The sequence below is a fragment of the Manis pentadactyla genome, chromosome 8, assembly GCF_030020395.1.
Source record: "Manis pentadactyla isolate mManPen7 chromosome 8, mManPen7.hap1, whole genome shotgun sequence".
Lineage (NCBI taxonomy): Eukaryota > Metazoa > Chordata > Mammalia > Pholidota > Manidae > Manis > Manis pentadactyla.
The window spans coordinates 34,507,132-35,627,937 of record NC_080026.1 but is presented as its reverse complement, the minus strand read 5'-3'; the positions used below and the strand labels follow the sequence as shown (position 1 = coordinate 35,627,937).

Sequence of the window (1,120,806 nt, the reverse complement as noted above, 5' to 3'; positions counted from 1 at the left end):
TCATTTTCACTCCTCCGCATCTACCTGGATGCCAAGGACACCAAGTTCCCTGGGATCTCTGCTGATTGACTGGGAGATGGTATTAGCTTACATTCCTGGAGGACATGAATGTGGCCAGGCACCTTGTTAAGGGTTTTTTACATACATAGTCCATCACTCAACTACTGCTATCATTGTACAAAGAAATCAAGGCCAGCACCTGTTAAGTTCTGTCTAACGTCACCGCCCACAGCGGTACCGCCCCCTAGGGGTTCTTTTGGAAATTTATAGGTGCTTTATTTGGTTATTGCAGAGATAGGAGGGGGCCGCTGGCTTTTAATGGGGGATGACCAAGAATGCAGGAGGCCCTGACATGAGCAGGACTTCACATCATAATGAGGATTGTTTGTGGCCCACTTAGCTTTCTATGTCAGACTGGTCATTTGGGGCAGTTAAAATGTGCTTCTAATTACTAGAATTCTAAGTCTGTTTTACATATAAATACAAAATATTTTTGCACCACACTGAATTGTATGTAAATAAGTCCAACAACTACTGTACAATAAGTCCAGAAAAAAATTGTACTTTGTTCACTGTTTTGGAAAATCAGAACACTGAAGCCAGTACCACTCATGGCATTTGAGTCAGCAGTCAACACATCTGTGCCAGTCAAATGTATATCTGCCACAGACCCAGTAATTCCACATTTGTATGTGAATATTTTTATTTAGCTCTTATTTCAAAATGTCAAAAATAAAGTAAAAAGTGTCAACAATATTCCAGAGCCTTATCTTACTACTTTTAAATTATAAGTGGGCACAAATATTTAACTACTTTTTGACTTCTGATGCAGTTCTGATTGAGCATTTATAAAAGCAAATACATATTAAATATTTATGGCTTTACTTTTACTCTTTCAAAATTAAATAATTACACTGATGTTTATGTGGTATTATCTATGGATGCCATTTAATGATCACAGCAGCAAATAATATAAAATAATTATTATAAACAGGGAGCCTTAACTGTCACAGCCAAGAGGAGCCTATGAAGACACAATAACTAAATGTAACCTGTATCCTGGATGGATTTTGAAACAGAAAAAGGACATTAGGTGGTGAGGATGTGGAGAAAGGGGAACCCTCCTACACCGCTGGTGGGAATGTAAGCTAGTTCAACCATTGTGGAAAGCAGTATGGAGGTTCCTCAAAAAACTAAAAATAGAAATACCATTTAACCCAGGAATCCCACTCCTAGGAATTTACCCAAAGAATACAAGTTGTCAGATTCAAAAATACATATGCACCCCTATGTTTATCGCAGCACTATTTACAATAGCCAAGATATGGAAGCAACCTAAGTATCCATCAGTAGATGAGTGTATAAAGAAGAGGTGGTACATATACACAATGGAATACTATTCAGCCATAAGAAAGAAACAAATCCTACCATTTGCAACAACATGGATGGAGCTAGAGGATACTATGCTCAGTGAAATAAGTCAGGTGGAGAAAGACAAATACCAAAATGATTTCCCTCATTTGTGGAGTATAACAACGAAGCAGAACTGAGGGAAAAAAACAGCAACAGACTCCAAGAAGGGACTAGAGGTTACCAAAGGGAAGGGGTGTGGGAGGGCAGGTAGGGAGGGAAGGAGAAGGGGATTGAGGGGCATTAAGTTTAATACACATGGTGTGGGGGGTCACAGGGAAGACAGTGTAGCACAGAGAAGGCAAATAGTGAATCTGTGTCATCTTACTACACTGATGTACAGTGACTGCAATGGGGTATGGGTGGGGACTTGGTAATATGGATAAATGTAGTAACCACATTCTTTTTTCATGTGAAACCTTCATAAGAGTGTATATCAATAATACCTGTGGATAAAATGAGAGTTCCTATGGCCAGGATTCTCACCTGGCCCTGGTTGACTAGCTCACTGCATACCTGTGGTCAATACATGACTGTTGACTCTACAAAGGGCTCTGCCCAATGCTCTGGGTGCAACATGGTGGCAGGGCTGCAAAGCTGCAGGAGAGCAGAGCAGAGGCTGGAGTGGCAGCAGCGCCAAGGACAGAGGCCCAGAGGACCGCTGTGCGGGCAGAGAGGCCCAGAGGCAGAGACTGGCTTGCTGCATGCAGACTTGCTCTGAGTGAACGAGATTTTAGTGACTGACCTTCCACCGTGGAAATAAAGTTGGGTATAACCCTTTTACCCCAAGAATGTCCTACTGTCACTCCTTTGGCCACATTGATTCCATAGTGAACTTGCCCGGGGCTGAAACCTATTAGCAGGACACCCCAAGAACGTTCTACTCTCATTTCTTTGGTCACACTGAGTCCATAGCAAACTTGCCCAGGGCTGAAACCCATTGGCAGGACAGTTGGGAGAAGGGAGATAAGAAGGCTTGAATCTGACATAGACATCCTGACCTTGAACTATGAATGACAGTCATGGAGGAGAGAACATGGAAAGACACAGCACATGAGTTCCTTGGGAACTTTAATACCATCATCGGGTGTGCAATGTTCATCAACAATGGTGAGAAAGACTGACAAGAATTAAACTGATATTCCCACTTTTAAGCCTATTCCACTGGCTTTACTGGGACTTATAAGGATTTAGGAAATTTTGTGAATTTTGTAAAGTATCATTCTCAAATCACTGAGCTTCCACCAGGACATTTTAGAAAGGCACATTTGGGTATTGGCACATTGGCTCTTGTAACCTGACTATTGAAAGACTGTAGGAGGCTGAATGCCTTCAGATCCCTAATCCCAGGAATGCACACAGGAAAGAGAAGGCAGGCCAAGAAGCCAAAGGAAACAAAGCAGGCAATGAGAGCCTCTGCTGGAATAGAAGTCATGGTCACTCCCAGTGGAGCTGCCCGCTAAGGGTCATGACCTCTAAGGACGCTGCACGGAAGAGGCCACTTAGTCTCACAGACCCATAAAGCAGGTGTTATTAGCAGCCCCATCTGAAAGATAAGATAACTCAAGCTCAGGTTAAGCAACATTGCTAATGGATCCAGGAGCGGAGCTGTCAGGGCCTTATTCTTAAGTGCTGCACTACATGGCTGCTATGGGAGAATCTAAAGATGATCAAGAGCATGATTTCCCCACATCAGATTTCAGATTAAAATATACTTGTTTTACCTTGTTACACATTTGGGCTTTGGAAAAACCAAAGAGGAACATATTATTCATCTTTTGCAAGTCTAAGCAACACTTAGAACTAGTGTGCCCTTAGAGGTATGAATCCTGGGCCTGTGGCAAGTGAGGAGCTGTTTCTCAGTGGCATATCCAAAGGACTACTAAAGTCAGCCCACAGCAGCATTTCTTTTTTTTTTTAAGGTATTGTTGATATACACTCTTAAGAAGTTTTCATATGAAAAAACAATGTAGCTACTACATTTACCCATATTATCAAGTCCCCACCCATACCCCATTGCAGTCACTGTCCATCAGTGTAGTAAGATGCCACAGATTCACTACTTGCCTTCTCTGTGCTACACTGTCTTCCCCATGATCCCCCACACCATGTGTACTAAACATAATACCCCTCAATCCCCTTCTCCCCACCTGCCCTCCCACACCCCTCCCCTTTGGTAACCACTAGTCCCTTCTTGGAGTCCAAGCCCACAGCAGCATTTCAACAGAAAGAGCCCTGAGATCTTTTCTTGGGAAGTGAGAAGTGAGTGCATGTATGTATGCCTGCAGGTGTGTTAGATTATAAACTCCCTCTCCCATAAAAAAATAATTATAAATGAGGGCATGACTATGGAACATTTGGAAAAACACTATATTTTAAGCAAGAATCATTAAAAGGCTTTGTGTGCAAAATATTGTAACACTAAGACAAACAAAAGAATTGTTAAGTGCCAGCTCTGCCTGTAAGGGACTCACACACGAAATGATGGCATAGTTCCGCAATGCCCGCCTTTGCTGTGGGCTCTCTTGAGCGCTGCAGCTCAACGTGGTCTGAACATTACCATCACCAGGGCCTGGGGGCCCAGTTGCTCCTGGTCTGCTGAGGACACTCCTGGTTTTAGCATGGAAAGTGCCGAGCCCTGGGAAACCTCCTCAGTCCCAGAAAAGTTGAGAGAACTGGTCATACTGCTGGGATGCTTTTAAAAATCCTGATGTCCAAACCAAGCCCTGACCAATCACGCCAGGCTGCACAGGTGACTGCAGGCAGAGCAGGAAAGATCGGCCGGCACGATCCAGGAATCCCCCGTGTGGTCCTGAAGACAGACTTTCTTCATCCGGCAGCTGTAGTCCAGCGGGCCAAGCTCCTCCTCCGGCCTTTTCAAATCGCTGTTTCTGAGTGGCAGCTGGCAGTCCTTCCCTTCAGGAGGGCACTGGGGTTCTCGGGCCTGCAGGTGAGGGCCCCACACCATGCAGCAGCAGTGTTCCCAGCCTTGGCAGCAGAGCATCAGCACCCGCATGAGGACAGCCAGGCCCACACTGGAGACCACCCCCAAGGCAGTGGTGGCCTGCTTTCTCTGGCTGCAGCCACAGAGGCAAGGAGTGTTGGGGGGGGAGAAGCCCCACACACAGGTGATTCCAATACACAGCCAAGGGTGAGACAACTGCTTGAGGGCAGTGCCTCTCAACTTGAATATGCACAAGAACTGAGAAGGGACCATGGGTGTAGTCAGAGAAGGGTGAGGGCCTCTGGGAAAGCAGCGTGGAATATATACAGTCAGAGCAATGTAACAATGGGCAAAGAAGTCCCTACTGAAACTCTATGCTAAGCATTATGCAAAGTCAAGGTCACACTAATTCTCTAGGGTAAAGATACAGACATCTTCAGTGAGATCAGTTAAAAGGTCAAAAGGCCAGTAGCAACTTGGCCTGGAATGTTTGAGTGTTCGGCAAGGGTGTCTCAGCATAATCCGTGACTTCACTGTAAACTGCCCTAGCAAACAGACAACGACCCAGCCCACCTTGAGGACAGGGCAGGTGGTACTAGTCCACACCCCTAAGCCTTTTTTTGATGTTCTCGAAAAATCCTCAACTGTCTATAGAACCCCCTAGACAACGCACCACTACGGACTCTCTTGTCCCCTCCTGGCGCGAGCTGGGAGCTCTGTCCTTTCACTTTATCTCTAAATAAAAGCCTGTACGTTGCTCTTCTACCTTGAATGTTTGTGAAGCTCATTCTTCGGCTCAGTGAACAAGAACCCCAGCATCAGAACCACCTGGGGGTCCTCGTAAAATGCATATTTCAATTCAGTAAGTCTGGGTGGGGCCCCATTTTCTGCATTTCTAACACACTCCTGGGCGAGTCCTTTGCTACTGGTGCACCATGTGAGTGGCAAGGGTCTGGAAGGCACGAGCAGTAATTCTTGTTCCTACTTTGAAAGAAACTACAATATAGTAAGGAAGGTGGGAAGTGGGGACAAAATTGACAAAAAAGAAAAATTAAGTGAAAGTACCATTAATGCAGTACAGAAGGAGCAGTTTCTAGGTCACACATTCTGACCATTCAAAGCTCAAAACACACAGTGGTCACGCAACACAGAAAAGGACAACTGGAAATGCTTTGTTGGGCTGAGTGCTAACAGTGATTTGCAAGGGGGAGAAGCCATCCCAGGAAAGGGCAATGAGGGCATGAAGATTCTGTGATAAAATGAGCTAAAATGTTCTGTAAATGTGCAGATTCACAATTCTCTCCAAGTAACCAGTCCCTGAGAAGTCCTTTATCCCCTTCCAGTCACTCACGCTGACCAAGGGTAGTCTGAAATACTTCCAATATTGCAAACCATTTAGTGAAAAGTTTATATATTAATATATCTTACATAATTAAAACCCCAGTTCTTAATTATAAAAGTAACATATGCTCACTTAAAAAAGTTAAAACAGAAATATAGAAACGTAGAAAGTAAATTTCCCCCATCAACCCTCTGACCACATACAATGCATACAAACACCCCATTTCCAAGGTTAAATATTTGTAACAGTCTGATGCATTTATCAGTGACAACATATATAACAAGTAAAAGAAAATACTATTCAAAATGGATGGAGCAATAAATAATGTATTGGCTCTCATAATTTATTGAATCATTTTCTAAGTGAATGACCATTTAGGTTGTTTCCAATGTTTTGCTGTTACAAACAATGCCTCATCCACCATTTCATTTTGAACATCTTGAACAGAAAATATGAAGAGACTCTGGAAGCCCAGAGGTAGGGCAAGCTTTGGGATTTGATTCAGTCACTTAACTATGTCACCAAAAACTCAGTTTCCTTCTATTTCCTTGCTCTGACTTCCAAGATATCAGCTTCATCTAAACCCGGCTCACTTCATGATTAAAACATAGCTGCCAACAGGGTTACATGCTTCATCAGAGAGGGGAGGAGACAGGGAAAGGAAAGGAGGGACTAGAGAGAGACACTCAACAACCGTGGAGTGAACATCATAGGCTTCATTCTGATTGGAGCAGATCTGACCATGTGCTATATATGAACCCATCACTAAGGCCTGGGGAATGCCAAGTGTTGACTAAGTCAGTTCTCATTTCTGAATTAATCTCTGTGGCAGAAAGGATGGAATTATTCTAGTTGGCTCAGTGAATTAGGACAATGTCTGGAGTTCGACATCAGTTCAATTCCATCCAAACCCAGTGATAGCTACCACACAATAAGGTATAGTTGGAACAGAACTAGGAAGGCCACCCTATTATTTACTACTGTCAATATCCTTTGAGACCACTCTTTTTTGGTCTAAATATATACTCATATATACATGAACACGTATACTTAATTTTTAACTAAACTGGGATTACATTATTCTGTCACTCACACTATTCTACAACTTTATAAACCTATAAATCTACCTCAGCTTTTAAAATTCCAAGGTAGTCCATCATATGGGTAAATAATAATTCATTTAACCATTTCCCTAATGGGAAACACTTGGATTGTTTTAAACATTTCTTTTACAAAAACTCTACATTAAGAGGAGGGGCAGAAGATGGCGGTGTGAGTAGAGCAGCGGAAATCTCCTCCCAAAACAACATATATCTATGAAAATATAACAAAGACAACCCTTCCTAGAATAAAGACCAGAGGACACAGGACAATATCCAGACCACATCCGCACCTGAGAGAACCCAGCGCCTCGCGAAGGGGGTAAGATACAAGCCCCGGCCCTGCGGGAGCTGAGCGCCCCTCCCCCCAGCTCCCGGCAGGAGAAGAGCAGGCAGAGCGGGAGGGAGACGGAGCCCAGGACTGCCGAGCACCCAGCCCCAGCCATCCGGGCCAGAGTGCAGGGCGCTCGATACTAGGAAAACAGGGCAGCAAGAACAGTGAGCAGGCACTGGAGGCTGGGCGACAGAGGGCATAAGAAAAGCGCGCGACCATTTTTTTTTTGCTTTTCTGCTGTTTTGTTTTGGCGAGCGCTTTTTGGAAGTCTTAAAGGGATAGGGACCCCAATACGAGGGAAACAGGGCAGAAAGGCCGGTGAGCAGAGGCCTGAGGCTGGCACCGCAGAATAAAGAAAAACGAACGACCACCCTTTTTTTTTTTTTTTTTTTTTTTTTTAATTAAAAAAAATTTTTTTTTCTTTTTTTTTTTTGGTGGGCATTGTTTTGTTTTGCCGGGTGCTTTTTGGAAGTCTTAAAGGGGCAGGGCGGGTCACTTAATCCAGAGGTAGGGAATCCGGGATCTCTGGGCACCCTAACCCCTGGGCTGCAGGGAGCAGGGAGGCCCCTTACAGAGATAAATAGCCTCCCAGCAGCTCCTGCTCCAATGCGACTCCACCATTTTGGAGTAGCTGCCCGAGCCAGGCCACGCCCACAGCAACAGCGGAGATTAACTCCATAGCAGCCGGGCAGGAAGCAGAAACCCTGTCTGCGCGCAGCTGCGCAGCACAAGCCACTAGAGGCCGCTGTTCTCCCAGGAGAGGAGGGCCACAAACCAACAAGAAAGGAAGTCCTTCCAGCCGTCACTCGTCCCAGTTCTGCAGACTATTCCTATCACCATGAAAAGGCAAAGCTACAGGCAGACAAAGATCACAGAGACAACACCAGAGAAGGAGACAGACCTAACCAGTCTCCCTGAAAAAGAATTCAAAATAAGAATCATAAACATGCTGACAGAGATGCAGAGAAATACGCAAGAGAAATGGGATGAAGTCCGGAAGGAGATCACAGATGCCAGAAAGGAGATCGCAGAAATGAAACAAACTCTGGAAGGGTTTATAAGCAGAATGGATAGAATGCAAGAGACCATTGATGGAATTGAAATCAGAGAACAGGAACGCATAGAAGCTGACATAGAGAGAGACAAAAGGATCTCCAGGAATGAAACAATATTAAGCGAACTGTGTGACCAATCCAAAAGGAACAATATCCGTATTATAGGGGTCCCAGAAGAAGAAGAGAGAGGAAAAGAGATGGAAAGTATCTTAGAAGAAATAATTGCTGAAAACTTCCCCACACTGGGGGAGGAAGTAATCGAACAGACCACGGAAATACACAGAACTCCCAACAGAAAGGATCCAAGAAGGGCAACACCAAGACACATAATAATTAAAATGGCAAAGATCAAGGACAAGGAAAGAGTGTTAAAGGCAGCTAGAGAGAAAAAGGTCACCTATAAAGGGAAACCCATCAGGCTAACGTCAGATTTCTCAACAGAAACCCTACAGGCCAGAAGAGAATGGCATGATATATTTAATACAATGAAACAGAAGGGCCTTGAACCAAGGATACTGTATCCAGCACGACTATCATTCAAATATGACGGTGGGATTAAACAATTCCCAGACAAACAAAAGCTGAGGGAATTTGCTTTCCACAAACCACCTCTACAGAACATCTTACAGGGACTGCTCTAGATGGGAGCACTCCTAGAAAGAGCACAGCACAAAACACCCAACATATGAAGAATCGAGGAGGAGGAACAAGAAGGGAGAGAAGAAAATAATCTCCAGATAGTGTATATAACAGCTCAATAAGCGAGCAAAGTTAGGCAGTAAGATACTAAAGAGGCTAACCTTGAACCTTTGGTAACCACGAATTTAAAGCCTGCAATGGCAATAACTACATATCTTTCAATAGTCACCCTAAATGTTAATGGGTTGAATGCACCAATCAAAAGACACAGAGTAACAGAATGGATAAAAAAGCAAGACCCATCTATATGCTGCTTACAAGAAACTCACCTCAAACCCAAAGACATGGACAGACTAAAAGTCAAGGGATGGAAAAACATATTTCAAGCAAACAACAGTGAGAAGAAAGCAGGGGTTGCAGTACTAATATCAGACAAAATAGACTTCAAAACAAAGAAAGTAACAAGAGATAAAGAAGGACACTACATAATGATAAAGGGCTCAGTCAAACACGAGGATATAACCATTCTAAATATATATGCACCCAACACAGGAGCACCAGCATATGTGAAACAAATACTAACAGAACTAAAGGGGGATACAGACTGCAATGCATTCATTCTAGGAGACTTCAACACACCACTCACCCCAAAGGATAGATCCACTGGGCAGAAAATAAGTAAGGACACGGAAGCACTGAACAACACAGTAGAGCAGATGGACCTAATAGACATCTATAGAACTCTACATCCAAAAGCAGCGGGATATACATTCTTCTCAAGTGCACATGGAACATTCTCCAGAATAGACCACATACTACATCACAAAAAGAGCCTCAGAAAATTCCAAAAGATTGAAATCCTACCAACCAACTTTTCAGACCACAAAGGCATAAAACTAGAAATAAACTGTACAAAGAAAGCAAAGAGGCTCACAAACACATGGAGGCTTAACAACACGCTCCTAAATAATCAATGGATCAATGACCAAATCAAAATGGAGATCCAGCAATATATGGAAACAAATGACAACAACAACACTAAGCCCCAACTTCTGTGGGACACAGCAAAAGCAGTCCTAAGAGGAAAGTATATAGCAATCCAAGCATATTTAAAAAAGGAAGAGCAATCCCAAATGAATGGTCTAATGTCACAATTATCAAAATTGGAAAAAGAAGAACAGATGAGGCCCAAGGTCAGCAGAAGGAGGGATATAATAAAGATCAGAGAAGAAATAAATAAAATTGAGAAGAATAAAACAATAGCAAAAATCAATGAAACCAAGAGCTGGTTCTTCGAGAAAATAAACAAAATAGATAAGCCTCTAGCCAGACTTATTAAGAAGAAAAGAGAGTCAACACAAATCAACAGTATCAGAAACGAGAAAGGAAAAATCACGACGGACCCCACGGAAATGCAAAGAATTATTAGAGAATACTATGAAAACCTATATGCTAACAAGCTGGGAAACCTAGGAGAAATGGACAACTTCCTAGAAAAATATAACCTTCCAAGATTGACCCAGGAAGAAACAGAAAATCTAAACAGACCAATTACCAGCAACGAAATTGAAGCGGTAATCCAAAAACTACCAAAGAACAAAACCCCCGGGCCAGATGGATTTACCTCGGAATTTTATCAGACAGACAGAGAAGACATAATACCCATTCTCCTTAAAGTTTTCCAAAAAATAGAGGAGGAGGGGATACTCCCAAACTCATTCTATGAAGCTAACATCACCCTAATACCAAAACCAGGCAAAGACCCCACCAAAAAAGAAAACTACAGACCAATATCCCTGATGAACGTAGATGCAAAAATACTCAACAAAATATTAGCAAACCGAATTCAAAAATACATCAAAAGGATCATACACCATGACCAAGTGGGATTCATCCCAGGGATGCAAGGATGGTACAACATTCGAAAGTCCATCAACATCATCCACCACATCAACAAAAAGAAAGACAAAAACCACATGATCATCTCCATAGATGCTGAAAAAGCATTTGACAAAGTTCAACATCCATTCATGTTAAAAACTCTCAGCAAAATGGGAATAGAGGGCAAGTACCTCAACATAATAAAGGCCATCTATGATAAACCCACAGCCAACATTATATTGAACAGCGAGAAGCTGAAAGCATTTCCTGTGAGATCGGGAACTAGACAGGGATGCCCACTCTCTCCACTGTTATTTAACATAGTACTGGAGGTCCTAGCCACAGTAATCAGACAAAATAAAGAAATACAAGGAATCCAGATTGGTAAAGAAGAAGTTAAACTGTCACTATTTGCAGATGACATGATACTGTACATAAAAAACCCTAAAGACTCCACCCCAAAACTACTAGATCTGATATCGGAATACAGCAAAGTTGCAGGATACAAAATCAACACACAGAAATCTGTGGCTTTCCTATATACTAACAATGAACCAACAGAAAGAGAAATCAGGAAAACAACTCCATTCACAATTGCATCAAAAAAAATAAAATACCTAGGAATAAACCTAACCAAAGAAGTGAAAGACTTATACTCTGAAAACTACAAGTCACTCTTAAGAGAAATTAAAGGGGACACTAACAGATGGAAACTCATCCCATGCTCGTGGCTAGGAAGAATTAATATCGTTAAAATGGCCATCCTGCCCAAAGCAATATACAGATTTGATGCAATCCCTATGAAACTACCAGCAACATTCTTCAATGAACTGGAACAAATAATTCAAAAATTCATATGGAAACACCAAAGACCCCGAATAGCCAAAGCAATCCTGAGAAAGAAGAATAAAGTAGGGGGGATCTCACTCCCCAACTTCAAGCTCTACTATAAAGCCATAGTAATCAAGACAATTTGGTACTGGCACAAGAGCAGAGCCACAGACCAATGGAACAGACTAGAGAATCCAGACATTAACCCAGACATATATGGTCAATTAATATTTGATAAAGGAGCCATGGACATACAATGGCGAAATGACAGTCTCTTCAACAGGTGGTGCTGGCAAAACTGGACAGCTACATGGAGAATGAAACTGGACCATTGTCTAACCCCATATACAAAAGTAAACTCAAAATGGATCAAAGACCTGAATGTAAGCCATGAAACCATTAAACTCTTGGAAGAAAACATAGGCGAAAACCTCTTAGACATAAACATGAGTGACCTCTTCTTGAACATATCTCCCCGAGCAAGGAAAACAACAGCAAAAATGAGTAAGTGGGACTATATTAAGCTGAAAAGCTTCTTTACAGCAAAAGACACCATCAATAGAACAAAAAGGATCCCTACAGTATGGGAGAATATATTTGAAAATGACACATCCGATAAAGGCTTGACGTCCAGAATATATAAGGAGCTCACACGCCTCAACAAACAAAAAACAAATAACCCAATTAAAAAATGGGCAGAGGAACTGAACAGACAGTTCTCCAAAAAAGAAATACAGATGGCCAACAGACACATGAAAAGATGCTCCACATCGCTAATTATCAGAGAAATGCAAATTAAAACTACAATGAGGTATCACCTCACACCAGTAAGGATGGCTGCCATCCAAAAGACAAACAACAACAAATGTTGGCGAGGCTGTGGAGAAAGGGGAACCCTCCTACACTGCTGGTGGGAATGTAAACTAGTTCAACCATTGTGGAAAGTAGTATGGAGGTATATCAAAATGCTCAAAACAGACTTACCATTAGATCCAGGAATTGCACTCCTAGGAATTTACCCTAAGAACGCAGCAATCAAGTTTGAGAAAGACAGATGCACCCCTATGTTTATTGCAGCACTATTTACAATAGCCAAGAATTGGAAGCAACCTAAATGTCCATCAATAGATGAATGGATAAAGAAGAGGTGGTACATATACACAATGGAATACTACTCAGCCATAAGAAAAGGGCAAATCCAATCATTTGCAGCAACATGGATGGAGCTGGAGGGTATTATGCTCAGTGAAACAAGCCAAGTGGAGAAAGAGAAATACCAAATGATTTCACTTATCTGTGGAATATAAGAACAAAGGAAAAACTGAAGGAACAAAACAGCAGCAGAATCACAGAACTCAAGAATGGACTAACAGGTACCAAAGGGAAAGGGACTGGGGAGGATGTGTGGGTAGGGAAGGATAAGGGGGGGAGAAGTAGGGGGGTATTAAGATTAACATACATGGGGGGGTAGGAGAAAAGGGAGGGCTGTACAACACAGAGAAGGCAAGTAGTGATTCTACAACATTTTGCTATGCTGATGGACAGTGACTGTAAAGGGGCTTATAGGGGAGACCTGGTATAGGGGAGAGCCTAGTAAACATAATATTCGTCATGTAAGTGTAGATTAGTGATACCAAAAACAAAGCAAAAAAAAAAAAAAAAGGGCAGTTCCTGTGTGGTAACCTCCAACGAGTTCTACACAAGGGTATAAAGGGCATATAAAAGTGTAGGCAAAGGGTCTGTTTGTGTTTATACAGAGGATCAAAGCCTAATTGGGCTACCCCAAAAATGAACTAAGATACGATATGAAAAAGAACTTCCAACATCTGCACTCTCTGGAAGACTCATGCCAGAAGACGATCATCAAAAAACCCCAACAAAGATCCACGCACTGCTACAGCTGTAGATGCACTCATCCCACCAGTTCCTGGACTTGCCATGGGAATGAGGAAGGAGATATCTAAGCTGGCCTGTGCATACAGTAAAACAACAAATTTGACTGGATCTATACTGTTGGAACTCAACCAAGAATTTGGAGAAGTGCAAATTGTAGCGCTCCAAACTCTTACAACTACAGACTATTTACTGTTAAAAGAACATATGGCATGTGAACAGTCCCCAGGAATGGGTTGTTTTAATTTGTCTGATTTCTCTCAGACTGTTCAAGTTCAGTTGGACAATATCCACCATATCATAGATAAGTTTTCACAAATGCCTAAGGTGCCTTAATGGTTTTCTTGGTTTCACTGGAGATGGCTGGTAATTACAGATATGCTTTGGTTATGTAACTATACTCCTATTATGTTAATGTGTGTGCGCAATTTAAGTAGTAGCTTAAAACCTATACATGCTGAAGTTACTCTACAAGAAGATATGTCAAAGAAATAATCAATCTTCCCATGTTTTCTTCCGCCTGCTACTTCTATAGCTTTTCTTCTTCCTTCCTAATTACAACCCTTAAATAGAATTCGTGCCTCATATCAAATTTACCGAGTATCATAATTCTTCCAAGTGGTAAAGATACCTCAAGACAAATGCTGGGCATAGAAGCCACAGGGCATAAATATGCAAAGAAGTAAAAAGCTAACCTTTTCAAACAATAAGGCTTCCCTCTCACTTACCAACTTCACATTTCCCTGTATGGCCCCGGAAGATGACTGGTTAGCCAGAGACGGGTAAGATTCCTCAAGGGAGGAACAACCTAAGACAGGCACAGTCGCAGGGGGGCCATCAGGTGAGAAATTGGGGATCAACAGAGGTGAGGCTTAGAACCTCACCCCCCCTGTTCTGAGAGAAATCTTCTGCATACGTGGATGTTTTATTGCCCTGGTCTAGATTGGATTAACACATAGTCTACAGGCACACACCTGATCATCTACATGTGCTCTCTTACAACACTAAACTATGTTTTCTACCTTTATCTTGTATCTACCTACCACTTCAGCATTTTATTAAAAATAATAATAATAAAGAGAGAAATGTGGTATCCACATATAAATCAAGTATAAAAACCAAATGAGTATTCATATTTGAACTGACTCTTTAGAGTTCATAATGCATGAGCAAAACCGAAAGATTCTGTGATGACTCCCCTTGTACTGTTCACTATGTAACTTATTCATTATGTAAGAATTTGTTCTCCATGTAAGAACTTGTTTGTTATGCCTCAGAAGATTGGAGACTGACGAAAATTAGGCTTGGGGTGGATTAATGATTGTGCATTGAGCATTGACTCCCCTATACAGAATTTTATTGTCGTTAACAACCATTTGATCAATAAATATGAGAGATGCCCTCACAAAACAAAACAAAAAAAAAAAGGACAGACTTCCAATGGTAAAATAAATAAGTAACCGGGATGTAATGTATAGCATAAGGAATATAGTCAAGATATTGTAACAGCTTGGTAGGGTGATAGCTTGAACCTAGAATTATGTATATAAATGTTCTACCACTGTGTTGTACACTTGAAACTAATGTAATGTAATACTGTGCGTCAACTACCCTTCAATAAAAAATAATTATTTAAAAAAAAAAACAAAACTCTACATTAATGATTTCACTCTGAACAATATCTTAAACAGATGATGTAGAATCATTTTTGAAACAGATATGTTTAATTTTATGGTACCTAAAGTTCATGAGCACAAGAGGACATAATGTTCTTTAAAGTCTGTCAGGTACATCTCTATCAGTCTCTCTCCAAAGAACAATTTCCTATTCTTTTATCATTTTGGTTTACATAGCTATGAGCCTAATGCATCTGCCAATAGGGCAGTAAATATTTCATCGTTGCTTTACATTGAAAGGCAGTAAAATCCAATTGCAGGAACAGAACTCAGATTGGGAAATGTGAAATGTTATTTGGCCAAGGAGAAACCTGAAACTGATGGAATCAGAGACTTGAAATGAAGTCCAGCAGTCACCCAGCTAGTTCCCTGCCTTCACATAGGAATTTATTCAAACACACCCACTTAGCTAGAAAGTCACCTGGAAGTGATTTGGAGCCTTAATACAAAACCTTTGACATGAAGAATTCTCCATGAAATGACCTTTCAATTGCATTCACCCATAAACAATTCTTTCTCTGCTCCATAATGTTTTTCTAGTGTTTATCATACCTTTTGTCCCTTCTATCAGCTCCCTGACAGAGAGTTGATTCAGTCCTTGAATATGGGGTCCCAGTGTTCTGTTCTTTCATGCCAGAGGCTTTCCAAGGTCTAATCTATAAACCCTCTTGCTGTAGTTCAGGTCTGTGTTCTCTCAACTGCTCTTGCTAGAATATTCCATTTATGTGTCTTTTTTTTCCTGTGGATTTCAGAGCCTCTTACTCTCTCTTTCCATCTCTGATATGCCTGTGTCTTGCCAATGGGTTTTAGCCGCAGGCAAGTTCGCTATGGATTCAATGTGACCAATGAAACTGACAGCAAAATGTTCTTTGGGATGAAAGGGTTTATCACCGGCTTGTTCTCCAGAGCACTGGGCTGAGCTCTCTATATAGCGCAATAATAGCTTATTGCCTAAAGATGTAGAAGCAGTAGCCTAGCAACAGGCCAGTTACATCATCAGGTGGTTTTAGTTAAGTGAGGGTCCTGGCCATAGGAACCCCAACTTCCCCACACTCCACCCCTCCAGGATTCTTGCCTTACAATCTACACGCTCTCAATCTTCTGTGATGGTCCCTGTACAAGAAAGTTGGAGCACCGTAATCAGATTCCACAATAGTAACAGAGGATAACAACAACTCAGAGATAATAAAAATTATGATACAGCAATATTTTGATACAGGTAACAAAAATTATAATAATCCTCAAGCCAGAGGAGGTTCCTAATAACAAAAATTATGATAATCCTCAAGCCAGAGGAAGTTTCCAATCCACAAAGACTTTAGGGGCAATAAGACACATGTTTTAATGACACCAACATAGGCAAATCTTGTCCATCAGGTAGGATGCACGCAAGAGGGTGGTCCTGTGATAGGACTGTAGCAGGAAGGGGGTCCCTTCCAGGTCTAGTATACCATACTTTTACTCCTTTCCCCATGGGGGTTACTGAAGGGTCTATATATAGTGCTACTGGAGGTGCATGCACTGGCCATAATGATAAAACAAAACTCCCAGGCAAGATGCTTCTACCTTCTGGCCATTCAGGATATACTACTGTGACTTTGGGGGCCACTCTGCTGTTATTCCAGGAATACATAGGAGGCCAGCTTCCAGGCCTTGTCCCCAAGTTGCCAGGAGAGCCATCCATTGTTGGTCCATGTGTTGAAAGGTCCAAGGCCACATCCACTCAATGGAGTCTCTGGGGTTCAGTGCAGTTACTGCTGGCAACAAGATGTTATTCTGGATGTTATCAGCTTCAGTGATTCTTCCTTGGTTTGTACTTGCAGTTGTATAGGGAAGGCAGCCATATGTGTTAACATGTCTACAGGGCTCGGGGCTCCCTTTCGGGGTCTCTCGTTCAAACGCTGTAGCACGGTCCATAAGTGGACTGACCATCCTGGGAGACTATTGGTATCTGACTTTAGTCCGGAGTTTAACAAGCCATTTTGCCTCTCTATCATGCCTGCTGCAGTAGGATTGTATGGCACATGGAACTTCCATTTGACTCCCAACTGTCGCACCCATTCTTGCAGTGTCTGTCCAGTAAAATGGGTGCCCTGATTACTCTCAACTACCTGTGGCTGGCCATAGGCAGCAAAGAGACGCTCCAGGCCTCTTTTGGTTCTCTGCTGGTCTGCACAATGGGTAGGAAAAGCAACCATAAGTCCAGTAGCTGTGTACACACAAGTCATAGCAAACCAATATCCTTCTGACACAGGTAGAGGCCCAATGTAGTCTATCTGCTGCCAGAGTCCAGCTCCAGCAAGTCCAGGAGTCCCTGAAGGATGGATAGCATTGGCAACTGATGGAATGAGTGGGGACACAGACACTAGCAAAAGCTGAGCCTGGCCTTTAATGAAAAGTAGAAGCTTGATTATATACTCTATAATTACATAAAGTAGAGTACAGATATTAATTATATAATTGACACATGGCACGGTTACATGAGTTTGGAGAATGAGATTACATCATTTGGCAGGTCTTAGCAGTTAACTTGTTTCTAAGTAAGCCTGGTTTTTAGTTATTGTGGCCAGAAAATCTCACAAAGGTTAGGTAGGTGCCAGACTCTTGGTTCCTTTACAGATGACTATCTAAAGCTCACTATTCTATTATTTTTATGTAGAGCCCTCATTCTTTCATAGCTATACTCCCATTCCTCATCTCTGGCAGGAAAGAAAGAGGCTCTCTCTAAAAGGACACGATGACCTTTTGGCAGGCAGGGACAAATTTTATGGACTGTGCCTCGGACCCATTTTCAATAAGACTTACAATGGAGATTTTTCTGATCTGGAGTTAGGTAATGCCCTGTTCTCATTTGTTTTATAGTTTATCAGGCTATTCTCTGGCTGGCTAACCACAGAACAACATTTGTTCTCTGTACGCACCTGTTGCCACTAATCATTGAATATGTTATTTGGAGGCCACATAAGGGTGGGGGAAGGAACCTCGACCCAGGTAAATTTCCCATATCTTTTTCCCATAAACTTGGTTTCAGTTCTCATGAGGTCTCATTTTTCCATCATCGGGGGTAGTCACAAGAGCAGTAGTGGTTTTTTTCCAATTTCCTTTAGGGCCAGTACCTAAAATTTTCAGGGAAAATTGGATATGGCCTCTTCCCTGAAGGGTCAGCTTGAATTGAAACCATAATAAGCAAATTTATTAGGAGGGGCATTTTGAGCAGGAAGGATATCAGGGTTGCTCCTCTGGGAAGGCCACTGTGCAGTCCCTTCCATCTGACTGCCTGGACTGTGTCATCAAGTTGGCGGTTCAGACCGGCTCCCAACAATCTGCCACCGACGAGGGGTATAGGCCCCTTAACTATAGTCCCATGTTGCTGTGGAATTCGGATAAGTCTCTTTTGGAGCACACGACACACTCCTGTCGGGCTCTACTAACTTCTTTGAAGGTCAAAGGCAAGCCCCACTGATAGGCTACAGCCCACATTGTCTTTTGCCCCGCATGCAACAAATGCTGATGTAACCATTGGGCTACATCAGAGGCAGGCTTTCCTTCTAACCAACGTATCTGGGCCAATTTATCTGCTTCATCATTTCCTGGGGATGCCAGTGGCAAATGACCTGTCACATGGTATACTGTAATTATTTTAGTCTGACCACAGGCCCATAAGTCTTGCCACAACTCTTGCACCCAAAGGGGTCAGTGACCAACCAGCCAGTTGGCATGGTACCAGGTTGGTAGCCACAGGGTCAAGCCCCAATAGACAGCCCAGCTGTCAGTGCAGACAACTATAGGGGAGGGCTCCTGGCTGATCACAAGCCACACAGCCCACAGCTCTGCCCATTGGCTGCTCTTCCCCTCACCAACTTCCATCCATATTGTCTCAGTCTTAGGATGGAAAGCTATGGTCCTCAGCTCTGCCCATTGGCTGCTCTTCCCCTCACCATCTTCCATCCATATTGTCTCAGTCTTAGGATGGAAAGCTATGGTCCTCCATTTTGGGGGCTGCCTATGGCTAGAGCCATCTGTGTACCATGCATCTTTGGGTATAGGGTCTCTTCCCTCCCGATAGGGACTCTCTGCTACTAATGGTTCAAAAGTAGGTTCTTCCTGCTTTTCACTAGTATATGTCACCAGCCCCAATAAGCATTGGAGTTCTTCACTCAAGGGGCTACTAGAGAGGGCACTATGCTGCTGTAGGTAAGCACCCTGCTTGGTTAGTGTGGGCATTTGTGCCACACCACTCCTTGGCTTTGCATCCAGTTTCATACCCACCCCAGGATGGGATAGGTGGTTATTACCTTTATCAGGGCTATTCTAGTGATAGGTTCTGTAGCCAGCAAAGCGTGATACACAGCAGCCAGTTGTTTTTCTAACAAAGTGTATCCTACCTCTGCCCCTTTCCAGAGTTGTGACCAGAATCCAATGGATTGGCGAGCTCGTTCAAGCTGCTGCCAGAGATCCCAGCCATAACCGTCTTCAGTCACATGAACATCCAGCTCACAGGGACTTGATGGGTCTATCACACTCGAGGCCTACATGGCCTTGACTGCCCTTTTTGCTGTAGTAAAGGCAGATGCACACGTCTCGTCCCAGTCCCATCTGATGCCCTTTGTACCAACTGGTATAAGGGCTTCAGAATTTGTGCCATGTACAGGATAAATACTCTCCAGTAGCCTAGAAGACCCAGAAACTCCTCTATAGCAATGCTACAGTTGTAGGGGTAGGAAAGGCCTGGACTTTATCTATAACTGCTTCTGGTATAACTTTGGCCTTACCTGACTGGATGACCCCCAAGAATTTGACAGATAAACTGGGTTCCTGAACCTTGGTACTGTTCACAGCCCATCTTTTCTCCTATAAATGCTCTAGCACTCTAGGTGCTACACCTTCTAGATCTGAAAGAGAATTGGACATGAGTATGACATCATCAATATAATGGTACAGCCTCACCGTTGGTGGTTTCTCCTATGTAGCCAAGTCCTGGGCTACAAGTTCATGACAGATGGTGGGGCTGTGGAGGTATCCCTGTGGAAGGACAGTGAAAGTCCATTGCTGTCCTTCCCACATGAAGGCGAATTGTTCCTGACTTCCCTGCTCTATGTCAATGGAAAATAAGGCATTAGCAAGATCTACCACATAATGGTATGTTCCTAGTTCATGGCTGAGGGTATCCATCAAGCCTGCAATGGAGGGGACAGCAGCATGCATAGGGGGTATGACTTTATTCAGTTCTCTGAAATCCATAGTCATAGGCCAGGAGTCATCTGGCTTTTTTATTGGCCACACTGGGGAATTGAAAGGACTATGAGTGGGCTTTATAATACCCACTTTATCCAGCTCCTGGCAAGTTTCTCCAATCTCTTTATGCCCTCCAGGCAGTTTGTATTGTTTGGTATTAGTCACCCGCCAAGGCACAGGCAAAGCTATGGGCAGGTGCCAAGCATGTCCCCTCAGAACCTCCTTCACCACACAGACTCTCAGTCTGAACTCACCTGCAGTGGTCTGCAACCATAGACCCTGCAGGATATCAATCCCCAAAATATACTCAGGGATAAGAGATATATACACAGTATACTCTTTTGGGGGTAGATGCCCTATTTCCAAAGGGATGTGGGCTTTTTTCACTCTGATAGCCTTACCGCCATATCCATCTTTGATAGTGGGGGTCCTCAGGAACCGCTCAGGGTTACCATGAGTCAGTGAACATTCAGCCCCAGTGTCCACCAGAGCCAGGACACGTTCTATGTTCACTGGGGACCAATGGATCGCTATTTCAACATGTGGCCTCCGGTTCCCCCCTGGTCCCACAGGGCAGATACCTTGACCTTCCCCTCAGTTAAACCATGTTCCCCAATCACCTTCCTATGTGGGCTCAAGTGAGGTTGGCTCACTCTCCAGCAGGAAGTCTTGCAAACACACAGGCCAGATTCATGGCTCTGTCTCTGACCTCTCCCTCTTTGGTCTTAATGGCTGGAACTGCTGCTCTGGTTTCAGCTGTTGTCAAAGTTCTAGTAAGATGCTATTTGACTTCCCATCTAATTTCCTTCCATCTGCTCCTGCCCATATTAAATCAACCCACATCTGGGTCCTCGTAACCTTCATAGGGCCCTGTAAATCCTTCTTGTGAGTAACAGGTCTTATTTCTTTCTGGATTCTCGTTGCTTTTGCCTCTCCTAAGTCTGCTACTGTACGTGTCACCTCACTTATGGGATGCCCTAAGTGAGGGGAAAGAATGGCCACTAAGAGACCCAAAAAGGGATGTAGGAGCTGTTTGAAGTACAGTATTTCTCATCCCAGTAGTGAAAATCTCTTCATCTGGGTTATAATTCTCTGGACTATAGATGGCATTTCTTATACCTAACTCTCATAACACCTGTTGGAGCTCAGCATATGTCTGCCATCTAACAGGAGAGGATTGTAGATCACCTGGATTGGGCCACACAGCATGAAGTGCAGCCATAAGCCATTCAAGGAAGGAGTTACTCCCTGGGGTCTGATGTGCATTTTGTAATCGCTGCCTCAAGGTGGGCTGCACTGTCAGGAAGGATAACAATTCCATCCATCCCTAAGTCCCACAGATGCAGGAGCCAAGCTGATATTGACTCTGATGACATCTGCCTAAACCAGGATCCCAAATCCACCAGCTCAGCCTGAGTATAGGGGCAGACCATAAAGTGCTCCATGACCTGGGGAGGGGGCTGCTTCTCTCCTTGGGGAACTTTCAGCTGCTGGGTCTTTATTTTCTTTACAACCACTGGGCATGCTTTCAATACAGGAGGGACCAGTGCCTCATCCTTCCCCCGCTCCTCCATTTCTGGGGCTGATGGCACCTTTCTTTCCCCTCCCTCAACTGCCTCCTCTGCTACAACCTTTACCTTTTTACTGTGCCTCGCAGCAATGCTACCTCAGTCTTCAGAAACTCTCTTACCTTCATCTCAATGCTTCGCAGCTGATGTTCTTATGCCACCTCCACCTGTGCCGCCTCGGGAGTTCCTCTTTTTCCTTGATAGCCTCTTCCTCTTTCAGAGTACCTGGCAGTGCTGCAGTCTCATTCTGCAAGGAATTTTTTACCTCTTCAATGGCACCTTGCTGCCGGTGTTCTCGTGCTGCCTCCTCTCACATCAATGCCATTCCTTCTTCAGGGAATCCACAGAAGTTTGCAGGTTGTGTTCTCATGCCGCCATTTCTTGGGTCTCTACTGTAGACCTTTTTAATACTGTGAGAAGCAGCCAACCCCCAGTCCCCCCTGCCTCACGGACACTCTGTTTCTCAAAAGACCTACTTACTATAGCAAAGGCCACACCTAAAGCCTCAGGTGTCACCTCCACTTGCCTCCAGTCCTAGGGTGGGGCCCAGTCCTCTAGGAGGCAAGCCACCTCAGGCCATATACCCATTGGGAGATGAGACACTGTCCCCCCATTCACGGGTGCAGCCCACTAAAGCACCCCTCCCATAAGGACAGCCTGTCTTTTTCCTTGGTCAACAATGGGTCCTGCTGACTATGCCAATTGTCTTGCCAATGGGTTTCAGCCCCAGGTAAGTTTGCTATGGATTCAATGTGACCAAAAAAATTGACAGCAAAACGCTCTTTGGGGCGAAAGGGTTTATTACCCTGCTTGTTCTCCCAGCGGTAGGTCAAGCACTAGCATCTCTGCCTCCACCCAGAGCACTGGGCCGAGCTCTCTATAAAGCGCAATAACAGCTTATTGCCTAAAGGTGTGGAAGTGGTAGTCTAGCAACAGGCCAGTTACATCATCAAGTGGTTTAAGTTCAGTGAGGATCCTGGCCATAGGAACCCCAACTTCCCCACACCTGTAATGGACTGAATTGTTTCCTCCACCTCCAAATTGATATATTGAAGTCCTAAACCTCAGCACCTCAGAATTTGACTGTATATGGAGATGGTAAAAATTATGTCTTTGAAGGAGGTAAGTAAGGTTAAATGAGCTCACTTGGGTGGGAGAAGAGCAAGTGAGAAGTTTAATGTGCTTTGCAAGATGGAGCTAACTCCCCCATCATATCATCTCAAGGCCACTTCTCAATACATCCAACATGACTGGTGTCCTTATAAGAACAGGAGATTAAGATACAGACACAGAGAGGGTAAGCCATGTAAAGAGACAGGAAAGAGACCATCCACAAGCCAAGGAGAGACACCTCAGGAGAAACCAACACTGCTGGGATCTTGACCTCCAGCCTCCAGACCTGTAAGAAAATTAATTTCTATTGCTTAAGCCCCTGAGTTGATGGTACTTTGTTATGGCAGCTCCAGCCCACTAAGACAGTGCCCAAACTCCAGTGTGAGATAGAGACTTCACACTGGGCCAGTTGGAGACCCCTGGATCTTCCATCCCTGTCTAGATGGTAAGCATAGCAGTTATCACCTCTTCTCTCAGCCTCTCTGGCCCCAACACAGTGTGCATGTACACAGGGGGGCTTGGCGAGCATTTATTGAATGAATGAATGAGTGAATACCTTGCCATCTCCCAGCTTTTTCTATTGTCCCATTGCCATCCACAAATGGGCTTGGCTCCCTGAGTTCTGATGTTCCTCCTTACCACTGTGCTCTATGCTTACTTAAATCCCAGAGTAACAATTTGCACCAGTGCTTGTCCAGCCCAGACTAGGACTAAGAACTGGTAATAGAATCATAACTACTCTGGGTCAGGCACTTTCCATTCTTTAATACTTGCAACAGCAGTACAATGTAATTATCATTTCTGTTTTACAGGTGGGGAAACCGAGGCTCAGAGAAGCTAAAAGTGACTCTCCCAAAGTTGTAGCACTTGGCGTTGCTGAGCCAGAACTAAAACCACAGATTCTGGCTCCACAGTCCCAGCCCTTCCTGTGGGGCTACATGCACACCCATTGAAAGGATATCCAGCTGGATGGATGGGAAGATGAGTGGCTGCCTAGGACTTGAGTTGCCAAAGTGACTCCATACCCATGAATGGGCACTGAGGCAGTTCCCCAGTTCTACAACCATCAGTGTGTCTGCCATTGGTTATGTCCCCAGGTGACCTGTCCATAATGCCACCCTCCATCAAGTGTGTTCAGAATGTGTGGTTTATACAGGCCAGGGGTTTTGCCTGTTTTGTTTGCTGAGGATCCCAAGTACCTAGAACAATGCCTGGTACAAGGTAGATGTTTAATAATATTTGTTGGTCTAATGATAGACAAAAGAAAGATTGAGTTAACAATCACCCCATTAACTCAATGTCACCTCTTTCAGTGCTGTGTGGGCTTTTAGAATCCATTTCCATAAAGAACCCACACATAAGGGGTGTAAATTTGTTTTTCTCCCTCCTCTGTGATGTATTATTCCCCTTTTTCTCAGGTGAAGACTGAAAATTATAAACACTCATTGGGTAGAAATGTACCTTAAGATCTGATGAAAAGCCCCTTAATAGGTGACAAAATGTCCTGATGTTACTTTAATTCCAAAATAGTAACCCTGGGTGGCACTACCTCATGAGACAGTGAGGCTTTGTAGCTGTTTATAAACTTGAAAATTGGTTCTAATTCATCACTATGAGCTGTTGTTCATCACTTTGACTCTTTCAACTCCTTTCCAAGTCTGACCTTGAGCTCTCATCTCATGGGGCCAACACAATTGAAATAGCTTATATCGTCCTATGCCCATGCAGAATATAAGCAAGAAAGACCTCTTCTATGACTTTTTCAACTGACAAAAATTAAGAGACAAGTGACAGGGTTCCAGCTCACCTTGACCATGGCAGTGTGTCATCATATCTCATTGGACTTGGATATCTTAATGTCTAAAACAGACAGATACATATTCCATCTAGCCCAAAAGAAAGCCAGGATAATAACCATAGAGTGCAAATATGAGAAAGAGAGTTAGATGGGGCCTCAGAGGTCACATAAGTTTGGCTAAGGCTTCACTTTGCAGATGAGGAACTTGATAAATAGTAGGATGCATTCGTTTCCTATTGCTGCTATAACAAATCATTGCAAACTTTGTGTCTTAAAAAAATAAAAATTAATTATCATACAGTTCTGGGGGTCAGAAGACTGACTTGAGTCTTAAGGAGCTAACATTAAATGTCAGTAAGGCTGGTTCCTTCTGGAGTCTGCAGGGGAGAAGCCATTCCTTGCCTCTTCCAGCTTCAACAGCTGCCAGCCCTCTTTGGCTTCTTTCCACAGTACTCTATTCTCTGCATCCACGGTGTAGCTCCAGGCTGAAGGAGGTTCCCAGCACTGGGAAAGTTCACTGTGGATTCCGTGAGACTGAAAATTGACAATGGAACATTTGGAGGAGGAAAAAGGTCTTCTACCAAGCTTTATTCTTCTGATGGCAGGTCAGGTGCTAGATTCATGTCCACCTCCAGCAAGTCTGCAATTCCCCTCAGCCTCCATCTCTGCCAGCCAGGGGGAGCACTGGGAAGAGCTCTTTATATAGCAACACAGACAATTATGGCTCATTGCCAACAGGTGTGTAAGTATGTGCCTGCAAGCACAGCACATGCACAATGTGCAAGTACATTAGGGTCAGGTGAGGATCCTGGCTGATAACTTCTATTTTCCCTGCACATGGTCACATCCCTTTTTCCTCTCTGACTTGGATCCTCCTGCATCCCTTAACTTATAAGGACCTTTGTGATTACTTTGAGTCCACCTGTGTACTCCAGGATAGTCTCCCTATATCAAGCTTCTTAATTTAATCACATCAGCAAACTCCCTTTGGCCATATATGGTACCATTCACAGGTTCTGGGGAGTAGGATATGGACATCTTGGGGCTATTATCCAGCTTACCACATGGGATGCAGAGATTTGTTAAGCTGACACCACGAGGAATGACCCAGGTCTGGGATCAAGGTCTCTCAGCTGCTCCTGTTTATATACCACCTGGGTGTCAGCTGTTCAGGATTAAATAAATTGAATCCACACCCCAACCCCCATTCCAGGTTCTGTGAGAAGTTTAATGTGCTGTGCAAGATGGGACTAACTCCCCCATCATATCATCTCAAGGCCACTTCTCCTTACACCCTAGGAGCCCCTGCTACCACTGATCCAGGCATGGGACTCAGCCCCTTTCCTTGATTTGCCTCTGCCTTGCTGGAGGGGGACTGCCCCTGGGCAAGTTCACTCTGGACTTTGTAAGGCCAAATAACAACAACAGAAGGTTAGGGGTTAAAGGATTTACACCAAGCTTTATTCTCAAGGTGGCAGGTTGAATGCTGGAATCACATCTACCTCTGGAGCTTTCACAATCTGTCTCTATCTCTGCCTCCAAGCAGAGCACTGGGCAGAGCTCTTTATATAGTAACACCAACAATAATAGCTCATTGCCAACAGGTGTGTAAGCATTAGTCTAGCAGTAGGCCAATTACATCATCAAGTAGATTGGGGTCAGGTGAGGATCCTGGTGATAGGTACTTCCATTTTCCCAACACTCCACCCCTCCAGGATTCTCACCTCACAACCCACACACCCTCAGTCCTCCACGATGGACCCTGTGTGAGAAAGCTGGAGCACTGTAACCAGATTCCACAACAGCAACAGAGATTACAACATACAGATAACAACAAAAATTATAATAATCCTCAAGCCTGAGGAGATCAATTGCCACCAAGTAGTCATTCCAGCTGTATTCAAACCACTCCCAGTTCGTGATTCACACTTTCTCTGAGAGGCCAGTAGCAGAAGTGATAGGGAGCTCCATGAACCCCAGCAAGTAGCAGTTTTTACTAGATTGTGTGCCCAATCCACAAAGATTAACCTTAAGGGTGATAAGACACATGTTTTAATGACACACTAACATAGGCAAATCTTTCCATCAGATAGGATGCATGCAAGAGAGTAGTCCAGTGATAGGCCTGTGGCAGGAAGGGGATCCCATCTAGGTCTAGAACATCATACCTTTACCTCCTCCCTGTGGGGGGTTACTGAGGACTCTATGTATAGTGCTACTGGAGGTGCATGCACTGGCCATAATGATAAAACAAAACTCCCTGGTAAGATGCTCCTACATTCCAGCTGTTTAGGGTACACTACCATGACCTTTGGGGGCCACTCTGCTGTTACTCCAGGAATACATAGGAAGCCATCCTCCAGGCCTTGTCCCCAAGGTGCCAGAAGGGCCATCTATCACAGGTCCATGTGTCAAAATGTCCAAGAACACATCCACTGAACAGACTCTCTAGGGTTTACTGCAGTCAGTGCTGGTAGCAAGATATTATTCTGGTGGCCAAACCCAGCTTCAATGATTTCTCCTTGGTTTGTACTTGCAGTTGTATAGGGGAAGCAGCAATGTGAGTTAGCATGTCTGTGGGGCTCAATGCCCCTTTCCAGGGCTTCTCATTCAAATGCTGAAGCACTGTGCATAAGTGGATAACCATCCCCATAGACTACTGGTGTCTGACTTCAGGCCAAATTTTAACAAACCATTTACCTCTCTGTCATGCCTGCCACAGTAAGATTATAAAGTACATGAAACTTCCACTTTATCCCTAATTGTTGCACCCATTCTTGTAATGCATGTCCAGTAAAATAGGTGCCTTAATCACTCTCAATTATCTGCAGTTGGCCATATGCTGCAAAGAGATGCTCTAGGCCTCTCTTGGTCATTTGCTGCACTGCACAACACACAGGAAAAGCAAACAGAAGTCCAGTAGCTGTGTCCACACTAATCATGGCATATTGATACCCCTCTTACACTGGCAGAGGTCCAATATAGTCTATCTGCCACCTGACAAGGGGCATTGGCCCCTTAGCTATCATCCCATGTTGCTGTGGGACTCAATGTAAGTCCCTTTTAGAGCATACAGTGCACTCCTGCTGGGCTCTGCTGACTTCTTCAAAGGTCAAAGGCAGGCTCCACTGATGGGCTACAGCCCACATTGTCTTCTGCCCCCCATGCAACAAACGTTGATGTAACCATTGGGCTACATCAGAGGCAGGCTTTCCTTGTAGCCAATGTACTTGGGCCAATTCATCTTCTTCATTATTTCCTAGGGATGCCCACAGGAAATGGTCTGTCACATGTACCATAACTGTTTTAGTCTGACTAGAGACCCATAAATCTTGCCCCCAAAGGGGTCATTGACCAACCAACCAGTTGACATGGTACCATGTCAGTAGTCACAGAGTCAAGCCCTGATCATGGCCTCCATAGCCAGCAAGGTGTGGTACACAGCAGCCAATTGTTTCTTTATTAAGGTGTATTCTACCTCTGCTCCCTTCCAGAATCCAATAGGTTGGAAAGTTTGTTCAAGCCACTGCCATAGGCCCCAGGCATAACAGGCTTTGGTAACATGGCCATCCAGCTCACAGGGTTTTGATGGGTCTACCACACTCAAGACCTGCATGGCCTTGACTGCCAACTTTGCAGAGGCAAAGGCAAATGCACTTTTCACCCCAGTCCCACCTGACACCTCTTTGTACCAAACGGTATTAGGGCTTCAGAATTTGTGCCAAGTGTGTGATAAACACTCCCCAGCAGCCTAAAAGACCACAAAACTCTTGCAATAGTGTGATCAATTGTGGAGGTAGGAAAAGCTTGAATTTTACCTATCACTGCTTCTGGTATAACTTGAGTCTTACACAACCAGACAACCCTCAAGAATTTGACTCACAAACCAGTTCACTGAACCTTGGTGCTGTTCACAGCTCATCCTTTCTCCTACAGATGTTGCAACCCTCTAGGTGCTGCACGATCTAGGTCTATAAAAGAATCAGAAGTAAACATGACATCATCAATAAAATGATACAGCCGCACCATTGTCACTTTCTGTCATGCTGCTAAGTCCTGGGATACAAGTCCATGATAGATGGTGGGACTGTGGTGGTACCCATGTAGAAGGACAGTGAAAGTCTATTGCTGTCCTTCCCATGTGAAGGCAAACTGTTCCTGACTTTCTTGTGCTATGTCAATGGAAAAGAAGACATTAGCAAGATCTTCAACATAATGATATGTCCCTAATTCATGACTGAGGGTGTCCATAAGGCCTTCAATAGAGGGAACAACAGCATGCAGAAGGAGTATTACTTTATTCAGTTCTCTCTAATTCACAGTCATATTCCAGGAGCTTTTCTACTGGCTACCCCAGGGAATTAAAAGGGCTATGGGTGGGCTTTATAATACCCACCTTCACCAGTTCCTGGAGGATTTCCCCAAAATTTTTATGTCCTCCAGGCAATTTGTATTGCTTGGTATTTGTACCCACCAAGGCACAGGCAAACCTATGGGCTGGTGCTTAGCAAGTCCCCTCAGAACTGCCTTTACTACATGTACCCTCAGTCTGAACTCACCTGCAGTGGTCTGCAAATATAGACCCTGCAGGATCTCTAGCCTCAAAATATATTCAGGGATGGGAGAGATGTAAACAATATAATCCTTTGGTGTAGACTCCCTTTTCCCAAAAGGATTCAGGCTTGTTTCACTCTGATGGTCTTACCCCCGTATTCATCTATAACAGTAGGGGTACTGGGAAACCAGGGTTGCCATAAACCAGTGAGCATTTGGCTCCTGTGTCTACCAAAGCCAAGACATGTTTTAAATTCACTGGGGACCAATGAATTGATATTTTAACATGTGGCCTCCAGTCCGCACCTGGTCCCCCTAGGTGGGTACCTCAACCCTCCCCTCAGTCAAACAGTATTGCCCAATTGTCTTCCTGTGAGGGTCCAGGTGGGGTCGGCTCACTCTCCAGCAGAAAATCCTGCAGGCATACAGTCCAGACTTAAGCTTTGTCTCTGGCTTCCCTTTCTTGGTCCTTGCCTTAGCCAATGGCTGAAACTGCTGTTCTGGCTTCAATTGCTGCAAAAGCTCCAATAAGATTTTATTTGACTTCCCATCCAATTTCTCTTTGTCTGCTTCTGCCTCTATCAAATCAACCCACATTTGGGTCCTTGTGACCTTCATGGGGCCCTTTAAACTCTTATTCAGAGTAGTGGACTGTACTCCCTTCCATGCCCACATTGCTTCAGCTTCCCCAAAATGTGCCACAGTATGAGTAACCTACCTCATTTATGGGATGTCATATGTGAGGGATAAGAATGGCCACTAGGGGCCCAGAGAGGGATGAGGGAACCATTTGCAGCACTGCATCTCTTATCCCCACAGTAAATAGATCCTCATCCAGGCTATAATTTACTGAGTTATAAATGGCATTTTTCATCCCTAACTCCCATAATGCCTGCTGGAGCTCAGCATATGTCTGCCACCTAGCAGGGGAAGAGGGTAAATCACCCTGATTGGGCCATACAGTGAGAAGTGTGGCCACAAGCCACTCGAGAAGGAAGTGGTTGCCTGGGCCTGGTATGCATTTTGTAATCACTGCTGCAGGGCAGGATGAGTTGTCAGGAAAGCCAACTTTCCCGTCTCTGATTCAGACAGGAGGATACTATCCACCCCTACATCCCAAAGGCACAGAAGCCAGGCTGATATGCACTCTGAGGGTTTCTGCCAAAAATAGGAGCCCAAATCCACCAGCTTTGCCTGTGTACAGGGGCAGAATGTGGAATGCTCCACGACCTGGGTAGGGGGCTGCACCTCTCCTGGAGGAACCTGCAGTTGTTGCATCTTTATTTTCTTGACTACAACTGAGCAGGCTTTCAATAGCAGAGTCCTTTTCTGACATATCCTTTACCACTTCCAGAGCTGAAGGCAGCTCCCTCGCCCCTCCCCTGAATGCCTCCTCTGCCACATCCTTCTCCACAGTGCCTCTCAGCAATGTTATCTCGGTCTTCAACAACTCTTACCTTCTCCTCAGTACTTCACACTTGGCCTTCTCATGCTGCCTCTTCTCTTGCTTCTCACAGGAGCATGTCCTCTTCCTTCAGAGTCTTTACCTTTTCCTCAGCACTTTGCAGTGATGCCTTCTCATTCTCCAACAAACTTTTTCCTCCTCCACAGCACCTCACAGCTTGCATTCTCATGCTGCCTCTCCTCATGTTTCTTGCAGTATGTCTTTCTCCTTATGGCTTTTTTTTAACACTGTGAAAAATAACCAATACATGGTTCCCACTGCCCTCAGGCACTTCATTTTTTTAAGGATTTCCCAATCCTGTATTGGGTCTCCAACACTCCCTCAGGCATCACCTCCACCTCCCTGAGTCCTGGGGAGGAACCCACTCCTCCAAGAGGGAAGCCACCTCAGTCCACATACCCACTGGAGGATACCCAAGTATGTCCTCATCCATAGGGGGTTCCTGCAATATTTCTCCATCTGTAGGGGCAGCCCACTTGTTCCATTTTTTGGTCTACAGCAAATCCTGCCAACTATGCCAAATGTCTCACTTGAGGGGAATTTCAGCCCTGGGCAAGTTCACTCTGGATTTGGTGAGACTAAAAAATGACAACAGAATGTTGGGGATAAAATGGTTTATACCAAGCTTTATTCTCATGGTGGCAGTTCAAGTGCTAGAATCCCATCCACCTCTGGCAAATATGCATGCAGCAAGCTTGTCTCCATTTCTGCCTCTGCTCTAACCCTGCCTCCACTTCAGGCTCTGCTCCAAGCACTTGGGTGGAGCTCTTTATATAGCAACACAGGCAATACGTGTGCAAGCATGCACCTGTGCAATAGGCTAAGTATTGCATTGCATGTGCATAGTGGGTGAGTAGATTAGGATCAGGTGAGGATCCTGGCCATGGAACTTCCATATTCCCTACACCTTGATTTACCTCAAATCACTCAAAGAGGCAATTATTGTCATTCATGCATATGTTCATTCATTCATTCAGAGTTCTCCAGGGTCACTGAGTCTTAGTTGCCCACAGGGAAAACTGACTTGATAACATACTCCATATTTTTTCCCATCCTTCCCTGCCTCTTTTTCCTATCCCACTGTCAGCATTTGAGAGTACTTCCCAAATGAATTACTTGGACTCAAAATCTTATCTCAGAGTCTCCCTCAGGGGCAACCCAAATCAAGGAAGTTGGCAAAATGAATCCATCTGAATTAGCAACATCAATGATGACAGAATCACCAAAAAGCATCTGTGCACTTGTACTTCATACAAAAGGAAAGAAGGACCCCCACAGCACCTTTAGCCAGGGATACCTTTACATACAAAAAGTTGAGGTTCTGGAATGATGTTTTGTCCCCACTCCACCAAAAAATACCTCCCATACTCCTTACTCCCTGAAGTCTTTTAATGAGAAACAGCATTTTTTATTATCCAAACATACATCTAGCTCTCAAATTGTCCTAGAGAAGAGCATGCAGTATCTCTAATCACAGGAAGGTGTAGCTGACTGATACTCAGTTCTCTCCTGAGAAGAGAATTTAAGGCAGGGAGGGGCACAGCACATAGGGTGCAGTCCATGTGATGCAGAGGCAGATGGGCAGGGAGACTGGTGGGCCCATCCCTCTTCATCCAGAGCCCAAACTGTGACTATGGCTCGGCAGCAACTCTTTATTAGGAATTCCAGCCTCACCTTGCACAGATTCCTAATTTTTCCCTGAAAGAATAAATATAACAGGGGAAAGTACAATAGGACAGAAAGCCCCATGAAGACACACTGCCTTGGTGGGGTGGAGCAAAGGCCAAAAATATCTCTGGGATGTACATTTTATCAGCCCCCTTTCCCAACTTCAGTTCCAGATCTTTCCCTGCTGAAAAGACCTGGGTGAGATGTTCCGGCCTGAGGACTGTATTAACTCCTCCAGCTTGAGCTCCCTCCCAGCTGATCCATACCCTGGTCATTTACCACCCAGGCACAAGGTGTGGTAATTTTCTCCCTGGAAAAGCTGGGGGGTTAGAAGAAAGAGAACGGAACCAAGAATCAGGAGACCCAGTTTCTGGTCCTACTCCTCACTCTCTGATAATTGAGCTGCTGGTATACCTTTGGGGAATTAGCCTGTCTGCTGGACTTCTTTCACCTGGAAGTGACATCCAGCTGTGCTCAGTGTTGGGTGTTTTTCAGGTCCAACAGATTGAAATCAATGAAAGGTCTACCAAGGCTTGTGTAAGTGGGAAGGACAAGGTGCATCAGGTGTGACAGACCCAGGACTGCATCAGTGTTGTCGGGACCACTGTTTTCTCTCTTCCACTTCGGGAAATTTATTCTCCATGACCTCAGAAGGGCTTTTTCCATGTAGCAGGGAAGATGGCCACTGACAACCCCAAATCAAATCCTTCCAGCATCTCAGAGACAGGAGGCTCTCTTTCCCCTTGTTTTCTACAAGAGAGTCCCAAAGGCGGCTCTGGCCTGGCTTGATCATGCACTAATTTCTGAACCAACCTCTGCAACCAGTCAGGGATGGTGCCATGGTCCAGCCTGGTCATGGGCCCACACTATGGCTGAAGTGGGGGGCAGAGTGTGCTATTCTTGGAAGGGACAGAGGAAAATCATCCTGAGCAGCCACAATTCATGGCTGCCTCAGCCCCCAGTTTGTCTGGAGTGTCCAATAGCCATGGTCCATAGTGGATGATGGTGGGAGGCATTGATGACACAGAACAAGGAAAAGAATGAAGATAAGTTAACAGTGAGCCAAGAGGGTGTGGAGCCCGTGACGGTGAAATTGCGCCTCTTCTCCTTGGAATACAGTTCCTTCAAAGAAGGCAGCTGAGGAAAAATATTCCCTCCCAGGCAGGGAGCCCAGAGTCATGTCACACCTCCAAGAACTAGATAGGGTGCCTTTAGCACCTCTAGCTTCACATTCTCCCTCCATAAAATACAGATAGTGGTCCTGAACTCACATTGCTTGTCCAAGATTCTATAGAAGCAAAACCAGAAATGGGGATTCTTGGTGTGAGTGCTCTCAGGAGAAGAATGAGGGCAACAGGATAAACAGAAGCAGCAGCCAATAAAGATTTAGGTCAAGCTGAACTCTAACCTCACACTGATCCCTCAGGGAGCTTGGTAGCACTGAAGGCACCATAGAGCTATCCAGCTTGAAACAAGAGACCAGGTTTTTGCACTCTGTATCTGTCACTCATTGGGTGAAGGTCCCCTCCAACAGGAAAACGGTCATTTCTAGACATCCCAGGACTTAGAAGAAGGAAGCATCTGAGAACTGTGAACAGCCAAAGCTCACAGCTGCTGGGGTAAGGGTGCCTGGCCAATACAAGGAGATCTGGGTGAGCCCCAACAGCACCTAGGGGCTATTGTGAAATAATGTATATCCAGGGCCCATCACAATGCTGGGAATTATCATCATCGTTATTATTTTATTTGTGCTGTATAAAAGTAATACTAAACATCACCTAACACATGATTCTCTGCCAGATGCTGCCCTCAATATTAAGCCTCAGAGTTCTAATCTATAAAATCGGCTAATAACCAGAGCTACCTCCTGAGCTGTTGTGAGGATGACATGGTCATTCCTGAAATGCCCTTGGAGCACTGCTTGGAGCAGAGAGAGCTCTCAAGTGATTCTTAGTTATTATTAGCTTCTTTGGACAGACTATCTAAAATAGCCAGTACTTCAGCTCACAGACACATGGAAGTCATGAGGACACTGACTAGTTTTACAGAAGATAGGAATCAGAATTTGCATTATGTAAAAGGTGAAACCAACTGTGTTTAAGGGAGCAAATCCATTTTCAAAAAGAGGATGTGAAAGCCCAGCCTGCGCCCAGCCTGAAGGTATACATTATTCATTGAGATGGGGGCAGGGGGGAACCTCTGCAGCAGTTTTGAGGTCCATGTAGATCCCAGCTCAGAACAAAGCAGCCTCACCACAGGCTTTCACAAAGATTTGTCAGCTTGACATCAGTACTTCTAACTTGGTGGGTCAGCTTTTCCTGTCTGTAACCAAAGAGGATGTATGTCCAGGTACAGATTAGCTAGGGCTCTGGTTCAGACAAGCCTGGAGTGTGCCCTAGCTCCACGCTCTAATAGCTATACAGCCACGAACATGTTATTTAGCCCATCTGAGTTTCATTTCCTTCTCAGTTAATAAGGGAAAATAATATCTGCATTTAGGGTCATTACAGAGAATTGAATGATATCTGTAAACCCTTCCATCAGTGCCTGGTTCTTAAACCAGTACATTTAAACCGGTGCCTCTCCCAGAGAGCAGTGATTGTTATCATTGCTTTTCATGTGTTCAACCAATATTTACTGATCATCTACTGTGTGCCAGCACTGTTCCTGGGAGTGGGAAGACACTGGCAAGAGAAACCAGGAGGTTCTGTTCTTATGGAGCTTACGTTCAAGAGAGAAGAGAGAGTTTGTAAATAAACAAGTAAAACTCCTGGGCATGGGTAAGCATTATGCAGGGAATTAAAACAGTGGGGATGCAATAGAGTGATGAGATAGATCTTGTAATTTAGCCTCCTTTGTAGAAAGGCCTCTGTGAGGAGATGAGGTTCAGAATGAGATCTGAAAAACAGGATGGCACCAATAATGAAATGATCTGAGGAAAGTATGTCTCAGGGAGAGGGAGCAGCTAGTGCAAAGGTCCAGACATAGGAATGAGTTGGGCAGGGTTAGAGCAATGTCAGTATGTTTGAGGGACAAAAAAGGCTATGGGGAAGAGAGGATTAAAGATGGTGTCATGAGAGGAGAGACAGAGGCTTCCTCCTAAAACCATATACAATTAGAAAATATAGTTGGTACAATTAATCCTGAGAGAGCAACAGGAAAGAGGACGGTGCCAGACTGCACACACCTGGAGAAAAGAGCAGACCTCACTAAACAGGGCAACTTACCAGAGCTGAGGATCAGCGAGACCCGAGCCCTTCCCCCACCCCAGCTCACCGGTGGGAGGAAGAGAAATGGAGCAGGGAGGCAGTGGAAGGCTTGAGACTGCTGAATACCTAGCTCCAGAGATCTGCTCTGGGAGCACAAACCTACATTTCATGGTGCTTACATCATACTCTTCTGATTACAGGGTTGGAAAGCTGGGACAGGCGGAGTTCCTGGGGAAACTGGGATTCCGGCAGTTTGTGGAAAGCAGGGATCCATATCCGGCTGCTCTGGGACAGAAGCTTATACCTGTGTGCTCGGCCCACTGGCTCAGTCAGTGGAGACAGGCACAGCAGCCGGGAGGTGGGTAACAGCTCTTTCCTACCCCCAGGCACTAGTACCGCTCCCCTGCGACCCCCGACATTGCTTCAGGGGCTCAGCAGCTCCAGAATAGAGCTTCTGGACACCAGAGGGCGCCATATACAAATATGAAACACCAAAGAAACCTTGTCCAGAGTAAAATTATTAATACAACTCCCAAGAAAGATTTAAATGATTTGGACCTCGTGACACTTCCTGAAAGGGAGTTCAAAATAAAAATCATCAGCATGCTAATGGAGGTATGGAAAGACATCCAAGAACTCAGGAATGAATTCAGGTCAGAGATCCAATCATTGAAGAGCACGATGGAGGGTATTAAAAGCAGGTTGGATACGGTGGAGGAGATGATAAATGAAATAGAAACTAAAGAAGAGGAATACAAAGAAGCTGAGGCACAGAGAGAAAAAAGGATCTCTAAGAATGAAAGAATATTGAGAGAACTGTGTGACCAATCAAAACGGAATAATATTTGCCTTATAAGGATACAAGAAGAAGAAGAGAAAGAGAGAAAGGGATTGAAAGTGTCTTTGAGGAGGTAGTTGCTGAAAACTTCCCCAATCTGGGGAAAGAGATAGTCTCTCAGGCCATGGAGATCCACAGGTCTCCCAACACAAGGGACCCAAGGAAGACAACACCAAGACACACAGTAATTAAAATGGGAAAGATCAAGGATAAGGACAGACTGTTAAAAGCAGCCATAGAAATAAATAAGATCACATACAAAGGAAAGCCCATCAGGCTAACATCAGACTTCTCAGCAGAAATCTTAGAGGCCAGAAGGGAGTGGCATGATATATTTAATGCCATGAAGCAGAAGGGCCTGGAACCAAGATTACTTTATCCGGTAAGATTATCATTTAAATTTGAAGGAGGGATTGAACAATTTCCAGGTAAGCAAAAGCTAAGAGAATTTACCTCCCAAAAACCATCTCTACAGTCTATTTAGGAGGGACTGCTATAGATGGAAGTGTTCATAAGGTTGAATAGCTGTCACCCAAGGTAATAAAACCACAGTAAAGAAAGTAGAACAGCTAATTACTAAGCAAATGCAAAATTAAATTAACTATCCCCAAAGTCAATCAAGGGATAGACAAAAAGTACAGAATATGTTACCTAATATATAATGAATGGAGGAAGAAGAAAAAGGAGAAACAGAAAAGAACCTTTAGACTGTGTTTGTAATAGCATATTAAGAGAGTTAAGTTAGACTCTTAGATAGTAAGGAAATTAGCCTTGCACCTTTGGTAACCACGAATCTAAAGCCTGCAATGGCAATAAGTACATACCTATCAATAATCACCCTAAATGTAAATGTACTGAATGCACCAATGAAAAGACATAGAGTCACTGAATAGATAAAAAAACAAGACCCATCTATATGCTGCTTACAAGAGACTCACCTCAAACCCAAAGACATGCACAGACTAAAAGTCAAGGGATGGAAAAAGATATTTCATGCAAACAACAGGGAGAAAAAAGCAGGTGTTGCAGTACTAGTATAAGACAAAATAGACTTCAAAACAAAGAAAGTAACAAGAGATAAAGAAGGACATTATGTAATGATAAAGGGGTCAGTCCAACAAGAGGATATAAACATTATAAATATATATGCACCCAACACAGGAGCACCAGCTTATGTGAAACAAATACTGACAGAACTAAAGGAGGAAATAGAATGCAATGCATTCATTTTAGGAGACTTCAACACACCATTCACTCCAAAGGATAGATCCACCAGGCAGAAAATAAGCAAGGACACAGAGGCACTGAACAACACACTAGAACAGATGGACCTAATAGACATCTATAGAATTCTACATCCAAAAGCAACAGGATACACATTCTTCTCAAGTACACATGGAACATTCTCCAGAATAGACCACATACTAGGCCACAAAAAGAGACTCAGTAAATTCAAAAAGATTGAAATTCTACCAACCAACTTTTCAGACCACAAAGGCATAAAAATAGAAATAAATTATGCAAAGAAAGCAAAAGGCCCACAAACACACGGAGGCTTAACAACATGCTCCTAAAGAATCAATGGATCAAGGACCAAATTAAAATAGAGATCAAGCAATATATGGAAATAAAAGACAACAACACAAAGCCCCAACTTCTGTGGGACGCAGCGAAAGCAGTCTTAAGAGGAAAGTATATAGCAATCCAAGCATATTTAAAGAAGTAAGAACAAACCCAAATGAATAGTCTAACGTCACAATTATCAAAATTGGAAAAAGAAGAACAAATGAGGGCTAAAGTCAGCAGAAGGAGGGACATAATAAAGATCAGAGAAGAAATAAATAAAATTGAGAAGAATAAAACAATAGAAAAAATCAATGAAACCAAGAGATGGTTCTTTGAGAAAATGAACAAAATAGATAAGCCTCTAGCCAGACTAATTAAGAGAAAAAGAGAATCAACACACATTAACAGAATCAGAAACGAGAAAGGAAACATCACAATGGACCCCACAGAAACACAAATAATTATTAGAGACTACTACGAAACCTATATGCTACCAAGCTGGAAAACCTAGAAGAAATGGACAACTTCCTAGAAAAATACAACCTTCCAAGACTGACCAAGGAAGAAACACAAAATCTAAACAAACCGATTATGAGCAAAGAAATTGAAGCGGTAATCAAAAAACTACCCAAGAACAAAACCCCCAGCCCAGATGGATTTACCTCGGAATTTTATCAGACATACAGGGAAGATATAATGCCCAATCTCCTTAAAGTTTTCCAAAAAATAGAAGAGGAGGGAATACTCCCAAACTCATTCTATGAAGCCAACATCACCCTAATACCAAAACAAGGCAAAGATCCCACCAGAAAAGAAAATTACAGTCCAATATCCCTGATGAACGTAGATGCACAAATACTCAACAAAATATTAGCAAACCGAATTCAAAAGTACATCAAAAGGATCATACACCATGACCAAGTGGGATTCATCCCAGGGATGCAAGGATGGTACAACATTCGAAAATCCATCAACATCATCCATGACATCAACAAAAAGAAAGACAAAAACCACATGATCATCTCCATAGATGATGAAAAAGCATTCAACAAAATTCAACATCCATTCATGATAAAAACTCTCTGTAAGAACTTGTTTGTTATGCTTCAGAAGATTGGAGACTGTTGAGATATAGGCTTGGGGTTGATTAATGACTGTACATTGAGTACCCTATACAGAATTTTATTGTTGTTAACAACCATTTGATCAATAAATATGAGAGATGCCCTCTCAAAAAATAAATAAATAAATAAACTCTCTACAAAATGGGTATAGAGGGCAAGTACCTCAACATAATAAAGGCCATATATGATAAACCCACAGCTAACATTATACTGAACAGTGAGAATCTGAAAGCTTTTCCTCTGAGATTGGGAACAAGACAGGGATGCCCACTCTCCCCACTGTTATTCAACATAGTACTGGAGGTCCTAGCCACGGCAATCAGACAAAACAAAAAGTACAAGGAATCTGGATTGGTTAAGAAGAAGTTAAACTGTCACTATTTGCAGATGACATGATACTGTACATAAAAAACCCTAAAGACTCCACCCCAAAACTACTAGAACTGATATCCAAATACAGCAAAGTTGCAGGATACAAAATCAACACACAGAAATCTGTGGCTTTCCTATACACTAACAATGAACTAGCAGAAAGAGAAATCAGGAAAACAATTCCATTCACAATTGCATCAAAAAGAATAAAATACCTAGGAATAAACCTAAACAAGGAAGTGAAAGACCTATCCCTGAAAACTACAAGACACTCTTAAGAAAAATTAAAGAGGTCACTAACAAATGGAAACTCATCCCATGCTCCTGGCTAGGAAGAATTAATATTGTCAAAATGGCCATCCTGCCCAAAGCAATATACAGATTTGATGCAATCCCTATCAAACTACCAACAGCATTCTTCAATGAACTGGAACAAATAGTTCAAAAATTCATGTGGAACCACCAAAGACCCCGAATAGCCAAAGCAGTCCTGAGAAGGAAGAATAAAGTGGGGGGGATCTCTCTCCCCAACTTCAAGCTCTACTACAAAGCTACAGTAATCAAGACAATTTCGTCCTGGCACAAGAACAGACCCACAGACCAGTGGAACAGAATAGAGACTCCAGACATTAACCCAAACATATATGGTCAATTAATATACGATAAAGGTGCCATGGACATACAATGGGTAAATGACAAGTCTCTTCAACAGATAGTGCTGGCAAAACTGGACAGCTACATGTAAGAGAATGAAACTGGATCACTGTCTAACCCCATACACAAAAGTAAATTCGAAATGGATCAAAGAACTGCATGTAAGTCATGAAACCATAAAACTCTTAGAAAAAAACATAGGCAAAAATCTTTTGGAAATAAACATGAGCGACTTCTTCATGAACATATCTCCTTGGGCAAGGGAAACAAGAGCAAAAATGAACAAGTGATACTATATCAAGCTGTAAAGCTTCTGTACAGCAAAGGTCACCATCAACAGAACAAAAAGGTACCCTACAGTATGGGAGAATATATTCATAAATGACAGATCTGATAAAGGCTTGACATCCAAAATATATTAGGAGCTCATGCACCTCAACAAACAAAAAGCAAATAAGCCAATTAAAAAATGGGCAGAGGAGATGAACAGACAGTTCTCCAAAGAAGAAATTCAGATGGCCAACAGACACATGAAAAGATGCCCCACGTCCTAGTCATCAGAGAAATGCAAATTAAAACCACAATGAGATATCACCTCACACCAGTAAGGATCACCACCATCCAAAAGACAACAATAACAAATGTTGGCGAGGTTGTGGAGAAACAGGAACCCTCCTACACTGCTGGTGGGAATGTAAATTGGTTCAACCATTGAGGAAAGCAGTATGGAGGTTCCTCAAAGTGCTCAAAATAGACTTACCATTTGACCCAGGAATTCCACTTCTAGGAATTTACCCTAAGAATGCAGCAGCCCAGTTTGAAAAAGACAGATGCACCCGTATGTTTATCACAGCACTATTTACAATAGCCAAGAAATGGAAGCAACCTAAGGGTCCATCAGTAGATGAATGGATAAAGAAGAAGTGGTACATATACACAATGGAATATTATTCTGCCATAATAAGAAAACAAATCCTACCATTTGCAACAACATGGATGGAGCTAGAGGGTATTATGTTTAGTGAAATAAGCCAGGCAAAGAAAGACAAGTACCAAATGATTTCACTCATATGTGGAGTATAAGAACAAAGAAATACTGAGGGAAAAAACAGCAGCAGAATCACAGAACCCAAGAATGAACTAACAGTTACCAAAGGTGAAAGGGACAGGGGAGGATGGGTTGGAAGGGAGGGATAAGGGGGTGGGGGGAAAAAGAAAGGGAGCATTACGATTAGTATGTATAATGTGGGGGGTCATGGGGAGGGCTGTGCAACACAAGAGAAGACAAGTGGTGATTCTACAGCATCTTACTACGCTGATGGACAGTGACTGTAATGGGGTTTGTGGGGGGGACTTGGTGAAGGGGGAGTCTAGTAAACATAATGTTCTTCATGTAGTTGTAGATTAATGATAACAAAATGAATTTTAAAATATGTATGTATATATATAAAGGTTATGGTGGCTGGAGTACAGTGGGAAAGGGTAGTAGACAAGTAGGAGTTGAGTTTGGACTAGCAGAGAGGAGACCAGACCACTTAGGATTTTTTCTTTTTTGGTATCATTAACATGGCTATCTCATTGTGGTTTTAATTCGCATTTCTCTAATGACAAGCGATGTGGAGCATCTTTTCATGTGTCTGTTGGCCATCTGAATTTCTTCTTTAGAGAACTGTCTATTCAGCTCCTCTGCCCATTTTTTAATTGGATTATTTGCTTTTTATTTGTTGAGGTGCATGAGCTCTTTATGTATTTTGGATGTCATTTATGAATATATTCTCCCATACTGTAGGGTACCTTTTTGTTCTGTTGATGGTGTCCTTTGCTGTACAGAAGCTTTTCAGGTTGATATAACCACTTAGGATTTTTATTAACCAGGTGAGGAGTTTGGATCTTAATCTAAGTGCTTAATAGAAAGCAACAGAAAGATTTTAAGCTGAAGAGAGACATAATCTGAAACAAGCTTTTAAAAATTCACCTGAATAATTTCATTCAATACTTAAAGAAGTAATAATACCATCCTACATACCTGTCAGAAAATTGATTGAGGAACACATCCCAATTCATTGTATGAGTCTGGTATAATCCTAACAACAAAGCCATCTAGATGGATCTCAGTGGACATTTTAAGAAAACTAATATCCACATGAACACAGATGTGCAAAAATCCTAAACAAAATATTAGCAATCTGCGTCCAGCAACCTATCTTTAGTGACTTTTACTCTGATCCTCCAGCTGCAGCCTTCCAGGACCCCCTCTTCCAACTCTACCCATTGTCTAATTCCAATATTCAGCCTATTAAATCTCTAATACTTGTAAAAAAAAAAAAAGCACCTGAAAAAATGCAATATCCATTGTTGCTCTCAATAAAATAGAAGAAGGGAAATTCTTCCATCTGAAAAACCAATAGCTAACTTCATGCTTAATATGAAACATTGTTTAGTTTATGCCTGAGACCAGGAACGAGGCAAGCATGTCCCCTCTTACCACTCCTATTCAACATCATACTAGAGGCTCTAGTCACTACAATAAGGCAACAAAAAGAAATAAAACACATCTAGATTGGAAAGGATGAAATAAGACTTTTTATTTACAGATGACATGATTCCATATGTAGAAAAACCAAAAACCCACACTACTACAACTAATGAATTTAAGGCAAACAAACCAATTTTATTTCAAATTTTTATTAAACTATGGTTGATACACAATATTATATTGGTTTCAAGTATACAATACAGTGATTCAACAGTTACTACTAAATGCTCACCCAAATTAGCAAAGTTATTACCTGTTAACATAGAAAGATGTTACAGAACTATTGATTATATTTTTAATGCTGTATTTTTCATCCTTCTGACTAATTTATATTATGATTGAGATTTTGTGCCTTTTTATCCCTGTCACCTCTTTCACCCACCCCCCCACAAACCCTCTCCCATGGTAACCACCAGTCACTTTTCAGTGTCTATTGCTATTTTGTTTATTTTGTTTTGGCAAACAATTCAATTTCAAAATGAGCAAAGGATTTGAATAGACATATCACCAAAAACAATATTTGAATGGCTAATAAGCACATAAAAAACACTTAACATCAGAAATCATTAAGAAATGCAAATTGAAACCAAAATGAGACACCACCTATACCTACTAGAACTATCAAAAAGACTGACACTGCCAAGTGTTGGCAAAGATATGGAGAAACTGGACTACTTAAATAAGGCTGGTGGGAAAATAAAATAGTACAGCCACTTTGGAAAATACTTATGCATTTTCTTAAAAAGTTAGTCATGTTCTTACTATATAACCCAATAATTGTACTCTTAGTTAGTTGTTTACCCAAGAGAAGTGAAGACATGTCCACATGAAGACTTGGATCAAAATTTTCATAGTATTATTCATAATAGCAAAAAACTGGAAATAATCAAAATGTCCATCAACTACTGAATAGGTATTAAAAATTTGTTGTATTCATACAATGGAATACTATTGAGCAATAAAAAGGAATACTGATACATGCTACAACATAGATAAAACTTGAAAACGTTTTACCGAGAGAGAAGTCAGACATAATCAACCACATATAGTATGATTTCATTTATTTGAAATTTCCAGAAAAAGCAAATCTATAGAGACAGAAAACAGACTGATGGTTGCCTGAGGCTGAAAGTAGGAGCTGAGATTGACTACAAATGGATCAATTCTGTTTCAAGGGAGATGGAAATGTTCTCAAACTAGATGGTGGTGAAAGTTGTTCAACCCTATAAATTTATTTAAAACAATTGAAATGTAAACTTACAATGGGTGAAATTTATTGAGGTGACATATATCTCAGTAAATCTATTTTTAGAATTTGGGTAACTCTGTGGAGAATGGATTGCAGGGGATAAGAGTAAAAGAAAGATTATCAGTTGGCAACCTGTTGCACTGGTCCTGGGTAAAGGGGACAATGGCTTAAACCAACATGGTAGCAACGGAAATAGTAAGAACTGGTGGGATTCTGGACACATTGTGCTAGTGGAGTTGACAAGATGGCTTAAACATACAGTGAGGAAGAACAGAGAAGAATCATGGTGTTGGTGATAGCTGTGGTTGTATTTTGCAGTTAAATTCTGAAGGATCCCTACCTCCCACTGCTGAGGGCTTTGGTTTATGTGTGAGTGGGGAAATGGGGTGGCGTACGTGGTAAGGAGGGACTTTTTCAAAGTGCAAATTTCTAAGGTCTGATTGTACCAAATCAGAATTGCTGAAGGCTGGTCCCTGTAATCTGTGTTTTTACAAATTCCCTCAGACAATTCAGAAACAATGCAAGTTTGTAAATAATCTGTTGCAGGTATTATTTTGCTTTTTGTTTGCTATTACATATAATATAATATCCCTATGTCATATACATTAGCATATATAAATGTATATATGTGTGTGTATGTGTATCTATATATATATAAATTCAATATATTGAATATGATTCAAATTTTCTATGTGAACTGCAATTATTTTTACCTTTTGACTCCCTTCACCCATTTCTCCAATGCTACCCCTGTCTCTGACAACCACCAGTCTGTTCTCTGTATCTATGAGCTTGGTTTTTGTTGTTGTTTTTTGGGGGGGGGATTTGTTTCTGTTTCCACATATAAGAAGATCATATGGTATTTTTCTTTCCTTATCTCTTTTTCACTTATATTAATGTCATTGAGATCCATGTCATCACAAATGGCACTAATTCATTCTTTTTTATGTCCGAATAATATTCTATATAAATTCTCTCTCTCTACACACACACACACACACAATTTCACAATTTCTTTATCCATTCATCCATTGATGGACATTTAGGTTTTTACATACTTTGGCTATTATAAATAAGAGTACAATAAACATGGGGGTACATATATCTTTTGGATTAGTGTTTTTGTTTTCTTTGGGTAAACACCCAGAAGTGAATTGTTGGATCATATAGTAGTTATATTTTTAATTTTTTGAGGGACCTCCATACTATTTTCCAAAGTGGCTGCACCAATTTACATTCCAACCAACAGTGCCATGATCATAGGTGTCCTGTTCCCATTCAAAGATCTTCAGCCCCAAGAATACTAAGATCAATAGTCCAGCATTCTCTGTGAGCTCTGTTTTTCACACTTAAACTCTGTTTGCCCAGAGTGGTGAGCATCACTCCCAGAGAGGGCATAACTTTGGAAGAGAAATATTGGCCAGGACTGGCATCTGCAGTTTTCTATGCCATGCCCTCTCACCCACTGCTGAATTTTTGAAGTGATCTAACTACAACTCTTAGATAAACTACAGAAATTACTTAGATACTTAGAATTCAGTGAATCTGCAAGTATTCCCACCAAACTCTAAGCTGGTCTTCTGTTCTTTTCTCTCTGGCAATTCCCCTCTTCTCTTAAAACCACTGATTGAAGATTTGGGAAACTTAAGTTTGAATCCTCATACAGCACCTAATGAGCCATGTGGCCTTATTCTAGTTCTGACACTCAGTGAATTTTTCTATAAGGGAAAATGGAACAAGGCAGTGATTCTTAATTCTAGCTGCATGTTAGAATCAATGAGGGAGTATTTAAAAATTGCTGATGCCCTGGCCACACCCCAAGTATTGCATCAGAATCTCTAAGTGGTGGGACTCAGGCATCAGTGTTCTTGGAAGATCCCCCAAGTGCTTCCAATTGCAGCCAAGGCTCAGAACTATTGATCTAAGTGATCATTAAGGATTCTCAAAGCTTTCTTGGATCTGTATTTTCCTTGTCTCCCATGACCCCACCCATGGCCACTACTCCAAGGCAAGGGTGAGTGAGGATACTGTGCTCCAGTCAGGTGGCTGGCCAGTGCCCAGAGGGGGCATCTGCCCAGTCTGATGAAGACCACATCTGGCCTGGCTGCTAAAGAACCAGTATTTGAAGGTGTGTTCTTGAGCAGTAAGCAAAACCAACCTCCCTGGGTTGCATTCAAGCCCCTGCCTTTGGTGTCCCATAAATTAAGAAAACTACCACTATATGGGGCAGGAGTTGTATATCTTAAAGACATTGCGCAGAAGCCTCCAGGTCTACAGAAAGGCATTTATAGGTTGATTTTCATCTTTTGCTTATGACAAATGAAGTGATTCAAAGAGAGAGAATGTGGATTTCACAAAGCAGAGGACTACTTTAAACACAGTTAGACATTTTAGACTGATCAGATGTCAACAGTAGGTAACAGAATCCTGGGAAAACTTTAGGAGGCTAAAAGTCTCCTCACATCCTGTATATTTATGGATTTAAGAATTGTCCACTATTTTACATGATATAAATCATTCTTAAACCTGTAAAACGAAGAATTTGAAGAATGTTTGAAAGCTTCAAACTGTCTTCCTTTCATTTTAGCCACATTAATTCTACCGGCCCCTCACACACAGTGTTTCCCATCTGAGCACACAGACCACCTCAAAAACCCTGAAACACCCTCACTCTGCTCTTTCACACCCATATGCCTAAGCCATCAGCAAATCCTGCTGGCAAGTCCATTATACTTTATCTCGTCTGACCTTTTTTCACCACTGTTTCCCAAGCCACTGACACCTCTGAGTCTGGCTCTAATACCCTTCCCTCTGCGACCCGTAAAAGAGGGCATTGGCCAAGCCAACTGCTGAGATCCCTGCTGGTTCTAAGAGTCTAGGTAGTCTAACTCACAGAAGGGAGTGGACATTTCTAGATGTACCAGATGCTCTACTTTTATTATTTCATTTTGTCCTCAAACCAACCCAATGAGGCAGGGACTATTATTCCCCATTGAAGAGATGAGGTCACTGAGACTCGGACACCACTGACTGCCTATCCAGGGCCACTCCCCCTTGCCTCCCTGTTAACAGAGGCTGATTTTGTTACAGAGTGACAATGAGCCCAGCTCTGAGTGAGTCAGTAAGTCAAGATTAGTCAACACCCGTTTTGGTAGCCATGCTACACTTTATGCACGACTTGTACAGATGTTGGCATGAGAGACATAAGGTGAAGTCTGTTGGAGGCTCCTGGGAAATTGTTTTCTCCATGACAAGAGAAAAAGGAGAAGAGAAGGCCCTTTATGCCTTGTCCCCATTGCTTCATGCTTTGGATATTATCAGGAGGGAACCTGGTTGACAGCTTTGTCAGCTGTATGGCAGTCATGAAGTAGGGGGATGGGGTGGCCTGAGGAAGAAGGAAAGGATGAGAAAAGTTTGGTCCTTGATGGTCCTATTTAGCCTGGAACTGCCTACCTCTGGGCTTCTTATCAAGTGAGCCATAAATGACCTAATGAATTAAGTCAGGCTACTCTAGAATCCTGTTTCATGGGACCCAAAGCATCCTGGCACAGAAGGAACTTGCCTAAGCTACAGAGTTGCACCCCAAGGCTGCAGAGCCACCTCTGTCTGCAAAGCCGAAGTGGACAGGCTGTGACCTCTGTCCCACACCTGCTTTAATGCCAACTCTACACCTCTGGAGTAGGATGGGCTTGAACAGGCATTCAAGAGCTCCCTAGCCTCACCTGATACTAGACCTTGATCTGAACACAGCTGCTCTTCTCATCTTTCTGGGTGGAAGCCAGGTTCCCCCCTCAGTGTTGTGGAAACAGTTATCAGGGGCCATTATAACAAACAGTGAGACTCACAGGTAGCCACCAGACTCCTCAGTCAGCTGCTCATGGCACCTCTTTATTTTCACTGTTTTCTGGAGCTTGATTAACTCCACCGACCTGTTTTCTGGAGTTGGGGCTCAACAGATAGATCCTTTCCCCAAAACAGCATGTTCTCATCAGGGGCCTCAGAAATCATACCAGGGGCCTCAGCCATCACTTGTGTACTGGACCCAGAGGATTGGGCAGCAGGGAAGGGTGACTGGAATGTCCCTCCAACGTCCCCTCTGAACTCCTGTTCTAACTGCATCCCAATAGGTTGGCTGTTAGGTGTTGAAGCAAACAGATCTGAGGGTTGCCATAGGCTGACTTACCTTCAAATGTCTTTCCCACTGATCTGCTCTAGGGTGAGAAATTCCTACTCTTGGTCCTAGGAAAATTAGATTTCCAGATGGCACATTTTGCAAAACAAATATAGTACTCAATAGGGACAGAGGATTGGCTTCTTTGCTATACATAAGATTCTCATATGTTGCCTCCATTTATGTAGACATAAAACCTATCTCTGACACTATGTACTTTTTAAACGTGATTTCTTATTATCTGTTTCTCTTTCTCAGTAGTCTGTAAGCTCTATGAGTACAAGGGACTTTATATATATTTTTACTTGCTATTGTAGTGTGAGCATCTATGCTGGTGCCTGACATATAATAGGTATTTAATAAATAAATATAGAAAGAATAAACGAATTGCAGTTCCATGGGGAGATTCAATGGAAGATAAGGAAGTAGAGATGAGCGAAGCCTGGCTAAGAGGAGAGAATGAGTGGTAGTTGAAGTAGTACATGAAGAGAAGGGAGATTGTTGTAATACAACAGATGGGAGAAAGGGGTGGTAGAGAAATAGGACTTTCGGATCAGTGCTGCCCATTGGCAACCCCAGCTGGAATAATTTACAACACATGACAAGTGAATGGCACCTCCTACAGTTGAGCAATGCAGTGGTCCAGTTGCATATAAGAAGGAAGTGACAAGAGGAAGACAGGGCAGGGATCTAGAGCACAGGCTCACCTTTGAGACTGGACACATGAATACATTAGGGGAAAAGTGGGAAGCAGGAAATCAGGGTAGTTTTTCTCAATGGCTTAAGTTTTTTGGTCATCTAGGAGATGAAGGCATCCAACTATGAGAACTGGAGCTGCAGGAAGGGCTTAAGGAAAGTAATGAGAGTTTGGAAGGGAGAGTTGGCTAAAGACAAGTGAAAGGATGTGAAAGGCAGCTAGCAACCTGCTAAAGCCCATTTATTCTTCAAAGTTCCTCAAGTCATGAGCTAAAACTATATTAATCCTCCAATGTCACCGCCCACTGTTAATAATTTTAACCTTAATGGGAAAATGTAATCTCAGTTACAGATCAGTAGACCAGGAAACACCTCTTCCCACCACCATCTATCTCTGAGATTCTGTCCCAGCTTCCCTGCCCACCATGTGGTAAGAACCTTTGTTGCCCTTTAGAGTTTGCCCCTTGGGTGGCACCAAGATTCTATATACCCAGAGCTTATTAGTGGCATTCCCTGAGCTGGGCACTGGACCTGTATACATTTGTTAAGCAACTAAAAGCTCCCCCAAGGGTACTGGCAATGCTACCACTTGGACTTGGGGGATGGTGGTGGTAGGGAAGGGCATATCCTCAAACAAGTCTCCCTTTGACGGAGAGGTCATTCTTATGTCATACAGCTCCCCACTGAAAGAGCAGAGACTTTGACCCAGCAGTTCCATTTCTAGGAATTTATCTGGTTGAAATACCTGCACAAAGGTGCAAAGAAAATGCCTAGAGCAGTTCATTGCAGCAGTATCTGTAATTAATTAATCTGGAAAAAATGCAAATATTCATCTGGGGCAATGGGTAAATTAATTGTGGTATCCTTGTCCCATCATACATTGGACCACCATGCAGCCTTTTAAAAGGCTATGCTAGATCTCCCAGTATTAACATGGTATATGATGGATATATTCATGATATGTAATTCATTTTAAAAAGTAGACTAAAAACACTATGTGTGATACAAGTTAGATATAGCTATATCACATAATACACATGTGTTAAAATGTATATGTGTACATGTGAATGCATGATTACAAATATACTTAATAAAAAACATCTTTTAGGTTGACCACCTAATTGCTACAAGTGGTTACCTCTAGTGGAAGGACTGGGGGAGGAGAAATGGGATTTTCATACTCTACTTCATATATTACAGAACTGTTAGACCTTTTTTATAAAAATGAACATGTATTACTTCTATAATAAAACAGCACTTTTGAACTAATGTTTAAAGGATATTATGCATTGTAAATATATCAGTGGCCCATAAATTAATCTACAAATAGAATGCTCTCCCAGTGAAAAATACCACAGGGGCTTTTTTGAGAATATAACAAGCTGGTTCTAAAGTTCATATGGAAAAATAAACATACTAGAATAACCAGAAATTCTCTGAAAAAAAAAAAAGAAACAAAAGGAGAGAAATCCTCGCAGGTACTAAAATGTACTATCAAAACCACAATAATCAATAGAATTACCTGGGTAGTGATCCATGAATAGAGAGGCAGATCAATTCAACAGAAAATAGCCCAGAAATAGACACAAATTCTTATGAAAATTTGTTACTGGATAAAAAGGGCACTTCAAACCAGTGGGGGACAACAATAAATGATATGGGACAACTGGCTTGCCAGCTTGGGGGAGAAAAGAACTGGCTCCCTGATTTGATCCCAATACTTAATAAAGTCCAGGTGAATCTAGATATAAAGACTAGAGTTAAAAACAACAAAAGTACTAGAATAAATTATGAAAGAGTATGAGGGTATTTTATATTGCAGGAATGCAGAGTACATTTCTAAGCAATATGCAAAGCCCAGAAGCCATAAAACAAGTCACTGATGGATCTGACTTGGTAAAACTAAGAATTTTCCAAATAGCAACAAATATCATAAACAAAGTAAAATAGACAAACTATAGACTGGAAAAATGTCTGCATAATAAATGTCAGAAGGCTAACTTCCTTAATATATATAAGGTTTCTAAGTCAAATTTTTAAAAAGGTCAATGAACCAACAGAAAAATGAGCAAAACCATGAATAGGAAATTCACAGAAATATAAACACAAACAGCTCATGGCTCACATGAAACAGCACAGTATCATTTTTCATCTATTAGCTTGATAAGGTTTTGTTAAAAGTTTTGTAACAAAGTTTTTGCAAGGCCCCGAGGAAGCAAGAGACCCCTAGAGAGGTGGTAAGTAGGTACCACCTCTTTGGAAGGGCAATTGGCAGTATCAGAATAAAATGAGTACCTGCCCCTCAAGTCTGCATTCCACTGCTAAGAATTCACTTGAGCTATGTATGCATGTGTGCACAGTTATATATTCAAAGAGTGTAGAAGCAAAGACTAGACCCACCTGTCCATCATTAGGGAACTGTTTAAGCAGACTGAAGTTCATGTGTCAGAGAACAAAACATTGCACAACCATGGAAAAGAATGAGATTTTATGTATGCTGATACAGAACAATCTTCACACTGGATTTTTTAGTGAAATTTCCACAATGAGCAAAGCAGTGCCTGTAGTATACTGCTTTTGTGGGCAAAGGGGGAAATGATCCCTGTATTCATGGAATCTCTTGAAGTGTGCACAGAAATCTGTTACAGTGCTTGCCTCTGGGGGAGAGAGAGTAAGGGCTACACGTTGGCGTAGAAGAGAAACTTACTGTCATTAAACACTTTATTCACACTATTTGAATTGTTTACCACTTGCATGCATTCACTTTTCAATTAGGCAAACAAAATGTGGTTTAAAATAACAGCATTAGAGATCAGTCAGTCCATTTTACAAACAAGGAAATGGAAGCCATGCATTCATTTCTTCAGCAGTTATTTTTGAGTGTTGTGTTAGTTTCCTATTGCTGCTGTAGCAAATTACCACAAACTCAGTGACTTAAAACAGCACAAATGTATTTTCTCATAGACCTGGAGACCAGAACTGTGCTCCTTCTGGAGGCTCTAGGAGAGAATCTATTTCCTTACCTTCCCAGCTTCGAGAGGCTGCCACGTTTCTTGGCTTATGGCCCCTCCCCACAACTGCGTCATTCTAACCTCTGCTTCCATCATGTTTTCTCTGACTCTGGCCCTCCTGCTCCCTCTCTCATAAGGTCCCTTGTGACTATGTTAGATCTACCCAGAAAATCCAGGATTATCTCCCCATCTCAAAACCTTTAGCTTAATCATATCAGCAAAGCTCTAAAGGCAAAAGGCCACGTAAGGTAATCTGCTCACAGGTTTCCAAATTAGCACTTAGACAACTTTGGGGGCCAGTATCCTGCCGACCACAGATGCCTTCACTGATCTGGAGCTGCCTATTTTGCCCCAGGCACTGAGGATACAGCAGTGAAAACAGACACACAATTCCTGCCTCGTGGAGTTCGTATTCCAGCTGGGGTGGGATAGGGAAAACAATAAACAACATATGTAAATAAAATGAGTAATGATGGCTAATTACTTCTGCTACATATATAGAGAGAGGGAGAGAGCAAGAAAGGGGGAAATGAGAGCTGGGACTGGGCTGGAGGGATTCAGAACCAGGAAGCTTTCACTGGGAAGGGACCACTGGTGGGAGGATCTGGAGGAGGTAAGGGAGTAGCATGCAGGTATCCAGGGCAAGAGTGTTCCAGGTAGAAAGGACAGCAAGTGCAAAGGTCCTGAGGCTAGTGTGCATCTGATATGTTCATGGAGCCAAAGGTCACAAGTGTAGCTGGAGAAGGGTGAGGGAGATGGTAGGAGAAGCAGCAGAAAGTCAGGAGGGGGCACATGGTATAGAGTCTTCCGGCCACTGTAAGTACTGCCTTTTCCACGGAGTGAAGTGGGCCTCTGGAGGAATTTAAGCAATGACATTAGAAGATCTGCCTTACTAAAATTCTGTGTAAATGCAAGCGAGGAAATCAGGAGGCTATTGCTGTAATCCAGGCACTAGAGGGTGATAGCGTGGTTCATACTTTATGATATGACAGAATATGACATATATAGCAGCCAGGTTTACAGAGAGATTGTTTGTAGGATGTGAGAGAAACTGATAAGTCAAGAACGATTCTAAGGATTTGGGCCTGAGAAGCTGGGAAGATGGAACTGCCGTTATTGGAGAAGGAGGTTTGCGAGAGTAGCAGATTTGAGGGGGATAATTAGTTTTGTTTTGAAATGTTAATTTCAAGATTCTATCAAACATCCAAGAGGAGCTGCTGAATGGGCAGTTGCAAATCCAAATCTTGAGTTCAGGAAACAGGGCCAATTACAGATAAAAACTGAGAAACAGAGAAATGGAATTTCTGAGCATGAGATGGGACAACCGGCCACAGGATGGCAAAGCCAAAGCTTGGAGCCAGGTCTCCTTGTCCTATCCTTCTATACTAGTGATTTGAGGTGCAGCACTGAGTATTCCTTACCCTTTGTTTTGCTTATGAAGTAATTTTTTAAAATAGGAAAGTATCTCATGTTTAGAGACTGAAAACATCAACAATTAAAATGACCTATAATCTCATTAACCATAAATAACCACTCTTAACCATTTGATATATTTCCTTGCAGACTCTGGCTGATATAAAGCATACATTTCATGTGTCACACAATGCCCCAAAAGTAGTAGGGTATTCTGGATTTTTTATGTTGTAAAGAAATATGAGAAAGGAAATTGAGGCCCCTTGGAAGGCTCACCTGGTGAATATCCAATCATGAAAACATCATCATCCCAAATGCAGGCTTTCTGCCCAGGGATGATGCTTCATTTTGCAAAAGGATGGTCAGTGCCTCGTCCTGGGCTGTGGGGTTGCTTGGCTTTGTCATTTGTTGAGCAGGTGAGGGTGCCTGGTTTTCTGACGTGCACCTCTGGCATCTGGTACATAAACACATAAGTGGACATTTGGCTGGTGTGACTGTCCTGTGTATAATATGTCTCACTGCCACGGGGCCTCCACCCTGCACCATAGTTGGGTAAGTGAGAGGCTCTTTCAGTGGCAGCAGGAAATGTCTTTCCTTACCCAAACTATGAGGTTTGGGAAGGTTATTCAGCAGTGCTTTCACAGTGGAAAGAGAAAATTGTCTCTGACAAAGCTGGCAAAAAACCTTGAGAATTCATTTTGTCTTTTCAGCTTTCAGAACATCTCATTCAGAGGGCAACTGTCACCTTTCTATTTCTGACCTGGTACGAGGCTCAGAATGAATGGCCTGCCTGCCTTTCACCTGAGCTTCTTTGAAAATGTGAGGCCCAAAAAGTGAGTCCCCAGGGAGCATATGCTCCAGATACTGATTAGCAGAAGGAGCTGAGGGTGTAGAGCAAAATCTGCTGGCCCCTCTCCTGCTCCCACCACGTCTTTCCCGCCCTGCCTCATCCTCCCAGCTGCTCCCACCAGGACAAAGTGAAACTGTGACACAAACAGGGGCTCCAGAGTTAGGGTTCCCATCACCATGCAGTCACTCATCTCTTATCACAACGACCTTAGGACAATCAGTGTCACTCACCCCTGCAAAGAGCCTGACATGATGCACTGGTAAGAGCACAGATCTCAGAGACAGTGCATCTGGGCTCAAATCCTACCTTTAACAAGTTACTTAGTCTCTCTCAGACTCAGTTTCCACACCTGAAAAATGGTGATGATAATACCCACCTGTCAGGTCTGTGGTGCAAGACTAAACAGAAATGTCTGCAAATCTGCTGGCCCATAGTAGGGTTACAGGAATCATCCTTTCCCTCCCCTATTTACTGAGGCCAGCCTTGTTGATGTGGATTCCCTCTTTGTATGTTCCTTTTGGGGACCTCAGAAAGTCCTCTGGCAACACACTTCTCCTTCTGCATCTTCAATAGTGCTCCAGAAAAGGAATCACACGTCATTACCTTGACATTTACAGTTGATACTAAAATAGACGTGAGATGAAGTGCACAGACTCGAAGTCACAGTTCAGGGCCTGCAGAGGGTTCAAAATAAAAATGACCTGGGGTAAGAAGTTTAATTTGGGAAAATGTGAGTAACTCTCTACGGGGGGAAATATAGATACTGTCCCGAGCTGCCTCAACAGCAAAAGTCAATGAGGAAGGAGGTGTGTGGGAAGCCTAGGTATAAAAATGAAGTTCCTGCCCTGTGGTCTGAGGGGTCTGGTAGGATTAGAACTGCTGCTGCAGTCCAGGTGAGGCCTCCGGAGGTCCTGTAGATGTGGGTCCCAAGAGCCCCGGCATCACGAATGGCTTCACCAGACACTCTGACACCTCCCCAGAAGAAATGGGGAAGCATGATGTAAATGATCTTACCCTTTTCTACTTAGACGTCCTTAGAAGGTACACAGTGGAGAGCAGTAGTGAAAAAAGAATAACTTTGATTTAAAGGAATGATTCTAGTTTCAAGATAATTTGTACAAAAGAGTATGAAATGCCTAGGAAGAGAGGTGGTATAAAGGCAAGCTCCTCAAATTGATGTGAGATGCCCTGCATTCCCCCTTGGCTCCCCACCAGCTACCTTGAACTTTACTCACTTCCTTGAACACCAGTGTTCACATACTTATGCACCTTCACCAAAGTCCTTCATTGTTACTAATCTCAGCTCCAGGGTTGAATAGTGGTGGTGTCTAAGGCCAGTCTTAGTGGTCCCATTTCCCTGCAAGTCAATGGTCTGTCTGTCTGTGGACTCATAACCTAGTTTCGGCAAAGAGATGGAAGGGAGATGTGCTGGGGGAAAAAGGGGTTCAGTGAAGAGTTTTCCTCACTGACTAAACAAAAAAGCACATTGAACACAAAGTTCCTCTTATTCTGCCAGGCGTTGTCCTGCTTGTGTGTGAAGCCCAGAACCATGGCAGCCATTTTGTGACAGAGAGAGAGAGCTAAGCTGACACGATGAGGACGGCCAAGCGGAAAGATGGGAAGAATCTGGGATTTTGACGATATTGTTTAAACAACTGGACTAATCAGCTCTGCAGCTGCCCTATATTAGGACTTCTTGCTAAGCCAGATAATACATCTCCTTATAGTTGTAGCCATTTGGGGTTTTCTGTTCATTGCCATTAAAAGCATCCTGATACATGAAGTCAATTTTTAATGTTGTAATTTAATCATATAGTCATAAGGTTAAATTGTCTTTCTCTCAATCTTCTAGTTTGTCTTTTGAGGAGGTGGGGAAAATTGAGGGCACAGTGAGGGAGGGGAAGCACAATATGTCTTGCATAAACTGACACTAGCATTTTCCTGAATGCTTGTTGCTGAGATGAGTGGTTATTTTCCCATATTCTACTAGGCTTTATATATGTTTGTTTTAAAAATAATGATGCACTTGCACAACTGTTTGTAACAGATGAGCTGCCGACTGAAAAAGTGAAGGAAGTTTTTTTGTGAGAAGTTTTTGGACTCTATACTTGGACAGTTAGGGCTTTCTTCTGCCTGGCACAAGGGCAGCTGGCCAAGGAGGTAAGTGGGTGTAAAAGTCCAGCTCACTGAGTCAAGTGCCCACCCATACTGGCATAGACTATGTCCACCTGGAGGAAGGGGTGCATTTTATAATCTGCACAAAAGTCCATAAAGGATAGTGGTAGCCATATGGGCAAGACTGCTTCAAAGCCAGTAACAAAGTGGGGCATAAAAGTACTATATCAGGTAAGAAGATCTATGTCCATATAAGACTGCTCCAGAAATCTGGGACACAGGGATTTGGGCAACAGGAGAAGAGAGCTCCTTGCAACAAATGTTCCTTATATCTCTAGGAGCATGCTTCAGTGTATGTAAATTGCTTTAACTATTTCATACAGACAAGGTGTGATTGCATATGTGCTGGTTAGTTCAAGTGTATCAGTTGCCCAAATCAAGGATATGTGTTCCAGGGGTGGTCAGTCAGCTTACACTAGAGGGGCACAACAAGCACTTCTGATACATCAGTATTTCCAATAATGCTTTGCTAGCTGGAATAGCTTTTCACAGAAAGATGGAAACACTCCCCCCAAAAGTGACCAGTTCTTTCCACAGCTGCCTCCAGAGCTCACAGGGACAGCAGTCCAAGATGGCATCATAGGAAGACCATGAACTCACCTCTTCCCATGGACACACAGAATCTACACCTACATATACAGCAATTCCTCCTGAAGAACAGAGGGCTGAGAGAACAGCTTTTGCACAAAAAAGGATAAAGACACCTCATAGAGAAAAGCAGGAGAAGTAAACGTATGATAACAATGGGAACCCTGCCCCAAACGCAGTGAACTGAAATAGGGACAGCTATCACTGAGTGCTCCCCCCACAACATACTTGCCCACTCTAAGGCACAGTGCAAAAGAGCAGTTTAAGCGGCAACTCAACCGTAAGTGAAGGAAATCAGCTTACTAACCCTAGAGCATCTGCCAAACAGGTAGGGAACTGCTAAAACTCTCTCTGGGGTTGGAAGTACTGGCAAGTGCCATTTTTTATGTTCCCCCTCTACCTTCATAGCACAGACAAGAACAGGATTCCTGTGCTCTAGCCAGCCTGCTAGCATTGCCCCTGTGAGCCTTAGGCCCCTGGCCCACACCAGCTATAGTTCCTCCCAAGGTGGCCCAGGTGTGACATGCCCTGGGCCCCCCTGCCTGCTCATGCCCTGGCTCCAGCTATCCCACGAGGGTGGCACTGGAGCAGAGCATCCTAGGACCCTCCAGACCATAACTGTACCAGCTCCAAGCAACTCATCAAGGTAGCCTAGGCAAAGCACATACCAGGACTTCCTGGACCACACCTGCACTGGCTCCAGAAGTCCCACGAAGGTTGCCCCAGTAGGCATGCTCAAGGATCCTCAGCCCAAGCCCACTTGAGCTCCACCCCATCAACCAAGGCAACCCTGACACAGCAAGCCTTAGGACCCCCCTAACCTGTACCAGCTGAAGCTTCAGCCAGCCACAGCCACCAGGCACACACAGTCTACACAGGGGAAACTCCTACACAGGGCCACTCTTCAAGAATGGGAGAGGTAACTATTCCACCTAACTCACAGACACAAACACAGAAAGTAGAACAAAATGAGGAGATAGAAGAATATGCTTCAAAGAAAAGAAAAAGATAAAACTCCAGAACAACCTCAATGAAAGAGATAAGTAATTTACCTAATAAGGGTTCAAAGTAAGGATCATAAAGACACTCACCAAACTCAGAAGAAGAATGGAGGAATACAGTGAGAACTTCAACAAAGAGTTAGAATATATAAGAAAGTACCAATCAGAGAATATAGTGACCAAAATGAAAAATATGGTAGAGGGAATCAAAAGATTAGATGATACAGAAGAACGGATCAGCAATGTAGAAGACAGAATAGTGGAAAACACTCAAAACAGAACAGCAAAAAGAAAAAAGAATTTTAAAAAATGAGGATAGCTTAAGGGACCTCTAAGAAAACATAAAGCACACTAACATTTGTATCATAAGGGTCCCAGAAGGAAAAGAAAGTGAGAAAGTGAAGAAAACTTGTTTGAAGAAATAATGGCTTAAAACTTTCCTCACTTGGTAAAGGAAACAGGTATTCAGCAACAGGAATCACAAAGTCTCAAACAAGATGAACCCAAAGATATTCACACCAAAACATATTATAATCAAAATAGCAAAAGTTAAAGTTAGAGAATCTTAAAGGCAGCAAGAGAAAAACAAAGAGTCACATTCAAGGGAAACCCCATAAGAATTTTTCAGAAGAGTAGAAGGGAATGGCAGGACATATTCAAAGAGCTAAAAGGGGAAAAATGTACAACCAAGAATACTCTATCCAGAAAGGTTATCATTCAGAATTGAAGGAGAGATAAAGTGTTTCCAGAGAAGCAAAAGCTGAAGAAGTTCAGCTTCTAAACTGGCCTTACAAGAAATTTTACAGTGATTTCTTTAAGTTGAAAAGAAAGGGCGCTAATTAGTAACAAGAACACATATGAAAGAATAAAGTTCACTAGCAAAGGCAAATATATAGTAAAGACAGTGTATTAGCCACTTAAAAAGCAAGTATGAAGTTTAAAAGACTAAAATAGTTAAATCAATTATAATGACAACAAGTAGTTAAGGGATAGATAAGCAAAATGAAAAGATGCAAAATATATGACATCAAAAATATAAAACACAGAGTGGGGGAGTAAAACTGTAGTGTTTTTAGAATGTGTTCAAATTTAAGCAACTTGGAAAAGACAGAGAGAGGGGCAGAACACTTGTTAAATAACTGTTTAGTTGCTTAAATAGACTGCCATATATACATAGATACATATATATAGACATAGATCATATATAGATATAGATATAGATATACCTCATGGTAACTACAAACCAAAACCCTACAATAGATACACACAAAAAAAATAAAGAGGAGCCAAAATGTAACATTAAAGAAAACCATCAAGTCACAGACCAAGAGATAAATAAACAAAGCAGAACTAAAAAAAAAAAGACAGAAAACAATTAAATAGTAATAAGTAAATAACATCAATAATTAATTTAAATGTAAGTGGACTAAATACTCCAATCAAAAGAGATAGGGTAGCTCAATGGATTAAAAAAATTACACCCATCTATATGCTGCCTTCAAGAGACTTATTAGAAATCAAAGACACACACAGACTGAAAATGAAGGAATGGAAAAAGATATTCCATGCAGATAGAAATGAAAAGAAAGCTAGAGTGGCAATACTCATGTTAGACAAAATAGGCTTTAAAATAAAAATTGTAACAAAAGACAAGGGCATTACAAATGATGAAGGAGTCAATCTTAGAAGAGGATAGAACATTTGTAAATATTTATCTACCAAACATAGGAGCACTGAAACATATAAACAAATACGAACATAAAGTGACATAAGTGGAGAAATTGACCATAATAGAATAATAATAGGGGACTTTAAAACTGCACTTATATCAATGGGTAGATCATCCAGACAGAAAATCAATAAGGAAACATTGGCCTTAGATGACACATTAGACCAGATGGACTTAGTAGATATGTACAGAAAATTTCATCCAAAAACTGCAGAATAGACATTGTTGTCAGGTGCCCATGAAACATTCTCTAGGACAGACCATATGTTAGGCAAAAAAACAAGTCTGAATTAATTTAAGATTTTAAATCATACCAAGCATCTTCTCCAACCACGACAATATGAAACTAGAAATCAGTTATAAGAAGAAAACTGGAAAAAACATAAACATGTGGGGACTAAATAATATGTTACTAAACAACCAATGATCAAAGAAGAAACCATAGAGAAAATAAGTACCAAAGACACATGAAATGGAAACACAACTTTCCAAAATCTATGGAATGCATCAAAGGCAGTTCTAAGAAGGAAATTCATAACAATATAGGCCTACATCAAGAAATAAGGAAAAATCCCAAACAATCATATTTTATACCTAAAAGAACTGGAAAAAGAACAATCAAAACCAAAATTAATAGAAGGAAGGAAATTATAAAGATCAGAGTGAAAATGAAATAGATACTAAAGACAAAAATAATAGAAAAGATCAATGAAACTAAAGTCCATTTCCTTAAAAAGATAAACAAAATTGATAAAACTCTATCCAGACTTATAAAAAAGAGAGAGTGTGAGAGAGGCCAAATAAATAAAATCAAAAATGAAAGAGAAGTTACATCTAACACCACAGAAATACAAAGGATCATAAGAATTGCTACAATTACATGAAAACAAATTGGAAAACCTAAAAGAAATGGATACATTCCTAGAAACACACAGTGTTCCAAGACTGAATCACAAAGAAATAGAAAATCTGGAGGGACAGATTATAAATAATGAAATTGCATCTGTAATTTAAAACTCTCAAAAGAGTTCAGAACTAGACAGCTTCATAGGTAAATACCAAATATTTAAAGAAAAATTAATGTCTATCCCTCTCAAAATATTCTAAGAAACTGAAAAGGAAGGAATGCTTCCAAACTCATTTTACAAGGCCAGCATTACCATGATACCAAGACCAAAGATATCACACAAAATTTATAGGCCAATATCCCTGATGAACATAGATGCAAAAATCCTGAACAAAATATTAGTAAACTGAATTCAACAATGCATTAAAAGGCTCACACAACATGATCAAGTGGGATTTATTCCAGGGATGCAAGAATGGTCCAACATTCACAAATCAGTAAACATGATACACCATGTTAACAAAACAAAGGAGTAAAATCTTATTATCACCAGAATAGATGCAGAAAAAATATTTGACAAAATTCAGTATCTGTTTATGATTTTTGAAAAATCTCAACAAAGTGGGTATAGAAGAAATGTACCTCATATAATAAAGAACAAAACCATATATATGTAGCATCTATGACAAAACCATAACTAACATCACACTCAATGGTAAAACAAAAAAATGTTTCCTCTAAGATCAAGAACAAGACAAGTCTCACTACTTTTATAACATAGTATTAGAAGTCCTAGACACAGAAATTAGGCAAGAAAAATAAGTAAAAGGCATACCAATTGGAAAGGAGGAAGTAAAATTGTCACTATTTGTAGATGACATATTTAGATAACCCTTAAGACTCCACCAAGCAACTATTAGAATGAATTCAGTACAGTCACAGGATACAAAAGTAACAACAGAAATCATTGTATTTCTGTACACTAATAATGAACTATTAGAAAGAGGAATTAAGAAAACAATCCCATTTATAATTGCATCAAAAAGAATAAAATACCTAGAAATAAATTTAACCAAGGCAGTGAAAGACCAGTGTCTAAAAACTGTAAGACACTGATGAAAGAAAGTGAAGAAGACACAAATGGAAATATATACTGTATTCGTGGATTAGGAGAATGAATCACTGAAGCATCCATACTACCCAAAGTAATCTACAGATGCAGCACAATCCCCATCAAAATACCAATAGAATTTTTCACAGAACTGGAACAAAGTATCCCAAAATTTGTATGCCAATACAAAAGACCCCAAATAGCCAAAGTAATCTTGAGAAAGAAGAGCAAAGTTGGAGGTATAACAATCCTAGATTTCAAACTATACTGCAAAGCTATAGTAAGCAAAACAGTATGGTACTGGCACAAAAGAGACTCATAGATCAATGGAACAGAATAGAGAGCCCAAAAATAAACCTATGCTTAAATGGTCAATTAATATATGACAAAGGAGGCAAGAATATACAATGGGCGAAAGACAGTCTCTTCAACAAATGGTGTTGGGAAAACTGGACAGCTACATGCAAAAGAATGAAACTGGATCACCAATTTATACTATATACAAAAATAAATTTTAAGTGAATTAGAGTTGAATATAAGACCTGACACCATAAAACTCCTAGAACACATAAGGAGTAAGCTCTTTAACATCAGTCTTAGCAATATTTTTTAACCCAGTCTCTTCAGGTAAGGGCAAAAAAAGCTAAAATAAAGAAATGGGATTACATCAAACTAAAAAACTTTTGCAAACCAAACAAAACCATCAAAGTGAAAAGGCAACCTACTGAAAGGGACAAGATAATTGCAAATCATACATTGAATAAGGGGTTAATATCTAAATACATTCAGAACTTACACAACTTAGTATTTTTTTAAAAAGATTTTAAAATGGGCGTGAGAGGGAACAGAGCCAAGATGGGTGGCATGAGTAGAGCAGTGGAAATCTGCTCCCAAAACCACATATATTTTTGAAAATACAACAAATACAACTCTTCCTAAAAGAGAGACCAGAAGACACAGGACAACAGCCAGACTACATCCACACCTGTGAGAACCCAGCGCCTCGCGAACAGGATAAGATGACAAGCCACGGCCCAGCAGGACCCGAGGTCCCCTCACCCCGCTCCCGGTGGGAGGAGAGTAGTCAGAGTGGGGAGAGAGTGGGAACCAAGGACTGCTAAACACCCAGCCCTAGCCATCCACACTGGAGCGCAGACACACAGTGCATGTGTGGGGTGCTGGAAACTAGGGAAACAGGACAGTAAGACCTGTGAGCAGGTCCCTGCAGCTGGCACCCCTGGGACAAAGAAAAGCGAGTGCTTTTTGAAAGACTTAAAGGGACAGGGACCCCATAGCTGGACAGAAGGGTCCCGGGACACTTAGCCCAGCAGCTGGGAATCCCGGGGAACTCTGGGCACCCTAACCCCTTGGGCAGCAGGGCAGCTTGGAGGCCCCTCATGAAGATAAACAGCCTCCCAGCCATTTCCCCTCTGACGCGGCTCCGCCATATCAGAGCAGCAGCCCGAGGCAGGCCACACCCACAGCAACTGCAGAGCTAAACTCCATAGTGGCAGGGCAAGAATCAGAAGCCCCGTCTGCGCACAGCTGCCCAGAAGAAGCCACTAGAGATCACTGTTCTCCCAGGAGAGGAAGGCCACAAACCAACAAGAAGGGACATTCTCCCAGCCATCACTTGCGCCAGCTCCGCAAACTATTTCCATCGCCATGAAAAGGCAGAATTTGAGACAGAACAAAATCACAGAGTCAACCCCTTAGAAAGAATTCAAACCAGGCTTCCTGAAAAAGAATTAAAAATAAAAATCATAAACATGCTGACAGAGCTGCAGAGAAATATACAAGAGCTAAGGGATGGCATCCGGAGGGAGATTACAGAAGTGAAACAATCTCTGGAAGCATTTATAAGCAGAATGGATGAGATACAAGAGGCCATTGATGGAATAGAAACCAGAGAACAGGAACGCATAGAAGCTGACGCAGAGAGAGATAAACGGATCTCCAGGAATGAAACAATATTAAGAGAACTGTGTGACCAATCCAAAAGGAACAATATCCGCAATATAGGGGTACAAGAAGAAGAAGAGAAAGAAAAAAGGATAGAAACTGTCTTTGAAGAACTAATTGCTGAGAACTTCCCCAAACTGGGGAAGGAAATAGTTGCTCAGACCACGGAAATACACAGAACCCCCAACAGAAAGGATCCAAGGAGGACAACACCAAGACACATAATAATTAAAATGGCAAAGATCAAGGGCAAGGACAGAGTATTAAAGGCAGCCAGAGAGAGAAAAAAGGTCACCTAAAAAGGAAAACACATCAGGCTATCATCAGACTTCTCAACAGAAACCCTACAGGCCAGAAGAGAATGGCATGATATACTTAATGCAATGAAACAGAAGGGCCTCGAACCAAGAATGCTGTATCCAGCACGATTATGATTTAAATATGAAGGAGGGATTAAACAATTCCCAGACAAGCAAAAGTTGAGGGAATTTGCCTCCCACAAACCACCTCTACAGGGTATTTTAGAGGGACTGCTCTAGTTGGGAGCACTCCTAAAAAGAGTACAGAACAAAACACCCAACATATGAAGAATGGAGGAGAAGGAATAAGAAGGGAGAGAAACAATCATCAGACTGCATTTAAAGTAGCTCAATAAGCGAGTTAAGTTAGACAGTAAGGTAGTAAAGAAGCTAACCTTGAACCTTTGGTAACCACGAATCTAAAGCCTGCAATGGCAATAAGTACATATCTTTCAATAATCACCCTAAATGTAAATGGACTGAATGCACCTATCAAAAGACACAGAGTAATAGAATGGATAAAAAAGCAAGACCCATCTATATGCTGCTTACAAGAGACTCACCTCAAACCCAAAGACATGCACAGATTAAAAGTCAAGGGATGGAAAAGATATTTCATGCAAACAACAGGGAGAAAAAAGCAGGTGATGCAATACTAGTATCAGACAAAATAGACTTCAAAACAAAGAAAGTAACAAGAGATAAAGAAGGACACTACATAATGATAAAAGGCTCAGTCCACCAAGAGGATATATCCATTATAAACATATATGAAACCAATACAGGAGCACCAACATATGTGAAACAAATACTAACAGAATTAAAGGAGGAAATAGAATGCAATGCATTCATTTTGGGAGACTTAAACAAACCACTCACTCCAAAGGACAGATCCACCAGACAGAAAATAAGTAAGGACACAGAGGCACTGAACAACACACTAGAACAGATGGACCTAATAGACATCTATAGAACTCCACATCCAAGAGCAACAGGATACACATTCTTCTCAAGTGCACATGGAACAGTCTCCAGAACAGACCACATACTAGGCCACAAAAAGAGCCTCAGTAAATTCCAAAAGATTGAAATCCTACCAACCAACTTCTGAGACCACAAAGGTATAAAACTAGAAATAAATTGTACAAAGAAAGCAAAAAGGCTCACAAACACATGGAGGTTTAACAACATGCTCCTAAATAATCAATGGATCAATGACCAAATTAAAATGGAGATCCAGCAATATATGGAAACAAATGACGACAACAACACGAAGCCCCAACTTCTGTGGGACGTAGCAAAAGCAGTCATAAGAGGGAAGTACATAGCAATCCAAGTATATTTAAAGAAGTAAGAACAATCCCAAATGAATGGTCTAATGTCACAATTATCGAAATTGGAAAAAGAAGAACAAATGAGGCCTAAAGTCAGTAGACGGAGGAACATAATAAAGATCAGAGAAGAAATAAATAAAATTGAGAAGAATAAAACAATAGAAAAAAACAATGAAACCAAGAGCTGGTTCTTTGAGAAAATAAACAAAATAGATAAGCCTCTAGCCAGACTTATTAAGAGAAAAAGAGAGTCAACACACATCAACAGAATCAGAAACGAGAAAGGAAAAATCATGACTGACCCCACAGAAATATAAAGAATTATTAGAGACTACTATGAAAACCTATATGCTAACAAGCTGGAAAACCTAGGAAAAATGGACAACTTCCTAGAAAAATACAACCTTCCAAGACTGACAAAGAAAGAAACAGAAAATCTAAACAGACCAGCAATGAAACTGAAGTGGTAATCAAAAAACTACCCAAGAACAAAACCCCCAGGCCAGATGGATTTACCTCGGAATTTTATCAGACATACAGAGAAGACATAATACTCATTCTCCTTAAAGTTTTCCAAAGAATAGAAGAGGAGGCATACACTTAAACCCATTCTATGAAGCCAACATCACCCTAATACCAAAACCAGGCAAAGACCCCACCAAAAAAGACAACTACAGACCAAAATCCCCGATGAACGTAGATGCAGAAATACTCAACAAAATATTAGCAAACTGAATTCAAAAATACATCAAAAGTATCATACACCATGACCAAGTGGGATTCATCCCAGGGATGCAAGGATGGTACAACATTTGGAAATCCATCAACATCATCCACCACATCAACAAAAAGAAGGACAAAAACCACATGATCATCTCCATGGATGCTGAAAAGCATTCGACAAAATTCAACATCCATTCATGATAAAAACTCTCAACAAAATGGGCATAGAGGGCAAGTACCTCAACATAATAAAGGCCATCTATGATAAACCGACAGCTAACATCATACTGAACAGCGAGAGGCTGAAAGCTTTTCCTCTGAGATTGGGAACAAGACAGGGATGCCCACTCTCCCCACTGTTATTCAACATAGTACTGGAGGTCCTAGCCATGGCAATTAGACAAAACAAAGAAATACAAGGAATCCAGATTGGTAAAGAAGAAGTTAAACTGTCACTATTTGCAGATGACATGATATTGTACATAAAAAACCCTAAAGACTCCACTCCAAAACTACTAGAACTAATATCGGAATTCAGCAAAGTTGCAGGATACAAAATTAATACACAGAAATCTGTGGCTTTCCTATACACTAACAATGAACTAATAGAAAGAGAAATCAGGAAAACAATTCCATTCACAATAGCATCAAAAATAATAAAATACCTAGGAATAAACCTAACCAAGGAAGTGAAAGACCTATCCCTGAAAACTACAAGATACTCTTAAGAAAAATTAAAGAGGTCACTAACAAATGGAAACTCATCCCATGCTCCTGGCTAGGAAGAATTAATATTGTCAAAATGGCCATTCTGCCCAAAGCAATATACAGATTCGATGCAATCCCTATCAAATTACCAACAGCATTCTTCAATGAACTGGAACAAATAGTTCAAAAATTCATATGGAACCATCAAAGACCCCGAAGCGCCAAAGCAATCCTGAGAAAGAAGAATAAAGTAGGGGGGATCTCACTCCCCAACTTCAAGCTCTACTACAGAGTCACAGTAATCAAGACAGTTTGGTACTGGCACAAGAACAGACCCACAGACCAGTGGAACAGAATAGAGACTCCAGACATTAACCCAAACATATATGGTCAATTAATATACGATAAAGGAGCCATGGACATACAATAGGGAAATGACAGTCTCTTCAACAGATGGTGCTGGCAAAACTGGACAGCTACATGTAAGAGAATGAAACTGGATCACTGTCTAACCCCATACACAAAAGTAAATTCGAAATAGATCAGAGACCTGCATGTAAGTCATGAAACCATAAAACTCTTAGAAAAAAACATAGGCAAAAATCTCATGAACATAAACATGAGTGACTTCTTCACGAACATATCTCCCTGGGCAAGGGAAACAAAGGCAAAAATGAACAAGTGGGACTATATCAAGCTGAAAAGCTTCTGTACAGCAAAGGATACCATCAATAGAACAAAAAGTATCCTACAGTATGGGGGAATGTATTCATAAATGACAGATCCAATAAAGGATTGACATCCAAAATATATAAAGAGCTCACATACCTCAACAAACTAAAAGCAAATAATCCAATTAAGAAATGGGCAGAGGAGCTGAATAGACAGTTCTCTAAAGAAGAAATCCAGATGGCCAACAGGCACATGAAAAGATGCTCCACATCGCTAATCATCAGAGAAATGCAAATTAAAACCACAATGAGGTATCACCGCACACCAGTAAGGATCACCATCATCGAAAAGACAAACAACAACAAATGCTGGCGAGGTTGTGGAGAAAGGGGAACCCTCCTACACTGCTGGTGGGAATGTAAATTAGTTCAACCATTGTGGAAAGCAGTATGGAGGTTTCTCAGAATGCTCAAAATAGAAATAGCATTTGACCCAGGAATTCCACTTCTAGGAATTTGCCCTAAGAATGCAACACTCCAGTTTGAAAAAGACAGATGCACCCCTATGTTTATCGCTGTACTATTTACAATAGCCAAGATATGGAAGCAACCTTAATGTCCATCAGTAGATGAATGGATAAAGAAGAAGTGGTACATATACACAATGGAATATTACTCAGCTGTAAGGAAAAACAGGTCCCACCGTTTGCAACAACATGGATGGAGCTAGAGGGTATTATGCTCAGTGAAATAAGCCACGTGGAGAAAGACAAGTACCAAATGATTTCACTCATATGTGGAGTATAAGAACAAAGGAAAACTGAAGGAACAAAACAGCAGCAAATCACAGAACCCAAGAATGAACTAATAGTTACCAAAGGGAAAGGGACTGGGGAGGATGGGTGGGAAGGGAGGGACAAGGTCGGAGAAAAAGAAAGGGGTCATTATGATTAGCATGTATAGTGTGTGGGGGGCACAGGGAGGGCTGTGCAACACAGAGAAGACAAGTAGTGATTTTACAGCATCTTACTACGCTGATGGACAGTGACTGTGAAGGGTTATGGGGGGGGGACTTGGTGAAGGGGGAAGCCTAGTAAACATAATGTTCTTCATGTAATTGTAGATTAATGATACCAAAAAAAAAAAAAAGAGAGAGATAGAGAAGACTTGAGGCCCTACTCCAGAACCTGAAGCTCGGAGAGGCAAACTCACTTTTTGAAAGTCCCCCGAGGCAGCAACATAGTACTGGAGGCAGCAACATAGTACTAGGATTAAACATGTTAATCTAAGCATGTTAATAAAAAAAAAATGGGCAGAGGACTTGAATCATCATTTTTCCAAAGAAGACATACAAATGGCCAACACATGAGAAGATATTTAATATCACTAATCATCAGGGAAATGTAAATCAATACCACAGTGAAGTATCATAATGAAAATGGCTATTTATCAAAAAGACAAGAAATAACAAGTGTTGGCAAGGATGTGGAGAAAAGAGAACCCTCATGCACTGTTTGTGGGAATGTAAATTGGTGTAGCCCCTGTGGGAAACAGTATGGAGGTTCCTGAAAAAATTATAAATAAAACTACCATATGATCCAGCAGTTCCACTTCTGGGTATGTATCCAAAGAAAGTGAAAACACCAATCTGAAGGGATATATGCACCCATATGGTCATTGTAGCATTATTCATAATAGCAAAGATATGGGATCAACATGAGTGTCCACTGATAGACGAATGGATAAAGATGTGGTATATATACAGTGAAATACTAATCATCCATAAAAAAGAATGAAATAATGCCATTTGTGACAACATGGATACCTAGAGGTTATGATCCTATGTGAAATAAGTCATATAAAGACAAGTATTGTATGATTTCACTTATATGTGGAATCTAAAAAGAAAACAAATGAACAAACAAAACAAAACAGAAACAGATTCATAAATACAGGGAACAAGAAGGTTGGTTTACCAGTGGGGACTGGTTGGGGGGTGGGCAAAACAGGTGAAGGGCATAAGAGGTTCAAACTTCCAGTCATACAATAAATAAGTCACAATGATGTAATGAACAGCATAGGGAATATAGTCAATATATTCATAATAACTTTGCGTGGTGATAGATGGTACCTAGAGTAATCATAGTGATTATTTTGTAGTATATAAAAACATCAAAGTACTAAAATGTATACCTGAAATTAATAGACTATTGTGTGTCATTTCTACTATAAAAAGAAATAAGAAATTGCTCTTCAGTGATGGGATTAGTGACTTGTTGATTAACTTGACTGATACTTAGAAATTCATTCTACTTGGTGAAAATAATGGTATTTAAGATATGCAGACTAAATAAAATGTTTAGTGACATATCCTATCCTTTATAATCAGGAAGAATCCTGCACCTTGAGGAAGAATTGATCCTTAATGGTTCCATATCCAGCCATTATTTCAGAGGGTTTCTGCTTACCAAAGCCAAACCTAACCCTACCTGAATCCTGCCTCCAGAAGTTGGAGTGAACCCCTCAAGTGAAATTTTGGGCAGAAACGTGGTCAGAGTAACTTAAATGGCAGAGAACTGAACTTCTTTGAACTTACAGAAGAGGTTTTGGGGGCATTTTTGGTTCCTAATACTTGCTAATGAATATTCATGCAATAATGTCTCCAGGGGTGGCAGACTTTGATCTGAGGTTTGTTTTAATAAAATAGCATTGTGGGAGCCACTGAAATCTCTCAAAGCCATACCTGAGGTTAGTTTGCAATAGGGCACCATCATCAGTGGCTATAAGCAGTGAAGTTCCCTTAGGAAGTTTCTAGAGTAATGGATTTGGTCAAGGGGAGCCAGAACATGACAGAATGTGGTGGATAAAAAAGAAAACACAATGATGCTGCATTGTAACCAGTGGATAAACAGGTCTGTAAGCAGCTGTGAGATACCCCTTTAGAGACTTCCAGAAATAAGCAGAAGGTACAGTTGGTCCGTGAACAGTATAGGCATTAAGAGTGTTGACTATTTGAACCATTGAAAATTCATGTAAAACTTCTGACTTTCCAAAAATTTAACTAAATAGCCTTGTAAGGCTTGACTAGAAGCCTTATTGATAATATAAACAGTTAACACATACTTTTTATGCCATATGTATTATATGCTGTATTCTTATAATAAACGAGAAAAACAAAATGTTATTAAGAAAATCGTAAGAAAAAAACATTTACAGAACTGTACTGTATTTATCAATACCATAAGTTTGCATCATGTTTGTAACATGAATTGTCTATCAGTGGCTACATTAATATCATCATACAATTCAAAATACTATCAATGCTATATGTATTACTAACACTAGACAAAAAAAATTGAAAAGATAATGTGAAAAAGAAATCCGTATTTCTTGACAGATAAAACTATTTACACATTGATAACAAAGAAGCAGCAATATAATCACTTTATGGTAGCCTAGTATAATTGATACAATTGCTTCACAGTTCTAGCCTATACATAATAAATGATTCATTAAAAAATTTTGATGGCATACAATATTGCAGTCATATTCATAATACAGTATTGGAAACATTGTTACATTTTCTTAAAAACCACTTACCTGTGATGATAGGCTGTTTCACACTTTCTACAGTTATGAGAGAGGCATACTGTGTGGTAATATAATTCTTTGAAAGAGAAGTTATAAAACAGTAAGAAAACCAACAAATTATCAGTTTTATATTAAATATCACTTACCTTCTGCCTATGTAAGAATAGGCTATCCACTTCCATTCAAGCCTTGCACACGATATTCTACGCCATGGCAATGACGACATAAAAACGTCTCATACAGTTGCTCCTGTACAGTTATTAGATTTTCACACAAAGACACACCCATGTGCTGCATATAAGTTTATTAACTGCATGACATGATGATCATTCACTATTCATTAAGTGGAAGTGGGTGATGATAAAGGCCTTCATCCTCGCCGTCTTCACGCTGAGCAGGCTGGGCGGGAGGAGAAGGAGGCGGGTTGGTCTGGCTGTGTCAGGGGTGGTGGAGGTAGAAGATGGAGGAGGTGGAACGGGAGGCAGGAGACGCAGGCATGCTCGGGGGACTATGGAAATACATCATAATTTCTGGTTTTGCTTTTTCATTCCTCTAAAAACATTTCTATATGGTACCAATCCTTCTTCCTTGGTTTGCTTTAGTTTCAGTACCTGTCTCATGGAAGGGACCACATTGTAAAAGAAGTCAAAAGCATCCTGAAGAGCTGGAACCCTCTGCCAGACTGTCTGATGTCAATTTGCTTTCTGGCACTGCTGCTTCTGCATCTCCTTCCTCATCGTCCGGCGCTGGCTGGAAGCCCTCATCTCCGTCAAGTCATCTTCTGTTAGTTCCTCTGCCATGGTGTCTATTTGTTCTTGCATTTCTCTACGATCCATATCTTGAAACCCATTTTGATGGTGTGACTGTTCAGGAGCATGGAAACCCCACACAAAGAGAAAATTTAAGATGAGGGCCTCACTACCACAGGTTAAGAGGGCCCTAGCTGACTTTGTCCTGGGAGGCAGAATGGGAAGGTGGACAAGTTAATTAGCGAATAGGTATTGTGTTCTTGTCAAGTCTCAGACATGGTATTAGGAACTGTAACCCAGTCTTATTAAGAACTGAGTTAATAGCAAAGGCAAAATAGAACATGCTAGCAGCTACAGATCAAATACGGAACTGAAGTCCATGCCTTTAGGATCGAGCATCTGCCATTCTAGTCAATTTGTTACTACCAATTGTTGGAACATTATCAGGCTTAATGCTTATTTCTTCTGAGCCTTGACATACTCTAAATTTCCTCTTCCTCCCTTTCTTTTTTCCCAGTAAAAAAACTTTCTGAGCATCTAATGTCTTCCAAATACTTGTGCTAGATTCTGAAGATACAGAGATGACAACACAAGTTATGGCCTTTTGGAATTCATCGTCTGTGTGTGTCGATGGGAGGATGACAGTGGAAAGAAATAGAAAAACAGACAATTAAAACACAGCTTGGTAATTACTAGGATAACAGGGCCTCAGAGAGCCTGGAGGAGACATGTCAAACTCGGAATATACGTGGAGGCTGTAAAGGACAGTCTCCCTGGGGTGATGTCACTTGGGCTGAGTCTTAAGGGACAAGCTGAGCAGTCAGGAGGAAAGGTGTCTGAGGAGGTTGGTGGCACGTACAAGATGTGTTAATGTGACTGCAGGAGGCAGAGGGGGGCCCAGGGAATTCGGCTCTTTTGTAGCTGGAGGATAGGATGCATTGGCGGGAAGAGGAATGTGGGCATGTGGGGATGGCAACAGAGAGAGCTGAAGCTTTGGGCCAAGCCCACATCACAGAGGAAATTGAACTTAATCCTGATAGTGATAGAAAGTCAAAGGATTTGAGACAGCTAAAGAACAAGAAGTTTTTGTTAGAGGAGGTCAAGGACAGACTGCAGAAAGAAGCAAGATAAGGACAGGGCCAGGCCAGTGGTTTACAATGTAATTTTTAAGAGTTGGTTCAGGTGTATTTACCCATAAGATCAGTCTGCTCTTATAAGTAATCTATAATTATGGTTTTAAAGTTGAAGTCTCAGTATTCTCTAATACTGATATTTGAAACAAGGAATGCTATTTATCATTCCTGGTAAGTCTTGTTAGGGAGTGACTTTCCCATCTGTTACTTCAAAAGTTCTTCAATGGTTCTTTGTTTCAGAGAGAAAGTGACCCCACTGGGATTGAAGAAATCATAGCTTTCAAATTGTAGTCCACAGTGAAGATAATCATCTTGAAAGCTGAGTTTTGTGGGTCACAAGGGTATTTTGTAAATTCAGAAATTTTCCCTTTAATTAAGAAGAAGCAAAGCTTGGATCATAAAGAGAAGAACTTGGATAAGAGCAAAACATCTGAAAGGCAAATGGGAAAGAGAGCAAAAGGTCACTCAAATGTGGAATCTAACAAATAAAACAAAACCCAGACTCATAGATACAGAGAACAACTGTTAGTTGCCAGAAGGGTTGGGAGCAGGGTGGCATGCAAAAGGGGTGAAAAGGGCTAAGAGGTACAGACCTCTAGTTATAAAGGAAGTAAGTCACAGGGATGCAACATACAACATGGTGAATATAGTCAGGAATACTGTATTAACTTTGCAGGTGGTAGATGGGAACTAGACATTGTGGTGACCGTTTCACAGTGTGTAAAAGTGTCAAATCACTATGTTGTACACCTAAAACTAATATAATATTGTATGTCAGTTACACCTGAAATTTAAAAAATCATGTCCAAAAATATGCTCCATAATAGCAGATAATACAAATTATAGGGAAGGTTGGCTTTCAAATGAAAAGGCTAAGGACACTCTTACTTTATATAGCAAGGGAGGCAACAGAGTGTAATGGTCAAGGCCCTGAAGCCCAACAGGCAAGTGTCAGATCTTGGTTCTACCACTGAGTAGCTATGACATTGGGCAAGTCATTTATGTATCAGTACCTATGTCTCCTAATCAGTAAAATGGAATAATGATCATAGCCACTTCAGAAGCTTGTTATGAATATTGAGTTCATATCTGCAAAGTGCTTGGAGCAGCCCCTGAAGTGGTGCTGTGTAACAAACTTTGGTCTCAGAACTCTCGAGGAATTTGTGATCGAAGGTAGGGTGATGTTTGAGATGGTGATTCAGAATAAAAACTGTAAGCTTTTTGTCCACACTTCTAAATCGGGACAGATCCTTTGGGCATAGTCCTTCTTTTCCTTCCTTGCTCCTAAATCTCTGTCTATACAGTGGATATAAGATTGTTTTGTCAGTTTCTGACACTAAAGCACTGTGAAAATTAATGAGGATGGTATCTGTGAAGTGCTTTGAATTCCTTGAAGGAAAAGTGAATCATAAATAAGAGGTACCTTAATTTTTGCAGGCATTTTTTCCACAATCTTTAACATCCAACTGTTTTGCATTGTTGTCTTTCTTCTAGTATTCTCCATTTAGTTTCCAGCTGGAAGAAAACTAGAATAGCAATCAAAAATACAATATGTTTCATAAAATATTTGGCATTTAAATCTCTCATAAAATCTAGATGCTAAATGGCCTGCAGTAAGCTTTTGATATACTTGCTGGTAGATATTTTAAAAATGTATTTCATAACAATGGTAGCACTTAACACATGAGAAGTAATTTCTTCTAATCCTGAATCCAAAATATTAATCTGACGTCTATCTAAAAATAGACAGTTTCTTTCTTCTACGTCCTTTTCTCTATTTTTAAAAGCCCACTACTTGTTCATTTGCCTTTCCCAGATGTTAGCTGGGAAATCTAAATCTTTTTCTGAAGACTGACTAGAAAAACTCACAGATATACAAAACTGTTGATAACACCAAAGGTGCAATTTATATCAAAATCCCACAGAATTCAGAATTTTAAGGATCTGCTGCCACCACTTCATCTTCCATTATTAAAGGCATGGATATCACAAGGTGTGAAGCTGTGAGAATTTCATGAATTAACAAACATCCAGAATGTGGAACTAATGGGGATGACATTTAGGTTCTGAGGCAGAACTAAATTCAGGTTTTTAGAAGGTTGGTCAGCTGTTCCATGCAGAAGTTGTTTTTATCTAGTGCTATGATCATTTCGTCATATCAACATGTTTCTGGAAGTGGCAGGAAAGTTGGAGTTTGAGATATTTTTAGAAGAGTAGTTCCTATGATCCTTATACATATAAGCATATATGAATTACACTTAGCTGGGCCCACTGTAGCTTCAAACTAGGTCATGACCCATTCATAGGCCCAGAAATCACCTTATGAATCAAAACCAGCATTTAGAAAAAAAATAGAAGATAATAGAAAAACACAACGTCACAGTCCTGCATTGTATATTGAAAGAAAGCTTTGTTTCAGTTTGTGCATGTATTGGCTTACAATATGAAAAGTGTGTTTTAGGATGAGTCAATAAAATATATATGAAAGTCACTGATCTAAGATTGCTATATGCATATTTACCAGCCAATATAAAGTACTAACAAGAGGAAATTAGTACAAACGTGATGGAAAATAATTTTTCAGTAAGTTTTATAGACCTAGAAATTTTCCACAACCTCTAAACCAGTTATTCCACCTTTGGATATCTATCTTAAGTAAATAATCCAAAATACAGACTAAGATTTTCACATAAAACTATTTACTACTTTGTTATTCATTGTGCTGGAAATCCCAAACAGCTTAAATGCTCAATAATCTAGCAACATGAAAGCAATTTTAGTATATGAAAACTGGCTGAGTATTGTGTCATTATTAAAAGCAGTATCTTCAGAGGATTTATAGTTATGTGGGAAATGCCTGTGACATAACATCAAATAAAAAAGAAATTCAAAATTACTTCTGCTCTATAATCTTAACAACCGCAAAAGAAAAATGTTAAATAATGGTTTTCTGAGCAGTTGAGTTATGCTTTTCCTTGTTTTTCTATACTTTCAGGTTTCCTACATTGCACATGTGAGATATCTAACATTTCTTAAAATAAAAATGCCACCTCAGTTGACTTCATGTTGGACCAGAGAAAGTGACATTTCCCTTCTTTAAGAGCCTTTTCATAATGTGATAATTTTCATGAACCTGTTTCCCATTCTCTCTGAGTGATCAGCCCAGATGCAGCAGCACCAGGGTCAGGGTTCAGGCCTCCCTAGCAGCGTGCTCCAGAGGTGCTCGTCCTTTCCCTAAGTCCAGCCAGTTAGTTTGCCATCCCTTCTGTAACAAATTACCCCTAACTTGGTGGCTTAAAACAACACAAACTTCTTATCTTACAGTCCTGGAATCCAAGATGGTCTTCACTGGGCTAAAATCAAGGTGTGGCCTGAGATCTTTCTGGAAATTCTAGAGGAGAACCCGTTTCCCTGCTTTTTTCAGCTTTTACAAGCTGCCTGCTGCCATGGACCCTTCCTCTGCTTCACAGCCAGTAGCAAAGCATCTTCAACTTTCTCTCTCTCCTGTTTACACATTGCCTTCTCTCACTCTGGCCCTCCTGCCTCCCCTTAATAAGGATCCTTGTGATTACACTGGGCCCACCTGGTAATCCAGGCTAACTACCCATCTCAATATCCTTAATGACATTTGCAAAGTTCCTCTTGCTGTGTAAGTAACATATTCACGGGTTCCGGGGTTTAGGACATGGGCATTTTGAGTGGGACCATCACCTGTCCACCCACAACCAGGTATGACAGAGCAGCTTGAATCTTGGAGTTCACCTCTCTTCCATTACAGACAGACAGTGCTCTGAAAATCGCACTGTGCCCAATAAGGGGTCGCAAATGTGTCTGGACCTGTGGTTTTCCACTAGGGGGCAACATCCATTAGTAACAGGATCTGTCAGTCAATGATAACTATTGATTATTGGATGATTTCTAGAAGTTACTGTTACTAGGTAAGTCTACAGCATCACAGAATGTAGACCAGGTGCAAGAGCATGTAAAAACAGATGCTGGAGGCCCTGCAGTTGCAATCCGATTCCTTTTATCTTTTTCTGTTAGGCTATTGCTATGCAGAAAGTAAAGGAGCCAGAGACAGATTGTGGACTCAAGAGAATTTAGAGGTTAGTCTAATTTTCTTTTGTTTTTATTTTAGAATTGTTTAAGCTCCCTGTGTAATATCACATTGTAAAAAAAAAGAGAAAGAAAATACAGTTATGCAATAATAATAATATTGTTTTTATGTTACTTTTGGTTCTTCAAAACTGAATACAAAACAACTGTCCTTATTTTTTAAAGAAGTTTTTATGAGTTATGGATCTAGAAAATCAAAATTCACTCAAGCAACTAAATTAAACTTCAAAGCAATAAGACCATTTATTAGCTTAACTATCTTCATACCTACTGTTTTGTCTTAAAGTCAATAATAGCATGCTATTTTTGAAAGATTAATTTCACTGAAATTACTCAGTCACAGTTTTCTCCAGGGTAGAGGAGACCCTTCTGTCCCACTGCCTGTCTTTTATAGATTACAGTGTTTTCCCAATTTCTTTCAAGGTTAATAGATGAGTTAAATGCCAGCAGTGAAAGCCAACCCCCCTTTTCTTTTAATTCCTCATTATGGACAATAACATAAGGAAATCTGATCCTTTCCCATCTGTCTCTTCATTTCCTTTCACCTTTTTCTTCTCAAGATATTATGCCTGCAGAAAATATTCCAGCTTCTTCTCTGTTTGCCTAATTTCTACCCATCCCCTCAAAGCTCAGTTCAAACACTGCCTCTTCCAGAAAGTCTTAGGGAACCACAGAGGCCAAGGCAGATTCCTTCGCTCTCTGAATTTCCCTAGGATTGACAAGCTACCCCAAGTCGGCACTTAGTTACTACTGTGTTTACCAAGCATTTTCATGTAACCTGGCATTACTTCCCTTATCTTTACAGCTAAGGGGACCTCACCTCAGAGGGGTTAGGCGCCTGTCCCAGAATCTCACAGGATGTCAGTGGCAGTGCTGGCTTTCCAGTCAAATCTCCTGACGGTTTTCCCATGCTTGAGTCATCACCCCATGCTGCTTGTTACACCTGTTATATTGCCAAAAACAGGTCTTTATCTTTACATTTGAAAATGGGATTAAACTTACAAATATTTGTATCTTTGCATCCTAAACATGTTATAAGCTGCTTGAAAGCGGAGGTCATATTTATTCACACAAAATACACTAAATGTATATTGAACCCCTGCTCTTTGTCAAGTACTATGCTAAATGCTAGAAACATAAAGATAAACTAAGACAATCATTACCTGCAAAGTTAATGAGGTCTTAGAGTCTGGTGTAGAACAGGAAGGTAAACCAGCAATGACACTGCAGCGTGAAAAGTGTTCAAACACAGGAAAAAGTTGGGGGGTGGCCCAGATCAGCCTCAGAGTCAGGAAAGCCTCTCCAAAGGAAATGTCCTCAAACTGAGGCTTGAAAGGCAAGGAAGGCAGAAGGGAGGGGAATTTGCATTTATTCAGCAGGCACTATGTGTTCACTATGGGCAGGTGCCACTCCCATATCACCTCATCTAATCCACCAAAACCCTAGGTAGCACATGGGAAGGCAGAGAACACAGACAGATGTAACTCATTTACTGCATTCTGCCATCAGTTACTAACCCCTTCAAACTCCTAGGCAGCATGCCTTATGTGCTGGCACTATTGCAAATACTACACACATGTTACTCATTTCACTGTTAGGACAACCGTGGAGGTAAGTATTGTGGCCATCATTACTGTACAAATCAGTACGCACAAAAAGGTTGAGTAACTTTCCCACAGTCACCCAGTGAGTAAGTGGGTAAGCTGGATATAAACCGGACATTTGGGTTGCAGAGCCTATGCTCATAACCACCATACTGTGTAACATTTACAAGATGATTTTATCCCTTAAATATTTTTTTTAATTTTGGTATCATTAACCTACAATTACATGAGGAACATTATGTTTACTAGGCTCCCCCCTTCACCAAGTCCCCCCCTACACCCCATTACAGTCACTGTCCATCAACATAGTAGGATACTGCAGAGTCACTACTTGTCTTCTCTGTGGTGCACAGCCCTCCCTGTGAGTCCCCCAAGATTATACATGCTAATCGTAATGCCCCCTTTCTTTTTCCCCCACCTTGTCTCTCCCCTCCTAACCATCCTCCCCAGTCCCTTTCCCTTTGGTAACTGTTAGTCCATTCTTGGGTTCTGTGATTCTGCTGCTGTTTTGTTCCTTCAGTTTTTTCTTTGTTCTTATACTTCACAGATGAGTGAAATCATTTGGCACTTGTCTTTCTCCACCTGGCTTATTTCACTGACCATAATACCCTCTAGCTCCATCCATGTTGTTGCAAATGGTAGGATTTGTTTTCTCCTTATGGCTGAATAATATTCCATTGAGTATATGTACCACTTCTTCTTTATCCATTCATCTACTGATGGACACTTAGGTTGCTTCCATTTCTTGGCTATTGTAAATAGTGCTGCGATAAACATAGGGGTGCATCTGTCTTTTTCAAACTGGAGTGCTGCATTCTTTTTTTTTTTTGTAGATAATTATTTTTTATTGAAGGGTAGTTGACACACAGTATTACATTACATTAGTTTCAGGTGTACAACACAGTGATTCAACATTTATATACATGATAATTCTAGGTACCAGCTATCACCATACGAAGTTGTTACAATATTTTGACTATATTCCTTATGCTATACATTACATCCGGGTTACTTATTTACTTTACAATTGGAAGTGTGTACATTTTTTTGTGTGTGTGAGGGCATCTCTCATATTTATTGATCAAGTGGCTGTTAACAACAATAAAATTCTGTATAGGGGAGTCAATGCTCAATGCACAATCATTACTCCATCCCAAGCCTAATTTTCGTCAGTCTCCAATCTTCTGAAGCATAACAAACAAGTTCTTACATGGAGAACAAATTCTTACATAATGAATAAGTTACATAGTGAACAGTACAAGGGCAGTCATCACAGAAACTTTCAGTTTTGCTCATGCATTATGAACTATAAACAGTCAGTTCAAATATGAATACTCATTTGGTTTTTATACTTGATTTATATGTGAATACCACATTTATCCCTTTATTATTATTATTTTTAATAAAATGCTGAAGTGGTAGGTAGATAGGAGATAAAGGTAGAAAACATAGTTTAGTGTTGTAAGAGAGCAAATGTAGATGATCAGGTGTGTGCCTGTAGACTATGTGTTAATCCAAGCTAGACAAGGGCAATAAAACATCCACGGATGCAGAACATTTCTCTCAGAACAGGGGGGGAGAGCTTCAAAGCCTCACCTCTGTTGATCCCCAATTTCTCACCTGATGACCCCCCTGCGACTGTGCCTGTCTTAGGTTGTTCCTCCCTTGAGGAATCTTACCCGTCTCTGGCTAACCAGTCATCTTCCGGAGCCATACAGGGAAATGTAAAGTTGGTAAGTGAGAGAGAAGCCTTATTGTTTGAAATGGTTAGCTTTTTATTTCTTTGCATATTTATGCCCTGTAGCTTCTATGCCCAGCATTTGTCTTGAGGTATCTTTACCACTTGGAAGAATTATGATACTCGGTAAATTTGATATGAGGCACAAATTCTATTTAAGGGTTGTAATTAGGAAGGAAGAAGAAAAGCTATAGAAGTAGCAGGCGGAAGACAACATGGGAAGATTGATTATTTCTTTGACATATCTTCTTGTAGAGTAACTTCAGCATGTATAGGTTTTAAACTACTACTTAAATTGCGCACACACATTAACATAATAGGAGTATAGTTAAATAACCAAAGCATACCTGTAATTACCAGCCATCTCCAGTGAAACCAAGAAAGCCAGTTAGGCACCTTAGGCATTTGTGAAAACTTATCTATGATATAGTGGATATTGTCCAACTGAACTTGAACAGTCTGAGAGAAATCAGACAAATTGAAACAACCCATTCCTGGGGAATGTTCACATCCCATATGTTCTTTTAACAGTAAATAGTCTGTAGTTGTAAGATTTTGGAGAGCTACAATTTGCACTTCTCCTAATTCTTGGTTGAGTTCCAACAGTATAGATCCAGTCAAGTTTGTTGTTTTACTGTATGCACAGGCCAGCTTAGATATCTCCTTCATTCCCATGGCAAGTCCAGAAACGGGTGGGATGAGTGCATCTACAGCTGTAGCAGTGCGTGGATCTTTGTTGGGGTTTTTTGATGATCATCTTCTGGCATGAGTCTTCCAGAGAGTGCTGATGTTGGAAGTTCTCTTTCATATCGTATCTTAGTTCATTTTCGGGGTAGCCCAATTAGGCTTTGATCCTCTGTATAAACACAAACAGACCCTTTGCCAACACTTTTATATGCCCTTTATACCCTTGTGTAGAGCTCATTGGAGGTTACCACACAGGAACTGCCCTTTTTTTTTTTTTTGGTATCATTAATCTACACTTACATGACAAATATTATGTTTACTAGGCTCTCCCCTATACCAGGTCCCCCCTATAAACCCCTTTACAGTCACTGTCCATCAGCATAGCAAAATGTTGGAGAATCACTACTTGCCTTCTCCGTGTTGTACAGCCCTCCCTTTTCTCCTACCCCCCCATGCATGTTAATCTTAATACCCCCCTACTTCTCCCCCCCTTATCCCTCCCTACCCACCCATCCTCCCCAGTCTCTTTCCCTTTGGTACCTGTTAGTCCATTCTTGAGTTCTGTGATTCTGCTGCTGTTTTGTTCCTTCAGTTTTTCCTTTGTTCTTATATTCCACAGATAAGTGAAATCATTTGGTATTTTTCTTTCTCCACTTGGCTTGTTTCACTGAGCATAATACCCTCCAGCTCCATCCATGTTGCTGCAAATGGTAGGATTTGCCCTTTTCTTATGGCTGAGTAGTATTCCATTGTGTATATGTACCACCTCTTCTTTATCCATTCATCTATCGATGGACATTTAGGTTGCTTCCAATTCTTGGCTATTGTAAATAGTGCTGCAATAAACATAGGGGTGCACTGATCTTTCTCATACTTGATTGCTGCATTCTTAGGGTAAATTCCTAGGAGTGCAATTCCTGGGTCAAATGGTAAGTCTGTTTTGAGCATTTTGATGTACCTCCATACTGCTTTCCACAATGTTTGAACTAACTTACATTCCCACCAGCAGTATAGGAGGGTTCCCCTTTCTCCACAGCCTCGCCAACATTTGTTGTTGTTTGTCTTTTGGATGGCAGCCAACCTTACTGGTGTGAGGTGATACCTCATTGTAGTTTTTTTTTTTTTTTAGATAATTATTTTTTATTGAAGGGTAGTTGACGCACAGTATTACATTACATTAGTTTCAAGTGTACAACACAGTGATAAAACATTTATATACATAATTCTAGGTTCCAGCTATCACCCTACCAAGCTGTTACAATATCTTGACTATATTCCTTATGCTATACATTACAACCTGGTTACTTATTTATTTTACCATTGGAAGTCTGAACTTTTTTTTTTTTTTTTTGTCAGGGCATCTCTCATATTTATTGATCAAATGGTTGTTAACGACAATAAAATTCTGTATAGGGGAGTCAATGCTTAATGCACAATCATTAATCCACCCCAACCCTAATTTTCATCAGTCTCCAATCTTCTGAGGCATAACAAACAAGTTCTTACATGGAGAACAAATTCTTACATAATGAATAAGTTACATAGTGAACAGTACAAGGGCAGTCATCACAGAAACTTTCAGTTTTGGTCATGCATTATGAACTATAAACAGTTAGTTCCAATATGAATACTCATTTGGTTTTTATACTTGATTTATATGTGGATACCACATTTCTCTCTTTATTATTATTATTTTTAATAAAATGCTGAAGTGGTAGGTAGATAGGAGATAAAGGTAGAAAACATAGTTTAGTGTTGTAAGAGAGCAAATGTAGATGATCAGGTGTGTGCCTGTAGACTATGTGTTAATCCAAGCTAGACAAGGGCAATAAAACATCCACGGATGCAGAACATTTCTCTCAGAACAGGGGGGGTGAGCTTCAAAGCCTCACCTCTGTTGATCCCCAATTTCTCACCTGATGACCCCCCTGCGACTGTGCCTGTCTTAGGTTGTTCCTCCCTTGAGGAATCTTACCCATCTCTGGATAACCAGTCATCTTCCGGGGCCATACAGGGAAATATAAAGTTGGTAAGTGAGAGAGAAGCCTTATTGTTTGAAATGGTTAGCTTTTTATTTCTTTGCATATTTATGCCCTGTAGCTTCTATGCCCAGCATTTGTCTTGAGGTATCTTTACCACTTGGAAGAATTATGATACTCGGTAAATTTGATATGAGGCACAAATTCTATTTAAGGGTTGTAATTAGGAAGGAAGAAGAAAAGCTATAGAAGTAGCAGGCGGAAGACAACATGGAAAGATTGATTATTTCTTTGACATAACTTCTTGTAGAGTAACTTCAGCATGTATAGGTTTTAAGCTACTACTTAAATTGTGCACACACATTAACATAATAGGAGTATAGTTACATAACCAAAGCATATCTGTAATTACCAGACATCTCCAGTGCAACCAAGAAAACCAGTTAGGCACCTTAGGCATTTGTGAAAACTTATCTATGATATGGTGGATATTGTCCAACTGAACTTGAACAGTCTGAGAGAAATCAGACAAATTGAAACAACCCATTCCTGGGGAATGTTCACATCCCATATGTTCTTTTAACAGTAAATAGTCTGTAGTTGTAAGATTTTGGAGCGCTACAATTTGCACTTCTCCTAATTCTTGGTTGAGTTTCAACAGTATAGATCCAGTCAAACTTGTTGTTTTACTGTATGCACAGGCCAGCTTAGATATCTCCTTCATTCCCATGGCAAGTCCAGAAACGGGTGGGATGAGTGCATCTACAGCTGTAGCAGTGCGTGGATCTTTGTTGGGGTTTTTTGATGATCATCTTCTGGCATGAGTCTTCCAGAGACTGCAGATGTTGGAAGTTCTTTTTCATATCGTATCTTAGTTCATTTTCGGGGTAGCCCAATTAGGCTTTGATCTTCTGTATAAACGCAAACAGACCCTTTGCCCACACTTTTATATGCCCTTTATACCCTTGTGTAGAACTCATTGGAGGTTACCACACAGGAACTGCCCTTTTTTGTTTTGTTTTGTTTTGTTTTGTTTTGTTTTGTTTTGTTTTTGGTATCACTAATCTACACTTACATGACAAATATTATGTTTACTAGGCTCTTCCCTATACCAGGTCTCCCCTATAAACCCCTTTACAGTCACTGTCCATCAGCATAGCAAAATGTTGGAGAATCACTACTTGCCTTCTCCGTGTTGTACAGCCCTCCCTTTTCTCCTACCCCCCCATGCATGCTAATCTTAATACACCCCTACTTCTCCCCCCCCTTATCCATCCCTACCCACCCATCCTCCCCAGTCCCTTTCCCTTTGGTACCTGTTAGTCCATTCTTGAGTTCTGTGATTCTGCTGCTGTTTTGTTCCTTCAGTTTTTCCTTTGTTCTTATATTCCACAGATAAGTGAAATCATTTGGTATTTCTCTTTCTCCGCTTGGCTTGTTTCACTGAGCATAATACTCTCCAGCTCCATCCGTGTTGCTGCAAATGGTAGGATTTGCCCTTTTCTTATGGCTGAGTAGTATTCCATTGTGTATATGTACCACCTCTTCTTTATCCATTCATCTATTGATGGACATTTAGGTTGCTTCCAATTCTTGGCTATTGTAAATAGTGCTGCAATAAACATAGGGGTGCACTGATCTTTCTCATACTTGATTGCTGCATTCTTAGGGTAAATTCCTAGGAGTGCAATTCCTGGGTCAAATGGTAAGTCTGTTTTGAGCATTTTGATGTACCTCCATACTGCTTTCCACAATGGTTGAACAAGTTTACATTCCCACCAGCAGTGTAGGAGGGTTCCCCTTTCTCCACAGCCTCGCCAACATTTGTTGTTGTTTGTCTTTTGGATGGCAGCCATCCTTACTGGTGTGAGGTGATACCTCATTGTAGTTTTAATTTGCATTTCTCTGATAATTAGCGATGTGGAGCATCTTTTCATGTGTCTGTTGGCCATCTGTATTTCTTTTTTGGAGAACTGTCTGTTCAGTTCCTCTGCCCATTTTTTAATTGGGTTATTTGTTTTTTGTTTGTTGAGGCGTGTGAGCTCCTTATATATTCTGGACGTCAAGCCTTTATCGGATGTGTCATTTTCAAAGATATTCTCCCATACTGTAGGGTTCCTTTCTGTTCTATTGATGGTGTCTTTTGCTGTACAGAAGCTTTTCAGCTTAATATAGTCCCACTTGTTCATTTTTGCTGTTGTTTTCCTTGCCCGGAGAGATATGTTCAAGAAGAGGTCACTCATGTTTATGTCTAAGAGGTTTTTGCCTATGTTTTCTTCCAAGAGTTTAATGGTTTCCTGGCTTACATTCAGGTCTTTGATCCATTTTGAGTTTACTTTTGTATATGGGGTTAGACAATGGTCCAGTTTCATTCTCCTACATGTAGCTGTCCAGTTTTGCCAGCACCACCTGTTGAAGAGACTGTCATTTCGCCATTGTATGTCCATGGCTCCTTTATCAAATATTAATTGACCATATATGTCTGAGTTAATGTCTGGATTCTCTAGTCTGTTCCATTGGTCTGTGGCTCTGCTCTTGTGCCAGTACCAAATTGTCTTGATTACTATGGCTTTATAGTAGAGCTTGAAGTTGGGGAGTGAGATCCCCCCTACTTTATTCTTCTTTCTCAGGATTGCTTTGGCTATTCGGGGTCTTTGGTGTTTCCATATGAATTTTTGAATTATTTGTTCCAGTTCATTGAAGAATGTTGCTGGTAGTTTCATAGGGATTGCATCAAATCTGTATATTGCTTTGGGCAGGATGGCCATTTTGACGATATTAATTCTTCCTAGCCATGAGCATGGGATGAGTTTCCATCTGTTAGTGTCCCCTTTAATTTCTCTTAAGAGTGACTTGTAGTTTTCAGAGTATAAGTCTTTCACTTCCTTGGTTAGGTTTATTCCTAGGTTTTTTTTTTTTGATGCAATTGTGAATGGAATTGTTTTCCTGATTTCTCTTTCTGTTGGTTCATTGTTAGTATATAGGAAAGCCACAGATTTCTGTGTGTTGATTTTGTATCCTGCAACTTTGCTGTATTCCGATATCAGTTCTAGTAGTTTTGGGGTGGAGTCTTTAGGGTTTTTTATGTATAGTATCATGTCATCTGCAAATAGTGACAGTTAAACTTCTTCTTAACCAATCCAGATTCCTTGTATTTTTTGTTCTGTCTGATTGCCATGGCTAGGACCTCCAGTACTATGTTAAATAACAGTGGGGAGAGTGGGCATCCCTGTCTTGTTCCCGATCTCACAGGAAATGCTTTCAGCTTCTCGCTGTTCAATATAATGTTGGCTGTGGGTTTATCATAGATGGCCTTTATTATGTTGAGGTACTTGCCCTCTATTCCCATTTTGCTGAAAGTTTTTATCATGAATGGATGTTGAACTTTGTCAAATGCTTTTTCAGCATCTATGGAGATGATCATGTGGTTTTTGTCTTTCTTTTTGTTGATGTGGTGGATGATGTTGATGGACTTTCGAATGTTGTACCATCCTTGTATTCCTGGGATGAATCCCACTTGGTCATGGTGTATGATCCTTTTGATGTATTTTTGAATTCAGTTTGCTAATATTTTGTTGAGTATTTTTACATCTACGTTCATCAGGGATATTGGTCTGTAGTTTTCTTTTTTGGTGGGGTCTTTGCCTGGTTTTGGTATTAGGGTGATGTTAGCTTCATAGAATGAGTTTGGGAGTATCCCCTCCTCCTCTATTTTTTGGAAAACTTTAAGGAGAATGGGTATTATGTATTCACTGTATGTCTGATAAAATTCCAAGGTAAATCCATCTGGCCCGGGGGTTTTGTTCTTTGGTAGTTTTTTGATTACCGCTTCAATTTCGTTACTGGTAATTGGTCTGTTTAGATTTTCTGTTTCTTTCTGGGTCAATCTTGGAAGGTTGTATTTTTCTAGGAAGTTGTCCATTTCTCCTAGGTTTCCCAGCTTGTTAGCATATAGGTTTTCATAGTATTCTCTAATAATTCTTTGCATTTCCGTGGGGTCCGTCGTGATTTTTCCTTTCTCATTTCTGATACTGTTGATTTGTGTTGACTCTCTTTTCTTCTTAATAAGTCTGGCTAGAGGCTTATCTATTTTGTTAATTTTCTCGATGAACCAGCTCTTGGTTTCATTGATTTTTTTCTATTGTTTTATTCTTCTCAATTTTATTTATTTCTTCTCTGATCTTTATTATGTCCCTCCTTCTGCTGACCTTAGGCCTCATCTGTTCTTCTTTTTCCAATTTCGATAATTGTGACATTAGACCATTCATTTGGGATTGCTCTTCCTTTTTTAAATATGCTTGGATTGCTATATACTTTCCTCTTAAGACTGCTTTTGCTGTGTCCCACAGAAGTTGGGGCTTAGTGTTGTTGTTGTCATTTGTTTCCATATATTGCTGGATCTCCATTTTGATTTGGTCATTGATCCATTGATTATTTAGGAGCGTGTTGTTAAGCCTCCATGTGTTTGTGAGCCTCTTTGCTTTCTTTGTACAGTTTATTTCTAGTTTTATGCCTTTGTGGTCTGAAAAGTTGGTTGGTAGGATTTCAATCTTTTGGAATTTTCTGAGGCTCTTTTTGTGGCCTAGTATGTGGTCTATTCTGGAGAATGTTCCATGTGCACTTGAGAAGAATGTATATCCTGTTGCTTTTGGATGTAGAGTTCTGTAGATGTCTATTGGGTCCATCTGCTCTACTGTGTTGTTCAGTGCTTCCGTGTCCTTACTTATTTTCTGCCCAGTGGATCTATCCTTTGGGGTGAGTGGTGTGTTGAAGTCTCCTAGAATGAATGTATTGCAGTCTGTTTCCCCCTTTAGTTCTGTTAGTATTTGTTTCACATATGCTGGTGCTCCTGTGTTGGGTGCATATATATTTAGAATGGTTATATCCTCTTGTTTGACTGAGCCCTTTATCATTATGTAGTGTCCTTCTTTATCTCTTGTTACTTTCTTTGTTTTGAAGTCTATTTTGTCTGATATTAGTACTGCAACCCCTGCTTTCTTCTCGCTGTTGTTTGCTTGAAATATGTTTTTCCATCCCTTGACTTTTAGTCTGTCCATGTCTTTGGGTTTGAGGTGAGTTTCTTGTAAGCAGCATATAGATGGGTCTTGCTTTTTTATCCATTCTGTTACTCTGTGTCTTTTGATTGGTGCATTCAGCCCATTAACATTTAGGGTGACTATTGAAAGATATGTACTTATTGCCATTGCAGGCTTTAAATTCGTGGTTACCAAAGGTTCAAGGTTAGCCTCTTTAGTATCTTACTGCCTAACTTAGCTCGCTTATTGAGCTGTTATATACACTGTCTGGAGATTCTTTTCTTCTCTCCCTTCTTGTTCCTCCTCCTCGATTCTTCATATGTTGGGTGTTTTGTGCTGTGCTCTTTCTAGGAGTGCTCCCATCTAGAGCAGTCCCTGTAACATGTTCTGTAGAGGTGGTTTGTGGAAAGCAAATTCCCTCAGCTTTTGTTTGTCTGGGAATTGTTTAATCCCACCGTCATATTTGAATGATAGTCGTGCTGGATACAGTATCCTTGGTTCAAGGCCCTTCTGTTTCATTGTATTAAGTATATCATGCCATTCTCTTCTGGCCTGTAGTTTTTCTGTCGAGAAGTCTGATGTTAGCCTGATGGGTTTTCCTTTATAGGTGACCTTTTTCTCTCTAGCTGCCTTTAAAACTCTTTCCTTGTCCTTGATCTTTGCCATTTTAATTATTATGTGTCTTGGTGTTGTCCTCCTTGGATCCTTTCTGTTGGGGGTTCTGTGTATTTCTGTGGTCTGTTCGATTATTTCCTCCTCCAGTTTGGGGAAGTTTTCAGCAATTATTTCTTCTAAGATACTTTCCATCTCTTTTCCTCTCTCTTCTTCTTCTGGGACCCCTATAATACAGATATTGTTCCTTTTGGATTGGTCACACAGTTCTCCTAATATTGTTTCATTCCTGGAGATCCTTTTGTCTCTCTCTATGTCAGCTTCTATGCGTTCCTGTTCTCTGGTTTCAATTCCATCAATGGCCTCTTGCATTCTATCCATTCTGCTTATAAACCCTTCCAGAGTTTGTTTCATTTCTGTGATCTCCTTTCTGGCATCTGTGATCTCCCTCCGGACTTCATCCCATTTCTCTTGCATATTTCTCTGCATCTCTGTCAGCATGTTTATGATTCTTATTTTGAATTCTTTTTCAGGAAGACTGGTTAGGTCTGTCTCCTTCTCTGGTGTTGTCTCTGTGATCTTTGTCTGCCTGTAGCTTTGCCTTTTCATGGTGATAGGAATAGTTTGCCGAGCTGGGATGAGTGACGGCTGGAAGAACTTCCCTTCTTGTTGGTTTGTGACCCTCCTCTCCTGGGAGAACAGCGACCTCCAGTGGCTTGTGCTGGGTAGCTGCACGCAGACAGTGTTTCTGCTTCCTGCCCGGCTGCTGTGGAGTTTATCTCTGCTGTTGCTGTGGGCGTGGCCTGGCTCGGGCAGCTGCTCCAAAGTGGTGGAGTCCCGTTGGAGGGGGAACGGCTGGGAGGCTATTTATCTCCGTAAGGGGCCTCCCTGCTCCCTGCAGCCCAGGGGTTACGGTGCCCAGAGATCCCCGGATTCCCTACCTCTATATTAAGTGTCCCGCCCTGCCCCTTTAAGACTTTCAAAAAGCACCTGCCAAAACAAAACAACGCCCACCAAAAAAAAAAAAAATTTTTTTAATTAAAAAAAAAAAAAAAGGTGGCCGCTCATTTTTCTTTATTCTCCGGCGCCAGCCTCAGGCATCTGCTCACTGGTCTTGCTGCCCTGTTTCCCTAGTATTGGGGTCCCTATCCCTTTAAGACTTCCAAAAAGCGCTGGCCAAAACAAAACAGCAAAAAAAAAAAGAAAATTGGTCGCTCGCTTTTCTTATGTCCTCCAGCGCCAGGCCTCCGGTGCCCGCTCACCATTCTTGCTGCCCTGTTTTCCTAGTATCCAGGGCCCCCTGCACACGTACTGTGTCTGTGCTCTGGCCCGGATGGCTGGGGCTGGGTGTTCGGCAGCCCTGGGCTCCGTCTCCCTCCCACTCTGCCTATTCTTCTCCTGCTGGTAGCTGGGGGAATGGGCGCTTGGCTCCCGCTGGGCCGGGGCTTGTATCTTACCCCCTTCACAAGGCGCTGGGTTCTCTCAGGTGCGGATGTGGTCTGGATATTGTCCTGTGTCCTCTGGTCTTTATTCTAGGAAGGGTTGTCTTTGTTATATTTTCATAGATATATGTGGTTTTGGGAGGAGATTTCTGCTGCTCTACTAACGCCGCCATCTTCCGCTTCCTGGAGTGCTGCATTCTTAGGGCAAATTCCTAGAAGTGGAATCCCTGGGTCAAATGGTATTTCTATTTTGAGCATTCTGAGAAACCTCCATATTGCTTTCCACAATGGTTGAACTAATTTACATTCCCACCAGCAGTGTAGGAGGGTTCCCCTTTCTCCACAACCTCGCCAACATTTGTTGTTTGTCTTTTGGATGGTGGCGATTCTTGCTGGTGTGAGGTGATATCTCATTGTGGTTTTAATTTGAATTTCTCTGATGATTAGCGATGTGGAGCATCTTTTCATGTGTCTGTTGGCCATCTGAATTTCTTCTTTGGATAACTGTCTGTTCAGCTCCTCTGCCCATTTTTTAATTGAATTATTTGCTTTTTGTTTGTTGAGGTGCGTGAGCTCTTTATATATTTTGGATGTCAATCCTTTATCGGATCTGTCATTTATGAATATATTCTCTCATACTGTATGATGCCTTTTTGTTCTGTTGATGGTATCCTTTGCTGTACAGAAGCTTTTCAGCTTGATATAGTCCCACTTGTTCATTTTTGCTTTTGTTTACCTTGCCCGGGGAGATATGTTCATGAATAAGTCACTCATGTTTATGTCCAAGAGATTTTTGCCTGTGTTTTTTCTAAGAGTTTTATGGTATCATGACTTACATTCAGGTCTTTGATCCTTTTTGAATTTGCTTTTGTATATGGGGTTAGACAATGATCCAGTTTCATTCTCTTACATGTAGCTGTCCAGTTTTGCCAACACCAGCTATTGAAGAGGCTGTCATTTCCCCATTGTATGTCCATGGCTCCTTTATCGTATATTAATTGACCATATATGTTTGGGTTAATGTCTGGAGTCTCTATTCTCTTCCATTGGTCTGTGGGTCTGTTCTTGTGCCAGTACCAAATTGTCTTGATTACTGTGGCTTTGTAGTAGAGCTTGAAGTTGGGGAGCAAGATCCCCCCAACTTTATTCTTCTTTCTCAGGACTGCTTTGGTTATTCGGGGTCTTCAGTGGTTCCATATGAATTTTTGAACTATTTGTTCCAGTTCGTTGAAGAATGCTGTTGGTAATTTGATAGAGATTGCATTGAATCTGTAGATTGCTTTGGGCATTCCCTTGAATATTTTTATTGGCAGAAGAGATGCACAGTCTTACTATAGAAGTCAACAACTCAAAATTGTTTAAAATATAAGTCACTTCATCATGTTTCCCTTAGTTCCATTTCCACTATTATTGGTGAGTTTTGAAGCTAAATGTTGTTATTCCCATTTTGCAGATGGGCAGAGTCTCAGAAATGATGAGTGACTTGCCTAGGGTCACAGAGTTAGCAGGTGGAAAGCTTGGATTCACAACCACACTGTTGTAGCTCTAACAACTGTTTGGACACCACCAAGCAATCTGGGGAATCTGGAGAAAAGCCCCCGAGGAGACAAATAGCACGTGCTCTGCAGTCAAACACGAGAAGGGCTGCATGTGCCAAACTAATGAAACCAGGCTTTTCTTGTTGGTAATGAACAAGGAGAAACCTTTCAGAAAGTTTCTCTGGTAACAGTGTGGAGGGTGGAATGTCAGAAACCAGTAACTGGAACAAAGTAGAGTGATAAGGATTGACTCAAGATATTGGTGAATGGAGTGATGGAACTTGATGACAGATTTGTTGCAAGGAGCAAGGGAGAAGGATATGTGTGTCATTCATCCCTGGACTATGGCCTGGGTGACTGGGAGGGTGGGTACCTGGGTCATGCTCAGAGGTAGAGAGGAAACTGTTTTCCCATAAGGAATTTGCTTGTGGAAATTCCACAGGCAGGAAGCTGACGTATGGTAAAATTTCGACATTTGCTCTAGGCAGAGAAACTTTTGTCTTTGTTATACTAATTGTGGAACTGCTGGAAAACATACTTTCCTGGAAGTGGCATCTCATTAAGAGTTCTGGAAAATGCTTCCGGTGGTTCAGACATTCTGAGGATACTTTCCTGCTACCGTCTCTCTTTGATTGCTCAGGGAAAAGTCTGCCACCCCTGCATCTTTTCCTTTCCCCCCAATTTATCCACCTCTGAGCAATGGACCTACTTCTGTGATATGGCTTACCAGCTGCACACAGTAAGACCCATCTCTCTGGTGGATAGCACCGACCTCAGTAGTTAAATCATAAGATGAGCAGTGAAGAAAGAGTGGCCACAGAGCCCATGCTGACTGGGAGCTGTGTATGTGAAAGCTGACAATGAGGTTATAAAGACCACAGTGTGGCAAAAGCAAATGGGTTTGTTACTGGCAGGCCAGGACATGGCAAAGTTGAAGAAGTAATACATTGGGTCTCAGAGCTGGAAGTCCTGAGCAACACACAAGATAGATCGACTCAAGGGGAGCCACCAAAGTGCTAATCTTGCAGAACTCTCTGGAACTCAGAATCAGCAAGCAGACCCACTGCAGTGTCTACTCTGGGGTTTCCAGACAATTCTTCCTGCTTTTGTAGATTTAAATAGCCCAGGGCTGTCCCTCTAAGTCTGTCTCTGACAGTCTTCTGGACTCCATGGGAACACAGATAGCAGCAACTGATCAGTTAAAAGATCTGAAAATCCAACAAATGGTATTAAACAGAAAAATAGCTAGGGGCGTTAGCATAAGAGTTTTTGAGCCCTAAAGAAATCACTGCAGTACAAAACTACTGTATCAAGGGTGATGCAAAACAATTTTATGTTTAGTATCAATTTACCTGGCAGTGAAGTGAAATGTTTATCAAAAAACTTTCACCCCAAGATGGCTAGAAATTTTAATTTGTGTTCACAATAGAAACATTTCAGATCCCTGACAAATCCACTCCTCATAGGCTGTGAACATATGATGATGGCAACTTGTCTGACTCATCACCACCACCACCAGGCCCCCAGCACCGTTCTGATGGCCCAGAGAGAGACCATTCATCTAAAACTGCAGGGAAACGTCCTTAGGGCAGAATAAGAGGGTAAACTGGTCCAGCCCCACCTTATGGCCTGTAGAAGAGCGCCTAGGGTTCTGGGAGGCAGGCAGAACCTCCCATAGTGTGTTGTGGGCTGCTTGAGAGAACTGAGGTGCTGGAAACCGGATCTACAACACAGCCCTGCAGCCTTGTGTCTCCGCCCTCCGCACCTCGGGTTGTGCCCCGTTTCCCGTGATTTCCTTACCCCTGTGTCTGCCTTTGATACTCATTTAACCCGTTTCACGTGTATAAATATAACATGGTGGATGGTCTCCCAGACACCCTTGACAAAAGAGGCGTTTTACCTTGGGCAAACCATTCCAAGAGTTCCACGGGCCAGGGAAGGGTATGTGTGATGCTGCTGGCTGTGAACAACTGGAAGAGATGGGAAACGGGGCAAGCTCAAGAACACATTCATGCAAACCAATCATTCCAGCAACATTGTTGGTAATTCTGTTCCAGGAGGTATCCCAGATTCCACGACTCCCCAAGGTTTGGTCCCTGGGTGGCAGAATTTAGAAACTAAAGCTTAACCTTCCTTGGCATGGACATGCTGCTTGAAGAAAACTAAAGTGGAAGGCTCTTTTATGAGCAAAACCTTCACTGCTTTCATGACTGTCAAACCAAGGAAATGGTCCCTAGAGGTATATGTTAGGGATGACTGTCGTTGTCATTTATTTTCGATTAATAAATCCGGGCTTCTCTCGGGGCACCAAGGTAAGCTTGATTAAAGTTCTCTTTCAGATGATCCCCGAGTGGTAGCTCCCTTGCCTGTAATTCAAAATCAAGTGCCACTCCTTGTCAAATGGTTGCCAGGAGATAGCATAACAGCCGACTGCGCATCTCCTCTGCCATGGCAACGTGCCCTTATTTCCTAATCCATCTTTCTGCAGGAGCCTAGATTTCTGGGACTAATATTCTAGCCTTGATTATTTAGTTAATCTTGCAGGAGAAAAGATCCCTTCTAATCTTCCTCCTGCACAGAGCTCCTAATGCGGAAGCAGCCCACCACTGGCTTTTCCTTTGTGATCTGGCATTGTGGCTGCCATCATTCTTATCATTACAGAGGTTCAGTGAGACACTTCTGAAAGCAGACATAAACTTTGAATCCTTAAATATACAATAGCTCACTTAAATGGTGGCTTTTCAAATAGGAGACACGGTCTTCATAATATTTTCCTAACCCAAGACCTGAAACTACTGTGTTGAGTTGATGTAAAGGGGGCTCACCAAGTGCCTCAGCTTCTCCAGCTGTAAAATAGGGATATACTTCCTGGTAGGTGATTGGGAGAAGTAAGCGAGCTATGAAAAGCTCTTAGAATAGTGCCTGACACACAGTAAGTGCTCAGTAAGTGTCAGCTTTATTATCATTATAAGTCAGATTTACTCCCATTTGTTTGTATGAGGAATTTTAATACAGTTATAGAAAAAATAACTAAATGTAAACTGTTGGTCAGGACTGTTTCACTTGTAAGTAACTACTCAAGATGGCTCATGTAAAAATGGCTCCAAGTTGAGTCATTTAGGCAGAGCGGCTCTGGCTCTGAGGGCTTAGAGAGAGTCATCTGAAAGTGTCCTCTCTCCCCATGATTTGCATCTGGTTTTCCCTGCTGGCTTTACCTTCCAAAAGGCACCCTTAAAATTCCAGATCAACTTCCTTACATCTGGCTATCCCAGGGGGAAGAAGGCTTCTCTTTTCCAAAATGTTTCACAATGATTTCAGTATGGGTCATGTCAGAGTCTCTGACATCATATGTTAATCTTTGAGCCAATCTCTGTGGCCAGGGGATGGGCCCACACTGGCCAGAACTGGGTCTCCACTCCATCCTGGAGCTGGCTGGGGGAGGGAGCTGGTGGAGAGGGTTTTGGGGTCAGCCAGCACAAACCACATCAACAGAGCCCAGGGCAGGGGATCTCCAGAGGAGAACCAGAGTGCTATTACTAGAAAAAGATGCTAAGCAGGCAGAACAACAGATGTGCCATGCAATGCACCCTGCTAGTTCACTTCCCGTTTACATTAATGGATATAAGAACATTGTATAGTTTAAATCTAGTGGGTTTTTACAAGAGATGAATGCCAGAATTATTTATAGTTTATGAAAAATTCAGATGTCCAGGCTCAGCTATGGAAATTCTGATTCAGTAGTCCTGGAGTGAAGACCAGCACTTGCATTTTGAAAAACTTCCCAGGTAAGTCTGATGTAACTAATGTGTAATGTGATGGGTATATAAGTGCTCTTTCAGTGTTCTTTTTTTCTACTTGACAACAAAGGCATGCATGTTATATACACATCTAGGACTTTTAATCCCGTGTCCATGAATCTGAAGAAGATGAAATACTCAAAAGCTCCTTTTCTGTGCTCTGACAGCACCTTCAGGGCTGACCGTCACAGCCCTCATCACTTTCATTCACCCATGTGTTCATGCAATCACGCCTCCTGAGGTCTCATCAGGGCAGCTATGGAAGAACATTAATGAGACCAGTACCTGTTTCTCAGTACATGCCAATGTTAGCAGAGCAACCAGAAACATTTTCAACAGAGGATTTGATTTGGGGTTGGTAAAACTGAATGCAAAACCAAACTCATGCAGGAAAAGGAAGGAGACCTTACGGAATAGAGATGGGGTGATATGGTCTGACTTTCATAAAAAGTTGGGAGCATTGATTGCATTTTGGTAATGAAGTTAAAGGCCAGATTTGCCATGGTTTGAAACTGATATTTGGTATTAACTTCTCAATAAGTACAGGAAAGAGAAGTGATCAAATGAAGACTGCTTGCAAACAGGAGTGTATAAACGTTGACATGATAGTGACTTTGAGTTTTCCAGGCCTGCCATCCTTGGATCACTGTCTTTGGTTTTGAGGGCTCAGCTGACATGTTGGCCAGATGACCAATGACAGTGCCAAATCAAAGCTGAGAAGAAATAAGTATGTAGTGTATTTGGAGCTTCAGTCTGTCAAAAGCATATGAACACCTTGATATCAAGCTGGGGCCATAAGGCATCAACTGAATTCCATTTGCTACTGCAGCTAAATATCCATTTATCCCATTCATATCTGGCCAGTATGAAATTCTCACTGGCTGATCTGGAATTGGAGGCTGGGCATGGAGAGCAGAAGGTTTGGCCTTATTAGATTTTCAATTTGTTTTTTCCCAAGAGGGTGATAAAATCAAGGGATGATCAGAACTAGAATATTTAAACAATGACTTACTTGCCTGCTGGTTTATGGTTAAATTGATTATCCACTCAGTTACCAATACAGTCAACTACATATTATTTAAGTGATTTTTTCTGTGAAATACCCGCCCACCAATGATGAAATATATCTTTATTACAACTGCTCTTCACTGCTCTGACTTTCTGGGTAAGGGGTATACTACCTTCTTGCATTATATCAGTGCTCAAAGTTTTTGGTGTCATAACCTGTTTATAGGAGGGGCGGATGATGGCGGCGTGAGTAGAGCAGCGGAAATCTCCTCCCAAAACAACATATATCTATGAAAATATAACAAAGACAACCCTTCCTAGAATAAAGACCAGAGGACACAGGACAACATTCAGACCACATCCGCACCTGAGAGAACCCAGCGCCTCGCGAAGGGGGTAAGATACAAGCCCCGGCCCCGCGGGAGCCGAGCGCCCCTCCCCCCGACTCCCGGCAGGAGAAGAGCAGGCAGAGCGGGAGGGAGACGGAGCCCAGGACTGCTGAACACCCAGCCCCCGCCATCCGGGCCAGAGTGCAGGGCCCTCGATACTAGGAAAACAGGGCAGCAAGAACAGTGAGCAGGCACTGGAGGCTGGGCGACAGAGGGCATAAGAAAAGCACGCGACCATTTTTTTTTGCTTTTTTGCTGTTTTGTTTTGGCGAGCGCTTTTTGGAAGTCTTAAAGGGATAGGGACCCCAATACTAGGGAAACAGGGCAGAAAGACCGGTGAGCAGAGGCCTGAGGCTGGCACCGGAGAATAAAGAAAAACGAACGACCACCTTTTTTCTTTTTTTTTTAATTAAAAAAAAATTTTTTTTTTAATATAAAAATTTTTTTTTCTTTTTTTTTTTTTGGTGGGTGTTGTTTTGTTTTGGCAGGTGCTTTTTGGAAGTCTTAAAGGGGCAGGGCTGGACACTTAATCCAGAGGTAGGGAATCCAGGATCTCTGGGCACCCTAACCCCTGGGCTGCAGGGAGCACGGAGGCCCCTTACGGAGATAAATAGCCTCCCAGCAGCTCCTGCTCCAACGCGACTCCACCATTTTGGAGCAGCTGCCCAAGCTAGGCCACGCCCACAGCAACAGCGGAGATTAACTCCATAGCAACAGGGCAGGAAGCAGAAACCCTGTCTGCGCGCAGCTGCGCAGCACAAGCCACTAGAGGTCGCTGTTCTCCCAGGAGAGGAGGGCCACAAACCAACAAGAAAGGAAGTCCTTCCAGCCATCACTCGTCCCAGTTCTGCAGACTATTCCTATCACCATGAAAAGGCAAAGCTACAGGCAGACAAAGATCACAGAGACAACACCAGAGAAGGAGACAGACCTAACCAGTCTTCCTGACAAAGAATTCAAAATAAGAATCATAAACATGCTGACAGAGATGCAGAGAAATACGCAAGAAAAATGGGATGAAGTCCGGAAGGAGATCACAGATGCCAGAAAGGAGATCGCAGAAATGAAACAAACTCTGGAAGGGTTTATAAGCAGAATGGATAGGATGCAAGAGGCCATTGATGGAATTGAAACCAGAGAACAGGAACGCATAGAAGCTGACATAGAGAGAGACAAAAGGATCTCCAGGAATGAAACAATATTAAGAGAACTGTGTGACCAATCCAAAAGGAACAATATCCGTATTATAGGGGTCCCAGAAGAAGAAGAGAGAGGAAAAGAGATGGAAAGTATCTTAGAAGAAATAATTGCTGAAAACTTCCCCACACTGGGGGAGGAAGTAATAGAACAGACCACGGAAATACACAGAACCCCCAACAGAAAGGATCCAAGAAGGGCAACACCAAGACACATAATAATTAAAATGGCAAATATCAAGGACAAGGAAAGAGTGTTAAAGGCAGCTAGAGAGAAAAAGGTCACCTATAAAGGGAAACCCATCAGGCTAATGTCAGATTTCTCGACAGAAACCCTACAGGCCAGAAGAGAATGGCATGATATATTTAATACAATGAAACAGAAGGGCCTTGAACCAAGGATACTGTATCCAGCACGACTATCATTCAAATATGACGGTGGGATTAAACAATTCCCAGACAAACAAAAGCTGAGGGAATTTGCTTTCCACAAACCACCTCTACAGAACATGTTACAGGGACTGCTCTAGATGGGAGCACTCCTAGAAAGAGCACAGCACAAAACACCCAACATATGAAGAATCGAGGAGGAGGAACAAGAAGGGAGAGAAGAAAAGAATCTCCAGACAGTGTATATAACAGCTCAATAAGCGAGCTAAGTTAGGCAGTAAGATACTAAAGAGGCTAACCTTGAACCTTTGGTAACCACGAATTTAAAGCCTGCAATGGCAATAAGTACATATCTTTCAATAGTCACCCTAAATGTTAATGGGCTGAATGCACCAATCAAAAGACACAGAGTAACAGAATGGATAAAAAAGCAAGACCCATCTATATGCTGCTTACAAGAAACTCACCTCAAACCCAAAGACATGGACAGACTAAAAGTCAAGGGATGGAAAAACATATTTCAAGCAAACAACAGCGAGAAAAAAGCAGGGGTTGCAGTACTAATATCAGACAAAATAGACTTCAAAACAAAGAAAGTAACAAGAGATAAAGAAGGACACTACATAATGATAAAGGGCTCAGTCAAACAAGAGGATATAACCATTCTAAATATATATGCACCCAACACAGGAGCACCAGCATATGTGAAACAAATACTAACAGAACTAAAGGGGGAAACAGACTGCAATACATTCATTCTAGGAGACTTCAACACACCACTCACCCCAAAGGATAGATCCACTGGGCAGAAAATAAGTAAGGACACGGAAGCACTGAACAACACAGTAGAGCAGATGGACCCAATAGACATCTACAGAACTCTACATCCAAAAGCAACAGGATATACATTCTTCTCAAGTGCACATGGAACATTCTCCAGAATAGACCACATACTAGGCCACAAAAAGAGCCTCAGAAAATTCCAAAAGATTGAAATCCTACCAACCAACTTTTCAGACCACAAAGGCATAAAACTAGAAATAAACTGTACAAAGAAAGCAAAGAGGCTCACAAACACATGGAGGCTTAACAACACGCTCCTAAATAATCAATGGATCAATGACCAAATCAAAATGGAGATCCAGCAATATATGGAAACAAATGACAACAACAACACTAAGCCCCAACTTCTGTGGGACACAGCAAAAGCAGTCTTAAGAGGAAAGTATATAGCAATCCAAGCATATTTAAAAAAGGAAGAGCAATCCTAAATGAATGGTCTAATGTCACAATTATCGAAATTGGAAAAAGAAGAACAGATGAGGCCTAAGGTCAGCAGAAGGAGGGACATAATAAAGATCAGAGAAGAAATAAATAAAATTGAGAAGAATAAAACAATAGAAAAAATCAATGAAACCAAGAGCTGGTTCTTCGAGAAAATAAACAAAATAGATAAGCCTCTAGCCAGACTTATTAAGAAGAAAAGAGAGTCAACACAAATCAACAGTATCAGAAATGAGAAAGGAAAAATCACGACGGACCCCACAGAAATACAAAGAATTATTGGAGAATACTATGAAAACCTATATGCTAACAAGCTGGGAAACCTAGGAGAAATGGACAACTTCCTAGAAAAATATAACCTTCCAAGATTGACCCAGGAAGAAACAGAAAATCTAAACAGACCAATTACCAGCAACGAAATTGAAGCGGTAATCAAAAAACTACCAAAGAACAAAACCCCCGGGCCAGATGGATTTACCTCGGAATTTTATCAGACATAAAGGGAAGACATAATACCCATTCTCCTTAAAGTTTTCCAAAAAATAGAGGAGGAGGGGATACTCCCAAACTCATTCTATGAAGCTAACATCACCCTAATACCAAAACCAGGCAAAGACCCCACCAAAAAAGAAAACTACAGACCAATATCCCTGATGAACGTAGATGCAAAAATACTCAACAAAATATTAGCAAACCGAATTCAAAAATACATCAAAAGGATCATACACCATGACCAAGTGGGATTCATCCCAGGGATGCAAGGATGGTACAACATTCGAAAGTCCATCAACATCATCCACCACATCAACAAAAAGAAAGACAAAAACCACATGATCATCTCCATAGATGCTGAAAAAGCATTTGACAAAGTTCAACATCCATTCATGATAAAAACTTTCAGCAAAATGGGAATAGAGGGCAAGTACCTCAACATAATAAAGGCCATCTATGATAAACCCACAGCCAACATTATATTGAATAGCGAGAAGCTGAAAGCATTTCCTGTGAGATCGGGAACAAGACAGGGATGCCCACTCTCCCCACTGTTATTTAACATAGTACTGGAGGTCCTAGCCATGGCAATCGGACAAAATAAAGAAATACAAGGAATCCAGATTGGTAAAGAAGAAGTTAAACTGTCACTATTTGCAGATGACATGATACTGTACATAAAAAACCCTAAAGACTCCACCCCAAAACTACTAGAACTGATATCGGAATACAGCAAAGTTGCAGGATAAAAAATCAACACACAGAAATCTGTGGCTTTCCTATACACTAACAATAAACCAACAGAAAGAGAAATCAGGAAAACAATTCCATTCACAATTGCATCAAAAAAAATAAAATACCTAGGAATAAACCTAACCAAAGAAGTGAAAGACTTATACTCTGAAAACTACAAGTCACTCTTAAGAGAAATTAAAGCGGACACTAACAGATGGAAACTCATCTCATGCTCGTGGCTAGGAAGAATTAATATCGTTAAAATGGCCATCCTGCCCAAAGCAATATACAGATTTGATGCAATCCCTATGAAACTACCAGCAACATTCTTCAATGAACTGGAACAAATAATTCAAAAATTCATATGGAAACACCAAAGACCCCGAATAGCCAAAGCAATCCTGAGAAAGAAGAATAAAGTAGGGGGGATCTCACTCCCCAACTTCAAGCTCTACTATAAAGCCATAGTAATCAAGACAATTTGGTACTGGCACAAGAGCAGAGCCACAGACCAATGGAACAGACTAGAGAATCCAGACATTAACCCAGACATATATGGTCAATTAATATTTGATAAAGGAGCCATGGACATACAATGGCGAAATGACAGTCTCTTCAACAGGTGGTGCTGGCAAAACTGGACAGCTACATGTAAGGGAATGAAACTGGACCATTGTCTAACCCCATATACAAAAGTAAACTCAAAATGGATCAAAGACCTGAATGTAAGCCAGGAAACCATTAAACTCTTGGAAGAAAACATAGGCAAAAACCTCTTAGACATAAACATGAGTGACCTCTTCTTGAACATATCTCTCCGGGCAAGGAAAACAACAGCAAAAATGAACAAGTGGGACTATATTAAGCTGAAAAGCTTCTGTACAGCAAAAGACACCATCAATAGAACAGAAAGGAACCCTACAGTATGGGAGAATATCTTTGAAAATGACACATCCGATAAAGGCTTGACGTCCAGAATATATAAGGAGCTCACACGCCTCAACAAACAAAAAACAAATAACCCAATTAAAAAATGGGCAGAGGAACTGAACAGACAGTTCTCCAAAAAAGAAATACAGATGGCCAACAGACACATGAAAAGATGCTCCACATCGCTAATTATCAGAGAAATGCAAATTAAAACTACAATGAGGTATCACCTCACACCAGTAAGGATGGCTGCCATCCAAAAGACAAACAACAACAAATGTTGGCGAGGCTGTGGAGAAAGGGGAACCCTCCTACACTGCTGGTGGGAATGTAAACTTGTTCAACCATTGTGGAAAGCAGTATGGAGGTACATCAAAATGCTCAAAATAGACTTACCATTTGACCCAGGAATTGCACTCCTAGGAATTTACCCTAAGAACGCAGCAATCAAGTTTGAGAAAGACAGATGCACCCCTATGTTTATTGCAGCACTATTTACAATAGCCAAGAATTGGAAGCAACCTAAATGTCCATCAATAGATGAATGGATAAAGAAGAGGTGGTACATATACACAATGGAATACTACTCAGCCATAAGAAAAGGGCAAATCCAATCATTTGCAGCAACATGGATGGAGCTGGAGGGTATTATGCTCAGTGAAACAAGCCAAGCGGAGAAAGAGAAATACCAAATGATTTCACTTATCTGTGGAATATAAGAACAAAGGAAAAACTGAAAGAACAAAACAGCAGCAGAATCACAGAACTCAAGAATGGACTAACAGGTACCAAAGGGAAAGGGACTGGGGAGGATGGGTGGGTAGGGAGGGATAAGGGGGGGAGAAGTAGGGGGGTATTAAGATTAACATGCATGGGGGGATAGGAGAAAAGGGAGGGTTGTACAACACAGAGAAGGCAAGTAGTGATTCTCCAACATTTTGCTATGCTGATGGACAGTGACTGTAAAGGGGTTTATAGGGGAGACCTGGTATAGGGGAGAGCCTAGTAAACATAATATTTGTCATGTAAGTGTAGATTAGTGATACCAAAAACAAAGCAAAAAAAAAAAAAAAAGGGCAGTTCCTGTGTGGTAACCTCAAACAAGTTCTACACAAGGGTATAAAGGGCATATAAAAGTGTAGGCAAAGGGTCTGTTTGTGTTTATACAGAGGATCAAAGCCTAATTGGGCTACCCCGAAAATGAACTAAGATACGATATGAAAAAGAACTTCCAACATCTGCACTCTCTGGAAGACTCATGCCAGAAGATGATCATCAAAAAACCCCAACAAAGATCCACGCACTGCTACAGCTGTAGATGCACTCATCCCACCAGTTCCTGGACTTGCCATGGGAATGAGGAAGGAGATATCTAAGCTGGCCTGTGCATACAGTAAAACAACAAATTTGACTGGATCTATACTCTTGGAACTCAACCAAGAATTTGGAGATGTGCAAATTGTAGTGCTCCAAAATCTTACAACTACAGACTATTTACTGTTTAAAGAACATATGGCATGTGAACAGTCCCCAGGAATGGGTTGTTTTAATTTGTCTGATTTCTCTCAGACTGTTCAAGTTCAGTTGGACAATATCCACCATATCATAGATAAGTTTTCACAAATGCCTAAGGTGCCTAACTGGTTTTCTTGGTTTCACTGGAGATGGCTGGTAATTACAGATATGCTTTGGTTATGTAACTATACTCCTATTATGTTAATGTGTGTGCGCAATTTAAGTAGTAGCTTAAAACCTATATATGCTGAAGTTACTCTACAAGAAGATATGTCAAAGAAATAATCAATCTTCCCATGTTTTCTTCCGCCTGCTACTTCTATAGCTTTTCTTCTTCCTTCCTAATTACAACCCTTAAATAGAATTCGTGCCTCATATCAAATTTACCGAGTAACATAATTCTTCCAAGTGGTAAAGATACCTCAAGACAAATGCTGGGCATAGAAGCCACAGGGCATAAATATGCAAAGAAGTAAAAAGCTAACCTTTTCAAACAATAAGGCTTCCCTCTCACTTACCAACTTCACATTTCCCTGTATGGCCCCTGAAGATGACTGGTTAGCCAGAGATGGGTAAGATTCCTCAAGGGAGGAACAACCTAAGACAGGCACAGTCGCAGGGGGGCCATCAGGTGAGAAATTGGGGATCAACAGAAGTGAGGCTTAGAACCTCACCCCCCCCTGTTCTGAGAGAAATCTTCTGCATACGTGGATGTTTTATTGCCCTGGTCTAGCTTGGATTAACACATAGTCTACAGGCACACACCTGATCATCTACATTTGCTCTCTTACAACACTAAACTATGTTTTCTACCTTTATCTTGTATCTACCTACCACTTCAGCATTTTATTAAAAATAATAATAATAAAGAGAGAAATGTGGTATCCACATATAAATCAAGTATAAAAACCAAATGAGTATTCATATTTGAACTGACTGTTTTGAGTTCATAATGAATGAGCAAAACCGAAAATTTCTGTGATGACTGCCCTTGTACTGTTCACTATGTAACTTATTCATTATGTAAGAATTTGTTCTCCATGTAAGAACTTGTTTGTTATACCTCAGAAGATTGGAGACTGACGAAAATTAGGCTTGGGGTGGAGATTAATGATTGTGCATTGAGCATTGACTCCCCTATACAGAATTTTATTGTCGTTAACAACCATTTGATCAATAAATATGAGAGATGCCCTGACAAAAAAAAAAAAAGGACAGACTTCCAATGGTAAAATAAATAATTAACCGGGATGTAATGTATAGCATAAGGAATATAGTCAAGATATTGTAACAGATTGGTAGGGTGATAGCTGGAACCTAGAATTATGTATATAAATGTTCTACCACTGTGTTGTACACTTGAAACTAATGTAATGTAATACTGTGCGTCAACTACCCTTCAATAAAAAATAATTATTTAAAAAAATAAAATAACCTGTTTATACACTTAAAAATTGTTAAGATCCCCGAAGAACTTTTGTTTATGTGTGTTAAATCTATGAATATTTACCATGTTAGAAATTAAAACTGAGATGTTTTAAAATTATATATTAATTCACATAAAACTGACATGTTTTATAATTATTGATGCACATAAAAATAACAATTCCGTCTCAGGTTAACATAACATTTTATGAAAAATAACCATTTTATCCAAAACCAAAAAAGAGGAGGTGGGGAGAAGATAAAGAAAGAAGTTTGACTATGTCTTTTAATTTTTTAAATCTCTGATATGTGGCATAGTAGAATGCTGCTGGATTCTTATATCTGTTTGTGCACTCAATGTGTTGCAATATGTAGATTTGGTTAAAGGATATGATGATCACCTGGGCTCACACAGATACACAGTTGGAAAAGAGAGGACTATTCTAATAGCCTTTTCAGATAATTTTGTATATTTGTCTTTGATACTGCACTGAAGTTTGAAAAGGGGTAGTTTCTTAAAAGTTCATTGCAATGTGGAATCTGAAACCATATTGTTGAATTTTTCATACTTTTCCATTAAAATTAATTTGTTTGTCTAGCATTTGGAATGATTTTGTAATGTTATACATTCAAATACCTGGAAAATGTTGGTTCTCTGAATTATGCCATTCTCACAAATATTGACACATTTCATTACACAATATGTTAAGTCACATTCATTAATATCACTACCAATCTCATCAGAGAAGTCTTGGACTTTAAATTCATGAACATGGATGCAAGTTTTCTAAAATTCCTTCAGGAACCTAAAGTAGTGGGAGTTTGTTGTGCAGCTATGGTGGGTCAGATTATAACCTAGGTGTATCTCTAGACTTTCCCCTCTCCCATCACCACAGAGAAGTCTGGTTGGGCCTGCTCTGGCTGGTTTTGCTAAATCAGACCTTTGGGATTTTGCAATGCACACATTTTGCAATGGGAAGAAAGGAAATGGAAGGGAAAAATTAGAAATCCAAAGTCTGGATCTGGGAGATAATTTGGGCTATGGGGCTTTAGGTGGGAAATAAAACATATTTAAAGAAATGTTAAGATGTTTTACTTTGGTCTCTGTGGCTCTTTCACCATACTTTGAGAAATACAAGCTGTAGATTCCAGTTATTCTGAAATCCCATTTAATTGCTGGGGTACGTACACTCTGTCAGTGGTGACTTGGTAATATGATATGGGTGAAGGTTCAGGAGCTTACAGGTGCATGTGGGAATAAGAATCTTGGAAATCTCATAGGAACATGGGAACAGCCATATTAACACATTTCACAGTGACTGGAACATAATACAACTTCCTTATGTGGTTCAAGACCAAAAGTATCTTCAATAACCACCATCAGCCGATATCAAACAGTCTATGACTGTTCATCTGTGTCTCTCTCTCTAGCTACTCCTACTGCTACCAACTAATTAGCCAGGGTTTTCTTCAATTCATGGCTCCAATAGACTCATTCCCTCTGCATGCTGTTCTTTTTCGGTGTGTCTTTGGTAGTTTCAGTTCTGTGTGGACATTGTAGCAATCTGCAAATCTTTTGACTCTCTCTCTTTCTAAGCAAATGCTCAGATTGCATTTAACTGCTCCACTAGGAGTTATGTGTGGCCATCTGATTTTTTCTGGCTAGTGAAACTAAGTAGAAGTGACCCACATCACTTCCAGTGGGAAACTTTAAGAGCCAGGGTCTGCTCCACCATGCTCTGCCTATTCCTTCTGCATGGTAGCCAGAATGCTCTAGGCAGTGGCTGCTCCATCCATCTGCATCTTGGCGTAAGGAAGCTGGCACTGAAGGGCACAGTGCCCATCCAAACTATGACTAACATGACCCAAACAAGAAATAAGCCTTTGTTTCTTTCATCACTGAGATTTGGAGCTCGTTTGTTACTGCAGCAGAGCCAACCCAGTCATTCTCAAAGTGTGCCCCTGAATCTGAAGCAGGAGCACCACCTGGAAATTTGGTAGAAATGCAATTTCTTGGGTTGCAGTCCAGACCTACTGGGTCAGAAACTCTGGGGTGGGACCCAGAATTCTGTTTCAATAAGCCCTGCAGATTATCCTAATGTTCACCAAAGTTTGAGAACCACTGACCTAACTCTATCCCAATTGATTCTGCTTCCATTACCAATCATCTGACACTCTGAATCCATAAATTAAATGCATAGAGAGAGACCCTTTCTGCTTTAATTTAATCACCATCACCCTACTGGGCAGAATTCTTGTATCACACCACCTCATAGGTCTTTGTCCAAACTATAAACTGACAGTCTTGGGCCATATGCCTCCCTCAGGTTCAGTCAGCCCTGGCCCCAGTGACCAAAGTTTGGAAGGGGACAGCAAGGGTAACTGGTAGAGCATGGCTATCCATGCCGACATAACCTTCCTAAAATCTCCCACTTGTCATCAGTCGAGGGTGCGATAGTCCAGAAGGGGCAGTGGATGATGCGGTAGTATCCACGATGGTTCTCAATGAGTTATAACAAATACAGGATAACATACAGAATATAGGACAACAAATCAAAAGACTTTAAGAGAGTTGTGATAGGTTCTACTGACCTGTCTTATCATTTCCCATCCTCTCTTTCCGGTTTTAGTTTGCTTCTGCCAGCCTCAGTGTCCACAGGAGGCCTTTTAAGTTGAGCCCAGTGATTCTGAATCTTGGTGCACATTAGAATCACCTAAGGGACTTTAAAAAATACCAGACCTGTTAATTCTGAATTTGGTTTAGGAGCCACCAGATTTAGCAAGTAAAAACACAAGATGCAAAGTTAAGTTTGAATTTCAGATATATAATGAAAAAATTTTAAATATAAGTATGTCCCATAAAATATAGGAGATATATTAAAAATATTATTCAGTTTATGAATTCAAATTTAATAAGGCCTCCTTGGACAGGGGGGGCATGGACAGGGGCAGGGGGAGCCAGATGAGTATTTTTATTTATTTATTTATTTATTTATTTTTATTTTTTTATTTTTTGAGAGGGCATCTCTCATATTTATTGATCAAATGGTTGTTAACAACAATAAAATTCTATATATATAGATAAAATATATATAGATAAAATTCTATATATATAGGGGACTCAATGCACAATCATTAATCAACCCCAAGCCTAATTCTCAACAGTCTCCAATCTTCTGAAGCATAACGAACAAGTTCTTACATGGTGAACAAATTCTTACATAGTGAATAAGTTCTTACATGGTGAACAGTGCAAGGGCAGTCATCACAGAAACTTTCGGTTTTGATCACGCATTATGAACTATAAACAATCAGGTCAAATGTGACCAGATGAGTATTTTTAAAGTTGTCTAAGTGATTACCACTTGGGATTTAAGATTGAGAATCTCTGGTTCTGCCCAACCCATCCTTAACCCCACAGGATAAGAGTTATTATTATTTGCTATCATCAGAGTTTCTGAGTAAGTCTAGAATGGAATTCATCCTTTTTTAAACACACTTTAGGTGATGGACTTCACATTCACTTATTTCTGCTTCTCGCCTCCATAGCACCGCAATAGTGTGCAATGATTGACAATCCTAGCATTGTCATTAAAAGTTGACACATAATCCCCATTACATAAATGCCCACCACCTCATTTCTGAATAAGCCATCAAGTATGGCACTAGTGAGTGAAGAGGCTTCGTCAGAGAGGAGAGCTGATCTCTGATTCAGTCACAGTGAAAAAAAAGATGAGGACAATTCAAATGTACCACTAGCTTCTAGGTTGACACTCATAAATCTAATTTAAAGGGAGCCCATTATTCCTGAATTCCAGTAGGCATAGCTCCTTCTATGGTATAGAATCCTATTAGGTTACTCTGATCTGATGAAAGCTAACATAATCAGAGGAGATCCCGGATTGAATCATAATTGTTTCCTGCAGTTGACTTAAAAATAGTATGGGGAGAAACTGGAGTACAATGTATATTGCTGTGGGATTATTGACTCAATCATTGAAGCAAACAGGTAAGCTACATGGTATCTGTGTTCTCAGAGTGGAATGAGAACATTGGATTAACCTGTGACAAAACTACTTAGAGAAGACAAACCACTGTTTCATGGACAAAGATGACATTAAATTATGGTGACTTCTGAGAACACTGGCAATGTGACACATTACAAATTCTTTTTAAATATATTTTTATAAACATTTCCAATGATCAGGTATTACAACTTCATTATAAAATATTTTGAAAACAATTCTTCATGTAATTGTAGATTAATGATAATAACAACAACAAAAGACTACTTAGCAGAAAAAATATATATATATTTTGCAAACAAGAGATAAAGGTCATTCAGGATCTCACTACTCTGATAGAAACATAGTGTATATGTGGCTTCATTTTCTTTTAAATGAAAAAATTCCTTTGCATGTTTTCAGGTAGCTGTCCATTAAATATTAATCTTAAAGTTCACTGTAGCCCTGACACCACTGTTCATCACTTAGCAAGCAACTTCAATACTATTTAAAAACTGTTCTTTTCTTTCTTTTTAAGTCTCTAACCCTATCTCTGGATGTCCTCACATCCTAAATCGAAAAGACCATAGACACTAGCAGCTCTTGGTGGTTGATTGCCTTCAGTTCAATATATCATGAACTTTTTACCTTTCCCTTCACCCACTAAAGGAGAGAAAATCTCTCCTCTCCAAAGCAGACCTTCTACCTGGACTCTGGTCTCCCTCATTTCCTGTCCCCCTGAGCTAACCCTGCACCTGTTCCCTGGTCCCCAACACTCCATGCTCCCTTCCCTGCATAGAACTAACCCTCCCCTTAAACTCTGGTCTCCACCGCTCTGTGCCTCCTCAGGTGGCTCACATCCATTGATAATGTTGCTTACACATGGTGAAATTATCAATCCCAACCTCCACACACACAAAAAACAATCCTCCCTACCAATACAATGTCTGGAATTCCTAGTTGAGTTTGCAAAAATTTCAGATGTGTCATTGCACAAATGTTTGCAAAATGTAACTTTTCTCTACTTTCCTATTATATAAAAGGAGTTGTTAACACAAGTCCTTATGCCATCAGATGGCAAAAACTTAATTTCAATTATTTCAGGATTTCTCTTACCCACACATTTTCCTTGAGGTTTTGTCTAAATTCCAATGGGTCTATATTGACAACAATAGTATGAAAAACATTAACTAATCCTTACATACCACTTACTCTATGCTAAGCATTATTTTATGTCTTCCATGTCTTAATGCATTTGATCCTAATGATGACCCAAGGTAGGTTATATTATTCTCCTATTTTACATATGGAGAGAGGAATACATAGAAAATTAGGTACAGTTGGCCCTTGAATGATTAGTGGTTGAACTGCATGGACCCACTAATATGTGGATTTTTTTTCAATAGATATATTGGAAAATGTTTTTCAGATTTGCAACAATTTAAAAATCTCACAGATGAACTCCATAGCCTAGAAATATCAAAAAAGTTAAGAAAAAGTTAGGTATGACATGAATGCATAAAATATATGTAGATTCTGGTCTATTTTATTTTTCATTACCGTAAAATCAACAGTAGGCTAGTAGTCATTAAGTTTTGGGGGATTCAAAGTTATATGTGGATTTTCAACTTCACAGGAGTCAGCACCCCTAACTCCCGCATTGTTCAAAAGTCAACTAATTTGCTCAAGGAAACAAAGTTCATAGTCTATGCTACAGTCCATGCTCTAAACCATTACCCCAGACCTCCCTTATTCTCCTTTGTAGCCCAAGGCATTAGCAGGCAGAAGTGGTATATGATTAGTCACTGTCTATGCTGGCATCCAGTGAAATGTCTTTCTCCCATCATCAACACATGTAGGTGCCGGCTGACTCATCTGTCACAGCACATCCCAAGGTGCCTTCACAACTGCCTTGATTTCAGTTACTTCTATGCTCTGTTTGGGGTCACTCCATAGCTCTCATGCCTTGCTGAATCTTGGGCACACACCTATCTAAAGCCTTCTCTGTCCAGGTACAACATTTAATCTCATTTCCTTGCCACCTTCCCAGACACTGCCTGGGAATCAAGGCACAGGTGCCCTCTACTAACAGCTCAAGATCTCATGACCTATCTGGGGTTTCTTCCCCAACTGTATCCCAAGGCATGGCCATGGAAGGCAGGGCATAGGAATGCCCTCCTCAAGGACACATAGTGTCAACACACTCCCCATTCCTCCTCTGACTCCCCTCTGCCTGGTCTGAGAAATTTTTATTTAGTCAGGGGTAGGTGAAAATTTAATCTCAACCCTGGATCATCCTAAATCTATGGCTCAAAGTCTTTCCATCAATCACTAGGGCTAAGGCTTCTAAAACTCAAAATCCAAGAGCAGGCTTCTGTTTTTACTCCTGAACATCTAATTTTCAAATACAAAAAAGGACACAGAGTTCACGGAAATCCTGGAATAACACCTGCTGTTGCATAACACTGAATAAAGGTTGAACTCTCACGTAACAGTTTCACATGATGGTTAGTTAGAAATGTTCCTTAAAAAGTGGACATTTTATCCACTTATTCATGTCTGTTTACTTATTTATTAATTAGTTCATCAAGTATTATGAAACATTTATAAAGTACTGTAGTGGTCAAGGTTTCCAGAGATACAAAACCAGTAAGAGGAATACATATATAGAGAGGGAGATTCATTTTAAGGACTTAGTTCATAGGACTGTGGCTGGTTAGTCCAAAATCTACAAGATTGACCAACAGGTTAGGGATCCAGGGAAGAATTAATGCTGCCCTTAGAGTGAAGTCTGGCAGTATTCCCTCTTCATCTAGGAAGGCCTTTTTATACTAAGGTCTTCAAATGATTAGAAGAGACACAACCCCCTCTCCCTCACTTATGGAGGATAATCTGCTTTTCTCAAAGTCTGTTGATTCAAATGTTAATCCCATTCAAAAAGACCTCCACAGAAATATCTAGAATAGTGTTCAACCAAATATCCAAGTACTGTGGCCTAGCCAAGTTGACATTAAATTAACCATCACATGCACTAACTACTGAGTCACTTTTCACTGAGAATGTAAAAGACAAGACAAACATGTCCCTGGGCCCCTTAATTTATTAATTCACTAGTGCATGGATGCAAGTAAATTCAAACCCAGTGCAAAAGACTGAAACCATCTCCTCTCCAAGTAGTGAGTATTGATAAGAAAGAGAAAGAGATAAAGTCTCTGGGTGTTTAAAGTTAAAAACCATGGAAGAGGTAGTGGAAAGGGATTCGGGTATCTTTGAAGATGAACTTGAAATCTTTTACAGGGTCATTCCTACTCACTCCCCCAACTAACTCTTCTAGTAATCATTTTGTGTTTTAGAAGGATTATGTTGGCCAAGAATACTGGGCATGGATTATTCTGGGCCAGGACTGGAGTCAGCGACCATTAGTGGGCAATTAAGCCATCCTGGAGAGAGATGATGAGAGCCTGAAAGTGATCCTGGAAAGGAGGTAACAAGGTTGGGCAGTGCAATGGAATTAGAGTAAAAAAAACTGGGTGACTTATTGATTCTAGGGGACAGAGAGGGACAAAGGCAGAGAGAGAGGAGTTTGACTTGGATAGGGTATCATCCACTGAGAAAGAAAAGTTAAGAGGAGCAGATGTAGGGGAAAGAATTCCATTTTGGAATGAAAGCCTCCAGAACCAGTGGACTTGCCCACCTTCAAGTGGATCACACAGGCTTTGGCAGGAGAAACACCATCATGGTGGCCACTGCAGAGGGCTTGCTCCCTCCCCATAGTCCTGGATCACAGAAAGCCAAGGTTTTTGTATAATCTAAGAAAGGGGCAGCAAGATCCCTCAAACCGCCTGCTATCAGATTTCCTACCAGTTTTTGTATATGGCAGACTAAGAAATAATTGGATTAAGTGTCATGGTATAATTCATAGCTGATAGTTTTATAATACTCAAATTAATAATGACAATAACCCTATAAGGTCAGTTCTATTATCATCCCTACTTGACAGACTATATATATAACTTTCCCAACACCATCCAGCCAATAAGCAGTAGAGTTAGGAGCCAAACCTTATCTGAGCTGATTCACAGCTATCAGATTAGGGCCAAGAGAAAAGATACTCAGAATTTGTCAAAACCATTTTTTATTTTTATACAATCCAGTACTGAATAATTTAAGAATCTCTTGCATTTTTCCACAATGGAATGCTAGTATAAAGCTCATTTGATTCACAGTTCATTTTTTTTAATGCGGAAATGAGATCTTATAAATCTTCCTTTTTGTTGTTACTTTCTTTAGTGTTGTAGTGGGACCTGAAAGAGTGTTATCTATTTGCTTACTAGGACCCTGAAACCTGCTGCCCATTTATCCAAAAAGTTTGCTTGTCTTTACAAGTGACAATGAAGACACTGCTGTCTTCTGTTACAGGTACACTGAATACAGAGGACTCATTAGATGTCGTTACACATGCAACATTTTAAATCTCCTACTTTCTTATTAATACTGCTTGGTGAGGCTTGTCTTTCTCCTCCTGGACAAAAACCTATGCAGCCTCCATGACATTTCTGTTCTCTTTTAGGTAATAAAAATTCCTAAAGTCACTTTAAATTGCAAACCCAGTATCAGCAGGGAAAGTAAAACTACCCAGTAGCACATATGAATAAACTCTTTAATCTTCACTGAAAGGTAAGGCTTCTTTCCCGGCAGGTGGGCACGTGATCCTTTCTTCCCCTCTCCCAACTGGCATTTCTCCTTCTCCCTGAGCTTGATCTCCTTCCCTGGGATGGTCAAAGCAGAGAGAGGGAAGAAATGTTGAGGCCATAGGACAGTTGTTACTTGAATGACCCCGTAAAATGGCTTAGAGCTCTCTGGGAAGGCTGGAGCTTAAAATGTTCTCTTTCTCTCTCTTGTGGAATGCTTTTGAGGTTCTTTAGTGCCTTCACAGCACTGGGGTCCTCCTCTGCAGCTCCCTGCAGATAATTATTGATCAACCCACCAACTAAGGGACATATGTTGGAAGATTTGTCAAATACATACATTTGTAATATGTATTTGTGAGTTGTATATTTTGAGGCAATTTAGTGTACCAATAGAATTAGTACAGCTTTGCACTTAGTTGAAACTTTTATTATATAGAAATTCCCTTTTGCCCTAAAAATGCTTTTTGTTTCAGTCTCTTTTATTTGAACTACCATGAAGTTTAGAATAGGCATGGCTATCAAGGCTTTCTTTTGGTTAGAATTTGTTTCTTTTCTCTTGTCTTTTTACTTTCAAACTGTCTGTATCCTTACAGTTTAAATGTGTTTCTTATAAACAATATATAGCTGGATTTTGTTATTTATGCCATTTTATTTTGTTTTCTATTTGCTTAATTTTTCTCTGCTTTTTCCCCTTTATTGCCTTCTTTTGAATTGATTTTTTTTCTTATTCCATTTTCCACTTGACTGCATTGGAAGTTATATACTCTATTCCTTTAATAGTTACTTTGGAAGTTTTACCATGCCTTATCATGATGGGCCATATAATGCTCCCCACTCAAATATGGCCACATCCTATTATCAAAACCTATGAAAATGCTGCCTTACATGGTAAAAAGATCTTTGAAAATGTGATTATGTTAAGGATCTTGAGATGGGGAAATTATCCTGGGTTATCTGAGTAGGTCCCTTTCTGATGGCAGGAACAGAGAGAAGGACTGTAAGATGCTCCACTGCTGGCTTTGAAGATGGAGGACAGGGTCTGAGCCAAAGATGCAGTTTCCGGAAACTAGGAAAAGCAAAGAAACATTCCTTTCTAGAGCCTTCAGCAGGAACACAACCCTGCTGGACCATTGCAGACTCCTGACTTCCAGAACTATCAGAGAATTAACTTGTGTTGGTTTAAACCACTGTTTGTGATAATTTGTTATAGCAGCAATTGGAAACTAAAAAGAGATTTTGGTACCTGAAAGTGGAGTGCTGCTAAAACAAATAGATATAAATGTGAATGTGCCTTTTGAACTGGTCAGTAGGCAGATGTTGGAAGAACTTTGAGGTATATGCATGAAAGAAAAAAATTCTAGACTACCCTGAAGAGACTGTTGGTAGAAATATGGATATTAATGATTCTACCATTGAGGGATCAGAAGGAAAGGAGGAGCATGATAGGGAAAGCCTATATTATGTTAGAGAATTTCTAAATCATCATAAATACATCACTGATACAAATATGAATGTTAAAGGCTCTGCTGGTGAGGGCTCAGAAGAAAATGAGGAACACTACAGAAAGTGGAGGAGAGGATATCCTGTTATGTAGTGGCAGAAAACTTAGCTCAATAGTGTGTCCTATAGTTGTATGGAAATCAGATCTTAGTGAGTAATGAAACTGGATACTTGGCTGAGGAGATTTCCAAGCAAAGTATGAAAGTTTCATCCTGGTTCCTTCTTGATGCTTATGGTAAAAATGCAAGAAGAAAAAGATAGATTGAAAAACTGGTAAGAAAAAAAGGACCCAGACCTGATGACTTAGGAATTCTCAGCTTACATCCAGATTGCAAAAGATGTTAAAGTGAGGAGATTCATTGTCAAGAGAGCATGCCTTGGAAAGAAAAGCTAAGATGATGGCTATGCCATCTTTTGCTAGTGGCTTAACTCCTTAAAATAGGCATTATTATTATTACTATTACTTTAAATATTTAATATTACTTATTATGATTGTCAGTTTCTTTGTTCCCCACCAATCTTACATTTCAGACTTTTTTGGAGTCATATTCCTCCTTTCTGGAGTATATCATTAGAATTCCTCAAGTGAGAGTCTGTTGGTAGCAAACTCAGTTTTTATCTGAAAATATCTTTACTTCTCCCTCATTGTTAAATTTTACAAGGTATACAATTTTAGGTTGATAGTTAATGTCTCTCAGCCTTTTGAGCATATTTTCTATTGTCCTACGGCTACCATCATTGCTATGAGAAGTTGGCCCTCAATCTCATTGCAGCCTCTTGGTATTCTCTTTTTCTCTCTAGCAGTTTATGGGACCTATTATTGGTGTTCTGTAGTTGTACTACAAGGTTATTTTTATTAGAAATGTAGTCCTTTGGTTAATTTTTCTTGATATAGGTTTTGATTTTGTGATCTGTTTGCTCAGCAGGTCTGGAAAATTCTTAGCTATTATCCCTTGGAATATCTCTCCTCCAACTTCTCTTTCTCCTTTATGCATTTTGATTTCAGTCCTTTTATATTTTCTTATTGTATCCTTTGTACTTTGTGTGACTCTTATATATGCTTAATTCCTTCATCTCTCTGTGCAGGTCTCTCTTCCACTTCATTAGTTCCCTTTTCAACTATGTCTATTCTGCTGTTAACCCAGCCACTGAGTTTTTAATGTAAATTATTATGATTTCATTTATAAAAGTTCTGTTATTTTCTTTTTCAAACTTGGTAAATCATTTGATAGTCTCTTTGTTAATTTTTAAATTTTTATTTTTTAAACATTTCATATATAATAAATTTATCTTCTATGCTTAATAATTCCAATATATATTTTTTGGAGGTTTAAATCTATTATTTATTATTTCTGTGGACACTCACTCATGGTGGCTTTTTTCCTCATGTGTGTAGAATTTTTTTTACTATGAGCCAGTATTTTGTTGACCTTAATTTGTGGCAATACTGAGGGTGCTGAGTTGGGATGTTTTCTTCCAAGGAGGATTTGTATTTCCTTTTTCTAGGCATGGTAGGGAGGGAGTAGTTGAGCATTGCCAGCCTGCTACAACTTTAATTAAAATATTCAGTAGCTGTCTTTGGACAGTACTTATTAAAGGAATTCTCAAAGAAAACTGTTATTCCTCCTCTTCTTTTTTCTGATTTTTTTCTCATAGTGGAGACAGATTTCCTTACAAATTCCCTTTCTGGACCAGTGGGCTTTTTTTTTTTTTCCTAGTTTACTTTTTCACTAGGAATCTAGCTCCTTCAAGAATTCTAGCTTATAAAGGAATCTCAGCTTTGTAAAAGCCCATGGTATGATCTACATTCCTGTGGGATATTAACCCTCAAAGCTCTGGGATTCTGAATCCACACTGCCTGGATTCAAATTCTGACCCCACTTACTGTGTGACCCTAGGCAAGTACCTAACTTCTCTGTGCCTCAGTTTCATCTTCTTTAAAATGGGTATTGGTAATTGTTCCTCTCCTCTCTCATGGGACAATTTTGAAGAATAAATGCATTGATGGAACAGAATAGAAAGCCCACATATAAACCCACACATATATGGTCAATTAATACAGGATAAAGAAGCCATGAATATACAGTAGGGAAGAAACATCCTCTTCAATAACTGATGTTGGGAAAACTGGACAGCTACATGCAAGAAAATGAAACTGGATTAAAACCTTACTCTATACACAAAAGTAAACTTGAAATGGATCAAAGACCTGAATGTTAGATAAGAAACCATAAAACTCTTATAAGAAAATACAGGCAAAAATCTCCTGAACATAAGCATGAGCAATTTTTTCCTGGACACATCTCCTTGGGCAAGGGAAACAAAATAAAAAATGAACAAGGGGGACTACATCAAACTAAAAGTTTCTGTACAGCAAAGGACATGATCAACAGAACAAAAAGGCAACCTACAGTATGGGAGAATATATTTGTAAATGATTTACCCAATAAGGGGTTAACATCCAAAATATAAAGAATTCATATGCTTCAACACCAAAAAAAACAAATAATCCAATGAAGAAATGGGTGGAAGACCTGAACAGACATGTCTCCAAAGAAGAAATGGAGATGGCCAACAGGCGCATGAAAGATGCTCCACATCACTAATAATCAGGGAAATACAAATCAAAAACACAATGAGATATCATTTCACACCAGTCAGAATGGCCACTAACAAAAAGACAAGATATAACAAGTGTTGGCAAAGATCTGGAGAAAAAGGAACTCTTCAACACTGTTGGTGGGAATGTCAGTTGGTTCAGCCACTGTGGGAAGCCATATGGAGGTTTCTCAAAAAAACTAAAATTAGAAATACCATTGGATCCAGTATTTATTCCACTTCTAGGAAAACAAAATCCCTGATTCAAAAAGATATGTGCACCCCTATGTTTATCACTGCATTATTTACAAAAGCAATATATGGAAGCAACCTAAATGTCCACCAATAGATGAATGGATAAAGAAGGTGTGGTACACGTACACAACAGAATATTATTCAGCCATAAAAAGAATAGAAAGCCTGCCATTTGCAACAACATGGATGGATCTAGAGGGTATTATGCTCAATGAAATAAGCCAGGTGGAAAAAGACAAATACCATATGATTTCACTTATTTGTGGAATATAAAATCAGAGCAAAACAAAAAAAAACGGAACAGCAGTAGACTCAGTGACTAGTGGTTACCGTGGGAGAGGGGTTGAGGTGGGTGGGTAAGGAGTGTGAGGGGGATAAAGGGGCACAAAAACTCTCAATCATAATATAAGTTGGTCATGGGGATGGTAGTACAGCATGGAGAATATAGCCAATGGTTCTGTAACATCTTGTTATGTTGACAGACAGTAACCACACTAGTGGGGGTGAGGATTTAATAATATGAATAACTGTCTGGAATCACTGTGTTGTATATTTGAAACCAATATAAGATTGTATATCATTGACACTTCAATTTAAATAAAAAGAATAAATACACTAATAGGCATAAAATGCTTGGAACAGTGCCTACCCATAGGAAATGCTCTAAGAGTGCTTACACTTACTCTGGGTATTGCATGTGCCTCCATGTTAGTTTAAGGCTCACTCATTTGGTTTTAGCTCATTGAACTTTTTAAAAATAATCTTGAGGATCTTATTTATTTTCATTTGAGCAGCATTTAAAAGTACGTTGGTTATAATTTATCCAGAATCTAGTTGAACTTGTTATAATTTATCCAGAATCTAGTTGAACTTGTTATAATTTATCCAGAATCTAGTTGAAAAGAATGTTTGCTACAGTTTATTCAGTTAAATAGCCTAGTTGGAAGGCTATTTTGACTATTAGTACCTGTATTGTGGAGACTAAGCTGAAGGGAGCATCTCAAAGCAGGTTCAAGATTTTGCCAGGGGCCTCAGGTCCCTTGAACATCTTAAGTGTTCCAGGAATAAGAAAGGTAAACATAGAACAATAAAGGGTTGCTTTGTTTTCAGGCTCTTTTGTTACAGGCATGACCATGAGCCCCACTTTATGTTCCAGTGGAAACCCTACCCAAACTGCTCCAACAATCTTCAGTTGAAATGGCTACTGTCTTCTTTTCCCTATGCTTAGGCTATGTATAATTATCTATTACAACATATGCATCATTTTATCTCATTCAACCTTATAGCCTTGGTACATAGTAATTCTCAATAAATATTTGCTAAATGCAAGCATGCATGCATGAATGAGTGAATGAGTGAATGAGTGAATGAATGAATGAATGAATGAAAAAGGCAATGGAGGAAACAACATATATGAAGAGTGGGCTCTATGACTTAAAAGTAAAAAAAGAAACTTCCCCCACAACTTTTCAACATATTAAATTGTCATGGACAAGTCAATAGCTGAATATTGTTTAAAAACATGTTCAGACTAACTGAACAATAAGCAAAAAGCATTAAAATTAGTTGCTTCTGGGGAATGTAACCAAGAGTAAGAAAAGGTAAGTCAGGGAATTATTTTCTTTAAAAACTGTCTGTACTATTTGATTTTTTTTACTACATATATCTTGATAAAAATTGAAATATTTGAAAACAAACATTAGTCAGTTTTGGATTTGTTATGCCTCAAAAGCAGCCTGCAGTACATTTGACTCCAAAGAGTTTCATGCAGTACTTTATTTTTATTTTGTGCCCAGAGTCCTGACTACCAAAGAGTTGTTGACCTGAAGCCAAGTTGACAAATAAACAGAACTTTGAACTTTAATAAGGCAGTTTCATTGGACCTAGACTGAGTTGAGCAAGCTGACCGACCATGCCTGAAAGTAGCCATAAAGGAACTAAGTAAATCAATCAACTCCATGGTTTTCACGGAGATCTCTTACTGTCAGAACTTCTTTACACACTTCTCCTCTGATCCTGTGGTGATGAAAATTGACATCCATAGTCATATTCTACCAAAAGAATGGCCAGATCTAGAAAAGGTAATGGTGATTAATTTGCTGAATTATTTCTAGAACTTATCTAGGGTTTCACAAGGTTTCTAATACAGATCTATCTCTTCTTTGGGGAGTTAAATGTTAAGTTTTTCTTCTTTGGGGTGATTTTATATTACTTGGTAGCTCTGATTTCAGTTTTTAAAAATGAAAAATGACTTTTATATTTATTTTGAAAGAACATTAAAGAAGTAAGTGCTTTCTAAAAATCCCTTTTTCCCCTCAAATGAGGCATTCTTTAAAATTTCTGGACAATTTAAGTCAGGCAGTTTTACTTCCACTTAAATCATATATTCAGCTGCTGGGAAGATGTATGCCAACTCCAGAATTTAAAGTTACAGTTTCAGTAAGAGACTATTAAAAAAATGGAATGTGATAGATTTCCAGGACTTCTAAAACACATCTCCTTTCCAAAATGTTTAAAGTAAGTTTTAGAAGCACCAAGAGATAGCTTTGTGGAATTTTTTAGAATCTATTTTAGGACACTGTCTGAAACCTTTCCTTTTTGATGTTCTTTAAGCTGTAAATACTTGTTATGAACTAGAGAGTGGGAATATTAAAAAAAAGCCATAGAAAATGACATGAAGCATTTGCACAGTGAGTGTCTCTAGAGACTCTTCTCTGTGTTTCTCAAAAGAGGGAGATTTCCTTTTGTCATTAAGAACTTTTGAATGAAAACTAAATGAGGCAGGTGGGGAACATGAAAGAAATTAAAAATTGGCCTGAGTTTTGTTCAGGCTAAGTATTAGGTTTTGCCCAATCCTCAGCCTTCTCTAGTACTTCCACACCACTGAATGTTTCATCTTTTTTATCCCAAGTGAGGAAAAAATGAATTAACTCAAACTCTAATTAAAATGCCTTCTCCTTATTAAGGGGAAAAAACTTCCTGCCCGGTGTCCTGGGCTATACCCCACCTCCCATAACCTGCCTCCCTCCCTGAAGCCTGCCTGCAGTTTGAGCAGAGAATTGATCACCAAAAGCTGACATTTCTAGCTGCTCCACCTAATGCAGGGCCCTAAAGGCATTGTTAAAACTGTTCAGGCAGCTGAGGATGCAAAGCATAAGGAGGTTATAGCTTTAAATGTGTGCCCTGGAGATTTCCCAAGCACTCTTCTGCTGGCTCTGCATTCTCTCCCCTTCCTATGTTCTAGCTGCCACTTCAAAAGAGGGGAGGGGCATTTTGTCCAGATAAACCAGGCCTCCATCTATCAGATACACACCCTGCAAGCAGATAACTGATACTTAACTACTAATGATGATGATGATGATAATCATAAACTCTTATACTCCCAAGGAGCTGTATCTACATCTATGTCTATATCTGCATCTATATAAGTGTAATTTGATTCACATAAAATCTTGTGAACTGTAGCTAAGATTTGTATTACTAACCCTGCTGGGCAGATGAGGTACCTGAGACTCAGAAGTGAGCCTAGACTCCCAGAGCTACATGCAACCTGGTGGACCCTCTACCATCACACCCACCTTGAGAGAGCTGGCTCGGGAGAATATTACTGCTGGAAAGGATGTCCCCATGTCCCTCTGCCCCCCAGTGCCTCTCTCAACACCAGCCTCCTCCCCAACTTCCCCACACTCACATAAACCCACTGAGGGCTTTGTCACAGAGTCACTGGTTCCTGGCTTCCAGCCTGCAGTCCAAGCAATCAGATCTGTTATGTCGTAGATGTTTACATTTGCTTGAAGGCAAGCCAGTGACAAAACTATTAACAGAAAACAGTTCTGTGTTTTCAAACTGGGAGGGGTGAGATAAATAAAAACACATCTAAATGGTGCTGGGATCCCTCTCTCTCTCTCCCCATTTCTAGTCTATATGGTCAGAGTAAAGTGAGTACTAAGTGGCATTAGTTAATAGCAGATTTTCCTTGTTGTTCATCTAATTCAATAGGTATAGCAGATTTTCCTTCATCTTCAAATCATTCCTTAGTGGGTAAAGTATTATTTCAAAACATCAATTCTGATCTTCCCTCACTATATTTTTTAACTTCCCAATAAAAGAATGAGAAGAATAAGCCAGTACAAGTTTTATTTTAGAAGATGAAGTCCCTTTGGACAACTCTCTCTTTTCAAACCTGCTTTTCCTTATTAAATATTAATGGCCAATAACCTTGACCTCCTTATGCAACAAAGAAACAGAAAAGCAGAATCAACATGCCTGGGTTGATGATTAACCAATTATTACAAAGGATTGGGATTTGAGAAATCTTTTCATTTTCACTTGCTAATAATGACTTTAATCAGAGTTACAGTTAAGATTGGAGGAAAAATTTAGCTAAGGTAGATAGAGAGCAGATTCAGGGAGCACTTGATAAATTGTTTCTGATGAATCATGCCCCACACTCTGCTGTCATAAATAGGATGGTGGCCCAAGAAATCGTGGTGAAAGTTGTTTCAGGTTGATCTGCAGTGAGATTATTCCTGATTATGATAAGGCTTTGGCTTTTTCCTTTAGCAAGACTTCACTGACCAACTCCTATGTGCTCCATTGAAGGGCTTGCAAAGATTCTTCTAATTTTAAATAGAGTGAAAAAATTTTTGCTTCTAGTGAAAAAAAATACAGATTTTCATCTTCTTTCATTAGCAGTGATTTAGCTGCACTTGATCACTATAAAGTTTTAGGAGACAAAATCCCAGGCATAACTTGACTTTTAAACAACCCCTCTGAGGAAATAGGTATCTGATTTCTTCACCCGGGAGGTCTGTATTCACCTCATGAGACTGTGAGGACCCCAAGACATTAAAAATGTCATTTAGTTCATCAGCCTCTGATTCACATATATCCATTTCAGAAACACATCTCTTGAATATAGAACTATATTCCCTTGAATTTTTTAATTTATTTGTCATGCACACAAATGCCTATGGGATATTGGTCATTGTCAGTCAAACATTTCAGACTGTAAATGCCTCCTGGCATATGCTCTGACCAAAACTACTCCCAGGGTCATAGAGTTCAGACCCAGGCTTGATTCAGCTGAGAATGAGAGCTGGAGGACTGTACGGAGACCAGACTCAGAGCAGAATGCAGTTCCCCCACATAGGTTAGGTCTTTGTAAGGGGCTTAGGGGAAACAAAAGTGTTCAAATCTTGAGCTTTCCAAGAAACGGGAAGGAGGAACACAGAGTAACAAAGGGCTCCTTCCTTCACCGCACTTCATAGACCCCAGGGTATGCTTTATTCCACAGCCTAAGGGTGGAATAGGCTCCGTCCACTATGACACCCCTACTGCCAGTACTGCCTGCCACCACCACCATCAACATCAGTGGTGCCACCACTGCCACCAAACTCAGTACCACAACCACCACTACTCCCACCTCTCAACCTCCACCATCGCCTTTACCACCACCTCATCCCTACCAACACTACCACCATCACCATTGCTGCCACCACCATGCCCACCTCCACCACCATCGCCACAACCACCGTCATCATCACTGTCAGCATTGATGAGGCTCTTTCTAGAAGCCAGGTCTGGTGTAGACAGCTTTCTATGAATTATCTCAGTTAATTCCCATAAAACCCTGTCACAGCTGCTGCTGTTAGCATCATTTTACACACAAGGAAACAGTAACTTTGAGATGTTAGGCTACTCTAACAAAGTCAAGTATCTTATATGTGGTTTGTCATGTGTGACACGACCTTTTTGTCTGCCTCCCTCGGCCTCTCTGCCCTTCCCCAAATGTCCTTCTCTAATCTGCTGACTTTATTTAATACTTAATCACTAACTTTAACTTAATACTTTACCCTGCTAATTTATGGGTTAAAGTTTCACAGGGAATTAAGAAAAAGTTAGAAAGAAAGAAAGACAGAAGGAAGGAGAGAAGGAAGTAAGACCTTTCCTTCTTTACTAAAGATTGATTTCAATGGCAAATTTCCAGTTTGACATAGGGCTTAAGTTTAAAGTGTAATTGTGATCACAGCCATTTTCCACCCCCTCTTCCAATGTACACCTCTGGGCAGCTTTATCCAGGAGAAGAGGGGGAAAAGCACAAGAGTATTAAATGCATAAAGTGCACGGGCACCTGCAAAGGAGAAACTGGGTTCACGGAGAAGTTAGGGTTCCCAGTAGAGTGGCTCCCTTGCATGCCCAGCTTAAGTCAGGCCCTCTGATGACACTTGGGAGGAGGCAGGTAGATTTCCAGTGATAACATGACTATTTGGAGCTAGAACTCAAGAACAGACCTTATGCCCAGGTAGAATTAGGCTAGTACTGAATTGACCAAATCTTAAGTCTGTTGGGACAGACCTCAGTCACAGACAGAGAGACACAGAAACACCCCTGTGCTGCAGTCGCAGACTCCACTCTCAGTCTGGAGGCAAGAGGGGAGCTAGGAAGAGGGACCTGACTCCCTGAAGACAACTAACTGCCCTGTACCATGACATAGGGACCAATCACATTCAGCTGGTCTCAGCTACTACAATTGAGAAGTTGAGCTGATACTCAGCTTCCTTAGCTGATCTACCTATTGTTGCTGACAAGAGACACTGATGAGCTCTTCACAGAGTTATCTCCAACCTCTACACCTTCCCTTCTTGCATGTCACTTTGAGAGCCACTTTTTTGGAACGCAAAAGTGCTGAACACTGAATTTCCTCTCCAATCTGACCCCAGATAAGCTTTTCAGCCTCCCTCCCCTAACACCACCTGAGTCAGTGTGGGTCAGTACCCTGCTCCAGGCCCCCAGAGAACCTGTGTGTCACTCTGTCACAGCATGTCTCACATGCCACTACAGCTCTTCAATTACTACCCACCCAAACCCTACCCTCTCAAGACTGTGCTCCACACAGGCTGGAACTGCCCTTTTTATTTTCTCTGCCCTAGTAAGGCTGGTCATGGGTGGGACTCCATGAGGGTTTGAGGAAGGAATGAGTAACTGAAATAAATGAGATTTTAAAACCTATGGTAACATGAGTCATTATAACCATGTTCTTAGGTAGTCTCAAATTTTGTATTCATGACTCCCAAGAAGAAATATATTACACATTTAATTCATTACAAACATTCATATAAATAATGGAAAGAGTTTCATGAAACTAATAATACATGGGAAGCCTTCTAATATATATTTTTTGTTTTAGACTATTCTATTCCATTCCATTCCATTTCTTTAATATCTTAGCTTGGATTTTTCAAGAAGCACACCCTGAGGCAAGGATTCAAATACAAGTAGTTTACCTTGAAACACCAGGAAACACCAGTAGGTGGGGAAATGAGACAAAGAGAGCAAAGCAACCAATGAACATGCAGAATGTGTGCCTCACCTCAGAGTCATCCCGCCTAAGGGATGGGGACACCAGTGTATTCAATGTGTTTGTATACAAATGCGTTTAGTCATGAGGGGTTCTTGGAGGGGGGAAGGATGGTGACACTAATTTCCTGCTACTTGCAGTCTTCTAGAGGGGCCTGATCAAAGCTGGCTCCAGAGGAAAAAGGGAAGCTTTTGTCAAAGAAATGCAGGTTCTGGCAGTTGAAGGCAGCTGGTGTACGCAGAAGGAGGGAATACAGGTGGGACACCTGCAGCATCTGCTACACATATATGTTCATATCACATGATACACGTAGCATGTTCTTGGAACATCTGGGTTGCTATCCACCAAAATGATTTCATGATCTATTTATGGATTGCAACCCACAGTTTGAAGTGTTGGTATTCTACTATGGGATTCCCTAAAGACTGGTCCTTATGGTCTATATACTCCTGGTGGCCCATGAAATGATTTTAGGTGGTATGTGAACAAATATTTTTTTATGTTAATCCTCATTTAAAAACTGCAACGTGCATTAGGAGAAAAAGTGAAAGTATAATACAGAATTTTCTTCCTGAATAAATATATTTAAGGAAGAAAAGGGAATTGTTTAAATATAAATATTGAATAAGTGATACATGGATATGGAAGGGAAATGGGAAGGTGATTCTTGAAAGGATGGAGCTCAGGACCCTTATGCCCCTTGGCTGCACTCCTCTCTACTTTGGTCATCCAGTCTCACTGTGCTTTCTCCCACTCCCCCACCCCCGACAGAGATTTGGCTATGGAGGCTGGGTGCAGCTCCAACATCACAGCAAGGTGAGTATCTCCCAAAGCACTGCTCAGACCCAGAGACATCTTGAGCCTCAGACTTCCTGCAAGCAGGCCTCCAGGGAGCTCAATTCTTCTTTCCTCCTATTGACTTTGTAGTTTGCAAGGGAATAATACTCAAGTTTCTCAAAATGATTAGGAAAACTGGGGGTAACTTCAAACAGCAGTATTTAAGAAGATAAAATTGAAACTGAAGAAGCCATTAAAACATCTCTCTTTTTCTTGCCCTAGAACCAATTTTTGCACTTATTGCTCTGCCTCAAGGAAGCAACCTGGCTCTCTCTATAGGTTATTATAGTATATTAAGACCAACCAATAAATGGCACAGATTACATTTGAGCATGAGCTGGAGAAACTGAACACTGGAGACAAAGGGGAGAAGAAGCCACTACTATTAAGGGCTGAATTTGATAAGAGAAAAAGTGAAAGAAGGAAGGCTTGGGCAAAGCATTCTGCAAATGACAAGGCCTGAGAATGAGCTGAGGTTTAGGGCTGCACAGAGGATAGGCCTAACTTCATTTTCAGAGGCATCATACACCCTCATGGAGTTCAGAAGGAACCTCCTGAGCTCCCAGCTGAAACATAGACATGACTAAGGAAGGAGCTGGGGGACTCATGGTCTGGGAAGATAGTTATTACATGCAGGGGTGACACAATGCAGTACAGTAAGGTAAGGACTGCTTTCACACTAGATTCTGGAGAACATAGATTTGAGCACCAAGCACTGGAGAAGGCCTTCTAGAAGAAGTGATGCCCGTCCTTAGTCTTGAAGCAGGGGCAAAGGCTTGCCTAGAAACAAAGGAAACAGGGGTGAAGGCTTGCCTAAGGAATAAAGGTTACAGAAAGAGAAGACAGGGGGCAAATGCATGGAGATATTAAACATATGTAAGCCCAGAACTCAAGCACTCAGCTATGGCTGGTACCAACATTTCTCAAAGTGTGGTCCCTGAATCAGCAAGTTCAGCTTCACTGGGAACTTAGGAGAAATGCACAGAAATGCTGAACATTGGGTGTGGGGACAGATCATGGAAAGACTTGTGGGACATGCTAAAGAGTCAAATTTTATTCTCAGCACAGTGCAAATTGTTTGGAAGGTCTTAATGGCTTAAAAAGACCACTTTGGCTACACTGTGGAGAATGGAGAGAGACGGGCAAGATTTTAAATAGCAGAGTGGTGGGAAGAAGCTGGAGAGGTGGACAGAAGCCTCATCACATGGAGCCTCGGTAGACGGGTTCAGGCTTTTATACTTGATCCTGAAGGCAGTGCGGAACCATTCAAGAGTTTTAAACATCAGGATCTCTGGGGCAGCTCATTCTCACCTCATCAAAGAGTGCACACTAGATGCTGATTTAGGCACTGTGCTACACCTCTACCATTAAAAGTGCTAGTTTCTCATCTGGGAGCTAGTGATCTAAGCTGGCCTCAAGTCTCCCCAAGGAAGAGAACAATCTGAGCGGAGCTGATTACAAGGCTACTAGGAATTCCGCCCCAAATGCAGGGATGGGCAGCTTGTGATTTTTCTTTTAACTCCTTGTCCCAGGCTGCTGTTTGAGACCAGCAAATCTCTTCACTTTGTATTTAAGTCAGGAGATTGCATTAACTTACCAGCAAATCTCCAATAGAAAACAAAATATTTCCAGTCATATATACTACTCTGCTATTTATAGCAAAATTGGGTATTTATTTATTTATGTATTTATAGCAAAATGTATTTATACATTTTGTATAATGTATTTATAGCAAAATTGGGTACAATGTATTTATAGCAAAATTGGGTACAATGTATTTATAGCAAAATTGGGTACAATAGTAGTCTAATAGAACGAAACAGTGACTCTCTGCTTCCCTGTCTCTCAAAAACAAAACAAAACAGAACCAAATTTGTATTTTTCATAATTACAGTGGTCAGGATTACAGTCTTGGAAAACAATATGCAAATGTATACAGATATGCAAATTAGGCTTAAAAAAAGCAATGAGAAACACAGTATTTGGGGGTTGAAATTTCTTTTTGTTCTCCTACATTCCTTTGATGAACAAGTATTTTGTGTCCCCGTGATTGTTTTACCTCAGAGATCCCTGTTCTCTGAAAAGTCTTTCCAAAACATTTCTCTGGTGTCCCTATTTGTTTCTCTTCTTAACCTTTGGTGTTTTCAGAGCTTTTGGAATGAATGGAGAGGTATTTGTTTGCCATAGTAAAGCCTTGTTCAGAACTGAATAACACAATTTTTCCTTTGGTTGAATATTTATAAAATAGGTAGCAAGCCAGTTTGCATGGCCTCCTTTCAGGAGCTCCATGGGGTGGGTGCAAATTTGAGTCCTAATAGGAGCATTTCAAAGGAGAGTAGTCTAGGGCCTGTTTCAAATTGGTGGGTCAGCAGCATCTAGAAGTATCCACTAAGTGTTTCTCAGGTCCTTGGGAATACAAATAAACACAATGCACATGCACAAAAATACACACACCATTTCCATCACACCTAGAATTTTCATACATGCTATTCTGTGATCACCAATCACCAGGTTCCTGTTACTAAAATGATTTTTCACTGCAAAGAAAAATCTACCCAGTTTCTCCCTGTGTTCCCCAGTTTTTCCTCCTGGTGTGGCTGTGTTTGCCTTCCTGGATGCTCCCCAAACCCCATGCTATTGAAATTTTATGGAAGCTTCCTCATGCAGGCATGATCAATTATTAACTCCATTTCTAGTTCCTCTCTTCTTTCTGGAGAAGTGGGGAGGAGAGATGAAAATTCCAAGCTTCTAATCATGACTTGGTCTTTTTGGTGACCAGCCCCCACCCAGGAGCCTCCCAGAGGCACCTCCTTAGAACAAAAGATGCTCCTAGTGTTCTTATCAGAGAAATTCACAGGGCTTTTAGGATTTTTGTGCCAGGAACTGGCAGAGACATACATGTTTTTTTCTATTATCTCACAACCCCTCACTGGGGAGCCAGGCAGACACCCAATGGATAAAGAACATACAGATAGCAACAATTCTGTAAAGAGGCAGTAAACAGTAAGGGACTTTAGGGGAGGTGGAAAGCCCAAGGCAGGGGGCAATTTTCATTAAGCTAAAGAGTCACAGAGCTGCAGCACTAGAGATCATCAGTCTAGTCAGTGTCGGAGCCATGGGATGCAGCCCAACAGTGAGTCAGAGTATCTATCCAGCTGGTTAGAACAGCATGAAAAATGAAATAGATTACGAAAGAAAATAGCAGGTGGTCTACTAGTTGTAAGAGTATATAGTATTTCATGAAACTTTGTCACAGTTTGTATCTGTATAAATAGTTATATATAGGTGTACCAGGTCACAGTGGAAAATATATTTCTTAATGTGGGATCATAGCCAAAATCGATTGAAAGCCATCAATCTAGACCAATGCTTTCATTTCATATTTTAATTTTTAAGGTTAACTTTTCATTACATAAGTAAGGTTTGAATAAATTCTTTTAAATAAGATATAGGAGATAAAGCTACAGAGCCTTTGTATCAGCATTACCCATCCTCAGAAGTAATTCCTATTAACAGTTGATGGGTATATTTCCAGACCTTTTTTTATTTTATTTTATTTTTTTTATTGAAGGTTAGTTGACAACAGCATTGCATTACATTAGTTTCAGGTGTACAACACAGTGATTCAACATTTATATACATGATAATTCTAGGTACCAGGTATCACCATACCAAGTTGTTACAATATTTTGACTATATTCCTTATGCTATACATTACATCCCGGTTACTTATTTATTTTACAATTGGAAGTGTGTTTATATATATATGTATATATATATATATTTTTTTTGTGAGGGCATCTCTCATATTTATTGATCAAATAGTTGTTAACCACAATAAATTTCTGTATAGGGGGGTCAATACTCAATGCACAATCATTAATCCACCCCAAGCCTAATTTTCGTCAGTCTCCAATCTTCTGATGCATAACGAACAAATTCTTACATGGAGTACAAATTCTTACATAGTGAATAAGTTACATGGTGAACAGTGCAAGGGCAGTCATAACAGAAGCTTTCGGTTTTGTTCATGCATTATGAACTATACACAGTCAGTTCAAATATGAATATTCATTTGATTTTTAAACTTGATTTATATGTGGATACCACATTTCTCTATTATTATTGTTTTTAATAAAATGCTGAAGTGGTAGGTAGATACAAGATAAAGGTAGAAAACAGAGTTTAGTGTTGTAAGAGGGCAAATGTAGATGATCAGGTGTGTGCCTGTAGACTATGTGTTAATCCGAGCTAGACGAGGGCAATAAACATCCATGTATGCCAAAGATTTCTCTCAGAACATGAGGGGGGAGGTTCTAAGCCTCACCTCTGTTGCTCCCCATTTTCTCACCAGATGGCCCCCTGCGACTGTGCCTGTCTTAGGTTGTTCCTCCCTTGAGGAATCTTACCCGTCTCTGGCTAACCAGTCATCTTCCGGGGCCATACAGGGAAATGTTAAGTTGGTAAGTGAGAGAGAAGCCATATTGTTTGAAAAGGTTAGCTTTTTACTTCTTTGCATATTTATGCCCTGTGGCTTCTATGCCCAGCATTTGTCTTGAGGTGTCTTTACCACTTGGAAGAATTATGATACTCGGTAAATTCGACATGTGGCACGAGTTCTATTTAAAGGTTGTGATTAGGTAGGAAGAAGAAAAGCTATAGAAGTAGCAGGCAGAAGAAAACCTGGGAAGATTGATTATTTCTTTGACATATCTTCTTGTAGAGTAACTTCAGCATGGATAGGTTTTAAACGACTAATTAAATTGTGCACACACATTAACATAATAGGAATATAGTTACCTAACCAAAGCATACCTGTAATTACCAGCCATCTCCAGTGAAACCAAGAAAACCAGTTAGGCACCTTAGGCATTTGTGAAAACTTATCTATGATATGGTGGATATTGTCCGACTGAACTTAAACAGTCTGAGAGAATTCAGATAAACTAGAACACCCCATTCCTGGGGACTGTTCATATCCCATATGTTCTTTTAACGATAAATAGTCTGTGGTTGTAAGATTTTGGAGTGCTACAATTTGCACTTCTCCTAATTCTTGGTTGAGTTCCAACAGTATAGATTCAGTCCAATTTTTGTTTTACTGCATGCACAGGCCAGCTTAGATATCTCCTTCATCTTTCCCATGGCAAGTCCAGGAACTGGTGGGATGAGTGCATCTACACCTGTGACAGTGCGTGGATCTTTGTTGAAGTTTTTTTTTTTTTTTTTTTCTGATCATCTTCTGTCATGAGTCTTCCCGAGAGTGCTGATGTTGGAAGTTCTTTTTCATATCGTATCTTAGTTCATTTTCGGGGTAGCCAAATTAGGCTTTGATCCTCTGTATAAACACAAACAGACCCTTTGCCTACACTTTTATATGTCCTTTATATCATTGTGTAGAACTCATTAGAGGTCACCACATAGGAACTGCATTTTTTTTTTTTAATCATTAATCTACACTTACATGACGAATACTTTGTTTACTAGGCTCTCCCCTATACCAGGTCCCCCCTATCTACTCCTTTACAGTCACTGTCCATCAGCGTAGCAACCTGTTGTAGAATCACTACTTGTCTTCTCTGTGTTGTACAGCCCTCCCCTTTCCCCCACCCCGCTATGGATACTAATCTTAATACCCCTCTTTTTCTGCCCCCCCTTATCCCTCCCTACCCACCCATCCTCCCCAGTCCCTTTCCCTTTGGTACCTGTTAGTCCATTCTTGAGTTCTGTGATTCTGCTGCTGTTTTGTTCCTTCAGTTTTTCCTTTGTTCTTATATTCCACAGATGAGTGAAATCATTTGGTATTTCTCTTTCTCTGCTTGGCTTGTTTCACTGAGCAAAATACCCTCCAGCTCCATCCATGTTGCTGCAAATGGTTGGATTTGCCCTTTTCTTATGGCTGAGTAGTATTCCATTGTGTATATGTACCACATCTTCTTTATCCATTCATCTATCGATGGACATTTAGGTTGCTTCCAATTCTTGGCTATTGTAAATAGTGCTGCGATAAACATAGGGGTACATTGGTCTTTCTCATACTTGATTGCTGCATTCTTAGGGTAAATTCCTAGGAGTGCAATTCCTGGGTCAAATGGTAGGTCTGTTTTGAGCATTTTGATGTACCTCCATACTGCTTTCCACAATGGGTGAACAAGTTTACATTCCCACCAGCAGTGTAGGAGGGTTCCCCTTTCTCCACAGCCTCGCCAACATTTGTTGTTGTTTGTCTTTTGGATGGCAGCCATCCTTACTGGTGTGAGGTGATACCTCATTGTAGTTTTAATTTGCATTTCTCTGATAATTAGCGATGTGGAGCATCTTTTCATGTGTCTGTTGGCCATCTGTATTTCTTTTTTGGAGAACCGTCTGTTCAGTTCTTTTGCCCATTTTTTAATTGGGTTATTTGTTTTTTGTTTGTTGAGGCGTGTGAGCTCTTTATATATTCTGGACGTCAAGCCTTTATCGGATGTGTCATTTTCAAAGATATTCTCCCATACTGTAGGGTTCCTTTCTGTTCTATTGATGGTGTCTTTTGCTGTACAGAAGCTTTTCAGCTTAATATAGTCCCACTTACTCATTTTTGCTGTTGTTTTCCTTGCCCGGGGAGATATGTTCAAGAAGAGGTCACTCATGTTTATGTCTAAGAGGTTTGTGCCTATGTTTTCTTCCAAGAGTTTAATGGTTTCATGACTTACATTCAGGTCTTTGATCCATTTTGAGTTTACTTTTGTATATGGGGTTAGACGATGGTCCAGTTTCATTCTCCTACATGTAGCTGTCCAGTTTTGCCAGCACCATCTGTTGAAGAGACTGTCATTTCGCCATTGTATGTCCATGGCTCCTTTATCAAATATTAATTGACCATATATGTCTGAGTTAATGTCTGGATTGTCTAGTCTGTTCCATTGGTCTGTGGCTCTGTTCTTGTGCCAGTACCAAATTGTCTTGATTACTATGGCTTTATAATAGAGCTTGAAGTTGGGGAGTGAGATCCCCCCTACTTTATTCTTCTTTCTCAGGATTGCTTTGGTTATTCGGGGTCTTTGGTGGTTCCATATGAATTTTTGAATTATTTGTTCCAGTTCATTGAAGAATGTTGCTGGTAGTTTCATAGGGATTGCATCAAATCTGTATATTGCTTTGGGCAGGATGGCCATTTTGACGATATTAATTCTTCCTAGCCATGAGCATGGGATGCGTTTCCATCTGTTAGTGTCCCCTTTAATTTCTTTTAAGAGTGACTTGTAGTTTTCAGAGTATAAGTCTTTCACTTCTTTGGTTAGGTTTATTCCTAGGTATTTTATTTTTTTTGATGCAATTGTGAATGGAGTTGTTTTCCTGATTTCTCTTTCTGTTGGTTCATTGTTGGTATATAGGAAAGCCACAGATTTCTGTGTGTTGATTTTGTATCCTGCAACTTTGCTGTATTCCGATATCAGTTCTAGTAGTTCTGGGGTGGAGTCTTTAGGGTTTTTTATGTACGGTATCATGTCATCTGCAAATAGTGACAGTTTGACTTCTTCTTTGCCAATCTGGATTCCTTGTATTTTTTTGTTTTGTCTGATTGCCGTGGCTAGGACCTCCAGTACTATGTTAAATAACAGTGGGGAGAGTGGGCATCCCTGTCTAGTTCCCGATCTCAGAGGAAATGCTTTCAGCTTCTCGCTATTCAATATAATGTTGGCTGTGGGTTTTTCATAGATGGCCTTTATTATGTTGAGGTACTTGCCCTCTATACCCATTTGCTGAGAGTTTTTATCATGAATGGATGTTGAACTTTGTCAAATGCTTTTTCAGCATCTATGGAGATGATCATGTGGTTTTTGTCTTTCTTTTTGTTGATGTGGTGGATGATGTTGATGGACTTTCGAATGTTGTACCATCCTTGCATCCCTGGGATGAATCCCACTTGGTCATGGTGTATGATCCTTTTGATGTATTTTTGAATTCGGTTTGCTAATATTTTGTTGAGTATTTTTGCATCTACGTTCATCAGGGATATTGGTCTGTAGTTTTCTTTTTTGGTGGGGTCTTTGCCTGGTTTTGGCATTAGGGTGATGTTAGCTTCATAGAATGAGTTTGGGAGTATCCCCTCCTCCTCTATTTTTTGGAAAACTTTAAGGAGAATGGGTATTATGTCTTCCCTGTATGTCTGATAAAATTCCGAGGTAAATCCATCTGGCCCGGGGGTTTTGTTCTTTGGTAGTTTTTTGATTACTGCTTCAATTTCGTTGCTGGTAATTGGTCTGTTTAGATTTTCTGTTTCTTTTTGGGTCAGTCTTGGAAGGTTGTATTTTTCTAGGAAGTTGTCCATTTCTCCTAGGTTTCCCAGCTTGTTAGCATATAGATTTTCATAGTAGTTTCTAATAATTCTTTGTATTTCTGCGGGGTCCGTCGTGATTTTTCCTTTCTCATTTCTTATACTGTTGATTTGTGTTGACTCTCTTTTCCTCTTAATAAGTCTGGCTAGAGGCTTATTTATTTTGTTTATTTTCTCGAAGAACCAGCTCTTGGTTTCATTGATTTTTGCTATTGTTTTATTCTTCTCAATTTTATTTATTTCTTCTCTGATCTTTATTATGTCCCTCCTTCTGCTGACCTTAGGCCTCATTTGTTCTTCTTTTTCCAATTTCGATAGTTGTGACATTAGACCGTTCATTTGGGATTGCTCTTCCTTTTTTAAATATGCTTGGATTGCTATATACTTTCCTCTTAAGACTGCTTTTGCTGTCTCCCACAGAAGTTGGGGCTTAGTGTTGTTGTTGTCATTTGTTTCCATATATTGCTGGATCTCCATTTTGATTTGGTCATTGATCCATTGATTATTTAGGAGTGTGTTGTTTAGCCTCCATGTGTTTGTGAGCCTTTTTGCTTTCTTTGAACAGTTTATTTCTAGTTTAATGCCTTTGTGGTCTGAAAAGTTGGTTGGTAGGATTTCAATCTTTTGGAATTTACTGAGGCTCTTTTTGTGTCCTAGTATGTGGTCTATTCTGGAGAATGTTCCATGTGCACTTGAAAAGAACGTGTATCCTGTTGCTTTTGGATGTAGAGTTCTGTAGATGTCTATTAGGTCCATCTGTTCTAATGTGTTGTTCAGTGCCTCTGTGTCCTTACTTATTTTCTGTCTGGTGGATCTGTCCTTTGGAGTGAGTGGTGTGTTGAAGTCTCCTAGAATGAATGCATTGCATTCTATTTCCTCCTTTAGTTCTATTAATATTTGTTTCAGGTATGTTGGTGCTCCTGTATTGGGTGCATATATATTTATAATGGTTATATCCTCTTGATGGACTGAGCCCTTTATCATTATGTAATGTCCTTCTTTGTCTTTTGTTACTTTCTTTATTTTGAAGTCTGTTTTGTCTGATACCAGAATTGCAACACCTGCTTTCTTCTCTCTGTTGTTTGCTTGAAATATCTTTTTCCATCCCTTGACTTTAAGTCTGTGCGTGTCTTTGGGTTTGAGGTGAGTCTCTTGTAAGCAGCATATGGATGGATCTTGCTTTTTTATCCATTCTATTACTCTGTGTCTTTTGATTGGTGCATTCAGTCCATTTACATTTAGGGTGATTATTGAAAGGTATGAATTTATTGCCATTGCAGGCTTTAAGTTTGTGGTTACCAAAGGTTTAGGGTTAGCTTCTTTACTGTCTTACTGTCTAACTTAACTCGCTTGTTGAGCTATTATAAACACAGTCTGATGATTCTTTATTTCTCTCCCTTCTTATTCCTCCTCCTCCCTTCTTCATATGTTGGGTGTTTTGTTGTGTGCTCTTTTTAGGAGTGCTCCCATCTAGAGCAGTCCCTGTAGGATGCCCTGTAGAGGTGGTTTGTGAGAGGCAAATTCCCTCAACTTTTGCTTGTCTGGGAATTGTTTAATCCCTCCTTCATATTTAAATGATATTCGTGCTGGATACAGTAGTCTTGGTTCGAGGCCCTTCTGTTTCATTGCATTAAGTATATCATGCCATTCTCTTCTGGCCTGTAGGGTTTCTGTTGAGAAGTCTGATGATAGCCTGATGGGTTTTCCTTTGTAGGTAACCTTTTTTTTCTCTCTGGCTGCTTGTAATACTTTGTCCTTGTCTTTGATCTTTGCCATTTTAATTATTATGTGTCTTGGTGTTGCCCTCCTTGGATCCCTTGTCATGGGAGTTCTGTGTACCTCTGTGGTCTGAAAGGCTATTTCTTCCCCTAGTTTGGGGAAATTTTCAGCAATTATTTCTTCAAAGACATTTTCTATCCCCTTTTCTCTCTCTACTTCTTCTGGAATACCTATGATTCTTATATTATTCCTTTTCGATTGATCACTCAGCTCTCTTAAAATTCTTTCATTCCTGGAGATCCTTTTATCTCTCTCTGCATCAGCTTCTCTGCATTCCTGTTCTCTGTTTTCTAGTCCATTAATGGTCTCTTGCATCTCGTCCATTCTGTTTTGAAGTCCTTCCAGAGCTTGTTTTATTTCTGAATTCTCCTTCCTTAGTTCTTGCATATTTCTCTGCAAGTCCATCAGCATGGTTATGACTTTTGTTTTGAATTCTTTTTCAGGTAGACTGGCTAAATCTATCTCCCCAGATTCCTTCTCAGGGGAAGATGTAGCAGATGCTGAAGCTGTCTGGGTTAGTCTTGTCTGTATCATATTTTTTTGCCTTTTCATGTTGACAGGTGCTATTGACTGTCAGCTGGGAGGGCCAAAATTTTCACTTGCTACTGTCCTTTCTTTACTGGGACAACTGCGACCCCTAGTGGCTTGTGTTGGGTAATTGCGTGTAGAGTGGGTCTTTGTGTCTTGCCTGGCCGGAAGGGAGAAATTTCCCTTTCTGTGGGCGGAATTTGTCTCAGGCTGCTTCTCTGCTTTCGCAGCGCCCGGTGGGTTAATGGATGGGGGGGCTGCTTGACTGTTTGCCTCCGTGAGGGGTCTCAGAGCTGTTGCCCAGGGGGTTAGTGCACCCGGTTTTCCCTGTAATTTCCAGCTGCTGTACTGTGACCTGGGTTGTTTCCGTCAAGCTGTTAAGTCCCTGTCCCTTTAAGACTTTCAAAAAGCCCCCGCTTTTCTTTGTCACAGGGGCATCAGCTTCAGCACCCGCTCAGAGGTCTTACTCCCTGTTCCCCCAGTATCCAGGGCCCCCTGGGCATGTACTGTGTCTGCGCTCTGGCCCGGATGGCTGGGGCTGGGTGTTCGGCAGTCCTGGGCTCCGTCTCCCTCCCGCTCTGCCTATTGTTCTCCCGCCGGGAGCTGGGGGGAGGGGCGCTCGGGTCCCGCCGTGCCGGGGCTTGTATCTTACCCCTTTCACCAGTCGCTGGGTTCTCGCTGGTGTAGCTGCAGTCTGGCCACTGTCCTGCGTCTTCTGGTCTCTCTTTTAGGGCTAGTTGTGTTTGTTGTATTTTCAAAAGTATATATGTTTTGGGGAGGAGATTCCCACTGTCCTACTCACGCTGCCATGTTGGCTCCGCCTCTCCAGACCTTTTTTTAAAAAAGCTAAATCAATCAGGTTCCAAAGAGAAAACAAATGGAATACTTAATTAGACTACTTTGAAAATAGTTAATATAGAGACTATTTATAAAGGTGCAGGCATGTGATGAAGTTATAGAGGTAGGCAGCAGTTAGATCACACAGGGTCTAACAGGCCGGGTTAAGGAGTTTGGATAGTACCTTCAGGGCAATGGGAATCTATTCAAGAGATTTAAGCAGGGCAGTGGCAAAATCTGATATAGGATTTTAAAAGCTGGTTCTGGTTGTTTTGTGGAGATTGGGTTGGAGGTGCACAAAATGAAAGCAGAAAGAGATCAGGCTGGAGGCTGGAGCAGTTGTTCAGGTGAGAGGAGATGGGGTTTGGGAACAGAGCTGAGGCAGCAGAGACAGAAAAGTGAACCACTGCAGGATCATTTGGGAGACAGACCTAACAGTACTGTGAAATGGACTGGATGGTGACATGGCAGGCAGAAGGAAGCGAAAAACATGATGTCATCACAGAGGGATGAGAAAGATAATGCAGGCAGCAAGCACAGAAGCGGCAAGCCAGGAGGACAAGCAGGTCTCAGTGAGAGGTAGATGTAGTAGGCTACTTCTCTGAGGATTAAGTTAAAACCCTTAAAAATGTTAGGCAAGAACCATTTTCCAAACACTGCAGTGGAGGATTAATCTAAGTGAGCTTAGGTCGCCTTTTGCTAACATGAATTTCCTGCCCTAGGGAGAAGCAAAGATGCTGAAAGACGGGAAGGTCTTCAGAGTGGTCCAGGAGAACTGCTGGGATCCAGAAGTCCGGATTAGAGAAATGGACCAGACAGGTATTTACGACAAGAAATGTTACCAGTGTTTGCATCTGATGCAAAAGCAACGTCTGCCTCTAAAGTCTGTTGACCACTTTATGTGATTTACGTGATGGCAACTTCTGATCACCTTTTCTAAAATGTGCCCAGGCTCTTCTAGCCTTTCTTGGAGAAGGATGGGACCTCCCACTACAACGCTTTTAGGGTGTGGATTTAAATTTCTTTTTAAATTGGATATACCTTGTCTTAAAGTAGAATGCTAAATCATCAAAGTTAAAAGTGGCATGTTATTAAAGTTTTTTAAGTTTGAATGTATAGTATTTACTTACTATCAAGCCAAGTAAAACAGTAAAAATGAGAATTCACAAACTAAGGATGTCAAATGTCTCCTTAGTCAGACTCAGTATCCAATCTCATTCTGTACTTGTCTTGGTGCCCAGTGCACAGAACGTCCCCATTGACACATAAGGGGTGCAAATGGCAGCAGTTATAAAGAAAGTGAATCATGTAATCTCAAAGTACTCTACAATGAAATTAATGCTGAAATTTGCAAGGGGAGAATTAGGAAATTTTTGTTTCAAAGCTGAATCATTAATAATTTCGAAGAACTGCTTGCATTCCTTATCTTATATTTAAAAAGCAAACAAATCCTGACGATTCAAAAGAATTTAAAAGACTATCTAAAATATGGTGTCATGGTCACCCTGCTTTCAACTTGTTACTGACTGGCTGACTGTGCCACCTGAGGACAGCATACTCCAAGAAGAATCACTGAGCCTTTGGGACACATGGGGCTGTGCCAATGGCCTGTAATGGGGAACTCACTACAAAATACTGATACGCCTAAATTTGAGCATCAGTGGTCTAGATTTAAACCAAAATACAATTCATACACATAAATGAAACAACAGCTTAGAATTATCACCCTCTTAATCAAAGATAACTGTATAATAATTCAATATATACACAGAGATGGCAGGAAGCATTTTATTCCAAAGTCTGTACAAAATGAGTTAACCTGTCAGTCCTAAATGAGGTGGTAGTTTCTGGCATGTTAGAATTTGGTCTAGGATACTTTGGGCCAGGTATTGTTTCATAGAGTTAAAAAAAATAATTAAAAGTATATTTAAGTGGCATTCAAGTTGAACTTTGCAGGAAGCCCATAGAACCTCTGTAGACCACTCCTCAGAACATAGTACATATGGCCCTGTTCTAGAAGAAGTTGGAGAGAGAACAAGCTTCCCAGGCCTACTGCAAAGAGCAAAACTTTGCTCTAAATGTAAAGCTCAAGCAAGGACCCACCCTTTCAAGGAGAAAACTGGTGGAAATGAAACACAGATAATGGGTGTCAGAACCACTGCAGTTTAGATGAAGAGTGTCTCTTTTGGTTTTTGTTGTATGTCTCATTCAATGAATATCCTCGAGAGAGCAGTCATGACTATCTTTGCTGAGCATTTACTTTGTGCCAGGCACTGTTCTGAGCATTGAACATGGATTAACTCACCTAATCCCTAGAACAACCCAAGGAAGTAGTATCTATTATTATGCCCATTTCATAAAGGAAGAAACTGAGGAACAGAGGTTAAAAATTTGTACAAGACCACACAGCTTGTTGGGGGCATAATGAGGATTTGAACCCAGGCAAGTCTGGTCCCAAGGGTTTAATAACTACACCCTACCACCTCTGTGGAGTAAGAAAATAAAATGAAGGCCCAGCACAGAAGATTACAGCAATTCATGTGGGGAGGGAAATGCAACTGGCAGCCCCTGTGTCACTTCATTACAAGATCCAACACAGAGCTGAGAAAGACAAAAATAATAAAACAACAATGAGATGATATATATATATAAGCATCTCCTAAGTCTCCAGCTAGGTTGAGTTCCTACAGAAGCTGGTTCTGGAGCAGACCCAGGGAGGTCAGAACTGGGCTGGGAGTTCAGTCCTCTCTGCAGAAAGGAGGCTAAGAGGCCACAGAGTCAGAGGGGTGGTGTTTCACATACCTGCTCACATTTAATCCTCTCTCAGCATCTCCAGTGGCAGGCATTGTTGTACCTACTTATCCCTAAGAAGTTAAGTGATTTGCTCAGGATCACACAGCTAGTAAATGGCAGAGCTAGGACTGTATACCTAGGGCTCCTGCCTCATTCCACCACCAAAGCTTTTCCCAAACCTCCCTCAGAAAACACTCACCTGGGGGCTTGTTTAACAATTTTTTTCAAGCCCCATCCACTGAACCAAAATTTCCAAAGGAGGGCCTAAGAATTTGTTTTTATAATGTTCTGCCCCATCTTCCACCATTTCAATCAACAAGTAGGTTTGGGTGACATTGTGCTATGCCATACTGTCAAAACCTCTCTTTAAAAAAAAATATAAGCTCTAATAGGATTAGATTTGTTTTTATCCCTCTCAGTTCCCAGAGACCAAAGAACATGTATCCAAACCACCAACACACAAATAATGCAGTTTTCTGTGTTAATATGAAATATGTGACAAGTGATAGCCACTGGGGCATAGGGAAGGAACAAGGCTGGACAGGAGCCTCATCCCACGACTTTCAAGTCTTGTGACCTTAGATCTCATCTATACAACGGAGAAAGGAAAAGGAGTAATGTAAGCAGTCTTTATGCATCTTGCAAGCATTTTACAATTGAAAGGAACTCATCTGCTTTATATTAATCAATAAAAACAAGTAATATCATGTGATAATGTTTAACAATGCTCTCCAATCAAAAGCTTTAGTCTCTGGCCCTCACTGAACAAGGACTTACTCTTCGATGTGTTGGATCTGTCCAATGTGCAGGCACTGCTCTGGACACTAGGGATACGACATGGACAGACAGGCCCATGTGGTGTTTACATTCAAGTAGGGGAAGGCACAGAATAAACAACTAAACATAGCAGTGACAGCCTGCAGTATTAGAAAAGGCAAGAAACACAACAAGGGGATTGAGTGGCTGGAGTTGAGGAAGCCTCTCTGAGGTGACATTTCAACTGACACCTGAGGGTGAAAGGGAGCCTGTCCTGTGACGATCCAAAAGAAGTGCATTCCAGGCAGGTGGAATGGCAGTGCAGAGGTTCTAGGGTAGGAAAGATAACGGAAGAACAGGCAGGAGGCCAACGATGCTCACTCTGAGGCCAGGAGAGCCTGTGGTGCCTTACCGTGTTCAAGTCAGGATTGTACTGGAAGTGATGAAAAGTCCTTGGAAGTGTTGAGCAAGGAAGTGACTTGATGTAAGTTTTAACCCTTCCTGACTTCTGAGTGGAGAACAAGCTGTAAGAAGGCAAGAATGGTAGTAGGAAACCAGTTTGGAGGCTTCTGCAGTGGTCATGTAGGAGATGCTGGTGGCTTGGACCACACAGTGGCAGCGGGTGGGGAGAGGTGGGCAGGTGAAAGGCAGTGGGATACAGTTAACAGGACTTGCTGGTGGGTTGGATAAGGGTATGTTGGAAAGAGGAGCCACCCCCAGGTTGGCAGTGTCTCTCCTGATGCCACTGCTCCAGAAGCTTGAAGACAAGAGATCCTAGACACCCTGGATGCTGGATTCTGAAGCTGAGCCCAGGGTCTCATTCTGGGCCTTCCAGACAGTGGAACCCACCCAGGCTTACCTAGGAGATAAATTAAAGGTGCAGGAAAGGTGGCTGAGAAATATACCCTGTCATGCATGACTTAAGGGAAAAATTCCTGAAAGAATTGGTGGGGAAACGTCTTGCTCAAATAAACTTGACAAGAAGGAGGATACAAATAACCCTTGAACAATGGGGTCAATTAGTTTTTCTTGAACTATCTCACCTTTGTCCAGCCTTTACTGCTCCCCCTAGAACTGAGGCTGAAGGTCAAGGGAAGCCTGGGAGAGATGGCCAGAGACAAGGGGACAGGGAGGATCAGCGAGGATGGGGAAGGCCAGAGGATGGTGGGACAGAGGCAGGCGGTGCTCCTTGGCTCTAGGCAATGCACAAGGAGTGCCCGGGCTATTCTTCTCATCAGTGCTGACTTTCTTTGTGTCTGTGTCTAGGAGTGACTGTGCAAGCCCTTTCCACGGTTCCCGTCATGTTTAGCTACTGGGTGAGTGTGAAACCTCAATCAAACCATCTCCGTGGTAGGTGAAGGCTCATGATCAACTCTCTAGCAAGTAAACAGATGTCTCAAGTCTTGAAACTGTCTCCTTCCCTTTAGGGATGAGCAGCATCCCTCCCTCAGCATCTCACACTGCAGCATCTCTTCCCAGGCCTGTCTTCCTAGTCCTGTCCTTGCTGTAGACCTACATGGTCCAGTATAATAGCCAGTGGTCACATTCAACTATGTGACTTACACTATATTTCCACTGGACAGGACAGTGCTAGACCCAACCTTAATCTCCATCTGAAATTACCTGTCTGATGACTCATTCCCGCAGTGCCTTGCTCAGAAATTGACTAGCCAGTGTACTCTGAAGTGATCATGGTATAGAGCTGGGAATAATAATGCTCTGCTATGTTGTCTCTCCCAGGGAGATAAACATCCAATTCAATTCAAATGGGATTCATGGAGTTGGATGCCTTTCCCCAACTGATTGAGTCTTGAGTGCTAAAAGTTTTGGGGATGACTGTAAACCTGTGGAAGGACATTTCCGTACATAGCTGGGGGCGCTACTACTAAATACCTGCTCAGCCAAATATTTACTTGTGTTGTGACTTAAGGAGCAAAGGAAATATCACCTGCTCACACATACTTCCCCCACCCATGCTCATAATTCCAGTATTAGTGATTCAGTCTTTATCTGTTCCTGTGATTAGATTCACTGCTTCCAATAAAAATGTCCTAAGACCTCAATATGCCTGAATTTGTCAGATTGGATAGCACTCTGACTACACAACTGGGACTGCAGCAAAGTACCAAATCCCTGGCAGTGGGGTGGGATGATGCTGAAAGGAAAGAAAACAATGAAGGGAGACTTAGAGGAACAGGAATTAAACTCCCTCTGCATCAGCATTTTGCTAAGGTTACTCCGAATGTCACTGCCAACAGAAAGGACTGGGAGGACGACAGACAGGGACAGGACAGGTCCATGAGCAGCCTGGCATCCCATGATTAGACATGACGAGGAGGTGCCCTGATGGTGACATTGGGCACTTGCCTGGCCCCCTCCTGTGTGGGGGGAGCAAGGGTGCCACATGGCCAGCAGCCCTGTGGGTTCCTGTCTGCTGGTAGGATGCCCATCCCCATTCCACCTCTAGTGTAGGCCCAGTAATTGGCTTCCTTTCTTCTTATTATAGCCCCAAGTTTTCAAATTAGTCAGCAATCTGCTAGCAGTTTTCTTTGCATTTGTAATGGTGGGCTTCCGAGTCTCTGGTGACCCATGCCTATGTGAGTCTGTGCCTCACTCCCTGTGGGGTAAAGACACTGATAGTGACAAACAATTTAGTCCAAGGGAGGCGGTATTCAGAGTAAATATCTAAAGGAGAAGGTTTTGAACAATGTGGTTTTCCCTTACCTGTCTCTATCAGGCCAAACCTCAGGACACTTTAGACCTGTGCCAACTTTTAAACAATGACCTAGCTGCCACCATTGCAAGACACCCAAGGAGGTTTGTGGGTCTGGGTTCATTGCCCATGCAGGCCCCCAAACTGGCCATCAAGGAGATGGAGCGCTGTGTGAAGGAGCTGGGCTTCCCGGGCGTACAGATCGGCTCCCACATCAACGAGTGGGACCTGAATGCACAGGAACTCTTCCCCGTCTATGCGGTGAGTACTTGCACTCGCTCAGCCAACACACAGTGGAGTTGGGCACTGCACTGGGTGCTAGCAGGAAGAAGATAAAAATACCATCTCATACCCTCTCACTGGGAGGGAGAGAGAGATGCCTGATGACATGCTCGATGTAGGAAGAAATGTGGAAGGAGTTCCCTAGAAGAAGTGAGCCATTCCATTAGAACAGGGATGGGGAAATGCTTCCAAAGCCAGCCCTGAGTTAACTCAGCGAAATCTCCTTTCTTTACCCCAGCCTCTCCTTTGAAGCTTTCATTTGGAAGCCAAAATATTACTTTCATCACAGCCACTGTGTAAAACACCCTGTTAATGATATTAAAAGAAGCATTTATTTTTACTAGAAAGAAAAATACTTATCATTTTTTAAAACCATGAAATAATTTTGAAGATATTATGGAAAATACAGAACTTATAAAGAGTAAAACAAAAATAACACATAATCCCACCACACCAAAATAAATAGCCACTGTTATTATATACTTCATTTGTTTCTTTATTTGCATATATCTATAGTTAATGAAATCCGAATTCTACCATACATGTAATTTCATATTCTAATTGAGAATTTCCAATCTAAATGAAAATTCTTTTAATGCATGATTTTTAAAAAACTGCATAAAATTCCAATATATGGCTATGTTTTGATTTATTTAAATCAATCCTCAGCTAAGATACTTTGTAAGCCATATATTTTGAAAATATATAATTAAAATACATTAAAAATGCCATCAAAATGTTAACATTGATGAAACTACACTACATGAGTGTTCATTGTACAATTGTTTACAAATTCCCATTTTTGAAATATTACATAACAAAACACACTTCCAAAACTCAGGGACATCCATGTCTGAGGTATCCACCTGGAATATCCCCAGTTCCATAGTCCTCTCCACCAGGTTTCCTCCACCCTTCTGTTCTCTCTGTAACTAAACCTGCTTTTCTTAGTACCAAGATTCAAAGTGCATACACCTATGTTCAATTGAATTTTTTAATTTCTTACTTCCCTCCTAGAATTATAGTATTGTTTTCTGTTATTTTCATTGTAATGGGAAATCCTCAATAATGAATTAAATAGATGTTGGTGAACTTACCAGGTACTATAATCACTGATCATTCATTTAATATTTATTGAGCTCTGACTATATACAAAAAACTTTTCTTGTTTGTATCTATGGACACTGCTCACCAGTTGGGGGATTACCTATTAAATTGCCTTCGAATGACCTGAAAGATACACTGTTCCTCTAAACATTGAACTCCCTGACACTTATTGGCTGCAGTGGCTGGGCTGATGCAGTCAGTGTTTTCTAGAAACCTTAACGAGCTTTGGGAGAGGATTTATTTACTTATGCATTCAAGTTGTTTCACCACATTGTGAGTGAGCCTTCAGCAGCAAATCATTTTATTATTCATTGGAAGTGGGTTTGTGAATTACTAAGGGGCTCAGAAAGCAAACAGCAGCCAGTTGGAATCCAAATGGATATTTCCATTTGTGTGACTAGCTTGGCCCACCGATCATTCTAACTAGGCTGTTTTGGGGATCAGGGCAGTATCCTGGCCCTAGCTGACATATGATGTCCTGGGGTTGATAGCATATTTGTTTGGTTAGCAAGATGTGCCAGCCTCACTGCTCTCTAACTTGCATCATTAATATCTGCTGAAACAAATTAGAGGAGTTACTGTGAACCAAGGTGGGCCATTTCAAGGTGGGTCTGGAGGTCCAGAGCATCTGTCTCCCCCTTATGTCCCAGATCTCTCTTCTTAGTGAATGAATCCAACAATACACAGTCAGATCAGTTCTCAGGCACAAAAGTGACTTTGTTAGAAGGAGGTAGATGAGTGGTAGTAGCAGAATGCCTGCCTCTACTATTTATCAGCCTTAGGACCTGAGTAAGTTACTTAGCCTATAGCTGCCTTAGTTCCATTCTCTGTAAAGTGGGACTAATAAAAGTTCCCATCTCATAAGGTTCAAACTAGTTAATAATTGTAAAATTCTCACAACAGCTTTGGCACATGGTAAGTTCTGCGTTAACGTGAGCTGTCATGATTTTGAGTACACATGATTTCTTTCTGTGTTCTCTACAATGCCTCACATACAGAAGGTGATTAAAAATATTAAATTGAATTGAATATAAATTAACTGTCATAGGCACACAGAATAAAGTCTTATCCTAGTGAAGAATCAGTCCCACTGAGATATGATGACCATGTGCCTTTGTCAAGCCCAAACCATCCCAAGCAGTTAATATTTTCTTTCCAGCCTACATCCCTTATCAGAAATCAATTAGTTCCCTCCTTTTGAAAGGTTTATATCTCTTTTGCTACCCAGAACCTGTTGAATTAGAAGCACTTTTTCCAATCTACCCTTTGTCTGCCAATCCAGAATCGTCTGTTGTCCCAGAATTGCTTCTCCATTTAAGAAATGGTTATGTACAGAAGTCACATTGTGGAGGCATCCAAATGGCAGCATAAGAAAAGCCTGAATTTACCTCCTAATATGTATGCGCAGAATTTACACCTATTTATAGAATAAATCCTCCAGAAGAACTGAAGGTTTTTGCACAACAAAGGAGAGAAACACCACATGGAGAATGGTAGGAGAGATGGAGACACAGTAATGACAGAAACACTCTAGATGCTAGGAAGGTAAAAGGGAGGGATATCACTGAAGGGCCTGCATGAAGATTTGCCTACCCTTGGAAACAGGAAAAAAGCACAGTTTAATAAACAACTAGAAAATAAGTTACTGAAGCCTGTATCCAAAGTGTTCACCAAACTGTGGGAGGACTACTGGAACTCTCCCCAGGATTGGAAGTGCTGGCAAGCCCCATCTACCCCCTCTACCTTGATAGCCTGGATGCGAGCAGGGTTAGGCACACTAACTGGCCCACCACTTCTGTAAATCTTGGGCCCCTAGCCCACAACAACTCCAGACATCCCTAAGGTGGTTTCCAACCCACACCCAGATGCATGCACCCAAGATCTAGCAGACCCACCAAAGCAGCACACACTGGGACAACCCCAGCCTGCTTGGGCACAAGCTGTCCCACCAGGGTGGCCCCTGTGCAGAGTGCCCTAGGACCCTTCAGCCTGCACCCACTACAGCTCTAGCCACCTGACCAGTGACCTCAGTGCAAAATGCCCAGGGACTCCCAATCTATGCCTGCTACAGCTCCAGCCAGCCAGCCAAAGCCACCAGGCCTGCACAGTCTATGCAGGAGACCTTCCTACATAAGGCTACTCCTTCAAGACTATACAAGGTAACTTTTCCACCTAATTCACAGAAACACAGAAAATCAAACAAAATGAGGAGACAAAAATGTGCTCCAAACAAAAGAACAAGATAAAACTTCAGAAAAAGAGCTAAATGAAACAGAGTTGAGCAATCTACCTGATAAACAATTCAAAGGGTTATAAAGATGCTAAAAAGGCTTAAGAGAAGAATGGATAAACTCAGGGAGGATGTCAACAAAAAGAAAACATAATAAAGAACCAATCAGAGCTGAAGAATACAATGACGGAAATAAAAAATACACTAGATGGAATCAGCAGTAGATTAGATGATGCAGAAGAATGGATCAGTGATCTGGAAGACAGGGTAATGGACTGCACTCAAGCTGAATAGTAAAAAGAAAAGAGAATCTTTTAAATGAGGATAGGTTAAGGAACCTCTGGGATAAGAACAAGCACATCAGCACTTGTATTTATAGGAGACTCAAAAGGAGAAGAGAGAAAAGGGTAAAAAACTTATCTGAAGAAATAATGGCTGAAAAATTTCCTAACAAGGGGAAGAAAACAGATATCCAGGTTCCAGGAGGGCTCCAAACAAGAAGAAGCCAAGGAGGGCCACAACAAGACATATACAGATTAAAATGTCAAAGATTAAAGAGAGAATCTGAAAAGCAGCAAGAGAAAAGCAACTAGTTACATACAAAGGAAATCCCCTAAGGCTATCAGCTGGTTTTTCAGCAGAAACTTTATGGGCCAGAAGGGAGTAACATGATAAATTCGAAGTGCTAAAAGAGAAAAACCTCCAACCAAAAATACTCTACCCAGCAAGGGTATCATTCAGAATTGAATAAGAGATAAAGAGTTTTCCAGACAAACAAAAATTACAGGAGTTCACCACGGCTAAACCAGCTTTACAGGAAATGTAAAGTTTCTTTAAGCAGGAAGTAAAGGCAATAACTATAGGTATGAAAATTACAAAAGGAAAAACTCACTGGTAAAAGCAAACATATAGTAAAGGTAGTAAATCAATAACTTTAAAGTTAGTATAAAGGTTAAAAGACAAAATAGTAAAATCAATTATATCCAAGAAATTAGTTAAGGTAATCACAAAATAAAATTAGATAATATGTGACATCATATACATAAACATGGAGTAGCAGGAATAAAAATATAGTGCTGATAGAATGCATTCGAAGTGACCACTAATAATATAGACTGCTATACATCTAGGATGTCATATATGAACCACGTAGTAACCACAGATTAAAAACCTATAATAGTTACACAAAAAATAAATAGAAAGGAACCCAAGCATAACAAAAGTCATATTGCATAAGCCTATTTAGCCCACATACTTATATATAATGGTACGATGAGTCACTCCAGTACTCCAATGAATTAGGAAAAGAAACACTGTTTTGAACCTTGATAAGCACTAATACTCAATGCCTATTGAAGGAACTTTTTAAAAATTTAACATTTTGTTGGAAAAAGGTCATTCCATTCAGATGGTATTTCCATTTTCCAGAGGCCCTGGAGTAGGTTTACCCTTCATCTCAGTACTGCCTCACTGAAGCACTGAGCTCTCATTCCTTTTTAAAGTCATCTCATTCATAACAGACTGTTCAGGTACTCACAGGCTCCAGAGGTTTGTGAGTGGGTATAGACCCCAGAAATTCCCACTCAGGATCAGACTCTGAGTGGCTGGATGGCTTGGATTCCACCATCCAATTAAGCCCAGTCACAAGGACTTGGCTCCGAGGCCATGGCTTCCTCATTTCCACATCCGTATGCTTCCAAGTTGGAGAAAGGAGGGATGCTCTGGGCAAGACTCCAATGATAAAGTCTGAGCAGTCCTTCAAAATAAGCAGACCAAGCAGAATGCAGCAGGGGGAATTAACCTTTGCATTTGATTTATGGGATCAGTCATTGAGCATTTTTTTAAGTTTTGGTATCATTAATCTACAATTATATGAGCAACATTATGGTTACTAGACTTCCCCCACCATCAAGTCACTACCTCATACCCCATTACAGTCACTGTCCTTCAGCTTAGTAAGATGCTATAGATTCAGTACTTCTCTTCTCTGTTGTATAGCCCTCCTTGTGCCCCCCTACATTAGGTCTGCTAATAGTAATGCCCCTTTTTCCCCCTTGTCCCTCACTTCCCACCCATCCACCAAAGTCCCTTTCCCTTTGGTAACTGTTAGTCCATTCTTGGGTTCTGTGATTCTGCTGCTGTTTTGTTCCTTCCGTTTTTTTTCTTTGTTCTTATACTCCACATATGAGTGAAATCATTTGATACTTGCCTTTTTCCACCTGGCTTATTTCACTGAGCATAATACCCTCTAGCTCCATCCATGTTGTTGCAAATGGTAGGATTTGTTTTCTTCTTATGGCTGAATAATATTCCACTGCGTATATGGACCACTTCTTCTTTATCCATTCATCTACTGATGGACACTCAGGTTGCTTTAATTGCTTGGCTATTGTAAATAGTGCTGTGATAAACATAGGGGTGCATATGTCTTTTTCAAACTGGGCTACTTCATTCTTAGGGTAAATTCCTGCAAGTGGAATTCCTGGGTCAAATGGTATTTCTATTTTTAGTTTTTTGAGGAACCTCCATACTGCTTTCCATGATAGTTGAACTAATTTACATTCCCACCAGCAGTGTAGGAAGGTTCCCCTTTCTCCACATCCTTGCCAACATTTGTTATTGTTGTCTTTTGGATGGTGGCAATCCTTACTGGTGTGGGGTGGTATCTCACTGTGGTTTTAATTTGCATTTCTCTGATGATTAGCAATGTAGAGCATCTTTTTGTGTGCCTGCTGGCCATCTGAATTTCCTCTTTGGAGAAGTGTCTGTTCAGCTACTCTGCCCATTTCTTAATTGGATTATTTGCTTTTTGTTTGTTGAGGTGTGTGAGCTCTTTATATATTTTGGATGTCAACCCTTTATTGGATCTGTCATTTATGAACATATTCTCCCATACTGTAGGATGCCTTTTTGTTCTATTGATAGTGTCCTTTGCTGTACAGAAGCTTTTCAGCTTGATATAGTCCCACTTGTTCATTTTTGCTTTTGTTTCCCTTGCCCGGGGAGATATGTTCATGAAGAAGTCGCTCGTGTTTATATCCAAGAGACTTTTGCCTATGTTTTTTTCTAAGAGTTTTATAGTATCATGACTTACATTCAGGTCTTTGATCCATTTCAAATTTACTTTTGTGTATGGGGTTAGACAGTGATCCAGTTTCATTCTCTTACATGTAGCTGTCCAGTTTTTCCAATACCAACTGTTGAAGAGGCTGTCATTTCCCCATTGTATGTCCATGGCTCCTTTATCATATATTAATTGACCATATATGTTTGGGTAAATGTCTGGAGTCTCTATTCTGTTCCACTGGTCTGTGTCTCTGTTCTTGTGCCAGTACCAAATTGTCCTGATTACTGTGGCTTTGTAGTAGAGCTTGAAGTTGGGGAGCAAGATTCTCCCCACTTTATTCTTCTTTCTCAGGATTGCTTTGGCTATTTGGGGTCTTTGGTGTTTCCATATGAATTTTTGAACTATTTGTTCCAGTTCATTGAAGCATGCTGTTGGTAATTTGATACGGATTGCATCAAATCTGTAGATTGCTTTGGGCAGTTTGGCCATTTTGACAATATTAATTCTTCCTAGCCAAGAGCATAGGATGAGTTTCCATTTGTTAGTGTACTCTTTAATTTCTCTTAAGTGTGTCTTGTAGTTTTCAGTGTATAGGTTTTTCATTTCCTTCGTTAGGTTTATTCCTAGGTATTTTATTCTTTTTGATGCAATTGTGAATGGAATTGTTTTCCTGATTTCTCTTTCTGCTGGTTCATTGTTAGTGTATAGGAAAGCACCAGATTTCTGTATATTAATTTTGTATCCTGCAACTTTGCTGAATTCAGATATTCTAGTCCTTGAGCATTTTCCTCTCACCCAAAACGTTTGAATGATGGATGTTTCCTATGTCTTGTTTTGCCAAATCATGTATTAAATTCATCAACCTTAATGGTAAATTCACCAACCCCCTTGTTAATTCTAAGTGTCCTTGTTTATTTTCGGGAGCAGAGATTATCAATGTCTTTTTTAAATTAAAATATCATTGATGTACAATCTTTTGCTCAGATTTCACATGAGCAACATTGTGATTACTATATTCCCCACTATTATGAAGTCCTACCACAAACCCCATGACAGTCACTGTCCATCAGCATAGTAACATGCTATACAGTCACTACTTGTCTTTTCTGTGCTATACATCCTTCCCCATGCCACTCCTGTATTATGTGTGCTAATCATAATATGCTTTAATCTGCTTATCTCTCCCTCCCCACTCACCCTCCCCAACCCTTTTCCCTTTGGTAAAGGATAGTCCATTCTTGGGTTCTGTGAGACTGCTGCTGTTTTGTTCCTTCAGTTTTTGCTTTGTTGTTATACTCCACAGATGAGTGAAATCATTTGGTACTTGTCTTTCTCCACTTGGCTTATTTCACTGAGCATAATACCCTCTAGCTCCATCCATGCTGTTGTAAATGGTAGGATTTGTTTTCTTCTTATGGCTGAATAATATTCCATAGTGTATATGTACATCTTCTTTATCCATTCATCTACTTACTGACACTTAGGTTGCTTCACTTTATTGGCTATTGTAAATAGTGCTGTAATAAACATAGGGGTGCATATGTCTTTTTGAATCTGTGACCCTGTTTTCTTAGGGTAAATTCCTAGGAGTGGAATTCCTGGGTCAAATGGTTTCTATTTTTAGGTTTTTGAGGAGCTTCCATACTGCTTTCCACAAAGGTTGAACTAATTTACATTCCCACCAGCAGTGTAGGAGGGTTCCCCTTACTCCGCATCCTTGTCAGCATTTGTTATTGCTTCTCTTTTGGATGTTCGTCATCCTAACTGATTTGAGGTGATATCTCATTGTGGTTTTAATTTGCATTTCTCTGATTAGCAATGTGAAGCATATCTTCTTGTGCCTCTTGGCCATCTGAATTTCTTCTTTGGAGAAGTGATTGTTCAGATCCTCTGCCCATTTTTCAAGCAAGTAATTTCCTTTTGGGTGTTGAGGCTGTGAGCCCTTTATATATTTTGGGTGTAAAACCCTCATTGAATATGTCACTTATGAATATATTCTCCCATACTGTATGATGCCTGTTTGTTCTACTGATCGTGTCAAATGCTTTTTCAGAATCTATGGAGATTATCATGTGATTTTTGTTCTTCTTTTTATTGATGTAGTGGATAATGTTGATGGATTTTCAAATGTTGTATCATCCTTACATCCCTGGGATAAATCCACTTGATAATGATGGATGATCCTCTTGATGTATTTTTGAATTCAGTTTGCTAATATTTTGTTGAGCATTTTTTAATCTATGTTCATCAGGGATATTGGTCTGTAGTTCTCTTTTTTTGTGGTGTCTTTGCCTGGTTTTGGTATTAGAGTGATGCTGGTCTCATAGAATCAGTTTGGAAGTATTCCCTCCTCTTCTATTTTTTGGAAAACTTTAAGGAGAATGGGTACTATGTCTTCTCTAAATGTCTGATGAAATTCAGCAGTGAAGCCATCTGCTTCAGGGTTCTTGTTCTTGGTTAGTTTTCTGATTACCAATTCAATTTCATTACTGGTAATTGTTCTATTCAGATTTTCTGTATCTTCTTCAGTCATTCTTGGGAGGTTGTATTTTTGTAGAAAGTTGTCCATTTCTTCTAGGTTATCCAGTTTCTTAGCATATAATTTTTTGTAGTATTGTATAATAATTCTTTGTATTTCTGTGGTGTCCATAGTATTTTTCCTTTCTCATTTCTGATTCTGTTTATGTGTGTATATGCCCTTTTTTTCTTGATAAGTCTGGCTAGGGGTTTATCTATTTTATTTTCTAAAAAAAAAAAAACCAGCTCTTGGTTTCATTAATTCTTTCTATTGTTTTATTCTTCTAAATTTTATTTATTTCTCCTCTGATCTTTATAATGTCCCTCCTTCTACTGACTTTGGGCCTCATTTGTCCTTCTTTTTCCAGTTGCATTAATTGTGAAATTAGACTGTTCATTTGGGATTGTTCTTTCTTTAAATAGGCCTGGATTGCTATATACTTTCCTCTTAGAACTGCCTTAGCAGTGCCCCATAGAAGTTGGGGCATTGAGTTGTTGTTTTCATATGTCTCCATATATTCCTTGATCTCTATTTTAATTTGGTCATAGATTCATTGGTTCTTTAGAAGCATGTTCTTAAGCCTCCATGTGTTTGTGTGCCTTTTTTGTTTTCTTTGTGCAATTTATTTCTAGTTTCATACCTTTGTGATCTCAGAAGTTAGTTGGTACAATTTCAATCTTTTTGCATTTGCTGAGGCTCTTTTTGTGGCCTAGTATGTGGTCTATTCTGGAAAATGTTCCATGTGCACTTGAGAAGAATGTGTATCCTGCTGCTTTTGAGTGGAATGTTCTAAAGATGTCTGTTAGGTCCATCTGTTCTAGTGTGTTGTTCAGTGCCTCTGTGTCCTTACTTATTTCCTGTCTGGTTGCTCTGTCTTTTGGAGTGAGTGATGTGTTGAAGTCTCCTAAAATGAATGCATTGCATTCTGTTTTCTCCTTTAATTCTGTTACTATTTGTTTCACATATGTATGTGCTCCTGTGTTCAGTGCATAGATATTTATAATGGTTATAACCTCTTGTTGGACTAACCACTTTATCATTATTTAATGTCCTTCTTTGTCTCTTGTTACTTTCCTTGTTTTGAAGTCTATTTAGTCTGATACAAGTACTGCAACACCTGCTTTTTTCCTCCCTGTTGTTTGCATGAAATATCTTTTTCCGTTCCTTCACTTTTAGTCTGTATGTCTTTGAGTTTGAAATGAGTCTCTTGTAGGCAGCTTATAGATGGGTCTTGCTTTTATATCCATTCTATAATTCTCTGTCTTTTGATTGGTGCATTCAGTCCATTTAGGGTGATTATCGACAGATATGTACTTATTGCCATTGCAGGCTTTGGATTCATGGTTACCAAAGATTCAAGGGCAGCTTCTTTACCAAATAACAGTCTAACTTAACTGGCTTATTATGCTATTATAAACACTATGTGAAGATTCTTTTTTTTTCCTGCCTTCATTTTCTTCCTCCTCCACTCTGTATATGTTAGGTGTCATATATATACTCTTTGTGTATCCCTTGACTGACTTTGTGGGTAACTGATTCAATTTTGCATTTGCTTACTCATTAATTGGTCTACTTCCTTTACTGTGATTTTATTTTCTCTGGTGACAGCTACTTAGCCTTAGGAGTACTTGCATCTAGAGCAGTCCCTTTAAAATACACTGTAGAGATGGTTTGTGGGAGGTAAATTTCCTCAATTTTTGCTTATCTGGGAATTGTTTAATCCCTCATTCAAACTTAAAGGATAATCTTGCTGAGTAGAGTATTCTTGTTTTGAGGCCCTTCTTTGTCATTGCATTGAATATATCATGCCATTCCCTTCTAGCCTGCAAGGTTTCTGCTGAGAAGTCTGATGACAACCTGATGGGTTTTCCTCTGTGGGTGATCTTTTTTCTCTCTCTGGCTGCTTTTAATACTCTGTCCTTGTCCTTGACCTCTTCCATTTTAATTATTATATGTCTTGGTATTGTCTTCCTTGGGTCCCATGTGTTGGGAGATTTGTGCACCTCCACGGCCTGAAAGATTATTTCCTTACCCAGATTGCGGAATTTTTCAGCAATTATTTCTTCAAAGACACTTTCTATCCCTTTTTCTCTCTTCTTCTTCTTCTGGTACCCCTATTATACAAATATTGTTCCATTTGAATTGCTCACACAGTTCCCTTAATATTCTTTCATTCCTAGATCCTATTGTCTCTCTCTGCTTCAGCTTCTTTGTATTCCTGTTCTCTAATTTTTATTTGGTTTACCATCTCCTCTACCTCATCTAATCTGCTTTTTTTGGTATCATTAATCTACAATTACATGAGGAACATTATGTTTACTAGACTCTCCCCTTCACCAAGTCCCCCCACAAACCCCATTACAGTCACTGTACATCAGTGTAGTAAGATGCTGTAAAATCACGACTTGTCTTCTATGTGTTGCACAGCCTTCCCTGTGCCCCTCCCCATTATACATGCTAATTGTAATGCCCCCTTTCTTTCCCCCCCCTCTTATCCCTCCCCTACCACCCATCCTCCCCAGTCCCTTTCCCTTTGGTAACTGTTAGTCCATTCTTAGGTTCTGCGATTCTGCTGCTGTTTTGTTCCTTCAGTTTTTTCTTTGCTCTTATACTCCACATATGAGTGAAATCATTTGGTACTTGTCTTTCTTTGCCTGGCTTAATTCACTGAGCATAATACCCTCTAGCTCCATCCATGTTGTTGCAAATGGTAGGATTTGTTTTCTTCCTATGGCTGAATAATATTCCATTGCTTATATGTACCACATCTTCTTTATCCATTCATCTACTGATGGACACTTAAGTTGCTTCCATTTCTTGGCTATGGTAAATAGTACTGTGATAAACATAGGGGTGTATATGTCTTTTTCAAACTGGGATGCCGTATTCTTAGGGTAAATTACTAGAAGTGGAATTCCTGGGTCAAATGGTATTTCTATTTTGAGCTTTTTGAGGAACCTCCATACTTCTTTCCACAATGGTTGAACAAATTTACATTCCTGCCAGCAGTGTAGGAGGTTCCCCTCTCTCCGCAACCTCGCCAACATTTGTTGTTGATTGTCTTTTGGATGGTGGCCATCCTTACTGGTGTGAGGTGATATCTCATTGTGGTTTTAATTTGCATTTCTCTGATGACTCGTGATGTGGAGGATCTTTTCATGTGTCTGTTGGCCATCTGAATTTCTTCTTTGGATAACTGTATGCTCAGCTCCTCTGCCCATTTTTTAATTGGATTATTTGCTTTTTGTTTGTTGAGGTGCATGAGCTCTTTTTATATTTTGGATGTCAACCCTTTATTGGATCTGTCATTTATGAATATATTCTCCCATACTGTAGGATGTCTTTTTGTTCTTCTGATGGTGTCCTTTGCTGTACAGAAGGTTTTCAGCTTGATATAGCCCCACTTGTTCATTTTTGCTTTTGTTTCCCTTGCCCGGGGAGATATGTTCATGAAGAAGTCACTTATGTTTATGTCCAAGAGATTTCTGCCTCTGTTTTTTTCTAAGAATTTTATGGTTTCATGACTTACATTCAGGTCTTTGATCCATTTTTGTTTTTTGAGAGGGCATCTCTCATATTTACTGATCAAATGGTTGTTAACAACAATAAAATTCTGTATAGGGGACTCAATGCACAATCATTAATCAACCCCAAGCCTAATTCTCAACAGTCTCCAATCTTCTGAAGCATAACGAACAAGTTCTTACATGGTGAACAAGTTCTTACATAGTGAATAAGTTCTTACATGGTGAACAGTGCAAGGGCAGTCATATCACAGAAACTTTCAGTTTTGATCATGCATCATGAACTATAAACTATCAAGTCAGATATGATTATTCATTTGATTTTTATACTTGATTTATATGTGAATCCCACATTTCTCCCTTATTATTATTATTATTATTTTTAATGAAATGTTGAAGTGGTAGGTAGATGCAAGATAAAGGTAGAAAACATAATTTAGTGCTGTAAGAGGGCAAATGTAGATGAACAGGTCTGTGCCTATAGACTAAGTATTAATCCAAGCTAGACAAGGGCAACAAAACATCCACGGATGCAGAAGATTTCTCTCAAAACAGGGGGGGTGATGTTCTAAGCCTCACCTCTGTTGATCCCCAATTTCTCACCTGATGGCCCCCCCTGTGGCTGTGCCTGTCTTAGGTTGTTCCTCCCTTGAGGAATCTTACTCGTCTCTGGCTAACCAGTCATCTTCCCGGGCCATACAGGGAAATGTTCTTTGATCCATTTTGAATTTACTTTTGTGTATGGGGTTAGACAATGATCCAGTTTCATTCTCTTACATGTAGCTGTCCAGTTTTGCCAACACCAGCTGTTGAAGAGGCTGTCATTTCCCCATTGTATGTCCATGGCTCCTTTATCATATATTAATTGACCATATATGTTTGGGTTAATGTCTGGAGTCTCTATTCTGTTCCATTGGTCTATGGGTCTGCTTTTGTGCTAGTATCAAATTGTCTTGATTACTGTGGCTTTGTAGTAGAGCTTGAAGTTGGGGAGCAAGATCTCCCCCACTTTATTCTTCCTTCTCAAGATTGCTTTGGCTATTTGGGGTCTTTGGTGGTTCCATATGAATTTTTGAACTATTTGTTCCAGTTCATTGAAGAATGCTGTTGGTATTTTGATACGGATTGCATTGAATCTGTAGATTGCTTTAGGTAGGATGGCAATTTTGACAATATTAATTCTTCCTAGCCAAGAGCATGGGATGAGTTTCCATTTGCTAGTGTCCTCTTTAATTTCTTTAAAGTGTCTTCTAGTTTTCAGGGTGTAGATTTTTCACTTCCTTGGTTAGGTTTATTCCTAGGTATTTTATTCTTTTTGATGCAACAGCGAATGGAATTGTTTTCCTGATTTCTCTTTCTGCTAGTTCATCATTAGTATAGGAAAGCCACAGATTTCTGTGTATTAATTTTGTATCCTGCAACTTTGCTAAATTCCAATGTTAGTTCTAGTAGTTTTGGAGTGGAGTCCTTAGGATTTTTATGTACAGTATCATGTCATCTGCGAATAGTGACAGTTTGACTTCTTCTTTACCGATCTGGATTCCTTGTATTTCTTTGTTTTGTCTAATTGCCATGGCTAGGACCTCCAGTACTATGTTGAATAATAGTGGGGACAGTGGGCGTCCGTCTTGTTCCTGATCTTAGAGGAAGAGCTTTCAGCTTCTCGCTGTTCAGTATGATGTTGGCTGTGGGTTTATCATATATGGCCTTTATTATTTTGAGGTACTTACCCTCTACACCCATTTTTTGAGAGTTTTTATCATGAATGGATGTTGAATTTTGTCGAATGATTTTTCAGCATCCATGGAGGTGATCATATTGTTTTTGTCCTCCTTTTTGTTGATGTGGTGGATGATCTTGATGGATTTTTGAATGTCGTACTATCCTTGCATCCCTGGAATGAATCCTACTTGGTTATGGTGTATAATACTCTTGATGTATTTTTTATTTCGGTTTGCTAATATTTTGTTGAGTATTTTTGCATCTATGTTCATCAGGGATATTAATCTGTAATTTTATTTTTTGGTGGGGTCTTTGCCTGGTTTTGGTATTAGGGTGATGCTGGCTTCATAGAATGAGTTTGGGAGTATTCCCTCCTCTTCTGTTTTTTGGAAAACTTTAAGGAGAATGGGTATTATGTCTTCTTTCTATGTCTGATAAAATTCCACGTTAAATCCATCTGGCCCAGCGGTTTTGCTCTTGGGTAGTTTTTTTATTACTACGTCAATTTCGTTGCTGGTAATTGGTTTGTTTAGATTTTCTGTTTCTTCCTTGGTCAGTCTTGGAAGGTTGTATTTTTCTAGGAAGTTGTCCATCTCTTCTAGGTTTTCCAGCTTGTTAGCATATAAATTCTCATAGTATTCTTTAATGATTCTTTGTATTTCTGTGGGGTCCATTGTGATTTTTCCTTTCTTGTTTCTGATTCTGTTGATTTGTGTATATTCTCTTTTTCTCTTAATAAGTTTGGCTAGGGGCTTATATATTTTGTTTCTTTCTCAAAGAACCAGCTCTTGGTTTCACTGATTTTTTCTATTGTTTTATTCTTCTCAATTTTATTTATTTCTTCTCTGATCTTTATTATGTCCCTCCTTCTGCTGACTATGGGTCTCATTTGTTCTTCTTTTCCAATTTCAATAGTTGTGACTTTAGACTATTCATTTGGGATTGTTCTTCCTTCTTTAAATATTCCTGGATTGCTATATACTTTCCTTTTAGAACTGCTTTCACTGTGCCCCACAGAAGTTGGGGCTTTGTGTTGTTGTTGTCATTTGTCTCCATATATTGCTTGATCTCTGTTTTAATTTGGTCAGTGATCCATTGATTATTTCAGAGCATGTTGTTAAGCCTCCATGTGTTTGTGATCCTTTTTCTTTCTCTGTACAATTTATTTCCAGTTTTATACCTTTGTGGTCTGAAAAGTTGGTTGGTAGGATTTCAATCTTTTGGAATTTACTGAGGCTCTTTTTGTGGCCTAGTATGTGGTCTATTCTGAAAATGTTCCATGTGCACTTGAGCAGAATGTGTATCCTGCTGCTTTTGGGTGTAGAGTTCTGTAGATGTCTATTAGGTCCATCTGTTCTAGTGTGTTGTTCAGTGCCTCTGTGTCCTTACTTATTTTCTGTCTGGTGGATCTGCCCTTTAGAGTGAGTAGTGTGTTGAAGTCTCCTAAAATGAATGCACTGCATTCTATTTCTTCCTTCAATTCTGTTAGTGTTTGTTTCACATATGTTGGTGCTCCTGTGTTGGGGGTATATATATTTATAATGGTTATATCCTCTTGTTGGACTGAGCCCTTTATCATTATGTAATGCCCTTCTTTATCTCTTGTTACTTTCTTTGTTTTGAAGCCTATTTTGTCTGATACTAGTACTGCATCACCTGCTTTTTTCTCCCTGTTGTTTGCATGAAATCTCTTATTCCATCCCTTGACTTTTAGTCTGTGTATGTCTGTGGGTTTGAGGTGCATCTATTGTTAGCAGCATGTAGATGGGTCTTTCTTTTTTATCCATTCTATTACTCTGTATCTTTTGATTGGTACATTCAGTCCATTCACATTTAGGGTGATTATTGAAAGATATGTACTTATTGCCATTGCAGGCTTTAGATTCACGGTTACCAAAGGTTCAAGGGTAGCTTCTTTACTTTCTAACTGTCTAACTTAACTCGCTTATTAAGCTATTATAAACACAGTCTGATGATTATTTCTCTCCCTTCCTATTACTCCTCCTCCATTCTTTATATGTTAGGTGCTTTATTCTGTGCTGTTTGTGTTTCCTTTTACTGCTTTTGTGGGTAGTTGATTTTATTTGTATTTGGTTGGTCTGCTTTCTTTGCTGTGATTTTATTTTCTCTGATGATAGCTATTTATCCTTAGGAGTGCTTCCATCTAGAGCAGTCCCTCTATAATACCCTGTAGAGGTGGTTTGTGGGAGACAAATTCCCTCAATTTTGCTTGTCTGTGAATTGTTTAATCCCTCCTTCATATTTAAATGATAATTGTGCTGGACACAGTATCCTTGGTTGAAAGCCCTTCTGTATCATTGCATTAAATATATCATGCCATTCTCTTCTGGCCTGTTTGGTTTATGTTAAGAAGTCTTATGATAGTTTGATTGGTTTTCCTTTGTAGGTGACCTTTTTTCTCTGTCTGGCTGCCTTTAATACTCTGTCCTTGTCCTTGATCTTTGCCATTTTAATTATTATGTGTCTTGGTGTTGTCCTCTTTGGGTCCCTTGTGTTGGGAGTTCTATGGGCTTCCATGGTCTGAGAGACTATTTCCTCCCCCAATTTGGGGAACTTTTCAGCAATTATTTCTTCAAATACACTTTCTATCCCTTTTTCTATCTCTTCTTCTTGTACCCCTATAATGCAGATATTGTTCCTTTTGGATTGGTCACACAGTTCTCTTAATATTCTTTCATTCCTGGAGATCCTTTTGTGTCTCTCTGCCTCAGCTTCTCTGTGTTCCTGTTCTATGATTTCTATTCTGTTAATGGCCTCTTGCACCTCATCCAGTTTGCTCTTAAGTCCTTCAAGTGATTGTTTTATTTCTGTATTCTCCTTCCCAACTTTATCCATTAGCTCTTGCATATTTCTCTGCAGCTCCATCAGCATGATTATGACCTTTATTTTGAATTCTTTTTTGGGAAGATTGGTTAAATCTATCTACCCTGGTACCCTCTCAGGGGTTGTCTGGGTTATTCTTGACTGGATCAAATTTTTCTGCCTTTTCATAGCGATAGAGGTAGTCGTAGGCAGTTGGCACGTGTGTCAACTGGGAGAACAAAGTCCCCTCCTGCTTGCTGGTCGCCTTCCTCTCCTGCAAGAATGGTGACCCCTAGTGGCTTGTGCTGGGCAGCTGCATGCTGACAGCGCCTCTGAGTCTGGCCCAGCAGCTGTGGAGGAGGCTCTGGGTGGTTGCTGTGGGCGCAGCTGCTCTCAGGCTGCTTCCCTGCTATGGCAGCGCTGCCCTGGAGGGGAAATGGATGGGAGGCTGTTTATTGCCATGAGGGTCTTCAGAGCTGCCCTGTCTTCCAGGGGGTTAGGGTGCCCAGAGTTCCCCAGGATTCCCAGCTGTTGGGTCGAGTGTACCAGGACACTTCCATCCAGCTGTGAGGCTCCTGTCCCTTTAAGACTTTCAAAAAGCACTGGCTTTTCTTTTGTCTCAGGGGTGCCAGCTCTGGAGCACCCCTGAGACAAAGTGGAACTCCTAGATTTTACTGTTCCATTTACCTAATATCCAGCACCCCATGCACTGTGTGTCCGAGCTACCCTTCTGGATGACTAGGGCTGGGTATCTAGCAGTCCTGGGCTCCCTCTCTCTCCCCACTCTGACTTCTTTCCTCCCACCAAGGAGCTGGGTGGGGGGGTCGCTCAGGTCCCATCAGGCCGCGGCTTGTATCTTACCCCCTTCATGAGCTGTTGAGTTCTCGCAGATGTAGATGTACCCTGGTTGTTGTTCTGTATCTTCTGGTCTCTCTTTTAGGAATAGTTGTATTTGTTGTATTTTAAAATATATATATAGTTTTTGGAGGAGATTTCCATTGCCCTACTCACACTGCCATCTTGGCTCCTCCCCACTAATCTGCTTTTAAATCCCTCCACTGTATGTTTCATTTCAGCTACTGTATTTTTAAGATGTTTATCTCCTCCCTGAATTTGTCCCTTAGCTCTTGAATATTTTTCTGTAGCTCCATTAGCATGCTTATGATTTTTATTTTGAATTATTTTTCTGGAAGATTGGTAATTTGTTTCACTGAGCCCTCTTTCTGGTGTTTGAGGGATTTAGGATTGAACCAGGTTCTGCTTTTTCATAATCCTTTTGGATAATGAGAAATATTAGGTTTGTGTAGGTGGTGCCCTCTAGTGCCCAGAATCTCTGCTCTTCGGAGCTGCCCAGTACCTGGAGCAATGGCAGTGGTTGCTGGCAAATTGTGCCTATCCTAAAGAGCGAGGCCTTTCCTGCTTCCTGGCTGCAGTGCCTGCCTCTGCTGTCAGAGCCAGTGAGCTGCACAGAGAGAGCAGCCCCTGCATTAAGCTGTGTAGTTGCTGTAGGTGGGGCTGCCCTGTGACTGGTCTGGAGCAATGGTGGGGCAGCAGGTTTGAATACATGGCTGGCGGGGAGGAAGAAATGGCTGGCTGTTTATTGTGGAGGGGGACCTTAGAGCTGCATTGCCAGCCAGGGGGATGGAACACCTGTAGCTCTTGAAAGTTCCCAACCTGATGGACTGAGTATGCCAGTACAATTTTGTCCACCTGTTCCTTTTCCTAAACTGTTGCCCCTTTAGCAGCCCTCTCACTGTTGGGAAGTCTTTCAAAGCACCCGCCTTTCTTTTGTCTCAACGCAGCTGGTTGTGGGAACCTGTTCACAGTCTCAATCTCTCACTTTGGTTTACAGCCCCTCTAATCTCCACAGCACTATGCAGTGTTGGTTTGTGCTCCCAGAGTAGATTTCTAGGACTGGGTATTTAGCAGTCCTGGGCTTCTGCTCCCTCTCCAGTCTGATTCTCTTCCTCCCTCTGGTGAGCTGGAGGCCGGCGGGGAGTGCTCAGGTCCCACTGGGTCACGGCTTTATTACTTTACCCTTTTCTGTGAGATGTTCTCTTCTTCCAGATGTAGACTGGCTGGTGCAATCTTATTTCTGGTCACTCTTTTAGGAATAGTTGTATTTGATGTATTTTCATATTATATGTAGTTTTGGGAGGAGATTTCTGCCTCACTTCTCATGCCACCATCTTTTTCTCTCTACTTATCAATGACTTTTATATAGATCAGGAAACAACTTCAAATATTTTAGTTTATTTATTCAGATCAATATAAAGCCAGAAAATAGCAATTTCCCTAAAAAGTACCCTGAATTTGGTGAGTTATCCAAATAACCCTTTTTCCCTTGTTGCTTTCAAGATGGCTGAAAAGCTGAACTGTTCCCTATTCATACACCCCTGGGACATGCAGATGGATGGACGGATGGCCAAATACTGGCTCCCTTGGCTTGTAGGTTTGTATCAGTTTGGGACCTGGAAAAGAGGATCAAGCCTTTCTTTTTTTTCCAATTATCTGTGGAATCTTATTATGTCAAAGAAAGTATGAATAATTAAGAGGATTGTGAGTTATTGAGTCTTTGTTCATATAAGTGCTATATACATTACCTTATTTAATTTTAATCACATCTACACAAAACTCTATGAGGTTGACATTATAATATCCATTTTATAGATGAAGAAACTGAGTCTCAGAGTGGTTAGATAAGTTGTGTAAGTCACACAATTAATAAGTGAAAATGGAGTTTACACAGATATAACTTCAAAGCTACCTTACTACACAGACTTCCAACAAGGGCCCAAAACTAAGGAATCTTGTACACGGAACAGATTTTTTTAAGGAGCCAGTAATAGCATCAACTCTTATAAATGGGAACCCTAGAGTTACAAGTAGAAGGTCACCCTCTGCCACCCAACGATCTGAGGCCCTAGACTGTAAATGACCAAGGCTTTCCATTTTCTTGTTATCTGCTCCTCTCTTCTGCTCTTTTCCTCCTGTACTCTTCATTCACGGTTCCACATGAGGAAAGGGAAAGAAGAGAGGCCTCCACTTGGCCAGTCCAACCTCTTGTTATAATTTCTGACAAGAAGAAAAGAAGACAGATGTAAAAATTGTGTGGCCACAAGTGAAAAGTGCAACTAATTTGCAAACTCAGTGAAAGTGAGAAGCACTGAATTTTCTTTAGGAAGGCCATTATCCATTCTCTCCTCAGCCCATTAAGTACAAGTAGCTATGAAATAATCAGCACAAAGAATTATAAGGAGCAATATATTGAAAGTAAAAAACTTCATTGCAATAACAACTACTCTCTATTTTGCTGTGTAACCTGTGGAAAATCCCTGTACTTCCTTGGGCTCCAGTCCCTCACCTGTGAAATGAGAGAGCTAGTCTTGATTCTCCTCCTGCTCTGACAGTTTATGCCTCTGTGATTGCTTCTGGAGACCAACACATTTAAGTAAAGTAGCCTCCTAGCCATACCCCACCAAATTCTTGAACAACAATTAGTACGAGGAGGTGACCAAAGAGGCCCCAATGCTGTCCAGCTTCAAAGAAAGTCTCATCCTAATTCACACAACACTTTGAGAAGTCCCACAAACTTATTTATATCACAACTTCCCACATGAAAAACAGAGAGCATTTACATAAAGAGTCATTTTGTCATTCATTTATGCAACACACATATATTGGTCCCCTCCAGCATGCCCAGTCCTCTACCAGGCACTGAGAATATAGATGTGGACAGAATCTCTGCCCTCATGGAGCCTATGTTCTAGTTTGAGGAGAGAGATGATAAAGAAGTAGACAGATCATAAATGAACAAATAGGCTAATTTCAGAACTCTATTCTGCTTGCAAATTTGGTCATTAGCATTAGATTAGCATGGATTGGAGGATTCCTAGTAGAAGAGAGCATGATCCAGTTGACACTGTAAATATTCCACTTTGGCCCATGTTTGGAGGATAGATTATGGGGTTATAGCCCAAGTAATTAAAGGAAAGCAGAATCACTGGACCAAAAGGAAGCATTCCCCTGCCTTTGGGAAGCTCTGCACAAACCATCCCCAGATGGATAAGAATCCATCATGCTTCCAGAATTCCCAAGAGGCCAGGGAGCCAAAGCACTAGCTAAGTGGCAAGAACTAACCACTATCCCCATTTTACAGATAAGGAAACTGAGGTACAGGGAAGCAGCCAATATTTTTTGAGCACCTCCAATGTGAAGGTCTGGCCAGGAACTTTCCTGACATCATCACTGCAAGGCTCCACAATAGCCCTGCAAGATGGGCAACACTGTCCCCATTTTACAGGTGAAGAAGCATGGGCTCAGGGGTATTAAATTACTTGTCAAAGGCCAGGAAGTAAAAATACAGAGGAGTGAAGGCTCAGCCCAGGCTCGTGGTATTCTGTTTGCCCTTCTGTATGTAAAAGGGAAGCTGGGGGAGTCAGGACAAAAGCTACATCCTCTGACTCCTTGGCTCTTCTAGTCATCGATGACTACCTTCAAGTGGCAAACAGGAAGCTTCAGATGGTTCTGCTTGCCAAAGCAATGGAGCAATGGCTTGTACACAATCAAACATGCTGGGGTGCAGGGATCTCTCATTTCTCAGTACTGACAATCACAGCAAGCTGCTGTTTCCCAACTGTTAACATCACTGAACTTCTTCTTGATTGAGATGACAAGCCCTGAATCTTGTGACTGTTTCCTCTTTCAGGAATGCCAGCAGAGACCACAATAGCCATTTGCTCCATGATCATGGGTGGAGTATTTGAGAAGTTTCCTAAACTGAAAGTATGTTTTGCACATGGAGGTAAGACTCTGCATTAGTTAGCTTGGGCTGCCATAACAAAACAATGCTGACTGAGTGGCTAAAACAACAGAAATTTATCCTCACAGTTCTGGAGGCCATAAGTCCAAGATCAGGGTACTAACAGGGTTGGTTTCTGGCTTTCCTGGATTGTAGAAGGCCACCTTCTCACTGTTTCCTTACATGGCCTAGAGAGAGAAACATGTTTGAGGTCTCTTTCTCTTCTTGTAACAGCAGTCCTATCAGATTAGGGTCTCACCTTATGACCTCATTTAACCTTAATTACTTCCTTAAAGATCCTACCTCCAAATACAGTCATTTTGGTTAGGGCTTCAACATATGAATCCTGGAGGGTCACAATTCAGTCCATAACACCTTTTTAGCCACCACAAAGTATATGATGGTTGGGAGACCAAATTCCATTTCTGTAGACAAGTTCAGTTTGGTTGGCACAGTTTTTGTCTTATTTTGTTTTGTTTTTTATTTAAAACCTTCTAGTCAAATCACAAGCTGTCCAGTTTGTAACAGTCTCTCCTATTCACTATTGTTTACAAATAGGCCAATTTCATTCATTTATGTTTCCTGCAGGTAATTGTGTTTGTGGCTCTTGTACACACACACAGGCACACACACATAATATCAAACTATACATGCTGTTTTCTAATCTACTTTTCCTTCTCAATAACATCTAGACATTTCTCCATGTCAGTAAGTACAGAGCTCCATCATTTTTGAGGTATGCATGCATGGTAACCCATTTATGAATATGCCATTGGTATTTAGATATTTCTCAGCTGATAGGTTGTCTCTGTAGTTTGCTGTTATACCACATACATTTAAAAATCTTGACCACATATCTTTACACACTTGCCTTTTTTCTTCAGGATAAGTTCCTGAAATCTGAATTTCTATTTTAGTTAATGTCACTTCCCCTGGGTCATTTCTCAGCATTTGGAATCTAGTAGGTCCTCGGCAAATACCGTTAGCCAGTTGGGCTGCAGTAACTTCTCCTTGCATAACATGAGGATGGAAAGAGATCCTTTCCAACTGACACTAGCCCCTCAATAATGGGCTTTACTTGCAGGTGGTGCCTTCCCCTTCACAGTGGGAAGAATCTCTCATGGATTCAACATGCGCCCAGATCTGTGTGCCCAGGACAATCTAAACAACCCAAAGAAATACCTTGGTTCCTTTTACACAGACTCATTGGTTCATGATCCTCTGGCCCTCAAGCTGTTAACAGATGTCATAGGAAAGGTAAGATGGGTCTGCCATTTGGGTGGTTTTATAGAAGAGAGTGCAGCAACCAGCTACTTGTCCTCTCTCCAAAAAAGGGATAGAAAGAAAGGCATTAGAAGAAAGGAGAGGGACAGTGAGGTACGGGATTAGGTTTGCTTGCACAGGAGACCCTCACTAGAGCCTCCTTCAACATAGTGTGTGTATCACCAAGGAACCACTATATATGCCAGGGAAATCCCAGATAATCCACTTGGCTGGATAGTTCATCTAGATCAGCTCCACTTCCTTAGGGTCATTTCTGTACCCATCCAAAATGGCACATGATGATATGATAAGGAGGAAAGAGCCATCAGTTTTGAAGTCAGATTGACCTGGGTTAAAATCCTGTCTCTGTCTCTTATTGATTGGGTAAATTATAAACCCAATTGTCCTCATCCATCAAAAAAGAAAACTGGAACATTAAAGGGTGAAATGGCACTGGACAGGGAGGCAGGGGAAATTGATGACAGGTCTTGTGTACCACCTGAAATTTCTTTCTGGCATAATGTGGCCTTCATTTTGAAAACAATTCTCTCATTCAGCCAAAAAGGTCAACACAGTGCTACTTTGAACTTCACAAGAAAAGGTCTTCCTCTGTTGTCTGTAGCAGATCTCCCTGCTGGTGGCATCTCCACCTTTAAGTATCTTTGACACACTAATTCATCAAGTTAGACCATTTTTAGGGCAAAGGCTAGTCTGAATTAGTAAAAAGTCTGAAATATTTAGTATTTCAATTCTATTTTATTACTTACATATATCTATAGAAAGTTTCTAAGCTTTCCCAAGAAAAAAAGTCTTTGGGGTTTTCTAAAAGAATATGGACATATTTAAAGATATGCACTATGGATTGAGAATAGACTGACTCTAAGGCATCTAAAATCTAGTTTAGCAGAAAAAGAGGTCCATCATTTGAAAGTTGCAAGTAGTGTTCTATATCCAGAATGAGACTGCATCTCACTTTAAAGCTATTTCTCTGACTTAAGAAACTTACTAGAATATAAAATATTAGGCATTCTATTTCAATAATAAATTATGTGGTTGAGCTGTATTTCTGAGCCTTCAAGTTTTTGTGTTGTCCCTGAGAAAATGGGTCCTTAGCAGCTGGTGTAACTGTTGATTATTATTGGTTTGGACAGAGGGGCAATGGGGAAGAAAATACACAGAGGAGAAGCTGGAAGGAAACTGTGAGTTCTGGACTTTGAGCAGTGGAGGAGGGGGTGAGGGGAAGTGGTGTGGAATGAGAGAAAGGATGATTCTGATTACCTCCCATCAAGGTTAATTCTCCCTGATATTCTTGGACATGGCAACATCAGGAGAAAACACCTTGGCAAACACAACACTCGTCTTATGAAGGATACCTACCAACAGTTTTACCAACCAGTTTATTAGTTGGCACCTTCAAACAGCATTCAGAGCAACACACATCACTAGAGGGTCAGAACAGAAGAGGAAGAACACAGAAAATGCCTTATGGGAACCAATGAAGAGATGAGTTAGTGAGCACACTGAGTATACCTGTTAGGGAACCCCAGAAAAAAACTCAGAGGGCACTTAGCAAAGTTAGTGGTGCTGTGATCTCGCATTCAAAATGTGAAGACTTGAGCCATTATAATTTGGGCATCAAAAGCAAACGTGACCTCATATTATGTGACCTCACAGGTTATTGACCCCAGGAAATATAAGCAGTATATATTAATAATTTGGGATTCTCTTAATTTATGAGTCCTCATTCTAGTTATATTCACATTAGCAAATTCTCTCAAAAACAATACCCAAACCAGAATAGTTAAGAAAAGTCCTAGCATGACAGCTTGGCTGGAGAGCAACCTGTCCAAATAGAGCATGAGGACAGAATGCTGTGGAGGGATGTCTCCAGGACCGAAAAATGAAACTGATGGATTATTTGAAGTGTTTGAAAGTTTGAAACAATATTGCCGGGCATTCAACGGATCTGTTGATGTCTTAGAAACAAACAAACATTACATACATAGAAAATTAAGCAATGAAATAAAAGGAAATAACTAACTCCAAGTAAACAAACATTTGTAAGAGGTCAGATAATCACTGTACATTACTTGACTCACCCTGAACAATATTTATAGACATAATAGTGTAAATATTAAGTACTGATTTAACAAGGATCTTAAGTCTATTGGGAAAATGGAGGATAGAAGTTGGGGTTAGAAAGAAATTGTCAATGATCAAAATGAATAGTAAATACTCTCCAAAGTGAGTAAATTAAGAAACAATAGTATATGCTTATTATTTGGCACTATGGAGGTAATTATCAGAAGATGCAGTTTAAAAAGATAAAATTGGGACAGGTTGGGAAAATAGGCATAGGAGTGCTTTTCATAAAATATATATTTTAGTACTTTTTGATTATGTATAAGTTTACTCTGATAAATCCAAATTTTAAATAATATCCTAATAAATACACATGTGTGTGTGTATTTGTGTATACCAAAACTCTTACTGAGTACCTACTATTTCTAAAACACTGCTAAATGGAGAACTTAAATTACTTAATCTCTTAACTTCCTCCCATCTCTTACATCTTTGCGTTTAATATACACCCACTTATTTTTAAAGACAGATGCAGAGAATGCTAATTGTATGTTATTAGTCTGTTGTATGTGAAAAATATGAAAAAAGGGGAAAACTTTATTGCCTTCCTATATTAACATGATCATAGAAAATTCACTTTATATATTGAGGTAGATAGATTTTTCAGAGGCCAGTCATCCTTGCATTATGGTTATATCATCGTTTTGGCTAGATCCATTGGGAATCTACTGCTGCATAATTAATTGCCCCAAAACTCAGTAGTTTAAAACAACAATACACATTTAGTATCTCCTATGGCCTCTGTGTGTAAGGAATTCAGGAGCAGCTTAGCAGGCTCAAGGTCTCTGACAAGGTTGCAGGCAAGGTATCAGTCAGGGCTGTGGTCACCTGAAGGCTTGACTGAGGCTAAAGGAGTTATTTCCAGGGTGGCTTTTGTATATAACTGGCAGATTGGTGCTGGCTTTTGGCAGGAGGCCTCGGTTCCTCCCCATCTGTGCCTCTCCACTTCACAGAGCTGCCTGAGTGTCCTCACAGCATGGCAGCGGCTGGCCTCCCCAAAGCCTGAGTAATCTGAGACACAGAGGAGGGGGCAGGAGGAGGAAGTGTGGCACATGCACCAGGCAGAAACTAGCCTCAGATGTCATGGAGCATCACTTCTGCCACATTTGGAAGTAAGTCACTATATCTGGTCCACATTCAAGTGGAATGGAATTAGCTTCGACCTTTGGAAGGGAGGCATATCAAAGAATTGGAAAACATATTTTAAAACCACCACCTTTCGCACTCTGGTCACAAATTACTTACATTCTTCCTAAATGCAAAATGTTCTCACCCCTGCCACAACCACCCCAAAAGTTTCATCCATTTACAGCATCAACTTAGAGTCTAGGATCTTATTGTTTAACTTGCAGATGATGGTCCTTATGCACAGTTTCACTCAATCCAAGGACCTGTGAGCTACAGAGACAAGTTATAGCCACACACACTCAATATAAAATGGTGAGACAGGCAAAAGATAGTTGCTATAAATCCTCCATTCTAAAAGGGTGGTAACAGGAAGTTCAGAGGAGTCACTAACAACTAGAAAATCTGAAATCCATCAGGCACATCTTGGCAGTTCCTTAATTAGAACTCAAAGCACAGGAATGATTCTCATGGCTCAGTGCTACCCTACATCATCCCTCCTTTTCTATGAAAGGTAGCCTATGTTTATGGCTGAGTAGTTTTACAGAATGTTTTTTAACATTAGTTTTTCATGCCCATAAAATTTCTGGGGTCCAAAGGAGCTTCTCTTCACTGTTCTATCTGTTCCTTTCCATCCAAACTGGTGGTGTTTCTGCTCATATAATTCTCTTAAAAACTTTGTGGGTCATTTATGAATCTTATTAGGTTTCACACCAGTAGGCAAAAGCCTTACCCACAAATCTCTGGGAAAAGCCTTTCTCTATCTTGAGTTTCTGTGAAGACTGCAGAGGGACAACACTCTGAAGCTACCTAGAAGTCCTTACTGTTTGAGGGAATGGTTCTTTAGGGCACTGTCTTAAATCCTGAAAGATTGGCTTCATTTTTAGGTATATTTTTCTGACTGTACCCTAGATTTAACAAATGCCAGAAAGCCATCTCTAATTTTAGCATCATCTGCCATTGGAAGGGTTGAGTATTTTTAAGCCCAACAATTCCTGGCCCCCTTATATTAAACAAGCCTTCCTTTAAAACACTCCCCTCACATTTTACTATAAGCAGCATGAAGCAGCCAGGCAGCACTTTGAACACACTGTCTGGAAATTTCTTTAGCTCTATCATTCAGTGCATTTAGTACATTTTTCTACTTAGCATATTACCATAGATGACACTGTTGCTAACCTTTTTGCCATGAACATAGCAATGACCTCTTCTAATTTCCAATAACATTTTCCTTATTCTCCCTAAAGTCCTTACTGGTAGCCTTCTCACAGGCCATTGGCTTCTAACAAAAGTCTTTAGAAAGACCTTTAGTTTTTCACTATTCTTAAGAACAAAAAAGGACTATACAAATGTCAGCGATTTATATACCTATTCTAGTGCTTTACAATTAGTAAGCGTTAATGGTTGTTAAACAGAGTTATAAAATGATCTTGTGGACATCAGGCTAATCTTACATTGATTGATTAAACCAGGTTCTTTCTCTAGGAAATTATATCTGAGAATAAACTGAATCCTTGGTACACTAGAATTTTTGTAGTAAGCTATGTTATAACAGAGTTATGTTTTATTTAATGCAAATGCTATTAATGCAATATACTAATGAGAAAATAGTGAATTGTTCCTTTTCTGGAAAACAAATGAACTCTCTTCTACTGTTTGAATATACAGTAAGCCACATTTTTCAATGTTTGTAGCAGTCCCTAAAAATGTGAAAAAGTTAATCCATCGCAGGAAGCGAGCAGTTTCTTTTCCTGCCAGGAATATTAATCACTATTATCATGAGCTCAGAAAGTCTTAAGCTCATAGGGATTGTATGCTGCTGGCTTTGGGGAAGGAAACTTATGTTGGGGCAGAGTGCTGAGAAATCAATCAGGATTATCTACTGATTTACTGCCTAATAAAGAAATCCAGTGTTTGTCTAAAAGGTATAATTTTAGGATCCCAGAAGATGCAGCTGTGATACCTAAGATGCCCACCATTATAATTATTTATTTAGGTTTAGGAGAGTCTTTAGAAAGGCCTTACTAAATGTAGATGTCAAATGTCACATTAGCACAGATAACCTTAAAAATTGGTACATGATCATGTTATATCCTAAGGGAATAGAATTCTGGATTACAAGCAACAAGACAGAAGAGAGTTCTAGCTTTTGGGAGGCCAGGATCACAATTGTTCCTTGGAAACCAGAGATGTCATGAGAGCCGTGAGTGTCCCTGAAAGCTTGGTTCAGTGGGAAATGGGACAACAGTCATCCAAGGCCATATCCTATGCCTCCTTACATCAGGATTCTACATGAAATCCATTTAAATAGAACCAATTTGTAGTTTTGAGGTATTTTTAACTCAAAAAGTATTTATTAAGCATCCATCAACCAGAATATCAGGTATTAAGCAACAGCATATGTGACCTTCATCCTACAGACCATACAACTCTTGAGGTATCTCTTCTCCTCACCTTTTCCCTGCTACTGTCTCTTCTCCATCTGAACAAGAATTCAGTTAATAAGAACTTCATTTCCAGTTCTTTTCTGCATATTTCTCTTTCCCTTATGAAATTATCAACAAGTTAGAAATGGTCAAAAGTTTACCAAAAGGTATCAGTGAAAGATCTGCAGATAGACAGTAGGTATGGGAAGTTTACAAACCAGATTACCACAAGTGGATAATTAACTACCTACAGAGAGGAGTTGTGAACAACAGCTACAAAATAATAACTAAATACTGCCAAATCATGAGTTTGGTGTTCGGCAACAGGCATTCAAAATCAAGTTAGGTGAAGGAACAAAAGAGCAGCAGACTCACAGACTCCAATAAGGGACAAGGGGTTATCAAAGAGGATGGGTGGGGGAGGGTGGGGGAGGGTGGGGGAGGGTGGGGGAGGGTGGGGGAGGAGGGAGGGAGAAGGGGATTGAGGGGTATTATGATCAGTACACATGGTGTGGGGGGGTCACGGAGAAGAAAGCATAGTACAGAGAAGACAAGTAGTGACTGTGGCATCTTACTACACTGATGGACAGTGACTTCAATGTGGTATGGGGGGGACTTGATAATATGGGTGAATGTAGTAACCACAATGTTTTTCATGTGAAACCTTCATAAGAGTGTATATCAATGATACCTTAATAAAAAAAAAATCAAGTTAGGAAAGAAAGCACAAAATTATCTTTCCCATGAAGGATAAATTGCAGGAGAGTGGTTTTCATTTCTGCTTTAAAATCATTTGCTTTCACCACATTAAAACAGAGCAGCACTCACACCCACCCCCAACCCCACACCCATCCCTTAAGATGTATTTATAACTGAGAAGGCCATAGCACTGGGAATGGAAGAATTCCTGATTGGAAAGCAAAACTAATTTCTACATTTCAATTTCGTGTTACTGTAGTTGACAAACGTAATATAAGCATGGGACTTTCAAAAAATTATGTTGTGTTTTGGAATTGTAAATAGCTTTAGCAAGAGGGGTAGAAATAAGAACAACTGAACCTCCAGTGAACACCAAGCAGGCAGTTCAGAATGAGATCAGCTGTTGGCACAGATGTGAGTAGGCATAACTTTGGGTCTTTAGGGTTTCTATCAGCAGTTGTTATTTCCTTGGTTTTATACAGTACTGAATACAGGAATCTAGAAATAGAGTTGTTGGTCTATCGTGGCCTTCTTCTAAACTTTATTATACAGTTTCCCACATTATTTCATGTAAATGTACTTATAAAGCATAAGAAAATCTTCTTTCTCCTGGTAGAAATCAGAGTCATTTATCCTAATAACAGCTCAAATTTAGAGTATTTAAAATACACTAAATATTTCAACCTGGTCACAATTAAGACTTTCCCCTTTTATGCATCTGAGCATTCATTCCTTCAATGCACAAAACCATGCTCAGATCAACTATTAGAATATGTCAAGAGTTTTATTTCAAATTTGTTTCAAAAGAAGAGGCTTTCTGAAAACTCTAAAGATTCTGTATTGGCAGAGACATTTTATAGGGGAGAAAAACAGTGAGATAGCTACTGTTAGACTGGATTTTTAAAAAAGAAGACAACTACCTATTTAAGGACAATTAACCTCTGCATTATTGGTTTAAAAGACTTAGACTAGTTTTAAGACTAAAAGTCAATTAAGTAGATTTCCTAGGAGGGGTTCTTAAGCTCATTAAAGTCTATCAAAAAATTGCTCGAATATTTTACCAAGAATGAGAGACTATTTTTGGTGATTGGTGTTAAATAGACTTAGCATAATTATCTTTCCACATTATATACAAGTATCAAATCATTATGTTATATACCTGAAACTAACATAATGCTTTATGTTAATTTTACCTCAACTTTTAAAGAAAGAATACTAAACTATTCCCCAGGAAGAGCTGCTAGTCACATCAGATCACAAAATTCTGCCCCAATTCAGGTTTGGGACAACTCTTTCTCATATTTATTGAGGATAATTTATGCCATGAATTTGGGGTTTTCCTTCTAGACAATGAGAAATTATTGAAGAAATTTAAGCAGGGTTGTGGCATTATCAGATTGGTATTTTCTTTTAAATTTTGTTATCACAAATCTACAATTACATGAAGAACATTATGTTTACTAGCCTCCCCCCTTCACTGAGTACCCCCCCACAAACCCCACTACAGTCACTATCCATCAGCGTAGAATCACTACTTGTCTTCCCTGTGTTGCACAGCCCTACCCATGCCCCCACCTACAAGCTAATTATACATGCTAATCATAATACCCCCTTTCTTTCCCCCCCTTATCCCTCCCTTCCCACCCATCCTCCCACTCCCTTTCCCTTTGGTAACTGTTAGTCCATTCTTGGGTTCTGTGATTCTGCTGCTGTTTTGTTCTTTCATTTTCTCTTTATTCTTATACTCCACATATGAGTGAAATCATTTGATACTCGTCTTTCTCTGTCTGGCTTATTTCACTGAGCATAACACCTTCTAGCTCCATCCATGTTGTTGCAAATGGTAGGATTTTTTCTTCTTATGGTTGAATAATATTCCATTGTGTATATGTACCACTTATTCTTTATCCATTCATCTACTGATGGACACTTAGGTTGCTTCCATTTCTTCGCTATTGTAAATACTGCTGCAATAAACATAGGGGTGCATCTGTCTTTTTCAAACTGGGCCACTGCATTCTTAGGGTAAATTCCTAGAAGTGGAATTCCTGGGTCAAATGGTATGTCTATTTTGAGCTTTTTGAGGAACCTCCATATGCTTTCCACAATGGTTGAACTAATTTACATTCCCACCAGCAGTGTAGGAGGGTTCCCCTTTCTCCAGAACCTTGCCAACATTTGTTGTTGTTTGTCTTTTGGATGGTAGCCATCCTTACTGGTGTGAGGTGATATCTCATTGTGGTTTTAATATGCATTTCTCTGATAACTAGCTATGTGGAGCATATTTTCATGTGTCTGTTGGCCATCTGAATTTCTCCCTTGGTGAACTGTCTGCTCAGCTCCTCTGCTTATTTCTTAATTGGCTTATTTGCTTTTTGTTTGTTGAGGTGCATGAGGTCTTTATATATTTTGGATGTCAATCCTTTATCGGATCTGTCATTTATGAATATATTCTCCCATACTGTAGGATACCTTTTTGTTCTATTGATGGTGAACTTTGCTGTACAGAAAATTTTCAGCTTGATATAGTCCCACTTGTTCATTTTTGCTTTTGTTTCCCTTGCCTGGGGAGATATGTTCATGAAGAAGTCATTCATGTTTATGTCTAAGAGATTTTTGCCCATTTTTTTTTTCTAAGAGTTTTATGGTTTCAAGAGTTACATTCAGGTCTTTGATCCATTTCGAATTTACTTTTGTGTATGGGGTTAGACAGTGATCCAGTTTCATTCTCTTACATGTAGCTGTCCAGTTTTGCCAGCACCATCTGTTGAAGAGACTGTCATTTCCCCATTGTATGTCCATGGCTCCTTTATTGTATATTAATTGACCATGTATGTTTGGGTTAATGTCTGGAGTCTCTATTCTGTTCCACTGGTCTGTGTCTCTGTTCTTGTGCCAGTACCAAATTGTCCCAATTACTGTGGCTTTGCAGTAGAGCTCGAAGTTGGGGGGCAAGATCCCCCCAACTTTATTCTTCCTTCTCAGGATTGCTCTGGCTATTCGGGGTCTTTGGTGTTTCCATATGAATTTTTGAACTATTTGTTCCAGTTCTTTGAAAAATGTTGTTCATAATTTGATAGGGATTGCATCAAATCTGTATATTGCTTTGGGCAGGATGGCCATTTTGACGATATTAATTCTTCCTAGCCAAGAGCATGGGATGAATTTCCATTTGCTAGTGCCCTCTTTAATTTCTCTTAAGAGTGTTTTATAGTTTCCAGGGTATAGGTCTTTCACTTCCTTGGTTAGGTTCGTTCCTAGGTATTTTATTCTTTTTGATGCTATTGTGAATGGAATTGTTTTCCTGATTTCTCTTTCTATTAGTTCATTGTTAGTGTATAGGAAAGCCACAGATTTCTGTGTGTTAATTTTGTGTCCTGCAACTTTGCTGTATTCCGATATCAGTACTAGTAGTTTTGGAGTGGAGTCTTTAGGGTTTTTTATGTACAGTATCATGTCATCTGCAAATAGTGACAGCTTGACTTCTTCTTTACCAATTTGGATTGGTTGTATTTCTTTGTTTTGTCTAATTGTCGTGGCTAGGACCTCCAGTACTATGTTGAATAACAGTGGGGAGAGTGGGCATCCCTGTCTTGTTCCCAAACTCAGAGGAAAAGCTTTCAGCTTCTCACTGTTCAGTATGATGTTGGCTGTGCGTTTATCATATATGGCCTTTATTATGTTGAGGTACTTGCCCTCTATACCCATTTTGTTGAGAGTTTTTATCATGAATGGATGTTGAATTTTGTCGAATGCTTTTTCAGCATCTATGGAGATGATCATGTGGTTTTTGTCCTTTTTGTTTACATGGTGGATGATGTTGATGGATTTTCGAATGTTGTACCATCCTTGCATGCCTGGGATGAATCCCACTTGATCATAGTGTATGATCCTTTTGATGTATTTTTGAATTTGGTTTGCTAATATTTTGTTGAGTATTTCTGCATTTACGTTCATCAGGGATATTGGTCTGTAATTTTCTTTTTTGGTGGGGTCTTTGCCTGGTGTCATAGAATGAGTTTGGGAGTATTCCCTCCTCTTCTATTTTTTGGAAAACTTTAAGGAGAATGGGTATGTCTGATAAAATTCCTAAGTAAATCCATCTGGCCCAGAGGTTTTGTTCCTGGGTAATTTATTGATTACCAATTCAATTTCTTTGCTGGTAATTGGTTTGTTTAGATTTTGTGTTTCTTCCTTGGTCAGTCTTGGAAGGTTGTATTTTTCTAGGAAGTTGTCCATTTCTTCTAGGTTTTCCAGCTTGTTAGCATATAGGTTTTCATAGTAGTCTCTAATAATTCTTTGTATTTCTATGGGGTCTGTCATGATTTTTCCTTTCTCCTTTCTGATTCTGTTGATGTGTGTTGATTCTCTTTTTCTCTTAATAAGTCTGGCTAGAGGCTTATCTATTTTGTTTATTTTCTCAAAGAACCAGCTCTTGGTTTCATTGATTTTTTCTACTGTTTTATTCTTCTCAATTTTATTTATTTCTTCTCTGATCTTTATTATGTCCCTCCTTCTGCTGACTTTAGGCCTCATTTGTTCTTCTTTTTCCAATTTCGATAATTGTGATGTTAGACTATTCATTTGGGATTGTTCTTCCTTCTTTAAATATGCCTGGATTGCTATATACTTTCCTCTTAAGGCTTCTTTCGCTGCATCCCACAGAAGTTGGGGTTTTGTGTTGTTGTTATTTGTTTCCATATATTGTTGGATCTCCATTTTAATTTGGTCAGTGATCCACTGATTATTTAGGAGCATGTTGTTAAGACTCCATGTGTTTGTGAGCCTTTTTTGCTTTCTTTGTACAATTTATTTCTAGTTTTCTATCTTTGTGATCTCAGAAGTTGGTTGGTAGGATTTCAATCTTTTTGAATTTCCTGAGGCTCTTTTTGTGGCCTAGTATGTGGTCTATTCTGAAAATGTTCCATGTGCACTTGAGCAGAATGTGTATCCTGCTGCTTTTGGGTGTAGAGTTCTGTAGATGTCTATTAGGTCCATCTGTTCTAGTGTGTTGTTCAGTGCCTCTGTGTCCTTACTTATTTTCTGTCTGGTGGATCTATCCTTTGGAGTGAGTGGTGAGTTGAAGTCTCCTAAAACGAGTGCATTGCATTCTATTTCCTCCTTTAATTCTGTTAGTATTTGTTTCACATATGTTGGTGCTCTGGTGTTGGGTGCATATATATTTTTAATCGTTATATCCTCTTGGTGGACTGAGCCCTTTGTCATTATGTAATGTCCTTCTTTATCTCTTGTTACTTTCTTTGTTTTGAAGTCTATTTTGTCTGATACTAGTACTGCAACACCTGCTTTTTTCTCCCTGTTGTTTGCATGAAATATCTTTTTCCATCCCTTGACTTTTAGTCTGTGCATGTCTTTGGGTTTGAGATGAATCTCTTGTAAGCAGCATAGAGATGGGTCTTGATTTTTTATCTATTCTATTATTCTGTGTCTTTTGATTGGTGCATTCAGACCAATTACATTTAGGGTGATTATTGAAAGATATGTACTTATTGCCATTGCAGGCTTTAGATTCGTGATTACCAAAGGTTCAAGGTTAGTTTCTTTAGTATCTTACTGCCTAACTTAACTCGCTTATTGAGCTATTTTAAACACTGTCTGGTGATTCTTTATTTCTCTCCCTTCTTATTCCTCCTCCTCCATTCTTTATATGTTGGGTGTTTTATTCTGTGCTCTTTTGTGTTTCCTTTGACTGCTTTTGTGGGTAGTTGATTTTATTTTTTGCCTTTAGTTAGTATTTGGTTGGTCTGCTTTCTTTGCTGTGATTTTATTTTCTCTGGGGTCATTTGTTAAGCCTTAGGAGTGCTCCCATCTAGAGCAGTCCCTCTAAAATACCCTGTAGAGGTGGTTTATGGGAGGCAAATTCCCTCAACTTTTGCTTGTCTGGGAATCGTTTCTTCATATTTAAATGATAATTGTGCTGGATACAGTATTCTTGGATTAAGGCCCTTCTGTTTCATTGCATTAAATATATCATGCCATTCTCTTCTGGCCTGTAAGGTTTCTGTTGAGAAGTCTGGTGATAGCCTGATGAGTTTTCTTTTGTAGGTGACCTTTTTCCTCTTTCTAGCTGCCTTTAAAACTCTGTCCTTGTCCTTGATCTTTCCCATTTTAATTATTATGTGTCTTGGTGTTGTCCTCCTTGGGTCTCTTCTGTTGGGAGTTCTGTATACTTCCATGGTCTGAACGATTATTTCCTCCCCAGTTTGGGGAAGTTTTCTGCAATTATTTCTTCAAATACACTTTCTATCCCTTTTTCTCTCTCTTCTTCTTCTGGGACCCCTATAATGCGGATATTGTTCCGTTTGGATTGGCCACACATTTCTCTTAATATTGATTCATTCCTGGAGATCCTTTTATCTCTCTCTGCGTCAGCTTCCATGTGTTCCTGTTCTCTGGTTTCTATTCCATCAATGGCCTCTTGCATCTTATCCATTCTGCTTATAAATCCTTCCAGAGATTGTTTCATTTCTGTAATCTCCTTCCATACGTCATCCCTTAGCTCTTGCACATTTCTCTGCAGCTCCATCAGCATGGTTATGACCTTTGAGTTCATTTTCAGGGAGATTGGTTAGGTCTATCTCCCCAGATTCCTTTTCAGGGGAGGATGTCTGGATTAGTCTGGTCTGTATCAAATTGTTTTGCCTTTTCATGGCGATAGAGGTATTTGTGGGGAGATGTCATGTGTGTTGACTGGGAGAACATCCCTTTTTGCTAGTTGTGGCCTTCCTCTTCTGAGAGAACAGCGACCCCTAGCAACTTGTGCTGGGCAGCTGCGCACAGACGGGGTTTCTAATTCTTGCCTGGCCCCTGTGAAAGAAGCTCTGCCCTGCTGCCTCAGGCTGCTTCTCCACTATGGCAGAGCCACATCAGAGGGGAAACAGGCGGGTTGATGTTTATCTCCAGGAGGGGCCTCCGAGCTGCATGGCTGCCCAGCGGTTAGGGCACCTAGAGTTCCCCGGGATTCCCAGTTGCTGGGCTAAGTGTCCCAGGACGTTTCTGTCCAGCTGTAGGGTTCCTGTCCCTTTAAGACTTTCAAAAGCACTCACTTTTCTTTTGTCCCAGGGGTGCCAGCTGTGGGAACCCACTCACAGGTCTTACTGTCCTGTTTCCCTAGTTTCCAGCACCCCACACACGCACTATGTGTCTGCGCTCTGGTGCGGATGGCTGGGGCTGGGTGTTTAGCAGTCCTGGGCTCCCTCTCCCTCCCCGCTCTGACTCCTCTCCTCCCGCCAGGAGCTGTGGTGAGGGTCCTCGGGTCCCACCGGGCCACGGCTTGTATCTTACACCTTTCACCAGGCGCTGGGTTCTCGCCAGTGTGGATGTAGCCTGGCTGTTGTCCTGTATCTTCTGGTCTCTCTTTTAGGGATACTTGTATTTACTGTATTTTCAAAAATATATGTTGTTTTGGGAGGAGATGTCCGCTGCTCTACTCATGCCACCATCTTGGCTCCACCCCAGATCTGTATTTTTAAAACTGCATTCTTTCCAGTGACAGGTATTGGTAAATATGGATGAGACACAGTAATGGCCCAGCTTAATTCGATAAATATCTACTCTATATTAGGTCTTTTGCTCAGAGCTGGAGGCACAGTTTCTATCCCAGTTCTTAGCTGAATGGAGGATATGAAGACACAAGCCTGGCTCCATCACTTACAAGCTGTGTAACTCCAGACAAGTTAGGTGTCATCTCTGTTTCTTCATCTGTTGAATGGGTATAGTACCCAATCTCATAGGAAGGTTGTGAGGATGAAAGGAATGCAAATAGCTTAGAACAGCATCCTACACATGGCAAGCAAGCAATAAATGTTAGGAAATAATTTTTATCATAAGAGATAACCTAATAGCATTGTAATAAGTGCTGTGAATAAAAGTATGTGTGTGGTAGATACATATACTTTGGAATACGGAAGTCACAATTGGCTGAGCCAAGAAATGATAAGAAGATGAGTTAAGGGAGGAACTGGGGAAGTGGGGAAGGGAGATGGATGCAAAATATTATACAGAGGCAGAATCCAAAGGGCTTAGTACCCATGAGATGCTGGGGTGAGGAAACAGAAGTCCAGCAGGACTCCCAGGGTTATGGCTTGGACAATTGGGTAAAAGTGGTGTCATCAACTGTAAGAAAAACAGATTTGGGCTCATGCTCTATCAAATAGTCATGCATCAGACATTATAATTTGTGAAATTACCTAGTTAATATCCAATATACAATTCCCAATTAACAATGGCAAAAAAAAATGATATACAAATCTAATCTGAGTTTCTACTTAATGTCTTCAACTGGAAACAATGACTATTACAGTGGGCATATTAAAATCCTAAACTCAGTTATGGTATAAGTCTACTCAAATGTAAGTTTTTTCCAAATGTCTCTATATATTAGTCACATGTCTATGACTTACTAATTCAAAATAATATACTGTTAGCTAATTGAGCCAAGAACATGGGTTAGTTCAATACTTTGCAGCCCTAGCTGCACATAGGAATCATTCATGGAGATTTAAAAAATTACCTATTATAAGTCCCAACCCTGGATATGATGATTTAAATGATTTGGGATAGGGCCCAAATAATATTTTTATTGAAATACTATTGATATACAATAAATTTTTTAAATTTTTTTCTTAAGATATCATTGATATACACTCTTATGAAGGTTTCACAAGAAAAACAATGTAGTTATTACATTCACCCTTAATTATCATGTCCCCCCCATACCCCATTGCAGTGACAGTCCATCAGCATAGTAAGATGCAACAGAGTCCCTATTTGAGTTATACTGTCTTCCCCATGACACCACACACACCATGTGCACCAATCATGATACTCCATAACCCTCTTCTCCCTCCCTCTTCACCTGCTCTCCCCCACCCCTCCCCTTTGGTAACTACTAGTCCCTTCTTGGAGTCTGTGAGTCTGCTACTATTTTGTTCCTTCAGTTTTGCTTTGTTGTTATACTCCACAAATGAGGGAAATCATTTGGTATTTGTCTTTCTCTGCCTGACTTCTTTCACTGAGCATAATACCCTCTAGTTCCATCCATGTTGTTGCAAATGGTAGGATTTGTTTTCTTCTTATGGCTGAATAGTATTCCATTGTGTATATGTAACCACCTCTTCTTTATCCATTCTTCTACTGATGGACACTTAGGTTGCTCCATATCTTTGCTATTGTAAAAAGTGCTGCAATAAACATAGGGGTGCATATGTCTTTTTGAATCTGAGAAGTTGTTTTCTTTGGGTAAATTCGTAGGAATGGAATTCCCAGGTCAAATGGTATTTCTATTTTTAGTGTTTTGAGGTACCTCCATATTGCTTTCCACAATGGTTGAACTAGTTTACATTCCCACCAGCAGTGTAGGTGGGTTCCCCTTTCTCCACATCCTTACCAGCATTTGTTGTTCCTAGTCTTTTCGATGCTGGCCATATTAACTGGTGTGAGGTGATATCTCATTGTAGTTTTAATTTGCATTTCCCTGATAATTAGCGATGTGGAGCATCTTTTCATGTGCCTGTTGGCCATCTGAATTTCTTCTTTGGAGAAGTGTCTGTTCATATCCTCCACCCATTTATTAATAGGGTTATTTGCTTTTTGGATGTTGAGGCATAGAGTTCTTTATATATTTTGGATGTTAACCCCTTGTTGGATATGTCATTTACAAATATATTCTCCCATACTGTAGGATGCCTATTTGTTCTGCTTATGGAAAAAGTTGCTCATGTTTATATTCAATAGATTTTTTTGCCTATGTTTTCTTCTAAGAGTTTTATGGTTTCATGACTTACATTCAGGTCTTTGATCCAACTTGAGTTTACTTTTGCATATGGGGTTAGACAATAATCCATTTTCATTCTCTTGCATGTAGCTGTTCAGTTTTGCGAACACCAATTGTTGAAGAGGCTATTATTTCCCCATTGTATATTCATGGCTCCTTTATCATATATTAATTGACCATATATGCTTGGATTTATATCTGGGCTCACTAGCTACAACCTTATATTACTTTCAAATATAAAACACAGTGGTTCAACCATTACCAATATTACTAAATCCTCATCCTCCCTAGTGCAGTTACTGTCTTTTAACATAGGAAGATGTTACAGAATCAATGGCTATATACTCCATGCTAATCAACCAACCCATGACCACCTTATATTATGATTGAGAACTTTCATCCCTCTTTATCCTCCTCACTCTTCCCACCCAGCCACCCCAACTCCTCTGCCATGGAAACCACCAGTACCTTCTTAGTATCTATGAGTCTACTGCTATTTTATTCATTTTATTTTATTTTTATATTATATAAATAAGGGGAATCATATAGTATTTGTATTTCTCTCCCTGACTTATTTTACTTAGCATAATACCCTCTAGGTCCAACCAAGTTGTTGCAAAATTTATTTTTTGTTGCGGCATTTATTTTTATTTAATTGGGTGAATAATATCCAATGTGTCTATGTACCATATTTTATTTATCCATTAATCTACTGATGGACACTTAGGTTGCTTCAATAACTTAGTTATTATAAATAATGAAGTGATAAACATAGGGGTGCACATATCATTTTGAATCAGGGATTTTGTTTTCTTCATGTGAATTCCTAGAAATGGAATTACTAGATCATAAATTTCTATTTTTAGTTTTCTGAGGAAGGTCCATACTGCTTTCCTCAGTGGTTGCACCCATTTACATTTCCATCAACAGTGTAGGAGGCTTCCCTTTGCTCCACAGTCTTGCCAACACTTGTTATTTCTTCTCTTTTGGATAGTGGCCATTTTAACTGCTGTGAGGTGATATCTCATTATGGTTTTGATTTGCAGTTCCCTGATGATTAGCATTGTGGAGAATCTTTTCATGTGGCTTTTGGCCATCTTTGGAAAAATGTATTTCTTTGGAAAAATGTCTGTTCAGGTCCTTCACCCATTTTTTCAATCAGGCTATTTGGGATTTTTTTTGTGTGTGTTGAGGCATATAAGTTCTTTTTTTTAAATTAAAGTATCGTTGATATACAATCTTATGAAAGGTTCACATGAACAACATTGTGGTTTGAACACTCACCTATATTATCAAGTCCTCACCCTGCCCATTGCAGTCACTATCAGCATAGTAAGATTCTATAGAGTCATTACTTGTCTTCTCTATGCTGTACTAAGGCATATGAATTATTTATATATTTTGGGTGTTAACCCCTTATCAGATAAAGTTTACAAATATATTCTCCCATACTGGAGACTCCCTTTTTGTTCTTTTGATGGTGTCTGTTGCTGTACAGAAACTTTTAGTTTGATGTAGTCCCATTTGTTCATTTTTTGTTTCTCTTGCCAAGAAGATCTGTCCAGGAAAAATTGTTTATATTTATGTTCAAGAAATTTTTGCCTAAGTTTTCTTCTAACAGTTTTATGGTTTCATGTCTTACATTTAGGTCTTTAATCCATTGCAAGTTTACATTTTGTGTATGGAGTTAGATAGTAATTCAGTTTTGTTCACTTGCACATAGCTGTCCAATTTTCCCAGCACCAGTTATTGAAGAGTCCGTATTTTCCCCATTGTATATTCATGGCTCCTTTGTCATATATTAATTGACCATAATGCATGGAATTATATCCAGGCTCTCTATTCTGTTTCATTGATCTAAGGGTCTGTTCCTCTGCCACTACCATGCAGTTTTGATTACCATACTCTTTTGATTACATAGCTTTGTAGTATAACTTGAATTCAGGGTGCATAACATCCCCAAGTTTGCCCTTCTTTCTCAGGATTGCTTTGGCTATTAGGGGTCTTTAGTGGTTCCACATGAATTTTAGGATTATTTGCTCTACTTCATTGAAAAATGCTGTTGGTATTTTGATAGGGATTGCTTTGGCTCTGTAAATTGCTTTGGGTATGATGGCCATTTTGACAAAAATAATTCTTCCTATCCATGAGCATGGGATAGATTTCATTTATGTGTGTCTTCTTTCTCTCACAAGACTCTTCCATTTTTCAGAGTACAGATCTTCCACCTCCTCAGTTAGGTTTATTCCTAGGTATTTTATTCTTTCTGTTGTAATTATAAATGGAATTGTTTTCCTGATTTCTCTTTCTGCTAGTTCATTGTTAGTTCATAGGAACACAACACATTTCTGAGTATTAGTTTTGTATCCTGCAACTTTGCTGAATCCATTTATTAGTTCTAATAGCTTTTTGGTGGAGTATTTAGGGTTTTTATATATAGTATCATGTCATCTGCAAATAATGACAGTTTTATTTCTTCCTTAACAACTTGGATGCCTTTTACCTATTTATTTTGTCTGATTGCTCTGGATAGGACCTCCAGTAGTATGTTGAATAAATGTGGTGAGAGTGAACATCCTTCTCTTGTTTCAGATCTTAGAGAAAAAAGCTATTAGCTTTTTGCCATTTAGCATAATGTTAGCTCTGGGTTTGTCATATACAACCTTTATTATGTTGAAGGACATTCTTTCTTTGTTGGGAGTTTTTGTCAAGGATGGATGTTGAATTGCATCAAATGTTTTTTCAGTACCTATTGAGATGACCAAGTGTTTTTTATCCTTCTTTTTGTTAATGTGGTATATAACATTGATTGATTTATGAATATTGTGCCATCCTAGGATCCCTGGAATAAATCCCACTTGGTCATGATGGATGATACTTTTGATGTATTTTTTAATTCAGTTTGTTAATATTTTTCGAGGATTTTTGCATCTATGTTTATCAGGGATATTGGTCTAAAATTTTTTTGTAGTGTCTTTGTCTGGTTTTGATATTAAAGTGATGCTGGCCTCATAGAATGATTTTAGAAGTATTCATTCCTCTTCTACGTTTTGGAATACTTTAAGGAGGATGGGTATCAGCTCTTTAAATGTTTGATAGAATTCAGCTGTGAAGCCATCTGTTTCTGGACTTTTGTTTTTTCCATGTTTTTATTACCAATTTGATTTCATTACTGTGGTTGGCCTGTTCATATTTTCTGTTTCTTTGTAGGTCAATCTTGGAAGGTTGTATTTTTCTAGGAATTTTCCATTTCTTCTAAATTGTCCAATTTATTGGTGTATAAGGTTTCATAGAATTCTCTAATAATTCTTTGTAGTTCTGTGGTATCTGTTGTGACTACTTCATTTCTAATTTTGTTTATTTGTGTACCTTTCTTTTTTTCTTGATAAGTCTGGCTAGGGGGTTATCTATTTTATTTTCTCAAAGAACCAGCTCTTGGTTTCATGGATTTTTTTCTATTGTTTTATTCTTCTCTATCTTTGTTTCTACTCTGATCTTTATTTATTATGTCCCCCCTAGTAACTTTGGGTTTCATTTGTTCTTTTTCTTCTTTCTTTAATTATGACTTTAGAGTGTTTATTTGGGATTGTTCTTCTCTCTTGAGGTAGGCCTGGATTGCTATGTACTTCCATCTTGGAGCTATTTTTGTTGCATCCCACAGATTTTAGACTGTTATATTCTTTTTCTCATTTGTCTCCATGTATTGCTTGTTTTTATTTGTTCATTGATTTATTGATTATTTAGATGTTTTTAGCCTCCATGTGTTTGTAGGCTTTCTTGTTTTCTTTGTGTAATTTATTTCTAGTTTCATGCCATTATGATCTGAGAAACTGCTTGATACAATTTCAACCTTGTTTATTGAGACTTTTTATGGCCTAGTATGTGATCTGTTCAGGAGAACATTCCATGTACAATTGAGAAAAATGTATCCTGATGCTTTGGGGTGCAATGTTCTGTAGATGTCTTAAGTCCATCTGACCTAATGTGTTATTCAGTGCTTCTGTTTCCTTATTTGTTTTCTGTCTGGTTGATCAATTGATGTGAGTGGTGTGTTGAAGTCTCCCAATATGAATGAGCTGCAGACTATTTCCCTCTTTTATTCTGCATTTGTTTTACATATTAGGTACTCCTATTTTGGGTGCATAGATATTTATAATGGTTATATCCTCTTGTTGGACTGATCCCTTTATCATTATTTAATGATACACTCACATACTAAATTCTATTTTCTTTGTGTCTTGTTACTTTCTTTCTTTTATAGTCAATTTTGTCTGATATAAGTAATGCTACTCCTGTTTTTCTCCGATTATTTGCATTAAATATCTTTTTCCATCCCTTCACTATCAATCTGTGCATGTCTTTCAGTCTGAAATGAGTCTCTTGTAGGCAGCATATAGATGGGACTTGTTTCTTTATCCATCTGCCACCCTGTCTTTTGATTGGTCCATTCAGTCCATTTACATTCAAGGTAGTTATTGATATGTATGTACTTACTGCTATTTTATTGTTTTCTGTTTGTTTTTGTAGTTCCCTGTTCATTTTCTTCTCTTATACTCTGCTGTTGTTATTTGACGGTTTTCTTTAGTGTTATGATTTGGTCTCTCTTTTTTAATTTTTTGGGGATCTATTATAAGCTTTAGGTTTGTGGATACCATAAAGTTCATGGACAGTTTCCTAGCTATATAACAGTCTATATAAGTTGATCACTCTATTTCAAGCACAATATAAAAGTACTTCTTTTTTATTCTTCTTCCTCCATACTTTATGTATTAGATATCATTATCTACTTTTTTTGTGTATCCCTTGACTGATTTTGTAAATAGTTGATTTTACCACTTTTGTTTTAATTTCATACTTGCCTGGTAAGTAGTTCATCTACTACATTTACTGTGGGCTTGTTTTCACTGGTGAAAACTATTTAGGCCTAAGAATATTTCCATTTACAGAAGTCCCTGTAACATATCCTGTAAGGCTGGCTTAGTGGTTAATAAATTCCTTCAGCCTTTGTTTTATCTGGGAAATGTTTAATCTCTCCTTCAATTTTGAATGATAATCTTCCTGGGTAGAAGATTCTTGAGATGAAGGTCCGTCTGTCAATACATTAAGTATTTCCTGCCACTCCCTTCTGGCCTGTAAAGTTTCTGCTAAGAAATCTGCTAAAAGTCTGATTGGGTTTCCCTTGTAAGTATTCCTTTGTCTATCTCTGGCTGCTTTCAATACCCTCTCCTTATCCTTAATCTTTGTCATTTTGATTATTATATGTTTTGGTGTTGTCTTCCTGGGGTCCCTTTTGTTAGGGGCTCTCTGTGCTTCCAGGACCTGAGTTTCTATTTCCTTCTGCAGATTGGGGAAGTTTTCTTCAATTATTTCATTTAAGAGACTTGCTACCCCTTTGTCTCTCTCTTTTCCTTCTGGGACCCCTAGTACATAAATATTGTTTCACTTGGAATTATCACACAGCTCTCTTATCATTCTTTCATTCCTAGAGATTGTTTTTCTCTCTACTCCTCAGCATCATTATGTTCCTGTTGTCTAATTTCCATCTTATTGTCTTTTCTATTATCCATTCCCTCCATTGAATATTTCATTTCAGCTATTATATTCTTCAGCTCTGAGTTGCTCTTTTTCAACTCTTCTCTTTGTTAAAATCCTCCCTGAAATTGTCAATCATTTTCTGCAGATCAGTGACTGCTACTTTGAAAGATTTATCAAGAAGATTGGTGAATTTTGTTTCATTTAGCTTTCTGGTTCTTACACTGTAGTTTTCTTTGGAAATATTCCCCTGCCTCCTCATTTTTCAGGGTTTCTGCATTTCTTCTTCTATATTATATGGATCTATTATGCTTCCTGGTCTAGAGAGTAATGACTTTATGAAGGTGTCCTGTGGTGCCCAGAAGCTCAAGACTCTTTACTCTCTAGTGCCTGGTTCTTCTTTGCAGTGGCTCCCCAGTTGCTGTTGGTGGGCTATGTGCAGGCCCACCTTTCTGTCTGAAGGCAGTGGTCTAACACAGTCCACTATGGATGTTAGTTTGCCTCAGTCAGACCTTGCTCAGCTACCCTTTGTGAGCAAAGCAGTGGCACTTTTGCTGGAAATTTTGGTCAGGTCACCCTCTGCCTGCCCTGCAAGTGATGGCAACACTGCTGGGCTAACAGAGTGTGTGGGGTGGTCACATGGCTCTGGGTTGGGTATTGCCCTGGGGTGGGTTACACTCAAAGAGGAAGGAGTACTTGAAGCTGGCTCTAGCACATATCTTCCCAGTTATCTGAGAAACATGGGAAAGCCTCCCTCTGCCTGCTGGATTGAGCATTCCAAGCTGGTGAGCAGGTGGGTATGCAGGGCAGCACCTCAAGGCTCAGCCTCCAGCAAGGCAGATGGAGCATTTGCGGGTCCCATGAGTGCCCGACCTGTTGGGCTGGGGAAGTGTCATCCACCTACCCTTTCTCCTGTGGAGATAAGTCCATACAACCCTTGCCCCTTTGGCACCCTTACCACTGCTGGTAAATCTTTCAAACAGCCACCTTGGGCTTGGGTCTCAGTGGGACCTCCAGAGCATTCTTGTCCTCCACAGCAGCAGGAGTCTCAGCCTCCCAGAGTGCTCCATCTCTCCCTGGTGTCCAGCCCAGTTAATCCCCAAGCCTGATGCAGTGTGGACTCATTTTCTAAGAGCAGATCTCCAGGGCCAGGTTTGCAGAATTCCTGAGTGCTTATCCCCTCCCATTCCATTCCTCATTCTCCTGTTTGTGGGCTGGAATGGGGGAAGTGCTGGGGTCCTGCTTGATCTCATCTCTGCCACTTTACCCTTCTTTGTATGGTCTTCTCTTCTTCACCAGCTGTAGGTGGTCTGAAGTCTTTGGGTCGTTTTCAGGTTAGTTGTATTTGCTGTAGTTGCTTCCTTGTGTGAGTTGGAAGGGGGTGTCTGCCCTGCCTTCATATTCCACCATCTTTTTTCCAGGGCCTAAGTGGGTATTTTTTCAAGTTTCCCAGGTGATATTAATATACAGGTAGTGTCAAGAAACATTGGTTTAGAGAAAGAACCTGGAATTTAGGGTCATAATAAAGCTTAGAAATACTCTAGCTCATTATTTTGAAACTTTGTTTTTAATGCATGGAAACCTTTGATCAAACTCTTATAATAATGTGTAAACCATTAAAACAGAGAAAATCAGAGCTATTCTAATTAAAGGAAGAGAAGTTTTGTCTAGTAGGCTTCCCCTCTCTTTCATCTCCCTTTATATTCCATTTATGCTGCTCCCCCCACCTTCATGTCTCCAGGAATTCTCTGTGTAATATATTTTCAAAACAATACATAGGAATAAACAAATGCCATTCACTCATTTATGAATAGTTTTAAGCTCTAACAATATGACTCGTGCTAATATATGGGAACAGTTCATATCTTAGAGGTGAAAACAGACAAGATTACAAGTGTATTTAGAAGAAAATGGCCTATATCTTGAAAATAGAGAAAACTTTCCTAATAATAACTCAAAATCTAAGGAAAGGATTGATAAATTTGGTTTTTAAAAATAAAACTTTTGCAAGGCAATAAAACATTGTAAACAAAGTAAGAAGCCAAATGACAAACTGAGAAAATATTTACAACATAAATCATAAAGAGAATTAAATTTCTAATATTTAAAGAGTTTCTAACATAGGTTAGAAAACAAACAACCCTAGATAAACTGGCAAAAGTCAAAAACAGTCAATTTCATGTATAATAAGAAAAATTAAAATTAAAACTACATCAAGATACCATATTTCACTTAGACTAGCAAATGAGTAATACAAGAGTTAAAGAGATATTTTGTATTTATTGAAAAAAAAGGTCAATTCATCAGTAAGACACAATAATCATAAATATGTTCCTAATAAAAAACTTCAAAATTCTTGAAACAAGATAATTATGATATCATTAAAGGGAACACAGACAAATTCATAACCATAATTAAAGATTTTAATGCCCCTCTTTCATTAATTGAAAGAACAACTACCAGTAAGGATAGCACATAAGTTGGTAACGATATGGAATACCAAAAAAGCACAATCAACCACCTTGACTTAATTAATGTTAGCAGAATACTACTGACAACAACTGCAAAACGCATTTTTTTCTTTTTAAGGGCATATGGGACATTCACCAAACTAGACTATATACTAGGATCTTGTCAAGTCTCAATACATTTCAAAAGGCTGTAACCTATAGGATATGTTCTATGACCAGCAGATATACTTTAAAAAATAATAAAATATCCCAAAGTGACTCCAAATACTTTAATACTAAACCACATACTTACAAATAATCCATGGAACAGAGAAAAGAATATTAAAATTTTTTTCAAATGGATAATAATGAAAATACAACATATTAAAATTTGTGAAGTGCAACCATTGCACTGCTTAAAAGAAAATGCATAGGTTTAAAAAAAATACCAAGATAATAGCTACAGAGAACAGATTGGTGATTGCCAGAAGAGGGGGTATGGGGAGAGGGCAAAATGGGTGAAGGGAGCCAAAGGCAGAAACTTCAAGTTATAAAATAAGTCTTGGGATGTAATATAGAACATAGCAACTCTAGTTAATAGTACTATATTGCATATCTGAAAGTTGCTAAGAGTAAATCTTAATAGCTCTCATCACAAGAAAAAAAAATGTTATAGCTATGTATGGTGACTGATGCTAACTAGACCTACTGTGGTGATCATTTGCAATAAACACAACTATCAAATTATTGGGTTGTACACCTGAAACTAATATAATGTAAGTCAACTATAACTCAATTTTTAAAATGTATAGGTTTGAATGTTTCTATAGGAAAAAGAAGGTGCAGAAACAGTAATTTATGCTCCTACTTCAAAAAACTAGAAAAGGAGAAAATTAAATACAAAGTAAGCAGGGACAATCAAATGATAAAGATATGAGCCAAAACCAAAGAATAGAATAGGCAAATAATTTTAAAAGTTAATAAATCAAAAGTTGGTTTCTTTGAATAGAGTAGTAAAACACATAAACTCCTAGTAAGACTGATCAAGCAAAAAAAGAGAAACACAAATTATTAATATCAGGAATAAAAGTGGCTTTAACTACAGACCAAACAGACATTAAAACGATATTGTGAACAATTTTATGCCACTAAAATTTACAAATTATATTAAATGGACAAATTTCTTGAAAAACAAAATTTACCAAAACTTAATTTATTAAAAACCTTTCTAAAAATAAATAAATAAATAAACCTTTCTACAAAGAGAACTCCAGGCCCAGACAGTTTCACTAGCAAATTCTAGAATTTAAAGAATAATACCATTCTTATATACTTTTAGAAAAAGAGGGAAGGTAACAATTCCCATATTATGTTATGGGGTCAGAATAAACCTAATACCAAAACCTAATGAAGACTTTACAAGAAAACAAAATCAAGACTACTATCCTTCCAAAATCAGATGCAAAAATCCTTACAAAATATTAGCAAATCAAATTCAGCAATAACTTTTAAAGATAATACATCATTAACAAACATGGTTCATTCCAAGAATGGTTTAAAATTTAAAAACCAATGTAATTCACTATGTTTATGGAACAGTATGATCAAATGAAGAAAAAATATTTGACAAAATTCATTACTAATTTCTTCTAAAAAGAAACCCTCAGCAAACTAGGAATAGGAAAGAAGGTCCTCAATCTGATAAAGGGCATCATCAAAAACTTACAGCTATCACCATACCTAAAGATAAAATATTAAACACTTTCTCCCTAAAACAGGGAAAGAGGAGATGATGTTCACTCTCACTCCTTGTAATCAACATTGCAGTAGAGATCCTAGCCAGTACAAGAAGACAAGAAAAAGAAATAAAAGGCATACAGATTGGTGAAAGAATCAAACTGTATTGACAGATGACATGATTGTCTATGTAGAAAATTTTAAGAACCCTACAAAGCAACTACTAGAATAGGTTAATTTAGCAAGATTGCAGGACATAAGAGCAATATTTTAGAAGTCCATTATATTTCCATATGTTAGGCGCAAATGGCTGTAAAATTAAACTCTAAAACAATTCAATTTGCAATAGTATTTAAAAAAAACCTAGAGTGCTCAGAAATTAAATTTAAAAATGATATGTAAGACCTCTACACTGAAAGCTATAAAATACTGTTGAGAGCAATTTTTTAAAACCTAAATAAATGGAGATATATACAATGTTTGTGGATCAAAGAATTCCTTATTGTTCAGATGTCAATTCTCTTTACATTAATCTATACATTCACTGTAATCCATGGTGAGTCTAAAATTTACAGGGTGATTCAAAGGGCCAAGAAGCCAAAATAATCTTGTAAAAGAAAAGTAATGTTGGAGACTTGCACTAACTGATTTCAAGAGCTACAATGAATCTACAGCAATCAACACAAAGTAGTATTGGCATAAGAATAAGGCAAATAAATTGATAGAACATATCAGAGAGTATAGAATTAGCTTTGCTCTTATATGGTTAATTAATTTTTGATAAAGCTGCAAAAGCAATTTTTGAATACCACTTTTTCTCACTCTCCTGCCTTACTGGCTCTCTTTACCTCTTTTAGACCAACCTCCCTCTGTCCTCCCATTTCTGCAACCACACCATCCCCAGTGTTGATATTCTCTATGGCTCTATTCTTAGCTTTTATCAGAAACCATGAACGCCAGAAGGCAGTGGAAGACATAGTTAAGCCACCAAAGGAAAAAAACCCTGTAAATCGAGAACTCTAAATCCAGCAAAACTATCCTCCAAGAATGGGGAGACATGATGAAATTCCCAAATGAACAAAAATTGAGATAATTCATTGCTACTAGACTTGTCATACAAGAAACACTAAAGGGTATCCTTCAGGCTGAAATGAAATGACAGTAGATACAGGAAAAATATCACAAGAGAAATTAGAAAATATTTAAGACAAATACAATACAAAACACAACATTCCAGAACTCATAAAATGCAGTTTAAAAAGTACCTAGTGGGAAACTTATAGCTGAAAAATGCCCCTATTAAAAAAGAAAAAAGATCTCAAATTAATATCTTAGGCTTCCACTTTAAAAAACTAAAAAAAAAAAAAAAAAAAAAAACTAAACTAAACCCAAAGCAAGCATAAGAAACAAAAACTATCAGACATTTAGATATAATAAATAAATGTTAGAGAATATAAAAGAAGTAGAAAAATTTTAAAACCAATACAGTAAATCAACAAAACCAAAATTTGGTTATTTGTGATTAACAAAATATTGATTGACTAAGAAAAAAAAAGGAAGATTCAAACTATTAAAATAGGAAATGAAAGAACAGGGCATTACTATAACCCTAAAGAAATAAAAAGAAATATAAGGAAAAATTATGAACAATCATATGCTAACAATTACATGACCTAAATGAAATGAAGAAATTCCTAGGAAGATCACAGAAACTGACTGAAGAAGCAGCAGAACATCTGAATAGACTGATAACAAAAAGTAGAGACTGAATTAGAAATTTTAAAACTTCCCACAAAACTCAGAACAAGATATCTTCACTAATGCATTCTACCAAATTTTAAAAAAAGAGTTACAGTCAATCCTTCACAAACTCTTTGAAAAAATACAAAAGACAACACTTCCTAACTTACTCTGTGAGGCCAGCATTACTCTGATACCAAGCCAAAGTAATCAGAGGAAATCAATATCCTTATGAATATAAATAACAAATTTTCCCAGTAATAGCTATTAAACTGAATCCAACAACATATAAAAGAATTATACACCATGACCAATTGGAATTTATCCCAGGAATGTAAGGTTGTTATCAACATACAAAAACCAATCATTATAATACACTGTATTAATAGAATAAAGGGCAAAAATGACATGATCATCTCAATAGATGCAGTAAAAGCACTCAGAAAAGACCCAAGTTTTTCATCATAAAAAACTATAGAGGGGGACTCTGGCCAGGCCAATTAGCCAAGAAAAATAAATAAAAGGGATCCATATTGGAAAGGATGAAGCAAAATTATTTGCAGATGACATGATATTTGAAATAGAAAATCCTAAAGAATCCACAAATAAACTATCAGGGCTAAAAAGCAGATTCAGCAAGGTTGCAGGGTATAAGATAATTACACTAAAATGAATTGTATTTCTATATTCTAGCAATTAATAATGCATAAATGAAATTGAGGAAACAATTACATTTACAATGGCATCAAAAAGATTAAAATACCTAAGAATAATTCAACTAAAGAAGTGCAAGACCTATAGAGAATATAGGCAATGATTCTGTAACATCTTTCTATGTTGACAGATAGTAACCACACTAGTTGGGGTAAGGACCTAATAATGAGTAATCGTTGAACCATTGTGATGTATGTTTGAAACCAATATAAGATTGCATATCAAAGATACTTCAATTTTTTTAAAAGTGCAAGACCTACAAAACACTTTTGGAGAAAATTAAATATAACCTAAATAAATGAAAAGACCTCCCATGTTAATTGATTAGAAAATTTAATATTGTTAAATGGAAATATTCTCTACATTGATCTATAGATTCAGTGCAATCCCTATGAAAAATCCAGGTCCTGTTTTTTGTTTTTCTTTTTGCAGAATTGACAAACTGATCCTAAAATTCATATGGTAATGCAAGGGACCCAAAATAGCCAAAATAACTTCAAACAAGAAGAAAGTTGGAGAACCAATGCTTCCCACTTCAAAACTTTCTACACAGATACAGTAATCAAAACTGTGCTACTGACACAAAGACAGACATAAAGATCAATGATTTTGAACAAAGGTGCCAATACAATTCAATGAGAAAAGAATAAGCTTGAGTGGAAGAATTGGACATCCACATGCAAAAAAACTTAGTTGGATCCCTTTCTTTATACCATATGCAAGAACAATTCTAACTGGATCAAAGACCTAAATGAAAGAACCAGAACTATAGACTCTTAAAAGAGGAACTGTAACACTCTGTGACCTTGGAATATAAATTCTCAAACATGGAAAATAATTTCTCAAACATGACACCAAAAACACTAGCAACCAAAGAAAAAAATAGATAAATTAGACTTCATCAAACTTTAAAACTTACATGCTTCAGACACTTGAAAAGACAACCCAGAGAATGTGCTTAAGAGCCCACAGAATGGAGAAAATATTTGTAAATCACATATTTGATAAGTCCCTACTATTGAGAAAATATAACTGTTACAACTAGAAAAAGAAAACACATAGGTTTGAATAGACAGAAAGAATCTGAATTTTCTCCAAATACATACAAATGGCCAATATACACATGCAAAGATAGTCGTTGGAGAAATGAAAGTCAAAACCATAGTAAGACATCACTTTACACCTACTACAATGCTATAACAAAAAAGATGAACAGTAACAAGTGTTGGTGAGGATTTGGAGAAATTGGAACCCTCATACATTGTTGGTGGGCATATAGAATGCTTCAGTCACTGTGAAAATTTCTCAAAATGTTAAATGTGAACTTACCATATGACTCAGCAATTCCATTCCTAGGTATATACCCAGAATAAATGAAAACATGTTCATCCAAAAATCTGTACACAAATGTTCAGAGCATCATCATAATAATAGCCAAAAAGAAGAAACCCAAAGTGGTATATCTATACAATGGAATATTATTTAGCCTAAAAAAAGGAATGAAGTACTGATTCAGGCTCCAATATGCAAGAAACTTGAAAACATTAAACTAAATGAAAGAAGGCAACATATTACATGACTCCATTTATATGAAATGTCCAGAATAGATAATTCCAAAGACACAGAGGATAAATCAATATTTTGGAAGGAGGGAATGGGGTGTGCCTGTTGATGGGTATGTGGCTTACTTTTGGGGTGAAAAAAATGCCCAGGGATTAGTGGGAATGATTACACAACTTCATGAATATACTAAAATCTACTGACCTGTACACTTTCAAAGGGTGAATTTTATGTTATGTGAATTATATCTTTTAAAAAAGGGGGGTCTTCTACATACCCCAATCCCAGTCCTCTTCCCCAGAGACAATTAATGCTACTTTGCTGCTTGTTTTGGGGTACCATTCCTGAAATAGACTGTATACATACATATATTTTTATGTCTATAGGTCCCGTGTTAAAAACAAATATAAACTTAGCAGACACATTGTCCTAGACTTTTTTCCCTCTTTACAATATAACTTCAAGCAAGATCATTCCTCTTTACAGTATAACTTCATGATTATTTCATTTCAGCATATGTGAGCATTCCTTATTCCTTTTTAATTTTGGAAATGCTAGTCTTTACTGCTACAAATAATGTTGCAATTGATTTCCTTGTATATATTTCCATTACATGTATATGAGTGAGATGTATTTCTACAGGTAAAATTTCTGGTTGAAAAGACGTTTTTCTCATATTATTTTGATAAACTACCATTATTAATTTTATGTTTCTCTTTCTTACTAGACTATTAGCTTCTTGAAGACAGGGATTTTTTTTTTTTTTTGATTGACCAGGGTAATCTAAATTTTAGAAAAATGCCTGACATACTGCTTTATACATTTGTGGATGGAAAAGCCTGTCTGCTTTGTTGTACAAAGTGTCAAGTGGCAATTGGAAGCTCATCACTCAAAAAACAACCCAGTTTATAGAGATAGGAACTATTTAGGGGTTGGTTTTGTGTGTTTGTTTTCACTTTTCATCCAGTTGGGTTTGTTGTTAACTACTTTTTGACTATAGTATGGGTTTTTTAAAAAGTATTGTTAATATATATCTTATGTTCATTTGAAATGTACATCACAGTGGTTCAACAGTCCCCATGATCAACTTATATTGTGATTACAAATTATTGTGCCCTTTTATCCTTCTCCCTCTTCCCGCAGCAGCAGCCCCAACTCCTCCCCCTTGGTAACCACTAGTCACTTCTCAGTGCCTGTAAGTTTAATGCTGTTTTGTTCCTTCTGTTTTAATATTCCACAAATAAGTGAAATCATATGGTATTTGTCTTTGTCCGACTTACTTAACTGAGCATAATACCTTCTAGATTCATCTATGTTGTTGCAAATGGCAGGATATCTTTTCTTTTTATGGTTGAATAATACTCCATGTGTATATGCACCATTCTTTATCCATTCATCTACTGATGGACAGTTAGGTTGCTTCCATATCTTGGATATTGCAAATGGTGCAGTGATAAACAGGGGTGCATATATCTTTCCAAATCAGGGATTTTGTTTTCTTCGGGTTCTAGTATTTTTTTGGGGGGGGGAGGGATCAATTGCAAGGTACCATCATAAGAAATACAGAATCCTTAAATTCATTTGAAGATATCAGCACATTTTGTTAAATAAACACCTACTTCTATATTTGACTATTCTTTATTTCAGTTTTTTAAGAAAAGAGAGGATGTGGGTTGATTTGCAACTTTAAGAAACCTAATAGTGACACCTGCTGGAGAAAATGTCAGAATAAGTTTTTAATCCACTGAATCTAAAATTTACATCAGTTTGTTTCATCTATTGATCAGGAAGAAATTTTACCAGAGAAGTGTTTGTAATAAGTAAATATTTTGTTCACAGGGGCTTCTTTGAGGTTATATTGTTCTATAAAATTACAAATAAAAATTTTTTTTCAGGATAAAGTACTTTTGGGAACCGATTACCCATTTCCATTAGGTGAGCTGGAACCTGGCAAGTTGATAGAGTCTATAGAAGAATTTGATGCAGAAACAAAGGTATATGCCTTTTTACTTCATGTTGTTTTTCCTTAGTTTTCTTGATCTGATTGTGGTTTGTTTCAGAGAACTTTGACACTTGACAACAAAGAACAGGAGAACCATTACACTTAATATTCCTAGAACTGCTACTCAAAATAGCTGAACTATTAAAGGGCAAAGAAAGTAAAACAAAACAAAAAAACTGAAAGTCAACCTTGTACAACTAAATTCATAAAGCCAAGAAAGAAAACTGTAATTATATTACTAATACCATATTTTTATGTTTGCACATTAGATGAGTAAGATAAATATCTACATTTTTCCTTTAATATTTATGCTACAAATCTACCAATCACCAAAGCTGTAATTATCTTAGTTATTAGGATGATGAGACTAAAGTCACGACTGACAAACACTCAAGGAACCAGAACTCTAAAGTAACTGGATTTTTTTCTTTTGGCATTTGACTTTCAGGGTGGGTAAATGATACTGAAATGTGCCCTACTGTTGCCACTGCCTATTCTACCTCTCAGGCTGCTGAATCACGATGAGTTTAAAATGAGATGCAGTGTCCTCAGATTCTCTCCTGTCATCCCACTTCCATCCCATCCCACCCCACCCCACCCACAAAAAATGTTCTTGCTAAGTGATTCACCACCAACCACTAGCAGGGATCAGTGATGGACAAAGATGAAAACATAGGGATATATAAACTCTTAAAAATCTTACAAAATCCTTTGCATAATTCTTGGTTTTCTTATAAACTAGATTCAAGTTCCTTAGGATTCTAATTCTCTGCCTTAAGTCATTAAGGACATAGCACATTAAAGCACATTACAAGGTGCCAGGAAGAGTCCATTCTGATATATACTAGTGCCAGGTATTAGCTGAGAAAGTTCAGGCAGCTTTACACAGGAAGTATCCCCTTTGGCACTAAGAGTCTCAACTTGTTAAATATTTACTTATTAAATAGGAAGCTGAAGAAAGTTTTTTTACTTTTATGTTTTACACCAAATGTTGAAAATGAAAAACTTGCTATACAGTTAACCAAAACTAAACTGAAATCATATTACCCCAAGCATCCTGATTAAGACTTTAGTGGAATGATAATTGTTTTATGCCTTTTATTAATTTTATGTGCTTACCACTCTCAGGTTTTCAAAAACTCTTGCATAAAATACTTATATTGTCACAAATTCATGACATTCTATACAAGGTTACTCATTGTAACATTGTAATAAAAGACTGAAAACAATCTACAGGGGAGTGGTTAAATAATAACATATCCATACAGTGGAGTCTATATAGCCATAAAAATATGAAGAATCAATTTCTGGAAAAAAATCAACTTCCAAAATATATTAAGTTGAAAAAACAAAGTACAAAACAATGTATACAGTATAATTCCATTTGTGTGTACTATATGATCCATCTGCAACAAAAAACCTATGTACCTAAATATAAGAATTTGCTTATATATGCATAATATAATCTCTGGAAGAACAAACAAGAAACTGATTAATTCTGGAGAGAAAAAATAATAGTTGGGTGGCAGTAGTGAAAGGAAGCATCCATTTTATACCTTTTAAATTTTGAGCCATGTGAAGGTAAATTTATTTAAAAAATTTTTAATTTCAGACTGAATGAGAACTTACCAATTCTAGAGAAAAGTTCCACAGAAGTTTCTGTAAAAACAGAATTTTTCAAAAACAATTTGAAAACAATTTAAATGCATTTGATGAGCACAACAACACTGGAGGTAGACAGGCAGATGCATTCTACCATGTAGATGCAGAGGAGGAAAAACAGACTTGGGGACTGAGTGATTTACCAAAGGCAACATAGCTGTTAGATTATCACACATGGACCCAATCCCAAATCTGCTGACCAGGATCAGATCTCCAACCAGCACACCAAAATGTATCCCCTTCAAAGGACACATGGTACCAATCTGTTAAAAAATAAAGCAAATAGTTTCTCAGAGTAGCAATAGTCACTTCTGAAATCTTCCTTTAGAGGAGGATAACCCATGTAGATCAGGAACCCTGAACAAGAAGTCCGTGCCTCAGTTACCCACTTCTCAAGGCTGTGTAAGAACCCTGAAGGTCATGACATATAGATACATATTAACGGCATGGATGTTACACAACTCCATAGGTGTTTCCTTCCACCCTCGCTACATGCTTGCCCTTTGCATGCTGGACATGTATCATTTAGGGTATCACAAAGTTACCCCTCAAATCACAGGAGTTCTTTATGTGAAACTGATCTACATCAATAGCTGGGGAGAAGGTGAAGAAAATTTGGCAGTTCTTCTCTCTTGTGAAATCTATGAATGCACGTATTTGTGCGATATTCTGAAGCTCTCATCTCTGATCACTTTCTGTGCTCCTGAAGAGCTTACCTTTTATTCAGGGCGATGTGAAGACAATACATAAGCCTAGAGGCTGGGGGATGGCAAGATGACCTCTGGGTACTATTTCCAGCTTTCTTGTCCTGTAGACCTAAACTGTACCTTCTATATTTGCCTCTAAACAGTCCTTATAGCCCTTTGTAGGGTCCTGTAGAGGTTTCCAAAAAAGTGTATTTTCCTAACAGGGCACTTTCCCTTATAGTTTTCCTCCTTTCCTCCTACAATCAAGTTTCAAACTTAGATTTCAAATAATGGAGTAAAACATGAGTCCAGAGATTCATTGTTTAATCTGGTAATATTTTCCTCACACACAGGGGAGTTCATTTTTTAAAAATCTGATAAAAGACAACAAAATACTTAAAAACAGCCATTAAATCATGCTTTAAAATAAAACTTTTTCTTTTCTTTTCCAGGACAAACTAAAAGCTGGCAATGCCCTAGCATTTTTGGGTCTTGAAAGAAAACAATTTGAATGACTGAATTTACTAAAAGAAGCAAACTTTCAAGAAGATACATCACTTTTGTTTTTAAATATGTATCACACATGCATTACTAAAATCCTATTTTGAACTATTTTATCCAGAAAGAGTATCTCCAAATATCCTGTTATCCATAACAAAGTGACTCACATGTGTTTTCATTCTGAAAAGCAGTACATTATTTCATGTGCAAATCAAAAATGATTTTCCCAGTGCTTTTTAAATTAATGACAGAAATAAAAAGCAAAATGTCACTAAAGATTTATGTGGAGAAAGACCAAAGCCAAATTCATCCTAGAGGGATCTGGTATTCTCTAGGTAGGTTCTCTACTTTGAACAAGTATGTGTAAATTGGGCCCAAATAATATGTCTTAATGCACTTTTAACACCTTACATTAGTCCAGAATTGGACTGGGAATGCTTTAGACTCCAAAAATAAATGATATCCTTAATCCATAACCTCTAGGAACCTATAATCCAATTAAGGAAGCAATATAAATGGTTATGAAATAGTTACTAAGCAATACAATAGGAGTGTCACAGAAGTTTCTGTAAAAACAAATTCATTTAAGTTCAAACTGTTGCACAGATCTTCATAGATGATCTTGGAACTTGAGCTGAGTCTGTGAGGATGGATAAGGCTTGGTAGAATTGGAACACTGAACATAGGAAACCTATGAGAATAGGTTTCAGACTGAATGAGAACTTACCCATTCTGGAGAAAAGTTCCAGTTTATAATTCTTTTACCAGAAGTTCATTTACTTGAAGATATGTAGCAGAATGTGTAAAGCTAGCTGTGGCGATTAAGCAGGGCAATACCAGGGTAACCTTATTTTATTGACTTCATTTATTGTCATCCCACCTGAACTGCTGAAAATGAACCTGGTCCTAGGAGGATGATGAACATCTGCAGCTCATGTACCTCTGGCTGAACTCTAAAATCAAACATAGTTTTTCAAAACTACCTGCTTGTTTCATATTCATTTGTATTTCTTTTCTCTTCCATTTAGCCCAGAAAACCAAGAGTTGTGTATTTGCATATAATTTATGATCTAATGTTTGCTAAACTACACTCATCCCTTTATTTTCACTTTATTTTGTTCATTACTCCATGTCTTTCTTGCTCCTCCTGTTGCTTTCTAGGACTTTACCCGCCCAGTACACTGCTTGTTACTCCAATCTGCCTAAAAAGAAAAACAAAGATGAGAGAAACAGCAACATGAAACACATGTTAATTTTTCCTTCCCCATTCTTTGGTGAAAATATCTGTTCCTTTTAATATGTTCTATACTTGAACATTTTTAACATTGTGCTTAATGGTTATTTTATTGTGAAAAGTAATCTGATCACCTTATTCAATATCATAGATAGATGATAGGTAGACAGACAGACAGATAATGGGCATATTCCTATTCAGAGAGTGCTTATATGATGCGCCAAGGCTGTAGGACCATTACAGACACTGGAGATGTACAAGCAAGCAAAAAGGATAAAACATCTTCTCTGGCAAAGCCTACAATCTGGAGGGTAAGAAACATAAATAAAGGAGGAAGGACAGAAAAAGGAGGAACAGAGAGAGGGAGGGAAGGAGGAAGATAAGAAGGGAGGAAATTTTTCTGATACTGATAAACACTATGAAGAAATTAAAACAGAGAAATGTATAGAATGACTAGGGGGAGTAAATCGTCGGGTCAAAGAAAGCTTCTTTCAAAAAAGACTTTGAACTAAGGCTTGAATAATAGAAGTAAATAGCCATGGAGAAGAGCATTATTCAGGCAAAATACAAAGGCTCTGAGGCACTAAAGACCCTGTGGCAGAGCTTGTGAGCAAGGGGGGGAGACAGGTAGGAGATGAAGCTGGGAAGTTGGCCATAGTTAAGAGTTTATATTTTTATATTGTTTGATAAGAAGCCATTGGAGGTTATGAAATAGATCAATGACATGCTTTGACTTATTTTTTTTTAACCACATTAGCAGTTGTGTAGAAAATTATTTAAGGCAGTCAAGAATGATACTAGGGAGACTAGGAAAGTAATGATGGTGACTTGGGCAAAAGTAATAGAATGGGGATATTGAGATGTAAGTAGAACCAAAAGCACTTGATAAATGTCAGGGAAAAGGAAGAAGGAAAGAAATCAAGGTTGATTACCAGCTTCTGTACATATATGTGTGTGCACTTAGTTTTTCAATCTTCAGTATTTGGACATTATAAATAATTTCCAGTATTTTACAATTACAAATAGTGCTACAATAAATTAGATTTATTTCCCACATCATACATAAGGATATCTCCAACATCAACTAAACCAAAGATTCAATCACAAGATAGGGAGCGAATTCTTTAATCTGGGTGTAGAAAGGAGCTTTCTACCTATGACTCTTCTGTGCAATAACTCTGGGGACATTTAGTCTCTTGAGATGTAATTAATGGTATTAGCCACAACTATACTGTAGACATAGATGCCTTGACACCTAGATTTCTTACTTGAGCAGCTGGGTAGATTTATTACCATTTACCATGATGAGGAAATTGTGAAAGTAACAGGTATGGGAGGGAAGAGAATCAATAGTTCTGTTGTTGGATTTGTTATATTTCAGATGCCTCTTGGATATGTAAATAGGAATGTCCAGTAAACAGTTGGGTATACTAGTCTGGAGAGTTTCGGAGAGAGGCCGGGGAGAAGCATCAGTGCATAGAAGGTATTTAAAAGAGACTGGATGAAATCAACAGGTGAAAAAATGGAGCAAAGAATCAAAGAACACAGAAATAATTTCTCAGATTCACCAACACCTGGAGGTCAGATGTTCAGATAGAAGGGCTGGTTTTGGCACTAAGTAGTGTCCAGTAAAGTGGGAGAAAAACCAGAAAAAATGTATTGAGAAGTCAAAGAAAAACAATGTTTCAAGAAGTCCTAACAGCTTTAGGCATTAAAAAAAGAAAATCTAAGCTACAATACTGTGGTACCTTATAGTATCATATGTCCCAAATGTAACTCAATCCTTTATCCCAAAATTTAGTTCCACTTCACATAGTCCCAACTCTGATTAATGGCATCACCCAGTCAATTAAATACTCTCCTTCACCCATATCAACTCATTAAATCCAACAGATTCTACCACTATTGTATCTTTCACTTCTCATCTATTCTTTCTTCCTTATGACTACCAAATAAACTCAGGTCCTCATCTCTCAACAGGATGATTCAAATAATCTCATGTATAACCCTGCCTCTGGGCTTAGTCTGGTACAATCCATCTCCCACCCTGTTGCCAGAGAAAAATTCCCAAACTACATATCTGATCATATTACTCTCATCTCTCAAAATTTATCAGGACCTAAAGTGGTGGTTTCTAGACTTTGGGACGTCATTAATCAGTACCTCCCCCTTTTAAATATTGGACTGATAACTCTAATAGCTCATCTCTCTCATTTTGTATTGCAATTGTTACCTCCCCATTAGACTGGGACTTCCTTGGATGCAAAAACTATGCCTTTATTCACTTATTCACTCATGCATTCAGTAATATTTCTGGAGGGCCTATTATGTGCCAAGAACCATGACAGGTGCTGGGATAACATAAGTAAAAACAAACAAGGTTCCTGCCTGCAATTGTGCTTATAATCTAGTCAGGGAGACAGGTATCAAATAAACAGATCAATATAAAATTGTTATCATGACAACAGCTATGAAGAGGAAGCACATAGTGTATAGAGCTTATAATAAGGGATTTGGCCTACTCAGAGTTGGGGAGATATTTTTCAGAAGTGTTGCTTGTGCTGGGAACTGAAAAGCAGACAAGAGCTACAAAGTAAAGAGACAAAGGGAAGGGTATCCAAAGCAGAGGCAAAAGCATAAACAGCAGGAGTGAACACAGTAAGAAATAAGACCACTGGGGCTGGAGGTGAGAAAGCAAGACATTGTCTAAAGTGGCAATATCATGTGGGGCCACAGAAATTTTATCAAAAAGCCATGAGGATTTTAGGAAGGGAATGACATAACCAGAGTTGAGTTTTGAATCTGAAAAGATCTTCTGGCCCTAGAACAACACTACTTATACCCAGAATCTCAAATCTCTCTCAGGAAAATCACTATTTTCAGCCTTTTCTTTCCTTTATTATCTAGTCTAAGTACTCATCCAAAATATAACCCTGAAAAAAAAAAACCATAATCATCAAAATCCAAAGGACAACTATCTATAGCCATCTAAGCATTCCTCTTTCCTATATGGTACTCTTCTCCATCTTTTACATTTCCCCTAATAACGAAGCCAGCTCTGACTCAGCCCAATTCATATTAACCAATCAGAAAGTTTACACCTATATTCAAGGAAATTACTTAAGATTAACTTAATTACAATAAGTAACCACTTCATATTTAACTTAGACCGTTCCGAGGATTTTTCCAAATCAAATCTGAACAGAAATGAATTAAAGTTTCCATTTCTGAATATAAAATGCTGCTCACTTTTATTAGGCACCTAATAAAACACTTAAAGTTTACTTTTGAGCAGTACATGAACATGTTAGAACAATTCAAAAAGATCAAATTCAACCTATGTGTCCCAGAAAGAACCATTTTTACCTGTTGTTTGTGTGTATTCTTGCAAAGACAGTCTGTGATCATACAAGTACTCACATGGACATATTCCTTTGTTCATTGTACCCGAACAGTAGCATCTTGTTTTTTCCTACTTAATACCTTGGTGGTCATTCCATAAGCTACCTTCTTCTTTTTATAACAGGCTATTTTAAGTTTATAACTTAAGTTTAGATGTATTCTAAAGCTCTATTTTTCACCCCAACCACCTGCCAGGTTGTTTTTGATGTAATTTCCAACTTTCTGTGTATCCATTAACAATTCATTGTAGTTAGTTATTTTTACTACTTTTGTCTTTTAACCTCTTCACAAACTTTATTATAAATGATTAACTCACCACTTTCACATTATTTTTACTACATATTTAATTTTACCAGTGAGATTTACACTTTCAAATTTTCCTATTATTAATCAGTGCCCTTTCATTTCAACTTAAAGTGCCTTTAACGTTTAAGGCCATTCTACTGGTAATGAACTCCTTGTGACTACCCCTATGACACAAGATGTTCAAAATCTTTTCATATGCTTACTTGTCATCTGTTTATCTTTGTGAGGTAGCTATTCAACTCTTTTGCCCATTTTTAAATGGGGTGCTTTGCTTCCTTATTGACTTTTAGGAGTTTTTTGTATATTTTGGATTGAGTCCTTTATCGTATATGTGTTCTGCAAAGATTTTCTTTGTATTTTCACTCTCTGAACTTTCACAGAACAAAGGCCTTTACTTTAGTCCAACTTTTTTTCTTTCATGCATCATGCTTTTGGTGTTACAAACTAAAAACTCATTGCCAAACACAAGATTGCCTAGATTTTATTGTTACCTTTTTGAGTTTTACAGTTTTGCATTTTATATTTACAAATGACCCATTTAAAATTTTCGTGAAAGATATAAAGGTCTGTGTATAGATTTTTTTTTTTGCATATGGATGTCAAGTTGTTCTGGCACTATTTGCTGAAAGGACTATTCTTTCTCAATTAAATTGCCTTTGCAATTTTTTAAAGATCAGTTGACTATATCTGGTACATCTACTTCTGAGCTCTCTATTCTGTTCCATTGACGTGTCTATTCTTTTGCAAGTATATGCTGTCTTTATTACTGTAGCTTTGAGGTCTGGTAGTGTCAGTTCCAACTTCTTTGGTATTGTGTTGGCTATTTGGGGCCTTTTGTCTTTCCATATAAACTTTTGTATGAATTTGCTGATACCTACAAAAGTAACATGCAAAAATTTTGATTGGGATTGTGTTGAATCCATAGATCAAGCTGGGAAAAACTGACACTTAACCATATTGTCTCCGTGAAAGATTAAATGAAATGGGATCACTTATGTCATTTATTTTTAAATGGCGGTGGGAGGGCATTAAGGAGATGGGCCTTATACGTCCTCACCAGTAGAACCATGAACTTTTGAACTGAGCCAAACAAATATTCCAAGGATTCAGCCCTAAACACTGAGCCCGAACATTTGCAACTTGCTATAGTAAGAAACTTTGCTTAGTGACAGCCTTAGCAACCACCTACATTCAGTTAAGATTAGTTTTCCGCCTCCTCCACCAATCAAAATTCTTTACAAGTAACATATCCAAGCATTCCCTTTGGGCTTTAAAAACCCGACATTCGTTCCTTGGGAACACATTATTCTGGTTGCTGCCCAAATCTGTGTCCCCCAAATTGCAATTCTAAGACCCCAAATAAATGCTTTTATTTTAGTTCTGCCTTTGTCCATCCTTTCATTCCATGAACCCAGAATACCCTCCCATTTATATCTTGAGTTATTAATCAGTTTTGTAGATTTCTACACATATTTTTTATTGTTAGCTACGTATTACTTTTGTAAATGTAAATGGTAGTTTTTCATTTCAAATTTGTTGTACATTGCTAATATACAGGAAAGCAACTTGACTACTATATATTAACTTTTTATCTTACAATCTTGGTATAATTACTTACTAGTGCCAGGGTTTTTTTTTAGTACTTTGAGATTTTCTACATAAATAATTATGCCATCTGTGAACAAAGTCAGCTTTATTTCCTTCTTCCTAATGTTTACCTTTTACTTACCTTTCTTGTATGGATTTCCAGTACAATGTTGAAAAGAGTGGTGAAAAGGGAACATCCTTGCTTTAGCAAGAAAGCTTTTGTTTCTCATCAAGTATGACTTAGCTGTAGGGTTTTTACGAATGCTGTTGAAGTTGAGGAAGTACCCCTCTATATCTAGCTTGTTTAGTTTCTATCACGAATAAGGGTTGGAGGTAGACACTTCATAAACGCTGCTTTAAATCAATCTATCCTGGAACTCCCAAGCAGGAACAGGCAAGCAACGGAGGTAAATGTTCGTAACTGCCAACTGCAACCAAATCAACCGCTCAAAATTACACTGTAATTGGAGCAAGCAGAGCCAAGATACAGCAAGCAGTACGCTAAGTAGTGGAGACCCTAAAACGATGACAAAAGCCTGAAGCTTTAATCAGGAGCTCACTTAATAGTTTCAGTTGCCCGACCCTCCCCCAAGAGGCCCAGCGGATCCGCCACAATAAAAGGCACCACGCTGCCCCCCTCTCTCTCTCTACCCCCCACCCCCTCTCCCCCCCTCCCCTATACAATCTCTTGCTTGGGCCCGTGTCTCCTGAGTCGTCCTGGGTAAGGAGGGTCGCGGCGAGATACCCTTTCACTCTGTAGTCTTTGGCAAATAATTAAAATTTGAAACTTAAGAGAAACTTCATTCACACACAATAGGTGTTGGCTTAAGAGCCAGAGACCCCCGACTCCCATTGTGGGGCTATGCGGTGTTTTCTTACAGAAACAGACGGGACCAAGCGATTAACAGGCATGTGCAGTGCGACCGTATTAAACGCTAAATATAAAATTTTTACTCCGTTCCTCTTGTACTATCTGCTTCTCTTTAATCACCTCTTTAATCATAGCGTGGTTTAGAAATTCAGCTCCTATAGTTACTAACTGGATGGCCTTTGGTAATTAAAAAACAAATTCATGGCCCACAGGGTTGTGAGATTCAAACAAGATTTTTAAAAAAGCACTCAAGCGCAGCACGCAACGTGGAGCAAGCAGCATGTCTTAAGCACTCTCTACCAGGTAAGTCCTTCCCAGACCGCCCACTGGTGGAGGCTGTTCGTCTTGGAATCGCGAGTAGAAAACCGGCGAGACTGCGCGGACAAGCCCTACCGGAAAATAGAGGCTGAGGCCTGCAGCTGAGACAAGAAGGATTTTCGCTTTTTAAAAAGCCGCCATACTCTGGGCCCAAGATCCCGCCCAAATATCCGAGTCCACGCCCGCGCCCCACGGCGCAACCGCCCGCCCACCGGCCTCTCTGGCCACCGGACCTCTGGCCAGCCTCTCCCCTAGTCTCCTCCCCACCCGGCATGCATCGCGCCGACCTTTTCCTTCCGAGCCAACCCCCACCTTCGGGCGCCTCCAAATGACAGGCGGCGCGGAGCATTGTGGTCTTGTGCGCGAGAGCGAGGCCGGAGGCAGGAAAAAGAAAGCAAAAGACTGGGCGAGCCGGTATGGCACCCCCGCGCACGCGCATGGGCGAAGGCAAGCACGAAAAGGGGCGGTGCGTGGTCTACGGAGAGCGGAGTGGGGCGGGGTCGCTCGGCCTTGGCGGGGAGTCCGCAAGCCGGGAGGGGCGGGGGGTGGGTTGAGGGAGCGGGCGGAGGAGGAAGTGTCATGGCGTCGGGCCGTGGAGCTTCTTCTCGCTGGTTCTTTACTCGGGAACAGCTGGAGAACACACCGAGCCGCCGCTGCGGAGTGGAGGCGGATAAAGAGCTCTCGTACCGCCAGCAGGCGGCCAACCTCATCCAGGACATGGGACAGCGTCTCAATGTGTATCCTTTCCTGTTCTTGGCCCTCCGTTGCTCACGCCCTGTCCTCGCTACTCGCCCGGTCGCCCGGTCTCCGAGCCTGCTGCCCCGCGAACATGGCGCTGCCGCTTCGGCCTTGGTCTCGGCCGCCATGTAAGGAAAGGCGGGCTCGAGCTCGGGAGGCCGCCAGCTTCCCGCGGAGGAGGGGAGGTGGAGAGGAGCTCGGGAATGCGGACCGGGAGACGCGCTGTGAAATCTGTTTGGGGCCGCGCGTGGTGGCGGCGGGGGATGGGAGTGCCGCCGAGGCGAGAGGACATTCTCAGGGCTTAGCGCAGAAAAGAGGCGGCTGCTTTGACTTCTCGTCCGAGAAGGGGCTGAAAGGTAGGACGGGTAGCGATGCTGAAAGGCGTTGAGTGTTTTCCGCAGTTTTTCTCCGCGCTCCTCGCCGCTTTGATAGCGTTTCTCTTGTACCTTGGAAGCGCACTGGAGGTCTTTATGTTCTCGGCGTGGTTTTGCATGGGTGTGCGCGCGCGTTTCAACTGAGTTGAGTCCGTTGTAGCCGTTAACAAATCCATCCTGGCCTCGCTTAATAGCAGTAGTAGAGTGAAATGCTCAGCAGATATTAGTTCATTTGGCGTCGAGCCTTCCCCCACCACCATCACCCCCCGCAGGTTTCTGTTTCTGTTTTTACAGTTTTGGGTATGGTTTTGAGTGAATGGGAAGTACTGGAAAAGAACCGTACATCGGGAATTTTCCATCAGAATTGTTTTGGAAATGAGACATTGTGTTTCTCTGTTATTTCCTCAATGTTCATTCCAGCTCTCAGCTTACAATAAACACTGCGATTGTTTATATGCACAGGTTTTATATGCATCATTCTTTCACCAAATTCAATAGAAATGTAAGTACCATTTCCTTGTCTTTTTTTTTCTTTTAACTATATCCAAATTTTGAGGTAAATCTATACGCAGAAAGTTGTCGTGGATTTTACTGTTGGATGTAGTGTTCTAATTAACTGTGAAGGTAAATTGCGTAATAAACCTTTTGCTTCAAATGCGGGGTTTCTGGTTTGTTTATTTTTTTTGTTTCGTTCTTTGTTTCCGTATTTGTGATGACAAGCTGCCAGACACTGGCTCTGGGAGGTTTTCTAAGCTAAACGGTAAATACGAAACATTTATTTACTCAAAGAATTATTACATCGGTATTCGTTTGAATTTTATACTTGTATTTGAATAATTTAAAATAGTAATATACAGTGTAATTTGGGCAAGCCTAGTTATTCTGTTGTACATCTTGTGTGAGAATCATGTTGTTTCAAGTACTGTGAATTGGGTTTAAGTTAATTGTAACATTGTTTTGAAGTGAGCTTAGCAAAAATATTTTGCTAATACAATTTCTTGATGTCATGTGTTCCTGATTATCACACGTTAGCAATTGTCTACTTAAATTTTGGGTATGTTGGTGGGGCGGAGGGTTGGGGAGCTAGTGGTTGTGTGTGTGTGTGTGTGTGGTCAGGCATATTATGTTGCGGGGGGAGTGTGTGTGGTCAGGCATATTATGGTAGAGGTGTGTGTGTGTGTGTGTAGTGCAATATTGAAGTGTTTATCTTTCAGGTATGAAAGGTGAGTTTGGTGTCTTTTCTTTTGGGAGTAACATGCATACTGTGTTGCATCTGTTAACAAAATTGCATATTGTTTAGAAATACCTGATTATACCTTAATTATCACTATATTTTTTGCTCCTTTTATCACAGCTATTTTTAGAATGCTATTTCTGAAAGGTGTGTGTAGAAAAATGGATCCTGGGAGACTTTAAGCTATTTGTGGATTGTCATTAGGACCTTTTTGATAAGAAAACAGTTTTTGAAAAGGTCCTTAAAATACTTTTTTTTTAATTGGAAAGAAAAGCTTTATAGTTACCTTGATTCCTATTTAATCTCTTGTGGTCAAAAGTCCCATTTGGTTTATCAGATTGGCACAGGTTTATCCTGAACAGTAAAATTTTTTGTATATATTTTGGTCTCTCGCAGTTTCTGTTGCTTCTACTCTTTCTCTTTTATATGTGTGTGATTCTTGCTCTTTTTCTATTTCTGTTTTTTTCTTGGGCAGATCACTTAGGTCAATGATAGTGTTATGGAAGAGAGAGGAATCCTTTTTGGTATTAACATTTAAATTGAGAGAATTAGATTTTTATTTAAATTGTCTCCAAAGGCAGCAGTAAACTAATGAATACTAACATAAATGTGGCTTTTCTTAAGTAGCCTTGGAAAATGCTGGTAAGAAATCATAAGTCAAAATAGTTATGAAAATTCTTTATGTGGCTACAAACAACCCATTTGCTGAATCATTTTCTGCTTGCAGTGAATGATCTCACCACGAGACCACACTTCTTGTTTTGAAGCCTCTTTCTTTAAAATTTGTATAGCCTGGTTGGTGTACTTTAAAACAAGTATCTTGCTTACAGCAAAAATTCATAGCTTTAACTTTAGATTGACTGGTGAAGCCAGGTCACTTGCATTCTATCCTTCACTGTTTTATTTAAATGCCATCACTCAATAAAAAAGCCACAGTATTTTTTTTTTATTAATCCTAGTGTCTTATATGGGTATTTTTTTTATTATCCTAGTGTCCTATATGGGTATGAAGGTAAACTTTAGCACTTTGCATTCAGCCCTTATTAGCAGGATAATTGAAATCTGATATAATTTCTCTTTTGCACCCTTCATATCTGTTGTCTTTTTTACCTTTGCTTGTTATAGCGAAAGTGGTTTCAGTACTTGTTGGTGTACTTGCATCAGTTGCGCAGCCTCATTCTCCCCCCTCCCCCACTCTTTTAGGGTGAAGAGGGTGGTCTCAAATTGAATGTGAATTAAAATTCATACTCCCCCACGTCATTGGGAACATTTTTCTCACAGGGTTATAATGGAATGATGTAGTAAAACTTAGAAAAATCATGAGTGTTTCACAAAGTAAACTGAACACCATTAACTAAATTAAGCCCTAGCAAGCTCAAATTCTAAAATGCTAGTGACAAATTGTCTAGTTTTATGATAAATTCCTTGCATTATTAAAAATTTTTTTAGTGCTTAATGTGATTTCATTTTATTTTTCACACTGACAGACTTGAAAAATGAAAAATCCCCTAAAAGTCAAGTGTTCTTGTGTTTAAGAATAAAATTCAGTGTCAGCATGTGTTTGTAATCTGGAAAGTCTTGAATTCTGTTGTCAGTCTTGATGGGTTGAATCACTGTCAGCAGCAAATGACTTTTATATGTAACATAATTAGATTAAGCTTCCCTTTGCCTTCTGGATGCAGTGAGGTTTTTGTAATTGCGATTAGTAATTAGAATGGTCTTGCTGGATTCAAGCTCAAGATAAACCTAGTAAATATAAAAGCCCTGGGGCCAGCAGTGCCTCCAAGGTGTGCATACTGTGGGAGAGCACCCTCTCCAGTGTCACTCTTAGAACGTATTGACCCAGCTTCTTTTAGATTCTCTGTTCATTAATTTGGTTAGTCAAATTTATGGTGCATTTGTTTCTTATGTTAATTCCAAATCTCATGAGTTTGCTTAGGATTAGATTGTAAAGAGTAAGCATTTTTCTGAGTATTTTTGTTGGTCATGGTCTGTTCGTGTAGTACCTCTCCAATTCACATGGTCATTTCACTCTTAGTTCAATTGCCCCTTTTTTGGAGCTGCAACAGTTGGAACTCTATGTGATGTACCAGAGATAATGTATTGTAACTCCGCTTAAGGTCCCAAGAGTACATTGTAATTTAAGGACAGAATTCAGGAGAATGACAGTAATGACTTCAAAGAAGGTATCATCTCTGTCACATCTGAGTTTAATTCTGTATATCTAAGTTAGGTTGGTTAGCTTATATATAAATTTGTATTTGCTTGTGGTAAAATTGATTACCACTTTTTGCTTAACAGTCTTTATAATCTTTCTCAGTTAACTTGACTCTTGAGACTAAAGATGTCATTTGAAAATTTGGAGATTTTTTTTTGCATTCCTTTCTTTCCCTGTAAAAATGTGAATAATTTTAAGAAAGGCCATTCTTTTGCCTGTCTTGAGAAGTACTCACAGCCCCTGTTCTTTGATAATATAGCATTCTCCCATCATAATTTTTAATAGTAGTCCTTGCAATGGAAATTTGTTGAAGACTTTTTAAAGTAGATTTATCCATTTTACACTAACTGCACTTACTTATACTCAAATTGCTCATAAAATTGTCATTCATGATTGCCTTTTGTGAAAGAAAACCAACATTTTGGGAAATTGGTTAGCTAAAGGGTTTTGTTAAACTTTTTATCGGGTGAGCCCTAAATGTTTCTCAAATGTAGGAGTGTAGATAAAAAATGTAAATATACTCCACTCCCCAAACGTACACATTCAAACTAGAACGTAAGCTCTGTAGGGCAGCAGTTTTTTTTCTTTTTGGCAGTATTCACTGCTGAATTACCAGTGCCTCACACAGAATAGATATTCAGCAACTATTTGTCAATAAAATAGATCGAATCTTGTTGCTCTGAAGTCTGTTGAATGAATTCTTACACATTTTCCTCCGTATACATCTTCCCCACATACGCTTAAAATGTTTTGTTTTATTATTGACAACTAATATAGGCATTTAGTAAAAACGGTAAGGAAAGGGATATGATAAATCTTTCTTCAATCCAGCTGTCTAGTCGTCTGCCCTACAGCATCTGCTAACAGTTTTAGTGTGCCCTTTCAGAAATACTTCCTTTGCTCATGTAAAAGCACATGTGTATATATCTTTTTCAGCTCAGTAAAAAGTTTTTTCCTCCACAGTTCTTAGATCTGGTGCACAGCAGCAATATGAGAACGTAAAGAATTAAACTGTTTCTAGTGGGGTTCAGTGTGTTTACTTCTGGGGAAGTAATTCTTAAAATGGCACCAGAAGGAATAGTATAGATGGACCTAGTGGATCTCAACCAGAGGCAGTTTTGCTCACCAGTGGACATTTGACAATGTCTAGCTAGAGCCAGTTTTGCTTGTTAAAACTCGGGCAGGTGTGCTATTGGCATCCAGTGGGTGGAAGCCAGGGTGCTGCTTAACAGCCTACAAACACAGAGTGGCACCCCGGAACAAGTTACCTGGTGCAAACTGTTTAGTGCAAGGTTGACCCTGGGTTGGCCTAGAGTTAAGAGTGTGAAGGAGACTAAAGTTACGCTATTTATTGTCACTAGATGAATTTTGAGTACTTGGTGAACTTAATCTGTTCTAGAAAGAAAATGCCTCTTCATCTGTAATTCCTCAAGGACTTTTAAGAAAGAACAAAGATCACATTTGTAAACTTTTTCTAATTGAGGGCTTTAGGGAAATGTTTTGGTATTACTAAAATTTAAAGTTTAAATTGAGTTTGTTAATAAAATGTTGCCTTTCCGTGAATGTGTTTCTTAGCCTCTTGTTTGAACTTAAGAATTTCTCAGAGTAAATATTTTTCTATTTTATTTATGGTGTTTTTTGGACATGAAGTTTTTGTTAATCAACTCTACCAGCCTTTATTTTTATTTCTTTACCTTTATGCTAATCTGGAGATAAGTGTCCACCCATATTTATTTACTGATTTCATGGGAAGAGTTTCTTGGGTTTTTTGGTTTGCTTTTCCTTCTTAGGTTTATTTTGGTATGTGGTTCCTAAACATTTATTTGAGGTTGATATCCTCTTTGTTAATGCCCTTAAAGAAGGTAAAGGTAGTAAAGGTTAAATAATATTTTCTGAAATCAGCAACAGTGAAACAAAAGTTGCACCTGGATCCATAGTCCTGTAGTTATCATATCTAGCTCAAGTATCTGTTAGGAATCTTTATAGCCCTGAAATTTTCATTGAAAGAAGTATGTGTAAAACTTTTGTGGTGTGCCACTTGTGATTCACCAAGCACTACCTGCATCAGAATTAATAGGATGCTTATTAAAAATAAGTTTTACTGGGCCGTGCCTCAGAACTGTGTAATCAGAATATTTGCAGTAGCCCCGGTATTATTTACTTTATCAGGCTTCCCAGGTAATACTGATGTCTGTTGAAGTTGAAGACCTTTGGTTTAAATTTTGCTTTTTCTCCTATGTGTCTCGTATTCACTGTTAACGCTCTCGCCATGCTTCCTAGGCGTCAAAACACCATGTTTTTAATTCCTTCACCTCGTAAAGTGTCTTGTGAAATCTGAGTGGTTGTTTATATTATAGCTTACTTCTACTTCTGCTTTTTAATTTAATAAAGCAATTGGTCCACGAATAATCTTACATTGAAAAACCATTAATGCTGCTGGGAAGTAGTGCAGTGCCGTCCAGTAGAATTTTCTGCAGTCATGGAAGTATTCTATATCCTAGCTGTTCAAAATGACAGGTATTAAAGTTTTTTTCAACTTTAAACTGCATGAATGAAAATGTATTAAGCTCCTGCTGAGTAACAGGCACTTTACTCATCTCTGTTAAAATAGTATCGAAAACAGGTGCCGTTACTAGGTGACTTGTCCAAAATCAAAGCAGCCTTTATGTAATTGCCACTTGAACCCAGATCTCTTATGTAATCCTGTGCTGTAATTCCTAATTGTGTTTTACCCTAGTATGTTTAAGAAATAGGGCACATTGTTGATGCCAGTGATTAATAAGGAGGAGGTGAGTTGACAAGTAGATAATGAAAATACTTACATTTTGATTTGCTTACCTCATTGGACAAAATCCAGTGAAGTCCTCTTCTGAATTATTTCCCTTTTCAGCCCCATATTCCCTTTTCAGCCATACGTTAGTCTTAGCATTTATGCTGTTTTTCCGTATGATGCTTTCTCTTTGGTTTTCATGTGGCATCAGGTTTTAAGGCTCAGCTAAATTTCCAACTCTTCATGAAGCATCCCCAGATTACTCTTTAATTTCTAAATTTCTGTGTATTCCATGTATTTGGTGACCTTTAATGTACAGCATAACTGTGCATATATGAAGTTAAATTTTTTATTCTTTTTATTGTAAAATAAAACACAAACATATAAAACCACTGAACAAATGTGTATCTTAGTGAATCATTAAACAGCCTTTTAACTACTACTCAGGTCTGGAGGAGAGCTTTGCCAGAAGTGCTTCTGTGTACCCCATCTCAGTTTCCACCCCTCCTCCCTCCACAAAGTAACCAGTATCCTTTGTATGGTAATCACTTTCTTAAGTTTCTTTTTGTCTTACCATTCAACTCTGCATTCCTAAATGCCACCCTTTAGTCTTGTCCATTATTAAAAATTTAATGGGTCTTTTTAAGTCTCTCGATATACAGGTTTCCCTTCTATCCCTTTCTTTCACTTAAATTTTAACTGTGGAAGGATCCTAGGGTATTAGAGCTGTAGAGTTCCCAGCTGTCTGAATTTTGCTAAATGTATACTCGTGCAATTTATTGTTCTTGTATTCCCTGCAAATTGTTGGTTGGACCAAGAAATTTGATCACTCATGTTAGAGCCTTTTTGGCAAGACTACAGGTGGTGGTAATGTTCTTTCATTAAGAAGCACCTATTGTCTGGCTTTGTGATGTTAGCAGCTGTTGATAATCAGTGCTAGGACTCTGTCATTCGTTGCAATACTTTAATTCTATTATTTCTTTTATTAGTTGCAATATTTTTATAATGAAATGCTGTGATTAATCTACTCTTTGGACACCCAGTGGTACAGTTCATACAGGAAAGGTAGGATAAATTGTTCCGCCAGATAGAGTACCATTTTTGAGGTATAGATCACATAATTCATTTCACCCATTGAAAGTGCACAATTCATTGGGGGTTTTTTTTAGTACAATCACAGTTGTGCATCAATTTTAGAAAGTTTCATTATCGCAGGAAGAAACCTCTCACCCTTAGCCATCTCTCCCCATTCTTCCCCTCCAACCTCTTCTGGACATTTTCTATAAATGGAATCATAAAATATGTGGTCCTTTGTGATTGGCCTCTTTCACTTAGCACATAATGTCTTCAGGGTTCATCTGTGTTGTGTCATGTTATCAGTACTTTTATTTTTCTTGCTGAACTACCATTATACCATATTTTATATACTTATTCATCAGTTGATGGATATTTGGGTTGTTTCCACTCTTTGGCTATTATATTGCTGCTATGAACATTTATGTATACATTTCATGTGGACATAACATTTTAGTTTCTCTTGTGTATTTATCCAGGAGTAGAATTGCTGGTTCATCTTGTACCTTTTCTCCTCCTAGAATGGTCATTTCTTTAAGAATTGCTGCTTTCTTTTAATAGGAAGTGGTATTTCAAGACCACAACTTGAACCCTAGAGATGCTCGCTGTTATTATGTTGTTGGCCTTGTTTCTAGGCATCTTCAGTGAACAGAGCAAGAAAAAACAGTATAGTGAATATATAGATGCACTATATACATTGATAAATGTTACTTGCACATTAATTTCATGAAATATACATTAACTGAACTTCACATATGTTTACCTTAAATATATATTTAAAACAGGAGTTTATTCTAATTGAAGGCAACAGCATTTTATACTTAATCTCTTTTGTATTACGTCTTCATGACCTTTCTTTCAAGCCAAAAATCTTAGTTCTCAAGAATGTGAGGTTATAACATTTAAATACCCTATAATCACTCATTAACCTACTCCCACATTAAATAAGTCAAAAAGACAGTATTACCAGCATCAGTGTAATTACTGAAAACAGTTAAAAGTCTTTGCTTTGTTCTCCTCTCACCTCTGGTTTTTAAAGGTGGTATTAGATATACATTATCTTAAATAGCCATCACAAAAACTCTTGCTTTTTTCTTAATTAAAGTATCATTGGTAATACAATCTTATATTGGTTTCAAATATACAGTACAGTAGTTCAGCAGTTACCCATATTATTAAATCCTCTTCCCCACGCACTGTCTGTTAAGATAGGAAGATGTTATTACAGAGTCAGTGGCTATGTTCTCCTTGCTATATACTACCAATCCTGTGCCAACATATACTGTGAGAATTTTCATGCCGCTTTATCCCCCTCACCCTCTCCACCCACTCCAATCCCTACCCCATGGTAACCACTAGTCATTTCTCAGTGTCCATGAGTCTATTGGTGTTTTGTTCATTCTGTTTTGCTTTGACAAAACTCTCCCTTTTAATCTTCATTTAATCTTAGTTCTATAAGTATATGTTTCTTATATATAGGGCTTCTGTTAAAGGCCCTAGTCATTTTGATTGAAGTTCTCTTGAAAATCATGGAAACAATATTCTCTCTAACTTTGCATGTTGATAATAGTTTGTGCCCTTTCTACTCAAAGTCAGTTTTACTGGATATAAAATTTGTCTCTCCCTTTGGATATCTTTAAATATGTCACAATTTTTTTTTCTGGCAGAAAGCATTGCCAGCATTTATGGTGGTGACCTAATTTTCTTACATACATTCTTGCTTAAATGGTCAAAGGATTTATTTTTTCATTAAAAAAACAGTAATTTTACTACAGTATGTCTTAGTATTCGTTGTTCTGGGTTGAACTCAGATGTATGATACACTCTTTCAATATGTGATATCACATCTTTTTTACTTATGTTTCATATTTTGAATAATTTTCTTAAGGTCTGTTGGTTTGGAGGTGTGCTGCTGTTTTAATATTTTGTGTTTTTTTATTGTGGTGAAAATGGTTAAAATGATAGTGTTTTTTTTAATTAAGGTATCATTGATATACAGTGATATGAGCAACATTGTGGTTACTAGACTCCCCCCATTATCAAGTCCCAACCACATACTCCATTACAGTCACTATCCGTCACCATAGTAAGAGGCTATAGAGTCACCACTACTTGTCTTCTCTTTGCTATATTTCCTTCCCCGTGCCCCCTCTACATTATGTGTGCTAATCGTAATGCCCCTTAATCCCCTCATCCTTCCCTCCCCACCCAACCTCCCCAGTCCCTTTCCCTTTGGTAACTGTTAGTCCATTCTTGGGTTCTGTGTGTCTGCTGCTATTTTGTTCCTTCAGTTATACACTGCAGATGAGTGAAATCATTTGGTACTTGTCTTTCTCTGCCTGTCTTATTTCACTGAGCATAATACCCTTTAGCTTCATCCATGTTGTTGCAAATGGTAGGATTTGTTTTCTTCTTAGGGTTGAATAATTTTCCATTGTGTATATGTACCACCTCTTCTTTATCCATTCATCTACTCATGGATACTTAGGTTGCTTCCTTATCTTGGCTACTGTAAATAGTGCTGAGATAAACATAGGGGTGCATATGTCTTTTTGAATCTGGGATCCTGCATTCTTAGGGTAGATTCCTAGGAGTGGAATTCCTGGGTCAAATGGTATTTCTATTTTGAGTTTTTTGAGGAACCTCCATACTGCTTTCCACAATGGTTGAACTAATTTGCATTCCCACCAGCAGTGTAGGAGGGTTCCCCTTTGTCCATATCCTTGCCAACATTTGTTGTTGTTTGCCTTTTGGATGGTGGCGATCCTTACCTGGTGTGAGGTGATATCTCATGGTGGTTTTAATTTGCATTTCTCTGACGATTAGTGATGTGGAGCATCTTTTCATGTGCCTGTTGGCCATCTGAATTTCTCCTTTGGAGAAGTGTCTGTTCAGATCCTCTACCCATTTTTTAATTGGATTGTTTGCTTTTTGTTTGTAGAGGTGCATGAGCTCTTTATATATTTGGGATGTCAATCTTTTATTGGATATGTCATTTATGAATATATTCTCCCATACTATAGGATGCCTTTTTGTTCTGTTGATGATGTCCTTGGCTGTACAGAAGCTTTTTAGTTTGATATAGTCCCACTTGTTCATTTTTGCTTTTGTTTCCCTTGCCAGGGCAGATAGTTCATGAAGAAAGTTGCTCATGTTTATGTCCAAGAGATTTTTGCCTGTTTTTTTCCTAAGAGTTTTATGGTTTCATGACGGAACATTCAGGTATTTGATCCATTTTGAATTTACTTTTGTGTATGGGGTTAGACAGTGATCCAGTTTAATTCTCTTACATGTAGCTGTCCAGTTTTGCCAACACAAGCTGTTGAAGAGGCTGTCATTTCCCCATTGTATATCCATGGCTCCTTTATCATATATTAGTTGACTGTATGTGTTTGGGTTAAAATCTGGACTCTCGATTCTGTTCCACTGGTCTGTGGCTCTGTTCTTGTGCCAGTACCAAATTGTCTTGATTACTGTGGCTTTGTAGTAGAGCTTGAACTTGGGAAGCAAGATTCCCCCTGCTTTATTCTTCCTTCTCAGGATTGCTTTGGCTATTCGGGGTCTTTTATGGTTCCATACGAATTTTAGAATTATTTGTTCCTGTTCATTGAAGAATGCTGCTGGTATTTTCATAGAGATTACATTAAATCTGTATATTGCTTTGGACAGATGGCCATTTTGACGATATTAGTTCTTCATAGGCAAGAGCATGGGATGAATTTCCATCTGTTCGTGTCCTCTTTAATTACCCTTACGAGTGTCTTACAGTTTTCAGGTATAGGTCTTTCACTTCCTTGGGTAGGTTTATTCCTAGGTATTTTATTGTTTTTGATGCAATTGTGAATGGAATTGTTTTCCTGATTTCTCTTTCTGTTAGCTCATCGTTAGTGTATAGAAAAGCAACGGTTTACTGTGTATTAATTTTGTATCCTGCAACTTTAATGAATTCAGATATTAATTCCAGTAGTTTTGGAGTGGAGTCTTTAGGGTTTTTTATGTACAATATCATGTCATCTGCAAATAGTGACAGTTTCACTTATTCTTTACCGATCTGGATGCCTCGTATTTCTTTGTTTTGTCTGATTGCCATGCCTAGGACCTCCAGTACTATGTTGAATAACAGTGGGGAGAGTGGGCATCCCTGTCTTTTTCTGATCTTAGAGTAAAAGGTTTCAGCTTCTCACTGTTAAGTATGATGTTGTCTGTGGGTTTGTCATATATGGCCTTTATTATGTTCAGGTACTTGCCCTCTATACCAATTTTGTTGAGAGTTCTTAGCATTAATGGATGTTGAATTTTGTCGAATGCTTTTTCAGCGTCTATGGAGACGGTCATGTGATTTTTGTCCTTTTTGTTGATGTGTTGGATGATGTTGATGGATTTTCAAATATTGTACCATCCTTGCATCCCTGGGATGAATCCCACTTAATCATGGTGTATGTTTCTCTTGATCTATTTTTGAATTCGGTTTGCTAATATTTTGTTGAGTATTTTTGCATTTATGTTCATCAGGGATATTGGTCTGTAATTTTCTTTTTTGGTGGGGTCTTTGCCTTGTTTTGGTATTAGAGTGATGCTGCCTTCATAGAATGAGTTTGGAAGTATTCCCTCCTCTTCTATTTTTTGGGAAGCTTTAAGGAGAATGTGTATTATGTCTTTTCTGTATGTCTGATAAAATTCCACAGTGAATTCATCTGGCCCGGGGTTTTGTTCTTTTGTAGTTTTTTGATTACTGGTTCAGTTTCATTGCTGGTAATTTCTCTGTTTAGATTTTCTGTTTCTTCCTGGGTCAATCTTGGAAGGTTGTATTTTTCTAGAAAGTTGTCCATTTTTCTGAGTTTTCCAGCTTGTTAGCATAATAGGTTTTCATAGTATTCTCTAATAATTCTTTGTATTTCAGTGGGATCTGTTGTGAGTTTTCCTTTGTCATTTCTGATTCTGTGTATGTGTGTAGATTCTCTTTTTCTCTTAATAAGTCTGGCTAGGGGTTCATCAATTTTATTTATTTTCTCAATGAACCAGCTCTTGGTTTCATTGATTTTTTTTCTATTACTTTATTCTTCTCAATTTTACTTATTTATTCTCTGATCTTTATTGTGTCCCTCCTTCTGCTAACTTTGGGCCTCATTTGTACTTCTTTTTCCAGTTTCAATAATTGCTACTTTAGACTATTTATTGGGACTGTTTTTCCTTCTTTAAATAGGCCTGGATTGCCATATACTTTCATCTTAGAACTGCGTTCGCTGCGTCCCACAGAAGTTGGGACTTTGTGCTGTTGTTGTCATTTGTCTCCATATATTGCTTGATCTCTGTTTTAATTTGGCCATTGATCCATTGATTATTTAGGAGCATGTTGTTAAGCTTCCATGTGTTTGTGTTTTCTTTGTACAATTTATTTCTAGTTTTATATCTTTGTGGTCTGAGTGGTTGGTTGGTAGAATTTCAATCTTTTTGAATTTACTGAGGTTCTTTTTGTGGCTAGTATGTGGTCTGTTCTGGAAAATGTTCCATGTGCACTTGAGAAGAATGTGTATCCTGCTGCTTTGTGGTGTAGAGTTCTGTAGATGTCTGTTAGGTCCGTCTGTTCTAGTGTGTTGTTCAGTGCCTCTGTGTCTTTACTTATTTTCTGTCTGGTGGATCTGTCCTTTGGAGTGAGTGGTGTGTTGAAGTCTCCTAAAATGAATGCATTGCATTCTATTTCCTACTTTAATTTTGTTAGTATTTGTTTCACATATGTTGGTGCTCCTGTGTTGGGTACATATGTATTTATAATGGTTATATCCTCTTGTTGGACTGCCCCCTTTATCATTATGGAATGTCCTTTATCTCTTACTTTCTTTGTTTTGAAGTCTATTTTGTCTGGTACAAGTACTACACCTGCTTTTTCCTCCCCCTATTGTTTGCATGAAATATCTTTTTCCATCCCTTGACTTTTAGTCTGTGCATGTCTTTGGGTTTGAGGTGAGTCTCTTGTAAGCAGCATGTATATGGGTCTTGCTTTTTTATCCATTCTATTACTCTTTGTCTTTTGATTGGTGCATTCAGTCCATTTACATTTAGAGTGATTATCGATAAATATGTTCTTACTGCCATTGCAGGCTTTGGATTCATGGTTACCAAAGATTCATGGGTAGCTTCTTTACTATCTAACCATCTAACTTAACTCTCTTATTAAGCTATTATAAACACAGTCTGATGAGTCTTTATTTCTCTCCCTTCTTGTTTTTCCTCCATTCTTTATATGTTAGGTGTTTTATTCTGTACTCTTTTGCATGTCTTTTGACTGCTTTTGGATATTTGATTTTATTTTTTGCCTTCCGTTAGTATTTAGTTGGTCTGCTTTCTTTGGTGTGATTTTATTTTCTCTGGTGACATCTGTTGTGCCTTAGGAGTGCTGCCGTCTAGAGCAGTCCCTCTAAAATACCGTATAGAGGTGGTTTGTGGGAGGCAAATTCCCTCAACGTTTGCTTGTCTGGAAATTGTTTAATCCATCCCTCCTTCGTATTTAAATGATAATTGTGCTGGATACAGTACCCTTGGTTCAAGGCCCTTCAGTTTCATTGCATTAAATATATCATGCCATTCTCTTCTTGCCTGTAAGGTTTCTGTTGAGAAGTATGATGATAGCCTGATGGGTTTTCCTTTTTAGGTGATCTTTTTTCTCTCTCTGGCGGCCTTTAATACTCTGTCCTTGTCTTTGGTCTTTGCAATTTTAATTATTATATGTCTTGGTGTTGTCCTCCTTGGGTCCCTTGTGTTGGGAGATCTGTAGGCTTCCATGGTCTGAGAGACTATTTCCTTCCCCAGCTTTAGGAATTTTTCAGCAATTATTTCTTAAAAGACACTTCCTATCCCTTTTTCTCTGTCTTCTTCTACTGGTACCCCTATAATGCAAATATTGTTCCATTTGAATTGGTCACACAGTTCTCAATATTCTTTCATTCCTGGAGATCCTTTTTTCTCTCTTTGCCTCAGCTTCTCTGTATTCCTGTTCTCTGAATCTTGTCCAGTCTGCTCTTAAGCCCTTCTATCGATTGTTTCATTTCTGTTATCTCCCTCCGGACTTCATTCTTTAGCTCTTGCATATTTCTCTGCAGGTCCATCAGTACGGTTATGACTTTTATTTTGAATTCTTTTTCAGGAAGATTGGTTAAGTCTGTCTCACCAGGCCCTCTCTCTGGGGTTGTTGGAGTGATTTTTGACTGGATCAGATTCTTCTGCCGTTTCATGGCGATAGAAGTGGTTGCAGGCAGAACAAAGTCCCTTCCTGCTTGTTGGTCGCCATGCCCTTCTCTGCTGCCTGTGCCGCCTACCCGCACATCGGGAGTCAGTCTCTGGGACAATCTCCTGTGCTGCCATGGCGGGGCGGCCCTCGGGATAGCCTAGCGCACTGCAGGGGGTTGCAGCCATGCCAAGTGTGTTCTTCTTTGAGAACGGTGCCCCTTCGTTCCTTTTGGACCTTGCTCTGGCTTTCACTGCCTGTGCCGGTTCCACGCACACCTGGAGGCAGTCTCTGGGATAATCTCCTGAGCTGCCATGGGCTGGGTGGCCCTCAGACTAGCCTAGAGCACTGTGGGCAGCCACACCTGATGTGTTCTCCTGGGAGAATGGTGCTGCTTCGTGCCTTCCAGACCTTGCTCTGGCTTCTGCTGCCCGTCCTGGTTAGCTGCGCCCTGGGATAAGACTCTGTGTGGTTGCTGTGGGTGGGGCTCTTCTCTGGCTGCTCTGCAGCTGTGGCGGGTCAGCCACTTTGTTTGCAGCACCAGCCAGGGCGAATGAATGGCAGGCTGCTTATCCCCATGAGGGGCTTTGGGGCTGCTTTACCCCCCAGGGGGCTAGGGAGCCTGAAGTTCCTCAAGATTCCCAGCCTGCTGGGCTGAGTGTGCTGGGATGATTTTGTCCAGCTCTTGTGCCCTTGTCCCTTTAAGACTTTTAAAACATGCCTAATTTTCTTTTGTCCCAGGGGAGCCAGCTGTGGGGACCTGGTCATAGTCTCCTTCTCGGATTTTACTTTTCCATTTCTCTACTATCCAGTACACCATGCATACAGTGTGTGTGTGTGTGCTCCCAGTACAGATTACTAGGGCTGGTTATTTAGTAGTCTTGTGCTTCCACTTGCTCCGCACTCTGATTCTTTTCCTCCCACCGGTGAGCTGGGGTTGGGGGAGTGCTCAGGTTCCGCCGGGTCATGGCTTTATATCTTAACCCTTTTTGTGAGATGCTGAGTTCTCGCACATGTAGACATAGCCTGGCTGTTGTACTGAATCTTCTGGTCTTTCCTTTTGGGGTAGTTGTTTTTGTTGTATTTTCAAAAATATATATGGTTTTGGGAAGAGTTTTCCACTGCCCTACTGATGCTGCCATCTTGAGCCCCCTCCCTGAAGTGATTCTCTTGAAGGCAGCATATAGATGGGTCTTGCTTTTTTTATCCATTCTGTAACTGTATCTATTGATTTGTGCATTCAGTCCATTTACATTTAGGGTGTTTATCAATTGATATGTACTTACTGCTGTTGCAGGCTTTGGATTCCTGCTTACCAAAGGTTCAGGGGCAGCTTCTTTACTATCTAGCAGTCTACCTTAACTCACTTATTACACTATCTTAGTGCTTAAATCGCTCCAAGTTACCGCTTTTTACCTTACCCTTGTCCATGAGATGTTTACTTTTCCCAGATGTACACTGGGTGGTGTACTGTTACTTCTGGTCACGTTTTTAGGAAAAGTTGTATTTGCTGTATTTTCAAAATATATATGGTTTTGGGAGGAGATTTCCGCCACACTATTCATGCCGCCATCTTTTTCTCTCGATACTTTGTGTATTTTAACTCTACAGTTGAGTGGCATTAAGCACATTCGTATTCTTCTGCAACTGTTCCCACTGTCCATCTCCATAATCTTTCTTATCTTCTCAAACTGAAATTCTGTGCTCATTAATCAAACTGCAGATTCTCCCCCTGCTATGCCCCCTGGTGACCACCATTCTACATTACTTGTGAATTTTACTTTCTTGGTGCTTCGTGTAAGTGTAATCATACAATATTTGTCCTTTTGTACTTGGCTTATTTCACTTAACATAATGTCAAGATTCATCCGTGTTGTCAGAATTTTCTTTCCTTTCAAGGTTATTATTCCACTGTATGTATATACAACATTTTTTTATCCATTTACCCATTGGTGGACAGTTGTATTCCTCTTACCCTTTGACTTGATGATAATACTCCTATGAACATGGATGTACAAAACCTGCCCAAGTCTTTGCTTTCAGTTCTTTTGGGTATATACCCAGAAGTGGAATTACTGGATCACATTGTAATTCTATGTTTAATTTTTGAGGAACTGCTATATTTTTTTCCATAGCAGTAGCACCATCCTACATTACCCCTACCAGTGCCACAAGGGTTCCAGTTTCTTTACATCGTCACCAATATTTGCTCTTTTCTGGTTTTCTTTTTTTTTCTTTTGGTATCATTAATATATAATTACATGAGCAAGATTGTGGTTACTAGACTCCCCCCATCATCAAGGCCCCACCACCTACCCCATTACAGTCACTGTCCATCAGCATAGTAAGATGCTATAGAGTCACTACTTGTCTTCTCTATGCTGTACTGCCTTCACCATGCCCGCCCGCCCCTGCATTATGTGTGCTAATTGTAATGCCCCCTTATTCCCCTTATCCCTCCTTTCCCACCCATCCTTCCCAGTCCCTTTCCCTTTGGTAACTGCTAGTCCATTCTTGGTTTCTGTGCGTCTGCTGCTGTTTTGTTCCTTCAGTTTTTTTCTTTGTTTTTATACTCCACAGATGAGTGAAATCATTTGATACTTGTCTTTTTCCACCTGGCTTATTTCACTGAGCATAATACCCTCTAGCCCCATCCATGTTGTTGCAAATGGTAGGATTTGTTTTCTTCTTATGGCTGAGTAATATTCCATTGTGTATATGTACCACATCTTCTTTATCCATTCATCTACTGATGGACACTTAGGTTGTTTCCATTTCTTGGCTATTGTAAATAGTGCTGCTATGAACACAGGGGTGCATATGTCTTTTTGAAACTGGGCTCCTGCATTCTTAGAGTAAATTCCTAGGAATGGAATTCCTGGGTCAGTCTTTTCTGGTTTTCTAATATGACTATCATAATGGATGTGAAGTAGTTTCTTGTTTTAATTTGCATTTCTTCAGTGGCTACTGATGTTGAACACCTTTTCCTGTGCTTATTGGCCATTTATGTATCTTCAGAGAAATGTCTGTTCAAGCCCTTAGTCCCTTTTTAACTGAGTTTTTATTTAATTGTAGGGTTTCTTTATGTATTCTGGACATTAATCCCTCATCAGATGCATCATTAGCAAATATTTTCTTCCATTCTGTAGGTTTTTTCACTTTATTGATGCACAAAAGCTTTTTATTTTAATGAAGTCCCGTGTGACTATTTCTTATTAGTTGCTTATGCTTTGGGTTTCATATCCAAGATATTATTACAAAATCTAGTTGTGAAGCTTTTCCTATTTTCTTCTTAGAGTTTTATAGTTTTAGTTCTTTAACATTTTGGTCTTTGATCCATTGTGAGTTGCTTTTGTGTATAATGTGGGGGTCCGATTTCACTTTGTATTTGAATATCCAGTTTTCTCAGTGCCATTTGTTGAATTTTTTTTTTTAACAGTTCTTTCTAATGTGATTTTGTTGCTCAGGGACCAATCTCAATTATTTTCTTATAGGTATCTCAGTTACTTTTGTGAGAGATTAGTTTCCCTGAGCTCCATTTTCTGTTGTTTTGTGTAATAATCAGAAATATCACAGCTTGCTTTCTCAGGTTTCCTGGCTGTGTTCTCTCATTTTTATCTTCTCTTCACCTTGTTCCTATCTTGCAGTATTGTTTTTGCTCCCAGACGTTTCTCTTCAATATGGAGTCCTGAAAGACAACCTTGGAAGATCATTTTTAAAAGTTCATAGGAGTTAATTTCAACTCTAAGTTTTGCTGTAGGCCTCCACCCACTTACTGAACTCAACAAAACTCCTCCCAGATTTAACTGCTATTATCATGTTGGCCCACTATGATTTCCTACTTTTGAGGTTTTTCTAGTGTCAGGTATAGCACGTGCCCCGTTAACGTCCCTTTGCTTCTGGTTGCGTAGATGTTGATGCTGTGTAGGTATTGTGGTTACACAGTATCCTGTTTTGTCCTTACCCATTTAGGGATTTCCTAGGAATGCCTTGTCAAGTGATTTGGTTATAAAATGTCCATGGGGTTTTAGTTTTGCCATCTTGTTATATTTCTATGAGGATTTTGATATTGCCTTTGCCACTATCTTCTCAGAATTCTTCAGGTAAGACATACTTAAATGATACACTGATTTCCAAATCACATACAATAGACTGTCATTTTAATGTACTTAACAGGTATAAGTCCTTCAAGGAAGAGAAGGACTTTTTATAGGAATATTTTAGTCACTTGAAGTTCATTCCTATTTAACAGGGAGGAGCCACCTGGGATGGTTTATTGATAGACATAAAAAGGCATATATGGTATTGTTTATTTTTTCAAATTATTTCTGAAAAAAACTCTAGGATGTTTTCCAGAAACCTTTAATATTATTTTGAAACATGGCACACTGTCTAATTACAGGGATGTTGACTGATGGCGTATATCAACTAGATATTGTACAAGTGTTTACAATGTCTTTGGAGCAATTTTTTTTCTTCAAAATTAGATGGTTGTAAAATAAATAATCCAGGCTTTTTCAGTGCACACATACGTACATGTGTCTGTTAATCCTGATAGTTTAGATGCCTCTTTGGTGGCTTTAGCTCATTTGTCCCAGAACTAAGAAAACATTTTATCTAATCTAGTAATGTAGTGATTCAAAACTAAGCCTAGTCTGCAGACAAAAGCAGATTTTCACATTAACAAATGTGTACTGTTTGCAAGGCACACAGAAGTATCTGTGTAAAAACTGACTTTATGTAATTTATAAACTAACTTTGAAAGCAGAACAGGAATTCTGAAGGTGTTTTTAGTATGTAAAATTGATTAAAGTTATTTTTCAAAATGAAAATCGAATTAGATCTCTATACATTCTGTAAACATATATGTACATTCTAGGGAATGGGGAAAATGATGGAAACTTCCTTACTACCCTACAATATTTGGGGACATTAACTTAACATTTTAACTTATATAAGTTATGGTTCTAGTTATTAAACTAATATATTAAGTACCTCATATAATCATATTTAAGGATATACATGTAATGGGAAGTTTTTCTCTATAAATTAGTTGAGTCTGATATAGGAAAAGAAATGTGGACTCTGGAGGTTCATCTACTTGGTCAGTGTTAAAATTTTTTAATGTTACTGCATTAGTGGCTTGTACTTAGTGACAGTATACTGTATGTTTTCATGACAGTAGTTATTCCACAAACATTGAGTGCACATTATGTGGAAAGCAATATGCAAAGTTGGTATTTCTTTTCTTGTAAATAAAATAAGACATAGTGCTTTCCCCAAGGGACTTATATTCCAGTGAGAATGGGATAAAAAAATAATAGTTGTCTGTCTAATGTGGGGATGACTGGGAACAGTAATCAATTTGAGCTGTTTTATGATGCCTGTGAACGTTTAATGTGTTCCAGTCTGTTTTGTATCATTTTAATGAATTTTCTCCTACTACAGGTTTAAACCTGTGCTAATATATATGTCTATACAGTCACTAACTAGAAATGGTAAATTTTCCATTTCCGTACTGTGTTAAAATTACTAGAGGAGGGAGGAGCCAAAATGGCAGTGTGTGTAGGACAGCGGCAATCTCCTCCCAAAAACATATATATTTTTGAAAATACAACAAATACAACTATTCCTAAAAGAGAGACCAGAAGATACAGAACAACAGCCAGACTACATCTACACCTGCGAAAACCCAGCGCCTCATGAATGGGGTAAGATACAAGCCGTGGCCCAGTGGGACCCGAGCGCCACCCCTACCCCAGCTCCCCGGTGGGAGGAGAGGAGTCGGAGCAGGGAGGGAGAGGGAGCCCAGGACTGCTAAATACCCAGCCGTAGCCATCCGCACCAGGAGCGCAGACACAGTGTGTGGTGTGCTGGACATTAGGGAAACGGAACAGTAAAACCTGCGAGCGGGTTGCCACAGCTGGAGCCCCTGGGACAAAAGAAAAGCAAGTGCTTTTTTAAAGTCTTAAAGGGACAGGAGCCTCACAGCTGGATGGAAGTGTCCCGGCACACTCAGCCCAGCAGCTGGGAATCCTGGGGAACTCCGGGCGCACTAACCCCCTGGGCAGGGCAGCTCTGAGGCCCCTCATGGCGATAAACAGCCTCCTGCCTGTTCCCCCTCTGGTGTGACCCTGTCTTAGCAGAGGAGCAGCCTGAAAGCGGCCACACCCAAAGCAACCATGCAGAGCTTATTCCACAGCAACCTGGGCAAGAATCAGAGACCCCGTCTGCGTGCAGCTGCCCAACACAAGCCACTACGGGTTGCTGTTCTCCCAGGAGAGGAACGTGAGGAGCAAGTTGTTCTCCCACCTGACACATGCGCCAACTGCCCATTGCCATGAAAAGGCAGAAGAATTTGATTCAGACCAGAATCACACAGACATCCTCCCCTGAGAGGGAACCTGGGGAGATAGACCTAACCAATCTTCCTGAAAAAGAATTCAAAATAAAGGTCATAACCATGCTGATGGACTTGCAGAGATATATGCAAGAGCTAAGGAGGGAGAATACAGAAATAAAACAATCTCTGAAAGGACTTAAAAGCAGAATGGACAGGATGCAAGAAGCCAATAATGGAATAGAAATCAGAGAACAGGAATGCAGAGAAGCTGATGCAGAGAGAGATAAAAGGATCTCCAGGAATGAAAGAATATTAAGAGAACTGTGTGACCAATCAAAACGGAACAATATCCACATTATAGGGGTACCAGAAGAAGAGAAAGAAAAAGGGATAGAAAGTGTCTTTGAAGAAATAATTGCTGAAAACTTCCCCAAACTGGGGGAGGAAATAGCCTCTCAGACCATGGAAGCACACAGAACTCCCAACACAAGGGACCGAAGGAGGACAACATCAAGACACATAATAATTAAAATGGCAAAGATCAAAGACAAGGACAGTATTAAAGGCAGCAAGAGAGAGAAAAAAGGTTACCTACAAAGGAAAACCCATCAGACTATCATCAGACTTCTTAACAGAAACCTTACAGACCATAAGAGAATGGCATGATATATTTAATGCAATGAAACTGAAGGGCCTTGAACCAAGGGTACTGTATCCAGCACAATTATCATTTAAATACGAAGGAGGGATTAAAGAATTCCCAGACAAGCAAAGGTTGAGGGAATTTGCCTCTCACAAACCACCTCTACAGGGTATTTTAGAGGGACTGCTCTAGATGGCAGCACTCCTAAGGCACAACAGATGTCACCAGAGAAAATAAAATCACACCAAAGAAAGCAGACCAACTAAGTACTAATGGAAGGCAAAAAATAAAATCAACTACCCACAAAAGCAGTCAAAGGAAACACAAAAGAACACACACACAAAAGAATACCTAACATACAAAGAATGGTGGAGGAGGAATAAGAAGGGAGACAAATAAAGAATCATCAGACTGTGTTTATAATAGCTCAATAAGCGAGTTAAGTTAGACAGTAAGATAGTAAAAAAGCTAACCTTGAATTCACTTTGGTAACCATGAACCTAAAGCCTGCAATGGCAGTAAGTACATATCTTCCAATAATCACCCTAAATGTAAATGGACTGAATGCACCAATCAAAAGACAGAGTAATAGAATGGATAAAAAGCAAGACCCATCTATATGCTGCTTACAAGAGACTCACCTCAAACCCAAAGACATGCACAGACTAAAAGTCAAGGGATGGAAAAAGATATTTCATGCAAACAACAAGGAGAAAAAAGCAGGTGTTGCAGTACTAGTATCAGGCAAAATAGACTTCAAAACAGAGAAAGTCACAAGAGATAAAGAAAGACATTATATAATGTTAAAGGGGTCAATCCAACAAGAGGATATAACCATTATAAATATATATGCACCCAATACATGGGCACCAACATATGGGAAACAAATACTAACAGAAATAAAGTAGGAAATAGAATGCAATGCACTCGTTTTAGGAGACTTCAACACACCACTCACTCCAACGGACAGATCCACCAGACAGAAAATAAGTAAGGACACAGAGGCACTGAACAACACACTAGAAAAGATGGACCTAATAGCCATCTATAGAACTCTACATGCAAAAGCAGCAGGATACACATTCTTCTCAAGTGTACATGGAACATTCTCTAGAATAGACCACATACTAGGCCCCAAAAAGAGCCTCAGTAAATTCAAAAAGATTGAAATTCTACCAACCAATTTCTCAAACCAGAAAGGTATAAAACTAGAAATCAATTGTACAAAGAAAGCAAAAAGGCTCACAAACACATGGAGGCTTAACAACATACTCCTAAATAATGGATCAGTGACCAAATCAAAATAGAGATGAAGCAAAAAATGGAAACAAATAACAACAACACAAAGCCCCAACTTCTCTGGGACGCAGAGAAAGCAGTTTTAAGAGGAAAGTATATAGCAATCCAGGCATATTTAAAGAAGGAAGAACAATCCCAAATGAATAGTCCAAAGACACAATTATTGAAATTGGAAAAAGAAGAACAAATGAGGCCTAAAGTCAGATCAGAGAAGGAAGAATAAAACAATAGAAAAAAATCAATGAAACCAAGAGCTGGTTCTTTGAGAAAATAAACAAAATAGGTAAGCCCCAAGCCAGACTTATAAAAAGAAATAGGGAATCTACACACATCAACAGAATCAGAAATGAGAAAGGAAGAATTACGACAGACCCCATAGAAACACGAAGAATTATTAGAGAATACTACAAAAACCTATATGCTAACAAGCTGGAAAACCTAAAAGAAATGGACAACTTCCTAGAAAAATACAACCTTCAAAGACTGACCAAGGAAGAAACACAAAATCTAAACAGACCAATTGCCGGCAAAGAAATTGAATCGGTAATCAAAAAACTACCCAAGAGCAAAACTCCTGGGCCAGATGGATTTACCTCGGAGTTTTATCAGACATACAGAGAAGACATAATACCCATTCTCCTTAAAGTTTTCCAAAAAATAGAAGAAGAGGGAATACTTCCAGACTCATTCTATGAGGCAAGCATCACCCTAATACCAAAACCAGGCAAAGACCCCACCAAAAAAGAAAATTACAGACCAATATCCCTGATGAACATAGATGCAAAAATTCTCAACAAAATATTAGCCACCCAAATTCAAAAGTACATCAAGGGGATCATACACCATGATCAAGTGGGATTCATCTCAGGGATGCAAGGATGGTACAACATTCAAAAATCCATCAACATCATCTACCACATAAACAAAAAGGACAAAAATCACATGATCATCTCCATAGACACTGAAAAAGCATTTGACAAAATTCAACATCCATTCATGATAAAAACTCTCAGCAAAGTGGGTATAGAGGGCATGAAGGGCCCCCACCAGTAAGATGGTGAACTTCCGGCTTCTCTTCCGGGTCCTCAGTTCCCGACGGCGCCACCTAAAGACCAATCACCCCTCGCCCCCCTCCCAATCCCAGCACCTAGCCAATAGCCACCAGCCCCGTAGAAGTAACACCACAATCACCCCATGCCCCTCCCTATATAACCCAGCACCTTTCCCCAATAAAGCGGATTTCTCCGGTAAATTGCTGCTGTGTGTCGCTCTTTTCCTTTCATTGGTGCCGAAACCCAGGAGACGGGACACCCCAGCTGGGCCCTGTCTTCCCCCCGACACCAGCAGTAGCTTGCCCTCGTCCTCTTTTTCTGGTGCTGTCTCCTCACACTCACCACTCCTCTTTGGCCTTTAGGTAAGTTTTCCCCCACAGTGGGCCACTCTTCCCTGAGCTATCGCAGTGCCATTGACTGTGATCGTCCGGCAAGGCCCTGACGCTCGGGGACAAAGAAGGAACTCTCCCCACCTCCGGCCTTCACAGCTGCAGCAGAACCTCAGGCCCCCCTCCAACAGCCATAAATCGCCGCCTCCAGCCTTCACGGCTGCTGCAGACCCTCAGGCCCCCCTCCAACAGCCATAAATTGCCACCTCCGGCCTTCACAGCTCCTGCAGACCCTCAGGCCCCTCCTCCAACAGCCATAAACGAGGTGACTCCTTTGTGGATGAGAACACTCCCATTTCCACTCCTTCCTTCCGTTTTACCTGCCGAAATCCATTCTGTCCGCCGAAAATTCCTAGTACGAGGTACCTCGGACTCCGGCACTCTGCCTTCTTAGAGGAGTCTGGGTGACGACCCACACTTCCTAAGAAACCGACTCGTATACAAGTTTCCGCAGACCACCAAGGATCATCGGGGACGCCCTTTGTCTCCTTGCCATCTGCTCCCAGTCCGAGGATCTCCGTTCGTCTTCCCCTGTTTGTCTCCTTCTCCGTCCTTTAGCCATGGGAGCCTCCTCATCCCTCCCTGGAAGCTCACCTCTTGAATGCCTGCTCAAGCATCTAACTACCCTCTCCCTGACACCTGATATAAAACCAAAACTTCTCCACAAATACTGCTCCCAAGATTGGCCGTCATAGCCCCTAAACAATAACAACCAATGGCCCGCAGGGGAAACTCTTGATCCTTACATCACTCGCGATCTCTTTAACTACTGCCAGCGCCTGAAAAACTGGAAAGAGATTCCCTATACCAAAGCTTTCCGCCTCCCCCCAAGTTCTCCTAGCCTGCAAGCCATCTCCCCCGCAAAAGCCTCCCTTTCACTCCCTTCCCCCTCCTCCTTCCGCCTCCCTCGCTGCTGCTGCGTCCTCCTCCCTCCGACTCCCCCCAAGTTCTCCTAGCCTGCAAGCCATCTCTCCCACAGAAGCCTCCCGTTCACTCCCTTCCCCCTCCTCTCCTACAACAGCCCCTCCCCCTTCCTCCACCACCATCTCCTCCCCCACCTCACCCCCCTGCAGATCAAGCCTGAGCCTTTCAGCCCCCCTCTAACTAAGTTCCAAGAGCCTCCTCTGTCTTTGCCCCCATCACCTGTTTCTCCCCCACAGACTGAGCCAGAACCCTTCAGTCCTCCTCAGACTCGGTCCCAAGGGCCTCCCAAAATTATCGTCCCCCCTCCGAGAAGTAGCAGGATCTGAAAGCATCCTGCGCGTTCACGTCCCTTTCTCCTTAAGAGATTTAGCCCAACTTGAGAAACGCCTAAATTCCTTTTCCACTGATCCCACAACATATATCAGAGAGTTTCAATAGACCCTCCAGTCATACAGCCTCACACATCATGACATTTTCATGCTCCTGGCCAATACCCTCCTTCCTGAAGGGCATAGACGAGTTTGAGACTTCGCCCAAACGCACGCCACCTAAACCCACAGGACTGACCCCACCTATCCCCCTGGCCCACCACTGTCCCCGAACAAGACCCACACTGAGATTATAACACCACCATGAGTCTCCGCTCTCGAGATATCTTCGCCTGCTGCTTAATAGCAGGTCTGAAAAAAGCAGCTCGTAAATAGTCAGTTTTCAAAAGCTCCCTTCGAGTTCTTAGACAGACTCACTCAAGCCCTATTACAGTATACCAGCCTGGACCCAGAAACGCCTGACGGGAGACATGTCCTTATGACATACTTCCTAGCTCAAAGCTACCCCAACATTAAAGCTAAACTCAAAAAGTTAGAACAGGGCCCTGCTACCCCACAGACTGAGATCGTAACAGTGGCCTTTAAAGTCTTCCATAACTGGGAGTAGGAGAAAGAACGCCATAAACAAAAGGCTGATCAGGCCAATTTCCAAATGTTGGCCCAGCTGATAAAACCACAACCTGGGCACTCTTCTACAAACAAGCCCCCCACAGGAGCTTGTTTCAAGTGCAGACAAGAAAGACATTGGTCAAGGGCTACCACCCCATGCCCCAGATGCCACAAAAAGGGCCACTGGGGGTCTGATTGCCCAGCCACCCAAAGGGGAGGCTGGACGAACAACCCCCATCCTAAGCCCGCCATAGTGGGGCTGGCAGAAGAAGATTGATGGGGCCCAAGAGCTTCTCGCCCGACCATTTCCATCACCAAACAGGAGCCCAGAGTTACTTTAATAGTAGACGGTCACCCCATCTCCTTCCTCCTAGATACAGGAGCCACCTTCTCAGTCTTGCGGGAACACCGGGGCCCTACCACGCCTGCCATTACTCCTATAGTCAGGGTAGGAGGTAAACAGATTTTCCCATTAAACCCCCCCCCCCTTTTATGCACAATCCAAGACAATCCCATACCTTTCTCCCACTCCTTCCTGGTTATGCCCCAGTGTCCCATCCCCTTACTAAGATGAGACATCCTTTCTCTCCTCCATGTTTCCATAACTATATCCACTCCCACAGCCCCCAGTACTCCCTTTCTGATGGCCCTCATAGCCGACGACCCCCCTCTACCCAATGAAAGCTCCAGTTCCGCCCTCATACACCCTGTAAATCCCAGAGTTTAGGACATCACAAGCCCCTCCGTGGCTCTATGTCCTCCTGCCTCTATCAAATTACGTGACCCCTCTCAGTGTATCTGTCAGGCCCAATACCCACCCTAACCACTTCAGCCCTCATAGGCCTCCAACCCATCATTCAAGATCTTTTAAACAAAAATTACCTCAGGCCCACTCACTCCCCGTTTAACACCCCCATATTAGCTGTTAAAAAAAACCAACAGATCTTTCTGCCTCGTCCAAGACCTTTGCCTCATCAACATGGCCATCGTCCCTATCCATCCCTTAGTCCCAAATCCATACACCCTTTTATCGCTGCCCTGCCTTGGCTTCCCGAGACCCCTCCTCCCAAGATTTTTTCGCCTTCACCTGGACAGACCCATACACAAGACATTCTGAACAACTCACTTGGACAGTTTTGCCACAAAGCTTCCGAGTCCACCTTATTACAATATGTGGACGATCTTCTACTCTGCAGTCCCTCGTGAGAACAGTCTCAACTTGACACTGCCTCCCTACTTAACCTTCTAGCTTCCAGAAGTTACCGAGTATCCCCCGTCAAAGCTCAAATCTCTTCCCCTTCTGTCACCTCAGATTTCTTCTATCTCAACAAAGAAAGCCCATTACCTTAGACAGAAAACGGCTCCTCTCTGACCTGCCCGTTCCCAAAACCAAGACAGAAATCCTTTCCTTTCTAGGCCTGGCTGGGTATTTTAAAGCGTGGATCCCTAACTTCTCCCTGTTGGCAAGACCCCTATACGACCTCAGCAAGGGCCCCCCTGAAGAACCATTATCCTCCTCACCCCGACACTCCTTCATTAAGCTCCGTCGAGCCCTTGTGGAAGCCCCAGCTCTCCATCTTCCTGATTTGTCGAAGCCCTTCTCATTATACATTCATGAGAGGTCCAGTCAAGCTCTAAGAGTCCTAAGCCAATATTATGGCCCATCCTTTGCCCCAGTAGCTTATCTTTCCAAGCAATTAGACCCCACAGTTCGGAGATGGGCCCCCTGCCTACGGGCATTAGCTGCTGGACAGCTCTTGCAGAAAGAAGCTCATAAACTGACATTCAGAGCGCCCCTTACCATTCTGTCCCCACATCACCTAAAAGATCTCTTAACCTACAAAAGTTTACAGACTCTCCCTCCCTCCAGACTCCTGACCTTACTGTCCTCTTTCCTCCAAAATCCCGTTCACCCCCTTTGCCATCCATACCCGAATCATGACTTTTTCCTCCTTTACCGCTCTCTTGCTTTTTCTCCTCATTCCTATTGTCTTCCCCGCCACCCCAGCCTCCTTTGTATGGCGATTCAAAGTAAGACAGACTTACACACAGCATCAAACAAAAGTTACTGCCCTCATTGCCACATCAGACTGCCCTCTGAAAAGCTGCTCTGAGCCTTTATACCTCCACTTTCCTCCCTCCAGTGAAGTGTTCACTCGCAGCTACCTTTATTCTCCCTTCCTCTGCTTCCTCTATGACCAAAGACAAGCCTATTGCAGGCGATGGCAAGACACCTACGGGGGATGTCCCTACTGGTCTTGCGCCATTCACTACATGAGTAACTCCCAGTACCCACAGTATTACTCCTCCAACCGTTTCATGAAATACCCCAACAGCTCATTCTCCTTATCAATCCCAGATCCCTGGGACTCTCGATGGGCCGCTGGGGTCACAGCCTCAGTTTACTATGGGGGGGGTCCTCAACCCCCCACGGTACCCTTCATATCTCAAGAGTATGTTCCCTCTCATTCCCAGATCTCTCAAGTTGCATCAGATATCGGACATTCCGAAAAAATCATTATCCAAACTCTTGATGGCACTTCTTCATCTTCTTATTCCTCCTACTCTTGGTTACAGCTTGTTCAAGACACCACCATCTTTCTCAACCACACCCTCAACACCACCAATTGTTTCTTATGCGCATCACTACAGCGCCCATTGCTGGCCGCCTTGCCCCTTAATATTTCCAACTACTCCTTCCATGCAGAAAGACAACCCCTCTGCTCCCTGGTGGACATACCCCTATGAGAACCAGAATACGCAGATAATCTCACCATCCACCACTGTGTAGGGCCAGCTCCACCCCCCTCCAGCGCACTTCACTGCCTCTCTATCTACACCCCTACCTCCGGCTCTAAGACTTTCACTCAACCAGGACACTTCTTTGAGTGTAATGGCAGTCTTTTCAACTCACTGCCTCCCAACTCCGATATACCCTGCATTCTTGTCACCCTAATCCCACAGTTTACACTTTACAGCATAGCAGAATTTCTTGAGCTCCAACCTCCCTTGCCCTCGCGCACAAAAAAGGCTGCTTTCCTTCCCATCACGGTCAGTATCTCTTTAACCACCTCAGCCATTGGGGCAAGGTTTTCGAGAGGAGCCTTGAGTCACTCTCTATGGGCAATTAGAAATCTCAGTGACAAACTTGAAAGAGCCCTGACATCCACTGCCGATTCCCTGGCCTCTCTCCAAAGACAGGTCACTTCCCTAGCTAAAGTCACCCTTCAAAACCGGCGGGCCTTAGATCTGCTTACAGCCAAAAAAGGTGGCACCTGCATCTTCCTTCGAGAGGAGTGCTGCTATTACATCAATAAATCCGGCATTGTAGAAACTGACATTACCAAACTCACCGACCTTGCCTCCAGCCTCCACTCTGCTTCCAATTCCAACCCATTCTCTTCAATACTAACAAACCCCCTCCTTACCTGGCTCTGGCCCATTGCAGGCCCCATGATAATCATTCTTCTCACCTGTCTCTTCTTACCCTGTATAATAAAGTTCATCAAATCCCAAGTCAGAAAAATCTCTAATCAAACTTTCAACCAGCTTTTACTCAGGAACTATCAGCTTCTGGCCACAGAAGATCCCTCACCCTCATGTGACCTCCTCACCACACGCTGAGATGGACCCCTCTCTCCGCTGGAAACTGTTACTGGAAACAATGGCCGCAGACGTCTGGCTTCTGGCACCCATATCCTCTTGGCACCATTAGAATCAGCAAGTCCTCGACCTATGGTTACGGAGAACCTTCATTGATATCCAACCTGAAGAAGTCCACATCTACTCGTCCTTACTGTGGGGAGTCCTATCAACCCTTTCCCCCCAATCCTCAAGCCCTCACTCCCTTCTCCGCCCCCGTTCAGCAGGAAGCAGTCAGAAAGAAAGCAACGTCCACAACCCCATAGAGGAGAAAGGGGGGAATGAAGGGCCCCCACCAGTGAGAAGGTGAACTTCTGGCTTCTTTTCCGGGTCCTCAGTTCCCGACGGCGCCACCTAAAGACCTGTCACCTCTCTCCCCACTCCCACTCCCAGCACCTAGCCAATAGCCACCAGTCCCGTAGAAGTAACACCACAATCACCCCATGTCCCTCCCTATATAACCCAGCACCTTTCCCCAATAAAGTGGATTTCACCGGTAAATTGCTGCTGTGTGTCGCTCCTTTCCTTTCAGGGCAAGTACCACAACATAATACAGGCCACATATGAAAAACCCACAGCCAACATCATACTGAACAGTGAGAAGCTCAAAGCATTTCCTCTAAGATCAGGAACAAGACAGGGATGCCCACTCTCCCCACTGTTATTCAACATAGTACTGGAGGTCCTAGCCACAGCAATTAGACAAAGCAAAGAAATACAAGGAATCCAGATCGGTAAAGAAGAAGTCACACTGTCACTATTTGCAGATGACATAATATTGTACATAAAAAATCCTAAAGACTCCACTCCAAAACTACTGCAACTGATATCGGAATACAGCAAGTTGCAGAATACAAAATTAATACACAGAAATCTGAGGCTTTCCTATACACTAACAATGAACTAATAGAGAAACCAGGAAAACAATTCCATTCACAATAGCATCAAAAAGAATAAAATACCTAGAAATAAACCTAACCAAGGAAGTGAAAGACCTATACCCCAAAAACTACAAGACATTCTTAAGAGAAATTCAAGAGGACACTAACAAATGGAAACTCATCCCATCTGCTTGCCTAGGAAGAATTAATATTGTCAAAATGGCCATCCTGCCCACAGCAATCTACAGATTCAATGCAATCCCTATCAAAATACCAACAGCATTCTTCAACAAACTGGAACAAATAATTCTAAAATTCATATGGAACCACCAAAGACCCCAAATAGCCAAAGCAATCCTGAGAAGGAAGAATAAGCTCTACTACAAAGCCACACTAATCAAGACAATTTGGTACTGGCACAAGAACAGAGCCACAGACCAGTGGAACAGATTAGAGTCTCCAGACATTAATCCAAACATATATGGTCAATTAATATATGATAAAGGAGCCATGGACATACAGTGGGGAAATGACAACCTCTTCAACAGCTGGTGTTGGCAAAACTGGACAGCTACATGTAAGAGAATTAACTGGATCACTGTCTAACCCCATACACAAAAGTAAATTTGAAATGGATCAAAGACCTGAATGTAAGCCATGAAACCATAAAATTCTTAGAAAAAAACATAGACAAACATCTCTTGGACATAAACATGAGCAACTTCTTCATGAACGTATGTCCCCAGGCAAAGGAAACAAATGGGACTATGTTAAACTGAAAAGCTTCTTTCTGTACAGCAAAGGACACCATCAGTAGTAGAAAAAGGCATCCTACAGTATGGGAGAATATATTCATAAATGACAGATCCGATAAAGGCTTCACATCCAAAATATATAAAGAGCTCACGCACCTCATCAAACAAAAAGCAAAGAATCCAATTAAAATATGGGCAGAGGAGCTGAACTGACAGTTCTCCAAAGAAGAAATTCAGATTGCGAACAGACATGAAAAGGTGCTCCACATTGCTAGTCATCAGAGAAATGCAAATTAAAACCACAATGAGATATCATCTCACAGCAGTAAGGATTGCCACCATACAAAAGACAAAGAACAAATGTTGGCAAGGTTGTGGAGAAAGGGGAACCCTCCTGCACTGCTGGTGGAAATGTAAATTAGTTCAACCTTTGTGGAAAGCAGTATGGAGGTTCCTCAAAAAGCTCAAAACAGAAATACCATTTGACCCAGGAATTCCACTTGCAGGAATTTACCCTAAGAATGCAGCAGCCCAATTTGAAAAAGACAGATGCACCCCTATGTTTATCACAGCACTATTTACAATAGCCAAGAAATGAAAGCAACCTAAGTGTCCATTAGTAGATGAATGGATGAAGAAGAAGTGGTACATATACACAATGGAATATTATTCAGCCATAAGAAGAAAACAAATCGTACCATTTGCAACAGCATGGATGGAGCTAGAGGGTATTATGCTCAGTGAAATAAGCCAGGCGGAGAAAGACAAGTACCAAATGATTTCACTCATCTGTGGAGTATAAGAACAAAGAAAAAACTGAAGGAACAAAACAGCAGCAGAATCACAGAACCCAAGAATGGACTAACAATTACCAAAGGGAAAGGGACTGGGGAGGGTGGGTGGGAAGGGAGGGAGAATGGGGAGAAGAAGAAAGGGGGCCTTACGATTAGCATGTATAATATGGGGAGCACGGGGAGGGCTGTGCAACACAGAGAAGACAAGTAGTGATTTAAAGCATCTTACTACACTGATGGACAGGCTAATGGTGTATGTGCGGGGGAGTTATTGAAGGGTGGAGTCTAGTAAGCATAATGTTCCTCATGTAACTGTAGATTAATAAGAAAAAAAATTACTAGGGCAAAAAATTAATTAGCATTTGTGTTTCTCATTGCATTTCTTTTTGATAGTACTGGTGTGGGCTATAAACTCTTAAAAGTAATACCAGTTAATTAATGGAAAATACATTCACTTGTGTCTGTCAACAAATTAAAAGTTACTGTTGGAATTCTCACTGTAGTGGTTTGTTCTTTAGGGAAGCATACACATTCCAACTGATTTTAAATCGGGCTCATTTAGACATTGAAAAGGTAAAAACAGTGATTCTTTCCTGGTCCAGAATCTAAAGATCATGAAAAGTAACATAGTTCCATGGTTAGGGGGGAAGAAATTGCTGAGAGAGCAGGGAAAGGAAGTTCAAGGATTTGGGGGGGGCAGTCTTTAATGGTAGCTTGATTCAGAGAGGATACCAGATTTTTACTAGCTCCCCACATTTTTGACATATACTCTAGCTCAGTGAGTGGTTTTAAGTACCTAACAGGAATGGCTATTTCAATCAGTGATATGGTTCACTTTATGTAGACTTTATGTAGACTTAAACATCTGTTGAAAGTACTTTGGTTAACAAACCAAACCAATTAATGGTTTTCTGAAATAACTGCATAGTTTAATTATCAAAGTTAATAATTGTTTAAGAAATGGATATATACTTTCTGAAGATAAAACCTAATTGTGTTTTTAAGTTAACAAATGTGCAGTAAAGTTATACATGGTTAAGATGAACATTGTTTACCAGTCTTCTTTGTGCTATGATTAGGCTTTTGATTTCCTTGGAAAATCTTTTGTTGATATGTGTACACTAAATATTTAAAAGATGCCTTTAACATTAGTTTCTTTTTTTAAACATCTATATTGAGATATATTTCACCTACCATGAAATTCACCCATTAAAATGTACAATCCAGTGGGTATATTTACAGAGTTGGACAACCATCAGCACAGTCTAAGTTTTATATTTTCATCACCCCTAAAAGAAACCCTGTATCCATTAGCAATTATTCACTCATTTCTTTTCCACCCTCAACCCTGGACTTTGGTTATTCTCCATCTCTTTCACTTGCCTTTTCTGTACATTGTATATAAATGGAATTATGAAATGTGACCTTTCACTTAGCGTAACATTTCTAAGATCTGTCATGGTGTAACATGCGTCAGTACTTATTCCTTTTTCCTTCTGAATTCACTCCATCCATCATGTGGGTATACTTCATTTATCCATTAATCAGTTGCTAGACATTTGTGTTGTTTCTGCTTTTTTGGCCATTGTGAACATTTGTGTACATGTTTTTGTTTAGACATATGCTTTCATTTCTCTGGGGTATATACTTGGGAGTGAATTGCTGGGTTGTGTGGTAACTCTAGACCTCAGTAATCTTGGATAACTTTTTAAAAATTTTTTTAGAAACTACCAAACTGTTTTCCAAAGTAGCCTCACCATTTTAACCTTCCCACAAGAAATATATAAGGATTCCAATTTCTTCACATCTTTGTCAATACTTATTATCTGTGCGTGTGTGTTTATTACAGCCATCTTACTGTGCCCATCCTAGTGAGTGTAGAGTACTATCTCATTGTGGTTTTGATTTGCATTTCCATAATGACTTAGGTATTGAGCATCTTTTTGGTGTTTATTGGCCACTTATTATCTTCCTTGGAAAAATTTCTACTTAGAACCTTTTCCCATTTAAAAAATTGTGTTGTCTTTTTATTATTAAGTTGTGAGAATTCTTTACATATTCTAGATAACCAATCCCTTATTTGCAAATCTTTTCTCCATTCTGTGGGCTGTCTTTTTCATTTTCTTGATGGTATTATTTGTAGCACATGCACCCAATTTATTAATATTTTTCTTCTGTCCCTGTGCTATGATGTCACATAAGAAAGCATTGCCTGTCCCAAGATCATAAAGATTTATTCCTATTGTCCGCTAAGAGTTTTATAGTTTTAACTCTTCAATTTAGGTTCTGTGATCCATTTTTAGTTAGATTTTGTTTATGGTATAAGGGAAGAAACCAACTTCTTTTTTTTTTCCATGTAGATACATGGTTGTCCCAGCATCATTTGTTGAAAAGACCATTCTTCCCCCATTGGATTATCTTAACACTTTTGTTGAAAAATCAGCTGACCATAAACATAAGTGTTATTTCTGGTCTGTGTTCTATTCCATGATCTGTATGTCTTACTTACGCCAGTACCACAATAGTCTTGATATATAGTAAATTTTGAACCCAGAAAACATGAATCTTCCAACTTTGTTATTCTTTTTCGAGATTGTTGTAGCTATTCTGAGTCCCTTGCATTTCAATGTGAATTTTAGGATTAGCACATGCAAAAAAGAAGCTGAGACTTTTTAGAGGAATTTTGTGAATCTGTAGATCAATTTGGGGAATACTGCCATCTTCGTAATACTAAGTCTTCTATAATACTATTTCTTGTTTAGCCATCTGAAGGAGAGACTTCTTAAGGTTTGTGTTGAATATCTGAATACCTATACAATGTTGATTTTCTTATTTCACAATACTATATGGCTGTTCATTATGAGCCAAGTATAAGACTTAACTATGAAATGTCAAGTGTACTTTAAACTGTAAGTGGTATTTTTCTTTTTGTAACAAATTCATAATGGTGAGGTACTCTTCAATAAATAAATTTGAAAATGCCAGGTTGTATTAAGCACTAAAATATATTTAAATACAATAGACTTACTCTATTGAAATCAAGCCATATTCTTTTATCAGTGCCACTTTATCAGCAAAACTAAGCACTCATATTTTTCAGTCTTTATTAAGCCAGCTCTCTTTTAAGTATAATTAGGTGTCCCAAATAGCATCCAGGCTGAAGATTTCTTTTTTAACCTCAATATAAATTTTTTACATTGACAATAATAAATGCCCACATAATTGTGTGGGTAGGAAAACAACTGAAATATCAGACTGAGTAAATGACATTTTCCCTAATACCTTAATGCCAGTCTTTTTAGTGCAGCAAAAGTAAGGATTTAAACTACTTTTTAATATTGTACTGGAATTTTTTGTACAATATTTGTTCAAGCTTGCTGATCGTTCTTTTTAACTAGTGGATATTTTGACCTATTCCATTTTGTTCTTTGTGGGGGTGGGGGAGGTGCTGTGACCTCTGTATTTTTCCCTCCATTTTGCTCTTTTAGAACCTTGTTTCTATGAGTCTTTGCTAAAGTTACACCATTACCACTTTTTGTTAACTATAACCTTAAGCAACTGATTTCCAAACTTTGAGCTGTGATATCTAGAACTAGCTGGATATTTATTGATGAAGCCCTTTTCAAGGCACTGGAAACAGTCATCCTAGTCTTAGGGGAGGAGGCGGGTATTGAGCCAATTAAGGGACAGGACAAGTGTCTTCACTGTGCTATGGGACCTTAAGATGAAACAGAAGAACAGATTAGAATGAGCCTGTTCATAATGTATTAGCAAATAGAAAGCAGGTTGGTAGTCTTTTCTTTGCTTTAGTTAGGGCTTTTTTGGATTAGGGGATTTAAAGTTGAGTAATAAAACAGCCATAGCTACCTCTTAAATACAAACATACACAAGATTTATGCAGAAAATTAATTACTAAAAGAATAAAGAACAGAGTGATTCATTTGAAACTGACTGATAACAGCCATTTTCAGTGACTTGCAAATTACTCAGGCTTTTTGTTAATTCAAATTGATCTTGCTTCCACCTATCAAGGTTGAAGCCAGCAGTGGAAAGTGAAGAATGTCAACAGTGAGGGCATCATGAGCGGAAAGGGGAGACAGCAGCCGGGAATGGGCAGGCAGAGAAAAGGTGGAGAAGGAAGGCAGTCAGATCAAGAGGTAGGAATGGGAGCATATACAGGAATAGGAAAACAGAAGGGAGTGAAAACAACTGGAAGAAGAAAACAAGAAAGGAATATGGGTATAATCATTGAAGTAATGTCAAGTATCATAATTTTCAGTGTTTGAATCTGCTTAGCTAGGACCACAACGGAGCCTTTAAAGAATTGAGTTTAACCGTGGAAGGTAGGTAACCAAGAAAGGGAATTTTTTAAAGCATAGTATATCATTTTTTAATTTAAGGTCAACATTAGCAATACACAGTTGTTTAATTTTTCAACATGGTAATAATATATTTGAGTCCTGTTACTGTGGGGCACTGTTCTAAGTGCTTTACATATATTGATTCATTTAATCCTCATCCCAGCTTTATAAGCAGATACTATTTCTCCCATTTTACAGATATGGAAACTGAGCCATAAAGAGAATAAGTAGTTTGTTTGCCTAGGCTAGTCAGATTAACAGCCAGGATTTCACTGAGGCAGTCTACTGTGCTGCAGCTGCTTCATCACTTCTACCTTCCCCTCCCCATGATTTGTATGGTATATTTCTGAAGAAATTTGTCTTGTTTTGAGAATGTAATATCCCCTTGAAATAGTTGTACGTCTGCTGGAGTGACAAACTCTGGTCACTATTTAAAAATCTATTTTTCTTCCCTTCAGTTTACAGTAGTTTGAGAAAGTTCATTAAACTAGGTTCCAGAACACAAGACAGGTAGTGTGTGGTCCCTGTCCCCAGTGAACTAAGTCTCAGTTTGTAATTGTTTGGTCACTTCAACTAACCAAGTATCTACTCCAGTATTGGTGTGAACACTTTGACTTTGAGCTAAGTTTATGTGCACTAATGAATATTTGTTGATTTCAAAAGTATGGTCACCTTTCAAAGCCACAGACCAACTAGCAATATTGCCATTACTTAAAATTTTGGAATTCTTTTCCTTTTAACAAGCACACACAACAAAATCATGCAAAAAGCAGAGTACCTAGTTTGATTATGTTCCTTAGTCATTGTTAGAATTAAAGTTCACATGGATATTTACAGAGTATTTATCTAAAAAGGTATTTTGTTTTGTTTTGTTTTGTTTTTACAGCTCTGATGGAGTGAAATGTTTGCAGGCTGTAGAGAAGGCAATGTGAGTGGAGTTAGTGGATTTCACCAGGAACTTTGGAAGAGTGTTGGGTATTAGTGTTGCTCTGGAGGATGAGAATTGAGCCTATTTAGAGGGAACAGAAAGACTTCTGTAAGGAGTATGGTAAATAAACCAGGACTTTGCCCTGAAGATCATTGCTTAGCTCCCTGAGTATACTTAACTTCTTTAAATTATTTTTAGAATTTTAGAATCATGCAGTAGTACAAATATTTTGTATCCATTGACACTACCTTCTAAGGAGAAAAGCTGTGTGGTTTGAAAGCACTTCTTGATACTGAGGCTTACAAAAAGTCTGAAGAGGATAGAGCCTATGACAGGGATCTGGAGAGATCTTACCAAGAAAAATTCATTGGAGACATTTAGAAATGCCAGTTAGGCAAGTAAGAGAAATTCTTGATTATCTGGCAGTTAGGAAGGAAGGAAGGTTAAATAATAAGTTCAGTCTAATTTGACTTTTGACTTGAGCCTCTGTTGTTTGACTATTTGAAAATACTTAGCATTTGAAGCCTGGCATAGCCATTCCCATCTTAAAAATGGACAAGATCATAAATGAGAGACTGTGGTCAGAACCTGAGAGTATCATCATTTTATTGGGTGTTTCTTGCACTTCTTAACTTGGTGTGGGTGTGAAGATTTTTATTGTGGCATTTAGAATACTTGAATTTAATATTTGTGCCTTTATATTTACATACAGGTTATCCACATGTCCTTCGTTCAGCAAATACATTGAATAGCAGCACACAATGCTAGATAATAGGAATACAAATGAATAATTCAGTCTCTGTGTTCAAACTGCTCTCAACTGGTAGGGCAGACAAAATTAATATACCAGAAGTTAGAATACAGTATAAGTACCATAATAGAGGTATGTGGTTCCCTGTTGAATAAAGAAGGGCACTTGAGTTTGACTCTGGAGTTTTACCTTGGGAGGAAGCAAAGTTTTGAATTAAGCCTTTAAATAGAAAAGGAGTTACTCAAACAAAATGGGTTGGAAATTTTAAGTATGTGGAAAAAATAACGGAGATACAGAGTATTGCCCACTCTCAATTACCTTTATAATTTCTACATCTAAGAAAACCCCCTGCCCTGGACAACTGCTATTTAACTAGCATTTCAAGACTATTAACTAATTTTGATGTTGCTTAATTAAGTCTGTTGTAAATAATAGTAGTTTATTCTAAATCTATGTAAACTGAGAATAAGTTGTTTTTTTGAGCATTCTAATTTTTTAAATCTTTTCCTTGTTGTAATTTTGATTTTAAAAGATGGAAATAAGTCCAAGTAGAAATTATTCAGTCCTTTTAATGTAACAGTTGTTTCTGGTTTTTTGGAGCCAAACTCCCTTAATTTTGAAGTCTGCTTTAAAGACTTATACATCAGGAAGAGAACTTCTTGAAGTCATTTTTTACTCCATTTACTCATCTGCAAATACAGGTGTACTAGAGAAAGGTCCCTTTCAGATCCAAAATTCAGTGGTTTAATTTCATTTCTCAGCAGTATTTTTAGGTTGTTTTTAAAAGTTCTCAGAGGAAAGAGTCCACCTTCCTTGTATCAGAGGTTTTTTCCCTTATTCTTAGCTACCCCCATCATATATCATGATTGATGCCTCTCTTTCTTGTCACTACCCTCTTTGGGCATTGTTTCTGTGTAGTGATTCATGACCCCCAAGATTCAGTGAGACTTAGATGTTCATCCCTTGCAAAATGATGTACCTGAATCTTGACATTTAGAAATTATCTTTCCATGAAATTTTTCTTGTATGTAATCTTAGAATATTATTTGAGTTTAAAGTATGCCTATTTTCTGAGTCAGTTACTTGGTTTATTACTTTTTGGGTAAATACTGCTCAAAATTGATGCTTCTCTGAGTCAGTGTTTTTGTAGTGCTATGTTCTTACACTTCTGTATTTATACCAAGAACATAATTTACTAAAGCTAAAAAAAAAAGTTAATTTCTTGATCTCCAGTTGGCAAGGTTCCTATTCTGTTGCTTTATCTTACATGTTTTTCCCCATTATTTTGTGGGGTTGTTTTTGTTTTTAGCTACTTTAATATTGCTATAGTAAAGCAATAAAGGTGCTAGCAGTTTGATGTCCAGAAATTTCTTCTCATTTTGCCTTAGGGGTCCTTTTCCTGTGTCTTTAGCAAGATTGTATATCTCTTAGCCACATATGAATCATTAATTTAAAAGAACCCTAGAAAGTGGTGACTCATTGTGGCCAAAAAGAGGGAAATTTAGGGTGTACTTTACCTACTTTTTTTCTTTTTTCTTTTTTTTTAAGCTATGGCTTTATTTTGCTTGAGTTTTTTCCTTTACTTCTACAAAGTGCATTAATATCATTTAAGCTTTTTCTTATCTAAAGTATAGCTCTTGCCCTTTAGTATTCTACTTACAAAACAAGTAAATCAGATTATGTAGTTTGGAGTAACTAGTTCTATTTAATGAATATTTTACCAACCTTGTCATAGCCCAACTTGCAATTCACACTATTAATAGTGCATTCCTTCCTTGCACTGAGCCCCTCCCACCTTAGAAAGTAGAAAACTTCTCCAAAAATTTTTTTTTAATTACCAAATTTTTATCTTTTCTGCAGATAATATCACCTACCGCATTATTTTTGGCTGCAAAAGTGGAAGAACAGGCTCGGAAACTTGAACATGTTATCAAAGTAGCACATGCTTGTCTTCACCCCCTAGAGCCACTGCTGGATACTAAATGCGATGTATGTAAAAATTGGGTTTTTTGGGTTTTTTTGTAAATTGAAACATTTTCATTATTTAGACCTAATAAAAATACAATTCAGTTGATGTTGCCTTCCAAATACTACTTACTTCTACTCCCAATTAGGAATGTAATACTAGGAAGCAGTCTGGCAGAAACATATTTCCTATATGTTCATGAATTTCAGTGTCATTAAGGCTTTGATTCAAAGGTACTTTTTAAGTGTTTCACATTTTGTTGTTTATCCTCACAGCAAACCTGTGATATATGTAGAGGGTAAGTCATATCTCCATTGTTTGAGTGTATTTGAGACCAGAGATAAATAACTCTATTAAATTGTAAGCAAATGAATGAATAGAAAAACCTCTAGATTTACCTCTAGATCAGTAATTAGTCTTTTTACAGAACTGTTCCTTTATTAATGTATATATACTACTGCTTATCTCTCTGTACCATGCTTTCGTGAGAGGCATTTTTTTAATAATTTAATTTTCCTGAACAGTAATGTTAGTTTGCAGACAGTTTGCTCATCATCAGCATTTTAATAGACCTTGTTTGGAAGTACCATTTAAAAATGTTCTGATACCTTAAAACAGAAACTAGAATTCAATTTTAGACCTTTACAGTCACTTTTGTGGCACTCTTATAGGTGAATTACTTTATCAGAAACTTACAAAACTGAATTATATTCATTCAGTATGTTTTGGATCAAGTTTAAGGCCCAGATTAAGTATATCTGATTTTTTTAATGACTAAGTTTTATTCTAGGTGTTAGCTTTAAGGGAGTAAAATATTAATGCAGCCACTGAATAATAGAGAATGTGTGATTTTTCAAAGATAGATGTATAGTTTCTTTTAACTTTGCAAATTAATAGTTATTTTTTGTGAACACTTAAGGTATTCAAATAATATAAATCCATGTTTTAAAAATTAATTCAGTGACCTTTTCAGAATGGGGCATAAATAAAATTAAAGGTTCTTTCACTCTCTGGGTTTAGCACTGTGTCCTTACATAAATGAATATTTGTATGTGATATACTGTTACCACCTTAGTCAGTTGTCATGATCTAAGAATGAGATGAAAAGAAACTTTCTCATGCCCTTTATTCCGTGAGTAATTGCAGGAGGGGAACGATTTATTATAGTTGAGGGAGAAAGAAGGTCCTCTATTTATGTCCCCACAGTTGTATGGTACATAATTTTTGTATTTTATATGTTTATAATTTTTTATTTTAATCTAGAGACTTGAGGGCTTTATTTTATTTTGTCTTTGCTGAAGAAAGGAAATTAATTCTAAAGCTGACTTATTGTGACTCTCAAGGAATTACCACATGAAATATCCTAGAGTGAATTGATGAGCCTTTTCTTTAGAGGCAGGTTTGTTGTTCTTATTTGGGTTGGTGCTTCCTGTCTTTAATGTGTCTCAAAACACCAGGGTAAAGTGTAGTTACAGATAAAAATCTCTTTTTTTTTTTCAATTAACCTACGCCATTCATATTATCATTATCTTAAGGTTGTTTTTCTTTGTTTTTTTCGTTGGTTTATATTTCCTATATTAGAAGTAAGTCAGTTTAGACTTGTCAAAGAAAATAGGATTTCTCTTCATCCTCAATTCATGTCCTTCATACTTCCAAACTACTGTAGTTCTTTTGCAATCAGTCTATAATTATCATGAGATTAACCAGTTTTGTAGTCCAGTAGTGTTACGTTTATTGTAATATTACAATTTTTACCTGGCAGGCTTACCTTCAACAGACTCAAGAACTGGTTTTACTTGAAACCATAATGCTACAAACCCTAGGTATGTACTGCTGTCAGATATTTTTGTGTGTGTTCTTCAGTGCAGTGTTCTAAGTAAAGGAAAATAATTCTGGAATAATTTTATCATTGAAGAAAGTTTAATTTTTAAACTAGATTTGGGGGCAGAATAGTATTGTCTGGTTATAAGGAAATCATTTTTTAATTTATTTCGTTTGGTGTAATTTAACTGAATGGTAAAAACCTTCATTGTGATATCTTATACTTTCAGGTAGTTGAGACACTGTGCTTCACTCTGCATTTACATTGGAGAGCAAAGTGGTCCATTAGGATTGTAATGTGTACAATGATTGTAATGTGTACAAGCATACATGACAGAGCTTATAGTCAGTATGTATCACATCATTTTTAATGTGACACAGTAGTCATTTAAGTGTTGATCATCCTTTTCTAAAAGTTACATTGTCTACAAGATTTGTGCAACTTAAGTGATCTCTAAAGATAATTTATTCTAATCTTTACCTTTACTGATGAGGAAAATAGAGGTCTAAGAAGGTTTGATTTGTGTGAAGTTGTATACTTCTGAAAGAACCTAGCCAGTTGTGACGGGGAGAACATGGGCTTTCTGGAAATCTGAGTTTAAAACTGCAGAGCTATGACTTGGTTTGTAAAACTAGGACAAAGTTCCTTTACCGTTTGTACCTTGGTTCTGTATATATGAGGTGGAATAATAATGCCTGCTTCAACTTTGTGAATTTGAAGATGAAAGACAATGTACATAAAAACTGACACATAGAGTGTGTGCCATAAATAATCTTTATTTATTATGATAGTTATTTATTACTCTGTTTATTCCAGAATGTTGAATAGAAATGTGATAATTGTAGTTACCCATCAGGACAGATCATTTTTATTACAAAAGTAGCTTGTTTGAAATGTGTGAAACTTGCCTGAAGCTTTTATAGTGTATAAAGATACAAAAGTAAAAGTGAGAATCTTCTTATTACCTCTAAATCCAATGATATAGCATGTTAATATTTTATTATATAAAAGTATATCATTATAAAACCTACAAATGTTTATAATGAAGGTCGTAAAGAAAAATTATTTTTAAATACAAAGTTACTGTTTTATTGTACAAAATTCTTGTGTCATACAGAATTTATAAGGTACACCTCTGGGGCTTTCATTAAAGTATGATTTTGTAGGTTTAAGTATGATAGAAATATAAAAAGACCACATAGTAACTTTATAAATCCAAATTACCTGTTAGAATGTTACTCATTTACTGCTTCTAAAGGCTCTAGATGTGACCTCCACTTACAAAAAAATTTTTCCCACCTAAGGGTTGATCAAACATTAAAAGCTTTTCAACATGTATTTCATCTTTGAGTTTAGAAATAGTCATTTCAGGAATCTTCAGGCCAGGTGATTTACTTTCCTTCACAATTTTACTATTAATGAAATGTAGTAACTAACTAGTTGAAAGAAACCCTTTAATCTGAGACATACTGAGAAAATAAGACTGTATCATTTAAAAGGTTGTTTCTCCCACTGTGGCCAAACATTTCATTTATGAAAAATACTCTTCACATTTTCTGAAAGAATTATAATACATTTTAGAAATACATTACATATTTGAATTCCCTGCTTAAACTGGGGCAAGCTTACTAATTGTATTTGTCATGATTTTAATTTAACTTGAGGATGATCTCAACTAATTGTAATTCCGAATTTTGAAGAAATGTCCCTCATCCGTAAATAACTTGTTATCAATTTTCATAATTGGAACATTGTTTTTGAGAAGAAATTATCCCATTGGAGATACAAGGAGCATGTCAGTGGTGAGAAACTTCGAATTCTTTTAATAATGAAAAAGATTACACATTTATGGTTGTATAATGAATGGCATTTCCCAGGCAAGTATTGTGATTGGGAAAAAAAGTGCTTTTTATTTCAGGTTTTGAGATCACCATTGAACACCCACACACAGATGTGGTGAAATGTACCCAGTTAGTAAGAGGTAAGTGATCTTTGAAACTTTTAAATTGAGTATTAATGCTCTCTATTTTCTGTAATTGATATGAATGCTATTATGTTCATCCTGCCTTTTCTTGAGGTTTTTTTAAATGGGGGAAATGTCCATTTAGTGTTCTCCGTCTACCTAGGCATCTACTCCTATTTGTGATTCTACCTGGTGAATTAGCTTCCTTTAAACTTGAGAGCCTCATTTCACTAAAAATTGGAGGGGCTTCCAAATGTTAGGACTCTCCACCTCCCACATTGAGCTATGGCAGTCCGATATAAGGTAATTTTTAAGATGTAGGCCATTAACACAGTGGAGAAAATTATTAATTTCTGGCTTATGTCAAACTTTCATTCACTTCTTGAAAAATGATCACAGTTTATGAGTTAGTCCAACCTCAAATCTTTACAATAAAAATTGCCTTTCTTAGCAGATTGTCATTTTTGGCAATGTTTTGCCTGTTGTTCTTTAACAAAATTGATTTAATCCATTTTCCAAAGTTCTTTAGCATTACTAAAAATGGTTTCCTGTTTATAATAGGGAAATAAATCTAGCCTGACACAGTGTGTGGTGTTAAACCTTTTATAAACAAGAGCATGAAGTTTTTGTATTACTTGTTTTACTTCTTACAAAGCTTGTGATACACATTTTTCTACTCTTGTTAATCCTTTATATCTGTTGTTGTATCCCTAGGAATGTTTTACACAGTTGCATGTTGTACTACTACTTAATTCTACCTTCCCATTTCCCCATCTGAAGAATTATGTGCTAATAGCAACCACTGGGAACCCTTTAGCAAGTCTTTTTCTGGTACTTCCTTTTCAAAAATGGAATTTGACATTTTCATTCTGTACCTCCAGACATTTTTAGGTTTATTCTAAACAAAACGAGTAAGACTTTTGAAGGCCTTGCTTCATTTTTTAGTGTTTGCCTAAATGTTCTCATATTTTATTCATTCTAAATCGAATTCATTTTTACACATAGGATTTTATCATGGCTACATTAAAGGGCTACAGTGATAGCTTCACTTTTTTTAAAAAACTGCATTTTTAAAAACCCATAATATCATTGTTAATTGGACTTCTAAAAGCCCCATTTATATATCTTATTGCACATTCTCATTCTCACATTACAGTGTGGTATAGAATTGTATAGATAATTAATGTAGATGTTGGATTGAGAAAAGCTTTAGTTTGTATGCCTGAAAACTTGAAAGAATAAGCTGTATTGTCAGAAATAAGAGCCATATAATTTACTTTAAATTGAGCCCAATAAAGATAGATACTAAATAAAAATATTAATATAGGTTAAAATGCATATTTTTTAAAACAATAGGAAGTGAAACTGGATTTTCAGCTTAGTATTATTGTGAAATTTGAGTCAGCTTCTTTTAAAACCTTTATTTAAAGTTTAATGATTCTTATATATGTTCTCCTACATCTAAAGAAGCCAGAGACATAAAGCCCATTCATTTGCAAAACTGAAGAGTAAATTTTAAAATATTTACAAGAAACTAAAACTTGATACATTATCCAAAGCAAAGTATTTAAATCTGATTTTTTTGTTGTTATGTTTAAAATGTGGCCAATTCTTAAATTTTAGTACAAATCTTATTATGTGTTTAACATTATTTTGTCTAACATGTCAGGTATTATAGTTTACATCTCACTCCATTTAAAAAATGTTCTTCATGTCAGGTATCTTTTTTTTATTTGCTTTATTACACTTTCTGCTAACAAAAGGACATTTTCCGTATATTCTCCCTCTGTTGCACAGTGACTATTAATAAGTTATTAGATATTATTCTGAGAAGAAAACTGCTGTGGCAGTTTACAGTTTTATTTTTTACTTTTCTCCATATTTTGGTTCTTTTTGTGGGGGTGGAGGGGTAAATTGTTTGATTGTTTTTTAAGTCCCCTCCCCCCACCCTCCGCACCCTGAGATGAATAACTTATGCTACTTTGCTACAGAATTAGCTAATGTCATTTTACAGGGACCTTTTACTTCTGTGATTTCTCCTTCCCTCCCCACCAGGAAAGAATGCCATACTTAAGTCACACTGCCTCCAAGACATCTGATGCTTTGACACTCTTCCTTAGCACAACTCTGCTAAGCCCAAATCCCTTTTGTAAACCTTTATGTTGATGATCCTCATGGGGCAGCAGAGATTACAGGTGCCACCAATAAAAAATAGGAGGGGGCAAGGAATTTGAGGCCTGTTAGAGAGGGGTGAATTGAGATGAGCTGATTCTAGGTGAGCATAAGGGAAAGGTATGTCAGTGATAATGAATGTAATTGGGAAGAGGGGAAACCAGAGCAGAGGCATCCCTGTTGGGAAGAATAAGCAGCAGAAGGGGGTGGGAATTGTTTTTAATTTCATTGTTTTAAGAAGCTCGTTTAAAACTGCTTTTCTATTGGGGACCAGTGCCGAAGCATCCTGATTCCCTCTAGAGTACTGTATCTTTTCTGAAGTTGTCATTAATTGGATTCTATAATTTAAAAAATATATAGTGGAGCTTCTTATATCTACACCTTTATGATGTTTCTAGGTTGTTTGATATTTAGTAGCATAATGAAAAACTGAGCACCTTGTGCTAAGTTTGGGGGGTGGAGGGTTTTGCTTTGTTTTGATGCAAGTACTTAAGGCAACTTAAATATGACTGAGGATTAAGTCTGGCAGGCAACTCTTTGTATTTTGCATTAGACTTCAAAATCTTTTCTTCTTCTTCTTCTTTTTTTTCTTTAAATCCAGGAGAATGCTTTATTGCAACTTTTAGCTGACTAGATGCTTAACTTAGTAACAAGTTTAGCCCTTGTAACTGGCTAGCTAAAAGCAAATCGGCTTGTTTCTCAGATCTTTGGGGGATAGCAAGAAACATTTGAGTGAATGTTGTTGAAGATTTTCAGTAGTATAGAAAATGATGGCGCTCTTGTGATATTTGTAAGTAATAAGTAAAATTTACTTTTTGTGTACAAATCTTTGAAGTTTTTGTTGTGTTGAGAGCTTTTTGATGGTAGCATGTTAAAGCTGATAGTATTGTCTTCGTTTTTTTTTTTTTCTTTTCTTACAGCAAGCAAGGATTTGGCACAGACATCCTATTTCATGGCTACCAACAGGTTGTTATCCTGACCCTCTTTGTTGCACTGTTGTAGCACACTATAGCTTCCTTTAATGCAGGGCCCCCTCAATGTGCCTCTTACCCTTGTTGCAGCAGGAGACTGGACCATCTACTGTGGTGGTACCTTCCTGTCTGCTTTGCGGTGTATTGTACAAGGGACTTTTGGCACAGAGGGGTTAAATGCACAATGTGAAGTGTAGTGGTGCTTTCTGATGACATATTCTCGATTTGTGAGTGCATAAGTCTAAAATTGGTAGCCTGAATAGCAGCTAAAGATTACAAAGAGCTAAACTTAACGTAGAAATTCGAGCAACCTGGTAAGTATAAAGCTATTTCTAGTTTACAATTATAGTTAAATGACAATTTTTTTAAATTTCATATTAATCCAATCTTAACTTGAAAATAATCACTAAAGGTTTTCTTTTAATAAATAAAATTTCTATAATTTGGGGGTTTTTTTCCAGATAATACCCACTAGTAGCAAATGAGAAGTAGTCAAGTCCTATCAGTCCTGGATTTGTATAAGTACAGTTTTTACCTTAAAATAACTTCCTGTTTGAAGGGTTTTAAAAGCCTTTAATATATATAATTCTGGATTGATTATATTAATGATTTAAATTTGTTTTTTAAATGAGTCATTGGGGAGGAGGGGACCAAATCAGATTTGTGTTAGTCCTTTATTTCTTGTAACACTGTTAAGTTTTATTTAAAACTTGAGATCGGTAAATACCAATATATTTTATTTGATATATGTTGTTGGGACTTAACCTATCAATCCCTAGGAGTTCTGAACACCCCCCCCAAAAAAAAAACACTTAAATTTAAAACTTTGGTTAGAAATGTCTAGCTGTGACATGTTATATGCTCAGTTTTTGCCATATAGTAGAAGAAGAAAGGTAATATTTTTGTAGTATTTAACAACATTGGGCCTTGAAGCTTTTCAGCAAAAGGTAAGTTTTCTCTGTGGCTTTGCTAAAGAGATGAGTTTAGGGTTTACATAGATAACTTAAATTCTCTATGACTTGAGGTATTTGTTAAGCCACATCAAATGGTAGAATTTCTGATTAAGATATGTTACTGAAACTGTCTTGTCAGTTTCATAGTCTTCTGCTTTTTTTTCTTTTTTTCCATGACATTATAAAAGAAAAAAAGAAGAGTAAAGCATGTTATACTATGTAACCCTCCCTTTATAAAGAAGTAAAAATACTTTGAATTTAGATGTAAAAAAGCAAAATTTAGAAATATTAACATATTATTCTAGTTAATTAAATAATGTAATACTCTGGAGAATGAGAATATGGGGAATGTTCATAATCTACATAGGTTTTTTTTAGTATTAGAATTGTTATAACTGTAGTGTTAGCTTTTTAGTATCATACGGTTTTATACTATAGACTTAGAAAACCTTCATAATTTTGTTTTTGCTCTAATCTTACTGGTAAATGTTTTTCTTTGTTTTACATACTTGAATTTCTGTGGCTCTTCATTTTCACACCTGCTCCACAACAGTCTACATCTTACAACCTTCTGTCTTCAGTACAAACCAACAGTGATAGCATGTGTATGCATTCATTTGGCTTGCAAATGGTCCAACTGGGAGATTCCTGTGTCAACTGATGGAAAACATTGGTGGGAATATGTGGATCCTACAGTTACTCTAGAATTACTAGATGGTAAGTAGAGAAAAATTAATCTTTGTTTCACATTAAAAATATTTATGATGGGAAAATTCTATTTCTGTATAAGTTTGAAAATAGTAAATCCTTATATACTCATGCCCAGCTGAGTAGTTATCAGTTCTGTGCAATCCCAATCCCGCCCCCCATAGTTAGTTTTGATGCTAGTCCATATATTTCATCTATTAATATTTCAGCTTGTATTTCAAAAGATAAAGACTCTCTTAAAAGCATTAACTATAATTCCATTTTAACAATCTGGTAATAGGATTTAAAAATATAATTACACGATCAAATGAACAGGGTGAAAAATTTGTTGGTTCCAAAGAAAAAAAATTGAACATAAGTTAACCACTATTGAATATCTAAAGCCCTTTAAGAACTTTGAAAAGAAATATTAGTTATAGTGCTATCACCTACTTTAAAGTATACTAATTTTGTTGAATTTAAAATGTAGATTCAAAGTCGGATATTAACGTATTGCAGAAGATGTGAGGCAGTGAACTAAAGGCATTTTCAGGGTATCATTACTAATTGTGTGTTTCTGTTACCGGGCAGTGGATTGTAGTTCCTTGGTTCTTGTCTTCTCAAAGGAAAGAATTCAGTCGGGAGACCAATAGAGAGTTAAAACCACAAAGATGTTTTTATTTCGCAAAGTGTAAGGAAAGTACACTCCAAAGACAGGTGCTGCCTGACCCCAAGAGTGGGTAGCCGTTCACTGGGTTTTATGTTGTGTCTTTTTTGGGGTTTACTTGGTTTCCTCCTTCCCATTTTGTCATTCTCACACTATCTTTTGGATCGTCTTGCTCCCTCCCCTTCAGCTTTTTTGCCCAAGTTTGTGTTCTGTCATTTTTCCCCATGAGTGTCTAAAAGAAACCCACAGTGGGGCCAAAACTATAATGTAAATGATATAGTAATGATTATATGATGGCCTCAGGGTCATTAGCGACAAGGTTTTCCTTAAGTGCATATGCTCTAACATCAGGAAGGTTCCAGTGACCCATATCTTTTGCTCCTCAGTTTGTGCTGACCTGCAAAAGGGGTTGGTCTGAGAGAGATAAGGCGGTCTCTGGGTGGAGACTGGGTGGTCTGCTGTCCTTTCTTTCCTCCTGCTCATGTCTGTCGTGCTTGCTCTAACAGTTTCACTGCTAGTAGTGTGTCATTGTTGCCTCGAGTTACTAAATATGAATTGAGAAGGAAAAATTGGAAGTTACAGGTTCTACAGTTTATGAACATGGAATTTGGGGGTCTCCTGATAAGTAATTTCTCTGATTGAGAAATAAAATGGCCAGAAGTAGAAGACATTTTAACCAGGTACTATAGATTTCAGAAAGGAAATAGGTGTAATGCTCCTTACCTAAACTAGTTGGTTAGGCTTTCACCTTACTGTTTTTGTGGGCTTTCCAGCTTCCTTCACAAAATTGAAGCTGTTGAGAAAACAGGATTTACATCTGCAGATGAGGACATCTGTTACATAAAGTGAGAGAGACCTGTGGCATTGGAATGCGGTCTTCTAATAAAATCTTAGATGTTTCTTTAAGGGTCCTCAGCCTTCTCTGTGAAGGGCCAAATACAGTTGACCTTTGAACTGTGCAGGAGCACTTCTGTGCAGTTTTTTTTTTTTTTTCAGGAAATACATTGGGAAACTTTTTGTGGAGATTTTTGACAATTTGAAAAAACACTTTTAGCTTACTTTATTCTAAGACTACAACATAACATTTTATTTAATACATAAAGCATATGTTATATATAACATAGAAAATACGCGTTAACTGACTGTGTATCTGTTAAGGTTGATAGTAAACTCTTTTTAGGTAAGTTTGTGGGGAGTTAAAAGTTATACTCGGGTTTTCAGCTGACAGGGGTTTGGTACCCCTAAACCCTCTGTGTTGTTCAAGGTCAAGTGGGCTATACGTCTCTGCATCTATAGAACTCTGTCACTGTAGCTGGAAAGAGCCATAGGCAATTTGTTAATGAACAGGTGTGGCTGTGATCCAGTAAAATTTTGTTTACAAAAACAGGATGCTGCTCCTATTTGGGCCACTGGCCATAGTTTAGCTACCCTTCTGGTAAATTATGCTTCTTTGTTAGATCTCCTGATTTTTCTGATTTTTTCCTTCCTGAGAAATTTCTCCCAGACTATTTCATGCTGTATTACAGCCACATGATTATGCTATTTTCCTTACTACATTGCCAGGGTTTTGTTTTGTTTTGTTTTTAATTTATCTGGAGAGGAAGGAAATCTTCAGTGAGTTGAAATGGTATCTTCTAAAAACCACTGGGCCTCGAACTGTCCCTTGTAAGGTGACTGGCTGCTGTGGCTCTGTGCTGGTGTGCCTCATCCCCAACCCCAGGGGCATTGGTATCGTCTCTGCCCCTGTGCCCAAGAAGCTGCTGCTGATGGCTGGTATTGATGACTGTTACACCTCAGCCAGGGGGCTGCACGGCCACCCTGGGCAGCTTTGCCAAGGCCACCTTGGATGCCATCTCCAAGACTATAGCTATCTCACCCCTGATCTCTGGAAAGAGACAGTGTTCACCAAGTCTCTGTACCAGGAATTCACTGACCATCTTGAAAAGACCCACACCAGAGTCTCTGTGCAGAGGACCCAGGCTCCAGCTGTAGCCACCATATAGTTTACTGCAAGAAAAATAAAGTGAATTAAACTGCCTACTCAATAAAATAAATAAATAAATAAATAAATAAATAAAAAACATTGGGGCATTTTATTACCTGTAACTTGAAATTAGGTTATCTATGCCACCATCTTATGTAGCAGTATTAGATAAGATAAAGTAGGCATAATCAATAAAAATAGTTTATATACATAATGCTAAAATAAAGCTCATGAGAAGCAAGTAATCTGCTTTGTATCCTGCTCTTGAGTTATATAGGTAAAATTGTTTATTGACACAACAGGGGCCACTTAAATATCCCTCTGCTTCAATTCTGAAAAGGCTCGATTTCATTATTCATTTTGTTAGCCATTATTAAATAGGAATCTTGGATGCTTATCATATAGAAAGTTTCAACATATTATGTATTCTTTTCTATTTTGAAGTAATGAAATTTAAGATAAGATGTGTCTGAATTTTAGCCTGGTTCTAAAGCATCAGTGTTTACTGAAATAATTAATTTAATGACTTCAGAAATCAACATTGACTTGGACTTAGCCTAACTATCAGGTCTTTTGTTCGTTTGTTTTGTTTTGTTTTGTTTTAATGATTGATAAAAACCTTCGTGTGTTTTTTGTGTTGTGAATTTTTTTCTGTGTATTAGCTTTGAGGGAGAAAGGCCCCTATTTTAAGCATCGTACTGTGATTTTTATGAATGTAGCTAGTTACTTACATTAGCAGTAATTATTTGACAGTCTTGTTCTTCCACTATAAAATTTAATAGAGAGGATACTTAAGGAAAAACAAAGCTTACTTTATGTGTACTTAATCTTTGACAATGAAGCTGTTAAAGAAATTGAGTCAAAACAATTTCTTGTTAATTTTGGACCCAAGAGTATTATATATCTGCTAGATTTATTAGTGGCCAAGTAGAAAAGTGGTCCCTTTTTTTTTTTCAAATGAGGAAGTGTGGTAGTCCAGTCATTAGATTTTTTTCCATCCAGACTGCATCAAAAAGCTCATGAGACTTTGTCACAGCTTGTGAACATGGCATGGTGCCAAGTTTTTGCATGCTTTTTGTTACTTTAACAAATTCTGTGTTGTCTTAATTTTCATTATCAGTCTTAGCATTTGCCTAGGATCGTTTAGAGAAGCTTTATATTTATACTAAAAAATAACAAAGGAGTGTGTAATTGCTACCAAATTGGCATTATTATTGCATGATATTTGATTCACGGAATAGTCTCGAGAGTGACCAAGTAACTATTTGTAGAGACACTATTTGGGGGTAGAGAACTCTTATGGATCATAACCACACAACTTTGAAAAAGTAGATAATAACCTCTTGTGATCCTAAATTTAAGGGAAAAAATTGGTGTAAAAATATAACCAAGTGGTTTACTAGTGTGTTAATTGTGTTAATTTTAGGAAATTCTAAGTATAGGTAGAGGAATTTTTCTCCAACTTTGAAATAATTTTAAACTTAAAGAAATTGCAAAATAGTACACAGTTTCTGTATACCCTTCACCCAGTTTCTGTAATGTTAATATATTGTATAATACATGATTATCAAAACCAGGAAATTAACATTGGTCTAGTACTAGTAACTAAACTACAGATTTTGTTTGAATTTCCCCAGTTTTTCTGTTCTAGGATCCCATGTTCCATTTGGTTGACCTGCCCCTTTAATCTCTTCCAATCTGACAGTTTTTCCATTTTTCCTTTTCTTTCATTACTTTGACACTTTGAAGAATAATGGTCAGTAGGAACTTTATAGAATGTTCCTCAGTTGGAGTTTGTGTGATGTTTTCTCACCATCAGACTTGAAGTTACACATTTTTGGCAAGGCTGTCACAGAAACAGATTGTGCCCTACTCGGTGCCTCTAATCAAGGGGCACGTCTCTGTTGATGTCTTATTGCTGGTAATGATAACCATGGTCACTTGGTCAAGGTGGTATTTCCTGGGTTTCTCCATCGTAAATTTACTATTTTTCTCTTTGAAATGTCTTGAGGAAGGTATGTTGGGATTACACCAATATCCTCCTTCTCCTCAAACTTTTGTCCACTGATTTTTTAAAAGTCTATTAATGGATCTTGCCTGCAACAATTATTACTATTGTGTTTGCCTAATGGAAATTTTCTGTTTGGGGGGAATTTTTTTTTAATGTTACAAAGTTATCCACAAATTCTGAGTAAGCATGTAAAATTGGGGAGGTGGAGCATGGGGGGAGAATTTTTTTTTTTTTTTAAGATTCATCTTTAAATATACTGGTTCAGAGCTGTGTCTTCTGTATATACTGAAAGTTGAATAGAAGGGTGACAGTGAAATAGATGAACTCTTGAGGTCCCTTTTTAATATTGCCCACTTGAGAGAAATTTAAATCCTGAAGGCACCTTCTAAGTTTTAAATTTAAATTTTATTTTTAGAGCTAACACATGAGTTTCTACAAATATTGGAGAAAACGCCTAGTAGGTTGAAGAGGATTCGAAACTGGAGGGTAAGAGAAATGGCAGGGTTTAAATAGAACCTCAATTTGTCATTTATCTAACAATTATAGCTAACCAATTTGAATTTTTATGGTTAAATATTCTCATTTCCAATAGTCCTAAATAATTACAGTGTATCATGAGTTGCAGGCACTCATAGTTTACATAGTTTTTTCAACAACCATGTCCAGTGGGCTCTGCTAATAAGTACTTTATGAATTTGTTTAATTCACACAATGATACTGATAGAAATACTCTCCTCATTTTACAAGTGGGGAAATTCAAGCCTAGACAAGTCAAATTACTTTCGCAAAATGCTGAGCTAGGATTTAACCTGTATCTTACTTCAAAACCAGGACTTTCAACCTCTTATAGCTTTTTTTTATGCCTCCTCAATAATACAATTATTTACTGACAACATAAAGCCTTGAACCCCAGGTGATTTTATTTCCATATGTTTAATATAGAATTTTTATAAAACAGAAATTTGTATTACATGCCTTTGCTGTTATTGCTTCTTTTGTGTTTATTCAAATAGGCTAATCAGGCGGCTAGGAAACCAAAAGTAGATGGACAAGTATCAGAAACACCACTTCTTGGTTCATCTTTGGTCCAGAATTCCATTTTAGTAGATAGTGTTACTGGTGTGCCTACAAACCCAAGTTTTCAGAAACCATCTACATCAGCATTCCCTGCACCAGTACCTCTAAATTCAGGAAATATTTCTGTTCAAGACAGCCATACACCTGATAACTTGTCATTGCTAACACCGGGAATGCCAAGTACCTCATACGGTTTGTCATCACACCAAGAATGGCCTCAACATCAAGAATCAGCAAGGACAGAACAGATGTATTCACAGAAACAGGAGGCATCTTTGTCTGGTAGCCAGTACAACATCAGCTTCCAGCAAGGACCTTCTGTGTCACTACACACAGGATTGCATCACAGACCTGACCGAGGTTCCGATCATCCTTCTGTTAAGCAAGAATATACTCACAAAGTGGGAGGCAGTAAACACCATGGGCCACTTTCTGCTACTCCTGGAGTAATTCCTCAGAAAATGTCTTTAGATAAATATAGAGAAAAGCGTAAGTTAGAAACCCTTGATCTGGATGTTCGAGAACAGTATGTAGCTGCCCAGGTAGAGCAGCACAAACACATGCAGCCACAGGCAGCCGGCAGCAGTTCTGTGACTTCTCCCATTAAAATGAAAATTCCCATCGCAAATGCTGAAAAACCTGAAAAACACTTGGTAGAAAAGAAGGAAAAGAGTGGATCGCTGAAACTGCGAATTCCAATACCACCAACTGATAAAAGCGCCAGTAAAGAAGAACTGAAAATGAAGATAAAAGTTTCTTCTTCAGAAAGACACAGCTCTTCCGATGAAGGCAGTGGGAAGAGCAAACATTCAAGCCCACATATCAGCCGAGACCATAAGGACAAGCACAAGGAGCATCCCTCAAACCGCCACCACCCCAGCAGTCACAAGCATTCCCACTCACACACTGGCGGCGGCGGCGGTGGCGGCAAGCACAGTGCTGAAGGAATGCCTCCTGCTGTTCTGAGGAGTCCTGTTGGCCTGGGCACAGATGGCATTTCCTGTAGTTCCAGCTCTTCACGGAAGAAGCTGCATATCAATGATGCATCTCACAACCATCACTCCAAAATGAGCAAAAGTTCCAAAAGTTCAGGTAGTTCATCATGTTCTTCCTCCTCTGTTAAGCAGTATATATCCTCTCACAACTCTGTTTTTAACCATCCCTTACCCCCTCCTCCCCCTGTCACATACCAGGTGGGCTACGGACATCTCAGCACCCTCGTGAAACTGGACAAGAAGCCAGTGGAGACCAACGGTCCTGATGTCAGTCATGAGTACAGTACAAACAGCCAGCATATGGACTACAAAGACACATTCGACATGCTGGACTCGCTGTTAAGTGCCCAAGGAATGAACATGTAATCATTTGTTTAGGTCAATTTTTTCTTTACTTTTTTAATTTAAAAGTTGTTAGAATGGAAAACTTCCTCCTGATCTTGCAGTGGTGACACCAGCTGTTGCTGCCACTGCTTCAGTATTTGTAAGTGCTGCTTTATTCTTCATTCTGAAAAGAAGAGATTATAGTAAACAGGTCTTTATCTCCACATATGATAGTGTTATAAATACTGTAAAAGCATGGAAGGTGCAAAACTCAGTATTGCCACCATTGCAGCTAAGAACATTAGAATGAATGGCTGGCTGCTCCTAGGAATATATAAGATGCCTCAAGCATTAGTTATTTATGATTTGATACTGTAGCTATTTTTTGTTGTTGCTTGGCTTTTGAATGAGTGTAAATTGTTTTCTTTTGTTTATTTATACTTGTATGTATGATTTGCATGTTTCAGTGATAAAGGGATAAAACAGTATACTGGCAACTGTTTACAAGAAAGTGGAGAAAAATGTACATACATTTTTGTATGTTTAGATATTACCATAAATACTCAGGATTGGAGCTGCTTGTAAGTATAACAATATACAGAATAACTTTATTTTATCTTGTCGTAGTCCATCACTAATCTAAAACAACCGTGGCACTTTCTCATGTTAACCTTAAACTCTAGGCCTTACTGGAAGCCACTGAAGGGGGACACTTCACTAGCAAATGGGTATGCAGTGCCGCAAGCGGTCATGCACACTGTGAGGCCCTGAACTTTTGCCTTCAGAGGTTCTGACCAGGTCGGCTTCTGAAATAGCCCCTGATTTTCTGAAGGCTTGAAGAGGAAAAATAAAGTTTACATACTCTTGATGTGAAGTGCATTTAAATGTTTGTTGGCTTGTTGCAGTACTATAAACACAGAGCTGTTAATCATTGTTATGTAGCTGTGATTTGAAAACTAAATTCACAAAAACTTACATAATGAAGAATTAGTAAGTTTTTCCTCAAACAACTTTAACACTACATATTTCAACAGTAAACAGGGATCCTTTTTCCTTTAGCATTCAAAATAACACCATATTCTTAAACATACTGAAGTTTAATATTCTTAAACTCCCATGTGTGTTTGTGTGTGATGCTGTATTTCTTTTTCAGGTAAATGCAGTCTTCCTTATAAAAACGAAACCTATTGTGCTCTCAGTTATTTTATATTCTAACAATAAATAAAAAGAAAAGATCACTGACTGTGCATTGTACCTGTATTTATAGCTTATGGTTATTATCAGGAAGCTCTGTGAGAAGAAAGGTCAGCCTCCAGGTAAACAGCTAGTGGAGGCTTTACATTTGTTTGCACATCTCCGTATATTACTGTTGAGATTAAGTTTGCACAGTCATCTGACTTCTGAACAGACAGTAGACTTTAATTTCTTTAAAATTTATCTTACACGCCAGTAATATAGCTCTGGTATATCACCTAATCTTCAGTTTATTCTGTGGTAAATCTTTGAGCTGTTAAGTGTCTTTAAGATGGGTGAAGATGAATTCAGCTTCTCTTGAACTGAAAATTCTTTAATTTTTCCTCTATGTATATGAATTATTTTTGTTACAAAGCCACTGACATGTGCACAATTGTAAATTTACTCGTATGTTGCAGTTGTAAATAGTAGAGTTTAATCTTGTGCTCTACTTTTATTTAGCAATTACCTAATTTGCCAGTAGCTTTATAATTATTTTTAAGGTAATTGTTCATTATTTTTGTCAATGTTATTTGAACTTAGGATACTAGAAGCCTCTTTTTAGGGACTATGCCTAGATAGCATGTCCTAACATTTGTTTTTGTCCTACATAACTTTAGTAATCTTTGTCAGTACATACATGTAACTTTGTTGCTCTGTATGGCATATTATTGTATCCATAAACATGGTAATTTTTATACAATTATACTTTTACAGTGGTACATAATAATCCAAGGACTTAGTATAGAGTTAAACTGAGTGCAAGATGAGGGAGGGTAGGGTTTTTGTTCTTGGTGATTTAGATATAAAACCTCTAAAGAGCTATCATGTGAAATGACATAGAGTGGTTGTGCTACTGTATAATTGGGAGTGATAATACCAGGAATTTTAATAAGATTTTGTAAAGAATATCCAGAAAAGTAGTGAACTTATTTTCAGTATGACATAGAGAACAATGTGAATATTTAAGGTCTGTGACTATACTTAAACTTCACTAAGAATTTGCAGAATTGTTTTGAGATGTGAGAATAAAAGTAATTTTGTTGAATCTTTATTGGTGCTAATGATGGACAGTTTAAAAAGGTAGTTAGTGTATATTGTTATGGATCAGTACTTATTAGTACTTCCAAAATTGAATTTGAAATGCTATGTATTCACTTTTCACTCTGTAAATGTAATTCTTTACAATGATTTTATTTATTAAAGGGCAGCCAGTTGTAATTTTTACAGGATTGTGTGAGCTATTCAAACTATAACCTCTGAACAGGATATTAGCTTCCAAAACCACAGTGGAGATGTGTATATGGAAATCCTTTTTAAGTTTCATTTCCATTAAATCAAAACCCTTATAATTCATATACCATGAATTTGCTTTAACCATCTCATTTGCATAAAGTCATTCATCAGTCTGGTCCCAATAGGCTCAACCAAAGAAAAAGACTCCAATGAATGGACATTATTACTGAGTCTTGCGAGTAGCCATAAATAAACCAAAATAGTATCAAATTTAGGTATGAAATTCCACATGTGCAACGTACTGTTAAGGTGATACATTTTTGATGAGATTTTTTTTTAATATTTGAAATATTAAAAAACATTATCTTCAAACATCCTATAAGAGAGTGATTCATTTTTTAGTTGTGTTTTCCCTAGGTTGTAGATTTGTTACCTTTATGCACATTGGATAGAAAGGCTTTACTTCTACCTCTTTAATTTTCCAGTACTGAGCTGTGCCCCTAAATATTTGCCTTAGCTACTTTAAAATAACAATATTTTCAGAGCCAAAGCGAAGTGTTTTCTCATAGAAACATTCTTGGAGGCCTACTTAACAAAACTGGTGGTAGTGCCTTCACTGTTAAATAAGCCTTGCAAAATGTCCTAGTTCCTTTTTCTTATTTAACCTGAGGTTCATTTCTTGCAGGTATTTAAATACTGAAAAGTCATGTAAATACCCCTAGGTTTATCTTTGAAAGCAGTTAAAGGTGCATCTCCATCTTCCTCTGTGTATGCAGGTTTGTTCTGGGTAAGAGTTCCTCAGAGTCTAAGAAAATTGCTACCATGATACATTGTTTCATGGGGGATGTCAAGAGGGTGCTTACATTACTTTGTACCAACAGACTATAATTATGTAAGATACCTTACTCCTTTGGCCTATCCTCTTTGAGCTAAAGAAATGACTACTTCACAGAACCAAATTTAAAATGGTTTTTGTTAGTTACCAAATGCCTTGCCTTAAAAGCATTTAAACACTTTGTTACATTTGAGATTTAAAATTGCTGTTTTTTGTTCCTTAACCCAACTTAGAAGTAAACTACTTCCATATGCATGACTGTTATATACTCTTTTGGCTGATTAGATGTTTTAGGGTTTTGCATCTACTATGGAAATAAGGATTTCTTTTAAAATAGTATCTCTAAAGGAAGATGGTTCTATTCTCAAGATATCTCATCATTCCCAAATTTATCTGACCAAAAGGCAATTATGTCTCACCTACTGTGCTTATATTGCTATGTGATTTTTCAGATGTCTTTGCTGAGAAAAATTTGAGAGCTCTTGTCATGAAGAATTCTTGATTCAGCAGTCTCATGCAAGAGGCTTTCTTAGGAGCAGTAGGATTCACTAACTGTACTTACCCAGCTGAAGGATCAACAAATCCCACACTCAGGAAAAATTTGCTTAAACTGAGCTCACAGGATGATAAGTTGGTAGTCTCACGTGCACATTTGTTTATGAGAGGCTGATTTGAGACAGGGATGTTTGCTTTGGAAAAACATTCTCTCTTTTTCCTCCTAGAGTGCCAGGTTATGATACCAATGTGTTAATTTGAGAATTCACAACCATGTTAATACCTGAAATTTGACCTCTGTAAGCTAAATAATCAGAAATATGCTTGTTTTGTAAAAATTTGCTCCTGAGACTGTCTTTTTCAATAGAGATGATCTGCCAGTGGATCTGGAATGCTTGAAGTGTTTTTGGTTTGATACCATGCATCCATTTTTAATTCCATAAATGTCGATTTGGGCCCAGCCAGGTTTTGCTTCTGTGACACCTCTTTTCTGTTCTATATAATTTACCAGGCAGTCTCTATTCTGCCTGACAGGTTCTTTAGATAGATTGATAAGCAAAATACATTGAAGATTGTGTGGCTAGAAGTAATTCTGTTCTCTTAAAGGTGACTTAACCAGTTTGCTGCAGTCCATTAATCTTAAAAGTAAGTTCCGAGGGCTAATTTCCCTTATTTCCAAGTTTTGGAAGAAAGCCTCACTTGAAACCTGTTCAGTAGTTGATTTGATTTGTTTTGCCTATATTGTTTGTTAAGTAATGAGTACATTATTTTCAGAGAGTTTTTCAAGCAGCTTTGCTTGGTTTGAAACACTTGACATGTACTCATTTGTTATCAGCAGTAATTGGGATTTCATTTTCTAAAGGTACTCAAAATACTATTGAATAGGATGTTTGCTAATAGAAAATCGAAAACAGGATATATGTGTATGGCATGAATTCAGTTAGTCATTGAATTTCAGCTTAGTATCTATTACAAGGAATTATTAATAAAATGTGTTCATTGACAACATAAATCCAAGGCTCCAACATGTCTTGTTAATGTGAATCAGAAATAACTTTCAGTCCTGGGAAATGTGGGAAATAAAGTCTCTAATAGAAGTTATTCTTTATCTGAGTAACTTTATATATCATCAAGGGATGTGTCCTCTGGGATCAAATTGTCCACATTCTAGTCTCAGCTCTGCCATTTATCTGATGTCCTTGGCAAATTACTTGAATTTCTGCCTTGATTTCCTTTCCTACAAAATGTCAGTAATAGTACCTTTTCATAGGGAGGTGAGGTTCAAGGCTTGGGTGGTTGGGGAAGGCTAACTAGAGTAGGTGATATTGAAGAGAATCTAACAGAAGGATATTGGATATTGGAGAGAAGGATGAGGGCCAATCCAGGTTCATTAAACTTATGTGTGTATTAAACACTGCATGCCTACTGTCCCCAAAACTTAAGTTGTTCATTCTATTTTTCAATCTCTTATTTGAAATATACTTAATACACATTATATTGGCTTCAGTGTACAACAGTGATTTGACAGTTCAGAGTGATTTGATATTAAAAAATGTTCACCACAATAGGTATAGTTGCTGTCTGTTGCCATGGAAAGATACTGAACTATTGTTGAGTATGCTCCTATGCTGTACTTTGGTCCCTGTGACTAATTTGTAAGATAATTTTATATCTCTTTATCATCCTTCCTAAATGGTTCATTCTAGTTCACACTGTGATTTTCTTGTGTAATCTCTGCATCACATAAAAAAACAAAGAGTAATTGCAGTTACATTATCTGGAAGGGATCAGCCATGAAAAAATACTTAACCATAAATTGCTTTAATATTGTTGCTCTCTCCAGCTCACCTCACTCTTCCCCCACCAACTTTCCTGTACCTTCCACTTAAGAGAAAATGGAAGCCTTGGAAATGGTTTTACTAAAATAGAACTAAGAAAAATTAATTCTTCTAAAATATATTTTAAAGCCTAAATGTAAAATAAATGTTACAAAATCACATTAAAAGATTTGTCTTAATCTTCTTTTGGTTATACCAGTAAGGGTTTTATTTTATTAGCATACAAGAAGTTAACGTGAGTTTTATTTAGGAATAGTACAGAGTCAGTAATTACATTTAACCAAAGTTAGTAATTCTGTTTAGTAACTCATTCTACTTGGTTGTTTCTTCCATTTTCCCCTGCTATTTTCAATGTAATGAAAATTACACATTTTTGTTTTAGCTGTAGTATATTACCTGCTTGTTCCCTCAAAACCTCCCAAAGCCATGTAGGGCCTTACTAATGAGGGTTTTTATCATATTGCATTGAAATTAGGAGGCTTATTTAGACCTAAAAAGTGTTCAGGCATATACCCAAGATCAGTCAGTCTTTCAAGTCACAATCTGTAGGAGCAGCATTTAGGGATGAATTCAGCCATGGCTTTTCACACTAAGCCGTGAGAGGTCATGGCAATTGGATAAAGTTACCTTAGCTTTTCCTCAGGACTGTTTGTTTTCAACTTTTCAAAGTGCAGTGCCATGCATGAAGATTTCTTAAGTTCGTTGATTACCAATGAAGATTAAGACTGTCTGTGCTGAGTATGTAATGCTGACAGAATCCCCTGAAAAGCTGTTTCTAAATTCAAGTTTGTGCATTAGCTGCTTTAAACTGAAATAATACTTTGAAATGTGTCAGGTATGAGGAATAAAGACAGCCTGGTAGGGAATGGAGGCTCTTGACTGCTCACTGGGCATGTTAAGTGGGTTTTTATCTTGGTGCTATTCATTACACTATTGGAAGGCCCAAGACTGCTAGTGGACATGTGGGAGGGAGTGGGTAAAACAAATAAATGGAATACTGCACTCCCTGATGCCATCTTTTCCACTACGGCAACTCTTCCTAATTCAGCCACTGAGAAATGTCCCAAGTGTAAGTGCTAAAGTAGGTTGATGTTAAAGAGATGCAATAGAGTTAGAACTACTGTATTTTTAGGATTTGGGGGAGGATTTAAATTTCCTTTAGTTGAGCTTGGGATCCCAGAGCCTACAGAAAGATTCAGTATGTAACGAAATGCACTTTTGAAAATGATTAAAAGCAGGGCATTGTGCCTGGTGAGAAGGGAGTTGGTCACAGAGGGCAGGCAATATTGCTGCTAGGTAGGTGAGAAATGAAAAGCTGCTCACATCATTAAAGGAATCAGAATCATTCACTAGACTGGTAAGTTTATCAGCATCTCAGTGGAGTAAAACAAGTGATGTAACTGATTTCATGTAACTTGACAAATGTGGGAAGCAGGAGGGAAAGGGCATTAAGGTGAGACATATCGGTGGGAATTCCAACTCCCACCAGTTGGATGGCCTTGAGGAAGTTTTTTAATCTTGAATGTAAACATACAGGGTTTTATAGGCTTGAAAGTTAACAGTTAATTGCTCTGAAATCAGATATAACCAGATTTTAAAGAATGCTAAAGATCCCTACTGCAGTTGAACCCCACCATAACAAAATTATGTTTCAGATTATATATATTGATTATAATACTAAGTAAAATAATGGAGACATACCCTAAATTTTTATCAAATACAGGAACTGCAAATTGGGAGAGGAGGAAGGTATATCCATAAAAACCTATGAAAACATGTTGGTCAAAGTAAAATCTGTTTTGTGTCAGCTGACTTGCATTTCATGTGGATTTCTCAAAAATTTTTGAAGCAGCAGCTTAATTCCGACAAGGCCTGACAACTGTTAGGACACCTAAAGTTTGTAGTAGTGCCACCTTGAAATTATAGCAGCCAGTACAAAGAATCTGTAGATAGAGCTTAAAACAACAGGTGTCAATGAAGTTTAGGAGGTGAGTGGAGGAGTCTCAGCAATAGAAACCTTACCAAAAATGCATAATGCAGCAACTTACAACAAGGCCTTGTAGTGATCCTGACAACTTATCCATGTTCATTTTTGTGAAGTTACCTATGTTCTGGAAATTTAAGTGAAGAGTGATCTCAGCAACAAGTACTTCATCCAGGTGAGCAAAGTGCCCTGAAAAAGTTTAGATGCTGACCCCACTCTCTCTATCAGACCTAGTTTTTATCCCACCCACTGGCTTAGGTTTAGCTAGTTCTGGATATGATAATGACCTAATTCACTCTGCAAACAAGTGAAGACCTCAAGTTGTACTATAAATTACAGGAAAAGCAGCCTGAGGTTTTATGGAGCCACCTTGAATAGCCCAGTTTCTTGTAGGTGAAGACTGAGGAGTTAGGGGACCTTAGTTCTTCTTGTTAACCTTGAGGCTCCTGTAGTCTGCAAAGGTAAAATTGCCACCAAAGTGAACAGAATGTAACCTCTCTACATTTAACTTCTCACTTTCCTCTAGTCTCCTTTGCAAGAATTAAATAGATGTCTACCCACCAAGCAAGAAAATACAATTTTTCTTGTTTTTTCAATTTAATGACAAAATTGACAGGCCAAAAATGAAAGGAATTATTGTATAAAGCAATAGATGTAGTTCCTGCAGAGTCAAACTGTAAACACTGGAATAGGTTTTTTATTGTTAAGGCTTAAGAAAAATTTTTCATATATGGGTAATCATGCCTGAAGCTTGAGGAGGCTAAAATATAACTAAAACTTGTTAGAGAATCAGGGTCAGGTTATATTGGGTTAGTTGAATTTCCAGTAGGAAAACAAAGGTCCCTTAACCATCATCCTACAATGAGCAATAATAGAGTATCTAATGGAACTGGAAAGAAGTCGATGTATATTCAGTGGCTTCTCTTCAAGAAGGAATGCTTCAGGAGCTGAACAGCAGAAGGTCGTTGATGCTGGTCCCTAAAGAAGGTAAAACACATTAAAAGCACACCCAGTAATGAGCTGTCAACTAGATCTTGTCTCAGTCTCTGCCAGGCAAACAGACTTGCACTGAGTCCAGACTCCAGTATTTAGCTGTGTCATCTTGGGCAAGTGACTCAAAACTTTTCCTCATCACCATAACACCTAACTCACTGGGAGAATTAAATAGTGTATATACAGCTTTTATACCATGTCTGGTACATGGTAATAGTTTGAAAAGTAGTGGCTGTTATGGTGAAGAACAGGCCCTACTTTTCCATTGTATTTTTGTTCAGTTAGTTCGGGGTATAATTTATACACAGAATTCATACTTTCAGGTATACAGTTTAATGCACTTTTAATTAGCATTAAATTTAAGTTTAAAGTTAAGAGGCATTGGAATCCTTAAAGAGGCAGACATTTAAATGTGCTTTGGTGACTGAGATAATTCCACTTTGGGACACTCTTGGATGAGCACAGAGTAAAAAGAGAAAATTACTCAACTAGCACTATTGTGGTGGAGGGTTTTTTTCCCTCAAAAAATCAAAAAGCTTTGGCCAATGAATTAGTGAACTAATGGGCCAGTCAGTAGTTACCTGCCATAACCAATTCCAAAGGCATTCTTTTGGTTAAACTGGCTATCCTTTGATAATTGTGGAAGCAGGTGACCCCCAAGAGTAGCCTACATGAAAAATGCAAATAAAAATAAAATACTTTAAAAAGAAAGTGACCATGAATCATTTCAAAATAAAAAACCTCTCCCCCTCTGGAGGCTTTTTCTCCTACTTTGAGGAAATACAGAAAATCTCTCTACAATTTCTTTCCTTAACCTGGCCACTATTTCTGCCATCCTATTCTATTCCTGCCAATTTTGTATTTTTGTTCAGTTAGTTTGGGGTATAATTTATACTAATTTCTCTGCTAAACCCAGTGACTTTCAAGATTCATTGTCCTAAATCCTTTCCATTGAGCCCACTGCTGTCTATAGAAATTGTCCTCTTAAAATTAACCATGACCTCATTACCAAATTTAGGAGCCCCTTCTCTTTGTCAGCTCTGTAGCATTTCAAGTATTCACTGCTCCCTCTTTTTTTTTTTTACTAAGGTATGATTGATATACACTCTTATGAAGGTTTCACATGAAAAAATAATGTGGTTACTACATTCACCCATATTGTCAAGCCCTCACCCATACCCCAATGCACTCACTGTCCATCAGTAGTAAGATGCCACAGATTCACTATGAGCCTTCTCTGTGCCACTTTTCTCTCCGTGATTCCCCACACCATGTGTAGTAAACATAATACCCCTCAGTCCCCTTCTGCCCCCTCCTTTCTTAAACCTACTTAAATTCACTAGAAACTCTTCTGGTTCTCCCACACTGGGGCAACTCCCCTCCCTCCTCCCTCCTGTCCTGCCTGCCTTACTTTCTTCCTGTTACGTGCTACTCTTGATACTATGCATACATTGATGCTGTGCATATCTTCTCCCATGAACTTTTTCAAAAACAATTCCCTCTCATTTTTTCACTATAGTTACCAATCTTACGGTTTTCAAATATGACTTCCAATCCTAATTGCTTTCCTAAGCTCCATTCCATGGCTTCAAACATATCCTTAGATGAAGGGAACCCTCTTCAATCTCTCCCTCCTGTTCCTCCTTCGTAACTTCTATTGTTTCTTCTATTAGCCAGACTCAAAACTCTGAAATGCTATCATCCATCACCAAGTTCTGATTCACCTTCCTCTGAAACATTTGGAATCTTTTTACAATCCAGTTGCTTCCACCACCAGCAAAGTCCAAGCTCTGGATTCCCACATGGCCTAGTTTCAAACAGCCTCCATTCAAGGTCCTTCAACAAAACTGCTCTCTGCTTTCCCAAAGACCTTTTTCTTAATGGCATTCTCTACCCCAGAACTTTTGCAGTCCCCTGCTCTTCACTGCCTATTGCAACATAGCCAAACTCTACTTGCCTGACTTCCCAGAACTTTCAGCCTGCCCGTAGGAGTACCCCCACCCATGCTTCTTACTGTTTCCCCAAATTCATTTCTGTTCTATTCAGTCCTTGTTCCTAGTCTATACTTGATCCTTCTGAGTATTTAAGAATCCTTTACACCTTTTTTTCTGACTTTCTACACCTCCAAGGAATATTGTCATAGACATCAGGTGAGATTCTAGTGTTCTTATGGTCTTTGCCATAGCATTTTTAGGAGGTAATTATATGCTTGTATATAACACTAATTAGGTGAGGTGTATTAGTATTCTCCCCGTTATTAACTGTGGAGTCCTAATTATGTGCCCTATTCTCTGCTAACCAATTTACATACATGATTTTACTTAACCTTCACAACAACTCTGTTAATTATGAGTGGTGAGCTGTATATTGCTTAGTTTATGAAACAATGGTTCAAAAGGAAAGCTATTGAAAAAGATTCCACTCTTTCTCCTTAAAGCTGTGTGTGCGTGTGAGAGAGAGAGAAAGGACATTTTGAAAGAAAATGAGAATAGCCAGTAGTTTCTGTGGATCAGTAATAGATAGTTGTTCAATTTAGAACAAAGCAACTATAGTAGCTTTAAGAGTTAAGACCGATCTCTAAAACTAATACTCCTTCATATGATATTAACATCTTTATGTCCCTTTTGTAAGGTTTTATTGGAGGAAGAAGGAGAAGCTCTGCTCCTAAGCTTTGTCTACAACATCCAAGCTGGGACACATTCAGTGTCTGCATTCAGGGATGCCCAGAACTGCACCCCTTTAGTATGTACTCCCGCCCAGGCCTACATGATCCCCTGGACAGGCAAATCACCCAGGACAGGCGAATGTCCATGTTCTGGGAGAGGGAGAGAGCTCAAAGAGAGCTGCATTCATCAGCAGACAGGAAGAACTGAGTTCTGAGGTTCATTAAGAAAGATGAACCTCTTCTACGAGTTGGAGGTTGCCATACATGCTTACTGAAAGCTGGGCACCAAAATTTTTCATCTAGAATTGAGAAAACATACTTCCTTGAAAAGTAAGATGTGTTTGGGTCTCAGGCCTTCCTCATACTGTACATGTGAAAATGTTGAGCCTCACTAAGTGGGTAGATTTTACACTGTTCTGCATCATCCTAGAGGCCAGGTGGATAGGGTCCAGCAACCCTACCCTACTTTTTAACTCCCCACACCGTACACACAGACACATCAGAACCAGTCTCTGCTTTTGTGTTTTATTCTTTGATTAAGATTTCATATGAGCAGAGAGTGCCTGGCTAAGAATAGTTTGAAAATCACAAAAGTGAGTGATCTCTAAGGTGCCTTACAGTTCGAACATTTTACCCAGAATTTTATTCCATAGATACTAGGGGGCATCAGGACAGGAGAAAACAGGCAACTTTCTGGGCTTTTCTGCTTCCACAAGTGCTCCCCCACCTGATACTTGAAAGGCTCCAATTAGAGATTTGTTCCTTTGGCTCAAAATGTTTCCCCTCAGTTTAAAGGCAAGTATTTCTGGGGAAACCAGTACATTAAATCTGTCAGTCGCCAGTCAGTTCATATCAATCCCTCCTGTACTTTCCTGAGAACTGGCTTTAGGAAGAAAATGAGAGCACTGGTTCCCTGTGAGGGAAGGTAGCTTAGAAGAGGTGATATCATTTCACTGTGACCAGTCCCTGGGGACCATGTCCCATAGGTAAATAGCAGATCTTTAGCAATTTTTGCACACCCACTGATTGGGGGAGTATTGTCTGGACATGATAAGACATTTAACTGAAACACTTCCTACTCAACACATTACCCCCTACACCCTGATAAAACAAGGAACACAATCACCCAGTACACAGCTAATCATTATTCCCTTTAGCACAAAATCACTCACTACTTGATGTCATACCCTAAGTAGAGATTTTAATGGGTCAAACTGCAGAGGAAATGGCAGCTGCTTGGAATCTTCTCCCGTTTTCAGTTTCTTACCTGGTTAGGCACATACGCACGAAGTCTGCTGCATTTTCTGAGAAGTGTTCTGGTAGAGGAGGCATCAGCCCTCGGTGTGCTCCAATGTAAAACATGGCTGCCATCCTGTCCATGGAAGCCAGCGGAGGCTTCCCCGTGGCCATCTCAAACACAGTACAGCCAATGCTCCAGATGTCCGACTTCCTTCCATAGCCAGACTCGTTGATGACTTCTGGGGCCATCCAATATGGAGTCCCATGCATGGACTTAAGCATGTCACTGTGGGTGCCATTTAAGCCAGCCCAGGCCAAACGCTTGGCACAGCCAAAATCAATCAGCTTTATTACTCCAGTTGGCATGAGCATAACGTTATTTCCTTTGATATCTCGATGCACCACACAGTTCTCATGGAGATAAGCAACACCTTGCAGAATTTGTTTTGTATATTTACAGAACACCATCTCAGGCAATGGCCCAAAACGGTTTATAATACTAGAGATTGAGCCACCAGGAACAAACTCCATGAAAATGCTTACAATGTTCTCCTCCAAGCATGTCCCCAAATAGGCCACAATGTTGACATGTTTCAGTGCTTTGAGCAAATCTACTTCCTCCTGCAGTTTCCGGTATTCTTTTTCAGTGGCCGCCTTATCAGAGGTGTCCAAAGCCACCTGTTTCACAGCTATTAGCTGCCCTTGGCTAGTCAGGCCGCAATATACCTAGAAGCCAACCAATACATTACTATTAAAGATAAATGATATATAACACATTGACAGAAGGCCTCATGTGACACTCGTCTTTCCCTCTGCCTCCCAAACCCTTGTCTTTCTCTCATTTGATGCACCCTATCTAAACGCAAAGTACTTAAGCAAGTTCAGTTTTTCAGTGGACCCTAGACGAGGATGAGCAGCAAAGTGAGTGGATATCATAATGGCTTGGCGTCAACGGGCTGGAATAGTTAGAATCCTGGCTTTACCATCCCTCAGCTGTGTACCTTTGGGTAAGTTGAATAACCTTTTTGAATTAAGTTTTTCTCACCTATAAAACTAAGGTAACAATAATTACTTCACAGATATTTATAATTATTACATGAGATGGTTTGGGAAAGCTCCTGACCAAATAAATGAAATAGGGCTATTTTAGTGCTGAGGCTCTAAGGAGAGAGGGGAAGGCAGGTCCTGGGGCGACTGGGCAGTCACCCCCATCATGCGATGTCAGTGGTTTCAGGTCTTGCCTCCCATCTTCTCACTGATTCCTGAAATGTCTCAGCTTGAAACGTCAAGTCTTATCTGGGGGTCAGTCTTATCTTTACTGGTCTAAGTGAATAATAACTAAAGTGCTAGGACTTTTTTGGGTGGTCTTTATGCAATCCACCAAATATAAGGGACATCTTTTGTTTTTGCCACTCAGCAGTGAGTCTCCCAACTTCTGGTAATGTAGTTTGAGCTGTTGGACATAGACACTGCTCCCTCCATCGGACTTCAACCTGGGAGAATGAGAGGCTGTAAGGACGATGTCCATTGTCCCACCACATGGACCCTGAGCAGGAGAGCCAGGAGGAGACAGAGGGAGGCCAGATCCTGGCGACATTTTTGAAACCACCTCTGCCTAGAGCCAGACCTACTCCAGACCCTTCAGTTACATAAACCAGTGACACCCTTTTTCTCAAGCCAGTTTGGGTTGGGTTTCTTGTTACTTCCAATTGAAAGAGCTCTAGGTAAAGAGTATGGAGGGTGGGGAGGCTGCACCAGAGGATTAGGGGAACGGGTGGGGTCGAGAAGGAGTGGGAATTTTTAGTTTCATCATGTTTCTCCATTTAACTTACTGTGCCATAGGCTCCTTTCCCAAGGACCTCGCCCTTGGTCCACAGGATAGGTTCTTCATACTTTAAACTATTTTCAGAAAATGTCTTTTTTTCATTTGAGTTGAGAAGTTTCTCTTCCTTGTCACATATCCTGAAACCATTACTATATCTCTGAAAGAATGGGATAAAAGGAAAATCACCATTAAACTCTCAGTCATTGAGATGGAGATCAAGGGTAGGATAGAATAGTCTTCCTTTCTTCTAACTTAGGACCCCTAACTAATCATATAGGAGGACCCTTCTAGTTGACCCACCTACAGCTTCCCCATGCCAACAGCCTCCAGTCAGATCATGCCTGAAGACTTCCCTTTTTTCCACTAAAAAGTACCTACTCCTCTGCCTGCCTTTGAGTCTCTGCCAAACACAAGTGATAACGTCTGACTCCTTTGCTATAGGGAGCTCTGAATAAGTAGCCTTTGCCTGTTCTTCATTTATTTCCACAATGTACACATACACTCAAACACACACATATACACATAAGCATGTATGTATACACTTACATACACATATATGCATTTACCCACAAACATACATGCAGATAGATTCTCTCTCTCTCTCTCTCTCTCTCTCACACACACACACACACACACACACACACACACACACAGCTACAACAAGCAAGTCTGTGGGTCAAGACCAGCTGCAATAGACTGAAGATCAATGATCCTCTAGACCCTTGTAATTCAATAGAGAATCTGCAGACCAGATTCACATCACATGGGAGCTTGTTAGACATGCAGAATCTCAGACCCCAGATATACTGAATCAGTGTCTACATTTTAACATGATCCCTAAGAGATCTGCATTCACAGTAAACCTTCAGCAGCCTTGCCTTAGAAATCAGGAATTAAGTGTCTCTTTGTAGAACTTAGGCCATCCTCTCCTCTTTCTATCCAAACAAATTTAAGGACTGCTTGAAAAAGAAAAGGTCAAAAAAGGTCAGTGTTTGGCTCCATGACTGCAGAGTAGAGTTGCAGGCTGATTTTATTTACAAGCTTGTTAGCTTTTCTTGAATTTGAAATGGCAGAGTGGTAGATTCATCTCAGATGCACTGGATTGCACACACACATCTGTCTCCCCCCTCTGTCCTGGAGGCCTCTCTGAATCACTATCCACCTCCCAGCAGAGACCAAGTTCAAAATGAGGGCAAAGCTGGCCTTTTAAGAAGGAATATACCCACTGTGTAGTGATAAAGGGTATGGGGCTCGAATCAGAATGTCTGGTCCATCACTCACTAACTGGGTGACTTTCCAATCCTCAATTTCCCCATCTGCAAAAATGGGGACTTGTTACCTTTAGCACTTCTTTCCTAGAGTTATTGTGAAACATATAAATGATGCATCTCACTCATACATGGTAAGTTCTCAATAAACCTAACTATGATATAATTATTCACTTTGTGTATTCTTCTGATTAACTATTCAAAATAATTATTCCTGATCCTCTTATCATGTGATATAACCTGAGTTAGGGTTGAATAAATAATATTTCAGCTAAACCTACTGTTTCTGTCTTTAATATCTGAGTAGAATAGGAGGTTCATGTACATCAGTAGAAGTAAAACAAGTAAAACCCAAGCAACCACTGGTATTCTTTTTCACCATTCCCACCCCCATGCCAAGCAAATTAAAAAACAAATTTTTTCAGGATTATTGCTTATGCTTCCTTGAGAGCAATGGCTAATCCTTGTACCCACCATGTCTCTAGCTCTGCGCCTAGTGCCAGAAACACAGTAGGCATCAGTAATAATATATTTTGTTAAGGTAGTGGACCATCTGAGAGCAAATGCTCAGAAACAGGGAATCTTTGGGAAATGATCATTTCGAGTCTTCATGCTTTTTTATGGAATTAGATGATGAGCTACTTTAGGGGCCATGTTAACTTCTTTCTATATCACACATCCCCTAAAGCAATCCTTTACCCATAATCATCTCTCTGCTGAAGTTTGTTGATTGAACACATCGTTACTGAATAAAGTATCCATCTACTTAAATAGTTTTTCTATATTCAGCTACCCAAATTGTCATTGCAGTGTCAGGCAAGCTAAATTCCAAAAGAAGGGCAGCATAACAGAAGTGTCTTAGCCTGAGAGTCAGGGGACCTAGATTCCAAACGTGCAAGCAAACAATTGATTAAATGAGCTGTTTAGATGGATTCCTCATTTGAAAATGAGGGTTTTTGACCAGATTATCTCTGAGGTCCCTTCTCACCCCAACGAGTCTCTGATTCTAATTATACCAACCTGTATTTTGACATTTGTGGTCTCTCGGCCCAATTCTTGCATGGTGTTCCCTCTGAGGACAAGATTCGAGTTTTCAGGATCAGTTTCACTTGCCATTATTTGGCAAGAGTTGTTATCTTTCTCCTCCAGAGCTAGTAGTTCTGCAGCTAGACAACCTAATAGCTCATCTGTCAATTCTTCATTGTTTAGAGAGTCGAGAGTTTCTTGGGAAGTTGAATTTTCGTCATTTAAAGTTTTCCCAAACATTTGATATGTAATTGGATTACTAGCTAAACTATCATGATCCAAAGAACGTACCCAATGTTGATATGCCTGGGATGATGCACTTGATTGTTTCTCTTGGAAAGAGAATCTCATAAGTGTTTTAGATTTATCTGAAACACTATCAAACTCTACATCATTAGTTAAAATTTGGTTGTCATTTATTTTACCAAACAATGCTGTATTCTGCTTTTCCTGCTGTAAAGGGTTGTGGGAATTCTTCTCACTGGGTACTGCCCAGCTGTTTTCTGAGAGGACAGATGGGGTCTGGTGATGTAGCTCTTCAAGTTCATGCAGATCTCTGAGGCTTGTGGCCAGTATTTGATTGTTGGAAATGTCCCCTTCATCAGCAGACTCTTCCATGGAGACTTCTTCAACGATGGACAAATCTGAGACAGGCAGGAATTTGTTCTGCTCAGAGGACTGTTCATGAGTCTGAGCCAAGTTCATAGGCTGAACTTCATCTTCGGAAGATAGAAAGTCATTTCCTGAAGACTTTATCTGCCACTCTGGTTCTGAAATACCATCACCATTTTCAATGTCTTGTAGGTTGCTGCTTACAGCCTTGCACCCCTTTTCTTTAGAAATTAAAGTTTTGTGCTTTTGTTTAATGGCAAGTGAAGTCTTTGGTGGTTTAACGTGTGGTCTTTTCTGAGAAAGTCTTGTTCTGCCATTGCTGCTCCTCTCACTGTGGGAAGACTGACATTTATTGGCAATACATCTGCCTGATGGAGCTGAGCATATCTCTCGGTAATATTTGTTTTCATGCCGTTCAGCCTCTCGAATGTGACAATAAACAGGTGTCCCAAACATTTCATAGATTCCAGGCCCATTAGCAGTTGAATTGATTTCTTTGAACATGTCACTATACTTAAGATCTAGGTAATTTAGTCTTGGCTCTGTTGGTTGAACAGAGAGAGGAACAGAAGACTTTTTTATTCCTGGATTTTTACAGATGCAAGGAAATGATTGCTGTTGAGGTTTTAGAGCCCGGTAAGTTGATGGCTTCTTTTCTATTTGTGGCATTTTCCTTTGGAACTTGGGTGATTGCTGAGGTCTGGTTTCAATAAGCCCCAAAGCAGGGAAAACCTGAGTTTTGAGGCTGGTTGTATGCATGGTAGTTTTAATAGAAACATCAGTGGGAATCATGAAATTCTGGGGTGTCCTATTGCTGGTTTTGGTCTTTGAATCCAACTTATTTCTCTGAATTTTCACCTTATGCCTATCATTTTCTTGGTGTGCAAGTATGTTGAAGCTACTGTTGTTGTGCAGGACACCATTTCTTTTTTGGAGGCTTGGTTTGGCTATTGCTTGTTCCTTGGGAATTCTGTCTCCAGGGAAAGTGATGTGGATAAGAGGCACCATTCCATTTGTTTCTGGCTTGTTTGCCTCTGTTACTGATATTTTTATGTTTGTCTTTGTGCTGTGCTGACCTTCTGGGAGCTTTTCAATGGGGTCATCGGGGATTATGTTGGACAAGCTTTTAAGTATAGTATACTCTTCTAAAATATAATTTGGCTCAATTGCTTCACCTTTATGTACTGAAGCACTTTTTGAATCAGCACTATCATGTCTAGTCTCCTCATCCTGCCTTGGAGTTCTTTCTGAATGCCATGCTGTTTGGAATTTGATTGGCATGGTACATCCAACTTCTGAATCTTGTTCATAGTTTCTGGCCACTGAACCCTCTCTTTTCCCTGATGAAAGATGTTGAGAGTTCTCTTCTGTTTTTCTCATCTCACTAGCATGGCAGTCAATATCCACTTCCCTAACTGTAGGAAAACCGCCTTCTTTAAAGCTCTCAAAGGACACCAAAGAGTGCCCCTTTTCAGAGTGTGACATTTCCAATTTGTCACATCCTTCTGTTTCCTTCGATTTCCTATGCTCCCCCATCTCCGGGTGTTGTCGGTGATGGTTAGACTTCCAAAAAGAGTACATGTTTCTGGACCAAATAGAGCTATCAGAAGATGGGAGAGTTTGATCCACACACACTTTCCACGGGGTGTCCTGATGCTTGTTTGATGGTCTAAACTCATCACATCGACTAACAGGCTCTAGGAGCTTAGGTGTAGAGGAAAGGAGGCTTGGAATATTCCTTTCTCTCTCTTTTAGATCTTTGTGATTTGGGGGGATAGTTAGGAGACCAGATCTCATGGGCAAGAGTGGCAATGGTGGAAGAAGAAACTAAAAGGAAAGAGAAACAGCTAATTAATGTAGAAACATGTATGCGTGCCACAGTAACTCGTTTGAAGTAACCTGAAAAGATTCTAAAATTCTTCCTAGGAAGGCCTTTAAAGTACAAACCATCCTGGAGACCACATTTTAAAAACTAAAAGCTCATTCCCAATGATACTTTTCTTTTTAGAACCAAGGTAAAATAATACTTTTAAAACCCAAGATTATCATACAGATTCATGATTATATATTTAAAACAAAGTCCCTATAATGTAAACATTAGACATTTTAAGATAAAACATTGTATTTCCTTTTTTAGTTTTCATAGAATTGATCTAAGATTCTAAAAATTCCCACTTAAGACTGCTTAAAATTAGTTACATTTACTTTAACAACGATCATTAGGTTATAGAGTAACTTAGAACTTGTATCCAGAACAGAATTGTTTCTTATTGTTTTGCTGAACTGTTTTGTTGCGGGTGGCTTATAAATGTGCCACACCATACACTTGAAAGTTACCAATCCTGAATGGTTTTTAATTCTTTGCCCTCCCCAACTATTTTCAAACTTAGCCTGTTGTTATTATTATTATCCACTAGAGGTCAGTGTAACCCAATATATAAAATTTCACTTTCTGGTCATTAAGCTATGAACTCCAACTTAATGCTTGTTTTCCTTGTGGCATTTTCCTGTGTATACAGATGTGATACCTAACTACATCAGAGTATTTATAGAAACTGATTATGGAACATGAGCTCTCATAATTGAAAACTATATGTTTAATTTTCATTCTATTGCCACCTGTGTGTAAGAAGAAAGGACAAGGAAAGGAACCTGACACTAAAAACACAGGTGTTAGAAACAGGTGAGCTGCAGTGGAATCCCCCACTTTTACTGCTGAGATGATTTTCCTCCATCTCTCAAAAATAACTTACAAAATACAGACAGATTCTCCCAGTGCTTAAATTTTATGTATACATATATGCCAATAAACTCCTTTTTATGATACTTGTCAGTACTTAACGCATTTTCCCAAAGGCTTATGGAATATAGAAGAGTCAGACAGTTGAGATAATTGCAAGGATCCTTCCAAATTCCTTACTTATAAGTTAGATAACTAGGAAAATCTTACCACTACTGGAAAAAAGAATTACCTAATTTCTAGATATGTTACAAGAAGACAAAATATGTCTAGAAGAGATGCTTACCTCATTATGTAAAGAACAGGAAAACCCAGAAAAGAAATGTACATGGCAAAGTATAATTTTCCAAAAAGTAATTTGCTGCTATATAAACTATACGTCAGTTGTTCTTTTTCCAGGATGTAATTACTGAGGATTTTGGTTCTGAGTTCTCTGATACAATTTGTCTCTAACGACGAAGTTCTTTAGTTGTAATTCCGAAGTCAAAAATGCTAAAACTAATCTTACCTCTATTCTTCGACTACTGTTCTTCACATCAGAGGAAGAAAACTCTATAGCACGAAAAAAATAATAATAGTTAGATATTCTTAGTAGTAGAGTGAACACAGTCAGTCTTGAGCAAGAATTTGGGGATGGAGTGATCTTGGTGCTGAGATTTGAGGAAAAGTCGAATTAGAAGTTTTTCCCAGTGTAATCCAGGATAAGAAATGAAATGGGTTTTATTGCCATGGGATAAGTGAACAGCTCCTGGGAAAATAAGCCTCTGAATCTCTCTGAAGCAATACATTGTCTCTCATTTTCAAGACATGTTTATCATTCAATCATCTTCTAGCCTAGAGTCCTAGTGCTTTTTGCTCAGAAAGCCTGAACCATGCAGAAATATGAAAATATTCATGGATGTATAATTGCCTCCCCACAGTTGCTTGAACTCAAGCATGAGATAGATCAGAAATTCTGAAGGGGAGATACGGGGAAAGGGGAGATGGGCTTTAGTAGGTAGAGTAAAACCAAGTTGTCTTCTTACCAAAAAGTCAGAATGTTCCCTAAAAGTTCACCCACCACCAGAGCTTGGAGCGGAAGCTGTAAGCACCAATGTGTCAAGGGTCAAATCAGGTCATGTAAATGGATAAGTGGGACAGGTAGGGACAGTGGTGAACTGAAAACATATGCCCCAACTAAAGGGACACCCATTACCCAGTTCCAATTGACGTCCATTCCAGATGTCCAGTCCAGCACTTCTAGATCTTCTAATTGTCAAGAGAAGTCAGAGAGCCAGAGACTTGATGTGAAATCTCCCTCCTGAGCTCCTTTTTTTTTAAATGCTCTGAAGGCCAAACAAAGTGTGTCCATGGGTCTATTTTAGACACAAGCTGCTATTTCAAAATCTCACTTAGAAACCTGCCTCTCTAAGATGTAACACAGGTAAAAAAGCCATTTTCAGGTGAAAAATGGTCACCCAAGAAGAAGATCCCAGTAAGAGTGGGCACAGGCATTTCCTCAGCCACAGCTGGCCAAGGCACCTCCCCCCAATCCTTTATGCATTTATTCAACAAATATTTATTGAGTGCCTGCTGGGTGGCTGATACTATCCCAGAAGATAGCAGTATAGTTGTGAACAAGACAAAATGCTTGCCCTCATAGAAGTCATGTTCTGGAGGTTGAAATTTCCTGTTGAAAAGACACTACAAGTTAATACCAGAAATACAACTGAATATAATTTATAGTTGGGTGCATATGTATGACGTACTGAGTTTAAAACAACAAAAACAAAAACTTTCAGGTATTATTATTAACATGGAGCTGAATATTATCCAGTGTCTGTAAGGAATAACATGAGGCAGAAAATAACTAAAATACTCCTGGTGAGAATGTGGAGGTAAGATCTGTCTGGTAGATGGTTTGGCAATACATGTTGAGAGCCTTTTACATACTTCCAGCTAAAACACTGAATGGGCAAATTTTTCTCCACTCTCTTCACAAACCTCACTAAAATGACATAAAGGAACTTTTTAAACATGAAAATAAGGACAACAACCCAGAGGATAAAACAGCAGATAAGCAACCGCATCAACAACATTTTGGACAGTGAGAACTATGGATGAGTAACAACTGATCCGTTCGCAGCTTTCTCTGTTCTGCTCAGTGCCTGCAGGGAGAGAACGCAAGGAGAAAGAAGAGCCCCAGGAAGGAGCAGGAATGGCCAGTGCCTGTTTCCTCTGAAGGTAGGGATGCAGGTGAGGCTGAAACAAAGGGTTGCTTGTAAGTCCCTGTGAGGAGTAGGTTCTAAATTCTCTGCCCTGCCTCCTTGTCAGGAGTTGCTCTTCTCTGTTCACGGCAGATGGTGGAAAGCACAGTCTCTGGAGAGCTTGAAGCAAAGATGCAAAGGAGTTAGGAACAGCAGAGAGCAGAAATGAGGTGCTGGAGTGAAAATACAAGGATAAAGTGAAAGCCTGCACGCTGATAGCCTTAACCTACAGGCAGGGGCTTGGATGACTGGTCTCTAGGGAACTAGCTGAGGGAAAAGCCCAGCTGTGCACCCTGACACTCAGTAAATCCCTCTCCCAACCATCCAGGTCTTTGCCCATTCAACAAGTCCCCTGGGCACCCAGCACTGGATCAACTGATACATGAGGTCAGGGATCAACTGATACAGGAGGAAACCCCCTCTGTAAAAATACAGAGAACAAAGCCAAGTGAAAGAAAGAAAAAAATTCAAAGGAAATAGAGACAATGAAAAACAACCCATTGATACACTTCATGCACCCTTCCTCAGGAAGCTCCTGGAAAATGTACTCCGCTGAAATGAGAAAGTAACACAACGAAGAGGATGCCATGGGTCCAGTACACAGAGGCCCAAGACAGCAGGAGGCCAAGGCAAGTGATGAGAGAATCCTAGAAAGACAGCCTGAATTGAGGAGCATTTTACAGGCCCATCAGACAGAATGGGGATGAATTAGGGACAGATATAGAAAGTAAGCAGATGATGAAATGAGGCATCTATAAACAATGATATAATAATATAATGTATACATTGCATAAATACCTAGTGTAATCATAGCACACTATAAAGCTCAACTGTGAATATGTTACCTAGTCATAATAATGGAGATTTAAAAAAATTTTTTAACACAAAGATTGAGAAGATTGGGGATTACCTGTGTGTGAGGAGAATAATGTAGAAGTGTTAAATCCTAATAGATAAGGTCAAAACTGAACAATCAAGCAATAGTATTATAAACATGTTATTTAGAAATATGACAGTGTACATGTTATTTAGAAATGTGACAGTGCATTCTAGAAAAGTGACTTATACTTCTTATTTCTTATTTTTTTCCCATCTGCTTTTTCTGAATTTGTCTTAAACAACATATATTGTCTAATTATTTTTTTTTTAAAAAAGAAGAACAAATACTGACCTGGGGAACCCCAGTTGACACTTTCAGACAAGATCGTAACACCTGTAGAGCAGCTGCCATTACAGAACACTGACCTAGTCAAGTTTATTCTTGTCTGGGTACAGTTACTTTTGGTACATCTTCAGATGTAACAAGATTCTCTTTGGTTGGGCTAGGAGAAGAGGATCTTTCCTCCATCTCCAGTTCAGTGTCTCCATCCATCTTTCCTCCAGCTTGTACCTGCACCAATTGCCTCTCCTTTACTCTAAACCCACCTCCACTACAAGACTAAATATGTTCATCCTTTTTTCCCCTCATAACTAAAGTGGGCCTCAGATGGAAGGTATGCTCTGTGAACACAGATGGCATGGTGCCTAAAAGCATGCCAGCATCAGAGACAGGTGGTCCAGGTTAAAACCAGCCCCTGTGGCTACTTGACCTGAGCATGCACTTATCTCTTGAGACCTCAGTTTGCCCATGTGTACAACAGGTATGCTAATGTTACTTATATCAGTGGACATTTGTGCCTTGCAACACTAGGCACTTGGTATATGGTTATTGTTGTTATTATTAATTCAATATGCACATTTTTATAGTTATAGACTGATCTGGTGCTAAGTGCTCAGAGATTCAATGGTTTTTGCCTTTGTAATCTGTTGAGGAGAAGCACATAAGCAAATGGTGATAATTCAGCCTGATGAATGTTATGTTGCAGATAAAGCCAGGATCCTATGGGAGTTTAAAGGAATGGTGACTCATCCAGTCTTAGAGAGGTTCAGGAGGACTTCCCAGAGGAAGTGGTATCTAAGGTAGAACCTTAAGAATAGCACAATGTTCCAGCAGTAAAAAACAGTATGTGCAAGTATTCACGTATTCGTTCTGGGAATGGAAGGCATTTGGTAGTACCATTTATCATACTGAGGAAGAGTGGCAGGATAGGAGGGCTGCTGAGAGCTGGGAGCTGACTTTGTAAACTTCAAGGATAAGACCCTGGGTCTACTTCACAGTCTAGACCTGATATTAACACCTTTACTTACAGCCTATCAAACCACTACCTCAACATCATGTTAAGGGAAATAGCCAGGTACAAAAGGACAAATACTGTATGATTCCACTTTTGTGAAGTACCTAGATAGTCAAATTCATAGAGACAGAAAATAAAATCATGGCTACCAGGGGCTACAGGGGAGAATGGGGAGTTACAGTTTAATAGGTATAGCACTTCGGTTTTGCAAGATGAAAAAGTTCTGGGAATGGATAGTGGTGATGGTTGCACAACAGTGTGAAGGTACTTAATGCCACTAAACTGTATGCTTAAATGGTTAAAACAGTAAATGTATGTGTGTATACTTTATCACATAAAAACTTTTTAATTGTTTTTAAAAAACACTGCTTCATTTAAATTTCACTTAAGTGCTACCCTTCCCTCCAATCTTACAATAATAATGCTACTTTTTCCTTTCTTTGGTGAGATGCCTTTCAGTTCTTCTGCTGCCCAATCCCCCTCATTGCAATAAGCCAGTCAGTGCAACCTTCTGGACTTCAGGGTTGTCCCTGGTGGTTTAGGCTGATTGGTTTAGGACAGTGGTAGGCAAATATCAAAGACAGCATTGGCCTAAAGGGAATGCTGGCATCAGTTCTGCTATCTGGTAAATAAGTCTCAGGCTAATCAAATCCTAGAAGAAAGCATGCTTGGTGTAAGTAGGCCCCCAAGATTCCCACAGATAAACGTTAACCAAATATGAGTCACAGTAAAGATTTTCAAACATGCGAGAAAAAGATAAGTAAATAAATAGGTGGTGACTGAAGAATAAAGGAATCACTTTGTCATTCATTGACCTCACCTTCAGATTTTCTTTGCTGCTCCTTCAGAAAGTAAGGAACATCTTCTCCAGCTGCAGACTTGGTAACCTTTGGTTCTAAGCAAGGTCTTGGCAACAAAAAGCCCAAGTTCTCATCACAGAGCTCCTTGGAATGCTCCTCTTTCTTCAGAAGCAAGGGCTGCGTGGTCAGCATCTTTGTCCTGAAATCCACCACCTCAGTTTCACTTGGAAAAGAAACAGAATGGGCTCTTGCCCATTCTTGATGCACTGAGGTTATCTGACTAAAAGGGGTAGAAAGAGTTTGATTCATTGATTGATTGTTTTTACTGAAGCATAGGTGACATACAATATATGATTTGACGATTACACACATTAGTAAGTGTAGTTAGCATCTGTCACCATACAAAGATATTACAATATTATTAACCATACTCCCTATGCTACTTTCATTCCCATGACTAATTTATTTTATAATTGGAAGCTTGTCCCTCTTTATCGCCTTCACCTATTTCCTCCACCCTCTCACCCTCCTCCCCTATGGCAACCACCAGTCTTTTCTCTGTGTTTTAGTCTATTTCTGTTTTGTTTGCTTGTTTGTTTTGATTTTTAGATTCCACATATAAATGAAATGGTATTTGTCTTTCTCTGCCTGGCTTATTTCACTTAGCCTAATACCCCTGAGGACCATCCATGTTGTGGAAAAAGGCAAGATTTCATTCAGAAGTGGTTTGATTTAAAACTATCTATCCCCCAGATATTTTGGATCTCTGCTCAGATTAGGCTGACATCACTAGAAAATTTGGAGAACTATTTCCAAATGGCAGTGCTGAGTGGAATGGCTGTATTCCTGAAAGGACAAGACTTCTCTCTGTAACTTACTCCCCACCCTTACTTACTCCCAGTCCCTCTTTCCTTGAGCAGAGAAATCACAGGGGCAAACGGCAGGCATAGGGGATGCACCCTTTTACTTCTCCCAAGGCATTAACTGGCCCAGCACTTCTTAAACTATCTCTGATGAAAGACCAGTTTTAAAATTCTCTAGTCCATTGTGGACTGAAACTTTTGTAAAATGTAATAAAAGTGAGTTGCTACAAAAATGAAATGAAAATAAAAAATGTGAGAACAAGCCCCAATTGTTTCACTATCAGACCAATGAAGATAAAATTACTTCATCAAATTGCTATACCATTTTTCAAATGTTTAGATTTCCAAGTTCTATACTGACTTCACCATGGACTGGTCATGGAAAGACCACAGAACTACATTTTGAAGAGCACTGCTTTAGGGTCAACAGACTATAGCCCAGGGGCCAAATCTAGCTCCCCTTCTCTTTTAATTTCATTGGCTAGCCACCACACCTATTTGTTTTCACCCATTTGTCTATGGCCGCATTCAGGGTACAAGGGAAGAACTGAATCACTGCAACAGAGGCCTATGACCCCCAAAGCCTAAAATATTTATTATTTGGTTCCTGCCACAAGAATATTTATTACAATCCCTTCTTTAGAGTGGTTTTGGAGGCGGGGGTGGAGGGGTGGGGAGGTGGGAGGATGGGGGGTGGGCTTGAATTACTAAAAATTTATTGCCAATTTAAGTACAAAAGTACTTAAATTCCAATCTAACCTTTCAAAGAATATTCCTTACTTGTTTTCTTGTAAATCTTCTTGACTCATTTCTTGGGGACAACTGACATCTCTTGGAAAAGTAACAATAATCTCAACACCTATAGAAATGCATGACAATAAAAGAAAGAAAAAGATAGTAATGAATTCCAGTGGTAACTGGGAATCAAGTATGTTATTTTTAGTTATTTAGCTAATCTGTTCTTAATGATTACAGAATGGAAATTAACCGGGGACTGAGGTTTAACAATCTTTGTATCTTTCCTGTCCAATATATGATAGGTCCTAATAAATGCTTGCTTAAAGAGAAAAAAAAATTGTATAACAAAACTTTCCTGATGTCAAATAAAGTGTTTTCTTCCTGGATGGAGAGAACAAGGTTCCACTTAGGTAAAGTGTAACTAATAATGATACCTACTTCACAGGACTGTGGTGAGATTTAAGTAAGATAATTTTTGTTGCCCTGGGGAAACTTGCTTCATATTGTACTTTTGGTAATCTATCTCATTCTATAGAATGATTCCCAGTATATCCCTTTAGACAGAAAGTTCCAACTTGTAGAATCAATGCTTGCTTATAATACAACATATCAAGCAAATTCACATAAGAAACTAATGTGAACCACATCCAAATTGCCCATACTTTAAGGTTTGTCCATTGGATTTTTGTCATTCCATCCAAACTTTTATTTAGAATATGCTAAGCCCAACTCTCTGTGCTGAAGATAGAGAAATACACAAGGGGCAGCTGTAGCCCTAGTAGAGATGACAAATAAGAGAGCAAATGTAGCAAGGTAAGCACTGTGGTAGAGGTGTGCAAACAGTGTGGGAACAGAGAGGAGTATCCTTCTAGGAGGACACAGTGTTTGTCCCAGTAGTCAGTCCTATCTGTGTATTTGTCAGAGCCACTGACTCGGTCTGCACAGCCTACAGGAGCCATGGTTATCATGAGCTCCACTGAGCCAATGTTGGGGAAGACGTAGAGCAGAGAAGGTAAGAGTAAGGTGTGAGTCAGACAGATCCAGGCCTCTGTCTCTCCTCTGCCCCTTCTTGGGTGACCTCGGGAATGTTATTTAATAGCTATGATCAACAGCATTAGCTCAAAAGTTTTAGTGTTTTTAAAAGACTTTGGATATTTTGTCAAATGCATAGGCCCAGCAGAGTGAAAGTATTTTTATTGCTCAATTTTTATGCCTGTGTTATTTATGAGACTAATACATTTAAAAAATATTAGTAAACATTTCCAAAAGGAACGGTTTTGTTTACAATCACGCAAATGATAATAGTATTTGCTATCTTTGTCATCCAATATTAAATTTTGTGGTACCACAAAAATGTATCTTACTCTGGTTTGCTTGATGTTTTTCAAATAAGACAACATGATTGCATGTTTTCTAATATTATACAGCAGCAAGAATACGTCTGTAAGAATGAAGTTTCCTTGGAACAGCCCATTTCTTTTTTTTAACTTTTCAAAGATCCTACCACTGCACTATTTCTGTAACACAAAATGAAAGGTTTGCAATTATAAAGCTGGAAGGAACTTAGAGGTCATCTGACCCAAACCCTGGATTTTAGAGACAAGCTGATAGCCATGAGGTGACACGCTCCCAGCCGTTCTCGTACTTGAAAGGAAGATGGATGTCTATCACAACATTTTTGTAGTCAGCCTTGAGTGCACAAACCTAGCTGACAATATTAGAGTAAAAGAAACACACACACAGCATACATTCCTAATAACTTCACTGTCAGTGAAAAGGATGTTCTAGTACAAAGGCTAGACGCAATTAAAACTTTGCTGTGGAGGTTATTTAAACTGTGCAGAGCATATCTGTGTGAACATGTTCTTAAGAACAACTCTACTTTTGCTGACTGAGGACTAACAAACCCAGAATATTTTTGAGCAAATTTAATGTGCTAAAAAATTGCTAATTTGTTGATTTCAGAACTGTTAATTGGCTGATTTCTTCTTCAAACCAAGAAACAAAGATACAATAAGCTAGTATAAGAAATACTTGCCTTTTCGTAAACTATTAAAAGCTAATGGCCCCATCCTGATTGTTGTTCCTAAATGGGGGGAAGAAAAAGACTGTAGAATGTGCTGACTGTAAGCAGCTGCTCTCTGTTTTGTCTATGGCATACTGGGCATACTGTGAGTGGTTGTGGTGGCCTCTGAACCTACCCAGTGGGCCAGGAAAGGTGGTTCATTGTCACATGTGAAAAGTAAAACACTCCTATCTGAGTGCATCTTTCCATGTAAGAAGATGTAAATTAACTCTACCAGAAAATGTTATTGCAGAGAGAAACTAAAAGGCAACATCGAAACATAGCTGGAAACATAATTTCTTCAAGAAGAGGTGAAAATGATATCCAAAAAGCCAGAAAATGACTTTAATTTGTTAATGGTAAATGAGATTTAAAGACACATTGATATTTAAGATGAATATAATGCACAATAATGCCCCAAGCATTTTTATCTCAGACTTTGTGACTTAAAAGAGTAACCAGCTCAACTGAAGACTCTACCAATGATGAGAGGAAAACTTATCAGGAACATAATTGCTTCTTTCAAATTTTTAATCCAATTTATTAAAGCTTAAAACTGCAAGAGTCAAGAGCATAGTGATGATATTATGTAAGTTTTATAACTCCTATATGAAAACCTAAAATATCATCAACTGATTTAAAAAGAATTACTAGTAAGTCATCTCCAAATTGAGGTGAATAAACAAATTATTTAACCTCTTGGAAGGTACCTGGGATACAGTTGGGCTTCTAAGAAGTCCCCTTTGAAGTGTTTGAAAGCCAAGGATTGTGTGGAAGGGGACCAGGATTTGTTTATTTTAAGGAGGTCTTTCAAGATTAATTCATGGTGTTAATCATTTCAAGCATTACTAAATTATCTCTGCCCCCAGCACGGACAAGCTTTGGAGAATTTGAGAAAAGCAGAGCTCCCCGGGTAAGGACAGCATCGCCCAAGGGACCAAAGCCGACAGCGGCTGGGCCAGGACTGCCACACTCAGGGAGGGTCGAGGCATGCGGAAAAAGAGACACCCAGAGAGGGCAGCTTCCCAGGAGTGCTGGAGGTGGCAGTCAGAAAACTGTCAGGGTGGAATTGGAGCAGTTCGAATAAACATTTAATTTAAGATATGTATAGGCCAGTAGATGATGGACAAATGTGACTGCTGTGGTGACTATTTTCTTAAGTGGGAATCCGCAAATACCTTGTGGTGTGTGAAATGCAAGGCCACTCGTGGGCTTGACAAGAGAACATATTTGGAATGGGTGCTGTTCAGGAAAGTTCCAGACTTACGAGTAAAAGACTGAGACTGGAGGCACTGTGTCTTGTTCAGCATCCCCCACCCTTTCCTCCCCTCAAGGAGGAGCTCTGGGATAACGGCTGATGGGGAAGTGCTTGGTTGTGGAAAAGAACAGATCCCTGGAGCTGGCAGAAACTTCTGAGAGCAAAGAAATGGAGGGAAAGACATCAGACAGAAAGAAAAGGGGCAGAGAATGGCTGGCTGAGCTGGAATGGTTGGAATAAAAAGGAGACAAGAAGAGGTATGGCCATTTTTGCAGGGCAAGTCGCCAAGACTCACTGATTCAGATACAGATCAAAGGATAGAATTATGAGTGGATTTTCTCCTCCTTTGTGTTTCTCTTGTGTTTTCAAACTCTTGACTGAGCAATATTGAAATTAGAGGGAAAATCCAAATAATGTTATTTTTGTAAACACATCAAGGACAGAAGTCAGATACCTTCTGTCCTGGGTTGCCAATCTCGTCCATCACCGCTTGGATCTCCTTCTTCACTAACCAGAAAGGAATGAGAGCTGTCATCATCTTGGTCAAACTCCTAAAATATCATAAAACAGAAATTCAGTTACTCAATGTCCTACCTTGTTGGCAGAGTGAATGTTGATTTTTCGAGGCTGAAGTTTCATACCATCGGTTCCCTTTAAGCTGGATAAAGTATTTAATACTAAAATGATAGGAAAGCATCAGCCCCTGGAGCACCAGGCCCAGACAGACATGGATGTGATTCACTGTATAATCAAAAATGAAGATCAAAGCTAAAATCACATGGATGCATAGAAATTTAATATTTCATACTTTATCATGTCAGCATCCGGGCTGCTAAGCTGCCACCGGTTCCATCTGAGTGGGTAACTGGAAAGAATCCTTTGACCACAGTCAGTGAACAACCCCAAAGGAACATGATCTTTTCCCTAATACCTTCCTGGGGCATCATTTACAAATGGCGAGGATGCAAATCACTACTCCAGGTGGAAGCGACAGATACGACCCTAGACTGAAAGGAGGGAGCAAAGCTGGTTAAAGTCTTCCCTAGGACAGCTTTCTGATCTAATCATGGTGGGCACCTCCCAAACTTCCTTTTTACCCTATAGAAAATAATCAGTATGTTGAAAAAATGGTTAAAACCAACTTGATTTTATGACAAGTCATTCTAACTCTCTAAAGGACTTTTCTTATAGAACTCATTATTGTTGAAAAGTTCCTTCATTTGAAGTTGTTGCTGGTAATTTTGCCTTTTCTCATGTCTAACACAGTGACAGACGGAAGGAGCAGCTAAAATATCTCATTGTGATGCCCATGTTATAGTTAGCTCTCTGGCTTCTGTGATCTGGGTGAACCACTTATTTAAGGAAACTCTTGGATAAAAGGTCTTCAGACAAGTGGGCAGTCTTTATCACAAAGCCCCTGATATTCATTCATTAATTACCAAGAGAACTTAAGAATCCGTCCTGTTTAGTTAGTCACAGAAAATAATTAAAAATAAAACCCTCCATTTATACTGCCATTAAAATTTTTTCAGTATTCAATCATAACCTAGTAGTCACACCTTACTTTTACACAGCAGTACATGCTTAAAGCATTGTCTACCTCCTGACAAATGTTAAGTGTCCCATCTCAGACCATCCCAGTTGTCAGAGGTAGATGGGAGACCAGGATTGGTTTACCCTGATCCTAGACTGTTGATGTCACTGCTTTTCCTCTGCATTTCAAAAATTCTACCACTACCTGGCAAATTTCTTCTCCCTCCCATCCTATTGCAAAGTGGCTGGCAGGAGGTACACTTTTTTAGAGTATATGGAAATACAAAAAGTATTCTTTAAAAAGCAGGAGAAATAAATCACCTATAATATTACAAAAAAAAAGCAAACACTGTTAACATAGAAATAATTATTTCCTTTGTTTTTTTCCTAAGTATTTAAAAACCTAGTTACATCATATAATTTTGTATCTGGCTTTTACACTTAAGACTAGTATAAATTACATAACAATTCGTTAAGTCAACATCATTTTAGTGGAATTTTGAATTTCTTGCCCCACAACAAATATCTATCAGAGGGACATGACCATGTTTTGTAAGCTCCATGAGTCTTACAATATTAAGTCCTATAATGCTGATTAGGCAGTTTTTAATTCTTCATTATTAGACATAACTGCTGTGAACATCTTTGTAATTAATATCCCGATTTCACATTATTTCTAAAGAAACTGCATTATTTCTACAGTCGATTCCTAGAAATGGAGTCATTGAGCCAAAGAGTATGAAAATGTGTAAGTATTTTACATGCATTGTTTTAAAAGTAGAGTTAACACTTCCTATTTACACACACTAGCAGTGCGTGAGTGCATTTCGCTACGTCCCCCATCTTCTCCCTTGCCAATTACCATCACTTTTCATCTTGAGTAATGTAGTATATGAAAGTGGTAGTCTTATTGTTTGTACATACTTTGATGAGTAGAAAAGTTGGAGATAGTTTCAGATGTTTATTGACCATTGAATTTTCCTTTTGGTAGATACAGTTTTTGTTCAGATCCTCTAGAACATTCTATGACACCTCAAAATGTATTTCATATAATTACAGTGATTCAATGAAATTTTTATGCTAAACTTTGAAAATAGCAGCTCTCATTTGGAAGTGTTAATACATAACTGGTTCTCCTTTCAGGTGTCTATGTTGATTAGTGGGCTGTGATCAGTCTCAGCCTCTCAGTTTATTTATTAGTTGTTTTTTTAGGAAAAGTTGGAAGATGCAAAGTGTGGACACACCTACCTTACAAATCCATTAGGATGACTAGCATTTGCATATGCTGTTCTATGCACCTTCATATGTTAACTAATTTAATCCTTACAACAGCTCTAAAGGTAGGGATTGTCTTCTTCTCACATATGAGGCCCACAGAAGTTAACCAAGGTCACCTAGCTAGTCAACGGCAGAACCAGGATTCATAAGCACCCTACGAAGTCTAATTCCAGAGCTCTTAACCACTCTGCTTTCTTGCTACCTTGAAAAGTTCAAAACAAAGAATCTCCACATGAGCTAGGAAGAAAAGAGTCAATAACAATGAGCAAAATTAAGAGAAAGGATACCCAAACCTAATTCGTAAGTTTTGCACAGAATAATACAAAAGATGTGACAAAAATTTCTCCCATAGAATAAACTGAAAAACAGTAAGCGTCATAAACAAAAGGAATATAGGAAATAATACCTACTTTGAAGGATACCATGGAAATGAAGACTCTAAACAGAAACCGCTCCTAATTTTCTAATTTCTCTTAGAACACTAAACATGAAAGACTTTAAGATGTGCCCGGGTGCCCCAAGGAAGAAAATCAAAATAATGAGTTGTGAGTGAAGGACGGAAAACATTAGAATAGCACATCCCAAACATAAATGGATTTCATAAACCACTGACAGTAACCCAGGAGGTGACAAATAAACTAGAAATAGTGCCTAGCGTCCTAATCTCCAAACAACAGAAAAGAGGCATAGAAATCATACACAATTAAATTTGGAAAGAAGTTTCTCCTTAGATGAAAAAAAGATTGGGAGAAGCTATAAAGAGTCTTTCAAGAGCAATCCTACAAGGAAGGCAGTTGTGCTGATATTTGTAAACTATAAAAACCTATTGCAGACAACCAAAAAGAAAAGCTTTCATTCAACTGAAAGAAGTGAAGGATGACCTTGGGTTTTGCAGTTTAAGCCCTAGAGAACACACCAGGGAAGGAAAGGCAAGTTCAGTTGTCAAAGAGTCTATTTCTCCCTCAGAAGTGAGTTCAAAGCTATTTCAACCACAATAAAAAAGAAATACAGAGTGAAAGTTCAAAAAATGTTTTAAAGTTGCATGAAGAAAATGGACTAGTATGAAGGGATATTTAGTCCTTTAAAAAAGAAAATTGCTTAAATATACCATAAAAAACACAAAGGAAATATGCTTTTGTTTATCAATTTCTAATGCATGACATTCACTATACAGATTCGTCTCTAGGTATTTTAGTTCCATTACTATGTAATATTAGTAACTAAAAACAATACAACCTTCAATGTTGTGAAAAAACCTACTACATAGCAGGGTTTCCTACCCTCTCTAGTACTGACTTTTGGGGCTAGATAATCCTTTGTCGTGGGGGGCTGTCCCATGTACTGTAGGATATCTAGCAGCATCCCTAGCTTCTACCCATTAGATGCTAATCCCACCTCTGCCCCAGTTGTGACACGAAAAATGTCTTCAAATATTACCAAATGCTCCCTGGGGTGAAGTCACCCCCTATTGAGAATCACTGTAATGAAGCCACTTTGGTAAGAAGCAGACTAATTTATTTAGAAAGGTTATAAATGCACTATGGTACAAAAAATAAACATTTCCATTCTACTTCATCCCATCCCATGCCCAGAGGAGTCCTGATTTAACCATTTCTGCATTTTAATTTTAATTTAATTAATATTAATTATTATCAAACTTGCACATTTTGAAAAGGTCAAATGATGGTTAAAAAAAACTAATAACAGAAGGTCATCAGTTTCCTTCCCCACCTTTTCCCTGAGAGGCAACCACTCAGCCTCTAACTGTTTTTTTTGGTATTTTCTTCTATATCTCTAGGTAATATATTTATCCTGCTATTTCTTGAATCATCAAAGTGAGACTTTGTCTATTGGCTTCCTACTGTTGTAGTCGACAATTTAATATTCTTACACCCTGCCCCTATCCTCCCAATAAATTCACCCTCTTTTTTTTGTTAAATCAATAGACAAAGTTCAAATTATGATTATGTGGGTATTGTGCTGCATAGTATATACTGTACTTCAGTAGTATAGTATGTATAGTGTAGTATGATTACTCTTTGTTTCTTGTATAATTTTTTTGCCCACACACAAAGCCCAAATCCCCTGTTATTGTTTTTGTTCTACTCATTTTCACATATATTTGTAATGGCTAAATCTTGCCAACCTCCAAAGGTCTCTACACTTGTTTAAATATGTCAAATAGTGTATCAGTTCCATTTCCTTCCTGGAAATCTCCATTATCCTGCTCTCCCCCTCTCCCACCCACCCAATTTATCTCAGCTCTTTGCTCTTTAGACTTGATGCATGGCTGAAGCCCGGGGACTTGCCTTCTCCATTGTATCAGTGACTCCCTCCTCTCTCTTGTGTTGGATTCCAGCACAATGAAGCATGGGTCTAATTTTCCCCCTATTTTTATCTGTTCCCTTAATTTAATAGAGCACATAGCAGCTTCCTTAAAAGCTGTATGAGAAGTAATACGTTTGAGTGTGTGTCTGAGAAATGTCTTTATTCAACTCTAATACTTGATTTATAGTTTGTCTGGATATAGAATCCTAGGACGAAAACCACATTCTTTTCTCAGACATTTGAAGGCATACCTCTCCCTTTCCATTACTTTTAAATGTAGCACACCTTCGTAAAAGTGCACATATTGTAAGAGTATAATTCATGAGTTTTTAGAAGCTGAACACACTTGGGTATCCAGGGCCCAAATCAAGTAAAAGAGTTCTTAGAGATAATATAAAAATCAAGACCCATAAAAGAAAAAATGGATAAATTGGTTTTCATCAAAATTAAAAACTTCTGTTTGATACAAGAGTTATTAAAAGGGTGAAATAATAAGCCAAATTATTCTTGTTGACTAGCAGGAAATATTTGTGAATCACATCCAGAGCATACAAAGAATTCTCTCAACCCAACAGTAAGAAAACAAACAATCTGATCAGAAAATAGACAAAAAATTTGAACAATTTATGCTGATAGTAAATAAACACATGAAAAAATTTTCAACATTGGTCATTAGTGAAATACAAATTTCCACAAAAAGTATAAAACCACAATGAGATGCTATCATCTACTTATTAGAATAATTAAAATAAAAGATACTGACAGTACCAAATGCATGCATGGGTGCAGAAAAATGATCTCTCATTCATTGCTGGTGGAAATATAAAATGAGTCACTTTGGAAAACTGTTCAGCAATTTGTAAAAAAGTTAAACATACATTTACCATATGACCTTCTATATGGGACTCCTGGGCGTGTATCCTAGAGAAATGAAAATGTATGCTCACATAAAAATCCGTACATGAATGCTCATAGTAGCTTTGCATGGAATCTCCCAAAATTGAAAAATACTTAAATGTCTTTCAACAGGTGAATGGCTAAATAAACTACAGACCATCCATACCATAGAAGACTACCTAGCAATATAAAGAAACTGCTGATACACACAACAGTTTGGATCTGTGTCAAAAACATTATGCTCAGTAGAAAAAGCCAATCCCCAAAGTTTACATATAAGGTCATTCCATTTATAGGACATTCTCAAAATGACAAAACAATTGAGACAGAACAAATTGGTGGTTGCTGGGAGTTAGGGAAGGAAGGAGGGTATGGATACAAAGAGGGTAATAGGAGGGGACACTTTGTGGTGACAAAACAGTCCTGTATCTTGATTGTGGTGATTCAGGCAATAAAATATCATAGAACTGTACACACAGACACACAAACAGAAAAAGAAAGAAAAAGTAATACATGAAAAACTAGTGAAATCCAAGTAAGGTCTGTAGTTTAGTTAATTGACGTCAATGTCGTTTTCCCAGTTTTGACCATCTGTTGGAATTATGATGATAATTCCCTCTGGGGGAAGCTAGTGGAGGCTACGCATGACCTCTTTGTATTATTTTACAAGTTCTTGTGAATCTACAATTATTTCAAAATAAAAAGTTTAAAATTTAAATTTTGGGTTATGATTTTTTGTTGTTGTTATTTTGGGATGATTTTTTGGAAGGAGACAGGGACTGAAAAGTCTTTATTCCACCATCTCCAAAAGTTCTCATTACTGTTTATACATATTATAGACGATACCTCATTAAAACAATTTTGTGGCCATGTTTTTTCTTACCAATAAAACAGAGCAATAATATTCTTAACTGTTTGAGCTGTGTTAGTTTCTATATAAATTCAAAAGTTACAAATGAACACACAGTACAAAGTTCATCTCCAATTCTCTCCCTGTAGGCAAGCACTGTTACCAATTTACTATATATCTTGGGTATCATTCCACAGTTTTCTATAGATGACAAAGTCTGTTACTTGCTGTGACTGTGCTATGAGGGACTTTTTGTGGAGTCATTGATTATGGTAAGGAGGTGACGAGCAGGGCCAAGAGGAGGCATCTCTTTTGTGGTACCCATGTGATGGCTTTGACATGATCAGACTAGTGATTTTCTCCTTTTACACATTAACATACATAAAACAAACTTTATTTTAGTATTTAGTATGGATCCAACTGCAACAGTATTCTGTGGTATTAGATACACATAAACACACACACATACACACACACACAATGCATGAGACTCAGTTGATTAGCTAATTATTGCTCTGAGATTAAACTTGTGGAACAGTGTCTTATTAATTGTGCTTTAAATTTCTTTATGATACATTAAAATATAATTGTAGCATGTGATTGCTGTAAAATATTCAAGAACACAAAGTAGTAAATGGAGTAGGTTATCCATTTTTTTGTCAGTTTGTTCCATTAAAGAGAACATCTTACCTCACTGCTGCTGATGCTTTGCAAGATGATATTTTGGTTTTTAGTAACTGTCATATCAGTTGGAGAAGAGTTTGTATCATGACAGATGTCAACCAATGATTCAGCATGTCTTTCTGCCAAAATAAACATAATGTGTTTTTATAAGACTCATCTCCAGCAATTCCACAGGAAGATCTAGCTCATTTATATCTGATCTCTAAATCAGATCTAACTGATTTAGGTTCCAAAACCAGTTCCATTTTGTCAAAGATTTTCCTAAAGTGGTGTGGGATCCTGGTAAAGCTTCAGGTAATGGTTTTCAAATGGAGGAAAACGAGAGTCCAAGAATGGATGGGTTTTTGTTTGTTTGTTTGTTTTAAAAAAAGCTAAATTGCTGAGTGAAGCCTCTAACAATGGGCTGGAAATTATATTACTGCCTGTCTAGCACTTGCAGCCCCATTAAATTGACACAGAGTTCTGAAGAGCAAACAGCCAAGTCTCAGTTCCTGAAGGACACTGCTCTTAAATGCACCCCTCTCCTGCTATCTGGACATCTTCAAATAAGCATGGGCTCTCTGATGAAAACTTCTTCCCCTTCCAATGGCTCTTCCATTGTCTTGTAACTGTAACAAAATTGAATACTGCTGTATTCTCAGACGCCCCATTTCTTCACCATATTTTCCTTCTTTACTTGTTGCAGTCTATCTTCTGCCTCTATCCTACCACTGAAACTTCTTACTTCCTTACCACACCTGCTTTTGTAACCTCTTCTCCAGTTTGACATTGTTTCCCACCTTTTCCTTCTTGCAACTCTTTCCCAATTTTCCTCCTCCATTCTCACTCTCTTGAGTCCCTATGTGCAACCTCTCTCCAGCTGTGGGCGCACCCCTCAGCTCAGACCCCTACCATTTTCTCACTGTCTTCAACCCTTCAATGACCTTACCCACTCTCAGGCCCTCACAACATCCTTTGTGTAGAGAACTCCCAAATTAACATATCAACCTGTCCTTTCCCACAAGCACTGTCCTACAGAAAATTTCTTCTTGAAAGTCCCAAGGTTCCATCAAATGCAGTGTTTTAGAACTCATTACCTTTAATACCCTTAGCAGAGCAGAATGTTCTCTTATTTTGTTGATTGTATTTCCACCTCGCACTTTCTGGAGCTGAAACTTTGGAATCAACTCCTTCAACTTTTGCCTCTGTGTCTCCTCTCTATCAGCCTTACATCACTCAGTTCTGTGCATTCTTCTTTCACAATATCTCTTAGACTCCGCATAGCCAGCACCTCTCAGGCCCACTACCATACCATGGCCAAGGACTCTTTCCCTGGTCCTTATGCCCCCACACCTGAGCACTTCTACAGCTTCTTAAGAGAGTGACCGGCCATGAGTCTCTTCATTCAAGTCCATCCTACATAATAATTAATTTTCCTAATACATGGTTTTCATCATTCCCTGGCTTAAAATTCTTTAGTGACTCTACTTCACTTGAAAAAAATATGTCTTTCAGTCTGATATTTTATGACTCTTTAATGGACCCAGTTTTGTCATGTATCTGATCTTATGTATTCCTTGTCCCTGACATAACTTTCAGTTCTAGTCTCCCAGTCATCCCTGGGATAAGCCATGCTCACTTACAGCCGCACAAAATTAGATCCCATCATTTTCAAGCACCATTCTGAGTCTCACTTCTTCTATGAACCCTTCCTGGGGACAGCCTTCTTCCCTGCCCAGATGCTTTAAACAAAAAGCCAGTCAAACAACAAAGTCAAGGAGCTTGCCTGTTGCTCAGGGGCACTTTTGTCATTATACCTTCCTCTGTGGCTGTTTCTATGTCCCTGCTCAGACACCTTGTTTATCTATCTATGCCACCTATATCAAATCTCTGTTTTTCTTTCTTCCATATCTTATCCAGCTTCAAAAACACCATAAGCCCTGCTTCCCCTTTCAAGTTCACAACAAACCCTTCCTCCTCTGACTTACATGATGTGTCTCTTACCATAATAAATACTTTCAAAAGTTTGGACCATGTGTCAGACTTTTTTGTGTCCCCCAGAATACCTATTCATAGGTCTTGTACAGAGTCACTACTCAATAAAAAATTGTTGGCTTGATTTCTTTAATAGATCAATCAAATACATGTAGAGAAGACAGATTTCTAGTATGGCTTTTATAGTTGGGGAATTTTAAAAGTGGAGTAGAAATATTTACCTGGTTTTGGCATAGAATTCATGAGAATGTCCAGTAACTGCTGTTTTCTAAAACTCTGTATTTGTGACACATAATGTATTGCTGATTTTCCACTAAAATCACAGAGTTTAGGATCTCTAGGAAGAAAAGAATCAATATCAAAGATCATTTAGTTAAATCTGTTGAAAAAGAAAACCAATATGAGAGGAAAAACATTGACATCAAATAAATAAAAGTAATCTTATGTAGTTTGGGGGTAACAAAAATGACTTCAAAAATGTATGAAATAGAGAATGACAGTTTTTCAAGGTTTTTAAATAAAAGAAATATTCTGTATGTCCTTATTCCCACTCCCATTCTAACACATTCCAGTATTTGCAGAAAATTTTCAACTTTGGACAAAAATTTACATAATTCTTAAATGATGTAGAAATCAAGTAAAGATAAAAACATCTTGATAAACTGTTGTCTAATCATCCCAACTGACTTGATTTTCTTTTCTTTCCAGTCATTTAGCTAACTGCTTTACTTCCTTGATAATTCTTTTTTGTGATGCTAACAGCAGCTTTTATCATTCAAAACAGTAGAATGGCATAAAATCTCTCTTTAAAATTAAGCGAATATGTTTATTTCACAGGCTTTTGGTTGAGTGGAAAGATCTTGTCCTAAAATCCCTCTCTGTGTGATCTTTTCATTCCTTCTTGCCTTGCCCTGTTGTTCAGCTCAACTGACTGATCTTCAAGCTCCTTACAACAGCACAAATATCTTTCCCACACCGTACTGAATCCTGGGATTAGACATCAGCTCAGACAGATCCAGAGCACAGATGAGGAGAACCTTACTAAGAGATTTTGGTGAGGGAAACATTGATTAAAATTGCTTCATTAGTTGCATTCTGGGACAAGGAGTGGTTGATCATGGTCTCCAAACTAACACCTCTCAATCTGAATCTTTATTTATTTATATATTTTTTATTTTTATTTATTTTTATTTTTATTTATTTTTATTTTTTATTTTTTGTATCATTAATATACATTCACATGAGCAACACTGTGGTTACTAGATTCCCCCCATTATCAAGTCCCCACCACATATCCCATTACAGTCACTGAATCTGAATCTTTTTATTACTATGGGATAGGAAAATGTTTTATGATATGCAACAATATTCTCTAACAGCCTTTTCTCCATCAAAGGTCATGATTCAAAAGAAATAGCATACAACCAAGAATCTGTGGACTCCCGCTACCTTGATATGTGGCTTTAAGCAAGTCTCTTAACTCACTGGGACTTCAGTTTGCTCATCTGCCTTGATTAGTGTTTCTCCGTGGGGCGTCCTTTGATTTCCTGTCCTCTGGACCCCGCTCCAGGCCTACTGCACACCATTTCTGGCGTGGTGTCCTACTTTGAACAGTCTTCTCAGCTGTTAATACTACAATCTGAGGCAGCTTCAAACTTCCATCTTCATCCCATTATATTAACTGATCCTTTTACAACAGTTCATGTTATTGACTCTATTTTTGTTCTTGAAGTTCCCTCTTCCCTTTTTTTTTTTCCAAAACAAAATTCATATGAAATCCTGAGCAAGAGCATATCCATCTGTTCTTACTTGATGACAAGATGTCTAGGTAATAAACAGCATTAAGAAACTAATTCTAATATGAGACACTGCTTATTAACCCTCTGATTTTTTCAAAAAAGTTAATTGTTTGCTTCTCTCCTGAAAGAGCATGTTGGCATGTATTAATTTTAGATAACTGGAAATTGCTGGCATAAATCTCTTTTGGTAATTGACAATGCTTTCTGAAATAATTAATAACATCTTGGACATAGGGAGGTGTCTACTCAAGAATTACTTGACATTCCCAGCAACCACCAAAAGAGTAAGTGTTTAAACAAACAAAATAAAGGGCCAATGTCATAAGAATAATAGCAACATCTAACATCTGTACATCACTTTGCAGCTGTGAAGTCCCTTTTATGAATATGCATGTGCAGTTAATATATAAAGTGAAAAAACAATCTGCAAGTCTAGGCTTACAGATGACATCTGTCCGTAACAGTGGCATCCACATTGTTCCCTGGTGCTGATTGAGCACTCATACTCACGCCCGATGCCTGAGGAGCTCAGACAGAACCTCCACAGGTCTGTAGAAGGTTAGCATATCAAGACTCTCGAACAGGTCCACGTCCCTCACAGCCAGCATTAGAGGGGTCAAGCCATGTTGGTTTGGGAAATTTATATCCAGGAACTCCTCAGATGCCTTTAAAAACATGAAGCTTTATTTCTGTGTGTTTTCACTACATGGCTATTTATACTAATCTTTGCATTTTCATTACTTGGTCAAATTTTCATTTTTACTTCAACATATTCTTTCTCGATATCTGAACAGAGAGGGAACTGATGAATTGAAAGAACACAGGTCAAAGAGACAGACAGGCCTGGGTTTGAATTTTAGCTCCCAAAGAAGGTTATTTAACTTCCATGATAGGACACTCTGCTAAAAGGTGATAAAATCACCCTGATAAAATAAGGGCACTGAGTTAAACAACAAATAATTTTCATTTGGAACATAATTATACTAAAAACTATTTGGTATTTATCTGAAATTCAAATTTAACTGAGTGGCCTGTATCTTTATTTGCAAAATCTGGGCACCTACCCACTGAACTTCAGAGTCCTCAGCTATAAAGCAGGAATAGGGTGTTTTTTTTTGCAGGGTTGTTTTGATGATTAGAGATAGAATATGAAAAGAACTGAGCAGAGTGTTTGACACATGCTCAATAAACATTTGTGTAGTGAATGAATGAATGACTTATAACAATAAGACAACTCATTTAACTGTATATATATACATACACACACACACATATACATATATATGTAGTCAAATGGAGGTAGCTAGATAGATATTATTTGTTGTTTAGATGAAAGTAAAATTTGATTTGGGCAATTCAAAACTGCAAAAATACTGGAGGCTCAAATTATCCAAACTGTTTACTTTATAGACCAAAGTAACTCACTAATTTCCATCTCTATTTCACTGTACACCATGTCAATATAGTCAGTGTCTCTACCTCAGTTTCTCCAGGGACAAACTGGAGATAATGATATTACTTCAGAGGGGTGCTGTGGGAATTAATTAATTTTTTTTCAGTCTCTGAAAAAAAACCACTTCTATATCAATGTTTATTATTAGTTAGAATGAACATGAAAGTTTTGAGCTGAGAATAGTCTTGCAATAGCATATTAAGTCAGCATCTGTCGATGAAGCTCTGGATCAGTGATAGGCACCAGTTAAAACTTAAAACTTGGTTGCTAATCTTTAGGGGCAAAAAATCTGAGTATGAAAACAGACATTGGATTACAGCAACAGTTGTAAATACCATTAAAATAATATTTATTGTCTTTCAAAACAAAGTGTAAGCCTTCAGTTCAGGACATATGGCAATTTTAGACTATCGTTTAGTACAGCAAATGAATTTAAAGAGTCTTTTGGATTTGGGTAACAAAACAAAACAAAATGAACAAAACAGCAGTAGACTCAGACACTGAGAAGTGACTGGTGGTTTCCATCGGGGGAGGGGTTGGAGTGGGTGGGTGGGGAGGGTGAGGGAGATAAAAGGGCAAAAAAGTCTCAATTATAATATAAATTGGTCACAGGAATGGAAGCAAGGTGAATTTGGCCAATGGTTCTGTAACATCTTTCTATGTTGACAGATAGTAACCACACTAGTCCAGGTGAGAATCTAATAACATGTGTAACTGTCGAACCACTGTGTTGTATACTTGAAGCCAATATAATATTGTATATCAACTATACTTCAATAAAAAAGAGTCTTTTTGATTTTGTATTTTATTTCTTTGAACTCTAGGTGACCAGAATATCATTCACTTTTTCTTTATCTGTGTCTCTACCTTAAGGGAATGGAAGAAACTGTTTCCTAGCAGCAATTCATTTTCTTTCAGTTGGAAGGTCATGTGATCTGACAGTATCTCTGAAGGTAAATGCCAAGAGTAGGAGTTGCTGGTCATTAAAAATTAATGTCCTTGGTTATGCATATGAGTTGGTAAGTTACTTTGGGAAAGAGTATCTATGGGTAGAAAATCTAAGCAAGAAGACCAATATCCTAAGAAGACAGCATTTAACAAATGTATCCTCTTAACTCCTTTAGTCACAACTGAGTATTATGCAAAGCATAGGCTCTTATTCCTTTTTCAGGATAAAGATAATAACTGCAATTGGTCCAAAGGGATCTAAGCAGCAATTGTACAAATGGCAATGCTGTCAAGGGAACTCCTCTGAGCAAGTTGACAGTAGTTCTCTGGAGGCATCCTGGGAGCACATCCTTTCCCCTGGGTGCTGTGTGACTTCTAGCATCCTTCTGGAGGAAGATGAAAATAGGCCACTGCTGTGTTCTTTTATTATCTTGTTTTCCACCCCAGTATCCTGTTTGATACCACTTCTTTCTTATATTTCCTGCCTGAAACTTTCTGGGATTGCATTTGAAAAAAGTGTATTTTCTTTAAAACAAGTCATATGTATTCTGCACCCTTCTTACCACTCATCCACCCACCTACCCAAAGACAGAGGCAAAGATCAATTTAACTGACCAGCAAGTGTTGAAGCTGTTCAAGATCACCTTGCCAGGAGCTTTGTAGAAGCTGCCTTTGGGGAGCCTGGATTCCATTGATGACCAAGAGCTGTCTTTGGACATCATAATTAGCCACATGAACTGCAGTCTGACTGCTGTAATTGCAAAGGGTGATATCAGCTCCCTTTTTCAGAAGAAATTCAACAACCTGCAACACCACAATGTTCGTAGTTAGCATTTTTTGAGTTCTGATGGTATCTTTAAGGTTAGATAGAAAACTTAGTTAGACATGGCTCTAATTTACAATATACAAAGGAGGAATAAGAGTGGCATACAAATGAAGAATTGATTTGGATACAAGTGACTGCTATTTGCCTTTCTTAAATTTGAGAACAAAATCTCCATGATATGGATCACTTGAGGATGTGTGTGTGTGTATTTTATTTTAAACTAGAGGTCTGTATTTTATGTTAAACCCACACAAAACACTTAAGTCCTATTAGTGGCATCTATAATTTAGAATATAAGACTTACAGATTCTGGAATGTTGCAAGTATTTTCCACAAATATTTCTAGGGAGAGAATAAACTCTATTTAAAATGGTGAATGCATGGTTTATTCAACAAATAGGACTGAGCCACTAGCGTGGGTAAAGAACTGTCCTTGGTGCTGAGAGCCCACAATGAACAAGACAAGGGACCAGACTTTCAGGTGTTTACAATCTAGTATGGAACAGAGACAGATAAAAAGGCAATTGCAACATGATATTATAAATGCAATGATAGGGTAAATACAGGAGGTTGATGGGAGCACTTAGAAGAAACCCATTAAACTCTCTTAGAAGGTCTGGGAAGAATTTTTGGAGAAAATAACATCTAAGCTGAGAACTGAGGGATCACACTCAGGCAAGGACTGGAGGAAAGATTATTTCAAGCACAGGATATAGTGTGAACAAAATACTGTGGATGCTGTGTACTGAATTATGTCTCCTCAAAATTCATATGTTGGGGCCAATGTGACTGTATTTAGAGAAAGGGCCCCTAGGAATTAATTAAGTTTAAATGAAATAGTTTATAAGGATGGGGGCATCCTTATAAGTATCTGATAGGATTAGTGTCCCTTTAAGAGCAGACACCAGCAAGGATGCTCTCCCTCTCTCTCTCTGCCACATGAGTACAGAGAGAAGGTGGCCATCTGCAAGCTGGGAAGAAACAATCTGCTAAAACCTTGATCTTGGACTTTCCATTCCCCTCTATGAAAAAGTGAGCTTCTGTTGTTTAAGCACATGGGTGCTTGTGTCATTATTTTTCTTTAAGTTGTGCATACATGTTAACTTTTTAGCACGTATTTCATGTTTTATAATTTGTTTAAAAAGTGTTAATAGAAAGAAGTCAAAGAGAAAAAAAGCTAAGAATATAGTCAAGAGAGACTAATTGACGAAGCAAAGGTGGACAGGCAGGGTTGAAGGCCCACAGCATTTAGATTCCCAAGGATTGTAGAAGCACTGACTTGTGAAGTTGAGTGAAATTTGCCTTTTTCACTCTAGTTTCCCCATTCTAAGCCCTTTTTTAAATTCCCCTGAAAGCCTCCTCTTTCCTGTTCCTACCCAATTCCATGTGCTCATATTGTTACTACCTTTCACACTTAAAAAGAATCTTAAAAGTACCCACACACAATGGTATAAATGGCCAGTAAGACCCGAATGGGTTGTTTATTTATTAGTTTAACCATTTAGTAAATACTTATTAAGCACCTAGATGTGTCAGGCACTTAGCTAGAGCAAAGAGAACAATCTCCTGCCCTCTTAGGTCTTGTCATTATTTATTTAATCCTTTTCCCCTGTTTTCAGGATTATGTGTATTTGTTAGAGCAGGGAACAAACTTCCAGTACTGAATGGTGAGTGGGAACTGAGGGAAAAAACTCAGGCTCCATTAAGTGGTCCCTCTAGACCATAAGCTCCTTGAGGGTGACATCTGCATTTGATTTACCTTTGTACCCAACATGAAGTCTAATACACTGCCTGGAGTATAGCAGGAATATCTGTTGACTGAGTGAGAGAATATAAATAAAGATGGTAACTGTCTAGATTATTTAGGGTACCCCAGGTCCCCTTCCAGTTTCCTGACCCCTGCCCTTTGTGCCTTCAGACATTCTTTCATGGAGGTAGGTAATTATGCTCTTCCTATCTATTCCTGGAACCATTAGCTTGGAAGACTACCCATGGGCCCCAGGACACCACATTTTACCTCTGTTAGATTTTCTTCTGCTGCAGTAATGAGAGGTGTATTCCCAGTCTTTGGATGCTGAAAGTCAAGGTTTCCAAGGATAGAATGCACTTTAGTAATATGGTCACATATGAGTTCCACATCCCCTCTTGAAACCACTTCCAGGAAATCATGAATCAGTTTATTTTTATTCATCTTTCTAGTTCCATATAATTGCCTTCAAGAGAAAAGAAACAATTTAATTCAATGAGAGCCAACAAAGCAGTGCGTGTTTCAACTGTAACATTTTCTATCCTTAGTGTCACCTGTTTCCTTCTTTTGTGTAAAATATTATCATAGTTTTAAAGACAACTTTGAAAAAGTGAAAAATCGCATAATCCTATCAGTCTTGGTTCTTTGCACATGTTTTAAATTATGAACAACAATAATTTTACCATCGATTTGCAGGATCTACTTTGGTAGAGGAGAAGGAAGGATGGATCGACACCAGAATAGAAAGAGCACAGGTGCTGGGGTCTGACAGAGTCTGGGTTCAAAACCCTCCCCCACAGATGACCACCGGTGTAATGTTGAGCATGTCGCTCCACTTCTCCAAGTTTCATTTCCTCAACAGTAAAATGGAAATGATAATCCCCACTTCAAATGGCTGGAGGGGATCTGAAATACAGTAGACAAAGTGCTGGCACATTTATTGGTGAAAATTCTTCTAGGATTTTATTTTCTTTAGTGTTGTTTATTAATATCCCTATAATTATTTTCTTGAGGGAATTCTATCTTTCTGACAATACTATAGACTCCTCAGTAGCAGGAATACTCCATGCTTCACCCTTTTCTATCCTCCATAATCCTAGCACAGTGCCAGTCATTGAAGAGCATGATGGACACCGTTCTATATTTTCCCAGAAAGTCCTAATGTTAGATGTCCCATCTCGGTTTTTCAAATCACTGAACTATCTCCTAAATTGCAATTTTTGAAGTTACCAGACTACCACCCCCATGGAGTCTCTTGCTGTTGGAAACAGAACAAAATCCTCTGTCAGACCCTGTATTCCAACTTCAGCTTCTGATACCACAGTTACTGTACATAGGCACATGCTATTCCACTGAATAGGCAATATACTTGTAATGAACTTACATTTGGTTGAAATCAAAAGAAAACAAGGCCCATTTCAGAGTACAACGTGAAGAAAAGCTAAGAAAAAGAAACAAGAGAAATACCTAGAATTGGTCTTCAATATTCTAAACAATATTCTAAATGCCTTCAGAATTCATAGGCCAGTCTACATAGAGCTTTCCTTCTCGAACAGAACATGTACTTCGCAAGAGATAGTACTATTTAGTAAATTCATCCACTCATTTACAAGGATACTGTATGTCTTCAGGAGCCTTCATTAACAAAATAGTTAAGACAAAATGCAAGAAAGAAGACACATGGCTAAATGTCAAGGCAAAGAACTAATAATGAATCTCATAGATGTCAAATGGAATGGCCATGTGGGTTGGAACACTCCACAGAAAGAAAGGTATCAGTAATATGTGAAGAGGCCACTGTGAAGGGAAAAGGGCAGTATTGGCTGGGAGAAGGGCATGAACAAAGGGCAAGACCTAGGGTCAAGGAGGAGAGGGCAGACCAGATGGGAATTTATACTTTCTTTCTGAACAGGTTGGGAAGCCCATGGAGAGTTTTGAGAAGTGGCTTTTAGAAACATTGGCACTTTAGGAAGATTGTTATGATAAAGGCTAGAAAGGCAGAAATAAAAATTTGAAAGTAAGGCTTCACAGGATTTGTGACTGATTGGCCATAGAAAATGAAAGACAGGTCCAAGAGGATGTGATTGGGCACCTGGGGAAGACCTAAAGCGGCACGAGGCAGGCAGTTGATGAGGTCAGCAACAGAACAGCATGCAAGTAGGTGCCTTGTCTCCTTGGCTTTCAAAGAAATGTGGCCTTAGCTTAGTGCAGCTTCCTAAACAAGTTTGAGAATAAGAATTATCCTGTCCCCTTGTTATAAATAAAGATTCTCAGGTTCCTTTTGATTTAGTTGGTCTGGAAAGAGGTTGGGGACTCTCCCACCTTTTTATTTTAATTAAAACATTTTTTAAAGACTCTTTTTAAATAGATATATTTTTTTAGAGCAGTTTCAGGTTGACAACAAAATTGAGTGGAAGGTGCCGAGTTCCCTTTATATCCCTGAACTCCCACATAGGCCCTCACTATCAACACCCAGCCCCACAGTGATACATTTGTTACAACTGATGAACCTACATTTACCTGTAATTATTATCCGAAGTTCAGAATTTGCAGTTAGGGTTCATTCTTGGTACCCAATGTAGGGTACATTCTAGGGCTTTGGATAAATGTATGACATGAACCCACCATTATATTATCATACAGAGCAGTTTCACTCCCTAAAAAAACTTGTGCTCCACCTATTCACCCGACTCCCCTTCTCCATAACCCCTGGCCACCACTGATCTTTTTACTATCTCCAGGATGCATCTTTTTTTGTTTGTTTGCCCAAGCATTCAGATGATTCCTATCATTAGATAATTTCTGGAAACATCGACCTAGTGATTAGAGTTCAATCCACAATCTTCCTTTCAATTCACTTTATTTTCTAACTGACATTTATCATTACCACTTTTTCCTTTTGAGTTAAACTTCCTAGGATAAACACCACTTTTCACCCGCCAACTCAGCCCAATTTCTAATAGAGAATAAACAGCAGTAGAGAATCAATTCCTCAAATCTTTCCCTACCTTTGCTCAAAGCAGCTTACACAGTGATGTAACAGCAATAATATCCAACATTTATTGAATGCTTACTATGTGTCATATACTATTCTAAATGCTTACATATAGTTTACCTATTTAATTCCAAACAACACCATCAGAGAAATAATATTATTATTCATATTTTACAGATGAGGAAAATGAGGCACAGACATTGGCAAAATGGGATCCCATGCAGGAGAGAGGTGGGTGCTGGTGTCCAAAAGGACTTAATACAACTAGTATTTAAAGAAATGTTTATAAAATAGGCCTATTTTCATTTCCTCATTTGGACCTTAGAGACTGTTGGGTTACTCATACTTCTCATTAGCAGTACTGGGCCTTGTCTGGCTTTCCTCGTTTTATTTTATTTTTTCCTCTCCAGCAATGGTCCCCTCCCCTACTCCCCTCTACCTCTCAGGAACCCAATCTAATGTGCCTGGAAGATATCTTCAGATATGTATATATTTTTATAAAGCATATGGTACTGTTATGTGTATGTGCATGTTTTAGATTTGCACAAATGATATTGTACTATAGATCTTGTTACTTATTTTTTAACTTAACAGTGTTTTTAAGCTTTAGCCTCATACTTACATGTACCTCTGGTTGTTTTCTTCTAACGGCTGCACAGTACACACCTCTATATTTTATTTTCCCTTCCCTTGGTGATGGACATATAAGTTGCCTCCAACTTCCACAGAAACAACCCTATGATAAATATCCTTGTTCAGGGTTTGTTGTGCACTATGTAGAAGTTTCTCTGACATGAATGGGTCAAGTGCATTTAATTTCCCTAAATACTGCCCGACTGTTCTCCTGTGTGTCTGTACCCACCAGTAGTGCCTGACTATTTTCTTTAAGTTCTTCTAAGGAAAGTAGACTTGCTTGATTTCTGTCTCTTCATCATCATTATCCTAACTGTTAGCATTGAGTAAACATCATACATGGAACTTTACTAACAGCTGAAGGAATAAATTATACACATGAAATCAGGCCACAGAAAACTGTCAAATCGGTATATATATATTTGTCCCAGAAACCTGCCTTGCAACTTGGATTTATATACTTTGTTTTTGAAAATGCAACAGTATTTGCAATGCCATTTCAGGTAAAAGAAAAGATCTCTGAAGCAAAGGATAATTAAAACCTGCCCTTCAATAAAGACAAAACATTATATATTCAAATAACAACTAGGCAAGAAATATGTATTTCTATCACCAGCTTATTCAAAAAGGGAAATAAAACACCAAGAGTATTTTTTCCAAGGTTATTACCCCTAGTAATGAAATGACAATGTATGCTATGGAGTTGTGATTTTTCATTCTTTAATGTGACCTTTGAGAGCACTTCACAAGGAGAGTCTTAATCTAAGTAAAAGATAAAAATTCAAGACTTAAACCAAACTGTCACCTGAAGGTTATCAAATCAAATCACTATAGTGCTGGGCAGTGTGGTCATTACTTGGTCATCCGTTGTCTTATATACTCGGCAGTGACCGGAGGAAGCCAATGAAGAATCAAATTGAACAACAGCAGCATCCTACGTAGGTAGCTCTTTCAAGTAGCAGGGACAGACCTACATGGTTTTTTATGAGCTCCATTTCCTCTTCTGATTTCAATCTGTGCATTTCTATTTCAAGTTTCTTCACAAGAAAATTTTTCTCAGCTTTCCCTTTAGGATTGTTTGATTGACAATTTTTAAGCAATAATATTTCATTTCCACAAGCATTTCTTTCTGGTTAAACACCTACTGAAGCTGTTTCTTTTATCTTGAATTGTATGCATGTTAATCTGCTTGTAATACAAAATCTTTTTTTTATACTGCACATTTGATAGGGAATCATATGTTATTAAGACTTAAAGCAATGGGAATCTCCTGTCTTATTGAGAAAATATGGCTAAGAACACGTATATACAATACCAAGTGGTTCCAAGAAGGTTTATACCATGTGTAGTTAACACATATTTAAGAGTTTAAACTAAAATGAAAGATTATCCCTCGGTATAATTAAATGGAAGTAAGTATTTTTATATGCTTTTCTTGTCCTTACCAGTATAGCCTATGGTCTAGAGGAGTGTACATTAAGCATTGGAAAAGATAATCTCCATATTTGAAAAGTAAAAATGAGTTTATTCCAAAAACTCTAAGGATATAATTATTTGAGATTCGGACACAGTCTCCTCTATCAGTTTACCTGATGTTCCTCCTCTGGGACATCCTTTGGGGAGAGAAACAGTTGCAACATATGGTATTCTCTAAAACGTGATGAAAAGTGGAGATTTGGCTTACCTACTGTGTGTTCTGCCGAGGGAGTTGGCACACAGCTGAAGGATCACCAAGCCAAATAGCAGTCAACATCATCCTTATTCACTGTGGCACTCATTTCTGGAACAGCTGTCAGACCACACTTAATCAAGAGATCCATTTAAAAGCAGCATAGATTTAGATTTGTTTCTTTGATTATTTTCCAACGTTGCACAGCTCCAAGTACTTTAAAAAAAATAATTAAAGCTGGTTCTGTGTGTACAAACCCTTCAGTTAGCTGCAAAGAGACTGCTTAGTTTACGGGTTGTCACCCAGGCAACCATCCACTGTGCATCTAGCTTGGAGAATTGAAGGCAGGACAATCTCATCTAGCAAGCAAAACAAGTGTTGAACAGTCTTCAAAGTTGCTATTTAAGTACTTAAAAGAGTCGACTCCCTGTCCACTTCCATGGTTGGCACAATTGCTACATCGCCTTATCCACTGACATTTCCTCCAGGAAAGCCATAACTTTGTAGTTGCTGTAATGTGGCAGAAGGGTCCCTTCCCGAATCTGAATATTATAGGTTAAAGAATGAGAATCCAGGAGATTACCTCCAAACTGGTTGAATTCTTAGTCATACTTGAGAAAGCACCAGTAAATTGAAAGTCTTATATTAGAACACATTTCTTGTCTAGCCTCATGATATCCCAAGCAAAAGCTTTAGGAAATGGACTGCACTCCTGTCTGAGTCATAAATGGTAATAAACTCAGTGGAAAGAGTCTTTAAATGGTGGACTCCAAAAACATACTGATGAGAATGTAGGCTTAGGGTGCTCAGAAACACAAGATCACCTGGCATTTGTGTGCTGCTAAATTTTTTCTGCCACATCCTGAAGGATGCAGGGGTTTCTCTTCTATAGATGTGCATAACATCACATGTGCTCCACTGAATAGGGTATAGATGTTTATCATAACAACATTTAACCTGTGCTAGCCCTTTACATGAATGATGTCAGGTAACCCACAAAACAGCTCTTTAGAGGAGGTACTATAATCACCATCATTTCCATGTTACAGATGAGGAGCCTCCATGGAGGCTTTGAAATTTTAAGTGAATAAAAGATAGAGCTAGGGATTGGACGTCAGCAGCCTGATCACAATGTTGAGATAGTCACCACTTTTACTACGTTAACACACACACACTAATATACTCACTCACCCCTGTTTCTCTGATGAGTGAGCACTTTGGGATAAAAACCACTCAGAGGTTGCTAGAGTTATGTATATACACTTTCATCACCCACTTCAGCCTGAAGCAGTCTGACACTCATCAAGCACATACAGGCTATTACTCTGTTTTACTTTCTGCACGTTACCTTGTTTCTGCTCCCAGCAGGAACAGTAGTCTTCCTTAGCTTTCTATGTCAAGAGAAAAAGTTATAAGCCCTGTAGTTTCTGATTTTAGAATTTCTGAAGAGTTACTCTTGGGTTCAGGCTAGTCTACAAACCACGAATCCTTCAATTGGTTCCCCAAAGAGTAATCTTCCTTTTGTCTCTCATTTTGAGAAATATCCATCCATTCAAAACATGTATTTTCAAGAAACTGTTTTTCAGCAACAGTGGTGAGACAAGCAAACCAGGAACAAGCTCAGGTGATAAGGCCACCATGGATCTGTGTAAAAGGAAGCAGGAACGGGATGTTTAACATTCTGGGTTGGAAGGGGTGGGGTGTATTTGTTTGCTAAGGCTTGTATAACAAGATACCACAGACTGGGCGGCTTAAAAAACAGAAGTTTATTTTGTGAGTCCTGGAGGCAGGAAGTCCAAGATTAAGGTGTCAGCTAGATTTGGTATCTCCCAAGGCCTACTCTCCTTGGCTTGCAGATGGCTGATTCTCACTGCGTCCTCTCATGATTTTTCTCTGTGCACAAGCATTCGTGGAATCTCTCCACGTGTCCTGATCTCTCCTTAGAAGGACACCAGTCTGATTGGATTAGGACCCGGTCTAATGGCCTCATTGTAACTTAACCACCTCTTCAAAGGCCTTACCTCAAAGTCACATTCTGAGATCCTAGCAATTTGGACTTCAACATACGAATTTGGGGGGGACACAATTCAGCTTCTAACAGAAGGGCATAAGGGAGTCCTCAGAGGAGAGAGAATTATCTGTGCTGAGACTTGGGCAATTAGTTCCCAGGTGAACGGTAGACAGCGACACTGCAGGTAGACTAAACAGCATGTCCAGAGGAAAGATAAAAGCACAAAATGTTGAAAACATTGTGGTGTGTGTGTGTGTCTGGAACACAGAATACATGGGGGTAAAGAGGAAAGGAGGCTATTTCTGGTTGAACTGAGAGAGATATTAAGAGTTTCATTCAGGGAGAGACATGATCAAATTTGTATTTTAGAAAGATCCTCCAGACAACATGATTGAAAATTAATTGAAGAAGAGGGGCACATGGAAAAGTAAGAAGATTATTATACTGGGTCAGCAAAAAATGATGGTAACCTAACCTAAATCAATGGCCACAGAGATAAATGGAAGTTGCTGAGTGAAAAGATTTAAAAAAATCAAAGTGTGTTTTAGGTTTTCCAGAAATATGGTTGACAATGTTATTTATTTAGACCAGTCCTTCTACAGACAACCAGTAAAAACCCTGGGTAAAATATTTTAAAATTTTATTAAAAGTCAAGAACTGACAAGAAAATAAAAAATTACCAGAGAAAATATAAGTGAAAATAAGAACCCATATTGTGTAAGGGTGACTGCTGTCACCACTTCTTTTCAAGATAGTGCTGGAGATTTTAGTCAGCACATTAGGCAAAAGGAAAAAAAAATAACAAAAAAGTTAAAGGTTGGAAAAGAAATAAAATTGACATTATTCATAGTTAATATGAATGTGTATGTGGAAATGCAGAAGACTTTACTGTTAAATTTTAAGAATTAATAAAATAATTTAGCACTGGGGTTGGATACAAAATTAATATAACAAGACCAGCAGTTTTTCTAAATGCTGGCAAAAAAAGTTAGAAAATAAAAATTTTGAAAAGGTACCATTTACAACATTGTCAACAAATATAAAATATCTAGGAGTAAATCTAATGAAATATGTCCAAGATTTTTATGGAGAAAACTGTGAAATTTTTATTCATAGACCAAAAGAAGATATAAATAATCAGAGATATACTGTGTTCATGGATTAGAATATTTAATGTTGTAAAGATGTAAATTCTTCTGAAGTGTTGCAATCAAAGGTAACAAAAGTTATTTTGGGGAACATAAACAAGCTGATTTAAAAATTTATATGAAAATGTAAAGGTCCCAAAGTAATGAAGATACTCTTAAACAAGAATAAGGTGAAAGGACTTTTCATGCTATTGGAATGGAACGACAGAGAGAGCCCATAAACACTCCCCATATACATGAACACTTGGTGTGTGACAGGGATAGTATTGCAAATTAGTGGAGAAAGGATGGTCTTTTCAGTAATATGGGGTCAACAGAGTATCCACACGGGGGAAAGAAATAGATCTCCTTACATTATATGCAGTAATGAATTCCATGGCAATGTATTCACTAAATGTGAAAGGCTAAATTAAAATGATTGTAGGAGAGAATATAGAAGACTAAACAAGACACAAAACACAGTAATCATAAAGCAAATAACTGAAATTTTTATGGTGTTAAAATTAAGAACTTCTGTTCATAAGGATACCTTTACAAGAGTGTGATGGACACAGATGTGCCTCTCAGAGCCGCCTTGAAGAAACGACTTGCTCTCAGTTGCAAGAAGTGTGGTTAGATGACCGACTCCAGCTGTTAGCTGCATCAAGTCAGCCTAGCTGTTGAGTCAAGGTCATGCTATTCTTGAGGTGGTTCCCCAGCCCAAAACCGAGCAAGGAGTGATAACCAAATCACTGTCCTCTTGGGCAGGACACTGAACAATGACTGACTGAGCAAGGCAGTAGTACAGGGATAGGCATTTCTGTCCAGTGGAGGGAAATTTCTTCCCCAGGTTTTCTACTGGGCTAGCAGAGACTTTTTCAGGTTGGAATTGTTGTCTGATGGCAATGCCTGCTGAACCCTACTTCCTCCCTTTTCCTTTACGGGTGTTAATTCTCAATAAACCTTCTGCACTTTTAACTCCATCTCAGTGTCTGCTTTTCAGAACACCAGTCTGCAAAAGAAAATGAAAAGGCAAGTCACAGAGTGGGGGAAGATATTTGCTGCCTATGTAAACAATATAAGGCTCATATGCAGAATATATAAATAACTTTTAGATATTAATAAGATAAAGACATACAGTCCTATGGAGAATAATTTTAAAATAATTATTAGTCCTATGGAGGAATAATTTTCCACTTCACACACACAAAAGGGTATTTAAATGACCAATGAGCAAATGAAAAAGTGCTTAATTTCATTAGCAACTAGGAAATGCAAATTGAAATCACAGATACTCTGTATACCCACTGGAATGTCAAAAATATTTTAAATCTAAAAATTCCAGGTGTTGGTGTGGATATACAGCAGTGAAGACTCTCAAAAACTGCAGGCAGGAGTAAAATTTGAGAGTATAAACACTTGATAATACTGGCATTAATCCAGTAGTGTTGATAACAATCAGAACCCAGGGCCTAGCAAATCCACTCCTAGTATCTCTCACAAACATATACTAGCATATAAGTACAGGAATATTTATAGCAGCATTATTCATTATAACCACATCTGAGACAATCTAAATGTCCATCAGTTGTATGATGGGTAAATACACTGTGTTATGTTCATGTGATGCATAGGTTCCCAACCTTTTTTGGCTCAGTGCCCACTTTTTCAAAGAGTGATAACCCCCCCTTAAGTGAATTATACTGTACTACATATAAAACAAGGACAAATTTTTCAAATTTTTTAATTAGAAGGGATTAACAATATTAATTTATTCCTCAAAGTATAATTAAAATTAAACAATTAAAGAAGTATATATTATTTTAAAAATTAATGAAATCTTTATTGGTGAGAGGGTTGAGCTTGGTGAGATTACACTAATTTTTCAATGTTTGGTGTCATTTTTGTCATCCTAAATCTTAAATCACCACTTTTCACTATTGACAATTTGTTTCTTTTCTTTGTTAATAGATTGTTGACCATGCTGAATCCTCTTTCGGCTAAATATGATGATGGAAATGCAATGAAAAACTTCTTTGCTACAGCCCATAAGGCTGGATATAATATTGAAATTTGCCTTTGAAGCTGAAATTCTTGATAGCCACTATTTTTTTTTTTCTTTTCAGATCTTCTTGCTTTAATTCTTCTCTGTATTACCACGGTGAAATATTTATAGAAGTCCAAGAGATTACCGACATGCCAAAAACCAATGACTTTACATCAACAGAGCTATTGAAAATAAACTCATCAGAAAAGTAACTGGAAACAAAGTTCAAATGTAAAGGGTAATTCACTATTCCATTTATACAGTACTGAAATAAGCATAACATTCACCAAACACAAGGAAGAGTACTACGTGATATTAAAAAATAACTAGTAACACTGAAATGCTGCTGAATGACCTTTTGAAATGACCAAAAACAGATGAAATTTTGCTCAGTGTAACTTTTTACACAGAACTACATATTTTTAAAAACCAGTAATCCACATAAGATATACACAAAACCCTTAACTGACATAGATTGTTCAATGAATAGAACTCCACGTTGCTTTGTAGTTACAGACTAATGAGCTTATAATTCAATGAAACCCTGTTAAGAAGTTCTAGTCTATTGAAGGACATGTTCAGATTGTTGGGTCCTACTTGCTTTATTAACAAGGACTTCCAATTCCTTTATAAGATGTTTAATTCCTCTGCATATTATCTTTAAAGGGTCTGACTTGATTTCTGTCTAAATAACCCGCAAGTAAAGTGTAATCTCTAGTTTACGGGTTCTCTGGGAGTTTCAGGTCAGTGTAAGCCAGCACAGGGACCTTCCCAGGACTTTTCCACTGGAGAGTTTGCAGTACCAACTTTAACACTTCCCACAAAGTATCCTGTCCATCTCTAGAGTTTTGGTAGAATGTCAGATTAGTAATGGCATGTAGTGTTCCTTAGCATAACCTGCCAAAATGTGATAATTTCCTTGGAAGAAAAGCCATGGGTTGCAATCACATGTCTAAGTTGACAGACATCCAAATGGATCCTGTATAAAAAGAAAATGTTTGTATCTTCGGGAATATGAATGTTCACTTTTAATAAATTCAAACAGATGCCAACATACACATCTTCAAACTTGATAGGTTTTACGTGACTCATCATTTCATAGATTCTTGGCACCAAATCTCTGGACATTATGTAACCCAACCCACTGCAGTAGGGAGGGAACACCTTGAAGGGATACTCCTGGTATGATATATGAATTTTTTGGAAAAATCCTGTATAGGAGTAATTATCAATTAGAGGATAACCTGTGAAAAACTTCTCTGAGTGGTTTAAATTCAAAAGATACTTCACTAAATTGCCAGTATTGATGAAAACATCAGTATCTGTCTTCATGATGTACTCGGCGTTGGGGCAAAACTCAGTTACCCATCTGAATGCCATAATAGTTTTCAAGGTCAAGTTATTATATGTATCTAAAAAATTTTGTCGTATTATGTCACCATAAAGAAGGTGTTCATTCTCCAAGGACAGGGCTAACACTTTGTCTTCCCTTTCAGCCTGTTGGCCCAGTAAGAAAAATGTGAGAACTTCATATCCCCACCAAGACTTTTTTTCGCCCCAAGTTACTCTAATGGCCTGTCTGGCTTTCACATCTGAGGGGCGTGAGATCACCAGGATGACAAGAAAGGGGTTTTGATGAGAGCAGTTTGAATGCTCTCGAAGTGTGAAGCAGAAGTCTTGTCTGTAAATTGGCCCATACTCATAGAAGTACATTCAGTTTACATGTTCTATCACTTTGTAGTGGGGCAAGCTGAGGTACCACATCACGAGGAAGCTCAGGAGTGATAGCAGCAGGAGGCTCCATTTGAGGGATCTCAGGGACATCCTACTGGGAAGAGTGGTCAGGAGAGCCAAGGCCATCCACAGCAGCCCAGGAGCCCGTGTGCCTCAGGTTCTTTTTCTTGATATCTTCTGAGTGAAAGCCTTCAATTTCACCCACTGAATATTCAGTAGTAAATAATTGTCAAAAATAATGCTTGCAGTTTCAACTAAACAGGAATTCTCAGACTGGCTTGGCGTTCTGCCGTGTACTGCCTGTAAGACACATGCCCCGGCTTCTCCCCCCGCTGCCGGGACCGCGGCGCGCCCCGGGCCTCTCCCGGAGTTTGCGGCGGGAGGGACCCTGGCGACGGGAAGACGGGGCTGTGCCCGGGGGCCGAGAAGGGCGACAGAGTGCTCCTCGCAGCCGCAGCCCGGGCCCGCCAGGCGCCCCGGTATAGGTCAGCGACGCCAACGGCCCCGCTGGCCCCGCGCTCCCTCGCTTGCCGAGGTCGGGCAAGGGCTCGACGCGGAGGTTAGAGCCGCTGAGCGCGGCGGCTCTCGGTGCAACGCGGGCCGCGCCCCGGGGCACCTGATATCCACTTTTTAATTTCAATTTCAACTCTTCATTTGTTGACGATTCTATCAATTCCTCCCGCAGTGATACTTCTGCTATTTGTAGGTTCCAGAAAGGTTCTAGGCCCCAATTTGGAATAATCATGTTTAGTAAATCCTGAAATCTATTTGTAAAGTCTTCTTTAATTACTTCCAAATGCTGGCTATAAACCAGAATGTCGTCATCATTCGTTTCCACTGAAGAAAGATTTGGAAACTGATGAAACTGTCTTCGACTAAAATTTCGTTGGTACAAGTCAAGTTTTGACATGAATGCAGAAATAGTTCCCTTGGCTTTGACCAATTCACAGTAGAGTACTAATCGAACCGTTCATCGCGTTTATGCTAGTATTGCCCAACGGGGCAGTGGCTGGTCCCCAGTGCTCCCTTAATAAGTCTTGGACCAAAAACGCCCCCTCAGATTTCTTCAGCACCCACCGGTGGGCAGTACTGCCCCCGTTGGGAACCAGGGAGGTGATGGAATACCATATAGCAGTAAGAGAAACAAATTATTACTATACACAATAGCATGGATGAATCTTACAAGCACAATATTGAATAAAAGGAGATACGCACAAAAATACAATGATTCCGTTTAAGGCAGGCCACACTACACTATAATTGTTAACGGACGGGATTTTATTACACATGGTAAGATTATAAATATTAAGGAAATCACCGCCACAGAAGTCAGAATAATGCTCATCTCCATGGTGAGGACGGACTATGACTGCTGGGAGCATGTGAAGGCTGAATGTCCTGCTGCTTCTTCCAGTTGGTAATGTGGACGTTTGATTTATGAAATGGATTAAAACCTTGCATTAGTTTTCTTGCTATTATAGAAGAGACACATGAGCTGAGACAGACGAGAGAGAATGAGCAGGAAGTAGAAGAGCCTGGGGAGAAACACCACAAATAGGGGTGGGGAAGGGGAAGAACTTTAAACTTTATTGGAAGGACTAAGTGGAGCGTGTGACTCAAGCACATTGATCAGGGGAGGTTTGCATAGCAAGAATAGGCGGGGCCATGCAGGCCACAGAGAGGAGTTTGAATTCTTTTACAAGGGCAATAAAAAGCCATTGAAGGGTTTTAAATAGAAAATTGGCATGGTCTGATTTCCTTGTTTTGGGAAAGTTGTCTGGTTGTTGTATGGAAAATGAACTGGAGGATGGGTCTGCTTCCAGGAATGGTGAAATAGTCTATATCCTAGACCATATACGTATTATATTAACATATAAAAAACAGCTACCTGAAGGCATAGATGCTGAGCTTTGATCCTCAGTGTTACCCAGCAGCGTGACTTGGGCTTAGTTTTCCCATTTATACAATGGGAAATAAAAGGGTTGTGTAGTATAATTTCAGAAAGCCCCTCGGGTTCTAAAAACCTCAGATTTCAAAACAATAAGTAAACAAACCAATTTCCTTACGCAAGAAAAACGAAGCAATGAGAAATACCACAGGGATCAATCCTCCCTCTGGTGGTCACCGCATTCAAAAGTTTGTCCTCATTTAGTTACACCGCTGAGGGCTTCAGTACCTACCAGCTCCACTAGCCTCTCTGACCGAATATATTCCCTCCAATCTACTCTAGTCCTATGTCATTTCATACTTCTGTTATAACATGCAAGAGAGTCTGATTTTAGAGTTATTTTATCCCCCATTAGATTCTAGTTTCTGAAGAAACAAGGAATATGTCTTAATTCTCTTTGCTTCCTCTATGGTGTTTATGTATTTTATGCACATAAAGGTTCTCAGTGAATGTTTCTAAAACTGAAAATATGCCAGGAGATCTCAAACACAATGGAGAATTTTATACCATGGCATTTGGTTTCACTATAGGAAAAGCTCAAGTTCTCAGTAGAGTATGTTTTTTATTACATTCTGATTAGGTAGAAAGGAGGAGAAATAATTACAGGAAACAGCACTAGCGCATGAAATACTGAAGAGGGGCGTGAAAAAGAGGTGACAACTAAAGTTTGGAGTCCAACATTAGCTGTAATAAAACACTATGAATAATTCTGGAATGACTGGGCAACCCCCGTATATGGAGTATGAAAGGACTAAAACATTTTAAAATACAAAAAAGAGCTTTTCTGCTGAGGCTACCGTGGTTTGAATGTGAGTTGTGTCTTCCGCATGTTAAGCTCAACCTGTTTGTGTTTTGGACATTTGTGGAAAAAGGTGGAAGCTTTTTCAGGAAGACAATGAAAGGGCCTGTTGTTTTTAAACAACACAATCTTCCTAGGAACACTTTGCCCCAAATCTCTTTATCCACTTAGAAGGTGCTGGAGGGAATTGGGAGGTGAGAGGGGAAGGATAGCAGAAAAGAAGATAAATTGGACATCTCAGTGGACTGAGGAGAAAGACAAAGGAGATCAATGAGGTCTATGAGGCACAGGAGCCTAGTGAATTTTGGAAGAAAGAGACCAGGATTTTCTGTGACTCTGAATGGAGGAGGTACCGGATTCATTAACAAAGGTGTTTTGCAACTCAGGAAGAGAATGTGAGCAGGGGCATCTCCAGCTTTATGTGAAGGAGAAAAATAACATCTCTTAAAGCCCTGGCAACCAAATCGAGTTGACATCATCTTCCTCAGGAAAGATTTTATAAAAATACACCCACAGAAAAAAAGTTAAAGATGTGAAACCATTCTTTATAGGAGAGGAATATGAATGGCCAACAAACACATGTAAAATTGTCTAACCTCAAGGGATCAGGGAAATGCAAATCAAACCCTTGTTTGTTCAACATACTGGCAAAAATTTAAAAGATTGATAATATGGAATGCATGGGAAAATGACTCCTCTTGTACACTATTAGTGGGTATGTAAATTAGTAACATTCATTTGGGACGTTGCACTTTGGTGCTATCAGTTACATTTTAAAATGCACGTACTCTTCAACCCAGTATTTCCATTTTTCAGTATTCATCCTAGAGTAATTCTCACACATAATCACAAAAGATGCAGGTGCAATGAATTTTTACCCTAGCATTTTTTTTTTAGAAAACTTTTATTGTGGAAAATTTCAAACACACGAAATAAACATTGTAGTATAAGGAACGCCCATGTACTTGTCACCCATCTAAGAATGTTATAAGTAGCTTTAAACAGCAAATTGTCTTCGAGTCAAGCCACAGGATACAATTAAATAAAAGTAGTAAATTTATATTTGGAATTCTGGTATGCAGTGCAGCAGTATGAAAAAGGAGGAAAGAGCTTTACATCATGCCCTAAATGGGCTCCAAGTCTTATAGTTCAGTACAAAAAGTGAGTTGCTCAATAATGCATATAGTATGATAGTGGTATGATGAGGAGGTTCAGAGTTCAGGTTCAGGAGCCAGGTCTCACACTTACTAGGTGTACAGTTTGGGCAAGTTTCCTATGCACTTCATGCCTTAGTTTCTTCATTGGTAAAGTAAGGATGTGTGATAAGAACAGTACCTACCTTCACATGGTAATTGTATTAAATGAGTCAATATGGGTAAGGCACTTAGAAGAATGCTTGGCACATATCAAGTACTAGACATTTTATTTGTGCAAAAAACTGATTAAAAAGAAGGTAAAACCATGTATTTTATGTACACAAATATGTATGTAAAAGCATAGGAAAGGGTGTGAAGGGATTCATTGCTTAACTTGTATTACTAATTTTATCTCGGGGGGTATGGGAAATGAAAAGACAGTCAAGCAACACTTCTCTTAAAACAGCCCAGAGATTACTTGCTTTGGTGAATTTACCTCTTTCTAGCTCAAGATAGTGGACTATTTATTTAGAATATAAGATACTGTGTGTGTGTTCTGAAAGTTTACCTGAATATTTTCCTACCCCCAATTTTACAAAGAGTTTTAAGAAGTTGGACAATCATGAATCCCTTTCTAATGCATATCATATTTCTTTGTCTTAGATTGTGAGAACCTTGAAGGCACAGGTTATTCTTTGAATATCCTTTGAAACCCCTCCATAGAATTGACCACAGTACCATGACAGTAGAGTGGATAAATATTACTGAATGAATTAATAAATGTTGCCTGATAATTTTAATGTAGAAAAGTTTCCTGTTCTCAACCACAATGAGATAGCACCTTACACTAGTTAGAATGTTCATTATCCAGAAGACAAGAAATTAACAAGTGCTGGCGAGGATGAAGAGAAATGGGAACCCTCCTACACTGTTGGTGTGAATGTAAATTGGTACAGCCACTGTGGAAGGCAGTATGGAGGCTCCTCCAAAAAATAAAAGTAGAAATACCATATGACCCAGAAACTACTTCTAGGAATTTACCTGAAGAAAACAAAATCCCTGATTTGAAAAAAGATGTTATTTTTTTCCTATGTTTATTGCCACATTATTTACAATAGCCAAGATGTGGAAGCAACCTAAGTGTTCATCAATAGATCAATAGATAAAGAAGATGTGGTACATACACACAATGGAATAATATTCAGCCATAAAAAAGGAAGGAAATCCTGCCATTTCAATAACATGGATGGACCTAGAGGGTATTATGCTTAGTAAGATAAGCCAGGTAGAGAAAGACAAATACCATGTGATTTTACTTTATGTGGAATCTAAAAACAAAACGAAACAAAATGAACAGAACAGCAGTAGACTCAGAGACACAGGTTAGGATTGGGGAGGTGTTAGGATGGGTGGGTAGGGAAGGGTGAGGGGGATAAAGGGGCACAAAAATCTCAATCATAATATATGTTGGGCACAAGGATGCTCATGCAGCATGGAGAATACAGCCAATGGCTCTGTAACATCTTTCTATGTTGACAGGTAGTGACTACACTAGCAGCAGGGAGGATTTAATAATGTGTGTAACTGCTGAACCACTGCATTGTATATGTAAACCCAATATAATATTGTATATCAACCATACTATAATATAAAAGAAAAGTTTCCTGTTTTCATACCATGTCTTCCTCTTCCAGCTGTACCTTCCATTGCAATTGCTGTCATGGTGGCATCATAGGAAATCCCTGACTTTCCCTGCACAAGGCCACCAAAGGAGATGAAGATGGTGTAATCTCACTGTTGCTTCTCTCACAATGTTTGCTCTGTCACTAAGACCTAATTAAACTGTTATGCCCCCACATTCCTCTGAGGACTAAGTCAAGTGTGATTTTTCCAGGTTTCTAAGCTCTTAAATTGCCCACACGTCAAAGCTCCTTGAGACCATCATTGGTAACACCTTGAAATGACTGAAAATTGAGCCAGAGAGGAGACATGTTCATATGGAAAGGCCTTTGCCTTTGAATGTGTAGCAAAATAACTCTTAATACTGAAGAAATATATCTTTTCTGTTTTGTGAACCAGTGAAAATCTAATAAAAGTGTTTCTCCCATGGGTATTTTACATCATTAGCATCCTGGCTTCACACTTTGCTTTAACAAATAACTTATTTTAAAAATTTCTCCAGGGATAAGACAAGGAGCCAAAAATATCTTTGAAGAAAACTTTACCTAGCAACCTGATAAGGCTGCTTTATACAGTTTCTTAAATTTAACTTCAGGCAGCAAAGTTTGCGATTTTTTTTAGTTTCTGCTTTTGGTATGTACTGAAACTTCTTCATGGCTAAGCAAGAAGAAAAAAAAGTAATGCCTTACGTGTGAGTAGCACTTGATGACATTTATAGTATATTCATTATAAATGCTGCTAGCATAATTGATCACCTACTACATGCCAGGACAACCATCTTATATGTCTATAGAAGTTAATCTTTGCCACAATCCTACGCAGTAAGAGAAATTACAAGTCCCATTTTACTAATGAAGAAACTGAGGTTTAGAGGAATTAAGTAATTTGCTCAAAGTTATATAGTTAGTAAATAACTGAACTTGGATTTTTCTGACCTTAAAATTTATATACTTATTTCACTTGGTGAGAGTCTTTAAAAGTTAAGTGAACAAGGCATTCTTTTCCTTTTATATGTGCAAATCCATCTTTTTCTTCCTTTCTTTCCCTTCTCAAAAAAAGCCAACCTCACCACATAGCCTTCATTCCCTCCTGCTACACGTGCTCTGCATTCCTGGTACCACCTGGCTGTACAACTCTAGGGAGAGCTATTCACAGTGATCTCTGTGGGGGGCACCTCCTGAAGCAGGTCTTCAGAATGCAATGTGAATGGTGCTCTGTGGATTTCCTCCTCTTTCATCTTGTCAAAATTTCAGTCTTCTTCCATCTCCCCTCATCATCAATCCCTCCCTCTCCTAGATTATTATCGCCAGTATACAAACATCTACTTTCCTCTGCCTTAAAGACCATCAAGCAAAAAATCCCAAGAAACAACAACCATCACCCTTGACCCAACGTTCCTTTCTCACCTGCTTTTCAGCCACAATCAGTATTTACCATTCTGAAACATTCTCCTCTCTTGGGTTCTGTGCCATCTCTCTTTCCTTGTTTTCCTACTTCTCTACAGCCACTCCTGTCATCTCACTGGATACCCTCCTTTTATCCATTCTCTAAACATTAAAAATTTGTTCAGGCCTTTTGCGGAGAAAGTAAAGGTTCCTATGGCCAGGATTCTCACCTGGCCCTGGTCTACTTGCTCACTACACACGTGTGGGCAATATGTTGTTACTGACTCTTTATAAAGGGCTACACTCAATGCTCTGGGCAACACGGTGACACGGCTGGAGGACGCAGAGGCTGGAGTGGTGGCAGTGCCGAGGACAGAGACTGAGATGGATGCGGGGTCCGAGAGGCCCAGAGGCAGAGCCTGGCTTGCTGAATCAGACTTGTTCTGAGTGGACAGGATTCTAGTGATTGACCTGCCACGGTGGGGATAAAGTTCGGTATAAACCCTTTCACCCCAGAATGTTCCATTGTCATTTTTTCGGTCTCATTGAATCCACAGTGAACTTGTCTGGGGCTGAAACCCATTGGCAAGACAACTTTATATGAGGCCCCTTTTCTTCTTCTGTATTATCTTCTTAAATTATCTATTCTTATGATTTTAAAATACTCCCTAATTTATATCTTCACCCCAGTCTTGCCTCTGAATCCTGTTCTTATACCCAATTTTCTCCTTGACAACTCCACTTGAATATCTCATGAGCCTGTCAAACTTAACATTTGGCAAGCCAAACAGTAGTCTCCTTGCTTCTTCCAGTTTTCATCGTCTTGGGCAATGATGTCATCCTGCCATAGTTACTTAGATCAGGACCCCAAAAGTTATCTTTGGTTCCTTTTTTTCTTTAATCTGTACATTTATTCATCAAGTCCTCCCTATTGTCTATCAAATACTTATCAAATAAGTTCACCTCATCTGCTGTGGACCATCCTAATCATAGCCTACACACCATCTCTCAAGGATGCTTTCAGAGTCACCAGTTGTTCCTACTTCTTCCCCTTGCCGAATCTATTCAGTTAGCATCCAGAGATTTGAAAAATGTAAATTGGATCACATTGCTCCCTTGCTTAAAGCATTTTACTGACTTCATTGTGCTTCAAATACAGTCCAACCTTGGTCTAGAAGGCTCTGTATCATCTGGTCCATGCCTACCTCTCCAGCTTCATCACAAACACTGTGCTCTCAGTGTACTCTTTCAGTTCATTAGACAGATAAGCCTTTCCTAACTGTGGCCTCTGGCCATGCTGTTCCCTCTGCTTAGAAGCCTTCCCCACCCCAAAATTGGCTGCCCCCATCTTATCCCTCAGCTCTCCTCCAAGATTCTTCTTGTCAAAGTTTCCGTTAATGTCCACATTGCTAACAATGATGCTGACCCATGTAGAACTTCTTCTTTCCATTTGTTCAGCAAATTTCCAGTTTCCCTCCTAGATCCTTATTTCCAGAAGTCAGGGACCATATATGCATATATATGTATATATACATATATCATATATCCCTGAAGCCCAACACAGTGATTGGCTTACAACAGGGGTATAATAAATGCTTGTAAATGAATGAAGGTGCAAGTTGAGACCTCTTGGGAAAGATTGCTGCAGTAGTAACTCACAATCCCCCACTAGCATAGTGGACACAACACCAGAAACTAGAAGGAACATCAAAAGACAGACGTTTAAGACTTGGCACTGGCAATCATTATCTGTTGATTGTCAAAATTCTTATAACCTTAGTTTCCTATCACCAAATTTTGATATCTTTAACTCTATTTTAAGATTTCATTTTTGTATTGCTTATTGTCTTGCCAATGGGTTTCAGCCCCAGGCAAGTTCGCTATGGATTCAGTGTGACCAAAGAAAATGACAGCAAAACGTTCTTAGGGTGAAAGGGTTATACCCAACTTTATTCTCACAGTGGCAGGTCAGTCACTAAAATCGCGTTCATTCAGAGCGAGTCTGCATGCAGCAAGCCAGTCTCTGCCTCTGGGCCCCTCTGTCCACACAGCCATCCTGCACAGTGGTCCTCTAGGCCTCTCTGCACAGTCGTCCCTCACAGCCATCCTCTGGGTCTCTGTCCTCAGCACTACCACCACTTCAGCCTCTGCTCTCCTGCAGCCTTGCAGCCCTGCCACCGTGTCGTGCCCAGAGCACTGGGCGGAGCTCTTATATAGAGTCAACAGCCATGTATTGCCCACAGGTGTGCAGTGAGCTAGTCAACCAGGGCCAGGTGAGAATCCTGGCCACAGGAACTCTCATTTTATCCACACTTATGCTGAATTTCTTAGTTCTCTATACCCAAATTCCTTCTTGTGGGTTGCAAACTAATTAAATGAGATTTATTTTAAACTTTTAATTATGAAAAATTTCAGTCCTAATACAAGTACACAGAATAGTATAATACACATGTATCCATTACTGTCTTAAATATTTACTCACTCATAGCTAATCCTGTTTTATTCCTAGCCCTACCAACTTCCCCATCCCATTAATTTCAAGCAAATCCTGGACATGGCATCATTTCACCTGTAAATACTTCAGTATGTATAAGATATAATTACCAACTGCTAGCTGGCAACTTCTGTTCCTCAATGGCTTAATAACTGAAGTAGTCACTGAACAGCATGTTGCTCCTCCCAGAAAACAGATAACTAGCATGATGATTTTATTGACTTAACCAAACGATGAAAATCTTTGAGAGTCGGGACCGTAACTATTACAGCACCTAGCTCAGTGACTTACAGTCAATAAAGAGAGGTTGTAAACAAAACAGCTTGAATGAAAACAAACTCGATGTGCTTCAGATTTTTTAGTATAGTCTGGGCCACAGGAATCTGGGGACTTGTCTTACTTCCTTGCTTCTGTTCCCTTCCTGTATTCATTACAGTAAAATTTCAAATTCAAAGCAATCGCCTCCACTGCCCGCCCCTATCTGGTGATTTCAGCCTTGAAGACTTTTCTGAGCAGGACCTAGTGCCAGGCAGCGACCTCGGGGGGCGGGCCTGCGCGTCGGCCCCGCCCACTCCCGCCCTCCTTTTCCTCCTTCCCCGCCCTCCCGTTCTTCCCGTCAGCCCTAGCGCCCACCCCGGCGCTCCTCAAGATGGCGGCTGACAGTGAGGTGAGGTTCCTGCTCCCTGCCTAATCGTGTCTCTAAGTTCGCTCCTCCGCGTTAGCGCCCCGGGGCTCAGTGTCTTTCCTTTTCCTTCCCGCAGCCCGAGTCGGAGGTATTTGAGATCACGGACTTCACCACTGCCTCGGAATGGGAAAGGTGAGTGAGTCAGATCAGTGGTCACCGTGGGCCGCGGTTCCATAGGTGAGGCCCCTTTTGCGGGAAAAGTCTCCCTCTCCTGTCTCTGATCAGCCGGAAGCCTTCTCTGCGTCTCGCGTGTGGCAAGCCCCGCCCCATCCCAGGCAAAGGCCTGGGATTCCGGCTCAGAAAAAGTTGTGTTTACTCTCAGACTACTTCCCCTGCGTTGGTGTTGCTCTCCCGCAGAAACAGGTTACGTGCCTACCACGTCCGTTCTTGTTTTCATTTCCGTCTAACTCATTTGTTATTACGAGCAGTGAACTTGGCAGCTGCCTATTCTCCTGCGGTGTACATTGGTATATGTCCTCTTTAGGGGGAGGCCTCGTCGTGCTGGTGATTGTCCATCTGGCACACCCCCACCATCCATCCTTTTAGAAGAACCTTTTAAAAGATTTGCATGTGGCATTGATAAGAATTGTTACATTTCAGTGGGTAATGCCCAGGCTTCCTGTGCCTGTCAAACTCCAGAACTGTTGTATCTCTGAAATTAATTGGAAAGTTTAAGTTTGTTGTGGAGTGATAGCCTAGATCGAGAAGTTTTGTTCAGTGTCACAGAGACTCTTCAGTTTTCTCTGTGTTGATGTCAGTAGTTAGCTTGTTGCAACAATTTATAATCTTTCTGGTTGGGAGAGGAAATTTGTGGATGGCATGTCATTTGATGATATAGAAAAGTATAAAAGATCCCTGCTGGACTAATAGTGAACTGTAATACCCTCCAAAAAAAAAGTAAGACATAACCACACTGGCAAGGTTTTACCGAGCGGGTACTGTGTGTCCAGAATTATACTAGTGGAAAAGAGCACAAACAGGAGAAAACCAAAGCGTTGATCCATATGTTTAGAAAGACAAAACAGCAAATAATTAAATGGTAAGCCAACTTGTACTGACTATAAACATAGTAATTTAAGGATGATATTTTATGGATTACAACTGTTGGAGATATTTTCGTAAAAAAGGTGGGAAATGAGCTGGTCCTTCAAAGAATGAAGTTGGTCAGACGTGAGAAGGAACCTGACATGAGCAGAGACAGGCAAAAATGAACCTTTGGGATTTAAGGAAGAAATGTCTTTACTGGAGTGAAGGCTATCTATTGAACAGAGATGAATGAGATTGATAAGATAGTACCAGGTTATGGACAACCTCCACAGCTAAGTAAAGGAAGCACCTACATTTGGTGCTTTAAGACCAGTGATTCTCAAACTTCAGTGTGCCTCAGAATCAAGTTTCTGATTATGTCTGAGTTGGACCCCAATATTTGCATTTCTAACGAATGCCCAGGTGATGCTGATGTTTGCTGGTCAGGAGACCATACTTAGAACCATTAAACTACAATAGTGACAGACCCTTGATTTTAGAGGGGCAAAGTGATATATTTCAGGACTTGGGGTAAAATGAAGGTGAGTGACAGAGCTTGATCCATAGTTAGGTTGGTGCTTGGAGACTGGAGAGAATGGGAGGATAGGAGCAAGGATTATAAGATATTTCAAAGAAGACTTAGGTAGATAGACTTGATGAAATGTAAAAGTAGAAAGAGTCAAACATGAAACTGCAGTTTCTTGCCTGAAAGATCACAGTTAAGAAAGTGGCAAAGTAAGAAGAGTGAAGTTTTCGGTCTATTCAATTTGAAATAATGACTTGCTATCTTGATGGTAGTTAGAAATTGTAACCTAAATCTTCGGAGGTTAAGGGGAGGAAATATCAGAGTACTGAATAGAAAAATGATCACTTTCCCCTACCTAAATATTTAAAATATCCTGAAATGGAATGTTAAATCCTTTAGCTTCTTATATGGAAGTAATTTTTAACACAGTTATGAGAACTACCACAGAGTAGGAAACTTAGCTTTTGGCTTTTATGCTTTTGTTTCTAGAGCAAAACTAGTGTTTTAAAATTCATGGAAAAACGTTAAGACTTTGGACTCAAATAAACCTTGAGGGTAGTGTTTGAATGAAAGGTCTAGTCAGTATAAGTCATACAGGTAACTTACTGAGAGGACTAAATAGAAGCCCAGAACACTTTTTTCCATTATCTACTGAAGAAATATTTATTGTCTGTGTGTCAAGCACAGTAAGTATCATGCAGGGTATTAGAGATGTGGTGGTCAATAAAAACAAATGTTTTCTGCTCTTAATGTACAGTCTAGTAGACAGATATGAATCACATAATAATAGCGATGAGTATGCAATTACAACTGAAATAAGAGCTGAGAAGGGAAAGATACCTGGTTTTATAAGAGCATGTAACAAAGGAACCTAATATAGAATGAGAAGTCAGAGGTAATGACCCTTCAGCTGATATCTGGAGAGCATTTTCAGGGATAAAGTTACTACGTTTTTCTAGTCAAATCTTTATTTTCAGGATAGAGTGCAATTTTTCTATTTTAGCTAGTAGTTACAGTTCATACAGCAAGTATTTTAAGGTGTTCTTTCCCTTACTATGAAAGCTATGCTTTAAAATTATTATAATAATCACTCACAGTAGAATAAGTAAAAAAATCACCTGTAATAGCTACTATTATTTTGAGAAAAATTCCCCCAATCTGTGTTGTAAACTTTGTATCAATTTGTATTAATATTTATTTCTATAGCTTCTATGTTTTCATTTACCTTGAAATTTTTCTTATTTCCTCATCTTCAAAACAAGCTTTTTAATAGGTGCATTTTAGTCCGTTGAATGAATGTACTGTTAAGTTACAACTGCTGCAGTTGAACATTTAGGTAGCTAACAGTTCTTTACCATTTGTAAATGCAGTGTACATTTCACATGCAAGTATTTGCTCACAAATCACATATGTATATAGTTAAAAATTTTTTTGTTTGTAAAAATGTTAGCTTATTTCTCGAGTACTTATTTTCGAAACTGATAATTATCTTTTGCTAAACCCTCCCAAAAGTGAATTTGTATATTAATACTACCTTTCATTTTTCATTTTTCATTGTTTTTTTTGTTGAAGTACCGTTGATATACAATCTTATGATGGTTTCACATATACAAAACGGTGGTTCAGCACTCACCCATATTATCAAGACCTCAACCCCTCCATTGCAGTCAGTGTCTGTCAATGTAATACTACCTTTAATTATAAAGAGGAATTAATTAGCAGGTTCAGTTGAATTGTAACAACTCAGGTTTATCATTACTATCTTAAAACAGAAATGTAAATAATAATTTATGTCACTGACAAAAAACTGATGTCTGAATATATTTTGACTAGAATTAACTCTAGTACTCTAGCAATACTATGTAGGAGTTTTAGGAGAGCAATGTTGCTGTTAGATTGCATCATACTTATATAAGTAGTCAATTTAGAGTAGTAAATCTTCTGAAAGTGTCTTTTAAATATGTGTTTAACACTACACTGAGATTTGGGTTTTCATTTGCTAATATTGAGCATGTTGTTGGTTTAAATTCATCTCTTTTTAATAGGTATTTGATCAATAGATTTAAAGATTAGGTAGTGAATAGTTTTAAATTCTGTCAATTATTCCTTAAAACTGACCAATATACTTGTAGCTTTTGCCAGCTATCCCTTTAAAGCTTGTTTTATTTTAATGAGCAAAGTTCCAAATAATGTTTTTTTCTTTTTGGGGGTAGGAGGAGTCAAATCAGGGAATTCCTAAAAATCTTTAAAGGAAAAGTTAATTTAGATCAATTATTTTGAGGTTAGGGAAAAGATGTTTGGTTTCATAATTACCCTTAATAGTATCATTTTAGTCTATTGGTTTTTACTTCGGTCCTGAACTTATTATATTCATTTTAATATAGAGAGATTTATTAATTATAGAAGGCAGAATGCCTTTGTTGGATAAGCATTAGACTTAGAAAAATCAAAACCTAAGAATTCTTGGGCTAAATAAGATAATTTCCATTTTATTTCACATCCATAAAACAATACAAAACTTACTGAGCCTTCTCTGATAAAATGTTAAAATATAAAAAAATTCTTTTTAAAGGAATTGTGTAACAACAGTAAAAAATGTGCTGTACATATTTAGAGAGTTTTTTGCTCCTTCCTAGGTTTATTTCCAAAGTTGAAGAGATCTTAAATGACTGGAAACTGATTGGAAACTCTTTGGGAAAGCCACTTGGAAAGGTCAGATCTATTTGCTGTGACTCTAGAGTATTTACTTTGAAACTCCTATTTTTAAGCCCTTTGCTTCATTTGATACATTTAAATTAAATATTTTTTGAGTTATGTATAATCTATGAATATAAATGGCATCTGGAAGAGCTTGGATTTGAATCTGTGGCAAACAATATATGTAAGACATTTGTGAACTGTTTTTTAAATAGTAAAATTTTATATGTATAATGTCTTTGTGATTGATTTTCTATTTCTCTTGATGCCTACTTCTCTCTTGCTTTCTACCTTAGAATGTTAGAAAATCCTTTTTCAAAGTTTTTTAGTTGGTCGGAGAAATGTGGTAATTACCAAGCTCTTGGGTAGAGTATTTAGTTTAACTGATGGGGAAAAATCTTGATCTTGACAACTGACTTGCTGTTTGTTAGCAGCTATTTTACTCAATTTTAGTTTATAACGATATCACTAATAACATTTGTTCTCCCCTCCCTCCTACTTTTTAAACCTTATGGATGTTTTGAGGATATTTAAGAACAGAAAAATTATTCAAAATTGAAGTGGAACTCTTAATTCTAATCTGAGGTATTGGTGGTTTTTCTGCTAAACCATGCCCAAAATGTTCACTGAAGAATGTCCTCTGAGGACAAACTTAGATTTTCTGTATGTAAGTGAACAGAACTATTTGATTTTATATATGTAGGTGCTTTGTTAGATAAATTATTTTGAAATGAAATTGATCATTGTTATTACAAATCTATTAACTGCAGTTTACTCTGTGTAAGGAACTCTCAAATCTCAATATTTGCCAGTGTTTTTCAACTTTATAATGATGGTTACAGAATTTGAGACTATCAAAGCATTAGGATTTTCTTCTTTATCCGTATGAATAAGATCAGAAAAAGTAACAGTATATATATATATAAATCACACATCATATAAAGATATGCTGAAATATATAAATTGATATACTGTATTAAAATATTTTTATGACTACATTTTTTAATAAGAGAAAATGTGAAGTTCTCAAACAGATCATTCTGTGACACTTGAAACAAATACATTACAACAATTGATATAGTTGCCAATAAGATTAAAGACAAAACAAGCTGCATATAACAAGTAGGGAATGATTTTCACTATCAAAAAGAGAGTGAAGTGGGGTATTTGTGAACTCTGATAATACATTTTTTGATTCACACGTTTACTGGAATGTACTATGTGCCATATCTGAAGAAATAGTGGACAAGATCAGATCCATGTTGCCAATGACCATAAATTCTGATGAGGGAGGATATAAGTAAACAAATACTTATGTAAGTAAACAAATAAGATTACATTTTTAAATGCTAAATTCAGTTTTGGGACATAAGTTGGGTAATGTATTCAAAGAAGGTAGCAAAATGCCAGGCATGTAGTGGGGACTAAAGTAGTGTTCTCCAGCCCTTTTCTCCCTATAGGTATTAAGTAGTGAATAAATGAGATATGGAAAACATCCACAGATTTCAAGGTGAGCTGCTAAGTGTGATAAAATTAAAGAAAGCATGAAGGATGGATTATTCAGCATATAAAATAAAAGTTGAGGGAATGCCTTAATAAGAGATTCTAATTTATGTGAAGGACACTGATTATCAGTTCTCTTTCCCCACTAAGGAGGAATTAAGAGGAATTATTTTTTAAAAACCTTATATTATAAAATTTCAAACATATGAAATAAAAATCATATAATGAACCCCCATGTGCTTATCAACCAGTTAAACGTACTATGCCATATTTTGTTTCAATAGTTTCTTTCTCAACTCCCGATTCCCCATTAGATTTCTTATTTTTTATTAAGGTATTATTGATATACACTCTGATGAAGGTTTCACATGAAAAAACAATGTGGTTGCTACATTTACCCATATTATCAAGTCCCCACCCATACCCCATTGCAGTCACTGTCCATCAGTGTAGTAAGATGCCACAGATTCACTATTATCCTTCTCTGTTCTACACTGTTTTCCCGATGACCCCTCACACCATGTGTACTAAACATAATACCCCTCAATCCCCTTCTCTCTCCCTTCCCACCCGCCCTCCCACACACCTCCCCTTTGGTAACCACTAGTCCCTTCTTGGAGTCTGTGAGTCTGCTACTGTTTTGTTCCTTCAGTTTTGCTTCATTGTTATACACCACAAATGAGGGAAATCATTTGGCACTTGTCTTTCTCCGCCTGGCTTATTTCACTGAGCATAATATCCTCCAGTTCCATCCATGTTGTTGCAAAGGGTAGGATTTGTTCCTTTCTTATGGCTGAATAGTATTCCATTGTGTGTATGTACCACATCTTCTTTATCCATTCATCTACTGATGGACACTTAGGTTGCTTCCATTTCTTGGCTATTGCAAATAGTGCTGTGATAAACATAGGGGTGCATATGTCTTTTTGAATCTGAGAACTTGTATTCTTTGGGTAAATTCCAAGGAGTGATTCCTGGGTCAAATGGTATTTCTATTTTTAGTGTTTTGAGGAACCTCCATATTGCTTTCCGCAATGGTTGGACTAGCTCACATTCCCACCAGCAGTGTAGGAGGGTTCCCCTTTCTCCACATCTTTGCCAGCATTTGTTGTTCTTAGTCTTTTCGATGCTGGCCATCCTTACTGGTGTGAGGTGATATCTCATTGTGGTTTTAATTTGCATTTCCCTGATGATTAGTGATGTGGAGCATCTTTTCATGTGTCTGTTGGCCATCTGAATTTTTCTTTGGAAAATTTTTTAATCTGCCCATTTTTTAATTGGGTTATTTGCTCTTTGGGTGTTGAGGCGTGTGAGTTCTTTATATATTTAGGATGTTAACCCCTTGTCGATTATGTCATTTACAAATACATTCTCCCATACTGTAGGATGCTTTTTTGTTCTGTTGATGGTGTCCTTTGCTGTACAGAAGCTTTTTAGTTTGATGTAGTCCCATGTTTTCATTTTTACTTTTGTTTCCCTTGCTCGAAGAGATGCATTCAGGAAGAAATTGCTCGTTTATATTCAGGAGATTTTTGCCTATGTTTTCTTAGAGTTTTATGCTTTCATGACTTACATTCAAGTCTTTGATTCATTTTGAGTTTACTTTTGTGTATGGGGTTAAACAATAATCCAGTTTCATTCTCTTGCATATAGCTGTCTCGTTTTGCCAACACCAAGTGTTGAAGAGGCTGTCATTTCCCCATTGTATTCCCATGGCTCCTTTATCGTATATTAATTGACCATATATGCTTGGGTTTATATCAAGGCTCTCTAGTCTGTTCCATTGGTCTATGGTTCTGTACTTGTACCAGTCCCAAATTGTCTTGATTAGTGAGGCTTTGTAGTAGAGCTTGAAGTTGGGAAGCATAATCCCCCCAGCTTTATTCTTCCTTCTCAGAATTGCTTTGGCTATTTGGGGTCTTTTGTGGTTCCATATGAATTTTAGAATGATTTTCTCTAGTTCAATGAAGAATGCTGTTGGTATTTTGATAGGAATTGCTTTGAATCTGTAGATTGTTTTAGGCAGGATGACCATTTTGACAATATTAATTCTTCCTACCCATGAGCATGAGCAAATGGATGTGTTTCCATTTATTGGTATCTTCTTTAATTTCTCTCATGAGTGTTTTGTAGTTTTCAGAGTATAGGTCTTTCACTTCCTTGGTTTGGTTTATTCCTATGTATCTTAATTCTTTTTGATGCAACTGTGAATGGAATTGTTTTCTTGCATTCTCTTTCTGCTAGTTCATTGTTAGTGTATAGGAATGCAACAGATTTCTGTGTATTTTGTATCCCACAACTTTACTAAATTCAAATATTAGATTTAGTAGTTTTGGAGTGGATTCTTCAGGGATTTTTATGTACAATATCATGTCATCTGCAAACAGTTTAATTTCTTCCTTGCCAATCTTGATGCATTTTATTTCTTTGTGTTATCTGATTGCCATGGCTAGGACCACCAGAACTGTGTTAAATAGAAGTGAGGAGAGTGGGCATCCTTGTCTTGTTCCCAATCTTAAAGGAAAAGCTTTCAGCTTCTCGCTGTTTAGTATGATGTTGGCTATGGGTTTGTAATATATGACCTTTATTATGTTGAGGTACTTCCCCTCTGTACCCATTTTGTTGAGAGTTTTTAGCATGAATGGATGTTGAATTTTGTCAAACGCTTTTTCAGCATCTATGGAGATGATCGTGTGGTTTTTGTCCTTCTTTTCGTTGATGTGATGTTGGTGGATTTTTGAATGCTGTACCATCCTTGCATTCCTGGAATAAATCCTACCTGATCATGATGAATGATCTTTTTGATGTATTTTTGAATTCAGTTTGCTAATATTTTGTTGAGTATTTTTCATCTATGTTCATCAGGGATATTGGTCTGTAATTTTCTTTTTTTGTGGTGTCTTTGCCTGGTTTTGGTATTAGAGTGATGGGGGCCTCATAGAATGAGTTTGGGAGTATTCCCTCTTCTACATTTTGGAAAACTTTAAGGAGGATGGGTACTAGGTTTTCACTAAATTTTGATAAAATTCAGTGGTGAAGCCATCTGTCACAGGGGTTTTGTTCTTACGTAGTTTTTTGATTACCAATTCAATTTGTTGCTGGTGATTGGTCTGTTCAGATTTTCTGTTTCTTTATGGGTCATCCTTGGAAAGTTGTATTTTTCTAGAAAGTTGTCCATTTATTCTAGATTATCCACTTCCTTAGCATATAATTTTTCATAGTATTCTCTAATAATTCTTTGCATTTCTGTGGTTTTCATAAGTTCTCCTTTCTCATTTCCGATTCTGTTTATGTATGTAGACTTTTTTTTCTTGATAAATCTGGTTAGGGGTTTATCTATTTTGTTTATTTTCTTGAAGAACCAGCTCTTGATTTCATTGATTCTTCTATTGTTTTATTCTTTTCGATTTTATTTCTGCTCTAATCTTTATTATATCCCTCCTTCTACTGACTTTGGGCTTCATTTGTTCTTCTTTTTCTAGTTTCATTAATTTTGAGTTTATACTGTTCATATGGGATTGTTCTTCTTTCCTGAGGTAGGCCTGTATTGCAATATACTTTCCTCTTAGTATGGCCTTTGCTGCGGTCTCACAGATTTTGCAGTGTTGAATTATTGTTGTCATTTGTCTCCATATATTGCTTGATCTCTGTTTTTATTTGCTCATTGATCCATTGGTTATTCAGGTGCATGTTGTGAAACCTCCATGTGTTTGTGAGATTATTTTATTTGCGTAATTTATTTCTAGTTTCATACCTTTGTGGTCTGAGAAACTGGTTGGTTCAATTTCAACCTTTTTGAATTTACCAAGGCTCTTTTTTTGGCCTAGTGTATGATCTATTCTTGAAAATGTTCCATGTGCACTTGAAAAGCATGTGTATTCTGCTGCTTTTGGGTGTAGACTTCTGTAGATGTCTGTTAGGTCCATTTGTTTTTTTATTTTTATTTTTTATTTTTTTATTTTGTATCATTAATCTACAATTACATGAAGAACATTTTGTTTACTAGGCTCCCCCCTTCACCAAGTCCCCCCCACATACCCCTTCACAGTCACTGTTCATCAGCATAGTAAGATGCTGTCAAATCACTACTTGTCTTCTCTGTGTTGTACAGCCCTCCCCGTGCCCCACACACACTATATTTGCTAATCGTAATGCCCCCTTTCTTTTTCCCCGCCCTTGTCCCTTCCTTCCCACCCATCCTCCTCAGTCCCTTTCCCTTTGGTAACTGTTAGTCCATTCTTGGGTTTTGTGATTCTGCTGCTGTTTTGTTCCTTCAGTTTTCCTTTGTTCTTATACTCCACATATGAGTGAAATCATTTGGTACTTGTCTTTCTCCACGTGGCTTATTTCACTGAGCATAATACCCTCTAGCTCCATCCATGTTGTTGCAAATGGTAGGATCTGTTTCTTTCTTATGGCTGAGTAATATTCCACATCTTCTTTATCCATTCATCTACTGATGGACATTTAGGTTGCTTCCATATCTTGGCTATTGTAAATAGTGCAGTGATAAACATAGGGGTGCATCTGTCTTTTTCAAACTGGGCTGCTGCATTCTTAGGGTAAATTCCTAGAAGTGGAATTCCTGGGTCAAATGGTATTTCTATTTTGAGCATTTTGAGGAACCTCCATACTGCTTCCCACAATGGTTGAACTAATTTACATTCCCACCAGCAGTGTAGGAGGGTTCCCCTTTCTCCACAACCTCGCCAACATTTGTTTTTGATTGTCTTTTCGATGATGGCGATCCTTAGTGGTGTGAGGTGATATCTCATTGTGGTTTTAATTTGCATTTCTCTGATGACAAGCGATGTGGAGCATCTTTTCATGTGTCTGTTGGCCGTCTGAATTTCTTTAGAGAACTGTCTTTTCAGCTCCTCTGCCCATTTTTAATTGGATTATTTGCTTTTTGTTTGTTGAGGTGTGTGAGTTCTTTATATATTTTGGATGTCAGCCCTTTATCGAATCTGTCAGGTCTATCTGTTTTAATGTGTTGTTCAGTGCCTCTGTCTCCTTACTTATTCTGTCTGGTTGATCTGTCCTTTGGAGTGAGTGGGGTGTTGAAGTCTCCTAGTACGAATGTATTGCATTCTATTTCCCCTTTTAATTTTGTTAGTATTTGTTTCACTTATGCAGGTGCTCCTGTGTTGGGCGCATAGATATTTATAGTGGTTGTATCTTCTTGTTGGAATGACCCCTTTATTATTATGTAATGTCCTTCTTTGTCTCTTGTGACTTTCTTTGTTTTGAAGTCTATGTTGTCTGATACAAGTACTGCAATTCCTCCTTTTTTCTCCCTATTAGTGGCATGAAATATCTTTTTCCATCCCTTCACTTGTAGTCTGGGTATGTCTTTGGGTTTAAAGTGAGTCTCTTGTAGGCAGTGTATAGATGGGTCTTGTTTTTTTATCGATTCAGTGACTCTGTATCTTTTGACTGGTGCATTGAGACCATTTACATTTAGGGTGATTATCGATAGTTATGTCCTTATTGCATTGCAGGCTTTAGATTCGTGGTTACCAAAGGTTCAAGGTTAACTTCCTTACTACCTCGGAGTCTAACTTAACTCACTTAATATGCTATTACAAACACAATCTAAAGGTTCTTTTTTTCTCCTCCTTTGTCTTCCTCCTCCATTCTTTCTATATTAGGTATTATATTTTGTACTGTTTGTCTATCCCTTGATTGACTTTGGGGATAGTTGATTTAATTTTGCTTTTGCTTTGTAATTAACTGTTCTGCTTCTTTACTGTGGTTTTATTACCTCTGGTGACAGCTACTCAACCTTAGGAACACTTCCATCTATAGCAGTCCCTCAAAAATACACTGTAGAGACAGTTTGTGGGTGGTAAATTCTCTCAATTTTTGCTTATCTGAAAATTGTTTAATCCCTCCTTCAAATTTAAATGATAATCTTGTCAGATAAAGTAATCTTGGTTCAAGGCCCTTCTGCTTCATTGCATTAAATACATCATGCCACTCCCTTCTGGCCTGTAAGGTTTCTGCTGAGAAATCTGATGATAGCCTGAAGGACTTTCCTTTGTATGTGATCTTATTTCTCTCTCTGGCTGCTTTTAATAGTCTGTCCTTAACCTTGATCTTTTCCATTTTAATTACTATATGTCTTGGTGTTGTCTTCGTTGGGTCCCTTGTGTTTGTAGATCTGTGCACCTCCATGGCCTGAGAGACTATCTCCTTCCCCAGATTGGAGAAGTTTTCAGCAGTTATCTCCTTAAAGACACTTTCTATCCCTTTTTCTCTCTCTTCTTCTGGTAACCCTATAATGCGAATATTGTTCCTTTTGGATTGGTCACTCAGTTCTCTCAATATTCTTTCATAGAGATCGTTTTTTCTCTCGGTGCCTCAGCTTCTTTGTATTCCTCTTCTCTAATTTCTGTTACAGTGATCGTCTCATCCACCATATCTAATCTGCTTTTAAAACCTTCCATTTTAGGTTTCATTTCTGATACTGTTCTGTAATGATTGGATCTCCCACTGGAATTCATTCCTGACTTCTTGAATATTTTTCTGGACCTCCACGATCATTTTAATGATTTTTATTTTGAAATCTCTTTCAGGAAGATTTATGAGGTTGATTTCATTTGAATCTTTCTCTGGTGTTATATTCATAATTTGCTTTGAACCAGGTTCCTTTGACATTTCATATTTGTGTGTAGCACCCAGAATCTCTACTCTCCGGAGCTGCTCAGCAACTGGAGCAATGTCGGGGGTTACAGCAGAGCAGTGTTTGTGCCCTGTTCCATAATGTTTATTCTTTTCTCCAGGTATATGCAGTCTGGTGCAGCCCTCTTTCCTGTTGCTCTTTCAGGATTAGTTGTATTAGTTATATTTTCATATTGTATGCTGTTTTAGGAGGAAGCCTCTGTCTCACCTCTCACACTGCCATCTTTAATACAATCTCCCCATTAGATTTTTTAAAAATAAAACTTACATACATTGTAATGTCCATAACTGCTTAATTTTGAAATAAATGTTTATGTCAGTGTTACATTCCTCACTCAAGATACTGGGCATTTCTGTCACCCTAGAAACGTCCTGGTGACTGTTTCCAGTTAATCCCATTCTCCTTACCCCTGCCCCCCACCCCCAGGCATCTGCTGTTCTCTTTTTCTCATTTAAATCATTGATTACTTTTGCTCAGCCTAGAATTTCATATATATGGTATCATATAGTATACAGTACTCTGTGCTTGGCTTCTGTTACATAGCATTTTTGATGTTTTACTGGGTTGTTGCATGTTTCAGTATTTCTTTTTTTGTTGAGTAGTGCTCTGTTGTATCTCTATACCACAGTTTTTTTCATTTGTTGATGGACATACTGGCTATTATGAACAAATCAGAATATTCTTGTATGAAGCCTGTGGAAATTTTTTTTATTGAAGTATAGTTGATAATACGAAATTATACTGGTTTCAGGTGTGTAACAGTGATTTGACAGTTACATATGTTATAGAATGCTTATCATGTAAGTGTAGTTACCATTTGCCACCATGCAAAGATATTATTGACTATACTCCCTATGCACTACTTTCATTCCCTGTGATTTACTTATTCTAAAATTGGAAGTTTATACCTCTTTAACCCTTTCACCTATTTACCTGTACTCTGAGCCCCCTCCCCTATGGCTTCCACCAGTTTGTTTTCTGTATTTATGAGTCTGTTTGTTTTTTTAGATACATTATGTAAGTGAAATCATATGGTATTTGCTTTTCTCTGAGTTACTTATTTCATTTAGCATAATATCCTGTAGGACCACCCATGTTGTTGCAAATAGCAACAATTCATTCTTTTTTATGGCTGAATAACATTCCATTTTGTATATGTACCACATCTTTTTTATCCACTCATCTCTTGATGAACACTTGGGTTGTTTCCATATTTTGGCTATTGTAAATAATGCTGCAGTAAAAATAGGGGTGCATATATCTTTTTCAATTAGTAATTTTGTTTTCTTTGAGTAAATACCTGGAAGTAGAGTTACTGAGTCCTATGTTATTTTATTTTTTTGTTTTTTTGAAGAAACTCCATACCATTTTCCATAGTGGCTGCATAAATCTATGTTCCCACCAACAGTGCGTAGCCTCAGCAACACTTGCTATTTCTTGTGTTTTTGACATTAGCCATTGTGACTTCTTTGAGATAATATCTCATTGTGGTTTTGATTTGCATTTCCCTGATGATTAGTGTTAGTGAGCATCTTTTCATGTGTCAGCTAACTGTATGTCTTCTGCAGTAAAATGTTGTTCAGGTTCTCTGCCCATATTTTAATTAGATTTTTTGTATCTTTTTTGATGTTGCATTGTATGAATTTTTTATATATTTTGGACATTAACCCTTTATCAGATATATTGTTTACAAATATATTCTTCCTTACAGTAGGTTGCTTTTTCATTTTGTTCATGGTTTCCTTTACTATGCAGAAGCTTTTTAGTTTGGTATAGTATCACTTGCTTAGTTTTGCTTTTGTTGCCTTGCCTAGGGAGACACATCCAGAAAAAAATTAGTACGTTCCAATATTTAGGAGTTTACTTTCCATGTTTTCTTCTAGGAGTTTCTTCTGGGGCTTCAGGTCTTACATTTGGGTCTTTAATTCATTTTGAATTTATTTTTGTGTATGACAGTAATCCAGTTTCATTCTTTTGCAGGTAGCTGTCCAGCTTTCCCAGCACCATTTATTCAAGAGATTGTCTTTTCCCCATTGTAAATTCTTGCCTCTTTTGTCATATATTAATTGACCATATAAGTGTGGGTTTATTTCTAGGCCCTCTCTTCTGTTACATTGGTCTATGTGTCTGTTCTTTTATCAGTACCATACTGTTTTGATTACTATAGCTTTGTAGTACAGCTTGAAATCAGGGAGTGTGATAGCTTTGTTCTTCTTTCTCAAGATTGCTTTGACTATTCAGGGTCTTTTGTGGTTCTGTACAAATTGTAGGAATATTTGCTTTAGTTCTGTGAAAAATGCCATTGGTATTTTGATAGGAATTGCACTGCATCTGCAGCTTGCTTTGTGCAGTATGGACATTCCAACAATATTAATTCTTCTATTAGCATAGGATAGCTTTCCATTTATTTGTGTCTTCAATTTGTGTTGTCAATGTGTTATACTTTTCATAGTACAGGTCTTTCACCTCCTTGGTTAGATTTATTTCTAGGCATTTTATTCTTTTTGATGCAATTATAAATGGGATTGTTTTCTTGATTTTTCTTTCTGCTAGTTCATTATTTGTAAACAGAAAAGCAAATTTCTGTACATTGGTTTTTGTATCCTGGGACTTTACCAAATTCATTTATTAGATAGGTTTTGGAGAGTCTTTAGGGTTTCCTGTATATAATATCATGTCATCTGCAAATAGTGACAGTTTTACTTCTCCCTTACCAATTTGGGTACATTTTATTTCTTTTCCTTGTCTGATTGCTGAGGCCAGGACTTCTAGGACTATGGTGAATAGAAGTGATGAGAGTGGGCTTCCTTGTTTTGTTTCTGATCTTGGAGGAAAGTCTTGGAGCAATTTGCCTTTGAGTATGTTAGCTGTGGATTTTTCACATATGGCCTTTATTGTTGAAATACGTGCCTCTGTACCCACTTTTTTACTCTCTCTCTTATACACTTTATGTATATGATTTCTTCTTTTACACTGTTTTATTTAGTGGTTTCTTTGACTACATTTTAGATGTAATTGATTACACTATTATCTTTTTGACCTTCATACTGGCTTTAAATTGATTGATTTACTATCTCCTGGTATATGTTTGCTTTTATCAGTGAAATTTGCAGTTTCATGTTTTTCTTTTTTCTAGTTAGGATCTTTTCTTTTCCTCTTAAACCTTTAACATTTCTTGTAAGACTGGTTTAATGGTAGTGAACTCTTTTAACTTATGTTTATCTATGAAGTTGTTTATCTTCCCTTCCATTCTGAATAACTTTGCTGAGTAGAGTATTCTTGTCTGGAGGTTTTTCTTTTTCAGCACTTTGAATATGTCAAGCCACTCCCTTCTGGCCTGTAGTTTCTGCTGAAAAATCAGCAGATAGCCTTATGGTGTTTCCACTGTAGGTAACACATTGCTTTTTTCTTGCTGCTTTTAAGATTCTCTCTTTTTCTGTGATCTTTGATATTTTAATTATGATGTGTCTTGGTATGGACCTCCTTGGGTTTATCTTGTTTGTGGCTCTCTCTGCTTCCTGGACCTGGATGTGTGTTTTATTCCCTAGGTTAGGGAAGTTTGCAGCTATTAACTCTTCAAGTAAATTTTCTACTTAATTCTTTTCTCCTTTTGGTTCTCCTATAATGCAAAAGTCTGGACATTTGATATTGTCCCAGAACTTCCTTAACTTACCCTCAATTCTTTTTATTCTTCTTTTCTTTCTGCTGTTCAGCTTGAGGGCTTGAGTCTTTGAATTAGTAGCAAGGGCTCCCTCTCCCAGTTTTGAAGGATTGTCCTTGTATAGGGAAGGTCCCTGGGAAGACTGTGTGTTCCTGGTGGTTTTGGCTGGTTGGCTGGAGGTTTAGTGTGCATGAGCCAGGGATGTCTTGGTGTCAGAGCTCTCAGGGCATGGTTGGAGGGGAGCATAGTCAGAGGGGTTCCTGAGTGAATATTGATGGTGCCCTTGCTTTCAGGGAGGGAACAGGTCCAGGCATATTCTCCAGTGGTGGGCAGTGGTGGGTGGCTCCGTGTCCTCAGTGCAGCATCAGCCCAGGCACATACCCCAGAGGTGTGTGGCCACAGTCTCCACAGCCGTGGTACAGTCCCAGGGCCAGGCACAGCCCCCAGGAGAGCCCTGTCCCCATGACCACTGGCTCTGAGTGTGAGGGCAGCAGCCACTTGGGGCACAAGTGGCTCCAAAAGAAGCCCCACCTCCACTGCTACTGCATGAGCACCTGGGTTGCAGCAGTGGCCAGGGTGTGCTCTCCAGAGGTTGGTTGCACCTGGTTCTGTGCCCTCAAGGGCAGCTGTGGCCTGAATGCCCTCTCTTCTGAGAATGATACTTCTGGGCATGGGTGGGGATTAGGAAGTGGCCTAGACCAAATCTGAAGTTGATGTCTGTGCCCCAACCCTGCTCCCTGTATCACTATCAACGTGGGGAAAGAGTGTAAACATTGGTGCTCATGAGACCTTTGATCTGGAGAGAGCTCCAACTGTTTCCCTGCTGAATGGCAAGTGCCTCAGTTTTTTAAATTTAGTTTTTTTGCTTGTCATCTAGATGCATTTTAAAGCATGGCTTCTTTTCTGTGCCCCAGGGCAGAGAATCTGTGTCCAGGTCCCTCAGTGATACCCCTTCCCTCTGCTGGTCATTGTGCTGGGGGTGTCTGTGTCTTACTGTGTCTCTATCTCTCCTGCCATTTTTTATGTGATCTTTCTATACCTTGTGCAGAAGGTGCTCATTCAGTCCACAGTTCTTTCTCCAGATAAATGAATTGCTCGTGTGTGTAGGTGTTGATTTGTTGTGAAGGTGAGAGAGGAGGTGGGTTCAAGCTCTCTCTATATGCCGTCTTCTCAGAAGTCAAGAAATTATGCTGTTTTTGTCCAGATTTTATCATTTTTATCTAAAGGATGACTAAACTGATCAAGCTACTTTACCACACCAAACCCTGAAAAGTACTGGGAAGTGATTTTCAGAGAGGACGAAATGGCAGTTATTGCAGGTATAGTACCATGCAATACAATTGAGACTGTGCTTTTTTCGCTTATTTTACTCCCTAGATACATTTCAGTGGTGAAATATTACCTCATTTTATGGACAAGAAATCAGGCTTTTGGTGCTTATAGTAATTTTCCCAATATTCTTCTTGTAGTTGGTTTAAGCAAGATTGCTCCTAGCTTGCCATCAAAACCTGTGTTGTTTCTATTTTGCCCTGCTCTTTTTGGTTTCAGAGTTTTAAGTAAATGTAACCTTATGTAGTGGAAGTATTAAAATAGGTTTCCAAGGTAAATTTTGGAATTTTAGTGTCAGGCTAATAAAATATATAAAAATCTTGGTGGTAGGAACACGATCCTTCTTGAAGGCAGGGAAATTAAATAAATAACCTTTTAAATTCTCTTTAAGCCTTGTTATTTTTCATAACCATGCAGTAGATTGGACTGATATTTACTTAAGTACTTAAATTTCATATGGCAAATATAAAATATTTGAATTATAGATTTTTCCTTGTGTGAGAGACTTCCCAAACTAAGTTATAACAATAGGTCAAATTTGGTAATGATACAAACATTATAAACAGTTTAGATTCCTTTATTTGCATTCTCTCAGAACACTTAAGTGTCGCGTGGATGACTAGAGTGGAGATTTTTTTTTTTTTTAAGTTAAAGATTTTGGAAACTAGACAATTGAGGGTCAGTGATAAGAATACAGTGTTTGTAAAATGAAGTATATCAAAATGAAAGCAACTGTGAGCTTCCTATATGATTTTAGGAATAGGCTTACTTAAGATAAGGCTTTTTTTTCCCCCTTCATCTTTATTTTTCCTTTAAGTAGTAACCACAGTGTCTATAGGTTTTCTGGGTATTAATACAGAAGGAAAAAAATAAATATTTTATCATATTTCCTATTCTTTTGAATTGGAAGTTTTTGGATTCACTACAGGTTTTAAAATGATATTTGATTGAGTAGAATATAAACAGAATTACTGAACACTTTTTTCCTATACCAAGATTTATTGTTTCCTTATAGCTTCTAGAAGTTAAAAACTCAACATCTAGCTAGGGAAATCCAAAGTTTTATGTAATATGTTGTGGCTTGAAAAGCTGAGGTTTAATCTGAGATAGTTGAGAGGTGTCTTCAGACATTTCTAGCTTTATCCCTAGTCCTTATTTTCTTTTGTATGTTTTAAAAGATTTTCTTGCTGGCCACTCAGTTACAGTATTTCATTTTGATAAGTAAAATTTTCTATATACATCATGAATTTTATTTATTTTGGACTTTTATTTGGTATAGGACATATGCAACTGAAATAAATAAAACTACACAAAAACCTTTCTAAATAAACAACCTGGACCTAGCCAAAAACATTTACTCACTTATTTTAGACACTATTTGTTGTAATAAAATCTCTCTGCAGTATAATTCCAAAGAACAAACATAAAGTGAGCTAGCCATAAATTCATTCTCAATTTCATTAAATGATGCCCTAACTTAAATTTTGCCACTTGGCTTGGTATTGGTCATATTTGTTATAAAAAATACAACTGAAAATATTTTTAGTAAAAAAATAAACCAACAAAGCCATAATAATTAATGGGAGATTGGCAATTACATCTCTATTGCTATAATTCTTAACCTCTTTATTTTCTCCAGCATACAAGCAGAGGGTGTGACCCAATACTATTAGTAATAATAATTTGCTCATTTATTTATTACATACATGTAGTACATTGCCTGATAATGTGCTCAGTAATTTAATTTTGTAAGCAACCCTTTTCTTTTTTTTTTTATTTTTTTATTTTTATTTTTTATTGAAGGGTAGTTGACAGCAGTATTACATTACATTAGTTTCAGGTGTACAACACAGTGATTCAACATTTATATACATGATAATTCTAGGTACCAGCTATCACCATACCAAGTTGTTACAATATTTTGACTATATTCCTTATGCTATACATTACATCCCGGTTACTTATTTACTTTACAATTGGAAGTGTGTTTATATATATATATTTTGTGAGGGCATCTCTCATATTTATTGATCAAATAGTTGTTAACAACAATAAATTTCTGTATAGGGGGGTCAGTACTCAATGCACAATCATTAATCCACCCCAAGCCTAATTTTCGTCAGTCTCCAATCTTCTGATGCATAACGAACAAATTCTTACATGGAGTACAAATTCTTACATAGTGAATAAGTTACATGGTGAACAGTGCAAGGGCAGTCATCACAGAAGCTTTCGGTTTTGTTCATGCATTATGAACTATACACAGTCAGTTCAAATATGAATATTCATTTGATTTTTAAACTTGATTTATATGTGGATACCACATTTCTCTATTATTATTATTTTTAATAAAATGCTGAAGTGGTAGGTAGATACGAGATAAAGGTAGAAAACAGAGTTTAGTGTTGTAAGAGAGCAAATGTAGATGATCAGGTGTGTGCCTGTAGACTATGTGTTAATCCAAGCTAGATAAGGGCAACAAAACATCCACGTATGCAGAAGATTTCTCTCAACAGGGGGGGGTGAGGTTCTAAGCCTCACCTCTGCTGCTCCCCATTTTCTCACCAGATGGCCCCCTGCGACTGTGCCTGTCTTAGGTTGTTCCTCCCTTGAGGAATCTTACCCGTCTCTGGCTAACCAGTCATCTTCCGGGGCCATACAGGGAAATGTGAAGTTGGTAAGTGAGAGGGAAGCCTTATTGTTTGAAAAGGTTAGCTTTTTACTTCTTTGCATATTTATGCCCTGTGGCTTCTATGCCCAGCATTTGTCTTGAGGTGTCTTTACCACTTGGAAGAATTATGATACTCGTTAAATTCGACATGTGGCACAAGTTCTATTTAAAGGTTGTGATTAGGTAGGAAGAAGAAAAGCTATAGAAGTAGCAGGCAGAAGAAAACCTGGGAAGATTGATTATTTCTTTGACATATCTTCTTGTAGAGTAACTTCAGCATGGATAGGTTTTAAACTACTAATTAAATTGTGCACACACATTAACATAATAGGAATATAGTTACCTAACCAAAGCATACCTGTAATTACCAGCCATCTCCAGTGAAACCAAGAAAACCAGTTAGGCACCTTAGGCATTTGTGAAAACTCATCTATGATATGGTGGATATTGTCCGACTGAACTTAAACAGTCTGAGAGAATTCAGATAAACTAGAACAACCCATTCCTGGGGACTGTTCATATCCCATATGTTCTTTTAACAATAAATAGTCTGTGGTTGTAAAATTTTGGAGTGCTACAATTTACACTTCTCCTAATTCTTGGTTGAGTTCCAACAGTATAGATCCAGTCCAATTTTTTGTTTTACTGTATGCACAGGCCAGCTTAGATATCTCCTTCATCATTCCCATGGCAAGTCCAGGAGCTGGTGGGATGAGTGCATCTACACCTGTGGCAGTGTGTGGATCTTTGTTGGAGTTTTTTTTTTTTTTTTCTGATCATCTTCTGTCATGAGTCTTCCCGAGAGTGCTGATGTTGGAAGTTCTTTTTCATATCGTATCTTAGTTCATTTTCGGGGTAGCCAAATTAGGCTTTGATCCTCTGTATAAACACAAACAGACCCTTTGCCTACACTTTTATATGCCCTTTATATCATTGTGTAGAACTCATTAGAGGTCACCACATAGGAACTGCTTTTTTTTTTTTTTTTTTTTTAATCATTAATCTACACTTACATGACGAATACTTTGTTTACTAGGCTCTCCCCTATACCAGGTCCCCCCTATATACTCCTTTACAGTCACTGTCCATCAGCGTAGCAAACTAGCAACCCTTTCCTTTACATTTTGATTTTACTTTTTGTTTTTTTCCTCCCTTGACTTAGTAATTTTTCTTTTTCTCCTTTGGCTTTGATTTAGTAATTTGATTTTTTCCTCCTAATGAATTTTATGTATTTGCAATTGGCAAGTCTAGTGGATGAGTAATTTTCTAAAATTTAGTTTGTAAAAATGGCTAATGAGAACTTTGTATTTTTCCATAGAAAAGAAGTGTTTAAAACATGTTTTCAGAGTGGCACACAAAATGTTAAAAATTTCTTCCCATTTCTCTCTATATAATATAAATATGTATTATCTTCCTATAACCATATATATATATATATATGTATCCATGTTATAAATGTCTCTTCAACTTCTTTTCGTTTATTTATTTGTTTTATTCATTTTTCATTCATACACTTAACAGAGTTTCTATTATAGAACAGGAATTGTTCCCTATTTCCTATTTAACAAAACAACCTTCTCTCTGCCTTCTTTCACCTCTACTTTGTTGAATCCTTTACTTCTTTACTCCATAGTCATTTTATCCATACCTCAGCTATCAATATTCTTTCTGTTCCTCCCTCCGTGAAATGTACAACCAGTGACTTGGAGCTATTCAGACAACTAATCTCAAATTAGGTATCTGATCTCTGTGGTTTAAGAAGATTATATTGGATGTTCAGGTTTTTAAAAATCATTTGATTAGAATTAGAGTTAATCCAGTTTAAAAAATAAATAACTCTTTATGGATAGAGGAACTTTACCATCATATTTATTGGGAGTTCTTAACCTAGAGCCTTGGGTCTCTTCAATTTTTATGTATACATGCTTAATTTTTCATGTGAATATGTGTTATTTTCTTGGGAAATGGTCCTGAGCTTTCATCAGATACTTATGAGAGCCCATAACTCAAAAAGGCTTTAAAAAAAGCTACAATTAAAATTTTTATTTTGTATGCATTATTATTTTTTAAATTAATGTATTTTGTTATGGTGGAATACATATCCAAAGGCTTACCTGAACATGAACTTTTGGGACAGTTTCTGTGATGGACACAACAGGTCTTTGTGGAAACCATAGCTTTTTCTCACATACAGGACTAATAATTTTTAAGTCAGTGAAATTTGTCCTTAAATTTACCTCCTTACTTGCCTTTTACCAATTCCTGGTATCCTGGCCCTGCATGTGGATATCTACTTGTTCTGGCATAGACTGCTTTTTAACACTTGTATTTTTAATATTGAAAATGGTCAAAAGGATTTCTTCCACCAGTGGATGAAAACTTTAATTTTTAGCTCTATACCAAGTGGTTGTCCACCATAGCTGCATATTAGTATCATTTGGGGAGCTTTTGAAAAATTCTAGTGTTTAGGCCATAACCTCAGAGATTCTGATTGAATTGTGGATCTTACTGATCAGTACATTTTTAAAGTCTCTGACAATTATAAAATCTAACTAGGTTAAGAACCACAGCTCTATGTTCCTCAAAAAATAAAACAAATGCATTTTTTAATGCTTTACTATGTTTTCCTCTTTTCAATAATGTGGGTTTTTTGTCAGTTAAAAGAAAAGTTTTAATTTGTTAAACAACAGTTTAAACTGTTAAATTTATATTTTAAAAATGAAAGATATTTTTACATGGTAGGCTGTTTCACATGTGAAATTGTATTCTGGTAACCAGTAAATCCTAAAGGTGACTTGTGTTTATTGTTACAGAAAATTACTTAATACAGAAAAAGAGTGAGTTGACTTGTCTGTGTTTAATCTGTGCAATGAGGAAGTAAAGTTCACCAAGAACTCAACATAAGATCTCTAATGTTTGTATATCACTTCAAGTCAGAGAGGAGTACCTTTTGGATTAGTTGTATGCTATTTCAGGTCGTTAGACTAGATCACAGTGTATATATTGTCCAAATATAGCATATATTTGAATATTATGTTGGTATTTCCCAGCACCTTTAGGATATCTGAGGGTAATTATGAATATTGAGTAAAGGTAATTCTTACTATACTTTGTAAGCATGTAAGCACTGTTCAGGTATTGTAAAGAAAAGAACAGTCTTTGCTCTTCACAATCTAGTGGAGAAATGGATATTTAAATAAGTAGAATAAGGGACCATTCTGGTGATTTGAACAAGAGACTGCGAAGGAATCACTAACTTGCCTAGAGATAAAGCAGATGTTGTACAGAAGTTAACATTTAAATTGAGTTTTGAAAAATAAATTAAAGTATGCTAAAAGAAATAGAGAAAAGCAGGATAGTCTGTGCACATGTGTGAGAGAACACACGTCTGGGAAAAAGCAAGTGATTAGGCATAATTGTAACACAAGATAGATGGAAGTTAGCTGTGGGAGATAAAACTGGAAAGGGGTGGAGCCAGGCTTGTGGGCTTTTTATACCGGGTCACGTACATGCCTCTGTTAGAGGAGCTTGTGAGGAGCCATTTGTATTTTAACTTCTAGTTATACTTTTACATCCCCTTTTTTTTTTTTTTTAGATAATTATTTTTTATTGAAGGGTAGTTGACGCACAGTATTACATTACATTAGTTTCAAGTGTACAACACAGTGATAAAACATTTATATACATAATTCTAGGTTCCAGCTATCACCCTACCAAGATGTTACAATATCTTGACTATATTCCTTATACTATACATTACATCCCGGTTACTTATTTATTTTACCATTGGAAGTGTGTACTTTTTTTTTTTTTTTGTGAGGGCATCTCTCATATTTATTGATCAAATGGTTGTTAACGACAATAAAATTCTGTACAGGGGAGTCAATGCTCAATGCACAATCATTAATCCACCCCAAGCCTAATTTTCATCAGTCTCCAATCTTCTGAGGCATAACAAACAAGTTCTTACATGGAGAACAAATTCTTACATAATGAATAAGTTACATAGTGAACAGTACAAGGGCAGTCATCACAGAAACTTTCGGTTTTGCTCATGCATTATGAACTATAAACAGTCAGTTCAAATATGAATACTCATTTGGTTTTTATACTTGATTTATATGTGGATACCACATTTCTCTCTTTATTATTATTTTTAATAAAATGCTGAAGTGGTAGGTAGATACAAGATAAAGGTAGAAAACATAGTTTAGTGTTGTAAGAGAGCAAATGTAGATGATCAGGTGTGTGCCTGTAGACTTATGTGTTAATCCAAGCTAGACAAGGGCAATAAAACATCCACGTATGCAGAAGATTTCTCTCAGAACGGGGGGGTGAGGTTCTAAGCCTCACCTCTGTTGATCCCCAATTTCTCACCTGATGGCCCCCCTGCGACTGTGCCTGTCTTAGGTTGTTCCTCCCTTGAGGAATCTTACCCGTCTCTGGCTAACCAGTCATCTTCCGGGGCCATACAGGGAAATGTTAAGTTGGTAAGTGAGAGAGAAGCCTTATTGTTTGAAATGGTTAGCTTTTTATTTCTTTGCATATTTATGCCCTGTAGCTTCTATGCCCAGCATTTGTCTTGAGGTATCTTTAATACTTGGAAGAATTATGATACTCGGTAAATTTGATATGAGGCACGAATTCTATTTAAGGGTTGTAATTAGGAAGGAAGAAGAAAAGCTATAGAAGTAGCAGACCGAAGAAAACATGGGAAGATTGATTATTTCTTTGACATATCTTCTTGTAGAGTAACTTCAGCATGTATAGGTTTTAAACTACTAATTAAATTGTGCGCACACATTAACATAATAGGAGTATACTTACATAACCAAAGCATATCTGTAATTACCAGCCATCTCCAGTGAAACCAAGAAAACCAGTTAGGCACCGTAGGCATTTGTGAAAACTTATCTATGATATGGTGGATATTGTCCAACTGAACTTGAACAGTCTGAGAGAAATCAGACAAATTAAAACAACCCATTCCTGGGGAATGTTCACATCCCTTATGTTCTTTTAACAGTAAATAGTCTGTAGTTGTAAGATTCTGGAGCGCTACAATTTGCACTTCTCCTAATTCTTGGTTGAGTTCCAAGAGTATAGATCCAGTCAAATTTGTTGTTTCACTGTATGCACAGGCCAGCTTAGATATCTCCTTCATTCCCATGGCAAGTCCAGGAGCTGGTGGGATGAGTGCATCTACAGCTGTAGCAGTGCGTTGATCTTTGTTGGGATTTCTTGATGATCATCTTCTGGCATGAGTCTTCCAGAGAGTGCTGGTGTTGGAAGTTCTCTTTCATATCGTATCTTAGTTCATTTTCAGGGTAGCCCAATTAGGCTTTGATTTCTGTATAAACGCAAACAGACCCTTTGCCTACACTTGTATATGCCCTTTATACCCTTGTGTAGAACTCATTGGAGGTTACCACACAGGAACAGTCCTTTTTTTTTTTTTTTTTTTTTGTTTTTGTTTTTGTTTTTGGTATCACTAATCTACACTTACATGACGAATATTATGTTTACTAGGCTCTCCCCTATATCAGGTCTCCCCTATAAACCCCTTTACAGTCACTGTCCATCAGCATAGCAAAATGTTGTAGAATCACTACTTGCCTTCTCTGTGTTGTACAGCTCTCCCTTTTCTCCTACCCCCCCATGCATGCTAATCTTAATACCCCCCTACTTATCCCCCCCTTATCCCTCCCTACCCACCCATCCTCCCCAGTCCCTTTCCCTTTGGTACCTGTTAGTCCATTCTTGAGTTCTGTGATTCTGCTGCTGTTTTGTTCCTTCAGTTTTTCCTTTCTACTTATATTCCACAGATGAGTGAAATCATTTGGTATTTCTCTTTCTCCGCTTGGCTTGTTTCACTGAGCATAATACCCTCCAGCTCCAACCATGTTGCTGCAAATGGTTGGATTTGCCCTTTTCTTATGGCTGAGTAGTATTCCATTGTGTATATGTACCACATCTTCTTTATCCATTCATCTATCGATGAACATTTAGGTTGCTTCCAATTCTTGGCTATTGTTAATAGTGCTGCGATAAACATAGGGGTGCACTGATCTTTCTCATACTTGATTGCTGCATTCTTAGGGTAAATTCCTAGGAGTGCAATTCCTGGGTCAAATGGTAAGTCTGTTTTGAGCATTTTGATGTACCTCCATACTGCTTTCCACAATGGTTGAACTAACTTACATTCCCACCAGCAGTGTAGGAGGGTTCCCCTTTCTCCACAGCCTCGCCAACATTTGTTGTTATTTGTCTTTTGGATGGCAACCATCCTTACTGGTGTGAGGTGATACCTCATTGTAGTTTTAATTTGCATTTCTCTGATAATTAGCGATGTGGAGCATCTTTTCATGTGTCTGTTGGCCATCTGTATTTCTTTTTTGGACAACCGTCTGTTCAGTTCCTCTGCCCATTTTTTAATTGGGTTATTTGTTTTTTGTTTGTTGAGGCGTGTGAGCTCTTTATATATTCTGGACGTCAAGCCTTTATCGGATGTGTCATTTCCAAATATATTCTCCCATACTGTAGGGATCCTTCTTGTTCTATTGATGGTGTCTTTTGCTGTACAGAAGCTTTTCAGCTTAATATAGTCCCACTTACTCATTTTTGCTGTTGTTTTCCTTGCCCGGGGAGATATGTTCAAGAAGAGGTCACTCATGTTTATGTCTAAGAGGTTTTTGCCTATGTTTTCTTCCAAGAGTTTAATGGTTTCATGACTTACATTCAGGTCTTTGATCCATTTTGAGTTTACTTTTGTATATGGGGTTAGACAATGGTCCAGTTTCATTCTCCTACATGTAGCTGTCCAGTTTTGCCAGCACCACCTGTTGAAGAGACTGTCATTTCGCCATTGTATGTCCATGGCTCCTTTATCAAATATTAATTGACCATATATGTCTGGGTTAATGTCTGGATTCTCTAGTCTGTTCCATTGGTCTGTGGCTCTGCTCTTGTGCCAGTACCAAATTGTCTTGATTACTATGGCTTTATAGTAGAGCTTGAAGTTGGGGAGTGAGATCCCCCCTACTTTATTCTTCTTTCTCAGGATTGCTTTGGCTATTCGGGGTCTTTGGTGTTTCCATATGAATTTTTGAATTATTTGTTCCAGTTCATTGAAGAATGTTGCTGGTAGTTTCATAGGGATTGCATCAAATCTGTATATTGCTTTGGGCAGGATGGCCATTTTGATGATATTAATTCTTCCTAGCCACGAGCATGGGATGAGTTTCCAATCTGTTAGTGTCCCCTTTAATTTCTCTTAAGAGTGACTTGTAGTTTACAGAGTATAAGTCTTTCACTTCTTTGGTTAGGTTTATTCCTAGGTATTTTATTTTTCTTGATGCAATTGTGAATGGAGTTGTTTTCCTGATTTCTCTTTCTGTTGGTTCATTGTTAGTATATAGGAAAGCCACAGATTTCTGTGTGTTGATTTTGTATCCTGCAACTTTGCTGTATTCCGATATCAGTCCTAGTAGTTTTGGGGTGGAGTCTTTAGGGTTTTTTATGTACAGTATCATGTCATCTGCAAATAGTGACAGTTTAACTTCTTCTTTACCAATCTGGATTCCTTGTATTTCTTTGTTTTGTCTGATTGCCGTGGCTAGGACTCCAGTACTATGTTAAATAACAGTGGAGAGAGTGGGCATCCCTGTCTAGTTCCCGATCTCAGAGGAAATGCTTTCAGCTTCTCACTGTTCAATATAATGTTGGCTGTGGGTTTATCATAGATGGCCTTTATTATGTTGAGGTACTTGCCCTCTATTCCCATTTTGCTGAGAGTTTTTATCATGAATGGATGTTGAACTTTGTCAAATGCTTTTTCAGCATCTATGGAGATGATCATGTGGTTTTTGTCTTTCTTTTTGTTGATGTGGTGGATGATGTTGATGGACTTTCGAATGTTGTACCATCCTTGCATCCCTGGGATGAATCCCACTTGGTCATGGTGTATGATCCTTTTGATGTATTTTTGAATTCGGTTTGCTAATATTTTGTTGAGTATTTTTGCATCTACGTTCATCAGGGATATTGGTCTGTAGTTTTCTTTTTGGTGGGGTGTTTGCCTGGTTTTGGTATTAGGGTGATGTTAGCTTCATAGAATGAGTTTGGGAGTATCCCCTCCTCCTCTATTTTTTGGAAAACTTTAAGGAGAATGGGTATTATGTCTTCCCTGTATGTCTGATAAAATTCCGAGGTAAATCCATCTGGCGCGGGGGTTTTGTTCTTTGGTAGTTTTTTGATTACCGCTTCAATTTCGTTGCTGGTAATTGGTCTGTTTAGATTTTCTGTTTCTTCCTGGGTCAATCTTGGAAGGTTGTATTTTTCTAGGAAGTTGTCCATTTCTCCTAGGTTTCCCAGCTTGTTAGAATATAGGTTTTCATAGTATTCTCTAATAATTCTTTGTATTTCTGTGGGGTCCGTCATAATTTTTCCTTTCTCATTTCTGATACTGTTGATTTGTGTTGGCTCTCTTTTCTTCTTAATAAGTCTGGCTAGAGGCTTATCTATTTTGTTTATTTTCTCAAAGAACCAGCTCTTGGTTTCATTGATTTTTGCTATTGTTTTATTCTTCTCAATTTTATTTATTTCTTCTCTGATCTTTATTATGTCCCTCCTTCTGCTGACCTTAGGCCTCATCTGTTCTTCTTTTTCCAATTTCGATAATTGTGACATTAGACCATTCATTTGGGATTGCTCTTCCTTTTTTAAATATGCTTGGATTGCTATATACTTTCCTCTTAAGACTGCTTTTGCTGTGTCCCACAGAAGTTGGGGCTTAGTGTTGTTGTTGTCATTTTGTTTCCATATATTGCTGGATCTCCATTTTGATTTGGTCATTGATCCATTGATTATTTAGGAGCGTGTTGTTAAGCCTCCATGTGTTTGTGAGCCTCTTTGCTTTCTTTGTACAGTTTATTTCTAGTTTTATGCCTTTGTGGTCTGAAAAGTTGATTGGTAGGATTTCAATCTTTTGGAATTTTCTGAGGCTCTTTTTGTGGCCTAGTATGTGGTCTATTCTGGAGAATGTTCCATGTGCACTTGAGAAGAATGTATATCCCGCTGCTTTTGGATGTAGAGTTCTATAGATGTCTATTAGGTCTATCTGCTCTACTGTGCTGTTCGGTGCTTCTGTGTCCTTACTTATTTTCTGCCCAGTGGATCTATCCTTTGGGGTGAGTGGTGTGTTGAAGTCTCCTAGAATGAATGCATTGCAGTCTATATCCCCCTTTAGTTCTGTTAGTATTTGTTTCACATATGCTGGTGCTCCTGTGTTGGGTGCATATATATTTAGAATGGTTATGTCCTCTTGTTTGACTGAGCCCTTTATCATTATGTAGTGTCCTTCTCTATCTTTTGTTACTTTCTTTGTTTTGATGTCTATTTTGTCTGATATTAGTACTGCAACTCCTGCTTTCTTCTCGCTGTTGTTTGCTTGAAATATGTTTTTTCCATCCCTTGACTTTTAGTCTGTACATGTCTTTGGGTTTGAGGTGAGTTTCTTGTAAGCAGCATATAGATGGGTCTTGCTTTTTTATCCATTCTGTTACTCTGTGTCTTTTGATTGGTGCATTCAACCCATTAACATTTAGGGTGACTATTGAAAGATATGTACTTATTGCCATTGTAGGCTTTAACTTCGTGGTTACCAAAGGTTCAAGGTTAGCCTCTTTAGTATCTTACTGCCTAACTTAGCTCACTTATTGAGCTGTTATATACACTGTCTGGAGATTCTTTTCTTCTCTCCCTTCTTGTTCCTCCTCCTCGATTCTTCATATGTTGGGTGTTTTGTGCTGTGCTCTTTCTAGGAGTGCTCCCATCTAGAGCAGTCCCTGTAAGATGTTCTGTAGAGGTGGTTTGTAGAAAGCAAATTCCCTCAGCTTTTGTTTGTCTGGGAATTGTTTAATCCCACCGTCATATTTGAATGATAGTCGTGCTGGATATAGTATCCTTGGTTCAAGGCCCTTCTGTTTCATTGTATTAAATATATCATGCCATTCTCTTCTGGCCTGTAGGGTTTCTGTTGAGAAATCTGATGTTAGCCTGATGGGTTTCCCTTTATAGGTGACCTTTTTCTCTCTAGCTGCCTTTAACACTCTTTCCTTGTCCTTGATCTTTGCCATTTTAATTATTATGTGTCTTGGTCTTGTCCTTCTTGGATCCTTTCTGTTGGGGGTTCTGTGTATTTCTTCAGTCTCTTCGATTATTTCCTCCCCCAGTTTGGGGAAGTTTTCAGCAATTATTTCTTCTAAGATACTTTCCATCTCTTTTCCTCTCTCTTCTTCTTCTGGGACCCCTATAATATGGATATTGTTCCTTTTGGATTGGTCACACAGTTCTCTTAATATTGTTTCATTCCTGGAGATCCTTTTGTCTCTCTCTCTGTCAGCTTGTATGCGTTCCTGTTCTCTGATTTCAATTCCATCAATGGCCTCTTGCATTCTATCCATTCTGTTTATAAACCCTTCCAGAGTTTGTTTCATTTCTGCGATCTCCTTTCTGGCATCTGTAATCTCCCTCCGTACTTCATCCCATTTCTCTTGCGTATTTCTCTGCATCTCTGTCAGCATGTTTATGATTCTTATTTTGAATTCTTTTTCAGGAAGACTGGTTAGGTCTGTCTTCTTCTCTGGTGTTGTCTCTGTGATCTTTGTCTGCCTGTAGTTTTGCCTTTTCATGGTGATAGGAATAGTTTGCAGAGCTGGGACAAGTGCCGGCTGGAAGAACTTCCCTTCTTGTTGGTTTGTGGCCCTCCTCTCCTGGGAGAACAGCGACCTCTAGTGGCTTGTGCTGCGCAGCTGCGCGCAGACAGGGTTTCTGCTCCTGCCCGGCTGCTATGCAGTTAATCTCCACTGTTGCTGTGGGCGTGGTCTGGCTCGGGCAGCTGCTCCAAAGTGGTGGAGTCGCGTTGGAGCAGGAGCGGCTGGGAGGCTATTTATCTCTGTAAGGGGCCTCCCTGCTCCCTGCAGCCCAGGGGTTAGGGTGCCCAGAGATCCCCGGATTCCCTACCTCTAGATTAAGTGTCCCGCCCTGCCCCTTGAAGACTTCCAAAAAGCACCCGCCAAAACAAAACAACGACCACCAAAAAAAAAAAAAAAAAAAAAAAAAATCTTTTTTTTTAATTAAAAAAAAAAAGGTGGTCACTCGTTTTTCTTTATTCTCTGGTGCCAGCCTCGGGCCTCTGCTCACTGGTCTTGCTGCCCTGTTTCCCTAGTATTGGGGTCCCTATCCCTTTAAGACTTCCAAAAAGCGTTCGCCAAAACAAAACAGCAAAAAAGCAAAAAAAAAAAAGAAAATGGTTGCGCGCTTTTCTTATGTCCTCCGACACCCGGCCTCCAGTGCCCGCTCACTGTTCTTGCTGCCCTCTTTTCCTAGTATCGAGGGCCCTGCACTCTGGCCCGGATGGCTGGGGCTGGGTGTTCGTCAGTCCTGGGCTCCTTCTCCCTCCCGCTCTGCCTATTCTTCTCCGGCCGGGAGTTGGGGGGATGGGCGCTCGGCTCCCGCCGGGCCGGGGCTTGTATCTTACCCCCTTCGCGAGTTGCTGGGTTCTCTCAGGTGCGGATGTGGTCTGGATATTGTGCTGTGTCCTCTGGTCTTTATTCTAGGAAGGGTTGTCTTTGTTATATTTTCATAGATATATGTTGTTTTGGGAGGAGATTTCCGCTGCTCTACTCACGCTGCCATCTTCCGCCCCTCCAGCTACATCCCTTTTTAATGTCATTTTTTGTTTTATGTATAATGTGCAAAATATATTGATACATTAATGGTTAATTTATAAATAAAAATTAGATGTACACTAAAAAATTTTCACTGATAGAACGTGATTCAAAATCTATACATATATAGAAGACCTCTATATGGGGTATTATCAAGTCCCCTCATGCCTCATTGAAGTCATTGTCCATCAGTAAGTTGCCACAGAGTCACTACTTGTCTTCTCTGTGCTACACAGTCTCCCCGGTGAACCCCACACACAATGTGTACAAATCATAATACCCCTCAATCCCCTTCTCCCTCTCTCCCCACCCGCCCTCCTCCACCCCTTCTCTTTGGTAATAGGATATGAATGCAACCTAACTGTCCATCATTAGATGAATGGATAAAGAAAATGTGGTACATTTACAGAATGGAATACTATTCAGCCATAAGAAGAAAACTACTCCTACAATTTGCAACAACATGGATGGAGCTAAAGGGTATTATGCTCAGTGAAATAAGCCAGGCAGAGAAAGACAAGTACCAAATTATTTGCCTCCTTTGTGGAGTGTAACAATGAAGCAAAACTGAAGGAACAAAACAGCAGCAGATAACTGCAATAAACATAGGAATGCATATGTCTTTTTGAATCTGAGAACTTGTTTTCTTTGTGTAAATTCCTAGGAGTGGAATACCTGGTACAAATGGTATTGCTATTTTTAGTTTTTTGAGGAACCTCCATATTGCTTTCCACAATGATTAAACTAATTTACATTCCCACCAGCAGTGTAGGAGGGTTCCCCTTTCTCCGCATCCTTGCTAGGATTTGTTGTTCCTAGTCTGTTCCATGTTGGCCATCCTAACTGGTGTGAGGTGATATCTCATTGTGGTTTTAATTTGCATTTCCCTGATGATCAGTGATGTGGAGCATCTTTTCATGTCCCTGTCGGCCATCTGAATTTCTTCTTTGGAGAATTGTCTGTTCATATCCTCTGCCCATTTTTTTATAGGGTTATTTGCTTTTTGGGTGTTGAGATGTGTGAATTCTTTATATATTTTGAATGTTAACCCCTTGTCAGATATGTTGTTTACAAATATATTCTCACATACTGAAGGATGCCTTTTTGTTCTACTGATGGAGTCCTTTACTGTGCAGAAGCTTTTTAGTTTGATGTAGTCCCATTTGTTCCTTTATGCTTTTGTTTCCCTTGCCCAAGGAGATGCATTCAGGAACAAGTTGCTTATGTTTATATTCAAGATATTTTTGCCTATGTTTTCTTCTGAGAGTTTTATGGTTTCCTGACTTACATTCAGGTCTTTGATCCAGTTTGAATTTACTTTTGTGTATGCAGTTAAACAATAATCCACTTTCATTCTCTTGCATGTAGCTGTCCAGTTTTGCCAGTACCAGTTGTTGAAGAGTCTGTCATTTCCCCATTGTATATCCATGGCTCCTTTATCATATATTAATTGACCATATATACTTGGGTTTAAATCTAGGCTCTCTATTCTTGTTCACTGGTCTATGGGTCTGTTCTTGTGCCAGAACCAAATTGTCTTGATTGCTCTGACTTTGTAGTAGAGCTTGAGGTTGGGGAGCATAATCCCCCCAGCTTTATTCTTCCTTCTCAGGATTGCTTTGGCTATTCGGGGTCTTTTGTGTTTCCATATGAATTTTAGAACTATTTGCTCTACTTTGTTGAAAAATTTAATCTATAGATTGCTTTAGGCAGGATGGCCATTTTGACAATATTAATTCTTCCTATCCATAAGCATGGGAATATTTCCATTTATTGGTATCCCCTTTAATTTCTGTTAAGAGTGCCTTGTAATTTTCAAGGTATAGGTCTTTCACTTCCTTGATTAGGTTTATTCCTAGGTATTTATTCTTTTTGATGGAATTGTGAATGGAATTGTTTTCTTGAATTCTCTTTCTGCTAGTTCATTGTTAGTATATAGGAATGCAACAGTTTTCTGTGTATTAATTTTGTGTCCTGCCACTTTGCTGAATTCAGTTATTCTGTTAGTTTTGGGGTGGATTCTTTAGGGTTTTCTATGTACAACATCATGTCATCTGCAAACAGTGATAGTTTAATTTCTTCCTTACCAATCTGGATGCCTTTTATTTCTTTGTGTTGTCTATTGCCATGGCTACGACCTCCAGAACTATGTTGAATAAAAGTGGGGAAAGTGTGCATCCTAGTTCCCAATCTTAAAGGAAAACTTTCAGCTTCTCACTGTTAAGTATGATGTTGGCTGTGGGTTTGGCTTATGGCTTTATTATGCTGAGGTCTTGCCCTCTATACCCATTTTGTTGAGAGTTTTTGTCATGAATGAATGTTGAATTTTGTCGAGTGCTTTTTCAGCATTTGTGGAGATGATCATGTGGTTTTTTTGTCCTTTTTGTTGATGTGGTGTATGATGTTGATGGATTTTGGAATATTGTACCATTCTTGCATCCCTGGAATAAATCCTACTTGATCATGATGGATGATCTTTTTGATGTGTTTTTGAATTCAGTTTGTTCATATTTTGTTGAATATTTTTGCATCTATGTTCATCAGGGATATTGGTCTGTAATTTTCTTTTTTCATTGTGTCTTTGGTTTTGGTATTAGAGTGATGCTGGCCTTATAGAATGAATTTGGAAGTATTCCCTCTTATACTTTTTGTAAAACTTTGTAGAGGATGGGTTTTAGGTCTTCACTAAATGTTTAATAAAATTCAGCAGTGAAGCCATCTGTCACAGGGGTTTTGTTCTTAGGTAGTTTTTTGATTACCAGTTCAATTTCGTTGCTGTTAATTGGCCTTTTCAGATTTTCTGTTTCTTTCTGGGTTAGCCTTGGAAGGTTGTATTTTTCTAAAAAGTTGTACATTTCTTCTAGGTTTTCCAGTTTGTTAGCATATAATTTTTCATAGTATTCTCTAATAATTCTTTGTACTTCTGTGGTGTCCATATTGATTTTTCCTTTATCATTTCTGATTCTGTTTATGTGTGTAGACTCTCTTTTTTTTCTTGATAAATCTGGTTAGGTGTTTACCTATTTTGTTTATTTTTTTGAAGAACCAGCTCCTGCTTTCATTGATTCTTTCTATTGTTTTATTCTTCTCAATTTTATTTCTGCTCTAATCTTTATTATGTCCCTCCTTCTACTGACTTTGGGCCTCATTTGGTTCTTCTTTTTCTAATTTTGTTAATTGTGAGTTTAGACTGTTCATATGGGATTGTTCTTCTTTCTTGAGGTAGGCCTGTATTGCTCAGATAATATTTCTTTGTATCTTTTAAAAAGAAGATGTCAGGCTTTCTGCAATCTTGAAAAAGGGACTTAACTCTTGTTTTCTGGACATTTCTGCCCTAGTTTTTAACCTTACCTGCTTTATAGTAGACATTCCTTGTAGCAAACCAAGGTCTTATGTATATCATGATTACTTTTTACAGTTTGAGACTTTTGATGGGGCCTTGTATGTTTTAATTTAACACAGGTTAGCCTCACTTTAAAGAAACAAAGCATATAAAAATCATAGTTTTTTAAATGTGTCATACATGGTGATTTTTCTCCTAATAAGATTGCCGTTTGATATATTTACAAATAGGATACCCTTAAACATTTAAAATATTATTTAAATCAATTCAGAATTGTAAATATCCTTTCAGGACTACATATAAAACATTAGGTACAATCATGAAAACACTTTTTAAAAACTCGGTAAGTCACGTAATCATTGCTTACATGTTTTCTATCTAGTTTAGGACTGTATGTGTGTGGCAAGTTGCTGGGTTGGTATTTTCTGCCCCATAGTGGTGCTATGCTGTAATGACTTTATACCTCTACAGTGGAAAGAATAGCTAATGGACATCAGAGGCCCCATGGAAAAAATTCTTCTGTAGGTAGGTATGTTGTATAAGTAAGGGTACTCTTTGGAACTTTTAATTAAATGTTTTCCAGTCAGGAAGCTGCTGTTTAAACGAAAATATTTGAATGCCAAAGCTTGATAAAGAAGTTTGCAAAAATCTGTTAAGCAAGTACTCTAGATGTCATCACCAAAATAGATTCTACAGACTGCTTTTTTATGAAGTGATTTCTGATGTTCAAGAATGCTGTGCACTACATATTGATGTTATTATTATATATTTGAGACTTTAGTAAAAGTATATTTTATTGCCATGTATTTCTAATTTTTAAAGCTTATAAAATTGAATCATTTTCAGTTAAATGATTGAAATTAAATCAGATTAAACTGAAATTAAATGAGACTATGCTATTGGTAGGGGTTTTTTTTGCATGTGAAGAGGCATAAGATTTACTGTATGTTTATGATTTTTATATATTTAGCTCACAAAAATTACTTGAAAATCACAATTTTGTAAGTCACTTGATATTTAATATTCTAGGGGAATTTTCTTTCTAGGAACACTGTGATAAAGAATTTATAAATTTTTTATTCCTCTTGGTCTTGTTCACTTATATATATATATGGTGGATAGGTATAGATGAAACATTTTGATTAATGGGCAGAAAAAGGGAAAAAGATCTCTGGTTAGAAGATGGTAGCTACTGAGTACTTCTAAGGTGGATTTTTTCCATTTTCTTGTTAAATACAGGCTATATTTACTTCTGGCACATGGGAAGAAAAATCAGATGAAATTTCTTTTGCTGACTTCAAGTTCTCAGTCACTCATCATTATCTTGTACAAGAATCCCCTGATAAAGAAGGAAAGGATGAAGTACTAGAAGGTAAGTTTTTACCACATATTTTTAAACTGTTATCTTTAAGAGTGATTATAATTTTGAATAATGAATTTAGTTCTTTTATTTAGGTAATATCCTCTGGAGATGTTTTAAATATGCAGACTTGTTTCATCACATCTGAAGTTAAGAGTGATGATTCTTTTCAGAGGAAGAATCATAACATCATTCATTTTAAAATTAATTAGGTCAGCAAATATTTATTGAGTGCCTAACATGTGCCAGGTACTCTGCTAAGCCTAGTTGAATCCAAACTTAAAATAAATTTATATTTCAGTAGGGAGAAAAGATCTAAAAGTAACTAACAGTAATAGAAGGCAGAAAGTTATTAGTGCCATTCCAAAGCACAGATAAAGTTTTACTAGAGTTAAGAGAAGAAAAGATAACTTTTTTAATTCAGAGAGATCAGAGTTGGTCTTATGGAGAATTAAGTAACTAAGCTGACTTCAAAGGATTTAAAAAAATGTTACTTATTGATTAGTCAGTGTAATGTTTTAGATATACACCAGACTTTGGAGTCAGATCAGTTGGATTAAAATTCTAGTTTTTCTACTTAGTAGTTACTTGACCTTTCTAAACTTGAATTATCTCATTTGTAAAATGAAGTAATACTACCTGGAGAATTAAGGGGAAGATTTAATGAGATACTGTATGTAAGCATCTGTCTGTGTATCTGGCCCATGCTAGGTAATCAGTTAATGGTGCTTATGGTTTTTTTAGGTCAAATCTTCCAAAATCTCTGTCCTGAGATACACTAATATGTGACAGTGCGTGAGCAAGGCATTGAAAAAGTATTAATTTTGGAGCTGTCAGTCAAATACCTTTCTAATTCACTCAGAAAACATGCAGAATATGTGTTCGTTTTGCTGGTCAGTTGAGGGCATTACATGAGGGAAGTAAGTCAGAGAAAAACATATACTATATGATTTCTCTTACATGTGGAACTAAAAAAAACCAAATGAATACCAAGCTTATAGGTATAGAGAACAGAGTGGTGGTTGCAGAGGGCAGGGGTTGTGGGGTGGGTGAAATGGGTGAAAGGGTTCAAAAGATAAAAACTTGCAGTTATAAAATAAATAAGTCATGGGAATGTAATGTACAGCATGGTGACTATAGTTAATAATACTATATTGCATATCTGAAAGTTGCTGAAGAGTAAATCTTAAAGGTTCTCATGATGTAAAATTATTTTTGTAACTGTGTGGTAGTGGAGGTTAACTGTAGACTTACTGTGGTGGTCATTTTGCAGTGTATACTGTTAGTGAATCATGTCATACATCTGAAACTAATATTATATGTCAATTATACTTCAACTGAAAAAATTAAGAAGTTTTTTGGTCAAAATAGACTATCCTCTGTAAATGTAGTCCTGAAACATTTGTGCCTTTTCTTGTATAGGAGTAAAATAATATACCTTTTCTATTACATGTATTCTTCTTGCAAACAAAACAATTAGATAGCATCTGCATTTAGATTCAGCTAGGACAGATAACATTGACCATGTGTACACATACATAAGACAGCTGATTAGACAGCAAAATAAAATAATTTTATACCAGAATATGAATATACGTACTTTAGGATAAAGGGAGAGGGGGAAATATATATAGCTGGTGGGAAGTCTCATAATAGCCCAGAGATTTCTGTTCAAGATAGAAAAATCTCAAATGTTATTAATTGAGGAAAGGTCATATATCAAGGAAAAGCTGTTAAAATAAGGAGGCTTAGAATTAATGCTCCTGTCATGAAGAGATGAAGGGGAATGTGATGTGAGAGAAGATGAATGGATTTAGATAGTTATGGCATTATTGTTACATGTGTGTACATATTGTGCTGTTTTAATTTGGTTGTGATTAACTCTAATGGTAGAAGTTACAGGTTACAGGCAGAACATTAGCTCAGTTAATTTGGAGATACATTTAAAACCATATTATCACAGAATTTTATTGTTGTTAACAATCATATGATCAATTAATATGAGAGATGCCCTCTCAAAAAAAAAGAAAAAAAAAACCATATTATCAAGGTAAGATTCAAGCACTGATCTGTTATTTTGTTGGAGTTGCTTATTGCTTCAGTTAAGTAGAGTATCAAGTCATTAGTGTTCTCTTACTCTTTTTACAAATTAACAAAATATAAATTTACTAAGCAATCATAGCTATACAGCAAAAGGAAATCTTTTTATGAACAAGTATTATTCTTTATGCTTTGAATGCATAATGGTCACTGATGTTAGTATCTTATGGATAGCAATGCTTAAAGATATGTGGGTTATAAGCGAGAAGCTAGTTAGTAGTTTGACAAGAATATTTATGATGACAAGCCTTTATTAGCCAAGGCTAGTCATGGGAGGTGATAATGTAGTTGATGGGCTTCTAAGTAGAATTTTGAAGAAATGTAGAGACAAGGGCAGACCAAGAAGAACAAGTTAAACAAGAATTTTTAGTAAGAATGAAGAATTGTTTGGGTTATGACTTAGAAGAAAAGAAAATCCTATAAATAGAGGAATGATAACATTTTTTTTAATAGGCTGGCCTATTTTGAAAAGAGATTGAAGATAGAGACATCCCTTTTTAGAGCTAGCCCTAGATATATCACAAAACTACATGGACTAGCAAGACATGTTATATAATAGTATTTCTTTAAATCATATTATAAAATTCTGCCTTAGAATGAATATACTAACTTTTTCATTATCAAATTTTTTTGTAGATGTTATTCCACAATCTATGCAAGATTTGCTATGTATGAATAATGACTTTCCTCCAAGAGCACATTGCCTGGTAAGATGGTAGGTATACATTTTATGCATACAACTTTTAGTATATGTGTTGGGGAGGCCCTAAGACCACCCCCAGGTTCACTGATTTGCTAGGAGACACAGGACTCCTCATATAGTCACACTTACTGCTATGATTTATTTTAGCAACAGCATGTAAAGCAAATCAGCCAAGGGCCCTGAGGCAAAGTTTGGAGGAAGTGCAAGTGTCTTTTCCTAATGGAGTCACACAGGGCATATCTTATTTCCTTAGCAACAAGTTGTGATAACATACATGAAATGTTGTCTACCAGGGAAGCTTTTTGGGTTCAACTCTCAGGGTTTTTATTAGGGGGCTGGTATATATTCCCTCAGACTGATATATAACAAAAGTTCAGACTCCCAGGAGGAAAGTAGGTGTTCAGCATGAACCACATTGTACAGTTCAGTCATAGTAACTCTTATCAGTTAAGACAATGGTTAGAACACTCCCCAAATCCAAGTTCCTAGGTGCCAGCCAAAGGTCAGCCTTGCAAGTAGACCTTTCTAAAGATAGCAGTCACAGGCCTGTTGTAAACTTTTTTGCACAGTATGTGTTGTAATTCAGCATAGTGCTTAACTGTAATTAAGATAACTACCATAGAACACTTAAATATTTTGAAAACAATATGTATTATTGGAAATTGAAATAAATGTTGATCTCAGTTATGTAACATCAAAACACATCCAAATTGTAAATGTGATACATTAATATAAGAGGTACATCATATTTAAAAGGTGTTTATCTTTTCCAGTTATTCAAAGTGTGTCTGAACTTTATTTATTTTGGGGGATAGGGTGATGTTACAACATACCACCACCAAATTGGCCCAAGTATTAGTACATGATCAAGAATGGAGACCTAGTTAAAGGAAATTTACATACTGGTTTTAAATTAATCTGTTGTTGTGAATTGGTCTTTTGGTTTTTTTATTAAAGAATTTCTAAGAAAGGGGAAAATCATAAAATCTGTTTCTTTTTTCTTCATTCCATTGTGATTAGTATAGCATGTAGACTGTGTAGCACACTTAAAAAAAGAAAATTATTTGCACGAGCAGGTAAGCTGGATATTTCATAGATGTTTCTGTTATTTTAGTGTGACCTTTTAAAAATTGAACTTAAACAATTTAAGCAGCTACAAAAGGAATTTAAAAAATAAATCACATATTTCATTTAATCTGTCCATCCAGATTCTTTTTTAATTTTTTTAAATGTGAATATATATATACATTTAACATGACAAAATATCTTGCAAGGCAGCATGGCATCACAGAACATGGCTTTGCGTGCATTCATTCATTCAGTGTTTATTGAACACCTACATTTGGCCAGACACTGAATTGCACAAACTTACATTTAATTTCTAGCTCCTGTATTTATTATCTTGGCAACACTGGGAAAACTGCTTAATTTCTCTGAATTGGTGTCTGCATTGATAAAGTCAGAATAATAAATAATATGTACCTGTCAGGGTAATTGTGGGGATTTGATTAGATAATGGCACATGGTATTATGTGAAATCTGAATACTGTTATTTATGTTCAGCTTTTTAATATATATTTCCTAAATTTGTGTTTGGCAAATAGTCCATGGTTTAAAAATATTTGTTGAATGTATAAATGTAACCTTTTTATGTATTAATGAATCACTTGTTAGTGATTTCTTTCTTTCTGTGTATTAATGAAACTCACTGGTGAGTAGTGTTCACCTTTCTATTTACTTTTTTAAAGTTTTAGTTTTAAAATTAACATACACTAAAATTAACTTTTTTTTTTGGATGAACTTCAGCACACATATAGAGGTTTTTATTGAATTACTACCATAAGAGAATATAGAACAGTTCTATAATCTCCCCAAAACCTTGTCTGTTATAATCCCTGACAATGTAGTCAGTCACTGCAGTTTTGTCCTTTCAAGAATGTCATAGAGGTGCAATCATATAGTAACCATTTAAGACTGGCTTCTTTACTCATCATAATGCTTTTGAAATCCTTTGAAGTAATTCTGTTCAATAGTTTTTTCCTTTCTTATTGCTGAGTAGTAGTCTGTTGTAAGGATTATACCAGTGCATTTACTCATTCATCTGTTGAAGGATGTTAAGGTTGTATGTAGGTTTGGGCATTTATGAATAGAGCTGGTATAAATATTTGTGTCTAGAATTTTGTGTGAAAATACATTTTCAGTTTACTTGGGTAAATATCTAGGGTGGATTGCTAAATCATATGGTAAGTATATTCTTAGCTTCATAAGAAATGTCCACACTCATTTCTAGAGTGATGCCACCATTTTGTATTCCCACCAGTGTGTGACAGGTGCAGTTGCTCTACAGCCTCACAAGCACTTGGTATCAGTATTTTTAATTTTAGTCATTCTAATAGGTATATTGTGGTATCTCATCCTAGTTTTTCTCATGAATGAATGTTGAGTTTTGTCAAAAGCTTTATCTGCTTAAATTGATAGAATCATTTGTTTCTTCTTTAGATTTTTAATTTGGTGATTACATTGATTTTTGGGTATCTGGCTTTGCATTCCCAAAATAAATCCCACTTTCTGTATACTTTGTGCTTATGTATATTGCTGGATTTGATATGCTAATATTTTGTTAAACACTTGAGTGTCATGTTCATGAGGAATATTGTTCTGTAGTTTTCTTATACAGGAGTACCCTTATCTATGGTTTACTTTGCATTGTTTCAGTTACCCCCAGTCAACCATGGTCTGGAAGCAGATGTTCTTCCTTCTGACATGATGTCAGAAGGTCAGTAGTAACCTAATACTTGTCACAATGCCTATGTCATTTGTTCCCCTCACTTCATCTCATCACGTAGGCATTTTATCATCTTACATCATCACAAGAAGATAAATGAGTACAGTACAATAAGATATTTTGAGATACCACATCCATGTAACTTTTATTATGATAATGTTATAATTGTTCTATTATTAGTCGTTAATTTTTTACTGTGCCTAATTTATAAATTAAACATCATCATAGGTATGTATGTATAGGAAAAAAACATATATAGGGTTTGGTACTATCCATGGTTTCAGACATCCACTGGAGGTGTTGAAACATATCCCACATGGATAATGGGGGGGGGCTACTGTACTTAGGTTTTCATATCAGAGAAATGCTAGACTTATAATGAGAGTTGGGAAGTATTTTGTTCCCTTCTTTTTTCTGGAAGACTTGTGCAAAATTGATGTTATTGTCTTTAAATGACTTGCCATTGAAACCATCTGAGCCTGGAGTTCTCATTTTATTGAGGTGATGATCCCTTCTAGGGTCCAGGCTTTAAGCAGAATTCTGTTCCATTTCCTTGCCTCTTATACACAAATATCCCTGAGGGGCCTTTCATAGTGTTACAACCTCTACACTGATTTGGACTGATGGGAAATCCGTGCATAGACAATGCTTGAATAAATCTAAAGGATACAGAAGGAAGCTGTTTTGTAGAGAGATTGATGACATCATCAAAAAGACATGTAGCTTCCTATTTCCAGTGTCTCATAAGCTAGGACACAGTTTGGATGATAATACCTAAGTGATATTATGCTTCTGGAAGCATAGTTTCCAGACCTTGCCTTATTTATGTTTTTTTTGAGGCTGGGGTATTCTTGGACATAGCCTAGACTGGATATATGCCAGGGACCACCAGTATAACCCCTGAGCTGGTGTTATACTTTATCTTATCAGTTTCAGAGTTATATAATTTGTATTATCACTGCTATGCCAAAATACATAGTATTCTCAGATATAAAGAGACTTCTTCATTATTCTCAGTCTCTCTAGTCTAACAAAGCATGGTCAGTTTTAGCAGCTAAAAGGCTTATCCTGTAAAATCCCAATCCCCAGTCCATAGCTATTAGCGCCTATATCCAGAGCTGATAATCCCCTGGTTTTCACCTTGTGTGCTTGCTTCTGCCTTTCATTTCCCTCTTGTTTCTGTTACCCAGCAATCTCCTTTTTTTCCTTTTCAGGTTCAGCTATTTATTTTAAGAACATTGCATATTTTGTCAGATATCTTGATGTGTTTCAGGGGACAGGAAATCTCTGTCATGTCAGTTTGCCATATTGCTTCCTTTTTTTTTTCCCATTTGATCCTTTGTAAAGTTAGAAGTACTTTTGAGGATATTTGAAAATTAGGCATAATTAAATTACATGTGTTTTCTTCTATACATTAAACCTTACTTTTAAAACATATATTGTGAGCCAGTTACTGGGTTACCAAGGATAAAACATGATCCCTGCCTCAGTAAACTGTGGGATTAGTATGGGAACAGATAAGGGAACAAATGGCAACACTGTTGATAAATGTTCTCATAGAGGGCAGCAAAAGGCTTGATGCAAACTTACAGGAGGGACCCCTTTTTCAGTCATACTAAGTCAGGAAGGTTTCTAAAAGTATCAATCTTAACTGAATCCTGAAAGACAAGTGAGAATAAGCCAGGTGAAGTTAGGTGAAAAGGTACTCAAGACGGGAGAAGAGCATTAGTATAGATGATGTATAAATTTAGAATTTGGAACCTGCAAGTAGTTTGCTAAGCCTGGGGTATAGCAGCAGAGGTTAAACATGAGCAAGTATCTGTATTTGGGGCCTGATGTGAACTGGGCATCTTAAGAAGATTTTATAATAATCTCATACTTCTGTTTTTTAATAGAATTTTGAAATCGTTAAAAATTAAAACTCTTATAATTTGTAATTTTCAAGGATGTAAGTTACCCACCATGCTTCTTAGCAACTGGAGAATAATACACTCCTTTTTAAAAGAACTGAAGTTAATACTAAAGCAATGACATTGAAAATTTGAAAATCTATGCAAAATGCTTATATTATGTAATTAGTATAGGTTGGCTCTGTCAGAATGAGATAAAGTTAATATGTGTTAACATTTTCAAATCAAACTTTAGAAGTAGAATATTGACTTTTATGTCAAATGCTTAATTTTGATAGTTTATCTACATTTGTTTTGAAATCTTATATTTTTAGTCTGTATAAAAAGGACCTGTCAGATCAGCTCTAAGCCCATTTAGCTTTTTAAAGCGTATTTTGTTAAACTGGTCTTCAAAAGATGTATGAGCAAGATCAGTTTTTATGGTCTAGGCAGTGTGATTAATGATGTGATTCATTGGATGCTTCTCTCTACCTCCTTATATACTTATCTTTTAAATATCTTCTAATGTCTGATTGCTGAAACCATCATTAGAGATTTATTCTCTTGTTATTCCTTAATAATATAATAAATAGCCCTGGAAATGATACAGATGTTAGCCTTAGCAGACTGAAATGAGCAAATTGAAATTCATAAGATCTTTACTGAGCAGTGGTTTTAATAAGAAGTATGGCAGGCAAGGTAATGAACCTTTCTGTCTTCTAAAGATGCCCACCTCCTAAAACCTGTGAGTGTACGGTTTCATGGCAAGAAGGAATCAAAGGAGCAGAAGGAATTACAACTTACAGTCAACTGACCTTAAGATAGGGAGATTTATGCTGAATTATCTGGGTGCATCTAGTGTAATCACACAAGTTCTTAAGAGTAGAAGAAAGAGAGAGAGTGTCAGAGTGATGTGATATGTGAGAAGACCTTGGTCCACTGTTGCTGGATTTGATGATGAAATAGCTAAAGAACAAGAAAGATAGCCTCTAGAAACTGGAAAAGGCAAGGGGGTAGATTCTCCTTAGAGCCTCAGAGAAACACAGCCTTGCTGACAGCTTGAATTTTTTATGTCAGACTTTTCACCTACAGAACTGTAAGATAATAATTTTTATTATTTTAAGCCACCAAGTTTATGGAAATTTGTTGTAACAGCAATATGGAAATAATTTAAAAAGTGAGAGCATAAATGCTATATGCCTCTAAGGCTGTATTGACACTGGAATGATATAGTTACAGTACAGCTAAGCTTAGTTGAGGCTTTGTCTTTGTCTAGCCTAGTCTTTGGGCCTCAGCATCAGTCGTACTTTATCATTCAATACAGAGGAATAATGGCAACAACGTAAGAAACTCCGCAGAGCAATCTTGTGAACTGTATGGTTGAATGATTTTGATGGCTTTCTAAAAATATATTCACTTTTGTGATTTTAATTTATTTTTTTTTACTGGTCATAGAAAGAGGTATGTGTAAAAGAACCTGTGAAAGTGTTTGAGAGAATGGTATTTTAGAATAGTTCTAAGAACTTATAAAATATTCTTTCAAAAGCAGATGTTCAGAGGACTTCAGGTAATGGTGACATGAAGTAGTTGGTAATACTCCTCTGCAAAAAAGAAAGAAAGATATAAAGAAGCTGGAAAAAATTGTCAAAACAACCATATCAGGGCACTAGAAATTGTCAAAAGGCAGACAACAAATTGAGAAGCATTTTTTTTTCAATTATTATTATTATTTTTGGTATTATTAGTATACAATTGCATGAGCAACATTGTAGTTACTAGATTCCCCCCATTATCAAGTCCCCACCACATACCTCATTACAGTCACTGTCTATCAGTGTAGTAAGGTGCTATGGTATCAGTACTTGTCTTTTCTGTGCTATACTGCTGAGAAGCATTTATTCTTAAAAAACTGATAGTTTAAGGAAGAATACAGGGAGACTCTGGCCCTTTTGCCTGTGGCTGTCCTGTTACCTCCTCCCTCCATCTAATTTTGTGAAAACTGTAGCTTTCCAGTCCAGGCTGGTCATGGAAACTGTTGGCAGATGGGCAGACTTGATTCTGGGTGGAGGGCAAAAACCTATGGCTTTGTCATCTAAAAGTAGTTGAGTTGGTTGAGAATGGCCAGGGAAAAACTGTACCTTTGCTAGGCTAAATAAGGTTGCTGTTACAGTTCAAGGCAAGTGGTGGATTACTCATAAATTTAGCAGGGGGATCTTTTATGAGAGCTGCCAGGAATGGCCAGCAATCCCTGAGATGATGGATGAAAGATTACTCCACACTTTACTGAAAGAGAGGAGAAGGCGAGGGGACCAATGCTCAGAGGTGAAGATCCTTTTCATCAGCTTGCTCTCATATTTATTTTGTACTTATTAACCTTTACATCTTGATTAAAATACCATAGGTGCAGATCACAAGAGTGCAAAAAGCCAGTCTATAATCAGTCTTAAATCTTTCATACAATCAAAGGCTTCATGTGTTGATTATTATCAAGGACACAGAGCAGAGCTCTGTGTGTGCTACTTGCTTAGTGAAACAGGAACTATACTATACAAAAGCAACATTTGTGAAAAACACCCTCAGTCTCATGGAACCACAGGAACGGATGACTCTTGTGGCATTCCAACGATGAAATCTTCACACAGACCTCGGCATTCCAGGGGTCTACGCCCTGTCCAGTAGTCCATGATGCCCTCTGGAAATCTCTGTCTATATCTTAGCAAGCCATGCATTGTCAATAGCCCCATCATTAACATTTCCATTCCCCACAAGAGCCATAAATTAGCTGGATAAACTCTGTACACATCTCTATATTATAGGGAAACTACATGTGGGCATTGGAGATGCAAAAGAGCCCATACTTCAGAATTGGTTGCAACTTTGAATGCATTCCCCAAACCCCATACACAAATCAATCAGCAGAAAGTGACGGGGTTATGGGATCAAGTGTTTGAGCATAATCTGTGTCCAAATTATTGCTTACCACTGAGCTAGACAATGGGTAGCCCCTAGGGAGTCAGGCAAAAAAATTAGAATAAAATGACTGAATAGAGACAGCAGTAGCTGAACATCTTGAGGGAGACAACACAGTTTAAGTCTGGGCAAGTTACTGAATACAAACAAAAGAGAAATTCAGAAAAGTTCAACAGGACCTGGTTTTGCTACAATATATGTAGCAAATGTAGTTTTCAACCACACATTACTACGTATGCAAGGAAAGTATGACCCATATGCAAGTGGAAAAAAACAAAGTCAGTAGAAATGGACTCTTAGTGGACCCAGATGTTTGACTTAGCAGTGACTTCAGGGCTTGTATGTTCAGTGAATTAAAGGACCTGTATCCCAATAATTAAAAACATACTAACAATGAGTTAAACAGGAAATCTTAATAAAGATGTATTGTAATAAAGAGCCAAATGGAAATTCTAGAGTGAAGAAGTGTAACTGAAATAATGAGCTTTCTTTCGTCAGATGAACTCAAAAGCAGATCTGAGATGGCAGAAGAAAGAGTTGGTAGATTTGAAAGAAGTTACCATTCCAAAAAAAAAGAGATAAAAGATTAGAGAAAAATGAACAGAACTTCAGAGATCTGTTGGTCACTGTCAGGCATTCTAAAGCATGCATATAATGGGAGTCCCAGATGAGGAGAAAAAAAGCAATAGAGAAAAACAATTAAATAAATAAATGGCTGAAAACTTCCTAGATTTGATGAAAAAAATATTTGCTTAGGGACCCAGAAATCTCAACCCCAAGGAGGACAAACATAAAAGAGAACTGCACCTCAACACATTATAGTCAACTTGCTGGAACCCAAAGACAAAGAGAATCCTGAAAGCTGCAAGAGAAAAATGACTCATTACATACAGAGAACAATACTATTTGCTGACTTCTCATAAAAAACAGTGGAGGCCAGAGGGCAGTGCAGTGACATATTCAGATTTGGAAGAAAAAACTGCCAACCAAGAACTCTTATATCCAGCAAAACTATCTTTCAAAAAAAATGAAATAAGAACATTGTCATATAAACAAAGAGAATACATGCAGGCAGACCTGCCTTATAGGCAGTATTAAAAGAAACAGCAAGTTCGATCCACCGGATTGAATGAAGAGTCTAGTAATTGCAAAAGAGGTACTCTCAATTAAAAAAAAAGATTTCTTAAGCAATAATTACAGCACAGTATTGTTGGGCTTATGTATGTAATATGTAATACATATATGATAGTACTATAGAAAAGAAGAGGAAGAAGTGGAGCTATATTGTGTAAGATTGCTAGGTATTACCAGAACCGGTCTGAGTAAGATTCGAATTTAAAGATAACATTGTCATATCTGAGGATTGTTGGGGGTGACAAATTGAAAAAGCTGTAATTTATTGAACACCTCCATTTTCTGTGGTATTTTGTACATGCTAGGTATGTAAAAATGTCTGTGAAATAGTTTTTTTATTGTTTATCACCACCACTTTTGCTGACCCAGTATTTTTTGCACATATTCTTTATACTGTTTGAGGAGTCTCTGAATACATTTCTTTCTAAAGTAATACAGGTAAGAGTTGTAAAATGGTAGTATTCAAAGTAGGTGGTATGGTTTTAATGATTTTCCTATGTGAGAGTAACAACATTTATCAAATACTGGCTATTTGTTTCTGCTTTCAGTCTTTATTGGAGAAAGAAAAACACATCTGCAAACAAAATATTCAGAAATGATTGTCCTACCTTTCTCAGTTGGAGGATGTGACATCAAGGCACATTTTGTCTTAATTTAGCATTTTGTTTATACATATATAATCTGTTAGATGAAATAGTTAAATTGCCAAAAGGGGATTTTTGTGTTGAAAACATTCAAGCATCTAATAAACTTAAATTACTAGATCAGAAATTGTAGGAAATATAAAGGTATATTAATGAAATGCATTATTTTACATCATACTCCCCCTTCACCTTTCCCATGCTCTCCCTCCATTCCTCTCATTTCCACACACATACATACAAGACACACCCAACAAAGGGGTTTTAAACACCTCATATTTAGTAATTTTAGACAACCAAGTAGGAAAACATGGGAAATATGAGCTATGTCCATACAGATTTTTTTGAGTATATGAGTTACATGTATATGAATTTTTGTGTTTTTAATTGGGAATTTTTTTCATAAATGAGATTTTACTATGTATATTGTTTTGATATATTTTCATTTTTCTCAGCATTTCACGATAGCCTTTGTCACTGAATTCAGATATACCTTCTTTTTGTAAATGGCTGTTAAGTATAACATAGTATGGGAAGATACTGTAATTATTACCCATTCCTCTATTGAAGAATATTTAGGTTGCTTCTAGTTTTGGCAAACTATTATAATGAATACCATTGTACATACCTGGCATACTTCATTTTATTGTGTTTTGTTTTGCTTTATTGGATTTTACAGATAACTTTTTTTTTAAATGTGGATTAAAGGTTTGTGGCAACCATGTGTTGGGAAAGTCTGCTGACATCATTTTTCCAACAGCATTTGCTCACTTCGTATTTCTGTGTCACATTTGGTAATTCTTGGAATATTTCATACTTTTTCATTCTGATATTTGTTATGGTGATCTGTGATCAGTGATTACAGCTTGCTGAAAGCTCAGATGGTGGTTTGTGTTTTTTAGCAGTATTTTTAAACTAAGATATGTACATTGTGTTTATAGACAATGCTATATTGCATATGTAGTAGATCAGTATAATGTCAATGTAAATTTTATATGTACTGAGAAACCAACAAACTCAGTTGACTCACTTTATTGTGATATTTGCTTTATTGTGGTGGTCTGGAACCCACTTGTGATATCTCTGAGGTATGTCTGTATTGTATATTTGTGCATTTGTATGAATGTTTTTGTGGTGTAGATACAAAGAAATATAATTAGTTCAAAGTTATGATTTTTTAATATTGATATATCTTTTATGTTTGCCCCCAAAATGTTAAAAAAATTTATATTACCACCTTTGGCATATCCCAAACTCTTGCCAACACTGGATTTTATCTATATTTTATATTTTTTGCAGTTTAATAGGTTAACAGTGATTTCTTGTTTTGATTTATATTTTCCTGACCACTAGTGCAGTTGTGTATCTTTTAATAAATTGGCCATTTACATTCTTATTCTTTAAAATATGTATTTTGCTCATTAAGTTTAATTTTATTGTGACAAAACATATATAACAAAATTTACCATCTAACCATTTTTAAGTGTGTATGGCATTAAGTAAATTCACATTTTGTGCAGCCTTCACCACTATCCCATCTCTAGAACTTTTTCATCATTCCATATTGAAACTCTGTACCCACTAAACAATAACTTCCCATTCCCTCTTTGCACTGTTCTGTCTCTGAGTTTGATTATATACCTCACATAAGTGGAATCATACAATATTTATCCTTTTGTGATTGGCTTACTTTACTTAGTATAATGTCTTCAGGGTTCATCTATGTTGTAGCATGTATTGATTTCTTTTTTAAAGCTGAGTAATATTTCATTGTATGTTTATGCCATATTTTGCTTATACATTCATCACCTCATAGACATTTGGGTTTTTTCTACTTTTTGGCTGTTATGGATAATGCTGCTCTGAAAATGAGTGTTCTTTGAGTCCCTGCCTTTAATTCTTTTGAGTATGTGTCAATATGTGGAATTGCTGATCATTCTGTGTTTACATTTTTGAAGAACCTCTGTTTTCTATAGTGGCTATACTATTTTACATTCCCACCAGTCATGCTCAAGGGTTCTAATTTCTCCATATCCTTGCCAGTACTTGTTTTCTGTCTTGTTCTGTTTTGTTTAGCTTTTTATAATAGTCGTTCTGATGGTTGTGATGTGGTATATCATTGTAGGTTTGATTTATATTTCTCTAATAATTACTGATGTTGACCAAGTCTTTCTGTATGCTTATTTTCCATTTATGTTATCTTCTTTGGAGTAATGTCTATTCAAGTCCTACATCTGCCTTTTAATCTGGTTGCTGTATTTTGTTGATATTTGCTCATTTTTTTGAAGCTCCCACTTGATGTTTACTTGATGAAGGCATGGCCTCAGGCCTCAAGTAGGTCTAGTATAGAAAATAAACCAATGACTTAACATTGTTTTTTAAAAAATAATAGTAACAGGAAAAGTATATTAGAATTCAGAGAAGAGAACATATTTAACAGGGGTGATGGTTGGTATTTCAGGTAAATATTCAAAGAAAAGGTCCATCAGGATTTGGCTCTTTGGTAATGGCACGAGTGGGAGAAACATTCCACATAGAGGAAACAAAGGTATAGAGGATAGAATTTTATTGCAGATAAATAGAAAGCAGTTCACTCTGGCATATTTGTTGTTTTGTTTATATTGAGTAGTTAGTATACAATGTTATATTCATTTCAGGTGTACAACATAGTGATTTGACAATTATATGCATTACAAAATGTTCATGATAAGTATAGCTATCATCTGTTACCAAAGTTATTGCAATATTATTGACTATATTCCCTATTCTGTATTTTCATTCCCATGATCTAATTATTGTATAATTAGAAGTTTTTACCTCTTTGTTAGTGGGAGTATACATTGATAAAGTTTGTGAAGGGGTGAGCGGTAGTTTGGTACCAGCTATCAGTGTTAAAGATACAGATGTTCCTTTATCCAGCAACTTCTAGGAATTCATACCACAGATGCGCTTGTGGAAATAGACAATAGCAGTATTTTTGAAATAGCATAAAACTGGAAACAAAATAAGTTCTTTGTACAAAGTAAAATCTCTTTTACTTTTAACAAAGTAAATCTCTTCAGTAAGAGATTAGCTTTTGTAAAGAAAGTACAGAAAGCATGGCATAATACTGTTGGAGGGTAGGCTGGGTACATGGACAGATAGGATATTTCTGGAAGAATAACCAAGAAATTGTTGACAGTGGTTTCACTCTAATGTGGGAGATGGCATGGGGCAACACTTGTTTTCTTTCTTCCAAAGACATTAAAAGAAGGAAAAAAAACCTATTTTTAAAGACCTTTAGAGCTTTAAATTAATAGCTCTGGGTTCTTTCCAGTATTTGATTGTGCTTCTATGTAACTAATCTTAATTTCAGGGTAGCAGGTGGAGATGAGGAAAGAAGATGAAATAAATTTTTGCCATATAAACAATAAACACATTATGGACTGTTTTTATATTTTAATGTTTATTTGCAACTGTTTGGGGAATTTGCTGAGGAGAATATTCATAAAAATAAGCATTCATAACTCTACATAACTCTACATATCCAGAGTTAAATTAGGAAATGAATGTCTTTCATAAATTATTTACTATATTTAAAAAAATTATTAAATAAAAATTGAGGAGTGAATAGGGCAGGAATTTTCAATAGGCAAGATCACCAACTTGACCTTACAGTTTTTGTAAAGTTTAGCTTCAGATTTGTCCTTTTTTTAGAGGATTTGATAACTAAATGAGAATTTTTCATTTTTGTAAGATCATAGCAAGAGTAAGTCATTTACTGATAATTTTGTGACTCCTACCTAATATGTGTTATAAAACATAAGAATTCCTTAATTAGGATACTTACGTAAACCATGTTCTCACTTTTAGACAATGTAAGTACATCATGACTGATAATTATTTTCGTACCATTTAGGGAGTCTATCAAACTTTGTCTTTCCATATTAGTGGATTTAATGTTATCATTTAATTAAAGCAAGATTTCAGTGCTGGCTTTCATCTTTTATATCAGAAACTTAACTTTTAAGGAAAAAAATGTTACTTAATGTCTTATTATTGAAATCTTTTCTTACTGAAATTGAAATCAAATTCGATTTGATTTTTAGTAAACTTTCTAATTTGTAAAGAATAGAGGAGAAATAGGTGAAAGATGGAAATGTTTCACTAAAGGAAGGAAATTCAGGTTGTTTAGGTTCATTTTCCATTAAAAGAAAGAAGGAAACACCTGAAGTTCAAACCTGACTTGTTAAATTTCCTTCAGATTTTCCTAAATTTTTTCATGGTTTTCAAATAATGGATTTTTATACTCTGGAGATTTCCTCTGTTAATGGCAGTGATTCTTCTTTATAAGGTACGGACTGCGAGAGTTTGTGGTGATTGCCCCCGCTGCGAACAACGATGCTGTTCTCAGTGAATCTAAATGCAATCTTCTTCTGAGTTCTGTGTCTATTGCTCTGGGAAATACTGGTTGGTATGTGGACATTTTGAAAAACCATAGACAATGAGTTAAAACTGTTTTTAATTATAATTTATGAAGGAAATGTTTACTAAATGTTAGGTTTTAAAATTATGGATAGGATTAGTACTTACTTGTACATTATTAGAATATGGTGTATAGGACAAACTCAAAACCTTTAGAAAAAGCATTTCTAAAGGGAAACTTACTGAAATATTCAGTGAATATTTAAAATGAGGAGTAAATTATACTATTTTTGTGCTTGCTTCAAATCGTTCATTTAAATTTTGTTACAAAATCTCATTTTAAAACTTGAAGACAGCATCGCCTTCTTAGACCTCAGTTGGAAACATGCATTAAAGTGGCTCAAATTTTGTGCTGGTCTGTGCGTGTTTGCAAATGACTGTGGAAGTGCTGTTAGTATTGATTCTGGGGTTACAAATACATTTTAGGTAGTAGGCTGAGTTGCAAATATGGAAATCTGTGAATAATGAGGATCTAATCTATCTTCTAATGATGAAGTAAATATTTCACCACTAATGTTAATTTGATTTGTATTGTTTCATACCTGTGAGTCAAGTTTTATTATGTCTTTGGAAAGGTTAACATGATACTGTATTCAAGATTTCATTCTGCTTTTTTATGCCTTGCAATAGTTTTAAGACAATTTTCTGACTACAAAGTGCCACTAGATAGTTTCTTCAGTGTATTCATTCATATAAGGAGAAAAGGAGTTTAGAGTGTCTTTATTATAAATGTAAGTCTGTGGAATGTTCCTTGTTTCATGCTTTTAGGTATTTGAGATTAAAATACCTATAAAAAAATACTTGTAAAAGTGGAAATGTTTGAGATTTAGGAGTTATTAGATATTAAATTAACTTACAGTCTATTCTTATTCAATCACATCCTACAGCCAGGTGCCACTCTTTGTGCAAATTCATCACAAATGGCGAAGAATGTATGTGGGAGAATGTCAGGGTCCTGGCGTCCGAACTGATTTTGAAATGGTTCATCTTCGGAAAGTGCCAAATCAGTACACTCATTTATCAGGTCTGCTGGATATCTTCAAATCAAAGATTGTGAGTTGGCATTGATATTGTCAGTCTTGTCTGGGATCCAGATAAAAGTAGCAGTTTGGTAATTTTATTGCATATGTAGAAACATTTCTCTATAATACTGATAATGTAATAACTTCAAAGAAAGATGTAATTGACTACATAAATTACTGTGTGTTTCAAGAAACAAAGTATCCAATTAGATTTTTAGTGTACTAATGCTTTTAAAAAAATTTTAAACCGATTTTGTTCAGTTTGATAGCATTTATCTCCTACTGTGTTATCCTTTTCTACTCCCTCTCTAATAGTAATATTGCCAACCTCCCCAGAGGAGTGGGCTTCAGGTAGCTACATGTTTGGGGTCTGCAATTCTTGAGGTCTGAGCTCCGTGTTCTGAATTGCCTTTTTTAAAAATCTTCATTTGATTTGATTATTAAAATTAATCTGGCTTATATTCTGTGACCGAGAGTAGCTAGGCAAAGTGGGATGTGTTCAATACATCCTTGGTGTTCTATAAAAACACTGTCACAGAGATGTGGAGGACTTGCTTATGCTACTCTGGGGGGAAAATGGGGAAAAAATGGGGTTTAAGTTATGGAGCTATAAGAAAAGAGAGCCAAGTCAGATGAACAAGTGGTGGAGTGGATCCTCTACTTAAGAGTCCCTGTAAGTGCTTAAATTGACACCCATACTGAAGTGGTTAAACTTGATTAACAAATAGCTATCAGGTATCTCCTGCTATGATAAATTGAATACGATGTGTAATCACCTGTGTTGCAGTCCTTCCAAAAATATTTAACATAAATCAAAACATGAAGAAAGAATTGCAAACTGAGCCATATTTTACAAGGTAACTGGCATAGACTTAAAAACTGTCAGTATCATGATAGGCAAAACAATGGGAGCTGTTTAGATTAAATGAAACTAGAGTGACATAACGGCTAAATGAAATGTATTATTGTTGATTGGATCCTTTATCAAAACAGAATAACCATAAAGGACGTGATTGGGACAGTTGGGACAATTTTAATATGGACTATATATTAGAAAATAGTATCAATGTTGAACTTCTTGAGTATGATAATTGTTTTATGGTTACATAGGATAATATCCTTGTTCATTGGAATTATGTCTAAAGTATCTAGGAAAGAATTGTCTTACTTTCAAACTTACCTACAACTTACTTGGAAAAGGTTCAGTCAGAAAAAAATTATTTGTATAATGTGACATATATGTATGTGTATGTATCAAAATGTTAATAGTTGCCGAACTAGGTGAAATTCATATGGGTATTCATTTTACTAGGTTTTGCAACCTTTCCTGATTTCTCTTTTTGCTAGTACATCATTAATATATAGGAATGCAACAGATTTCTGTGTATTAATATTGTATCCTGCAACTTTGCTGAATTCAGATATTAATTCTAGTAGTTTTGGGATGGATTATTTAGGGTTTTTTATGTACAACATCATGTCATCTGCAAACAGTGACAGTTTAACTTCTTCCTTACCAATCTGGATGCCTTTTATTTCTTTGTGTTGTCTGATTGCCATGGCTAGGACCTCCAGAACTGTGTTGAATAGAAGTAGGGAGAGTGTGCATCCTTGTCTTTTTCCCAGTGTTAGAGGAAAAGCTTTCAGCTTCTCACTGTTAAGTATGATGTTGGCTGTGGGGTTGTCATATGTGGCCTTTATTATGTTGATGTATTGCCCTCTATACCCATTTTGTTGAGAATTTTTATCATGAATGGATGTTGAATTTTGTCAAATGCTTTTTAAGCATTTCTTGAGATGATCATGTGGTTTTTATAGTTCTTTTCGTTGATGTGGAGTATGATGTTGAAGGATTTTTTAATGTTATACCATCCTTGCATCCCCAGAATAAATCCTACATGATCATGATGGATGATCTTTTTGATGTATTTTTGAGTTTGGTTTGCTAATTTTTATTGAGTATTTTTGCGTCTGTTCATCAGGGATATTGATCTGTAATTTTCTTTTTTGTGTGGCATTTTTGCCTGGTTTTGTTATTAGAGTGATGCTGGCCTCATAGATTGAGTTTGGAAGTATTCCCTCCTCTTCTACTTTTTGGAAAACTTTAAGGAGGGGGTGGGTATTAGGTCTTCACTAAATGTTTGATAAAATTCAGTGGTGAAGCCATCTGGACCAGAAGTTTTGTTCTTAGGTAGTTTTTTGATTACCATTTCAATTTCATTGCTGGCAATTGGTCTGTTCAGATTTTCTGTTTCTTCCTGGGTCAGCCTTAAAAGGTTGTATTTTTCTAGAAAGTTGTCCATTTATTCTAGGTTATCCACTTTGTTAGCATATAGTTTTTCATAGTATTCTCTAATAATTCTTTGTATTTCTGTGGTATTCATAGTAATTTTTCCTTTCTCATTTCTGATTCTGTTTATGTAGACTACTTTTTTCCTTGATAAGTCTGGCTAGAGGTTTATCTATCTTGTTTATTTTCTCAAAGAACCAGCTCTTGCTTTCATTGATTCTTCTATTGTTTTATTCTTCTCGATTTTATTTTTGCTCTAATCTTTATTATATCCCTCCTTCTACTGACTTTGGGCCTCATTTGTTCTTCTTTTTCTAGTTTCATTATTTGTGAGTTTAGACTGTTTATATGGGATTGTTCTTATTTCTTGAGGTAAGCCTGTGTTGCTATGTACTTTCCTCTTAGAACTGCCTTCGCTGCATCCCACAGATTTTGGGGTATTGAGTTGTTGTTTTTATTTCTCTCTATATATTGTTTGATTTCTGTTTTTATTTGGTCATTGACCCATTATTTTGGAGCATGTTGTTAAGCCTCCATGTGTTTGTGGGCTTTTTTTTTCTTTGTATAATTTATTTCTAGTTTCATACTTTTGTGGTCTGAGAAGCTGTTTGGTACAATTTCAATCCTTCTGAATTTACTGAGGCTCTTTTTTTGTGTCCTAGCTTATGATCTATTCTTGAAAATGTTTCATGTGCACTTGAGAAGAATGTCTGTCCTGCTGCTTTTGGATGGAGTGGTCTGTAGATGTCTGTTAGGTCCATCTGCTCTAGTGTGTTGTTCAGTGCCTCTGTCTCCTTACTTATTTTCTGTCTGCTTGATCTGTACTTTGGAGTGAGTGGTGTATTGAAGTCTCCTAAAATGAATGCCTTGCATTCTATTTCCCCCTTTAATTCTGTTAGTATTTTTTTTACATAGGTAGGTGTTCCTGTATTGGGTGCATAAATATTTATAATGGTTATAACCTTTTGTTTTCCTGACCCCTTTATCATTCTGTAATGTCCTTCTTTGTCTCTTGTTACTTTCTTTGTTTTGAAGTCTATTTTGTCTGATACAAGTACTGCAACTCCTGCTTTTTTCTCCCTATAATTTGCATGAAATACATTTTTCCATCCTTCACTTTTAGTCTGTGTATGTCTTTGGATTTAATGTGAGTCTCTTGTAGGCAGCATATAGATGGGTCTTGTATTTTTACCCATTCTGTAACTCTATGTCTTTTGATTGGTGCCTTCAGTCCATTTACATTTATAGGGTGATTATCAATTGATATGTACTTATTGCCATAGCAGGCTTTAGATTCGTGGTTGCCAAAGGTTCATGGGCATCTTCTTTACTATCTAATAGTCTAACTTAACTCACTTATTATGCTCTTTCAAGCACAATTTAAAGGTTCCTTTTTTTTTTCAACCCTTCTTTTTCTTCCTCCTCCACTCTACATATTATATATCATATTCTGTACTCTTTATGTATGCATTGACTGTCTTTGTGGGTAGCTGATTTATTTGCATTTGTTTGGCAATTAGTTGTTCTACTTCCTCTACTGTGGTTTTATTTCTCTGGTGGCAGCTATTTAACCTTAGGTGCACTTCCATCTATGACAGTACCTCCAAAATACACATTAGAGATCATTTGTGGGAGGTAAATTCCCCCAACTTTTGCTTATCTGGAAATTGTTTAATCCCTCCTTCAAATTTAAATGATAATTTTGCTGGGTAGAATATTGTAGGTTTGAGGCCCTTCTGTTTCATTGCATTAAATATATCTTGCCACTCCCTTCTGGTCTTTAAGGTTTTTGCTGAGAAGTCTGATGATAGCCTGATGGGTTTTCCTTTGTATGTGATCTTTTTACTCTCTGTGGCTGCTTTTAATACTCTGTCCTTGTCCTTGATCTTGGCCATTTTAATTATTATATACCTTGCTGTTGTCCTTCTTGGATCCTGTGTGTTGGAAGATCTGTGGACTTCCATGGTCTGAGAGACTAGTTCTTTGCCCAGATTGGGGAAATTTTCAGCAATTATTTCCTCACAGACACTTTCTATCCCTTTTTCTCTTTTCTTCTTCTTCTGGTATCCCTATAATGCGAATATTGTTCTGTTTGGATTGGTTACACGGTTCTCTTAATATTCTTTCATTCTTAGAGATCCTTTTTTCTCTCTGTGCGTCAGGTTCTTTGTAGTCCTGTTCTCTAATTTCTATTTCATTTACCGTCTCCTCTGTGTCATCTAATCTGCTTTTAAATCCCTCAATTGTATATTTCATTTCGGATACTGTATGTTTCAAAGTTTCTGTCTCTTTGTTCAAGTCCTCCTTCAGGTCTTGAATATTTTTCTGTAGCTCTGTAAGCATGTTTATGATTTTTATTTTGAAATCTTTATCAGGAAAATTGATGATTTCAGTTTCACTAAGCCTTCTTTCTGGTGTTTGAGGGATTTTAGTTTGTACCAGGTTCTTTTGCCATTTCATATTCCTAATGATTACTATGGAATAGTAACTTTGTGTTGGTTGCACCCTCTAGTGCCCTGTAGCTCTACTGTCTGGAGGTGGGCTGTGTGTGGAGCAATGGTGGGGTTCACAGGTGCATGGGGCTGCTGCCTGCAAGGAGGAAAGTGCTCTTCCCTGCTTCCCTGCTACAGTGCCTGCCTCAGCTGCCAATGCCAGTGGGCTGAGCACACAGGGAGGAGCCTCTATACTATGCTCTTGTAGCTGCCATAGGTGAAGCCGCCCTCTGGCTGGCCTGGTGTGATGGAAGGCAGCAGGTTTGCGAACCAATGGGGGTTAGGAGGAAGGAGCAGCAGGCTGCCTATCACAGTGGGTGGCCTTGATGCTGCTTTGCCAGTCAGGGGGATGGAACCGTTGTGAACCTCCTGAAAGTTCCCAACTTGCTGGGCTGAGTGTTTCAGGACGGTTTTGTCCACCTTTCCTTTCTCCTGAGCAGTACGCTCTGTGTAATCATTGCCCCTTTAGCATCCCTCTCACTGTTGGGGAGTCTTTTAAAGTGCCCACATTTCTTTTGTCCCAGAGTAGCTGGTTGTGGGTACCTGTTCTCCACAAGTAGCTGGAATCCCAGCCTATCCAAGTGTTCTGCCTGTGTTTGCTTTCTAACCCCTCATAATCTCCAGAGCACCATGGAATGTGCGTTCATGCTCCCAAAATAGATCTCAGGGGTGTGTATTTAGCAGTCCTGGTCTTCTACTCCCTCCATGTTGTTTCTCTTCCCCCCTGCCTGTGAGCTGGTATGGGGAAAGGGTTTAGCTCCTTCCAGGTCGTGCCTTTGCTACTTTACCCTTTTCCATGAGGTGTCTTCACTTTTCGCCAGATACAGGCCATCTGTTGTAGTCTTTTTGTTAGCTCTTTCAGGATTATTTGCATTTGCTGTATTTTCATGTCATATGTGGTTTTGTGAGGTGATTTCTGCCTCACTTCTCATACCGCCATCCTGTTTAATCCCAATCTTAAATTTCTTTTTTAATAGATATTTTTTGTTAGGAATATCTTTAAGATTAGAACTTACTTCATGAAATTGTTTTCAGTGTTGAGGCCCTAAACAATGTAGTGGTAGGATTATCACCACCCAGATAAATCCATTAATATTTAGAAAAATGTAATCAATATACTAGGTTAAGAAATTTAAGTAAAAGTTTCCTTTTGCCCCCACTCTCTCTCCTTAAAATAACTACTGTTTGCAGTTTCTTGTGATTATCTCCACTAAAGTAATCATAGAAGCATGTATTTTAGAGTTTCATGTATGTATGTACTTTTTTTTTTCAAAAACTTTCTGGGCTTTGAAATGCCTTAACATTTTAGACATGTGATGTTCTGAAAAATTTTTGAACAAGGCAGGTATATGTTAATTTTTATCCTATTAGTTTTCATTTGCTCTTACCAGAAGTGTTCAGTTATATTTAATTTTTTTAGATTAAATTTCTGGTCCCATGCAAATATTAATACTTTATTCCTTCTTAAAAAAGATTAGTGAACATGATTTTTTGTGGGTCTTTTACATCACTCCTTTATGTAGCACACCTTATATTTACTGCTGTTAGGGTACAAGCTGTTCCACCTTGATCTGTGGAACCTAACTTAGATCATGACCATTTCCTAGTTGTTCTTTATTTCAATAAAGAAGTTTTTCCAGTTTACTGTATCATCTGTCAGAACCTTCACAAAACTCTAGATGAGCACCTAGATACAGAACATCTCTCAAAATTGATTCGTTAAGAGTTGAAATTAAGATAACTGCGACCTCGTTTGGGTATTTGAGAAGTTTTACATAGCTGAAGTTACCCAATATAGCTATCCTGTACTATTTTTATAAAGGTATCTTTATAAAAATTAGTCTTTAACATCTACTTGAAGTGTTCCAGGGCTGTCAATCTTCACTAGTAATTTATTTCATTTTCCCATAGAGGTAGTTATTAGAAAAGCCTCCTTTTGTGGAGGGGGTGCTAGTTTTGCCCATTGGAGTTACATAAAACTTAAGTTTAAATTCTCTTCTGGCATAATCCTCTAAACATTTGAAAACTCATATTCTAGTCTTTTATTTTTCTGTTTAGACAATCTTTGTTCTTTCAGTTGTATTTCATGGTTTTATACTGTGATTGTTGATTTAAATATTTGTCTCCTTTAGAACTACATTTCTTCATGTTTTGGGGAAACTTTGTTTGCAGGCTAATGTTGAATAAAGGCTATATTTATAGTTTTTAACTGTCTCTAATGTCCTCTGGTGGTATGTAATTTTGTGGTTGTCTCCTACCTGCAGAATAGTTAAGAACTGGGTCTTAAAATAGTGTTTGGAGCCTCTTGCTGTGTGATATTGAGAGTATTGCATATCCAGTCTTGGAATCACTGGATTGCTTGCTTGGGTCATGAGAGAGAGTTTTTTCCTCCTCACACACCAACTCCCCAGTATCATCGTTTCCAACAAAGCCACTATACCAAGCAGCAGTGCCCTGCCCCAGTGTCTCCCTTGTGCATAGCCTTGAGGTGCCCTTGCTCAGGGTGGAGTACTTTTGGTTCCGTTTAATGCAGTCTTAAATCCTAGGCTGCACTGCCTTCTTCCACCCCTGGAATTCAGCAGGCCTTGGAACTTGAGTTCCACTTACAACTTTGGATCCTGTGCATCTTTTCTAGGGCTCGCAAAGATATTTTTATCAGGTTTGTTCCTAGCTTTTTCTTTTTCGTATTTCTTCCTATATTTATCTACATTGCTGTGTAACTGGAGCAAAGGTTGTATCAAAACAACTTTGTTACGGTTTTTAGACCATTTGTACCTTATCATGAATGCTCATTTGATATCTAGACCTAACTGAAAAGTTGATTGTTCCTGACCAGCCAGAATCTTACCTTGCTTGTCTAGGGCACAACAGCTCCAAATGGAATTATTTTTTTTTTGGCAGCCACCTTATTTGTGACTTAGATTGAGTTTGTATTCAGTTAACCTATTAATGACATTTGTAGACACTGCCACTATGCTAAATCTCTATTCCTCCTGACCAACAGTATTAGCAACATCTGATAACTGGTTAGATTTGTAGAATACTGTAGAATCTACATTTTTATAAGCTCCCTGATTCCTATGCATTTTTAAATCCTATTCTACATTAATGTGGTCAATCATAAAAAGGGAAGCTGAGATCATAGGATGTTTGGATGATATTGATTTTTATGTTTATTAGTGAACATAAAGATAATTCTGTTAATTGATTCACTAATATAAACTATGTGATTGACCATTTGTCTTAGTCTAAAATTCTGGTTAAATAATTCAAGACTGCTTTAATTTGAGTTTGTTTTCATTTCAAATCAGAAAAGGCATCATCTCCATAAACCTAGTCTTACACTTTGTAATAATTTTACCTTTTTAAAAAAATCATATTTTTTTCACATTCAATATAGTTGAAGAGAATAGTAGGAAATTATATTTGTATAACTAAAATTGTGTAGTTTGAAAAGAGCATTTTGCTTAATAGAATTTAATATCTTGTTTTCAGGTAGTAGTTTAAACAGCTTTATTTTAAAGTAATTTGTTCTCTCCAGTTGTTTTTTAAAACACTCTTTTAAAAGCTATACAATATCCTACTTGCATTTATTTCTTAGGGGTGTCCCTTAACTCCATTGCCTCCAGTTAGTATTGCTATTCGATTTACCTACATACTTCAGGATTGGCAGCAGTATTTTTGGCCTCAGCAACCTCCAGGTGAGATAATTTAGAGCGATATTTATCTTAATGTAAATGGAAAAGAAAATGTATTCAGAAATTAAACTTACTTAAAGGTGTGTTTCAACTGTTTTAAATTAGAAATATTTATCATTGATTTTAAATGTAATATTGCTAATTTCACTGCCTTTCTCACTTTTTGTCTTAATTAAAGCTCTGTAGGTTTTTCTAGAGACAGTATTACTCTGTATTTGACAATCTGTCTTTGAAAGCTAATGTTTTTTATAAAGCATCCACCTTCTGTGGAACATCATATGCTGTAAATTATATGTAGTGAATGATTAAAATTTCTGTTTTTAGAATATAATAAAGGAAGCCACCCTCATAAGCTGAGAACAGATAGGTAGAGAACTTTATAGAGAGTAGAGTTTGAAGAAAAGTGCTAAATAAGGAAAGCAGAAAAGAAAAAAAAATGTATATATATACATATGCATTTAAAATGGGAAGAGCTGTAGGATATTTTAGCTTGCATTTGATGTAATTAAAATCAGTTTGCCTGCTTAGCCACTCATACACTGATTCATTTAACAATCATTCATTATTAGCCTATTACAGGCCAGGCTGTGCCAGGGAAACAGGTATGAACAAGGTATTACCTCAGTTCTAGGAAAGCTCAGCCTGATGGGCAAATAGCCTTATTAAGTGAGGTTTTGGTTTCTGGGTGTCTCTCTCACATTTAAGTATAATTATGTTCAAGTACATCTAATAAGAAATTTAATATAAACTTATAAGTAATTAAAAGGAAAGTTAAAATACTTTTCAGTCTACTTCCCTTAAAGAAAAATATATTAAAATAATATTCTTTACTGTTTACTGTTGAATACAGTAGTAGTCTTTATTGTTTTTGTTCTAAGTAGTTGGTTATTTATAGGATTGAAAATAATCAGTAATCTTGGGATGATATTAAAATTAATGTAGAACATCCTTGGCCTTTGGTGGTTATATATACTATTACTATTTTATGCACCACTGAATAATTTGAAACTCTATAATGTACAATAAAAAAACTGCATCTAAACTACAGCAAACAGAAATAAATGCTATGCTGAGATTCATATTAGAGGAAAGGCTGAAATGTTGCTTTGGTAATTTTACATCCCAGAAGACATAATATATAGATAATTTGTAGTTGGCTTCTAGTTAGAAATTTCAATTTCTATCCAATTTTGCCTTTTTTCAAAGGTCACTCTATTAGTAGTCAATTTTAAAGATTTCCCAGATGGTATGGTCTGTTGATGATCTAAGAAGCAGCTCAAGAGCCAGAATCTTGGCATTATAATTCTGACTGTAAATAGGGCCTTATAAATTTTTAATATTTTTCTCTTATAAAGGGAAGTAAGGGATTGAACATAAAATATGAGCCAGATGCTGTGCTTGGCATTTTGTATATTATTTCATGTAATTGTCATTTATCTATGAAATTGTTATTATTATCTTTCTTAGAGAACATAAGTAACAGGCCCAAGGTCACATGGGTACCAACTAATAAAATTCTCACTCAAACTTAGCTCAAACTCCAAATCCCTTGATCCTTTCATTCCATAATATTGCTTCTCAAATTTTAATTCAGTTAAAACTTTTTTATCGGTTATAGTCTAGTAATAATTTTTATCTTACTAATGTACAAAATGTGCTTATTATAAATTTTGAATCTCTTAAAAATTCACACCTTGTAATAAAGCTAGTCATTGGGATCTTTATGATTGTAAACATTCTTTAGTTGGAAAAATGAAATTGACTTCAGAAAATTTACTGTATCAAGAAATCAAGCCATTTTAATGCCTAATTTTAATTCTTTAGTTAGGGTAATTGTTCAACATGATTTAAGCAAATCTGGGGGATGGTCATAACTCAACAGTAGACTTTAATTTTAGGAATCTCCTGTGTAGTGTGAATGATTAAAAACAACCCTCTGTATTAGTTGAAAGATAAATAAATCCTTTTGATGTCTTTTAGAAGTGTTTATTACTTCTTCAAGAGAGATGGAACAAAGTAGGTTATTTATTCTCTAAATTCTCCTCTAATCTCAGATACGATTCATAATAGAAAGGAAATTCTTTTCTGAACTTTAAATATTTCCATGTACTATCAAGTGAAATATAATTTTATTAATGTTGACTGATTTGCTCAGAAAATATTGATGAATGTAGGTCGATGATTAAATTTTTTAATACTTGGTTAATCTTTCCTTTAGATGATAATAATCACATTCTTATTTAATCTCCCAAAGGGCTAACCTAACTAGATTAAATTCTTATTTCTCCACTTTTTGCTATGTAATGGAAAAATATTTCTTTTGTTTAGATATAGATGCCCTTGTAGGAGGAGAAGTTGGAGGCCTGGAATTTGGCAAGTTACCATTTGGTGCCTGTGAAGATCCTATTAGGTGAAAATTTCAATCTTCACTTGAATTATGGGACTTTACTTTTTAAATTATATTGATACTGGTTGTACTGTGCTTAATAATGCTCTAGCCTCCTGCAGTGAATATAGTATTGGAAACAGACCATCACCTAACAATCTCTCCATCTGTCATTTTCTCTGTAACTTAAGAAATGAGGCTTTTAAATAATACATACATATGTGTAATACAATTTATTGGTTATTCCTTATAGAAGTAATTCCTCATCTACATTTTAAATATTGAAAAACACAGAGAGTATCGTATATAACAAGCTTTATGTATCCATCACCTAGAATGAACAGTTGTTCAGTTAAACTATTTGGTTAATTAAAAAATATATACACATGAATAGTAAGTAGCACAGAGAAGACAAGTAGTGACTCTCTTGCATTTTACTACGCTGATGGACAGTGACTTCAGAGGGGTATGGGGGGGACTTGATAATATGGGTGAATGTAGTAACCACAGTGTTTTTCTTGTGAAACCTTCATAAGCATGTATATCAGTGATACCTTAATTTAAAAAAATATATACACACACACACACACACACACACACACACACACAAACACACACACACATGAATATATTCATTCTTAATACTCTCATATAAAGGCAGAAATATACTTTTCACTTAAAATCTCTCAAGAAAAGATAAAATGAATATCTTTTGTAATTGGTGTATTATTCATTATATGTGCCAGGCACTATACTAAATGAGGAAGATAAAGAAGTAAATAAAACAATTTCTGCCTTCTTGGCATTTGCAGTCTAATGAAGGAAACAGACAAAATAATTACCTAAACATACAAGTACAAGTTGTGGGATAATCTGAAGGAAAAGTACAAGATGTAATGATAGTAAAGTAAGAAACTGGTTTAGATTGGGATGCCACCAGGAAAGTATTCTCAAAGGAAGTTATATTTAACCTGAATCTCAATTAGGGAAGGACTTAGCCAGGCAATGAGTAAGAGAACCATTCTGGGTGGAAGGAAGAGCCTGTGTAAAGGGCCTTGATGCAGGAGTTTGGCGAGTTTGCTGGAAGGAACAGAGTGTGGTCAGCATGGCTAGAATGAAGTGAGCAATCAGGAAATAAAATAAGGGAGACTTACAGGTATATCTTTGGTTCTCCAACTGGTTCATTCATTTGGATTTTGCTTAGAGAAAACTTTTGGGAGACAGAATAAAATTGACCTGGGAGTATAAATTTGAAAGAATTAGTTATTAAGTATTACTAATTTTAAATCATGAGGAGTCAGCAGAGAAACAATTGAAGAATGAAGTGTGTCCTATGTAACTACTCCGGAAGAGGAAGCTTGTCCCTGCTTTGCTCTGGACCTCACCCTATGTGCCTTTTCCCTTTATTGATTTTTGCATTGTATCTTTTCACTGCAGTAATCAGAGTTCTAAGCACAGCCATATGAGTTCTAGGTGTCGTCCTAGCAAATCACTGAACCTTGCAGTCTCTTGTTGCACATACATACGATAAACATGTACATATATATACCAAACTGATACATAGGAAAAATGGCTGGAAGCACATAAACAAGCTGTCATCAATGATCATCTATAAGTAGTGGGATTATGAATTTAGTGTATTTATTATTTTTCCTGTCTAGATTCCGAGCCTGCTCTGTTTGGCGAGTATAGAAGCCAAAAGAGCCAATTACTTCACCTTTCTGATCTTTGGTGGTGCTGGACTAACTGGCAGCTCCAGTCTGAGACTCTGACTCTACAAGTACGGTTGAGAATTCAGTGGGATAGCAGGGCCAGCACTCTGTAGCAGTGCAGTGTGGCTTTAGTTATGAACTGGACAACTAGCCACCCTGGGCTCAGATCTGTTTTCTGAGTTGGGTCCTATAATGGTCCCAATTAAACCTTTGAGTTACCAAATGCCTTTCCAGTAAATTGATTATTTGCTTGAATTAGTCAAAATTGACTATTAAAATTTGCAACTAAAATCTGTGACTAGTAATTTTACCTCTTTGTAATTTTTCTAAAAGTTCACTACTGACCATGAATTTATTATTTCCATAAATAAAGCTAATTTTTAATGTTAAAAAAAACCAACAGTCTTTGATATTAGAGGACATGGCTGATTAGAGGTTTAAAACTCTAAGCTCCCAAATAATTTTAGGTGTCAACCTCAAATTCAGTTCCTAAGCTTTTATGACTGTATCCTCTCCTCTCCCTCTACCTATAGAACAATTTATTTGGCAAAGAGAGAGGACACTCAAAAAAACCTCTCCATTTCCTCTTCCGTTACCAAAGATTCCTTTTCAAAAGCATAACTCCCACAAAATTTGCTGATCACCATTTTATTTAAATGGTCCATCATGGGCATCATCTTAAACCCAAATTGTTTTTGCATTCTTCTTAAATTATTTGTTTCTCTGCTGGCTCCTTGTGATTTAAAATTAGAAAGAAATATTTAAAAACTAATTCCTTCAAATTTCTACTACCAGGCCAGTTTTTTATTCTCTCTCTCTCTCAAAAAGTGTTTGTATTATTTTATGAATGTTTGGCATCTTCTACATTTTTTGTGGCTTACTTGCTTTGTTTTATAATTTTACATAGGTCAGCAAACAATGGAACAAATCTGGCCAGTAACCTGTGTTTTATAGCCAATGAATTAAGAATGGCTTTTACATATTTACACCTTTTTAAAGAAAAAAGCAAGAATGTAACAGAGACTACATGGCCCAAAAGCCTAAAATATTTTCTGTCTGGTTCTTTGTGTAAAAAAAAAAAAAAGAGTTTGACAATCCTTGATCATGACCGTGATTTTTTCAAAATTGGGATTTAATTCATGAGCCATAAAATTCACCATTTAAAAGTGTGCCATTTAATGGTTTTTAGGATTCAGAGTTGTGCAACCACCACTTTCCAATTCTAGAACACTTTAATCACTCCAAAAAGAAACCTCACCTCTAAGCTATCAACCCTCTCTATCCTCCAGCCCTGGAGCTCTAGGCCAATATACTAATCTACTTTGTTTCTATGGATTTGCCTATTTTAGATATTTCATATAAATTGCATTATATAATATGTGGCCTTTTGTGTCTGGCATCTTTCATTTAGCGTAATGTTTTTGAGGTTCATCCATATTGTATGAATCAGTAAATTGCTTTTTATGGTTGTATAATATGCCATAATATATGGATAATACTACATTTTATTTACTCATTCATCAGCTGATAGACTCTTGGTTTATTTGTACTTTTTGGCTATTGTGTATAGCATGTCTTTTTATTTTTTATTAAGGTATCACTGATACACACTCTTATGAAGGTTTCACATGAAAAACATTGTGGTTACTACATTCACCCATGTTATCAAGATACCCCCACACCCCATTGAAGTCATTGTCCATCAGCGTAGTAGGATGCCACAGAATCACTACTTGTCTTCTCTGTAGCATGTCTTTTTAATGTGTGCAAGATATTATTAACCTTGCTACCATTTGCTAACTAAACCGGTTTATAGTTTTATTGTGTCATAAATAATACCACTTGTAAAATGTATGTACATCTCTGGTTTCTTACTATATGTATATATTTACAGTATTAAAGCTTTTGGATATATTTTATGTTTTATTTTAGTGAACTCCATTTAGCAACTACATGGCCCCACCTGACTGAAGGTATCATTGTGGATAATGATGTTTATTCGTAAGTATGTTAAGAGTAGTACATTGAGATTCAAACATTTAAATGGAATAAATTAACTGCCAAGTGGTTAGCAATTTTCCTTTTCCTTTATATCAGTTTCTTATAAGGTTGGTTGATTTTTCTACTTTCAGGGATCACTTTTTAGACTGCATAATATCTTTAGAGATGTGTATTAAGCTGCTGACTTTGGGGATGTGATCCTTAGTTCAGGAATAATAAACATTCTGGATTTTACCTTGTTTTGGCAAAGATGTCTCTAAGCAGTTTGGTATTCAGTGCATAATTCTGTTGATCTTTTCTTAGCTGGTTAGAAATGTTTCATGAAGTGCTTTGAAGAGATGATTGTAATCAGGATGTGTGGCAACAATATTTGATCATTAAATATCAAAAATAACAAAACATACATTCCTGTGTGGTGGAAACAACTTGAAAATTACAGCAGCCATTATATAGGAAGAATGTAGAGAAAGGAATGTAGTACCTTCTCATGTTTGATGCAGAACAGTGAGAAATAGGACACTTTGTCTTTCATAATTAAAATAAGTGTGTTGGATTTGCTAATGGTAACATGAGCTTTCTTAATCAGATAATTTAGATGTGTGTAAAAGAGGGTAAAAACTGCCTACAATCCTATTACTGAAAAAATAGCTAGGTAGCATTTTTGGGGTGTATCTTTTTTTTTGTTTTTAATGGAGATATAATTGACATATAACACTGTAGTAGTTTCAGGTATATAGCATCATAATTTGATGTTTTATGGGGGTATACTTTTTTAAGGTTTATATAGTAATTTGCTTTATTCATTTAAAATACTATTTTATATCTCTGTACCAACAAATGTTGGTCTGTGTCGTCATTTTTAAAATTGCTGCGTAGTATTCCATTAAGTTGATGCTTTATCTGTTTAATTGAGAACAGAGTACACTTTTGATCTTGTGCAAATTTTTGTAGTTTCCTTTTTTTATTAGTAGTGCTATAAAAACAGATTGATAAGATGATTATGTATACTTGCTTGTTTCTTATTCCTTTTTTATTATTCCAGTGTGTCATTAGATTATCAGTATACATTGCCTGTTCAATGACTTTTATATATTTTTTTAAAGTATTTTATTTTGGTTTTCCTTTTATGTTTTTTCAAATCTGAGAACTTTGATTTCTTAAGGTTGTGTACTTTTTAAAAAACAAGTAGGCTCATGCATCTGAATAACAGTAAATTTAAGGGAGGCAAAATGGATTGCTTGTCGTTCAGTTTAATGTTTTCATTAGACATTTTGATAAGTTCATGAGTCTTGCAGATTGTCATCACTAGTATCTTTTCTTTATCATTTTTGCATTTTAGTGATTTGGATCCTATTCAGGCTCCCCATTGGTCTGTTAGAGTTCGAAAAGCTGATAATCCTCAGTGTTTGCTAGGTAAGCTGTATTACGTTCTTTTCCTGAAATACTGCCAATCTGCCTGTCTTCCAGATCAGGAACACTGCATGTGTTCTCTATAACTTAATTTTCACCTATTTAAAAAGTATATTTTTATTTCTTTACATTTGTGACCTTGTCAGTTAATACCATTAGAAAAAAATCTTTGCCAACAGCAGTGAATCCTTCTAGTTAACTCTTAAATAGCACTAGCTGGATTTTTCTTTTTCAGTTTTAAGCAGTCTACATCTCAGAATTCTCAGATGTTTTCTTATGACCTGAGTTTTATTCTTCTAATGCTTTTATCTTACTCTCATTTTTTCCTCCTGTGGTATACACTGCACCTTCCATTCTAATTAGTGCACCCTTTTTGCCTTTGCCATCCCTCTGGACCTGTGGTTATATGATGGGAAGAACACTAATTTTGGCAATCTTACTAGAGCGCTTCTGTAGACTTGTCCCACATCTGCAAACTTACTTTCTGATAGAGGAAAAGAGGTGTAAATAATCTTGTACAACTCAGGGTTATTTGAATAATCAAATGAAATAAGAGAAATATAAATACTTTGAAAAATATCAATTGCTGTTCAGATAATATTGTATGATATGCTGGAATTAATCTTTTTTCCATTTTTGTACATATTTCTCTTTAATGAAGTCTTATGTACCATTTCTTCAGTGTGCCTTTCCATCTTCTTCTCTCTTAAGTACTCTTGAAAATACTTCTATTTCTGCATTCATCCAAGCCACCTTCACTCCATATATCCTAATATATTACTATTCAACTGATGGAATTACTAAATATTTATTGAGGGCAATAATAATGCATTTCTCTATAACATTTTCTCAGCTTCTTTAACACTTATCATATGCTATTCATGAAATGCTAATTAGCACGTGCCATTTGTGCTATCTATATAGTAATGAATATAAAAATGTATAAGGTAAAATTCCTGACATAAATGAATTTGTCTTGGAGTGTTACAGAGACAGTAGAGGGTTGATATCAAGAGTGTTAGAATTGGATAAACCTGTTTCAAGTCTTAGATCCACTAGTTTGAGCAAGTTTTGTAATCTTTTCAAGTCTCAGTAGAATAGAAATAACAGCAGTACATATATAGGGTTATTGAGAGGATCAAATAAGATTACGTATGTGTACATGCATGTGTGTGTGTTCATTTAACATAGTGCCTATCAGTAAATGTTCAATAGTTCCTCTTGTATAATCATTGAATTATTAAATTATTAAATTTACTTACTAAATTGTTTCCTAGTTCCTTATTATTCCTCATTTACTGATTTCTATAATAATTGCAAAGTATTCTTATTTTTAATTATTATTCTATGATCTCACCCTACTAGGCTCTTTGACTTTATGTGTTTATATGACTAGTTTATAGGATTTTCCTACTTTTCTGAAGTCCAGAAAATGTTCAAGGTTTATTCAGAACTGGTTGGTCAATTCTAAAACTTAGATGTATTCAGTATACTGAATGTCTAATAGTTTTAGTATTAATGGTTCTTGTTAGGTTTCACTGTCTTTATGCAAATATCTCATTGCAGCTTTTTAGAAGTATTGACCCTCTTTCTTCCCCCTTATGATAATGACACAAGGCTAGAGCTGAAATAACTTCATCCTGAATGATTTCTCAATCCTCTAGAAACATTATCTTTAGAATATCTTTTTAATTTTAATTTTTTTAATGGATTCAGAATTCTAGTAGGGTGGTAGACAGAAAATAAGGCCACTGTGTGTATGTGGCGATATTCTTGTAACTTACACAGCTTAATGAGAAGAGACACTGTTTATCTTATTCAGGCACATAGCAAGTGCTTATTAGGTATAGTTATTTTTCCTTTCATTCTAGAAGGAGCTCTAAGGAAAAACTTCTTTAATATCCTAGAACATGGAGAAAATAAAGAGCCAGGGAACTTTGAAATAGGATTAATTGTTGTCTTGGGTGGAAAAAGTGAATGGTTTCTTTTTCTACCTCATCTTAGTTAATAGCTTTGTGAAAAGACATGTACTTTAATTTATAGGACTGACTTCTTTCAGTTAAGTGTCAAAAATGAGTAACATTTTTTTCTGTGTAGGTGATTTTATCACTGAATTCTTTAAAATTTGCCGTCGAAAGGAATCAACTGATGAGATTCTTGGGCGATCCACATTTGAGGAAGATGGAAGAGGTGACCTACTTTTTTTCAAGTTATTTTAAAATGTCTAACCCTTTTTCTTTGGCACATTTTCTGGTAACTTTTCTTCTATTTTCTCATTTGAATTAAGTTGGAGAAACAAGTTTTGATGGGCTAGACAACTGCCATTTCTCTCCCAGCTATACCCTTAGCATAAAACATTAGGTACATTTAATAAATTCTTTCTGCCAAAAATGTAAGATATTTTGAAAAGCAAGGTTTTACAGGGTTTTTCTTTTATGTCCCCTGGGGAGAAATAATTTGTGTTACACCTTTGTCAATCATGCATGCATATAAAGCTGAACATATGCATTAAAATTTAATAATTCTGGGACCATGTAACACTAGTGAAAAGATTGACTAAAATCTATACAATTATCACTTTACTCATCACTTTAACCTGCTAAAGTTGATGCTACCATTTGTATTCATTTCTATTCTCTTTATAGAAATTGCTGACATAACGCATGCTTTGTCAAAGTTGACAGAACCAGCACCAGTTCCAATTCATAAATTATCAGTTTCAAATATGGTACATACTGCAAAGAAGAAAATACGAAAACATAGAGGTGTAGAAGAGTCACCGCTGAATAATGATGTCCTCAATACTATTCTCTTGGTAACTACATGTAGTATCTTTACATGTTTATATGCCTATTCATTTGTTCATTATATGTTAAGTCCCTTTTATGTGGTAGGTACTGGATTGGGAATAAAAAATGATTAAAACAAGCCTCCTTATTCAGAGTCTGCACATTCACTAGTTAGGGAAGAAAGACAGTAAACAGTAAGCATAATACCTTGTTGCATGTGAGAAGTCCGGCAGAAGGGCTGAGAACACAGCAGAGGATGCATCTGTCTCTGGACAGTGGGAATCAGGGAAGGCTTCATCAAGGGGCACTTGAGCTACATCTTGAAGAGAAGGCTGTAGAAACAGAGTAGTGGCATAGGCCTGAGAGAGCATGTTGGGCAGTTTGATATATTGAAGGATGCTTCTCAGGGAGTGGCCCTGGCAAGGCTGGAGAGGTAGTAGGTAACCTGCCTGATGCAACTGGACTTTATCTTGCAGCTTAATACCATTTTAAGCAGGTTAACATGATCAAAACAGTATTTCTTAAAACTTTCATGACAGTCCAGGAAAAGCCTTATAGGGAGTATTAGAATGGGCTAGGTTATCTCATAGGTATAGGGTGGTGGAACAGGCCCAGCCCAGGAGCCACACACACTGAGGTTTAATTCTGACTTACTTTGAATAAGCCATTTAACTTCAGTTTCTACATCTATGAATGAAACTAATAAAATCTTGGGGGAGTGTTTTGAGGCCTAAAGGACCTTCTATTATACTGCCTGGAATATAACAGGCCTTTGATAAATGATAGCTGTTCTTACTGTAGTTGTAGTTATAATCGTACTTCTGGCAATTTGTGCATTAAGAGAATCTTGGGAAAAGCCTTCCAGAGTAATGCAATGAAAACAATACTGGACTTGGAAGGTTGATTAATATTTTCCCTGCCTTTAATCTGAACAAGACTCTTAATCAGATTTTAGGTTTGTATGTCTGTAAGACGTGGGCAGTAATACTTAGTTCACATAGTCACATGAGACTAGGATATTGTTTGTAAATTTGATCAAATATGTGGTTATTTTCCTTCTTCTAAGTTCTTATTCCCTGATGCTGTTTCTGAGAAACCATTAGATGGAACTTCCTCAACAGACAATAATAATCCTCCATCAGAGAGTGAAGAATATGTAAGTTGATTTGGAATTCAGTAATAACATATTTAAAACACTTGGAATTTCTAGGGTTTGCTATATTTCTAGTTGAATAGCATAAGAGTCTTTTTAGTTTAAAAATGACCTCACGAAACTTGAGTGGAGAGCAGACCTCCATTCAGATAATGACCTGCTATAGAACATTGGCATAAATACATATTTTTGGTAGCAAGAATTTTTCTGGAAACAGTGGAAAAAAATAACAAATACTGTGTATGATTGTAGGATATCCCTTATTTTAGACATTTTGTGGAGTCATCAAATTTATGTTTTACAGCAGATTCTTCTCTGATTTAAAACTAGACAGTGAGTGGAAAACTTAACAAAGTAAAGTATGTAAAATAAAGTAAATTTTTCATGTTTTTCTTATCCAAGTCTTGGATAAATTGAGAAATGAGAGTTTTAAATGATAGGTGTGGAGATTTATCAAATTGTTTACAGTAGTTGGGAAGATTTTATTAAAAGGAAAAGCAAATGTTTTAGGTTTTCAGTTTTTGTAGTTCTAATTTCATTTCATGTTCTTGGTTTTGACAACAAGTGTGTACTTACTTATAATTAAAACATTTTCAAAACAACACATGAAGTTTGGAATATATCTTGAAGATTCCACAGAAGATAGCCTCACTAAACTGTAGCCTTACTTTTTTGATCCTTGTAGAAATCCTTGAAAACATGGAGTAGCCTAAGAACAAAAATTTAAGGAGTATTGTCAGACTTTTGATAAAAGCTGATTTTAGTAGAATATGTTAATTTTGGTATTAAACTCCCCACAATTTTTTATTATACATGTAAGTATGTTAACAAGTTTTACTTTGCTTCTGTTTCGTTAAATTTAGAATCTCTACAATCAGTTCAAATCTGCACCATCTGACAGTTTAACATATAAATTGGCTTTATGTCTTTGTATGATCAATTTCTACCATGGAGGACTGAAAGGAGTGGCACACCTCTGGCAGGAATTTGTTCTTGAAATGCGTTTCAGATGGGAAAACAACTTTTTGATTCCAGGGTAAAAATTTCAATTTCCAGTTGTATAGATAGGATTTTTGTTTTCTAGGAGAATTTGGCTTTTGACCCATTCATTCTTTTCTAGGATGTCTGCCCTAAGAAAGCGGTAAGAAACTTGGGATATAATTTATGTTCAGAAATATTCACTGCAGAAAGTTTATAATAGGGGAAAAAGTAAAACAATCTAAGTATCAAATATAAAAGAATGGTTAAATGAATTATAATATCCCTTATAGTGGAAAGTTATGGATCCATTACAAGTTTCTTTCCTTAAGCATCTCTAATAACATAGAAAATTGTCATATTATTTGCAGTAAAGTAGAATATAGTGTCATGTATTGCTGATATTATGTCACTGATTGCTTTCAATTATGCTGTTATATATGTACAGAAAAATAATTGGAAAGAAATATAGCCAGGTGTAAACAGTTTTTTTCTCATATATGAAATTTTATCTTTATTTTGTTTTCTTTCATTTGTGTATTTTCTAAATCTTTTATAGTGAACATACATTTTTATAGCTGTAGGGAAAACCTCTATAGAGTTCATAAGTTCAGATACTAAACATTACCTGTAATTGTGATTCTAGCTAAGCAGAGACCTCTAAGCCAGTCTCTGCTTAGCTAAAATCACTCTTGGCTGATTACTGGGAACCTGGTGGTTTAACACGAGGCAGTCCAGGCTCCTCTTTGGCAGCAGAGAGGTAGAAAGTGATAGTTTTTTGGTGATAATCCACTATAATTGAGAATTGAGTATGTAGTCTATAAACTATTTTGTATGGTGTTAAATACTGTATGCTAGCTACTTCCTGGGTGGATTTAAAGTTGTTTTTCATTTTAAATTTCTGTTAGTTTGAGAGCTGTCATTCATTTGCTATTACATTTTGAAATATCTATTGCTGTTGGTGATTTGTGGACTAGGAGGATTAAAAAATTCTGATCTTTTAATCTCATGTGGTCCAACTCAGTTACCATACCTATAGAAATCTGCTTTTGATTTCTTTTTTTTTTAAATGTGTTAACTAATCTTTTTTTTTGTATTTTGGTACCATTAATATACAGTCACATGAGCAACGTTGTGGTTACTAGATTCTCCCCATTATCGAGTCCCCACCACCTACCCCATTACAATCATTGTCCATCAGCATAGTAAGGTGCTATAGAGTCACTACTTGTCTTCTCTGTGCTATACTTCTTTCCCCATGCCCCCCCTCTATGTTATGTGTGCTAATCGTAATGCCCCTTACTCCCCTTAACCCTCCCTTCCCACACACCCTCCCCAGTCCCTTTCCCTTTGGTAGCTGTTAGTCCATTCTTGGGTTCTGTGAGTCTCCTGCTCTTTTATTCCTTCAATTTTAGCTTTGTTGTTATACTCCACAGATGACTGAAGTAATTTGGTACTTGTCTTTCTCTGCCTGTCTTATTTCACTGAGCATAATACCCTCCAGTTTCATCCATTGTGTATATGTACCATATCTTCTTTATCCATTCATCTACTGATGGACACTTAGGTTGCTTCCATTTCTTGGTTATTGTAAACAGTGCTATGATAAACATAGGGGTGCATCTGTCTTTTTCAAACTAGAGTGCTGCGTTCTTAGGGTAAATTCCTAAAAGTGGAATTCCTGGGTCAGATGGTATTTCTATTTTAGTTTTTTGAGTAACCTCCATATTGCTTTCTACAGTGGTTGAACTAATGTACATTCCCACCAGCAGTGTAGGAGGGTTCCCCTTTCTCCACATCCTCGCCAACATTTGATGTTGTTTCTCTTTTGGGTGGTGGCCATGCTAACTGGTGTGAGGTGAAAGCTCATTGTGGTTTTAATTTTCATTTCTCTGATAATTAGCGATGTGGAGCATCTTTTCATGTCCCTGTTGGCCATCTGAATTTCTTCTTTAGAGCAGTGTCTGTTCAGATCCTCTGCCTATTTTTTATTTGGATTATTTGCTTTTTGTTTGTTGAGGTGCGTGAGCCCTTTATATATTTTGGATGTCAACCCTTTATCAGATCTGTCATTTATGAATACATTCTCCCATACTGTAGGATGCCTTTTTATTCTATTCATGGTGTCCTTTGCTGTACAGAAGCTTTTTAGTTTGATACAGTCCCACTTGTTCAGTTTGCTTTTGTTTCCCTTGCCTGGAGAGATAAGTTCATGAAAAAGTTGCTCATGTTTATATTCAAGAGAGTTTTGCCTGTGTTTTCTTCTAAGAGTTTTATGGTTTTGTGACGTACATTCAGGTCTTTGATCCATTACGAGTTTACTTTTGTGTATGGAGTTAGACAGTAATCCAGTTTCATTCTCTTAGATGTAGCCGTCCAGTTTTGCCAACACCAGCTGTTGAAGAGGCTATCATTTCCCCATTTTATATCCATGGCTCCTTTATCGTATATTAATTGACCATATAGGCTTGGGTTAATATCTGGAATCTCTATTCTGTTCTACTGGTCTATGGGTCTGTTCTTGTGCCAGTACCAAATTGATTACTGTGGCTTTGTAGTAGAGCTTGAAGTAGGGAAGCGAGATCCCCCTTGCTTTATTCTTCCTTCTCAGGATTGTTGTGGCTATTCAGGGTCTTTTGTGGTTGCATATTAATTTTAGAGCTATTTGTTCCATTTCGTTGAAGAATGCTGTTGGTATTTTGATAGGGATTGCATTGAATCTGTAGATTGCTTTAGGCAGGATGGCCATTTTGGCAATATTAATTCTTCCTACCCAAGAGCATGGGATGAATTTCCATTTATTAGTGTCCTCTTTAATTTCTCTCAAGAGTGTCTTGTAGTTTTCAGGGTATATAGGACTTTCACTTCCTTGGTTAGGTTTATTCCTAGGTATTTTATTCTTTTTGATGCAATTGTGAATGGAATTGTTTTCCTGAATTCTCTTTCTGCTAGTTCATTGTTAGTGTATAAGAAAGCAACAGATTTCTGTGTATTAATTTTGTATCCTGCAACTTTGCTGAATTCAGATATTCTAGTAGTTTTAGAGTGGAGTCTTTAGGGTTTGTTATGTACAATATCATGTCATCTGCAAACAGTGACAGTTTGACTTCTTCCTTACCAATCTGGATGCCTCTTATTTCTTTGTGTTGCCTGATTGCTGTGGCTATGACCTCATGTATTGTGTTGTATAAAAGTGGGGAGAGTGGACATCCTTGTCTTGTTCCCGGTCTTAGAGGAAAAGCTTTCAGCTTTTAAGTATAACGTTTGGTGTGGCTTTGTCATATATGGCCTTTATTGTGTTGACGTACTTGCCCTCTCTATCCATTTTGTTAAAATAGTTTTTATCATGAATGGATGTTGAATTTTGTCAAATGCTTTTTCAGTATCTGTGGAGATGATCATGTGATTTTTGTCCTTCCTTTTATTGGTATAGTGGATGATGTTGATGGATTTTCTAATGTTGTACCATCCTTGCATCCCTGGGATGGATCCTAGTTTCGATTTCTTAACGATATGGCTAAGATATTTGGTAACATAAAAGTATGCATATCTCAAGCAGTTTTACTAAAAGTAAGCTTTCTTTCTTTTCCTGTCACTTTATTTGATAGATTAGCAAGTGGACCCCCAGATCTGAGATGTTGTTTACTTCATCAGAAACTACAGGTAAATTTCTTAGTGACAGTGTATAAATGTCTTGATTCAATTGGAATTTCTTTTAATACTAAATATACTAGTGGATTTAGGCTCTTCTCATTTTGCTGTTGTAGGTTACTTGTAGTCACTGTCATTCACAAGGTCTGGGAAAGGGGTGGAGAACGAAAAGTAAATATTAAATCAGTGGATATTTGTTTTACTGTAACTAATTCAAATATAAATACTATTTCTATTTTCTTAAAAGATGTTAAATTGTTGTATTGAAAGAAAGAAGGCACGTGATGAGGGAAGAAAGACAAGTACTTTGGATAACATGACTAATACATATCCAGGGGATGCTGGAAAAGGTGGAGACCAGCTGGGGCCAGATAATTTAAGAGATCCGGATAAGGAAAAGGGAGAGGTGGGAAAATCTTGGGATTCTTGGAGTGACAGCGAAGAAGAATTTTTTGAATGCCTAAGTGATACTGAAGAACTTATGGGAAATGGACAAGAGAGTGGCAAGAAAGGAGGACCTAAGGAGATGGCAAATTTAAAGCCAGAAGGACGACTCCATCAGCATGGGAAACTCACACTACTACATAATGGTGAACCTCTCTACATTCCAGTAACCCAGGTGGGACATGGATGGGCTCTTTAAGTTTTAGAGTTTTTAAATTTTGTTATCTATATATCTTAATCCTTGTTGAAGGTGGTTGCTCTAAGTAAGGGCAGTTTTTAAACAGTCTGTTTTCAAAGATCTGAGATTTGAAATCTAAAAATTTTGGGCTTTTAGGTCTACTCTTTCTGAAATTGATAAATGTTTTGAATTGTAACTAGTTTTTGTTGAAAGTTTATGTGTAAGTTTTTGCATAAGTAATATATGAATACATTTTGTTGTGGAAAACTCAAAATGCAGAAAAAGTGTAAGCTACCATCCACTAATTCAATTTCCACCCATAGAAGTAACCACTGTTACTGGCTTGGGTTATAATTTGTTATACCTGTTTCTGTGCATTTATGTACATATGTGTGTACATAAGGTACATAGTTTTGTGGATTGCTTTTTGTTTTTAAATGTATGCATTAGTATGCAGCCTTTTGTTTAACCTAGTATGTCTTGAAGATCTTTCCATGTTATTATACAGAGATCTACTTCATTTCTTTTTAATTGCTGTATAATATTCTACAGCATGGCACAGCCGTAATGTACAGTATATATTACTTGTAAGTGTTTGCTGTTATTGTGCTATGGTACAAACTTTTCTGTTTTGTTTTTGTTTTTTTTTGGTATATTGTGACTTCACATAGAAGTATTTCTCTAAGGAAGAAAATAAGAAATGGAATTTCTAGATAAACACATAAAAGTCTGCACCTGTTTTATACTGTCAATGGTGAATATAGTAAGGGAATACCATTTCCTCCCCAGCATTTGTTTTTCACTTCCTTCCTGAAACACGTATTGAGTGCCTAATATATGACAACCACTGTTTTAGATCCTTGGAGTTCAGTAGCAAACTAGACAGTTAAGTTCTTGTGCTCATGGTACTTATATTCATATTTTCTTTATTTTTTGATAAACAATTGACAATACCTGCCCTATACATTTTTGGCAGTATGATTGGCAAAAGTAATAGCTCAGTGTTTTAGATTGTATTTCCCTGATATTTTTTTTCATGGAAGTTCATAGTTTTATTTGTAATAGCTAAAAACTGGAAACAACTCAAATTTCCATCTACAAGGGAATAGTTCAACTGTGGTATGACCATGCACCGGAACACCATTCAACAATATAAATGTTGACACTCACACAAAATGTTGATATGTAGAACAAAATGGATGAATCTCAGAATCACTATACTGAGACAAAGCAAGCAGATTCCCTGATCCCTTCCCCCCCAAAGAAGAGTACATACTGTGTAAGTCCATTTATATTCCATTTTAGAACAAAAATGCCAACTAGTCTATAGGGACAGAGACTAGATCAGTGGTTTCCTGTTGACAGGGGTGGAGGGAGTTCAATGACAAAGGAGCATAAGAAAAGTTTTGGGGGTTATGGAAATAGTTGCTGTGCTTTTTGAAGTTTGGTTTCATGAGTATGTGTATATATATATGTATATATATAAAAACTGACCAAATTGTACCTTTTTAACATTTGCAGTTTTATTACTTCAGTTATACCTCCATAAATTTTGAAAAATCTTTTTAAAACATTTAAAATTAATCTATACCACTAGAAACCAGAATAATGGTTCCATTTGGGGGAGAGTAGTGACTGGAATGGGACAGAGGCATCTTTTGAGGGCTGAAAAAGTTCTGTGTTTTCAGCTGGGTGCTGGTCACACAGGTATTTTCACTTTACGAAAATTTTTTTGAGGAAAACATTTACTATTGGTGAACTTTCCCATATGTTTATTATATATCAATAAAAACATGGGGTTTTTTTTTCTTTTCTCTTACTAAGATATCATTGATGTACAATCTTATGCTCAGCTTTCACATGAGCAACACTGTGGTTACTACATTCCCCCCTATTATCAAGTCCCCAACACATACCCCATTACAATCACTGACCATCACCAAGTCACTATTTGTCTTCTCTGTGCTATACTGCCTTCCCCGTGCACCCCCTATATTATGTGTGCTAATCATAATACACCTTAATCCCCTTCTCCTCCCTTCCCACCCACCTTCCCCAGCCCCTTTCCCTTTTGTAACCACTAGTCCATTCTTGGGTTCTGTGAGTCTGCTGCTGTTTTATTCCTTCAGTTTTGCTTTGTTGTTACACTCCACAATTGAGGCAATTAATTTGGTACTTGTCTTTTTCCGCCTGGCTTATTTCACTGAGCATAATACCCTCTAGCTCCATCCATATTGTAGCAAATGGTAGGGTTTGTTTTCTTCTTATGGCGGAATAATATTCCATTGTATATATGTATTACCTCTTCTTTATCCATTCATCTACTGAAGGACACTAATGCTGCTTCTATGTCTTGGCTATTGTAAATAGTGCTGCAATAAACATAGGGGTGCATCCTTGTTTTTCAAACTGGGCTGCTGCATTCTTAGGGTAAATTCCTAGGAGAGGAATTCCTGGGTCAAATGGTATTTCTATTTTAGTTTTTTGAGGAACCTCCATACTGCTTTCCACAATGGTTGAACTAATTTACATTCCCACCAGCAGTGTAGGAGGGTTCCCCTTTCTCCAAATCATTGCCAACATTTGTTGTTTGTCTTTTGGATGGTGGCCATCCTTACTGGTGTGAGGTGATAGCTCATTGTGGTTTTAATTTGCATGTCTCTGATGATTAGCGATGTGGAGCATCTTTTCATGTGCCTGTTGGCCATCTGAATTTCTTCTTTGGAGAAGTGTCTGTTCAGATCCTCTGCCCATTTTTTAATTGGATTATTTCCTTTTAGTTTGTTGAGGCGCATGAGCTCTTTGTATATTTTGGATGTCAACCCTTTATTGGATCTGTCATTTATGAATATATTCTCCCATACTGTAGGATGGCTTTTTGTTCTATTGATGGTGTCATTTGCTGTACAGAAGTTTTTCAGCTTGATATAGTCCCACTTGTTAGTTTTGCTTGTTTCCCTTGCCGTGGGAGATATGTTCATGAAGAAGTCGCTCATGTTTATGTCCAAGAGATTTTTGCCTGTTTTTTTCTAAGAGTTTTATGGTTTCATGACTACATTCAGGTCTCTGATCCATTTTGAATTTACTTTTGTGTATGGGGTTAGACAGTGATCCAGTTTTATTCTCTTAGATGTAGCTGTCCAGTTTTGCCAACACCAGCTGTTGAAGAGACTGTCATTTCCCCATTGTATGTCCATGGCTCCTTTATCATATATTAATTGACCATATTTGTTTGGGTTAATATCTGAAATCTATTCTGTTCCACTGGTCTATGGGTCTGTTCTTGTGCCAGTACCAAATTGTCTTGATTACTGTGGCTTTGTAGTAGAGCTTGAAGTTGGGAAGCGAGATCCCTCCTGCTTTATTCTTCCTTCTCAGAATTGCTTTGGCTATTTGGGTTCTTTTGTGGTTCCATATGAATTTTTGAACTATTTGTTCAAGTTCATTGAAGAATGCTGTTGGTATTTTGATAGGGATTGCATTGAATCTGTAGATTACTTTAGGCACGATAGCCATTTTGACAATATTAATTCTTCCTACCCAAGAGCATGGGATGAGTTTCCATTTGTTAGTGTCTTCTTTAATTTCTCTTAAGAGTGGCTTGTAGTTTTCAGGGTTAGGTTTATTCCTAGGTATTTTATTCTTTTTGATGCAATTGTGAATGGAATTGTTTTCCTGAACTCTCTTTCTGCCAGTTCATTGTTAGTGTATAAGAAAGCAACAGATTTCTGTGTGTTAATTTTGTATCCTGCAACTTCGCTGAATTCAGATATTCTAGTATGTGTGGCAATTCTTTAAGCATAATTATTTTGAAATGCATACATACTGTTGTGTGTGTCAGTAGTTCATTTTTATTTCTTAGTTGTATTCTCTTGGGTGGGTATATTACAACTTGTTCCATTCACTTTTCGATGATCATTCCAAAAATGGGCATAAGGAAACTTTTGGGGGTAATGGGTATATTCAGTTATCTTGGTTGTGGTGATTGTTTTAAATACTTACCAAATGTGCCTTTTAAGTTATTATATGCTGATTATAGTTCAAAAAAGCTGTAAAAAGTTATCATATGATCAGTGATTGAGAAGAAGACAAACATGAAAGCATTTCTGTCTTGTTCTAACATATCTCCAGTTTTAAAATCCTACCTATTTATTTATTTAATAAGCAATTACTAAATATTTTAAAAGCTAATAATAGTTTGTATTACCCTGGGTTGTTCAGAATCAAATCACATACCATATGTAAAAGCATTTTGCATGTAAGTGTTCTGCAAAGGTTAACTTTTTAATACCCTTTCTCTTTCCATGCTTTAATAAACAGCATTCCCTATTTTTAATGAGCTAGTTTAATGAGCTAATAGAGTGTCAAAGTTATTTTAGAAGCTCAAGTTTTATTTTTCTTCAGAAGGTAGTGTCCCCTCTTTATTTCAGGTGCTTCAGTTTTCACATTTGAATTTATAATCTAAATCTGAAATAATTTAAACTTATTTTCCTCTCAGCATGCTTCCTGTGTATTTAGGAATTAATTTTTAAATCTTAGGTTTAGCTAAATCAGTATAATTTTTAGTCCATTTTATGTTCTAACTTTAATCTTATTTGAATTAGAGCTATTATGTATGTGCTTATATAAAATGGTTGGAATTCAAAATGGTCTCAGTTGAAACCAATATAATTTCAAATTTTAGAAGTTAGCTTCAGGTGTGCCATTAATCAGTTGCCCACTTCACCAAAAAATAATAGTAATAAGAATAACACAACTTTATATAGGTTCTTCTTTAGTAAGAATTCAAACAACTCCTATGTTCCTTTCATAGAGACTTAGGTCACCCAAAATTTCTAGCCAGAAAAAGCTTAAAGTATTAAAATATTCTAGAGCCAGAGCTAGAAGAGGAATTTGTGGAGAATCTGTTAGAACAGATGTCCTTAGCTATGATTAGTTAAGGGCTGGATTGGAACCAGATTTGTAGTTCTCAAAGTCAACATCAGACAGATGTCCGAGATTCCCTCTTCAGTTTGCTCCTTGGTAGTTTTGATGCTTGATCTTGGGCAAGTCATTTAATCTCTGCACCTCAACTTTATCACTTGTAAAATGCTCTAACCACCTCTCAGTGTTCACATTATATCACATATATGAGAAAACTTGGGGCATATTCAGAAGTGATCATTTGAAAATGTATGGTCCTCATGCTACTACTTACTACTTACATTCTCTTAATCATGTTCTTCTTCACTTACAGTTGGTCTGAGATTTCCAGATGAGAGGGGTAGTCAGTATCCTTTTAACATCTCATTCCTTCCCTCCCATCCTGTGATTTCAGGGCTATAGGACAATGAACAGCAGCTTTTTCTTAATGGAAGGAACGAAGGCCTTCCCTCTTGAGTGTACTCCTTCACTGGAAATTCGTAATAAGTTTTGAACTTGAGTATGATGCTTATAATACAACCTAAGTAGTTTGTCTCGCATTACTAGCATTTATTGAGCATGTGCTGGGATTTATTCTTTACAACAGGAAGTCCCAGAAAGCTTGAGTGATTGCACAAGGTCATAGAGCTGGGATTCAAACATGAGCATATTGTTTCTAAAGCCTAGGCTCTTAACCATTCTGTCATACTGCCTCACCCATTATTATTTAACTCTGTGAGTATCAATATGAGATTTTAAAAGTGATACATGTTCATGTAGAGAAAAGAAAACAAAACTCATAAAACCATAATCCAGAGATGATTACTGTTAGAGCAGTTTCCTCCCATTTTCCCATATCAGACCATCATCCTATTATTATACATTCAGATTCTTTTCAACTTTCATGCTATTATAAATAATGCTGCATTGATATTTCTAGAAGTTGACTTACTGGGTCTGAGGGCATGATCATAAGTACTTGTAATGTACTGATTGCCAGACTGTTGTTTGGGAAAGCTTAGACATTACATTCTGGGCACCAGTGTTTGAAAGTACCCCATTTAGGTTTGTTTGTTTCAAAATGAGGATGATACAAGAAAAAAGTAATTTTCTTCTGTTGCTCTCTGTTTTGAATGCCATACCTTTACCATGCTTCTCCTTTATTCCTGAAAAAATAATTACAAAATTATTTATCTTTATGGCAGTGGTTCTCAACTCAAGAGTGATTTTGCCCCCAGGGGTATTGACAATGTCTGAAAACATTTATGCTTGTCATAAGGTGGAGTTGGCTACAGCCCTTTTGAAGGTAGAGGCTATAGATGCTGGTAAACCTGCTGTGGTGTGTAGGACAGACCTCTCGAAAAAGGATTAAATAGTGTAAAATGCCAGTAGTGCTGTGGCTGCGAAATCACGTTTGATAGTATGCTCTTGAAATCTGAAGGAATCTATTTATTGAAAGGATGCTGTAAACACTTCTGCTAGGCCTTAACCTATTATCTAAGAATAGAAAAGTTCATGTGTTCTGACTTCAACAAAGCAGGCAAGCTTTGTTTGGTTAGTCTCTGGGTTGTTGAATGCTTCATATTTCAAATATAAAATCTAATAGAATCAATTCTCAGAGGACTTTCCTAAACTCCTTTGAATGGTTTTGGAATGCTTTTTGGCACTCTCTCAATGATTATACTCTAAAGGAAATTATCTTCCTTAGATTTGCCTTAGCTTTTTTTTTATTTGGGGTTATCACTTAAAATATGTATCTCTAATTCCCAAAACAAAAACCCAACAATTTCTGGGTAAATTAGTAATTAGAATGTCCTTGGACCCAAACCAAAGCAAATCATCCAACATAAAACTTAAGTTATTTGGGGGCTTTTAGTTGGGACTCAATTCATTTTCCTTCATTTTTATTTTCATATCTATCGATTTTCTTATTTGTTTTAATAAAAATCTTGTTGCAACCAGCAATGACATACATAACAATATCACTAGGACTTCATTTCTTTGTCATTAATAGGCAGGAAGATGTTTGGTGCATCCAAAATCCTGTCTTTTGGCTATCAGTCCTCGTTAAGAGAAACATAATAATCTTTTTTGTTGAGAGGGTATGCTGAAAGTCATATTTATTCTTATTACTTTGTTACCTTTTTTTATGTAGGTTCCCCAAAATTTGTGGGTTTCTCTGAATTCTTTTAAGTATATATCTTGTGACTGCTAGAACTGAAATAATGTCTTCATCTATTTTTATAGCTCCACTTTGTCTAAAAAAGGCTGTTCATGAGCTTTGTGCTTCTGTGCGTCACAGGAACCAGCACCTATGACAGAAGATCTGCTAGAGGAGCAATCAGAGGTTCTAGCTAAATTAGGCACATCAGCAGAAGGGGCTCACCTCCGCGCACGCATGCAGAGTGCCTGTCTGCTCTCAGATATGGAGTCTTTTAAGGTGGGTCACACTATCAGAGCTTGGAAATCTATTTTGAGCTATTCTGAGATAAAGCTGTAAAAGTCACTCCATAAGTGATATGAAGGCCTGAATGTCTTTCATTAAATGTTTTTATTTCATTTGTAGTTACAACACCCTGCCTCCATCCTCTAAAGGTTGTAGTCAAACCTGCTTCTTAGGTTTAAAAAAAAGAAAAGAACAATCTTTGAATAATAGTGGGAAGTTGAGAATTGAATCATTTCTATATGAGCATTGGAATGTTTTCTTCCTTTATGTGTGTTAGCCAATTTAATGCAAGGCTTTTAGGAAACCCTTAGAATTTAACATAAGTTGCTTCATTAAATTAAACCTTTGATTGCCTACTTTGTAACTTGCATTGTGGTTAGATAAGTAGGAAATACAATGTTTATCCTCAGTTACAGTGGTTGAGGTTGTGGGAGGGGATATGTAAATAATTATTATGTGATGACTTCTGCTATGAAGGTAAGGTCAGAACGGTGACTGACTACTGAGTGGGTCATGGAAGGTCTCTCAGGAGAGTCATCATTTAGGAGGAGTAGGCATTTGCTGCCTGGGAAAGAATATTTTAGGCTTAGATATAGGCCTGTATTAGAATGTAGAGGATTCAGAGAATGGTGACATTTGGCTTATTATCCTCAAAACCCTCTGAATTTCTTCAGAGATGAAGAAATGTCTTTGTTTTGGAATTAATTCTTGAAAGCAGAGGCAACTCATGTATATGAACAAACAAACAAACCAGTTGGGTAGCCCAGAGGTCCATAAGGCTTCCCTTTCCTATTGCTGATCCCCTGACCGTCTCCCAGGCCCAGACTTTCCTTCTTATCCTGCTGCTGTGACCATCTCCCCATTCCATGGCCCCTACTTAGTCCTGCTTTTGTGCCATGTAGGTTAGCCTGAGTTTCATTTTTTCATGAAAACCTATGCCACTTTCATCTTCCCTGCTAGCAGTTTTAAGTGACAATAAAAAGGAACCTTTTGTATTCTCTGCTTATTTCCCCCATTTTTACCAAAAGAAAAATCTTTAGTAAATGTCTTCAGAGCTGCGTGCTTCCCTTAGAGACTAAAAAGAAAATCTGTGAGTTCCGTTCTGCTGTGAGGAAGAGAGATGTGCATGTGTTAAATACAAAAGGTAGAGAAGAGGATTTGCTTAGGGTGGGTGTGCACAGTAGGAAGCACTAGCTTGTGTAGCAGCTGTGTTTTACCCGACTGCCCTAGCTACCTTCTTACTCATCTCTTCCTGTCCTGCTTCATTGCCCTTGCAGAGGCATTTATAGGAAGAAATTCCTAATTGGAACTGTAAGATTTTCCCAATTGAAACATATTGGCCCCTCAGGGTAAGGCTCTGTGTAATTTCTTTAACACTATACTTTAGCAAAACTGGTTCATTAGACTCCTTTGGGCTAACCTGGACCCCTTAAGACCTCATCTAATGTTTTAAACAGAAAACAGGTTGTATTTCAAATAGCCAACTTGCCTATCTGCCCCAACCTATGTGAAAATCAGGTAATATATTTAAGAAAATATGTAGTCACTCTGCAGTAAATGTGATTGCCTTTCCCTTTAGGTATGGAGTTAACTTGGTATTAGGAGCCCTTGGGAGAGTCCCCAGAGCTTTGGATAAATTCTGATATGTACATGAGGCACCTGTGCCCAGCAATTGCAGAAGGACAGGGACTCTTCTCAAGTACACTCTTGGAATACAACCTGTAACAGCAGAAAGAAGACAAGCTGTAGCTGAAGTGAGGCTTGACTCTCTCCTGGTAGCTGTATGTTCAGCCTGGTATAGCAAGGACATCTAGAAGATAAATTTTAAGTCTGCTTTCCTCACTGAAAGCCTGTCTTTAGTCTCCTAAGATGTTTGCATGTGGGTGTAGTGTTGCCTGGTTCATATCCAGATCTTTGTTCATGAATCCTTAAGTCATGGGGTAATCTTGACTCATTACACCTCACAGCAGTTCTTTGTTACCATGATGCCAGACCCCTTAGAAGTTTATGTTGTTGACTTAATTAAGGACCCTCCTCTGATTCCTCATTCCCTCAGGGAGATTTCCTAAAACGGCATGGGGGGCGCGGGGAGATGGTTAAGCTGGTAGCCAGTGAACTCAATGAGGAGAAATTGGCAACTTTGCTCTTCACATTTATAAAATTGATCATTCTTACCATATTGGTTTTCATTTTGGTCTGAGGTTGATTTTATTTAAAACAAAAAAATGACCTTCTGCTTAGCAGTTCTTTGTTAATGCTTACATCACTTCTTATTTTACATAATTAAATATAGTACTTACAGCAGCAAGAATACATTGTGGTTGAAATATAACCAAAAAGATGTATCTTTAATGTGTATACACATATCTTTTGAGTATTAAGGGGATGATATATATATACCCATACTTTGTACTCCACTAATACAGTACTTGGAAAAAAGACCTCCTTGCCTTACCACTAACACTGTGAACCCTCTGCTTGTTTTTTTCAAGTTTGAATGTAGAATTACTTCAAGGATTTTGACATGGATCATTCTTAATTCTATAGAATTATCCATTAAATAAAACTTTAGTTTGGTTTCAGAAGCCTGAAAAACAATAGCTTGAATTCCAATTCCTTAACAGCACAGAAGGAATTTATGTGATGGTAATTTTTTATATTAGACACAAAAATTTGATGGCTGAATAGAATATTTTTGAGGTTAGCTGATATTTTTGCAGTACCAGTATTGATATATTGAGGAAAAAAGAACTTCCCCATCATTATGTTATTATTCTGTTAATGTATGTTATTTAATTACTTGACTTGAGCATATTTGATACTTTTCTAAGTACTGAGGAGATATTATAGCTTAATTTTAAATCAATTTATGTAACGTATAATCTGTTTAAGAGAGGTCTTTCATTTCACATCAGCTTTTTATTTTCAGATTCATCAAATGAAAATGTTGTCTTCCATAAAACGGAGACAGCAAAGATATTTTTGGTACTTTAACATCTGATCTGTTTGGGTGACTCGCAACTCATGTCACATATTAGATTTTATAAAGATTAAATAGGCTTTTTGTGAGTGAAAGTATGATTGTGCAAACAGGTTTATTAGTAACTGTTCATTTTTATTTGATTCTGAATTTTTTGCCTTATTTTAGGCAGCTAATCCAGGTTGTTTTCTGGAAGACTTTGTGAGATGGTACTCACCCCGGGATTATATTGAAGAGGAAGTGATTGATGAAAAGGGCAACGTGGTCCTGAAAGGGGAACTGAGTGCCCGAATGAAGATTCCAAGCAATATGTGGGTAGAAGCCTGGGAAACAGCTAAGCCAATTCCTGCTAGAAGGCAGAGGAGACTCTTTGATGATACACGGGAAGCAGAAAAGGTAACTGAGGTTTGAGTATCTAACACTAGAATGCTAATTATTCTAGAGTTTTAGCAACTCTTATAGACATGAAAACTTTGGACACAGTTGAGAAGCAAAGCATTGAAATTTAATGAGACTTTTATATATCTACTATTCACATTTTAGAACTAGTTGCAAATAAACCAAAGAATGAGATATGCATCCTTAAAATTATGATCCTTAAAATTAGACTCTCTCACAGTGTATGGCAAGAGCCTTAAAAATGGTCATGTCCTTTGATCTAGCAATTCTACTAAACAAAAAATATAAGGAAGTAATGAGAAGTACATAAAGACCAATGTACAAGAATGATGTTCAACAGTATTTTAGTGAAAAAGTTATACAACGAAAGTTTCAAAAAGTAAGTCTTGGTTTAATAAATTATGGTATGATCATTTAGTAGACTGCTTTACAATTACCAAAAAATATTTGGAGTCCTGGAAAAGAGTGGCAGCCACCTGATATCAAATTGTCTCATAAACCTTCCCATCCACCCACCTCCAAAAATATTTCATGAAATTAATAAATAAGTAAATAAATGCCTTTAGCATTACTAGGAGATAGAGAGTTTAGTGACCTTCGAATCAACTGTAAGCAGAAAAATAAGGCAAATTCCCGTGAAATTCCCACTGTTGTAAGCCTGTGGGTACAGGGAATGGGAAAATCTTAAAAAGAGTTGAGAGATACAGAAGATTAGATGGAGCACAGAGTCACCCCAGAAAGAGACCCTAACACTAAGTGCCAAAATGCTCAGCACAGGTTGGTCTTGGTAGTTCACAGCACTGACTACAGGAACTTGAAAGGAAGCAGGATTACAAGTGGACCCTCAGAGAGACACTGCCTGCGGAAGAACCAGGTTTAAAGAGAATGCATGATACCACTTAGAAATAAAGCAATGATGGGAAAGAAAAAAGAAAGGGAAAATGATAGATCTTGCAGAAATGAAAGAGAAAAAAGACATATCAGCTTCCTCACTCCCCTGTCCATTAAGGAAATTGTGCAGAAGAGGATACTTTAAAACTGTGACATGACTAGGAATAAATAGTAAAGAGCAGACCACATCCATACAAACAGTAAAAAGCAAATAGAATCATTTTAGCTAATGAAAATATTTCCCAGAAAATTGACCACAAAGTAGGAGAAAATTGTGACATAACACTCCAAACTGAGCCAGACATTCTCAAACAAGCAAAGGAGCTATGAAAAATCATGTTTAATCAGAGATACTGAAACCAAGAAGAGAAATGGACCAAAAACCCCACAAAAAAGTAAACCATAGCTGGTTTAATTCAGGGTAGAAATAGAAGTAAAAGATAACCATAAGAAAAATGAAGACTTAATTCTAAGGGGTCCAAGGGAGCATAGATTCATATTTAAATTTAATGAAAAGATCAAGGAAAAGAAGCAGAACAGCCAAGAGATTGAAAATGAGATAAAGGAGTAAAAGGGTTAAAGAGAAGTAGTATAAATAAAAGATAGGAAAAATAGGAATAATACTCATTTTATCAGTCTTTGAAGAAGAAAAATCCAAACACTAGAACAGAACTAATATTTAAAACTACAATCCAAGAAGACTTTCTGGAAATAAAAGAAAACTTGAATTTACATATGTAAAGGACTGACTGGCTTCAGGGGAAAATTGACCAAGAGTAATGAATATATCACTGCAAAACTATTAGACCTTAAATATTAAAAAAAAAATTCTCAGAGCTTCCTCTAGGCAAAAAGATGAAAATAGTTTACAAGTGAAAGAGAATTAGGTGTCAGATTTCTCAAAAGCAAGGCAGTATTGAGCAGTATTTTCAAGAAATGTAAACAAAAAGTACAAACTAAAGAGTTTTATATCCAAGATGTCCAAGTAATGAAGGCTATAAAAAGTTTTCTTTGTATGTATGCACCCTTCCCAAGGAATCCACTACAGTTGCCTCGTCCAAATAACTACAGCAGTGTTAGAAATGTTCTAGAGCTGTACTGTCCAAAATGGTAGCCACTGGCCACACATGGCTTTAATGAGCACTTGAAATGTGCCTAGTATAGCAGGAGCTTAATTTTGAAGTGGATGCATGTGGCTAGTGGCTACTTGATTGAACAAGGTAGTGTAGGAGGATGGATGAAGTTCAGCGAAGAGATGACTGAAAGACTTTGGCAAAGAGCCAATGGCGAGACATAATAGATAGGTCATGGGTGGAAGAAGAATATGTAAAAATTGTATGTTAGGACAAAGTATAAAGAATGCAATTAAAAAGTTGGGACAAAAAAGGAAAGAGAGGAGGAAAGGAAAATGAGATTGTTGACTGTTACATATGTAATAGGTGGTAGTCAGAGGATACCCTTTAAAATTGCCAGAACAGATCGTAAAACCATTAAAGATGTAAGGGAATTAAGGGAGCATAAAAGGTATTATTTAAGGATATCTACTAGAATAAAAATACAAACTTTTCTTGGATACCAACAGAAATTTTTAAAAAGCAAAGAACACACACCAAGTAGAGAAACACACATAATAAATAAAACATCACACACAGAATAATTACAATATAATATAGTCATTTAGAACCCAACTCTCTGCTATAAATGAGGGATTCAGTGATTCACAAAGACTACAAAGTAAACACTGGGCAAAGATGTATCAAGTAAATGGAAACAATAAGAAAACAGCTGTTAATGTTTACATACTAGATAACTCAGTAACCATCTATACAAAACAAAACTGCAGGAGATACAGGGAGAAACAGATCAAAGCACAAAATACTTTTAACACATTACTCTCAATTCAAGACAATTAGACAAAACTAAGATTGAAGATTATAATCAATAGATCTTTTAGATATATTTCAAACACTGTATCTTGATAATAGAGACTACAATTTTTTCAAGTGCACATGGAACATTCACAAAAATTCATATTATATTAGGGCACAGAGAAAACAAGTAGATTTCATAATGGAAATATAACCAAGACTCTGATCTCTGCAGGAAAACTAGATACTAAAAACAAAACAACAACCAAAAAACAGGCCTTCCTGTTGGAAATTTTAAAACCTTGGATTAATGCTTGGGTGCAAGGAAAAATAAAAAGAGAAATCACAGAATTTCTGAAAAATAATGATAATGAAAACACATCAGAATTATCAGATATGTATATAAGAAGTGATCAAAGGAAAGTCCATAGCACTAAATTCCTACATCAAGAAAAACAAAAGAATGAAAATCATTGAATTAATAAAAATCCCTAACTCAAAAACCTAAAAAAGAGTAACAAAATAAAACCAGAAGAAAACAAAAGGAAGGCAATAATAAAGATTAAAACAGAGAGTAATGAAGTAGAGAACAGAAAAACAGATCAAATCAGTAAATCAGGTTATGTAAAAAAAAAAAAAATTAACAAAATAAACAACCCATTAGTGTAATCACAAAAAAGGGGAAAGCATGCATATACAAAATAAATAACCAAGAGGGCAGATAACTATGATACAGAGAAAATGCTTTAGAAGACTACTTTGTACATCTGTACGTATAAATTTGAAAACCAAGATGAAATGGATAATTTCTTAAGAAAATACAATGTACCAAAAATTACCTCAGTAAATATTGAAAGTATGAACAGACCAGTTTCTGCAGAAGAAATAGACATAGCTACCAAGAAATAACCCCATAAAAAAGCACCAGACCTTGATGGTTTCACAGGGGAATTTAACTAAATATTGAGAGAGACCAGATAATCCCAGTGCTACCTAAATTGTTTCGATACATAATAATTGGAGGAAATTTCCCAAATTCTTTTTATGGAAATTATGCCTGTAATACTAGTATACCTAAACCTGATAAAGATAGCATGTAAGAAAAAGTTACAGACCAATAATACTTAGAAAATTGAGTGCATAAATCCTAAGTGAGCAAACTTAGGACCATCTTAAGAAAATAATACCTGTTGACTGAATGTAAGTATGATTATCCGGAAATCTATTTATATGATTTATTTCATTAATCTAAGGAGAAAATACCATTATCTCCATATATACTGAAAAAGTCTTTGATAAAGTTTAATACCCATTTCAAATAAAAACTCTTGAGAAAGTAAGACTGGATGGAATACTTTTTAAAGATGGTAACTACATGTAGACCTCAATACTAAACCTAGCATCTTAATGGGGAAAAACCCTAGAGGTATTCTCAGTAAGGTTGGGAACCAAGCAAGGTGTTTTTTATCTCCACTGCCATACATACATAATTATTCTGGACGTATTAGCCAGTGCAATTATAAAAGGGAGAGCTGAGGCATAAGATGTTGAAAAGAAGAAAAACTGCTTGTAGATGATATGACAGTACACCTGGAAAAATCAAAGCAATCAGTGATCAAAACTAACACAGCAAGCTAGCAGGACATAATGTTAACATACTACTAGTACCATTCATATACACAAATAGTAACCATTACAAAGATGCAAATGACATTTTCTCTTCATTATAAGAGAAAAAAATGGTAAAACAGGAAAAAACAAGAAATGTTTGAAATCCAAATAAAGCACTCCTGAAAAATACACTTGAAAAAATAGACATCCCTTATTATTCTTGGTCAGGATGTCTCAACATCATTAATCAGGATGTCTCAACATCATTAAGGTTAAGTCTTCCTAAATTATTTGATAAATTTAGTGCAACCCCAATAATAATACCATAAGGCTATATTATGGAGCCAGACAAGTTGATACAAAGTTCATATGAGAAAATAAACATGCAAGCTTAGGATTTAGGGGTTCAGAGAGTGAATTTTAATGGCCTTCTTCTTGGGGTAATGGAAATGTTAAAAATTGGTTGTGGTTTTCATTGTACAGCTCTGAATATACGTAAAATCATTAAATTGTGCACTTTAAATGGGTGAATGGCCATTTTAAAAGAGCATGCAAGAATAGCTCAGAAGAGATGGAGAAGAGTTATGAGATAGAGGAGAGGGGAGCAACTAGCCTGACCAAATATCATAGTACAAAACCTCACTAACTAAAGTGGTAATAGTGCAGAGATTGACAACCCAGTGAACAGTAGAAAGTCCATAAATGCATGTTGAAGTCTAGTGTATGATAAAGATGGCATCTCAAATCTTGGGGTATAGATGGCCCTCTTAGTAAATGGTTTTGGGATAACTGAATAGCTGTTTGGCAAAAGATAAAATTAGATCTATCTTTTGTACTATATACAAGAATAAACTGAAAGATGAGGCCATAGGAGTACTTGAAGAAAACACATATGAATTCTTCTGTAACCTGGATATAGAGAAAAGCTTTCTAATTAGGAGTCAAACCCAGATGCAATTAAAAATATAATTGATGAAATTTGTGTAAAAATAAGAAACTTTTTCATGGCAAAAAGAAAAGTCAAATGACAAACTGGGAGAAATATTTGTAAACTGGGAGAAATACATGTATTACAGATAAAGGACCAACATACTATAGAAAAATGGGCAAGAGATGTGAGTAGGCAACACACCCAAAGTAAAGGATAATTACCCTTAAACCTCTCAAAAGATGTTCAACTTCATTCATAATCAGAGAAATGCAAATTAAAACCTTACTGACATAACCATTTCTCACATATCAGATTGGCAAGAATTCAAATGTTTAATAAATATTCAGGCCATGAGGTAGCAGGCCCTCTCATACATTACTGGTGAGTGAGCAGCAAGATGGTACAGCCCCCTGTGGAGGGAAATTGGACAGTGTTTAGCAAAATATACATAAGCGTTTAAGAGTACATACTATCAACATGACTTATCCCTAGCGTTAACGTTGCTCACCTGGCTAAGGTACTGTTTGTCAAGTTTCTGTAAAGTTAATCATTTTCTCTATTTGCACACTGTACTCTTTGGAAGAAAGTCACAATGCACAGCACACACTTATGGAGTGGGGCATTATACTCCACCTCCTTGAAGGCAGAAGAGATTTAGAATTCCTCTACATGGGAGATGTGTCTCTTCTCACCAATGTATTCAATAATTCATTTATACCACTACACTCAAGGATGTTTATTTTATACTTTGAGTCATAATCCAATACTACTTTATTTTGTTGCTCAAATTGTTTCAGTGTGGGGCACTGGGAAATCAGTTGACTCCTATGTCCCTTTAATATACTCCCATAATTTTGTGTGTGTGTGTGCAAAGCTGTTTTTAAACTAGAATGTTTTTCATTTGGGTTTTATGTCATTTTTCCTCATGATCAGATGCAGATACGTATTCTTAGACCTCAGAGTCCATTAAGTAAGGTTGGATCCTTCCTAGCATCACACCCCAATGTAGACATCTCCATCTGCCCCTTACTGGTGCTATTAATTTTGATCATCTTGTCAAATTATTATCCCATTACTCCACTGTATAGTTAGTATTTCCTTGCAAGTCAGAAGTAATCTATGGAGAGACTCTTTGCACCCATGTAAGTATGATGCACTTACCTTAATTTCCACCTGGACTTAACATCTACTGATGATTCTTGCCTAAACCAATCTTTACTATGAATATGGTTCTTCAATTGAAGTTTCCAATTCCAACATATCCTCCATATTTATCAGTCATCTTTGTGATGAAATGCACTTCCTTCTTATTTCTTTATCTACATATTATCAATGTGGACCCTTAGGTTCCTGTTTTTTCCTAGTGGTTTACAGTTCATTACTATCCTTAATCCCAATCCTGAAGTCAGCAATTTTTGAGGAAAGTATGGTTCCTTTTAGTAAGGCATGTTCTAGAAATCAAGATATATGTGCTCATTGCTATAGGGATGTCACTGCTTCTAGACCTCTTTAGAAGAAAGATAGGAAATATATGATTGCACATATGCACAGGCACATACCCACATACCTATCTGTATTTTAGAAACCTATATACATCCAAACCAGTACCTCCAATTCCAGTTCTGTGCCACTGAGTCTTCCCTGCCTTCCTCAATTCCATGTTTGCATCTCTTTTCCCTAGTGACAATTCTGGCTCCCAACAATACCAACACATTTGACTGTGCATTTCCTCAAACAATAACCCATCTACAAGTTACAGAATTGCTTACCCACAGCACTATGAAAAACAAACCTAGAAAATAGATTTGTTTGGAATGCCATCCCACCTCCCATCACACCTGCTGGTATATAGTCAAATACATCTTATATATCCATGAATTACTTGTAAGATTAGATTTTCCCTCTGCCCCTCACCCCCTTTCAGGTGGTTATGTTATTCATTTGAAATACAGATGGGTTAATTTATATCAGCTTGCTTTCAGTTTTAGGTCATTTCCCCTCTTTCCATTCTTATAGATTTAATTTTTGAAGATGTAGACCATTAACATTTTTCTGGAGTCAAAGATACACTCTTTCCTAAGTGTGAATCCCTCCCGTGTTTCTTCTACTCAATCTTACTCTCTCCCCTGGACTCTCACTCTGGTAACTAATTTTGTTTTGTTTTCTGACTTATCTTTATTTACTGAGTTTCTTCTTGTGAAGATAAGTAGATACATGTTTTCTTTATCTCCCCCCCCACCTTTTTTACACAAAATGAAGCACACTATAAGTATTTTTCTGTTAAAAACATATCCTAGAAATCACTTTCTATTAGTTAATAGAGATTTTCCTTTTTTTTTAACAGCTGCACAGTACTCAATTACACAGACACACCATAGTTCATTAAACAAAGCTCCTAGTTTCCAGTACTTTGTAACTACAAGTAATGCAGCAATGATCAACTTAATAAATCTTTACTTTTGTACTGTTGAAAATATAAGTGTAAATTCCTAGATGTGGTACTGCTTCCAGGAGAAAGGATAATGTGATGAAATGACACTTTACCTCTTTGGACTTCCTCCCCAAAATACACAGTCCTATTTCAGTTATGAGAAAAACATCACATAAATCCCAGTTGAGGGACTTTTTACAAAATACCCAAATAGAACTCTTCAAGACTGTCATGGCCAGTAAAAACAAGGAGAATCTGAGAAGCTGTTGCATCCAAGGGGAGCCTAGAAACATGACTACTAAAGTAATGTGATATCCTGGATGTGATCCTGGAATAGGAAAAGGACATTAGATAAAAACTAAGGAAGTTGAGTATACAAATACTGACAGCTTTATTCAAAATAGCCAAAAAGTGGAACCACTCCAAATGTCTGATGAATGAGTAAGTGAAATATGGATATTATTCAACCGTAAAAATGAAGTTCTGATACATGGCTATGACACATGTGAATCTTGAAACTGTGCTAAGTGAAAGAAGTCAGAGACAGAAGGCTACATATTATATGATTCCATTTACATGACATATCCAGAATAGGCAAATCCATGTAGACAGAAAGTTAGTTTACTAGATGCCAGGGGTTAGAGGGTGGGAGAAATGGGGGAGTGACTGCTGCTGGGTAATGGGTTTCTTTTTGGGGTGATCAAAAATTTCTGGAATTAGATAATGGTGATGGTTGCATTACCTTGTAATTATGCTAAAAACCACTAAGTGTACATCTTAATGAATATTATGATATGTAAGTTAAATATCAGTTTTTTAAAACTAAGGAAAGTATACTAATAAAGTATAGAATTTTGTTATCCAAAAGTGGGGGCTGTCTTCAGAATGCCACTGTAATGAAAGACAGACTGGAAAGCTGTTCCAAATTCAATGAGAGTAAAGAGGTATGACAACTAAAAGCAGTGTGGCCTTTAACTGGATCCTGTGTGGTGGTGGGAAAAGACATTAGTCAGTTGATAAAACTGTAATAAGGGTGGTGGTATTTGATCAGTGCTAAATTTACTTATATATGGTCAAAATATTTTTTATTTCATATTTTGATTATATAAGAAAACATTAATTTTAGGAACACTGATATATTGGGATAAAGGGACATGATGTATGCAACTTGCTCTCAAATTCAGAAAAAAAATGTGTGTATAGTGATGCACATACAGAGGAAGAGAGATGCATGTGATAAAACAGATGAAGTAAAAGGTTTACAATAAATGAATCTAGGCAGAGGTGATACAAATATTTTGTATTTTTGCAAGTTAGTTTTTGTATAAGTTAAGGGAAATGAAATTTGTAATAGTGTTAACAAGGATGTATAGAAATGGGAACTCTTATTACTCTAGATAAGAATGTAAATGTTGAAACACTTTGTAAAATAATTGAAATCTGTTCAATATAAAGAGAGAATAATTTGACGTTACCTTGTGCAGTTCCTAAGTCTATTCTTTCTTAGAAATTCCTCCACATGTGCACTAGGAAGTGTTTTTTTGTAATAGGAGCTTTGTTTGTAATAGCTGAAAGATGGACGTGGAGGAGATGTCCATCAGTGGATGAACATTTTAATACAGCAGTGAAAATGAATAAGCTATAGCATGTATGAACATACATGCATCTCAAAAACAATGCTAAATGAAAAACAAGTCACTAAAGGAGATAAACGGAAACATTCAACTTACATAGGATTAAAACCAGACAAAACTATGCAGCACATTGTCATGGCTACATACATATGTGAGAACACTGAAGAAAAGCAGAAGAATGATTAGTTACTTTTATTGTGGTGGGATGCATGAGGGACGGACTTGATCAGGGAAGGGCACACAGGGAGTTGGAAAGTACTGGTTAGGTTCTTTTTCTTAAGCTGGTTGGTGTGTAAACAAATATTCAACTGTTCATGTTTTCTTTTATTTATAAATACTCTGGTATGTGCATTTTTCTAAGTTTTAATTTTTAGAAGTTTAAAACTGCACAAAACCCTCTAAGCAAGAAGTAAAATCATAAGCATTAAACTTAGTTATGAAACAGTATGCATATTATAAATTTTTGTTAAGTTGCATATCCAGATATATCTTTGTGTTTAAGTGGGTATAGAAATAAGTCTGAGACAAAAAACACAAAAATGTGTTGTTCCTTTGGAAGTTACAATTTCTGGAGAACTTTGAGATCTGTGAGCATATTATCTGTCACTTAGGAGATTATATTTCCTTTACCTTTATTAATAAATAAACTGTTGAGTAAACTTAAAGGCAGGTCCTTAAGTTTACACATACTAATCTGGATTTTTTTAATCAGAAAAAGAAAACGATTTCCATTTTAGACAAAACAATAAACCAAAACAGCTAACATTTTTTAAAAATTGTCATGGTCACTAGCAATGTTTAGAAATGTTAAGTGAAAAAAGCAGGTTGCAAAACAGTATTTTACATACTTAATATTAGTTCACTTAATATATTATGTGTATTCAAGGTCTTCAAAAATCCTGGAATTAAAATGTTCCACTGTTAATTTTTGTTATTTGTAGGTGATATAAATTACAGGTGGTTTGTATTAGCCTTGTATTTTCTTAATTTGCATGTATTGCATACAGAAGAAGGAAAAAATGTGAGAATATTCACCATTATTACAGATGGAAGTTTTTAGTTGTTTTCATTATTCTTACCTTTGGGAGTAGTGGCTACCTACCAGGATGAGTAGGTATTGGTACTAAGAGAGGAGAGCTCATCTCTAATCTTGTTACAGTTGTGAGCTCAGTGGTTCAGACGGGTTTTTATTTTCATGAATGGCTGCTTATTCTTTGACATCTGCACTGATCGCTGGTCTAACTTTGTGCCGCCTCCAGGTCCTGCACTACCTGGCAATACAGAAACCTGCCGACCTTGCTCGGCACCTGTTACCTTGCATCATTCATGCAGCTGTGCTCAAGGTAAAGGAAGAAGGTAAATGTCTTATTTGATTAGTCATTAGTTCATTTCCAAAATGCAAATTTATTTGCCTAACTTATTTAAAGATGGCTTTGATCTTTTTAAAAATAGAGAGTCTGGAAAATATTTCTTCAGTTAAGAAGATTATAAAGCAGATAATATCCCATTCCAGTAAAGTTTTGCACTTCTCCAATCCAGAAGACAAGAAATTGGAAGTAAGTTTGATGTAGTGTCAGGATCTTGCCAAGTGTTCTCCACATTTGTCAATTTGTCAGTAATTATTTTAAAGATATGTTTTTAAATGGGTTTGCTTTTTTCTCATCTGTGTCACTCCCCTTTCTACTGTTAGGAAATCATCCATCAAATTATTAATGTGGAAGCTATAATTGCTCGAGCCCGTTCACTGAAGGCCAAGTTTGGAACTGAGAAATGTGAACAAGAGGAGGAAAAGGAAGATCTTGAAAGGTAATTGCTATTTGACTTACTTGTTTCTGTCTGCAGTAGGAAAAGCCACACTCTCTTTAGAAAATTTTAGTAGACTATTGAGATTCTTTTACAGCACTCCTATGTTACTTGTAACAAGCCTTGGCTAGAGTCAGAGAAGTATTTAATTTTAAGATTTGACCTTACTGTATTTCTGAGTATTTGCCAGGTGTTTCCATTCCTCCCACTTTTAGAAACAAATCTACCAGGTCTTTTTTTCTAGGAATGTCCTTGTTCGCTCTTGGAGATCTGGTGCCTGCAGTCCCCTGTGAAGCAGATCTTCATTCCTTGTTACGTGAGGCTCCCCAGGAGTCTTGCTCTCAGCTCTCACTGTTTCTTAGCCACAGTCTCAGATGTTCTGAAACTATTTCTGCTTAATATTTCTAGTGATTTATTCAATTTTAAACAAGATTTGTGATAGCAAAGGTGTGCATCCTAAGCACCTGGCAAATGTGTTTTGAAAGAGTGACCAGATGAGGTGAGCAACTGGGTCAGTCTTTCCCTGTTCTGAGACTTGGCACCATCCTCAGGGGAGCCTGTCTGTGTGTGTCCATGTCTATTTTCACCTGTGGCACTTGAAAGGACAGTGTAGTTTTAAAACGTGATAAAGCATTTCCAGATTAGCTGCTTCAGCAGCTTCAATTTGTCATAACTTTAAAATTTCCATCAGCCTTTCCTCGAGAAATGGCATTATTGATGCTAAATAATTAATATTGCATGACAAAGCATTTGCTATATAGCTTTTAATAAATTCTTGTTTGAATTTTGTATCTGTGTTGAGTGGAAATTTCTCCCATTCTTCTTTGCTTTTGAAAATTACTTCCTTTTCAATGAGAAGAAGAAGCTGTAGTCAAGGGAATCATGTCTACACCAGCACTGTGTTAGTGAGCAGGTCGTGGGGGGCAGTGGCTCCGTGCCTTTGGTCCTGTTAGCTCCACCACACATTCTGTGGTACACTTGGAAGTAGAGTGTTTCCAGCCCATAATGGCACAGTCTACAATGGAGATTTTGTTTAGCAAAACATGTTTTACATGCACACACACATATTCTCATACATCTTAGAAGAAAAAAAGTGAGAAATTTGGATCATTGCTTTGCTTTGTAAATGAAACTTGATTTTTGTTACCCCTGCCCCCAACTTTTTTTTTATCTTTTATTTACTCTGTTTTCTAAGCTTCTAGTATGAAAGAAACTGGATATTTCCTCTTACACTTTGATAGAGATGGGCTTAAAAAAATTTTTATGAACACTTGAAAGGCCGTAAGATTCTTATTTGAGGCAATTTTAATTCCAGGTGTCAATCTATCCTGTCATAAAATGTCCACTCTAGCCTTGGTAGGCTTAGCCAGTATCACTTTGAGGGTTTGTCCACCAAATGAGTCTGTGAGGATTGATACAGGGTGAACTGAGCAGCTTGCTTTCGATCCTTTCACGACCTTTCTCTCCTAGGTTTGTGAGTTGCCTTTTGGAGCAGCCTGAAGTGTTAGTCGTTGGTGCAGGAAGAGGACATGCTGGCAGAATCATTCACAAGCTGTTTGTGAATGCTCAGAGGGTATGTGAGATTCCTTATTGACTGTATCATGATGTCCCTAGACCTCTACTCAGCAAGGTGCTGTTTTGATTCCCACAATGGCTGAATACAGCTGCTGCGTGTACGTAAGTCTGCACATTGGGTTTGAACACTGAAGAAACAGTAACTCTCCACAGTGACTTCTGAGTCTTTGAAATCCATTTGCTTTCTTACATGTTTAAATGAAATGATAAGTATATTTGAGGACCTAAATTTCAGGAGTTAGAAAGGTCTGAATTCCATCATTACAGAATCTGATAGGGACTCGGTTAGCGATCTCCAGTACCGTGCTGTAGAAAAAATATGTTTACTGCTTTCAGATTAGAATAGAGTTGCTTTACCAATTTTAAACTCCCTATGTAGTGTGATTGGATTCAATACTTAACTTGTGAAGTTAGTAAATCTAACTGTTTTGTAACAGTGAAGAGATCTAATTTTGGAGGTTTCCTAGAAAGGAAGAACAAGATTTCATATTTTTAGGATTATGGAAACTTAGTTATCAGCACAGAAGGAAAGCCCAACTTAAAAAATTAACTTCCTCACTCATTCTCTTAATGAAAGTAGAGTTCTAAAACTTATGTAGTAGCTTCTGACATTCTAAAACCATAAAAATTTGATTTTTATGAAGGTGACTAGCTATACTTTGTTCCAGGTCTCTGTACTGATCTTGTTTAGTGATTAAGAGATGTTGGCCTCCCACAAATGATTCTTATGTCAGGGCTTATTAATATAAAGATTCTGATAAAGTATTACCAAGTGTACTACAGATGGTCCTTGACTTAAGATGGTTTGACTTACATTTTTTCAACTTTAAGGTGGTACGAAAGCAGTATGCTTTCAGTAGAAACCATATTTTGAATTTTGAATTGGATCTTTTCCTGGGCTGGCGATATGCAGTACAGTAGTCTCTCGTGATGGCGGACAGTGGCAGCAAGCCGCAGCTCCCAGTCGGCCATGCCATCTCACGGGTACATGACCGATACATGGACAACCCTCTGTGTCCGTGCAGCCATTCTATTTTTCACTTTCAGTGCAGTATTCAATTAATTACATGAGATAGTCAGTGCTTTTAAAATGGGCTTGTGTTGGATGATTTTGCTCAACTGTAGGCTAATGTAAGTGTTCTAAGCACGTTTAAGGTAGGCAAGGTGAAGCTAATGATGTTCAGTAGATGAGGTGTATTAAATGATTTTTCAACTTACAGTATTTTGAACTTATGGGTTTATTCAGAAGTAAACCTATTGTAAGTTAAGGAAGATTTGTCAGTACAGGGTACCATTTAATGGCACTGTGATGACACTACAATAACCTGCTTTTGAAGGTGTAATTCTCAGAATCAAATAAGAAAGAGAGTTTTAAGGGATTTTTTACATGAAATAAAACTGCATTATCTCCTTTGAGTACATCTAGCTAATATATTCAAAATCATAGCCCAGTAAAGTGATATTATTTTTTAGCAAGAACTAGACCTGCCATTCTTTATGGGATAGCTCCCTAAATTTAAGAATCTCAAGTCAAAAACCAAGTATTTTATTTCCTTATAAATTAGAATTCTAGAGAACAATAGATGCTGACTTTGATTTATTTTTGTTTCTGGGGTGAAACAAGAATTGACTTTGTTTTCGCAGCCCATCCTTTGCCAGTTTACTAGCCAGACACTTACAAGCACATTTCCTTGTTACCATTAGTATGAATTTTCCTCATATTACAAAATGTCTTTCATTTTCCTCATTTTTTAAGATGTGTTAAGAGGATCTAAAATCTAAAGTATTTATATTTTTAATGCTTATAGTGTTACTTGTTTTGAATAGTTGAGCAAAATTATTTTTCCAAAATGGAAATAGCCTTTTTTCCTCCATAATGGAAAGTTTTTTTTTCCCCCAGATTGTAAATGAAGTCTCATTGTAACTTTGAACAATACAGAAAATTATAAAGAAAAATATTAATTACATTTAAAAATTAATCACATTAACCTCACTACCTGTTGATCACTGTCAACATTTAACATCTAGCATATATGTGTATATATGTTTTACAAAAATAGGATTATATTATGTAGTTTAATTTGTTTTTGTTTTCCACTTAATATAATAATTATATCTTTGTACATCAGTAAATATAGGATTGTATCATCTATTCAGTGGTCTCATTTTATAGCTAGTCCCCTTTGATGGATACTGAAATTGTACATTCATCCCACATTATATGTAATTGTAAAAGATTTCAAACTTTCAAACCTTTTAGCAAAATGTTTGTAACAAATGGGCAGACTGTAATCTATACAATAAGCAACTGTTTGTTACATTTTAAAATTCAGCCCTTAAATGTCTGGCTCATACAAACCAGTTAAGTTTATAAAGTAACTGATACTGTATATCAATTTTACTAATAAATAAAGATTTTAACACTTTTTAACAGGAAATTTCACTGATTTTTCATAGCATATGTAATTTATATAACTTTTCCCTAAGATTATAAAGAAACTTCATCATGATTACATGTGTCAGTGGTATATACAGATTTAAGTGGAATTCAGCAAGTAGGCCACTGACAGAATTTTGCTTCAGTTTTACCAATTTTGTTGCCTATTAAATGACACTGAGCAACATTGTTGAAAGATCAGACACATGAGTAGTGGGGTATGTCTGCTCCAGTTGACAGCTAGGGCGTTGTATGTGGTGTGTGTGTATCTTGATACTCTTTCGATAAGATCATGTTCCTTAATGTTGTGCATGCTGTCTCTAAAATAATCTAGAAGTCTCGTGTCTAGCTCTTTTTAAACCATCTTACTTATTTGCCTCTCATCAGTGTTTCTTTTCTCCCCCTTTCTCAAGCTGACTGAATCTTCTGATGAGGTAACAAAATAGCCTTTGTCGCTCATAGTACCTTGTTCCCTCCCATTCCTCTAACCTCATAAGGTCATTAATACTAACCACCTCTTGAACAGTCTGAATGTGGCGTGCCTTTCTTGCTGGTGTTTAGTGTAGCATGATTTCATATTTCCATTGCCAAAACAATTATTTTTTCTAAATTGATGGTATTTGTGAAAGAAATATAGTGATCAGAGTTAAAACAAAGGCTCTAATTCAGTGTGTATTTCATGTAATGAGAAAATATGTGTCTTTAATATTGAGAACTTAACTTTTGTGTCAATTGCTACATTACATGGATGGACCTCTGTCACTTTTTTGTCACATTAGTTGCCCAGCAAATACAACCAGTGTCCCAGTTTTAATTTGGCAAATAAACTTTTAAAAGAGTTGAAAAAAATAGAGATTAAAAAAATCAGCTTTCTAGACTCTAGAGAGAAACAGCTCCTTATTGGACTGAGGACATTAGACTTGAACTTGGGTCATTGCTAGAAGCAACACGGGGAAATCAGAACAGCTCCATTTTCCCTCCTTTTTAAATGTCTGAATGTGATCTTCACTTCAGAGCAGATTGCCTGGCAGTCATTATCCCTTCTGTCTCTATCAGCCAATTTATTTGTAATCTCTGGCTGCTGGTGTAATGTTTCAAGCTTCTTGCATCATCTGTATTGTGTTTTTTGAGTAATCATAACATAGTTGACTGCATTACTGAGTAAAGTAGAACATTTAAATGTATTTTTCGTGTTTATTCATCTGTCCTTCAAAGTGACCTAAGCTTAGCTTTTGACTTGCTCTTGAATTTAGCATTTGATTCTATTCAAGGCTGCAGCCATGGCTCCACCAGAGGAGGAGCTGAAGAGAGTGGGCTCCCCAGAGGAAAGAAGGCAGAACTCTGTGTCCGACTTCCCACCGCCTGCTGGCCGGGAACTGATTTTGCGCACCTCTGTGCCACGGCCTGCCCCATATTCCCGAGCTCTGCCGCAGCGCATGTACAGTGTTCTCACCAAAGAGGAGTTCAGACTTGCAGGTGCCTTTTCATCGGATACCTCCTTCTTCTAATTCTTCTAGAGTTGCCTCATTTGTGACTTCAGAGACAGTGCTGACCCCTTCTGTGCGAGGGAGGCTGTGCCAGTCAGAACCTGAGAGGCCGTGCAAGAGGCCTGTCCAGCTGATGGTTCAGGAATCATACCAGCATTGGAAAGACTTGCCAGTGCCATGCTTGGGCTCTGCTCTATCTTGGTGGGGGCAGAGGGAATGGGCTTGAGCTCTTGAAAGCTTTCTTCCCCAAAGTGAGGGCCCTTGTTTGAGGTGGGGGGCAGGGGATCAGAAAGCAATAGGAGCCCTATACACAGTCCGGTGGGATTGTGTTTTCTTTTCCATGACTCTCCCTTAGGCTATGGCCTTGCATTTTTAGTCTATGTAAACATTATTAGTATCAAGTATGCAAAATAGAGTATCTGTTAACTCAGATATTTGGATATTTTGGTGGTAGCTCCTGTTACCCAGAATCTGTGTTTTTAAAATACTAAATGACATTCTGTTTATTCACTCACCTGGTGGCCATCTTTATTGCACTAATTAACTTTTGATGAGCATTTTGAATGTTCTAGGAGAAAACCTAGAATTTCATGTAGTTTATGTGTTTCCATTTAACTGTGACCTAAATGTATTCCTTCTGTTAAAACTATGTATTAAATGTCACTGCAAACCAGTTTTCTATCTGTCTTGTAAAGTTTGTTTCTCTCACTTGTTTTGGTTTTGGTTGCCATGTAAGGTATCACCCTGCAAATTGCTTTTCCCTCCTCCTCTCGCCTACAGCATGCAGTCCTCTTTGTGTGGCTGTTGGCTGGATACTGTTTACTGAAGTAGGGATGAGCACATGCTGAAAACACAGCCTTGGTACACAGAGATTATGTTGCAGTTAGTATAATTTAGTATGTGTGCTAATGTAATGAATAGAAGATTATTTAAGTGAACTATTTTGCTTTTGTATTCTAAAGTGAAAGTAATTGATGGGGTTATGTATCACCCAGAGTAAGGATGACAGCAACTTATTTTTAGTTACGTGATAAACAAGAAGTCTCTGTTGCTATATGGCTTCTGTTCAGTAATCTTAAATCCATTTTTAGGCCTAAAATTCACACTTTAATCCAAAGTAACAAATGTGTAGACCTTGCCTATGTAACTTTAAAGAATTAATAGAGCTATGTAAACCCTGTATATTATTTTTGTAAAAAAAAGTGTACATATATATATATGTATATATGTGTGCACACATATGTGTATATGTACATATGAAGTAGGGGAGGCCCTGGCTGATTACCTCTCGGCCTTTACAGTGCGTTTCTCAGAGATGCTGGACTTGACTGCTGCTAGTAAGCCATCCACATGCGGGCCTGAGGGCTGAGTGCTGTGCCAGCTAGAATCCTTTCAAGGACAGAGTTTGTCTGCTTTCTAATGAGGAAGTTAATAACAAACATTGTTCAAAGAGAGGTTGGATTTTAAAAAGGCATGAATCTAATAAAAAGGAAAGTGTTGCTCTCTCTAATTTTCTTTTCCTTTCTCCCTTCTGATGGGTATTCTGTTTACTTTATTTCAGTTTATGCTATCTTAGATATTCCTAAATATTTGCAGCCTTCTGAGTCTTGGAGGGGTTTTAAGACCACTCTTTGTGTCTCTTTTAAAATGGCAGTTACCCCATTTTACTTTTATTATAGTATGTAGTTTATTATTTCACAGGTATTTTTATGTACCTACTTTGTATCAGGTACTGTCCTGATACAATGAAGATAAAACAGGCAATGAAGATAAAACAGAAACCACACCACACCTCTCTCCTTTCACTGACCTCCCCATTAGGTAGAAAAGGCTGATGTTTAATTACCATAAAACGGAGGGTACAGTCAACTTGACTGTATGAACTGGAGGCTCAACATTTATCTCATAAACTTGTTCATTCACTTGTCAGCAATAGAGAGTGATGCCTGCAGTAATAGTGAGTGTAAGGTGTTATGGAGAGGCTCTTAACTCAGGCTTCAGGGGTCAGGAAGATGTTTGTAGAGAAGGTGATTTCTAGATTGAGACCAGAAGGTGAGTAGGAACTAACAGAGGTGGGAAAGCAGGGTAAGTTGCTTGCAAAGAAAAAACTGTAACAACTCCCCATCATCCCTGATTGCCTGCCCCTAATTTGTTTTGATTGTGTCACTGCTCCCATGAAGTAGAGTTTTATCTTTCCGCACCTTCAGTCGGGACTTAGCCATGCCTTTCTCTGGACAGTGGAGGATTTGCAAGGAAGTTCGGCTTTTGTTTGGCTGGAGTGTGTCAAGAGAAGCAAAAAGGGAAGATGGGGAGGTAAACTGAAGGGAGATCATGAAGTTCTGTGTAAGCTACAGCCGAGGTTCAGACTAGGATCTTCAGAGCAGTGAGGAGTTGTCAGTTTTAAGCAAGGGAGTGACATGGTGGGTTTTAAACCACACTGAGGCAGGGCAAATAGATAGGAGAGGCCAAGAAAGTATGTACATGTCCTAGATCTTGTACTAAATTGAAAATAGGAATTATATTGTCAGCTTTTTTAAATCCTCCTCTGTCTTTGTTATGTACTGCAAAGAGCCTAAGGGGTGCCTGCGGAACAAACATGAAATGTCCTTCCTGCGGGGCACTCCACACCTGTATCTTTCTATTCAAATTTTTCTTCAGGCTGGAATTTCCATTCATTAGTCCTGGAAATGTTTATTGGGTGCCAGCTGTGTTCTAGTTGTTGTTGTTGTGGGAAGTGAGGGTACAGCATTGAACAGGACAGAAAAAAGCCCTCGTGGTGGTTGCATAAGGGCCCAAGTCTAAACAGGTCACCCAGGGGGGGAGGGGCGGAGCTGTTTTTAGACCGTGATAAGGGAAGGCCTGTGAGATGTGCTATCTGAGCAGAGACCTGAGTGGAGCGAGGGAGCCGGCCGTGTGAGTGTCTGGGAGATGAGTCCAGGCAGGGAAAGCCCTGAGGTGGGAGTAACCAGGTATGTTGGAGGTGCAGAAAACAGGCCAGTGTGGTTGGAGTAAAGGAGTGTTGGGAGGAAGGCTGACACGCGCAAGGAGGGGGGCCAGGTAACACAAGCAGCAGGAGTTGGGTTTGCTTTCTTCATTGAAAGGGGGAAGCCAGTGGGGAATTTTGAACAGGGAGTGTCATGATCTGATGCCACTGTGGAGAGTACAGTGCCAAGGCAGGTGGAGGCATTGAAGCTAGTCAGGAGAGGCGGTAAGTTGGACCAGAGTGGTAGCATGGAGGGGGTAAAAGATGACCAGATTCGGTACATATTTTGAAAGCAGAATGCACAGAATTTGCTGACGGAATTGATGAGGGTTTGGGAAAGTCAGGATGACTTTAAGGTTTGGGGCCTAAGTAACTGAGTGAATAATGCTGTCATTTATTTACTGTGATAGGGAAGACCGAGGGAAGAGCATTTTGGGGGATGATGTGAGTCAAGATTTTAAGTTAGGATGTGTTAATTTGAGATAACAGAACCTGCGGGAGCCAGGAAGGTCTCCACCTCCTGGTATTCACACCCTTGTGTAGTCCCCACCCCCACATCGTACCAGGGTTGGCCTCCGTGACCCACAGAGCACGGAGGAACTGTTGGGATGTCACTTCCCAGATTAGGTCATAAGAGACATTGCTACTTCTGCACTTGGCAGACACTGAATGAATGGGTGCTCGCAGGCCTCTTAATGGCAAAAGAGTCCCCACTGTTGAGTTTGGATCTTTGAGTTTTTCGCTGTTGGACACCACGGAACCAGAACACAGTCCCCCCATCTTCTCAGACCCCTCACTCTGGGAGAAGTCAACTGCCATGTCTTACACAACCCTAGGGAGAGGCCCACCCAGTGAGGAATTGAGGGTGCCTGCCAACAGCTGCATGAGGTAGCTTGGAAATGTATTCTCCCCAGCTTTGGGAGACTGCAGTCTCCTGAGGGCCCTCAAGCCAGAATTACCAGCTAAGCCATTCCTGGGTGGCCAACCCTCAAACTGAGGGAGAACATGTGCTCTCCTAAGCTGCTGCATTTGGGGGCAACTTGTTTCACAGCAGTAGATAACTAATACAATACCCTGGTGATGATGTAAGTTTGGAGTTTTAAGGAAAGGTTAGGGCTTGTGCTATAAATTGGGAGATTTAGATACAGATTGTACTTGCGCCATGAGACAATATGGGACTCCTGAGGAGTGGACGATGGGAAGAGAAGGTCTGGGGACTGGAGCAGAGATCAGGAAGAGGAGGAGCACTGCCAATGGAGATGAAGGAGTGGCCACTGAGGTAGAAGGAAAGCCGCAAACATGATGTTCTAGAAGCCAAGAGAAAAGTATTCGAGGAAGGTGTGAGTTGATAACTGCATCAAGTATCTCTGAGACGTCAGGTGAGATGAGGACTAAGAACTGCCTGCTGCCTGCCCGTGAGTGCAGAGTAACACATGCATTCGAGGTAATACACTTCTTACTGGGAAAGAGCAGAAGTGACTGCCCAGAGGAAGATGGGCAGCCCCAGCCCCGGTGGGCACGCTTCACACTTCTGGCCCAAGCCAGGTGGTTTTGGTGGCTGTGTAGTTCCTTGTCAGGCACTGGGGGACGGGGGCAGGAGGGTAGGGTATGGAAGATGGCAAGAGCATGAAGCCACTGTCCATCTGCTTCAGGCCTCCTGCAACCCGTTTCCATGCTCCATTCTTGCTGCCAGTTCTTTTCTTCTGGGCACACGGTAATGGCTAGGGCTTGGCACTTGGCAGACGCTGAGTGAATGGGTGCTCACAGGCCTCTTGATGGCAAAAGAGTCCCCACTGTTGAGATTGGATCTTCGAGTTTTTGGCTGTTGGACACCACGGAACCAGAACACTTCAGAATATTAGCTCTCTAAAGCTAGAGGATACTGCCAGCATTTCTCCAGCTCCGAGAAGTGGGACTGGCGTTAACCTGGGCTTGGCTCGTTCTTGAAATACAAAATACAGCTAGTTGATACGAGCACGACTTCTTTGCCAGCAGTTTTCCCGCTGGCAGCTTGTGGTGTCTGACAAGTAGTCGTGGATACATCTCCCCCACATGAACAGTCACCTACTGCAGGGAGCGTTCCTGGGGTAAGCGACAGGTGCCCACTCGGCCCAGGGGGGACAGGGATGTGGTGCACCCACTGACCAGGTCCCAGGCTGGCTCCTGTCATCCACTCCCTGAAGGCGGCCTCGGGCAGTGCTCGGCAGAGGTCCTGATGCTCGCTGAGAGCACATTTACACTCCTGCTTTTCAGGTGAAGGTGCCTCTCTGGGGAAAGAACTATGTTTCTTTCCTATCAGGTTGAAAAACATTTGCTTTTTGAAGTTTGCAGGTTTGTCTTCATCTTTGTCCCAGAGCAAGTGGCAAATGGCTTGTGAGGGAGACATGCAGGCTGGGGAACATGCTAGTTGGGTTCAAAGCTGGTGAGTTGATTGTCTTCAGGACTCAGACTTGGGATAAAAAGTTCTTTCCAGAAGAAGAAAAAAAAGAATGGGACAATTTAGTTTCCTAAGACTGCTGTGACCAAGTATCACAAACAGGCTGCCTTAAAATGGCAGAAATTTGTTGTTTCACAGTTCTGGAGGCCGTAAGTCAAAAATCAAAGTGTTGCCAGGCCGGGGCTCCCTCACAAACCCACAGGGCAGAATCCTGTCAGGTCTCCCCACCTTCTGGGGTTGTCGGCAGCCCATGGCATTCCCTGGCTTGCAGCTGCTGCAGAGCCTCCACCTCTGACTCCGCCACGCCACGGCCGCCTCCCTGTGCAGCTGGGTGCTTGCCTCCTCATGACACCTGCCGCCTGACTCCAGGAGAGCTTGTCTGAACCAATCACATACATCTTCAAGACCTTGTTTCCAGACAAGGAGACCTTGTGAGGCACGGGGGGTCAGGACTAAAACATAACTTTCTTTTTTGGAAGGTGGTGGAGGATCACAGTTCAATCCATGTAAGTGTCGTTCAGAAGCCATCCAGATGGACTGATGCCCATCTCTCTGGTGTTAGGCCGTGGCCCCTGATGTGTAAAAGCATAGGCCTAGCGCCAGAGAGATCAGTTTCAAACCCTAGCCTTCTTTGTCAGCCATGAGACATGGGCTGGTACCTAACCTCTTCCTCTGTCAAATTGGGGACAAAAATAAGTCACAAGAGGTCGTTAGAAAAATCAAATGAGATGATATCTGAAAAGTGCCCAGCGTGGTACACATACTTGGTTGTTTAATAAAGGAACTGTTATGTGGCACAGTTGTGGATGGATGAATGGTCAGGCGCTGGCCTGTGAGGACACATCCGACCAGCGGTGTTTGTGGAGACGACTGCCCAAGGAGCCCTGTAACAAGGAGAGTGCCTTCAGAATCTCCTACCATCTCATCCAGTGAACTCTTTTCTTTTGGTCCCTTTTCCTTTCCTGGGGTCACGGGCTCCATAGAGGAAGTTACATTTAAAGGCTGAGTAGAACTTGTGGCAAAGGGCTGGGGTGGGAAGGTGGGAAGGGTCCTCGTGCATCCCGGGCTGAGGCCCACAGAGGCCTCACTCCATGTCAGCGGGGCCAGAGCAGCGGGGCGGAGAAGCAAGGGGCTCAGCAAGCAGCGGCCAGCTCACGAGCATCCCTTGCCCTGTGGAGGCATTTGGACCTTCCTGGGTGAAAGCAGAGAAGCTCTGGAAGGTTTCCTAGAGGAAGAGAGGAGCAAGCCTGGCCTCAGACGGCTTAGGAACTTATGTAACCACTCAGTGACTCTCGTGAGCCATGCAGTGGCCTTGACCTACAGTGATGGAAATGGGGTGAGAGGTTCAGGGGATGACACTGGCAGGACTTGAAGCATGGGAGGTGGGCAGGGAGGGCCGGGGTGAGTTCTGGACGCCCAGCTCTGCCCCGAGGGGGGAAGCACCTGGCACCCCAGCCCAGCCACCTGCCAGCATGGCAGCCCCTGCAAGATTGCTGCTCTGCCTGCACACCTTACTGCCCCCTTACTGCTGCATGACCTGCACTGGGTGATGTGCGAGGAGGTGCCTGCTGCCCGCAGCACCCAGGGATCCCTCTCCCAGTTCACTGTGGGGAAGGAAGTGAGAGTTGCTGCTACTTACCTGTCTTTAAACGGTGTCTTCTATGCACACATTTGCTTATGTTGGACATTGGCCAGGAGGGTGACACTGGCGCCCTCCCGATCAGTCAGACCTGACTAATAAGTTGATGGGACAGGATCAGAACTTAAGTTCTCCAGCCACTTGACAGTTTGAGTAAATAATGACTTGTCAGTGCTATTTCTTCACATTCCTCTTTCTCGGCTCTATTTTTGGCCCAGAACACTCTATTTTTGTCTTCGTTACATAACACGGAACTGCATTCTTAGTAACCCACTGTCATTCCTGTGTTATCTTGCCTATATGAAAAAAGGAAATATTTTTTGGGTGTGAATCTCCCAAACTTTCTCAGCTATTCTGGGACTGAGGGCATAATGCCATGGATGGAGGACGGCAGTGGGGAGGTGCCCCAGCTCTTTCCTGGCTGAGGCTGAACCTGATCCTGGGGAGCTGGGCTGGAACCCTCTGGTGTGCCCCCCGTAGCCTGACCAAGTGGCAGAAGGCTCCCCTCTGCACAGCGTTTTGATTTACAGCAGGTGATTCGCTAACCTACACATACTCTTAATTGCTATTCTTCATTCCTGTCGTTTCAGATATTGAGCACCCTGAGGAGAAGGAACTGCCCCAGTGAACCTCCATCCTTCAGCACTCCCATGTGACTGGCTGAGTGCCCTGCAGGGGTCACACCAGGAGAGCAAAAGCTCTCTAAGTTTGAAAGGCTGCTTTGGCTGGCTGGCTGTCAGGAGGCTGGGAGCGTCACTGGACATGGTGTGAGGAGAAGGCAGCTTGCCTGAAATGGTGTGTATGGAGTAGCGCAGTCCTGACAGGAGGGGTGTCTTGGCTGAGCCGTGGGAGGTCTATGAAAATAAATCTGTCCAAAGAGCCCAGGGGTTTAGGTCTTAACATATGGCTGGAGAGCCAGACACGTTTCCTTTGAGTGTTTTTGGGATTCCCTGAGAGTGTCCTGGTTGAAAACTGCTTCTGGAAGCTGGTGTACAGGCCCCTGTGGGAAAAGGTGACCCACCTCTAGGCACCAGGGTGCTGCTGGGAGGGGACCAAGAAGGACGTTTCCAGGTTGGAACAGGAACAGTGCAACCCAACATGTCTGTAAGAGACTTGGGATAGGTGGCCCTCATCACTGAAGATTTCATCTGAAACCTTTGCAAATAGCCCAATTATATATAATCTTCGAGCAGATAATCTTACAGTTAAATAAACTAATCTTGAATTTCTCAAACCTTAACATATGGTGCCTCCTAAAGGAACAGCTTGAAGACCCTGGCATTTGTCTTCGGGTCACTTAGCAGCTCTGTGATAGTAACGGCAGCTGTAAATGTGGGCACCCAGTCTTCAGGCAAGCCAGGATTCCTGACAGTCACTGAAATGAAACCCCACTTTAAAAATAACCAGAGAACCTGAAGACCCCAAAGGCTACATCCTCAGACCCTGGCGTGGGAGAGGAGGGCCTGTGGGACCTGTCAGACATGGTGGAGAGCTATTTCCGGGTGGACGGTCAGCACGTGATCTTGTTTAATGCAATCCCATGAGCGTGAACAACACTAGCTGCGAGTGCACATACCCCTCTGAGGGCTACGCCTGCAAGGAAACGTGCACGGGCCCCTGGGTGCAGGTGTTTTGGCCCTCTTCCCACCTCTGGGGAGGACGATTCTAAGTGTGTCTGTGACCATCAGAAATGATGGGAGGAACCAAGCAAGGTGGAAGCAGAGCCAGGCAGTGAGAGCAGCAAATAGAAGGGCCTGGCCAGATTGCACGGGAAGTTCAGAGGTGCGGTTCACTCGTGTGTCTGTGCTGAGCATGTGTCAGCCATGACATGCGGTCACTTGTCATTTGGCTGATGCATGTGTTTAAATCTTGCCTGGAGGCAAGAAGTCTAGTGAGTGACTCTACCTGGCCACCCAGCATCTGCCTCTCTCTTTGTTCACATAGCTTGTATGTGAGTAATTGGTCCGATAATGAAAGAATTAAGAGGGAAAAGAAGAGATTAAATAACAGGATGACTGCATGTTTGTGTCCCCCCAGAATTCATAAGTCGAAATCCTAACCCGCAACGTGATGGTATTAGGTGGGGCCTTTGGGTGGTGATTAGGTCCCCAGGGTAGAGCCCTCATGAATGGGACCAGTGCCCTTATAAAAGGAACCCCAGAGAGGAGTTCTGCTCTTTCCACATGTGAGCACACAATGAGCAGTCAGCAGTTTGCAGCCCAGAAGTGGGCCTTTACCAGAACTAGACCACGCTGGCACCATGCTCTCAGACTTGCAGCCTCTAGAACTGTGAGGAATAGACGTGCTGTTGGTAAGTCACCCCGTTTATAGTACTTTGTTACTGCAGCCAGAGCTAAGAGAAGATGGTTTAATCTAAAAAGTGGTTTTCAATCTTTTGGTTAGTGATGCAGTCATATATATTATGTCATTTTATATATATGTGTGTGTGTGTGTGTGTGTGCGCACAGACACATACGTAAAGTGAATATAGTAGAGCATTTAGTAGGCAGAACTTCACAAATAATTTTAGGCTTGTATTTACGAACTCATTAAAAATCACGTATTTTTCAATTTCATGAAAAATACTTGTTAGAGGGATTTAGTTGGGTTCTTTCAATTGTTAGGAATAAAAATCCCAAAGTAAGGATTCCTGAGGGGCAGGGAAAGCCATGCAGGGGAACTGAGCTGTCAGAGGGCCTGACCTGTGGAGTGCGGCGTCCGGGGGAGGCTCCAGGGGTGGGCCGGCTCTAGAGAAGCCTAGCTGCAGGCATTCACAGCTTCTCGCACCTAGTGTGGCTCATCTTTCTGTCCCAGTACCAGCTTAGCGACCATCTCCCTGTCCCTGCCAGCTGGCTGTCTTGTTCACAGTCTGATTCCTCTGGACTTCCATCTTGCCCAGGATTCAAGGCAGCTTCTCTTCCCTTCTGCATTACCACCTTCTGTTGCTAACAGTTCAGCCTTCACTTTTCACTTTTCCAGTTCCAGAGATAAGCACCTGATTAGCCCAGTTTATCTTTTCATCCAACCTTCTGGGCATAGCTGATAGGCCACTGGTCAACCAAAGGATTAACGTCCTTGGGTTGGCTCTTCAGCTGTGGCTGAGAAGTGTTCGTGGATGGGACATGGAAGAAAGAACCCTTCAGGAGGTGTGGCAGTAACTAGTATAGTTATGTTCATGACTTTAGTTATTTCTGAAGTTTCCTATTTAACTTTTTATTTGGAAACTATTTCAGACTTAGAAAGTTGCAAGAACATAAAAAGAAATCCTGTAAACCCTTTATCCAGATTCACCCTTTGTCAATATTTTGCCATTTGGGTTTTCTAGGCATAATTTTTAATAAATCTGTGTTAGTAGAAATGATGAATGCTCCCATCCCCTCTCTGACCACTTAACTTTTCCTCCCCTGTAGTCTGATGGAGAGAAATTACAAAAACCATGTTGGGTCAGTTCCCAGGAAAAAAGTTGTCAGAACAGTCATAGAACTGATGTAGGAGATATGTTTTCAAATTTAAACACTATCAGATATAGTAGAGATCTACTGATTTTTTTGTTTGCATATGACAAAATCCATGCAGTTCAAATAAAGTTTAAGGGTAGATAAGGCAAATGACATCCCAAATACTTGAAAAATCATACCCATAGCAAGTGAAATACTAGATAAATACTAAATATCTTTTTGAATGTATACTGTATAAATTTAAATTTTAAAAAATGATATAATCTAAAACAAACAAAAAATATTTACCTAGCAGTAAATTTGGCAAAAGATATACAAGCTTTTAGGAGAAAAATTATAAAACTTTATTGAAATAAATTAAAAGGCATGATATAAGAGATATGTTGTTGTTCTTGTATAAAAAGAATTCGTATCACAAAGATGTCAGTTCTCCCCACAATGGCATATACAAAATCCCAAACGTGTTTCTTTGTTTTTTGGTGGAACTAGAATAGTAGTCTGAAATGTATATGGAAGAGCAAAGGGCCACAAACAGCCACACTGTTCTTAACAAAGAACAGAAAGTTAGGGGGTCTTGCTTTATGAGACAGTAAGACATTATAATGCTATAATAATTAGACGAGCATGGTACTGACTCAAAGTAGTTCAATAGAACAGATAGCTCAGAAATAGACCCAGATATATAAGGAAACTTAAGTTCTGATAGAGACAGTAAAGCAGATCAGTGGGGAAATGATGGGATAGTCCATAGGAAGAGCTTGGACAAGAGGATATCCTTGTATCCCAAGAGGGAAAAGAGATGAAATTGGATTTCTGTGTCACTCCCTACTCAGAAATGAACTCCTGGGAGATTAGACTCTTACAGAAAACATAAAATGTTTAGAATACTAAGTAGGAAAGTAGCTTTAAAATTTTAGTGTAGGGAGGTCTTCTTATGTAAGACACAGAGAATATAAACCATTAAGGAGAATATTGATACATTTGGCTACATTAATATTAGGGACTTAAAGAATGTGAAAAGACAGACTATATACTGGAAAAAGATAGTTGTATACAGACAACCAACATGGATTAGTGTCCAGAACAGATTTAAAAATCCCTCTCATTAATCAGTAAAAAAAAAAAAAAAAAAAAGATTAAAAACCTATTAGCAAAAAAGGTAAGAAAGACATGAACAGATCTATCATAAAGAAGAAATAAGAATGAGCAAAACACTTTTGAGATGTTTATCCTCTAATAATTTGAGAAATACAAATCAAATCACAATGAGATACCATTGCACACATACCAAATAAACACACATTTTAATGTTGGACAATATTCATGTGTCAACAGGGATTTTGAGCCACAGAACATTTTTTTTTGTATCATTAATGTACAGTTACATGAGCAACATTATGGTTACTAGACTCCCCCCATTATCAAGTCCCCACCACCAAATAGTAGGATTTGTTTTCTTTTTATGGCTGAATAATATTCCATTTGTGTATATGTACCATATCTTCTTTATTCATTCATCTACTGATGGACACTTAGGTTGCTTCCATTTCCTGGCTATTGTAAATAGTGCTGTGATAAACATAGGGGTTAAGCCACAAAACTTTTAACCATTGCTGAGAAGAGTGTAAACTGATATAATTTTGGAATATAATTTTGCATTTCCTAATAAAACTGGAACATGTATCTGCCCTACAGCACAGTAAGCTGCCTGTGCTTTAGGGAGTGGTGAATTCTCAAGTGTGGTCCCTAGATTAGCAGCTAAGAGCATCTCCTGGGACCTGTTAGAGGTGCACATAATCCAACCACCCAGACCTGCTGAGCTAGAAACTCTGGGGCTGCAGCCAGCAATCTGTGCTAAAGGGAGCCTTCCCTGTGATTCTGATGCATTCAAGCTTGCAAATCACAGCTCTCAAGAAATGTTTGCACATGGGTGCACCAGGAGATAGAGCAGGAACATTCATAGCAGCACTTTATAAAGTCCGCAACCTGGAAGTCCTGTTCTTTAGCAATAGAGAAGATAATTATACTATGGTATATCTGTAGAGTAGAGTAGTTAAAATACATGCCTCACTATTGCAGTTAGCATGGGTGACATAAAATTGAGTGGAGGAAGCATTCACAAAGGCATATATGCAATATAATTTCATTTATTTGAAGGTCAAAAGCAGGCAACTCTGAATGATAAACTGTTAGGAATATGTACATATGTAGTATTCCTATAAAGCAGAGCATGGGAATGATTACACACAATTCAGTTCTGTCTGTGAGGAAGGAAAAGGATGTAACTGGAGCCCCATACAGGCATTAAAGGTACTGGGATATCCTGGTTTTTAAGCTAGGTGGTGAGTATATCCCTAGTCATCTCACTACTTAAACAAATACATATGTAGTGGGAACTGCAAGTTTCCATCCCATGAGACATGGGGTTTGAGTGGAGTGACTGGAGGGCCTGCTAAGCTTGTCAGCCAGAGGTTCTGGGTGTCTGGCTGTGAGATCCCAATTGTCTGGCCCATGAGGCAGTTTGTGCCAACATTTGGAGGCTCATCTAAGGTGTATGGGGACAATTTTGGATCTTATGACTGGGTGAGACTTCAAAGGGATTAGGTAGAAAGGATTAGGGAAATCAGAGACCTTTGTGAGTAGGGCTGTCTCCCACTTTGCCGCCTGACCTCGCCCTCCACTCATGTGTCCTCCCACTCTGTGGGAGAGCCGTGGCTAAAGCCATGTGTAGCTGTCTTGTATATACCTTTGTACTCATCCTGTACAATAAGGGAAGGATGTTGATGGTGTGGACACTATTTTTTAAGACTCTGATTCGTTTACATGGACATGTATCATTTACGTGAGACATTTAGAAGCATCATCTATCTTTATCAAAAAACCCTACTAATATACATTCTCCTAAAACAATGAGAGGTGGTCAATAAGTCATTCAGTCACATGGCAGAGGAGATTTAACCTCTTAGCAGTAAGACCCACTTACAGGAATATCTTCCAGAAGGAACCTGAAAATACAATACTGCCATCTTTTTAACGAATTTGGAGTCTTTCTCAGGAATTATTCTGAAATAGCTTGCTAAACAGAGAAAGTTGCTATTTGTAGCCACCTACTTATTTGGGTTTGGGTTCTCAAAATACAGGATGACACCCAGAAAAGAAGGGGAACGGCCTGGATATGTGGGGCCTGCTGCATCCTGTCTGCAGCCTTCCACAACTCAGCCGCAAGTGCTGAAACTGACGACCAATGTCAGGGTCTTCCAGTGGGTTAGGGGGTATTTTCCCAATAGTCAGAAAAGGCTTTCATATGGAAATGGACATGGAGCAAGGTGCAAATCTGCAAGAATATTTTTTTGACACTTTAAACGAAGTGTGCACTGCTTGGGAACCTCTCAGACTCCGGGAGTAAGCTATCTTCTTTGCCATTGGGGGTACTGGACTTGAGTAGGGAAGTTTGGAAGCACTCTGTAAGGAGGCAGGGAGTTGGAGCTCACCCGAACGCCCGCTGGAGATCAGGGTGTCTAGGCCTGTGAGTGGAAGTGAGGGAAGTAAGGAAAGTGAGGAGGTGGTCCAGGGCCGCAGACTTGCGCTGTCCCTTTTCCTGTGTGACAGGCCGGGAGAGCCACACTCCAGCGAGTGCAGGTGGAAGTGGAGGAGGGTTGCCGGACTCCCTGCGGGCTCTCCTCGAGTGGGCAGCACACCTGACTTTGCTAAGCTTTGAACACTGGACTTTTGTGATGTGGTGGCTGCTCTGGGTGCCTAAGATACTTAAAAAGGGAAAACAAGGGAACTGATGACACTGGTGCTTTATAATGACGGCTCAGGTGGGCCCGTGGAGGTGGGTTAAAGGAGGGCCGGGCTGGAGGTGTGGCTCTGGGGAGGACATCCTGGGGGCTGTCGCTCTCCAGGCGCATGGGTGCTACCAGGCTCTGAGAGTCAAAGGTAAGTAAGTGCACAAAAGAAACCTAGGGTTCTTGACTTGTTTCTCATGGGGAATATTAGATCGCTGTAGTTTAGGTTAAAGCTGCTTAGAGAACATGGAAGAGCTGGACGTCTCCCACCGCTCAGGAAGGGTTGCCCTCCTCTCAGCGTATGTCGGTCCTCCAGGGACAACATCCAAGGGAAGTATTCGCGCAGGAGTCGGGGTGCGACCTGAGAAGGACTTATCGAGCGCGCTCAGCTAGGGCTTGCCTAGCAGCCTTTTTCACTGTTGAGAGGTCGGAGCTGTAACGGGGCTGCTAGCAGATCTCAGGGCTGAGAAACAAGCCAGGAAGCGGCCGGTAGGAGGCTCCTCCTGGAGGAGCAGGCTTCCCAGGAGACCGGCCAGCCCTTCTTCCACAGAAGGGGCCTGATGTTAGCTTTGTGAGCACAGACCTGGGCTTGGGGTTAGGCTGAGAAGCGGGGTGCCCAGCAGAGTGAAAGGGACCTCATGCTGCAGCCCGGGTTCCCCTCTGCCTCGGCTCTCAGCTCCTGCCAGACAGGAATGTTCTGGGCAACCGAGGGCTTGCTTGTTCACATCACCCTAAAATCTAGCTTTGAAACTTTCAGTGATTTGGACAGGGGATGGGAATAGACCCTTACATCGTCAGCCTCGATCTGAAGGTTACACTGTGTCTCACGATCCATCCTGCCCGGGCTGGACTACTTGAAGTGTGCTGCTGAAAAAAGGCCAACTTCCAACCAGGAGGTATTGGCAGGCTCAGTCACAGAGGTGCACACAGCGCAGGACGCTCGGGCACTGCAGCAGGAAGGTTCCATTGGTACTCTCCTCTAAAAGAATGGAAAATGTCATCCAAGAAATTACACCAAACAAGTTTCCTTTTGACAGGACACCATTTAGCCAGCTGAAAGAAATGTATGCCTATGCTGTGGTTCTTGTGGCTTATCCTGGAAAGGGAGAGAATGGAAAGGAATGAAATGCTCCCTCATCTTTCAGGAAAAATTGAAGACTCTCTGGGAAAAAATCTTGAGTCATTGTCAATACCCATCATCCACCTTAAGTTTACTAGAAAGAGTAGGCTCCTTTCCAATTAAAACATTCATACAAATAGCAAGGGCAGACAGAAATGATGTCAATTAGCTGTGATGACTCACTTGGTTGCTGTTAATTCAGATCGATGGAACAGTCCATATAGCAGATGCCTTTGTGGGAATTTTGTAAATTGTATTTGCTGAGCATTGGAGTGGGTATTTAGTTCTTCAGTTAATTCTATTCAGCTGCCTTGTAAGATCCACACGCTCAGCAGTATACAACTGAGATGTATCTATTACGTACAAGGACCAGGCCCAGAGCTGCTCAGAATCAGTGACGGTTTTGGAGAGGTAGGGAATAGGATGCTGGATGAAAATTTTACCAATAAAATAATGGGCTCAACTCCAAGATGAGGAACACCTGCATTTCCCGAGGATTAGCACGCTCTGCTCTTTAAACACCAGGGCGCACGAAGACAGCACAATCAAGTGGAAACTCACACCAACGCTCCTTCAGGATACTTCCAGACCACCAAGTATTTCTGAACAGGGCAAGCAGGAGGATGTCAGTCCTTCCAGTGGCAAAATGAGATGCTCTCTGCCTTTCATTTGCCATAGAATTCCTAAGAATCAGGTCTGATTTTCAGCAAAAGTATGTGATGGCAAAAGCACATTTTTGAAATCCTGCTATTAGGGAATCCCACCCTCCAAACTAGTCACCCAGTTTACCAACTGGTCAGGCCCACTCCTCAGCTGGGATTGCCCGGATACATTATGCAGTAGACATGCAGCTCCTGGGACCTGTTAGGTGACTCAATCTTGAAGGGCAATGACCATTAATTACTTTCTTTAAGCCATCAAACCCTTGCACCATAGATGACTATGAAGTGGACAAGTAGAAGAGTTGATAAAAAAAGTACACGTACTATTACAGTTGTCCGCCTTAGCTGCGATTACACTCTTCAGTTATAGTTACCTAAAGTCAACAGTGGTCTGGAAGTCAATGAACCTCCTTCTGACATACTGCCAGAAGGTCAGTCGTACCTAACGCTACGTCACAATGCCTTCATCACTGACCTCACTTCATCTCATCACGTAGGCATTTTATCATCTCACATCATCATAAGAAGGGCAAGTACAGTGTGATATTTTGAGAGAGAGATGACATTCACATAACTTTTATTACAGTGTATTGTTGTAAGTGTTCTATTTTATTATTGTTGTTAATCTCTTACTGTGCTTAATTCATGAATTAAACTTTATCATAGGTATGTGTGTATAGGGAAAAACATACTATATGTAGGGTTTGCTACTATCCACAGTTTCAGGCTTCCCCTGGGGGGGCTTAGAATGTAACCCCTGTGGATAAGGTGGGGGCTACTATATGTACTCAGTGAGGGAGCTGCACTTCAACTTTATTGGATAATGTGGTGTGTTTCCCAGTGGTTGAGCTAATTTACATTCCCACTGGTTCTGGATGAGAGTTCCTTTCACTCCATATCCTTGCCTGTTCTTGGTATTGACAAATATACATGTTTTTACCAACTTGAGGCATGTGAAATGGTATCTTACTATGGTTTTAATTTGCATTTGTTGGGTTTGCCATCTTGTGTTAGTCATCCTAAAAAAAAACCTAAACAATGCAGGAGTTCTCTGTCTTGCTCATTCAATAATATTAAAAACAGAAGCAGCTGGCATTCCACCACATGAATGTTCACAGCATGATCCCCACAAACAGAGCGTAACTTCCTGTCAAATGCAGCTGAAGCTGCTGCCAGCACTGCCCATTCAGAAGTGGCAGGCTCCTTGCTGGATTAAGTGTGAAAGTGTTCCTGCTTCTAGAATAGAAGAACAGCACCAAAGGACTCGTGCATATTCCCACCCCCTCTGAAGCCTTATGCCCAGAAGAGAAAGCGCTCGTTCACATGCCGTGTGGTCGTCTCTAAGAAGGCTACAGGGATTCTCCGTGGAGGCTTCGGCTCAAGGGCAACTTGCCAGCCTTCTACAGATGACACGCTTGCCTGACAGGAGAGGTTTCAACCTAAGCCAGTAGGCATTCTGAAAAAGGAAGGGACAGAAAGCCCTTCAATAAAGAATAGAAAGTAAAACCAAACCAAATTTCACCACTTAAATCTCATTTTCTGGAGATGGGGGTCCAGAGCTGTGCTACTAATACAGTAACAGCGGTCATCGCCACATGGGGATGTGGAGCACTTGAAATATGCAAGTGAGGAACTGAATACTACATTTTGTTACATTTAAATTGTAAAACAACTTGTAAAGTATTTTTCTGTTAAACATTATTTATTTAGTAGTACTGCATTTCACTTGAACCATTGAAAATTGGCCATCTGAACCGACATGTTCTCAAGTATAAAATACATATTTTGAAGACAGTATAAAAATTTGTATATTGATTACATGTTAAATAATTATACACTGGGTTAAATATATTGCTGAAGTTTTCAACTGTTTCTTTTTGTTTTCTTAAATGGCTACTAGAAAATTAAAAATTATATATGTGGCTTGCTGTCAAGGAAAAGTGTGGAGTAAGAAGTACCAGGATCCTCTCCCTACCTATACAATTGTCCTGGCAGAATTTGTCTAATGTAATTACTTTAGAGCTCTGCAGTTTATTCAAAGACTTGAAACTCCCAGGGCAAGTCTTGGTAAGTAAATTGTGGTTAATTTTGGGCGATTTCCCCTCTCAGTGCATTAATAGCGACTTATCCCCCAGCCCCACTGCAGGCAGCCATGCAGTTGTATGTGGCTCAGCTTGTGCAGTTTGTGGGAACCAGGGTGAGCAATAAGGGCCTTACCCTACAAATATCAGGGATCTGTGCTCTGGCTGCTGCTTCTGATTGCAGAGAGGTAGACACAGATGTGGGCGGCCATCATTCCAACCTCACCATCTGAAATGGTTTCCAGGAGATTTAAAGACCCAGAATTTATTTATTTCCCTGTCATTTTCCCTTTCTTCCCTTTGGGAGCTAGACATTTAAGGACTAGAACATTCAAAAGCAATTGCATACACAGAGAAGTTAGAAAGTCACTAAGTACAACCAAGGAAAGGCGCAGGCTTAGAAAAGACCTGAGAAGACCTTAAGTTCACATCTTGAACTTCTCTCTGATCCCAGGACAAAGACACCATACAACAATAACAAAATCAGCAAATCTGGCGTTAGGGGGAGAATCTGATTTCCTGAGTTACCATAGTGTAAGTTTCAAATGTCCCACTTTCAACAACAACAACAAAAATCACAAGACATACGAAGAAAAAGGGAAGTATGGCCAATTTGAAGGAAAGAAATCAAACCAACAGAAACCACCCTGAGAAAGAACAGATGGTGGGCTTCCTAGTCAAAGACTTGAGAACAACTGTCTTAAAGATGCTCAAAGAGCTATAGGAAGATGGGGACAAAGTCAAGAAAATGTTGTATGAACAATATGGAAATATCAATAAAGAGATGGAAAACAAAAAGGAACTAAAATTCTGGAGCTGAAAAATACAAGAACAGAAATGAAAATTTCACTAGAGGGATTTAAAAGCAGATTTGAGCAGGCAGAAGAAAGATTCAACAACCTTGAAGAAAAGATGATTGAAATGATCAAGTTGAGGAATGGGAAGAAAAAAGATTGAAGAAAAATAAATAGAGCCTACAGACCTGTGGGGATACCATGAAGCAGACCAGCAAGGGCACTCATAAGGAGCGTGAGAAAGGAGAACAGAGGGAGAGATAAGAAAAGTATCTGAAGAAAGAATGGTTGAAAGCTCCCCAAATCTGATGAAAGGCATGAGTATTAACATCCAAGAAGCTTGATAAACTCCAACTAGAATAACTTGAGACCCACATTGAGACACAGTCAAACTGTCAAAAGACAAGAGACTCTTGAAAGCATCAAGAGAGAAGTGACTCATCATATACAAGGGAGCTTCAATGAGATTATCAGCAGATTTCTCATTAGAAACCTTGTAAAAAGGAAAGGAACTAAAATGTCTCATTACAAGAAATCAACTAAACACAGAAGAAGACAGTAATGCAAGAAATGAGGGGCAAAAAGGTATAAGGTACATAGAAAACAAGTAGCAAAATGTCAGCAGTTCTTCCTCATCAGTAATTACAGTAAGTATAAGTGGATCGAATGCTTCAATCAAAAGATAGAGATTAGAAGACAGGATAAAAAACATGATCCAACTATGTACTGTCTACAAGACTCACTTTAGATCCAAAGACATAAATGGCTTGAAAGTGAAAGGATAGAAAAGGATATTCCATGCAACAGTAATCAAAAGACAGCAAGTGTGGCTATACCAGTATCAGACAAAATAGTATTATTTAAATAAAAAAAGGTTACAAGAGACAAAGAAGGACATTATATATTTATTAATAAAAGCTTCAATAAAACAAGGAGCTATAACTGGAAACATTTATGTACCTAATAACAGTTCGTCAAAACATATGAAGCAAAAGTTGACAGAATTGAAAGAATAGACAATTTTAAAGTAAGAGTTGGAGACTTTAATATCTCATTCTTCACAGTGGATAATACAGCCAAACAGAATATAACTACAGAAATAGAAGACTCGTTTTCTTTGCCAAAAGAAAGAAGATAATATAATAAACCAAGTAGATCTAACAGAAACATACAGGGCATTCTACACAATAACAGAACACACATTCTTCTCAGGTACACATGAAACAATCTCAACACAGGTTGTATCATTAGGCTACATATAAAATCTTCATAGTTTTTAAAAGATAGATATTTTACAAAGTATTTTCTCTGATCACAGTGGGATGAAGTTAGAAATTATCATTGGAAGGAAAACTGCAATATTAACAGAATTTGTGGAAATTAAATGACACTTAGCCACATAGTCAAAGAAGAATCACAAGGGAAATTAAAAGATACTTAAGAATAAAAATAAAAACACAGCAAACCACACTTTACAGGATGCAGCATAGCAGGTTAAGAGGGAAACTTACAGCTGTAAATGCTTATATAAAAAAGGAAGAAATTTCTCAAATCAACAGACTAACATAACACCTTCAGGAACTAGAAAAGGAAGAGCAAACTAAACCCAAAGCTAGTAGCAGAAAGGAAATAATAAATATTAGAGCAGAAATAGACAGAATAGAAAACTAATAGAGAAAATTAATAAAACCAAGAGTTGGTTATTGGAAAAAATCAACAGAACTGATTATGTTTTAGCTAGATGAATGAAGAAAAAAGAGAAGATTCAAATTAGTAAAACCAGAAATGAAAGTGGGTTTATTACTACTGATTCTCTAATAATAAAAAAATTGTAAGGGAGTAAAATGAATAATTAAACACTGACAAACTGAATAGTCTAGATGAAATAGACAAATTCCTAGAGACAATCTACCAAGACTAAATCAAGAAGAAAGAAAATCTGTGTAGACCTGTATAACTAGGAAGGAGATTGAATTAGTAATGAACAACTACAGAGAAATTCCCTGAACCTGATGGTTTCACTGATGAATTCTACTAAATATTTAATGAAGAACTGACACCCGTTCTCAAACAATTTCAAAAAAATTGAAGAGAAAGGAACACTTCCTAACTCCATGAGACTTCCTAACTCATTCTATAAATACTGCCCTGATACCAAAGCCAGACACTACAAGAAAAAGACAAACCAACATGCATTATGAACATCAGTGCAAAAATTCTCAACAAAGTGTTAGCCAACTGAATTCAGCATTTTAAAAGGATTATACACCATGACCAAGTGAGATTTATTATGAAATGGAAGGAAGGTTTAACCTATGAAAATCAATGTAATACACCATAAGGCAGATTGAAGGAGGAAAATTACATGATCATCTCAATTGATGCAGAAAAAGCATTTGACAAACCTCAACACCGTTTCATGATAAGAATATGTAAACTAGGCATAAAAGGAAATTATCTCAACATAATAAAGGTATATATGAAGAGCCCACAGCTAACGTAATGTCTATGTTTCAGTAAGACTGAAAGCTTTTCTTCTAAGATATGGAACAAGACATGCTCAGTTCTGCTACTTCTGTTCAAGAAGTTATACTGTGGAAATTCTATCCTGAGCAAAAACACAAGAAAAATAAATAAAAGGCATCTATATTAGAAATGGAAAAGTAAAATTATCTCTATTTGTGGATGATATGATCTTATATGTAAAAAACCCTGGCTCCTCACACACACACACAACCAAAAAACTAATCAATAATACAGCGAAGTTGCAGGGTACAAAATCAACATGCAAAAATCAGTTACATTTCTATACACCAACAGTAAACAGTCTAAAAAGGAAATTAAAACAATCTCAGTTGTGATAGCATCAAAAAGAATAAAATACATAGGAATTAACCAAGGAAAGAAAAGACTTGTAAACTAAAAACTGCAGTTAAACTAAAAGAACTTTAAAAAGACATAAACAAATGGAAGGACATTCTGTGTTCATGAGTTGGAAGTCTAATATGGCTAAAATGTCTACTAGCCAAGATGCACATTAAGCTGGACAGAGGGCAGGAATTGCTTTCAGGGAGGCAGATGGCTTTCAATGCCCAAGGGCAGTTAGCAACTAGTGACTCTATTTCCAGGGTTCAGGGATGGCTAACATTCACGAGGAACTAATTTTATCATTGTGCTACGTAAGAAAGATGGCATACAGTGCTGAAGGGAAACATCCATGCCTCACACCTAAGTTTTGCTAAAAGGGGAAATGTTTGGCTTCTCTTTGCCCCCTCATTCGGCCTCCCTGAAGAAGGCCGAGTGAGTTACGCCGTTGGAGGATTTAGGAAAAGGCACAGAGGATAAACTGCTGGCCCTTTCCCTCTCTCTCATCAGCTTGAATACAGGACTGGGGCCTTCTGCTCTGAAAACTTATGTGCCAAGGACACAGGCCCTAAAGATAAGCCTGGGGTCCTTCTCTCATCCCCAAGCTGAAGCCAAGTGGGTGTGGGGTGGGACTTCAGGTTAAGGGACTTGCTCTCCAGGGTAAATTAAGACTCCTATTTTTCTGCAGTGGGGGCTTCCCCAAGGTCCGACTGGACTTAGGGCCACAAGTATCAGCTTGACTGTGGAACATACCCATGCCATGATCTCCAATGCTACTTTATTAACCTCAAAACTGGTATTTTGAATTCCATCTGTGTGACCCCTGCATCTCATCTGTCTACTGGTTCCCAATTTGATGTGGTGAGAGGCTTAGTAATCTACGGCAGTTTTCCAAACAGCACAGTAATGCCTCACATCTGCCTTTTAGAATGCCCATTTGATGAAGCCTGAGGCATAAGGTAGATACACTTCTGTAAGGGAATACTCTGTGGAAAGCAGGTAAATCATTTTTCAGAATTGTACAGGTGATTTTGAAGTGTAGCAACCTGGCCTTATAACCAAGACTGGGCTGTGTGGGGCATCTGGGTAAACTGTATGTGCTGGGGATGGACTAGGGTCACGTACTGTGACAGCGTTTCTTTTAAAGCTCATTTTGTAGGTTAAGTCAAAACTGCTGAGATCTTTTTAAACAGACCTTAGCTGTTGCATAGATATGGATGCAGGGGTTTCTGTAACGTAATGCTGAACTCTGTAGGAAGGCAGGTGTAGAAGAGTAGAGACACTGAAATATGAACATTAGGAAATGCAAAATAATTAACAGTATGTCTACGGTGTTTCATATGTCAGTTTATAGAAAAAAAAAAAGCAAGAATCTACTACTGAGACAGCTAGTCAGTAATTGCAGAGAATAGGAGAGAAGCTGGAGAAGCCAAGAGGCAGCAAATACTGAGACCCACAGCACATTTTAATACCCGTGACATTTCTCAGTGGTAAATACAAACACAATAGGGTGGCAAAACACCTGCCCAATATAAAGCAACCGACAAACCTGAGAGAGGAGATGGGATGTTTTTCTGGTGGTTGGATATTCAAACAGTTTTGTGCAATGACTAGGAGTTCACAATTTTCCAGTTTAAAAGAATGAAAAAGGTGGAATGAGAGGCAGGTTAATAATACACAACAGAAAATGAGATATTATTTCCATCACCTATTTTCAATGTTTGAGCTCCATGATTCTGTATCCTTTAAGTAAACACGTTTTCCCCATTTTACTCTGAAGGGCTCAGAATGCTGCTGACTTCTAAGACATATAACTTAAAGTGCTTCATATTTTTATTTCCAAAGAAACTGTATTTTAAATGTTTCACTCAAGGATTTGAAGATTTATTAGTAAGACATGTGGGCAGAGAATCCTTTTCCAATCCACAGTTAAGAAACTATTGAAAAGTACTCATTTGTCACAAGAAAACCTCCCCCAAGAGATGTACATGAGGCTGTGATTAATGCTAAGAATAGGTTTCTTCAGAAATTCCTTTTGAGATCTTTCTTCATGACTCTGGGGCTACAAAAGCAGCTTTATCAGTCATCAGAGTGTGTGGAAGTTGATGTCACTCGGTGGCGGTGGACAAGTTGGGTGCACGAGCCACCGAGCTCAGGAAGCCCTCTCCGCCTCCTCGGCAGCCTGCTTCAGTGGGCCGGGCTCCGGGGCGGGGGAAGGGCTCGGCCTCACTGACCAGCACACCTGCATTCCCCGGGGCAGGCATATGCTCCCCCGGGTTCATTCCCCAGCTGTCAATTCCCAGTCCTGTTCCCTGGGTCCAGAGCCTTTTCTCTCCTAAGCCTAAACTGAGTCTTGCAACTTGGCAGCCTTCTCCGAGCGGGCACCCCTCCTCCACACCCGCCTGGCTCTTTTCTTGTTTCACCGGATTTCCATCTCGCGTGGGGTAGCAGCCGTTCTCTGCTGGGGCGCTCCGCCCTGCTGCTGCAGAGCAGCCACGGCTTCCCCTGACGCGCTCCGTGCCCCCCGCTGGAACCTTGCAACCCACAGAGGTTAGCTGGTCTTTCAGACTGTGAGGAACAAAGAAGGACCTCCTTGGAGTGCCCCTGCAGTATTTACCTTCGAAGGTCTTTGAGGTCTTTTCTGTCTGATCCATCTCTACCTTTACTGTCAGTCCGAGAAGGCTTCATCTCAACGGGCCCCACAGGGAAAGTAGATCAAGTTAGGGGAAAGCAGGACACAGTTCTGACATGCAGCGGGACGGGCTGGGGACGGGCCAGTGTCCTGTGTGGCAAATGCTCACTGTTCCTTATAGCACTTTTTTCCAGCTCTATTGAGGAGTAACTGACAAAACTGTAAGATATTTAAAATGTACAGTGTGATAACTTCATATACATATACATATTGTGCAAGGATGACCACCATCAAGTTAACTGACACACCAATTTTTTAAAACTTTTTCTTGGTGAGAATATTTTAAGTTCTATTCACTTAGCAAATTTCAATTATACAATACAATGCTGTCAACTGTAGTCACCATGGTACACATTAGAGCCTCAGGCCTTATTTATATCTTTTAAATGAAAGTTTGTGCCGTTTAATCTAACTGATCTAACTCTATTTCCTCTATTTCACCTACCTACTAGACCCTAGTAACCACTTTTCTACCCTCTGTTTATATGAACTTGACTTTTTTTCTTCCTTTTTTTAAGATCCCGCATACAAGTGATGTCATGCAGTATTTGTCTTTGTCTGGCTTACTTCACTTAACATAATGCCCTCCAAGTTCACATTGTCCCAAATGGCAGGATTTCCTTTTCTTTTTTTTTTTTTAGGTAAAATTCGTAAATAACATTATATACAGTTTATATACAGGTTTCAAGTATATATTATAATTTGAATCTGTATTCATTACAAAGTGATCACCTCCAAAATACTTAATTAGCATCCTTCACTATACATTTGACCCCTTTTGACCATTTTTCCCAAATCCCCAAATCACTTCCTTTCTGGTAACCACCAATCTGTTCTTTTTGTCTATGTGTGTGTTTTTATTGTTTTGTTTGTTTGATGGGTTTTTCTTTTAAGATTCCATGCATGAGTGAAATCATACTGTTTTGTCTTTCTGCCTCTGACTTATTTCACTTAATGTAATTCCCTCATACTCCATCCAGGTTGTCACAAATGGCAGCATTACATTCTTTCTCTATGGCTGGGTAATATTCCACTGTATAATACTGTCTTACCCATTCATCCATCAGTGTACACATAGGTTGTTTCCATATCTTGGCTATCACAAATAATGCTGCTATAAACATTGGGGTGCATGCATCTTTTCAAATTAGTGTCTTTATATTAGTGTAAATATCTAGAAGTGGAGTATCTGGATCATATAGTAGTTCTAGTCGTAACTTTTTGAGGAATCTGTTCATTATCTTCCATAATGACTGTGCCAAATTTACATTCCCTTCAACAGTTTACAAGGGTTCCCTTTTCTCCACATCATCTCCATCACTTGTTATTTCTTGTCATTTTGATGATAACCAATCTAACTGGTGTAAGGGGATATCTCTGTGGTTTTGATTTGCACTTCCCTAATAATTAGTGATAGTGAACATCTTTTCCTATGCCTGTTGGCCATCTGTATGTCTTCTTTGGAAAACTTACTCAGATCCTCTGCCTGTTTTTAAAAAGGTTGTTTGTTTTTTGTTAAGTTGTATAAGTACTTTATTTATTTTGGATATTAACCCTTTGTCAGATACATGATTGGCAAAAATCTTCTCCCATTCATTAGGCTGCACTTTAATTTTGATGATGGTTTCCGTCATTGTATAGAAGCCTTTTGGTTTGATATAGTTCTATTTATTTTTGCTATTGTTTCCCTTGCCTTTGGAGTCAATCACAAAACCATTGCTAAAAACAATGTTAAGGAGCTTACTGTCTATGTTTTCTTCTAGGAATTTTATGGCATTAGGTCTTCCAGTCATCTTTAATCCATTTTGAATTAATTTTTGTATAGTACAAATAGTGATCTAGTTTCACTCTTTTGCATGTAGTTGTCCAGTTTTTCTAACACCACTGACTGAAGAGACTGTCCTTTCCCTACTGTATATTCTTGCCTCATTAGTCATAAATTATTGACTATATATGCACAAATTTATTTCTGAGTTCTCTATTCTATTACATTGAGCTATGTCTCTTTTTTAATGCCAGTACCATACTGTTTTGATTACTATAGCTTTGCAGTATATTTTGAAGTCAGGGAGCATGACACATCTAGCTTTTTTCCTCTTTCTAAAGATTGCTTTGGCTATTCTGGGTCTTTTATGGTTCCATACAAATTTTAAAATTATTTGTTCTAATTTTGTGAAAAAAGCCATTGGAATTTTGATAAGGATTGCTTTGAATCTGTAGAATGCTTTGGGTACTATGGACATTTTAACAATATTAATCTTGTCATCCATGAGCACAGAATATCTTTACACTTACTTATGTCTTCAGTTTCCTTCATCAGTGTCTTGGGGCTTTCTGTGAATAGGTCTTTCACTTCCTTGGTTATATTTATTCCTACATGCTTTATTCATTTTGATGTAATGGGATCACTTACTTAATTTCTCTTTCTGAAAGTTTGTAGTTAGTGTATGGAAACACCACTGATGTTTGTATGTTGATTTTGCATCCTGAAAACTTACTGAATTCATTTATTAGTTCTAACAGTTTTTTTGGTAGAGTTTTTAGTGTTCTCTATCTAAAGTAACATGTCATCTGCAAATAATGACAGTTTTTTTTTCCTTTTTGATTTAGATGCAGTTTCTTTCTTTTTCTTGCCTAACTGCTGCAACTAGGACATCCAATATTATGTTGAGTAAAAGCATTGAGAGTGGGCATCCTTGTCTTCTTCCTGATCATGGAAGAATACTTTTAGCTTTTTACCATTGAGTATGTTAACTGTGGGTTTGTCCTATATGGCTTTTATTATGTTGAGGTATATTCCCTCTATACCCATTTTTGTTGAGAGTTTTTATCATGAATGCATGTTGAATTTTCAGCACCTATTGAGATAACCATAGCCTTTCATCCTCCCTTCTGTTCACCTTGTGTATTATGTTAATTGATTTGCAGACGTTGAACCATCCTTGTGTCCCTGGAATAAATCCCACTTGACCATGGTGTATGATACTTTATTGTTGACTTTGGTCTGTGAATATTTTGTTGAGAATTTATGCATCTATGTTCATTTAGGATACTGGCATGTTTTTTTGTTTTTGGTGTCCTTGTCTGGTTTTATCAGGGTAATGCAGGCCTCATAAAATGAATTGGGGAGTTGTCTTCTTTAATTTTTTTGAAAGAGTTTGAAGGTAAGTATTAAGTCATGTTTGAATGTTTGCTAGAATTCAGTGAAGGCATCTGGTCCTGGACTTTTGTTTGTTGGAAGGTTTTTGATGACCAATTCAATATCCTTTCCAGTAATTGGTTTATTCAGATTTTAAGTTTTCTTCATGATTCTGTCTGGAAGATTATGTTTCTAGGAATTTGTCCATTTCTTCTAGGTTGTCCAATATGTTGCCATATAATTTTTTGTAGTAGTCTTTTATGAGTCTTTGTATTTCTGAGGTATCAGTTGTAACTTTTCCTCTTTCATTTCTGGCTTTGTTTGAGCCTTCTTTCTTTTCTTCTTGGTTAGACTGGCTAGACATGTCAACCTAGAGGTCAAGGTTGTTTGTCTTTTCAAATAACTAGCTATGACTTTCACTGATGTTTTCTACTGTTCTTTTTTTGTCTCCATTTGTTTCCACTCTGATCCTTATTTTTTCCTTCCTTCTAGCTTTGGGCTTTGGTGTCTTTTTCTAGTTCATTTAGGTGTGAAAGTTAAACTTTTCTTTGAGATTTCTCTTTTCTTAGGTAGGCCAGTATTGCTATGAACTTTCCTCTTAGAACAAATTTTGCTGCTTCCCAAAGAGTTTGGTATGTCGTATTTCTGTTTTCATTTGTATTTATTTTTAAATTTCTTCTTTGAATTCTTTGCTGACATGTTAGTTGAGTAGTATTTTGCTTAATATCCATGTTTTTGTTTTTTTCTAGTTTTCTTTTTGTAATTGATTTCTAGCTTCATATCATTGTGTTCAGAGAAGATGCTCAATATTTCACATCTTAAATTTATGAGACTTGTTTTTTGATGTAACAATATTTGATCTACACTAGCAAATGTTCCACGTGCACTTGAGAAGAATGTGTGTTCTGTTGCTTTTGGGTGGAATGTTCTGTATGTATCTATCAAGACCCTCTGTGCTAATGTGTCATTTAAGGTCGATGCTTTCTTACTGATTTCTGTGTGGTGATCTTCCCACTGATATAAGTTAAATGTGTTAAAGTTCCCTACTATTATATTGTTGATTTCTCCCCATAGGTATTTCTCTCATATTTCAGTGCTCACATGTTGGGTGCATATCAATGTTTTATTTTCTTGCTGGATTGACCCCTTTCATTATGTAATGCCCTTCTATGTCTACCATTATCATCCATATTTTAGACTCTATTTTATCTCATATGAGTATGTTATGGGGTTTGAATGAGTAAGTTGTTTTCTCTTGCTGCTTTTAAGATTCTTTAACTTTCACTATTTTAATTTATAGTGTGAGTTGCTCTGGATCTCTTTGGGTTCATTTTACTTAGGACTCTCTGGGCTTCCTGGAACCAAATGTCTTATTTCTTTCCCCAGATTAGAATAGTTTTCAGCTATTATTTCTTCAAAAGTTTTCTGGCCCTTTCTCTTTTCCTTCTGAGATCTGTATATTAATGTTATTCTGCTTTATGTTGTCCCATAGGTCTCTTAAGAAATCTTCACTTTTTCTTTGCTCTGCTTGCTGCACTGTCTGGGTGATTTCCATTGCTTTCTCTTCCAGCTCACCAACCCATTCTTCTGCTTCATCCTGAACTCCTCTAGTGTATATTTCAGTTCAGTTATTGTATTTCTCAGCCTGTAATTGCTGTTTGGAACTTTCTTATATTTTTTCTTTTTTGAAGATCTCACTGTGTTCATCTGTTTTCTGAGTTTAGTGAGCATCTTTATGACCATTACTTTGAACTCTTTACCAGGTAGATTGCTTTATCTGGTAGATATCTCCATTTCATCAATTTCTTTTCTGAGGTTTTTCTTGTTCTTGTATCTGTCCCTTCCTTTTTTCTGACCCTCCTGTGGTTTTCACTATGTATTAGGCAAAGCAGCTGTCTCTCCCATTCTTCAAATGGTGGTCACTGGAAGGCTGGGGCTGTTTGTTGTCTGTGCATACCCTGGGGTGGTAGCCTGACAAGCTCTATTTCTGCAGTTGTTTTAATCCCATGTGGTCCAGGAACATAAGCTCCCCTAACCAGTAGCAACAGGCATCCAAGGGGTGTCCCCTTTGTGGGGAGCATGTATTTTCTGGATTTGGCATGATGGGGCCTTGGTGGATGACCCAACTTGTTCTGGTAGGGTGGGAGCTGCAGTGGATAAGCTGTGGGCCAGGGCAAGCCCACCCACTGTATTTAGTGGAGTGGGGATTCTGGAGGACAAACTTTCAGCTGTGGCAAGCTGGGCTGCTGCGTCTGCAAGTAGGTTGTGCTGGGATAGGGTGAGCTCACCTGTCAAGGCTGGTGAGGCAGGGACCACAGTGGATGGGTGCCAGGCTGGGTCTGGTGGGGAAAGGCCCTAGAGGAACCCAGGGGTGTGTCAAGTGGCACTGGTAAGGAAAACTGAGAGAACCAAAAATGGTACCTGCCAGGGCCTCTACCCCTGGAGAGATCTTCAGCAGGCCCCTGCCCCTCTGTAACTTCCCTCAGACCACTCAATGAATCTTTTTCATATGTGGCCTAGGTGCTTCAGACACCACTACTTCTGCATCAGGACCTTTAGCAAGTGAGCCTGTATGTGAATCCTTTAAGAGCAGAGCGTTGGTTTCCTACAACTCCCTGGCTCTCCTGGACATCAGCCCTGGTAATGTGGCTTTCACAGCTGCTCATTTTGGGGTCTCACCTTTCCAGTGCAGGTCCCACGGACTGGGGTATCCACTGTGGCACTCAGTACCCTTGCTCCTCCGAGAGGAGCTGTGTGTTTATGATATTCCTGTCTGGTGTTATGAAAAGTTGTTGTATGTCTTCAGGTCTTTTGTGGAGAGAATTGTTAGTTTGATATAGCTCTGCTTGTTTTTGCTTTTGTTGCCAAATCCAAAAAAATTACAGCTAAGACTAATGTCAAGGAGCTTACTCCTAATAGCTTTATGGTTTCAGGTCTTACATTCAAGTCTTTAATCTAGTCTGAGTTAATTTTTGTGTATAAGATAGCAGTCCAGTTTCATTCTTCTGAAGGTAGCTATCCAGTTTTCCCAATAGCATGTACAAAGAGACTATCCTTTCCCCATTGCATATTCTTGGCTCCTTTGTTAAACTATATGCATGGGTTTATTTCTGGGCTCTCTATTCTCTTCCATTGATCTACATATCTGTTTTTATGCCAATACCATCACATTTTAATTACTAGAGCTTTGTGGTATAGTTTGAAATCAGGAAATATTATGTCTCCAGATTTGTTCTTCTTTCCCAAGTTTAGTTTGGGGCCTTTTGTGATTCCATAAAAATTTCAGGGTTCTTTTCTATTTCTATGAAAAATGCCATTGGAATTTTGATAGACATTGCATTGAATTTGTAAGTTTCTTTGGGGTAGTATGGATGTTTTTACAATATTAATTCTTCCAATCCATAAACAGAATATCCTTCAATCTGTACCTTCTTCAATTTCTTTCATCAACATCTTAAATTTAAGTTTTTATAGTACAAGTATTTTACTTCTTTGGTTAAATTTATTCTTAAATATTTTATTCCTTTTGATGCTCTTATAGCATTTTTAATTGAAATTTTGAAATCTGGCAAAGAGAGAGACCATCTTCATGGGTCATTTCATTTCAAACCATCATAGTTCCCATATCTGAGAACTTTCTCCTTAGAACCACCAGCCTAGTTTGATCTAAGGGGCAAGCACCACTCAGATCTAACCTACTTAGACCAGAGTCTCACTTGCAGACACCCCATGCTGAAGGAAGAGCAGCATGCCAGCTTCTTGGCTTTTAACCACCAGGAATCCTAGGTTACCCTGGCAACGAGGCAGAAAACTGTAAAGAGCCTGACCAGCACAACAGAAAGGAGGCCAAAGAAAGCCCAACCTAATTTATAAACACTAGTTGATCTCCTATAATGAAATAGTTATAAGTTTAATAAAAGCTCTGAAAGGAAAATTTATGATTAGATAATCTTTCTAGAAACAAGTCCTCTATATTGTAGAAGACCAGCTACTATTAAAATAGGAAAATGTGCAAATTAATGAGATTTACATCCAAACAGTATTTACAAACAGGATTTTGAGAATGTGATTCTTCCTTGGACCTGTATTTTGTGTACTTCTGACTCATCACTTCCATGACTGGCAATACTGCAGGATCATGCCCTGGTTTTGTTCTATTCTCATTCTTTTACTTCTGGATATCAATTACATTTTAATATTATCATTGTATTGTTTTTAAAGCGCATAATTCTACTTGATCATGCTTTATTATAAAATGCTTTTTCATCACCACTCCTTTTTAAAAAGGTAACAGGAATACATCTTCAATAGAATAGGATTTTAAAAACAGAAAATGATAACCAGGAAACAAAAGGTGCTTTGCCAGTAAGCACAGTTTCATGCATTAAAACAAAGAAACTAAAAAATGAAGTTTGTGGCATTTTACATTTTATGTTTTCTGTTTCAAATATTTTTAAAAATTATTTTACCCAGAACCCCTGAATTGTTTACAAATACCATAGGTCTCATTAGCATATTTTCAAAAACATTGTTTGAATAAAGACAACTGGCCAAGAAAGAAAACAAACAGGCAACACTCAAAACGTGTACCCCAAGCCTATTTTGGAGGCATTCAGTGAATAAGAGTCTCTCTAGCATACTAAGAAAGCTGATCACAGAATTCCTTGGCCCAGAATTCTTTTTTTTTTTTTCTCAATCCTCATTGTTATGATCTTTTTTTTTTTTTTGGTAGATAATTATTTTTTATTGAAGGGTAGTTGACACACAGTATTACATTACATTAGATTCAGGTGTACAACATAGTGATTCAACATTTATATACATGACAATTCTAGGTACCAGCTATCATCATACCAAGCTGTTACAGTATCTTGACTATATTCATTACATCCCGGTTACTTATTATTTTACCATTGGAAGTGTGTACTTTTTTTTTTTTTTTTTTGTGAGGGCATCTCTCATATTTATTGATCAAATGGTTGTTAACGACAATAAAATTCTGTATAGGGGAGTCAATGCTCAATGCACAATCATTAATCCACCCCAAGCCTAATTCTCGTCAGTCTCCAATCTTCTGAAGCATAACAAACAAGTTCTTACATGGAGAACAAATTCTTACATAGTGAATAAGTTCTTACATGGTGAACAGTACAAGGGCAGTCATCACAGAAACCTTCGGTTTTGCTCATGCATTATGAACTATAAACAGTCAGTTCAAATATGAATACTCATTTGATTTTTATACTTGATTTATATGTGGATACCACATTTCTCTTTATTATTATTATTTTTAATAAAATGCTGAAGTGGTAGGTAGATACAAGATAAAGGTAGAAAACATAGTTTAGTGTTGCAAGAGAGCAAATGTAGATCAGAATTCTTGAATGATGATGATTTGTCTCTGAAATTTCCTTTATTGTTTTCCAATGTTGCATTTATATCACAACAGTCCAGAACCAATACTAATCCAGCAGCATTTTTTTATGTGATTGAGAATAGTATTTTTCAAATACAGTCTATGCATAATATCAAGATTAACACCATAGTAGGGGGAAATGAAAGCTTAACAAAACCTAACTGCAACACAATTTTTGTATGAAATCAAGATCATGGAAATATTTAATGCTGAATCTCAATTAGGTACTTTCAACAGGTATTGAACACTAAAAGTATCTACTATGAAAAGGGCAACTGAATCCTTGATTTTTGTTCTGAAAATTTTCACTCTTAAAATATTAGACAAACATGAAAAAAAATGTGTGTTAAATTCTTCCACATGCAAGTCATTTGCCATCCACTCAAAATTCTTCATACTTCATTTCTTTACTAAAAATCGTGTGATATCTGATCCATACTTTGATGCTAGAGAGTCTCTTCTCACTTGGCTTCTTTCTTTGGCTTGTCTGACAGTTCTCTAAAAGTTAAAAAAAAAAAGCATGCACACACATTAGGAAAAAAGTACTGGCTACAGAAACTCAAAAATGATTTGGGTTCTGTTAGTCTGGGAAATCTACATTATCACCACACCCACTTCCCGCTGTTTAGCCATTGAGGGGCTACCAGGCCACCAGAAGACCCTAGTAGCTCTGGTAAAAGTGTCCTGAGGTGCTAGGTTCAGTCAAGACCAGATGCTGGGGAGAAAACACACTGCTTTGGGGTATGTCTTGCTGTCCAGGGAGCAGCAAGTTATTTGGGGATGGGGAAAGGCCACAATTTACATCAACCAAGTGGGAGCTTGTAAGGCATCCTGGGACTTCCCCTGGTGCAGGGCACCCAGGGCCCACGCTTCCTATTCTCTGGCTCAGAAGCCACTCCCAGCCCAACAGCTGAGCCAATGCAGAAAAGCAGTATGAAGTCAGAACCACATTCTTCTACTGCTCCCAGAAGTAAAATTTCCATGAGAATCTGAAAAAGTGATTCCAGAAGGGACAGCAATTTCCTTTGCTATATCGTAAATCTTTTATAAGGTCTTAAATGTGGTAATACTTTGCACAGCTAAGATATCAGATGACTTTTTCCCAACTGAAGTCCATGTATATGTGAAATGATCCAGGCAGAAGGGATGGGGAGAAAATAGAGGGTTAAAACTAAAAACAGAAAACCCTGTCTATATGACATGATCCCACTTACATAAGAATTATGTCTGTGAAGAAATTGAGGAATCCAAAATATTAAAAGAAGGCAAAAAAATGCTCATACAATATGAACTTTGGCAAAGGATCTGAATAGTTGTCAAAAGTGGAAATATAATTGATTAGCATTTTAAAATACACCAGGGTATTTAGTAAACAAAATAATGGAAGGCCATCCCTCTCCCACCAATTCGGCACCGACTGGTGTGGTTAAATGTGCACTCTTGTTGCCTGACAGGTGGGGGGGAACACAACCAAGTGCAGTCCTTTGGAAACAGGTTGGAGATAAATTCCTACGGTCCCCAGATTATCCAAATAACTGTCTCAGTGATTTCCAAATCTGAGAATCTATCCTAGAGAATGACATCCAACTGTAAAAAACAGTTTGTATACAAAAAAATACTTGGCAGCATTATTTATAAGAATGAGAAAATGTAATATAATAAACAACTTCAATGTTCATCAATATGGGAATGGCCAAATAAAGTATGGTAAAGAGCTACTGATTCGAATAACGTGCAGCCATTTAAGATGATAAACACTATGAATTTTTATCATGGGAAAATGCTTATCTTATCATGGGAAAGTCCTGTTATAAGTAAAAAAAATTGGATACAAAGTTGCATATTGAATATATATATTATATATATGCTTCTTTCTAAGATTACTTCAACAGGTAGATCCTACCACCTTTTGCTAGACTATTGAAAATTCATCTGAGTGGATAAACAATACTGTCATTTTTTTCCTTCTTGTTTCAAGCAACAGATAATTTAAACTCAAACAAGTAGCAAATTCCATAGGTTTCACACTTTGCTAGGAGTGCAGTGTTGCATGTTGAATGAAATTTTTTCTAATATATTAATGTTCTCAGATATTTCAGGAAATCCTTCACTGCAAATGTGAACATTTGTCACTGCCCCAGTTCAGCAAACTTAGTTTGATGGTGTGGCTCTCTTCAAGACTGTACAATATCTAAGTTGTATTCATTTTCTTGTAGGTGGTGGTGAAAAGTTCGTGGCTCAGAATGAATGAAAAAACAAGCAGCTTCTCTCCCATCTGTGACTGAGAACTTATGTTGGCCTCAAGAGGAAACTCAAGTGTGAGTTGATACAAGTAATAAAATGCATCTCAGATTCCAGGCCAGGGATACAGGTCCATCCACATCATCTCCCACACCTTTATGCACAATTTTCCATCTGATTCCCAGCATGGAGTCAAACGTGTCTGCGAGTGCTACTGACCTCTCTGTGACAGATGGTGCAGAGTGTCTGCAGGTTGTCCAAGGAGCACTGTCCTCCTCCACTGGACACTGGCCTGATGTGGTCCACCTGCCAGAAATGCCCTTCCCTCGGGTTTCTTATCATTTCATTAAGCTGCAATAAGAAAACAAGATCAGCACTTTTCAACATACACTGTGGCAATGGTTCATTCTGCATTGTGCAATCATGTTTATATAGCAAAATCACAGGAAAAATACATTAGGATGGCTTTTCAGAGATTTTATTGTGAAGAGAAAAAGTCTCTCAGTTAGCAATTTGAAAGCAATAAAATATGTTTCTGAAAAAGTTACTTTTCCCTTACCTAACCCATTTTGAGAAAATTATAAGAAAGTATAAAATAGCAATACTCCTGACAGTTTGGGAAAAATAAGTTGCTCGTGCATCTTTGACTAGCTTATATAGTCTCTACGACAAAACTGAGAAAAGAATAAGAACAGATTAGAAATTAAAAATTGTGAATATTACTGAGCTGAACAGTTTTCAACTATTGACCTAAATACATTTATTACTATACCAATGACAGTTTAATATTAATTGCTATTGAGAGGACTAAAGATGGCGGTGTGAGACGTGAAACACAGGCTTCCTCCTAAAACCACATATAACACGAAAATATAATTAATACAACTAATCCTGAAAACCAATAGAAAGAGGAGTGTGCCAAACTGCATACACCTGGAGAGAAGAACAAACCTCACAGAACAGGGTAATGTACCAAAGCTGTGGCCCGGCGGGACCCAAGCCCTTCTCCCAACACAGCTAACTGGCGGGAGGAAGAGAAATGGAGCGGGGAGGGAGTGGAGGCCTGGGACTGCTGAACACCTAACTCCAGAGATCTGCTCTGGGAGCACAAACCTACATTTCATTGGGCTTGCATGGTACTCTCGTGATTAGAGGGTTGGAAAGTTAAGACAGGCAGAATTCCTGCCACAGACTGAGATTCCAGCCACTTGTGGAAAGCAGGGATCCATATCCAGCTGGGCAGTCTGAGAGACTTCCTAACAAGGAAGCCCTTAGCAAGAGGGCTACTAAAGGGGCAAGGATTGCACAGAGCTTACTGCTCAGAAGAAAGGAGAGGTAGACAAAATTGTCTGGCTGCACTCTGCCCAGCAGGTTGGGAGCTTTCATGATCTTCAGGTGCTCCAGCTCCCTGGCTGGCTACACATTTCCAAGGACCCCCTCTGTGATACGTAGCCTACTGCACCTTTCTTCCTGGCCAGCTCCACCTGGCTTGCAAACCGGCAAACCCTACTCTGGTGTTAGGCCAGACAGAGGGAAGATCTGTTTACAGCAACTACAAATGCAAAGCATAGAGGCTTATACCTGTGTGCTCAGCTCCCTGGTTCAGGCAGTGGAGACAGGCGCATAGAAGCCAGGAAGCAGGAAACAGCTCATTCCTCCCCCCAGGCATGAATACTGCTCCCCTGTGACCCCGACATTGCTTCAGGAGCTGAGCAGCTCCAGAGAGTAGGCCTTCTGGGCACTAGAGGGCGCCATATACAAATATAAAATGCCAAAGGAACCTGGTTCAAAGGAAAATTATTATTCAACTCCTGAGAAAGATTTAAATGACATCGACCTCATGAATCCTCCTGAAAGGGAATTCAAAATAAAAATCATTAATATGCTCATAGAGGTACGGAAAAATATTCAAGAACTCAGGAATGAATTCTGGTCAGAGATCCAATCATTGAAGAGCATAGTGGAGGGTAATAAAAGCAGATTAGATGAGGTGGAGGAGAAGATAAATGAAATAGAAACTAGAGAAGAGGATATAAAGAAGCTGAGGTACAGAGAGAAAAAAGGATCACTAACAAGGAAAGAATATTGAGAGAATTGTGTGACCAATCCAAACAGAACAACATTCACATTATAGGGGTACCAGAAGAACAAAAGAGAGAAAAAGGGATAGAAAGTGTCTTTGAGGAGGTAATTGCTGAAATCTTCCCCAATCTGGGGAAGGAGATAGTCTCTCAAGCCAGGGAGATGCACAGATCTCCCAACACAAGGGACCCAAGGAAGACAACATCAAGACATGTACTAATTAAAATGGCAAAGATCAAGGAAAAGGACAGACTTTTAAAAGTAGCCAGAGAGAGAAATAAGATCACATACAGATCAAAGCCCATCAGGCTATCATCAGACTTCTCTGTAGAAACCATACAGGCCAGAGGGAGTGGCAGGAAGTACTTAAGGCAATGAAGCAGAAGGGCCTTGAACCAAGATTACATTATCTGGCAAGATTATCATTTAAATTTGAAGGAGGGATAAAGAATTTCTAGAGAGCAAAAGCTGAGAGAATTTACCTCCCACAAGCTGTCTGTGTACTGTATTTTGGAGGGATGCTATAGATGGAAGTGTTCCTAAGTTTTAATAGCTGTCACCAGAGGTAATAAAACCACAGTAAAGAAAGTAGAACAGCTAATTACTAAGCAAATGCAACATTAAAATAACTATCCTTAAAGTCAATCAAGGGATAGAAAAAGAGTACATAATAAGATACTGAATACATAAAGAATGGAGGAGGAAGAAAAAGGAGGAGAAAAAGAAAAGAACCTGTAGATTATGTTTGTAATAGTATATTAAGTGAGTTAAGTTAGACTCTTAGATAGTAAGGACATTAACCTGAACCTTTGGTAACTACAAATCTAAAGCCTTCAATGGCAATAGGTACATATATGCAGCCTACAAGAGACTCACTTTAAAGCCAAAGACATACACAGACTAAAAGTGAAGGGATGAAAAAGATATTTCATGCAACTAATAGGGAGAAAAAAACAGGAGTTGCAGTACTTGTATCGGACAAAATAGACTTCAAAACACAGAAAGTAACAAGAGACAAAGAAGGACATTAGATAATGATAAAGGGGTCAATCCAAGAAGAAGATATAACTATTATAAATATCTATGCACCCAACACAGGAGCACCTACATATGTGAAACAAATACCAACAGAATTAAAAGGAGAAATAGAATGCAATGCATTCATTGTAGGAGACTTCAACACTCTACTCACTCTGAAGGACAGATCAACCATACAGAAAATGGATAAGGAGACAGAGGCACTGAACAACACATTAGAACAGATGGACCTAACAGACATTTACAGAACTCTACACCCAAAAGCAGCAGAATACACATTCTTCTCAAGTACACATCGAACATTTTCTAGAATAGATCATATCCTAGGCCATGAAAAGAGCCTTGGTAAATTCAAAAAGATTGAAATTGTACCAACCAGTTTCTCAGACCACAAAGGTATGAAACTAGAAATAAATTACGCAAAGAAAATGAAAAACCCCACAAACACATGGAGGCTTCACAACATGCTCCTAAATAACCAATGGATCAATGACCAAATAAAAACAGAGATCAGGCAATATATGGAGACAAATGACAACAATAATTCAACACTGCAAAATCTGTGGGATGCAGCGAAGGCTGTGCTAAGAGAAAAGTATATTGCAATACAGGCCTACCTCAGGAAAGAACAATCCAATATGAGCAGTCTAAACTCACAATTAATGAAACTAGAAAAAGAAGAACCAATGAGGCCCAAAGTCAGTAGAAGGGGGGACATAATAAAGATCAGAGCAGAAATAAATGAAATCACAAAGAATAAAACAATAGAAATAATCAATGAAAGCAAGGGCTGTTTTGTCAAGAAATAAACAAAATGGATAAACCCCTAGCGAGACTTATCAAGAGAAAAAGAGAGTCTACTCACATAAACAGAATCAGAAATGAGAAAGGAAAAATTACTATGGACACCACAGAAATACAAGGAATTATTAGAGAATACTATGAAAAATTGTACGCTAACAAACTGGATAACCTAAAAGAAATGCACAACTTCCTAGAAAAATACAACCTCCCAAGGCTGACCCAGGAAGAAACAGAAAATCTGAACAGACTAATTACTAGCAATGAAATTGAACTGGTAATCAAAAAACGACCTAAGACCAAAACCTCTGTGACCGATGGCTTCAGTGATGAATTTTATCAAGCATTTAGTGAAGACCTAATACCCGCCCTCCTAAAAGTTTTCTATGGAATAAGAGGGAATACTTCCAAACTTACTGTATGAGGCCAGCATCGCCCTAATACCAAAACCAGGCAAAGACACCACAGAAAAAGAAAATTACAGACCAATATCCCTGATGAACACAGATGCAAAAATGATCAAAAAAATATTAGCAAACCGAATTTAAAAATGCATCAAAAAGATCATCCATCATGATCAAGTAGGATTTATTCCAGGGATATAAGGATGGTACAACATTCAAAAATCTATCAACATCATCCACCACATCAGCGAAAAGAAGGACAAAAAACACATGATCATCTCCATAGATGCTGAAACAGCATTTGACAAAATTCAGCCATCCATTCATGATAAAAACTCTCAAAAAAAAGGGTATAGAGGGCAAGTACCTCGACATAATAAAGGCCATATATGACAAACGCAGAGCCAACATTATACTTAACAATGAGAAACTGAAATCTTTTCCTTTAAGACTGGGGACAAGACAAGGATGCCCACTCTCCCCATTTCTATTCAACATAGTACTGGAGGTCCTAGACATGGCAATTAGAAAAGACAAAGAAATAAAAGGCATCCAGACTGGCAAGGAAGAAGTTAAACTCTGTTTGCTGATGACATGATATTGTACATAAAAAAACCCTAAAGAATCCACTCCAAAACTACTAGATCTAATATCTGAATTCAGCAAAGTTGCAGGATACAAAATTAATACACAGAAATCTGTTGCATTCCTATACACTAACAATGAACTAGCAGAGAGAGAAATCAGGAAAACAATTCCATTCACAGTTGCATCAAAAAGAATAAAATACCTAGGAATAAACCTAACCAAGGAAGTGAAAGACCTATATCCTGAAAACTACAAGACACTCATGAGAAAAATTAAAGAAGATACCAATAAACGGAAACACATCCCATGCTCATGGATAGGAAGAATTAATATTGTCAAAATGGCCATCCTGCCTAAAGCAATCTACAGATTCAATGCAATTCCTATCAAAATACCAACAGCGTTCTTCAATGAACTACAGAAAATCATTCAAAAATCCATATGGAACCACAAAAGACCCCAAATAGCCAAAGCAATCCTGAGAAGGAAGAATAAAGCTGGGTGGGGGATTATGCTCTCCAACTTCAAGCTCTATTACAAAGCCACAGTAATCAAGACAATTTGGTACTAGCATAAGAACAGACCCATAGACCAATGGAACAGACTCGGGAGCCCTGATATAAACCCAACCATATATAGTTGATTACTATATGATAAAGGAGCCATGGACATACAATGGGGAATTGACAGCCTCTTCAACAGCTGGTGTTGGCAAAACTGGACAGCTACATGCAAGAGAATGAAACTGGATTATTGTTTAACCCCATACACAAAAGTAAACTCGAAATGGATCAAAGACCTGAATATAAGTCATGAAAGCATAAAATTCTTAGAAGACAACATACACAAAAATCTCCTGAATATAACCATGAGCAACTTCTTCCTGAACGCATCTCCTTGAGCAAGGGAAACAAAAGCAAAAATGAACTCAGGGGATTACATCAAACTAAAAAGTTTCTGTATGGCAAAGGACACCATCAACAGAACAAAAAGGCATCCTACAAGTATGGGAGAATATATTTGTAAGGGACATATCCAACAAGGTGTGAACATCCAAAATACATAAAAGAACGGCTCAACACCCAAAAAGCAAATAACCTGATGAAAAAATGGGCAGAGGATATGAAGAGACAGTTCTCCAAAGAAGAAATTCAGATGGCCAACAGACACATGAAAAGGTGCTCCACATCACTAATCATCAGGGAAATGCAAATTAAAACCACAATGACATATCACCTCACACCAGAAAGGATGGCCAGCATCGAAAAGACTAAGAACAACAAATGCTGGTGAGGATGCAGAGAAAGGGGAACCCTCCTACACTGCTAGTGGGAATGTAAGCTAGTTCAACCATTGTGGAAAGCAATATGGAGGTTCCTCAAAGGACTAAAAATAGAAATACCATTTGACCTGGGAATCCCACTCCTTGGAATTTACCCAAAGAATACAACTTCTCAGATTCAAAAAGACATATGCACCCCTATGTTTACTGCAGCACTATTTACAATCACCAAGATATGGAAACAACCTAAGTCTCCATCACTAGATGAATGGATAAAGAAGATGTGTTACATATACACAATGGAATACTATTCAGCCATAAGAAAGAAACAAATCCTACCATTTGCAACAACATGGATGGAGCTGGAGCACATTATGCTCAGTGAAATAAGCCAGACAGAGAAAGACAAGTGCCAAATGATTTTCCTCATTTGTGGAGTATAACAACAAAGCAAAACTGAAGGAACAAAATAGCAGCAGACTCAGAGACTCCAAGAAGGGTCTAGTGGTTACCAAAGGGGAGGGAGGGAGGGGTGTGCAAGGGTGGTTGGGGAGGGAGGGAGAAGGGGATGAAAGGGTATTATGTTTAGTACACATGGTGTGGGGGATCATGGGGAAAACAGTGTAGCACAGAGAAGGCAAATAGTGAATCTGTGGCATCTTATTACACTGATGGACAGTGACTGCATTGGGGTATGGGTGGGGACTTGATAATATGGGTAGATGTGGTAACCACATTGCTTTTTTCATGTGAAACCTTCATAAGAGTGTGTATCAATAATATCTTTATAAAAAAATAAAATAAAATTATTAATTGCTATCACCCAGAACTTTTATTCTATTCACATAGGAACCTTCCAAGTTACATGGACTGGAACGAGATTTCTAGAGCAAACCTCTACAACTTGCCCATATGGAATGAACAAAGATGTCCACTTAAAGCAGGTACTTATTTAGGCCAGTCCACATATGTACACTTCATATTTAAGCAACTATGACCTACATTACCATGGGATCTATTTTAACATTTTACCTGAAGTAGTAAAAGTAGTTCACAGCACAGTAGTGCAATTGTATAAATATCACAAAAGTGAGTGTGAAGGTTATTTTCCTTTCCTTCGTTTTAGACAATAAATTATAATCCACTTCATGGCTGCTGGCCATGGAACCTGCACCACGTTCTGAAGCACATTTAAAGAAGCTTGTCTAACCCGCAAGAGGCTGTGTGTCCTGATCAACAGTATCGGGCCCAAGAGGAGCCCCAAGAGGCAGCAAGGTGGAGCAGTAAACTTTCTCCAGCTGAGGCTGGCATTGTTAGAAGCAACCACAAATGACAATCTTGTGCATCATGCAACGAGAACAATTTTTAGTAAAAACAAATCTATTTTGGTTCTGCCTTTTGTAAACAATTCCTTTGCTCTGAATAGTCTCTACTCTGACTGATGCTATGATCCAGAAGATGCTTCTTTATTCTTCCCAGTAATTCCTGGCAAATCACTTGGGGCCAGTCTTCAAGATTCCAAATTTACCTCCTGAAAGAATAACTCCCTCCCTCCCTGATCTGAGTCCTATGGTGCTCCTTACCCTGAGCACTTGTGTTTTAGATGTTTACTAGGTGACATCTGCATTCCTGAGCAGGCTGCTCTCAAGATGTTCTTGAGTCCTTTCATTGTGGGTCTTCTGGAAGCCTCCATACTAAGGCAGTAAGTGGAGTCTGGCTGACACCCTGGGATGGATGTAATATGTCTCTCACCAAGTAGGCCAGAGGATAATTTAGGAACTCTGGATATCATAAAGGAAATAGTGTTTCCTCAAAACACCTAGCTTTCAAAGTCATGCTAATTTGTCTTTGCAGAAATGCTTATTAATTAGTCCTTTCATAATTCAGCAATACTAGGTAAATAAAAATATATGATTTGACTAACTGGCAGGAATTTAATATTTTAGTGAGCAGAGAGTGGCTCAGGAGTGATTTTTTAAAAAAATTAAGCACACTACACATTAAGCTCTTGTTTGAAATTTAGAACTGATTAGATCACAACATTAGAAATCCAATTGAGTTTTGGAGACCAAAGCGAATATTGATGATAGTGTCCTAAGAATAATATTTTGTCATAAATTGCTCTGCTAAAATTACATTTTATGAGATGAACATATATGTTTCCTTCTCACTATAATGAACTATATTTTGGAGTTATTGGTTTGCCCCTTGTCATTCAGTATTGACACTGTGAAAAGCAGAACATTCAGACAAGAGAAGCTTCTTGCTATAATGTACTTCCTGTTAAGATCTCTCCCCAAAGTAACATAATCAGAATCTAATTAAGCCTCTATGTCTTATACCATTATTCTGGAAATCAGGTAGATAGAGAAACACGTCACATAATACCATGGGGATATAGGGAGACAAATCCAGTATGCAGGAAATCCTACAGACAAATGATCCAGTTTCTTCAACAATCAATGGAGTAAGAAAAAGGATGGGTGATATTATAGATTAATGGGAGAATAAGAGGCATCATGACCAAATGCAATGTCTGGGTCAAATTCTGATCCTAATTTGAACAAAGTAACTATGAAAAGACATTTTTGAGGCAGTCTGGGAAACCAAACATGGACTTATTATGTTAGGAGTTATAACTGTGTTGGGTGTGATCATTGGTATTGGGGTGTGGAATTATATTTAAAAAACATGCAGTCAGAAATTAAGTGGGGGAATGAGGGAGGAAGTCTTTGTGAGAGATGCATAATGAAAGTATTTATTTAAAGATGAAATGAAATCTCTGGAATTTGCTTTAAAATAACTCTAGAAGAAAAAAAGAACTTCAGCAAGGGACAGATGAAAATGAAGGCAAAATGTTAATGACTGTTGAAGTTGGACGATATATATATGGCTGCATTATTCTCTCTACTTTTGTGTATTTATTTGAAAAGTCCCATATTAAAAAGTTTAAAAACAAGCAAATATTCATCACTCAGTACAATGCTGCCTTCTCTCTGTCATACGACTCTAACTTACCTGTTCTAATGGGAGCTTTGAGGTCCAGGCAATATCCAGAAGATTCTTCCTCTGAGTTTTAGGGGCATCTCTCATACATAAAAAGAGTTCTTGTGCATTCAGATTACATAGCTGGCACACACCATGTTCAATTTCAAATACTTTGGCTCGCAGGTAACCATTATTAGATCGAATCCAAAATTCCTCCTGACATTTCAGAGAGCAAAACCGTGAATCCCAAGTGCTCACTTTACACTCTTGCTTAGTTTGGCAAGTGGGTTGCTGACAGCGAAGGCAAAGTGGATTTCCTTCATTATCCACAGCTTGCAAATAGCCTTTGGATGTAGAAGGCTTCACTCTGAGATCAGCTTGGGCTATGCAGGGATTTAGAGATGGGACATAGGCTCCATCTTCAAGAAACTTTCTAGAATTGAACAAAACATTTACTAGGTAACTAATGGACACTTACACTAGTCTAAATAGTCATTACTGCATATAAAGGTTTTCAAAATTTCTATCCCAATAAACAGTAAACACAGGACCCAAAGATTCTGTGATTCAGTGAGGAAATGACATAGATGTAGTCAGCACTCTATACCAAATAAAGGAAAGAATGGTGCATTTTAAAAAACAATTTGAATACAAATATGCTATGCCTTTTGGGAATTTAGGTATCTTCAAGTTAAACAATCAGACTTTGAAATATCTGGAGAACTTAGAAAATGAGAAGTTAGCAATGCTTCTTCAAGCTGGGAAAAGGCAGGCTAATGTAAAATTCCATCTAAACTTAGTGGCTACCATGCTCTAAACGTGCTGTTCTCATACCACATTAGAAGAGAGAGGCCATTCCTAAGGCTTTCATAACACTCTCTTCCAGTCTCTCCAGGCCTACAGGAAACACAGTCACATCCAGAAAGTCACAGAGCCAAGTAGGTAACAGGGTTGATGGGAAGTAGAAGACTTGCTGAATATATGCCCCTAGAGGTAAACTCTGAGTTGACTGGATTAAAATTATAAATGAAACATGACAGGACATGCACTCAACTTGTTAAAATAAAAGGAAAAGGTATATTACTCAATTATGCTGTAAAGTCCTACATGGGAATTACAACTGCTTTGCCTATTTTCTGCAGCTGTTTGTTAGAAGTGCTAAAAGTAGAACTCCGTATGGCATAAAGAGCTCAAGATTTGGCCTCAGGTCTCTAGCATCTTGTAGCCTGGTGCAGGTCACTTGGCCCACCTGTCTCAGGGTCCTTCCTCATTGCTAATTTCTAATGGGAAGACATCATGTGTTTCACATGACTTCTAGGAGTATTGAAACTACTGTAGTATGAGAGCTCTCATAACCCATAAAGGGGTCACACATATTACAAATATGAATACATGAATGTAAAGAGTAGCCTTAGTACTAATCTGTCCTACTAATAAATAAGCCTTACTTTGTGGAAAGGTCCCTTGGCCTGGGCTCCTTTGTGATCAGACGGACATGGCCCCCATCATTCTTCAGCTTCTCCATTGAGGCCCCAGCAACATCTTCTTTGGTTATGTATCTAAAACAATTACATGTTAAACAGATTTCCTCTCTGTCCTATGAGAGTTTCTCTATTTCATGTTCACATTCTTCCTCGCAAAAGCAATAGGAGAAAAAGCAAGATACAAGTGTATTTATTGTGCTGATACTAAAGTTGGGGAATGGAATTTTCTCCCTTTACATTGGTGTCCACGTATGGGTAACATCTCTTATTTCCAAATTAGTTTTCTTGATTTATTTTTCTAAGAAATTCAAGAGTTTGGACCAATTTTTACTTAGGGGAAAAAAGGAGTGGGTGTAGGAATAAGAAATGATCAAATATACACACAGCTGACAACATTAAGTTAACAGCTTGCCCAGCTGGGCAGAAAATCTCTAACTGCATTTTTACCTCCCTCTTGGCCTTTTCTTCAAGGTTTCTTAAATCACCTTATTCAGTTATAATAGTGTATCAGCGCATTCGGGCTAAGTGATGCTCTTTTTAGTTAACCAGGCTCAATAATATCTTCTATAATCTCAAGGTTGTTTCCATTATTAACAGCCCATACAGGGTTTATGGAATCTTCCACTGAAATAAAGCAATTCTTGATGTGGGATTCAGAACCTTATTACACAAAATACTATCAATACCACACAGAGGTTTAGGGACCGGAGTAAAGACGAAAGTTATTCCAATTAAAGGTGTAAGGGTGATGGGGGAATTTAAGTAGGTGAAATGCAATTATCCAATTAATTCCTTCTAATTAGCATGGCCCAGTTTTTCTGGTAATTTGTACCTATTGTAGTTTAAAAAAAATCAGTTTAAACATGAATTTCTTCATATTTCCTACCACTTCTTCATGTGGTAGCTTGACAGTAACACTGAAGTTAAATCACTATTGGAATTGTGCAATTCTGGGAAAATTTTAGAAATCTGCTTTGATGTTGTTAAAGTAGATTTAATAATTAACACATTTCCTTCTTATTATAGGCCATTTCACTAATTTTATTAGGTGATAAGTGCAAAGGTTTCAAAATTGAAGAGGCATGTAGTGGTATGTCTGATAAACAGTAAGTTTCTCCCACCCACATCCTTCTTTTCCACCTCCCCCAAAGCATCCCCTGTTGCCGGTTTTTAATATATCATTTTAAAAATAGTTAATTTTTTCTATGTATAGTTTCCACCTTTTATTTACTTATATCTGTATCTTTATTGACATATAACTCATGTATCATAAGATTTACATTTTTCAGTTTAAAACTAAACTTAAAAAAAAGTTAATCTGTGGCATTTTAGTATTTTCACAAGGTTGTACAACCATCACCACTATCTACTTCCAGAACATTTTCATCACCCCAAAAAGAAACCTGGACTCACTGGTCATTCACGTTACACCTTTTATTTTTAAAAATAAACGGTAGCAGAGATTAAAGGTGGCGGCATGAGAGGTGAGACAGAAATCGCCTCCCAAAACCACATATAATATTAAAATATAGCAAATACATCTAATCCTCAAAGAGCAAAAGGAAAGGCTGCAGCAGATTACCTACACCTGGGGAAAAAAGCAGACCTCAAGGAAAAGGTAAAGTATCAAAGCCACGATCTGGCAGGACCCAAGCCCTTCCCCGACCCCAACTCACTGGAGAGAGGAAGAAAAACAGAGTGGGGAGTGGGTGGAGGCCTAGGACTGCTGAACACTACAGCCCTGGAGATCTGTTCTGGGAGCACGAACCTACATTACATGGTGCTCTGGAGAATAGTGGGGTTGAAAAGCTAAGACAGGCGGAATACTTGGAGAGACTGAGATCCAGCTGGTTGTGGAAAACATGTATCCACAACCGGCTGCTCTGGGAAAAAAGAAAGGTGGGCAGTCTGAGAGACTTCCTAACAGTGACAGAGCTGCTAAAGGGGAAGGACAGCACAGAGCTTGCTGCTCAGGAGAAAGGACAAGTGGACAAAATTGTCCCGGTGCACTCTGCCCAGCAGGTTGGGAACTTTCAGGATCTTTAGGCGCTCCATCACCCTGGCTGACTATGCAGCCACAAGGCCCACCACCACGATACACAGCCTACTGCTCCTTCCTCCCAGCCAGTATCAGTTTGCAAATAGGCTGCCCCCAGGGCCAGAGGGCTGCCCTGCTTATGGCAGCTACAAGTTCAAGCATAGAGGCTTCACCCTGTGTGCTCAGCCCACTGGCCCTAGCAGTGGGGACAGGCACTGCAGCCAGGAAGCAGGAAAGAGCGCTTTCCTCCCGACAAGCACCAGTGCTGCTTGCCTGCAATGCCTGACATCACTCCAGGGGCTGAGCAGGTCCAGAGAGTAGAGCTTCTGGGCACTAGAGGATACCACCTACAAATATTAAACACCAAAGAAACCTGGATCCAACCAAAATCCTGCAAACAACAGGAAGAGAGCCAAGTGAAACTGAATTCATCAATCTTCCTGAACGAAATTTCAAAATAAAAATCATAAACATGCTCACAGAACTACAGGAAAATATTCAAGAAGTCAGGGAGGAATTCAAGAATGAGATACAAACATTGAAGAATACAGTATCTGAAATGAAACATATAATGGAGGGATTTAAAAGCAGATTAGATGTAGTAGAGAAGATGGTAAATGAACTAGAAATTAGAGAACAGGAATACAAAGAAGCTGAGGCACAGAGAGAAAAAATGATCTCTAGGAAAGAAAGAATTTTGAGAACTGTGTGACCAATGCAAATGGAACAATATTCACATTATAGGGGTAGCAGAAGAAAAAGAGAGAAAAAGGTATAGAAAGTCTCTTTGAGAAGATTAAATATGGCAGCATAAGAGGTGAGACAGAGGCTTCTTCCTAAAACCACATATAATATGAAAATATAATACAACTACTCTTGAAAGAGCAATAGCAAAGAGGACTGCGCCAGACGGCATACACCTGGAGAAAAGAGCAGACCTCACAGAACAGGATAACATACCAAAACTGTGGCCTGGTGGAACCCAAGCACTTCCCCAACCCAGCTCACCAGCAGGAGGAAGAGAAATGGAGCGGGGAGGGAGTGGGGGCCTGGGATTGCTGAATACCTAACTTTGGAGATCTTCCCTGGGAGCACAAACCTACATTTCATTGGGCTTGCATGGCACTCTCGTGGTTAGGGAGTTGGAAAGTTAAGACAGGCAGAATTCCTGGAGAGACTGAGATTCCAGCCACTTGTGGAAAGCAGGGATCCATATCCAGCTGCTCTGGGACAAAAGAAAGGTGGGCAGTTTGAGAGACTTCCTAACAAGGAGGCCCTTAGCAAGAGGGCTGCTAAAGGGGCAAGGATTGCAGAGTTTACTGCTCAGGGGAAAGGACAGGTAGACAAAAGTGCCTGGTTGCACTCTGCCCAGCTGGTTGGGAGCTTTCATGATCTTCAGGTGCTCCAGCTCCCTGGCTGGCTACACAGCTCCAAGGACCCCCTCCGTGATACGCAGCCTATTGCGCCTTACTCTCGGCCAGCCCCACCTGCAAACCAGCAAACCCTACTCTGGTGTTAGGCCAGACAGAGGGAAGATCTGTCTACAGCAACTACAAATACAAAGCATAGAGGCTTATACCTGTGTGCTCAGCCCACTGGTTCACGCAGTGGAGACGAGCATAGCAGCCAGGAAGCAGGAAACAGCTCTTTCCTCCCTCCAGGCACCAATAACACTCCCCTGTGACTGCCGACATTGCTTCAGGAGCTGAGCAGCTCCAGAGAGTAGAGCTTCTAGGCAATAGAGGGCACCATATACAAATATGTAATGCCAAAAGAGCCTGGTTTGAAGTACAATGAATAATACAACTCCTGAGAAAGGTTTAAATGACATCTACATCATGAATCTTCCTGAAAGAGAATTCAAAATAAAAATCGTTAACATGCTCATGGAGGTAGGGAAAGATAATCAAGAACTCAGGAGTGAATTCTGGTCAGAGATCCAATTGTTGAAGAGCACAATGGAGGGTATTAAAAGCAGATTAGATATGGTGGAGGAGATGATAATGAAATAGAAACTAGAGAAGAGGAATACAAAGAAGCTGAGGCACAGAGAGAAAAAAGGATCTCTAAGAATGAAAGAATATTGAGAGAACTGTGTGACCAATCCAAACGGAACAATATTTGCATTGTAGGGGTACCAGAAGAACAAGAGAGAGAAAAAGGGATAGAAAGTGTCTTTGAGGAGGTAATTGCTGAAAACTTCCTCAATCTGGGGAAGGAGATAGTCTCTCACACCATGGAGATGCACAGATCTCCCAACACAAGGGACCCAAGGAAGACAATACCAAGACACATAGTAATTAAAATGGAAAAGATCAAGGACAAGGACAGACTGTTAAAAGCAGCCAGAGAGAGAAATTAGATCACATACAAAGCAAAGCCCATCAGGCTAACATCAGACTTCTCAGCAGAAACCTTACAGGCCAGAAGGGAGTGGCATGATGTATTTAATGCAATGAAGTAGAAGGGCCTCGAACCAAGATTACCTTATCTGTCAAGATTATCATTTAAATTTGAAGGAAGGATTAAACAATTTGCAGATAAGCAAAAGCTAAGAGAATTCACTTCCCACAAATCATCTCTGCAGTCTATTTTGGAGGGACTGCTACAGATGGAAGTGTTCTTAAGTTTTAATAGCTGTCACCAGAGGTAATAAAACCACAGTAAAGAAAGTAGAACAGCTAATTACTAAGCAAATGCAAAATTAAATTAACTATCCCCAAAGTCAATCAAGGGATAGACAAAGAGTACAGACCTAATACATAAAGAATGGAGAAGGAGAAAAAGGAGGAGAAAAAAAAAGAATCTTTAGATTGTGTTCATAATACATACTAAGTGAGTTAAGTTAGACTCTTAGATAGTAAGAAAGTGAACCTTGAATCTTTGGTAACCATGAATCTAAAGCCTGTAATGGCAATAAGTACATAACTATTGATAATCACCCTAAATGTAAATGGACTAAATGGAACAATCAAAAGACACAGAGTCACTGAATGGATACAAAAACTAGAGCCATCTATATGCTGCCTACAAGAGACTCACTTTAAAGCCAAAGACATACACAGACTAAAAGTGAAGGGATGGAAAAAGATATTTCATGCAACTAACAGAGAGAAGAAAGCAGGAGTTGCAGTACTTGTATCAGACAAAATAGACTTCAAAACACAGAAAGTAACAAGAGACAAAGAAGGATATTATATAATGATAAAAGGGTCAATCCAACAAGAAGATACAACCATTATAAATATCTATGTGCCCTACACAGGAGCACCAACATATGTGAAATACCAACAGAATTAAAAGTGGAAATAGAATGCAATGCATTCATTCTAGGAGACTTCAACACTACACTCACTCTGAAGGACAGATCAACCATACAGAAAATGGATAAGGAGACAGAGGCACTGAACAACACATTAGAACAGATGGACCTAACAGACATTTACAGAACTCTACACCCAAAAGCAGCAGAATACACATTCTTCTCAAGTACACATCGAACATTTTCTAGAATAGATCATATCCTAGGCCATGAAAAGAGCCTTGGTAAATTCAAAAAGATTGAAATTGTACCAACCAGTTTCTCAGACCACAAAGGTATGAAACTAGAAATAAATTACACAAAGAAAATGAAAAACCCCACAAACACATGGAGGCTTCACAACATGCTCCTAAATAACCAATGGATCAATGACCAAATAAAAACAGAGATCAGGCAATATATGGAGACAAATGACAACAATAATTCAACACCGCAAAATCTGTGGGACGCAGCAAAGGCTGTGCTAAGAGGAAAGTATATTGCAATACAGGCCTACCTCAGGAAAGAACAATCCAATATGAGCAGTCTAAACTCACAATTAATGAAACTAGGAAAAGAAGAACCAATGAGGCCCAAAGTCAGTAGAAGGAGGGACATAATAAAGATCAGAGCAGAAATAAATAAAATAGAGAAGAATAAAACAATAGAAAGAATCAATGAAAGCAAGAGCTGGTTCGTCAAGAACATAAATAAGATGGATAAACCCCTAGCCAGACTTATCAAGAGAAAAAGAGAGTCTACACACATAAACAGAATCAGAAATGAGAAAGGAAAAATCACTATGGACACCAACCACAGAAATACAAGGAATTATTAGAGAATACTATGAAAAACTGTATACTAACAAACTGGATAAACCTAGAAGAAATGGACAACTTTCTAGAAAAATACAACCTTCCAAGGCTGACCAAGGAAGAAACAGAAAATCTGAAAAGACCAATTACCAGAAAGGAAATTGAATTGGTAATCAAAAACCTTCCTAAGAACAAAACCTCTGGACCAGATGGCATCAGTGCTGAATTTTATCAAACATTTAGTGAAGACCTAATACCCTCCCTCCTTAATGTTTTCCAGAGAGTAAAAGAGGGAATACTTCCAAACTCATTGTATGAGGCCAGCATCACGCTAATACCAAAACCAGGCAAAGACACCACAAAAAAAGAGAATTACAGATCAATATCCCTGATGAACATAGATGCAAAAATAATCAACAAAATATTAGCAAACCAAATTCAAAAATACATCAAAAAGATCATCCATCATGATCAAGTAGTATTTACTCCAGGGATGCAAGGATGGTACAATATTCGAAAATCCATCAACAAAGAGAAGGATAAAAAACACACAATCATCTCCATAGAAGCTGGAAAAGCATTCAACAAAATTCAGCATCCACTCATGATAAAAACTCTCAACAAAATGAGTATAGAGGACAAGTACCTCAACATAATAAAGGCCATATATGACAAACCCACAGCCGACATACTTAACAGCAAAAAGCAGAAAGCATTTCCTTTAAGATAGGGAACAAGACAAGTATGTCCACCCTCTCCACTTTTATTCAACATTGTACTGAAGGTCCTAGCCATGGCAATCAGACAACACGAAGAAATAAAAGGCATCCAGATTGGTGAGGAGGAAGTTAAACTCTCTCTGTTTGTAGATGACATGATATAGTACATCAAAAAAACCCTAAAGAACCCACTCCGAAAGTACTAGAGTATCTAAATTCATCAAAGTTGTAGGATACAAAATTAATACACAGAAATCTGTTGCATTTCTATATGCTAATAATGAACTAGCAGAAAGAGAAATCAGGAAACAACTGCATTCACAATTGCATCTAAAATAAAATACTTAGGAATAAACCTAACCAAGGAAGTGAAAGACTTATACCCTGAAAACTACAAGACACTCTTGAGAGAAATTAAAGAGGACACTAATAAATGGAAATATATCCCATGCTCTTGGGTAGGAAGAATTAACATTGTCAAAATGGCCATCCTGCCCAAAGCAATCTACAGATTCAATGCAATCCCTATCAAAATACCAACAGCATTCTTCAATGAACTGGAAGAAATAGTTCTAAAATTCATATTGAACCACAAAAGACCCCGAATAGCCAAAACAATCTGAGATGGAAGAATAAAGTGGGGGTTATTATATGTCCAAACTTCAAGCTCTATTACAAAGCCACAGCAATCAAGACAACTTGGTAGTGTCACAAGAACAGACCCACAGATCAATGGAATAGAACAGAGAGCACAGATATAAACCCACATACAGGGCCAATTAATATATGGAAAAGGAGCCATGGACATACAATGGGGAAATGACAGCCCATATGTAGTTAAACACCAGCTACATGTCAGAGAATGAAACTGGATTATTGTCTAACTCCATACACAAAAGTAAACTCGTAATGGATCAAAGACCTGAATGTAAGTCAGGAAACCATAAAACTCTTAGAAGAAAACATTGGCAAAACTCTCTTGAATATAAACATAAGCAACTTTTTCATGAACCTATCTCCTCAGGCAAGGGAAACAAAAGCAAAAATGAACAAGTGGGACTACAACAAACTAAAAAGTTTCCATACAGCAAAGGACACCATCAGCAGAACAAAAAGGCACCCTACAGTATGGGAGAATATATTTGTAAATGACATATCTGACAAGGGGTTAACATCCAAAATATATAAAGAGCTCACATGCCTCAACACCCAAAAAGCAAATATCCCAATTAAAAAATGGGCAGAGGATCTGAACAGACAATTCTCCAAAGAAGAAATTCAGATGGCCAACAGGCACATGAGAAGATGTTCCACATCGCTAATCATCAGAGAAATGCAAATTAAAACCACAATGAGATATCACCTCATGCCAGTTAGGATGGCTAACATCCAAAAGACAAGCAACAACAAATGCTGGCAAGGATGAAGAGAAAGGGGAACCCTCCTACACTGCTGGTGGGAATGTAAATTAGTTCAACCATTGTGGAAAGCAGTATGGAGGTTCCTCAAACAACTAAAAATAGAAATAGCATTTGACCCAGGAATTCTACTCCTAGGAATTTACTCAAAGAAAGCAAGATCTCAGATTCAAAAAGGCATATGCACCCCTATGTTTATTACAGCACTACTTACAATAGTGAAGATATGGAAGCAACTTAAATGTCCATCAGTAGATGAATGGACAAAGAAGATGTGGTACATATACACAATGGAAAACCACTCAGCCGTGAGAGGAAAACAAATCCTACAATTTGCAACAACATGGATGGAGCTAGAGGGTATTATGCTTAGTGAAATAAGCCAGGCAGAGAAAGGCAAGTGCCAAATGATTTCCCTCATTTGTGGAGTATAACAACGAAGCAAAACTGAAGGAACAAAATAGCAGCAGACTCACAGACTCCAAGAAGGGACTAGCAGTTACCAAAGGGAAGAGGTGGGGGAGACTTGGTGTGGAGGGAGGGAGAAGGGGATTGAGCGGTATTATGACTGGTACACATGGTGTGGGTGGGGACACAGGGAAGACTGTGTAGCCCAGAGAATACAAGTAGGGACTCTGTGGCATCTTACTACACTGGTGGACAGTGACTTCAATGGGGTATGGATGGGACTTGATAATATGGGTGAATGTAGTAACCACAATATTTTTCATGTGAAACCTTCATAAGAGTGTATATCAATGATACCTTAATAAAAACAAAAGAAAAGAAATGGTGGCATAATACACACATGAATCTTCACCATACCTTTTTACCTAAATATGCATTTCAGCGATCTTCCCATATTAGTACACATAGTGTCACCCTATTTTTTAAAATGGTTGCATATTATCCTGCTACTTAGATAAACCATATAAAATACATCTAACCAGTCTCTGCTTAATGGGCATTTTTGTTGTTCTAGTCTCTGAGATCACAAACAATGTTGCAATAAATATCCTTGTACATGGTACTTTTTACACATGAAGTATATGTATAATAAATTTCGAGAAGTAGAACTACTGAGTCAAAGGTCTTGGGTGCTTTAAATTTGGATAGAGTTTGACAAATTGCTTTCTTTTGGGTTTGAGTAGCAACAGGCAGGGCCACCAGCAATGAGAGTACCTGTTCACTCACACTTTCACTAGCCACAAAGTACATCAGTTAAAAGCCTCTCTGATAATAGTGAGAGGTACCTCATTATAGTTTTAAATTTGTATTTTTCTTATTAAGAGTAAGGGTGAGTCTCTTTTCATGTATTTGTATTTCTACTTTTGTGTCATTCTTAAAGCAAAAAAGAATCACAGGGAATTTTCAGAATTCTCTAACTTGTCCTTTTAGTTCCTAAACTTCCCCAATCCAACCCCATATTTCTTCAATGATTTTATTCCCTTGACAAAAGCAGTTCGCTTAAGTATTTCAGTGGATTCTAAATGAATTCAGAAGCTTCCTAGCTTTGAGGGGCAAAGGAATATTAAGCCTTGCCTCAGGTATTATTCAACATTTGAAAGCTTAGAACCTAATTCAGTAACTCTAAAAGAGGCTGAGAAATCTACTCAGAGACTTAAGAACTAAAAATAACCTTTCCTACAAGAGGTTTAAGCACAAATTTTTGGAAACCACAAGAAACAGATCAATCAACTCCGAAGCAGGTTGGCAATTTTTCAAATGTAGTTGTGAGTTACCGGTATTTAATTTTCCATTGAGGTTTGCTAGAAAGTTCATATAAGTATATCAACTTTCAAAAGGATTATGGGCAAGTCCCAATTTTGACAATTAGGGAAGGGACAATACTATCTAATAAAGTAATTCCTGGATGGGGTTGGGAGCAGAGAGTGGCAGTTTTGTTAAGACCAGAGTGTGTGCTGGAAAGTGGCTCACACCAGTGAAAACAGTGCTGGGCTCTGGGTTGCTGACCTGCTTTGGAAATCAGCTGTGGCTAAAGGATAAATAGTTGGTATTCTAAACCCAGAGAGTTCCAAGCGTATCAGGCCTGCCTCTGACAAGTGGGAATTTGCCTAGGAACTGAAACAATGGCTGTCACCTTGGCTTCCATTCACCTTTAAAAGTGAGCTATTCCAAAGCTGACAGCAGGTTCCCGAGTTTCCATGGGGTCTGCAAACTGGGGGATGTCCTTGTAGGATAATCTGGTTGGAGATCTAGCCATTGCATTTGAGGGAATTCCTAAAGATCAGTGTCTATGTGTCTTTATCCTGAGAACACCCATTTTTTTCAGAGATGAATCCTTTAATCTCTTGCCCAGGAAGTAAAATGTGGCTGTTGGTGTTTTAGAAGTTGAGAGAAGAAAAGGGTCTGGGGAATGTCAGTTTCCAATGTAATGCTTCTCTCTTTATTTCTAACTGAGCCTGCTGTTTCCGAGACTGCTGCCTCTCTGGTTCAGTGTCTCTAGAAAGTAAACAGGTAGTGCAGTGGGAGAGAAGGCATCCGGTGTCTGGCTACTCCTCATCCAGATTTCCAGTCAATGCTTTTGTGCAGCCCCATCTTGCACACCTGCTTTCAGAGATACAGTTTGTCCAATTCACTGAGATGAAGTGGTGTTCTGTAGCAAGAATCAGCATGCTTTCTCAAAGTACTCTCCTCTGCACTACACAGGTCTCACTTTCGTGGCTCTGCTAAGGGTGTTTTCCTGGAGCCCTCCCTTTCTCTGATCAGTGACCACGGTGTCTAGATCTACCTCTGTAACACCTGTGTTCATTCTCTTTTCTCCATTCCTATTGCTAATGATATAATATAAGTCCTCATTTTTTCCCCCAGTCTACTATGTGTGGTAGGCAGAATTTTGAAGATATTTCTCTAGGATTCCTGTCCCCTGATATTCATTCACTCACTTATTTGGTAATGTTGTAATGGGACTTTGTAGATGTAATTAAGATTACTAATCAGCTGACCTTAAGACAGGGGGTAATATTAAGCATGAGAAGGATTTGACATACCACTGCTGGCCCTGAGATGTAGAGACTCATGTGCTAGAACTAGAAAGAAGGCTAAATTTCTTTCTAGAACTAGAAGGTAAGTGTGGCCTCCAGCCGGCCCCACTTTGAATCTTGCCCTTTCCATCTAATGTTCTGACTGCTGCCAGAGTGAACTTGTGAAGATACAAAATCTATTATTTACTCTGCTGCTTATTAACATAAGCTTCATCTTTAATATGTTATCTACATATAATTTTATAAACAATACTGTGTGTCTGACTTTGGTTTGTATCGATCTTATGACTTTAGCCATCTGATGAACTGTCTTCCTTAGGGGGTTCTTGAAGTAGCCATCCATGTCTAATGGGGTATGTCTAGAAATGGTTGGAGTGAGCTGTAAATTAGGTTAAGAAGGGAATTATGATCACACAAAGAGAAGATCAATACTTCAACTAGGGCTGTGATTATAAAAATGAGAAAATGGAGGACTAAAAGAAGAACTGGGAATAATGTAATGGGCATCATGCTTTTTGTTATGTGTGTGTGTCTGTATATGTGTAAATATTCGCATCCATCTTAAATGTGTTTTTTATATAACATAATTCATGCTCATGAGAAAAATTCAAGCAGTACAGAAGAATTTAGGCAAGAGCCCCAAACTGGCTGCTCATGGATAAATCCAAAGAATCAAAGGGTTTTGCAGACTTTCACATATTTTATTTTTAAATCTGAATTTGAATGACTTTAGATGGGTAATGCAACCCCCTACTCCACCCTTTCTAGTTTTATACCTGATCTCATTTGTTCACTTATGATTCTTGCTTTAGTTTTTAGTCTTATGAATTTGTGATCCTATAATAAAGTATACAGTCCCTGCCATCTCCACAGATCCTCTTATCTTACGGTCTAGAGCAAGAGTTCTCAACAGTGAGTGGCACAATTGAAGTTTTGAAACAGGTAATTCTTTGATTAGGAGTGCAGTCCTGTTCATTGTAGGATTTTCAATGACAAACTAAAATGTCTCCTAACATTGCTACTCTTGGGGCTAAAATTGCCCCCAGCTAATACATAGCCCTGGAGAAACCTTTGGTAAGAGTTTCTAAGGTATCCTTCCAGACATTTTCTGTCAGTAATAGCAATTACATATATTCATGTCTCCATTTTTTTTGTTATACTTATTTTACTCTTTATCACAAGTATCATAGTTCTCACATATGAATATGCCTTATGCCATATTTTGAAAAAGCTGAAGAGATTTTTCACTGTATAGAGATATAATTTATTTGATCAACCACATCCCCTCACAATACCATTTGTGGATCTTTTTCACCTGTGGCGTAGGGATGATAAAATGATGGGATGTGAGGACAAAGAGAAATTACAGGTGTATGGAGATGGCAGGAGCTATTGGGGCTTTTCCTGCAAGTGCAGCTCTCTGGTTTGGTGCTTTGCATCTCTTCCAAAGCAAGAGTTGGGTAAGAGAACAGATGACTGAGGAGAGAGTTGACAGAGAATGAGGATGTGAGCTCCCAAGGGGACATCTGCGGCAAAGATGATTATGATGCCAAAAAAGGACAGTAAGTGCACGGAAGTCAGAAGGGACTAGTAGTGATCAGGTGAAACGGTTACAAACAGGAGACACTTAACCTTTCCTTTCGTTTCCAATCATGGGAAACATAGTTGGACCACGTGGTTGGGGTGCATCGGAGATACCCAGCTCCATGCCATGCCACGGGAGCCCAGGGCTGACGGGGCTGGAAGCTCGCTCTGCTGTTCCACCAGGGAAATGTCTTCCTGCTGTTAAATAGTGATGCAGGCTTGGCAGGTCACAGGGCGCACTGACCGGCAACTCTGGCCTCTCTCCTGAGGAGTGGCACTCATGGTGAGCAACCTGATCTTTAACATCAGACATGATCAAATTCATAAAATAGCTAACTTTGTTGCTATTTGTCATTTTATGTATAATTTTCTTTAACTCATCAGGATTTCATTAGTGGTGACATAAAATATCTCAGAACCCCCTGTAGAAATAATCATGACAAGCAATAAACAAAATAAAAAAGAGCGACGCGCACACCTTTTGGTACTGCTTTGTTTGCGCTGCTGTTTTGTGCTCTCTTCCAAAGCAAGCAGCGGGCTGTGGAACAGCTGCCCGCTTCTCCTGACGACCCTTTGCTTCATGGCGGTGAGACCACTCCATTCGCGGACAAACCTCAAAATCTGGCAGCAAATGAGACAATGAGAGGACTTATCAGCTCACTGGGCAGCTTCCTTTGAGAGCGAGGCTACTCATAACATCAGAAAACCAATGTTTTATTATATTCCCCAAATAGGCTTTTGAGTCTCATAATTTAAGGCTTTCTTCAGTTTGATGCAGTTTTTGTATCTTTACTGTGAATATCTATAGCCGGTTCTATAGAGGTCTCTTCATGCCGAAGACTCTCTGAAGGCATGTTTCAAGGACACCCAGCATATGTCCTTAATGGACACAGGGACCAATGGCGATCACGTGCTCATTAAGACCAAAAGCAGCTTGGCTACTGGAAGCATACACCCCAGCAGCAGCCATGGCAAAATTGCCCTTAGGGGCAGCTGCACTTGCAGTGACAGACTGACAGTGCAACAGCTGAGATTCACGTTGTAGCTGATTAAGTTATCACGGGAAAACAGCCATCAATAAATCAGGGATATTTTTCTTAGGGTTATCACTAATTTATTGGTCAGTTATATATAACTGACTATTTTCTGGGAGCCTGAGAATCCGGATGATATGAAACTAAAGAAAATAACTCACTGCTACCTTTTCCTTTAAGACAGGTGCAGACCACCCATGGATGATTTCTACTCAGCGGCAAAAATGAAATTGCTATTTTGTTGTAAAATGAGTTACACTGCATACTGGGTCAGCCCCTGGGTTGTTTACTTTCCTTAGCAGTAAAGGTGACCTGGCCACAGATCAGAAATTAGGTTTTCCCAACAGCTACTTGGCCTGGTGCTTCTGGCAGGGAATGGAGAGTTCACCCAACATGGCATTATGTTCTCAGAATTCATCATTGTTAGACTTTAACCTTCAAAGGTAAAATGTGATTCTGTCAGATACAAATATCACAGTTGCTAATCCTGTGAATGAGAAATTAAATGATGTGAGAATGATTCTATCCACAGAAACAGCAACCCTAGGTGTGATCATTCACCAAGGAAACAGATTTCACATTTATTCTTAGCACCGAGGTAATTCATAGGCAATGTCTCGAGTTATTAAAATGCAACCAGTGATTTGACTTTGCAACATGGCACAAAGTACTCTGCTTTTATTAAACTAAAAATGGTCATTAAAATTACTCAACAAATTTTAATTTAATACAAACATGCAAGGCTGTTCTTACCAGCGAGCGATTTTGTTTCAGCTGAAAACTTGCTGGTAAATCTTCCCAAAGGTCTAATTTTATATCCAAAGGAATGAAATTACAATTCATCTGGTTTCCATCCTGATTATAGATGAGGAAGGCACTATTAATCCATTTTATCTGTAGGCACTAGTAATTATTTTAAAGGTAAAGAATTCTGTTATGGCACAATATGCCCAAGTCTCCTAAAAGGTAAACTGAGGCGGCACATTCTAGACAAGGCTCCACCCACACAGCTCCCCTCAAAGAAAGCTGAGTGGAGGAGGGGGCTAGGCCCTCCACTGCCTCCACTGTCTCCATTCTCAATACCACAAAATGGGTGTAGTCAGTTAAACAGGAGGTGTAAATATGAAGTATTTCTTTTATAAAGGGGAAGAACCTCTGCATATGAAGATCTATTATATCAGCAATAGTTGAACCCATATTCTAGTTCTTTCAGCCAAAAAGAAATGCTACAGCTCTCACAATCACTTTGGAAAAAGCACATGAAGAGTGCTTACATACTGATTAAAAGTTTAGGTACGTAATTGTTATTCTAAACTTGGAATGGGATGTGGGATTCTGACCGAAATGAGCAGTTCTTTGGAGGTACGCTGTTAATACAGTCTAGGATGCTAATATCTGTTACTGATTTTCCTTTTAAGGAGTGTTCTTTCAAGCAGTGAACTAGGGCTTTTATATAAATTTCCACTTTGAGATTTCACTTCAGCTCTTCTAAGCTAGAAAGGAAAGCTTGCTTGCATCTCGACTCAATTCTAGCTCTGAAAAGACCTGTTAACATTTCATTTGCTTTATGTCTCATCTTTAGAAAATTAACTGAATAACATTTAATGGTAAAGGGACATGTAAGTGTTTAGAATCATCATAAAAATGAACTTGAGGCTATTAAAAGAAATGTCAAGCAGGTGAGGTGGCTCATGCTACACTGGCTGCATGCCGGAGCCAGAAGATGGGTCTGCAAGGCCATCACCACATTCAGCTTGGCAGCAGGTGCACCCAACCTTCACCAGGAGTTTGCAGTTTCTTTCCTGTCTTCACCCGCAAGGGAAAATCGCTAAGCAGACAATCCAGGCTGCAGAGCTCTGACTGCACAGAGTGAACAGCACCGAGCTCAAGGGCCTCTGCATTCCTATGTTGTGCTCTGCCTGCTGTCCGTCTTTCAGCTTCTCACCCTTCAAGCCCCTCTGCGGACCCGTTCTTCACCACTCTCATGTGATGGTCTGAGAGCACAGCCTGAAGCTCTCCCCAGAGGAGGATGCAGGCGACTTGCCTCTAGCTGAGAAGAGTCCTTGGTGCCCCCTCACGTCTGAAGGGTCCACATGGAGGACTGTGGTCCAGACTTTTGAGGGGAATGCTGTTTACTGCCTGCCTTCGTTCTTGGTGCGTCTCTTGGCTGTAGTCTCATGATGGAGGCTGCTTGGGGCTTTGGTATTCATGATCCTAGCCATCTCCTCATCTTCTAGCAAGCTCTTCTAATCATTAGTTAGAATTGAAGATTATTACCTGAATACCAGCTATCTATATCTATATTTGGTTTGGTAGGAAACCTGTAACTGATTTTGGGCAGCTCCAACCTAAGTCATCTTTAAAAAGGCATTCTTCTTCAAACCAGTTAGAATGGCCACTACTCAAAAGACAAGAAATAACAAGTGTTGGCAAGGATGTTGAGAAAAGGGAACCCTCCTACCTTGCTGCTGGGAATGTAAATTGGTGCAGCCACTGTAGGAAACAGTATGGAGACTCCTCAAAACTAAAAATAGAAATACCATATGATCTAGTAACTACACTTCTAGGAATTTACCCAAAAAAACAAAATCTCTGATTCGAAAAGATATGTTCACCCCTATGTTTACTGTGAATATAATTCACCCCTATGTTTAATGTAAATAAATATTTACAATATAGCCAAGATGTGGAACCAACCAAAGTGTCTGTCAATAGACAAATGGATAAAGAAGATGTGGTACATATACACAATGGAATATTACTCAGCCATAAAAAGAAAGAAATCCTGCCATTTGTGATAATAGGGATGGACCTAGAGGTTATTATACTAAGTGAGAGAAGCCAGGAGAAAGACAAATACCAAATGATTTCACTCATATGTGGAATTTAAAAACAAACCAGAACAAAATAAAATGAACAAAATAGAAGTAAACTCATAGACACTGAAATATCTGGTGGTTAGGATCCAGGAGGGGTTGGGGTGGGTGAGGGGGATAAAAGAGGCACTAAAATCTCAGTCATAATATAAGTTGGTCATGGGGATGATAGTACAGCATGGGGAATATAGCCAGTGGTTCTGTAACTTTTTTCTATGTAGGCAGATAGTAACTGCCCTAGTTGGGGTAATAATGTGTGCAACTGGTGAAGCACTGTATTGTATACTTGAAACCAATATAAGATTGTATATAAACTATACCTCAATTTTAAAAAATGCACTTAAAAAAATAAAAGGGCATTTGTTCAATAGAATGGCCCATGAGTTTACGAAGTTAAAAATATTATTTTATTATAAAGATTAGAAATTTGACACTATAGGTACACCAAACAAAAGTATTCATATTCTCAGCAAATTTTCCCTCAAATACTCATGCCAGTTTACCTAAGCCAAAGATTCTCATGTGGTTCCTGAAACCATTTCAGGGGATCCACAAGTCGAAAGTGTTTTCATAATAATAGTAAAATATTATTTGCTTTTTTCACTCTCTTTCTCTCACAAATGCACAGTGACATTTCCCAAAGACAGGCAGATATGAGAATCCCATCTTCTATAGAGACTTCAGAGAAATTGCTAAGAATGTAAAGCAATTCCACTCTTTGCACTAAAACATTATTTTTGCTTTGGAAAATATAATTATTTTTGTGTGAAAATATGCTATTGGTATAAATATTTAATAGGCTTATCATTGCTACTCTTAATAAGTGAATATTTTAAAGTGTTTCCATTTTAATTTCAAGGACAGTAAATATCAATAGCTATAACCCACATAAACAAAAGCTCTTTGGAGCTCTCAACACATTTTAGAAGTGCAAAGAGGTCCTGACACTAAAAACTTTGGGCACTGCTAACCAGGGCTATGGCAGAAATGTGAGCAATCATCCAAGCACCCTAGAGTTTACTCAGCATGGGGTGCAGGCTCAGGCTCAGGCTCAGAAAGCTGCTGCTGCTATGGATGATGAGGGCAGAAGCTAACTTTTATTGAGTTCCTTATGGCAAGGCACTGTGCTAAGTGATTTATAGGAATTAACTCGTTTTATCCTTGCAACAACTCCTCTCCACATTTTACAGTTGAGGAAACTGAGGCACAGAGCAACGTGTTCAGATTCCAGTTCGTAACAGACTGGAACCCAGGCAGTCTAGCCTTGAAGTGTATGTTATTAACTACCGTGTTGTTCTGCCTCTCACTGTCCTTAGATTCAACATAAGAATTTTAGAATTAGCTTTAAGGAGGGAAAGAACTAAATACCTACCACACTGTTAATAAATTAAGGGTCTCCAATGAAACCTGAGAAAAGGAAGTCTTTTGTATGTTTTAAGCTACAGAATTTGTATGATGCTTACCTTGGTATAGAGGTGAATCCGGTCGGTGTTCTTACTTGCACGAAACATCAGTGTATCATAAACTGGCAAACCGTCTGAACTCTTCAACTGTTCTAAGAAATAACATAAAAAAGAACCTGAAGGCTTACCCACTCTCTATCCAAAATAGCTTATTTTAATCTTCTGCAGGTTAGAATGATAAAATAACTCTATCAAATATACCAACATGTTTGACAAGGAACATGTGTCTGAGCTTGAAATAAAACTCCCATGGTAGGCCACCTGAGAGTGTATTGGCTTATAAGAGAACCAGTTTCTGTGCACTTATGCTAATGACCCAACAAGAAAGAAACAAATTCAGAATTAGCTGAAAAGATACAAGTTGGGCATAAGGGAAAATTTCCTGCCACCAAGAGTTGTCAGGAGTCTTGAAGGAGTCAAGAATCCGAGTTTTTGCTAGAGTGGCTAAGTTGAGACAATGAGCCCCATTTTGATTATGAGCAGCAAAAAAGCTTTGTGCCTGAGTCCTTATGACCTGGTGCCTTACATTCACGAAAGGAGATGAGTGGACAAGCTTCTTTTCTGATAATATTTTCATTTATTATTTTTTAGTTCTGCTGACCAACATATCTGCAGGAGAGAGGGTTTATCAAAGTAGATCTAAATAATAATTATAGTTAACACTTAACAAGATCTTACATGCCAGGGGCACTGTTCTAAGTTCATATATTAATCCCTCTCAGAAATAAGTAGTACATTTCATAGAGGAGGAAACTGAGGCACATTAACTTGCCAATGTCACATCTCTAGAAAGAGGGCTTAGCCCCAGTGTTCTGACCCTAGAGCCTATGATCTCACCCTCTGCCACTGTCCCAGGGACCTTTTAAAGTGTTTCCCAGGTCTAGAAGTCTATGATTTGTCTGCCATTCTACTTGGCAATGTCATCATATTTCATTTTTTCTAATCAAGCCATTGGTCAATTGACAAATTTGGTTTGTGGGTTATACCCATATTTCATAAATTCAAAAATGTACATGTTTTCCATACTTTAACACCTCTGAAATTGACATATCTTATGGTCAATAGCCACAGCACTTCAGAATCCTTGTTGGTGGTTGTGAAGTGGCTGTCACTGCCTGAGCATGCATGAGCTGAGTCATAACTACAATACCGTTGTCCTTCAACTTGAAGTATGTGTGTTATTATAACTATATGTGTTGAGTTTAATTATCTTCCAAATGTTTTCAAAATGTTACACTATGACTTGGTATGGAAAAGAAAAGTTATCATGTATGCCCCTCAAAATGTGGATAAGAGCAGGTGAGCATATCTATGATAATAAAGAGGCAAATAGGTATCACTGAAGGAAAACCCAGAATTTTTTATATTCTTGCAATGGCATAACAAGTGCTTCCTGGGACCTAAGCAAAGGAGATCCCTGCAAACAGAGGACACTTTCTTACATTTTGACACTGAGATGTGCAAAAGGGCTCCCTGTTCCATGCCAACCAAAGCAACTGAAGGCTGGAGAAACTGCCAAATCCCTTTGAACAAATGAAAGAAATAGCAAAGCAACAGAGGGTAGCATGACTTGGTCTGGGCTCCCACTAAGGTATTGCATCACAGTTTTAATTGTTAGAGTTTTTCTTTTTTATATACTTAAAGTAAGTGCATTGCATAATGACAGTCTCTTCTGGGTTTTTTTGAATAACTATGCTTACTGCATTAATGCTTAAAGATCATTAAGTCATTCTTTGATTAAAAAGCACTATGGGAACAATGACAAAGTTGATAATCTTGGTAGGTGCAGCTACATTGGGGAAAAACATCTTTTTTCACTGTTTCCATGATGTATAATTTAATGGTTTGAGACTACAGATGATGCATCTTTTGAAGATACAGCCATCCTTCCAGACCCCTAGAATTCCAGTTAGAACAGAACCCACAGGTCCAGCAAAGTACATATCACTTTTGTTGTAAAAGAGCATATGTGGGGAGAATAAACATTTTAATACAGTGTGCCTTCTCTGTCTTCCTTCAGTTTGTTTTTCACGGAAGTCAATGTTAGTGGGGAAATGTAAAGCACATGGAGTTCTTAGCCCAGTGCTGTAAGAAGTTAAAAATAGAAGAGGGAATGAATATAGGGAGAAACACTGGCATTGTCTGGAGGGGTTGCAGCCAATGCAAACTTCACTGACAGAATACAATTTCTAAGTCTAGTGATTTTTAAAAAGTATGTGTAAGTAAAGCTAACATATGTCTTCATCAAGGAACCAGTTTATAACTAACAAGCCAGTATTCTCTCCATGAAGAGACTCATGGCCCCACTGATGACAACTGCCAGTTGTTTATTCCAAGTCTGATGTTTAATCCAAGAGCCTCTTCAGCACAGAGGGACTGTCAGCAGTAAGGACACTAGAGATACGAAAGGTATATGCCCACCTGAGTCTACATTGTCTATTTAAAGCCTGTTAAGATCAATAGATCTGAAACAGGATCTATTTCAAGATATTCTTTAGGAAGATCGAGGAATTGGATGGAAGGAAGGCTGAGGGAAGAAGAAAGGAGGATGCTCTGAGCTTAGAAATTCTTAACTGAACATTTCAGCTATGGATTCAACTCTGAATTATATCTGTGTTTAATAGCAACTGATTTAAAATGAAAAACTTCAACAGTCCATCCCATCAATTTGGGGGTTGTTACAATGAGAATTGTCAGTCTACAGGGTTCTCTAGTCACTAACTGGTAACAAAGAAAATAACCCAAAAGTACTCATCATCTCTTGCCAGCTGCTGCATAAAGTTAGTGACATACAGGCTGGTATTTGCCAACTATCACAAGTATAAGTAATGAATGGAATTAACCAAAAAGTAAATAAATCTGAAACATTACATGGTTGATTCCAAGTGCTCATGATTCATTCAGTCTTGAAATTATGTTCTTTAAAACCATTTTCTTAAAAACAAAAACAAAACCCTAATTTTAAAATAAGTCAATTTATTAAAGTCATTTAAAAGAAATTCATGTGTAAGGGATTAACTATCTTAATTATCTTAAGCCGTGATTGTTAATAACCTGTCAATCTTACTATTTTGCCCAGAAGAACCTCCCAAATATCAAAACCACCCATTCCCTGTATGAATGGGCCAGGCTTGGTTGAGGCTGGGCACCAGGCATGGGGGCAACATGGTGCAGCTATGTATGGGTTCTGCTCTTCACATAATGTCTGAATACCAACAGCTCTGCTCTTCCAACCAACTAGTGCTTAATATGTGGTTACAAATAGATGATACTTTTAATGTAAATGGGAATACAAGGAACCTGGAACAAGGCAGCAACTCTCTAATAGTATTATGTGTCTAAGTACATGGTTATATTTGGAGGGCTAGAAATGGAAAGAAACTTACCATTCCCTGGCTGGGTTGTGAGTCTGTGTTCCCTCTTGATTTTTGATATTTCTTCCTTGTTCGCAGCCAATTGTTCAGGTTCTGATTGTGCAAGTTCTTGCTTAGCAGAGTCAGAACTGGTACAAACTTTTTTGGAGGTTTCTTTCTGAAAACCATCTTTCTCATTTTTGTTTTTAGTCTGGGTGCAGTTGAGGTTATCTAAGTGTAGAATTATGAAAATCAAACAAATTTAGATGAAGTAATTATTTACTCTAAGCCCAGTTTAAAAAACATCACAGCTAGGTCATATAAAAAGAAACAAAGTCAACAATGTTTGTTTATTCTTTGGAAACATTTATAGGAATTGCTAAAGGTGCTGGAGAGGCAGCAAGGAAAGAAAAGGTAAGTCCCTGCTTTCTGGAGATTATATTCTAAGTGGTAGAGATACACAATAAACAGATAAACAAGTAAATTGGGTCTTTTCAGAGAAAGAGAATAAAACAGGATTTTTGTGAGTAAGCAGAGCAGGCAGGGGTTGAAAAATTTGGCAGGGCCAAGCTCTCAAAGGAGTTCCATTTAAGCTGAGAGCCGGTCATGAATACAGGAAGCCTGGAGCGTGGGGAATATCCTTGGATTCAATTCTAAATGTAACTGGAATCCGTTAGATGATTTTAGCAAAGGAATATAATGACCTGAGTTTTTAGGATCACTCTGGCTGCTGTGCTGAGGGACCACGAAACCATCTAATAGAGAGGTGACTGAGGTCTGGGAGAAAGATAATGGTGGCCTCCAGTAGGATGGTAGCAATAAAGATAAACTGGCTAGAATCAAGATATATTTTGGAAGTTACATGAGCAGAACTCCATGATGGACCAAATGCGAGAGAAGACACAGGAATCAAGGATGCTGCCTAGGTTTTTAGCATGATGCAGGGAAGACAGGATTTGGGTGTTCACTGGTGATGGTGACTTAAGAATTCCATTTTGGACACGGTAAGCTTGAGGTACCCATGAGACATCCAGATGGGGTTGTTTCATAGGCCACTGGATATATACAATCTTCAATTCAAGTGAGAGATAGAAGTCTGGGCATATATGTGAGCCGTAAGATATTAAGTATAAACTATGAATATTAAGAACAAAGCATAAGAGAAATGTTACTTACTGACAAGTATTAGCAGTATTCAATATATGGTATATGAAATTCTAATATACTAGAGACTGCATTAACAAACTTCATAGAATTAGAATATTCTAATATTGTTCATTGAGTTTTTTGGATTCCTCAAAGTGTTATATGGGAGGCACTGATTAACAAATTTAGATGAATTAGAATTAAATTCTAATACTTTGGGAATGCATCCAAATCAAGGTTGGAAATCATTATGCCGAACTGCAGTCTTAATCTAATGATCTTAACTTTAATATACAGTAGTATCACTGTTACTTAGAATATGTATTTCTCTTTAATCAGACTGTTTAATATTCACAAAAGGTGTTCAGTTTCTTTTTAGGTTGCTTGAGAGTTTGCTTATTAGATCAAGGGTCTAGAAACTTTCACTGTCGCTCTTAGTATCACAAAGAAAAATCAGAACTATAGAGCCCTATTAAATTATGATTTCTGTTGCTAAATCACTCAAATTATATACTTAATGTGAACTGACATTATTGTATAGTCACGAGATACTTTATTTTTATTGCTGGTAGCAGTTGGAAATTAAATGAGGTAATGCAAATTGTGAGAGATGTTATATGGAATAAGCTTGTGGTTCCAATTTAGTTCATAGACAACAGGTGTCCACATTACAAATATAACCACCCAGATGGCAGACTTGTCAGTTTTGGTAGGAACACCCAGAAGTGAAAGAGGAAAGACTAAGCTATTGATTACATTTTCTCTCAGATCAAAACCAAGAGCCAAGCAAAGGAAGGCAGGAAGGTATTGTAGTATCAAAGTATTTATCTTAGTTGAATCTTTATTAATATCAATACTCTGAACACTTCACGAATGATGGAAAAGTAAATGTGTACAATTATCAAAACTGATAAAACAGAATGATTTCTTCCAGTTTTCAAAACTGTCAACTTTGCATTTTGAGTTACCTTAAAAATGGTCTCTAAAAATGGGAACAAAAGGAATACTGTTGGTGTTCTTCTCAAGACACCACAAGTATTAATAATCATTTCAGAAACAAAACATCAGAAAATGGTATATCAGGTTATAAAAACATACTCTGCAATGGGTTTATGACTTCTTTCAAAACAGCATGCTTGGAAAAGAATAGACTCATAAAACATATATCAAATTGGTTCTTAAGGGCTCTATAGAGGAATTTTTTATGATTTGTCATATAAGAAACATGGCACAATGTATATTTTACTAGGCAATAAGCAAACTGGATTCTTTTGCTATTTAAACAAAAATAATCTTTAACTTCTTTAAAAACAAGTATTATCTACAGAGGGAAGAAAACAGCAGGTCTATGACTATAAGATATATTTGCTGCCATAGCAACAGAGCTTCTATTCCTGCCCACTGAATTCACATCCTGCTGGTATTAATGAGAAATGTCCATTTGTGCCAAATTAATGCCATGTCACAGATGCTTGGGGATATACATTCTTGACAGAACCGGGAGCTTTTCACATTCCACAGGGGGACAGATTCACAGTCTTCAGTATGTGAAGTTCTTACTCCAGATTAAAAATGAAAGTCAGCACTGAGTCATGCTATCCTCTGAGAATATCAGTCGTCTCTAGAAGCACAGGGTAGCTGAAGACAACACTGCCAGCCCCCTCCACGGTCACCCTCTGGGTACTCACCAGCACTGCCTTGAGGATTCTCACACATCTCACAGTAAGGTAACACTGAGTTATTGATATAGGTGCAGAAACTACACTGCCAGCCCTTTCCAGTAAGGGGTGAGGTGGCTGACTGGGCTAGAGCTTGGGTCTTCCTGGGCCAGGAGGGTTTCTCCTCCAGCGGACTGCAGTGGTCACCGGTGGTGACTGACTTCAATCTTTTAGCTTCAGGTTCAAAATTGCTTTCATAATCAATGATATCTCTTGTGGCTACTCTTTCAGGGTCTACTGGTGCTACAATATTTTTCTCCTGGAATATTCTTGATTCATCACAGGAGGTCACCAACTGTCTTTTCTTAGGTTTTGGTAAAAAGAATGATCGAATATCATGCTGTTTTTCCTTTTCAAACTAGAAAAAAAAAAACAGTTATCAAGTTAAGTAGCAATCTAATATGTTATTTCTAAGTCAAACAGCCTAACAAACTATTTTCATTAATCATATTCCTTTATCTTTTGAATACCTTGTTGGAAATGAATTCAATTATGCTGATTCTTCATATATACGTACGTGCAGAACACCACAAACACATCCATATACTTCTTGTGTCTAACTTTAGCACTTACACTGTGCCAAGCACCTTACATATATTAACTCATTTAATCTTCAACCAGCTCTGACAGGCAGGCACTGTTATGCTTCCCATATTTAAGATGAGCACCCTAAAGCTTTAGAGAGAGAGGTAATTTGGCTACAGAAGTTATATCATAAAAAATCCTTCATAAACTATCTGCTCTAGATGTATGTCACGGAAAGGAGGTGACTGTGTTTTTAAATATTTCAAGTTAATCAAGAACCTAGAAAAATGTTTTCACGCCCAAACTATAAACATAATGTTTTTCATATTATAATGTTTTCTTGATCAGGGAGCATTTTTCAAACAGCATTTAAGATATTAATTAGAACAGCTTAACAGATACATGTAAATAATTATCTTGTTTCCAAGAAATATATTTCGCTTTTCTAAGAAAAGCTACTTCATTATCTCATGTTTTTCATCTTCTTTTCAATGTGTAAATCTTAACCTCCTAATTAAAGCAGGGCACCTGTCTCCCAACTAATTCACTGGCAGTTAAGGTAAATGAAAGGAGTTAATTCTAGAGAAGTCCTGCTAGGGCCTGAAGTGGGTACCACCATGGACACACACCATGGCAGACTACATCTGCAAAGATGGTCTCAATCTTACCTCATTTCACATGCTCTTCTCACAATGTGACATTGACACACCTACATTTAGAGGAAGGGTCTGTGTTCCTCTCCCTTGAAACTGGGTGGACCTTTGTAACTGTCTGACTCAACAGAATGCAGGGAAAGTGATGCTGTGTGACTTCTGAGGCTTGGTCATTGAAGGTAACATGGCTTCCACTTGGCTGTTGGTGCACTTACCTCTGTCTCTTTCTCTCTCTCTTCATGTCTTGGGAGACTTGCCTTTGGAGCCTAGCTACCATGTTGTGGGAAAACCAGGCCACATGGAGAAACCATATGTGGATGTTCAAGTTGACAACTCCAGATAGGCCCCTAATTTCTAGTCAGTATCAATTGCTAAACATGTGAGTGAATGAGCCTATAGATGTTTCCAGATCCAGCCTTGGGGGTCTTCCAGCAAAGACCCCAGTCCTCGTGGAGCAGACATACATCATCTCCATTATACTGTGGTTGGATTCCTCACTCACAGAAACCAGTAAGAAAAAAATACATGACTAGGGTTGTTTGAAGGCATTAAGTTTGGGGTAATTTGTTATGCAGCAATAGATAACAAAGACAGAGATTGATAGATAATGATAGCAAAATACCATACACTGAAAAGAGATATTTCACATAATAAGTCCTGTCTGCACCTAGTAGTGCTGCATAAGAAAGATTTAACGAATTTACTGACACAGAAGGATTAGTGGTTACTTGGGGCAGAGGGAATGGGAAATGGGTAGTTACTGTTTAAATGGTTACATAATCTGTTTGGGATAAAGTTTTGAAAATAGTGGTGATGGTTACACAACATTGTGAATGTAATATTAAGCGGCATTACCACTTAATTATATACTTAAAAGGGGTTAGAATAGCAAATTTTTTATCTTACACACACACACACATATATGTATATATGTGTGTGTGTGTGTAAGGTCATAAAATTTTTTAATCCTCCCTGCAAAAAAAAGGGAGAGGGGAGGAAGGAAAGGAGGGAGAGAGGAGAGAGGGAGATTTAGGCTGTTCTCATATTGGAAAATTAAAACATGTATTATAGGAAAAAAGCACCCCTGGCCCCCCCCAATAATGTGCAATTTTTATATTGTATGGCTATTATTTTATATTCTCGCATATTATAAAAAATTTATTTAATTAGTTGTGAAAGTTACAGAATTTAGATAAAAATATAAACAATGAAACCATTAACCATAAGACAAGACAATCATTAACCATTAAGATAAGATTTTTAAAACAGTGCACACGGGAAATTCTAATGAAAGGGTGGAGAAAAGCTAAGATTAGCAGACTAATCGAGTTTGGTGTTAAAAAAAACATAACAAAGAAAGAAGATAGTTAAACATTTAAATAAAATATTATATTCCATACAAAAGGACTGCGAAGAGGGCTTACAGGATTCTGAAAATACTAGCAAATGATCAGCAAACATGAACAAATTCTCTCAGCTCTTTCTAGCTAAATAAACCATGATGATTTTACAATAGAGAGAAATCTCTCAAATCCTTAAAGACATCACTCTATTTTCTCTAACATCAGATGAGGATGATGATGCTCCATCATAGGTTGCAAACTTTTTCTGTTTCAGAGAATTTTAGGACTTTCTTTTTATCCTTGGTGTTTTAAAATTTCACAACGATCTATATTTATATATGATCTCTATCTGTATCATCTATATTTATATGACTCTGCTCAGCAAGCAGGATACTTGATTTTGAATAGTACTGATTATCTTTAGCTCATGGAAATCCCTATTATTCTTTGATAGTTATTTCCTCTTCATTTTCTCTTTCCTTGGAAATCCTGTTAGCAGAATATTGAGATAGACATTTATGTCTTATAGTTTTATTCTCGTATTTTCCTTTATTGACTAAAATCAAACTGCTGCTGTGTTTAAGAAGAGTTTATTCAGTGTCTTACCGAGGACCATAGCTTGGAAGTCAGTTTATTAGCATGTTCTGATAGACTGCTCCAAATCCTTTCATCTGGGGACATCTTAACTACTTCTTTACAGCAGGGTATGTGTAGGGAGGTGAGGGGGACAGTCTTAAGACACGGCATTGTCTTAAAAGAACAATGACTATTCTGATGCTATCTATGTCCTAAGTGAAGCAAGGATAAGAATTGTTAATCATTCTCCTAAAGGGTTTTACTGAGGAAGGATACAAGAACCAGACCTGTTTATCTTCTTTGGGGCATTCCAGGCTGGCTTTCTCTGGTCATTTGTGAAGGGTGAGAGGCTACTGACGGTCTTGTGACACAGACATGAGTGGCTAGAGGGCATCTTCACAGCAGAGCATGAGCTGACCTGGCTGACTCGGGGCCTCTACAACTTGCACAGCTTTCTTTGCCTATGGGCTGGATGTCAAGATACATGGAGAGAGAAGGAGGTCAAGGACAGAAAGCAAAGGAACAACATTAAGGGTGGAATAAGGAAGAAATACTGAGGAATGAAACACAAAAGGAACACTAAGGTAGAAAGTCAGGAGAAGTGACTTTAGAGGGTATGTGTGTGTGTGTGTTTTGCTTTTCCATTCATCATACTAAGTGCTCAGTGGGCACTCTGAATCAGAAAAACTCAGGTCCTTCAGTTCTGGAAATTTTTCTTACATTATTTTTCCTTCTTCCATTTTCTCTGTCTTCTCTTTCTGGAACTCCTATTTGGCAATATACTTCTGAACCAATCATTTAATTTTCTATGACATTTTTCCATCTCTGTTCTATTTTCTATATGATTTCCTCATTACCTTCCTTTCCATCCTTGCTGAATTATTTTCTAAACTTACAGGTTCAGTATTTAAGAGCTTTTATTTTCTCTAATTTCTCCCTTTCCTTGTTCTTGTTTCCTGGGTATATTTTCTTTTGCTTCTCTCTGTTTATTAATGGTAGTTTTGTTGTTGTTTTTAAAAAAAATTTCTTTTGCTCATTACATTGTCTCTACTTCTTTAAATCCTTTTCTTGGCTTACCTGTTGTTTTGGTCTCTGCTTTTTATGTGAGAGGTTTTTCTCCATAACTGGTGGCCTTCACTGTCCATTCATATTTAAGAATAATATGCTACAGGGGTATGGGAAGTTCAATGTGGGGGACTTCACTGAAGGTGATCAGTGACTGTTTATGAAGGGAGCCCTTACAGTTTCCAGAGTGCTTTCAGGGCCCAGCAGGGAGTCCTCCAATCTCCTGCCTGAAGTATAGAATACTGGCTATTAGTGACCTGACTGTTGATCAGGAGAAGGGTATTAAGGATTTCACCATTGATTAAGGAGTCTTTCACTTACATGCTTATTTTCAATTTACTGCCTTACCCCCCCACCCAACTGGCTCTCTTCCTAGATAAATTTTTGAAGACACTTTTAAGAGCAGAAGATAAAATAGCCAAATAAATAAAATACAGAAGTATAAAATATAAAAAATAAATAAAATATTTAAGAACAGGCCATTGTCACCAATACATTATTTAAGGTACTCAGAAAGAATCTTAATATCAAAGTATCAAATCAGAATCAAATTATCAGAATTTTTGTCCCATTCTACATTTTAAAGAATTTCTTTAAAAACATTTTAATCTCTCAACTCCATACCAAAAAATAAGGCAAAATTATTTCAGATTTGTTTATAAAAAAGCAATCCTCCCAACAGTGCAAAACCCTATGAAATCTTTCAAAGAAGAAGTCTCAGCACCTTAAAATACCAGCTTTTACACTTGATCTCTTTAATTAAGTTATTTAAGCTATTTTTAAAAGAACTTCTTTTGCTAGTTAAGCAATGATTAATTTTGAAAATTAGCATTTGAGAAATGCTTATTATGTGCCAGAGGAGGCTGAGAGTAAAGGTTAGCAGTGACTGACAGTTGTCAGAACTTGATGTATACCTCTGCCAGCTGGAGTGTTGACTTACAGTGCATTGTAGCAATCAGTATAGGTGCTCTTTTGAAACCATGGCTGCCTGGGTAATAATAGAGACTTGAGCACATAAAATCCAGAAAAGGAGTGGGTGAGTAGAAGGGAATCATTTTATATAATTTCAGGAACCAAAGGATACACTTAGAGAGTATTATTTCAGATTAAGGAGAGGGCAAAATTAATCAGTAGCAATGACTCTTGCCAGTGTTATGATGGCTCAATTGGACAATGATGTACGCAGTTACAGGTAGCGATCCTTACAGGTTAGTGACCTGCACATGCGGCTGCCAGAAGCTGTAAGGCATAGCAGGAATGAAGACTTCCTCTGAGATAATCAGTTAGAAACCTGATTCATATTGTCAGTTATGTTTCTGATTGTAGCCCCTGAGCAATCAGACAGGAAGTTGGTAGATGACAATTTGCAGCCATGACTGATAGAAAAACAGGCGAGCAAATCTCTCTGATACATCCAAACAATAATTTCATGTTTTGGGTGGGAACAGATAAGGGATATATATTCACTGGATAACAGTTTAGTTAACTGAATAACCTGGACCCATGGGCCTTTCACAAGACCTTGGATGGGAGTCAGCCTGAGATACCCCTGAAATTGTCTACCAAATGTCTGTATTATAAGTGCCTTTTTGGAGAGCAGTTCTTTACTCTCTCCATAGTTTCTAAAGGATTTAGGACCTAACAAAGTTTAAGAGCTACTAAAACAGCTGAATATCTGAAAATGCACATATATTTTGAGTAGTTCACTTCTTTCTTTCATTTTCTGTGAAAGTTCATATGTGAATGTACATATGGGTGATGAACTAACTCTTTTTAAGGAGAAATAAATAAATTCTCTTTTAAGTACTTGATGAGTATCCCTCTACCTTCTCTCAAATAAGAAGTTTTCAAAACTGAGTATCAAAACAGAGTAACTTCTGTGCAGGGATGTAACATTTCACTTAGCTAATTTTTCTGTCACTGTAAATCAGACTCTAAACAGCTTCTCCTATGGAAGCAAATGACATCGGAGTGCTTACACAGTCAGAAAGAGGGAAACCACTGAGGAGGTAAGCAGGAGAAAGCACATGGACTGTGATGGCTAGGGAATACAGGAGACATTACTGCACTGGAAGGACTCAAAGGTATAATGTCACACAGGTTAGCTTAAAGCAGAACACAATATCCTTGATGTTTTGAGACAAAGACATATTCTGACCATTAGCTCCTCGTGGAGATTCCAGCAGGTATTTGGGACATGTCTGGTTAATTAAAGAAGGAAGCGATCTTTAACAAAATCTGTAGATAACTTAACAGATACGAAACATGAATGCAAAATTCCTGTATCTGTAAAATGCTTCTGATTACTTTTCTTTTGTCCTTTTTTTTGGTCAAATAAATTGTTATGAAGTGAATATGGGCACCAACTTAACCTTCTGTGAACAAGGTGGTAAGAAATAATTGTAATCAAAATGCTTCCCCCAAAAAAACTATTTTCTAAAAATAGTAGATTTACCAATACCACGACTCCCTGCAGGAACAAGCTTTATCAGTCTCACCAAAACAGACCAGAATCCTCAAATTACAACAGCCATACTGAGAGTTAAATACTCAGAGCCCATACCGCAGGACTACATTTGAAACATTACTGACTTTATTAATGTTTTCAGCATTTCTCAGTGGTAAAGATAAGTGGGAACACAGAAAGGCAAAATATTTTTACAGCCTAGAAAAGTTTTGCTGTTTAACAGCAAGAGTAAGCTAAAAGTCTTCTGTCTTTTGCAACTACATTCTTGCATTTAAAAGAGACATTATAGTAACATATTGACAAATATCTTAACTCATGACAGTTTGTCCTTGTAAAGAAATAACTATGTTAAGCAACCCTTTTAATGTCTGATAAGTAAGGGACTTAAATCCAGGTGTTTTTAAATAGGAAGAACAATCTAAGCTTACAGTAAATCAGAAGGCTTTGGGAAAATATAGTTAGGTCAACATTCTCATGTCCTAAGAAATGTGTCAAACACAAGAACATATTCCTCTCTTCGGTCATATAGCTGACACTCAGTTATTATGTTCCTGTCTTTTGTTCAATATTGTTTTTGAAAAACAAAAGAAAAAATATTGCTTTTGGTGAGAAGTGTTGGGAATAAAAACTGCAAAATGCTTAAGGTGGCAAAATGCGTGTTTTTATGTGAAAGGTTCAGGGACCTAATATATTTGCTCTGTTTTACACCATAGTAAACTACTGCTCTTTAGAGACAAATTCCCCAGCCAGCCACAGTGATAGGATTTAAAAAGTCAGTTATTAGAACTGAAGGAGAGGAAAAGGAAATCTAGTAACACTCATAAAAAACAATAAAGCACTTCAAAGCCTGGTGCTATTGCAGCACCACACATAGGACAGACAAAGGCCCTGATGTCAGGCTTATTAGACTTGATCAAAGGGCAGCTCTGGTCCAGTCATTACTGCCTCAGGCCATTCATCTTCTGTTCCGAAAAGAATTAACAAAACTGCAGTGTTAGAAATGGGTGATGGGTCCCTAACAGCAGACGACTGATAATTGACACTGTAACTAAGAAGCCTTCACTAATCATTTGTAAACAAGCCAGAGGATAGAGTGACAAAAGTCAGGTTTTAATCATCTAACTAAAAAATAAATTTAAACTCTCCTAGAAAAGATATAACTGCCTGACATTTTCAGATTTTGCAAAACATCCATTTCCACATAGTTAAATGAAATTTTGACAGTGATCCGCTCTTAGGCACAACATGGTTTTCTCTGTGGGCACCGAGAAAACAAAGCAGACAAAATGAAGCAATGCTGGTTAAAAATAAAACACAGGTAACAAAGAAAATGTTAATATTTCCTTTTAAAGATGACTTCAAAAGCAGGGCAGGTAAATGTCTCTGAGAACGGCTGTTTCTTCCAACAAGGACAATTAGAATTTACAGCAAAATATCATACAGTCTGATGCATAGATCACTAGAATATGACTGGAACATTACCACCTTGCATGCTTCTGGTTGTGGCATCTCCCTTAATGCCTGCTTCAATCCCTCTATCCTCCTGTATGTGCTGCTGAGACAGGGTCCTCCCAGGCCTCACTATGTTGATTCTACATCTGACATGTATGGCGTTTTTCTTTTCTTCTCTACTAGCATTACCGCTGTTAGGAGTTCAGGGTATAGTCTGGTGTCCCAAATCCTGTCTGGGAATCCTCAACAAAGGAGTTTTCAATATAGTAAGAATGTTATGAATAGAAAAGACTGGCTTTGTTAAGAGGCCTGTACATGCCCAATAGCACCACAGTAAAATTTTTAGTAAAAGGTGTATTGAGGAAACCATCTAACACTCAAGGCCATAAAGGGACTCCTACTTCTCACCCCAAATCTAGCAGCCGAGATGATTAGAGGGCCTGCCAGGGTAGGCGCTTTCGCTCTGCTTATGGTGGAGACACAAGTGCAGGGCAGGTATGCCTCTGGGTACACAGTCACTTACTAGCCCTGCACTGTGGCCCAACCAAATTCTCAGACTCTGAAAATCAGATTATTAACTCCTCCTCCAGGGAGAGGTGGAGAAAGCCCTGAAAGAACATGGAGACAGAAAACCCCTTTATCATACACTAAAACTGGAAGGGAGGGAGGGCAGAAATAACCCAGGCCCAAAATACCACTGTCTCAGAGAACCTCTGTCCCTTCTCCCTCCCATTCACTTCCCACACTGCCACTAGGACTATCTTTTGAAAACAAATCTGACCATGTCATTCATCTGCTTAAAAGCCTCTGATGATACCACACTACTTCCAGGATAAAGTCCAACTTCTCAGTGTAGTGTTTGTGGGCTCCTCTGTGACTGGTGTTAAAGTTTTAGGGTTTTCCTTTGACTCACTTCTTGTGTGCCCTATCTTCATATATTCACATGGAACCCTCATTCCCAGAACAGTTGTTCATACCAGTGTGCTTTTGGGCGTGCTTCTGGTGTTCCCTCTGCCTGAATGAGGACCTGCTCTCTTTGAACTCATTCTTCATAATCCAGCTCAGATGTTTCCTAAGGGAAACTTTCCCACATGTCCCAGTAGTTATTTATTTTCTCCTGTGTTCTCAGAATCTGGTTCACAAATCTCTACTTTCACATTTGTCATATTGCACTGAAATGATTTGATGACAATTATCTCTCCCAGTTAAAGAGGAAGTTCCAAAGAAAGGTTAGCTGTTTTCCTTATCTTGGTACCTAGCATATTCTTTTTTAAATAACAGCTTTATTGAGATGTAATCTATTTATATACCATAAAATTCATTCTTTTAAAGTGTCCAATTCAGCGAGTTTTAGTACATGCAGAATTATGCAACCATCATCACTGTTTAATCATAAAACAGCTTCATTGACCTCAAAAAGAAACCTGTACCAATTAAGCAGTCACTCCCTATTGCTCCCTCTCATATACCCCTGGCAAACACTAAACTACTTTATGTCACTATGGATTTGCCTATTTTAGCCAATTCATATAAATGGAACCAGACAATCTGTAGCCTTACGTCTGGCTTCTTTCACTTAGCATAGTGTTTTCAGGATTCATCTATGTCATAGTATATATCAAAACTTCATTCCTTTATAGGGCAAGGTAATATTCCACTGTGTGGATATACCGCCTTTTGGTTATTCATTCACAAAATGATGGACATTTGGACTGTTCTAACTTGTTGGCTATTGCAATTTATGCTACTATGACCCATGTACAAGTTTTTGTGTGGCTGTTTTCAATTCCCTTGGAAGTAAAGTTGCTGGGTCATATGGTAACTTTATGTTTCACATTTTAAGGAAATACCAGATTGCTTTTCAAAATGGCTGCACCATTTCACATTCCTACCAGCAATGTATGAATGTTCCAATTTCTCTACATCTTTGCCAACATATGTTGTCTGTCTTTTTGATTGTAGTTATTCTATTGGATGTGAAGTAGTATCTCATTATGGTCTTGATTTGCATTTCATCTAATTTTTTTTTAATTTAAGTACCATTGATATACAATCTTATATTGGTTTCAAATATACAACACAGTTGTTCAACGGTTACCCATATTATTAAATCCTCACTGCTTCTAGTGTGGTTACTATATATCAATGTAGAAAGATGTTACAGGATCACTGACTATATTCTCCACGCTGTACTACCGTCTCCACGAAAAACTTATATTGTGATTGTGAATTATTGTGCCCCTTTATCTCCCTCATCTTCCCCCCACCCACCCCAACCCCTCCCCCTTGGTAACCACTAGTCACTTCTTGGTGTCTATGAGTCTGCTGCTTTTTGTTCCTTTTGTTTTGCTTTGTTTTTATATTCTACAAATAAGTAAAATCATAAGTTATTTGTCTTTCTCTGCCTGGCTTATTTCACTGAGCATACTAGCCTCTAGATCCATCCATGTTGTTGCAAATGGCAGGCTTTCTTTTCTTTTTTTATGGCTGAATAATGTTCTAATATGTATATGTACCATGATATAATCTTAATATTATGTTTATAAAACAAATGATTTTTGAGGGCCCTGAACACAGTACCCACAACATAAACATTGGCTAAATAAAACTGATATGCTTCAATGATCTATTCATTCCACAAATAACTGAAGGCCCATAACGTGCTAACATAGTTTGGCAAGGTTATGAAGGTAGACTGTGAAAAAGAAAGGCCTAAGTTCAAATCCCAGCTCTGCTACTTACTGGCTATATGAACTTAAGACAGATTCTTTAACCTCTCTGAGCTTTAGTGGGGCATGGTAACAGTATCTACCTCATGGTATAGCTGTGAAGGCTAAATAAGATCATGAGTACTAAGGGCTTAACACAGTGGCTGCACAGAATAATCACTTCATACATATTAATTATTACTACTGAGTGAATTATTACTACTGAGTGAACTGATGTTATCAAGGCAAACACAACAAATGCCTAATAATAACACTATGTGATATAAGCTACAACAGAGAGATTTGAATGTCTCTGCCCGTTAACAGTGAGGTTACTCTCTTGTCCTTATTAGGCTATTATGTAGACTAATGATATAATGTTTACAGAGTAGTTTCAATTCTAAAATATAGGTTTAAAAATATAACTGAAGATGTGGTAGCTTCAAGAAAATAGTACTTGGGCATATTGAGAAACAAGAGATTTGGGGTAAGAAAGACTCAGACCTCACGTATGTCACAGCTCCTCTGGTCACCTTCCTCTTTTTTTTTTTTTTCCAGTTACCATTTTTTCAACTAGACAGTATGTGGAAAACAAGGTTATTTTTCATTATGTATGAGACAATTTCTTATTTGCACTCCTTAGCCCACAACAAAATAAACATTTCATATGATGTTGACATTTAATAAAAATTGCAAAGTTTGCTTTTGAATTTTGAAGGCATTTGTTTAAAAATTTTACAGTTGTGCTAAAGAGCTTTTCTTCCCAACTACATACCGTATTTTGCAGCAGACCAGCAACCAATCTATATACTTTTAATGCAAATGTGGGTATTTGAAATGTAAATTTACTTTGTGGGAAGGCCTTGAGAACAGGAGACCAGGGGACTTGGTTATGATAGAGACAAGGCAACAGTGTGTGCCACGTCAAGGATGCAAGTCCTCAGGCAGGGTGAGGAAGAAGGTCAGGCAACCTGGGAAAGCCTAGTGAGGAGAAAGGAAAACTGTAGACATTGAACTGGGAGCTCACAGAATGAAAACAGCTGGTAAGGGACACCAGAGACCACAAATTCAGAGGCTGAATTTGGGAACTATCCAGAGAGCTCTTACAAAATATAAAGAGAACTAACTACAGTCTAAAATAATAAAATGGATGATGCTCTGGTTTTCTGAGATTTGAAGAGGAACCAATAGAAGGCTTGTCCTGAGAAGGAGCTGGATTAGTTACCCACACTAAATTAGAGCCCTTTCTTTTGCTTACCTATGAATCCCTTAGACTCCAAGTTTCTTTTTGGATACTTATTATACATATACATACATATATATATATATACTCACACATACATGCATAATATACTTATTATTATATATACCTCTACCTATATCTATATGTATATAGCTATATCAATATCCATATATATATATAATGGATGAAAGGGGCCTCAGAAGCTATCTAATAATCCAGAGACTCAAATGGCTGGATGTATATGCTGCTGATTATCTAGCAGGTGCCAGAAGAGGATGAGAAAGGACCCTGAAGTGGTTAAACAAAGGGCCCAGTTTCCCACAGCTTCTCAGATGATGGCAGCAAAAATGAAAATCAGAGCCTGCCTACTGGAATACTCCCCTCAGTCTATTTTATTTAGAAATAATCTTTAATCACTTACAAATGACTAAGTAGACTAATATAGTCCATATCTTTCTCTCTTTCCATCTGGAGATGACCTACTTTATCACTCAATGGAAGCCACCACAGGAAAATCAAAATACCTCAAAACCAAGAGTGCTTAGATGTCACATATGTACAGAGGTAGAAAAAAGGAAGAAGCTTGAGAACTAGATTACATCTGTGGCAGTGACCCTGCAATGGACTCCCGGGCAGGACTGGTTACTTAGGGGACAGCCAATGGGGCTGTGCAAAGGCACCTTTCCTCATGGTGATAGAACAGTTTTTCTTCATTTCAGTAGGACTTCAATTTGAGTGTCATTTGGATTAATAAGTAATTTCTTTAAAACATGTAATAACCTAGGATGTGTAAAGAATTGTGACTCATATATTGGTGTGGACTAATCCTATGCAGGGCTATTATTCAAATATTTAACAACAGCTATAGCAGAAGTATTAACCAGTGTTGGGCTGAAGCAGAGTCCTAGAAGCCCCACGCAGTGTGGATCATGCAGTGGGGGAAGGGTATCCAGAAGGCCCTGTGAGGGAGTACAGTGAGGGGACTGAACAAGTGGCTATTATCAAACATTACCAAAACACTGAATATTTTAACAACCAGTACACTTACACCTGTACAAACTGGTAGGGTACCAGCCCATATAACATGTATTTTCTTTTTAGCTTAATTAGTTGAATTAAGTGACAGAAAGAGAATTCTGATTAAGAGAGGATATAAAGATAATGCCATTCTGAAGGGCAATAAACACCAGGGAAGGAAGAAGGCAAAATATACCAAAACAAATATAAAAATTTTGTCCAGGAAATTTTTCTGTCATTTTTCTCTGTCTTCTTCAGAACCACAAGCCTCCCTGTAATCAAGACACATATCATACTAATATTAGGCTCTAGGTCAATTCATGAAAAGCCAATTTGCCAAAGGCCCACATGCTAAGTCAATTCACCTCAAACCAAGTTTGCCAAATTTCTTCATTTTCTAAGTCATTTAAAGAATTCATAGCATTTTGAATGTGATGGGTTGGCAGGGTTAAGAAGACCATGGGGAGCTAGGGATCCAGGGAGCTGGGGCCTCCTGACTCTTCCTGTCCTCAGTTATTTTCACTTTGCTTTTCAGGCTCCCTCTCTGCTCCGTGGTCTCCTCCCCTGAGCGTGTCTCCCCTTCCCTAGGACTGACCGGCTGGGCTGAGCTGGTGCTGACTAAGGGCTGAGCTGGTGCTGACTAACATACACAGCCTCTTCTTTGGGCAGTGGAAGGCCCCTCTCCTCTGCCCCAGAACTAACCTCCAGCTGTGGCAGTGAGATGCTGGGACAGAGAGAAAATAAACATTCTTTAAAGTGCTGATGGTCCAGAAATATTTACAAGTTGTTAAAAACCAATTAGAACTGTTATAAACCTTTTAGTTAAACAAGTTTTTGATGACACTGTGCAAATTTGGTTAATTTGGCAAAAGTTTAATCGGCAAAATTGGAAATATCCTAAAAATGCTAAATGTAGGAAAAAATTTTTTAAAAGCTTTTTTTTTTTAAGAAAAAGATTAGTATAAATATAAAAATTCCCATGGGAAATGCTGAAATTTTGGCAACATTCAGGAAAAAAGTATGTTAATCAGCAGACTAAATTTCCTTGGGACTTTTCAACAAATCAAACATTTCCTAAAATGCATGAGGCTGGAAGGCATAAAGCTAAAGTGAAAGTGGCATCCCCACCTAGTCTACCAAAGTACCTTTCATAACCTGGCCGAGAAAGAAACAAGAAAACAAATACAAACAAGCAAAAAATAAATAAATAAATAAATAAAAATGGTCTCCACATTGTAAGATTCCAACTTATTTAAAACCATCTATGTACATGCATTGAAGTGAGAGAGGTTCAAGATGGTGGAGGGGGAAGACGCCTCCTCCCATAGACACAACAAATCTATAGCTACATATAGATCAAGACCCCCTGAAAGAGATCTGAAAACTAGCTGAGGAATCTTCCACAATAAGGGATTAAAGGGCCACACTGAGTCGGGTAAGAGAAGCAGAAATGTGGTCTCCACAAAAACCACACTCCAGCGAAGCAACTCACAATCAGGAGGAATCTCACAAATACAGAGATTTTCTCTAAGGCGTGAGGGCTTCATATCCCACATTTGGTGCCTCAACCCATGGAACCTACCAGGGAGACAAGCCCCGAAAAAAATCTGGCTCTGAAAACCAAAAGGGCTAATGTCCAAGAGACCCAAAAGAGGCCATGGGTAATGAAAAGCTGCTCTTAAAGCTCACTCAGAATGTGCAGACTCACTCACCCTGGGACCAAGTGCAAAAGGAGCAGTTTGAAAAGTATCTAAAATGTATGCAAAGGGGATTCATGAGCTAATCTTCAAGCATCTTCAGGAGATGGAAGGTCTTGTAGAACTTTCTTAGGTGAAGGAGGTGCTGCTTGGTGCCGTGTCTGCACCCCTGCTGCCTTACTAATTGTGGCGGGCCTGCCCTGCCCCACACTTTCTCAGGACCACATTGCAGGCAGGTGCCTCACCGTGCCCACATGCTCTCCCATGACACTGCTGCAGCTGGTGTGCCCACCATGGCCACAGGCTCCCCAGCAGCCCCACGAATCCTGCAGACTGCCCCAGCCCTGGTTCCCATTCAGCCTCACTGGTCCCAACAGGAACATGCAATCCACACAATGGAGACTCCCTGAAAGCCTGGCTCTGGTGGCCCAGGGAGCCTATGTTACTGGGTCCCATGGGAGTGAAACAATCAGAGAGAGAGTTCTTGGCAGGCTAGAAACCCCAAGGCATGGCAAAGATGGCAACTGAAAAACATCCCCAGTATTCCTGTGAAAAAGGCCTATTCACGTGAACTGGAGCTACAGCCTGAGGATGGCCTTCAGGTTTACCACATATCTAGGCTCTACAGGTGAACTAGCAATGTTGGCTGGGGAATGTCAGATTTGCAGCCTGCCTAGGCTTCACTACAGCTTGCTGGTACCTCCTAGAAAGGAGCTTATACACTCATCTAGAACTGAGATTCTTGCCACTGTGGCCAAGAGGGCACCTACAAATTGCCTGGCATGGAGGCCAGCAGGGTCATGCTGCAGTCCCACAGACATTATGTATTTGCCTGCTTTAAAAGTTGGTACATGAGGGTCTAGCTTCAAACCAGCCTAAAACTAGGTGCTGAGATCCCTCCTTTTGGAACACGGACTGCTTGGAACAACCGTAAGTGGGACCTACCAAGAATAACTGAGGCTTCTTGGACTACAAGAAAGGTTTGAGAGACAACCATGAACTGGTGGAAGGCTGAACAATAAGTCTGTCATCTAGACAAGGTCACTCCTTCCAGACTGGGGGAGTTCACAGTTTCACATAATACATAGAGAGAGAAAACCAAAATGAAGAAACAAGAATATGCTCCAAATGAAAGAAAAAGATAAAACCTCAGGAGAAAAACTTAATGAAAGAGAAAAAAGTAATTATCTGATGAAGAATTCAAAGCAATGGTCATAAAGATGCTCATCAAGCTCAAAAAACAAATGGATGAACATAGTAAGCACTTCAACAAAGAGTAAAAAGTACAAGAAAGTAACAGACACATCGGAACTGAAGAATATATAACTGAACTGAAAAATACTCCACAGGTGTTTAACAGCAGACTAGATAAAGCAAAAAAATGGACCAGTGACTTGGAAGACAAGGCAGTAGAACTCACACAAACAAAGCAGCAAAAAGAATTTTAAAAAGTGAAGATAGTAAAGGGACCTATAGGACAACAAAGTGGAATGACATTCTCATTACAGGATTCCCAGAAGAAGAGTGAGAGAAAGGGGCAGAAAACTTACTTCAAGAAATAACAGCTGAAAACTTCTACAACTTGGGAAAGACTTTCAGGTCCAGGAAGCACACAGAGCTCCAAATGAACCCAAAATGTCCAACATATTATAATTAAAGGTAAAAAATTAAAGAGAGAGAATTCTAAAAGAAGCAAGAAAATAGCAACTTTTTACTTAAAAAGGAAACCCTTTCAGAAGATCAGGTAATTTTTCAGCAGAAATTTTGTAGGCCAGAGGGAGTAGCATGATATATTCAAAGCACTGAAAAGAAAACAATTCCAACTAAGAATACTCAGCAAAGCTATCATTCAGAATTAAAGAAGAGATGAAGAGTTTCCCAGAAAAGCAAAAGCTAAGGGAGCTCAAAGCTACTACATGGGCCTTACAAGAAATGTTAGAGACATTTTTTTTTAAATTTTGGTATCATTAATCTACAATTACAGAAAGAACATCATGTTTACTAGGTTCCCCCCTTCACCAAGTCCCCCCCACATACCCCTTCACAGTCACTGTGTTAGAGACTTTTTTTAAGCTTATAAGAAAAGGCACTAACTAGTGACAACAAAACATATGAAAGTAAAAATCTCTCTGGAAGGGCAAACTTACAAGACAGACAGTGGATTAAACACTTATAAAACTAGTATGAAGATTAAAAGACAAAAGTAGTGAAATTACTATAAATACAATAATGAGTAAAGAGACACACAAAATAAAAAGATGTAAAATATGGCATCAAAAACATAAAATGTGGTGGAGGGGAGATAAAAATGTAGTTTTTAGAATCCATTCAAACTTAAGTAGCTATCAGCTTAAAATAGGCTGTTTTATGTGAACTTCATGGTAAACAAGAGCAAAATCTATACTAGATACATAAAAGATAGTGAGAGAGAAATCTAAATTTCACACAAAAGAAAGTCATCAACCATGAGGGAAAAGAAGAGAGAAACTACAAACAGCTAGAAAACAACTAACAAGAAGGAAATGAGTATATAATTATCAATAATTACCTTAAATGTAAATGGCCTAAATTCTCTAATGAAAATAGAGTAGCAGAATGAATAAAAAAGGCTTATCTGTATGATACTACAGATACTCACTTGAGATCTAAGGACACACACAGACTGAAAGTGAAAGGATAGGAAAGTACATTCTATGCAAATAGAAATTAAAAGAATGCTGGTGTAGCTGTACTTATATGAGTCAAGACAGACTTTCAAACCAAGACTGTAACAATAGACAAAGAAGGACATTACCTAATGATAAAGGAGTCAATCCAACAACAGGTTATAACATTGGTGAATACTTATGCACCCAACATAGAGCACCTAAATATAAAGCAAGTATCGACAGAGAAAAAGTGAGAAATTAATAGCAATATAACAATAGGGAACTTTAACACTCCACCTATACCAATGGATATATCATCCAGACAGAAAGTCAGTAAGGAAACATTGAACTGAAGCAAACATTAGACCAGAATACAGAACATTCTCTCCAAAAGAAGCAGAATACACATTCTTCTCAAGTACACAAAGAACATTCTCCAGGACAGCTTATATGTTAGGCCACAAAATAGTCTCATAAATTGAAGAAGACTGAAATCATATCAGACATCTTCTCTAATCAAAATGGTATGAAACTAGAAATTGATTACAAAAAGAAAACGGAAAAAATCACAAACACATGGATTTGAAACAACATGCTACTGAACAACAAATGGGTCAGAAAAGAAAGCAAAGGGGAAATAAAAAAATTACCTCTAGACACATGAAAACAAAAACACAACATACCAAAATCTATTGGGTGTCTTCTTCTAAGACAGAAGTTCATAATAATACAGCCCTACCTCAAAACACAAAAAAATTCTAAAATAAACAGTAACTTTACACCTAAAGGAACTAGAAAAGGAAGAACAAAGTCTAAAGTTAGTAGAAGAAAGAAAATAGTAAAGATCAGAGTGGAGATAAATGAAATTGAGACTTTAAAAAACACAGAAAAGAATCTAGGGGATGGTTCTTTGAAAAGACAAAATTTACACACCTCTAGGTAGAGTCACTAAGAAAAAGAAGGCTCAAATAAGTAAAGTCTGAAATGAAAGAGAAGTTACAACTGCTACCACAGAAATATAAAGGATCATAAGAGACTACTATGAACAATTACATGCCAACAAATGGACAACCTAGAAGAAATGGATAAATTCCTAATAACATTCAATCTTCCAAGACTGAATCATGAAGAAATAGAAAATCTGAATAGACTGATCACTAGTAAGGAGACTGAATCAGTAATCAAAACCTCCCAACAAACAAAAGTCCAGAACCAGACAGTTTCACTGATGGATTCTACCTAATGTTCCAAGATTTTATACCTATTTTTCTCAAACTCTTTCAGAAAATTGAACAGGAGGGAACATTTCCAAACTCATTTCAGGAGGCCAGCATCACCCTAACAGCAAAACTAGATAAGGACACCACAAAAAAAGAAAATTAAAGGCCAACATCCCTGATGAACTTAGATGTAAAAATCCTCAACAAGTTATTAACAAAACAAATTCAACAATACATTAAAAGGATCATATACTATGATCAAATGGGAATTACTCCATGGAGGTGAAGAAGAACTTGGTGGTACTAGATTTGAACTGGAGATGACTTAAGTATGAACTTATGACTTAAAAATGCATATATATATATATACATACATATATCTATATATATTCATGCAAAAAATGTATGTATGTGTGTGTAAATAGCTCTGCATGTTGAAAATAGCCCATAAGCAATGAGATCCCAGAACAATAAAAAATTCTGATTTCTAAACATCATTCCCCAGTACAGTGAATCAGGGCACCTTATTGAAATGTCCAGTTCCAGATCTGCAGCAAAGAATATACAAAGTCAGTCTGGAACATATGTTTGTCAGAAAGCAAGCAAGCACTCAGAGAATTATAGGGCCATACTTAAAAAAAGAAGAAAAACAAGTAAAGGACTGTAATATATTAACTAATAGTAATAGAATCTCCAAGTTCATAGTGACATTTTTTTTTTAATGAGGAGAACTAAGTTCTTTTTACAGAGAGATTCTAACTAATAAATACAGAAGTAATGATGGAATTAGAAAAACCACTGTTTCAAAACTGATTCAGACAAAGATCCCCAATGAACACTAAAAGCACTGGATGAAAGATTTTACAAACAGGACAGTCATATGATCTCAAAGTATCATCCCAGAGATTACTTACTAATTGTAAAGAGAAAATGGTACCTTTATGTGGGTAAGTTGGGGTTCCTATGGCCAGGATCCTTATTGAACTTAAACCACCTGATGATGTAACTGGCCTGTTGCTAGGCTACTGCTTCCACACCTTTAGGCAATAAGCTATTATTGCGCTATATAGAGAGCTCCGCCCAGTGCTCTGGGCGGAGGCAGAGATGCTAGTGCTCGACTTTCCGCTGGGAGAACAAGCCAGGTAATAAATCCTTGCACCGCAAAGAAACGTTCTACTGTTATTTCTTTGGTCACACTGAATTCATGGTGAACTTGCTGGGGGCTGAACCCATTGGCAAGACTCTTTACAATTTGCCTTATTTTGGTGAGACAGGGCTTCTTTTCATGTTTATTAGCTATTCAGTTCTCCTCTGATGCTCACATTCTTCACCTGTCATTCTGTTTGTGTATTACTAATTGAATTGTATAAATTATTTATATACTTTGGACATTGTAATGCAAATATCTTTATTAAGTTTGTGACTGTTTACATTACATGTGTGGCAAACTTAATACATTTTTTCCCCTACACTCAGGGTAATAAAGATAACATACTGTATTTCCTTCTGAAGGCTGGATTCTATTTAGCTGGTTTTTCTAATTGCTCAACAGTGAGCACTGGTATGTAACTGTTGGAAGATAAAAGCCACCACTGCAACCTCCTATCAATGTCATTTTTTGGTTCAAGAAGGTTTTCCAGCTTAATGTGGAGAATCCTTTCAATAGCATGAATAATTGAAAATTGATATTTATAACAATATATAATAAAGTTATAGTTTCAGGATATTAAAAAATAGAAAAGAATACTTCATAAACCTTACATGAGTGAACAAAATTTCATTCCTGAGCTCTCCAGAACTTTCATTTGGAGTCCAAGCTTCAGCAAACTGCAAGAAATCCCATTTTTCTTTATCACCTTCCTCAGCCTTAAGTTGTTCCTTCCTACCATTCAGTGTGCTCCCAGTAATCTGAGCCTGTAAGACAGAAAAACGTGAATTTTGTAAAAGTTCATCTCACAGCTGACCCTTAATAAGCAGGAACTTCATTTATTTAAATCACATGCCATCCACTAAAGAAAATTTTGTTTCAACATATCATGGGCTTTAGCAATACAGTTATTTAAAATTATAACCAAATTACTAAGTCAATGATTCCTATGTTTAATGAGGAAAAGGTCTAACTGGAGAAGTTGTACTATTTGCTTTTCTCATTAAAACTTATTCTAATATTTATAAACTTTGAAATTAAACCTACATATGATTGGCCATTTGACTATCTATACTCAGCACCTGAAACACATTTTCCAATTACCTAATCGAGTCCTTTCTATAAACATCCCTCAAGGTTTGGGAGAAGAGACAGCTGAGTGAACAGAGCAAGCAATGTCCTTCCTCTCTTTTCTAGAGTCTGGATACAGGCTGTCCTCCGTCCAAAACTAGCTGGGAGCTCAAGAAGCTTTCTGAGATAGGGTTTATTCTGAGCTTACAGAAAGGACTTGAGGTTTGAAAGCATTATGGTTCCTTGCTAGCTCATCCTGTCCCTCCAGCCTCTAAAATGGTGGAAGGGCTTGGAAGGCAACAGCAATACATGTGAATTCATGTCTCTCACTACAGAGTAGAGCAAGAAGGGAATTACTTGAAGACTTTTCTGGAGTTGGTCCTATTAACAGGGATATGTTACTATAGTTAGATATCTTTTGCCTGAAAACACTAAAACTTAGCCTCTTAACTACGCAGGCTATGAATAATAATGAGTAAGTTGGTAACTGAGTTTGACTTCAAGCTTTACCTTTCGATTCAACATCCCCCACATAAGAGTGTCTAGAGTCCCATTTGCAATGAGGTAGTGAATATTCACAGAATTGCACTGTCCAATTCGGTGAGCACGGTCTTCTGCTTGTTTTATATGTCCAGGATCCCAGTACAACTCAGCAAATACGACATGGGTTGCAGCAGTAAATGTCAAACCCTAAGCAAAATGAAGTGAAGAAATTAAGATACAAATAAACTGAGAATGTAACATAGAGCCACATATAATAAAGTCTTTCTGAACATGTTAAATGAACAAAAGAATGCTGCAGGAGTTAAAAACAAATTAGTCTTTCATTGTAAGCCAAATTAAGAAAATTTAACTCATGAAAGGCACATGAAGATGGCTTATTACAAGATGGCCAGGTGACTACACAAAATATATTTAAAAGGTATTTCAATATTTCAAAAGTCAGTTTGATGAATACATATATAAGCAAAATCACTTTATCCTCTGATGAAGACTGGATTCACACTACCATTGGAAAATCCAATAAAATACATTATAAATGAGAATATAATTTCTAACACATGGTATCCATAGCAACTAGGCAGAAAGCAATGACATCCTCTTTTCATTTAATTCATGCTGCTGTTCTGTAATGCAAAAAAATCATGTCTCCAGTCATACTGTTCTCTTAAGAAATTTCTCGTTACATCCCAAAGACTCTGAAGTTTACTGGCTTGTATCTCAATATATGCAACACAATTGCATTTTCTGTGCAATTTGCATTTTATATCTGGAAGGAAAGGAGCGACACACAGCAGCAATTCACCGGAGAATTCCGCTTTATTGGGGAAAGGTGCTGGGTTATATAGGAAGGGGCATGGGGTGATTGTGGTGTTACTTCTACGGGGCTGGTGGCTATTGGCTAGGTGCTGGGAGTGGGAGTGGGGAGAGAGGTGATAGGTCTTTAGGTGGCGCCGTAGGGAACTGAGGACCTGGAAGAGAAGCCGGAAGTTTACCATCTTACTGGTGGGGGCCCTTCATTCCCCCCTTTCTCCTCTATGGGGTTGTGGACATTGCTTTCTTTCTGACTGCTTCCTGCTGAACGGGGACGGAGAAGGGAGTGAGGGCTTGAGGATTGGGGGGAAAGGGTTGATAGGACTCCCCACAGTAAGGACAAGTAGATGTGGACTTCTTCAGGTTGGAAATCAATAAAGGTTCCTTGTAACTATAGGTCGAGGACTTGTTGATTCTAATGGTGCCAAGAGGATACGGGTGCCAGAAGCCAGACGTCTGCGGCCATTGTTTCCAGGAACAGTTTCCAGCGGAGAGAGGGGTCCATCTCAGCGTGTGGTGGGGAGGTCACATGAGGGTGAGGGATCTTCTGTGGCCAGAAGCTGATAGTTCCTGAGTAAAAGCTGGTTGAAAGTTTGATTAGAGATTTTTCCAACTTGGGATTTGATGAACTTCATTATACAGGGTAAGAAGAGACAGGCGAGAAGAATGATTATTATGGGGCCTGCAATGGGCCAGAGCCAGGTAAGGAGGGGGTTTGTTAGTATTGAAGAGAATGGGTTGGAATTGGAAGCAGAGTGGAGGCTGGAGGCAAGGTCGGTGAGTTTGGTAATGTCAGTTTCTACAATGCCGGATTTGTTGATGTAATAGCAGCACTCCTCTCGAAGGAAGATGCAGGTGCCGCCCTTCTTGGCTGTAAGCAGATCTAAGGCCTGCCAGTTTTGAAGGGTGACTTTAGCTAGCGAAGTGACCTGTCTTTGGAGAGAGGCCAGGGAATCGGCAGTGGATGTCAGGGCTCTTTCAAGTTTGTCGTTGAGATTTCTAATTGCCCATAGAGAGTGACTCAAGGCTCTTCTCGAAAACCCTGCACCAATGGCTGAGGTGGTCAAAGAGATACCGACCATGATGGAAAGGAAATCAGCCCTTTTTGTGCACGAGGGCAAGGGAGGTTGGAGCTCAAGGAATTCTGCCATGTTGTAAAGTGTAAGCTGTGGGATTAGGGTGACGAGAATGCAGGGTATATCAGAGTTGGGAGGCAGTGAGTTGAAAAGACTGCCATTGCACTAAAAGAAGTGTCCCAGTTGAGTGAAAGTCTTAGAGCCGGAGGTAGGGGTGTAGATAGAGAGGCAGTGAAGTGCGCTGGAGGGGGGTGGAGCTGGGCCTACACAGTGGTGGATGGTTAAGGGGCACGGCGGCCAGCAATGGGCGCTGTAGTGATGCGCACAAGAAACAATTGGCAGTGTTGAGGGTGGGATTGAGAAAGATGGTGGTGTCTTGAACAAGCTGTAACCAAGAGTAGGAGGAATAAGAAGATGAAGAAGTGCCGTCAAGAGTTTGGATAATGACTTTTTTGGAATGTCCGATATCTGATGCAACTTGAGAGATCTGGGAGTGAGAGGGAACATACTCTCGAGATATGAAGGGTACCGTGGGGGGTCAAGGACCCCCCATAGTAAACTGAGGCTGTGACCCCGGCAGCCCATCGAGAGTCCCAGGGATCTGGGATTGATAAGGAGAATGAGCCATTGGGGTATTTCATGAAACGGTTGGAGAAGTAATAGTGTGGGTACTGGGAGTTACTCATGTAGTGAATGTCGCAAGACCAGTAGGGACATCCCCCGTAGGTGTCTGGGCATTGCCTGCAACAGGCTTGTCTTTGGTCATAGAGGAAGCAGAGGTAGGGAGAATAAAGGTAGCTGCGAGTGAACACTTCACTGGAGGGAGGAAAGTGGAGGTATAAAGGCTCAGAGCAGCTTTTCAGAGGGCAGTCTGATGTGGCAATGAGGGCAGTAACTTTTGTTTGATGCTGTGTGTAAGTCTGTCTTACTTTGAATCGCCATACAAAGGAGGCTGGGGTGGCGGGGAAGACAATAGGAATGAGGAGAAAAAGCAAGAGAGCGGTAAAGGAGGAAAAAGTCATGATTCGGGTATGGATGGCAAAGGGGGTGAACGGGATTTTGGAGGAAAGAAGACAGTAAGGTCAGGAGTCTGGAGGGAGGGAAAGTCAGTAAACTTTTGTAGGTTAAGAGATCTTTTAGGTGATGTGGGGACAGAATGGTAAGGGGCGCCCCGAATGTCAGTTTATGAGCTTCTTTCTGCAAGAGCTGTCCAGCGGCTAATGCCCATAGGCAGGGGGCTCATCCCCGAACTGTGGGGTCTAATTGCTTGGAAAGATAAGCTACTGGGGCAAAGGATGGGCCATAATATTGGCTAAGGACTCTTAGAGCTTGACTGGACTTCTCATGAATGTATAATGAGAAGGGCTTCGACAAATCAGGAAGATGGAGAGCTGGGGCTTTCACAAGGGCTCGACGGAGCTTAATGAAGGAGTGTAGTGGTGAGGAGGATAATGGTTCTTCAGGGGGGCCCTTGCTGAGGTCGTATAGGGGTCTTGCCAACAGGGAGAAGTTAGGGATCTACGCTCTAAAATACTTAGCCAGGCCTAGAAAGGAAAGGATTTCTGTCTTGGTTTTGGGAACAGGCAGGTCAGAGAGGAGCTGTTTTCTGTCTAAGGTAATGGACTTTCTTTGTTGAGATAGAAGAAATCGGAGGTAAGTGACAGAAGGGGAAGAGATTTGAGCTTTGACAGGGGATACCCTGTAACTTCTGGAAGCTAGAAGGTTAAGTAGGGAGGCAGTGTCAAGTTGAGACGGTTCGCAAGAGGGACTGCAGAGTAGAAGATCGTCTACGTATTGTAATAAAGTGGACTCGGAAGCTTTGTGGCAAAACTGTCTAAGTGAGTTGTTCAGAATGTCTTGTGTATGGGTCCGTCCAGGTGAAGGCGAAGAAATCTTGGGAGGAGGGGTCCAGAGGGATAGAAAAAAATGCGTCCTTGAGATCTAGGACTGAGAAGTGGGAGGCTGAGGCAGGGATCTGAGATAAAAGGGTGTATGGATTTGGAACTAAGGGATGGATAGGGACAACGGCCATGTTGATGAGGCGAAGGTCTTGGACGAGGCGGAAAGATCCATTGGTTTTTTTAACAGCTAATGTGGGGGTATTAAACGGGGAGTGAGTGGGTCTGAGGTAATTTTTGTTTAAGAGATCTTGGATGATGGGTTGGAGGCCTATGAGGGCTGAAGTGGTTAGAGGGTATTGGGCTTGACAGATATACTGAGAAGGGTCACGTAGTTTGATAGAGGCAGGAGGACATAGAGCCACGGAGGGGCTTGTAATGTCCCAAACTTTGGGATTTACAGGGTGTATGAGGGTGAAACTGGAGCTTTCATTGGGTAGAGGGGGGTCGTCAGCTATGAGAGCCATCAGAAAGGGAGTACTGGGGGCTGTGGGAGTGGATATAGTTATGGAAACATGGAGGAGAGAAAGGATGTCTCGTCTTAGTAAAGGGATGGGACACTGGGACATAACTAGGAAGGAGTGGGAGAAAGGTATAGGATTGTCTTGGATTTGCATAAAAGGGGGGGTTTTAATGGGAAAATCTGCTTACGTCCTACCCCAACTATAGGAGTAATGGCAGGCGTGGTAGGGCCCCGGTGTTCCCGCAAGACTGAGAAGGTGGCTCCTGTATCTAGGAGGAAGGAGATGGGGTGACCGTCTATTACTGAAGTAACCCTGGGCTCCTGTTTGGTGATGGAAATGGTCGGGCGAGAAGCTCTCAGGCCCTGTCAATCTTCTTCTGCCAGCCCCACTACGGCGGGCTTAGGATGGGGGTTGTTCGTCCAGCCTCCCCTTCGGGTGGCTGGGCAATCAGACCCCCAGTGGCCCTTTTTGTGGCATCTGGGGCATGGGGTGGTAGCCCTTGACCAATGTCCTTCTTGTCTGCACTTGAAACAAGCTCCTGTGGGGGGCTTGTTTGTAGAAGAGTGCCCAGGTTGTGGTTTTATCAGCTGGGCCAACATTTGGAAATTGGTCTGATCAGCCTTTTGTTTATGGCGTTCTTTCTCCTCCTCCCGGTTATGGAAGACTTTAAAGGCCACTGTTAGGATCTCAGTCTGTGGGGTAGCGGGGCCCTGTTCTAACTTTTTGAGTTTAGCTTTAATGTCGGGGTAGCTTTGAGCTAGGAAGTATGTCATAAGGACATGTCTCCCGTCAGGCGTTTCTGGTCCAGGCTGGTATACTGTAACAGGGCTTGAGTGAGTCTGTCTAAAAACTCGGAGGGAGCTTTTGAAAACTGATTATTTATGAGCTGTTTTTTTTCAGACCTGCTATTAAGCAGCAGGCGAAGATATCTCGAGAGCGGAGACTCACAGTGGTGTTATGATCTTAGTGTGGGTCTTGTTCGAGGACAGCGGTGGGGTCAGAGGGATAGGTGGGGTCAGTCCTGTGGGTTTAGGTGGTGTGCGTTTGGGCGAAGTCTCAAACTCGTCTATGCTCTTCAGGAAGGAGGGTATTGGCCAGGAGCATGAAAATGTCATGATGTGTGAGGCTGTATGACTGAAATGTCATGATGTGTGAGGCTGTATGACTGGAGGGTCTATTGAAACTCTCTGATATATGTTGTGGGATCAGTGGAAAAGGAACTTAGGCGTTTCTCAAGTTGGGCTAAATCTCTTAAGGAGAAAGGGACATGAATGCGCAGGATGCTTTTGGATCTTGCTACTTCTCGGAGGGGGTCGATAATTTTGGGAGGCTCTCGGGACTGAGTCTGAGGAGGAGTGAAGGGTTCTGGCTCAGTCTGTGGGGGAGAAACAGGTGATGGGGACAAAGACAGAGGAGGCTCTTGGAACTTAGTTAGAGGGGGGCTGAAAGGCCCAGGCTTGAACTGCAAGGGGGGTGAGGTGGGGGAGGAGATGGTGGTGGAGGAAGGGGGAGGGGCTGTTGTAGGAGAGGAGGGGGAAGGGAGTGAACGGGAGGCTTCTGCAGGGGAGACGGTTTGCAGGCTAGGAAAACTTGGGGGGAGGCGGGGGGAGGAGGCGGAAAGCCTCGGTATAGGGAATCTCCTTCCATTTTTTCAGGCGCTGGCAGTAGTTAAAGAGATCGCGAGTGATGTTAGGATCAAGAGTTTCCCCTGCGGGCCATTGGTTGTTACTGCTCAGGGGCTATGTTGGCCAATCTTGGGAGCAGTATTTGTGGAGAAGTTTTGGTTTTATATCAGGCGTCAGGGAGAGGGTGACTAGATACTTGAGCAGGCATTCAAGAGGTGAGCTTCCAGGGAGGGATGAGGAGGCTCCCATGGCTAAAGGACAGAGAAGGAGACAAACAGGGGAAGACGAATGGAGATCCTCGGACTGGGAACAGACCGCAAGGAGACAAAGGGCGTCCCCGATGATCCTTGGGGGTCTGTGGAAACTCGTATACGAGTCGGTTTCTTAGGAAGTGTGGGTCGTCACCCAGACTTCTCTAAGAAGGCAGAGCGCCGGAGTCCGAGGTACCTGTACTAGGAGTTTTCGGCGGACAGAACGGATTTTGGCAGGTAAAACGGAAGGAGTGGAAAAGGGAGCGTTCTCACCCACAAAGGAGTCACCTCGTTTATGGCTGTTGGAGGGGGGGCCTGAGGGTCTGCAGCAGCCGTGAAGGCCAGAGGCGGGGAGAGTTCTTTCTTCATCCCCGAGCATCAGGGCCTTGCCGGACGATCACGGTCAATGGCACTGTGATAGCTCGGGGAAGAGCGGCCCACTCTGGGGGAAAACTTACCTAAAGGCCAAAGAGGAGTGGTGAGTGTGAGGAGCCAGCGCCGGAAAAAGAGGACGAGGGCAAGCTGCTGCTGGTGTCGGGGGGGAAGACGGGGCCCAGTTGGGCTGTCCCGTCTCCCGGGTTTCGGCACCAATGAAAGGAAAGGAGCAACACACAGCAGCAATTCATCGGAGAATTCCGCTTTATTAGGGAAAGGTGCTGGGTTATATAGGAAGGGGCATGGGGTGATTGTGGTGTTACTTCTACGGGGCTGGTGGCTATTGGTTAGGTGCTGGGAGTGGGAGTGGGGAGAGAGGTGATAGGTCTTTAGGTGGCGCTGTCGGGAACTGAGGACCCGGAAGAGAAGCCGGAAGTTCGCCATCTTACTGGTGGGGGCCCTTCAATATCAGTTTGAACTAGTGAGACATTAAAAATCATAACTCATTTTATAATCAGTATATGAAATAATGCAAATCTCCTCAAATTAAAATGTATCCAAAAATGTATGATTTTAAAGTTAGTAGGCTAAGTGAAATGTGAACCATGCTTATCGATTGCCCCATAATAGTAAATGATGTTAGGTGGTCAACAGAAACACCTACCATCCTTTGGGAGTATCATCTAATCCATGCTGATGTTCACACACACTGCAATTTCTGTGTGTGAATGACTTTTGTGACCAACGTGCTGTTCTTTTAATATGTTATTTTAAATTAAAATATTTTTGTATCATACTAGCATTCATTAATTGGTGGCACTAGCTCTCAAGTTGAAAAATTCATTCATCAATCACTTTGGAACAGAAATTAGAAGGGATGAAAGCATTCAGAGAGCTAAACAACCACCATGCTGAACTGTGCTGCTATTTAGGACAGGAAACACCACAAAATATTAGAGATAATGCTGAAAAGTAAGAAGCAGTAGTTAAGGAGAATCACCTATAAGTGTGAAAAAATATCATGTGACAAGAATAAAAGGAAGATTTCCTGGCAAGGTCAGGGTCACTCTAAAATATTACTAAACTACAGTGGAAGATGGACATGTCCTGAGATAAAGCCCTTTCTACTTTCCTTTATTCCTATGGAGTGTTCAACTTATGAGTTTTGAATAATACAAGGTCTTCAGGAATATAGCCTTGAATAAAATGTGAGTGCCTTGTAAAAATCTTAATTTCAAGAAGTCTTTTATCAAGCCACTCCCAGATTCTCCTGCCTGGCTTCCACTTACTTTTCTTTCCCTTGCTGTGAGTACTCTATTTCTAATTTTAAGCTCTTTTTGATGATATTCTCTATGGCCAGAATATTCTAACAGATATAAAACTCAGATTACTGGAAGTTTAATCCAACATAAGGGAAGTGTTGAGACAAGCCACCTTTGGTTAGAACTCCCAGTGAGTGCTAGAGCTCCTTCATCTTCATGGAGTTTCTTTCTATATACGATTTATTTTATTTTAGTTTTTTTTGTATCATTAATGTACAATTACATGAGCAACACTGTGATTACTAGATTCACCCCATCATCAAATCCACACCACATACCCCATTACAGTCACTGTCCATCAGCATAGTAAGATGCTATAGAGTCACTACTTGTCTTCTCTGTGCTATACTGCCTTCCCCGTGCCCCTCCCACTAAATTATGTGTGCCAATCGTAATGCCCCATTTTCCACTTATCCCTCCCTTCTCACCACCCCCACCTTCTCACCAGTCCCTTTCCCTTTGGCAACTGTTAGTACATTCTTGGGTTCCATGAGTCTGCTGCTGTTTCGTTCCTTCAGTTTTTGCTTTGTTCTTATGCTCCACAGATGAGTGAAATCATTTGGTATTTGTCTTTCTCTGCTTGGCTTATTTCACTGAGCATAATACCCTCTAGCTCCATCCATGTTGTTGCAAATGGTAGGATTTGTTTTCTTCTTATGGCCGAATAATACTCCATAGTGTATATGTATCACATCTTCTTTATCCATTCATCTACCGATGGACACTTGAGTTGCTTCCATTTCTTGGCTATTATAAATAATGCTGTGATAAACATAGGGGTGCATATGTCTTTTTCAAACTGGGCTGCTGCATTCTTAGGGTAAATTCCTAGAAGTGGAATTCCTGGGTCAAATGGTATTTCTATTTTGAGTTTTTTTGGGAACCTCCATTCTGTTTTCCACAATGGTTGAACTAGTTTACATTCCCACCAGCAGTGTAGGAGGGTTCCCCTTTCTCCCACCAGCAGTGTAGGAGGGTTTCCCTTTCTCCGCATCCTCGCCAACATTTGTTGTTGTTTGTCTTTTGGATGTTGGCCATCCTAACTGGTGATATCTCATTGTGGTTTTAATTTGCATTTCCCTGATAATTAGTAAAGTGGATCATCTTTTCATATGCCTGTTGACCATCTGAATTTCTTCTTTGGAGAATTATTTGTTCATATCCTCCACTCATTTTTTAATAAGGTTATTTGCTTTTTGGCTGTTGAGGCATATGTCTATATACAATTTTATATACATCTATTAGCTGCGTAAAAGCAGATCTTTGCTCCTGTTTCAGATTCCAGATGCCAGATATACCAAGTCGGACACACAGTAATAAACTCAGTTACTTTTCCCTACGTTAAATATCCTAGCTTAGACATTTACATCAAAATATTTTAGAATGTTAGCAGAAAAAAAGTCCAGAAAGATTCCCTTTTATACAGTGCAGCAAAGGTGGTCATTGCCTCCTCGATTATCTGTCCTTTTCTTATCCCTTTGTAATACAGTATATAATATAGCATTGACTATCTGACAGATATGATGGTGGAGCTCTAGCAGCCCTCTTAGATAAGGCAGACCTGCTAGGAGTGGTGAAGCAGAAAGCCAGATGGGGTCTCAGTCCTAAGGACTTTGTGGAACCACCATGTTAGCCCTGGCCTGTCTACATGAGAGAATAAATCTTTGTGTATTTCAGTCATTCTTAATTTGGGTGTCATTTACTTGCAGTCAAACTTAATTCTAAGGGACAAACCAGGACACTCCATAAAAAGTTCTCAGACAGAAAAATGCTTTTTCCTGCAGCCACCTTTTTTCACAGACTCTGAAGAAAACAGCCAAATAAGATAAGTACTATAAGAAAGGAATGCAGAAATTCTGTGCAAATTCAAAGTAAAGAAAAAAGGCCATGGAGAAGTATCAAAATCAACTTAACTATACTCTTCTAGGAAACTGTTTCCTGAAAATATAGGAAGATTTGAGTCAGAGGTATTGAGGTTTGAGGTCTCTTTCTACTATACTTTGTGGCACTCTTCAAAGTAGAATGTATATTTATTACACCTTTATTTGGGTATAAAGTTATAATTATGGTTGATGGCCTTTTTATTATCTCAATGACATTTTATCACCAAATTTAGACCTGAAATTTCTTACCTGACCAGCAGCCTGAATGCTCAGGATGGCCACACGAGTATCAGGATCCTTTTGAAATTGATTAACCAGACGTATTCTTTCTGCAGATGGAACACTTCCATCTATCCTAATGTAACGAGTCTAATATCAACAAGGGAAATGGCAAAATCAGGTCAAGCCCCTTTGCACCTATCTCATTTTATATATTTTATAGCTTTTTTTTTATGATCACATAAGACAGAAATGTTCACAAAACAAAACATATGATGGGTTGGCATATGTTATACAAGAAGAATCTTAACCGTATTTCTCAGTAGCTTCTTAACAATTTCATATTTTTTAATCTTTTAATCAATTTGAGGGTAGGATCTATGTCTGATTCATCTTCCTATCATCAATGCCAAGTGTAATGCCTTGTACATAACAGGAACTCCATAAATCATAAAGGAATTAAGCTAAATGTTGTCTTCAGTAAGTTTATGTAAATCAATATGCATTCATATGCAAACTTAAAATGATGGATCAGACCAACTTTAAAGTTACAGAATCACTAATTCTAAAATAAAAATAAAGCCAGATATGGGAGAAAGGAGAAAGAGGATTCTGCCACTTATTAAGTATTCATGAAGAGTAGTGCATTTATTTTTGAAACATACCAATATTAACTGGGAAATATCTCTTCTAAGGTACCATTTGAGCTCTTTCTTCACATTCTTAAACTTAAATATGTGATATGGTCAATCCCACTGAGGTTGGGAACCAGGACAACCATACATATTTTTATTTTTTATTTTTTTATTTTTTCTTCTAAAGATGTGGCAAGGATATCTACTCTTAACACTTTATTTTTTATCTTATTACTATTTAAATTAAGGTATCATTGATATACACTCTTATGAAGATTTCACAAGAAAAACAATGTGGTTATTACATCCACCCTTATTATTGAGTCCCCTCCCATACCTCATTGCAGTCACCGTCCATCAGTGTAGTAAGATGCCACAGAGTCCCTATTTGTCTTTTCTGAGCTACACTGTCTTCCCTGTGACCCCACACATACCATGTGCACCAATCATGATAACCCACAATCCCCTTCTCTCTCCCTCACCACCCGCCCTCCCACACCCCTCCCCTTTGGTAACAACTAGTCCCTTCTTGGAGTCTCTGAGTCTGCTGCTATTTTGTTCCTTCAGTTTTGCTTTGTTGTTATACTCCACAAACAAGGGAAATCATTTGGTATTTGTCTTTCCCTGCCTGACTTATTTCACTGAGCATAATCCCCTCTAGATCCATCCATGTTGTTGCAAATGGTAGGATTTGTTTCTTTCTTATGGCTGAATAGTATTCCATTGTGTACATGTAATACATCTTTATCCACATCTACTGATGGACACTTAGGTTACTTCCATATCTTGGCTATTGTAAAAAGTGCTGTGATAAAATAAACATAGGGGTGCATATGTCTTTTGGAATCTGAGAAGTTGTTTACTTTGGGTAAATTCCTAGGAGTGGAATTCCTGGGTCAAATGACCCATACATATTTTTAAAAAGTAGGAAAGCATTAAGTACTAAACTGAACAGTGCTCTCTTTTAAGAATGATTGAGTTGAGAAAAGGGAGTGATCGGAATGTTAGGATAGCTAAAAAGAACTTTATTCAACTTTGTAAAAATAAGCATAAGCCCTGAATTTCAAATAGTCTCATTTATATATGCACTTTTATGGAAAACACATAACTTTCAAGAGTTGAGACATGAATATTCACTTTTATAATAGTCAAGTTAATCATTAAATAGAATGTCCCTTATTAACTTTCTATGAGTTCACAAAACAGACATAAATCTATCAGTGATCCATTTAATGTCCAATAAGGGAGACTTAAAAATCTTCTGAGGGTCTTTTTAAAGAAAACACACTGTTAGACTAGGGAGAGTTTCAGAGAAATTCACCTCCAACACCATGACATTTTTAACTCTTAGTGATGCTAAATGGGATCCTAAACATACCAGCTAAGCAGAAGTAGGAACAAGATACAGATTACTTATACTTGGAATAGATTCCAGTAGTTTTAAGGTACAATGTAATCAGAATAAGAAAATATTATGAATCTAATTTTACTGCCCAATCATTTAAAAAATATTTCTAAGGTTAATTAACTTCCTCAGAAGATGTTTTACAGATACCATATGATAATCAATAAGAAAGCACCTTTTAATATACATCACTTTACTGTATTATATTATCATAAATCTTTCTATGACAGAAACACCAGAATTATTTCTTCGGTAATCATAATGAACATATTAGTGAATGCTTGAAAAACGCATGCAAAGTTTTAAAAAACATGGCTTTATTCTTCCATTTAAAAATCTACCTACACAGGCAAGTGGTTCTGCTACTACACATACGTTAAACTCACACAATTTGTCAGGAAATTTCTTCTGGCTGTCTCTGAGCATCTCTGAAAGCCCTCCACACACAAAGAGAGTGACAAGTTTAAACTTTGAAAGAAAAAACAGCAGATGCTCTCACTGATCAGACTGTTGGGGAACAAGGTAGAGATAAGAAAATGTGGCAAGGCCAGCAGATTTGGCGGAGTTTACCTGACAGAGTACCTACACTGCATGTCTCACATTCACCCCCAGTAAATCTTAATAATCACATTCTATAGAATATGCTGCCTGGAAGCTTAAAAGGTATGACTGCAGCTGGATACTAACATTGGCTGAATTCATTATTCCTTTCCCCTTGACATCAACCACAATCAAAGCGTGCCTCACGGGTAAATAAAAGTTTTAATTTTAACTTCCTATACTAATCTCAAATGGCATACCCAGTAACAGAAAAGGAATTCTCACATAGCTTACCACGGCGGCACATTTTAATCAACCCAGATAATTAGATAAGTGGAAAATTGTTAAGACTGGTATGAAAGAGAAAAATTTAACAGTGTATCATCAACACAGTAGTAATAAATATTTATAATTTGCAAGAAAAATACCTAGTAATAACTGATATACCATCATGTAAAGAAGGCAAAAAGATCACTCAATTATAAGATGATAACTGATGTTTAGCATATTAAAAATCTTCATCTTAAAAAAGTATTTTATGGAAGAACATGTTAACATACCTTGTTTTCTATGACTGCTTCTGTACAAGCTTGGAGCATGCTTAAATGGTGAGCAAAAACGAGAAATTTAAGTGAATCGTTCTGAAGTATCATCTTAATATAATCCTTTACAGCACCTGCCTAAATATTAAAAGTGAAACTTATTAGTGTCATAAAAACATTTATTAGAAAATCATGTCATTTTCTTTTAGTAAAGCAAGGAAAACTTCTCAAAAATCAGTATGTTTCTGTGAATTTTTAACCACTTTTTTCCTAGATAGACTAATGAAGTAGAACCTACATGTAAGGAATCTAGGAAAGAAGAAGGACAAGAGGGGAAAAAAACCTGAGAAGTAAAGCAAGAATAAGACAGAATCAGAAGAAAAAGTTTCAATGGAAAATAGGTAGTCAAATAGGCTATGGCCAAGAAGGGGTTTGGTGGTTTGTTTATCTTACTATTACAAATTCTTGAGGTATACAGTAAGATGCACAAATCTTAATGTATAGCTCCATGAATTTTAACATGCATAATGCTCACCCACATCAACATATCAGTCTCACTAATTTTGCTCCCTTCCCCTATTTTCCCCATCCTCCCACGCCCCCACCTGTAACAACCACCAGATTATTTTCTGTATCTATGAGTCTATTTTTGCTTGTTTTGTTTTTTAAATGGTGATTTTGTTTATAAGGTAATTTTCTAAAAAGCTTTATAGAAGACTAAGTGGAATAGAGTTAAGGAGAAAATGGAAGGTAAAAAACTGCACGAATAGATTTTTTTTTTAAGGGAAGACCAAATAAGAATAAGAAAACTGGGACTGAATCTTAAGGGTTAAGGAAAGTTGATTTTTTTTTTTTTTTTTTTTTTTTAGATAATTATTTTTTATTGAAGGGTAGTTGACACACAGTATTACATTACATTAGTTTCAGGTGTACAACACAGTGATTCAACATTTATATACATGATAATTCTAAGTACCAGCTATCACCATACCAAGTTGTTACAATATTTTGACTAAATTCCTTATGCTATACATTACATCCCGGTTGCTTATTTATTTTACAATTGGAAGTGTGTACTTTTTCTTGGTTGTTGTTGTTAGGGCATCTCTCATATTTATTGATCAAATGGTTGTTAACAACAATAAAATTCTGTATAGGGGAGTCAATGCTCAATGCACAATCATTAATCCACCCCAAGCCTAATTTTCGTCAGTCTCCAATCTTCTGAAGCATAACGAACAAGTTCTTACATGGAGAACAAATTCTTACATAGTGAATAAGTTACATGGTGAACAGTACAAGGGCAGTCATCACAGAAACTTTTGGTTTTGCTCATGCATTATGAACTATAAACAGTCAGTTCAAATATGAATACACATTTGATTTTTATACTTGATTTATATGTGGATACCACATTTCTCTCTTTATTATTTTTAATAAGATGCTGAAGTGGTAGGTAGATACAACATAAAGGTAGAAAACATAGTTTAGTGTTGTAAGAGAGCAAATGTAGATGATCAGGTGTGTGCCTGTAGACTATGTGTTAATCCAAGCTAGACAAGGGCAATAAAACATCCACATATGCAGAAGATTTCTCTCAGAACAGGGGGGGTGAGGTTCTAAGCCTCACCTCTGTTGATCCCCAATTTCTCACCTGATGACCCCCCTGCGACTGTGCCTGTCTTAGGTTGTTCCTCCCTTGAGGAATCTTACCCGTCTCTGGCTAACCAGTCATCTTCCGGGGCCATACAGGGAAATGTTAAGTTGGTAAGTGAGAGAGAAGCCTTATTGTTTGAAATGGTTAGCTTTTTATTTCTTTGCATATTTATGCCCTGTGGCTTCTATGCCCAGCATTTGTCTTGAGGTATCTTTACCACTTGGAGGAGTTATGATACTCGGTAAATTTGATATGAGGCACGAATTCTATTTAAGAATTCGTTGTAATTAGGAAGGAAGAAGAAAAGCTATAGAAGTAGCAGGCGGGAGAAAACATGGGAAGATTGATTATTTCTTTGACATTTCTTCTTGTAGAGTAACTTCAGCATGTATATATTTTAAGCTACTACTTAAATTGCGCACACACATTAACATAATAGGAGTATAGTTACATAACCAAAGCATACCTGTAGTTACCAGCCATCTCCAGTGAAACCAAGAAAACCAGTTAGGCACCCTAGGCATTTGTGAAAACTTATCAATGATATGATGGTTATTATCTAACCGAATTTGAATAGTTTGAGAAAAATCAGACAAATTAAAACAACCCATTCCTGGGCACTGTTCACATCCCATATGTTCTTTTAACAGTAAATAGTCTGTAGTTGTAAGATTTTGGAGCGCTACAATTTGCACTTCTCCTAATTCTTGGTTGAGTTCCAACAGTATAGATCCAGTCAAATTTGTTGTTTTACTGTATGCACAGGCCAGCTTAGATATCTCCTTCATTCCCATGGCAAGTCCAGGAGCTGGTGGGATGAGTGCATCTACAGCTGTAGCAGTGCGTGGATCTTTGTTGGGGTTTTTTGATGATCATCTTCTGGCATGAGTCTTCCCGAGAGTGCTGATGTTGGAAGTTCTCTTTCATATCGTTTCTTAGTTCATTTTCGGGGTAGCCAAATTAGGCTTTGATCCTCTGTATAAACACAAACAGACCCTTTGCCTACACTTTTATATGTCCTTTATATCATTGTGTAGAACTCATTAGAGGTCACCACATAGGAACTGCATTTTTTTTTTTTTAATCATTAATCTACACTTACATGACGAATACTTTGTTTACTAGGCTCTCCCCTATACCAGGTCCCCCCTATATACTCCTTTACAGTCACTGTCCATCAGCGTAGCAACCTGTTGTAGAATCACTACTTGTCTTCTCTGTGTTGTACAGCCCTCCCCTTTCTCCCACCCCGCTATGGATGCGAATCTTAATACCCCCCTACTTCTCCCCCCCTTATCCCTCCCTACCCACCCATCCTCCCCAGTCCCTTTCCCTTTGGTACCTGTTAGTCCATTCTTGAGTTCTGTGATTCTGCTGCTGTTTTGTTCCTTCAGTTTTTCCTTTGTTCTTATATTCCACAGATGAGTGAAATCATTTGGTATTTCTCTTTCTCTGCTTGGCTTGTTTCACTGAGCAAAATACCCTCCAGCTCCATCCATGTTGCTGCAAATGGTTGGATTTGCCCTTTTCTTATGGCTGAGTAGTATTCCATTGTGTATATGTACCACACCTTCTTTATCCATTCATCTATCGATGGACATTTAGGTTGCTTCCAATTCTTGGCTATTGTAAATAGTGCTGCGATAAACATAGGGGTGCACTGATCTTTCTCATACTTGATTGCTGCATTCTTAGGGTAAATTCCTAGGAGTGCAATTCCTGGGTCAAATGGTAAGTCTGTTTTGAGCATTTTGATGTACCTCCATACTGCTTTCCACAATGGTTGAACAAGTTTACATTCCCACCAGCAGTGTAGGAGGGTTCCCCTTTCTCCACAGCCTCGCCAACATTTGTTGTTGTTTGTCTTTTGGATGGCAGCCATCCTTACTGGTGTGAGGTGATACCTCATTGTAGTTTTAATTTGCATTTCTCTGATAATTAGCGATGTGGAGCATCTTTTCATGTGTCTGTTGGCCATCTGTATTTCTTTTTTGGAGAACCGTCTGTTCAGTTCCTTTGCCCATTTTTTAATTGGGTTATTTGTTTTTTGTTTGTTGAGGCGTGTGAGCTCTTTATATATTCTGGACGTCAAGCCTTTATCGGATGTGTCATTTTCAAAGATATTCTCCCATACTGTAGGGTTTCTTTTTGTTCTATTGATGGTGTCTTTTGCTGTACAGAAGCTTTTCAGCTTAATATAGTCCCACTTGTTCATTTTTGCTGTTGTTTTCCTTGCCCGGGGAGATATGTTCAAGAAGAGGTCACTCATGTTTATGTCTAAGAGGTTTGTGCCTATGTTTTCTTCCAAGAGTTTAATGGTTTCATGACTTACATTCAGGTCTTTGATCCATTTTGAGTTTACTTTTGTATATGGGGTTAGACGATGGTCCAGTTTCATTCTCCTACATGTAGCTGTCCAGTTTTGCCAGCACCATCTGTTGAAGAGACTGTCATTTCGCCATTGTATGTCCATGGCTCCTTTATCAAATATTAATTGACCATATATGTCTGAGTTAATGTCTGGATTCTCTAGTCTGTTCCATTGGTCTGTGGCTCTGTTCTTGTGCCAGTACCAAATTGTCTTGATTACTATGGCTTTATAATAGAGCTTGAAGTTGGGGAGTGAGATCCCCCCTACTTTATTCTTCTTTCTCAGGATTGCTTGGGCTATTCGGGGTCTTTGGTGGTTCCATATGAATTTTTGAATTATTTGATCCAGTTCATTGAAGAATGTTGCTGGTAGTTTCATAGGGATTGCATCAAATCTGTATATTGCTTTGGGCAGGATGGCCATTTTGACGATATTAATTCTTCCTAGCCATGAGCATGGGATGCGTTTCCATCTGTTAGTGTCCCCTTTAATTTCTTTTAAGAGTGGCTTGTAGTTTTCAGAATATAAGTCTTTCACTTCTTTGGTTAGGTTTATTCCTAGGTATTTTATTTTTTTTGATGCAATTGTGAATGGAGTTGTTTTCCTGATTTCTCTTTCTGTTGGTTCATTGTTGGTATATAGGAAAGCCACAGATTTCTGTGTGTTGATTTTGTATCCTGCAACTTTGCTGTATTCCGATATCAGTTCTAGTAGTTCTGGGGTGGAGTCTTTAGGGTTTTTTATGTACAGTATCATGTCATCTGCAAATAGTGACAGTTTGACTTCTTCTTTGCCAATCTGGATTCCTTGTATTTTTTTGTTTTGTCTGATTGCCATGGCTAGGACCTCTAGTACAATGTTAAATAACAGTGGGGAGAGTGGGCATCCCTGTCTAGTTCCCGATCTCAGCGGAAATGCTTTCAGCTTCTCGCTATTCAATATAATGTTGGCTGTGGGTTTTTCATAGATGGCCTTTATTATGTTGAGGTACTTGCCCTCTATTCCCATTTTGCTGAGAGTTTTTATCATGAATGGATGTTGAACTTTGTCAAATGCTTTTTCAGCATCTATGGAGATGACCATGTGGTTTTTGTCTTTCTTTTTGTTGATGTGGTGGATGATATTGATGGACTTTCGAATGTTGTGCCATCCTTGCATCCCTGGGATGAATCCCACTTGGTCATGGTGTACGATGGTTTTGATGTATTTTTGAATTCGGTTTGCTAAAATTTTGTTGAGTATTTTTGCGTCTACGTTCATCAGGGATATTGGTCTGTAGTTTTCTTTTTTGGTGGTGTCTTTGCCTGGTTTTGGTATTAGGGTGATGTTAGCTTCATAGAATGAGTTTGGGAGTATCCCCTCCTCTTCTATTTCTTGGAAAACTTTAAGGAGAATGGGTAGTATGTCTTCCCTGTATGTCTGATAAAATTCCGAGGTAAATCCATCTGGCCCAGGGGTTTTGTTCTTTGGTAGTTTTTTGGTTACCGCTTCAATTTCGTTGCTGGTAATTGGTCTGTTTAGATTTTCTGTTTCTTTTTGGGTCAGTCTTGGAAGGTTGTATTTTTCTAGGAAGTTGTCCATTTCTCCTAGGTTTCCCAGCTTGTTAGCATATAGGTTTTCATAGTAGTCTCTAATAATTCTTTGTATTTCTGCGGGATCTGTTGTGATTTTTCCTTTCTCATTTCTGATACTGTTGATTTGTGTTGACTCTCTTTTCCTCTTAATAAGTCTGGCTAGAGGCTTATCTATTTTGTTTATTTTCTTGAAGAACCAGCTCTTGGTTTCATTGATTTTTGCTATTGTTTTATTCTTCTCAATTTTATTTATTTCTTCTCTGATCTTTATTATGTCCCTCCTTCTGCTGACTTTAGGCCTCATTTGTTCTTCTTTTTCCAATTTTGATAGTTGTGACATTAGACCGTTCATTTGGGATTGCTCTTCCTTTTTTAAATATGCTTGGAGTGCTATATACTTTCCTCTTAAGACTGCTTTTGCTGCGTCCCACAGAAGTTGGGGCTTAGTGTTGTTGTTGTCATTTGTTTCCATATATTGCTGGATCTCCATTTTGATTTGGTCATTGATCCATTGATTATTTAGGAGCGTGTTGTTTAGCCTCCATGTGTTTGTGAGCCTTTTTGCTTTCTTTGAACAGTTTATTTCTAGTTTAATGCCTTTGTGGTCTGAAAAGTTGGTTGGTAGGATTTCAATCTTTTGGAATTTACTGAGGCTCTTTTTGTGTCCTAGTATGTGGTCTATTCTGGAGAATGTTCCATGTGCACTTGAGAAGAACGTGTATCCTGTTGCTTTTGGATGTAGAGTTCTGTAGATGTCTATTAGGTCCATCTGTTCTAGTGTGTTGTTCAGTGCCTCTGTGTCCTTACTTATTTTCTGTCTGGTGGATCTGTCCTTTGGAGTGAGTGGTGTGTTGAAGTCTCCTAGAATGAATGCATTGCATTCTATTTCCTCCTTTAGTTCTGTTAATATTTGTTTCAGGTATGTTGGTGCTCCTGTATTGGGTGCATATATATTTATAATGGTTATATCCTCTTGATGGACTGAGCCCTTTATCATTATGTAATGTCCTTCTTTGTCTTTTGTTACTCTCTTTATTTTGAAGTCTGTTTTGTCTGATACCAGAATCGCAACACCTGCTTTCTTCTCTCTGTTGTTTGCTTGAAATATCTTTTTCCATCCCTTGACTTTAAGTCTGTGCGCGTCTTTGGGTTTGAGGTGAGTCTCTTGTAAGCAGCATATGGATGGATCTTGCTTTTTTATCCATTCTATTACTCTGTGTCTTTTGATTGGTGCATTCAGTCCATTTACATTTAGGGTGATTATTGAAAGGTATGAATTTATTGCCATTGCAGGCTTTAAGTTTGTGGTTACCAAAGGTTTAGGGTTAGCTTCTTTACTGTCTTACTGTCTAACTTAACTCGCTTGTTGAGCTATTATAAACACAATCTGATGATTCTTTATTTCTCTCCCTTCTTATTCCTCCTCCTCCCTTCTTCATATGTTGGGTGTTTTGTTGTGTGCTCTTTTTAGGAGTGCTCCCATCTAGAGCAGTCCCTGTAGGATGCCCTGTAGAGGTGGTTTGTGGGAGGCAAATTCCCTCAACTTTTGCTTGTCTGGGAATTGTTTAATCCCTCCTTCATATTTAAATGATATTCGTGCTGGATACAGTAGTCTTGGTTCGAGGCCCTTCTGTTTCATTGCATTAAGTATATCATGCCATTCTCTTCTGGCCTGTAGGGTTTCTGTTGAGAAGTCTGATGATAGCCTGATGGGTTTTCCTTTGTAGGTAACCTTTTTTTTCTCTCTGGCTGCTTGTAATACTTTGTCCTTGTCTTTGATCTTTGCCATTTTAATTATTATGTGTCTTGGTGTTGCCCTCCTTGGATCCCTTGTCATGGGAGTTCTGTGTACCTCTGTGGTCTGAGAGGCCATTTCTTCCCCTAGTTTGGGGAAATTTTCAGCAATTATTTCTTCAAAGACATTTTCTATCCCCTTTTCTCTCTCTACTTCTTCTGGAATGCCTATGATTCTTATATTATTTCTTTTATATTGATCACTCAGCTCTCTTAAAATTCTTTCATTCCTGGAGATCCTTTTATCTCTCTCTGCATCAGCTTCTCTGCGTTCCTGTTCTCTGTTTTCTAGTCCATTAATGGTCTCTTGCATCTCGTCCATTCTGTTTTGAAGTCCTTCCAGAGCTTGTTTTATTTCTGAATTCTCCTTCCTTAGTTCTTGCATATTTCTCTGCAAGTCCATCAGCATGGTTATGACTTTTGTTTTGAATTCTTTTTCAGGTAGACTGGCTAAATCTATCTCCCCAGATTCCTTCTCAGGGGAAGATGTAGCAGATGCCGAAGCTGTCTGGGTTAGTCTTGTCTGGATCATATTTTTTTGCCTTTTCATGTTGACAGGTGCTATTGACTGTCAGCTGGGAGGGCCAAAATTTTCACTTACTACTGGCCTTTCTTTACTGGGGCAACTGCGACCCCTAGTGGCTTGTGTTGGGTAATTGCGTGTAGACTGGGTCTTTGTGTCTTGCCTGGCCGGGAGGGAGAAATTTCCCTTTCTGTGGGCGGAATTTGTCTCAGGCTGCTTCTCTGCTTTCGCAGCGCCCGGTGGGGTGATGGATGGGGGGGCTGCTTGACTGTTTGCCTCCGTGAGGGGTCTCAGAGCTGTTGCCCAGGGGGTTAGTGCACCCGGTTTTCCCTGTAATTTCCAGCTGCTGTACTGTGACCTGGGTTGTTTCCGTCAAGCTGTTAAGTCCCTGTCCCTTTAAGACTTTCAAAAAGCCCCCGCTTTTCTTTGTCACAGGGGCATCAGCTTCAGCACCCGCTCTGAGGTCTTACCCCCTGTTCTCCCAGTATCCAGGGCCCCCTGGGCATATACTGTGTCTGCGCTCTGGCCCGGATGGCTGGGGCTGGGTGTTCGGCAGTCCTGGGCTCCGTCTCCCTCCCGCTCTGCCTATTGTTCTCCCGCCGGGAGCTGGGGGGAGGGGCGCTCGGGTCCTGCAGGGCCGGGGCTTGTATCTTACCCCTTTCACCAGTCGCTGGGTTCTCGCTGGTGTAGCTGCAGTCTGGCCACTGTCCTGCGTCTTCTGGTCTCTCTTTTAGGGCTAGTTGTGTTTGTTGTATTTTCAAAAGTATATATGTTTTTGGGAGGAGATTCCCACTGTCCTACTCACGCCGCCATGTTGGCTCCGCCCCGGAAAGTTGATTTTTAACTAAGAAACCAATGTAGGTTTACAAACTGGTCATTTAAGGTGTAGATAGGTTAAGAGAAATGGAAAAGGGGATTAAGCTTGTCTCCAAGATGTAGAAGGTCATGAAGAGGCTGGAATGATGGGATTAAGAGCACAGGAGGGGGGCCTGTGTGTATACGTGGAGATGCAGAGAAATTGTAAGGTAGAATGGAGAATATCAAGAAAGTTTGGCTTAAATAGCCTTTTCTTAGTTAGCTTGAGACAAAGTTACTTATTAAGAGTGAGAATTCAATAAGATGAATTAAATAGGAATTAAATTTAAAGAGGACAGGATGAATTAAATCTAAAATATGAATAGAGACTCTTAACTGTTAAAAACTAGTTACTTAGAAATCTTAGGAAAAGATAGTAATTTAACACATTTAACCTCCACTCACTCTCAATGCTGTATGTAAATGATCACAAGGTATATAGGACAAGGAGAACTGGGGAGGGCTCAATAGCAACAAAACTTTGCAAGCTATAAAGTAGACAGGTTTCCTGATTAGCTTACCTGACAGTTGTTAAGGTGGAAGTATGCAAAATTGAAAAGCTCCTGATTTACAATGTGGTGATCTAAAAAAGCTAGGAAATGATACATCAAAAAATTAGGGCGGGGGTGAGGCTAAAACAGGAAGATTGGTTGAAAGTATAAATAGTTGATTGTATGCCACACTGATCCTTATTCTCTCACTACCTATTTCACACAATAAGTGACTTTCTCAAAATCATTCTGGCAGAAAACTAGTGATTTATTTTCTAAAGAAGGTAAAACAGAGGACTCCCACATTGATGGCAGGCTATCCTACAAAATTCATGGGGATTAAATGAAAGTCACATAATAAATGCTGAGATCTGCCCTTCTCCCTAAGGCCTTCTTACCTCCACAGGTTCCACAAAAAGAAAAAACAGGTTTATGCCCTCTCTGCTGGAGAGCAGAATCAAATAAAATGATTCATTTTTGGGGAATCTGACAAGCCAAAGATAAAAGACTAAAATGCTGATAATGGAAGTTCCTCCACCAGACACCCTAGTCAGATCACCCTATTTTGAAGGCCATAATCTATAAGCCATATCCATTTACAGAGTTTCCAGTCAGTGTTTAGGGTCTTACTTGTAAATATGAGCAAACAGCCAAGGATCACCAGAGTTTTATAGAAAGGGACCTATATGAACAGATAAACAGTGCAGAGAGAAGAAAACTATAAAAGATTACATTTATAAAAAAAAGAACAGGGTGATATAAAAAAGGAATAGTTGGGAAGTTACTCTTGGAAATTAAAAATAAAATAGCAGAAATTAAAAATTCACTAGTTGTTAAGCTGAGGAAATCTTTGAGAAAGTAGATGGAAAATAATAAATATAAAAATATAAGAAAATCAGAGGACCAGGTCATGAGGGCATTGTATGAATAATAAAAGTTCTAAAACATAGAGGAAAGGAAATAATCAGATAAATAGAGAATGTTTTAGAGCACTTAAGGACAGGAGTTTCCAAAATGGAAAATGGAGAAGGCCCACTGAGGATTCTTCAGAATGGATGAAAATGGACCTAGAGCAAGGTCCACATCATGAAATTTTAGAGTACTGGGAACAAAAAAATGTTTCTATAAGCTTCCAGAGAGGGTAAATAAAGAATTAAAATAGAATAATTAAGATTTTGAAGTGCGTTGGTTTTCTCGACATCAATACTAGAAATTCTGAGGGAAAATAATTTCTAACTAATAATTTATACCAGCTAAATTAAGTAACAGGAATAAAGGTAGAATGAAGACATTTTCAAATATTCAGAGAGTCAAATGATTGAGGACAATTAAAATTACAAAAAAAGCAGTAATGCTAACTAAGAAGCAATATAATCACATTATTGAGGGCTTTGAAATACATATTTTAAAAATCTGCTAAAATAACAAAGTGGTTGCCTCTGAGGAATAAGTTTAGGGAAGTGTTATTTTTTGAAGTGGTTGTTTCTCCTCACTAAACTATGATCTTATGTAGCTTTGGTAATAATAAATTTTAAACAGGGGCATTTCAAATTGAAAAACATCTATTTAAAATTCATGGATATGACTACAAAGTCATAAGACTGATTCTGCAAGCTACATTTTGTAGGTCTAAATTTTCTAAACAATAGGATTTCATCATACAATGAGAGTGGAGGCTGTTAAAAACGTTAGCCTTGGATTTCAGTGCATCAGAAAGTAGAAATGAAGCCCTCTCAAAATAAGGAGCTATAAATTCCAGCTATGTTGCCATGGTAACCAAACCACTTTAATAAACTGCATGTTTGCGTAAAGAGCTGTATTTACTGTGATAAGTCTTTCAAAAAAGTACATGTCAAATTGGAGTATTTTTAAGATACATTCATTTACCATCCATTACAGACTTACAAAATATATAATCACTGCATTCCCAATCTCAGATGCCTTCCCTCCCTGAAGAGCAAGTGTTTTCTGCCAGACTCCCTCCACCAGTGCGACTCCCTCCTCATTAAAACCAGAAACAGCTGAAGCCAAAGCTCAAGCCTCCTGCTCCCAGCTCCTTCCAATCACTGGTTCATAAAGACTTAGAGTTACTATAGTTCAATTATATAATGGGCTAAAAAGTCTCTTGGGACTAACCTAGTAACTTAACTATTAATGTGATACTGCTTCCTGGAAGAAAATGTGTTTGGAGAACCAAAATATCTATGTAACCAATGAATTTTAGGATTCTCTTGGATTCTTAGGTTGATACTGCATAGGTTTGCATTTTTAAATGTACTTACTCTACATGCATGTAAACTATTATGATTATATTCTAATTAAATGCCACTGCATTGTCATATTTTAACTTATCTAAGCAGAAATTTGCTTTCAAAGTATCTTAAGTAGGTATTATGTGGAAAGGCAAGTCCTGATCAGCATTTTGGTTATGTTACTAATGGTTTTGGGGAAGTTGAAAAAAATGCCTGTGTTCACAAACTTTACTGAAACTGGTCTAATGCATCTCTGTTAGTCCAAGGTCTTATTTAAACAATGAAAAGTACACACTACATCTCATTTAAAGAAATGCAGAAGTGAAGAGAATGTGTGGCAATATTTATTTCTTAAATTTTTTTTTTCAGTGAATAGGTACATATACTTTTTGAAGTAAAAGGAGTTAAAGAAAAACCCAAACTACATTAAAGACCACCTGAAGGTTACTTGATTTAAAATTTTCAGCTTTTAATCAAATGGTAAAAGGGAGAAAATAAGAATGATGAAAAGATCAAACCTGAGCCATGACACTGACTCTCTTCTTAGTCAAACTTTAGCAGGCTTCTCTAAGCCTGCTTCCGGACTAGGGCTCGACCTTCACATTTAGAGCCTAACCTGCCCTTACCAGGTCTGCACAGTTCAGTCTTAGCAAGATTCTTGCTAAGTCAGTTTATTGAGAAAGTCCCCACTCTTGATACCTGACTAACCCTTATATCTAATCAAGTTCATCACCCCTCACTTTTTTTTTATTAAGGTATCATTGATACACAATCTTATGAAGGTTTCACATGAGCAACACTGTAGTTACTACATTCACCCATATTGTCAAGTTCCCCCCATAAACCCTCACTTTTAATACCTAACTCCTTGCCTTTCCTTTAGCAAGAATCCTGTTAGGTCAGGTTAGAAGAATGCCCCTACGTTTAGGAGTTTTCTATTCACCAACACCCTCATCCTCTGCATTGGCTATAAATCCCGACCCATCCTATTCAGAGTTGAGCAATCTCTCTCTTCAATTGCAAAAGAGTTGAATCCTACTGCAATGAACTTGAATAAAGTCTTCCTTAACCACTTTAACAAGTATCAGAGTGACTTTTTCCTTAGTAGCTATATATAACTTCTAGTTAAGGGAGTGTGAGCACAAAAGAAGCTTCTTCTTAAGGTCTTAGGTCCTCAAGCCTCAGATCAAATTCAGTGTGGTTTAGCTATCTGGTGGCCAACTGTTTTAAGGAAACCTCTTCAAGCTCTTAATCAACAAGTGATGCATCATGATTGGTCAAAGCAAGTTTATAAATTCCATTCCTCTTATAAGTGATTTTTACTAATAAGAAATATGGGAAGCCTGTTGGGGACTTAAAAATATATATTCTCACTGACAAAGAGCCTCCAGGAAGGCTCTTCCTTTCTTTGGACACAAGGGCCTGCACTTAGTATAAAAACTTGCAGCAGTCATGTTGGGGCTACCATGGAGGCCACTAAGGATAAGCAGTTAACTATGGCAGACAAAGTAGAAAGACAGAAGGACCTGAGTTCTTTCTCTATTTTAACAACTTAATTGAGATACAATTCACATATGATAATATTCACCCATTTAAACTGTACAACTAGTAGTGTTTTCTATATTCACAGAGTTGTGCATCCATCATCACAGTTTTAGAGTATTTTCATTACTCCAAAAATAAACCCTTCATGGAGTATTGACAGGGATTAAAGATGGTGGCGTGAGAGGTGAGACAGAGGCTTCCTCCTAAAACTGTATATAATAAAAAAATATAATTAATACAACTAATCCCAAAAGACTAACAGGAAAGAGGACTGTGTCAGACTGCATACACCTGGAGAAAAGAGCAGACCTCACGGAACAGGGTAACATACCAAAGCTGTGGCCCGGCAGGACCCAAGCCCATCCCCCACCCCAGCTCACCAGCAGGAGAAAGAGAAATGGAACAGGGAGGGAGTGGAGGCCTGGGACTGCTGAATACCTAACTCCATAGATCTGCTCTAGGAGTACAAACCTACATTTCATTGTGCTTGCATGGTACTCTCATGATTACATGGTTGGAAAGCTAAGACAGGCAGAATTCCCAGAGAGACTGAGATTCTAGCTGGTGTGGAAAACAGGGATCCATATCTGGCTGCTTTGGGACAAAAGAAAAGCAGGCAGTTTGACATATTTGCTAACGAGGAAGACCTTAGCAAGAAGGCTGCTAAAGGGGCAACGATTGCACAGAGCTTACTGCTCAGGAGAAAGGACAGGTAGACAAAATTGTCTGGGTGCACTCTGCCCAGCAGCTTGGGTGCTATCATGATCTTCAGGTGCTCCAGCTCCCTGGCTGGCTACACATCTCCAAGTTCCCTTTCCGTGATACACAGCCTACTGAGCCTTTAGCCCGCCAGATCCACCTGGCTTGCAAACTGGCAAACCCTACCCTGGCGTTAGGCCAGACAGAGGGAAGATCTGTCTACAGCAACTACAAATGCAAAGGATAGAGGCTTATACCTGTGTGCTTGGCCCACTGGTTCAGACAGTGGAGACAGGCATAGCAGCCAGTAAGCAGGAAACAGCTCTTTCCTCCCCCCAGGCAGCAATACCACCCCCCTGTGACCCCTGACATTGTTTCAGGGGCTGAGCAGCTAGAGAGAGAAGAGCTTCTGGACACTAGAGGGTGCCATATACAAATATGAAATGCCAAAGGAACCTGGTTCAAAGTAAAATTATTAATACAACTCCTGAGAAAGATATAAGTGACATCAACCTAATGAATCTTCCTGAAAGGGAGTTCAAAATAAAAATCATTAACATGCTCATGGAGGTACAGAAAGATATTCAAAAACACAGGAATGAATTCCGGTTGGAGATCCAATCATTGAAGAGCATGATAGAGGGTGTTAAAAGCAGATTAAATATAGTGGAGGAGAGGATAAGTGAAACAGAAACTAGAGAAGAGGAATACAAAGAAGCTGAGGCACAGAGAGAAGAAAGGATCTCTAAGAATGAAATATTATTGAGAGTACTGGGCTACAAATCCAAACAGAACAATATTCGCATTATAAGGGTACCAGAAGAAGAAGAGAGAGAAAAAGGAATAGAAAGTGTGTTTGAGGAGGTAATTGCTGAAAACTTCCTCAATCCGGGGAAGGAGATAGTCTCTCAATCCAGGGAGATGCACAGATCTGCCAACACAAGGGACCCAAGGAAGACAACACAAAGACATATAGTAATTAAAATGGCAAAGATCAATGATAAGGACAGACTATTAAAAGCAGCCAGAGAGAGAAATAAGATCACATACAAATCAAAGCCCTTCAGGCTATCATCAGACTTGTCAGCAGAAATGGAACAGGCCAGAGGGAGTGGCAGAATCTATTTAATGCAATGAAACAGAAGGGCCTTGAACCAAGATTACATTATCCTCCCCCAGCAATCAAGTTTGAGAAAGACCAATGCACCCCTATGTTTATAGCAGCACTATTTACAATAGCCAAGAATTGGAAACAACCTAAATGTCCATCGGTAGATGAATGGATAAAGAAGACGTGGTACATATACACAATGAAATACTACTCAGCCATAAGAAGAGGGCAAATCCTACCATTTGCAGCAACATGTATGGAGCTGGACGGTATTATGCTCAGTGAAATGAGCCAAGCCGAGAAAGAGAAATACCAAATGATTTCACTCATCTGTGGAGTATAAGAACAAAGGAAAAACTGAAGGAACAAAACAGTAGTGGAATCACAGAACCCAAGAATGGACTAACAGGTACCAAAGGGAAAGGGACTGGGGAGGATGGGTGGGTAGGGAGGGATAAGGTGGGGGGAGGAAGAAGGGGGGTATTAAGATCAGCATGCATGGGGGGGTGGGAGAAAGGGGAGGGCTGTACAACACAGAGAAGACAAGTAGTGATTCTACAGCATTTAGCTATGCTGATGGACAGTGACTGTAAAGGGGTTTATAGCAGGGACCTGGTATAGGGGAGAGCCTAGTAAACATAATATTCTTCATGTAAGTGTAGATTAAAGATAACAAAAAAAAAAAAAAGAAAGAAAGAAAAGGGGGATTACTCCATGATAGGATAAAACTAACTGTAAATCAATGATTAATGCATGCTTTAAATATCCTTAATTTTGATCACTTAAAGGGTGTCAGATGATCGGCTATGCAGGTACACTTTTCTGATAATATTCCTTTCTCTTAAAAAAAAAAAGAAAAAAAAAAGATTACATTATCCAGCAAGATTATCATTTAAATTTGAAGGAGGGATATACAATTTCAGGATGGGCAAAAGCTGAGAGAATTTACGTCCCACAAACCATCTCTACAGTGTATTTTGGAGGGACTGCTATAGATGGAATGTTCTTAAGGTTTAATAGCTGTCACCAGAGGTAATAAAACCACAGCAAAGAAAGTAAAACAGCTAATTACTAAGGAAATGCAAAATTAATTAAATTAACTATCCTGAAAGTCATTCACGGGGTAGAGAAAGAGTATAGAATATGATACCTAATATATAAAGAATGAAGGAGGAAGAAAAAGGAGGAGAAAAAAAAAAAGAACCTTAAGATTGTGTTTGTAATAGCATATTACAAACAGTTAAGTGAGACTCTTAGATAGTAAGGAAGTTAACCTTGAAACTTTGGTAACCAAGAATCTACAGCCTGCTATGGCAATAAGTACATACCTATCGATAATCACCCCAAATGTAAATGAACTGAATGCACCAATCAAAAGACAAAGAGTCAATGAATGGATAAAAAAACAAGGCCCATCTATTTGCTGCCTACAAGAGACTCACTTTAAACCCAAAGACATACACAGACTAAAAGTGAAGGGATGGAAAAAGATATTTCATGCAACTATTTGGGAGAAAAAAGCAGGAGTTGTAGTACTTGTATCAGACAAAATAGACTTCAAAACAAAGAAAGTCACAAACGAAAAAGAAGGACATTATGTAATGATAAAAGGGTCAATCAAACAAGAAGATATAACCATTATAAATATCTATGCGCCCAACATAGGAGCACCTACATATGTGAAACAAATACCAACAGAATTAAAAGGGGAAATAGAATGCAATGAATTCATTCCAGGAGACTTCAACATTCCACTCACTCCAAGGCACAGATTAAACAGACAAAAAAATAAGTAAGGAGACAGAGGCACTGAATAACACATTAAACAGATGGACCTAACAGACATCTAAAGAACTCCACAGCCAAAAGCAGCAGAATACACATTCTTTGCAAGTGCATATTTTCAAGAGTAGATCATACACTAGGTCCCAAAAAGAGCCTCAGAAAATTCAGAAAGACTGAAATTGTAGCAACAGTTTCTCAGACCACAAAGGTATGAAATTAGAAATAAATTACACAAAAAAATGAAAAATCCCACAAACACATGGCGGCTTCACTACATGCTCTTAAATAACCAAAGGGACAATGAGCATATAAAAAAAGAGATCGAGCAACATATGGAGACAAATGACAACAATAATTCAATGCCACAAAAATGTGTGGGACGCAGCGAAGGCTGTGCTAAGAGGAAAGTATATTGCAATACAGGCCTACCTCAGGAAAGAAGAACAATCGCATATGAGCAGTCTAAACTCACAATGAGCAAAACTAGAAAAAGAAGAACAAATGAGGCCCGAAGTCAGTAAAAGGAGGGACATAATAAATATTAGAGCAGAAGTAAATAAAATAGAGAAGAATAAAACAATAGAAAGAATCAATGAAAGCAGAAGCTGTTTCTGTGAGAAAATAAACAAAATGGAAAAACCCCTAGCCAGACATAACAAGAACAAAAGAGAGTATACACACATAAACAGAATCAGAAATGAGAAAGGAAAAATCACTACAGACACCACAGAAATACAAAGAATTATGAGAGAATACTATGAAAAATTATATACTAACAAAGTGGATAAGAAACTAGAAGAAACGGTCAACTCTCTAGAAAAATACAACCTTCCAGGGCTGACCCAGAAAGAAACAGAAAATCTGAATAGACCAATTACCAGCAAAGAAACTGAATTGGTAATCAAAAGTCACCTAAGAACAAAATCTCTGACCAGATGGTTTCACTGCTGAATTTTATCAGACATTTAGTGAAGACCTAATACCCATTCTCCTTAGAGTTTTCCAAGATGTAGAAGAGGAGGGAATACTCCCAAAATCATTCTAGGAGGCCAACATCACTCTACTACTAAAACCAGGCAAAGACACCACCAAAAAAGAAAATTACAAACCAATATCCCTGATGAACATAGATGCAACAATACTCAACAAAATATTAGCAACCGAATTAAAAAATAAATCAAAAAGATCATCCATCATAATCAAGTGGGATTCATCCCAGGGATGCAAGGATGGTACAACATTCGAAAATCCATCAACATCATCCACTACATCAACAAAAAGGAGAAAAACCACATGATCATCTCCACAGTTGCTGAAAAATCATTTGACAAAACTCAACATCCATTTATGATAAAAACTCTCAACAAAATGGGTATAGGAGGCAAGTACCTCAACATGATAAAGGCCATATATGACAAACCCACAGCCAACATCATACTTAACAGTGAGAAGCTAAAAGCTATTCCTTTAAGATCGGGAATAAGACAAGGATGCCCACCCTCCCCACTTTTATTCAACATGTTCTGGAGGGCCTAGCCACGGCAATCAGACAGCACAAAGAAATAAAAGGTATCCAGATTGGTAAGGAAGAAGTCAAATACCCTCTTTGCAGATGACATTACATTGATCATAAAAAACCCTAAAGAATCCACTCCAAAACTACAAGATCTAATATCTGAATGCAGCAAAGTTGCGGGATACAAAATTAATATACAGAAATCTGTTACATTCCTATACACTAATGATCAATTAGTAGAAAGAGAAATCAGGAAAACAATTCCATTCACAATTGCATCAAAAAGAATAAAATATTTAGGAATAAACTTAACTAAGGAAGTGAAAGACCTATACCCTGAAAACTACGAGACACTCTTAAAAGAAATTAAAGAGGACATGAATAAATGGAAATACATCCCATGCCCTTGGCTAGGAAGAATTAATACTGTCAAAATGGCCATCCTGCCTAAAGCAATCTACAGATTCAATGCAATCCCTATGAAAATACTTATAGGATTCTTCAATGAACTAGAACAAATAGTTCTAAAATTCATATGGAATGACAAAAGTCCCTGAATAGCCGAAGCAGTCCTGAGCAGGAAGAATAAAGCAGGCGGAATTACGTTGCCGGACTTCATGCTCTATTACAAAGCCACAGTAATCAAGACAATTTGGTACTGGCACAAGAACAGACCCATAGACCAGTAGAAAAGAATAGAGAGTCCAGATATAAACTCAAGCATATATGTTCAATTAATATACCAAAAAGGAGCCATGGATATACAGTGGGGAAAAGACAGCTTCTTCAACAGCTTGTGTTGGCAAAACTGGACAACTACATGCAAGAGAATGAAACTGGATTATTGTCTATCCCCTATACAAAACTAAACTCAAAATGGATCAAAGACTTGAATGTAAGTCATGAAAGCATAAAACTCTTAGAAAATAATATAGGCAAAAATCTGTTGGACATAAACATGAGCAACTTCTTTATATATCTTCCCAGGCAAGGGAAACAAAAGCAAAAATGAACAAGTGGCACTATATCCAACTAAAAAGCTTCTGTATAGCAAAGGATACCATCAGTAGAACAAAAAGACATCCTACAGTATGGCGGAATATATTCATAAATTACATATCTGATAAGGGGTTGACATCCAAATTATATAAAGAGCTCACACACCTCAACAAACAAAAAGCAAATAATCCAATTAAAAAATGGGCAGAGGAGCTGAACAGACACTTCGAAATTCAGATGGCCAGCAGGCACATGAAAAGATGCTCCATATCACTAATCATCAGAGAAATGCAAATTAAAACCACAGTGAGGTATCACCTCACACCAGTTAGGATGGCCACCATCCAAAAGACAAACAACAAATGTTGGCGAGGATGCAGAGAAAGGGGAACCCTCCTACACTGCTGGTGGGAATGTAAACTAGTTCAACCATTGTGGAAAGCAGTATGGAAATTCCTCAAAATACTCAAAATAGAAATACCATTTGACACAGGAATTCCACTTCTAGGAATTTACGCTAAGAATGCAGCAGCCCAGTTTGAAAAAGACATATGCACTCCCATGTTTATCGCAGCACTATTTACAATAGCCAAGAAATGGAAGCAACCTAAGTGTCCATCAGGAGATGAATGGATAAAGAAGATGTGGTACATATACACAATAGAATATTACTCAGTCACAAGAAAACAAATCCTACCATTTGCAACAACATGGATGGAGCTAGAGGGTATTATGCTTAGTGACATAAGCCAGGTGGAGAAAGACAACTACGGAATGATTTCACTCATTTGGGGAGTGTAACAACAAAGTAAAACTGAAGGAACAGAACAGCAGCAGACTCAGACTCCAAGAAGAGACTATCAGTTACCAAAGAGAGGGGATGGGAAGTCACGTGGGGAGGGTGGGAGAAGAGGATTAAGGGGCACTATAATTAGCAATCACAATATAGGTAGGTAACGGGGAAGGCAGTAAAGTACAGAGAAGACAAGTAATCACTCTATAGCATCTTAGTACGCTGATGGACAGTTACTGCAGTGGGGTGGTGGGGACTTGATAATATGGGTGAATGTTCAAACTACAATGTTATTCATGTGAAATCTTCATAAGATTATATATCAATGATACCTTAATTTTAAAAAACTGTTTTCATGAAAGTTGGTTTCACGGAAGTCTGAACATAAAAAGTCATTAATCAAAACAACTAATTAAAAATTATTTATTTATTTATTTATTATTATTATTTTTTATTATGGTATCATTAATCTACAATTACATGAAGACCATTATGTTTACTAGGCTCCCCCCTTCAACAAGTCCCCCCCACATATCCCCTCACAGTCACTGTCAATCAGCATAGTAAGATGCTCTAAAATCACTACATGTCTTTGTGTTGTACAGCCCTCGCCGTGCTCCTCACACACTATACATGCTAATTATAAGGCCTCCTTTCTTTTTCCCCACCCTTGTCCCCTCCCTTCCCACCCATCCTACCCAGTCCCTTTCCCTTTGGTAACTATTAGTCCATTCCTGGGTTCTGTGATTCTGCTGATGTTTTGTTCCTTCAGTTTTAATTTGTTCTTATACTCCACATATGAACGAAATCCTTTGGTACTTGTCCTTCTCCGCCTGGCTTATTTCACTGAGCATAATTCCCTCTAGCTCCATCCATGTTGTTCCAAATGGTAGGATCTCTTTTCTTCTTATGGCTGAGTAGTATTCTATTGTGTATATGTACCACATCTTCTTTATAAATTCACCTACTAGGTGGAGCCAAGATGGTGGAGTGAGAAGAGCAGCGGAAATCTAATCCCAAAACCACATATATCTATGAAAATATAACAAAGACAACTCTTCCTAGAATAAAGACGAGAGAACACAGGACAACATTCAGACCACATCCACACCAGCGAGAACCCAGTGCCTCGTAAAGGGGGTAAGATACAAGCCCCGGCCCGGCGGGACCGGAGCGCCCCTCCCTCCAGCTCCCGGCGTGAGAAGAATAGGCAGAGTGGGAGGGAGACGGTGCCCAGGAATTTTGAACACCCAGCCCCAGACATCCGGACCAGAGCGCAGACACAGTGCATGCGCGGGGCCCTGGATACTACGGAAATAGGGCAGCAAGAACGGTGATAGGGTACCGGAGGCCTGGAGCCAGAGGACATAAGAAAAGCGAGGGGCCATTTTTTTTTTCTGTTTTGTTTTGGCAAGCGCTTTTTGGAAGTCTTAAAGGGATAGGGACCCCAATACTAGGGAAACAGGGCAGCAAGACCGGTGAGCAGATGCCTGAGGCTGGCGCAGGAGAATAAAGAAAAACGAGCGGCCATTTTTAAAAAATTAATTAATTTATTTAATTAAAAAAAATTTTTTTTTGTCATCGTTGTTTTGTTTTGGCGGGTGCTTTTTGGAAGTCTTAAAGGGGCAGGGCAGGACACTTAATCCAGAGGTAGGGAATCCGGGGATCGCTGGGTACCCTAATCTCCAGGGCTGCAGAGAGCACAGAGGCCCCTTACAGAGATAAATAGCCTCCCGGATGCTCCCCCTCAAACGGGACTCCACTACTTTGGAGCGGCCGCCCGAGCCAGGCAACGCCAACAGCAACAGCGGAGATTAACTCCATAGCAGCCGGGCAGGAAGCAGAAGCCCTGTCTGCGTGCAGCTACCCAGCACAAGCCACTAGAGGTCTCTGTTCTCCCAGGAGAGGAGGACCACAAACCAACAAGAAGGGAAGTTATTCCAGCCGTCACTCGTCCCAGCTCTGCAAACTATTCCTATCACCATGAAAAGGCAAAACTACAGGCAGACAGAGATCACAGAGACAACAACAGAGAAGGAGACAGACCTAACCAGTCTTCCTGACAAAGAATTCAAAATAAAAATCATAAACATGCTGACAGAGATGCAGAGAAATACGCAAGAGATATGGGATGAAGTCCGGAGGGAGATCACTGATGCCAGAAAGGAGATTACAGAAATGAAACAACTCTGGAAGGGTTTATAAGCAGAATGGATAGGATGCAAGAGGCCATTGATGGAATTGAAACCAGAGAACAGGAACGCATAGAAGCTGACATAGAGAGAGATAAAAGGATCTACAGGAATGAAACAATACTAAGAGAATGGACTGACCAATCCAAAAGGAACAATATCCGTATTATAGGAGTACCAGAAGAAGAAGAGAGAGGAAAAGGGAGGAAAAGTATCTTGGAAGAAATAATTGCTGAAAACTTCCCCAAACTGGGGGAGGAAATAATCGAACAGACCACGGAAATACACAGAACCCCCAACAGAAATGATCCAAGGAGAACAACACCAAGACACATAATAATTAAAATGGCAAAGATCAAGGACAAGGAAAGAGTTTTAAAGGCAGCTAGAGAGAAAAAGGTCACCTATAAAGGAAAACCCATCACGCTAACGTCAGACTTCTCAACAGAAACCCTACAGGCCAGAAGAGAATGGCATGATATATTTAATACAATGAAACAGAAGGGCCTTGAACCAAGGATACTGTATCCAGCACGACTATCATTCAAATATGACGGTGGGATTAAACAATTCCCAGACAAACAAAAGCTGAGGGAATTTGCTTTCCACAAACCACCTCTACAGAACATCTTACAGGGACTGCTCTAGATGGGAGCACTCCTAGAAAGTGCACAGCACAAAACACCCAACATATGAAGAATCGAGGAGGAGGAACAAGAAGGGAGAGAAGAAAAGAATCTCCAGACAGTGTATATAAGAGCTCAATAAGCGAGCTAAGTTAGGCAGTAAGATACTAAAGAGGCTAACCTTGAACCTTTGGTAACCACGAATTTAAAGCCTGCAATGGCAATAAGTACATATCTTTCAATAGTCACCCTAAATGTTAATGGGTTGAATGCACCAATCAAAAGACACAGAGTAACAGAATGGATAAAAAAGCAAGACCCATTTATATGCTGCTTACAAGAAACTCACCTCAAACCCAAAGACATGTACAGACTAAAAGTCAAGCGATGGAAAAACATATTTCAGGCAAACAATAGCGAGAAGAAAGCAGGGGTTGCAGTACTAATATCAGACAAAATAGACTTCAAAACAAAGAAAGTAACAAGAGATAAAGAAGGACACTACATAATGATAAAGGGCTCAGTCCAACAAGAGGATAAAATCATTCTAAATATATATGCACCCAACATAGGAGCACCAGCATATGTGAAACAAATACTAACAGAACTAAAGGGGGAAATAGACTGCAATGCATTCATTCTAGGAGACTTCAACACACCACTCACCCCAAAGGATAGATCCACCGGGCAGAAAATAAGTAAGGACACGGAAGCACTGAACAACACAGTAGACCAGATGGACCTAATAGACATCTACAGAACTCTACATCCAAAAGGAACAGGATATATATTCTTCCCAAGTGCACATGGAACATTCTCCAGAATAGACCACGTACTAGGCCACAAAAAGAGCCTCAGTAAATTCCAAAAGATTGAAATCCTACCAACCAACTTTTCAGACCACAAAGGCATAAAACTAGAAATAAACTGTACAAAGAAAGCAAACAGGGTCACAAACACATGGAGGCTTAACAACACGCTCCTAAATAATCAATGGATCAATGACCAAATCAAAATGTAGATCCAGCAATATATGGAAACAAATGACAACAACAACACTAAGCCCCAACTTCTGTGGGACACAGCAAAAGCAGTCTTAAGAGGAAAATATATAGCAATCCAAGCATATTTTAAAAAGGAAGAACAATCCCAAATGAATGGTCTAATGTCACAATTATCGAAATTGGAAAAAGAAGAACAGATGAGGCCTAAGGTCAGCAGAAGGAGGGACATAATAAAGATCAGAGAAGAAATAAATAAAATTGAGAAGAATAAAACAATAGCAAAAATCAATGAAACCAAGAGCTGGTTCTTCAAGAAAATAAACAAAATAGATAAGTCTCTAGCCAGACTTATTAAGAGAAAAAAGAGAGTCAACATAAATCAACAGTATCAGAAACGAGAAACGAAAAATCACGACAGAACCCACAGAAATACAAAGAATTATTAGAGAATACTATGAAAACCTATATGCTAACAAGCTGGGAAACCTAGGAGAAATGGACAACTTCCTAGAAAAATACAACCTTTGAAGACTGACCCAGAGAGAAACAGAAAATCTAAACAGACCAATTACCAGCAACCAAATTGAAGCGGTAATCAAAAAACTACCAAAGAACAAAACCCCCGGGCCAGATGGATTTACCTCGGAATTTTATCAGACATACAGGGAAGACATACTACCCATTCTCCTTAAAGTTTTCCAAAAAATAGAGGAGGAGGGGATACTCCCAAACTCATTCTATGAAGCTAACATCACCCTAATACCAAAACCAGGCAAAGACCCCACCAAAAAAGAAAACTACAGACCAATGTCCCTGATGAACATAGATACAACAATACTCAACAAAATATTAGCAAACTGAATTCAAAAATACATCAAAAGGCTCATACACCATGACCAAGTGGGATTCATCCCAGGGATGCAAGGATGGTACAACATTCGAAAGTCCATCAACATCATCCACCACATCAACAAAAAGAAAGACAAAAACCACACGATCATCTCCATAGATGCTGAAAAAGCTTTGACAAAGTTCAACATCCATTCATGATAAAAACTCTCAGCAAAATGGGAATAGAGGGCAAGTACCTCAACATAATAAAGGCCATCTATGATAAACCCACAGCCAACATTATATTGAACAGCGAGAAGCTGAAAGCATTTCCTCTGAGATCAGGAACTAGACAGGGATGCCCACTCTCTCCACTGTTATTTAACATAGTACTGGAGGTCCTAGCCACGGCAATCAGACAAAACAAAGAAATACACGGAATCTAGATTGGTAAAGAAGAAGTTAAACTGTCACTATTTGCAGATGACATGATACTGTACATAATAAACTCTAAAGACTCCACCCCAAAACTACTAGAACTGATATCGGAATACAGCAAAGTTACAGAATACAAAATCAACACACAGAAATCTGTGGCTTACCTATACACTAACAATGAACCAACAGAAAGAGAAATCAGGAAAACAACTCCATTCACAATAGCATCAACAAAAATAAAATACCTAGGAATAAACCTAACCAAAGAAGTGAAAGACTTATACTCTGAAAACTACAAGTCACTCTTAAGAGAAATTAAAGGGGACACTAACAGATGGAAACTCATCCCATGCTCGTGGCTAGGAAGAATTAATATCGTCAAAATGGCCATCCTGCCCAAAGCAATATACAGATTTGATGCAATCCCTATGAAACTACCAGCAACATTCTTCAATGAACTGGAACAAATAATTCAGAAATTCATATGGAAACACCAAAGACCCCGGATACCCAAAGCAATCCTGAGAAAGAAGAATAAAATAGGGGGGATCTCACTCTCCAACTTCAAGCTCAACTATAAAGCCATAGTAATCAAGACAATTTGGTACTGGCACAAGACCAGAGCCACAGACCAATGGAACAGACTAGAGAATCCAGACATTAATCCAGACATATATGGTTAATTAATATTTGATAAAGGAGCCATGGAAATACAATGGTGAAATGACAGTCTCTTCAACAGATGGTGCTGGCAAAACTGGACAGCTACATGTAGGAGAATGAAACTGGACCATTGTGTAACCCCATATACAAAAGTAAGCTCAAAATGGATCAAAGATCTGAATGTACGTCATGAAACCATTAAACTCTTGGAAGAAAACATAGGCAAAAACCTCTTAGACATAAACATGAGTGACTTCTTCTTGAACATATTTCCCCAGGCAAGGAAAACAACAGCAAAAATGAACAAGTGGGACTATATTAAGCTGAAAAGCTTCTGTACAGCAAAAGACACCATCAATAGAACAAAAAGGAATCCTACAGTATGGGAGAATATATTTGAAAATGACACATCCGATAAAGGCTTGACGTCCAGAATATATAAAGAGCTCACACGCCTCAACAAACAAAAAACAAATAACCCAATTAAAAAATGGGCAGAGGAACTGAACAGACAGTTCTCCAAAAAAGAAATACAGATGGCCAACAGACACATGAAAAGATGCTCCACATCGCGAATTGTCAGAGAAACGCAAATTAAAACTACAACGAGGTATCACTTCACACCAGTAAGGATGGCTGCCATTCAAAAGACAAACAACAACAAATGTTGGTGAGGCTGTGGAGAAAGGGGAACCCTCCTACGCTGCTGGTGGGAATATAAATTAGTTCAACCATTGTGGAAAGCAGTATGGAGGTACATCAAAATGCTCAAAACAGACTTACCATTTGACCCAGGAATTGCACTCCTAGGAATTTACCCCAAGAATGCAGCAATCAAGTTTGAGAACGACCAATGCGCCCCTATGTTTATCGCAGCACTATTTACAATAGCCAAGAATTGGAAGCAACCTAAATGTCCATCGATAGATGAATGGATAAAGAAGATGTGGTACATATACACAATGGAATACTACTCAGCCAAAAGAAAAGGGCAAATCCTACCATTTACAGCAACATGGATGGAGCTGGAGGGTATTATGCTCAGTGAAACAAGCCAAGCGGAGAAAGAGAAATACCAAATGATTTCACTTATCTGTGGAATATAAGTAGAAAGGAAAAACTGAAGGAACAAAACAGCAGCAGAATCACAGAACTCAAGAATGGACTAACAGGTACCAAAGGGAAAGGGACTGGGGAGGATGGGTGGGTAGGGAGGGATAAGGAGGGGGGAAAGAGAAGGGGGGGATTAAGATTAGCATGCATGGGGGGGTGGGAGAAAGCGGTGGGCTGTACAACACAGAGAAGGCAAGTAGTGATTCTACAACATTTTGCTATGCTGATGGACAGTGACTGTAAAGGGGTTCATAGGGGGGACCTGGTATATGGGAGAGCCTAGTAAACATAATATTCGTCATGTAAGTGTAGATTAATGATACCAAAAAAAAAAGGCAGTTCCTGTGTGGTGACCCCCAATGAGTTCTACACAAGGGTATAAAGAGCATATAAAAGTGTAGGCAAAGGGCCTGTTTGTGTTTATACAGAGGATCAAAGCCTAATTTGGCTACCCCAAAAATGAACTAAGATACGATATGAAAAACAACTTCCAACGTCAACACTCTTGGGAAGACTCATGCGAGAAGACGATCATCAAAATACCCCAACAAAGATCCACGCACTGCTACAGGTGTAGATGCACTCATCCCACCAGTTCCTGGACTTGCCATGGGAATGAAGAAGGAGATATCTAAGCTGGCCTGTGCATACAGTGAAACAACAAATTTGACTGGATCTATAGTGTTGGAACTCAACCAAGAATTAGGAGAAGTGCAAATTGTAGTGCTCCAAAATCTTACAACTACAGACTATTTACTGTTAAAAGAACATAGGGGATGTGAACAGTCCCCAGGAATGGGTTGTTTTAATTTGTCTGATTTCTCTCAGACTGTTCAAGTTCAGTTGGACAATATCCACCATATCATAGATAAGTTTTCACAAATGCCTAAGGTGCCTAACTGGTTTTCTTGGTTTCACTGGAGATGGATGGTAATTACAGGTATGCTTTGGTTATGTAACTATACTCCTATTATGTTAATGTGTGTGCGCAATTTAATTAGTAGTTTAAAACCTATACATGCTGAAGTTACTCTACAATAAGATATGTCAAAGAAATAATCAATCTTCCCAGGTTTTCTTCCGCCTGCTACTTCTATAGCTTTTCTTCTTCCTTCCTAATTACAACCCTTAAATAGAATTCGTGCCTCATATCAAATTTACTGAGTATCATAATTCTTCCAAGTGGTAAAGATACCTCAAGACAAATGCTGGGCATAGAAGCCACAGGGCATTAATATGCAAAGAAGTAAAAAGCTAACCTTTTCAAACAATAAGGCTTCTGTCTCACTTACCAACTTTACATTTCCCTGTATGGCTCCGGAAGATGACTGGTTAGCCAGAGATGGGTAAGATTCCTCAAGGGAGGAACAACCTAAGACAGGCACAGTCGCAGGGGGGCCATCAGGTGAGAAATTGGGGATCAACAGAGGTGAGGCTTAGAACCTCACCCCCCCGTTCTGAGAGAAATCTTCTGCATACGTGGATGTTTTATTGCCCTTGTCTAGCTTGGATTACCACATAGTCTACAGGCACAGACCTGATCATCTACATTTGCTCTCTTACAACACTAAACTATGTTTTCTACCTTTATTTTGTATCTACCTACCACTTCAGCATTTTATTAAAAATAATAATAATAAAGAGAAAAATGTGGTATCCACATATAAATCAAGTATAAATATCAAATGAGTATTCATATTTGAACTGACTGTTTATAGTTCATAATGCATGAGCAAAACCAAAAGTTTCTGTGATGACTGCCCTTGTACTGTTCACCATGTAATTTATTCACTATGTAAGAATTTGTTCTCCATGTAAGAGCTTGTTCATTATGCTTCAGAAGATTGGAGATTGATGAAAATTAGGCTTGGGGTGGTTTAATGATTGTGCATTGAGCATTGACTCCCCTATACAGAATTTTCTTGTTGTTAACAACCATTTGATCAATAAATATGAGAGATGCCCTCACAAAAAAAAAAAAAAAAAGTACACACTTCCAATTGTAAAATAAATAAGTAACCAGGATGTAATGTATAGCATAAGGAATATAGTCAAAATATTGTTAACAACTTAGTATGGTGATAGCTGGTACCTAGAATTATCATGTATATAAATGTTGAATCACTGTGTTGTACACCTGAAACTAATGTAATGTAATACTGTGTGTCAACTACCCTTCAATAAAAAATAATTATCTATAAAAAAAAAAAATTCATCTACTGATGGACATTTAGGTTGCTTCCATATCTTGGCTATTGTAAATAGTGCAGCGATAAACATAGGGGTGCATCTCTCTTTTTCAAACTGGAGTGCTGCATTCTTAGGGTAAATTCCTAGAAGTGGAATTCCTGGTTCAAATGGTATTTCTACTTTGAGTTTTTTGAGGAACCTCCGTACTGCTGTCCAGAATGGTTGAACTAATTTACATTCCCACCAACAGTGTAGGAGGGTTCCCCTTTCTCCACAACCTCGCCAACATTTGTTGTTGTTTGTGTTTTGAAAGGTGGCGATCCTTACTGGTGTGAGGTGATATCTCATTGTGGTTTTAATTTGCATTTCTCTGATGACAAGCGATGTGGAGCATCTTTTCATGTGTCTGTTGCCCATCTGAGTTTCTTCTTTAGAGAACTGTCTTTTCAGCTCCTCTGCCCATTTTTTAATTGAATTATTTGATTTTTGTTTGTTGAGGTGTGTGAGCTCTTTATATATTTTGGATGTCAACCCTTTATGAGATCTGTCATTTATGAATATATTCTCTCATACTGTAGGATACCTTTTTGTTCTATTGATGGTGTCCTTTTCTGTATAGAAGCTTTTCAGCTTGATATAGTCCCACTTGTTCATTTTTGCTTTTGTTTCCCTTGCCCAGGGAGATATGTTCATGAAGAAGTCACTCATGTTTATGTGCATCAGATTTTTGCGTATGTTTTTTTCTAAGAGTTTTATGGTTTCATGACTTACATTCAGGTCTTTGATCCATTTCCAATTTACTTTTGTGTATGGGGTTAGACAGTGATCCACTTTCATTCTCTTACATGCAGTTTTGCCAGCACCATCTGTTGAAGAGACTGTCATTTCCCCATTGTATGTCCATGGCTCCGTTATCATATATTAATTGGCCATATATGTTTGAGTTAATGTCTGGAGTGTCTATTCTGTTCCACTGGTCTGTGGCTCTGTTCTTGTGCCAGTTCCAAATTGTCTTGATTACTGTGACTTTGTAGTAGAGCTTGAAGTTGGGGAGCGAGATTCCCACCCACTTTATTCTTCCTTCTCAGGATTGTTTTGGCTATTCAGAGTCTTTGGTGGTTCCATATGAATTTTTGAACTATTGGTTCCAGTTCATTGAAGAATGCTGTTGGTAATTTGATAGGGATTGCATCAAATCTGTATATTGCTTTCGGCAGGATGGCCATTTTGACAATATTAATTCTTCCTAGCCAGGAGCATGGGATGAGTTTCCATTTGTTAGTGTCCTCTTTAATTTCTCTTAAGAGTGTTTTGTAGTTTTCAGGGCTAATTTAATTTTTTAAAAACTGAATTCAATTTTCAAAAACATTTTCAATTTCTTTCTAAACTCCATTCACTGGTCATGCCAGTAAGGTAATCAAGTTTGTACTACTGAAGTATAAGCATGAATAAACCTTATGTGGGTGTTAAAAATTATAGCACACAGACTGTACATATGTTTAAATTCTGTATCTTCTCCATGCCTGCAGAGGGATGCTTAAAGATCACTGATTGGGAAACAGGCAGCAGTTTAAACCATGGTTATTAAGAAATAATAAATTTATTCAGCTATCCTAGTGGAATGATGGCTAAGTGCACGTACTCTAGAGTCATACTGTCTGGGTCAAATCCTGCCTCCATCATTTATGTTCTGAGAGTCCTTGAACTAGTCACTTAAACTCTGTGTTTTCAGGGGATAAAATGTACCAGCTCTCCATAGAGTGGTGGTGAGAATTAAATGAGTTAGTGCATAAAACATGCTTGGAGTACACCTTGGCACATGGTAAACATTGTAAAAGTGTTAGTTCTTACTATTAGTACATTTCTCCAGTAAATTACAAACACAACTTTAAACTTTTACCATTTTCTTTGAAATCAGAACATAAGCCTCTTGGCTCTCAAACTTTCCACTGCCAGGAGAATACAGAATTCATCATCTGAGAATTCCATTACCTTTTGTTACTTTCACTTATCCTCACTTCCTTTTCTTTTGTAACAATGCAGTTATTTTTTCTCTTCTCAGAGGCAAATCCTCTGCCCGTGATTCCAAACTTAACCATTCCTGCCACCTCGAAAACCTTATACTACCCTTCCTTCTCAAGTGAGTGGGTATGTCTCCATCTTTAATAAAGCCTTCTTCCATTCCACCTGACCATAATAACTAACAAACTCTTTCCTTCTTTAAAATGGTAACATTATTGGTTTCTTTGCACTTGATTATTACTGACCCTCTACTTTCTAAGGAACAGGAGGCAGACTGTGCCTGCTTCAGAGCCAGAGACCCTTTCCTAAACAAAAGAACTGGCACAGGAAGAGGGACTCTGTCTCACCGCATCTCAGCCCCCAGTGGCAGGGAACATGGCAGTGGCCTCATTATAGTCCCTGAATATTGTAAATTGATTCTACCAGTGGTAAGCTGCTGAGGCAACACAGCAAAGAGGAAATGCACTTTGGGCACAACGGAAATGTGTTTAGAGCAATTTGCCTTCTGGAAAGTTTTTAACACATTAAGGAATGCTGCCATCCCCAAGGTGACAGAAAATTTTAAATTATGGGTTGGTTTAATCATTTTGTAGGAAGATTGCTTCACTCCTCTTAAAATGGTTTTCTCTAAAATGAGATGCTGCTGCAATGTACCAGAAAATAACTGAGAGCTGGCTCACCATACCACTTCTACCTGTTTGTCTTCCTAGGAGAGTATTATGCTGATCCTACATCTAAACAGTCTGCTCATTTTTATCCATTCTATTCTTAACAAATGTTACAAACCAATAACAGTCTTGATATGAAAGAAGAAAAGTAATTCTAATCATCTGGCATCCATCACTAATTGACTTACTAGTAACATTATTTTATGCTCATTTGCTTTGTTTAGTATTTATCATTATCATTACAATAGTTCCCCCTCATCTGCAGGAGCTGTGTTCCAAGACACCTCGTGGATGCCTGAAACCTTGGTAGAACTGAGTACTATATGTACTGCTTTCCTATACATACATACCTATGATAAAATTTTATAAGTTAGGCACAATAAGAGATCAATAATAACTAATAATAAAATAGAACAATTGTAAAAAATAATGTAATAAAAGTGTGAATATAATATCTATTTTTACTTATTTACTAAATACATTTTATCTGTAATGAAAGTTGTGTGAATAACTGAAAATATCTTATTGTACTGCATTCACCCTTCTTATTGTAATGATGTGAGAGGATAAAATGCCTACTTGATGAGATGAGGTGAGGTGAATGACGTAGGCATGGTGACAGAGCACCAGGCTACTAGTGACCTGACAGTATGTGAGAAGGAAGATCATCTGCTTCCCAACTGCAGTTGACCACAGGTAACTGTAACCATGGAAAGCAAAACCAAGGATAAGGGGGGCACTGCTGTACTAAATATCTTATCATTAATAAGTAACTGAAAAAAAGATCTCAATATAATAACAAAACTAAGGAAAAGAAATACTTAAAAGTTACACAGCCTCTACCCTCCTAAGAAGTACAAATACTTAATCTCAAAAGGTAGACTGGCATAAATGTTCATACAGCATATGAAAGGCATATGTCAATATCATAATTATATATATCACACTGTATATATTAAAAATTACCCTATCAAGATGATATATATTGATATGATACTTAAGCTACTGACATGGCCTAATTCGAAGCACTGATACTGTATTCCTGTCTGCCAAAGACAGTGGAACATATGAGAGAAAGGAGAGAAAAGATTAGAGGGGAGAAAGAAACCCATCCTGGAGATCTATACCAGGACAGATGGAGCCTCAGTTGTCTGGAAGGCTTTATTCATAACCCTGCCTACAGCAAAGGAAGAGGATAGATGATCCCCAGAGACCCTTTCTAGCCCATTGCTCTCTAATCTCTATTAATGAACAGTGTTAAAAGAGTCATATAAATGGATATGGAAGCATTCACTTTCTCAGATCTCTCAAGAACAAGATATTACACCCTACACAATAACGTATTTATTATGGAGTTACAGCCTTTTAAAAATTAAATATTACAACTAATGAACAGCTCATTTTACTTTAGGCAATAATTAAGTATTTGCCCCTCATAGCCTATCAATAATTGTATAATCACACAAACATATATACTTGAAAACTCATTTTCTTTAAATTTTTCTTATCAAGATTATTGGGATTTTCAAAATTAGGTAAGTTATCATTACATAGTTTAAATAATCTTCAAATTTCTCAACTGAGTTGTTCAAATGATTCAATAAAAAGAGAAGTATTTCCAATATGACGCTGCAGAATATGAAGAAATATCTATTATCTAACAGCTTGTGCCTTGCTGAGTTTGGCACATATCATACTTAATGGGGGACAATGCCCAAAACATATCTCCTGTTTTTCCCAGTCTCAACAAATGGCACAAAGATCAACCCAATTGACCAGCAAGAAATCTAAATTCTACTTTTCCCTTCCTCTCCAAATGCAGTCACCACTGTCTATTGATTTACCATCTTAAAATCTTTGGAAATACTCATTTCTTTCCAGTTAAGATATGGTATAGCCACTGCCTGGTTCAGATGATCCACTGTTAGTTTGAATCACCAGTGTGGCATCCCAACTGGACTGCCTACCCACAGGCTTGTTCCTTCCAGTGTATCCTCCATAGAGCTACAGGTTTTTTTCTAAAGCACAAATCTGATCATTTTACTCTACTCCACTATACCTGATTGCTCAGAACCCTTAGGAAAAGTACAAACTATAACTGTGACCTTCAAGATAGGATTACTGCTCTCTCTGATCTCTGCACTATTCTGTCTCAGAATTCTTTCCTAATACTCTTTAGCTGTGATGATTTACTTTTGGCTACCTAAATATGCCATTTCTGGTTACTCTTTATGAGCTTGCACAAACTATTCATTTGTCTGAAATACACTCCATCAGCCCTGTCTGCTTCGCATTTCACTCCTCTCCATGTTGGTTGGCAAATCTTATTTGTTTATTCCATGGGACATCTTTGCTGAACTCCCAAGACATGGCCAGGTGTCTTCTCCCATGTGCTCCCATAATGTATTGTTTTTAAGCACTAAATATACTCTGCTGTAGTTGAACATTTACTTTAGTGACTTCCCCAACAGACTGCAAATTTCTTGATAGACACAATCTTTTTTTACTATGCCTCCTTAGCACCAAGAATGATCCTTGCCACATAGTAAGCAATCAATAAACATTAGCTGAACTGCTCAAGAAAACACTTAGCCAAAGAAAATGCATATAACATAGGCAATTTATAATCCGTGGTATTTCAAAAGTTCATTTATATATTGGTTTGAGAGAAATCTGAAACACATTTTCTCACAGAAACAATATAAAATGTAACTACCTACCTAACCCAAAGTTAATTTCCATCTATAATGTAGATAAAACTATATTACTTATAGTTACTACAAATTCTAACTACTGGACAACCATAATGTTTCCAGGAAATATATTAAGAATTCCAATTCATTAATACAATGAACTAATTATTTCTGGCTGCAGCCAAGGAATAGAAATACATAGCTTCAATTTATGTAGATGGCTGAGGAACAGTGGTTCTAATAGGGAGGAATGAAAAATGACTAAAAACCAGGCATTTAGAGTGGCAAGGATTGTTCTTCTGTTGCCATTAATCGTTGGGAACATGTTCCAGTCTGTGGACAACTGACTTTTCATCTCCTTTCTTTTCTGTCAAGGATCCTCGGAATTAGGTGCCAGCTTCCTATTGACTATCAACATTTCTGACTTCCAACTAGATTTCTTGCCATAGACAAGAAATTATATAAAAGAGTCTCACATATATTCTTTTGTTTAAGGAAGCATTCATACTCAGTGTTAAGTATAAAGAAAGCTAAACAAGCAAGCAAACAAACAAAAAAGATAGCTATTAACTCTAGAAAAAACAACAGTTGTCAAAGAAAAGAAATGTAATTATAGCTCAACTGTGAAATGTTTGAGTCATTATGCTATAAACAATGAACACTGATCAAACCAAAAATTATATGGGAAAATGGAGGAGGAATGTATTGCAAATGTCTTCTCCCAATCTGCATTTTGCATTTTCATACATGCCTTTTGTATACAACACTTTTTAAAAATACTGTTAAGTCTTAATGTTTTGAGTTCCATTTTTTTTCCTTTAAAGTATGTGTTTTTTGTATCCTATCTAAAAAATATATCCCTACCTAATGGTTGGGAATATTTATGCATGTATCTACTAAAAGTTTTATAAATCAAATTTCATATTTAAGTCAATGACACCAAGTTATTTTTATGGTGTAAAACAACAGTCAACTCATATTTTTTCATTATGGATATCAAATTGTCCTAGAGCCATTTGTTGAAAAGACTATCATGTCCCCATTGAGTTATCTTGTCACCTTTCCTAAGACAAATTGACAATCTATATGAAGGTCTATCTCCAGACTATCTTCTGGTTTACTCATCTAAATGTCTATCATTGCCAATACCACAAAGTTTTGATTACAGTAACTTTATAGTATTTATATCCTGCAGTGTGAGGATTCCAACTTCCTTCAGAATTATTTTGGTTAGAATAAGCCCTTTGTGTAGCCTCAGAAATTTTATACTCAGCTTGTCAATTTCTACAAAAAAGACTATAGGGATTTTGATTAGCATTGCATTGAATATATAAATTATATTACAAAGAACTGGCATCTTAACAATACTGATTCATCTGAATCATGAACATGATCTATCTTGGCATTTATTTAAGTTTGCTTTACATTCTATAAACAGTATTTTGCAGTTTACAGATGCATATGCTTTATTGAATTTATCCCAAAGTGGTTCATGTTTATCAATGATATGGTAAATTGTATTTTGAAAATTTAAAATACCAATTTTTTATTGCTAGTATATAGAATTACAAATGATTTTTGTATATTGAACATGAATCCTGGGACCTTGATAAATTCAATTTGAGTGGCTTGAAGTGTTCTTGGATTTTCTATGTAGACAATCATGTTGTCTGTAAATATATATGATTTCACTTATTCCTTTTCAGTCTGCATACCTTTTATTTCTTTTTCAAGCCATACTGCACAGTTATAAGAACAATGTTAAACCAAATAGTGTTGAACAAAAGTGGTGAGAGCAGACTCTCTTGTCTTGTTCTTGATCTTAGGGGAATAGCATTCAGTGTTCAAGCATTAAGTATGTAACTCAGTTCTTCATGAATGCCTTTTTTTGCAATGAGGAAGTCCCCTTCTATTCCTAGTTTGATGAGAAGTTTTATCATAAATGGGTATAAAGTTCTGTCAAATGCTTTCATTGGAATAATTATCTGGATTTCTATTTTTATGTTGTAAATGTTGTAAGCTATAATGTTTGATCCAATATTAAACAATCCTGTATTATTGGTAAAAATACTTTTCTAAATACTGATTGGATTTGATTTGTTAATATTTTATTAAGGTTTTTCATATCCATGAAGGATATTGACCTGTAATTTCTCACATGTCAGACTTCTCTTGGTATCACAGTAATCCTGGCTTCATAAATGTATTTGGCAGGTATTTGTTTCTCTTCTGTTCTCTAAAAAGTTTTAGTTATTAGTTTTACTTATCAGATATACACATATTTAGGACTATTACATGTAACTGGTGAATTGACCACTTTATAAGGTAAGTCTGCTCCTTGTTTAAGCTTGGTTTTTATAAGGTTAATTGTGAAGTTACTGACATGCATCACTGCATTAAGTTTAAGGCATACAGCATGACAATCTGATTTAAATATAACTGTGCAATAGGTTCAGCTAAAATCCATCATCTCATATAGATAAGAAAAGAAAGATGAAAATTTTCTACTTGTAATGAGAAATCTTAGGATTTACTCTAATGACAACTTTTTTATATATAACAAGTGTCAGCTATAGTCATTATGTTGTACATTACATCCCTAGTACTTATTTATATTATAACTAGAAATATGCACCTTTTGACTACTTTTCTCCAGTTCTCACCACCCCCACCATCCTCTGCCTCTAATAACCACATGTCTGATCTTTTTCTATGAGTTGCATTTTTGTTTTTTTGTATATGCGACAGCGAGATCATAATAGTATTTGTCTCTCTCTGTTGGACTTCACTAACATAATGCCTTCAAGTTCCATCTATGTTTTTGTAAATGGTTAAGATTTCCTCATTTTTCATGGCCAAATAGTATTCCATTGTATATTTACATACCACAGTTTCTTTATCTATCCATCACACAATGTTCATTTAGGTTGTTTCCATGTCTTGACTATTGTAAATGATGCTGTGATGAACATGAGGGATATCATTTTGAGTTAGTGTTTTTGTTTCCTTCAGATATATTCCCAGAAATGGGGTTGCTGGATCATATTGTAGTTCTTTTTAATTTTTTGAGGAGCCACCAGACTGTCTTCCATAATGACTGTACAAATTTACAAGCCCAAAAACAGCGTACAAAGGGTCTCTTTTCTCCACATGTGTGCCAGCATGTTATCGCTTGTCTTTTTGATGATGGCCTTAAGATGATGTCTCATTGTGGTTTTAATTTGTATTTCCTTAATGACTATAGATGTTGAGCATTTTCTTTATGTACCCAATGGCCATCTGTTCGTCTTCTTCAGAAAAATGTCTATTTGGGTCTTTGCCCATGTTTTAAATCATATTTTTTGTTTTTTGTTATTGAGTTGTATGACTTCTTTATATGTTTTTGATATTAAAACCTTATCAGATATTCAGTTTGCAAATTTCTTTGCCATTCCAAAGGCTGTCTTTTTGTACTTTGTTGATGGTTTGTTTGCACTTGTGTTCCTTCAATATGCTAAGCAAGAAAAATAAATAAAAGGTGTACAAATTCTATGGAAGAAATAAAAGGGGAGAATTTTATGTGTAGACAAAATTTTATGTTCTGTGTGGAACATCCTAAAGAATTTAAAAAGAAATGAACTGGAGGCGGAGCCAACATGGCGGCGTGAGTAGGACAGTGGGAATCTCCTCCCAAAAACATATATACTTTTGAAAATACAACAAACACAACTAGCCCTAAAAGAGAGACCAGAAGACGCAGGACAGTGGCCAGACTGCAGCTACACCAGCGAGAACCCAGCGACTGGTGAAAGGGGTAAGATACAAGCCCTGGCCCTGCGGGACCCGAGCGCCCCTCCCCCCAGCTCCCGGCGGGAGAACAATAGGCAGAGCGGGAGGGAGACGGAGCCCAGGACTGCCGAACACCCAGCCCCAACCATCCGGGCCAGAGCGCAGACACAGTATATGCCCAGGGGGCCCTGGATACTGGGGAAACAGGGAGTAAGACCTCTGAGCGGGTGCTGAAGCTGATGCCCCTGTGACAAAGAAAAGCGGGGGCTTTTTGAAAGTCTTAAAGGGACAGGGACTTAACAGCTTGACGGAAAAAACCCAGGTCACAGTACAGCAGCTGGAAATTACAGGGAAAACCGGGTGCACTAACCCCCTGGGCAACAGCTCTGAGACCCCTCACGGAGGCAAACAGTCAAGCAGCCCCCCCATCCATCACCCCACCGGGCGCTGCGAAAGCAGAGAAGCAGCCTGAGACAAATTCCGCCCACAGAAAGGGAAATTTCTCCCTCCCGGCCAGGCAAGACACAAAGACCCAGTCTACACGCAATTACCCAACACAAGCCACTAGGGGTCGCAGTTGCCCCAGTAAAGAAAGGCCAGTAGTAAGTGAAAATTTTGGCCCTCCCAGCTGACAGTCAATAGCACCTGTCAACATGAAAAGGCAAAAAAATATGATCCAGACAAGACTAACCCAGACAGCTTCGGCATCTGCTACATCTTCCCCTGAGAAGGAATCTGGGGAGATAGATTTAGCCAGTCTACCTGAAAAAGAATTCAAAACAAAAGTCATAACCATGCTGATGGACTTGCAGAGAAATATGCAAGAACTAAGGAAGGAGAATTCAGAAATAAAACAAGCTCTGGAAGGACTTCAAAACAGAATGGACGAGATGCAAGAGACCATTAATGGACTAGAAAACAGAGAACAGGAACGCAGAGAAGCTGATGCAGAGAGAGATAAAAGGATCTCCAGGAATGAAAGAATTTTAAGAGAGCTGAGTGATCAATATAAAAGAAATAATATAAGAATCATAGGCATTCCAGAAGAAGTAGAGAGAGAAAAGGGGATAGAAAATGTCTTTGAAGAAATAATTGCTGAAAATTTCCCCAAACTAGGGGAAGAAATGGCCTCTCAGACCACAGAGGTACACAGAACTCCCATAACAAGGGATCCAAGGAGGGCAACACCAAGACACATAATAATTAAAATGGCAAAGATCAAAGACAAGGACAAAGTATTACAAGCAGCCAGAGAGAAAAAAAAGGTTACCTACAAAGGAAAACCCATCAGGCTATCATCAGACTTCTCAACAGAAACCCTACAGGCCAGAAGAGAATGGCATGATATACTTAATGCAATGAAACAGAAGGGCCTCGAACCAAGACTACTGTATCCAGCACGAATATCATTTAAATATGAAGGAGGGATTAAACAATTCCCAGACAAGCAAAAGTTGAGGGAATTTGCCTCCCACAAACCACCTCTACAGGGCATCCTACAGGGACTGCTCTAGATGGGAGCACTCCTAAAAAGAGCACACAACAAAACACCCAACATATGAAGAAGGGAGGAGGAGGAATAAGAAGGGAGAGAAATAAAGAATCATCAGATTGTGTTTATAATAGCTCAACAAGCGAGTTAAGTTAGACAGTAAGACAGTAAAGAAGCTAACCCTAAACCTTTGGTAACCACAAACTTAAAGCCTGCAATGGCAATAAATTCATACCTTTCAATAATCACCCTAAATGTAAATGGACTGAATGCACCAATCAAAAGACACAGAGTAATAGAATGGATAAAAAAGCAAGATCCATCCATATGCTGCTTACAAGAGACTCACCTCAAACCCAAAGACGCGCACAGACTTAAAGTCAAGGGATGGAAAAAGATATTTCAAGCAAACAACAGAGAGAAGAAAGCAGGTGTTGCGATTCTGGTATCAGACAAAACAGACTTCAAAATAAAGAGAGTAACAAAAGACAAAGAAGGACATTACATAATGATAAAGGGCTCAGTCCATCAAGAGGATATAACCATTATAAATATATATGCACCCAATACAGGAGCACCAACATACCTGAAACAAATATTAACAGAACTAAAGGAGGAAATAGAATGCAATGCATTCATTCTAGGAGACTTCAACACACCACTCACTCCAAAGGACAGATCCACCAGACAGAAAATAAGTAAGGACACAGAGGCACTGAACAACACACTAGAACAGATGGACCTAATAGACATCTACAGAACTCTACATCCAAAAGCAACAGGATACATGTTCTTCTCAAGTGCACATGGAACATTCTCCAGAATAGACCACATACTAGGACACAAAAAGAGCCTCAGTAAATTCCAAAAGATTGAAATCCTACCAACCAACTTTTCAGACCACAAAGGCATTAAACTAGAAATAAACTGTTCAAAGAAAGCAAAAAGGCTCACAAACACATGGAGGCTAAACAACACGCTCCTAAATAATCAATGGATCAATGACCAAATCAAAATGGAGATCCAGCAATATATGGAAACAAATGACAACAACAACACTAAGCCCCAACTTCTGTGGGACGCAGCAAAAGCAGTCTTAAGAGGAAAGTATATAGCACTCCAAGCATATTTAAAAAAGGAAGAGCAATCCCAAATGAACGGTCTAATGTCACAACTATCAAAATTGGAAAAAGAAGAACAAATGAGGCCTAAGGTCAGCAGAAGGAGGGACATAATAAAGATCAGAGAAGAAATAAATAAAATTGAGAAGAATAAAACAATAGCAAAAATCAATGAAACCAAGAGCTGGTTCTTCGAGAAAATAAACAAAATAGATAAGCCTCTAGCCAGACTTATTAAGAGGAAAAGAGAGTCAACACAAATCAACAGTATCAGAAATGAGAAAGGAAAAATCACAACAGATCCCGCAGAAATACAAAGAATTATTAGAGACTACTATGAAAACCTATATGCTAACAAGCTGGGAAACCTAGGAGAAATGGACAACTTCCTAGAAAAATACAACCTTCCAAGACTGACCCAAAAAGAAACAGAAAATCTAAACAGACCAATTACCAGCAACGAAATTGAAGCGGTAATCAAAAAACTACCAAAGAACAAAACCCCCGGGCCAGATGGATTTACCTCGGAATTTTATCAGACATACAGGGAAGACATAATACCCATTCTCCTTAAAGTTTTCCAAGAAATAGAAGAGGAGGGGATACTCCCAAACTCATTCTATGAAGCTAACATCACCCTAATACCAAAACCAGGCAAAGACACCACCAAAAAAGAAAACTGTAGACCAATATCCCTGATGAACGTAGACGCAAAAATACTCAACAAAATTTTAGCAAACTGAATTCAAAAATACATCAAAACCATCGTACACCATGACCAAGTGGGATTCATCCCAGGGATGCAAGGATGGCACAACATTCGAAAGTCCATCAATATCATCCACCACATCAACAAAAAGAAAGACAAAAACCACATGATCATCTCCATAGATGCTGAAAAAGCATTTGACAAAGTTCAACATCCATTCATGATAAAAACTCTCAGCAAAATGGGAATAGAGGGCAAGTACCTCAACATAATAAAGGCCATCTATGAAAAACCCACAGCCAACATTATATTGAATAGCGAGAAGCTGAAAGCATTTCCGCTGAGATCGGGAACTAGACAGGGATGCCCACTCTCCCCACTGTTATTTAACATTGTACTAGAGGTCCTAGCCACGGCAATCAGACAAAACAAAAAAATACAAGGAATCCAGATTGGCAAAGAAGAAGTCAAACTGTCACTATTTGCAGATGACATGATACTGTACATAAAAAACCCTAAAGACTCCACCCCAGAACTACTAGAACTGATATCGGAATACAGCAAAGTTGCAGGATACAAAATCAACACACAGAAATCTGTGGCTTTCCTATATACCAACAATGAACCAACAGAAAGAGAAATCAGGAAAACAACTCCATTCACAATAGCATCAACAAAAATAAAATACCTAGGAATAAACCTAACCAAAGAAGTGAAAGACTTATACTCTGAAAACTACAAGTCACTCTTAAGAGAAATTAAAGGGGACACTAACAGATGGAAACTCATCCCATGCTCGTGGCTAGGAAGAATTAATATCGTCAAAATGGCCATCCTGCCCAAAGCAATATACAGATTTGATGCAATCCCTATGAAACTACCAGCAACATTCTTCAATGAACTGGATCAAATAATTCAAAAATTCATATGGAACCACCAAAGACCCCGAATAGCCCAAGCAATCCTGAGAAAGAAGAATAAAGTAGGGGGGATCTCACTCCCCAACTTCAAGCTCTATTATAAAGCCATAGTAATCAAGACAATTTGGTACTGGCACAAGAACAGAGCCACAGACCAATGGAACAGACTAGAGAATCCAGACATTAACTCAGACATATATGGTCAATTAATATTTGATAAAGGAGCCATGGACATACAATGGCGAAATGACAGTCTCTTCAACAGATGGTGCTGGCAAAACTGGACAGCTACATGTAGGAGAATGAAACTGGACCATCGTCTAACCCCATATACAAAAGTAAACTCAAAATGGATCAAAGACCTGAATGTAAGCCATGAAACCATTAAACTCTTGGAAGAAAACATAGGCACAAACCTCTTAGACATAAACATGAGTGACCTCTTCTTGAACATATCTCCCCGGGCAAGGAAAACAACAGCAAAAATGAACAAGTGGGACTATATTAAGCTGAAAAGCTTCTGTACAGCAAAAGACACCATCAATAGAACAAAAAGAAACCCTACAGTATGGGAGAATATCTTTGAAAATGACACATCCGATAAAGGCTTGACGTCCAGAATATATAAAGAGCTCACACGCCTCAACAAACAAAAAACAAATAACCCAATTAAAAAATGGGCAGAGGAACTGAACAGACGGTTCTCCAAAAAAGAAATACAGATGGCCAACAGACACATGAAAAGATGCTCCACATCGCTAATTATCAGAGAAATGCAAATTAAAACTACAATGAGGTATCACCTCACACCCGTAAGGATAGCTGCCATCCAAAAGACAAACAACAACAAATGTTGGCGAGGCTGTGGAGAAAGGGGAACCCTCCTACACTGCTGGTGGGAATGTAAACTTGTTCAACCATTGTGGAAAGCAGTATGGAGGTACATCAAAATGCTCAAAACAGACTTACCATTTGACCCAGGAATTGCACTCCTAGGAATTTACCCTAAGAATGCAGCAATCAAGTATGAGAAAGATCAGTGCACCCCTATGTTTATCGCAGCACTATTTACAATAGCCAAGAATTGGAAGCAACCTAAATGTCCATCGATAGATGAATGGATAAAGAAGATGTGGTACATATACACAATGGAATATTACTCAGCCATAAGAAAAGGGCAAATCCAACCATTTGCAGCAACATGGATGGAGCTGGAGGGTATTTTGCTCAGTGAAACAAGCCAAGCAGAGAAAGAGAAATACCAAATGATTTCACTCATCTGTGGAATATAAGAACAAAGGAAAAACTGAAGGAACAAAACAGCAGCAGAATCACAGAACTCAAGAATGGACTAACAGGTACCAAAGGGAAAGGGACTGGGGAGGATGGGTGGGTAGGGAGGGATAAGGGGGGGAGAAGTAGGGGGGTATTAAGATTCGCATCCATAGCGGGGTGGGAGAAAGGGGAGGGCTGTACAACACAGAGAAGACAAGTAGTGATTCTACAACAGGTTGCTACGCTGATGGACAGTGACTGTAAAGGAGTATATAGGGGGGACCTGGTATAGGGGAGAGCCTAGTAAACAAAGTATTCGTCATGTAAGTGTAGATTAATGATTAAAAAAAAAAATGCAGTTCCTATGTGGTGACCTCTAATGAGTTCTACACAATGATATAAAGGACATATAAAAGTGTAGGCAAAGGGTCTGTTTGTGTTTATACAGAGGATCAAAGCCTAATTTGGCTACCCCGAAAATGAACTAAGAAACGATATGAAAGAGAACTTCCAACATCAGCACTCTCGGGAAGACTCATGCCAGAAGATGATCATCAAAAAACCCCAACAAAGATCCACGCACTGCTACAGCTGTAGATGCACTCATCCCACCAGCTCCTGGACTTGCCATGGGAATGAAGGAGATATCTAAGCTGGCCTGTGCATACAGTAAAACAACAAATTTGACTGGATCTATACTGTTGGAACTCAACCAAGAATTAGGAGAAGTGCAAATTGTAGCGCTCCAAAATCTTACAACTACAGACTATTTACTGTTAAAAGAACATATGGGATGTGAACAGTGCCCAGGAATGGGTTGTTTTAATTTGTCTGATTTTTCTCAAACTATTCAAATTCGGTTAGATAATAACCATCATATCATTGATAAGTTTTCACAAATGCCTAGGGTGCCTAACTGGTTTTCTTGGTTTCACTGGAGATGGCTGGTAACTACAGGTATGCTTTGGTTATGTAACTATACTCCTATTATGTTAATGTGTGTGCGCAATTTAAGTAGTAGCTTAAAATATATACATGCTGAAGTTACTCTACAAGAAGAAATGTCAAAGAAATAATCAATCTTCCCATGTTTTCTCCCGCCTGCTACTTCTATAGCTTTTCTTCTTCCTTCCTAATTACAACGAATTCTTAAATAGAATTCGTGCCTCATATCAAATTTACCGAGTATCATAACTCCTCCAAGTGGTAAAGATACCTCAAGACAAATGCTGGGCATAGAAGCCACAGGGCATAAATATGCAAAGAAATAAAAAGCTAACCATTTCAAACAATAAGGCTTCTCTCTCACTTACCAACTTAACATTTCCCTGTATGGCCCCGGAAGATGACTGGTTAGCCAGAGACGGGTAAGATTCCTCAAGGGAGGAACAACCTAAGACAGGCACAGTCGCAGGGGGGTCATCAGGTGAGAAATTGGGGATCAACAGAGGTGAGGCTTAGAACCTCACCCCCCCTGTTCTGAGAGAAATCTTCTGCATATGTGGATGTTTCATTGCCCTTGTCTAGCTTGGATTAACACATAGTCTACAGGCACACACCTGATCATCTACATTTGCTCTCTTACAACACTAAACTATGTTTTCTACCTTTATGTTGTATCTACCTACCACTTCAGCATCTTATTAAAAATAATAAAGAGAGAAATGTGGTATCCACATATAAATCAAGTATAAAAATCAAATGGGTATTCATATTTGAACTGACTGTTTATAGTTCATAATGCATGAGCAAAACCAAAAGTTTCTGTGATGACTGCCCTTGTACTGTTCACCATGTAACTTATTCACTATGTAAGAATTTGTTCTCCATGTAAGAACTTGTTCGTTATGCTTCAGAAGATTGGAGACTGACGAAAATTAGGCTTGGGGTGGATTAATGATTGTGCATTGAGCATTGACTCCCCTATACAGAATTTTATTGTTGTTAACAACCATTTGATCAATAAATATGAGAGATGCCCTAACAACAACAACCAAGAAAAAGTACACACTTCCAATTGTGAAATAAATAAGCAACCGGGATGTAATGTATAGCATAAGGAATTTAGTCAAAATATTGTAACAACTTGGTATGGTGATAGCTGGTACTTAGAATTATCATGTATATAAATGTTGAATCACTGTGTTGTACACCTGAAACTAATGTAATGTAATACTGTGTGTCAACTACCCTTCAATAAAAAATAATTATCTAAAAAAAAATAATAATAAAAAAAAAAAAAGAAAAAAGAAATGAACTAATAAGGGAGTTCAGCAAGACTGCAGCATAAAAGGTCAATATACAAAAATCAATCGTAATTCTATATTTATCAATGAACAAGTGGAAATTTAAACTAAAAAACATACTATTTAAAAGAGCATAAAAAAGACTTATGGCTAAACAACTTGTATTCATGTAAAGTAGGAAACATTGGAGGGAGAAATTAAAGAAGACCTAATTAAAGGTGAGAGCTACTCTTTTAATTAATAAGAAGATTTAATACCATTAAGAAGGCAATTCTAGGGCTGAAACAAGATGGTGGTGGGAGAAATGAGGCAGAAACCTCCTCCCAAAAACCACACATGACACACAAAAAAAGCAAATACAAGTAATCCTGAAAGAGCTACGGGAAAGAAGACTGCAACAGACGGTCTACATATGAGGAAGAGAGAAGACTTCACGGAAAAGGATAAAGTAGCAAAGCCTCCACCCAGGGGAACCCAAGCCCTCCCCCTATGCGAGCTAATGGCTGGGAGGCAGAGAAACAGAGTGGGAGGGAGTAGAAGCCCAGGACTTCTAAATATCCACTCCTGCAGATCTACTCTGGGAGTATGAACCCACATTACATGGTGCACTGGAGGATAGAGGGGTAGGAAAGCAAAGACAGGTGGAATGCCCAGAGAGACTGAGATTCCAGCTACTTGTGGAGAACAGGTACCCACAGCCAGCTGCTCTGGGACAAAAGAAAGGCGGGTACTTTGAAAGACTTCCCAACAGTGAGAGGGCTGCTAAAGGGGCAAAGATTACACAAAGCTTGCTGCTCAGGCGAAAGGACAGGTGGACAAAATCATCCTGAAACATTCAGCCCAGAAGGATGGGAACTTTCAGGAGCTTCATGCACTCCATTCCGCTAACTGGAAAGCTGGCCCCAAGGCCCCCTACTGCTATATGCAGCCTGCCATTCCTTCCTCCTGGCCAGAAATGATTTTGCAGGCCTGATGCACCCAACATGGTGCCATGCCAGTGGGAGGGTGGCCCTCTCTATGGGGGCAATGAGGGCATCGCCCAGAGGCTCCTCCCTGTGCACTTGGACCACTGGCCATGGCAGTGGAGCAAGGCATTGTGGCTGAGAAGTAGGAAAGAGGCAGTCACTGGCGATGTGTGCCTGAGAATCCTGCCATCACTCCAGAGCATGAGCATCTCCAGAGAATAGAGCTTCTGGGTACCAGAGGGCGACACTGACACAAACTTACTATTCCACAGTAATCAGTAGGAATATGAAACAGCAAAAGAACCTGGTACAACTCCAAATCCCTCAAACACCAGAAACAGGGCTAAGTGAAACTGAAACCTTTCAAAGTCTTTCAAAGTACCCATTTTCTCATAAAGGTTTCAAAATAAAAATCATAAACATGCTCATGGAGCTACAGAAAAATATTCAAGATCTCAGGGAGGAGAGACAGAAACTTTGAAAAATATAGTATCTGAAATGAAACATACAATGGAGGGATTTAAAAGCAGATTAGATGAGCTAGAGGAGACAGTAAATGAAACAGAATACAAAAAAAAGCTGAGGCACAGAGAGAAAAAAGGATCTCTAGGAATGAAATATTTTTAAGAGAACTATGTGATGACCAAACCAAACAGAACAACATTTGTATTACAGGGTACCAGAAGAAAAAGAGAGGAAAAGGAATAGAAAGTGTCTTTGAGAAGGTAATTGCTGAGAACTTCCCCAATCTGGGGAAGGAAATAGTTTCTCAGGCCATAGAAGTACACAGATCTCCCAACACAAGGGACCCAAGGAAGACAACACCAAGACATATAATAACTAAAATGGCAAAGATCAAGGATAAGAACAGAGTATTAAGAGGCAGCCAGAGAGAAAAAATAACCTACAAGGAAAACCCATCAGGCTATCATCAGATTTCTCAGCAGAGACCTTACAGGCCAAAAGAGAGTGGGATGATATATTAAATGAAATGAAACAGAAGGGCTGCAACCAAGAATACTCCACCAGGCAAGATTATCATTTATATTTGAAGGAGGGATTAAACGATTTCCAGATAATCAAAAGTTGAGGGGATTTACCTCCCAGAAACTGTCTCTACAGTGTATTTTAGAGGGACTGTTATAGAGGGAAGTGTTCCTAAAGCTAAACAGGTGTCACCAGAGAAAATAAACCGCAGTAAAGGACATAGTCCAATTAATTGCTAAGCAAATGCGAAATTAAATCAACTGCCCACAAAATCAGTCAAGGGATACACAAAGAGTACAGAATATGACACTAATATATAAAGAGCAGAGGAGGAAGAAAAAGAAGGGAGAAAAGAAAACCCTTTAGATTGTGTTTGAAATAGCATAATAAGCAAGTTACACTGTTAATTAGTAAAGAAGCTGCCCTTGAACCTTTTGTAACCATGAATCTAAAGCCTGAAATGGCAATAAGTACATATCTATCGATAATCACCCTAAATGTAAATGGACTGAGTGCACCAAACAAAAGATATAGAGTGACTGACTGAATGGATAAATAAACAAGATGCATCTATATGCTGCCTACAAGAGACTCACTTCAAACCCAAAGACATATACAGACTAAAAGTGAAGGGAGGGGAAAAGATTTCATGCAAGCAATAGGGAGAAAAAAGAAGGAGTTACACTTCTACTATCAAACAAAATAGACTTCAAAACAAAGAAAGTAACAAGAGTCAAAGAAGGACATTAGATAAAGATAAAAGGGTCAGTCCAACAAGAGGATATAACCATTATAAATATCTATTCACTCAACATAGGAGCACCTACATATGTGAAACAAATGCTAACAGAATTAAACAAGGAAATAAAATGAAATACATTCATTTTAGGAGACTTCAACACTCCACTCACTCCAAAGGACAGATCAACCAGACAGAAAGTAAGTAAGGACACAGAGGCACTGAACAACACATTAGAACAGATGGACCTAACAGATATCTACAGAACACTCCACTGAAAAGCAGCAGGATACACATTCTTCTTAAGTGCACATTGAACATTTTCAAGAATAGATCATATACTAGGCCACAAAACGAACCTCTGTAAATGCAAAAAGATTGAAATTGTACCAACCAGCTTCTCAGACCACAAAGGTATGAAACTAGAAATAAATTATGCAAAGAAAACAAAAAAACCTGCAAACACAAGGCGGCTTAACAACATGCTCCAAAATAATCAATGGATCAATGAACAAATTAAAACAATGAATAAGCAATATATGGAGACAAATGACAACAATAACTCAACACCACAAAAACTGTGGGACGCAGTGAAGGCCATGCTAAGAGGGGAGTATATTGCAATTCAGGCTTAACACAGGAAAGAAGAACAATCCCATATGAACAGTCCAAACTCAGAATTAATGAAACTAGAAAAAGAAGAACAAATGAGGCCCAAAGTCAGTAGAAAGAGGGACGTAAATAGAAGATAACAAATAAGTAAAACCGAGAAGAATAAAACAATACCAGAAAGAATCAATAAATGCAGGAGCTGGTTCTTCAAGAAAATAAATAAAATAGATAAACCCCTAGCCAGACTTATCAAGAAAAAAAGAGAGTCTACACACATAAACAGAATCAGAAATGAGAATGGAAAAATCACTACAGACACCACAGAAATACAAAAAATTCCTAGAGAATACTATGAAAAATTATAAGCTAACAAACTGGATAACCTAGAAGAAATGGACAGACACCTTTCTAGAAAAATACAACCTTCCAAGGCTGACCAATGAAGAAACGGAAAATCTGAACAGACCAATTACCAGCAATGAAGTTGAACTGGTAATCAAAACACTACCTAAGAGCTAAACTCCTGGACTAGATGGCTTCACTGCATAATTTTATCAAACATTTAGAGAAGACCTAATACTAATCCTCTTTAAAGTTTTCCAAAAAGTAGAAAAGGAGGGAATACTTCCAAACTCATTCAATGAGGCCAGCATTGCTCTACCAAAACCAGGCAAAGACACCACACACAGAAAAGAAAATTACAGACCAATATCACTGATGAATACAAATGCAAAAATACTCAACAAAATATTAGCTAACTGAATTCAAAAGTACATTGAAAAGATCATACATCATGATCAAGTGGGATGTATTCCCAGGATGCAAGGATGGTACAATATTAGAAAATCCATCAACATCATACACCAACAAAAAGGAGGACAAAAATCAAAAGATCATCTCCATAGGTGATGAAAAAGCGTTTGAGAAAATTCAACATCCATTCATGATAAAAACACTCAACAAAAGAGGTATAGAGGGCAAGTACCTCAACATAATAAAGGCCATATATGACAAACCCACAGCCAACATCATACTTAACAGCAAAAAGCTGAAAGCTTTTCCTTTAGATTGGGACAAGACAAGGATGCCCACTCTCTACACTTTTATTCAAGATAGTACTGGAGGTTCTAGCCACAGAACTCAGACAGCACAAATAAATAAAAGCTATCCAGATTGGTAAGGAAGAAGTTAAACTATCACTGTTTGCATATGACATGATATTGTACATAAAAAACCCTAAAGAATCCATCCCCAAACTACTAGAACTATTAACTAAATTCAGTAAAGTTGCAGGATACAAAATTAATACACAGAAATCTTTTGCATTCCCGTATACTAATGATGAACTAGCAGAAAGAGAAATCAGGAAAACAATTCCATTCACAATTGCATCAAAAGGAGTAAAATACCTAAGAATAAATGTAACCAAGCAGGTGAAAGACCTATACCCTGAAAACTACAAGACATTTGAGAGAAAGTGAAGAAGACACCACTAAATGGAAATACATCACATGTTCATGAACAGAAAGAATTAATATTGTCAAAATGGCCATCCTGCCTAAAGCAATCTACAGATTCAATGCAATCTCTATCAAAATACCAAAGGCATTCTTCAAAGAAGTAGAAGGAATAGTTTTAAAATTCACATGGAATCACAAACAACCTCAACAGCCAAAGCAATCCTGAGAAGGAAGAATAAAGTGGGGGAGATTATGTTCCCCGCCTTCAAGCTCTACTACAAAGCCATAGTAATCAAGACAATTTGGTACTGGCACAAGAACAGACCCACAGATCAGTGGAACAGAATAGAGAGTCCTGATATAAACTACAACATATATGGCCAATTAATGTATGATAAAAGAGACATGGATATATAATGGAGAAATGACAGTCTCTTCAACATCTGGTGTTGGCAAAACTGGAAAGCTACATGTAAGAGAAGGAAACTGGATTGTTGTCTAACTCCATTCAGAAAGTAAACTCGAAATGGATCAAAGTCACGAAATCATAAAACTCTTAGAAGAAAACATAGGCAAAACTCGAATATAAACATGAGCAATTTTTCCCTGAACACATCTTCTCTGGCAAGCAGGAAACAAAAGCAGAAATGAACAAATGGGACTACATCAAGCTAAAAATCTTCTGTACAGCAAAGGGCATCATCAGTAGAACAAAAAGGCATCCTACAGTGTGGGAGAATATATTCATAAATGACATATCTGATAAGGGGTCAACATCAAAAATATATAATTAACTCACATGTGTCAACATTCAAAAAGTAAATAACCCAATTAAAAAATGGGTGGTGGATATGAACAGACACTTCTCCAAAGAAGGAATTCAGATAGCCAACAGGCACATTAAAAGATGCTCCATATCGCTAATTATTAGGGAAACGCAAATTAAAACCACAATGAGATATCACCTCACACCACTTAGGATGGCCACCATTGGAAAGACTAGAAACAACAAATGCTGACAGCAATGTGGAGAAAGGGGACCCCTCCTACACTGTTGGTGGGAATGTAAAGTAGTTCAACAATTGTGTAAAGAAATATGGAGGTTCCTCAAAAAACTAAAAATAGAAATACCATTTGACCCAGGAATTCCACTCCTCAGAATTTACCTGAAGAAAAGTAGACCTCTAATTCCAAAAGACACATGCACCTCTATGTTTACTGCAGCACTATTTGTAATAGCTAAGATATGGAAGCAACCTAAGTGTCCATCAGTAGATGAATGGATAAAGAAGATGTGGTAAATATCCACTATGGAATATTATTCAACCATAAGAAGAAAACAAATCCTACCATTTCCAATAACATGGATGGTTCTAGAGGGTATAATGCTCAGTGAAATCAGCCATACAGAGAAAGACAAGTTCCAAATTATATCACTCATTTGTGGAGTATAACAACAAAGCAAAACTGAAGAAAAAAAACAACAGTGGACTCAGACTCCAAGAAGAGATTAGCAGTTACCAAAAGGAAGTGGGTGGGGAGGTAGCCTGGGGAGGGAGGGAGAAGGGGATTAAGGGGCACTATGATTGGTTCACATAATGTAGGGGTGTCACAGGAAAGGCAGTATAGCTCAGAGAAGAGAAGTAGTGACTGTCTAGCATCTTACTATGCTGATGGAAAGTGACTGCAATGGGGTGTGTATTGGGAACTTGGTAATATGGGTGAGTGTAATAACCATAATGTTTCTCATCTGAAACCTTCATAAGATTGTATATCAATGACCTTAATAAAAAAAAAATGGCAATTCTGCCAAATTAATCTACTGATTCAAAACAATTTCAATCAAAATTGTACATACTGAACAAGCTAATTTTAAAATTCATAAGAAAAGGCAAAGGACTTACTACAGACATAATGAATTTGAAAAATAATAAAATTAGGGGTGATGAATGCTGTGATGTCAAGATTTATTATGAAGGTACAGTAATCAAAACACTGTAGTATTTGTAAGATTAGACATATGGATCAATGAAAAAGAAGAGTTCAGTAACAGACCCAGACATATATAACTGATTTTTTAATGTATGTTGCAAGGTAATTCAAAGAAAGAAAAAGAGTCTTTCCAACAAAGAGTACTGGAACAATTGGGAATCCATGTGCCAAAACCATGGATACACAAAATAAAAACAAAAAAAACCCAAACTGAACCTCCACCCTTTCTTTCTAGTACATAAAATAATTACTTAAAAATAGCCCATAAAGCTACATATATAATCTTAAGATAAGGCACTTTTAGAAGAAATGATAGGAAAAAATATTTGTGAACTTGGATTAAGCAAAAATTAGGGTGAAAAAGGCACAGAACATAAAAGGAAATAATGTTAGACTGACTGTTTCAAAATGTAAAACTTCTGTTCTTTTAAATACAATGTCAGTACTCATGGATTAGAAGAATTAATACTGTCAAAATGGCTATCCTGCTGAAAGTAGTTTATAGATTCAATGCCATCCCTATTAAAATAACAATGGCATTTGTCAATGAGCTAGAGCAAATAATCCAAAAATTCACATGTAACTGCTAAAGACCCCGAATAGCTAATGCAATCCTGAGAAAGAAGAAGAAAGCTGGGGGAATCACGCTCCCTGAGTACAAGGTATACTACAAAGCTATAGTAATCAAAATAGTATACTACAAAACTATAGTAATCAAAATAGTATGGTACTGGCAAAAGGACAGATCCACAGATCAATGGAACAGAATAGATCACCCATATATAAACCCACACATATGTTGGTCAATTAATATATGACAAAGGAGCTGTGAATGGGGCTAAGACAGCCTCTTCAATTAGTCATGTTGAAAAAAACTGAACAGCTACATGCAAGAGAATGAAACCGGATTACTGTCTAACTCTACACAAAAGTAAACTTGAAATGGATCAAAGACCTGAATGCAAGACATGAAACCATAACATTCTTAGAAGAAACCATAGGCAAAAATCTCTTGAACATAAGCATGAACAATTTTTATGGATATATCTCCCTAAGCAAGGGAAAGAAAAGCAAAAATGAACAAGCAGGACTATATAAAACTAAAACTTTTCTATAGAGCAAAGGACACAATTAACAGAACAAAAAGGCAGCCTACAGTATGAGAGAATATATTCATCAATAATTTATCTGATAAGGGGTTAACATCCAAAATATATAAAGAGCTCATACACCTCAACATCCAAAGAGCAAATGACTCAATTAAAAAATGGGCAGAGGACCTGAACAGACATTTCTCTAAAGAATAAATACAGATGGCCAAGAGGCACATTAAAAGACACTCCACATCACTAATCATCACGGAAATGCAAATTAAAACCACAATGGGATATCACCTCACTGTATTTAGAATGACCATTACTCAAAAGACAAGAAATAACAACTGTTGGTGAGGATATGGAGACAAAGGAACTCTCCTACACTGTTGGTAGGGATGTAAATTGATGCACCCACTGTGGAAAGCAGTATGGAAGGTACTCATAAAACTAAAAATAGAAATACCATATGACCTAGTAACTGCTCTTATAGGAATTTCCCAAAGAAAATAACATCTGTGATTCAAAAAGATATATGTACCCCTATGTTTACTGCCACATTATTTACAATAGCCAAGATATGGGTGCAACAAAAGTGTTCTTCAACTGATAAATAGATAAAGAAGATGTGGTACAATAGAACATTATTTAACTGTAAAAAACAAAGAAATCCTGACATTTGAGATACCATGGATGGGCCTAGAGGTATTATGGTCAGTGAAATAAGCCAGGTGAAGAAAGACAAATACCACTTTCACTTTTCTGTGGAGTCTAAAAACAAAACAAAACAAAATGAACAAAACAGCAGTAGTCTCATAGACACTGTGAAGTGATTGGTGGTTAGGCTGGGGGAGGGACTGGGGTGGGTAGGTGAGGAAGGTGAAGGGGAAAAAGGGCCACAAAAATTCTCAATAATATAAGCTGGTCATGGGGATGGAAGGGCAGCATGGAGAATATAATCAAGAGTTGTATAACATCTTTCTGTGTTGACACATAGTAACTGCAATAGTTGGGGTGAGGATTTAATAATGTGGGTAACTGTTGAATCACTGTGTTGTATACTGAAATCAATATAATACTGTATATCACATACACTTCAATATACTTATTTCAATAAAACAAGAAAATAAATAACAACAATGTCAAGAAAACAAAAATGGAATCCACAGATTTGGAAGAAATACTTGGAAATGACTTATGTTAGCAGACTTGTTTCCAAAATATATAAAAAGCTCTTCTAATTAATATTAATATGAGCTTTATAACAACAGACACTTTATCAAAAGAAAAGGAATGGCTATAGAACAGATGAAAATAAAGTGAGTATCATTAGACTTTAAGAAAAGGCAAATTAAAATAACACTGAGGAAGCCAGGTGGAGAAAGACAAGCAAGTATCAAATGATTTCACTCATCTGTGGAGTATAAGAACAAAGAAAAAACTGAAGGAACAAAACAGCAGCACACTCACAGAACCCAAGAATGGACTAACAGTTACCAAAGGGAAAGGGAGTGGGGAGGATGGGTGGGAAGGGAGGGATAAGGTGGAAAAGGGACATTATGTTAGCACTAATGTGGTGGGGGGATGGACACAGGGAAGGCAGTATAACACAGAGAAGACAAGTAGTGATTCTATAGCATCTTACTACACTGATAGACAGTGACTGTAATGGAGTATGTGGTGGGACTTGATAATAGGGAGAGTTTAGTAACCATAATGTTGTTCATGTAATTGCACATTAATGATAGTAAAATAAAAAAATAACATTGAGGTACTACTAAATTGCTATAATAGCTAAAATTAAAAAGATTGGTGATACCAAGTACTGACAAAGATGTGGAACAATTGGAACTCTAATCCGTTGGCAGTAGGAATGCAGAATGGTATAGCATTTTGAAAAAGAAGTTGGAAGCTCTTTATAAACCTAAACCTATGCTTTCCTTATGATCAGCAGTCCAATTCCAAGTTATTTACAGAGAAATTAAGTGAAATGAAAACATGTCCATGCAAAGATTTTTACATGAATGATAATAGGAGTTTTATTCATAATGGCCTGAACTGAGAATACCCCAAACGGCCACTAATTAGTGAAGGAATAAAAAAATTGTTATATAGCCATACATTGGAATATTATTCAGCAATATAAATGAAGAAACTAATGATATGCAAAAATGGGGATCACTCTTCAAAGCTTTATGTTAAATGAAAGAAGCCAGACAGAAGGCACATACTGTATGATTCCATTTTTGTGACATTCTGGAAAATGTCAAGTTCTAGAGGGTAGACGTGAGGAATTTTCTGTGTCTGTGAAGGTCTAGAGGATAGGTGTGAGGGAAATGACTGCCAAGGTGGATGATGGAAGTCTTGGGGGTAACAGAACTATTCTTTATCTTTATTGTAGTGGTGGTTACCTGACTATATATATATTTGTCAAGCCTCATCAAAGCATACATTTTAAAAGGGTAAATTTTACTGTATATAAATTATACCTCAATATACCTCAGTTAAAAAAATTATGTACAAAAAAAAAATCTCAGAATTGGAGAGGAATGACACTCATTAGCATGTATAACTTCTACCATGCTGGTAAATACCACAACAGAGTGATGAGTTTACTTGAGGTAATCCCACTGAGATTTAAAAACTCTTAACACCCTCTAATTTACACTTCCAGACAAACAGAGTATGAGTACATCTATCTCTGCAGGGAGCCAAGAACATAATACCAATTAAAAATGATTGACTTAAATTAAAAAAATATTAATTGTAGCAATTATGTAGTGAAAACACTGAAAAAGCAATTATGTAGTGAAAACACTGAAAAAACACTAATAAAACTACTGTTATTAGTTTCCAATTAGCTCATATTAATATTAATTAGAAGAGCTTAATATTAATTAGAAGAGAAGTTGATGATTCATCTTCATCAACACACTAAGATGAATATATATGTATGTCCTTTAAATGAAAAAGTGTAAAGTATATTATACACCTTCACCCCAGTATACCCATATATTGAAAAGGATCAATATATGGACAGGTGTAAGAGTGTTTATTATACTATTGTTTACACTTTGAATACATCTCAATTTTTCTATAACAAGGAGTTAAGAAATTAAATGGCAAAGACATATTACAGTATGCAAATAAGCTGCTTAAGTAAAAATATTAAAGTACATTAAATAATTTGTATCAAGACAAATACATGATGGCCCAGCAATGAGTACCTTGGCAACAGCAGTTTGTTTGAACATGCGAGTAATCAGCCCCACGACACTCTCAGTGGCACCTGAATCTGGGACTCTCATTAATTTTTGCCACTCTTCAAAGCTTGTATTCAATTCCTATGTGGAAGAAAACAATGTTTTGAAATACAACATAAAGAACAGAATAATTAATGCAATAATGAATCACGCCCTTTTTTCTTTTTTATATAGAAACATATAAAAAGGAAAGAAAATTCCCAAAGATGCCAGTGTGTTCATTTAAAACATCAACGAAGGTAAGTCAGTCACATGCTCATGGCATTGACAGAAACCAGTGACAAACTATGGGTGAAAACCAAGCTTTTCACAAACACCGTAAGTCAAAAAACTACAGCTTCCTCTTTAGGAGAACATTTTGTAAAGTAAAGTAAAAACTTAAATACATAGGAAAGTAGGGTAGTGAAAATGTGTATGTTAGCAAAGTATGTTTATAAAATTATGATTTTATTTAAATAAGCATAAGGACTTGGTGAATATTCATTAAATAAAAATGTAATATAATCACATTGACTCTCTTATTTTTCTTTCTAATGATAAAATAGTGAATAAAGAAAACCAGATCATTCTTATTTACGAATAACATATTGCTCAATGCTTACAAAATTCTTTAGCTTTTAAGGTAAAGCAATGCAATAAATAGTCTTTGTCAACAAATTCCAGATTTGAAGAAATTTCAGAAAATATATAAGCACTGCACACCACAAAAGTAAGTGCAAATAACTATTGGATAAAATACATTTCTGATTTGTAACATACTAAACTGCACATTTATGTTATCACAGTTTTCGGATTTCAAGAACAATTCTCAGATTTCAAGAACAAGTTATTCTAGAAGACAGCCATTCATGCTTACAAAAAAAATCCTTGAGCAATAAAAACAACTTCCCCTTCTAATTTTTGGGTTTCATGCCCTACAGATACTTACAATTCTTAATAATAAATCTTGTAATTGAAGTGCTTTTTTTCTATAGTCAGCAGAAATAGATCTTTTAAACGACTAGCATACCGAACCTTTTCACATTATTTGATGACTAAAGTTAAATTTTTCTTCTTTTTTTAAAAAATAATACAAAGCCATATGCTCTATTAACTGAAACTGTCTTAAGAAAGTGGACTTTCCCTTCTGTGAAATATAAAATATGTACAATATTTAATAGTATAACTTAAAACTTTCAAGCAATGGTTCTCACCTTGGCTGCTGCTGATGGGAGATCAAATGGAATACGTTGCCTGATTTTAGGGGGCAGTTGGGTTAAAACGTCAGTCTTTAATCTTCTAATCATTATATCACTTAATAGTTGATGAAGTTCATTAAGATTTGATGCCCCTCTACAATCCCACTGACACCTTTTACCAAAATATCTGTTAACATGAAGAAACACATGTAGCAAAGCTGAATGGTAGAATAAGAAAATTTGTGAGTGTGTTCTTTTCAATGATAAGGAACCTAGCACTGTTTTTACTGTTATTAGTTTCCAAATTAGCTTCCAAAGGCTCACCTTGAGAAATAATAATGAATAAGATTATACATTACTCTCAGAAACAGAAAATGTTAGCACATACACGTACTGTTTATACTGAGTGAGGTGCCAGGCTGGAATGAACAGCTAACACCCATTCAGCTGTTAACAGAGGATTGATCACATGATTTCTTCCTTTGAAACCACTGGAATGACAGCAATGGAATTAAAAAATAAAAGAACAAAGGAAGTAAAAAATAGGATAGAATGGGAGAGAAAACATCAGAGAATAAGAAATTTCAACAAACGTTTATAAGTCAATGCAGATCGACAAGTGGTAGCTGACTTGGCAAAAGAAAGTAAACAATTAGTTTGATAATTCAAATACATCTTTAGATTTGCTTTGCTAAGGAAGCATAAAACATTATTTCCATCTATGTGAATTTCTTCTGCACTTCTGCACTTCATTTCTCTGAATTGGTTCCTAGTGCTTGAGAATCAGCTATTTTACAGAGCTCAAAGAACTTTACTAACAGAAGGCTAAGTGCACCCATGAGAAGCCTTCTGCCCCATGTACATGATTTAGCTTCATCTCATTATGTCAGGACTAAAAGGAGCTGAATAAACCAAGGCAAACTACTCACCAAAACAAAACACATGAATCCAAAAACTATTCTTCTAGTTATTTAGATAAATTTGGAAGCAAGTTAAAAATCTACCTGGATCTATGAAAATATATTACTTCATCAAATAATTATGCAAGAAGTAAATATTGCACGATGCCTAAGATATAATAATAGCTTATGAGTTAATGAATAAATGGACAAATTAACTAATGCATATACCCCACAGTTCTTGAAAATAGAAATTCTTGTGCAAGCAAAAACAAAAGCAACAACTTTTGGAACGGGACATGTGGTTAACTTTAACAAATTAATATTTATCACTATTCTATGAAAACCCTAACATGAAAGGAAAGGAATTTCAAAACTATTAAGCAAAAACAAAGAGTATGAGAGAAATGAAAACAGAAGTTATGGTAAACCAATTTTTGGAAAATGGAAAGGAAGTGGGGGAGATGTCCTAGTTAAAACATGGTGAAAAAAAACACAAACATTTATTGACAATCAAGAGTACAAAGAAATAAAGAATGCATTAGCCCACCAGGACAAAGAATGAAAAGGAAACAACAGCAAAAATGTGGACACACCTGAAGAAGAAGAAAAAAAATGAAAAGTTAACCAAATCAAGCAAGCTGAATATTATGGGCCTAAAGAGAGGTATCAACAAAATCCTAGAATGTCTTAGGAATTAGAAGTATCAGATAGCTGAGAAGATGAGGGTAAGTATGACACAGTAGCTAAAAACAGGGACACTAGTTGAAAGTCTATACAAGGAATAGATGAATGCCCGGATTCTTTCCCCATTATCATGCCATCATGTTACCACCCCACCCCAACAAGACCATGGTTTTATTCCATAGATAAACTGAACCAGAGTTCAAACGTAGGGAAACCAAGAATACTGGAGGTCATGGAGAGGTGCTATGTGGAAACTAGAGATAGAGGTAAAGTCCACATAGCAAGCATTAAGAACATTATTCTGCTTCTCTTATTCATTTGTTAATGCCAAAAAGATGATAGCCAGGTATAAACGTCCACGTAGAGCAGAACAATAGAGGATTCTTTTTCCCTTTCAAATTTTAAAGGCCACAGAAAGACGACCTCCACATAATGACATTTGAGTATGCCTCAGTGAAAAGCACATCATTTTCTAGTCAAAATGCTCTCCTAATCAGCATTTTACAGTTTCAGTCTTAAATATGACTGGACATTGAAGGATCAACTGACAGGGAGGTAAATCTCCAATATGTACAACAGAGACCAAAACAACAGGAAAAAAAATTCAGAGTAGACATATAAGGCAAAAAATAGAAGAAAAGGTAAGAACAAAAAATAAAACAAAATAATATCAAAAACTTCTGCAACAACAAGCATCCAAAAACAGGAAGATACAAGAGTACAGAGAATAAAGGTATAAATAGTAAGAAGGAATGGTTAAGAATTTATAATAACTTAGCCATTTTCTTTAGTCAAACAAAAATTCAACAGAAGATCTGGGTAATAAAGGAAGAAATCTTCTACAAAGGAAAACAAAAAATAAAATGAGAACACTAAAGGACCAATACATAAATAATAGGAGTTCCAGAAAGAAAGATTGAAGGAAAGGAGGAAAAAGGTAAACATGAGTAATTTGCAGACATAAGCACCCACATTTCCAGACTGAAAGAGTGTAGTTAGTACCCACCATTTGAATAAAACAGACCCAAACCCAGGCACATTTTTATGAAATTAGAGAGTAGGTGATAAAGGGCAATTTCACAACCTTCCAGAATAGGAAGAAAGACAAATATACATGAAGTATGCAAACAATAAAAAATCAGATTGAAATTGTAATTCTTTTATTAGAGACAATGGAGAAATAACTTCAAGATGCTCAGGAAAAATGATTTCAAACAAAAATCTACATCCAGCCTCTTTATCGATTGAGAGATTATTGACATGCAGTCATATAAGTATTAAAACAATTATTCTATGAACTATTCTTAGGAAGCTATTGAGAAATATGTGTCCAGAATTCCAGGAAATACGCTAAAAGGAACCACAGAAAACATGTACAAGGTGATCCTGGAACATCTTGTCATATCAGACAGCAAGGAAGCAATTGAAGGCTACTTAGCATTGTGTCAAAAAGACCATATTGAAGATGATCCTATTTGTCAAAGGTGGGACAATTTATCATCAATAAAGATAACAAAGTGTGTTAAAAATAAAACTCTCTAACACTCAACAGACTAGGATTAGAAGTCACCTTTCTCAAGCTAATAAATAACATCTATAAAAAATGTAAGTATTGTACACTGCAAACTATGTGACACTGTAGAAAATTAAATAAATGGAAAGCCAATTCTGCTCATGATTGGAAAAACTTAATATTATTAAAATAGCAAATATCCTCCAACTGATCTATAGATTCAACACAATCTCTATCAAATTCCCAGTTGACATCTTTGCAAAATTTGACAAGCTAATCCTAAAATTTAGGTGAAAATACAAAAGACAGAGAATAGCCAAAACAATCTTGAAAAAAAAAATGTTGGAGGACTTATATTTAACCAATTCCAAAATGAAAACCCTCACTGGATACCATTAGAGAATGCTAGCAAAACAACTTATTATTTTGAAAACTCATAAATAAAGAGAAAAAAGTAAGCATTTTGCCTGCCTTTTCTAAACTAACACAACCACAGAGTGTCCAAATAGTAGTTGAAGGGAGGTTTTCCTTTTCAGAGGTATGTCAACTAACAAATGAAGAGAATTAGAATATCACCACTGTGCAATGCCTAAAATAGATCATAGACTGTAGCACAGAGAAGACAAGGAGTGACTCTATAGCATCTTACTATGCTGACGGGAAGTGACTGTAATGGGATATGTGGTGGGGACTTAACAATAGAGGGGAATCTAGTAACCACAATGTTGCTCATCTGAGACCTGAGCATAAGATTGTATATCAATGATACCTTAATAAAAACAAATAGAAAAAAAAAGATCACACACTGAACACTGACAACCACTAACATCACAAAAAGAGAGGCTTTAGATATCATGGGCCTTCTGATGGAAGAACACAACATTCCTATAAAAGTAGAATTGCCAAAAGAAAAATTGATGTCCCTACATCTAGACACCAGTATAAAAATATAGAGGACAGAGGAACATGTTAAACAATACCATGGAGGTGCAAGCTCCATGCAAAATCCAGTTTACAGAAACAATTAAGTTTCCTTAACAAATTAAAAATTAATAAAGCAAGAATATAGAAGAGAAACCTGGAGATTAAGAGAGACTTCATTAGAGAGATTAAGATAGATACCTCTCATTTGTAATATGCGAGCCTTATTTGGGTACTGATCCAAACTATGGTGGAAAGCTTTAAAGAAATAAAACTGCAAAATTATGATTTAAACAAAATAACTGGAAATTTGAACATATACTGGATTTTAAAAATAGTACTAAGGAATTATTGTTAATTCTAATGTTTTAGGTATGATAATGGTGTTATAATGAATTGTTTCTTTAAAAAGAGTTCTTACTCTTTAGAAATATATATACTAAAATATTTTATGGATAAAATGGGATGTCTAGGCTTTGCTTCAAAATAAAATGGGGTAGTGGAGGTAAATGAAAGTATAGGTAAAAGAAGAGTGACCGTGTTAAAGCTTATAAATACATGCGGGGGTGGTTCATTATACTATTCTGTTTATCTTTGTCTGTGTTGAATTTTTTCCTTCTTAGATACTAAAAAGAAGACCAGAAAATAAACTAAGAAACAAAAGTTATGGACTTTAGGAATTTTAGGATCCAGTATGGCAGAATGACAAAACAAAATTCAGGATGACAGCTTTGTACCATGTTCAAAGAAAAACCAGTCCAGATTGCAGCAGAACAGAAGGCTGTGGGAGGGAGGCCTCCAGGAAATCGGGGGAAAAGATTTTATGTGCTTGTACAACCTTTTGGAAGCTGACTGATCTGTTGGAATCTTAGAGTAAAAAATAGTGATGGTTCTGTAGGAAAAAAAAGAGGAAATAATTAATTAAAAGATAAAAAGTTGACCAAGAGTGTAGCCACTACAGAAAGCAGAATGGAAGTTTCTCAACTAAAAATAGACATATCGTGCAACTAGTAATTCCACTTCTGGGAATTTACCTGGAGAAAAAAACCAGTAATTTGAAAAGAAAAATGCACTTCAGTGTTTATCACAGAATTATTTACAGTAGCCAAGATATGGAAGCAACGTAAATATTCATCAATATATGAATGGTTAAGGAAGATATGGTACACATATACAGTGGAAAATTACTTAGTCATAAAAAGGAACAAAATCTTGCCATTTGTGACAACATGAATGGACCTACAGGGTATTATGTTAAATAAGTCAGACAGAGAAACACAAATACCATATGATTTCATTTATATGTGGAATCTAAAGAACAAAACAGCAACAAACTCATGAACACAGAGAACAAACTGCAGGTTGCTCTAGGGGATTTGGGAGGGGGGGAAATGGGTGAAATAGGCGAAGGGAATAAAGAAACACAAACAACCAATTATAAAATAAATTAGTCATAGGGATGAAATTACAGCATAGGAAATATAGTCAATACTGTAACATCTTTGTATGTTGACAGATGTAAGTACACTTATTGTGGTGAGCACTAAGTAATATCTACAATTGTTGAATCACTATGTTTTACATGTGAAACCAATATAATATTGTATATAAACTATATTTCAAATTAAAAAAAAGTTGACCAAGAAAAGAATAGTCAGCTTGTTGATTTTTTAGAGAATACTAATTTATTTAGTCCATTTATTCTATATATTGTCAACTATATAAACAGATAATGAATTACCAAATATTTTAAGCACTGGAAAGAGAATGGAAGAAAAGTGGTGGCAAGGTATGTTTAAATTACTGCTTTTCCACATTGTTTTCTTTTCCGAATCTGTTTACTCCTCTATAAAATGGACATGATATCATCAACCTTGTAGGATTGTTGAATGGATTAAAGATAACACATCAAATATACATAGTATTTTATATATAATGATAGTATCTTATATATAAAATATAATATATATCTAATAAAAATTATGCATTTTAGTTATTAATATAGAAAGATATCCTAAAAATACTGTTAAATGAAACAATATTACAGAAGAGTAAGTATAATATGGCCCTAATTATGTAAAACTGCCTGTCTATCTATGAATTCATACATCTATCTATCCAATCATCCACTACCCATGCATCCATCCATCCATCCTCATGTATTCAAGCACAGAACTAATGGTTATCTCCAGACACCAGTTGTTTTTTAAATTTATTTAAAAGGTATTTTTTCTCTTTTTCAATTTGTTAAAATAATCATGAATCATTTCTTCAGAAGCAATAAACTATCTTTAAATTGGTAAAAATAAGGAAAATATCAACTTACAAAGACAATGTTAAAGAATGGGACCTGGTGATGCTCAGTGAAATATGCAAATGACAGTAGTACATGTTAAAATATGAAGATGACAGTGGGCTATGTTAAAACTATGTAAAAATGATTAGATATTTGGACAAGGGTAGAAGTAAAGAAAAATGAAAACAATTTAGTTATTAGTTAGATTATGATTTTTTCCTTTCCATCTTTATTGTATACTGTTAGATATTTTTATTGTCATATATACATATGTACGTATGTGCAGTTTTTAAGTTCTTACTCATATTAAGCCAAAATCTATATTCCTATTTAGTTTCATTCCTTGATAATAGTTTTACCCTCAGAGGCCACAAAGACAAAAGTCTAATTCATTTAACACAGGACAGATTGTTAAATATTTAAAGATTTATTTGCTCTAGGTCTTCTCTTTTTCAAATTCCTATAGGCTTCAAAAGATCAAGCACTATTCTTCTTCATCTTTGTATTGCTAGCAGCTCTGAAATAATGTGATAAATATAGTATGCAATCAGTAATACTACACATTTATTTGTAGAGCTGAATATGAAATCCCTTCATTATTCTGGTCACCCTTTCCCAGATACGTTTTCATTTGTTAACATGCTTCTTAAAATAGGACTTTCAGTTCCCTCTTAGTTCCTTGTATTCCTTATCTCCAATGACCTTCTAAAATCTGCTCCAACCACTCCACTTTCATAGCTATAACTCCACCTGGTAGATTCAGACATATGACTCTCTACTACCCCATCCTTGTAAATCCAATTGTTTGTTTACACTCTATGTTTACTATTTCATCAGGACCTTTCAGTCAACTGAAGGCTCTACTTCTATTATATCCAAAACATCCTGCTTGTCTTTATGTCCTTCCATCTAATTCTGATTTGAGTCCATACATTAGTTTTATTCTTTTCAACATAGCATAAATTCCCTTGTCTCACACCAGTTATCTGTATCATGAACTGGTTTACAAACCAGTCTTGGGGAGGAGAAGCCAAGATAGCGGTGTGAGAAGGGCAGCAGAAATCTCCTCCCAAAACCATATATATTTTTGAAAATACAACAAATACAACTATGCTTAACAGAGAGACCAGAAGATACAGTACAACAGCGAGGCTACATCTACATCTGCAAGAATGCAGCATCTTATGAAGGGGGTAAGATACAAAGCTGCAACCTGGCAGGACCCGAGCACTCCCCCCACCCCAGCTCACTGGCAGGAGAGGAGTTGGAGTGGGGAGGGAGTGGAAGCACAGGACTGCTAAATAACCAGCCCTAGTAATCTGCACCAGGAACAGACACATAATTGCATGGTGTACTGGATATTAGAGAAATGGAAAAGTAAAATCTGCGAGTGGGACCCCACAGCTGGCTCTCCTAGGATAAAAGAAAAGGGAGTGCTTTTTGAAAGTTTTAAAGGGACAGGGGCCTAACAGCAGGATGGAATTGTCCTGGCACACTCAACACAGCAGGCTGGGAATCCTGAGGAACTCCAGGAGCCCTCCCTAACTACCTGAGTGATAACACAGCTTTGAAGCCCCTCACAGTGATAAGCAGCCTGTCAATTCTTCGGCTCAGCTGGTGCTGCCAACCACAGCAGCCGAGCAGCCAGAGAGCAGCCCCGCCCACAGCAACTGCCCAGAGTCTCCTCCTGGTGTGCAGCTACCCGGACCAGACCCAGAGGCTGCAGCCGTGGTGCAGCTGCCTGGCACAGACAGAGGAAGCCGGGGAAGGTGCGAAGGGGCACTGTTCTGGCAGAAGAACACACCCAGCAAGCCTGCCACTCCCCGCAGGGCTCTGTGTAGCAAGCCACTCACTCGGTGAAATGGGAATGAACAAAAAACAGAAAACAAAGACAGACAGACAATGGCTGCAGCCCCAATATGGCGAAGCTCTTTTATTTTTACACTGCCTTTCTCAGACCTCAGCCTAATGCTATATTTACCTTTCCTGACTCTGGGGAAACAGGCCAGAACATCTTGCTGATTTCTAAAAATCGGCCCAGTAAGCAGGGGTGGTGTGTGCACACATCCCCAAGGCCTTGCTGTTTGCAGCATAAGGCATCTTGGCTCATTGCCACAAGATATGCTCTTGTGGGCAGATAACTTCCAATTTCTGCACCAGTTGTTTTCAAGCTGGTACTTCCCCATGCTGTGTTCAGACATGGGGGAAAACAAGGGCTGTCCCCTTCACTGTGGGCTACCCTGAAGGCTGCCTCGCCCATGGCAGCTCAGAGGATTAACCTGGAGGTGGATCCCGGTGTGCAGGTAAACAACACAGGCAGTAGAGATGGGCAAGGTGACCAGCAAGCAGGAAGGGACTTTGTTCTCCCAGCTGACACATGTGCCAACTACCTCTATCGCCATGAAAAGGTAAAAGAATTTGTTTCAGTCAAGAATCACCCAGACAACGCCCGAGAGAAGGTCTGGGGAGATCGATATAACCAATCCTACTGAAAAGTAATTTAAAATAAAGGTCATAACCATGCTGATGGACCTGCACAGAAATACATAAGAGCTAAGGGATGAAGTCAGGAGGGAGATTACAGAAATGAAACAAAATCTGAAAGGACTTAAGAGCAGACTGGATGACGTACAGGAGACTGTTAATGGAACAGAAATCAGAGAACAGGAATACAGAGAAGCTGAGGTAGAGAGAGATAAAAGGATCTCCAGGAATGAAAGAATATTAAGAGAACTGTATGACCAATCCAAACGGAACAATATTTGCATTATAGGGGTACCAGAAGAAGAAGAGAGAGAAAAAGGGATAGAAAGTGTCTTTGAAGAAATAATTGCTGAACACTTCCCCAAACTGGGGGAGGAAATAGTCTATCAGACCATGGAAACCCACAGATCTGCCAACACAAGGGAGGCAAGGAGGAAAGCACCAAGACACATAATAATTAAAATGGCAAAGATCAAAGACAAGGACAGAGTATTAAAGGCAGCCAGAGAGAGAAAAAAGGTCACCTACAAAGGAAAACCCATCAGGCTATCATCAGACTTCTCAACAGAAACCTTACTGGCCAGAAGAGAATGGCATGATATATTTAATGCAATGAATCAGAAGGGCCTTGAAACAATGATGCTGTATCCAGCATGATTATCATTTTAATTAAAAGGAGGAATTAAACAATTCCAAGACAAGCAAAAGTGGAGGGATTTGCTTCCCACAAACCACCTCTACAGGATATTTTAAAGGGACTTCTCTAGAAGGAAGCACTCTTAAGGCTAAATATACATCATCAGAGAAAATAAAATCACACCAAAGAGAGCAGACCAACCAAATACTAACTAAAGGCAAAAAACATAATCAACTATTCACAAAAGCAGTCAAAGGACACACAAAAGAGTACAGAATAAAACACCTAACATATAAATAATGGAGGAGGAAGAATAAGAAGGGAGAGAAATAAGGAATCATCACACTGTGTTTATAATAGCTTAATAAGCAAGTTAAGTTAGACGGTTAGATAGTAAAGAAGCTACCCTTGACCCTATGGTAACCACAAATCTAAAGCCTGCAATGGCAATAAGTACATATCTTTCAATAATAACCTAAATGTAAATGGACTGAATGCACCAATCAAAAGACACAGAGTAATAGGATGGATAAAAAAGCAAGACCCATCTATATGCTGCTTACAAGAGACTCACCTAAAACCCAGACATACACACACTGAAAGTCAAGGGATGGAAAAAGATGTTTCATGCAAACAATAAGGAGAAAAAAGCAGGTGTTGCAGTAATAGTATCAGACAAAATAACGTCAAAATAAAGAAAGTAACAAGAGATGAAGAAGGACATTACATAATGATAAAGGGGTCAGTCCAACAAGAGGATCTAACCATTATAAATATATATGCACTCAATACAGGAGCACCAACATATGTGGAACAAATACTAACAGAACTAAAGGAAGAAACAGAATGCAATGCATTCATTTTAGGAGACATCAACACTCTACTCACTCCAAAGGACAGTTCCACCAGACAGAAAATAAGTAAGGACACAGAGGCACTGAACAACACAGTAGAACAGATGTACCTAACAGACATCTACAGAACTCTACACCCGAAAGCAGCAGGATACACATTCTTCTCAAGTGCATATGGAACATTTTCCAGAATAGACCACATACTAGGCCACCAAAAGATCCTCAGTAAATTAAAAAAGATTGAAATTCTACCAACCAACTTCTCAGATCACAAAGGTATAAAACTAGAAATAAATTGTACAAAGAAAACAAAAAAGCTCACAAACACATGGAGGCTTAACAACATGTTCCTAAATAATCAATGGATCAATGACCAAATCAAAATAGAGATCAAGCAATATATGGAGACAAATGACAACAACAGCACAAAGTCCCAATTGTGTGGGAAGCAGCGAAGGCAGTTCTATGAAGAAAGTATATAGCAATCCAGGCCTACTTAAAGAACGAAGAACAATACCAAATGAAGTCTAAAGTCACAATTATTGAAACAGGAAAAAGAAGAACAAATGAGGCCCAAAGTCAGCAGAAGGAGGGACATAATAAAGATCAGAGAAGAAATAAATAAACTAGAGAAGAATAAAACAATAGAAAAAATTAATGAACCAAGAGCTGGTTCTTTGAGAAAATAAACAAATAGATAAATCCCTACCCAGACTTATTAAGAGAAAAAGAAAATCTACACACATCAACAGAATCAGAAATGGGAAAGGAAAAATCATGAAGGACCCCACAGAAATACAAAGAATTATTAGACAATACTATGAGAATCTATATGCTAACAAGCTACAAAACCTAAAAGAAATGGACAACTTCCTAAACCTTTCAAGACTGACCAAGGAAGAAATAGAAAATCTAAACAGACCAATTACCAGCAGAGAAATTGAATTGGTAATCAAAAAACTACCCAAGAACAAAACTCCCGGACCAAATGGATTCACCACTGAATTTTATCAGACATACAGAGAAGACATAATACCTATTTTCCTAAAAGTTTTACAAAAAATAGAAAAGGAGGGAATACTCCCAAACTCATTCTATGAAGCCAGCATCACTCTAATACCCAAACCACGCAAAGACCCCACAAAAAGAGAAAATTGCAGACCAACATCCTTGATGAACATAGATGCAAAAATACTCAACAAAATATTAGCAAACCAAATTCAAAAATACGTCAAGAGGATCATACACCATAACCAAGTGGGATTCATCCCAGGGATGCAAAGATGGTAAAACATTTGAAAATCCATCAACATCGTCCACCATATCAACAAAAAGAAGGACAAAAACCACATGATCATCTCCATAGACACTGAAAAAGCATTCAACAAAATTCAACATCCATTCATGATAAAACTCTCAACAAAATGGGTATAGAGGGCAAGTACCTCAACATAATAAAGGCCATATATGACAAACCCACAGCCAACATCATACTTAACAGCGAGAAGCTGGAAGCTTTTCCTCTAAGATCAGGAACAAGACAGGGATGCCCACTCGCCTCACTGTTATTCAACATAGTACTAGAGGTCCTAGCTACAGCAATCAGACAAAACAAAGAAATAGAAGGCATCCAGGTTGGTAAAGAAGAAGTCAGACTGTCACTGTTTGCAGATGACATGATATTGTACATAAAAAAACCCTAAAGACTCCACTTCAAAACTACTAGAACTAATATCGGAATACAGCAAAGTTGCAGGATACAAAATTAATACACAAAAATCTGTTGCATTCCTTTACACTAACAATGAACTAGCATAAAGAGATATCAGGAAAACAATTCCATTCACAATTGCATCAAAAAGAATAAAACACCTAGGAATAAACCTAACCAAAGAAGTGAAAGACCTATACCCTGAAAACTACAAGACACTCTTAAGAGAAATTAAAAAGGACACTAAGAAATGGAAACTCATCCCATCCTCTTGGCTAGGTAGAATTAATATTGTCAAAATGGCTATCTTGCCTAAAGCAATCTAGATTCAATGCAATCCCTATCAAAATACCAAAAGCATTCTTCAACGAACTGAAAGAAATAGTTTTAAAATTCATATGGAACCACAAAAGACCCTGAATAGCCAAAGCATTCCTGAGAAGGAAGAATAAAGCAGAATGGATCTCACTCCCCAACTTCAAGCTCTACTACAAAGCCACAGTAATTAAGACAATTTGGTACTGGCACAAGAACAGACCCACAGACCAGTGGAACAGAACAGAATCTCCAGACATTATCCCAAACACATATGGTCAATGAATATATGATAAAGGAGCCATGGACATACAATGGGGAAATGACAGCCTCTTCAATAGTTGGTGTTGGCAAAACTGGAGAGCTACATGTAAGAGAATGAAACTGGATCACTGTCTAACCCCATACACAAAAGTAAATTCGAAATGGATCAAAGACCTGAATGTAAGTCATGAAACCATAAAACTCCTAGGAAAAAACATAGGCAAAAATCTCTTGGACATAAACATGAGCGAGTTCTTCCTGAACATATCTCCCCGGGCAAGGGAAACAAAAGCAAAAATGAACAAGTGGGACTATATCAAGCTGAGAAGCTTCTGTACAGCAAAGGACACCACCAAGAGAACAAAAAGGCATCCTACAGTATGGGAGAAAATATTCAACAATGAAAGATCCGATAAAGTGTTGACATCCAAAATATATAAAGAGCTCATGCACCTCAACAAACAAAAAGCAAATAATCCAATTAAAAAATGGGCAGAGGAGCTGAACAGACAGTTCTCCAAAGAAGAAATTCAGATGGCAAACAGACACATGAAAAGATGCTCCACATTGCTAGTCATCAGAGAAATGCAAATTAAAACACAGTGAGATATCACCTCACACCAGTAAGGATCACCACCATCCAGAAGACAAACAACAAATGTTGGCGAGGTTGTGGAGAAAAGGGAACCCTCCTACACTGCTGGTGGGAATGTAAATTAGTTCAACCACTGTGGAAAGCAGTATGGAGGTTCCTCAAAATTTGACCTAGGAATTCTACTCCTAGGAATTTACCCTAGGAATGCAGCAGTCCAGTTTGAAAAAGACATATGCACCCCTATATTTTTCACCACACTGTTTACAATAGCCAAGAAATGGAAGCAACCTAAGTGTCCATCAGTAGATGAATGGATAAAGAAGATGTGGTACATATACACAATGGAATATTATTCTGCCATAAGAAGAAAACAAATCCTACTGTTTGCAACTACATGGATGGAGCTAGAGGGTATTATGAAATAAGCCAGGCAGAGAAAGACAGGAATCAAATGATTTCACTCATTTGTGAAGTATAAGAACAAAGAAAAACCTGAAGGAGCAAAACAGCAGCAGACTCACAGAACCCAAGAATGGACTAACAGTTACAGAAGGGAAAAGGACTGGGGAGGAGGGGTGGGCAGGGAGGGATGGAGGGAGGGATGAAAGTGGGCATTATCATTAGCATGTATAATGTAGGGGGGCCACAGGGAGGGCTGTACAACACATAGAAGACAAGTAGTGATTCTACAGCATCTCACTATGCTGATGGACAGTGACTGTAATGTGGTATGTGGCGGGGACTTGGTGATGGGGGGAGTGTAGTAAACTTAATGTTCCTCATGTAATTGTAGATTAATGATACCTAAAAAAGAAAAACCCAGAATATAAGTGCCTGAGGGAGGCAAGAATGGCGACATGTTTAATGGGCAGAGCGCTTCTTTCTGCAATGACCAAACGTTCTGGTGATGGATGGTGGTGATGATTGCTCAACAACATGAATGCACTTAATGTTGTTGAACTGTAAACACACAATTGGTTATAATGGTAAATTTTTAAATGTATATTTTACTGTAATAGAAAACATTTCTTAATATTGGCTCTAAAACCAAACTCTCCAATACTTTCTTACTATTATGGTGAACAAGACCCTGTATAATATGACCTCTGCCTAAGTAAGATGCCTTGTCTTGAGACTTTTTTCCATTAGCTTAAGAATATTCAGTCAAACCAAACTTCTTTTAGTTCCTCAAAGGCATAGCAGTCTCTCTTTCTCTGAGCCTGAGTACATAAAATTCCTTTTCTTGGGATACAAATAACTATCATTTACTCACAGGCTGCCCCTTCTGAACTTTGTGACTTGATCAGTTCACTGTGCTAGACTCTGCCATAACATCTTTTACTTCCCTTTAATGACACGCATTACAACAGTAATTATCTGGTTAGTATTTGACTTGAAAATTCTGTGAAGGGGGGATTATGTGGGTATTGTTCTTTGGTACATGACATGGCATATAATAGATACCCCATAAATATTTTTTGAATGCATAGATTAATTCAAAACTAAGCCATAATACTTCAGATGTAGTCTGATGAGTGAGAAACCATCCCTTACTTGGGATATTACTTTGATTAATGTGTGCTAATATTACTTTAATTTATTTTTATCAATTATAACAGATAGTTGACTCCAATTTAGCCTGGCATTATTCAAAACCAGAAGTCTTTCTCAACTGCACTACTGCTAATGAGTGAGGACTTCTCAAATGCCTTCTATACAAGGCAGGCTTTCTAAGTATAAGTGCAGAATTTATCCTATTAATTTATATCTAATTACTTTTTAATTTATCTGTGCCATCTAGTGTATTAATTATTTCTCTCAGATTTGAGCCATTTGCAAGTGGAATAGAACTGATCTCCATTGAGCCCATGGATGAGAACATTAGATGCTACAGTGCTGAAAAGCACAGTGCCATTCCATAAGAGATGTTTGTTGAAGCTGAAATGACTTATTAATTAACACTTTTGGGGAATGGCTATTAATACCATTAACATATACTATCACCACCCCCCATAAAAATTTAGACAGCTATTTCTCGAGACTAAGAGGTGTGGACTTGGCACAAAATATCAGTGGTAAAGAAAATTTGGAAAATGTGATAAATTACAATTAAGATATTGGATATTCTTAACCATTAAGCATGACATCAGGGAGGACAATTATGTCTTCCCACAGTGTGCCTTTTGAAGGGGGCTGCTGATGATAGAATGCTTGGTGGAATTATTTATGTGTCCTCTTTTTCATCTTAATAAATGTAAGAAAACATTTATTAAAGTTACTGTTCCCTAAGTCCATCTTCTTGCAAGGAAAAGTGAAAAAAATGTAAGATAAAGTCAGATGCAGGGCAAGCCACTTAACCTCACAAGGTGCCTATTAAATGACAGAGGGGAACTGGGTGTATAAATTTTTTTTTGCTCTAATGTGCTAATGGTTGACAACTGAATGTGCTGCCTTTTCCAAACCATATTTGTATTTATAGCTTCCTCTAAATATAACCCAGTAGAGCGAATGATGTAAGGGATTTTGGATTTGGGATATTCTCGTTGAGGAATACTTTTTTACTGCCTCTCAAATCAAACCAGATAGGTAGTTACCTATATGCCTAGACTTCTCATCTCTGAACCACATTCACATTAGTATACTTCTGTTTGCAATCACTTAGTATTTAATAAACTTTATAAAGGCAGAGTTATACTTTTGCTCAAATTTCACCCAACATTATTTTGAATATAGTCATGACATTTCAAATATAAAATATAGGTCTAGAACTGAATAACTAACCATAATTTGCTTTCTGCAAAATTATGGTGTGAAAATGACACCTTCATTGAATCGAAACATTATGGAAAAAAATTAACATTCCACAGACTAACTTAAAATGCCAGGAAGTGCCTTGATCTGAACCAGGGCCTATGGAACCACAGTGCTTCCAAGGTAAAGGAGTGAAGCAATAACATAAAATTTTTGAGAAAGAATCTAGAAGAAAATGCCTTTTGAGAAGCCTGATAATAATTCTGAAATGACTTTCTCTAGTAAGCAGGAAATAGAACATAATCTCCCCAATCATAAAGCATTACACAAACTTCTCTTTGAAACAGCATTTGTGTTAATAAAGCAAGAAAGGGACAGGTATAATCTTTAGTTGTCATATAACAAGTCCTAATCAGAAAACCAAAAAAAGAAATGCTTTCTGATGACCTAGGTTTTCCTAGTCCTCATAGGTAAATCCAGTTAATATGTTTGTTCTATGTAGACAAACTTTTTACACTTACAGTTTACAAGAACTGTGACTACGGGCTTTCTAATAATTTGTAGCATCATGCCTATTTGGCATTATATCTTAAAACTGTTTATTACTATTCATGTAAACAAAGACAACTGACATTTTAATAGTAACTTTGTACTCAGACAACTTAATGAATTCTCTTTTTAACAGATTCCAACTGATCTTCTTAGGTCTTCCAAATAAACGATGTCAGCTGAAAATAACAATAATTTTGTCTTTTTCTTCCCCCGTTTACCTCTTATTGTTCTTTTGAGTAATTAAATTGATTGGTGACTCTAGAATAAAGGTACATCCTTTATTCTAGGCAGTGAATATCCTTGCCTTGGTTTTAGTGTTTCCTGTGATGGTGGCTTTGAGTTTAAAAACAAATACACATACTTAAGCTTACTTTTGTAAGTGTGTATAAAATATGTGTGTGTGTATACCTTAAAATTATTAAAAACTGTAATCAAGGATGGATGTTGAATTTTAGCAAATTATATCTCGGCATATATGGAGATGATGAAAAGAAATTTTTCCTTTCATTATTAACATGGCTAATTATATCAATACATTTCCTAATACTTAACTATGCTTGCATTCCTAATACGAATTCCATTTGCATGTGGCTAATATTAGGCCTTTTAAGGAGTTTCTGATTTATATTAAAATTGAGGATTTCTGCATTTATAATCTTAAGGACTTTGTTTTCTTTCTGTGTGTGATATTGTCTGATTTTGGTTAAACTATTTTCATACAAATAATCTGGAAGGACTCTTTCTATTTCTGTGCTCTGGAGTCCTTTAAAAAGCATCGGAACACCATGACCACACAAGGTTATCTAAGGGAACTATAGAAAGTAAAAAAGAAAAAAACACACATACATTGGAGAAAAACCTGAAGGACTCATCTCACAGAGACGATTTCTGTAATATATAAAGATTTCTAGTATATCAGAAAGGAAAAAGGCCAATAAGTTTAGTAGAATGAAGAGCAAAGAACATAAATAGACAACAGACAGAACATAAAGGACAAGTGACCCTTATATGTATGAAAAAATGCTCAACTGCATGTAAAAACATAAAGAGAAATGTATATTAAAACTACCATCAGAAAACACATTGGCAAGATAAAATAATTTATATCTAAACATGTTAGCAAGATATGCATAAAGAGAAAATCTTATTGCTGGTGGGAATAGAAATTGGTCAAACTTAGGTAGAGCATAATTTGCAAAAATATATAAAATGTAAAAATGTAAAAATGCCCTTTTTACCAGTAATTCCACTTCCATAAATTTATCTTATAGATTTATTCCATATATGACATAAAATGTTAAAAAATAGCTAATAATTACTGAGTACTTACCATGCTCACCAGTCACTGTTCAAGCCCTTTATAAATACTAGTTAACATATTACGAGCTAATAAAGTAAGTTTCACAATAACTGTCAGGGGAAGGAATAATCATTCTGTTTTTAGAGCTGAAGAAATTAAGGTTATTTTCCCAAAATGAAATATGGTAAGTACTGGATGTGAAGGTACACTGGTGGTCTAGCTCTAATTCTGTATGCCCTTTGTCAATATAACACACAACCTCTCAATATATGTGTGAATAGTCATTGCTGCTTGTATGCAAGAGCTATATACCACAAACACATGTCTATTAATAGTACACTGAATAAATTATACTGCATCCAAAGAGTGGAATACATGCAGAATTTAAAAAGAATGCGAAAGCTCTTTCAGTAACAATATGGAAGGATCTCCAATATATATTAGGTGAAAACAGCAAACTGCAGAACAATGTACACATTATAGAAATAAAATGAAATAATATTATATGTATATAATCATATGTGGTTTTTTTCATGCATAGATTATCTCCAGAAGGGTATACAAGACACTGCCAACACTGGATACCTGCGAAGGGAAATGGTTGGCTGAGAGAAATGGGTGGAACAGGCACTTACTTTTCACTTTTGTACAATATACACAGTTATTTCAGCAATACCAATGAATAATTTTAAAAATAAAATAAACTGGCCACAGCAATCAGACAACACAAAGAGATAAAAAAAATTGGTAAGGAAGAAGTTAAACTCTCACTATCTGCAGATGATATATTATACAAAGAAAACCCTAAAGAACCCACCAAAACACTACCAGAACTAGTAACTGAATTCAGCAAAGTTGCAGGATACAAAATTAAGACATAGAAATCTGTCACATTCCTATATACTAACAATGAACTAGCAGAAAGAGAAATCAGGAAAACAACTCCATTTACAATTGCATCAAAAAGCATACCTAGGAATAAACCTAAACAAGGAGGTGAAAGACCTATACTCTAAAAACTGTAAGACACTCATGAGAGAAATTAAAGAAGACACCAAAAAATGGAAATATATCCTGTGCTCATGGATAGGAAAATTAATATTGTCAAAATGGCCATCCTGCCAAAAGCAATTTACATATTCAATTATTCAATACCTATCAAAATACCAACAGCATACTTAAATGAGCTAGAACAAATCATTCTATAATTCATATGAAACCACAAAAGATCTTAAATAGCCAAAGCAATCCTGAGAAAGAACAACAAAGCTGGGGGGTATTACACTCCCTGACTTTAAGCTTTACTACAAAACCACAGTAATCAAAACAATTTGGTACTGGCACAAGAACAGAACCATAGATCAATGGAACAGAATAGAGAGTGCAGATATAAACCCACACATCTATGGTCAATTAATGTATGATAAAGGAGCCATTGATATACAATGGGGAAATGACAGCCTCTTCAACAACTGGTGTTGGCAAAACTGGACAGCTACATGCAAGAAAATGAAACTGGATTACTGTCTAACTCCAAACCAAAAGTACACTTGAAATGGATCAAAGACCTGAATGTAAGTCATGAAAGCATAAAACTCTTAGAAGGAAACATAGGCAAAAATCTCTTGAACATAAGTATGAGTAAGTTTTTCCTGGATATATCTCCTCAAGCAAGGGAAACAAAATCATAAATGAACAAGTGGGACTATATCAAACTAAAAAACTTTTGTACATATAAATACATTCATAAAGTTAAAAGTTAACGAAGTAAATTCACATACTCAGTTTGTTGCAAGCATACTAAAATGTTTTACAGTAACTGAATTGAGTAGTAATTTTAAATTTGAATTTAAACATTTAAATTTAATTTTAAATAAATAAAATTAAGAATTCCATTCTTATGTCACACTAGCTAGATTTCAAGTGTTAATTATCCACATGTACTTTTGGCTTTTATTTGGACAGTACAGTTCTAGTGTATACATTTAAATTGTTTAAATAATTAGACATGTTCACTAGGTTATTTTCCTCTTAGAAATCCTTGTCATTCTACAAATTGAATGGAAACCTTTTAATCCTAATTTTGTTTACTCCTTGAAATACTGTATTCTCTGAACTTAAAGAAAACAGGAACAATGACCAATGTTTATAATTTTATTTTTGTGAAAATACTTCTTGACAAAACTGCCATGTTGATATTAGACAGACAAACAGTCAGTCTGGTGTATTAATTTTGTTTGCCCTGATTCTCTACCTCCTGTAGAACATTCTCCTTTTTGATAAATTTGCTTTATTGGGGAAAAAAAAAAAAAAAAACTTCTGTACAGTAGAACAGAAAGGCACCCTACAGTATGGGAGAATATATTTGTAAAAAACTCATCTGATAAGGGGCTAACAACCAAAATATATAAAGAACTCATACATCTCAATACCCAAAACACAAATACCCTGATCAAAAAATGGGCAGAGGACCTAAACAGACACTTCTCCAAAGAAGAAATATGAATAGCCAACAGGCACATGAAAAGATGCTCCACATCACTAATAATCAGGGAAACGCAAATTAAAGCCACAATGAGATATCACCTCACACCTGTTAGAATGGCCACTATCCGAAAGACAAGAAATAACAAATGCTGGCAAGGGTGCAGAGAAATAGGAAACCTCCTACACTGTTGGTAGGACTGCAAATTGGTGCAACCACTGTGGTATGGAGGGTCCTCAAAAACTGGAAATAGAAATATGATTTGACCCACTAATCCCACACCTAGGAATTTACCTGAAGAAAATGAAATTCCTGATTTGAAAAGATATAGGCACCTCTATGTTTATTGCTGCTCTGTTTGCAATAGCCAAGATATGGAAGCAACCTAAGTGTCCATCAATCAATGAATGGATAAAGAAAATGACATACATATAACAACAGAATATTATTCAACCATAAAAAGAAAAGAACTCCTGCTATTTGCAATAACATGGATGGATCTACAGAGTATTATGCTCAGTGAAATAAGCCAGGTGGAGAAAGAAAAATCCATATGATTTCACTTATTGGTGGACTATAAAAACAAAGTAAAACAGAAGGAACAAAACAGTAGTAGACTCATAGACACTGAAAAGTGACTAGTGGTTTACCAAGGAGAGGGGTGTGAGTGGGGGCAGGGGAAGGCAGAGGGGGACTGTTGAACCACCATGATGTATATTTGATAAAATAAATACAAAATACAAAATAAAATAAGTGGAAGGTAAAAAACAAAAATAAAGAAAAACTGCCATTATCTACTCCTTTTATTTATTTTATATATAGGTCATCCACATAAGATTTTATTTTAAGAAATTATTACATAGCTACCACAAGTTTGAAAAACACTGAAATAAAAAATGACTGATAAAGCTTAATGTACATGGTAAATATATGAGGATTACAACTTATAGAAAATAGTTTGTCATACCTGATACGTGCATTACAGTATCTTTTAGCATAGTCAGTCCATGTTCCAAATTTTTGTGGAAAGAGAGCTTCAATCTGCATGAAAAGCTGCAACAATATAAGTGTTCTTAATATGTTGTAATATTTTCAAGTAAGTTATCATTACTATGATAAATCCCACTAATAAAATAGTAAAAAAGAAAATCTACCTCTTCTTCCTTAAAGCTCCTCCTTCCCCTCAACCCACTCATCCTTTCCATCCTATTCTTCACAGGTAACTGCTATCTTTTTCTTTAATATACATTGATATATATTGTAGACCTATATAAGCATATGTGCATATTCTCTTTTATTCACAAGAATAGGATATAATACAACTAGAATTTTGTCACAGAAAAGTATAAATATCATTAAGTTATACACATATTTTTACTTAGTTTAAAAAATAACATAAGCAATGTATTACAATAAAAATGCACTGCTTAAAGACTGCATAGCAACCCATTATTATGTAGATATACTGTGAAATGTTTAAACAGTCTCATAATGATGGACATAAAGGCTATTTCTAGCTTTTTTGCAGTTATAAAAGTTAATTTCACATAAGTGTATGTGTGTATGTATTCATATTTATAAATATATACAGGTATAGTCATATGTGTCTACATCTACATCTATCAATCATTTATCTACCCATCCATCTATCTAGTGACCCATCTGCATTTCTATTAGATGTTTTATAGGGTTTATTTTTAGAAATGAAGAGGTGAGGTTAAGGTATATACTTTTTGAAGTTTGATGGATATTACTAGTTGTAAAAAGACAGTTCCAGTTTACATGCCCATCAATATCATGACATCTTTTCATTTTTATAACTTTTGTGGCTATACACAGTAGTGTCTCACTGTTTATCTTATATGCCTTTTAAATATAGCAACTTTACTGATGTACAATTCATATACCACTTGTATTGTTCACACTTTAAAGAGTATAAAATTCAGTGGCTTTTGATATATTCACAGTTATACCTTGATTACCATTACCTTATTCTGGGAAATTTTTATCATTTCAAAAAGAAATCCCAACCACATTACCAGTCATTTCCCATTCCTCCTCTCCCTCAATCCTGGAAACCACTAATCTACTTCCTATCTCCATTAAATTGCCTGTTCTGGACATTTGTATACATAGAATCACATAATATGTAGCTTTTGTGTCAGTTTCTTTCACTTGCTAATATTTCACAGCTAATATTTTCACACTGAAAATATTAGCTTAATATTTTCAAGGATCATCCAAGTTACTGAATGTGTCAATTCTTCATTCCTTTTTGTGGCTCCATTTTGTTTATCCATTCATCACTTATGGACACTGGCTTTTTCCACTTTTTGGATATCATGAATAATGCTACTATGAACATCTGTATACAGGTTTTGTGAATGTATTTTCAGTTCTCTTGGGTATTTGCCAAGGAAAGGAATTGTTTGATCTTATGTAACTCTATTTTTACCTTTTTAAGGAACTGCCAAAGCATTTTCCAAAGTGGATTTGTTGTTTACATCCTTTTTATATAACAACATACTCCTAAATAACCAATGGGTCAAAAAAGAAACCACAAGGGAAATTAGAAATTAGAAAAGACTTGAGATAAATAAAACTGAAAAAAAACAACATACCAAAACATGAGATGCAGTGAAAGCAGTGCTTAGGGGGAAATTTAACTGTATATGTCTATTTTAAAGATGAAGATCTCAAATCAATAACCTAACATTCCAACTAAAGACACTGGGAAAGGAAGAGCAAACTAGACCCAAAACAAACAGAAAGAATAATATAATAAAGATTAAATTGAAAATATACAAAATAGAGAATAATCAGTGAAACCAAAAGTTGGTTCTTGGAAAAGTCAACAAAACTGACAAAATTTTAGCAAGTCCAAGAAAAAAGAGAGAAGACTTAAATTACTAAAATCAGTAATGAAGGAGACCACATTACCATCAACTTCACAGAAATGCAAAGGATTATAAAAGAATACTATGAACAACTGTATGCCAATAATATAGCTTAGATGAAATGGACAAATTCCTAGAAAGACACAAAATACCAAAACTGACTCAAGAAGTAGAGAATCTGAATACACATATATTTGGTAAAGACATTAAATTCATTAATCTAAAAAGAACACACAAAGGAAAGCTCAGGCCCAGATGGCCTCACTACTGAATTTTATTGAATGTTTAAAAAAGAAGTAATACCTATGCTTCATGAACTCTTCTAAAAAATAGAAAAGGGTCAACTCATTCTAGGAATCTAGTATTACTTTGAAACCAAAGCCAATCACGATATATTCTACAGACCAGCATCTCTTATGAATATAAACATAAAAATATCATAAAACTTTAGCAAACTGAATCCAGCAACATATAAAAGGATTATATACCATTACCAAGTGAAATTTATCCCAGAATGCAAAGTCGGTTTAACATCTGAAAATCAATTAATATAATACACCATATCAACAGAATAAAGGACAAAAAACATATGATTATGTTAATGGATGCACAAAAAGCACTTGACAAAATTCAATATCCTTTCATGATTAAATAGTCAAAAAACAAGAGAAAAAAAGAATAAATCTACAAAAAAATTCATAGGTGACATACATAAAAGTAAAAGGCTGAATGCTTTCCCCCTAAGATTAAGAATAAAACAAAGATGCCCATTTTTGCTACGTACGTTCAAAATTCTACTGGAAGTTCTAGCTAGGGCAATTAAGCAAGAAAATGAAGTAAAAGGCATTCAGATTGGAAAGGAAGAAGTTAAACTACCTCTATTCGCAGATGACATGATCTTGTATATAAAGAATCCTAAGGAATCCACTAAAAAACTATTAGAACTAGTAAATGAGTTTAGCAAAGTTGCAGGATACAAGATCAATATACAAAAATCAATTCTATACATTTGCAACAAACATTATGCAAATGAAACTAAGAAAGTAAGTCCATTGACAAAGCATCAAAGAGAATAAAATATTTAACAAAAGGAGCATAAGATTTATATTGTGAAAACTAAAACATTATTGGAAAATAATTAAAAACCTAAATAAATTGAAAGATATCCCATATTCATGGATTTGAAGATTTAATATTGTTAAAATGGCAAGACATTCCAAAGTGATCTACAGATCCAACATAATACCTATGACAATCCTAGATTCTTCACAAAAATTGCCAAGCTCTACAAAAAATCCATATGGAAATTCAAGGAACCCAGAATACCTAAAACAATTTTGAAAAGGAAAAACAAAGTTGGAGGACTCACACTTCCTTGTTTCAAAACTCCTTAGAATTTTTAATTTTTAATTTTTTTCCTAAAAGGTTCCAAACATCCCCAAACTGTATAACCAAAAGTATCCACAAAACCAGGATTGACCCTTGCTTTGAATAATGGCTACCTTGAAAGAGGAGTTAAAGTATTGGCATGTAATCACAGTAGGATACAGGAGCCACTATTGTATTGTCAGTGTTCTCTTTCTTATGGTAAGGTAATCAAAAGGTGAGTATTTATTTTACATTGTCATTTAAAATATACATATCTTTTATATACTCTCTTTCTTAAATGATACATCTCATAATTTTTTTAAGTAAAGATATAATCAGTGCAATTATTCAGTGACATAATTGTGGAAGATAAATTATTGGGGTCTACTCTTCCACTTAGAAGAAAAAAATTTATGAAAGTAAAATTGAGCATTTTATCATTACTATCTATGTATTGTTATGTGAATCTCAGAAGGTTTCCAATGTGGAGTTCAAAAGCAGAGCCTTGGTAACACTAGCGGAGATGAAATGCAACAGCTGTCTCCCAGGCCTGGCTTAATAATCAATAATAACAATGGCTACCCTATGTTGAGTGATTAATATATGCCAAGGTATAGGGTAAGATACTTTCAAAGAAATATTTTAATTCTCACAACAACCCTGTAAGACAATGACCCCATGTTTCATTAATAGATAGACAAGGTTTCCCTAGATTACACTGACTGTTACAGACTCATAAGAGTTTCATCCACCATTTCTTCTCAACTCTTTAATCATGCCATACCCCACCTACCTTTTAAAGTGGTTAAGATTTAATGGGATACCAAAAATGCCTTATTTCTCCATTCTAAGTAGGTGCCCTATCTGGATCTTGAAGTGAAGGAACAGAGTTAAGTTATATAATGCAGTATGAAAGATATATAGTAGACTCAACTCCTAAGGATATTATAAAGTAGACTGGCTAAATGAAGATTAACACCATAGAAGGACCACAAGAGCATAAAGATGAAGAATATTATGAATAAGTGCTAAATATTAAAGCATTATAATAAAAGTAAAAATTACTTTTTATATATATGTATAAGCATGGCTAATGTTCACATGTAATAGATAAAAACAGACATAGTAAAAGATATATTTAATTATTAATAGCTGTCTAGGAATTTCCTATGTTTTCTTCTGACCTTTGAGGCAACTAATTTAAATTAAAAAATGCAAAACAGGTGATTCATTTTTCTTTTTTTCAAGCACAATACATAAGAATTCTAATACCTCTTCAGGTCTTCCCAGAGCTGGAGTTCCTGTAAGAAGAATGGCTCGTTTGGCTTTCTGTACTAGTGGCAATAAAATCTTGCTGCGGTTTGCATTTCTGGACTTCATGTAGTGTGATTCATCCACTATAACTACTCTGAAGTTCTGATTATTCAGAGTATCTATCAAAGTCTCTGCATCTGTGGTTAAAAGACCATAACCTAGAACTGTCACTCTGCTGGTCGATATTCTCCTAGAAGAGAAAATTCATGTACTTTAAAAATATTTCAGAACCAATTTATCATAAACAATGCAAGTGTTTGAAAAGTAATTCAGAAGACAGGAAAGAAGAAAAGAGGAAAAATTAAGAAGAGGTGGTACTACTGTTGCAATCCTATTTCTCTTTAGATTTTTATTTTCAATAAACGAGAATCCAAAATTTAAATTTTGGTTAGCCAAAACCAAAAAACAAATGGTCTTTGAAAGATTTTTGATATCTAGCAAGCCATATTTTAGTAGAATAAGAACACTACTTTCTGAGAAAATTGGTTTCATGCACCTGGGGTCACGCATAATGTAGATACTCAATTATTAGTTGACTATTCAATGAAGCCTTCCCACAAACAGGATAGCAGTGTTTTTCAATCCAGGTGCTATTAGGATTTTGAGGACAATGCTTAATACTGCACAGCTGCTCAATGTACCAAAGGGAATTTCACATTACTGGACTTTCCCATTAGAGGCCAGTGGAGTTCCTGTCACCATGAAAACAAAAATATCCCCAGACCTGGGGTGCTGAAATGTGGGGAAATGAAGAGGGGGTACCACCTCAAGCAGAGAAACATTGGGCTGAAATGACTCCTGATATTTTGAACTATCACTATAACTCATATACCTACAATATTCTTTGCCATACTGTAATGAAGTTATTCATTTACAGTTAACCCTTGAACAATATGGGGGTTAGGGTCACTGAAAATCTTGTAATTAAAATCTGCATATAACTTTTGCTCCCTCAAAACTTAACTACTAATTCCCACTGTTGACTGGAAGTTTTACCACTAACATAGTCAATTACATATTCTGTATATGTATTATATATTTTTGAAGTAAAGTAAGCCAGAGAAAAGAAAATTATTTTTCAAATTGTCACAAATTTCCAAAATATTTTCCAATATACTTATTGAAAAAAAATTCATAGTTCAAATCTGTGTTGTCCAAGGGTCCACGGCACATTCTTATCTCCCATAGTGTATCATAAGATTGGTAAGGGCAAAGAATGTCTTATTCATCTTTGCATGTACAGTACTATGTTCCTAATGAGTTTGTAGAATGAAATACTTAGACAAATATGCAAAAATAAAACATTTCACTTGTGCATTTTCTTTATCATCACTGAAAATTGCGGGGCAGAGTCAATCTTCTACAGTTCTCCACCCTTTACTGAAAACACAGAGCTCCTAAAAGAGCCAAAAGCACAAAATAAAGTGGTTTTTTCTAAATGTCATCTGCATTTTAATGAATAAATCAATTTAATATAGAGATTTGTGATTTTATGACTGTGCTTAATATCAGAAAAGCCTGCAGAAGGGAAGTATAGATTTAATATTAGTTACTAACACAGGTGTAGTGAGAGCAATATACAGAAGACAAGGGCTGCAATCACTACTGCAGCTTCTACCCTGCTATATCTTGGCTAGAGGACAGCCAGGCATAACTGGAATATGCCAAAAGGAGGTGTATGTATTTGTGGTTAATATATGTTGCCACATATTAGTATATACCTAAAGCTGTTTAAGTACCTGGAAGACGCTGGTTAAGTTTTTCTGTCCTGAGCTGTTATCTTCCAGGAAAGTTCAACTGTGGGGATGTATAACTATTTAATATACCCCAAATGTTATTCAAATAAAAATAGATGCCACTATTTAATTGCAAGAGTGTACTTACAAAATAAAGATGAAAACTAAATCACTTAAATGCTATAAAAGATAGCAAAGGACAAAAATTTTTAAGTTAAATGTAAAATTGTAAATAAGGCATAGCTAACAGAAAAGGGGTATAGAGGCCTTAATAAATTCTATATTCTCTAAGTCCTTAAAACATTTATACACTTTTATTGGAAGAAAAGAAATTGATTTATAATTATTGCCTACATTTTATTTTGACCATGTAAGTAGTGTCCAAATTTCCTTGAGCTCATAAAGACATATTTCAATGATTCTGAGGTCAAAAGAGAAAAGGTCTCCATTTATTTTGTCTGGTTCCTTCTTCCACATTCACAAAGGCCAACTTTATATCTACAAGTACTCTTTATGTTACAATAGTAGAGAATACAATACTACAACAATACCATAATAAAAAAATATTAACCAAGTAGTAACAAACATTTATTTCAAGGAGATGTACAGTTTTTCTATTTGAGGCTCAGAAATTGTTAATTCTGAACTTCTAGAAACTTGCTAATTTGCATGATTCACCTAGAAACTCAATATAATAAATTATCAATATTCAAATTGACTGGCTTATTCCAATGGCTAGACAACAAATTGAGAAAAAACAGGAACTAAATGATGATTTTTTTTTTGAGTAAGGACTTCAAATAATTACAAAGCAAATATTTTCAGTGTAGAAAAAATTATAAACAAAATACAACAAAATTTATATAACAAAAATAAAGTTGGCTAATATTGAGTTATATATAAATTTGCATATTAACTAATAATTTAAAAAACAAAAATCTACCATGGTTGCTAATAATAAAAGCTCACAAACTTCATATTAATCACTGAAAACTTGTGAGATTTACTTTTCAACCTGAAATAGTATATTTTAAGGTATATATAACATAGGTATATTGCATCTTTAAAAATATACATATTTTAGATTTACTACTAAACTATACCAATGGGAACTTACAACGTTAAATATACTGTCGTATTTTAGGGAAGTAATTCATGATTAAAAATGTGGAGTAAAATTCTCCACACTATTCTCTTAATTCTAAATTATGACCTACAGGTGATATTTCATTCCCAACATCAGTATTTACTAAGTAATACAGGAAGGCTCTTTTTTCCTTAAAGATTAGAAAGTTGTTCTTACCTGACATCAGTTTTATTCTGAATAACATTGATTTCTTCTGGGTCTAGCTCTGGGATCCATTTCTCTATTTCTTCTGTCCAAGGGTACCTCAGTGATGAAGGGACCACTATTAAAAGAGGCCATTCCTCCTTATAGAAATAAGCGATGGCAATTGCCTGGATTGTCTTTCCTAGACCCATCTAAATAAAAAGTAAATAAAAATTAAAGCTAAAATATTTTGATGGAAAATATCATTTATGTATGAGTATATTTATCAAAATAATTTTCCAATGTATAATCAATAGGATTACATAGTTAATAAAAAGTTCAATATTATGATAACCTTTAAAATTTATTAAGCAAATTATATTATTTTCAAGCCATTTGTAACTGGACATGGGGACAAAATGACCCCTACTTTTAAATATTAGTTATACTGAATTCATATAACTTAATTTTATAAAGATGATTGTGACCATTTGTAATTTCTCCTCTTAGAGAACACACGAGTAAATACCTTACCTATACAGCACAATATTGTGTTTTTACAGCTAGAATAAGCCCTTAATATGCACATTTATAAAATAAATAAGCACAGAGGGGTTAAATTATTTCTTCAACTGAACAGTTCACTGGATGCAAAACTAATACAAAAGTTCAGATCTCTGATGTCTTCCCACTTGACTGTTTGCACACTTGTATCATACTGCCCCATTTCTAAGAGGTACCACCTTAAGAATTGGTTCCTAAATGAAAGTTTTTTGCATTTTTGTTCATAACAGCCAGAAAATGGAGACAACTCAAATGTGCTTCAACTGGTGAATGGTTAAAAACTGACATATCCATACAATGAAATACTACTCAGCAATAGAAAAGGAGCAAACTATTGCTATACACAAACTGAATGAAACCCAAATGTATTTTTCTAAGAAAGAAATCAGACTCAAAAGCTACTTACTATATGATTCCATTTTTAGTTTAGCCCAAGCTAAATCTAAAAGCTGTTAATACACAAAACAACCTACATGTCCATCAACAGTTGAACAGATGAAGAGGTTGTGAACAGATACAGAACAATGAAATATCATTAAGCCTTGAGAAGAAAGGAAGTCCTGCTATTTTAAGCAATAGAGATGGACCCTGAGGTTATTATGCTAAGTGAAATAAGCCAGACAACAAATACTATGCGACATTACTTTTATGTGGAATATTTAAAAAAAGAAAAGAAAAAAGCCAAACTCATGGAAACAGGGAGTTGAAAAGTGATTGTCAAGGGCTAGGGAATGGAGGAAATAGGGAGAGATTAGTAAAAGGGTACAAACTTTCAGCTGTAAGATAAATGAGGTCTGAGGATCCAAGGTAGAGCATGGTGACTACGGCTGACAACACTGTATTGTAGAGTTGAGGTTTGTTAGGATGGTGGAACTCATGTGTTCTCACCAAAGAAAAGAAAGAGGAGGGAGAGCAGAAGGGGGAGGAAGAAGAAGAGGAGGAGGAGGAGGAGGAGGAGGAGAAAAAGAAGAAGAAGGTATAGTTATTGCTGATGGACAGTGACCGTAATGGGGTATGTGGTGGGGATTGACAATAGAGAGGAATGTAGTAACCACAATGCTGCTCATGTGAAACTTTCATAAGATTGTATATCAATGATAACTTAATACAAAAAAAAAGAAGGTATAGTTATGTGAGGTGACATGTTAACTAACTAGACAGAGGATCCTTTCACAATGCATACATATGCTGGGTCACCATGATGTATACTTCAAATGTCTTATAATTTTGTTTTTCACTTATAACTCAATAAAGCCGAATGTTTAAAAAATAATATCTATGTTGACAGACAGTAAGTACACTAGTTGAGCTGAGCACTTAATAATGTAGATAACTGTCAAAATGGAGTTTTGACAGTTATCTACATCATGTCAAAATAAATGGAGGCCTTTTCTCTTTTGACCTCAGTTATCTACATTATTCCATGCTGTATACTGGAAATCAATATAATACTGAATATCAACTATAATAGAAAAATAAATAAATTTAAAAAGCTGAATTTTTTAAGTACAATAAATAAAAGCTTTTAATATTGAAACAAGATCCAGCTGAAGATAAAAATTTTCTACCTACATTCTTAAGAATAAAATTGAGGCTAAGTTAGGCAGGGAGTGGTAATAGGTTAAAGTAAGTTAGGAATGTAGACACACAAATCTTACATGTTTTATTATAAAATTTGACCTTTTAACATCTTAATTTCCATATCTCTTCCTAAGGAATGCATACAACCCAATCTTTAGGCCTACATAGCCAAATTTATTATTTACCTAATAGTAGTAGACATAGCCCTAAGAGAAAATCAACTTTTACCTAACTTAGTTCTTTATCCCAAACAAAGAGCAATTATGCACCGATATAGGTATGATAACTGGTTAAGTTTCCCTGTCCTCAAAGCCCTCTTATACTCCTATGTAAACCCACTTAAACATCACCAGATTCTGGGACCAGCTTGGGTCTTAGGCAGCAGAAATTTAACAATTACAGATCTTTATCTGGTTTGTGTGCATTACTGTTGCTGCCTCCCTCCAGTAAGACTGACAAAGGAGCACAGTTCCAGGAACTGAGCCTGGCCTCGTTTGTGTGTGTGTAACACACCAGGGATCCTGTCATAGCTGTGGGTCTGTGGTTTGGTTCCTGCTGTGGTTTCCTAATTTATTTTCTTAATTTCAATTTCCCTTAATAAGGGTCTGTTTGCTACCCTAATATTCTGTCTATTACTGGATCTTTACTTTCTGCTTATAACTAAGAGTCTATCACTGGATCTTTACTTTCTGCTTATTGCTAAATTTACTTGGTGCCAATAAGCTGTCTATCTAGACTTCTGTGCTCTTCATGTTCTGTGATTAACAGTGTCTTATGTTGGCCTGCCGAGCACCTATAAATGAACCACTAATCAAAATTCCCTATATTGTATGCTACTGAGATCAGGGATATAGGTCTTCAATAAGGATACATAGAAATGGGACTTGAAATAATAGGTGGAAAAAAAGACTATTAGGAAAAGAGAAGCGCTGGATGGGGAAGGACAAGACAGGGAACTAGTGTAAGTAGAGGCAAGAATTAAGAATAATCCTGCTGTGCTAGGAAGTTAATCTGATTAGAAGTTTGGGTATTATTTTATAGTTCCCTAATTCTATCTTTTTCTTTATTTGCTATCATAGTAAACCAAATGAATGAGTTCTTAATTCTAGGTATGGTATTTTTCAGTTCTAAAATGTTTATCAGAATCTCTTAAAATATTTTTAAATTATTTTTAATAAATCAAATTCTCTACTGAAATTTTTCATATTTTCATCTGTTTGGTCCACCTTTTCCTTGACTCTCTTGCATAAAATAACATAGTAATTTTAAAGTCCCTCTCTGAAAGCACCAATATCTGATCACGTATGGGCTCTTTCTACTGGTATTTTTTTCTCTTGATATTCAGTCTTTGATCCTGCTTTTTCAGCATCCCTTGTATTTTCTGATTTGATTCCAGACATCACGGATGAAAAAAATTATAGAAATTTTGGATAATGCTCTCTTCCTCCAAATTAGGTTAGGCTTTCTTTTGGCAAACAGATGGGATACCACCAGCAGATACCTCAGTCCTTTTAAGACTTGGTTTTAGGTTTTTTAAGAGCAGGTTAGCAGATCTACTTCAATTTTGCCCTTATTCCTAGGGTATGGTCTTTAACATTAAGGGACGTTCCTTAGGGAGTCACCATAAGCCCAGGCAGAGTATTTTTACCAAGACTCTTCTACCTCAGCAAGGCTTAACCCTGACCTTGGTCTCCTGAGCACAATAGTGCTGACATCTCTGTTTAGTTCTTTATCCTCCCAGCTCCAAATTTCTGGTGAATTTCTTGGAGCCTCATCCTTTGCATGTGACATTTAGGAGATAGCCAATGACTTGAAGGTAATACTTTTGCAGATTTTTGGGGTCTTTCTCTCAAGTTACCTCCACTTTGGGATTTTTCTCAGCACCATTGTCCCTATGGCACAATGCATAGTTGGGAGCTAGACAGAGCAGTCTCTGACAGGAACATGTGTAAGCAGCCTGTTTCAACTTTGTGGCTAATGGCTTTAAGAAGAGAAACAACTGAACATTCAGTGACAGATTGACTCAGCTGAAGAAGAATGAAAAGCCAGTTTCCGGAGCTATGAATGTATTATTTTTTTAGGTATGAGCAATTCTAAACTTTTCCTTACTATTCCCAGCTATCTTATCACATGCTTTCCCAATAACTTAAAAAATTATGGCTTTTTAAGAACTAAATTATTAAACTTAAAATATAAGTATCAATTAAGAAATATGGAGCCATCTGAAAAAGAAAGAATGGTTCCCAAGCCAAAAAGTTATAAGTATAACTAATGGAAAGATTAATTTAGCTAAGGAGATAATGTGTTGAAGACAAGAATAAACAATGGAGGCAAAGAAAAGGGTGTAACAAAGAACCTGACTCCATTTTTAATGTTTGAATGTTGAGAGCTTTTAAGTCCTGTCAGTCCCTTGTGCCCTTCTGCCCCAAACCTGGGCAAATGTGGGTATTACTTCCTCTGGCACCGGAGACAAATTCAAACCACACAAGCCCAGCCCACATATTGAGAACTCTCATCATAATCCCACTTCATAAACCCAATAAAAAAACAAGACAAGTCTCCTTCCCTGTTCTCTCAAGTCATTTTCATACCTGCTTAGAATCTTGTCCTGTTCTCCCCAGAAAGCTTTTTTATGTAATAAACTTTTTCATACCCTATTGACTTCTGTGTGATGGCACCATCATTCTTAACATCTGAACCAAATTTTGGTGAAGAGTCTACTCTACCTCTTTAAGGATGACACAACACAGGGAAAGTCATTTCTCAATATATGTTAATAAATCAGCATTGCAATTTATATGAAAAGTCTTCCTTGAGCTTTGTTAGCTTGAGTGAAAAGTATCAGAATCTGAAAACTTGGAATTACCAAAAAGAATGAATTTCTGAATTTGCATACTTAAAGATAAGACTCTATGTCATTAGAGAATTCACCTGAAACGAGATTCTAATCAGTTTTTATCCAGTTACTTTTCCTTGTTATAACCCCAAATCTTCTATTCAACATTTCTTTAGTTAAAGAACATGTGGTTAAATGACTAAAGGTGATTTCTTTAGGAAAATATTTATCAACACAAAGTAAAGCAGACAGTTGCTAACTTAGGTATTTGCTTAGCTATTTGCTATTTGTTGTTCCTTTTATGGGCACCATCCAGTACAAGATAAATTTGAACAAAACATGATTCAAACCAAAAAACAAAAGTATATTATTGTAATTTCATGCTTTTATTAAGGAAAGAGATGATACATAACGTAGGATAGCTCAGTTCCAGATAAAATTTTTAAGTAGAAAAATAATTGTCTGGGACCGTTTTCCCCTAGAAATAAATTTCTAAAACATGCACTTAGATTTCAGTATTTTAAAGAATTTTGAATAGCTTAACATTCAGTTATTGTTTTTAAGCAATAACACTTAAGTAATTTAAGTATACAGAAATTACTACACTCAATAGGTGGCTCAAAGCCTTTGGCACTCACTGCAAAAGAAATTTTAAAGTGAAACTATCCAGTGTTTCATCATGAGTAAGGCTAATTTACCAATTAAGAACCAAATCCTTGGCTCAATAACAGTACAACTGTCTATGTACTACCACAAGAAAAATTTAAAAGAATGTTATCTTTGAAGGTACACTATATCAATGTTTTCAAAATAATGAATCACTACTTTACTCAGGAGAGTAATTTTAGGTTTTCCGAATATCTTATTCCATAAAATTATTAAACAGTTAAATAACAATGATCCTAACACATAGAACTTCACTTTCGATTTTTTATATTGTTATTGTTTTTATAAAGCAATTATATATACATAAGATACCTTCTGATTGAGAATTTTTGAAACTGGAAAAATTTCAGTTTTAAAGATATAAGCAGCTTGTACCTGTTAGGGTAGATATGTGGGTTTATGTTTAGAATAGGTGGCCTATTTGTTCTAGAAAGACTACTTTAAGGGACCCTTTTAGGTACGCAGGTTTTAAATCTTAATGAAGAACTAAATTAAGTAAAGAAATCAACCAAAGAAGATGTCAGACTGAAATCCTATGTTCAATTATTATTGTTAAGAGGATCTATGTTTTAACAGAACTATTTCCACTATTTCCTTGTTCTTGTAGATTAAGTCATAATTTTCTTTTCTATGGGGAGGTTTAGATGGTATGTCTGAAAACCGTTTATTCTCAGACACGTGTATGTGTGTGTTCTTGTGTAATAGAGGACTAGAAGCAGGAAACAGACCATAGAGATATATACATACAGGTCTGATCTTCACTTTACTCAAGAATGAAAAGGCCACCTTTTGGGAAATGTGCCATCACACTTCTCTAATGGTCTGGCTCCTCCTTATGGGCAAGAACAGGCTTTCTCCTGAAGGAAAACACTGGAATCATGGAAGGCTAGAAGGGAGGTGTATCTGAGAGGGTAACCCGACAGGATGACAACTTCTCTCTTCAAAGACAAGACATTGAGTTGAGACAGAATGCAAGGAGGCCTGTACTTCAAGGCACAATCACTGATGTTCACGAGGAAAAGCAAAAGTGAAGCAGTGACAAGGCTCTGCAGTGGACAGAGGGTGTGGATCTGAGCAAGTGTACTTTAAGAATAGCCATTTCTAGTATTAGCGGTTAAATGTTAATACTATTTTAATATTGTAGCTTTATCCTTGCCAAGTCTCTAGGAAAGTTTTATTGAAAGTTACAGCTTTACAAATGGGATAAAATATCAATGGGTAAATCTGAGTAAAGGATATATAAATGTTCTTTGTACTAATCATATTCATGTAACTCTTCTGTGAAATTACTTCCAAATACAAAGCTGGAGGAAAAGAAGTTACAGCTGTACGACCAAGAATCAGTTGTGCTATGAAGAAAGACAAGAGGGCTGTCCTATATTTCAAAAGAAGTGACCAAGAGAAAATGATGCAAAACTATTCCAGTCAGTGTAGAAAGAAGAAAAACTTCTAAATTCCTTAAAATTATTTTAAAAGTCAACATAACACTAATACTGAAACATGAAAGGCCACACAAAGGATAATCGGAAATTGATCTCATATGAATACTGGTGCAAACATTTTTAAGTAGACTATTAGAATTCAGTAGACCAATGAAAGAATAACATATGATCAAGGGGAGTTCAAGTCCAGGAATAAAAGACTTGGAATAAAAGACAGGAATAAAAAGTTCAAAATTAGAAAGTCTGTTACTATCAATTATAACAGATCAAAGGGGAAAATTTCATATGATAATCTATTTTTTAAATTGAAGTATAGTTAATATACAATCTTACATTGGTTTCAGTTACACAACACAGTAGTTCAACAGTACACACATTATTAAATCCTTATCCCAACTAGTACAGTTATTATCTGTCAGTATAGGAAGATGTTATAGAATCACTGGCTATATTCTCCATGCTGTACTACTATCTCTGTGACCAACTTATATTATGATTGAGAATTTCTGTGCCTGTTTATCCCCCTCCCCTCCCCACTCACTCACTCCAGCCTCTCCCAGATCTGAACCACCAGTCACTTCTCAGGTCTATGAGTCTACTACAATTTTGTACATTTTGTGTTGTTTTGTTTTTATATTCCACAAATAAGTGAAATTATATGGTATTTGTCTTTCTTTGCCTGGCATACTACCCTCTAGGTCCATCCATGTTGTCGCAAATAGCAGGATTTCTTTCTTTTTTATAGCTGAATAATATTCCATTGTGTTTATGTACATCTTTTTTTTTTATTTAAAAATGTTTAAAATTAAGGTATTATTGATATACACTCTTATGAAGGTTTCACATGAAAAACAATGTGCTTACTACATTCACCCATATTATCGAGTCCCCCCCCACCACACCCCATTGCAGTCACTGTTATGCACATCTTCTTTACCCATACATCTATTGATGGACACTTTGGTTGCTGCCATATCTTGACTATTGTAAATAATGCAGCAATAAACATAGGGGTGCATATATTCTTTTGAATCAGGTATTTTGTTTTCTCTGGGTAAATTCCTAGAAGTGGAATTACTGGGTTGTATGGCATTTCTAGTTTTAGTTTTTTGAGGAACCTCCATACTGTTTTCCACAGTGGCTGCACTAACTTACATTCCCACCAATGTGTAGGAGGTTCCCTTTTCTCCACATCCCTGCCAACACTTGTTATTTCTTGTCTTTTGGATAGTGGTCACTCTAAATAGTGTAAGGTGATATCTCATGTGGTTCTGATTTGCATTTCCCTGATGATTAGTGATGTGGAGCATCTTTTCATATGCCTGTTGGCCACCTGTATTTCTTCTTTGGAAAAATGTCTGTTCAGGTCTTCCACCCAATTTTTAATTGGGTTGTGTGTGTGTGTGTGTGTTGATGCATATGAGGTTTTATATATTTTGGATGTAACCCTTTTTTGGAAAATGTTGTTTACAAATATATTCTCCCATAGTGTAGGTTGCCTTTTTATTCTACTGATGGTATCCTTTGCTGTATAGAAGTTTTTAGTTTGATGTAGTCCCACTTGTTCATTTTTTATTTTGTTTCCCTTGGCCAAAGAGATGTGTCCAGAAAAATGATAATTTTTAGATGCTAGAAAGGCAACTAAAAAATTTCAACTTAGATTCTCAAAAAAATCTCTTTATTAAATATTATTCAAAGTTGCTCTTCTCTTCACAAGAGAAAAAGTATGTATTTCAACCAAAAAGGCTGCATCATGCCTAATGGATAAACACATTCCAATTAGTATCAGAAATAGAAGGAAGTAAAGAGATAAAAATATTAGGACACACAGGTTAAAAAGTGTATTAGTTGCAGATATTATGACCAAATAGTTAGAAACCAAAAAAATCTATAGAAAAAATTATTACTATTATTGGTAGTAATACCGAGGTATTACCTAAAGAATTTAGGTAAGTGGCTAGTTCCAAATTGTGATGAAAAAAGTTTGGTACTTTGGAAGGAATAATCAAAACAGAACATGAAACTAGAGAATATAGGAATTAGTTAAATATACAGGAGAATTGAGTAAATGTAAAGGTGGCATTTTTAGCCAATGGAAAAAAATGGTATATTTGTTAATGCTGTTATGGAAACTGGCTAATAAAGGAAACCAGACCTATGCCATCCCAAAATATGCCTCTTTGACATAAAAATTTTAAGCTATAGACAATGAAGAAACAGTAAAAACAGAAAAAGCGCCCTCTTTCCTGAATGAACGCAGGAGATAAATTCTCCTTTTATTGGAAACAGACTCTTATCATCCCAAGAAGCACGAGAGTAATCCACAAAGAAGCCTTGTAAAACTGACCCTTACCTTCCTAAGTTAATTTTTCACCACTTAATATCCCTAGCCCAAATCCCTCTGCCAGTTCTTCAGAAATTCATTATTTCTTTGTCTACAAGGTATAAATGCTTCCTGCTCTGATCACTTCTTGGGGTCTTCATTCTCTTGTGAAGGCTCCCATGTACACGTAATAATTCAATAAAGTTTGCATGCTTTTCTTCAATTAGTCTGTCTTTGTCAGTTTCATTCTCAGTTCCAGCCAAAGGCCTTAAAAGGGTTGAAGAAAACTCTCCTTTCTTACATTAACCATCTGGAAAAATATAAAACTGGGTCTTTGTCTCACCACTCATTGTAAGACATTTTCCAGAAAGATCAAATATTTACATGTTAAGAAAGGAACACATAAAGTAATAGAAAAAAAGATGTGTAGAAATAAAAATAAAAATTCAGAGTAGACATTTTTATTTATATCAAATCCAGAAAGCATAAGGAAAAATACAGAAAAAGTAAATAAAAATTTAGAATTCATATACCACAAAGAGAAGAAAACAAATAGAAACAAAAAAAGAAAGCAATACAAACGATAAAAGGCTGATTTTCTCTATTTATGAAGAAAGTCCCAACCAAAAAGGATAAACAAAAGGATGAACAATCCAATAGAAAAATGGAAAAAGAAATGAACAAGCAATTAATGAAGAAATAAGGATATTCAACATCAAAAGATGTTCAATTTACTCAATCACAGAGAAACAAATCAAAACTCTGATGCCAGAGTACAGCTCCAGCGAGTCCAGGAGTCCCTGAAAGATGAACGGTGTTGGTGACTTTTGAATGAGGATACAGCTCAACCTATAGTTCTGACCTACACACTGTCTCTCACCCTGTCTATCTCTACAGGGGAGTCTGCAGCACCCTAGTGTGAAATCCTAGTTATCCTGTATCAAGGGGGCTTACCTTCAGGCCCCACGTTGGATGCCACTTGCCGGAGCCTAGCTCCTGCGGGGGTAGGTGCTGCCCAAAAGGATGAGACGGAGTCGGTGCACAGAGAGACAGGATGCGGAGTCAGTTGGAGGAGGTCTCTCGACAAAGTGCCGATGACATCTTTATTTATACCATTTTGCACAAGGATATGATTATTTTTTATTTGTTCTTTTGATTAACAAGCATAGGCAAGCTTTTTTCTTTCTGTTTCTTTCTAATCTATACATGGTTAGCCAAGTGTTAGGTGATCTTTTTTCTGTTCCTTGACCTAAACTTTTCTTAGCAACATGTACTCTATTGTGTCTCCCATTTCTACACAAAGCGGTTTCTAAGTAATGCATGTGACTGCAGAAGCGTGCAGAATGTAGCAGTGACTATGGAGTCTATTGGCTCAGGGTGAAATACAGGTCACCCACTACCACAGTTAGCTAGGCAGGTATCATCATCTATATTTTTAATGCAATGGGTACATTTTATCCCCTCATAATATTTATTCTATCATAGGTAGATGTAAGATAAAGACAGAAAGATAAAGATAAAGATGATTTAGTGCTGTAAGAAGGCAAGTGTAGATGATCAGGTTTGTGCCTATAGACTAGGTATTAATCCAAGTTAGACAAGGGCAACAAAACATCCACAGGTGTAGAAGATTTCTCTAAAGACTGGGGGGGTGAGGTTCTAAGCCTCAACTCTGTTGGCCCCCATTTTCTCACCTGATGGCCCCCCTGCAACTGTGCCTGTCTTAGGTTGTTCCTCCCATGAGGAATCTTACCCATCTCTGGCTAACCAGCCATCTTCCAGGGCCATACAGGGAGATGTAAAGCTGGTAAGTGAGAGAGAAGCAATATTCTTTGAAAAGGTTAGTTTTTCACTTTGCAGATTTATGCCCTGTGGCTTCTATGCCCAGCACTTGTCTTGAGGTATCTTTACCACTTGGAAGAATTATGATACTTGGTAATTTCACGTATGAGACATGAATTCTAGTAAAGGGCTGTAATTGGGAAGGAAGAAGTGAAGCTATAGAAGTAGCAGACGGAAGAAAACATGAGAAGATTGATTAAGTATCAGACAGGGTTATTCCATTCAGTATTCCCCTATAACTCTATTACTCTAATTTTCCTATAAAACTCTTCATCACTAATTTCACTAGCACTGTAAAAAAGGGGGGCATTCCCACTTAGGTGGAGATCGGGTAGTCAATGTTTGACTATCTAACAGTCGGTTTTGGTATTTCATGCCAAGATCACCATCTGGCCCCTGCGTGTTCCATTCTTCAGGAGCACTGTCCTGAAAGCTTCTGGGAAATTTATGTTCTCCTTTCTGTGCTGCTTATCAAAGGTTAGCTTAGTCTTTAGCAAAAATGTAAGCAAAAGCAAAACCAATAGTACAATGGAGAATAACAAAATCAAGGTGGATAATGGGGGGAGCCAGCTGCGAAGGCCCTTGCTTTGTAGGGGTCTTCCTCCAGCCTGAGCTTTGCTACACAGCTTAAGCAGCATGGCTCCCACCACAATGAGAAACACTTTTCACCTATAGAATAAGAGTAAAACTAAAGATTTGATACCATTGAGGGAGGTTTGAGGAAATAGGCACTTATACACTATTACAGGAATAAGTACAGATTTGACTATAGAGCTAGTCCAACAATTTGAATTCACTCACTGATATACTTGCATAGTGAACCCGGACATATATTTCTTTACTCGCTTATTCCTTCATTAGGCTCTCTCTCCACTGTAACCAGACGACATGCTGCATGACCTTCAAGGATCATTAACCTTGTCGTGTCCTTTGTCCTCTTCCCTGAAGCTGGTTAAAAGACTAGGGGAGATGTTGGTTGATAACATTTATGCTGCAGAGCTGATACCAGATGTGGAGTCACCATAACTACACCAAGATTCCTAGGTGATGCCTGGAAGATGGGATTGTGGTCAGGCAGTTGTGTGTGGGGAGGTCTCTTCCTGTGTGTGTACAGGTGAAACCTCAACCTGGACAGGGGGAGGGCTCCTGACTCTGACTGAGAAAGAATTCTCCAACAAGTCAGATGAGTGTAGGTAAGGAAGGAACTCATTAAAGTGAGAGTAGTAGTGAATGGCAGCAGCCATGCAGGCAGTAGAGAGGAAGGGAGAACAGGGGCAAGAAAGCAAAGTTCATTGAACTTCTGCTTGGCATAGGGCGGATCCCTTGCCAACTCCTGAAGCCAGAGTCATCTGGTATCCAGTGTCCACTTGAGTCTACATGGCATGGGAACTAAACCCCTACCACCCCAGGATTTGGGGGAGCCACAGAGCACTGGATAGAGTGAGATTATGTTCTGAGAACTTCCTAAAGCAAAGATATTTTCAGGCAGGCTACTAAAGAGCATGATCATATAGCTACAATCCTGCCTTGGTCACTGAGGTGAAAGGAATTTGCATTGCAAGCTCAAATCAGAGATCTTAGTAGCCCTTCCCTACTTGTCTGAAGTAGGGCACTGAGAGAGAAGAATAGTGTTTAAGTCTAGAAAACTGAGTGAAGTAACAAAGTGACAAAGACACCACTGGGAAAAGAGGTTTCTTATTAATCCCCCGAGAGGCTTGGAAGAGTACAGAGACAAAACACAGTAAATTGAGCAGCAAGAAGTCTTTATTAAGGCAGAGTATACACTTGAAGAAAGGGGAGCACAGGCAGCCTCAGAAAGGACACTTGCTTAAAGGCTTAGTATTCTATCTTTTAAGGATTTCAAAAATAGGGCAAAGGGCCAGGGGGTGTAGGCTTGACATGTGGTCTCATGATGTCTATGTCCAGTGAGAGGCATTATATCATCATCCATAGTCCTCCAGATATTCTGTAAAATAAACTTAATACAAGGAATTTACTGATCCTGTTCTTCTACAAGATAGTGGTTACCCTCAAGCACTGCAAACATATCAATTAGAACTGATTATCCTGCTTTAAGATAGGGTCAGTTGTTGGCTAATTACCATAAAGTATGCTAGGAATATTACCTCCTAACTCCCTCATTTTTAAAATGGAATCTTAGCCTTAAGATGGATTCCCTCCTGTTCTGACTATACTACTTATACCTTGGCATTTTTATCATAGGCAGGAAAAATTAATCATGATGCTTATTCCAGTCCCTGCTCTACCTCGGGATTGGTGGATAATTCTGAGAAGTTTCAAGGGTCTTCCAGTCTTCCCCTAACCCCACATTCCTTTACCAGTGGCATATAACCAAGTCTCTCAGCTGCCTGGGGAAGGTAGATTTGGGAATGGTCCCCTCCTTTCTCATTGGGCTGCCCTTCTGATAATAAAACTTCCTCTGCTTCAAACTCAGTGACTCAGAGATTGGTTAACTGTGCACCAGGGCTGCAAATCTGGATTTGGGGGTCTGGTAACAATGGTACACTAAATCTATGAAGAGACCTGTTAGATAAATTATGGTACATCAATATAATGAGATATTATGTGTTACTTTTAAAAATTGTGATATATTTGTGATAAGGAAAAATTCTGAGATGTCCTAATATTAAGTGACATAAGGCCCAAAGAATGAGGGAGAGAGACAAGGGAAGGTAATCAAGCAGTCAACAGCCATGGTCTGTAGCTAGCCAGAAACTCTTGTTCCTGGATAAAGTCATCTTGGCAATTATCTAGAAGGTCCCCAGAGCTACTGCAACACTCTTGTGAATGAACAGTGTCTGACCATCATCACCAACCAACCCACAAGCCTTTTCTATAGATTAACTACCTAGCCCCAGACTTTGGCTGTGTAATTCCGGGGAGAGGAAACCCTGGGGCAAAATACCTCAAAAATCGAAATCAGTCAAAGGGAGAAATAAAGTTTAAAACCCACTTATTTCTTACGAAATGCACTCGGGGGCCATTTCTCTCTCCTGCTCCAGCAGAAGCCAACCAGGACACCCCCTAACCTCTCAGGTTCAGATAAGCCCTCCTTTGCCCAGTTAATTATCCACTGATTTGGAGATGAACATTTCTCCACTCTGAGGAATGCCTATTGATATGCAAATGCACTAAAGCCATACTTCTCTCTGCCCTTGAGGATGCAGATGCCAGGAGAGATATTCTGGAAATACTACAATTTTACCCCAGCCTGCTTTGCATTAAGACACCTTCTTTATCTATAGACAATGTAAATTTAAAGAACATCTCTCCCTTTAAATGTCCCTAGTTACTTGAGTCTGGCAAGGTGTTTCTGTTAACTGCCCTTGCTGCTGGTGAAGCAGAAAATACCTGTCCCAGGAATAATCCTTTTTCTGGCTAGTATCTGTAAAGGCTCAATAAACCCTTTTATTTCAGAGATCTTTCGGTCTCTTGAGTTTTTGATTTGTTAACTGATATGGAATGATTGGTAAGTCACCAGCTTCAAAATAGTACACTGAAAAGAAAAATAGTATGGTAAATATGATCGGTTAGTTTTGAGAGGGGAAAAAGAAACAGATAAAAGAAGAGAGAGAAGAAAGTAAAGAAGGGAAGGAAGACAGGAGAAAGGAACTGTTAACAGGATTACCACCACAGGGTGTGACTGCAGGGGTAGGAAGGGAAGGAAAATACAGCCTGATATAGCTTGTGGGCTTATATTAAGTCTTCAATGCTGTGTACATATCCCCTCTGAATAAATATAATTTGGAGGGGAGCAGTAAAGATAGAGAGATAAAACCTTTAAAAAATGCCCAAAAGACTGGGAAGTAGCAAATTTCTGAGTACTAAATTAGTATTTAAGCTAAAATCTGGACATTGTCACCAGCTAAGGCCCTGAGCAGCAAAAGTTTCTGTTTTGACCCATTTTTATTTGAAGATTCTAGTGTTTCCAAAGCACCTGATATCATTTTCTGTTAAGTTCCAGGTAGAGGTACAATTGCTAACTGTTCTAAAGCACTCTGGTCCACACCACAGGAGGGCTGCCTGCGCAGACAGACAAGGAAGTGTCTGAAAGTTACCTCTGCCTCATCCTCAAAGTAAAATCCCTGGCCGGGGGAAGGAGCAACACAAAGTTAGGCATAGCACTGAATGTGGAAACATGTTTTCAAACTGCACCTATGCAAACTTACACTCACTTCTACAGGTAATGACAAAAACTTCCGCTTTTAATATTCATTTCTTTGTCCTAAAAAAAGACACTTGCTTTCTATTATTCATAAAGCTGTTAGGCAGGAAAATAGATATGAGTGGGGTGGAAAGAGCACAAGGTCAGTAAAGGCCCCTAAAACGGACTCAGTTAACCAGTTAAAACTAGAAATCCAGAAAAGACTCAGAGTTAATGAGTTAATCAGTTAAAGCTCAAAAGGTCAAGAGCAACTTGGCCTTGAATGTTTGAATATTCCCCAGATAAAGAGAAGTATCTGAATACAGCCCATGTCTTCATTGTGTCAATTAGATCATTGTAAGATTTACTCTAGCCTGCTAAAAGGCCCACCTATAAACAGCATAATAAAGACAGGGAGATCCCACCTTAAAGCCAAAATTGCATTTTGAAAAAAAAAAACCCAAGAAGAAGAAAGATTCTTAATATACTCTTTAGCAAACCACAAATAACTCTGCCTTCCTTGGAGGAAGGGCAGACAGTTTTGATTGATAAGCTAATTTTGCAGCATTACCTAGAAGACTGGTAAGAAACTTAACATCTCATCAAAGATACTTGAGACCACTTACCAAGTCCACAACCCTAGCCCTTTGTCACTGTGGGTAAAATTGTAGCATTTCCAGAATATCTTGCCTGGCTTTAGTATATCTGCATATCAATAGGCTTTCAGAGGTAGAAAGAAGTATGGCTTTAGTGCATTTGCATCTTTCCTCAGGGGTGGAGAAGTTCATCTCCATATCAGTGGGTAATTACCTGGGCAACAGAGGGCTTATCTGTAGCTGAGAGGTGAGGGGGAGGGCTGGTGTGGTAGCTGCTGGAGCAGAGAAGAGACGGCCTAGGACTGCAGTTTGTGAGAAATAAATGGGTTTTAAACTTTATTTCTCCCTTTGACTGATTTTAGTTTTTAGGGGTATTTTGCCCCAGGATTTCCTTTCCCCTTACTGATAGTCACATTCCTGAAAAATCCTTAAAAGGGGGAACCCTCAACCTCTCAGGGCGCTCCTCTCTCTGAGGTCGCCCGCACTTTCTAAGTGTGTAAACTTTTAATCTTAAACTCTTTATCTCTCCAACCTTTCAGGGCGCCTCTCTCTCTGAGGTCTCCTGTACTTCTTTCTCTCTAAGTAATCTTTAAATAAAAACGTTTACTCTGCTTCACTACTGTATCTCTGCCCTTCAATTCTTAGTTGTGGCGGGGACAAGAACCAAGGAAAATACACAATGCCTCTCCCCCAACAAACTCACAAAAAAGAAAAACACTTGTAGCGGCATCAACTGTGACCTTATGAAGTCAGTCTACTGGTGTACTCTGAAGTTCAATTTGGGATGAGGGGGTTTGGAAGAGGCAGAGGAGTTAAGGAGAGAAGCATGAGGAGAGGAACAGACATAAATACACATGCATTTAAGTTTATTATGAAAGAAGAGATTTCTAAAAAAAATACTGTCAAACTCATGCTTTAGTTAAAATGAAGAAGCCTAAGTGAGACAGGGACGGTGGGTGTAGTCAGAGTAGGGTAAGGGCCTCCAGGAAAAGCAGGGCAGAATAGTTACAGTCAGAGCAATGTAACAATGGGCAAAGAAGTCCCCACTGAAACTCTGTTAAGCATTATGCAAAGTCAAGGTCACACTAATTCTCTACAGAAAGATACCTAAGAATATAGACATCTTCAGTGAGATCAGTTAAAGGTCAAAAGGCCAGGAGCAACTTGGCCTGGAATGTTTGAGTGCAAGGGTATCAGCATAACCCGTGACTCCGCTGTCAGCCCTAGCAATCAGACTATGACCCAGTCCACCTTGAGGACAGGGCAGGTGATGCAAGTCCACACCCCTAAGTTTTTTTCATGTTCTCAAAAAATCTTCAACTGCCTATAAAACCCCCTAGACAACGCACCACTACGGGCTCTCTTGTCCACTACGGGCTCTCTTGTCCCCTCCTGGCGTGAGCCAGGAGCTCTATTCTCTCATTTTATTTCTAAATAAAAGCCTGTACCTTCCTCTCCTACCTTGAGTGTTTGTGAAGCTCATTTTTCGGCTTCGTGAACAAGAACCCTGGCATCATAAGGTTAATTGATACTTTATTCTACTTCTGTTGATGATTAGATCAAGAGTCAAGAGTAAGTCATTTTTCCTTAATATGCTTGGGTTTTCATACTGTAACTGGAGACTCTGTATTATGTTACTCATTTCAAGGAAATAAGTGGGAAGAGGAAGGGAATAATTTATATTTCCTGAGGGCAAAACAATTCCACTCAATGAAAGAACAATCTCAATAGTTTGAATTTCAAAACAGAGGAAAAAGAAAAATGAACATAGACTATGGTATTTTAGAAAAATTTCAAGTTATATATCTCTAATGTGAGCAACGACCTGGTCTTACCATTTTCAAACTCTTTAGTGGTGTTCATTGAACAGTAGCAGAATATACCACCCCAAAATATGCCTCTTTGAAGCAAGGATTACATTCAGCTATTATTTTTGAGAAATAGCAGACACAGTAAAAACTCTAAAGATGGAGTAAAAGTTACCCTTTTGTAAGGAAGATTTACATTTACAAAGAAAATCCCTATTTGTAAGTATGTCTCCCTCTCTATACGTGGAAGTGGGGGGGGACTCAAAGTCACAAAAAAATTCTTATCAACCAAAATGAGGCAATGACTTCAATTTGCATAATAAGTCTTCCCCTTGTTTACCCTGCTTTTCCTGGGACCTCCCATAAATCCCCCACCTTCATCTTTCTTTAGCCTCTAGCTGAAAATGTTATTTAAGGTGGTAGCTTGGGCCATCTCCAGTTTACTCATTTTTCCTAGGTGTCTTTCCTGTATAATTGAAGTATATGCATGTCAATAAACTGTTTTCCCTTGTTAATCTGTCTTACATTACAGGAGTCTCAGTCAAGAGCTCAGAAAGGTAGAGGGAAAATTATTTTTCCTTCCTTACATTCACATTTAATCTTAAAGATTCACTAGACATGAGCTACTTAACTATAATGTGAAATGCTCAGATGTATATTTATTATTCAAACAGTACCACTCCTAGGTAAAATCTGAATAAATAAAAAGATCATGACAAAATAATATAAATTGGTAAGGCTCAATGGTGTAGAAGTAGATTTTCCATATATTTTTCATATCTTTTAAAAAATCTGTTTTATAAAATTAAAATTGGGTGAACAAACTAATAATATTCTATCCATTTTCTCCATATGTATAATAGGGTTAGTGCCTGGGTGATTTGATAATAAGAGCCCAAAACAACCTAAAAAACACAATTATAAATGCTGAGGGGAAAAGGAAAGGAAAAAAGAGAAAAGTGGCTCAATCTTTAGGTTATGTTCTAGGTTCTTAAAGTCTATTTAGTTATGAATCCTTTGGGTGCCAGTTAAAAATTCAGACTTTGGGGTACCAACTCCCAAATTATGATTTAAAAGAACTGTACTTTTACAATAAGAAGCCCTACAGTGATTTTCATGTGGATGGTTCTCAGACAGCATTTTGAGAGTAATTATTCTGAAGATAAATCTTTGGGATAGAGGGTGTCTGAGAGAACTCTGCCTAATTTTTGGCCATTAACTCCTCAGGAGAAAAAAAAAGATGGAAGCAGAATTAACAATTTAATGATTTTATTCTTGAACTTGTTAATTTCTGGGGAATTCTGTTCCTTAACTGATCTTCAACTACAATTCCAAGGCAGTATAAACACACTGCTTTCTGCTGTGAAAAGAGAAAGATAACCCTAACATGGAGTCATTTCTGCTAGACCAAGTCACCAAACTGAGGCTTTATACCCAACTTAATTGCAGTTTCAACATCCCCTAGAAATTTAGTCAGTCAAGAATTCTGCAGTCAGTATCGATTAGATAATGTCACATGTGTCCTCTCCATTCCCCAAAGGAATCCACCTAATAAGATCCTTTTGCCTCCAAATGAGGGTGACCTCATCTTAAAACAAACCTTTTTTCTGTTTATGATATCCTTGTTCAACCTTTAAAAACCTCTCTTCCTTTCTGTTGCCCTTCTGAGCATCTCTCTACTTGCTAGAGGGGATGCTGCCTAATTCATGAATTGCTTAATAAAGCCAAATAGATCTTCAAGTTTACTTGGATGAACTTTGTTTTTTAACTTTATTGGCTACACAGGATATAGAATAATTTTAATAAAACAGAATTTGGCTTCTAACTTCACAATCTGTTTAGATGAACTGACAATTTATAGAAAAAGACTAATTCCACAAGTTTAATAAAGGCTCTAAACAGGAATCTAATCTGTACATTGCTTTGATAATCTATTACTTCAGGTAGTCAGGTAAAGTGCTACATTTCAGCAGTTATCATCAAGTTTAGCTGTTTAATAACTGGATGAACAAATAAATAACATACATCACTAAAATTTCTGGTTATAATAAACAGAGAAATCAAATGTAATGCATTCATAAAGGAAAGAGAAATGTATGAAAAATACAAAATTATCCATGTTGCATAACATTGCAAATATGCTATTCAGAAATGAAAACAAATGATTCTCTCAAAAGTATACAAAAACAAGGTGTAACTCTGGGAGAAAAATCTTTCTCCCAGACTGGGGCAAGTTACCTTTGAAACCGAAATCAGTCAAAGGGAGAAATAAACTGGGAGAAACCCATTTATTGTGTACAAGTGGTCATCCACTTCTGCTCGCCTGTGTCTCTCACCACCCGGCTCCAAAAAGGGATCCCACCAAACTTCTTCTGTCTAGTTATACCCTTGATCCCCCGACCCTTGTAATCACCTATTGACAGGGAGATGAACTACTTCTCTCCACTCTTGGAAACACCTATTGAAATGGCAATGCACAAGGCCAGGCAAGAGATTCTGTAAATACTGCGACTTTACCCACACAGAGACTAAGAAAAAAAGGGTCGACAGTGAACATTTTAGCTTGGCAAGCCTGATTATTCATATCAGTGGTCACAAATCAATTCAGCTTGAGATTTTATAAAAGATAGGATGAATAAATCCCTTGCTTGGCACTGTAAGTAATTAGAGTATGGTGCTTTTTATCTTTTACTGTGTGGCAACACTATAATTAATTTGAAGACAACATAAGAATTAAGAATAAAAATCTTGTTTAGAAATTCAATATATTAAAATAATACTTCTTTGGCTATATCACACATAAAAATTATAGTACAAGTGAAGCAAATAAATAACATCGCCACTTATTTGTGACAACTGAAAAATTACTTCTGCTTTCAATACAAGGAATAAAATGAAAATCAGTCGAAAGCAAGTAAACAGCTTCAAAAAATTTTTATAAGATTATTAGAATGCTTTCAGGTAAACAGTACTCTATTAATCTGTCAAGTCATGTGTTGACATATAGCAGTCACTGTACAACTGTTAGAAAGAACCTGAAATTTCAATCCAGGAATTTTTGAAAATGTAAATTAAGCAATATCAGAGATTCACTACTCACATGCAGAACTGAGACTTTTTCAAGATGGGTCTTTTATACAGACACACACACACATATACATATACATATACATGTATATATATATTATTAAGCAAGTACAAAGGAAGCCATCATAAGAAAAGATTTTTTAAAAGAAAAAAATTAACTAACTTAAATGGATATATAGAATGAAAAGGAAACAAGCAAGAAGAAGAAAATAAAATTTCTTGAAGCAACTTCTACCAGTTGCTTCAATGCCATTATTGACTACAAATGGAGCCCTAATGAGTTGGACAGATAGCTTTCAAAGGTTAAAAAGTAAAGGATGGGAGGGGCACAGCCAAGATGGCGGCATGAGTAGAGCAGTGGAAATCTCTTCCCAAAACCATCATGTATATTTCTAAAATACAACAAATACAACTATTCCTAAAGAGAGACCAGAAGATACAGGACAACAGCCAGACTACATCCACACCTGTGAGAACCCAGTGCCTCGTGAAGGGGCTAAGATACAAGCTGCAGCCTGGCGGGACCCGAGCACCCTTCACCCCAGCTCCCAGCAGGAGGAGAGGAGTTGGAGCAGGGAGGGAGAGGGAGCCCAGGACTGCTAAACACCCAGCCCCAGCCATCCGCACCAGAGAGCTGACACACAGTGTGTGGTGTGCTGAATACTAGGGAAACAGGACAGTAAAACCTGCGAGTGGGTTCCTCGCAGCTGGCGCTCCTGGGACAAAGAAAAGCGAGTGCTTTTTGAAAGTCTTAAAGGGACAGGGACCACACAGCTGGATGGAAGTATCCCAGGAAACAGCCCAGGAGCTGGGAATCTCAGGGAACTCCGGGCGCCCTAACCCCCTGGGCAGCAGCGCAGCTCGGAGGCCCCTCAGGGGGATAAACACCTCCTGCCCCTTTCCCCTCCAACGCAGCTCCACCATATTGGAATAGGAGCCTGAGGCTGGCCACACCCACAGCAACCACTCCACAGCGGCCAGTCAAGAATCAGAGACCCCGTTTGCATGCAGCTGCAAGCACAAGCCTCTAGAGGTCACTGTTCTCCCAGGAGAGGAAGGCCACAAACCAGCAAGAAGAAACATTCTCCCAGACGACACACACACCAGCTCCCCACGACTACCTGTGATGCCATGAAAAGGCAGAAGAATTTGATACAAATCAGACTAACCCAGACAACCTCCCCTGAGAAGGAATCTGGGGAGATAGACCTTACCAATCTCCCTGAAAAAGAATTCAAAATAAAGGTCAAAACCATGCTGATGGATCTTCAGAGAAATATGCAAGAGCTAAGGGATGAAGTCTGGAGGGAGATTACAGAAATGAAACAATCTCTGGAAGGACTTAAGAGCAGACTAGATGAGGTGCAAGAGGCCATTAATGGAATAGAAATCAGAGAACAGGAAAACAGAGAAGCTGACGCAGAGAGAGATAAAAGGATCTCCAGGAATGAAAAAATATTAAGAGAACTGTGTGACCAATCCAAAAGGAACAATGTCCACATTCCAGGGGTACCAGAAGAAGAAGAGAGAGAAAAGGGGATAGAAAGTGTATTTGAAGAAATAATTGCTGAAAACTTCCCCAAACTGGGGGAGGAAATAATCGATCAGACCATGGAAGTACACAGAACTCGCAATAGAAGGGAAACAAGGAGAACAACACCAAGACACATAATAATTAAACTGGCAAAGATCAAGGACAAGGATAGAGTTTTAAAGGCAGCTAGAGAGAGGTAAAAGGTCACCTACAAAGGAAAACCCATCAGGCTATCATCAGACTTCTCAACAGAAACCTTACAGGCCAGAAGAGAATGGCATGATGTATTTAATGCAATGAAACAGAAGGGCCTTAAACCAACAATACTGTATCCAGCATTATCATTTAAATATGAAGGAGGGATTAAACAATTCCTAGACAAGCAAAAGTTGAGGGAATTTCCTCCCACAAACCACCGCTACAGGGTATTTTAGAGGGACTGCTCTAGATGGGAGCACTCCTAATGCTAAATAGATATCACCAGAGAAAATAAAATCACAGCAAGCAAAGCAGACCAACAAAATACTAACTAAAGGCAAAAAATAAAATCAACTACCCACAAAAGCAGTTAATGGAAACACAGAAGAGCACAGAAAAAAAAACCCAACATATAAAGAATGGAGGAGGAGGAATAAGAAAGGAGAGAAATAAAGAATCATCAGACAGTATTTACAATAGCTCAATAAGAGAGTTAAGTTAGACAGGAAGATATTAAAGAAGTTACTTTGAACCTTTGGTAACCACGAATCTAAAGCCTGCAATGGCAATGAGCACATATCTTTCAATAATCACCCTAACTGTAAATGGACTGAATGCACCAATCAAAAGACACAGAGTAATAGAATGGATAAAAAAGCAAGACCCATCTATATGCTGCTTACAAGAGACTCACCTCAAACCCAAAGACATGAACAGACTAAAAGTCAAGGAATGGAAAAAGATATTTCATGCAAACAACAGGGAGAAAAAAGCAGGTGTTGCAGTAATAGTATCAGACAAAATAGACTTCAAAACAAAGAAAGTAACAAGAGATAAAGAAGGACATTACATAATGATAAAGGGCTCAGTCCAACAAGAGGATATAACGATTAAAAATATATATGCACCCAACACCAGAGCACCAACATATGTGAAACAAATACTAACAGAACTAAAGGAGGAAATAGAATGCAATGCATTCATTTTAGGAGACTTCAACACACCACTCACTCCAAAGGATAGATCCACCGGACAGAAAATAAATAAGGACACAGAGGCACTGAACAACACACTAGAGCAGATGGACCTAATAGATATCTACAGATCGCTACATCCAAAAGCAACGGGATACACATTCTTCTCAAGTGCACTTGGAACATTTTCCAGAATAGACCACATACTAGGCCACAAGAAGAGCCTCAGAAAAATTCAAAAACACTGAAATTCTACTAACCAACTTTTCAGACCACAAAGGTATAAAACTAGAAATAAATTGTACAAAGAAAACAAAAAGGCTCACAAACACATGGAGGCTTAACAACATGCTCCTAAATAATCAATGGATCAATGACCAAATTAAAATAGAGATCAAGGAATATATGGAAACAAATGATAAAAGCAAGCCCCAACTTCTGTGGGATGCAGTGAAAGCAGTTTTAAGAGGAAAGTATACAGCAATCCAGGCATACTTAAAGAAGGAAGAACAATCCCAAATGAGTACTCTAATATCATAATTATCAAAATTGGAAAAAGAAGAACAAAGGAGGCCTAAAATCAGCAGAAGGAGGGACATAATAAAGATCAGAGAAGAAATAAATAAAATTGAGAAGGATAAAACATTAGATAAAAGTCAATGAAACCAAGAGCTGGCTCTTTGAGAAAATAAACAAAATAGATAAGCCTCTAGCCAAACTTATTAAGAGAAAAAGAGAATCATCACACATCAATAGAACCAGAAACAAGAAAGGAAAAATCACAACAGACCCCACAGAAATACAAAGAATTATTAGAGAATACTATGAAAACCTATATGCTAACAAGCTGCAAAACCTAGAAAAAATGGACAACTTCTTAGAAAAATACAAACTTCCAAGACTGACGAAGAAGAAACACAAAATTTAAACAAACCAATTATGAGCAAAGAAATTGAAGCAGTAATCAAAAAACTAACCAAGAATAAAATGTAAAGCCAAATGGATTTACCTCAGAATTTTATCAGACATACAGAGAAGACATAATACCCATTCTCCTTAAAGTTTTCTAAAACATAGAAGAGGAGGGAATACTCCCAAACTCATTCCATGAAGCCAACATCACTCTAATACCAAAACCAGGCAAAGACCCCACAAAAAAAGAAAATCGCAGACCCATATACCTGATGAATGTAGATGCAAAAATACTCAAAAAAAAAATTACCAAACCGAATTCAAAAATATATCAAAAGGATCATACACCATGACCAAGTGGGATTCATCCCAGGGATGCAAGGATGGTACAACATTCGAAAATCCATCAACATCATCCACGACATCAACAAAAAGGACAAAAACTACATGATCATTTCCATAGATGCCGAAAAAGCATTCGACAAAATTCAACATCCATTCATGATAAAAACTCTCAACAAAATGGGGATAGAGGGCAAGCACCTCAATATAATAAAGTCCATATATGATAAACCCACAGCTAACATCATACTGAACAGCGAGAAGCTGAAAGTTTTTCCTCTGAGATTGGAAACAAGACAGGGATGCACACTCTCCCTACTGTTATTGAACATAGTACTGGAGGTCCTAGCCACAGCAATCAGACAAAACAAAAAAATACAAGGAATCCAGATTGGTAAAGAAGAAGTTAAACTGTCACTATTTGCAGATGACAGGATATTGTACACAAAAAACCCTAAAGACTCCACTCCAAAACTACTAGAACTGATATTGGAATACAGCAAAGTTGCAGGATACAAAATTAACACACAGAAATCTGTGGCTTTCCTATACACTAAAAATGAACTTATAGAAAGAGAAATCAAGAAAACACTTACATTCACAATTGCATCAAAAAGAATAAAATACCTAGGAATAAACCTAACCAAAGAAGTGAAAGACCTATACCCTGAAAACTATAAGACACTCTTAAGAGAAATTAAAGAGGACACTAACAAATGGAAACTCATCCCATGCTCCTGGCTAGGAAGAATTAATATCGTAAAAATGGTCATCCTGCCCAAAGTAATATACAGATTTGATGCAATCCCTATCAAATTACCAACAGCATTCTTCAACGAACTGGAACAAATAGTTCAAAAATTCATATGGAACCACCAAAGACCCCAAATTCCCAAAGCAATCCTGAGAAGGAAGAATAAAGTGGGGGGGATCACACTCCCCAACTTCAAGCTCTACTACAAAGCCACAGTAATCAAGATAATTTGGTTCTTACACAAGAACAGAGCCACAGACCAGTGGAACAGAATAGAGACTACAGACATTAACCCAAATATATATGGTCAATTAATATACCATAAAGGAGCCATGGACATACAATGGGGAAATGACAGTCTCTTCAACAGATGGTGCTGGCAAAACTGGACAACTACATGTAAGAGAACGAAACTGGATCACTGTCTAACCCCATACACAAAAGTAAATTCGAAATGGATCAAAGACCTGAATGTAAGTCATGAAACCATAAAACTCTTAGAAAAAAACATAGGCAAAAATCTCTTGGACATAAACATGAGCGACTTCTTCCTGAACATATCTCCCTGGGCAAGGGAAACAAAAGCAAAAATGAACAAGTGGGACTACATCAAGCTGAAAAGCTTCTGTACAGCAAGGAACACCACCAATAGAACAAAAAGGTACCCTACAGTATGGGAGAATATATTCATAAATGACAGATCCGATAAAGGGTTGACATCCAAAATACGTAAAGAACTCATGCACCTTAACAAACAAAAAGCAAATAATCCAATTAAAAAATGGGCAGAGGAGCTGAACAGACAGTTCTCCAAAGAAGAAATTCAGATGGCCAATAGACACATGAAAAGATGCTCCCCATTGCTAGTCATCAGAGAAATGCAAATTAAAAACACATTGAGATATCACCTCACACCAGTAAGGATCGCCACCATCGAAAAGACAAACAACAACAAATGTTGGCAGGGTTGTGGAGAAAAGGGAACCCTCCTACACTGCTGGTGGGAATGTAAATTAGTTCAACCACTGTGGAAAGCATTATGGAGGTTCCTCAAAAAGCTCAAAATAGAAATACCATTTGACCCAGGAATTCCACTCCTTGGAATTTACCCTAAGAATGCACCAGCGCAGTTTGTAAAAGACAGATGTACCCCTATGTTTATCGCAGTACTATTCACAATAGTTAAGAAATGGAAGCAACCTAAGTGTCCATCAGTAGATGAATGGATAAAGAAGATGTGGTACATATACACAATGGAATATTATTCAGCTGTAAGAAGAAAACAAATCCTACCATTTGCAACAACATGGATGGAGCTAGAGGGTATTATGCTCAGTGAAATAAGCCAGGCGGAGAAAGACAAGTACCAAATGATTTCACTCATATGTGGAGTATAAGAACAAAGAAAAACTGAAGGAATAAAACAGCAGCAGAATCACAGAACCCAGGAATGGACTAACAGTTACCAAAGGACAGGGACTGGGGAGGATGGGTGGGAAGGGAGGGATAAGGGTGGGGGGAAAAAGAAAGAGGGCCTTATGATTAGCATGTATAATGTGGGGGGTGGGCATAGGGAGGGCTGTGCAACACAGAGAAGACAAGTAGTGATTCTAGAACATCTTACTATGCTGATGGACAGTGACTGTAATGGGGTTTGTTGGGGGGACTTGAAGGGAGGACCCTAGCAAACATAATGTTCTTCATGTAATTGTAGATTAACGATAACAAACAACAACAAAAAAGTAAAGGATGGCCACCGAAGCCTGAGATTAGGCTGTAGTATTACTGCTGAAATGGAAACAGGAATGTCACTCCAATAAGGCTACAAAATCTATTTGTCATTCTAAGAAACAGACACAGAATGTTACCAAAAACTGAAAATGCCATTTAAATTTGCTTAGGCTGTAAAGAAAAAGCAAGGGTAACTATGAATAAGGAAGAGAAGATCATCAATATTTTAAAAAGTACTTATTACTTAAAAATTAATTTTTATAGACTTAAAGTACATTTACAGAGATGATTTTTTTGTCAAAACGGCAGCCAACCCATATGAAGGTAGATTTTACTGGGTCCACACTATACACTTTTCTTCTCTGGAACAGAATTTGTATAGGTTGCTTCTGTATTAGACATAGTTACAGATTATTTCTCCTGCAATGCAATATCATATGAATCCCAGGGAAGTATGACAGCAAGGTGAAATGTATTTGGTTTTTGACATTTTTATTGGGTAGTGATGCTCTATGCTTTCCCAATATATGTATTACTGTATAACTTCTTTGTTTTTCTCTTTCTTTGTCTTCTACTAGAACTAATAATGGCTCCATATTTCTCAAATGAATCTATGTACAGATAAGGCTCATAAGTGCATAGCCTGTCAATTATTACTTAAGGAATTCTATTTCAATCTATAAAAAGAAATGAGATATGTCAAAATTATGATAATGGCATCATATGCTGGTCATAGTCCTCATTTATTAAATATTATTCATGTCAAAATAAAAAATTGATCCTGGTTTTATGGAACCAGTCTATTAGAGAAAATGTATTATAGAGAAAATGTATTATATCTGAACTTTAGAAAATTTAATTAAACTGTTTTCTAAGGAAATCTCCCTAAGAAATTAATTCAATTGGGTTTAGAATCAAAATAAGTGTTACTTTCAAAGAATTAATGACTATAACAATAAATAAGCAATTAAAAACTATAATGACTATAATAAAAATAATTTCTATGAGGAAGATGACTATGTTAAGATCTAACATGCGCTTGATTTTACTTTTGTGAAGTATCAGTGATACTGAGTAGAAAAAAAAACAGTTCATTTAATTTATAGTTAACAACTATGTCATAAATTTGTGAGTTAAAGAAACTAACAAAAAATATGAAAATCTTTGAATAAAAAACTAGTAATTGCTGGGAATTAATGTTAAAATTTAAAATGTAACAACTCAATAGATGAATTAATGATAAAGTATGAAATAACCTAAAATATGGATTTTAAGTAAAAATGTATTGAAAGGTGAGAAGAATATTCAGCCAATAATATTTTTTTATGCTTTCTAATGTTATATACCATTAATAGCCCCAGTACTAGTATTAATAAGAAGAAATAAAAAGTCATTTGTTTTATGTGAAATCTCAGGAGAGGAGAGAAGAAGGGCTTGGAGGAAGCAAAATGAAAAACAGGAAGTAAACACATAACTTGTAACAGTCTAAGAGATTCAAGTAAAGGGCCTAACTTGTCTCAGTAATTTATAACCTTAAATAGCTGAAAAAAGTTATATTATGCTTAGTATACAATGATTAAGAAAGCAGGACTACTTTAAGAAAGCATTTTTAAAAAATGTTCCTCTACAAAGTGTTATGGTAAAAGAATTTGGATGCATGGCTGTCCTAAAAACTTTGACTCTAGAAAACACCTCATTTGCTATAAGCTTAAATACATAAAATTTCAAAACAATAAGAAAATATTATTATCATTAAAAATATATATTCTAGTTCAAGTTTCTAAATTAATGTTAGACCTTGAGAGAAGAATGAAATTAGAACTTGCAGAAAATGCCAAAGACTGAATCTTTCTACTGAAAACTTTTGAATTATTTATGAGTAAAATCAGATAGAGGTTAAGAAATATGCATACTTCATATCACTATAATACATAAAAGGAAGACACTAAAAATCTAGAAAAGCAATTCTTAAACTCTTAAAAAGCAATGTAAGCCTTTTTCAAATAAACCTTTACAGAGAAAGTCAACATTTGAAAAGAAAAGGTGAAACAGCTATGGCAAAAGTAAAGTAAGGATCTTACAGCCGCATAATCTCAGTCTCAACCTCAGTCTTGTGAAACACCTCTTGCAAACCATGAAAAGTTACCCAGTCAATATATTCCTCAATTTTTCTTTTTTCAGTGCTAATTTTCTACTTAACTTCTACGAATGAGCTAACCTCAAATCAACTTCCTCCACAAAGCCTTTCAAAAAAAATCAAGGTGTAATTATGATTCCTTCAGCAAACAAGACAATTTACATTTATCAACTTTCCTTTCTTGATTGAATGCTTCTCAGAAAATGGGTATGTTACTTATCTATACTCCTAAGAACTTATCAAATAGGAGACCTTCATTATTTGTTGACTATATAGTAAAATATCAATGGCTAAAGGAAAAAATAACTTTAAGATGTTCTAGTGTAAAGAAACAAGGCCTGGATTAATAACAATCCCTACCCACTCTGTATGAAAAGTCTGGGGCCTTTAGGTATATTCAGAACTGTGTGTGATTCTCAGTGTAGTTCTGGCCTCTTTGGACTTTTAAATCCTGTGGAAACTTAAGCCCATTACTTAAAAAGGAAAAGTAGATTATGGGGTGATATTTAATGTTAACCACATCTCCCGATTTTAAATAATTTCTATTCATTCAGAACATTCCAATTAATATAAACTGGTGAATCAGGGATGTTTGCAACATCCTCCTTATAACATACTTGGAAGTGTTGATGTATAATAACGGCCTTAGGGAAAGATAATGGTATTAGTGCTTTGTGCCTTTCAAATGCTTATGTGAATTGTAAACATTATATTCCAGGAAGATGCTTTGTGTCTGATTTTCTCTGGATAGGGTTTAACTCAACATTGCTATCATATCTGATTTTCATTTTGAATTTTGTCCAAACCTATTGAGAGAACAGTATAATAACCCATCTGTGTAAAACAGCAAGAGCCCTGAACAAAATTATGTCAGCTTCCAAAGAAATCAGGATAAACTTCTTTAAAACTGAATATGCATTTCTACTTTGCTACTGTTCAAGATAAACAATTTTAGACTGAAGGATGATCTGAAGGAAAGCAGGAAGACTCTATGCTAAACACTTTAAGAAAGTTTTAAAAAATATCTCCAAACCCCAAAACCCACTTAAGGAATCATTTCTCCATTACTCCCATGCCTAGAATAACTGCTGGTTGTCAGAGGTGGAGGAGTAGTGTGGAAGTAAGGGTGAAAAGGGTCAAAAGGTAAAAATTCCCAGTTATAAAACAAATAAGTCATAGGAATAAAATGTATAGATGGTGAGTATATTTAAAAATACTGGATTGCATGTTTGAAAGTTGAGGGTATATCTTAAAAGTTCACATCACAAGAAAAAAAAATTTGTAACTATCATGATGTTAAGTAGACTTGCTGGAGTGATCATTTCACAATATAAACAACATTGAATCATTATGTTTTATACCCAAAACTAATAAAATGTTGTATGTCAATTATACCTCTATTTTACAAAAATGAAAATTACTGTGAAAAAAATCATTCTAAATAAATGAAGAAATATTCTGTGTTCATAGACTAAAGACTTGACATTGTTAAGGTTTCTTCACAACTTGATCTTGATCTTGATCTACAGATATATAGATTCTTCCCAACTTGATCTATAAACTTAATGCAATCCCAATAAAAAATTCCAGTAAGTTATTTTGCAGAGACTGAGAAAATGATTCTAAAATTTATATGGAAAAGCAAAGGACTTAGAATAGTCAACTCAGTATTGAAGAAGATCAAAAGAGTTGGAGGATTCACACTGTCCAATTTCAAGTGATCAAAAGTGGTACTGTTGAAAGAATAGACACTGATCAATAGAAGGCAAGGGAGAGCAGAACTAGATCCATACAAAGTCAACTGATCTCTGACAAAGAAGCAAAAGTAATCCAGTGGAGAAAGGAAGGATAGTATTTTCAATAAATGGTGCTAGAACAACTGGATACCCAATGCAAAAAAAAAAAGAAAGAAAGAAAACAGACAGACCTTACACCTTTCCCAAGTATTGATTCAAAGTTGATCACTGACCTATGTGTGATGCACAACTAGAAAAACCCTACCAGATAACATACAAGAAAATCTACATAACCTTGGGTCTTAAGGTACAAGACCAGAAAGACAATCAATAAAAGAAAATATTGATAGGTTGGGCTTTACTAAAATTAAAAACTGCTACTCTGTGAAAGACACTTTTAACAGAATGAAAACAGGCCACAGACTGTAAGAAAATATTTGCAAACACATTATCTGATAAAGGACTTGTGCCTAAAATACACAACTCTTAAAACTGAGCAACAACAAAAAGAAACAATCTGATTTTTTAAATGGATAAAATAACTGAACAAGAGACCTCAAAAGAGATGATATACAGATGGCAAATAAACACCTGAAAGGATGCTCAACATCATATGTCATTAGAGAATTTCAGATCAAAACAACCAGATACATACCAGCAGAACTGCTGAAATTGAAAAAAATTTTTTTTTAAACTGACAATACCAACTGCTGGTGAGGATGCAGGACAAGAGCATTCATTCCTTACCAATAAATTGCAAAATGGTATAGCCACTTTAGAAGACAGTTTGACAGTTTCTCACAAAAGTGAACTTAGTCTTTCCATATATTATAGGTTGTATGGTGTCCCCTATAAAAGATATACTGAAGTATTAAACCCCCAATACCTCAGAATGTGATCATATCTGGATATAGGGTCACTGCAGATATAATTAGTTGAGATGATGTCATATTGGAGTAGGGTAAACCCTTAATACAAATGGACTGGGCAAATCCAATACTGAAGAAGATGTGTCCTTGTAAGAGAAGAGAGAGAGACATACTGGGAGACATGTGAAGACAGAGGCAGGGACTGAAGAAATGAATCTCAAGAACACCAAACACTGCTGGGCATCACCTGAAGCTAGGAGAGAGGCTTGAAGCTCGAAGTGATTCTTGCTCAGAGCCGTCAGAAGGAACCAAACCTCCTGATACCTTGACTGCAGACTTCTAGCCTCCAGAACTATGAGAGGATAGATTTTTGTTGTCTTAAGCCACGGAGTTTGTGATTCTTCTTTATGGCAGCCCTAGGAAACTAACATACCATATAATCCAGGAACTGCACTCCCAGTAACTTCCCGAGTGATTTAAAAATATATTTACACAAAAACCTACATGTGAATGTTTATGGCAGCTTTATGTATAACTGTCAAAGGCTAGAAGCAACTAAGATGTCCCCTCACCTTGCTGAATGGAAAAATAAATTGTGGTACATCCATATACTGGAACATTATTCAATGATAAAAAACTATCAAGCTACAAAAAATACATGGATGAATCTTAAATGCATATGGCTATTTTAATTATATGACAATCTGAAAAGACAAAATGATAGTCATTAAATATATGGGGATTTTGGCTTAGGGGGAATTAAATGGGTGAAGTACAAGGCATTGTTTAGGGCAGTAAAACTATTCTGTATGATACTGTAATGGTGAATACGAGACTTTAAGCATTTGTGAAAACCCATAGAGTTTTACACTACAAATAATAAACTTTAATGCATACAAATACTTAAAAAGTAATTTAGGAGAACACAGGATCCCATGATGGAATGTAAAGTGTGATAAAGACTTAAATGTATTACACATGCATAAGGGAGTACAGGAGTAAGGTGCTGGCCTAAGTAGTTTGGGAATTGAGTGGAATCCATAAGAATAAATGCAGAAGGAATTGTACATAAGCACTGTAATCTAGTTGATAGCTTTCTTTCCCACAGGGGTATAGGTTAACAATACTGAAATACACAAATGTATACTGGAAATGAACAATTCAGTAAATGGATGCCAGATGGGGGGAACCACAATTTTCTCTGCTAGAGTGGGAGGTTACAGATAAGCAAGGGGAGGAGGCTAGAATGAGCCACGTGATGACCAGTTAGAGTTGGAGACATCAGTATAGACTCATGTTTAGCTTATAGATACAGGTGGTTATATAAATACTTACAAATATGTGTGTATATACACATTAGTGAACACACATTTATCTCCTTGCTCTGTCAGCTGAGAGGATCTAGAATAAATGATACCCCAGTAGAAATGAGTACACCTAGCACCTGATCCTGGCTCTAATATTCTTCAATAAAAGGAGCCAGGGTTTCTTGCAGAAGTGGCTAATTCTAGAATTGAGGCAGGAAATATACAGGATGAGCCTCAAGCATCTTGCAGTGCCAGAAAGTATGCAAATCCTTAAAAAGCAAAAAACCCCAAACAAAACAGGCCAGAATGAAGGGGGTTGTCAAAGGGACACAGGAGTAAACTGAAAGAGTTAGAACAATGTAAGCAAAATTTAAATAAAGTAGTACTGGCTAATAATCCAAAATATAAAATGAATATCCATGAGTCCAAACTGATATAAATACATGATAAAGTAAATAAATGAATGAATTACAAATAATTTATATATTTACTCTGCCTTTAAGAAAGAGGAGCATAACTGCCCATTCCCTAAGTATGGGCTGCACATAGTTATTTCCTTAAAAACATACAGTATGGAAAGGGAGTGAAAAAACCAGTAACTTTATAATGGAGAAACCTGACAAACAATACATCAAGCGAGGTGATCAAGGTTAACATGAACAATGATAAGTCATATTGATATATGCACCCTTGATATACATGATGCAATAGCATTTTACCTCTGTGGTCTTCCTTCTAAAAATACATTACCCCAGTCTCATAATGAGGAAAACTTCAGACAAATCCCAATTAAGGAACACTCTACATGTACTACAATACAATTCTCAAAACTGTAAAGGTCTTTAAAATACAAGGAAAGTCTGAGAAACTGCCACAACTAAGAGAAACCTTTTTGACATGACTATGAAATGCAATGAGTATCCTGGATGAGATCCTGGAACAGAAAATGGCCATTAGGGAAAAACTGAGGAAAACTAAGGTATGGTCTTTAGTTAACAATAATATGTGAATGCTGGTTCATTAATTGAAACATGTATATCATACTAATCTGTTACTAATAGGGGACTGGATATGGGGCATAAGAGAACTCTGTACTATCTTCACAGTGATTCTATAAATCTAAAACTGCTCTAAAATAAGACATTTATTTTTTAAAAAGGACACTGAAAAAGTAATAAAGCTGGGCTAAAAATAAGGAAAGGAAGGAAGCAGGCAAATGAAACTGATTTAAAAGAGTAAAGATAGTCTCACCAGCACAAGATTTTAATGCCATCACCCTCATTCTAATATTCAGCTTCATTTATTTGAGCACTGTACCTTGCAGATTCTTCTGTCGTCTAGAATCCTGCTTCAAAATTTAGAAAGTCTGGTACCTGGAGACTTTATATAGAATAGTTATTGAAATAGAGACTTGGGAGTCAGATTATTTCAGGTTAATTATCAGCTCTTAGCATGTTCTAGCTGCACATTATTGAAGAATTTTCTTAATCTCTCTGCACATCAGCTTTCTCATCTACAAAATGAAAACAGTAACAATAATAATAATAATAATAATAATACCACCCCATAGGGTTGTTGTGAAGATGAAATAAATTATACATGTAAAGCACTAGAACAGAACCTGGCACATATATGTTAGCCATTAACTGTTTAGTTAATTCAACAAAATGGGCCATTCAACATTTCATTCAACAAAAATGGGCCAACAACCAATGAATCCAAAATAGTGAGCTCAAAAGAGGAAGCCTTAAATTCAACTTGGGCTGGTAAGGAAAGCTAGGATTTGTAGTAAAAAATGGAACAAAAATTGCAACTTCAGCTCACTATGTCAAACTAGGTCAGGGTTATATAAAAAGAAAATTGAAAATTTTCATTCTAGTTTAATTCCTTAGTCCTCAAACCTATAAAGGTAATGTTCGCAGATTCTATATTACAATTATCAATTGTAAGGTCATCAGAGCAGAGATAACCTTCCAAAAGGGTTCTTGAGTGTTTCCAGACACCTACACATTTCTGCCTGCAGAGAAACTGACAAGGCTTTTCAAAGTTGACTTCAGCCTACAGAAATAATTCAGTATGGTAGGGGTCAGACTACAGCCTCTCCTCTCCAAACTCCCCTTCCAGAGAAGCACCTTGAACAAAAGGAAAGCATCCATAATGAAGACTATAGGGTGTCTGTTTCAAATATTAATCTATTAATGTCTCAAAATAGCCACAATGTAATAAGGCAGGCCAACTAGCTCAGCCTTGACAAGTGGTTTCCTTTCCTTTTGAACAAGGAAGAAAAGCAATACTTTATTTAGTATGCTGTGCCTACCCTCTCAAAACTGTTTTCTCAAGTAACAGGAAGGAAACTTTAAGAAAATTGTGTGCATGTGTATGTATTTGAGGTGGGGGGAGCCTAAGGCAGAGGACAAACAAAAATGTTACATAAGAGGGAAGTGGGAATTTTCTGACTTCGATAACAGTACATAGAAGACTGGATCCATGTAATGACAAAATTTTGTCCAGTATGAGACGGTATTAGCCTATTCATGTTAATATATCATTTTTAAAAAACCCAGAATGTTAATTCCATTTTCTGAAGTAAAAACCTTACATGATTACCTTACATACAGTAGATAGGTTATTTAATTCCACAAAGATCGAAAACATTAGAAAAAGGTAAAAGTGGAAAAATACTAGAAGAAGGGAGAGTAATACCAGCAAAGGAAGTCATTTGATTCTAAAGCTAGGGAGGAAAGATCACAGCAGACAGCTAAATTATACAATATTCCAAGTGGGTATTCAAGCGTCTAAAAAAAGTAGGTTCAATAGCAGAGATGTGAAACTGCTATCCCATGGCTTTTAGCTATTTCATGAGTCAAATATTCATCATATTAAAATATATTTTTTAATATAAAAATCAAAAAGTGGTTTACTTCCAAATTATAAACTGCACTTTCTTCTCTGACCTCACTGTCATTTTGTGATAAGAGCAAGAGAACAGTACTAGCAAATAGAATGAAGGTCAAACCAGAGGTCATACAATTTATATATATAAAAGTTCTTTCTACTTCAATACTTTCAATTTACTAACTTTCATCCACACTATCTAGTAAGATCCCATAAAAATGGCATTTCAACTCTATCACTAACAGAGGATATTGGTGGTTGTACGCTGTGATTATAGATTGGTACATCATACTGTTTATTTCAGTAGCCTGTTTTCTGTACATGTGTAAAGTTGAGGATTTTTAAAATTAACATTATTGATAGGATTTAAGAAATAAATTCAGTGAAATTGAACAGATGTAAAAAAGTGAGCCTTCAGAGGAGGAATCAAGATGGCGGTGTGAGTAGGGCAGCGGAAATCTAATCCCAAAACAATAAATATTTTTGAAAATACAACAAATACAACTATTACTAAAAGAGAGACTGGAAGATGCAGCACAACAGTCAGACTACATCTACACCTGCCAGAACCCAGCACCTCACAAAGGGGCTAAGATACAAGTGGCAGCCCACAGGGACCCGAGAGTGCGACACACCCCAGCTCCCTGGTGGAAGGAGAGGAGTCAGAGTGGGAAGGGAGAGGGAGCCTAGGACTGCTAAACACCCAGCCCTAGTCATCCGCACCAGGAGCACAGACACACAATGCATGGTGCTCTGGATACTAGGGAAATGGAACAGTAAAACCTGCAGCCAGTGCCCAGTGACAAAGGAAAAGCGAGTGCTTTTCGAAAGTCTTAACGGGACAGGAGCCTCACAGCTTGACGGAGGCATCCCGGCACACTCAGCCCAGGTACTGGAATCCAGGGCAAATCGGGGCGACCTAACCGCCTCGGCAGCAGCGCAGCTCTGAAGCCCCTCATGGTGATAAACAGCCTACCGCCCATTCCCCCTCTGGTGGGGCCCCACCATAGCAGAGCACCAGCCTGAGACAGGCCACGCCCACAGCAGCCACATGGAGCCGCCTCTGTAGCCACCCGGGCCAGACTAAGAGGCCCTGTTGGCACACAGCTGCCCAGCATAAGCTGCTAGGGTTCGCCATTCGCACAGGAAGGGAAGACATCAGGCAAGCAAGAAGTGACTTTGTTCTCCAAGTGGACACACGCACCAATGGCCTACGAATACCTCTATCACCATGAAAAGACAGAAGAATTTCATACAGACAAGAATAACCCAGACATCCCCTGAGAGGGAACATAGTGAGATGGATTAAACCAATCTTCCTCAAAAAGAATTCAAAATAAAGGTCATAACCATGCTGATGGAGCTGCAGAGAAAAATGCAAGGGCTAATGGATAAAGTTGGGAGGGAGAATACAAAAATAAAACAATCTCTGGAAGGACTTAAGAGAAGACTAGATGAGGTGCAAGAGGCTGTTAATGGAATAGAAATTAGAGAACAGGAATGCAGAGAAGCTGACACGAAGAGGGATAAAAGGATCTCCAGGAATGAAAGATGAAGAGAACTGCGTCAACAATCCAAAAGGAACAATATCCACATTACAGGGGTACCAGAAGAAGAAGAGAGAGAAAAAGGGATAGAAAGTATCTTTGAAGAAATAATTGCTGAAAACATCCCCAAGCTGGGGGAGGAAATAGTTGCTCACACCACAGAAGCACACAGAAATTCCAACACAAGGGACGAAAGGAGGACAACACCAAGACACATAATTAAAACAGCAAAGATCAAGGAGAAGGACAGAGAATTAAAGGCAGCCAGAGAGAGAAAAAAGGTCACCTATGAAGGAAAACCCATCAGGCTATCATCAGACTTCTCAACAGAAACCTTACAGGCCAGAAGAGAATGGCATGATATATTTAATGCAATGAAACAGAAGGGCCTTGAACCAAGGATACTGTATCTAACAGGATTATCATTTAAATATGAAGTAGGAATTAAACAATTCCCAGACAAGCAAAAGTTGAAGGAATTTGCCTCCCACAAACCACCTCTACAGGGTATCTAGAGTGACTGCTCTAGATAGAAGCACTCCAAAGGCTAAAAACATGTCACCTGAGAAAATGAAATCACAGCAAAGAAAGCAGACCAACCAAATACTAACTAAGGCAAAAAATAAAATCAACTACTCACAAAAGCAGTCAAAGAAAACACAAAAGATAACAAAATAAGACAACTAACATATAGAGAATGGAGGAGGAGGAATAAGAAGGGAGAAAAATAAAGAATCATCAGACAGTGTTTATAATAGCTCAACAAGCAAGTTAAGTTTGACAGTAAAATACTAAAGAAGCAAACCTTGAACCTTTGGCAACCACGAATCTAAAGCCTGCAATGGCAATAAGTACATATCTTTCAATAATCACCCTAAATGTAAATGGACTGAATGCACCAATCAAAAGACTCAGAGTAATGGAATGGACAAAAAACAAGACCCATCTATATACTGCTTACAAGAGACTCACCTCAAACCCAAAGACATGCACAGACTAAAAGTCAAGGGATGGACAAAGATATTTCATGTAAACAACAGGGAGAAAAAAGCAGGTGTTGCAGTACTAGTATCAGACAAAATAGACTTCAAAACAAAGAAAGTAACAAGAGATAAAGAAGGACATTACATAATGATAAAAGGCTCAGTCCAACAAGAGGATATATCCATTATAAACATATATGCACGCAATATAGGAGAATCAACATATGTGAAACAAATACTAACAGAATTAAAGGAGGAAATAGAATGCAATGCATTCATTTTAGGAGACTTCAACACACCACTCACTCCAAAGGACAGATCCACCAGACAGAAAATAAGTAAGGACACAGAGGGACTGAACAACACACTAGAACAGATGGACCTAATAGACATCTATAGAACTCTACATCCAAAAGTAACAGGATACACATTCTTCTCAAGTGCACATGGAACATTTTCCAGAATAGACCACATATTAGGCCACACAAAGAGCCTCAGTAAATTCAAGATTGAAATTGTACCAACCAACTTCTAGGACCACAAAGGTATAAAACTAGAAATAAATTGTACAAAGAAAGCAAAAAGGCTCACAAACACATGGAGGCCATATTATTCAGCCATAAGAAGAAAACAAATCCTACCATTTGCAACAACACGGATGGAGCTAGAGGGTATTATGCTTGGTGAAATAAGTCAGGTAGAGAAAGACAAGTACCAAATGATTTCACTCATCTGTGGAGTATAAGAACAATGAAAAACTGAAGGAATATAAAAGCAGCAGAATCACAGAACCCAAGAATGGATTAACACTTACCAAAGGGAAAGGGACTGGGGAGGATGGGTGGTAAGGGAGGGACAAGAAGGGGGGGGGAAGAAATGGCACATTACAATTAGCATGTATAATCTGGGGGGAGGCATGGGGGGCATGGTGCAACACAGAGAAGATAAGTAGTGTCTCTATAGTATACTGCTCCACTGATGGACAGTGACTGTAATGGGGTTTGTTGGGGGGAGCTGGTGAAGGGGTGAGCTGAGTAAACATAATGTTCCTCATGTAATTGCAGATCAACAATACCAAAAAAAAAAAAATGAGTCTTCAAAATTCTGACATAAAGATACAGGTAATTATGATGGACACAAAAGTGGAGGGTTTTTTTTTTTAGTAGTCAGGAAATATTCAATGGTTCTTTCAAATCTATTAAATTGAACAATAACACTGATTTTGAAATTTACAAATCACTCAACATCTGACAATTTTTGGAAAACCAATTTCTGTAAAGAAAAAAATCTTGCTGGGTATGGGTTTGTAATGGACTTTGCATAATCCTTAGACTAATGTTAACTGAAAAGATAGGAGTTTGTCAGAGAATATAAAAGTGAAGAAGGGTTATGGTGCTGACTCAAGTTAATTTCAATCCATGAATGATTCCAAAGATTCAAGTCTATTTAAATCTCTACATCATTAAAGAGGGAAAAAGCAGCAATGGCTCATCAGAGCTGCTAAGACTTTCCCTATGAATTGCTTGTAGAGATTATCAAGATGGTGCTATTTTTAAAAATATATATTCTGTGGATATAAAACTAGTCTTTTCGAACATAGTGATATATATATATATATATATCACATATATTTTATATACTTACTATATAAAATGGTTATGCCTACTTTTAAGGTTTTGAAGAATGAATCTACTTTCCTATTTGGTGAAAACATATTTAGGGACTTAAACACATAAGCCTCTTTCAGTCATTTTGGACTCCAAAATTTATTAATTTATGAAGAGCCTTTTGGAATTCATCCTGTTCTAAAACAGAACTTTCTGTTATTGTTTCCCAAATATCTATGTCATGTCTCTTCAATTATACTGTTGACGTTTATCACAGAAGATGCCTATGTTTCTAACTATAACATATGGTATAAACAAATGTCTAACAATGAAGAGTTCAAACTAAAAATTTAGGTAATTATAAATCAGCATGAACCAAGAAACCTACTGTATAGCATTCACATTCATGTTACACTGTTATTCCTTTTTTTCCTAAAGGAGAAACTGCAGATAAGGCATAGGTGAGTTTACATGTAACTAAAATTAAAAGATAGCCAACAGGGAGAATATTTTATGGTTCCCTTTACATTTTTTAAAAATTCAGTATCTGTTATCTTCATTTCTAATATACTTTTAAAAAAAATAGCAGTAGCCACATTTATTGAATGTTCAGGTACTATTCTGAACACTTTATTGGTACAATCTTATTTAATCCAGACACACATATTGCTGAACCTCTGATGTGAAGACATTAAGATATTATAATACTTCAGCATACATCTTTATTTTATTTTATTTTATTTTTATTAAGGTATTATTGATATACACTCTTATGAAGGTTTCAAATGAAAAACAATGTAGGTACTACATTTACTCATATTATCAACTCCATACCCATACTCCAATGCAGTCACTGTCCACCAGTACACTAAGATGCTACAGAGTCACTATTTCCTTTTCTGTGCTACACTGTTTTCCCTGTGATCCCCCACAGCATGTGTACTAAACATAATACCCCTCAATCCCCTTCTCCCTCCCTCCCAGATATCCTCCCACACCCCTCCCCTTTGGTAACAATTAGTTCCTTCTTTGAGTCTCTGAGTCTACTGCTACATTGTTCCTTCAGTTTTGCTTCATTGCTATACTCCACAAATGAAGGAAATCATTTGGCACTTGTCTTTCTCTGCCTGGTTATTTCACTGAACATAATATCTTCCAGTTCCATTCATGTTGTTGCAAATGGTAGGATTTATTTCTTTCCTATGGCTGAATAGTATTTCATTGGGTATATGTAATGCATCTTTTTATCCATTCATTTACTCATGGACACTTAGGTTGCTATCATATCTTGGCTATTGTAAAACGTGCTGCAATAAATAAAGTGGTGCATATGTCTTTTCGAATCTGAGAAGTTGTATTCTCTGGGTAAATTACAAGGAGTGGGATTCTGGGGCCAAATGGTATTTCTATTTTTAGTTTTTTGAGGAACCTCCATATTGCTTTCCAGAATGGTTGAATTAGCTTACATTCCCACCAGCAGTGTAGGAGGGTTCCCCTTTCTCTGTATCCACACAAGTATTTGTTGTTCTTAGTCTTTACGATGGTGGCCATAGTTACTGGTGTGAGGTAATGTCTCGATGTGGTTTTAATTTGCATTTCCCTGATGAATAGTGATGTGGAGCATGTTTTCATGTAACTATTGGCCATCTGAATTTTTTCTTTGGAGAACTGTCTCTTCATATCCGCTGCCCATTTTTTAGACAGGTTATTTACTTTTCGGGTGTTGAGGTGTGTAAGTTCTTCATATATTTTGGATGTTAACCCTTTGTTGGATTTTTTTATTTACAAATATATTCTCCCATACTGTAGGATGCACTTTTTAAAAACTTTTGTATCAGTAATCTACAATTACATGAGGAACATTATGTTTACTAGACTCATCCCATCACCAAGTCCCCGCCACATACCACATTACAGTCACTGTCCATCAGCATAGTGAGATGCTGTAGAATCACTACTTGTCTTCTATGTGTTGTACAGCCCTCCCTGTGGCCCCCCTACATTATACATGCTAATGATAATGCCCACTTTCATCCCTCCCTCAATCCCTCCCTGCCCACCCCTCCTCCCCAGTCCTTTTCCCTTCTGTAACTGTTAGTCCATTCTTGGGTTCTGTGAGTCTGCTGCTGTTTTGCTCCTTCAGGTTTTTCTTTGTTCTTATACTTCACAAATGAGTGAAATCATTTGATTCCTGTCTTTCTCTGCCTGGCTTATTTCACTGAGCATAATACCCTCTAGCTCCATCCATGTAGTTGCAAACAGTAGGATTTGTTTTCTTATTATGGCTGAATAATATTCCATTGTGTATATGTACCACATCTTCTTTATCCATTCATCTACTGATGGACATTTAGGTTGCTTCCATTTCTTGGCTATTGTGAACAGTGCTGTGATAAACATAAGGGTGCATATGTCTTTTTCAAACTGGGGTGCTGCATTCTTAGAGTAAATTCCTACTAGTGGAATTCCTGGATCAAATGGTATTTCTATTTTGAGTATTTTGAGGAACCTCCATACTGCTTTCCACAATGGTTGAACTAATTTATATTCCCACCAGCAGCGTAGGAGGGTTCCCCTTTCTCCACAACCTCGCAAACATCTGTTGTCGTTCGTCTTTTGGATGGTGGTGATCCTTATTGGTGTGAGGTGATATCTCACTGTAGTTTTAATTTGCATTTCTCTGATGACTAACGATGTGGAGCATCTTTTCATGTGTCTGTTGCCCATCTGAATTTCTTCTTTGGAGTTCAGCTCCTCTGACCATTTTTTAATTGGATTGTTTGCTTTTTTTTGTTCAGGTGCGTGAGCGCTTTGTATATTTTGATGTCAACCCATTTTCAGATCTGCCTTTTTGTTCTATTCGTGTTGTCCTTTGCTACACAGAACCTTTTCAGCTTGATATAGTCCCACTTGTTCATTTTGGCTTTTGTTTCCCTTGCCTGAGGAGATATGATCAAGAAGAAGTTGCTCATCTTTATGTCCAAGAGATTTTTGCCTATGTTGTCTTCTAAGAGTTTTTGGATTCATGACTTACATTCAGGTCTTTGATCCATTTTGAGTTTACTTTTGTGTATGGGGTTAAACAATGATCCAGTTTCATTCTCTTGCATGTAGTTGTCCACTTTTGTCAACACCAGCTGTTGAAGAGGCTGTCATTTCCCCACTGTATGTCCATGGCTCCTTTATCATACATTAATTGACCCGATATGGTTGGGTTTATATCAGGGCTCTCTAGTCTGTACCATTAGTCTATAGGTCTATTCTTGTGCCAGTGCCAAATTGTCTTGATTACTGTGGCTTTGTAGTAGAGTTTGAAGTTGGGGAGCAAAATTCTCCCAGCTTTATTGTTCCTTCTCAGGATTGCTTTGGCTATTTGGGGTCTTTTGTTGTTCCATATGAATTTTAGAACGATTTTCTCTAGTTTGTTTAAGAATGTTGTTGGTATTTTGATAGGAATTGCATTGATTCTGTAGATTGCTTTAGGCAGGATGGCCATTTTGACAATATTAATTCTTCCTATCCATGAGCACGGGATGTGTTTCCATTTATTGGTATCTTCTTTAATTTCTCTCATGAGTGTCCTGTAGTTTTCAGAGTATAGGTCTTTCACTTTTATTCCTAAGTATTTTATTCTTTTTGATGCAACTGTGAATGGAATTGTTTTCCTCATTTCTCTCTCTGCTAGTTCATTGTTAGTGTATTGGAATGGCACAGATTTCTGCATATTAATTTTGTATCCTGCAAATTGGATGAATTCAGATATTAGATCTAGTAGTTTTGGAGTGGATTCTTTAGGTTTTTTTTTATGTACAGTATAATGTAATTGGCAAACAGGGACAGTTTGACTTCTTCCTTGCCAATCTGGATGCCTTTTATTTCTTTGTGTTGTCTGATTGCTGTGGCTAGGACCTCCAGTTCTATGTTGAATAGAAGTGGGGAGAGTGGACATCCTTGTCAGGTTCCCAATCTTTGAAGAAAAGCTTTCAGCTTCTTGCTGTTAAGGATGATGTTTGCTCTGGGTTTGTCATATATGGCCTTTATAATGTTGAGGTACTTGCCCTCTATATCTATTTTGTTTAAAGTTTCTTAGCATAAATGGATGTTGAATTTTGTCAAATGCTTTTTCAGCATCTATGGAGATGATCATGTGGTTTTTCTCCTTCTTTTTGCTGATGTGGTGGATGATGTTGATGGATTTTCTAATGTTGTACCATCCTTGAATCCCTGAGATGAATCCCACTTGATTATGTTGTATGATCCTCTTGATGTATTTTTGAATTTGGTTTGCTAATATTTTGTTGAGTATTTTTGCATCTATGTTCATCAGGGATATTGGTGTATAATTTTCTTTTTTGGTGGGGTCTTTGCCTGGTTTTGGTATTAAAGTGATGGTGGTTTCATAGAATGAGTTTGGAAGTATTCCCTCCTGTTCTATTTTTTGAAAAACTTTAAGGAAAATGGGTATTATGTGTTCTCTATATGCCTGATAAAATTCAGCGGTGAATCCATCTAGACCTGGAGTTTTGTTCTTCATAAGTATTTTGATTACCGATTCAATTTCCTTGCTGGTAATTGGTCTGTTCAGGTTTTTTTCCTTCCTTGGTCAGTCTTAGAAGTTGTATTTTTATAGGAAGTTGTCCATTTCTTCTAGGTTTTCCACCTTGTCAGCATAAAGATTCTCACAGTATTCTCTAATAATTCTTTGTATTTCTGTGGGGTCTGTTGTGATTTTTCCTTTTTCATTTCTGATTCTGTTTATGTGAGTAGACTGTTTTTCTTGATAAGTCTGGCTAGGGGTTTATCTATTTTCTTTATTTTCTCAAAGAACCAGCCCTTGCTTTCATTGTTTCTTTCTACTGTTTTATTCTTCTTAATTTTATTTATTTCTGTTCTAATCTTTATTATGTCCCTCCTTCTACTGTCATTTGGCCTCATTTGTTCTCCTTTTTTTCCCCATTTTCAATAATTGTGACTTTAGACTATTCAGTTGGGATTGTTCTTCTTTCCTGGGGTAGGCCTGTATTGCAATATACTTCCCTCTTACCATGGCCTTCACTGCGTCCCACAGACTTTGCGGTGTTGAATTATTTTGTCATTTGTCTCCATATATTGCTTGATACCTGTTTTTCTTTGGTTATTCGTCCATTGGTTTTTTTTAGGAGCATGTTGTGAAGCCTATTTGTGGGATTTTTCATTTTCTTTGTATAATTTATTTCCAATTTCACACATTGGTGGTCAGTGAAGCCGGTTGGTATAATTTCAATATTTTCAATTTACTGAGGCTCTTTTTTTAGCCTAGTATATGATCTCTCTTGAAAATGTTCCATGTGCACTTGAGAAGAATGTGTATTCTGCTGTTTTTGGGTGTAGAGTTCTGTAGATGTCTGTTAGGTTCATCTGTTTTAATGTGTTCTTCAGTGCCACTGTCTCCTTATTTATTTTCTGTCTGGTTGATCAATTCTTTGGAATGAGTGGCGTGTTGTGTGGTAGAATGAATGCACTGCATTCTATTTTCCCTTTTAATTCTGTTAGTATTTCTTTCACATAGGTAGGTGCTCCTGTGTTGGGGGCATAGATATTTATAATGGTTATATCTTTTTGTTGGATTGACCCCTTTATCATTATGTAATGTCCTTCTTTGTCTCTTGTGACTTTGTTTTGAAGTCTATTTTGTCGGATAGAAGTACTGCAACTCTTGCTTTTTTCTCCCTATTAGGTGCATGAAATATCTTTCCATCCTTTCACTTTTAGTCTGTGCATGTCTTTGGGTTTAAAGTGAGTCTTTCATATGCAGCATGGAGATGGGTCTTATTTTTTTATCCTTTCAGTGACTCTGTGTCTTTTGATTGGTGCATTCAGTCCATTTACATTTAGGGTGATTATCGATAGGTATGTATTTATAGCCATTGCAGGCTTTAGATTTATGTTTACCAAAGGTTCAAGGTTAACTTCCTTACTACCTAAGAGTCTAACTTACCTCACTTAATACGGTATTACAAACACAATCTAAAGGTCATTTTAATCTTCTCCACCTTTTTCTTCCTCCTCCATTCAGTAGGCATCATATTCTATACTTTTTCTCTATACCTTGATTCACTTTCAGGATAGTTAATTTAATTTTGCATTTGCTTAGTAATTAGCTTTTCTACTTTTTTACTGTGGTTTTATTACCTCTGGTGCCTGCTACTAAACCTTAGGAACACTCCCATCTATAGCAGTCCCTCCAAAATACACTGTAGAGATGTTTTGTGGTAAATTCTCTCAGCTTTTGCTTATATGAAAATTGTTTAATCCCTCCTTCGAATTTAAATGATAATCTTCCCGGATAAAGTATTCTTGGTTCTATGCCCTTCTGCTTCATTGCATTAAATACGTCATGACACTACCTTCTGTCCTGGGCAGTTTCTGCTGAGAAGTCAGATGATAGCCTGATGGCTTTCCTTTGTATGTGATCTTATTTCCCTGTCTGCCTGCTTTTAGTAGTCTGTCCTTATCACTGATATTTGCCATTTTAATTATTATATGTCTTGGTGTTGTCTTCCTAGGGACCATTGTGTTGGGAGACCTGTGCATCTCCACAGCTTGAGAGACTATCTCCTTCCCCAGATTGGGGGAGTTTTCAGCAATTACCTCCTCAAAGACACTTTCTATCCCTTTCTCTCCCTCTTCTTCTGGTATCCCTATAATGCAACTGTTCCATTTGGATTGGTCACACAGTTCTCTCAATATTCTTTCATTCTTAGAGATCCTTTTTTCTCTCTGTGCCTGACCTTCTTTGTATTCCTCTTCTCTAGTTTCTATTTCATTTATTGTCTCCTCCACCATATCCAAGCTGCTTTTAATACCCTCCATTTTGCTCTTCAATGATTGGATCTCCATCTGGAACTCATTCCTGAGTTATTTAATATCTTTGTGTACCTACATAAGCATGTACATTATTTTTATTTTGAACTCCCTTTCAGGAAGATTTGTGAGGTCAGTGTCATTTAAATCTCTCTCAGGAGTTTTATTAATAATTTTGCTTTGAACCAGGTTCCTTTGGAGTTTCATATTTGCATATGGCGCCCTCTAGTGCCCAGAAGGCTCTATTCTCTGGGGCTGCTAGGACCCTGAAGCAATGTCGGGTGTTGCAGGGGAGTGCTATTATTGCCTGGGGCGAGGAAAGAGCTGTTTCCTGCCTCCCGGCTGCTATGTCTGTCTCCACTTTCTGAACCAGTGGGCAAAGCACACAGGTATAAGCCTCTATGCTTTGCATTTGTAGTTGCTGCAGAGAGATGTTCCCTCTGGCTGGCCTAATGTCAGGGTAGAGTTTGCCGGTTTGGGAGCCAGGTGGGGCTGGCCGGGATAAAGGCGCAGTAGGCTGCGTACCACGGAGGGGATCCTTGGAGATGTGTAGCCAGTCAGGGAGCTCGATCACCCGAAGATCGTGGGAGCTCCCATCCTGCTGGGCAGAGTGCAGCCAGACAATTTTGTCTAGCTGTCCTTTCTCCTGAGCAGTAAGCTCTGTGCAGTCCTTACCCCTTTAGTAGCCCTGTTGCTAAGGGCTTCCTTGTTAGGCAGTCTCTCATACTGACCACCTTTCTTTTGTCCCAGAGCAGCCGAATATGGATCCCTGCCTTCCACAGCCAGCTGCAATCTGTCTCTCCAGGAATTCTGCCTGTCTTAGCTTTCCAAACTCCTAATCATGAGAGTACCATGCAAGCACCATGAAATGTAGTTTGTGGTCCCAGAGCAGATCACCGGTGTTAGGTATTCAGCAGTCCCAGGTCTCCACTCCCTTCCTGCTCCTTTTCTCTTCCTCCCATTGGTGAGGTGGGGTAGGGAAAGGTCTTTGTTCCTGCCAGACCACAGCTTTGATACATTACCCTGTTCTCTGAGGTCTGGTCTTTTATCAGGTGTATGCAGTCTGGCGCAGTTCTCTTTCCTGTTGCTCTTTCAGGATTAGTTGTATTAACTATATTTTCATATTATATGCAGTTTTAGGAGGAAGCCTCTGTCTCACCTCTCATGCCACCATCTTTAATCCTCTAATACAGTTTTAAATGTATATGTTTTGGTGTTATTCTTAAAGATGTCATGAAAATAGCAATGTCTCAAACATACTAAAAATTAGAACTTCACTGATTTACATTACTCTGTGAACCTATGTAAAGAGTATCACAGTTTACATAACAAGAACTTCCGTTAGAGTGAGAAAACATGAATATGAAATATACAAGTGCATGCCACTTATATGTATCAAATTGTTTGCTGACAATAAAATACTGTTTTATCATTGTATTTCATACCCCTATGAAACAATAACCTTTAGAGCAAAATCTTAAAAGTTTAGCATTTAAGCAAGTAGTATGATGACATGTAGAAAATGAATTCAGTTTCATTTAGGGCTGCATTTCTAAGCATTCATGATTCCTAGGTCAAAAATATATAAATATGGATCACTAATTTTAATACTAACATGTTGCAAGTACACACCTCGCACACATGCCTTGCTTGCACGTGGGTACACACACACTTAATCATTCTCGTGTCTCGTGTTCTGTCTGCACCCTGCACACCTACCTCTCTCTCCCCTTCTTTTCTCCACATATAGACAAGTAATCATATGAATACATAAGTATATAGCAGACACTAAGAAGGGGTTGTTGAATTTGATAAGACACAAAAATCATGAAAAACTTACTTCGTCAGCCACCATACACCTGGAAAAAATAAAAATAAAATGAAGTTAATTTCTTAATTATCAAAGTCAACCATTTTAGAATGTCTGATTAACTACCGTGCCACAAAATAATTTACAAACATCAGTATTTTGCCAGACAGAGGTGTTTATAAGTGTACAGTGGAACATGGGCCAGTGCTGCTTTTATAAAGCTCTCCAGCTGCCAACAGCACATGCTTATGAGGGAGAATTAGAGCTTTAATGTTGTTTCACGGCCCACCCATGGAGATAACTAAAATGACCCTTCAAAATTGTGAGTGAAATGGCACATGATTGTACCAAAAACTTCCCTCCTCCCCAATAAACCTTTAAAATTGGTCTTCCTTAGAGATTAGAAGAATGCTGTACTCAAGTACAAGAAAATAAATGTCAACCACATATTAACATGGTATACATATAATTATAAATGCTAAGACTATTTTCAAGCATAATTTTGGTTTCTACTATTGTTTTGCTAAATTTTCTCTTTTCTTTCTTATTAACCTAGGGAAGAAAATTCTATCCACCGAAAATTGAGAAAAGGGGGCATGAACTAAGGTTCCAAATAAAAGAAGAAGCAGAGAGTGGAAAGAAATAGCAATGATGGTCAGAATCATGAGTGGTCCCTTAGACAGAGTAAGTACATCATAAGGGGAAAAACCAATATCTTAATTGAGGGGATATCCAGGCAACCTAAAAAAATACTGGAATATTATAATCGGAAAGCAATAAAATCTCAACTTCTATTTTTCCTTCCTTTACTTACAATGGTCTTCACATTGTACAATTTTACACGGTTTCTTTTAACATAAAACATAAGCTAAGAAGTTGGTAACAAATTTGTTATTAAGGAATAAGTTACAGGTACAATGGAATTTCATTCTTAAAAAGAAAAAAGATTGCATGATCAGTATTTTATGGAAAAATAAAATACAAGTATATTAACTGAAATTCAAAACGTGGATGTAAAACATTTATTAATTTTTTTTGCAGATAAGCCTATAAAAAGTAGAAAACTATAAAAAACAGTACTTTGAAAAAACAGCTATTTCCAGGAAGAGTCATGTATATACCTCCTTTTTCATTTTGTCATCCAACTCAAATTTAGTAAAGATGCCACTTGAAGTGTATATTATTTATTGAATGTGTCTACTCCTTGTTTCAAGTGCTAGCAATATAGCAGTGAATTAAAAAATTCTTCCCTCATAGAGGATGACTGAAAGGAGAAAACAGTAAATAAACAAACATGATTCTAATGGTAATAAGTGTTATTAAAAGACTTAAAATAGGGTAAGGTAGAATAGGGAATGCAGAGGAGAACCTATTTTATGGAATGACCAGGAACAGTCTGTATAAGGCAATTTGAACAGATTTGAGCAAGACACAAATTTAATGAGGAAAGGAACTATGAGAAAATCTAGAGAAATAGTACTCTCAGCAAAGTGATCAGCAAGTATAAGGGCCCTGAGAAAAAATGGTTATAATGTAGTTAAGGAAGAGCAAGGAAGCTAATGTGACAGAAGTACAGTGAGTCATAGAAAATGAAGTTGGTAGGCACTGTTGGTCTTAACCACGAAGAGCCATATAAGCAATGGCATGGAGTTTAGGTTTTCTTAGCATTCTTTGGAGGGGAGCAACATTTTACCTCTTAAAAAGATTACTGTGGCAAAAAAAAAAAAGATTACTCTGGTTTATAAAAAATAAATTGTACAGGCCAAGAGCAGAAGCCTAGAAAGCAGTCAGGAGACACCTGCATTAAAACAACAAACAACAATGCGTGGATTTGTGGTAGATGTGGAGGTGGTCAGGTTAGGTATATTTTGGAAGTATGATTAATAGGACTTGCTGATTGACTAGGATGTGGATGTAAATATAAGAGTGCAAAGTCAAGAATGCAACTTAGGATATTGGCTTAAGCAATTAACTGAAAAATGGTGGTTGATGCCAATCACTGAGCTAGGAAAGGCTGGGAGAAGAGTAGGTTTGGGAAAGACAATCAAAAGTTCAGTTTGGACTTGCAACCCTTGTGATAACCATTAGATATCCAAGTTGAATTGTTGACTAATATGTGAGTAAAGAGAATGGTAGTGACTGGAGAAATAATACATTTGAGAGTCATCAGAATGTAAATGGTATTGGAATGACTGATAATTCAGGATATTCTGAAACATGACAACTTGTGGCTTGTTCTCCTCTATGCTCAACTCCAAGTTCCTTAACTTTCTGAAGTTAAGCAGATGTTGAGACTCACAGACTACTGGATATGGTTTAATGTTCTAGTTGGGTAACACTGGAGCAAACTGGTATGAAGCTAAATTACCCTGTGGGTAGGTAACTAACTGAAAAGCAGTATCAGAGCCCTAGACAAAAAATGAGAGCTGCAATAGCTCAGCTTTCAGGGATATGAAACCCTCAGTGGTAAGATTACCTTCAATCCCTCTGAATATGTTGGATTTTCCTAACATGAGATAGGTGAGTCTTCCCTACTTTGGAAATTAGGACATTTCAAGTAGATCAGAAAGCACCACTAAATTTCCTTCAGGTATCTCCAGTAGGGCTGACTGTCCTAAACCGTAGGGACTATACCTATTCCTACCTCTGGTATTCCTGCTATTAAGAATAGTACAGAAAGTAGACCTGATTTCCAAAGAGCAATCATAGAAAAACAACTGACTGTGTGAGAGGCCTTAAAATTTGAAAGAGCAGAAGAAGTGTGAATACATAGAACACATATACATAATGAAAGAGAAGTGCTACAAAAGAAAGACAAACACCTACACAAAACTTGTTAGAACATTTAAGTATCTTCTAGTGCAACACACACACACACTACACACACAACACCACCCTCCACACACACTTCCTAAAGCTCAGAACCATGATTTTCAAACTAAATGAGTACTGAACTTAAAAAAAAAGATGATCATTATTGACACCAAAATAAACAGATGAAAGATGATGTGCAAGAATTATCTCAAAGCACAGAGCGAAAAGTTAGATTAATGGAAATGTGAAGGAAAAGAAAAAAGACTTGAAGGTTAGATCCAGAAAACTAATATGTGAAAATATGTGTTCAAAAGGAGAAAAGACACCATAAGAAAGAGAGGCAAAAATTAAGCAAATAATAAAACAAAATTTCTCTGGGCTGAAGAAACACCTCTGGTGATTAACTGAAAAGGGTAACCAGTTCAGGTTGGATTGAAGAGAAAAGACATATCTACTCATATCCTTATAAAATTCACTAAAGAAGAAAGAGAAAATCTTTTAAATGTTAAGAAAGAAAGAAAAAAATTACCTATATAGTGAAAAACACAGGACTGCCATTGGACTTACCATCAACAACATACACTAAAAAACAATGGAAGATCTAGACTACTTAAAAGCAGGAAAACTCATGAAACTTATATCTAGCTAAGATACCAATTATTTTTAAGGGACAGCAAAAAGATAGTTGAGGCTAATCATGATCTCCAGGATTACACAACTCAAGCCAACCATCTGAGGAAAAATACTTCAGAAAATAACCAAACAATAAAAGACAACTTAACATAGCTTAAAGAGAGGAAAAAAATGAAAAGGAAATCTGGTAAGCAATATAGCTCTGATATGTATGAACTAATTGATGTGTATTCTAAATGAGGACTCTAGAAACAGAGGGACACAATATGAAAGTCTGAATATGCAAAATTGAAGGGACATAACAAAACAGGGGTGCTAAAAGTATTCTAAAACAAAATACCAAATAGATGGTATTTAAAGTCAGGAGACTAAATGAGATCACCTTTGGAATAAGAGCACAGAGAGAAGAGAAGACAACTATCAAGAGAGCCCTGGAGCACCCCCACAATTAGAGGTCACAGAGACGGATCCAGCAAAGGAGACTGGGAAGGAGTGTCCAGTAATGCAAAAAGACACTAGAAAAATGTAGTACCCTAGAAGCCAAGTACAGAAATGTTTCAAGAAGGGGGGAATGAACAACTCTAACAAATACTCCTGGAAAATCTAGTAAATGAGGTCTGAGAATTGACCATTTGATTTGGCAACAGACATTCATTGCTCTGACAAGAGCAACTTTAATAGAAGGGTAGGAGACAGAAGCCTCACTTCAGTGTGTTCAAGAGAAAATGGGAGGAGAGGAAGGGAATAAGAATACGCAGAGATTACTGTCTCAAGGAATGATCCTGTAAAGGCAGAAAAGAAACATGGTAGTAGCTACAGGAAAACTAGGGTCCAGAGAAGATTTTTTAAAAGATAGAATAGTATAGGCACAAGAACTGTCTCAAAGATCAATGCAACAGAATTGAGAGCCCTGATATAAATACACACATATAAGGCAAATTAATATACGATAATGGAGCCATGGATATGAAATGGGGAACTGACAGCCTCTTCAACAACTGGTGTTGGCAAAACTGGACAGCTACATGTAAGAGAATGAAACTCGATTATTGTCTAACCCCATACATAAAAGTAAACTCGAAATGGATCATAGACCTGAATATAAGTCATGAAACCATAAAAATCTTAGAGGAAAACACAGGCAAAAATCTCTTAAATACAAACATGAGCAATTTTTTTTCTGAACACATCCCCTGGGGCAAGGGGAACAAAAGCAAAAATGAACACATGGGACCACATCAATCTAAAAATCTTCTGTACAGCAAAGGACATTATCAGCAGAACAAAAAGGTATGGGAGAATATATTTGTAAATGATATATCCGATAAGGGGTTAACATCTAAAATATATAAAGAGCTCACACACCTCAACACCCAAAAAGCAAATAATCCTATTAAAAAATGGGCAGAGGATCTGAACAGACACTACTCCAAAGAAGAAATTTAGATGCCAACAGGCACATGAAAAGAAGCTCCACATTATTATCAGGGAATGCAAATTACAACCACAATGAGGTATCACCTCACGCCAGTTAGGATAGCTAATATCCAAAAGACAAACAACAACAAATGCTGGTGAGCATGTGGAGAAAGGGAAACCCTCCTACACTGTTGGTGGGAATGTAAATTAGTTCAACCATTATGGAAAGCAATATGGAGGTTCCTCAAAAAACTCAAAATAGAAATACCATTTGACCCAGGAAATCCACTTCTAGGAATTTACCTGAAGAAAACAATACCCCTGATTCAAAAACACATATGCACCCCTACGTTTATGGCAGCACTGTTTACAATAGCCAAGAAATGGAAGCAACCTAAGTGTCCATCAATAGATGAATGGATAAAGAAGATGTGGCTACATATACACAATGGAATATTATTCAGCCATAAGAAGAAAACAAATCCTACCATTTGCAACAGTATGGATGGAGCTAGAGGGTATTATGCTCAGTGAAATAAGCCAGGCGGAGAAAGACAAGTACTAAACGATTCCACTTATCTGTGGAGTATAACAACTAAGCAAAAACTGAAGGAACAAAACAGCAGCAGACTCACAAAACCCAAGAATGGACTAACAGTTACCAAAGGGAGAGGGACTGGGGAGGGTGGGTGGAAAGGGAGGGATAAAGGGAATAAGGGGCATTATGATTAGCACACATAATGTAGCAGGGGGCAAGGGGAAGGCAGTATAGCACAGAGAAGACAAGTAGTGTCTCTATAGCATCTTACTACGCTGATGGACAGTGACTGTAATGGGGTATATGGTGGGGACTTGATAATAGGGGAAATCTAGTAACTATAATATTGTTCAGGTGATTGTACATTAATGATATCAAAATAAAATAAAAATATAAAGATTTATACCTTTTCTGATCTTGTGTAAAATCCCCAAAGTGTACAATATAGTATTGTAACATAACAACAAAGAAAAATTTAAGGGTGAAAATCAGAAAGTGAAATCCTTGTTTTCCATTGCTTTGGCATATGGCAAGTATATGTAGTCAGGAAACCCACTTCTTCTCTTATTTAAGTGAGGCCTCTTCTTAGTACCTGGGTTAGAATGACCACTTCTTGGAAAAGCTTTCCTAGGCCTCTCTGCTGCTCCTGATTCTCCTAGTTCTCATCTCTTCCTCTTATCCTGGGTCCTCCTCCTCCTCAGCCTACTCTCTTCAGTGTTCAGTCTTTAGTCATTTTCTCCTTGTCTTCCACCTAAATTCCTAGGCTATCATCCATTCTCAGAGTTTTAAGTACCACCCATGTACAAACCCTAAATCTGCACCTAAGGATTTTAGCATATGCTCCAGATCTACATTTAAAACCTCTTTTGGACATATTTTTCCTGAATATCCTGAAGTTATTATGACACACAATGCATGTTGATATTGAAATAAAGCTAATTAAGCCCTAGATTAAAAACAAAAAACCCTAAAGGAATTATTTAAATCATTTATGTCTGTGATTCTTACCCGAGTCAGAAATTGTTGTTTAAATTTTAAAAATTACAAAATAACAGTTTTTATTTTGGTTGCACATCAACTCAGTCAGTTGCATTTCTATGAAAGTTTCACGTACTGACCTTATTTACAAGCATATAATTAAATATACCCTAGACCTCTATATCCATCTTCTTAGTCTCATCCATTCTATGAAATGACTAAGCCAAGTAGGCTGAGCTGTGATCAAATGAGATAAGATGTACTTTGTAAGTTGGAAAAATACCATAAAAACTTCACTGCTGTTATGCTGGTGTTCATGATTTATGTTCCATAAAACAACAAAAATCTGTTCACTGTCAGTAACTAAATACTGGCAATGGATATAGGGGAGTTGCAGAGGACAGAAGCTTCAAATTTAGCAGTTAATGGAAGGAGATGCAATTGACTTTAAAAACTGGCTTTATAAACACTCTTTCCATTAGAATGCAGTGCAAGAATAGAAACTCAACACAAAATGACTTGAACCCTAAAGAGAAATAACGTTTTCACGTAATACATAACAAGAAATCCAGGAGTAGGTTGGTTCTGGGCTTTTTTTTTTTTTCTGGTATTATTAATCTGCAATTACATGAAGAACATTATGTTTACTAGGCTCCCTCCTTCACCAAGTCCCCCCTACAAACCCCATTACAGTCACTGTCCATCAGCGTAGTAAGATGCTGCAGAATCCCTACTCGTCTTCTGTGTTGTACAGCCTCCATGTGCCCCTCCCCCACTAAACACGCTAATCATAATGCCCCCTTTCTTTTTCCCCCACCCTTATCCATCCCTTCCCACCCATCCTCCCCAGTCCCTTTCCCTTTGGTAACTGTTAGTCCATTCCTGGGTTCTGTGATTCTGCTGCTGTTTTCTTCCTTCAGTTTTTCTTTGTTCTTACACTCCACATATGAGTGAAATCATTTGATACTTGTCTTTCTCTGCCTGGCTTATTTCACTGAGCATAATACCCTCTAGCTCCATCCATGTTGTTGCAAATGGTAGGATTTGTCTTCTTCTTATGCCTGAATAATATTCCATTGTGTATATGTACCACCTCTTCTTTATCCATTCATCTACTGATGGACACTTAGGTTGCTTCCATTTCTTGGCTATTGTAAATAGTGCTGCAATAAACATAGGGGTGCATCTGTCTTTTTCAAATTGGGCTGCTGCATTCTTAGGGTAAATTCCAACGAGTGGAATTCCTGGGTCAAATGGTATTTCTATTTTGAGCATTTTAAGGAATTTCCATACTGCTTTCCACAGTGGTTGAACTAATTTACATTCCCACCAGCAGTGTAGGAGGGTTCCCCTTTCTCCACAACCTCGCCAACATTTGTTGTTTGTCTTTTGGATGGTGGCGATCCTTACTGGTGTGAGGTGATATCTCATTGTGGTTTTGATTTGCATTTCTCTGATGATTAGCGATGTGGAGCATCTTTTCATGTGTCTGTTGGCCATTTGAATTTCTTCTTTGGAGAACTGTCTATTCAGCTCCTCTGCCCATTTTTTAATTGGATTATTTGCTTTTTGTTTGTTGAGGTGCATGAGCTCTTTATATATTTTGGATGTCAACCCTTTATCGGATCTGTGATTTATGAATATATTCTCCCATACTGTAGGATACCTTTTTGTTCTATTGATGGTGTCCTTTGCTGTACAGAAGCTTTTCAGCTTGATGTAGTCCCAGTTGTTCATTTTTGCTTTTGTTTCCTTGTCTGGAGAGATACGTTCATGAAGAAGTCGCTCATGCTTATGTCTAAGAGATTTTTGCCTATGTTTTTATCTAAGAGTTTTATGGTTTCATGACTTACATTCAGGTCTTTGATCCATTTCGAATTTACTTTTGTGTATGGGGTTAGACAGTGATCCAGTTTCATTCTCTTACATGTAGCTGTCCAGTTTTGCTAGCACCATCTGTTGAAGAGACTGTCATTTCCCCATTGTATGTCCATGGCTCCTTTATTGAATATTAATTGACCATATATGTTTGGGTTAATGTTTGGAGTCTCTATTCTGTTCTTGTGCCAGTACCGAATTGTTTTGATTACTGTGGCTTTGTAGTAGAGGTTGAAGTTGGGGAGCGAGATTCCCCCCACCCCCCCACTTTATTCTTCCTTCTCAGGATTGCTTTGGCTATTCGGGGAGGTTCTGGGCTTTTTAATTCAGTAGCCTACTCATGTCATCTTTCTACTCTATTCTGCTAAATAGTGTCTGACAACATATCCTTCCTCACCAATCTTCAGAAGCACAAGCAAGGTATAGCCAAAGAATTTGAGTCAGTTACTAGGTAAGGAAAAAAAGAAAGACTTTAGGTCAAGGAAACCACATCTGCTACACATGGCATAACTTTGAAAAACAAGTTAAAACAACATTTAATACTTTGTTTTCTTTCATTTTTTTTCTTTCTAAAACACCAGTCACATACCAGAAGGACATAAAAGCCTGTAATAAATTCAGGTACATATGAGATGTGGGGTCAATTTAAACAAATCCTTTGTGTATGCCAAAAACCAAATGAATTTTTAAAAAGAATTGCTTTTTCTGTTTAAGCTTTAAAAAATTTAAACTAGTCCTTAATGCTTGAAAGTATCTTGGAAATATTATGCCTCATTGGTCTGACTTCATTAGCACAAAATTGCCCTATAACTTTTACTAATGAAGAGCAAAACAGGAAACAGTTTCTGCATCCTCCTACTTGGTTTAAATTTTTTTTAAAGGTGTGTATTAGCTGTTTTGAGAGAATTATTGTTGTTTTCATGATGTATAATAATTCCCACTGGGCCATTATATCACATAGTAGTTTTTACACAATTACTTATTCTTGTTCATAAAACTGGAGGTCAAAAACTTGATTATGCCAGCAGCAATTAGTGGAGAATTTTTAGGGCCTAATTAGACAATAACACTCATTAGAATATTTTGGAGTTAAAAAGAAAAATATAGTTTATATAAAAAGCAACTGAGAAGTCAGGTCTGCTTGATCTAGTCTAATGTGACTTTGCAAGTAGTAAAAATGATTTACAGTATTAAAATTGCTTTGTTAATAAAGATATGTGCATCACCATAATATGGGGGGCACAGGGAAGGAAGTATAGCACAGAGAAGACAAGTAGTGACTCTGTAGCATCTTACTCTGCTGATGGACAGTGACTGTAATGGAGTATGTGGTGGGGACTTGATAATAGGGGGGAATGTAGTAACCACAATGTTGCTCATGTGAAACCTGAGCATAGGATTGAGTATCAATGATACCCTAATAAAAAAAAGATGTGTGCATCACTGACACTTAAATGTTGATAGGTAGATGGAAGAATAAGTTAAATAGCTTTTTTACAAACTGAGAGCCTTTCTCAGAATATAGGACACTAAACTTTTTGCCTGGTTTTTGGATTTACTGAATTGTATGTTAATAAAACCTGAGATCTCTATTAAAATCTCTATTTTACCATCTAGAGATGTGGGGGTAAGGGAACGTATGTATGAAAAAAGCCTTTCAATTTCAAGAACCACCAAGTACAGGAACACCTCATTTTATTGCACTTTGCTTTACCCACAGATACTGTGTTCTTCACAAATTGAAGTTTTGTAGCAACCAGACTCAAGCAAGACCATTGGCAACAATTTTCCAATATTTGTTCACTTTGGATCTCTATGTCATATCTGGGTAATTCTCACAATATTTCAAACTCTTCTGCCAATTTTATACAGTTGACCCTTGTACTACATGGGTTTGAACTGAAGGGGTCCACTTACTGTGGCTTTTTCCAAAAAATATACAGGAAAATTTTAGGAGATTTGAGACAGACTGAAAAAACATTTTCTTTCCTCTAACTTACTCTATTATAAGAATATAGTACATAATACATATAACATACAAACAGGTGTTAATCAGCTGTTTATGTTACTGATAAGTCTTCCAGTCAACAACAGGCTATGAGTAGTTAAGTTATGGGGGAGACGGAAGTTATTCAACTGCCCAGGTTAGGGGGGCTGGGGTTAGCACCCCTAACTTCCAAATTGTTCAAGGGTCAGCTGTACCTGTTATGATGATCTGTGACCAGTGATCTTTGATATTTCTGTGTTAATTGTTTTGGGGAGCCACAAAATTCATCAACATAAGATGGTGAACTTAACAGATAAAAGTATGTGCCCTGACTGCTCCACTGACCGTCTACTGCCCTGTGTCTCACCTTTCCTCAAGACTCCCTATCCCCTGAGGCACAATATTATAGAAATTAAGGCAACTAATAACCTTACAATGGCCTTTAAGTGAAAGGAAGAGATGCATGTCTCTCACTTTAAATCAAAAGCTAGGTATAAGCTTAGTGAGAAGGGCATGTCGAAAGCAATTAAGATTGAAAGCTAGACCCCTTACACTACTTAGCCAAGTTGTGAATGCAAGTTATCCATAAGATCTATCTAGAATAATTACTGAAAGTGACTACACTAAAAACAGACTTTTAATGTAGACAAAACAGCCTTCTCTTGGAAGATGTCATCAAGAATTTTCACAACTAGAGAGAAGCCAGTGCTTGGGTTCAAAGCTTAAAAGGACAGGTTGACTCTCTTTTTAGGAGCTAATGCACTTTCGGCTGAAGCCAATGCTCATTGACCATTTGTAAGTCCTAGAGTCCTTAAGAATTATGCTAAATCTACTCTGCCTGTGCTCTTCAAATGGAACAACACAGCCTTAATAATAGCACATCTGTTTACAACATAATTTTTATTGAATATTTTAAGCTGGCTGTTGAGAACCTACTGTTCAGAAAAAAAGATTCCTTTCAAAATAGTACTGCTCATTGACAGTGTACCTGGTCACCCAAGAGGTCTGGATGGAGATGGACAATGAAATGAATGCTGTTTTCATGCCTGCAAACACAACATCATTCTGTAACCCATGGATCAAGGAGCAATTTCAACTTTCAAGCTTTATTATTGAATAAATACATTTCATAAGTCTGTAGCTGCCATGAATAGTGATTCCTCTGATGAATCTGTGCAAAATAAATTATAAACCTCCTGGAAGTGATTCACCATTCTTGATGTCATTAAGAACATTTGTGATTTCATGAGAAGAGGTCAGATATCAACATGAATAGGTGTTTGAAAGAACCAAAACCTTACTACCCCCCTGGATGACTTTAAGGGATCCAAAACTTCAGTGGAGAAAGTCACTGCAGATGTGGTAGAAATAGCAAAAACAACTAGAATTTGAAGTGGATCCTGAAGATGTGACTGAAAAACTTGTGATCTCTTGATAAAACCTCAGGGGATGTGGAGTTGCTTGTTATGGATGAGCAAAGAAAGTGGCTTCTTGAAATGGGAATCTACTCCTGGTAAAGATGCGGTGAAAACTGTTGAAATGACAACAAAGGATTCCTAACATATTTATAAAGTAGCCGTAGGGTTTGAGAGTATTGAATCCAATTCTGAAAGAAGTTTTGTGGATAAAATGCTATCAAACAGCATCGCATGTTACAGAGAAACCGTTTATGTAAGGAAGAGTCAGATGAGCAGTGAACATCACTGTTGTCTTATTTTAAGAAATTGCCAGTTACGTCAGCCTTGAGGAACCACAGCTCTGATCAGTCAGCAGTTATCCTCTTTGAGGCAAGACCCTCTCTTAGCAAAAAGATTATGATTTGCTGAAAGCTCAGATGATGGCTAGCATTTTTTAGCGATAAAGTATTTTTAAAATAAAGTTATGTACATTGTTTCTTTAGGCATAATTCTACAACACACTTAATAGACTACACTATAGTGCAAACATAATTTGTATATGCACTGGAGAACAAAAAAATGCATTTGACTCCTACTGTAATATTCATTTTTTAAAACTTAAACTGTCAATAATATACAGTCTTATATTGGTTTCAAATGTACATCACATGGTTCAACTGTCCCTATAATCAATGTACATTGTGACTGCGAATTATTTGCTCTTTATTCCCTCGCCACCAAACTCATCCCAACCCCTCCACCTTGGTAATCACTAGTCACTTTTCAGTGCCTGTGAGTCTACTGCCGTTTTGTTCCTTCTGTTTTGCTTTGTTTATATATTCCACAAATGGAATCATATCATATTTGTCTTTCTTCTCCCGGCTTATTTCAACTGAGAACAATACCCTGTAGATCCATCCATGTGGTTGCAAATGGCAAGAGTTATTTTGTTTTTATGGCTGAATAGTATTCCATTGTATATATGTACCACCTCTTTTTTATCCATTCATCTATTGATGGACACTTAACATTGATTCCTTATCTTCACTATTGCAAATAGTGCAGTGATAAACACAGGGGTGCATATATCTTTTTGAATCAGGGATTTTGTTTTCTTTGGGTGAATTCCAGGAGTGGAATTACTGGGTCAAATGGTATTTCTACTTTTAGCTTGTTGAGGAACCTCCAAACTGCTTTCCAAAGCAGTTGTACCAAATTACATTCCCATCAACAGTGTAGAACGGTTCCTATTTCTCCGCATCCTCACCAGAATTTGTTGTTTCTTATCTTTTGGATAGTGGCCATTCTAGCCATGTGAGGTGATATCTCATTGTGGTTTTAATTTACATTTCCCTGATGATTAGTAACAGAGCATGTTTCCAGTGCCTGTTTGCCATTTGCATTTCTTCATTTGAGAAGTGTCTGTTCTGATCCTCCACCCTTTTTTTAATCAGGTTATTTATTCTCTCGGTGTTAAGGCATATGAGTTCTTTATATATTTGGGATGTTAACCCTTTGTCAGATATGTCGTTTACGAATATATTCTCCCATACTGTAGGGTGCCTTTTTTTTTGGCTGATAAAGTGTCCTTTGCTATATAGAAGCTTTTTAGTTTGATGTAGTTCCACTTGCTCATTTTTTATTTGATTCCCTTGATTGAGGAGATGTATCCAGGAAAAACTACTCATGCTTATATTCAAGAGATTTTTGCCATGTTTTCTTCTAAGAGTCTTATGGTTTCATGACTTACATTCAGTTCTTTGATCCATTTCAAGTTTACTTTTAGGTATGGAGTTAGACAATAATTCAGTTTCATTCTCTGACAAGTAGCTGTACAGTTTTGCTAACACCAGATGTTGAAGAGGCTGTCTTTTGCCCACATTGTATATTCATGGCTCCTTTATCATATATTAACTGACCATTGATGTATGGGTTTATATCTGGATTCTCTATTCTGTTCCATTGATCTATGGATCTGTTCATGTGCCAGTATCAAATTGTTTTGATTACTGTGGCTTTGTAGTAGAGCTCGAAGTTGGGGAGTGTGATCCCCTCATCTTTGTTCTTCTCTCTCAGGATTGCTTTGGCTATTCGGGGTCTTTTGTGGTTCCATATGAATTTTAGAACTATTTGTCCTAGTTCAGTGAAGAATGCTGTTTGGTATTTTGATAGGTATTGCACTGAATCTATAAACTGCTTTTGGCAGGATGGCCATTTTGACAATATTAATTCTTTCTATCCATGAGCACAGGATAGATATTTATTTAATGGTGTCTTCTCTAATTGCTTTCATGAGTGCCTTGTAGTTTTCAGAGTATATGTCTTTCACCTCCTTGGTTAGGTTTATTCCAAGGTATTTTAATCTTTTAGATGCAATTGTAAATGGAGCTGTTTTCCTGATTTCTCTTTCTGCTAATTCGTTGTTAGTATATAGGAATGCAACAGATTTCTGTGTACTAATTTTGCATCCTGCAGTTATTTTTAGTTATTAGTTATTAGTTCCAGTTTCTTTGTGGTAGATTCTTTAGGGTTTTCTATGTATAATATCATGTCATTTGCAAGTAGTAATAGTTTAATTTCTTCCTTACCAATTTGGATACCTTTTATCTCTTTGTGTTGTCTGATTGCCGTGGCTAGAACCTGCAGTTGAATACCAGTATGAGAGTGAGCATCCTTGTCGTGTTCTCAATATTAGAGAAAAAGCTTTCAGATTTTTGCTATTAAGTATGATGTTGGCTACAGGTTTGTCATATAAATGGCCTTTTTTATGTTGTGGTAATACCCTCTCTGCTCATTTTGTGTAGAGTTTTTAACATGAGTGTACGTTGAATTTTGTCAAATGCGTTTCAGCATCTACTGAGATAATCATATGGTTTTTATCCTTCTTTTTGTTAATGTGGAGTATGATATTGATTTTTGAAATATTGTCCAGTCCTGGCATCCCTGGAATAAATCTCACTTGGTCATGATGGATGATCTTTTTGATGTATTTGTTGATTCAGTTTGCTAGTATTTTGTTGAGGATTTTTGCATCTATTTTCATCAGGGATATTGTGTCCATAATTTTCTTTTTCTGAGGTCTCTTTGCCTGGTTTTTGTATTAGAGTGACACTGGCCTCACAGAATGAGTTTGGAAGTATTCCCTCTTCTACATTTTGGAAAACTTTAAGGAGGATGGATATTAGGTCTTCTCTAAATGTTTAATAAAATTTCAGCAGTGAAGCCATATGGACCTGGCCTTTTGTATTTTGGGAGTTTTTTTTATTACCACTTGGATTTCATTGCTGGTAATTAATCTGATCAGATTTTCTGCTGCTTCCTGGATCAGTCATGGAAGGCTGTATTGTTCTAGAAAACTGTCCATTTCTTCTTGGTTATCCAATTTATTGGCATATAACTTTTCATATTATTCTCTAATGATTCTTTGTATTTCTGTGGTATCCACTGTGATTATTCCTTCTTTGTTTCTCATTTGATTTATATGTGTACATTATCTTTTTTTCTTGGTAAGTCTGGCTAGGAATTTATCTATTTTGTTTATTTTCTCAAAGAACCAGCTCCTGGTTTCACTTTTCTTTTCTATTGTTTTATTCTTCTCTATTTTATTTATTTCTGCTCTGATCTTAATTATGTCCCTCCTTTTACTGACTTCGTGTTTCATTTGTTCTTCTTTTTCTAGTTTCTTTTTGAATTTGGAAGGATTGTTGATTTGGGATTGTTCTTTTTTTTCCTGATGTAAGCCTGTAATCCTATGTACTATCCTCTTAGAACTGCCTTTGCTGCCTCACACAGATTTTGGGCTGTTGTGTTTTTGTTTCCATTTGTCTCCATGTACTGCTTGATTTCTGTTTTAATTTGTTCATTGATTGATTTGTTATTTAGAAGCATGTTGTTTAGCCTCTATGTGTTTTTAGGTCTTTTTGTTTTCTTTGTGTAATTCATTTCTAGTTTCATACCACTGTGGTCTGAGAAGCTGCTTGATAGAATTTCAATCTTCTTTAGTTTACTGAGGCTCTTGTAGCCTATTATGTGATCTGTTCTGGAGAATGTTCCATGTACACTTGAGAAAAATGTGTATCCTGCTGCTTTTGAGTGGAGTGTTCTGTCAATTTGATCTAATGGATTATTCAGTGCCTCTGTTTCCTTGTTTATATTGTGTCTGTCTGATCTATGGATGTGAGTGGTGTGTTAAAATCTCCTAAAATTAATGTGTTGCAATCTGTTTCCCCCTTTAATTCTGTTAGTATTTGTTTTACATATTCAGGTGCTTCTATGTTGAGTGCATAGATATTTATAATGATTATATCCTCTTATTGGATTGATCTCTTTATCATTATGTAATGTCCTTCTTTATCTCTTGCTTTGTCTTTGTTTTGAAATGAATTTTGTCTGATATAAATACTGCTTCTCCTACATTTTTCTCCCTATTTAGCATGGAATATCTTTGTTCAGCCCTTCACTTTTAGTCTATGGATATCTTTGGGTATGAAATGAGTATCCCATATGCAGCATATTGATGGGTCTTTTTTCTTTATCCTTTCTGCTACTCTATGTCTTTTGATTGGTGCATTCGGTCCATTTACATTTAAGGTGATTATTGATAGATATGTATTATTACCATTTTATTAATTGTTTTCTGGTTGTTTCTCTCTGTTCCTTTCTTTGTCTGTTATACTCTCTCATTATTGATGGTTTTCTTTAGTGTTGTAGTTATATTTCTATTTTTACTTATTTATTTTTGTGTGTATTTATTGTAGGCTTTAGTTTTGTAGTTACCAAGGGTTCAAGGACAGCTTCTTTACTACATAATAGTCTATCTTAAATTGCTGAATACTCTACTTCAAACACAATGCAAATGTGCTTTCTCCTCCTTCTTCTTCTTACCCCTCCACTTTTTTCATATTAGATGTCATAACCTGCACTTTTTGTGTATCCCTTGACTGATTTTGTGTATAGTTGGTATTGCTTCTTTTATTTTGTTTTAATTTTGTACTTGCTTGGTGATTAGTTGGTCTACTACCTTCACTGTGGGTTTATTTTCACTGGTGAAAGCTATTTAACCTTAGGGACATTCTCCATAGAGCAGTCCCTATAACATATCCAGTAAGGCAGGCTTAGTGGTGGCAAATTCCTTCAACTTTTGCTTTTCTGGAAATTGTTTAATACCTGCTTCAAATTTAAATAACAATCTTGCCAGGTAGAGGATTCTTGGTTGGAGGTCCTTCTTTTCATTACACTAAATATATCATGCCACTCCCTTCTGGCATACAGAGTTTCTTCTGAAATGTCTGATGTTAGGTTGATGGGATTTTCTTTGCAAGTAATCTTTTTTCTCTCTGGCTGCTTTCAACCCTCTCTCCTTATCCTTGATCTTTGCCATTTTAATTATTATATTTCTTGGTGTTGTCTTGCTGTGGCTCTTTTTGTTAGGGGATCTCTGTACTTTCATGACTTCAGTATCTATTTCCTCCCCCAGACTGCAGAAGTTTTCAACAATTATTTTCTTAAAGAGACTTTCTATGCTTTTGTCTTTCTCTTCTTCTTCTGGTACCCCTATTACGGGAATATTTTTTTGTTTATATTGATCACATAGCTCTCTTACCATTCTTTCATTCCTAAAGATCTTTTTTTCTCTCTGTTGTTTGGCTTCATTATTTTCTGGCTCCCTAATTTCCAAATCATTTACAACTTAACTTCTTCAACCTGTGAAAGTCTGCCATTAAATCCCTCCCCTGTATAGTTCATTTCAGATATTATATTCTTCAGCTGAGTTGGAGTGCTCCAGCTCTTCTTGAATCCAGCCCTGCTAATCACCTAACTGCAATGCAATGTGGACTCATATTCCCAGAGCACATCTCCAGGGCTAAGTGTGCAGAGCTTCTGAGCACTTATTCCTTCCCTGCTCCATTCCTCTTCCTCCTGCCTGTGGGTCCCACTTGATTGTGGCTTTGCCACTTTACCCTTTTCTGTGTGATCTTCTCTTCTTCCTTAGGGGTAGGTGGTCTTTTCTGCAGTCTTCAGGTCATTTTCAAGTTTAGTTGTTATTTCCTGTGTTTTCTTCTTTTATGCTTTTTTAGGAGGAGGTTTCTGCCTTGCCTTTCTACTCTGCCATCTTTTCCCCACTCTCTGCAATATTCATTTTATTGCAGTGGTCTGTAAATGAACTCTCAATATCTCCAAGGTCTGACTGCACACATTTAGTCACTCAGAACTATATCTTTGAACACCAGGCATAGCATCTTAGTCTGAGCAAAAGACAAACATACAGGATAAAGACTGTAAGACAGAAGACAGTAGTAGTCACTTCTATCCAAATGTGCAATCGATGTTAAACTGAGAAAGACATAGTGAGACATTAAAATATTGGCTGTAATCAAAATGAATCCCTCTGTAATGAATGCCTCACCCTTAAGCAGGTCTTCATTTTTGAGTAATCATCAAATGCATTTCAAAGGAAAAGTCCTACAAAAGCTCTATTACTTATTTCAAATTTGTTATGTTAAATACTAGAAGCCAAAAACCAGACACAAATTCCTTACACTTACAGATTTTAGAAAATATTTCTTAAATGGAAACACATTTAGAAAATGAAGAATAAACCACAAAATAAAAATTAATTTAACAATATCAATTTGATATGATAAATGATGTTACTTTGCAGGAACTAAGTTGATGCTATTGGGTTTTATAGAGAAAAGACATAGCCATATGTGATCAATATAAACAAAACATGTGTCCACAGTTTAAATGACAGAGAAGTGAGTCCAGCTACACATAATAAAAAGCTAAAGTGTAATGGCCAAAATTGATAGGATTACTTTCCCCCTCACCACCATCACATCCCCAACCCTTCCTTAACAGGGAATTTGGAGTTAGTTCATGCTGAAGCTGCAGCCAGGTATCAGAGCCATACCTCTACAACCTTCTTGTCCTTTCCTTCCTGGTAAGTGAAAACACAGCTGTTATAGTTCCAGGTTTGGCTTCAATGGTTGATGCAGGAAGAAAGGAAGAGGACAAAAGGGCACTTGCCAACTGAGTTGGCCCTATTTTAACAAGTTTTCCCAGGATCACCACCCACTGACTTCTATGAATGTCTCATTGGCCACACTGTGTCATATAACCACTCCAAGTCACACTGGAGCTTGTAAAGAAGGATTTTAACTGGTTATATAGAGCCCATCCCCAAGGGTATGGTAGTGAGGGAAAAGGGAAGAAGGGATTTGGAGAAAGCAACATCAGGCTCTGCCACAAATTCCAAGCTCAATTTTAAGGAGGAGTGATTTGGAAGCATTGTAGGTATCTCTATCACATAAACATCAACTCAGCTCTGCGGTTTTATTGAAATCTGTATCAAATAGGCATATAACTATGGTTATAAACAAAAAGGGAAAAAATTCTTCATTTCATATTGACTAGCATAGTTACTGATAATGAAACTTTAAGGTCTGGAAGCTAAAAAAAATTCAGTTCCTTCACGAATGTGATGTTCTGTGTGCATGCACCTCTATGTGCCATGTGTTATCTCAATTATTCCACTTTTCTCTATTCCAACTATTATAAAAACCTTTATTTATTCATCATTCCACAATAAGAAGCCTTTGATATGGGGGAAGAAAGGTGCTTTATACAATCCTAAATGCAGAAGAAAGCAACAAAGATACACTTACCTGATTTTAAAGTAATTTTTCAGATTATCAAGGAATTTTTGCACTACTTTTTTTTATTATACTCTAAATGAAAACTCAGCACTTAAGAATTAACAAAGCGAATTCTGACTTCCTTAAGAGTTTGCGAACTACTGTACATGAGCCAAATCCAGACTGTTAATTACTTTTGTAAATAAAGTTTTATTGGAACACAGTCCTGCTCATTCATTTACATATTGTTAGTGGCTACTTTGGTGTGACAAAAACAGAGTTGAGTAGTAGTGACAGAGATTATATGGCATGCAAAGTCTGAAATATCTACTATGTGGCCCTTAACAGAAAAAGTTTGCCAATCTCTGTCTTAGAATATATCCATAAATCAGCTATTAATAATAAGTGACCTGAAGGAAGTTTCTGATACTGTACCAGAGGGTTATGGGTTTGGCTTGGTAAATAAAACCTTCCTATCAAGACTGGGTTAAGAAACAAAATGTGAATTTATCAGAAGAGTGAACACACAAAGCCCACAACAAAAGATGCAGTTTTGTAGGAATAAGTTCAAAGTATGATGCTTGAGTATAAAGACAGAATTGTTATAAATTCAGAATTGAGGAAATGCAAAATAACAGTTGAAAAAGAAATCTGATCCCATATATAGAAAGAGCTCACAAGGTCACAGATAGTCAACTAGAGAAAAAGTCTCAAATTGACAGATTCTTGTGTTTCACTCCCCACCACCAAACACAGATCTTTCTCTTTCAAAAGTATATTATCAGCATTCTTTACAAATAGCACTCAAACTATAACTCAACTATAAGTGTACAACACAAAATATTAAGCAATAAAATCTTATAGATTTTATAACTTTTGACATCATTATCATATGACTTAATGTGCTAAATAAAATTTGTTGTCTAACCTTATAGGCATTTAAGAACATGAGCTGAATATTTATAAAAAGACTCTACTAAGCTCAATTGAGCTCTGGGGGGAAAAGTGAAAAACTGATCATGATTAAAACTGGTAATTAAAAGCTAAGAGTGACCAAGATAATTAAATGAGGAGAGAACAGTCTTCTCAAGAATTAATGCTGGGACAACTGGAAATCCACATGCAAAAGATGAAGTTGAACTCCTACCCCATATCATACACAAAAATTAACTTAAAACCTATCATTGACCTAAATGCTAAGACTTAAAACTATAAAACTCTTAGAAGAAAACAAAATATATCCTTGTGAACTTGACTCAGGCAATAGTTTCTTAGGTAGGACACCAAAAGTACAAGTGAGAAACAATAAACTGGCTACATCAAAATTAAAAACATTTGTGAGGAAAATTATACTGTTTGAAAATGAAAAGCCCATTAAACAGGAAAAATTTACAAATCATATATCTGTTAAGTGACTTATATCTGGAATACAGAAATAAATTTCATAACTCAATAATAAATAATGAATAAATAATAAATAATGAATGAAAAATGAAAAGCCCATTAAATGGGGAAAATGTACAAATCATCTATCTGTAGATGACATATCTAGAATACATAAAGAATTTTCATAACTCAATAATAAAAACACTAGGCACATTTTCAAAAATAGGCAAAGGATTAAACAGACATTTCTCCAAAGATATACATATCACCAATAAGCACATAAAATATGCTCAACATCCTTAGTAAGCAGGGAGTGCAAATCAAAACCACGATGAGATACCATTTCACTGAGTTGAGGATGGCCATAATTGAAAAGACAAACAATAACAAGTATTGACAAGGAAGTAGAGAAAAGGGTACTCTCGTACATACTGGGGAGAATGGAAAATAGGGAAGCTACTTTGGAAAACAGCTATTTTGAGGGAGTTTTAAAAAATTCTAAACATAGAGTTACCATATGATCCAGAAGTTCCACTCTTCAGTATATACCTTAGGGAAAGGAAAACAGCTGTCCTCACAAAATATTGCATATAAATGTACATAATGGCATTACTCATTTATAGCCAAAAAGTGGAAACAAATATCCATCAACTGATGTAGGGATGAATAAAATGTGGTATAGCTATGTAATGGAATGTTATTTGAAGATAAAAAGAACTGAAGTTTTGATCGGTGCCACAATATAGATGAACCTTGAAAGCATGTTGAATTAGAGAAGCCAGTCACAAAGGAAAAAATACTCCTATGTTGCATACATTATAACCATAAGCAATAGAACAGAGTAAGGAAGAAGAGCTTCATATCCACAAGGTACAATGGTATAATTCAGCAGGGGACAGGAAGGGAGTAAAGGGGAGAAGTCCTGCCCCACCAGTATGGTGATTTAACTGGACAGGGCAGGCAAACAGGGAAAAGAGGAAGCTCGCACATTCGTGCAGTGATGTAACTGGCCAGAGAATGTGATCACAGATTACAGAATGAGCCATACTTAATCATGGAAGAGGTAAGGGGACAGGAAATGTGAACAGGATAAAGAAGAGCAGCAACAAAATGCCTGTACAGTGGAGTGAGTGAACAGAAGAAAGCAAAAAGGTAGTCATGCTACACTGTCCATGCAGAATATGGACATGGGATGTGAATAAGGTGAAGACTAGAGCCTTGGGGTGTGACTGGGAAGCACTGATCAGTATAAAGAGGAGAAACTCTGCGATACCAGTGAACCAACATTCCTAGGCCAGGGATGTGAACAGGAAAAGAGAAGGACCCCACACCATCAGTCCAGTTATGTAAATGGACAGGGAACATTATAGGACAAATGACAGAATATGGCAACATCAGAACAGTGGAATAGCTGGGCAGATGAAGTAATATATAAAAGAAAGGAACATTTCCAAAACAAAAGTATACTGGTGTGTGTGAGCAAGGGAGGTGAATAGGGCACAGAGGAGCAACCCCACATCATCAATGTAGCCATATAAATGGACAGGGCATATGAACAGGGTGAGGAAAAGGAGGCCTACCTCATCAGTGTGACTCAGTAACTAGGCAGAGGAAAGAAACGTGGTAATGAGGCAATGGAATTTGTGGACAACTAAAATTGGACAATACTTTATATTTCCTTTGCTTACAATGACACCATGCCTGTTAACAGGCTTGCCTTTATAACTGCATTTTGGACTGCGTTGATTCTGTTCATGAATGATTGCTTAGACCCGACTGCTACTAAAAAGAAATCTTAGAAAAAAGGATTAAAGATGGCAGTGTGAGAGGAGAGACAGAGACTTCCTCCTAAAACTGGATACAATTAGAAAACATAGCTGGCGCAACTAATGCAGAGAGAGCAACAGGAAAGAGGACAGCGCCAGACAGCACACACCTGGAGAAAAGAGCAGACCTCACCAAACGGGGTAACATACCAGAGCTGTGGCTCTGTGGGACCCAAGCACCTCCCCCACCCCAACTCACCGGCAGGAGGAAGAGAAACTGAGCAGGGAAGCAGTGGAAGGCTTGGGACTGCTGAATATCTAGCTCAGGAGATCTGTGCTGGGAGCACAAACCTACATTTCATGGTGCTTTCATCATACTCTTCTGATTATAGGATTGGAAAGCTGGGACAGGGGGAGTTCCTGAGGAGATTGGGATTCCAGCCACTTGTGGAAAGCTGGGATCCATATCCAACTGCTCTGGGATAAAAGCTTATACCTGTGTGACAGGCCCACTGGTTTAGGCAGTGGAGACAGGCACAGCAGCCGGGAAGCGGGGAATAGCTCTTCCTCCCCCCAGGCAACAGTACCGCTCCCCTGCGACCCCTGACATTGCTTCAGGGGCTGAGCAGCTCCGGAATAGAGTTTCTGGAAACTAGAGGTCGCCATATACAAACATGAAATGCCAAAGAAACCTGGTCCAGAGTAAAATTATTAATACAACTCCTGAGAAAGATTTAAATGATATGGACCTCGTGACTTTTTCTGAAAGGGTGTTCAAAAGAAAAATCATCAACATGCTAATGGAGGTACAGAAAGACATCCAAGAACTCAGGAATGAATTCAGGTCAGAGATCCAATCACTGAAGAGCACGATGGGGGGTATTAGAAGCAGGTTGGATACGGTGGAGGAGACGCTAAATGAAATATAAACTAGAGAAGAGGAATACAAAGAAGCTGAGGCAGAGAGAAAAAGGGATCTCTAAGAATGAAAGAATATTGAGAGAACTGTGTGACCAATCCAAATGGAACAATATTCGCATTATAGGGATACCAGAAGAAGAAGACAGAAAGGGATAGAAAGTGCCTTTGAGGAGGTAGTTGCTGAAAACTTCCCCAATCTGGGGAAGGAGATAGTCTCTCAGGCCATGGAGATGCACAGATCTCCCAACACAAGGGACCCAAGGAAGACAACACCAAGAAACACAGTAATTAAAATGGAAAAGATCAAGGATAAGGACAGACTGTTAAAAGCAGCCAGAGGCAGAAATAAGATCACATACAAAGGAAAGCCCATCAGGATAACATGAGACTTCTCAGCAGAAACCTTACAGGCCAGGAGGGAGAGGCATAATGCATTTAATGCCATGAAGCAGAAGGGCCTGGAAACAAGATTACTTTATCTGGCAAGATTATCTTTTAAATTTGAAGGAGAGATTAAACAATTTACAGATAAGCAAAAGCTGAGAGAATTTACCTCCCAAAAACCATCTCTACAGTCTATTTTGGAGGGGCTGCTATAGATGGAAGTGTTCCTAAGGTTGAATAGCTGTCACCAGAGGTAATAAAACCACAGTAAAGAAAGTAGAACACCTAATTACTAAGCAAATGCAAAATGAAATTCACTATCCCTAAATTCAATCAAGGGATAGACAAAAAGTACAGAATATGATACCTAATATATGAAGAATGGAGGAGGAAGAAAAAGGAGGAGAAACAGAAAAGAACCTTTAGATTGTGTTTGTAACAGCATATTAAGTGAGTTAAGTTAGACTCTTAGATAGTAAGGACATTAACCTTGAACCATTGGTAACCACAAATCTAAAGCCTGCAATGGCAATAAGTACATACCTATCGATAATCACCCTAAATGTAAATGGACTGAATGCACCAATCAAAAGACATAGAGTCACTAAATGGATTAAAAAAACAAGACACATCTATCACATCTATATGCTGCTTAAAAGACTCACCTCAAAAACAAAGACATGCACAGACTAAAAGTCAAGGGATGGAAAAAGATATTTCATGCAAACAACAGGGAGAAAAAAGCAGGAGTTGCAGTACTAGTATCAGACAAAATAGACTTCAAAACAAAGAAAGTCACAAGAGATAAAGAAGGACATTACATAATGATAAAGGGCTCAGTCCAACAAGAGGATATAATCATTCTAAATATATATGCACCCAACACAGGAGCACCAGCGTATGTGAAACTAATACTCACAGAACTAAAGGAGGAAATAGAATGCAATGCATTCATTTTAGGAGACTTTGACACACCATTCACTCCAAAGGACAGATCCACCAGACAGAAAATAAGTAAGGACACAGAGGCACTGAACAACACACTAGAACAGATGGATCTAATATACATCTATAGAACTCTACATCCAAAAGCAACAGGATACACATTCTTCTCAAGTGCACATGGAACATTCTCCAGAATAGACCACATATTGGCCACAAAAAGAGCCTCAGTAAATTAAAAAAAGATTGAAATTCTACCAACCAACTTTTTAGACCACAAAAGAATATAAATAAATTGTACAAAGAAAGCAGAAAGGCCCACAAACACATGGAGGCTTAACAACATGCTACTAAATAATCAATGAATCAATGACCAAATTAAAATAGAGATCAAGCAATATATGGAAATAAATGACAACAACACAAAGCCCCAACTTCTGTGGGACACAGCAAAAGCAGTCTTAAGAGGAAACTATATAGCAATTCAGGCATATTTAAAGAAGGAAAAACAATCCCAAATGAATAGTCTAATGTCACAATTATCGAAATTGGAAAAAGAAGAACAAATGAGGCCTAAAGTCAGCAGAAGGAGGGACATAATAAAGATCAGAGAAGAAATAAATAAAATTGAGAAGAATAAAACAATAGAAAAAATCAATGAAACCAAGAGCTGGTTCTTTGAGAAAATACACAAAATAGATAAGCCTCTAGCCAGACTTATAAAGAGAAAAAGAGGATCAACACACATCAACAGAATCAGAAACGAGAAAGGAAAATTCACGACGGACCCCACAGAAATACAAAGAATTATTAGAGAATACTATGAAAACCTATATGCTAACAAGCTGGAAAACCTAGAAGAAATGGACAACTTCCTAGAAAAAATACAACCTTCCAAGACTGACCAAGGAAGTAACACAAAATCTAAACACACCAATAACCAGCAAAGAAATTGAAGCAGTAATCAAAAAACTACCCAAGAACAAAACCCCCGGGCCAGGTGGATTTACCTTGGAGTTTTATCAGACATACAGAGAAGATATAATACCCATTCCCCTTAAAGTTTTCTAAAAAATAGAAGAGTTGGGAATACTCCCAAACTCATTCCATGAAGCCAATATCACCTAATACCAAAACCAGGCAAAGACCCCACCAAAAAAGAAAATTACAGACTAATATCCCTGATGAACGTAGATGCAAAAATACTCAACAAAATATTAGCAAACTGAATTCAAAAATACATCAAAAGGATCATATACCATAACCAAGTCGGATTCATCCCAGGGATGCAAGGATAGTACAACATTCGAAAATCCATCAACATCATCCACCACATCAACAAAAAGAAGGACAAAAACCACATGATCATCTCCATAGATGCTGAAAAAGCATTTGACAAAATTCAATATCCATTAATGATAAAAACTTTCAACAAAATGGGTATAGAGGGCAAGTATCTCAACATAATAAAGGCCATATATGATAAACCCATAGCCAACATCATACTGAACATTGAGAAGCTGAAAGCTTTTCCTCTGAGATTGGGAACAAGACAGGGATGCCCACTCTCCCCACTGTTATTGAACATAGTACCAGAGGTCCTAGCCATGGCAATTAGACAAAACAAAGAAATACAAGGAATCCAGATTGGTAAAGAAGAAGTTAAACTGTCACTATTTGCAGATGACATGATATTGTACATTAAAAAACCTCAAGACTCCACTCCAAAAGTACTAGAACTGATATCAGAATACAGCAAAGTTGCAGGATTCAAAATTAACACACAGAAATCTGTGGCTTTCCTATACACTAACAATGAACTAATAGAAAGAGAAACCAGGAAAACAATTCCATTCACAATTGCATCAAAAAGAATAAAATGCTTAGGAATAAACCTAACCAAGGAAGTGAAAGACCTATACCCTGAAAACTATAAGACACTCTTAAGAGAAATTAAAGAGGTCACTAACAAATGGAAACTCATCCCATGCTCTTGGCTAGGAAGAATTAATATTGTCAAAATAGCCATTCTGCCCAAAGAAATATACAGATTTGATGCAATCCCTATCAAATTACCAACAACATTCTTCAACAAACTGGAACAAATAGTTCAAAAATTCATATGGACACACCAAAGACTCCGAATTGCCAAAGCCATCCTGAGAAGGAAGAATAAGTGGGGGGGATCTTGCTCCCCAGCTTCAAGCTCTACTACAAAGCCACCGCAATCAAGACAGTTTGGTACTGGCACAAGAGCAGAGCCACAGACCAGTGGGACAGAATAGAGACTCCAGACATTAACCCAAACAGATATGGTCAACTAGTATATAATAATGGAGCCATGGACATACAATGGGGAAATGACAGTCTCTTCAACAGATAGTGCTGGCAAAACTGGACAGCTACATGTAAGAAAATGAAACTGGATCACTGTCTAACCCCATACACAAAAGTAAATTCGAAATGGATCAAAGACCTGAATGTAAGTCATGAAACCATAAAACTCTAAGAAAAAAACATAAGCAAAAATCTCTTGGACATAAACATGAGCGACTTCTTCATGAACATATATCCCTGGGCAAGGGAAAGAAAAGCAAAAATGAACAAGTGGAACTATATCAAGCTGAAAAGCTTCTGTACAGCAAAGGACACCATCAATAGAAGAAAAAGGTACCCTATAGTATGGGAGAATATATTCATAAATGACAGATCCGATAAAGGCTTGACATCCAAAATATATAAAGAGCTCACGCACCTCAACAAACAAAAAGCAAATAATCCAATTAAAAAATGGGCAGAGGAGCTGAACAGACAGTTCTCCAAAGAAGAAATTCAGATGGCCAACAGACACATGAAAAGATGCTCCACATTGCTAGTCATCAGAGAAATGCAAATTAAGACCGCAATGAGGTATCACCTCACACCAGTAAGGATCGCCACCATCCGAAAGACAAATAACAACAAATGTTGGTGAGGTTGCGGAGAAAAGGGAACCCTCCTACACTACTGATGGGAATGTAAATTAGTTCAACCACTGTGGAAAGCAGTATGGAGGTTCCTCAAAAAGCTCAAATAAAAATACCATTTGACCCAGGAATTCCACTTCTAGGAATTTACCTTAAGAATGCAGCAGCCCAATTTGAAAAAGACAGATGCACCCCTATGTTTACAATTGCCAAGAAATTGACAATCTACGTGTCCATCAGTAGATGAATGGATAAAGAAGAGGTGGTACATTTACACAATGGAATATTATTCAGCCATAAGAAGAAAACAAATCCTACCACTTGCAACAACATCGATGGAGCTAGAGGGTATTATGCTCAGTGAAATAAGCCAGACGGAGAAAGACAAGTACCCAATGATTTCATTCATATGTGGAGTATAAGAACAAAGAAAAACTGAAGGAACAAAACAGCAGTAGAACCACAGAACCCAAAAATGGACTAACATTTACCAGTGGGAAAGGGACTGGGGAGGATGGGTGGGAAGGGAGGGATAAGGGTGGGGAAAAAGAAAGAGGTCCTTACTATTAGCATGCATAATGTGGGGGTGGGGCATGGGGAGGGCTCTACAACACAGAGAAGACAAGTAGTGACTCTACAGCATCTTACTATGCTGATGGACAGTGACTGTAATGGGGTTTTTCGGGGGGACTTGGTAAAGGCAGGAGTCTAGGAAACATAATGTTCTTCATGTAATTGTAAATTAATGATAAGAAAATGAATAATAATAAAAAAAGAAATCTTAAAGATTTCAAATCAAGATTAAAAAACAAAAGCCAATGTAGGAATTGAGGTATGACAACCAGTTTACAGCTTATATGTCCTCATTCTCATTCCTTCCTTGGTGCAGATTTGTAAAGAACTGCTATTCTAAACTGAGTCTGTGGTCTTATTTCCCACAATATGGTACATATTTTTGAAATCTGTGAATTTTGGTAGATGGCTATGTTATCTTAGCTACTGTGACTAATGCTGCAATGAGGATGGGACTACAAATATCTCATCCAGATAATGATTTAATTTCCTTTGGACATATACCCAGAAGTGGGTTTGCTAGATCATATAGTAGTTCTATTTTTGTTTTTTGAGGAACTTCAATATTGGTATTTGCATAAGGATAGATGGATCAATAAATCAGAATAGAGTTGAGAAATAAACCTGTACATACAGGGTCAACTAATTTTTAACAAAGACACCAAGGTAATATGATGGGGAAAGGGCAGTTAAACAAATGGTCCTAGAATATTTGGGCATGCATATGTCCAACTGTCAGCCTATAACTCACACCACATACAAAAATTAACTTGAAATCATTTATAGAAATATACATAAGAAATAAAACTTCTGGATTTTTGGAAAAAAACATAGGAAAAAATCTTTTGACCTTGGATTAGGCTTTTTTTTAGATAAGACATGAAAAGCATAAACTATAAAAAATTGGTAAGTTGGACTTCATCTAAATCAACAACTGTTCCTCAAAAACTACTACGTCAGGCCACAGAACATGTAAGAGCTGAGAAAAGACTTGTATCCAGAATATATAAATAACTCTTACAATTAAATAATAATAAGATAATCCAATTTTTAAATGGGCAAAGATTTGAATACACACTTCTCTAACAAAAATGCACAGATGGCCTGTCAGCATACAAAATGTGCTCTACCTCATTAATCATCTGAGAACTACAAATTAAAATCACAATAAGATTCCACAACACATCTACCAGAATGGCTAAAATTAAAAATGTTGGCATGGATGCAAAGTGACTGCAACCCTCATATATTTGCTGGTGGGATAAAAAATATACACCAACTTTAAAAACCAGCACAGTAGTCTCTTACAAAGTTAAACATACACGCAATCCTACTCCTAAGTATTTATACCACAGAAATAAAAACATGCCCACACAATGACTTGAAAGTGAATGTTTATAGTAGTTTTATTCATGGAAAACTGTAAATCCCAAATGTCCATCAACAGGTGAGTGGCTAGACAAATTTTGGTATACCCATACAATGGACTATTCCTCATCCATAAAAAGGAATGACATATTCAACAAATGAGTCAATCTCAAAAGTGTTATATTGAAACAAGCCAGACACAAAACGCACATACTGCATGACTCCATTTAGAAAGCAGTCTAGAAAAAAACAAAATGATAAGTACAGAAATTAGATCAGTTGTTGCAAATAGTTAGAGACTGAGGGAGGGGACTGATTACAAAGGGGTATTAGGAACATCCTAGGGTGACTGAAGTCTTCTCCATCTCGATTTTGGTGGTGGTTACAGAATTGTATGAATTTCTACAAACACCAAGAACTGTACACTTTGAGAGAGTAATTTTACTATATGTAAATTATACTTCAATAAACCTATTTTTAAAAAGTATTTTAATAAACTGTTACTGTACTAGAGATAAGAGTGTAATTCAAATTATTGAGATTACTTATAAAGCTAATGAAATTCAACATGTTCTATGTACTTAAGTAATTCTTAAGACAAGGCAGAATTTAATTCTTGCCTACCTGAAGAATTAAAAATTAACAAGAGGATGTTAGAATGAAGAAACATGAAGCTATCAGGAAATCAAGGATACAAAAATAACATATGGGAGCACCTCTCATTATGCAATTCAGATTTTTTAAAACTGTCAATCCCAAATAGGCCATGAAAAAAAACAGAACTCATGTATTTCTAAAAGGAATTTTTAAAATAAACATTCAAATATACAAAACATTATACTAAAATGGGGATTTTTAGTGCTCTCAAATTGTGAAAATGATACTGCTTTCTTTGCTTTAAAATTTTAAGTCAAGATAAACAATCAACATGAAACCTAAATCTAAAAGCTAGAGTAAGAAGAGATTGTGTAAGAAAGATTTTCTGAAAATACTGAAGAAGCATGGATCTAAAATTACATAAACTTAGTTGTTTTGAGGAAAAAGCAGATGACAAGCTGGACTGATAATCACAGCTGATATATAGATGCCAAGGTATTTTCATAGGTATTAACACTAGGCACTGAGAGAGAACATTACCTTTAAGCCTCTATTTTTCTATGCCTTTCCCACCTGCAGGCTTCAGTCAACCAAAGAGGTACATCAGCAAGTAGCAATGTTTTACCTGAAATGCCTTAAATAAGCCCAGAAAGGAGCAAATGAAGAAGTGGGGAGTGGAATTGAAGTCCTATGCCATCAATAGGAGGGCAATTTCCTATTCCAGATGCTGGCAAGGATGTTCTATGTCATTGTTTCAAGTGTTACCAGGGGAAAATGCTCCCTGACACCAAACTGCCATAGCTATTTGGCATTTGGAGTTTGTGCCTCTGGAAAATAAGGCCAAGCTATATTCAAGTGCTTATTCTCCATGCCCAGGAGAAATCCTTGGGTGATAAAGTAGACTTTGCATAATTTACAACTGTTGAGACCATATCAAGTGCCAGGGTCAGTGGTCTAAGCTGTGTACCAAGGGCTGGAACTCTGGCAGGTCAAGGTAAATTGAGGCAGATCACAGTGTATTCTATGTGGATGAGGATGTATGAATCCCATAAGATAGGAGAACTTAACATAAGCCAGAGTTAAATGATCAGTTGCTCAAAAATGGGACACATAGACTTTCTTCTCAGGGAGCACCCCAGTCAGGCTCACCCTGTATTGGAAGTTTAAAATTCTCAGACTCTAATTAAAAACACCAGATGAATTTGGCAAGCACAGACAATTTGGGGCAGAAAACTGATCCAGGGCAACCTTAGTCAGGATTGACTATGAAGAAGCTATGTTAGATACCCTAAACATTGACAAGTGAATGTGAGTCCCCTGCCTATTAATTTATCTGTGGAAATACTTTGGCAAGAGGAACATTTGCAATAGCTGCCGAAAAACTGAAATAGGAAGGTTATGAATAAACAAAGAGAACACTGAATGGTGCAAAGGCTAAAAATGTAAATTAGAACAGAACGAGAATTAGAGTAAAGCCAGAATTAGACACCATGTCCTGAAATATTGGCTTGTGGGCAAATGGAGTAGTAGTTTAGGAGCTAACCATAGGAACACAGTCCATCAGATAAAATGGTACAACGGCACATCTTGAAACACAGGGCTAGAAGTGAATACTTAAAGGGACAGAGTTTGCCTTACAAATCAGGTATAGCAGAGTCATGGTCTGTTACTCCTTACTCTTTGATTATTATCCCCCAGGCTATTCAGAAATTTGAGATATAGGTTAATTTATACATCTTCAGAGCTACCACCAATCCTGTTTTGCCTTTTCATATCAAGTGTACTTCACAGTTGAAATTATTTCTTCAAAAGTTAGAATACAAATTAGTCCAAGACTCACTCACTACCCTAAAGAAGCTGAACAATAGAGGTGCATGTTACATAGGCATTCTTAAAATCACACACAGTTCTTCTATAAACAAAAAGCTAATTTCAGGCTTATTTGCATAATCATTTAATATCTGATTGCAGTTTCCTTGCCCAATAGCTCCTAAACTTAAGTTCTAGGCAAATCTACCAACAGAAAAGCTATGCACAAGAATGTTCATAGCACTACTCTTCATAATAAACCAAAACTGGAAACAACATAAATGTCTATCTAAACAGTAGTAGAATAGAAATAAATTGCAGCATATTCTTAAAACAGAATTTTACACAGCACTGAGAATAAACAAACTACAACTACACATTATGGCAGGATAAATTTCACCAACATAATGTTCAGTGAAGGAAGTCAAAGACGAGTGCATAATGTATAATTCCCCTTACATACTGTTCAGAAATAAAGTAGAATTAAAAACTATCCGATGGTGTTTGAAGTCATGATTGTGGTTGGAGGAAGAGGGGACAGTGACTGGAGACAGCACACTCTGGACTTCTTGGGTTAAGACAGTACTTTATTCTGGACCTGAATGCTGGTTATATAGAAGTGTTCTCTTTGCAAAGACAGCTGTTCACTTATGATGAGGACACTTTCAAGGTACATATGATATATTTCAGTAATTACTTTAAAAACCAGTAAGAAACTTCCTAAAAGGATTTATTTTTAAGTTTAGAATTATTTTTAATACAAAATAACTGCATCCTAATTTACTGATTTTATAAATTGATTCTCATAAAGAACATTTCATTATTTCAAAATGTAAGGAAACAATATATTAATTTTTACATTAATAAAATTATATTAATTTTAAATCAGTGTAGTTCATGAGCATAGTTTTTATTTTTTAAATTTACATAGTATAGAAGAGCTTATAATAATGAGCAATTGTCCCCATCTTTACTAATCCTCAACTCGAGTCCAAGTACCACTCCTGGAAAGCAACCTTGATAGATAATCTTAAGTAATACACTTATTTTGCAATTTCATTATTCACCAACTCCAGATACTATCTATTGACTTCTGTGGAAACAAAAACATAAATTCCTGTTCTTTAATTTCTAGCCTGACTAGAAAGTATCTCTGAGGTTTGAACACTAGGCTCCAGCTGACAGTTGTTAATGAGTGACTTGTTAACAAGGAGACTGATTTTTGAAAGTTCCTCAGGGGATTCTAATGTATAGCCAAGGATGATAAAGACTGAGATAATTAAAGATGGAAAAAGCTGGAAAATACTGTCATTCCTATTACTGTAAAATTTATAACACCATGATTGTTTTGTACCTTGCATTAAAAAAGTTGAGTTTTTGCCCAGGTTGTTTGCCAAGACAAAAACACCGAAAGTTTTGTTTTGATATTCTATTAACGTAACCTCATATCTAAAATGTTTGAGAGAGTAAATTACATTTGTTAAAAGGCCTTTTATAGGAAACTGTACCTATTCATTAAAAAATGTAAATATGTTTGCCATAGGAAGTTGATTTTAACATCCAGATAATAATTTATTCATAACGACATCATTGATCTAAGCTCTAATTATTCTACCTATACAAAAAAGATGGTGCTGATTCTCATAACATTAGGAACATGACTAAAGGGGCACTTCCTCTTCACAAGTAAAATAGAGTGACTAACCAACTAACTTTGAAATAAAATGCATAATCTTGATTTGTCATCATATCCCACTTGAGAGATTTGGCTTCACACTAAGGAAAGTTTGGCTTACTTCCAGCATCCTCCTACCTCACTCACCCCTTTTTATCAATGATGATAGTTATAAGAAGAATGATTCTACTCATTATCACATTCATAACTTTAGGGAATACATTTCAGCTTCTAGTTCTACTTACATGAGCTTTTGACCACAAGTTCTCAAATTTGACTATACACTGGAATCAACTGGCAAACTTAAAAGAACAAGTAAGCAAACTGGGAACCTCGGTCCCATCCTCAAAGATCTTGATCTAATGGGTATGACAGAGTTTGATGCTGTTTGGACATCAAGATTTTGAAAGCTTTGTGGTGATTTTAACATGCAACAAAGTTTGAGAACTGCTATATAGAATGAAGATATTAGCACCAGCAGTCACGTCTGTCCTTCCCAACTTGCCACATCTTTGTTTTGAAGACATTTTTTAGATCAATAAAATTTAGGTTGCATTCTATAACCATAATTAAGACTTTCATATTTTGAAGATAAAGCTACATCTTCTTTTTTAAATGAAAATCAATATGTGGCATGTACACTATCAGAGTTTATATGAATTCTGTTCAGAGGAGAAACAAGAAGTGTGCTGGTTACATTTCTTTCTCTACAATCCTACTTTAAGGTCAGAAGAAATCTTTTCTTATACTCCACTAATTTTTCAAAATCATATTACTTTGAGTTTATTTAATACCTGGACACTAACTTTCTTACCTAGTTGTTTTATTTTTCTTGAACTTTCTGACCATTTTTCTTCTCTTTATTGAGATAAGAAATATGCTATTTCACATATAGCTATTTATATTTATATACATTTAACTGACATGTTATATAATAATACCCTGCCTGGTATTAATTCTATTTTATCAGTTTTAATTCCAGTCCTCTTGGTCACAACTGAATACTACTTTAATATAGTCTAAATGCTTCTTTGCCAGCTGCACAAATATCATCTGGAGCTTGTATTCATTGGGCTTTTGGGTCAGTTTCATGGGTTGTTGTATCCTCTCTTGGTTTCCATCCTTCTTTTGATAAATAAAATCCTAAATCCACTCTCAGATAAATGTCACTTAACTCTTCATTTATCACCACATGAATGACTTTATTTTGACCTCTCATTTTTGATACTTTGCTTGGGTACAGAATTCTAAGTTATAATTCATTTTTCTCCGAAATTTTTTTAGATCTCCCTCTGACTGCCTTGTAGTATACATACCCCACTGCCTTATAGCATCTATATTTGCTAATTTGTAGACTTGTGTTTCTTTTCTCTAGAAGTTTTTGGGGATTGTCTTTATAACCTCAGTACTTTGAAATTTCACAAGATTGTGCTTCCTTTACATGGTGCACACGCAGACCTTTCAATCTGGAAATTCATGCCTTTCTTCACCTTTCACTACAAACATTCTATATTTACCACAAGTTTGTTCAGGCTCTAAGATGGTAGTAATGAACAAAAAGAACAAAAATGCTACACTTAAGAGGCTAAAATTTTAGTGAGGGTAAACAAAGTAAGTTAAACATATAGTATATTAGATACTGCTAAGTGCTAAGGCTCAAAAATAAAGCAAGAGTGAAATATGAAATATTGGGGAAGAATGCAAGGAAATTTGGATAGAGCAGCAGAAATTTGGAAGGCCTCACACATAAAGTAAATTTTGGATAAAGACTTTAAGTAAAGAAGCTAAGGTATGAGGATAACTGTGGTTGGAGGAGGTCATTCCAGGCAAAGGCAAAATATGTAAAAAGGTTTTGAGACAGACGCACGTCTGGAGATCTGAAGGAGCAAAGTGAGATGAGTGAGGGCAAGTAGGTTCTATAGTGCAGCCATTATAAATATATTCAAAGAATTCAAATATGGTGACTTTATTCAATTAGAAACTCTTAACAAAAAATTTAGAAATCATTAAAACTAACCAAGTGGAAATTCTAGAATTGAAAAGTACAATACTCAAGTAAAAAATTCCTTGAGAGTTTTGGGACAGGCAGAATTCTAAGTTAGCTCTCTAAGACCTCCCTGTCACACACACACCTTGCATAAACAGTGACCAAAGGGTTTATAAATGATAGTAATGAGAAAGAACTATTGGCATTAGCATCATCATAATATTATATATATATATATATATATATATATATATATATATATAAAACAATAGCATCACATGAATGATTCATAGATCTCAATCGGAAACTAGAAGAAAGCCAATATTACCTGCTAGCCACAAGGAACTTCAGATATGGATAAAAGAGCTCATAAAAAGAACATGGAAAACTACTTAAAGTGTGTGTTATTGGGGGGTGGGAACCAACATTTTATGTAAACTGCACATAAACTTGTACATGAATAAAAGCTTAATGTGGCAGATTGTATTGTCTGAAAATGACTGCAGCAATATCTGCCAATACAGACATGATCTTCTCACCAGGTAAAGTGACTCACCTCTTGAAATCAGGTGGGTCTATGCCTAGAGTCAAAAGTAACACTAGGCGACTTTTAAAGCTGTCATAAAAGCCAATATACTTTCGGCCTAATCCTTCTGGGATGCTTGTTCTTAGAATTCTGTCACCATGCTATGAGGTGGAGAGATCCCAGCCAAGAGCTTGAATCATAAAGACACACAGACATGTGACTAAGGAACCCTTTGAGACTGGAGCCCTGCCACCACATGAGAGACCCTGAGTGAGACCTGCTTAGCTGAGCCCCGCCTGAGTTCTGAACCATTAGAGATAATAAAACAGTAACTGCTGTTTTAAGCCACCAAATTGTTGTTTTTTTTAATTATAGTATCATTGATATACAATCTTATGAAGGTTTCACATGAGCAACATTGTGGTTTCAACATTCACCCATATTATCAAGTCCCTCCCCACATCCCATTGCAATCAATGCCCATTAGCATAGTAAGATGCTATAGAGTCACTACTTGTCTTCTCCATGCTATACTGCTTTACTCATGACCCACCTATACTGTGAGTGCTAATTATAATGCCCCTCAATCCTCTTCTCCCTTCCTCCCCACCTGCCTTTCTACATCCCTCCCCTTTGGTAACCACTAGTCCCTTCTTGGAGTCTGTGAGTCTGCTGCTGTTTTATTCCTTCAGTTTTGCTTTGTTGTTGCACTCCAAAATGAGTGAAATAATTTGGTACTTGACTTTCTCTGCCTGGTTTATTTCATGAGCATAATATCCTCTAGCTCCTTCTATGCTGTTGCAAATGGTAGGATTTGTTTTCTTTTTATTTTACGCCACCAAGTTTTCTGGCCATTTATTATGCAATGACAGATAATCAGAACAACAATAATCACTGAGCACCTAACTGTACCAGACACTGTGCCAAGTGCTTTACAATTATCATTTTATTTTATTCACACAATTATTTAATGAGTAGATAGGATTAGAATCCACTTTTAATAATGAGCAAAATGAGGTGAACAGAGGCTAAATAAGCCCACAATAAGTGGTAGAACTGATACTGAAACAAAGATCTCTTACTCTGAAGTTGGGTTTTTTTGCATTAGAAATTTTATAATAATAATAATAACGGCAACTCATTAATTGAGAGCTTACATGCAATTACTTTTTGAAGCACTTCACATGTATTAAGTCTTTTAATCCTCATAAATGCCCTATGATAGAGGTAAATTAATATTTCCCTTTTATAGATTAGGATGTTGAGGTAAAGAGAGCTAAGTGATTGCTCAAATAGCTAGCAAGTGAAAGAGCTACCATTTAAGCTGAGGTAATAAAATTTCAAAGCCTTCTCATATTGCTTTTATGTTATTACTAAAAATATGGAATGAGTTCCAACCAAGATAGAGTAATAGATTCTAGATTTATCCTCTTACCTAAAATAACCAAAAAAAATGTGCAAAATAAATTAAACAATGGTTTTTAAGACAGTGGATATGAGAGCCAACAAAGGGCAATAATCCCTGAAAGACAGAGCCCTGCATGTGCCAAAGTTTACTGCCTGAAGAGAGCTTCCAAGGAGGACCCAGGCAAAGCCTGGTAGTCTACAGTCTCCTTGAATTGAGGAGATGGTGCTGGGAGTCTGGGGGAGATAAAGAAGAACGACACAACAAAGAAAAACCACCAAAGTGAGTATTGTGACAGTGAGAGGCCTTTTGGTGGTTCTGGATATTTTTGCATTATATTTCACAGGGCAGAGTCCTGAAGAGGAAAGAGCTGCCCCAGAGATGGAACTCAAGAGAGCTATGGATCACCTCACGAGCCAAGTACTGACCAGGACATGCCTCTGAGCAACTGCCTGAGTCGAGGGAAAGTGTCTTTTGAAAGAATGGGGGAAATAATCTCCAGACCAGGAACAGTTCTTGCTCATAATTCATGAGTTATTGGATACTCAGAAAGGTTTTGCTTCATAGTAAGGCAAAGTTAGCCCTAGACTAAACACTACTTTGGCTATACCTGACAAACTTTTAAAAAAGACTAAAGAAAAGCATTTCCAAGTAAATTAACTGTATCCTAGAACAAAGCTCAACAATATTTACAGGCATATAAAAATATCCAGCATGAACAAAATGTCTCTGTCTGTCACAATACTCATTTTGGTGATTTTTGTTTCATCATTACTTTTTGTTAAAACAGCAGTCAACCCATATGTTAATTAGGATGGGCTTGGCTGTAGCAGCAAACAGACTCCCAAAAATGTCTAAAAATTCAACCAAAAAAGGAATATATTTCCTAATCACAAAGTAGTAAGGGAGGGCTAGTCCCAGTTGGCAAGCAGCTCTCCTCCCTGCGGTAACAGGGACCCAGCCTCCTTGAGGATCTGTCATTCCCTAGGCTTTTCATCTAGCTGGCAGAAGGGGAAAGTGAAGGATCCCATGTGGGAAGTGTCTTCTGCTAATATTTCATTGACTAGAACTCAGTCAACATGGCCTTTTACCTATAAGGAAGTGGGGAAATACAGTCTAGCTGTACACCCAAGAGGAAGAAATTCATTTTGAATGAGCAACTAATAATCTCATTGCAGCCATTCTGTTAAAGCTCTATGTGTGATAACCTATTTTTAGAGGTAAGAAGGGAGGTGCCTTGGGGCAGACTGTGTCAATAGTTAATATTGTGGGTGAGGGAGTTCTCATTCATCCTGGGTGCTGACCCCCAAAAACCTTGCTGATTTTTTCCAACAGATCTGCAAAGCCACATTCATCTGAAGTTAGATCACTGCATTATTTGATGCCTGGTCCAAGATTTTTTTGGATGAGTTGCAAGTACAGGACTGAAGTAAACAGTCCATTTCTAGAGAACCTCAAACTGTGTATTGTTTGCCTCTGGGTCTCCTGATTCCATAATCTGCCACTTCTAACATTAGAAAACCCTTCAAATGGCCCCTAACTTATGAAACAAGGGACCAGAATGGGCAAGTTTGGGGAGAAAGTTAGTAAATTCATTTTTTTAACTGAGAAATAATTCACATACATAAAACTCAGTCTCTTAAACTATACAATTCAGTGGTTTTTACATACTCACAAGGTTGTGCAACTATCACCACTATTAAGTTTCAGGAAATTTTACATAAATGCAACTATACAATATGTGGCCTTCAGTCTGGCTTAGTTATGTATGTCTTCAAGGTTCATCCATGCTGCAGAGTGGATTAGCACTTCATTCCATCTTGTAGATGAATAATATTCCATTGTATGGTAGTACCATTTTTGTTTATGAATTCATCAGGCGATGGACATTTGACTTGTTCCTACTTCCTGGATATCTTAAATAATGCTTCTATGAACAGCCATACACAAATATTTGTGTGCATGTTTTTAATTCCCTTGGGTACCTACCTAGAAATGAAAGTGCTGGATCACATGGTAATTCTATGTATACTGTTTTGATGAACTGCCCAACTTCCAAAGTGGCTGCACCATTTTACATTCCAATCAGCAATGTATGAAGTTTTCAACTGATCCACATCTTTGCCAATAATTATTACTATCTCTTGTTTTAATTACAGTCAACCTAGTTGGCAAGACTTAAGATGTTGAGCATCTTTTCACAGTCTTGTTGGCTATTTTTTTTATCTTCTTTGGAGAAATTTCTATTCAAATCCTTTGCCCATTTGTAAGTTGGGTTCTCTTTTAATTGTTGAGGCATAAGAGTTTTATTTATTATATTCTCAATACAAATAACTTATCAGACATGATGTATACATATTTTTTCCCCTTCTGTAGGCTATCTTTGCATTTCCTCATGTAAGTTTTAATCTTGATGAAAGCCAGTCTATTTTTTTGTTGTTTGGTTGCGTATTTTAGTTGCCATCTCTAAGAAACCATTGCCTACTTCCTGGTCACAAAGATTTATACCTTTTTAAAAAAGTTTACAGCTTTAACTCTTGCTTTTAAATCTCTTATATTTGAAGTTATTTTTTGCAATACTGTAAAATAGGGGTCCAACTTCATTCTTTTGAATATAGATTAACAATCATTGCTGTATTATTTGCTAAAAAAGACTATTCCATTGAATTGTCTCAGCACCCTTGTCAAAAATCTTCTGACCATAGATGTATGCATTTGTTGCTGGACTCTCAACTGTACTCCACTGATCCATACATCTCGCTTTATGCCACTGCCACATATAACACATTAGTTTCAAGTGTACAACATAATAACTTGACATTTGTATATATTGCAAAATGATCACCACCATCAGTCCAGGTAATATCTATCACCATACACAGTTACAAAACTATTTTTTCTTGTGATAAGAACTTTAAGACCCACTCTCTTAGCAACTTTCAAATATGCAGTGAAGTATTACTAACTAGTCACCATGCTGTATGTTAGATCCCCATGACTTATTTCATAAATGGAATAATGACCCCTGTCACCCACTTAGCCCACTCCCTCACCTTCTCCCTCTGGCAACCACCAATATATTCTCTGTATTGATGAGCTTGGGATTTGTTTTTGTTTAGATCCCACATGTAAGTGAAATCAGACAGTATTTGTCTTTCTCTAACTTATTTCAGTTAGCATAATGCCTATATATATATGAATACCACATTTTCCTTTACCTATTTTTCCACTGATGGACACTTCAGTTGTCACCATATCTTGGTTATGGTAAGCAATGCTGCAACGAACATGCACATGCATGTATTTTTTCAAGATAGTGTTTTTGTTTTTAGATAAATATCCAGAAATGGAATTGGTGGATCATATGGTAGTTCTATTTTAATTTTTTGAGGAACCTCCATAATGTTTTCCATAGTGGCTGTATCAGCAACAGTGCCCAAGGTTCCCTTTACTACACATCTCCACTAAGACTAGTTACTTCTTCTTGTTTTATAATAGCCATTCTAACAAGTGGGAGCTGATATCTCATTGTGGTTTTGATTAGCATTTCCCTGATCAGTGATACTGAACATCTTTTCATGTACCTGTTGGTTAACTATATGTCTTCTTTGGTAAAATGTCTGCTCAGATCTTCTGCCCATTTTTAAATCATATTTCTTGGGATTTTGCTATTGAGTTATATGAGTCCCTTACGTATTTTGAATATTAACCCCTTATCAGACATATGATTTGCAAATATTTTCTCCTTTTCAGAAAGTTGCCTTTTCACTTCAATTAAGGTTTCCTTTGTGGTACAGAAGCTTTTATTTGACATGGTCCTGTTTGTTTATTTTTGCTTTTGTTGCCTAAGCTTTTGGTGTCAGATCCAAAAAGTCATCACCAAGACTGACATCTACAAGATTATTGCCTATGTTTTTTTCTAGGAGTTTTATGGTTTCAGGTCCTACATTTAAGTCATTAATCCACTTTGAGTTAAATTTTGTGTATGGTAAAAGATAGTGGTCCAGTTTTCTCAATACCATTTACTGAAGAGACTATCCTTCCTCCATTTTATATTCTTGATTTTTTTGTTGTAAATTAATGGATCAGACACACTCATGGTTTTATTTTTTGGGCTATCCTGTTCCATTGAACTATGTGTCTATTGTGCCAGCACCATACTGTGTTGATGATTACAGCTTTGTAGTATTGATCAAAATCAGGGAGCATGATATCTACAAATTTATTCCTTTTCAAGATGGCTTTTACTATCCTGGGGCCTTTTGTAGTTCTGTACAAATTTTAGGGTTCTTTGTTCTATTTCTGTGAAAAATGTCATAGAGATTGTACTGAGTTTGTAGACTGCTTTGGGTAACAGGCATTTTAACAATATTAATTCTTTCAATCCATGAGTATGGAATATCCATTTACTTGTGCCTTCTTCAATTTCCCTCATCAGTGTCTTATTGTTTTCAGTGTACAGGTCTTTTGCTTCCTTGGTTAAATTTATTCCTAAGTATTTTATTCTTTTGGATGCAATTGCATATGGGACTGTTATCTTAATTTCTCTTTCTAACCATTTGTTACTAATATACAGAAATGCAACAAATTTTTGTATATTAATTTTTACCCTGCAACTTTACTGAACTTGTTGATTAGTTCTAACAATTTTTGGTAGAGTCTTTAGGGTTTTCTATGTATGTCTTATGTCATTTGCAAATAGTGAGTTTTACTAATTATTTCCTAGTTTGGATGCCTTTTATTTCTTTTCCTTGTCTGATTGCTATGGTTTGGACTTACAATACTACATTGAATAAAAGTGGCAAGAATGGGCATCCTTATCATATTCCTGACCTTAGAGGAAAAGCTTTCAGTTTTTCACCACTGAACAGGAATGATAGCTGTGTGCTTGTCATATATGGCCTTTATTATGTTGTAGTATGTTCCTTCTATACCCTCTTTGTTGAGAGTTTTAATCATGATATCTACAAATTTATTCCTTTTCAAGATGGCTTTTACTATCTTGGATGTTGAATTTTGTCAAATATACTTCCTGCATCGACTGAGGTAAATCATGTTATTTTTATCTTTCATTTCATTAATGTGTTGCCTTAAATTAATTTGTGGATGTTGAACCATCCTTACAGCCCTGGAATAAATCCCACTTGATCATGGTGTATGATCCTTTAAATGTATTGTTGGATTTGGCTTTCTAACATTTTCTCAAGGATTTCTGCATCTGTGTTCATCAGGGATATTGGCCTGTAGTTTTCTTTCCTTGTGGAATTCTTACCTGGTTTTGGTATCTGGGTAATGATGGCCTGGTAAAATGAGTTTAGAAGTGTTCCCTCCTCTTCTATTTCTTCGAAGAGTTTGAGAAGGATTGGTATTAATCCTCTGTTGAATATTTGGTAGTATTTACCAGTGAGCCATCTGGTTCTGGTCTTTTGTTTACTGGGAAATTTTTGAATACTGATTCAGTCTTTACTAGTAGTTGGTCTGTTCAGAATTTCTATATCCTCACAATTCAGCCTTGATAGGTTGTACGGTTTCAGAATTTACCAATTTCTTCTAGATTGTCAAATGTGTTTGCATATAATTGTTCATAGTAGTTGCTTATGATTCTTTATACTTCTGTGGCATCTTTCATTTCTGATTTTATTTGTAGTATCTTTGCAATAGGGAAATATAAGACTTCTATTCCAAACAGCTTTGGCTATTCTGGACCCCTTGTATTTCCAGGGTCAGGGTCAGTTTGTCAGTTCTGCAAAAAAAAATGCAGCTGGAATCTTGGTAGTGATTGCACTGAGTTTATAATATAGACTGGTTTTAGATATATTTGTTTCAAAGTGTTTATTAGACATGCAAATAGAAATATTTAGAAGGCTAGAGTTCAAAAAACACTTTAATTATATACTTAATTAATTGCCTACTCACAAGATTTGTACATCAGAGAATTGAGCTGTATTTCATAAGAACGTGGTTCAAAGAACAATAAAAATTATTTGGAATCAGAAAAACTTATAATGAATAAATAGAAATCTATTCTAATTTCTTAACACTAAGACAAAACAAACAAAATTCACCCTGTATTAAACTCACGAGTATCACTAATGTTCTATCTTTAAAGTTGAGTTGTAGGTTGACAATGCTAGTTATTATTTTGTTTTATTAATATATTTAGCTTAAATATATTATTTTGAACTTACTAAAATGTTCCCAAATGTTAAAATGGGAGGAAAAGGGAACAGTATGATGGTTAACTTTATATGTCATCTTGACTGCGCCATGGTGTCCACACATTTGGTCAATCATCATTCTGAGTATGTCTGTGAGGTTATTTCTGAATTAGATTAACATTTGAATCAGTGACATATTGTCCTCTCTAATCTGGGTGAGTACTATCCAATCAGCTGAAGGCCTGAATAAAACAAGAAGACTTAACCTCCTGTAGGTAAGAGGGAACTCCTATTGCCCTAGTGCCTTCAAGCTAGGACAATGGTTCTTCCCTGTCTTTGGACTTGAACTAAACACTGGCTCTTCTTGGGTCTCAAGCCAATGGTTGTTATATTAGACCTTACACCTTCGACTCCCCTGGCTTTTAGCCTTCAAACTCAGACTGGAACTACACCATTGGTACTCATGGGTCTCCAGCTTGCCAAATTCAGACCTCAGGAATCCTCAGCCTTCAGAATCATGTGAGCCAATTCCTTAAAATAAATCTCTTTTTCTCTTTTTGTACATATCCTGTTGGTTCTGTTTCTCTACAGAAACCTGACTAATACAGATTTGAAGAGAAAAGTAAAATACTAATCAAGAAAGGGTGAATCACTTACTCAAGATCAGACGCCTAATTTAACATTGGAACTAACATTACAACCCTAGTCCGACAGACACTGTGGCTGGGGAATTCTAATACAGGTTTATTGAACCTTTTTTCCAATCATGTTACTTACTCCTTACAATCATACCTTGAGGAAAAAATAAAATAAAATGATCATGACATTTCTTATATATATGACAGATTGCGAGATTCTCACAATTCAGAGGGTCATACTGTAATAATGGAATTGGTAATTATGCAAGAAACATAATCATTCTGTTAACTCATGCCTCATTCTTCTCTCTGTTAAAACATAAGACTATTCTCATATACATGAGATATTTTAGGCTACAGTGCCATCAATATGCTAATAAAACTCATCTCTTCATCTCATTTTTCAATACATTTTCAACTTATTCTGACAGTGTTAGTGCCCCAATCTATCTTGAGTAAAGTTGGAAATTCAAATCAAAGGAAAAGGAAAGAAGGATACCCTGGCCAAAAGAATGACTATATAGGAATTACTATAAAATCCTATTACAAAAATCCTATTATTATTCTATTGAAGAGAGACCCTGAGAGAAGAAACCAAGATCCTTTGCTCTGCTGAGGAATTGTTTATTTCTTTGATTACAAAAAAAAGTTATTTTACATTTTGTCCTTTTACGATGTGAAAAAAATAACGATCTGAAAAACTAAGACCTGAACAAAGAAAAAATTTTTCATCCAGTTCCAGGGGCATAACATGTCCAGAAATTCTCCTTTTGAAGAAAACTTTTTAACAGTGTAGTCACCTTAAGCAAGATCTATTCAGAGAGACGGTATAATTTCTGGAGTACCAAATCAGAAAATAACTTGGAAAAAGGAATCTGTAGGCTGATTTATTTACACTAATTTGACAGTAGCAACTGAAATTTTAATCAAAAATTTTTTCAAGTAATAAATCTAATTGATTCATTCCAAACATTAATGTTTAAAATTCTGGCTCTCAAGTTTTATTTTGTTTTTCTTTGTCTTCATCATTCTCATAGGCCCACCACCACTGACAGTAACATTTCTCATTGTACAAAGTCACCTGAAAGAGAAAGTAGGAGATGGAATATTCAGATTATTCAGTGGTGGAAGGTGATCAATGTGAGATGAGAGAGGCAAGGTATGTAAGACTTTAATTCTCTTCCTGACCTGGCTAAGATTTGCTATTCCAAAATGTTTTATGAATGTAGCCACGAGAAGCCCTTACTCCAAGATAATTTTTATTTTCCTGCCTACTACTTATATAACAAATTGACCAAGTGGCTAACCACTTTTGAATTTAAAAATTTTCACCCATTCGGTAGCAGTATTATCAACTAAGTAGTATTTCTAACTGCCTGCTTACTAATTTTTTGAATAAAATAAATCAAAGTAAGTTTAGTTCCACAAGATTTCTGGTATCTGAGTAAGGCAATTTCTCATTTCCTTCTAGGGTATTTTGCTGAATTTAATAAATTGTGCTCCTTGCTTCATAAGGTTTCTCAGAACCAAATTCAATTAAGTACTCTATTTTTGCCTTAAACATGCTTTATAATACATATAAGTAATATCTAATACAAACTATAATAACACAGACCCGGGCTATCTATTACAGCAGCCGCTAGCTGATTTAAATCTACATTAATAAAAATTAAATAAAACTAAAAATTCAGTCCTTCAGTCATATTAGGTACATTTTAAGTTCTCAACAGTCATAGTAGCAAGCAGGTGCTATATTGGACAGCCACAGAAAGTTCTATTACACAGTAAGAGAGAATAGGCTTGAAAATGATCATTAAGACTGACAATTCCATTAAGGATGAGTGTGAAAATTTATATGATTACATTCATCATTCCTTGATAGTTGATGTATATATTACTCGTAAATTTCACTATGAATAGTAGAATAGTTTGACCTCAGCAAGTAAGTGGTAAACAAAATATCTATAAATTAGGTTTGGGACAAGTTCAGAAAGTAGGTTTTTTGCTATAGATAAATATAATCAATATTAATATTATAGTTTATTATGGTATTATAGTTCAGTACAAAAAGAATGGGTCTAAAACTGTGAGTTTTAAACTGAGAATACTTTACTCACACTGACCAGGCAGCTCTGAATAGGCTCTTGGGCATTGGGGTAAGACTTTACTTCTGTACTCAGACACACTATTCAAATAGGGGTTTTGACACCTTTCTGGTTGAGAAACAAATTCATTGAGTCCAGTTTATTCACTAGCAAAACCTAGACAATAGTATATGCATCAAAACATTGTCATAAGGATTAAATAATTTAAAACATGTAAATCATTTAGCAGTCTCTAGGCAAGTAAGAATTCAATAAACATTCCTAGCCTGGAAAAGACTGAATTGGATATGAATTCAAATGAATGCAAATGTAACTCAAAGTAGTTACTTGTATATACATATGAATAAATTGCTGTGCCACTAATAAACACTTTAAGGACTAGGTAAAAACATAAAGGCAATGATAGATACTCTAACAAATCTATCAGCATAGGAGTCTTAACTTCAGTTGATTACAAGTACTACAAGACTCCTACTTCCCTGTAAATGAGATCCCAAGGGTCACTTTAAAAACTTGTGCCCAAAGGCTGCATCCAGTTATAGAAGTACTCTATGGCTACAATTTCATATAAGACAAGTACACACATATAAGCACACATAGTACTTAAAAGCCAGTGATTTGTTTAAAAAAAAATCCAGTGTGGGGATATATACATATGTATAGACATATATATATAAAAAATTGAAAAAATTAGTTTATATATAAAAATAAATATACATATAATTATGTGTCTGTACATGTGTGTGTGTGTTTGTGTGTGTGTGTGTGTGTGTGAAAAGATCTACATTAAACATTTAGAACAATTTTGTATAGGGGGATGGCATAAGTAACTAGAAATTTAGTGGGTCACATAATACTCTTGTCTTTGCAGAAAATGCATAGGTCTTGCTTACAATTGCCAGTTACACTTGCTTTTCCTTCTGTTTTTCCACAAAAAATGTATCAGAGAGTTTCTCTTGACTGACATAAACAGTGGCAACAGAAACTGACTTTAGAGTAATATGCTTGGGAACTAAGTTGAATTCAAAGAAAATCATGTACTTTAACTTCAGAGGGAAAGTTCCAAATCCATTCATCCATAAAACCTCAAGCTTCTATATGTTAAAGTTTGCTGTATCTGTGGAAATGCAACTATCTATAACTCATAATTTTAGGAAGCAAAAAGGAAAAGAAAAAAAGGCTGAATTATAATATCTCAGTGCTACAGTCAATTTCAATAGATAAGGAAAGTCAGTTCTTGAAACCAAATTGACCTATTAGCAATCTTGACATAAACCTACCCCAAAGTGTTTCTCAGGAGAAAATAGCTTTTGTTTAACACTTTTCTCCTTCAAAAAGTGTAAGAACTGAGGTAACACAACTCATCCAGTTAAGTTCCCACCTCTTTTTGTTCTTTCTCCTCAACAGCCCAGAGCCCTCCAGTGTCTTCAGAGCAAGGATAAAACAGCAGTGGTGACAAGTGGGGCAATGTGGAGGTCCAGGGATCCATGCCACACTGTTCTCCTTAAAGAAGAGGTTGCAAAGTGGCAGTCTGGCTTACAGGAGCACATGTTTTTGTCCCAGAATGTTCTGGAAATTCATATTGCTTGCTAACACTTAAAAATCAGAGTATTTTCCTAAAATTTTTGAAAAACTGAGAATCTGGCAATGTTGGATGAGTCCTCTGGCATGACAATAATTGGCTAGACTGGAGTAGCAGCTGTCCCCTGAGATAAGAGGCATGTACTACTTTGCAGTCAACTTGCCACATTGATATGGTGTTATTTGCCTGACCCCTGCAACTTGGTTTCAAGAGAAGTTGAAGGGATGGTTCTGGGGAGGATCTACAGAAAGTTAATGAATAAATGTGCTTATTTCACAGCTTGGATATGCCAGTCATCTAACTTCTGTGGTATAAGGACCTATCACTTAATATTTTAATAGCTGACAAGAATTGCCAAATAAGAGTCTGTTCAGATGTATTAGGACACTAGCTCTGCTTCAAACAACAACAAACAAACAAACAAAAAAGACTACTATACAAACTTCTCCAATACCATTTACTTAGAAGCTTTTGTAGTTTGAGCAGGCAGGATGAACTGAGAAGCAGCCTCAGCTTTCAGTGCACACTAGCACCAAGAGAAACTAAAAATGGGGTGGGAGAAGGTATTTCAGTCCACAGGAGACCAGAATGAAGGAGGTTAGAACTGGACTGGTATCCCCAAGTTCCTGGTGCATAGTAGGTATGATATAAATGATTCTTGCATGCATGGAAAAGCCTCTCCATTCTTTGATGAAGAAAATGAATCGTTAAGTAGACTTATCAAAGAATGCCCACACAAAATATCTTAGATTTTGGAAATCCTCAGTTCTTGTTGTGTTTTAAAGTACACATAAACATTTCCCCCTTAACTGGCAATTACCTAATTCTGTCATCATCCTACCCATCTGTTTCTATGAGAATTTAATGAAATCTATATCCAGGGGTTATTAAACATTTGTTTTCACCTTCACATACATATTCATTTTCATGTTCTGTAAATTGATTCAATCCACCAAAAGAAAAAGCAGGAATTCAGAAAAATATGAAATGTCACTACTCCATTTGTTCATGAAATTCCCTTTGAAATAGCCAGTGTGATTACATCAAGAGAATGATAATGACCTGTCACTTGACCTAAATTTTTAGACTTGAAAAGATTTCATGAAAAAATTCATGAAAAGATTAGGTAACTGCTGGTTAGAGGGAAGAAAAAATTGAAGTCAAATTGAAATTTAAAAAGGATGCCCTGACATAATTTTTAAATAGGGTAATTAAAATGTAAGTTAATAAGGAAGTAGTACATTCACTGAGAATATTTAATCTTCCATGTAAGAATTTATTGAGTAGCAGAATAAAGTTGATAGTTTCATCTAACAGATATTTTGCAGACCAAATAGCTGACAATCTACATTAGACACTTGCAGAGAAATATCAATTAAATGCTAATACTTCAGAAGATAATCACTAGAGATAGTGCGGAATCTAAAAAACACAACATAGGAAGAATGAATGAATAAATTATTATAAGAGAAAAAATGTTTGGAGAGGCGAGGATCATGCATTGATGGCAGTCTTCGAATATATATAAGGACGCTGCAAAAACAGTTTTAATAATTTTCTAAAATGGGAAGCTGGCCTGGTGTGCTGAAAAGAACAGTAACTATGAGTTATGAACCTGAAGTTCAAGTTTGGTCCTTGTCACCACAAGCTGTGCTTCAGATCTTGGATGAATCGCTTAACCTCTATGGGTCTCAATTCTCTCTTCTATTAAGTGTACAATAATAGTACATAAGGATCCTTCATCTTTAGAATCCCACAATTCAGTGATCTGAAAAGTTATTGCATATAAAAGTTCTAAGAAAAAGTTTAGATTCCTTAAAGTATGAGGATATGAGTATCATTGTAGATAGCAGGTTTTCATTTCCTTTAAGGTAGATGAGTAGTAGGAGGTAGTATGTCTCAGTCCAAATCCTCTTCCTATGGCTTAGTTTGTATTTTTTGCTACACCTTCTCCTAGCTCCAGGCATGAGACTATGGTAAGTGGCTTTCATTCTCTGCTTCCATTTAAACAACTGAGCAGAATATTAGTTCATTTTTCCCCTTGTACTATACAGTTATAGCTTTCTCCCTTAAGACTCACAAATACCAAGCATCCTTTTCCATTCTCTTCACCTGTTAGATTCCCAGGTGAAATACCATGAGCACTTCTAAACTGCATGTGGTTGCTCTTTTAGGTTATCACAGAGATAAGTTAATGTGCACAAGTGAAGCAGCCCAATAGGTGATACACTTGATATATTAACCATCTCCAACTTCCAACACCAACCTTAACTCACCTGCATCAGTAACATGCCTATCTCCTTCCCTCTTGAGAAGTGTCCCACCTATTTCTTGAAGATAAGACAATGTCTTACTCATTTCTGCATTCCAAGGGCCTCTCTCTGTGCCCGGGACATAGCCATTCAGTATTCAATGGATATATATTTGAAATGATCTCAGAAAACAAACAAGGTATTTGGACCTTCATGGGAGGAATACCGATTTAAGAAACAAAGTCCAATTCTACGAAAACGTCATTCAAATTGGGAATTAAACTGGAAATTAGTTTTTACCTATAGAGCTTACTTTTTGTCATAATGATAAAATAAAGAATCTGATAAATGTATTTGCAAACAATGATTTAGTATAAAGAACTAAGGATCATTTGTCATAACAGCCTAAATTCTACTTCTATCTGATGCTATGCAACACTGAGAAACTCATCAAGAATTATTCACCTCAAACTATCAATTTGTTTACAGCAGAAGTAACATCTAAGAGGAGATCACAGAAATTAATTGTAAATGATGAAAAATAAAGATGCTACAAGACACCAAGCAATGCCGACCATAGATACAAGCATGATTGATTATAATTTAAAATTAAACCTGAGGTCCCTGCTGATCACATTAACTTTTCATTGACTAAGGAAAGGCTCAGTAAGAATGGCAAATCAATATTTTTCTACATGTGCAACACAGTCTAATAAAAATTTTATCTGATACACACAAAGATAAGCAAACTCTCTCTCTCTCTCTCTATAGATATATATATCACAGAATTTAGGATTTACTTGAAATGCTTTCATGTTATCTCTTTACTAATGCAAATAAGCAGCTCACAAAAATAATACTGGTTATCTGACAGCAAAAGTTACATGCTGTGGCATGAAAATTCTAAGATAAATAATTATCTGGTCAAAAGAAGAGGTATTTTAATCATTTTCAGATCAAGAACAAGATTAATAATTTAAAACTCACTTTTAAAAATATAACCATAATAATCATGATAGAAAGCATTTTGAACAGAATATCACTTTGAGAAGATGGAGGAGACAAATCATTAGATTTTTTTTTTTTTGGCAGAGTCTGAGAGGCATGCAATCTAAGAGAAATCGAACTGTAAACAGCAACAAAATGCCCCTCAAAAAAAAGATTTAAGTACGAATGCATATATTATGGTTTAGCACAATAAAAATTGAAGAACAGAGGTACTGTCTAGTTTAAACCCCAACTCTGTCATTAAGTGGGCAAATTACTTTACCTCGCAAAGCTGCAGCTCTCTCTTGAAAAACATTGGGATAATAACACCACCAACATCATAGAGATCTTATAATAAATAACATAAATGAAAGTGTTTTTTAGAGAGCCTGCTTCACAGCAAGCACTGCTCTTTTGATGTTTTGAAATGAAGTTTATGTTCTTCTTCACAAAATAGGAATTTTTAAAAAAGTATTAGTTACGATTCTCAGTTTGGACAAGGAATGCTGATTAAAAGAAGAAAAGAATTCCAATAAAACCATAAGGCTTAGTTAGCATGTGGTAAAAGAACTAGGAAGCACTTTTTAAAAATCAAACAAAAAAAAATCCCCCTATAAAAAAATATCTAATTTGTGAAATACAACCAAAATGATATGTTGGGTAATATAACAAATTTTTATAATAAATATTCAATTAAGAATATTTAATGTTACTATGCAAAAAATTACCTTGATTAAAATTTATCTAATGGACTGAATCTGAAATGATAAAATTCCCATACAATATACTGTTCGTACCAGTAAAACAGCATGAGCTGTTTATCAAACTGAAATACTACTTGCTAGAAGATAGTTTAATTGTATTTATATAGGATTTAACAAATATTCTAAAATATTCCAAAATTAGTTTTGTGTTTTATTCTTTTGGTTTGAACTAATTTAAAAAAACTGAAGCATAGAGAAATGAATAACTTAAAATACTGAATCAGACTTTTTGTCCCATGAACAATGATTTTTTAAATGATTAAGTGTTATTTCACTTTTTTTAACAGGAAGATATTCACCAAGGCAATGAAAGAAATTATAGAGATTTCTTTAATGAATACAGCTCCATTAAGCAGGCTGCTGGGTAAAGAGAAATAGCACATACTGGCTTTTTCAAATGTGGGTGTCCTGGTATTCTTGGGATTTTACACCCACTCATATGAGTCAGTTTTATATAACACTGTAACATATAATTTCCCTCCTCCTCACAAGCCAACACTTTAGAGAAAACATCTCACCATGAGTTATTTAAAGAATATGGTAACTCAGAACATTTTAATATTTTATAAAATGTGCAAACAACCAAATCATTACTATGTCAGCAACAATCTATTTGGCTTCCACAGAATTCCAGTGGATTTGAGGACTGTTAATAGTTTGGGGGGACATGTTAACAAAATATGTAAATTGTTTCATTGTAATCAAATTTCCTAACTTTATTTAAAAATCTAGGTGTTTTACCAAATATTAGTCATTTATGTACATACAGAACACCAAGTAATTAGGTAATGATTTAGCAATTACATTCCTACTGGGGAATTTATTTCCATGGCTACTAAAGATACTTAACTACAGGCATACCTCACAGATAATATGGTTTCAGTTGCAGACCACCACAACAAAGCAAATATCACAATAAAAGCAAGTCAACTGAAATTTTTGGTTTCCGAGTGCATGCAAAAATTATGTTTATACTATACTGTAGTCTATTAAGTGTGTAGTAGCATTATGTCTAAAAAAACAATGTATATACCTTAATTAAAAAATGCTTTACTGCTGAAAAATACTAACCATCATCTGAGCTTTCAGCAAGTCATAATCTTTTTGCTAGGAGAGGGTCTTGCCTTGATGTGGGTGACTGCTGACTGATCTGAGCAGTGGTTGCTGAAGAATGGAGTGGCTGTGGCAATTTCTTAAAATAGGACAATAGTGAAGCTTGCCACTCATCTGATTCTTCCTTTCATGAATAATTTCTCTGTAGCATGCAATGGTGTTGATAGCATTTTACTAGCACAGAATTTCTTTTAAAATTGGACTCAATCCTCTCAAACTCTGCTACTACTTTATCACTTTATTAGAAGTCCTTTGTTGTCATTTCAACAATTTTTACAGCATCTTCACCAGTAGATTCCATATCAAGAAACCACTTTGCTCAACCATAAGAAGCAACTCCTCATCCATTCAAGTTTTACCATGAGATTGTAGCCATTCTGTCACATCTTCAGGGTCCATTCCTAATTCTAGTTCTCTTGCAACATCTACTACATCTGCAATTACTTCCTCCATGTAAGTCTTGAACCCCTTAAAGTCATCCATGAGGGTTGGAATCAACTTCTTCTAAACACCTGTGAATGTTGATCTTTTGACCTCTTCCTATGAATCATGGATATTCTTAAAAGGCACCTAAAATGGTGAATTCTTTCCAGAAGGTTTTTAATTCACTTTGTCCAGATTCATCAGAGGAATCACTACCTGTGGCAGCTATAGGCTTATGAAATGTATTTCTTTAGTAATAAGGCTTGAAAGTCGAAATGGCTCCTTGATCCATGGGCTACAGAATGGATGTTGTGTTAGCAGGCATGAAAACGGCATTCATTTCCTTGTACATCTCCATCAGACCTCTTGGATTTCCAGGTGCACTGTCAATGAGCAGTACTATTTTGAAAGGAATCTTTTTTTCTGAACAGTTGGTCCCAACGGTGAGCTTAATATAGTCAGTATACTATGTTGCAAACAGATGTGCTGTAAGGCTTTGTTGTTCCACTTCTAGAGCACAGGTAGAGTAGATTTAACATAATTCTTAAGGGCCTTAGGATTTCAGAACAGTTAACGAGCATAGGCTTTACTTTATAAAATTACCAGCTGTGTTAGCCCCTAACAAGAGAGTCAGCCTGTCCTTTGAAGCTCTGAAGCCAGGCAATGATTTCTCCCTTTTAGCTTTGAAAGTCCTAGATGTCATCTTCCAACAGAAGGCAGCTTCACCTACATTGAAAATCTGTTGTTTAGTGTAGCCACCTTCAGTAAGGATCTTAGCTAGATCTTCTGAATAACTTGCTGCAGCCTTTTTATCAGCACTTGCTGTTTTACACTGTACTTCTGTGTTACAGAAATGATTCTTTCCTTAAACCTCAAGAACCAACCTCTGGTAGCTTCCAACCTTTCTTCTGCAGCTTCCTCACTTCTCTTAGCCTTTACAGAATTGAAGAGAGTTAGGGCCTTGCCCAGGCTTAGGCTTTGGCTTAAATGGGATGTTGTGGCCAGTTTGGTCTTCTATCAGACTACTAAAACGTTATCCATTACAGCAATAAAGCTGTTTTACTTTCTTATTTGTGTGTTCACTGAAGTAGCACTTTAAATTTCCTCCAAGAACTTCTCCTTTGCCTTCATAGCTTGGCCTAGCTTTTGGTCTATCTGGCTTTTGACATGCCTTCCTCACTAAGATTAATCATTTCTAGCTTTTGATTTAAAGTAAGAGCCATAGGACTCTTCCTTTCATTTGAACACTTAAGTGACACATTCAATCTTTTGTCTTGAAGTTAGGGAGGCCCAAAGAGAGGGAGAGAGATGCAGGAACAGCTAGTCAATGAAGTCATCAGAATGCACACATTTACTGATTAACTGCAGTGTAACACGCGTGATTCTTGGTGCCCTAAAACAAGTACAGTGGTAATATCAAAGATCACTGATCACAGATCACCATAACAAATAAAATAATGAAAAAATCTGAACAATTGGGAAAATTACCAAAATGTAACACAGAGACAGGAAGTGAGCAAATGCTGCTGGGAAAACAGCACTAACAGACTTGCTCATCACAGGGTTGCAACAAACTTTCAATCTGTAAAAAAAACGCAGTACCTGCGAAGCACAACACAGCAAAGCACAGTAAAAAAACAAGGTATGCCTGTATTAGGGTTCAGGAAAAGGAGGACTGATTCAGTTTTCTCTAGAGTATATCAAATAGTCCGATTCTCAAGGGTAATTGAAGGGAATAAATGTAAATCGGATTACCATAAATATAAAGGGAATGCCCAGACTTTTTGTTGTTTATCCTAAAATTGTTTTGCTTATAGCATTTCTGGAAAACAGTGGTTCCATGACTAGAGTTTGAAAATTATTATTATACTGAGACATTTTCTATTAAGTTATTTATTAAGGTGACTTAACTTGTTTTGTTTCATTGGAAGGAAGGAGTCTGTGAAAGGAACCAAGAAAAGCAAATAGGAATGAAGGATGCAATTTAAAATAGCAAATAGACACAAGAATGAATCCCTTCTTTTGGAGACAGATGCCTGGTATGATGAAAAGAAGCATCAACTTTGTGTCTGATAGGAAACTAATTTAAAATAAAAAGGTAGTACATGACTCCTTTCCACCTTAAACAATCTATTCAAATTAGATATGAACTATTTAAAGCCCACAGATGTTACACACAGCTTGGGGTTATCTGAGGGTGCTCACATACCTGCTATACGACTTTTGTTTTCCACCTTGAACCATAACATGTTAGTATCTACAGCATAACAGAATGCCATGTCAGCATTTCACTGTAATATGAAGCTGCAATATTCTCATGGAAGTCAGGGCAGTAGAATAGGAAGAGCACCAATCTCAGAGTCAAGCAGATATTGGTCCAAATCTCACCTTTTTCTTTATCAGCTTACAAGTCTTATACTTGAGACAAACTATGTGAGAGCTGAGCAAATAGTAAGCTTACTGGTGATAAATTAGCTACAAACTAATCTCTTTGAGAATTAGTTTCTTAATAAATAAAACAAAGATAGTAATAAATACAGACTTAATAGGGTTGTACCCTTACATATGTAAAGCCTCTAGAACATAATATCTGCTTTTAAAATTAAATTAACATTCCTACTCATTCCTATGACCTAAGAAAGTATACCATTCAATAACTACTAATACAGTAATACTTTTTTTGTGGTAAAATATACATAAAATAAAATTTACCATTTTAACTACTTTTAAGTATACAACTCAGTAGCATTAAGTACATTCATACTATCATGTAACTAATACCACTAACTCCCCAACTATTCATTATCCGAAACTGAAACTGTACCCATTAAACAATAACTCCCTGTTACCTCCCTCCTCTCCCAAGCACCTGTAATTACTATTCTACTTTCTCTCTCTATGAATTTGACCTTTCTAGATAACTCTATATAAGGGGAATCACATAATTTTTCTTTTACAGTAACACATTTTTAAAGTGTCAAATAATTTAAAGGCATTATACTTCCAACAGAAATAACCTTTAATTTTAAAGCTAAAATAAATAAAATGCATATGTATCAAAAGTATAAAAACATTTAGAGGAGGAGCCAAGATGGTGGCGTAAGGAGAGCAGCAGAAATCTCCTCCCAAAAACATACGTATTTTTGAAAATACAACAAATACAACTATCCCTAAAAGAGAGACCAGAAGATACAGGACAACACCCAGCCTACATCTACACCTGCGAAAACCCAGCACCTCGCGAAGGGGGTAAGATACAAGCCACAGCCCGGCGGGACCCGAGCACCCTCACCCCAGCTCCCGGCGGGAGGAGAGGAGTCCGAGAGGGAGGGAGACGGAGCCCAGGACTGCTAAATACCCAGCCCTAGCCATCCGCATTGGGAGCACAGACACACAGGGCGTGGTGTTCTGAATACTAGGGAAACGGGACAGTAAAATCTGCTAGCAGGTCCTTGCAGCTGGCACCCTGGGACAAAGAAAAGCAAGTGCTTTTTGAAAGTCTTAAAGGGACAGGGACCCCATAGCTGGACAGAAGCATCACGGGACACTCAGATCAGCAGCTGGGAATCCCGGGGAACTCCGGGAAACCTAACCCTCTGGGCGACAGCGCAGCTCTGAGGCCCCTCCCAGCAATAAACAGCCTCCTGCCTGTTTCCCTTCCAATGCTGCTCCACCATAGCAGAGCAGCAGCCTGATAGCGGCTACGCTAACAACCGCGGAGCTTGCTCCACAGTGGCTGGGCAAGAATCAGAGACCCCGTCTGCGAGCAGCTGCCCAGCACAAGCCGTTAGGGGTCGCCACTCTCCCAGGAGAAGAAGGCCACAAACTAGCAAGCAGGGACATTCTCTGAGCCGACACATGCACCAGCTCCCCACAACTACCTCTATCACCATGAAAAGGCAGAAGAATTTGATCCAGACAGAAATCACAGAGACAACCCCTGAGAAGGAGCTTGGAGAGATAGACTTAATCAATCTCCCTGAAAAAGAATTCAAAATAAAGGTAATAACCATGCTGATGGAGCTACAGAGAAAAATGCAAGAGCTAACGGACAAAGTAGGGAGGGAGAGGACAGAAATAAAACAATCTCTGGAAGGACTTAAAACCAGAATGGATGAGATGCAAGAGGCTGTTAATGGAATAGAAATCAGAGAACAGGAACACATAGAAGCTGATGCAGAGAGAGATAAAAGACTCTCCAGGAATGAAACAATATTAAGAGAACTGTGTGACCAATGCAAAAGGAACAATATCCGCATTACAGGGGTACCAGAAGAAGAAGAGAGAGAAAAAGGGACAGAAAGTGTCTTTGAAGAAAAAATTGCTGAAAACTTCCCCAAACTGAGGGAGGAAATAGTTGCTCGGACCACAGAAGTATACAGAACTCCCAACAGAAGGGACACAAGGAGGATAACACCAAGACACATAATAACTAAAATGACAATGATCAAGGACAAGCACAGAGTATTAAAGGGAGCTAGAGAGAGGAAAAAGCTCACCTACAAAGGAAAATGGATCAGGCTATCATCAGACTTCTCAACAGAAACCTTCCAGGCCAGAAGAGAATGGCATGATATATTTAATGCAATAAAACACAAGGGCTGTGAACCAAGAATACTTATTTCCAGCACGATTATCATTTAAATATGAAGGAGGGATTAAACAATTCTCAGACAAGCAAAAGTTGAGAGAATTTGCCTCCCACAAACCACCCCTACAGGGTATTTTAGAGGGACTGCTCTAGATGGGAGCACTCCTAATGCTAAATAGATGTCACCAGAGAAAATAAAAACACAGCAAACAAAGCAGACCAACCAAATACTAACTAAAGGCAAAAAATAAAATCAACTACCCACAAAAGCAGTCAAAGGAAACACAAAAAAGCACAGAATAAAACACCCAACATATAAAGAATGGAGGAGGAGAAATAAAGAGGGAGAGAAATAAAGAATCATCAGACAGTGTTTATAATAGCTCAATAAGCAAGTTAAGTTCGACAGTAAGATACTAAAGAAGCTAACCTTGAACCTTTGGTAACCACGAATCTAAAGCCTGCAATGGCAATAAGTAATATCTTTCAATAATCACCCTAAATGTAAATGGACTGAATGCACCAATCAAAAGACACAGAGTAATAGAATGGATAAAAAAGCAAGATGCATCTATATGCTGCTTACAAGAGACTCACCTCAAACCCAAAGACATGCGCAGACTAAAAGACAAGGGATGGAAAAAGATATTTCATGCAAACAACAAGGAGAAAAAAGCAGGTGTTCAAATATTAGTATCAGACAAAATGGACTTCAAAACAAAGAAAGTAACAAGAGATAAAGAAGAACATTACATAATGATAAAGGGGTCAGTGCAACAAGAGATTATAACCATTATAAAGATATATGCACCCAACACAGGAGCACCAGCATATGTGAAACAAATACTAGGAGAATTAAAGGAGGAAATAGAATGCAAGGAGGAATATGCAATAGAAAGGAGGAAACTCATTTTAAGAAACTTCAACATACCACTCACTCGAAAGGATAGATCCACCAGACAGAAAATAAGTAAGGACACAGAGGCACTGAACAACACACTAGAACAGATGGACCTAATAGACATCTATAGAACTCTATACCCAAAAGCAACAGAATACACATTCTTCTCAAGTGCACAAGGGACATTCTCCAGAATAGACCACACACTGGGCCAATAAAAGAGTATCAGTAAATTAAAAAAGATTGAAATTCTACCAACCAACTTTTCAGACCACAAAGGTATAAAACTAGAAATAAATTGTAAGAAGAAACTAAAAAGGCTCACAAACACATGGAGGCTTAACAACATGCTCCCAAATAATCAGTGAATCAACAACCAAATTAAAATAGAGATCAAGCAATATATGGAAATAAATGACAACAACACAAAGTCCCAACTTCTGTGGGATCCAGCGGAAGCAGTCTTAAGAGGAAAGTATATAGCAATCCAGGCATATTTAAAGAAGGAAGAACAAACCCAAATGAACAGTCTAACATCACAATTATCGAAATTGGAAAAAGAAAAACAAATGAGGCCTAAAGTCAGCAGAACGAGGGACATAATAAAGATCAGAGAATAAATAAATAAAATTGAGAAGAATAAAACAATAGAAAAAATCAATGAAACCAAGAGCTGGTTCTTTGAGAAAATACACAAAATAGATAAGCCTCTAGCCAGACTTATAAAGAGAAAAAGAGAATCAACACCCATCAACAGAATCAGAAATGAGAAAGGAAAATTCACGACGGACTGCACAGAAATACACAAAATTATTAGAGAGTACTATGAAAACCTATATGCTAACAAGCTGGAAAACCTAGAAGAAATGGACAACTTCCTAGAAACATACAAAATTCCAAGACTGACCAAGGAAGAAACAGAAAACCTAAACAAACCAATTACCAGCAAAGAAACTGAAGCAGTAATCAAAAAACTACCCAAAAACAAAACCCTTGGGCCAGATGGATTTACCTCAGAATTTTATCAGACATACAGAGTAGATATAATACCCATTCTCCTTAAAGTTTTCCAAAAAAATAGAAGAGGAGGGAATACTCCCAAACTCATTCTATGAAGCCAACATCACCCTAATACCAAAACCAGGCAATGACCCCACCAAAAAAGAAGATTACAGACCAATATCCCTGATGAACGTAGATGCAAAAATACTCAACAAAATATTAGCAAACCGAATTAAAAAATACATCAAAAGGGTCATACACCATGACCAAGTGAGATTCATCCCAGGCATGCAAGGATGGTACAACATTATAAAATCCATCAACATCATCCACCACAAAATAAACAGAAGGACAAAAACCACATGATCATCTCCATAGATGCTGAAAAAGCATTTGACAAAATTCAACATCCATTCATGATAAAAACTCTCAACAAAATGGGGATAGAGGGCAAGGTACCTCAACATAATAAAGGCCATTTATGATAAACCCACAGCCAACATCATACTGAACAGCGAAAAGCTGAAAGCTTTTCCTCTGAGATCGGGAACAAGACAGGGATGCCCACTCTCCCCACTGTTATTCAACATAGTTCTGGAGGTTCTAGCCACGGCAGTTAGACAAAACAAAGAAATACAAGGAATACAGATTGGTAAAGAAGAAGTCAAACTGTCACTATTTGCAGATGACATGATATTGTACATAAAAAGCCCTAAAGACTCCACTGCAGAACTACTAGAACTAATATTGGAATTCAGCAAAGTTGGAGGATACAAAATTAACACACAGAAATCTTTGCCTTTCCTATACACTAACAATGAACTAACAGAAAGAAATATCAGGAAAACAATTCCATTCACAATTGCATCAAAAAGAATAAAATACCTAGGAAGAAACCCAACCAAGGAAGTGAAAGACCTATACCCTGAAAACTATAAGACACTCTTAAGAGAAACTAAAGAGGACACTAGCAAATGGAAACTCATCCCATGCTCTTGGCCAGAAAGAATTAATATCGTCAAAATGGCCATCCTGCCCAAAACAATATACAAATTTGATGCAATCCCTATCAAATTACCAACAATATTCTTCAACAAACTGGAATAGTTCAAAAGTTTATATGGAACCACCAAAGACTCCGAATAACCAAAGCAATTCTGAGAAGGAAGAATAAAGTGGGGGGGGATTTCGCTCCCTAACTTCAAGCTCCACTACAAAGCCACAGTAATCAAGACAATTTGGTACTGGCACAAGAACAGAGCCACAGACCAATGGAACAGAATAGAGACTTCAGACATTAATCCAAACATATACAGTCAATTAATATACGATAAAGGAGCCATGGACATACAATGGGGAAATGACAGTCTCTTCAACAGATAGTTCTGGCAAAACTGGACAGCTACATGTAAGAGAATGAAACTGGATCACTGTGTAACCCCATAAACAAAAGTAAATTCAAAATGGATCAAAGACCTGAATGTAAGTCATGATACCATAAAACTCTTAGAAAAAAACATAGGCAAAAATCTCTTGGACATAAACATGAGTGACTTCTTCATGAACATTATCTCGCCAGTCAAGGGAAACAAAAGCAAAAATGAGCAAGTGGGACTATATCAAGCTGAAAAGCTTCTGTACAGCAAAGTGCACCATCAATAGAACAAAAAGGTACCCTTCTGGGGATCAATAGAACAAAAAGGTACTATTTGGGAGAATATATTCATAAATGACAGATCCCGATAAAGGCTTGACATCCAAAATATATAAAGAGCGAACACACCTCAACAAACAAAAAGCAAATAATCCAATTAAAAGATGGGAAGAGGAGCTGAACAGACACTTCTCCAAAGAAGAAATTCAGATGGCCAACAGACACATGAAAAGATGCTCCACATCGCTAGTCATCAGAGAAATGCAAATTAAAACCACAGTGTGATATCACCTCACACCAGTAAGGATCGCCACCATCCAAAAGACAAACAAATGTTGGCGAGCTTGTGGAAAAAGGGGAACCCTCCTACACTGCTGGTGGGAATATAAATTAGTCCAACCATTGTGGAAAGCAGTATGGAGCTTCCTCAAAAAGCTCAAAATAGAAATAAATTTGATCCAGGAATTCCACTTCTAGGCATTTACCCTAAGAATGCAGCAGCCCAGTTTGAAAAAGACAGATGCACCCCCTTGTTTATCGCAGCACTATTTACAATAGCCAAGAAATGGAAGCAACCTAAATGTCCATCAGTAGATGAATGGATAAAGAAGAGGTGGTACATATACACAATGGAATATTATTCAGCCATAAGAAGAAAACAGATCCTACCATTTGCAACAACATGGATGGAGCTAGAGGGTATTATGCTCAGTGAAATAAGCCAGGCAGATAAAGACAAGTACCAAATGATTTCACTCATATGTGGAGTGTAAGAACAAAGAAAAACTGAAGGAACAAAAGAGCAGCAGAATCACAGAACCCAAGAATGGACTAACAGTTACCAAAGGGAAAGGGACTGAGAAGGATTGGTGGGGAGGGATAAGGGTGGGGAAAAAGAAAGGGGGCATTACGATTAGCATGTATAATGTGGGGAGGGGCATGGGGAGGGCTGTACATCACAGAGAAGACAAGTAGTGATTCTACAGCATCTTACTACGCTGATGGACAGTGACTGTAATGGGGTTTGTGGGGGGGACTTGGTGAAGGGGGACCCTAGTAAACTTAATGTTTTTTATGTAATTGGAGATTAATGATAACAAAATAAAGAAAATAAAAAATGAGAAATATAAAAGGAACACAAAGGTAGCTTGGCCTCTACTTTTAAAAAGTTGATAGGAAAGATGAGAGTAATAATACCTACACTGCACAGGTATTGCGAGGATTAAAGAAGAGAACGTACAGAAGGCATTTAGCCCTATTCCTGATAGTAGTTGACGCATGGTGAACCAGTCGCTGCTGCTGCAATGGGCTCCCTTCAACATGCAGGGCCCAGTTTCCTCCGCCTTTCCAAGCTCTGGGTAAGATGGGCCTTTCCTGAAGCCTGGAGTGAAGGCTTGTGGCTGCCACAGAGGAGTACTTGGCCTACTTTGTGCAATTTTAGACTCAGGCAAGACCCCAGACAGTAAGTGATAAAAAAAAAAGAAAAAAAATGTTTATATATGTTCAAAACTTTGGGGCTAGGAAAAAAAACATTCACTAATCAATTTTAGGGTGAAAATCGGAAGCAATTAGTAGTATCCACATGCTAGTCTTTATAAGTACTAAGTGGCAGTATCCATATAAAAGGGCACAAGAAATGTACATTAACTTTCTCAAGATAGTTGGGGATATTCTAAAATATAGGAGAAAGTAAAAGATAGCAAAAGTGGTAACATGGTAGTATCATATTAAATTTTACGTGTTTTTATGTTATTGAATCATACCACACCAGTAGGTAAGCCAACACTACTTTGGTAGCTACATATAACGGTATCTTGGTATTTGTCTTAATAAAACCGAGGTTAATGTCAAAGATTTCTAAGGACAACACTATGACAGTCTTTCTTGTTCGCCCCCAGATGGCAGTGTGGCCCAGATCAGTAGACATCCCTTTTTCATTCCACAGCTCCCAAAACAAAAACATTCCCCTTTTACTAAGGAACCTTACCTTGCCTGACTGACAAATACAGAAAATAATTAATGGCACTAAAGTTAAGAACAATCGGATTTATTACAGTTTGAGTAAAGATGTGAATTCACTGGATTCTTCCACATTTGACTCGCCCCACTTCTAGTCTTGAATCTCATCTTACAAAAGAATGGATACTGAAATATTTTCAACAATATCTGTGGTTCAGTTACCATGAGAACCTAAAGGTTAAATATTTAAGTGCCAGAAGTTATTTATTCTAAGGTAGAAATCTTTTTTAAAAAAGGTGGGGCGAAGGATTGGGGTGATATACATATATGCCAGTGAAGTATCAGAGACACAACCGAGATGCAACTCAAAGTGTGTAATCCATGGTCCCAACACATTCAACCTACACACTCTATTTGCACACTGGGACTTAGAGCAGGATATTGAACACCTGTTTCTGCTTTCATGAGCAGATAAGAACAGAGGCATTTTTCTTCTACCCAAAGAGCTGTGTACTTTGCACTTCATTTACTGGTTTCTTCCCTTTCTAATGATGCAATCAACCATTCCACTCTCCCAGTGACCAGTTTGACGCTGCCAGAAACACTTAACTATTGATCAATGTAAAATTCTTCACAATTTTTTCACTATTCCCCAAAATCTAGTTTCTCAGTAAAAAAGACTTGTTATTGGTAAAAATCTGCTCTTCCTCCAAATATAAGAGTCTGATCAGGTCTAACCTTCAAGTCTGTATTTACACATCAAGTGTTCGCTTAACTTTGGAGTCTCAGTTACTTTGTCTTCACTGCTAGCGAGTATGCTCTTCCTGCCTTCCATCTACTTCTCTGCCTCAGTTATTCTGAAAGCCTGAGATTTTCAGAGATAATTCACCTACTCATAAATATTTAAATAACTAATTCACAATAATTAAACCTGACACTTTCTAGTTTCTCTTTTGAACTGAGCATCATGTTATCATCCCCAGTTTGACAGAGTTTTAAGAATATGCACAAGATCGCAATGGTAGAATGGGTGGAAAAGACAGAATACGACATCAGCGATGGCCAAAGCACATGGCTCCTTTTGCTCCACGCCAGTGTTACTAAGTGCAAAGCACCATATAGGTCCTACATAGGTATTTCTGGGAAGTCCAGGCATTAAAGTATTAGTTTATTCCGTTAAGTTATTTTGAGCATACATGAACAAATACAAAGTGCTAGTGGGTATTTAACTTCATCATAGAATGTCCCCTTATATTAAACATCAATTGAAGCTCAATCAAGGAAAAAATTAAAGGTTATAAACAAAGCAAATTTGCAAATAAAAATATAATATTCCTACAAATTTTCTGATCTAAAAGTTAAAGAGCTGATGAAATGTAACATATGACCTGTTTGGATCTGATTCAAGAAAACCAACAGCACAAAAAGACACTTTGAGACAAGTGGGGAAATTTTAATATGGGCCAAAGAGTAGATATAATTCCTTTTAATTTCTTAGCTGTGATAATGACATTGTGATTATTTTAAAAGTCCTTATTTGTTAGAGATTAAAACAGGGGTTTATGGGTAAAGTATAAATATACTTTGTTGAATTAAAAATACCCCATGGAAAGAAATATATGTTTGAGAATAGGGGGCACAGAACAGAACAACCATTAATGAGCAGAATGTTCATAATTATGAAAGCTAGGTCATAACTGCAGACATTACTTAAACCTATATTTCTGATAGACTATTATCTATGTTTTGAATACATTTGGAAATTTCCATAATGAAAATGTTTGGTTAAAATAAAGGACAGTACAGTACTTTGCAACTTTCTTTCTATTATAAAAATTTGGATAACTGTGTTGAGAGATAACCTGATAATCTAAGAAATATTTGGCTCTCCCTATTTCTAATGACTTAAATTTCTTTTACTATTCTAAACTCTTACCATCATATCTGTTTATATAAATTATCACTGTTTTTAATTAGTGGTGATTTTACATTTAGTGTTAATTTTTATTTTAGCTGTGAAGTAAGTGTGTATATGTATTTACATATATACATATAAGTGTGTGCATATGTAAAGAAAGAAAGAAAGAGATGGATGGATGGTTATAAAAAATGGATGATGGAATCAACCATTCCACTCTCCCAGTGACCAGTCTGATGCTGCCAGAAACACTTAACTATTGATCAATGTAAAATTCTTCACAATTTTTTAACTATTCCCCCAAATCTGGGAGTGGTTATGGCTGGCTATTATTTATTGCTGGTTTCTTGGTGTTTCAAACTAATGGCTGGCTCTCTTAACCTTACCCATGCTTCCTAATAGTCGTTCATTAAAGTCTTAATGAACCTTATGAAATCTGAAATGAAAGGTTCAATCTTAAATTGAACCTTATGAGTAAAATTCTATTAAGCCAGAACTGACTAATGAAGTAGTATATTTATTCTGGAAGTTAACAGAAAGAAAGCTGGTATAGCTATATAAATAATTAAACAAAATACACTTTGAGTCAGAAAACATTATCAGGGATCAGAATGAAAAGAGGAAAGAAAATTCTCTAGGAAGATGCAGCAATAATTAACTTTTTTGCAATTAATAACATGCCTTCAAAATATATACAGCAATAATCAACAAAATTACAGGGAAAAGTTAACAAACTGACAAACATAGGGCATTTGAACAAATGTCTCTCTGTAATTGGTATATTAAGAGAAGAAAATTCAAGAGGCTATGGAATAACAAAATTAACAGATTTTATAATTTTACAAATGAAAATAAATGAGTTACATATACAACAATTAGAGGACACATATTATCTTAAAAACTCAAAGAGCACTTACAAAAAATGTACTAGGCCACAAAACAAGAACTTACCTACTTTCGTCTCTAGAGATTAATTTGCATTGAATTTAAATACAAATCGAATCGTACAGTACATACTAATTGGAGGAGTGGGGGTTGGCTTTCCTCACCAGTAAAATTATTTCAAGATTAATCCTTGTTGATTCATGTATCAGTAGTTCATTATCTTCTAGTGTGTCATAATTTATCTACTCAATTAATGAACATCAGGTTTTTCCATTGTTTACCTATTATAAATCAAGCTGCCATGAATACTCATGTACAGAAAAAAAAGGAATATGCATTCTTTTTGATAAAACAGTGGAATACAACTATTCAGTATTGGTCTATGCTTAAAAAATAGACACACACATATACAACCATGCACGTGTACATATGTATATATTATATATACTTAAAAACAAAGCACATTTAGTATTTTTGGTAAATTTTTTATTTAAGTATATAAAAATACAGAAAATTACACAAATCTTAAGTATATAGGTTGATGAATTTTCACAAAATAAACATACCCATATAAGAGCACCAAGATCAAGAAACAGAATATTATCACCACACCAGAAGCCTCTCTTGTGACCCACTTCCTTTAACAATGCTCCCCCACTGAAGGGTGGCCACTGCCTGAGTCCTAAACCACAGATTACTATGTTATATATATATTTACATAAATGATTATAAATTAGTATCATCTATATATTTTGTTGATGGACATATATAATTAATGTATGTACTCTTTTATGTCTGGCTTCTTTCACTGAATGCTGTAAGATTCTTTCAGCTTTTTTTATTTTTTATTTTTTATTTTACTTTATTTTATTTTTTTTTTGCTGAGAGGGCATATCTCATATTTACTGATCAAATGGTTGTTAACAACAATAAAATTCTGTATAGGGGACTCAATGCACAATCATTGATCAACCCCAAGCCTAATTCTCAACAGTCTCCAATCTTCTAAAGCATAATGAACAAGTTCTTACATGGTGAACAGTGCACGGGCAGTCATCACAGAAACTTTCGGTTTTGATCACGCATTATGAACCATAAACAATCAGGTCAAATATGAATATTCATTTGATTTTTATACTTGATTTATATGTGGATCCCACATTTCTCCCTTTATTATTATTATTATTATTATTTTTAATAAAATGCTGAAGTGGTAGGTAGATGTAAGATAAAGGTAGAAAACTTAGTTTAGTGTTGTAAGAGAGCAAATGTAGATGATCAGGTGTGTGCCTGTAGACTATGTGTTAATCCAAGCTAGACAAGGGCAATAAAACATCCATGGATGCAGAAGATTTCTCTCAAAACAGGGGGGGAGAGGTTCTAAGCCTCACCCCTGTTGATCACCAATTTCTCACCTGATGGCCCTCCTGCAACTGTGCCTGTCCTAGATTGTTCCTCCCTTGAGGAATCTTACCCGTCTCTGGCTAACCAGTCATCTTCTGGGGCCATACAGGGAGATGTAAAGTTGGTAAGCGAGAGAGAAGCCATATTGTTTGAAAAGGTTAGCTTTTTACTTCTTTGCATATTTATGCCTTGTGGCTTCTATGCCCAGCATTTGTCTTGAGGTATCTTTAGCACTTGGAGGAATTATGATACTCGGTAAATTCTATATGAGGCACTCTTTCAGCTTTTATAGTAGCTTTTTGCTCATTCTTACTGTAAGTTTTCTACTAAGTGAATACGCCACAATTATTTCCCACTCTACTGCTGATAGCCAATTTGGTTTTAGCTAATATGAATACTGCTATATGATCATTCTTTCAGTGAACATATACACCTAGGGACAGGATTACTAGGTCTCAGAATATGCATATGTTCATCTATAGCAGATATTGCCAAACAGTTGTGCCAATTTTCTTTTCCTTAGACATGTCTCACATCCTTGCTGATACTGGTTTGGTTTCTTTTTTTTTTTTTTTTTTTTTTCCTAATTAGTCCATTCTCCATCCTGGTGGGTGTGTAGCCGTATTGCAATTTCACTCTTACATACATCTCTAACAGAAATTAGTATACATGTCGATCAATGCATACTTAACTTTATTACTCAAATCACAGAGTACTTCCAGATAAAAAGTCTGATTAAATAGGTTAGTTCTAAAATGAAAGCAGGAGTTAAGCTCATCTATTAAAATGCATACCTATTTTTTCCAGCTTTTAGCTACAACTGACATATGTAATATAAATTTAAGGTGTATGATGTGATGATTTGATATGCATAAGCATTTCGAAATGATTACCACAAGGTTAGTAGCATATCCATTACCATAAATAGTTACCATTTTTCTGTGTGTAGTAAGAATATTTACGATCTACTCTTAGCAACCTTCAAGTATACAGTACAGTACTGTTAACTAGTCACTATGTTGTACATTTGATCCCCATAAGTTATTTATCCTATAACAAAATGTTTGTATCCTTTGACCATTATCTCCTCATTTCTCCCACACCCCAGCCTAACAACCACTAACCTACTCTGTTTCTATGAGTTCAGTGTTTCCAGATTCTGCGTGAGATCCTACAGTGTTTATTCTTCTCCGTCTGACATACATCATTCAATATAATGACATCAAAGTTCATCCATGTTGTCGCAAATGATAGAATTTCCTTCTTTTTTATACCTGAAGAATATTGTGTGTGTGTATGCGTATGTCTGTGTGTACAGCGTATTTTCTTCATCCATTAAGCCATCAATGGACACTTGAGTTGTTTCCATGTCTTGGAAACTGAATAATGCTGAACATAGAGGTACAGATATCTCTTCAAGATAGGGATTTCATTTCCTTCAGATATATACCCAGAAGTGAGATTACTAGATCTGTTTTCCATAATGCCTGTACAAATTTACAATCCCACCAAGAATGCACAAGGGTTCCCTTTCTCCACATCTTCAATAGCATTTATCTCTTATCTTTTTGATAACAGCCTTTCTAACAGGTGTGACATAATATCTCACTGTAATTTTTATTTCATTTCCCTGATGATTAATGATATTGAGCACTTTCTTAATGAACCTGTTGGACATCTGTGTCTTCTTTGGGAAAATACCTATTTAGGGCCTTTGCTCATTTTTTTAATGGGATTACTTGTTTTTAGCTACTGTTGGAGTTGTATGAGTTCCTTATAGAGTTTGGATATTAACCCCTTAAAGGACATCTGACTTGCAAATATTTTTGCCCACTTGATAGGATGCTTTTTCATTTTGTTGGTTGTTGTCTTTGCTGTTCAGAAGCATTTTACTTTGATGTAGATCTACTTGTTTATTTTTGCTTTTTTTTCGCTTGTCAAAAAGTACACCTAATGATGTATGCATTAATAATGCTTCCTGACACAGCCAAGTCTTTCTCTAGATACCCTTATAGGGTCCTCCTGCTTGGGGAGGAGGCAAAACAATATTTATTCTACAACTCATACTAAAACTACTTAGAATGCCAAGATTCGGGTTCTCATGAATTAGATGATTCAGGCTATATGATATTAGTAAATAAATCTTTGTAACTTATTTCTCCTAGCATTTTTATACTTATATTTCAAGGTTCATTCATACTTCCACCTAACTGTCCTCACCTTACTAAGTTGAGATGACAAACATGGTGGTTTATACACTAATATTAAAATAACTTAACAAAGAATCTTGTAGCAAAACCACTAGCTGTTTCAATATTTTTGTTCACTGATACAAAAATTCAATCTATAGTCAGCCAAACAAGTAAGGATTTTAACACTACAAAAGCAGTATATCTAAGTGGGTAATATAACAGAAAGCTATTCACTTTTAGGAGAGAAAAGAAAACAGTGAAAGAAATTAGGTTGTCATCAAGTTACCTTTAAAGAATAGAAATTACTATAAAATCATCTATACTTTTTACAAAAGCCTTAAATACCACAAAGCCTTCTCTTCTCCATGCACACAGATAATTAAAAGAAACTGTTCTGCCAGGATTTTTCGAAGAAATGAAATACAGTTTATTTCAGAACACTATCTATTCAAAGAGTATTAATAATGAAAGTAACAATAACAGTGTATATGCTAAGCTAATAATTTGTTCAGTGAAAGGCTTCTTAAATTTCATCATATGTGAATAGGTAATGACACATAGGAACTATATGTTATACACATACTAAAGCTTTCATATATTAGTAAGTTTGTCAACTATTTTTAACATGTATATCTGCAGGTTCACATAACCAAATAAAAATATATGTATATAAAAATAACCATTTAATAAATACCTAAGCAATGTATATGACACTAAACTTGGTGGAGCACAGATTCAAAATTTTAACAAATGTTTATTTACCATGTTTGAAAACTAGATAAAACAAGAGGATGGGCTTCCAAAAGTATTAAATATTAAAAACAACAACTGAAGGGGTATATACTATGGGCTACACACCTCATGGAAACAAAACAAACAGCAGAGGGTTCCAATGTGAGGGGGACATTTGTGTTGCAAAGTCAATCTTTCCATCAACACAAGGATAGGTAGACCTGCAAGAGAGTATGTGCAGGACTAGTCTGGCTGCAGGGAGAAGCAAAGGAGGCAAAGCTCAATGACAAACCCCAAGTGAGAGAAGCAAAGCGAGGCCAGGGCAGGAGTGAAAGACTGTGCTGTTACTTACCCTACTATGTTGATTTATTTTTACTCAGGAATTATAATCAAAATAAATAAATTACATATAAAAAATACTATCATAAAGAAAATAGGAGTTAGTCTAGAATATTACTCTAGCCCTCTATGAGATGATCTTTTCCAAGTAATAGCTGTGGTAAAAATGTTCCTCACTGAATGATGAGTACTAATTTAAAAAAAACCAATACTACAAATATAAAAGATTAAGAACAACAAATGTTGGCGAGGACACAGAGAAAGGGGAACCCTCCTACACTGCTGGTGGGAATGTAAGCTAGTTCAACCATTGTGGAAAGCAATATGGATGTTCCTCAAAAAACTAAAAATAGAAATACCATTTGACCCCAGAATCCCACTCCTTGGAATATACCCAAAGAATACAACTTCTCAGATTCAAAAAGACATATAGATCCTATGTTCATTGCAGCACTTTTTACAATAGCCAAGATATGGAAGCAACCCAAGTGTCCATCTGTAGATGAATGGATAAAGAAGATGTGGTACATATATACAATGGAATACTATTCAGCCATAAGAAAGAAACAAATCCTACCATTTGCAACAACATGGACAGAGCTGGAGGACATTATGCTCAGTGAAATAAGCCAGGTGGAGAAAGACAATGACAAATGATTTCCCTCATTTGTGGAGTATAACAATGAGGCAAAACTGAAGGAACAAAATGGCAGCAGACTCAGAGACTCCAAGAATGAACTAGTGGTTACCAAAGGGGAGGGGTGTGGGACGGTGGGTGGGGAGGGAGGGAGAAGGAGACTGAGGGGTATTATGTTTAGTACACATGGTGTGGGGGATCATGAGGAGAACAGTGTATCACAGAGAAGGGACATAGTGGATCTCTGGCAACTTGCTGCACTGATGGACAGTGACTGCACTGGGGTATGGGTGGGGACTTGATAATATGGGTAAATGGAGTAACCACATTGCTTTTTCATGTGAAACCTTCATAAGAGTATATATCAATTGTAACTTAATAAAAATAAATAAAAAGAAATAAAAAGAAATGCATGAGTAAAAAAAAAAATATATATATATATATATATATAAAAGAGGAAAGAAAAAGGAAATCAAGTGAAAAAAACATAAGAAAAAAGTATCCATGAAGCAGATGAAAATCACAGTCAAACATTTGGCTGTTCATATGCAGTTTACAAATTTAAACTTAAAGAAGCAATCACCTCTATGACACACAAGAACTCAGGGAAGCTATGGCAAGAAACAAGAAGAAATAAAATGTGAACTGAAAGGTCAGAGAAGTAAGCAAAATACAGAAAAGAAGATCAAATGGAAGCAGGAGAGAATAGGCACTGCTGAAAGTGTAGGGAAGTGTACTTAGGAAAGTGGTGAAATTAAACTTTCAAAGGGAATAAAGAAAAACCAAGAGAGTTTTAGAGAAAAAATAAATTAAAGAAAAAGACAGAAAATAAAAATGATACAAATAAGAGGCCAAGACCGATCAAAAAACATATAAGCATACCTGGTGTCATCAAAGATGAAAACCAAAATAAAAGAACTGAAAAACTATTCTTAATATAATTCAAGGAAAGCTTTCCAAAATAAAATAAAAATGCAATCTGGACAGCAAATTGAAGAACATGACATGCAAGTATCAATACACACTGGCTATATCTGGGGAAAAGAGAAGACCTCACAGAAAAGGGTAAAGCAACAAAGCCACAATCAGGTGGGACCTAAGCCCTTGCACCACCCAGCTCACAGGCAGGAGGAAGAGAAACGGAGCAAGGAGGGAGTAGATGCCCAGGACTGCTAAATGCCCACCCGTGGATATCTGCTCCAGGAGCATAAACCCACATTACATGGTCCTCTGAAGATTAGAGGGGTTGGAAACCAAAGACAGGCAGAATATTCAGAGAGACTGAGAATCCAGCCACTTGTGGAGAACAGGTACCCATAACGAGCTGCTCTGGGACAAAAGAAACATGGGCATTTTGAAAGACTTTGCAATAGCGAGAGGGCTACAAAAGGGGCAAGGTTTACACACAGATTGCTGCTTAAGAAGGTCAGGTAGACAAAATCATCCCAGTGCACTCAGCCCAGAAGGTTGAGAACTGTCAGGAGATTCAGGCATTCCATCACCCTGGCTGGCGATGCCTGCCAAGGCACCCCAGAGTGATGGGCTATCTACCACTCCCTCCTCCCATCTGGCAACACTTCACAAACATGCTACCCCTGCTTTTGCACCAGGCCAGCCAGTGGGTGGACCTACCTACAGCAGCTACTGGGGCATAATGCAGAGGTTTCCCCCTGAGCACTTGACCAACTGGCCCTGGCAGTGGAGGTAGGCACTGCAGCTGGGAAGCAAAAAGGAGCTCTTTCCACCCAGCAGGCACCAGAGTTGCTCGCCTGCAACCCCTGCCATCACTCCAGATGTTGGGCAGTTCCAGAGAGCAGAGCTCCTGGGTATTGGAGGGAACTGCCTACACAAAGTTATTATTCCATTTATTCATTACAAATATGAAACGGCAAATGTACCTGGTATAAAACAAAATCCCACAAACAGCAGAAAGAGGGACAAGTGAAACTGAAATGACCAATATTCCTGATAAAGATTCCAAAATAAAAATCATAAACATGCTCATGGAGTTACAGAAAAATGTTTAAGGCTTCAGGGAGGAATTCGAGAAATATAAACTTTAAAAATATAGTATCTGAAATAAAACATACAAAGAAAGGATTTAAAAGCAGACTAGAAGAGGGAGAGGGGAGAGTAAATGGAAGAGAAATAAGAGAACAAAAATACGAAGAAGCTAAGGCACAGAGAGAATAAAGGATCTCTAGAATGAAAGAATAATAAGACAACACTGAAACCAATGCAAATGGAACAATAATAGTATTATAGGTGTACCAGAAGAAAAAGAGGGAGTAAAAGGGACATAGAAAGTGTCTTTGAGGAAATAATTGCTGAAAACTTCCCCAATCTGGGGAAGGAAATAGTCTCTCAGGCCATGGAGGTGCACAGATCTCTGAACACAAGGAACACAAGGAAGACAATAAGACATATAATAATTGAAATGGTAAAGATCAAGGACAAGGATAGCCTAATAAAAGAAGCCAGAGAGAGAAAAAAGATCATATACAAAGAAAAGCCAATCAGGCTATCATAAGAATTCTTAGGAGAAACCTTACAGGCCAGAAGGGAGTGGAATGATATATTTAATGCAATGAAACAGAAGGACTTCAAACCAAGAATACTATACCCAGCAAAATTATCATTTAAATTTGAAGTAGGGAGTAAACAATATCCAGACAAGAAAAAGTTGAGGGAATTCACCTCCAACAAACCATCTCTAGAGTGTATTGTGGAGGAACTGTACTACATGGAATTCCTCCTAAGGTTAAACAGCTGCAACCACAGAAATAAAACCACAGTAAAGGAAGTAGATAAATTAATTTCTAAGCAAAGGAAAAATTAAATCAACTGCCCACAGAGTCAGTCAAGGAATACACAAAGAGTACAGAATACTACACCTAATATGTAAAGAGTGGAGGAGGAAGAAAAAGGGAGAAAAAAGAGAAACATTAGATTGTTATCAAAATAGCATACAAATCAAGTTAAGTTAGACTGTTAGATAGAAAAGAAGCTGCTCTTGAACCTTTGGTAACCAAAAATCTAAAGCCTGCAATGGCAATAAGAATGTAGCTTTCGATAATCACATTAAATGGAAATGGACAGAATGCACCAATCAAAAGACATAGAGTTACTGAATGAATAAAAAAAGAGACCTACGTACATGCTGCCTACAAAAGACTCACTTCAAACCCAAAGCCATACACAGACTAAAAGTGAAGTGATTGAGAATGATATTTCATGCAAATAGGAAGAAAAAGCAGGAGTTGCAGTACTTGCATATGACAAAATATCCATCAAAACAAAGAAAGTAACAAGAGACAAAGAAGGACATTACATAATGATGAAGTGATCAGTACAACAAGAAGATATGACCATTATAAATACCTATGCACCCAACCTAGGAGCACCTAAATTTGTGAAACAAATACTAACAGAATTGAAGTGGGTTACAGAATGCAAAGCACACATTTTAGGAGACTTCAACACACCACTCAATGCAAAGGACAGATCAACCACACAGAAAATAAGTAAGGAGATGGAGGCACTGAACAACACATTAGAACAGATGGACCTAACAGACATCTAAAGAACACTTCACCCAAAAGCAGTACGATACACATTCTTCTCAACTGAAAATTGAACATTTTAAAGAATAGATTATATACTAGGTCACAAAAAAAGCCTCAGTAAATTCAGAGGGGCTGAAATTGTACCAACCAGCTTCTTAGACCACAAAGGTATGACACTAGAAATAAATTATGCAAAGAAAACAAAAAAGTCCACAAACACATGGTGGCTTAACAACATGCTCTGAAATAATCAATGGATCAATGACCAAATAAAAACAGAGATCAAGCAATATATGGAGACAAATGCCAACAATAACTCAACACCACAAAAACTGTCAGAAGCAGCCATGGTAAAAGGGAAGTATATTGCAATACAGGCTTAACACAGGAAAGAAGAACAATCTCATATGAACAGTCTAAACTCACAATTAATGACTAGAAAAAGAAGAAAAAAGGAGGCCCAAAGTCAGTAGAAAGAGAGACATAACAAAGATCAGGACAGAAATAAGTAAAATTGAGAAAAATGAAACAATAGAAAGAATCAATGAAAACAAGAGCTGGTTCTTTGAGAAAATTAACAAAAATCAAGAAAAAAAGAGAGTGTACATACATAAATAGAATTAGAAATGAGAAGGGAAAAATCACTATAGATACCACAGAAAAACAGCATTATTGGAGAATACTATGAAAAATATATCCTAACAAACTGGATAATCTAGAAGAAACGGAAAACTTTCTAGAAAAATACAACCTTCCAAGACTAACCCAGGAGGAAACAGAAAAATCTGAACAGATCAATTACCAGCAATGAAATTGAACTGCTAATCAAAAAACTACCTAAGAAGAAAACCCTGGACCAGATGGCTTCACCGCTGAATTTTGTCAAAAATTTAGAAAAGACCTAGTAACATCCTCCTTAAAGTTTTTCAAAAAGTAGAAGAGGAGAAAATCTTTCTAAACTCATCCTATGGACCAGAATCACTCTAATACCAAATTCTGGCAAAGACACCACAAAAAAAGAAAATTACATACCAATATCCCTGATGAACATACATGCAAAAATACTCAAGAAAATATTAGCAAACCGAATTCAAAAATACATCAAAAAGATCATCCATCATGATCAAGTAGAATTGATTCCAAGGATGAAAGACTGGTACAATATTTGAAAATCCATTACAATCAGACACCACATCAACAAAAAGGACAAAATCACATGATCATCTCCACAGATTGCTCCAAAAAGCATTTGACAAAACACAACATCCATTCATGCTAAAAACCTCTCAACAAAATGGGTACAGAGGGAAAGTACCTCAACATAATAAAGGCCGTATTGACAAAAACACAGCCAACATCATACTTAATCTTCTAAGATTGGGAAGAAGACAAAGATGCCCACTCTCATCACTTTTATTCAACACAGTTCTGGAGGTCCTAGCCATGGCAATCAGATAACACAGAAATAAAAGGCATCCAGATTGCTAAGGTAGGAGTTAAACTCTCACTATTCGCAGATGACAAGATCTTGACATAAAAAACCCTAGACTTCACTCCAAAACTACTAGAACTAGTGGGAATTCACCAAAGTTGCAGGATACAAAATTAATACACAAAAATCTGTGGCTTTCCTATACACTAACAATGAACTAACAGAAAGAGAAATAAGGAAAACAATTCCATTCACAATTGCATCAAAAAGAATAAAATACCTAGGAATAAACCTAACTAAGGAAGTGAAAGACTTACACCCTGAAAACTACAAGACACTCCTTAGAGAAATTAAAGAAGACACTAACAAATGGAAACTCATCCCTTGCTCTTGGCTAGAAAAAATTAATATCGTCAAAATGACCATGCTGCCTAAAGCAATCTACAGATTCAATGCAATCCCTATCAAATTACCAACAACATTCTTCAACAAACTGGAACAAAGAGTTCAAAAATTCCTATGGAACCACCAAAGACCCCAAATAGCCAAAGCAATCCTAAGAAGGAAGAATAAAGTGGGGGTGATCTCGCTCCCCAACTTCAGGCTCTACTATAAAGCCACAGTAATCAAGACAATTTGGTACTGGCACAAGAACAGAGCCACAGACCAGTGGAACAGAATAGAGACTCCAGACATTAACCTAAACATATATGGTCAATTAATATATGATAAAGGAGCCATGGACATACAATGGGGAAATGACAGTCTCTTCAACAGATGGTGCTGGCAAAACTGGACAGCTACATGTAAGAGAATTAACTGGATCACTGTCTAACCCCAAAAAACAAAAGTAAATTCGAAATGGATCAAAGACCTGAATGTAAGTCATGAAACCATAAAACTCTTAGAAAAAAACAGGCAAAAATCTCTTGGACATGAACATGAGAGACTTCTTCATGAACATATCTCCCCAGGCAAGGGAAACAAAAGCAAAAATGAACAATTGGAACTATATCAAGCTGAAAAGCTTCTGTACAGCAAAGGACACCATCTATAGAACAAATAAGTATCCTACAGTATGGGAGAATATATTCATAAATGACCGATCCGATAAAGGGTTGACATTGAAAATATACCAAGAGCTCATACACCTCAACAAACAAAAAGCAAATTATCCAATTAAAAAATGGGCAGAGGAGCTGAACAGACACTTCTCCAAAGAAGAAATTCAGATGGCCAACAGACACATGAAAAGATGCTCCACATCGCTAGTCATCAGAGAAATGCAAATCAAAACCACAATGAGATATCACCTCACACCAGTAAGGATCGCCAGCATCCAAAAGACAAACAACAACAAATGTTGGCGAGGTTGTGGAAAAAGGGGAACCCTCCTACACTGCTGGTGGGAATGTAAATTAGTTCAACTATTGTAGAAAGCAATATGCAGGTTCCTCAAAAAGCTCAAAATAGAAATACGATTTGACCCAGAATTCCACTCCTAGGAATTTACCCTAAGAATACAGCAGCCCAGTTTGAAAAAGACATATGCTGCACTATGTTTATCGCAGCACTATTTACAATAGCCAAGAAATGGAAGCAACCTAAGTGTCCATCAGTAAATGAATGGATAAAGAAGAGGTGGTACATATACACAATGGAATATTATTCAGCCATAAGAAGAAAATAAATCCTACCATTTGCAACAACATGGATGGAGCTAGAGGGTATTATGCTCAGTGAAATAAGCTAGGCAGAGAAAGACAAGTATCAGATGATTTCACTCATATGTGGACTATAAGAACAAAGAAAAAACTGAAGGAACAAAACAGTAGCAGAATCACAGAACCCAGGAATGGACTAACAGTTACCAAAGGGAAAGGGACTGGGGAGGATGGGTGGGCAGGGAGGGATAAGAGAGGTGGAAAAAGAAAGGGGGCATTACAATTAGCATGCATAATGTGGGGCGAGGCATGCGGGGGGCTATGCAACACAGGGAAGATAAGTAGTGACTCTACAGCATCTTATTACGCTGATGAACAGTGACTGTAATGGGGCTTGTTGGGGAGACTTGGTGAAGGGGGGAGCCTAGTAAACATAATGTTCCTCATGTAATTGTAGATCAATGATACCAAAAAAAAAAAACTGTAAAGAATCCACCCCAAAACTTCTAAAAGAACTGAATTCCGCAATGTCACAGGATATAAAACTAATCCACAGAAATTGGTTACATTACTATATACTATCAATGAACAAGCAGGAAAAGAAATCAAGAAAACAATTCCATTTACAATTGCATCAAGAAAAATTAAATACCTAGGAATAAACCTAACTAAGGAGATTAAAGAACTATACCCTGAAAACTACTAGACACTCATGAGAGAAATTAAAGAAGATACCAATAAATGGAAATACACCCCATGTTCATGGATAGGAAGAATTAATATTGTCAAAATGGCCATCCTTTCTAAAGCAATCTACAGATTAAATGCAATCTAGCATTCTTCAATGAACTAGAGCAAACTGTTCTAAAATTCATATGGAACCAGAAAAGAGCCTGAATAGCCAAAGCAATCCTGACAATGAAAAATAAACATGGGGGGGTTATGCTCCCCAATTTCAAGCTCTACTACAAAGTCACAGTAATCAAAACAATTTGTTACTGACACAAGAACAGACCCATAGATCAATGGAACAGAATAGAGAGCCCTGATATAAAACTAAACATAGATGGCCAATTAATATACAATAAAGAAGCCATGCATATACAACAGGAAATGACAGCCTCTTCAATAACTGATGTTGGCAAAACTGGACAGCTACATGTACGAGAATGAAACTAGATTATTGTCTAACTCCATACACAAAAGTAAACTCAAAATGGATCAAAGACCTGAATGTAAGTCATGAAACCATAAAACTCTTAGAAGAAAACACAGGCAAAAATCTCTTGAATATAAACATGAGAAATTTTTTCCTGAACAAGGAAAAAATCTCCTTGGGCAAAGGAAACAAAAGGAAAAATGTACAAATGAGATGACATCAAACTAAAAAGTTTCTGTACAGCAAAGAACACCAACAGTAGAACAAAAAGGCATCCTACAGTATGGGAGAATATATTCATAAATGACATAGGGGGTTAACACCCAAAATATATAAAGAACTCACATGCCTTAACACCCAAAAAGCAAATAACCCGATTAAAAAATGGACAATGGATCTGAAGAGACACTTCTCCAAAGAAGAAATTCAGATGGCCAACAAGCACATGAAAAGATGCTCCATATAGCTAATTATCAGGGAAATGCAAATAAAAACCACAATGAGATATCATCTCACACCAGTTAGGATGTCCAACATTCAAAAGACAAGCAACAACAAATGCTGGTAAGGATGCAGAGAAAGGTTCCCCTCCTAGAGTGTTGGTGGGAATGTAAATTAGTTCAAGCATTGTGGAAAGCAATATGGAGGTTACACAAAAAACTCAAAGTAGAAATACCATTTGACCCAGGAATTCCACTCCTAGGAATTATCATGAAGAAACAAGATCCCTGATTCAAAAAGACATATGCACCCCTATGTTTATTACAGCACTATTCACAATAGTCAAGATATGGAAGCAACCTAAATGTCCACCATTAGATGAAAGGATAAAAAAGATGCTGTACATATGTACAATGGTATATTATTCTGCCATAAGAAGAAACCAAATAGTACTGTATGCAACAACATGGATGGAACTAGAGGGTAATATGCTCAATGAAATAAGGCAGGCCGAGAAAGACAAGTATCAAATGATTTCAGTCATTTGGGTAGTATAACAATGAAGCAAAATTGAAGGAATAAAACAGCAGCTGACTCACAGACTCCAAGAAAGGACTAGTGGTTACCAAAGTGTAGTGATGAGAGAAGGTATAGGGGGAGGGAGGGAGAAGAGGATTAAGCAGCATTATAATTAGCACAGATAATGTAGGTGGGGCATGGGGAAGGCAGTATAGCATGGAGAAGAAAGGTAGTGACTCTATAGCGTGATGATTAATGGAAAAAGAAGTGACTCTATAGCAGGATCATTAAGTCTAGCAACCACAGTAACTGCAAAGGGGTGTGTGTGGCAGACTTGATGAATGAAAGTTGTAATCACAATGTTGCTCATGCGAAATCTTCATAAGATAGTATATCAATGATACCTTAATTTAAAAAATGCACTGGAGAAAAGCCATGAAACTACTTAGCTATAAAATACTTCCACGTATTTAATAGGACAAAAATATTATACTTATAATATTTTTTAAAATACAAAGGTGAACATCAAGAAAAATTATTTAACCAATTAATATTATAAAAGAAAAGAGGACAGAAAGGGAGAAAAAGGCAATATACCAAATGTCACTGCATATAATTAAGCATAAGAAAACATTGCCTAATAAAAATAGAGAACCAACTATATTATACAAAGCTATAGTTACAAAGACTACCAATGGATTCAAATTCAAAACCTTTTGAATTACTAAATGTGCATACTAAATGCAAGGAGAACTTGGTTAGTACAGTAATGTATTTAATAGATCATTTGGTGATAATATAGTAGTGTGTTTTTAGGAACAGAAACCATAACATTACTGTGATGTCCAACAGTATGAAGACAGAATTAAGACCAAATATAGCTCTAATGTCAATGAATGAAAGTGAACTTAATATTAGTTAAGAGGAAAGACAAAATGAATCACAAAATGGTATCTAACTTTTGGGTTTTAAAAACTCATCAAAAGAAAATATCTCAAAAATGTTGAAAATAAAAAGATAACTAAAGCCATACTAGGAAAATATGTTCAGAAATAAACAATTCTTGGGATATTAGCTGTATGAGATTAAATTCAGAATATAAAAGGAAAGATGGAATTTTACAATAAGGCTATTTAATAATTATAAAGAATATCCCAAATGAATGCCGATTTAAAAGTACGCTTTCTGCTCCCTCTACTACAGTGATTTAGATAGTCTAAAAACCCTTCCCTTTGAACATGCCTAGAAATGCTAAATTAGACAAAATACTACCTTTTAAAATGCAGAGTTGGCCTGAAGAAAATCAAGAAAAATTTACAATAGCATGAACAAAAAGAGAAAGTCAAAATAACAGTGACAGGAGAGTGATAAAGACACAGGCCACTGCAGACACCACTCACAGGAAACCTTGAGACTTAACAGCCAAGCAGAACAATAGGAGTAAGTTTTTAGACCTACACAAAGTGGACAGTGGAAATGAGACTCCTAAACAAAACTTGAGCATAAGAAAGCTAAAATCTAAGTGAAAATGGAAATGGATAACAATACAAAAAGACATATATGGAAAAGGAAATCAATGAAAAATAGATTCCCACAAAGTATATGGCCAATTGCTTTTTCACAAGGGTGTCAAGGTAATTTATGGGAAAGAATATACTTTCTACAAATAATGTTGGAATAACTGGATATAAGTATAAAAGAAAACTGAACCTAAAACTGTTATATTACCCTATGTGCAAAATTAATTTGAGATGAATCATATATCAAAACATAAAACCTAAAACTATAAAGGCCCAGAACAAAACAGAGAAGACCACATTTATGATAGTGAAATAGGAAGAGACATCTTGGTGACAACATAAAAAGCACGAACCATATAAGAAAACTTTGTTAACTTACTAAAATTAAAAATTTCTGATCATAAAAGGATGACCTAAAAAAATTAAATGGCAGGCTATAGACTGTGAGAAAATATAAACCATACATATATCTGGCAAAGACACTAAAGGCAGGATATAAAGAGACAAAAAAAATCAAATCACTAATAAAAAGACACCAATTAAAACAAAGGCAAAACATTAATGTTATATGTATAAGTATATATAACATATGCAAATATATACTAGATAGACAGATAAAGATATATAGATAGCCAATAAGGACAGGGAAAGGTGTCAACATCATTGGTCATTAGAGAAATAAAAATTAAAATACAAAAATTAAAATTAAAGAACCATGCATTTTGAATGGCTAAAATGAAAAAGGCTGACAATACCAAACATTAGCAAATGTGGGGCATTTAGAATTCTCATATATTCCTGACAGTGTAGAAAAGTTGGGCAGTTTCCCTACAAAGTTAAAGAGACAGATACCCGTAGATTACAGATTGCGGTGTGAGAGGAGAGAGAAGCTTCCTCCTAAAACTGCATATAATATGAAAATGTAATACATAAAAGTAATCCTGAAAGAACAACAGGAAAGAGGGCTGCATCACACTGCATATGCCTGGAGAAAAGAATAAACCTCATGGAACAGGGTAACGTACCAAAGCTGTGTCCCAGAAGGACCCAAGGCAATCCCCCACCACAGGTCACTGGTGGGAGGAAGAGAAACAGACTGGAGAGGGAGTGGAGGCCTGGGACTGCTGAACAGCTAGCTCTGGAGATCTGCTCCATAAGCACAAATCTACATTATATCACACTCTGTTGATTAGGGGGAGTGGGAAAGCTAAGACAAGCAGAATACCTGGAGAGACTGAGATTCCAGCCACGTGTAGAAAACAGGGATCCATAACCAGCTGATATGCAACAAAAGAAAGGCAGGCAGTCTGAGAGACTTCCTGACAAAAAGAGGGCTGCTAAAGGGGCAAGCATTGTAGAGAGCTTACTGTTCAGGAGAAAGGACAGGTAGACAAAATTGTCTGGGTGCACTCTGCCCAGCAGGTTGGGAACTTTCACGATCTTCAGGTGCTCCAGCCCCATGGCAGCCTACCCAGCTCCAAGGAACACCACTGTGATACGCACACTGCAGCACCCATCTCAGGGACAGCGCACACCTGGCTTGCAAACTGGCAAACCCTATCTGGGCATTAGGCCAAACAGAGGGAAGCCACGCCTACAGCAGCTACAAACGCAATGCATAGAGGCTTATACTTGTGTGATCTGCTCATTGGTTCTGGCAGTGGAGACAGGCATAGCAACCAGGAAGCAGGAAACAGCCCTTTCCACCCCCCAGGCACCAAAACTGCTCCCTGCGACCCCTGACATTGCTCCAGGGGCGGAGCAGCTCCAGACAGTAGAGCTTCTGGGCACTAGAGGGTGCCACATACAAATATGAAATGTCAAAGGAACCTGGTTCAAAGCAAACTCATATATACACCAGAGAAAGAGTCAAATGAAAACCAACCTCACGAATCTTCCTGAAAGAGATTTCAAAATAAAAATCATAAACATGCTCATGGAGGTACAGAAAAATATTCAAGAACTCAGGAATGAACTCCAGTCAGAGATCTAATCATTACTGAACACTGTACCAGAAATGAAACATACCATGGAAGGTTTTAAAAGCAGATTAGATTTGGTAGAGGAGACGATAAATGAAATAGAGAAAAGAAAAGAGAAATACCAAGAAGCTGAGGCACAGAGAGAAAAAAGGATCTCTAAGAATGACAGAATATTGGGAGAACTGTGTGACCAATCCAAACAGAACAATATTCCTGTTATAGGGGTACCAGAAGAAGAAAAGAGAGAAAAAGCGACAGAAAGTGTTTTGAGGAGTTAATAGCTGAAAACTTCCCCAATCTGGAGAAAGAGAGGGTCTCTCAGGCCATGGAGGTGCACAGATATCCCAACACAAGGAAGACAACACCAAGACATATAATAATTAAAATGGCAAAGATCAAGGATAAGGAAAGACTATTAAAAGAAGTCAGAGAGAGAAATAAGATCACATACAAAGGAAAGCCCATCAACCTATCATCAGACTTCTCAGCAGAAACCTTACAGAACAGAAGGGAGTGGCAGGATGTATTTAATGCAATGAAGCAGAAAGTCCTCAAAACACGATTACTTTAACCGGCAAGATTATAATTAAAATTTGAAGGAGGGATTAAACAATTTCCAGATAAGCAAAAGCTCAGATAATTTACCTCCCACAAACCATCTCTACCATGTACTTTGGAGGGACTGCTATAGATGGAAGTGTTCCTAAGGTTTAATAGCTGTAATCAGAGGTAATAAAACCACAATAAAGAAAGTAGAACAGCTAATTACTAAGCAAATGCAAAATTAAATTAACTATCCCCAAAGTCGATCAAGGGATAGACAAAGAGTACAGAATGTGATACCTAATATATAAAGAATGAAGGAAGAAGAAAAAGGAGGAGAGAAAAAGAACCTTTAGATTGTGTTTGTAATAGCATATTAAGTGAGTTAAGTTAGACTCTTAGATACTAAGGAAGTTAACTGAACTTTGGTAACCATGAATCTAAAGTCTGGAATACCAAAAGTACATATGTATCGATAATCACCCTAAATGTAAATGTCTGAATGCACCAATCAAAAGACATAGAGTCACTGAATGGATAAAAAAACAAGACCCATCTATATGCTGTCTACAAGAGACTCACTTTAATCCCAAAGACATACACAGACTAAAAGTGAAGGGATGGAGAAAGACATTTCATGCAACTAATAGGGAGAAAAAAGCAGGAGTTGCAGAACTTTTATAAGACAAAATAGACTTCAAAACAAAGAAAGTCACAAGAGACAAAGAAGGACATTATATAATGATAAAGGGGTCAGTGCAACAAGAGATTATAACCATTATAAAGATATATGCACCCAACACAGGAGCACCTACATATGTGAAATGAATACTAACAGAATTAAAAGGGGAAATAGACATTCTCAAGATGGCAGCATGAGTAGGGTGGCGGAAATCTCCCAAAACCATATATATATTGAAAATTGAGTGAATACAACTATTCCTAAAAAAGTGACCAGAACATACAGTACACAAGCCAGGCTACATTTGCGAGAGCCCAACATCTCACGGAAAAGGGTAGGATACAAAGCCGTGACCCAGCAAACCCGAGCACTGCCCCCACCTCACCTCACCAGCGGGAGAAAGGGAATCAGAGTGGGGAGGGAGTGGAGGCACAGGACTGCTAAATAACCAGCCCTGGTGGTCTGCCCCAGAAGCACAGACACACATTACAAGATGCACTGGATATTGGAGGAGTGGAAAAGGTAGGTCCAAGATTGAGACAGTGAAGAGGTTTCCAAAGCCGGATGCCCCAGGACAAAAGAAAAGCAGACGCATTAAAAGTCTTAAAGGGACAAGGGTTTAACAGTTGGACAAAATTGTCCTGGCACACAGCCCAGCAGGCTGGGAACTTTAAGGAACTTCAGGCACCCTAACTCCCTGGGTGATAATGCAGCTAGGAATCCCCTTGCAGCAATAAGCAGCCTGCCATTCATTACTTGCTGTCGACACTACAGGCAAACTGGTTGACTCTCCATTTCTGTGGAACAGCCCGGGAGCAGCCCTGCCTACAGAAAGCACACAGCTTAACAAAGAGGCTTCTCCCTGCACATGGTTAACCGGCCCAGACTGAGGCTACTCCCTGTGTGTGGTTGACCAAAACAGACAAGGAAGACGGGCACAGAATCTGGGAGGCATAAAGCGGCTTTGTTTATGCAGCTGAACACACGCTGCTGGCCTGCAAGCCCCGCAAGTGCCCTAGGACATAGCGAGGGCCACCCCGCAAATGGCACATCAGGGGATTAACCTAGAGGCTGCTGCCTGCATGCGGTTGACTGGCGCAGACAGTGGAGACAGGCACAGAGTCCGGAAGGGAGGAAGGGGTTCTGTTCTCGTAGCAGAACATGCGCCTATTGGCTGCAACACCCACCAGTGCCCTAGGAAATTCTGAGGGCCGTCCCATAAATGGCAGCGTAGGGGATGAACCCAGAGGCTGCTCCCTGTGTACGATTGATTGGCACAGACAGCACACACGGGCGCAGATTGCATGAAGCACGAAGCATCTCTGTTCTCAAGGTAGAATACACACTACACATCTGCTACCCCCAACAGTACTCTAGGCCTTCCAGGACAGCTGCCCCACACACAACAACTCAGGCAATTAACCCAGAGGCTGCTCCCTGCATGTGGTTAATCAGCACAGACAGCAGAGAAGGGGATGGAGATGGGAAGGCACAAAGGGGTTTTTCTCTTGGCAACAGAACACGGGCTAATGAACTGCAATCCCAACCATTGCCCTAGGCCATCTTGAAGGCCACTGTGCCCATGGCAGCTTTGGGGATTAACTGTGAGGCTGCTCCCTGTGTGTGGTTAACTGGCAGAGACAGTGCAGACAGAAAAGGTGACTGGCAAGCAGGAAAGGACTTTGTTCTCCTAGCTGAAACACAAGCCACTCGCCAGTGACCACTCCCATTGTCATGAAGAAACTTGTTCAGTCCAAAATCCCTAAGGACCAGAGAGAGGGCTTAGTGAGACTGAAATCACCAATTTTCCTGAAAAAGAATTCAACATAAAAGTCATAAACATGCTAATGGGGCTACAGAGAAATATTCAAGAGCTAAGGGATGAATTCAGGAGAGAGATATAAGAGAAATGAAAAAACCAATGGGAGGATTTAAGAGCAGACTGGATGAGGTGGAAGAGACGGCTAATGGAATAGAAATCAGGAGACAGATACAGAGAAGCTGAGGCAGAGAGAGATAAAAGGATCTCTAGGAATGAAAGAATATAAGAGAACTGTGTGACCAATTCAAATGGAAGAATATTCACATTATGGGGGTACCAGAAGAAGAAGAGAGAAAAAGGGATAGAATGTGTCTTTGAAGAAATAATTGCTGAACATGTCCCCAATCTGGGGAAGGAACTAGTCTCTCAGACCATGGAAGTCCAAAGATCTCCCAACACAAGGGACCAAAGGAGGACAACAGCAAGACATATAAAAATTAAAATGGCAAAGATCAAAGACAATGACAGATTATTAAAAGCAGCCACAGAGACAAAAAAGATCACCTAGAAAAGAAAACCCATCAGGCTATCATCAGACTTCTCAGCAGAAACCTTAGAGGCCAGACAGGAATGGCATCATACAGACAATGCAATGACACAGAAGGGCCTCGAACCAAGAATACTGTACCCAGCAATATTATCATTTAAATCTAAAGGAGAAGGAGAGATTAAATGATTCCCAGATAAGCAAAAGCTCAGGATATTTCCCTTCCACAAACCATGTCTACAATGGATTATAAAGGGACTGCTCGAGATGGAAGTACGCCTAAGGCTAAATAGCTATCACCAGAGAAAATAAAACCACAGCAAAGAAAGTAGACCAACCAAACACTAACTAAAGACAAAATAAAATCACTTTTCCATAAAATCACTCAAGGGGAAAAAAAAAAAGAGGACAAAATAAAAGAACTCAAATATAAAGAGTGGAGGAGGAAAAAAAAGAAGAGAGAGAAATAAAGAATCATGAGACTGTGTTTATAATAGCACAAAAAGTGAGATAAGTTAGATGGTTAGATAGCAAAGAAGGTACCCTTGAACTTTTGGTAAACAGGAATCCAAAGCCTGCAATGGCAATAAGTACATAACTATCAATAATAACCATAAATGTAAGTGGTCCAAATTCACCAATCAAAAAAGACACAGAGTAAAGGAATGAATATAAAAAAAAAGACCCATCTATATGCTAGCTACAAGAGACTCACTTCAAACCAAAAGACATACACAGACTAAAAGTGAACGGATGGAAAAAGATATTTCATGCCAACAATAGAGAGAAAAAAAGCAGTTACTACAGTACATCTTTCAGACAAAATAGACTTCAAAACAAAGAAAATAAGAACAGACAAAGAAGAATATTATATAATCATAAGGGGTGAGTCCATCAAGAGGATATAACCATTATAAGTATCTATGCACCCAACACAGGAGCACCAACATATGTGAAACAAATACTAATAGAATTAAAGGATGAAATAGAATGCAATGCATTCATTTTAGAAAACTTCAGAACACCACTCAATTTGAACGACAGATAAACCAGACAGAAAATAAGTAACGACAGAAAGGCACTGAACAACACATTAGAAAAGATGGACCTAACAGACGTCTACAAAACTCTACACCCAAAAACAGCAGGATACAAATTCTTCTAAAGTAAACATTGAACATTTGCAGAATAGACTATGTACTAGGCCACAAAAAGAGCCACAGTAAATTCACAAAGACTGAAATTCTACCAACCAACTTCTCAGATCCCAAAGGTATAAAACTAGAAACAAATTATACAAAGAAAACAAAAAGGCTCAGAAATACATGGAGGCTTAACAACATGCTCCTAAATAATCAATGGATCAATGCCAAATTAAAACATAGATTGAGCAATATACGGAGACAAATGAAAATAATAGCACAATGGCCCAAATGCTGTGGGACGCAGCAAAGGCAGTTTGAAGAGGAAAGTATACAGCATTCCAGGCCTGTTCAAAGAAGGAAGAACAATCCCAAATGAATAGTCTAAATTCACAATTATTGAAATGGGAAAAAGAAGAAAAAATGAGGCTTAAGTCAGCAGAAGGAGGGACATAATAAAGATAAGAGAAGAAATAAATAAAATTGAGAGGAAAACAACAGAAAAAAATTAATGATAAAGTGGGGGAATCTCGCTCCCCAACTTCAAGCTCTATTACAAAGTCACAGTAATCAAGACAATTTAGTAAGGCACAAGAACAGAACCACAGACCAATGGAACAGAATAGAGAATCCAGACATTAACCCAAACATATATGGTCAATTAATATATGATAAAGGAGCCATGGACATACAAATGGGGAAATGACAGTCTCTTCAACAGGTGGTGTTGGCAAAACTGGACGGCAACATGTAAGAGAATGAAACTGGATCACTGTCTAACCCCATACACAAAAGAAAATTTGAAATGGGTCAAAGAACTGAATGTAAGTCATGAAACCATAAAACTCCTAGGAAAAAACATAGGCAAAAATCTCTTGGACATAAACATGAGTGACTTCTTCATGAACATATCCCCCAGGCAAGGAAAACAAAAGCAAAAATGAACAAGTGGAACTATATCAAGCTGAAAAGCAAAGCTTCTGTACAGCAAAGGACACCATCAATGGAACAAAAAGGTACCCTACAGTATGGGAGAATATATTCATAAATCACAGATCCGATAAAGGGTTGACATCCAAAATATATAAAAAGCTCATGCACCTCAACAAACAAAAAGCAAATAATCCAATTAAAAATGGGCAGAGGAGCTGAACAGACACTTCTCCAGAGAAGAAATTCAGATGGCCAACAGACACATGAAAAGATGCTCCACATCGCTAGTCATCAGAGAAATGCAAATTAAAACCACAATGAGATATCACCTCACACCAGTAAGGATTGCCACCATCCAAAAGACAAACAACAAATGTTGGCGAGCTTGCTGAGAAAGGGGAACCCTCCTACACTGCTGGTGGGAATGTAAATTAGTTCAACCATTGTGGAAAGCAGTATGGAGATTCCTCAAAAAGCTCAAAATAGAAACACCATTTGACCCACGAATTCCAATTCTAGGAATTTACCCTAAGAATACAGCAGCCCAGTTTGAAAAAAGACAGATGCACCCCTATATTTATCGCAGCACTGTTTACAATAGCCAAGAAATGGAAGCAACCTAAGTGTCCATCAGTAGATGAATGGATAAAGAAGATGTGTTACGTATATATAATGGAATATTATTCAGCCATAAGAAGAAAACAGATCCTACCATTTGCAACAACATGGATGGAGCTAGAGGGTATTATGCTCAGTGAAATAAGCCAGGTGGAGAAAGACAAGTAACAAATGATTTCACTGAGATGTGGAGTATAAGAACAAAGAAAAAACTGAAGGAACAAAACAGCAGCAGACTCACAGAACCCAAGAATGGACTAACTGTTCCCAAAGGGAAAGGGACTGGGGAGGATGGGTGGGAAGGGAGTGATAAGAGAGGTGGAAAAAGAAAGGGGGCATTACAATTAACATTTATAATGTGAGGGGAGGCACAGGGAGGGCTGTGCAACACAGAGAAGACAAGTAGTGACTCTACAGCATCTTACAACGCTGATGGACAGTGACTGTAATGGGGCTGGTGGGGGGGACTTGGTGAAGGGGAGAGCCTAGTAAACATAATGTTCCTCATGTAATTGTAGATTAATGATACCAAAAAAAAAAATAAATGAAACCAAGAGCTGGTTCTTTGAGAAAATAAATGAAATAGATAAACCCATAACCAGACTTAATAAGAAAAAAGGAGATCTACACACATAAACAGAATCAGAAACGAGAAATGAAAAATCCCGAGACATCACAGAAATACAAAGAATTATTAGGGAAGACTATGAAAATCTATATGCTAATAAACCAGATAAACTAGAAGAAGTAGAAAACTTTCTAGAAAAATACAACCTTCCAAGACTGACCAAGGAAGAAACAGAAAATTTAAAGAGACCTATTACCAGCAATGAAATAGAATTGGTAGTCAAAAAACTACCCAAGAACAAAACCACCAGATGGAGTCACCCCTGAATTTTATCAGACATTTACAGAAGACATGATACCCATTCTCCTTAAAGTTTCCTAAAAAATTGAAGAGGAGGGAATACTTCAAACTCATTCTATGAAGCCAGCATCACTCTAATTCCAAAACCAGGGAAAGACACCAAAAAAAAAGGAAAACTACAGACCAATATAATTAATGAATGTAGATGCAAAAACAATCAACAAAATTTTAGCAACCAAATTCAAAAATACATCAAGAAGACCATACACCATGATCAAGTGGGATTCATCCCAGGGATGCAAGGATGGTACAACATTTGAAAATCCATCAACATCATCCACCACATCAAAAAAAGAAGGACAAAAACCTCATGATACTTTCCATAGTTGCTGAAAAAGCATTTGACAGAATTCAATGTCCCTTTATGATAAAAACTCTCAACAAAATGGGTATAGAGAGCAAGTACCTCAACGTAATAAAGGCCATAGATGACAAACGCACAGCCAACATCATATTTAACAGGGAGAAGCTGAAAGCTTTTCCTCTAAGGTCAGGAAGAAAACAAGGATGTCCATTCACCCCGCTTTTATTCAACATAGTACTGAAGGTCCTAGCCACGGCAATAAGACAACACACAGCAATAAAACGCATCTAGATTGGTAAGGAAGAAATCAAACTGTGACTGTTTGTAGATGACGTGATATTGTACATAAAAAACCCTGAAGAATCCATTCCAAAACTAGTAGAATTAGTATCTGACTTCAGCAAAGTCGCAGGATAAAAATTAATACACAGAAGTCTGTTGCATTCCTATATCCTAACGATGAACTAGCAGAAAGAGACATCAGGAAAACTATTCCATTCACAATGGCATCAAAAAGAATAAAATACCTAAGAATAAACCTAAGCAAGGAAGTGAAAGACTTATACCCTGTAAACTACAAGACACTCATGAGCAAAATTAAAGAGAATACTACTAAATGGAGATTCATCCCATGCTCTTGGGTAGAAAGAAGTAATACTGTTAAAATGGGCATCCTGACTAAAGCAATCTACAGATTCAATGCAATCCCTATCAAAATACTGACAGTATTCTTCAACGAAGTGGATCAAATAGTTCTAAAATTCATATGGAACCACAAAAGACCCCAAATAGCCAAAGACATCCTGAGAAGGAAAAATAAAGCTGGGGGGATGTCGCTTCCTGACTTCAAGCTCTAATAGAAAGCCACAGTAATCAAGACAATTTGGTACTGGCACAAGATCACACCCATAGACCAGTCGAATAGAAAAAAGGGTCAAGATATTAACCCAGCATATATACTCAATTAATATACAATAAAGGAGGCATGTATATACAATGGGGAAATGACAGCCTCTTCAACAGCTTGTGTTGGCAAAGCTGGACTGCTACATGTAAGAGAATGAACCTGGATTACTCTGTAACTCCATACACAAAAGTAAACTCAAAATAGATCAAAGACTTAAATGCAACTCACGAAACCATAAAACTCTTAGAAGAAAATATACACAAAACACTCTTGAATATAAACATGAGCAACTTCTTCATGAACATATCTCCACAGGCAAGGGAAACAAAAGCAAAAATGAATAACTGGAACTCTATCAAACTAAAAAGCGTCTGTACAGCAAAGGACACCATCAATAGAACAAAAAGAAATCATACACTATGGGAGAATATATTCATAAATGATATATCTGATGAGGGGTTAACATCCAAAATATCCAAAGCACTCATGCACCTCAACAAACCAAAAGCAAGTAACTAAATTAAAAAATGGGAAGAGGATCTGAACAGACACTTCTCCAGAGAAGAAATTCGGATGGCCAACAGGCACATGAAAAGATGCTCCACATCGCTATTCATCAGAGAAATGCAAATTAAAACCACAATGAGATATCACCTTACACCAGATAGGATACCCACCATCGAAAAGACAGACAACCACAAATGTTGGCGAGGATGTGGGGAAAGGGAAACTCTCCTACACTGCTGGTGGGAATGTAAATTAGTTCAACCATTGTGGAAAGTAGTATGGAGGTCCCTCAAAAAATTGAAAATAGAAATACCATTTGACCCAGGAATTCCACTTCTAGGAATTTACCCTAAGAATGCAGCAGGCCAATTTCAAAAAGACACATGCCACCCCTATGTTCATCACAGCACTGTTTACTATAGTGAAGAAATGGAAGCAACCTAAGTGTCCATCAGTAGATGAATGGATAAAGAAGATGTGGTACATATACACAATGGAGTAATACTCAGTCATAAAGAGAAAACAAATCCTACCATTCACAACAACATGGACAGAGTTAGAGGGTATTATGTTCTGTGAAATAAGCCAGGTGGAGAAAGACAAGTATCAAATGATTTCACTCACCTGTGGAGTATAACAACAAAGCAAGAACTGAAGGAACAGAACAGCATCAGTTGCATAGAACCCAGAAATAAGTTAACAGTTACCAAAGGTAAAGGGACTGGGGAGGATGGGTGGGAAGGGAGAGATAATGCAAAAAAGAGGTATTACAATTAGCACATATAATGTAGGGGAGGCATAGTGGTAGGCAGTATAACACAGAGAAGACAAGTAGTGAATCTATAGCATCTTACCGCAGTGATGGACACTGACTGTAATGAGGTATGTGGTGGGGACATGATAATGGGAATTTAGAAGCCACATTGTTCCTCGTGTAATTGCATATTAATGCTCCCAAAATGGAAAAAAATGCCAATAAGTAAATAAATAAAGGGGGAAATAGAATTCAATGCATTCATTCTAGGAAAATTCAACACTCCACTCACTCCAATGGACAGATCAACCAGACAGAGAAAATAAGTAAGGACAGAAAGGCACTAAACAATGCATTAGAACAGATGGACCTAACAGTTATCTACAGAACTCTACACCCAAAAGGAGGAGAACACACATTCTTCCCAAGTGCACATGGAACATTTTCATGAATAGATCATATACTAGGGCACAAAAAGAGCCTCAGTAAATGCAAGAAGATTGAAATTGCATGAATCAGTTTCTCAGACCACAAAGGTATGAAACTAGAAATGAATTATGCAAAGAAAATGCAAAATCCCACAAACACATGGAGGCTTCACAACATGCTCCTAAATAATCAATGGATCGATGACCAAATAAAAAGAGAGATCAAGCAATATATGGAGACAAATGACAACAATAATTCAACACCGCAAAATCTGTGGGATGCAGTGAAGGCCATGATAAGAGAAAAGTATATTGCAATACAGGCCTACCTCAGGAAAGAAGAACAATCCCATATGAACAGTCTAAACTCACAAAAGAAAAACAAATGAGGCCCAAAGTCAGTAAAAGGAGGGACATAATAAAGATAAAAGCAGAAATAAATAAAACCGAGAACAATAAAACAATAGAAAGAATCAATGAAAGCAAGAGCTGGTTCTTTGAGAAAATAATGAAATAGATAAACCCCTAGCCAGACTTCTCAAGAAAAAAAGAGTCTATACACATAAACAGAATCAGAAATGAGAAAGGAAAAATCACTATGGACACCACAGAAATACAAAGAATTATTAGAGAATACTATGAAAAATTATATGCTAACAAACTGGATAACCTAGAAGAAATGGACTACTTTCTAGAAAAATACAACTTTCCAAGGCTGGCCATGAAAGAAACAGAAAATTTGAACAGATCAGCAATGAAATTGAACTGGTAATCAAAAAACTACCTAAAAAGAAAACCCTGGAGCAGACTGCTTCACTGCTGAATTTTATCAAACATTTAGTGAAGACCTAATGCCCATTCTACTTAAAGTTTTCCAAAAAGCAGAAGAGGAGGGATTACTTTCAAACTCATTGTATGAGGCCAGCATCACTCTAATACCAAAACCTGACAAAGATACCACAAAAAAAGAAAATTACAGGCCAATATCCCTGATAAACATAGATGCAAAAATTCTCAACAAAATATTAGCAAACCAAATTCAAAAATATATCAAAAATATTATCCAGCATGATCAAGTAGGATTTATTCCAGGGATACAAGGATGGTACAATATTATAAAATCCATCAACATCATCTACCACAACAAAAAGGACAAAAACCAAATTATCATCTCTATAGATGCTGAAAAGTCATTTGACAAAATTCAATATTCATTCACGATAAAAACTCTCAACAAAATGGGTGTAGAGGGCAAGTACCTCAATATAATAAAGGCCATACATGACAAATCCATAGCCAATATCCTACTTAACAGCGAAAAGCAGAAAGTTTTTCCTTTATGATTGGGAACAAGACAAGGATGTCTACTCTTCCCATTTGTATTCAACATAGTACTGGAGGTCCTAGCCATGGCAATCATACAACAGAAAGAAATAAAAGGCATCCAGATTGTTAAAGAAGAAGTCAAACTATCCATGTTTGCAGTGATATATTATACATAAAAAACTCTATAAGAATCCACTCCAAATCTACTAGATCTAATATCTGAATTCAGCAAAGTTGCAGGACACAAAATTAATACACAGAAATCTGTGGCATTCCTATACACTAACAATGAACTAGGAGAAAGAGAATACAGGAAAACAATTCCATTCACAATTGCAACAAAAAGAATAAAATATCAAGGAATAAACCTTACCAAGGAAGTGAAAGATCTATACTCTAAAAACTACAAGACACTCATGAGAGCAATTAAAGACACTAATAAATGGAAACACATCCCATGCTCATGGATAGGAAGAATCAATATTGTCAAAATGGCCATCCTGCCTAAACTAATCTATTGATTCAACACAGTTCCTATCAAAATATCAACAGCATTCTTCAATGAACTAGAGCAAATAGTTCTAAAACTCATAAGGAACCACAAAAGACCCCAAATATTCAAAGCAATCCTGAGAAGGAAGAATAAAGCTAGGGGATTATGCCCCAACGTCAAGCTCTACTACAAAGCCATAGTAATCAAGACAATTTGCTACTGGCACAAGAAGAGAACAATAGACCAATGCAACAGGCTAGGGAGCCCAGATATAAACCCAATCATGTATGGTCAATTAATATATGGTAAAGGAGCTATGGATATGCAATGGGGAAATGACAGCCTCTTCAATTACTGCTGTTGGCAAAATTGGACAGCTACATGTAAGAGAATGAACTGGATTATTGTTTAATACCATACACAAAAGGAAACTTGAAATGGATTGAAGACCTGAATGTAAATCATAAAACCATAAAACTCTTAGAAGACAACATAGGCAAAAATGTCTTGAACAAAAACATGAGCAACTTCTTCCTGAATGCATCTCTTCGAGCAAGGGAAACAAAAGCAAAAATGAACACATGGGACTACATCAGACTAAAACACTTTTGTATGGGAAAGTACACTATCAACAGAACAAAAAGGCATCCTGCAGTATGGGAGGATATATTTGTAAACGACATATCCGACAAGGGGTTAACATCCAAAATATATAAAGAACTCACATGTCTCAACACCTAAAAAGCAAATAACCCCATTAAAAAATAGGTGGAGGATATGAACAGACACTTCTCCAAAGAAGAAATTCAGATAGCCAAGAGGGACATTAAAAGATCCTCCACATCACTAATTATCAGGGAAATGCAAATAAAAACCACAATGAGATATCACCTCACATCAGTTAGGATGGCTAGCATCAAAAAGACTAAGAACAACAAATGCTGTTGAGGATGTGGAGAAAGGGGAACCCTCCTACACTGCTGGTGGGAATGTAATCTATTCCAACCATTGTGGAAAGCAATATGGAGGTTCCTCAAAAAACTAAGAATAGAAATACCATTTGACCTGGGAATTCCACTCCTAGGAATTTACCCAAAGAATACAACTTCTCAGGTTCAAAAAGACATATGCACCCCTATGTTTATCACAGCACTGTTTACAATAGCCAAGATATGGAAGCGAACTAAGTGTCCATCAGCAGATCAATGGATAAAGAAGATGTTGTACATATACACAATGGAAAACTATTCAGTCATAAGAAAGAAACATATCCTACCATTTGCAGCAACATGGATGGAGATGGAGGATATTATGCTCAGTGAAATAAGCCAGGTGGAGAAAGACAAGTGCCAAGTGATTTCCCTCATTTGTGGACTATAACAACGAAGCAAAACTGAATGAACAAAACACCAGCAGTCTCACAGACTCCAAGAACGGACAAGTGGTTGCCAAAGGGGAGGGGTGTGAGGGGGAGGGTGGTTAGGGAGGGAGAAGGGGTTTGAGGGATATTGTGTTTAGTACACATGGTGTGGGGAGGATCATGGGGAAGACAGTGTAGCACAGAGAAGGCGAACAGTGAATTTGTGTCATCTTACTACACTGATGGACAGTGACTGCAATGGGGTATGGGTGCAGACTTGATAATTTGGGTAAATGTAGTAACCACATTGTTTTTTCATGTGAAACCTTCAGAAGAGTGTACATCAATAATACCTTAATAAAAAATTAAAAAGAAAAAAAAAGAGACAGATACCCTAAAACCTAGAAAGATCATTGAAAATATGTTCACAAAAAAACTCATCAAAGACTGTTAATACCATCTTTCATAAGACCCCTTAGACTAGAACTAACCCAAATGTCCATCAACAAGTGAATGAACAAAATAACTGTTCTTATTCAGAAATCAAGACAACAAATCTGAATCTCAAAAACATGTTAAGCAAGAGAAGCCAGGTACATACAAACTGCATGATTCTGTTTGGAACAAGTTACAAAAGAGACAAAAGGAAGCTATGGTAAAGTAACGAATTGTAACCCACTGAATATAGTAAGAATCCATGAGTCCATCCTGAGGACGGATGGATAGATGGGTAGAGGCAGAGAAATAAGAGAGAGACAGAGAGGAATTTGCTGGGGCAGAAGGGAGGGCTCTTACACACAGCATAATGCCAATTAATAAATTATCATTTTATAAGTATCATGGAAAAAATCATTTTGAACAAGAATCATCTTTGGATGCTAAATCCAAGAGGGAAAAACTGGATACGTAGAAGCAGTATTTGCGTGGTCTCAACATCTCATGTTAGTTGTTTTCTAAATAGACAACAATTGTAGGATGGAAAAATAATAACTATATGGTAGAAAAATTACAACACTTGACTAGAAATAAAAATTAATACTACCAGTAAGGGGCTGACTGATACACCATGCCTTCAAAAGCAATATCCTGACAAGACAGGACCTCGATCTCACTTACACACTAATCCAGGAAGGACTGCATAATCTAAATCCCATCATGAAAAAAATATATTAAAAAAAACCCCTAGAAACATTCCATGAAATAAATTGGCCTATATTCTTCCCAAAATATGCCAGTGCCAGAGAAGGCTAAAGAACTGTCCTATATTAAAGGAAGGAAAGAGATATCACTAAATGTAATAGTGGTCCTGGACTGGATCTTGTACTTAAAGAAGAAAAAAATGCTATAAAGGATATTATTAGTACAACTGACAACATATATGTAGATTGAAGTATCCCAAATTTGATAAATGTCCTATGGCTACATTGGAGAATTATCTCTGTTCTTAAAAAAATACATACTATACCCAAATATTGTAGGTTAAAGAAGCATGACATATGTAACCTACACTCATGGTTTAGAAAATAATAAATGTGTATGTGTGTGTGTGTGTGCGTGTGCGTGTAGAAACACACACACAGGAAGCATGAGAATAGTAAATTAATAAAGGAAAAGTGGCAAAATGCTAAAAATTAATTAATCTAGGTAAAAGGTATATGAAAGTTATCTCTACACTTTTCTTAATAACTTTTCTATAATTTGAAATTATTTCAAAATTCAAAGTTAAAATAAAAAGAGCGTCAAGTAACCACTTGCATTCTGGTGATAGAAGTCAGGTCAGCAGTTGCCTAATTCAGGGAGAAGGGGTGGGATTGATTAGAAAGAGGCCTATTCTAAGTGATGGAAGTAGTCTATATCTTGACAGGGGTATTTGTATGCAAAGGGTTATACATATATCAGAATCCAGTGAAAACCTAATATCTGTGCATTTTATTAAATTTAATTATATTCAAAAAAATTTTAAGTTAGTAAGGAAACTTAGTTTGGCATGAGATAAACATGGTGAAAATTAATGATCAAAATTCATAATCATAAGCCTTCCTGAAAATGAATTTGAGGTTTTAAATTTATACTGCCTGTGTCATCTGAGGAACCGTAAACCCAGAATTTAATTTTGCAAATCCTGCCTAAAACAATTTACCCACTATTTAAGTCTTTTAAGATTTCCAGAGAGTAAGATTACCTAATTATTAAAACAAAATTATTAAAAATTAGCAAATATATTGGGAAGGAAACCATCATGAATGACAATAAAAGCAAAATTAGCCTCCAAAGGACTTCAGATATGTAAAGTTTTAAATATTTACAGAAATAAGCAATGTAATTACTACATGGCAAAAAACAAGATACTATCAACATAAGTTGATATGTATCCAATTCCTGCAGACAGGAATGGATATTTTAGAACTTAAAAATACACTACATGACATCAAGAACAGAAAAATAAAACATTTCTATTCCCCAATTTCAAGAGAGGAAAGGACTGACTGTTCTTTGACATTAGTCAGCTTATCCCTAAACTTTACTCTGAAATTCAGCAAATCTTTAAACACTCCTGGCTTTTTAAAGTTTCCAGACTAACCCAAAGTCTGATACAACACCAACTCTGTTTTCTTTAGAGAACTATGTCTAACAAGCACAGCCCTCCCTTGCTTAGCAAGTATTAAATTCAGTTTCTTTGTTTCAGATATATTGATGGACTTTGGTTTCAGGTATTTTGAATGATGGTCTTTTCCTTAAGAGAATTCAGTAATAGATTAACATCAAAAGACAGGATTAATAAACAAAAATATGGGTAAACAAAAAACAGCCAACTGAAGTACAGAAATTGTTTTAAAATACAGAAAAGGAGATATGTGTGGCACTGAGAAAGTTCTAAAATAGGTATAACTGAAGACCAAGGAGGAGAAAGAATAGGCAAAAATAATATTTGAACTGAAAATTTCCCAGAACTAATGAATGATATTAACCCAGATTAGTAAGTATAACTGCAAAAAAAACCATACCTATGTTCATTATACTAAAACTTGTATAAAGCCAAACAAAGAGAAAAGCTTTATAACAGCCAGGTGTGGATGGGATGGGTGGAGGGAAGACCATTTATAACATCAGAAATATTAAATACCTAGGAATACACTTAATGATACATGTGAAATAATTATTCCTTGAAAACTATAAAACCTTATTGAAAACAAATAAGGGGAGGAATAATTGAGATGAAAATAAATGGAGACCAATTAAATAAATGGAAGCATAATTCACAGTCATGAGTTAAAATACTCTATATTGTAAAGATACCAATTTTCCCCAAACTGATCTATAGATGGAAAACAATCCCAGCAACTTTTTTTTGTGAAAATTCAAAAATGAATCCTATAATTTATAGGCAATGCAAAGAGCCAACAGTTGAGGCAATTTTGAAAAGAAAAAAAGCTACCTTACATCAAAATATCTATTATAAAGTTACAGTAATTAAGTATGTTATTGACACAAAGAATGGTGATCAGAAAAAGAACAAAGAATCTACACCTGCCCTGTCCCATATGGTAGCAACTAGACACATGTGGCTACTAAAATTTAGTTAAAATTAAAAATTCAGTTCTTAGTTGCATTAGTTTCAAGAATTCAGTAGGTACATATGGCCAATAACTTTTTGTTTGTATATGAACAGTACATACACAAACATTTCCATCATGGTAGAAGGTTTCGTTAAACAGCACTTATTTCGAAAGGTATACATTAAATTATCTGATTTATGACAAGGGTGACACTCTGATGGAGTGGGGAAATGTTGGTCTTTTTGAAAAGTTGTGATGGATCAACTGAACATCCATACACAAAAGTAAAGATAAACAAATAATCAATAAATCATCCCAGACCCCTACTTCATTCCACAAGTAAAAATCGATTCCAAGTGGATTAAAGATCTAAATGTAAAAAATAAAACAATAAAATGTTTAGAAGAGAACACAGGAAATTATTTTCACAACCTCATAGTAGACAAAGATATCTACAACAGGATGCAAGAAGTGCCAGTCAAAAAGTCAATACAGGTAAAGAGCATTTAAGATGACATTAAAATTGAGAACTACTGATTATCAAAGACATTACTGAGAGAGGAAAAAGGCAAACCAGACCCAGAGAAAAATTATATGCAACACATATGCCTAACAAAGGACTCATATTCAGAATATAAATCTGACAAAAGACTACTACAAAACAATAAAAAGGCAGACAACCCAGAAAAATGTATAAGACACATACAAGCACTTAACAAAAGGAGATGTCCAAATGGCTAATAAGCATATGAAAATGTTAAACTGCATTTGTTACCAGAAAAATGTAAATGAAAACTTCAGTGAATATCACCATATACCTACCAGTATATAGAAAACGAAATTAAGGATAGGCAATTTGAAATGTTGGTGAGGATGTGACACAACTGGAACTCTTACACACTCTTGATACAAGTATCAATTCATAAGACCACTTTGAAAAATGTTTGCCCAAGTTAATGGGTTGAATTGTGTCACCCCAAAATCCTTATGTTGAAGTCCTAACAGCCAGTGCCTCAGAATGTGACCTGATACAGAATTAGAGTAATTGCAGATGTAATTAGTTACAATTAGGTCATTAGGGTGGGCCTTAATACAATATGAAAATTGTCCTTATAAAAAGGGAAAATTTTGACACAGGGAAGATGATGTGAAAAGACATTGGAAGAAGACAAGCCATCTACAAGCTAAGGAGAGAGAACTGGAACAGATCCTTCCTGCACAGCCCTGAGAAGGAATCAATCCTGCCAAAACCTTGATTTTGGACTTACAGCCTCCACAACTGTGAGACAGTAAATTTCTGTTGTTTAAGCCACCAAGTTTTGGTATTTTGTATGAGTCCTGGAAAATGAATATAATATCTCCTTAGTAGAATATATATATATATTGTATGGCCCAGCAATTTCTTTTCTTGGTATATTTATAACAGAAATTTATATATATGTTTACCAAAACATTTGTTTAAGAATGTTCATAGCATTGTTATTTGTAAGAGCCCCAAACTAGAAACAACCCAAATACTCATCAATAGTGGAATGAATAAATAATGGCATATTTATACATGGAATTTTATATGGCAATGAGAATGAACTGACAACTACCGGCAAAAATATGGAAGGTTCTCACAATGATGTTGACTGAAAGAAGTCACAAATTAAAAGAGCCTATATGGGTGATTACAATGATACAGTTAAGCATGTAAAAGTAACTTATGGTGTGAGAAGTCAGGATAGTGGTTACCATTGAAGTGAAGGGGAGCATCAGTGATTGGGAGGACAAGAGGAAGGTTTCTGGGATGCTGGCAAATGTTCCATTTTTTATTTTGCTGATGGCTATACTGTGAAAATTCTAGAAATTGTACACTTATGATCTGCATACTTTTTCTCATATGTATTATACATAATTTTAAAAAGTTCTTTAAAACTGAATATTTGAGTTAAACAGAAGATTAGAACAACACAATCATGTGCTATGAGAGAGATCTTTAAAAGCAGTCACAATGTAACACAGATAGACACAGAAAATATGAGACATTAATGGAAGAGTAAAAAGGTCAAGTCTAACTGGAACTGCAGGAGAATATACTAAAAAGAATGGGTGAGAATCAATATTTGAAGAGGTAAATAGTTGAGAATTTTCCAGAATCAACAAATCCCAGATTAAAATTCAAAACAGTCCCAAGCAGAATAAATTTTTTAAAAACCAACTGAATAAATTATAGTGATACTGCAGAACTCCAAAGACAAAGAGAAACTCTTAAAATCAGATACAGATAAAAGACACATGTTCCAGAAAGAAATGAAAATTAGGTTGATTTCTTCTTTTCTTTTCAATTTTCAAACTGACAAAAATCCAGGAAGACCAATACAATGAACACACACCACTCACCAGATTCACACAGTTAACATTTTGTCTGACCCACTCAAAGTTTCTCTAAACATATACATTTCTTTCCCCTTTAGGGAAATGTAGAAAGTAAGCAGCAGAGTCGGATTCTTCATATCAAAATTTTTTATCATGCATTTCCCAGAAACAAGAACATTCTTCAATTCAACTGTAGCTCTATTACCTCATCTAAAATAATCAACAGTGATTCAATAACATCACTCTTACAATAGAGCCCAGGTGAAATTTTCCCAATCATCCCAAAAATGTTCTCTAAAGCTTTGCTTTTCACATATCCAGTTATCTAGTCAAGGTTTATGCATTACATTCAGATGTTCCTGCCCGCAGGTCTCTCTCAATTTAGAACATCATCACAATTCTCTTGGTTTTTCATGACACTGAATCATTTCAAGAGCACAGGTCAGTTATCCTGAAAAAATGTACCACATTCTAAACTGTTTCCTCATGATCATGTATTTTCAGGAAGAATACTACTTTGGAACGGTGTGTACTTCCCGTGTACCAGGTTATGTCTGTACCTGTCCCGCTGTTCGTGACACCAAACTGGACCAGTTTAAAAGTTTCCTCTTTGTAATTTATAAGTCACCCATAGTGTAATAAGTCACGTGTAGGGTAATACTTTGAGATTCAAGAACACATTTTCTAATGAAAACTGTAGAAGCCAGAAGACAGTAGAATACAACTTTCAAAATGCTAAGAAAAACATAGTTATTAAAGAGCTGTATTGCCAAACGTCCTTCAAGAATGAAGGCAAAATAGATACTGAAATTATTATTTCATGATCCAGTTTAAAAAAAAATGGGAAGACTATGTATACAAAAAAAGAATGATTTGCACAGAGCTTTAATTTTTATACTTGCCAAGGATTTAACAGCTTAAATCATTTAACATTTTGATCATGTCTTGAATAAAATACTTCACCTGCCATTTCTTCTGAGGGCAAAAGTGATACCATCTTTCTGGAAAGGGAGCAGCTTTGCTCTTAGCTTGTCAGGCAAAAAATCCAGCTGTGTATAAGGTTTGCTTGTCAAACAAGAAGTCTGAGACATAAGAGATTTTTTGATATTATGAACTCTAGGCATGATGATCCTAAAAACAAAGAAATCACAAAAGGGGAGGGATGGGGGAAATAAATATTACTAAGTATATTAGAGAATTAAACATAAATAATATTAAAGTACTTATCTGTGGCCTTGATATACTATCTACATAGATTTAAATTGGTTAAATCATGTTCCCAGAATAAACTATTAGGAAAATTCAGAGCACTGAGTCTAAAAGCAATTACTTAATGCACTATTAGAAACTCAACAACCTCTATTTCATTTGTATTTCTAACTGAGCCATAATATAGCCAAACTCCTGTTGTAAGCAATAAATGTATTACTGAAAAGTTATAAACCAATAAAGAATTATTTTTAAAATAAGGGATGAATTTGCTAAGGAAAGATGGGTCCCCTTATAATTAATCCTTTATAGATGTATATTTTCATATCATCTCATATTTTCTAAGAGTATAAAACTGTACTCTTAAAATTATATAATACAAAGACATTAAATAAATTTACAATAATTACATTAACTCAACATTAAATGAGATTGATTTTAAATATTAAAATAAGTTCTTCTAAATCAGTTGAATCCACACTATAAACTATCTGATTAGCACCTTTCTCACCACTACTTTTCCACAGATTTAATTTTAATTTTCTACCATATGACAGTTTCATATATCTGTAGATTCTTAGCACTCTTAAAGAGAAAGTACTATTAAATCACTAAACTATAAGGCTGCTCTAATAAAACTTTGCATTTAGATCACTTACTCATCTGTTTATATATCTCATTCCATCTTTAAAATAAATTTGCTCTTTTTTCAATTACTTGCAGACTTATAAAATGTTAACCTCTCTTCCCACAAAAGGTAATTAAACTGTGTCCAATGTTAAAGAATCTCAAGAATTCAACATTTATTAATAACAAATAGGCACTTCATGCCACAAATTGGAGAAGCAAGGACTACACCTCACAGGACTTACATTCTTGAGGAGGAAACTAAAAATAAACAAATAAACAAGATGATTAATTACAGTATATGGTTGACCCCTGAACAACATGGGTTTGAATTGTGTGGGTCCCCTTATACACAAACATTTTTCAGTAAATACAATGGATATTCATTTGAAGATTTGCAATACCTTGAAAAAAACATATTTTCTATAGCTTACTTTAATCTAAGTATATAGTATACAAAACACATAACATACAAAATGTGTTAATCGACTATGTTATTGATAAGGCTTCTGGTCAATGGTACTTAAGTTTTGGGGGAGTCAAAAGTTATACGTGGATTTTCCACTACACAGGGGAAGTTGGCATCCCTAACCTCTGGTTGCTCAAGGTCAACTGCAGTAAAAATATCATGAAGGAACTTAAGAGAGTAATGGCCACTTTAAGTAGTCTGCCCAGGAAAGGCCTGTCTTTAGGTGATACTCGTTTTCTAGCCAAAGAATATGAAAGAGTCAGCCAGGTTAAACATGGAGAGAAGAACACTCCAGGCAGACAGCATCAGTGCAAAAGCCCTGAGTTGAGAAACGGCTTGGTGTTCTCTAGAAACAGAATGGAGGCTAATGCGGCTGAATCAAGGATAAGAATTTTATGAGATCAATCTACTGAAATAAGCAAGGGTCAAATCATAGATGGCCTTGATAGGAGCTTTGGATTTTTTTTTACTTTAGAATCATTAATGTACAGTTACTTGAACAACATTATGGTTACTAGACTCCCACTATTATCAAGTCACCCCCACATATCTCATTACAGTCACTGTCCATCAGCGTAATGATGCTATAGAATCATTACTTGTCTTCTTTGTATATACTGCCTTTCCCGTGTGCCCCCCCTCAGCTATACTATGTGTGCTAATCGTAATGCCCCCTTTTCCCCCTTATCTCTCCCTTTCCACCCATGCTCCCCAGCCCCTTCCCCTTTGGTAACTGTTAGTCCATTCTTGGGTTCTGTGAGTCTGCTGCTGTTTTGTTCCTTCAGTTTTTGCCTTCTTCTTATACTCCACAGATGAGTGAAATCATTTGATACTTGTCTTTCTCTGCCTAGCTTACTGCACTGAGCATAATACCCTCTAGCTCCATCCATACTGTTGCAAATGGTAGGATCTGTTTTCTTCTTATGGCTGAATAATATTCCATTGTGCATATGTACCACATCTTCTTTATCCACTCATCTACTGATGGACATTTAGGTTGCTTCCATTTCTTGGCTATTGTAAATAGTGCTGCAATAAACATAAAGGTGCATGCATTTTTCAAACTGGGGTCCTGCATTCTTAGGGTAAATTCCTAAGAGTGGAATTCCCGGGTCAAATGGTATTTCTATTTTGAGTTTTTTGAGGAACCTCCATACTGCTTTCCACAATGGTTGAACTACATTCCCACCAGTAGTGTAGGAGGGTTCCCCTTTCTCCAAATCATCGCCAACATTTGTTGTTGTTTGTCTTTTGGATGTTGGCCACCCTAACTGGTGTGAGATGACATCTCATTATGGTTTTAATTTGCATTTCTCTGATGACTAGCGATGTGGAGCATCATTTCATGTGCCTGTTGGCCATCTGAATTTCTTCTTTGGAAAAGTGTTCAGTTCCTATGCCCATTTTTTAATTGGCTTATTTGCTTTTTGTTTGTTCAGGTGGGTGAGCTCTTTATATAATTAGGATTCAACCCCTTATCGGATATGTCATTTATGAATATATTCTCCCATACTGTAGGATGTCTTTTTGTTCTATTGATGGTGTCCTTTGCTGTACAGAAGCTTTTTAGTTTGATGTAGTCCCACTTGTTCATTTTTGCTTTTGTTTCCTTGCCCGGGGAGATATGTTCATGAAGAAGTTGCTCATGTTTATATCCAAGAGATTTTTGCCTGTATTTTTTTCTAAGAGTTTTATGGTTTCATGACTTACATTCGGGTCTTTGATCCATTTTGAGTTTACTTTTGTGTATGGAGTTAGACAATAATCCAGTTTCATTCTCTTACATGCAGCTGTCCAGTTTTACCAGCACCAGCTGTCATTTCCCCATTGTATGTCCATGCCTCCTTTATTGTATATTAATTGACCATATATGCTTGAGTTTATATCTGAGCTCTCTATTCTGTTCCACTGGTCTATGGGTCTGTTCTTGTGCTAGTACCAAATTGTCTTGATTACTGTGGCTTTGTAGCAGAGCTTGAAGTCAGGGAGCATAATTCCACTTGCTTTATTCTTCCTTCTCAGGATTGGTTTGGCTATACAGGGTCTTTTGTGGTTCCATATGAATTTTAGAACAATTTGCTCTAGTTCATTAAAAAAGAATGCTGTAGGTATTTTGATAGGAATTGCATTGAATCTGTAGATTACTTTAGGCATGATGGCCATTTTGACAATATTAATTCTTCCCTGCCAAGAGGATGGGATGAATTTCCATTTACCAGTGTAGACTTTTAATTTCTCTTAAGAGTATCTTGTAGTTTTCAGGGTATAGGTCTTTCACTTCCTTGGTTAGGTTTATTCCTAGGTATTTTATTCTTTTTTATGCAATTGTGAATGGATTTGTTTTCCTGATGTCTCTTTCTGCTAGTTCATCGTTACTGTGTGGCAATGCAACAGATTTCTGGGTATCAATTTTGTATCTCGCAACTTTGCTGAACTCAGATATTAGATCTAGTATTTTTGGATTGGATTCTTTAGGGTTTATGTACAGTATCATGTCATCTGCAAACAGGGACAGTTTGACTTCTTCCTTGCCAATCTGGATGCCTTTTATTTCTTTGTGTTGTCTGATTGCTTTGGCTAGTACCTCCAGAACTATGTTTGGATTCATTTTTAAGAATGAATAGAAGCCAGTGGAGCTTGGCTGTCCAATATATTATTAGCCAGATTTAGCTATTTAAAATTCATTAAAATTAAAAATTCAGTTTCTCAGTTGCATGAACCACATTTCAAGTGCTCAATGGCCACATATGGCTAATAGCTAATATATTGAACAGTGCAGATATATAACATTACCATCTTCACTGAAAGTTGTATTGAACAGCACTTACTTGAGAATTTTAAGCAAGGGAGTGACACAATCTAACCTATATTTCAAAAGCTACCAATTTAAGACCAAGCTATCAATAGGAAGGCAGGAGATAAATATCAATAAAGTCCTATAGGACTTTGCTAGTTCACAAAGCCTCCACTGTTTCAGCAGGCAACTGCACTTAGAAATGATTTCTGACTCAGATCTGTCTGATAAGGTTCTCATAAACACCAATGAGCAGGCATCCCTAGCCCCCTTTCAACATCAATAAAACTCTGAGTAAACAGAGAATGGTTCAAAATAGGTAAATGTGAAAGAAAAAACCTATTATCAGGCTGCAGTAGGTGAGGCAAGAATCACCTTTGGCAATGGAACTGGAGAGACTCAGGAAATGTAGTAGGGATAAAGCAAGTAAGACTTGCTGATGGAGTACATGTGGAGAATGAGGGAAATGTGAAAACAAGATGTGCATTTAAAGCAATGGAACTGATACAATTTACTGAGACACTAAAGACTAAGGAGGAAGTGGGTTGGGGAGAAAAAAACAATAACTCAGGAATATATAAAGTCTGAGATGGGTATAAGATATGAAGTGGAAATGTCAAATAGCCTTGGAAATACATGAATCTGGTACTCTGAGGAGAGAATGAGGCTGGATACATCTATTTGGGAGTCAGCATGGGATAGTGAACTATATTATTCTTTGAGGCCTCCCAACATCTGAGACCCCTGCTATATCTAGGAATGTCCTCCATTACAATTCAGATGGGAGTCAGATATCATCTTCTAAAGAAAGGCTGGAAATATTAGATACCTGCTTTTCCCAGCCTGCCTTATAGCTACTGCATTTACTAATCAAATATACCCATTCTGGACTTTTATCTAGAAAGTCAAAACTCAAAGAAGCAGGGATTAAGTGAAACACACTGCGTCAAGGGTAGCCGCAGCAGAAAGAGCCATGTCCATTTTCCAGAAGTAATAGGAGTTCAGAAGCACCTTGCAGGGACTATGGTATAAGGGGTACCATGTTTTAGCAAGAGGCTAAGAAAAATATACAAAAACATTTTACTGCTTATTATCTTTTTTTTTTTACATTGTAAAAAATTTTAACAAACACTTCAAGAAAAAAACTAAGTTGAGGTCACATTTGCAACTTACATGATTTATTTTATGAAGATTGAATTAGGTACTGTATTTATAAAAATAAACAATGAAACTAAAGTCATCTTAATAAAAACTTTCTTTTAATAGTGTCATGAGTAAAAGAAAAAATAAGTATTTAAATACAAAGATAAAAGTAGTCTAAAATAGTATGCTAATGTTTAGAAAAATTTTCAGCTGAGCTAAAATTATGGTATGACTGGCTCACTGATGATTCAAATAGGTATTTGGATACATAAAGAACTTAAAAATATGTAGCGGTACAATCTAATGAACAGAACATGAATGTTTTTGTTAATACTCAAAACAAAGTAATTTTTTAAAAGCCCTTACCCATTTACACTATCTTTCTAAACCCTAACAGTTAGAAAGTTATAAAAAATGACTCACGTAGGTCAGCCATATAAGCAACCTACTACAAAAGGTCAGTTGCTGCCAACATTACATTAACATCAGGAAACTCAGGCTTAATCTTCTTTCTAAATGATTATGGCATACAAATTAAATCTCAATGTATCAAAAAATGTATTGTGAAAAAAAATCAATGTAATTCTCAACAATAACAAAGTAAAGAATAAAATTCATAATGTCATCTCAAAAGTAGGAGGAAAAAGCAGTTGATAAAATTCAAAATCCCTCAGAGTGAAAGATCTCTAATATAGGAAATATAGGAGAGAACTTCCTTCATCAGATGAAAGGTTTTTATCAAAAACCTTCAGCAAACATAATACTTAAGGGTAAAATGTTGCAAGCTTTCCCTAAAAGATCAAAAATGACACAAAAATGCTTACCACCTCCAATTTTTTGTAATAGTGGAATTAGATCAGTTGAGTAAGGGAAAGGGAAAGAAGCAAAGAAAAAACTAAAATTTTAATTAACAGATGACATAACAGGATCATGTATATAGAATAAAAATAATCTACAAATAACTAGCAGACTTATCATCAGGTTTATTAAGTTGGATGGATACTTGATCCAATGTACACAATCATGTTCCTTTATATAGGCAAAAATCAGAAAATAAAAAATTTTTAAGTTGTTACCATTCTCAAGAGCATCAAAAAAATTCAAATAACAGAAATAAAGTTAATAAAAAAGATGTGCAAGGCCTACATAGAGAACAGTATAAAAGATTTTTGAGAAAAATTAAAGATCTAAAACAAAGAGGTAGTAACCGTGTTAATAGAGCAGAACCGATTATAATTACACATGCCACTGAACACGAACACCAGCAAAAACAGGTATAGTTATTAGTTCTGAAGGTTGGGGAAGAATGAACATTTTTGGAATGCCTATCATATAACAGTGTTTAATACATGCCAAGAACTTGAACATATGCTATCTCACTGAATCCTCCTACAAACTATTAAACAAGTACCGTATTCTTGTTCACTAACAAGGAAACTATAACACAGTAAGTGAAAAGCCAGGATTCAAGTGCAAGTTTGTATAATGACAAAGCCTAAAAAGAAGTAAAGTTTCATCCAAATATTTAAAACACAAGCAAAAAACAAACAAAGAAACAAACCCTGGGTTGATGTATGCTTCTAGGAAGGTGGAGTACACATACGGTCACTTGGAAAATGTTTTGACAATTATTAAATAACATGCAACTACCACATGGTCCATCAATTGTACTGCTAGCCATTTATCCTAAGGAAATCAGAACTTAGGTCTACAGAAAAACCTATACATGAATGTTTACAGTAGTTTTATTCATAATAGCCCCAAATGGAAACAATCCAGATATCCTCCAAAGGATAAATGGTTAAACAAACTGTTACATCCATATCATGGAACACTACTCAGCAATAAAATGGCACAGTCGATAGATACAATAATCTGACTAAATCTTCAGAGAAATATGATGCGTGAAAAAAACCAATCTTAAAAAAGCTGCATATTGTTTGATTCTACTTACATAACATTCTTTAAAACGGATAACAGATTAATAGTCACTAGGGGTTATGGGATAGAAGGAATTGTGGCTATAAAAATGCAACATGAGGGATCCCTGTGGGGAAATGTTCTCTATCTTGGTTGTATCAATATCCAAGATATTAGATATAGGTTGAGATATTGTACTAATTTTACATGTTACCTTTGGTGGAAACTGGGTAAAAGGAATGTAGGATCTCTGCATTATTTCTCACAACAGAATGTGAATTTACAATGATCTCAAAATATAAAGTTTAATTTAAAAAAAGGAAAAAATCACTCTGGCTTAACACATATCAATGAATCTGAAAGTCTGGGATAATGAGGTTGAAAAAGATAAAACACTATGATTATATATCTGGGTCTGTTCACTTCTGAATACAGGAATACTCCACCTTTGCTTCAGAGCTAAATCCCAATGAAAATACCTATTTTAAATAGTCAAAGCATTTCTCATGTAAAGAATTACAGTTAGAAAATAATCATCTAATGAATTTCATTCTTTCATGCATTCAACAAAAATATATTTGGGTGTTTATATGGCACAAACATTGTACTAGGCTCTAGATATATAAAAATATAGATGAAATTTTGAAGAACTACTATAGGGAAAAGTATTGAGTGTGCATATAAGAGGGACTCTTTTATCAGATTTGGGGGTTTGGAAGGCTTCCCGGAGATAGAGACATCAAAGCTGAAACCTAAATAGACAATAAACTGGGAAGTATATATAAAGGCCCTAAATTGGAAGTAAAAGAAGAGAGCAGGAAGGTTTTCTGTCTTCATCTTATTGCACCTATTAGTAAATCATTCCCTCCTTATTAAATCACTTTTTTCACTTAGATTCTAGAACAACACATACTGATGGTTTTCATCCTATATCATTGATCATTCCTTTTCAAGTCTAAACTTTGGCTGGTTCTTCCTCATTTCCCTGTCCTCTTAAGGTTGGAGTGTACCACAGCTCAGTTCTTAGTATCCTTTGCTGTATCCTTTAAGATCTCATGAGTCTCATGACTTTAATTAGTATCTCTGTGCCAGTGGTGAGCATTAATAAAGGGAAACCTCAGTGACACAGAGTCAAGAGGTCGGCAGCAGGGTGGGGGAGGATGAGGATGGTGGGGTGAAGGAATAAGCTATCATGCCCACCACTCCTAGTCAACTGCAGACCCCACCAGAAGGAAGAGACAGAGACCTTACAACTTACACTATCTTGGCTACTTTACCACCTAGTAAGAAGAAGGAAGAGTTTCTGCGTACCCTAGCAACAACCCAGCCAATGAGAGACTGCCACAACTCAGTCAATGAGAAGCCACAATATGTGGAAACTCCCAGTTTATTCCAAAGGACTTTTTGCTTAGAACAGCCCTTCCATCTCAGCCCTTTTCTCTCTAATAGAACATTGCTCTCCTTTGTTCTCTGGACATGCTTGTGGTTTTGCCACACACAGCATGCTTACCCCAAATTGCAATTCTCTGCTGTTCCCAAATAAATCGATTTTTGCCAGAAAATTGACAATTCCATTTTTTGGTTAACAATTCTTACAATTATACATGGAGATCAGATTTCTCCTGAACTTCAGATTTGTATCTCTAACCAGACCTCTTGGGCATCTAACTTAACAGTACCACAACTGAACTCTAGATCTCCCTAATTCCATCCATGGTCTTCTCATCCTCCCAGTTGCTCATACCAATTCTTCATCTCCTCTTTTTCTTTCATTGGATACTGCACATCCAATCCGTAAGTAACTCCTGTTGGCTCTACATTCAAAAGATGTCCAGAATTCCACCATTTCCTACCACCTCCATATCTACTCACACTATCTGTGTCACCATCACCACCAGTCTGAATTCTTACAAGAATCTGATATCCCAGCTTCCACTTTGTTCCCTACATTTTCTTCTCAATACAGCAGTCAGTGAGATACCTTGAAAAAAGAAATCTGATCATATATATATATATATATATATATATATATATATATATATATCACTTCTCAAAACTCCTCAGTGGCTCCTGGTTTAACTCTGATAAAAGTTCTATTAATGGTTTGTGAGTCCTATAACCTGCCTCCCACTCTATTACTTCTCCACCTCATTTTTTCCCTCTGTCACACCGATGTCCTTACGAATTCCTGTTCTGGACTCTTCACTAGCTGATGAAATTGCCTGTATCAGTTTTCTCCCAGATATCTGCATGACTAATTCCCTTGCTTCTTTAAAGAGTCTGTTCTAAAATGTCAATTTCTCAATGAAAACTGAACTTGACCACCTCACTCAAAACTGTAACTCTCATGCTTACTTTGGCAGCACTTATAGCAAAACTGATATCATACAGAGATTACCATGGCCCCTACACAAGGATTACATGCAAATTCATTGAGTATTCCATATTGTTGAGAGAGAGAATTTTAAAGTAAATATGGTAAAATGTTAACAGTAATGCAATTCTGGGTCATATGGGAGTTCTTTGCACTATTCTTGTCACTTTTTGTAACTGAAATTATTTTAGAATAAAAGTTCGAATTTTAAAGATCAAAAAAGCAAAAAAACTACAACTCCCTATTATCTTTTCCCTGCCCTACTTTTTTCTTCCTTAACAGCATTTATCACCTTGTAAAACACTATTAGTTTCCTTGCTTATTATGGTGTTTGTTTACTGTCTGTCTCACCCCACTGGGGTATAAACTCCATAAGGGCAGAGATTTTTGTCTGTTGTATTTCCTGGTGTATTCTACGCATCTAGAGCAGTACCTGACACTAAACACTCAGTATCACTTGTTATATTAAGGGGTCAAAGGACTGCAGGACCATGATGAGAGAGTCTAGATGTAGAATAGTTCTAGAGATGATAAAGTATAAAGTGAGACCATAGGAGTGCATAGCTGAATTAGTGTGGAAATAAAGTTAACAGGAGACATGGCAATCCAGGAACTAAGAAACTAACATGCTGTGTTAGCTGAGCTGTACATTCAAATGTAAAAGTCACTCTAGGTAGAGAGAAAGACAGTAACCCAAGTTCAAGTTATAGCAAGGAAATTAGGGGCACAGTTTGCAGAGTGATTAAGATTAAATACAGAACAGAGCTCCAAATTAAGATATTAGGGTGTTAGGATACCCCAGAAAGTTCTAAAAAGGCATACATATGGAAAATTCTTCCTAATACATCGGAAGAAAATTTTCTGTTAAATTTAAAAACAAACTGAGTTAATCCAAATAGCTAAATTTTATTAACTCATCTGAGTCAAAAATAATTGTCAGTGGAAATGGTCCTAATTACAATAGCAATCTGGCTACACAAACCAATGAGTATATGTTGTGAAAATTAAATACCTTATAAAACCTTGGATGACCTATGATAAAAGATTTGGTTACTCAGTCCATATTTCCTCCCATCCCAGGGATAAGAGGAGGCAGGTAGATAGGGCAAACTGACTAAATTTGGCTTGAATAAATTGCCAGTTTCTACAAGTGTTGAACATGGTCTATTGGACACTTCTGCTTTAAAAAGTACATGGATTCCAGAAACCAGACTCACACACACAAAAAAAGGTTATGATTATAAGTTTGAAAAGGTAGTCAATAAAGATGTCAACTTATCTACTCAAATATTTTCAAAGTGATTATACACAAAGTCACATATTCAATCATAGAAACTCTGCAGATTTGATCAGGACTTGGGAATATATACCCTATTTCATATTTTAACATATTCAATGCTTACATAACAGTGTACATTCTACTTACACGTTTATGTCTGATGGAGGTATTATAAATCTATTACCTAAATTTTATAAACTGTAATCACATTTGTCAGTAAAACTGAATACCCTAAAATGATAAAAGATCAATTTCAGTAAATTATGCAATTACATATTTAAAAAAATCACTTATGGGGCTTTAAAAACTGCCATATCTAATTACTTTAAAAGTAAGGACACTAGAATCTTTCATTCTAAAGTCAATTGCTTTCAGAATAATGATAAAATAACTCCCACTTATGAAGTGACTTCTTTCTGTGAGGCACACTGTACTAGGAAACTTTTAAAAACTCCTGTAATTCTCAAAACAACTCACAAAGTATTATTATCCTCACATTAAGGACAAGAAAATTGAGGTTCAGAGATCTTAGGAATTTATTACAAGTTAGCAACTGGTGATATTAAGCCAGGAATGCAGGTTAGCCTAATTTATAAGTCTGATTTTTTGCCATTAGGCCACATTGTTTCTTAAAATCACTCATTGCAGAAGGTACATGGTATAAAAAGGTGAATTTGTGCCACTGTAGCCTCACTTCCCAGCCCAATCTAGGGCAGAAATAAGAGTTACAAACAAACAACTGCAACATAATGTGGTAAGTGCTATGAAAGAAGTATATTTAAGAATATCATACATAATTCCTATGTTGACAGATATTTACCACACTAGTGGGGGTGAGGATTTAATAACATGGGTAACTGTTGAACCACCGTGTTATACACTTGAAACCAATATAAGATTATTTATCAATGACACTTCGATAAATAAATACATAAATAAATGTCCAAAACTGAAGTCTATTTTTCCATCAAACTTATGTACTCCCTGCCCAATCTCTCAGTAATCATCTAACCATGCAAGTTACTGAAACCAGCAATGTGGGTTCATTCTGAATTTCTACCTTTCCCTTAACCACCAAATTAAATCCACTTATTATTATTTCCCAAATATATCTCAAATGCATCAGTTTCTTTCCAATTCCACTGTCATCATCTATCCCAAGCCCTTACTAGAATACTGCAATAGAGCCCAACTGGACTCGCTCACATTTTCCTTAATATTAGTTGATTTCCTTAAAGAATTTAATTATTACAATTGGCAATATTTTTACCTGTTTACTTGAATTTTATCTCTCCCTCCTATTAGAATGCCTTCATAAAGTCAAGGGCCATAAACTGTCTTGTACCTCTTTTAGTGGATGCTCAATAAAATATTTCTTGACCAAATAAACAAATGAGAAAGAGAACAAAGAAAATAAATAGAAGAATTGATTTAGGGGATGTGTTGAATTTGACGTACTTAGAGAAGGCTGTGAGGTATAGTGGAATAGTTATAAATTAGAGATAAGCAATCAGAAGTCATCAGGTTCTACTGAAAGCCACCTATAAAATGCAAGCCTCAATATAAAAATTGATTATATAATTTGAACAATCAGATGTGCTCTTAAACTACAAACATTTAGATCCAACTCTATAATAAAAACATGTCGTAACAAAGCACAGAATGCCCCATTGAGGCTTGACTGTGCCTTCAAAAAATTTTGTATGGCTAATATGAAATTAAGTACTTGCCTTTCTTTAAGTAATACTCAGTATCTACGCAATTGTCAAACTTTCATTTTCTTAAAATATAAAATAGCACAGATTATTTTGACAAAATGAAACCAAAATCCATCTAATAAAATACAAGAAAGTGTGAGGATAAGAAAATGTCTAAAAAAAGAAAAAACTTTACCTATTAGACATCAAAATATTATAACATTACAAAAATTATGATCATGTATATGGTACCAGTTGAAGAAATGACAAAACAAATAAAACAGAGCCTAACATAATTATGTATAAATTGTAAATTAAATGTAAAAACAAATAAAAATTATATGTACATACTGTTTTTATTAACTAATTTCTAAGCATTACAAAAGCTTTTCAAAGCATCACAAATAAACTAGAAACTATGAAAGAGATTTCAACACTAAAATAACTGCAACAGAAAAACACCATTAAAAGGTTAAAAAGACAAATTTCAAAATGGGAGTAAAGGCTTGCTAAATATGTGACTAAAAGTTAAAAACCCAGTAAGTAATTTATTTAAAATTATTACGAGACTATGATAGATAACAGACTACTCAAAAGAGATTAAACCAAAAAGGACAATATACATATAAATGATCCTCAACATCAACAGAATTTAATTAGATACAAATTAAATTAATGAGGGATCACCTTTTACAATCAGAGTGGATAACAAAAGATGGGAATGGGTCTTCTCAAACACTGTTAACAGGAAACAAAATGGGCACAACCTTTCTAAGGAGGAATTTGTACTTCTGGCTAAAAATCTTACCTCCAAAAAGTAATATTTAAGGGATAATCAGGCAAGCATATGAAGATGATGTTCACATCAGAACTGCTTTTAAAAGTTAATAATTGATCCAGTGATTCCAATTCTGGGTATATATTATATATCCAAAAGAACTGAAGACAGGATCTTGAAGAGATATTTGCATACCCTTGTTCAATGCAGCATAATTCACAACAGTTAAGAGGTAGAAGCAATCTAAATGTACAATCACAGATGAAGGGATAAATAAAATGTGGCATATACATACAGTGGAATATTATTCAGCCTTAAAAAGGAAGAAAATCCTGTCATATGCTATAACATGAATGAATCTTGAGGACATGATACTAAATAAGCCAGTCACTGAAGGACAATACTGCACAATTCCACTTTATGAGGTACCTAAGTAGTTGAATTCTCAGAACAGAAAGTAGAATGGTGGTTGCTAGGGGTTGTGGGAGGGGAAAATGGAAAGTTGTTCTTCAAGTACAGTTTCAGTTTTGCAATATGAAAAGTTCTAAACGTCTGTTACATGACACAGTATATATACTTAACATATAGGACTGTACATTTTAAAATGGTTAAAATCATAAATTTTATGTTTTTTATCACAATCAAAAAGAAAAGTTAATTAAAATTAATGTAAATATCCATCAGCTAGGAATTGGTTATGTTAGAGACAAACAATGAAATACCAGAGCCATCAAAATTGATAATACTGCTATATATTCAGTCATATTCACTGTACATTATTGAGTTCTAAAAAAGTTTACGAAAGAGCAAAGTAGTATGATATCATTCACACATATGTCTGTACCTATAAAAGAGAGATACTTGTAAGGCTACTCACAAATTTAATTGTGGTATCTCCGAGTAATAGGATTACAAATAACCTTTACTTTCTTTTTTATATTTACATGTTTTTAAATACAACGAGTTTAAGTATTATGTGCACAGCAAAGGGCAGCTCAAAAAGGAAGCCACATTGGTGCCAGAATGCTCAGCTGGAATTTTATAATTCTATGTGTTTAGAACATATTGGGGAATTAATAAATATTTGAGAGGCAGAATAGGTTAAGAGCTCAGGAATGAGACAGACCTGAATATGAATCTCAGTTCCAAATCTACTAGCCAAAGCTTTAAAGTCTTACTGAATTTCACTGAACCCCAATTTCTTCAACTGTAAACATAACATAACAATACTTGGACATTGTTGTGGCGAAAATGTACTTAAAGTACTTAACATCATTCCTGGCTCAACGGAAACATTAAAATAATGGCCATCTTCTACTGTTTATTAACTTGATTTACCAAGGAAGAGCTCACAACAACAAAAAAAAACAAAACCTAAAAATCAATAGGAGGCATAACCACTAAAATACACAGAAAATCGCAACTGCATGAATAAGAAAGAGATAATGCTTTGTCTGGTGGACCCCACAACACTGGCTGAAAGGTGTGGTTACATTCCTATATCTGGAAGGATTACACTTTAAAATTACCACCCAGTTGGTACATAAACACCACTCATGAATATTAGACACAGACTTACTAGTGCATCAGTAAAAAGAAAAAAGGAAATATGATTATTTTAATCCACAGGTAGAACGGGAAAAGGTTAACAGAATAAACGGCACAAAACATGACTCATTAAGGCTTTACTTAATTTAGAGAGAGATTAATAGAAAGAGTAACACTACCGTTAATTTGCTTTGAGTTCCTCACTACCCCTGGACAAAAAGCCTGTCTTTTTTGGCATTCTTCTACCCCCAAATTCTGGTATGGTGCCTAGTACAGTAAGTGTTCAATAAATACTTGCAAGATGATTAATAGGAGTAAGTCTCAGTGAAATCCTAGGGAAAACTGAATTAGAATTTATCTAAGAAAGTTTTAGTCAAAATGATGAAGGAAAGCGTTTAAGAACGAAAGCCATCAGGCCTGGGGAAATAAGGCCTTTTCTGTTAACCCCTTCTGCATCTCCTTTCGAGGCATCTCAAAGGGAAAGTCCAACTGCCAAAATACACTCAACTTTGCATCCCAAAGGAGGCATAAGCCAGACCCTAATGTGCTAAGCTTACTAGACTATAGGTCCGAAATCTTTACAGTAATATCTTCATTCAGCAGTATATTAAGGCTAGCACCCTGTCACCACTTGTGTGACAAGTGAGTCAAGCATACTCAAAAAAAAAAAAAAAAAAGAATGGTAATGAAACCACTATTATCAATCCGGGGCCCTTCTGTAGCTTTTCTCCTTCGAACCAGCTTTTAGAAGTCTATGAAAGTGGGAGGAGTTACCTCAGAACTTCTGAGCCCGTTCTTTTTAGTCAAAGTGTTAAGAAGCCATGCTTTACTCACGGATAGCGGCTAAAGGCATTTAGAGGCACCTTCCACAAATGTATGGGTGAAATCTAATGGTGAGCAAGTCAGATCAGAAAAATGGGACTCTAGGATTTAAGACTAGGAGTGGAATGGCATCATGGACTTGGGAACTACCCCCCATCCCACTTCACCCACCCTTTCCTAAAATGCAATTCAATTCCGTTCAACTTCCCACTGGCCCGCCGCGCCACCCCGAGACGGCCACACCTGGTGTATTCGCTGGTCTCCACTCCCGCCATACGTTTGGCATGTGTCCGCCCAAAGCGGAAGTGACTTCAAAGGCACAAACTGAAAGTAAGAGAGTGCAAATACTGGGAACCTAAAACCCCTCCGGTATTCTGAGAAAACTTTTCTCCGAGTACCTGTTCTTCTATTCCTTCTCTTTCCTGGTAGGGTGGCGAAAAGGATTCACCACAGCCTTGCTACTAGATCCCCACCCCAAACGCCAAATTATTCAAAAGTTTGTTCCTTCTCATTGACCAACGAGGCAGCAGAGGCCTGAGAACTACAATTCCCGTCAGGTATCGCGGGAAGTAGACGGGAGAAAGCATATGGGCAGGAGCAAAGTACACTGGGGACTGTAGTCGGCTCCAGGACGAAAGGGCACTCGCCCCGCCTTCCCTCACAGTGGCTGAAGAAACCAGGTGTTCGGCTTAGAACCCGTTACCGCTAAGAGGAGCCCAGCCCTTAGGCAACGTTCCTCACTTGCCCCCACATGGAGGATGAAAAATTTCCTTACTTCTGTAAAGCATTGTAAATATCCCTTGAAGGAATATGGTTGTCTTTCCATTATCTCCAGGTCAGTAAAAACTCCCAGAACTCCCCCCACCTCAAGCCTCTAACTCGTGGGAAAAGGTAGCTCTTCTATAAGTGGGCAAAATGGCTGTCCTCTTAGTTTTACCATTGGTTGCCTTTTGCGTCCTTCAAGGGCGGTTACTTACCACTGATTGGTTCTTTTACCCTTGAGGGTGGAGAGAGACTTGGCAAGGCTCTCCCGCGGCCCAGGAGATAAAGGGGTGGAGAGAAGGCAGTTTGTTCCGGCGTGAATGGGTGATCCTCGTGTCACTCCGAGAATGTACAACCTATGATTTGTCAATTACCCCTCAATGCGATGAAGAGGCGGGGCTAGTGGTGGGAAGGGGCGGGATTTTGCCAGCCGCGGCTGCCGCTGGAGCCGGTGTCCGGGCTGGTGATGGGGTTAATTCCCTTTCGTAAGACTCTCACTTGCACCCACCCAGCCCCGCCGTCGCCCCGCCGCGCCGCGCTCCAGCCGCCTCCTCCTCCTCCTCAGTAACACGGGTAAGAGATGCCCTCCCCTCCCCTCTTCCAGCTCCCCGGGAATAACGCGCCTCGCTCCCCTCCCCCGCCCGCCAACCGGTAGCGCCAACGGAGAAGGAGGCAGGCAGGGAGAGATGTGAGAAGGTGGCCGCCTCAGCCGAGCTGTCGGGGCTCCAGCCAGGCCCGTCGACCTGCTACAGCGTCCAGCCCACCGGGAGGTCGGGTTCTGAGAGAGGCCGGCTCGCCTGGCCCGCCGCTGCGGCTGCAGCTGCATCCACTACCTTGTGCCCGCCGCCCCCACCCGGGGCCATGTGAAAAGCAAACCCCTCGAGGCCTAGCGTAGAAGGCAGAGGAAAGGTTCCCGAGTCCCTCCCATGGCTGCTTGCTGCTGCCCTTGCAGCCCCAGGGACTCGGGAACCGGCCACAGAAGGCCCGCCGGGAGCGGGTGCCGTGCGGGTTCTGCGCGCTCGGTTTGCTGGCGCCAGTGCCCCGGACCCCCCAGCCCACACCACGGCCGCAGCCCCCGGCTCTGCCCCGGGAGAAATTTTTAGAAATTTAGAAAGGAAATAAGGCATTCCGACCAGTTGGTGAAATGTAGGTGCATCTTGCTTTTGGTACCAATAAAAGCACAATGGAATTATTAAAAAGAAAGTTGAATGACTGTCAGTGCCACGGACCCCAGGGTCCGATTTACACACATTATGGTTGAGCATTAGACTGCCCTCCAAAATCCTGGTGTGTTTCAAGGTTTTGTCGTTCTCGTTTTTTGTTAAGAGGTGCAGAGGAGAGTGCCTCTGTTCTTTGAGCTTCTTTTATGTATAAACTTAAATTGTTCAGGCTATCATGCCCTGTGTATAATTGTCCAGGGATAGCAAGTCAACTTAGTCAAAAAAGTGAGGAGGTGCTTTCTCAAATAGTAACCCTTAGTAAATAGAAGGTGATTTTTCTAATACGATTTTCCAAGGGAAACGAATACATATATGTGTGTATATATATATATATCTATCTCCAAGGTTATAGTTTGCCTTTCTGTAACTGTGAAGAAACCCTTTACTTGAAGCTTAAATGTCATTGATTGCAAGAACTTTTGAGTAATGAAAGGTTAAAATCAAACTGAAAACCTATTTATAATATTTGAATCAATAAGATCTATGTAATATTTAATATAGTAGGATACCAGTATTAGTGACTATATTAATTAGACACACTTCAATTTAACAAAATTTGAAATCTTTGGCAAAATTTGAGTGCAAATGCTTCGTCCTCATATATCGATTTAAGTGCTCATCTTTTCACTCCTTCCTTTTTTGCCTGGGTATATGTCTTAAGTAGTGGATTCTGTAATTTGTTGTAGACATGTCCATAATTAGAAATGAAATACTAGGCCTACTTTTGAGGTTTACTTGTTACCAGAATAATTTGGGTTGGGAAGAAATATCTCAGTTTTGACTAGATGTTAGACCATTTCTTCAGGGTCTGAGAAGTCTATACTGGCATAGTAATCTTCCATGTTCCATAACTAATACACCTAGTTTCATAACTAATACAGAATTGGCATAGATCCATAGGTTCAGGACCTGGAAGAAATTTGGATATGTGTTAAAATTTTAAAAATGAAACACTTAACCCTGGAAGGTAAGTCCCCTTAGTTCCCTACAAAATACCCGTAGCACATACATCGCTCAGCATAGCATTTTCTAAAACTTAATTGATGAATTTATAATTGATGTTTTCAAGTGTCATGTCCTCTGAAAGGGCTGATAAAAATACAGGAAACGTGTACATTCTCTTATTAGCTGTGGGACCCCTCTATGAGCCTCATTTCTGTTTCCTCATTTATAAAATGGAGATGATAACGTTTAACTCATGGAGTTGTGAGGATTAGAGGTGATGTAAAGCCCCTAGCATTGTGCCTAACACACAGTATAGATGATTAAATACTGTTATTTTCATGCATATTAAGAGAACAAGTTACATGAACAGGGTGTTGCAGCCTCAGATCATGTTCTGATTTTGACGGTTTTTATTTGTAAGTAACAAGTGCAGTTTGCAGCTAGCCATTTTCAAAGTGAAAGGAATGTGAGAAATTGGTCATCAAATAGAGAAGAGTTGTTTATTTTATGGAATTTTTTTTCTTGTTTTTGCATTAAAATTCAAGAGCCTCTGGTATATGTTTCAAGTGGATTATGTGGAATTAAATATGGGGTAAATTATTGTACTGATAAGTTATAATATCTTTGAAATTTTATTTAGCTAATGTGTTTCAAGATCTAGTGTATATAGTTGCTTTCTGTATTCATTGATGACAAATACAAATTACTTTTGTGGGCTCTCAGGCTACTGGCAAGCAACAGTTGGACTCTAATACACAGTTAAGATTAAGCAAGTCATTTGAATTTATTATGGCCATAGGCTACTTTGGTTTTATTGCTGTTTTTAATTCTCATTATTTATCAATACTTGATTGTTTCTTTTGTGTGAAACAACATGCCAGACACACTGTTTCACATCCCAGGCACTGTTGAAAATGTACTGAGTCTTTACACATATCAGTGTTCAGTAAGACGAATTTAAAGTTAGCGTGAAAACAGTTCTATTAATGAAGTTCTTCGGACAGTAATGCCTGGCCAGGGTACAAGGCCACTGCATCTTATGCTGAATGGTGAGCTGAGATACACATTATGGTGGGTCTCCCAAGATGTTGAAATTAGTACAACTGGCTGCTCCTTCAAGGGCCTTCCAAGGCAGCAGCAGCAAAACATTTTATGAAACTGAAATAAGCTTTTTTAAATACTATACAGAAAACATGCATTTCCATCTCTTGCCAAGTAATAAAAGATTGTACTAGCACTTTAGAATACCTAATTATACCCATTTATATTAGTTACGTTTTAATCCTCAGAAATAAAGGAGCACTTAGAGTTAAGTTTTTTTTTCCATTCTTAAAATGTTGCAGTAATAAACAAGACTTGAATTTGTAATATATTGTTGATATTTGAATTAGAAAATTTCACTATTAACACTTAGTAATTTTTTTCTAAAAAAAGAAAATAACCTTCCACTTAATCCCTGTGAATTCAGTAATGTTTTTTTAATGATTCAGGCATGTGCAAAGAATCAAATCATGTAATCAAACAAAATTTTATTAGTTTTGCTTCCAAAATAAGGACATGTTACATATCAATCAATTAAATTGCAAATCAAACAATTTTGCTTATACCTGATAAGACATCAACATGTGTAACTTTTCCAGAATTTAATTAAGATAGTCATTGGCTGATGGTTGAAATAAGGGATGGGTTATTTCATCCTAGCTCAAAGCAAGTTCTCTACCTTATTTTACAGCAATTTGGTTTTTTATCCCCAGATTTTATCCTTTAATGCTTCTTACCTTCTTAGCCTCCACATAGGCCTGTTAACTTAAATTTTTACCTGTGAGTTTTGAAAGCCCACACTTTACGGTCTTTGTTCTTCTGAATTGTAGATTGTAACTGTTTTCTGAATTTCTACCTGTAAGCTCACTTCTTTGAGCAAGTTGTAAGGTTTTTTGAGCCTTCTTATTTCGTAAATACTAGACCACATAGCATGTTTAAATGATTGTTCTCATAGCCTACTTGACTAATATTTTCATCTACACTCTCTAAAACTACTTCCACTCCAGAAGAAATTAAGTATGGAAAATAAACATTTGTTTTTGTTTTCCACCTTTCTTCCTGAAGGCAGTAATTTGAGATTGCCTTGTCTAAGAGTTTAAAGTACTATAATTTGACTTCTCCCAACTTTAGTTTGATGACAAATACAAATTACTTTTGTGGGCTATCTGTGCAATAAGCTTCCTAACCTACCTGTTTTCTACATTAAAAGAAATTCCATAACTTGTATAAAATATCACCATTTGAACTAGAGGTTTAACTGCGTATTTATCTTGCTACCTTGGCCCACCCTGAGGAGAGAAACCATGGGATTTAAGTTAAAAAAATTTCTGGTGTTGTGGGGAAAAAAATCTGAACATGTATGCAAAATGGCTTAAATGAGCACAAGGCCCTCATTTTACAAGTCCTCTTGGGAAAGAAGCATGCTTATTGTAGAACCGTTTATAAATAAGTATATTCTTACTGGAAACAACCCAAATGCCCTCCAATCAGTGAATGGTTAAACAAACTGCTATATCCATACCATGGAATACTATGCCACAATAAAAAGGAATGAACCATTGATACATGCAGCACCTTGGATGGATCTCAAAGGCATTACGCCAAGTGAAAAATATCTTAAAGTGGAACAACCATGTGGTTCCACTTATGTAGCATTCTCAAAATGTCAAAATTATAGAAATAGAGAACACATTAGTGGTTGCCAGGCATTAAGTGGGATGGGCGAAGCAGAATGGTTGTGGCTCTAAAGAAGTAGTACAAGGTATCTTTGTGGTAATGGAACAGCTCTGGATAGATGATCTTGATAGGGGTTGTCATTACATACATCTATACATGTGATAAAATTGCATAGAAACACACAAATAAGGGCATGTAAAACTGGTAAAATCTGGAGAAATTTGGGGGTTATATTAATGTCAATCCTTGGTTTGATATTGAACTATACTCATAATATTTTCATTGGAGAAAAACAGATGTAGAAGAGTACATGGTAGCTTGTACTATTTCTTGTAACTTGCTGTGAATCCATAATCATTTAAAAATTGGAAGGTCAAGTACCAAAAACAGCTACTTACTTGCATATATATATGTTCCTGTCTAGTGTTGAAAAAAATACCAGTTATAAAACAAATATCCTCTGCAAAATACCTTCATACCTTTTGTATTATTTATTCATGTTATTTTTACTAAGCCACGTTCGCATGCACCCGAGCACACTAGAAATAGAAATACCCCTCCATCAGACATACCTAAGATGCAGTTTGCATTTTTATTTTATATGCCTTGTTTTCCCTAAATGCCCTGTCTTTTCTCATTGTCCTTTTATTAGGCTTGCTGCTCATCTGCTTTCCAACCCTTCTTCATACAATCTAGAAAGGATCTGGTATCAGCGATCTATAGCGTTCATTTTCCAGTTGTTATGAAAGGGTTTTGTCAAGAGTGTGCATTCATTATTTAACCAGATATTTACATTTTAAACTTATGAGATGTAAAGTGAAATAAAAGATTGTATCCTCTTGTAAAGACGTAAGACATATAAAACCAGCAAATGACAACTAAGGGAAGAAGGTGATTTAAGGGCTTGTTAAGTTACACTATGGTTACTGTATGACTATACCTTTTAGCACAAAAGTAATACATTGTTTAAAGCAAACAAGGAGAAATATGTGGAGGTCAGAAGTAAAGGTATAAACCACGAATTTGGGGAAGATAGGCTTTCTGTGATATGGGTGATGTTAATCCATCTTGAGTTAATTTTTGTATATAGTGTGAGGTAGAGATCCTAATACATTCTTTTATATGTGAATATCCAGTTTTTGTCCCAGCACCATTTGTTGAAAAGACTGTTCTTTGCCCATTAAGTTGTCTTGGGACCTTTGTTGACCATAAACATAGGTTATTTATCAACTGTAAATTGTGTTGCATTGATTAATATGTCCATCATTATGCCAATAGTACCACATTGGTTATGTAACTTAGTAACAAGTTTTAAAATTGGAACATAGGAGTCCTCCAACTTTGCTCTTCTCTTTCAAGATTGTTTTGGTTATTCTTGGTCCCTTTTATTTCTCTATTTAGTTTAAGTTTAGCTTGCCAGTTTCTACAGAGAAGCCAGCTTGGATTTTGATAGAGATCGTGTCAGGTTAAATTGGCAATTTGATGAATATTGCCATTTTAACGATATTAAGAGTTTTTAAATTGAGGTATTTAAAAAGAATAAATTTACTGTATGTTAACATCCCGTATTTCAGGACAAATAACCTTAAGCAAGAAGAATGGCATTGTTTACATTTTTGCAAATCTTAATTGTCTGGCTTAACGGGGTATTGCTGAGTTCTCATATCTACTTTTGCATTTGCTCCGATATGACATGTGGTTTTGATTGAACTGTAAGACAGTTTGGCAGCACACAGATATGTAGAGGAAAAGTGGAGGACTTCATGGACCCTTTGAAAAGATCTTGATGATCTGTAGTGGTCCTTGGATGGACCACACTTACAGATTGACTTGTCCAAAAAAAGTGTACATTTGAAAATTCAAAAACTTGGTTGAAAATCACAAGCCTGCCTCTTAACAGCTGATGTGATTTTGAGAAAGTTGCTTAGTATCTTAGTGTGTTTCTATAAATGAGAGTAATGACACTACCTGTTAGGGTTTTTGTAAGGAGGACATCACACCTGTTAAGTTTGGGGTATAAAGAAACCACCAAAAAATGTTTGCTTGCCTTCTTTCATTTGTACTTGTCAACCTATTATATTTGATTACCTCATTTTTTTCCATTAACAGCCTATATATCACAGCATGGTAAACTGCATGTAAATTTGGTCCATTGTAGTAGTATTTACTTAAGAGCTGAGCTTTATTCGTAAGTTTTCTATTATCAGTCCTTTTAACAAATCATGATAGTAAACAAGTAAAAAGAAGGATCAAAAAAAGGAGGGAGTAAAAATGATGTCACCTTACTCCAATTCTGCTATTAACTGTTAAAAATTAGGAAACTACAAAATATAAAACTCAACACTAAAACTCGACATCATTATAGTACTAACTTTGAGTTTATCTTCAAATCTAAAGTAATATGATTGAAGTGTATGAACATGGAGCATTCATTCAGCAAACATTTATTGAAAACTTATTTGTACCCTGTATTGGTTATAAAAAACTTTTGCCCTCATTTTCTAGTGAGTGAGACAAAGAAATTAAATATATAAAAGATATAAAGTCTGATGGAAATAACTGCAATGAATAAAAGCAGGATGAGAGGTTAAAAAGAGACAAAATGAGGTGTAGGGTTTGTTTTACTAGAGGGTCAGGAAAGAGACCTCTTGAAATATGAGCAAATGCCTGAGTGAAGTGAGGGAACAAGCCATGAGTTGTGTGAGGGAAGAACATTCTGGGTGGAAAGAAACGAAAGTACAAAGGCCTTGAAATGGGGACACACTTGGGTGGAAATGGAAATTACCCTTGTTTACTGATACTCAGTGTTTTCCCAATGACAGGATTTAAAGAAACAAGTACAGTTGACTCTTGAACAACAGTGGGTTGGGGTGCCAACCCCCTTCCATGCAATCAAAAATTCACCTATAATTTCTGACTCCCCAAAAACATAACTACTAATAGTCTACCGTTGACCAGAAGCCTTGCCAAGATTGTAAACAGCTAGTTAACACATTTTGTATATGTATTATGTGCTGTATTCTTGAAGTCCTACAAAAAAGAAAATGTTTTTTTAATGGTCACAAATCTCCAAACAAGTATTGAAAAAAATCTGCATATGAGTAAACTCGTGCATTGCAAACCTGTGTTGTCAAGGATGAACTGTACATTAAGAGTACATTGGTGTGGCTCTGTGACAGTCAGCTATGCATATTGATTAGCTAAATGGGTTGTTTCCACTGGAGAACCTGTAAATCCCAAATGTACTGGACTTTAAGGGACATTTGCAAAGTCTACACCCAAATTTTAATCTCCATCTATAAAGGGTTTCTTGTCTTTTCAGTGCTAAACCAAAAGATGCAGTAGTACTTTAAAATACCTACATTTATGCAGATAAATCTTTGTGTTGGAATGTGAGAAATCATTTGGTCCAGTCTTAGTGGTTCTCATGGATAAGTGGTGGCAATTATCTGTGGTGGGCAGCTTTTTCCTTTCCTTTCTTCTTCTAGGGCCTCTTCCTGCCTTTTGAGCAAGGTATTGTGGGATTCTGACATGACACAAATTAGGCAATCATTTAACCTTTGCTTGAATTATTCTAGTGAGAAGTGCATTCTTGAGGGACTTCTTGTCTCTACATTATAATACTTTGTTTCAGAGTCTTTCAGATTAACAGTTCGTTTTGTTTTAATATAGGGAAGGAGAACTAACTGGTTACAAACAAAATTGAAATGTTATCCTAAAGGTGCATCAGTTTCAGTGTCACTTGTCTCTTCTCCCCCTCCCCTTGTAGCTCCAGACAGTAGAAAACTAAGGTGTGGGTAGGGATGGGAGACTTTACCTGCCCAGACCCAAGGCCCTCCTACTTGGCCCAGTTATCCTAAAAAAGGGTAGGGTGAAAGAGTAACCCTATAGATGTCCTCAATAAAAGTACTTATCTCCCCTTTGTATTCCCTGTTCAGTGCACTCCTGAGATTTGAGGGTGTATTCATTTTGTTGCTGGCTGAGAAATTAGATGTAGTCTTCAAAGCATGTTAGACTTTATCACAGAACAGGCAGCTAGACTGCAGTGGTATCTTTGTGATTTTAGGTTTTGTCTTAAGGTGGTACAACCACAGGAAACAAATGTTCTGAGAGACAGTTTCAAAACTGATTTTTAAATCATTTTGACAACAATCAAGTTGATTTGAGAAAACTGATGCTCAGATTTAAGTGTCTTTACTTGGGTAACTTTGACAACTTTTCTGTCTTTTGAAATAAAAAACATCTTGTTTATTACTCAGCATGCTCAACAGTTTGTAAATTTTTTTTGTATTTTGTTTTGCTTTTTGACTGGAATAGAAAATTTAGCCAATATAAAACTTTCTACATTTATAAAATTAACTTTTGGAAAGTTTGTATTTTTTTTTGGTATCATTAATCTACAATTACATGAGAAACATTATGTTTACTAGACTCCCCCCATCACCAAGTTCTCCCCACATACCCCATTACAGTCACTGTCCATCAGCGTAGTAAGGTATTAGAATCACTACTTGTCTTCTCTGTGTTGTACAGCACCCCCCTGTGCCCCTACACACATTATACATGCTAATCATAATGCCCCCTTTCTTTTTTTCTCACCCTTTATCCCTCCCTGCCCACACCTCCTCCCCAGCCCCTTTCCCTTTTCTAACTGTTAGTCCATTCTTGGGTTCTGTGAGTCTTCTGCTGTTTTGCTCCTTCAGTTTTCTCTTTGTTGTTATACTCCACAGATGAGCGAAATCATTTGATACTTGTCTTTCTCCGCCTGTCTTATTTCACTGAGCATAATACCCTCTAGCTCCATCCATATTGTTGCAAATGGTAGGATTTGTTTACTTCTTATGGCTGAATAATATTCCATTGTGTATATGTACCACATCTTTATCCATTCTTCTACTGATGGACACTTAGGTTGCTTCCATTTCTTGGCTATTGTGAATAGTGCTGCGATAAACATAGGGGTGCATATGTCTTTTTCAAACTGAACTGCTGCATTCTTGGAAAGTTTGTATTTTTTTTAAACTTTTTAAAAACTGATTTCAGTATAGTGGAACCTTTATTTATTGCTTTATTATCAGGATTCTTAAGTCTGATAATTGAGAGCTTAGAATGTTCTAGCACTAAATATTTTGTGCTTCCATCAGTTTATTAAAATCATGTCACATTGTTTTGTTACATGTTAAATGCATGAATTTCCTGTAATTTTCTTTTCACTTTTCTTGGAGTTTCTACTTGCCTTTTCTTATGATTGACAAACAATACTGTACCATTAACATATCCTCAAAGTTACTCAGTCTCTGTTTCATGGAGGCCTCTTTCAGAGATTTTCTCTTGGATACATGTGTTCTGCTTTCATTCTGGGACTTTTCTTCACTGCCCTGTTAGGCTGAGTCAACTGGTTGCTGAATCCTGTGGATCCTTCCTTTTCTTGGTTTTTACACTCTTTTTAATAGATAAATAACCTGAGGTATATTCCTGAGAAAGTTTGCTTATGAAGTAATAAGCCTATTGAGACCTTATACGTGATAAGTCTTTTATTTTGCCATCATGCCTGATTGATAATATAGAATGCTAAGTTCAAAATTGTTTTCTTCTTGTATGTAGGCATATTGCCAGTGTCTTCTAGCAGCTGGGTTGCTTTTGAGAGATCTGCTACTGAAATTTTTCCAAGAATACACAAAATTTGATAAGATTACTTAATTTATAATTATTAACATTTTGCTCTATTTGCTTTGCCCTATATCTGTCAATCCTTTTTTTTTTTTAAGATAAATTACATTTCAGAATAAATTGCAAGGATCAGTATATTTCACTCTGAACACTTTGGCACACATATAGTTACCGAGAGTTCAATATTTGATTTTTTATAAGTAGCTGTGCATATAGAAAATCACAAATAAATCATTCAGTGAGTTTTGACAAATTGTATACCTCCCTGTATGTCTATCTATATAGAACATTTCTATCACCCCAAGAAACAACAGCTGAATGTTACGGTTCTTTTCCACTATATATTTTATTGTCTTTTCCTAGGACTTATATAAATGGAATTGTACAGTATGTACTCTCTTATATAAGGCATCTTCTCCAAACATGTTTTTCAGATTTATCATGTTGTTGTATGTATGAATTGTTCTTTTTTATTACAGAACAGTATTTTATTGTATAAATGTACAGTTCATTTTTCTCTTTTGTTGATGGCCATCTGTGTGCTGTTCCTGGTTTTTAGTCATTATAGATAAAGGTATGTGACTCACAAGAATACTTGAGAATAAGTTTTAAATATTTAAATTAGAAATACCTGCTAACATGCAATATACTGCACAAAACCCAGTTTGTTCATTTCTTAGTCCATTCTTTTCCTACTTCTTGAATTTTTGTTAATACAAAATTAAGGCATTACTTAACTGAGAATACTATCACACTTTTTATTATTTCTTGCTATTAGTAATATGAAGAGCATCTAGGAAGGAGATATAAAATCAGCCCCCTGCCCCTTTTTTAAAAAAAGTTTTGAACATTCTTATTGAAACTCTAGAATTACCCTGTTTTTCTGAATCCATTGACTAACTTTAGGTCATTAGGTGTTTATATTAAATTAGGTGTAATTAAGAGTGTGTCTTTCCTAGAAAGTTAGCATTTCAACCTATATAGTCATTGAATTTTAGAGGTGGAAGTTTATAAAGAATTTGGGATTAACTTTTATATGAATTACCCTTGAGCCAGAGGGTTATAACTTCTTCAGTTACCAATGTATTTTGCTTGTTTTTAAAAGAAAGATTATCACTTCTGTTACAGCTTTGTAATGGCAGTTTAAAGACACAGTTTAAGTCATATATTTATGATCTGGAGGATCTTTTCCAACTCTAAAGTTTTAAATTAAAAAATTTAAATTCTTATGATAAATTAAGAATTAAGTTTTCTGACTGCTGTATTAGATTACACCAAAGATTTTATGCTGGTACAGTGTCTGGTGTACACTCTCCACAGCTTTTTGTGAGTGTTGATTATCGTTTTAATGAATGATGGTCTTGAAATTTAAGTCAGAAAAACTAAAGTTTTTTTTTTAGTCTAGTATTCAAGCTGTATTTGTGGCATATGAAAATTGCATTGTGGCTTTTCTGAAAACTGCATACCTCTCCCATACAACTTCTTGGTTCCATTTACCTTACTACTGAAATGGAAACCCAGTGATAAAATAGGTGACAGTTTAAGAGGATTGACTTAAATGTTAAGTACAGCTAATGGATAATTGGCATCTAACACCTATACTTTAATTTTAGAAAAGACTTAATCATCTTTTCTCATTACTTTTTTTCTTGGTTTATGTGCATTTGTGAAAATGCTTAACAAAAATGCTGGTACTGTGATAAGGGATAAATGATGTTTTTGTTTGTGAAAATTACAGTAAATCACAGATATGGTTACTAATTAGATTGCTTCTGTCCTTAAAGACATACCTCTGCCTTCAAGAATCTCAAGACTTAGTGGGGATCCATTTGAGGCAAAGTTTCCATATTATTAATTATTAATGACTGTAGTTTCCATTTCCTTTTTTTTTCTTCTCCTCTCGTCTTCCTCTTCTTTCCCCTGTCTTTGGTCAGTTTTGCCTAAAAGATAGGGCAGGAATGATGCTATGAAAAAGGAGGAGCAAGAGTCTCAATAGGTCATCTTTTTAATTAAATATATGATGTTCAAAGATTACATGGGATTTATGCCTTACTTTTAAATGCACAGTAGAGAACCAAGTGAAAATTAGTTGTCAGGTAACCATTAATTGAATTGCTTTTACATATCTTATAAAATTTGACTTTTCATCTTACCCTCATTTCTCTCACAATTCTTTACTTGGCATTATGTGTTTCAAAGATAATAAGTTATTTACCTAAATAATCAACTGGTTGCTTAATTTAACCAGTTAACACCCCAGCCAGGACTTTAACATGGGTCTCCAAACTCCAAATCCACCTTTATACTGTACTACCAATAAATGAATTAATCACATCAGTTAATATGCTTTTTTTAAGCCCCAGAACTTAATGGAGGCAAGTTTATTGGGGAATATTTCAACACAGGTAGCTGGTCAGACTTATTACAGTCAGACTGCATACTTTGTTCTTATAGAATTCATGTTACTCTTAGAATTGCCACTTTCTTAAAACTAATTATGTACTTAGAAGACCTTGCCTCTTGACTTAAATGTTAGTATTTATGACTATATTGTAAGTCAACCTGGGCTACTCAGAGTATGCTGATTATAAAGTAGAAAATTTACCATGAGTTGTCCATGGAATATTTGAAAAATTATTTCAGTTTATTCACTAGTTTCTTTTGTATCTACTATGCAAGAGCTCTTTCAGAATTTTGAGACTTACTGGTAAGGAATTATATACTATAAGTATAAAAGCAAACCTACCAGTCTGTTAACTTGATGACTTGATCTAATCCAAATTTTAAATTCTTCACACTATAGGCAAGTTAACCAGTTGTAGTCCCAGAATTTACATATATGAGTGACTTGAGAATGACAACATGGTCCCTGGTGCTACCTGTTTTTATAAATGGCAAAGCACTGTGTTTATTTAGGTTGTGTATTAGTTAAGTAGCTTTTAAGGAAGTTGAAACATAAAAAAATCAAACTAATGCTTTGTAGAACAGGGTATATTTTTCTAAATGAAGTAAGCTTTGTGAAGTAGAACATTTTAATAGCTAGTTTATTGTTATCATTGCTTAACATCCATTCCATGAATAGTTTGTTCAGGTTATTTTGATTATTTATTATTATTATTTTTAATTTATTTTATTTTTTATAAAGGTATTATTGAAATACAATCTTATGAAGGTTTCACATGAAAAAACAATGTGGTTACTACATTTACCCAAATTATCAAGTCCCAACCTATACCCCATTGCAGTCACTGTCCATCAGTGTAGTAAGATGCCACAGATTCACTACTTGCCTTCTCTGTGCTACACTGTCATCCCCATGACCCCCACAACCACGTGTACTAAACATAATACCCCTCAATCCCCTTCTCCCTCCCTCTCACACCCCTCCCCTTTGGTAATCACTAGTCCCTTTTGGAGTCTGTGAGACTGTTGCTGTTTTGTTCATTCAGTTTTGCTTCGTTGTACACTCCACAAATGAGGGAAATTATTTGGCCTTGTCTTTCTCCACCTGGCTTATTTCACTGAGCATAATATCCTTCATCTCCATCCATGTTTCTGCAAATGGTAGGATATGTTTCTTTCTTATGACTAAATAGTTTTCCATTGTATATGTGTACCACATCTTTATCCATTCATCTACTGAAGGACACTTAGATTGCTTCCATATCTTGGCTATTGTAAATAGTACTGCAATAAACATAGGGATGCATAAGTCTTTTTGAATCTAAGAACTTGTATTCTTTGGGTAAATTCCTAGGAGTGGAATTCCCAGGTCAAATGGTATTTCTATTCATTTTTTGAAGAACCTCCAAATGGCTTTCCACAATGGTTGAATTAGCTTATACATTCCCACCAGCAGTGTAGGAGGGTACCCCTTTCTCCACATCCTCACCAGCATTTGTTGTTCTTAGTCTTTTCAATGCTGGCCATCCTAGCTGGTGTGAAGTGATATCTCACTGTGGTTTTTATTTGCATTTCCCTGATAATTAGTGATGTGGAGGATCTTTTCATGTCCCTGTTGGCCATCTGAATTTCTTCTTTGGATTATTGTCCATCTCTTCATATCCTCCGCCCATTTTTTAATTGGGTTATTTGCTTTTTGGGTGTTGAGGCGTGTAAGTTCTTTATGTATTTTGGATGTTAACCCCTTGTCAGATGTGTCATTTACAAATATATTCTCACAGACCGTAGGATGTCTTTTTGTTCTGTTGATGGTGTCCTTTGCCATACAGAAGCTTTTTAGTTTGATGTAGTCCTGTGTGTTCATTTTTGCTCTTGTTTCCCTTGCTGAAAGAGATGTGTTCATGAAGAAGTTGCTCATGTTTATATTCAGGAGATTTTTGCCTATGTTGTCTTCTAAGAATTTTATGCTTTCATGACTTACATGCAGGTCTTTGATCCATTTCGAGTTTACTTTTGTGCATGGGTTAAACAACAATCCAATTTCATTCTCGCATGTAGCTGTCCAGTTTTGCCAACACCAGTTGTTGAAGAGGCTGTCATTTCCCCATTGTTTGTCCATGGCTCCTTTATCATATATTAATTGACCATATATGGTTGGGTTTATATCTGAGCTCTCCAGTCTGTTCCATTGGTCTGTTGTTCTGTTCTTATGCCAGTACCAAATTGTCTTGATTACTGTGGCTTTGTGGTAGAGCTTGAAATTGGGGGGCATAATCCCCCCAGCTTTTATTCTTCCTTCTCAGGATTGCTTTGGCTATTTGGGGTCTTTTGTGGTTCCATATGAATTTTAGAACGATTTGCTCTAGTTCATTGAAGAATGCTGTTGATATTTTCATAGGGATTGCATTGAATCTGTAGATTGCTTTAGGCAGGATGGCCATTTTGACAATATTAATTCTTTCTATACATGAGCACAGGATGTGTTTCTATTTACTGGTATCTTCTTTAATTTGTCTCATGAGTGTCTTGTAGTTTTTCAGGGTATAGGTCTTTCACTTCCTTAGTTAGGTTTATTCCTAGGTATTTTATTCTTTTTGATGCAATTGTGAATGGAATTGTTTTCCTAATTTCTCTTTCTGCTAGCTCATCATTAGTGTATAGGAATGCTACAGATTTCTGCGTATTAATTTTGTATCCTGCAACTTTGCTGAATTCAGATATTAGATCTAGTAGTTTTGGAGTGGATTCTTTAGGGTTTTTTATATACAGTATCATGTCATCTGCAAATCCTGATAGTTTGACATCTTCCTTACCAATCTGGATGCCTTTTATTTTTTTGTGTTGTCTGATTGCCATGGTGAGAACCTCCAGAACTATGTTGAATAAAAATGGAGAAAGTGGACTTCCTTGTTTTGTTCCCGATCTTAAAGGAAAGGCTTTCTGCTTCTCACTGTTATGTATGATGTTGGCTGTGGATTTGTCATATATGACCTTTGTTATGTTGAGGTAACTTGCTCTCAATACCCATTTCCTTGAGAGTTTTTATCATGAATGGATGTTGAATTTTGTCGAATGCTTTTTCAGCATCTCTGGAGATGATCATGTGGTTTTTGTCCTTTTTGTTGATGTAGTGGGTGATGTTGATGGATTTTCTAATATTCTACCATCCTTGTTTCCCTGGGATGAATCCCACTTGGTCATGGTAGATGATCTTTTTGATATTTTTAGATTGTTTTACTTTATATATTAAGTAGTCTTTCTCAACTAAAGGTTAGTCAAACTGGAGAAAAGTACATTTCACACTGAAATGAAACATCATACTTGGTTCCATTTTTTTGTAAAGTTAAGACTTGCCTTTTTTATAATCACAGTAAGTTTGTTATAGCAAAGGCAAAACTGCAGTGGTTTGCATAAATATTCAGTAGATCTAGGTTAGCATTAATGTTTACAAATAAACACCATGAAAGCAGGAGAAGACAGGAATTGACATATGCAGCAGATGCAGAAGTTGGGGATTTAGGAGTATTGGAATATGGATCTTCAAGTGTATTGTAATCCCAAAGGTAATTAGGTACTCCTTGGCTTTCATGTGCAAGTATTTGAATATGAGTCACTCAGATGCCCTTGACATAAATCATGTTGAAATTTATTGGCCAATGTTGACTTTTTTCAGATTTTTTAAATATTAAAGTATCATTAATATACAATCTTGTGTTGGTTTTAAACGTATATCAGTGGTTCAACAGTCCCCATGATCAAATTATTGTGACCTTTTATTACCCAGCCCCTCCCTCTTGGTAACCACTAGTCACTTCTCAATGTCTGAGTTTACTGCTGTTTTCTTCCTTCTGTTTTGCTTTGTTATTATATTCCACAAGCAAGTGAAAGCTTTTGGTATTTTTCTTTCTCCACCTGGCTTATTTCACTGAGCATAATATCCTCCAGCTCCGTCCATACTGTTACAAATGGCAGGATTTCTTTTCTTTTTATGGTTGAATAATATTCCATTGTGTATATGTACCACCTCTTCTTTATTCTTCATCTATTGATGTACACTTAGGTTGCTTCCATATCTTGGCTATTCCGAATAGTGTTGCGATAAACATAGGGGTGTATATATCTTATGAATCATGGATTTTGTTTCTTCAGGTAAACTAGGAGTGGAATTACTGGGTCAAATGGTATTTCTATTTTTAGTTTTTTGAGGAACCTCCATACTGCTTCCCACAGCAGCTGTACCAATTTGCAGTCTCTCCAATAGTGTAGGAGGGTTCCTATTTCTCCACACCATCACCAGCATTTGTTGTTTCTTATCTTTTGGGTAGTAGCCATTCTAACTGGTGTGATGTGATATCTCATTGTGGTTTTAATTTGCATTTTCCTGATGATTAGCGATGTGCAAATCTTTTCATGTGCTTCTTGGCCATTTGTATTTCTTCTTTGGAGAAGTGTCTGTTAAGGTCCTCTGCTCATTTTTTGATCAGGTTATTTGTTTTTTGGGTATTGAGATGTATGAGTTCTTTATATATTTTAGATGTTAATCCCTCATCAGATGACTCTTTACGAATATATTCTCCCATACTGTAGGATGCTTTTTTGTTCTGCTGATGGTGTCCTTTGCTGCTTTTCAGTTTGATGTAGTTCCACTTGTTTATTTTTTTATTTTGTTCCCCTTGTCTGAGGCGATGTATCCAGGAAAAAAGCTACTCATGCTTATATACAAGAGATTTTTGCCTGTGTTTTCTTCTAAGTGTTTTATGGTTTCAAGACTTACATTCAGGTATTGGATCTATTTCAAGTTTACTTTTGTGTATGATTGTAGACAATAATCCAGCTTTATTCTCTTACACGTAGTTACCCAGTTTTGCCAATACCAGCTGTTGAAGAGGCTGTCATTTCCCCATTGTATGTCCATGGCTCCTTTAACATACATTAATTGAACATAAATACATGGGTTTATATCTGGGCTCTCTATTCTGTTCCATTGATCTATTGGTCTGTTTTTGTGCCAGTACCAAATTGTTGTGAATACTGTCGCTTTGTAGAGTGTGAAGTCAGGGAGCATAATCCCCCCAGCTTTATTCTTCTTTCTCAGGATTGCTTTGGCTATTTGGGGTCTTTTGTGGTTCCATATGAATTTTAGGACTATTTCTTCTAGTTCACTGAAGAATGCTGTTAATATTTTGATAGGGATTGCTTTGAATCTGTAAACTGCTTTGGACAAGATGGCCATTTTCACAATATTCTTGCTATCCATGAGCACAGGATAGATTTCCATTTATTGGTGTCTTCTTTAATTTCTCTTTGTAGTTCAAAGTATGTAGGTCTTTCACCTTCTTGGTTAGGTTAATTCCTACGTATTTTACTTATTTTTGGTGCAATTGTAAATGGAGCTTTCCTGATTTCTCTTTCTACTAATTCATTTTTTGTATGGAGGAATGCAAGATTTCAGTGTATTAATTTTGCAACTTTGTAATTAATCCTGCAACTTTGCTGAATTCAGTCACTAGTTCAGATTATTTTTTTATGGATTCTTTATGGTTTTCTATATATAATATCATGTGGTCTGCAAACAGTGACGTTTAATTTCTTCCTTACTAATTTGGGTGCCTTTTATTTCTTTCTTATGCCTTTATTACTGATGGCTGTGGCAAGTACCTGCAGTACTATGTTGAATAAAAGTTGTGAGAGGGGGGATCCTTGTCTTGTTCCTGATCTCAGAGGAAAAGCTTTCAGCTTTCCGTTTAGTATGATGTTGTCTGTGGGTTTGTCATATATGGCCATTATTTTGTTGAGTTACTTACCTTATGTACCCATTTGTTGATAGTTTTTATCATGAATGATTTTGAATTTTGTCAAGTGCTTTTTCAGCATCTATTGAGATGATAATGTAATTTTTTTATCATTAATCTACAATTACGTGCAGAAACTTATGATTACTAGGCTCCCCCCTTCACCAAGTCCCCTCAACAATCCCCATTACAGTCACTGTCCATCACCATAGTGAGATGCTGTAGAATAACTACTTGTCTTCTCTGTGTTGTAGAGCCCTCCCCATACCCCCCACATTATACATACTAATCGTAATGCCCCCTTTCTTTTTCCCCGCCCTTATCCCTCCCTTCCCACCCATCGTCCCCAGTCCCTTTCCCTTTAGTAACCGTTAATCCATTCTTGGGTTCTGTGATTCTGCTGCTGTTTTGTTCCTTCGGTTTTTCTTTGCTCTTATACTCCACATATGAGTGAAATCATTTGGTACTTGTCTTTCTCCACCTGGCTTATTTCACTGAGCATAATACCCTCTAGCTCCGTCCATGTTGTTGCAAATGGTAGGATTTGTTTTCTTCTTATGGCTGAATAATACTCCATTGTATATATGTACCACATCTTCTTTATCTACTCATCTACTGATGGACACTTAGGTTGCTTCCATTTTTTGGCTATTGTAAATAGTGCTGTGATAAACATAGGGGTACATCTGTCTTTTTCAAACTGGGCTGCTGTATTCTTAGGGTAAATTCCTAGAAGTGGAATTTCTGGGTCAAAAGGTATTTATTTCTATTTTGAGCTCTTCGAGGAACCTCCATACTGCTTTCCACAATGGTTGAACTAATTTACATTCCCACCAGCAGTGTAGGAGGGTTCCCCTTTCTCAGCAACCTCGCCAACGTTTGTTGTTGTTTGTCTTTTGGATGGTGGCGATCCTTACTGGTGTGAGGTGATATCTCATTGTGGTTTTAATTTGCATTTCTCTGATGACTAACGATGTGGAGCATCTTTTCATGTGTCTGTTGGCCATCTGAATTTCTTCTTTGGAGAAATGTCTGTTCAGCTCTGCTGCCCATTTTTAATTGGATTATTTGCTTTTTGTTTGTTGAGGTGCATGAGCTCTTTATATATTTTGGATGTCAACCCTTTATCGGATCTGTCATTTATGAATATATTCTCCCATACTGTAGGGTACCTTTTTGTTCTGTTGATGGTGTCCTTTGCTGTACAGAAGCTTTTCAGCTTGATATAGTCCGACTTGTTCATTTTTGCTTTTGTTTCCCTTGCCTGGGGGATATGTTCATGAAGAAGTCACTCATGTTTATGTCCAAGAGATTTTTGCCTATGTTTTTTCCTAGGAGTTTTATGGTTTCATGACTTACATTCAGGTCTTTGATTCATTTCGAATTTACTTTTGTGTATGGGGTTAGACAGTGATCCACTTTCATTCTCTTACACGTAGCTGTCCAGTTTTGCCAGCACCATCTGTTGAAGAGACTGTCATTTCCCCATTGTATGTCCATGGCTCCTTTATCGTATATTAATTGGCCATATATGTTTGGGTTAATGTCTGGAGTCTCTATTCTGTTCCACTGGTCTGTGGCTCTGTTCTTGTGCAAGTACCAAATTATCTTGATTACTGTGGCTTTGTAGTAGAGCTTGAAGTTGGGGAGCGAGATTCCCACCCACTTTATTCTTCTTTCTCAGGATTGCTTTGGCTGTTCGGACTCTTTGGTGTTTCCATACGAATTTTTGAACTATTTATTCCAGTTTGTTGAAGAATGGTATTGGTAATTTGATAGGGATTGCATCAAATCTGTAAATTGCTTTGGGCAGGATGGCCATTTGACGATATTAATTCTTCCAAGCCAAGAGCATGGGATGAGTTTCCATTTGCTAGTGTCCTCTTTAATTTCTCTTAAGAGTGTCTTATAGTTTTCAGGGTATAGGTCTTTCACTTCCTTGGTTAGGTTTATTCCTAGGTATTTTATTATTTTTGATGCAATTGTGAATGGGATTGTTTTCCTGGTTTCTCTTTCTATTAGTTCACTATTAGTGTATAGGAAAGCCACAGATTTCTGTGTGTTAATTTTGTATCCTGCAACTTTGCTGAATTCTGATATGAGTTCTAGTAGTTTTGGAGTGGAGTTTTTAGGGTTTTTATGTACAATATCATGTCATCTGCAAATAGTGACAGTTTGACTTCTTCTTTACCAATCTGTATTCCTTGTATTTCTTTGTTTTGTCTAATTGCCATGGCTAGGACCTCCAGTACTATGTTGAATAACAGTGGGGAGAGTGGGCATCCCTGTCTTGTACCCAATCTCAGAGGAAAAGCTTCCAGCTTCTCGCTGTTCAGTATGATATTGGCTGTGGTTTTATCATATATGGCCTTTATTATGTTGAGGTACTTACCCTCTATGCCCATTTTGTTGAGGGTTTTTATCATGAATGGATGTTGAATTCTGTTGAATGCTTTTTCAGCATCTATGAAGATGATCATGAGGTTTTCGTCCTTTTTATTTATGTGGTGGATGATGTTGATGAATTTTCAAATGTTGTACCATCCATCCTTGCATCCCTGGGATGAATCCCATTTGGTCATGGTTTATGATCCTTTGAATGTATTTTTGAATTCGGTTTACAATATTTTGTTGAGTATTTTTGCATCTACGTTCATCAGGGATATTGGTCTGTAATTTTGTTTTTTGTTGGGGTCTTCGCCTGGTTTTGGTATTAGGGTGATGTTGGCTTCATAGAATGAGTTTGGGAGTATTCCCTCCTCTTGTATTTTTTGGAAAACTTTAAGGAGAATGGGTATTATATCTTCTCTGTATGTCTGATAAAATTCCGAGGTAAATCCATCTGGCCTGGGGGGTTTGTTCTTTAGTAGTTTTTTGATTACTGCTTCAATTTCCTTGCTGGTAATTGGTTTGTTTAGATTTTCTGTTTCTTCCGTGGTCAGTCTTGGAAGGTTGTATTTTTCTTGGAAATTGTCCATTTCTTCTAGGTGTTCCAGCTTGTTAGCATATAGGTTTTCATAGTATTCTCTAATAATTCTGTGTATTTCTGTGCAGTCCGTCGTGATTTTTCCTTTCTTGTTTCTGATTCTGTTGATGTGTGTTGATTCTCTTTTTCTCTTAATGAGTCTGGCTAGAGGCTTATCTTTTTTGTTTATTTTCTCAAAGAACCAGCTCTTGGTTTCATCTATTTTTTTCTATTGTTTTATTCTTCTCAATTTTATTTATTTCTTCTCTGATCTTTATTATGTCCCTCCTTCTGTTGACTTTAGGCCTCATTTGTTCTTCCAATTTCTTCAAATTGGAAATTTGTTTCCAATTTTGATAATTGTAGTGTTAGGCTATTCATTTAGGATTGTTTTTCCTTCTTTAAAAACGTCTGGATTGCTATATACTTTCCTCTTAGAACTGCTTTCACAGCATCCCACAGAAGTTGGGGCTTTGTTTTGTTGTTCTCATTTGTTTCCATATATTGCTTGATCTCTATTTTAATAAGCCTCCATGTGTTTGTGGGCCTTTTTGTTTTCTTTGTACAATTTATTTCTAGTTTTATACCTTTGTTGTCTGAAAAGTTGGTTGGTAGAATTTCAATCTTTTTGAATTTACTGAGGCTCTTTTTGTGACCTAGTATGTGGTCTATTCTGGAGAATGTTCCATGTGCACTTGAGAAGAATGTGTATCCTGTTGCTTTTGTATGTAGAGTTCTATAGATATCTATTCTAGTGTGTCTAGGTCCATCTGTTCTAGTGTGTTGTTCAGTGCCTCTGCGTTCCTTACTTGTTTTCTGTTTTGTGGATCTATCCTTTGGAGTGAGTGGTATGTTGAAGTCTCCTAAAGTGAGTGCATTGCATTCTATTTCCTCCTTTAGTTCTGTTAGTATTTGTTTCACATATGCTGGTGCTCCTGTGTTGGGTGCATATATATTTATAATGGTTATATCCTCTTGTTGGACTGACCCCCCTTTATCATTATGTAATGTCCTTCTTTATCTCTGTTACTGTCTTTGTTTTGAAGTCTATTTTGTCTCATACTAGTACTGCAACTCCTGCTTTTTTCTTCCTGTTGTTTGCATGAAATATCTTTTTCCATCCCTTGACTTTTAGTCTGTGTATGTCTTTGGGTTTGAGGTGAGTCGCTTGTAAGCAACATATAGATGGGTCTTGCTTTTTTATCCATTCTATTACTCTGTGTCTTTTGATTGGTGCATCCAGTCCATTTACATTTAGGGAGATTACTGGAAGACATGTACTTATTGCCATTGCAGGCTTTAGATTCGTGGTTACCAAAGATTCAAGGTTAGCTTCTTTAGTATCTTTCTGTCTAACTTAACTCACTTATTGAGCTATTATAAACACTGTCTGAATATTCTTTATTTCTCCCCCTTCTTATTCCTCCTCCTGCATTCTTTTTATGTTGAGTGTTTATTCTGTTCTCTTTTGTGTTTCCTTTGACTGCTTTTGTGGGTAGTTGATTTTATTTTTTGCCTTTAGTTAGTATTTGGTTGGTCTGCTTTCTTTGTTGTGATTTTATTTTCTCTGGTGACATCTATTTAACGTTAGGAGTGCTCCCATCTAGAGCAGTCCCTCTAAAATACCCTGTAGAGGTGGTTTGTGGGAGGCAAATTCCCTCAACTTTTGCTTGTCTGAGAATTGTTTAATCCCTCCTTCATATTTCAATGGTTGTGCTGGATATAGTATTCTTGGTTCAAGGCCCTTCTGTTTCATTGCATTAAATATATCATGCCATTCTCTTCTTGCCTGTAAGGTTTCTGTTGAGAAGTCTGATGATAGTTTGATGGGTTTTCCTTTGTAGGTGAGCTTTTTCCTCTCTCTAGCTGCCTTTACAATTCTGTCCTTGTCCTTGAGCTTTGCCATTTTAATTATTATGTGTCTTGGTGTTGTCCTCTTTGGGTCCCTTCTTTTGGTAGTTCTGTTTACTTCTCTGGTCTGAGCGACTCCTCCCCCAGTTGGGGGAAGTTTTCAGCAATTATTTCTTCAAATACACTTTCCAACCCTTTCTCTCTCTCTTCTTCTTTTTGTACCCCTATAATGTGGATATTGTTCTTTTTTAATTGGTCACACAGTTCTCTTAATACTGTTTCATTCCTGGAGTTCCTTTTATCTCTCTCTGCGTCAGCTTGTATGCGTTCCTGTTCTCTGGTTTCTAATCCATCAATGGTCTCTTGCATCTCATCCATTCTGCTTTTAAATCCTTCCAGAGATTGTTTTATTTCTGTTTTCTCCCTCCTTAGCTCTTGCATATTTCTCTGCAAGTCCATCAGCATGGTTATCACCTTAATTGTTTTTCAGGGACGTTGGTTAGGTCTATTTCCCCAGATTCCATTTCAGGGGAGACTGTCTGGGTTAATCTGGTCTGTATCAAATTCTTCTGCCTTTTCATGGCGATAGAGATAGTTGTGGGTAGTTGGCCTGTGTCAGCTGGGAGAATGTCTCTTCTTGCTAGTTTGTGGCCTTCCTCTCCTGGGAGAACGGCGACCTCTAGCGGCTTGTGCTTGGCAGTTGCGCACAGACCAGTTTCTGATTCTTGCCCGGCTGCTGTGAAGGAGACTCCGTGCAGTTGCTGTGGGCGTGGCCTCTCTCGGGCTGCTTCTCTGCTATGGCGGTACCGCGCCAGAGTGGGGACAGGCGGGAGGCTGTTAATCTCTGTGAGGGGCCTTGGAGCTGCACTGCCGCCCAGGTGGTTAGGGTCCCCAGTGTTCCCTGGGTTCCCAGCTGTTGAGCTGGTTGTGCTGGGGCACCTCCGTCCAGTGGTGGGGTCCCTGTCCCTTTAAGACTTTCAAAAAGCTCTCTCTTTTCTTTGTCCCAGGGGCGCCAGCTGTGGGGACCTGTTCGCAGATTTTACTGTCCCGTTTCCCTAGTATCCAGCACCCCATGCACTGTGTCTGCACTCTGGTCCGGATGGCTAGGGCTGGTTAATTAGCAGTCCTGGACTCCCTCTCCCTCCCTGCTCTGACTCCTCTCCTCCCGCTGGGAGCTAGGGTGAGGGGCGCTTGTGTCTTACTGCCTTCATGTGGCGCAGGTGTAGATGTAGTCTGGCTGTTGTCCTATATCTTCTGGTCTCTCTTTTCGGAAGAGTTGTATTTGTTGTATTTTCAAAAATACATGTTTTTGAGAGGAGATTGCTGCTGCTCTACTCACGCCGCCATCTTGGCTCCTCCCTCTCTCTATGATGGTAATGTAATTTTTATCCTTTGTGTTAATGTCGTATCTGATGTTGATGGATTTACAAATATTGTACCATCATTGCATCCCTGGAATAAATCCTTTGTCATGATGGATGATCTTTTTGATGTATTTTTGGATTTGGTTTGCTAATATTTTGTTGAGGATATTTGCATCTTTGTTCAATCAGGGATAATTTTTTTGTGGTGTCTTGGTCTGGTTTTGTTAGAGTGATGCTGGCCTCAGAGGATGAGTTTGGAAGTAATCTCTCATCTTCTACTTATTGGAATACCTGAAGGATGGTTATTAGCTCTTCTTTAAATGTTTGGTAGAATTCGGCTGTGAAGCCATTTGGACCTGGCCTTTTGTTTTTGGGGAATTTTTTGATTACCACTTTGATTTCATTACCGGTAATTGGTCTGTTCAGATTTTCTGTTCATTCCTCTGTCAGTATTCGAATGTTATATTGTTCTAGGAAGTTGTCCATTTTATCTTGGTTGTCCAGTTTATTGGCACATAATTTTTTATAGTATTCTCTAATAATTCTTTGTATTTCTGTGGTATCCATCGTGATTACTACTTCTTTGTTTCTGATTCTGTTTGTGTGTACATTCTCTTTTAAGTCTGGGTAGAGGTTTATCTATTTATTTTCTCAAAGAACCACCTCCTGGTTTCATTGGTTTTTCTTTGTTGTTTCATTCTTCTCTATTTTATTTATTTCTGCTCTGATCTTTATTATATCCTTCCTAGTAACTTTGGGCTTCATTTGTGCTTCTTTTTACAGTTTCTTTGTAATTTTAGAGTATTCATTTGGGATTGTTGTGTTTCTTGTGGTAAACCTGTATTGCTATGTACTTTCCTCTTAAAACTGCCTTCGCCACCTCCCACAGATCTTGAACTGTTGTGTTTTTTTTCATTTGTCTCCATGTATTACTGGATTTCTATTTTAGTTTGTTCATTGATCCATTGATTATTTAGAAGCATGTTGTTTAGCCTCCATGTGTTTGTAGGTCTTTTTCTTTTCTTTTTGTAATTTCTAGTTTCATCGCATTGTGGTCTGAGAAGCTGCTTGATACAGTTCGATCTTTCTGAATTTATTGAGGCTCTTCTTGTGGCCTAGTATGTGATCTGTTCTGGAGAACATTCCATGTACACTTGAAGAAAATGTGTATCCTTCGTCTTTGGGCTGGAGTGTTCTGTCCATTTGATCTAATGGATTGCTCAGTTCCTCTGTTTCCTTGTTTATATTCTGACTGGTTGATCTATTGATGTGAGTGATGTGTTAAAGTCTCGTAAAATGAATGTGTTGCAATCTGTTTCCCCCTTTAATTCTGTTAATATTTGTTTTGCATATTCAGGTGCTTCTATGTTAGGTGCATGGATATTTATGATGATTATATCCTCTTATTGGACTGATCTCTTTATCGTTATGTAATGTCCTTTGTCTCTTGCTACTGTCTTTGTCTTGAAATCAATTTTGTCCGATATAAGAACTGCTTCTCCTACTTTTTTCTCCCTATTATTTGCATGGAATATCTCTTCATCCCTTCACTTTTAGTCTGTGTATGCCTTTGGGTCTGAAATAAGTCTCCTGTATGCAGCATATAAATGGGTCTTGTTACTTTATCCATTCTGCTACTCTGTGTCTTTTGATTGGTGCATTCAATTCATTTACATTTAAGGTAATTATTGATAGATATGTACTTACTGCCATTTCATTGTTTTCTGGTTGTTTTTTTATAGCTCCTTCCTCTCTTCCTTTCTCCCTTTATTACATTCTTCTCTTGTATTTGATGGTTTTCTATAGTGTTATAATTGTAGTTCTCCATTTATTTATTTATTCATTCATTCATTTATTTTGTGTGTATTTATTGTAGCCTTTAGTTTTGTGGTTACCAAAAGTTTAAGGACAGTTTCCTTACTATATAATAGTCTAAAATTGCTGATTACTCTATAGCAAACACAATCTAAATGTACTTTTTTCGCCTTCTTACTCCTATACTTTTTTCAATTAGATGTTATAATCTGCACTTTTTGTGTATCCCTTGACTGATTTTGTGAATAGTTGATTTTTGTTTTGTTTTAATTTCATACTTGCTTGGTAGTTAATTGGTCTACTACCTTAATGTGGGTTTATTTTCATTCGTGAAAGCTGTTTAGTTTTAGGGTCATTTCAATCTCCAGTAGTCCTTTAACATATTCTGTAATTCTGACTTTGTGATGGTGAATTATTTCAACTTCTGTTTATCTGAAAATTGTTTAATACATGAATGATAAATCTTGCTAGGAAAAGGATTTTTGGTTGGCGGTCCTTCTGTTTCAGTACATTAAATGTATCATGTCACTCCTTCTGGCCTGTAGAGTTTTCTGTTGAGAAGTCTGCTTATAGCTTGATGGGATTTCCTTTGTAAGTAATGTTTTTACTCACTCCTGCTGCTTTCAACACTCTCTCCTTACCCTTATCTTTGCCATTTTAATTATTATATTTTGGGTGTTGTCTTGCTGGTGTTCCTTTTGTTAGGGGATCTCTATGCTTCCATGACCTGAGTGTCTATTTTCTTCCTCAGATTGGGGATGTTTTCAACAGTTATTTCCTCAGAGACTTTCTGTTCCTTTGTCTTTCTCTTCTCCTTCTGGTATCCTTATTTTGCAAATATTGTTTTGTTTGGATTGGCCATATAGCTCTCTTAATGTTCTTTCATTCCTAGAGATCCTTTTTTCTCTCTGTTCCTCAGCCTGTTTTCCTGTTCTCTAATTTCCATTTCATTTACCATCTCCTCCGCATGTTCTAATTTAAATTCCTCCATTGTATGTTTCATTTCAGATACTGTATTCTTCAGCTTTCAGTGGCTCTTCTTTCAGATTTTTTTTCCCTTTGTTGAAGTCCCTGATATCTTGAATACTTTTCTGTAAATCTGTGAGCATGTTTATGACTTTTATTTTGAAATCTTTATCAAGAAGATGGGTGATTTCTGTTTGATTTAGTCCTCTTTCTGGGGTCTTACAGCTTTGTTTGGATTATGTTCCTCTCCCTACTCATTTTGTCTGGGTTGCTGTATTTCTTCTGTTGTATTAGATGTCTCTGCTATGCTTTCTGGCCCTTTTCTATGTGATCTTCTCTTCTTCCCCAGGTGTAGTAGGTGGTCTGTTCTGCAGTTTTCAGGTCATGTTCATGTTTAGTTGCTTTTGCTGTATTTTCCTCCTTTATGTGTTTTTAGGAAGAGGTTTCTGCCTTAACTTCCTTTTCCACCATCTTTAATATGTCTTTTAGCAGATATTTTTAAACAGCTTTATTGAGATGTACTTCACATAACTTCAAGTTTGCTCATGTAAAATTTACAGATCATTGTATTTTAGTATATTCACGAAGTTATGCAACTGTCACCATAATCTAATTTTACAACATTATCACCTCTTCAGAAAGAAACCCGAATCTATTAACAGTCATTCTGCATGTTCTTCTCTCATTCTGTAGCCCCCCATTAATCTACTCTCCATCTCTGTAGATTTGCCTTTTCTGGACATTTCATATACATAAAATCATAATATGTGTTAATCTTTGTAACTGCCTTGTACTTCAGCATTAAATTTTTAAGGTTTATCCATGTTATAGCAAAATCAGTACTTATTCTCTTCTGTGGCTGAATAATATGCCACTGTGTGAATGTGCCACATTTTTTTTCAGTTCCTCTGTTAAGGGACATTTGAGTTGTGCCCACTTCTTGGTGATTATGAATAACACTGCTATAAACATTCTTGTACCAGTGTTTCTGTGGATGTATGTTTTCATTTCTTTTAGGTATATGCCTAGGAGTGGGTCATATGGTAACTCTATAACCATTTGAGAAACTGGAAAACTGCTTTCCAATGTAGCTGCACCATTTTGCATTCCCAGGAGCAATATAAATGGGTTTCAGTCTCTCCACATACTCTCCAGTGCCTATTATTGTCTGTCTTTTTATTATAGCCATCTTCATGAGTGTGTAGTGGTAGCTTATTGTGCTTCAAGCTGCTTTTCCCTATGTTGATTTTATACAGACTTTGATATCTAGATGTTGTTTGTGTTGCTCCCATGTACTCTGTAATTATTCAGTATTTGGGTTCTATATTCCATATGAAATACCATTATGTATATGAACACATTAAAGTCTTCACTCCAAGTCATGTTGGAGAATTTGAGAGATGCTGATTCATCAGTGTTTTCCAAACTTACCTGATAAATAGGGTGGGCACCAGTTTTCCTAGGACAGTCCCAGTTTGTGCCTCTTGGCCTGGCATAATTGTAAAAGTACCCTCTTTCTTTCTGAAGTATGCTATGATTTGGACAGTGTATTGTGTGGCCATCCTACTGACAATTAACTCAGAGTGTTTATTTGAATACACATGTGCTACCTACTAAATCAGAATCTCCAAGAAAATGGTCTGGAAATACATTTTTAGCCATTTCAAGATCAAGCACATGTGTTATATTATTGCTTTAGCAGAATGCTGGTGTTGCTCTAATGACCTAAAATCCATTATCATTTTTTTTATTGGGACAGTGAGTTCCAAGTTAAAATTGGAGAGAAATAATCTCAATTGACAGGCCAGCACCATCCATCTCCTGAAGTGATGATAGAAGAGGAGTATTAACACGTGTGTTGGGCAAGCTCATAGGGGCAGGAAAGTATGGGAAAAGAAAAGTGAAAATTTTCTGAAAGTAGGGTAGTCTCGGGACAGGTCTCTAGTAAAAGGCAATGGGCAAAGCTGAGCTTCTCAGTAATATTTTCTTTTGAATCTAATGAGAGTAGAGGAGAGCTTTGTAAAGATGTTTTTCATACCTGAGAACTAGGAGCAAGAATTAGTGGGGAGGAGTGTGGGGGAAGAACGGCATTCAGAGGCTATGTTAAAAGATAGAATGTAGTGCCTTTGGTTTTTATTAATTAGGGATCAGTGAGTTTTGATACTATTTGTATGTGTGGTCATTTTTAAGTCAAGCACTGGTAAAATACCTATAATTTTATACAGATAACAGAGATGCCCATCCAGTTTTAAATAGATTTTTTTTGCTAATTGTAAAACTTCGTTTTAAGATCAGAACTAACACATTTGACTCAGTGTAAAGATTATGTACTTCTTATTTGTGGAGGGTCTTGTACTGGGCTTTCCCACTTGTTCGTTTGATTTATTTCTTTTAGCACCAGTGACACATAAATGACTGGAAAGGTAGGAATTTATCTATATCCCAGATTAGTATTATTGAATGATATCTCCATAGCCAGAAACTCCATCCACCTCCTCTACAGGCTACAATACCAAGCAACACTGTCTTAAATATAATTACCCACACCATAATATTCCATCCAAAAATTCTGGATGGGGGAAGAACTTTTTTGAGACTTCATTGAGGTATAATTGAAGTACAGTAAACTGCATGTATTCAAAGTGTGTATTTTGAAGAGATGCTGATTTTTTAATTGGCGGTATGGCAAGTCTACCATTATAATTTGTCTTCTAAGTATACAGTAACAGGGTGGAAAAATGAAATGGCCTGCTAATTTAACTTGAATAAACTGTTATGAATTATTCACAGTAAGATTATTTACAGTGGATTATTATTAAGATTTGTTCATATTTATGAAACACTTGTCTCTCCAGAATTCTCTCTGAAACTAGTGACTTTTCATTTGTATATTTTTAACTGAGAGAATGAGAACAAATAATTACATGCCAAATAAAGGACTTAGAGTTAATGAATGCTTGAAAAAGTTCAAAGAATAAGTAGTGGTGGGACTGGAGAGGCTAGGGAAAGTTGTGAGGAAGAAAGTAGATCATGAAACAGGTGAAGACAACAAGAAGAAATAGTATGCTGGAGATTGAGCTAGAGCTTAGAAAATAGATGTGATTCACCAGGCAGAAATGGGTGGAAGAGCATTCTAGATAAAGACAGGAGCAGCGGTGAGTACAGGTGGTGAAGTGTGAGTGGTCTAGCTTGGCTCAAGTCCAGGATGCATAAGTGGACGTAACAAGGTAAGTTTGGACAAAATCGTAGATGATCTTAAATGCCAAACTGAAGATGTGAATTGTGTCCTTTTGAGTCTAAGGGAACTTCTGAATGTTTTTTTTGAACAAGGTAGTGTTGATAACAGATTTTTCTGCTTTATTATTACTAGGACTTATTTTTCTTGAAGCATTTATGACACCACGTCTGTCTCCTTATGCTGTGAACCTTTTTCCTTTCATACTTCAGTTGTAGTTATAGGAAATTAATTTTAAAATAGTTTTTTATAGTCAACCTGTCACCTCTAGTTTTTGTTAGTGTTATCAAATTTCTTAACTTACAGTAAAGTAATAAAATCAGATCTGGAAGAGAGAAGGGGAGAAAGATTATCATTACTATTATAGAATTAGAGTATGACTTAATTGATAAAATATTGGGAATTTTCAAGTAATATGATTCCTGGGCAGCATATGGCATCTTGAAAGGTTCAAAGTATTGGGACTTCCTTATATATGATGATCCAAGGTTATATTGTCATTACTTTCTTGTTGTCATTACTATATTGTTATTTACTTAAATGAAATATTTAAAGAAGCAAAGCAAATTCAGCTTAAGAATATTATCCTTTTTTTTTAATGTTCCAAAAGATCCTTAGAGATTATAAATGTTAAGTTGAGGGGGAAATGAGAAGGTCCCAAGAGTGTTTTTTTCTTCTCATCTCATTGTTTATTAATTTCTTAACTCAGATATATAAATAAAAACCATGTTTAAACTATGAAAAACACAAGCAGTTCAACTACTTACCTTAAAGCCAAATTCATAACACTAAGTGATGGAAATAGTCTACTTTGAAAGGTTTGTGAGAATTTAATAATACAGTTTCCTTCATGGTAAGTCATTTCAGCCAGTGTTGGATTATGTGTACTTTTAACATTTTTAGGCTTTTAGATTAATTTTCTCTCCCATTTTCTGCTATGATTTTACTTTTTTATTTCCTAGGAATGAACTGCCCCTTAAATGTGACATTGCATAAATTGTTTTCATTTAATTTCCTACAGAAGAAAATAATAAACATTTAAGGTTCTGTAATCTGATTCTACTACACCGTTCATTCATTTGCTCATTCAGCCATTCCTTGAAAAAAATACTTAGCCAATACCTGCCACATGCCAAGCCCTGGCTTTGAGAATATAAAAATCAATGGTTTAAACTCTTGCCCTAGAGGAATTCAACATAATAGGAAAGGCAATCTAAAAGTCATTACAAATCCACTTGATAAGTTTGGTTTTTTTTAAAAAATATGTTGAGATATATACAGGGTGCAGTGGGAACACCATCCTGGACTTAATTCTACCTCACCCTTTCTTAACCCATAGGGTTAACTCTACTTGAATCAAACAACTGAGAATTACCTAAAACCCTCAACATTTTCTCGATTTCAAGTCTTTGCTTATAATATTTCTTCTAACTGAAATAAATATTTACCAATCCTTCCCTCCCCCATTATGTATGTCACATGTTTCCATGACTTGTTCTTAAATGCCAATTTCTTTTTGAATGAAAACATACCCTACACGTGCTCTTTCCCATATGTTCTCCTGTGGTACTATGTATGTGTTCATTTTCATAACTTTTATTACTCTGTACCTTGTATTGTGTGTAGTTCATCATGTGTATAACCCCCTACCTCCACTTCTGCCTCCTTCCCTATACACCCAAAAAGGCACTACTCCATTTACAAACCACTTAAGGTCGAGGACTTTGTCAGCTTGATAATAATTCCTTGTATACCACTGTATTTAATAAATGCTTGTAGATTTGCTATAATAAAATACCTTGTATTGATTTGACAGAATAGTAGAGCTCAAACTTACAGCCCTAGAATACTCTGTTTAATAAAAGATTAAGAAAAAGAAACTTTGTTTTCATAAATTCAGACATACTCTACTTCAAGTTAAAATGCTGTCAAAATTTTAACCTCAATAAAATTCTCTTGGTTTAATTGTGACCCCAGTAAGAAATTACTACAACCTGATGCTTGGCTGATAGCCTTTGTTAAATGAACTGATGACTCACATCCTATTAGGCTGATGTCTGTAGTCTAGTGAATGTCATATCCCAGTCACAACACTTAGGATTAGGTCAGTTTGGCTATGGACACTGAACTGTCCTTACCCTTCCTGATACTCTCATTTTTTTCCCCTCTGGACGGAGGCATGTCTTTAGGACTCTGAGGGACTTGTGTTTCTGCCTAGTTAGAATTTATTTTCAATACTACAAAAATTAACATTGTCCTCTTGAATTCTGTCATAGTAGGAACTGGTAATATAATTACTAATGATAAAGAATACTATGAAAAGAATGTTTTATAGTATGCTTTTGTTCTGTCTAAACATACTAATATCACCTAAGAACCTTTTTAGATAGATGGCTAGCCATCTGCTCACCCATTTTGTTTCACAATGAATTCATTGCTCTCTTAGTTCACTGAGGCAAGTGTTCTGACCTTCATTTCTAGATCACCCACATGGTCTCCTTTCTATGCTTTTTTTGATATGTGGGTGGTGGTAATAGAAGAGAACTAAATAGATTTAACCTTTTTTTTTTTAAATCAGTGTCTGCTTTGACTTGAAATAATTAACTTTTTTCCATGACTTCCGTTTACAGTTGTCTTTCCTCCCTCTCTTTAAGCCCCCCTGCCACCTCCTACCCTTATTTTCATAAATGAATTTCTTTCCTATCTTACTGAAGATACTGAGGCTAATATAATATGGGGGTCACTGATTTAGGCATGAGTGCTTTAAAAGTCTGTCTCAGCACCCATGCCCATTTTTCTTCTGTCAGTCTGCCCTGAAGGATATCCCTCTTCTTCAAAGCTATTTCAAACTTTCTATAGAATGTGTGGACCCCTAACTATGTGCCTGAGACTGTAATAGGATTTCTAGGAGTCACAGTAATGAGTATAATTCTTACTTCCCCAGAAGAAGCTTCCTGACCTGTGTTTGTGGTCCCATTTCCTACTGCTTGCATTATTTGTTCTTATCCTTGTCATTTGTTCGAAAAGTCAAGAGAAAGATTGCTTTCCCTCAGAGAGGTAAGAGGAGATAGCCTCTTTAAAATTATGCCTCCTCTTTCTTACCATTTGAGATTTCTGAAGGGAGTATATCTATCTAAAAAAAGGCTAGAGATTTCTGCTGTTGTAAGGATTCCCATATCTATTTTATTAATCACAACCATTCAGTAAGTTTAAATCCAGTAATTCCTTATTTCATATATGAAATATATCAACTATATATATGAAATGTGTATATATGTAGTTCCATTTTGTAATTATCTATATACCAATACATTGTTAGAGTGTGATACTAATACAGCATTAATATGTGCCCTTGTTTATTTTTATCAGTTTGTCCACAATCTTAAACGTAGGGTAAAAAATACCATAATACTGTGGGCAGTTGGAAGGTTTTTGTTTTTGTTTTTTTTTGTAAAATACACATAACATGCCATTTACCATCTTAACCATTTTTAAGTGTACAGTTCAGTACTAGTAAGTACATTCACATTGTTGTGCAACCAATCTCCAGAATTCTCTTCATCTTGCAAAACTGAAACTGGGTACCCATTAAACAACTCCATATTCCCCCTTTCCCCAGCTCCTAGCAACCAGGATTCTTTCTTTATCTATTAATTTGACTATTGATAGATACAGTATTTAACTTTCTGTGACTGCTTTTTTTCACTAAGCATAATGTCTTAGAGGTTTATCGTGTTGTAGCATATGACAGAATTCCGTACTTTTTAAAGGCTGAGTAATATTCCACTGTTGGTATATATAATATTCTGTTTCTCTGTTGATGGGTATTTGGGTTGTTTCCAGCTTTTGGCTTTTTTTGAATAATGCTGCCATGAGCATGGGTGTTCAGTTATCTCTGAGTTATTTCACTTCTTTTAGGTATACACTCGGAAGTGCAATTATTATATCATATAAAAATCTTTTAAGTTTTTGTGGTATCTCCATACTATTCACCATGGTGCCTGTACCATTTATATTCCCACTGACAATGCACAAATTTTCTAGCTTCTCTGCATTCACACCAACACTTACTATTTTTTTGCTCTTTCAACAGTAAGTATCCTAATAAGTGTAAGGTGGTATTTCCTTGTTTTTATTTGCATTTCTCTAATTATAGTGAGCATATTTTCATGAGCTTGTGTGGCCATTTGTATATCTTTGGAGAAATTTCTGTTGAAGTTCCTTGCCCATTTTTTAATGAGTTTGAATTTTTTTGCTGTTAACTTGTAGGTGTTTTTTGTTTTCATCATAGCTTTGTTGACCTTCAGTTTAAGCAATATTTTTTAAAAAATAAGACTCCATTATTATTTAATGACACTTAAAATGTGTTAGAATGTGCTGTACATGTAACTAGAAGGCTAATTACTAGATACTTCATCAAGTAATAATATAATGAAGATTGTTGATATCTTTTTCCCTAGCAACAATTGAAGTTATTTATCACAAATGTAATTAGATACTGCATAGCTTGAAGCTCTTCTCAGAGGACTAAGTTAGAAATGCACGAGTACTCATTAAATTTGATTTTCAGGAGATTAACTTTAGTTTTCAGTTCATTTTTGGTAAAGCAACTTAAGACTATACAATAATGACACATTTTTTTTGGTCTAAATTAGAATTCTTAGATGAAGTTTTTAAGAAATGTTACAAATTTCTTATAACTTGAATATTCTAAGTTTACAGCTCAGTCATATTAAAATTAAATTTATCAAACATCTAAGAAATGCTGATACTAAAATTCTGATACTCATGAGAGAATGGGTATTTAGTCTACATCTGGGGTAAGTTCAGTATTTCTTTAAAACCCTATTTATTTTCATTTCTCATTTCCAAAACTATCTACAACAATGCTATATAAGGGGCTATTTGGGGGGATAGTGACATTCACTAGGGTAAAATGAAAAGTAAGGCAGTAGATGAAAAAGTTGAAAGCCAGTGAATTGCCAAAAACTTCTGAAATGAGTTTTATTTTTTATGTGTGTGTGTGACTAATATTTCCACTTACATTATTTTGATTGCATGGACAGGATTAGTTTATGAGTCAAGCTGTATGATCACTGTAAAGATTTCAAGCTTGTTATTGCTGAAAAAGGTTTATAACAGTAACATTTGGAATTATATTCCATAGAAAAGGAATTCTGACAGAGCAAGATCTAATTTGAAGGGAAATCTAAGACAGAGCCAGGTCCTTTCCTCCAACATCACTTTTTTAAAATCAGAAACTTAAGAAATACTGTATGGACTGAATTCTCTTGTTCCCCCTGCCAAAACTTATGTTGAAGTCACCTCAAAACATGACCTTACTGAAAGTAGGGTCATGGCAGATTAAATAAGTTAAGATGATGTCATTCTGGAGTTGTGTGAGGCTTTAATTCAGTGTAACTGGTATCCTTATAAAAAGGATAAATTTGTAAACAGATACTTAATATCAGGAAAATACAACATAAACATGAAGACTTCCATCTACAAGCCAAGGAGAGAAGCCTGGAACAGACCCCTCATAAGTAACCAAACCTGCCAACACCTTGATTTTAGACTTTTAGCCTCCAGAACTGTGAGACAGTAAATTTCTGTTGCTTAAGCCACTCAGTCTTGGTATTTTGCTACAGGAGCCCTAGCAAATTAATACACATGAAGTGGTCTATCTCCATCCTATACTAGCAAATGAACAAGCAGCTTTCTTTTTGCTGATGATGTAATTCTACTATTGCATTTAGAAAAAAATCAGCTAAAAAGCAAACAGGCATCATCAGCCATCAAGGAATTGCAAATCAAAACCAGAGACAGATACTACTTCAAACCCACTATGATGTCTATAGGCAAAAAGTCAGATAATAACAAGTGTTGTAGAGGATGTAGAGAAATTGGAATCATCATATTTTACCCATAGTAATATAAAATGGCACACTTGCTTTGGAAAAACTGCCAGATCCTCAAATGGTGAAACATTTAAATGATTAAACATGAGTTACCATATGATCCCAGAATTCCAATCTTAGGTATATAACCAAAAGAAAAGAAAATGTAAGTCCACATAAAACTTGTATATGCCTGTTTATAGCAACCTTATTCACAATAGTTAAGATATACCAAAATGTCTGTTAAATGATTAAGGGACTAATAAAATGTGGTATATCCATACAGTGGAGTATTATGTGAAAACAAAAAAGAATGAAGTGCTGATTCATGTTACAAAATGAATGAACCTTGCAAATACTCTAAGTAAAAGGAGACAGTCACAAAAGAACACATACTGTGTTTCTATGAATATGAAATATTGAGAATAGGCAAACTATAAAGATACACAGTAAATTAGTGGTTGCTTAGGAATGGGAGAGGTAGAAGGATGATGGTTCAGGGGGTGTATTGTTGCTTTTTTTTTTGTATCATTAATGTACAATTACTTGAACAACATTATATTTACTAGACTCCCCCTATTATCAGGTCAACCTCACATTCCCCATTACAGTCACAGTCCATCAGCATAGTAAGATGCTATAGAATGATTACTTGTCTTCTCTGTATATACTGCCTTTCCCATGTCCCCCCCCCATACATTATGTCTGCTAATCGTAATGCCCCTTTTTCCCCCTTATCCCTCCCTTCCCACCCATCATCCCCAGTCCCTTTCCCTTTGGTAACTGTTAGTCCATTCTTGGGTTCTGTGAGTCTGCTGCTGTTTTGTTCCTTCAGTTTTTGCTTTGTTCTTATGTTCTGAGGAGTGAAATCATTTGGTACTTGTCTTTGCCTGTCTTATTTCACTGAGCATAATACTCTCTAGCTCCATCCATGTTCTTGCAAATGGTAGGATCTGTTTTCTTCTTATGGCTGAATAATATTCCATTGTGTATATTTACCACATCTTCTTTATCCGTTCATCTACTGATGGACCACTTAGGTTGCTTCCATTTCTTGGCTACTGTAAATAGTGCTGCGATAAGCATAGGGTTACATATGTCTTTTTCAAATTGGGCTGCTGCATTCTTAGAGTAAATTCCTAGGAGAGGAATTCCCAAGTCAAATGGTATTTCTATTTTGAGTTTTTTGAGGAACTTCCATACTGCTTTCCACAATGGTTGAACTAGTTTACATTCCCACCAGCAGTGTAGGAGGGTTCCTCTTTCTCCACATACGCGCCAACATTTGTTGTTGTTTGTCTTTTGGATGTTGGCCATCCTAACTGGTGTGAGGTCATATCTCATTGTGGTTTTAATTAGCATTTCTCTGATGATTATCTATGTGGAGCATCTTTTCCTGTGCCTGTTGGCCATCTGAATTTCTTCTTTGGAGAACTGTCTGTTCAGCTCCTCTGCCCATTTTTTAATTGGATTATTTGCTTTTTGTTTGTTGAGATGCATAAGCTCTTTATATAATTTGGATGTCAACCCCTTATCGGATATGTCATTTATGAATATATTCTCCCATACTGTAGGATGTCTTTTTGTTCTACTGATGGTGTTCTTTGCTGTCCAGAAGCTTTTTAGTTTGATATAGTCCGACTTGTTCATTTTTGCTTGTTTCCCTTGCCCAGGGAGATATGTTCATGAAGAAGTTGCTCATGTTTGTGTCCAAGAGATTTTTGCCTGTATTTTTTTCTAAGAGTTTTATGGTTCCATGACTTACATTCAGGTCTTTGATCCATTTTGAGTTTTTACCCTGTATTTTGTATGTTCATCTAGGCAGTAAGTTAGTTATGAGTAGTTGTTTCCTTGCTACATGCAAGGTATTGTGCTTAGAAAAATAAGAGAGCAGAGTAGGATCTGGAAGAGTCGCATTTCCCACAAGTATCAGTTCTAGCGCACAGATTTTTGTTGATATTTGTATTATACTATACATCCATAGAAGACAAATGAAATATAAACAAAAATATGGAAACCAGCCAATAATAATTTATTACCACCCAGAGAAAACCAGTGTTAACATTTGGCATATATCATTCCAGACTTAAAATACGTGTTTTCCACATTCCCTGGCCAAATAGTTATCACTAAGTTAGTTATTTCTTTTTTTTTGCAAAAAAAACCCAGATCATACTGTACCTACTATTTTGTGGTCTGTTTGCTTTTTCTTTCACCTAAAATGTCATCATCATCTTGGCTGCCAGCAAATGTTTTTCTGAGTACATTTATTGGGTGTATTTCCATTCAATCAGCTAGTCCTATAGTACAGTTTTTTAGTCTTTTAAAGAGTGCTATGATAAGTTAGACTTTTTTCTTCAGGGTACATCTTTCAAAGAGTGCTATGATAAGTTATACTTTTTTCTTCAGGGTAAAATCCCTGTAAGTGCTTTTCCTAGATCAAAGGCTGTGTTCAGTATAAGGCTTTTGATACGTACAGCTAAAACTGACCTCCAAAGATATTTGATCAGTTTTCACTCTCACCAATAGTATACAAGAATGCCCGTTTTTCTGGATCCTCCATGCTCTGGCAGAGTTCTCATCTTTTCCTTACCAGTGGAAAAAAATGCTATTTTAAATTTGCTCCTCTTTAGAAACCTTTGTTTTCTGTGAAATACCTATTTATTTATTTGGCTGTTTTTTCACAGGTATGTTCATTCTTTTCTATTGGAATAAAGTTGATATACAATAGTATATTGGTTTCAGACATACAATATAGTAACTTGATAATTATATACATAACTAGGTGCTTGCCTCATCTTTTTCTTCCTTATTTGTAAAATCCTTTAATAATCATTAAATTTTCATTACTCAAAATTACTGCACAGAACTAACTGAAGATTCTTTGCAGTTTCAACAAGAATTAATTACTGCCTTGTGCAATAAAAAGGTGTGTTTGAAACTTAAATGCAGATGGACATATAGTAAGATTGCAAACTTTCTTAAATAATGTATGATTCAAATATTACCCTTGCCTTGTATTTTATCTTAAAGAAAGAAAAATTCTCTGTGCAAGAGAACAATTACTCTCCCTGAGCTAGACATGCTATTTAAGTAAATGCAACACTACATTTTTTCTTTCTTTGTAAACTTGGCAGTTGCTTTGGAATACTGTTCTAGTATATGTGTAAGACTCTTGATATTACTTTACATGTTCCCTCTGTTAGAAAGATGATGAGTTAGGGATAAGAGTGTTTCTGCTGAGAGGTCTCTCAAGATAGTCATTGATGTTGATGAATTTACACAACTCTAGTGTTTGGAGCTGAGCTTTAAATACTCAGAAGTTTTGTTTTAGTAGACACATGTAAAGTAAAAGGCAAATGCCCAGGTTGTTTATACTCTTGAAATTTAAAGAGAATAAATAAATAAGGGTGTCAGATTATTAATTTACTGAGAGAGTTGAGTTCTGCTCTGTCATCATTGCCAGTACATTCTTTCCAGGTCAATCTGTATGGGCTAGCTAAATGATAATTAGCAGGCTGTTTAGTGAGAAGGGGTTCAAATTAGAGTGAGTTGGTTGGTTGGATAGTCTGGTAGGAATATACCCGTCCTAGGGAAGGAAACAGTCAAATCTATAGACCTGGATAAGATGGTTTTTCCCTTGTTGGGAGTGGTACTGTTGGCTCTAGTACTTAACTTCAAGGTCAGGTTTTCAACTTTCTCAAGTGTGAAAGAATTTCTTCTTAATGTCAAAAGGTCAGACTACTCACTTCAAATTTTTCCTTTACCACTCACTAGTTGTGTGGCCTAGAGCAGGTTACTTTACCTACCTACCTAACTCTGTGTCTCAGTTTTCTCTACTCTAAAATAAGGGTACTTAAACTACTTACCGCATAAGGAATGCTTAGCTCATGGTACTTTTTGTTGCTTTTGTTCAGGAATTAGAAGAATCTGTCAGTCAGCTGAGAAAATTGAATCTAACTACTGACTGTCAACAGCGTGTTTATTTAGTGGGGTATTTGAGATGAACCATTTTAAGATTTAAGCAACTAAATTCTCCTTATTCTCTGCCACTTAAGCTTAAGCTCCACCAATAGATTCTGGATTAATTCTGACTTTGTTATTTGCTATACAAGTTAAGTGATCTGGGTGTTGATGTCATGTTTGATTGTACAGCTTTTTTTTTTATTTTGCACATGTGATGATGTCTCCATATTTAAGAATGCATAAGCAAATACTGCCCTGGCCCATAAACTTGGCAAAAATATCATCTTCTATTTGTGGTTAGTCAGTAGATGGCTGCATCATAATTGGCTGCCTTCAGCCTCTCAGAAATCTATTTTGTATAATTAATTATCAGCTAAGAAGGGTATGATCAACACTGAGAAAACTGGTTTGTATTTACAAATGGGCAGAAAACTTTTTTGCCAAAGAAATGTATTGATTACATTATGCATCCCACACCTAGTGCATGAATAAGAATCAGTTTCCCATTACAGCTATTTGATTCTTCCTAAGTTATAGAAATAAGCATGATAGGAAAGAAATTAAGTAATTCTCAGACACTGTTGTAGAAATATGTGTAATAAAGCTTCTCACCAGTATTGCCAGAAGCCTTGCTAATCTTACATGACATCAGATGTAAATTTCATTTTTCTAGGTCCTTTGGTCTTTCATTTGGCTTTGTTGTCTCATTTTGAGCAGTATTGTATCTGTGTCCTTTGTGGCCACATTTTCTTCAGGAAGATTCGTTTAGGTAACAACTTTATCCAAAATTGCCTTGCTACTCCTCAGAAAAGTCAGTATACACCTTATTAGCATTTTTTGGCTCATTTCTTTTGAGTCCATAGATGACTATACATTGTTCTTCAACATATGTCCATCTTACCAGGATTCCTACAGTCCCTATGTATTTTAGTTAATGAAGAGTATAAAATGTTTGTTGGAAATTTTTTTTGAATATGTCAGATATAAAAATATTGGACTTTGTCAAATTAAAAAGTTTTATGTATCAGAGGACACCATTAAAATGAAAGATAATGAATACGAAGGGAAAAAAGTACTTGCAATTATTTATCTGATAAGGGACTTACATGAATACATAATGAAGGCTTACAACTGAATAATGAAAATACATGACCTAATTTTAAATGGGCAAGTGATCTGAATAGACATTTCTCCAAAGAAGATATACATATGGCCAATAAGCACACAAACAGATTCTCAACATTGTTAGCCGTGAAGGAAAATGCAGATCAGAACCACAGTGAGATACTACCACTAGGATGATTGTACTGAAAAAGACAGATAATGTTAGCAAGGATGTAGAGAATTTGGAATGCTCCTACACTGCTGGTGGAAATGTAAAATATTCAGCCACTTGATAAAATACAGAGTTGCTATTTGACTGACAGTGACTCCAGGTATATAGCCAATGGAAATGTTCATAGTAACATATTCAGCCAAAAGATGGGAAATTCCTGAATGTCCATCAACTAACAAATGAAACAATTTATGTGAAATTTCCAGAATAGAGGAATCTATAGAGACAGCAGATCAGTGATTATCTGGGGCTCAGTGGTGGGCATATAGGGATTAGGGGATGATAGCTGAAGGGTACAAGGTTTCTTTATGGGTTGATGAAAATGTTCTAAAATTGATTGTGGTGATGGTTACCCAACTCTGAAAATACTAAAAAGTATTGAATTGTGCACTTTAAATAAGCAAATTATATGAGATGTGAATTGTATCTCAATAAGACTGTTTCTAAAAATAAATGTCAGGAAGGGCTTTCAGCTAGTGGTGGCTATCCAGCTACTGCCTCCCAGTTTTCCCTCAAAAAAATATAGAATAAGAAGGAAAAAAATCTGAACATGTAGCAAACTTTGAGAGAATTTAAAACCTCAAAATAACTTTAAGTAAAAAGAAAAACCAAATCCAACATGTGATCTCACACTCTCATTCCACTCCTGCCTGCCACAAGACTTTGTGGCAAGCAAAGGCAAAATAAGGAGGGGGCAAAACAAAGGGGGAAGCTAAGCTTGATCTAAATAAATACTTAGCCAAAAAGACTCCACCTAGAAAGTTGTAAAAGAAGAAAAAAGGATCCAAATCGGAATAAGAACCATAGAGAAGGGACTTAAAGTTATATACAATTTGAAGAGGCAGCCTTCAAAATGCATCATTTCTAGGGAAGACAAAAAGGCACATAAGGGAGAAACATCCTTTGGCAGTTGGGTGATGAAAGGAGACTAAAAGCACAAGGAGGAAATTGAGAATCTAGCAAGACAAAATGAATCACAGAGCTCCAGGAATTATAACCAACATCTTCCTCTAGAATAAAACAGATAGCTGAAATATCTGGACTTTGCAATATTGACAGAAGAGGGCACTGTTAAAATAGGAATGTGTAAAAAACATCCCAATAAATTAGTGTTCATAACAGTAATTAGTGAAAGTTCATAGCAGTAAAGTCATTTTAAAATGTGTTTACTGTAAAAATGAAAAAGTTCTATAAAAATGGAAGTAAAATGGATTAAATTTCCAGCTGAAAACAAAATCTAGAAACCCAACAAAGTAAATCTAAAGAGGGCACAAGGAAGGGAATAATAAAGATAAAAGAAATTAATGAGGTAGAGAGTAGAAAAACAGGCCTAATTAACCTATATTACGAGTTTTTAAAATTCTCCCAACACATTGCTAGCTAACTTGATCATGCAGAGGAGTAAAGCACAGATATGCAAAATAAGGAAACAAGCGTGAAAATAACCACTGAAAAATTTTTTTTAATATTAAGAATCACAAGAGACTGTTTAGTAGACCTCACAGCTATTTATTTGAAAACCTGGGTGAATAATTTCCTAAGGAAATATAGATTACCAAAATTGAGTTAGAAAACAGACCAATTTCCACAGAAGAAATAAAGAATGTTGTTAAGGAAATTACCCCACTAAAAAGCATCAGCTAAAAACCAGATGGTTTCACAGAGGAATTATGTCAAACTGTCAAAGACCAGATGTCTGGTCCAGTGCTCTATAAATTGTTCTAGAGCATTCTAAATGATAGAAAGCTTCCTAATTGCTTTTATGATGCAAATATAGTATTGATACTTAAACCTAATAAGAACAGTACAAAATGAAAGAAAAACTGCAAACCAATACCCCTTATGAATATTGAAACAAAAATTCTAAATAATGTAATTGTTATTATTAAGTAATATGCTGTGACCATGTAAGATTTATTCCAGGAATGCAGAGATGATTCAGTATTAGGATATTCATTATATCATATTCCCTATTAATAGATTTGGGAATAAAAATCATTTATCTCTGTAAGTACTGAAAGAACCTTCTAAAAACTTACTCATGATAAAAATAAAAAACACACATACTCAAGAAAATAGAAATTTCAGGATACTTTTTAAAAATAATTTTAAAAATCTATACCTTAGTCTTAACGTCAGAAAGCTTATATAATGGGAAATACTGGAGCTATTTCCACAATATACAGAAACAAGGTTAAGTGTCCACTATCTCCACTAGTATTCAACATTGTAATAGAGTATTAACCAGTACAGTTGGATTCGAAATCAGAGGCATGAGATTGGGTAAAGTCAAACTCTTTTTGCTGATGGTATGGTAATTTAGCTAGAAGACTCTAGAAGATCACTAATAGAACTAACTCAAATAATAGAAAAGTATAGAGTAAGGTAGCAGGATATAAAATTAGAAAAACCAGTAGCCTCATACATACACACAATTACCAGTTGGCAGATAAATGGTAGTGAAAACCCCATTTACAATAGTAACACAGAAGATTAAATACTTAGGAATAAAAAGAATTATACAAACCTATATGAGGATAATTTTTTAACATTTTTGAAAGTCAAAGGTAAATTTGAACAGGATGACTCAACATTCTAAAAGATGTTGGTTCTCCTTAATTTCTAAAACTAACGCAATCCCAGTGAAAGTACCAGAAAACATTTTTTTAAATGTACTTAGACACATTTAAACTAAATTATTTGAAAAAACAAAAATGGAAGAATAGTCACAGAGAGACTGAAAAAAAGAAAAACTGCCAGGGGAGACCCCACACACACCAGATGTTAAAACATGTACTGTAAAACTTATACAGTCAAAAGTGTTCTACTGACACATGAGTAAACAAGGAAAGCAGTGAAGTAGAAAGTCCAGAGACAAACCAAGGTACAAGTAGAAACAATAAAGGTCACATTTCAAATCACTGATGTGTAGGGATGAACATGTTAATAAGCAGTGCTAGGACATCTATGTAACCATTTGGGAAGAGATCCAATTAGATCCACATGTTTCACAAGAGTAAACTCAAAAATGTGTACACAGATGTTCATAGCATTATTCCTAGTAGCCAAAAAGTGGAAATAGCTCATATTATCAACTGATAAATGGATAAACAAAATGTGGTATATCTATACAATAAAATATTACCTGGCAATAAAATATACTGATGCATACCACAACATGGATGAAACTTAGAAAACGTTATGCTAAGTGAAAAAAGTCACAAAAGACCACTTGTGTTATTCTATTTATATGAAATGTCCATAACAGTTAAAGTATAGCAACATAAAGCATATTAGTGGTTGCAGGGTATACAGAGGTTTAGGGGAAAGAGGAGTGCCTGCTAAAAGGTAGTTTCTCTTGGGGTGGTGAGGTGTTCTAAAGTTGGTTGTGATGAGCGGTTGTACAACTCTGAACATACCCCAAATGATTGCATTAGATACTGTAGATGGGTGAATTGTCACCCTTTTTATAGGCTGCTGGTGGAAATGCCCATCTTCTAGAGGGCAAACAGCAATACCCAATAAATCTACATATGCTACTTTTGACACAGCAATCCCATTTCTAGGAATCTTCTCTAAACACACCCTTCTATATGCACAAATATATTCATTCCAGTAGTGTTTGTAACTGCAAAATATAGAATGCCCAGACAGGAGAATGTTGAGTAAATTTTGGTACAGCCACACAACACTGTACTGTGCAGCTGTAAGAAAGAATGAGGAAGATCTCTGAGCTTCCTCATTCTTTAATAGGGTCCAATTAGTGAAAACAGTAAAGTACAGAGTATCTATAGTATGCTTCTCTTCATGTAAGAATGGAGATGTATACATGTTTATCTCTGCCTGTTTGTGCAAAAAAAATACAGGTATGATAAATAAGAAACCAATGGAATTGATTTCCCCCAGGGAGTGGGTGGGAATGGGGAAGAAAGTTTGAAGATAATGAAAATGAGATAATAAGGATGAGAGGTGAACAGTACCTCTCTGACTACGCTTTTTTGTGTAACTCTGACTCTTAGCACTCTGGTAATTTTTCACATGCCTTCCAAAAATAAATACAAATCAACCTGAATGTGTATGTTTCTGGTACGGAAAGGAGAGGATTACAAAATCAAATACAAACACTAGCAAATGAACCTAACTATACTACAAATGAATAACCACCGTACTGACTTGAGTAAGGAAGAAAGGAACAAAGTAACTTTGGAAAGCGGTATTTTATTATTGTGTACTCTAATGCTAAAAGGCAAAAAATCACGAATATTGTACTCTGTGGTAAATGTATTTCTCACAGAGGTATTGGGTAGAAATTCTGAAACTGTCTTATGTATTGTGAGATTGAACAAATAAGTAAATATATTGTTGATAATGAAGGTATCCAATTCTCACTGTTGGATAAAGCAGTTATAGATTAAGGAATAGGTGAGAATGAACCCTGTTTTCTTTATTGGAGTTGGAAGTATCCATATGAATCCATGATTTTTAATATATATCCATATGCAGAAGTACAAAAAGTAAATATGTATAGATGTGTGTGTCTTAGTTCTGTCTGAGAGGGACAAACTGCAGTGAGACCCTAAATAGAGTAAGCACATGAGTTCCCAGATCTTCTCTAAATACCATTGTACAGAAAAAGGAACCATTAATCCTTGTAGAAATGGTTGAGCCTGAGGCAGGAAAGATACAAGATGAGCCTGGAATATTACGTCGTACCAGAAAGTAATTTTAAAAACGAGAATATTGGATTATAACACACAGAATAAAATACATGCTAAGACATTCATACATATAAATAAATAAATGGAAAGATGGGATAACACTTTCTTACAATGAAATTCCAGTTAATATAAAAGAAATGAAGGAAATTAAAATCACCATTAAGCAAACAACACTGTAATAGTTAATTGCATGCAAGAACCATCAATGGATACAAAAAAGTAGCAAAGCTTTGATGATAAGGTATTTTTAAAGTCACAAAATGCCTCCCCACAAGACTTTATAAAGGGGAAAGTAGTGACTGTATAGGCAAAACATGGCAGACACCACCTTAAACCAAGTAAAGTAAAAATCACCAGTTGTAAGACATACCAACATCATGTATACCCTGATAGGATGCACTGAGAAGGGTACGTTTTCCCTTTTATGGACTTCTTGCCAAAACTACATAAACTCAATCTTCATGAGAAAACATGTGACAAACTTAAATTGACAATCATTCCATGAAATAACTGACCGGTAGTCTTCAAAACTATAAAGGTCCTGAAAGACAGTCTGAGGAGCTGTCACAGATTGAAGGAGAGTAAGCAGACATGATGACTAAAATGCAGTGTGACATCCTGATTTGAATCCTGGATCAGGAAAAAAGATTGATGGGAGACTGTAGAGTTCATTTGCTTAAGGATTTTAAATAAGGTTTGCAGATTAGTTAATACTATTCTTCTATCATATTAATTTTCTGATGTCAGTAGTTTAATTATGTAACATGTTATCATGAGGGGAAGTTGATTGAAGTATGTAACTGCTCTCTGCTATTTTTTTTTAATAACTTCTCCATCTCTAAAATTATTTCCCAAAAAAAAGTTTTTTAAACAGGTAAGGGCTTGAGATATAGGTATCTCTTGTTACCTGAACTCAGAAACCAGATGGATTTTGATAGCACAGTAACCTTTGCGATTAGAACCAGGCTGAATAGATTTACAAGATGTGTATTGATTAATTTATTATAGATATTTTTGTTGCAGTAGTACTGAAAGTTCATCAAAATAGAATGTATTTCATTCCCCAGGAGTCAGTCTTCAACTCCTTGCTTATTCTCTCTATATACTGTCCCTTAGAGGGCTCATCCATTAAGTCAGCCTGTAGTGAAAAATCTGCTTGTGTCACTAGACTGATTGTCTTCATTGTCTTCCTAATTAATTTTAGGAAAAGTTCAGTTCTTCAGCTCACTCACAAGACCTTGCCTGTTTTACTCCTACTTATATTTTCAGCCTCATTTTTAACTTTTAGACTCTTCCTTGGAGTTCTTGCCTTGCTAAACTATGCTCAGTTCACAAAATCCACTCATTCTATGCCTTTGGCTCTTGTTCGTATTGTTCCTTCTCCTCCAAGTCCTTCTTTTCTCTTGTTCACCTGGCATATTTCTTCAAATGATAGCTTAATATTACTTCTTCCACAAAGCATTTCTTGACCCTCCAAGTCTAGCCTTCAGTGCCCCCTCCGATGCTTCCCTAGCATCCTTTAATTCCTCTATCCTAGCACTTACCACACTATTACTATTATGTTTGTATCTTTCACTAGACCATCTCTGGTATAACAAATAAACTGAAAGGGGATCAGACCATTTGTGAAAGGCAAGAGACCAGTAAGAAGCCTCTTAGGAAAATGCAAGCAGGATATAATGGTTGCCTATGTTAGGATATTGGCAGTGGGGATGGAATCGAGTTACTTAGGAAGTGGGTTGTAACACCCTTGAGGACAAGGTTTGTCCTGTTTGCCATTATGTTCACTGCAGGGAACTCATGAATCCTTATAATCACAACTCCAATTCCATTTCCTGCCTATAGAACATTTCAGTTTCCCAGTAACTGTCCTAATGCTTAATTTCTGTAATTTTCTGTGGAGGTTCAAATGCCCAGATCATCTTGTGTCCACTGGGCTGTTGCCATGTGTCTCTGGTACAGAATATCACTTGGGGAGACTGGGTTACTCAGCATGAGCATGTTGGATGGTGGTGCAGAAAGCCACATTGTTTGGCATGGAGTAGTGGAAAGAACTCTCCTTTAACAGAATAATGTCCTGCTGCATCCTATTGTTTTATACTTCATATAAGATATTTTTACTTCAGAGTTTACTTCATTACAAAATTTTGAAAAGGAGAATATAGTATATATGCTTACAGGTATTGTCATACAGTTACCCACACACACACCTTTTATAACACTGTTTAAAAAAAATAATCCTGTTAAAAGTACTATCACAGTTTAAAAGGTGTTTTAAATTCCTGACAAATAAAAAAATGCTACAGTAAATCTAAGACTTTAACTCAAAAAGAAAAAGAGAGGACTGCTGGAAAAAGTTGTACAGAAAAGTTGAAAGTAAAATGAACATGCAAATACATCTGGCTTTACCAGTTCTTAACATTTTCCCACATTTGTGTGTGTGTGTGTGTGTGTGTGTCTTTTTCTCATGTGTTTTTATTTACCCCCAAAATTTAACATTGATAAAATATTATCATCTAATATGCTGACCATACTCCCCCAGTTGTTTGTAAATATCCTTCATAGCTTTTTGAAAAATCCAGAACCAAATCAAGTATAACACTTTGTATTTGTTGTCCTGTCTCTATAATCTTTAATAATTTTGCCTGTTTTTTTCTTTCATAATACATATATTGATATTTGAAGGGTTCAAGTCTTGTAGAATGGTCCACAGTCTAAATTTGATTGTTAGAATCAGATTAAATATTTTTAGTGGAATATTGCATAGGTAATTTTTTTTGTCCCGTTTCATTAGATCAGGAGGCATATAATGTTAGTCTGTCTTATTACTAATGATGTGTTAAATTAGGTCACTTAGTTAAGTTAGAGTCTGCTTGTTATAAACATACCTTTTTCTCTGTGAAATTATAAGTTACCAGTAATCAAAGAATATCTTGTTCAGTAACAGTCTTTCATCCAGTAGGTTTTTGTCATCTTTGCCAAAATGTTTTTACTTAGTGGTTATAAAATACTGATATTCTACTTCTGAGAAAATGTCAAATTTCTAAAAATAAATTACTTCCCATAATATGGCTCCTGGTTTTAGTAATCATTTGCTATTTTTTATCAAGAATGTCTTAGGAAGGAGATTGAGGAGATTGTGAGAATTAGGTTCAAATATTATTTTCACCTTTAAAGGTTTAGCATTAAAAATGATATATGAGCTAAGGCACCAAAAATTAAGAAAGTTTAATTAGCAATGTCAGTAATTAGATTTAGACAACTGAATTTCTGATATTAGCCCCATAGTTGACCCAGTCTCTATAATTCGGTCGGCAATTATGCCTTTGCCATGTAACTAGTTAAGCACTGTGTTCATAGTCAGTGTGCTTCTGTTTTTGCAGAGTACATTGCTGAGTGTTCTAAGAAATACAGTACAAAACTTGAAATGCAAGCAAAAAATAGTATCTCATTACATCATATTTCTCTCATTGAAGATTTACTCTTTGTCTCCTTTATTTTCTGACCTTGATAACTCGTTCTAAGCACAATTATAAGACATAAGAAATCTTTGTAAATCTGTTGCACTATTTGTATTGAACTCTTACAAGGTACAGACATGTAATTAATGGTGTAGTATCCAAAAAGAATAAGGAAGTTTCTGTGTCTCATTAGCTAGTTGTAGGTTGTCCCTAAATTAAGGGTTCATTTATCAGTGGAATTCACTATAACAGCCAAGTCCTTTCCCTTCAGAATTAGAGGATGGCCTCTCTTTTGGTAGTAAAAACCAAAAAACTGCATTTTAAAACATTTTAAATTATGAATTTCACTACTTCAGAATTACTTGAATTTATAAAGCCTGACAGTTTCCAAAGCTCAAAGAGAAACAGAATCACTTGAAATAGTATATACAAGTGGATTTACCTTGACCTTTCAGACTAGTAGAAATACTCATTTTCATTTTTGCTACAGTGAAAGTAGGTTTCTTCATTATGCTGTGTTTTAGTTTGCCCATCTGCTTCAAAACAAGAGCTTTTATTATAGTTTTTAAGGAAAACTGCCTTGAATTTATGTTTCTCATAGTAACAAAATATTTTATCTGAGAAAACATCATTTGTACTCTTTGATAGAAGCAGTAGCCATTTATGGGAAATTCAGGGACTTGGATATTTGTTTTGAGGGTAATCCGGCTGGTACTTGATTTCCACCTCTTACACGTATCTGGGCACCAAAAAGTACAGGGCATAGTAAAGGATGGAAATAGGTATTTGGGGAAAATTAAATAAATTAACATGAAACCTCTCAGACAAGAATCACTGATGTTAGCTGCCCTATCACTTTTGTTGTTGAGATAGGTAAAGTTTTGTGGATTTATTTCTGTCATTAACTTAAATTTTTTATAGGACTAAATAGAGCCTATTTTTGAAAAAGCAATAACCTATTTCCAAGTTAAAAAGTCAGTGTCTTTTACTTTGCTTTTTGCTTAACCTGGTGTACAGAGCTCTCTTGATCTGTTAGGCTGTATTGTGGGGTTATATATACTCTGTAAGACTTTTTAGTGGCAGAGAAAAGCAGTATTTCTGGTTAACAGTGTACATTGTTTCTTTGAATAGTACAGGTAATTGTCTGATAGGATCCTTAACAGAATTCCTGTATGCATACCAAAAGTATGATCTGTTCCACAAAATGGGAACAGGAGAGAGGTATGTGCTTTACCCAGCTATTGTAGAAACAATGGTTAGAATTCTTAAAACACACTTGTCTGCTTATTCAACGTTTTGACCAATAGACACAATTAGTTTTCTATTTTCTTCATTTTATTTTGTTTGTCTTCTCATAGTTACTGAACACTGAGTTTTTAAAATTTGATTTAGTGAATTCCTTTTCTTCTAAGTCCACCATATGAGCTAATATAGACAACAAGCATCTGACACTAGGCAGAACTGTCCTCTGATCACAGTTCTATTGCTGTCTCCATCTGTTGGTATGAAGAAGAAATGCTCTTGCCAGAATAAGAAAGCTCATTTTAATTTTAGGAAAAGCAAATTAAGAAATAAGGAATTATGCTCTTAATGCATTTTATTTGTGACAAAGTTAGTTTGAAGAAGCAAAACTATCAGGGGATGTCAGCTTTTTAGACAGATTATCTTTGGGTTTGATTTTTTTTTTTTTAGGCTTTTTGTTAGTGATATTAAAAGTGTCAAAGAGAGTTATTAAAAATCCGGTATATTAACCATGCCTAGGTTCCATATGTTTTGTTCATTAAGGAATTAGAGAGAAATATAATTATCTCAGCTATGTTCGTAAGTGTGAGGTCAGGCATCAGTGTGCAACAAAATTTTTAACAGCGAGAAATCTCAGAAATCCTGACAGTCTTTGCACATTCACAGTTTCATGGGCTTTTGCATCATTGCTTCTGAATTGCTAATGAAGAGCTCAATATAGCTTCTGATGCATTTCAGATATTCTGGGTGGTGACTGGCTAGAGTGTTACTGACATCACAACATACAGCTGTTGACTTTCTATTGTCTCTGAGTCCTCGGCAAGTGCTGTAGACTGCTCTAGCAGCACTCTCTCAATGCCTGACTAATCAGCTGCTGGCTGTGTGTGTGCAGTGAGCTCCGTAGAGGAGCAATGCAGAGCATCAGTTTACAGATCCTGTGGAAAGTACATCTTCATTCACTCTGTATGATGAAGCAAATACCAATACAATGAAGGTATGTGACTTCATTCATTTGCTAAATGTGTACAAAAGATAATCAAATATATGAAGAGTTATTCATGCTCACTTAGTACTATAATTTTTGCTAGAGGCACGTGTGCTAAAATCCTTACCATGTCGAAAATGAGACCATGTTTTTAAATTGTGTTTATTTGCAAAGATATATTTGTTTAGGTGGATAGAATGAAGAGTAGGAGTCATTTACTTCTCAACTATAGTACAAGCTTCTTTCCCCTTCCTCCAAAATTTTTGATACTCCTGTTACCTTATTGATCAAATCGTTTACCTGTGTGTTCATTGGCATTGTGTATAACAACGAATTATAAGTTGGAAAAGTAATTTTTCTTTCAGGTTCCTCTTAAAATAGACAAGTTTTGTGGCTATTTTGATCTAAAAAATTTCATTGTGAAACAAATACAGTATGGATAAGACTCTTTTTTTGGAAATTAAGAAACTAAGGACCTTAACTTTCAAAACTGGTAAATTTTTATACCCTTTTTGGGGAAGAGGTAAAGTAATTTATATTCAAAGTGCTTATAATAGAGCAAACCTCGATCTGTCATTGCTATTACTAGCATAATCAAATACCACATTGCAAAAGAGAACAAATGCTAATCCAACTGTAATTTTTGAAAACTATCTGATTTCTAATTACACTGTCTGAACACTTTATGACATTTTTATGATTCTTCAAAACTGGAATCTTTCCCATATAGGTGACACTGAATAACTAAAATATGTGCATTAGTGTGAAACTGACTTGTTTGAAAGGTCTTTGAGAGTTTTGCTTGCTTTTTATCTGGAATTAGCCAAAATTTTAGCAGTAGTTGGAATAGCTAATATTCGAAAACACCACCACCACACCACCATATAAAACAATTATTTTGATCTTGAGAGATAAGTCCTTTCATTTTCAAAGGAGGTAGGAGGAAAACCACTAAATGGCATTTTATCAATGCTTAATGTCATCATTACTCCTCTTTTGTTTCTCATTCCCAACCGTAAGTAATTAGAATCATGAGAATATTAATAGCCATTATTAAATAGGGCCTTTTATCAGATATAGTATTTCAACCTAGTCCCAGGAGAATTTCATCATCATTCCTTCTTTAAGCTTCAGGTTTTAAGTCTTATGTAGAGAACTACAGAAGAAAAAAATTAAACAGCATATACTCTTAATTCTTGCCTACAATTGCTTTTATCCCTCTGTCTCAGTCTCCCTCCCCTTCTGTCCATCTCTACTGGGTATCTCAAGATCTCTCTCTCTCTCTCTCTCTCTCTCTCTCTCTCTCTCTCTCTCTCTCTTTCTCTCTCTTTTTCTTTTTCCTGCTCATCTGACTCTCTCCCTCTTGCTAGTATCTCCCTCTCTGTGTCTCTCTCCCTGTCTGGCTCTCTCTGTATCTCCCTGTCTTTTCTCTTTCTCTCACTTTCCGTTAGGCTCTGTCCATCTTTCCTTTGTGTCTGGTTCTTGATGGGCCTCTTCTCTCTGTCTACCACCTCTACCCCTTCCTTCTTCCTTTCTCACCCTCCTTTTACTCCTCCAAGCCTCTCTCTCGCCCTTCATCTCTGTCCCTAGTTGTCCCTAGCAGTCTCCCTGACTGTTATTTCTCTTTCTGCCTTCATCCTCCCTCTCTTGCATTTTGCTCCCTTTGCTACCCTCCCCACAGGTCTCTTTCCTGTCCAGGCTTCACTCACACACATACACTCTCCAAATTTTCATTGTCGTACAGGCTTTCAGTTTTCACTGGAACCAGATCTGCACTTGACTTTAAATTTTTTTGGTTAATTAATAGCAGTTACTGATTGCATTTCAGTTTATGTTAAATCTTGTTCTTTGTAGAAGGAACTATTAGGTAAATAATTAGATACTTTTTAAATAAACAGATTTTACCCTTTGTTCCATTTTTTTAATTTTTAGAAACCTATGCTTCAGGCCTTAAAAGAGGATTAAAATTTCACATACTGAAATTGTCATTTAAAATGTTTTGTCTTCCAAGAGTACATGTTTCAAAGTGTTAAAGGGAATTCTTTTTTCTCTCAAATGATTGTTCTATTAATTTTTCAGGTTTTTTTAGAAAACAGTTTTTAAATTTTTACTTTTCAAGATATTTATGACTTTATCCCACTTCATAATTAGGTTCCATGTTATGGATTAACTTGCATTTTTTAACATTTCAAGTCATCATCTTAAATTGTGTCTTTTTTTTATACCATACTGTATTTTCCAAATGTGATACAGTGGGTGTATGTTGGTTTTTTTTTAATTTTTAATTTTGAAATAATTACAGATTCACAGGAAGTAGCAAAAATAGTACAGAGAGATCCCATATGGTTTTTTTTAAGATTTTTTAGATTTTATAAATGAAGATTTTGTGTCTTGTATCTCAGTATTTACAGTAGTCAGAAAAACAAAAATTCATTTAGCATTTACATGTTTACATAACTGCAGACCTCACAACTGGCTCATTGGTTTTTTTTTTTAGCTTTGTAAAACAGATTAAGACAACAATTTGATAAAGGGGTTGTATATCTTAATAGCACCTGGTCTTGTAATGGCTAACAGAGTTATCAGAGAAGAAAATTAGATTACAGTTAACTAGTTATACATGTTTAAGAAGCAAAGAAAATTGTGTGAGATGAAAATATTTTCAGAGCTGAGTTGTATGTCATTTTCATTTATAACTCTCTCTTTGAAATTGTCACTTCTCATTCCTACGTTCTTTTGCTGCCTCTACTGTTTGGTATAGTTCTCTGCTGTATAATCAGATTACTGGTCATGTGGGGCATGAGGTGGAGGTGAAGTAGAACCAAAAAAGTCATTGTCTTGGTAGACCCTCTTGTGACACCTCCATAGCTGTCCAACATCCATTCTGATTACTATATGGCATCTTTAATAGAGTTAGTACAATGACTTATTTTTTCAAAGTTCCTTTCAGCCCTGGAGTTCCACAGATGTACTTTAATAACTAGAGAAAAGCCTAAAGCCCAGTTAATCTCTCAGCCCAGCCATACCTTCTCACCTGACCAGAGCAAGTTTGTATTTAAAAAAGGTGTGTGTATAAATATATATACATTTATATGTAAATACATGCATATATAGAACTCTTGGTTTTCCAGAGCCTATACATGAATCCTAGTTAATAACCCTTGTTTTATATTTTATAGATAACATGCATATATGTAGTATATGTCTAATAACATGAGTTATATATATATATATACATATAAAATATATATAATATGTATTTAAAGCATATAACAGGAGTTGCTGACTAGGATTCATGTGTAGACTTCTGCAGAACCAAGAAATGCCTAAAACTACGTGTAAAAAATGTCATTGAGTATACACATACATGAATGCTGTTTCTGTAGAGAGAATCGTGGATTTAATCATACTCTCAAGGGGTATCCTTTCATGATCTAAAAATAATTAAGAATTACTTCCTTATGGTATCAAAGTCATTATTCAATCTGCTATGTTGATTTGACATTTTCTATCTTTTCCTTTATTTTCAAATTCTTAGAAAAGTATATGATTTCCTCTTTGAATAACAGGCACTTCCACAAAAATCACATGCATTCTTTTTCAAGTAGTTTAAACTTATGCAGTGACTAATTACCAGGCACATCTGATGTCAGTCTATAATACAGAATCACTAGAAAAAGAGAGAGCAGAGTATTTTATTTTCTCAGTACTTTCAAAGTGCTAGTGAAACCACAACTTCTTTTTACAGGTAGGAGATGAATGACAACCAAAACTGAAGACTGTATGCCCCCATTGAGCTCTGAGACAATTGTAAAAAAAGCACAAGAAATTGATTAATTAATAACTACTAAAACAATTTGATGTGGACATAGCTAGGAAATAATTAACACTGTTAAAAAATCAAATCTGAAATGTATTGGACTCTGAGTTTATTCATATTGTGCAAAGCCATAGGAAATTGAACCAATTAAATTGGACAAAACTTTAGATACTTTAAGGAGATGTTACATCTATCTGCTCACTCTACAGGCACAGTGTATAGTGTGGATTTCCAGAGATCATGAGGTTCTCAGTGGTGTTCACTTACATTTAGTAGCAACATCTTCATGGTGTAAAAATGTTTGCACTTTGTTGCCCACATTCTTTTTTTTTTTTTTTTTGAGATAATTACTTTTTTTGAAGGGTAGTTGACACACAGTATTACATTACATTAGTTTCAGTTGTACAACATAGTGATTCAACATATATATACATGACAATTCTAGGTACCAGCTATCACCATACCAAGCTGTTACAATATCTTGACTATATTCCTTATGCTATACATTACATCCCGATTACTTATTTATTTTACCATTGGAAGTGTGTACTTTTTTTTTTTTTTTTTTTTTTTTTGTGAGGGCATCTCTCATATTTATTGATCAAATGGTTGTTAACAACAATAAAATTCTGTATAGGGGAGTCAATGCTCAATGCACAATCATTAATCCACCCCAAGCCTAATTTTCGTCAGTCTCCAATCTTCTGAGGCATAACAAACAAGTTCTTACATGGAGAACAAATTCTTACATAGTGAATAAGTTACATAGTGAACAGTACAAGGGCAGTCATCACAGAAACTTTCGGTTTTGCTCATACATTATGAACTATAAACAGTTCAAATATGAGTACTCATTTTATTTTTATACTTGATTTATATGTGGATACCACATTTCTCTCTTTATTATTATTATTTTTAATAAAATGCTGAAGTGGTAGGTAGATACAAGATAAAGGTAGAAAACATAGTTCAGTGTTGTAAGAGAGCAAATGTAGATGATCAGGTGTGTGCCTGTAGACTATGTGTTAATCCAAGCTGGACAAGGGCAATAAAACATCCACGTATGCAGAAGATTTCTCTCAGAACAGGGGGGGTGAGGTTCTAAGCCTCACTTCTGTTGATCCCCAATTTCTCATCTGATGACCCCCCTGCAACTGTGCCTGTCTTAGGTTGTTCCTCCCTTGAGGAATCTTACCCGTCTCTGGCTAACCAGTCATCTTCCGGAGCCACACAGGGAAATGTAAAGTTGGTAAGTGAGACAGAAGCCTTATTGTTTGAAATGGTTAGCTTTTTATTTCTTTGCATATTTATGCCCTGTAGCTTCTATGCCCAGCATTTGTCTTGAGGTATCTTTACCACTTGGAAGAATTATGATGCTCGGTAAATTTGATATGAGGCACGAATTCTATTTAAGGGTTGTAATTAGGAAGGAAGAAGAAAAGCTATAGAAGTAGCAAGCAGAAGAAAACATGGGAAGATTGATTATTTCTTTGACATATCTTCTTGTAGAGTAACTTCAGCATGTATAGGTTTTAAGCTACTACTTAAATTGCGCACACACATTAACATAAGAGGAGTATAGTTACATAACCAAAGCGTATCTGTAATTACCAGCCATCTCCAGTGAAACCAAGAAAACCAGTTAGGCACCTTAGGCATTTGTGAAAACTTATCTATGATATGGTGGATATTGTCCAACTGAACTTGAACAGTCTGAGAGAAATCAGACAAATTAAGACAACCCATTCCTGGGGACTGTTCACATCCCCTATGTTCTTTTAACAGTAAATAGTCTGTAGTTGTAAGATTTTGGAGCGCTACAATTTGCACTTCTCCTAATTCTTGATTGAGTTCCAACAGTATAGATCCAGTCAAATTTGTTGTTTTACTGTATGCACAGGCCAGCTTAGATATCTCCTTCTTCATTCCCATGGCAAGTCCAGGAGCTGGTGGGATGAGTGCATCTACAGCTGTAGCAGTGCGTGGATCTTTGTTGGGGTTTTTTGATGATCATCTTCTGGCATGAGTCTTCCAGAGAGTGCTGATGTTGGAAGTTCTTTTTCATATCGTATCTTAGTTGATTTTCGGGGTAGCCAAATTAGGCTTTGATCCTCTGTATAAACACAAACAGGCCCTTTGCCTACACTTTTATATGCCCTTTATAACCTTGTGTAGAACTCATTGGAGGTTACCGCATTCTTTTATATAGTATGCTGGTAGAAGATGGCAAGTGAATGACACCTGTTCTACCTCAAGCTTTTTTTAAGCTATTTTTACTGATTATGAAATGCTCTTTGATTGAAAGAAGAAATAAAACATTTTTGAGCCTTTTTCCCTGAACATAATCCCTAGGTGCTTTCTTGAAAGAGGGTTGTGATCCTTTGTTAGAAAGAATGTAGTTGGCAGTTCAAGAGAAGGGTGGTACATTAGTAGTTTTAAAACAGAATGTCTGCAAATTGTAACCTAAATTAGAATCCTACAAAGGAAACAGATTTTTATCATTAGAAGGAAATGGGTCCTGTTAGATCTACTGATTCAAATGCTAGAAAATACGAAGTTTCAGATGTTGATGAAATACGTTAAGCCATCAAAGAACTATGGGGTGGTTTGGCTAAATGTGCCAGGATCCCACCTAGTATAAGTATTGCTAAAACTTTTTGATAACAGAGCTTAATGTTTTTAAAGCCCTCAAAGAATTTTCGTTGTGATCCTGTGATAAGAATGAAATGCTAGTTATGAGTTAAAAAGTACAAGAAGATAAATTCATTTAGTTATATTAGTAGTACAGAGAAAAAATATCAAATGAAATAGAACTTTGAAGGAATAATAGCAATACCACATCTGAGTCTAGCTAAAATACCGTAAAAACTGAAGGTTTCTTACAGGATAGCCTAGCACTTGCTACAGTCTGTGTAAAGCATATGCCTTCTTGTTGATGACATTAGGAATGACTGAATAAAGACTCTGGGATGATGTTCATCATGATGTTCACTTTTATTCATGAACTGTAAACTGCAGCTATTATATTAGGAACCTAGCATAAAGATGTAATGAATGAGACTAGATTATGCAAAAGGTTAATACGACTTCTGACACTTAAGTAACCCAGAGTTAGACAAAACCTCACAGGTTAAGGTCAGTGTCCTCCACAAGTCTGCCCTCACTTCAGACACCAGCCCACCTCATTTACGACCAGCTGGCTACAATTTTTTTTTTTTCACAACCCTCAGGTTGGATATTTCACTAGAACTAAGGGAAGTGCTGCACTTTCAACTACAATTTTATAATAAAGGATGTAAATCAGGACCAGCTGAAAGAAGCAACGCATAGGTCAGGGTCAGGGAGGGTCTCAAATGTAGAGCTTTCCTTTTGCTCTCCCCATGAAGGTAGGATGCATTACTTTCCCAGTGCAGTGACCATGCCAATATGCATAATACTGCTGTCCAATAAAGTTTACCCAAACTTCAGTGGTTAGAGTTTAGTGGAGTTTCATTACGTAAGTATGATTGGATCATTGGCTATACAGTTAAACTCCATCTCCCACCCCCATTCCCTTTCATATCAGGAAGTCAGGCTGATATCAAATGGCTCAAAGCCCAACTTTCTAATCATGGTTAATCTTCCTGGTGTGGTGAGTCCCCATCCTGAGTCATCTCATTAGCATAAACTATGTAGGGGCCCACCATCAACTGCAAAGACACTCCCATCACTCCAGAAACTCCAAGGATTTAAAAGCAACCTCCCTGGAAAGAGGGACAAAGTAAAATTCTTTATTGCACAATATCCTGTTCTCTAACTACTGATGATGTCTTTGGTGTGCTGTATTAGGGAAATAATTTACTTTTCTGGTTCTCATTATGTTTAAGAGTTAATTCTGAGGTCAAGACTGAATACATAGATACTTCTCCCTCTAGCAAGTTCATAGCTTAAAAGCATCTGTAAGAAGATAATACACTATTTATTTAAAAAATGAATTATAATCAGTTCAAACTCAATATGGAACAAAAATCTATATTCTCTCTTCTTACATGCCCGTTATCTTAAGTTCTCCTCTCACATCCTTATTCTCTGTGCTCAGTTTCTAGGAATCTAAAACTTTGGATGCTCTTTATTTCCCAAAGTATGATCAGATGGTTAAGACCAGTGTTTTTTTCTCCATATAGTCTTTAAAATATTTTATTATATGTGCCTAAAGGTTGTATTACAGCCTGATTTATTTATTTCATTCTGCATTTAGTACATTAGTACAGAGCTCCCTGAATAATCCTGGTCTGTGGTAGGTTTAGAATTAAGGCAAAACACATTTTACACTCACTAACACTATATTAGGAGGTAATTAATAAAGCTTTCAGGTATAGAATTACACTGATGGCCCTAACTTTATTTCAGTGCCTCTTAACCTGCCAGTACACCTTGAGAATCTCACCAGGTTGTCCCAAGATTCTCCAAGGTATCTCCTGTGAGCTCATGAACAGCCTTTTCATGCTCTTCCAATTTTGTCCTTCTCTGGCCTGCTGCTGCTTTTGCTAAGTAAGTGCTTGCCATATATTTGCTCACATCCCTGCCGAAGGTGCTATATCTTAGAGATCCCAGCATCATTAGTCTTCTTCATACCTTATTCACTGAAATCTTCTGTGCTGGGCTTGGTCATCTGGATACTAGGAGCCTTCCACTTCTTTGGTTGTCTGATGAAAACCCTTCCTTTAGTTTCTGCCATGGCTCAGACTGGGACCCCTGCTACATAAAGATATATGTAGAGTTCATTTAGTACTCAAGCATTCCTAATTCCAACTTAACTACATTTTGATTCGGCATTATTAGGCTTCTTAAGCACCTTACCACACAATGATGTGAAGTAAGATTTCGAAATGGCTGTGAAAGGATGCTTTAATTTAACCTGTTCCTTAACCAAGTAGCACCTGAGCTGTCTCATTTAAATTCCTCCCATTGCACTGACCTCTGTTAAAGAATTGCAGAAACCTTCAGTCTTGTAGTCTGCAGACTTCTCTCCAGAAGGACTATGCCAGAACAGACTGGAATGTTGATGCAAACCTACTGAGCCTCCTCCCTTAGAAGCTCACTCCAGTATTCTCACCCACTGTTCTCCCCAAACCCCACAGAACCATCCCAACTTCCTCACTTCTAGCAAATAACGTTCTAGGTAAATAGAAAAAGAGTTTTAAGATGTGAATTCCCTCAGTTACCGAGCACAGTGAATACTTTTGAGGCTCATTCCTCCATTGGTGCTTCTGACTGCATTTCCTCATTTCTTGTCACTTCCGATTTTACCCCTCTCTCATCCATTTTTCCTCATAAACCTCTAGCCTCTCTCCCTCCATTCTCTCTCCTTGTTTCTTCTCTTTGGCCTACACATTTTCCATCCTGACAGACTGTCCCTAACTTTGCATCTCCTGCTAACCTTATTGCCCAATCCACTAGCTGTTTTTTGGCCCTCCATCCCTCCTCATCTCTAAAGGGTTTGATGTTCCTTAGGGATTCGAATGCCCAAGCCCGCTTCTTTTTTTTTCCTTTTAATTGAAGTATTGTTTTTTGTTGTTTTGTTTTTTATTAAGGTATCATTGATACACACTCTTATGAAAGTTTCACATGAAAAACAATGTGGTTACTACATTCACCCATATTATTGAGTGCCCCCTCATACCCCATTGCAGTCACTGTCCATCAGTATAGTAAGATACCACTAGTTGAAGTATTGTTGATATACAGTCTTATATTGGTTTCAGATATAGGACACAGTGATTTAACAATTAGTTATCGTTTTATTAAATTCTTACCTCCCCTAGTGTGGTTACTTTCTGTCAACATAGAAAGATGTTACAGAATCATTGGCTATATTCTCCTTGCTGTACTACTATCCCCATGACCAACCTCTATTATGATTGAGAATTTTTGTGCCCCTTTATCCCCCTCACCCACCCTCCCTACCTACCCCAACCCCTCCCACATGGCAACCATTAGTCACTTCTCAGTGTCTGAGTATACTGCTGTTTTGTTCATTCTGTTTTGCTTTGTTTTTATATTCCACAAACAAGTGGTGTTTGTCTTTCTCTACCTGGCTTATTTCACTGAGCATAATACCCACTAGATCCATCCATCCATGTTGTTGCAAATGGCAGGATTTCTTTTCTTTTTACCCAAACACACTTATTTTCTTACTCAGTGGCTCCTGGGAAACTTCATCTATGTTGATAATATAAAGCTTCTATCTATACAGGGATTATACCCACATAAATATCATCAGCCCTGCCTTCTCTCCTTAGCCTCAGGTCAGCCAGCTCCCTGTTTGGTTTCTCCACCTGAATGTCCTTAAGGGACTTTAAGCTTCCTGTGTGCAAAATCAAGTTCATTGTTCTGTACTAATCCCCTTTTTCCCTCTCATATGTTTCCTCTGTTAGTAGGTAGCAAGCACCACCTACCTGTACCTTCATTGTGTCCTGTTGTAGCTTTTCCAACTGTCATAGCCCTGACGTTTCCCTCACCACCGCTAGGGAAGTCTAGTTTGCTCCTCCCAATTAGTTAATTTCTGTTACATTAATCTTTTCATTTCTAGAGGCAGTATATACAGATAGTGGCTAATAGTAAGGGCTCTGGAGTCAGACTATCTGAATTGAAATCCTAACTCTGCTGCTTACTACTCTTGCAACCTTGGGCAAGCTGCTTAATCTTTCTGTGCCTCGGTATTTTTTATTTGTAAAATGGGGATAATAAGATCACTTACCTGATACGATTGTTTTGAGGATTAAATGAATCTATACAGTTAAAGCCTTGGGAATAGTAGTTTGTGAATAATAAGTAGGTATTTGAAAGTTTGCTGTTAATATTGGTTTTAAAACACATATCACAACCTGTGATTACCATGTTTGTATTGTCTCTGGGGTAGAATATAAGCAAGCACCTTGGGTACTGGGTACTGCTATATTCTCTGTACTTAAAGCAGTACTTAGCACATAGTATCCAATCAAGATTAGAACACATAACTAAAATCTCTTCTTTTCAACCTTCACCTCTTAATCTTTGTCTAATTTCTAGTCACTTTCCATTACAATTCTCCATAACATTTCACCTCCTAGAACAGAGTCTGTGCATATTGTAACTAAAATAATTCTCTATGGCTTCTCTTAAAATATGTTCCTCTGTCATTCAGCTTTTCTGCCCTCATGAGATAAAGGTTAAACTTAACTTCAAAAATATCCACCCTTTGATGCTAGTCTCCTGTTTGTTTTTAGAGCATTTTTAATGGAAAATGTCAATGCCAAAAAAAGGAACATTATAACGTTCAATACTTACTATTTGGAATTAGCAAAATCTAACCTTTTGTTGTATTTGTTACAGATTTTTTTTTCAAGAAGTAAAATAGTAAAGACATGATTGATGCCCCTTTTCTGTCTCATCTGAAACCCTTTTCTTATCATTCTCTATAGAGAATTACTAACCTGAAATAGGTGTGTACCCTTCCCATCCATGCTTGTGTGGTTTTTAAAAAAATCTTTACGTAAGTTGCATTGTATCGTAGAGATCATTCTGCTTTTTCACTAAATATTCTAACATTCTTTTGGTGACTTACGTTGGTCCAGCTTTAGTTCATTCATTTTAACTTTTAACCATATTGTGCAAAATGAGTATACCAGAGTTGGTTTTTTTTTTTTAGTCGTTTCCCCGTTGATAGACATTGTTTTTCCCATTATTTGCTTTTTTTTAAATTGAAGTATGGGTGAGATGCAATATTATATTGGTTTCAGATGTATAACATAGTGATTCAATGATTATATATATTATGAAATGCTCACCAATGGTTTATGTCAATTTATAACCTTAGGAGAAACTGTGTTTTTCTACATTGGTTTATCTTATAAATGTGCCTGCCTGATTAGATTTTTTACTCTAATGGAAGAACTACAGCATAATATCCATCTGATTAAATGACTGGATAAACAGGTAGTCATAAGGAAAGAAGAGTGCATTGTGCTTTGCCAAATTCTATTCAGATAGCTTAAATAATGTAACTCTGTTTTCCTCTTTGTATTCACGTGAAGAGTACTTTGTTTTTACCTGTAGGAGCCAGATTACTTTCTCACAAAAAAATTAAATGAATTTTTGATTTTGTTAACCTGGAGTAAACTGATTTTCATTGTGTGAAATTACAGGGGTTTTTTTCTTTTTTTATTCACCTAACTTTTCACTTATTTTGTGCCAGAGAGCCAAAAATTAAGCCCTAGGCATAATAAAATTATCCTTTGAATTAGCAGTATCAGAATAGCATTTTTGTTGATGAAAATTCCTTCTGCAATTTTTACTTGAGAAAATTCTGTCATAGACAACATATAATAGTGTGCTTTTCCAAACGTTAGTCCTAATTCTGAGGTAGGTTAACATTTGTAAGTTACTAGGCTTCACTTTGTTCATAGCCACAAACTGAATCCTTATTACCAGCCAGGTTTACATAGTTTGTTACTTAGGCTCACAAGAGTAGAGAGATAAAGAGAAACTAGTTGCTTACCTGCAAGTTTTGATAATTCAGTAACAATTAGCCCTACTGACCATTAATACTGATAATTCAGTAACAGCCTTACTAAGTTCATAGTGCTATCTTCCTGTGTACAAAGAACAGCACGTGGCTCCTATCTACATGTAAAGGATAAGTTTACTTTCTGTATTGAACACAATGTTAAGGAGTTACCACATGTTATAAGTACTCTTGAAGTAACAGTGTTCTGTGCACCTAAATTGTCCTTCTTCTCGGTACAAATGAATGATGATAAAACATTACGGGTAAGGCCTGGAGTCGAGCACCTCTTAGGCCTGGTTCATACCCTGGTTACCGCACTTAATGGCTCCATGACTTGGACAAATCATTTAATTTCTCCATGCCTTAATTTCCTGATCTGGAAAACAGGAATAATAGTAGGACCTACTTTTTAGAATTGTTGTAAGCTTTAAATGAATTAATTACGAAAAACAGTACCTGATACATGTTAAGCTATATGTTAGTAGTAGTAGTTTTTACTGATGGTTATTTGTATTTATTTTGCGTATTGCCTATCCTCCATTTCTCAATTTTCCCTTGATTTATAAGAGGCTCTTTAAAGAGTTTGACCCCTTCATGTTGGAAATACTTTTATTATACTATTTGCCTTTTAATCTTTGTTACATTTTGTTGTACAGAAATACTAAAACTTCATTTTAAGTTTTGTTAATATTTTCCTCTTGATAGCTTCTAGATTGTTATGTCATGCTTGCAAAGGACTGTTCTACCCCATAATTATAAAAATATCTCCTATATTAACTAGTTCTTTCATAGTTTTACTGTTTTTAGGGTATGATCTTTAATTTTACCTTTAATTCTCTTTTGCTGTTGGTGCCAGATGGGTGCCAACTATTTTATGACTATTTTATTATATATACACACATGTGGGTGGCATTTCTCTTTTGTTGGCAGTCTGGTAGCACAGAAATTGTATGTAATCAAATCTCTGACTTCCCTGATAAATAATGTTAGTGATTGAAAGCATGTTTTTGCAAAATTGAATATGAGTTTTGAGCACATATGTCCATTTCTTTTAGGTTGAAAAAGATTCTGAGAAACTCAGTTTTTAAGCATCTGTAACAGTAGGTACTCAGATACATAAACTTAATAAATGACAACATTTTGTTCATTTCTTTCTCTAAGTAGTCTTTCTATTGTAGGAACTTAGCAAATTCATATAAGTTCCTTAATCACTTAATGTACTGTGTAACTATAGATTACATTAGGGTGTAGGCTTAATTGACTCCTACATGTTGAGGCAGTGACATGATGCACCTTGTCTATCTTGTGGCTTCCTATGTGTGACAATCACATGTCCACACATCTTTAGGTAACTCCAGAAGTGTAGCCTTTGTGCCAAGATAAAAGGGTTTTTGTTTTAGTGAGGACCAAAAAGCTGGGTTACCTCTTTAACCTGAAGATAGATTTGAAGAGGAAAAACACTTCTATTTAAAACAAATGAATTAATATCTTGGAGAAGAATGTGAAGTTTGTGTGCATTTCATGTTTAATCACATGTCTCAAATTGAGGCCCCCTTGAGACTGTGCTGCCAGGCAAGCACTCACTTCCCTACACATACATCTACAGGAACTCTGGTGTTCATTCTCCTCTATTTACCTTTGTAGGGTATATGCATAAGAAAAATTGAAGTATGCAGAGCCACCATTTGACCACGTGGTGGGCCTCTTGTCAGTCTACTTACCTTGTGGGATGCAGCCAAGACAGCCAACAGCCTCAGCCAACTGCTGCTGGCCTAGAATGATTCTCACCATGGAAAAATGTGAGAGGGCTGTGGTGGGTGCTTTACATTTAAACCATTAAGTCCAACAAATTTATGAGCTAAATATTCTTACTCCCACTTTGTAGGTCAGAAAATTATAGCTCAGAGTGATTAAGTAATTTACCAAAGTCATAACTGACAGAACTGGGACTTAAACTCAGGTGTAATGCTGGTGCTCTTAATTTGTCTATTATACCATTGCCTCCTTCCCAGGCAATAATTGGTTATTTTGGTTCAAAGTCATTCATGTATTTAATTGTTGTCAAGTGGTGTGGTGTATTAGTAAGTATTAGTCACACAAATTGGTTGTGTGACATTGGACAAGTCATTTGACCTCTGGGCACTAATAACTTGAATGGTAAATTTTAAGATTGGACTAAGTGGTCTCCGAGGCTCCTTAGGGCCTGGTTTATAAGAGGATCCTCTGATCCTCTTAGAATTCTGAGTACTCACCTCTTCACATTGTGCCTCTTCCTCATTACCTCTTGCAGTTATTGCCTTATTCATTACTTAAATGTATTACAGCCTTGCTTTTTTAGAATTGAAAATTGGAAGGATTCATGATTAACTCACAAAGTCGCTTTACAAAAATACAGAATTTGGCTGCTTAGTGAGTGCTGCCATCTTGTGTCTACCATGTAATCAGAGTAAAAGTTAAAAATGAAAAAAATTATATTGAAATATTTTTTGGTTTTGGTGGAACTTAAAAAAAAAAACTCTGTCATTGGATTTAGTGGCCTAGTAACCTTGGCCAGATTGAAATGACAATGTTAGTTAAAAAGCAACTTTGACATTTGTTTGTGTTAATTCATTTTCTATTATTTCTTAGACATCATGAAATTGAGATGTGAAAACTAATGTGAATCTATATTAGGGTTCTAAGTGATTATATTTCAAAACAATTTTTGAACAGTTCAGATAAGATGTGAATTGTTCTATTATGCATGTTGGGCAGTATTACTGTTATATCTCTTGGTGCTTAGATCTTACTTGGCTCAGTTGTTTTACCTTAAAACTGTACTGCTCTGTTTATTAATAACAAAATTGTCAAAGGAAGATGGAATAGCTTTATAGGACCTTTAGAGTTGTTTATTTGCTATGATATATTCACTTGTGCCAAAAAAATAAATAAAATGAAACTGACTTTAAAAACAGATGACACTGAGAATCTTGGCATTTCAGATGTCCTTAAAAACAGTCATTCTACCCTTTCTAGATGTTTGCTTTTAACAGACTATATGAATTTCTTTGAAAATGTTAAATGACTTATTATAGTCTTTTGTTCCTTTACTTTTTGGAATCTGGAGTGTGATTATTATTCAGAATTACAGCCTTAAGTCCATAGAGTTGGAGCTCTGGAAGAAAACTCTAAAAATCATAGTTCTTGGAGTCAGGCATTCCTTGTTGTGATCTTGGGTGGACCTTATCGATAAAATGAAGATAATATTGCCCTTAAAACACTTGAGTTCACATACTAGGTTCTTATTATATATTAGTTTCCTTGCTTCTCCCTTCTGCTTTTACTGCTAAACTCTCTAGGTGGGCTTTGTCAGTTATTCAGGCTCACAAAACCAATACATGTCAAAATTAGTTGTAATTTAGTGTTTGATTCTTGTTTAGGACAAGAATATAATAAAATCACCAACAGTAGTATTTTCATTTCCAAATTATTGTGGAGTGTTCCATTTCCCTTGGCTGTTTTATTAAGTGTTTTCTTGTTTGTTTTAATTTTAGACTGTTGAAAGGTATGATGTATTTAATCCAATACAGTCCATTTCAGTCCAGGAATCTACAGTGGTGACACGGACATGGGACTCCTCCTGCCAGATTCCAAATGGTTCAGTACAATTGACATCCTGGCTGACAACTGTGAAAAAGAGCCTTGGATTATTTTATTTTTTGTGTGTGGGACACCACAATCCCAAACCCATAGGACACATCAGGTAACCTCTCATAACTTCATAAAAACATGTCCCTTTTTCTTTCAAAGTGTTACATATAAAAAGCAAAGAGCCAGAGTATTTTAAATAATTCCCACCCCCTTAGTAATCTTAACTGTGTCGAGAATGAACCAGTTAACCTTTCTATGGAATAAAATTAAGGAAGACATGATTTTATTCAATTTACCTACCCTGTGACTTTAGAATCTAATTTTTCTTTACTTTTCAGATATATTTATAGATTCTGGATACCTAATTAGGTATTTAATTGCAAAACATTCTTTCAGGAAAAGAAGTCTTGAATTTTCCAGATTGATATAGAGAAGACAAATTCTACTGAGTTTTTTTCCCCTCAAGATTTTATTATGTTTTCAGAAATACAGAAAAAAAAAACAAATTTTATAGTGAATAACCATATAACCAACCCTAGATTCTACCATTAACATTTTATCATACTTACTTTAACCTGCATCTGTCCATCTGTAGCCATCCCTCTATCCATCCATTCATCTTAATTTTTTTTGATGCAGTCTGAAATACATTATTTTTGTTTTCACTGCAAAAAGAAAATTGTAATTCCGTGAGATGATGGATTTTGTAGTAATCATTTCACAGTATATACGTGTATCAGTTATCATGTCACGTTAAAATTATACATTGTTATATTGTCAATTTTATTTCAGGAAGAAAAAGTTTTGTTTCCATCAAGTTCTGCTTTTCAAGTTAACATTTTTCATGTCCTAAAATGATAGCTATCTCTGGTACATTCCTGTTTGATCCAGTGTATAGCCCCAGGGTTCTCTTGAACTCACTAAAGACTTGGAATGTATTAGTATCTTACAAAGGTGACCTCCTATGGACTCCATATACTAGACCATCTGGTAATATGTGTTGTTTTACACTGAATCACATAAGTCATGTTAAATACAAAATTCAGCAAAACAAATCTGAAGACACAAGTGGCTTATTGAACAATTCATGAAATGGGCAGCATCCCACCTAGCAAGGAAAGCAATGCTCCAACAGCTATTCAAAGGGAGAAGTTTTTAATAACGGGACAGGGAAGTTCTAAACAAACAAAGGGATTATTTTGGGTGAGGTTACCTTCCTTTGGGGGATGGAGAGGAGGGTACTTGTGACAGATTACCTCATTGATGCTGACCAGAATGTTCCTGACTGACATTTCTGGGGAAGGTTAAAACTGCAGTTAGGTTAGGTGTATTGTTTCTTTTTTTAATTACTTCCTTTCAAAATTACAGGATAATTTAAGAAATGTAGAATTTGAGAATCAGATGAAAGATCTGATAGGAAAATATTTTTATCACAGGTTGATACTCATAATATCTCTTTAGAGAAAATATTTTTTAATGTGTTCTAAATATACATTTATAACTCTCCAACCATTACCTTCCATCTCAATATGGCTCATTCCTTAATGTTTCCTAAGAACTTTCAAAGGACTGTGTATATTAAAATCCCTTCATAGCCTTATTGTTTCTCTTATCTCATTGTATTATGACTATTTATTTCAACATGTCTGCCACTAAACTCTACTCTTTGAAATAAGGAATTTTCTTCTATATGTGCTCAACATTATTCCTAGAATATAGAAGGTACTCAGTTAATATTGTACAGTAATTAAATGTAAGAAATGTTTCAAACTGAATTAACTTTTTTTTTCTTGCTAAGGCTTCAAGTTCCCTGTAGAATTCTAAAATAACCTTTGCTAATGAGGATGTCTGATACTGTTACTGTAAAAAATGAAACTGAAACAATGAATGATTTGGACGCAGAAGTGAAAGATACAGCCAAAGTTGAAAATCTTACCAAATCTGAAAACTATGGGAAGATTCTGGCAGAGAAGAATGAACGTTGTATTGACAACAGTATTGATTTTCAGGTAAACAGGATTTTCTCTCTGGCTATAAATACTAAATATTCCTTATCTCGTTATATTCTTCATATAATATTCACTTGCAGAATCCTAAAAGGGTAGGTTGACCCTTTGGGACATGTTTACCAGCTAGTTTTTGAACCATCTGGATTAGCTTGTTGAGGCTAGCTCTTTGATTTGCTTGTATCCATGTAATATAATTGCTTTTACCTGTATGTGGCCAATATGTTTTGTTTTGTTTTATTTTTTGGCTTGTAACTTTTTCATTCCCTTTGCATCTCTCAGGTTGTGAGCATTTGAATTTACCCTAAGAGCTCTTAAGAGGAAAGGAAAATAGAGAGATTGAAACTGTAGAAGTTCTCAGGGAAACAGTCAACCAACCATGACTGAGAAAGGAGGTTGGTGGGAAAAAAGGCACTTGAGACTTTTGATGTAACACATATATGATGACTTAAAACTTAGAACCACCAGGAAGGCTTTTAATTCCAGGCATAGATGGAAATTGATGAGTTGGTCAGCAGATTGAGGATAGGTAAAAATTGTTTCAAGGAGTACCTATTCACTTCTAAGTGGTCTGGTTATCTGTTGCTGTATAACAAATTATCACCAAAAAAAAGTGCTAACAATTTTATTTTTTAGTATCTCATGACTTGTGAGTCAGGAAATAGAACAAGGGCATGGCTGAGTGAATTTTCTATCACACAAGGCATCAAAAAAAGTCCCTTACTGATATTTAACTGATAGATGAGCTGGTCAAGAAGATCCAAAACTGTTTCACTCACTTATCTGGCACCTTGGTGGGGATGGCTGGAAGGTAGGCTCAGCTGTAACTAGGAGCATGTGCTCATGGTCTCTCCAGCATGGTAGGTCCAGGGTCAGACTTACTGTGTGGTGAACCAGAAAGAGTGATCCAAGGGCCAAGCAATGCTGCAAGCTTTCTTTTGTCCTAGGCTTAGAGGTCCTAGAATGTCATTTCCACGGTCTTCTTTTGATGACACATGTCAATAAAGCCAGCCTGGATCAAGGGAAGGGAAATCTGCCTCTCAGTAGGAAAAAGACCTTTAATCTACCACAAAAAGTTATCTTAAAATACTGTCTTTGACACTTCTTATTTTAGTTTAGCCCTATGATAAAGATTTCTGTTTTTGGAGAAAATACTGTCATTCCTACTATATCCTAAAGACATTAAGGGCTATATACAAAAATTATACCTTCATTTTTTTATGATGAGTTAAAAAAGTTCCTTTAAAGATTATTTCATTCCTTCATTTAGTCAAAAACTCTGTTTATTCCCCCATTATGTGCCAGAAATGTGTTAGAAAATGATAGAAACTCATACAGCCATAAAAAGGCACTTAGGCCTCACTGATTAAGTATACTCAAGTGGTAATTATCTAAGAAATTGGGAAGAAAAACATATTTTTTCTACTCATTTTTAGTGATAGCACTTTTTAAAACAAAAAATTGCCATGCCTACCATCAGTATACTGAGAGTTGGCAGCATGCCACTATCCTGATTGAATCCAAGAAAAATCTGCTAAAATTCTGTGGTATTCCTGATCAAAATAGTAAAAGATATTCTTTTAGCTTTTTTACTATACCTCATGTTCACTTGTCCATGTCAAGCTTATCAACAAATGATAAATTGGGATTATTGCATTTCCGACCATGTCTGTTGTGTTGCACTTAGCAATAAGCCCAAGAACATTCTGATGACCACTATCAAGTCATGGCCCAGTTGTTCATACTACAAGAAAATTTCATGCATTCCCCAAACACTTATTGAAAGCCTATTCTATGACAGTGGAATACTGTAGTAAGCAAAAATGGGTATGGTCTCTGACATTATATTCCATATAGCATGGTGACTAAAGATTGGGAGGAGGAACAAAGAGAATATGAGAATCCTTTTTATGTTGGTCCATTGAGTGCTATATTCATTATCTGTTCAAATGTTTGCTAATATTTACTATATGTGGTAATACTATGCTTGGAGCTTTTTGAGACCCCAAATACTGCCATTTTGACTGTGGAGCAGTCAGGACATACATAACATTTTTGTCAAGTTTGCCGTCTTCTATGGGTGTGGTGTGTGGCACCCCAAAGCAATTACAGTAGTAACATCAAAGTTCTCTTATCACAGGTCACCTTAACAAATATAATAATAATGAAAAAGTGTGAAATATTGTGAGAATTACCAAAATGAAACATGGAGACATGAAGTGAGGAACCGCTGTTGGAAAATGATGCCCATAAGCTTGCTCAATGCAGGGTTTCCACAAACCTTCAATTTGTTAAAAAAAAAAAAAAATCTGCAAAGCACAATAAAGTGAAGCAAAATTGAACAAGATGTACCTGTATGAAAGTGACTCCGGAAAATGGAAATGTTTTCCTAAAGAAGTACACCTTTCATCCATTTCCAAGCCTTAATTTCCTGACTATCCCCTTAATATTTTATTTTTAAAAAGTCATTTTTAAGTGAAGGGATATGATAGCTTCTTAAATACTGTGAAGAAATCTTAGGATTTTCTACTATCTGTTAAGGATAGCATTTACATAAAAATAATTTCATCAAACTAGAGAGAGATGAGCAGACATTTGATATTATGTTGAATGGTTCCAAGCAGAGATTATCTCAGAGTTCCTTAATCATTGCTTTCATAAGTGATTATGCTTGTATGACTCTCTACTCTTTAAAAATGTTAGTTGTGTTTTTTACTCAAAGTTTTGTTTTTACTGTTACCTTTATAGAAGTGTTAAGATTACTTTCTTAAGTATTTCTTGTGATTACTTTAGATCTAATTCAAGTAATGACTATGCATTAATGACAGGGCATTAACTTTGCTACACAATTGCTATGGAGTTGTTTTGAATTGTTGATTATCTTTCCAAGTAATTGTGCAAAGCATTTTTGCTTAGTAACTTTTCTATTGACATACACTTTTCCTATTGCAAATCTTGAATTATATGCTGGACTTTCTCTGATTATGAAGTATTTAGAAGATTGAGTTGTGAGGTGTCAGGTTTCTTAATCCAGAAAAATTTTAATACGTTAGACTACTACCATTCTTTAACATGGTGTAAATGAGAGGGAAAGTGTTTGCTCTCATTTCATTCAACTTATTTATATGGCCTCCATTGATTTTTCTCAGGGATAGAACTTTCAGAGTCAGTTTAGGGTAAATTACTTATGTTAATTTTTGCAGTCATTCATTTGAAATGTAAAATTAGGAATCATGTGCTCTGCTTACTTATTAGTGGTTCAAAGTCAACTTTCCTGTCCTTTTACAATTATATATTTGTACTTGACAAATATTTTGTCTAGAGGTGTTCATATGTATACACTGAACTGCTCCAAAACTGTGTTTATACACAAACAATGATCCCTCTCATTACAAACTATTGAACAATAGGAATATTCCAGTCTCAATTGTGTTGGTAATCCTTGTTGTGGAGGAAATAAGAGAACTAATTTTTGTTAACAGCTAGGCCATTATGTGCCAGAGGGCATGAACAGCTTCCGATATATATGACTAAATCTTCCAGTCACAAAATCAGTTTAGTATATTCTCAGTTCTGTAGCAAGCCCTTAGATAGTCAAAATGAGACTCACATCTTTTATCCTGAAGTTAGTTCTAGTGCATTTCTTTAAAAAGAGGAGGATGGGTAATTAAGGGGCAAGAAGACAATGGCAATCCAATAAGGTTATCAGAAAAACTCAGGGTACACGCCACACTTCCATCAGTGAGGTTAGTGGGCATTAAATTCCTTAATTGATGAAACATGTGAAGAAGTTTCTTTTTAAAGGGTTGAATAAAAGTCAAAAAAATCTTAACTTTTTCTATTTGTTCTTAACCTAAAGCGTCCTATTTATCTTTTATCCAAAGGGTAAAAGATCTACCCTATCAAAGGGTAGATGCTATTAGTAGTATGTTTATAATCATGATTGTTACTAATTATTTATTAGCAACAGCACAGCTATATGGCTTCTCACCTTTTTTGTTTTCTCACTTTATTGTTATACAACGTAAATTTTTTTTCTTCAATCATAAAATAAAAAGTAAAACTTAACTTATTTCTGATGTAAGCTCCCCCAAGTTTCAATGTATAGTTTTGTTCCTTTGAATTGTTTCTTATATGTATACCATACTTTTATTAATATTCAATGAGTTCAACTTTAAAAACTTTAAACTCACTTCCTGTAGTGCACTGTACTTTTCATATTTCTAGAATTTGATACTCCTGTTGAACCTGGGTCATAGTTACGTATGACAGCTAGCACTTATAAATACATTTCCTTTTCACAGTGCTTTATTATGGCATGTATAAAGAAGATACTCATCATTTCTTATAGATGTAGAAATGCTTTTATATATTTACTTCCTCAGATTATTTTCATGTATACCACCAGTAGGATCCTTTATCTTAATTTAATATCAGCAGTAACTGTAAATCCAAGAATCTGACTTTCTCCAGGGATTTTTCCTTACTTAAGACTTAGGCCTTTAAAAGGCCTGTGCTCTTTTGCTCAAAACTTTAGATGATATTATCAGATGACTGATAGGGGTTTGTTTGTTTGTTTATTGATTTTTTTTTAAGAAGGTCACCCTTGGAACTCAGAAAACTGTGTTCCCTGTTACTCCAGTGGAAGTTATTAGCCTGGTCTTTTGTTTTAACCACTACTGACCTTTAGCTAGACACTTTAATTCATTATCTTCTCCCACATAATTACCATTAATCCTTACTATTACCTGGAAAAGTATTTAAGAATTAGTAAGCTCTTCAGGGTCTATTAGCCTTAGTTGAAAAGTTTCAACTATTATAATTTATTTTATTCATAATAATTACAAATGAAAAAATGATCCCCTCTTGAAATAAGTTGGACTTCTTAACTGAAAAATACTATTTTTATGCTGACACATAGTATAACTCATAAAGATTATTCAGTTCTTTCTTAGCTATATACAAGTCTCATGGTTAATGAATTCAGTATTTTCATTTTTCTTTACTTTTATAATAAAGAAGCTTTAAAATCTAAACAGTGTAAAGATAGACAAAAAAAATTACTTGAACTATTAGACTGAAAGAAATATTGTCTATGTACATCCCTTTATATTAACTTAACTATATAGATTTAGTTTTTCTTTTATTATTAGTTGTAAAGCTCTTTGGTTTTGGTTAGCAAATAAGATACAAGTAATGTTTTGAGGATCCTTTCAGATTCATATTCTAAATATATTTTAAATCTGTTATAAGTTCCTCTGTTTTATACAAAAGACCAAAGTACCAAAATCATCAGCTGTGTTTGTTTTTGCCTTCAAAGTTGATCTCTAGGGCAGCAAATTTAAGAACAATGTGTTCATTGCAGTATTACATCTTAATCATTTATGGTACCTTAGTTTTTTCTCCAAGCTGATAGCTAGTAGATCTGATATTCAGTTTCAAACTGAAATTCTATTAAGGATATTTCATACTCTACACCCATTCATTGGCCTAATTCCTGTCCTGTACTGCATAATCAATGTAAATTAAAAATCGTGGACTTCATCCCTACCATCTTATAAATTCTAATTTAATTAGCATATTTCTAAAAGAATATTAAAAGCCTGTTAAGCTATTAAATTTTGCTGTGACAGGGAAAGTCTGTTAAAAGTGAAAAGCAAAATAATAGAGAATATCAATGAAACCAAATGCTGATTTTTCAAAAAATCAACAAAATCCACAGACTTTTAGTGAATGGACTGAAGAATAAAGAGAAAATACTCGAATAACTAAAATCAGAAACCAAAGTGGGAATAGTACAACCAATTCTACAAAATAAAAAGGATTATAAAAGGGTACTGTGAACAACTGTACAGCAACAATTGGATAATCTAGAGGAACTGGACAAATTCCTAGAAACACAAAACCTACCAAAACTGAACTGCAAAGAAACACAAAATCTGAACAGACCTTTGGCTAATAAGGAGACTGGAGTAGTAATAAAAAATATCCCAGTAGAGAAAAGCTCTGGACCTGATTCCTTCACTGATCAGTTTCACTAAATATTTAATAAAGAATACCAATCCTTCTCAAACTTTTCTGAAAAATTACAGAGGAGGGAACACTTTCTACCTCATTCTATGTGGCCAGCGTTACCCTGATACCAAAGCCAAACAAAGACACTACAGGAAAACTACAGATCAATAGCCCTTATGAGCACTGATGTAAAAGTCTTCTACAAAATACTAGCAAACAAAATTTAGAAGCATATTAAAAAGATTATATGTCATGACCAAGTGGGATTTCTTCCTGCAATGCATATGAAAAACAATCAGTGCAATCACCATATTAACAGAATGAAGGAAAAGAAACACCTGATCATCTCAATGCAAAAAAGGCATTTCACAAAACTAAACACCCTTTTATTATAAAATACTCAAGGAAAAAGAAAAACTAGGAATAAAAGGAAACTACAACATAATAAAAGCCATATATTAAAAACCCACATTTAATATCACACTCAGTGATGAAAAAAGCTTCTCTAAAATCAGGAACAAGGCCAAGATGCCCTCTTTTACCACTTCTATTCAATGTAGTACTAGAAATTCTAACCAAAGTAATTAGGTGACAAAAAGAAATCAAAAGCCACCAGAATTGGAAAGGAATAAGTAAAATCTGTTTAAGATGATATGATGTTATATGTAGAAAGCAACAAATATTCCACACACACACAAAATACTAAAACTAATAAATGAATTCAGTACAGTAGAAGGATACAAAGTCAACACAGAAAAAAGTCAGTTGCATTTCTTACACTAACTGAACAATCTGAAAAGGAAATTACAAAAGCAATTCCATTTATAATAGCATCAAAGAGAATAAAATACGCATTGACTTAAGGAAATAAAAGACTTGAATCATGAAAACTATAAAACATTGCTGAAAGAAATAAAGATGACATAAATATGGGAATACATATGTGTGCTTACGTATTAAGACTTGATACTATTAAAATGTCAGTACTACCCAAAGTGACCTGCAGATTTAGTGCAATCCCTATCAAAATCCAAATGACATTTTTTACAGAAATTGAGAAACCCATTCTTAAATTCATATGGAATCTCAGGGGACCTGGAATAACCAAAACAGTCTTTTTAAAAATCGAAGTATAATTGACATACAATATTATATTAATGTCAGGGGTACAGCATATTTACTCCACTTCTGTGTATATTGTGAAATGATCACCTCAATAAGTCTAGTTGTTATCCATCACCATACAAAGTTTGTACAATATTATTGACCATATTCCCTGAGCTCCACATTATATTACATCCTCATGACTTAACATATTTTATAACTGGAGGTTTATACTTCTTGTTCCCCTTCACCCATCTCAATCCCCCAAATCCCCATGACCACCAAAACAATATTGAAAAAGAGCAAAACTAGAGGATTCACACAAAGCTACAGTCATCAAAACACTGTGACACTCGTGTAAAGACAGACATACAGACCAATGGAATAGAATAGGGATCCCAGAACTAAACCCTTGCATATATAGTCAGATGATTTTTGATGGGTGCCAAGACCATGGAGGAATGACAGTCTTTTCAGCTACTGGTGCTGGGACTACTGGATGTCCACATGCAAAAGAATGACGTTAGACCCTTATGTAACACCACATACAGAAATTGACACAAAGTGAATGGAAGACCTAAACAGAAGAACAAACTACAAAACTTAAATGGAAACGGAAGAAGCTTTATAATATTGTATTTGCAATGATTTCTTATATAGGACATCAGAGGAGCTAGCCAAGGGGTCCCCAGTCCTCACCTCCAAGATGCAGATACCTGCTGTAAACTGCATACCCTAAAAGGGAGGGTCTTGATGGAGCTTCCAAACCCATTTAAAGTGGACAACTTTAAGAAGGAAAAAGGGTGAAGACTGCAAAACCACAAAACAGATGGAAGAAAGTGTTAAGACCTCAAGATTCTGCATCGCAACAAGCTCCCAGGTGGTGGTAGTACTGCTGGTAGATAGGCCTATGGGCAGTACTTTGAACAGGGAGGGTGTAAGATGCCTAAGAAAAAGATAACAATATTGATGAAAGAAAATGACCTTTAAGCTGTGGAAGCTACTCTAACTAAATGATTAGAGAAGCCAGACGCCCTGCTCTCTGGGCATCTTCCAAGACCACAGGCCTCTTGTGATATTTACAGCAGAAACACACACAGCCCAGAGCAGTGATAGACTGATCCTGGCCCTGCAGAAAATGAAAGGAAAGCCACTGGGCTGGTTATTTTTTACGAGAGAGAATGTGGCATTTCCAAGAAGGAGTCATTACGGAGTCTGGCAAGACTAAATATCATTAGGCTCCTGATGCCACCCCCCGCCCCTGATAAGTGACACTGTGCATTTGGGCTCAGGATGGATGGGTTTCTATTTGAAAAACGTGGACATTTGTAGAAGTTATCATCACCACTACCACTCCTCCAGAATCTGAGGAAGAAATGTCTTAGCAGAGAGATGTTCTCTGTTAATACCATCTCCTGCCATTACTTCCAAAAAACATCTTGAGTTGGCAAGAGGAACTCAGGGTAGTGACCAGCCATATCAGAGTTAAGATTCATAGAATTCAAAAGGATTGCAGATGAAGTTCATTCCATAGTTCATCTGCAACCTGTCCATTTTCCAGAGACCATTACACCCATGGGAAGGGATTGCCATTGTCACCTGAAAAGCCAGTGGCACAGCTGGGACTCAGCCCCAGCCTTTACCTCTATGTACTTTTTTCCAGAGCACTATGCTGCCACAATCATGACCTTTCCCAATCTTATTTGAGCCCAATTATCTTAAAAGCAGCATCTGTGTTTTGACACATTTTACAGTGAACTCAAGCTCTTTTTGCTGATTCTTATAGATTCTACATTTGCTGAAATGAGGACACTCTGTTGAGGGCAGGGACTTGCTTCCTAATTTGTGAGATTTGGCTAGAAAGGTCAGGTAAGCCAGGCAGGTTGTTCCCAAGATAGATGGGTTTTGAAAAGTTAAAATGATAAACACACACACATAAACCACAATTTCGCCCAGGGTAGTGCTCAGTGTCTCTGTCAAGCAGGCGAAAGGAGACTAGGGACAGATGGCTCTTGCTTTATTTAACACAGTTCTTGCCACAAGAAGCTTCCCTCACATGACAATGAAGGCTTAGTGCAGAATGGCTAATCCAGGTGTGTTAAACAGTGTTAGACTTCAGTTTTCCAGAAATACTGAAAGTGTTTTGATGACCATTTTTCAATGTGCCCTGAACCACACTATTTTCTTTGCTAAGAGGCTCTACTATTCCATGGAAGGTCCTAGCATATATGACTCTACCTGGTCAGGATCATGGTTACTCAAAGTGAGATTGATCTTTAAGTAAAACAGGTGTTCAGTAAGATATATCAGAAGACCCCAGACACCATGATTGCAAGTGACATGGGTGGAAGATACTGAAGGCTTCCTCTGGCCATTGTGGGCCCGTAGGATGGATTTTTTTTTTTTTTAATGAATGAAGCCATTATCTTCATCCTTCAAAGCAGTGACTGACCTGCATGCAGCAATATCAACCATCACCTAACCTAAAGAGCTTTTTAGTAAGGACTGTATCAGGATAAATTGCTTGGTTTGCACATACAGCTTTTGCCTTAATCCCAGTGTTATTTTTTCTATGTATAATCAGTGAATCAGTGTGAAGTCATAATCACAGGTAGTAATAATGCAATGTTTGTAAAGTATAATTATCATGCTCTTATTCTAAACAGGATACCAAAGGGAATAAAAATTACAAGTCTCAAAAAAAAAATAGGACACAACCTTTACGGTATTGGGTTTAGCAGTGATTTGGATATGACACCAAAAGCACAGGTAACAACAACGAAAAGACAAATTGGACTTCATGACAGTTAAAAAGTTTTGTCTTTCAAAAGACATTATCAACTGATGGTACAAAGGCAACCCATTGAATAGGAGAAAATACTTTCAAATCGCATATCTGAAAAGTGACCAAAAACCAAAATCTATAGATAATTCCTTTCAAAGCACAACAAAGAAACAACCCAGTTCAAAAATTGACAGAGTACTTGAACAGACATTCTGCAAAAAAGAGACATGAAAATATGCTCAGCATCACTAATCATTAGGGAAAAGCAAATCAAAACTACAAGGAGACACCATTAGGATGGTTACTGTCAGAAAACAAGTATTGGCAAGGATGTAAAGAAATTGGGAGGAGAGGGGCGGAAGATGGCGGCGTGAGTAGAGCAGCGGAAATCTCCTCCAAAAACCACATATATCTATGAAAATATAACAAAGACAACCCTTCCTAGAATAAAGACCAGAGGACACAGGACAATATCCAGACCACATCCGCACCTGAGAGAACCCAGCGCCTCGCGAAGGGGGTAAGATACAAGCCCCGGCCGGGCGGGAGCCGAGCGCCCTCCCCCCAGATCCCGGCGGGAGAAGAGCAGGCAGAGGGAGGGAGACGGAGCACAGGACTGCCGAGCACCCAGCCCCCGCTATCCGGGCCAGAGTGCAGGGCACTCGATACTAGAAAAACAGGGCAGCAAGAACAGTGAGCGGGCACTGGAGGATGGGTGACAGAGGACATAAGAAAAGCGCGTGACCATTTTTTTTTTGCTTTTTTGCTGTTTTGTTTTGGCGAGCGCTTTTTGGAAGTCTTAAAGGGATAGGGACCCCAATACAAGGGAAACAGGGCAGAAAGACCGGTGAGCAGAGGCCTGAGGCTGGCACCGGAGAATAAAGAAAAACGAACAACCACCTTTTTTTTTTTTTTTAATTAAAAACTTTTTTTTTTTTTTTAATTTAAAATTTTTTTTTCTTTTTTTTTTTTTTGGTGGTCGTTGTTTTGTTTTGGCGGGTGCTTTTTGGAAGTCTTAAAGGGGCAGGGCGGGTCACTTAATCCAGAGGTAGGGAATCCGGGATCTCTAGGCACCCTAACCCCTGGACTGCAGGGAGCAGGGAGGCCCCTTACGGAGATAAATAGCCTCCCAGCAGCTCCTGCTCCAACGCGACTCCACCATTTTGGAGTAGCTGCCCGAGCCAGGCCACGCCCACAGCAACAGCGGAGATTAACTCCATAGCAGCCGGGCAGGAAGCAGAAGCCCTGTCTGCGCGCAACTACCCAGCACAAGCCACTAGAGGCCGCTGTTCTCCCAGGAGAGGAGGGCCACAAACCAACAAGAAAGGAAGTCCTTCCAGCCGTCACTCGTCCCAGTTCTGCAGACTATTCCTATCACCATGAAAAGGCAAAGCTACAGGCAGACAAAGATCACAGAGACAACACCAGAGAAGGAGACAGACCTAACCAGTCTTCCTGAAAAAGAATTCAAAATAAGAATCATAAACATGCTGACAGAGATGCAGAGAAATACACAAGAGAAATGGGATGAAGTCCGGAAGGAGATCACAGATGCCAGAAAGGAGATCGCAGAAATGAAACAAACTCTGGAAGGGTTTATAAGCAGAATGGATAGAATGCAAGAGGCCATTGATGGAATTGAAATCAGAGAACAGGAACGCATAGAAGCTGACATAGAGAGAGACAAAAGGATCTCCAGGAATGAAACAATATTAAGAGAACTGTGTGACCAATCCAAAAGGAACAAAATCCGTATTATAGGGGTCCCAGAAGAAGAAGAGAGAGGAAAAGAGATGGAAAGTATCTTAGAAGAAATAATTGCTGAAAACTTCCCCACACTGGGGGAGTAAGTAATCGAACAGACCACGGAAATACACAGAACCCCCAACAGAAAGGATCCAAGAAGGGCAACACCAAGACACATAATAATTAAAATGGCAAAGATCAAGGACAAGGAAAGAGTGTTAAAGGCAGCTAGAGAGAAAAAGGTCACCTATAAAGGGAAACCCATCAGGCTAACGTCAGATTTCTCAACAGAAACCCTACAGGCCAGAAGAGAATGGCATGATATATTTAATACAATGAAACAGAAGGGCCTTGAACCAAGGATACTGTATCCAGCACGACTATCATTCAAATATGACGGTGGGATTAAACAATTCCCAGACAGACAAAAGCTGAGGGAATTTGCTTTCCACAAACCACCTCTACAGAACATCTTTCAGGGACTGCTCTAGATGGGAGCACTCCTAGAAAGAGCACAGCACAAAACACCCAACATATGAAGAATCGAGGAGGAGGAACAAGAAGGGAGAGAAGAAAAGAATCTCCAGACAGTGTATATAACAGCTCAATAAGCGAGATAAGTTAGGCAGTAAGATACTAAAGAGGCTAACCTTGAACCTTTGGTAACCACGAATTTAAAGCCTGCAATGGCAATAAGTACATATCTTTCAATAGTCACCCTAAATGTTAATGGGTTGAATGCACCAATCAAAAGACACAGAGTAACAGAATGGATAAAAAAGCAAGACCCATCTATATGCTGCTTACAAGAAACTCACCTCAAACCCAAAGACATATACAGACTAAAAGTCAAGGGATGGAAAAACATATTTCAAGCAAACAACAGTGAGAAGAAAGCAGGGGTTGCAGTACTAATATCAGACAAAATAGACTTCAAAACAAAGAAAGTAACAAGAGATAAAGAAGGACACTACATAATGATAAAGGGCTCAGTCAAACAAGAGGATATAACCATTCTAAATATATATGCACCCAACACAGGAGCACCAGCATATGTGAAACAAATACTAACAGAACTAAAGGGGGATATAGACTGCAATGCATTCATTCTAGGAGACTTCAACACACCACTCACCCCAAAGGATAGATCCACTGGGCAGAAAATAAGTAAGGACACGGAAGCACCGAACAGCACAGTAGAGCAGATAGACCTAATAGACATCTATAGAACTCTACATCCAAAAGCAGCGGGATATACATTCTTCTCAAGTGCACATGGAACATTCTCCAGAATAGACCACATACTAGGCCACAAAAAGAGCCTCAGAAAATTCCAAAAGATTGAAATCCTACCAACCAACTTTTCAGACCACAAAGGCATAAAACTAGAAATAAACTGTACAAAGAAAGCAAAGAGGCTCACAAACACATGGAGGCTTAACAACACGCTCCTAAATAATCAATGGATCAATGACCAAATCAAAATGGAGATCCAGCAATATATGGAAACAAATGACAACAACAACACTAAGCCCCAACTTCTGTGGGACCCAGCAAAAGCAGTCTTAAGAGGAAAGTATATAGCAATCCAAGCATATTTAAAAAAGGAAGAGCAATCCCAAATGAATGGTCTAATGTCACAATTATCAAAATTGGAAAAAGAAGAACAGATGAGGCCTAAGGTCAGCAGAAGGAGGGACATAATAAAGATCAGAGAAGAAATAAATAAAATTGAGAAGAATAAAACAATAGCAAAAATCAATGAAACCAAGAGCTGGTTCTTCGAGAAAATAAACAAAATAGATAAGCCTCTAGCCAGACTTATTAAGAAGAAAAGAGAGTCAACACAAATCAACAGTATCAGAAACGAGAAAGGAAAAGTCACGACGGACCCCACGGAAATGCAAAGAATTGTTGGAGAATACTATGAAAACCTATATGCTAACAAGCTGGGAAACCTAGGAGAAATGGACAACTTCCTAGAAAAATATAACCTTCCAAGATTGACCCAGGAAGAAACAGAAAATCTAAACAGACCAATTACCAGCAACGAAATTGAAGAGGTAATCAAAAAACTACCAAAGAACAAAACCCCCGGGCCAGATGGATTTACCTCGGAATTTTATCAGACATACAGGGAAGACATAATACCCATTCTCCCTAAAGTTTTCCAAAAAATAGAGGAGGAGGGGATACTCCCAAACTCATTCTATGAAGCTAACATCACCCTAATACCAAAACCAGGCAAAGACCCCACCAAAAAAGAAAACTACAGACCAATATCCCTGATGAACGTAGATGCAAAAATACTCAACAAAATATTAGCAAACCGAATTCAAAAATACATCAAAAGGATCATACACCATGACCAAGTGGGATTCATCCCAGGGATGCAAGGATGGTACAACATTCGAAAGTCCATCAACATCATCCACCACATCAAGAAAAAGAAAGACAAAAACCACATGATCATCTCCATAGATGCTGAAAAAGCATTTGACAAAGTTCAACATCCATTCATGTTAAAAACTCTCAGCAAAATAGGAATAGAGGGCAAGTACCTCAACATAATAAAGGCCATCTATGATAAACCCACAGCCAACATTATATTGAACAGCGAGAAGCTGAAAGCATTTCCTGTGAGATCGGGAACTAGACAGGGATGCCCACTCTCTCCACTGTTATTTAACATAGTACTGGAGGTCCTAGCCACGGCAATCAGACAAAATAAAGAAATACAAGGAATCCAGATTGGTAAAGAAGAAGTTAAACTGTCACTATTTGCAGATGACATGATACTGTACATAAAAAACCCTAAAGACTCCACCCCAAAACTACTAGAACTGATATCGGAATACAGCAAAGTTGCAGGATACAAAATCAACACACAGAAATCTGTGGCTTTCCTATATACTAACAATGAACCAACAGAGAGAGAAGTCAGGAAAACGACTCCATTCACAATTGCATCAAAAAAAATAAAATACCTAGGAATAAACCTAACCAAAGAAGTGAAAGACTTATACTCTGAAAACTACAAGTCACTCTTAAGAGAAATTAAAGGGGACACTAACAGATGGAAACGCATCCCATGCTCGTGGCTAGGAAGAATTAATATCGTCAAAATGGCCATCCTGCCCAAAGCAATATACAGATTTGATGCAATCCCTATGAAACTACCAGCAACATTCTTCAATGAACTGGAACAAATAATTCAAAAATTCATATGGAAACACCAAAGACCCCGAATAGCCAAAGCAATCCTGAGAAAGAAGAATAAAGTAGGGGGGATCTCACTCCCCAGCTTCAAGCTCTACTATAAAGCCATAGTAATCAAGACAATTTGGTACTGGCACAAGAACAGAGCCACAGACCAATGGAACAGACTAGAGAATCCAGACATTAACCCAGACATATATGGTCAATTAATATTTGATAAAGTAGCCATGGACATACAATGGCGAAATGACAGTCTCTTCAACAGGTGGTGCTGGCAAAACTGGACAGCTACATGTAGGAGAATGAAACTGGACCATTGTCTAACCGCATATACAAAAGTAAACTCCAAATGGATCAAAGACCTGAATGTAAGCCATGAAACCATTAAACTCTTGGAAGAAAACATAGGCAAAAACCTCTTAGACATAAACATGAGTGACCTCTTCTTGAACACATCTCCCCGGGCAAGGAAAACAACAGAAAAAATGAGTAAGTGGGACTATATTAAGCTGAAAAGCTTCTGTACAGCAAAAGACACCATCAATAGAACAAGAAGGATCCCTACAGTATGGGAGAATATATTTGAAAATGACACATCCGATAAAGGCTTGACGTCCAGAATATATAAAGAGCTCACACGCCTCAACAAACAAAAAACAAATAACCCAATTAAAAAATGGGCAGAGGAACTGAACAGACAGTTCTCCAAAAGAGAAATACAGATGGCCAGCAGACACATGAAAAGATGCTCCACATCGCTAATTATCAGAGAAATGCAAATTAAAACTACAATGAGGTATCACCTCACACCCGTAAGGATGGCTGCCATCCAAAAGACAAACAACAACAAATGTTGGCGAGGCTGTGGAGAAAGGGGAACCCTCCTACACTGCTGGTGGGAATGTAAGTTAGTTCAACCATTATGGAAAGCAGTATGGAGGTACATCAAAATGCTCAAAGCAGACTTACCATTTGACCCAGGAATTCCACTCCTAGGAATTTACCCTAAGAACGCAGCAATCAAGTTTGAGAAAGACAGATGCACCCCTATGTTTATTGCAGCACTATTTACAATAGCCAAGAATTGGAAGCAACCTAAATGTCCATCGATAGATGAATGGATAAAGAAGAAGTGGTACATATACACAATGGAATACTACTCAGCCATAAGAAAAGGGCAAATCCAATCATTTGCAGCAACATGGATGGAGCTGGAGGGTATTTTGCTCAGTGAAACAAGCCAAGCGGAGAAAGAAAAATACCAAATGATTTCACTTATCTGTGGAATATAAGAACAAAGGAAAAACTGAAGGAACAAAACAGCAGCAGAATCACAGAACTCAAGAATGGACTAACAGGTACCAAAGGGAAAGGGACTGGGGAGGATGGGTGGATAGGGAGGGATAAGGGGGGGAGAAGTCAGGGGGTATTAAGATTAACATGCAAGGGGGGTTAGGAGAAAAGGGAGGGCTATACAACACAGAGAAGGCAAGTAGTGATTCTACAACATTTTGCTATGCTGATGGACAATGACTGTAAAGAGGTTTATAGGGGAGACCTGGTATAGGGGAGAACCTAGTAAGCATAATATTCGTCATGTAAGTGTAGATTAGTGATACCAAAAACAAAGAAAAAAAAAAAAAAAGGGCAGTTCCTGTGTGGTAACCTCCAACGAGTTCTACACAAGGGTATAAAGGGCATATAAAAGTGTAGGCAAAGGGTCTGTTTGTGTTTATACAGAGGATCAAATCCTAATTGGGCTACCCCAAAAATGAACTAAGATACGATATGAAAAAGAACTTCCAACATCAGCACTCTCTGGAAGACTCATGCCAGAAGATGATCATCAAAAAACCCCAACAAAGATCCACGCACTGCTACAGCTGTAGATGCACTCATCCCACCCGTTCCTGGACTTGCCATGGGAATGAGGAAGGAGATATCTAAACTGGCCTGTGCATACAGTAAAACAACAAATTTGACTGGATCTATACTGTTGGAACTCAACCAAGAATTTGGAGAAGTGCAAATTGTAGCGCTCCAAAGTCTTACAACTACAGACTATTTACTGTTAAAAGAACATAGGGGATGTGAACAGTCCCCAGGAATGGGTTGTCTTAATTTGTCTGATTTCTCTCAGACTGTTCAAGTTCAGTTGGACAATATCCACCATATCATAGATAAGTTTTCACAAATGCCTAAGGTGCCTAACTGGTTTTCTTGGTTTCACTGGAGATGGCTGGTAATTACAGGTATGCTTTGTTTATGTAACTATACTCCTCTTATGTTAATGTGTGTGCGCAATTTAAGTAGTAGCTTAAAACCTATACATGCTGAAGTACTCTACAAGAAGATATGTCAAAGAAATAATCAATCTTCCCATGTTTTCTTCCGCCTGCTACTTCTATAGCTTTTCTTCTTCCTTCCTAATTACAACCCTTAAATAGAATTCGTGCCTCATATCAAATTTACCGAGTATCATAATTCTTCCAAGTGGTAAAGATACCTCAAGACAAATGCTGGGCATAGAAGCCACAGGGCATAAATATGCAAAGAAGTAAAAAGCTAACCTTTTCAAACAATAAGGCTTCCCTCTCACTTACCAACTTCACATTTCCCTGTATGGCCCCGGAAGATGACTGGTTAGCCAGAGACGGGTAAGATTCCTCAAGGGAGGAACAACCTAAGACAGGCACAGTCGCAGGGGGGCCATCAGGTGAGAAATTGGGGATCAACAGAGGTGAGGCTTAGAACCTCATCCCCCCTGTTCTGAGAGAAATCTTCTGCATACGTGGATGTTTTATTGCCCTGGTCTAGCTTGGATTAACACATAGTCTACAGGCACACACCTGATCATCTACATTTGCTCTCTTACAACACTAAACTATGTTTTCTACCTTTATCTTGTATCTACCTACCACTTCAGCATTTTATTAAAAATAATAATAATAAAGAGAGAAATGTGGTATCCACATATAAATCAAGTATAAAAACCAAATGAGTATTCATATTTGAACTGACTGTTTAGAGTTCATAATGCATGAGCAAAACCGAAAGTTTCTGTGATGACTGCCCTTGTACTGTTCACTATGTAACTTATTCATTATGTAAGAATTTGTTCTCCATGTAAGAACTTGTTTGTTATGCCTCAGAAGATTGGAGACTGACGAAAATTAGGCTTGGGGTGGATTAATGATTGTGCATTGAGCATTGACTCCCCTATACAGAATTTTATTGTCGTTAACAACCATTCGATCAATAAATATGAGAGATTCCCTCACACACAAAAAAAAAAAGGACAGACTTCCAATGGTAAAATAAATAAGTAACCGGGATGTAATGTATAGCATAAGGAATATAGTCAAGATATTGTAACAGCTTGGTAGGGTGATAGCTGGAACCTAGAATTATGTATATAAATGTTTTACCACTGTGTTGTACACTTGAAACTAATGTAATGTAATACTCTGCGTCAACTACCCTTCAATAAAAAATAATTATTTAAAAAAAAAAAAAAGAGATTGGAACCCTTGTACACCATTGGTGGGAATTTTAAGTGGTACATCCTCTTTGGAAAAGAGTATGGTGGTTCCTCAGAAAATTAAAAATAGAATTACCATATGACCCAGCAGTTCTACTGAAGGTAGGATCTTGAAGAGGTGTATAAATACATGTTCATAGCAGCATTATTCACAATAGCTTAAGTGTGGAGTTAACCCAAGTACATCTATCAAAAGATAAATGGATAAGCAAAATTTGTTATATTTGGGAATATTACTCAGCCTTAAAAATGAAGGAAATTCTGTAATATGCTACCACATGGATAGTAATGTGTTACAACTTGCTATAAATTTGAAGTCATTATGCCAAGTGAAATAAGCCAGTTATGAAAGGAGAAATACTGTATCTTGCTACTTTTATCAAGTACTTAGAGTAATCAAAAACAGAAAGTAGAATGGTAGTTGTCAGATGTTGAGAAAAAAGGAGAAGAGTTACATTAATGGGTCCAGAGTTTCAGTTTTACAAAATGGAAAGAGTTACAGAGATAGATAGTGGTGATGGTTGCACAACACTATGAATTTATTAATATTACTGAACTGTACACTTAAAAAGTGTTAAGATGGTTAGTTTTATGTGTATTTTTCCACAGTAAAAACAAATTGGGAAAACGTGAGAAAGATGCTTTGAAGAACCTGTTTTTAAAATAATTCTTAAACCCATATTTGGCTTTCAAAGTGGCACCAGGAATATTAAACAAAGGATGTTTAATACACAGAACTTGTTTTCTCTGCTTTGTTGTGTGTGCATGTGTGGATAGCAGGTTTTCTGATATATATTGTATAATTTCAGCTTTGCTATTTGAAATGGAATTGAAAATTATTTTTATTGAATATTGCCACTTTAGCTGTTTGTAATTTACATGTAGTAGTTTTCTGTTGCTGAATGGTATATTACCACAAACTTAGAACAACATGCAATTACTAACTCATTTCTTCAGATTAGAAGTTTAGGTCACGCTTAACTGAGTTCTCTTTTTAGCGTTTCAGAGATTGAAATCAAAGGCCTTGGCCAGGCCGGGCCCTTATCTGAAGACTCTAGGGAAGGATTTGCTTCTAGGCTCATTCCACTTGCTGGCCGAACTCAGTTCCTTGCAGCTGTAGGTCAGAGGTCCTCATTTTCTGGCTGACTGTCAACCAAGAGCCTTTCTTTCCTAGAGGCTGCCTGCACTCCTGGCAAGTCCTCTCCACCTTCAAAGTCAGCAATGATGGGTCAGGCCCTTATCACCATTTGAATTAGACTTGTCCTACTCCCAACCAAAGAAACTCAGCCTTTCAAGGGCTCACTTGACTGGATCAAATCCACCTGAATTATCACTGTCTTAATATTCAACTAACTTGGGACTTTAATTACATCTGCAAAGTCCCTTCACACCTTTAGATTAGTGTTTGGTTAAATAACCAGGGGATGGGAATGTTGAGAAGTCATCTTTAGAATTCTATTAGGAGTAGTTGATCCACAACAAGAAGTTCTTTTTTAATAAGTCTGATGTAAAGTGCAATGGACAAAGATTCTGAAAGTCTTGGGTTCTGTTCTATATAGTAGCTTATCCTGCATGCAAGGTTCTTGAGACCAAGAAATATGTATTACTCATCTTTATAGCCCATGTCCGGTATGTAGCAGGAACTCAGAATACATTGATTAAATGAAGTCACTGAGATAATTTTACCTCTGTCCTTTTTTTTTTTGAATTCTCCATCAAAGTCTCCTTATGAGTTAAAACTAAAGCCATGAATATCTATGAAAACTAAAACTGAAATTAAAACTGAAGCACATGTAAGTCTATGAAAATTATAAACTATTTTTACTACAGGGATAAATACAGTATCCCCATTTTGTAGAATTGTTTTTTAAGTTAAATCTCAGCTAGTAAGCAGAAGTAGGACATTGGTCTTCTAACGTGCTATGTTCCTAACCTTTAATAAGGTATTACATTTATATAGTACTTGAAGTTTTTCAAAGCCCTTTTTTTTAAAATCTACCCTTTCATTGAACCTATTCAGGAACCTTGAGAATTGGCACAAACTGAATGAACTTTTGTAGAGATAAGAGTATAAACTGAAATAACTTGACCAGGGGCACCTACTAAGAAGCAAAGCCACAAATTTAAAACCATCCCTTCTGGATATGAATACAGCTTTTACTTGCCAGTTAATCATCTCTTTTATTTTAAAAAATTTTGATAGAAAGTTTTATACCCTTGATACTTAAAATTGTAAGGAATTAAAGCAGAGCATGGGAGTGAGTCACAAGTTCTCTTCTGCTTCCTTAGAAATCATTTAGTCATGTGCATTTTGCTATTATTTATTTATTCTCTCCCACCTTTTTTTTCCTTTAAGCATACTTTTTTACTCTATGTAGCATAACTTCTTTTAATTCTATCTTTAGATGCTAGTTACAATTAGAAATCCTCTTAAATTGCAGAAGAGAGTGAATAGAAACAGAAGATAGCACCAACATGCAGAAGCTCTCAGCACTGCCACTTGCATATATATGCACATGTGTGCCATTTTCTTCTCTGTAAGAAACAAAGTCATTTTTCTTTATTTTTTCTATTTTCCTTTTGTTGTTGTTACTGCTAATTTGTAGCATGGGTATTCCAGAGTCAAAATCCCCAAAATGCAATGCTTCTTATCTTTCAAAAACTTGGGCTCAAAATGGGGGCAGGACACATGATGCTGCAGATTCACATTTCTGTTGGTTTTACAAGGAAGGCTTTTTTGGATATTAGAGTGAAATGGTGGCATTTTTTTCATATGTGAAGCATACTAACTAATCTAGATATTAAGGATCTTTTATCTGCTTTAAGTTTGATACCAAACTGGCTCCCTGGTTTTATGAGAATAAATGATGAATATCTGGACCGTGTACTGTTAGGGGTTAGGGTTAGACAGGTTGGAAAGGAGCTGGAAGGATGGAAAGCGTATTTAAAACCTATCTGACTGGTTGACAGGCACTTCAACTCCATTCCCAATCTAAAGCTGGCATCATAGAGGAGAGCTAGCTGCCCCAGCAGGTTCCCAGTCATGTGATTAATGATCTTGCAGGTGTGCTAAACATGCATATTGGAACCTTGCCCTCTTTTCTTCATTTCTGCTGTGTTCCCTTACCTAGACCAGGCAAATAGGATTCTTGTCACTAATGAATTAGTGGTGTACTTCATACAGTGTTGAAAAGGCTCAGTAGATAGATGGTTGTACTCTGACTCCAGGTGCAGTAGAAACATTCTTAGTAAGTTTGGAACTTGTCTAAGCATAGCTGTTTTGTGCGTGTGTGTGTTTCCCAAACCTTGGCTAAAGTCTAGTATGTTATAAAATGCTGAAGAAGCATATTTTGTTACTATCTGAAAAATTACCTTATAAGTTCCTTTTGGTTCAGTTACCACAGAACTTATAGCCACTTGCTGACTTAAAATGCCAACCCACAGAGGGATTTTAGATAATCTTCTGCAAGTGTGCTTCTAGGAGGAATCAGTACATTTTTACTTGAAACCAACTTTGATTTCCTCATTTTCTATACATTGTGGAGTTAGTTTCTCTGTAGTATAGAATTATGAATTAAGAAACAAACTTTCTTTTTTTTCAGTATGAAATTTAATACAAATCTTTCTTGTGTATTCAGCGGCCATTGCAGTCATTTGGACAGACAGGAAAAAGGTCTAAGGTATAGTAAATATTTTGTGCTGGCATGCCAAGGGCCTTCCTTCATGCTTGATGAATCCTTGTTTTCATATAGCGCTGCATTCGGTTTAGTTTTGTCATATTTTGTTTGGAGCAGAAAGCTTATTTTGTTTTATTTGGGGTTTTTGTTTTGCCTACTTGCTTTTGTGCACTGCTTTTATATCCTTAATGGTTCTTTGCAGAGAAAATGGCTTTCTCACCATTCTTTGGTTTTGAAATTGGAATTTTTCCCACTCCTGCTATTGCTATAATTTTCAAAACTGCAATTGTTTGCTTTCCCTGTTAGTGAAGGGTTGTAGTGGCATTTAATGATATATGTAACTTGTGCATTTCACCTTTGAACATGGCAGAAACTATTAAGAAACTGTAGGGGGCTTTTGGATATGCCCAAGACTTGTGAAATGTAGTGTTAATTTTAAATACTTTTCTTTAGTCAAGCTCAAAGTTAAAGCTAGTTCGGAGCCTTGCAGTGTGTGAAGAATCTCCACCACCCCCTACAGCAGAGCTATCACAGGAGAACCAGGTAAAAAGCAAAATCAAAACAAAACAAAAAATGTTATTTAAAGACATGGTGGAATGAATAATCTGCCTCCTAGAGAATATTTTTTCATAAGGTTAAATAAAAGTTGTATGTGCACGTGTGTGTTACGTGTGTTTGTTTTATTTTTACGGAGTGAAACTGATTTGGGAATACTTGTCACTGAGATACTGATGAAAAGTTGGAAGAACGTTGTTACTTCAATTTAAGACTTAGTGCAATGGTTTCTCTCTGGAAAAATTTAGGTCATATAATTAATTCTGAATATGGATTTAAGGGAGTTATAAGTTGTTATTGAAAAGCTATGGAATATTAACGAGCACTTGCAGTGAATGTAATTGTGATGCAATTTGCCTTCTTGATTTTAGCTTTTAGAAATTTGTCAGGTACTTACCCGTTGTGTTGGAAGAGGAAACTATCGAAGACTGGGACTTGATACATTATTTTACTTGACCTGAATGCATGGTGAAGCCACTTTTCATGTTTGATTGGCTCAAATAGTGGTTTGATATTTCTGATTCCTCTTATGTCTATGCTCGTAAATACAGAACTGAGTTTCAAGCAAACAGTTCAGTTTGCCTTTTCTATTCTTTTTAATACTATGACTTTTACTTTTCTGTTAATCTCAGCTATGGATTGATTTTTGTCTTATGTTACATTTGGACATTTATACATAAATGTGGACCCTCTGCCAATGTGTATCAGTGTGAAACTCTGACTGTTACAGCTTGTTCTACTTTTTAAGAGTTTGAGCAAGCCAAATCCCCTTATATCCCAGTGTTCTGTTCCAAAGAATCAAGGCAACTTTTTGGTTATTTAATTAACAAGACATGACTGAAGAAAAAAAAAGACAGGTTCTACTTTTTTTTTTAATAAACACCAGCTGTACATTTGTTGATTCAAGCAAAGAATTGAATCAAGAGTTTGCCTTCATTTAGATGATGCCCTCAAAAGCCTACTATAGTTACTGAAAATGGTTGTCACATATTTTGAGTATGTTGTTTTTTTAAAGCACTAATACCTCTTCTCTTTCCAAAATGCAAGAAAAGGAAGGCTTTTTCAATAGATTTTTTATTGTGAATGAAAAATACTTTAAAAATTACAGTTTGCTTTGAAATTTGTCAAGCATCAGAAACTTAGTTTTCAAACTCTGTGATTTTTAATTAAAATTTAACTATATAGATACAAGACAGCTGTATGTATTCATTCTGTAAACTATATAGTTCCATGATAAAATAACACACTTTCTAGCAAAAGACAGAAATGCAGTGAAAATATTTTATTAGGAACTATTAGGTAGAGAACATTTCCAAACATTAACCTTTGGCTTTTGCCTGGCTGTTGATATGTCCGAAGAGTTATGATGAAAAAAAAACTTTGAAAAAAATAACTCAGTAAAAATTGTTTTTGAAGTAGCAATTTTTAAAAGTTATTTTGTACAAATCAGAGTAAAGAATACACCTGTTCAGGGTAGAACAGTGGGAAGTGTAATGTTTTCTGAAAATTAGTTTCTTCTGTTGACAAAATATTATACCACCTTAGCCTCATGGAATAATTAGCCCAAGGAGACTGAAGAAATGGCAAGGATCAGGCATTCATAAAAATGTTAATCCAGAAAAAAGTGCATTCTTTTTAAGAAAAACTGTACAATGATCTTTGGTTTTATTCAGTACATTTTACCTTACCTTACCTGAAAAACACTGGGGGAAAAATTCTTACAGTACTACTTAAATTTGCCTAGTGAAAATTTATATGAGAAGAAAATTAATGTCAAGGGTATGTGCTGTATATTCATGTATATATTACTGATTCACAGATGATTTTTGTGTTTACAATTCAAAAAGCTAAGTAGTTATATTGTATGAATAATTAATACTTAAACTAGAATTCAGTTATTCCGCTTAATGCATTCTTTCTCTTGGATACAATAAATTTTTTTTCTTTTTGGGTAATAACCCACTATTATTCTCTGAACAAAACATACTCCTTTTAGTAGAAAGTCTTTTCACAAACTTTGAGTTAACTAAATTGCACCTCACTGAGAATTGAAAAATAAATGATTTCTTAAGCTCTTTGCTGGTGTCTAATATTTGATGGTAGAGACACTTTCCAACTATTAATGCTTGCTTCAGAATGTAATCTTTGAGAAACTAATCTGGAATAAAATTCGTTATTGAAAAGGTTGAGAGACAATTAAGAGAGAGAAGTCACTGTGTCTGCTGAGCGCTTATGAGAGGGAAGTGACCTCAATAACAGATATCAATGACAAAGTGAAAAGTAAAGGAATTACAGCTTCCTATGAGGATGTTGCTATCATTCCAGCTATTTATAGTCCTAGAGAAGTTGATGTATAAAGACTTCAGCATTTAAAATACCTTGTTTATTTGCTACGGAAAACAAGGCCTCAGTGCCATTTGAAAACAAGGCCTTAGTATATTAAGCCTACTAGACTTTTAAATACAGTCCATATTGATAAAATTGTTTAATGTCTGTAATTAAATGCATGGCTTTGGAAGGACAGTTTAGAAATGAAATCTCATAGTCATTGGAAGTGCCTTTTAGTGAAGGTCTACATGAGAAATATTTTCTTCCAACTTGGATTGCATAGATTATCCTTGAGTAACAGGAACAGAAGCTGTAAGTACAGAAGACGTCTAAATACTCTACTTTCAAAAAGTTCTGAGATTCATTTTTAAATATCTATTTTATAGTTAATGAAAAGAAGGAAAGTAGATTAGAAAATGAGTCATAATGAGAAAAATGACTTACTGGTTGATGAATCTATGAAGTTGATTAATATATAAAGTTTGATAGGCAAGACAAAAAGTAGGGCATGAATCAGGTAAGTGTTCACCATTTTAGTGAAAATTACCAGTGCACAGCTTTTGCCCTATTTTCTGAGCACAAATTTAACTGAGATGTAATGGGAAGCAGAATTGAAAAGAGAGGGAAATAGCAGTCAGCTACCCTAGAAGAAAAAATAAACATTTGATCCAAAATTCTGCTGTTAGTTTGAAAAAAGTTATGTGGGGGGAAATAGTTTAATAGAAATCTTGGTGACTGTAGTTTAAGAGTCCTGAAATTTATAGTCCCTTCAATATTGACATACCTACTACCACTAACAGTCATCACCCAGAAAGGATAAGTATGTTTTTCATCACTAAAGAGTAACAGTCATTTAGTCTACAAGTATGCTACACCTTTATCTTTAGTAGAAAAGGTCTGGAAGTCACTCTGCCTTTCTTTATAGCTGCCTGAATGAACAGAGCTATGTGATTTTTACCTTTTTAGGTTATGTGAATTATTCAAATTCTCTGGTTTCTGAAATTACACATAATAACATTTTTTTAAATGAAATGTTAAATTGGTTCTCCTTTTCTATTTTATACAATATGGTTATGTCACAATTAAATGTTACATATCTGGAAGGAAAACAATCTTGTTTGAAACTGTTGTAAAACAACTTTGTAGTGATTGAAGGAGGAACAGTGATGTATGTCAGAAGTAGGAAATAACGTCATGTGGATTTGGTTTTGGAAAATTTGTACTTACATATATATGTGTCAAGAGAATGAAGGAATCTGAGATTATAATGGATACTCCATAAACTATTTTTTATTAAGTATTGACACTCATACATTTCTTTACTCATGGTTGATGATAATTATCATGCTTTTGCTTGGCTTGGCATCTCCACAATAAACAAGACCTTGGTTCTGGTCCTCTAGGGGTTTTACAAGTAGATACATTTAAACTGTAATAGAAAACATTTAGTTTTTCAAATAATTTTGAGTATATGTTTCAATATGTTCAACTCAAACATTAATTTTAACATTTTCTTTCAAGACTTTGATAAAAGTGATTAAAATGTTAAGTTGTATTCTAGTTTGAAGAATCTGATCAGATAAAACAGTCTTTTTGTCTTTTCCTCTGTACAATTTTGTGTGACTCAAAAAACCAAGTGTATGTTATTAAAACTGAGTCACTTTATATTTTCATTTATTAACTGATTTTGCTTTCCAACAGGAGAAAATTCAGATCCAGTTAACACAATCATTTGAAAAAGAGGAGAAGCCCTCAAAAGATGAAGCAGAAAAAGAAAAAGCCAGTGATAAGTTGCCTAGGAAAATGTTATCAAGAGGTTTGCAATTTATTTGTGTTCTTAACAGAATTTTAGTTTCACCTTTGGTGATTCTATCCTTTATCCCTTGAATAATTAATACAGCATATCTGTATTTAAAATAATACAGAACAGACTGAAGGGATGATACGGTATTTGCTCATCCAGGCAAAAAAGTCATAACACAATTCTGAACATCAGTAAGATACATCAACCAGAACAACATATGCCAGAGTCACTGAGGAAGATAACTGTTTTGATCTTGTATTGGTCTCTCATATTGAAATACCAGAATCACTATAATATGAATACTGATTCCACTAACAATATTATTACTCTTCAGTTTCTTATTATACAATGAGCTAATGCCAAAACATCCAGTATCCAGTAAGAATAGTCTTGGAAGCCAGAATATTTATATTTCATAGATGAGTTTTAAGTGACTTCACCATCATTTATCATTGCAAGTCAATAAAAGTGCTTTTCTAATTTATAAACCCAGTTACATTGACCAGTTTTATAAATGGCATAAGGATATTACATTTAAGAAGAAAAAATAAACATGAATATCTGAAAAACTACTGTAAAACAAGCCTCTAGTGATAGACCTGACCAAATCTAAGTCATTCTTTGAGAACTAAAATTCCTATCTGCCTCCAAATTATTTCCTCCACTTATATTCGTAACTGAACTAATTTGCCTTAAATGCTACAAATGTAGGTGATTATCTAAATCATTCTAATTTTTCACTTAAAGAGACATTTTTGACCATGATGGTGGTGAGTATGAAAGGATCTTTAAGGAATTCAGAGTAGATTAAGCTGCACATATAAGATAAATTTTTTAAGAATGTGCATGTACCTGCAGTTATATAAACACAAGTCATGCTCATTATGTAAGAATAGAAAATTTATGGTCATCTTAGTGCACCATAAATTCCCCTTTTCTACTCTGGCAATTTTCTTCAGTGTGGGGCATCTCATCTTATTTAAGATATGTGTCATGTGTAAAAGGGAAAAGGATTTGTTTTCAAACAACTTTATATTGGGTTTTTGTGTTGTTGTTTTTTAGATTCCAGTCAAGAATACACTGATTCAACTGGCATAGATCTACATGAATTTTTAGTAAATACATTAAAAAACAATCCCAGGTAAAAGTTAAATTTATAAGATTTACATTGCTTCTAGAGTACCATAATTTTGCTAAATACATATTTATTACTGAGTTAGAGTATTAGAATAAGATCGCAATATTATTGAAGTACACCAGAAGCATTTTAGTGTCTTATGGCTAAGGTGGTGTTGGTGTGTTATAAGCACGTGTATGAGTATTTTTTTGCATTATGCATGTCACCATGATATAAAAATAATTCATACTATGTAGGAATTTTGGGAAATGCAGAATCATCAAGATAATTTGACTCTTAATTAAGATAGGTAATAATAAATCATGAAAAAAAATACAGCTCATGATAATACACTCAACCAAATAAGAATTTAGTATTCGTAATGAGTTTTCGAACTTAAATGCAGAGTTTTTATTTCTTCTTGCTTATAAACCTTCAACCCAAAGATTTCTAAGGTACTTATATAAGTCATTACTTTAACTAGTTGTGTAATCCTTTGTTTTGCCAGGGTACTCAATGAGTAGGCTTTAACTTTCTGGCAGGTATCAACTCTGTTGTGGCATTCTCCCCACAGAAAGGCTTACCTACAAAATCTCTGACCAAGACATTCATGGGATAGAAGAGTCCAAGGTTAAAAACCTCTCTTCTAGTTTCAAGAGTAGTAGTTAGTTAACATACATTAACATAAAAATAAAGTTTCATCGGGTATGTGCACATGGAAGAAAACATGAACAATTTTGTAGTCTCTGAGACTTATGCTTTAAGATAACCTTTATTTTCATTTGGGAATTGTTTTATTCAGTACCACCTTGATTTTGTTTAACATTTAACATAAACTTCAGAAGGAAAACCACCAAAATGAAAAGTGGTCTCCTTGTAATAGGGGCTGAAGGAGTATAGTATGGAATAAGGAAGAAGGTAGACAAATCCACATGACTTATTTTTTCCTCAGTTCAAATTTATTCCACAGTGGTCCCAGTAGAACAATAGGTTTATTAAACCAGTGAACAGGCATTTATTGAGCATCTGCCATTTGCCAAGCATTGTGCTAAAAGCATTGTAGATAGAAAGATGAACATGATATAATCTCTAACCCTAAAGTATCCCTATCTCTGAGGTAAAAAAAAAAAAAATGCATAACTAATATAGATATTGTAAGTTTTTCAAGGTGCTGTAAAAACACTGGGAGGGGGCCCCAAGGCTTCACTGAGAAGATAATGTCTGAATGGAGTCTTGAATGCAGTGATTTAAGAGCAAACTGTCCTTACAGAGAAGCATGAGAAAGGAATTTGAGATAGAGATAAGAGCACTGCCAAGGCACAGTAGTAGTAGAGGAAGTGTTAGATCCAAGGGAAGACAAGATTGTACATCCTAGTAACAGCAGGGAGGCATGTGGCAAGTGATGCTAGAAAGTGATGGGGAAATGTGTTGGTGAGATGAAGTCAGATTATACATAATTGCTGGTGGGAATGTAAATTAGTTCAACCATTGTGGAAAGCAGTATGGAGGTTCCTCAAAATGCTCAAAATAGAAATACCATTTCACCCAGGAATTCCACTTCTAGGAATTTACCCTAAGAATGCAGCAGCCCAGTTTGAAAAAGACAGATGCACCCCTATGCTTACTGCAGCACTATTTACAATAGCCAAGAAATGGAAGCAACCTAAGTGTCCATCAGTAAATGAATGGATAAAGAAGAGGTGGTACATATACACAATGGAATATTATTCAGCCATAAGAAGAAAATAAATCCTACCATTTGCAACAACATGGATGGAGCTAGAGGGTATTATGCTCAGTGAAATAAGCCAGGCGGAGAAAGACAAGTACCAAATGATTTCACTCATCTGTGGAGTGTAAGAACAAAGGAAAACTGAAGGAACAAAACAGCAGCAGAATCACAGAACCCAAGAAAGGACTCACAGTTACCAAAGGGAAAGGGACTGGGGAGGATGGGTGGGAAGGGAGGGATAAGGGCAGGGAAAAAGAAAGGGGGCATTACGATTAGCATGTATAGTGTTGTGGGAGGGTACAGGGAGGGCTGTGCAACACAGAGAAGACAGGTGGTAATTATACAGCATCTTGCTACGCTGATAGACAGTGACTGTAGTGGGGTGTGTAGGGGGGACTTGGTGAGGGGGGAGCCTGGTAAACATGGTGTTCTTCATGTAATTGTAGATTAATGAGAGCAAAAATAAGTAAATAAATAAATAAAAATAAAAGAAGATTATACCTAATTGTCTCAATCTAGGATAGTACCAACACTCTGGAGTGGTGAGCTACTGAGAAGGCAGGGATGCTAAAAAAATCTGTAAGACAGTCACAAACAATGAAAAATAGTCTTGATTGAAATGCCAATAGTGCACAATTTGAGGAAGTACTGAGTATGGCATGGTAAGTTGAGGAGTCATTAGAGGATTTGCATTTTAGAAAGGTTCCTTTGGGGGTGAGGGGCCAAGACCATAAAGAAGCAAGGAATGTGGATAAGAGACTATAAGAGAGGAAAACACACATTTGAAAGTTATTTAGGACCTATCATGGCAGGACCTGGTGATCATTTGGATGTGGAATGGTAGAGTAGAACAGAATAGCTACTAGGTTTCTGGCTGGGCTGAGCATTCCCATAACTGAGAAAGTAAATATGGGGCAAGCTGAATGGAATAGGGAACGTTCTGTTACAAGTACAGTTTGAAGTGCATAATGGAAAGCCAAGAGGTAAGGACTGAGCAGTAAAAAGGCTTTGGTTTTCAAGTAAATGAGCCCAGCTAGAGTTAGATATTCAGGAGTTACCAGCTGGGGTGAAGCTTGCTATGGATGAGTTTGCCCACAGAGGTGAAATAATTGACGAAAACAGGTTTCTATGGAACAATGAAGAAGAATCATGAGGACATTTTTCTTAGAAGTCAGCCAAGGTGGAACAATTTAATGGAAGGTAAAATAACAGAGCATGATAAAAATAGAAGTACCAAAAACGATCTATTTTATTGAGAAACTAGGAAGTTGTTGGCAATTTTAACAAGTTTCATTTGGGGTAGGATAATGGAAACCAGAACTCAGTGAGTTGAAAAATAAGGGGGAAGATCAAAAATACGTAGCTAATTTGAGTAAAGTAAGAAAGGATCCTAGAAAAGCAGAAATTTTCTTTCCTACACCATTGGTATAGACATCGATAAGAACAAAGATTAGAAATCTATTTTTATGCATTCTAAAATATTTTCCTATTGTGTGGTTCTCTGTTTTGCTCTACAAATGCGGACATCTTTAAGTTATCTTAAAGTGTACAGTTTAATGGTTTTTTAGTATATTCACAAATACATGCAACCATCTCTACAGTCAATTTTAGAACTTATCCCAAAAAGAAACCCTATACTCTAGCTATCACCCCTCCATGCCCTGAGTCATAATCCTGATTTATGTCTCTACAAAGTTCCCGTTTTTTGAACATCTCATATGAATGAAATCATATATAAGTAGTCTTTTGTAACTGGCTTCATTGATTTAGTGTACTATTTTCAGGGTTCATCCATGTGGTAGCATCTATCAGTACTTAATTCCTTTTCTGTGTATATGTTTTTATTTTAATAACTAGGTGAATAATTCATGTAATGGCTAATGTATAAATTATTACTAATGTCGCCGTGGATTATGAAGTTGTAGCTAATGTTAAGTTTTTGTGAGAAATAAGGGTGACTTAATTATTGGCTTAGGATTCTCTGAAAGACACAACTAATTGCCAGATATACATGGCACAAAATTAGTAATAAGTATGGTAAATTTCCCCTAACACTTTCAAAGTTGAATATTGCTCACAAAATTCTTCTAGATATTAAACAGATTTTTAGTGATACTAAAATATAATAAATTTCTTCAGATCATCGAATCTTTATCTTACTTTCATCCCAATAAATAAACTTAACTTCAGATGTTAAATTACAATGTATCTGGACCTGTTCACAGGAAATGTTTTCAGAGGCTACAATAACTAGTCATTCCTGAAGTAGAATCTAGAAACCTGAAGTTGTTCTTGATAGAGATTACACTTTGGTGAAATTCAAAATGTAGTAAAGAAGTATAGATAATACAGGGTAACTGTATTACATAACAATTAGAGGGGAGCAATTCCATGGCTTAATCCTGAGAATGGATATTTTAAAAGGAATTTATTTTGCTCTGGGGAACATCATGTAATTGTTCTTTGTTGGAAATCTTCCTAAATTACTTTTGTTGGAGGTAATGTCTAAGTAGCTCTTTGACCAAGGTCATATGGAACATTGGAAAGGGGATGGTCAGAAGGAAGCATTGTTTTCTGCTTTTTTATTTGCCACAACCTACATTTGTATACCAGCTACACTTAGTTTCTCTAACATTAGTTCTGGTACAGTGACTAGAACACTGATAACTAAAAGATTGTTGTCTCTTGATTTTGTTTAGTTAGTAGGTTATTCATCAGTTTGATTGAGATTATTTTTTAATTTAACAATAGAAAAGCATGTATTGGTTCCTTTTAAAGGTTATACCTTAATTCAGTAAGTGCCTACTTTTAGGTCCATTTGCTAAACCTTACTCCGTAAGAAAAGTTATTTGTGGATCTGTTAGTTTAAGTCCTAAATGCAGTGCTTCTATAAAGGATTATTAATTTTAACTGATGGCCATTACCAAAAAATCTAACCTTAATGATGGATTGCAGGAAGGTTGGACTAAGCTATAGTGGATAAATGACAGGAAGTGTAAATCTTAAAAATGTACTAGGAAAGTTATTGGCCTTAATTTTCTAGTAAGTTCTATTTTGTAATAACTAAAAGTTCAGTCACTAAGAAGGGGAACTTAGTTTAAATATTAAATGTTCCAGGTAACAATAGAAAATCCTCTGTAACCCATAGATCTACATATTAAAGGGAAGAAACAGCCAGAATTGGTTATCAGTGGATAGTGAAATTGTTAGATTTTTTTTTCTGTCATGGAGACAACAGAAATTTCTTTTCAATTGCAGTACATTCACAGTAGAATATTTCATATGTCCTAAGCTTGCTGGTTGAGCTCACAGAAACCCAATTTAAGTGTACTGTTTCATGAACATTGAAGAAATGTGCCTCAAAAAAGTCTGCCTTTTTTTTTTCCTCTACAACAAGTGTATATATCAGGAAAGTTACTAAAAATTACATTACCTCAGTACAAATAGACTCCAAAAGGCTAGGTGAAAAGGGGTCCTTACAGTTAATGTAAATTAGTCTATTTTGGGGGTTAAGCCTTGTGAAGAAAAATTCTCCATCCTCGCCTAAAAATTCAAAGGAAAAAAAACACTAAAAGACCTTCTGGATGAAATAATTTGGTTAATTTATTTCATGCAAATACATATGTTGAGCTCCTCTGTACAATCCAAATAAGTATATAATGATAATTGTGATAAATTGTATTAAAGAAAAGTGTGAAAAAAATGTAAGAAAGAGTGTAAGAAGCTGTTCTAGGCAGAGTAAAACAACATATTCAAAGAACCTGAGAAAGGAAGGAGCTTGGCAAGTACAGAGATAAACCAAAGTGATAAGAGTTTTGTAAGGAGCAGGAGATGAGGTTAAAGAGGTAGGTGAAGACCAGATCATTGCTGCCTTGTAGGCCACATTACTGATGTTAAGTTCAAAACTTATGGACAGTGGGAAACCTGTGATAAATACTTAACCAGGGCAATGACATGTGGTCACACTTGTGATTTTAGAAAATCATTTTGGATGCTCTAGGTAGAATAGATTAGGAGTGAACAAGGGATGATACAGAGAGAAGACATTGTAGTAGTCAAGCCAGAGATCCTGATTGCTAAGGTCCAGGCTATTGGCAGGGGAAATAGAGGAAAAATAGATAGAAGATAGGTAAAATTTGCAGTATTAATTAACTGCATAGGAGGATTGGAAAAAAGATTCTAACAAACCAGAATGCTTTTACTATAATCTGCATGCCATTTACTGAGAAAGGGAATACTAAAGGAGAACCAGATTTGGGGGCAAAATTGAATGTTGCTAGAATTTGTGTAAAAATGTAATCCTGTTTTCAGTTCTGGATTTGAAATGTTTTTCTCTTGACTTTTAAACTAATATTAAAATTACATATATATATGCTCAAAAAACGCTCAGTTTTGTGAGGTTTCTTTTGCAATATAGAGGGACGATAAAACTCAGGGTTGATGTGTAGATTTTCAGGTGACTAAGCAGAGGGCATTGTCTTCCTCTTAGAATTTGAGAGCAAACCTACCCTATATCTATAGTGCTTATATGGGAGGGGAACATTAAACTCTTGGTCTAGTTTTCTCAATCTGTAAAATCTCAGGGACAGAAGTGGTCTGTAAAACTACCACTTCTAACTTTAAGATTCTCTGAGGTTTTTTTAATATTGTTTTGCTTCATTTCACATGCACTTGAAATTTCCATTGAACACAGGCATACTCTCTTGAGCCATGTTCTTGGTGTGTGAGCAAGGAGGTCCTTTGGGGAGCAGTGGCACCTTTAATTTGTTACAGCCTTTACAGCGTAAGTGCACTAAATAGGACCCAGTAATTTAAAGGAACACATGCAGGTACTCCCTAGAGTCCTTATTTATTTTATATTTTGGAGGCCTTAGTTCATTTTGATTTTTATGAGAAAAATTCCCAAACTCTTGAAAATATATAATAGCAATTTACAGAATGACTTGAAAAGGCTTCTCCTTCTGAGTTAGTAATGTACTTCCTATTTCTCTGCAAATTACCCTTCTACATACTGGCACTGGATTCCCATAGGAGTGTTCCTGTTGTTACTGGCAATGCACGTTCTTTAAAGTACTGTTTCTGTGGAGTTCAGCATGATTGCAAAGTCAAGAATCTAAGAAAAAGATTTGTTTTCCACTGCCTCAGCTCCATTAGGAAGCAAAGACTAGTATGCTCTTATTATCCATATATTTACAGAACAGACTCCAGTATAGTGATACTTAGTAGATCGGAATATATCTATTTTAAGAGTGACCACATGTTGACAATTGTTGAAGCTGGGTAATGGCTACACTGAGATTCAGTGCACTGTTCTCTCTACATTTCTGTATGTGTGAGATTTTTCATAGTAAAAAATTTAACTTAAAAAGTCATCTTTCATTCTTTTGAAACTACTTTTTAAAAGTATGTGAATATTTCTAGCATCCATCTTGACATAGCCCACAAAGGAATAAATTTTAGGTAAATTCAACGTTTATGATTATTTCAGTGTTAAGTTTTACATATAAGAGTCTTCATATTTTGTTTCAGGGACAGAATGATGCTGTTGAAATTGGAACAAGAAATTTTAGATTTCATTGGTAATAATGAGTAAGTCCTGACATTTAACAAGAAAACAAATTGTCATCACAGTTCTCCTTGACTTACTAAATTAGTTTTTCTCCTACTTCTAGGTCTCCACGTAAAAAATTCCCCCCAATGACATCATACCATAGGATGCTATTACACAGAGTAGCTGCTTACTTTGGATTAGACCACAATGTTGATCAGAGTGGCAAGTCTGTCATAGTAAATAAAACTAGCAATACAAGAATGTAAGTATCAAGAAGTACAGGTTTATGTTATATGAATGTAATGATACTTTCTCTTTCTACAGCACTTTTCATGTGAGGTTTTCTACATATTTTAGCAACCTAATTAGCTTCATAGTAAATGCATGTGATAGGACCAAAAAATACATTCAGCATACCAGACGCAAGATGCACCGGTCTAGACTGAAATAAGGCAAGTGAAATAATGATTGGTTGAAAAAAACAAAACAAAAAAACCTCAGAGGTTATAAATCAGTGGTGTCCAATAACCATTCCATTATTGATGTTTAAATTAATATAATTTAAATAGCTATGGCCAACCTTAGGCAAACTTGTTTAAAGAAAAAAGCAGATTTTAACACCTTCACATTCAGTCTGTCAGTATGCCATCTTTTCCACCTGTTTTTGCCCCTTTGTTTCCACAAATCTCAGGAGGGTAGGACTGTAGGTTAATGAAGTATTGTCCTTAAAGTTTCCCCCATCTGGGCTATGTATAATTTACTGAGGAAAATTTTTTAAAGAGTTAGGAGGAACCATTCACTTTGAAAAGTGATAGCTTTACACTATTGGTGAACTAGAAAGTGCTGGTGTTCCTGCCTATTTTTAAACCTAATCCTAAAGCAACTAGTTGAATAGAGCTAAAATTTATGCTTTTGTTGTGATCTGCCTAATCAAAAGAATTTTCTATATCAATTTCATATGTGGTGGCAGTGAATCTCTGGTAATGAGCAGCAGTCAACTTCAGTTGTCAAGTAATGCTTTTCAGTTCATTATTTGTCTCCCTTTCTTGAAGCTAGACTTATCTTAGGGTCTCAATCTGTGAACCGTTCAATTTCATGGTTATATTTAATTCACTGTGTCCATTCTGTTGTAATGGCCTTTTTCCTTACAGCTGCCATATTGTTTGCTGGAACTAAGTTGGTTTTTTTATAGTATTTGTATTTTACTTTAATATAGTATTTTCAGATAGTTTTTTGTCAGCTAAATAGGTATATTGGTGAAACTTAGTGTTTTTAAATAATTGTTCCTACAACTCCTGCAACTAAAATTAAATTAATGTAAGTAGACGTCTTTGAAAAGAATCCTATCTGTCCTTAAGGATTAAATTTTAAACTTCAAATGTGAACCTGATTAAATTTTGCTCTGCCTGTCCTTTAGTCTTTTTAAAATACCTTCATCAATTAGTCTTTTCCCATTAATTATATCATAGCTAAAGTAGGATAGTAACGATAAGATGATACAAGCTGCACTGAAGGTAAATGGAACTCTAATTTATTTAACCAGTACCTTTCAACATTACTCAGAGCTGCTGGATACCCAAACATGTACATTAGCAGGCATTTTGACTAACATTTCGACTGGTGACTCTCTAAGGTTTTCAATACAGTGTAACCTCAGTTATTTGAATGCCGTGAATGATGTCAGAAAGCCTCAGGGTTCTCTTTATCAAGGTATTCAAAAGTTAGCTAAACACGGATGTTTATGATGTGCTTAAATAAAGAATAGATGAATAGCATAATTAGACATTTCAGATATTGAAGTTACACTGTATTCTTATTTTTTATCTTCTGAAATACGAAGAAGGCTATAAATCAGAAAACCTTAGAGATCCTGCTCCACATTGAATAAAAACAAACTTACCTTTTCCTCATAGGCATATTACCCGCTCCAGCCTTGAACCAGTGGTGTTGTGGATGTCAACAACCCAGTGCCCACTGGGGTGTCTCAATGGAGCGGGAAGTTGGCGATTGCAGGGCAGTAAATTCAGGCATCTATGAAAGAAAGAGGTAAGACAGTCTTAAGGTTAGCTAAAAAGCCTGCCAATGCTATTTGGTGTGGGAATCCAGCTGCTCTTAGAAAAGTTGCCAGGCCCTTGATTAAACCTTTGGTTCACTTTGGGATAGCAGTCTTGCACCCAAGTACAGTCCTCTTGGGGGGAAAAAATGTGACTTTGAACAGCTACAAAAATAGTTGGTATAAGTAAATGGGGCAGCTATGTGACAGAAATAACAACATACACTGGCAATGTCACAACTAATAGGCAATCTTTAAAATTTGTAAAGAAAGCAGTCCTACCAGTATGGTCATGAGACTGTTTTTACTCTTTATCTTTTGCTTTAGTTCTGTATTTAATTTTATGTGAAGATCTGCTTTCTGTTTCAGTTACCTTAAATATATTTTTAAATAGAGATTTTTCAGCTTAGATGGTTCTCATCCTAAATCTTCTTTTACAAAATTTGACAGGAGATAGATAAGAGTACCTCATTAAATATTCACTAGGTTAAAATAAATATTCACAAGTGTTACTTGAGTATTATATATAATGAAAAATCTAGTCAAGTTTCCTGAAAATCATTTGGACTTAGTTTAGAAATTTATGTAGTGTAGTCACAATATATTATGTGGCAATATAATGTACAATTAAACTATAAAAACTTGTGAGTTCAGTTAGACTTCTGTGTAGCCTCCAATTATATTTTTATGTATCTCATATTTCAAAAGAGTAATTCCAGTTTTATAGTAGTAGGGCATTAAGTCGCAAGAGTGTTAAATGAAATAATTTATTGAAGCTGAGAATATATTTTAGAAAGTGAAATTTTACATAACTAATTTTCCAAGACCCCAGCCTTCTGTCTATCTTCTGGATCTTAGTAGAATTTGCAGCATTTCCATAGAGGAAAGACTGGTCAGCCATAAAACATATTGTTACAGTTTCATAAATCATTACTTTAGTTTACAGTGTTAACTTCCCAAAAAAAAGCATCTCTCCTTTCTAACCTATTTTAATAAATGAAACAAAGATGTACCCTGCTGTAATTAAGTTTTCTTGGTAACTAGTAGGTTGCAATTTAAAATAGTCTCTTAAATTTTAGTTAATTCAAACTCAAAATATGTCATTACTTTCAATCATGTAACACCAAATCAGCTAGTTTAGGTATATATCATAAGATTCACCTCCATACTTTTTTCCTTTGTCCCAGAATTTTTTCTTAAATTTGTAAGAAGCTATGCAAAGGGGCTATACAGGCTTTGAGTCTGATACCAGGGCTCTGACTATGGCATAGTTGTATATTTGCCCTTTGATGTTTCACCTTCGACAGATACTTAAGCTATTTGAAGGGGTTTTTTTCCAGTAACACTTACAATAATAAAAAGCTTCTGAGTGTTTACTCTTTTAAGTGCTACTCATCTATTAATTCATTTCATCTTCAGAATAACCCTATAAAGTAGGTATACTATAATTCCCATTTACAAATGAGAAAATGAGGGAATAGAAAGGTTAAGTAACTTGTGCAAGTCGTAAAGCAACTAAACTATGTAAAGCTGAAAATACTTGAACCAACTGTCCAGTTCCATAGTCCACAGCGTATTTCATACAGCCTTTTAATTATAACATGGAGTAGTTAATATTTTCTCATTAGACTGTTATGAGGAGTAAATGAGATGACACAATGAGTGGTAACTTTTATTGGTTATATAATGTTATATTTAACTTTTCTATAAATATTGTGTATTATCTTCTTTGTTCCCTTGGTTTGTTTTTTCAGACCTGATCAGAAATTTAATGAACATATTAAGGATGAGAAAGGTGAAGATTTTCAGAAACGATATATCCTCAAGAGAGATAACTCTAGCTTTGACAAAGATGATAACCAGGTAATATAGCACAGTTAGAGCATTTTTATAAATATGGGATTTATACCAGCAGATAATTTTCCCAAGAATTAATTGTTCTCTTTTCTTTAGATGAGAATACGTTTGAAAGATGACAGAAGAAGCAAATCTATAGAAGAAAGAGAAGAAGAGTACCAGAGAGCTAGAGACCGAATATTTTCCCAAGATGTATGTACTGACTTATGTATAGTCTGCATGTTAGAACATACGCTGATTACGTTGTATGGGCTCGCTCCTCCCTTAATCCATTAATCACATTTGTTTTAACCACTTTTGTACATATAAAGCCAGCTTTTAGAAGTACTGAGGTCTGTCTTACTCAGTGTTAATTTAGAAGTTATATAAATTTTGAAAAGTTGGAAACAGACTACAGAAGTGCTGTATTGGACTGAATATATAGTTTGTGTAATTTTTTTCTTCCAGACGCCTCACAGTCTTGAGATTTTTAGAACGTTAATCGTAGTCCACAAAATCATGTGCTCTAAATCCTACTTGTTAATGGACTTTTCTTAATAAATAACTTGTTTCTTCTTTTAAAGTAAAGTTAATTGATTTTTTAGGTTAATATTTGTTTTCTACTTTTATAAGTGATTATATGAAAGAGATATTTTAGTTGGCTATTTTGTACATATGTGTGAGAAGAAAATCAGTTTGGTTTTACCAATGTTGCAAAGCACATGTTCTGTGCAATACTAGGTACTATTCAAGGATATAAGTATGTTTGTAATTTTGTTAATACTTCAAAGATTGAAATTTCCTCTATATTAAAAAACAAGTAAATAACATTAAAATCTAGACTATCAGTTATGAGTTTATGATATTCAGCCAATCTTACTGAGCTATACTGGGCACTGGAGAACATATCCATGGACAGCTACAAAAACTTATCTCCTAAACAACCCTATATATGGTAGATAAGATCATTGTTTTTATTTTACAGATAAGGAAACTGAGGTGCCAGGGGGCCAAGTAAAATGGCCAAAGATCATACATCTAGAAATGCAGAGTGGGAATTTCAACCTAGGGCTGCTGAACTCAGAGCCTAAACTTAGATGTATTTCTCTCTCTAGCTTATAAGATAGATGATGACAGCATGGTTTGTGATTTGTGTAGAGACATGAAGGTGAAGTACGGAACACAACAGAGAAGCACCACAAACCAGAATTGAGGAGTGAAAGGAAGAGTTAGCTTCCAAGAGACCTAAAGAGTGAAGTGTTCCAAGTAGAGGATCAGTATTTGCAAAGGCCCAAAGATAAAAGAGAACTGACAAATGAGGTAGTAAAAGATTCAAAGTAGCTGGATTATCATCTAGGTGACACAGCAAGTGTAGAAAGTTGAGATTAGAAAGGTACACAGGAAGCAGATGACTTGATCTTGAAAGCTAGTTAAAGTGGTTGGGCTTTTAACTAGGGCAGGAGTTAGCAAACTTATTCTGTAAAGGGCCAGATAATAACTATTACAGGCTTTTAGAACCATACAGTTTTTTATTTTTAATTGAAGTGTTATTGATATACAATCTTATATTGGTTTCAAATGCATAACAGTGGTTCAGCAGTTACCTGTATTATTAAATCCTCACCCCTTCTAGTGCAGTTACTATCTATTAACATAGGAAGATGTTACAGAATCATTGACTATATTCTCCATGCTGAACTACCATCCCCATGACCAACTTAAATTGTGACTGCGAATTATTGTGTTCCTTTATACCCCCACGACCTACCTCTCCCCCACCCCTTCATTAACCAGTAGTCACTTTTCTCAGTGTCTTTGAGTCTGTTGCTGTTTTGTTCCTTCTCTTTTGCTTTGTTTTTATATTCCACAAATAAGTGAAATCATATGGTATTTGTCTCTTTCTGCCTGGCTTATTTCACTGAGCATAATACCTACCCTCTAGGTCCATCCACGTTGTTGCAAATGGCAGGATTTCTTATCCTTTTATGGCTGAATATAATCCATTGTGTATATGTACCACATCTCCTTTAACCATTCACCTATTGATGAACACTCAGGTTGCTTCCATATCTTAGCTGTCACAAATAATGTGGAGAGAAACATAGGGGAACATATATCTTTTCAAATCAGGGATTTTGTTTTCTTCAGGTAAATTCCTAGAAGTAGGATTACTGGGTCATATGGTATATCTATTTTAGTTTTTTGAGGAACCTCCATACTGTTTTCTGCAGTGGCTGCACCAATTGATATTCCCACCAACAGTGTAGTGGGCTTCCCATTTCTCCACATCCCCTCCAGCATTTGTTATTTCTTGTCTTTTGGATAGTGGCCACTCTTAACTGGTGTGAGGTGATATCATTTTGGTTTTTATTTGCATTTCCCTGATGATTAGTGATGTCAAACGTTTTTTCATGTGCCTGTTTGCCATTTGTATTTCTTCTATGGCAAAATGTCTGTTCAGGCCCTCTACCCATTTTTTAATCAGGTTATTTGTTTTTTGGGTATTGAGGCATATGACCAGTAGAGCCATACAGTCTTTATTGTAGCACCTGAAGTCTACCTTTTTAATGTGAAAGCAGCCATAGATAATACATAAGTCAGTGGGCATGGCTGTTCCAATAAAACTTTATTGTAGTAAGTAGGTGGCTGGCCATTGTTTGCTGACCCCTGTGCTAGAACATCACTGATCTATTAAGGAGAGAAGAAGCATGATCAGATTGATATTTGAGAGAGATTGCAATGGCTTCTGTAGTTTGAACTGGATAAAAAGGGTAAAAACTGGTATCTAGAAAACTAGCTAGAACACTATTGTAATGTTGCTTGCCTGAGCTGTCAATAACATGAGACGAGTTTGGCCATAAGCTTCACTGAGACATAGCTGCTTGTCCACTGCTACAGCCAAAGCCAAAGCACAGATCAAAATTTTTGCAGAGTAAATAAGGTGCAGTCTACAGTTTGGTTTATACTTTGAATGTATAATGAAAATTGGTTCACTTGTTTGGAAGAGAATATTTGAATTTCAAATTAATTTGTACTACAAAAATGAATGGCTTCAAGATTGTATATCTGTTAAAAGTAAGCATAGTGTTTCCAAGCCAAAAAAAATTCCATTATCATTTATCTGTATACCCTTATCACCACTTTGGGTATTTTGGGGGGTGGAAGGCAATGGGGTTACTTTTTAAATATTATTACACATGATTTTTATTGTCATCATTGCTTTACAGACAGTATTATGTATTTGACAACAGCTCAACTTTTTATATCTGTTTTTTCTTTCTAGTCCCTGTGTTCCCAAGAGAATTATATCATTGACAAAAGGTAAGGGGATTTTTAACGTCTGTTTTGGTAACTGTCTGACTGGTGCTATTAAATATAAAAATATCTTATTAAAATGCCAACAGAATCCAAGATGAGGATGCTAGTAGTACCCAGCAGAGGCGCCAGATATTTAGGTATTGGAAACACGTTTTCATGTAGTACTGAAAAATTTAAGCATTTTTTCTTTATTATTTCCTTTTTTGTCTCTATTAGCTTTTCAAAGTTTTATTTCTGATTAACAGAGTTAATAAAGATGCTTCAGGGAGATCAACAAATAGCCATCAAAGCAGCACTGAGAATGAGCTGAAGTACTCTGAGCCACGACCCTGGAGCAGCACAGACTCAGACAGCTCGCTCCGCAACTTCAAGCCTGCTGTCACCAAAGCCAGCAGCTTCAGTGGAATTTCAGTCCTGACAAGAGGTGATAGTTCTGGAAGCAGCAAAAGTGTAGGCAGGCTTTCAAAAACAGGTATAACTATCTGTCTAAAATTGTGTGGTCAAAACATTAGTTTCCTTAATGTTGTCTTAGCTCTTTATTTATGATATGGCTTCTCTGTTTACCCTAAAATATAAAATTCCTACTAGCAGTGCACTGAGCCTCCAAAATACTTAAGAAGTAATATGTTTATTGACATTAGTATCCATTCTCTGTGCAAAAGAGATTTACAGACATCAATTAAAATAAGAGTTCTCTGTTGTCATATAAACCTTATCAGTTTGGTTCAATGTAATGTCATTTCTTGTTTGAGTACCTAGAGGTGGTTGGAAATTCTTCGTTGCTTATTTATGGTTGGAAAGCATGGTTTCTCACCAAGATTATTTAACATTTATTGCATTTTCAACTAATACTATCAGTTATTCATTGTATTTTTCATGGTAAAGTCCTTCATTTGCCATTCAAAATAATGAATAGGATTGCTAAGAAGTGTCTGAGGAATTTAAAAACTAAAGAAAAATAATACATAATTATTGTGAATGAGTGGAAATTTCGATAGCATCCTCATTCTCCTTGCCTTTTTGCTTTTAGACTATGTGACACTTAGTCTTATAACATTTCCTCTTTTCACTTTCACTAACTGGCTTCAATACTAAAGAAGCTCACATCTCTTTTAGGATCCTTGTAGATCTTTCTTTTTAACCCAAAATAAGCATGAAAGTTAACACAAATAGCTCTCTCTCTTTAGCCTGTTTGGGTTAGCCTACACATAAAGTACTGTACAGATAACATCTGAAGGGAGAGAGAGATGTTTGAAGGTGACAGAGTAGTGTTTTTACTTTGACTATAGTCAATGCTTAAAATTGTTAAGGCTTTTGAGTTGCATTTGTTACCTTTTAACTTACAATGTGGATATTAAAAATGTCTTAGTGTATATGATAGAATTGTTAAAGATAGATAAATTTTATGAATATAAGAAATATGCATATGTACCAAATACATTTATTTGAAAAATGTTCACTTAGTCATCATAATAGAAAATAACTACTCATACATCAGGAGAAAGTCATTTAGACACACTGCCAAATTAAAACATTTTAAGATCATGTAGTATTTATAATCTCTATTATCTTTAGAGATGAGAAGAAATATTTAACTTTAATAGAAAAAAAATGATTTTTGATAGTTATTTTGGTACAACTTAAAATATAAGTTATTCTACAGAAGGCAGTCTGGATAATGTATCGTATTTACTTATTTCATTCATTAAAGATTAATTCTCCATCCCAGAGTCAACTCTGTTATTCAAAACCTCATTAATTGTATACATCCTCAAATTTTTCTTTCTTTCATTGTCTTATTATCCACCGTTAGCCATTATGCTGAAAGTCAGTGACATTTCAGTCTCCATGTAATAGAAAATGAAATTGTTTGCAGGCATAAAAGCAGTTGAAAATAAATTATCAAATTAATTTATTAAGTACAATGAAAAATACATTTTAACCTAATGCTATATAAGTACTTGGACTACTTTTCATGCTATCTTTATCTCTTGATATAAAAATTGAAAGTTGGCTTTACATAGGGAGGTGCTATGATTATGAGCTGAAAAATGAAATTCTGCCGTGAAACTTGCCAATTGTTTCTGTTGATAGAGAATTTGTCATTTTTGTTATTTCCTACTCTACTCTTAATCTTTCTGTGTTCTTATAGATAAGGGGTTTCTGATATCTGATATAAGAGGTTTTGGGCATTTGGCTGTGCTAAATTCTTTTTCCTTGGGGAAAATTATTATCTGTATATTCCTAGGTGTTAATCTAAAAGGTAAAATGTACATAACTTTGTCCTTCTGGGAATGTGGGTAATGTGGTTTTTGTGGCTGTCTGTGGCTGATGTTCTTATATACTTGCTTAAGTTGCATGCTTTGGCTATGACTTCTGACAATTTATGTGATCAGTTTGCCATATTAAACTTGTTCATGGTGGGGAGGGGAAGCAAAATTGTACAGTAAATCTAAAATAACTGATGCTTTTATGTGGTAACTGCATGTTATATGATGTAAACTTTATTGTTACATATTTAAAACCTGCACTTTTATATGAGGTTTTTAAAAATCCCTATTTTTCATTACTCCTCCCCTAGGTTCTGAGTCTTCTGGTAGTGTAGGTTCATCTACGGGCTCTCTTTCTCACATCCAGCAGCCTCTTCCAGGTACAGCTCTCAGCCAGTCTTCTCATGGCGCACCTGTCGTCTATCCAACTGTCAGCACTCATAGTTCTCTTTCCTTTGATGGTGGCCTCAATGGGCAAGTCGCATCTCCTAGCACTAGCTTCTTTTTGCTTCCCTTGGAAGCGGCAGGCATACCACCTGGCAGTATTCTGATCAACCCACAAACAGGTTGGTATCCAGAAAAAGCTGTTTATTTTGGTTGAGATATCAGGAGTTATCTGAAAATTAAAGAATATGTATTAAATGTATTATCTACATATATGTTGTCAGCATTTATTTTACTTTTAATTAACATTTCTCTAGAACTTTAATAACAACACTTAGGCTAGCAAATGTTAAAAGACGTACTTATATCAGAAAGTATTTTTCAGTTGTGTCATCCATGATATGTTTTAGACCAAGTAATGACCAAGCTATAATTAAAAAACAACTAAATTCCTAGAAACAAAATAACCACCTTTAAAAGAGCTTTACTAGATAACACAATTTTATCTTGGGGAAAATAGTTACATTTCTTGAAGAAGGAGAAAATAAACAGCTTTGATAGGTTCTTTCCACTTCATTATATAATGAGTAAGTAATTGTCTTGCTGAATATGGTAACTTTTCTACTGAAGAAAAGCTAAAGGACATCTTATTAGTAAAAGTAAATAGGTAGTCTTTATGAATTGATAGCAGATATTCTTTGCAATGCATAATGATTTGCGTTTATTATGTGTCATGTACTGCTAAATTAGGTTCTTTAAATACCTTACTTATCATCTTTATAACAACTTTGTTTATGTAGGTGAAATCCCCATTTACAGATAAGGAAACTGAACATAAGATAAATTAGGACTCTACAGTCACAATGTATAATTGGCAAAAATGATGTTTATAGATCACAAGGAATCTTGGTCTCTATACAAAAATAACATAACCCAATCATTTGTTAATAATAAAAACAACCTTAACTCATTTGCTAACCTTCCTTAAAAGTTCACAGAGTTGGTTGGAGTGACTACATCAGCATGATAGTAATTGGGCAAGGTAGATACAGGTGTCAGGGTCTCTGAATGTTCCTGGACCTTTCCCTTTGTTGTTGATGTCAACAAACAAATGTCTTGGAACTATTACCTTCAGATTTTATTTGCATTTCTTTTTTCAGATAATGTATTCAAATAATTGTCTCTATTATTAGAATTGAATCAACATTAATGATTCTTGAGAAGTTCAGTTTTTTCTTAATAACAGCTTCTGTCCCTTAGGTCTACTGTATTACTAAATTTCCTGTTTTCCTGGGGCAGAATATAAGATGATTTAATATTTTACTATTTCATATTATTTTTCATTTAAAACAGATGAGTTATTATGTTTTTAGTAACATTAAAGAATTGAGTAGGAAATGATAGTGAGAAGCTGATCAACCTGAAAATGAATTGTATTCTTAACTGTACATGAGTCAAAAAGTGATCTCTGTGTTTCAGAACAGTATTGCAGCCATTTAACTTTATTCACATAGTCCTTAAGTTACTTTTAAACATGCTTTCACCCAAATATACTCTACCATTTTGTTTCATAATTATTTGTAATACCCAGCATGACTTATTTTTAATTATCTATAACTATCACATGAATCACCAGAAACTGATGAAAATAATTTAACCTTGGAGGACATTTCCCACTTGATAGCAGTGGAACACTGTATTCTTCTCTCCCAGATTTTGTTTTATTATATGTGATAAGTGTCCAAAAAAATAAAAAATGAAGAGGGGCTTACCAGGGAAAAAAGTTTGTTTTGAAAGCAGATTGAGAAACTATTATTCAGTCGCATTTCTCTTTTCTTTTATAATCTTCCCATTCTAAATAAGTATCATTGTCAAAGTCAGTTTATTTTGCATAGTCCTTTCTTTTTTCTTCTTTTTTAAAAATAATCTAGTATATAGTAGGGAAAAATACTAATCTTTGAATCTGCTCCTATGTGCACTGAAAAAAGAAAAGGTTGGAGAAAGTATCCAAAGTGTTAATTATAAGATTATGGAGGATTTATATTCTTTTTAATCATTCATTTTGCTTATTTTCCCACTATAAAAATATTACTTTTTATAAAACTTGTTCAGAATGTATGTGTAGAAAAATAAATTTTATTTTACTTACTTAAGATATCCCCTCAATAATTAGTAAGTAATAAGAACAAGGTTCAAAATCAATACTAAAATTCTTTGTAGTTCATCTCTTGCCTATGAACAAAGCTCACTGGAATTTAAAAAATTATTTTAGAAAATTATTTAGAATTAAAAAAATACTTGCAACTTTTAACAAGTTATAGTTATAAAATAAGGACATTGCCATCCAGTCCATTGGAAATTTGAAGCTCTCAATGACTTAAATTTCCATCTGGTTTAATTTTATTAATTAAATATGTGCAGTGTGATCTATAAATTTGGTATTTTTCACTACCTGATAGAGGCTAATTAATAATTTTCCAGTATCCCAAAGTCAATAATTTTCTTGAAACTGAAATGTATTACAGCAGTATAATTCTATAACAACCTCATGAGCAAGATGTGTTTCAGAATTCAAAGTTTTTCAGAAAACGCTATGTATTATAAAATAACTTCAGTAGGTTTTGGAGCCACACCCCCATAGTAAGACACTGCAGAAAAAATTTGAATATTTACTCTAAGTGGGAAAAATAAAGGTGATTCATAGCCTCATGTAATGTCAGACTTTGCTTCCCAAGCTAAGAAAATCATTTGGTTTTCACAGCTTAAGATTTTTGGATTTGTGAATCAGGATTATAGTTGTGTGTTGTAAATTGTTAATGGAATGACCTATTTTTGATCTCTAAGGTGAATTGCTTTTTTCCTCTTTTTTTAACTTCTCAGGTCAGCCCTTCATAAACCCAGATGGGAGTCCAGTTGTGTATAATCCTCCTATGACTCAACAACCAGTTAGAACCCAAGTGCCTGGACCTCCACAGCCACCTCTGCCACCCCCAGCACCTCAACAACAAGCAGCTAATCACATTTTCTCACAGGTGCACATATCCATGATTATGTAATGCTAAGTTCACCTGTCTTCCCATATTTGGGACTAAATTCACTAATTATAATGGAGGTAGCCCAAGTGAGTATCTCTTAGAACTTTAATATTCTCCACCAGATGATGTTCCACTCACTACTTACAGGAAGAAAGATTAACTTCAAGGACTTTTCAGCTAGTAAATAGAGAATATATACTGGAAAGAAGGAAATTTTGTCTCTTGAGCCTACGTGGTGAGTATTTATCCCTGTTTCACAACAGCAAGAAATGGACAAGAGGAATAAAAATAAAACTAACATTGTTCATTATCCCAGTGAGCAAAGTGAATTTTAGGATTCAACAGGTCAGGCAGTCAGAAGAAAACTGAGTTGCTCAAGTTCTGCAGGGTACTCTCTATCTCACCCTGTGAAAGACAGAGGCAAAAACATTCTCAGAATTCTCAAAAGCACTCTTAATATCTTGAATTGGTATAAATGTTTAGAGTTTACAGAATGTATTTTCACCTTCTGGCTTTTTCATCTATAGCTTTGTTATTCTTCCTCCAGTGTAAACTCTTTTGCTTTCATTAGATCTTTTAGAGATTGTGTACCATTCCCAAGACAGTTTGTACAGTTAGTTACACCACTTTTTCCCTGTAAGACTCTCTAAGTATTCCACTAGTGAGACCTGCAGAGTAACTTCTTGCGAGAGAAGTATGGTAATAAACTTTAACTACAGAAATTTCATTAGTTTTGCTCACAAATTATAGCATATGTATTGCAGGGGTGAAGAATGTATGAACACTTTGATAAAGTTATCAAATATTTCAGAAGTCATGAAAATAATTGTATGTCTGACAAGGCAGTGTATTTAAAGTAGAAGGACTTCTGTCTAGTTTTTCATACACTTCCAAGACAATACAAATAAATTCATGTATGTAGAGAAAATGGCTTAAAACTATTTCCAAAGACTCCCATATCTACTTCCCAGCCCCATTTGATTATATACACTCAGGTACATATTAGACTACATAAAATTCCATCCCTGGCTTTCTCTGTCTTGGCTTCATTCAACTTAGTTCTGAAATGTTTCCCTTTCATTTTGCTATCATATAATTATGTTTGCAGTACTATGTATTTCATCAAGAACTTTATAGAACTAATAGGCATTTCATTTAATTCAGAGGGAATAACGTAAGTCTTGGCAGCTTTAAAAAATTCCAAGGATTTATCTGTGGTTATATATTTCAGAGTATTATCTCTTAGAAATAACTTAATCTGATTTAGATATGATATAATCCTAAGTGAAGGTGTAGGCAATTTAATTTAGAAATGGATGCTTTAATGCATCTTGAGTCTGCATCAAACCTCATGGCTGATTTCCCTGGCATTGCTTCAAGTGTTTATGATAATTCAATCAAATACAAAAATAGAGAATTGATGAGCAAATGATATTCATTAACTGTCTTTTGCACACTGAGATAATCCATCCATGAAATTTCAAATAACCAAACAAAATAATACTAGGATTTCCAAAGCTTTCAGATGAGCTACCTTTCTTGACATCAGTCACTTTTAAGTGGATATTGTTTTGAGGCCAGCTGCAATTCAAATAGGCAAAGGAAGCACTAAGACTTTTTCTTTTCTAAGTGTTATCAGAATTTCACTTTGATCAGCCAATCTTCGGGCCCACATTTTTCTCATTATCACTTGAGACTCTGGGAAACATTAATTCATAGCACTGGTGCTCAGAATACTCTTCTTCCTTTTTTTTTTTTTTTTATTAAGGTCATTGATATACAATCACATGAGCAACATTGTGGTTACTAGATTTCCCCCTATTATCAAGTCCCCACCACATACTCCATTACAGTCACTGTCTATCAGCATAGTCACTACTTGACTACTCTTCTTCCTTTTATCCTCTGGTAGACTAACACTTTTGTTTCATCTGACACTTATATACTGTAGGTCAAGTTGTCTGGAGGAAAGTTATGTCTTAATGGTTGCCTGACTTAATAACACTAAAACAGTCTGTACTTGGAAGTTCTAAAGCCATTACTGCACCTCAGTGTGATATATGCTGTTACCATTTAGAAAGCTTGCTCACTTCTAGTCAAAAGTTTTGTGAGGAACCAATGGCTACTCTATACATCTTTCATCCCTTACTTTTTTAGTACTTTTACTTTAATTCTAGATTTTTTGTGGGACTCTAATCCTGAGCCTTTTATTTTTTAGAAACTATCATGTTGATTTTGTGGTGAAAGTGCAACTCAGTTATACATCTTAGTTGACATAAGAATTTCTTGTAGATTATTCCCTGGGCAATTTTATTCAGTTAGTTTATTTTATACTTTTAAAGCATTCTCTTTGGAAATATTGGCCAGAGGGAGATATATGTATATATATTTTAACCCAAAGTAAGAGTTTCATCAGGTAAAATTACCTGGGTTCTTCCAGTGCTTGCTTACAGGGCTTTCTACAGGTTAGTTTATTACCCTGATTGCCACCTATACAGTGGATTATGAGAGCATTTAAGACAATATGTGTGTTACCCCTTTGTAATAAACTACATAAATATAAGATTGGGAAACTAAATTGCCTAGTTAGCTTGTAGATGGCCAGCTGTGTTCCCTAAGATTTAGAAATGATGAAAATGTTTTTCATTTTTAAAAAAGCGCTTGTTTTTAAATGCCCCCAGGAAACATAAAACTTTTTTTTACTGAAATACAGGAGTATTTCAGTAGTGAAAAAATTTCTAGTAGTTTCTCATCTCCTAACATAAACTCTCTCAATAAAAATTTTTAGTTATGAGAAAAATGTATTCATTGTCCTTATATGAAAGAGATGTGTGTGTGTGTGCATGTGTGTGCCTGTATGTATTACTCTTTTGGCTGTTCTTAATGGTACCATACCAACAGTACATTTTTCTTAAAAAATTACTAAAGTTTAGGCTATTTTGTCCCAAAGGAGTATCTAATCATGCCTTATCAAATAGAAAGGGTAATGGGCATAGATATATTATGTAGGTCATTACTGTCTGAAAATAAGAATGAGTGAAGTTTTTCTTTTATCATTTAGTCTTAGATAGCTAAATGTATAGAGCATTCCCTTCATCAAACGATAAAGTAGGGATAAGTGTTTTTGCTTTTCCTGCCTTGCTAACCTATGGGTCTTGGTTAAACAGTAGGATTTAAAATGTCTAAGTTACTTGTTTTAGTGAATCTGATAAATATTTTTATGAAAAAATATCTTTCTAATTATGTATTAAATTTAAGCACTGGTATGTTCTCAAATGTTTTGCGATGTAGAGTTTCTCCTTTTCATTTAGCATTGTTTTTGTTGTTTCCTATAGTGTTGTATTTAAGATGACTTTATAAATGTAGTTTAAGCTGTTGCCAAATAAAGTGTAACTTTCCATTTTATGCAAGTCTTTTAATATTTTATTCTGACATTAACATTGTTTGCCAACCTGTTATTCCTTAGCCTGTTCGTCCTCTGCAGTCCTCTTCACAGCCTGTTCAGTACTCCACAGCCCCTTACCCATCCCCGCTCCTGCCAGTCTCACCCACCCAGCAATACTCCGTGGTACTATATCTCTATTCACCTCCTGTTGTGGTTTTTGTGGATGGATGGATGATGAACGCTTGTGAATGTGATTAGTGTGATAATGATCTTTGTGATTTTTTAAAGTCACAGATACATATATACTAAAAAATGTTTCTAACCTCTCTTAGAAATAAATTGATTTATTCTTGTCCATAAAATATTTGTTATATGGGCTTATTATAATAATTGTATAAGCACTGATCTTTTCCTGCTTTTTTCATAATGAAATAATTTTCAGGTCAACTATTCTAGTCCTAAGGTTTTAAATGCTTTTCTCATGGAAGGTAGTACAGGTCTGTGGAATCCTGGAATGGCACCTTTCATCTGGGTTTAGGCTTTCTGTTCTTGTCCCAGTGCCATATCTCCAGTAGAATTAGTATTAGTTATTAGAGTGATTTGGAGCTTACAACTACATAAGGCATTCTCCTGAGTTTATTTCGAAAGGAGATCTCTAGATACTTTAACTGAGTGTAAAATAATGGTGCCTTCTTTAACCCAAGTATGCCCCAAGTTATACCTCTCTGTAAGAGCTTAGACACACCACTGCCATGTGTTCTCTGTATGATGTTCTCTGTATGACCTTCTGTAGTTACTAAGCATATGAAACAACAATGTGTAAAGTACTTCCTGTATAATGCCTAATATGATATAGGTATCCAGTGAATGTTAGTTTCCTTCCCCTCAACAGCCTATATACTTTCCCCAATAATGCTGTTAAATTTTTCACACTATATGCCATCCCCTTTTGAATTGCTTCCCAAGTTATATTACAAGCTATATCTTTAAGTCAGCTTTTTTGTTTTGCTTCATTAGGATATTTTTGTTGTGAGCTGGGGTCAGCCTGCCTCATTTGCCAGCCTTGGCTCTGAATGATCTTTTGAAAATCACTTTCAGTCTGAAAAAAATGAAATTTTGCCCAGTATTGAGAAGGCTGAAAACATTAAAAAAAAAAAAAAGCTTCGAAGACTCAAAAGTGTTTTGAAAAATGGCAGATCATTGAAATAAATAACTTCTTGCCATGATGACTCTGATGGCTGTATATAGTTATGGTACCGCTTTTTAAAATATTTGGCCATATTACTTTATAATTACAAGTAATAGGTATATTTGAGTATATTTTCTCCTTTTGAAACTATTCATTGATTTAGGCTAATAGTGCTAGAAATGTCAGAGCAATCACTTGAGAAGAGTAAAACCATGTATTTTCAATCATCAAATCAGGTTTCCCTATGTCAATCCCTTATCTTTTGCATAGCTGTAATTTTCTTTGCAACAACCAGCAGACTAAAAATTGCATGTCCCTTTGATCTGACAACTCAATTGCCACAATTCTTCAAGTAACTTTTTTTCAAAATTCTCTCAACAAAATGTGATATATGTTGTTCCTAATCTGTGGCTTCTTGGGAGCAATGGAATACCATTTTAACCCTGTTATTGTCATTTTAGTGATATTATTTAATTATTCACAACTGGTCATTGTGATGTTAAGTCAGACAAGACATTTGTCAGTTGGCATATAAATTATAGCCCTGTCTGTCTTGGTTGGGCACTATTGCCTGCTCACCAAGTAGCAAAAGCAGTAGGAAACTCATTTGGATTACATTTATCTTAACATTGGAGTTTATAAACAGACTAAAAACCTAGGGAAAGAATAAAATTTATGGTCAAATTAATTTTGAAAGATTAGACAGAAGACCAAGGTGGGTGGATTTCAGGTATTTTATTTCTACTCGTGTATTTGATTGTTAGGTAGGATAGGAGGTACAAAAATGCATAGAACCTAAACCTTGCCTTCTAAGAAGAGAGGCGATGATTCAAAGTGAAAAATAATTAGTACTGTACCTTGCTAGTTACGTGGTCTTTTAAGCCCTTTCTGAAAAAAATGTTAATTATATAACAGAAAACTGCAGTTTCACTTCCACATTCTAATGTGCCTTTAATCTTCATTAAATAAGTATTTTTCATTTTTTTATTTAGAAATGTTTTTATACTCTTCTTCATGCTATGCATTTCCACTAGATATATAAGTAATTTGTTAATGACAACATTGTAACATTCCTACCTTTCTGCCTTAGGGTTCTAATTTTTTGAAGCTGTTCTACTTAAGCATGTCTGTAGATAAATAGTTTCCATATTATATACCACTGCAACTCATCTTAAAATATATGAAGTATTATCTTTGATAAGTTTGGTCAGTGTATGGATGGCTTACTGATTTCTAACTTTTCCCTTTTCTAGCAGGACAACCTTGGGTCTCAGTTTAGCCATATGAGTCTTGCCCGCCAGCCCTCTGCAGATGGTTCTGACGCTCATGCCACTATGTTCCAGTCCACTGTTGTTCTTCAGTCCCCGCAGCAGTCGGGTTATATCATGACGGCTGCCCCTCCACCACCGCCGCCACCACCACCGCCTCCTCCGCCTCCCTTACCCCCAGGGCAGCCCATCCCAACTGCTGGCTATTCTGCCTCTGGTCATCCTGTCAGCCAACCTGTGCTCCAGCAGCAGGGTTATATTCAGCAGCCCTCACCACAAGTAAATCCCTTTTTCATCTTCTTTCTCCCATGGTAGCTTCTCATTTAAGATCAGTTTTAACCTTACAGAGCTCATTTTAATTTTGCATAGAGAGAATTCTTGAGAATGTGTAAACAAAGCTTGTCATGGAGATTATCCAGTGCATGCCAGGCAACCATATAACTGGTACCCACTTCATCATGGATGCTTCAACTATATGACCTTTGAGTTTCCTTTTGACTCTGAGAGGTTTTTGTTGTTTTAATTACCTTGAGAGAAATACAATGAAGTGTATGCACTATAAGAATTAAATCATGCATTTCAAGGAGAAATGGATCAGTGTGGGGAGAATTAACATCCTAAGGGTATTGAAGTGTTAAGAAACAAAGTTCTCTCTTTCCATTTACTTAGATGTTCATTGATTTTTCTCAACAGTATTTTGTAGTTTTCATTATACACGTATTGCACATACTTTATTAAATATCTCCATAAGTACTTGATGTTTTTAAATGCTACTCTAAAGGAGATTATTTTAAAATTTCATTTTCTATGTATTATTTTCTAGTATAAAGTTGACTTTGTATATTGATCTTATATCCTGCACATTTTCTAAATTGAATTATCCTACTACTTCTTTTGTACACTGCTTAGGATTCCTATATAGAGGTCATTTCCACATATTTATCCTTTTCAACTGCTCTGCCTTTTCTTTTTCTTGCCTTACTGAATTAGCTGGCAGCTCCAATGATGAATATACTCACAACACAAATAGAGGAAGTAAAATTCCTACAATCCACGTATTAATTTGACGATATATTTGAAAGTATAGTTCACCCTTGAACTATGCATGTCCATTTATACACAGATGTTTTTCAATAAATATATTGGAAGTTTTTTTTCTGATAATTTGAAAAAACATTTTCAATAGCTTTATTGTAAACATACAATATATAATACATGTAACATACAAAATACATGTTAATTCACTATTTATCTTACCAGTAAGGCTTCCAGTCAACAATGGGCTGTTTGTAGTTAAATTCTGGGGGAGTCAGAACTTATACATGGATTTTTGACTGTATGAGAGGTCAGCACCCCAACCCCAATGTTGTTCAAGATTGAGCTATACATATTCTTCCCTTGTTTCCAGTCTTAAGGGTAAGCATTCAGTCTTCATCATGAACTGTGACAGGTTGAGGAAGTTCTCTTCTAATTTGCAGAAAGTCTTCAGCATGAATGACTTAAATCTTTTCAAATGTTTTTTCAGCATCTATTCGGGTCATCATGCCACATCTCCCCTTTGTTAATATAGTGAATTCTGTTGACCAACTTTTGAATGTTAAATTAGCCATTCATTTCTGGAACATAACCCACTTTGTCCTGATACAGTATCATTTATGTATCACTGGATTCGATTTGCTAATACCTTCTTAAGTATTTTTGCATGTATGTTCGAGGATATTGGTCTGTAGTTTGCTTGTACAAGTTTTTTTCAGGATGTAAGGAAAGGGTTCTACTAGCCTCAAAATGAGTTGGATATTGTTCTCTCCTTTATTTTTAAAAAGAGTTTTTGTGAGATTGATATTTCTTCCTAAACATTTGCTAAGTTCACTAATGTATTCATCTATTTTTAATTTCTACGTGTATCATTCCATTTTGCTTTTAATTCGCTCCTTGTTTCTGGCTTCTTAAGGTTAATTATTAGATTGTTCTTTTTTTTATATATAAGTATCATTGATGTACAATCTTACATTGATTTCAAGTATACAACACAGTAATTCAGCAGTTACCCATATTATTAAATCTTCACCCCCACTAGTATAGTTTCTGTCTGTCAACATAGGTGTTACAGGATCATTGGCTGTATTTTCCATGCTGCCATGACCAACTTTTATAATGATTTAAGAACTTTTGTGCCCTTTTATCACCTGCCCACTCTGCACACACCCATCCCAACTCCTCCCTCATGATAACCACCAGTCACCTCTCAGTGTCTGTGAGACTACTGCTATTTCGTTCATTTTGTTTCTTTTATTTTTAGATACCACAAAAAAGTGAAATCATACAGTATTTCTCTTTCACCGCCTGGCTTAGTTTCAGTTATCCTAACACCCTCTCGATCCATCTATGTTATAAGGCAGAATTTCTTTCTTTTTTATGACTGAATAATATTCCATTGTGTATATGTACCATATCTTCTTTATCCATTCATCTATTCTGGACACTTATGTTGTTTCCATATCTTGGCTATTGTAAATAATGCACCTGTAAACATGGGGGTGTGTATATCTTTTCAAATCAGGGATTTTACATCCTTCGGGTAAATTCCTAGAAGTGGAATTACTAGGTTGAAAGCCATTTCTTTCTTTTTTTTTTTTTTTTATGGTATCATTAATCTACAATTACATGAGGAACATTAGACAGCCCCTTTCACCACCTCCCCCCAACAAACCCCATTACAGTCACTATCCATCAGCATAGTAAGATGCTGTAGAATCACTACTTGTCTTCTCTGTGTTGCACAACTCTCCCCATGCCTCCCCCCACATTATACATGCTAATCGTAAGGACCCCTTTCTTTTTCCCAACCCTTATCCCTCCCTTCCCACCCATCCTCCCCAGTCCCTTTCCCATTGGTAACTGTTAGTCCATTCCTGGGTTCTGTGATTCTGCTGCTGTTTTCTTCCTTCAGTTTTTTCTTTGTTCTTATACTCCACAGATGAGTGAAATCATTTGGTACTCGTCTTTCTCTGCCTGGCTTATTTCACTGAGCATAATACCCTCTAGCTGCATCCATGTTGTTACAAATCGTAGGATTTGTTTTCTTCTTATGGCTGAATAATATTCCATTGTGTATATGTACCACCTCTTCTTTATCCATTCATCTACTGATGGACACTTAGGTTGCTTCCATTTCTTGGCTATTGTAAATAGTGCTGCGATAAACATAGGGGTGCATCTCTCTTTTTCAAACTGGGCTGCTGCATTCTTAGGGTAAATTCCTAGAAGTAGAATTCCTGGGTCAAATGGTATTTCTATTTTGAGCTTTTTGAGGAACCTCCATACTGCTTTCCACAATGGTTGAACTAATTTACATTCCACCAACAATGTAGGAGGATTCCCCTTTGTCCACAGCCTCGCCAACATTTGTTGTTCATCTTTTGGATGGTGGCGATCCTTACTGGTGTGAAGTGATATCTCATTGTGGTTTTAATTTGCATTTCTCTGATGATTACCAATGTGGAGCATCTTTTCATGTGTCTGTTGGCCATCTGAATTTCTTCTTTGGAGAACTGTCTGTTCAGCTCCTCTACCCATTTTTTAATTGGATTATTTGCTTTTTGTTTGTTGAGGTGCGTGAGCTCTTTATATATTTTGGATGTCAAGCCTTTATCGGATCTGTCATTTAGAATATATTCTCCCATACTATAGGGTACCTTTTTCTTCTATTGATGGTGTCCTTTGCTGTACAGAAGCTTTTCAGCTTGATATAGTTCCAATTGTTCATTTTTGCTTTTGTTTCCCTTGCCCAGAGAGATATGTTCATGAAGAAGTCGCTCATGTTTATGTCCAAGAGATTTTTGCCTATGTTTTTTTCTTAGAGTTTTATGGTTTCATGACTTACATTCAGGTCTTTGATCCATTTCGAATTTACTTTTGTGTATGGGGTTAGACAGTGATCCAGTTTCATTCTCTTACATGTAGCTGTCCAGTTTTGCCAACAACAGCTGTTGAAGGGCTGCCATATCCCCATTCTATGTCCATGGCCCCTTTATTGTATATTAATTGACCATATATGTTTGGGTTAATGTCTGGAGTCTCTATTCTGTACCACTGGTCTGTGGCTCTGTTTTTGTGCCAGTACCAAGTTCTCTTGATTACTGTGACTTTGTAGTAGAGCTTGAAGTGGGGGTGCAAGATCTCCCCCACTTTATCTTCCTTCTCAGGATTGCTTTGGCTATTCAGGGTCTTTGGTGTTCCCATATGAATTTTTGAACTATTTGTTCCAGTTCATTGAAGAATGTCGTTGGTAATTTGATAGGAATTGCATCAAATCTGTATATTGCTTTGGGCAGAATGGCCATTTTGACGATATTAATTCTTCCTAGCCAAGAGCATGGGATGAGTTTCCATTTGCTAGTGTCCTCTTTAATTTCTCTTAAGTGTCTTATAGTTTCAAGGGGGTATTTTATTCTTTTTAATGCAATTCTGAATGGAATTGTTTTCCTGATTTCTCTTTCTGTTAATTCATTGTTAGGGTATAGGAAAACCATAGATTTCTGTGTATTAATTTTGTATCCTGCAACTTTGCTGAATTCCAATATTCTAGTAGTTCTGCAGTGGAGTCTTTAGAGTTTTTTATGTACAATATCATGTCATCTGCAAATAGTGACAGTTTGACTTCTTCCTTACCAATCTTGTTTCCTTGTATTTCTTTGTTTTGTCTAATTGCCGTGGCTAGGACCTCCAGTACTATGCTGAATAACAGTGTGGAGAGTAGGCATCCCTGTCTTGTTCCTGATCTTAGAAGAAAAGTTTCAGCTTCTCGCTGTTCAGTATGATGTTGGCTGTGTGTTTATCATATATTGCCTTTATTATGTTGAGGTACATGCCCTCTATACCCATTTTTTTGAGGGTTTTTATCATGAATGGATGTTGAATTTTGTTGAATGCTTTTTCAGCGTCTATGGAGATGATCAAGTGGTTTTTATCCTTTTTGTTTATGTGATGGATGATGTTCATGGATTTTCGAATGTTGTACCAACCTTGCATCCCTGAGATGAATCCCACTTGGTCATGGTGTGTGATCCTCTTGATGTATTTTTGATTTCGGTTTGCTATTATTTTGTTGAGTATTTCTGCATCTATGTTCATCAGGGATATTGGTCTGTAATTTTGTTTTTTGGTGGTGTCTTTGCCTGGTTTTGGTATTAGGGTGATGCTGGCTTCATAGAATGAGTTTGAGAGTAGTCCCTTGTCTTCTGTTTTTTAGAAAACTTTAAGGAGAATGAGTATTATGTCTTCTCTGTATGTCTGATAAAATTCCACAGTAAATCCATCTGCCCGGGGGTTTTGCTCTTGGGTAGTTTTTTGATTACCGCTTCAATTTCCTTGCTAGTAATTGGTCTATTTAGATTTTCTGTTTCTTCCTTGGTCAGTCTTGGAAGGTTGTACTTTTCTAGAAAGCTGTCCATTTCCTCTAGGTTTTCCAGCTTGTTAGCATATACGTTTTCATAGCATTCTCTAATAATTCTTTGTATTTCTGTGGGGTCCATCGTGATTTTTCCTTTCTTGTTTCTGATTCTGTTGATGTGTGTAGATTCTCTTTTTCTCTTAGTAAGTCTGTCTGGGGCTTATCTATTTTCTTTACTTTCTCAAAGAACTAGCTCTTGGTTTCACTGATTTTTTTCTATTCTTTTATTTTTCTCAATTTTATTTAATTCTTCTCTGATCTTTATTATGTCCCTGCTTCTGCTGACTTTGGGCCTCATTTGTTCTTCTTTTTCCAGTTTCAATAATTGTGACTTTAGACTATTCATTTGGGATTGTTCTTCCTTCTTTAAAAAGGCCTGGATTGCTATATACTTTCCTCTTAGAACTGCCTTCACTGCGTCCCACAGAAGTTGGGGCTTTGTGCTATTGTTGCCATTTGTCTGCATATATTGCTTGATCTCTATTTTTGGTCATTGATCCAGTGATTATTCAGGAGCATGTTGTTAAGCCTCATATGTTTGTGAGCCTTTTTGTTTTCTTTGTACAATTTATTTCTAGTTTTATACCTTTGTGGTCTGAGAAGTTGGTTGGTAGGATTTCAGTCTTTTTAAATTTACTAAGGCTCTTTTTGTGGCCTAGTATGTGGTCTATTCTGGAAAATGTTCCATGTGTACTTAAGAATGTGTATCCTGTTGCTTTTGGATGTAGAGTTCTGTAGATGTCTATTAGGTCCATCTGTTCTAGTGTGTTGTTCAGTGCCTCTGTGTCCTTACTTATTTTCTGTCTGATGGATCTGTCCTTTGGAGTGAGTGGTGTGTTGAAGTCTCCTAAGATGAATGCATTGCATTCTATTTCCTCCTTTAATTCTGTTAGTATTTGTTTCATGTACGTTGGTGCCCCTGTATTTGGTGCACATATATTTACAATGGTTATATCCTCTTGTTGGACTGACCCCTTTATCATTATGTAATGTCCTTCTTTATCTCTTGTGACTTTCTTTGTTTTGAAGGCTTATTTTGTCTGATACTAGTACTGCAACACCTGCTTTTGTCTCCCTGTTGTTTGCATGTGAAGTGCCTTTTTCCATCCGTTGACTTTTAGTCTGTGTATGTCTTTGGGTTTGAGGTGAGTCTCTTGTAAGCAGCATATAGATGGGTCTTGCTTTTTTATCCATTCTATTACTCTGTGTCTTTTGATTGGTACATTCAGTCCATTTACATTTAGGGTGATTACTGAAAGATATGTACTTATTGCCATTGCAGGCTTTAGATTCGTGGTTACCAAAGGTTCAGGGTTAGCTTCTTTACTGTCTAACTTAACTCGCTTATTGAGCTATTATAAACACCATCTGATGATTCTTTATTTCTCTCCCTTCTTATTCCTCCTCTTCCATTCTTTATATGTTAGGTGTTTTATTCTGTACTCTTTTGTGTTTCCCTTGACTGCTTTTCTGAGTAGTTGATTTGATTTTTTGCCTTTAGTTAGTATTTGGTTGGTCTGCTTTCTTTGCTGTGATTGTATTTCCTCTGGTGACATCTATTTAGTGTAGGAGTGCTCCCATCTAGAGCAGTGCCTCTAAAATACCCTGTAGAGGTGGTCTGTGGGAGTCAAATTCCCTTAACTTTTGCTTGTCGGGGAACTGTTTAATCTCTCCTTCATATTTAAATGATAATCATGCTGGATATAGTATCGTTAGTTCAAGGCCTTTCTGATTCATTGCATTAAATATATCATACCATTCTCTTCTGGCCTGTAAGGTTTCTGTTAAGAAATCTGATGATAGCCTGATGGGTTTTCCTTTGTAGGTGACCTTTTTTCGCTCTCTGGCTGCCTTTAATACTCTGTCCTTGTCCTTGATCTTTGTCATTTTAATTATTATGTGTCTTGCTGTTGTGTCCCTTGGGTCCCTTCTGTTGGGAGTTCTGTGGTCTGAGAGACTATTTTCTCCCCCAGTTTGGAGAAGTTTTCAGCAATTATATCTTCAAATACACCTGCTACCCTTTTTCTCTCTCTTCTTCTTCTTCTGGTACCCCTATAATGTGAATATTGTTCTGTTTGGATTGGTCACACAGTTCTCTTAATATTCTTTCATTTCTGGAGATCTTTTTATCTCTCTGCCTCAGCTTCTCTGCATTCCTGTTCTCTGATTTCTATTCCATTAATGGCATCTTGCACCTCATCCAGTCTGCTCTTAAGTCCTTCCAGAGATTGTTTTTATTTCTGTATTCTCCCTCCCAGCTTTATCCATTAGCTCTTGCATATTTCTCTGCAGGGCCATCAGCATGGTTATGACCTTTATTTTGAAGTCTTTTTTGGGAAAATTGGTTAAATCTATCTCCCCAGGCTCCCTCTCAGGGATTGTCTGGGTTATTCTTGTCTTGATCAAATTCTTCTGCCTTTTCATGGTGATAGAGGTAGTCCTGCGCAGTTGGCATGTGTGTCAGCTTGGAGAACAAAGTTCCATCTTGCTTGCTGGTCGCCTTCCTCTCCTGCGAGAATGACGATCCTTAGCAGCTTGAGCTGGGCAGCCTCGCACCGGTGAGGCCTCTGAGTTTGGCCCAGGCGGCTGTGGAGGAGGCTCTGGGCGCCTGCGGTGGTCGGGGCCGCTCTCATGCTGCTCCCCTGCTATGGCAGGGCCACGCCAGAGGGGAATTGACAGGAGGCTATTTATCGCCATGATGGGCCTCATAGCTGCGCTGCCTCACATGGAGTTAGGGTGCCCAGAGTTCCCCAGGATTCCCAGCTGCTGAGCTGAGTGTATCAGGTCGCTTCCGTCCAGCTGTGAGGCCCCTGTCCCTTTAAGACTTTCAAAAAGCACTCACTTTTCTTTTGTCTGAGGGGCGCCAGCTGTGGGGACCCACTCGCAGATTTTACTGTTCCGTTTCCCTAATATCCAGCACACCATGCACTGTGTGTCTGCCCTTCCAGTGCGGATGACTAGGGCTGGGTATTTAGCAGTCCTGGGCTCCCACTCCCTCCCCGCTCTGATTCCTTTCCTCCTGCCGGGGAGCTGGGGTTGGGGGGGCGCTCAGGTCCTGCCAGGCCGCAGCTTGTATCTTACCCCCTTCATAAGGTGCTGAGTTTTCGCAGATGTAGATGTCGCCTGACTGTTGTACTGTATCTTCTGGTCTCTCTTTTAGTAATAGCTGTATTTATTGTATTTTCAAAAATATATATGGTTTTGGGAGGAGATTTCCCTGCCCTGTTCATGCCGCTGTCTTGGCTCCTCTCCGGCATTTCTTTTTTTTTTTTTTTTTTAATTTTTTTTATTTTGAGAGGGCATCTCTCATATTTATTGATCAAATGGTTGTTAACAACAATAAAATTCTGTATAGGGAACTCAATGCACAATCATTAATCAACCCCAAGGCTAGTTCTCAGCAGTCTCCAATCTTCTGAAGCATAACGAACAAGTTCTTACATGGTGAACAAATTCTTACATAGTGAATAAGTTCTTGCATGGTGAACAGGGCAAGGGCAGTCATCACAGAAACCTCCAGTTTTGATCACGCATTATGAACTATAAACAATCAGATCAAACATGAATATTCATTTGATTTTTATACTTGATTTATATGTGAAATATCACATTTCTCCCTTATTATTATTGTTATTATTATTTTTTAATAAAATTCTGAAGTGGTAGGTAGATGCAAGAAAAGGTAGAAAACAGTTTAGTGCTGTAAGAGGGCAAATGTAGATGATCAGGTGTGTGCCTATAGACTAAGTATTAATCCAAGCTAGACAAGGGCAATAAAACATCCACGGATGCAGAAGATTTCTCTCAAAACGGGGGTGGGGATCTAAGCCTCACCTCTGTTGATCCCCAATTTCTCACCTGATGACCCCCCTGCAACTGTGCCTGTCTTAGGTTGTTCCTCCCTTGAGGAATCTTACCCGTCTCTGGCTAACCAGTCATCTTCCGGGGCCATACAGGGAAATGTAAAGTTGGTTAGTGAGAGAGAAGCAATATTGTTTGAAAAGGTTAGCTTTTTACTTCTTTGCATTTTTATGCCCAGCATTTGTCTTGAGGCATCTTTACCACTTGGAAGAATTATGATACTCGGTTAATTCAATCTGAGGCACAAATTCTATTTAAGGGTTGTAATTAGGAAGGAAGAAGAAAAACTATAGAAGTAGCAGACGGAAGAAAACATGGGAAGAATAAGTATTTCTTTGACATATCTTGTAGAGTAACTTAAGCATGTATAGGTTTTAAACTACTAATTAAGTTGCGCACACACATTAACATAATAGGAATACAGCTACATAACCAAAGAAGACATACAATTACCAGCCATCTCCAGTGAAACCAAGAAAACCAGTTAGGCACCCTAGGCATTTGTGAAAACTTATGAATGATATGATGGATATTGTCTAACTGAATTTGAATAGTTTGAGAAAAATCAGACAAATTAAAACAACACATTCCTGGGAACTGTTCACATCCCATATGTTCTTTTAACAGTAGATAGTCTGTAGTCGTAAGATTTTGGAGCGCTGCAACTTGCACTTCTCCTAATTCTTGGTTGAGTTCCGACAGTATAGATCCAGTCAAATTTGTTGTTTTACTGTATGCACAGGCCAGCTTAGATATCTCCTTCTTCATTCCAATGGCAAGTCCAGCAACCAGTGGGATGAATGCAGCTACAACTGCAACAGCGCCAGGATCTTTGTTGAAGTGTTTTGATGTTCATCTTCTGGAATGACCCTTCCATAGAATGTTGATGTTGGAAGTTCCTCTTCATATCGTATCTTAATTCGTTTTCTGGGTAGCCAAATTAGGCATTGATCCTCTGTATAAACATAAACAAACCCTTTGCCCACACTTTCATATGCCCTTTATATCATTGTGAAGAACTTATTGGAGATCACCACACAGGAACTGCTTTTTTTTTTTAAGAGAAAGGAATATTATCAGAAAAATGTACTTCCATAGCTGATCATCTGACACCCTTTAAATGATCAAAATTAAGGATATTTAAAGCATGCTTTAATCGTTGATTTACAGTTAGTTTTATCCTGTCAGGGAGAAATCCCCCTTTTCTTTCCTTTTTTTTTCTTTTTTTTTTGTTATCATTAATCTACAATTACATGAAGAATATTATGTTTACTAGGCTCTCCCCTATACCAGGTCCCTCCCACAAACCCCTTTACAGTCACTATCCATCAGCATAGCAAAATGTTGTAGAATCACTACTTGTCTTCTCTGTGTTGTACAGCCCTCCCCTTTCTCCCATCCCCCCCATTATGCATGCTAATCATAATACCCCCTATCTTCCTCCCCCCCCTTTATCCCTCCCTACCCACCCATCCTCCCCAGTCCCTTTCCCATTGGTAACTGTTAGTCCATTCCTGGGTTCTGTGATTCTGCTGCTGTTTTCTTCCTTCAGTTTTTTCTTTGTTCTTATACTCCACAGATGAGTGAAATCATTTGGTACTCGTCTTTCTCTGCCTGGCTTATTTCACTGAGCATAATACCCTCTTGCTCCATCCATGTTGTTGCAAATGGTAGGATTTGTTTTCCTCTTACGGCTGAGTAATATACCATTGTGTATATGTACCACATCTTCTTTATCCATTCATCTACTGATGGACACTTAGGTTGCTTCCATTTCTTCGCTATTGTAAACAGTGCTGCGATAAACATAGGGGTGCATCTCTCTTTTTCAAACTTGAGTGCTGCATTCTTAGGGTAAATTCCTAGGAGTGGAATTCCTGGGTCAAATGGTATTTCTATTTTGAGCATTCTGAGGAACCTCCATACTGCTTTCCACAATGGTTGAACTAGTTTACATTCCCACCAGCAGTGTAGGAGGGTTCCCCTTTCTCCACAACCTCGCCAACATTTGTTGTTGTTTGTCTTTTGGATGGCAGCCATCCTTACTTGTGTGTGGTGATACCTCATTGTGGTTTTAATTTGCATTTCTCTGATAATTAGCAATGTGGAGCATCTTTTCATGTGTCTGTTGGCCATCTGTATTTCTTTTTTGGAGAACTGTCTGTTCAGTTCCTCTGCCCATTTTTTAATTGGATTATTTGTTTTTTGTTTGTTAAGGTGTGTGAGCTCTTTATATATTTTGGACATCAAGCCTTTATCGGATCTGTCATTTACAAATATATTCTCCCATACTCTAGGGTACCTTTTTGTTCTATTGATGGTGTCTTTTGCTGTACAGTAGCTTTTCAGCTTGATATAGTCCCACTTGTTCATTTTTGCTGTTGTTTTCCTTACCCAGGGAGATATGTTCAAGAAGAGGTCACTCATGTTTATGTCTAAGAGGTTTTTGCCTGTGTTTTTTTCTAAGAGTTTTATGGTTTCATGACTTACATTCAGGTCTTTGATCCATTTTGAATTTACTTTTGTGTATGGGGTTAGACAATGGTCCAGTTTCATTCTCCTACATGTAGCTGTCCAGTTTTGCCAGCACCATTTGTTGAACAGACTCTCATTTCCCCATTGTATGTCCATGGCTCCTTTATCAAATATTAGTTGACCATATATGTTTGGGTTAATGTCTGGAGTCTCTAATGTGTTCCACTGGTCTGTGGCTCTGTTCTTGTGCCAGTACCAAATTGTCTTGATTACTATGGCTTTGTAGTAGAGCTTGAAGTTGGGGAGTGAGATTCCCCCCTACTTTATTCTTCTTTCTCAGGATTGCTTTGGCTTTTCAGGGTCTTTGGTGTTTCCATATGAATTTTTGAATTATTTGTTCCAGTTCTTTGAAGAATGTTGCTGGTAATTTGATAGGGATTGCATCAAATCTGTATATTGCTTTGAGCAGGATGGCCATTTTGACGATATTAATTCTTCCTAGCCACGAGCATGGGATGAGTTTCCATTTGTTAGTGTCCCCTTTGATTTCTCTTAAGAGTGACTTGTAGTTTTCAGGGTATAGGTCTTTCACTTCTTTGGTTAGGTTTATTCCTAGGTATTTTATTCTTTTTAATGCAATTGTGAGTAGAATTGTTTTCCTGATTTCTCTTTCTTTTGGTTCATTGTTAGTATATAGGAAAGCCACAGATTTCTGTGTGTTAATTTTGTATCCTGCAACTTTGCTGTATTCCAATATCAGTTCTAGTAGTTTTGCAGTGGAGTCTTTAGGGTTTTTTATGTACAATATCATGTCGTCTGCAAGCAGTGACAGTTTGACTTCTTCTTTACCAATGTGGATTCCTTGTATTTCTTTGTTTTGTCTAATTGCCGTGGCTAGGACCTCCAGTACTATGTTAAATAACAGTGGGGAGAGTGAGCATCCCTGTCTTGTTCCCGATCTCAGAGGAAAAGCTTTCAGCTTCTCGCTGTTCAGTATGATGTTGGCTGTGGGTTTATCATAAATGGCCTTTATTATGTTGAGGTACTTGCCCTCTATACCCATTTTGCTGAGAGTTTTTATCATGAATGGATGTTGAATTTTGTCAAATGCTTTTTCAGCATCTATGGAGATGATCATGTGGTTTTTGTCTTTCTTTTTGTTTATGTCTTGGATGATGTTGATGGATTTTTGAATATTGTACCATCCTTGCATGTCTGGGATTAATCCCACTTGGTCCTGGTATATGATCCTTTTGATATATTTTTTAATTCGGCTTGCTAATATTTTATTGAGTATTTTTGCATCTACATTCATCAGGGATATTGGTCTGTAATTTTCTTTTATGGTGGTGTCTTTGCCTGGTTTTGGTATTAGGGTGATGTTAGCTTCATAGAATGAGTTTTGGAGTATTCTCTCCTCTTCTATTTTTTGGACAACTTTAAGAAGAATGGGTATTGTGTCTTCTCTGTGTGTCTTATAAAATTCCGAGCTAAATCTGTCTGGCCCGGGGGTTTTGTTCTTGGGTAGTTTTTTGATTACTGTTTCAATTTCTTTGCTCGTAATTGGTTTGTTTACTTTTGTGTTTCTTCCTTGGTCAGTCTTGGAAGGTTGTATTTTTCTTGGAAGTTGTCCATTTCTTCTAGGTTTTCCAGCTTGTTGGCATATAGGTTTTCATAGTAGTCTTTAATAATTCTTTGTATATCTGTGGAGTCTGTCGTGATTTTTCTGTTCTCATTTCTGATTCTGTTGATTTGTGTTGATTCTCTTTTTCTCTTAATAAGTTTGGCTAGAGGCTTACCTATTTTGTTTATTTTCTCAAAGAACCAGCTCTTGGTTTCATTGATTTTTTGCTATTGTTTTATTATTCTCAATTTTGTTTATTTCTTCTCTGATCTTTATTATGTCCCTTCTTCTGCTGACGTTAGGCCTCATTTGTTCTTCTTTTTCCAGTTTCGATAATTGTGATATTAGACTATTCATTTGCGATTGTTCTTCCTTCTTCAAGTGTGCCTGGATCGTTATATACTTTCCTCTTAAGACTGCTTTCGCTGCGTCCCCCATAAGTTGAGGCTTTGTGTTATAGTTGTCATTTGTTTCCATATATTCCTTGATCTCTATTTTAATTTGTTCGTTGATCTGTTGATTATTTAGGAGCATGTTGTTAAGCCTCCATGTGTTTGTGAGCCTTTTTGTTTTGTTTGTAGAATTTATTTCTAGTTTTATACCTTTGTGGTCTGAAAAGTTGGTTGGTAGAATTTCAATATTTTGGATTTTGGTGTGGCTCTTTTTGTGGGCTAGTATGTGCTCTATTCTGGAGAATGTTCCATGTGCTCTTGAGAAGATTGTATATCCTGTTGCTTTGGATGTAGAGTTCTATAGATGTCTATTAGGTCCATCTGCTCTACTGTGTTGTTCAGTGCTTCCGTGTCCTTACTTATTTTCTGCCCTGTGGATCTATCCTTTGGGGTGAGTGGTGTGTTGAAGTCTCCTAGTATGAATGCATTGCAGTCTATTTCCCCCTTTAGTTCGCTTAGTATTTGTTTCACATATGCTGGTGCTCCTGTGTTGGGTGCATATATATTTAGAATGGTTATATCCTCTTGTTGGACTGACCCCCTTATCATTATGTAGTGTCCTTCTTTATCTCTTGTTACTTTCTTTGTTTTGAAGTCTATTTTGTCTGATACTACTACTGCAACCCCTGCTTTCTTCTCGCTGTTGTTTGCCTGAAATATGTTTTTCCGTCCCTTGACTTTTAGTCTGTACATGTCTTTGGGTTTGCGGTGAGTTTCTTGTAAGCAGCATATAGATGGGTCTTGCTTTTTTATCCATTCTATTACTCTGTGTCTTTTGATTGGTGCATTCAGCCCATTTACATTTAGGGTGAATATTGAAAGGTATGTACTTATTGCCATTGCAGGCTTTAAATTCGTGGTTACCAAAGGTTTAAGGTTAGCCTCTTTAGTATCTTACTGCCTAACTTAGCTCGCTTATTGAGCTGTTATATACACTGTCTGAAGATTCTTTTCTTCTCTCCCTTCTTATTCCTCCTCCTCCATTCTTCATATGTTGGGTGTTTTGTTCTGTGCTCTTCTTAGGAGTGCTCCCATCTAGAGCAGTCCCTGTAAGATTCCCTGTAAAGGTGGTTTTTGGGAGGCAAATTCCCTCAGCTTTTGCTTGTCTGGGAATTGTTTAATCCCTCCTTCATATTTAAATGATAATCGTGCTGGATACAGTATCCTTGGTTCAAGGCCCTTCTGTTTCATTGTATTAAATATATCATGCCATTCTCTTCTGTCCTGTAAGGTTTCTGTCGAGAAGTCTGATGATGGCCTGATGGGTTTTCCTTTATAGGTGACCTTTTTCTCTCTAGCTTCCTTTAAAACTCTTTTCTTTTTCTTGATCTTTGCCATTTTAATTATTATGTGTCTTGGTGCTGTCCTCCTTGGGTCCTTTCTGTTGGGGGTTCTGTGTATTTCCGTGGTCTGTTCGATTATTTCCTCCCCCAGTTTGGGGAAGTTTTCAGCAATTATTCCTTCAAAGACAGTTTCTATCCCTTTTTCTCTCTTCTTCTTCTTCTGGGACCCCTATAATACGGATATTGTTCCTTTTGGATTGGTCACACAGTTCTCTTAATATTGTTTCATTCCTGGAGATCCTTTTATCTCTCTGTATGTCAGCTTCTATGCGTTCCTGTTCTCTGGTTTCTATTCCATCAATGGCCTCTTGCATCTTATCCATTCTGCTTATAAATCCTTCCAGAGTTTGTTTCACTTCTTTATTCTCCTTCCTGGCATCTGTGATCTCCCTCCGGACTTCATCCCATTGCTCTTGCATATTTCTGTGCATCTCCGTCAGCATGTTTGTGATTTTTATTTTGAATTCTTTGTCAGGAAGACTGGTTAGGTCTGTCTCCTTCTCTGATGTCGTCTCTGTGATTTTGGTTTGCCTGTAATTTTGCCTTTTCAGGGTGATAGAAATAGTTTGGAGAGCTGGGATGAGTGGCGGCTGGAAGAATATCCTTTCTTGTTGGTTTGTGGCTTTCATCTCCTGGGAGAACAGCGACCTCTAGTGGCTTGTGCTGGGTAGCTGCGCGCAGACAGGGTTTCTGCTTCCTGCCCGGCTGCTATGGAGTTTATCTCCGCTGTTGCTGTGGGCGTGGCCTAGCTCGGGCAGCTGCTCCAAAGTGGTGGAGCCGCGTTGGAGGGGGAGCCACCGGGAGGCTATTCATCTACGTGATGGGCCTCCGTGCTCCCTGCTGCCCAGGGGGTTAGAGTGCCCAAAGATCCCCAGATTCCCTGCCTCTAGGCTAAGTGTCCTGCCCTGTCCCTTTAAGACTTCCAAAAAGCACTCGCCAAAACAAAACAACCACAAAAAAAAAAAATTAAATAAAAAATTTTTTTTTATAAAGCCACTTGCCTTTCTTTGTTCTCCGGCGTCGGCCTCAGGGACCCGCTCACTGGTCTTACTGCCCTGTTTCCCTAGTATCCAGGACTGCACGCATGCACTGTGTCTGCGCTCTGGTCCAGATGGCTGGGTCTGGGTGTTCAGCCGACCTGGGCTCCCTCTCCCTCCCCGCTCTGACTCCTCTCCTCTCGCTGGGAGTTGGGGGGAGGGGCGCTCATGTCCCTCCAGCCAGGGCTTGTATCTTACCCCCTTCACGAGGCTCTGTGTTCTCGCAGGTGTGGATGTGGTCTGGATGTTGTCCTGTGTCCTCTGGTCTCTTATCTAGGAAGAGTTGTCTTTTATATTTTCATAAATATATGTGGTTGTGGGAGGAGATTTCCGCTGCTCTACTCACACCGCCATCTTGGCTCTGCCTTCAGTATTACCTATTTTTAATTTTTTAAAGAACCTCTGTATTGTTTTTCACAGTGGGTGCACCTTTTGACATTCCCACCAACAGTGTAGGAGGGTTCCCATTTCTCCCCTTCCTCATCAACTTGTAAATTCTAATCTTTTCAGTAGAGGCCATCCTAACTTATGTGGTGATATCTCATTATGGTTTTGATTTGCATTTCCCTGATGATTAGTGATGTGGAGCATCTTTTCACATCCGTATTTTCTCTTTGGAGAAATATCTTTTAAGGTTGTCCACCCATTTTTTAATCAGGTTGTTTTCTTTGGTATTGAGGTATGTGAGCTCTTTATATATTTTGTATGTTGCCCCCTTCAAAGATAAATTCATTGTGAATATATTCTACCATACTGTAGGTTCCCTTTTTGTTCTGTTGACAGTGTCCTTTGCTGTACAGAAGCTTTTTCATTTGATTTGGTCCTACTTGTTCATTTTCTATTTTGTTTTCCTTGCCCAAGGAGATTTATCCAGGACAAAAATTGCTCATACTTACGTTCAATAGAGTTTTGCCTCTGTTTTCTTCCAAGAGTTTTATGGTTTCATGTCTTCCATTTAGGCCTTTGATCCATTTCAGATACTTCCATGTATGGAGTTAGGCAGTCACCCAGTTTCATTCTCTTGCATGTAGCTGTCCAGTTTTCCCAACACCAGTTATTAAAGAGACTGTCTTTTCCCCATTGTATGTTCATGGCTATGGCTCCTTTATCATATATGAATTGACTGTATATGCATGGGTTTATATCTCGGCTCTGTGTTCTGTTCCATTGATCTATGGGTCTGTTCTTGTGCCAGTACCATATTGTTTTGATTATTGAAGCTTTGTAGTACCATTTGAAGTCAGGGAGCATAATCCCCCAGCTTTCCTCTTGTTTCTTAGGATTGCTTTGGCTATTTGGAAACTCTTGTGGTTCAATATGAATTTTAGAACTATTTGTTATATAGTTCTCTGAAAAAAGCTGTTGGAATTTTGATAGGGATTGCACTGAATCTGTAAATTGCTTTGGGCAGGATGGCTATTTTGACAGTATTAATTCTTCCTGTCCATGAGCATGGGATCGATTTGTGTTTATTTGTGTCCTCTTTAATTTCTGTCATGAGTTTCTTAACAGTTTTCAGAGTACAGGTCTTTCACCTCCTTGGTCAGGTTTATTGCTAAGTATTTTATACTTTTTGATAGAATTGTAAATGGAATTCTTTTCCTGATTTCTCTTTTGCTAGTTTGTTGTTAGTATATAGGATCACAACAGATTTCTGTGTACTAATTTTGTATCCTGCAACTTTGGTGAATCTAAGATTTATTAGTTCTAATAGTTTTTTGGTGGAGTCTTTAGGGTTTTCTATATATAGTATCCTGTCACCTACAAATGGTGATAGGTTTACTTCTTCCTTACCAGTTTGAATACCTTTTTATCTCTTTATCTTGTCAGATTGTCATGGCTACGACCTCCTGTAGTATGTTGAATGAAAATGGTTAGAGTGGACATCCTAGTTTTGCCTGATATTAGAGGAAAAGTTTTCAGCTTTTCACCACTGAGTATGCTGTTAGCTGTGGGTTTGTATATGGCCTTTATTGTGTTGAGGTACATAACCTCTATACCTACTTTGTTAAGAGTTTTTATCATGAATGTATGTTGAAGTTTTTCAAATGCTTTTTCAGCATCTGTTGAGATGATGATACGGTTTCTGTCCTTCCTTTTGTTAATGTGGTATATAAAACTGATGTATTTACAAATATTGTACCATCTTACATCCCTGGAATAAATCTCACTTGGTCATGATGGATGATCCTTTTGATGTATTTTTTAATTCGGTTTGCTAATATTTTGCTGAGGAGTTTTGAATCTGTGTTCATCAGAGATATTGGTCTGTAATTTTCTTTATTGTAGTATCTTTGTCTGGTTTTGGTATTAGCATGATGCCAGCCTCATATAATGAGTTTGGAAGTATTCCCTCCTCTTCTACTCTTTGGAATACTTTAAGAAGGATGGGTACTGCTCTCCTTTAAATGTTTGGTAGAATTCAACTGTGAAGCCATCTGGTCCTGTGGTTTTATTTGGAATTTTTTGATTACCAGTTCAATTTTGTTACATGTAATTGGTCTGTTCAGATTTTCTCCTGCTTCCTGGATCAGTCTTTGAATGTTGTACTTTTTTAGGAATTTGTTTATTTATTCTAGGTTATCTGACTTACTGACATATAATTTTTCATATAATTCCCTAATAATTCTGTATTTCTGTGGTATCTGCTGTGACTATTCCTTTTTCTTTCTGATTTTATTTGTGTACTCTTTTTTTTTTTTCTTGATAAGTCTGGCTAGTGGTTTGTCTATTCTGTTTATTCTCTCAAAGACCCAGCTCTGGTTTTTATTTTATTCTACTGTTTTATTCTTCTCTATTTTGTTTCTGCTCTGATCTTTATTATGTTCCTCCATCTACTAACTTCAGGTTTCATTTGTTCTTCATTGTCTGGTTTCTTTAATTGTGAGTTTAGACAGTCTATTTGGGATTGTTTTTGTTTCTTGAGGTATTTCTATGTACTTCCTCTTAAAACCACTTCTGTGGCGTTCCACAAATTTTCGACTGTTGTATATTTGTTTTCATTTGTCTCCATGTATTGCTTGATCTCTACATTGATTTGGTCATTGATCCATTGACTACTTAGAAGCATGTTATTTAGCCTCCATTTGTTTGTGGTGTTCTCTTTGTGCAGTTGAGTTCTAGTTTCATACCACTGTGGTCTGAAAATTTGCTTGATACAATTTCAATCTTTTTTAATTTATTAAGGCTCTTTTTGTAGCCTAGTATGTGTTCTAATCTGAATAGCATTCCATGTGCACTTGACAAATGTGTATCCCGCTGCTTCTGGGTGGAATGTTCTGTGTATATCTGTTAATTCCATCTGTTCTATTGTGTTGTTCCATGCCTCTGTTTCCTTATTTATTTTCTGTCAGGGTGATATGTCCATTGATGTATGTGGGATGTTAAAATCTCCTGGTATGATTGAGCTGCTGTCTATTTCTCCCTTTAGTTCTGTTAGTATTTCTTTTACATATTTAGGTCCTCCTATTTTGGGTGCATAGATATTTATAATTATTATATACTCCTCTTATCATTATGTAGTGTCCTTCTTTGTCTCTTTGTTTTGAAATCTACTTTGTCTGATATAAATACTGCTACTCCTGTTTTTTTCTCCCTATTATTTATATGGAATATCTTTTTCCATCCCTTCACTTTCAGTCTATGTATATATGTCTTTAGGTCTGAAATGTGTCTTTTGTAGGCAGCATATAGATGGGTCTTGTTTCTTTATCCATTCTGCCACCCTGTGTCTTCTGATTGGTGCATTCCATCCATTTAACATTTAACATAATTTATGATAGGTATGTACTTATTGCCATTTTATTAATTGTTGGTCTTTGTAGTTCCTCCCTGTTCCTTTCTTCCTCTCTTATATTCTTGTTGTTTGATGGGTTTTCTTTTGTGTAATGATTGGATTTCTTTTTTTGTGTGTCTATTACTGGCTTTGTGTTTGTAGTTACCATAAGTTTTCATGGATAGTTTCCTAAATATGTAACAGTCAATATTAAGTTGATGGTCCCTGTATGGCAAGCACAATCTAAAAGTTCTTCTTTTGTATTCTTCTTCCTCCTCCACATTTTATGTATTAAATTTAATAATCTGATTTTTTTGTGTATCCCTTGACTGATTTGTATATAGTTGGTTGTACTATTTTTATGGGGTTTTTTGCTTTGCTTTTTATTTCTTCATACTTGCTTAATAAGTAATTGGTCTACTACCTTTACTGTGGATGTCTTTTTACTGGTGTAAAATAAGCTTAAGAACATCTCCTTTTACAGAAGTTCCTTTAACATACCCTGTAGGGCCAGTTTAGTGGTGGTGAATTGTTTTAACTTTCATTTAGCTGGGAAACTTTTAATCTCTACCTCAGTTCTGAATGATATACCCCTGCTAGGTAGAGGATTCTTGGTTGAATTTCTATTTCAATACATTAAGTATTTCATGCTACTTCCCTCTGGCCTGTACAGTTTCTGCTGAGAAATCTGCTGATAGCCTTATGGATATATGTACTTTTTGCTACCCTCTAGCTGCTTTCAGAACCCTCTTATTATCCTTAATCTTTGTCATTTTAATTATTATAGGTATTGGTGTTGTCTTCCTGGGGTTCCTTTTGTTATGGACTCTCTGTGCTTCCAGAACCTAAGTAACTGTTTCCTTCCCCAGGTATGAGGAAGTTTTCAGCAATTATTTCTTCAAAGAGACTTTATACACCTTTGTCTCTCTTTTCTCCTTCTGATACCCCTATTATGTGAATATTGTTTCTTTTGGAGTTGTCACACAGCTCTCTAGCATTCTCTTATTTCTAGAGATTCTTTTTTCTCTCCATTCCTCCACTTCATTGTTTTCCTGTTCTCTAATTTCCATAGCAATTGTCCCCTCTACTTGGAACAACCTATTATTCATTCCCTCTGTTGTATTTTTCAGTTACTGTATTCTTCAACTCTGAGTGGCTTTCAACTTTTTAATCTCTTTGTTGAAGAAAGGGCAGGTGGGATCTCTGTCAGCAGATGCCATTTGTGAGTCATGTAGAGGTCCTCTGTTGGGATCATTGTGGGCCAGGCCACTTTTCTGCCTGTCTTGCAGCAGTGACTGATCTCAGTCTGCCATGGCTGGCTGCTCACCTCTTCCAGCCCTTTATGAGCCATGCAGCGGCACTCCTGCAGGAATTGCTGTGGGCACAGCCGCCCTCTGCCTTCCCAATAGCAGTGGCAGTGCTGCTGGGACAACAGGGTGGTCAGTGCAGTGTGCAGGGGAGTGCATGAATCTGGGCAGCCAGCAAGGAGGAAAGAGCATTTAGCTCTGGCTCCTGCAGATGCCTCATCAGTTGAGCTGAGAGGGGCCAAGAAAGCTGGGAAAGCCTCCCTCTGCTTGCCAGACAGCAGTGTCTGCCTCTACTTGCCAGGCAGCAAACTGTCCACTGCTGGGCCTAGTGGGCTGGGCTTGCAGGCACACAGGTGTACATGCACCAAAGCACCTTGGGGCTGAGGCACCAGCGAGGAGAATGGAGAATCTGGGGCTGGCTCCCTTGAGCACCCAACCAGTTGACCTGAGCAAGAACTGGGGAAGTGTCACCCACCTGCCCTTTCTTCTGGAGAGAGCACACCCTCAGACCCCTGCCCCTCTGGCACCTTTCCTGCTGCTGGTAAGTCTTTCAAACTTCCACCTCTGTGTTGGGTCTCAGCGGGACCAACAGAACGTGCCTGTCCTCCGTAAGCAGCAGGATTCTCATCCTCCCAGTGTGCTCCAACTCTCCCTGGGTGAGAGTTGACAGGATGTCCAGCCTTGTTAATCCCCAAAGCCTAGTAAAATGTGGACCTGTTTCCAGAGTAGATCAGAGTCAGGTGTGCAGAATTCCTGTGCACTTATTCCCTCCCTGCTCTATTCCTCTCCCTCACACATGTGGGCTAGGATGGCGGAAGGGCTTGGCTCCCACTGGATCATGGCTCTACCACTTTTACCCTTCTCCCTATGATCTTCTCTTCTTCACCAGGTATAGATGGTCTGTTCTGCAGCCATTAGGTTGTTTTCAGGGTTAGTTGTATTTGCTGTATTGCTTCCTTGGTGTCTATATAGAAGGAGGTTTCCACCTTGCCATTCTACTCTACCATCTTTTTCATACCCCTTTGTTTTTCTTTTCCAATATGTTTTTGAATGCAATAAATTTCCCTGTAAGCACTATTTTAGCAGCAATCCACAAATTTGAGTATGTTGTTTTTTATTATCATTTAGTTAAAAATACTTTCTCTTTTTTCTGTATGACTTTTTTGACCCATGATTTAGAAGAGGGTTGTTTAATTTCCAAATATTTGGGGGCTTTCTAGATAACTTATCTTTTATTTTTGTTTTTATTCCATGTGGACATAGAACAAACCTCAAAGATTAAAATGTTTTGAAATTTGTTGAGTTTTATTTTATGTCCTGGCATGTAGTCTCTCAGGGGATGATCCAACTGCACTTGAAAATAATTTGTATGTTATCATTTTAGTGTTTTGTGATTTGTTTTTTGAGATAAAGTTCACATAACAAAACTCTTTAAAAGTGAACAATTTAGTACATTCACAGTGTTTTGCATCTATCACCTCTTTTCTAGCTCCAAAACGTTTTCATCACCCCAAAAGAAACCTGCACCCTCCTAGCAGTTGATACCCATTTCCCCCAGCCCCTGGCAGCAACTACCAATCTGCATTTTGTCTCTATGGTTTTACCAGTTCTGAACCCTTTATATTAATGGAATCGTGCAAAATACTACCTTCTGTGTTTGGCTTCTTTAACTTAACAGTCTTTCAGGGTTAATACATGTAACATGTATCAATACTTCACTTCTTTGTATATGTGAATAACATCATTGTATGTATATATCACAATTTGTACACCATTGGCAAGCTTGGGATATTTATACCTTTTGCCTATTACCGATAGTGCTGTTAGAAACATATGGATGCATGTATTTGCTCATGTATCTATTTTCATTTCTTTAAGTATATAATTAGGAATAGAATTGCTGGGTCATATGATAATTGTATGTTTATCTTTTTGAGGAACTGCCAAACTGGTTTTTGTTGTGTCTGAACCGTTTTAAATTCCCTTCTGCAATGTGTTACGGTTCCAATTTGTCCACATTCTTTCCAACACTTGTTATTTATCTTTTTTTATTGTTATTATAATTCTGTGAATGTGAAATGGGTATCTCACTGTGGCTTTGACTTGGCATTTCCCTAATGATAAGTGATGTTCATGAACCTTTATGTGTTTCTTGGCCATTATATATCTTCTTTGGAGAAATGTTTAAGTCCTTTGCCTATTTTTTTCATCAGACTGTTTGTTATTGTAACTGTTTGTTGTAAATTCTTTATATATTCTAGATATTAGACCCTTACCAGATGTGTGATTTGCAGATATGTTTACCTATCCTTAGGTTGTATGTTCATTTTCTTGATATTTTTAAATGCATAAGAGTTTTTAATTTTGATGAAGTCTACTTTATCCCTTTTTTCATTTTATTACTCATGCTTTTGGTGTCATCTAAGAATCCATTGCCAATTCAAGGTTATGAAGATTTATCCGTATGTTTTCTTCTGAGTTTTCTGATCTTAGGTCCTATATTAGGTCATAAATCCATTTTGAGTTAGTTTTTGCATACGATATATGGTTAGGGGTCCAGCTTCATTATTTTGCATGTATATATGTATTTGTTCCAGCATCATTTGTTGAAGGCATTATTCTATTCCCATTGAATAGTCATACCCTTGTTGAATGTAAGTTGACCATAAATATAAGAGTTTATTTCTGGACTCTCACTTTTACACTATTCTGTATTTCTATCTTTATGCCTGTACTGCATGCATTTTTTTATTACTATGCCTTTATAGTAAGTTTTAAAATCAGTAACTGTGAGTCCTCCAACTTTGTTCTTTGTCTTTAAAGTTGTTTTGGCTGTTTGGGTCCCTTCTGATTCCATATGAATTGGAAGATTTCCATTTCTGCAAAAGAAACCATTGGAGTTTTGAGTCTATAGATTTCTTTGGGTATTACTGCCATCTAAAACTATTACATCTTCCACCTTAATGAACATGGGATGTTTTTCCATTTACTTAGGTTGTCTTTTATTTCCTTCATATTCTGTTGTTTTTGTATTTAGTATTCTCAAAACACCAATTGAGTCAATGTGGTTGATAGTGTCTTTTAGATGTGCATCCTTATGTAATTTTTTACATAAGTTCTATCAATAAATGATAGTAGATATGTTTGTTTCTCCCTTAAATTCTGTCAGTTTTTTATAATTTTTGAACCTATATTAAGCAATTTTTATTTATCACATCCTCCTGGTATATTGACTCATTATGAAATGTTTTTTCTCTGTCACTCATATTCTTTTTTGCCTTGAAACCTATTTTATCTGCCTTTAATATGTCAGCACTCTTTTGATTAGCATTTAAATGGTATGTCTTCATTATCTTATTTGCAACCATTTTATTGAAAGTGTGGTTTTTTACATACAGTATAGGTTCGGTTTTGTTGTTTTATCCAGTCCAATTGAAGTGTCTGGTCTTTCTATCTTTAATATGTCTGTTCACATGATTAGATACAGGTATGCCATGTTGCTTTTTGTTTTTCATTTGTCTCTGTTTTATTCTTGTCTGCCTCCTCCTCTGCCTTTTGCATTACTTTAACTCTTATAGTGTTCTATTTTCTATTTTATTTCTTCTGTGGCCTTTTTATCTATAGCCCTTTGAATCTTGTGTTTGTAAGATTCTTTAGGGACTATGATACTTACTTTTAGCTTTTCACAATCTACTTCTAGTTCATATGAAATTGCAGATAAAAAATATAGTGATCATGCTAACAGTATAATTCCACTTACCCTCTCTCTATTGTTTGTGCTTTTGTTGTCTCATATATATTGCATATTTATACATTGTGAACAAGAAATATAGTGTTACAATTTTTGCTTTATACAGTGTTGTCTGTTTTTTAATTAAGAAGGAAAAGAATAAGTTATTTATAAACATACACACAAACAGAAAAATATAATGGAAAATATCTGAAATCAGTATATACCTGTTGCTTGCTGATAACTCCAAGAACAATTAAGGGACAACATATGTATTATGTCTGATATTACAGAATATTACAGTAAATTTAGAAGATTCTTGGCTTATAACTGATCTAGAAATTCTGTGCTTGGCTGGTTTCCAGATGAAATAGGCACTCTTTAAGATCTCCACAGACCTCTGGTCTTGTAGAAAGAACCCAGTCAGAAGAGCAGAGCCTAAGAGAGCCCATGAACCTAATAACATTAACTTACTGCATACAACTCTATCACTGGATGAACTGTTTATTCTTCACCCCAGACTAGGTCAGATTACTTTAATAAGAGAAATTCACAACTGATATAAAAAGATCTGGAAGGAAAAACAAGCCAAGCTAGTGCTATTGGCAGCCTTTTCCAGCTTTATTAAGATATATTTGACAAACAAAATTTGTATTGGCATTAGAAATATGAGAAAAATTAAAGAATGGAACCAGTGCCAGCTGTATTAGTAGGTGAATGGATAAACTAGCTAATTTATACACTGGTTACTATTAAGCAGTTAAATTGGATGAGCTAATGGTACATGTTTCAACCAAGAGAAGTCTCAAAAAACAATGTTAATTACAAAATAACTTGCATGAAGTTATAGAGTATCAATGTAAATTTTTTAAATCCTCAACAGTTCTATGTACAGCAAACAGATAAATATATAGTAGAAATTTAAAAATATAAGTAGGAATGATAACACACTACAGGATAATGGTTTTTTTGTGGAATAGAGCAAAGGATTATTGGAGTGAGCCTTTAGCTATTTCTGAAATAAATATGGCCAAAAAAATCAGAATCTCTTAAATCTGATTGGTGGGCAGACTGGGAAGTGTCTTTTGTTATGCATAGTGTATGTTAGAAATTTTTTTAATTTTTTTCAGTTAAATTGAAAGCTAAGAAAATCATTTTTAGATGACTGGTGTTAGAATATTACTTGTTATACTCTGATGTTCCTCACAGACGACAATTTGTATTGCAAGTAAATTTGATTTGTTTCCTTAATACTTATCCTAGATGCCAGCCTGTTACTGTGCTCCAGGCCACTACCACTCCAATCAGCCTCAGTATCGTCCAGTTCCTTCTGTCCATTACAGTTCACATCTAAACCAACCACTGCCACAGCCTGCACAGCAGACAGGTGAGTCGTATTTCTGAGGTCATGAATTCTTAGCTGTGGATTTTGCTTTTCTTTCATCCTGCTTTATTTCAGTCTTACTATTAAGATACTACCATATTCAGTCTATCAGGGATCTCAGGTATGGGCATGCATGTGAATTTGCAAACCAGTGAGATTGAATGAGTAGCCAAATCTTAGCACCTGCCATAGAATAACACACTGTCAGGATTAAACTTTCATATTAAAGGATTGGGATCCATAGTGAGAAGATTGTACCAGGCCAACCATAGTGAGCAACTTGCTGGTTCTCACTGTCATCATAGTTGAAGCCTTCTCTGCAGCCTGATGATCCACCTTTGGTAACAGCATAGAGAGACAGGACAAGCTCAGATGTCTCCTAAAGAACTAACCAGAAGCAGGGACCAAAATGACCTAACTTTGATAGAACTCTAGCCTAGTGAAGGTATTTTGATGTCTTAGTCTCAGCATGGCACTAAAGGAATGATGGTCTTACATATCTTTTTTGTGTTTTGTTTTTCAGTTTGCTAGTTGTTTAATGAAAGTTATCTTAAACCAAATGCAGTCTAATACTTGGGCATATCATATATATTACAACTCAAAAGACTATTTTCCTTTTGCCCCTTTTTAATTTTCTTTAAGCATTAAGTGAACACAGTGATCTCAGTGTAAAAAACTATCTTAATAATTTTACTGAATTCACTTCTTTCTATGCTTCCCACCTAGATTTGTACCTCTGCCCCATATGTTGGATAAGGTATTCTTTCAGCTTTTCATAACTCTTGGTGTTGAAGTAGAATTTTATTGGTTTCTTTGGATCCTTTTTTTAGTTGGATGTCACTATTAGAGGCTCTGAGACTTATGTCAGCATGATTCACTGAGGCCACATAACCCTTCACCTCTTCTTTAGACAGTTTCTTGCTCTTGATATTATGTGGAGCTCTGACGTGGAACTTTGCTGCAGTTGCAGGAGAAGGTGTCTGCCCGGGGCAATCTAATGAGAAATGTTCTTGCTTCTCCTCATTGGTGCAGTTCTCAGTGATTGTGTGACTCACCAGCTTCCTTAACCAGATATGATTCTTATTTATCACCCCTGTAGGGGAACTTCCAGGTCCTTAATCTGTTGCTCCCAGGAGTTGTCTTGTACTTAGTATGTAGGTTCTTCCTTTTTTTTATTATTGTTTGTCTGACAAATATTCTTACAAAGGATGTTTAATACAAACATTGGTCATTTTAGCAACTTAAAATCTGTCCTCTGTCTCTAATATGACTCCCTTTAGTTTCCAGTTTTCCTGAAGTATAATACAGTCCACTTCAAATAATGTAAACTAGTGTATGCTGTAATTTTGAAAGGCATCAAAAGTTGTTCTTTGTACATGGGAACATTGGTTGTGACACTACTCATTAGCTTCAAATACATGTTGTTTTACAATGCTAATAGAAATTATGTTCTGAGTTTTCCTGGCCTTCAATGACTGATGGTTTTGTTTTAAGTTATTTCTTCTAAAATTTTAGTACAGATTATAGCTAATGTGATAATAATAAAAAATTTACCTTTACCCTTCCCATTCAAATACCTTCTGTATAACTAATTAACTTAGTTCATAAGTACCCTAGTAATGAAGCAAACAAATAACCTTTTTTCTGTATTTATGTAAGCTTATTAGTTCTGTTCTTTTCCATGGCTTAATTTTTATTCCTCTGTGTTGTCAAACTGTGTGCAAAATTAAAACTTGTAATCACAGGCTGGACCAGTGTGATTGGACAGATGCATCTCTGCAAAAAGTATTCCCACTAACAGAATACAACTAAAAATGCCACTCCTGATCAAGGGCCAAAATATCTGTATGACAGATAACATGTTTATCATCAGTGATATTTTAATTGTGTGGTTTTCTCTAATGCTAGTTATGATGAGAAGGAAGGAAAGGATAGTCAGATTGCATCTGGATAGTACAGGCACAGAAAAGAGAATATGTCTGACTATGTTGCATTTAACTTAAAGGCAGGCAAAATATAACATTTTATAACTAGAGTTTGTCGTTACAGTTATTTTATGTAGTATCCTCTTAACTACAGCTTAAGGTAGTTGAATCCCATTCAGTTTGAAATATTAAAGAGAAATAAATCCTCAAACTGTCTTTATCTGAATTGAAAGTCTTTTATTATGCTAATAAGTACAGAAGAAAATTTACCTTTACAGAAGAGTTCAGTAGTGCCAATGCCAAGTATTGTGTTGGTAATTCTATTGAACCTTTTTATAGAATCAGTAGGATTTGAAATATTTTTATAAAGTTAAAGACTTCTGCAGTTAGCTAATGGTTTTTTTTTATGTCAAAGCTTACAGAAAAATGTGCATTTATGTTTGTGTGTCTCCTAATGGAAAAGTAAAATGCACTGGGAAGTGGACAAAGCAATTTTTGTTTCTGATTTTTTTCAGATTTTAAGAATTTCTGCCTGAATAATTATACTATTGTACATATACCTCATACTTTCTGGATTTCATTTTTTTATTTTTTCATTTTATTTCCCTACATTGCACCATCCCAATCTGATTAAAATTAGAATGATTTGTCACATCCCTTAACAGTTTTTTTCTTGTCAAATAACATTTAGTCAAAGAATGTATTATTTTCTTTTATTACATAAAAGGGTTGGACTAGTCAACCAAATAATGGAAGCATTGATAAGTTTGGAACAGCTTTTCTTCCCTGAGGCAAAATTAAATAATATTTTAAATGTTTGTTTATGAATTTAAAGAAATTTTGCCCTAAATTAACAAACCCAGTTGAATTAAGTATTCTTAGTATCCAGATAAGGTATGGCAATAAAAATACAAGGTTTCTGTTATTTTCCCCTTTGGGGGCAATGGGAGGGGTGTTAGAGAGTATATCAAGGAGAAAATGCTTTTGTCTTCCATCCATGTGTGCCAGAAGACAGTAGTTATTGATCCCCTTGACAGTAAGCCCTCTCTAATATTATGGAAACCGAGTTGAAAAGAGCACTAACATTACTGCTGGGGAATGGATATACAAATTTTGTGTTGTGAATGTGAAACTACCATGATCATTCAAAACAAAGTCAAATCAACCACTATCAACAGAAGCAGAAGAAATTCTGGCTACATGAGGCTTTTCAGTCAATGTATAATGTGAAGAAAAACAAAATAGGATTCAAATCCTAACAGCTCTTACTCTTTTTTTAGCTGGTAATAGATGTATCACTTAAAACCTCTGGATTCCAATTTGCTCACTTGCAAAGTAAGAGGGTTTTACTGTATTGTCTGTTGAAGCCTCTGTGTACTCTAAAATTGCAGGGTTCTGTGTGTCTATCTTATGTGAGTCATTTCTAGTTGAGAAAGATGTTATATTGGAGAATTGGTTGGCAATAGCTTAGTGACTTACTGTCAATATTTGAAGTCATAAAAGCAACTATTTCAAAAGATCTGGGTGCTTGCCAGTTACAAAAATAGGGGTGTATTGTCTTAATCCTTTATTGTAAAATTTATATCTTAAATACCATAACGTAATGCTACATATAAGGAGCTTGGTATACTATAAAGAAACCTTTCCAGTAGGTAGTAATTATAGCAAGACTTTAGGTTTGTTAAGCCCTGGCTGTTTTCTATGTAGCTGCTCTCGTTCTTGTGACTCTTTTGAAAAGCTTGCAGCTTCACCACTTATGTTTAATATTTTGCAATAATTGGCCTTGTTCCTGAGCTGTTGGATTCGGGGCCGTAGCACTGTCTGAGAGGTTTACATTTCTCACAGTGAACCGGTCTCTTTTTCAGCTGCTTCCTGGCTTCTTTTTACTCAGGTTTCCACTGCCCTTTTTTTTTTTTTTTCTTAATGTTGTATTAAGGTATTAACATTTGCTTGTATTTTCCATTAATTGTAATGCCTTTTAATCATGCATCATACTCAGAAATAGGGATTTGAATTTAAATGATAACCTTGGCTTAATATAATTTACCTTTTAAAAGTTTGCAAAAGCTATTGCTTTAATCTATTTTCCAAAACAGATTTGAATGGCTGATTGAATTTAGTTTGGAGCTTTTCTTAAAAGTGTAATGTCTTAAACATGCCAAACTCATTAGCAAAAGTCAAGTGCATCTCTTTCCTTATTGCTACATAACTTTTTTGGAATATTACTATGCATTAAAGCATACCATCAAATGGTCCTAAGATACCTAAAAGCATACTTGGGCTCTGACCAGGGATATAATTCAATTTTTTTCCATAATTGGGGTATTTATATGCATGTAGGAAGCAAAATGCCTCTGTAAAATGAAATACCGTTTTAGTTTTGCAACCAGTTGATAAATTCAAAGAATATCATTGCATTATATCTTCAGCCTTAGCTTTTTCCAAGTAACTCACAGCCATGTGGTTCCAAACTGAACTTTGTTACCAGCAGACTCTGGGAGTGTTCCTGATGAGCTACTGTAAAAGGAACACTTTAGGATAAATATACTTTAACAAGTGCAGAATATTAGCAGCATTTCAGGGCACAAATTTAGAAGTAACTAGGGTATAAATGGCAAGCAAGGAAGAAATGGCACTGTTGGATAAGCAGGGACAGTTGAAGGATTTAGTTATGTCAAATTGGGATTCTAAGCACAGAATCAGTTTCTTTACTGACAACATTGGACTTGAATAATAGGAATTTTGTATTTATGTTAATAGGTGGTGGCCCTAGCTATCATTGTTTTTCATTGATTTTGTGAGCATTTTTTGGTATTGTGTGACCAGCACAGATTCAGACATTGTATAATACCTATAAATCCACCTATTTCCCTTTTCCCTTCTCCATTAACCTGCCGCCACTGAAATCTGGAGCCAAAAGTATCTGGTAAGTACACGTAGATTTCCTTGAGTTGTATAGACTCTTCCATAGGATCTTCATTTAAACAGCTGTGAGCTAACAGCTCAGAGCTGTGGCTGTTTTTATTAGATTTGTTTTTTGTGTTTGTATTTACGTTTATTTCAGGCACAAAAGTAGGGGAGCAGAGAATGATAGAGGAGAAAGAATAGTGAAGGTGTGCTGGCAACTGAGCCTTGCAAGTTCACTTCAGTGGCAATCCTTGGTTGAACTAGCTTCCTCACTTAAAAAGTACCACAGACATGAGACAGACCAGGATTACAAATTTAAGATTTTGATGATTTGAAAACAGTTTTTCTCAGTTGTCTAATAGACACCTAGTTACAAATAAATTCAGAGTTGGCAAAATGGCTCATCAAAAAAAAATCTGTCCTCACAGTGTGTATGCCATTACAAGTTCAATCTTGAAATAGCCTTAGATTGAAGACTGTTCTAAGCAGTTCAGTTCCTTTTATGATCTTTCTGATTATGTCTAATCCATATTACTAAGAATGCTTTTCTTTAACACAAATGCTAATTCACATAACCTACAAAATACAAAACTGGCCTGTCAGACAAAGCCTGTGCAATACTTTTCTGCTGAGTGTGTATTTCCTTTTTACTCTCTTCTCTCTTGAAATGAAAGAGGGTTAAAAATAGATACTCTTTGGAGCCCTCTAGGGAAGTACCTAAGCCATCAATTTATATTGTCCCAGTTCTTTCAGCTTGCAGAATTGATTGTGCCTTCCTCTGAAAGTGCTGGAAGAAATGAGATAATACTGCTATTGCAATCCTTTAAAAAAGTAGAATGATAGTATAAATAACACCTATATTGAAATCTGGATGTTTATTCTATGGTTTGTTTTCACTTACATTGGCTTTGCTTGCTTTACAAAATATGTGCTTTCCAGTAATATTGATAGAAATTTCTATCAAAGCTCTCCTGTTTTCCTCTAACTTCCAGGTTAATTCCAGATACATCACAGGAAAGATTTTTTTTTTAAATCTTATACAGAAGCACACTTTTCATCAAAGACAATAATACAGGTGGTAGCCAAGTTGGTGATATATTGAGTGTCAGAATACCGGAAATACTCTTCTTGTAGAATTTTTTAGACCTAATGGTACTTTTCATTCTCTAGGAATCTACTTTGTACTTCCTAATCTTCAGTCTTCTCCCTTTTTTCCAGATAATTGGACTTTTTTCTCATTTTCACGTGGCAGTCTTCAGACTCTATTTTTGAAACTATCAGAACCATGTCTCTCCCCTTCATTTTAAATAGAAGGAACACTTTAGGATAAACATACTTTAACAGGTACAGAGTATTAGCAGCATTGTAGGCACAAATTTAGTAATCTAGTTATCAGATAAGTAACCTGAACCACAGCGCCACTCCTCTAATAATAACTTCGATGCTCAGCACCCTGAAATGCTTTTGTTTAAATACAGATTCATAGGAATTTGTGAGCAACTTGAATATTTCTTTAAGATATAAATTGTATTAAGTTTGCATAAAGTGAGGCATACCTGTGATTAGATGATCCTTTATGCTAATAAATAATTTTATTAATGATTTTGTCTTGCACAAACAACAGTAAGGTTCTTCTCTTTAATTGGATTAGTGGAATGCTGTGGTGGAATTTTTATTTGCTTTTAGTGCTTTCCAACTGAACATTTCTCTTTTTCCTTGTGATTATCATAACTTTAATCAACAGATCCCATAGTCTATGTCACCCAGAAAAGTCCAATAGTAATCTTATTTCAACTTTTTAATATCCTGCTCTTCAGCTAGTATACTCCAAAATTATATACTTTTCAACCAGTTACTAGGTTGTTGATTGTTGTGATTAATGGAATAAATGGTCAAACATATCATCATGACTTCTGGAAAAGCAGGAGGTACTGTCCTAATAATAGTAGAATTTCCCTGCTCCGGTAACCAGTCACACAGAGTATCAAATTTTAAATGACGCTTTTTTTTTTTTTTTTAAGCTGTGATAGGTTTAGAAAGATTCCTCAGGCCCTAACAACTTCCTGCCCAATGTGGTTCAAACCTGGTGGGTTTTCCTGCCTCAAATGTAAAAATGAATGTAAAGCTACTCAGTGTATGCAAAAGAGCCATCGCTTCATAAAAACTTTAAGACTTCACCCATGATACAGAACATGTCCTCTTGTTACACAAAAAGTCCAGGTTATAGCCGGCATTGCCCAAGCTTTGTTGCAGGCAAAGCAACTCAACTTTGTGGAGAAAAGAAAGAGAGCCAAATTTATGAAAATTCTGATAGAGAAATCTTCTTTAGATTCATCTGGGATATGGCAACAGAGTGCACCTTTTGAAGAAAAACAGCCTTTGAGGCAAAATAAAGAGCTAAAACCCAGAGGAATATTGGAGATTGCCATGAAAATATTCAGGCTGAGAGACACTAACCAAGGTACCTGGAACCTGATATATGTCACCATTTGAGCCTCCTCTTCCTCTTACTGATTGTTTTATATACATGTGAAATCTAAGTATAATAAGGCAAGGAAATATAACCTTGAAATACAGAAGTCCTGAAGCATGCATCATGGGAGTAGTGGGTAAAATCAAGTGAAGGAGAGTCCTTCCGGGAGAGAGGCTGATCATCTGAATTCTTTGATACCTGGTCTTTTTTTTGCCCCCAAGTTCATATAGCTCCATCTGGAGTTAACTGTTCAGTAACCTTTCAGCCTGACTTCTTCTATTGTGGATAACAGCACTTATACTCACAAATAAAATTCAATTTAAATGAAAAAAGTTTCCTGGTTGATTGGCTATTTACAGTAACAATAATTCTGTTTTCCTACAATTAAATCTATCTTGAGACTTAGGTATGTTAAACTGCAGTAAGTCTTCATTAACCAAAATTCTCAGAAAATGGAAGGAGGCCAGGTGTTCATAGTGTTCTGTGTCTGTGAGCAGTATACTGTAATACTCTTTCTACTTCAGCATTTGTCCCTAAGAAAAGTAAAGTTTAGCAACAGACTGCAATATACAAATCCCAGCTACAACACTTACCAAATGGTTACCTTGGACAAGGTATGAACCTCTCTGGGCTTTTGTGTCTTCATCTGAGAAATGAGGATAGTGAGGGTATCTGTTTCATAAGATGGTGACCACTAAATGAGTTAGCTTATGTAAGAGTGCTTAGAAAAGTGCCTGAAACCTAATAAATGTTATGTGTTAGCTACTAATATTACCTTGTGGTGCCATTGAAGACATAATGATTATTTAGTATTCTAAATGAAAAGGCATAGTGGTTTTAGGCTAAATTTGTGTTTGAGCTGAATTGCAGAATGGACACAGGAAGCTAACATAGTTTATCTAAAATACTTAGTGTTTTCATCTTGTTAGTTTCTTGACACATGCCTTTTTGACAAGTATAAATGAGAGTTCAGAACAGTTGAGCTCTTGTCTCATCCTTTGATGTTAACTTGAGGTCTCAGTATATTTTAAGAAAATTTACTTAAATACTTCCTTACCATAGCTTTGTAAAACGTCTGTTTATCAGCTCTGAAAACATTACATGGAAAAATGCCTTGAAACAGTATGTGACATATGGATATGGTCCATTTCTATAAATAATCTAAGTGGCTATGTATGTTAGTATCAGTAAGTAGAAAATAAGGCTAGCCATATATATACAAGTAAACTGATTATCTGTAAGGGTTTTAGAAAAATGATTTTTTCCATAATGGCCTTTTCCTTTTTTTGTATTTTCCAAACTTTGTACCATGAAAACCTATTTTATAATTGAATAAAGCTTTTTTAAAGGTGTTTTTAATGTCCGGGTTTTTTCGGAAATGTTCAAATAAAACCTTCACTTTAAGCTTTACATATTAGATATAAACTAAAACAATTGTGTTCTTCCTTATCAAGTAAGCACTTTAGGTTAATTACATGAAATTAGTGATTCAGCTTCTGGGCACCTTTCAAGGAGAGGCCTAATGAGTGACCCATGAATTCCAGAAAAAGGTGATTTGTATTCATGGGATTAAGTTTCATTTTAATGAAAAGACAGTTAAATGTGTTTAACCTTATTATAAACATGTTACCTTAAAACTTGAAGTTCAACTTTTGCCTTCAGGAGCCATTCACTAAACTCGTACAGTGAGAAACAGATCATTCTCAGTCAGCCTGTGAGCACATAGCAAGCTTCTGGTGTGATGTAGAAGCATATATTACTTTAATACCATTCTTTTAAAAATATGTTGTTCCCTGTTGTTTATTCAGTACGTACAGGTATTGAATGCCCACATTTTTGCTTAGCTGTATGATAGCTAATGTGGGTTTGGTTTGGGTTTTTTTTTAATAGGTGTTAAACTTTCTAACCTTAACCTTAAAAAACACATCATTTCAATTTTTTTTAAAGGCATACACAAACCATGAGATAACAATGAAAAATTTTATATTACCTGTAGAGTTTTTTAAAGATGTGGAAAAGGCAATGAACAAAATTATGAGAAGATTAATGAGAGCTTCTTAGAAAAGATATTTTCTTTTAAAGTGCATAACTTTATTTTTAATAGCCCTACTATTATTTAAGAATATGTGCCCAGTTTATTTATGCTCCTCCTGAATGAAGTGCAAGTATTAGTCATTTTCCTACTTTCATAATCTTTAAAATCTAAAACTCCCTTGGTCTTACCACTCTTCTACTTATAAAATCTTTGGTTCTCCACCAGTATTCTATTCTGACCTCATCTTGCCACTTGCCAGTCCAGGTACCATATCCAGCCACTCCCGACTATTCCCTGTTCCTCAAACATTACGTATTTTTTACTTTTTCAGAGGTTTTTCTTTAAGTCCAAGCTCAAATATCACTACATCTATGCATATCAGCCGGGATTGATATCATCCTCTTATTTTCATAAGGCATCATTTATACTGCTATTCTGATAAGGTGTCATGGCTAAGAATGCCTAATTTCAAAGGTAGAGACCATGTCTTACTCATCTTTCGTCACCCACTAGGCACATCCTGGGCTCACAGCATCCTTTTTACTACCCTCTGTAACAAATGAGGTGCTGGAGTCAAATGTTTTAGATTTCATATTATGTTGTGACGCTTTCAAAATGTGCATGTTATTTGTTTAGCTATATGTAGATATAGTACCCAAGTGACCTTATGGCATGGAATCTGTAGGTACTTATTGAAAGCCTTCTATGTCAGACACTTACTTCATAAGAGAATTTTAAGCAGGTGTCCAAGGTGAATCTTCAAAAATTAGTTAATTTATATACTAAAGGAAATCAAAACATTTCCACATAAATTGACTTTTTTTTTTTCAGCTTTCTTTCAAAGCAGCCTATAACTTTGAATATGTTTCTAATAAACTACAAGTGTGAGAAACTCTTGAAGTTTCTTAGGGGGATGTGACTATTTAAGAGAAGTTATTTTAAGTCAGATTATGTTATAGTGAATTCTGCCAGGTATCCACATTGTTCTTTTTAATTTTAGTGGGTTGTATTTCTGATAAGTCCATTGTAAGTTACTTTCCCAGTCTATAAAGAGCTGAGGCCAAATTCTACACTGCAGTATATGCTTGTGTATGTATGTGTTTAGAGATTTAGATTGCTGATAAGTCATTTGAAACATGGCCATAAAGCATTGTTGCCATAGAAATAGGATCCTTTTATAAAGCCCTTCAATATTAAAGAATTCGCTGTAACTGATTTTTTACTTTGTTGTTGTTGATATGTTGCTTAGTTACCAGATCGTATTTACATCTTTAGAGAAGTTTGATGCTAGATTTTATTCAGTTATTCATTGAACAGAATCATTGAAGCTTCCAAGCAACTACAGAAATGCTATTATCTACAATCAATACCTGAGATGGGATCTTTGCCATTTCTATTGCTTCAGGAATTAATAAGAATGGAAATGAAAAATGATATTTATAAGATAGCAAAATACATTTATGGCATTAGCAAAAGAATCATTTTACTGACCTTTAGTTGGTGGAAGTTTATACAAGCTTACAGGCAATACTGTAGTTTCATTCATTTTTGTAGAAACTTCTTAAATACTCTGAAGCTAGGTGGTTAGCTATTTATTTTTATGTGGTTTCTTCAAAAAAAAAAAGGATTTGTGGTAGCTTCTATTAATTCACATAAGTCTTGAGCTAATTGATTTGCCTAAAGAAATCCTCTTAGGATCAGGAGACAAAACGTAATTCATATGCACTACTCAAAGCTTATCATTGTGGATTCTTATGTAAATAATGGGTAAATTCACTTGATAAAAGTAAATTTATACTATTAATTTGCTTCATCATCATCACCAGTAGTGCCTTCAGTTTAGAGAAGAGCTATCCCCTAGGGGTTTGATTTGGACTTCTGGAAGATTACTGTTGAGTAACCTTAATACAATAAGGAAATAATCTTAAATTTTTCTAAAATACTCTATTTTCCTTGTACATTTGACACATTCCTAGTGTAAGGATTCATATCTTAAGAGTGATTTCTATCTTTCTGTAAAAGTGGTCCCCCTGCAATTTCCCTTTTTTTTTTTTCTTTTGGTCTCCAAAAGAGCCAGCATCACAGGCATGCAACCCCTGCTGTTGCACAGAGCTCAAGATTGGTTTAATGTTCTATTACCAACGCGAAATTTCCAATGATGTTTTTAACAAGGAGCCCTGTGTTTTCTTTTTGCACTGGGTCCCCCAAATTATATAGCCTGTTCTGGTCCTCAAACACTAGCCATAATAGATTGTAAAACACACTGAATATTGTCTGTGTAAACCAAGTCTATGACCCTGTAAATTTCCTAACTACAAAGGAAATCTTTGTACACAAATTTTATTTGAATGTTAAGGAGAGCAGGGGGACAAGTAGCTGACTTCAGTTACCTACATAATAAACCTTTTAAATGTCAGAGGTTAAGATTTGCTGTTTTAACAAATTTCTGTCATTTTTGAGCACAAAGTATTTGCTTAAAAACAAAAACATTCTACTAGATGAAACAAATGAAATTCAAAACAGGATTTAACCCATTGTGCCATTACAGGTTATCAAGTTATGCCCAACCAGCAGCAAAACTACCAAGGAATAGTTGGAGTTCAGCAACCCCAGAGTCAGAGCCTAGTTGGTGGCCAACCCCACAGCATTGGAAATCAGATTCAAGGAGTGGTCATCCCCTATCCTTCAGTGCCATCATATCAGGTACATTGTCAAGTCTTAATTTACCTTAAGTAGAGCTGACTTGATTAAATAAAATGTATAGCTACAATGCATTCTCTTTTCTCCTTCTAATATAGGGGAAATGCTTCTTTAATATATAACATTATAGTCTTAAGAGTTATTAGTCATAGCAGTTTTGTTGTATCCTCATTTTATTGCTTTACTCATTCACTTCATTAATTTTTGGGAAAAAAATACCTAAACCACATTGATATTGACCAGTTTTGTCCGGCATTGTCTGTGTTTCCAACTATTTAAGTATATAAGCAAATGTGTTACTCTTCAACTCCTTAGAAAGTCTCTTTTTGAGGAGAGAGTGGAAATGAGAGGGAAAATAGAGGTGAAGGTAGATATTTGAAATAGTGAAAGAGTATAGACTATAAATCAGTGTTTATAGAAAAAAGAAGAGTATTCAATTTCCCATGCTCAAACTGAGTATCTCCCCACCTCATTCCCAAAAAGGAATGAATGTCATGTATTAAAAATGCCATGGATTTTTTAATTTATAGTTCTAAAACAGAAATACTTTTGTTCCATAATTAAGTCAGATGTCTTTATTATAAAATAGCACATTTTCAGAGATTTGTTTTACCTTCCTTCATCTTTCTGGAATAACTTGCAAGTGAGTTTATTTTATTGATACCATGATTGTTCCATAGCTGTGTCTAATGTTAAGAGATTTCAAAGGCCATTATCATTCATCTCAACAATGTCTAAACAGTCTAGCTGGGAAGATAAATATATTTTATCTAAACACATGTGAACAAACTGGTGATAGTATTCAGCCCAATAACTGAAGGGATACTGTAATATTGCCATGAAGGTTAGGGACTTAATACAGAAGTTCTCTGGAAAGATACAAACCCTTAACTAGGTTTATGACTCTTTAAACAAAATTATGGTCATAAAATAGTTAAGAAGACATTCTGGAAATGGAAATGGGAAGGATATGAGTAAAGGTGCCACTGTGTTCTATATAATTCCAAAAATTAAAATTGAAGTTAAAATGTAAAACGTTGAATTTCAAGGATTATTAAGTACTAAGAGTATATCTATTTTTGAAGCCCCTTGATAATAGAAAGCAACTGAAGGGGAAAAAAAGATACGTCATGAAACTAGAATTTGAATCTTTCTTTTCTGTTATATCCCCTACAGTTTTTACTCCTTAATAACCTCCATGCAGATCCTAGGCACATGAGACTTCCAATCCCCTACTTTGTGATAGCTAGACATTAGACAAGATAAGTACCAAGCCAGGAACTGTCCATTCTCAAGTACCTTGGTTATACTACCTCATCTAGGACAGTGAGCGTCTAATAGATTCCCAGGCACTGTGTAAGATCTGCCCTTCACCTTTAGGGGCTGACAGTCTAGTTAAGAAATAGAATTTTTAAATAAATTATGTACTTGTTAATGCAATTTTTTTAATGGAGCTAGATGCCAAAAATGTTTTAATTTCTACAGCACACTTTAAGTTATAAATTATTTTTTATGGTATTTCATATACTTAACAATTCTCATACTGGGTGAATGATTATGAGATGTGTTGCTCTGAAGAACAATGAATGACAGCTTGTTTTATACTTCCTACTACATTTGGTAGATAAGCTTGGTGGTGAAAAGTTGTCATCTGAAAAGTCAGAAAAGTCATCCTCTCAGTAGAGTGTATTCTGTCACTGTACATTCTCAAGTATTATTCTCTCTTTTTTTGGTCCTTCAGTTTTTTTCTTTACTACTAATTATAAATGTATTCTATACTTTAAATTACCTAGATTGAACTGTCATTTTTCCTAGATCTGCCTTGTATACATGTTAATTTAGATACAATCAGAAATAATAATTTCAGAATGTTACCCTGCCTCAGTAGACAGAAAGACTGAAATACATTGTGTTATACAGAGTTAGAAAAATCAAAGCAGTAACTTTCTCTTTGCAGTAATTGAGCTAAATTGAAAGTCATTAAAAGATTACTGTGTATTTTAAATGGACTAGTTGCATTTCAGAAATGTTAGATAGGCAAGACTTTTAAGTTAATCATTAACTTATAAATTAAGGAGCCCTGGCATCGAGAATAGTAAAGAACTGAGCTCTAGAGCTAGAGGGCATAGGTTCAAATCCTAACTTGCTTTCATACTAGCTGTACAATCTTGGGCAAGTCACTCCACCTCAATTTCCCCATCCATAAAACAGAGATGATAAAAGTACCTTCTTGAGGTTATGAGAACAACTTAATGTTGTAATACACATAAAGTTACTAGAACAGAACCTGATGCATGATAGTAAGTACTCAGTAACGTTCGCTTTCAGTATCATCACTATTACTACTTCCGTTATCATTGCTGCTGCTATTGCTAACATCATCATCATCAGAACCATCCAGAGCTTTTACATTGGCTTTATTTACCAGAATTGCTGTAATCCAGTTGTAATGTGGCACATTTGTACATTAAGAACCCATTGTGCCTATGTGATTTCTATTTTAGAAACTGTAAAATAAAGGACTGAAGTTGAAGAGTTCATTGTGTTCATGTAGTTTTTATATAGATAATATAGAAAACAGAATTGCAACATCTACTGTTCACCAAATACCTATTGTAATGGAGATAATACCCCCCCTGAAATGGAAGTAGCATCCCATTTTTATTCTGATAAGGAACTGTGGAGCCTCAGAATAGTTTAGTCATTCCCCTGTGTCAGATAGATAGTAAAGTGATAGAGATGATGTTGCAGCCAAGTATCTTAAGCTCCAAAGCTCACGCTCTCTCTGATCAGTGTATCTCACTGGTGCCCTACCTGTGTTTTACTTAGCTCTGCCTGGGGTAAACTATTACTCTTTCCATGTCAAATGGTCATTCATCCTTATTTGGTAACAGTTTCTTTCTTCAAATAACTTCCACTTAGAAACATAAGTCATATCTTTTTTTGATAGTCTAATGCATCTAGCCTATTATACAATTGATAAATTTGTATTTATCAGAAACAGTAGCTGGCTGAAAATAATGTGAAATAAAGTGGTAGTGCCCTGGCTAACTTAACAGGACAGCCTTTTGGCAGTTCTAGCTTATTTCTAAATGCTAATACTGAAAAGGCTGGAGCTTTACATTTACATTTGCAAGGTTTTAAAGAACCTTTTGCTATTAAATTGTCTTTCAAATTTTAGGTTTCACTGCCTCAAGGTTCTCAAGGAATTGCCCATCAGACTTATCAACAGCCTGTTTTGTTCCCCAATCAGTCTAATCAAGGATCTATGCCCACAACAGGAATGCCAGTTTACTATAGTGTCATTCCACCTGGCCAACAAAATAATTTAAGGTGAGTATATGACTAAGAATCCTAATCCTATACCTTCTCATTGTTAGGCAGGATTATGGTCTGTTGCTAATTTTAAAGTTGCCTAAGGTGTATTCCCAAAATCATTCTCTAATATAGAAGAGAAAAGAATGATGATATGGCCTATTTTTCTAATAGTTCGTTTAATAAAATGAGTATAAGCAAAGCATTCTACGTGTAAACTAAAAGAGAGTCAAGTCTTGTCGCATGTGCCTAAAAGTAGGCTAGTCTCCTTTTACTTAACCCAAATGGATTAATAGTTGGCCATAGACTTTGAGGTTTAGAGCATTTGTTCATTAATATTTCAAGTTTTTTGTAAGAGTTTAGGGAGATTGTATTTACTGTATATAAGCTCAGCAGAAAAATATCTTGCTGAAATGTTTCAGGCTCTTGGGAGCTAATTTTTCATCAGTAAGAGGAGGGAGGCTGTAGCTCCAGACCAGAGGGGGTTCCCGGCTCTGAGCATCACTATGGATTCAGTTAAGACCAAGTAACGACAACGGAACACTGGGCGTTAAAAAGGACTCATACCAAGCTTTATTCTCAGACCTAGACTCCAATCCACTTCTGTCTCTGCCCCCAGCTCAGCCTCTGCTCCCCTCCTGTTCTCTCCCTTTCTTCTCTAAGCTCTGTTCCCCAGGCTGTCTGCTTATGCTTCTGGCTACCCCCTAGCACTGGGCAGAGTTCTTTATATAGCAAAACACGCAGTAATTGCTTATCGCCAACAGGTGTGCAAGCAAGGGCCTGCTCAGTAAGCTAAGTATTACCTCATTGTATGTACATAGTGGGTATCAGTGAGGATCCTGGCCGTGCACTTTCCATTTTCCCTACAGAGACATACAAGAGAAGCAAATAATAGTAACTTTATATTAAAGTAAGTAGTGAAGTATTCCATTAGCTACTTCAGCTTAGAAGAGCAAAAGCTTCTTTGGTAAGCCTAGTGTGCAAAATAGGAATCTTCCTTTGATTTAGGTACCTTTAGTCTGTTCAGAATGTATTAAGAGACTTTCATTTATTCTCATGGTATCCCTCTAAGGTTTCTATCGTGGTCTTTTTAAGAAGGTGGACCTAAGTTTTAATTGCTGTTAGGAGGTCATCACCCATTATGGTTACAGATGGTCTTTAGGTGTGAAGAAGGGATTGATGTACTCCCTTCATTGAATCTGCTTGGGAAAGTGGGGACTTGGTGCCCGCATGCGCGTGTGCGCACACACACACATACACGCACCACCCACCCCCACACACATACACACCCCACACACCCTGCCCCACCCCCCAGAAGAGAGGAACTCATATAGTTCCTTTTCCTTCCCAGTTCTATGGCTGCCACAGATGGAAGAGGCCCAGGAATTTTGAACAGCAAGTTGGTTGTGAATCTCATGGGCAGCTTTGAAGTTTTATATTATGAGCCCCAGCTCTTTTGAGGTGGAGCTGCTACACAACAAAAATTGAAAAGTATACTGCGTGCAGTATTCGAATTTCCCATTCGTTGTGTAAATTTAAGTTCTATAAATAAGGAGAAAAAACTCTCAATCTGAGTCTCTTTTTCCAATTTATGTAAGTTTGGGTTCTGTAATGCCAATTCAGAATTGACATTTCAGCATTCTGTGCTAAAACAGGTGACATGGATGGTGTGAAAATTGCTGAATGACCTGCATTTTGGGCCCAAGTGTAAGCTTTTATTTCTCTGAGAGAAAATAACCAAAGTGATCATTTCTGAGTAGGGCAGAGGCTGAGAGAAGTAGGTATTACGTAATACGGTGATTTATTTGAGACCAGAAGACACCTGTTTTTTAAGTAACTTCTGTAGGTCCGCATGCTGGGTAGAGGGGTTTTCATGAAAGGAGATCATACCTGTAAAAACCTGTATAAAACTTGCCTGTCGTTTGCTCTATTTATAAATCCCTTGAAACAAAAAAGATCTTGTCTACTTGACTTCTGAGGAAGCTGCGCCTGGGAGCATGTGTAGAGATGACAGTATAGTTCTGTATCCCCTGTACATTCAGCTTTATTTTAAGCATGATGGCAGAATCCAAAAGCTGTCAGGTAGATGCTGGTGACTACAGTTTGGAAAATACTATACTTAACTTTTAGTCCCTGGGCCTGTTTCTTCAAGGAAAATAAAAATATGGAGAACTAGTCTTAGCCTGAGGAATAGCTTGGAAACAGCAGTTCAGTGAGGTTCCCCAATAACCTCCAGTTTGAATCTTGAGAAAAAGTCTTTGGAACTACTCACAGTTTACCTAGATGAGTCAGATAAATTTGAAATAAGCTAAGTATAAGTTGACAGTAGTGATTGGACCATGTAACAAACTATAGGTTAACCAGTATGAGAAATAGAATGGGTTGCACATAGAGCAGTAATCTGTATCCTGTCACCCTTGTATCCTGGTGCCTTTTAGACTGGTAGGAAGTCAAGTCATATACAGAATTAAGGATTCCAAAATTGAAAAACAATTTTGATTAATGTCATTTTTCAAAATATAACAGCATTCTTTACACAAAATTTTATTTCTGCTTCTGGGTAATATTTAGTAAGCAAGTTATATATTTCAGGTTTCTAAATTAAAGCATAATTGTTAACATTTATTATTAATCAGATTATTTAATTACCATCTAAGAGCTAATAATATATGGAGACCATTCCTTCATAATTCTAGATTTGCTACCTTATATAAATTATGTTTTATCTTAGATATTCCAATGTATTTACATGCAGAGGAGCAGTTTGTCTGAATGCTCAAGTACCTGGAAAAGGGCGTGCCCCAGAGTATAAGCTTGGTAAATCCATGCTGAATGAACACTTTTAATGGAAAATAACCACTTACACATATGTGTTTGTACATACATGTAATTCATTCTTATTGATAAGCATATTGTTGGACTTAATATTACTAGTTTTAGTAACCTCTATATACTTTTTAAATTTTTCCTTAATTTTTTAAATTACAAAGTAAAGTATGCACTTAACAGAAGGGAAGCAATCAATACAAAGATATATAAAAGGAAAGCTAATCATCAAGTCCCTCTGTGCACCAACTTTCAGGTAACCAGTGTTCACAAGCTAGTGTGCATTCTGTCACATTAGCTTCCTGCGCAAAGAAACATATACATATATAAAAACACATATATTGGAATTGGTTGATAGGTTATAATGAAATAGACATTTTCTTGTATTTTTCCCCTAATAATATATTGTGAATTTCAGATCAGTAAATATTAGTCTAAAACATTCTGGTTTTTTGGGTTTTTTTTTCCTAATTTCTTTACAAACTTAATTTTACGTAAATGGGATCATGATATACAGGCAGTCCTTTGTTATTCTAATCTCTCTCTCTCCTCTTAACCCTTCCACCTAGATCATTTCCCACATATACACATGCTGGGTAGCCCATATTTCTATTCTGGTTTGTATCTTTCCTCACTTTTCTCCTTATACCTAATCATATACTAATGTAGATATGGTTATGGGAGCATGAATGAGATTGACTAGCACTTACACAAAATGGAGTTTTTAGATAATTTTACATATAAAATGTCTACAACTTTGTTTTTTATACAACCATATCATGTCTGAAATAGAATTTAGTCCATTCAAATCTAGTGTTATAACTGATATAGCAGATATTTTTTCGGCCAGCTTAGTTTATTTTACCACACCGTACTTGTAACTTCTGCCTTTTTCTCAAGAGTCCAGATGTATGCCATATTCCTTGAGGCTTCTCATGGAATCTCACTGACCTGATATCAGGGCATGCAATGGTGTAAATTAGCTACTTTCTGAGATAACTGAATGTTGTGCTATTAGGCATTAGTTATCAGGTAGCTAGCATGGTGTGGTTAGTAAGAACATGGGCTTTGAAATCAAACAAAATCTGACTTCAAGCCTGTATGACTTGAGGCAAATTTGGTCTTTTTGCACCTGGTTTTCTCATTTGTAAAATAGGAATAGTACCTTATAGGACTGATGTGAGCAATTACCTATCCCAGGACTTTGTGTATGGAAATTAATCTAAAATATATGCTTGCCTGTGTTCATAAATGGAGTTCACTGAAAATAATTAAACATTTTATTGCTGATCCAGAGCCATAATCTTGAGCATCAGTGATTATATTGTTCCCCCACAGTATTTTGAAACATGTTTGGGATATTTTCATTTACTTTCTAAACTTAAGGTCTCTTTCTTTGCTACTAGTTATTATCAGTGGAGTTAAGAGAACCAAGTTTTTGAAAAGAAAGGCTTTAAGATTCTAGAAGACTCTACTGTGAAAAAACGTTGTGGTGTCCTTGAGGAATTTGTGACATCTGTTTTCTGTTTTTTTTTTTATTAAGGTATCATTGATATAAACTTGATATGAACTCTTATGAAGTGGTTACTACATTCACCCATATTATCAAGTCCCCCCCACACCCCATTGCAGTCACTGTCCATCAGCATAGTAAGATGCCACAGAGTGTAACATCTGTTTTGATAGTTCCCATGCCTTTAGTGCTTACCTGGTTCTGAGGTCTGTTCCAGGTTATTGTGGTAGTGAGACTCTTCCCTGAAAAGCAATTAAGAAAGCTAGAAAAAAACAGAATACCACTGGTTCGTCTATAAGCAACAATTATTTTTATACTGGATATTATTCCCAAATAGACTAAATTTAGTAAGATGTGAATTTCTTTACTGTGACTTTCTTCTTTTCTGATTTACCTGTGTTTTCAATGTGCCCAGAATCTTCATCTTTGTCCTTCTCTAGTATGCCAAACCAATACTTCTTTAAAAAGACTCCCCTTTATAGATTTAAGAAAATTTATCTGTCAACTTACCTCACTGAGTTTAAAATCCACATTTTTACAAAAGCATTAAGCTGAAAAGTGAAAAAATATATTACATTATCTCATCAGAGTTACTTATATAAAGGAAAATAGGTACAGTTGATCCTTACTGTGGATTTGTATTTGCGAATTTCCCTACTCACTAAAATTTATTTGTAATCCCAAATAGGTGTTTGCAGCACTTCCTCAGTCATTTGCAGGCACGCACAGAATAGTGAAAAATTTGAGTCACCCAACATATGCTTTCTCAGCTGATGTCAAACAAGTTGATGCCCTGCCTCCTTATTTCAGCTCTCATACTACAAACAAGTGTACTTTTTACTGTCTACTTAGTGCCACAGTTCTTGAATTTTTATGCTATTATTTGGTGATTTCAGTGCTTGAAATTGCCCCCCAGCATAGCTTTAAAAGTCTGTCTAATCTTCCTGTTTGCAAACAGACTGTGATGTGTCCTATGGAGTATGTATATTTGAGCTCGAGTGAGTAAAAAATGTTGTTGGCCATCAGCTCAGTGTTAATGAATCAACAATATGACACATCAAGAAAAAGACGAAATTCCCCAATCTGTATGTGAGACCAGAAAGTGCTAAGGTAACACCTAAAGTGCATGATGAAGCTCTGGAAAAGATGGAAAAGCAACTAAATTTGTGGATTCGTGACATGACAGTCAATAGAAAAAAGCATAGTGACAGCATTGTTGTAAGGCCAAAAGCCAGAGAGATATGGCCAAGAATTCATGGTCAGGAAACGTTAAAGCCTTCTCAAATGTTTTGTTTTAAAGAAGTGCTACATTTAGTATTGTAAGATACATATTAAATAAAATGTCTTTAAACAAACACAAAAAAATGAGGTTATGTATTGATCAGTTGGTGAAAATATTGTGACCAGTGGCCTACACTAACCTAACCCTCTATTTTCCTTAGGTACAGTGGCTCAGTATTTTCTAGTAGTTCAGTGTTCACTTGACTTTATAGAACATAACTGTCATGAATAAGATTTGTTAGGCACCATAAAGGTATGTAGAATGCATAATGATATAAGGGTTCATATTGTTACTGAGTTTTAATCATTCCCACTGCTAAAACCTGCTAAATCTTAACTAAAGCATGATGTTCAAGTAAACGTATAAAATTTGACTATAGCCTTCATTTTTCAGAACCCTAAAAAGTTTGCTTTTCTCTCAAATGTCAGACTCAGTCCAGCAATAATTTATATGTTTTTAAATATATGTAGATAAGGAAGAAAGGACATAGCCCTTGTCCTTAGGGAGCTACATTTTTATGAAAAGTTAAATTTATGCATATGAAACATTTAGAAAGTCATGTAAAATAAATATAGGGAAGGTTAAGGACTAAGATTTCTGTAAGAACTCTTTGATTTGAAAAATGTCTTCCTTAGCTTGAGTTGCCTAGCAACCTCTTTTTCTTTTTTTTTTTTTAAGCAACCTTATTTTCTTACAGAGGCTCCTAATGCAAAAAAAAAAAGGAGAGTCTGAATGATTTTTTTTTTCCAGCTCAACCATTCGGTTTTCAGTGAAGCACCTTGTATTTGGATTGGATTGAATTGTTACTTGGGCTGTGAAGATTTAGCATAGTCTCATACATGTCACGTGTTTTACCACTTTGAGCAAGCCATGTGCTTGTCCGAGAACTAGTTTTACAACAAATTTCTCTCAGTCTTCAGTATGGAGATAAAATTCATTTAATTCCTACACTTTTCAACAGTGGCAGGCTGGTTGGATATCTTCAAAATGCAGTCATTTTGAAGACTTTTTTTTACTTTTACCTTTCATTTTCCCGTTTTTATCTTGAAAATCAATGAGAGAAATGTGCCTCTGTTTTTGATCTGTAATCTCAAAGAGCTAGCATACATAGAAACTTGAAGAAACTATAACCTTTATTTTTTCAGAACTCCCTAAAAAATTCTTCACCAGATCTTTCTGAAATACTGAAAAAGAAAAGCTTCTTTTATGTTTTTTCCCCTTTTTCCTCTCTGTAGTCTGTTTTTCCTCATTTTTGTATCCTAGTATTCCTCTAATATCCCCTTTGTCCTGCTTCTGGAAGCTGTCCAGATTCATTTTATTTCTCCTAAACTTCTAGTTGACACATTTTTTAGATTTTTTGTTTGCCTCAGCCATCCTTTGAAATAATTGTCAATTACAAAGTCTCAATTTAAGCTTTTAGTGAAGTTTCACTTTTGTTACTAGTAAAAAGAAACTTAACACCTAGCCTAGAGAAATAAAATGTAATAAGAAAGTTACTTTTGGTTAAAACATTGCCTTGTCGTAACATTCATCTTCAGATCATTGGATATAAAGCTTTTTACTAATTTGTAGACATGTATTTACCGGCAAAAATCATTAAGGAGTTAAGTTTTATTGAAAAAATGATATTAAATGGGGAGGGAGGAAGATACTATAGTTATTTTACTTTTTGTGAACTCACCAAAAATGAGTGTTAATAGTAATATTTTGGATTAAAATGATAACATTTAAATAGGTACCTTTAAAGAAAGGGGAGAGAGGTGATCTTTCATGCAAAACATTCTTCATTTTATACTTACTTAATGACTCTTCCTCATTCTCTCTCAAGTGAGTTTCTTTTGCTGAAAAATACCCAAAATATTTCTCTTACCATCTGTATTTTGTCCCTTAAAACAATCTTTTTCCTATTTAATTTGTTTGGGTCTTTCTGATTATATATATGATGCATAATTAATGTATAAACTTTGAAAATATAAAAAACTTAAAAATGTAAAAAACTCTGAAAAAGCAAGTCAGCTACAGTCTCACCACCCAAAGATAATCACTGTTAAATTTTGGTGCATTTCACTTAAGTCATTTTTCATGCACACATAATATGTGAAATTTGTGGAGTTACATGTTTTAAACATTATATTTCCTTTATTTTTAATTATATTATTCCTAAGCTCTGGTTTAAAAATTAAACCATATAAAAATATATGGAGTACAATATTAAAATTCTGCTTTATGCATTGCCACAAAAGCAGTTATAGTTCACCAAAATAATCACTGCCTAGAGTTTGGTGTTTATCTTTCTAACATTGTTACTAATTTTAAGTAGGTACATGAAAAACTTGTAGTTTGGAAAGGGAGGGGTGGGTGTTTGTGTTTTAAGGTAGAGAGATTAGGAATGTTTTTATTTGTGTTACTGTGAATTTTTCTGAATATGTAGAATTACTTTTATGAATTTTTTATTCTGCGTCTTGCTGTTTTCATTAAACATTATCCTTGAACATCATTCCACAGAGTATCTGAATACTTTTAGTTTGAAATAGAGAGAATTCAGTTTGAGTTAAAGGTCAGGAAAGAAATTTGTATTTTAGGCTCTTAATAGCAAGTAATTGTGGTGTCTGAAGTATGAAATTGAAGAAATAAAATTTATCTTTTAAAAAAATTGATTCAATAGTAGTCGTTGAGATGGATTTGAATTGGGTAGAGACAAGGTGTGTCATAAGCATCAAGTGGTAGGATCCTTGGCTTTGGTGGTGGCAATAGGAAGTAGATACATCTGGGAGGCATATCAGAAGAAGAAACAAGTATTTGGTAATAATATAAAGAAGGATTTAAGAAAATTTTGAGATACCACAGTGGAAAATGCCCTGCTAGCAACAGTAGAGTGTTAGAGTTGTAAATGAAATTTGTATATTGTTTACTTGAAAATACCTGCTAGATTAAGGGTCAGCAAATTTTTCTGCAATGGCCAGAAAAGGAATATTTTAGACTTTATAGGCCAAGATATAAAGTTGTGAATTCTTTTTAGGTATTTATATATAACAAGAGAGAAAGTAAATTTCCAAAAACTTTATATTGACAAAATTCAAAATATAGTAATAATTGAGCACAAGGTTTTTAATAAAGGTTTACTAAGAAGAATGGAATTACTTTAGGCTGGGGATAAGATTTCATTTAATTAGAGTTCAGAGTTAGTGTTCTCTGTCATCAAATTGCAAATATTTATTTATGAAAACAATTTTTAAAAATTTTTTATTAAGGTATTATTGATACACACTCTTATGAAGGTTTCACATGAAAAAACAATAGGGTTACTATATTTACCCATATTGTCAAGTCCCCATCCATACCCCAATGCAGTCACTGTCCTTCAGTGCAGCAAGATGCCACAGATCCACTATTTGCCTTCTCTGTTCTACACTCTTCTCCCGTGATCCCCCAAACCATGTGTACTAAGCATAATACCCCTCAATCCCCTTCTCCCTCCCTCCCCACCCACTCTCCCACACCCCTCCCTTTGGTAATCACTAGTCCCTTCTTGGGTTCTGTGAGCTCAGCAGACTTCTTTTTAGAAACAGTAGAAGCCAGAAGACAATAGCACAACATCTTTATTTGACATTATGCCCAAAAAAACACCTTGACTTCTATGCCAGTAAAAATATTTTTCATAAAGGTCAAATAAAAAGACTTCCCAGCTAGAAAAACTGAAAGAATTAATCACTAACTGACCTACACTGTAAGAAATGTTAAAGTGAATCATTTTGAAAGAAAATTATACCAGATAGAAACTGGCTCTACACAATAGAATAAAAATGAGAAGTCAGCTAATATACTAGATAGAAAATAATATTTCTGGAAAAGGACTATATAAAGAGTTTATCAAGAATTCTCAAACCTCAATAATTAAAAAAACAATCTCTTAGGGGAATGGTTTTTAAAAGTTAAACTCACCCCTACCATAAGACCCAGTTATTCCACTTCTAGATATTTAACCAAGAGAAATGAAAGCTAGAACCAAGCCAAATGTCCAACAACAACTGAATGGATAAACAACTTGTGTTGTATTCATCAATGGCATATTACTTAGTAATGAACTAATGATACACACAACAACATTGATGAATTTTATAATTATCTTGAGTGGAGAAAAGCCAGACTAAGATATATACCATATGATTCCATTTGCATAAAATTCTAGAAAATGCAACCTAACCTCAGATGTGACAGAAAGCAAATTAGTGTTTGATGGGCAGAGATGGGGAGCATTGGGAGAAGTTGTTGGAGAAGAAAGGAAAGGGATTACAACAGCATGAGGCAACTTTTGGGTTTGGTGATGGTTTCATAGTGTATACATAAGTAAAAGCTCATTAAATGTACAGTTTATGTGCAGTTTATTTTCATCAATTATACCTCAGTAAAGCTTTAAAAAATAATCTTGGTCTTTTCTAAAAGTTTGATCACGACTAGTTTTATTTAAAGTAAAGTGAAAAGCTACAAAACTAATAAATCTTCAAAGACAAGTATCTTTAAGGAAAAATATCCCACAGATCATTTAACAAACGGATAAAGGTACACATTGATTTTAAAACCTGTTACAGAATCATTTTGGAAATCAGATTCTTTAATTTCAGAATTTTTAAAAATGTAAATGCCTAAAAAATAATTATGGCAAAACATGTAAACTATGTATAAAACAGTAAAACACTGAAACTGTACATCTTGTGATGCTGAAAATGTACACACCCTATGGTGTAGTTTTGCTACAAGGTTTATACCTTAAAGTCAGCAATAAGCCATAAACCAATTATGGCACACAAGCTGAGAATATTTTTTAATTTTTAAAGAATAATTAATCAAAGAAAAATATGCAACAGAGACCATATGTATCCTGCAGCATCTAAAAATGTATACTGGCTGGCCCTTTACAGAAAGGGTTTGCCAGCCTCTACCTTAAAAAAAAAAAAACCTTCACAGATGTGTACCAGGGACCTGTATGTGAATGTTTAGCAGCAGTGTTAACCCCAATACCCCAATACTTGTAGCAACCCAATTGCTGTGAAATAATATGGATAAATATATTATGGTGTGTTCATTCAAATCACTACTGTCCAACAATCAGAGGTGCATGGTGGGGAAGGTGTGGAGACTTCCAGTTAACTGGTGTTCTGTTTCTTAATTGGAATAGAGATTACATAATTATTTATTTTATGATTCTTTAAACTGTATAACCTATTTTGGGGTGCTCTTGTATATATATTTCAAACCCTCTAAAAAATAATAGAACAGTTGAAGAGAGACTTAAGTACAGGGGAAGACTTTAGGAGATAAAAGCTAAGAGAATGGGAGGAGAGTAATTGGAGACAATGAATAGAGACAACTTGTGTGGGGAATTGCTTTCATATGAGGGAGCATTGAATTGCAGGTGTATAGGGATGGGAGAAATGAGGTAAAAGAGCATCCTTAATTGAAAAAAATGTTTTTTCAATTATGCTGATGAGAAAACAGTAGAATGAGATTTGCTGCTACAAGAGAAGAGAGTTGTAAGATCCTCATGGGAGGGGAGGGCAAACACTCAAATAGAAGTCCCTGCTGCCTTAAATAAGATTGCAGAGGATTAACACATGGTAAACGGAAGAGCAAAATACATGGGTACAGATACTGGTAGGTGTATAGGTGTGAAGAATTTTTAAAAATACTCTTCTGATTTTTCACTGATTTAGATTCAGGATATGAAGTGCATTATCAAAGAATAGTGAGTGTTCTCAATTTTTCCTAGATGTAAAAATTCAGTACAATTAAGGTAAGGATGTGGGGAAATGTGACATATATCTGTAAAAACTTACTATATGAAATATTTTTGTCACTTCTGTATGTTCTGGAATAATAGACTACAAATAATTCGTGGAAATAAATAGTTAACTCACTTAGGCAAAAACTAATAATAAATTATTACATGATAGAATGTTCACTGTAACCAACAACCTAAAAAGTGGACACTAAGTAACTTGAACCAAAAAGGATGCTAAAACACTTAGTTAAATGTACTACACAGTGGCTGCTGGTATCATACAAAGCCTGTTTTTTTCTAAACATGTCTGACAATATTTAACACAAAACTACTGTGTTTTTTCATTCTATACTTCTACCTCTAGGTTTACCACAAATAGAAGCCACCCCTAAAATTAAAATTGCTGCAAAACAAATTACAATAGTATTGTTATTAATAGGAACATCCAGCCAAAAGATCCAAAAAAGTAAGGAGTGAGTTTTAAATAGTTTAAACTTTCTATTTCTTTTTTTCCTGTTAGGTTGATGAAGTTTGATTTAAATTATAGTGATTTTGCTTAGTTGTCACAGATGGGAATTCAGACATTGAGACCAGTGAGTTTCAAAGGGTTTGCTCCGTGTTAACTGCTTCAGTCTCTTCAATTGAAAAGAAGTAAATGTGTTATGATACTCTGACTACATCAGTCCTCAAATGGATTATACTTGATTACTTACAGCATCTTCAGGGAACATAGCCCATGTCCCCTAAGTAATGTTATAAGTTCAGGAAGCTTGTTTAACTACCATTGGCACTAAGACATAAGATGGTTTAAAAAGACTTTCTAGTACACCTTGCCAACTGTTCATAAATTTTCAAAGACATCATCTTTAGTAGCCACTAAAAGCTGTAGCAGATGTGGGGCTTGCTTTTCAAATGAATTAATTATTGCTTGAGAAGAATACACTGGGTCCTATTCTTCCATCAAAAACATAATAATAATTTGAAGAAGCAACCATGATATTTGCAAAACTATAAAGAGAAGAAAGTCATGATGGCAGCAACATTTTTATGTAGAGTTCCCATACTACTGCTTTTGCTAAATGATCAACCTTTTTTTAGGCAATTTCATTTAATAGGACTTTGTGGATATTTTTTATATATATACCATTCCTTATTTATTTTGTTTGAAACAGCATTATTGAGATACAATTCATATACTGTACAAGTCACCACTGAGAGTGAATTTAATAATTTCTAGTATATTTGCAGACGTAACCATCACTACAGTCTATTTTAGAACATTTTCATCACCTCAAAAAGAAACTCTGAAATGGAAGCAGTCTCCACCAACAGATAAGTGGATAACAAAATGTGGCATACACATACAATGGAATATTATTCAGCCTTAAAAAGGAAGGAACTTCTTTCACATAGAACGTGGATGAATCTTGAAGATATTATGATGTGAAATAAGCCAGTCACAAAAGGATAAATATTGTATGATTCTGCTCACGTGAAGCAGGCAGACTAGTCAGAGTCATAGAAACAAAGTAGAATGGTGGTTGTCAGGAGCTAGAGAAAGGAGGAATGGAGAGGTTTTTTCTTTAATGGGTACAGTAGATGGTGGTAGTGATTGTATAATAGGACACTGAACTGTACACTTAAAAATGATTAAGATGATTATGTTATATGTATTTGACTACAATTAAATTTTAATGTGAATATACTGATGAAGGGAAAAAAAACTACGCTTCAGCTGTCACCCTCTGAGATCTCCCATCATCTTTCTGTCTATAGATTTCCCTGTTTAGGACATTTCATGTGATGGAATCATATGTAGTCTTTTGTGACTGGCTGTTTTCACTCAGCATAATGTTTTTAAGATTCATTCATGTTACAGCATATATGAATGGTTATTCCTTTTTATACCTGAATATTATTCCATTGTATGGCTATACTACATTGTGTTTATTCATTTCTCAGCTGACGATCAATTGGGTTGTCTCCACCTTTTGACTATTTTCAATAGTGCTGCTACAAATATTACTTTGTAAGTTTTTCTGGGGGCATTTGTTTTCATTTCTTTATGTATATACCTAGACGTTGAATCACTGGGTCATATGATAACTATGCTTAATTATTTCAGGAGCTGCCAGACTGTTTTCAAAAGCAGCTATACCTTTTTACATTTCTGTTGCAATGTATAAATGACCCAGTTTCTCCACATCCTTGCCAATATTTGTTTTTTGTTTGTTTTTTTGGAGGGGATAGGGTGTTTTAATAGCTCAGATTCTTTTTTGTTGTTGTTGAAGTATAGTTGATATACAATATTACATTGGTTTCAAGTATACAACAGTGTGATTTGACAGTTACCTACATTATTAAATGTTGACCCCCAACTAGTGTAGTTACTATCTGTCAACAGAAGAAAGATGTTACAGAACTGTTGACTATATTCTCTGTGCTGTACTTTCATCCCTGTGACTAATTTACATTATTGAGATTTTATGCCTCTTTATCCCCTTCACCTATTCCCCACCCCATCCCAACCCCTCCACCATGGTAACCAATCATTTCTCAGAGTCTGTGAGCCTGCTGCTATTCTGTTCATTTTGTTTTGTTTTTAGGTTCCACATGTAAATGAAACTATATGGTATTCCTCTTTGACTGACTTGTTTAACATAGCATAATACCCCTCTAGATCCATCCATGTTGTTGAAAATGGCAAGATATTTTCTTTTTTCTGGCTAAATAATACCCATTGTGTATATGTATCTCACTTTCTTTATTCATTCATCTGTTGATAAGATACTTTGGTTGCTTCCATATCTCCACTATTGTAAATAATGTAGCATTAAACATGGGAGTTCATGTATCTTTTTGAATTACAGATTTTGTTCAATGCAGGTTAATTCCTTAAAGTGGAGTTACTGGGTCATATGGTATTTCTATTTTTAGTTTTTTGAGGAACCTCCATACTACTTTATGTAGCAGCTGTACCAATTTACATTTCTACCAACAATGAAGGAGGGTCTCCTTTTCTCCAGGCGTCCTCACCAGCTCTTGTTATTGCTTGTCTTTTGGATAGTAGACATTCTAACTGGTGTGAGGTGGTATCTCCTTGTGGTTTTGATACACGTTTCCCTGATGATCAGTGATGTGGAGCCTCTTTTCCCAGTACTTGTTAATTGTCTGGCTTGTTTAGCCATTCTAATGGCTGTGAAGTGATTTCTCATTGTAATTTTGATTTTTATTTCTCTAATGATTAAGGCTATTGAATATCTTCTCATATGCTTATTACCATTTGCATATCTTACTTGGAGAAATGTTTATTTGGGTCCTTTGCCCAAATTAATTGAGTTATGTATCTTTTTATTATTAAATTATAAGAGTTCTTCACATACTCTGATACATATCCCTTAGCAGATTTATGACTTGGCAGAAATATTTCCTCCCATTTTTTGGGTTGCCTTTTTACTTTCTTTATGCAGTCCTTTAAATCACAGAAATTTTTCACTTTGATGAAGTCCAGTTTATGTATTTTTCTTTTGTTGCTCATACTTTTGGTGTCATATGAAAAAATTGAATCCCAAATCCAAGATACAAGATTTATGTCAGTTATTTTCTCTAAGAATTTTATAGTTTTAGCTCTGACATTCAAATCTTTAATCCATTTTTAGTTAATTTTTTATATGGTATAAAAACGGCATCCAATTTCATTCTTTTGCACATGACTGACTAAACGTCCCAACACCATTTGTTGAAAAAGCTATTCTTTTTACCATTGTATGGTCTTGGCACCATTATCAAAAATCAGGTGATCATATATGTGAGGGTTTATTTCTGGAACTCTCAATTCTGTTCATCTGTATGTCTGTCTTGTGCCAATGCATTGTATTGATGATGTTTTGAAATTTGGATGTGTAAGTCCTCCACCTTTATTCTTTGTCAAGACTGTTTCAGCTATTCTGGGTCCCTTGCAATTCCATATGAATTTTACAGTCAATTGTCAGTTTCTCTAAAGATGCCACTGGGGATTCTTATGGGCACAATGTTGAATCTGTAGATTAATGTGGAGTATTGATGTCTTAACTATGTTATCTCCTTTTATTTCTGTCAATAATGTTTCTCTAGTTTTCAGAGTTAATTTTTCACTTCTTTTATTAAATGTATTCCTATTCTATTCTTTTTGATACTATAAATGGAATTGTTTCAATTTCATTTTTGCAAGTATACAGAAATGCAATTTATTTTTGTATCTGGATTTTATATTTCATATCCTTGTTCAACTCATTTTACTAGTAATAATACTTTTTTAGAGTATTTCTCAGGATTTTTCCAAGTACAATATCATGTCATCTGTGAAGAGATAATTTTATTTGTTCCTTTTTCAATCTGGATAACTTTTATTTTGTTATCTTGCCTAACTGCTTTGCTAGAACCTCAGTATAATGTTCAGTACAAGAAATGAGAATGGACATCCTTGTCTTGTTCATGATCTCAATGAATGTTAGATTTTTCATAGATACTCTGTATCAAGTTGAGGAAATTCCCTTCTATTCCTAGTTTGTTGAGTATTTTTGTTATTAAGGAGTATTAGATTTTGTCAAATACATTTTTGTACCTATTAATATGATCATGTGATTTTGTTTTTCTATTGATATGTATCACTTTAATTGATTTTCAGATATTGTCCTTGCATACCTGGGACTAATGCTACTCCATTTTGTTTTATAATTCTTTTTATGTGTTTCTGAATTCAGTTTGCTCATATTTTGTTATGTAAAGTCAGTTGTAATCTCTTGATTTCTGATTCTAGGAATTTGATTTAGTTTCTTGGTATACAGTTTTTCTGAGATCCTTTATTACCCTTTTTATTTCTATAAAGTCAGTTGTAGTAATCTCTTGATTTCTGATTCTAGTTATATGAGTTTCTCTCCTTTTTCTTGATCAGTCTAACAAAAGGTTTGTCAATTTTGTTTATCTTTCAGTGAATCACATTTTGGTTTTAAATGGTTTTCTCATTTTTTTCTGTTTTCCATTTTGTTTGTTTCCATTGTAATCTTTATTATTTACTTCCTATCTCTTGCTTGGACTTGGTTTGCTCTCCCCTTGCCCCAACAATGTCTTAAGATGGAAGTGAAGGTTTTGATTTGAGATCTTTCTTTAGAGAAGTTTCCTTCTGAGCTCTGCTTTAGCTACATGACATAATTATTGGTATTTTGTATTTTCATTGTTCATCTCAAAGTATTTTCTGGTTTCCCTTTAGATTCCTTCTTTGACCTATGGATTATTAAAGATTGTGTTAATTTTCACTTAGTTGTGTGCATCCCAAATTTTTTCCTGCTGTTGATTCCTAAAATCATTCCATTGTAGTTGGAGAACATGCATTGTATTATTTCTATCCTTTTAAATTTTGTGGGGTTGTTTTCATGGCCTACATGTGGTCTATCTTGGAGAATGTTCCATTTGCACTTGGAAAGATTGTGTATTTTGTTGTTGGATGGCTTGTTCAGGAGATGTCTACTAGGTATAGTTGCTTTATAGTGTTGTCCAAATCTTCTATTTTCTTGTTGATCTTCTGCATCATGATATTCACTATTGGAAGTGGGGTATTAAAATCTCCAACTACTATATTGAATGGTCTGTTTCTCCTTTCGTAGCTTGATAGTTTGATTCAAGTGTTTTAGTTCTCCTTCATTGGGGGCTAATATGTTTATAATGTTTTATTTTCCTGGCTTATTGATACTTTTTCATTATGAAATGCTTTCTTTCTCAAACTTTGTTTTAAATTTTAAAGTCTGTTTTATCTGATACTAATATAGACACTACAGCTTTCTGTGGTTACCATTTCCATGATGAATCTTTTTCTATCTTCTATTTTTAGTCTGTGTGATTCCTGTAGACAGCATGTAGCTGGATCATTTATTTATCCTTTTGACAATCTTTTGATTGAATTGTTTAACCATTAACATTTAATGTCACTATTGATGTAGTTAGCTTATGTCAGCCATTTTGCTTTTTGTTTTCTATTTGTCTTGTTTTGTTTCTCCCTCCCTCTTCCTGCTTTCTTTTGCATTAAGTGAATATTTCCCAAAGTAGCATTTCAATTTTTTAATGCTTTTTTTTTTTATTTTTTTTTTTTAGTGGCTTCTGTAGGATTTAGCATATACATTATAACTTACCTGAATCAGCTTCTGACTTACTAGCTTAATTTCAGTAATGTATAAAAAGTTACCTCTATATAGCTCTATTCTCTTTGTTCCCTTTTAGTAGTAGTTTCTGTTATACATTTTATATTGTTAGAAACTCAATACATTGTTATAATTATTACCTTACTATTCATAGACATTTCCTTAGCCCAACAGAGCTTTGCTCCTACCTACCTCCTTTTTGCTATAATTGGCAAATATATTTCATTCCTATGTTATAGGCTCACCATTACATTATACACATATTATTTTATATATTTGCTTTTTAAATCAATTAGAAGAAAGGAAGAACAATATGCATTTTTACTGTCTTTTACAGTTGTATAATTACCTGTACTGGTTATATTAGTCTGCTCAGGCTGCCATTATTAAGTACCACAGACTGGGTGGCTTAAACAACAATAATTTATTTTCTCATTGTTCTGGAGACCAGAAGTCCAAATTCAAGATGGTGTCTGGCGAGAGTCCCTTGAGTTACAGGCAGCCACCTTCTCACTGTGTGTTCATATGTACATACCTCCTTAGTATGTGCAAGCAGAGAGAGTGAGATAGCAAGCTCTCTGGTGTCTCTTATAAGACATTAATCCCATTGGACCAGGGCCCTACTCAAATGACCTCATGGAATCCAAATTACCTCTTAAAGGCCCAATCTCCAAATACCATCAGATTGGGGTTTGGCCCTCAACATAAGATTGAGGGTGGTGGTGCAAACATTTAGTCCTTAATACTGGTATTCTTTATCTTTTTGTTTGTATGCTAATTAGTATTTATTGTAAGGTGTGTCTGCTAGCAACAAATCCTCTCAGTTGTGTTTATTTGGGAAAGTTTATTTTGCCTTCATTTTTGAAAGATAGCTTTACTGGATGTAGGAATCTTGGTTGACAGTTGTGTTTTTCCTTTGACCACTTTGAATATGTTACCCACTGCATTTGGCCTGCATCATGACTGCTAAGAAGTCATTTGTTAATCTTACTGGGGTTCCATTTGTATGTAACTAGTCAATTTTCTCTTGCTGCTTTTCCTGGATGAGTATGTGCCTGTTTTTCAATTATTTGGGGAATATTTTCAGCCATTATTTCTTGGAATGTATTTTCTGCCCCTTTCTTTCCTCTCTCATAATCCCATTGTACATGTATTGGTTTGTTTAATGATTCCCACATTTCTAAGGGTTTTTTTTTTCCATGTTCTCTTTCTTTAGCTTTCAAAATCTCTATCAATATCTTCAAGTTCACTTAGTCTTTCTTCTGCCAGTTCACGTCTGTTGTTGATCCTAGTGTTGATTCTAGTGAGTTTTTTGTTTTAGCTGTTTTCAACTCCCTAATTCCATTTTGTTTTTTATAATTTGTCTCTTTATTAATACTCTAAAAATGACATTGTCACTATTTCTTCTTTATTTCCTTGATGATGTTTTCCCTTGGTTCTGTGAATGATTTATAATGGCTACTTTTGGGTCTTTTCTGATAAATTTTGAAAAAACTGTTTTTGGGTTATACTTCCCTGTTTCTTTGTATGCCTTGTAAATTTTTTTAATTGGACATTTTAGGTAATATATTGCAGCAACTCTAGGCACTTGTTATTGTTGTTCACTTGTTTGTTTAAGTGATTGACTGAATTCTTTTAGCAGTCTATTTAATGCCCTCATCCCACCCCACCCCCACATCAAATGTACAGTCTGGTTTTCCTCAAAACCAGGAAAGCTGTTGGTCTTCTTAAAGTTATCCTAGAATGAATGACAGTGGTTTTGGTAGGACTCTCTGCCTCTCTCCCTAACACCCAACTGTTAAACTCCACCAACTGATTGCTCTACTGTTTTAAACAATGCCCCAGCATATAAACTGCTCAGAAAGTAATCCAATCAAAAGCTGCCTCTTTTGAAGGAAAAGTTTCTGGGGTCTGTGTTTGATTCTTTTATTCTGACCTCAGAAATGTCCTTCCAGCTGTCTTTTTACCTGGTTCTGTCTCACAGTTGGTGGCCCTAATGTTTAGTCTGAATCCAGTTATCTTTACTACAACCTCCACTATTCTAAAGAGCACCTGTTACCCCCTCTGTTGCAATTGAAAACAATTATTTTGGGAAGACAGTAGGTGCTGTTTGTTTTATGGTCTGTTTTCTCCCCAGAGTAATCTCTGAGCCAGAGCTCCAGAACTGGAGATTTGGACAGTTGTAAGCTTCTCTTAGAGTGACATCCTCCACTGTGAACTGAACCCTTGGTAGAGGTTGAGGGCACACATTCTAGAGTCCTTGGTTACCTCTCCTGGGATGGAATCACTTCAGGAGCTGCCGCAAGAGTGATTAGGTATTCTCAGTATTCTCAGCATGTCACCCACAGACTCTTTCTGTTCCACAAGTAGAGGTTCAAAGAGAAGAAGTTTCCACCTTTTAACCTCACTATCCTCTGGACTTAAATTCAGCAACAGATTCCTGGGGGCAGGAAGAGAAAGCTGACATACTGCTCCTACTGGGAAGAAAGTTCTCCATCTAAGTGCTGCAGCAAGAGGGAGCTCTGAGTAGAATCTGTACTTACCTAAGCTGGGAGGGGAGAAAAGAGAGCAGTCTTGGTTCAAACAGGTTCACCTCTCTTACCAAGTTTTTACAAAATGTTCTTGAATAGATGTTTCCCATTTGCTATTCATCTTTAAGACCATTTCCAGTGGCTTTAAGTAGCTGCTTTTTTTTTAATACTTTTCACCAGTTTCACTGGATAAAGGTCAATAAAACTCATGCTGTCATGGCAGAAGTCAGTCTCTCATAGGTGAAATTTGATTGGAAAAATATGAAATATAAACTACTCTGGCATCCCATCTTTTGAAGTTATATTTAAAAGATTTGATGAAGCCTTTTGATGAATGGGTTTCATGTTCTTTAGTTTTAGGTCTATAAGCATCATCCTTGGTGCCAATGTCAATTTTAGGGTCTCACTCTAGGAGCAGACTTAATAATAAGTAGCCAAATTATTGCCAAAAATAGCAGCTTAGGATCAGCTGTTTCAAAATTGAAATTATTGTTTGGCAGATGTTTTCCTCTTCACTGAGTTACTAAAGTGATATATTCAACAGGTCCACTAACACAGCCTGACGATAGCACTTTCACGCTAGTGGGTCAGTCAGAATATATATGGCCTTTCTCAAAAACAGACATTCTTCCAGGAGCACCAGAGATATCTTTGTGTTTAACAATAGCTGCCCCTAAAGTTCTTAAGCCAAAGGCATCTTTTATGTGAAATGTATAGTGTAGACCCTTGGATTTTATTCAAGTACTTGAAAAATTCAAAAATTCATTTTTAAGGAAAATGTTAGGCATTATTACAGGTATCTCTGCATTCTACTTATTTATCTAATGGGAACTAAACATCTCTTCAGGCAAGATTTCTACCCTAGCCCCTCAGTTTCCTAGTGAAATATGAACTGTGTCTGATAATCTTATATCAAAAGACTGGATTCTGCTATAATTAACTACATGCTTTAAATTCATTACAGAGTACAATTATGATATGTCTGTAATCCAGGACCTGCCAGAGATTCAAATGCTTACTTCCTTTATCATCCTGACAAAGTTGTATAATCATGTGGGTTCACCATTTTGCCTTTGCTACCAAGAATCTCCCTTTGATTTACAGTCCCAGTGGGTACTGACTTGCTTTCATGTTTCACAGATTAAGACATATCTCATTTTAATTGTCTCTTTGATTATTAGTGAAGTTGTCTTAAACTGTATTATTTCCACAGGTAGTTAATACTTAACATAATGTATTTTGATATAATTAACATAAATTTCAGAAAGTACTATTTTGACATTTTGTCATATAAATGTCAGAATGCCCAAAATCACTTCTATGAAATGTTCCCTTTACACCCCTTTTTTCCCTATTACTGAACCACTCTGAGTTACTGCCACTGAAAAACAATAAAACTTTACTAATTCTTATTATTAATTGGAGAATTGTCAGGCTGAATTAGAGAATCTTTTTTTTACTTTTTATTACATTTTAAATAACACATAAATGTAAGAAGTGTACTAAGCCCCCATTTACCCATCACTTAGTTTCTACAATTATTAACTAATGGCTAATCTGTTTTCATTAAACTTTTATTCATCCTCCTCCCATATTATTTAGAGATAAATCCAGACATCATATTGTTACATTCATGAGTATTTCAGTATCCCAAATAGGGTTTTTATAAACCCACGTAACTATAATACTATTTCATATCTTTAAAATTTTAAGTTAATTTCTTAATTATATCAAATATCCAGTTGGCATTTGTATTTCCAGCTACCCCACAAATACTGCTTTTGTATTTATGCATTTGTCTTGTAGAGGGTCCCATAGTATGGATTTCACTGATTGCATTACCTGATGTTAACCTGTCCCCTGTATTCTCTGTAATTAAGTACTTGAATCTAACAGTATTTTTAATGCAGTTACATGAGATGTGAGTGCATAAAGTTGTTAAAGCTAGTTTTGGAAATAATAGTATGTAAAGAAAGTTACTTAAATGATGAAAAAAGAATGGTAACTAATATTGGTTTATATATAAATTAAGGTTTCTGGTTACTTGAGAATTATCAGAAAGAATAGTATTGCACTAAGATTTTAAACTATTTTCTTGAATTTGCTAAACAAATCTTTAAAGATGTATTATGACAAATCCCTTGTTAGTCTGAGTCTCAAAGACTACTGTTGAAAAATACAATAGTTTTACACTAACAGCCTTTTTTTTCTAGTATTTATGTTAAATATGTTAGAATCATGTTCTATTGTTTCCTTTATTCTTAGATAGTACATTTTTTTCAGCAATACATTTTTTTGATGAAATTTTTTTTTTGAGGCTCATCATGGTCAAATTTTTTTTTTTTTCCTTAGGAGAGCAAGGTACAGGCTTTTATTTAGAAATAAAGTGAGAGAATAGAGCTCCTGGCTCACTCTAGGAGGGGACAAGAGAGCCCCATCATGGTCAAATTTAATATTCTTCTAAAATATAGCTTAGTGAGATTCAAATAAACTACCTGTTAATTATATAAACTTAGTTGTTTTACTTTTTTTAAATGATGATTTGAACAATACAAAGGTCATATTTTAGAATAAGTTGTGAAAGAGAGTGATGAAATTAGGAATGTTTTTCCAGGTTTTAAAAAATCAGTGTTATTTTCATAAACATAAAGTGATTTCTATCCAAAAGGTAATTATAACTCAACAGAGAGAAGAGATTCTATCTTTCCTGCTAACCAATTGAAAAATAACTATTTTAAATAACTTTGTAACTATTCATTCAAAGTATTTTTACTGTCATCTCCATCTCATTGTGCTGTGATTTTCTGTGTGTGTTTGATATTTTTTCCCCCATAGCTCTTCAGTAGGTTACTTGCAACATCCAGGATCAGAACAAGTACAGTTTCCTCGAACTACTTCACCATGCAATTCCCAGCAGCTTCAAAGCCACCAGTGTGCAGGTATGAATAGATAATTGAATCAGAGGTAATGGTTTGTCCATCTGAGAAATAATTAAGTTCCTTAGGCATTTCTAGAAAAGGGTTTCATCTTGCTACATGCTGAAATGCCCAGGATATTTAGGGTGCCACACAAGTCAGAGTCAACAGGTCTGACCCACTTCCTTTTCTCCTACTATTACCACCATACTGCCATCCGTTTCTCCTCCTCAGGCTCTGCTTTCTTGCCTGCCTCAGAAAGATTGGTATTCGTTCTCTGGGATCCTTTCCTAGGTACTCTCTCATTCCTCCTCAAGCTCTTCCTAAGTAATCCAGCCACCTCCTAGGCTTCAACTACTGCTTCTTGCCACTACCTCCCAAATCTTATTTCTGCAGTGACAAGACCATATAGCCATCAGTCTACTGGACATCCCTACCTAGGTGTGTCAAAGGCACTTTAAGTTTAATATCCCTCCCTCTTCCTACATCCTTACTTCACATTCTATCTAGGAACCAACACAAATTTCAAAGTCATTATTAACTCATTTCTGTTCTACCCTTTCAGACTCAGTGCCCTAACCATTTCTTCAAATCTGCTGCCTTCTTTCCTTTCCACAGCTGTGATTTTTGTTCAATTATTTTTATGTCTCATTTGTAGTAATCTCAAGTGCTTTGCTCATTTCATGTTTCCCTTATTCCCAACTTTCCTCCTTTACAACACACGCACACATTCAAGAATTATTGTCCTGAAACAGAAGTCTCTTCATGTCATTCCTCTGAATAAAAAATTTACATGGATTCTCCATCTAAATTCCCTAGCCAGTAAGGCCGCTATTTATACTTATATGCTCAAGTCAAACAGAAGTTTGGTTCTAGAGTGTACTATACTTTTTCATGCCAAAGATACTTTTGTAACTGTTCTTTCCTCTACCCGGAATGCCTGTCCACCACACTCTGCTGAAATCGTGCTCATCCTTAAAGCTCAAAAATCTCCTCTCCTACAAAGGCTCCCTGTTCCTTAAGACAGATTGTTGCTTCTTTTTCTCTGCTTTTATGGTGTCTTAAATATCCTTTATTATAAATATAATGCCATATGTTATTATAATGACTTGTTAACATAACTAATCTGATAAACAGAGAGAATAAATGCTTATCAAATAAATCACTGATAATTGCTGCATCCAGCATAGGCTGCTGGGGCTGAGGAGAACTTCTAGGTGTTTCTAGCAGTCAGTCCTTGGTCTGCCTAGCCAGTCAGGTTGGTTCTATTTCTAAGGAATCAGAAACTACCATTATGGCTGCTGCAGTGCAAACTACGGCCCTTGGAGGCCAGGCACGGGATCCTACCTTGCCTTACACTGAAGTGGTAAATGGCAGGCAAAGTATAGCCCTAATAGCAGTAGTAGTGCAGAACTTGTAAGAGAAGTAAATCAGACAAGAAGATAGATACAATAGCCCACTTACCTCTACTGTATAGTCAGTCAGCAGAGTGCATACATGTGACCTTCACAACTCTTTGAATTCAGCCAAGGAGGTCTTCCTAAGCCTCCTTTTTTAGATGAGAAAACACAATAAAAGAATTTAAACAATTTTGCCAGAGTTACAGGATATTTCATGGTTCTGAAATTGTTCTTTCTGATTTCCACATCCCAGACTTCTTCCACTGCATGGAACTGAAACAGTACAAAGATGACTTTTTAGTGTATGTCAGAATGTCTGTAGAATATTAATTTTTCCCAGAGTTTTACTTGTTTTATTTAGAATAATGCCTGTTTTAAAATTAGTTCATTTTTTTAAAGTTCAGTAATTCATAGATCATATCTCAGTTTTTCTATTCTCTCACAGGACCTGTTGCTGGTAATTGGACTTTCCTAAAAATTATAGACCTATTATTTTTAAGATAAGTGAGATGTTTAGGTCTACGGAGTCCATTTTAATGCCTTTTTAAGCACAACTTGTAGCATAAACAACTAGAGCTTAAGTCAGACTTGCATATATAATAGTAAAATTTTGTACAGAAGTGTAAAGTTATTGCCATTATCTTAATGTTTAAAGATACCAGCTAGTTGCTAACTGCAGGGCCTTAATTCTGATTTCCAGCCGTGCCACCCCCACCACCGGGTGGAGGAATGGTGATGATGCAGCTCAGTGTACCAAACAATCCACAGTCTCGTGCCCACTCACCCCCTCAGTGGAAACAAAACAAATACTACTGTGATCACCAGAGAGGACAAAAGTGTGTGGAATTTACCAATGTAGACAATATTGTTCAGGTAAGTTTCTCATTTTATTATAATGTGAAAACTTACAACATTTTAGTCACGTAAGATTTAATCTATATGGCTTGACAAGAAATTTGAAATCTTTCAAACAGGTTTAGTAAAGAATTTTGAACACTCTATATCCTGACAGTTCCTGTCAACATTTAAGTATTCTTTCCCAACTTTTTCATATTCAAAATATTTTTAATTTAAAAAATCAGATCACACTAGATCTAAAGTGTGATGAAAAAAAAGAGTTGAACTGCTATCGTACCTTTCCCATATGAACTTTTTTAATGTAACCAGAAAGTTGATGAAGGAATGCTCTTCATCATAGAAGAAATACAGATAAATGTAAAATGTAAAAAAATGTAATTAATAATAATAAGCAATGGTAGATTTTTAAATCACCACTTGAAATCCTATTAAGATAATGAATCAAACAGTTAACAGAAGATGCCAAGAACATTAGGAAAAGTTTTATGAAGAACTTTAAGATGGATAGGTAAGGCAGACAGTATTTGAAGCAACTGATCAATTGTAGCATCTCTAAAAGTTTGATCAACCAAACATTATTTGCCTCTCTATATATGTGGTATAGAAAGAAGTTCACAGCCTCACCTATATAATGTACTCTTGTGTTAAAAAGAAAAAATTAACTGGAATCTAAGTGTCTAAGTCTAGCTATTGATTTACAGAACATACAGAAAGGAAATAAACAACTTATGATACCACAGAATATTTTACTGAACAAATTGGCCCTATTTCTTTAACAAATAAATAGCATTTTTGAACAAGAGAATATTTAAATATGTTAGTTTGTTAGTATGATACTGCTGGTTTGTTTTTTTTTTTTAATCTTGTCTGTTAGGTAGAAATGCTTACATACTAAAATATTTGCAAGTGAAATGCTGTGATATCTGAGATTTGCTTCAAATACTTAAGGGAGCAAAAGAGGGGAGATCACAAAGCTTGATGATGGGTACATGGAAGTTCATTATACTCATATTTACAATTTTATATACTTGAAAGTTTAAAGTATTAAGAGATTTTTTAATGTTTAAGATAAAAAGTATTCTCAATGCACATGATAAAATCATAAGAGAATATAAAGGACAAGGGTCATTTACAGGCTAGCTCATAAAATGTAAATGGCCAGTGGTCATTTAACATGAACATATAAAAATGTTTTTTATCTATGTAATTGGGAAAATTTAGGAAAACTAATAATTTTCAGTTTTGACAGAGATATCCAGTTACAAACTCTTTTCTACACTTGGTAGTACTGTAAATTAATACAACTCATTTTAGAGTGCAGTTTAGCAACATTTTTCAAAATGTAGCAAGTACATAGCCTTTGATCTACAAATTCACTTCTAGAACTTTTTCCAGTAAAAATTATGGAACAAGCATACAAAAAATAAATGTACAGGATATTTATTTCTTCCCTGCTGTAACATTGAAGAACTGGGAATAGTCTTGATGTTCATCAGTAAGTAACTGATCACACAAAACACTGTGCAATTTAGGAAACATTCTCAAGTGTATGTACCAAAAAGTATGGTTTTGCACCTACTACCCAGATAGTAGATTCTAAATACCATTCTCCACTAATAGCACCTAGGGCTTCTTAGTGAAATGACTGTTTCCAGGGTTCATTCATGGAAATTAAAAGATGCTCCTGGAATATGTTTCTGTGCCAGAAAGTATTGAAGTACTTAAGAATAATGGAGATGTGTCAGAGGATACAGGATCAGGCTCAAAGGCTTTGGGCATAAAGTAAGAATTGAATGATTGCCCATAGAATAAAATGGGAGTCCATGACTTCATATTGATATGAACGAGTAAATAGAAGAAAAAGTGAAGCTCATCTTCACAAGAAAATGTGAACTAATAAATATAAAAGGAATGATGGAGTTAGAAAATCACCACTTCAGCAAACCACCAGGCACGAATCACCACCAGAGAAGAGAGGGTTCTGGGAAGATGGCAGGGTAGGAAGCACCAAAAATCTAGCTCCCCACATAGAAATAATTACACTAGCAGAATCTGTCTGATGTAACTATTTTGGAACTCTAGAATATATTGAAGGCTTGCACCTGCCAGGGAAAAGCTTGTGCAATAAGTTGTGGTTAATTTCAGTCAATTTCAGCTCTTAGCACAATAGCAGCTGCCATCACTACCACCAGCCCCATGCTAGACAGCTGTGTACATGTTCCTGGAACAGCCTGCAGGAGCCCAGGTGGGCAAAAAGGACCCTGTGCCCCAAATACAGAGGATTTATGTTCTGATGATGGATTTCTGCTTCTGATCCCAGAGTTGTAGACAAAGTGGTGGTAGCCATTGGTGTTGCATGTCCTCATATTGTTGCCACCCTCTCCCTCTCCAGTTTTCAGGGAAGTTAAAGTACTAGTGCCCTGTTTTTTCTCCTTTCGTTTTTCTCTATGCACCCCTTTTGGGAGCTATACATTAAGGTGCAGGATGGTGAAAAGCAACTGAATACATGGGAAAAAATAGAAAGTGACTGCACATGCCCAGGGAAAGGCACAGGCTTAGCAAAGTCCTGAGAAGACCTTAAGGTTATACCTCAGGCTGATCCTCGACACAGAGACCACCCACAGCAATTAGTAAACAACAAAAACAAACAAACGAACCCTAGAAAAACTGGATACTCTGATTTCCACACTTAACCACATTAGTAGGCTCAAATGTCCAGTTTTCAACAAGAAAAAATCGCAAGACATACAACGAAACAAGTATGTCCCATTCAAATAAAAAGTAAATAAATCAACAAACAATCCCTGAGAAAAGATCTGATGGCAGACCTAGACAAAGACTTACACAGGTGTCTTAAAATGTTCAAAGAACTGTAGGAATATATGGAGAAAGACAAGAAAAAACTTGAATAAAATACTAATACAAAAACTTAGAAGAAACCAAACAATCCTGGTGCTGCAAATACAATAACTGAAATGAAAAAACTCACTGCAGGGATTCAGTGGCAGATTTGAGCAGGCAGAAGAAAGAATGAGAATGTGAAGATAAAATAGTAGAAATAATCAATCTGAAGAACAGACAGAAAAAGAATGAAGAAAAGTGAAAAGAGCCTAAGACACCTGTGGAACACCATCAAGTGGACTAACACATATATAGGGGTGTACCAGAAGGAGATGGAGAGAGGGAATATTAGAATAAGTAATGGCTGAAAACTTTGCAAATTTGATAAAACACGTGAATATAAATGTCGAGTAGCTTAACAAACTTCAAGTAAAGTGAACTCAGAGATCCAAAGACAAAGACAGAATATTAAAAGCAACAAGAGAAAAGTAGCTCATCACATTAAAGGGATCCTCAAAAAAATTACCAGCAGATTTCTATTCAGAAACTTCAGAGGCCAGACGCAGCAGGTAAATATATTCAGAGTGCTAAAAGAACAAAAAAAACTGTCAACCAAGAATCCTGTATCTGGCAAAGCTGATCTTCCCAAGTAATGGAGAACTTAAGAATTCCCAGATAGACAAAAACTGAGACCTGCCCTGGAAGAAAATCTCAAAGGAGTCCTGCAGAGTGAAATGAAAAGACACTACACAGTAACACAAAGCTAAGAGAGTAATGCAGTCAAAGATTCATTAGATTATGTTTTGGGTCACACAGTGTATAAAGATGTAATTTTATGACATCAGCAACTAAAAGTGGTGGGGAAAGAGCTGTAAAGGAGCAAGTTTTTGTGTTATTGAAGTTAACCTGGTTTAAATAGAAATTAGTGTTATAACATTAGGATGTTAAGAGTAATTAATCCCCAAGGTAACCACAAAGAAAAAACTATGGAGTGTGAACAAAATAAAATGAGAAAAGAATTTAAACATTTTACTACAAAAAAAAAACTAAAAGAAGACAGTAATGCAGGAAATGAACAAAAAAACTACAAGTCATATAAAAAAAAGCCACTAAAATGACAAAAGTAAGTCCTTCTCTATTAGTAATTACTTCAAATATAATGGATTAAACTTTCCAATCAAAAGACAGATTGTCAGAATGGATAAAAAAAACACATAATCTAATTATATGCTTGCTTTAGATCCAAAGACACAAATAGATTGAAAGTGAAAGAATAGAAAAAGAGATTTTTTTTTAATTTTGATATCATTAATGTGCAATTACTTGAACATTATGGTTACTAGACTCCCCCCATTATCAAGTCCCCCCGACATACCCCATTGCAGTCACTGTCCATCAGCATAGTAAGATGCTATAGAATCATTACTTGTCTTCTCTGTATATACTGCCTTTCCCATGTGCCCCCCTACATTATGTGTGCTAATCGTAATGCCCCATTTTCCACCTTATCCCTACCTTCCACCCACCCTCACCAGTCCCTTTTACCTTGGTAACTGTTAGTCCATTCTTGCATTCTGTGAGTCTGCTGCTGTTTTGTTCCTTCATTTTTTCCTTTGTTCTTATACTCCACAGGTAAGTGAAGTCATTTGATACTTGTCTTTCACCGCCTGGCTTATTTCACTGAGCATAATATCCTCCAGCTCCATCCATGTTGTTGGAAATGGTAGGATTTGTTTTCTTCTTGTAGCTGAACAATATTCCATTGTATATATGTACCACATCTTCTTTATCCATTCATCTATTGATGGACACTTAGGTTGCTTCCATTTCTTGGCTATTGTAAATAGTGCTGCAGTAAGCATAGGGGTGCATCTGTCTTTTTCAAACTGGGCTACTGCATTCTGAGGGTAAATTCCTAGAAGTGGAATTCCTGGGTGAAATGGTATTTCTATTTTGAGCATTTTGAGGAACCTCCATACTGCTTTCCACAGTGGTTGAACTAATTTGCATTCCCACCATCCCTGTAGGAGGGTTCCCCTTTCTCCGCAACCTCGCCAACATTTGTTGTTGTTTGTCTTTTGGATGGTGGCGATCCTTACTGGTGTGAGGTGATATCTTATTGTGGTTTTAATTTGCATTTCTCTGATGACAAGTGATGTGGAGCATCTTTTCATGTGTCTGTTGGCCATCTAAATTTCTTCTTTGGAGAACTGTCTGTTCAGCTCCTCTGCCCATTTTTTAATTGGATTATTTGCTTTTTGTTTGTTGAGGTGCATGAGCTCTTTATATGTTCTGGATGTCAACCCTTTATCGGATCTGTCATTTATGAATATATTCTCCCATACTGTAGGGTACCTTTTTGTTCTATTGATGGTGTCCTTTGCTGTACAGAAGCTTTTCAGCTTGATGTAGTCCGACTTGTTCATTTTTGCTTTTGTTTCCCTTGCCCGGGGAGATATGTTCATGAAGAAGTCGCTCATGTTTATGTCCATGAGATTTTTGCCTATGTTTTTTTCTAAGAGTTTTATGGTTTCATGACTTACATTCAGGTCTTTGATCCATTTCGAATTTACTTTTGTGTATGGGGTTAGACAGTGATCCAGTTTCATTCTCTTACATGTAGCTGTCCGGTTTTGCCAGCACCATCTGTTGAAGAGACTGTCATTTCCCCATTGTATGTCCATGGCTCCTTTATCATATATTAATTGGCCATATATGTTTGGGTTAATATCTGGGGTCTCTATTCTGTTGCACTGGTCTTGGCTCTGTTCTTGTGCCAGTACCAAACTGTCTTGATTACTGGGACTTTGTAGTAGAGCTTAAAGTTGGGGAGTGAGATTCCCCCCCACTTTATTCTTCCTTCTCAGGGTTGCTTTGGCTATTCAGAGTCTTTAGTGTTTCCATATGAATTTTTGAACTATTCTAGTTTGTTGAAGAATGTTGTTGGTAATTTGATAGGGATGGCATCAAATCTGTATATTACTTTGGGCAGGATGGCCATTTTGACAATATTAATTCTTCCTAGCCAAGAGCATGGGATGAGTTTCCATTTGTTAGTGTCCTCTTTAATTTCTATTAAAAGAGTGTCTTACAGTTTTCAGGGTATAGGTCTTTCACTTCTTTGGTTAGGTTTATTCCTAGGTATTTTATTCTTTTTGATGCAATTTTCAATGGAATTGTTTTCCTGATTTCTCTTTCTATTAGTTCATTGTTAGTGTATAGGAAAGCCACAGATTTCTGTGTGTTAATTTTGAATCCTGCAACTTTGCTGTGTTCCAATATCAGTTCTAGTAGTTTTGGAGTGGAGTCTTTAGGGTTTTTTATGTACAATATCATCTCATCTGCAAATAGTGACAGTTTGACTTCTCCTTTACCAGTGTGGAATCCTTGTATTTCTTTGTTTTGTCTAATTGCCGTGGCTAGGACCTCCAGTACTATGTTGAATAACAGTGGGGAGAGTTGCAGCCCTGTCTTGTTCCTGATCTCAGAGGAAAAGCTTTCAGCTTTTCACTGTTCAGAATGATGTTGGCTGTGGGTTTATCATATATGGCCTTTATTATGTTGAGGTACTTGCCCTCTATACCCATTTTGTTGAGAGTTTTTATCATGAATGGATGTTGAATTTTGTCAAATGCTTTTTCAGCATCTATGGAGATGATCGTGTGGTTTTTGTCTTTCTTTTTGCTGATGTGGTGGATGATGATGGTGGATTTTCGGATGTTGTACCATCCTTGCATCCCTGGGATGAATCCCACTTGGTCATGGTGTATCATCCTTTGGATGTATTTTTGAATTCGATTTGCTAATATTTTGTTGAGTATTTTTGCATCTACATTCATCAGGGATATTAGTCTGTAATTTTCTTTTTTGGTGGGGTCTTTGCCTGGTTTTGGTATTAGGGTGATGTTAGCTTCATAGAATGAGTTTGGGAGTATTCCCTCCTCTTCTATTTTTTGGAAAACTTTAAGGAGAATGGGTATTATATCTTCTCTGTATGTCTGATAAAATTCCAAGGTAAGCCCATCTGGCCCGGGGGTTTTTTTCTTGGGTAATTTTTTGATTACCTCCTCAATTTCTTTCCTGGTAATTGGTTTGTTTAGATTTTGTGTTTCTTCCTTTGTCAGTCTTGGAAGGTTGTATTTTTCTAGGAAGTTGTCCATTTCTTCTAGGTTTTCCAGCTTGTTGGTATATAGGTTTTCATAGTATTCTCTAATAATTCTTTGTATTTCTGTTGGGTCCATCGTGACGTTTCCTTTCTCGTTTCTGATTCTGTTGATGTGTGTTGACTCTGTTTTTCTCTTAATAAGTCTGGCTAGAGGCTTGTCTGTTTTGTTTATTTTCTCAAAGAACCAGCTCTTGGTTTCATTGATTTTTTTCTTCTCAATTTTGTTTATTTCTTCTCTGATCTTTATTATGTTGCTCCTTCTGCTGACTTTAGGCCTCATTTGTTCTTCTTTTTCCAATTTTGATAATTGTGACATTAGACTATTCATTTAGGTTTGTTCTTCCTTCTTTAAGTATGCCTGGATTGCTATATACTTTCCTCTTAAGACTGCTTTTGCTGCATCCCACAGAAGTTGGGGCTTTGTGTTGTTATTTATTTCCATCAGGGTAGAATTTAAGATGGAGATCCAGTCATTAAGAAATTCCATATCTGAAATGAAACATACAATGCAGGGATTTAAAAGCAGATTAGATGTAGTAGAAGAGCCAGTAAGTGAAATAGAAATTAGAGAAGAGGAGTACAAAGAAGCTGAGGCACAGAGAGAAAAAAGGATCCCTAAGAATGAAAGAATATTGAGAGAAATGTGTGACCAATCCAAATGGAACAATATTTACATTATAGGGGTACCAGAAGATGCAGAGAAGAAGAGATAGAAAGTGTCTTTAAAGAGGTAATTGCTGAAAACTTGCCCAATGTGGAGAAGGAGATAGTCTGTCAAGCCATGGGAGGTACACAGATCTCCCTGCACAAGGGACCCAAGGAAGAAAACATCAAGACATATAATAATTAAAATGGCAACGATCAAGGACAAGGACAGACTTTTAAAAGTAGTTGAGAGAGAAAAGAGATCACATACAAAGGAAAACGCATCAGGCTGCTGTCAGATTTCTCAACAGAAACCTTACAGGCCAGAATGGAGTGGCATGATGTATTTAATGCAATGAAGCAGAAGGGCCTTGAACCAAGAATACTCTACCCAGCAAGGTTATCACTTAAATTTGAAGGATGGATTATACAATTTTCAGATAAGCAAAAGCTGTGAGAATTTACCTCCCACAAACCACCTATACAGTGCATTTTGGAGGGACTTCTATAGATGAAAGTGTTCCTAAGGCGAGATAGATGTCACCAGGGGAAATAAAACCACCGCAAAGAAGAATTAATTGCTAAACAGATGCAAAATCAAATCAACTACCCCAAAGTCAATCAAGGGATAGACAAAGAGTACAGAATATGATACATAACATATGAAGAATGGAGGAGGAAGATAAGGGGAGAAAAAAAGAACCTTTAGGTAGTGTTTATAATAGCATACAAAGTGAATTAAATTCGATTGTTAGATAGTAAGGGAATTACCCTTGGAACTTTGGTGACCACAAATCTAAAGCCTGAAATGGCAATGAGTACATACCCATCAATAATCACACTAAATATAAAAGGTCTGAATGCACCAATCAAAAGACATATAGAATCACTGAATGTATAAAAACAGGACCTGTCGATATGCTGCCTACAAGAGACTCACTCAAACCCAAAGATATACACAGACTGAAAGTAAAGAAATGGAAAAAGATATATCATGTAACTAATAGGGAGAAAAAAACAGGAGTTCCAGTACTTGTGTGAAACAAAGAAGACTTCAAAACAAACAAAGTCACAAGAGACAAAGAAGGACATTACATAATGATAAAGGGATCAGACAAGAGGATATAACTATTATAAATATCTATGCACACAACACAGGATCACCTACATATGTGAAACAAATACTAACAGAATTAAAGGGGGAAATAGAATGCAATGCAATCATTTTAGGAGACTTCAACACTCCACTCACTCCAAAGGATAGATCAGCCAGACAGAAAATAAGTAAAGAGACAGAGGCACTGAACAATGTAATAGAACAGATGAACCTAATGAACATCTACAGAACACCTCATCCAAAAGGAACAGGATACACATTCTTCTCAAGGGCACATGAAACATTTTCAAGAGTAGATCATATACTAGACTACATAAAGAGCCTCAGTAAATTCAAAAAGATTGAAATTGTACCAACCAGTTTCTCAGATCACAAAGGTATGAAACTAGAAAGAAATTACACAAAGAAAATGAAAAAGCCCACAAACACATGGAGTCTTAATAACATGCTCCTAAATAATCAATGGATCATTGATCAAATAAAAACAGAGATCAAGCAATATATGGAGACAAATGACAGCAATAATGCAACACCACCAAATCTGTGGGACACAGCAAAGGCCGTGCTAAGGGAAGTAAGTGTATTGCCATATAGGCCTACCTCAGGAAAAAAAAAACAATTCCAAATAAACAGTCTAAACTCACAATTGACAAAATTAGAAAAGGAATAACATATGAGACCCAATGTCAGTAGAAGGAGGGATGTAATAAAGATTAGAGCATAAATAAATAGAATGGAGAAGAATAAAGCAATAGAAAGAATCAATGAAATTGGAGCTGGTTCTTCGAGATAATAAACAAAATAGATAAACCCCTAGCCAGACTTATCAAAAAAAAAGAGTCTACACACATAAACAGAATCAGAAATGAGAAAGGAAAAATCACTAGACACCACAGAAATAAAAAATTATGAGAGAATACTATGAAAAATTATATGCTAACAAACTGGATAACCTAGAAGAAATGGACACCTTTCTAGAAAAATAAAACCTTCCAAGGTGACCCAGAAAGAAACAGAAAATCTGAACAGACCGATTACCAGAAATGAAATTGTATTGGTAATCAAAAAACTACCTATGAACCAAACCCCTGGAGCAGATGGTTTCACTGCTGGATTTTTTCAAACATTTAGTGAAGACCTGTAATATCCATCCTGCTTAAAGTTTTCCAAAAACGTAGAAGAGGAGTGAATACTCCCAAACTCATTCCACAAGGCCAACATCACTCTAATACCAAAACCAGGCAAACACACCACAAAAAAAGAAAATTATGGAACAGTATCCTTGATGAACATAGATGCAAAAATACTCAACAAAATATTAGCAAACCGAATTCAAAAATACATCAAAAAGATCATCCATCATGATCAAGTGGGATTTATCCCAGGAATTCAAGGATGGTACAACATTCGAAAATCCATCAACATCATACACCAGATCAACAAAAAGGAAAAAAACCCACATGATCTTCTCAATAGATCCTGAAAAAGCATTTGAGAAAATTCAACATCCATTCATGATAAAAGCTCTCAACAAAATGGGTATAGAGCGCAAGTACCTCAACTTAATAAAGGCCATATATGACAAACCCACAGCCAACATCATACTTAACAGCGAGAAGCTGAAAGCTTTTCCTTTAATATTGGGAACAAGACAAGGATGCCCACTCTCTCCACTTTAACTCAACGTAGTTCTGTAGGTCCTAGCCACGGCAGTCATACAACACAAAGAAATAAAGGGAATCCAGGTTGGTAAAGGAGTTAAACTGTCACTATTTGTAGATGACATGATATTGTACATAAAAAGAAATTAAAGAGTCCACTCCAAAACTACTAGATCTAATATCTGAATTCAGCAAAGTTGTGGGATACAAAATTAATACACAGAAATCTGTTGCACTTCTATACACTATGAACTAGCAGACAGAGAAATCAGGATAACAATGAGAGAAATTAAGGAAGATACCAATACATGGAAACACATCCTGTGCTCATAGATACAAGGAATTAATATATTCAAAATGGCCATCCTGCCTAAAGCAATCTACAGATTCAATGCAATCCCTATCAAAATACCAACAGCAGTCTTCAGTGAACTAGAGCAAATAGTTCTAAAATTCATATGGAACCACAAAATACCCTGAATAACCAAAGCAATCCTAAGAAGGAGGAATAAAGTTGGCGGGGGGGGTCAGGGATTACACTCCCTAACTTAAAGCTCTGCTGCAAAGCCAGAGTAATCAAGACAATTTTTTACTGGCACAAGAACACACCCATAGACCAATGGAACAGACTAGAAAGCCCAGGTATGAACCCAAGCATATATGGTCAATTAATATACAATAAAGGAGCCATGGATATACAATGGGGGAATGACAGCCTCTTCAACAGCTGGTATTGGAAAACTGGACAGCTTCATGTAAGAGAATGAAACTGTTTTATTGTCTAACCCTATACACAAACTCGAAATGGATCAAAGACCTGAATGTAAGTCATGAAACCATAAAACTCTTAGAAAAAAAACATAGGCAATAATCTCTTGGACAGAAACGTGAGCAACTTCTTCATGAACATATCTTCCCGGGCAAAGGAATCAAAATAAAAAATGAACAAGTAGGACTATGTTAAACTAAAAAACTGTACAGCAATGGACACCATCAGGAGAACAAAAAGACATCCTGCAGTACGAGAGAATATATTCATAAATGACATATCCGATAAGGGGTTGACATCCAAATTATATAAAAAGCTCACACACCTTAACAAACAAAAAGCAAATAAGCCAATTAAAATTGGGCAGAGGAGCTGGACAGTTCTCAAAAGAAGAAATTCAGATGGCCAACAGGCACATGAGAAGATGCTCCACATTGCTAATTATCAGAGAAATGCAAATTAAAACCACAGTGAGATATCACCTCACACCAGTTAGGATGGCCAATATCCAAAAGACAAACAACAAATGTTGGCACATTTGTGAAGAAAGGGGAACCCTCCTACACACTGCTGGTGGGAATGTAAACTAGTTCAACCATTGTGGAAAGCAGTATGGCGATTCCTCAAAAAAATAAAAATAGAAATCCCATTTGACCCCGGAATCCCACTCCTTAAAATTTACCCAAAGAATATAACTTCTCAGGTTCAAAAACACATATGCACCCCTATGTTTATCGCAGCACTTTTTACAATAGCCAAGATAATGGAAGCAACCTAAGTGTCCATCAGTAGATGAATGGATAAAAATGTGGTACATATACACAATGAAATACTATTTAGCCATAAGAAAGAGACAAATCCTACCATTTCCAACAACAGGGATGGAGCTGGAGAACATTATTCTCAGTGAAGTAAGCCAGACAGAGAAAGACAAATGCCAAATGATTTCCCTCATTTCTGGAGTATAACAATGAAGCAAAACTGAAGGAACAAAATGGTAGCAGACTCAGAGACTCCAAGAATGAACTAGTGGTTACCAAGGGCGAGGGGTGTGGAAGGGCGGGTGGGGAGGGAGGGAGAAGGGGATTGAGGGGTATTACTTTTAGTACACATGGTATGGGGGATCACGGGGAGAACAGTGTAGCACAGAGAAGGCACATAGTGGATCTGTTGCATTTTCCTACACAGATGGACCATGACTGCATTGGGTATGGGTGGGACTTGATAATATGGGGAAATGCAGTAACCACATTGTTTTTTCATGTGAATCTGTGATAAGAGTGTATATCAATCATACCTTAATAAAAAATTTTTAGAAAACACTATTTGAAATAGAAATACCATTTGACCCAGGAATTCCACTCCTAGGAATTTACTGTAAGAATGCAGGAGCCCAATTTGAAAAAGACACGTGCACCCCTATGTTTATCACAGCACTATTTACAATAGCCAAGAAATGGAAACAACCTAAGACCTAAGTGTCCATCAGTAGATGAATGAATAGAAAAGATATGGTACATATTCACAATGGAATATGACTCAGCCATAAGAAGAAAACAAATTGACGGAGGTAGAGGGTATTATGCTTAGTGAAATAAGCCATGCAGAAAAAGATAAGTGTCAAATGATTTCACTCATCTGTGAAGTATAACAACAAGGAAAAAACTGAAGGAACAAAACAGCAGCAGACTCACAGAACCCAAGAATGGACTAACAGTTACCAAAGGGAAAGGGACTAGGGAGGATGGGTGGAAAGGGAGAGATAAGGGGGAAAGGGGGGACACAATAATGTAGGGGGGGACAAGGTGAAGGCAGTATAGCACAGAGAAGACAAGTAGTGATTCTATAGCATCTTACCACTCTGATGGACAGTGACTGTAATGGGGTGTGTTGTGGGGTGTAATAGGGGGAGTCTAGTAACCATAATTTTCTCATGTAACTACATTAATGATACCAAAATAAAAAAAGAGAGAGAAAAAATAGACTTTTGATCAGAAAAGTTTACAAGATACAAGGGATATTATATAGTTTTTAAAGTTTCTGTAAATCAAGAAGATCTAATAGTTAGTAGTTATAAATGTGTACCTAATGACAGACCATAGAAATACACAAAGCAAACCCTGTCAGAACTGAAGGTAAAAATAAAGTTCTACAATTATAGTTGAAAACTTCAATATCCCACTCTTGATGGATAGAACGACAGACAGAAGATAAGTAAATAAAAAGACAGACATAATAAACCAACTAGATCTAACAATCATATAGAGAACACTGCCTGATAGCACAGCATACACATTCTTCTCAGATGCACATGGAACATTTTCTTGGATAGACCAAATGTTGAGCCACATATTAAGTTGCAAAGATTTTAATTTAAAAGGTTGATATCATCCAAAGTATTTCTCCACCAACACTGAATTGGAGGCTAGCTCAGAGCAATAAGACAAGAAAATAATAAAAGCATCCAAATTGGAAGAAGTAAAATTCTCTCCATTGATAATATGATCTCCTCACAAAGACACTTATAACTAGAAAGGAAAAAATAGTTGCAATGGAGGAAATTGGCAGGTACCACCTTAGCCAAAAAATAAAAATAACACCAGTACTATGATGACAAACGGACAACAGGCAAATCCAGATTGAGGGACATTCTACAGAGAAACTGATCTTCAAAATGACCTTGAGAAGATGATCTTCAAAAATGTCAAAATCATGAAAGAAAAGAGACACTGTGGCTCTATTCCAGATTAAAGATTAGAGTCATGACAACTAAATGCAACACTTGAGTAGACTGGATTCTAGACTAGAAGGGGAAGGTTTTCTTTTCTTTTTGCCATGATGTACATTAGTGGGACAGTTAGCAAATTTTGAATAAATTCTGTGGATTATATAATTCTGTTGTTAATTGCCTGATTTTGATAATTCTACAGTGATTATATATGAAAAATTCATTTTTAGGAAATAGACACTAGTTATTTTGGGATAGACAAATATTTTGAGCAACTCATTCTCAAATAGGTAAGAAAAAAATATTTACATATATACAGAGAAAATACAATAAAATATTAACATTTGGGAAATCAGAATTCTTTGTACTACTTTTGCAACTCTTCTTTAGTGATGAATTATTTTAAAATGAAATGTTAAACAGTTAATGTGACAAAAGGAGTGATGTAGATATATATATTCCTTCATGCAAAATACTGTTATTGTCAAGGTACAAAACAAAATTCAAAAATAGGAAGATAGTTCTAGTTCCATTTTCATAAAATGTAGGTGGATAAGTGCATATGCACAGAAACCATCTATTGCCACTGTCTGTCTTTGGGAGTTGGAAATGAGGTTTTAATTTTTTAATAACAAGTACATATTGTAATAATGTAACAAGTACATCTTTGTATTTAGAAAGAATAAAACTTCTGTCCAAAATGAAATTTTGCAGAGCCTGACTAAAATGCTGATCCATTTTCTTGGTGTAATTGCAGCACAGCCCTCAACTCAGTAGTCCAATTATTTCACCAGCTCAGTCGCCAACACCAGCTCAGCTGTCCACCCTGAAAACTGTCCGTCCATCTGGACCACCACTTTCCATCATACCCCAGTTTTCTAGAACTTTTGTCCCTGGCCAAGGTAAGTATGTGCAAAACTAGTCACAGCCTCAGGGACTTTGGGGTTTACCTTGGTGCTTCTGCTTTCTGTTTCTGCAGGGCTACATTTTTACCTCTCCTCCAGGCATATTTGTTTATTACTGTATGTTATTATTACATATTATTATTACATACTTTCCAATCTTTAATGTGTCATCACTAATAATTACTAATTTAGTAACTATTTATATTCAGTAATTAACTTACATGATAGAATTTAAAAGGCTTTAATGTAATAATACTAGGCTCAATTTCTTTATTATAGTAATATGTTATTACAGTTCAGATTTCTATATATATATATCAATAATTTATTTTAAAACTAATTCAACAAACAATTGTTGAGGACTTACTGTACTCCAATATACAAAGATGAATAAGGTCAGTCATCCTCACTGATCCTCAGTGTAGTTGGGAGGAACAGATTTGCAACCAGGTGATTATAAAATAATATGAAACCATTAATTTTATTTTCTGGAATTTATTCTAGGGATAATGTACACAATGATTTATGCACAGAAGGGTTTATCCTGCTGAAAAAAATTCAAAACAACCTAAATATCCATCATCAGTAAGGATTAGATTACAGTGTAGCCATATAAGGAATACTATGCAGTTACCTAAATATCACTCTTTAAAGAATCATTAAAAGAGGAAATATTCACAGTACAGCAAGTGATTTTAGAAAGTTACATGGACATTTCAAAAAGGGTATACAGGTGTCCAATAAGTCTGTGGTAATGTGTTCAGCATCATTAGAGAAAGAAATTAGACTGTGAATGAAGAAATACCACTTTGCCCCCAATCAGATGGCTATAATCAGAAAGATTAACAATACTGAATATTGGTGAAGATACAGAGCAAATCAAATTCTCACACATTGCTGTGGGAGTATAAAATAATAAACCTATTTCGGAAAAGGATTTGGCAGTGTCTTAACAGAGTTCATCACTACCGTAAAATGCAGCAGTTCCACTCCTAGGTATTTACCCAAAAGAAATGAAAACATATCTGTACAGACTTGTACAAGAGCATTTACAACAACCTTATTTTGTTATAATAGCCTGAACTGGACACGACCTAAAGTCCACCAACAGGAGAATGGATAAACAAATTGAAGTATATCCTTATAGAGTAATACTACTCAACAGTAAAAAGGAACAAATCAAACTACTGACAATGTAACGACATGGATGAATCTCAGAGTCCTTATGTTAAGTAAAAACAAACCAGACACAAAAAGAAGACATACTATATGATTCTACATATATGAAATCCAACTGTAAAGCAAGCTAAGCTGTGATATTAGAAATCAGATAGTGTTGATGGTATGGAATTGACTGGAAAGGAACTTGAGGGAACTTTTCAGAGGAGGCAAATGTACAATATCTTCTTTGAGTCACAGCTAAATGGACTATTATTAGAATTCATAAAACCCATTCTGAGAAGGAAGAATAAAGCTGGGGGTTTTATGGTCCCCGACTTCAAGCTCTACTACAAAGCCACAGCAATCAAGACAATTTGGTACTGGCACAACAACAGACCCATAGACCAATGGAACAGACTAGAGAGCCCTTATATAAACCCAACCATATATGGTCAATTAATATATGTGATAAAGGAGCCATGAATATACAATGGGGAAATGACAGCCTCTTCAACAGCTGGTGTTGGCAAAACTGGACAGCTACATGTAAGAGAATGAAACTGGATTATTGTTTAACCCCATACACAAAACTAAACTTGAAATGGATCAAAGACTTCAATGTAAGTTGTGAAACCATAAAATTCTCAGAAGACAACGTAGGCAAAAATCTCCTGAATATAAGCATGAGCAACTTCTTCCTGAATGCATTTCCTCAAGTAAGGGAAACAAAAGCAAAAATGAACTCATGGGACTACATCAAACTAAAAAGTTTCTGTACAGCAAAGGGCACCATGAGCAGAACAAGAAGGCATCATAAGTATGGGAGAATGTATTTGTAAATGACATATCTGACAAGGGGTTAACATCCAAAATATATAAAGAACTTACAGGCCTCCACACCCAAAAGCAAATAACCCGATTAACAAGTGGGCAGAGGATATGAAGAGACAGTTCTCCAAAGAAGAAATTCAGATGGCCAACAGACACATGAAAAGATGCTCCACATCAATAATCATCAGGGAAATGCAAATTAAAACCACAGTGAGTATCACCTCACACCAATAAGGATGACCAGCATCAAAAAGACTAAGAGCAACACATGCTGGCGAGGATGTGGAGAAATGGAAACCCTCCTACACTGCTGGTGGGAATGTAAGCTAGTTCAGCCATTGTAGAAAGCAATATGAAGGTTCCTCAAAAAACTAAAAAAAGAAATACCATTTGATCTGGGAATTCCACTCCTTGGAATTTACCCAAAGAATACAACTTCTCAGATTCAAAAAGACATATGCACCTCAATGTTTATCGCAGCACTATTTACAATAGCCAAGATATGGAAGCAACCTGTGTCCATCAGTAGATGAATGGATAAAGATGTACATATACACAATGGAATACTATTAAGCCATAGAAAAGAAACAAATCCTAACATTTGCAACAACATGGATGGAGCTGGAAGACATTATGCTCAGTGAAATAAGCCAGGCGGAGAAAGACAAGTGCCAAATGATTTCCTTCATTTGTGGAGTATAACAATGAAGCAAAACTGAAGGAACAAAATGGCAGCAGACTCAGAGACTCCAAGAATGAACTAGTGGTTACCAAAGGGGAGGGGTATGGGAGGGCAGATGGGGAGGGAGGGAGAAGGGGACTGAGGGGTATTATGTTTAGTACACATGGTGTGGGGGATCACGGGGAGAACAGTGTAGCACAGAGAAGGCACATAGTGGATCTCTGGCAACTTGCTGCACTGATGGACAGTGACTGCATTGGGGTATGGGTGGGGACTTGATAATATGGGTAAATGTATAACCACATTGTTTCTTCATGTGAAACCTTCATAAGAGTGTATATCAATAATACCTTAATAAAAAATTTTTTTTAATTTATCAAATCCGACACTAGAGATGCACATTTTATATTAATCATATCTGTTTTTAAAAATAATGATACACACATGTGTGAGCACACACTTGGAGAACAAAAACTGAAAAGGTGCACAATCACACCAAAATGTGAGAAGTGATATAATTACCAGGGTATTTTTTTTCTCTTTTGTAATTCTCTATTTCCAAATTTTCTACAAAGCCTCTTACTTTAATAATCTACAAAAATAGAGCATGTTACAAAAAATACTTTGAAACTGTGGGTTGAAGAAATGTGGCAATATAGTAATAGCAAGATGCATGGTCTAGTATGAATGCCACAGGAAGAGTGTGTACCATGGCCAGTGATGAGTCACCTTTGGTTACTGCTGACTATCATGTCTTCTCCATATTTGGAAAGAGTACTGCTCCCAAGGCCTAAACTTAACTCTGACATCTTTGCACCTGTTTTTTATGCATCTTCACATTTCACAGTCATTTCTGGTCTTAGTGCTAAGCCTCCATGTCATATCTGCCCTTCAGCTAGTGCTTGGGAAGGACCATGTCATGAGTGTGGCCTGACAGGGAGCTGCCCAAGAACCTCACGGTGTTCATTAGAAAAGAGCCCCACAGAATAGTCAGAACGCCATGCCTTGCTTCTCTCTGTTTCAAAGCTTTTGGGAGAGGGAGTGTATGCTTTCCTGAAGATGCTTTCCTAACTCCTATGCATAACCTTCCTCCAAACACAGAATGTGCTAAATTTGAAGATATCTGGTTAAAATTAAATGGGACTATAACAAATGAAAATACTGTTCTCCAGGACAAGGTTTTTGAAATCAGCATTTATTAAACCCTTTCCATGTGATGTCTTTAGGCCTTCCTGAGTGAAAGAAAAAAATCAGAGTATCTCCATCCTAAAAACCCCAAATTTGTTGATTTTGGAAGGGGGGATACCTATTAATGAATAGACTTAAGAACTGTGCCACTCTTTCTAAACAACTTCAAATTATAAAGATAAACTTTCATTGAAAGAGAACTTAAGAGCAGACACAAGACATAGAATGTAAATACACCTACTGGTTAAGACTGTAAAAATACTTATATGAGTATGTGTAAATTCATGTATGCATATATTTACAGTAGTTAATAATAAATTAGGGGAAGAGGATTAAAGATGGCAGCATGAGAGGTGAGACAGAGACTTCCTCCTAAAACTGCATATAATACGAAAATATAATACAACTAATCCTGAAAGAGCAACAGGAAAGAGGGCTACGCCAGACTGCATATACCTGGAGAAAGGAATAGATGTCACAGAACAGGGTAACATACCAAAGCCATGGCCCCATGGGACCCAAGCCCTTCCCCCACCCCACCTCACCAGCAGGAGGAAGAGAAATGGAGTTGAGGCCTGAGACTACTGAACACCTACCTCTAGAGATCTGCTCTTGGAGCACAAACCTACATTGCGTGGTACTCTCATGACTAGGGGGGTGGAGAGCTAAGACTGGCAGAATACCTGGGGAGACTGAGCTTCCACCTGCTTCTGGAAAACAGGGATCCATATCAGGCTGCTCTGGGACAAAAAAAAAAGGTGGGAAGTCTTCCTAACAGCAAGAAGGCTGTTGGGCAAGGATTGCGCAGAGCTTATTGCTTGGGAGAAAGGACAGATAGACAAAATTGTATGGGTGCACCCTGCCCAGTGGGTTGGGAACTTGCATGTTTTTCAGGTGCTCCAGCTCCCTAGCAGGCTATGCAGCTCTAGGCCCCCCCTCCATGATATGCAGCCTACCATGCCTTCCTCCCAGTCAGCCCGCACATGGCTTGCAAAACAGCAAACCCTGCCCTCACATTAGGCCAGCCAGAGGGAAGCCCTACCTACAGCAGCTACAAATGTAAAGCATAGAGGCTTATAGCTGTGTGCTCAGCTCACTGGTTCTAGCAGTGGAGACAGGCACAGCAGCCAGGAAGCAGGAAACAGCTCTTCCCCCCACTGAGGAACCAACACTGCTCCCCTGTGACCCCTGACATTGCTCCAGGGGCTGAGGAGCTCCAGAGAGTAGAGCTTCTGGGCACTACAGGGCACCACATACAAATAAGATCAAAGGAACCCAGTTCAAAGCAAAATTGTACATAACACCAGAGTAATAGTCAAATGAAACTGGCCTCATGAATCTTCCCGAAAGAGATTTCAAAATAAATATCATAAACAAGCTCATGGAGGTACAGAAAAATACTCAAGAACTCAGGAATGCTGGTCAGAGATCCAATAATTGCGGAACACAGTTTCTGAAATGAAACATACAAAAGAAGGTTTTAAAAGCAGGGTAGATATGGTGGAGGAGACGATAAATGAAATAGAAATTAAAGAAGAGGAATACAAAGAAACTGAGGCACAGAGAGGAAAAAAGATCTCTAAGAATGAAAGAATATTGAAAGAACCATGTGACCAATCCAAATGGAACAATATTCATATTATAGGGGTACCAGAAGAAGAGAGAGAAAAGGCATAGAAAGTATCATAGAGGAGGTAATTGCTGAAAATATCCCCAATCTGGGGAAGTAGATAGTCTCTCAGGCCATGGAGGTGCACAGATCTTGTAACACAAGGGACCCAAGGAAGACAACACCAACACATATAATAATTAAAATGGCAAAGATCAAGGATAAGGACAGAGTATTAAAAGCAGTCAGAGGGAGAAATAAGATCACATACAAAGGAAAGCCCATCAAGCTATCATCAGACTTCTCAGCAGAAACCTTACAGGCCAAAAGGGAGTAGCATGATATATTAAATGCCATGAAGCAGAAGGGCCTGGAACCAAGATTACTTTATCTGGTAAGATTATCATTTAAATTTGAAGGAGGGATTAAACAATTTTCAGATAAAAAAAGCTGAGAGAATTTACCTTCCACAAACCATCTCTAGAGTATATTTTGGTGGGACTGCTATAGATGGAAGTGTTCCTAAGGTTAATAGCAGTTGCCAAAGGTAAGAAAACCACAGTAAAGAAAGTAGAACAGTTAATTACTAAGCAAATGCAAAATTAAATCAACTACCCCCGAAGTCAATCAAGAGTACAGAATATGATACCTAATATATAAAGAATATTAAAAAACCTTTAGATTATGTTTGTAATAGCATACTAAATGAGTTAAGTTACTCTCTTACATAATAAGGAAGTTAACCTTGAACCTTTGGTAACCACAAATGTAAAACCTGCTATGGCAAAAAGTACATACCTATTGAAAATCACCCTAGATGTAAATGGCCTCAGTGCACCAATCAAAAGACAGAGTCACTGAATGGATATAAAAACAAGACCCATCTATATGCTGCCTACAAGATACTCACCTCAAACCCAAAGACATACACAGACTAAAAGTGAAGGGATGGAAAAAGATATTTCGTGCAACTAATAGGGAGAAAAAAGCAGGTGTTGCAGTACTTGTATCAGACAAAAGAGACTTCAAAACAAAGAAAGTCACAAGAGACAAAGAAGGACATTACATAATGATAAAAGGGTCAATCTAACAAGTAGATATAACCATTATAAATATCTATGCACCCAACACAGGAGCACCTACATATGTGAAACAAATACAAACAATTAAAAGGGGAAGTAGAATGCAATGCATTCAAACTAGGAGACTTCAACACTCCACTCACTCCAAAGGATATATCAACCAGACAGAAAATAAGTAAGGAGACAAGGCACTGAACAACACATTAGAACAGACGAACCTAACAGACATCTACAGAACTCAACACCCAAAAGCAGCAGAATACACATTCTTCTCAAGTAAACATGGAAAATTTTCAAGAGTAGATCATATACTAGGCCACAAAAAGAACCTCGGTAAATTCAAAAAGATTGAAATTGTACCAACCAGTTTCTCAGACCACAAAGGTATGAAACTAGAAATAAATTATGCAAAGAAAATGAAAAATCCCACAAACACATGGAGGCTTCACAACATGCTGCTAAATAACCAGTGGATCAATGAACAAATAAAAACAGAGATCCAATGATATATGGAGACAAATGACAACAGTAATTCAACACCACAAAATCTGTGGGACGCAGCAAAGGCCATGCTAAGAGGAAAGTATATTGCCATACAGGCCTACCTCAGGAAAGAAGTACAATCCCATATGAACAGTCTAACTCACAATTAAGAAAAATAGAAAAAGAAGAACAAATGAGGCACAAAGTTAGTAGGAGGAGGAATGTAATATAGATTAGAGCAGAAATAAATAAAGTTGAGAAGAATAAAACAATAGAAAGAATTAATGAAAGCAAGAGCTGGTTCTTCAAGAAAATTTAAAAAATAGATAAACCCCTAGCCATACTTATCAAGAAAAAAAAGAGAGTCTACACACATAAACAGAATCAGAAATGACAGAGGAAAAATCACTACGGACAGCACAGAAATACAAGGACTTATGAGAGAATACTATGAAAAATCATATGCTAACAAACTGGATAACCTATAAGAAATGGACAACTTTCTAGAAAAATACAACCTTCCAAGGCTGACCCAGGATGAGGAGAAAATCTGAATAGACCAATTACCAGCAAGGAAATTTTATTGGTAATAAAAAAAAGTACCTAAGAGCAAAACCCCATACCAGATGGTTTCACTGCTGAATTTTATCACACATTTAGTGAAGACCTAATACCCATCCTTCTTAAAGTTTTCCAAAAAGTAGAAAAGGAGGGAATACTCCCAAACTCATCCTACAAGGCCACCATCACTCTAATTCCAAAACCAGGCAAAGACCCCACAAAAAATGAAAATTACAGACCAATACCCCTGATGAACATTGATGCAAAAATACTCAATAAAATATTAGCAAACCTAATTCAAAAATATATCAAAAAGGTCATCCACCATAATCAAGTACCATATATTCCAGGGATGCAAGGTTTCTGCAATATTAGAAAATCCAACCAAATTATCAGCAGCAGCAAAAAGGACAAAAACCACATGTTCATCTCCATAGATGCTGAAAAAGCATTTGACAAAATTCAATATCCATTCATGATAAAAAAAAACTTTAAACAAAATGGTATAGATGTCAAGTACCTCAACATAATAAAGGTCATCTATGAGAAATCCACAATCAACATCATACTTAACATCAAGGAGCTGAAAGCCTTTCCTTTAAGATTGGGGACAAGATAAAGATGCCCACTCTCTCCACTTTTATTCAACATAGTTCTGGAGATCCTCGCCACAGCAATTAGACAACACAAAGAAATAAGGGCCTCCAGATTGGCAAGGAAGAAGTCAAACAGTCCCTGTTTTCAGATGACATAATATTGTACATAAAAAACCCTAAAATATCCACTCCAAAACTACTAGATCTAATATCTGAATTCAACAAAGTTGCAGGGTACAAAATTAATACACAGGAATCTGTTGCATTCCTATACACTAACGATGAACTAGCAGAAAGCGAATTGAGGAAAATAATTCCATTCACAATCACATCAAAAAGAATAAAATACTTAGGAATAAACCTAACCAAGGAAGTGAAAGACCAATGGTCTGAAAACTACATGACACTCTTAAGAGAAATTAGAGAAGATACCAATAAATGGAACACATCCCATGCTCGTGGATAGGAAGAATTAATATAGTCAAAATGGCCATTCTGCCTAAAGCAATCTACAGATTCAATGCAATTATCAAAATACCAGCAGCATTCCTCAATGAACTAGAGCAAACAGTTCTAAAATTCATGTGGAACCACAAAAGACCTCAAACAGCCAAAGCAATTCTGAGAAGGAAGAATAAAACTGGGGGCATTACGCTCCCCAACTTCAAGTTCTACTACGAAGCCACAGTAATCAAGAATTTGGTACTGGCGCAAGAACAGACCCATAGACCAATGGAACAGACTAGAGATAGAGAGCCTTGATATAAACCCAACCATATATGGTCAATTAATATATGATAAAGGAGCCATGGACATACAGTGGATAAATGACAGCCTCTTCAACAGCTGGTGTTAGCAAAACTGGACAGCTACATGCAAGAGAATGAAACTGGATTATTGTTTAACCCCATACACAAAAGTAAACTCGAAATGGATCAAAGACTTCAATGTAAGTCATGAAACCATAAACTCTTAAAAGACAACATAGGCAAACATCTCCTGAATATAAGCATGAGCAACTTCTTCCTGAACACATCTCCTCAAGCAAGGGAAACAAACAAAATCAAAAATGAACTCTTGAGACTACATCAAGCTAAAAAGTTTCTGTACAGCAAAGGACACCATCAGCAGAACAAAAAGACATCCTACAGTATGGGAGAATATATTTGTAAAATGACATATCTGACAAGGGGTTAACATCCAAAATATATAAAGAACTTAACACGCCTCAACACCCAAAAAGCAAATAACCCGATTAACAAATATGGAGAGGATATAAAGAGACAGTTCTCCAAAGAAGAAATTCAGATGGCCAACAGACATGAAAAGACGCTCCACATCACTAATCATCAGGGAAATGCAAATTCAAACAACAGTGAGATATCACCTCACACCAGTAAGGATGGCCAGCATTGAAAAATCCTAAGAACAACAAATGCTGGCTAGCATGCGGAGAAAGGGGAACCCTCCTACACTGCTGGTGGGAATGTAAGTTTGTCCATTGTGGAAAGCAATATGGAGGTTCCTCAAGAAACTAAAAATAGAAATACCATTTGACCCAGGAATCCCACTCCTTGGAATTTACCCAAAGAATACAACTCAGATTCAAAAAGACATATGCACCTCTATGTTTATTACAGCATTATTTACAATAGCCAAGATATGGAAGTAACCTAAGTGTCCATTAGTAGATGAATGGATAAAGGAGATGTGGTACACAATGGAATATGACTCACCCATAAGAAGAAAACAGATCCTACCATTTGCAACAACATGGTTGGAGCTAGAGGGTATTATTATGCTCATTGAAATAAGCTAGGCAGAAAAAGACAGGTACCAAATGATTTGCCTCATTTGTGGAGTGTAACAGCAAAGCAAAACTGAAGGAATAAAACAGCAGACTCACAGACCCCAAGAAGGGACTCGTGGTTTCCAAAGGGGAGGGGTGTGGGAGGGTGGGTGAGGAGGGTGGGAGAAGGGGTTTGATGGCTATTATGTTTAGTACACATGGTATGGGGGTCACGGGGAAGACAGTGTAGCACAGAGAAGGCAAATAGTGAATCTGTGGCACCTTACTACACTGATGGACAGTGACTGCAATGGGGTATGGGTCGGAACTTGATAATATGGCAAACGTAGTAACCACATTGTTTTTCATGTAAAACTTTCATAAGAGTGTATATCAATAATACCTTAATAAAAAAAAGGAAACACAGTAATAATAAATTAGAGGATATCAAGAGCTTTTATTTTCCCAGGGTTATTTTCTTCCTCTAAAGTGTAAGTAACATTAATTTTCAGTCATCATAGAAAATACGGATTTTAGCATCTCAAGTGGGTGGAGTGGGTGTTCTTGTTATTTTGTGGATTACATGGAATGTTAAGGTATATAGAGGTTTCTCTGCAACCTATCTGCATCTACCCAAGTGTCCACCATTTACCCTCCTTCTTAACCACTGTTACGAGTCTAGTCCTTTCAGAAGTTTACCCCAGGTCTTGAAAGGAGATATGGACACTTTTAAATCATTTAAAAAACCCTGTCAATACCTACACTTTGTATTCTACAAAACTTGTTACCCCTATTTGTCTTAAGTGTTCTGGAAAATTCAGAAAACTCTGCGATGTACTTTGTAACAGAGAGGAATATATAAAAACGGTGTGTTGTTGTTTGGCTTTCAGGTGATGCCAGATACCCATTACTTGGCCAGCCACTGCAGTACAACTCTCCTGCTGTTCTACACGGACACATTCCAGCCCAGCAGGTATGAAAGCCAGTTGTGTGAGCACCTGGGCTTTGTTGACAGAACCTCATAGTTCTGTTGCCCAGGGGGTCAGGAGATGGAGGTAGTGTGGGCTATGGTGCACCTGTTGGTGCTGCGCAAGGAGAAGCTCCGGTTCTTGCCACCTGGTGTATTGACCTTTTCAGTAGCCCCACTGAAAGTAGAGCAAGGGAGAAGGTGATGTGCTTGACTGAGCAGAAATTCACTAGTGTTATCCAAAAATCGGTGGCAGCTGGGGCATTGGGGCACCTTTCTTATGAAAGACAGTCAGCAAGTGACTGGCCATAGTGAGGAACAGAAGTGCCATTGCACAGAGGCAGAATTCAGAAGGCCTGGGATTGGATTTCTTTGAAGGACAAAACCCAGTAGGTTTTGTGATTGAGTATGTTTATGTAATAAGTATGTTTACATCATGAGTATGTTTATGTGTTAATTGTTGGAACACTACAAACACATTTGTCAGCTTTATTGACCTAATTTCTCATTATTTATGGATTTCCAGGGTCAGTCTGGCAACAGGCATGGAAATAGAGGAAGGAAACAAGCTAAAAAAGCTGCATCCACTGACCTTGGTGCAGGAGAAGCAGGTGTGTCCTTGAGCGACAATGGATGTGGTTTGACAAACTATTAACAGTTCGTCTTTAAAACCATGCCATACCACAGAAATGGATTTCCTCTTTCTAGAGTCCTGCAAAAAAGTTGTAATTATGTTGAACATAAAATTATGTTGTCTATATTGTAGGGTTCTTGAATATGTTCTTTTCATTCTGTCTCATTTCCTGTTTGAAAATGTGTAAGATACAGGTAAGTTGAGGAGGAGTGAAGGGACGAAAGGGAAAAGATGTGTGTAAGACAAGCAGGTAGAATGAAACTCTTTGCCTCTGTATCCTCTGAGAAAGGAAGTAATCCTTACACTTCTGTGTGGAGATGGTCTGAATGAACAAATAAATCACCTGTCCATGGCAAACTGCTTTCAGATGTGCCTTAACTTTCTATTGAACAGCCTTGGAGTGGTTACAGCAAATGCTCTTATCTTTATTTTACAATGGGAACATGAATTTCAGGAGATTCAGGAGACTGTTTTCCTAAGATCACACAGCTAATTTAGAGAAGCCACTGTACAGTGCTTTGTTTTTTATGTGCAACTATCACTGAAGACTGAAATGGGTAGCTCAGCACCATCAGCTCCATACCCCTTGCTTAAGAGGTTAATAGGAATGATTTTCAAAATAACCGTAACAATTAGAATTTTGTGGATTTGAATGGTTTCAGAAAATTCTCTTCTTATGTCATATTTGGATCTGCAGTACTTTCTGTCCACCTTTAGTAATAGGGATTATTAATTCTAACCTTTTCCATTCTAGTTGTTGGGAAGGTCTTGGAAATTACTGAACTACCAGATGGAATAACTCGCATGGAGGCCGAGAAGCTTTTTGGGGAACTCTTTAAAATTGGCGCCAAGATCCGGTGGCTCCGGGATCCCCAGTCCCAGCCCCAGCTACGTCGTCACCCTCTCTGCTGTGGCAGTGGGGACAATACTGTCAACCCTGAACGCTCTAAACCCAGTGACTTGGCCTCCACATACACTGTCCTAGCCACATTCCCCTCCATTTCGGCTGCACAGAATGCATTGAAGAAGCAAATTAACTCGATTAACAAGTTTAAGCTGAGAACAAGCAAGAAGCACTATGACTTTCACATTTTGGAAAGGGCAAGTTCTCAGTAACAGCCACCTTGGACCCTTGGCCTTTACGATTCCCCTGTCCTCTCCCATCTTTAATTGGGTTGGTATTTGGAGCTTCTCTTAACATGATAGAGACTCCTAGGATGTGTGGTTATCGTGTTACAGCTTTTGAAGACAGGCCAGTGATCCAGCAAGGGGGTGGAAATACACATTTCACCCTGAATAACTAGGAATTCATATCAGAATGATACAGAGTTAGCAGCTTTTTCTGGGGAAATGCTGTTCAAATGCCTCCTAACTTTTATAGTTATTTTGTTTTATATTTCTGAGTTATTGTATCAGATCCAAAGCTCTATTGTACAGCAAATTATTCTTCAAAATGATTACAACCAGTTGCAGCCTGTATTTCTTTTTTGCAGCCAGCACATGTGACCCAACATAGAATTTGGGGGGAAAGAATGGAGGAGTAGTGTGACCAGGTCGAGACCATGTGCTCTTTTTGGGAGGACTTGAGGGTGACTAAGGAGCCTACAAATAGAAATTACTCTCCCCCTGTATCTCTAAACACAGTAACAATTCCCAGAAAATACACAACTCCCTCATAGGGTCCTTCTGTTTCTCATTTAGGTAGTATGAACATTAAGTATAAAGTAAATTATGTTCTTAATGCTTCTTAGTCAAACCACTTAAGATTCAAAGGGGACTAGGAATCATTCTAGGCAGGAAAATACTTCCACTTTTTTTTTTCAGTGTCCCTCCAATAACTGAATGCCACTTACTTGCATTCCCATTCTTGTGGATTTTTTGTCCCCTAAGGAAATGCATCTGATGGGTGCTGGGAACTTCCTAAGTGGTTTAAAATGTGTTTTCATTGTTTGCAGCGGATCACTGGACATCAAAGATTCATTGCACTTACGAACAAGGAAACTTTTTTTCAATTTCTGTGTAATTTGCAAAGCTGTACAATGTGTGCTGATGCAAGCCTTTTTCAGTTCAAAAGAATAAATGTTTACAAATACAGACCCACTTTGTCTTTTGTAAATTAAAAATACCTTTTTAAATGAGTGTGGGTACTGAAGACTTCACCTGTCTTGACAATTTCAATTTCAGACTTAGAGAAGGTGAAGAACAGTAAACCTCCTCCTTTTACAAATGTCCTAGGAAGCATCACTTTTTCTGTAGGAATGATTCCTATGAGCATGATTCATGTGTTTTTTTGGTCTCTCATAAAGGTAATACCAATGAATTGTAGACAGTTTTGAGTATGGATACAACTAAAAGTAGAACATTGTTTAGTTAAATAAAGAATTTGTGGTTTTAGCCAATATATTGAGCTCCTAATTATTCAGTTTTGCCCAAATACCTTATAGAAAGCTATTCCCATTTGCTAGACAAGCAAAGTCAAACTGGTAAGAAACCCAAATGGTAGGAGATCTGTCATCTGCAACTTGCCTCAGGCCTGGTTTGCTTCCAGCCCAGACTAGGGGTTTAATTTGCAACTCAGAAGCAAGATGTACTCTGGCACAGATGTTCACTCACTGAAGGTTTTTTTGCAAAGGTGCACTCCCAGGCCTCTCCATAAACTGGTGCATCCCAGTCATGAATATTGTACTCCTGAGAGCAGAGTTGGAGCTGCCTTTGAACCATGTCAGACTAAGGAGCCAGGCACAGAGGAAAAGGAAGAGTGAGGATGGTGAAAGGCATTCCTTTCCAAAGCTTGTTTGATTTTTATTGTTTTTTACTACAGAGACTTAAAAGATGGAGAGGATACACATTTAAGAACAGCTTAGCAGCAAGTATTCAATCTTACATGAAATTAGAGACAAAAAAACAACCCTATGGTTCATTTCAATTTTCTGAGTATTTTCTTCAACTCCTGAAGTAGGAATCCTTGTAAAGCGCAGTAAGTTTTTTGTTTTATTTTTTTTAATTGAGGTATAATTAACATATTCATTTTGGATATACAATATAATGATTCTATATTTGTATATATTACAAAGTGATCACCACAATAAGTGTAGTTAACATCCATCATCAAACAGAGAATATTTTTTTTTCTTGGGATAAGGACTTTTTAAGATCTACTTTCTTAGTGAAATAGCAAACCGGGACCACCTCCATTTTGTTCTGTGCCCTCCATCTTGAGTAACTATGTCCCGGACCCAGCCCCGTTCCCGCTCGAACCACACCTGGCAACCTGTGCAACAGGGCCCTGACCCTTCCCCAGCCAATCGGCTAAAGCCACGACCATCACCCCACCAACTGCCCCTAGACCCCTATAAAACCTTTTTGCTTTTTGAAACGCGCTCACTCTCCGGCATCTCGCCACTGCATAGGTGCAGGTAGGAGATTGAGCTCGAGCTAGCTCGAATAAAGGCTCTTTGCTTTTGCACTGGACTCAACTCCCTGGCAGTCTTTGGGGATCACAAATTCTGGGCATAACATTTGGGGGCTCGTCCAAGATCCCCAGGGAACCTGACCCGGAGAGCCTGACTGGCCACAGTAGGTATCTGTTCGTTCCCTGTCTCTTTTGTGTGTCTACTTCCTGTCTCTGTGTGTAAGCTCATTTCTGGAATTCTGGTAGTGCCTGGTGTGGTCTAAGTGGATGCACTGGAAGACTACGGGCTGGAGGATTCAGAAAATGTTCCGATCCTCCCTTCTGGAGGGACGTGGATACCCCTCAAAGGTCTGAGACGAGGCGGGTCGCTCCCGCTGGTCAGCGTGAGGCCATCGTCTAGCTTTCAGTTTTGCTTCTATGGAATTGGAAGACTTTTCAGGGCCCTCTGTTTGTCTGTTTCTGTGTTCCTCTGTTTTATTTTGTGGACTTACTGGACGAACATTATGGGACAGGCTCAGTCTACAGCTCTAAGTATTATGATTGATCATTTTAAAGATATCAGGGGAAGAGCTAACAACCTCAGTGTGGAAGTCCAGAAGGGTCGATGGCAGACTTTTTGTTCTAGCGAGTAACCAGCTTTCAATGTCGGATGGCCGCCAGAGGGAACCTTCAACCTCCCTACCATCCACCGAGTCAGGGATATCATCTCTCAGTCTAAGACAAGTCATCCTGATCAGCTCCCTTATATTCTCACTTGGCAGGACCTTGTAGAAGACCCACCCTCCTGGCTTAAGCCCTTCCTTGCCCCATGCCCTCCAGAGCTGAAACCCATTCTTGCTTTGCAGAGGACAGAGAAGAAGGAGAACAAGAAAAGTCTTACCCAGCCTTCAGCAGCCCTTTACCCTGTCCTACAGGGGGGCTGACGAAGAACTAATTTTTCCTCCCCCATATCAGCTCTCTAGAATGCCGGAGGGACGCCAGCACCCCCCATCTGGGGGAAGCAGATGCCGCTCCAAGAGCAGGAGGCGGAGGCGCTCCAGTGGGAAGCCCACCCTTTACCAGATAAAGGGCCCAGAGGGAGCAGTCTGCCTCCGCCACCGACTCCACCATTCTACCCCTACAAGCCACCGGCCCCCCCAGACAAGCAGGGAAATCAGCCCCACCACTACTGGCCCTTCACCACTAGTGACCTCTACAATTGGAAGGCTCAGAATCCTAAGTTTTCCGAGAAACCGGCAGGCCTTATTGATTTATTAGACTGTTCTCTTTACCCATCAGCCAACATGGGACAACTGCCAACAGCTTTTGCAGGTACTGTTCACAACTGAGGAGAGGGAGAGAATCTTCAATGAGGCCCGAAAACTAGTTCCGGGCGTAGACGGGAATCCTACCACCAATCAGGCTCAGACACCTCCTTCCCCTTGACTCGGACTGAGTGGGATTTCAACACGGCCGAAGATAAGGAGAGGCTCTGGGTCTACCACCAGACTCTAATGGAGCGTCTCTGAATGGCTGCTAGAAAGCCAACCAATTTGGCCAGGATTGGAAATGTACAGCAGGAAAAAGATGAATCTCCAGCTGCCTTTTTAGAAGAGATCATGGAGGCATTCTGTACCTACACCCCCATGGATCCAGAGGCTCTGGGAAGCAAGACAGCTGTTATCATGGCCTTTGTAAACCAGTCAGCCGCCAACATTAGAAGGAAATTACAGAAAATAGATAGACTAGGAGAAAGAAGTCTGCAGGACTTACTGGTAGTAGCCAAAAAGATATACAACAACCAGGAGCCTCCTGAAGATAAGCAGGCTCATGCCATGGCGGCTGCCAACAGTAAGCAAACTCGAGACCTGGCCAGAATACCATTAGCTACTACTGCAGGCTCCCCTGAGGAACGAGACTGCCATCTCCGGCAGCTGGCAGACGACCCAAGAGAAAGTAGAGGAGCCAACAAGTGGGGGGGAGGGGGGAGGCTACAGAAAGTTCAATGTGCATACTGCAAAGAGATAGGGCACTGGGCCCAAGAATGCCCGAAAAAGGCCGACGGGAAGGGAAGCAAGACTGATCAAGTAAAAGTCTTAGAGCTGGATGAACTGAATGATTAGGGGAGTTGGGGTTCAGACTCCCTCCCCAAGTCCAGGGTAACTCTTAGAGTGGAGGAGACCCCTGTTGACTTCCTTGTTGACACCGGAGTGCAACATTCGGTCCTCCACACCCCAAAAGGAAAAACTAACGAGCAAGAAGTCCTGGGTACAAGGGGCAACTGGTATGAGCCAGTCTTCATGGACTACCTGAAGAATAGTAGATTTGGGGATGGGCTGGGTATCCCACTCCTTTATGGTGATACCAGAATGCCCCTACCTGCTGTTGGGACAGAACTTACTGACAAAGATTGGACCTCAGATAACTTTCAGACAAGGGGGGCCTCAGGTCACTGATGGCAAGGGCCACCCTATCCAGGTCCTGACCATGAAACTAGAAGATGAATAGTGCCTCCATCAGAGGGTGCTCCCGAGAGAGAATAACATGGACAGATGGCTACAAAAATTCCCCACAGCTTGGGCAGAGACGGGAGGGATAGGATTAGCCGCTCACAAGACCCCGGTCCTAGTAGAGCTCAAGCCAGGAGAAGGTCCCATAAGGATCAGGCAGTACCCCATATCTCAGAAGGCCCGGAAGGGAATCCAGCCACATATCTGGAGACTATGACGCCTAGGAGTACTAGTTCCCTGCCAGTCTGCCTGGAACACCCTCCTACTGCTAGTCAAAAAGCCTCACACAAATGACTACCAACCAGTACAGGACCTCTAGGAAGTAAACAAGAGAGTCATGGACATACTCCCAACTGTTCCTAACCCATATGTTCTCTTGAGCTCCTTGGCACCCTTCAGAGTTTGGTATACTGTACTAGATTTAAAAGATGCCTTCTTCAGTCTGCCACTAGCACCCCAAAGCCAACCTTTGTTTGCCTTTGAGTGGCATGATCCGGAGGAGGGCTATAGTGGGCAACTCACCTGGACACGGCTGCCTCAGGTGTACAAAAATTTGCCCACCATCTTTGATGAAGAACTACACAAGGACCTTGGTGAGTACAGAAGGGAGCACCCTGGCCTCACCCTCCTACAGTATGTAGATGACATCCTGATTGCTGCTGACATGGCCGAAGACTGTGAGCGGAGGACCCAGGACCTGCTGACAACCCTGGGGGCCTTGAGGTACTGGGCATCCATAAAGAAAGCTCAGATATGCAGGGAGAGGGTAAGTTACCTGGGATACATCTTGGAGGGTGGACAGCGGCAGTTATCAGATGCCAGAAAAGAAACTGTCCTGAAAATTTCTACTCCCATCTCCCGAAGGGAAGTAAGAGAATTCCTAGGATCAGCCGGCTATGGCGCCTCTGGGTTCCGGGTTTTGCTGAGATTGCCAGACCCCTATATGAGGCTACCAAAGAGGGGGAAGCATTTAAATGGACTGGAAAGGAAGTAACTGCCTTTAATCAATTAAAAAGGGCCCTCCTAGATGCCCCAGCCATGGGCCTACCAGATACTATGAAGCCCTTCCACCTCTTTGTAGATTAACACAAGGGAATAGCAAAAGGGGTTCTAACTCAAACCCTAGGCCCCTGGAGCCACCTGGTAGCTTATTTGTCCAAGAAGCTGGACTCAGTGGCTGCTGGCTGGCCACCATGCCTAAGAATTATTGCAGCGACTGCACTCCTAGTCAAAGATGCAGACAAACTGACCCTAGGACAGGAGATCTGGTTCACAACCCCACACACCATTGAAAGGGCCCTGAAACAGCCTCCTGGTAGATGGATGAGCAATACGCATATGACTCATTACCAGAGCCTCCTACTCAACCCTCCACGAGTGCAGTTCCACTCCAGTGCAGCCCTCAATCCTGCAACCCTACTGCCCGACCCCGACCTAGATGCTCCACTACATGACTATGCAGGGATCCTGGAGCAAGTACACGGATTCCGGACGGACCTAACCAACTGGCCCCTCCCTGATGCTGAAGCTACTTGGTTCACTGATGGCAGCAGCTTTGTGTGGGACGGATACAGGTATGCAGGTGCAGCGGTGGTCACCGAAGCAGGCACCATGTGGGCGGGGGCTCTACCCTCCAGAATGTCAGCCCAGTGAGCAGAGCTCATAGCCCTCACCAAGGCACTGACATTAGAGCTGGAAAATGGCTCAACATCTACACAGATAGCCGTTATGCATTTGCCATGGCCCATGTTCATGGGGCAATCTACCAGGAGGGGGTTACTGATGGCAGAGGGATGGACTATAAAAAATAAGCAGGAGAAAAAATTCATATGGAAACACCAAAGACCCCGAATAGCCAAAGCAATCCTGAGAAGGAAGAATAAAATTGGGGGGATCTCACTCCCCAACTTCAAGCTCTACTACACACCCACAGTAATCAAGACAGTTTGGTACTGGCACACAAGAACAGAGCCACAGACCAGTGGAACACAATAGAGACTCCAGACATTAACCCAAACATATATGGTCAATTAATATATGATAAAGGAGCCATGGACATACAATGGGGAAATGACAGCCTCTTCAACAGATGGTGCTGGCAAAACCGGACAGCTACATGTAAGAGAATGAAACTGGATCACTGTCTAACCCCATACACAAAAGTAAATTCGAAATGGATCAAAGACCTGAATGTAAGTCATGAAACCATAAAACTCTTAGAAAAAAACATAGGCAAAAATCTCTTGGACATAAACATGAGTGACCTCTTCATGAACATATCTCCCTGGGCAAGGAAAACAAAAGCAAAAATGAACAATTGGGACTATATCAAGCTGAAAAGCTTCTGTACAGCAAAGGACACCATCAATAGAACAAAAAGGTACCCTACAGTATGGGAGAATATATTCATAAATGACAGATCCGATAAAGGGTTGACATCCAGAATATATAAAGAGCTCATGCACCTCAACAAACAAAAAGCAAATAATCCAATTAAAAAATGGGCAGAGGAGCTGAACAGACAGTTCTCCAAAGAAGAAATTCAGATGGCCAACAGACACATGAAAAGATGCTCCACATCGCTAGTCATCAGAGAAATGCAAATTAAAACCACAATGAGATATCACCTCACACCAGTAAGGATGGCCACCATCCAAAAGACAAACAACAACAAATGTTGGTGAGGTTGCGGAGAAACGGGAACCCTCCTACACTGCTGGTGGGAATGCAAATTAGTTCAACCATTGTGGAAAGCAGTATGGAGGTTCCTCAAAAAGCTCAAAATAGAAATACCACTTCACCCAGGAATTCCGCTTCTAGGAATTTACCCTTAGAATGCAGCACTCCAGTTTGAAAAAGACAGATGGAACCCTATATTTATCGCTGCACTATTTACAATAGCCAAGAAATGGAAGCAACCTAAGTGTCCATCAGTAGATGAATGGATAAAGAAGACGTGGTATATATACACAATGGAATATTACCCAGCCATAGGAAAAAAACAGATCCTACCATTTGCAACAACATGGATGGAGCTAGAGGGTATTATGCTCAGTGAGATAAGCCAGGCGGAGAAAGACAAGTACCCAATGATTTCACTCATTCACTCATATGTGGAGTATAAGAACAAAGAAAAACTGAAGGAACAAAACAGCAGCAGAATCACAGAACCCAAGAATGGACTAACGGTTACCAAAAGGAAAGGGACTGGGCAGGAGGTTTGGGAAGGGAGGGATAAGGGCAGGGAAAAAGAAAGGGGGCCTTATGATGAGCATGTATAATGTGGGTGGGGCATAGGGAGGGATGTGCAACACAGAGAAGACAAGTAGTGATTCTACAGCATCTTACTACGCTGATGGACAGTGACTGTAATGGGGTTTGTGGGGGGGATTTGGTGAAGGGGGGAGTCTGGTAACCATAATGTTCTCCATGTAATTGTAGATTAATGATAATAAAGTGAATATTAAAAAAATAAGCAGAGATACTTGACCTGCTCACGGCCTTATGGCTTCCTGCCAAGTTGGCCATTATCCACTACCAAGGGCACCAGAAAGCTGATGACCTAGTAGCAAGAGGTAACTGAAAGGCTGACCAGGCAGCCAAAGCAGTGGCCCTTACTTCAGTCCCCACCATGGCCCTACAACTACTGGACCCAGGAGACCCTGTTTTACCAGCCCAGCCCAAATACTCTCAGGAGGAGTTGCAGCGGATCAAGAGACTCCCCATGGCCCAGGAGATAAAGGGATGGTGGTATACACCTGACAAAGAGCTCTTGCTGCCAGACCAGCTCGGAGTCTCAGTATTAGAACACATGCACCAGTCTACCCACCTGGGGGCCCGAAAATTAAAAGACTTAATCTGACATGCTGAAATTAAGATTCACCAACAGGACACCAAAATAGAACAGGTTGTATCTGACTGCGAGACCTTTCAACTTACAAATTTGAGAGCCACATCGAATGAAAAAGGAACCAGGCTCAGGGGCACCAAACCAGGAGCCCAATGGGAAGTCAACTTCACTGAAGTTGAACCAGGAAAGTATGATTATAAATATCTTTTAGTATTTATGGACACCTTCTCTGGCTGGGTCGAGGCATACCCAACCAAGTACAAAACGGCTCAGACAGTGGCCGAGAAACTACTGGAAGACATCCTACCCAGGTATGGTTTTCCTGCCATGATAGGATCAGACAATGGACCAGCTTTCATCTCACAGGTAACGCAGGCAGTAGCCAAGGCTATTGGGGCAAGTTGGAAATTATATTGTGCTTATAGGCCCCAGAGCTCAGGACAGGTAGAAAGGATGAGTGGAACCCTAAAAGAGACCCTTACCAAATTAACCATAGAGACTGGGAGGGACTGGGTAGCTCTCCTGCTGTACACCCTTTACCAGGTGAGGAAGACTCCTTACACCCTGGGTTTTACTCCCTACGAGATGTTTGGCAGGCCACCCCCTATCATTCCCAGCCTTAAAGCTGAACTTCTTGCTGAATTCGAAAACCAAGAACTGTTTTTTTCCTTGAGAGGGCTCCAGAAGGTGCATGAGGACATTTGGCCTCACCTCTGTGCCATCTATGAAGCTGGCACAACCCCGGCACCTCATCAGTACAGGCCAGGAGACTGGGTCTACATCAAAAGGCACCGCTGAGAGACCCTTGAGCCGTGCTGGAAGGGACCCTACGTCGTGGTACTGACAACCCCCCACTGCTCTCAATGTAGACGGCATCGTGACCTGGGTCCATCACACCCATGTTCGGCCAGCGGACCCTTCCACAATCTGGAAAAACTTTGTCACCCAGTGGACCATCAATCAGAACCAATGCAACCTGCTCAAGCTCAGGCTATGGCGCACTCAACCTACCTGATGTTAGTAACTCTGTTAGTTCTACTTGTCACTGCTCATGCTGCCGAGAGTTCCCACACACCCCTGAACAGTACGTGGCAAATCATAGACACCAGCTCAGGGACAATCCTTAGTCAGATTTCCCAGACCCACCCCAGAGACACCTGGTTTCTGGAACTCAGGTTTAACCCACTAAGCCTCTTCCATCTTGAATGCCCAGGACCCTGCCTCAGACCCAAGCCCTTTAACTCCCAAAACCCCCCGCCCCACTTTTACATCTGCCCTGAACCTTCTCGGATGTCAGGGGACCCCTGCGGATCAGCAGCAGACTATTTCTGTGCCTCCTGGTCCTGTGTCTCAACTGGACACATCTGGTGGACACCCCCAAAATCCGGTGATCTAATCACCGTCGGGCAGCTGCCTGCACTGCCTTGCAGCTCGAGTCCCCGTTACCCTGTAAGTATCTCTTTCACAGACCAGGGAGAAAAAGCAATGTCATGGGAAACTGGCACGTCCTGGGGAATTCGTTTCTACGAAAAAGTTAGACTTGGAGCCTGAGACTCAGGTGGGCTTTTTACTGTCCGAATGCAAGCAGCCCCCCTTATTCTACAGTCCTCCATATTACCCAACCAGGTGCTAGCTCCCCGTCCTACCCCTGCCCGGGTGGTCCCACCCAGAAACACCCAGGCCCCTGCCTTGTGGCCCCCCCGCATCCCTTGCCCCTACCAGAGCATCATTTGCATCTCCTGCCCTGGGCCATGACTTACCAGCTGATACAGACCCCTGTGGAGAATATTTGTTGGAGCATACTGTGTTCTGAACACTTCCAGGCCCCACCTGACCAAGTCCTATTGGCTCTGTCTAGATGTCCAGCCACCATATTACGAAGGTTTTGCCATCAAAGGCAATTATACAGCAGCCTCCGATCCCAGCTCCTGCAGGTGGTGTCAGGCTAGTGCAAGGCTAACCCTCCAGGCAGTAACTGGACAAGGCACGTGCATAGGCCACATGCCCCCCGGGCAGTCACACCTCTGTAATGAAACTCCAACGGTCCTCAGAGATACAGTATATCTGCTTCCCCCCGAAAATGCATGGTGGGCCTGTTCCAGTGGCCTCGCTCCCTGCATGCACTCCCAAGTCCTTAACTCCCCGAAAGAAGGCTTCTGCATACTCATGTAGTTGACCCCCAAACTAGCATACCATTCGGGAGAAGAAATACTTAACAGGTTAGACTCTGCTAACCCCTGAAGTAAGAGAGAGCCTATTGCAACCTTAACCCTAGCTGCGCTCTTAGGTATGGGGTTAGCGGGGGCAAGGACCAGAATATCATCACTCATCATCCAGGACAAAAACTACAGAACCCTAAGGGCAGCCATTGACCTAGACATAGAAAAAATTGAAAAATCAGTTTCTCATCTACAGGAATCCCTTACTTCCTTGTCAGAAGTAGTGCTCCAAAACAGAAGGGGGTTAGACTTATTCAAGCAGCAAGGAGGACTATGTGCATCCCTAGGGGAAGAATGTTGCTTCTATGTCAATCACTCGGGGGTCGTAAAAGAATCTATGGCCCTCAAGGGAAGGGATGCAGAAATGAAAGTCAGAAAGAGCAATCTCAGTTCTGGTACAAGTCTCTGTTCAGCTAGTCTCCCTGGTTAACTACCCTCATCTCGGCCCTAGCTGGACCCCTCGCCATCCTACTCCTGTTACTAACCCTCGGGCCCTGTATCATCAACAGGCTGGTCCAATTTGTCAGAGACCACATGGGGGCCATCCAACTAATGGTCCTCCATGCTCAATACAAGCCCCTAGTAACATAAGAAAGCCAAATAGCAATGCAGCCGGTCCCATGATTGGGCCCATAAGCAACATGACAAGGGGGGATTCAAAGAGCAAACCAGGACTGACTCCATTTTGTTCTGTGCCCTCTATCTTGAGTAACTATGTCCCTGACCCAGCCCCATTCCCACTCAAACTACGTCCAGCAACCTGCGCAACAGGGCCCTGACCCTTCCCCAGCCAATTGGCTAAAGCCACGACCATCACCCCTGCCAACTGCCCCTAGACCCCTATAAAACCTTTGTGCTTTTTGAAATGTGCTCTCTCTCCAGCATCTCACCACTGCATCAGTGCAGATAGGAGATTGAGCTTGAGGCAGCTCGAATAAAGGCTCTTTGCTTTTGCACTGGACTCAGCTCCCTGGCAGTCTTTGGGGATCACGAATTCTGGGCATAACATTAGCAACTTTCCAATATATAGTAGTATTAACTGTAGTCACCATGCTGTACATTAAAACCTAAATTTTTGCTTTAAGACCCTTGGTTTACCATATGGAAGATGAAGATTGTCCAGAGATTGAAATAGGTAAGAAACCAGAGCAAGGCTATTGTGAAGTCAGCTCTTAGCCACCCCCACCACCCGTTCCCTGAATGTCACATGGAAATACTAATAAAATTACCAGCTCCCCCACATCACAAAAATATGCACACATTCCTTAGACTATATCCCCCTGTTCTTTTTAATCTTCTAAAATCTGACTTCACCTATAGAGAAATGATGGGAGGAGGAAGTACACACAGGAGGAACTTAAGATGTGATTTAGCAGACTTTAAACCTTCCTAAAAACAGCTTTCAATGTCCCACAGCCCTTGCTGTGGATTTTCCCAGAGCACTTTGCAACAAGTATTTAAGGACAGATAGTACTTTTACCAATAAATGGGCTATTCTTACCTGTACCAATATTAGCAGCTCCAGCAGTCCCTTCTTTAGGAATGATAGAGGTCATTTCATGATTTTCTGTCTACTTCTGCTACTTTATATTTTAGAAAGCTGAGAATATAGCTTATGGTTTTTAAGCCCTTGATGTATAAGAACATGGATATATTGGGTGTTTGAAACAAGCACAAAAAGCATTTGCCATTGTTGGGGAGGAAAGGATTTGGTTCGGTGTCACAGGGAAGTCAGATATAGTGAGATGAGAGACCAAAGTCAAGAAACCAAAGTTAGTTTTAATACACTATGCATAGAGTAGCAGAGTGGGCCTGCCTAAGATATGAGAAGCAGGCATGGATGCTCATTCTGAGACTTCTTTTAAGTGGTTTTGGCAGGGCAGAGAGGTCCTTGATTGACAGCTCTCAGCTCTCTAGGCTTGTTCTGATTGGTGAAATGGGGATGGGGGCTGTGCTGTGCTTGTGCCTCTCATGTTTCTTATCTGGAGGATCCTGGATATTTCCTGAGTCACTCTTGGACCCTGTGGCTTCATCTGATTAACTCCTTGAATCATTTCTGGCTTTCTGGTTCTATTTGATCAACTCCCTGAGTCATCTTTGGGGGGCCCTTTCTCCTTTTCATCCCACTCATTTCTGTCTTTCTGCCTGACACCATGGTGCCAACAGTAATCAAAAATAATAAGCTTGTCATCTGAGCTGACAAAAAAGCAGGGATCAAAGCCCTTCCCTAAACTAAGAAACTGCTTTTCTTATCCCACCAGGGAGGGTTCCTGTGGCCTGTGAATAGCGTGCAGACACAGGTCTCAACAGAACCCACAATGTGGACGTGTCTTGGGAGGAGTTCAGCCCGCATGTCCGCAGCTACCTCAGGGGGCAGCTGAGTCAGGTTCTCCACATGTCATCAGCAACAGAAAAAAGATGCAAGTGTAAGACTTGAGCAGAGGCCAGCCACAAGGCCTTTGTGAAGGTGTCCAGATACCCCAGCCCCAGCCTACTGCCTGCCCAGCACATGGGGATGTGATATGTATAGTCTTCATAAAGGCAGAGAGTAGATTCCATCTTCTAGTGCCCAGTGTGGTACTAGTCTGATGGTGCTCTATACATGGTGGCATGATTCAAAACCATTGCCATGTTGCTTAGAATTCTAGAACTCTTTATGAGCTGGTGTGAAAAGAAAACCAGAGGCTCACATGCACACATTCAGCCCATAGACCATCACCAACCTGAGAAACAGATGCTCATGCTGCATATTGCATATTTATTATTTTCCCCTTTACTGTCTACACTTGGGTTTATTTTGGTTTGATTTCACCAGCATAAGAATATTGGAGGAGCATAAGGAAAAGAGAGGAATTTCTGAGTCAGCAAGAAATGATAAAAAGTGGTTTCTTGAAGGGGTAGAAGGAAGCATTAAATCATTAGCTACACAATCTTTCCCTATACTTCCACCAAAAGGGACCGTAGCACTGTTGCAATTAACTCTTGGCTGCTTAACAGTGTGTCACTTACCTCTTGCTGCTTAACAAACCACTCAAAATTTAGTGGTTTAAAGCAGCAATACTGTGGGTCAGAAATTTGGACCATGCTCAGTTATGGTTTGGCTCAAGATGCCTTGGCTTTTCTCCACCTGGTATCAGCTGCTGTCAGTTGTGACTGGGCTGGGTGGGAAGTTCCAAAATGGCCTCACTCACATGTCTAGGATCTCACATCTTAGCTCCAGGGGCCGACTGCCAACCGATGCCTCAGTTGTCTACGTGGACACTCTCCTCAAAGTATCTCATTCTCCAAGGCATCTCTACCCATGTGAATTCTCTTTCCCACAGCATAGCCTGGACCTGTTTGTAGTCTACGTGCTGTACATTAAATTCCCAGAATTTATTCATCTTATAACTGTAAGTTCATATTCTTCAACCACACTCACCTATTCTCCACCCCCACCTCTGGCAACTGCCAATCTACTGTTTTCTGTAATTTAGGGTTTTGTTTAAGTTCTACGTGTAAGTGAAAACATACAGTATTTGTCTTTCTCTGATTTGTTTCACTTAGCATAATGTCCTCAAGGTTTGTGAAACTGAATAAAGGAAACCTCATTTAAAGCAGTCAGGCATCCAGAAGGGGAGCTCTCACACACTACCACTCATATAAATTGCAGACCCTAACAGGAAGAGACCTACTTTGCACTCCCAACAGGAAGAAGCCTACTTATTGCCCCAACAGGAAGAAGGAAGAATTTCTCCTTGCCCAGCAACAAGCTCAGCCTACAACAAAATACCACAGCACAGCCAAGGAGAAAATATCACCACCCTCACCCTAAACTCTCACTTTCCCCCAATGGACTTGTTGAAAGCAGCCTCTCCCAACCTACTTCCTTTACTTTGTAATACTCCTCTCCTTCATTCTCCAGATTTGCCTGTGATTTTGCTAGCTTGCTTGTCCCAAATTGCAATTCCTTGCTATTCCCAAATAAATTCATTTTTCTGATAAAATGACTGCTTTATTTTTATGGTTGACATTACTTGGTTTCAGAAGTGGGATCCAGTGAAAGCAGCCAACAACTCTAAGGTTGGTGAGCAAACAGGTGCCAGTGCCCACAGAGCTGATTAAGTTCACACTTATCACCAACTCCGGAGATTGAGGGTAAGTCCCTTCTGGATCCAAGCTCCATACTGTCTGTGTCCTGAGCTATCCAGCTTTTTTCAGGATCTGTTTGAAGGCTTTGTTCTTTATTTTTCTGTGAAGGTTTTGTCCTTTCTGGTGAGTACTTGTTTTTCTGGATGTCTGTTTTTGACTAAAGGGATCCCAATCTTCTAAACTCTCAAGAGGGCCCCCCCTTCTGGACCCTAGCTGGGTTTATTATTTAAAACTATGGTCCCTGAATCACTGTGTTGTACACCTGAAACTGTTACAATATGTCAACTCTACTACAATCAAGAAAAGACAAAACTCTGGTCCCTCTTTGTGCACATATTTAATTCAATGGACCAATTTAGCTAAAGATCATTTCAAACATTTTATCTCCCCAAATTTAACTTTTCTCAGAACCAGATTAAAAGACCATGGCTCTAAAATTAAAGTGAATGGAATGCCTGTTTCAATTGGTACCTGGAGGCTTCCAAACACAGGATTCTAAAATTTCCTCTTTGCAAAACATTTCTAGATTAACTGAGGCAAGAAAACAATTGAACTCAATGGCTTCTGAGGCCTCATCTTCCCCTCTCACTTCTTTGTTTCCATATTTGTAGCAGCCACCTTGTAAGCCTCACCTCTGCAGTCATCTTCCTCTTTCCCGTCAGTGCCACCCCACTTATAGTCTCCTTCCCCTCCCTCATTCTAATCCCTTCACAAAACTTCTATTTTCCTCTGAAACTCTCCCCACTCTCTCCTCCCCTGAACCTATTAAAATCTGCCACTTTAAATTAAATCTTCTAAGGATCCAAATAAACCCTAGATTTCTTATGTTGGCTTGACTAAGGCTAGATTTCAAGCCAGAAATAGTTACCCAGAGTGAGGAACCCCATGATTTTGCTGAAGAATTTAATATAGTCATTGAAATGACCAACCTGGTTTCTCAGATTTGTATCAGTCCACATGTCTGTTGGTGAGCGTCAAGCCCAACACTGGATGAAACTTGCCTGATGGGAAAATCCTGAGAGAGGATTTAGAGAAACAGATCCCTAACTTGTGGCAAGATGCTAGAAAACTCAGAGGCAAATTCACCAGCAATTTCAGTACCTTTCCCTAACCATGTTGGTTGGAAAAAAATTCAGGCTCATACACAAAAGCCTGGTTAACCTGTTCATGACTATTACAAGCAACTTGAAATTGTTTTTAAGAAAAATTCTGGCCTTCCTTTGAATGTTTGTGGGTAAAATTGTAATTTATCCAGAATGTCTCTCCTGGCTTTAATACATATGCATATCAACATGAGCTCGAAGGCCTAGGGAAGTATAGCTTTAGTGCATTTGCCTCATTCCTCAGGGGTGGAGAGAAGTTCATCTCCATATCAAAGGCTTATCTCTACCTGAGAGGCGAGGAGGGTGGGTTTTGCTGCTGCTGGAGCAGAATAGAGAGATGGGCCCTGGACTACAGTTTGTAAGCAATAAATGGGTTTTTAACTTTATTTCTCCCTTTGACTGATTTTGGTTTTTAGAGGTATTTTGCCCTGGGATTTCCTCTCCCTGGACTTACAATGTTGAATCTACTTACTGTTGTGCCCAAAGTTGCAAATCTCAGGAGACCACCAGGGAGCCAACACAGATGCAAAAGCAAAGAGCCTTTATTTGAGCTAGCCCGAACTCAATCTCACACCTGCGCCAATGCAGTGGCCAGCTGCCAGAGAAAGAGAGCGAGTTTCAAAAACACAAAGGTTTTATGGGGTTCTAGGGTGGTTGGTGGGGTGATGGTCATGGCTCTGGCTGATTCGCTGGGCCTAGGGGTAGTTGGTAGGGTGATAGGTCATGGCTTTGGTCAATTGGCAGGGTCTAGGTGTGGTGGGTGTACTTCTTGCTGACTGCAGGAGAGAGAGAGACCAAGCTCCAATTGGCTGAAAACAGGATCCAGGTCCCAATTGGCTGAGGTAGGATCCAGGTTCCAATTGGCTAAAATAGGATCCGGGTCCCGATTGGCTGAAATAGGACCCGGGTCCCGATTGGCTGAGGTAGAATCCAGGAGCTTGCCCTTTCACTCCCCCCTTTCTCTGGATCCTAAAAAGGGATTCAATCATGGGTCTAATGAGGTTTCACAGTTGTAAGGAGATAAAGGCTGATACTGTTGTCTTAGCACTATTAGCTGGACTGTATTAATTCTATTTTTGACAAAAGTCATCAGTCTATTGAAGATACATGGTCTAAAGGTAAGCAGGAGTAACAGTATTACTAGAGGGCCCATTAGGGTGGAGACTAAGGTTGTTAACTACCAGGAATTGTTAAATAGAGATTCAAACTGTCTTTGTTGTTGTTCCCATTCTCTCTTATGTTTGGCTAAGCCTTCCTGGACTTTAGCCATAGATTCTTTTGCAATTCCCAAGTGATCTGTAAAGAAACAGCATTCTTCCCCTAGGGCTGCACATAACCCTCCTTGTAAGAAAATTAAGTCTAAACCTCTCCTGTTATGAAGGACAACTTCTGATAAAGAGGTTAAAGATTCTTGAAGGTTCCCCAGGAATGGGTTGTTTTAATTTGTCTGATTTCTCTCAGACTGTTCAAGTTCAGTTGGACAATATCCACCATATCATAGATAGGTTTTCACAAATGCCTAAGGTGCCTTAATGGTTTTCTTGGTTTCACTGGAGATGGCTGGTAATTACAGATATGCTTTGGTTATGTAACTATACTCCTATTATGTTAATGTGTGTGCGCAATTTAAGTAGTAGCTTAAAACCTATATATGCTGAAGTTACTCTACAAGAAGATTTGTCAAAGAAATAATCAATCTTCCCATGTTTTCTTCCGCCTGCTACTTCTATAGCTTTTCTTCTTCCTTCCTAATTACAACCCTTAAATAGAATTCGTGCCTCATATCAAATTTACCGAGTATCATAACTCCTCCAAGTGGTAAAGATACCTCAAGACAAATGCTGGGCATAGAAGCCACAGGGCATAAATATGCAAAGAAGTAAAAAGCTAACCTTTTCAAACAATAAGGCTTCCCTCTCACTTACCAACTTCACATTTCCCTGTATGGCCCCGGAAGATGACTGGTTAGCCAGAGACGGGTAAGATTCCTCAAGGGAGGAACAACCTAAGACAGGCACAGTCGCAGGGGGGCCATCAGGTGAGAAATTGGGGATCAACAGAGGTGAGGCTTAGAACCTCACCCCCCCTGTTCTGAGAGAAATCTTCTGCATATGTGGATGTTTCATTGCCCTGGTCTAGCTTGGATTAACACATAGTCTACAGGCACACACCTGATCATCTACATTTGCTCTCTTACAACACTAAACTATGTTTTCTACCTTTATCTTGTATCTACCTACCACTTCAGCATTTTATTAAAAATAATAATAATAAAGAGAGAAATGTGGTATCCACATATAAATCAAGTATAAAAACCAAATGAGTATTCATATTTGAACTGACTGTTTAGAGTTCATAATGCATGAGCAAAACCGAAAGTTTCTGTGATGACTGCCCTTGTACTGTTCACTATGTAACTTATTCATTATGTAAGAATTTGTTCTACATGTAAGAACTTGTTTGTTATGCCTCAGAAGATTGGAGACTGACGAAAATTAGGCTTGGGGTGGATTAATGATTGTGCATTGAGCACTGACTCCCCTATACAGAATTTTATTGTCGTTAACAACCATTTGATCAATAAATATGAGAGATGCCCTCACAAAAAAAAAAAAAAAAAAAAGGACAGACTTCCAATGGTAAAATAAATAAGTAACCGGGATGTAATGTATAGCATAAGGAATATAGTCAAGATATTGTAACAGCTTGGTAGGGTGATAGCTGGAACCTAGAATTATGTATATAAATGTTCTACCACTGTGTTGTACACTTGAAACTAATGTAATGTAATACTGTGCGTCAACTACCCTTCAATAAAAAATAATTATTAAAAAAAAAAAAAAAAAGATTCTTGAAGGTGGGAGATGGAGGTTTCTATTCTCTCGAGGTCAATCTATAGCAGCTCTCAAGCTACTATAATGGGAGCTCTGCATTGTTAATGAAGCTACTACAGTCCCAACCCCTGTCAGCCCTATTCTAAAGAGCATTGCAATCGTTAATGCTGAAATGGGTTCTCTCTTAGCACATCTGATCTCACTCGAATATCTCTGATATATTTCTTCTTCTGAGTGATATATGATTTTAGGGAGAAGCCAGACTAAGACACAAAATCTTCTACTCTTATTTAAGACCTGCCTGTGGACACAAGGTGTCAGGCCTGTCGAGCAGGCCTACCATCCTTCCTGGGGGGTACATAATAGTCCAGACTGGAGGGGTTTACAGTTTCATTACAGAGGAGTTGATATTGAAGGGGGGGTATCTTAAACAAAGGCCATGACCTGACAATGACTGTAAAGTGAGTCCTTGAGTTTTTTGTTGCCATCTACAGGCATTAGGGTCAGAAGTTGTGTTGTACTGACCTAACATCACGATTTTCTCATAGAAGGGAGGCCGGATGTCATAGCAGAGCCAGCAAGATCGGGTAAGGCTGGGTCTGGTTGCATTGAGGAACCTGTAAGCTTGGAACATCAGATCTCAAAGTGGATGTTGAGAGGAGCTGAGGAAGGGAGGGTTCTGTGGGAAGGAGGTCAGGATGAGGGTGACTGTGTCTACATCAGAGGTGTTATTGGACGCAGATGTTATGGCAGGTATAGGGGAGGGCGATGGGGAGATAGGCGTTGTAGTTGTCCAAAGTTTGGGTGAAGGAAGTGCTAGCACAGGGTTTGGGCCTATTCTCTGGGACCTGGCAAGAGACCTTTCGAGTAGCCTGAGCATAAACAAGACTCTATTATCATATCCGCTCTGGTAGAGTCATAGTCCCCACATAAGCCCTACTTCCCAATTTGTTTCTTTTTTTCCTGCCTCTGTAAAGGAGATGTCAATTAGGTTGCAGGTGGAATTAGTCGTGCATTGGGTGTGAGTTGTATTTCATTGGATTTTTATGAGGCCTGGGGGAGGCTTTCCCATCAGCCAATGGCATGTCCCAGTCTGCTCACAACCCTAATTTTTACAGAAAAAAATCTGTCCACCCACCACACTGTGAGATCTTGGCACAGTCGGCTGAAGGGGCTGGACATATATAGAAGCAAGTATTTTGGAGTTCTTTCATGGAAGTCTGGGTACTACATCCCAGTATCCTTATTCTACCTTTGTGCCAAGGGTCTTGTTTGAAGAGAATGCACAGGTCCACAGTGAGGGTAGGCCACCAGGTTCTCTTAGGGTATTGTCCTGTTAACTGGACTACTACTTGGTGGGAAACTGGGGTAATGATTTGCCATGTACTATTATAGGGGTTATGAGGGTTAGGGTCGCAGGTTTTGGCATGAGGAAGGCATAGTATAAGCAACATTAGTGGGATAAGTGAGAACAGTGCAGTCTTAGCTTTAGAGGATTGTCTTTGTCCAGCTGACTTTTCTATTCTGGAACAAAGTCCTTGAGGATGGCGTGTGGGTCAGCTGGTCAGACATGGGTGCAGTGGATGCAGGGAGCAATCCTGTTGACCTTGAGAGCAGTGGGAGTGGTCAGGATCATGATTTAGGGTTCCTTCCAGTGTGGTTGAAGTGTCTGGTGTTGGTGTCTCTGGACGTACACCCAGTCACCTGGACGATAGCGGTGTGGTTCTGGAGGGGGTCCAGTCTCATAAAGAGCTTTCAGCTTAGGCCAGACCTGCTCATGGGTTCATTGCAACACTTGGAGGGTAAAAAGGAGTTGGTGATCATCAAATTCAGCAAGTACTTTGGGTTTGAGAGTGGGAATAATAGGTGGAGGAATGCTATACATGATCTCAAAGGGAGTAAGTCCCATCTTATATGGAGAGTTATGCACCCGATAAAGGGCAAAGGGAAGGAGAGTTACCCAGTCTCCGCCAGTCTCTAGGGCTAATTTAGTCAAGGTCTCTTTTAAAGTTCTGTTCATTCTTTCTACCTGTCCCGAACTTTGGGGCCTATATGCACAATGTAATTTCCAATCCGCCCCAAGAACCTGTGCTACTCCCTGTGTTACCTTGGAAGCAACTCCTGGTCTATTGTCTGAGCTTATCTTAGCAGGAAAACCGTACCTTGGCAGGATGTCTTCTAACAATTTCTTGGCCACGGTCTGCACTGTCTCATGCTTGGTGGGAAACACCTTGATCTAACCTGAAAAAGTGTCTACAAACACTAGCAAATACCTGTACCCATATTTTCTGGGCTTTACCTCCATGAAGTCTACTTCCCAATAGGCGCTTGGTCTGTCTCCTTGGAGTCTGGCACCAGGGTTGGGTGCCTGGGTGGTCGCATTTGTCAGTTGGCAAGCCTTTCAGCTCGCTAGGATCTGTCCAATTTTTGATCAAGAGTCTTTGATAGTGATGCGAGCATGTCGCACCAAGTCTTCCATTTTTCTCATCTCCATGTGTGTAGCCCGATGCACTTTGGTCAGGACATGTCATCTTAACTCTTCTGGTAGAATAATGCAGTCGGCAGCTCTCCACCACCCATCTAGGTAGTTAGTTGGTCATGGGCAGCTGCTTGATCCATTTTGTGTCTTCATCAGTGTAGAAAGGGGTGTCTGGAAGGTTGGGGGCCCCTGGATCTGACAATGTGGTCACTAGGGCATGGTCCACAGAAAGGGCTGCCTGTTTGGTGCAATTGGTCTGCCAATTTATTTCCTTTGGCAACTGGGGTGTCAGATTTTTGAATTATTGCCAGTGCTTTGGGTAGCTAAAGGGCTCATAGGAGGCCAAGAATTTCTTCTTTATTTTTGATGATTTTTCCCTCTGCAGTTAATAGCCCCCTTTCTCTGTAGATGGCTCTATGTATATGGGCAGTAGCAAATGCATACTTACTGTCCATATAGACATTAGGGCGTTTGCCTTTGCCCATAGTCAATGCCCTAGTCAGCATGATCAGCTCTGCTCGCTGGGCTGAAGTCCCTGGAGCCAGCGGCTCAGCCCAGACAGTTTCTGTCTCGGTTGTTACAGCCACCCCTGCATACCTTACTCCGTCTTGCATGAAGCTGCTTCCATCAGTGTACCAGGTGGCATCTGCTTCTGCCAGTGGCTGATCTCGCAGGTCGGTTCTGACTCCATGAACATGAGCCAGGATTTCTCCACAGTCATGGAGTGGTGCCTCCCAGTCCGGGTCAGGGAGGAGGGTGGCTGGATTCAGTGAGGCGGGTGTCTGGAACATAATTTTAGCAGGATTTAAGAGCAGTCCTTGGTAATGCACTAGTCGGGCATTACTTATCTGTCTGGTGGCTGTTTGAGCACCCCTTCAATTGCGTGTGGGGTAGTGACATTTAATTCTTGTCCTAGTGTTAGTTTGTCTGCGTCTTTGACCATGGTAGCCACCGCAGCAATGATTCACAGACAGGGGAGCCATCCAGCGGTGACAGTGTCTAGCCGCTTGGAGAAATAAGCTATGGGCCTTTTCCAAGGTCTCTGTATCAGCACTCCTTTAGCTACTCCTTTACTTTCATCTACGTATAGGTAGAAAGGTTTGGTTAAATCAGGGATCCCCAGTGCAGGTGCAGAGAGTAAGGCCTGCTTCAGTCTAGTGAATGAGTTCTCCATAGTCTCTGTCCATGTAAACTCCTGTTTTTCTTTGGTGGCTTCATAAAGGGGTCTAGCTATCAGCCCAACCTGGGATCTACAATCAGCAGTATCCTGCGGATCCTAGGAATTCACGCGTTTGGCGGACATTTTGTGGGCGTGGTATTTTTAAGACAGTCTCTTTTCTTGCTACCGTGAGCCATTTCTGTCCCCCTTTTAATTTATAGCCTAAGTAGCTTACCTCCGTTTTGCAGACTTGGGCTTTTTTGGCCAAGGCTCAGTAACCCAAGGCTCCTAGTGTAGAAAGCAGATCCTTTGTGCCTTGCAGGCATATCTCCTGGTCTTCAGTGGCTACCAGGATATCATCTACATACTGTAAAAGAGTTAATTCTGGGTGTTTAGATTGGAACTCACTTAGATCTTCATGTAGGGCCTCATCAAAGATGGTGGGTGAGTTCTTGAATCCTTGGGGGAGCTTGGTACAGGTGAGCTGGCCACTAATTCCTTTTTCTGGGTCAGTCTACTCAAAGGCAAAGATGTTATGGCTCTTAGGTGCTAGGGGCAAGCTGAAAAAAGCATCTTTTAAATCTAGGACTGTATACCAGGTTCAGGTATGAGGCAATGAGCTGAGGAGGGTGTACAGATTTGGGACTGTTGGGTGTACATCCATCACCTGCTTGTTTACTTCACACAAGTCTTGAACTGGTCGATAGTCCGTTGAATTTGGCTTTCAGACTGGTAATAGGGGGGTATTCCATGCTGACTGGCAAGGTCTCAGTATGCCTAACTCGAGTAATCTTCTAATGTGTGGAGTGATTCCAGCTTTTGCCTCGAGTGGCATCGGATATTGCCAGACCCTGACTGGATCCACACGATTTCAGTTCTATAAACATTTCTGGCCTATGTTGAGCTAATCCCACTCCCCCTGTCTCAGCCCAGGCTTGGGGAAATGTCTGTAGCCAATATTTTAAGTCATGCATTGGTGATAAGGGTGTCTGGTGCAGGCGGTACTCATCTTCGAGGCTTATAGTGAGCACCTGTATTGGATGTCTTTCTTTGTTTAGAATTTTTGTCCCTTCTGGGTGGAAGCTGATTTGTGCCCCCACCTTGATGAGCAAGTCTTGGCCTAATAAGGGGTAGGGGCATTCTGGGATGACTATGAACGAGTGGGATACCCGGCCCATGCCGAGATCTACCATCCTTCGGGTAGTCCATGAATATTGTTTCATCCCAGTAGCTCCCTGTACCCATGAAGTTTTATCTGCCAATTTTCCCTGGGGTTGTAATAGGACAGAGTGCTGAGCTCCAGTGTCCACAAGGAATTCTATAGGTCAACCCTCCACTTTTAGGGTTACCCTGGGCTCGGGGAGGGGTGCTGAACCATGTCGCCCCTAGTCATCAATGCCTTCAGTACTCAGGATAGTAATGGGGGCCTTTTTGGGTCTCTTGTTAGGACAGTCTTTGACTCAGTGGCCTTCCTCTTTGCAATATGCACACTGGTTCTTATTTAACTTGGGGTGGTTCCCTCAGGTGAGGTCTTCCTTACCTTGTCCAGTGGCCAGTTTCTTAAGGTGTCTCTGTCGCTCCTGAGGGCTATCTGCAGTCGTATCCAGCAGTATTTTAGCCAAGTTTCAAGTTTGGCGGTCTTTTATTCTCATTTGTAGTTCCTCCAGGCTCTCTCGATTATTAAAAACTCTTTCTGCCACCACTACCAGGTCCTGCAAGCTCCTTTCTCCTAATCTCTCTACTCTCTGTAATTTTCTCTTTATGTCTGGAGCGGCTTGGTTAATGAAAGCCATAACTATAGCGGCTCTATTCTCTGGAGCTTCAGGATCCATGGGGGTGTACTGTCTAAAGGCCTCTATGATCCTCTCTAGAAATGCCACTGGGCTTTCATCCCTGCCTTGTTGAACATTGTATACCTTAGCCAAATTAGTGGGCTTTCATGCAGCCACCCTGAGACCTGCCAACAGAGGCTGGCGATAGACCCAGAGTCTCTCCTTACCTTCTGCTGAATTGTAGTCCCAGTTTGGACAACAGAGGGAAAGGCAGCATTTGTGAGATCTCGGTTCTGGGTGGGCTGTCTATTGTCACCCAGAACTGACTTCCGGGCTTCCACCTGGATCCTTTCTCTCTCCTAAGTGGTAAAAAGAACATGTAAGAGCTGTTGACAATCATCCCAAGTGGGCTGATGGGTAAAAAGAACAGTGTCTAAGAGGTTAATAAGATCTTTGGGGTTTTCTGAGAACTTAGCATTCTGAGTTCTCCAGTTATAGAGGTCGCTAGTGTAGAACAGCCAATAGTGCATTGACTGTTCTCCTGTTTCATCAGGGGGCCCTGCAGAATGCAGGGGGAGGACAGTTGAGTCAGTGGGTCCTTGACTGAGGGCCGCCCGATGGACTCAGCCCCACGTCCCCACTGCAGGTCCATGCATAGGCGCTCCTCCTTCAGGAACAGGAACTGGTTCTTCCGGAACTGGTTCCCCTCCATCTGGTTCTACTGGCTCCACCAGCGGGGCGGTTGGGAGGGGCTGATAGGGTGGTGGAAAAATCAACTCCTCTGAGATGGTGTCCTGCAGGACTGGGTAAAGGGAGGGTTTGGTTTCTTTAGGTCCTGAGTCTCTCCGAGACTTTGGGACTGGACCTTGTATGGCCAAGACTTTGGGCGTGGAGCCTGTCCTGGATGGAAGGAAAGGTTTAAGCCACGAGGGAGGATTTTCAATTAGTTGCTGCCAGACTAAGATGTAGGGGATTTGGCCTGGACGGCCCTGGGCTCCTTTCCTGAAGATAACACTTTTCACCTGTAAAAGAGTGGTTAGATCAATAGTTCCCTCCAGCGGCCAGCCAACATTAAAGGACGGCCACTCGGAGGTGCAGAAAACATGAAATTTTCCCTTCCTGATGTCCGTGCTCAAATTGTGAGCCCTCTCCCTAACATCTGAAAAGTGGGAGATAAAGGAGTCATCTGCATCTGTCCCATTCCTTCCGTCAACAAGATAAAGATGATAGCCAACAAACAGGTGCCTACAGAGAAGAATCTGCTGCAGCCACGGAGGCAAAACTGAAAGTAAGTTGAGGGCCTGTTGAACTACAGTGGCAGCCGACTTTCCTCACAGATGAGGACTTCGTCCTCCAGATGGGGGCAAGGAATGTCTCCAAAGAGCCCTGGTCAGTGACCCACCAGCACATCCGCCTAAGTCAATGCTGACGCAGATACAAATTGGAGCTTCTACAGGTTTATACAGGCTTGTTCATGAACAAAAACAGTGAGACACAGATAGACAAAGAGTGAGACACAGGTAGACAAAGACAGACAACTGAGTGCACTCACCAACCAGCACTGGGCTCTCCGGGTCGGGAGTCCTGGGGGTCTCTGGGATCCAGGACGAGCCCCCAAATGTTGTGCCCAAAGTCACGAATCCCAGGAGACCACCAGGGAGTCAACATGGATGCAAAAGCAAAGAGCCTTTATTTGAGCTAGCCCAAGCTCAGTCTCACACCTGTGCCAATGCAGTGGCCAGGTGCCAGAGAAAGAGAGAGAGTTTCAAAAACACAAAGGTTTTATGGGGTTCTAGGGGTAGTTGGTGGGGTGATAGGTCCTGGATTTGGTCAATTGGCAGGGTCTAGGGGTGGTGGGTGTACTTCTTGCTGACTGGAGGAGAGAGAGAGACCATGCTCCCTTTGGCTGAAAATAGGATCCGGGTCCCGATTGGCTGAGGTAAGATCCGGGTCCCTATTGACTAAAATAAGATCCAGGTCCTGATTGGCTGAAGTAAGACCCAGGTCCCGATTGGCTGAGGTAGAATCCAGGAGCTTGCCCTTTCACTTATGTAGCTTTTGATTCTGTATTAACAGATTGAACTGGGATCTTTCTCTTCTAGTGCAAAAGATTGGGATGGACTAGGAAACTGTCGATTCCAAGTCTAGATACTTGAGCAAAGAAGCGTGCCCACACCAAAGATTATTCAACTAAAAGGAAGACTGCTAAAATCCTGTTTTCAGTTCCAACAGATGGAGGCTCCTAAACGAAACTAAAACCCTGTGGTCTCTGCCACTACTGCAAAAAGCCAGAACACTGGGGAAAAGACTTAACATACTTAAACACTCCAGACACCTTCAGCCCTCTAACCAGTCTTTCCAATGTCTGCCTAATCCCCAGTGTCAGAGCTCTGTGGAACTACAGGGGTTCTTTCCAGACCTCTTAATTGGCTTGGAGAAGCAACTCCCCAGATTTTGGATGAATTTCTATGTATCCTCATTTACACTGGAGCTACATTCTGAGTGCTCAACCCCAGTGAAGCAGCCCCTCATTCAAATAGTGAGGGTCTCTAATATACCTCAACAGGTTCCTATTTCTAAACCTATTCCTTTTTGTTTAGGTTGTCTAACAGATACTCTCCCTTTTCTCCTTAGTTCTTCTGCCCTGATTCAATTATTATACTGAGGTTTCTTAGAAAAATATCATGCTGGAATTTCTTTATCCCAAAAGGGGGTAATGATTCTAGAATTTGATAGTAGCAACCAAAAAAAGCCAACCAGGTGAATTAAGTGACATTTCAACATCTTTTATTTGTTACATCCCTGATGGCACTGGAGCTAATTCTAAGAACTGTGAGGAAAATGGAAGTTCCTATGGGCCAGGATCCTCACCTGAACCTGAACTACTTGATGATGTAAATGTCCTGCTGATAGGCTACTGCTTCCACACCCATGGGCAATAAGATGTTATTGACTGAGTCACTATATACAAGCTCTGCCCAGTGCTCTGTGCAGAGACAGAGACAGAGGGTTATAGACCTGTACTGTTGGATGCAGACATAATTCTAGTGCTCAACCTATCACCGAGAGAACAAGCCAGGTAATAAACCTTGTACTCCAAGAACATTCCATTGTCCATTCCTCAGCCTCACTGAATCCATAGTGAACTTGCCTGGGACTGAAACCCATTGGCAAGACAGACACTATTTGGATTAGCTACAACACTCCTTATAGGCAAAACCTTCAACTGATAATGGCAGAATCCACAGCACACCTATTAAGATGCAAATAGATCCCCAAAACCTCTCCGCAGGATTAATACCCTATAAATAAATAAGCTCTTCAAGGCATCAACCCCATAATAGACTATATGGCTCAGGGCCTCATTATCTGCTGCACTAGTTCCTGTAATACTCATATTTTACCTGTGAGAAAACCCGATAGCCAAAGGTGGAAGTTTTTCCAGGACCTCTGAGCAATAAAAAACGTTATTCCTCAGCACCCTGTTGTTCTTAACCCCTATAAGCTACTGACATCCATTCCTACTGAAAGCAAATTGTTCACTAGTAATCTATGCAGTGTCTTATTTAGTATTCTAGTTGATAAGGCTAGCTGGTTATTCTGCCTTCACTTAGGAAGAACAACAGTACACCTGGAATAATGCCCATGTCACACAGGAAAACTTTGCTACTTTTCACAAAGCTTTAAGGCTGATTTGGACGATAGAAAGTTTTCTGCAGGCTTGACTTTGTTACAATACATAGACATCTCTGCTACCCTTCTCAGGCCTCTGAAGAGGAAGATAGCATCCACCTGTTAAAATTTTTAGCCTTAAAGGGACATAAATCTCCAAAGAAAAATTGCAATTTGCTCAAACCTAGATTCTATATTTAGGGCACCTGATCTTGGAACAGGAGCTACATTTAGATCCAGATAGACTTCATGACATCCTGAACTTCCCCAAACCTAAACTAAGCACCAGTTACAAGATTTTCTTGGGCTAGCTTGCTACTGTCAAAATTGGGTTCCTATCTTGCCAATGGGTTTTAGCCCTGGGCAAGTACACTATGGATTCAGAGAGACCAAGGAATGACAATGGAACATTCTTGGGGTGAAAGGGTCTATTACCTGGCTTGTTCTCTCGGTGAAAGGTCAAGCACTAGAATTATATCTGCCTCCAACAGTCTGCAGATCTATAATCCTCCTTTGTCTCTGCCTCTGCACAGAACACTAGGCAGAGCTCTTTACATAGTGACTTAGTCAATAATAGCTTATTGACTATGGTTGTGGAAGCAGTAGTCTATCAACAGGCCAGTTACATCATCAAGTAGTTTAGGTTCAGGTGAGGATCCCGGCCATAGGAACCTTCACTTTATCCGCAATTCCAAACTTCTCTTTTATGGCCCAGCCCCTATGAGTTTTACTGAAGAGCAGCAAACCTCACCCTATTGATTGGAAATATCAGGATGACATAGCCTTTGACACCTTAAAGAAAAGCTTAATAAAGCCCCTTGTCCTTGGACATCCTAGTTATCAGCTTCCCTTTTTCCTCTTTGTGAGAAGGAAGGGAATGCCCTTGAAGTACTCACTCCAAAAACATGGAGACTATCATCAACCTACAGAGTATTATAGCAAACAACTAGACCTTATGGGACAGGGATATCCCTCTTGGCTCAGCGCCATTCCTGCCACTGCCTGTTGACTAAGGCCACTGGGGAAACAGTCATGGGATGCCCTCCAACTATTTGTGCTCCACATAGTAGAAGCCCTTCTGAATCCTCATCACGTTTAACACCTTTCAATCATCATACCACCTATGAAATCCTCTTGCTAATATAACTCTCACTGTAATAACCTTAACACTGCTACTCTGTCCCCTTCTTCATGGATGAAATACCGCATGACTGCTTAACACTGACAGATCACCTTTTGACAGGGACATCCTCTAACTAATGCAGGTTTTTCATGGTTTACTGATGGTTCTTGTTGACAGGTTGAAAATGGTAACATCAAGCTGAGTATGCTAGTGCAACTCCTGAAGTCACTGAGGCAGCACCTGTACTTTGGCTACTTTAGCTCAACAGGCTGAGCTCCTTACTTGGGTTCATACCTTAGTGAAGGGTAAAACTGCAAACATTTATACTGATGGTTGGTATGCTGTCTTGCCAATGGGTTTCAGCTCCAGGCAAGTTCACTATTGATTCAATGAGACCAAAGAAATGACAGTAGAACATTTTTTGGGGTGAAACGGTTATACCCAACTTTATTCCCATGGTGGCAGGTCCAGCACTAGAATCCCATCCACTCAGGGCAAATTTGTATGCAACAAGCCAGTCTGCCTCTCGGCCTCTCTACTCCTGCAGTCGTCACAGTCTCTGTCCTCGGTGCTGCTACCACTCCAGCCTCTGCTCTGCTCTCCTGCAGCCTTGTAGCCATGCCACCATGTCACCCAGAGCATTTTATATAAAGTCAATAATGGCATATTGCCCATACATGTATAGTGAGCTAGCCAACCAGGGCTGGGTGAGAATCCTGGCCATAGGAACCTTCACTTTATCCACATACGCCTTAGGGGTAGCTCATGACTGGAATGTTATGGAAACAGTGAGGTTTCCTTACCTCCAATGGGAATGAAATTTTAAATGGCTCCTACTGTATATCAACTATACCTTGATAAAAATATACACTTAATAAATAAATAAATAAATTTAAAAAATGGCCGTATCTCCAAAATTTATTAGATGCCATATTTTGTCAGCTACTCTGGATATTAAGTTTCCTGGACATTCGAGACTTAACTCCTTGGAGGCCAAAATAAATCATCTTGCTGATATTTCTACCAAAAATGCTGCTCTCAGGGAAACCAACAGTCAAACTTCTGTCACAGTCCAAAGGGATGTTCTCCCAAATGATAATTTAGAAAAACTGACCAAGAACACCCAACAATTGGCTCCAGAAAAGGAGAAACAATAATAATGGAAATCTAATAATCATTGATTTGATAAAAGGACAGAACTCTGGTTTGGACCAAATAGCAATCCAGCTCTGACAGAAATTTGAAAATATCCACTACTGACCATTGTATATGTGTGGATAAAATGAGAGTTCCTGTGGCCAGGATTCTCACCTGGCCCTGGTTGACTAGCTCACTGCACACCTGTGGGCAATACATGGTTGTTGACTCTATAAAAAGAGCCCCACCCAGGGCTCTGGGTACGACACGGTGGTAGGGCTGCAAGGCTGCAGGAGAGCAGAGCAGAGGCTGGAGTGGTGGCAGTGCTGAGGACAGAGGCCCAGAGGATGGCTGTGTGGGACGACTGTGCAGAGAAGCCCAGAGGACAGCAGACAGAGAGGCCCAGAGGCAGAGACTGGCTTGCTGCATGCAGACTTGTTCTGAGTGAATGGGATTCTAGTGACTGACCTGCCACATGGAAATAAAGTTGGGTATAACCCTTTCACCCCAAAGAGTGTTCTGCTGTCAATTTTCTTTGGTCACATTGAATCCATAGCAAACTTGCCCAGAGCTGAAACCTATTGGCAAGACAACATGCATTAAGGCATTGGACTACTGACAAAATTATAGCATTTATGAACCTCACTATTGGTGAGGAAGTATTAATAAGGCCTCAAAAAGGGCCTACCCAACTTGTCCCACCTGTCCAAAATACAATCGAAGAAACCTGTCCACACTGTTCCTAGACACTTTGAATTGTCTAATGGAGGTTTTCACTACAATGAATTTCATACATCCTCCCCCATCTCATGGACAAAAATATGTTTTAGTCGTGGCCTGTATGTTTTCTCACTGGACTGGAGTTTTTCCTTGTAGACAGGCTACTACTGCCTATTCTGTAGCTAAAGTCCTATTGGAAAACATGATCCCTACCTGGTGACAATGCTGCCACCCCGAGCTTCATAGTAATGCAGGAATTCACTTTAATCAAGCAGTTCATCAGGTCTGTGTTGTTGGGGGAGTTCTACAGAACTTTCACCCTGCTTATGAACATCAATCCTCAGAGCTAGTCAAACACACTAATAACATCGAGACTGAATTGGCAAAATTTGTAGACACCCTTCAAAAACCTTAGCTTTGTTGTTGGCCCTTCTAAACTTCAGATCCACAACTTTTGTAATTCATGAACTCTCACCGTTTGAGATGATCACAAGATGTCCAATATACCCAGCTCCTGCCCACTTTGATCCACAGCTGAAGAAGATACACTTCAATATTGTAAAGGCCTAATTGCTTCTGTTGAAAATAACCATACTTTAGTAAGGCAATAGTCACAGCATGCTCCCAGGAGATGAAGACCTTAAGCATTACACCTTGCAAACCAGAGATTTCATCTACTGGAAAAGATATCTCTAGAAAGACTCTCTTCAACTTCAGCAGAAGGGTCTCTACTTGTACTATACACAGGCATACTTCAGAGATATTGTGGGTTCAGTTCCAAATGACTGCAATAAAGTGAATATTGCAATAAAGCATGTCCAGTGTATTTTTTGGTTACACAGTGCATATAAAAGTTATGTTTATACTATACTGTAATATATTCAGTGAGCAGTAGCATTCTGTCTAAAAAGCATGTACATACCTTAATTTAAGAACATTTTATTGCTAATAAAACAAAATGCTAACCATCATCTGAGATTTTGGTGAGTTATAATCTTTTGCTTTGGATGGTCTTGCCCCAGTGTTGATGGCCATGGCTGATCAGGTAGTGGTTGCTGGAGGTTAGAATAGCTGTGGCAATTTCTCAAAATAAGACAACAGTGAGGTTTGCAGCATTAATTGACTATTTCTTTCACACAATTTCTCTATAGCATGTGAAGCTGTTTGTAACATTTTACCCACAGAATTTCTTTTAACATTTGAATCAGTGCTCTTAAACCCTGCCACTGCTTTATTCTAAATTGTTTTTTGTCATTTCAACATTCTTCATAGCATCTTTACCTACAGTAGATTCTGCTGGGAGCCATGCTACTCAAGCTGTGTAGCGAAGCTCAGGCTGGAAGAAGACCCCCATAAGGCAGGGGCCTTCACAGCTGGCTCCCTCTATTACCCACCTTGATTTTATTATTTTCCATTATACTATTGGCTTTGTTTTTGCTTGCATTGTTGCCAAGGGTTAACTAACCTTTGCTGAGCAGTGTGGAAACGATGAGAACATAAACTTCCCAAAAGCTTTTCAGGACAGTGCTCCTGAAGAATGGAAAACGCAGGGGCCAAATGGTGATCTTAGCATAAATTACCAAAACCTACTGTTAGTTAGTCAAACTTTGACCACCACATTTCCACTGAGAATGCCCCCCTTGTTTACAATGCTAGTGAAACTAGTGATGGAAAGTTTTCTAGAAATAGATTTATGAGAGAATATTGAATAGAATAACCCTGTTGACACTTAATTAATCATCTCATGTTTTCTTCCCTCTACTACTTCTATACTTTGTTTTTCCTCTTTCCTAATCACAGCCCTTTACTAGAATTTGTGCCTCATACATGAAATTACCAAGTACCATAATTTTCCAGGAAGTGAAGATACCTCAAAACAAGTGCTGGGCATAGAAGCCACGGAGCATAAATCTGCAAAGAAGTAAAAAACTAACATTTTCAAAGAACATTACTTCTCTCTCACTTGCCAGCTTTACATGCCCCTGTACTGCCCCGGAAGATGGCTGGTTAGCCAGAGACGGGTAAGATTCCTCAAGGGAGGAACAACCTAAGACAGGCACAGTCGCAGGGGGGCCATCAGGTGAGAAATTGGGGATCAACAGAGGTGAGGCTTAGAACCTCACCCCCCCCCCAGTTTTGAGAGAAATCTTCTACACCTGTGGATGTTTTGTTGCCCTTGTTCAGCTTAGATTAAGACGTGGTCTGTAGGCACAAACCTGATCATCTACACCTGCCTTCTTACAGTTCTAAATCATGCTTTCTATCTGTATCTTGCATTTACCTACTACATTAACATTTTATTAGATTCACATATAAAGTATAAAAATCAAATGAATAATTATACACTATATTTGATGTGATTGTTTATAGTTTAAGGTTTGTAGTTAAAACAGAAACAGTTTCTGTGATATGAATGCCCTTGCATTGTTCACCATGTAAGAACTTGTGTAATCCCTGCAGTAGTAGAGTCATGGAGACCTGTGTAGCATATGTCAGGGAGATTTTGGTAGCCACACAGAAGAAAGAGAAATGTAGATAAGAAGGGAAAATTTAGTTTGCTGCCTACTGTGCCCTATAAAGGGGTATAAGGTGAAGATATGAGTTTATGATTTTAGATTGATTATAAATTTATTAAAGCCTCTAAAAATATTTTTTTAGATAATTATTTTTTATTGAAGGGTAGTTGACGCACAGTATTACATTACATTAGTTTCAAGTGTACAACACAGTGATAAAACATTTATAAACATAATTCTAGGTTCCAGCTATCACCCTACCAAGCTGTTACAATATCTTGACTATATTCCTTATGCTATACATTACATCCCGATTACTTATTTATTTTACCATTGGAAGTCTGTCCTTTTTTTTTTTTTTTTTTGTGAGGGCATCTCTCATATTTATTGATCAAATGGTTGTTAATGACAATAAAATTCTGTATAGGGGAGTCAATGCTCAATGCACAATCATTAATTCACCCCAAGCCTAATTTTCGTCAGTCTCCAATCTTCTGAGGCATAACAAACAAGTTCTTACATGGAGAACAAATTCTTACATAGTGAATAAGTTACATAGTGAACAGTACAAGGGCAGTCATCACAGAAACTTTCGGTTTTGCTCATGCATTATGAACTATAAACAGTCAGTTCAAATATGAATACTCATTTGGTTTTTATACTTGATTTATATGTGGATGCCACATTTCTCTCTTTATTATTATTATTTTTAATAAAATGCTGAAGTGGTAGGTAGATACAAGATAAAGGTAGAAAACATAGTTTAGTGTTGTAAGAGAGCAAATGTAGATGATCAGGTGTGTGCCTGTAGACTATGTGTTAATCCAAGCTAGACAAGGGCAATAAAACATCCACGTATGCAGAAGATTTCTCTCAGAACGGGGGGGTGAGGTTCTAAGCCTCACTTCTGTTGATCCCCAATTTCTCACCTGATGACCCCCCTGCGACTGTGCCTGTCTTAGGTTGTTCCTCCCTTGGTTGGTCCTCGCTACAATTTGCACTTCTCCAAATTCTTGGTTGAGTTCCAACAGTATAGATCCAGTCAAATTTGTTGTTTTACTGTATGCACAGGCCAGCTTAGATATCTCCTTCTTCATTCCCATGGCAAGTCCAGGAGCTGGTGGGATGAGTGCATCTACAGCTGTAGCAGTGCGTGGATCTTTGTTGGGGTTTTTTGATGATCATCTTCTGGCATGAGTCTTCCCGAGAGTGCTGATGTTGGAAGTTCTTTTTCATATCGTATCTTAGTTCATTTTCGGGGTAGCCCAATTAGGCTTTGATCCTCTGTATAAACACAAACAGACCCTTTGCCTACACTTTTATATGCCCTTTATACCCTTGTGTAGAACTCATTGGAGGTTACCACACAGGAACTGCCCTTTTTTGCTTTGTTTTGTTTTGTTTTGTTTTGTTTTTGGTATCACTAATCTACACTTACATCATGAATATTATGTTTACTAGGCTCTCCCCTATACCAGGTCTCCCCCATAAACCCCTTTATAGTCACTGTCCATCAGCATAGCAAAATGTTGTAGAATCACTACTTGCCTTCTCTGTGTTGTACAGCCCTCCCTTTTCTTCTACCCCCCCATGCATGTTAATCTTAATACCCCCCCACTTCTCCCTCCCTCCTTATCCCTCCCCACCCACCCATCCTCCCCAGTCCCTTTCCCTTTGGTACCTGTTAGTCCATTCTTGAGTTCTGCGATTCTGGTGCTGCTTTGTTCCTTCAGTTTTTCCTTTGTTCTTATACTCCACAGATGAGTGAAATCATTTGGTATTTCTCTTTCTCCGCTTGGCTTGTTTCACTGAGCATAATACCCTCCAGCTCCATCCATGTTGCTGCAAATGATTGGATTTGCCCTTTTCTTATGGCTGAGTAGTATTCCATTGTGTATATGTACCACATCTTCTTTATCCATTCATCTATCGATGGACATTTAGGTTGCTTCCAATTCTTGGCTATTGTAAATAGTGCTGCAATAAACATACGGGTGCATCTGTCTTTCTCAAACTTGATTGCTGCGTTCTTAGGGTAAATTCCTAGGAGTGCAATTCCGGGGTCAAATGGTAAGTCTGTTTTGAGCATTTTGATGTACCTCCATACTGCTTTCCACAATGGTTGAACTAACTTACATTACCACCAGCAGTGTAGGAGAGTTCCCCTTTCTCCACAGCCTCACCAACATTTGTTGTTGTTTGTCTTTTGGATGGCAGCCATCCTTACTGGTGTGAGGTGATACCTCATTGTAGTTTTAATTTGCATTTCTCTGATAATTAGCGATGTGGAGCATCTTTTCATGAGTCTGCTGGCCATCTGTATTTCTTTTTTGGAGAACTGTCTGTTCAGTTCCTCTGCCCATTTTTTAATTGGGTTATTTGTTTTTTGTTTGTTGAGGCGTGTGAGCTCTTTATATATTCTGGACGTCAAGCCTTTATCGGACGTGTCATTTTCAAATATATTCTCCCATACTGTAGGGATCCTTTTTGTTCTATTGATGGTGTCTTTTGCTGTACAGAAGCTTTTCAGCTTAATATAGTCCCACTTACTCATTTTTTCTGTTGTTTTCCTTGCCCGGGGAGATGTGTTCAAGAAGAGGTCACTCGTGTTTATGTCTAAGAGGTTTTTGCCTATGTTTTCTTCCAAGAGTTTAATGGTTTCCTGACTTACATTCAGGTCTTTGATTCATTTTGAGTTTACTTTTGTATATGGGGTTAGACAATGGTCCAGTTTCATTCTCCTACATGTAGCTGTCCAGTTTTGCCAGCACCACCTGTTGAAGAGACTCTCATTTCGCCATTGTATGTCCATGGCTCCTTTATCAAATATTAATTGACCATATATGTCTGGGTTAATGTCTGGATTCTCTAGTCTGTTCCATTGGTCTGTGGCTTTGCTCTTGTGCCAGTACCAAATTGTCTTGATTACTATGGCTTTATAGTAGAGCTTGAAGTTGGGGAGTGAGATCTCCCCTACTTTATTCTTCTTTCTCAGGATTGCTTTGGCTATTCGGTGTCTTTGGAGTTTCCATATGAATTTTTGAATTATTTGTTCCAGTTCATTGAAGAATGTTGCTGGTAGTTTCATAGGGATTGCATCAAATCTGTATATTGCTTTGGGCAGGATGGCCATTTTGACGATATTAATTCTTCCTAGCCATGAGCATAGGATGCGTGTCCATCTGTTAGTGTCCCCTTTAATTTCTCTTAAGAGTGACATGTAGTTTTCAGAGTATAAGTCTTTCACTTCTTTGGTTAGGTTTAATCCTAGGTATTTTTTTTTTATGCAATTGTGAATGGAGTCGTTTTCCTGATTTCTCTTTCTGTTGGTTCATTGTTAGTATATAGGAAAGCCACAGATTTCTGTGTGTTGATTTTGTATCCTGCAACTTTGCTGTATTCCGATATCAGTTCTAGTAGTTTTGGGGTGGAGTCTTTAGGGTTTTTTATGTACAGTATCATGTCATCTGCAAATAGTGACAGTTTAACTTCTTCTTTACCAATCTGGATTCCTTGTATTTCTTTGTTTTGTCTGATTGCCGTGGCTAGGACCTCCAGTACTATGTTAAATAACAGTGGAGAGAGTGGGCATCCCTGTCTAGTTCCCGATCTCAGAGGAAATGCTTTCAGCTTCTCGCTGTTCAATATAATGTTGGCTGTGGGTTTATCATAGATGGCCTTTATTATGTTGAGGTACTTGCCCTCTATTCCCATTTTGCTGAGAGTTTTTATCATGAATGGATGTTGAACTTTGTCAAATGCTTTTTCAGCATCTATGGAGATGATCATGTGGTTTTTGTCCTTCTTTTTGTTTATGTGGTGGATGATGTTGATGGACTTTCGAATGTTGTACCATCCTTGCATCCTTGGGATGAATCCCACTTGGTCATGGTGTATGATCCTTTTGATGTATTTTTGAATTCGGTTTGCTAATATTTTGTTGAGTATTTTTACATCTACGTTCATCAGGGATATTGGTCTGTAGTTTTCTTTTTTGGTGGGGTCTTTGCCTGGTTTTGGTATTAGGGTGATGTTAGCTTCATAGAATGAGTTTGGGAGTATCCCCTCCTCCTCTATTTTTTGGAAAACTTTTAGGAGAATGGGTATTATGCCTTCCCTGTATGTCTGATGAAATTCCGAGGTAAATCCATCTGGCCCGGGGGTTTTGTTCTTTGGTAGCTTTTTGATTACCACTTCAATTTTGTTGCTGGTAATTGGTCTGTTTAGATTTTCTGTTTCTTTCTGGGTCAATCTTGGAAGGTTGTATTTTTCTAGGAAGTTGTCCATTTCTTCTAGGTTTCCCAGCTTGTTAGCATATAGGTTTTCATAGTATTCTCTAATAATTCTTTGTATTTCTGTGGGGTCCGTCGTGATTTTTCCTTTCTCGTTTCTGATACTGTTGATTTGTGTTGACTCTCTTTTCCTCTTAATAAGTCTGGCTAGAGGCTTATCTATTTTGTTTATTTTCTCGAAGAACCAGCTCTTGGTTTCATTGATTTTTGCTATTGTTTTATTCTTCTCAATTTTATTTATTTCTTCTCTGATCTTTATTATGTCCCTCCTTCTGCTGACCTTAGGCCTCATTTGTTCTTCTTTTTCCAATTTCGATAATTGTGACACTAGACCATTCATTTGGGATTGCTCTTCCTTTTTTAAATATGCTTGGATTGATATATACTTTCCTCTTAAGACTGCTTTTGCTGTGTCCCACAGAAGTTGGGGCTTAGTGTTGTTGTTGTCATTTGTTTCCATATATTGCTGGATCTCCATTTTGATTTGGTCATTGATCCATTGATTTTTTAGGAGCGTTTTGTTAAGCCTCCATATGTTTGTGAGCCTCTTTGCTTTCTTTGTACAGTTTATTTCTAGTTTTATGCCTTTGTGGTCTGAAAAGTTGGTTGGTAGGATTTCAATCTTTTGGAATTTACTGAGGCTCTTTTTGTGGCCTAGTATGTGGTCTATTCTGGAGAATGTTCCATGTGCACTTGAGAAGAATGTATATCCTGTTGCTTTTGGATGTAGAGTTCTATAGATGTCTATTAGGTCCATCTTCTCTACTGTGTTGTTCAGTGCTTCTGTGTCCTTACTTATTTTCTGCCCAGTGGATCTATCCTTTGGGGTGAGTGGTGTGTTGAAGTCTCCTAGAATGAATGCATTGCAGTCTATATCCCCCTTTAGTTCTGTTAGTATTTGTTTCACATATGCTGGTGCTCCTGTGTTGGGTGCATATATATTTAGAATGGTTATATCCTCTTATTTGACTGAGCCCTTTATCATTATGTAGTGTCCTTCTTTATCTCTTGTTACTTTATTTGTTTTGAAGTCTATTTTGTCTGATATTACTACTGCAACCTCTGCTTTCTTCTCACTGTTGTTTGCTTGAAATATGTTTTTCCATCCCTTGACTTTTAGTCTGTATATGTCTTTGGGTTTGAGGTGAGTTTCTTGTAAGCAGCATATAGATGGGTCTTGCTTTTTTATCCATTCTGTTACTCTGTCTTTTGATTGGTGCATTCCACCCATTAACATTTAGGGTGACTATTGAAAGATATGTACAGGCTTTAAACTCGTGGTTACCAAAGGTTCAAGTTTAGCCTGTTTAGTATCTTACTGCCTAACTTAGCTCACTTATTGAGCTTACTGCCTAACTTAGCTCACTGTCTGGAGATTCTTTTCTTCTCTCCCTTTTTGTTCCTCCTCCTCGATTCTTCATATGTTGGGTGTTTTGTGCTGTGCTCTTTCTAGGAGTGCTCCCATCTAGAGCAGTCCCTGTAAGATGTTCTGTAGAGGTGGTTTGTGGAAAGCAAATTCCCTCAGCTTTTGTTTGTCTGGGAATTGTTTAATCCCACCATCATATTTGAATGATAGTCGTGCTGGATACAGTATCCTTGGTTCAAGGCCCTTCTGTTTCATTGTATTAAATTTATCATGCCATTCTCTTCTGGCCTGTAGGGTTTCTGTTGAGAAATCTGATGTTAGCCTGATGGGTTTCCCTTTATAGGTGACCTTTTTCTCTCTAGCTGCCTTTAAAACTCTTTCGTTGTCCTTGATCTTTGCCATTTTAATTATTATGTGTCTTGGTGTTGTCCTTCTTGGATCCTTTCTGTTGGGGGTTCTGGGTTCTGTGTATTTCCGTGGTCTGTTCAATTATTTCCTCCCCCAGTTTGGGGAAGTTTTCAGCAATTATTTCTTCTAAGATACTTTCCATCTCTTTTCCTCTCTCTTCTTCTTCTGGGACCCCTATAATACGGATTTTGTTCCTTTTGGATTGGTCACACAGTTCTCTTAATATTGTTTCATTCCTGGAGATCCTTTTGTCTCTCTCTATGTCAGCTTCTATGCGTTCCTGTTCTCTGATTTCAATTCCATCAATGGCCTCTTGCATTCTATCCATTCTGCTTATAAACCCTTCCAGAGTTTGTTTCATTTCTGTGATCTCCTTTCTGGCATCTGTGATCTCCCTCCGGACTTCATCCCATTTCTCTTGTGTATTTCTCTGCATCTCTGTCAGCATGTTTATGATTCTTATTTTGAATTCTTTTTCAGGAAGACTGGTTAGGTCTGTCTCCTTCTCTGGTGTTGTCTCTGTGATCTTTGTCTGCCTGTAGCTTTGCCTTTTCATGGTGATAGGAATAGTTTGCAGAGCTGGGACGAGTGACCGCTGGAAGGACTTCCTTTCTTGTTGGTTTGTGGCCCTCCTCTCCTGGGAGAACAGCGACCTCTAGTGGCTTGTGCTGCGCAGCTTCGCGCAGACAGGGTTTGTGCTTCCTGCCCGGCTGCTATGCAGTTAATCTCCACTGTTGCTGTGGGCGTGGCCTGGCTCGGGCAGCTGCTCCAAAGTGGTGGAGTCGCGTTGGAGCAGGAGCGGCTGGGAGGCTATTTATCTCCATAAGGGGCCTTCCTGCTCCCTGCCGCCCAGGGGTTAGGGTGCCCAGAGATCCCTGGATTCCCTACCTCTGGATTAAGTGTCCCGCCCTGCCCCTTTAATACTTCCAAAAAGCACCCGCCAAAACAAAACAACGACCACCAAAAAAAAAAAAAAGAAAAAAAAGAAAAAAAATTTTTAAATTTAAAAAAAAAAAATTTTTTTTAATTAAAAAAAAAAAAAAGTGGTCGCTCGTTTTTCTTTATTCTCCGTTGCCAGCCTCAGGCCTCTGCTCACCGGTCTTGCTGCCCTGTTTCCTAGTATTGGGGTCCCTAACCCTTTAAGACTACCAAAAAGCGCTTGCCAAAAAAAAAAAAAAAAAAATGGGCGCTCTCTTTTCTGGTGTCCTCCTGCGCCAGGCCACCGGTGCCCGCTCACTGTTCTTGCTGCCCTGTTTCCCTATTATTGGGGTCCCTATCCCTTTAAGACTTCCAAAAAGCTCTCGCCAAAACAAAACAGCAAAAAAGCAAAAAAAAATGGTCGCGCGCTTTTCTTATGCCCTCTGTCGCCCAGCCTCCAGTGCCCGCTCACTGTTCTTGCTGCCCTGTTTTCCTAGTATCGAGCGCCCTGCACTCTGGCCCGTATGGCTGGGGCTGGGTGTTCGGCAGTCCTGGGCTCCGTCTCCCTCCCTCTCTGCCTGCTCTTCTCCCGCTGGGAGTTGGGGGGATGGGCACTCGGCTCCCGCCGGGCCGGGGCTTGTATCTTACCCCCTTCGCGAGGCGCTGGGTTCTCTCAGGTGCGGATGTGGTCTGGATATTGTCCTGTGTCCTCTGGTCTTTATTCTAGGAAGGGTTGTCTTTGTTATATTTTCATAGATATATGTGGTTTTGGGAGGAGATTTCCGCTGCTCTACTCACGCTGCCATCTTCCGCCCCTCCCCCCTAAAAATATTTTTTGTGAGAAAGAATCCTAGCTAACTGTGGCACTAGGTGACCTGTATTTCACCCTGAGCTGATGGACTCCATAGTCGCTGCTACATACTGCACGCTCCTACGGTCACACGCACTACTTAGAAACTGCGTTGCATAGAAACATAAAACACAATAGAGTACATGTTAATAGGAAAAGTTTTGGTCAAGGAACAGAAAAACAATCACCTGTCTAACGCTTGACCAACCATGAATAGATTAGAAAGGAAAAGAAAGAAAAAAGCTTGCCTATAATTATTAACCAACTGCCTATACTAATGAATCATCAGAACAATAAAAAATAATCATATCCTTGTGCAAAATGGTATAAATAAAGCTGTCATCGACACTTTGTCGAGAGACCACCTCCATCTGACTCCGTGTCCTGTCTCTCCATATGCCAACTCCATCTCATCCTTTTGGGCTTCAGCCCCCCCACTGCTGGAGCTGGACTCCGGCAAGATTCCATTTCAAGAAACCACTTTCTTTGATCATCTGTAAGAAGCAACTCCTCATCTGTTCAAGTTTTATCTTGAGATCAGAGCCATTTACTCACATCTTCAGGCTGCACTAGTTCTCTTGCTATTTCCACCACATCTGCAATTACTTCTTCCACTGAAGTCTTGAGACCCTCTGTGGGGAAGTTGGGGTTCCTATGGCCAGGATCCTCACTGAACTTAAGCCACCTGATGATGTAACTGGCCTGTTGCGGGGCCGCTGCTTCCACACCTGGAGGCAATGAGCTATTACTGCGCTGTATAGAGAGCTCGGCCCAGGGCTCTGGGCGGAGGCAGAGACGCTAGTGCTGGACCTACCGTTGGAGAACAAACTGGGTAATAAACCCTTTCACCGCAAGAACGTTTTGCTGTCGATTTCTTTGTTCACACTGAATCCATAATAAACTTGCCCGGGGCTGAAACCCATTGGCAAGACACTCTCAAAGTCCTCCATAAGGGTTGGAATCAGCTTCTTCCAAACTCCTGTTCATGTTGATATTCTGACCTCTTCCCATGAACCATGAATGTTTTTACTACACCTAGAGTAATAAATCCTTTCCAGAAGGTTTTCAAATTGTTTTGTCCATATCCATCAGAGAAATCACTATCTTTGGCAGCTGTACCCTTATGAAATGTATTTCTTAAATAATAAAGACTTGAAAGTCAAAATTACTTCTTGATACATGGGCAACAGAATGGGTGTTGTTTTAGCAGGCATGAAAATAACATTAATTTTACTGTACATCTCTATCAGACCTTTTGAGTGACCAGCTGCACCGTCAATGAGAAGTAATATTTTGAAAGGAATTTTTTTTTCTGAATAAGATGTCTCAATACTGGGTTTGAGAGTAGCAAATTTACCATGTTGTAAACATATGTGCTGTCATCAAAGCTTTGTTGTTCCATTTCTGGAGCACAGGCAGTGTAGATAAAACATAATTCTTAATGGCTCTAGGATTTTCAGAATGATCAATGAGCATTGCCTTTACCCTAAATTCATGAGCTGCATTAGCTCCTAACAAGAGAGTCAGCCTGTCCTTTGAAATTTTGAACCCATGCCCTGACTTCTCTCTAGCTATGCAAGTCCTTGGTGGCATCTTCTTCCAATAGAAGGCTGTTTTTGTCTACACTGAAAATCTGTTGTTTAGTGTTAACACTTTCATTAGTGATCTTAGCTCAATCTTCAGAATAACTTGCTGCAGCTTCTATGTTAGCACTTTCTGCTTCACCTTGTACTTTTATGATATGGAGAGAGTTTCTCTCCTTAAACTTCATGAGCCAATCTCTGCTAGCTTCCAACATTTCTTCTGCAGTTTCCTCACCTTTCTCATCTTCATAGAATTGAAGAGAATTAGGGCCTTGCTCTGAATTAAGCTTTGGCTTAAGGGATCGCTGTGGCTGGTTTGAGCATCTATCCAGACCACTAAAACATTCTTCAAGAATATCACCCATAAAGCTCTTTCACTTTATTATCATTCATGTGTTCACTGGAGTGATTTCTTTTGCATTCATTTTATCCTTTACATTTGCAACTTGGCTGTTCAGTGCAAGAGGCCTAGCTTTTGGCCTGTCTTGGCTTCTGATATGCCTTAATCATTTCTAGCTTTCAATTTAGAGTGAGAGATGTACAATTCTTCCTTTCCTTTGAACACTTAGAGATGACTATAGAGTTATTAATTGGCCTTATTTCAATATTGTGTCTCAGGGAATAGGGAGACCCAAAGAAAGGGAGAGATATGAGGGAACAGCCAGTCAGTGAACAGTCAAAACACACACAACATTTAGGGATTAAGTTCTTCATTTAATATGGGCTAGGCTGGTAACACCAAGCCCATATAAACAATTACAAAAGTAACATTAAAGATCACTGATTATAGATTACCATATCAAATATAGTGGTAATGAAAGAGTTTGGAATTTTGTGAGAATTACCAAAATGTGACACAGATACACCAAGTGAGGAAACGCTGTTTAAAAAATGGTGCCAAGAAGCTTCCTTAATGCAGGGTTGTCACAAATTTCAATTTGTTAAAAACACAGTATCTGCAAAGTGCAATGAAGTGAAGGGCATAAATTAAATAAGGCATACCTATACTGCTAAGTAGCCCTGTGCAAACAAACTCCAGGTGTGGGGAAGTTGGGGTTCCTATGGCCAGGATCTTCACTGAACTGAAACCACCTGATGATGTAACTGCCCTGTTGCTAGGCTACCGCTTCCACACCTTTAGCCAATAAGCCATTATTGTGCTATATAGAGAGCTCGGTCCAGTGCCCTGGGTGGAGGCAGAGATGCTAGTGCTTGACCTTCCACGGGAGAACAGGCGGGTATAAACCCTTTCATCCCAAGGAACATTTTGCTGTCAATTTCTTTGGTCACAGTGAATCTGTAGTGAACTTGCCTGGGGCTGAAACCCCTTTGCAAGACACCCATATGAGTAGGTAGTCTTTTCGTATGCAATAATACAAAGTCTATGCCTTGGTTGAATGATGCTGTAGGGAAAATGTAAGTTCCATGGCCATGAACCTCAAGGCCTTCATCTGCTCGCCCACTACACATGGGCAATGGTCACAGGCACCTGTTTGCACATGTGTTGGCAATGAGCTATCATGGATTCTATATAAAGAGCTTCACTGAATGTTCTGGGGCTGCGAGGCAGTGGAGCAGCCTTGAGGTAGAGAGTGGCTTACTGCGTGCAGACTGATCTGGAGTCAGACAGCATCCTAGCGCTTGACCTTCCATCAAGAGAATAAAGTTTGGTGTGAGACATTTGTGGATAAAATGAGAGTTCCTGTGGCCAGGATTCTCACCTGGCCCTGGTTGACTAGCACACCTGTGGGCAATACATGGCTGTTGACTCTATAAAAAGAGCTCCGCCCAGTGCTCTGGGCACCACCTGGTGGCAGGGCTGCAAGGCTGCAGGAGAGCAGAGCAGAGGCTGGAGTGGTGGCAGTGCTGAGGACAGAGGCCCAGAGGCAGAGACCAGCTTGCTGCATACAGACTTGCTCTGAGTGAAAGGGATTCTAGTGACTGACCTGTCACCTGGAAATAAAGTTGGGTATAATCCTTTCACCCCAAAGAATGTTTTGCTGTTAATTTCTTTGGTCACACTGAATCCATAGCAAACTTGCCCCGGGGCTGAAACCCATTGACAAGACAGACATTTTACCCCAAAAATGTTTCATTGTCACTTTTTGGTCTCACTGCATCCAGAGTGAATTGTCCGGGGCTGAAACCCTCAGGCAAGACATTTGGTGAAGTTGGAAGGATTTGCTATAGACTGAAAAATGGCACAAGCTGCCCTCATGGGAGGCGTGCTTCAGCAGGGCTATGCTTATGGCTGGGGAAATACTGCAGGAATCCTTTATGGGTGAGGGATAATTTCGGTGTCCCCCAGTGGGCATGAATGGAGGTGGCTTTCTTCCGAAAGGGGTGGGCCCCTCCCTAAAGGAGTGAGCCCCTCCCCAGGACTTAGGGACCACCCTGCTTGGACCCTCACAGGAAGATGACTGGGTGATACAGTTGACTGAGGAGAGGGTCAAGGCACCTGCCTTGAGGGACTGGGTGGGGACAAGAAGCCACATGTTGAAATGTCAATTAATTGGTCCTCAGTGAATGTACAACGTGACCTGGCTCTGGTAGACACAGGAGCTGAATGCTCACTGATTTATTGCAACCTTGAGTGGTTTCCTGGGCCCCCTGCTATTGTAGATGGATACAAGGGTAAGGCTATGAAACAAGCCCAGATCCTGTTGGGAATAGGGTATCTACCCCCAAAGGAGTATACTGTGTACATTTCTCCTATCCCTGAATATATTTGGGGGATAGATGTCCTGCAGGGCCTATGGTTACAGACCACTGCAGGTGAGTTCACACTGTGGATACATGTGGTGAAGGCAGTTCTGAGGGGACATGCTAGGCACCAGTACCCATAGCTTTGTCTGTGCCTTGGTGGGTGATAAATACCAAGCAATAAAAATTGCTTGGAAGGCATGAAGAAATTTGAGAAACCTTCCAGGAACTGGAGAAGATGGGTATTACAAAGCCCACCCATAGCCCTTTTAATTCCCCAGTGTGGCCAATGAAAAAGCCAGGTGGATCCTGGCATATGACTGTGGATTACAGAGAACTGAATAAAGTCATACCCCCTATGCATGCTGCTGTCCCCTCTATTGCAGGCCTGATGGATAACCTCAGCCATAAACTAGGAACATACCACTATGTGGTAGATCTTGCTAATGCCTTCTTTTCCATTGACATTGAGCAGGAAAGTCAGGAACAGTTTGCCTTCTACCTGTGTCAGACGTGTATTGTTATGTCATGACTGGTGTGGTCACAGCTACTGGACTTTTGGTTGCTTTTCCTGTGTGTTGCCCAGACCAATAGATCACCAAAAGAGACCTGGATCATCTCTTTGCAGCCAATGGCTGACCGCAGGTAATTGAGAGTGATCAAGGCACCCACTTTGCTGGACATGCACTTTAAGAATGGATGCAACAATTAGAGAGAAAGTGGAAGTTTCATGTACCATATAATCCTACTGGGGCAGGCATAATAGAGAGATATAATGGTTCGTTAAAATCTGGTCTGAAGTCAGACACTAATAATCTATGGGAATGGTTAGTCCACTTATGGACAGTGCTACAGCATTTGAAATGAAAAGTCCTAAAAAAGTGGCATTGAGCCCCATAGACGTGCTAATACATATTGCTGCCTCTCCTATACAACCTCAAGTACAAACCAAGGAGGAATCTTTGAGGCTAGGGTTTGGCGACCAGAATAATATCTCATTATCAGTACTGACTGCAATAAACCCTGTAGACTCCATTCAGTGGATGTGGCCTAGGACATTTTGACACATGGACCAGCACTGGCTGACCCTACTCGCACCTTGGTGACAATGCCTGGAGGCTGGCTTCCTATGTATTTCTGAAGTAACGGCAGATTGGCCTCCAAAGATCACGGTAGTGTACCCAAAATGACTGGAAGGTAAGAGCATCTTACCAGGGAGTTCTGCTTTATATTTATGGCCAGTGCGTGCACCTCCAGTAGCACTATACATAGACCCCTCAGTAATCCCCATAGGGAGAGGGGTAAAGGTATGGAAGGGACCCCCTTCCTGCCATGGTCCTATCACAGGAGCACTTTCTTGCATGCATCCTACCTGATGGACAAGATTTGCCTGTGTTGGTATCACTAAAACATGTGTCTTATTGCCCTTTGGGTTAATCTTCTCTAATGTCTGTGTAGATTGGATACACACCTTAGCAAAAACTGCTGCTTGCTGGGTGTGTATGGAAAGTGTGAGTCATGAACTCATCTGAGTAGAACTGGTGTGAATACAGCTGGAATGACCAATTGGTGGTAATTGATCTCTTCAGGCCAGGATTATAATAATTTCTGTTGTTATCTGTATCATGATTTTTGTTGTTATTTGTATATTGTTGTAGTTTCTGTTGTGGAGTTTGGTTACTATGTTCCAGCTTTCTCTCACAGAGACCTTTGTGGAGGATTGAGGGCACATAGATTGTGAGGCAAGAATCCTTGAGGGATAGAGTGTAGGGAAAATGGAAGTTCCATGGCCAGGATGCTGAAGGCCCTGGTCAGCTTGCCCACTACTCATGTTCAGTGCTCACAGACACTGGCTTGTATGCGTGTTGGCAATGGACTATCACTGACTCTATATAAAGAGCTCTGCCCGGTGTTCTGGGGCTGTGAGGCGGTGTAGCAGCCCAGAGGCAGAGATTGGCTTGCAGCATTCAGACTTCCCTGAAGGTGGACAGGATTCTAGCCCTTAACCTGCCATGATGAGAATAAACCTTTTACCCCAAAAATGTTCTGTTGTCACCAAATCCAGAGTGAACTTGCCCAGGGCTGAAACCCTCAGCAAGACAGATGTTAATGCCTCTCTACCAGCCTATAGGTCCATAGATGCTATTACTTGTGAGATAGCCTTTGCTGATCAGAGTGGGGGCTAGAAAATAGCTGTTTTCAGCATTACCAGAAAGCTTGATACAAATATAGAATCTCAGGTCCAACCCCAGACCTACTTGAATTAGAATCTGCATTTTTAACAAGATCTGCAGGTGACCTGAGGACACTGAAATTTGCTTTTTGGCTACATGTAGATGATCTAATGGAGATCTCTATCAAGAAAAGGAAGAACCACCAGATGGGAAGATTCATGAGTTGACTGTTTGGAGAAATGCCTCTTGAACCAATTCTCCTTTATACCTCTGATGGGCATTAGTCTGTGAAGTGGAGAAATAAACCTTTCTTGTGGTTAAGCCATTGAAGTTTCAGGTTTATTTTTTTAATATGTAATTCATCTTCTGCCTGGAACATTTATTCTTCCCACTCTGCCCTCCAACTTCTGGTGAATTTGTACCCACTCCTCAGATCTCACCTTAAATATTACTTCCTTCAGGGTAGACTGTGCTTCCTCTTGAGCTCCCTAGTTTAGTCCTCCAGACTAAGTCATCTCTGCCAGTCATAACTCAAATAATATCCTGTACTTTCTCTTCAAAACGTTAATCACAATGGTAATTATATGAATAGTTGGCCAATTAGTTGCTTAATGTTTTTCTATCCATCAGTATGTAATTCTCAGTAGAGGAAAAACATCTATTGCTTTTGTGTACTAATATATCCTCACCTCCTACTAGTGCCTTTCTCAGTAAATATTAAGTGAAGAAATGATCTGATTGAGTCAAATGCTTTGAATCCAAAGGCACATACGCATTTTTCTTAAGCATGGTTTTGGCAGGCAGGCAGAAATAATACTTAACATTTGTAAATAAGCAGTCAATTACTATGAGCCAAGCACGGGCTAAGCACTTATAAGGGTCCTATTTAATCATAACAATAGTCCTGAAAGGTAAGTTTTATTACTATCCTAGTTTACAAGTGAGGCAGTTGAAGTGTCAGAGAGGTCACACTGTATATACTGACCAGGATAGGCTGGCTCCAGAGTTCATGGGCCTAACTGCGTAAGTTACTGCCTTCAGCCTTGCCAATGCAGTGACTGCCATTTCTGATTTGTCTTGCTCACCTGAATCTGTATGAGAAGCCAGAGAGTACAATCCTGGAAAATCCAACTGTTGAGAGTGAAGGTTGAAACAAATTCAAATGTTCCTTTTTTCTTCTCTCAATTTTATATGCATCTGTAAGACATATGCAGTAACTAAATTATTCTCTTACTGACCTATAGGCAAGTGATTATGCTTTTTCTAATCAATTAATTTTTTGTATACCTTTCACTCTTTCATGTAAGAAAATACAAGAATAGAGGATATTTTTTCTTCTTTACATATTTTTCATATAAATGGCTTTGTAATACATAAGTCATACAGCCTCCTCTGGTGGTAAACAGATGGAAGCTTCTATTGAACAACAAAAAGAAATGTCTTTTTTTAAAAAAGGCAGGTGTGGCAGTTTTTATTTCAAGGGAGTTTACGTTACCAATCCACCTTCAGTAAGAAATGAACTTTTTTTTTTCAAGCAATGGTAAGAGCTGGCACTGAATCATTCACCTCATGAATATTGGGACACATTTGACTGACCAGAGTTAAGAATTCAGTCTGTGATGTGTTTACCTGTGCCAATTGAAATAGAACATTTGTGGTGGGGAACATTTGGCCACCTGATGCTAAAAACTCATTCAATCCACAAAAGACATAAGGCATCGTGGGGGATAGAAAGATCAAGTAGAGTTGTAGGTTTTCATCTTTTGAAGGAAAGAAGGCAGAAATCCAGAAATTTAAATGGCTACATAAGATAAAATGTTCACAGGATAAAATGAGCATGAGGAACTGAGCTCCTCCTCTAGATGTTCCACTTTACCTGATTGTCTTTCAGCGTCTTGGATGGAAGCTGGTACTCAGCCAGTTGGTGCAACACCAGCCAGGGTCGTTTGTACACTTATGCCTGTCTGATGCCTTGAATGTGTTTAGCAAATATTTGATACTGCCAGAGAGTAAGCAAAGGAGTGACGTTCAGAGGTGGGAGAGGCTGCGGCAAACTAGAGTGCACAAATGTTCTCTAAAACCTCATGCAGGCCTCGTAAGAAGAGCAGGAGACCAGATACAGTCCATGGGCTCCAGCATGAATGCAGGGCCAAAACATTCCAAGATTCCACCCTGCTGAGACATGAAGAGTTTGGGGTCCTGTCTTGGTAAACAGCTGGAGGACTGGTGTGGGCAAACCCAAAGCAGCATGTCTATCATCAATCAATTGCAAATAGTATTATCCCAGCACCTAGTCTGCTAGCGTGCCTCATAAAAGGCACTCAACTATTTGTTGACTGGGAAAAGGAGATAATTTCATGTAAGAGGCATGGTGAGAAGAAAAACAGAGATGGTGAAGAATGACCTGGACAGGAACTACAGTCACCTGGTTGCCTGGAGAGCTCATGTGGGGAAGTAGAAGAAATAAATGTTGGAGAAGTAGTTTGGAAACAACCTGTAGAGGATTTTGAAAGTTGGGCCACAGGGTTTGTACTTTATTTTTGGAGGCACTACAGAGCCAGTAAAGAATTTTAAGCATGCCAAAAATAATTTGAGGGAAGGATGGATATGTGTTGGGGTCTGGGGGTTGCCTTTGAGGTTTTGGGGCAACACAAAGAGCAAAGAAGGCAGCGGGAGCCATCATGGAGGGTGCTCAAAGAGGCCAGTTTATTCTGCACAAAGCTGTACTTCTTATACTGCTACAGTACTAAATCATGGTTACAGAAGTATTTGAAGATGTGCATGCATGTGGCCTTCATGGCCAGGTGCCTGGCCTTCAGAGCCCTTATCTAGATCCTTTCTCACAGGTACAACATGCTGTGTTTTCAGATTTCTCAAGGCTAGACATATCTGGGGTGAAGCAGCTGTCCTCATAGAACAGTAGGGGAAGGTTGGGGGGTCTTCCCTACAATATGACATCATTGTGTGGAGGGGACCAGAGAGAAGACAGAGACTAGTTAGGAAAGTTGCAGGAATCTTTCAGGCAATTAGAGTTCTCTCTCACTCAGGTACATGGAAACAGAGGAAGATCTGCTTGCAGAAAGTGTGTTAAGGAGTGAACAACATTGGTAACAACATTGGTAAAATGCAGATGTAACTGAGGCCTAGGAAAATCCCAGGGGGAGGCCTGGAGATCAGAGGCTCTTCAGAGGCCAAAATGAGGCAAGAGACCTAGGCCTTTGTGCCCTCAGCTGAGTGCAACTCCAGAGAAGGACAGGGCTTGGAGCCTTCAGCAACCAACACTCCCAGCAGCTGGGCAGTGAGGGCCTTGGCTCTGAAGCAGGGCTCTAGGATGCACTAGAATCCACTTCCTTGAAATTAAAAAGGTCTAAGAAAGCAAAAGAATGGTAAGATTGCTATGGCTGGTTGCATACAGAGTCAAGGGAGGAGACTGGTTTCAGTCTGTAAGACAGAAGGAAGATGGGCACAGTGATTTCAGAAAAGGATATGTTCTAATTGAATTTGACAATACTGAACTTCAAAACTCAAGAACCTCAGAGAAATCAGGAATTACTATAATTCTTGACTGCATTTTTTCCCAGAAAATTTAACATTAAAAAAATCCTGTATTGCTGACCATAGTCTTGGCCCACCCCTCCCTTCAAGGCCATTGCCTCACCTCCTTTCAGCATTTTCTCTCCCCATTCAGTTCAAATTACATGTTCCATCACATTGCTCACTCTTGCAAATCTCCTAAATTTCCTTTGCTCCTTTGTTCTTCCTTACACTTTCTAGCATCTACAGCCCTGGGTAAACCCAGTTCTCCCACTTTTTCAGTGCCTATATCCCAGGTATTGAGTGACCATTGGAGAAGATAACACAATTGGGCAAATAAAGGGCCACCAATTTCAGCTGGTCCTCAGACTGCCTGGTGTGCTATGCTTCCCTAGTCCCCTACCCTGAAGCACTCATCAGTATTATTTCAAACTTTGCCCCCTAACTTTAAGGTACCAGTTCCCTTATGTCTCTCATCACTCTCAGCAAGTTTAGCCTTTTGATGAAAACTTCCTCAATGTACTGTCCTGATACTTATAAACTTAATTACATCCAAAGTTATTTTTCCTCTTTTTCCTGTTAAAATGGAAAGGGTGTCTCTTCTGTCTGCCGTGCTCTGGATCTCATCCCAGCTTGTGTAGAATAGTGATGATTCTAAGAAGCAATATCCAACTTAAAATAGCCTAACCAATGAGAACAGTTATTGTCTCACAAGATTTGTGTCATCACAGACAGCAGTTGCTTTCCATATTTCATTCTATCATTCTCAGAACGTTGGCAGCGTTGTTCCTCATGGCCACAAGATAGCTGCAGCTGTACCAGGCACCATATGCCCTGAACCACATCCAGCAAAGGATTGTGCTTTATTCCATGAGTCTCTTTTTATTAAGAAAATTTCTCTTAGAAGTACCTAAACTCCTTTCCCACAGTAGTACCTGCAAGGAGAGGTTATTTTTTCAGTGAGGCATAATGGGAGGTGTAGTAGGAGAATGACTGTTGGATGGATTATTTATATAAGTTGCTGTATATCATATTCCTTCCTTTCTTCATAGGGGAGATAACAGTCTTCTCTCCAAGACTAACTCCTTTCCATCAATACTTCATTGTGTACAAGTCTCTCCAATCTTTAAAAAGACTGTCTTTCCCAATCCAAATCCCTGTCCAGCTAATGTCCTTTCCTCTCCCTTCCCTTCACACTTACTGACATCCCCTCCTTATCTCCCTCACTCTTCAACCCATTGCCTTCTGATTTCCACACAGAAGAATCCACCAAAACCCCTCTTGCTAAGTTGATATTCACTTGTAGGTTGCTAGAAACAGTGAACATTTAAAAATCTTATTTAAATTGACATTCGGCATAGCTGCTTCTCCCTGCTTCCGAAAATTTTCCCTACCCTGGCTTCTTCAGTATCATGTGCTCCCATTTTCCTCTACACATATTCCCGCAACCTTCCCCAAGTCTCATTTACTGGTCTATACTTCTCTTTACAACTCTGTAGATGTACAAGAGTATACTCAGTCATATACACTTGTCCCACCTCCCTCTGCACATTCTGTAGAGAAAGTGTCCTCTAGAACCTCAATTATCCCCTGTATGTAGAGAAATCTCGAATTTGTCTCTAGGTATGAACTGTTTTCTGAGCTCCAAACTTAGTACCTATCTGCTTACTTAACATTTCTCCTGAATTCCAAACAGAGGTCTAATACTGAACTCACATCTTCCTGCACTCCTTCCCACCAACCGCTCTTCTTTCAAAGGTCCTTAGGTCAGTACTGTCTTCTCTACAATTTCTCAAGACAGAAACCCAAGATCTCTCCTTAACTCCTCTTTCCACGAATTCCATACCTAATCAATCAACAAAACCTGCTGGGTCTGCTTCCATAATATCAAAAGTTTCCATCTCCTTTATACCTGAAAGTCTCTTAACCAGTCTCTTCACATTTACCCATTCTACTTCAAGTCCAATCAATTTAAATTGCAGCCTAGCTGTATAATAAAAACACAAATCTTATAATTCCTCTTTGAAATTCTTCATTGGCATTCTACAATTCCGAAAAATGTCTGCAGTTCTTAACACGTCTTCCAAGGTCCTGTAGGATCTAATCCTTGCCTATCTTTCCAACCTTATTTGTACCACATTCCCCTTTCTAAGTTCTAGCCATACGAGCCATTTTTCAGTTCTTCAAATGTACTGATTTCATTTGCTCCTAAGCCTTCCCATTGCTATTTCCTCTGCCTTGAAGCATCTTCTTCACCTGGCTAGATTTCTCTTGACACGTGACTCCCTCAGGAAGGCCTTGTTTAACCCCGCTATCCATGTTTGGTCACATCAACACACACTTCTGAAACATTCAGAATTTCTCCTTTTGTGGTATTCATTATCACTCACCATCACTTGCTTAATGTCTGCCTTCCTCTTGAGACTGTGCACTCACAAAGGCTTGTCTGCCTCATATTCTTACCCATGCCAAGTACCATTCCTAGCTCATAGTAAATGAGCAACAAACGTTTGATGAATAAATGAAAGGCTATGAATGATTCTTATAATAGTTAATTCTAACATTAGGAATAATTAAATACATTGCTCTATGGAAAGGATTAATAGGTTGATTGAATGCAGCATAATGTTTCAGTTTATAATAACATTGTATGAGAGTTCTGATTGGAAAAAATAAAAATTGGAGTACAATCTGTTGGCTATTTTTAGGCTAATATTTGTAGGAAAGGGATATTTTCAGATGAAACACCTTTTTTATCCTGCAAAGACTGTCAGGTGGTTGTACTACCAGAGAAATTTAATTGATATAGAATGTATATTTGTGTCTGCAACTTTAAACCATACAAGCCTTTAGCTAATTGTTATGAGACCACGTTAATTTCATTAAAGTATTAAATATGGATTTTTCATTTTAATGGCAACCAACCATGGTGTGCCATATCTTGATTACAGAACATTCTCACACAAAATTGTAAAGCAAAATCATTATCTGTTGTTTTACCATGGGAAGTGTCTGGAAAATAAATCATCATCTATTCTCTGCTTTTGAGTTACTTTAGAAAGCATCTGTGGCAATAGCATAGCTATTGTTTTCAGGTTTTGGAATGATCTCTAGCCAATGACTAAGAAGTTGCTAAAGGTTTGTGTTTTATTAATATTTCCCATCAGGAACCTGGGTTGTCTGGTATTACAGAGGGTGATTGCTGTGGATTTTATCCTGTCTTTTCTTCGAGGTTCAGGTAAGTTAAATAGCCTTGCAGTAAATCCCTACTAAGTCCATTTAGTTTCATAACCGAGAGACGCCCAACCCTGTCACACAATGGCCACTGGTCATAATAGAGAATTACATAGTTTCCCGTTAGATAGGGTTCCAGTCTGGCAGGGAGGATTTGCTCTGCACTTAAGGTCTCCCCGAGGCCAAGGATATCTCCTGGTTAGTGAGCCCCGGCTCCTCTCCAACTCCTTACATATTGTGAAGTGGCTCTCACGGCTGCCTCCTTTAAGTGCCCCGGAAACTACCGTCATTTTTTCAACAATGTTAAGGAGAACAAGAACAAGAAGACTACAATTCCCGTCATGCCACAAGAAGGAGCCACCAACGCACCGTAGCAGTTGGTCATCCTTCACTCGGTTTTCTCGTACTTCCGGGACTGCAGGGCCTGAGGCCGAGCGGGCGCGCGCACGCACCAACTTGCCAACGAGACAAGGCACGTGGGCGCGGTGCCGACGACGATGGGTGGTGTCACGTGACGCGGGGCGTCCCGCGCTCGCGCGCTTGCGCGCGTCCCAGAGAGCCGCTGACTGGCCCACGGGCTTGCGCGTTTGTGCGGAGGCGGGGTGGGGGATCGCGGGCCAGCTGGGGTTGAAGGGGGGCCCGACCCGACGAAGGGGAGGGCGGGGCCGGCTCCTGGACCGCGGCGACTGCACCCCGAGCCAGCGCCTCGGCCCGAGGGAAGCGATGCTGTGGTTCCAGGGCTCCATCCCGGCCGCCATCGCGTCAGCCAAGAGAAGCGGCGCGGTGTTCGTGGTGTTCTTGGCAGGTGAAGGGGGCGGGAGCCCAAGATGTGGACGGGACACCCCCTCCGGCCTACCACCAACCACAGGGGCCTCCAGGCTTTCCTCGGTGCCCCGAGAGGTCCGGGCTGCCTCCCCCTGGCTTCTCAGCGCCTCCTCCGTCCGTTTGGGGCACACCGGGCCCGTTCCCCACCGCCCCCTTCTCCCAGCGCCCGGCTCGGAGGCACCGTCGTGTCTCGCCCCCGAAGCGCGCCGCGCTCCGCCCACTCTTCTGCGCGGGGCAAGGGGACGCGTCCTGTAGGCCCTGGTCGCCGCTCCGCGCCGAGCGTCCCTCCCGCGTGCCCGCCTGGGGAGTTGTCTCAGAGAGAGCCCCACAGCCCCCTCTCCCCGGGCGCTCCGATAGGCCTCTCCGTACCCGAGGACGCCGTTCTGGATGGTTTCACGCCCATGCAGTTCCTAGTGTTTAGGTGGGGCTAGGGACAGGCTATTAGGCAGTTGGGCTCGTAATCAGTTGTGGACTGTCAGGAAGAAAGCCGTGTCATTGGTAAGCAACAAAGAGAAACCACCTGATGTTCACGGTTACTTGCGTTTGCACGTCCCTGAAACGCAAACTTTTTAGCTTTATATAGATTTGACCTTTTTAAAAATGATAGTGGGGAGGGCTCTAGAGTCTGACATGGAATAGTTTCTTTGTTGCCAGTTGATTTTTTACTGTTTGTTTTGGAAGAGGTAGACGTTCAGTCCTTGGTTCTTTTTGTTGTCTTCCTAGTTCAGTATCTACAGTTTTGTCAACGTGTACGAACTCAGCCTGTGCTGCTCGGTGTTATTTTGCTCCATATTTTATTACTCCCCTATTACTGAAATCCTCTAGATTTACAGTAAACCTACTCCTTTATGGTTTTGCTGATTTTCATTACATGAACTAAATCAATATTTGTTACTTTGGGGTGTATTGTTTCAACTGTTTGTGTTTAATAACGGTTTACTCATTTACGACTGGGGAGACTAGATAATGGCTCTGTAACTTAAGCACTGCAGTGAAGAATAAGTTACTGAAATGTGTTTCATTTAAAATTAAATTTGAAACTTACAATTTTTCTAAGTTATTCTAAATTTTTAGCCTAATGTTATTACGTAGAAGGGCTTGAGTACTTTAGATTCTCTTATGCTGTTTTAGACTTATAATTCATATAAAGAAAAAACGGCTGTAATCCTATAAGGAAAAGAATGGATTAAAAAGAAAAGGAAAATTAAATGATACTATGCTTATTGAGAGTACAATAATAGTTTTAAGAAATTTCAAGTTGTGTTTTTTGCATAAAAATCTCAATTGATCCTTGTGGTAAGTGAATAGATTTTATTAACTCCATTTTATAGATGAGAAAACTTATGTTCACAGTGGTTTAGTGACATGCACCAGGTTCACAAAAAAGGATTATATCTTGTCACATTTTTTTAGCAGCTTCAAAAGAAGTGCTTGTTTCTTAAGGAAAAATGTAACAATTGTAGGCTTTTTGTAGATATCAAAATTGGTGTCGAAATTAGAAAACCTAGGATTACGGTAGTCATGATGGGATTATGGTAGTTTTTCAACAAAAACACACAATTGATGGTGTCCAAATGTTCTAGGAGGTAATCTTAGGCAAATCAGTTAATTTGAAAGAATAAATTCTATATTTAATTAACATTTGGAAACAATAATGCTAATTATTATAATAGTAAAATAAGCATAAGTTTATAGTTCTTTGGGCTTTGTGTGTATATATACATTCTTCAGTTAACTTTTTACTGCTTAATATATATTATATACTTTTAGAATATCAATGACTGTTGAATGTTTACAGGAAGACTGGTAACAATCTGTCAAAGGAGTCTGTCCCTTGATCCATTCAAAATACTGTTGGCTTTCTAGAGGTTTAGGAAGTTAATTTCCAAAACTAGGTAGGATTAGTGTCACTCGAGGAATATATAGACAGTGGGGTAATGAAAAATTGCAACATTCACGAGTTAGAACTCGTTATTTATAGCCAGAACTCATGATTTTCTTAGATCTGAGACTTCAACAATGGTTACTAATTCAGTGGAAAATTAAAAAACTTATAGCTAGAAGGAGTGGTGTTAAGAGTATACTTTGGTTCATATAACCACTCAGTGGGAAACATTTTAGGCAAGTTGTTTATAGTTAGTGAAAATTTCATGGATAAATTAAAGGATATTGTGAAACTGATACTAGAAGACTGGAGAGATTACTAGTTCAGCCAACAAATTAACAAGGATTTTCAGTGTTGTAGTTACGTAAATTGAAAGAAAGAAAGTGGAGAAATTTTTATTGTGTTCTGGGGAAAGAATAATTGGACAGGGCTCTTGAAGCAGAGGTGTCAGATCACTGACTAGTGTTGCTAGAGGGCTAAAATTTCCTTGACAGACACTGTTCACTGCCTTTTTTGTTTAAAATAGACCACTGAAAGCCTTTAGGTTTTGACCAGTTGAGGTTTTCTAGGTTGGAATTGTTAACTGTATTAGGGTGTGCACCTCTTTGCTTCTCAGTTTGTACTGTTCTCTTGAAGCGGATGCTCTGGATATAGCTGATACCACCAATGTTTTCTCCTAAAATCTTAGGCCCAACTACGTCCATCTCATAGTTCATAATTTGATTAAAAATAATCATGGCTCAGCTCTTTCATCCTGTAGGTTTTACCTTAATGTCATCTCAGATAGGGCTTCCCTGACCGATCTAAAGAGGGTCTCCTTATTTTCTCTCATAGTTTTTTTTTTACAGCATTTATTACTATAAAGTTGTTTACTAAACAAGTACTTATTTTGCCATTAGAGATTAAGCTACACTGAGAACAATGTCTTACTTGTTTTATGTTTAGTATATATAGCCCAATGCCTAGCACAAAGTAATTGTGGAATAGAATAGGGAATGTATGAAAGAAAGAATGAGTAAAAAGGATCCATCCCATCTCACAACCCTCTTTAAGAAGTGTTTATAGTAAGAATGTTCTCATATAGCTACTTTTTAGGTTGATGATCTTGTCCTTTACTTGAAATTTTACATCTCTCCTCACTCCACAGTATCTGAAGATGTGCTCAGAATGATCTCACTGCAAATGACAGTTTTCCACATCTACAAATCTGCTAATGGGCATTATTTTTTACTTGGTCTGTGGATACATTCTAGCCTCTTTCATTTTCCATAGCCAGATTTCTCAAGACTCTGTTCCTGGCGTTTTTAGATCTCATCTCACACAGTGTAGATTCACATGTGCAGCATTATTAGTCAAGTATTGTAGGCATTCCAAGATACTTAATATACCAGAAATTTACCTATTCATTCCACATAATATTTACTGAGAGCCTGCTGCTATATACCGGGTACTTACTATATGCCAGGTTCTGTTGTAGGCATTTGAGTTATATCAGTAAATAAAAAGGAAAACAGTTCTTGCCCTCATGGAGCCTGCATTCTAAGGGAGGGAGACATAATAAACAGGAAACATAATAAGTAAAACATGCAGTCTTAATAGTCTGATGAAGATGGTAAGCATTACAGGAAATTAAGAAATAAGGGAGTTTTTGGGAATGACTGGAAGGGTGTATTTTAAAGTGTTTAGGGCAGACTTTATTAAGAATATTTGATCAATAACTTAAGGGAGTTGAGAGTTAACCATGGGGTATCGGGGCAAAATATTCCAGGGAGAAGAAGCATCTAGTGCAAAGACGTTAAAGCAAGAGTGTCCCTTTCGTATTTGAGGAAAGGAAAGGATTAGCAAGAAGGTAAAAGGAAATGAGGTCCAGAGGTAACTGGAGGCCTGAGGCCATTTGTAAGGACTTTGGCTTTTATCTTGAAGGAAATTTGGAGCCATTTGTAGGATTTTGAGCAGAGGGTTGATGTGATCTGACTTTTTAAAGAAAGTTGATGTGTTAAGAATAGGCTGAGCAGGGAGACCAGTTAGGGGGCTATTGTAATCATCTAGGTGAGATATGACAGCTTTAATCAGGTGGTAACAGTGAAGTGGTGAGAAATAGTTACATTCTGGATACATTTTGGAGATAGAGTCAACTGAAGTCAAGGATAACTAGTTTTTGGCCTGAAAACTGAAAGGATGTGTAAGGGTGGATTGAATTGGGAAAGAGGGGGAGCACTTACAGGGGAAGAAAGCAGCTTACAAAAGAATAGGTAGAGAATGATCTCATTTTTGTAAAATGAAAAATGCGGCCTCAACTTTTTGTAGCTGTAAATTGGCAAAGCTTGTTCACCTTTTAGAAAGCACTTAGCTCTGCTAACTTCAGAAGTATTTCTCAGTGACCTACTCAGGTAAATTTCCCTCTGGTACCAATAAATGGTTATGCCAAAATCTAGACATAGAAGTCTAAAATGGAAACAAGGTCTTGTTTCCAACTGAGATATGATACATTATGTTAAGTGAAATATATTGAGTGAACTGCTCCCTGAATTTTTATGTATGAATACACTAGTATAACTGATACCCAGATTAAGGTGCAAACATTTCTAGCGCCCCCAGAAGGCCCCTTGATGCCCTTTCCCAGTCAATAGCACCTTTACCAAGGTAGCCACTATGCTGAATTCTATTACCATAGTTAGCTTTGGATCATCGTAACTTTTATAATTAGCATACCTATAGTAAAAGGCAAGTCCAAAACAACAAACAGAATTGCACTTGCCTTTGTCTACCTTGGAGGAATTCTGGAGAGTAAATGCTGTAGTGTGGAGGACATTGAACTCAACCAAAAGGTCTCCATTAAAGAAAAGTATTACACATTTCCTTTCTAAAATCCTATGTGCAAAGCCAAAATAGTCACTGTTTATTTCTACCCATGAGTTCTAATTTTTGTGATACTGTTTGCATCATAATTTAGATGTCTTCTTGTAGAAAATATTTTGCATAATATAAATGACAGTATTTTTTCACTACTGTTTATTATGTTAACAATGCATATATTAAGTCATACTTTAAATTTTATGGAAAAACTAGTTTTCAAATTTGGTAGAAAATAGTATTTGTGGGATTATATTTTATTTGAAGTTTCAGATTTCCAGGGAAAATTTTCACAGACACTGGCCATATATTGTAAAAATCCTTGAAATGTTTTACAGGTGATGATGAGCAGTCTACACAGATGGCTGCAATTTGGGAAGATGAGAAAGTGAATGAAGCATCTTCAAACAGTTTTGTTGCTATTAAGATCGATACCAAAAGGTTTGCTTATGTTTCAATCTTTCAGTTTTAAAAACAACAGTAGTCTTTGGTTGTGATTTACGGTGCTACTCTAAGATGAAAAGAATGTTAATTTTTGTCTAAGGTATATTGGGGACTTAAATTCTGATTGCTGTTTTCCAAATTCATCATTATATCTTGCTGAGAAACTTTTTCTAGTCTACCAAGCAGCTGTGAGACATGTATGAGGAATGTAAAAGAACTGTGATCCTCAGCTTCTGAGAATTTGGAAGTAGCTATGAATCATATATTGAATATCTCTGTAGGTTGACTACTCTTTTTGACCTTATTTTTAGGATTGGAGCCATTTAATTCAGTAGGAATAAGGGCACTTGCAGGTCCCTCTTAGTACCTGATATCTACAAGTCTTTTTTGTTAATCCACCCCTCCTCCCCACCATTAAGATTTTGTTTTATTATAGAACATTTCAAACATACATGGGGGTAACTGAATAATGCAGTGAACCCCCATGTAGTTGTAGACTGCTTCATTAATTAACAGCTCAAGTCAGTCCTGTTTCATCTGTTTCCCATTTCCCACCCATTTCCACTCATTCTGTATCATTTTGAAACAAATCTCAGTTATCGTATCACTTCATCTGTATTTTAGTATGTCTCTGAAAGATAAGGATTCACTTTTTTTAAATTAAGGTATCATTGATATACAATCTTATGAAGGTTTCACATGAGCAACATTGTGGTTACAACATTCACCCATATTGTCAAGTCCCTCCCCACCCCACTGCAGTCACTGTCCATCAGCATAGTAAGATGCAATAGAGTCACTGCTTGTCTTTTGTGCTATACTGCCTTCCTCGTGACCCCCCTGTATTATGTGTGCTAATCATAATGCCCCTTAATCCCCTTCTTCCTCCCTCCACACCTACCCTCCCCAGTCCCTTCCCTTTTGTAACTGCTAGTCTCTTCTTGGAATCTGAGAGTCTGCTATTGTTTTGTTCCTTCAATTTTGCTTTGTTGTTATACTCCACAAATGAGGGAACTCATTTGGTACTTGTTTTTCTCCTGTCTTATTTCACTGAGCATAAAAGGGGGTTCTTGACATTTCAACATAACTAATACTTCAAAAATTAATGATTCCTTAATGTCAAATATCCACCTATTGTTCAAATTTTCAATTGTCTCATCAAAGTTATAGCTTTATTATTAATTTATCAGTTTGTTTGTTTTAGGACCCATCAAGGTCCACACATTGTGATGCATTCAACTGTGTTGAATCTATTAGTCTATAGCCTTCCCTTCCTCTCTCTCTCTCTCTCTCTCTCTCTCTCTCTCTCTTCCTTTGCAGTTTATTTTGTAAGAAACCAGGTCATTTGTTCTGTAGTTTCCTACAGTATGGATTTTGTTGACTAGCCCTGTTAGTGTCATTTAGTTTGCTCCTCTGTCCACTATTTCCTGTTAATTGACATTTGGATTCAGGTTAGATTTTTTTTCCCCTCAAGACTATTTCATAGATGGTAGTATGTCTTCCATTCTTCTATTAGAAGGCACATAATGCTAGTTCTATTTATGTTAGCAGCAACCATCAATGATCATCAGTGCCTAGAAAAATTGATTTATTAGCAATTACAAAGTGATATTCCTGTCCTTTTGATATCGCTATCAGAATGTATGATGTTTGAAAATTACTGTCAATATTAAGCTATTCAGAAATTTACCTGTAAGTTTGTAAACTTCTCATTAAAAAATTTTCAGTATTAGCAGAAATGTCATAATCATAGTAAAATCTGCCTTAAAACAGTTACTGACATATATTTATTGAGCTTGTAGTAGTTTTGTTTAAAAGGAATCTTTCATTTTAATATATATGATGTCATTTATATTGTCCATTATCTTCCAGAAGCAATTTTTAGAGTGTGCAATGGCAGGTAGAATATAGGAGTTTATTGGGACTGTGGAAGAAATGAGAATTTCAGAAATCTTATGATTAAATACAGACTGCATTATCTAGCATTTTTAAAAAACAAATTTCTAAAAATGGAGGCAGGGATACCTGTGTATAGTGATGGTTAATATTTGTTTCATTGTGGACTAATAAGATCTAATATGTCATTTAAATTATGAAAAGTAAAACTTATTATACAGTAATAAAATTGCCTAATGTTTTGGGATCATTTTAGTGTTTATGGAGTTAGCCTCCATTGAAAATAATTGGTAGGAAATGCATCAAAATTTTACATTGGTTATTTCTGAGAAGATAGGATTCTTAGTGATATTTTTTCTTTATACTTTCCCTGTATTTTTAGGCATTTTTATGATAATTTTGCTTTATTTCAGAAACAAAATGAAACAAATTTCTAGTTCTTGGAAGCATGAATTTGATTCTTGGAATTGCTCACCTATACTGATTAGTAACTTTTACTAGCATTTTGGTGAGAAGACTCTTCCATTCCTGTCCCTAACTACTCAGTTCCCTTTCAGGAGGCTGCCAAATCAATAAAATATATTTATATTTGTTTTTCCTTGTTTTTACAAAGATGGTAGTATTTTGGCATACTTTATTATACCTTTTTCCTTTTTATGATTGCATAACTAAATAGTTTTTATTGGTGGATATTTAGATTGTTTTGAATCCTTTGTTACCACAGTATATTATCATTTGCACAAGTAAGTCATAGGCATTAATATCTACTTGTTGTAAGTTAAGATACTGTTTTCACATATACTTGGTGTTGAAGAAGCAAAATGGCAGATACTAATTGATTTTTAGTCCCCAGGTCCAGCCACTCATTTCTGGGTTGCAAGAGCAAGTGACTCTTTAATTTAAAAATTCAGAATACCAAAACAGGTCTGTGAAGTAAGAATTACATTTTTCTTCTGCCAGCTGAAAGGAACTAGTATTTTCAGAAAAATACTTGTAATTTGTTCAGTAAATTTTTGTAAAAACAACTCAGTATTTGGGAAACACTTGCATTCATCTAGTGATTTTTCTGTTTGATTTTGTTTTACAGTGAAGCCTGCCTACAGTTTTCACAGATCTGTATCCTTTCAATGAAGGATTGGTTTTATATATTTTTTGCTTGAGGATTAATCTTTCTTTTGGTTAACTCTTGACATTTAGAAATTATCCTTTTTTTTTTGTTTTTTTTAAATTTTTTTATTTTGGTATCATTAATCTACAATTACAGAAAGAACATTATGTTTACTAGGTTCCCCCCTTCACCAATTCCCCCCCACATACCCCTTAACAGTCACTGTCCATCTGTGTAGTAAGATGCTGTAAAATCACTACTTGTCTTCTCTGTGTTGCGCAGCCCTCCCCGTGTCCCCCGTGCACTATACATGCTAATTGTAATGCCCTCTTTCTTTTTCCCCACCCTTATCCCTCCCTTCCCACCCATCATCCCCAGTCCCTTTCCGTTTGGTAACTATTAGTCCATTCTTGGATTCTTTGATTCTGCTGCTGTTTTGTTCCTTCAGTTTTCCTTTGTTCTAATACTCCACATATGAGTGAAATCATTTGGTACTTGTCCTTCTCTGCTTGGCTTATTTCACTGAGCATAATACCCTCTAGCTCCATCCATGTTGTTGCAAATGGTAGGATCTGTTTTTTTCTTATGGCTGCGTAATATTCCATTGTGTATATGTACCATATCTTCTTTATCTGTTCATCTACTGATGGACATTTAGGTTGCTTCCATATCTTGGCTATTGCAAACAGTGCAGCGATAAACATAGGGGTGCATCTGTCTTTTTCAAACTGGATTGCTGCATTCTTAGGGTAAATTCCTAGAAGTGGAATTCCTGGGTCAAATGGTATTTCTATTTTGAGCATTCTGAGGATCCTCCATACTGCTTTCCACAATGGTTGAACTAGTTTACATTCCCACCAGCAGTGTAGGAGGGTTCCCCTTTCTCCACAACCTCGCCAACATTTGTTGTTGTTTGTCTTTTTGATGATGGTGATCCTTACTGTTGTGAGGTGATATCTCATTGTGGTTTTAATTTGCATTTCTCTGATGATTAGCGATGTGGAGCATCTTTTCATGTGCCTTTTGGCCATCTGGATTTCTTCTTTAGAGAACTGTCTGTTCAGCTCCTCTGCCCATTTTTTAATTGGATTATTTGCTTTTTGTTTGTTGAGGCATGTGAGTTCTTTATATATTTTGGATGTCAATCCTTTATCGGATCTGTCACTTATGAATATGTTCTCCCATACTGTAGGATACCTTTTTGTTCTATTGATGGTGTTCTTTGCTGTACAGAAGCTTTTTAGCTTGATATAGTCCCACTTGTTCATTTTTGCCTTTGTTTCCCTTGCCCGGGGAGATAGGTTCATGAAGAAGTCACTCATGTTTATGTCCATGAGATTTTTGCCTATGTTTTTTTATAAGAGTTTTATGGTTTCATGACTTCCATTCAGGTCTTTGATCCATTTGGAGTTTACTTTTGTGTATGGGGTTAGAGAGTGATCCAGTTTCATTCTCTTACATGTAGCTGTCCTGTTTTGCCAGCTCCATCTGTTGAAGAGACTGTCATTTCCCCACTGTATGTCCATGGCCCCTTTATCGAATTAGTTCACCATATATGTTTGGGTTAATGTCTGGAGTCTTTATTCTGTTCCACTGGTCTGTGGGTCTGTTCTTGTGCCAGTACCAAATTGTCTTGGTTACCGTGGCTTTGCAGTAGAGCTTGAAGTTGGGGAGCGAGATCCCCCCCACTTTATTCTTCCTTCTCAGGATTGCTTTGGCTATTCGGGGTCTTTGATGGTTCCGTATGAATTTTTGAACTATTTGTTTCAGTTCATTGAAGAATGCTGTTGGTAGTTTGATAGGGATTGCATCGAATCTGTATATTGCTTTGGGCAGGATGGCCATTTTGACGATATTAATTCTTCCTAGCCAGGAGCATGGGATGAGTTTCCATTTGTTAGTGACCTCTTTAATTTCTCTTAGGAGTGTCTTGTAGTTTTCAGGGTATAGGTCTTTCACTTCCTTGGTTAGGTTTATTCCTAGGTATTTTATTCTTTTTGATGCTATTGTGAATGGAATTGTTTTCCTGATTTCTCTTTCTATTAGTTCATTGTTAGTGTATAGGAAAGCTACAGATTTCTGTGTGTTTATTTTGTATCCTGCAACTTTGCTGAATTCCGATATTAGTTCTAGTAGTTTTGGAGTGGAGTCTTTAGGGTTTTTTATGTACAATATCATGTCATCTGCAAATAGTGACAGTTTGACTTCTTCTTTACCAATCTGGATTCCTTGTATTTCTTTGTTTTGTCTGATTGCCGTGGCTAGGACCTCCAGTACCACGTTGAATAACAGTGGGGAGAGTGGGCATCCCTGTCTTGTTCCCGATCTCAGAGGAAAAGCTCTCAGCCTCTCGCTGTTCAGTATGATGTTAGCTGTGGGTTTATCATATATGGCCTTTATTATATTGAGGTACTTGCCCTCTATACCCATTTTGTTGAGAGTTTTTATCATGAATGGATCTTGAATTTTGTCGAATGCTTTTTCAGCATCTATGGAGATGATCACGTGGTTTTTGTCTTTCTTTTTGTTTATGTGGTGGATGATGTTGATGGATTTTTGAATGTTGTACCATCCTTGCATCCCTGGGATGAATCCCACTTGGTCATGGTGTATGATCCTTTTGATGTATTTTTGAATTCGGTTTGCTAATATTTTGTTGAGTATTTTTGCATCTACGTTCATCAGGGATATTGGTCTGTAGTTTTCTTTTTTGGTGGGGTCTTTGCCTGGTTTTGGTATTAGGGTGATGTTAGCTTCATAGAATGAGTTTGGGAGTATCCCCTCCTCTTCTGTTTTTTGGAAAACTTTAAGGAGAATGGGTATTATGTCTTCCCTTTATGTCTGATAAAATTCCGAGGTGAATCCATCTGGCTCAGGGGTTTTGTTCTTTGGTAGTTTTTTGATTACTGCTTCAATTTTGTTGCTGGTAATTGGTCTGTTTAGATTTTCTGTTTCTTTCTGGGTCAGTCTTGGATGGTTGTATTTTTCCAGGAAGTTGTCCATTTCTTCTAGGTTTCCCAGCTTGTTAGCATATAGATTTTCATAGTAGTCTCTAATAATTCTTTGTATTTCTGTGGGGTCCGTCGTGATTTTTCCTTTCTCGTTTCTGATACTGTTGATTTGTGTTGACTCTCTTTTCCTCTTAATAAGTCTGGCTAGAGGCTTATCTATTTTGTTTACTTTCTCGAAGAACCAGCTCTTGGTTTCATTGATTTTTGCTATTGTTTTATTCTTCTCAATTTTATTTATTTCTTCTCTGATCTTTATTATGTCCCTCCTTCTGCTGACTTTAGGCCTCATTTGTTCTTCTTTTTCCAATTTCGATAATTGTAACATTAGACCATTCATTTGGGATTGTTCTTCCTTTTTTAAATATGCCTGGATTGCTATATACTTTCCTCTTAAGACTGCTTTTGCTGTGTCCCACAGTAGTTGGGGCTTTGTGTTGTTGTTGTCATTTGTTTCCATATATTGCTGGATCTCCATTTTAATTTGGTCATTGATCCATTGATTATTTAGGACAATGTTGTTAAGCCTCCATGTGTTTGTGAGCCTTTTTGCTTTCTTTGTACAATTTATTTCTAGTTTTATACCTTTGTGGTCTGAAAAGTTGGCTGGTAGGATTTCAATCTTTTGGAATTTACTGAGGCTCTTTTTTTGGCCTAGTATGTGGTCTATTCTGGAGAATGTTCCATGTGCACTTGAGAAGAATGTGTATCCTGTTGCTTTTGGATGTAGAGTTCTATAGATGTCTGTTAGGTCCATCTGTTCTAGCGTGTTTTTCAGTGCCTCTGTGTCCTTACTTATTTTCTGTCTGGTGGATCTGTCCTTTGGGGTGAGTGGTGTGTTAAAGTCTCCCAAAATGAATGCATTGCATTCTATTTCCTCCTTTAATTCTGTTAGTATTTGTTTCACATATATTGGTGCGCCTGTATTGGGTGCATATATGTTTATAATGGTTATATCCTCTTGTTGGACTGAGCCCTTTATCATTATGTAATGTCCTTCTTTATCTCTTGTTACTTTCTTTATTTTGAGGTCTATTTTGTCTGATACTAGTATTGCAACGCCTGCTTTTTTCTCTCTGTTGTTTGCATGAAATAACTTTCTCCAACCCTTGACTTTTAATCTGTGCATGTCTTTGGGTTTGAGGTGAATCTCTTGTAAGCAGCGTATAGATGGGTCTTGTTTTTTAATCCATTCTATTACTCTGTGTCTTTTGATTGGTGCATTCAGTCCATTTACATTTAGGGTGATTATTGAAAGATATGTACTTATTGCCATTGCAGGCATTAGATTTGTGGTTACCAAAGATTCAAGGTTAGCTTGTTTACTACCTTACTGTCTGACCTCACTTGCTTATTGAGCTGTTATAAACACAGTCTGATGATTATTTCTTTCCCTTCTTTTTCCTCCTCCTCCATTCTTCATATGTTGGGTGTTTTGTTCTGTGCTCTTTTTAGGAGTGCTCCCATCTAGAGCAGTCCCTGTAAGATACCCTGTAGAGGTGGTTTGTGGGAGGCAAATTCCCTCAACTTTTGCTTGTCTGGCAATTGTTTAATCCCTCTTTCATATTTAAATGATAATCATGCTGGATACAGTATTCTTAGTTCAAGGCCCTTCTGTTTCATTGCATTTAAATATATCATGCCATTCTCTTCTGGCCTGTAGGGTTTCTGTTGAGAAGTCTGATGATAGCCTGATGGGTTTTCCTTTGTAGGTGACCTTTTTACTCTCTCTGGCTGCCTTTAATACTCTGTCCCTGTCCTTGATCTTTGCCATTTTAATTATTATGTGTCTTGGTGTTGACCTCTTTGTATCCCGTCTCTCGGGAGTTCTGTGTGCCTCCGTAGTCTGAGCAACTATTTCCTCCCCCAGTTTGGGGAAGTTCTCAGCAATTATTTCTTCAAAGACACTTTCTATCCCTTTTCCTCTCTCTTCTTCCTCTGGTACCCCTTTAATGCGGATATTGTTCCTTTTGGATTGGTCACACAGTTCTCTTAATATTGTTTTATTCCTGGAGATCCTTTTATCTCTCTCTGCATCAGCTTCTATGCGTTCCTGTTCTCTGGTTTCTATTCCATCAATGGCCTCTTGCATCTTATCCATTCTACTTATAAATCCTTCCAGAGATTGTTTCACTTCTGTAATCTCCCTCCGGACATCTGTGATCTCCCTCTGGACTTCATGCCTTAGCTCTTGCATATTTCTCTGCACCTCTGTCAGCATGTTTATGATTTTTATTTTGAATTCTTTTTCAGGGAGACTGGTTAGGTCTGCCTCTGCAGATCCTTTCTCAGGTGTAACTATCTTGGTCTGGACCAGATTTTTTTGCCTTTTTATGGTGATTGCAGTGGCTGTAGGCAGGTTGCGTGTGTGTCAGCTGGGAGAAGAAAGTCCTTTCCTGCTTGCTGGATGCCTTGCCCTTCTCCGCTGCCTGTGACGGCTACCTGCACTCCTGGAGCAGCCACCGGGTTAATCTCCTAAGCTGCTGTGGGCGGGGTGTCCGTCAGAGCAGCGGGGAGCCCTGCAGGGAGTGGCAGGCCCGCCATGTGCGCTCCTCCGTGCTAGCGGCAACCCTGCCGGGCAGCTGTGTAACAACAGCGGCCTTTGAGTCTGGCCCAGGTGGATGTGCATTGGGCTGGGATTCCGGTCGGCTCCTGGGAGCGCGCCTGCTCCCTCTGGCTCCGCTGCTGGTGTGCACGGGGCTTTTCCGCGGAGGCTTCTACCGGGCTCTGGCTTCACTGCCGCCAGTGCGCGCGAGTCGCGCCCGGGCTGTTCAGTCACGCCGCTGCAGGCTAGCCCTGCGGCGCACGGATCTGCTCTCGGTTCCTTCTAGCGCTTCTGCCCCTGGCGTGCACTTCTACTCTCTTGCTACTGGGCCTGTGTGTCGGGGTCCACGCCAGTTGGAGGAACGACTGGCAGGCTGCCTAGTCCTGTGAGGGGCTTCAGAGCTGCACTGCCTCCGTTTAGGGCGCCTAAGTTTCCCCAGTACTCCCAGCTGCCGGGACAACTTCGTCCAGCTATGGGGTCCCTGTCTCTTTAAGACTTGCAGAAAGCACTTGCTTTTCTTTTGTCTCAGGGGCGCCGGTTGCGGGGACCTGCCCCCAGGTTTTGCTTTTCCGTTTCTCTAATATCCAGCACCCCGTGCACCTTGTATCTGCGTTCTGGGTGCGGATTTCTAGAGCTGGTTGTTTAGCAGTCCTGGGCTTTCACTCCCTACCCGTTCTGACTCCTTTTTTCCCACCGGGTTTTGGGGTGGGGGAGCGTTCGGGTCCCGCCTGGCCACAGCTTGTATCTTACCCCCTTCGTGTGATGCTGAGTTCTCACAGATGTAGATGTATCCTGGCTGTTGTACTGCATCCACTGGTGTCTCTTTTACGAATAGTTGTATTTATTGTATTTTCATAAATATATATGTTTTGGGGAGGAGATTTCCTCTGAACTACTCACGCCGCCATCTTCCTGTTGAAATTATCCATTTTTATTAAGAAATTCATGCATTCTTGTTTATGGAGAATTTATATTACTAAGTGTCTTTTGAGACAATACGTTGTTGCAAATGGTATCATAGAGAGTTTTTTTATTGAGAGTATCAGGAAAGCAGTATGGAGCCGTCTCGTTGGAATGTTAGAAGTAGCTGGCAAGAGGCAAGATGGATGTTAAAGTTAGGATGGAGGGAAATGTAGTGGATGTTCTCCATTCAAATATGCAATACAAATAAATCATAAGTCACGTGTTATGTGAACTAAAGGCATAATGTATGGTAGTTGAAATTATTTTTTAAACATGTTATATTAGCTGATTATATTGTACAATGCATAAAGATGATTTGCTTTTTTATCAGTAGTGTTTTTTAAAATTATTCCTGTTTCCCATGAATTGTTAGACTTAATTAAAATGTACAGATCCTGTAGTGTGTGTTCCATCCAGTTTCTTTATAGGAGACAATGGAATTCCTTTGGAAGTAATAGCAGGAAGTGTTTCTGCAGATGAACTTGTTACCAGAATTCACAAAGTCCAGCAGGTGAGAAGAAACAGAATTGCTCTTTGTATAAACATGGGAAAATGATATGTCAGGAACTTGACATTGGAATATTTTTGGAGCCACTCTGTATTCAGGAACCTGCCATGCCATTAAACTTAAAATATAGTAAAAGCTATTTGCCTACACTTGTTGAAAATAGCATTATGAAATTATAGATGTCTCTCTCTTATACATTAGTGTCTACTTCTTCTCCCTTCTCTTTTCTTCCCTCACCCAGTCATATAATGCACATCACTGCTGCAAGATTTGCCATCACATTAAGGTCCCTAATGGTATATTGTTTGACATGTTTTAAGGACTTTACTCACTTTCTCATTTGCTTCCACTTTGGACAAATGGATAATACAGCTTGTTATCCATTTGTCCACTTGGAATAATAGAGCTTTTTTCTTTGAATTCTAATCTGAAGGAAAATCAGTAGGATGTTTTAAAAATCTTTTTATGGTCTTGTGACCTTGTAACTGAATGTTTAGTGTTACACATTTTAGATTCATCTACTCAGAACATTCATCTCCTTCCTGTAGAGTATAAATTACTCATATTTTGGTCTCATCTACCACAGTAAATTTAGATTCATATCTGTTAAATGTGTTTCCTCTTTAGATGCACTCATTGAAAGCTGAAACATTGGTGGCAAATGGCAGCCAGTTAGAAAGTTCAGTGTCTACTACAGTTGAACCTAACAGCACTTCTGAAAACTCTCAGTCCAGAAACATAGAGCTTTGTGAGGCACCACCCACTTCTGATACAAAGTCAGATTCTGCAACAGGTAATTTTTAGTGTCCTTTTGTGTACAGCTGAAGTACTCCACTTCATTTTAAAGGCCATGGATTAATATTCTTAAAAATACTCTATTTTTTCACCTTCACATTCATTTAACTTAAAATTTAAGGGTTGTCTTAAATACATGTGTTTGACATTTAGTGGCAAAAAAGGGTAATGTCAGTGAATATGCCCTTCAAACCCAAATAGGCAACAGTCCAAGCAGTTGATTTGTAGTTTCTGCTTCTCTTTGCTGTGGTTCAGAGATTGTTAACACCTAGCAGTTTTATAAATCTCTTCCCAGCCAGAGGATTTTGAGAGGTCCAAATGAATTACTGTATTGGGGATTGTTTTTATAACCTATAAAACACTATATACATTTAAAAGAATAGTATTTGCATTTATAAACCAGAATTAAAAGATAATTGTGAAATAGAGCTTGGGGTTGTAAGGGGGTGATGATAAAGGCAAAACATTTTATGCTATGTATTAGGGATCGTGGTCAGAGTTGTTTGATATAATATCACCTTTGTGTTAGGCAACTTGGGGTTAGATAATCAAGAAGTTAGACTATTGGTATCCAAAAAGGTAATCCTACCAGCATCAAGATAGATAATCATCAAGCCTCTATGAATACATTTAATGACAGGAAGCTGATTACATTGCTGAGAAGCCTCTTCTCTTTATAAGGTTTTTATTTTTTATTATTTTAAGTATATAGTGGAGTGATTCAACAGTTATTTACATTATTAAATGCTCACCCCAACTAGTGTAGTTACTGTCTGTGAACACAAAAAGATGTTACAGAATTAATGACTATATTCTCTATGCTGTACATTCATCCCTGTGACTAATTTATATTAAGATTTTGTGCCTCTGTCCCCTATACGTTTCATCCACCCACCCCAATCCTTCCCCTGTGATAATTATCCGTCACTTTGTGTCTATGTGTTTATTGCTGTTTTGTTCATTTTGTTTTGTTTTTAGATTCCACATATAAATGAGATAGATATGATATTTGTCTTTCTTTGTGTAGCTTATTTCACCTAGTATAATACCCTCTAGGTCCATGTTATTACAGATACACCTATTCTCTTCTTGAAGTTTTAGTTTTTAGAAAAATTCTTCCTTGTGTTGAGCTGAAATTTGATGCCCTATAATTTCTCATTAACTTTAGTGCTGCTGATTGAATTACACAAAACAGGTTTTGAATATTTGAACAAGAGGTTTCAGATCTCCTTCTCTGTAGTCTCATATTGAGGTTTAACATCCAGATCAGATCTGGGGGGCTCTATTATGAGCATGGTCTATTTAGGTGCATAGCAGAATAATTGACTTTTATATTTACCTGGATATTTACCATTTCCAACATTCATCATCCCCTTTCAAGTATGTGTTTCCCTCTGGTATCGTTTCCTTTCCGCCTGAAAATTTTCTATCAGCGTTTCTTATTGTACAGGTCTGTTGGCAAAATACTTCTCTTAGTTTTCTTTTATCTGACAATGTCTTTATCTTCACTCTGGAAGGATATTTTTGCTGGATACAAAATTTGAGGTTTACAGTTATTTTTTTTCAATGCTTTAAAGATATTCCGCTGTTTTCTGGTATCTATAGTTTTCTGATGCAAAGTCTCTGATATTACGCTTGTTTCCCTATATATGGAATGTGTGGTTTCTGGCTACTTTCAGGTTTTCAGCAATTTGACTATGATATACCTAGATGTGTTTTTCTTTATATTTGTCATGTTTGGGGTTTGCTTAGATTCTTAAATCTGTAAATGTATGACTTACTACATTTGGAAAATTTGAAACTATTATTTCTTCAAGTAGTTTTCTCTTTTTCTCCTGTTTTACTGGACAAAATTAGATGTATATTAGGCTACTTGATATTATCCATAGGTTCACTTCTTTTGATCTTTTTTTCTCTCTTTTCAGATTTGATAATCCTGTTGATCTATAAGTTGACTGACTTTTCTTTATCATCTCTGTTCTGCTGTTAAGCCTATCCAGTGAATTTACTTTTTTTTTTACCCAACCATTTTTAATGGACTTTTTTTTCGAGAGCAGTTTTAAGTTCAAGCAAAATTAAGAGGATGGCACAGAATTCCTTTATATCTCCTACCCCACACATGCATAGCCTCCCTCATTACCAACATACCCCACCAGAGTGGTACATTCGTTACAACTAGTGAACCCACATCATAATCTGGCAAAGTCCATAGTTTATGTTACAGTTCACTCTTGGTAGTCTATGTTCTGTGAGTTTGGAGAAATATATAATACATGTATGCATCATATTATCCATACAGAGTGTTTTCACTGCCCTAAAAATCCTGTGCTCTGCCTATGCAGATTTTTTTAATGTCTTCATAGTTTTGCCTTTTCCAGAATGTTATTTGGTTGGAATCAATATGTAGCCTTTACAGATTGGCTTCTTTCACTTTGGAATATGAATTTATGTTTCCTTCATGTCTTTGCATGGCTTAATAGTTCATTTCTTTTTAATGCTGATTAAATTCCATTGTTTGGATGTGCCACAGTTTGTACATTTATGTACTGAATGGCGTCTTTGTTGCTTCCAGGTTTTAGCAATTATGAATAAAGCTGCTGTAAGCATCTGTGTGCAGGTTTGTGTGTGGACATACGTTTTCAGTTCATTTGGGTAAATATCAAGGAATGTAATTGCTAGATTGTATGGTAAGAGTATATTTAGTTTTGTAAGAAACCACCAAACTGTCTTCTAAAGTGGCTATACCATTTTGCAGGTAATACATTTTTTAGTTCTGCAGTTTCTATTTCTTCTGCCTGCTCCCCCTACTCCTATTACTTCTAACTTTTTATTTTGAAATAGTTTGACCTACAGGAAGTTACAAAAATTATAAGAATTCCCGAGTACCTTTCATCTACATTTTATTCTTTTATTATCATCTTTTTGTTTCAAGCATATTTACCTTTACCTCATTGAGTTATAATGGCTGCTTAAGAGTCCTTGTCTGATGAATGAATATCTAGCTCATTTCAAGGTTGGACTCCATTGATTGTCTTTTCCCCTTTCCCTTGAGAATGGGTCACATTTTCCTGTTGGATCATATGTCAAGAAATTGTTGGATTGTATCTTGTACATTATTGTAGACACTGGATTCTGTTATATTCCTGCAAAGAGTGTTAATGTTTCTGTTTTAGTAGGCAGTTAACTTGGTTAGACTCAAACTGTAAACTCTGTCTCACTGAGGCAAGTACCAGCTCTGTCTCAGTTACTTGTAGTTTTTTTTTAACCTCATTATGGAGAATTTCAAACACATATAGAAGTAGAGAAAATGCTGTAACAGTTTGTACTGTTTGAAATCCCTGAACCCACTGACTATCTTCAGCTGTTACTAACTTATGGCCAGTATTGTTTCATCTGTGCCCCACTACTCCTCTTCTCCTTGCCGCTTTAGGACAAACCTTAGGCATAATGCCATTTCATCTTTAAAAATGTTAGTATCTAAAAGTTGAAAACTTAAAAAAAAAATAACCACAATACTATTATATCTTACAAAAGCTAGAACATTTAACATTTAAAATAGTTCCTTTTTATCATCAATTATCTAGGTTTTCACTTTGTTTGAACTGGAGTCCAGTATATTGTTACTGGTTGATGAGTCTTTTCTTTTTCATTTACTATATAGTTTCACACTCTGTATGGTGATTTCCTTTGTAGTATCCTATCCTCTAATCTGGATTTTGTTGTATCTTCATGGTATTATGTAAATATTCTTCTAAATTAAAGTTACAGGCTTGATCCGATTCAGGCTCATTCTTTTTTTTTTGGCAAGGCTGATTTATGGGTAATGCTATGTAGTTTCATCAATAGATAGATTATGCCACATAATTGTTGTTTTTTTAAAACTAAAGAAAGAATGTCCCCCAAATTTTCATTATATCCAGGTTTTCATCAGTTGTCTCAGTTTATTGAGGCTTTTTTAAAAATCCAGAACTTTTCATTCAGTTATTAGCAATTAAAAATATTACTGATAATAAGTTATTTCACCCATAAAATTAAATTATAAAAGTATATTCTACACTTTCAAGTCATTTATAAGATGCCAAGGAGTTTGTACTGTTTGCTAATTTCCAAGGTGTAAGTAAATAGCCCTATTGTGGCAGATTTCAAGCACTTGAGTGATGCCAATGAGTGCCAAAGTAGGAAGAGATGTGCACCATCAACTCTATGTAGTAATTCCAATATTCCCAGTATTGTGATCACAATAAAGCACTTGCTATGTACAAGTCTTAGTAAAAGTCTAAGTGTTGTATTTATGTTAACATATAACTCGTAACAACTGTTTAAGGTTACTATCCTCATTTACATATGAAGCACAGAGAGAGAAAGTAAATTACTGAAGTGACAGTACAAGACTTGAACCCAGACTTTATTGCTCCATATTCTTTGTTTTTTCAAAGATAAAAATGTGAAGAAAAATCATGTTGGTGGCAGGTGGTAAGGAAGAAAATGGCACAGGTTATAAAACAAAGTACCAGATCATAGCTATTTGTACAACAGGCCAGGACAAAATTCTGTCCTTCCGGAAATCTTAAAAGAATACAAATCTTCCCTGACTTTCAGTGGCATTACATCCCAATAAACCCATTGTAAGTTGAAAATATCATAAATTGAAAATGCATTTAATACGCCTAATCTGCCAAACATCCATTTAGCCTAGCCTACTTTAATGTGCTTAGAACTTAATGTGCTTTGACCAACTTACATTTGCCTATAGTCGATCAGACTCATATAACAAATCATATTTTATAGTAAAGTGTTGGATATTCATGTAATTTATTGAGTACTGTACTGAAACTGAAAAACAAGGGTTGTGTGGGTACAGAATGGATGTAAGTGTATCAGTTGATTAACCTTGTTATGTCATGGCTCACTGGGAGTTGTGGCTTGCTGCCACTGCCCAGCATCTCAAGAGAGTATCTTATGAAATACCACTAGCCTGGGAGGAGATAAAATTGAAAATATGAAGTAGAGTTTCCACTGAATATGTATCACTTCTACATCATCATAAAATTGAAAAATCCTAAGTTGAACCATTGTAAATCAGGGACCATCTGTGTAGATTAAAAAGGCCACTCTAAGGGATCACTGGTTTGCAGAAGTAGATCCCTTGGGTCAGAATAAGTCTGGAGTGATACTCAGAATCAAATGTGCCCTCTAGAACCTCAGTATTGAATACTTTGTCCATAGCCACATGTGGCTAATTTAATGGAAATTAAGTACAATTAAAAATTTAGTCCTGCACTAGCTTTCTTTTTTTTTATTTAATTTTTTATTAAGGTATTATTGATATACACTCTTATGAAGGTTTCACATGAAAAAACAATGTGGTTACTACATTTACCCATATTATCAAGTCTCCACCCATAACCCAATGCAGTCACTGTCCATCAGTGCAGCAAGTTGCCAGAGATCCACTATGTCCCTTCTCTGTGCTTCACTGTTCTCCCCGTGATCCCCCACACCATGTGTACTAAACATAATACCCCTCAGTCCCCTTTTCCCTCCCTCCCCACCCGCCCTCCCACACCCCTCCCCTTTGGTAACCACTAGTTCATTCTTGGAGTCTCTGAGTCTGCTGCCATTTTGTTCCTTCAGTTTGCTTCATTGTTATACTCCACAAATGAGGGAAATCAGTTGGGATTTGTCTTTCTCCGCCTGGCTTATTTCACTGAGCATAATGTCCTCCAACTCCATCCATGTTGTTGCAAATGGTAGGATTTGTTTCTTTCTTATGGCTGAATAGTATTCCATTGTATATATGTACCACATCTTCTTTATCCATTCATCTACAGATGGACACTTAGATTGCTTCCATATCTTGGCTATTGAAAAAAGCAGCACTAGCTTTATTTCAAGTCTTCAGTAGCCACATGTGGCTAGTGGCTTCTCTACTGGATAGCATAGATATTGGACAGTGGCTGATCTAGAGTGAAGCTACCAATAGCAGGCATGCCTGCTCTACTTTTGTTTTATCCCTGCCTGCCAGACTAATATTCCTTCATGTTATACCTCTGACCTTTACCTTGGTGGCCCTCAACCAGTAACTGCCTTATTTCCCATTTATATACTATTGTAACAAGATCCAAACTTTAGAATTACTAATAGCTCATTTCTTACCTCCTGCTCCATTCTTAGAGAAAATATGTATTGTTTAAGGAATAAGATTAACATACACGACCCAAAAGATTTATAACTTAAAAATTGTCATTAAATGCAATATAATTCTTATTTCTTTTTATTTAATAATTAAGGAGGAGAAAGTTCAGGCCATGCCACTCCATCTCAGGAGCCTAGTGGATGTTCAAATCAGAGACCTGCAGAGGACCTCACCATCAGAGTGGAAAGGTTTGCTCTTATTTTCACAAATAGTATTTTTAAAAAGACTGCAGTTTTTATTTCATTAATTTGAATAAAAGCTAAAATTACACAAACAAAGCTTCAGAATTTTGGTTTGATATTTTTTACCAGGCCAACTTATTTGGATCCATGAGGATTATACTCTGGAAGTAAACTTATTCTATATCTAAAGTCATCAGTCAGCTTTAGGTCTGCTCATTTTCTTTCTCTCTCTCTGCCATAGGGTAAATTCCAGATGGACAAGAACTTTAGCTGCTTTTATGAGCCTGGTTTCTATATAAATGGGTGTCTGTTAAATGTTATGTGTTATTAGTTGGTCTAATAATCAGATAGAAATTTCTGAATTTGTGGTTTCTAGTTGAGTATTTAATGATACAGTAATTATCAAAACAGTCTCTTATACTCTGATTTTTAAAACTTACGAGTTATTGGTAAATGGATAGCGAAGAATCTTTTATTTTTTATTTATTTTTTCATTGAAGTATAGTTAGTTGATAGACAATATTAGTTTCAGGTGTACAACATAGTGATTCAATAATTACTTATATTACAAATGCTCATCATAATAGGTGTTGTTACCATCTCCTCTCACTGCTGCAGCTAGGACTTCCAGTAGTACTATGTTGAGTATCAGTAGGGAGAGTAGGCATCCTTGTGTTAGTCCTGATCTTAGAGGAAATGCTCTCAACTTTTTACCATTGAGTATCATGTTCACTGTGGGTTTGTCACACATGGCCTTTATTATGCTGAGATATGTTCCTCTGTACCCACTTTGTTGAGAGTTTTTATTATGAATGGATGTTGAATTTTGTCAAATGCTTTTTCTGCACCTTTGAGATGATCATGTTTTTTCCTCTTTTTATGTGGCATATATGACATTGTTTTGCAGATACTGAACCATCCTTGCATCCTTGGAATAAACCCCACTTGGTCATGGTGAATGATCCTTCTAATGAATTTTTTTTTTTTCTATTTTTTATTTTTTTATTTTTGTATCATTAATCTACAATTACATGAGGAACATTATGTTTACTAGACTCCCCCCTTCACCATGTCCACCCCACATACCCCATTAGTCACTGTCCATCAGTGTAGTAAGATGCTGTAAAATCACTACTTGTCTTCTCTGTGTTGCACAGCTCTCCCCGTGCCCACCCCACACATTATACATGCTAATCGTAAGGCCCCCTTTCTTCTCCCCCACCTTCTCCCTCCTTTCCCACCCATCCTCCCCAGCCCCTTTCCCTTTGGTAACTGTTGGTCCATTCTTGGGTTCTCTGATTCTGCTGCTCTTTTGTTCCTTCAGTTTTTCCTTTGTTCTTATATTCCACAGATGAGTGAAATCATTTGGTACTTATCTTTCTCCGCCTTGCTTATTTCACTGAGCAAAATACCCTCTAGCTCCATCCATGTTGTTGCAAATGGTAGGATTTGTTTTCTTCTTATGGCTGAATAATATTCCATTGTGTATATGTACTAGATCTTCTTTATCCATTCATCTGCTGATGGACACTTAGGTTGCTTTCCTTTCTTGGCTATTGTAAATAGTGCTGTGATAAACATAGGGGTACATCTGTCTTTTTCAAACTGGGCTGCTGCATTCTTAGGGTAAATTCCTAGAAGTGGAATTCCTGGGCGAAATGGTATTTCTATTTTGAGCTTTATTTATTTATTTTTTTAATTTGGTATCATTAATCTACGATTACATAAAGAACATTATGTTTACTAGGCTCCCCCCTTCACCAAGTCCCCCTCCCCACATACCCCTTCACAGTCTGTTTTGAGCTTTTTGAGGAACCTCCATACTGCTTTCCACAATGGTTGAACTAATTTACATTCCCACCAGCAGTGTAGGAGGGTCACCCTTTCTCCACAACCTTGCCAACATTTGTTGTTGTTTGTCTTTTTGATGGTGGTGATCCTTACTGGTGTGAGGTGATATCTCATTGTGGTTTTAATTTGCGTTTCTCTGATGACTAGCGATGTGGAGCATCTTTTCATGTGTCTGTTGGCCATCTGAATTTCTTCTCTTCTAATGAATTTTTAGTATCTTTTGAGGATTTTTTTAATCTGTATTCATCAGAGATACTGTTCTATAATTTTCTTTTTTGTAATGTCTTTGTTTTTGGTATTAGGGTGATGGAGCTTCATAGAATGAATTTGGAAACATTTTTTCCTCTTTTCTGGAATAATTTGGAATAATTTAGTAGGTATTAACAATCTTCAAATGTTTCGTAGACTTCACCTGTGAAGCCATGTGGTCCTTGACTTTTGTTTGTTGAGAGAGTTTCATCACTGTTTATTATTCTGTTCAGATTTTCTGTTTATTCCTGGGTCAGTTTTGGAAGATTACATGTTTTTAGGAATTTATTCATTTCTTACAGGTTGTCCAACTTGTTGACAAATAATTTTTCATAGTTATCTCTTATCATCCTTTTTATTATAGCTTTCCTTCTACTCATTTGGGCTTTGTTCTTCTTTGTCTAGTTCTTTCAGGTGTAAGATTATATTGTTAATTTGAATTTGTTTTTGATTCATGAAATAGACCTGTAGTGTTATAAACTTCCCTCTTAGAACTGCTTTTGCTGCATCCCAAAGGTTTTGAATCATTGTATTTCTATTTATTTCCTTATATTTTTTCAATTTCCTGTTTGATTTCTTGTGACCCACTGGTTATTTAGTCACACTTTTTTAGCCTCCTTGTATTTGTGTTTTCCAGTTTTTTCCTTGTAATTGATTTCTAGTTTCATAGTGTTGTGGTTAGAAAAGAGGTTTAATATCAATTCGGTCTTCTTACATTTGAGACCTTTTTTATGGACTTAACATATAGTCTACCCTGGAGAATGTTCCATTTGCATGTGAAAAGAATGTGTATTCTGCTGATTTTGAATGGTATGTACTGTACATAACTTGTTAAGTCTTTCTGGTTTAATGTGTGTTTCCTTACTGATTTTCTGTCTGGATGATTTATCTGTTGATATAAGTGGGGTGTTAAAGTCCCCTACTGTTGAAGTATTACTGTCAATTTCTCTGTTTTTTTAGGTACTTAAATATTTAGATGCTCCCTTGTTTGATATATAAATATTTATGATTGTTATATCTTCTTCCTGGATTGATCTCTTTATCATTAAGTAATGCCCTTCTTTGTTTCTTGCTGTAGCCTTTGTTTTAAAGTCTGTTTTGACCAGTATGAATATTGCTACCTCAGCTTTTTTTTTCCCATTTTCATTTGCATGGATAATCTTTTTAAATCTTTTACTTTCAGTCTCTATGTGTCTCTAGGTCTGAAGTGAGTCTCTTTTAAGCAGCCTGTAGATAGGTCTTGTTTTTTTAATCCTTTTAGTCACCCTAAGTTTTTGACTAGAGCATTTAGACCATTTTACATTTTAAATTGTTGATAAGTATGTAGTTATTTACATTTTAATTGTTTTCTGTTTGTTTTTATAGTTTCTAATCCTTCCTTCTCTTGATCTCTTCCTAAATGATGACTTTCTTTAGTGTTAAGCCTCAAATTCTTGATCTTTTTTGTTAGTGTATCTTTTATAGGTTTTTGGTTTTTGGTTACCATGAGGTTTATATACAACATCCTAAGTGTGTAGCAGTCTGTATCAATCTGATGGTCACTTACATTTGAATGCATTCTAACAGTACTACCTTTTTACTCCCTCAGTCCATGTTTTATGTATCTTCGTATTTCACATCTTTTCGTTTTGTGATTCTCTTAATTGATTCTTTGGATGTAATTGATTTTACTGTTTCTGACTTTTAACCTTCATAGTAGCTCTTAAGTGAGTGAGCTATTACCTTTACTCTCTGTTTGCTTTTTACCAGTGAAATTTTTCCATTATTTTCTTCTAGTTGTGGTCCTTTCTTTTCCATTTAAAGATGGACCATTTTAACATTTCTTGTAAGGCCAATGTAGCAGTAGTGAACTCCTTTTTAACTTTTGTTTGGGAAATTTTTTCTCTCTCCTTCAGTTCTGAGTGAAAACTTGCTGGGTAGGGTATTCTTGGCTGTAGGCTTTTCCTTTCAGCACTTTGAATATATAATGCCACTCCCACTGGCATGAAAAGTTTCTGCTGAAAAATCAGCTGTACAGGTTTCTGCTGTACATAACTTTGCTTTTCTCTTGCTGAATTTAAGATTCTCTATCTTTAATCTTTGACATTTTAATTATGATGTGTCTTGGTGTAGACCTCTTTGGGTCCATCTTGTTTGGGGCTCTCTGTGCTTTTGGACTTGGATGTCTGTTTCTTTCCATAGTTTAGGTAGGTAACCTTTTAACTATTAATTCTTCAGACAAAGTTTCTACTCCTTTCTCTCTCTCTTCTCCTTCTGAGACTCCTGTAATGCAAATGTTAATACATTCAATGTTGTCCTAGAGGTCCCGTAATCTGTCCTCATTTTCAAAAATCTTTTTTCTTTTTACTGTTCAGCTTCGACTCTTTTCTGTTACCTTATCTTCCAGATTGCTGATCTGTTTTCTGCATCCTCTAATCTACTGTTAATTGCCTTTAGTGTATTTCCATGTCATTTATTGCATTCTTCAACTCTGATTGGCTCTCTGTTATATTTTCTATTTCTTTGTTGATGTTCTCACTGAGTTCCTCTGCTGTTCTCTCGATTATATTTGTAACTCTTACTTTGAACTCTTTGTCAGGTAGATTGCTTAACTTGGTTTCATGTAGTTCTTTGCTGAAGTCTTATCTTGTTCTTTTGTCTCTTCATTTTGTTTGGCTTCCTGTTTTTGTTTTTGTGAATCAGACAAAACAGCTACCTTTCACAGTCTTGAGGGAGTAGCCTTGTATGGGAATGTCCTCTGGGTCAACTGTGTGTGCCTGGTAGCTTTGGCTGTCTGGTTGGAGATATATTAGGCATGAGCTGAGTGTCTCTGGGTACTGCACATTGAGGTTGCCCTGGTGGCATGGCTGGAGCTGAAGTAGTTGCAAGCCAGGGGAACCTGGGGTGCTTCTTGCAAGGGGTGCCCTGGTGGGATAGCTGGAGGCAAAGTGGGCATGGGCCAGCAAGTCCCAGGGTGATCTGAGCAGGGTGCTCCCCTGGCCCAATGGCTGGAAATGCCAAGGGTATCCTGGTGTGTGCTGCAGCAGTGCCATCTTGGTGTGGCTCCTGGAGCTTGGGCAGACATGTCCAGCAAGGCTGCCTTTGGGGGACATCTAGACCTGGTGTGGACCAGGGGCTTTCTCAGTCTGTAGGCCAGCTTATGTGCCTGAGCCCTGCTCCCATCCGTGCTACTAAGGTGGAGGGGAAATGTAAACAGTGGTGCTCACCAACACCTCAGATCTTGGAGAGTCAGATCCTAGCAGTTACCCCACTGTTTGGTGGACACTTTTAATTTTAGTAAATTTGCTTCCTTCATTTATATTATAGTTGCCCTTTTCTGTGGTTCTTTTCCTGTGCCCCAGAGCAGACGAATCTGTGTGTGGGTCCCTCTGATACCCCTACCTGCTGTCATTCCTAGTTTCGGGGATGGGATTCCTGTCGTTACTGTGTCTCCATCTCTCTTGCCATTCTCTGTGTGGTCTCTCTATCCTTTGCCATGCAGAAACTGTTCACTCAGCCCTCAGTTCTTCAGGAGGAGTTGCTCTATATTTTTGTTGGTGTAGAGTTGGTGTATTTGTGTAAGGAGGTGAATTCTGGCTCTTGGTTTGAAGGAATCTACAAGTTCCTTGGTTTGCAGAAATCTTTTTTAACGCTGACTTAAAACTACTTAGTGATACGTGGAAATTAAGAAAAATTCCTTAAACTTGACATTTTCTTGTTCACGTAGATGGTGGGGGAATACAAAGTTTAACATGATTCTGACAGTGGGTATTGGGGTTTGCTTGTGGCTCAGTAAAAGCTTAATTTCAGCAAAACTTAGATTCTGATTATTTGTAGGAATTGGGGCAAGCCAGGATCTTGAGGTGAAAAGCAGGATAGATATTCTCATGGGGGTGAAAAATGGTATAAGGCTGGAAGAACAGCAACAGGGAAGCTGAAGTTCCCAGGGGTTCATCTTCTTTTGTTTCCTTCTGTTTTGCTAACACCAAGCCCACCACTGTGCACCCTCATTTGCACCATTCTGGAGTGCAGTAAAAATCAGAAGTCAGAAAAGGATTTGGAAACTGGGCGAAATTACACGAAACATGACAGGTTGCCCTTTATTTTGGGGTGGGGTGCAGTGCTATTTAATTGCAATGGGAAAGGAGAGTTTCTGTTGTTTTGTAATAACTTCCATTTTATATAAGGGAACATCTGTTTATGTCTATGTAGTTCTGCAAATAGAATATCATATGCCACTTAAAAAAAACCAGTTACTATAGATAAACATACTGGTTTTTATGTGTGATATACAGTATAAGGAGTCAAAGACACTTGAAGATACACAACAAAATGTTTAGTATAATTTCTCTGAAAGAAATTGGTTTTTTTTTTCTTTGCTTTGTTCTGAGGTTGCCAAATTTTCTTTGTTGAGCATTATTACTTTTATAATTAGCACATCAGCACAGAGTGTGAGTCTATAGTTGTTTGAGATTTCTTAAACTGAAGAAAACTTTAAAGCCTGCTTGTGAAGAGAGATATGCAAATTTTTTGAAGATAGCATATGCTGTTAGGACCATTATATGAAACATATGTGGCCGGGCCTTTTAAAAAAGGATCTAATATTAAAGTTGGATGAAATGTGGACAAACTCTTAGTAATGAATGGATCAGTTTCATTGGGAAGTAATTCTTCGCTGCTTAAACAACTTTTGAAAAATCTCGGTCATGTGGTCACATAATTAAAATTGTGTAAGCACTTCAAGTTGTTGCTGAGGTTAATTTATCATACTCAGCTAAGCCACAGAGCCTAATCAGGACCTAAAGGTCCTAATATTAATTCATAGACAGAGGTCCTGCATTTTATTCATCTGAGTTATACCCATTAGGAATTTTTTTTCTTTTGTGGAATCCGATTCACTGACAATAACAATGACTAAAACACCAACCTATACAATATTCTTAATCCCAAATGTCCTCTTAAAGTTGCCTTCATCCCCACCTTCTCCTGTTGTAGACTCTGGGCTTTTATGCCTCTCACTCACTCATCCTCTGCAGGGTTATTGGTCTCTGAAGCCCTGTAGTGCTGCTAGTTTTTCTGTTCCACAGAACTGGTCTGTATTGCTTTTTCCCATCCCAGATACATTGGACGCATCAATCCCTGTGGTGTGATCTGTACTTGTAGAATGATTTAATACTGAGCTTTATATAGCAGAGTCATGAATTTTGCTGTAGCCTTGACAATGTTTTAAAATATATTTCACACACATTAAAAACTCAGCCTTAAAATTTGTCTGGGTGGATTAGTAAATGTAGGAGTCTAATTTTCCTCTTAAGCCATAACATCTGTTTCCAGATATCAAGGTTTTGGGAAACTTATTATTCCACACTAGGTCTTATACTTTTTTTGGTTCTAGCTTCAAGGGAAAGTAATTCTGTTAGGGGGAAGGTGACTAATCCAAATCATTGTCAACTCAGAAACTTATCCTCTCTTGCACATAATAAGAACATAGATTTTCTATTTGAACTGCCTTTTCTGAAGAGTAAACTTGAATTTTTACAAACAAGAGTAAACAAAACAGATTGATGGTTTGTAATTGTGAGATCTAAATTTTTCTTTTTAATGCCAAATAAAATATATACAGCTTTAATTTTTAAATCTAAAAGATATGAAATATGAATTTTTTAGTGATTCACATAAGTTTTCCAGCTAAAATGCATTGTTTTGCTTATATCATTTTGTTTAAAAAGTGGCAGGATTATCTTGAAAAATAATATGTAGTGCCATCAATTCCAGCCTTTTATTTTGAAAGGTGTTAAGTCTCAGAAAGTTGAAAGCATGGTGTAATGACCACTTTTCTTTGCTGAGTCATTTGAAAGTTGCAGGCATCATTTCATTTCACCTTAAATACTTGAATGTCTATTTCCTAAGAATAAAAATATTGGCAGAGGTTCCACTGAGTAGGGGCTCCAGCCTAGGTTTGGGCCCCCAGAGGTCTATGCCCTCTGAGCCAGGCCCCACCCTGTCCTCTTTATGCTGGGTCTTCTGTCCTTCTGACATAGATCCCATTATTCTTTGAGCACTTCCTTTATTTCTGGCACAAGCTGTTCAGCTGAATTTTGACAAATGCGTACATTTGTGTAACCCAAATTCCTCTTAGACAAGATACCACTAATTTGTAAAAACTGACATCTAATTCATATACCATAAAATTAAAAGTTACAATTTAGTGGGTTTCAGTATAGTCACAAGGTTGTGCAACCATTACCATTGTCTGCTTTCAGAAACATTAGTTTTAATTGATGAACTTCTTACAGTTGAGAATCAAGTTGTTATTACTAACCAAATTTTTATAAATGCTAGCCTTCAGTTTTTTGCTTTTATTTTTAACAGCTGTGTGTCATATTGCTGTTTACATCTGTGTAAGCCATTTGTAAGTCATTGATTTACGTATTTATTTGAAAATGGATATGTGTATTTTAAAGTCAGTATCAGATAAATCAGGGAGGAAAAAAGGGAACTAATGGTAAGTAGGAGGTAAGGTGCTTAAAGTCTGAGTGGGGCTTTTGATGGGCTCCCACTGACTGCATGGGTTTCTTTAAGGACTGGGGGCCAGATAGTGCTTGCTTCGCTTCCAGGAGCTTTTTGTTTGTCTCTATGTTTTCCCAATTATTTTTAGCTAAATAGATCCCCTAAATGTATTTTATATTCATATGATGTATCTCAGTTAATGTTATTTTTAAAAAACTTTCACAGACTAACCAAAAAACTTGAAGAAAGGAGAGAAGAGAAAAGAAAAGAGGAAGAACAGGTAAAGTTCTTGTGCCTGGCATTGTTCTACTCTTCCATTGAGCAAGGGAATGTTTGATTACCTGCCCAGTTTTGCTGACCAAGGACGGTATCCTGGATATAGTTCAGTGTCATAGCACAGTGAAGGAAATTATCTGTCTTCTGTAGTGGGGATCACACTGTATACCTTCTTGTGAACTTTCTGTAAATCGCTAGTAAAAAAGTGGATCATCTTTTTTTTTCCCTCTGCAATGAGTCTTTTACACTAAGAATAAAGGAACTGGAGCTAAAATTGGTTTGATGCAGATCAAATTTTTAGTTTATTTTTGTGAAAAGAAATTTGTAGACATTTTGCTGAATTTTTTTCTCTGGTGTTGCTGCATTCTAGTGTACCATTCATTTTTCTCCCTTCCTATGTGCATCTAAACTGTGTCATCTCTAATGTTAGAAGGTTATCATTTCTTTGAGCCAAATATATGATTATCTTTTGTCTTTGGAGGATAACATACTCACTTTAGAAACCAAAGACCGGTAATTTTGCTTGTTTTCAAATTAAAATGACCACATCATAATCTTAACGACTGGCAAAGATTTATAAATTGATGGACATTGGCCGTTAGCCTCTGTATTTATTTAAAAATGGATATGTATATTTTAAAGTCAATATCAGATAAATCAAGGAGGAAAAAAGGGAACTAGTGGTAAGTAGGAAGTAAGGCACTTTGAGCTGGGGTGGGGATTTTGATGGGCTCCCACTGACTACATGGATTTCTTTTATGACCTTTACTTTTATGAAGTTGTTTAGTCCTTTATCTATCCCCTATAACCAGCTTCCCCTGCATATAAAATAGTATCTATAGCAGATGATCAAAGTATGTTTTTGGTTTATAAGGCTTAGTTTCTCTTTAATTCAGAGAGAGATTAAGAAGGAAATTGAGAGGAGAAAAACTGGAAAAGAAATGTTGGATTATAAAAGAAAGCAAGAAGAAGAATTAACAAAAAGAATGCTAGAGGAAAGAAACAGAGAAAAGGCAGAAGATAGGGCAGCTCGAGAGCGTATAAAACAGCAGATTGCATTGGTGAGTATTCAGTTCATTTTTAACACTTGACTCTAGCACATTTGTGAAATTGTTTTCCATTCACAGTGGTTTTGGTTTACTACCAGATAGTGAACACAAAAATAATAGATTTTAGTGATTCAAAGACTATGAATTCTCAGTTTCTTTTACTAGAAATTATATATTGAATTAAAATAGTTAAGATTATAATTGAGGTGATTTTTTTCAAAATAATTTTTCTCCATGTAATGTTATGAATTTTATCAGTAGTCAAAAGATAGTTTTCAAAGATTACCTAGAAAAGAAGCTAAGAATTGGTTACCTAGCAGTCTCCTCTAGTCACAAGCATTCTTGTCTGAAACAGAGAATTTGGACACATCAAGTAGAAGCCTATGATTGCTTAGCAACAGTTGCTTTTAGAATTAAATATGCATGAAAACCATGCCTACCTTAATATTTTGTTCACTCAGCAAATATTGATTATCTGCTGTATGCTAGACCTTGTTCCATACTCTGAAGATGTAATAGTGACCTAAATCAAGTCCTTGTTTATTTAATAACAACTCTGGTCCCTAACAGTTGATAAAACTAAAACATACCAGATCCAGAACAAAAGTTCATTAATGGCTTTAAGGAATTCCATGCATATTTGTGTTTGTTCCTTGTGTTTGGAACTGTGTGAGTAGATCATTCTGGCAGTAAAACGTAATTATTGTCCAACAACTGTTTTAAAGGACCGTGCAGAGAGAGCTGCTCGGTTTGCAAAGACAAAGGAAGAAGTAGAAGCTGCTAAAGCTGCTGCCTTGCTGGCCAAACAGGCAGAGATGGAAGTCAAGAGGGACTCTTCTGCAAAAGAAAGAAGGTATTTTATTTCCTGCTAAATCATCTGTGTGTCTGACTGCTGAAGAAAAAGTGGTTGTGGGCTGCTTTTTTAACATTCATGTGCTGTGGCTATACTAGGTAGTTCTGAAGGACTTAGTTACAAGTTTGGAAGCTGCCAGTGGTATTTGTCTTTGAACGTGAATGTACAGTATAACAGTACTAGATAAGTAACATTTGGAGAGCTCAAGAATTCTTTTGAAATGACAGAAAGCACATACATCAAATTGATTATAGTGATTATCTCACGTGTATTAGGATTCTTTTTGAGAATCTCAAGTCAAATAGGATTAAGCAGAAGAGGGAATCCATTAGCTCTGCAATTGGGAGTTCCAGTGGTGCATTTGGTTAGGCATAGCTAGATCCAGGGATCTAAAGGACATCATTAGGACCTTTTCTCCCTCTTTCTTTATTAATATCTTTTTCTTCTGTTTTAGCTTAATTATCAGAAGCTTTTCAGATGGTATCAGGAGAGCTCAGTGCTTCCTGGCACACCTTAAGGATTTTATGCTCCTGATCACAGGGAAGAAAGTCTAATGCTTTCTCTCAAAGCCTGTATCATTGACTGAGGAGAGTTCTGATTGGCCCTTCTTGGTGATGTGGCCACCAATCACTGTCTGCTTGTGTGGGCTCTCTGGTTGGGGTAGATGACATGCCCACCCCTGTGGTTGAGTTGGAGGTAATGTTACTGGTACTCATACCAGAATGAATGACATGTAGCAGGAATAAAGCAGTTTCCAAAATAAAAAAATGTTCTGAAGACAAAAATTCAAATATCTAGCACACCCTTATAACTGGATTATGGTTAATACTTACCTTCTTATGTCCTTTTCTATATTAATCACATTAGAATTAACAATCATTACTTTTGGAATCAGAAAACTTGCTTTTTAAAAACTATTTTCCAAAAGTAATAAAATACTTAACTATTTAACAGAAGTATAAAATTTGTACATTGAAAACTAGAAAACATTTGTTGAAAGAATTGAAGATTTAAATACATGGAGGACATTCTGTGTTTATAGATCATAAAACTTAGTACTGTTAAGTTGGCAATACAAAAGAGTCGAAAGGTAAAAAGAAAAAAAGAATGTAAGACAAAGTGAGATTGGCATAAGGGTGGACATATGGATCAATGTAACAGAATTGAGCCTCCAGAAATAAACCTATACATTTATGATCAGTATTTTTTTTAAGGGTAGAATGACTCTTCCACTGGGAAAGAATACTCTCTTTGACAAATGGTTCTTGGACAATTGGATATTCATGTAAAAAGAATGTAGACCTTTACCTCACACCATATGAAAAATTAACTCAGAATAGATCATCGCCTAAATTTAAAAAGTATAAACTCTTAGAAAAAGAATGAGGAAATCTTGTGATTTTGGAATAATCATTTGATTCTTATGCCATTACATGAAAAACAAGCAACAAAAAGCAAGTACATAAGCTGGTCTTCATCAAAATTAAAAACTTGTGCTTTGAAAGACATCATCAAGAAAGTAGAAAGGCAACACACACAAACTTGGAGAAAATATCTGCAAACCATGTATCTGATAAGGGACTTGTGTCTAGAATATAAAAAGAAATCTTACAACTCAACAATAAAAAGCAAACAACCCAATTTAAGTATGGTAAAAGGATTTTGAATAGACATTTCTCCAGAGAAGATATACAAGTGACCAAAAAGCATAAGAAAAGATGTTCAACATCATTAGCCATTAGGGAAATTGAATTAAAACCACAAATGAGATTCTATTTCATACTCTGCAGGATACCTAAATTTATGGAGACAACAATACATTTTGGTGAGAGTGTGGAGAATTTGGAACTTCCTATGTTACTGGTGCGATTATAAAATGGTGCAGCCACTTTGGAAAAACAACTTGGCAGTGTCCCAAAATATTAAACATAGAGCTACCATATAACAATCCTCCTTCTAAGTACATATCCGAGAGAATTGAAAACATATGTCTATACAAAAACCCATGCATGAATATCTGTAGCAACATTCTTTTTTTCCCTTTTTTATTCAGGTATAATTGATACACAGTCTTATGATAGTTTCAGATACACGACAGTGGTTCAACATTCACCCATATTATCAAATTCTCACACCCTCCATAGCAGTCACTATCAACATAGTAAGATGTTACAGAGTCATTAATTTTCTTCTCTGTGCTGTATTACCATCCCCATGACCTACTTATATTGTGAGTGCAAATTATAGTGCCCCTTAATACCCTTTTCCCTTACCGTCCCACCATCCCTCCTCCCCTTTGGTAACTGCTAGTCCCTTCTCAGTGTCTGTAAGTCTACTGCTGTTTTGTTCCTTCTGTTTTACTTTGTTTTAATACTCCCAAATGAGTGAAATCATTTGGTATTTGTCTTTCTCTGCCTGACTTACCTCACAGACCATAATACCCTCTAGATGCATCCATGTTATTGCAGGTGGCAGTATTTCTTTTCTTTTTTATGGCTGAATAATACTCCATTGTGTATATATACCACATTTTCTTTATCCATTCATCTACTGATGGACACTTAGGTTGTAGTAGCATTCTTCATAATAGCCAAAATGTGATAATAACTGAAATGTCCATCAACTGAAGAACAAAACATACTGTATCTCACACAATGGAATATTATTCAGAAATAAAAAGGAGTGAAGTAATGACACATGCTGTATCATGGATGGATCTTGAAAGCATGAAGCTACATAAAAGGAGCCAATTACCAAAAACACACACATTATATAAATCCATTATAGGAAATGCCTGAAATAGGCAAATCTGTAGGGACAGAAAATAGAATTAATGGTTGCCAGGGACTTGGGAGGTATGGGGAATAGCTGCTAATGGGGTTGGGGTTTCTTTCTGGGTGATATAAATATTCTGGAAGTAGATAATGGTGATGGGTGCACAACTATCACTGTATTAAAAACTACTGAACTGTATGCTTTAAAAGGTGAATTTTGTTATGTGAATTATATCTCCATAAAGCTGATACTAATAAATGAAAAGATCTAACATTGTTTAAAGAAACCAGACACATTTCCACTTCCATTTTCTCTAACTTTTAATGATATTATTTGAGAATATATGTAAAGATTTGACTTCAGTTTTCTTTCTTTGTAGCACTGTTGCAAGAATTCAGTTTCGTCTTCCTGATGGTTCTTCCTTTACAAATCAGTTCCCTTCTGATGCTCCTCTAGAGGAAGCAAGGCAGTTTGCTGCACAGGTAAAAATATGTCCTGAGTTGTAGGAAAGGTAGATGAATAGGTTTTTTTAATGTAGGAGGGGAAAATTTACAAGCAGAATTTAAAGAATGTAAGACATGACTTATCCCCACGAGGGAGGCACACCTCTGGTGAGTTGTGGTGCTTCCATCATGTATTAATGCCATCACTTGTTCTGCAAAAATAGGAATTTGCTGATATTATACAGTGAAAACAAGTGATTTTATAAAGGTCTAATCAGAGGGAGTTGTTCCCTTTAAAAAGATGTCGTTTTTCTTGTTCCTTTCTCTGCACTTTTTCTGCAGGCTGCTTAGAATACTCTGGCGCTGGCTGTTTTCCCATTATCTGGCAGTTTGCCAAACCTAAAGATCAATAATCTTTAATTTGCAAGAAATACTCTCTTTAGGAATTCACTTCCAAAGCATGGCCTTACTCAAAATCTGAATGAGAGTGAAATTTTGTCTTAGAAAATAAAATATGAATAATTTCCAATTAGTTTTTATTCTCTGATTGATTCCTTATTCAAAATGGATTCTAGGCATGAGCTGTCCTGTAGGATTTAGGTTCATTCTGTGTATCAGTATATGTCTCATATCACCTCAGGGTTGAAATTAGGGTTCAGACCTTTGTGCATGATGATCTCTCTGCATTTAGTCTGCTGCCTCACTGACAGATCCCAGAGGAAACCTAAAAAGCTGCCTTCCTCTGCCAGTGAACTGGGCTGGACAATATAAAATTATTTTTAAGAACTCTTCTCCTAAGCTTTATAGCAGAACCAACCCCAAATAGACTCTTTCATTCTTCTTTTGCCTTGGGGCCTCCCAAAAGGTGGTACCCCTGGCCTGAGACTGCTTCTGCCACAGGTAAGGTAAGTGAAGAGGGAGTCATGTGAGAGGGGAAAAAAAAAGATATTTGCTTGCATCACTCCTATTAGAACTTCACCTCAGCACAATAACCTAGTTTTGTATTTTCGTACGCCCTTATGTTAGAGTGAGAACAGTGAGAAGTATGTATATGACCTGTGGTAAAAATATAGGAAACAAAAGTGTGAGTTTGGAATCTTTGGGATCTTTTAGGGAAAGATAAACAGTTGTCTTAAGATTTTGCAAGTTTAGGTGGCTTGTGAAAGTGATTGTGATGCTGCCCAGTGAAGTTCCTGGATCTGGGACTGTGTGTATGTGCAGGTTGGTTATGAGCCATTTTTTCTTTGAGACGAAGAGGTGAAAACCCCTAATGTTTGTTTTATATATACATATTAAGTTCATATATATATATATATATATATATATATATATATATATATATATGAAGTCTTGGCCTATTCCAGATCTTTAATAGGGAATACCTATAATCCAAATATGTATTAGTGAGGTATTAATACAAGTTGCCAAAGTATAATGAAAACAGGTCAGTGTGCAGCCATATTTAAAAGAGATACATACTCATTTTTATTCAGTTTATTTGTATGGCTTTAGGAACTATATTGTTGCTATTTGGGGTCATTTTTGAGTTGTAAAAGCTTTTAACTACTCTTTGGATTTGATAGCTTTCAGCTACTTTTTGAAGCACAAAGTTTTTATAAATGATTTTTGAGTTTACATTTAAAATTGTGAACTTTTAAAATTAAGGCAATTTTAATTAAAGTAGCATTTTGGATGCATATGAGAATGTAATATTTTTAAAAAGGCATGTTGTAAGGTTTTAAAATTTGTTACATTACAGACTGTTGGCAACACTTATGGTAATTTTTCATTAGCAACCATGTTTCCCAGGAGGGAATTTACCAAAGAAGATTATAAAAAGAAATTATTGGATCTGGAACTTGCCCCAAGTGCTTCAGTGGTACTGTTACCAGTATGTATTTACATACATATTTTTTCTATTCTTTTAATCTTATTTGTTCTACTCTTGATCATTTCTTGTAATTAGTGGAAGGGGGAAGGTGAAAGGTGTACTTTGGGTCATTAAAGTCTAAATTATCCAAAAATATTAGATCAGTTTATTGTTCTATTATCGCATGTGCTGTGTATTTGTATTGCTAGTGAGGCACTAAATAGCTTAATTTTTAACTTTTTCCTCACCTATTTTCATGTATAAAAAAAGATCAGGAAGAGAAGAAAATAAGAAATGCAGAGTATCTACAGATTTAAAGGCTTTTATGTATAACTCTACTGTTTACCAAGTTTTTAAAAAACATTTTAACATAAAAAATAATGTCAGTTTTAAAATATATTTATCCCATATGATGCTCACACAATATTTTAATCTCTGTTGAAAAAAGAGACTCAGAAAGTTTAAATGACTTTGCCAAGGGGCTGCCACCTTAAGTACCAGAGTTGGAATGAGAGCCCGGGTCTTCTGTGTCTTGGTTAGTATAGTTTTCCTTGCTTTGAACTAGAGCACCACATCTAAAACAGTTAACCCCCCAATAATCAGAATTAATTGTATTCACTGAGGTTTGAGGCCTTTCCCTTTTTTAAAATCAAGACTTTTCTTCCCAAAGTTGTTAATGTCTTTGCAAAAGTTTAGTTCTTAAAAATAATTCATTTCACTGAGAATAATTTCTTTGTTGTGATTACTCCTTTAAAAAACAGAGCTCCAGGAGTTCCCAGGAGTTTATATATACTTGAAAAACAGCAAAACATGGTAATTCTACCGTCCTGCAGTAAAGTAAAATCAATAGGACTTAATTTTCAGGTCAGATACTCATTTAGAACCATGAGTGTGATGTCATGGGGCTGGTGTAGCCTTTATAGAGGTTTATTTCTTAATTTTTTAGGCAGGAAGACAAACTACATCCATGGTACATTCTTCCAGTGGAGACTTTTGGACTTTGTTGGGGACAGTACTTTACCCATTCCTTGCCATCTGGAGATTGATTAGCAACTTCTTATTTAGTAACCCTCCGGCGCAGACCTCAGCGAGGGCAGCATCGTTGGAACCTGCAAACCTTGCATCCTCTAGCACCTCAGAAAAAAGGTAGCTCTGTTTTCCACATTTGCAAAATGTTAGTAATGCAATACCTTTTTGTTATGGGTACTTTGTCTTTTTTCTGTGTAAGGGGAAAAACCCAAATATTCTGAAACTTTATTTTAACATCTCTTCTAGGAAGCTCACTTATGTGAGTTTTCTCAGCCATATTTTTAAAATCTCCTCCATGGAAACAACTTCACCTCTACTGGTTTTATTATCTGATTTATTGAATTCTCTTTTATCCCGGAACTATAAAGGCAGATTTTTTGTTTCAGATCTAAATAGTAATTCTTTTCTCACTAGACATATTTTGTCTGACAAGGTATTTCCCTACATTAATTTCTCACAGTCATCAGGATTGTGCTCTAGATGATTTCAATTCTGGTCATTCTTTAATCTGCTGGCTCTCTTCTCTGGATCATTCAGAGAAGAACCAAATTGAAGGAATTTGATGTTTATATGAAAATGGTGCCTCCTTCAGAGAGTTATTTTGGACTAGTCCCTTAACTAAGAGGCCTAACTTTTACTGCAAATACCTAAGATTAGGATGGTAATAATACTAATAGATAACATTAATATATAACTAATGGGTTTTTTAAATTAAGGTATAATTGATGTGCAATCTTATAAAGGTTTCACGTGAGCAACATGGTGGTTACTACATTCACCCATATTATCGAGTCCCTACCACACACCCCATTGCAGTCACTGTCCATCAGCATAGTAAGGTGCTCTAGAGTCACTACTTCTCTTTTGTGTGCTATACTGCGTACCCCGTGATCGCCCTACATTATTGTGTTCTAATCATAATGCCCCTTAATCCCCTTCTCCCTCCCTCCCTACCCATCATCCCTTACCCCTTCCCTTTGGTAACAGCTAGTCCCTTCTTGAAGTCTGTGAGTCTGCTGCTGTTTACACAACTAATGATTTTATTTCATGCCTCTGTTAAGATTCTGCATATTTGAAACAGGTTAACAGGAAGTATTTTCCTAGAAGGTGAGATTATTACCCTCTTCCTATAGTTAAATAAGGGTATAATATGTACCTACTGTGAAACACTCTAATAGGCCATTATTGGGCATTATAGCAAATCCTCACAACAGTCCTATGTGGTAAGTAATGAAGAATCCTTGCCTCTGTTTGCCATCAATAAGGAGACACCTATGAAATGCTGTAATTGGGCTGATTTAGCTTTATCTTGATTTCTTAAATATTAGGCAGGAAAAGCAATTGTGTCCTTAGTATTTTACTCAAGTGGGAATATAGGGAAATTCTCTAGTCTTACAATCAGCATTCAAACTAGGTCTTGTTAGTGCTGAATTTTATTGAGCACTGGGTGGAATCATTTAATCCTGAATTACTGTAGTATCAGGTAGCTAACTGTGTAGGTTTTTAAGACTTTTTCAAATAAGGGAAGAGTTTTAGGTTGGGGTAAGGGATGAATAAAGGCAAAGCTTTGTGTTCTACTATTGGTTTTTCTTTTTTTCTCTCTCTTTTTCTCCCCTGTAGTGTTAGAGAATGTACTAGCTTAATTTCACTAATTTTCCTCCCCATTTTAGATGAAGACATCCTGTTTGGTTTTAATTTATGTATAAATGAATTATTCTTGAAGATAATCAAAGGACTAAAATTGCTGATTGCCCATAATTAGGCTATGACTGGAGCTTTTGATAGGCTCTGGGGTGTTGTGTAAGTTACAAATGTTTCAGTATCAGCTTGTGTATATAATAAAGGCAAGATTAGTTGGAAACTGGTCCCACTTTTCCAAAGCTTAGGAAGTTAACAAATATAAAGAAATGGAAAATACGATTTGGCTGGTTTGACTAAGAGAACAGGTAAAGTTAAACTGCCAAAAACGTATGAAGTCTAGTGCTGCATTTTAGGATATATATGATTATTTTTCCAATGGCTTCCCTTAAAATACAGTTGTCTATGCTAATGGAATATTAAAGGAAACAGCTTTGTATTTCTGCTGTTTTTATTTTATATTATTTTCTGTCTTGTTTATATCAGGGAACCAGTCAGAAAAAGAGTGCTGGAGAAACGGGGGGAAGACTTTAAAAAGGAGGGGAAGATATATAGATTGAGGACTCAAGATGATGGTGAAGATGAAAACAACACTTGGAATGGAAATTCTACTCAACAGATGTAGTATGACAAGTATGCAGTGATCATTGTTTCTTTTATGATTTAATTCGACTAAAATTCTAATGGAGAAGTGGGACTGCTTTATGTTCTACTGATTATAAAGTGTCTCTTTATTCCTGCAAAGTGGGTTAAAGTGGTTTAACTCCGACAAGTCAAAAGATGAAATAATTGGCTGCTAGGGCCTTGCATATGGTAACCAACTGCTAGAAGCCTAAAAGAATCAAAAAGTCTGCCACAACCTCTCCCTTTATCAGCTTTCTTAGTATTTCATATATCTATTAGCCCTATGCTTTCAGATATGTTTTGTTTAGAGCTGTTCTGTTCCAAAACCCTTAAGCCCACGCAGACTAACTGGTATGTCACTGAGTAATTTGATTCTGAGTCAGAGCATTTTAACTAGCCAATCGGATGATAATTTATGTTTAACTTTTCTCTTTTTGCTCATCAGCTGCAAGCAGAATCTTGTAGTTTTTAATCTTAAACACTGAATAAAAAAATCTTTTCCAAAAATTGTTTTTGCTTTAAGTTTTGTTATCCTAGCATATTTTTGTTTCACAGGGCTTGGTTGAGGTTATGTGTCTCCAATCCTCCCCTCCCCACCAACCCCAAGCAGTGCCCTGGAGCTCTCCAGGAAAGTAGCTGACCACCCTACCTTAAAGTATCACTGAAAGAAGAAATTGTTTGACACATACTGATGCTGTATTACTGTCTCTCCTAAGTCCGGGAGGCATCACTTTGTATAATGTTATGGTCTTATTCTCATCAGATGCAAAACAAAGTGCTAGTCTTCAACTTTTTCTCACTTTTATACTACAGTTTTGCTTTTGATAATCACACTTCAAAGACCTAAAGTACTGATGGTAGTGTAGGACAGGAAGTATGGAATGAAGATATGCCTTTTGCTCATTTGCTTATTAAGAATTTTAAGGACATTCTTATTCTGACTTAATGCTGCTTTATCCATGTTTTTGATAGTGGAGACCACTAAACTGTTTGAAAAACGATTAAGTGTGATGTTTTTCTTGTAACTTTCTGTTTTTAGATTGGAAGATACTGCTTTTGACTAAACATATAGAAGGACTCTTGACTTTATTTTGTAATGCGAAGAAAACAT

General features: G+C 37.7%; 8 protein-coding genes, 1 long non-coding RNA gene and 1 other non-coding gene across 41 annotated transcripts; 7 read left to right on the top strand and 3 right to left on the bottom strand.

Moving 5' to 3' along the window:
* Positions 1 to 119,685: 119,685 nt before the first annotated feature.
* Positions 119,686 to 202,787, top strand: ACMSD (aminocarboxymuconate semialdehyde decarboxylase). Of its 2 annotated transcripts, XM_036886674.2 has the most exons (10): positions 119,693 to 119,858; positions 125,909 to 125,953; positions 138,161 to 138,257; positions 142,254 to 142,303; positions 143,725 to 143,961; positions 163,332 to 163,425; positions 165,682 to 165,777; positions 166,859 to 167,031; positions 198,854 to 198,952; positions 201,761 to 202,787. In XM_036886674.2, the coding sequence occupies exons 1-10, from the start codon at positions 119,736 to 119,738 to the stop codon at positions 201,821 to 201,823; spliced, it is 1,077 nt and encodes a 358-aa protein (XP_036742569.2). In that variant the 5' UTR covers positions 119,693 to 119,735; the 3' UTR covers positions 201,824 to 202,787. The 2 variants fall into 2 exon arrangements, with proteins under 2 accessions (XP_036742571.2, XP_036742569.2); XM_036886676.2 differs by lacking the exons at positions 198,854 to 198,952; positions 201,761 to 202,787 and adding an exon at positions 189,795 to 189,909 and having other exon boundaries at positions 119,686 to 119,858.
* A 7,275-nt stretch (positions 202,788 to 210,062) lies between these two features.
* CCNT2 (cyclin T2) lies at positions 210,063 to 269,300 on the top strand. 5 transcript variants are annotated; one of them, XM_036886661.2, is made up of 10 exons: positions 210,064 to 210,264; positions 211,060 to 211,141; positions 250,718 to 250,846; positions 252,586 to 252,646; positions 254,564 to 254,626; positions 257,701 to 257,746; positions 259,258 to 259,421; positions 264,469 to 264,539; positions 265,067 to 266,222; positions 266,324 to 269,300. In XM_036886661.2, exons 1-10 carry the CDS (start codon positions 210,107 to 210,109, stop codon positions 266,389 to 266,391), a joined length of 1,998 nt encoding a protein of 665 aa, XP_036742556.2. In that variant the 5' UTR covers positions 210,064 to 210,106; the 3' UTR covers positions 266,392 to 269,300. The 5 variants fall into 5 exon arrangements, with proteins under 5 accessions (XP_057361641.1, XP_036742556.2, XP_036742557.2 ...); XM_057505658.1 differs by having other exon boundaries at positions 210,063 to 210,264; positions 265,067 to 269,300; XM_036886662.2 differs by lacking the exons at positions 210,064 to 210,264; positions 211,060 to 211,141 and adding an exon at positions 210,292 to 210,621 and having other exon boundaries at positions 265,067 to 269,300.
* Positions 269,301 to 273,623: 4,323 nt separating this feature from the next.
* On the bottom strand, positions 273,624 to 319,836 carry MAP3K19 (mitogen-activated protein kinase kinase kinase 19). Of its 5 annotated transcripts, none has more exons than XM_036886657.2 (15): positions 319,545 to 319,836; positions 318,212 to 318,738; positions 313,170 to 313,365; positions 310,942 to 311,130; positions 308,436 to 308,590; positions 306,348 to 306,463; positions 304,159 to 304,271; positions 297,037 to 297,133; positions 293,302 to 293,380; positions 291,679 to 291,938; positions 286,947 to 286,990; positions 283,081 to 285,525; positions 280,800 to 280,949; positions 278,996 to 279,693; positions 273,624 to 275,048 (listed from the first exon to the last, which is right to left on the bottom strand). In XM_036886657.2, exons 3-15 carry the CDS (start codon positions 313,341 to 313,343, stop codon positions 274,982 to 274,984), a joined length of 4,587 nt encoding a protein of 1,528 aa, XP_036742552.2. In that variant the 5' UTR covers positions 313,344 to 313,365; positions 318,212 to 318,738; positions 319,545 to 319,836; the 3' UTR covers positions 273,624 to 274,981. The 5 variants fall into 5 exon arrangements, with proteins under 5 accessions (XP_036742552.2, XP_036742553.2, XP_057361639.1 ...); XM_036886658.2 differs by having other exon boundaries at positions 318,212 to 318,412; XM_057505656.1 differs by having other exon boundaries at positions 318,212 to 318,329.
* Positions 319,837 to 323,461: 3,625 nt separating this feature from the next.
* LOC118913012 (UDP-GalNAc:beta-1,3-N-acetylgalactosaminyltransferase 1-like) lies at positions 323,462 to 325,432 on the bottom strand. Its single transcript, XM_036886668.2, is given in 1 exon segment — positions 323,462 to 325,432. A coding segment is annotated over 1 exon segment (996 nt). The 5' UTR covers positions 325,242 to 325,432; the 3' UTR covers positions 323,462 to 324,245.
* A 9,735-nt stretch (positions 325,433 to 335,167) lies between these two features.
* Positions 335,168 to 442,733, top strand: RAB3GAP1 (RAB3 GTPase activating protein catalytic subunit 1). Of its 4 annotated transcripts, XM_036886577.2 has the most exons (25): positions 335,168 to 335,224; positions 335,319 to 335,374; positions 339,431 to 339,506; positions 371,652 to 371,784; positions 374,509 to 374,587; positions 388,328 to 388,447; positions 389,346 to 389,511; positions 397,864 to 397,963; positions 400,289 to 400,370; positions 403,991 to 404,059; positions 405,399 to 405,472; positions 407,567 to 407,659; positions 408,115 to 408,284; positions 409,325 to 409,414; positions 410,275 to 410,447; positions 413,998 to 414,052; positions 414,288 to 414,659; positions 421,867 to 422,004; positions 425,159 to 425,386; positions 436,015 to 436,111; positions 436,208 to 436,311; positions 436,446 to 436,561; positions 438,029 to 438,131; positions 440,984 to 441,004; positions 441,842 to 442,733. In XM_036886577.2, the coding sequence occupies exons 1-25, from the start codon at positions 335,207 to 335,209 to the stop codon at positions 442,076 to 442,078; spliced, it is 2,970 nt and encodes a 989-aa protein (XP_036742472.2). In that variant the 5' UTR covers positions 335,168 to 335,206; the 3' UTR covers positions 442,079 to 442,733. The 4 variants fall into 4 exon arrangements, with proteins under 4 accessions (XP_036742472.2, XP_036742475.2, XP_036742474.2 ...); XM_036886580.2 differs by lacking the exon at positions 388,328 to 388,447 and having other exon boundaries at positions 335,183 to 335,224; XM_036886579.2 differs by lacking the exon at positions 440,984 to 441,004 and having other exon boundaries at positions 335,183 to 335,224.
* Positions 442,734 to 444,915: 2,182 nt separating this feature from the next.
* On the top strand, positions 444,916 to 486,557 carry LOC118912990 (uncharacterized). 2 transcript variants are annotated; one of them, XR_008998829.1, is made up of 5 exons: positions 444,916 to 445,026; positions 449,707 to 449,911; positions 477,348 to 477,449; positions 484,417 to 484,511; positions 484,694 to 486,557. It is a non-coding gene; the product is annotated as an uncharacterized LOC118912990 (long non-coding RNA). The 2 variants fall into 2 exon arrangements; XR_008998830.1 differs by lacking the exon at positions 484,417 to 484,511.
* Positions 473,884 to 803,488, bottom strand: ZRANB3 (zinc finger RANBP2-type containing 3). Of its 3 annotated transcripts, none has more exons than XM_036886644.2 (21): positions 803,370 to 803,488; positions 787,275 to 787,442; positions 683,085 to 683,103; positions 633,999 to 634,177; positions 630,918 to 631,149; positions 626,348 to 626,433; positions 605,132 to 605,303; positions 603,903 to 604,019; positions 546,909 to 547,028; positions 543,799 to 543,918; positions 533,852 to 534,031; positions 532,885 to 533,037; positions 512,480 to 512,867; positions 509,679 to 509,876; positions 506,293 to 506,384; positions 502,707 to 502,808; positions 501,398 to 501,540; positions 488,004 to 488,114; positions 486,586 to 486,988; positions 477,592 to 477,723; positions 473,891 to 475,629 (listed from the first exon to the last, which is right to left on the bottom strand). In XM_036886644.2, exons 2-21 carry the CDS (start codon positions 787,433 to 787,435, stop codon positions 475,531 to 475,533), a joined length of 3,207 nt encoding a protein of 1,068 aa, XP_036742539.2. In that variant the 5' UTR covers positions 787,436 to 787,442; positions 803,370 to 803,488; the 3' UTR covers positions 473,891 to 475,530. The 3 variants fall into 3 exon arrangements, with proteins under 3 accessions (XP_036742540.2, XP_036742539.2, XP_036742538.2); XM_036886643.2 differs by having other exon boundaries at positions 473,892 to 475,629; positions 803,215 to 803,385; XM_036886645.2 differs by lacking the exons at positions 630,918 to 631,149; positions 683,085 to 683,103; positions 787,275 to 787,442; positions 803,370 to 803,488 and having other exon boundaries at positions 473,884 to 475,629; positions 633,999 to 634,113.
* On the top strand, positions 796,821 to 796,924 carry LOC118913021 (U6 spliceosomal RNA). Its single transcript, XR_005025046.1, has one exon. It is a non-coding gene; the product is annotated as a U6 spliceosomal RNA (small nuclear RNA).
* Positions 803,489 to 804,154: 666 nt separating the features above from the next.
* On the top strand, positions 804,155 to 1,023,759 carry R3HDM1 (R3H domain containing 1). Of its 15 annotated transcripts, none has more exons than XM_057505650.1 (29): positions 804,155 to 804,306; positions 870,274 to 870,428; positions 872,163 to 872,371; positions 874,058 to 874,268; positions 896,314 to 896,355; positions 896,806 to 896,895; positions 900,937 to 901,051; positions 902,102 to 902,180; positions 909,418 to 909,477; positions 909,561 to 909,701; positions 913,247 to 913,355; positions 913,446 to 913,541; positions 916,612 to 916,649; positions 916,733 to 916,783; positions 916,892 to 917,118; positions 919,228 to 919,296; positions 922,181 to 922,332; positions 925,802 to 925,903; positions 928,163 to 928,456; positions 954,497 to 954,620; positions 961,779 to 961,910; positions 966,506 to 966,660; positions 969,839 to 969,990; positions 992,912 to 993,015; positions 995,092 to 995,264; positions 1,009,933 to 1,010,077; positions 1,020,953 to 1,021,035; positions 1,021,556 to 1,021,640; positions 1,022,418 to 1,023,759. In XM_057505650.1, exons 4-29 carry the CDS (start codon positions 874,098 to 874,100, stop codon positions 1,022,777 to 1,022,779), a joined length of 3,351 nt encoding a protein of 1,116 aa, XP_057361633.1. In that variant the 5' UTR covers positions 804,155 to 804,306; positions 870,274 to 870,428; positions 872,163 to 872,371; positions 874,058 to 874,097; the 3' UTR covers positions 1,022,780 to 1,023,759. The 15 variants fall into 15 exon arrangements, with proteins under 15 accessions (XP_057361633.1, XP_057361625.1, XP_057361628.1 ...); XM_057505642.1 differs by having other exon boundaries at positions 919,228 to 919,482; XM_057505645.1 differs by having other exon boundaries at positions 870,274 to 870,442; positions 919,228 to 919,482.
* A 54,161-nt stretch (positions 1,023,760 to 1,077,920) lies between these two features.
* Positions 1,077,921 to 1,120,202, top strand: UBXN4 (UBX domain protein 4). Of its 3 annotated transcripts, XM_057505640.1 has the most exons (14): positions 1,077,921 to 1,078,146; positions 1,081,199 to 1,081,285; positions 1,083,243 to 1,083,345; positions 1,086,332 to 1,086,360; positions 1,093,261 to 1,093,379; positions 1,094,004 to 1,094,169; positions 1,100,462 to 1,100,555; positions 1,109,364 to 1,109,418; positions 1,110,311 to 1,110,475; positions 1,111,189 to 1,111,316; positions 1,114,471 to 1,114,573; positions 1,116,294 to 1,116,425; positions 1,117,351 to 1,117,550; positions 1,119,558 to 1,120,202. In XM_057505640.1, the coding sequence occupies exons 1-14, from the start codon at positions 1,078,065 to 1,078,067 to the stop codon at positions 1,119,694 to 1,119,696; spliced, it is 1,602 nt and encodes a 533-aa protein (XP_057361623.1). In that variant the 5' UTR covers positions 1,077,921 to 1,078,064; the 3' UTR covers positions 1,119,697 to 1,120,202. The 3 variants fall into 3 exon arrangements, with proteins under 3 accessions (XP_057361623.1, XP_036742439.1, XP_057361624.1); XM_036886544.2 differs by lacking the exon at positions 1,081,199 to 1,081,285 and having other exon boundaries at positions 1,077,924 to 1,078,146; XM_057505641.1 differs by lacking the exons at positions 1,077,921 to 1,078,146; positions 1,081,199 to 1,081,285 and adding an exon at positions 1,078,527 to 1,078,664.
* Positions 1,120,203 to 1,120,806: the final 604 nt, after the last annotated feature.

Coding starts and splice junctions, on each gene's coding strand:
- ACMSD (XM_036886674.2), top strand. CDS start 119,736: ATGGTTTTCACGGAGATCTCTTACTGTCAGAACTTCTTTACACACTTC. Junction 163,426..165,681: donor CTGGCTCCCTTGGCTTGTAG/GTTTGTATCAGT, acceptor TTCCTCTTTCAG/GAATGCCAGCAGAGACCACA. Junction 167,032..198,853: donor TAACAGATGTCATAGGAAAG/GTAAGATGGGTC, acceptor ATTTTTTTTCAG/GATAAAGTACTTTTGGGAAC.
- R3HDM1 (XM_057505643.1), top strand. CDS start 874,098: ATGAGGATGTCTGATACTGTTACTGTAAAAAATGAAACTGAAACAATG. Junction 901,052..902,101: donor TAGGAAAATGTTATCAAGAG/GTTTGCAATTTA, acceptor GTTGTTTTTTAG/ATTCCAGTCAAGAATACACT. Junction 919,483..922,180: donor TCTGATCAACCCACAAACAG/GTTGGTATCCAG, acceptor TTAACTTCTCAG/GTCAGCCCTTCATAAACCCA.
- CCNT2 (XM_057505658.1), top strand. CDS start 210,107: ATGGCGTCGGGCCGTGGAGCTTCTTCTCGCTGGTTCTTTACTCGGGAA. Junction 211,142..250,717: donor TCACCAAATTCAATAGAAAT/GTAAGTACCATT, acceptor TCTTTTCTGCAG/ATAATATCACCTACCGCATT. Junction 257,747..259,257: donor TATTTCATGGCTACCAACAG/GTTGTTATCCTG, acceptor GCTCCACAACAG/TCTACATCTTACAACCTTCT.
- ZRANB3 (XM_036886643.2), bottom strand. CDS start 803,246: ATGGCGGGAGTGGAGACCAGCGAATACACCAG. Junction 605,304..626,347: donor TACTGTAATGCACGTATCAG/GTATGACAAACT, acceptor TCATGTTAACAG/ATATTTTGGTAAAAGGTGTC. Junction 509,877..512,479: donor GAATCCTCAAGGCAGTGCTG/GTGAGTACCCAG, acceptor TTCTACACTTAG/ATAACCTCAACTGCACCCAG.
- RAB3GAP1 (XM_036886577.2), top strand. Junction 339,507..371,651: donor TGGGAAAGCCACTTGGAAAG/GTCAGATCTATT, acceptor TGTTAAATACAG/GCTATATTTACTTCTGGCAC. Junction 414,660..421,866: donor TCTACATTCCAGTAACCCAG/GTGGGACATGGA, acceptor TGTGCGTCACAG/GAACCAGCACCTATGACAGA.
- MAP3K19 (XM_036886657.2), bottom strand. CDS start 313,343: ATGAATAAAAATAAACTGATTCATGATTTCCTGGAAGTGGTTTCAAGA. Junction 304,272..306,347: donor GAATTCTATGCCAAAACCAG/GTAAATATTTCT, acceptor TTATTTTGGCAG/AAAGACATGCTGAATCATTG. Junction 285,526..286,946: donor ACAGTAGTCGAAGAATAGAG/GTAAGATTAGTT, acceptor CTTTCCTTTTAG/TTTCTTCTTCCACCATTGCC.
- UBXN4 (XM_057505640.1), top strand. CDS start 1,078,065: ATGCTGTGGTTCCAGGGCTCCATCCCGGCCGCCATCGCGTCAGCCAAG. Junction 1,078,147..1,081,198: donor GTTCGTGGTGTTCTTGGCAG/GTGAAGGGGGCG, acceptor CTCACTCCACAG/TATCTGAAGATGTGCTCAGA. Junction 1,110,476..1,111,188: donor TAAAACAGCAGATTGCATTG/GTGAGTATTCAG, acceptor ACTGTTTTAAAG/GACCGTGCAGAGAGAGCTGC.